General features: G+C 37.9%; 5 protein-coding genes and 4 long non-coding RNA genes across 42 annotated transcripts; 4 read left to right on the plus strand and 5 right to left on the minus strand.

The window, feature by feature from the left end:
* Positions 1-225: 225 nt before the first annotated feature.
* ABLIM1 (actin binding LIM protein 1) lies at positions 226-190,522 on the minus strand. Of its 24 annotated transcripts, none has more exons than XM_040563189.1 (24): positions 190,374-190,522; positions 104,037-104,171; positions 92,050-92,233; positions 91,586-91,695; positions 77,387-77,513; positions 76,142-76,235; positions 56,550-56,637; positions 51,877-51,935; positions 45,680-45,727; positions 41,478-41,555; positions 38,907-39,062; positions 34,397-34,432; positions 32,969-33,098; positions 22,755-22,859; positions 20,624-20,671; positions 18,165-18,311; positions 15,861-15,955; positions 15,642-15,729; positions 14,140-14,201; positions 13,780-13,840; positions 12,975-12,982; positions 11,657-11,731; positions 8,608-8,688; positions 226-7,272 (listed from the first exon to the last, which is right to left on the minus strand). In XM_040563189.1, the coding sequence occupies exons 1-24, from the start codon at positions 190,384-190,386 to the stop codon at positions 7,159-7,161; spliced, it is 2,142 nt and encodes a 713-aa protein (XP_040419123.1). In that variant the 5' UTR covers positions 190,387-190,522; the 3' UTR covers positions 226-7,158. The 24 variants fall into 24 exon arrangements, with proteins under 24 accessions (XP_040419123.1, XP_040419124.1, XP_040419120.1 ...); XM_040563190.1 differs by lacking the exon at positions 190,374-190,522 and adding an exon at positions 148,311-148,464; XM_040563186.1 differs by lacking the exon at positions 190,374-190,522 and adding an exon at positions 145,236-145,358.
* LOC121072916 lies at positions 162,247-167,078 on the minus strand. Its single transcript, XR_005821438.1, has 4 exons — positions 166,636-167,078; positions 164,804-164,923; positions 163,956-164,150; positions 162,247-163,851 (listed from the first exon to the last, which is right to left on the minus strand). It is a non-coding gene; the product is annotated as an uncharacterized LOC121072916 (long non-coding RNA).
* Positions 190,523-198,549: 8,027 nt separating the features above from the next.
* LOC121073148 lies at positions 198,550-200,398 on the minus strand. The gene is made up of 3 exons (XR_005821526.1): positions 200,281-200,398; positions 199,625-199,751; positions 198,550-199,221 (listed from the first exon to the last, which is right to left on the minus strand). It is a non-coding gene; the product is annotated as an uncharacterized LOC121073148 (long non-coding RNA).
* On the plus strand, positions 200,156-236,128 carry FHIP2A (FHF complex subunit HOOK interacting protein 2A). Its single transcript, XM_040563828.1, has 17 exons — positions 200,156-200,398; positions 207,870-207,948; positions 209,824-209,993; positions 212,215-212,319; positions 212,549-212,671; positions 216,945-217,238; positions 218,267-218,463; positions 219,662-219,776; positions 219,882-219,958; positions 220,060-220,252; positions 221,479-221,648; positions 222,527-222,670; positions 224,205-224,295; positions 226,017-226,160; positions 230,541-230,681; positions 231,859-231,962; positions 232,060-236,128. The coding sequence occupies exons 1-17, from the start codon at positions 200,354-200,356 to the stop codon at positions 232,163-232,165; spliced, it is 2,298 nt and encodes a 765-aa protein (XP_040419762.1). The 5' UTR covers positions 200,156-200,353; the 3' UTR covers positions 232,166-236,128.
* A 24,723-nt stretch (positions 236,129-260,851) lies between these two features.
* On the plus strand, positions 260,852-291,593 carry TRUB1 (TruB pseudouridine synthase family member 1). Its single transcript, XM_040564046.1, has 8 exons — positions 260,852-261,041; positions 262,502-262,597; positions 266,567-266,622; positions 281,479-281,560; positions 287,001-287,073; positions 288,347-288,486; positions 289,624-289,680; positions 291,049-291,593. The coding sequence occupies exons 1-8, from the start codon at positions 260,897-260,899 to the stop codon at positions 291,261-291,263; spliced, it is 864 nt and encodes a 287-aa protein (XP_040419980.1). The 5' UTR covers positions 260,852-260,896; the 3' UTR covers positions 291,264-291,593.
* Positions 291,594-312,419: 20,826 nt separating this feature from the next.
* On the plus strand, positions 312,420-331,890 carry LOC121073520. Its single transcript, XR_005821769.1, has 9 exons — positions 312,420-312,520; positions 315,957-316,065; positions 316,430-316,528; positions 316,948-317,005; positions 317,513-317,571; positions 318,957-319,050; positions 321,270-321,406; positions 326,928-327,145; positions 331,835-331,890. It is a non-coding gene; the product is annotated as an uncharacterized LOC121073520 (long non-coding RNA).
* Positions 331,891-350,115: 18,225 nt separating this feature from the next.
* ATRNL1 (attractin like 1) lies at positions 350,116-844,847 on the plus strand. 10 transcript variants are annotated; one of them, XM_040563153.1, is made up of 29 exons: positions 350,118-350,852; positions 392,610-392,693; positions 394,751-394,864; positions 397,073-397,201; positions 400,625-400,833; positions 412,298-412,472; positions 413,269-413,356; positions 426,005-426,260; positions 433,960-434,143; positions 436,647-436,801; positions 449,206-449,290; positions 451,137-451,345; positions 453,722-453,840; positions 461,844-461,976; positions 463,279-463,460; positions 475,793-476,006; positions 478,468-478,656; positions 483,211-483,429; positions 488,927-489,064; positions 509,513-509,606; positions 536,352-536,404; positions 558,369-558,463; positions 559,105-559,183; positions 560,327-560,484; positions 602,966-603,027; positions 623,282-623,360; positions 715,402-715,509; positions 788,010-788,124; positions 840,602-844,847. In XM_040563153.1, the coding sequence occupies exons 1-29, from the start codon at positions 350,551-350,553 to the stop codon at positions 840,724-840,726; spliced, it is 4,152 nt and encodes a 1,383-aa protein (XP_040419087.1). In that variant the 5' UTR covers positions 350,118-350,550; the 3' UTR covers positions 840,727-844,847. The 10 variants fall into 10 exon arrangements, 9 of the variants coding, with proteins under 9 accessions (XP_040419094.1, XP_040419087.1, XP_040419085.1 ...); XM_040563151.1 differs by lacking the exon at positions 840,602-844,847 and adding an exon at positions 790,159-790,301; XM_040563158.1 differs by lacking the exons at positions 350,118-350,852; positions 840,602-844,847 and adding exons at positions 382,787-382,917; positions 790,159-790,301.
* Positions 529,791-541,168, minus strand: LOC121072904. Its single transcript, XR_005821434.1, has 3 exons — positions 540,980-541,168; positions 531,185-531,258; positions 529,791-529,952 (listed from the first exon to the last, which is right to left on the minus strand). It is a non-coding gene; the product is annotated as an uncharacterized LOC121072904 (long non-coding RNA).
* Positions 844,848-892,842: 47,995 nt separating the features above from the next.
* Positions 892,843-1,038,792, minus strand: GFRA1 (GDNF family receptor alpha 1). Of its 2 annotated transcripts, XM_040563163.1 has the most exons (10): positions 1,038,373-1,038,792; positions 1,038,173-1,038,247; positions 1,036,809-1,037,111; positions 1,035,438-1,035,521; positions 950,566-950,905; positions 934,215-934,324; positions 928,810-928,944; positions 925,844-926,022; positions 902,979-903,035; positions 892,843-900,823 (listed from the first exon to the last, which is right to left on the minus strand). In XM_040563163.1, exons 2-10 carry the CDS (start codon positions 1,038,210-1,038,212, stop codon positions 900,662-900,664), a joined length of 1,410 nt encoding a protein of 469 aa, XP_040419097.1. In that variant the 5' UTR covers positions 1,038,213-1,038,247; positions 1,038,373-1,038,792; the 3' UTR covers positions 892,843-900,661. The 2 variants fall into 2 exon arrangements, with proteins under 2 accessions (XP_040419097.1, XP_040419096.1); XM_040563162.1 differs by having other exon boundaries at positions 1,038,173-1,038,790.
* Between the last annotated feature and the right edge of the window lie 23,181 nt (positions 1,038,793-1,061,973).

Below are 1,061,973 nucleotides of genomic sequence, written 5' to 3' on the forward strand. Positions count from 1 at the left end.
ATGTGGTTTGCATAAGTAGATATTTTACTGACAGGAAACTTGTTGTCATTTCTCAAGTCTTGTGAGAATTCTACTGAAGCCATGCCATTTTTTCATCCGTCTTGGTCTGGTCAATGATGTCTCGCCTCTCTCTGCGCATCTTGTTCTGTAAGAAGACTTTGATACAACTCTGCAAGGTGAAAAAAAGCAACGAAACAAATAAATGAGGCTACATGAATCCGGCAATTAAGAATAAAGCTCCAAACTTTATTCATTGACTTGAGTACAACAGTGATGCAGATTACAGTGGCACAGGAGTGCAGTATGTGCTGTTTGCAGTATGACAGTGGAAACACTAATTGTACAGAACAGCAACCCAGCTCAACTTTTCATTATGCATACAAGCAGACTTACTGTACAGACAAGACATTGATTCACTTTTACAGAGAGACTCAAGAGCTGTCTCACAGATGAATGGGAAACACAGGGACACCTCCCCGAAACGCTGGTTTGTAATGTGTGGAGGGAGGAGAAAAGAAAAATAAAACAATAAAAATCCTATTGCCAAAATCTACCGACTTAAAGGAAAATATACCTTTGAAAAACTAGTTTCAGTTTCCAAAGCTTAAAAAATGTCCCCAGCTGTAAGGCCCCCTCGCAGGAAGAGCTGTCAGCAATGACCAGGTGGCACTGCTGGGACAAGACAGATCCAGCAGGGACACACAGAGCTGGCTGCTGCGGGCGTGCACAGCAGTCAGACACTTTCCTGGTCCTGCCAGATGAGAAAGAACCCGCTCCCAAGCGTGTGGATGTCAGTGAGAGGCCCCGCTGGTGTCAGTGGTTTTGCATCTGGGGATAGTGCTTTCTGCAGGGTGTCCAGTGGGACCTGTCAGTGCCCAAGGGAGCCAGACTCAGCCTGGTAAGGCACCGCTGGGATTCGCGCAGCTGCTTCTGCAAGTCTTTAACACCTCATCTCCTAATGTCTAGGAGGAAGGTCCTGTGGCCTCAGCTTTGCAAGTCCTAGGAGCAACACCCGTATTAACTACAGTGATTTCTGGCCAAGCAGATAACTGCTTGCCTTCAGTCATCTCTTTTTACCTCAAAAGAAAGACCACAGCACATGTGGAAGTATTACCTCTTCATACGGACAAGCATTTTTTAGGAAATCATTAGCAGAAATCTATTTCCCTGTTAAAAGCTCTTTGGGCAACAGATAATTTATTTTGCATACAGGCAAACAACATTAATGGCCAATTACATTCCCACTTCCTGCACTGATGCTCACATTAAAATTAATAACACTCACTCCCTCCATGCCAAATGCAAGCATCACACAGCTCCTGCCAGCAGAATTGTCTGACTAAAAATTCAGTATCTTTTTTTTTAGTGATAGATTTTTTGTCCTGCACTTTATTAAGCACTAAATAGGTGTGTGGGAGAAATCAGACAGCAACACTCACCAGCCAGAGCAGTCCTGCAACCCGCAGCGATGAGGGTGTTCCTACACTAGAAGAGAAAGTTCTGCCATCACAGTGGTCAGTCACTCCCTCCAGCTCTTAATTACATAGCAATGGGGTAAAAACATACCACATATTGTCGGGATCACTTCCTCCATATGTCTACCCTGAAGAATATGGACTCCAGAAGATGTGTGGACAGGGCCACAATGTTTGGCAAAGGCCTGGGCCGTGCCCTGAATGTGAAAGGGTGCTGCGGGATCAAGCCCTAAGTGTCTTTGCTATGGCAAATGGATTGGCATTTCAGAACAGATCAGTTGATTTTTATTGCTTCCTGTACATGCTTTGTTCATCATCATTATCATCGACTTTTTTAGCACCACAGGTAATTTCCAGGATGCTGACGTCCTCCTCTACAGATAAATTCAGAAGGAAAGCAATGAAATGTGGAGTGGGAGAAAGGCTGATTTCCATTTAGTCTGTATTTACAAGGCTATGGCCCAAATGGGTCAGGATCTCCTAACTGCTGCTAAGTCAGGAACAGCCAAGGTAAGTCACTCCACGCTGAGTTTGGAGGATGTTCTTATATTCTTACTGTTCTGGGGATCCATTTTTTCCATCACTTGTTGTAATAGCTTCAGAACATTAACTTCGGCATAGACGCTTATAATCTACAGGTGCTCCAAACTTGATTTCCCCAAAGTTTGAAATAGGTAGCACAAGCTGGCATGCATTTTCTTCTAAATTTGCTAAATATCACACTGGCAAACCCTGGAGAAAGCAAGCCTATGCCAGCTGTCCTCCTTCCCAGAACTAAACACTTCTCCATCCATTGACATTACCTGACATAGCAGAAACACCCCCGGAGCAGCAATGACTTACAGAAAGGGACTTCACTTCAAAATGTGTCTAACTTCAGAGTAACACTTTCACAGAAGAGACCTCTAGTGACCTCCCCCGAAAAGCAGGGTGTCTGAACTGCGTGGCTGAAAAAGGATTTCCACATTGCGACAGGGGAAGGGCAGTGAGCACTGCAGCGCTGGCCCCACAGAGACTTGGGACCATTCAGCTTGGTACGACCAGACGACCCCGTCTAGACAGAAGTACAAGCATTACCGGAGCCACCGAGCTATCTCGTCCCACATGCAGCTGTAAGAAACTTACTGTTTTCCTAGTCTAACCTTTCACAGCACACTGCAGCTATGTGCACAAACCATACTGAATGAAAGGCTACTAATCAAACTGAAAAAAAGAGTATGTTTCTGAGACTCACGCCACTAAAACCTGTGTTAAATGACACCAGCATGAAATGGTAACAAACAATTAAAAAAAAAAAAGCATGAAATTCTGAGAACAAGCTTCACAAAAACTTACTCTTCCAGCTGTACAGAAAGTTTGTCAAGTTTGGGATAGGACACTGGCAGAGTTGAGATGCTACACTCAGCTTCCAAACTGAGGCCACAATAGATCAATCACTTCACTGAGAAAGAGTGGACAGTTTAGTAATTTCCAAATCTATTTTTCAAGTTGGCTTCATTTTACTACCTTCAGGGAAGATGAAAAACATATTTATTTCAACACACTTATTTCCACTTCTGACTGTCAGCAGGCTGGAACTTACGCCAAGTGAAGGTGAGGGCATCCAGGTTATGAGCAGCTGTTCCCACTGTACTACAGAACAGCTCTCCTCTTGTTCACAATGGAAATTATCAGACCGGGATCTGGAGAAACCACAAAACCCAGCAGGTCAAATCTCTGGATTCCCCGTTAATATCAAGACTGCTGCACAAGGTCTTTCTCTTCCATCTAAGCACTGCCAGGAATGGGCACTGCAAATGTTCACATAAGCCTGAAAACGCCTTTTAAATGATACCACACGTGGCCAGCCTGGCACTTGCACAAAGTGGGACGGTTACCTTGTGTTTTGCACATTTGCTGGATCTCAGAAGCAGGTACCCAGGAGCCCTGCAGATACGAGCACATATGCAAGTGACATCCTTCATAATCACTGGTCTTTTCAACACAATGTAGCGTTTGGAAATTCCGGGCTAGCTACTCACAGAGCATCTCAACTCCGTAAGGGAAGCGTGTGCTACGTGTGCATGTGTTTTTGACAACCTGCACGTGTCTATGATCCCGTTCTGCACACCTGTATGGTTTTGCAATTCCACCCCACATGCCTGTTTTGACAGGTCTTTGTTCTTACTTCATTCTTAAAGCAGAAAGGGGAAAAATGAGACAAAAGCAATCAGGTTTCAGTCCTCTTGGCAGTGACGTTGTTGACAGCACTGAGTTTGATGGGACTTCATCAGAAGCTCAAATGCTTTGCACGAGGCAGAAGAACTTGAGCATGTACTTAAGGCATATTCTTAGACACGCTTAAGTATTTACTGAATAATTTAGAGTCTTATTACAAAGCTTTGACTCTGTTACATTACAATATTCAAATTTATCGGCCACAAGGGACTATTGAGACGGGAATTACAAAGAACTGCCCAACAGCACAGAGCTGCCCAACAAACAATATGCTACTGGATCGATACTAGGAAAATGATTCACTGCTTACACAGAAAACTCTCCCTGGAGCTGCCTTTCCATTTTTATGAGGTGGGAAGACCAGATGAAAGAAAATATTGCAGTGACAATTGCTAACAGCCCACTGCAGAAACCACCCACCCATCCCACGGCTGGCTGCAGCCTGCTCTTTGGGGCCATGGGATCTTGGGGTGGTTCATGATTCTGGATGGGTGGGATATTAAGAGGAATTAATCCTTCATGTCCTCAATCAGAAATAAAGCAGTAGTAAGTCCAGTGTAGAGAGCTGTGAACTGACTGACTATGCTCCACACCGGCACCAGCCCAAAAATCCGGTTAGAGATTAATTGCGTCTGCTGCATCTGAGCTGGCTTCTCCTCATTCCTTCCCAAGCTGCAATTGCAGCTTTAAATTCTCAGTTGATGAGGCAGACACAAATTATCTTGTCATTTCTCAAAGGCTGAGGAACTGTCTTTGGTTGGTTGGTTGTTTTTTTTTTGAGAGGAGGGAGAAGAGAGAAGAGAAGACAAGACAACCTGGCTTAACCATCTCTGAACTGACCGGGTAGTATATTTACATACCTTGTGAGCAGTTCAATAGTAATTTAAAGATGGGAACAGAAAAATGCAGACTGGCAGCTCACATCTCTGAGCGCAGACTTCACACCAAAAAGGTTTATTGTCAAGGTGACTTGGGCTAAGAGACCCGTAATGCCTACTGCGTTTGAGCAGCAGCATCATGGCATCACCAATGTGGACTGACAAAATTTGGAGAATTTAATACTTTAAATGATTAAAACCCAAATGTTCATCTCAGAGTTAAGCCACACCTTCGCAGGTAACATACGCTGAATTTCTGAGACTAGTGTTCACGAAACATGTGACTGTGAGACACTGCTGTCCTTTCATTGCCTGGCTGCGGTTTCAGCTGCCACTCAGAAATGCATCTCAACCTGCCAGCGCCCCTGGCATTCCCACTTGCTTCCCAGCGTTCTTCTAAAGCCATTTCAGATGCTTGTTCTGAAAAATGAAGTAAAACATGTTGAACTGAGCCTTGCTGCAATCTCAGTGAGGTCCAGAGAGCTACCTCGCAGCTAACCGCGTGTCACAGTATTCTCTGAGGGCTTGTGTTCAGCAGGGACTGTGAGGCAGCTCTGCACAGGAGCACGTTCTCCAACTTGTCCCTTGGGCTCACCCTTCCCTTAACCCTAGAGCATGGAGCAGGTGCTGACCCTTTGCATCTGCCTCTCAAACAATGAATCTTCAGCTCGGGTTGGATCAAAGGAACCACGCTGATCTGCTGTAACAGGACTTCCTAAACCAGCACAGAAGAGGCAGGGTTTGGGCTGTCCTGCACATTTCATGATGAAATGCCGCACGGTGAGACACAGAACTCAGCACAGTGATATCGAATCTCACAGCTACGTGGGACTGTTTCCCCTTCCTGACTTCCAGACTTTTAACACCAATGTCTCATAACAGAAAATACAAAGGTTCTGATGTCTCCAGTGCCAAAAGTTTCTGCATTAAAAACGAAACCTTGATATTCTTTGACAGACACAGAACCTGAACGTCCCACTCCGATACCAGGAGACGGGCTCATTAGTGCAGTATGCATTGGCAGTTAAGCACCGAGGAAGAAAAAAAGCTGACCTTGCAGCCACAATGCATGTATTCAATTACTTTGGTGCTCGTGTCCATCTCTGTAAGGACCTGCCCAGAAGCAGTTAAGGTATATATAGGCAGTTTTGCTTTTTTTTTCAAGCTGCAGCATAGTGGAAGAAGACTGAAAGCAAGAGGAGTTCAATGCAGCTCAGAAACCATCTTGCATGATTTCTCTGTCTCCACAAACCAAGTCAGGCACAAAGGGAAATAAATATAACCAAGGCTGGAGCTCTGAAGCTTCAAGAGGAAAAAAAGAAAAAAAAAAAAAAACAGCCTGTGCCTTCTTTTCCAAGCACAAGTGAAAAACTACATTAACTAAAAAGAAAGTGCTTGGCCCCATGCACTGTGCCATATTGACAACAGCAACTGCAATTTAATCAAAAAGCCTCTATTGGCAGAGCATGGTACCACCTTGGTGGTACCTTTTAGTTCATAAACATTCCTCCCCCAAGAGGGATGAAACTGTGTGTTGGCTTGCAGAGAACCGTCTTCCCTGCTGATGTAAAATCCTACAGCTCCACAGCAATCTGAGGAGCTGTACTAGTAATGACTAGCAGGGAGTCTGTCCCGAAATCTCTGGGTGTGAACCAGGGCACACTTAAAAAAGCATTTTCTCACTCTATCACTCCCACCCATATCCACCCATCTCCTGGACTAAATTACAAGAAAACTGACTCTTCTCCATCATTCCCATTACTTAAGTGATCTTAAATTATTTGACTGGTTAAGCTTCAGCCTTATTAATTCAAGCAGAAAGTGTGGAAGAGGGAAGACTGGCAACAGACACAGCAATTCACTTCCTATATATCCTAGCAAATATATACAGGTACATGGAGTCCGCTTTCCACGAATTCAACTGGGATGCACTGCAAACGAGCAGAGCGCCCACCTTTGCAGACTGTGTCAAAGACAAAGATGCCATTTCAAAAGACTGCCAACTAAGAAACAGTTGTGTGAAAGACAACGTGACCATATGGGTGTGTTACAAAGGGCTTCTCCTTCACTACAGAGTATCTATCTATCTTTCTCTCCATATATATACACATATATACACATACATACACACAGATGGATAGATATAAATACATGTGCGCACACACGCAAACACACATATATATATATTTATATATATATATATTTCTTTTCCAGTTCTTGGAGTGGTTACAACTACTTTAGTCTACAAGGCATCCTAAGGGCACTTCCTGGCTCTAGCAATAAAGTCCATCATGTTATGGAGAGAAGTAAAGGGAGTATCACTGAGGGAGAAGAACAGTTTCCTATCTCGTATGATATCATGTAAAAGGTCGACACCTCTGAAAATCATCTTTGTTGTTTCTGAGCTCAGATATTTCCTTCCCTATGTTCCAGGAGGGCAAATGTTCGTCTTGTTCAATTGCTGTGTGCAGAGGTGCCTCTATGCGATTTTCCTTTTTTTGGTGGGTAGGTAGTTGCTGCCAAATAGTTTGGACTGTATGATACAATATCCTATGTACCATTTTTAAGTTGGTTTCTTTAAAAGGTGATTAAAAGAGTTTTGCTTTTTTCTTCATGTCGTTGCGTCTCCAGAGAGGTAACTTGTCAAACTCCTGTATCGTCATGCCAAATATTTCTTGAAAAACTTCAGGTGCTAAGTGACGCTTTAAAAAAAAAAAAAGAAAAAAAAAAAGGAGAGAACAAGCAATGGTCAGTCAGTCAAAGCCAAAGAGATGCAATAGGAGACAGGAGTGCCTTAAGGATTTCATGTCACTCTAAGAGCCACTGCAGCATCTAGTGATTGAAGTTTGATGAACTAACAATCCCTTGGCAATATCCAAGTCCTTATGAACCTGCATTCTTAATGCATCAATAAAATTTTGCCATTTATTACCTCTGAGAAGTCTACAAAGGAGATCAGGACAACTATTTAAGTTGCTGAATAAGCAAGACAGAAAAACATTTTATCTGCAGTCATCCACCAAGTAGCGACAGATCTTAGAACAGAAAAAAGCTCTTGCATGCCCTTGTTGTGGGCTTTAGGTAGTCATCCCCACCCACACACTGAAGTTTAAACAGACACTGGGTTTCAGGAGAACTTTGCAGAAGGGCTGCAGGTTGGACACGCTTTACTGCAAGTTTAGAAAAGCAAGAAGCCAGCCTAACTGTCCACCACATTTCTCTGCAGCAAATGAAACATACTTTGGTGTTGTCCTGTGCATTAGTTAAATCTCTTGTTCTGCTGCTCTAGAGTGCACTGGACAGGGAAAGTCCCTCCCTGCAGTGCTAATGTAATGCCACCTTGCATTTTGATTAGTGATGCCATTATCTACTTGTCTAAAAATGTACATAAACAGGCACGTACCTGAATTTTTGTGGCCGCTTTCACTCATCTCCACAAGATTAATTAACTACAAGTTACTTAAACATCGTTAGGCAAGGAATTCCACTGAACTACTTAAGTCTTACTAACCCACAAATTGGTTGACCACTTCTATTTGTTAGTAGAGATTTAAATCCTCACATTTTTGCATATCGGCCAGTCTAACTCACAGGACTTACTGATGAATTGGAGCAAGTCAGACTTTGGATCCTCAAGGATGGCTGGTACTGACTCTTGGCTAGGAAGTGATCCAAGCCTGCACAAAGCATTGCTCCATTCCAGCATGGGTTCTATGACTACAAAACGCTTAACCAATGTTGGCCTTTTTACCAATTTGCAAGTATGAAAATAATTGCTTGAAAAAATAAGGTGGTTGTGAACAGCTCTGTCCAGGAACAAGGAGACACAGGCATTGCTGGTCAGAGATGTGGGACTCCTTGCCTGGCACCATTTGCAGAGAAGCTGTTGCTTCCCCCGTCTGACTCCTTCTTCCCTGCTTAGTGCTGAGAAATCTTTCCAGTCTAACAAGGACCCACACATCAATGTTAGAGCTTTCAAGTGTGCAACAACAAACAACTTCAGCAGGAAAGAGCGTTTAGGAACTTGCTTCTCTTACCTCCAGCCTGGTTCTGTCTACATCTTTTAGTATTTTATTTCGCCCTCTGTTGGTCACCATGAGCATTTCATATGGAAAAATCTGTTAACAATGTATAAAAGGGGGAAAAAGAGATGTATTTACATTCGAAAACAGAAAGAACACAACGTGTCTTATTTTCATAACCACACAAACATTTGTTTTCCTTTTCAACGGAAATTGCAGCATTTCATTTTTAAAGATGCATGAAAGGCCAGTCTGGATAGAGCAAGAACTTAATGCCAAACTGCCTCATACTTCAGAGGCAATCTGTCCTTGTCCACACCAATAATTTTTATGGTGCATCAGCTGGCTTTGGTAACACAGAGTCCTCTCTAGTCAATATACTTTCTCATCTAGCAACGTATAATTTTTAGAGTTTATTAAGGTAAGTATATTTGGCACTCCTTGGTCTGGCTGATGGTTGCCAAAGTGTGGACAGCTCTAAGGAAACAGACGGACAGAGGACTTTTAAAAGATGAACCACATGAGAGAGCATCTGAAAAAGCAGCAACTCTGAATAAGCAAGACATTCATTAGTGGGGGCCACTGCAATCTACAAAATTCATCACGATTTTCTTTGCCTATTTGGATAGTTAGAGAATTGAACAACTGCCCTCTGTGCTTGCTGGTTGTGCCACACATGCATGGATTAAAGGAGATGCTTTTGTATACATACTTATCTTACACACCTTCATCTCCTTCAGAAGAGCGTGTCCAGCACATCTCCCATTACATTTCTCCTGATTTCCCTTTGCATTGCAAAGAATATCCAGAACTCACACAAATCAGTTGCTGCCCAGTAATTCCTGAATGCATAAATTATTCATTTTTTCTTTTACATGTGTAGGTTCTTTATTTGAAGTAAAAATATTTACTGTCAGTGGGTCTCGAATCAGTCTGACCCAACAGAAACTACATTCCTTAGAAAGGATTTCAGAAAACCGTGTGCCTTAAAATCAGTTTCTGGAATCATCTCATTTCAGTCTTTCATGTACACTTCCACATACATTTGGAATGACATTGGAGAGCTCATGTTCTGCCTGACAGAGCCTCCCTATAGCCCTTCTCATTGCATATTGCTGTAAGGTAGGACAACAGCATTCCCAATGACGTCCTCATCCAATCCCCACTGAAACCAGTGAAGTTCTTCCACAGACTTCAGTGGGAATTGGCTTTTACTGCTATTTTTACTGCTGGTCTTGTTCTACTGACTCAGATACTTGCTCCCTGAGTGAAACCACCAAAACTCTCTTAGGAGAAGCAGCTGTGCTACCATCAAACACCACTAATTCAATTATTTTAACAGAAGAAATTCAACCAAATCAGCTTTTGTGCAGTACTAAGCAATTAAGTTCATTCCATTGTAAACAATTATCCCAATGAACTTTGCAGAAATATAATAAAGATTCAGGCATCGATGAACACACCACTGAGTTTATTGTAAGTAATAATAATTTAAGTAATGTGTGCTTACATACCAATCGTAAGATATGATTCTTAGGAGATTCTGACATTGTCACAAATGTACAATTAGACTATACTTTGAATTACATTGCTTACGTTTGATACTGGAAATGATTACCAGATACAGCATGAAAGGAAACTAAAACTTAACTCTTTATAATGTTTAAACAAACAGAGTTTAAGTCAAGGTCTAAGGTCATAAGTACATTTTATATTTAGGAATTCACAACAAGGTATGTTTCAATCCAGGGTGTCAGGATGCACAAATTCTGTCCTTTCCAATGAATCACTTGGTAAGATTTGGTCTTTCTAAAGTTTACTGATTTTTACTTCCCAGGAGTTTCATGTTGACTTTGAGTTGGCTTTTTTTCACCCGATCAAGCTTCAATTAGTGTTGGATCATTGACATGAATAAAATTGCTGTCAATTAGCTCCAGGTCTGGCATAACCTTTTCAAACGTCAACAGAAAGTGACCTATTATCTCACGAAAATTCCCACAAATTTTATCACTAGTAATATGACAGAATTTGTTACCCAAAACAACTTTCCAAATAACTGGGTGCATCAAGAGAAGTGGTGGCTGTAAGAATTGCTATTGCACTGAAAGAGAAGTTATTTGGAATAAAAAGCAGTATCTCAGAAGTCGGGGATGTCCCCAGGGTCTTATTTATATAATATATAAAAACACTCGTTAATGTACATTGCACTAGAGTCTCAGCTTATAAAGCTAAAGTTATTGCCTTGTACAATTTGTCTGGAGGTCACTTGGAAGCACAAGTAGTAATCCGGTTTGCAAAAAGAGTTCCTCACTTAACTGCATAAATGCTAATCCTTGTAACTTTGGCAAAATCATGATTTCTCAGAAGGTTCACCAGCAACAGAGACAGTTGCAAGACTTAAAACACAGGCCTGGTTGAAGCCTCTCCATTGCTTATGTTCATTTTTGATTCAGACATCTCTAAACGTAGCAGCAAAAGCACTTTAATTTATAACTTAACTCACATTCAGCTGATATTGCCTCTTTTTCCCAACAAATCTCCTAATATTTTTTTATATAGGGAATTCAACACTATTTAAGGTGTCAGGCTAATGGTGCTGACAGCTGAAGATAGATCCCAAAAGATACATAGATACCTAGATTCCAATTCAAAACTGAGATCCATGTCTTTTATTAAATCAAGGCAGCCTCAACCACGTGTCGTGAGCCACAGTATTGTGTCACTTTTCAAACTTAACAGATCTGCAACTTTGCAGTCAAGTTTGGTCTATTTTGGCTACTGAAAGCTTGACAGAGAACTAGCTTTTGAGCACTTTCAGTATCTTCATTTTGTCTCTGGAGAAGCCTTCTTTACCCAGAAAGGGCACTTTGGCTGCCCTCAGCCTGAGTACTAAGACCTAAAACAGGCAAAGTCCAGAACAAAGGGAAAGGTTTAGCACATAAGGAGAAGGGACTGAGGTGAGGCAAAGAAAAACAAGGGGACTAAGACATTTCCCGTATTTTATCTGCATTTCACAGTCAAATCTTCATTGCCTTGAAGGAAAGTGAATAACATCTGCACTTGCCTTTGGCTCCAACATGTTAGGCATAGATACTCCTCTGTCCATTCTCATTCCAGGGACATGACCATCCGGAAGGGACTGCATCAGATACAGGTATATATCAGACACGTAGGTTACACACACAGAGGGTAAAGGCACTCAAGCAGTGGTGAAAACAAAGGTGAATTTGCACTGAGACTTCCTTCAAGTCTTAATGCTGACTCTTACCATACAGGACATTGCTCTTTTCTCACTCTTCTGAGGCATCCTTCCACCCCCTCTGCCACCACATTTTCTGTCACTAAGGCTGGCGATAGCTGCCCACTGAGACTAAATACACCACAGCCCAGGGGTCTCTGAAAGAGTGGTAAGCCCTTCCCAGCCCCAATGATCAGTTAAGGTTCTTTGGAACAAATACACAGGAGCATTAATTTAGATCCCACCCAACAGCATACATAAGCACTCTTACACTTCTGGACTGTCCTTTCTGTCATTTACTGTATCAGCCAAGGAATTTTTTTTGCCTCTACAATGGGAAATTTTGACTATGAACACAAGTGGGGATAGGGTTCTGGTAAAAGGGTGCTATTTTGACACAGGTACTGTTCCTAATAAAATTACATTTTGAGCATAATACACAGAGAACTCCCTTCTCTTCCCATAATCTTGTTTTCTTTCCAATCATTGTGGTTTTGATACAGTAGTAAAAAAATATATCCAAACAATTAAACCCCTTCTTAAATTGTCACTTCATATTGTGATTGTGCTGAGGAGCCAGCCAGACAAACTATTCTAGAAAAAATCCTGCAGATAGGATTTGGGGTAAAAGGGCTGATTCTTGCAAGTACATATCTTACTAGCTCATCTGTGACAGCAGCACTGTAGAAAGCTATTGATCAGCCATCTTGTCTGGAGAGCAAATTTCAGGGCAAAAAATAAGGATTTCAAGGCTCCTGGTATGGAAGAAAATTGCCTCTAGAAGAGAATTTCTACCTGTCTCTGGGGCTGGTATTAGAGAGGCTGGAAATAAATTTGCCCTTAGCCATCCAAAGAGAGCTACTGCAGATAACTTGTATTTCAACAGACAATGGGTTTAACAGAACAAGTCACAGAACTGGTCTGAGCCTTCTTAACCCAGTTCTGGGGAGGTACAAGGAGGAACCTGAGGTTGTGCCTGTTTTTTATTGATAAGAGTCTACATTGGTGATTATGCTTAAACATGCAGATAAATCAAAGCTAATGTCTTAAGAACTCCTTTCCTGTAGCAGAAATTCAGACTTCAACAAGAAAGTAGATGCTTTTAATTCCGTTGTCAGTTGATTGATGAAAATCCATACTCTACCTGGAAATCTGAAAAGCAAAAGAGAAATTTCATCGGCTGTAGAGTGTGGAAGAGGAGGAATCAGTCACAATTTACCAGATAATCCTAGTGTCTTGTGATCTGCCTGATCTTTTCAAAATCCCACCTGATTCAGCAAACCTCCCTACTTTTAGTCTTAATTTGTGAAGAGTAAAACACTCCAAACACCGCAGACTGCTTCATTTCAAGTGGGATCCTCAGTCAGTAAAATCAAGTCACTTTGGAAATATTGAGACACACAGAACCATAATCAGGTTCTCACCCCCAAGCTCAGACTGTTTCAAAACATTAAGTCTCATAAAGTTCCATAACTTTCATAAATATTAATTGAAAATCTATTAGGCAAGGACTGATATCACATCTATCTTAAAGTCACAATGAAAATAATGAGCAGCAACTGGGATTAGAAGCTATTATCCTTCTTACTTCACTGCGGCACACTCTGACTGTGCAGTGGATGGCAATTTTCAGAAGAGAACACGGTAGCAGAACTCAGTACAAATTCCAATTAATTACAGATTACCTGCTTTCCATGTATACCAGTGCTAAAGCAGTCACTTGGCATAAACAGGGGTCAGATCTACATAGCAGATTTAGCAAAATAAACCCAAACCTTTTAACTCAAATTCTGCAAGTACACATTAACTGTCAAGTTTACCGGAGAAATGTACTCAGCAAATACAATGCTACCACATCCACAACCTTAAAATAAAATAGCAAAAATGATCAAAGATCATAATACATTCCTTGTAAGGAAGTGGCATGTAAAAAGGCCCCTCAGTCTTACCTCTAACACCACCACTCACATCCCCATAACTGTTGTACTGACCAAAATCTGTAGACACCGGCTGTAACAGGAAAAGAGGGACATGCACATAAATTCACAGTTTGTGACCTCACCAGTGTGGTGCTATATGGGGAGTAACAAATTGTTTAAAGCTTATCTTTCCTCAACTTTTATAAGCTTTCTTGCATTACTTTCTTGCATTTTTAACACTGAAGTTTGCGGGGAGGGAAATTAGGTTTTAATTCAGATGTTCTTATAGGAAAGCTTGATCAAACTGAAAATCCACTACATTTAATAGGGAAATAAATACCAGAGATGATTAAAGCCACCTTTTGCTTCTCAGAATCACCATCTCCTTACCCTGTGAAGTCCATTTTTTCCATAGCCAGGAAGAGAAGAGGTTTTGGAGGCTGAAGCATGGGCTGTCGAAGGAGGAAGAAAAAAAAACATTTTACTGGAAAAATCCCATGAAAACTCAAAACCAAGAACATTTGAGAAATCAACTAGCAGAAAAAAACACAGAAGCACTGAATGTATACATAACCAACTGAGATATACTGACTTTAAGAGGGTAACATCTCAGCACCAGACTCATCACAACCTTCCATACTTTCTGTAAGTTAGACATAGCATTATCATGTCATGGTGCCAGGCTCAAAATCAAAGTGGTCTCCACTGAGCTGAAATTAATGCTCAAGGATTAGACAAGAGAGTAAAACAAATTTTTAGACCTTAGATAGATGAAATATTGTCATGTATCTTTAATAGTTTCTTTTAGTTAATGCAGCCCTTTCAGACAAGATCCTTCATATAAGAATGATTTTTTTGATTTTTTTAAATATTATTTTTGTCACAGAAGGACAGGGGCATGGAACTTGAAGCATTCTTGTTGCCAGCAATAAGCAGCTTTGGGAGAGGTACCATGGACTCCACAAAAGGCAAATAACGACTGCATTGATTATCACTGTGAAAAGAGATGAACTCATCTCCAATAAAGTAGTTCTCCAACCTGTGCTATCATTAATAAAAAAATCATAAGCTCTGAAGTGACCAGGTAGACTCTGGACCTGTAAACATTGCAAGTATTGAGGGAGAGCCACAGACTTTCTCTCCTAAACCATAAATAGAGGCAATGCACTTATACAATAGGGAACACGAAGAAACACGAAGAAATCTTAGTTTGCTTGGCAGCAGTCATTTTGTCCCATCTTGGCTTGAAGTCTAGCTGGTGTGCTACAACAACCTGTGGATGAAGGGTGAAATAAAACCCCAAAAGCTGATCTCTGGAGCTCTGCAGTAGCCACTAATGTATATCAAAGTGTGCAAAAAGGCCAAAAGCTGATTTTTTTTTCTCTGCAACACAATACACCCAATCAAAATGTCAGCCACTGCTGAAATACCACCTGTGTTTAGAATATGCAGCTCCACTAGTAAATGTTGCTGACTTTCTGTCCCTGAGAGGAGAAACTAAAGGGTGATTGCAACCACCAATTTAAGCAAAATGTGTTATTGTAATTTAATAATGCAGTTATCAGTATATGTGTGAGGTAACAGTTACTGAAGCTCACTTCTTATCTATTTTAGGAAATTTCTCTCCCCAAAATGGCCTCAGAATTCTCAGCCTCGCATTTCTTCTAGTTTAAAAAAATAATCAAAAGAACATAACACAACAACAACAACACAAACAATCCCACAAATACCCAACTATGACTCCTGCCCTCACCCCCCACTCTTTTCATGGGAGAATACCACATATCAGGCAGTCTCCCAGTGGTCTCTCTTCTGGTAAACCACTGAATATGTGTCTTTGTGGTGTTCATTATTCACTATTCATTAATAGCTTCAATGCCTACATGAATTACCTGGAGAATCATAACGACTGGCAGAAAGGGATGACCTCTCCTTTTCCATCTCTTCTTTCAGTATCAATTGTCCAAGACCAGAGTTAAGCTAAAAATGGCAATTAAAAAAATACATGAATAAAATAAAGCTAGTTGAGGTATCAAAAATTGCTTACAGAAAGAAAAGGAGCAGTTTTTGTATGGTGTTCAGAAACAGTATGAAGACAAGGTTATAATAACCTTCATGAGCTGCTCCTCCTGCAGTTGCCGGCGTCTCTGTAGCTCCTCGTCGTCTTCTTCTCTTCCACTTGACCTGCGTCTCATGTCAGCTCCTGCTTCCATAAAACCACAGTACAGAGCTTTGTGTATCCATTCTACTGCAGCTTGAAATTTCAGTGCTAGTTCAATGTATTCATCAGTTTGATTTACTGAATAAACAAAGCAATGTTTTCTTGCAGACTCAAGTTATTCAAAATTTGCCCTTAACAAAACTCAGTCAGATAGCCTGCTCTATGGCTAACAGTTTCTTATAAAATTAACAAGAAGTTAAACTGCACGTGGGCTCCCAGCCAAGCAACAGTCCTGAATAAAAAACTGAAGAATTAAAGTAATAGGCAAAAGGAGCTCAGATTGCTAGTTCTGGAAACTTGGGGTTTAGTGTACCTCCAAGTGTACCAGCGGTTAAAAAAACAATGTCTGATTTGCATTTATACTTATCTAGACTCAGAAAACTGAATTTCACATAACATTTCAAGTGGAAAATTAAACTTCATAAATCTCCTGAATAGACTCTTATATTTGGAATGAGTATCACATAATTTCTAGTATAAAATAAATTAATTAATCCTTTGGATAAAGCTAAAATGAATTTAGCTTTACTAAACCACTTCTACACAGGTTTTCTGCATTTTAGTTTCTTGATTTTTATTGGTTAATCTTTATCGTCTTGAATATTCATAAGAAATGGTCTAATTTCCAATTTGGACACTAGGACACTTCAATGAATACACAGAGTACGACACTGCTGTATGCATTTAGCCAATTGCATTTTATTCTGCACAGGCTATTTCCCCATACAGCTTATTCACCAATACAAACTCAGTGTTTTATTTGAATGAAGACTCAATTTTGCTACTAAAGTCTCTGAAGGTTTACGTCAATGAAATGTTTTGTACAGCACTATTAAATTGATGCTAACATGGAGACAAAAAGTTATCAAGAAATTATATCTTTGTATTCAAATTATTTATTATTTTGTTTGGTGTCTCAGGCTTTTGCAAGACTTCAGTACAATAGCTGCACAACTTATTTTTTGACTGCTGAGCTCAGTCTAGCTCTGTAACTAAAATACCACACTCAGAAAATCAGGTAACAAGCCTAAAAAACTAAGGCTTGCAAGTTCGTTTTTCAGTGCTTAATGTCTTTTCATTTCTGAATAAAATACATCCATGAACATATTTTTATCTGTATAAACAATCATGTTTAGTTTCTCAGATGTAACAAAATCACCTTAGAGTCAATGTACAAAGCAGTTTTACTAGGAAAAAAAAATAGTTATCATCTACAGCCAGGAGAGTGAGCTGAGAGCCAAAATTTCCAACAAAGCCTCCCCCTCTGACACACAGCTTAATAATGGTGTAGTTATGACAAGCACCGTCAGGAGAGGTTCAATGTAGATGTTAGCACTGTGACTGTGCTAACTGTGACTGTAATGTTGTAAAGTTACAATCCTATATAAAGAACATTTTCAAGCAATTGCCACTGCATATGCAGCCCCTTTGACTGGTCATCGAGCTCTCCCACGTTATGACACCTCTCACAGCACTTCCACGAAAATCCCGTTGTGAGAATAACCATACTCTCCTTTTCAGAAAGGAGGTTATGAAATAGGCAAGACCTTCACTGTTTCTGACTTGACTTCATAAATCAGCCAGGCTAGATAACTTTTGTACTGTGTTACATGAGGGTCAACAAAATCAAAAGAAAAAATACATTAAAAAAAAAGTTTAAAAATGATCATGTGCATGATTTAAAGAAAAGTAAATAAGGTGCCTGCAATGCGACAACAAAGAAGAAAAATACACAGTCTATAGAAACAGTAAATCTGAAAAAAATAGGACTGTTTTAGTCTATTAATTGCTCCACTGCAGTACTTGCATGAAAACAGTCATGTGGTTGGAAGCGATGACACTTGGTGTGGAATATTCGCCATTAGCTTAGGACTAAAAGCTTAAATAGACAATAACTGAAAGAAGTCAGGCTTGTGTGATACATCATACTGTTATTATGTTACTATATGGGAATTCACATCAGTTGTCTACAGTTAGTATCCGTGTGATCAATTCAAATGTCCTTTTGCAAGACCTCCTCTGCTCACTCCTATTCAACAGTTATAAATACCCAGACATCCGGAGGTCTCACCAGCAGAACTGCACTTTGTGGAGAACACCTGGAGTGGAAACAACCCTCCCTACCTGTTTTTACACCTACTTTGCTTATCAGTACCTTTTAGTCTACATCACTTACATCATTTCTTTGGCATACCTATGGCTGCAAGGGAGGGAGGACCGGGCCAGTGGTCCGTCTCAATCTTTGGTATCTCGTTGGGTGCTGGTGCGTGAGCTGCTGGGAACTTGGAGGACTTGATGATATCCTCGGAGGACTTGCTCTGTGCTGCCAAAGCAGCTGCATCTAGATGGCAATCAGGGAACTTAGCTACGTAGTAATCTTTATCAATATACAGGTCTTCCATATTTCGGCAAAATTTTATAGTTTACAAGAAGGCCATTTTCAAAACTAAACATTTTCATGTTTTGCCTTTCTAATTGTAATTGGAAGCAACGTAATGATTTCCTCTTGCCAACAGATTCAAATCAAACCTTCTTATCCCACATCCCTACCCCCAAAATAACCCCAAGTCAGCTTGGGATTTTAATAGGGTTGCAGAGCGTTAGAATGATAGGCAAGAGTGAGAAAATTTAAGTCAACAGTATTTGCCAATATCTCCTAAAGACAGCTGATTAATAATGAAGATGAAACCAGATTTATGCACTGGTTTGTCTTCCCTCTAGGGTAAGAAAACAAATAGTTCAGAAAGACAACATTAATTTTAACTGTACTGATGCTAATTATTTCCTACGTTTCTGTGACAAACTGCAAAACAAACATTAAAAAAATCTGAAACAAATATGTTTATTTAACCACTGTATCTCTTCTGCTGCATGTACTTGCTTATTAGCATGCAGTAGCAGTAAAAAAGAGATGCAAATTTATTTATTAACCACTAAACTCCATTTAGATCAACTTGGCAGGGAAAGGCACTTGCAATGAAATGAACCTCACCATTAACATACCTTAGCAGTGGCACATGCATTTAAGATTCCAGCCTAAGCCAAAGTCTCTTAAAAGCATGTGAGGATGTGCATTATGGATTTCACTTCTTGACATTAAATGTGTGTATATATATATATATATGTATGCATATGTATATACACACATTTTACATATATATATATATATATAAATTCAATAGAATTTAGTTTGCATTTAAAACTACCTTAACTACCTCTTATCCACGAACTGTTAGTCCAAATCACCTTTCTCTTATATGAAGCTATTATATCAGAAGGAAAGATTCTGGATTTTTTTTTCCCCTTTTTCTTTTTAAAGGGAAAGATATCTGTTATAGAAATGAAGCACTTTGTTACTCATCCAACACACTCAGAGTAGTTTAGGAAAATCAGTATTAGGTATCATTGGGAATTCTGAGAATTTTATGATTGGAAAACTAAGCATAATTACAGGTATGGAGAAATCTGGTCAGAGTTTACAAAAGCATGACTTCAAACAGTACTTACGTATTAGATTTGGTGATGTCAGTGGTTAAACATTCACATGTTAATGGGAGATGAGGAGATATATTAAAACCATAAAAATAAACAAAAGTAATGTTAAGACTTCTGAAATGATCACATGGTTTGAAAACTTAGAAAAGAAAGAGGAAAGAAACCTGATGTAAAACTTCAGCTGTGCTATTTGCAATGCTCATTCCTGCCTACAGAATGGATTTCCTGGGCTTTCTTACTCAGCTCAACAGCTCTCAACCATCTGAACCCTGTAGTACTGCTGATTTGCTACTTAACTCAAATAAGTTTCATTGGTTAAGGGGTCTGCAAAGGGTTGCAGAGTCTTTAAAGAGTAGAGTCATCTATCTTTCATCACATCACATAGAAATGTCCTATTTGAAGTTTTCTGTTCACAGCAAAAGGGAATAGAGAACACATTCAAGGTCCCTTGCTCTGGAGTATTACAGAAGAGCAAGGCAGTTGGCTTCTGCCATCATTGTTATTTCAGACTTGCTAAAAAAACATCTACTCTGAAAAGATAAGAGTACTAATGCTGTTGTCCAACTCAGAATCCAAACACTGGAACAGCAAATACACTGTACTACCAGAGCAGTTTCCTAGGGCTTGAGAATCAAATGAGCCCTGTCAATGATAAGTCACCTATATTATTTTCAGTATTTAAAGATTCCTGTTTGAAGCCACAGTACATTTGGAGTTCCAGTCTGATTGTAACATCCCCATCACTGCTGTTGAAATAAATTGTACTTTGTCTGTTTAAAATAAACATAATCCATGAAGTTCCTGTCAGAAAACAGACTGTTGTTAATCCATTTTTCCACCATCAAAACCCGTATTCTGAAAATATAAACTTAAAGAAGTAAAATACAGAAAGGCACCACAACGCTATAAAGACAGCAAAATCCCAGTTAATGGTAATTTTGCCATTAATATCAATGTGGCCAAGATTTAGGCTGTATGATCCAAATGAAACAGCATGCGTTAAAACATAATCACTCAGCAGGACATGCAATAAAGCTGTTTCAAGCTTGGACTACCGATTTTTGATGCTTGCAGCGTAAACACTGAATACTTCTCACTATTCTGCATGCATTTCAATTGACAATCCAGCTCTGAAACAAAAAGAGAAAGATCATTTACCATGTTGTTTGTAGATTGGAGGTTTTCTGTAAATGTTGACACCTTGATCTGTGAAATTGAGAACCAGAAAAATGTTAATATGAGAACTACTTCAGTTATAGTTGAAGTTAACCTCAACACTAAAACAGCAGACAGACCAAATCAAGGATGTAGCACAAGAAAAAGCCAGTATTACACAGAATCAGATTATTTGAAGAAAAGAAAACATAAGAACAAGTGACAAGTCAAAGACATGTGGTATGAAGTCCTTTGGAGCTGATTCAGTAACATGTGGATGCATCCAAATCATGAACAATTCACTTCAAATATTCAGGAGATTATCAGTGTCACAGACATTAGGAAATGCAAACAAGCAAGAGATTTCCATGGTGAAGATACAAGCTATTTGGGGGAAACTACCCCAAATAACTTCTTGTGGAAAATTGTGCTTCAGTCATAACAGCTCAATTTTCTTTCCAGCTGACTGGTTGGATTGAGAAGAGGATAATGCAGCGAGCCTACAATTCACTTTGAAACCCAGAGAACAAAATAGCTGCCTCACACACTGTTTTGAACAGTCAACAGCTAGACTTCACTGAGTCAGTGCTAAGGGATATATTGCTAATCCTCAAACCACAAGGACAGACTTTAATATATATATATATATATATATTTATTTATTTAAGGACCACCACATTGCATATTGCAATGTAAATCAGGAAAAAGTCACTTCCCGGAACCCTAATGGAGTAAATCTACAGCATGTCTAAAAGATAAAATATTTTTACAAACAGTGATCCAAGACAGAAGCTACGTTGTTCTAAAGTACCCACCCACCTCAAGCCAACACTTCATGTATTACAAATACACGATCCCATTAAAGTGCTACAAATACACAGATCCCATTAAAGTGCTACAGGAGACAACCTCTGGCATTAAGGAAAACCAAGCAGAAATCTATGAAAATTAAGGTAAAACTTACTCTACGGAACCCTACCTCCTTGACTAAATAGGCCAATTCCTTGCACACAAAGACACTGAAGTATTTCATTCGTGTTCATGATCTGTTAGGGCTACTTGAACAGCAAAAGGGTATAGCTATTAAAGGGCAGTCACGCAGTACTTTTGTGCACGCCTGACCCAAAAAGCCATAAGGGGGCTGCAAACACGGCTCCTGGGGGGCTGCCCTGTGCCAGCTGAGCAGGACAGCTCTCCCACTGCACTGGGGTGTTTACTCGGCTGGGTAAGTCATGCAAGGGCACTTTAACTTGCACAAGTAAAAGCAGCCAGGTTAGCTTAGGCAGTTAAAACAGCCCACCTGGGCCAAGCCAGGTCATACTGCCTGAAAGGGAAGCTCACATCAGTGGTTTATCTGCCTGGTCTGAGGACGGGAGGCAGAGCAGTAACCTCTGCAGTGAAAAGGGACACTAGACTGAAGGGGACCTGAAGAATAACTGGATATAAGGCTTTCAGCTAGCACTGATACAGTCAGATAATGTGCGTCCACAACCCTAGGGACATACACCCTCATCCCATCAAAAAGCAAGACACGTGATCTCAGAGGCTGCAGCTCACTTCTAAACAGATATTGCCCTTTATAGAAAGGGCATCCTGATGCACACATATCCTTGCAAACCTGCAGGGCTCTGTGAGGACACCATGCCACTGCACAAAACAAGTGAAATATCCTCATTTGGTTAAAATAAAAAAAAAAAAAATAAAAAATAAAAGGGAACAATAAACTGTTCGGTCCAAGAATGAAATAAGTCCCAACCATGACTATACACGCAATGGCTCACTGGTCACTGGGAATCACAACCAACTTCCCCAAAGTCAGCAGAATTATGCTGGTGCAACTGAGAGAAAAATCAAGCCCTGCATAGCTTATATCCAGCTCACGGGCCATTAGTAGACCTCATACATGGTATTCTAACAATGAAACACCTGACCAACAGAACAGAGAAAAATCACCAGAAACCCCCCTTTTCTGAAGGCACTACTCCTCCCAGCAAGCCCAGGAGCAGGCAGTCCCAAACCCTGCGTGTGCACCCCATGGCAAACAGCGTGAAACAATGGAGACAAGACAGGAGTTACAAAGGCTACATTCTACACTGTGACAGGACACCGAGACACATACAGTGCCAGCTCCTACCTGGAACATGGAAATGTTTAGGGGCCTGAGCGTAAGTTGGAGTGAGAGGGCGGCTGTCTGGCCGATAGGGGACAGGGGAGTTCCGACCGCTGGACGGCTCATTGCCTCCAATGAAAGAATGGAGAAAACAAAATAAGAAGAGGGAGAGCAACAAACAAAATAAAATAAAATAAATTTAAAAAGCAAGCCCAATCAAACCCAAACAAAATTGGTGGAATCAAAACCTCCAGGGACAAAAGAAGTTTGAACCAAAAATATAAACACAAACAATAACAAGGTCTGGTAGCCCTGGTGACTTTTTTTTTCCTCATTTTCCTGCAGAGACAAAGATTTGTGTTCAGGCTGGAGTTGAGGTTTTAGCAGCTTACACTCATTCTGACGGCATGCAGGCAGGAGCTGTGTGCTGGCAGCTAGTGATTAGATGGGCAATGTGGAAAAGAAGAATGGAAGGTTACTTGGCAATGGTTTAATACGGCGATTGACATTTGGAGTTAAAAGTCGCAGGCACAGAGCATAGTAGTTGATACGCAAACCCAAAATGAAACCAACTCCCAAGCAGGTAGAAGCAGATGCTGGCAGTTACTACAGTTCCCTAAACCAGAAGCGCAGAGAAGCTAGAGATGGAAAATAGCTGTTAGGTCACTTGGCCAACATTGAAATGCATACCTGTTCCTTACACACTCTTTCATTGGTTTATTCCTCTGATAGGAAGTTTTTGATATGGCAAAATAATTTGTAGAGCAATGCAGCCCATCTGGTGGCTGCACCTTAATCAATGGTGCCACCCCATTGTCTCTGTCAATGACGTATCTGGCTCCAGTGACAATACTTCATGACTGCTTATTTAGCAAATCTGAATCTACTGTCTTAAAACTTAAGTTCCATTTGTATGGTTATTCTTACTAGGACTATTTCTTTGCTTCCTAACAACCCATCAGCCCTGAAAGCTCCCCAGTCAATGTGAGGGCTGCTGCAGAAACATAATTTGATCCCCAAGCACCAAGACAGTCAGATTTCCCAACACACAGCTGTGTGTTTTCCATAAAAGAACATTCCTGCCTTTTACTTTGCGCCTTTCTTCACAGTAACACAAACTCATACAAGCAAAAACTGTCCACCTGAGTGCTCAGTTTATATGGGTGTGGGTGACCACAAAGGTAAAAGGTAGGGGAGCATCAAACCCCTTCATTTTTTCAGGTATGCACCAGGGATTAAAAAACCTAGCAAAGCTGATTAATAAAGCAAGAAAAAAAACTAAACAAAACACCACCACTAAAATAAAATAGTAGACAAGTACAGGAAAGCTATGAAACATAAAAAAAAAAAATGCAGACCTTCTTTCAGCTGCAGGTTTCCTATGCTACATTAGACTACCCAAAACCTCAGACTCAGCACACTTCTTATTTATACATTGGGGTGGGGAGTTTTCTTTTGCATCATTTCTCTTTTATCTGAGCGGTCATTTACCATCCTAAAGGGCACCAGAAATGGAAAAAATACTCTTAACACAGTTAGAGTTATGTCTCTGTGAGACACAGCCGTGTCTCACCTAGACCCAAATAGCTCATATCCTTAACGTATGCCGGCTAATCTCCTAGCTGGTATACATATAACTTGTTTAGGGGAAACTGGCGATGTTGTATCATGCACACAGCATAAGGCACGCAATTAGCATGGTATCCTCCTGCACATGTTGCTTTGCAGATGTCTCTGCTGCCTGGTATTTCCCGGGGTTTCTGTGTGGTCTGTCTCTTCCTAATGACTCCTACTAGTACTGATATATGACTCTCCTTTACAGTTGCTAGGATCGTAGTCTCATTAACTCCAACCCCTGCAGGAGGGAATGGTACATCTATTTAGACTCTCATTAGATCATCCCTGGTGAGCCCACTTTCATTACAAGGCTTAAATGCTTCAGATGCAGCTATAAAATCACCCACAATTTATGAAAGCAGAATTTTGTGTTAAACCTCATGCTTAGGAACCTGCGTTTGCAGAGAACCAAGAACATAATTATTTCCGTTTGTTTGTCATTGTTAAAAATCACTACAGGTTAAACACAACATTCTCCAATGCCTTCTCAGAAATTAAAACTAAAAAACATCAAAAACTAAAATGTTTTGTTTCTAAAAGACCCAATCTTTTTCTAAAATTTTTATTTTACTGCAACAAATCTGCAAAAACAATGTGGAATTGCTGTAAGACTTCATCCATATGCCCATTTTTCAGTAAATAGAAATAAATGATTTTCAACTTTGCCCAGAAGAGCTGTATAGGCTTCTGTCCTGAGCAGCTTTAAGGTTCCATCTACAATGGGTCTTAGGAACAGAAAACCTTAGGAACTTCATCTTAGAGTTGCTTGGAAATTTTTATGTTTTAGTAGGAAAATGGCACTGTTGCAGTCTAAATTGATTTGTAGAAAAATAACACAGGCTTGGTAGGCATCTGCCGAACTCTAGATAGTGCCTGAGGGGCTAGGAAAGGCTAGCAGTCCTGGGTCCCTGACCCTAGCACTGATCTTAATGCGTGTAGGAGATCACAGAAAATGCATAAAAGGGTTTTGAAGTGAACAAAAATGACTAGCCATGCTTTGGTCAGTTTTTCAGTATAAGGACATTTTTCTTATGACTTCAAGCATATGAAGTGTCCTGCTGGGTTTGGTGCTGAGTGGTAAAAACAGCTCCAAGTTCAAAGAAAACTGGTGTTCAACTGAAAATGATGCAGCACAGAAACATGCTTATGATGAAATGTGGGGAAAAACAACAACAACAAAAAAAACTCAGCAGCTCTTCCAGGAAATCTTTTAGAGGCTAACTGTACAGAAATTTTCAAGAACAGAGTCCTCAGACAGGGAACCCAAGGCTATTAAGAAATCTTAACTAACCTCAACTACCTAAAATGTAAAATGGCTCAGGGGGTGCTTCTTGGAAGGAAATGAAGAATCAATGCTCTGGACAATACTGCTTCAGAAACTGAGTTTTCTTTGGTGACAGACTACGTAAATTGGAAGAAGTCTGCGTATCTTCAGTATCGATGTCTTTAGGGTGCGCATACGCAGACAGGAGAGCAGAGCTAACCTGCCTCTACGTGCCTCCCAGTGCCTTAAGACCAGCCTGCCAGCAGCTTTACGTAAAAGTAGGGTCTGAGCCCACTGCACTGGGGTTCCTTGCTGTGCCTGCACCCAAAAGCCTGTCTTTGTATCTCAGAATAAACTGTAACTGCTTTTGACTCCACGAAGCAATGAGAGCACTCCAGTTTGCCAACGCCGTGAGAAAAACTAGCTCCTGCTCCCCTGGCGTGAACTTTAATGTGTGCATGTGTAGATGGGGGATGTGAAGTAATACTGGAGTAAGTTTAACATAGAAATCAGTCACTGGGCCCGCCGTGTGACTCACAAGCTAAATGCACAGAATCAGGCTAAGATAAGTCAGTATGCAACCAACACTGAGCTTTCTGTCAACCTGCAATTTAGTTGCTTTACTTCTGAACAGACAAGAAACCACCTCAACAGAACCTAAGTCCTAAGTCCTTTTCATGTGTCATCAAGCTGCCGTTCATCAGCTTATCCAGATGTGTAGCACATGTTTCCCAACAAATCTGAAAGTCGTGAAGCAGCCAAAGCATAACTGTTTTCCAGACCAGAACTTTCAGCTACATCCACAAAACCCTGGAAATTTATCACATGCACTGAGTATTTCATTTCAGAGACCCATCTTGGGGCAGGAAAGGAGGAACCTGTGAAAAACAAGGCCCAGATTCACTATGGAGGTCTGTAAATTCATTATGGGAAGGTCTGGGAGTAGAGGAAACCTCCCCCCTTAACTTGGTGCTCTTTTCAGACAGAAATCTTATGGGGGCTTTGCAATCTTCTTGAATGCCTCTGAAAAATTCTAGGCATGTAAGATGAAATCCTGGGTCTCAATGAAAGTTTTGTCTCTGATTTCAGTAGGGTCAGGGTTTCTTTCATTCACAGACTTGTTTTGATTCTTTCATAGCGAAGACAGTACTTTATTGAGACAAGCCCAAATTCAATGGAGAGACCAAATGAGCTTAAATGAAGTCTGAGTTGATGTATATTATACCCTCTCCCAGCCTGTTCAACATGTAAATTACATCAACAAACTCTAACTAAGATTGCCTTAGGCATATTTAGCCCCCTCACTTGTTAAAGGCCTTAAAATCTGGCCTTGCCTGCAAGGCTTGAGTATTACGCTGGTTTAAGCATTATGCTGTACGTAAACACACAAACTGGTCTAAATGTCAACTTTTTTTGGCTTGATGATACAAAATAACACAGGTGTATGTAGAAACTGTCAATTTCATTATCATCATGTTGTTTGGAAATTACGCCCCTTTACTATAGCAGTTTTGGCATGACCCGTATTCTCTGACTCCTAAGAAAATCAACACAAACCAAAACACTACAGCTTTATGAAATCTTTCATACAAATTCACACCAATTTTACCTTCCTGCTCAAAGTACAAGTGGCTTTGAAAAAGGCCAAGTACAAAGATATATGATACTTATTCGTTAAATCATTGTAAACATCTATCATATCTAATTAACTCCAGACAGTGCTCCAGTTCTCATCTCAGATGTATTCACAAGGGTCTGACTCCCTAGTAGAAAAAGATGTTACTCTCAAGGGTAAAATAAGGCAGTTCTTTAAACTCTGAAAATTGACAGTTATGATATCCAAGGCAAACCGCTACAGACAAGATTATCAGGGAGTTGCTTTAGGTGCAGTCAGTACCAGACCAATCTCTCTTTTCTGCTAGATGGATGTAAGAAAAAAAAAAGGGGGGGTATGTGGACACTTGGTATACAAAGAGAACAAATGCAGAACCATGTGGGAAACCCAGCTCAACTCACCAGTGGGTAACAATAGCTTTATATGAACATGGAGTAGTGAAGAGGACACACAGGATAGTGCAACTGGACTTCACTCAACACTACCGGAATGATTAAAAAAAATTACCACACCAAATCCCCTAATTATATTCAGAGCAAGCTATACTGTCTCCTCCTATGAAAACATGTTCTCCTACATGTTGTGACAGGCACAGGGCTTATTTAGCAGAAACATTATCTCTCCCTATAGTCTTGTATGCATATAGTACATATACACATATATACACCATGTAGGTTTTCTGAGTGCATCTGATTACAAACTATCTTCCATCATAACCTGTTCAAAGGACAAGCCAGAGCTTGCTCTGACTTCAGGAACATGACAAACATTTGTTCATCTAATGTTTGGGTTTTGTGAGAGCTCCACTGATCACTTAACATGTTGGAAAAATTATGAAGGTCTTCAGGCCTGTTGATTTTTTGTACTTTTCTGTGTTTTGTAGTAATGGGAAGGCAAAGATATTCCAATGCCTACTTATCTTCAACTAAAACAAATGAGAGAAATAATGATTTTTGCCTAATTTCAGTGTACCATAGGACTTTATTGTATCTTTACCTGTTATATAGGAGAAAGTACTGTTACCACACATTTCTATTACACAGGTACAAATAACTATCAAATTGTTCCATCTGATAGTGCTAATAAATTAACAGCATTAACTTTCTCACTATGAGATCTGCAATAATTTGATGATCCTTCTCTGAAACTTCTGGAGCTTTTCTTACGTCACTCATCCTGCTGGGACTGTGAATCTACCAGTTCCCTGTAGGTCTTATAACATCTCTACGTAGCTCTTTTAGCTGGAGCATCTTTCTTCTGTCCTACCCATCCTAATATCCACCAGAACAGCCAAGTTCTCTTCATAGTTACTACTTTTTCCAGCATGTATGGATGGACATCACTCAGAAGCATGGCTTACATTTGGCTGCACTGCTCACTGAAAAAGCTCTTGCTCGTGTTCTTTATTGGCTGCTATTTTCACAGTCTGCATGTCATCAGGAAGCTCTGCCTGCAATTTTACTACATGTTTTATTTCAGATCATTAATAAAAACATCCCAAGTTACTTTATCTATGTATGCTTTATAGAAGTTTGAGTTTGGCTCAATGCTCTGGCGGAGCTCAGCTTGCAGTGGTGAACTGAAGCCCAAGAGCGCACTTTTTGTTTTACTGAGTGGCCTCCTTCCTCCACAGAGAAGAAAACCAAAAGGAAATGAAAACCATGGGGACATTCCCACCACGTTAACCTGTGAACCAAACTGAAGTGCTGTAGGTCACCTTAAGAAGGTGCTTCTTTTCCTCAACTGACAATTAAGAGATTACACTTCCAATTGAGCCATGTGAATTACAATCTGTGAGTACCTGCTGCTTGCCCCCTCCCAAACGCACCACATCCTCAGATGGTGCACATGTCACAGTGATATGAACCACAGCTTTGGGAGCCTTGCTTAGTTACCACGCGTGAACCCTGTACAGGCCTAAGACCTTTACGTAAAATTTTCAGAAAATGGTAGATTCTTACAATGTTCTATGTGCATCTACTTTGTAAGAACCATACTCACCCCTTTGTCTACAGCACTTACAATTCCAATTGGCCTTTTGTACCAATAGCTGAGATACAGGACTAATCTACACATGAATATCTTTGAAACATGAAAACAACAGGCACGGTTTTTCAATAGTTCTTCTGATTTATCTTCTGAAGAAGCTATTTTCTCAACAGAAAAAGAATGAAAATGCCACTTGAAAGAGTGCAGGTAGTAATTTGGGTTAACAGCAAAAAAAATGTTGAAATTGCAAGGGTTATGGATTAACTGCATGCTGAAATGAGCTGTGTATTTATTTTTAAGGGTCCCAATCTTTTAAGTTTGAAGTGAGGTGTGTTTTCTTGTTTTTATAGTAATATAATAGGAAAGTTGAAGTGCATGTTAACAAAAATCATCTAAGGAAAAGCAAAACTAAAGTTAGTAATGGTGATCTGAATGTTTCAAGAGAGATAATATTGAGATCTATTAGCATTTATTGAAAGTGCATGGCAACAACTGCCTTGCAACCGTTTTTAACTCCAATTTCTGATTATCTGCATTAATCAATGGTGCCAGAATAGAGTTTGTGCTCAACATACTCAATTGCCTCTTCTTGAGCTTTTGTAGGTGATATAAGCTATGACTGTCTCCCCCAACATAAAGAAACAGCACAGCCAGAGAATGCTCCAATAGGAATAAAAGTAAAACCACATCCAGAGAAAGCAAGAAACTAAAAGCTTGTTGAGCTGAATGAGCTCTTTGAAGGGAGACATAGAAAAAACTCCGCCCTCAAATCAAATAACAAAAAATTACAGGTTAAAAAATGAGAAATGACCAAATCCTCAGGTAGCATAAATCCTTGCAACTCTACTGACTTCAGCAGAGTTTGCTGATTCTCAGTAGTTGATGAGAGGCCTGGAGATTTTATTTTGTTGGGCACTAGTTATTGCCAATAGGATTAATAATGATTCTTTTCCTTATTGCCATTGATCTTGATATAATCTGTGTTGTGGTTTTTTTTCATATTTTTTGGGTCACCTTGGTCTCATTCAGGCAGTATTTGTAGTAAATTTTTAAATGTGTGTTTTGAGAATGTGGAAATAATTTGACATGCTAGTTGCTGTAAGGGTTGTTATATATTACTTTAGGAAGAGGCTAAGTTAGGCACGTATAGGCTCTAAGCAGTAGATGATAATGCTTCCCTCTGTATTTCTAACAGGGAAATTGCTTGATGACTTGTCAACTAGGGCCCTTAGAAATGACATATTTCCTCTAAGAAAGGACATTATGTCTATTCTACCAGTGTTTTAAGTGTAACGGCACATTTCGAGGCATGCTCAGCTACGCAGCCAATGATAACCTTACGAAGATGCACCTTATTAGCTTTGACAGAATGCTAATAAATCTCCAGCCCGGAGGGTACTCCTTGGAGAGGCCTGGCTCCTTACCTTTGACATGGGGGATGAAGTGGTGTCGGAAGGGGGAGTTGGGGCGGGAGTCATGGTGAGCGGAGCTGCGACTGCTAGTGCGCAGGTATGACAACCGCTGCACACCAGTAGGGAGCAGCTCTGCGGCAGCAGGGAATCGGGGGGCAGAACAAAATGAAAACAAAGAAAAATAATAAGAGAAAGGCAGGGAAGGAGGCTTCAAAGGAAGAAAAAAAAGGCATTAAACAATTAGGATTCTGAAAAGGAGGAAGGAAAAAAAAAAAAGGTTAAAAGACGTACCAAAGGGTTCATAAACATTAGACAAAATTACAGCAAGTAGTTGAAGAGAGGCTCAGATTTGAACTGCATTACTAATTCAGCGTAATATTTACTTGCTTAATGAGCTTCTTATCTATGCCCTGTTACCAGAAAATAGCCTGCTGCCATCATGCAAACATCACAAACATTGACGCTCAATTAGTTAAGAAAGCAGCTGTTTTGAAAAGTGTCTGATCAACCCCACATCAGTCAAGAGGCATGCAAGCTGCCTTCTATTGTTTTAAGGCATTCCAAAAACGCTACCAACGTCAGCTAGGGCATCACGGTAGGAAAAGGCTGCAAACTTTTTCAAAACTTGTAGCACTCAAATTTTGAAGAACCTGATGCTGACAACGTCAACACAGTGCTTCGCTTCTCTCTCAAGGGCTAGCTGGAAGCCAAAGAGGAGTTACTTGGGGCCACTGCATTTATTCAGAGAGAAGTTATTCTTGCAAATAACATGGTTACAAGAAGTGATATTAAGAAAAGAATGTTAAATATACACATGCTATTATTCAATATGAATAATACTGGAGGAAAATTATAAATTAACAATCACCCCAAAGCAGGGTAGCAAAGATCAAAATGATGAATTCTACAGATTTATGTCTGTGTCACATGAGAAACAAAAACAGGTTAGCCAAAGATGAGATCATCTGAACAGAGATGAGCTTGAACAAATATCTTCTCGGAAAATCCCTCAGGCTGCGAACTTTTGAAGATTTTACATTTGGACCCAAATTCTTGCTTGAGCCCATCCGCCCATCAAAGAATTACACAAACAGAGCCTGCTTCTGAGGAACATCCTTGACTGAACACAGACAAAAAAAATCAATCACAGTAAGTTCTGGAATAAGTCTTGGATTTGTTCATGCCCCTGATACAACCGATACAAATGGAAAAAACCCCTTGAAATTGCCAGAATCAAGAGACAGAAGTTTGCAGCTTTTTCATGCTTTATAAGTCTCTTTCAGTTTTAGTTATAATGTCATCTTAAAACACAGTCATGTTGTCAGCACTAACTATCAGACACAATTTGCTTCTGTCCCACCTCCCTTGGGACCATTAAATAAGGCATTCACTGACAGACACAATTAGCTGCTTTCAGCCCACCCTTACTAGGAAATGGCTCCAGCACTCAAGTTCCACAGTGGTGGCTCTACAATTAATCTTTAATTTTAAAATTGCAGCTGCTATTGTGGATGGGCCTTTGGCATGCTAAGTGTTCGTCTGCAATCACCAAGGAGGATGGAACTGCACGACTGTATCACTTATTTTAAAAACGGGTCACAATGATTTAATTCATTACCATAAAGAATAAATCAATCTTGAAAAGTATTCAATGAATTGCATTTACAGATACATTTTTATGCAATTTGGGCGTGGATGAACGCTTAATTTTCAAGTATTGCTTTCCTACACACAACCAGTAATTTGAATGCACTTAGAACCTGAATGACTGTACATTCTCTGTATTATACATAGAACTTGTGCATCACTGCTAAATCAATAAAAAAAATTTGTATTTTTTTATATGTCCCCTAGAAAATGTCTATGGCTTCAATTAAAAAAAAAAATCTACCTTGCAAAGCATTAGTATGTTTAAAAAGTGACTAACAATTCAGAATATGTTGGGTTATTTATTTTATATAAATATTTTTTTAGGAGGGAGGAATCCTACATCTGCGACTTCTCTATAGTCAAGCCATAATTGTTGTTTCTAAGATGTGATACTTTTCCCAAATTCCTGAATGAAGGTTGTGTTTCATTGCTGTAAATTGTTGATCACTTCCACAAACATACATACATTTAGAAAATAATTAATCAGAAATAAAACCAGAAGATCAGTATTCAATCTACGGCAAAAGACTGCATCAATCATGAACAAAAAACACAGGTAGAGGAGAAGATATTAAAATAGGAAACAATTTTTCAAATGACTGCTAAGAGAAACAAATGCTTCTCTTTGCCACTCGGTGACATAATAAAGAAGCACTACTTTTATACATCCTTCTAACGCAGTTGCCCTTACCAGGTCTGTGGAAATGCTGAGGGGAACGTGACATGGTGGGTGTGTAGCTGTGACGACTGTACACTGGAGAATTAATGGAGCCCTGACTAGTAGACCTGTGAATCATACGATCCCGAACATCTTGATAACCCTGTAGAATAGAAGCAATTAAAAAGAATTCACTAGTAAATATAAACGTGCATTACACATTTCTTTTAGCAATGCTCAACGTTTGTGGATCTGCAGATATCAACAGAAGCTACTGAAACAACAATATTCCCTAAGCTTTCAACCCATTTCATTATTATTGTTTGTTAATGATCTGTTCAAAGACTGATCCATTTTTATAGTCAGTGTCAGAGTTCAGTCTTGGAAGGTTCTAACTGCACCTGTCATTCAGCGTAATTTCTATTAAATCTTATGTAATCCTAGATTTCCCCATGTTCCTGTGATTCAATAAGGGAAGTTGCCTGTTCAGAGGATGCCTGTGCTACAGCACATGGCACAAGATACATGAGCCAGCCTTCAATTAGCTAAGGTGGAGACCAGCAAGAGTTCAAAAGAGGCAGCTCAGAGCTCTGTGGCTTAATTTACCATGTGTCTCAACTAGCTACAAACAGGGTTTTTAGTACCCAAATTAGATCTGACGCCCCCACCCAACCATCTGAAAACATGACACCTTCTTGCACAGCAAAACTCAGTTTTCTCAGTTTCCTGGAAAACAAAACAAAACAGAACAAACCAAAACAAACCCAGAGCCAACAAAACAAGAAAACACACACAAAGCAAAACAAAACAGGACAAAATGGATGAGAGCAATTTGAATGCACAAAGAATTACAAATTTTATAGTCACCTTTTTTTTTATTTTTATTTTTTTAAGCATGTAGCAATCATCGTGACTTTTATGTTGCAAACAAACAACACTCTACACCCCCAAAATGAAAATGCTTATGCAATGGCATCTATAGGAACCTGACAAATAACTCTACAAATATTTAATGTTATTATAATGTTCAAAACAGCCCCCAGGGAAAACCAAACCAAACCACAGTTATGGTTTCTTCGAGGCAAAACTACAAATGCTTTAGTAGCAACCATGTCTTCTTATTTAAATGTTTAGAGCAGCGTTTTAGCTCATGTCAGTCATCCGTCTCCGGAGATCCTGCCTGTGGCAACCAGAAGAATCAATGTACAAGAAGTGACCTCTGCTGGACAAGTGGCTCTGCTTTATAGACAACAATTGGGTAGCGGCACGAGCTTCATTTCTCATACAATCTGTCAATGAAAGCTTAATGTTTTCTTTTTAGAGTTAATTTTCCTTAAATTTCAATATTCAGAAAACATTTCTATGTAGCAAAAAGAGATCAAATGGGTAACAAAATCAACACCTGCATTTGCTGAAGTGAGCTATTGTAATCATAGTAAGACTATGTTCCACCAAACTTACTTCTGCAGAAGGGGTAGGTGATAATGTCCTTGGAGACTGCAAAGATACAAAAAAAAAAAAAGTAAGGTTACAGAATCATCACGGCATGTTTTGGGCTAGAAAATGGCAACCCAGACATATAAAATGGCAATGAAGACATAACTGAGGCCATTGTAACACCGTAACTTGCTTTTTCCACATTGCTCAGGAACTGGTCCATAAATCATTGAAGCAATTAAAGTCTCTGGGAGAATCTTTATAAGCGTGATTAATTCAGTCAAATATCATGCAACAACACCTCTCAACCATCTAATCATTCTGGTAGTTAAAGCATATCTGTAGAGATCAGAATCAGTAAAGGGTTATTAATTTAATAAGCATGCCTGTTACGAAGAAATCTTTAAAGTGGAAATCAAAAGTAAATAATCTTAACTCAAAGCTTTGCATGGCGCCAGAAGTAGAGAATGACTTCCAGGATGAAGCACACTGTTCCTCCAACACACATACTCTGGCAAAAATCTCCTTTTCCGCAAGGCCTTACATTTCACAGCCAATGCAAAGCAGCACGTAGTTGTCACCAACATTTCTTTGATATGATCTCTCTCTAAGTTAGCTTTGTATTCATCCATAGTTATGCAAGGAGAACAGACAGGAATTACAGTATGTATATTGAAAGAAGTATGCAAAAGCCAGCGGTAAGAAATACGCGCAATAGTTATGAAGCGTTTCTATTACAGAGATAGGGAAACTGAGGCAAGACGTGCCTTTAGAAATGAAGCATAAGATCATGCGTAAACTGGTGGTACCAAGAATAAAGTCTATGTATGATTACCAGTTATGTGTCTTTAATCACAAGACAATTTGAAGCTGGAAGACCAGGATTTAAAATATTTATTCTTTTATGCATTAAGTTTCCACATTACTTAATTGCCATAGCAAACATGGCAAGAGATTATGCTTTTAAATATGACCACAGTTGTTACAGGATGACATAGCTGTTAAGATAATGTCTCAGCACCAAAACTGCTGATTCTGGTTTAACTATTACAATAATGCACAACAATAGTTAGTGTAAAATGTATGCTCAATTTCTGGTAATAACCAGAAATTCACCTCTACATTTTGCAGTGTGAGACCATTAACTCTCACAGAGCTGGTAACACTGGTGATTACTGTAAATAAACAAATTTCCATAATCTGTTGAGGTTGCCTACTTGCTCAGGCAACGTAAATGGTTGTCACAGGAATCTAAGACCGGGAAGGCAACCCAGAAAGTGACTTGCTGATTCCATGACCAACATTTCAGGTATTTCCACTCCATCACTAACTGACATCATCTCATTGCTTTTTGGGAAATGGAACCACCCTCTGCAGCCAACTCATTATTTCATCACGCATAGGTGAACTGCTGTATCTCAAATTCTGAGTCATGATTCTTCAGAGCTTATGAAGTCTTTTAAAATCTGTTCTGTTGCACAAATCTTTACACTAGTCAGTTCAAAATACGCTCTGCAGTAGACTGTGAAGACAAAGTTCCAGAATAGTAAGCCAGTGGAAACACGAAGTGACGTCTCCAGATATTAAAAACAACAACAACAAACTTTGGTAGAGCTGTAGTGAACAAATTTACAGCAAAATTTCTACTCCCCACTAGCAGGCTCAGTCTTCTGTCACTTTGAGATCTAAGGGGCTGCTCTGATGCCTGCAGTCATGCAGATCATTCTGATTTCTGGGAAATTTTGGCATGCAACATTTTGGCCACATTTACAGGTGTAATTTTACAATGCAACTTCCAGCACTTTGTACTGATCTCATTTTAATTGCCTTTTTGATGAACTACCAGGTATGATGCCTGCTCCATTTTGAAGCACCTATCACATTAGAAAAAAGCAGTTTTCACATTTTACAGCAGTTTATTTACTGAAAGCTGCTACAGACGGCCATTGTTCTCAGCTGACAGAATACTAAACATTGAGAACGCACAGGGTAACGTTGCTTCTCTCAATATTTATGCAGCAAAAGTCAGAGCTGATGAGAGACTTGATTCCTGTGCTAACCAGGTTGCTGCTAACGGGGCAGAAGTTAAAGGCCTGAAGAACCTGAGCAACTTTGACTTTCTAGAAATTTTATCACTGCATTAAGGGTCAGCCTCAATAGCAAAAAAAAAAAAAAATGTACTGATTTCAAGCAAACATCTTCAAACAGCCACAGCGCACCAGAAGGCTCATTTCTCATCTGTTTTGTGTGAGAAGCTAAACCACCTCTTCACGACCTTCTTGCTGCTGGTGGATCTTTAACTAAAATGTCCAGCTCCCGCTAGGTGGTGCTGTGGGAAAGTGTTTCTCATCACAGATTTATAGAAAAACAAGATTGGGATTTAACCGAACACCACACATTATTGGTGAGAAACTTTTCAATGCATTTCCCTTTCATTTCAATAAAGAAGAATGTCTCGTGCTGTCTTCGCACTTTCTGTAGCTGAAGTATACAATTTTCTTGTAGTTTATTCCCTGTAATTTAAGGTTTGTTTCCACTACTGGATTAATTTTGGTTGCTCTTACACACCTGCCTTGTACACATGCACATCTTTCTTACCTGAGTTTGATTTTTTTATATATATTTTTTAATTTATGTAAAGGGCATTTCTAGGGTGCAAGCTTAAAGTCAGGCTCACATTTTATTTAATCCCACCACATATAAACACTTTAGAAAAAGAATGCAGGCTAAATTGCTTAAAGTCTGTAAATCCCTGCCACGACTAAACGTGTTACCTCCTTTGCTTTTTAAAGATGATGGTAACTGATATTTGAAGATTAAGTGTCACTCATATACAACAACACAAACACAAATTAAGAGATCACTCCACCCGTGATGGGCTTGTGCTTTCATTAGGGTAAGGGAAGGGAGGAGAAACAGGCACAGAGAGGCGAGGTGAATTGCCCAAGGTCACAGTAGTCACCAGTAGCATTGAGTAGAAAACCCAGATCTCTTGAAAAGATGTAGAGAACCATTTTGTTTCAAGAACTAATTTCTGTAGTCACCAGAAATTAATTGGATTTAATGCTGGTGATAATACAGGGTAAGAAAACCCCAAAGGCTTTTGCTTATTCCCAGAACAAGCATAATGGCAGACAGTTTCCAACATATGCCTTTATCAGTGAGCAGCATCCCCTTAAGGATTAACAAAACTGGGTGAAATCAGTTCTTCCTTTGTGACTAACAAGAGATTTGTGTTTGTAGATGGTTCTGTGGAATGGCTCAGATCTGTTGGAACTGGTCAGAGATCACCAACGCATCTCACAGGAGTTATGAATCATACGTCAGCTGGATTCGCTGCCAGCCTGAATTTGAGAGCAGAAGTTCTGTAATATTCTGACCTGTTAATCACCTATTGTATTCCTGAGCTGAACAGTCTCCTGAATTTCCTCAAGTTAACTTATAATATAGCTCATAATTTAAGATTAGTCCTATGAAATATCAATGAACAAAGTACAAAAGCAGAGAAAACCGATCTATTGATGAGAAGAATGCTTTGCTAAAAGAGATTATCTTATTCACTTCAAACCATCTGTGCCTGAATGCTCTACTGTACTTCCTTTTTCCTCAGCATATCTTCATACTTAATTCAGTTACTGTCAGCTAAAGTCACCGAGATAGCAAAGAAGTCTATTTCCACACCCATTAGATTTGCATTCTGGAAATTAGATTTACAGTCAACTGGTAATACCCGACTAAACCTGCTTCATGATCTGCATTTGAACCGTGTTAATAGTGGTTGCAGGTATAGAAGGTCACCTGAGAAAACTGAGGGACCCTACAACCTGAAAGATATCTTTAAATACAAATTTAAGAAAATAAATGAGATGATTGTTTCTCTTGTTGCAGGATAAAAGAATCTACTAAATGTCAGGAGTTTACAATGTGAGGCAGCTATTTCCATACTGCAACTAACCTGCTTTTCCAGGTGGAAGAGCATTTCATCCTGACCTATTTCAAATTTTATCCCGTATGTATGTCTGGCAAAGTGCTCTGGAAATATATTTCCCTTTGGCGTGCAAGAGAGAAAGCATTCTGCAGCTCTTAATCCTGTTACTGCCACAGAACATTATGGTATTCCTCATATTCTGTTGTGAGCATTGGTGCTCTACAGCTACGTGCCTGGTACAGAGCACAACACCAAGCTGGCTTTTGCCTCATGGTCTGGATTTTGCTGCACCCAAAAGCTAGAATATGCATGTGAATTATGAGCAGAGACACACACAAATGGCCTGCAACCTGCTCCCCGTTCCTCTGCCAGCAGCTGGTGTTAATGCAGGCAAGAAGTGGACCTGTGTGTTTAACTGTGCAGCTTCCCCACATAACACATCGTCACGACTATCCCCATTAAGCCCAGATCAAACACAAAAAGCACTTTGAACAGCAGCAGCAACAATTCTAAAGTGTCAATTAGAAATTATTTCAAAAGAGGATAGAAGCGTAGCAGGCTTTGAGTAAAGCTTATAGCAGAATGGGTTGCTTGTCGGTTCATTACCTCTCCAAGACTCTGTCTCTCCTGTCTGTCCTCGTAGGCGGAAGTGTAGAATGGCTCATAAGTAATTAGGTCTGGACGTTCAATGTCATAAATGGCCTTGACTTTGGGAATGGCTGCTAAATCCTTGTAATCAAGGATCTCATTGTCTACTTTTGCCTGAAGGTCAAAGACAGAACATAAATTAACTTACACAAATGCACTGGTAATTTCTATTTTACACAATTTATGATTTTGTGTATTTGTTATCACACTGTTGCCATGGAAAACCCTTTTTGGCACTCTACACACAAAGTGGCTGCTTCTGTTTCTTCTCCAAGTGGGCCTCTCTCTAAAAGCACACAGTGTTTTCTGAGCTTAGGAAAGAAAGAACATTGCATATACAGATGTCACACAAAAGTTGCTTATCAACAGTACCGAGCTGGAAACTTCAGCTCCACAAATGACTCGTTTTGTGGCCTAAGGCAAGTCATTTCACCTCCGCTCTTATTTTCCCATCTGCAAAATGCGATAATATTAATTTAGATTGCAGATCACAGAGACTGTGAGAGGATTCCATGCAGGAGACCACAGACAGAACGCCAACCTATAAATCTGCACACGAGAGGAAATACAACTCATTACAAGGAAATAAAATGGCAAGCAGGACTAGTTGTCAGGACTAGGCATCAAACTGCCAACTGAAATTATTATATTGTACTCATCACTTAACCTATGCGCAAACTTCTAACTAAAGCATTTGTTGCTTACTAACAGGATACCATGTAGTACCTACATTGACTATTTTCTCACTAAAACTGCGAGACGTTCTTAACTAGTTTGAAACTGGGAGTAGGAAAGCAGTTCTAAAAAGACAGTTGTGGCCATCAGAGGGAGCTGGAAAGAGGTCTTACATATTGTTTAGGCAGCTAATATTTTCTCTTAAAAGAAAACTTGTTAAAAAAATCACCATACATTCTTAACTACATTACAGAAGTAAACTTGATTTTTAAAGCTAATAGGGAATATTCAATTTGCTTTTCACCTTTTCTACTAGGTATTTTAGTTATCCATAGGAGGCTGCACAAGAAAACAAGGCTGATCTGTTTCTACTCGCATTCAGTTCTGTTCTGCCTGAGTACTAGCACATAATGTCTTTAAGTGAATTTACCTTCCTGAGCCCTTCTAACAACCACTAGCCTTGGTGGTTCTTAAATAATGCCATAAATTAAATACAATACAAAATACTTCTGATGGAGAAACAAGGCTTGAAATAGTTAGGAAATCCACTTTTTAAAAACACCCTCAAATCTGTTTAGTTTTGACTCACCAGGTATAACAAAGTACCATAAGCCAATTTAACCCTTGGTAAATAGGTAGTTATACTAATGTGTAATGTTTTTACCGCAGTCTGTTAAAGAACTGCAAATATGTCTGGACATTTTAAATCCAGTGTAAATTACCATAGATACTTTCACAGACCCCAGATGTTGCCCTATAGACTCAGTTGTGTAGCAACAGGTGAAGCTACAGCTTATGCAGGTGATATTACCAAAAGGATGATGGCAGTTCTCCAGAACATGCTCTGTGGTTTGACAGCTGCAGTGTGAACACTTTAGACATATTAGCTGTTTTTTTAGGTTGTTGTTGAAATGCACTGAAGAACTAGCACTTATCTCAAACTCAGGACTTGAGATCTGTAATTTTGGTAATTTTTCTGCGTTATAATACATGTAACAAATAAATCTGTATGCCTTACATTTTCACCTATATAATCTTAAGGTTATCTACAAAATGAGTGATTCAGTATTAAGTGCAGGTAACAGAAAAGAAAGTCTGCCCTGTATCTGCTGCTTCTTCCGAACATAACCTTCGTCCTTGACCCCTCATAATGGACTCTCTCTCAGTAACTTGCCTTCCTGTCATTTTCTTCTTAGCTATTATTTTCCACTTCTCCCTTGGATATTGTGCAGGTTGTCTGGAGCATGTTTTATATGAGGACAAAGGCTATATGGACTCTTAAATGCATGCAAGTTCTTGAACGTGTAGGTTATATGCATTGAAATACAGTAAGTCTGAGAAGGTTGAGCTGTTTTGTTATTCATCCAGGTACAGCTGATTTCATACTCTGCCTCCTTAGAACCAAACTTAGTAGATGATTTCTTCTGACCCTGGAAACTCCTCTGCCAAGAAAAGAAGGGCACTGACAATACTGAAGTATAGTGGTAAATACTAAAAGTGGTGTTAGAAGAGGAGAAAAAAAAACAACTCCTTTGAAATGTTGGGCCAAACTTTCTGTGAATGTATTTCCAACTGCAATTTCTAAGATCTGGTCAGGCAGCTGACCTGTCTGCCTTCTGTCCATCTTCACATCACCAAGTGGCTTCAGGAGATTTACTAAATCTTTATGTGGCCTGGAAAAAGCCTGCCCTGCCCTTGAAATTCTGTGGTGATTAAAACTACCCCTGTAATGGTGCTGAGAATTTTAACAATTTAACCACTGAAATGAAGGCATTAGCATCAGTATAGAAATGTTTTATTTCAGCATGAAGTATTTCATATTCAAGCAGCTCATTCATCAGAAGAAATACTTACATAGATAGTGTGGCCTGGTGAGCCAGGTATACTGGAACCTGGTCTGGAATAAATACTTTCTGATGATGTTCTCGTAGGCTGAAAAACAAACAGGAACTTTTCAGAGCCACCTGAAGCAATTAACATTGGTAACTTTGGTTTTAAGTGAAGAAATCTGCACACATCTTGAAATTAACCGCATTTTGGGAAAAAAAAAGTCAAGACAAATGCAAGCATTCTGGCATATTTCACAATCTTATGAGGCAGGTGTGGGCTTTTTTTTTTTTTTTTTCAGGGGAAAGAGTGTTGTGAGGGAGGAAGGAGGTTTTCTAAATCATATGGTGTAAAAGAATGACAACAATGATGAACAAAACAAAACGACACCTGCCAGAGACACTGCAAGTAGCCATATAACGTACAGCTCAGGACAGTCCTGCTGGTCACTTTATCAAAATGTTAGTTCACAAACAGCTAGAGATTATCAGCAGCCATTGGCTCAGCAGCCAAAATTGTTGAGAGGAGCACAGCACACACGTCATTGCTTTCCAGGTGTTCAGTCACTGGATTTCCATTATGAATATGGAATTGAATTTGGCCCTTCTCAGTAGAAAGACCAGAAATCCTTGGCTTGGAGCTGTTCCCTGCATCTGCAGCACAACTTAGATGCAACCTAAAAACTAAACTATTGGTTGAAATTTCATGATTCCCCACACTGCAAAACTGATGTTTAGTGCCAATGTCCTGCAAACTGAAATTCAGGAGAACAGCTGCACCCCTACAGAGTGAGTGCTGCCGCACATTCAGAGGATTATCTAACACTACATCAGTACTGAACAGACACTGATTCCCTAGTGAAAGTTTTGTGAGAGGAGACAAAATAACTTGGCATTGAGATGTGGGGATCCTGAAAACCTGACAAATTTGAAAACCATTTATTTGATCAAAAGTCACTCAAGGCTATTGGGGCAATAACTCAAATATAGCATGCAGCAGACAAAGGTAATCAAAGATCCCACTTCCACTTGAGAAGCCATTTTTGTTCCCTAATTGACTGTGAAGAACTAACTCCTATCATAAAGTAATGCATCAGCAGATGACTCTGAGAACAGTGCAGTGGGTTGTTTCAAAGTCACCAAAAATTAAGCCTTCTTAAGCAGTCCTTACCTCTCGTCTGTTTGTGACAATGTGCTAAGGGACCTTCGAGTCACATACTGGTGAGAAACAAGACTAAACAGCTTGGTTCACTGATTTTTCTTAGGAAATATTTGGAGTGAGCAAGGCTACTGGACATTTCTCATCCTTGAAACACTCTCAGACTCTTTCTACCTTTAATTTCATAGCCAGGAAAGCTACTGGAACCATCCTTATAAAAAATGCTGAAGACTAGCTGAGGATCATACAGCAGGATTCCTCTGACTCCCTCTGTGGAAATGAGATCACCATATGCAGGGAGGGTCAAAGAAATAAAGGGCTTTGAACACATTCCACCAAAAAACGTGAAGATCCAGATCAAATAGAGAGCAGATGTGGCTATGGAATGACATGGTCACCAATCCCCTCAGGAGTACGTCTGAGAATGCCTTCTCAGCTGGACATTTGTATGTTCCTTTCTTTTTCCCTCTGTAGCTGCAAATTCCTACATCCCAAAAGGGAGCACAGAAATTTCTCAGCTGTCCTTTAGCTCCTTCCATGATGAAATCAAAGGAAAAACAAAACAAAACAGTCCCCCCCACACACTTGTTTGATGGAAACGTTACAAGACTTAAGCTGGCTATTGCTGAGAAACACTTCATCCCCTTTTCATTTTGCCATTTCACGCCACTGAGTGAAGACACATGTAATGTGCTGCTGCAGTTGCTATGGAAAACCACTGTTTTCACTACAACACAGGGAACACCATTAAGCACTTGAGGTACTGTTAGGGGTGTCTCTGTTACCTTTTAAAGCATGTCTGCCAAAAGTGAGAGTTTTGTCTGATTAATTTTCCCTCTTGCAGGAAAACAAGCATGAGAGCCAGTTACAACTTCTTCTAAACTGGCACGCCTTCTGGGTTGCTTTTCCCTCTGGTTCTTTGTAATCTCTTCAGGAAATCAGAATTTTTCAGCCCTTGCTTCAACTCTCAGTCTCACCTCTTAGTGTAACTGCTAAAATCTTCTTCAGCAAAGAAAAATTCCCTTGTGCTTATCACTTCAGTGAGTTTATTGAATACAGTCAGTCTAAGAAGACAGTTTCAGCAATGCCCTGCTAACAATTCTTTTATGTGCTCTTAGTTCAGGAGTACAGAAGCAGTTGCCAGATGGACTGGCAAGTCGTAGCACCTGTTCTTCATTTCCTCTCCGTGCTTCTGCTCCAAGTTCCTCATTACTATCCCATTAACACGGCCACGAGCCAGATTTGACACTCTCTAAAACCAGTTTTCTATTTTCTGTAACAGTTCCTGTGTACAGCAGTTTAACCTGGAGCGTCTGATGAAGTTCCACGTTCTCCAGGCAGGATGCCACCCTACCTGAGCACACGTGGGTTATCTGCTGAGCATCTGAATGCAAGCAGACCTGCTACTCTGCGCTTCCTCCATCAGCTCCCAGCCCTTTATCTGGACTGATTTTACAACATACCCTTGAAGACAGTGCACGGAAGAGGACTTCTGCATCTACTTTCGTTCTTGCTGCCTCACTTTGCCCTACTTGTTCTGAATTACACAGGCTGTTTCCATCGCAGATGGCTATTCTCTGTAGACTCTGCTGTTCCCCATATGGTCTGGAATCCTTCACAGATTTGCACCTTCCCCTAAATACGACTGCGCTGCATTGAAGAACATTTCTGCTCTTTGCCTTAACAAACCTACATTGAAGATCCCTTGATATAAACTGTTAGTTTTGCAAAGTTTTAGGCTATTAGACAACTATAGCAACCAAGAGGCCTATAACAACTCCTGACTCAAAATCTGTGGCTGGGTATGGCTTTTATTATATTGTATGTTATGTTCTCATTATCAGTCGAGAAACCCTGTCTCTGTAGCACTGTTGTGACTTTACTACTTAAACAGGTGGCAAGAGACACATTGGCTGATGAATTCTCTACTGACGTAACTGGTGTAAATCCCATCCTAGAGAAGAGCTGGATAAGAGCACAGGTTAAAACTGGAACAGCGGCAAACCCTGACCTTCACTGGAGATGTCACATTAGCATCTCTTAAACACATACAGATAAGAAAATGAGAGACTTCTTTAATATGAATGCATTCCTCTAGAGGTATTTCATCCCATCACAACAGACCTGGGACACTTGTTCTATACTCCCAGCAACAAAGTTAAGCTGGCTTACTTCTGCAAATGGATCTGGAATATTCTTTGCATGACCGTGCTTGTTCTTTAAGGATTCAAATAGAGCTTTTCACACTGTCACTTTTTTCAGAGAAATTTAAATCAAATCTTTGTTAAGAACTACAACTATTTTTTTCTTGTGGCATGGTCGTTCTCCACATTTTTTAACTGTAGAAAAGTTGTTTTTCTTTCCTCCTCCATCCAAATGGATGTAACACTGGTAAATACATTAACATGGGATGTCTGTACCACATATAGGAAGTTTGCGAATGCATATGAAAAAAACAAACAATAGAAGTTCATACATATCATTAAGGTAGCTAAGGGAAAGAACCAAATCATGAAGTAGCTGAAATATCTGTAAGACTTCTCCGTATTTCCCACTTTATTCACAGACATCTTATTTTTATGTTTTTGATCTTCATTTCATGCATTTGTCCTCAATGCAAAAGTTCTTTACCAACTTCATTTGCAGACTGGCAGAGGTAACACCAACTGTCATGCTCTTGATGCTCATCCTGTTAGGTTCATTGTGAATTTTAATGCTCAGTTATCATACCACCCATGCATATGGCCCAAATTAATTAACTTGTTATTTTATTATTAGATTACGAAGCTTAACATGTTCATCTGCGTTTACCTCAGCTTGTCATGTCATCATGCATGGCACATCATCTAAATACACAACTTCTTTCAAGAAAAACATCCACACTAGAGCCATTCACATCATCCAGATACTGCTGTAATGCGGTGGCTGTGGCTTTTTGAAGTACAGATGTTCAAAAGCATGCTCTACAATAACTAAGTGCAGGCAACCAGATCAAAACTGATCCCAAGAACATCTGGCCAAACAGATGCACTATTGTTTATCAAAGGCATCGTCAGCGTTGTTTACAGTACCTGCCTTAGTTTTTTGATAGAGTTCATTATGCAAGGCGGTGATAATAGCTGCAGAAAAATGAATACGTTTTCACTTAATAACATTTAGCAGCACAGTTTAAGCAAATTCTCTAAACCTCAGAAGCTACTGTAAGTGAAGCCTATTTATAAATAAGCTAAAAAGAAGATTAGGGTGTAATTTATTCTACTCAGCAGCCACAACTTTGCAATAGCAAAGAATTTGACAGTCCCAGTGCAATACTTGCTACTGGAAGTACCTGCTTCAGCAACTGCAAGGCTTTACAGAGGATAGAAGTTTTTTAGGTCTTGGAACCAGGGCTCCTTGGAGACAGGTTTCCCATGGATTTCAGTAATTTTCAATGGCAGTGTACAAGACCAATAACGCACTTCAGTGCTACAGCATTCATTGTGCCTGTCTGCCAGTTGAACTGTGCCCTTCTTACAAGTGTGTTACCTTCAAATGCGCAGAGTACTTCAGTATTTCTCTTCCTTAAAAATCTACAATATATGTGCACCACGACAAAGCTAGCGAAAAGGTCTAGTTCAAAGTCACACAGACACATATTAATAGGTTACAAGAATTTTTTCTTCCCTTTCTAGACAAAAAGGCCAGAAAGGAGAAGGAATTTTCAGCACAGTCATTGAAGACACACTGCTACCATATGTAAGATCTTTTACAAGACTACTCATGCAAATGTAGTCTTCACCAAAAGTAACCTGAGTGGAAAGCAGAAAAAAAATGAAGTGGAAAGTCCAGAACATACTAAATTCAATGGTCAATTTCTTATAGAATTCACAAGATTTGGTTTACTTCCTCAAAAATTATTAAAAGAACTTTTTTTGTGTGTGTGTGTGTGATAGGTAGCAAGTATGGTTTTAAAAACACTACAGTCATCTTTTAACTTAAGACATTTTCCCCTACAAGCTAGTTATTTCAATTTGCTGGGTTCCTTCTTACATTTAGCAAACAATTAACCCCAGTAAACATGGGTCTCAGTCCACAGACAGCCACTCATGGCAAACGATAAGCTATTACTGCACGAGGTTTATATTTCTTTTATGTTTCTTTATACCTTTTATGTTCCCTTATATTCTTTTCCTTTCTTTCTTGCACTGCCTTTGGCATCTAATTCCTAGCGAAATGCCTAACTTCTAACTCCTACTGATTTCAATGGAAGCTCCAGTACTCAAGTTTGGCAGCTCAGCACTTTTGTTGGGCTGGTCGTAGATGGTGGTTTTGATGCCTGATGTGTGATCACTGCATCAGTGGCATTTAAAGTGCTTGGAGTAAAGTTCTGTTTGAATCACACACCAAGGATTGTCTTCTCCACGTTATGTACACCATCCAAACAGTTTTCAGCAGGGTTATCATGTGATGAAGAGCTGCAGTAGGCATACACCTTCTCCTGTCTTGCCTGTAATCTGCCACCATATTAGTAATAAAACACACATACAAAATGGAACTCATTGGCAGCAGGTTCATCCGAGGCTCAAAACGTCTTCTAACTACAGTACCAAAGTTTGTTCATAGATCTAAGAGACTGTCAGGTATTTCTGTTTCTGGCTAAGATTTTGTGACCCATTTCCCACTAGCTGTTTGGTACTCAGCTCAGTCACAAAGTCTCAGAACTCTGAAGTCAAGATCCAGGGACCTACAGGATCTTTGAAGTATGCACCTTCATCAACAGGTGCACACTTCAGAGAAACAAGAAACATTAACAAGACTGAACCGCCATGGTCTGGAAAAGGCTGCAGATAATATTTACAAAACATGCATGCTCTGGCTTACTATGTGCAAAAGGCATTTGCATCAAGCATGCTCTGGTAAAGTTAAAACTGTAATTTTAATGTAGATTAAAGCCTTTGGCCCATCTTTACAGCAACAGCAGTGATAGCATCTTTGTGTCTACTCTGCAGAAGAACACTTAAAGCCAAAATCTGCCTTGAATTACATTTTGTATAATCAGCCTGTAAATCTAAGCAGCATTAAATACTGACTAAATTTACACAAGAGGATATCACCTGACCCTAAGCTACTTGTATCCTATACAGTCTACAAAGCAAGAAAGAGAACATACCTTGATTTTGGCATGGGCCACTCATATTTTTCCTTGCATATTTTTCTAATACATTGGATAGGATTCATTTTTCAATCCTAAGGCTCCTGGATTTCAACATTGGAAACTCAGACTCCTGCATGCTAAACTGACTGCAAGAAGCCACTACACTGGCCTAAAAGATGAGCAGAACAGTCCCCCAGATTGCTTTCTTTAGTCTCCAATATCAGATTCCATAAAGCCTAAAAGCGCAGAGACAATGCCCTCCTTAGGAGCCGTGATAACATAACTTTGTAGCTTTATTTTCTTGATATATATTCTGTAGATAAGAGAGAGCAACATTCAAGAGGGGTTAATGCATTGCAACATCCAAGTGAACTCTGTGAAGTCCTGTGCAGGACAAAGGGCACAGGGCTGGCAGTGACCGCTATTGAATCACAGCGCTGTATTCAGCCACGTAACGCTGCTCTGCAGACTGCATCTAACAAATATCCTGCCCTGGCTGATGATACAACTATGGTCTGCCTTGTGATGAGAGATGTGAAGGCAGTGTGAGCAGACACAGTGAGAGTCCAGTGGCACGGATTCTATCAGCTCGTCTGGCTACAGCTAGCCTGTACTAAGTCCATATCTGCACATTTTTACTTCATTATTGGGTGAAAGCTGTACAACCAGACAGCAGATACAACCAACAAAGAAGCAATGCTCTGAATGAGAAGAAACAGAAGTAGGTGGTGGTCTCAGGTGCACACCAAACTCAAGGAAGTCTGAAAGCAGAACAATCAAGAAGGGGCAACCTCCTAACGCCAACATGGATGTGCTGCTGACTATGGAGAGGCCAAATGCTCTGGGGCAGTGCCCAGGACATGCCCAAACCCAGCTTTTTGTAAATATTTTCTCAACTGAAGTTTTCATCTGTATTTGGTCAATGATTATAAAAACAAAAATGATATAACTGATAGCATTTTTCTCTCTAAAAAACATAAACCATTGTTCATGGAAACCTGACTTCTTCCCTTCAAAGTCAGACACTTTTTTACCATTTTCATTTGCTTCATATTTGCACTCTAATTTTTTCCTTCAGAAGAAAAACTTTCTATGGCACTGGAAGAAAAATACTGCAACCCGCAAAAGCTCAAATTAATCTAAAAAAATAAATTAAGCATTTCATTAAAAGAAATGAAAATGTGAGAATTAACAAACACTGGACTACATGATGCAAAATACAGAATCAGTGCCCAGGGTGGCAAGTGACAGCAGGAAAGCTATGTGGCAGAAGTAGTAGCAAGCACAGCAAATGACAATAACCAAGAATCTTCTCAGTAAAGAAGATTGTTATCAACACTGAAAACACAACAGCAAACCTCTGCAGAGCGTGGTCTGCGCAGAACCAGACTCTTTGGATAAAAGAACTCAGATGAGGAATGCTGTCATGAAACAGAAAAGGGAAAAAGAAGAGTGAAAAGGAAAATAGTTTCCCCAGCCCATAAGATTTATGTTACTTATTGGTCCCTGTAGAATCACAAACCACCAGACAGTTGTTAAAAACAAAATAAACACCACCAACAAAAACTAAGCAATATATATTCTTGTTGTATACACACGACTGCTTTACTTTGCTTGTTTTGTCTTTATAGTCCTCTACAAAAAATCCAGGAGGAAGACCTTAACCATTTGTATGAACTCCATCTGAAATACTAACCAGCTAAAGTGTTGATTAGTTTATATCACAAATCAGTTTCTGCTGGAAAACAGAAGTTGCTGAAAACTTCTGAAGTGACTTCCACGATAAAAGGGCATTTTTTTTTGTTTTGCTCTACTGGGAAAGGAAACTCAGCAGAGCAGAGAGGCCTTGTCACTGACTTTTTGCAGAACCACCAGTATATCTAGGCCTGACCATGAAAGTGGTTTTATCTCATATTTGACAACTCACAAACCAGATTCTGATTCTCATATCAGGTTGAAATCTACGCAACCAAGAAACTGACAGCGAATCAAACCACAGTTCATAATTTAGTGGTGACATGTTCAAATAGCACATAGTTCTGCCAGTTGTTTAATATGTTTCTGTACCTACCTTTTTGCTACTGCCTTCATTTGAGCCTGCCGAATGAAACATTTGGCAAAGTCATCTAAATGAACTTAAGTGATCAAGTGAACTCAAACTGATTTTAAAATAAGGTGTCTGATATTTGCAGAATACATACAGACTATCTGTGATGTAAAGCTGAAGCTAAAAATCCTCTCTCTCTCCAGTTATCTTCAATATATTGCATTTCCTGATACCCTTTAAAGACATTTGAAACCTCTGCATAGAAGATCTCCAGGAATAAGGTAGCCTTGGATAGCTTTGCCATGACATTTCTCATGTTCCCCTAATAAGCATTCTCTCACTTAATTTGTCTTAAATTTCCTGAAAGAACTCACTTATGCAAAGTCTTGCAGGTGGGTGAATTTATTTACTTCATTCACTTCAATTAAAAACAGCTGAAGAGGAAGAAGATTCACATGCTTAAATGTGTAATGGAAAAATGGAGAAGATACTTGAAGAGGACTTGACAATTTCCATGGGGAATGGAAATAAATCAACTGAGTTATAAGGCCAGCTTGGAGAAGGTTCATAAGGGCAGCACTGTAGTCAGGAATGCTTTGATAAGGCTTTTGGGTCCAAGTGAAAGGGAGGTATTGTACCCCAGCCATTCACTGCTAAGCGTAAGCATTCTGACACTTAAGCAGGGCCAAAGCCTTGCCTTACATTCAAATTGTTAAATGAGGAAGAAAATCCAGAGCAGCACAAAAAGTACTGTGGTAATTAGTTGACATTAATAAGGGAGCAATCTAATTCTTTGGAGATCTCTCTTTACCTTCTAATTACTGAGTGCTGGCATAAACAATCTGTCTGCTCCTTGGGTGATGCAATAGCCCCACGCCTATTCTGGAGGTAACGTGGTAAAGTTACAGCTGGTGTACACTATGATAAGAGGGTCACTGAGAACAATATTTATGCAAGTGACATAATGCTGCATGCTGGAAACCAAAGGCCAGGAGACAGACTTCTGAGAACAGCCAGGGAGCTTACTGACTTCCTAAGTTTCCAAGCCTGCATCACACCCACCTCTTTGCAGCTGACAGGACCGGGTACAAAATCCAGAGAATTTTATGAAGAAAGTTTCATAGGCATTTTTAATACTGGGTCACCTGTGGCCAGTTCTACTTCTGTATTATCAGTACAGCCCACACTAATGTGAACTCTGATCAAGAAACAGTTATCAGTATGCTACCTACGTTCATAGTAAATTTGCAGAACAGTGCACCTGGCCTGGGTTTCCTGTGAACAACCCACACGTAGAACAAAACCCACAGGATAACCTCCATGCCAGTGCCTCTCATTTTCCTTGGCTGACAGACCATCTACACATTTTATTCACATGAAGTCTCTAATATTCATATTCAGAAAAATTAACAAAGTTCAAAGAAACTACTGAGACATCAAAGAGAGTAAATTGTCCAGAAGGCAAATTAGTGAATATAGGCTTAACATTAAAATTGCATGCAAAAAATCCAGGCTATAATGTTTATCCGTGCAATGTTATTCCCATCAAAGATTTAATCCAGAAACCTTGTAGGGATATGCTGAAGTGACCCCAAGGATAACTGCAACTCTTCTTGGCATTCAAATTAGGATCCCTTTAGTCTGGGTTTTATTTGGATGAAGAGTCCATCTGAGCTAAATGCTGTAAATAACTGCACAGAATGGGGTAACTATTGAGAAGTTATACAGATTTGCAAAAATACTAAGATACCTTGTAGCACTTGCTCTGTTCACATTTTCCTCTTAAAAATCTCCCCCTCCCCCCAAAAAAAAAATAATTAAGATATAAGATTAAATGTCTTAAAGACAATGCCACGTCTGTATGTCAGTAAATGATGCTATCTTCAGATCAGTACACTGAAACAGATACGTGAAGATGGTGAGCCTAAAAATCACACCAGTACCTCTGAAGTGCTGTCACAGTTATTCTGCCAGTGTGGTGACAGCTATGCACTAAACAAACATGGACAATCAACTCTTTCAAATACAATGTCCAGTTACTGGGTGTGCAAAATATCCAGTGAGTTATTGCCACAAGTTCAGCTTACCCTTAGCTTCTCTTCGGTCTTAGTGGATTGCTTACAGTCGGGATGCCAGACAGTGGAACCTTTGGGAGGTGTAAAAAGGAGAAAAATCCTTATTCAGATTAAAACAGATGATTTCTGGTCATGAAAACTTAGTCATGAAAAGAGAACCCCTTCACTGTATCTGACTGTGAAAGAGGAACACAAGTGAAACAAACAAACCAAACCCTCAGCCCACCTACAGCAGCCCCTTGTGGAAGCTGTCAAAGCACTTAGCACACATTTTTAATTAAGTCAAACAGCAGTAAGCAGCAAGAAAGGCAGCCAGCACCAGCTGGAAGAACTGAAAGAGTAAGGGTTCTTCTGGTGAGGATGGAGGGCAAGGGCCATGGCGACCTGATCTGCTCTTCCCTTATGCATATTCCCTTATGCTCTTCCACCACGCATAAAAAGGAAGCTCTGGTTACAAGCCCACCAATACCAGCAAAGTCTGACGACTTCCTTGAGCAGTAGGTGCCGTGCTCAGTTATTGCGAAATATTGAGAAATATCACCTCTTCCCTACAACTATGCAAAATGCAACAGGAAAAGCTTATATGGAGCAAAATTAGAAAAAATTTACAACACAGCAGTCAGTGCTGTAAATAACTTTGTGCCCACTGCACCAAGCTGGAGAAGCCAGTACGACATTTGGCATGAAGCAGTACGTGAAGGAGCCTCTCTCGAGATCCAAGTGCACCGTACTTGTCACTGGCACACACATCGCTTCTGCTCCTTGCTCTGTGAGGTCAGTGGCATGTGTTGTACTGGCATTTCTGCACGGCACGTTCCAGCCTCACATCCTTTAAAAAAAATTAAGGTCTCCACTGTTTGTGTTCCAAAACATGGGATTTTCTCTTACATTGTGAAAATGTAAATATCCATCTGTGCCCACGGGCTGAGCAGTGCCCAGGGCAAGGGGGACTTCCATTCCACTTCAGTGCTCAGGAACAGAGCATGAACTGTGGTCACTGCTGGGAAGCTGCTGGCAGGTTTTAGCCAAACTGAAATGGAGCAGAAGCTAATGCTGATTTGTAACACTGACTGCAGCTGCAGTCAAATTCAAACTTCAGTCCAGCCACTGCAAAGCCAATACTGAGCCCTGTCTGTCTGCAGGAGGGAGCTTCACCTTCACTCCGTGCACAAAGAAACCAAACAAAGGGCCGTCCAGGTCTCCTGCTGGTGAATATTAGCCCAAGTGCAGCCAGAGGACACCCCACCCTCAGAGCCACTGAGAGGTACGGGTCAGGGGCCCTGGACACTTTATTCTAACAAGCCCTTACATGCCTCAGTACAGAAGTGAAGGGCAACAGGAATGATTTCACTTCCCAGCAGCACACAGCATAATCATCATCAGAAGACTGCAGGGAACGCTGTGATTCTGGATCAGGGCCTGAGACGTTTGGCTTTGAGTCTAAGACAAGGAAGAAGAAACTGCATTTGGCAGGCGGGAACGATCAGATAACAGGGAGAAGCGTACCGAGAGCCTTCTCTGTAAACAAACAGCAGCTTCCGAGCCAGGACCCCACAGCGCCAGCAAGATCAGCAGAGAAGCATGGCCTGTGCATTTGCTGAGGAGATCAGGCAGATCCCAGCCCTCAGGAGGAAGGGAGTTCGTGCTATAGGGCTGATGAGTTAAGACTCAGAAGGTTTCAGAATTTGCAAATTCAGTTACAAGCTTCCTGCGTGACCCTAAGAAAAATGTTCTCTGCTCCTCTGTACCTCAGTTTCTTTTCTGTTAAACCATTCCCATCATCAAAGAAAAAGCTATCACTGCATTTTCAGGCAGCATTTACCACAAACTAGTCCAATCTTAGGAACACCCCAGGAGAACGCTGGAGCTGCTGAAGGAGAACAAGAAACGCAAGAAGGTTTGGATATAATTTTCATGGGGTGGAACTTCGTAACCAGTTGAGAGCTTTCTTTCACATAAATGGTAAAAAGTTTTAAAAATATGAAATTGTGTAACCCAAATCAGATAGAGCAGGCACAAGAAGTAAAATGCAAATATTTTTTCATGATCCTGAAATATAACTTTTAGATTTTATTCACCCAACTGCGTCACACTATTTTGAAATGTTTGGAACTGTGTAAATTCTCAAGTTGCATTGCCCTTCCTTTTCCTAACAGAAACAGTTCAGCAAATTGTGGCTAATCCCACTCTTAATGTAAGTTTGCTCACTTGGCAGACATCAACCAACACATTCATTTATTCAGCTTTTTGCTTTGCGTGTGCCACTGATTCAGAATATAGTGCTCTAAAAAGCAGAAGCTCAGTTACACAGTGAATAAGGCTGAAAGCCTGTGTGAGAATCAAGAGCAGCAGCCCTCTGAATGCTAAGCAACATCCTAGCTCAGCAACAGCCCTCTGGGATGATCCCTATAATAAAATACTACTAAGGAAGTCCATGGGAAAGAGAGTTTCTGATGCTGCTTCCTTGTTATTTTCCTGTGAGGGAGCCGGGTGAAGTCAGAGTGCTTCTGCTAGCGCTACTTAAGCCATCCTTAACACAGAAAGCCCCAGAATGGTGGGTTTGGTTTTGTGTTTTCCTTTTGCTGGTTTGCTTTTGCACATTTCTATTGCAAGTGACTAACAGAAACCTACCAGGCTCCTCTAATTATACAAAGTGGTACCAACTCAGTTTTTATGTCCAGTAGAGAGAACAACTAGAAATGAGAAGGAAGCTTCCTATTTTCATATATTTCATCGATAATGTGATTTTGGTTCTGGCTGGTTTTTATTTCAGAGAAATGCTTGGAAGGCTGTTATTCTGCACCCGAGGGGGAACAATTTGGATGGAGTCAGGATATCCATTTCAGCTGAGAGCTCTGCAGAGGAAAGGCTTTCAGGTCACCTACACTTAAAAGCATGCTGAATTCAGCAAGGAAAGCTTTGTCAGGACAGTCTGGAGTACACTCAGCAATAACATTACTTGGTCAGAAAACAGATTTATACAATAAAGCAATGCAACCTGGGCTGCTGCTCCTCCACTGAAGCACAGTGAGCGCGAAGAACATCAATTCACCTTCATGAGACAGGAGATACAGAAGTATGCGCAGCTAAGAAGAGAATGATGGCAGGTCAAGGAGCCAGGTATCTCTTCCTGTCTCATATCACCTAAGCTTTTCCAGGACAAAATCTAGCCTTGTTTAAGTACCTCCTGCCTTACTGGGATCTGCACAAGTTTACACCACAGCCTGCACGTGAACTTCCATTATGTGCTGGACTGGTGCAAACTGCATCAGTTCATCCCTTGCTGCTGTTAAAATAATTTGTGAATTAATCTGCTCACCTTGAACTCTGCCTGTCCTTTATCATACTATCATGTGAAGAAACGAAGATCGCTATTTGTCAGATGCTGAAACTGCTGCTTTCAAATTAGTCTTTCCAGTTTGCCATCAGAAAGCAGTAGTTCCTACCCAGCCCTCTTTCAGCCTCTCCTTGCTCTGGCAATGAAGTGCCGCTAAACAACTGTGTACTCTGTGCACAGCTGGAATAAGATGATGCCTTACAAGGCCAGTGAGATGAGAAAAATGGACTGCAAGGGAGGACAAACTATAAAATAACACAAGTTAGCTTCAAAGGAATTCCTTAACAATGTTATCTAGTTTTGGAATTCCTCCAGAAGAATCTGTCTCCAGTTTTTCAGGAGATAGCTGCCATCACACTTTCATCATTTCTTTCCTATGCTTTTACAGTCCTTTCAGGTGCATCAAGTGAGTTTTCTAACATAAATACAATATACAAAATCACGATCTGTAGTTGCCTTTTCACTTAGATTTCTAGATATACAAATGCATATTCGATGTCTTGCTACCAACATTAATTAATACTACAGCAGTCAGAAAAAATAACTGTAGCTTAATACCTAATGCGCTATCTTGTGGGAAAGTAAACAGAATTCAGTTCCAGGGTATTTTTCAATCAAAGAAAGAAGCACATTCTTTTTTACGTGAAAAGATTCTGGGGAAAGAAAAAAAAAAGTGCTTCACACCTGGAAGTGAGTGCAAGACTGCTAATAATAAAAAGGAGATGAAAATGAATATATGAGAAAGAAGTGACTTCAGAAAGACAACAAATAAATATAAATGGAACTAAAAGAGATATGTGACCAGATGAACGGGAAATAGGCAAGGCAAGCAAATATAATTAGGAAGCAGAGGAGACAATCTAATGATGTGCATGGGGGATGAGATCTACGTGATTCAAAACAAGCTCACTGCAGTGTCTGGAAGTTTTTCCATTGCGTTTTACAGTTTGGAGAGTGGTCCAGAACAGCAGAGAAACTGATCAGCACAATTCAGGGGAAAATGACATGAAACCCTCTCACGTTGTCTGATATCTCATCCACCAGTCTGTGCACTAAGCTATCTGTGAGAAGCCAAATTCAGAGGCAGCCTAATAAATTTTACCCTTGCTACACAGCTTTTGAAAACACAATCTGGCTCAACTCAGGTGTAGAGTCACTGCAAAGCCACCATCATGGCCACTTACTAAAGTGAAAGAGTTAAGTAAAGTTTGAGGGCACTGTAAAGAAGAAAGGATGGCTACAGTCCCCCTTGTCTGTATGGCACAGGGATAGCTTATAAAGTGCTGAGGTCTGTGACAGAAAAATTACCAAGTCTGATTTTCTGGTTTTGGAACAGAGACGTCCTTACCTTGCAGATACATTTCTTCTCCTTCCGTGAACATTTGGTTGCACCTGCTGCATCGTGCACAGCTTGGATGATAATGCTTGTCACCTGCCTAAACAAGAAAGAGAAACGAGGGATCAATGCACTGTAAACATTGCTCACAATTACACTGCTCTGTAAGCACTCCATCTGCTAACAGACCACAGTCATTTTTCCTCTAGTTCACCTGTTATAATACTGCTCTGATGATGTGACAGTAGCTATGGGGACGTAAGACCTGCCGTTCTGGTTCAATCCAAAGGTCCAGTATCCTGTCCTCAACAGAGGCCAGCAGTGACTACGTGGGGTAAAAGACTACAAGAACAAGACAAGATAGAACAGCCTTTCCTCTTCACACGTTCCCATTCAAGTAATCAGTGATTTAAAGACTTCCTGGTGAAAGGCTATGTCCCAGTCTCTCTATTCTCCATGACTTTGCCCAACAGCTTTTTGAATCTCACTTACCAGTCCAAAGCAATCAATGTTACACTGCAGCTAGACATTTGTGCAAACCTGCTGCCTCCTCCTTTTGCAGACAGCACGTATTTTCTCAATTGCTCCATTGTTATGGATGAGTTTAGACAATGAACGACAGTTTTCAACCTGCCATTTCATTCCTTGGCTGCTTTCCCAACACTGCTGATATGGGCAACTCCTGGGACCATTAACCTAAATCACAAATGCCTGACTTCAGAAGCTACTTGGGTGCAGGCAGCTTGAGCTGTCTGAACTATCAACCTAAAGATTCTAAATGCTGTAGATCCTGTTACCCAAATCCACTGAGTCACTTAAATACACATCTCTTCAATACAGTGATACTCATAAAAGACTAGGCTGATCAGGTTTCAAGCCTTTAAGGACATGAAAAATCAAGGCACAGATACGATTGTGATTTCTCCTTGGGAGAAACTAAGCATGCAAAGCCCACATCAGGCTTTTTGAAAAATAAATAAATAAATAAATAATGAATCCTAAAAAAAAAAAAAATCCAAACACTTGAATAGTGACAATTAATGGATTTTAAAAGGCTTTAAAAATGTATCTGATTTCTTAACATGTTAACTTCAAATGCTTTTTCACAAAATATTCCCTATCAACTGAAATATTATATGCATAACACCGGTCTGCAGCATAGGGCTGCGAATATTGAATGGGTTTCCAAGGTAGATCTCCAACTCAGACAGCTCAACACTCACCAGTAGAAGCTGACATCCTTCTCTGCACTTTCTGCCGTGCACAATCAATATTGTATATACAAAGGAACAGGAATTTTATCTGTGTTTGGTAAAAAATAATCCCAACTTTTGAGCACTCCTCAAATTCTTCAGCAGAGTGAGGGCCCACAGAGCTGCTTGTCACAAGCGATTTCAGGCATATTTCATTTAAAGATGATGCCAAGCCCATGTCCTGGAAACTGCTCCCAGTTAATGAGATATAAAAAATTCCTAACAAGACTGAATCACTGCTGGAAAGCATCTTGTCCAAACAGGAAGACAATGATTACAAAAATATATATGAACTCATAGAACAGGAATCTTTTCTGGGCTCGCCTGTCTCATCCAACTACAGCATATCTCTGCTGCATAATAGAGCTCAGATTTTCAATAGGCACATGGATTTTTCTGAAATAAATTCATAGTTTCTCAAAACGTATTCAGTAGGGTAACTAAGAAGCTGTATAGTCTGAACTGGGAAGAGTACAGGTCCTGTTATATGATTATTAATTAACCCCTGACATATCCCATCTGAGATGGGGCCACGTCTCATGAGATGTTATCCAAATTCCCAGACACAAAAGACTGAAACAACACTGGTCAAAAGCTTTTGTAATTTCAGTTAACTGCCAAAAAGTCTGTACATTGATACTGTCAGATTAATCAGGCTTTATAAAGAAATAATTCCCTACCAAGAACGCCAACAGTAAACTACGGCAATGGAGTTTTAATGGATCCAGCAGAAATATCTATAACGTGAAAGCACCATGCTGTGTGGACAATAGAAATCAGGCATTCACATCCAAACAGTTTCAGCTTCTGTTCTTCCAAGCTTTGATGTGTGTGTGTTTTAGGAACAGAATGACATAAAACCCCAATGTATTAATCAAATGTTGCATTGCACTGTCGCAAGCAAAACTGCTAAATTCTTTGGTTGTTGGGTAGTTATTCTGGCAGTAGCCCAGGCTTCTGATTTTTGTGTTCCTTATTTTGCAGTTAATTCACAACAACTTGGGTCAGTAATTTCTACTAGCTCCATTCATCCTTCGTCCTAAAAGGATCTGTATCTGGTCTACCTGGTGCTAATACTGGCGAGTCTTTCACTTGCCGTGATCAGCTGACAAACATGCCATTTGTTTTTCTCCTCATCACAAAGCTCTTCTTAAGGACACCTGGTACATCTGTCAGTTGATTATGACTTCTATAAGCAGCCTACACATTTGAAAAAGTCAGGTTATTTACAGGAGAAACAAATCCAGGATTCATCACAATATTGTGCGTAAACCTGTGGCCACTCTGAAGCTTCCCACTCCCCAGAAAAACCTCCAATATGCTACTGTCAATGTAATTTATATGATGTACACATCTCTTTAAAACAGCCGAAATGTTTATCAGATCTCTCCCCAAGGCTGTAACGACTGGCCAAATGTTAGCCCAGTGCGAGCGGTGATGAAGGAACACCACGCCCCTGCTAACAGACGCTTGCTAAGTGGAAGCACTAACCCATCCCGCACTAGCCAGGTTTTGCTGGAGTTTTGTATCACAGCAGCTGCAGATGTTGCTGAATGCTTCAAAACCAGTTTCATCCATTTTCTACCTCAGTAGTGTTTCTATGACTCTTCAGCGGGTATCCACTAGGAACCAATCTGCATCTCAGCTAACCCAGGGCTAATCTTGCTAAGCCTGACTTGCCATCATCGTCTGAGAAAGCTAGTTGCTAAAAATCAGTCATTACAACCCATTAGGAAAAACTTCAGGATCTACAGGGAATGAAATATTCACGCTTTTCAGATATTTTTTTTTTCTTTTTTTTTTTTTCTAGCTCTTAGGCTACTAAAACCACATTCAGCACAGTCAGCGTGAAGTCTCCTGTAACCACATGCTGCTGTACTGGGGGCTGTAAGGCTTACAGCTCAGCCCTGCTGGCAGTACCAAGCACCATTACTCAGTGCACATTTGCCCTGAAGATTCTTCAGCTGAAGTGTAAGAGGGTTAAAGGCACTTGCCTTCCCACTATGCCTCGCTCTCCTTACCCCTTCCCAAGTTCACTTCATGTCCAGAAACCTCTTGCAGTTGGTTTGCTACTCAGAAACTTCTCAGCTGGCATCTTGCACCCTGCTGACAGCAACAAATCACTTCTTGTTCAAAAAAACAGCTATTCAGTCTTTGGGGACTTAAAGCCAAAACTGTACCGTTTCTCATAGGTGTCAGGGAAGGCAATCATGGGTTGCACGAAAAAATTTAAACACAAATGACTCCAACCCAGAAGATACAAATACAGCTGCACGCAAGCCGATGTAACGTGCTCCAGAAGCCAGCCTCAGTCCCTGCTTTGAGCACACCCAGCCCTAATCCCAGGACCACAGTACTTCAAAGGCCAAGTACCACATTCTTGGAGTCCATCTCCTCCCTCATGCTGTACCCCCAGCTCCCACAAGACCAACTTTTATTTTCTCAATGCTTGTAGAGCTCCAGTCTGATTAAATAAATGTTTTTCTCTTTGGTGAACGTGAGAGTTTAAGATTTCCTATTACTCATGCCTTCAGTCCTGTTCTTTCCAGCACAACGGTGAACAAGAGCCAGAAAGGACAATAACAAGAATCCCACCAGGAGTGCTCACATGCCAGTGGGTCTGGTGGAGGAAGAACTAATTACCAACAGACATTTTCTGTTGGCCAAAAGACACAATTAAGTGCATTTTTGCTGTGTTACATTTGCACAGCTGCACTCACTCTCCATTCAAAGATATCCTAGCAATCACCTGACAAACAGCTATTAAACACGTAGAAAGCTTCATTTTTCTAATACAACTTAAATGCAAAAAAAAAAAAAGATACGTAGTTTTAAGAGTACTTTAAAAAGTTTTTTTTTTTTTTTTAATGAAGAGCTATCACAGCTCTGTGATTGACACATCTAATCAAATATTTACTTCTACCACAACTCTAAGGAGGTTGACCTGATTTCTCAGCTCTCTTAAGGACTAAGGAGCAGCACAAAGAATAACTCAGACTCATCTTTAAACCCCTTAAGGAATGTCATGAATTGTAAAACAGGAACTGTAGCAGTAGCCTACCATTTTCCAGGGAAGCTTTATTTTAATTACTCGCAGAGGTCACAGAATCTTTCACCCTGTTTGATGTTCAGGATAATATCAAATGCCATTGTTTCCTTCTCTGCAGGCTTCTGTGATCTCACAGGCGGGTGGAACAGCACAAACACTATGAAGACCAAAATTTGCTTTTAATAACATCCTGGCCTAAACTGTCCACTCACTTTTCCCAGGCTCTTATCTGTTCAGCAAGTCACTACAACAGATACAACAATAAAAGTGCAGCTCCTCTGCTTCCAAAGGACATCTGAATCTCCCGTAACTTTCTCTGTTATTACCAAAGGAAGGACAATGTAATACAATTTAAATTCTGTAAACACTCTAGCTTGATAAATCCTTGTTTGATGTGCATCTTTAAAACGAGGACCTCCTGACGTTGTTTGGAGTACTAATGTCACCACCCCCTTTGGAGAGGAGCAGCTCCCAGCAGAGCCCTGCCCTGCGCAGCCGGAGCAGCGGGAAGCAGAGCTCACACTGGCAGTTCCCAGGCTGTAAGAAGCACGTGAGGGGGAAAGTGGGAAATGGAGCGTGAGGCCATAACTCTAAATCTGAATGACAACCTGCATGCAAGGGACGTGGAAGAACCGCAGAGCCTTCCATTGACTGCTGTGTTGTCTCGGGCAAGCCCAGACTGCAGCTGCCAGGAACACTTGCACTGTTCTTTCATGCCTGCTTTCTGAGTTTTATACAACATACTTCCCAGCATCCCAGCAGTGACTACCAGTGTCATGCTATTACATTCCTTAACAGATGGACTATATCAAACTTTTGGAACTTATTACTGTTAATTCCATCAGCATACAGTATTATTATACTCATTAGTGGCTGCTAATAGCAATGCAATTATTAGCTGCTTAGAATATCATTTTTCTTTATAGAAAAGATGTGAGTAATGCTTCAGGCTAAATCTCCAGTGTTGCAATTGGTCTGCTAGCATGAAGAATCAGCCCTCCTGGGAGCTGAACATCAACCAGACTTACTGTGCAGTAAGGCCCTGGCAGCCACCTGTGACTGCACTGTTCTCATTTTCCTGCAACACCCAGCAGTGAGCAAGTTGCACACAAAGACGAAACATGCTAAACTAGGGGTTCCTTATGGCAGCCATTCATCCTGTCTTCACAGAGCAAATGCACCTATTGTTACACACCATACCACTGCTAAGAACTTACATTCTCCACACAGTTAACAGCAGGAGGTTGTTACTTCAAAGATAATTCCACTCAGCTAAGACATGTACCCGCAGAAGCTCCAAGTGGCCAGTTGACCAGACTATTCTTGACCAGTGACCAGAGTATTCTGGTCTGTACAGAGAAGCAAAGCAATAGCAGACCCACCTTTATTGTTGACTGCCAGGATTTCTAGCGTCATCTCTATTAGGATGCTGGGTTACATTTATGCACAGAGAAATCTAATCCCAGTGACTGACCATGTAGTTAATCAGAGAGAATTCAGAAAAAATACACGTAGTAGATTGTATTAAGGTGTGTGTATGTCCTGCAAAGTAAGACTAACTGTTGAGTGCGTGCAACATTTACACTATGTTCTGTCTTGTACTTGTAGCACATAGGTATGCAAATTGATGGTATTCTACCTAGTCTCAGGCATCTCACTACTCTATGCAATTTATAAGTCTTCTCCCATTATTATTTGGACTGACTGGATCTAGGATCTAGAAGGATACTAAATTTATAAGGGTCATTCACATCAGAGATGCAGGAGTTAAGATAATGACTAGTGTCACTATGGCTGAGGAATGTAATCTAAGATGCATGTTTTCTGTTCAGAAATAAAAGGCCAAAAATCAGGGAAAAGTCCAGGTTCATAAACAGCAGTTCTCACGTTGATTCATTGAGAGTCAATACAAATCTGTGAATTCACTGTCTTTGTGACAGACATTACTAGTATACTTAATTAGAAACTACTTTCTCAGTCAGCAGAACCGCAACTGACTTCAACCTGCTGAAATTTAGCCAGAAATGTCAATAACAAAGCTCCTTCATATCTTAAAAAATAAAAACAAACAAACAAAAACTAACCTCCCCCTGAAACAAACAAAAAACCTACATCTGACAGATATTTCATAGATCAGAAGGCACTGCACCTGACACCTGGTAACAAATATTAGACTTGATCCTAATGTAAACAGGTTATTTGCAATTCTAAAAATTAGCGATTCCATTCCGATCATGATTTAATTGTGTAGACAGACAGAAATAAAGAACAACACTGTATGTTCATACATGGAATTTTAAAGGAACATATACCTAGATCTTAAAGTAACCATGAAAAGATAAATCCTTGAATTTTAAAGACAGCCTACTGAATGTCCTAAATTGTGTACTGTAAAAGACAAACAAGAAAATTACCATGCTCCATACTCTTTTACACAGAAAAAGCATAAAAATTAAGATAATTAAAAAGGTAATGTAAAAGGTAATGTTTGATACTGTTTGTTGGACAATGATTTTTTTTTAAGTGTTTGCCATGAGACTACTTTTACAAATTAAAAGACTTGAATAATTTGTACTCAAGAGTCTTAAAAAAAACCTATAGCTAGGCAGTTGTCTGACAGATGGATGCGTTAGCAGGGGGGAGACAAACACATCAGAGATGACTTCCTTCTGCCCTCAGCATGAGGTACCTCTGCTACTGGCCCAAACAATATAATAAAAACAAATCTAAAAACAAATATAAAAGCCTTTCCTTGTAAATTTGCTGATGACTCAAAACAATGCTTGTTTAAGCTACCTAAAATCCAACAAGTACATTTGAATAGCCTAATACAGAATGGCTGCAAATCAAGCAAGCAGGGCCCTGGGAGACTGAGCGCCATGTTGTAGGCCACAGCCACTGAGGGAGGCACTTGGAGATCATCATTAGTAACCTCCTGGAAAGAGCTCACAGAGTACCTCAAATGGCTGGTTCTTCCGATCATTTGGTGTGTGCAAAGAACATAACGGGATAGCAGAAGGAAGGTTTTGCTTCTGACTATATACTGCAGCATCACTATTATAATACTGACAAGTGGACACATGGAATTGCAGAGTAGTTCAGTGGAGAGCCACCAAACCAACGTGAGCCTTAAGCTGTGAAACTGAAGGACTCGGAGCCAAATCATTACTGAGAGAGAGAGGCTTCAAAGACGAGTGGAGCACAATGGAAAACTAATTAAAAGCAAAGAAGAGATAATAATAGGAAAGAGAATGAGCTTTTCAATCCCACCAAAAAACAAAAACAAACAAAAACAACTGTGACATCAATGAGCTGCAGTTAGACAAATTTAACCTCAAAATGAGGTAACTTAAACAGCAAGAGGGAAAATCTGTGACTTTACGATCATTCTGCAGCCTTCATGACAAGACAGGACAATTTCCCAAAGGATAAGATTTGATTTTTATTATTTTATCATTATTATCATTATTTTTAGGGAAAAGCTCTATGATTTTGAAAAGAGAAGGCCAAGGAAGACGCTTTTAGCAGTTCCTCTAACCTTAAAATCCATTCCAATGGACCTTATATAGACAGAGGTATTTACACATGCATCAAGGCCAGGCCTGATCTGGTGGGAGGTGTCCCTGCCCATGGCAGGGAGTTGGAATTAGTTGGTTTTTAAGGTCCCTTCCAACCCAAACCATTCTGTGATTCTAAACTGCTACCAGGGAGCACAGGAGCAAACCAACAGAATAATTAGAGTCAGAGCCTGAAAAATTTACTCCTCGAGCTGTCTTGGCAAAGCAGCAAAATTCCTGGTATAGCAGGAGCTTTGCTGCTGGAAGTGAGCTTTTGTTGATGCAGTTTGCGGCTCAGGGAGACAGTCCAAGCACAACGCCAGGAGCAGATCGGGGCGAGCTGTGCCGCATCAGCACCGGAGCTGTTACTGCCATGGCTGCTCCAGCACAGCACCAGCACCGGGGGCTCTGCAGAACGGGCACAGCTGAGATAGCTCAGCGCAGGGCTCAGCAAAACTCCTGCTAGCCTGCTCAGCAGGCAAGCACCTTCCTGTCAATGAAGGATGTGAGAGTTTGGGGCATTAAGTAACTCACCTTGGATCAAAATTAATTCTTGCAGCAGATCCAAGCAGAGAACTCAAATTCTCAGACTCCCAGTCCAGCAGCGCTTCTGAGTAGCGCACCACCAGATCCAGATAACCATAGCTGATTTCCTACCTAATTAATATAAAATTGTCTTTCCAGTTTTCTGTCAGAAGGCTGTTTGTGGAACCGTGCAACCTCTGGCATGCGATTTAGCAACGCCTGGTCTCCACTCCAATGTCTGCATTCAGTTCAGAGGGAGTGTCCCAAGAACAACACAGAAAGAAGAGTTGGGAAGGCCAAAGGAGGGGGAAAAGAGATTAAGCATGAGATCACACAGTACCTCAGCAGCAAATAACAAGAGGACATAAAACAAAGGTAGCCAATAAGAAACAAAGTAGAAATAAAGCACTCAATATATGCTCACTTGTATCTGGTAGATCCCCACATTATTCTAATAGGAAAATATGCCAGGAGTGAATTGAGTAGAGTATTTTTTTCCTTTTGGTGACTGGTGTCTGCTCTTGTAGCAAACTCATCCTAGTAGTCACTGTTGTTCCAGCTACCCTGGTCCTATAACGCTTTAAAAAGTATAAAAAGTATTTTATCCTTGATTAACTGCAATGCTACCTGCTACCTTTAGAAAATTCTTCCAGTAAGAGGTCACAATAAGCAACAGGTGACCATCTAGCAAAGGGACAGATATTCTTCAAATACTTTCCTTCCCAAACACATCACTCAACTCCAGAGTCACTGATACATAATTTTGAGACTGAATTTGACTACAGCGAGGCATTTCTGAGGAATCCTTGCTTTGTAATTCTGGCCAAAATGCCATCAAGTTAACTGAGTGAATAAGTTAATGCAGAGAAATAGTTGTCTCTTTTTCAAACAGAGTAACTTAGAATCAGGTGTCAGACCACCAACAGGTACTTGGTTTAAAAGCAGAGCCTTTTATTTTTGGCAGAGGTCCATTTTGTATTGTTTGTCAGTCTTCTCATACAGATCATTTCTAATTACAGATGCAAAACTATGCAAGCACACTTTTGAATCCTAGCTGACATGAACATCACATCAGAGTATGTTTCTCAGAGCCAAGACACAGTCATTTTACTTACTACCTTGTTTTCTTCAGTCACGTATAAAATCAAGGTTTCTAGTTACCGCAGAAAAATGACTCCAACAAAATAACCATGATAGAACATGTTACTCTGGTGATGAACAGGAAAGAGATAAATGGACATAAAGTAGAAAGGGATACCTAACATCATTTGCTGCCATCAAAGTTTCACTTGAATACAGCATCTCTATGACTGTTGCCTCAACAGCACAGTAGTTCAAGGGTGCTGCTGAGAAATCTGCTTGAAGTTTTACTGCCTCAGTTCTTATTCTCCTCATTCCTAGGAAAAAAACATTTTGCAGCCAAGATGCAACTACTTCACAGAATTCAAAGCAAAACATTCATCTGTATGCATAACAAATCTCTCTCCAAGTCCTACATGTACAAGTCAAATTCTTAACACACTAACTCATACTCAAGTGATTCATGGTGCTCGTTTCAGAGACCTTTGTGAACTACGGAACACCCCAAGCCAGTTTCACAGACAGTTTGAATGCCAGCATATCTGTGTTGCTGGTGATGCACAGGTGCACCTCTTGCTATGTGCTCTTTTTCCCCTCTTACAAAGAAAATAGCTTGTAATAAATGTCATACAAACCAGGTATCTATCTAAAGAACAATTACAGCTGTATGACCTTCTAATGTAGCATGAGCATGCAATTAAAACCTACCTACTTTATGCTCCAGGTGGTCATTTTAAACATTTAATTACCTGCAAAATACTCAGGTAATCATATTTCTTCATCTTTAAAGCACCCAGATAAGTAAAGAGACACTTGGGTGTTAATTGTGTGGACTTCAAAGTTCCTAGGTTCCAAACTTCGTCAGGGAAAGCACCCTGACAAAGCAGACAGAAGAGAAGACTGAGTCCTCACATAGAGGATATTAAGCACAATACCTGGTTGGAGCCTATTACAAATGTGTGACATCTATAGACTTGCCTCAACAAGCTCTTCTCCACTTCTCAAGTTTCAAACTGGTTTCTGCTGCATTCTTCCCAACAATTACTTTTTACTGGGGACAGGTGTAAGTCCCACCCTGCCCTTCTACAAGTTAGGAGCAAACCCTCCACTTACAGAACCTAAAAATGAAAGATCACAATCTTACAAAAAATATTTGACCACTTAATCCATTTCCATTGTGATCTCAGTCCAGGAAAATCAAAAATTAAACTGGCTGAAATAATGTCATGATGTCACAGATTACCTCACATTCCCCTAGCACTACATCCCAACTGAAAGCGAGACCATGACAGTGGTTTCAGTGTAGTACTTTGGTGCAGGGATCATCAGTAATTTTATACCTCTTTTGTGGCTGATTGTGGTGCAAACATTTAAAAAGATGCAAAAATAAATAAATATATATGCAAAAGTTTAAAAGATGAATTACAACGGAAGAAACAAGAGTAACTATAAAATAAAAATCCAGTATTATGTTTTCCCTAAAACAGACTGTGCCAAGAAAAGAATACGTTCTACAGTGACAACCACGCAATAGAGTTCTTAACACAGGTACATAACAAGAAAAATAAAGTAGCCCAGGTAATTTACCATTCCACTGGGAAAAAAAAAAAGAAAGTATGTTATGTGCACCTCTGTTACAGGAAAAAACTACTTGTTTTAAGTACCTGTTGTGTGCTACCGGAATACGTGCAATAGTTATATACCACAGAGGCAGCTCTTGGTGGCAGTAATCTTTTTACTAATATAAATGCCTCTACTAAAATGTCATTCTAAAGTATTTTAGCAGCCTGCTAAAGTTTATCACTAATACTTAGTGCAAGAAACACTCTACAGAATATTTAATTAAAACAAACAGGAAAAAGCTATAGATGCTGGGCTAGGAAACATAAATCCTCATCAGCAAGACTGTACACAAGAAAGCAATTTATATAGATAAGCCATTATTTTATAAGCACCTGCAAGACTTCACAAGTCCCCTCGTGGCAATAAGGAAGCTTTAATTGGTTATTTTTTCAAATTACTCGTTACGACTTGCTCTCCTTATTCACCATCTTCTTAACATTCCTCCCTTTTCTATTGATGTTCAAATTGACTAAGGGATGGTTTCAAAACCACTGCCGAGAAGTTAATGCCTTGTGATGATGCTGCCATAGCAACTGAACTTGTGTTAGGGCTCTGTCAACTCCAGCTAATTGCTTTTACTATATGTCAAGCCTCTTCTAAATACAGATATCCCTCTTGCCAAGTTCAATCTTTTGAGTTTAAAAAAGCAAAGTCACCAAAACCCCGTTGGAAAGATATTTACATGTTTTTTTGTTTTTTTTTTTAAGTTATTATATTTTATTGGATTTTTTTTTCTGGAAGTATATTAATTCTAGATTTTTGACCCTGTGCATGGTGTTGTGTTCTGTGCAATTACACATGCATATTTTTATCAGGGAATGGTAGTTTGAATTAAGTCTGTGCTGCTACTCAGCTACATAGACAAGCTGGCTAAAACATTTACTAACATCCCTGAGTTATTATACTTTTAATCTCCCCATTTCTACACAAACAAACCCCACATTAAAAACAATACAAAACCCAACGTTTGACATTAACTAAAAAAACATGTTTCTGAGCTCAAAGGCAGGGAAACTGGAAAAAAAGTTCTAATCTTATTGCTATGCACCGATTCTCCAGAAGTGATCACAAGATCTAACATACTATATTAAGAAGTATTTGAGATAAAGAAGTGTATTGTTCCTCCGTGCATCTGCAATCAGCTGCAATCAGGAACAACCAAGCTCTGTCCTGTTCTCACCTATTCCTGGCAGTTTAAAAATGTTAGCTACACTCTCCCACTAAAACACGGGATTACACATACCCCTTTAAAAAATCCTGCTGGAGCACAGTAATAATAGTACAGATATCCTATTCTGATATTACTGACAAGCTGTTCAGTCACATCACAAAGCTGTATCCCCTCCCCAAAAAGAAAACTACTCCCCTTCTAGTTCAGATCTGGTTTCACAGGAAGACATTTACCTTCTGGTAAGAATTCCTCAGTCTAACTCCATCCCTGCTCGGCCGGTGGGCAGACTCCCTCCACCTCCTTACAGACCACGAGCAAGGCGCCCCTGAGTGCACCCAGCCCTCAGCCTCCCTCCTCCTCCTCCTCCTTCTCCTCCTCCTCCTCCTCCTCGTCGTCTTCTGCTCTCGCTCTCCCGCCCGCCAAGCCTGCACGCTGAACACACGCGGGCACTGACTCGACCAGCTCACTCAGAGAAGGAAACGGGGAAGATCCTGGCCCAGGCAGGGGCAGGGCCACTTCTCATCCATCACTTGTGTGTCACCGCTCGATGGTGAACATTTTTTCCCTCAGGGACAGGTGTCTACCGAGTATGAAACCAGCACTCTCTGGCTCTGGAAGTTATTAAATTTTACTTGCACAGCTTCTGAAGAATTTACATGGCCTCCTGGGTGTTAGTCTAGTTTTGTCAGAAGCACTTAGTTACGCCGAGCTTGTATTCTGCTCTGATTCAGGCGAGTGCAGGAAGAGCACAGGGGCCGCTTCTCTCACAGGCGCATATATCCTGTGTACTGCCAGCACTCTGCGGGTGAGACCATGCCTCACACACATCCTGTTAGCCTTTGATGAACGCACAGTGTGCCCTGTAAAACAACCCTATTTGATCTCTTCACAGGTATATACCACAATCGAAACAAGCCCTGTGGTTTGCTGTATGTACCTGTCTGGCTGTGAGGGCAAACACAAGGCAAACCATCGCAGCAACGTGCTTCTGCTGTTTTTTTTTACCCCTTACCTTGTTGGTTCGGCAACACATTCGTGTTTTCTGATTTATTAGAAGAGCAGTAAAATTAAACACAAAGCAAATCACAGAACTAACAAGGCGTGCACTAAACGCTACTGCTTCTCTTGTGTTATGTAGCCTTCTGCTGCTGCATTTTTCTGCTGTGTGAGGATGACAGTGCTGGCTGGGAGATGCTGGTTGAGAGCAGCTGAGTTCTCTCCCAAGCCTATAAAATGTCCAGACCAGTGTGGTGATATGAAAACAGAGTGGTAATACGTCCTTCAGCAATTTTCCTTAACACACCACCAAAACCAAACCCTTTTGCATACATCACATCATCAGTCTTTGTTTAAACTACTTCCTTTATAAAAGTGCTAGACATTTTAAATCACCTCGACCTTTACTACTGGTACAGGCTGCATCATCTGAGTCTGGTAAGTGACACATTTTGTGATACTTCCAGGATAATCACTATGAAAACAGCCCCATGAAATATATTTCATTCAGCAGAAGAATACGTTTGCCTTTCATTTAAAACTTCTGAATGGAAGTAAAATATATCTGTGTTTGTTTTAAGAGATTCTCTACACAGTTCTTTGATCTAGAAGATGTACAGGTGTAAGAACACAGGACAGGTGCATGAATACCCTGCAGTACCTAAACTATGTCCTGTACTGCAGAGAAGGGTGATGATTTCATGTGAGCTTCTCAATCTAGCCCTGAAATCAACACTTGAATAAACTTACAGGCCACACAGGCTCACATTCTTTGCCATTTAAATATGTATACAGTTTCCTTATACAACCACGGCAGCTTTCTCTCTCTCTCTAATTATTATTATTATTTATTTCTAATTTCTGAAGTCAAGGTGTGAAGGAGAGAATTGGTATCTGAATTAGGTGCAGCACAGATAAAACATCTTAAAATTCTGGCACATCAAAGTACAGCATCTAGAAGTTTCCTCCATATGAAATGCAACCTCTTAAGTATACTCACCCTCTTTAAAATAAGGGGAAGCTCAGCATAAATTACTATATCAAAACCATTTAGAACTTGACCTTGCAGGCTGAAGTCAAAGAAGGCTTCTGGTTTCCTGGCATTTCTCTTTCCGGGTCCATCTGTTAAAATGGCATTATGCCACTGCTTACAAGGTGGCATGCGAGTTTCAGCAGTGCTCAGGAAACAAACACAGGGCAGCCAGCAGCCCACCAGAACAGGAACTCAAGCTATGCACAGCCAGGAGAAATCACACAATGGCTTTTTATTTGCTAATGAATAGTAAGCAAGTAGCATTAAAAAAAAATTAAATGGGTAGAGTAGCCAGATGGTTGAGGGATTTGACAGTAGATATAGTAGATATATACATCTTGATCTCCAGATCATGAGATCAAATCCTAGTCATATTAGTAATAGAAAATAAAAGTGAAAATCTCAACACCTGAATTTTATTCTCAGGCTTTCTGTCTGATTTCATGCATGTTATTTGCCTGTTTCTCTGCCTTGGTATCTTCTTTCTGCAAACTAAAAGAATACTAAGGAGTTTTGTAAAACACTTTAGATAAGCACAGATAAAACGCAAGGGTATAGGCACGATCCACCATTCTCTGAAGTCAATGGAAAGCTTCTCAGTGCTTTAACATATTTTGAATCAAGCCCTACAGGAATAATTATATTGTGCATGATAAACACATGAGGCAAAAATGATTTAAGCCAGCATCTTTCAAATAGCTAAATATGTGCTGAAGTTTACTCGGATTTGTGGAGTTACACATGTCTACAGAGAGATCTGTAGGATTAAGACCAGATGGACCATAGGCAAGCCTTGAAGCTATGAAGACAACAACTTAGTGGAAAGTCTATGTGACGGTCCTTACTCTCATTATGGCATTACTGCCTGAGAAGAAGTTTTTCACTGGAGTTAAGAGGAAATGAGTAATTTGCCATAAATAAAGCTTCCTTTCTCCTGGAGAAACCCAAGGAAGAACACTGATCTCTGTTGTCTTGACAACAGTATCATCAAATACTCAAGTATTAAAGTATCCTGCATGCTCAAGGAAGTTGCAGTATCTATTTCGTGTTAGATACTTATCACATTCGTTGTGCTGGCGTGCAGACTTATCTATCATCTGAGACTATTTATCACAGAAAGCTATGGGCAAAATAACATGAGAAATACCTGAGCTGACTTAAATGCACACGGTATTTTTTTCTTATGTACTTTTATGGCTATTCAAAGTTGTCAGATCTATGGTATAGAAAAAAAGGAGATTCTTCCATGAGATGTGGATATTAGCAAAATATATGCCGTTTTTTTCAGTAATGCATTTCAAAACTGAGCAAATAAATCATCTCTACAGAATGCTGGAGAAGTTCTATTTTCTTAAGGCTTGAATCTTAAAACGTTTGAGCTCAAACCTTGGCTTTTCTGACAAAGTTTGCTGAATGTGCCTACAGGGCATAGCACAGCTGCCTTCTGAGATGAGGACTCTTGGGCCAACATTAGCTTCAGCAGTGGTTGTCTCTCTTGCTGACTGCTCAATGTAGAAGACTAAAGCCTGATTTTTCAGAGGTGCAAAGCAACGATGAGGGATAAAAATGAGCGGGAGCTGAAAGTCTGAGATGTTGCAAAGCATCTTAAATTTTCTGTAAAAAAAATTAAACTCTTATTGAAAAAACAGGTATCACCTGCCTCCACAAACAAAGCTCAGATTCACGCTTTCATTTCTCTTCAGTTTTCCTGCTTTTCTACACTTTCCATCTAGTAAAGTAATAAGAATGTGCAGAAAATAAAGCAGCCCTACAACAACAGCATTCTGTTGATTGCTTCTGATCCATTAGAGGGAAGCGTTTGCATACAATGTGCCACATACTTCCCCTGTAATATCTTCACATCATTGCGTTGGATGAATATTATGAAATAATATATAGCAGTCCTGACATAACGAATATTTTATTGACATATTAAATGAAAGACATGGATCAGATTAATATTTCTTATTAATAAAAGCAAAATACAAAGCCAAGTAGCACTTGAGCTGCACAGTGATGCCATAATCTCCACCTCCTATAACTGTGCTACTTCACGCCAGTAACGTGGTTTCATTCCCAAGAGAGGCAGCAGGACAAGAGACAATGCACATGATATTAATTGACAAAAAAGCCCAACTTTGCCAAAGAAACACTGCTTAAGAAAACAAGGAGGGAAAACAGTAATCTGTCTGTGAGAATCCCGAGCTTCATCTAAATTAAAACTTTAGGTGTACTGAAAGGTTGTGGGTTTTTTCCTGTACAGGCTAATGAGATTTTTACTTGTCCTGCCTCAAAAGCATCCGCAGCCCTCCATGAACTGTAGAATCCTGTTCTGTGAATTATCTTCCGTGACCCTCTGGCTACTTCCAATCTCTCATCTCCTTTGTTACCAGAGGATTTATGTCATGCTCTGCCCCATCCTTTAAATTACCTTTTCTTCTCAAAGGGGATTCATGCTGACACATGATTTTCTCATCTTATGTTGCCACTTATTAGTGCCTTTAGTCTAATTTAGAGACATTAGTACTGCTCCTTTAGAACTGTGCATCTCTGACAGTGTACAAGATTTCTAGGAGGAGACAAGAAACTAGCCCTTGGTTCTAATAAACTCCTCCTATTATTGAATATTAGCTGTATCTTCTAAGCATCTTTTCAAGTGCCACCTAATGACAGAAAATGCTTGTATGTCTCTCCTGCATCTGCATTCCCAGCTGATACGTGAAGAACTCTATTCATGGACTATCCAGGCTACTAAGATGTACTGTAAATCAGTCAAAGCAATGTCTGAGTCTCCCTGACCACAAAATACTGTGTTTTTTGGTGAAAGTCTCTAAGGACTTGTCCACTCTACACCTGTCACATAGCAGTAAGCTTCAAATGCCATTTAAAACAAATCAGGAAAGAGCTGTGTTACAAGTAATTCAATTTCTACATGCTTTATTTTTTGGTCTTGGTTAGATATCGAGAACTATTGCTGCCCTCTACTGTATTATTATGGGTTGTGCCTCTGATAATCAATGAGATCCATGAATATGCAAGCAAAAATTCTAGTTTTACCTACAATTTCACATGCTTAATATTTCCATAATATCATTCAAAAGGTCTGTTTCTATTTCATGAGCATATTCAGATCCTGCTGGGGCTAGGTCACATGAAGAATCTTTATCTATTTTCTCTGACTTTGACTCTTACATGAGGTTGGACACCTGCTTCATTACTTTTATTTCAGCAATATGTTGTTTCTTCTTCTGATAATAAATATCCATAAGAAGAGAAAGAACTACAAGGCAAGAAACCAACCTTGAGGCCAAAATGACTGCAACAAGGTTCTGTCTGGGACACGAAGACTCTGATAAACTGAACTTTAGCTTAGGTTGCGATGGAGAGCTGAAACCTAGTTCAGTTGAACTCATCTTCCCCTGGCCTCAGCTGATTCAGCTCTGAAAGGATATAGCTCTAGATCCTCTCAGAAACCTAATTTTCTTTCTCATTGATGCTAGAAAGTGCAACGGGAATGCAACCTTTCTATATTCACGTCCACTACACAGAAGGCTCTGAACAGAAATAGCTCATTTCTTCCCAGCTCTCTGCAGACTCAAAGAACCTCCTCTTTTATTATTTTCATCTCCATGCCTCTGAATAGATCACATTGCTTTCAGCAATCGATTGCACAGGTTTGAGCACCTATCATGTGCTGTGTAATAGAGTAACAGCAGAAATAGCATCTAAAGTCATGTTAGAATATTTTATGCTTCCCAGTCTCACAAATCCAATTACTTCTCTCCTGCAGTGCTTCCCATTCCTACTATGCTGACTACTCTCCAATAGAGAGTACTAAACTGAAAAATTCATCAGTAGATGTGAACAGATAAGCAGATGGTAGCAGACCTCTAGATAAAAGCCAGAGACACAGCCTTTCTAACTCAAGGGAAAAGTCAGACTGTTCTCACTAGTTATCTTTGTGGCTCTCCAAAAGAATTAGAAACACACTGCAAAGGAGTCAGACTAAGATCACAGCTAACTGAAAAAGTGTACTTCCTCTCAGTAGAAGCACTGACAGGTACACCAGGTGTCTACATGCTTTCTGAGTCTCATTTGGTGGCTACTGTCCTGGCTAATATTCTAATATTGAACTAGAGACCTCCAGAGCTAGAAACTCAAGCTGTTTCCACTTTACATCAAATCTGAAACTTCTCAGATGAGGGCAGACACAGCCCTATACCAGCAGTAGATGGAGCACAAAGAAGAGAACTTGTAATACACATTTAACTAGCAAATTCCATCTGTTTTTATTTTGGTAATACTTTCAGGTTTATTTCTTGGACTCACTAAAATAGTACATCTGGTTTCCTCTCCAAAAAATACACCTGTAACTGAAGTTCTTCCTGGCTTTCCCATTTCTTCCACTTTCTTTATTATATAAAGGTGATTTTGTGTTGGTTCCCCCCTTTTTTCCCCAGGAAGGTTGAGTATTAAGCATATCTAAATCTGGAGCCAAGCCACACGGCCCCACTATAGGCCTAAGCTCAAAGGTCAGGTTCTTTCCATTGAACATAGAATCCTATATGGAAGGGAGGTAACAGGTTTGCTCCTCATATTTCAATGATAACACGACAAAGAAGGTCATCTGCATTTTTACCCACTGAACAGTTCTGTGATGACACAGAGGGATCCATGCATAATTCAAGGATCCCATCTCACGGGACTAGTCACAGCCGTGGAAGACAGTACTGACAACAAAAGATATGCAACTGTAAAATGATTTGGCCAGATGCAAAGAGAAGACAGAGGATTCCAACTAAAAGTCAACAAAATAGACTGTTCAGACATTTTCTGTTTGTGCCTTCTCATTTCTAACATACTATTTCCAGTACATTTCTCCCTCGCCTTGTCAGCATCATTCATATCATCTGGCCTTATCTGAGAAGAAAAATCTCAGGTACACAACCCCCCTTCATGACTATATATCTCAGAATACTCACAGTTGTCAAAGGTTATGATTCCAATACTCAAGTTACCTCTATAAATATATCAAATCTGACACAGAATAAGAAATGCAACAGACTTTGCACATCACCACTAAAAAAGAAACATAGAAATCACAAATCCATAGAAACTAGTGTAATTAATTCTCTATCACATACTTTCCCTGATTACTCCAAAGGTAAAACACTTGAAAATATTTCTGAAAATTAGCACCTTTGCTCTAAAATCAGCAGTAAAACTTTCCCATGAGAATTTTTTTATTTTTTGTGGTTTCGTGAGAACATAATGGGATGTGGCCCAATTCTTAAACTCCATCTTACAAAGCACATACCTCTAGGACTTTCCCAGTAATGAACTGGTGACATGCTTCACACTTGACTCCAAAAAGAACCTGATAGTCCTTTTCACAATAAGGAGCACCATCTCTGAAAAAGAAAATCCACAAAATATAAAGCACCTTTTAATAAACAGGTTACAGCATGACTTACATTCTTCCCTTGTTTTCACTCAGGAACTCCAACGAACAGCAATAGGCAAATGGGAGAGAATTCAAGAGATGTATTTTGCAGTAGAAGAAAAAAAAAATCATATTCTCATAATTCTAGAATTATTTCTTCAAATTTCCAAAAAGGAAAGGTATCCAACCTCGAAACACTGAAGCAAACCTCATTCTTAAGAGCAGACTCTAAAACTACAGGTGGTACAATTCTAGAGAAATTAGTGGAACTCTGTCCATGGTGATGAGTGGAGGTCATTCAACAAAGAAATCTTCGTAGTCTGTGAAGAGCATAACCAGTTGCTTCTAAGTGTAAGGTCATGGATGTTTTTGGTATGAACAATGAATACATAGTACAAATGGAAGCACCAATCAGAGCTTAATACTATTTCTCAGGTGTTAGCATTGACCTTCTTTTAAGAAATTACAGAATTTATTTCATTTTATTGATTTATAATATTATACATCCCACTATACTTACTGATGGGTTTGTGAAACATACTTTATTTCCCTACATTTTCTCCTCATTATATACTTGAAGAGGAGAACAAAGACTGTATCTTCATTCCCTCTGTTTTATCATTACAACACTTTTTCCCGTTCTCTTCCTCTGCCCCTCCTTACGTTCAATATTCTCTTCATTATTTTTTTATTTGGAGTTGAGAAACACTGACAAGTCAATCACATCACATTTAGTCTATTCTGTAGCAAAAGCAAACAATGGACAAGTTCCTTTTTTTTTTCCCTCAATATCAATGTTGGAAAAAAAACGGCAAAAAGCTGTATCTGGCTAACACAGAAAACACAGGAATTCACTCAACCTCTTGTGGGAGCATTGAGATATATCCCCTTCTGTACTGGTATTAAGTAGGGACTACTATCATTAAACATCACATTTCAGTTGCTCTTTCCAGTTTACTTCCCTTCCTCAGCTCAGCTCTCACTGACAGGAAAGAATTTTGATGTATACTGAGAGGTGATAGAAACTCAATATCAAAAGGTGAACTTTGCTGCAAGCTCTTCCCTTCCGGCAACAAGAACTCATGCCAAGAGTGCAGGAGAGTTGCAGAGGCTACTTACTTGCTGATGTATTCCCCAGTTAGGACCTTGCCACAGGCCTTACACTTAAAGCATCCCAGGTGCCACTGCTTATCCAGAGCTAGCAATGCTTGTCCATTCTTTATGTCTCTTCCACAGCCAGCACAATCTGCAAATAAACAAACAAATGCATTTGTTGTCAGTTACCTGGTACACTGATGCTCATTAACCATACACCAATCTCTGTACTTGGTAACCAAAGGGGAAAGCTACACAGCTATGCAAAGACATGTCTTCCTTTCCGCAGAGACTTACAGATCCCCAATGAAGATACAGTCTTCTTTATTACAGACATATTCAGCAGAGGACAGAAATCTCTATCCTGTTTTTCACACTTTGTGATTCAAAGATTGCCAGGTAAGCTTTGTACAAACTTGAGATTTTGTTGGGAAGCAGCTATGAACCATCATCCAGAAAAGTACCAGCCTTCCAAAGGAATCAGTGTTTTTCTCATTTTGCTCTTTGCAAGATCTGGAGTGCCAAAGTGAAGCTAAGGAAGGAGGCCTGGGCGAGTGCCACCAGGATGCTGCAGTCTCCCATTGGGTGGCAGCAAAGCCCAGGACGTGCACCCAGCCATGGGCGGTGGCACGTCCCAGCCCAGGAAGAGAGGAGAGAACATTTTTAGCAAGGGCCTGAGGCAAGGGTGACAGCAGTGTGACAGCACTAAATGCTATATGACGGGGCATGTTGTGTTCCACCTGCAGGTGTGGAAAACAGCAGCTCTCCTGGGCTCTAACAGGCACAAGCACTCTCACTCGGGGATTTTGGTACTACCCAGTAGCCAACGCTCAATTTTTGCTGTGATTCAGAAAGACAATTTGAAGGCAGACAGCAAACCTGAAGCCCGGAGCCACCGAATGCCCTCTGTCCCAGAGGATGCCACAACATCTCACGTCACATCAGAAATCTTGGGCTCAGCCCTGAGCTCCCATTCCTCTCCATTCACATATAAGATACTCAAGAGATTTCTTGGCAAGGGGCAGTTCAGTGCATGGGGAGATTTGACGAGACCGATGTGGGACACAGCAGGGAACCGCCGGCACTGTGCTGGAGCTTCTGTGACTGAGGGAAAGGAAAGCCTGGCAGAGCGGCGAGGCAGAAAGGGAATGCCCATCAGCTGGGACATACTTGGAAGCCAGAGACAAAACAGAACAAAGTTTTTTCTGTATTTTATTATCCCAAAACTTGGTGTTCCTTTCATGAATGTAACATCCTCTCCACATGCCTGAAACATCAGCAAGCGGCCTCAGAACAAGACCAGTTCCAGCTGACTGAACAGGTACAGCCCGGACACCGTCATCTCCTCAGTTTTACAGCCCAGGTAACACCACACCCTGCAAAAGGGCAAGTCCAGGTTTATTATAACAACTGACAATAAGAGGAGTGTCTCCTTTTGACACCCAAGGGCCTGACTTTTGTTTGCTGGATAATGGACAAGGCCAGCCCCAAATAGATGCTGTGCATTCCTGCTAACCAGGTCACTATTTGCAGCAGGCCTCTCTATCAGCATTCTTCATGCCCTTGAATCCCTTAAGAGAAGAGGCCCAAACACCACGGTATCTTGTAATAAAATGCAAGTCACAGACCAATGATGCAGCTTGGACTTGAAAAGCAACCCTGAGATGTCCTAAACCCAGGGCTTTGCTCTAAAGGACAGAAGTTACAAATTGAAATTATGAAATGACAAGTACTGACAGCACGTAATGGATCCCTCTGCTCTTCTGTGCCATTTCGAGGCTTCATGCCACTCCACAATGACAGCAAGGGCTGGAACAGGTCACTGAGAGAGGCTCTGGAGTTTACAAAATGGGACTAAGGGGGAGACAAGTGAACGTCTGTCAGGATGCCATTGGTACATTGATCTTCCCTTTGGTTTGGAGAGGATACTACATTATCTCTTAAGGTTCCTTCCAACTTGAAACCATGCAATACACCTACCAACTGTGAGAACAAACGGAATCTTTCCTCCCATCCCAGTGGATGCTGAGCTGCAGCTTTAATCAGCACCCATTTCTCAGCTTCCTAGCACTCCTGCTTCTCCCTGCTGTGCCAGCTTCCACATTCCTGACCTGCGGTCCTGCCAAACCATGACACATTCCCTGTTACAATAATCCCTCCAAAAATCTGCTTTATTTTCCGTGCTTTTGGCAGCTTTATCCAGACAAGTTTTGTGAAGCTGAAATTTTGCAGATATGGAACCAAGAAAGAGATTTTTTAAAGCACTTTGCTTCACTTCTACTGAATTTCTGAAGCCGAGTCAGAATAGAACTGCCTTCTACAAAGGGCCCACCCAGTCCACAATCTTTGGCTTTCCTGGTGCAAAACGCAGTTATGTGGAAGAAATAGGGATCCATGAAGTACGCCCACCTGTTTACTTGCTTCCTGTAAGTCAAAGATGGTGGTGCTGGACATGCATTTATTATCCTATAGCAACTATAACATTCACTCACTCTTTCTGGGTTCCTTAAAGTGTAAATGGATATCATTATTTCCAGTCACAGGCATACTGAACGTCTAATATCAAAGCAAGCTAACAGCCCAAGTACTGTCTTATTAGGTTGAGATGGCTTTTAACTAAACCTGATTTTAATTCTAGCAAAACAGTTGGGTATATGCATGAGAAGCTAGCAATTATCATTATTTCCTAAAATAGAGAGTAAATAAAGCTAGGCTAGGCTAAGAAAAGACCATTTATTCATCCAAATTCTACAAATAAAAGCCATTTATGACCGCAGGCCTGTATGAGCCATATTAAAGCCTTTGGCTGAATGTCATCAGCACACAACATATGCGGGCCAGATCTCACTATCACACTAAGCACAGGCTGCATCAGCCTAAGCCATAACCAGCTCATGCTGCAAAGAAAAGGGCAGCGAGATAAGACTAGTGGTTCACAACCATGTGCCAGGCCAAACTTGTACTCAAAAATCTGAAAACCCTCCCCCCAAATTTTGTGTAATGGTTCCCACAGCAGTTCTCCCTCTGGCTTCACACCTGGGTCAAACAGATGGCACCCCTTTGACCTCGAGCTCTCTCGTGCTCTCTTTTTGTCAGATAACCCACATTCCTCCCCACTCCCATCCATTGCACAGCCACACATTCAGCTGGGCCAGCATAACGCAGAGGAGAAGTACAGTGTGAATGCATGAGTGAGCAATACAGCTCCTACACACACTTACAACGTAAAGAAAAGCCTACCACAAAAAACAAAATGTGGAATTACATTTGAGATGAAGGAAGACTTGAGACAGTCCACGGCACTAATTCTAAGAAATGTGAAGTAACACACATGCTGATGTGCGTTGTGGCTGCCTATGACACCAACAGCTGCAATTCCCCACCTTGTAGTCTCCACAGGTGATGTCTACTTGCTCAGACATGGTACAGAAGAAGTGAATTCGCCCTCTCTCAGCAGTAGCTGACAGCATTGTTTTTAGCCAAGCAAAAGCTCCTTGCATGGTTCTCTGTCAGAGATGGTTAACATAACTTGTTGTGGTTTTCCTGTTCTCTGACTAGGCCTGCTCAATCTGAAGATGCATCCTAACATATTTAAGTTACAGCTCTGGAAAAAAAATCGCTCAGAAGGCTGTCATAGTTGATGTGTCCGAATACAAAAACAAATGACAAGAAGGACAAAACGGCTGTAGCTGAATGTGGAGTCAGCCAGCCCAAAAGCATGGAAAACTGGGGGGACAGGGCAATGGGAAGCAGCATGACACTGTAATATTGTGCATGATGAAGACCTCCACCCCCCAGTCACCTTAATCTGCCTCATTAGAAGATGCAGGCCAGGGTGAGCTGCCTTCCATGGCATCTTGCTTGTGAAGATGCAATCAGAAAACGCATTTCCCTTTTTAGCATCTGCATCACCCCAGCCATCCAGGAGTGAAAAATCCTGCACAGCAACCCATTCGTCACTGCCTAAATTAAGCGGTGGATTTTCTTCCTTTGCCTCCCTCCCCTGCTCTCAGCCAATAGCAGGGAGCTCCCCCCTGCTGGATCCCTGCACAGGCGGGGGGCTCGGAGCTGACACAACTGCATTAACCCTAACAATGCTGCGTAGCGCCTTGCCCACTCCCATGTGGATTGCTTTGAAAAAATTACTAGAAATTCTACCTTTCTCTCACATTCTCCACTCGCTGCATAGAACATATGAGAGGAAAGTCATCTCTACCTGCTTTTGTCCTAATGAACACCTTTGTGCAAAATCACGTGCAGGATGAGTTGACGTGAGCAAGCCAACTTTGTTCCGTGCAGGGGGCTGAACAGAGATAGCAGCAGCCTGGCTTAGTGATGCATAATTAAGCCACCAGAAAGTTCTCATCAATCCTGACGGCCATTGGTAGCATGCGTCTAGATAAAGCCTGAAGCTGCTGAACTTCTACAAATTACAGGAGTGAGACTCTTTGTTACGGTTCCATAGAGTACAACACATCAGTTGTATGGAGACAGCACTAGCAACGTTCAAACCTGCAACAGGTAAAACAGGGAATCTAGTATCTATTTATCTCTATATAGAGATATTTATTTGAAAACAAGCTTTCATTCAACATGCACAGAAATATACTGTCAAACACAATTGGACCAATGGAGCAAGCTACAATGGACAGTGGCTTGGAAGTGCGGAAAAAAAAATAAGAGGCAAGTATTTTCACTGGAGTCAAAGTAAAGAAATCTCTAACTGTAAATAATTCTTAGCCATCTTGAAAAAAACACTTGTATCCCAGTAATTCCTCTGTGGCAATCGGGAGATTGAGCAAGTTATCCTTTCTCATAGAGTTAGGAAGATCAGAGAAGTTTCTCTCAGTTACCCTTTAACCACAAAGATCAGGCAATGCTTTTTAAAGCCCTGTTTTAAAATTAAAACTTTCAATGATATCACACAGGCTTTTCTAGCTCATCAAGATATTTCCGTGAAAGCTAAAAATACAAACTCACTTTGTCTGTTTACAGTATATTAAATGCTTTCAAAGTTTAAGCCACAATCATTTGATTGTTATGGCAGTGATGAGTTCTGAAGTCAGAGAAAGCCATACAATACTGGAAATCTTTCATCCAGAATTGAGATCCATGTATGTTACTCAATTTTGCAATTAAATCTGTTGCCAGACCCTTCCTCTTTGCCAATGTAAAGACAGACAAAGTGTGTTATTGCCCTTTTGCTAAAGGCAAAACAAACCCACTCCAACATCCTTGTACTCCTGAATAATCTAACAATGAGAGGCTGGGCTCGCACAATGAAGGGAACTAAATTTCCCATGGGAAGTGGAACATAGTTTGACCATTTATTATAAATGGCAAGTTGGAAAAAATGATATTTTCAAAATAAATATTTAAAGAAACTAAAATGCTTTAGTTGATTAAATATGGAAAGAAATCACAATGGCATAGAATGGCATTATTTGCTTGCAGTATGAGTCCCTGTTAACCACCTACGAGTGCCTAACGTTGACTTGTCTGTTTAAGAATTTGACTAATATACATGGAAATATAAAATAAACCCACTTATATGAAGATCACTGTGTGATTATCTTGATACGTAATTACTGGAAACAGCACTTTCATCATTTTATGTAATTTAAAGTAATTTAGAAGGATGAAAGCTTGTCCCCAACTTTAGTTTGTTAATATGACATTATTATGAGAGTTTTTCTTTTCCTCTTTACTGATGTGAGCATTTGTGTTAGTTTCCTGTTCTTGTGTAGAAAATTATTTCCCTTCCTTCCTTATCTTGCTACACCTCCTTCTCAACAGAGGCCAAACCAATTGGCCTTTTACCCTCTTACTCCTGGAAAGTGTCCTTGCAAGCAACATACCACCAAGTCGGCCTTTCTCCATGACATAAGCCTCAACATCAGCCACCTTCTCAACCCAATCTTTCCTACAAGTCTGAATGGAAAACCAAAGTGTGATGGAAATAGCTTGTAGGACGTCTGTCTCTTTCTTCCTCCACCTATCTTAGAGAGGAGTTTCTAATTGTCCTGTAAAAGAAAGGTAACAGTTTTTTTTTGTTTGTTTGTTTTTTATACTTAGCAGCCCCAGTGTCCCAGTTGTAAAACTACTCTGAGGATAAACCAAAGCCTGATACATATCAGCAGTGGCTATCTGAAGCTAGTCTAACCTGTTATTTCCGTTACCACACATTCAGGATTCAGATGATTCCAGCTGAATTTAAATTCACAGCTCTAACTCACAGTATGCCAAGGGAGTTGCTCAGTTTGCAAATAAGCTTCAGTGCTTAAAGCCCAGCTCGTGGACAGTACATGCTGTGTCTCTTCATTTGAAGACTATTTTGGGTAATTTTCCACTGTTACTCTTGGAAAACAATTAAAACTGTACAATCTCCACTATGGAAACTTTTAGGAAGGTTTTTATGTCCTGGTAACCCATGGCAAACTGAGCGCTAAATAACAACAGAAAGTGACCTCTGATTCCTGACTTATCACCTGGTAGCCTCTCTGAACATGGCAATTCCCAAATACTCGTGTCTGGGGATTTCCTCCTATAGTTGTGTTTTCCAAATTAGTGATGCCTCCCAGTGAAACACCCATTTACTGAGCAATTCCTCGCACTTCTCCCAGAACTCTCTTTGGAATTATTTTTTGATTAGTAGTGGCAAAGACTTGGGAGATGGAAATTTTTTAATTCCAAATTTAAGATGGGGTTACACTTACACAAATAGTAGCAGATACTTAATGGTTAGTACATTCATATAGTCCATTCACAACTGTTCTTGCCCAATTTACACGCAACACAAAAGAATACAAAAGAAATAGGCAAAATGGACTGAAAACACCTTCCTGAAAAAAATGTTACATTTGTGAACCAACATTTCCTGATGGAAAACTGCTAAGTCAGAAACTTACTGCCCTGCCACCACTACATTCTCAATACAGTTGCTGCTCTGTTTCTTGTCACCCAAAAGTTACCTTCTAACAATGCTTTATACACCTCCAGGGAAGGAACAAAGTTGATTTATAAAGCAGAAGTGAAAATACCAATCCTCATAAAATAAGAAGTAGATGAGCAAATGGAGGCTTCTCATGCAATTTAGCCATTGGTACAAAACATAAGTGACAACTAAAATTAATCTAAGAAAACAATTCAAATGATGAAAACATCTCAAAAATTGCAAACACTCTTCAAAAGAATAAAACTTCTTGGAGTAATCATAGAAATTGGTTCTTAGAGTCACTGGAAGAATTTAACAAGGGAAGAACTGAGTATTCTTCTGCCGTAACCCAATGGCTTTTGCCAGATAGGAACTGTACTTGAGGTTTGCATCACTTTTTTGTACCCTTTCATGAATGTTGATTTGCTTATTTTATTCTTAAAAAGGGCAGGATAGGGCAAATTTTAGACCCATAGTATTCTCAATGTATTAAAAAGTCAGTAGCCCTGCAAGATTATTAAAAACTAATTTAAATTAAGATAGGGGAAATTTAATACTGATATTTAAAAGTCAAGGATGTTATTAAAAATCCAAATTTTACACTTTAAATCAAAGTTAAAAAATCCAAACGGGATTTGAAAACACAGAGGAAACTTGCTCTCCTTTTCATATCTATAAACAAAATCAGATATGGTAAGGTCCGTCACTTTAAAAACCCTTATGGACATAGTTATACAAAGTAAATAGTTTTATAAAGCTACAGACCCTCGACAAATCAGGAGGTACAAAATTAAAATAGATTTTAACGTATTTACATTCTGTGTGTCCAGCAGATTTCAGGTAGTTTCTGAATTAAAAAAAAAAATAATAATCCATAACGCTATTTTTATGCCTTGTAATTTAATTTCAATTTCCATGCAAATGGATCTAGATGTAAATCGTGAGCAAAAATAGTCATTATGTAAAAATACAGATGTCAAAGAATTTGACTAATTTATACAGAACTATACTAGTTTAAGTAAATATGTACATATATGGAGTATCCTCATGCTTAGCAGTTAGCCTTTTCTTTAGGAAAATAATTAAAAGTATAAATGTAAAACAAGGTTCCAATCAATTATTTTAATCAAGGTTTCCTGGGTTCTTAGTTAAGCTATGATTAAAATCAGTGATTTAAATCACAGTGTTTGAAATCAGTCCACAATGATGTCTGTAGTGTTTTGATTCTATGATAAATCAAAAGAAAAAGTTACAGGACTACGTGGGCCCCTTCTGTTAAGTCCCAAATATCCTCCTCCAGTACACAGGTGTGCAGGCTTAAATGCCACAGAGATATGTGAGTGCTTCTCTATCTTCAGCAGATAAGCGAGGAATTATGAAATGAGAATTCTGTGTGCTACGGCATACACACAAAATATTAATTCCTTAAGGATCAAAACTATATACAAGATTTTTAAAAATCCATTTTAAAATGCATGTTGAAAACAGAAATTATTGAATTGCATTGGGAAACTGAATCGTTCCCCAGTGCTCTCTCTGACTGATGTGTATGGGTACTGGGAGCGTGCATCCCTTGAGACAAAACTGGGCTCGGCGTCCTCCACTAAGGCCTATCTACATCTGCGCCAAGCATTTGGACAACTCCTCCATATATTATGCAGCTTTGACACACAGTGTGGAATTGTAAGATATTTCCTAAGAACGAGCTCAAAAATCATGTGTTGGATGTTGCTTAATACCCTTTTAAGCCCCAAATCATTGCAGATAGCTTGCTTCCAAATAGCCAGCCAAGTCTTCCCCTTCAGATTTTGCATCCTCCCTGCAGACTTGAAGGAGTATTCTGACTGCTTGGGAAAGAAGGCTAAAGAACAAAATAATGAAAACTCAGTCAAATGTGGATAAACAGTTACAAAGGCTAGGTACAGACCTTTTACAACCACCACGATTAAAAGAAATTTTACGTCCATTTTATTTATGCAGCTAACTTCTAACAGCGAAGTTTGGGATGCCTGTAAATCTGCTAAGGCATATTTCTGCATACTGGCAGCAGTGACCTGCCTCTGCCCCTAATGAAGGGAGAGTTATGTCCTGAGTATGAATGCACATTAAAAATTAGAGAGCCTTTAAAGGAAGAGTGCAAAGCAAAGGTGCTTCTTCTCCGTTCTGATGCTTTATTGTTTCTAAAACAAGCTCTTTCCCCACGCTTTTTGGGCAGTGAGACAAAAGATGATTCCTGTTTATTCCTGATCACCTTTTTCTTCAACAGATCCCAGCTCTGCCCTACTTCAGCTTTGCCACAAGCCTTGCTGGGAGTTTCAGATATTTACTGGGAGCTTTACTGTATCTTATTTGGAGAGATAAGGCTATTGAATCATTAACAAAGATATCTTTCTCCCACAAGTTCATTAAGCATTAAGCTTATTATTTATATCACAATAGAGCTAAGAGCCCCAGTTGTGAGCCAGGATGCGGCTCTGTTAGGCTCTGTACAGATAGGCATGAAAGCATTTGTCCCAGAGAGTCCTGGGTCATTCTTTGAACCAGAACAAAATGTTCAAAGCGGGCAAGGACAAACATACAAAACAGCATTGTGAAAGCTCCACGTGGAAGCTGGCTGGTCAGGGAACAGCTGCACCAAAGATTATTCATGCACCGTACGACTGGCCATTTTGGAAACTCTGGTCCAAAGTTGTCTCTGTACTGCAATGCTCTTAGCTCACAACAGAGACTGCTCCAAAGAAAGGGGTGTCAAGGTATCTTCCCTGTGCTTCTTTCCAAGAAGTATCACTGCATACCTGAGCATGTATAGGGCACAAATATCTATTTCACTGAAGAAAAGCAAACTATGAAACTCCATCATTTAGAAAGATGATACATTTTTCCAAATGAAAACTCTTGCTAGGTGATGCTACCGCTTCAGTCTTTTGTGGATAAGGCGGTTTTCTCCTTCCCATCTAGAGAGCCTACTTCTCATTTGAAATGCAATTTCTTAATCAGTTAATATACATCACTAAAATGATCCAGCCTTTCAGCAAAAAGATAATCAGCGATAACTAAAACTTCCTTACCAGTAACCAGACAAGGAGCCATCTCAGAAAGGGCAAGGAAGCAATGTAATATTCTTATTAGTGATGTGCTTTATCATGGCAATTCTGAAGCGTAATGCCTAAGGGGAAAATCTCTGTTCAAGGAAAAGGGCAATCTCTTAAGCTGTGCTCAAAGCCACGTAGTAGCCTCGTCTGAATTTCAGAAATGAGCACGGAGCCAGCAGACTGCTGATTCAAGTTGTGCCAACGCAGACTGCTGGCACTACCTCCCCTGCCTGCCCCGAGCACAGGGATGTCTCTGTGGCTGCTCTGCTTTCAGGTATTCTTTTAACTAGTTTCTAAAAGATTAAAAATAAAAATCAAGGTCTCAAGCTAGGAATTTGTATTTGGAAATGCCCACATCAATTCATTCACCAACCACCCTAGTGAGAATTCAGTAATAAAACGCCCAATGGAGAAGCATTAAAGAGGGTAAGCCTGGTAATTCTGCGAATCTACTTGCCTCTGCATAAATAATAAGTAATAATAAAGGATGTATATGAAGTTTGAAATTGGCTTTGACTCTTTTTTTTTTTTACTCTAAATTACAGCATGAAATTAGAAAAACATATGTTTTTGCAGAATTTTAAAGGTGGTCTTCAAAACAGTCCATTGAATATGTGATTGAAAATGCTGAGGGAGTCTGACTTGAGGCTGTCGTATATGGACCAGAGATTCGTTCTGTTAATTAACATCTCCTGTACTGTAAGGGGGAGGTGGGGGGAGAAGAAGAGGAAGCAGAGCACCCATCACCACCAAATAGACCACAGACAAGCTGTAGCCTCCTCTGTAATTACAGATAACAGATGCCTGCACAACTGCTTCTCTACATGTCAAACTACATGAACCATAACAAACACAGGTGTGTAAGCAAGTAGCTAGAATTCAAAGGAAAATAGAAAGAGCTTAAGACAGTACAAACCAGGCAATCATGATGCTGTGTTAACAACTTGGACACTGCATAAAACACAAATACTAATTGACCAGATACACTACTTACATTACTCGTCTACTAAGACCCAAACAAAATACCTTTATGACTTTGGCAGAAGCTTGAAAACCATGAACCATCCAAGCCATCAACATTACACTTCTAGTCCTTCACAACCCAGTTCAGCATCATCTCTCCTCTCTGATTTGATTTTTAAATACCAGGCACTTGCCCCTTGCACCTGTGCTGCTCTGCACCGATCCTCATCACTTTGCTTTATAGAGCATGTCTCATCTGTCATGCTGTCATATGAAATAAAACCGGAAGGAAAAAAGACCACCAACCATTTCATTTGTCTGCAAGGCTATATACAGGTATTTGGCCTTAAATTTCCTGCTGACTTCAAGGAAAATCCCAAAGCTAATGAACTCTGTTCATCCAGCAATGTCTAAGGAATACAGATGACTAAATTACGAATTATAGCATCTGTATACTTAAAAAGACTGTCTGTCTTAGCAAAATGGAATAAAAAGGAGTCACTGAAATGTTCTTCAAGAAAAAAAGCTATAATTATTCCAGGTAATATAAGTGGAGCAAAAGAAATATATTAATATAAACACAGTAAAGAAGTACCATGGACTCAACTACTCTTAAAGAAAAAAGGAAAATTAATTTTTCAGTATTTTTCCTTCTGATTGTCGTGGGTGGGCGCTATAAGGGTGTAATAATATTCAGGCTCATGATATTCAAGATCTTAACCCCTGTATTTAGAGGCATTTGATTCTCCTTGAAAGCATCCAAGAAAAGCTATCAACAAGCCTTTCATTTATGTGAAATAACAGACATCAGAAAACTGCGTGTCAACATTAATGCAGACATTCCAGTGGATACAAAGCTTCCTTTTTCACATTACGTAAACCAACCAAACCTGATACACTTTCAGTCTATTGAATTTCCTCACCTCCAACTTTCTTTGTTTTAAGGAAAACTGCCTCCAGTAATCTACTTGAAAGTAATGAGGCGAAGCTGAACACAATATAGGATGGAAAATAGATGCACAGTATGAATGAGGTTCTTTTCTAGAAGAACTTATGTTTAAAAAAAAAAAATCTTTTCAAAGAAGGGTGAAGCATTAGAAAAGATTGATGCGTCTTATTCAGCCAGCAGGAGAGAAGTGGAAGCAATCTGGAACAGCTTACACTAATTAAAATTTACTCTTCAGTGCCAGCAAGAAAGGCGTCTCAGTATCTAAGTCAACTTTTGTGCGAAGCTAAAGCAGCAGCTGGCATATCTCTGAACACACTCTATTAGGAGGATGCTTCATTAGTATTCTTTTAATTGAAGTTGTCTGAACTTACGAGCACATGCTGGTCCTGCTTTCATTTGTCGGTTTTGGAGAGTTTTGCTCTAAAATGACCAGAACCTCTACGCTGTATCTCCCACGACTATCTTCTACAACTATCTGTCCACAAAAGAAGCAGATACACAGTGGCAGGTACTTGCAGATCTCTACCTAGTGCACACTAAATTGTTAAGAGCAGGAGCTCTCTTGTTCTGTGCACTGGTAAGTTTGCCCAGCAGGACCCAATTTTGATTTAAAAAACAAAATCTCAGCACAAATGACAGTCAAAATTATGTATTACAGTCCTTGTTACCTATAGTTTCAGTTTGGAACCCAAGCAGCAATTCTAGCGGAGACTATGGCTATCAAGAAGTGACTCCCCAGCTCTGCCACTTGCCATCAGTGAAACAACACCAGCCTATTGTTTGCTAGGTAGCATTTTGGCACCTGGAGTCTCATTGTGGGGAAGGGGCCACAGTGCTGGACAAGCACACCGCTTTTTGAGAACCAGGTCTAGTGTGATCCAGATACTTCTCTCACTGAACACCACCAGTTCAGGAATCGATGCTGTCATCAAGAAAAAGAACGTCAGTGCTGTCCACATCGCTAGGTCCTCCAAATCCTTGCTGGTTATCACTCCTAGATATCAGAAATTCAAACAAGTATGATTTCCACATGATTCCTTTGTCTCAGAATGATTCTCTGGGTGCCTGAAATATCACATACAACTTTATGTTGGTTTATAATTCTTCTAAATCTTTTTAGAGTTTCCTTAATTCTTCCTTAACCAATTAGGCCTGGGCTTTTTTAGCTCCAAAACCACAGTTAGAGTGGAATATTATGGCTTAACAGACAGGAAGGCATGATACCAAAATATGCCTTTATTTTTCCATTTTTCTGATGCCTGATTACATGCTCTCAGTTAAATCAGACAACCTGAGATTCTCTTCACTCATCTGCTAAGTACAAACCTTATTCAAATATTCCTTTACATTGCCCTTTATAATCCCAGGATCTCAAAGCCAAGTACCAGTACAAAATACAGAAAGCCTCACTCAATAAAACCAAAACTGCTGGTAAACTACCCAGTATCACAAAAAAATCTGCAGTCATTTTGAATTATAAAACTATTCTGGGTAAATCATTACAGATTAGTGGACTAAATGCAATCCAGGAGTCAGAGAAAGAAGCAGAAATTCCAAAAGATTTAATGAATAAACTACCACAGGCAGAGCTGAATACTTACTGCGAATCAGTAATTTACAAATTCTCTTAGAAGCACTAAAACTCAACAGCAAACCAAGTTAATTTCATTTTGAAACTTTCTTCATTCTCTCTTTCCTCTTAACTTGATTTCTCTCTCTTTTTTTTTTTTTTTTTTAATAATGGTTTCTTAAGAACTGTTCCTGGAAATGGTTTCTGACCACAAATCCATTGCAGTATCAATCTACCAGAGGCATAAACCTGGTGATACCCCACTTTAAAGGATAATTTAATTAAATTGAAGTGTTAAAGAGTGGAAGAAAATTAATCTCCTCTAACATTGTCCTCTTCTGAATACTTCAGCTTGTGCAACTATACATGGAAAAACTGGAATCTATGAACTCTGAAACCTCTGATTGCATCAAGAGAACACTTTTACAATGTCTATAAAAGAAAATGAGCCCTTCAAAATATCCAGTTTCTGGGTAAAAGTCATTTGTTCATACGGAAATGACTAAGTGTAAATGTCTCTTCCAACCTGTAGTACCAGACATTTTTAAAAAAAAAAAGGAAAGAAAGAAAAAAAAAAGGATGGCTCCCAGAGACAGTCTACACTTCCAAAAGGAGAAGAAAAAATTAAATCAAGAAGATAGAATTGAGACAGTTTCAATCAAATGCTGATGAGCTCAGAAAGTGAAAGGATTCAGAAAGAAGATGGAATACTTACTGCTGGAGGCAGACAATTCTTTGGGGCTTGAGGACATTGGCTGAGCACACAACTGACAGAGACAATCCCTTCCATTAAAGGTAACTCGATCACCTGGTGGAAATGGGCGCCTGGAGAGTTAAAAAGAAAAACCTATTTTAGCAAAGGTTACGCCAGAAATTTTGTTCTGTTCCCCATGCCTCAAGTTTGCTGCCTTCTGCCAGTGCAATTAATATTTTACAGAAACTCAGGCCAAAGAGTTTCTGCAATGTGGCCTTGGCAAAGCCAGGCACTGGAAGAAATCCAATCCACAGATGCAAGCAGAGCAGAGGTTAGACTTGCCTTGTATTTTGGTTTCAAAATGTTATACAACATACTTTATCTAAAGAGAAGAACATCTTGAGACTTCTGTCTCATGGTGATGTCTTTCTCCCTGTTTTTCCTGTACTGGGTTCAGGCCACACTAGTTGAAAGGGATGACTTACTTGCAAACAGTACAGGCAAAGCAGGTTGGATGGTAGGTTTTTCCCAGAGCTGTCACCACTTCTCCTTCAACGAACTCCCCACAGCCGTTGCAGCGGGTACCATACATGCGCTGGTAATCCAAAGTACAAAGGTATTCCCCATTCTTAATGAAAAAGCCTCCTTGTGCCAGGTCACAGCCACACACTGGAAGAAAAAACAAACACACATACAGACTGAAAAAATATACCTACAAGGGATGTTAGCAACAGTCAATGATGCCTACAAATGAGAGGACCCTGGTGGTCTTGCTTCCTCCTATTGGATTCTTGCCTTTTCCTACTGTCACTGCATGCCTTGACTTCCCAGAAAATGACTGGGATTCTCTGGCTACACGAGACTTTGTAATAAAGAGTTTCTTTGGAAAAATGCATACAGTCACAACTTCCACGCACTCGGTCCTCACTAAGACCTTGGTTACCTTGCATCATCCAGTTAATCATGTTAGCAGAGCAGTACAGAAAAATGGAACTTAGGATTGACTGGTGTGCTATGAAACATAAAATATGACATAGTGGAAGATACCATCTCTCAAGTATCTGCTTTTATGTTTTCCAGTCACTAAGAACTTTTTCTGTTGCTGTTTCTTTAAATACTGGAGTTATATGGAACACATACTATGTTAAAAAGAAAAAAGTCTCATAACACAAACTTGGGGCTCATGTCCCCCACTAATTGCCTGTTGCATTGTGTTTGCCTTTCCGATCTCGTTCTGAGATTATCACTTAAACTGAAAAGCTCATTCTCTGAGCAGCTGAATCTTAAACAACTGCCACTGACTGGGGGAAGCAAAATCCTCAAACCAACCCTACTGAATTACAGGGGATGCATGCTTTTTAACCTAGGAAAGACACTGGAGGCAGCTGAAATACTTTTTTTAATTGTCAGACGAGTGGTAGATGTGGACACATTCTTAGGGGAAATTGCTAAACAAGGCCTACCTTCTAAGATAGGTTTTGCATTGTATTTACTCCTGGTTATCACCGAATTACAGATTCGCTAGGAACAGGATGCTCCTGACTTTGTGTTTTCCCGACAATACGTATGTGAGGAACCTGGTCACTTCAGCACATCTTTGGCACACCACTGGACCTTGTGGGAGTTTGCCTTCAGCCACCTGAAGTGCTTGCAGGAACGCTTCTAACACAGGAAAGAAGAGGTTAAGCCTCTGCCCAACATCAAGCAAATCACCTATTTCCCTGGAAAGGCCTGCACTGCGTCAACAACTCCAGGCAGGCTTTGCAGATGGAGACAGTTTTACTGTGGTGGTATCAGGCTGCAGCTGAATTTGTGCTCCTCGCTGAAAGGCAAGGCTGTCTTACATCTTCGTTCAGGGTCAAGCACACTGCTATCTCACTTGCCCTGCCAAAATCTCTGTGCGGGGCCACACTGTAATCTGTGAATGAACCTATTTGTTTGGAGCTAGCTTGGAGAACAGTTTTTTTCATGCTATGTAGACAGCCTCCCTAATCCACAGGTTCGATTAATGGTGGGGGATGAGTCTTTCAGATTAACCTAATGTTTTAGAGAAAAGATCATAGTAATATTAATTCTGACAGCAACAACAACATGAAAGACCACAACTACACAGCAAAGAAGTAACGGGTGCAGTCAGGTGCTTAGTTCCTCATTGAATACAGCGCCGTAGAAATCAAGATGAATTAGATGGTAATGAAAAAAAGAATCCATTTGACAGAAAAATTCCAGGCTAAAATTCCAGAAAAATTCCTGGACTAGTGGGGATTTCCCCAGAGGCACTCACTGATTTCAGGCCACTAAAGCAGTCTGATACAATTCTTTCTTGTAAGGGCATGTGGAAGAGACTCAGGAAGAAGGTAAGACTCCATTATCTTCTTTTTGTCTGGGAATCAGACAACCTTTTTGACCCCAACTCACGAACAGGTGACACTACCCACTCTGTGGCCTGGCCTGCAAAGCCACAGTACAGCCAACAGAGCCGAACTGGACTTTTCATCTAATTTCCCAGCTGAAACTATTCCAGGGCTGTTCAGCCCTGGAACCTGTCCACAGGTCTCTAATTCACTTGTCCAAGGAAAATATAGTTTGTACCAATGCAATCCTGCTTTCACTTCAGGGACAGGAGATGAGCAAAAGATATGATTTCATAAATACAACAGATTTTACTATTTTATATACTATCACACATTTTTCCCCTCAAGCATGTGCTTTATTTTAAGAAGCTTTCATGCTGCTGCTTCTTTTTGAACCAATAAATATTTCAGGAATGTTGTGTGGTTTTGATTAACTCCTCCATTCCCCAGATAACGCTGAGCTGTCCCACCTTCACTGCATCAATACTTTTTGCATTGCTTTAAAAAGTATATTTGAAATGTTCAGGGTAAACTGTCAGTATTTATTTACACATAAATACTGGGAGAAGGCTGCAGTAGAGACAGTCAAGCATTAAAAATCTAGCCACATCTCCACTATCTATAATTTATGACACGTGCAGCCAAACCACATGACAGAATAGCGGATCTTGAATATGGCAAATGGGAATAAAGAGCATTACCCATCTGTATTTTGGACAAAGTAATTTCCCAAGAACTGTTATTACCTTTGGTGGCTAATCTGCATTGGTTGTGCGTTGGTCTTTTACACACTGTATTCCCTGTACTTCATGGATTAGATAAATAACACTACATTCGAATGTGGAATTGTAGCTACATAAAACGTTAGTCATGTACTACTTTACTGGGAAACATAAGTGTATTCGTTAAAGGGTGAGAGACCAGTCAAGGATTTCTGTGACTTGGCAGTTTTTCACTATTAAATGCTTATTCACCAGGAACCTGTTTTGCTTTAAGAAAATATTCATAGTCCTACGTTGGCATTTTTGGTCAACTTAAGAGGGAGAAAGCAATCCATCCCCAAACAGCCAACTCCTATGAAAGAAAAGTGACACAAGAGATAGGATACTGAATTTCTCACAATTTTGCTTTAACTTGGGCTGAACCAAGGACTTGAACCTGAATCTAAAATCTCAAAGTAGCACCGAAAATACCGGACTGTTTACTTCATTTGGGTTTTTTAAAAGTCCTCTTTATAGACCTTTCTCTGTGGGAAAGCGTAAATATGAGCTGCTAGATGACTTCTTAAAAGTACATACATATGGCAGCACCCAGGCGTTTTGAAATGTTATTGTAACAGTAATTAATAGAATACTAATAAAGATCACATGGTAGAATGCAAGTTAGAACTGAAAGAGCATCAGCACTAGCATTCCTCCCGTTTCCCATTTCTGCATAGACCAGGGTTAATATTTACATGCAAACAAAGGACATTTCATGATGGCATTAAACCCACAAGCAGCTAGAACTCAATTATCAGTGACTGAGGAGAACTACAAAGAACTACAGTTAAGGCTCTATTATAATGCTGCAAAAAATGTTCCAAACTGGTTTTCAGGTACACCTCCAGAAAAAAAACTTTGTAATTCTTCCATTTTTTTCTACTGATATCCAATTTGGCAGAAAATAACGTGATCTCCACACCACAGGTAAGGTAAGACCTTAGACTTACCTTGATTTGGGGGCTACCAAGACTTTTTCCACTGGACATCCAGAAGCAAAGCATAAGCATATTTACAATCGGTTTGCTCTACTTTAATGCCTAGAAGTTGTTAGGGATTACTTCAGTATCCAGACTGCTAGATCCTGTGGTTATGTTGCATGGACTGGAGTATTGGTATGGAATGCCCTATACTGGATGCTTCAGAAGGTGCTAAATATCATGAGGAGTTATGGAGTACTCATGTGTCTACGTGCAAGTTTCTTCCTAACCTCCTTTAGTTTGCATTTTAGCTTGTAACTTTAAAGCCCAAGTCTGCATATATTTTGGCCTCAAGCTGAAGGCAGTCCATACACTCCTGTCTCAGAAGCCTTATATTTAACTTTCTGGCTCTTCACTGTGGTTCCCAGTTCTACCACTGAGTCACTTTCTGAAAAACTCACTTAGTCATCATGGCTGGTATAATAAGGTAGGATGATGAAGTAACTTTCCGTGCAACCTCTGTTCTAGCTTCTTCTGACAATCCATCTTCACTGCATCATACAAAGGGCTGTGGCAGATGCATCATTGTTTGCAAAAACCTCTACAAACTTTGAATCAAAGGGTTCATACTCTCACAATTATTAAGCTTCATCCCTTTTGCTTGGGGGGAGAAAAGGATGAAAACGGGATAAAATTATTTGGAGAGTGTTACCAAGGCAGTAATGACTGTTCTAAAAAAATCGATGTTCCCCTGATTACCCTTTTCCTTATGAAATCACCATTCCAGTCAATCTCTTATTCTTTTTGCCAGTCACTGAGAGTGAGTTAAATTCTCTCTTACTGGCAAGTCATGAATGCAGACACAAGGAGAACTGTTTATTATGTGAACCACCAGCAGATTCATCATCTTTGGCTTCTTCACAGCAGGAAACACACACCAATCTGCAAGAATTAAAGACAAGTTCTGGCAACCCCACATTACAACAGATTTAGCACATGTGTTCCTATCACTAATCAGCTTTAAGCTACATGGACCAAACAAGGGTCACCCAGACTGTTAACATCCGTTGGTTGGTTCTAACAGGCTGCTTTCACTTGGAGTCAGAGATTGAATCAGAACAGATAAACATGACAGAATCCACACTTGGTGTACAACTTTGTACACAAAGAAGGGACTTAAACAGCTTTTTTCTTCTCGCAACTGTGCAGAAGTAATGATTCTGACCACAAATCCCCTCAAGCTTAAAAATATTGCATTAGCGCACATATTTATAACCACTGTAGAAATACCACAGAAAAGATGAACTGATTGTGATAGATTTTCTTTTAAATAAACACAATCTGCCCAGCACTGTTCATGCCACAAACAGCAGAGGCAATGAAGTGAAACCCACTGAGTTCAATACATATGTACAATAAATCCCAGTGGTGTGATGTAGGCAATAACTGTGATACAAGTATCATGTCATAAAACAACAAAAAAATAAATCCACAGTGATGACAGTTAATAGGAAACATCAAAATATTTTCCTTTGTTTTTTTCCTGTGCTGATGGGAAAAAGAAACACTTCAAGAGAATTAATTAGTGAAGCCAGTAATGATTATTAAATCCTGCTTGAGAAGGTGAAAAGCAAGAGGTATTCTGTAAGCATCCACCACGTGGAAATATTCTACCAGCCCAACAGTTCTCCATGGGAAAAACATTTCCCCAAGACCCTTTCTGCTCAATGTGATGGAAGGAATTCCCTTTCACATGACCAGAACCTCCCTTCTCAAACAGAAGACACAGAGGAGCATTTCTATTCCCTGAGATATCACAAGAACAGAGACAGAAAAAAACATAAATCAGCATCAACAACTTATCTTCAACAGCTCCTGGAAAACACCAGACTTTGTTTCAGAATCTGTATATCAAAGGCTCTCGTATTCCAAACATACGATCCTGCCTTTCTCGTGAATGGAATGAGGAGAATTCCTCATCCCTTCTGCTGCACGCTGTACAGACTCTTCTTTCTTTCTTCAACTATAATGGAGCCGCTCCTTTACAGCTTTGGAGCACAGGACTGGAGACTGCCTCAAGTGCTGCCGTCAGCTCTCAAAGCCTCGGAGCTGCAAGTGCAAGCCCAGGCTATTAAGACAAAACATAGCTGCTCAAGAGCAATCCAATTGCCTGTGATCTTCAAGGAGCAGGATCATTCCTAAGCTGAATCACTTCCAAGCTTTAACAGAGATGATGAAAATGAGAAGATCAGAGTTGTTCGAAGTGAACAGAAGCACAATTTGATCCTACCAAGCATTATGGAGGATTTCCATAGTTATTGTCAGAGACAATTGAAAAAAGCAGGCCCTTTGTAAAATAACTCCACGTAGATTTTAAGTGAAAATTGTTTAAAAACTGAAGAAACAAAACCACACGAGCAGACTCCATGAGCTCAATTTGCAGAAATGAATGCTATTCATTAAGAAAAGTCTAATGATCTGCTTTGTCATCATGCATTAAATAAGGTGCAAATTCAATTTCCTGTCCTGTTTTTTCTTTCTTGCACTTCTAAGCTTCATAGAATAATGGTACTGTTCTCACGCAGGTAAAGATTCATATAATCTCTATTTCTTAAGACATGATGGATTTCGTGTTTAAGGGCATAAAGGAATTTGACAGTGTATCAGTTTATGTTTATCATTTACATCTAAACAAATACACAAAAATCTGTTTCAGGGTAGGGGGTGGGGTTTATTTCCTTTTTTTTTTGCCTAAGAGCTTAAAAAAAATCCTATCTTGATAAAAACAAGGTTCATGTTCCTGTTATAGTTTCAAGTTTCCACATTTCAAATGAATGAAGTATTTCTCCACCTTTGTTTCATTCCTCTTATCAACACTGCTCTTGACGGCATACCCTTCAGTTCCATGAGTCATTTAAGGAATAAATATACGTCAAAGTACATATCAACAGAAGACAAGTTGAGATTGGTAAATCTCAGAAGCCATGTTTAGGCGCTACCATTACAGAAAGATTCCCAGGCGCTATTAAGAACCTGCACACAGCATTTTGCAAAAGCTGTAAAGGAGACCACGATAACTTTTTGTCACACTCCTGCCGCTGTAGATTTTCTTTGCCATAGGCTGATGACAGACACGTTTTGAGAACTATTTGGAACCGTGGCCAGTGCTCCCAGTGGTTCTGGAATCTTCTCATTTCAACAGACTGATTTTAGAAACAACACTGGTAAGTCAGAAGAGCTTTACCTATATATAACAAATACAGGTGAACTGCTTCATTAGCTATTCACCACCTTGGCTGGAAGAAAGGTTGAGCAGCTAAAACACTTCCTGAGCAAAAGATGGAAATGCATTTCTCCCCTCCTCCCCTAACTAGGTCTGGGATCCCCATGACAAGCATTCCCTCCAGCCTCCAGCCAGGCCTTTTACCTGTTTCCTTGAAAAACCTTGACGCTCTGTTTTGAGCATCCTGCCTGCACGACTACTTAGTGCCAACTGTCTTTATGACACAAATATTTCCCAGTGGGGTACCTTGAAACATCTAAGCATTTAATGCAAGCATTCATTGAGCAGAAACCACTAGCAATGACTGAGTTTTCGATGAGCTCAGAGTTTTAATTTAATCAACTTCCCAATCAAAGCCATGGCACTGCCTTAAGTGTTACTCGGTCAGCACTCTTCGGTTTTCTGCTTAACACTGAAGATACAAGCACCAGTCCTGCACAGGAGAAACCTTCCTGTCTGAGCCTGACGTGCATGTATTTCAGTCTTTCTGGCACTCTAACAGGCAATAGCTAGCAACCAAGCTCAACGGCAAGTAAACAACCACCATATATGTGACAACGTGACAGCTTTCCAAGTAAGATATCACTATTTTGTGCACCAGGATGGAAACAATGGCAAGAATCATTCAGCCATTTAAAACACCTTTCGCATTAGACTAAGCACTAGGTGGAGATCAAAGTCACGTACGGGTCTGTGGGAAATGAACCTTGAAGAAAATGCAGTCAGTGGAAAAATGTCAAAGTTTAGCCTGAGATTGCCTGGCTCTACCTACTTGGATGAGAGATTTCTAAAACAATGAGCAAAACAAGGATGTAAGAACATAACAAAATCCCTAAACTTATGAAGAAGCCAGGCAAATGAACTCGGTAACCCTTGTGGGACCCTTCCAACTCAGGATATTCTATGATTCTGCAAAGGATACATTGACAACCAACCCAAGTGACTTTCCCTATGCTCTTAAGGATGCTATGTGCTACTCACCAAGCACCTGTAAAGCATCCTGCTGGCCTCCTGTCTTCAAAGGGATCCAGTCGCTTATTAAAATTGACATAGCATCTGTCAGCTTTCATAAACATCAGCCAAGAAGTGCAATTAATTTAATTTCCTGTCAAACGTTTGGTCTCCGAAAGGGACCTCAGGCCCAACCAAACTGACATCAGAATTCCTTGTCCCCTTCCATGGGACTTTCTACCGCGGATAAATGATGCAGAGTTGCTGCAGCTGTTTGAGATAATGAGCCAGGATCCAACAGTCATGACCATCCAAACCAGGATGTTATAAACTTTCTGTTCTCTTTGTATACTGCTGCAAAAGCATTTCCAGTTCATATTTCCCAGTGCTTTCTATTTTAATGACCAGAAATACCCTTTTGTTTAAATGAAAGCTGAGGCACTCAGGTTTTAGAAAAAAAAAATAAATGAAAATACAAAAACTCAGAAAGACTTAATGACGTTGAAGGCTGTTTCTGTAAGTAAGCTGAGGAGAGGATTTCACAAGCAGGCAGGCAGAACCACAGTGTCTGCAGAGTTCTTATATAAAGGCATCTCTGGTTCAGTGATTCATAGCTTCGAGGGACCTTGTGCCATTTCCTGATGCTCAGGAAGGAACACTTTGTATCCACCAGCCACCCTACCTGGTCCACTGCTCAGTGTCTGAGCAGTATTTGTGGAAATGCAGATATCTCTGCACTGTCTATCTGCTACAAGAGAATCCCCATGTTTAGACTTGCCATGCACTGACACTGACCTATTAATAGCTCCAACCGCCCCGCAGTCACATTGCAGCCTCCTCCTGCCACCACCGAAGGAATCTGATGACAGATCAAAGGTCAAAGAACTAACGATTTAAACTACATTCCAGCCTGTTGATACAGTGTCTGCTTACACGACCCTAACTGCTTCCCTGTCCTTCAAGGGAGGAATATCCAGTTCAAAGTCAAAGATTACAGAGCATCCCAAAATCTAAACTTAGGAGCCCTCGCCTGTTAAGCTCTTTGAACTACAGATGACAGAACCTTGTAAAAGTCATCCCGTAGACAAAACAGACGTGTGCCTGGAACCTGAACATGCCATAAAGGATGCTGGAAGCGCATGTTTATGTAGGCTTTCCTAAACAACCCTCAAAAACATCCAACTCAAAAGAAGAGAGTTACCATATCTGTTCTGTAATTAAGAAACCATCTTACACTAATTTCTAGCAATGTTTTAACAGAAGCTACAAGTTGCTTCTCCATGGGAGACCTGGGCTTGTGGAATGCTTCCTGAATGCCAAGACTTGGCTTTGTCTCATAATTAGCAGGAGTACTAGCTGGTAATTGCCATTTGATATCTGACACTGCTATTGCATGTAGAACGTTCAAACACAGTGAAACACTTCCACAGCCCAGTCAAATTGCGGACATTTATGACATTTAGTAAGGACTAGAAAACTTGAGGACACTACCCATATCCACACAGCAGGATTACTCATTTATGAGGTGGTTGGTTTTTTGTTTTTTCGTTGTTTAGACTCTACTACATGTAAGCTTTGTTTTCCAATTTATATTCAACATCAAGAATAGGGACACTGTCCACTATCTGAAATGCCCCTAATATTACATTACCTTGGTAAGGGAACGCAGCCTGTCTCTCTACATGAGCCAAAAATCAAGCATTGTAAACTTTTACTTGTTACTAGCAAAGCTTAAAGCTGATTTTGTTGTTTTGGCTGTATTGAAACCAGCATTTCCCTCTAACCCAAAAGATGAATCACAGGCTTATTATTAAGTCTCATTATAGCAATTTTGCTAGCCTCAAAGTTTCCTCTCCTAGTATTTGCAATAGGGTAAAATGAGCTGTAATCTACTGCCAATGACAAAAAAAAAATCAATTCCTATCAGATCACAACTTAAACTCATATTAAAATCTCTGCTAGTGCACAATGTAATTTATGCTCTGATCCCCTGCACATTTACATAATTAACAGACGTTGCAGTGTATAGTCTTAGTTTTCCAAATAAGTTATTCATGTGCATGGAAGTTTACAAAAATATTTTTTTTTACTTCTTTATATGCCACTAATTCATTCTTGTTATTAAAGACATGAAGTAAAAAAATGAGATCTCAAGCACAGTCTCCTCTCCCTCCAACCTTCACATCTCAGCCTCCCTCCTTTCCACCTGCTGCTTCCATTGCCAGGTAACCATTAACACTTTGGTTACAGAGCGGTGTGCTCTTGGTAATATATAAACTAAAACCTGTTTATTACAATTAGAGATTAATGCACAAGGCAAAACAGAATCCAATTAAACCTCTATTTGTAACACAGAATGGTAATTCCTTAGCAGGGTGAGTGACTTTGTTATAACACTGCAAAATGCAACTGCTCTGCATAGTGCTGCTGGAGTTATACTCCTAAACGTCTCTTACCGTCCCCTGTCCATCATTCCCTTGTTAACTCCAGCTCCAAGTCAGCTGCTGGCTGCCTGAGATTCCTTGCCTATCAGGAGTCCTGAGGAGCTCGCCTTCTGGGGCACAAGGCACACCATTTTCAGCTCTGTTCTTTTATCAGCTCTTATGCGGAGCTACAAATAGAACCAGCCAGCCTTGCTGGGCAGATAGGACAAAGCGGCGGTATGCGTTTGGTTCTCAGTGGGCACGGAATAACTGCTAGCTACCCCTTATCTTGGGGGCATGTAAACACACTGATTGGTAGAGGTTTTCCTTGCCGCCTTTGTCAGGGAGCAGTTTTACTGTCTCTTTTTACCGGAACTGATTCCAGAGATGGACACAGCACCAGACTACTGGGCATGAGAACCGCCTGATCACGTTATGGGACATGGAGCACGTCCTGGGCTGGCCAGCACAGCACGGAGGTTTAAGCCCCTGTTTCCTGCAGTGCAGCACCCACCGCTGACACACACGGCGGGCAGACACAGTGTGCCTATGTGCCTCTGACACAACCTAGGAAGCAGGATTATGATCATATCAAACCCGCTTAACAGCAACAACGAAAAGGAATCCCATATACAGCAGACTAAAAATGGTCACACTGAAACCCTGCTACAGTACAACTACTGTGACAGCTTTATGAGGAAATGCGTTTTTTCCTCACCTTCACTAGACTATCGGAATAAGTCTAGAAGTAAAAGCCTAAACATTTTCAGCAGGTGTCTGTCTGTTCAGTCATATGAGCTTGTTCAAGGCTTTCACACTGTAAATGTATGAGCTGAAGTTTCAAGAGCAAATATTGCTGTGCATAAAGGAGAAAGACACTAAACCACCTGTAGATGCAAATTCTGCTCTCAGTATCAGTTGTTTCCTCTGGCTAACAGCGAACTGCGTAAAGTGAGAGGGTCTAACTCTACCTTCTGTAGAGGAGCCACGTTAAATTAAAAGCCCATTAGACTAAGAGGAAAAATGCTTACTCTAGCGTCTGTGTCCCACTTGTATGGACCATATGGTCAGACAATATGCAATATGAGTAAATTACTATACAGTTTAAACAAAAAAAATTATTCACTTAAATATGAGAGATCAACAACAAACAAGCTCTGAAGCTCAGGTAAAAGCTTCAAAACAGAACTTGGAGCTACTGCCTCCACATGCCCCTTTTCTTCCTCTAAGTGAAAGAGGCAAACACAAAAAAGACAACACTCACTTGCTGGCAAACCCAACTAATAAGGCATAGACTGAATGTGAGTTAGTGGGAGCCTTAGAGGTAGTAGGAGACCAAAATGGAAATCAAGGCCACAAAAAAAAAAGTGGAGACTGGAAAAAGAAGGAGAGGCCTAGCAGTACTGAGAGACCAGGAAAAAAAAAAATTGAGACAGAATTAGTGGGGGGCCAAAATCAAGTGTGAGAACATTTTGAGTCTCCTAGTAGTGGTAAGTTTCCTCCTCATGAATCAAATATCCAATATAATCTTTATTTTCAATTACACTCTAAATGTTTGCACATTGAATTTGTTCTGTGTAGTGTTGATCACCTTGCTGCTTGTATGTGGGTGATTCAGCCCTTTTACTACTCATTCTTTACCTTCCCCACCCACAAACCCTTGACATATTGAGCAAGAGGAATATCCTGCAGATCGCAGGAAGCTTTACGTCTCACAACTGCTTCAAGGTACATTTTCATAAATTGACTCATTTCTAACAGGTGAACATCAAGGTCTTACCTTTGCAGGTGAAGCATTTGATGTGAAAGTGTCTGGCCTGAACACGGAGTACTTCACCTTTACATGGCTCTCCACATTTATGGCAGTGGATGACTGGCTTTTCTGATGGGTGGTGAGGCTCTTGAGGATGGGCCACTGTAAAGCAAACAAATATGATTTAAAGCTAAAGAATTTCTGCTATACATAAATCTGTATTCCCAGTCACTTCTCATCACAAGTTTATCCAATCACATTTCACACTCATCAAAAAAGTCACAACCATTTAAAAAATATATAGTCTTTTCATAAAACAGTAGTTAAAGCCACCCATATCTACTATCTCTTTCCACTGAGGCTGCCATGGACACGTGAAGATGAGGAAAAATTCCCTCCACGGTTTTGACACCACAAAATGTTTCAGAGTCCATAAGCTTTTCTTTCCAAGAACATGAATGCATGTAATTCATTCAACAAACACACAAGGCAAAAAAAAACTGGACTATTTTAATACAAAAATAAAGAATACAATCCAAGAAAAAGAATGAAGGGAAAGCAGTTCCAAGTCATGTTTTGGGATAAAAAGATGAATGAGGTAGCTTGACTTTGCATGCAAATGGCTATAATAAAACTACAACCGTCTCGACTTTGCTTTAGTACATACCGGGAAAGCATATCTGTAGAGAATAGAAGCCAAGTTTATTTGTTTCTTGCAGAAACAACTATCTCATGCAAATTAGAGATATTATGAGTAGACAGAAATGCCCAAAGCATATGCAATATAGTCAGGGTGACAAAATTCCAGGTACTGGGAAATGATCAGCAATCCCACAGCCCTTAGCAGAGCTTGGGCAGGAACAGGAAAGGTTTGTGTCAGCTTTGTTGTATATTTCATTACGGTAATAAAAGTTTTATTGCTCCACATTTGGCTTCTGTAAAGCAATGTTTAACTTTTTCTTCAGATGTGCCTTGTGTCAGCCCGGGGCTCCAATAGCAATGCGCGGGTGTAAGGTAGAACAAAAAATGTGTCTCAGCTGGACTGTATGAAGTGGAAAGTGTTATCCAGAATGTTCCCAAACAAAACCATGTTCCCTCAAATCCCCCTCCTAAATCCCATTTTAGCAGCTGTCCTAATGCTGCTCCCAAAGTACTGATACTTATCAGAACATTGTCGAGATAATGTGCATCTCTTCACCCCGGTCTCTCTCTTCTTGCCATTCCTGCCCTGCTTTTCTTGGACTGACTGCTGATATACCCACATCATCTTCACCGGCACTGGCAATCATATTGATTATTTTAGCTCAGCATTTTCTGGAGCTCTCTTTTCCTTTCCTGACCAGCTCCTGACATCTCCCCAGCCAGGATAATGCTTTTTTTCCAGGTTAGTGCTTACACAGCAACAGAACACATACCTTGTTCTTATTTGCTGTACCACTTTCCTCTCCTTTCTCAATGAATTTCTACAAAAGAAACCTATCACTTCATGAAGTTCTTCTACATTACTGTCCTTTATAAATGCCTTTGTGAAGAAATATGTTGCTATAACTGTGTGAGATATAGTAAGTACAAGATTAATAATAAAAAAATGACTTAAGGGGAGTAATAGCATGCAGAATAGAGAAGAAAACATATTTCAAGCAATAATTTCTGCTGTAAATTCAGCCAAACTAACATGGCAGCTGCTGTTTTGTTTTCCCCCCAATCCCCTAAAAGCCTTCAAAGCAAATGGCTGAATTCTTCTACTCAAATACCAAGTTGTGAATACCTCCTCTTCTCGTAGCCTCACTTCAATTATTTTCCTCGATTCAATCCAGAATCAGAGCACAGTTGGCAATGCCGACCAATGTTTTAATTAGCAGTTCCATCTAAATAAGATCCCAGTAAATGCCTTGCCTTGAGTGAACCTCATTTAATAGGCTGCAATACAAAACTATTTCTGGAACAGAAGTTATTATTCTTCCAAACAAGACTATTGACGATTAACTTGTAACCAAGGAAACACACAGTTTATGCAATAAGAAGGAAAAAAAAAAAACACACCAAAAAACAGAGAGAGACAAGCAGGGGGCTAGCAAAGGAAATTATTATGAGGAAAATTCCCTTTCTGATCCAGACAGCCCAAGGTGGGCCTGAAGCCAACTGAAGAAAAGGTATCAGAGCAGATTTTTTAAAGTTGCTCAAAGGAGGAACTGAACTGAGGATTTGGGCACATGTTATCTAGGACTCGCACAGTGCCGAATGAAATCCATACCTGCAATGTTCTGCTCACAAACTCGTGTGGAGGACACCCTAGCACACCCTGCATGCCAGCACTCAAACCTTCTGGTATTGATCTGAAAGACAAGTTTTTGCTCTTTATTGGGAATAAGGAAATGTTTTCAAGACTGGTCCAACGATGCAACTTCCAAGTTCTGCCTTTACAGCCCTTTAATGAATACAAATGCTGTTAGTTGCTATTTACAGACCGATCTCTTTAGTGAAGCTAATTACGTTGCTTGTCTTACTGGCCTCAAATTGGAAATGTAGGTCAAGATTTGAGTAATTGACTTGTTCTCTTGCAAGGAATTGCTTGCAAGCTTTTTTCTCTGGACATATGCAACACACAGAAGGCAGAGTTGACCCTTTATAGGCATCAGTGCCTACAAGCGAGACAGGCATCAGAACAGGGAGTTAAAGAAATACTAATACCTTCAAAAGCAATTTATTTTAAGTGTTCCTGACTGAAGTCCAACCAGCTTACTGGCCATATAAATTGTGAGCTGCTTTGGGTCTGAAAACTCAGAGCCAGAAATTAAGAGAGGTGCTGGGAGCTTGGGATTCTTCAGCTTGGATCATGGTGGCAGGCCAGACCATCCAAATCTGAAGCGGGTCACATTCTGCTGCTCAGAAGTCTTAACTACCTTAGTGAATACTTATGTAAAAACAGATAAAAATAAGTTTTATCTAGAAGGAAACAAGTATTTTCTTTCCATTTACAGTAGCTAGGAGCAAACCTGCACAATCTGTTTTAGCACACTATGCAGTTTTCTCAGGTTACTCTAAAATGGCTTTCTTTCCAATTTAAAAGAACACAAACTAATAATTTTGAAGGAGAAATGCTCCCAGAGCAACACATTCTTGGCTCAGTACAGGGGCTCACAGTTGTCTTTGTATCATAAGCTGCATATTTTCTGCATGGGTGTGGAAATGTAAGTCAGGTATTTACCAGCTCTAGCATACTGGTGTGCACTGGTACTTGCCTACCTACAGGCCACGTCGGATGAATTCAAGATGCAATTTTCTGTCTCTTTGGCCCGACCAGCGTAACACGGCACAGGGATCCGTTAGTGCAAGATTAAACACTGTGAACTTGTCTACCTCACATCAGGAAGGTGCAGATGCCTACTAATAGAAGGGATCATTTTAAACATATGTTTTTCTGTCAAAAGTACAAAAATACCCAGGCTACTAACACATTTTTGTTTTTATTTTTAAAACTGGCTCTAGCTGAACTAGTGCAATGTCCATACCTGAACAAACCCCAAGGGATGCTGGAAGCAGGCATACAGGGCAAACGGGTGTGAGCGTTTCTTTGAATATTTCATTTTATTTTTATTCCTTCAGCACTTTTCAGGAATAACTCCGAAAGCTACAATACCTATAGATTTCTAAGCTGTATCACTCTTTCTAATTTTGCACAGCCTAATTACAAGAGATCATCAATAAAACTTTCCCAAAGTTTCAAGTTGCTTTTTAGCAGTTTTTGCTTGCGATGCAGCTGTGCCCTGCCTGGACTTTTTATCTTTATTAATGAAAAAGAAATCTCTGGGCAGAGAGGTACACAACTTTTCAAGACAAGCTAGGCTGAGACTTCCACTTTTGCTTACAAGACCAGCTTAAATGAATAATTAATGGATAATTAATGCTTTCTTCAGCTCACTTGGGTTTCCAATAAGACAGATCAATGGCCTATTAAACATTCCATTTACCCAGAGTAACAAGTATGGACATCTGGGAAGTCTGGATTACTTTATTTCTTCCTTAAGGAAAGAAACAGAAAAACAACAAAACCTCAGTTTTCTGAGGAATTTTCTTACACTAATCTTGCTTTGTGCTAATCTCACTCCATAGACTTATCAGCATAATTTGTGTCATCCCTTGTGAATCATGCCATGTTGATTTCATTACATTTAGCAACTTCACTATATTGATGTAAATTCAAAGCAACTCCACCAGCTTGAGAGTGCTCATTTCTGTATTTTACCAAAACATCTCCATATAATCCCAGATTTCCAAAGAAAAAGCAACAATTAAAAAAGGAGATAGAAGAGACCGTTAACAACCCCATGTTCATGACAAGCCTGAAGTACTTTCTGAACAAAATTAGGGAATTGATTTTCTGTGCAAAGTTTAAATCTGCCGTGTCAGTGCTGCTTTATGCAGAGCAGATCATTGTGCAAAGGTTTAATAGCAATTAAACATCTTGCTGCCTCAGCCAGAAAAAGAACCTCAGCACCAAGTCCTTCTGAAATGGAAATTACAGAAGAGTAACAATTGTTGAATTAAAGAAAACAAGACAAATAAATACTGCGGCCTCCCTTTCTGATGATTCTCTCCCTGAGCTTGACCTGAGCGCAGAGCTGTTGGGAAACCAGACGAGCTAAGTGACTCTGAGCTGCAGATTCTGCTGGCAAGACTCCACGGCTCTGCTGCAAGCCACAAAATACTTCGGCTTTTTATTGGAAGTCAGAAAGAAGCTTCTGGGAAACGCCTTGCTATGAGCATGCTGCAAAGCCGAGGTTACAGCAAAATATGCTGGCTTCACTTCTGCTCTCAACCGAAGCAAAAAGCAGCTTCGTCTAAATTTAAACATGAAGAGGATATGGGCTAGTGTTGTCTAAAAGGTGACTTTTTTAGTTTTCACATTTGCATGCCTACCTTCGCAGATAAATGCGGAGTTATGCTCAGTCATTCTGACCGTGTTGTAGCAGCTGGGACTTTTCACTTCCTGCTAGGATATACAATTTTTATGACTTCTGGCTCCGCAGCCTCTGGGCTGCGCAACACTGAGAACATCCTGCACCCAGAGCAGCGCAGGTGAGGGGACCTTCAGGATTTCACAGCTGTGCCCTTCATATCTTACGAGTGGCCTAATACAGACAGCAAGCTCAGAAATGCTAACTGTGGCAAAAGCTGCTCCGGGAGGAAAGGCACCACAGAGGCACGTTCAAGAGGCAGGCCTGTCATACCACCTACTCCCTGTGCTCTCGTAGTGAAGACAAGAGGCCAGCACAGAGGAGCCTTGAGGAGCTACTGAAATACCTGTTAAAAACAAGGGTGACAAATACAGTATCGTTTTGCTTCTCTGCAGATCCTGGTCTTGAATCTTAAGTCTGAGAACCCCATCAGCTGAGGTGACCAAATACTGACCAAGACTGAAAGCAACCCCAGAGCTGCCAGGAGCAGACAGAGAAGGCACTGCAGTCGCTAGCTGCAAGCACGGGACAGGGATCGTGGGGAACTGCGGGACACCACGGCAGGAGGCACTCCCTGCAGAGACAGCAGCGAGCTGCGTGCCCACACACATAGGAAAAAGCCTAAGGCAAAATCCTAGACTGCAGCTTGCTTACACTGTTGCCATTCAAATTGTACCTAGAGAATCATATTTTAAAACTGTCTTCCTGGAAATTTGTCTTAAAGCTTTTCTACCAGTCTACATATAACCAGAAAAGCTACCTTTAAAGGGGGAAAAACATCTTAAACTCCTATTTGCCATATTTTTAGATGCTTTCTGGCATTTTCCACAGAAGTATTATTTTCCTATTCCAATTAGCCTGCTACTGAAAACAGAGAAGACCTAAGAAAAACTGACGCTTTACCTCTGTATCCTGTTATCACCATAACATTTGCTTCCTCAGCCACAGTTTATCAGCTAGAACAAAATACACCAAAGGTATCTATCCTCAAAATAGCATCTCATGGCCAGCCGTGGGCCTGACTACAACACAGTAATGAACAGATGACTCTCTCTTCACCCCCTGCACCCCTCAGCTTGGCAGGTAACAACTAAAGCTTTTTCACAACACACTATGCAGAAAGTAAGACACCAAATCACAGCACTTGTCCAGCCTAGAAATAGGTTGCATTGCTAACCTGAGAGATTCTTTAAAAGCCAAAATAAGCTATAATGGCATTAATGAGTGGAACTAGTTAACTAGGATGAGAGGCTGGGAGAATTCACAAGTACAACAGTTGAGAAAACATTCTAAGTAAAAATATCAAACTCGTAATTTACATGAAAATAGCATGTGAAGATTTTCTTACCAGAAACCACTTTTTAAAAAGACAAAACATACCATTTTAAAATAAGAAAGTTGGTATTTAGGTACTTCCCTAAATATTCATAAGTATGCAAACTGCATAGGTAGAGCTGATGCCACCCAAAGAATGAAATAGAAGATTTACAGACAAATGCCAGTAATGTCCTAGAACATTAACAACTGCAACTTGGAATCAAAGAGAGAACAGTCCACTGCTACTTAAAAACAAAAAATTGAAAGTTCATGCCCCACACATGCATACGTATAAAAACAGTGAAAGTATCACTGATACCGTTCTCGATATGAAAGCATCGGAGCCTGTGTGACATTCTCTAAGCCAGCTGTAGTACTGCCTTCATTTGCTGGGCAACAATAAATTTCACCTCCTCTGTCCACATGTGTTTGCCTTGGTCACTTGCCTCAAGTTTGCAACAGTGAACACAGAGCAGGTTTTCTAGCATGGTCTATACTGCAGAAACAAAGAGACTTGACAAAATCATTCTGCTTCTATTTGTTACATTATAGCATATATGACAACCCATGTTTAAGAAAAATTAATCCTTTCCCAGAGTAGCTAATGAACAGCTTGTTATTTATGATCAAGTGCTGTTTTAAGCTCAAAAAAGAAAAAGCAGTAGGCAGTTTTAAACCCATTTTCAGTAATGAAAAGGCACTAATCTTACAATGAACAATGCAGCAAGCTAAGACTTGCTGTGAAACACGATGTTGAAACAAATGTTGACTAAGCTAAGCCAGTCTTTGAATTAAAAATTACATTATTCAACATGATTGTTAACAGATGGGTTACTGGATAGGTAGTTAGCAAAGCAAAGGGCAGAAGCATTAAGTGATTATACTCAGCCATATTTCTGTATCAGTACAGAGTAATTTTTCACAAAAATAGATCATGATACAAATTGTATGATAAAGAGATAGTGAACCCAGACTGCCTAATCTAATGTTCTGAGAATACCTTTATTTTTTTATCTTCCTCACTTCAGCAAAAGTTCTCTGCATTTGCTCATACAACCAACTTACTAAAGGACAGAACTTGAAGATAATCAATTCACCCTTCAAATCTCCTTACCAAAGGGTTGGAGGATCACAGTAAGCATATGTTTCTCACATCTAACATCTGCAAGTTCATAACACAGCAACTGTATTGGCCTGGAAAGTGGTTAAATAATTTTGTTCTGTATATGCCTTCAACACATTGTACACAAAAAGATCGAGCCATCTCAAAAATGTCTTTTTTTTTCTTCCTCTAACATAGGATGGGGTAATTAGAAATTCAAGAGCTCCTCAGAGTACTCTGAGCAACTATCTCATATACATCATTTGATGTCTGCACCAAAATTTTACTCGAAACAATTAATAAATAGAAGTGTCAAATCATTCACTGCAAGTCCTCAAGGATCCTCAAGGCTGCACAAAGCAAATTGCTGAAGTTAGCAGAAAAAGCAATGGCTTTTCCCAAACAGCAGGGAAATTCCATCTTACTGATGAACAGCGTTTACCTGTGACAGCACTCAAACATCAAACAGGCCTCTGAGCTAGCTTAATGCAATCTACTTATAGATTTTAGGGGACCCCTGCATAGGGACCTACCATTACTGCAGTCTGATGTTTGAAAGAAAAAGGGGGAAAAGCCTGCACAGAAATAGGGCTGTCACAAAGACCTTTCAAAACAAAATCTGTAGTAAAGTGTCCCTCAGTTACCACCAGCAATCTTCCCACCACAGGTTTCCTACGAGGCCCTTTGCAGAGACCTGTGCTCAGCCATCATTCCTCTGGTTAGCACTTGAGGTGGTGGGTAGAAAGCAGGCTCTGAAATCCATCAATGCTGCTTCAAGGTGTCTTCAGAAAAAAAACAAACACACACTTTGAATAAACTAGTCATTTATTGACTCTTGTTTGATGTAGCAGTAATAAAAGATAACCCTCATTGTTCTGTAAGGCTGTGTTTCTACTTTAATTACTTCTTTAATGTGGTATTATTTTAAGATCCTAAACTAACACCAAGTTCCACAATTCTGCCATGTAGATTATATTAACATCTGTGACATCAACCTGGTGCTAACAGCGCTGGGAATTAGGGAATGAATTAGCGAGCTACCCTGGTGACACTGTTTACAGAACCATGCCTATTAGGCTCTTGTACAGCAGAAATTCAGCAACATTTTCACTTCTGAACAGGCATTACTTTGTTCGACCCTTATGCTAGCACTTGCTCCTCAGTTTGCAGCTTTGAGAAGATTCCTCTGCTTTCCAGCTTCTGTTTTCCTGTCAATATATAATTTGAAACAGCAAATAACATATGTCCCTATGCTATACAAGGCATATATCATTTCTGGGTGTATAGTACTTTATGATTAGCCCATATGAAAGCTAGCATTATTTCTCTCACTGTCACCTCCTACACAACAGTGCAGCTAACTTACACCACAAAAATCATTGCCATTAATGAAATACATGACTTTGCTGCAAACGGAGTCCAACTTTGAGACAACACCAAAGCACTTACTTAGCTTTAAATCCCAGTGATTCAATTAGACTCACAGAGATACTTTGCTGAACAGAATAAGCTTAAGACAAAGCCTAAGTGTTCTTCTCAGCCAGATCCCCAGTGAGCCTGAAAGCTATCCAGGCTCAGCGAAGGCAAGGATTAATCATCCTTTTGGGGATACCGACTGTTCTCTAGGTGGAAACCCATGTTTGTTACAAATAATCCTTTTTAAATTACTTATGGATTGCCCCCAGAAACAACAAAATCCTGTTCTCTGGTTTGTCCCACCCAAAGGACGCAGCACATTTTGATTAATGGAACTTGGTGTTTTCCCCCACTACGCACTCATTTATCACAAAAAGGACCGATTCTCCTATGGTGGCAGGCCCAATTACCATCCTATCCCAACCTACAAGGTCTTTCCTACCACACGAGGACACTCAGGGGGAGGCCCTACTCAGAAAGGCCCACGGGCTGTGGTGGAGTCCCGGCGGAGTGCCAGGGTACGACCAAAGGGGCACCCAAAGGCCAAGAGCTCACCTGGCCCTGGGGCTCCCTCGCCTCGCCAAAGGCACTGTGTGGGGCCTGGGGACAGGAGGCCTGGAAGCGGGAAGGAGAGAAGCCAAGGTGTGTTTGTCTACACGTGGGTTTGTTTGCTCTTATTTTTCAATAGCAGAATCGGTAATTAGAAGTTTGTTAATTGGCAACAAATTAAACTGATCGAAACTCCCCAACTCAAAACTGATTTGTGGGCCGTTGGCTCTCCCTTTATCTCTTCTTGAAGGAGGAATGGTTTAACTGCCTCCACCGCTACCTGAACCATGAACTCTGTGTTCTCAGAGTTAATGACTAAAGCCACGAAGCCCTCCCCTCCACCAGCATCAACGGCAAAAGTTCTCCCACTTCTCAGTACGAAATAGCTGCCACTGGATCTTCAGGGACTGCCTGCTGCAGGCAGCTGGGACGTGAGGAATGCATGGAATGGCGCTGCAGCCATGGGGCCTGGTGGGACTGCATGGCCTGACTCGGGACTTGAATATTAATGCCCCGGTGTGAACTAAGTGCTATTAAAAAATACGCAAAAACTGCAGCATACACGCAGTGCCTGAACTGGCATCTCTTTGGTTATTTTTGTTTCCCTCAGTATCAGTGCTGCACACCAGAACTGCAACTTGAAATCGAGTATTCGAAACAAATTTGGAAAGAGAAAGTAGAGAAAAAGAAACACCATAAGTTTGCCAACAAAAACATAATTCTTTTACAATCATTTTGTCTTAAAAAGCAATAAGATGTTTATAAGATATTTCACATACCATTGGATTTTTGTTTCAAGTGGTAGTAGTTAAAATCCAAGACTAATATTTCTTTGTGATAGCTGTGAAAAGCAAAAGAAACTCTCTGCTCCAAAGGCCCCTAATACAAATAATCAAGGCAGACAAGAGGAATGTTCTTATCCTTATTTTACAGATCACCTAACAAAGCAGGAGATCAAGTTACTTCCCCAGGGTCACCTTAAGAGTCTAACACAGAACCATTCTGTAGTTTAGTACCTTAACCACACAAGGTATCTTTTTTTAATACCTAATACCACACACATTTATAAAATGCCTTTTTTGTGGCTTGTACAGAAGTCAGCACACTGACTTCATCAAAACAAAACCCCAAATGCCCAGCCCCAAAAGCAAACTGTCAGGCACAAGCAAATTTAACAAAGTCGACCAAAGCAAAGAGACAAGGAAACTCCCCAATCCTCCCCCAACGAAGTGCGAATGCATAATTTTGTCAAGTGATTCAACAGTAACAAACCTGGAGACTTTCCCAGGTCACCTGGGGATAAAAGTTCCCAAGCCGTGAGTTACATCAAGACTGTTTATCATTAACATCCACAACAGAGAGAGAGTGTCAGAACCCAGATCCCACTGTTCAACGTTTTATTCCTTCACACTGGCAATAAATGTTGAGACTGCAAATAAGCAGAGCACTGGTGAGAGCGTTTCACACCAAAAACACCTTGACATTAACATGCAGGTAACATTTTGTATGCTCTTCGAGTACAGCCCCAGATAAAGCAGTCCAATTTACTTCAAGGGAAAAAGGCAGAAGAAAAGCTGCTTTGGAGACTCACGGCTTTTGGGAATAGGTGAATGGAAGAGAAGGCAAGACTGGAGCCACTGCAAGCACAAAACGTCCTCTTGGTCATAACCTTAAGGGATATCAGCATCATGATTTATCAACAGTATGAAAAAAACAACACAGAACTAAATCTCTCTGCAAGGCTTAACTAGACCAGAAGCCAAATTATCCAGGAAACGCTAACATTTTGCTGAACTATGTTGTCTGTCTTGTTTACTGGGAAAGCCATTACCAATCGAATATCCACAGAGGCATCTGTGAGAACAGGGAAACACGATGGGGCTTACTGCAGCCTGGCACCCAGTAGGTGCCAGCACCAAACCTGCAAGAGAAGCAGTGTGCAAAGAACAGAAATCATGAAGCATCTGCACCTGCTTACCCAACCCTAAAAGTTTTCAGCCTTTCCTCTTTTCTCCTCCTATCCTTCCAAGCATAGAGGAGTCTGGCACAAATAGATACTACTCCACTTCCATGGGTTTGGCCATGTACAACCCAGTCCAACTCATCAGACAAAGGGCCGATTCCCACCACACTTTCACAGACTGGCAGGTGAATGCCAGGCCGTCAGCAGTTGGTCAGGAATCAAGAACCAGGGCTAAATCCTCAGTTGTGGTGAACTAACCGAGGTAAAAAACGAAGCTCTAACAACGTAGGTTAACCAGCAACGTGGCTTGCAGGCTCGAAACTCAGACAACAACCTCAACATAGAAAAACTGAGAACGTAGATATGTTAGTACGGGCTTTGCAGAAGACAGCTAATAACAAGAAACACATATGTAAACTTTCTGCTGCAGGATTTATAGACAGCAAGTCGTCTTTAGACACAATGCTGTGACAATAATTTTATCTGAGTAACTAGATAATAAAAGCTTGTAATTGGAAAGAGACAGGTACATGATGAGAGACACAAAAATGTGGTATCAGTCAAACACAATTTAGGAAGAGCCATTTGGTGTCAGCAGAGAACACCCTGGCCTCAGGATTTTATTTTGTTTGTACGTGAATTGACCAGGCAGACACTCCACAATCTGAACATAATGAAGCATGCTAATTCGCTAAAAACTGTTACTAACTATTTTGCACTTCGGTGAATTGGAATCACAGTTTTTCTAGTGGAAACCAGCCTCTCCTGTGCTTAGTTAACATGTTTACCAACTGGCACCAGGCTGAAGGCATTTTCAGCTTGTTAAAAACAATTCCGGCAGTGGCTGGGAGGGAGGGGACCAGCTGTCCTACACAGGCCTGAAACAAAGCCTGAAATTCTGGGGAAAGCAAAATAAAGTGCGAGGAGAGAACACAGAAAATAAACGAAACAAGAAGCCAGCCAACACACTTTTGTTGGAGAAATTATTTGAAAAGAGTAAGGCAGAAAATATGAAAAAAAAATACTGAACAGTTTTATCCTTTCTCATTCTGCAGCCATGATGTATGAAATATTAGTAATGGTATCACAAAATTAAAGGCAGCATTTAGCTCTTTTGTCTAAGATCTGTGTGAACAGAAGCCAAATTTTATATCCAACATCAATATTAATAGCTATTGTAAATAATTCATCACGCTTGGTGGGGAGGGGAAAAGGAAGCAATTTAAATACAAGTCCTTTTCCTATTTTCAACAGTTTATTGTCAACTTTTCCCATTATTCTAGCATATTGTCTCCCTCGCTTTTTTGTTTGTTTGTTTTTTAATGAAAATGATGGGCTTGTTTTAACTTCCTTACAGGTAAGTGACAACTTTCATGCTGTAAATTGAATTTACAGACAACCCCTAAGGTACAGCCCCACGCAGCATGGGGTGTCTAACTAACTGCACATCAACTGGGTGGGGAGCAGAAACGTAGCAAAGGATGAAAACTGCACTGCTAAAACTGCTATACATATTTAATGTGCATTTCAAGAAAATTAACAGCCTAATTTCAAAATGCATCTTAGAAAACAAGTGACAATTATGATAAGCTGAATGACAATATGCCTTTCTGAAAAGATGGGAGGCATAGCTGATGCAAATGATAGAGTCCCTGAAACTTACAGCTGCAAGGATTTGGGATGAAACTGCTTCTTAAACCATCCCTGGTATGGCTTACTGATACTGGTAGCAGGTCAACAGTTCACAGCCACAACATTTTAAAAACAATCCTGTAAATCTTAAGTAATGGATCTCAAATTGGCTAAATATCCCATACGATTTATGCCGGACCAGTATATTTCATCAACAAAAGTTATCAGGAGACAGTTTACGGCCACAACTCTCTGTAAATATCAGATACACTGCAGCAGACTATTGAGAGTTTGTCCTGCTCGCGCCAATGTAAAACCCAATGAGAGTAAATTCACTCAATTTGTTTCATTTATAGCATTAAATCACTGTGTGGGTGTTCAGAGTTGAAAAACTATTCACTCTCACTCAACACGACTGCTTTTTATTTCTGCTTACCTAGTTTGAATTTATCCCACATTAGCTTTTACAGAGCCCTCAGGAAACTAAAGAGAACAGATCCTCCCTCTTCAAAAAACAGGGACTAAACTCTGTATCTGTGGTAACGTAATGCTCCAAAACCGCATCCATCCCACTGCTCAAATACAATTCAGATGTAGTTTGCATCTTTATAATGCAATAAATGATGCAGACTGCTACTACTGTGAAGAAAGACTCCACAACCATTCCTGAATTCTTTGACTAGTTAATGCTCCGGTAGGAGGCTTAACACGTTACTTATAGGCAATTGAAATGCATCTCATTTACTGCTGCAAAATTCAAACATTATACAAAACTCCCATATAAGCCACTTCTTCATTGAAAGGCAAAACATGACCTTGTCAAGTCCAGGCTTGCTGAATGTGTTTATCTTAAGAAGTAAGCTACTGCTTTGGTGGTCAAAGCTCCCTGAATTGTAGCTAACACAGATTTAAAAAAAAAAAAAAAAGCAAACTTGAATTAAATCACGTGGAAACAACAGATACATGCACACTCAGAAGGAACTCAGCTGTGCAAACACCTTATGTTAGGCGTGTTCAAGATTCTGCCCTTAATAAAACAGGTACAAATCATCAAAGCACTCCACTGCAGCTTTTAGCACGTCACATCTACAGAAAGGCAAAAAGCAGCTGTCAATGAAGACACAATTTTAAATGTGAAGGTTTGAACCTCAGGTAATTAGGTCTTTTCAGTTCCAGTCTATCAATAAACATAATTACCTTTTTCTTTCACCATGGCAAACAAATTTTCTTCGTAGTGGAAGCAGCAAGAATTAGCTGAAGGAATTTAAACACAACCTCTTTTCCAGCAGTGTTTGGCTGAAGTGGATTAAATAAAAATAAAAATAATAAAAAAAAAGGCAGCTTATTCCAGACAGTTATCTTCCTCAGCCAGATCTCCCACAAAATCTGATACGGTCCTATTGCTCGTCGTGTCTCTTTTCTTCTTGTGCCTCTTCTTGCACCGTGGTCTCTTCCTCCGGCTCGTACCCTGTGTGCAGACTCTGCCCCTTGTGCCGAAGCACCCAGCTACAGCTGCTGCTGTGTAACAAATGCCGAATTCCCCGGCCCCGGCTCCCAGCCACTGACACCACCTTGCATTCCTCTGCCCTCGCAGAACAGAGCTGGCAACGCAGTCTGCTCCCGAATGACTGGCAAAAGACTGAGTGAGATGTGGGAGAAAAGAGGAGAAACGTTCAAACGCACACGACACTGGATATTTATGAATTCCTTATTTTATTTACTCAAACTGAGCCAGGATGAGATGGGGAAATACAAGATGAACACATACAAATGCTGAGGCAGGCTGCAGCACAGTGGCTTTTCTCTGCTGAGCACTCTTTATTCACCCCTGGTTTTGCTTTAAAACCGTTACCAAACATCAACTACCAGACCATAAAATACGCTAAGACACAGCCTCTCAGTGTCCTCTGACCACAGCACAGAACAGAGCAGCATATATAAGCTCTGCAAACTTGGAATACTGACTCTACTCGCTACCTGAGATAACAATAAAAATAATAAAAATCAGATCTGCAGCCACTCAGTGGGCAACTGGGTTTAGAAGCACAGCCAGGGAGTGCCCCAGACAGAATCCACGGCGTGAGTCAGGTAGGCAGTGCGCTCCGAGACACCGAGGGCTGGGAGCTCCATCCCTCTTCCACAATTCCGGTAGAGATGCTGGCCACAGGCAGCCAGGGAACCGAGCAGGAAGAGAGCCGCATACCGACAGCAGCACTGCTCGGGTGAATGTCACCCTCCAACATGCCTCTGACACCACTGGTGAATCTGGACAGCAAACCGACCTTCCAGTTTGGGGTTTTCCAGGCACTGGAAAAACACGCTGCCTGAGAAGGACTGGACAGTAGGCTGATGTTAAAAAACAAACAGAAAACAAACAGGCCCTTTATAATATTGCCAGGTCTCATCGCCTTACAGCAAGATTCAGAATATTTCTCTTTTCTTTTAAATGATAACACCTCAGAGTCAGGTACGAATCAAAGCCTGACTTTCATAAGCACAATTTTATTCCCAGTAATGGAAAAAAGCTTAGAAATATGATTATTCAAAAGCCTGAATGCTCATTAAAATCACTTAACATGTGGTATTTTGGATACATATATATGCTGCCAGTATCAAGTAGCAATACTCCTGTATTTATAGGCCACTTTTTCCTTGTTTATAGATAACTTTATTCCTCATTGTAGCCAGCTACCAGTGATTTTGCCAACACAAACCTACCCCATCATGCCTTTGATTGGTCACTAAATTTTAGTATCTGTGTTTTAGAGGTGGAGAAACTGACAAAGGAAAATGAACTGACTTGCCAAGGACAGAGGTGACCTCAGCAAGAGAGAGCTGGACTGAATACAAAGCTATTCTGGGCTAGAGTCTGGGCAGATTCACTGGGCTGCAGCTTCGTTGGCCTCAGCTCAGTGCCGTACCTGCGCTAGGTAACACGACGGAGGTGCCATTACACTCACACAGCAGCCTAAAGCAAGCTCTGTGTTCAGCCCAGAGCCAGAGGCACCTCTATATTTTGGGAACTGGAACTCACACCTCCACAAGGGAATCCCCTCTCAATGCCACTATGTGTAGGGAGGGAAAAATTGATATAAAGAAACAAACTGTAGGCATCAGCCAGACAGAGCACCAGATGGCTGATGCATGCTGGAAAATCAGAGCATACATCCATCATCAAAAATATTTTCAGTAAATAAATTCTCAGTGTTTTGCATAAATGCCACCCAGAAGAACAGAAAGAAATGAAATAAACCAGTCCACTTCACCCAAAATACCTCTTATTCAATGACATTCTTTAATAAATAACTATATAAATTAGGAAGAGAGACTGACAGAGATTCAGGCACGTGCATGGGAAAAAAGTATTCTCTAGCAAACCTGGCTGGCTTTCTATTGTTAGCAGCCTGATGTGTAAGAGCAGCGCAGCCCAGGCAGTCTGACATTCTTGCTTCTCTGACTCAGTGTGCTGCTATTAATAGCAGCTCAGCCCCAGCCCCACCAACCTGGGGCGTTGCACGCTGTGTCACGCTTCTGACACCCTGGAGACGCTCAGGTTGTAACTCAGCCTGCCTGTGTTCTTTCCCAAGCCGTATTTTGTAAACAGTTCGGGGCCAGCAGCCTGCAAGGGGCACAGCTGACCTTCATTCATAACTGTTGGATCTGATGTGCGAGCAGCCCGTGCTCTGCACGCATGGGTACCGTTAACTCTTTCCTTCTGACACCCTCCAAAGGCGTGCGATGATTATCACTCATTTGTTTTGTTCCAGCAGCTGCTGACACAGAAGCTGACTGCTGGTATCTGAACTTTCTGTTCTCTGAGTTCATTACCTCCGTTTTTCACATATGCTAGAGATTAGCACTGCCATATCTCATCTCGCCCGTGGCTGAATAGAAGCTTTTCCTCGCATCGCTCAGCCATCGAAAGCTGCAGGGTTAGACTGCAGCATGCACACAGAAATAAATTTGAAAATACGGACTGCAGTATATTAGGCTGGGGATTTTAGGAGTCAAATGTAATTTACTCCAGCATAAGAAGATATAGAGATCAGCTGTTGGTATTGTAAATAAAATCTTTTTAAACTGGGGTGATTTCTTGTTTTAATCTCATTGTTTCAAGCCTGAAGACAAAAAATTTACCTTGTTGTACAATTCAGAATCTACTCATATATGCTAAACTGGGAGAAAAGACTAATAGTTAGCAAGTCTAGAAACAAAACCTTGGTACTCATTGCTGTTTAGGGGTGCATATTCTAAAAGAAAGAAAAAAAATCCTTTACGTAACCTTTTGCACTGTACAACTTTAATAGAGAGTCACCCTTGAATGCAGCCAGGATGTAAGATTCACAAAGAGCACACTATAACTACACAGTGTAATTATGTTACTGTTAATTCACGGTGAAAAATACCCTGTGCAGTCAGCAAAAGGCATGGGAGTCATACTGAGACCACTCCACAAAGGGAAAGGGTTAACCAGCTTGGTTTGCTTTTTCTTGTACGGCGATAATGTTGAAAAATCCATGTTGAGATACTAAGCAGTTTAGCCATGACTTAAGGATTTGTTATTCTCATTTTAAAAGTTGGCTTTCAGATTTTTATCTTGCTCTCATTCTTCACAGATGAGACCACGGATTGTGAGTATCAGTACACAGTTTATATAAAACTCCTTCAAGACTGACTGAAATCTCTTGTTCATCCAACAGTGATGGAAAATGCCTGCTAGAAAACACAAAGGGAAAGTGGAGAAGTTGTACTAATAAATAACATCCAGGAAAATATCCTCTACTTAATGTCCTTTTGCTTCCAGCAAAAAACCTGGCACAAACAGTTTTGACAAGAAAGCCTGCCACAAGCTTCCACTGCTTAACTGCTGCACAACCTCAGTCAATTTTAAGAGTCACCACTTCTGTAAAGTGTTGATCAGGGAATTTTGCAAAACGCTCATTTCTCCAAGAAGGAAATCCCCCTCCCTCATGCTCTTAAGGAACAGGAGGCCTGCTCTAGTTGTTATCCTGACTTAACCATGCCTGTTCAGAAGAAAAACTAATGATGTCAACAAGGGATTTGTTGCAACTCTGCAGTGGTCCCAGTGCCCTGATGCTGAAGCACACGGTTTCCAGTTTCAGCATTCTCCAGCCATACAGTTAAGTATTTTCCTGGCTTCTTTTCCTCTTGAACATACCCCAGTCCAGCAGTCTATTCCTCTGATGTGTTGTCCTCAGACACTTGGACAACTGACACATTTTCCATCCTTTGAAAACGGCACAAACAGTGATGGTTATTAAGGACTAGAGCACAACAGAAGGCAGACAACTGACTCATGCAAAGCTGATGATTTCAGTTTTTTCAGATGCCACTGGGCAGAACTCAGCCTGTACCTGAAAAAGCTGTCCCCCACACAGGTCTGAACAGCTGGGTGTTCGTTCCCAGGTGTTTGACTGCTCTTGCACGCGTTGCTCTTTCACCTCTCCAGGTTCTTACAGTACCCTCAGCCAACCAATCCGTCTTCTGAAGCCAGCAGGTGAGTTGCAGAAGTCTCTTCATGGCAGTTATTCATTCTGTAGCCTTTCCATACTCCCCACACAGCTTTACCTCCACGAGTTCATACAGCAGCTTGTGCAATGGCCGTAGGCTGCCAGCCTCTCCTCACCCATCTCCTCAGCAGGACGCTGACGAGCTCTGAAGGCCCCACAGACTGACCTCCCCCCAAGCCCCTCTGGGCTCCCTAACACAACTTTGCACAGTCGAGGGGAGCACCCACTAGAGAGGAATGTGCTTTCTAAGGACATATCGCTGTCCCACTATCCTACATGCTAGGATAATCACAGTAGCCTTACTCTTATCAGACTGATCTGCAGGCAAATAATGCCCGATGGCCTTGGGTCCTATTTGCAGCACCTATGTCGTGCTACTTTGAATACAAGCACCCTGTATTACTGCTCTTTACAATAACATGCAATCATTCTTTTGCAGAAAATGAAATTAAAATTTACCAAATGCATCATCTGATTCAGCAAAATACATAGAGTAGTTTATTCTGATCTGCTAGGATGTGAGGGCTTACTGCTTTTTAAATAGAAACATTTCATATTCTTAAAAGACAGATTCCTCAGGAATGAAACATTGACAGATTTTGATCTATTAAGTGGTCTGGATTTCTTAAAACAAAATTTGATTTTATGAGGTACTTCCAAGCTAGATTTTCTTAGCAGGTTGTTATTCTGCATAGCGGTAATAGCAGCCTACAAAAAATAAAGATAAAACAGTATAATGGTAATGCTTAATTTACTGTGAAACAAAACAAGGAAACGGGGACGCTCGTCTTCGCTCTAAACATTCAGAAACCTCTAACGCGCAAGCTTATGTAAAAAGCACCTGAAACCTCCAGATCATCTTATCTTTAGAAACATATAAGAAAAGACGGTTACATTATACTTCTTCGCAGTGGCTCCAAAAATATACAAAGCTCACTGTTGGGTAGTCTTCTCACTGTAGGTATGTACAACATTTACCTCTGAACAGCAATTACATTATTGATATAACAAGCAGCTTCCAAACTACTTATGTTACTGTTAATCCTTAGAAAGGAGATCATACTTTATGAACACCTGTGTGAACTTATCCTCTATGCACACATTTGACACTGAACTGAGATACAGTACGTAAAAATGCCTAGCGACAGTGGTTTACGCTCAGTATTTTTATTAGAAGCTTACCTTACAAAATCACTGCAATTCACCTGCTTCAAACTGAATTAGCCCAGCCAATTCACAATCACAACCAGTAGTGCTGCAGATAAAAATAAGCACATGCTGTCAGTAACCATCTGACGATTACTGACGAACACTGCAAATAACTTGCACAAAGGCAGGAATCCCAGACAGGGAAGAGTATATGCAAGTGTCATGTTTTACTGTACATGCCTAAGGTTAAGGAGATTTGATATTGATAAACCACTTCAGAATTGGATTAACTTCGCAGAATAACCTCTACAGCTTGTCTTGGGAGTTTGGGGCTCAGTGAAATCAGCAGGAAGGCAGTAAAGACTCTCTAGTCTAAAGAATTTCTCCACAAGAGGCCCGTGAAACAACAGATCGAAGCAGCTTCCCACCAATCAGTTAATTTGCAGAGCAAAGCAGCAAGTTTTGTTTTTCAGTTGTGAGAGATGTGACAGAGCATCTCACTGAGCATTAACCTTTAGCGCATGCCTCAACAATACAACACACAGCAACGCAGACGACAGTGCAAGTCCACAATCCCTGAGGATGAGGCAACTCGTTGTGGACACTGGATATACACCACCCTTACACTTCAACTGGACTAATTGTTTTTTACTGTGCCAGATGACAAATTTCTTCTGTTCTGATTTCACATAAACTATAAATAGGACTCTAAAAAAGGCATCTGATCTGTCCTGCAAATATACTTCACTCTCAACAGTTACTTCCCAGTCCTGAGTCCTTTCAAATGAACCACAGAGGCCCTCAAACAAAAGATAAAAATATGGTATCTGAATAGATGCAACTTGGCTACAAAGTGTAATATTAATATATTCAAACAAACTTTTTACAATGAACAGATCTTTCATCACCTCACTCCAGCTTCTGGAACTTTTCCATTAGTGGCTCTCCATCTCCTACCTCCTAGCAAGGGAAGTCACTTGCTTCAATATGTAGAAACTTACAGATTTGAAACTTTCCTTCAAATTATTTGTTGCCATTTCAACAGTATTTAGGAGACACAGATCAAACTGATATTCAAAATAGAGTAGGCAAAACTGATTCCAATACCTGCTCCAACTGGAATTTTTAAACAGAACTACAAAAGCTATTTTGCTGCTGTTGCTCGGTAAAAAGGTTTGCTCACTGTTAGTTTACATCAAACATTACTGTTAGTTTACATCAAACTGGATGGCTCATTGCCTCCACTCCAAAGGAGAGTCACATATTTTAAAGGAGAGCTTGCCATCCTAAAAATATACAAACAGCTGTAATCACAAGCTCCCATTCTAACATTATCTTCTTATTTCCCTCACAGCTTCACCTTGTCAGCATCTAGGATTGTGAACACATTTGAGACTAACAACACCTTTACTATGTATGAGCAACATGCCCAGTATGGCAGGGCCCTCATCCATGGAAAACACTGGGGTGGAGAATGCTCCTGCTGTTTCCTTCCTGCCCTTGTTGTTCCATTACCTATCTCCCCTTTCACTGAAAAAAGCCCACAGAGGTCTATCAAACATTTATCATCGTCCCAAACTAAAGACACTTCCAAGGTCCTGGTGTACAACAGCCTGCTCAGTGATGCCCCCACCTCTGCACGTAACGGAGGAGAAGGAGCCAACAGCAGGTGGCATTCATCCTCTCCTCAACCACGGACATACGGAGTGGACGAAGCCACACACCAAGCTTCCCTCTCCTCTTCTACTCCCTCTGTGCCCCAATGTCAAAATCTGAGGGAGCGAAGACAGCCATCTCTGATTCCCCTCTCTCTGCCCTGCAGTCCTTCCCACTATTTTTCCTTTTGGAAAAGGAGCTCAGACCCAAGGCATAGCTCTCAGAGGAAAAGAAAACAGCACTTCCTACACCTCTCTCCTCCATCCCAGTGCCACCAGCATTGTACCCACCAGCAGAGCCAGCCTAGGTCACCAGCAAGAGGCTGCGGCAGCCCCGAGCCCCTCGGAGCAGGGCAGCGGGCAGCTCGGCCACCTCAGGTAGGCCTCAGCAGCCATCCCGCTCCTGCCCTGCCCAGGAAGGGGACTGCACTTCTCTCTCAGCTGTTTGATTAAAATAACAAGATTATACAACTGCAAGGGACAGACACGGGAGAGGAAGTTTTGATCAGATACAGAACAAAAGCAGGGCTCCCTGTAAACAGTGGGGGATGTGTGGCCACGACATGCTCCTCCCTGCCACAGCTGCCTGCACCCATCAGCGTAACGGAGTTACAAAGCAAAGAAGATCCTTGCTTAAATTCCTCTCAATAATCTTTATGCTAATAAATTTTTCATTATTTCTTTCTACTCAAAGCTGACTTAGCTGATTTTTTCTTGCTAGTATCTAGTAACGGTAGGAACTGTGATTTTGTTGTTATTTATCGGATAACAGATAATGAAGAATTTAGGCAGAGAGCAGCGAGCCCTACAGAGGTGAATGCAGTTGCCCTAAACCATGTTGCGTTAATGCAGGTTAATGCTAAACCACCAATGTACCACTAAGCAAATTAGCTTGGATTGATCTTGAACACTTGCAGTGACTTGGCCCACAGCAAATGGAAAACTGAAACTGGAAACCAAGGGTTCAGAAGACATTAAATGTTCAAATACTTTAAATAAAAATGGCACAGCAAATAAATAGGAGTAGATACAGCATACAGGCAGAGGACAAAGAACTGGTTCTAATTAATTACCTTTTCTTTTTCTTTTTTCCCTCTTTTAACGAAGCTAACTGTGCACATTTACATAACCAAAGACTTCTAGGGCCTGTCACAGGGAGTTTCATCTATATTTCTTACTCCAACATGAAACCAGTACTCAGGTATTTTCACAAGCAAATTTATCCCTAGTAGGATAAATACTGAAGCAACTGCATCAGGTAAACTTAGCCTGCTGCTGCCCCTCGCTGTGACTCTGGTAGTGCCACAGGTGAGAACATCTGCCTGTGTTTAGCGGGTGAGCAATGAAAAGCAACCCCATGCTGGTAAAGCTGATGAACTAAGCAACCGTATCTTCAACACCTGCAACCACTGCAAGATTAAAAGCCAATAACACTGTCACTGTGGCAAAGGGCAGAGTAGCAAGCAGCTTCTGTAACAGGAGTGACCAAGAGAGTACTTTCACCTGTGAGAGCTGTGCACAAGCCCTTGCTATTTAACATCAGGCATTGTGCAGCAAGGACAAAAGCAAGATTCTCACTCAGTGATGGCAATTGTTAGAATGACTCTGCAAGTGCAGGTGCCAAGGGGACAGCAGCTTAGCTGTGCTTGGCTGAGCTTCACCAGGCACACCTGACCCTTCACGCCTACCCCCAGCTGTGCACTGGTAGCACAAGGGGTTTACAACCAATTTCAAGAGGTGCTGAAAAACACCTGGAAGAGAGAGGCTGCTCCCAGGATGAGAGCCCAACCTTGATGACATGCTTGGTCCATGAAGCACACTGCAATATGTCTATGAATCTCTACCATAACACTGCAAAGCTATCCCCAGAAGAACAGGAATTCAAGGAGGAAGAAACACAGCTTCCCACAAACCTGAATTAAATCAAGACACTAGGATCATATGGTTCTTAAAAACAAAGAGAAAAAAAACAATATATCAGTGCACTCAGCCAGGTCCTTAACTGACAGTGATCTGTAATCACCGAAACAGAGACTCAGAAGAGACTCAAGAGATTACATAGCCATGTGCTAGGTAGGCTCAAGCACCTTGATCCTTTGTGACGCTCATAAAAATCTGCAAAACGTTTGCACAACATGCTTTGGCAAATTGTTCCTCCACTTCTCTGCCTTTGCATCTAGAAAGTTAGTTATACAGTTATGCAAAGGAGGTCTTCTCTGCTGCAAATGCAGCTAATCTCATTCTGTGCTTCTCAGTACAATGCAGAACATCTCCATTTGACAACCCTTTCCATACGTGAAGATTGACTAAATCCCTCACTTATCTTCACTCTTCTAGACTGAGCCAACCTAATTCTATTAATCTTTCCCTGTAAGTCGTCTTACCTAAATTTTTTATTCTCGCTGTCTTCTACTAGTTTTCCTCCGGTTTATCAGTATCTTTCCCAAAATAAGATGTTCAAACACAGAGGCAGTATGTGTGGCCTCTTCTGTAGCAGAACAGAGAGCAATTATCTCCCTTGATGTACACATCTCCTGCTATCATATCCCAGAATAATAGATTTTTTTTTTGCAGTAGTATCATTTAGCTGATTTATATTTATATTGTGATAAATATAGTTATCCTCCATATGCTTTTCTGTAGTAGTGTTAGTTATTTTCCATATCTTACCTATACAAGTCCAACACCTTAGACTTGTATTCACTGAAGATCAACTGCATGACTTCAAACCACCTAGCTGACTTACAGGGACCATTTGGAATTCAGACATCCTGCAGGAGAATGACACAATGCTCATAAACTTAGATTACCACAGAAACTTTGAAGGCATGCTCTATATTCCATCAGCTTTATAAACCAGGGAGCTTTTATAAACGGGGAGTGAGACCAGGAGAAATCGATCACTTGAAGGAATCTATTTGAAAAGCTATCAAATAGCAGAACCACCTTATCTGAAGCACACAACCAGTCTGTACAGCACGTCTCAGCATCTAAAGGAGGAGTACTGGCTACAATGCCAACAGAACCTGGATTCTTCTCTCTAATCACCGCTTGCCACTCTCAACATTGCTTAGCTTTGGACACTTTACAAACTCATCCAGCACCATTAAAATCCTATGACCATAGGTCATATTAAGTACGCACACTGTGGGGAGCTCCTATGAGCACCATCAGCACATTACAAACAGACCTTTTCCCCACACCCTCATTTTTCACAGGATCTCATGCTGTATAAATTTTCCTTCATCCATCCAACCAGCTCCCCGGCTCACCACTGATCTGTCTTCATGCGCTCTGGACTTCCCCCACGCCCTTTTCATCCTCTCAAATTCCTTCTGTCTTCCTTTCCATCTAACTGATCCAACACAAGCAGCCGTTCTCACAAGCACCGCTTTGAATTAAGACTGTTACATAAACAGGTACTGAACTCATGCAGGAGGTCGGTTAGATAATGTGGTATATGTCTTCTTTCCCTCAGGTGTACACCACCGCCGCATCAAACAGCATTCAGGTTGGAGGAAGAGAGGAGGGCTGCACAGGGAATCACATCCATGTGACAGATGACAGCATCTCAGGCAAGAAGGAACATCACACAGCTCCGAGCCAATTTTCTCTTTCAGATTCCTCTTCTCTTTTGCAACGAGCTTTCAACTTTTGCTAGTCCTTAATATCAGACATTTTTCCACAGCCTCCTTTGTATGGGAGCCTGGCCTCCAGAGACACCTAGCCATGTGCTTAAACAGGCTGGGCTAACACAGGTTTGGTGACAGCAAACCACCCAGCTGGCAATTCCTCCCGTGGGAAGCAGTCCCTTACCACCTTCCCTGGAATCGGGAGCGAAGGCTGCTCAGCAGGCTTTGCGAGCCAAATGAAGCCAAGAACCCCCATCCTGCAGTCACCTTGCAGTGATTCAAAATGTCTTTTGAAGTCTTTTTTTCTTCTTCTAAAAAAAAATCTTCCATTTTTAGAATACAGTTAACTGTCTACATCACACCACTCTCTAACCTGAGATGAGATGCTCCAACATTCCCCTTATGAAACCAATGGAGTTCCATGCCGAGTGCTAAGTAAAAGCATGGCACAGGTTAAATCCCTGAGACTCCAAAGACCCACTTCCTGGACACTAAATAGCTCTGCACTTGTTGAGAAGATTCCTGGCCCTCCAAAAACCTAAGAATAGGGCCTTTCCAGAAGGCTATAATTCCACTTATGAGCAGCAAGCAAAACATGAGATGAGTCTCCAAATGCCTTGGATGGGGGTAATTTCTAATCTCTGTTTGTAAAGCCAAATACAGACAGCAACCTGTCTTTCAGGAGCATACATAAGCTGCTAAATCCTGTAGTACTTGAGGCAGCGTAATCCCCAAGGAGGCACATGGCCTAAGGGATGGACGCATGCATTTTCTGTCTTAAAGTCGCATACAGTTTTTACCACCAGGCCTTTTTCAGTAACCATTTCACTACTTTTCTTCTAAAGAGCTGGGATTCTGGCTCGTTACAGTACTGCAGTTTAAGCAGAGCTGAGACACCAGGCACCTTGCAGCTTTTCAGCTAGCGTTATCCACCCAACTGGAAAGCAGGGCCGTAACACTCATCCTATTGAATACCAGCACCCAAATTGTAGGATGATAAAATAATGCTAATCATTTACTTAATAATTATTAAGGAACTGCTTATTATTAGTGCTTAATAATGCTTTGTGATTGCTGATAACTGAGTGAAGAACTGCATAAATGCAAATTTCTAGAGAGATTCAAGTCCCACGTGAATCAGAAGAAAATTGCAAAAAGGTGGCTGCCAGTCTGCTACAAATGCAAAGCATTTCTTTGGAGTCCCACATGGACTGATCACATAGCCAGTCACTGTTCATTCAGTTTTCTACTTTAAATTGTGCTTTGTGCAAATGCAGAAAATATCCGTCAAAGTTCTCTCTAGAACACCAGATGGAAATGTAGGGGTGGCAAGGCAGAATGACACCTGCTTTTTCAGGGTCACAGCCATATTACATATTTACCTCATGTTCTAGCATTATCTTAATTAAAATTTTAGTTTTAACAGAATTGGTCGCTCAGAAGCAGTAACTACACAAAAGAACATATGTTTTTTGCAGTGCTACTATTACACTGCGAAGTTCATTGAGTACAGAGCTAACTAGCTAAAAAACTACTTGCACAGAATAGAAAATTATCTGGCACTGATGAAATATCAAACCTGAAAGCAAATATTGGAAAAATACCCGCCTACCATATACAGTCACTCAATATTAATATTTTTAGGATCTAAGCAGAGTGACAAGTATGTAGTAGTTCCCTCGATCTGCTAAGGACAGGCAGAATTCAAGCATGTAGGAAGTCTGAGGTATCAAAACCAAGGTCCATAATGCAAGTCCTAGAAGAGAAATTTTGTATTTATCTGCAAGCTTCAGATTAACAATTTCATAGCCAGTTTCATAGATTGGCATTTCCAGAAAATTTTTATTTTTTAATTCTTGATGGGCTGGAACAAATGAGTTAAGCTCATGAATTCAAAACATAATGTCCCCTCCCACTTCCCCACAATGAATAGCTCCATCGAGGAATAAACCAGTGTTCAATATCAATGCAAATAAATAAATAAATACATAAAAATTAAGGACTGCTGGGAGGAACAGACAGCATTTTTATGACTCCATACATACATCCACATTATGCTGCATCCTGAATACTGTGTGCAGTTCTATTCCCCATGTTTTCAAGGGTTATAGTAGAACTAGAAAAATAAAGGGAAGAAGGATAATAAAATGCATGGATAGGCTCCTGCACAACGAGCATCTAAATAAACTATGACTGTTTATCTTGGAAAATAGGTACCTGGGTAAGAGATACAACAGAGGTCTAAAACTCACAAGTGACAAGGTGAACAGGGGAAGACTTTTAATAATCTCTTCCAATTCAAAAACTAGGCAGCTCCAAATTAAACTACTTGGCAATAGGTTTTAAAACAAAAACAAATACAGTTCCATAAAACCCTTAGGAAAACAGTGGAACACACCACCACAGGATGCTGTGGTTTTGCAAGGTATTTTTATAGCTTGAGTACTTCTGCAGATTAAAGCTTTCTTTTTCCCAAAATGATCACAGGGAGAGATGCACCTATATTCATCTTTTGACTATTCAGATTCTAGGTTTGGGTTTTTTTTAATTCTTGTTCCCTCCTGTCAGTCACTAAAAATATTTCTGCACACCTGAGCACACCTGGTGTCATAAAGCATAAAGCATCTTGCTGTTACACAAAATAATAAGCTAGCTGTAAAGCAATTCAGTCTATTCGGTGAACAAAAAACCCATGATCTGATGCCAGCCTTCACTTACCCAGATCCTCAGGACCGTCAAACAACCGCTCACATAAGTAGTAGTCATCTGGATTCAAGTAGGGCAGTTGCTTCAGTATGCTCTGCTTCGGAATGAGATACAAGAGCTCTGCAATATCCCCATCCTCAATAATGGACATCCTTTTGACTGAATTTCTGAATTTCACCTTTTCCAGCACCAATTCTTTACTGTTACTTGATCCACACAGCTTTCCAAAGCTGTTTAAGATGGGGAAGGACGGCATTTCTATGAGGATGGAGCTACGGAAAGCAACCTGTAGTGCGTGTACTGTCTACTACTGTCCTTACCGATCCTTCTCTTTTTCTCTTATCCAGCAAAGGAGATTAAGGAAGATATATTTTTAGTGATTATCGTCAAGAGATTATGACAGTATGCTTGATCAGGTGACTGCCATCTAAAACTATTGCAATCAGTTGCAACTCATTCCAGGGAATGCAAAAAGCTGCAGCAAAACCATAAAGAGTATTTGAAAATCAGATTAATATTCAGGACAAGAGAAAGAATTTATCTGAGGTATGTAAGAGGATTAGTTTGAAAACAAAACAAAAAAAATTGCTCTGTTAGAAATCTTATTATGGAGGAATCATCATCGTAAGCTACAAATGCATATCTGTGCATTTAATCTACCAAGCCCCTGTTCCATGCCAGGCCTGTATGTGTGCCAGGGAGAAAAGGTTTGAGTAAAGCACGCTTGTCCTCCTCCTTGAGGAATATACAAAGGCTGGCTAACTTTACTGTGTAAGTAGATTTCCTTGGAGAAATCCTTTCTGCAGCTTTCACTGCCTATTACAAACAAAAGCACTTAAGCTTTCCCCTAACTACTGAAGACTGGTTCGCTGGGGCTCTCTTCCTCTCCACTTTCCTGTATGGCTGACAGGAGAAGCTTTGCAGACACGGTGCCAACTCCTCCTGCTTCGCTTACAAGAGGTATTTACATTAATCCAATTCCAGTGACTTGCTAATCTAACCATCTAATGAATATTTCTCCCTGGGTAAAGGCAGAGTTAATCATCAACTGGGCACTGGAAAGTCACAGGAAATCCCAAAGCAAAATAGAAAAAAAGAACTGAAACAGCATTCATAGTCTGAAACGGGGAGTTACAGGTAGACCTTAACACTCAGAAGCTGTATATAGCTGCAAAATGGCCTGGTGCAATTAACACACTGCTTCTAGTGTGGCTTTTGCTAAATTACAAGGTGAAATAAAAACATCAAAATAATAAGCTTATTGAGCACAGTGAGAAATTGTCATTTAACTCTTCCCTCAAAACCCAAACAGAGTTCAAGTACTATCTGATTGGGACAGGCTTTGAAGAGAAGACTGCTTTATTTACTGTTTTAAAGAGAACATGCCATCTCACAAACCCAGTCTTTTATCATCTATTATTACAGTTTTCCTTTCCTGTGAGGTCATTTGCTTTTTATTTTTACATAGCAGGACTTTTATGTTATCTTGAAAACAAGCCCGAAATCACGGCTCCCTTTAAGCAGCCATTCCCCGGGGTTTTATAACCAACCATGGACAGAGCCAGTACAAATCAACACCGCTGCACTCCTTTTTATGGGGTCATGCTAATGTGTCTTTGAGGAGGACGGGGCTCAATAAATACAGCAATTAGAGTTCTGTCTTACAGCATCTCCTATCAGATCAGAGATCTCAGCAAACTGTTTTCAAGTATTACCCCCAGGAAATGAAGCTTGTCAGCTGTTTTTCGGTCTCTCCCAGATTTCACAATTTACTGGCCTGCACACCATGGCCAGCCAGGGGAAGAGGCAGATCTCCCGAAATAACAACAGCTTCCATCGCTCGAGCTGAAGGTGGATCGCCGCTCTGTGCTCACGCAGCGGGATGACTCAGAGGAGACGGCTGGGCGCTCTCTAACATGTGCATCTCTCAGCTCAGATACCAGTTATTGCTGAATAATCTGAGAAAGATGTTGACAGGCCACAGAAATCTGACAACAGTGGTGACAATTACCCAACCTGACCAACACTTCCAGGTGGGCTCTGCCCTTCAGGTAGAGCACACAACACCCTGACATCAAATCAGCTGCCCAAGTCAATCCTCCGAAGGCAGAAAGGTGAGCTCTGCAGTGAGCTCTCCAGCTTCCCAGCTGTATGTCCCTACACAGGCGTTACACCTGCTAATGCACAACATACTGGTACAACCTGCTGTGTAGTAGTGATCAGAAGAAAGTGCAGTCTTTTCTCACATAATCACACGACATAAAAGCTATACAAAGCCTCCTCTGACTCCTTTAACCACTTGAGATTGGTCCCTGCACATTTACCTCTTACATGACTACAGAAGAGCTGCAAGCAGGGGACACAGGGGCAGGGGCAGGATGAAGGCACAAGAGGCTGAACCCTCTGTTACCCACGCAGGGACCTGCTCCTGCACCTGGTAGCACGACTTCTGAGGGCAGAGCAACTCCAGGGTCAGCTTGAGAGGCAGAGAGACCAGTGTCCTTTTTCTGCAGCATCTCCACCCCAGAAGCAGTCCGCCTGTGCCTGCTGTAGAAGGCTCCAGTGCTAGTTTGAACAGGGAATCACAACCTGGTCTCCTTCTGACGCTGAGACTCACAGGATTATCAGAAAGGTCATGAGTACAGTTCAGCAAGCATTTTGTGACCTTAGTGTGTCACCATAGAAACATTCAGCTTCTTAATTTTTGCAAATTGAGGTTACCTTTCTCCGAGGGGCTACTCTAACGATGCCCCTTTCCAGCCCTGGCTATTGGTGTCTGTGTCTGATGACTGCAAATCTCGAAGACCATACAGTAGCTGCTGCTGCTAATGCAAAGCAATATGATTTTTTGTCAGTGTTTTTTAAGCACAGGGTATACCTTTAAGAGCCTCCACCCTGTTAATACATAATATAAGGGGACAACAAGTAGAAATGAGCAAAACAAGCCTAAGAAGCATCAGAGTGGCTTTCTGAGAGCTGGCTCAGTGGGTCAGGTCCCCATGCCCCAGGTCTGAGAAAACCTCCTACACCACCCTGTAACCCAGCGTTATTGGTAACAGGCTTAGCTTCAGCCAGAATCAAAAAGACAGTGCCAATCTCCTACCACTGGAACGGTAAAGCACTTGATTAGATGGAGGAGATTGATTTCTAATACCCTTGCTGAAGAGAAACAAAAGAGGCAGGAAGCACAAGGGCACAACCCCGTCCGTACGTTTCTTGAAACCAGTTCTCAGGAACCCAACCCAGAAACAACACTGAGGAAATTTCCTCAGCACCTGCCAAGTATCAAAATGTTTTTAAACCACTGCCAATCTGAAGCTGTGCCTCCTCTGAGCGTTCAGCACTGGGGGCTCGAGTCTTCCTGGGCTTTACAGAGCACAGCTGCAGGTGCAGTCGCTTTTCAGGCTGACGGATTTCACCAGGGACTGAATATGAGACAGAAGTTAGGCAAACTAGTTACTTTAAATGTCTGATCTCACTACTACATAAATATTTTAATTATAGCATTTCCATCCATCTCAAGGCCATTTCCTATTCAATCCTGTCTGAATTTCCCGAACAAGCAGTCCCAGATTATATAAATAACTATGTATGTCTCATGTACAACCAGGAATAGATTACTAACGCTACTCAAACAGAAGTAACAGCAAAATTTGACTGCAATCAATAAATAAATCGCACAACAGAATAGCAGGCACCTGCTATGTTATTTTGCTGAATAATAGCAAAAAGTAGACAACAGCTTTAATTGCTTCTGTCAACAGACTTAAACTTCCTGCACATACATTTCAGTGTGATGTTATTCTTGTTTTTGAAAAAAATAGTCAACCATCCTAAATTCAGCAAAACCTACTTCCAAAGGAAAAAAAAAAAAAAAAACAGAAAACAAAACCAAATTTTCCTTTTCTCTCCTCATGCCACTTCAGAGTGTAACACATTTATCGTACAGATAGATAGCCACAACTATTGTTTCATGCATCTGACCAGGACAACAGAATTATCTTCTCCGACATCAGAATTCTCATACAGACTGAGAATAAAAGAAAAAAAAAAGAGAAAAAAAAGAAAGAAAAAAGCCCTCACATAGATGAAAAATGAGCAAGGACTACATCCATTTATACCAAGAAATATAATTATCCAAGCAATTTAAAAACAAAACAAAAAAAAAAACCAAAACACTAAAACAGCAAGAGAGAGCAAAAAAAGTCATTCTAAAATTCAAGTTCCCACAAATAGGGAATCAAAAGCTTACTAATTACTGTAAAATGACTCCATGCACGCAGCTTTTCACTTCTGACACACACCATTTACTTACTGAAGACGCAGTAAGTGACGTACAAAACACTCAGCTATTTACTGCAAGCTTGATGAAAGAGTTCATCGATATAATGGAGAGCAAAAAATCCACATGCATATCTTTAGTTTCTTTACCTAAATGTCCAAAACAGGCAGTCATCTTCTGGGCATACTGACACAAGCCATTCTCGCTGTAGGACTCCTCACCGAGGACCTGTTCACTCATTGCTTTTGAAGGAGTCGCCTCTCTCGACGAAGTCGAACAACTACTGCTTGCTTGAGACTGATAAGACTACAGAGCTTCCTCTTCCAGTTTATCTCCATTAATAATTCAGGCCCCATATAAAATTTGCTGAGCTCTAAAAACCAGCAGCGCAGAGCTACTTTGTGGCTTTTGAAGTAATCATGTCCTTAAAAAGTATCTCAGGTTATTATAGTCCAATAGGTTACAGCCATTATTTTAAATTACAACAGAATCCATGCTCTTGCTGCACAATGGAAAATATTATTGGGATTGTGTTCTGGTCAGTAAGACACATAAAACATCCCCCCAGCTCAGACCCAGAAACAGAATTACCCCCAGTACTGACACACTCCAGCAAACAGACACGAACACTGTTGTAAGGCATTTCTCGTGTCACGCATCCCCTCCTCAATGCTATATATTTTCTGGGGACTAAAAACAGTAAAAAGAGCCCAGGCACTAACACCACCTTATTTTCTGGCATTTTCTAGCACTGTGTATTGCAAAAGAATTAAGGCACTGCAGCCAGGAGCAGCAGAGCACTTTGCCAGCTCAGCCACCGAAGCACGAAGCCAGTCTCATCTCACCGCTACCTTCGCTTACCTAACATGAGCAAGCAAATGAGAAACCAAAAACTTGTAAAGTATCACAGAACAAGCTCACAATCCTTGTTGTTTCCACCAGCAAGTATGGGGAAGTGGGTTCAACTCAACAATAAAGCAAATGGTCAAAACCTGGGAAGAAAATCAAACCGAACTGACTCAGCAGTCCTCCTCTGGGCCCACTGCAGTGGCAGGCCTCACACACCTGTCTCTGCTTTGCTCTTCAGAGACCATAGCACAGTGAAATCAGACTAACTAGAAGAGCATGCAAACTACAGATCACCCAATTAATGATAGTGACTGAGCTAAATATTTGCAGAATGTCTTTTGCAATCCCCTCTGGACTCAGAGGATGATTACAAGTGAAGAACAGTTGGGCCTCCAACAACTCTGCTCCTTGCACCCCACACTTGTCTCCTCTCTGTTATAGCCTCCGCACTAAGACCACACCCACTCATGAAAACATATTTAGTAAAGATCATATAATGACCGCTGATGTCCATATTAAGCACTGCTACTACTTTACTTAACAAAACACTTTAAAAAGAGATCTGTGCTAGCATATCTTGATGCAAATTTTACGACAGATCAAAAAGCCTAGTTACTCAATATTACTTCACCAATTTCCTGTCTATAAAAGCATAAAGAACTGAGGAGCATTGCTATTTTTCATTATGGTACAGGCTATGAAGAATCCATATAGATATAACTTTTACTATCCATAGGTCCCTACCAAGTTAATTCCTTGGTTTCAACTGAAAGAGTCAGATAAGCTACACCACCATCTACAACAGAAGGAACATAAAGATCACAGAGACACAGGGCAGCTCCATACTGGCAAAAAGAGCAGAGTGGCTGACTGAAAAGAGCTCTCTCAGGTTAAAGTGACATCAAAGATAAAATGATTTGTATTACAACTCAACTGAGCAACCCAGTTAAGCCCTAGTCTCCCATACAGGCTTACTGAGCTGCTAAATCAGGATTTGATCTTCACCATTATTATAACGGACATTTAACAAAATAATTTGCCAAGTTTTATCCAAAACACCTGTTTTTGCAGCACACACGCATGCAAAATACAGTACCGAAGAACTGTTATGAAGTCTATGAATGTCTATGTCAAAGGATAGAAGTGAGTCTAAAGACTGAATAGGATGAAGCTGTGGTTGTACCATCTTCCACTGCACCAAACATGGACTTTCTGAAAGCCCATCTGAGGATTTCTTTCCAAGGTGGCGCACTGCAAACTGGATCACAGGTCTATGTAGTAACAACAAGACTTGCATGCACAAACTATTTTGTTTAACTCAGAAATAAGAAAGGAATTGAATTTACTGATTTTTTTTTTTGGTGTTCATTGCAAAACATATATAAAATGTTGCTTTGCCCTGTATTTCTTCTGTGCAATTTGCAAGCAAGAAAAAAATATAAAAGAAAACACTACTACAGTTCTGCCTCGGACTTAACTAAGACCACATGGTGACAATTTCCTTTCCCAACTGATGACATTTGCAAAATCTTTCAGCTGAATTAAAGCATTGTGCTCAGCTTCCTGTTATCAACTATGTATGATAACTTTCATGGCACATGAGCCTTAAATAACAAAAGACCAGCTTTGCAGTGCATTGTAAAGCTGAACAGGCAGCATAACAAGCTCTTGGGAAAGCTTTCCCCTTTGCTGTACATTCAGAAACTGCATCTGACTCACTTCCCTAAACTCCAGAGTCCATCAAGTTTATCCACCAGTGAAGCAATGCATGTTAAGATAACACACACAAAAATATCAAAACAATATGCTTGAGATTAAATCCAATCACTCTCTTTCTTGGACAACAAAGGAGAGCGACAACAGCCATTCTCTATCGTGCAATTAGCTGAGCTGAAATAGTACACACACAAAAAATCAATCAGCATATGAACTATTTACATGATGTTAGGGGCAAAAATAACATCAGTTAGCAAAGCACTGTCTACTGCCTATGGCAGCTTTAAAACATCCCTTTCAAGCATCAGGTATCGGTCGCTGTCAGGGGCTGGATATACATCCACTGGAAATGAAAGAATAGTTCAAATCAATTTCTTAACTACCTGATTTCTATATTGGATGATCCATTTTCATTAAGAATATTGCAAATAAATGAACATAATTTGTTCCTAAAAAGCATCTCTAAGCTTATCTAAAAGTAAGAAAGAAATCTCTTTGTCAAACTTCCTAATTCACTAATTTAAAGCAAAATACCTAATCTTTCTACATTGCAGTTCCAGGTAAAACAAAACAAAACAAAACTTTCCTTGTAATTCACCAATTTACCACTTAAAACACCTTAAAAATCCACTAAAAGGTTTGTCAAATGATTTTTCCATCTTCTGCAGAAAGCTAGTGTTTGTGGAGGTTACCATTTTCATTACAAAAATGATATCTCCTCCTCGGTTCAAATCTAAAGCAGAAGCAGGCAACTAAATTTCCCAGTCCGTGATACAAAATCACTGGCACTCTGCTTGCTAGAGAAGTGCACTGGTAATAGGGTTAAGACAAAAAGCATTGTTCAACCAAAGGCTATTTACCTTACCTTATCAATTCAAATGTGCATTTCAGACTAGTCATGGGGAAAAAAAATAAAAAAATCTACATCCTTGACTATTTTCAGACATAAAATGTCAGTGTGTGCATTAATGGATCAGTCTATTGTATTATTTCAAGATGAGGTGGCTCAGCATTATATTTCCTGGCAGCACAATTAAAACTAATCTATTGATCTATAATGCCAAGAACAGTGCAACACATATTCTTATAGCAAAAGCTATCCTTTTTACTTAAAGGTGGAAGAAAACAACAGCTGTAATTGCTGACAACTGATGCCATTTTGTAGGCAGGATATGGTCAGAGCTATATGAAATACAAATATAAGAACTACTGCACCCTCAAGACTGTATAATTGAACAACTGACTCGGCAACACAATTCAAGTGCTTGCCTATCTGCAACCTTATAAATAATCCTACGGCTTTCCTGGGGCCATGCAGTATGCTTTAAGTTAAAGAGACACCTAAGCCACTCTAGGGAATAATTAGCAAAAAGGATTGTCCTGGCAGAAGCTGGCACACCTTCAGATATTTAATAGAAATTATTTTTTTCCTAGTCCTCAACAGTGTTAGGTATTTTTTATATAAACAGATACTAGAGATGCAAATAAGCAGTGTGGAAAAACATTAAAATTTTTTGATTTTCTTCTACTTACTTGTGGTCATTACTTTGTAACAGTTCAGCCTGTAGTAGCCTGTGAAGAACCACTTAAAGAACCACAATCAAAAAAAAAAAAAAAAAAAAAAAGCTTTATTATATTAGCTACAGGCCCCAAGAGCTAGAGATGGTTCACTAAAATAGCACCCCATTGTGTTTCATATTCATTTTGCTTTTTCAGACAACCACAAAGGTAGCATCAAATGAGCCAAGATATGCAAGAAAAATGGAATTCCGTTAATCAGACATTTTTTCTTCACTTTGCCTTTCTAGAACTTTGATAATTTCTTCCAGCTGAGAGGAGAAACTCTGTAACACTCTCTTCACAATGTAGACTTCATACTACCTGAGACAGAAATAAATTGGGAAGGGAAGAGATCAAAGTTGAAAGCTTGGTTTTCTTTCAGTCCTCGTATTTATTTCTTGTACCTTTTTTAAGTGTGATGTGCTATAAGCATGACATCAAAGAAAGCAGCACTCCTCTTGTTATGTACTAAAATAAACTGGATCTTATTGCACTGTCTCTTCTGACAAGTCACACAATTACAGGAATATACACAGCAACTTCACTCAAATGCTGAACAGAGAAATTATATTAGAAGAAAAAGTCCTCTAGGTCACTGTAGAACCTCCTGAATATCTTAGCTGAAAATTTCCCTTTCTCTCCCAATGGTGGATCTTCCATTGCAGATGCAGAACCAGCACACGTGATGGCACGAAGCATGAAGCATTTCTGTTGGTGCATCAAACCCTCAGGCTCCCCAGCACCACGGCTGTTCTCGGAGCCTAACTGCAGGGTAACTTGCAGTCCTCCTGCCCTCAGCTCCAGCAAAGCACTAGAAGAGACTCCATCTTTCTGCTAGAAGGCCTAATTTAGGTACCTAACAGAAGCTGGTAAAATTTTTGGTAACGCCTGTCAAAAACAAAACTAAGAATAGGAGGCTACCTTTCAATACAGTGGAAAGTATGGCACTGCTGGAGGATGCCAGAAATGACATCAGATCAGTTCATCCACTGCCAACATTCCTGCTAAAAGCAGCTTTAAATATGCTGTGTTGGCTAATCTTTGCTTTGTAATTAAATAAATCCCACAGCACCGCTGAACCCTTCCTCTCATGGTCAGCACTATCGTCTGGTTGACGAATCAGCTGTGCACACATGCACAAGTGATCAAGAGCCCCGTTAAAACCTGAGACGTGTCAGTTAAGCAAAACGATGCTCTGCCAGCCGCTTGCTTCTCGCAGGGACCGTGTTCTGCACCAGTACAGACAAAACACTGGTGGGGCTGACAAAAGACTTGGGATTTAGTTCAATTCATTCGTGACATGAAATGACGTGTAACATAAAATGTAACCACTCATATTTAGCGAACTGAGGTTTTGGTCCTCCTGGGTATCCCATGGCCTCAAATTGCTTTTTTTTGTTTTGTTTTGTTTTGTTTTGTTTTTGTTTGTTTTGTTTTGTTTTCTTGATATTTAAGGGGAACCTTTACTTGAATAAGGTTTGTAACCTGGCACCAACAGAAAACGCAACAGCCACAGAAACATACTACACTTCTAAAGCCGACAGGACACGAAAATGGAGAAACACATCCTTGATGTGAAGACAGATACAGCTTGTTTGTGCTTTACCAGTGCCACTCAGCACAGAACAGGCCTTATCTTGTTGTATTTCCCTGACATGTACAATGTGGTGCAGCTCTGCCCATTAAACGCTATGAGAGTTATTCAAAGATAGTACTGCATCAGGAGTCTTGATACTGCAGTGGAAGTGCAGGGCATTTGACATCTAGCCAGCCTAAAATTTTGGAATAGGAGATAGGAAAGAAGGTCTTACAATATCGGGAAAACCATACTAGTGGTAGTATAAACTACAGGAATTGTGAATGAGTCAACTGGAACAGCTACAAAGAATCTGAGATCATGATGTTGATAAATTGATTGATATTTACCGTACTATATTCACAACAATGATTTAGACCAGTATTTCTTCAGCAGTAAGTTCTTGACTTATCCTGCCATTCTTTGACCATAAGCCATCTATTGAGGGTGTTTGCTTTTGCCAGTCAAGGTCACGTATGTCTTGGGCTACTAGAAAAAAAGCTGCTGTTCCAGCAGGTGAAGTTTAATCAAATGTTTGTGTTGTTTGTTTTTTTTTTTTTGTTTTTAAATTAAACTTTAACTAAAACACAATTTAAAGTCAAGATGGCCCTTCCCATCTTTGGGAACAACCTGTTGCTGCATTCTTAGTCATCATCACAGTTTCTCTGTCCTTTCTGGTACTTACACTACGTTAAACGCTGCATCTAGACAGTTACTCCATGATGGGAGGTCCAATTCTTCAGTTCATGCAGAGTTCAACCAATTATTGCAAGGGCATATTAGGGTTTTTCTGTTTGTTTTGGTGGGTGGTTTTTTTTTGTTTTAGGTGTAGACACTCCCTTAGTGTATCACACAGATTAATTTATGTTGATATTATCACTCTGAAACTTGTTTAAGGCACAGATTTAACACTGACACAGATCTATGACAAAAAAATCCCTTTTCCACATACCAGTCGTCAAGATCAACATCATCATTCCTTCTGGTATTTAAACTCTACGTAGTCAATTATTTGGTAGGAGTTTTGCCCTGGTATCTTTTAGAAATAGTTCTGCAGCTGAGAATAACAAGAAAACAACAACAACAACAAAAGAAAGCAGGCATGCCAGCCAACCTGCCAGGCTGTGCTAATGAAAACTGATTGATGAAGTACTTCTAGCAGCACTGAGCAATATTTTCAGATGAATCAGTTAAAGCAGGTGCTGACCACCACAGGATTTCGTAGTAGAGACCTTATGCTATAAACATATGTTTATAACATACGTTTTCTGACTGAAACTAGTTGGCAGCTTCCAGTTATTTCCTTTTTAACTATGAATGAATTACAAGATAAACCATTATTTTGTAGTGGTTTTCTTTCATATTGTTCATGTGGGTTTTTTGCCTCCACAGTTATGCTTTCTTTAGAATCCAAACCTTCCCAGTACTTTTCCTAGATTCAATTAATTGATTATGAAGAAGTCAAAAATTTCAGTTCTCCAGCTGCTTGCTGGATTACCATCAGAATAAGGTCAGGCCTTGCAACTCAGAAGACATCTGACAAAGAATTGGTGGGTCAGTTTTCTAGAATGGGAAAGCTAGCACATGAAACTGGTTAAAAACAGGGGTAAAACAAAACAGTGTCTTCATTACTCATTTTACTGAAATGACAAACACATATCTCAAAAACTATCTCTCTGTGTATAAGATCTCAAAAGCGCTAGACTCCCAAATTCCTCCTAATGCTAGGGAAGAGAAAGTACAAATACCTCAAGTATAAAGGAGAAGCCATCAATTCTTCCCTCCTGCACTTTATCAGTGCGGCAGTCAGAAGTTTATCTACTAGGACCTCAACAGTGAGAACAGATTTCCAAATCCACACAAGAGATCGTCTGCGCCAGCCAAAGCAGGCAGAGATATAAGCAAGACTTCCCCTACCCTCTGTACATCTGTTCAGGAAGTGCAGAAGCAGATACTCAGTCTAACCTCACTAGAATGAATCCCCACCAGATTTGGACAGATGCTCTTTTCATCAGCACGTTCATGTAATGATATGGCAGTTTCCCACATCACAGCAACACAGAAATAGCTGATTTTAACCTTGTACTTCTGTGAAGATTAATTTATGTTCTTGCAATCAGCCAAAACAGAATTTAAAAATAAAATAGTAAAGAAATAAGGAGGGGAAAAAAGTAATTTTGCACACGTCATTCACCACACACCGAGAGATGCAACAGAAATAGAACTGTTCTATCTAGTTCCACATTAGGTGAAGTGTTTGGCCTACAAAGAATAATTAGCAATGGAATATTTTGTTGTTGTTGTTGCTGTTATAAAAAAAGTAGAATTTGGGCTATTTTTTTTTTTTAAGGTAAAGTGATACTTTTCATAAAGAGATATACAGAGTTCTCTAATATGCATACCTGTACATTTTTTAAGCTCCATAAAGATAGATGATGTCTGTGTGAGACATTATTTTTAGATGACAAATATTGGATTAGACAATGCAAAGAGAAAATATGATTTTACTTTTGCCAGCTGTAACCCCTGAAGTCAAATGGGGTCCTGGGAGGTTTGTTTATCTGTCCAAGCGTAAGAGAGTAAGCAACTACCCACGCTTGAGCTACTAAGAAAGCTAAGTATGTCTTTTTATAAGCATGTGTCTTCCCTCATGTTTTTCTAAGATTATGGTATAAAAAAAGAGAAATGTTTGATAAATGAATTAAGACTTGCAGGCCGCTTGCACGTGCATCAGTCATGTTGTATCGTTTGCTTGTACCTTACCACCAAAACTGTGGTGAATGGTCTTTTGGTGTTTGGAAGCAAAGTGCTTCGAGGTTCATCTCCCAGTGCCTCCTTGCAGGCTGCTACACGTCGGCAGTCAGCACTGCTCAGTCATACCCGCAGCACCTTTTAACAAGGAAAAAGCAGAGCTTGCCAGCAGCAGCTGCCCAACATCCTGCTGCCTGCCTTCTGTGCAAAAGCAAACAGGAGTGACAGACAGTTGCGGGACAGCCAAGAACTCGTAGGTGTGCTTAGTCAGTAAGTCACAGATTGTACAGCAATGTTTCCTCAGGACAAATTCCAAAGAAAGCTGCTCTCAACAGCGCAGATCAAGTTATCAGCTTTCCATTCAAAGCATTAATTAACAATACTTGGAACTTTTATGCCACCTTCCATCACAAAAGAGCACTAAAACCTCTTTATACAGAACTTACCCCACAGCAATAGCATGCTGTCACCATCTTCACCTACAAAACAGAAGAACAACGAAACAGAGCAGGGAAGAGCTTTCCACAAACACACATAGTCAGAGCTGGACAACAAGGCTGTTTAATTCCACCCGGTTCTGCTCCACTCCTCACATTGCAAAATTCACTTCAGAGGAGAAGCACATGGATGCACACACTCACTGCTCAGCCATGTAGCAAAGTCCATGGACTTTGTTACATAAAATACATCAAACTGGGAAAGGGTTTAACCGCTTAATCAGTAAAAAAAAGAAACTAAAGAAATTGCTCTACTAACAAACATGCAAATTTCAGTCCAACAGAACTTCCTCAGCCCGTTTTCCCTCTGTAAACCCAACAACCAATGTCCTGTGCATGTTTTAACCTATGTAATTTATCAGTAGAGCTATAGCCCAGGACAAACCTTTGCCGTTTGCAGAGCTCGGATGTATTTCTAGTTCCATTCGTGTTCTCAAGCAGTAATGTTTCTGGACCTCAAAAGCCTTCCAGAGCAGAGATGTAAAGCCAGAGAAACGGCAGAGATCCTTCAGTGGTGGCTCATTTTATGGCTTTACTCCCAATATTTCCTGGGTTAGCAGTACTAAAGGGAGTGGCCCTAGCAAAATAGGTGTGTCTATGTTCCCAGTTTAAAGGAAGAGTGAGTATTTTCCTCTAGATATTCCACTCATCATCAGGACCATGGTATGTTGCCCTTCAAACAGTGGTATGTTCCAATGTATCAAGCACCTCAAAGCAGCTGATATCACTGACAACTTTCTTTTTCCTAACCTGCCTCAAAGGCTGACTGCAAGCAGACTTCATTTTGTCCTACAACTGCTTTACTTCTATTTTACTCTGTGCCTCACCTCCACTCCAGTGCTCTTCTTTTTTTGGATATATTGCACCTAAACAAAAGAATAAGAGCCCGTGTAAGCCAGGGATCAAAGAAACACAGTTTTATCACTTAGAGCAGGGAAAGCTGAAGTCCCATGCATCTTCCTCAGGCTCCCAGAACATCCCACCCGGACAGAGGCAATTAGGCTGACTACAAGTGTAAACTTCCAGGCATTTCCTTCTACGCAGTTGCACAAGAGACAAACTGTTCCACGAGCAGCTGAATTAATGAATCTTCATTTCTGACAGATTTGCGTTTAACATCCTCAATACCCACCAGGTCTGCACTACCTCCATGTAACATCCTCTTGGCAACAAGATTCCCAGAAACGCTTTCAGTTCCTTTCCATTTGTCTGCTTTCCAAGTTTCTCTCCATGTCCTTTAAACCCATCCACCAAAGCCTAAAGCTGTCTTCCTTAACTGCTTCAATATCTTAAGTTTCCACCTGCACCACCTGAACTGCACACTTTTCTCTCACTTTCTTCTTTCCCCTGGGCCCCAACGACTGCTTAGTACCTTTGAGTTTTATTCCCTGAAAGAATAGAAGGAATCCCATTTCCCCCCTAAAATTTCAGTTTAAATAATCCCCCAAAAAAGGCAAATACCCCACATTTTCTCTTGTCTGAACTTATATGTAAAGATGTCAGAAACATACAAGACCTGCTGGGTTCCTGGGTAAGAACTCCTACATCCAAATTTTGGCCAACTACTTTTAATTCCCTGCTTCAAACAGTAAATCCTGAATTTCCTGAACTCTTGACTTCATTTTCCCCACACTGAACTGTCATCTTCTCAGCCAGCTCGTTAAAAATACACTCATCCAGACGCTCAGACAGCTGTAAATGCAGGCCCGGAACCCAGCCTCCCTTCCTTTAGTCGCAGGCTGCCATTCTCCTCCTTCACCTTTACGCTTTTCATTTGCTGCCAAATTAAGTGAAGTGCAGGACAGGGCGTTCACTCTGCTTGGACTTCAACATGCCTGACAGAAAACGATTAGCTCAACAGAAATACTGCTTTCTCCCCACCCCCATCCTCCTTTCTAATAATCAAGGCACTCTGCGCTTTAATTACCTTCGCTGACACTCTTATGTGGTAGGCAAATACAATTAGGCCTGTTCTACAGACAAGAAGAATTAGAGCACTGCATTCCCAGGAAGCGTTGACCATTAGCACTTATTTTTGTTGACTCTGCTCCTAGACACAACTGTGCAGTGCGTACGTCTCAGACACAATTGCAAAGAGGCACGCTCTGGGTCTCCGGCCTTGTTAAGAGGCAAGTTCCTGGAGTAGGCCGCTGTGACTTCGGCAGCTAACCACATCTTGATCTTTTTTGCTCAGGTGAAGAGATGAAAGGAGAAGTTGAGAACGATGCAATAGACATCTACATATTGTACAACTCACCGTGCTCACACCAGCTCTATATTATTAGTAGCCATAGTACTGGACACTATGTTGGAGCCATATATTAACTCTTCTGTGTGGCTGTGTATGTACATACACACCCCTCTATAACACAGGTTGATTGTACGTTGACTTTCATCTATGTTAAATTAACTGACCATTCCTGGTAATTTAGTGGGAAGTGATCAATTCTCATGCACTTTACCAGTCCCCAGTCTCATCTCAGCAATCTCTGTTCACTTCTCATATGCTGAGGATCTAGCCTCCAAAAACCCTGGGGGATTTGAAATCCACGAGTGTGCTGCCATAAACACTGTATGTTGTTCCCATGAAAAAAAAAAAAAACAACATTCAAATCTCGCCAAGTGACAAGACTCTGAAATACTGCAGTCTGTTATGCTCATCAGAGAGATGTTTTTGTTGGCTATTAAAGCTCAGCAGAGACTTGTTAGCTATTAGATCTACAGCAATCTCACTGGATTTAGCTTACTTCATCCTATACAGTTCTCAGGCCTGTTGTAATTCCTGCATTGTCTGAGCATAACCAGCCCCGTGGTGCGAGGGCCTTGCAGAACTGACACTGGTGCCAGCAGCACAGAGAGGCGACAACGTCCTCAGTGACGCCACCACACAGACTAACAATCTGATGGCTCTTAAACTGAAGAGCGTGTTTGTGGGGCCTTCATTTACATTTAAAACCATTTTTCCCCTGCTCCAGACTTCATGTAATACAGACAGAAGCTCCCAGAGCCACAAACTGCCAACTATCAGGGAACGCACTAATCGAGGACGTTATCGGCCCCTTCAGACAGCCACAGATTCACGAAACAGCAAATTCCTGTTGTGTCTGCTGGGAGACACACCAGGCATCTCAGCTTCTCCTTCAAGTTTCCAAAGCATTTCTTCCTAGACAACATTAGACCATAATAGCTCAGCCTGCTCCCTGGAAGATCTTATCCTTGTTGAGATATTATTTCCCAGCTACAGGTTAAGAAAACACTTAAGAAATCTGCCCAGGAACACAAAACTCTATGCTCAACTTTGTGAGTCTGTATCAAGAATCCCAACCCTAGGCATTCAACCCCCTGTTTAGCGAAAATTATTAAAAAAGAAAGAAAAAAAGGGAGGAGGGGGAGCAGGAACAGGGACGGAACTGAGATTTTAAAGGGCGAGTGTGCTCTTATCATAAGGAAATTAACTTACCCTGTTCCTTCATAGCTTTCCTCCTTTTTTCTTCTCACTTCCAGCCCCACATAACAAAATATGCACGCACACAGCTCCCGCGATGACGCAGCCTTTCACCGGAGCTGGTTTGTAAGGGCCAGCAGCAGAACCAGCAGATCACAGGATGGAAATCACCAGCAGACTCTCCCTCGTTACTTCAGCAAACAACTTCCCTCACCTCCCAGTCTAGGCTGAGGCTCCTGATCTCTAGTTACTCTCCTTCTCATTTATTGCTTCCACTGGTGACTATTCCAGATTTTTTTCTCCATCCAGTGAAATTATTGCATCACCAGCAATGTCTCTGTCTCCCAGCAGAAACTAATTTACCATAACTTCCTTAATGCTTGTGCGTAGCAATTATATTCAAGTGTAACTGCTTGGAACAGGCGTTATGCCATGCACTCTGTGCTCCAGAATAATGAAACTTTATAGACATACAAAGCGTAGCCAGGCAAACACTCCTTCCCTGTGCATTGCTAATTGCATCCTAATTATAACGTTTTACATGTATTTACGCACCTTTCATCCTGCTGCATCCCAGGGCACTTTACAAAATGTCACATGGTTTTAAAAGCAGGCCTATATTAAGGCAGAACTCCTAGCACCCAGACAGCCCCAGAGCCCAGCGCAGCAGCCCACAGATACATGCGTTATGAGGGAGGTTTGGGCCAACGGCACAACACCGAACCCCTGTAGTTAGATAAAGACCTGCCTTCCCCCTTCAGACATCACTTGAAATTCTTGCATATCCATTCCATTTGATGATCTCAAGGTTTTAAAAACATTAATTAACTTGTACAGTATTCTAATTAGGTAAGGCATAAATGAAGATATAAAACCTGCAATGCTTCTGCTAGCAATCAAGAGCTACTGCTTAAGGGAAAAACCATACGAACCAGGGCAAACACTGAGAGAGCACTCTAGATTCTCTCTCACATTGCAGCAAGAGCTGGTTTAGCTGGAGACTGCCTCCAGAGCAGTGTTTGCCAGCTACCAAGGCACCCATTCTCTCTAAATTCTTCTAATTCCTCCCGGAACACCTCCCTCCTCCTTTTCACTGCTCTGCACCCCGAAGTAGTGAGCTCCATCTTGCACTCCAGCGAGGAATGAAGAAGCACTTCCCAAATAGCTCTTTTAGCTTTTAAGCCTATCACTTGCTAATTCAATGAGGTTGAGGCGAAAAGTCTTATCTTTGGGGGGAAATAAATAAATAAATTGAAGAATCATTTTCTACATGCTTTCGCTGCCCATAGATTTTAGAATTTTTTATCCTCTTCCAGCACCACTCGGTTTTACAGGTAAACAAGCATAGAAGCCAATTTTTTTCCAACAAGCCCTTACACCTGCATGAATACAAGCTGTTTATACTTAGGTGTCTAATTTTAAGCATAGTGTTTTAAAATTTCCACCCATATAGACAACAAGTCACTTTCTGAGTTCACACGCTGAACTAGTGACAGCCCTGATGAAAGAGCCCAGGCGTCCTCGTCCTTACAGTCATTACTAGAAGGCAAGAAGAGGGAGTAAATTGATTCTCTGATTCTAAATTGTGTGCTCCCCAACATACGCACGCAGGAAGGATGGATGCTGAGTCAGCACTATTGGGATTTCAGTGTACGCTTGTAAGAAATGCAAGTATATCAGTTGTGATACATTGAGCTTTAAATAGCTTCTCAGACTAAAATGGCAGTCTCCCCTTACACTTTAAATAAAGATTTACCGAACAATTTTTTTTTTTTTTTTTTTTATGCTAAGCATTTGCTGAGCTACAAGAATGTGCAACCTCCCTCTGTGCTTTTCCATCCCGAATTGTAGCTTGGGAACTTGCTGATACTGATTGCGTTCCCCTGACTTGGCTTTTAACGCAGGCGCCAAGCAATGGATCACAAATGGATAGCATGAAGATAAAACGTTTGGCAAACACTTGACTGTCATATGCTTTCTGTTGCCAAGAAACAAAAGAGGACCTATTAAAATCATCTCATTAATTAACTTTTCTATGATTCTGTTTTTATTGGCATCTTGTTTGTTAAGTAAATGCTTTTTCTTTCAGAAGGAAAGTGTGTTAGCAGAAGGAGTGACTTTTATTCCCACCAGAGGCTGGCATTTACCAAGTCTTCACAATAAATAACTTTGGGTGAGATCCTCAGCTAGTAATGGTTGCTCTTGCTCTGTTTTTGCTTACAAATAACCTTTTTTTTTTATTTTTAATTTTGATACAACTTTGTTGCAATTGTGATCCGCTTGCTGAACAACTCTCAAGGAAAAGAAAAATATTTCCACTCTGTCAGTGACAAGAACACTTACATCCTCAGTTTTCGCAAGGAAAACTCAACCCTCAAAGTCAGCTAAGACCTAAATGAAAAGCCTGGTTCAAGGAATAATTCATAATGAGTAACAGCTGTAAAGATACAAAATCAGATTGCCAAAAGCAAAAAAGTGACAGGCAGGCGTCAGTTGTGCCGATGTTCTCCTTCAACCCGAACACACGTTGCTTTATCCGTGTCAGGAGTTTTAATACAATACACCAAGGCTGACTGTCAGCTCAGAGACTCCTCAGTCTGAGGCATGATGTAAGGAAGTGAACCAGACTCAGCATCACAGGACCCTGAGAGCACACCCATCCTCGGCATCAGGCTTCCCGCATCACCTGGTGTGAGTCTTTACAATGGAAGTTTAATTTACCAGTCTCTGTGATATTACATCTCCTACAAGAATGTAAAGAATATGCAATCTCTAAAGTGAAGACTTTACTGTTTTGTTTTTTATAAGAAATTTGGGCATGGCATTGAGCAGCAAAATATGATACGGGGATAGAAGGAATGAATGCAACTTTCCAGTGTATCAAGTTCAGCCATCAGCAATTACAGGCTATAACATCACACAACTCCTTACCTAACCTGACCAAGCTCCAACCTAGAAAATGAATGTCTGCAAGTCCCACTGGAAGCCAGGTGTCAGGATTCAGTTGTTTCTGGCTCCTATACTAAATTTGTTAACGGGATGTTTATGAACTTTTTTCCTGTGACAGCTTCATCCATTAGTTAAAACGGCTCCTCTTCCTTCACTAGTGCCACGTACTCCTGGATGTGTGCCCTGACAGGTACATGTTCTCTCAGCATCTGTTCTGTTAGGCTCTACCAACACACACCCGTTTAGAGAAGTTGGGATTTACCCACCCACCATCAGCCTGCCATCAAACAAGGGGTGAGCATTCTCCTTGACAGTCATTCCCCCCACTGGTTAATTCCTACCGAGCAGCAAAAGTCCTTAGTCCCCAACTACACAAATATATATTACTTACTAAAACTTAATTTTAACCTGTTTTTGTGATTTGCCCTCAACTCCTCTGTACAACATTCTAATCCCTACTTGGCACTGAATATGCCTCCCAAATTTGTTATCAGTACAGTTGGTTAGCAGACACCTGTGTTTTCCTTGTGTATGAACCATAATCTCTTCCACCTTAATCAGTAATTTCTCAAAAATAAATATTCAAGTTTACAAATTTGTCCATATTTCATCTGTCATGTTTTACATCAGTATGTGAAAAAGACCCCCCCATCAGACACTTTCGCAGTAAGCTGCTCTGCTGGCTCAAATCAGGTCAAAAGAATTCTTTACTCAGAGATGAAAAACAACAATGGTTAAGTTCTGTCATTAAGACTTTGCTCAATGAGCCTTCAGTTCAGCTGACATGCTCTACATTTTCAGAATAACCAGAGCATTGTTTTGGGAGTTAATGAGAAGCGCAGCCATTCGTACTTCAGTACCGCTGAGACACCATAGGACGTAGCAACATTCCTGCACCAATTAAAACCTGATCAGGTGGGATAACCACCAGACAGGGGGGCAAATTAAGACATAAAGAGAAAGGAATTCCTTAGTCTAACTTTGCACGCCACAGATCAGGGGCAAAGCCAGAGCGAGAAGCTAGGCGTTACACCACTCCAGGCAGGACCCCACAAGACAGCTTTTCAGTTCTGTTTTTGTGTGGAAGTACCGATACACCCATAGGACTATTAAAAATGACAACAAATGAACAATATAGTACAATCGAAAAATCAGCTCTCTCTCTCTTTTTGGTAACTTTTTTAAATAAATCACCAAAATCTGAAGACCAAGGCTCAAAAATTTGCTAGAAAGGGAACATCTGAAGCAGTTAATGGCTTTTACAGCACTTCGTGTGCTTTAAGTATAAAGCACAGTTGATAGGGAAAAATACTGGGAGAATTCAAATGATGCCTTATAGCTCTTTTTTGCTTCAAGGCAATTTTTATCACAGCCTACTGGACTATATTAAAAATTCTTTCATTAAAATTTTATTACCACTGACAATACTGTGTATGAGATGTGACTTCAGACCAAGAAAATTTTCTTTCTTATCACAGTGATTAAAGCAAGGTAATACAGAAACCTAAGTAAGAGGGGCTTTTGTTTGTTTGTTTTTAACTTCAACACCTGTCTAGTCAATAGCCACACAGCAAATTTCAGGATGTCAAGCACTAGTGAATCTGAATAAATAAGGTTTTGTTGTTGTTTTTTTGTTATGTTAAGCAGGGAAAACTGAAAGTGGTAGCATAACAGACCTCAGGATTACATGCACTCTGTTTATCTAACAAATGAGCAGTAAAAAAAAAAAAAAAAAGTTAAATAGAAAAATACAGGATTAAAATTTACAGAAATTGTTAGGTCAAAAGAGAGGGAGATTTATTCTTCTTTTAACTCACATACCCATGTTTTTACACCTGCGAGTTTTATTTAGAAGTAGGGCAATGATATTTGCTCCTAGTTATTTAAAATGCATCGGGGCTGCCTCGCAGAATCAGCGGTTCTATTATTTATTTATTATCTGTGGTACAAGGGCAGAAGACAAGACCCAGGCTCAGTGCTACCTGCCACACCTAACCGGTAGCTCAGCATTGCTGCTCCTATTACTCAGCACCCCATGCACTACAAGCAACACACAGGGAGCTCACCTGGGTGCAAGTCCTTTCTTCTTTCTGCCCCAAATTTTCTGTTACAGTAAGCGAATTCTGGCCAGGACCAATATGTGGGACTAGAGACCAAAAATACAGAAACTCCTATTGACCAACATTCAGCAGGTCATTCGCCATCAGAACAGGGTTTAAAAGGAAGAACCCTTTCAAGCAAGAGCAATGAATGCACGGGGGATGGAGAAGGAGATCCCCGGTTGTGTGAATTCTGGAACTCCTACAGGGTCAGCTTCTATCTTGTGGCTGGCACCTCTACAAGCAGGGGTGTGTGTGTGTAAAACTGGGTGCTGTGATACTATTCCAGAGGAAGCTCTCAGTGCTGCACAGAGGGGAGCCATCACTTCCCTTGATCTGAAAGCTACATTCTTGAAAATCTTGTAAATTTTATTCCACTGCAGAATGAGCTCTTAGTGTCACAAGCAAGCTTGTCTGGGCACAGTGCTGACTCTCATTTTACCTGTCCATCAGGTCACGCTAGTCCTCCGCTTGCCAGATGCTCCCAGCCTGCCTGGTTCTTCCATTCGACGTGCCAGACTCCATTTGTCCTTGCAGAACACCCCAAGTTCTCTGCTGGCCCATCCCTCCAGGTGGCTCACGTGCCTCTGAGTGGCAGCCCTGCTCTCCCTCCAGCTACTGGCTGCTCTCCCAGTCCGATGCCACCCGTGAACTCGCTATAAGGGGCATTCTGCCCCTCCATTTGGGTCGCTGAGGAAGATGTTGAATAGCAGTAACTCCAGTATCAAACCCCGAGGTACACTGCTTGGGACAGGCTGCTAGACGCTCCTTCGGCCTAAATGGTCTAGCCAGTTCAAAAACCTAGCCCACCCAGTCAGTCCACGACCCCCAGTCCGACGGCAAATACGCTCTAGCAGATGTTGTGTCGGCTTGAAGAACAGCAAGCACACTCAGTGCAAAGCTGCACCACTACTACATACCAAAACCTGGACAGAACGCGTTCAAGGGTGATCAGCCCGAGTGAAACCCAGCAGTTAGCACTGCAATGAGCTGTGGTGCCATTTTAGAAGACCAAGATGTCCATATGCATACATCCCATATGGAAGCAGACAATACTTTGGTCACTGCTTGAGAATTCCTCCCTTTCCCCTCTATTACTAGCAACAGCTTTCTCTTCTGCCCGTTTTCTTCCTGTTACAGTCACAGAAGGGAAACTAGCAAGGAGTTTTAACACCTCATTCTCTTGTTATTAATTAACCTGCCCTCCTGCAAAGAACAGAAAGCAGCTAAGATGTGGTCTGTTTCTTCTATTTAAAGAACGAGCTGTCATAGTTACCCATTCATCTCAGATCAACCAGAAAATAATTCCACACCCTTCAGCATCTGAGAATGCACGGAACAATTTAGTGGACAAAAATTAACACAAGCCAGTGAGATTTAGCTGGCATTTGACTGAACACTTAGTCAGCAGTCTATGCACACTGATGACACCTACACACTTATTCTACTAATTTCTATCATGAGTTTCACATTTGTTCCATGACAAATTAAGAGTTTAGAAAAAAAAAAAAAAAAGCCAACAAATTGTTTGGCCTTTTAGCCGGCTGTTTATGTACGCTAAAGGGTATCAAAAGCCTTGCTCAAGGTCAACCGTGTTGCCAAAGAAGGCGGTTCAAAACAAATTCCACCCAGAGTATGTCTCTGATCACAGATTTGTAAGGCTGGATAGCGCATACCTTACAGACACCTACACTGGAAACACAAATCCTTTGTTCCACTCTCTGTGAGCGTTCATCCATTTTGCGTAGACACCTTTACATGGATCACATATTCTTGGAAGCTCAGTTTCCAGATAGCTTTATTGTTGTGTCACTAATTTTTCCAGCTCAGAACTATTTCCAGCTACAGACTAAATGCTATTTTTAATCTTAAATTCTGTCTCATTGCTAGGCTTAAATTCCTTGTGTACTTCAAGATTCATTTTGGATTCTTCTCATACTTTTGCCATGCCAAGAAAATTCTACCGGTGATCTCTAGATTAAATTCACAATGATTGTTCTTTTATCATCAATCTAAAATACTAAAATAATAATAAAGCATGATGTTACCCATCAATTTTTAAAAACTCTTAAATGCTGTATTGAGTCTTAGACTTCAAATTCAGGACAAATCAGTTTCTGTCAAAAGATTTTAGACTCGATTCGTCTCATCTCCATGCCACCTATACCCTATTCCCAGAGGCACCAGAGTACTTCTAACAACTGTCTTCTAAAATCTCCAGCTGGCCTGACCGTACCAATCCTTCCCTCACCTCCGAGTCATCTGTCTCAGCAGACTTGGTCACTTGGTCATACCCTTTCACTATTATCACCAATCAATTTGCAAAGCTGTCATTTCAGGATCTCTGGAACAAGAGTCCCATTTTCCAAAAGTCAGTTTCAGCAAATCCAAGTGTACAAAGCAGCTTCCAAACTAAACAAATGAGCTGGGCCGTCACAGCCATTCCTATTGTTCTTCAATTATAACCACATGAAAAAAAAAAAAAAAAAAAAAAAAAAGAAGAAGAAAAAGAGCTAATCCTGGGAATAATTAATGGCACCTATGTCCTGATATGCATATTACTCACACGGTCAGAAATTAAAAACACTGCTCTTCTATGCCAATAGCATTCCTTCTGCATAAAACCACATTAAAAACAGAGAAAAACCTAAGAGCTTTTCTATCTTCTGGAAGCTGTTTAAGAAATAAAAAAAACTGCTAGCTTATAGTATAGCTAAAGCAGATGAAAAATCCTGGCTTCTCTAAAGGCGCTGCTTCCTACTCAACTTCACTCCTTTCCAACAAAACACAAACACACCCAAATCTAAAGGAATTCTCATAAATTTCAATGCACATTGTGAGTAAAGCTATCATAAGGCAATCTGACAGGAGATGGGTTAGAAATACCTTGGAAATATTTCAATGGCTCCAGTGCCTTGGAGAGGTGACAAACTGGTCGCTGCTAGCACTAAATAATACAAATGCTTATTTAAAAGTTGTTGAAATACGTGTTCCAGACCTGCCTGTAGTGACAACTCTTGTTTGCAGCTCAGGAAAAACAAATTTCTATTTCAGGAAAAACTATTCTTGGGGAAGACGGTTCCAAATCTTTCCTTAAAGGAATTCCCACGTAAACTTCTTTCCCTGTGTAAGCCCCATTACACACCGGAGAGGTAAGGGCTCTGCAAGCCCACAGCCTCCGAAGCAAGGCTGGACAAACAAGCTGACATTGTTGCCAGCCCAAGTGACCACCAGGTTATGTCCTTGGTTGCCCCACCAGAGGGCCAGAAATACATCCCTGTGCTCCGAGATGACAGTATTTATTCCAGAAGCGAGGGCCAACGCCTCCACCCTCGAAACATGTGAGATAAGGTTTGGCCGTCCCCAGAATAGCACGAGCATCACCTACACAGGCGCTGGGAGCATGCTAGGATGCTAGGGAGCTGACAGCCTGCCAGCACCCAGCCCGTACTGCAGCAACAAAAACAACTTCATTAGCGGGCAGCCACATTCTGCGCTGACTTCAGCTCCTGGATGATTTCCACACACAGCTCGCTGCCTGTCTTTAGCCCAGTGTAGCTACAGCTTCACAAGCAAGGCTTTAAGGTAGCAGAGTATTTTCTGACTGGGTAGTGTCTGTCACAGAGGGGACCAGCTCTTCAGTTGTGATCCCAGCGCAGCGTCTCATTACTGCCATATTCCACAGCAGCACTACTGTGGAAACAACCAATTCTGTAGCAAGGGACTGCAGCTCTTGGGAAGGCAATGCACTTGGCATCTGAGGGGCTAGATGACAAAAACAAACAAACAAACAAACAAACCCTCTAAATATCCCTTAGAATTACCCCATAAGAGTGGAAGCCTTTTCTGAGCAGCTCTGAGTATGAAAGGGATCTCCTGGGCTGCTGAATTAGTGCCTGAGAGCAGCACAGTCCTTTAATACAGTAGCATAAGAGAGAACCTGAACCAGGAGTAGTTCAGACATACTTCCCTGAGCGGCAGAGGAAGGCATCCATCAGAACACTCTCAAGCACAATTTTTCCATGTGGCAGAGTGGCACAGGCACAGCACCAGTGCCATCCAGCTGTAATTCACAGCTCAGAGCAGTCCCCAGTCTTTCCTCCGTTCTCCCAACCCTCCTGAATGCAGAAGTGGGACTCAGCTTTTTCAAAACGAGTTTCTCTGAGTCACCAGTGAGAACAGCAGCCACCAAAGTCGCAGGCTGGGGCTAACTGGTGGGACGTGGCACTCAGGAAGCCTTCAGAGCACGGAGCCAGACCAGGAGCTGTGTTCCCTGGGAGCCTGCCATTCCTCGCTCCCAGCAGCTGAACCCCTGCAGAAATTCTGGATGAAACTCTGGAAAATGTGTCTAAAGACTGACTTGCTCAGCTGTGGGTGAAGGTGCCATACGTCAGAGCCAGGGGAAAGCAAATGTAAATTACTGCACCGGGAGTAGGAGGTAGGTAAAATGCATCATGTTCAGCAGGAGCCCTTAGTCCCTGGTGCGGGCTTGAGGCCATGGCTGTGCACGGAGGAGAGACCTGGGCACAGGGGACGTGGCGATGTGGTGTGACACAGGGCTGCCTGCAGCCCACTGGGACACCGCCGTGTCGCTCTGTTATAATGACTTGTTATGGCACAGGGAGATTTACTTTTGAGTGCTTGCAGTCTTCAAACACGGACTATAATGGGTTTTCTGCCTGCAGACATTTCAGAAAATTAATTCGAATTAACTTTTGGAATGAATTACATAAAGTACTTTAAAGCCTTTTGTGGACACTCTTGTTCATAACTAAGAGTGACCTTAATTTCAGTTAGCTCATTACAAGAATAAATTAAGATCAATCAGAGCACCTTCTACTCTGAATTCACATCCTTGTTTAATTTGGATGAATCGTTTCTATGTCCCTCCATCGGACTGTGTCAGCTGTCACAGAAGGCTGGAGAGCAAACAGAAACAAACAGCCCTGCATCATCTTCCCGGCGATGGCAGTGTGAGACAGCTGTAACTCGAGGTGCTCTTCCGCAAGGCTGTTACTCCTTTGTTTCTGATACCCAAGTAACCAAAGCAGGGGGATTTTTTAGTATTTCCCTTGAATACCTGGCAGAAAAAGCCTCGTGTACTCCGGAAGAGCAACCCCAGTAACAGGTCAGACAGCCTTTCCCCCACCTTGAGTCCCCTCAACAACAGGTTGGGTTCCCGCTGAAGGTTGGTGAGGGACAACCAGCGGGGGGGGGCAGCAGTGACAGGTCCCTGCCGTCCCGTCACAGACCGCAGGAACAGCACACGACACCCCGCCAGGCTCCACTCCAAAGGCGATGGCAGCTGAACGCCGCGGATGATGCCAGCTGTCACTTGAGCTGTACTTGACAGCCCTCGGCTTCTCCTCAAGCGCAGACTTTACGCAGAGACTACAGAAGGAACAGCAAAGGAACCAAAACCGTCTGAATTTTACAGTAGTCTTCCGAGCTGGACGTAGGCTGAAGGATCAGGCAGCAGTCACTGAACAGAGACTTTCCTTACAACCAGGGTTGGCTGCTGCCTCATTTGGGGACAGGAATAACCTGTTCTGATAGATTTATTGCTCTTACCATTTCCCACTAAGCCTTTAACAAAGTTTTTACGACCCATTTCCTTCAAACAACACCCTTGCAGCAGTCGACAATGCAAGGAAGTTACACTTGCCGAGAGGAACAAAGTCAAGCAGGCAGATGGGAGGCAACACAAGCTGAGAAGAAACTCCCTCTGCTTGCCAAAGCATCTTCCCCATATTTTCCACAAAAAGCTGCAGGCAGCATTCCCTGCTTTCTCTAATACCACATCTTCCCAAGGATCACAACTTTTAAGTCACCTTCTACTCTCGTACAGCATTTCTAAAAGAACAGCGTTAGCCAGACAAGCTTTCTGCCTGTAGCTAATTGGGAGAGCAGCTTTCTTGTACGTGCCAAGCTGGCGCAGGGTAAGAGTTAATCTGTATTTATGCCCTACATATCTGCAAAGCAGCGAGCTCTGGAGACGTCGAGCAGCATTCCACCGATCAGACTAGCGTGATACCGACTTCCTAGAGAAAACCAGCACAGCGGTTACACGTAACTGAAGGCTTCACCAGCCACTTTGAAATTCAGATGAGTGCAAACCTTTGCAGCTCCAGAGACTGAGTTGTACTGTCAAGGGAACTTGAAATGGTATAAACGCAGGAGAATTTGTCCTTATGCTGTCACCTATTTAAATGACTATGAGTTCGCAAGTGTGCGTGCACGCCTGAGTGCACGCATATTTAGGCACGACAGGGTGATGGTGATTCTCTCTCTCTAGCATTATTTCACTACGCCTCATTGTGGAAGTGTCTGTCCTATCAGTACATAGCTCTGAGGGGAAAGAGTGAAACACGAAGGAGCATGAAGAAGGGTAAATAACAGCCTGCAGTGGCACCCAAGATGCCAGAGGTTAAGTCTTACCTTCACCACAGACTTCCTGAAGAATCTTGGACGCACCGCTTCTCTCTCATGGGTTAAAATGAATGTGTACTAGAAAACAAAGGTTGTTTATACTTGTCGTAGGTCTAACAGTGAGACTGGAAAAAAACTGTAAATCCTGAAGAGTGCTTTGGCTTCTTTAAATTGTAGATTTCCTGCAAGTTCTTATGTAACCCTCACCCAGAAGAGGGAGTAGGAACAGACCAAACTTCATGCCGCATTACAGAATGTGAGCCAGCCATCCACACTGGGCTCTAGATTCCATAGGTAGCACCACTTGTTCCAGAGAATCCAGAGAACTTTACAGCCCTTACTGGGCTATGAAGTAGGCTGACACAAAGCCCTGACAAGCAGAAGTCCCACTGCAGTAAGCGGTAGGAGTTTCAAGTTCAGAGAATAAGATTTGCAAACTGATGCCAAGCACAGTAGCAGGAGTACTGTTTCAGGGTAAATCTATACACCCAGAGCACTGCAGACTGTCTTAAGCCTGAGAATTTCCTGGTATTGAAACTGGTAGGATTACTTTCAACCATGAACAAGTTTTTCTCTTTGCTACTGAACTGCTCGATGGTCTTTGTTTCACTGCCTTTATTTTGCATAGAATGAAAAATGGTCAAATCTGAATTCTCAGACACACACAGGTTGCCCTACTCCCTTTAAGACAAAACACACTTGAAGATAGACCAGGGAGGAAAAACAGAGATGGAAAGAGGTAAGGGCAAAGGTGACCTGTTACTTAGCTGAGTATTCTGCCTGCATGCATTCAAATACATAGCTTAATGAAGATATACTCAAGGAAGAGAGCCTTGTGGGGGATGACTTTACCAAAACATCAGGAGACTAACTGGAGTGGGCATTAGCTGTATAATCAAACTATAATGCTTAAGACTAGAAGCTGTCTCTTATGTGGACTGCAACAATTTCATACCACACGGAGACAAGACGTGAAAAGTACTATAATCAAGTAACTGGAACCTATCATATCTTTAAAGAGAGCTATTCAGTGATGCATCTAAAAATACATCAAGCAGTTACACACGGATTAGGGAAACAAATTATAACTACCTCAGTTGAATTGGACCTGAAATTCGTTTTTGTTTCTTGCTGATATGGTTTCAGGAACCTCAGCGCAGTCAGATTTCACAAGGTATCCAGCAGCACCTTCCCAGGGAGCCCACCGCTGTGCCGCAATGCCATCTCGGCCCCGACACAGGCAGAGGACTGCAGCCCTGCCCAAGTGCAGGCAGCCATCCCCTGTCTCCTTTGCCCAAGCTCACTCGAGGATGAGTCAAGCCTGACACTATTTTAAATTACAAAAATTGCCTAAGAAGCTGTGTGGCGATAGCAGATAGCAGAAATCCACAGAGAACAGAAGACAAACATCTTTAAGATTATTGAAGTATAATTTACCCCCAAAATACCCAACGTTGATATCATTACTAGGCCAAACATCTGCCACATTCCTTACTCACAGCAGTTTCTTGGTGAAAGTTAGAAACAAAAAGCCCAAGTAACGTGTCCTGTGGAGTGGAGTGAATTTTATGTCTTCCTTCCCCATCACGCGTCTGTTTATTATACTATTGTATTTCCAGCCTTGTCAATGGGCAGACAAACACTTGTTAAAAGTACTGCTCCCGGACAGACTGACTGCCTTTGGTACTCTAGTGCTCTGTGGTAACTTTCTGCTCTTGAGGAGATTAAACAAGGAAGGAAAGAAGCAAGCCGTTGGAAATTATTTGTCATGATGAGGCCTCAAGAGAAATGGTAGATTTTATTTTCTCTACTCTGTTGCATCAGTAACTTGCTAATAAGTCTCAAGTTCTAAAAACTATTCCAAGCATTGCTGACATTTGTACTTACACCTTCATGGGCAAAAACAGAAACTGTGTCAGGTGTATCTGCATAAGGAAAACATATGTGATGTTCTTCCTTCTACCTTATTCAGCAAGTCTTCAGGCAAAGCTAATAAGCAACCCTGCCCACAGGTACAGACTCATCTTAGGATGTTTCTGAGAGACAGTTTCAGCTGAATAGTAAGTGTTTATTCAGAAAAAAACAAAGAAAAAGAAAAAAGGTTGACAGTTCCAGAAACATAGCCCATGCTTTTTATAGCAATTTAGTTTAAGTGATCATCTTTCTGTTTATATAGGACTGCATGAGAACCCTTCCTGGAGAGCAGGCCAAATATAACACCATATTCATATTGCTGGGGCCGTCCCTGATACTGTTTAAAACAGGCAATGTAATGCAGTAAAGGGTCAAGACACGAATGTCAACAGAACTGGAAAACAAAATTTGCGGGCAAATTCTTCACACAGAATGTCTTGCTTTGCCTGATTAAAGCTATCTGCATGCCACCTCTCAAAAATAAAATTCTAAGTAGCTGAAATAGGCACCTAAAAACTATGGTACACAAAGTTAGTAAGTATCCAAAAAAATTAGCCAAGTGTTTTTCTAAGGTTTTTTATTTATTTTTAGGGGACAGAGAAGATCCACCTCCACCACTCCATTTCAGTTAAGTCAAAATTCAAGTCAAAAAACACATATGGACAGAAATATATTTGCAGTAGTCACTTAAACTCTTTAGTATTACAGCTTTTTCATTGTAAAATGCTTTCTTCCCTACTCCCTTAACAACTTCATATAGCATTCTCACTGCAGCATCCAGCAACCGGAGTACCCAAATTTGTTCAAAGCAGCTTTCAATATTAAAATCTAAGTCCTGCAAAATAGCTTAGAATCTTCAGAGAAAATACACAGCCGCTCATAAATATTCTCTAGACCCCGTGCTACATTATTATACGTACATTAGCGCTAGACACTTGAGAGCAGCTCTCTGCTTCACTAGCAATGGATTAAAGCAAGTCTTTTAATTAAAAGCCACCAATTATTTAAATTTTTAAAATGAGAGGGAGAAGTCAGAGTCATCCACAATGGCAAGTCAGTCGTTCTGAAATGACGGGAAGCGATGCTGACAGCTGCCTAATCCTGCTCCCTGTTACAGGCATTCTGGGAACGTGGGGCTACAGCAAGGGAATTCTAACGTCAGAGAGAGAAGTCTCATAAATCCGGCATTAAACCTATACATCTTCACCCATCAGGTGAATTTTCTAGACAAGATAAAATAACATTAGGCATTACAGACACAAAGCCACGTAAGCGGTATCTGCCTAATTTAACCAGACAGCCAAGGGGCCGGGGAATATTCGTAAGTCTTTCCGGTTTTCCAGTTCCTTAACTGACCCCACCTATTTGCCTGCTTCTCTGATATGAATTGTAAGGTTTTCCCTTGGCTTCTCCTGTGACTTTTAAAAATTTAACTGCATATTAACATTACTGACTGCTTTGTTTGGCTTTTACACTGCAGTAACACTGTACAGCTATCAAAACAAAAAGACAATTACTAAGTCCACAATTTTAACAGCTCTTAGGCTTTTGAGTTTATAAAATGGATAAAATTATTGCAGTTACAGTCAAAAAAATACTGGGAGAATATTAAAAGAGATTTATTTATATATTTATTTTGTCATAAGTTTCCTACAGGTCTACGCTGTAAAGAGACCGGGAAAGTTTACATCTGTTCCATTTATGACTTTGATTACCAGAAGCCAAAAATATAGAAGAGAACATAAGTGATACCAGGGATTTTTAATAATAAATAAATCAACAAACATAATACAGCCCCCTAATAAATCTCTCACCTGTCAGCTAAGCAGGCAGCTACTGTACAATCTGCCTTTCACCAAACCCCTTTTATAATTGGTAAAGGAAATTCTATTCAGAATTCTATTCTATTCTATGCAGCTGCGAAAATCAAGAAAAATCTCATTCTCATTTAAATACAAAACAAAACAATAGTATGAAAAAAAAACACAACAGAAAAAAAAACACAACAGAATCTCAATACCTTAAAAATAGGAACAGATAAGACATTACTGATTATCTAATGTAATAGTTTAGATAACAACTGTTCGGGACATCCAGTTTGATACTGCAGCTACTTGTAGCAAGGTGTCCTCCACGGTACCAGCTCTCATGAAGCTTCTGCTCTGCTGCGAAGTTAGAAATAAAGCGCAATGAAAATAGATACAAACAGAAGATGCAATGTTTATACTTTTTTCAGTCAAATTAATCCCAGAGAGCATTACAAACTTACCTAATTATTTGAACAATGACCCAAATATTTTGCTAGCAGTGTCTGAATAGTCTGTAATTCTAGACCCCTAAGATTCATAAAAATTACTTCCAAAATCAAAGGTAAGTGTACATTTCCAGGACTGTTCATTTCAGCTGTAGCAACATCAATTGTCTGACACAGGATGCAAGCTATTTCATGTGCACAGATGGGAAACTAAAAGGAAAAAAAAAAACTAAGCTTCACACAATAAAATTCCATGAACATTTATCCTCTAGAAGAACATATATCCCACTGAAATACACTTTGTATTTTCTTTTTCTAAGCTCACAGTTGGTTTGCACTTGATGGCCTGCAGAAGTTTACAGTCCCTACGTCCCTACATGGAAACTCTTAAATGCTACTGAACTGATTGAAGGCATTGAGATGCTGATTTTCACTGAAGTACCTGCTGTTCAGGCAGCACACAACACAAAGACCAATAGAATTTATTTTCTGAAGTGTATTTTTCTTCTATAAAAAGACACAGAATAATTTAGAGAAAAACTTCTAGGGATAAGGAATGTTTTAGAGAAAGGATGAAAAACATGAATGGTTCCATTAGTTTTCAATTTTTTTTAATTTAAAAAAAAAAAAAGGGGTCTTGTCTTCTGTGCTTTCCAGATTAATTCTGGAATCAGAAGCAGTACTAATGCAGGAAAATACCTATACTTCCAGTCTTCCCACAACATCTGTTTCAGTGTACTAGCAACTATCCAAAGAGGGCTTGCCAACCTAGGACATCCAAGTTGAAGGTCTGACATGGCTTGGAGCCCACCTTCCCTTATGCACTGAAAAACAGAGACACAGAAGGGGACTGAGGAATTTACCAACTAAAAAGATGCACTTCAGAGCGTCAGCACGTGCCATGCAGCATCCGAGCCTTCAGCTGATAAGCTCTAAGATCCTGTGCATCCCGTTTCCATGCAGTGCCATCACTCTTACAGCTCCTGCACAAACAAGAACCAGTGGGCAAATGCAGCTGCCTGTAGGGTGCTGTACAGCAGCCCCTGAGCAGCGCACAGCAACAAGATTCAAGCACTCAGATCATGATGCAAAGTACGTCCACGCCATGTCTGGGTTCTGCAAACAGAAGCATCTTTTCCACAGGCAGGTCAGAGCGCGGCCTGCAGCTGGTAACACGATTAATGCTGCTATGGCTTCAGAAGACCCCAGAGGTAAGGTGATTAGCACGCCTGCCATCGGCTGCTTTCACTGCATACAAAAGGCACTTTCTGCCAGGACTTCCACAAAACACAGTCTGCTCCAGTGACTGTAGGGGGTTGACAATGGACAGGATTATAGAAAGTTTACCAGTGAACTGGGTTCACATTCAGAACACACGCGTGTGAAGCACACAGCGCATTTTAAAAGGTGTCATAAGGCAACATTTGTGCAAGGGTGACACTTGCAAAACATATACAGTAATTTGGTCTTGGCGGAAACGATAAATTATTTCAAAAGCAGTAAACAATATCTAAATACATGATCTACAGTTTTTGTGGATTTTAAAGTTAGTTCTGACAGTGAAAAGCAAAACCTCAAACTTAAAAAAGAAAATCAAAGGATGTACAGACTTTTTCAAACAAAAAATTTACTGCGCTGACATTAATACTCTAGTGACAATTCTCTGGATTTTTGAAAGGACACTGAAAATGTTTCTGCAAATAAACACACTCCTGTGACTGCATTTCTTGTGATGCAGGCAGTTTTCAGGGTCCCCCGAAGAAAGCTAATGCAAAGACTATTGAAGAGTACAAGCTGGGCTGGCACTCTACAGAAAAGCACTGGCCTGAACAATGGCAGCTCAGGGGATTTATTTCAGAAAAGCAGCTCAGGCTTGGACAGTCCCAGAAGCACAGGTGCCATGCCCAGGCTGGTCACCACCTGGGCAACTAAAAATCGATCGTGTTCTTGACTGAAAGAAAATAAATGCATAACCAAATACAGCTATTGCTCTTTCCCTTACTTTCTTCAGTCCTACAATGCTCTTAGGACGGTGGGTAAGTATAACTCCTCATCTTAAACCCAGGACTTCAGAACCAGTATTTCCTAATTTCAGTACAACTAGGCATAGGCGTTTTGATAGATTAGTTTCAGTGGCTCAATTTCTTTCTTCATTTCATTAATTTCGTGATTTCAATAAAAGCCTGTTGCCATAAGTTTCAAAGCCTAGCCAAAAACTCATTTTCCCCTTATAGGTTTCCAATCATTTGTGTTTCACTGAGTGCCCTGATATTTTTGCTGAAAGAAAATACATGGTCCTTATCTACCTTTCCTATACCATTTATAATTTCAGCTACTGATATAAAACAGAAAAGGTACGAAGAAAGGAACCTAAGAAAATAATCCAATTGCCCACTTCCGTCCTTATAAGCAGCCTAAGAAGAGCAAGGGCTTGAAAGATTTTAGTCTGAACGTGGAGTATTTAAGTCAAGATGAATCTTTGAGGGGAAAAAATATACATTTAGTCTTTGTTTTTTCAGCTTCTGCTGTACCTCCTAGCCAATAGTAAATTATTTCTAGTAACAGCTGCTATGAATTTTGAAGAGTATTTTTAGGATGTAACCAAGCTCAGGGTATTTTTATCTATGATTATACATTGTCTAAGTCAGATGAGCATCAGCTAGGAGGTTTAGCCAGACTGTTCTTGTTATCATACCCTCATATAACTTGAAACTGCTGCAAAACAAATCTTTATGAAGAGCCATTTAAAAAAGGGTGTAACAGAGCAAAATGAGCAGTCCCATCAACTTCTGGGCAGGGAATATCTTCAGGGGAGTTTCATCTCGTTACATTCTGCAATAACAGCAGTAACTCTCCAGTAACTGGAGCTAGGCAGTCCAAAGGGCTCCTAAGTTCCACACACCACAACACTGTGATTTCAGATGTGCAGGGAAAATTCATTTCTTTCAGAAGGTTACTTCGTTTTTTTGCCAGTGTGGCACAAAATGAGAATCTGGTTGGTCTGATGAAAAACGTAGAATTCTGCAGTCCTGGGGAGGGGACTTGGGGTCGTTTTCCACTTGCTTGTTTCTTCGCTCACCATTTCCAAATATTAAGCAGCTGAGAAGACAGAACAACATTGCCTCAACCTTTTGATTGTATTGCCAGATTCTGTGAAAGATTAAAGACAATTTTCCAATTATTTTCTCTCATCTTTAGGATTCTGAGAGAGCCTCTCATGGAAATGAAGAGGTAGGAGGTAACTATCTCTGTCGGAAAGACAAGCCGGCTTTGCACTGAGTAGGAAGGGTATCTTTTCCACCTCCACATTAATTACTTTTCACTTTGCGCAGTATTATGTAACAGATTGCTGTGAAATCGTCTTGCAGTTTAAGTTCCCCTACCCAAAACAGAGGGGGACCTGCTCCCTTACTGCCACTGCGGTTGCGCACTGGCAGGAAAACAGAACAAAATGGTTGGAGATTTCCAGCCTGCACTGCTGAGAGGAATGAAAGAACAAGTTCCTGTTCAATGGCAGCAAGACAGGGGGAAGAGAGACTGTCCAGAGGGTTTGGACTAAATGAGGGATCCAACAGGATACTGCTTACTTCTCTCCCATAACGCAGAGATGAGGGTGCAGAAGCAGAAAGGATGCCAGCAGGCCACCAGCTTACCCTAACAACAGAAAAAGCACCATAAATGATTTTAACAGTCCCTCTCACACTATTCTCTGCCACAGGCAGTAGAGGCAGGATGCACATAGAGCCAGACAAAATCTTAACTGTTCTACATCATTAAAATTCTGAGAATTTTTCTCTTCTGCTTGGCGACCAGCAGCTTTTATTACTCCAAAGAATAGTAACAGGAAAAAGGAAATAACAAGGAAAGAATAACACCACTACAGCAACAGAGATGCAGGTACCTTGATTCCTGCCCCACCTGTTTGTTTCAGCATGACATTATCTGGTATCTCAATCCATTTCTGCACATGAAAACCCAACTCAAGGGGTGAAGGAGAGGGATGTTCAGTCAGTGGAAGGGAACGGAGGTATAAGCCACCTGCACAGCCTAGCTGCTGCTCTGGGACCCCACACACAGGGTATGAGTGGCTGACAAACCACAGTGACTCAGGGTGGAAAAAGGCTGCAAAGCTGCCCTGCTAATAAACAGCCAGGCTTCGCAAGGGCAGAAGAAAGGCAGCTGTTTGACTTTCGTTTCCTATACCCAAGACTCAGTAAGTTTATAGTATAACAGAATATGCCAAAGCTAACATAATTCACCATACTAAAAAATACACAGATTTTCACCTCCTACTAGCGTAACATACGTACTACACTTACCAAGATCTACATCCTCCCAATGATGGGGAAACACGGAAACACTGCAGTTCAGTATGATGGATACCTTTAATAAAAAGCACTTATGAGACAGAGAAAACAGAGGTCCCTCACACACACTTCTGTATGGCTGCCTTGAGGGTGGTTGGTGTGGACAGAAAAGTATGTTGGTGTTTCATTTCAGGTTCACTGCAATTTCCTTACTCTCTCCCCTGGAAGCATGTGCAATTTCACCACTGAGGAAAAGGCTAAGGATACCAGCCTAGCCTGGACAGGCAGACTGGTCGCTCCTGACACTTCAGTGCTCACCGGGAGGAAACAGAGATACTGTAGAAAACGACTGGACACTGACCCTCTTGCCAAGGGAAATGAAAAGTGATTAAAGGAGTTGGGAGATTAAGTGAAGAGAGTGCCTCTGGCAAAAATATCTGGGATGGGGACTCCTCACTCTGTGACCAAACTGAACTTGTAAGGCCTTATGCAAAGACCTGCAGAGCCTTAAGTTTCACATACCTGCTACGCCATGAAATTAAATCAGCCTGTTCCTGAAGAACTGACTCTTCTGTGGGTGAAACCTGTAATTCCAGAGCCATCACCTGGAAGGATGAAGGTGCTCCAGGGAGGCCACACAGTGCAATTACAACTCTGTGATATCTGAAGCCCAAAAAAGAAGACCAAAGCTTACCTGCTCCAGGGCTAGGCCGCTGTTTAGAGTGATACTGATGCGACTACAGAAGACTTCAGAAGCCAAATTTCAGGAAGCAAGTTCCTTTGGACACAAGAATGTGTAACAGTGGCTAAAAGTCATTTCACCTTTCTCTCATTGAAACTCATTTTATAGCTAGGAAAGCAAAGCTTTCTCTCTCAGGATTTCTGGGATGGCTAATGGCAATCAAATCAGTACCTACAAACAAACCACCAGCAAAGGTGTTCGTTGGCCCCAAGGGGTAAGCTGATTACACACAACAGCATGAAAGCAAGGTGATTAAATTCAGTGGAACTACGGCTATAGGACTACAACTATTTAGCTTCATAAGTCCAAATCCAGTAAAAAGGTTCATAATCTGTTAAATCAGAGGGAATATTGTGAGAATATGTATGAATAAATATCATAGCTGTGGTTAAGAAACAAAAAGGTGATCCCAATGATTCTAAATCTTGCTTTCTGATCTAAATGCACAATCTTTTTGATGAAAGTTCATCAAAACCACGCTGTGTTCCAACCCCTTTTTACAGGATGACTTTTAGGTGAGGACACACAGTTCGGCGACAGCATTTAACCCACTGCTACAGAGGGAATGCTGAGTGCAGCCGGAGAAGGGGGGAAAATGGCAGGTGATTATGGAGCAGAGTACAGGGGCAGAACAACAAGCTGTGCGATACAGGGCACCCTGACCCGGCCCCGGGGCGGCCCTACAGCGGCGGCCCCACAGCGGCGGCCCCACAGCGTCCCGCCTCCCGCCGCCAGGGGGCCCCGCCGCGCCGCCTCAGCCGTCGTCAGGTGCCGCTGGTTTCCCCGGACTCCTCCGGGCCCTCAGCCCGGGTTTTCTACCATCCGAGCCAACACCCCGTTGCGGGCCCTGCGGGCCGCAGCGAGAGATGTTACATGGATTCTCTATGTACCAGACTGTAATGAACAAAGTTAAAAAGGTGTCGGATGGATATCGACGTCTGTTTCACTGTTCTCCCCAAACAGCAAAGTGTCAGCAGGTACCTCTGGTTAAAAGCACTCCCTGAAAAACGACACGTCTCCCTTCATCTAGAGGAAAGAATCCATGACTCTGCCATGCAAAGTGAATTTTATTAACTTGATTCAGGGTCTGTCACTCACTTATCAACATCTTACATGCACCTATATATACATGTCATGGTTAATCCATTTGATGAACTGTGCTTATTTGTGCTTCTTTGACGGACTCTGCAATTTGCATGCCAATTTAGCTCCTTTACAGCAACTTATCAGAGTCAAAATCATTTAAAATAGCTCTAAATAGTTTTCTTTATTAATAAATAAATAAATTCAGGATACAAACTGTTTCTCTGTTTCTGCTGTCCATTTAGATTAGAAAGTCCTCAGGCACTGGTCTTTCACGAAGTGTAAACGCAACTCGGCACAATGCCCATCGCCTACCCCAGCCTTGCTGGGCTTCCCAATGTTAATCTAATTCCAGTAATACAAAGCATTTTTAGAGCAGGATTCACCTAACCTACCCATAGTTGCCCAAAAGATAAGCATCTCCTCCATGCCAAATCATGAAAGTCATCTCTACAGTCAGCATAAAAAAGTACATATAATGGGTAATTTATCACCTTGTCTCACATGTTTTGAGACAAATGCTACTTTTTATTCTTTAGCAACTGTTCTGACCAGACAGGGTAAATGCTACTTTGTTTATTAGTGTCAGTTTCCTCAAGGAAAAAGAGCAGGCCCCAGATGAAATGCTTCCCTTAGAAAGGTAAACCCAGCACAACCAGTATTCAAGAAAATCTCTACAGTTTTAAAAACAAGTAAAAAAAATACTTATAACAGACTTACATCATGTTCCCCCCAAAGTTTGTTTTTCCTCAAAAATAAAACCTTGTGACAAAGTGGTATTGTTCCTCAGCACTTTCTTTTTTTTTTTGTACTGAATTCTTAAATGCACAAGGCAAACTTTTCATAAGTATATTTCTGATACAAAAAAAAAAAAAATCTTTAAAAGAAAAACATTAATTTCTAATTTCATGACTAGAGATATTTGTCCATTCAACAGCTGACATTTTCAGACTTCATTTTTAATGCAGGGGAACACACCACACCAGAAAACAGCCTGCAGTAAAACGGGAAAACAAACACTTTAAGACAGAAGGCTCAGGAGTAAAAGGAAAAGATTATACGGTCAATGTTTACTACGAGCAGGGAAAGAAAGAAACAAAAAGAGAAAGAAACAAAAAGAGAAAGAAACAAAAAGAGAAAGAAGGTAAGAAGGAAAAGAGGAAAAAGGACAAAAAATGTAAAGGAAAGGAAAAAGAAGAGAGGAGAGAGGAGAAAGGAGAGAAGGAAAGGAAAGCAAAAGGAAGAAATGAACAGGAAAATAAAAACAACTGCAGGAATAAAGACAAAACCAGCAGCAACACTTTTAGCCATGACCAATGTCTCCAAACAGGCTTTGGCAAAGGACCAGCGGAGAGCATCCCAGCCGCAGGCCCCCGAGGTGCCCTGAGCACCCCCAAAGAAAGCAAATCTGTGCAGCAACTGCACACTGTGCATCTTCAGCCTCTTCATCTGCTGGGGAAGTGCTCTCACGTATCACAGACAAACTCCCTATGACCCTATAAACTGCAGCCAAGAGCAGGCAGGTTTACTTCAGTCTGAGAACAATTTCACTGCGTGTGACCTAAATTAGATGCAAACAACAACAAAACTAGATGGCACTGAGGAAACCACAGCCTTCATAGATCTGATCTGATTAGCGTCAAGGGAGAGACAATGGTTTGGAAATCAGTATTTATTTTTAATATCTTGACCTTGATTATGTTCATCTTAAAACACTGAAATTACACTTACTGTTTCCAAGGAAAGGCACGTCTAAAACAATACAGCTGCAAAAAAAGATTATTCCCGTGTTAGCTCTGGATTTTAAAGGGCTTCTAAAATACAACACCAGCTGTCCACGGAATCTTTTTGGAAGCCTGAAGTTAATACAAACCTCCTACAAATCTTGCTGGTATTTGTAACAGCAGATACAGGGCTCTGCTAGCAGGTACCTCAGCACCCTGTGATCATTTTTAGTTCTAATTTGCTGCCACAAAGGCAGGTCACCTGTAGCATGATAAAGTACACCTTGGGGAATATGCCAAGCGAAAGGCACAGCAAGGAGGTTTTTCCTGGTAATATCAGGAGTCAGTCCCAGTCTCCTAAGGACAGACAAGGTAGATCACTGTTTTAGCCACAAGCCTGTCCTGAAAATCACTGGACACAAACCAAATTCTGCAATGCCCTACTCATGAACACAGCCCTCCCTTCCCCATAAAAATACCACAGAAATCAGTTAATTAATAAGCTAGGAAGAACATAATTACAGATTGTAGGATATCTTTACCAGTATGAACACATCACCACGTTTATCACTGTTTTCTGTCATCACATACAAAGAACATGTTTTCATTGCAGTTAGTTTAATTGACTAGCTCTAAAATAATGACTTCTCACCTCTGCTGACGTTTCTGTAAGTTATTTTTGCCTTTGAAAAAGCCAACCTGAGGATCTGTGAGGTACATTACAGAAAGCAGCTTGAGGCTTTTGTCTGCCTTAACAACAAAATAATGGTTTTAGAAAAGCATTACCTCTGCTCCTGAGCAGGTTCGGAATCAAATTTCAGAATGAAAGAGAGTGACCCAGTTCAGCAATGTAAGTACATTTCATCTCACTAGCTTCAAAGTTTAACTGAAATAACATTCAGATGCTACAGCTTGCACTTCGGACAATAAATCACATTAAATATTCCTTACAATTAACAGGATCAGATAAAGAGAAGGTCAAATCATTGTGGGGTGAACTGGCAGAGGTCACTTAAAAGGCCATGTTCTTACAGCTTAAGTTTTGCTTTGGAATCCTATAAGCTATATACTTCAGGTGTTTGCATTGTTTCAAGCAGCACTGAAAAAAAAACTGAAAACCCTACAGTGAAATCAACATCACCAGAGCAAACTATTCCGAAAGCCATCTCAGAAATGCTTACTCTACATCTGTCTAAGAAAACCACTCTGGGTATCTTTAATTTAGTCTTAATATGATCTCTCTCCTTCACCTGTGAAACTATAAAAAGTTATTATTCAATTCTGCCATAAAACTTTTTTCTTTTTTTTCTTTTTAAGAGCTGTACTGAGTAGCCACAAATTAACTGCTTTTGTAGACTTCTAAGTGTGAAAAAAGCACCACCGTGCCTTCAAAAACATGAACGCATGAAAACTGCACAGCAGTATCAGGACCCCACAGCCCTCACACTGTACAAGTAGAAAACGGACTTTTTGTCCTCAAAACCTTTGCATCTCTCTACAGCTGTTTATAATGGGAGTAAAGAAACATCTTCCCTCCAATCCGGCCCAGATGACTAATTAACTGATACACCAGCAATGCTGCAGTTGCCAAGTTATCATCCTCAGGACCATAATTAACAGAGAGGAACTTCCAGTGGGAATCAGGCTTGAATGACATTGGCGGTAACAATTAAAGCTCCCGACGCTCTCACAGCATGGCAGAGCAGCCTTGTTAGCCCTCCGAACACTCCTCGTTCTCTCAGTTCTGCCAAGTGCCTCTTGGAGGCAGCTAAGGCTCCGTATAGTTTTACTGGACTCAGGGATCGTCCAGAAACCTCTGGCTTCAGGTTTTGCTTCTAAAATAACAGTGCTTACATCTACTTCCCCTTTTTCCACGTTTCTGGTTCTTTCATGTAAGCAATGGAAGCGCAAGAGGGAAGTCCACAACCAAAACAGTGCGTGGGGGGAGAGATTTCTCGCTTCAGCCATCCTTTTGGATTTGTTATACATTCTGTAGTTCAAGGAGGCCAGAGATCCCAGTGCTGGCTAAATATACTTAACTATACCCTAGTATCATTTCGGTTTTCTTCTCCCAACATCCACACTCCCAAACTCTTTACAGCTCTTAACCATGTGTCGTGCATGTGGATTTTTGTGCCTCGTGGCAGAAAACCCAAACACCAGACTGGAGCAATATGTTATCAGAGTGGATTTTTTAATGTTTTTGTTTCACCTAGTGGAGACATTGCCATTCTCACCTTGATTAATGCATCAACCCTTTGCACAAGGTTTCCTGATTCCTCCCAAGCCATCAGCCTACCCACAGGCAGCAGTTCCTAATGAGGCAACACGGCTCTCTCTAAAACAAATGCAAAGAGAGGAGGACATCCTTGATCTTTTATTGCTTAAGTGCTTCTGGTGCAATGATCTACTTGCAGCTGACATTTGAAACTTGAAGCTAAAAAGAATTCCGCAGATGGGATTTGAAGGTCATCCAAACACAGCTTTAAACCCGCTCTACTTTGTTCCCTAACGTAGCCTCAGTACAAGCCTCTGGTTGTAAGCTATCCCGTACTTTTCTTCCTCCAAGTTGATCGTCTGGTCTGTCAATTTATGACTGGGTGGGAAAAAGCAAAAAATACATTTACACAGATGTTCCTAATGGTGCTTTCTTTTAAAGCAGTAAAGCTGGAAAACTTGATTTTATCTTTTAGCTTACTCTGTTTGAAGAAATAAAACTTCTCTCTTTTTCCCTACGATCTCACGACACTTAACTAGAAATAAATTTCCACCGTGAAATGCCGTGGTAAATGTCTGTTCCACCTTTTCAGGACAGTGTGCTTGTTAGAGATACTGTGACACTCTGCTGACTACCCAGTAGATTTAAAAGAACTCGTATTTGTAATTCAAAACTGTTAATTTTTGTGCCACATTTGAGCAAAAAGGCTAACTACGGGTTTGCATAAAGGCTGACTACTACCCCATGCGAAGGATTAGCCCACATCTGCATGACACTTAAATCCTACTTAAGCCTATTCCAAATATCATCAACGTTCTTCTGGCACAAATGAGACAGCACCGCCGTGGATTAGGTAACGGGAGACACGCTCAGCATGCTGGACTAGATGACAGGGAAGGAACAACATAGCATTACTAGGTTATGCTATCATATGTGCTCTCTAACCCTCTTGGATATAACAGCTTCATCTTATATATCCTCTCCTATATCACGACCTGCACCTGGCAGCACAGATCATGCTAACTGCTGACACCCAGTGCATGAAATCACAGCGGGAGAGAAGCCGCAGCACTGAGTTGGTCTGCACTCAGCAGTGGAGCATCGCAGAGCTGGGGCCAGCCCTGAGTAACATCAGTGCTAACGCTCACAGGCGCAGAACCTCCTAATTGCAGTGTTCCTAGTCTTGTTAAACACGCTAACGACAACAGCTTGCCATAAAGCCCCAGCTGTGTTAAACCGCAGCCTTGGTCGGGAAGTCACATCTCCAGGCTCACTTGGGAAAAGAACAGAACCCGGTGATGAATGCTTCTGAAACAACCCCCCAAAATCTAGGGACACAGGCCACTTCGCCCCAAACTCCAGTCTGAGTGAGGACCACGAACAAATGTTGCCGGACAAGGCCTCGTGCCCCTCATTTGTCTCGTGTCCCCAGCAGGCAGCTCTGCCCACCACTGCCAACATTTGTACTCAAAGAAAAAAACTAACTCACAGGTGGCAACCAATAGCCATAACGGTGAGAAGCCAAGCTCAAAATGTGTTCCGTGACTGCTGTCTCTAATTATTTTCATTCCACTATTCACTGATTTTAAGGCATCTGTAATCACCCAGACTGACTTCCAGACGTAAAATTTAAGAAGGTGCATGCAACTCTCAGGAAACGCCTGCTACTGGATACTTTACAATGCACTTCTCTCACACTAGCACAAGTATAAGCGTGTTTTCTCACTGTGTGATTCTTTATGTGGGCTAAGCGACGCTTCATCTTCCATAATTCGCACGTCTTGCCAGTACTCCGCTACCAAATCTGAAAATTCTGTAAATAGAGGTGAGGTGATTTTGCAGATCCCAAAGCTTCTCAGGGAAGTTGTGCTGCAGCTCCTCACCCCACGGCACGGCAGCTGGCTCAGCCTCAGCTCATCTGCACAGCAACTGGAGCACTTGTGCCACGTCCAGAACTGCTCTTCTGGACATCAGGAAAGGCTGAAAACCACCGTGGGCAATCGCTTTAAGTATTAAAGAGCTTGGTCACCAAACGAGGGAGCATCAATCTAACAAAGTCTCCCTACTACACTGTGCATTAAAAGCATTAATCCTCAAAGCTTTGTAAAATGGACAAACACAGCTGTTTGTGAGCAGCTGTCTTCAGCAGGGAAACCAAAGTCCAAGGGGAAAGGAAGTCAGTAGGTGTTACACAGAGTGCCTGTTGACAAAATAAAGGAAGCACCTGAAGCTCCATACTAAACTTGGAGAAATTATAGCAGAATAAGGCCATTATTCTTCTAAATGAGAGCAGACATAGCCACCCTTACCTACCCTAAATATCTGTGTTAAAGAAGCCGTGACAATCTCTGGTCCTAACAAAGCACTCACAAGGCCAACTGGTAAGTAGGGGGCAAGTGTCATGAAATAAATAAATATTGTGCCCCACATGGAGATGTGCTGGAAACACAGAATTGGTATCGAGGGATTCAGGTTCATAACTTCAAGCGTCTTCAAAGTCAGCAAACTGGAGACGTAAGCACTCACTTGCTCGTGGAGGTACAAAAAACAGTTATGGGTTGTTAGCATGACCCAGAAGGAAGCTGAACATCACAATTATGGAAAGAGGAAATGCTCACCAATGTTGCTTGTGGAATTGCTGTCAACGCCCTTTGCCCAGAAGGCTGTTGATAGTATCATTTTCAAGGAAGTAGAAATACTGTTGTATAAGGGAGCTTTTCCACTGAACACAATACCATCCCGTGTACCCAGCACACAAAGTCAGTACAAAACCAGCAGTAAATCACCCAAGCACTTCGTAAGGCTGTATTCACTCTCTCCTGCATTCAGAGCCATCCCTTCGAAAAGCTTGGGCAGAGAGCTACTGCAACACAAGGCTTGGGGAGATATCTAGGGAATGAGATACACCCTATATGCAGTATAAACGTGTATATATATATATATATACACGTTTATATATATATCTAATAGGCTCTGTAAGCACTAGCTCTGGGCCATTAGCAGGTCCCAGGTGCCCTGCAGAGCACTACCCAGAAAGAACTGCTTATTAGTTGTTTTAACTCAGAAACAAAGTAATGGAAATGATCTTCCTGTTTTCCATTTACTTGTCCATCAATTTATCCCAAGCATCTTTACACCAAGTTCCGTCAGAGCTGAGAAAACAAGATGAAATTTCTCAGTGATCCGCTCGACAAATGACCCCTGAAAGGCCCAGTCCAACCCTGTTGGAACTTTGCTCATTCCACTGTGCTTACACTGGCCCCTAGATCCTGCATCGCTCCACTTAACACAGCTAACGTGTGTGACTAGAGCTCAGCTCAGCTCCAGATGGCCAAATGTCAAATAAATTAAAAAACAGCCACTGCCAAATCTCCACTTAAAAAAGAAATAAAGAAAAAATCAAAGAGGGAATGTGAATTCAGCATCAGAAAACATAATGCAACATACTGACTTTCCTTTTGCAGGTCACTTTTACAAGATATCTACCTCATATAAGGTAATGAAAAGATGCAAAGGTAATGAAAACATGCAATAGATCTCTGCCCCTAGCTACTGCACAGCCTCGCAGCTCTCTTCATCCTGCTGACAGTGTTTATGTCCTCCAAGACAGAAAGCCACCATGCTCTGGATTAGGAGTAAATCCTCGACACCACTATTGGCACACAAGCTATTCCAAAGAGGTATTAAAAATAAATAACATCATCCAGATACTGCAGATTCTTTAGAGAAGATTGAAGCATAACTAGAAAGCAAACTATGGGCTAGGCAAAAAAAAAAAAAAAAAAAGCGTACTTGCCTATGGTTCAGCTAAGCCAAAAATCACAATTGGCAGTAGCTGATCAACCCCACAGAAACTGAATAAAAACATGACCATAAATGCACGTGCCATTTGTAGAGTTGATGTTTCCAGCAATTTACCAACATGGCTGCTGGGATGGCAAAAGAAAAGCTACTCAGTTCAGAGCAGGGTTTAGACCAGAAGAGAGGAAGAGAAGAAGGAAGGGACAGAAATATCTTGATTAACATACAGAACTGGGTCTCCTTAAGAGTAGGATCACTTTACACAACTTCTCTTCCCTGCACTAACCTACATCTGACATCAGTCATAATGCTTCAGGAACAGCTAAAAGTAATTTTCACACCTTTCTTCTAGAATAACATCTTATCTAGCATGTCCTAGATCAGATAAAGCGAATTGTGGATGAAATACAGATTTTTACCTAGATTCTTGTAGCTACCAGGATGGATGGTTCTCCAAAGATCACAATGCCTACTTTTGCACCTTCTGATCAGGGGAATACTTACTAAAAATCAACTGTATACAATTAACATTCATTTTTACACTCCAAAGTGTAACTCTATCCTCATTATCAATTAAACTTATATAAAACAACATATTGTTGAGGCTCTCTGTGCTGTTCTCATACACTAATGAACATGCAAAAAAACCCTTTCAAGAAAGTCTCCAAAATACAAGTTGAGACCAAATACAGCTGGATAAACCCTTTCATCCCATATCATAGAACCCTAGAAGTTCTAAAATACTAATGGTGAAAGGGACTCAAAAAGCCTATGTGCCCCCTCCTCACTTACAGCAGGATGAACTGTCCCTAAAGCATTCCCCTGCTTAATGTCTTCCACTGTGTCAAATGTTACTGAAAAAAATCTGACCAATTCATTTCTCTGACTAGCACAAATCCGGAATTACTCTGCCAGCCTCCACAGTAATTCCAGATTTGCAGAACACAATAGAGTATATAGCTCGTCTTCAAAGAGCTCTGAAGAAAGACTTTTTGTCAATATATTCAAAGTGCAGTGCATAAAATAAGCACTGCAGTTTCTAAACAGTCATTCAGGCAAGAAATAGATCAGAAATAAAAGGCATGTTAATTATTTTTGAAGCGCTTAGGAAAGGAAAGATCAAATTGCTGTATCTGTTTCACCTTCTGATACTGCAGAATACTGTGCTCAAGTGTTATCAACAGTATTGTCTGACATTTTCAACACATATGAAACAGGAAAATAACTGAAATGTCCTCGTACTTCATCATGGGAGTACAAACGTCGAGAATCAAGAGTAACATGCTTATGGAAACCATAAATATTATTAGCAACTAATGCTGGAGAGAGTAAAAGCTGAATTCAAGTTTTCCAATTGGGTTATCTTGCATTGCAGAAATCAAGCAGGGAGGCAGAAAATGAAACTCAATAGATTCTAGAAGCCAAGAACTATTTCAGTCCACGATGCATGTTGTTTCTGGAATACAGGCTGTGGAAAACATCAATGAACGCTTTACTAAGAACTACACACTTGATAGAAATTCTGAGCAGACACGCTAGCACACACTTTGAATGGACCAACCATCTCCCATCCTTGTGTCAAGGCATCACTTTCTGTCCTAGAACTTGGAATAATCTCAGACACCAGCTCTCATGTGGCCGATTGGCCATGCTATTGATGTAACATTTATTACTGGAAATCAAAAAAGTACAATACACTAAGTAAACTGAGCTGTCCTGCTGGAAGGAAGGAAAATATATTTTGACAAAAACTATTAAGCTGGGAACTGTTAATAGCATTACTCGTGTTTAGGCAAAAGCAGCAATTCCTGTGGACTTCAGTTTCTCTTCCAATCGTACCTTCTGTCATCCCCATTTCATTTTACAAATAGACGACTGCTTGTTGTGTTTATAAGAACAGCTTTGCCCAGTTCTAGCTGCATCTATGGGCTCTTTAGACACGCCACAAGTCACAAAGACGTCCTGGGTGACCTACCAGTCAATGGGAGATTTAACAGGGAGTTAAGACGGGACCTCTGCTGGCATCAAGCTTTCCAGTTACTTTACACGTGACAACAGATGGTGTTTCCTAATTGCCCTAGGAAATCGCTTAATAAATCTGTTTGAAACTTCAGCTTGCAGTGCAAAGAAAACATGGGTAGCAAGGAATTAACTATTTATTCAAGGAAACCAGCAGATTCTACTTTTAAGCAGCACCACGGATGGTGTACCTCAGCAGGAGGGATATGCACTGGCGCTGGGGCTGTTCAGCCTCGCAGAAGATCAGCTCTTTGCTATGCAAACACAAACACGGCACCAAACTTGGGTTTTGATGTTTCCCCTCGGAAGCCACCTGCTTGCACACAGCCCCCCTCCAGGCCCTACTCCTGTGCGGGACAGCAGGAGAGGCCTCGCTTCTGCGGGTTGACTGCTTAAAAACAGGAGTCGGCAGAGCGAAGCACTCAGAGGTTTCAGGCAGCTGTGAATTTTTCCTCAGACAATTATAAACCAGTACTCCTTCCGCTCCCTCCTGAAAAATCACAGAAATATTGTCAGCAATTCTGAGGAGAGTCACTGCAGAAGGCGCTCACCTAGGCTGGCTGCTATGCTGCCTGGGGTGTCCAAAAACCAAAGCAAGAAAAATAAGCTTCCTGGCATCAGGGCACTTACAACTCCTTCCACCAGAGAGCTTTCAGTAACTCTCCAAATGTTCTCTGCTCCCACCTCGCTCTTATACTCAAGGCCAGTTCTGGGCTGTGCCAGCTGGGCCTCTCCCAGCTCGAAGGAGCATTTCCACACACACTCTCCCTCCTTGTTCCACTTTACATATTTCTCTTGCTCACCATTCCCAGGTGCCTTCCACTCCCCTTCCGCCCTGTGCAGCTCTCACTCACCGTCTCCTTTACCCACTGCTCTCAGGACTTCTCAGCCTGTGGAAGAAAAGCACAGGCAGCTCATTTAACAGGGCAGAGCAAGGCTCAGGCTGGACCTTGCCTTCTGGAGAAAACTGAGTCATAGCCCGCATTAGCGGACGCTGCTGGACCTCTGCTTTTGGTGGGAGGGTTCAGGTATGGAAACTAAACATGCTGTAAAACCACTCCACAAAACTCTGACAGTCATTCAGCAATAGGAATCGCACGGATGGGGATACGAATGGATCCCCTCCCCTCTTCCAAGTGGCTGCAGTGAGCACAGGAGGTTACAGCTTCCTCAGTGGGTGTCGCTGCACAGGCCCAAAACACACTGGCGCACACACGAGCACGCTGGCACACACCAGCCCACCCAAGGGTGCTTTGCTGGGGCTCCCACTCCCCGCAGTGCCCCCCAGCACTTGCTAGTTTCAGCTGCCCGCCTGCAGATCCCGCCTGCACCAGCCAGCCAGCCATTCCCTTTGGCATCACAGCCAACGACCTGCACTAAAAATACCTCCTGAGCATCATAAATAGCAAGATGGTAGAATTCTCAATCCCCCCTGGAGGCACATAGTCTCTTTGCTTTTGATAAATACAGAGTGGCAATTATGTACACAGAATAAAGTGCATCTTACTGCACCGGTCTGCTTGGCCTGTTTGCCTTGCAGAAAGGAAAAATGACAACTTCCACTATCTGCTGAAGCTGGCACCAGAGAACAAGAGAAAGAGGGGGAAAGTGCTATTGTGAAAAGTCTCAAAATCTAGCAAACCTAGTTTTAGAACACATTTAAATTATGAGGATGTAGTGCCCAAAACACAAGACCAGTGTTACTAAAGAAAACTTCAGCTCTGCACCAAGCAGTGAGCCATGCAGGAGGAAAACCCAAAGCACAAGTGGAAGGCTGCATCTTTAGGGTCATTGTTTAGTAGGTGATATCAGTGGTTGGGGGCTGATCGGACCAGGTGATCTCGGAGGTCTTTTCCAACTGTAATGATTCTAGGATCTTGCCCTGCTTCACTGCTGAACCACAATGCATGGCAAAAGGAGCAAAACACAAAGCACAGCATGAGCCAGATGGAAGGAGGAACAACCCCTGACCCTTTTATGGCACTTTACTCTTGAAACCCCACACAAACCACTACAGGAACCCCACACAGGGAGAACTTCTGAAGTACCAATGAAACCTTCCAAGTCTGTGAGCTCTGCTGACCCATACAATTCTGGAATATTCAAGACACTCAGTTTATGATGAATAAAAAGTTAGATTATTTTTTCCACATTCTCCTGTAAGTTTTAAAATACTAAATCTAGAAAAAATTGCCACTGTCAAGCTGCAACTCTGAAGGAAGGACATCACAAGTGGACTACGAACTTGTGTAGGAAAATATTTACCACGTTTCAAGCACATAAAGAAATATGGTACCACTGCAGTAATTAAAATATGTTCATAGATATTAGCCATTTATCCTTTTTAAATTGTAAATGATATTCTCAGAAATACAGAAAGCAAGATAACAGCATCTCAACCACGGCACCAGAATTTTATTATAAATCAATCTTGTATTTTGCATAAACATAAAGAGTTAACCAGAGCCTGCCTCTCTGAAACATGAGACTCCGGCAAATGCGCACGGCACATCTAAGTACACAAAACATTTTTGCCATTCATCTCAAATATCAAAACATCTCTCAACAGAAAATAGAAAAAATATTTATAGACATTTTTGGACAGAGATCACTTCAGGTCAAGTCAGAAAGAATCCCTAAGCCTCGATCATCAAATTCTTTTATCAGTTGCTCTGGATTTAGCCAGTGTTACTAAAAGAGAAATAAGACATAGGCTTTTTATAGCAGCTGTCAATTCAAGGATGATCAAAGTTTTATTATTCTTCCTGAGATCAAAGTCCAGCATTTTGGGATTATCTCCAGCTCATGAAGCAGAATAAACAGTTCTGGATAACCACATTATTATATAACAACACTGTCTTCTTGCAGTGAGTTTTATTCCACAGTTTATAAATGAAATGTCTGCTTATCTTTTGTTTTACTATGACAAGAGAAAACCATACAACAGTAGCAAAGGCTGTAGAAACATTAAATCCTGTCCTGAGTGTCTGCATTCGTAGGAAGAGAATATTTACAAGTACAGGTGAGACTAAGATTAAAAAACAAAACTAGGCACAACTCCAGTGAAAGCCAATCAGTTTTACAGCTCTGCTCATTTTAAACCCCTCAAGACATGTGCAGGCTTCCTGCTGTGGAACACACACTCACCCACACCTTGGCACAGCCTGCTCATGCATGCACACACCCATAGCACTGGAATAAAGAAAGTCCTTGGCAAAAAAATTAATATACTTTCATTACAACTTTCATAAATAGGCATAAAATATTACTTCATGGGTAGTACTCAGCACAATTCCTGTTGCAACTAAATCTAATTTTAAAGGTGACATTGGTGGTGTTTAGATTTGTGCTAAGGTCACTATTTGTCACTCAGATGTGCTTTCACTCAAAAAAAAGAAAAAGGTTTTCCTTCCTTCTGTTTTCATTCTGAGAAAAACATTAATTTCCACCTTGCCTACTGACCACAGGCCCACCTACATTCCTGCATCTTCAGAAAAACAACAAATCCCAAATCCATCTCTTCTTTTACACCCTAATTCTATGAAGTTCATGCACCTTACATAGCATCTGTTGGAGCCTGCTCTCCCACAAATGCTGACTCACAAAACCACAAACCTAGGACAGCGGAGAGAGCCAGGACTTTTCATTTACCGCATGCGCAGGCTCTGAGTTAGCTGGAACACCCCTCTCAGGGCTGTGTTACACTATCTTAACTACGATCCTTTACTGTTAACTAAGTTTCAGCTCTTATCTAACCTGGTCTTCTCCCAAAGTTTCTAATGCCAAAAACAAACTGAAACCTTTTATCACTAGTTAAAAGGAAACTGTAATTTGAAAAGCGGTTTTGCTGACTGCTCTGTTGATCAAAGATGCCTCATACAAGCCCGGTGCAATAGGAACAAAATCAGCTCTATAATAACAATAATTAGAGCAGAATCCTTTCATTGAGTGAAATCCCACAGTCCTTACTCATACAAGATTTACACTGGAGGAAACTGTAGTTAAAATGAGAGCACATTAAAAATGACTAAGTTAGGGTCCCAGATATAGCAAAGGGAATGACAAATATTAAAACCAAAAAAATGTTACAGAAATTGTTTCAGCTTGGCACTTCGGAATAAAATATAACAATACATGACCTGTTTGTGCAGTTCCACAAGCAGCATAAAGCATCTTTGTTAGTAAGGAAGCAGTCAACCAAAACTTATGTTACCCTCCAAATGTGCAATGTGATAAGGCCACTCACTTCTCAGGCGTATTTCCAGAAGGATCACTTCTAAGCATGACACCGATAAGTTACCAAGAAAATGTCTCTGTGTGTGAAATAGAAAAAGACCTCTATCTAGAAAAAGCCATTGACGTGGTCAATGAAGAGCACCATTTCTCAGCATACTCCTAAAAGAGCTAAGCACTGGCCCTAGGGCTTCAGGGAGGCAGAACCTCACAACTTGCTGAGCAGTCTGGTCTGGTTTTCTTCCAACTCCCTTAAGTTGAAACTGCAGATATTCCACAGGGAGAAAAAAGTACCCTTTGCCCCACCTTTGAGCATGCTGTCTCCTGGACATTCCTGTTCCATGCTTCCCTCCGCAGTACCTCCCAGCCACAGCCGTGCAGAGCCCGTGTCTCCCCAGTACCTCCCAGTGACACCAGCAGCATGGCAGCAAAGCCCCAGCACCTCCTCTTTGAAGGCAAAGAGCATCCCAGGGTAACAACACACGCTGGCGTATCATACCTTTTTGGACAGCCTTTTTTACCGTGACACAGATCCTCTTCGCGCTTTAAAATACAGAGCTTACGTGAACATGTTCATCTTCTTCAGATGTGAAGCACACACAAGCCTTTCTAGCCATGAGGCAGAAACTCCAAGGCCACATAATTACACCATAGCCACGACCACAACAACCACAACCAACAGCACAGGAATCGGCACAGGCTGCAGAGCCTGGGCGCAGGCAGGCGATCAGCACCGCTCCGAGTGTGAGCCCAACTCAGATGTGGGTGCAGAAACAGCAGGCGCTGCACTGGATGTGGCCACGGTTTGTGACTCACATGAAACAAACTGACTCACCGAAGCACTAATTCTAGTTTACAAATGTGGAAAGGAGAACCTAAGGCTCCTCCACCATGGGTGTACCTTACTAAAGCCCATCTGGTCCAGCCTTGTTTACAAATTAAGGATTTCCTTACATTACGTATGGGGCTGGTAAACACACTGAATGCAATGCTCAGTAATGTTTACAGGATTGAGACTGTGACTGGGGTTGGATTTTCTAAAAATGAAATCCTTTCTGAAAACATGCAACAATAAGGGCTGAGGATTTAAAAGAAGAGTCTCTAAAGTATTTTTCTGCTATTACTGTATAGCGCCTACGAGTATTTTGGGGTTGTAACTGAGACCACTTACTTATAAAGACATCATAGCCTAAACAATATGCAATGAAAAAAATTAGGGGCTACTTGCTGGTCTCAGAACTTACAGACCAAGGTCTGCTTTGTATTCTGTTTCCACCTTTATACTGCAGCACTAAGAAATACTACATCAAGCACATGAACTAACCACATGTGGTTTCATTTCCAATTACTTACAGGTTAGGTTAAAAATAATTCAAAATATTCAATTCAAACCCATTATACTAAAAAGAAGGGGAAAAAAATCTCCAAAAGATTATTTTCAGAAACTGCAAAGCACATGAGGTTCCGCTGTTCTTCACTGAAAGCTATTTTGCTGGCTTTTCCATCCATAAGCTGATGTTCATTTTCCTTGTGTGCAACTCCTTTCAAAGCTGTGCATCTAAAATAGATTCTACCTCATTGTCCCAGTTTCCTTTTGTTGTTGCCATTAGTCTATGTAACTTTTTCCATGTATTCAGGACTAATTTTCATTAATCTCAGAAGTTAAACAGCCCAGGCTAATCTTTGTTGAGGGGAAAAGAAAGATGGGAAGAAGAGGTGAAGCTTAAAAAGGACCAGCTCAAAAGAAATACTATCTGTTCAGACAGATACCTCATTAAAACACTCTTCTTCCCCACCAAAACAAAACTTCTACCAGGTCTAAAGATTAGGCTGCAGGTAGAGATTCTCATCCACAGACAAGTACAGCTTACAGTGACATTCCAGGTGCTGATCCTGACCTCTTTAAGCCACTACATTGAGGTTCAAGCCCTGAAATGAGTACCTAGAGAAAAAAAAACCACCTAAGTCATTACACAAATTTGGAAGAAATAAGCAGAAGGTATGGATAGGATTAAATAACGGTATGAAATGGGTACACATGGAATTCAGGATGAAAGCTGGGGGGAGAAACAGCCTTGGCTGCAGGCTGGCGCCCTGCAGAGCACAGGCCTGGCAGGCAGGAACGCACCGTGCGGGCAGGACTCCACGCACGGCCCTGCCTCAGGCACCACTGCAGCGCGCCCAGCCCTGCCAAGAGAGCTCCTGCAGGCTGTGGAGGATCGCAGCGAGGAACATGCTGGAAATCACTGTGACTGGGAGTGTCCACTGCTACTATAATTAACCGCTCAACACACTAAACTTCACTATTTGTGAAATTAAGGAAACGCTCAGCCAGTTTGCACCGCCCTGCTGTCCAGGCCTCTCAGGAGGACACGCAGCCAGCAGGTCGCAAACAGCGGCCAGGAAGGTCGGCACGTGCCTGAAAGGAATGCCTCTGACAACAAGCATTAAAACAGAGCAATATATTTCAACAAGGGCACGGCAGACAACATTGCCACCTCTTAAAAGGCTGGTGCCTTTAGATGGAGCAATATTGCTGTGCTCATCACAGACCACAATAAATGGCCGAGCTGCAGCTCACAGCAGCTAGTTTTTAACCCTGTCGGCATGGACCTCGATCAAAACCACCACTGCCAGCAACAGCAGCCATGGCTACAGCTGTTTGAGGAGAATTAGAAGATTAGGGAAAGAAAAATAAAAGGTACTAGTGGAATATACAGGAGCTCAATATTTATTATGTCAATTTCTCACTGACAAACCTGTGAGACATCAACCAAGTGATCTGCACAGTGTGTACGAGGAAAGAAGTTACCAGAGCAAAACATAACGAGGTGAAGTTTGTCCTCTTCCCATCGAAATCTATTGCCAACTGGTGTAAGTACAAACTAGTAGTCTGAGAACAGGACCTGAAGACAGGAATTCCCCTCCTGACCCTGGATCTGAGACTCAGTGCAAAGAAAAACATCACCTCAGTTGCCTCACCTGTAAAACAAGGACAAAACCTCCCTAACACCAGTGTCGGTGATGGATCTGTCTGTTTGATCTACATTTGTTGCAAAATCAATTCTGAAAAGACAAAGATTGTAGTATGAAATAAATTCCAAACAACCCTACTACGCTGACTGTTGAGTAGGCTAAAAAATGGAAGTACTTGCTCTACAACTCCCACACTTACAGTATCAGAGAGGCACAGAACAACCTGTTAATATTAGACAGCAATAATATTTCTTTAACTCTGGCTTCTGTCAAAACTTAGTGATTATTGTTATGGCACAAAAAAGGCAGAAAAAACACCACTATTGATAAACCTATTTTATGTGCCTTCATTTTGCCTGAAGTTGCCCACTAGACTAAATATACCTCGTGCTAATTCTTTCAATATTTAGAAAAAAAAAAAAAAAAGCTAAGATCTTATTTGTCCATATGAAAAACTACCATTTGTGCCTGCTTGCTTCAGTGTCACTGCAGATTACTAAAGTTAAAAATAGCCATTTTCCATTAACTTAGACCTTCATGATAACAAGTAGTTTTGACAGTTTTTAAGCAGTTTGAGATAACATGCACAAGTAGGTCATGGTTATACTTGGCTTTAGAAAAATGTCTTTCATCCAGCGAATTTACAGCTCTTTACAAACAAGCCCTTAGGTAAGCAACAACCTATAAGGCTTACTCCAACACCCAAATTCAGTCATGTATGAACCCTAATAGCAGCTACTTAACAACAGCTGAAAGTATAATATGAAGACCTTTGCAAACTGCACAATAGAAAGCATGACTGACGTCAACGGCAGTGATCCCAACAGGCTGCAGAACAGGTCATGAGAGTGCCCTGGGAAGCGCTCCAACTTGACAGGGACGTGGAAAAGGATTTTCAAAGTCCACTTTAGTTTAGCTCCCAGTTCAATCACCAGATTTCCAAAATGATTATTCGTTCACGCTTCTGGGAATACTCATCTATGCTACTTCATCTGGCATTTGGTCAGAACGTCAGCTAGAGCTGTACTATGAAGCAAGCTGCAAAGGAAGGTTAGAGGCTTTGGTAACAGGGAGAGGCGAGGGACATTGCAAAGGACATCAACAACATAGTCTGTGAGAGCTGGTAGAAAATAAAGGAGAATTTCAGAAAATTCATCTTAAAGCACAGGTCAGCCATTAGTCCTCACAGCAACCCCTCTGAAAAAATTATCTCCCATTATTTCCATTGTACAAGTAGGGAAGTATAAAACTCTTCACTCTGTTCCATCTACAGAAAAATTACATTATTTTGTATTATTTGCTAGACTTTATGTATTGATTTACAATCTACCATCATGTCATTGGCTATATGGTACTTCTGCTTAAATAACAAGGAACTAGAGCAGAAGAGTTCAAAGGGATGGTTCAAAATACAGAGGTCCTGATGGATTTCAGGAGTTTCTTCCGTCATCTCTTGCAGTCAGTTCACTAGACCATGCTGCCTCCTGGAGCAAAAGAGATGAACAAAGAGAGCTGCACAAATTGAACACTTATGATATTGTGATGTGTTTTACTATGCCTTGAGTATCTTCTGCAGTTTAGTAATAAAAATGGCACAGGTAAATGTTTAACTCTTCTGCTATTCTTGGTATGCCTGGTGTACAAACAGCAAGCTCCAAATCTGATGCATTCAGAATAATAATGATCACCTTTTGGACAGCTAACACTACATAAAATATTAACAATCAATATTCGCTGAACACGCAGACCCTAACGATACCGAGGTTTTAATGAGACTCCTTATGCATGAGGTAATCTGCCAGCATGAAGCAAAGGGTCCTGATCCAACACTCAAACAAAGCCCTGATCCCATAAAGACGTATTTCTTACCTGAGCTACATGCTCAGAAGTAACCTCATTAAGATTCGTCATACCACGTTAAGTGTCTAAAAGTAAGTTCATACATAACATTTTATCAGTAGTAGCGTTTAGAACAGTTGACAATAAAAATGTTCTGTACTGCCTTATACACAAATAGCCTTTGGTCAGCACCAAAAAACTCTACTATTTACTCCTACAGACATGCTTATTTTCTAAGTCCATCTGTTAAAATTGAAAAGCAGACATCGATAGAAATTAATATCTTAATCTCTTTTATGAATCTTATTTGCTGCATCTCTAAACTCCTGTGAGGTCCCTGTCCCTCCAATTAATTACTCTGAAAAAAAGGGATTGCAAGGGAAAGGCTGAGAAAGAATTCCCCCTTCATCTCCAGGCAGCTCTCCAGCAGAACCAAGCAGGCATCAAACATCCATGCCATGTCGATGAAATATGAAAGAGGAATGGTGGGGGGTGAAAATAGGAATAGGGCCAGTGGAAATGTTCCCTGGCTTCCCATTCTGTATGTTTCAGGTTTGGTGGAGCAAAACATCTGCAGAGCTGAAATTGCAAGGTATTTCCATCGCTTCCTCAACTCCAGGTAGCCCTGTGAAGACAGCAAATCTAACGCATGTCATAAAGCTTTGCTGAGACCAGGGCTTTCCCCCCAGGTACTAATGCAGCCTTAGCACAGCACTGATGCTAACACAATTAGCGCTCTTCCAGAAATGGATTCTTCGGAGACTGATGCAGACCACTGCTTCCTACAGCAAGAGCTCCACAGTGCCACGAGGAATTACGCTGACCTACCACCATTTATTATTTATACCTGGGATGGGTGCGACGCTGTCGGAACATGGTGCCAGGCACAGAGTGCTGACAACCCTTCAGCAGTCGCACGCTGCCATCCATGTGCGCGAGGCTCATTCGGACAGCGGGAGGAATCCAGGCAAAGGAAAGCGCTGGTGCACGCCGGGCGGTGTGTAGTACGTGAAGATGCAGAGAAATAAGGGGATGCACAAACAGGGCGTATCCCTGCATTCAGGGGCTTGTTCACACGCCATATATAATTTTCACAAAGTATTTTTTTCATTTCAGAGACAACCGGGGAGTGGTTTTACTGGTTATTACCGTGCAGATAATTTTAAGGGGGGGAAAAAAAATAAATAAAAAAGGAGAGAGATGCTTACCGGTATTTCAGCTTTGTTATGACAGCGTTCAGAACATGTTTAACTTTACGCCTCCGGTTCCTCCGCGGGCACGGAGTGCAGCCGCGCAGCCCCGAGGGCAGCGCCCCGCGCCCCGCACCTGCAGCCCCGCAGCCCGCCGCCCACCCCAGCGCCCGCAGGGGGGCTCGGCAGCCTCGGGCCCCCCACCCCGGCACCCAGCGCCCCCTCCCCGAGCCCCTTCGCCGCAGGGCTCCGCGGCGGCCCCCCAAGTCCCCCGGTCCCCCCTCGCCCCCCGCAGACCCACCTCGGGCGGACATGGCCGGGCCGGGCCGGGCCGGGCCGTGCCGAGCCGGGCGGGGCCGCGGCGCTCTCCGCGCTGCGTGCGCCTGTGCGGCTGGGCTCGGCTCGCCTTGGATCGGATTGGATCGAGTCGGATCGCCTGGGATCGGGCTGCCGGGGGCAGGGCGGCGGCTGCGGGGCGGAGCGGGGCGGGCGCAGCGCTGCGGGCCCGGAGGGGCAGCGGGCGCCCCCCCGGCGGGGCCGGGAGCTCCCCGGCACGGCGAACGCCCCCCCCCCCCCCCCCCCCTCCTCAGCGCACCGGGAGCCTGCGGGGAAGGGCGGGCCACGGGGACCGCGGCGGTGCGGCCGAACTGAAACGCGAGAGGCGGCTTTGCTCAGGGCCGGCACGGACGGCAAGCAGGACCCGGGGTGTCGGAGCAGCCAGCACGGAGGTGGCAGAGGGGCTGAGTCACGCTCCTCCGCTCTGCGGTGCCACACACAGCGCAGCTGCCTGCTAGCAACAAGCCCCCACGGTTTTCCTATGAAATAAATACAGCTGGTTATCTAGGAGAGGTGGCGGTGCTCGCATCCCTGTCCGCGGATGCCCACAGCGGGCGCACGGCGCGTTCCCCACCGCAGCGCCGAGGTGCAGCCGGCTGGTGGCTGCTTGGCAGCGCCCTTGTGCTGCTCACCCCAGTGCCAGACAGGCAGCGACTGTGTATATGTATGTATATATGTGTGTGTACATGTACGTGTATGAGTAAGGGAGCAGGGCAGCAGCAGCGCAACGGTGAGCACACACGTGCCTCCTCATCAGGTGATGTACGCGCAGACAATGCGCCGGCACAGCTCTTCCTCCCATATCGCGCTCAGCCAGCAATGACTTGTAGTCGTATGCACCTCTGTTTGCCCACTGTCACCCGCACTTCAGTTCATACTCCTGAGGTCGTTCTGTCTTCTTGCCCCTTGTTTCTGAATCCTGCAGCAGCAATGAAATAAATCGCAGGTTCGCCTCTTTCCCAGCTCCTGTAGTTGCTCAGCTAACATCCACTCAAAAAAGTTCCCTTCCCTGTCTTCTTTTCTGAAATGAGTAATGTTTTCCACTTGGAAACAACTCAGGTTTTCCTTCTTGTACCAAAAGAACCAAGGTTTTCCTCATGTAATATAACAGCATTTTGTGTTTTTAATTGAGTCATTTCCTATGCACTTCCTTCAATGAGTTTCTGACTAGCATTAACAAGGGTTCTCCCGCGTGATACTTAATAGATGGCTTAAAAAAAAAAGGTTCAGGAACATGCAGAAATTAGCTTTTTAATGAAGAATTTCCTTTCTTTATGCTGCTAGGAAGTAAAAGAGAAAGGCATTTGTACCTTGGCTTTCTGTAGAACACAAAGAATTTTTTCCACTTACTGTGCAACACCTCTAAGGCTGAGCAGTTCAACAGACATGTTGATCAGAGAAAGTTAAAATGGATCAGATACAGAACCCATTTATTAAAATTAGCCCTTTAGTTGGGTTTCCTAAGGAATTGAGGATGATAGAATTTCATTTTTCTGTCTGTCCAGCAAATTCGCTTCAAGAACTTCAAGATTTGGATATAGAAAATTTCAATTAAAGTTGACTAAAAGGTAGAACTCAGAAAGAGTTCAACAACCTTACAAGTTTTGTAGTAATTAGGACCTGCAAAGAGAAATTAAAATGAAGGAAAGCTGCAGTGGGAACTCAACAGTTATCAGTTCTGGAAGCCACGTCTTCATTAGCCACAAGTACCAGCCAGGCAATCTGCATGTGTGCAGCTGAATCAGCTTCTGCAACGGCTGTCTCCTGTCCTGCCAATATTTAGGGAATGTGGAAGGGAGCTGAAGAGAAAGGAGAGGGTGGGAAAGGGCGGTACAGAGAGGAGGGGAGACCTCAAACAAGAGCTACTGAGCCCGACAAGATGGACAAGCCAATCCACGAGTTTGCTGCTGCTGCTTCTGTAAGAGATGGTCACGTACTCTCCTGTGCACTACCTTTTTCCTACTCACCCCAACCCATGTGCTCCTGCTCCCCTCACTGGCCTCACCCCCAGCAAACCACTTTAGCTCATTAATCAGCAAGGAATTGCTCACTTTCTTGTGCTGGTGAGTTTTCTGACTGGAAAAGGAAACAGAAAGATAGACAAAAACAAAAACCTAAGCCTCGGATAAACACTGGAGCTTACAGAAGGCAAGTACAGCAAGAGGTGAGGAAAAACAGGTGAGCATTAGAGGGAAAAGAGATGGTCTTTTTGAGCAGTAGCAAGCTGTTGAGCTGTTCAGTTGACTGAGCCATTTCCTGACTACTTAAGAAGTCCATTAGGAGCAGTGATTGACATAGTTTTATTTCAGGCACCTACCTGAGGTTTCTGAATTAGTCAGCTGAGAAGCAGGATCCTACCTCCTACATTTTCGTATTGACTATACAGACAGCTTAAGCTTCTAACTCAAATTAGACAGAAAAACAAACACACACACACACAAATGTCAATGTTTTTTAAAGGTATTTGGGCTTTGAGAGATGCAAACAGGCACCTAGGGATTTTGTAGAGATTTTTTCAAAGTACTTCACCAACCAATTTTAGCAGCCAGGTGTTTTCAAATCCCCTATTGTTATATTCAGATGCTTAAATGCCCTTGAAGAGCTAAGTATGTTGCTTAAGGTCACAGAGAAAATTATGTCAGAGTAAAGAACAGAATCTGCATCTTCACAGAAAAGCCCCCTAAATACTGGGCTGTATTCTCTGTACAACATACCGTGCTGTCACTTGTGAATATATTCACCTGTGTGAATACATAAAAGATTCTATTTTTCTATCCATTAAGTAAACAGGGTTTAGACAAACTGAAAACTCTTAAAAGAATGATGTCGTCCAGCTAAGTCAGCGAAGGCTGGATTTATACTTTTGAATTGTGAAAACATTAATCATTTTTACTGATCTAACCTAGAGCATTGGAGATCTTGGCAGCTAAGAAAAAGCCTCCAAATAAGGCCATTACTAGCTAATCTATATTGCCCTTGCACCAAAATGGCTAAGTACCCTGGAGGAACTTAGGGCACATGGGCCAGAATAAGAAATTCATTTCTGAGGATCAGGTTTGGAAAGATCAGCTAAACGTTGACTAGGATTTACTGCAGAAGAATTTCAGTATCATCTACGTGTGCATCCTTATTGGAAAGATCCCAACAAAGAGCTCGGAGTCAAAAACTTACTCAGGTTTCATCAGGTTCTCACAGACTCACATACGAGGTATGAACCATGAATAACAGCTGTGATTCTTGACTCCTAAATCATTTTTCTTCTGATTTTGTATTCAGTGTATGTCTTCAGGAGATACAGAGACAATTACATAAACTGCCTTTGTTGTTAATTATAAATGAGAGTTTTTAGATGTGTGTCAAGCAAGGGTGTTATCTCAATGTGTGCCCTACTTTGCCCTTTATCCTAAAGAATTTGCTGTGGCCAAACAGAATTAGATTACGCAATCAGAGCTGATTAAATGCGTAAGCATTTTTACATACAGTATCTTTTACATTATGCTATCAATGTAAACTGGGACAGATATTTCCTTGGCCAAAGTTCACAGCAGCGAAGATGAGTAACATAACAAGAATAACAAAGAATATTATGAATAAACTAGAATCAAAATTTCTCGGCACTCCTCTACATAAAATTTTAGGAATCAGCAGCAAAAATTCACTGATAATTGCAATGACAATGAGCCAGACTCTGAGAAGTGTATACATTCTACTGTGAACAGCCCTGTTTATGTGGGATAGAAAGTCTGGATGCAAATAAATTCATTATCTAAATCAATGTGAAAGTACATCAGTGAGTAACGTGACAACTGATCATAAGATACACAGGTTTCTTCCTGTACTCCTGGAATTCAGACATTGCTGATGCTCTCTTAACTCCTAAAATGCTATTTTCTTTATCCTTACTTTCTACTCTGACCACTACGTAGCAGGGCCCTCTGGCTGAGGAGTATAGAAGCAGACAGGACTCCCTTCAGCGCACATCAAGATCATTCCTTAATCAGCTGTTGGACACAATTTGATTTGAGAGCCACAAAGTACTGACTCTTTTTCAGGAACTGAAAGCCTTGTCCCTTGTCATTCTATATCAAGATAGCAACCCCTAGTCTCAAACCTGGCACTGATCAGTCCTACAGCTAAAGCACACACCTGTGTGTAGGCACATGCTCTTTGACAAAGTGTCACTGAAATTGTGACGGCTGTTTCACAGGGACTTGGGACACCCTTGGGAGAGAACACACGACAAAACCAGCAAAAGGCACCGTCTTGCTCATCTCAACAGTACCTTGAACAAATCTCACAATCTTCCTGAAGAAATTTGGAATAAAAAAAAAAACACTTTTCTGCTGTTAGTATCAGCCAGTACACCCTGGTGAGTGTATCCTGGATATTTTCTTTCTCCTACCCATTGACATGTACCAATAAACGTATCTGGTTGACATGAGATACAGTCTCAGGCCTAGCTGAATTTTCTGATGTTACTGTATTCTTTCAGCATGCTTTTAAACAAACAAACAAACACAGTTTAATTTAGTCAAGTGTGTGGGGGGTGCTCCCCACTTTTGAATCCGTTTGAGTTTCAGGCTGATGGTAATCCTCCACAGCTCTCATTTGTTTATTCCACGGACGGTGATGCTGATGGACAGAGACGCCAGCAGATGATGGAATTCTCCACCTGAGCACGTTGCTGGAGTGAAATACTAGGTCAGGCTGCCCTCTGCAGGCAGTGATCCAGCAGCAGGATGAATTGCTCTGAAACGGCTCATGGAAATGGATTGACGTTGTGACAAGATTTTTACTTCTGAACAGAGAATTTCCACGTATGCTGTACATGCGGTGGTGAATATAATAGGGATTGGCTTCCTGTTGCTGGCTGTTACTGCTGGAGAGGCAGAAGGAAATGCAGACTGTGCTGGTCTGATGGCAGCAGTCAAGCACCCCAGGTATGAATATCAGCTCAGTTTGACACCACCTGCAACTTTCCAGGAGACCCAGCAACTGGAGATAACAGCTTCTGAACACAGAACCTGAGAAACGAAATGGATGGAAATGTTTCTCTTGACACAAGAGCTGCCAGGCAGGAATCAAGTGCTCTGGCAGTGCTCAAGGATCTAATCAGGAGTGGGTTCCTTTATATTAGGCATATTACAGACACAGGTCTGCTTACTTCAGCATTTCACAACATGAGGACTGAATGTCAAACTAATCCAAAGAGCCTGAGGCAACAGAACATGGATGAGCAACCGAAACATTTCTGAATGACCTTAGGTCTACTACAGACTTCATTTTCTTTGCTTGTTGTCAGTAGTGCCTCCAGCTCAGTTCCTTAAAGGCCTCATCCAAGTGCAGATGCTCATTCCTACAGGGCTAATGACTCAGAAAGAATTACAAAGGATCGAGCTGAACGTGCTTACTCTGGAAATGTAGTTTGGCACAGAGTACAGCTTCTGAGCATGAAATTCTAACTGGAAGTGTTCAGATGAATCCATCTACTCTCACCAACAAATAAAATAATGCAATGGTGATGTACATGGTCACTCTTGGGAGTTATTCAGGAACCTTGCAAGAATTCAGCTGGGGTTCCCAAGAAGGGCCTGTCTTTTAACACAAGCCTCTCCCTAAATTCATTGGGGTTTAGTTGATGGAGAAACGCAAAGATCATGTGGGATGTGATGGCTGCAGGGATAAATCAATGTCTGAGTAAACTCAGACTAGTCCTGTAGCTTCAAACATCATTTGAGAACCAAGCTGGACAAATGAACTGCTAAAATCCAAGTAAACATACAGCAGCTAAGCCCAGAAATAACGTTACTGGTTGGTGTATTAATTCATTCTACAGAGGGTACCCAGGGATATTTTTTCTCAAAAAAAGATACAAAGATTCTCTCTAAACCTTGTTGCTGTGTTTCTGACAGAAACATGCAAAACAGATGAAACCAGGTCACTCGTGCCCTCTTCTACTGGACACAACTTCCTATCAAGTCATGAAATAAACCCACGGGAGTTACTGGTCATTTCCCTGGCTGTAACAAAATAGGTAAATGACAAATGTCCAGGGATTTTCTCCATGGATAGCGAACACTAGAGAGCTTTGTGACACAAATAATTGGGTCTTTCTAGATAACTGTTCTATCAATGATGATTTAAAACTAATTATGAAGCCACTACTGAGTGCCTCACATAATAAATGTTAGACAGTTGCTTCAAAATTAAGACATTTTACAATGCCAACATTTAATATCAAACTCCATGGAAGATTTCAGTTATGCCTCAGGACAAAGATATCTGAACTGATACTCCAACAAAAACTTAACTCTTAATTGTAGACTAATGTAAAAGAGAGAGATGTTGAAAGTTTCTGAATATGCATAGTAGTGTGCCTGAACTATTTTGCATAGCTCATATTTACTATCTAGATGAGCTTTTGCATATGATCAAACAGATTATCTTGATAAAATTTTAGGGATTAACAGATTATAACCCTAAATCCAAAAATATAAGTAACAATGAAATCTTGTTATGCATTAGAAAACAAACAGAAACATGGTTTGGACTTCAATCTCAGTGCATGCTATTTGGTATCCAACACAAAAAATGCTTGCTTTCTACCATAAAGCCTGAAATGAGAAGGGTACAGAGATAATTCAAACTTCTCTTTAGCCTTCCCCTGAAGCAGAGATCATATCAAGCCTCTACCTTTTCATTCTTTATTTCATGCAAGCAGTCCCTGAAAACATAGATGTCACTCTGGTTATTATAAACACAATAGAATGCAAACATATTCTGCACAGCTCTACCAGCACATTTTCATTCTGGGCTGCAAAACTGTACCTTCCAAATCCTGAACCTCTCTGACGCAAAAGTCCAGACTGCAGGAAGTACTTTTGTAATGTAGACAAATATATCCATTAGAGACTGCCTGATGCCATCAATCTAAAGAGCACAGAGATTTCCAGATAGAAAGGCTAGCACATTATCTCACTCACTCCACTTAAATTGATTTAATCTTGACAATTTCATTAATTTGCAAGAGGGAGAAGTTAGTTCCCAAAAGCTTCATCAATTAAAATAGCCTCACTTTCGAGAAGTGTATTAACTGACCCTCAAGCAAAACACTAACGTACTGCACGCGGCACCCACAAAAAAAATCCTACTTTAAAAACAAACAAACAAAAAAACAACAGCAGAGCTCTACACTTAATGAGTATTAAAATAGTAATACTTGTGTTTATTTCAGTGGAAAGAGCATCAGGCATAAGCAGGTGAGGTTGTATACATGTATACAACATGGCATTGGTAGCCTGTCCATAACTGACTCATCTCCAATTGAATCACTTCCAGAGAGCAAGAAGTATCCAAACAGAATGTAACCCCAGTGGAGTTCTTTTGCACTGATATTGGTGAACTCATTTTGCCATTAGTTCTCCAGTGATTTGCATAGAAATACTGGTCTGTGAGTATTTGTATAATATTCCCAGCAGTGAGAAATACCTCCATATACCTAAGAATTTTGAGACTTCTTTAGAAAAGCATAAAAAAACCCCACCATATTTACAATTTGCAACATATATATGCACCATTGACTGGATTCTGCACTACAAATTCAAGCTCAATATATTAGTAAAGTAAACACAGGGTTATTTGCAGTGATTCAATTTATGTTTAATAGGCCTTGGGATAATCATGCAATTGTGGTGTTTTCTTTGTTTTCCTTACCGCAAGGCATTTCATATTGAAGAGTCCTAATAAGAAGTCACCTTTACAACCAAAAACTGAATGCCAAACACACTGAAATGTTTTGTTTAAAACAAAACAAAACAAACAAAAAACCCAACCCTGTTTTTACGTACATCTGGCATTCTTAGAATAATAAGAGGCCCTCAAGCATTAAAAAACCATTGTCTCACCATCTGTGAAGAGGTGACTTGTGATTTCATAAATTGTGAACTACATTTAGTAATACTCTCTGTTATAAAACTGTCAGCTTTTATATCTTCATGATACTTTACTGTTTCTTCATTGCAAAGAGCATTTGAAATTACCATGTTCTCTTAGACACCTTAATCAAGCATAAGTGCCTTAAATCCACATTTTCTTCACAAACTACGCAGGCTCCAAATAGGGAATCTATAATGAGAGAATGGGAGGGTCACCAGTAACATGGTAAACATCCCCACATATATGGGAGAAAAGCTATACCACTACTCAGTCCACTTTCTGACAACATATTTGCATTCAAACCTACAACTCATCATCTATTTTCTTTAATGAAAGCAGAGCTTAATCCTGCAATATAAACCACATAAGCAGGGTGGATGTATCCTCTGAACCGTACTTACAGTATGAAAATGCTAATACATATATATAATAAAATTAGTAATAATAAATATTAGGCATAATCAGTGTGTATTGCAAAACCATAGCAAATACCACTTAAATGCATCTAGGTTTGCCTCCTAGAGTATTCTTAAAAAATCTAAGGAAACTTTTTATCTTATATCGTACAGTATAAAAACCTTCCTAATGCAACACACATCTAGTTGCTAATTACCTAAACACAGAGATAGGACAGACATTTCATCATATGACTACTCACATAGAAAATTTATATTTCCTAAGAGTATCTACAGAATATAACTTGACAAACCCACAATAAGCAAAATTGTTTAAAAAACATAATTACCTTCTAAAATTATGTTATGTGATATATATAGGTTTTGAGAAGGAAATAGCTAGCTCTGGTCCTTAGCCACTTCAGCAAAGGTGTTCACGTACAAATAGTATTTATACAGTACTTGGACTGCATCTCTCCAGGCCTGCAAAGTAGTAACGACAATTAGTACAGCAGAATCATTAGTAAAACTTCATCACAAAATTGGTCATAGACAAACTTCACAAATGACACAATATAAAATACAGCAGTTACATAGTAGTTTTGTGTTGTCTTTTGATTCATCTCTCTTTACTTACTCCTAACATATGAAAATTGGTGCTCGTTAGTCTCCAGAAATTAATGGGAAAGTTTTTCCCCATTTGGAACGACAGGTGCCAGCCACGTCACCTTCCCAACATTTCATTCTGCTCCCCCAGTACCAAACCAGTCCTGTTCCCTTACTTCCATTTGGCCAGTGCCCAAACACTATCCTGTGAGCTCTAGCTGTTCCCAAACCATCACACTGCCCACCAGCTGCTCATGTAACCTCTGCCTGTCTACCTTACCTCTGCTTTTCCTGCAGCAAGGGAAAATGGGAAGGGTGGTCTTTTTTCTCTGAAGTATTGGGCTTGGAAGTGAAGTAAAGCTCCCTTGGTCTTGTTCAAAGGGAGGAGGATGCGTACCATCAGTATTCTGGGAAAAAAAAAAAAAAAAAAAAGCAGCAGTGAAACAGGTAAGATACACGGTGCCCCAAGCCCTTTCACACCAGCTCTACAAGCACCCCAGTTAGCCAGGACCATGCCACCAGCCCAACCCAGCCTCTCACCCTGCAGCAGCCAGACGCCACTGACTTTCTGTGCTGCAGCGTGGGGGCATTTCACCGCTTCCCTGGGGTCTGAGCGGATCCAGACCCCAACTGGCCCTGAAAACACCGAAAATCGCGTGGGGCCACCCACGGCGGGACGAGAAGGGAGACCCGCCCGCACCCTGCGGGGCCAGCGGGGGCTCCCTACCGCCGGTGCCAGCGCCTGGGGACCACGGAGCGCGGCTCCCCGCGGGCAGGGAGGGCGGCGGAGCGGGTGGCGGCCCCTGCAGGCGGCGGCGGGGCGGGCACCCGGAGCTCCGGCAGCCCGGCGGTGTCAGTGCCACGGTGTCGGCCGCCGAGCGAGAAGGCAGAGCCTGGCCCCGTCCCCGCGGCCGGGCCCCCGCATGCAGCCCTCACCCTGGAGCGGCGGCGGCGGATCGAGGAGCTCTCGCGGGCGTCCCGGCAGCGGCTGCTGCAGTCGCGGGACAGGATGTTCTCCAAGTTCACCTCCATCCTGCAGCACGCCGTGGAGGCGGTAAGGCCGCCGGCGGGCCCTGCCACGCAACGCCGGGGATCCGAGCGGGGCCTAGCGGCCGGCCGGGCCGCCACGGGGACGGGCGGGGCGGGGGGACCCGGCTCAGCCCGGCTCGGCTCGGTTCAGCCCGGCCCGGCTCAACCCCGGCCCGGCTCCTCCTTCCCCGCCGTGGCCCCGCCGCTCCCGGCTCGCCCCCGCCGCGGGGCAGGGAAGCGGGGGCCGAGCTGCCCGGGCAGGGCAGGGCAGGGCCGGTCCCTGCCCCCGGCTCGGAGCCCCGGGGGGCTCCCGGAGGGTTCCCGGAGGGGCTGGGGGGCAGCCAGGGCTGGCAGCGGGGTCCGTTCTGCCGGGCCCTTGTGTCCCGCTCCTGGTGATAGCCAGGGAGGCCCTTGCTTGTAATTGTGTTTTCGACGAAGCAGAATAAAAGGAGGAAAATTCAGGAAACTTCTCGGGGTTTTGTTGTTGTTGTTGTCGTGGCCTGTGAACCAGCTCCGGTGCTTTTGTGCGGTGTAGTCCCTTCCGAAAAGCGCCTTTTCGTTGCTGGTGCCTTTTTTAATTGGGTGGGACGGGAAAGCAAGGTGAGGTGCCCCGTGTTGTGTGTGCTTGGTTAAACCTCATCGCGGAGCCCAAAACGTCTGTGCCCATGGCTGGGCTGGGGAGAAGGAAGCAGCAGGGCCCCTTTGTGGGGCTGCCGTTGCGGTAGGCCGCGTTTGGCTGCCTGCTCCTGAAGGCTGGTTTACTGCTTACAGCATTTATTTTACTTGGTATTCACTGAGCTGGGGGCCTGCTAGTAACGTCTTCGGCGTTCAGCACCAGCTTTTGCAGCGGGCCAAGACATCTTCAAGACTGAGTTTGAAGAGATGCGTCTTTGGTTAGGTGTCAAAAGCTGGAGGTGAAATACTGCTGGAGCAAACACAGAAAGTGCTGAAGGGAAATTCAGAATGGTTGGAAAAAGAAGAGCCTCCGTGGTAAATCTTGTCTCATGTGGGGCGCACCTTTGTGCATTAATGCATTTCTCAGTGCCGCAAATACTTAAGCATCTGCCTAGCTTTATGTGTGCCTGTAGTTCTACAGTCTGCGGCAGGACTGTTCAGGTGTTAAAATTAAGCACGTATTAATTGCACTGATTAATAGGGTCTCCATCCTAGTTTGCTCTGTTGGTGGCAGAGAGCAACTGGAAAGAAAAGTAAAGATGGAAGTACGTATTTGAAAACTCTGTATGATCACATACGGTCACCTTCAGCAGATAGTGCTTTCATTGGAAGACATACAGAAATTTGTGGCTGCCTAACTAACTAAATCTTGTTATAGTGAACCGTGCCACTTTTTGAATAGGAAAGGATGACTAAGTGTGGCTAGAGTGGAGGAAGAGTTATTCTTTCAGGCTTAATGATTCAACTTGTAAAAGTTATTCCTAGAAGAATCTTTACATCATTGATGGTGCACAAAAATAAACAAAGAGAACTGCATTTATATGAGATCCATGCAATACTAGGAAAAATCGGGAAGCTGAATGGAAAAATAGTAGGGACTAGACTACCTTTTTTAATTTATGGAAACAAAACACACAGGTTGGTAAACATCACTTTGTGAATGGCCTCTGTGAAGCAACTTTCTACGTGTCATTGCTCAATGGTGTTGTCCCTTTTAGAATTGCATCCTCCTGCTAACACCGCTGTGGTGGACCTCCTGATAACAGATACCGTGCTAAATTGTGTTTGCAGGGTTGTGACAAATATCGAGCACCAAGTGCTAGGAATAAAAGATGGGATCACAAAAGCAAGAAGACAGTAAGAACGCTTTTTTGCTTTACGTAGGAAGTTTGATCCAGCAATTCAAACACAGAGCAAAGAAACAGAAACTTTAACCAGTTTTGGGGCTGACTCTGCTTCAACTCTGAGTATTGGCCACAAAACTGTTAACTAAAATGTAAATTCTCAAAGGTTTTGGGTGCTTGCCTCCTGGAAGAGTTCAGCTGTGGCTGAACAGTTTTCAGCCAAGTTGGGTGCTTAAATACACTTGAAGAAGTGCCGAGGCTTAGCTTTCATTGGTACGAGCACTTTAAGTCAGAGTTGTTCAGGTAGCCCTTTTCCCCTGTGATTTCTCCTGCATATCACTCACTGCTCCTCTCCTGCCTCACTCAGGGTCTAGAGGCCTACAGACGTTAGACACGTATTTAAATAGTAAGAGTTGCTTTTTATTAGATAATAGTTGTTATCTTACCCTGAGTGTGCTATCTCTCCAAACTATGACAAGGCATTCCGAAGGTTGGCAGTGTAATGTGCATCGAGCATTAACTTTTCGCTTGTTGTGAGTGTACTGTTCTTTAATTGACTACCTTTGTGACAGGACTGTGATGAGGTATAAGTCAGGGAGCAGTTGCTTTTTATTAAGGCTTTTTTATCTCAAAACTTTCAGTCTTTTCTCCCTGAATTGTCCAAGCGTGGGGTAGCTCTGTATTCCTGTTTTTCATTACAGCTGAATCCTAATTGTTGCCACCTTTTATCACATCTCAGTCCTGACACTATCTTAGGTATTTTTGCCTTTTTTTGGACTTCTGTGCAGCGTCTGGATGAGTAAGAACCATTGTGGTATTGTCCTGACAATAAATTGGGCTAGGTGGGTTGGTGAGAACAGTGGAGGGGACTGAGGTCTTTGTTCTGCTGCCTTTCTTCAGGGCAGAATAGAAGTGTTGTTACTTAGCGGGGTTACTGTTAATGAATCTGTGACAGTTTCTGTATGCCTTCTCCCCAAGATGTTTTCTTTTTGCTGTTTATTGGTACGCTTCTATCCCCAAAGTGTTCCAGGAGTTTTAAATTCTCAGTGAGGTACAAAATACAGTGTACAATAATAAAGCTGCAAGTTAGGCTTCCTTTTTTTTTTTTTTTTTCCTCTTATCTCGTGTTCTTCACTTTTGTTTCCGTAGAGCAAACAGCTTGTCTGTAAAGGGGTCACTCGCTTTTCAAAGGACTTTTGTTTGTGTTGGATTGGATTTGGTCCTTCATGAGATGTTTTGTCTTAACAGTGAACTTGAAAGGATGTGTTTGAGCTCTGTATCTTAAGCAGGAAAATTATGGTTTGGGTTGTTTTGAATTTTGCATCTTTCTGTCAAACAACATTGTTTGTTTCACTCTGTTGGTCACTTGCTACAGATTACTCCAAAATCATTAGCTGCACAGCTACTCAGAACAAGATTTATTCTTCTTTATTCTTCTTGAACCCACTTTATTTGATGTAATGAGCTCACATTACTGATTGTTTTAACATTGTGCTACTGGTAACAAATTATAATGACAAAATTTAATGCACTTGCAGGCATGTGCGGTCTTAATTTTGTACTTGAAAGCAGTGGCCATTATAAACTCTGTGCTTTCATCAACTGAGAAAATAAAGTAAACCTTCCAGCGTTAGTCTTTTTTTTTTGGATTTTCCCTCAGGGCAAATATTCAGACTAGTGAGATTGAAGAAAAACATCGAGTGACTGCTGTACTTTTCCGTGTTTCAGTCAGGGGAGTGTGTGTGCACTTGTACGCACTTCCCCTTTGCTTCTCTTTGACCCAGCTTCCGCTTTCCCTTTACCCTCCCATCTGACCAGCCAGAAGCTGTCGCTCTTTTATACACTGTTTGCTTTACTGTGTGGACTTGTCCAAAAGATACTGAGGGATATCACCAACTTCTCGTTCCCACCCTTTCAATATCGAATTACACTTTTGAAAAGCATATATGAAAAATACGGCAATGATTTTTTTAAATGCACAAAGAAGTTGCTATTAAAACTGAATATTTATAGGTTTCATTGTTCTTGACTTTACTGTTTTTTTTTTTCCAGCCTAGACACTAATTCTGTATAGTTTTGAAAGCTACGTGGAATTGTGCTTTGGACAGATTTTATAACTGAAAGACTGAAGCTCTGGTCAAAGATCTATAGTTCTTCTGAGAACAGCACTTTCTCTGGAAAGAGTGGGGTTTGATCTTTACTAATGTATTGCCACCAGAACGGTAGGGCAGCATGTGCTAAGTTTAGCTGGTAAATGAGAACACTCATTCACTCGCTCCCGGGAAGCTGGAGTTGGGGACCAGATGGAACAGCTAATCGGTGTCTGCTCTAATGGGCTGCTTTTTAGTAGTGTTCACTGAGTTTTGGCGATTTTGATATACCAACACCCACACTGCAATCTTTAAGAAGTTTTTTCCACAGAGGAGGAGGACTTTAAATTGAGATTAGGAATGGAATCAAGAGCTCATAATTACTAAGGACATAAGTATCTACATCAAAGTGAACTAATATAACTGCAATAAGTAACTGCACTTTTAAAGTAATTCTTTAAAATTAGAGAAATAGCAGTAATCAAAGGCCTTCATAATCAATTTTGTTTTGCTTCAGAAACTTGCATACAAATATGCATACTTTTAGGAAAGAATGATTTCTCAGATTAGCGACTGTATCATATTCCATCTCAGCTGGTAGCGAATGATTCCTCCTAGAGCAGAAACTGCAACTTCGTACTGGAATTACCTGACTTAGTAAGGTTAAAGCATGTCAACCAAGTGTTAGGGAGCTTACAGTTTTCCAGTGCTTTCCAGTGTTGGGCTTTGTCTATGTATAGTTGAAATCTTAGTTTTTGTCTTTACCTTGGTTTTGTATCTGAGTAACTGAGATGAGAGTCCTTTTTTTTTTCTTTTTTTCTTTTTTCTTTTTTTTTTCCTTTTTCCTTTTTCCTTTTTCCTTTTTCCTTTTTCCTTTTTCCTTTTTCCTTCTTCTAGTAAAACACTTACCTCAGAATAATATGTAGCACTGCTGGAGTTACATCTCTCTTAAATGTTCCCTGGAACAGCTGTGCTGTAAAAAGCATGTTTATACTAGGTCCATCCTCAGTGGGAGGACCAATTTGTGGGTAGGAGGGTTAAATACTTTAACCAAACAAGTAAATAAATACATTTTTTTTTTATTGTTAGGGGTTACTGAGTCAGGTAGCCCAGTGCAGGCGAGGATGTCATAGCTCTGTATCCCTAGGTCCAGATGGCAGCAAGGTTGATTTTTATATTCCCAAGAGGTATGCATAAAGACATACACAATGCACGTATACACGGTTGGCCACACAGACAGACAGCGATGCAACACTTGTGCAAACACAAACAGTGCAAATGACCTGATCCTGTTCCCCTCCCTGGCTGATCAGAATGGAAACTCGTTAGTAGAAAATACATACGTGTGCAGTGGGGGTCCCTCCATTACCTGGTGCTGCACATGCAGTCTGTGCAGTGGCTGGCGTGTGCACACACCTTGATCTGACAAGACTCTGAAATCACCAAATATTTCAATTAAAAAGGGCAGGACCTGTCCCTGAATTACCTCTTCATCTCTGAGAGCAGTCTCTTGAGGCGTCTGTTGGGAGGGAGGATGTCGGTATCCACGGCCCTCTCTGTGGATAGATTATTGACAGTGTTGAGAAGTGAAATCCTGTTCCTGGCATTGCTCAGAGGCACTACGTTCATCTCAAAACAGATGAGGCTGGAAGAAGTGGAGAGGAAAATCACATCGGTCAAGGATAAATTTTTAATGTTATCTGTTGTGTGTTGCTTTGATAATAGCATGGTCTGAAAAGCCTGATATTCCTCAAAAGTGGTCTCTGTGCCATTCGTCAGCCTGAGCTGAGTTTTCAGTAGAGTTTTATTATGCAAAACAATCATTCCATTGCCTGAAATACACAGCTACACAGCAAGTGTGGCGTATGGAGCATGAGACAAAATACCTTGCACTCAGGCTTCAGTTTGTTCAGTCACTCCGCTGAATTTCGATAACCTAGTAGACTTCATAGTGAAACTAACTAGTTTTGTGCACTGTGAGGTGTCCTCAAGCTAGCTGGTGTGCTAAAGTGCTGCTCTCAGTGCCCAGCCATGGAAGTACAGAAGGCTTAATCGGGCCACAGACTATCAGGGAATGGATAAGCAATGTAAATTTGATTGCCTAGTTGCCATTTGTGAGGACACGTTTCAACACAAGGTACAGGTGTAGATAGTTACCAAGCACCATTACTTTTTTGAAGTCTTGAATTTCAAAGTCCTGTGTGCAAAGGGTCAGTAACAATTAGCATTTCCCTTCTGTATCAACACGTGGCGTGCTGTTCATAGACTCAGCTTCACGTCTTTACCAACGTAAATTTAAGTGCCGTTAAATTCAAGGAAAAGAAAAGACTGTCGTAGCAAACTTAAAAGGCTTTTTCAAAGAGATCAACCCTACACAGTGAAGAGCGTACAGCCCTGTGCTTCTGTTTGTCCAGGACCTGAACTAACTTCACAGTTTTTAGGCCCCAAGAGGAGACATGAGAGGAGTTCGGGGTTATTAATCTTAAATGCACTATCTGTAGCTTCTGGGGTGGAGATGCCCTGAGATCGCATTGCTAGTCATGTCAAGTGATAATCTTTTATTGCAGGATTGTGTATAAAAGAATGACGTGGGGACTTGATTAATCCAGAGAAGCATCAAATGTAGGATTAGGCGTCAGTAACAACAGCTCCTAACGTGATCTGTGGGGTTGTGTCAGTTTTCACTGTAAGATTCCTGATTTTACCAACTCTGAACATTTTATGTCGTGATCACAAATTCAGTATTTGCCTCAACTTTTATAAGGCTCTTTGGAGAGCTGAGCGGTAAAGTGGTTGTGGTCCTCTCGTTCTCCACACATTGCCTGTGGCGTAAAAGTTGTTTGTGCCTGTGGTGTAATGGGCCCCAGAGGCTGGCCACCAAGCTCTCGCAGTTGGCAAGGAAGGAGCAGTGCTGGTAGTTGACCGAGCACGAGGGAGGCCGCGTTTCATTCTTGCAGCATGTTATTTATTGCATGCCAGACACACTCACCTGGCAATCCCAAATGCCTTCAGAAAAAAAAAAAAAAAAAAAAAAGGAACTTTGCATTTCAGAAATGAAATAAATGTATTTGCTAAAAGAAAGAGTAACCCGTCAAACTCTAGGGATGGGTCTGATGCGGGGAAAAAAAAAAAAAAGATTTTTTAGAGGTTGTGGCAAATAGGAAGCAGCTAATCAGTATTTTAAGGGAGCAGAGGGAGGAAAACAGCTTATGGAAAGGGATAGATGTCATCAAAAGCAGATGTAAACGAATGTGATTTTTTCCTAAAGGACAAAACTGATATCTGATATCTAAACAATTCAAACCCACGTTTCTTGTTTTGCTTTGCTATATGAGCAATTGCTTTTGTTGTGTCAAGTAGATTGTCTGGTCATAAAGACATCGCTGAGATTGCTGGTGATGTTCTCATCTATCAGTATGACATGGGGCTCCTTCCACAAACAATGTATGGAGGAGTCCTTGTTAAAGGTAAAAGCACAGCGTAAAAATTGTAGCATTGGTCTGCTGGCAGTTTATTCCCAAAATTCACTTTAATCTCTGAGGAAATAAGTTTATTTATTCCTAACCTTGTTTTTTTTTTTTTTTTTTTCCTTTTCTTTCCCCCATAGCTTGCACCTTCCCTTCCATTACAAGAAGATTTTGTTTACCACTGGAAGGCAATCACCCATTACTACATAGAGACGTCAGGTAAAAGAAAGAAACGCTCTGTTTTGGTCTCTTGGTTGTGCAATCTAGAATTCCTGGTTTCAGTTTTGTAAAAAGTGAAGATGAAGAAATACTAAAATGAGTCATGTCTTTTTACCAAAATACTAACATGAGTAATAATTAATTAAAAAAAAACCTGTACATTCATCCCAAAAATTGTGTCATGAACAAAAATAGAAGGAAGGTCTTGTTTCCTGACTGCCATGTGGAGAAGTGCCCCTTTTCATGTCTGATCCAATTTCTGTCTTGATGTATTCTGTTTGATGTAAACAGACAGCTACAGAAATGTGGTACCTGCTGTTAACTTTTTTATTGTTTTGCATGAAGGATTTTCTTTTTCCCTCCAATATTTAAAAAAAATCCTTCGCCAAAGTAAAATAGGTAGAAAATAATAGAAATATATTTCATCAGAATAGATACCTATAGAAAATAGGTGGAAAATAGTAAAAAATAGGTATTCTGATGAAATGTTGGCTATAGTTGTTCTTAACCTTTTTCCTGGTTTCCTACAGCAGTTATGCAGCACATATCTTTTCAATTTTTGGTTCTAGTTTAATAGTTTTAAAAGTGAACGTTACCATGCTTTCCATAAGCTTATTAGTTCTGCATTTTTGTTAGAGTAGCTATTAAATCTGTGTTTCTGTCTGGGACTGATGATCTTGTTTATATCAATATTTAGTCTAAAAGCTGAAACTTGACCCCTCGTTCTACTCATCTTCGGGAACACTATGTGATGTTTCCTAAGGTGGAAATGACAGGGTGGTAGTGGAAAACTGATACCTGTGATTATGTGGTACAGAATAAAATCTGACCTAGACTTTCCCCCAGACTTTCAAAAGTTGTGTAAAAAATAAGTTTTCACTCAGTGGATAGATTTCTGTCCTCTTCAGTGGAAGCACAATTATGCCTAAGAAATTCCAGAAAAATGCTCCAGGATAATTAGAGGTTGTGGTAGAGACCAAAATCACTCTGATATGACAGTTTTCCTTGTTGCCATTTGCATGCAAGTGACAGCTATTTTTAGAGTATCACATAAAAAGTAGTAGCTATTTCCATAGAGGGATATTTGTTCAAGAATTTAGCTGAAGAGATTTTTTTTTAAAAAGCAAAATCTCTACATGTGCAGATGTGCTCTGCAACATGTTAATGCCAGCTCCCACTGATAGTGACATGAATCCAAAACAGTTTCATGACTTCAGTCATAGATCAATGTTTAACCCTTTCGTTCAAAAAATTTGAAAGAGTGCTATCTTAATGCAGAATGTATAAAAACCAAATCTAAAATTTCATAAACAGCAGAGTCTGAGTTAGCTTTGTTGCTGTCATTGTTAGAAAAACCATTTTACTTATCTAGTTGATAAAGGAGCTGATCAGCTGTGAATTTGATCTTAGAGGCTGTTTATAGATTTCAGAATACGAGGCAAAGAGGAACTTATTGAGATGAGGTGGATGCTAACTGAAAGCTTGAGGCTTGAACGTTTCTGTCATTAAATTTGGTTTCTGGCTGCAAGAGTTTTCCTTTCTGACTTGTTTTTCAGGACTCTGCAATTTTGGCTAGTTAGGGAAAGTGTCTTAAAACTGAACATCCAAAACCTCTACTGTCTTTTCAAAATTTGGGCCACTATGCGTTCACATATATTTTAAAGATATATATTTCTATCTTTCAGATTATATATGTATATATATATATATATATGCATATATCAACTGTCTGATAGCTTCCCAATAGCTGTTTTGTGACTTTTGTGTGTAATATTCTTTAAATGAGTGGTCTTGTGTTTAAATTTTAAATTTAGAACCGGACTTAACTAAGGACAATATTTTAGTCATTCTTAATTGCATATCTCTTCTATTTAGATGACAAAGCTCCTGTGACTGATACCAACATTCCTTCTCATCTGGAGCAGATGTTGGATATTCTAGTTCAAGAAGAAAATGAGAGGGAATCAGGTGAAACGGGGCCGTGTATGGAGTACTTGCTACATCACAAGATTCTGGAGACACTCTACACACTAGGAAAAGCTGATGTACGTACTCTGCAGAGCAGATCTTTTGGATGGACTCCTAATTGTAATAGGGAAGTAGATGTTAGTGTGGGACACTGAGGGACAAAGCAATAGCTGTTTGCTTATCTTACCAACATATCATAAATAATAATCTTAAATAATTGTGATCAAAGAGAGACAACCAGTGAGATGCTGAGTAAGGCAGAACACTGAGATTTGTTACTCAGCACTCTGGTACTGACTGTGAGGCTGGAAGTAGGAAGAACTTCTGTTCAGTCTAAAAGTTCTGTGGCATCCACAAGACAATATTATCCCTCTTGCTGCTTAGTAAGTGTTGGGAGATTCTTGGGTGAAAAGTGCTGTATTGAATACAAATTTTGTTTTGTTTTTTCTGAATGTGAGGAGTTACTGCTCATAAAGACTCCATGCTAGAAAGCATTGACTTAAGCTGATTCTCAGATAGCTTTTACATCTGAGACTTTAATATGAATCCAGCCCATGGCAGTGTTGTCTGGTTCTTCTCACATCTGCTTTGTGGCATGTGAAATTAACTTAATGGTCTTTGTGCATTCTCATTGATACCTTTCTTGGCAGACTTATCAACTGAAATATTTGGGATTGGATAGATCATGATGTGAATTAACTTGGAAGCCCTAATTCTAGAGCTTTTTGTATCGTGGTGCAGGTGCAATTAGAAAAGTATGGTGTGCCCTGTTCTAAGGGTAAATGAGGCTCTCCATGGTTTCATTCTCAGTGAACCTTTTACATGTTGTCAGGAGTTTTTAATCTGCTTGATTTGACACGTAAACAATGTAGGGTACTAGTTGTCTGAGCCTAGGATGTTCCTTGCTCTGAAAGGACCAGAGCTCTGCAGTTACTGTTACTGTACCACCTATAATCAGTCAAGGATACCTAATACAGATGTGTTGAAAATACTTATTTGTTCAGAAATACATTTCATTTTAGTTCTTGTCAAGAAACCAAGATGAAATGGAGACATATGTGAAGCAAGTAATTAGTAGCATGTTTCTAAGAGTTGAGAGAAGTCATTTTGCACTCAGGCAAATATGCCCGTACAAGCAATTCTTGTACAGCCTGTCTTTATACTTTGCCACTTGTGCGTTGATACATCTGAAGCAAACACACAGTTTAGCGCTTGCAAGATGTTTCAAAGATCTGTTGCAAAAAAAAAAAGTAATATCCCTTTGCAGCAGTCACTTACACTTATTACGTTATTGTTGTTGTACCCTGATGGTTCAAATTTTGTCATTTTTTGTAGCAGTTCGCTTGACAACGGAGTGATAATTAGGGATTAATAATCTGAGGGTAATTACCTTGGCAGCAGAGGCAAGTTAGGCAGTTGTGATTCCTGGCTGTTGCCACCCATGCTCCATTCATGTATTTCTGTTAGTGTAACTGTTAAAGGTGTGCAGTGAAATGGATCTGGGAAATAATGTGGGTTAAAATTGACCTGTGGAGTAACAGCTTTTGTTATATTTTAACGTGTTAGGACACATCAGGGTCAGGGGGATTTAGCCAGAAGCAGAGGTACGTACAGGATCACATGCCATTAGATCTCATGGAGGTGGGAAAGTATTTTCATGAGATGTATGCATGAGAGACAGTAGAACACGGGCCTGGATGTTCCATAGGCATTTGCAATTTATATTCTGCTGAATCTCAGGGAAAACAACAGCTTTCTCTTGTCCTGGAACGTCTGTGCTTTTGTAAACACTGTTATCTGCCTAAGGCTAATGGCAGATTAATTCAAAAAACAAAAAGACTTTTGTAGATATTTCTGATGTTTATAGTCTTTAGGTCTTTTCCAACCTAAATGATTCTATGGTTCTATGATTATCTTATATTTGAACATACAAAATTCACACTGATTTGCTGCATTTTGTGGTATGGTGTCCTACAAGGCAGCTGACGTGTAGCCAATTCTTTCAGAGTTAATTTCCCTCTATATTAGGGAATATTTACTGGAAAGATGGTGGAAGTCTGTATAAAGCAATTAATTGAAAGTATGGGTAATTTGAAAAAGAAAATGGATAGTGAGATGCAACATTTTTTGTTGATCTCTGTTAATAAAAGTAATGTGTTAACAGATGATGCAATTTTAAAAATAGTTTTGGATAAATTATTTCTGTTTAATCTTAGCCATTTTGAATGACAAGTTTGTTTCTATGTTTTTCTCCACATTTGTTACATTTTCATTAGTGTTCATCTGTTTTTGTTTCAGTGTCCTCCAGGAATGAAACAGCAAGTTTTGGCTTTTTATACAAAACTGCTTGGAAGAATACAACAACCTCTTCTTCCCCACATAAATGTGCATAGGCCAGTGCAGGTACTGTTCAAATTTTTAAGCAAGATATGTTTTTGTGTGACAAGTTTTTCTTACTCTGCTGCAGCTAATGGTATCTTTAATTTTTCTATTTTTGAGTCAGTTTAAGAAAAGGATTGGTTTTAGTGTATTGCCAATTAGATCCTTGAGCTGTCACCTTTCAGTCCACCTTTTGTAGATAAAGCTATAACTTCCTTCCTGCCTTAATTGTGCATTTTATTGTATGTGACAGAAATTAATCAGGCTGTGTGGTGAAGTTCTGGCAACACCAACAGAAAATGAAGAAATTCAGTTTCTTTGTATAGTATGTGCAAAGCTGAAACAGGATCCATACCTGGTCAACTTTTTCCTTGAGGTGAGTAAATCAAATCTGCGTTTTTTCCATTTGTATTTTTAAAGCACCATGTCACAGACAAAATGTAATAGAGAACTGGAGATAGGACACTGTGCTTCATAGCTTAGTTTTCATTCACTATGTGATTTTTTTCCTGCAATATTAGTAGTCTTTTACTTCTAGAGACTTGATACATCTGATAAATTTTACTTACTTTTCATTCAGGGCCCACAAATACACCTTCTTGAGGTACTTACCCTTTGAACCCTTAGAGGGCACTCTGCAAGTTGGAAAATCATTTATTTTCAGCCCAGGGAAATAGTAGGGATTGTAAAGTAGAACATTGTGTGAGTGAGACGTTGGGCTTCCTTGTTATTTTGTCTTCAGCCCGATGAAGACTAAGGGACAGATTGCATGGGGCAATGAAACCTTGCAAAATGCTAAGTGTTCTGTGGGCTCGGGCCCTTATTTGGTAGTGGTGCATATGGTCTAGCTGCAGTGCCAACTCACAATCTACAATATGGCGTTATTTTCTATCTGTAAGAAAGCCAAATATCTTTACTCCCTTCTTGGAACTTACATGTGGCATTGATGAAACCAGAGTGGGAGTACAAAGAATTTCTAGGCTGACTATTCCCATTTAGAAGGAACATATAAAAGTTTAATTTATAAAAGTCCATTTAGAAATTCTTCCTGTACCCACTTCAGTGTTTCCTATCATGGCACGGTATCTATTAAGTGTGTGACACATAGCTGAAAATATGTAGATATACTGTACTTCAGGAATATTTTACAAGGTTTCCCCAAACCTTGTAAATCTGTAACAATAGAGACTGACAAACAGCAAAGATAGGTTCTTTTCCACTGAGTATACGAATACCTCACTTAGAAGTCAGTTAGTAAAGAATCCATCTTGAGTTTATTTTTACCTTAATTAAACACTGCCCTGATTGCCATTGTATCCACTGTGGTTGTACAAGTAATACAAGTGACATAAGGATTGAGGAGTTTGTGTTTAAATATTAGAGGTATTCAGAAGCAAGCTACTAGATATATTATGTGCAGAATGTAGTAGAAGTCCAAGCCAGGATAATTTTTAATGTGGTTTGTGTACATTGCATAGTTGAAAAGAATAAGTAAGACCCTCTGAATAACTCCTATACTCAAATAATAAAGTCAACCTTGAGAATCCCTGTCACAAGAAGTACAAGTATTTTTTAAGACATTAGTTAGTGTTCTTTTTCAATACAGCAAGTTTACAATATTAGAAATCAGACGTGGAAAATGAGATCATTCCAAATTTCAGAGAGATCTATAGTTTCACAAAATGCTGGCTATAAAGTTCGGGCAAGCTGAAGGGCATTCCTTGTCAGTCCTGTTTCCTTCACAATGTTATTCTAAACGTTGTAGCCTAAGGCAGATATCTTTACAACTTCTGATAGTTCCTGCCAGGTAAACTGATATTTGGGGTGCAGAATAGTGCTCTGTTAGAACAGAATATTCTGGTTGTTCACATCTATGCCTCTTAGAGGTGCTATTGTGACTTGATACTGTTTCTGACCTTCAAATTCATGAAAGGGGAAAGTTACAGAATTTTGTATGGCATTTAACTCTTAAATCTCTAACACTTTTAAACTGAAATGCAGATACATCTCTCCAAAGCAGTCTGCTTGTCTGTCAGTATGTTTTGCATCCTTCTTTGAATTTTCCTGATGAGCTTCCACAGTATTTCATGAACTTAAAAGAATGAGTATCTACAAACACAGGAATTCCTTTTTATGATTCCATATCAAATATTTTGTTATTAGAAAGCTGTTTATATTTTAATATAATCTTTCACCTATATTACTTAACTGATAAGACTATCTGGCATCATAACTGTATCTCTTGGGAAAGTTACTTCTGTTGTGGAAATCAGAACAGCGTTCTTCTTATAAAGCCTTTAAAATCCATATGCTAATTTTATTTTGGCTTTACTGTATTCCATTCTTTAAACTAAATTTTCCTCGTTCTTGTGTAGAGAGAAAGAACATGTATAGGAATGTTTATCACCTCTGTCTTAATCATTATTTTATGCTATTTCCTTACTCGTTTCCGCCTTAGTTGTCCTGTCTCATCTCCTGAGAGGTGTTAACTTGCAACTGATTGTTCCATGCAAAGGGATACTTGCACCTCCGTGTTCAAATTTCTGCTCTTGAGACTTTAAACAAGTTCTAATATAGTATCTATTAAAAAGTTGTACATTCATTTTATAAAATGAAAAATGGTTTCACTGTGGCCTTCTTTCATTCGTACAGATTGTCAGGTTTATATTTTTCAACATAGGCATTTGTATTAGCTATGATATTACTTGATTTTTCACAGAATTCTTTTTAAATCTCTCTGAACTAGAAAAACAACATGGTATTTATTACCCACCACAGATTTTGAAACTCCAATAATTGCATCTTACGCAAATATGAAACTGTATTTTTATATTGTCTGCTCTTTGCTGATACTGAGTTCACTTTGAGGAGTTCTTTATCTAGAAAACACTGAATGTATGTTTTATGTAACCTTTCCTATTAGGTCATTCAGGATCCTGTTTTGCACCTTTACAGGAGGCAGGTGAGCAGCTAAGCTGCACAATTGCATGATTAGACAACAGGAAGCTTAAATACATCCATAAGCTCTGCTTGTGTGTTGTTGGATGTACAGACTGCTTTGTGTTACCTGCCTATGTTAAAATAACGAGCTATGAACAAATTTCCAGGGGCGTTTATACTTCTATGTACGTTAGGTCTTATCAATAAGTTTCACCTTAGCTAAAGAGTAAACTACAGCTTTTCAAGTGATAAAAGAGTCTAGGCATGGGATAATAGGTAAGAAAAAGTAAATATTTTACAAAACATTATCAAATCTTTGGAAAAAAAGTAGTTTTTCTCTTTAACAGCCCTGCTTGAGGCTACTTGAGTAGTGCCAGCAGCAGTGTGTAACCCAGGATTGAAAATGCAGTTCTGGGCTCCTGTTCTGCTTTCTGTGCAAGGGTCATAGTTCCGATGCAGTTATTCCCATGTATTGATAACTTATAAGGATGTCAGGAGGAGTTTAGAAGATCTAGAGTCATTTTTCTACTGTAGTCAAAAATCCTACTTTCGTTATGGCATGCAGTATGCTGCTTTTACCACTGGGTTGCCTCTGCAGGAACTTAGTTATATGAGCGTATGGTATCATTCAGAACAAATTCCCCACATAGAATGCACACCAAGCAAGCAAACATTCACGACAGTTCTGTTGTTTGCTGCCTGTCCCTGCTGGTTTGTATGCACTAAACACCATTAATGTCATTAACATGGTTAATCTTTTAAATTGTTAATGCTTAAGATACATTTGTAATAATTTTGCTATTATTATAGCGGAGAGAAACCGTTTAGATTAATAATCTTGCTACTGACTTGAAAGGCTGTCCTGTGCTGAAGTCTAATTTATGGTTCTACTAAAATATTATTCACCTGTGCTTATGCCAGAAGAACACACAATTTTTGCCACTGTCTGAGTTTCTTCCCGGTCCCTCCGAGCACAGATTTAAATGCCTCTTTAAGTGCTGGAGATGAATTTAGAGAAAGAGATGGGTTGCTTTCTTTCATAAGTAGAGATGCTTTGTAGCATCTGAGAAGGTTCTCTATGATCTGTTATAGTACCAATGCTAACTTATAGTATCTTCTGTCCATTGAATCTATTGAACTTTTTCTTCAATTCAAGGGTATTCTACTATCATAAAAGTTGTGTGTATTTTTTTTTTAACCTATCTCACTGAAGATAAACTCTCAAGAAGTTTAGAGTGAGTTCCATTGTATGACTCTAACTGGAAATAGTATTTCAGACATTAAATGAATTTGAGGCCTTGACCTAGAAAGGGACATTTTATAGTGTGTGCTAAGGTCAAAAGGTGCCCTCGTAAGGTAAATGAAAAACTTCAAATAGCGGGCAAATCAAATGAATGTGTGCCTTCATTGGTGGAGAGAAAAAGATGCTATCTCCTAAAAGGTAGGAATCCTTGAAACCATACAGGTTTCAACCTTGAAACCATATAGGATTCAACCTTACAGGCCTTAAAACAAGTTTAAGCAAATTAAAAAATGTGCTGGATTTAAGAACTCACGTATTCTTGCAACCCATTACGTTCTACATGGTTACTGGGTCTAGCCTTGTAGAGAACTACTTCAAATGCTGATGTAAAATTTCCTTTTAGTAGATTTGTGCTTTAGAATGAACAGCAATTTCAGCTTTATAATTGCAACAAAATGCTTTGCAGAATAAGTTAAAAGCAATGGCTTCCAAAGAGTCAACAAACGTAATCACAGAAGACATGCTAAAAGGCCAAGAGTCTTTGGCAGCAGACACAGGACAGCCCATTCAACCTGAAGAAATACCTGGTGCTGCTGGAGCAGAGCAAATGGAGAAGGAAGATGACCTCCCTCAACAGGCAGATGATCTGTCTTTCAGTCTGGATGAACTCAGTGTCGCATCATCACCAGAGTCCTCCACTGTTTGTCCAAATCAAGACTATAATTTAGTGAATTCTCTACTAAATCTCACTAAAAGTCCAGTGAGTGTAGTTGTTTTTTTTTTTTTTTAATGATTGTTTGCTTTCTTGCTTTGTTATGTTTTGTTCAGTGTGATAAAATGAAAGAATAGTTTGGATGCAGTGTGGGTTAGGCAGAGGGAGTGAACATACATGTCTTTACAGCTTGTACTTTAGATATAAAAAGTAAACCAAAGATTTTTGTGGGTGGTTTTTGTCAAAGGGTTTTGTCAAATTTACTTTGCAAATTTAGATTCATTCTAAAATAGAAATATTTTAGAAAATGATTATTAAGTTTGTTGATGTTAATGCCAGTTTTGAGCAGCATCCTGTACAAATTGCTCAAAAAACAGCTACATAGGATAATCATCAAGTTAAATATATCATGAGGATTTCTTTAAAAAAACAAACAAACGACAAACTACTTTTGATTATTTTGAGTTAACCATACCCACTTTTCTTGCAAAGGCACTATGTTTAGAGGGTTGATTTCTTTTTAAAAAAGCTGCTGTAGCCAGTTCCATCCTGGAATTCATCCTTAGAAGGATTCTTTCTGAAAACTTAGAGGAGGGTCTGTAATTGGTACAGTAGGGTTGAGAGCAGAAAAATGTATCATGCAAGCATAGAAGGGTTTGAGTTGGAAAGGACCTTTGAAGACCATCCAGTTCCAGCCTCCTGCTGTGGGCAGGGACACCTCCCACCAGACCACATTGCTCAAGGTCCCAAGGTCCCATATCTGTCTGTGTAGGTCATTATTGTTAAATCATAGTTCGTATTGTCTAATGTCTTGGTCTTAGTCTGACCTACAGCACTAGCTCTGTCAACCTGAAGGTTGCAGTTGTGTTCTTAGTATTTGACCTGGATTCAAGTGAGGTTATTTTGCACCATCCAAATTCACTAGAAGTAAATCTCAATGACTGAAAAAGAAACAAAAAGAAATGTATTTGTTCACTGTGGGGAAATGGATAGTTATTGTCTGGGAGATGTTTGCTTCTTAATTTCAAGTGAGCTTCGTTCACCCTCTGATTAATTCTTCCATGTCTTTCTGCCAGGACGGCCGGATAGCCGTGAAGGCCTGTGAAGGGCTCATGCTTTTGGTGAGTTTGCCAGAACCAGCAGCTGCCAAGTGCCTGACTCAAAGCACTTGTTTATGTGAACTGTTGACAGACAGGCTGGCCACCCTCTACAAAGCCCTGCCTCAGTCACTGGATCCCTTAGACATTGAAACAGTGGAGGCAATTAACTGGGGGTAAGAATTTTGTCTTTGTATTTAATACCTGTGGTGACTTTACATCCCTCCCTGACACTCATTTTCTGTAGTTAGATGAGATGTACAGAAATATTTACACCCCCATGCTCGTCTCAAGGGCAGAGTTTAGATACCATCTGCAGTATAGTGGTCAGACTTCAGATGTACAACGTACTTGTTATTTTTGCCATAGGGCCAGGTTTGACTGCTGGTCTGTTGCAGACATTCCTCAGGGGGTGGGGTTTTCCACTGAATTACATTAGCAATTTATGGTGTTGTAGCTGTAGCATCAGGTACAGATTATTTTCCTGTTCAGATGTCAAGGATTTAAGAAGCATACTCACAAACTTTTCACTGTACGCAGTAAGCCCCGTAAGGTGCTGCAGAGGGCAGGAAGAGTGTATTTGACAGCATGCTGTTGCAAAATTTTTGCAGTAAAAAAGAAGGAAAGAGTTACTGCGTAACAGCAGGAAGCAAGAGATACGTGCCTGTTATCCAAACTGCTTGTTTGTCATATTCTCAATACATTTAAGTGCTCCTTCCCACTCTGCCTTTTTTCTTATGAATTGATCTTGATCTGTTAGTACACACACAAAACAAAGCTATTTGCAAAAGAATATTTTAGCTTCTGGTGGATGGAGTTTGAAGTTAGAAGAAAAAAATGGCAACAGAATAGTGGAATAAATAATTTTTGGACTGCTTTACCAAAGAACACAGTGCGCTTGTTATTCCATAGAGCCATAGAAATGCATGTTTTTCTTCTGAAAGATACCATCTAGTTCAGGTGTATACTGTGTAGTTTTGGTCGACTTGATTGAGGATGCTTACAGAGCAGAGATCATTGTCTTCATTCTATGGTCTCTGACTACAGGAGTTGCGGATGCAGTTTCTGTGGCCTTTGTTTCCTGGGAGAACAGACTAGGTGATCGGTATTCCCTTCTGACTTAAGAAATACTTAACCTCAGTATTTCCACTCAGAGTTCTGCTGGACATACCATATATCCTTTAGCATGCCATTGAAAACCTTCCTATGTAATGATAGCACTTCCAGATTGGTAGAGACAGGCAGAAGAATTGATTTAATGTTCACTTTGTTGTCAGTAGATCATTAATTATGCTGTTAAGTTCAATAAGAATAGAGCCCAATGTTCTTCAAGTACTCGTAGACTAAATAAGTATTTTTCCCTGCATTCTCTAGTTTGGATTCCTATAGCCACAAAGAAGACGCATCTGCTTTTCCAGGGAAAAGAGCGTTGATTTCATTTCTTTCATGGTTTGACTACTGTGATCAACTCATCAAAGAAGCACAAAAGGTTTGAAATGTTTACAGATGATACAAATATATTCGGCAAATAAAGACTTCTAGTTGTTTCTTAGCTTTTGAGTTTGAGGCATACCATCCTGTATTTTCGTTTCAGACTGCTGCTGTTGCTATGGCAAAAGCTGTGCGGGAACGATTTTTTGTTGATGTTATGGAACCCCAGCTGATGCAAACGTGAGTAGCATCCTACAAAACACAGCAGAGCAAAGTCTGAATCAAGCTGAGTTTTCTTTTCAAATCCAGTGTACGTATCTGACCTTAATTTTACTGTTCAGCTCAGAGATTGGAATCCTCACATCAACTGCACTATTGCATCGCATTGTTCGTCAAGTAACTTCGGATGTCCTGCTGCAGGAAGTAGTTTATTTTGTACTAGGAGAACACAGAGAGCCAGAAACTTTGACAGACATCAACAGACATCCATTGCGACACAGGTTAATTGAACACTGTGATCACATTTCTGATGAGGTGAGAAGTGCTAATCACGTAATAATGTCTGCTGGCCAGTTTTGGCTTGCATAGAACCTGTAGAGATGTCATCATGACGTTTTTTCATATTTTTGTCAGCTCACTGCTTTTTGCCAAGGAAAACAGTTCTGACTGCCAGCTCTACAAACTCCCTTTAGAAAGTGAAACTCAATCTGTTTTTTCTAGCTAGCTCATTGCAGCAATTAATAAAGATTCTTTGCTAAATTTGCTTGCCCTATATACATATCTGTTTGGGCTTGCTTATCTGTAAGATTGGGCAAAATCAGTTTCTGCAATTGCATTTTAATTTGTGGTCTGTTATACGTTGCATCACTGTTATTTTCCACATTGTGTCAATTCTGTCATGTTATCGCATAAAGTATAGTAAAAACCCCTATTTTTTATATAAATTACATGTGGTCAGAGAATATACACAATGACAATGAAAAGATGATGTAATAACTGTAAGTACTTTACACACAGCAAACCTTGTTAGAATAATTGACTTCAGTAAAATCCTCCCTCAAGGCCTGCTTGTTTTTCCATTCTCCACCCTCCACTTTAAAAAAACAACAACAAAAAACACCTAACCCAAGCTTGTTTGAAACACTGACCTATGCCTTCACACACCCATTTTTTTTCAGTATGCTCACCTGCTTGCTTTGTCAAAATTGGTTATCTAGCTTTTGCAAAATGAAGCACTCTAAAGCTGTCTCTAAAAACTGTCTCTTTATTACTTAAAGTCAGTCTCATTGTAAAAGCCTTCATATCTCCATGTAAAAATCTTAGTCTGTAGTTCTAGCCTCAATATCCCAATATTACTTCATTTTATTCTGGATATTTGTTACTGTCTTTAAGTCCTGTTCTGTGTCTCACCTGCACACTCATATCTATCCTCCAGCATGGAATTGATTGTAATACACAGAAAGCTAAGTTGTAAGTTCTTTGGATGTTCTTTGCATCATTATTTTGGCAGATTTTAGGAGAGTTTTTGTTTTATAGGAAAAAATACATGCACATATTAGTTTTCAGATATTTGTGGACTCTCTTTTTATACCACATAATAATTCAGTATAATAATTTACTAATTTTTCTTGGGATTTTTGCTTCCTTCCATAATGTAAACAAGTCATTGCAATGTTCTAAGATATGCGAACTCAGCTATGAGATAAGCAGCATAAGGCACTGGTACATTGTTTATGTAATTTTTGCTTTTTGTGTTGCAGATCAGCATAATGACTCTACGAATGTTTGAGCACCTTTTGCAAAAACCCAATGAGCATATTCTTTATAATTTGGTTCTGAGAAATTTAGAAGAAAGAAATTACATAGAATATAAGCCACTGTGTCAAGAAGATAAAGATGTGGTAGAGAATGGACAGATTGCAGGAGCAATGTAAGTTTCTTTTTTAAGGAAAATTTTCACAGCAGCTAACTTGGATATTTATTTTTAAAATCAGGGTGTTTTAGTAATTGAAGGAAAAGTGAGCATTGAGAGCACACTGAGTGCTCTGCGTATTAAGCGGTATCCATAATAAGCATATCTAAAGTGATGCACAAATTATTATATTACCAATTGTTGGATCTGTAACAGAAAAGCTGAAATTCTCAAAAGCCTCTTTTCTGAACACTGGGCACTCAAAGATGGTCATTTAGCATTGTACTTACATGTCGACCTAGCTTAAACCCACGCACATTTGTACTGTATTCAATGAGGTTGTTCCTGAAGTCAGTCACTTAGGTGTCTTGTTTACATTTAAGTTCTAGAATAATTTTTTGGTGGAAAAACTTTTCTGGGACACTTCACATAAAATTCTTTGAAATACCCTATGTAACTATTGTAACATTTTTTTTATATATATACTGATGGAGAGGGGTAAGGACTAATCACACCAGCTATTTTAGAAATTATCTAAATTAAGGTGCCTGAGTCATCTAAAATAACCTGGTGATTTCCCAGAGTATATCTCTTGTGAAAAATGTGTCTAAAACATTTATGTGATGTAATGCAGTGATTTTGTACCAGTCAAAAATGTCTGCTCTGTTCTTCAGATCAGCAGGTTATGATTTTTCTTTAAAAGAAGAGAAATTTTGCTGGTTATGTGCAGAGGTTGGCATTTCTGCTTATTAATTTGGTAAAAAGCTGTGCATATGGTAGCGTTCTGAAAAACATCTTAGTTGTTCAGAGAAGAAAAACAGAAAGCATGCCTTTTGATCCAGTTTCCTGCCTTGCATAACATTCTGTGAATGACTTTGTCTAATATAATCTTATAGAGACCTGGAGGAAGATCCGCTATTTACTGATCTGTCTCCAGATAACACATTGTCAGCTCAAGAGTGGCTCAGTGCTTCTCCACCTGTCAGTCCAGAACATCCAAAAAATGATGGGAAGACTGAAGTTCATAAAATTGTAAATAGGTAAGTTGAAATAAACACTTAAAGAAATCTCTGAATATGTGGGTGTCTGTGCACACTGTTGCAAACTAAATGTACTCTGTAATGGATGTTATTCTGTGCCAGCTGGTAAAATGAGTCCACAGAAGAAAATTATGTGTCATTTTATCAGAAAGCTACTCCTGAAAGATTAGAGAAAGATAAGTAAAAATAATTCATCATAGACCAAAAGACTAGATAAACTTTACAGCTAACAGTCTAGCCAAATACTCACAATTCCGAATGAAAGCCTCATTAGTATAAAGCTTTCTTTTCTCCAAAAGAGGTAAAAAAAACCTCTACCTTCCCAAAGTTCCTTAAACACTTACATAGAAGGAAATAATTGCCAAACCAGAGATAACCTTCTGTTCCTTGAAAACCAAGAGGCATCTCTGTCACCTGCAACATACCTTTGTGCATGCTAGACATACTGCAAATAGGATATCATGAAGAGGACAGGTTCTTCTCTAAGCATCTTAGTGATGTTAATTCTATTAGCAACTAATATTAGGACAAATGCTGTTTGCCCTGTTAATACACTTTAGCAAAGCGGCACTGGTATTTCAGTGCTGCCCTATTTGCTTATCCAGAATTAATCAAAAGAATTAATCAAAAGAATTAGCCAAAGGCAGCAAACAGCCCAAGGACAGTAAGCACAGACTGGAGTGGCTTCTTGCCTTCTTTCCCCCAGTACTTCTACATATAGTTTACGGTGGACATGGTTTGGAGGAAAGATAAAACAATCTCCTAAATTCAACCTATGTAATATCCATCATTGAATAGAAATGTTTTCAGGATTTGCAGTGTTTTGCAGATTTATCTTTTCAGATAAGATGAGCTCCATACATATTTCTGCATACAAATCTTACAGGAGCCTTCAGGAGTTCAGTGTGGAGAAAGCTAAACTTTGGGAAAAGGGTCCAAAAGCAGTTTTATTTTTCTGTCCAGAAATTTTAATTGTCTTTTAAAATAAATTTGTAATGAAATTTCCTCTCTAATAAGCTTCAGAATTCTCTGATGTTACTTAGGCCAGGTATTGGTGAAGTAATAAGCACATAAAGTGTATGCACTACATACCTGGCAAGGGCATTTATATGCAAATATTCCTAAACTAGATATTAGATATTTATTACCACAACAAACCGGGAAATAAAACTGCCTGTGCAGTAGGTTAAGAAGAATTTTGACTGTAATTCTCTTTGGACTCATTTATTCCCCAGTGAATTTTCCATGTGTTCTTGTAAGATGGAGCCTGACCTTTAGCAAACACTTGGACTGCTTATGACTATTCCTTTTCATCTCCATTCTGTCTGCTCATTTTCAGAAAGTGCTAGCCTTCCACTGAGGTTTTTACCTCTAGTGTTAGATAGAACAGTTCTGAAGTGTAAGTCTTTTTACAAACAATAGTCAGAATGCACATACGATTCAGTATTGTGAACACTATTGCAGATAATGCAAAAGTATTGATCTGGTGCTCTGTGGATTATGGGTATTCATTAACACACTTTTATCTCTGTAGTTTTCTCTGTCTTGTACCTGATGAAGCCAAGTCGTCATACCACGTGGAGGGTACAGGTTATGATACTTACCTCAGAGATGCCCACAGACAAGTAAGTCAGCGAAGTCTTCATTATTCCTCGAGAATTTGCAGTGATTATGCGGATATACAAATGCTTCTATAAATAGTCCTAATGTATGCATCTTCTAGTAATGGAAGATGAAAAAAGTCAATTTTTATTTTCTAATGGAAACTTAGCTTTGGAGATTTTTTTGATGATGAATCCACTTTGTGGGAATAATGGATGACATTAAATGCATTAATATTCATATAACAAATACACTGAGAGGAAATCTGAACTGCTGATAGGTTCTTAATTTGCTTTTGCATTTATCTGCATTCTCTTGGAGAATTGCCTGCCAAGCTGTTTGAAAGGACTAAAGGGAAATTAAAATGCTGCATAGGAGTTATGCAATCTGGGACTTCAAAAATAAAGGCTCATCACAGGGAATGCACAGCCTAAGGCGTTCAGGTTTGAAATAGAGGGTTCTGATAGGAAGGGAAACCTTTATGATTTACTATTTTGAAATAAATGCAGCTTTTGTTTTTACACATGTAATCTAAAGTCTCCTTGGTCAGAGGACAATCTCTAATTATTTGCAGCTTTCTTATTGAAGCCCTGTGAGTCTTCTATTATAGAAAAAATTATGCAAAGAAGTAACCAAGAGAGCTATATTTAGTAGGTACTTCAAAAATTCCATGATCTCTGAGTTATGACAGCAGCAATTTAGGGTGAGAAGCTTGGATTTCTGTATTTATTGTATTGTTTTATCTACAGTCTCCTGAAAAGAAAAGGAATAGAAAATAGTGAATAAGAAAACAAAGGTTGACGTAAAATTCCTCCATGTTCTATTCTTGGATGCTAGAAAGTACATATCATCTTTGTATTTCTTTCATGTCTTGGGAAAAAGAGTATTCTGGGAGTTATTAGAGAACAAAATTGGTTTCTGTCACTTCCTGACAATGATATGGCTACTCTTAAAATATTTCCCCCCTAAGAATAGCACTGCCTATTGCTGTTATTACAACCAAATAGCTGTTCTGCTTCCCTATTTCTATTCCTGGAAGCTTATACCAGTAGGTAAGCTGCATGCACTGAATGATTCCCGAGTCTGTTTTGTCTCACTTTTGCTACTGTTTATTCTTGCATTCCTTATTTTCACATGTATTATTGGTGCTCCTTTCAAGGTACAATTCCTTGAAAGTGAGACACCAGGCAGCCCGCAGCACATCGGAGGCAGAAGCTGATGGGGTATTAAGAAAGACTGCTGTGGATGATAGGAAACAGAGGGAGGGAAGAGAAAGCCCTGAAGTTCATTTTGTTTCTATCACCTGCTCATACACATGCCTTCCCTCCCTGGGGAATATGGGAGCAATATGGGTTGGATGTTGGGATAAGCTGCCCATGATACAGTGACAGTGTGGTAACTTACTGACAAGAGTAATGTATAGGAATGTAACTTCTGCTTTAGAAGAACCTAGATCAAGATGTGTATTGTTAGCTTTGCTTTGTGTTTCGGTGTCTGCCAATTTTGGGTAGCTCAGTTTTCCATGTGTTGTGTTTCTAAAACTACCTTAGTATCATGAACGTTGAGAAGAAAATGAAGTGCCTGTATAGAAACTGGTTATGTTTATTTCAGAATGGCTGTTCTTTTGGGGCTTAGATTTCTCGTATAGCTACAGATTATGGTTTTAAGGCCTAGACACTATTAAAAGGAAATGAAATGATTTCCATGGAGGTTTGAGTATGTTTTCCTCTCTACTTTTTTCTAGTTCCGTGATTATTGTGTCATCTGCTTACGGTGGGAGTGGCCTGGATCTCCCAGGTCTTTGGAAAAGTGCAATTTAGAAGCATCATTTTTTGAAGGACACTTTTTGAAAGTCCTCTTTGAAAGAATGGGCAGGATTCTTGATCAGGTAAGAAAAAGCAAGCTATAAGTTCCATTTCTGAATGCTTTCATCACTACTAAGTGGCTAGTGTCCATCAGGTCTTGTGGATTCCCATCATTCAGATGTCTGTTACAGCATCATATTATTGTGTAAAATCCCATGTCCTTGTTGCAGGTTTCTGTAGATTACAGGATGTTATAGCGATCAGTATTCTCTCACTAAAAACAGAACAAAAACTTCTTGTACATTAAGCATGTTATATTTGTTAGCCATCTTTCTGTGTACAGAATGTTTTCTTGACCAGTGTTGTGATTGAAATGTCATTTAAATTGATGACTAATACAAGAATATCTTTGTGTGGTAAAGGATGAGTGTAAGATAGTATCCTTAAGTACTCTTTGGGACTAGCATCACTGGTTCTGTTTCCATTTTCTAGTATTTACACCTAGAAAGCATGTACATTTTTCAGTAAATAAAATGCGTTACATCTCCTTTCTGTCACACTTCTCTGAATTTCAATCTGGAGTCTTGTTCAGAACACAGTTTACACCATTGTGAGATGAGAAGAACTTACTGTATTGCTGGTAACATTCTCCCCATGTTTTTTCAACAGTTAGAAAAAAACTACATTGCAGAGAAAAGTTCTAGAAGGTATCCTTTTCCATCTGCAATGTAAAGGTGTTTTTCTTTTTTCCTGTTTCATTATATTCAAGTAATGAAAGTATAGCTGCCAAGGGCAAACAAGTGAGATATGATCTGACAGGCTCCTTGTCCTGAAAAGGACATGTCAGACCCAGATTAGTATAAAGGAGTTAAAAGAAAGTGAATTTTCCTGCTCTGTGTTTCTTTCTGTGTCTAGCCTGTTCACGTGACCTCGTCTTTCTGAGGAGAAGCAACATGAAGGCTCAGGGAGATGAAAAGGAGGTCACCGTGTACAAAAATTTCTTGTTTCTTTGTCCTTTCTAAATTCTGGACTTAAGTTAGTCAAGTTGACATTGCTGTTTTTGATGAGGAAGATGCCTTTCCTTCCTGGTAAAAATGAGTGCTGAAAGTCTAGATTACACTCCCTATAACACCAGCTGGAGTTGCTATAGATGCAGTAGTGCCAGTTTTTCAGAAGTTTGCACAATTCTGTTTGGTTTTGCATGTGCAGCTATCTACAGAATGACTAGTTAGCTGTGGTACTGCCAGATTTCCTGCTCGTAAACAGGACCAGAGTCATTTGGACATATAAATGCACAGGCAACATGACAGGAAGCCAGAAGTTGTTTCTAGGTCAGCTCTGTGAGTGTTTAGAGGAGAAGGATGTTTGAGATTACTGACTTTTATAATTCAGAATTTGGAAAAGAAAGCCAAATACTGCTGTATTGTGTATTCTTAGTGTTTTGGTTCCAGTAAACATGTACTGTGCTCTTCCCTAGTTTTAAATGGTTATAGATTGGAGTTGTAAGGAAACCTGGTTTTCCTTTTTTAGGAAAAACAATCCTTGTGGATATGAAAACCTTGACTGAGCAATGACACATAAATTATAAAAAGTAAAGAAACCAAATTACATCCCCCGAGAAACACCTAAGTATCAGATACATATGATTACAGCAAAAATAGCATCTGGCATGGCAGCACAGTGCCCATATTGACATACTACCGGTCGGCATGACACACATTTGAGTTAGTCAAGCAAGGTGTTTCAATCTGTGGTGTCAAAAATACTTGACTCCAGAACTAAAGTGAACTGTCTGAATCAAACAGCAGGGGTAAATTCATACTATATTGTACCAAAAGCTGCCTTAAAAAAAAAAAAATAATAATTTAAAATAGAAATTGCTAGGGGTTATTCATGGTGAAACATACAAACAACATGGTGAAACACGCAAACATTCATGGTCAAATGCATAGAAAAACCTGGGTCTGACCAAAGGCAAATTTGACACAATATATGCTGATGTCCAGATAAAGTAAAAAATTCGGAAAAGCCTGTAGTAGGGATACAGTACTACTTACAGATTGTGTTCGATGTCCTTTTTGCTTTGTCTTAGGTAGTTCTTGTGTATTTATCAGTTTTCATCAGTGGATATCAGAAAACTTTACAGGGCTGGTCAGTGTCATTCACCTAGTTTCTGACAGAAGATAGCTGAGGCACAGAAGTAAAGTAACTTGTTTCAGCGCTGTTCAAATCTAGTACCTTAATTACTAGACAGTACCTCCTTCCTGCTGTTAATATTACCCATTAAATGTCTGTGGAAGTAACTGTTTCCTAAGAACTTTCTAAACTCCAAATTTTGCTGGTTTTCTCTAACTAGAGAACATATGGACATAAATAAAAGCTCAGCTTTCCTTAATGCTCTCAATGAGTTCAAATCACAACAGCAATCTGTCTGAACAATGCAGCACGTGTTACTACTTTGTTTCCTTCTCTTCTTGCGAACATCAGATAAATCTCATGGCTTCAAAGCCTCCTAATGAATTGACTGACTCACACAACTCTAAAGACCTTCTCCAGCCGTTCAGTTAGACAGACAGTGGAATAGATTTATGGGAGGAATTTGTGTCTCTGTCTGCACAGTAACTTTTCTCTTCCACACTAACTCAAAAGGTAGTAATCCCTGTCACCTATAACATCTCTGGCCCAGAAGCTGAAAGCTTCATGCATTTGTTAGAAGATTGGGATGAATCTCTCGCTAGAACATATCAAGTACAGAAATAACAGCCACTGACTGGGAGAAATAAGTGCCTTCACTTCACAAGAACTGTAAGACAACTCCCTCTGGCATGCCACGGTGACTAGTAACGAACTCAGGATTACGATACCTAAATGTTAGTTGGGTGTCCATATCTAGTCAGTGGAAATTTTGTCAGAACAGCCCCTGTAGTCTCAGGAGCTGTTAGACTGAGAAACCAGTAGGTGTCTTTTAAACCTAATGAATCACCGTCTCAGCTTCCTTGACTGTAATGACTGTCAGGTCGACTCAGTTGCCTGAACTGAGGTAACTGTTGCTGTTTTTGTGATGCCCGAGACATTCCCACAAGCTGGCAGTTACCACACAGATCTTGCAGGATCCACCCTCTGTGGAACTGTCAAGAGACTATCAGGATGCTTGGGAGCATCTGAGGCGGCATGAGATGTTTATAAGCAATTGTATCAAGTGTCAAATCTCTGTTGAGTAGGCTAATGAGAGCTTAGACATGTAGGCGCACCTAAATATATCTAAATCTGAAGCTGAAGTCTTCCAGATCTTGCTCTGGAAAAGGGAAGAATCTGTTCCCTGATTCTTCAGTGGGATGCTAACTTGAGAGCATCAAGGTGGTAATTTGAGCCCCTGAGCACACATCGTCTCCTAGATGTGATTATGCCATGAAGATGTTGCTGCCAACATGCTTCTGGCAGGCAAAGGGATTGAATGAGGGCCCAGTAATCCATTTCAGGTAGAATCAGGCAGATTAAGTGAAACCATCTGTGCACTGGTAACATCTTCAGACTGGCATAGGCATGTACTAAGGGAATGTCCGTCCAACTCTTGCCATCACTGTCTGTTCCAACACTCAATAGATGGAAGGAAATTCCACTAGTTTGGATATTTTGGCCTGCATTAAAACATCAGATTGTTTTCCCTGCAATGAGAAAATTGAAGACAAAAAAAAGAGGAGTTCTTGGAACATGAAGAAGCTGTGATGAAAGCACTTTCTTTTATGGAAATGAGTTTCTTCCTGGGATAGTAAAAACCTTTAAGCTAGGTACTGTTTTTTTCCTGGAAAGTCCTTATGGCTGATCAGCGTCTTGTGGTGTCTGACAGTGTTGCCTCTTCCATGTGGTTGATTTGGGGAAAGGCAGCGCAGAAGAAGCTCAGAATTTCATGCCATGTTCCCAGCCCAGGATTGCCTCATCTCCAGTAGCATGCTGCCACAGGATGACCTGGCCTTCTGCAGTGGTTCTTTACAGGAAAAAATGAAAAAAAGAGAAATACATTATTAGCTTTAAACGGGGATTTATCACTGTCAATTTCCTAAGCTCATATAGTTTGCGGTTATCCAGGAGAAGCAAGAAGATGTTTCATCGAGGCAGATGTTTGATGTAGGCTGATTCTATGCTATTTGTTTGGCTAGTGAGCTGAAGAACGGTTTTATAGGAAGAGGACTTCTTATCCTACAATAAACAGGAAGTGTGCAGAAGTGCCCTGTGGTTGTAGCAGTTACATCGATAATGATATCTGATGCTTAACTGTCATATTCTTTTTAATCCTGCTGTGGGACAGGTTTGGGGCCTGTCTTCTAATCTAGCTTTTTATCTATACATATTTATAACCCTGTATGTGAGGTTGTAGTAGTTGAATAAACACTTGCTGGATAAAAAGAACTCTATGTGAAAATAACAAAGCACTACATTTTCCTTGTTTGTTTGTTTTTTTGCAGCCCTATGATGTAAATTTACAAGTTACGTCAGTGTTGTCCAAACTCTCCTTGTTTCCCCATCCTCATATACACGAATACCTTTTGGATCCTTATGTAAACCTAGCCTCTGGCTGCAGGTCTCTCTTCTCTGTTATTGTCAGGGTGAGTAAACACACGGTTAATATTTACATATGGCTATATAGCAGTGATATATTTAGTAACTTCGTAATGAATATTTAAAGCTGTTTAAGCTAGTTTAAGTTGGCAAATGGCTTCCCACTGAAAATAGATACTTAGCTCTGGATTTAAAAATCAGAATTACTGATTTGCTACCAAAAATATTGGAAAATATGTTCTCCAGCATTTATTCTGATTCTGCATGTCTTCAGAATTGTTTGTTTTTTTTAGTTTCATAACGTAGATGTAAAATATCCCTTCTGGCAATGATGTTGCTTTAGGACTAGGTGACATTGTTGTCACTTGCAGGCAACATCAGGTAATGCAGTAAGAACAGAAAAAGTACAGGTTTGCACCTGGATGGGAAAGAGAGGGCTTTAATTTACACTCCAGCAAAGGACACTCTGAATACCTGTGCCTGGGTGAATATCTCTGCTCATCCTCTTTTTTTTCTTTTTTTTTCTGATGAAAGCTGTTTTTTACAGTCCAGCCTGTGACCCTTGTCTGGATTCCAGTCAGCAATGAAGTGCTAGATTTATTGGAAGTCCATTTCCTTTCCCTCTCTGATTTCATCTCTTCCTGCCAGACCTTCATCCTACAAGTGCTGGCTGGATGCCTGTCACAGCGCAGTCGTCTCAGTCAGAGATCCCTTGGCTACCCCACGCACCAGCTGTTATTAAGCTGGTCAGGAGCCTATTAATGGTGCTTACCCAATGCTAACAGAGGGCTTAGCTCCCTTTTTCCCAGCAGCCCTCCCCATTTCAAATATAATCTTCACTCTCTCCCTTTGTGCTTTCCCTAAACCCGTGAATTTACTGGTCAATTGCCTGCGTCAACATTTACTAAGACGAATTAATCACTGATGTAATTAAAATAAATGAGTAATATAATCTATGACAATAGCTAGGAAGGCTTCAGAGCTCCTGTCCTCTTTTATCTCTTTGCTTTCTTCACTCACACCCTTGGCCCTGCTCATATCCTTAGTGCTTATGACCACTCACCCTTTTTTGGCACAGAGCAGCTGTTCTGCATATTGTTTTGTGAGCCTGTGACGATTCTGAAGTGGCTCTGTGTCCCAGGCACTGAAGGCTGTCATCTGTCCTTGCTGCCAGCCGCTCTGCAAAGGTGTGACTGTGTGTGCTGATGGCGCTTTGCTTTGCAGGTTGTTGGAGACCTCATGGTTAGAATCCAGCGCATCCCAGATTTCACTCCCAAACTTCTGCTGGTCAGAAAACGCCTACTGGGCTTGGAGCCTGAAGGGCCCATGTGAGTAAATACATTGCATATTCTCTAAAGCTCACTACTGGTTTTTGTGCATGCCAGTCCTGATTCTCTGCTGATTTTTATTTTAATTTTCTCTCAGCATTGACCACATGACATTACTAGAGGGTGTGATTGTGCTGGAAGAATTTTGCAAAGAGCTGGCAGCAATTGCATTTGTGAAGTATCATGCCTCATCTACACCATAAGCAGCCTTGACGAGTGGCCAGGCTGTAAAATCCCCCGGCCTGTTTTAGCCAGAAGGACTACCGACAACACCCAGCTAGAAGAGGTGACACCTCCTGGCAAAGCGTCTGTTGACATTTGGCAGGACTGGAAGACGGGTTACTTTCACCAGTTGTTGGATTCGCCACGTTGTGAGGTAGATGGATTCAAATGGACCTAGAATGTGATTAAAGGCATTTTGGGAGAAACCAATACATAGCATTTCTAGCCACTGTGCAAAGATCTGCAGAAGCTGCATGAAGAACCACAGACATCAGACCTTGGTTATTGTTCTGTTATAACAACGATGTTCAGGGAGCTAGGTCTTTCATGTTTTGGAGCTCACGTGCGCCAGTTCGCTTTTTGTGACCATATTACTTTTAAGTAGCAAATTAATTTTATAACATTTTTATGTCCTAATTCGTTTCTTCTCATGTGAAAGGAAATCACAATTATAGTTGAAATGAATATTATTAGAAATGAAGAGAGGTTCAAAAAATCCACTAATTCGCATACAGTGAAATATATTCATGAGGGATTTTTTTTCTTTAATTTTGTGACTCTTAAAAACAACTCTGAGCTTGATTCCCCAGTGGATTACTTCAGGAGATATATTAGTATAAAACCAATACTAGTGAATTAACCCTGATTCAGGATCACGTCCGTACCAAGTATATCTGAAATGTACGTGTTTATTGCACATTTGTCTCTGTCCTTCCAAGTGATTGCTCTTCAGGTCATCTGTGTAACTAGGTGTACTTCAGTTTTTTGCATGTGAACTCTAGTTGCTTGGCATTTCACCTTTACAGGGAAATGAATTATAGGTCATTAGTAGTTGTTGCTGAAACAGTATTTTTAATTTCTTTTTTAATTTCTAAATTTACATTTAGCTTGAATTTATTTAAGAATCTTTTGTGCCTTGAAAATTGGCAGCATAAATGTTCTGTCATTTTTAGAAACGTTTTTGTTTATCTAACCCTAGCAGCGGTGCCCAGCAGAAGATTGCCTGATGCCAATTCAGTTGCAGTGTTGATACGTTATGTAGGACCAAAATGTACACCTGCTTTGCATGGTGCTGGGATACAGAAGGGTATCTCAGTGAGTCTGTCAGTGTGAATGCTGTCAGCCAGGGCAGTCGTTCTCATTGCTTGGACTTTGCTGCTGTTTCTCTACAGTGATGGCAGCGAGCCCTTCAGACAGGGCTTGCAGCTCGCTGCCACCCCTGCACTAGCAGGGCCAGGAGGCTGTGCTTTAACCTTCAAGCCACACGCAGTGATTTGCGTGAGAGACCTGTCCTGCACACCGCACAGGTGCATAGTACCTCTCTCCCCTTCTACAAACCTAACAGTATAGGCAGGCAAGGTAGAGGTTAGTTCCTTGTGTTTACATTGTCTTTCTTTGTCTTTCCTAGTGTCCTTTTTGCACAGCTAATGCCTGTTTTGGATGTGATTGCTTATATGCAAATATGGACTCATTTACTCAGTCACTGGAATTGTCCTGGATTTGCGTGACTGTACCTAGAATCAGATTCTGCTCTGAATCCATGCCTTTGAGATTATTTTTTTTAATATGTTTACGGAATCTGGTTGTTGAGAGGTCATTTAAGTTAGCAGGCTAATTAGAAGTGTCACAGTTAACAGGCTAAATTTATTCTTGTCACAACAGTGAAGGTGGTCCTGCTGTAAAGGCTTCCTGTGCAGGTTCAGCTGGGGAGGAAGGCTAACAGAGCAGTGCTGGAACTGGGGAAATATTTTGGCAGGTAGAACCAAATTCAGTGGCTCCTTATACTGGGAGGCGTCTGTACAGTTTCTTGGATTTATCTGGCAAAAAAAAAGCAAATGTATTTTACTTCCCAACCTTCATTTTTCCCTCCTGAATTTAGCCCTGAAGTGTTTTCAGATCAAAGTAGCATAGTAGGATAAAGTTTAAAAAATGACACTTTTCTCATTTTTGTTCTTTAGAAATATACCTTGAAAGTAGCAAATAATTTTAGTGATATGTATTGCAGTCCATACTAGAAGCTTCATTAATGTACCATACTTGACATATAATTTAGAGCATATGTCTATGCGGTGATGCTTAATACATATGTTTGTTATAATTAAGGTCACAATTCAGCGAAACAGTTAAACATAAGGTTAATTTCAATAATTTTCCTAAATCATAGTAGTCTCTTGCATGGATAAAGTTAAGCTGTTGAGCACAAATGCTGATGCTTCATTGAATTTGTGTCTTTATCGTTTTTTCTTGAGCTTAATTACTTTTTCCTTAAAATTTATATTTCATTATTTATTTTTTTAAGTGTATGTTCCAGAATACTTCTGATGTCCTAATTTCAGTGGAAACTGGAAGTGATAATACTGCTATGAATGAAAGGGAGAGAAATGTTAAGCAAAACTTGCAAGAGCTTTCCAAGCTATATAATGATTTGTAAAGCCATGCGGAAGATGCCTGATCTTAAATGAAACCATTAACATCACCTCTGGTATTGTTGTTTTTACTGATACCTGAGCTCATTACGTTGTAAGGAATTGTATCAGTCAGTTTCTGGAAGGACTGCTGCAATGTCTGTGGCATTTTAATGCAAAATAGTTTACCAAGCTGCAAACACAATTCCTTAACTCTTGTACATGGAGGGGGGGGGGGGGGAAGTAGATATAACTGTGAGTACTCTTAAATTCGGGATAAAATTGTTCAGTCTTCAACAACATTGGAGATGTTCTTGCAAACTAAATCTTACTCAGCTGATAAATTTGTAAGACACGGATCCGTCTTGGTAAGAAGTGAAGCAATGCTTGAAGTTGCATTAGCCTGAACTGATTTTGTGAGTGCCGCCTACAAACCCTTGGTTACCATACACGATGACAATGACCTTTATTTTGTAAAAGTGATTTAATCTTCCTTAAGAGATGGAACTCATTTAATTTTGTTTTGTGATACTTTTCATGCACTTTTTTTAAAAGAAGAACCTTCTTCTTAGGTTAGAAGTTAGTTAAGGTCCATGTTTTCACCTTTCCAATCTATGCGTGCCATTGAGGTGCCCATCTTGTTTCTCTGTGTTTGTATATTTATTACCCAGAGATGGACACCTGAGAAAATGTATGGCCTGAAGTTCACAACATATGGAGATCCTCCACATATCTGTGGAAAATGCAAGTGCTTATCACCTTTGAAAATATGGCCACTGGTATTAGGTTGAAATGCTTGAAAGGAATACTAGAAAAATTTTTGATTTCAAAAAGCAGATGCAAACTACTTTTTAACCCTTGATGCACGTGTGTAAATAGACACATTTTTACGTTTTTTCCATTTAAAGTATGTATTTGATTTAGACTCTGATATAGCAAATTTTGTAATAAGCCATGTGCTAAGCTCCCGTAGAACAAGTTTGTCCTTAGTTGTCTTCTCATATGACTGTAATATTCCTGGTATTCAGATCTCGTCTGTGTAATGTTCTTACTATGTATTTGTCTGTGCAATATAAAAGCTGTGATTTGACACAGCTTGAGTCTGGTTGTATATCACCTATGTATATATATACATAGATATATATATATATATATGAGAACCAGAATTCCGAGCTTGCTTACACTATGATTAGTGTAAAGATCGTTGCACGTGATTTTACAGGGCACAAGTAATCATGGAATGGCTTTGTAAATGCATGGTAATTTCTACCTTAACCTGCTGTGTGACTCCACAGGTGACATTTTATTATTACTTACTGTCTCAGTACTAAACCGAAGTGCTAGGTAAAATCTAAGGATTATGTAGCAGATTTAGTGTTACATGAAAAATCCATATCCGATGTGGCATATCCTACAGGGTTTTCAAACCGTGATTCTCAATAGTTTCTGTGCCCTGTAAAATAGTGTAACTATATAAAATAAACGTTCCTTGTTTTGCCTCCTGCCTTGTTTACATTAAACAGAGGATATTCAGTAAAATTTTTCTATTAAACTTTGTGTAGGTCACTTACTGATAGTGTTGCTGAAGTTTCACAGGTGTGGGATTTCCGGTGAGGAATACTGAAACAGCCACATTAGCAGACATACAATATTAAGTTTTACAAAGGAAGTTGCAAGAAAATCCAACTTTTTGTGCTAAAAAATGCATGCAGGATTAAAAGGGATATTCTCCAAATAAATGAATTTCAATGAAGCCACTTCTATTATTACAGAATACATAACGGATTTTGTTAGATGACCTCAAGGCAGAAAATACTGAGTCTTCATGGTGTCATATTTTATATCGTGCCTTTGATCTTGAAATCTTTTTTTTTTTTTTAAGTTTATTTTGTTTGTCACTGCAGCATCTTCTGGAATAAACCCATTTCCTGCACTGTGCTGTACTGTGCAGGGCTCAGAGTGAATCAGCGTGCTCTTTCCCATGAAAAATGGAAGCAAAGGGAAATGGCCAGCATACAGTCATCCTGAACACAGATTAATGTCTGCTCTTCCTGAGAGCCCTAATATCTTTCAATACTGCAGCTGGTCAAGACCTTGGTTTTCTATTGCATTTGAGAGCAGAGTGCCTCAGTCACAACAGCGGTTTATTGAATTGGGTACAAATGTCACGTACGTGAGTGTGCATCTCTTCTTCCTTCAGGCCCTTTGAGGAAAGCTTTGTTACATGTTTTTATATTTTTTAAAATCGTATTTGTTGGATATCTTTTCTTAGTATCTCATCTAGTTTTGGTGTCCTTCAAGTTTTCATAATCTTTTAAAAAATCTTACTGCTTTGTAAGATTCCCTTTGAGGGCTACACTTGGATGTTAAGCTGTTTTTCCTTCTCAATATTTAACAGCTGCATGTGCTCTTGCATCTTGAACAAGGAGAGAGCAACAGCAAGATGATACACTTGACAGCTTTTTTATAGCTCTCAGCATCTTTCCTCCATCCTCCTGGGTCTCAGAGATTGTCATCTCCCACCCCAAATCATTTACTTGCTGTGCCTGCATGAGGCATTTAGAGATTTAGGGACACTTTGGTTCCTCAAGCAGTGAGGAATTTGAATCAAAATTGCACATTTTATATCTTCTTGTATTTTTCGCTTACTTTCGATATCCTTGAAATCACTTCATTATTGAAGCTTGGTAATCTTATGGCACTTGCATTCTGATGCAAGTTTGGGGGGCTCCACATCCTACTGAAAGAAAAAAAAAAAAAAACACAAAAAAACACTACTATGGGCGTGTGGTTTATCCTTCATATTCGTTAGCTCATTTTACAGATTCTCAGTCAAAGCTCTCAGTGCAGATACAAGTAGCACAGGATCTACCGAATTTGTTAACCTTTAAATATTTCCAGAGCTGGTGCTGTCAAAGCCTGCAGGATTTTGCTGGTTTGGTATGTGATCCAATTGGATTAAAGGGTATTAATGCTCGGAGAAGTGAATCTGTCACAACTTGTATGAGCCCTTTTGGCCTAAACCCATATGCTCCTGGTGCATCCTTGATCAGCTGATGTTCTGTCTCAAGGATGAGCAAGAGGATTGAAGAGCAATTTAGGAATCAAGTGAAGCGTATGGTGGATTAAAGTTTTCAGGTGACTTAAGCTTCTTGGGAATGCCAGAAAAGCAAGAAAGTATGAAAAGTTGAATTTTACAAGTTCAGACTGGTTGCTGGTTTTGCTTTTGGAGTCAGATCGATAAAGATAAAAAGATGCAATGCATCTTCGAATTTAGTATCTCACCAAGTGGAAGGGCTACTTAAATCGTCCTTGCTAAGATGGTACATATATTCTGAACAACATTTCATTAAATTCCTGCACGTTACTATAAGTGCTGCTGGTGGTATGGAGTCTGCTAGGATAGCACTGTGGCACTGACAACTTTGTCAGTGTTTTGCTACTTTGGTGAAGCAGGTACATCTTGCTCCTCTTGCCTTTCTGCTCTCCAGCATCGTAATTCAGCAGGGGTTTGTACGGCTTTGCCACTCCGATAAAATATTCTACATACTGAAAATTATTGAAGCACCCGCAAGGGAGGAGCCCCACTGCTGTGTTAAGCAGTAGGAGCATGAAGAAAAGCGTAATGTATTCTTAATCACCTTCATTTTCCAAAAAGGACCTTGGTTTATTCTATGTATTCTCTGAAATAACTGGTGTTGAGAAGAGGGAGGGTACCCTCCACAGAGAGCCCTAGATGGCAACTATAAACCCCCAAATGTGTTGCCTTAGGGGCAGCAAAAATGAGACATTTGCATTATCAGTACAGTATCCCCTACCCCAGCTTGGAGAGAGATTTCTGTATTTTGTGATGTCTCCATATGTAATGGAGACATTTTGGATGAAAATGTGAGTCATTGTGCTGAGTAATGACAGATAACAAGACTACAGGAAGTTCTGGGGAAAACGGCAAAAGATATTAAAGTGCAGCGATTTATTTAAGAGCGAAGGGCAACGGGGGTAACTGCTTTTTGCATAGTGAAATTATGGCTCAGGCTTAGTGGAACATTTCCTCACAATAAAAAGATTTGAAAGCCTCACACATTAAGACTGAAGGAAATACTGAACCTGATTTGTCAGCACGTAATTAATGAGGTAATGTCATGGAGGAAAACTGATACTCCTGATCGATGAGAGCTTCCTGACTGAACACTGCCAGGCTAGACGTGGAAGGAACCTGTTACCCGACACGTTTTAAAACCAGACTGGACAAAACATTGAGTGTTGTAACAGGAAGCCAGGCTGTATCAGAGAGGAGATGAAGTGAGCATGTATCCCATTTACCTCCTCAGACTCCCAGCTAATTAACGGCTCCTACGTGATTTGTATTTTTTCCACTAGAAAGCGGTGAAATGGACTGATCCACTTGAAAGTCTCCTGCAAATGAGGAAAGTTGCTGCAATCTGAGAAAAGCAATTTTCAGCCTTCCAAAATGAGGCTCGCTTACATAAAAACCTCTTTGCAGAAGCTGCACCCATTACAAGCAGCGGGGGGCACAGCTTGATGAGCTGGGCCAGGAGCCCCCCATGCTGGGGCACCTCCGAGAGAAGAAACAAATTACCTGTTCTCTGGATCTTCATTATCCTTTACTCGAGAAAGCCACTTGTACCTCCCTCATCTCCGCATCCACAGGAAGCACCTGTCAAGTTTGTGTTTCTTAATTTGGGTTTATTTTCTCGGTCATGAATTTTTATTTCCTAACATTTTCGGAGATTTCTATTTCTATTATTAGCAGCAAGTCTTTGACACTGTGCATCTTTCCAGACAATTTTCCTTTAAGCTTCCTGTAAAGGACAGAAATCTTCCTATTGCCTCTCCTGCCTCCCGAGACTCACACTCTCTTGCCTTGTTAATTCCATCCTTTCAGATCCCTGGGAATATTTTCCTTCTTGTCCTTCACCTTGGGAATTCTGCAGTCAGCAGTTTGTTCAGCCCAGCGGGCACGGCGTGTTAAGGACATAGCAGACAAAAGCAGCGCTGCCTCTGTCCGTGCAGCTCCAGCTGCAGGATCCCTTAGGAAAATCCTAGCTGCATAGTGAGTGTGGCTGGGCGGGTCAGTGAAAACCCAAATGTCGAAATTGGTGGGAATTTGGCATTTGGTAGAAATGATGCAGTCTTCTCTCTCTGCTCAGCGAGCTGATTTAGGCATTTCTGATAATGCGTTAAAATTTTCTAGAGAAAAATAGGAAGGCAAATTAGCAGAGAAGAAAAAACTGGGCTCGGGAGTTTCTTAATGACGCTTGAAGAAAACTGGATAGCTTGGTTGTGTTTAAAGGAAAGATGTGTAAGGAGGTTCCTTCTGTTGATTTAAGGAGCATGCCTATACATGCCACGAACTGGAGCTGGGGTCCTGTACCCGCAGCCTTGTGAGGGTCCCAGGAAGGGCCCAGCACCTCTGCCTCCTTCTGGCTGTTTTTCATCGAGAACTGAGGTCCTGGCTAACACTGAGCATTCGTGGAACACGGTAATCATAATAGCTTACTATTGGCTTCACCAAGGAGTATTGGCTTCACCAAAGGGTTAAAGCATAAACCAGGGAGAAGAGAAGCATGTTTTATTCTGGTTGCTAAACATGTTACTGCTTTGGTGGTGCTTCTTTGTTCAAACAAACCTATTTAACACAAATTCCTAAGGAACAAAAGCCTGAATAATGTGGGATCAAAATTCAGTCCCCCAAACCACCTGGCCTTGCTTACATAGGCAAAAACTTGTCTGCATCGTGTAAGATGCTAATTTAATCCGATGGTAATTGAAGTGTTACCCTCTCATTGCCATTTGCCAGAATGCAGCCAGCCTTGGTCTTGGTAAACAAGACCTCCCATTACCAGCCTGGAATTCGGTTGTTCCTCTGCTCTGACTTTTCACTCAAATTTAGGAGAAGTAGTACCAACACGGGGTGAAATGTGCAATAAAATTGTATTAGCTTTAGCATGCACTTTCACGCTATGTATTATGTCTGCTTCTCTGGAGCCATGATCTCAGCTTGGATCATTAAATAAGGAGTTGGGTTAATATCAACCAGCAAATCACAATAAGCCTTGATGTTTCTAAGATGGGAAATGTGCAGGAAACCAGATTTATCAAACCCTATTTTTACATTCTACAAGATCAAGAGAGAGCATAACCCCTTTTTTTTTTCCTTTTATAATTAATTCTAAATGTCAATTTGATCTACTAATATAATTCTAATTGCTAAATTTCTAAAATAAGGTTGCCTTTTTGTTTCTAAATATCAACCGTAGAGAATAATGAAAAAACACATGCCTTGATGCGATTAAATGTGATCTGTGCTACCAGTCAGCCAGTCCTGCAGCTTGGAGCACACTCTCTCAGTCTCTCGAGTGAAGCTCTGGCACAGTGAGCTCTGAGGAAAGGAAAGCTCTAAGGGGAAAGCTGTAACACAAAAGTTTGTCTTTCACTTCTGAGGTGGAAAAAAGAAGTTCATTACTTCCAATAGTTTGGGATTATGGTACAGCTGACAGTGATTCACATTCTCCAAACAGCTACACTTCAATGCTGATGCTTATCCAGTAAACTAATATTTGCTTATTTAATTTTATTTCAGACAGAAACAAAGGGATGGGAACTGCAAATAATGTGATGCTAATAATTGCAGTGATTGGTGCCATTTAAGTGAACTTTTCATAGTACCTGAGTGCTCGGATTATTTTTTACTCCTAGATCACTGTGGTTTGTTCTGCCTTAGTTATTGTTAATCAGTTTGATGTCCATCCACACACTGTGGTGGTGTTGAATACCTGAGCCACTTTGTTGGGTTGGTGTTTTTGAGTGGCACATGGTTTTTACCCCATGTGACAGCTGGATGACTCAGACTGTTAATAGAGGAAGCTGTCACAGAGGAATTACATATGCTAGGAATGTGCAATGCAGACTTCATTTAACTTTTTTAAGTACAAGCTACATAGGTGTAATTCATCTTTTCAGCTCTTCCTGTATTAAACTGTATGGCAGAGGAGGGCTGACTTCTTATTCTGGACTCAGTTTTCCACGGAAGCTTTGTGTGCTTAGCAGTTACACCAACAATTATCAGAAGTAAGTAGAGATTTACAGAGCAAGCTGACCCAGATGCCATGTAAAGATCTCCAAGCTGAAACTGAAATCAGATGAAGAAAACTCGCACCATCATGAGCCAAGGTCAGTCTAACTTTGTAACTCACCTACTACAGCAGCTAAAGATCCCTGTTTATAGCTTCGTATTACTTCAGTACCATTTATTCTAGGGGCTCCCTGAAATGTTATAAGCACAGCCAAGGAGACACCAATCCCCCATGTGGTATTTGATATGGAGTTTTCTTCATTAAGCCAGGTGAACACAGACCTCCTGATGCCAGGCTGATCCCTGGGCCTACAGCTACCTTCCTCAGGCCGTGAGGCTGGGCAGGAGCAGGGTCACAGCTGGATGGGAAGCAAACAAGAAATGTAGGAGCAGCACAGCAGAACGGCCCTGAGGCCCTGTAACACGACATTGCCACTGTGGTAACAGGCCACGGGCTTTGTGCTGAGTTTGCAAGGCCTCGGGGCTGAGGCCTCTCTGAGCTCCTCCCGACCTGCCTGCGGCCTTGTTTTAATTTGGGTTAGCTGCACCACCAACTGCTCTTCTCACCAGGTGGCCGTGTTTTCCTTTGCTTGTCGTAGCGGTACTACCACGTGTAGCTCTGCACTGTAGCGTTGTGACAGGGTGTGGAGAAATACGGGGCTGGTCGGATGGCTGAGGCCTCGGGAGCATGAGGGTAGAGGAGAACCCGCAGGGAAGAGGTGGGGAGCGGGCTCAGCACTGGAGACCCCGTGGTCTGTATGGCTGTATTATAACTATGACCTGAAATACAGAAATCACTGATTTTTTTTCTTGTGCCTAGACAAAATTCTTTCTGTAATAATCAGATCTGGACTGATAGTGGCTCTTGGAACAGACTTCAAAGATTTCAATTCTACTTGAAATAAATTCTTGGCTTTATATATCAGGTGTGTTTCCTCTTTGGCTATAAAAAAATTTGGGGTTGTAACAGTAAAAAATACACTTCAGAACTACAAAGAAAAAAAAGGGAAAGAAAAGAAAAAGAAAAGAAAGAAAAAACAAGTAACAGGATCAAACAGCAGAAAAATTCCATTCTCTTGCGGCCAGGGGAAAGATTCTGACAAAGCAGGGACAGAGACTCCTGCCTGCCCATGACAAATGTCATCTCTTTTATTACTGTTCTTGACCCCGATACACACCATGCTGTGGAAAAGCTCCTCGCGGGTTTTTCCTGCATAAGAAGAGTGACATTTGATCTGAAGTCAGTCTGGAACTGAGACTGGGGATGTGCACAAGCCTGCTGGTAAATCTTCTGCAATGTTTAAATGGTGCCAAAGTCCCCGTTTGGAGACTGCAGCTGAGTTCAGCCACATCATGCCCATTAAAGAAACAGGAGAACACCTGAGTCCTGCCTCTGACCACACAGCGTCTAACAAAAGCTCTTTTTCTTTGTTTTGAATCCAAACATCTCTGCTGAAGTCAAATCCTACTCTGCAACTGCCTCCAGGTTTAACCAGGATAAAAAATGACCACCCTGACAGTCAGCATGAACAGATTGCAAAAATAGAAACAGAGAATTTCATTCGGATGCTCATCATTATTTAATCCAGCAACCAGTGGACATTAAAATTTCATTTTACCAGCAAGTATTTTTCTTTGGATTGAGTCCCGAATAATTTCATTCTCTGGTTATTTCATTGTTTCAGTGACATACAACAGTAATTATTCTCAAGGGGGTCAGCATGCGTGTGGGAAACAGCATTCATCAGTGGGTACCATTCTTAACCATCCATTTTTCTCTTGGTTTCCTGATTTGCTGTTATGAAGCATTTCCAGGGAGCTGATACTCATGTTTTAAACCATTATATTTCCTACCATTTATAAGCATCTCTGAGCCAGAAATCATTTAGCGGCTGTTGCTGCTGCATCCTTCAGGGACAAAATGTTCTAAAGAGCTAATGTTGCTCTTTCATTAAGAAACCTATTCAGAACCACAGAGAGTGATTTTGACAGTGCAATTGGTAGTTGCTCTAGGGTAGAAGCTTGACAGGAGTCCTATTTTAAGTGAAATGAATGTATACTGTTTATTTAAAGAAACAGAGTCAGCCCCAGATTTTGGTGTGCATACATAAGTACGTACCTGGGTGCCTCCTGCCTCTCTAGATGGCACAGAATTGTTTTGCTCAATACACGAACAAAATCCGTTAGTATGTCTTAGTGTGGTTAGCTGTGGGTGGAGCAGGAGGAGTTTCAGTTCTTCTGGTGGCAAAGCTGGTTTTTAAAAGTTCCTGTCTGTAGCTGCTTGGCATCGTGTTTTCCTCTTGCTGAAAGGTAAGTGTATATACACAAGGATATTCCAGGCGTCATTGTGACACAGCCCAGGAAGTTCAGGTGGCCAACTCAAGCTCACATGCTGCTGCAGGGAGGTGGAAGCATGAAGCAGGGTGGGAACGGGTGGCACATCTCCCTTGGCTTCACCAAGAAGGAGGGGAAAGGAGGATGGCCGCATGGTCAGGCCCTGGCCTGGGGAAGCAGGGGGAAGCTGGAGCCTGCCCCTGGCCCTGTGCCACCACCGCTGCTACTCCAGCGTGGGAGCAGTGCCGCCGAAAGCCCCTGCAGAAGGGTGCAGTTACGGCTCATTAATGCAAGATGGCAGGAAAAACAAAGCGTTGTTATCAGCGCTTCTCATCTCTGTAAGTGCCACTGCACAGGTAATTGCAGACTTTCAAAATTAGATCTCCTGGCAGTGCTGCTGAACACATATGCTTGTGTCTTAGCAAAATGTTCTTTGCAAGGCCTTTGGAGATGAAAGACAGGCTGGGCTTGATTGGAAACCAATTACCTGCTGCTGTGGGGACCTTTGAAAACTAACAGGATTTTTATTTCCATTATCCTTTGATCCCCAAAATGAGCAATATAAAGATAAAGAAAAACAGAACAAAAGAACAGATGTATCAAGTAATGAGTACAAAGAGAAAGGGGGAATCTGCCCGTAGGTTACTTGGATAAATAAATAAAAAATCAAATTGCTGTATTAGAACCCCCCGACAAGCTATAAGCATAAGCAATGTATCTTTCAGCTACGTTTGTAGCTCACACCATCACTCAAACACAGAGCTGCAGTATGGATTTACTGTAGATGGCTGCAGGGAGGATTTTTTTTTTTTTTGGTCTCACATGCAGCAGGAATTGCAGCGTTACTTGTGCAGTTGATGCTACTTCAGGTGCCATCCCTGCAGCAGCGTGTTGCTGCACCTTTGATCTCCTTATTGCCTAATTTCTGTAGCCTTTCTCCTGGTTCGGCTTCATGTTCCAGGAAGGATCCAATGCTGTTGAGTGTGCTTTACAGCCCCAGCTCTGACTTGTTATTTCCTTGCTGCCAGCAGACTGTGGCCAAGGGAAGCAGCTGCAGAGCCATTCACTCCTGTAGCATTTCACCCACTTCTATGGCCCCGTTACTTTAATTTTAGTTTCGCTGTCTGGGGTCAGTCCAAAGCAATTAACACCGAGCATCTGAAATCCGATAGGGATTTAAAGCACAGGGTGAGTGGCTGCCACCTGGTGAGAGGAGGAGGAGGAGGGAGGGGAGGATGAATGAGCTGGACCTTTCCTCTTTCATCCGGCACACATTAGTGGATCAATGACTGAAATGGATGAGGGTGCTGCTGGAGTGTCACGGCACCGTAATGATGTAGATGCTATTAATGGCTAGAAGCCCCAGCCCGGAAATTATAGTGGAAGAAATGGAAAAATATATATATTTCTGAGGGCTCTGAATTGGTGATTTGAGGATCGTAATTTAGAGCTGGCTCTCATATCTCAGAAAATGTCTACTGTGCACATTTTCAGAAGTTCGTCTGTTAGTTAAGAAAGGAATAAAGTCAATAAAGTGTGGGTGGTCATGATTCCCATTCCATGCCCTCTCTGAGGGACGGCACAACGGTCAGTGAAGGTGGCTCTCCTTTAAATCAAGATCTATTTCTTGCTGTTCGCAGTGAGGAAATGTACCTTCAGCCCTCTGGCTCTCTGGATTGAGAGCAGACGTGCAAAATATTGTAGTTTATATGGCCTGTGAACTCAGTGTATTTCAAGATCAAATTCCCATGACACTGAAATCACTGGCAAACCCATGGTTACCTCCAGGCAGCCTGGATCTAGACACAGTGAAAAAGCAGAACTGACCAAAGCAACCCCAAAGTCTCACAGCAAAAGCACCTTTTCTTGCAAATTTGTTTAAAAGGACAAATTTGCTGACCTCAGCTCCATCTGTCACCTCAGAGAGGCCATACCCTTCCTCCACCAGCCTGATGGATCTCAGGATCCAACGGGTCTTTTCCACATCGACTTTCTTTGCCCTTCCTACAGTAATGAGGGAGGTCAGAGGGGAGAGCACGGAGCTCAGCTCCTTCCTCACTGAAAATGATGCAAAGGAGCATGCCGCGCTTCTGATCCATTAAAAGCAAATATACAGAAAGAAGAAAGAAAGAAATTTATATGGGGAGTGCCAGCCAGCTTTCTGCTGCCTGCTCGGAGGCTTTTCAATGTGTTTCTGTGGCAGAGGCTGCCCCTTCTGCAAACAGACAAGGGGAATGCACCCAGCATGAATGAGACAACTGACCACACCACCTGGAGCTGATAAGGGGCCCTGAAAAAACATCCCCACCTACATTTGACAACGGTTGTGGCTGCCGAGGTGAGGGGCACCCAGCCTTTACATGCTCATGTGAGGCTGCTGGGGCATCTGCTGGTCTCCATTTATAGCCCTGTCTGCCTGCACCATTAATTCTTCATGGCTCCCTTAGTGGAAACTTCAGCACATGGCAAAAAGGAAGGGTTTTCTTGAATTTCAGATTCCCAGCATTTTTTTTTGTGCTTTGTAAATAGCAGAGGCTGGCCAATAAGGCAGCTCCGGGTGGGCCAAGAGGGCAGAGCCTGAAGTAAACAGCAGCGGCTGATCAGGCATAAATATTTTAGAAAAATGGGTCAGTGCAAAAGCCTTAGCTGCAGCTACTCATCCTGAGGGTCAGGTTGCAAAAGCCTCCTCCTCGCTCCCAGTGTCTGCCTCCCCAACTCGCAGATGCGGTCAGATCCAAGCAAGGAATAAATTTCAGGGGCGAGGGAAGTTGGAGAGCGATTATTTACTCTGCACTGAACCAAACTGAGAACAGTTCTGGTACCTCTGCCTCCTCACCAGCTAATTAAACTCACAAGGCCAGTTCATCGTCAGTCAAAGGCTGCGAAACCTGTTCATTGCCGGGCAGTTTTGCAGCTTTTCAGTCAGGGCCAACATATAGCACCTCTGTGACCCTGCTGAAGTGGTTCCTGTGAGCCATGTCCTGCGAGGCTGCGTGGACCAACGGTGCTTTGTAGCGGTAACTGGCACAACAGCAGCGTGCCCCTTCTCTAACAGACCGGTTCATAGTGGATGCTTCACTGCAACTGGCATTTATCTCAAAATATGCGTTGTAGGAGAACTCTTATACCCTACCCTCCTGATCCAAAGCACGGACTCCAGGGATCTCAGCTGTGCCAGTTCAGGAGGTCCCTCCCCACGGCCCCAGCTCCTCCATCCCCCGAGCAGGCCCAGCTCCTGCCTGGAGTCCATCTTGTGTGGTCTGTGGCACCGCAGCACAGCCGCGTTGCACTGCGGGGCTGACAGCTTGGGGATCCAGCTCTGCTGAGATAAGAACATCTTCTGGCACGGGCACAGGCTGTCCAGAGCAGCTGTGGATGCCCCATCCCTGGAGGTGATCAAGGCCAGGTTGGACAAGGCCCTGGGCAACCTGATCTGGGGGGTGGTGTCCCTGCCTATGGCAGGGGGGTGGAATTAGATGGTCTTTAACGTCCCTTCCAACCCAAAGCTTTCTATGATGGCTGTCCAGCATAACGTTATGTATCATCTGTTTTCCACATGAGAAAAGGAAATGGAGCAAAACCACAAGTTCTGGGTGTGTCTGAGGGCCCCTGGGCTCCTCTTGTGCCCTTGGGAGCTCAGACAACCTCTGTACATCGCAGCCCAGAGACAAAAAAATCCCCACCGTGTGCCTGGAAGGACAAATGCTGTCACAGCTGGGAGGTTCAGACACTTCCCTGAGGGAGTGTGAGGCGTTTTAGAAGAACTTGGTAGCATATTTAGCGTAAGGCTTCAGAGATAAGGAAACCTCCAGCTGTCTGGCAGACAGGGTGGCCACCACTGGCGCCCAGATCCAGCCAGCTTCACGGCCTCTGCCTGCCCCTCAGGAGCCCGGTGTCACTGACTGACCAGCGCCTGCGAGCCGGCCTGGTACCGAACACCGCTCCCCCAGCCTGCACGGCTCCGTAACCTATATACACTAAATGCCTATTCTATAAATCTCTCCTTAATTCTCTTCTTTTTTTCTCTCTGTCTCTCTCTGCAAACTCACCCGGCCATGTTTCTATTCAAGATACACAAACACGATAGTGTTAAACTCCTTTGTGGGAGCTGGCTTCATTGCCTGATGCATCTGGAGAAAATATATTCAGAATATGGATTTTCCTTGTCAGACCCACTGTTCGGAGATGAATTATTCATCTTTGTTTGTACACGTTATTTATGAATTTTTAATTAATAGTACAGACAATAGCAAGCAATTATTGTACATTCTTCTGGCCTTTTCCACTTAGCAAGGGAATTGGAAAAAATGAGGTTAGCATATTCAACAAGATTCAGGAAAATTTAACTAGGAGAAAGTGTTCCTTCTGATGTTGTGCAACTCTTGAGGTTGGTTTCATTTCAGGTAGAAAATAAAAGTAAATCCAACATGTAGTATTTGAAACTGTAGGGAAAAAAGCACAGAACACCACAGGTCAGCTGTGAGGATGTGACACAGTTTTAAATTACAAGTGCAAAAGAAGCTGAAATGCAAAAGAAAATCTTGAAATTAGAAAGAAAGAAAAAGAAGTCTTGAAGAATTCAAAGTCACTATATTGCAGTTCTCAGAACATCCAATTGCTCTGTAAATATTTCTTAATTAAAGGCACTTAGATTGACAGCAATATTTAACTGCAATTGCATTGGAACTGAACCACTACCTGCTGTATTAATTCCAGATATCACAGGAGAAGCAAACTGGGAGTAGGTCTGGATTTACATCCTGATCAAGAATTTATGGTGCGGGTCCAAAAGCACCTAGACAAAGGACAATGCCAATTTATCACAAGGTCATAGAGACCTTTGCCTTGTTGATTCATGTTCTCTGCGCCCAGCCTCGCAGAAGACCTGTGGGAAGGCCAGCTGTTTAGTCTGAATGTCATGAAGAAGAATGAAGCAAATATGGTGCCCCCTTCAAATTTTAGCTCACTAGAGAAATCTGGTACTACATCAAACGGGTATTTATCTTGGATGCCGAGGGAAAGGAAAGGCATTTTGGTGCACGGACTAGTGGCTGAGTGGGAAATCTGACATGACTGCATAAAATGGACTTATGGTCTGTAGCAAATGAAGGTCTGTCAATCAGACAAAATGTCAGACTCTGCTTAACTAAATGGGCTTGTTTATCACTGTAATTATGTGGCCTTACAATGATAAGGTACTGCATATACATGTCTTACTCTGTGCCAGGAACTGTTCTGCAGAAACCCAGTAAATTTAATTACTAAAGGAGGAAAAATAATCCTCTGTTTCATGATCTATCCACCCCTGCAGTGAATACTCAGGGGAAATTCCCACTGAAGCCAAGCAGATGGTTCCCACCTTGTTGTACGCCCAGCTTATTTTCTTTTAAGCTATGAGGTGGTTTACAATGCCATTTTTCTCTGGAGCTGCCTTGCATTTGGCAGACTTCTCATGAGTGCGTGTGAATTCCCTTTGTATATATGAATGAATCTTTTTTTTTTTTTCCCCACAAAGAACAAATCCCACTTCAGACTCACATAAATGAGGACATGAATCAGACAAGTATCTAGTCGAAACACGCTTTCACCAAGATGACTCCCATTGACTTCATTACAAGGGAGTCAATAATCAGCTTTAATGTCACTGAGCCACATTGTCTCTGGTGTACTTCCAGAAACATCCGTATTGACTTCTTCAAGACTTGTCTATAGACCAGTGTCATGTATTTCTGATTCTGAGCAATCTCTTACTCCCTTTTTGCATGGATATGTAAGTTTGCAGCAAACTTAAACAGATGCTAGGCGGAGGAAGGAGCTGCTTGCTTTCTCTGTGCCTGCTGGCAGCCTCCATTGGTGCTGGCAGCAGGATGAAATATGGCTGTGATATTCTCCAAAGCAAACTTTGTCCTTGTGTCAGAAGCCAGCTCAAGCCCTCTGCACCACTCAAGGGACTCCCCCATCGCAGAGGTGTGGTACCGGCTTGTTCCCAGCAGCGCAGTAAATCTCTGCGCTTTTCCTCTCATCTCAAAAATTTCCAGGCTAGCGGGGGTCTCAGAAGAAACATCACATGGGTTTTGGAGAACTGATGAGCACTGATGAGGTCTCTCAGGAAACTTTCCTTTAAGTCAAATCTTTGTAAAACTAGATGTGCCCAGATTAAAGGATAAACCTAAATTGGCAGGTGCCTGGTCAGGGAATGGTGTATACTTTATCTGATTTGAGATTATGTAGCTCCAAGGAGTTTTTTAAAGAGAGATAAATCATTAATCCCCACAATCAGTTCAGAGCAGCCAGAAAATAAGATAAAGTTCCTGTGTCTTTGTGCCACGTATACCTGCGGGCATCTTCTAACAGATTTCTCTGCAGCTTGCATTCAGCTCTCTGCTTCAGTCAGAGATACAGAGGGAAGCTGTGTTTGAACGCAAAGAAAATAGCTGAAATCTCTCATGAGATGTAATTTAAAATGGATGTTCTTGGAAAAAAAAAAAAGTCATATGCAAGCATTACGGCATATTTTTTCTCTGATGCCCGTTAATGGGAACACACAATACCTGGATGACTTAACCTGTGACCATTATTTATTGCAACCCATTTTTTCCCCAGAGTGAATGTCTGAATTCGAACCTTCCATTTATTGCTAAGTGCACTTCTGGGAAGGGTAAAGAGAACGGCGAAGGCTTGGATCTGCAGGCAAGCAGCACACAGCAATCAAACCCAGCAAGCAGGGAAGTGGCTCTAAGTGTCCTCTCTGCTGCCTGTGCTGGGCTGGCCGTGCAGGCAGGCCCCGGCAGAAAGAAAAAGACCCCGCAGCCTGCTCGCTCCCCTGACAGTTTGCTTCAGTCACTCCCTTTTAACCGTGGAATAAAGAATCCCCTTGCAGGCTTTGGGGAGAAAAGCCTTCCCCCAGGAACAGCTCCAGCTCAGTGATGTGTGCAATGCAGTGATGTGCCACAGCATCCTGGATGCAGAATTACTGTGAGGATCAAAGCAAGTTTAATCAGCTCAGCATTTCATGAGTGTTTGCAGCCCCTTCTGCCTGTCTCCTTCACTTTGGATGGCAACGATGCAGGGAAAACCAGTACCGGCTGTGTGGCCAGCCTTCCCCCAGGCATTTCGCCCTCATCCTTCAATGGGAAGACAGATGGAAATGTGAATCAGGAGTGATCAGGAGATCTTGCCAACTCTACCTGTTGAGGGAAGGGCTTCTGGGGGGCTTCTGTCTGTTCTCAATGCTGCCAGCGTCACCCCGGTGAAGGATTCGAGCAGAACTCTTAATTCTCACAGAAAGCACAGTGTTCAGCATTAAAAGAGCTGGACTTTGAAGCTAAATCTGGATGAATTAAGAGCACAGAATGCTTCTGAAGGGGAAAACAGATCTTCTTTTAGTTGTCTGAGACATTAAGCCCTATTTAAAATAATGAGGAAAAAAGTTTTGCAGGTCTTGTTCAATATAAGTTGCTATTCTAGGCTTCACCCCTTCCCCAGCCGGTATTTCCTGCTCTCCAAAATGCGGAGGGAAACTTTGGAGTTATTCAGTGGGATCTATTTGCAAGGGGAGCCCTTACCCGGTGCTGTGGGGGGACTTGAGTGGGTGGCCAGGGCTGCTGTGGGGATGGGGCTGCTGAGGGGCGACTGGCGAGGCTGCTGGTCCAGAGACCTTCCTCTGCCGTGCCCTGGGCGAGGCGGATCTCAGCTCCATAGGGACCTGCCTTCTTCCCTGCACGCCAGGCAAATCGTCAGGAGCTGGAGCTGCCTGCTGTGGAGCAGCTACAGGAGCTGGTTTGCCACTGCTGAAAAATAACTTACTAATCTGACTAAGAAATCGCTGCTTTCTTTCAGCGTCCCTCCCTCCCACCTCACTGAGCGGGCAGGTTCCCATGTTAACTTCCGGAGTTGCCGTCATCTGCAGCAGTTCTTCCCAGCTCTTCCCCCTTAAGCTCTTTTGGACAGAGATGACTGTGAGCTCCTTGCAGCTCATTCACCGGGGCTCTCAGTTTGGCAGGGTTTCAGGCTGATGCCAGGACAGCCACGGCCACGGGATTATTTTTTTTTAAGGACGTTTAGTTCCTGCCATCTGTTTGTTGGCTCAACTCTACAAAATTTAGATTGTGTTGCCTTCCCAAAGTTGTTTTTCCCCCCTTGGACCGCTGTCAGGATATGCAATCTGTCTCGGTGAGCGTTCCAGTCAGCACTCGAGGTACGATAAAATGCCTTCGACTCTTAAACATGTTACTTTATTCGTTAACAACACACACTGATAGCAACGCACTACTGTGCATGGCACCTGAAAGGCAATGAGTACCAAGAGGCTCCAAACCTCTGATGGGCACTTACTGTATTTTAGGAGTAACATGGCAGCATTTTATATGCTATTCCCTCACTCTGGCCTTTTAGAGCAGTTCGTTTGGTCAAGTCGGTGCTGTCGGTGCCGTCACTCTCCCGGCCTGGGGCTGTCCAGGCGATGCAGGCAATGAAAACGCAGGGGCAGCTGCGCTGCCTCTGGCTTTCTCCTGCTCATCCGCAGGGCAGTTACACCCCAATTCATCTGTGCCATTTATTTTTCCCTCGGATGTTTTGATGAAATCTGTGCTTCTTTTCAGATACCACTTTTAAGAACAGGCCATTCCCAGTGACAACCCTAGAGGTATGACAGGTATGAAGGTATGATTTCTCACCTGGTAAACAGATTATGAGCCCACCTACACTTAAGGTATGATTTTAGATTCTACTTGATGGCTGGACTATACCTACATTTATATTACACATTTAACCTTACAGAGTTTATTTTCTTTAAAACCCTAAAAAATACTACATTGGTAGCGTGTTTCTGGATGAGACCCACGAGAAAGAGACATATAGTTTATAAAATGAAACCATAAAAACCTAAAAATGTGGGAGAACATCTGGTTAATATCTGTGTTCTCATCTAATTGACAGCTTTAAAAAATACTGTCTTAGCTAGAAAATACAATCACCCCTTTAACAAAACAGATCTTCCCAGTCTCACTTGATTGCAGGGCTCACATGTTGTATATACAGCTGAAGTCCAACTAAATTATCGTTGCTTTTAGCTGACTGCAGTACTTCTGCAGAGACTGATGATAAATCTGCAACAGATTAAAACTGGATGTTTTCGGTTTCAATAAAAATTAGTTATTTTTTAAAGTGGGAATAACAACAAAGAGGCACCAATTAGGCAATGTAGGATTTAGATAAATTTAAGGTTACGACAGCTCTCTTGCCCTCAGCCAGTATAATGAATAATTTAGAGCCAAATTTAGGGTCACTCCAGCACTAAAGTATTGCATTATCTAATTTCTGTTGTTGCTCTGAAGTGTAAGCAGCAAGCTTATTAAATATGAATAGAGTAATCAGACAAATTCTATGACTGTGTGCGTGAGCTTCTCATTAATGTTTCACAAAGAAGCACCAAGAAAGACTAAATAGACTGCACTGGATTTAAAAGTAATAAATATACTCCAGAAACAAGTAACTTAATGACCTTCCTATGAACTCAAGGACTTAAACCAACAGGGTACTTGAGCAGAGTATCTTTACTGAAGCAGTAACTCAAGTAAATCTCCTTCTGCACATCCCTGGTCACCTCTTGTAGATGATCTCTTGCCAAAATATCATTGCTCTGGTACCATCCACTTAGTGCCCGTGTCAACGCTACACTTGCACACTGCTAGTCCTGGCCACCACCACTTACCATGACCTTGTGACGACACGAGATGATTACTGTAAACTGTAGGGATGACGTCTTAGTAGGACACAGAAGGTACCTTCAAGCCAAGTTAGCAATTAGGGCATGGTTTCGAGCATCCTTTTCCTCTCACTGACTTCAGCAGATAGCACTCCTGGGATCAAGTTCTTCAGCTGTGTAAGTGAATACTGTTTCAAAGTGAGCTCCTGAGCTAAGAGAAAAAAAAAATATTTTGGCCTTTTTTTCAGCTTTCCAGGAAGGAGGCTTTCAATGTCTAGCAGAGGAAAACATTCTCTATTTTAGTTTATTTCAGTTTTAACTGATTTTTTTTAACTTTTTTTAATTAAGAAAGATAAAAAATATTATGAAAATCTATAAGAAACCTGTCAGAAAATTGACAATACTCAACTCCATTTTCCTTTCTTATTAAAAAAAATAATTTAGGACTTTCACTGTGACAGGCAAAAATATATTCTGACCTTAGGGTTGTTCATAGTCCATGATCATGACATGAGGTAGGATAATCTGGATAGAGTAGAATAATATTGATCCAGCTATGTCAAAATATTTATTTATTCACAGAAACATAGTAAATACGCAGTGTCATTTTAATGATTGCAAGCCAGAATCAAAAGCAGAGTGTTCACCATCTTTAGAATCTCTTTATTTTTAACAGGGTACCTGACAAATCAAAGTCTTTTTTCTCTCTGCCATTTTAAGACTGTCTTTATGAAAATAAAAAGCAGACATTATCAATTTAATCTTACAGGTGGCAATTAGCATCTTTACAGACTCTACAGCCTAAGCAATTAAAAGTTGAATAATTTATGGTAAATGGAAAAATTTCTGTTAACAGTATTATAACGTGCATTAGAACTACATTTCTCTGCCTGGAGCTGCTCGATTATTGATTCTGGAGCTCTCATTAGCGATGCAGTTGGCAGCCCTCACCCGTGGACAATGGCTACTTTTGTTTGTTTGCACTTCTGAATTAATTGGAACTAATCCGTGGTTACTTGTGCTTTTCCAGGGTGAGAGCCTGCCAATAAAAGGGGATGGAGGAGGTGTGCTGTGGTAGTTCTTATGCCAGCAGGACATCTTCCAGGCAAAACGTGCCAGAATGGCCACTGGCTCCCCCTGCCAGGGCATACAGCGGACACCTCCGGCCTCCAAATTCACTCCTGGAACCATGCATAGCAAACCCACAGCTTTGACCTTCTTATCAGAGGCATTTGCTTGGGCTGGTGAGGTACATAAGAGGTGAAGGGAACTCCTTGCAGTATTCATTCTTGCTCGTTCCATAAGCATCTGCTGCTAGTCGAGGGTTGGGGACCTGAACCGACCCAGTTGCTCGTGCAGAGAAGATGGCTGTGCCACTGCTGCAGCCCAGGCACAACAAATCTGAACGGCAGCACTGTTTTGGGAGAGAATACCCCCCTAGATCAAGGCTTCAGCTTGCTTATGTGAAGAAATTACACAATATTTATTTAACTTTGATGTGAGTTTAATGCTAGATGTAGGAGTGTCTTTTTTTTTTTCCTTCTTTTTTTTTTTCTTTTTCTTTTTCTGGAGATACAGTCTGTTCCCTCAATCAAATGAGGTGAGGAAAGACGGTCATCTGAGGTGTGGAGGCTCAGGTACTGCACATCCATCACAAACCACGAATCAGTCTGTATGTGTGCTCATGGGGTGAGAATGGGCCACCAAAGGGCTGATTATTATCTCATTTATCTGGACATGAAAATTGTACAAAGCCAGGTGAGAAAACAAGCACAAATTTGAACTACTGGTGAAGGCATAAATCTATTTTTTTTCTGTCTCCTCCTATCTTCAAATCAAGATTGAATGTTTTGTCTAGAAAACACACTTTAATTCAACTCATATTGCTGAATTTAATGTAGCAGTGGCAGCTTCTCAGATGTCAGTGTCTAAGTCTTTTTAACCTTACGTTCTAAATTTACAGGGGGGCAGTGTGGACTTGAATGGTCTGCATAAACAATCCCTCATGTGCTGCATTCTTACGTATGAACATCTGGTGAGGCCTTCATCATTCCTAATTAGGATGCAGATTCTTGGAAAATTAGTTCTTTGACAGCAACTCTAACAAGCAACTGTGCAAATTTAAACAAGAACTGAGAATCCTACTAAGGCTTTTATTCAAAAAAAAAAAAAAAAAAAAAAAAAACAAAGATCTACAAAATATATATTTTTTTCCCCTCATCATCACTGAGTCTTCTGATTCCTGACCATGCTCTGTCATTACACCTGGACATGTACCAGAGATTAAAAGTGACTTCCCACTCCTTAACAGATGTGTCCTCACCTACTAAATGCAACAGGCTCTTTAAGGAACAATTTAAATCATATCTATATCATATTACTGCATAGCTCTGTGGGTGATTTATGACCAATACGTGGTCAGGAAGAATTGCTGGTCTCTTCTTTAGTTAACCGCCAGGGATGCATTTCGCGTTAAGAAGGAATAACTAAAAACATCTGAATCATGCTATGTTCATTTTGGGTAGTGAAGCTGGGGAAGGGTCTGGAACACAAGTCTTATGAGAAGCAGTTGAGGGAACTGGGTTTGTTTAGCCTGGAGAAAAGGAGGCTGAGGGGAGACCTTATCCTGCTCTACAACTACCTCAAAGGAGGTTGTAGTGGCATGGGGGTCGGTCTCTTATCCCAAGCAACAAGTGATAGGACAAGTCGTGCAAGGGGAGGTTTAGGTTGGATATTAGGAAGAAATTCTTCACTGAACGGGTTGTGAAGTATTGGAACAGGCTGGCCAGGGAAGCAGTTGAGTCACCATTCCTGAAGGTCTTCAAAAGACGTGTAGATGTGGTGCTTAGGGACATGGTCTGGTGGCAGACTCGGCAATGCTATGTTAACAGTTGGACCTGATGATCTTGGAGGTCTTTTCCAACCTAAATGATTCCGGGATTCTGTTCAGTCCAACTCAGATTGGCACTACAAATCTGCAGTAAATCAGCTAACCAAAACCTGCTCTTACCTAAACCATTCTCAATTGAAAATAATCCCTCTAATATCAGAGAAGTCAGAATAAAGATGGAAAGAAAATATTCTTAAAAATAAACAGAAACATAGATGTAAAATTTTAATTGGTGTAAACCTAGACTACCGATCTTGTTCTGAACAAAATAGAAAAATCTGTTAATGAAATACTTGCAGTTTAGGAACCATCATGGGAACAATGACTAACAAAAATTGCCAAACCTAGTGCTAGTATATGGCATGGGTAGTTTTATCTTTCCCTTGCATGCAATAATTGGTATTCTTTTTTTCAAAACTGCTGCAGTTCAACAAAATGCTGAAGAACCTACTTTTATTGTAAAGACCCACTCACACACAATCAAGTATGTGCTGTGTGCCCATCGGAATGGGACTGAAAGAACTAACAAGTTGAAGAGTTAGTTATCAGCGCCTTATTATCCAACTAGATGGAACAGTTAGAGGAAAAATATTAGATGTACTTCAGGCTTTAACAGTTGCTATTACGGACAAAACTCCCCTAGCTGACAAAGGGAACAGTTCACATGACTAGGACCTAAACTTTCAGACAGCTGCAAGTCTGTTTTCACAGGAAGAACATGAGCCATGACTGACCTCCTCGCAATTATCTGCTCTGATTTGGATGCAGACAATAAAGCTGGAATCATAAAGTGATTTGCTGAACACAGATACAGAAATGGCCTTCTGCTGATGAATCTACTTTAAAAGCTGACATCTAGCATCATTTTCTTCTGCATTCTGGTGTGTAAGCATTGCTTCAGAAAAAGCTCATCTAAAAGCAGACAAGGAAGTAAGCATCTTCCTGGAGAAGGAAGTGTTGCATCTCTGTTCTGCACAAACAAGCAAAGGATTCCTCCTCTTCTGCAACAGCACTCATCTGCTGTTTGCACATACTAGAGCTTCTATTATCTTCCACAGTATTTCTTCTCTATAAAGCATAATCACCAGATCCTCGAGGCATCACTTTGTGCAGTTCCAGTGACCTGCATAGAGCATTTGGCCTGTCCATACCCGACCTACCATGCTTCATGCATAAAGCAACAATGTCCTTTCAACCTTTTACTGAGTCCCTTTACTAAAGTTGCTAATAAAATCAGTAACTTTAATCATGCTTTTGGTTGTTGTGGATCCTGGCTTGGCTAGGAATCGTTGGAGATAAACATCTCATTTCAAATAGGCTACTGAGCAGATGGTAATGACTTTTAATCACTAGCAACACGAGGCAAATCTGAAATAATGCCCTTGAGACGAACAGTTTGGTACATCATTCCCACCATTTCGAATGCTGAATAACCTTGCCCCATGAAGCGAGCCATGTGTGATTTATGTACTCATATACTTCTAGCTAACTAAAATACTGACAGTCATTAATAGTCTTTCACATTTCTTGTTTTGGGCCCTTATCCAATGCCCACTGAAGTCAAAGCAAACCTCTTCTTTCTAAGCCTTCAAAGACTCCATCTGCTGCAGTAACAAAGAGTTGGGTTTTAATTGCTGATGCAGAAGTCTGGGAGACCAACAAGAACTTGCTGCTCAGTCCTAAAAATGAGGGTAGGGGGTAGTTTCTTTAGTCAGTTGAAACCCATCTCCTCAAATTAAAAAAAAAAAAAAAAAAAGGGCTTTTTGTAATTTGTGGAAACAGTACCAGGGTGAGACACTGACCTTCAGCTCAAGCCCTTCATCTGTGGTAATTACAGTAGACAAATCATTTTAGACAATTCTCAGCTTAGGTCAGTCCTTTAAAAGGCAGTACACGGAGGTATAGCACAGGCCCCATCCACTGCTGCAGTATCGGAAAGATGAGGTTTTCTTTGCCTTAGGGACATCTTTGTGCCAACAGTGGAGCTCTCATTTTTGTGTTACATACTTCCACCCCTTTGCAGTGTTTTCAGAACAGCCTGCTGACCTAGTGATAGTGCTGGGCATGACTGTGACAGGTTTGCATTTTAGTCCTTGGGCAGCAGTCTCCTTGCTTGGAAGCTTGCTACTCCATTTCTGGAGAATTTAAATTTAAATGTATTTCTATTTAAACAGTGCTGTTTAAATAGTTTTGCTTGAGCTTGCTTTCAGAGCAATCTGTGTTTAAGAACTTTTTAGCAGGGCATTTGTGAGAATATTTCACAAATGGTTTTCAAATGGTTAGCCTGACTAAGCCATATCTGCAAGAGAAACTCCATCACGGTTTACAATACATGGTTTAAAATACTGCTTAAATTTTAACTTCACGTAAGTCAGCAGCAATTTTCCTGCTGACCTTTTACCCAAGTTTTTTTTTTTTCCATTTTGTCTTCTGAAGTACTCTGATGCCTCTCTTGTACATCCCGCAATGATGGCCACACATACCGCTCAACAGGGAATTCACCCTCACAGTTTAAGATGACAGCAAATATTTCCACAGCCAGATTACAGCTATGTAAATGAGATCTAAGCAAATAAGGCACATAATTAAAACCTTGCCTGATAGTTCCAGAGAGCTGATGTAGGCACCCTACTTTTATTAAGAAGGAATGGTTTGGATTTCACCATTACTGAACACATGGGTACTACTAAACCCTTCTGCACACGATTGTCCTGGAGAGAGGAGCTAGTACTCCTCTTTGTAACTAGACCCCTTCCGTAATATGTGCAAGAAGTGTGTCAGGGAGGCTGTTCAGCACTGGTAGTGGCAGGAAGTGGGTACTCGTCTCCTGGAAGCAGTGTTCATAGCTTGCATCTCAAGCACTGGGCACCCAGGTAGCTGCTGCAGGAGGCGTGAGCAGTCAATGAGGGAGACCCTGGCCCCAGTGAAAGCCGAAAAAGTGCTTAAGCACATGTGGGCCTTGGTCCTGCTCTGTGCGGAGACAGCAGGAATACTTGCTTCTCAGGCTCTGGGAAGCATTGGGAACACGCTTAGCCCTTAGCTAAACATGTGTTTATTTCCTCAGTGTCTCTTCATAGGTTCATCTGCAGGCTCTTACAAACGAGTAAATGAAATGAATGAATGAAACATCCAAGTTCCTGGTACCTTGCTCATGTATAGCTTGCTTTAACACCTTGGGAGTGTTGTCAGAGAAATGAGTCTGTACAAGTCAGGCCTGAAGAGGAAAACCCACACGCTGTACTTCCCTTGTGATTTAACAGGAGAAGGGAGAGAGCCGAGAGAAGCCTGCCTTAGCAATACTTTCTTATACGACACACGTGAAGGCAGGAAGATTAATGGACTGAGCAAGTAGTCAGCAGAATGTAATTCTTTTAAGTTGTGCGGGGAAGGTACAATGACTAACATTGTGACGGGTGAGGGGGAGGGACAGCAGCTCTCCAAACCCATTTATCAGAAAGCCACGTGTCTTTCTGCCCATGCTGTAGGACAGGGCAAACTGCATGCAACCACAAAATGTAATTTATATACTTGAGATTAGCAGCTATCGTCCATAAATGTGATATTCCAGAAACCAAGCACCCAGCACTGAGATGGTTCAAATCCCGCCTTTGAGCCGGTTTGATAGTGCTGTTAAGATTTTCTTCTCAGTGCCAAAGGCAGAACTGCACGGGTCTCACCGCCTTCATTAAAACGCGATACGTTTATGTTCTAATTGACTACCTCCAGCTGTTAGGGAAGTCTGATAGCTTTATATAAAACTTGGGCCGTAATCCCACGAATTCTTGCGCATATGCCCAGCTGTAAGCACGGCTCACACAGCCAGGCAGCCCTGCTACCTGCCACCCCACAGTGTGACCTGGTGTGGGGGCACCAGTTGGAGACTTTCCCTTATTTTCCCAGTACGCCCTCATTTCTGGTTGAGCTACGGTGTATTTTATGAAAGGACTCCTAATTAGTTTTTGATCGAAAGGCTTCCAGCAGAGAACAACCCCGCGAAGCTGCTGAGGGATCCAGTCACCCAGCATTCACCGTGCCCTGTGCCCTAACTGAGCACACCGCGGGGCTCCAACCCCTCACGTTTACACCCTTGCACCTCACACCCGCTGACCACCGTCCCCCCCAGCCCCACCACCACAGGACCCCCTCCTTCTCCCCAGTCCCCCAGCTCTGGCAGCACGGGGAAGGACGAGCCGAAGCCCGGCCGAACTACGTTTCCCAGCGGCTCCCGGGCGGGGGCCGGCGGGGCGGAGGCCGGGCGGGCGGCGAGGCCGTGCTCGGAGCATGGCCGGCAGGGAGGCGGGCGGCGGCGTGGCGGGCAGGGCGGCCCAGAAGCTCTTCTCCCTGAGCGGGCTTTTTGCCGTCTACAAGCCCAAGGGGCCCACCTCGGCCGCCGTGCTCAACCTCCTGAAGGAGAGGCTACTGGCAGGTAGGCGCCGGGCCTGGTAGCCGAGGGGGGAGGCCCCGTGGGGACGGGGCTTGGCGGGGCCGGGCCCCCCATCGGGCCAGAAAACCCCAAGGAGGGGTAATCTGGGGGGGCTCGGCCCGAGGCACGGCATGGGGAGGCTGTGGGGTTTGTCCCCATGCTGCCGCCCCACAGCTGTGGGGCCCGGACCCGGGGACAGCAGGAGGGATGCTCAGCTCCGCACCCGCTGCCTCTTGCTGCTAAAATAGCTAAATAAATCGCCAACCGAGTGAAAACCAAAAAGTGCTTCAAGGAAGCTGGAAGTTCAGGGCATGGTCTGCGGAAACTTTTTTTCCTGAATCCAAATGGAGTCTTGGGTGTCCCTTACCAGGGGAAAACAAAAGTTTGATCATTGAAAAGATGTGAGGGGCTGTGGCATGGATTTCCTTCATAATGGATTAGGAGACTTGTTCATCTAATATAGGCCTGTATTAGAGAACAGGCTTGTTCTTACTTGGTGAGAACAAAGTTTAGAACTGGTCATCGCTCACTGAGGCTGATTTGCTCCATGGTGAGGAGGCACTGACTGCAGCTCTTGTGTGGGTGAGGCTCGGCCAGATCACGTCTGATTGCCTGGGGTGAAAGGTGTAATGGAGAGATAATACAGCGTCCTGGTAAAACTTTGGAAATAAGTAAGGGGGCTTAGAACATTAATCATACTTGGTACTAATAACTAAGGAGCATTGGTCTCTGCACAGTTGCTGGAGTCATCAGCTACATGAGAAGTACGGTGGGTTGGGATGCTCTGACAGCATGAAAGCAGCAGTGAGGAAGTTCAGTTCATTGTATAATTTCCATGGGGCTGCCTTCATGCAAGTAAACATAAAAATAAATGAGAAAGCTCAGCAGAAAGGGATCTGGGGGTGCTGGTTGGCAGCAGGCTCAACGTGAGGGCAAACACCACAGCAGGCTTCCCAGAGAGGGGCTTGATGCCCTGTGCCTGCCAGTGTTCAGGAGACATTTGGGTAACTCTTTAACTTTTGGTTAGCCCTGAAGTGGTCAGGCAGTGGGTTGCTATAGGTCCCTTCCAACAGCAGGGAACTATTCTGAGCTATTCTGTTCTACTCTAAACATGGCCCATTGCGTGGAAGTAAATTCAGCAAAAACTGTTCAGATTATTTAGCATAAGATTTGTGTATGATACGTGATTTCACAGGTAAACTGTCTGGTTTTCTAGTAGTGTTGTCTGAACTTTTGTTTATAACAGTACAAAAGAGTTGATTGTAAGTGATAATATCTTGAAAGTTGTTTTGGGTTGGGAATAGATCTAAATGAATCATTGGTCTTAATCAGTACGGTAGTTTCTGCACTACAATTTGATAGTTTATTTTTTTTTCTCCTTCAGCAATCTGGAAATATATTCTATTTGTACTGTAATGCCTGAAAGTTGTCCTGTAATGCCTCCTTTCCATTTCTATTTTCAGAAGCTGGTGTGCAAACGAATGGTAACAAAAGAAAAAGTCAGGTCTTGAAAATTGGACATGGTGGAACTTTGGACAGTGCAGCGACAGGAGTTCTGGGTAATGAAAAGTATAAATACAGTCATACAATGACCTCGGGAAATATTTTCACACCTACGTGAAATCAGAGGTGGAAGAACAATTTGGGATACACGTGGCAAACCTTGTGGCTTTGGGGGAAGGACGAGTTACTGGAAAAGAGTGATCCAGGTTAAATTTCCCCTTCATATACTTTTACATGCATATAATATGTTCCTGAACAAAAGGTTATTTTTTTTCCAAATCCCTGATATAACTCATGGGCTATTACATCAATTCATTGCACAACATTCTGTATTTTCTAAATAACCTCAGAAATTTATGGCTTTTTTTTAGTTAAGCTGGGGATTTACAGTCATCATAATTTTCTAAAGTATTTGTTCTTAAAATAATGCATTTCTGGGATTTGGAGAGAGCCTTTTGGGCTTGTATACTTGTCAAAGGATAGATGAGTAACAGCAATTCTAGTGCTGTTTTTTTGAGGCTTAGCACAGAAATAGTTTTCACTTGCTGTCCTATCTTGCTTATTAAAGAAGAGTCATCAAGGAGATTTTTGCCTTTTAATTTTGATAGTGATTTATTTATTGAATTCCTTTGTTTTATTAAAGAACAGGATATATCAGTTGCTGTTGAAAACTTGGCCGGGGGTATGATAATTGGGCTGGATTAATCCCGTATACACTGTTGCCAATGGTTTTGTTGATAGGTAGTGTGGAAAACTACAGCTTGCTTTAATCATAGTTTTGTAGCTCACCTTGGCTAGAAGAAATAACAGCGATACTTGGGTATTGAAAATCAACAGTGCAACTATGAGTATACACGAAATAAACCCATTGAGCTTTGATGTAATGACTCTCAGGGAGAGCTGTGCTTCAAAGGAATGTTGTTTGCAGAGGTTGTGGCTAGTAGAGGCCTGTATATGCTGGTAATTGTTGTTCTCTGTCACCTTGAGCATTTTAAAATGGAACCTTCTTGGGCTAGGAGTTAAGTACGAGCTCTTCCAGTTCTGATTTCCTGTGCTCTGTGGCCACTCACCGGAGAACACTGTGTGTCTCACTGAAGCCAAGGTTTTCCTTTTGCAGAGATGTTCCCATTGAGCATATTACTGCTCATTGTGGGACATCAACAGCATTGATCCAGAGGAAGAGAAAAATCACTTGACCTTAATTGCTTCTCCTAGTGTTCTGTGATATCCAGCAGTCTCCAAAGCCAGCTCATGTGGCATGACAAAAAGTACTTGGGCTTGAAGTGCTTGGTAAAGACAGAGAAATTCATCACCTTAATATGCTACGGATTGATCCAAAAAGGCACAGGATGTTTCCTTCCAGTGCCATACAAAACACGCAGAGGAAAATCAGTGGAAGTTAAACTGGAAAGGACAAGACTTGTGAGGAATGGGGAAGGGAATGTGTTGAGATTTCCTGGGGATTCAGGTAAGATAATTTGGAGACACAATAGAAACAAGTTATTCAGAAAATGTGTGCTGCTTTTTGATGGGGGGTGGAAGGGCAGGAAGCTTTCTTCCCTGGTGTATGGGAGCATAATAAAGTATTTTCTGAAACCTCTAACTGTCCGCTCTCCATCTTTACTGCTGTTTCACAAATTGTATGTGCTGAATATCTGTAACTTTGTTTATGTGAAATGGCTGATGCAGAGCACTGCTTGGTGTGCAAAGTGTACTGCAACCACCTGGGCAGTGCCTTTCATCAGAAGACACACTTTCGTATTTCTTTTCCTACTCCCAGCAAGTGTAGATGAGGAAGGGCCTTGGAGGCAGAGCTCAGTCATTTATGGTATTAATGAAAGGTGACTTAGGGACCAAGTGGCAAACGATGGCCCTGCACTGATAGGAGTCTGGAGCGACTGCAGTCTCTGGGAGGTGAAATCTTTTCTGTCCCCATCTGTGGCTTCTGTTGCATTTGGAAGATGATGAGAGCTGGAACTCAGCTTGTATTTCAGGGAGGTCTCATATATTATTTAGAAGAAGCAAGGAACTCAACAAGTTTTTAGAGGATCTTGTTTTAATATCAGTGTAGGGCTGTGGCTCTGGTTTAGTGCTTCTTGCTGTATAATAGCAATTGTTCATATTTTTCTTGTTTCTGTATGCCAATAATGAGCTGTAGTTCCACAGAGGAAGAAAAGAAGAAAAAGCCACAAAATTAAAAGCTAGTGGTAAAATTTTAGGAGAACTCATTACATCTTGGAGAAAGAGCATATGTTATGGAGATACGTTCAGCCTTATGTGAGGAAGATCTGAGAGTAAAATCTTAGGGTTTCCGAGGACACAGGACTCCCAGTCTAAGCCGTTCATAAAAAGGCAGAGGTAAGTCAGCAGTGGTGATACTTCTGAAACTGAAGTCAGCATTATTTAATCCAGTTGGTAACAGGCGTTTAAGAAGTGGTTTGGAAGGTGGCAAAATGCAAGTGTGAAATTCAGTTAAACCTTGCTATGTCTTGTGTAGTCTGGCAAGTTTAGTTTTTCTTTTTCAATAATACACATGCTACATTAGTTGATGATTAACAAGGAAAATTGTTAGTCTCTTATTCACAAAAGCATTCGGTGTCTCTAAAACTACTCTATTGAATCTCTTGATGCTTTGAAGCAAATTTCAGCTCAGCAGTTGCATTGAACTGTCAGTGATGTCATCAAGTTGTAAGAGAAGTGCGTGGTTACAAAGTTTTATCTGTGTGCTTATCTCCTTTTCTCAGCCTTGTTGCAGCTCAGTCTGGTGAATATGACAGGAACACGCTGAACTGAAACAACTGAACAAAAGCACATGCACAAGGGCATATGTGACTGTGTAAAAAACCCTGAGAATCAAGAGGATAAGTTACTGGGAATAAGAATTCTTAAGAGTCTCAGAGTGAGAAGCATTAGAACACAAATGTGGTTTTTGTTTATTTTAAGAAATTCATTAGCTGGCTAGATGCTTTTGTTTTCTGGTTAACACAAAGCTGATTTCTTGCAAGTTCCCTTAACTCCTGTAGTTTTATTAAAATCAAGGACATAGCTGTTACGTATTGCATCAGTACATGGGCAATATTTTCATTTTAAATTTCAAGAAAGGTAAAGGTGACCTTGTATTATTTCAACAGTAGAACAATTTCAGAATAATTTCTTAGTTTCTCATCAGCACTGACTGTCTTTTTTTGTTGTGACCTCGCGGTGAATTTTGCAATGAATGACAATAAATAGCATGGCGATGCTCTCACAAATGTGCGGTGACAGCGTATCTGACTCTTCATTGTTTTCTATCCTCCTGTTGTCTTTTGTTTCTTTGGATTGCTGTATGTGGAGAAAATCAATAGAAAAGCTTATCCAAGGAAAGCACCATGTTGTAAAAAGCTTTGAAGCAAAATGTAAAATATTTCTTTTTCCTGTCTGCTTCTTTTATGAAAAGCTGACTGATTGTTACTTTGCGTGGTACTGATTTAAGATGGAGAAGACAACGGTTTGTACATACGCAGTAACAGGAGGGTTTGATTATAGAAGATTTTTGACAGAGACAGTTAGACCTTGTGATTATTTTACTTGCTTGCTGTGACCCTGATAAACTATTTCATTTTGCTATCTTGTCTGTATTTCTCTTAGCCACCATCAACCTTTAAAAGGCCTATTTACTTAGAGTGAAGGCCAGATTCATTATTAGTGAGCCATAGCCTTCATCAAACCAGAGACGGGGTTAATTGCACTGTGTTTCTTTGGCGATTAAAAGATAGAGAAATATAGGAGCTGAATTAAAGCATTTTAGGAATTAGGTGAAGCTTATTTCTCTTCTGCTTTAGATGTTTGTTTTTTTTTTCTTTCACTAGTCCCATGTTGTTTGAACATCATAGAGAGATTTTCTCATAAGCATTGACTCTCCTTATATGCTAACAGAGCACGAAAGGCAGTATTTCTGACTAGCATAATATTTAGAAGTGACTGGTGTTGAATAAGGGAATTGCAGAGCTAGTTCTGAAGTGGCACTTCTCTTTCTGTCTTTGCAGTGGTTGGCATTGGAAAGGGAACAAAACTGCTGAAAACTATGTTGGCTGGTTCCAAGGTAAGGAATACTTGATGTCGTGTATTAGTGAGTTTTGCTTGTCTTTTCTTCCCTTGAAGAGCTGCACCAACATACAAATATCTGAAATGTCCATTACATTTATAGTAAATACGTACTTCTGCTCCTGTTTGCATTTGGACAGAAATTTGATATTGAGGCTCTTACATCTAGACTGGTCATTTAAAAACCTTTGTTTGTCTTTGGTCTTTATCAACATTCTTTAGGAAAACAAATTCCTATTTTACAAGAAGACTTCTATAGTACTTCAGTGTTTTCAACAAAGAGAAAAATTTGAAAACCTGTAATGAAGATGGCACTGTAAGGGATGCTTTTGGAATGTAATTGTGGGTGATGGTTCAGTTTTTGTTTGATTTCCTTGTGTGCAGATAATATAGCTGTTGGTCACCTTGCAGTAACAGGTGGTCTTTGTTTCTTTTCTCCCTTCTTAAATGCAACAAGACCTTAAGAGGCACCCTTTGGAAATTAAGTATGTTTTGTTGATGTGATAGTAGCTTTCACTCCAAATTCTGTCTGTTTCAGACGGGTGATTTACAAACACGTGGACAGGCACATGTAAAGAGCTAAAGGTAACAAAAGCCCTCTGGCTGCATGAATTAGTCCAAACTGGAGCCTCGACAGGCAGAAATCTTGTTCATTGCTGCTTTTGATTAGTTGCACTACATCTTTGGTGAGTGCACTCCAGACTGGAGGTGTTACTTAAACAAAGAGGTGCATGTACTCCAGGAATAACCTACCAGTGTTGATTCTTTCTTTGCAAGTAAAATCCCATGGTTTTAGCCGTTATTTTTAAATGAGAAGTTTAGGTAAGAATGAAAGATGCAGAAATCAATTAAGCCTACCAGATTTCATCTTGTACTCAGGGAAAGTCAATAGAGAGGGCTCAGCAAATTGATAGCCTTTCTAATGCATTTTATTCTGCTATTTTCCCATTCTCTTCTGGTCTGATCACTTAAGCTGTTTATAGGTGTTGAAGTGATAAATTGAGGTAAAATTTGATTGATAATCCTCAGTTCAACTCAAAGGAAAATACTTTGACAGAAGAGAATATGAGCAGGATAAAAAGCTGTAGCTGTAGAGACTGGTACAAAACTTCCTGTGTACTCTGTCAGTCTCTCAACTGACTGAAATGGGCTTGTATTGATATCTAAGACCAGATTTCAGTCTTTTATGTTTTAAAACGTACAGTAAGCAGCTGGAGCTGGATTTACAGTTGAAGTGTAAGGAGTTAGGTGAAAAATCCACTATGTATGTTCTCAACACTTCAGACGTTGCATTTCTTACAAATCAGAGGTTTCTATCTCTGATATCCTAGACATTATATTTCTCTCACTGAGTAAGCAAAACTGAATTAAAATTAATCTGGGATTAGAACAGACATTTGAATAGGAAAAAAATTAAGTACAATTTTCATCTTTGCAATTTCAAGCAAAAAAAATTAGCAATTTAACTAAAGCCACCTCTGTAGTTTCTTACGCAATCTGACCAGTGCTCACTTGCTAATGAGGCCAAAACCCAAAAGCATCCAGGAAGAAGCACACTGCAATGCTGAATGCTGCTTCCTTAGCAGCTTCTCTACCCTCGTGTTGTTAAACACTTGATAAAGTTTAAAGGCTCTTGTTTAGTTGGCTGTTTAACTACCAGTTCAGCAGTGCCCAGAAGCACTTAAACCTTGCGCTTTCCTATTGAAGCAGCGTTACTTTGCATATCTTCATATGGATTCATGTAATATTTTAAATATCTGTCCTGCTGAGGAGTTTCACCAAAGTTTTTGTATCCTCCTGCCCTCTGGCACAGCTGCCCTAACCTCTGGGAAGAGGAAAGCACAGCCCTCCAGTTGTAGAAGTGAGTTTCCAACCCTCATTAGGAAATGATTTTTATTTAAAGCATTTCAGCATGGAAGTTCTAACCTTTTACCACATGACATCTCCCTTTAAAGAACATTTAAGTTAAACTAAAGCTTTGAGATAATTCAGTTATGTCTTTGTAGCTAAATGTGTGGAAAAAATCTTGATTTCAAAACACCTAAAGCAATCCAAGAATCCAAGATTCAAGCTGATGCTCAGACGAAACAGCTGTGGTGGATGAGGCAGTTCCTCCTGTTCTGGCAGAAGAGCTGCTTGGTGACTTTGCTGTCCTGCAGCCAGTAGGGTTATCTGTCTGCATGTTGTACCCAGGGAGCTCAAGAAGGCTTAGAGCTGCTGCTGCAGGACAAGGGAAGGGAACACAGAGGAGAAACGGGCAGGGGGGGGCAGTCCAGAAAGCTGCCCCAGCCGGATCCATCAGCTCTCACCTGGCCTTAGATTGGATGGGCTGCAGGTGCATGATTTAATGAGGCAAGTAAAGCTGCATCCTTACAGCAGATCTGCTCTTCCACAGGAGCTGTTTGGATGCTCTGATATGGCAGAGGGAGCGAGGCAGCTAGCATCTGTGCCAGATGGCCTGACAGTCATAAGCCTTCGTTTGGAGCTTGTCTGCCTCTGCTTTCTTATTTTCTGTTTATGCTTTGATAAATTAGGCACGCAGTAACTCAGGAAAGGAAGCTTAAGGAAGTTGAAGGATTTGCTGCAGATACCTGCCTTTTTGGCTTTGACCATGCTTACAGTAAAGGCTCATACTGTAGTGAGAGACGATACAGATAAATACATGACTGTCTAAATACCTTTGAGGTTTTTTGGTTTTTTTGCATCCCGTGCCATGTATTACAATTTTATGCTCTGATCTTTTTACCATTGTGGATGCTAAAGTGTATGCTGAAGGGTGTGATGTTTTCCTTTTATTTTGTTTATTACTATAAAGATTCAGCTGAACTGGCTGAACTTCTCTGGTTAGGATTTACTGTTTCTTTATAGGAATGTATCTTGTAAAGAAATAGTTCAGTCTATCATTGTTGGCAGCAGAGCTATGCTGAGTGGCCAAAACGTATGTTACTGCAGTAAACTCCATATGGTGGCTCTGCCAGAGATTGGACTATTTCTGATTTTTTTTTTCCCAAGCATTGTGTGAAACTTTCCTGACTCTGTGTGGCAGCTATGAACATTATCACTCAATTTGCAACTTGTACATATTATACAAGGAGTGTTACTCTTCCTCTGTAAATCTTGTTCTCCACTGGTGTTCTGTCGGTTTGACCTCCTTATGTAGTAACTCAAAACAAATAAAAATGTGTAGCCAAGGGCAATACCTACTTAGTGTTCCAGATCTCATCGAATTCTTAGTATTTATCCAGAAATAAAAATATGTCCAAGCTGGCTTAGGTTTTGTTTGTTTGCTTTATTTTGTTTCAAATGTTCCAAGTGAGGGGGAGAAGCTGAATCCTCTTGGATCTGGAATGTAAATACTGAGCATTTAATACATGTTCCATAGGAGAGTCACTTTTCCATCTTATGTGCTGGGACTTGAACTTGGTCTTGCTTGGACTTTTCACACTGCGTTGTTTTGAGATAAATTGTTTTATTGTTTGCAAAATAAAGATAGTTTCTCATTCTACTATTTCTTGTTTCACTGGTAAAGTGAATAGAATTGGGGTGGACCAATTTTTATAATTATGGTAAACTGTTTTTCAAGTACTCAGTCTTGTGGGTGACTTGTCTCTCTCAAACACAATAATAGAAATGACTTTCTGGGGAGGGTGAAGAGGTTAGAGAATGCTAGTTACTAGTACATTTTCCCAAATGGTAATGCTATTTTAAAACCTTTCATCTCCTAGAATGTGCTGTAATGTAGGAACAGACTTATCAGAGGAGGGGGGGGGGGAAATAGCATTAAGTAATGAAATTCTTCATTATTCTAGTGCTTTCCATTGGGAGGAGATGTCTTCCAACACATGCAGCATTTATTTTTAGTTAGGCTAAAACAGGATAATTTAAACGTTTATACTTCAATTCTGTGCTTAATTTGCATATTTTTCAGTGAGGTAACATCTGGGCTCACCCTAAGAGTTTTATTTGACTCCTACAAGTGTGAATGAGGCCAGGACTTGGCTATCCATCGAACTGTGATTGAAATCATTGCTTCCTGGTGAGCAGAAAGCATATGTGTTTTGTTTGTATCTGGGGATGCGGCTTCGTGTCATGGTCTGTTTATAATCTGAAGCCTCAACAACTCAGTGATATGAAGGGAATTGCTCGAGTACACTGCGATGTTTGCACAAGCTTGGGCAGGAGCTATTTAAAACAGAATTCTCCAGAATGAAACACTATCCAAAATAAAAAATAAAATAAAAATCACTGGGTGGAGTGAAACACAAAATCCAAGTCATCGCAAGCACTAGAAAGAGAAAAAGAGATTATGGGCAGAACAAAGATACATAAGTTACCTAATATGTGGCAACTTAGATTTATTATAATTGGACTATCTGGAGTTTCTGTGAATCCTGGATGGGAAATGAGCCCAGCGATCAGGTTTCAAAACTTGGCATTCACACTTCTGTCCCATGGAAGAATTGTTTCCACATCGCTTCTGGGAATTTTGGAGACGTGTAAGTTGCTTCTTGCAGTGTGATACTTGGTTTAGAATTCATATATTGCAGGATTGTTCCTCTAGAGGGTTGGGACCAGATGCTGCAGAACAAAATGTCCATAAAGGAGGTTGTTGCTGTACCTCCTGTGATTATCTTACTGTCCTAAAAGATTAGGCTTTAATTTGTATCCCTTAACTTCTCAAACATAAAGATTGCTAGCTTTCTCTGAATTCTTTTTTTTTTTTTTCTTTTTGAATTTAGTCCTTAACTTCCATCTTACGGCAATGAGTTCAATGAATTAATAATGCCTTAAAAAGAACATCTAGTAGTTCTATAAGGAGCAGAACTAATGAAGCCTTTTCTTGTGACTTCATTTGTTTACAGCTCGTTAGACACCAAAGCCCCATGTGGACTCGTTGGTACCCAGTAATACAGTGGGGCTCCCTCTGGGGCCTTTTTCTTAGTGGAAGCTGGAATAGATTTGTTTCCTCTACCTACCTATTTTCCTGAGATTTATAAGAACTCAGGATCTCTGAGAACTATTCTTCTGCCAACATTTGTGTGTTTGCACATTAATATGCATACCGTGATGGTATGAGTGCTACATCTTATGAAATCCTTTCTTTTTAAAGAGCCTTTTATTTTCTTTTAAAATGTATTTCTAAAGCAGTTTGTGCTCCAGTTCATATACTTGAATTATGAGTGCAAGAAAATTGATCTGACTTTCCTTTTGAGGGATGCTCTTGGTTGTGTGTGCTCTTATTTTTAATATTAAAAGATTTCTCCACGGTATCACCAGCTGAGCTCTTTGCTTCATCATGCTTTCTTTTGGAGCTGGTAAAGTCAAAACTATTTATTCATACAGTACATAGGGATGTGTGTTCTGTTTTCTTTTTCATATTCTGGTATTTTTAACATTCTTTTGGAAGGGTGAGCTTGTGAGTAATGGTAGTATTTTTTTTTTTTGTATTTTATTAGATTTATTGGTGTAGTAAGGAAAGCTAGGCATTTGAACCTGCAAGTACTTTCTCAGGTCCAAAACAGAAGCCATGGGTTCTAAATTAAATGTCACTTCAGATCTGTTTAGAGTTTAGTGAAGTAGGTATCTTTTAGATCACTTCTGAAAGAAAAAGTAGTTAATGGTTGTGACCATGGTACACCGACGGTTCTGGCCGGGCAGGCAGTAATGACAAGTAAGACCCCAGGACTATTCCATACAGATGGGCTATGTTTTATTGCCTCCTTTCATAAAATGGATTAAGAAAACAACTTCTATCCCATGTGAGGTAGCAAGATTCTTTATCAGCCAGGCTTCCAGTCAAGAAGGCTAGGGGGATTGCTATTGCTTGCATGATGGGTCTTCAGATCCTATCTTGCTTCTGTTCACCCGTGTGTATCGGGTTTATGTGGCAAGGCTTTGGTAGTGGGGGGCCGCAGGGGTGGCCTCTGTGAGCAGAGCCCTGCAGCTGCCCCATGTTAGATAAGGGCCAGTTTCAGCCAGCTCCAAAGGGACCCACCACAGAGCCGAGCCAATAAGCAATGTTGTTTGTGCCTCTGTGAGAGCAGATTTAAGGAAGGGGAAAAAAAAAAGATGCACAACAGCAGCTGGGAGAGTGAGAAGCAGCCCTGCGGCCCCCCAGGTCAGTGCAGCAGGAGGGCAGGAGGTGCTTCAGGCAGGCAGCAGCAGTTCCCCTGCGGCCTGTGGAGAGGCCCCTGGTGGAGCAGGCTGTCCCCCTGCAGCCCATGGGTCCCACATGGAGCAGATCTCCACGCTGCAGCCTGTGGAGGAGCCCCCGGTGGAGCAGGTGGATGTGGCCTGGAGGAGGCTGCGGCCCATGGAGAGCCCCTGCAGGAGCAGGCCCCAGGCCGGAGCTGCAGCCCGTGGAGAGGAGCCCACGCAGGAGAAGGGGGTCTGGGTGGAGCTGCCGCCTGTGGGGGACCCATGTTGGAGCATTTTGCTCCTGGGGGATGGACCCTGTGGTACGGAGCCACGTGGGAGCAGTTCTTGAAGAGCTGCTGCCTGTGGGCAGCCCCCACAGGCTCAGTTCGGGAGGGACGGCATCCCGTGGGAGGGACCCCACGTGGAGCAGGGGCAGAGAGGGACCACGAAGGAGCAGTGGAGACAAAGTGTCAGGGACTGACCACAGCCACATTCCCTGTTCCCCTGCATTGCTCAAGGGAAGGAGGTGGGAGAGGGGGAAAGGTGGTTTTGGTTTCTTTCCTTTGTTTCTCACTGCTCTAGCTTGTTAGTAATAGGCAATAAATTTTACTAATCTCCCAACTCTGAGTCTGTTTTGCCTGTGACAATAATTGCTAAGTGATCTCCTTGTCCTTATCTCAACCCTTGAGCCCTTTCCATCATATTTTCTCTCCCGTTCCCTTTGAGGAAGGGGAGTGAGAGAGCGGACGTGGTAGAGTTCAGCTGGGTAAAACCAACACACTGTAGTTTTAGCTGGTGTTCTGCCTCCAAATTGCACTGCTGTCACATCCAGCTATCTATATTTGTTGTGAGGAATCCAAGTAAAACTGGATAGTTTGCTCTTTAGCACTTTCCCTAGGAAATTTTTCATCTGCAACACCTTCTCATTTTTCACTCCATGGTTCGTGCCCTTTCATTCTCACACCTCTCTGTTTGTGGTATGCCATCCACATTAAGCAAGGGTCTGATGGAATTTCTGTTGGTTTTGAGATGGGAGAAGCAACAAAAAAGAGTGCTGTATGTGACCCGCTCACTTAAGCAAAATGGATTGTAGCTACATAAAATGTCATTGCTTTGCCTCTGTTCAAGCCCAAAGAAATTACTGTTTCCTTACAAGGAAGGTAGGAGAGGAAAGAAAGAGATAAGGTTATCTCCTAGGGGAAGGAGAGAGCCTGGTATATTATTCATTGTGGAATGTGAGGGGGTTAGTGTGAGGTAACGTTATACTGTGCCATAAATCCAATATCTCTATTGAGCTCATGTTTTTTTTTCTGAGCCCAGTGGAGTTATGAATTTTAGTTCCCAGGCTTGTTTTGAAAGGTGTTTTATAGGTTTCCCTTGAGGAACAGGACTGGCAGATCAGAGATGGAGTGATTGTTTTATGAGTGATGTTAACCCACAGGCAGATGGATGTGTATCAGTCCTTGTAGACGGGCTAGGTGATTCATCCTGACATGTAGTGGTTGCTTAATTTTATCCATTTAGTTACCATTTTTGTGTGTTCAGTAAAGTATATTACATTCCTGAAATACACATACAGGACCAAGAAGTCTTGCCATTTCTGTTACATGGTATTTGTTACGGAGTTGTGCAAACAGATAAGGAAGTCTTAGGTGCAAGACGTTATCTCTGTTACTAAAACTTGTCCTACTTACGTCTGTAGTCCATGACAGCTATATCCAAGTACTGCTATGATAACTGTTTGCCTTTTGTTTTAACCACTACTGATACCTGAGAATTTTTGCAGAACCAGAGTGTTCTGTTGTCATACCGTGCCATCGTACCAGAGCAGAGACCACAAGCTCAGAGCTCTGCTCTGCTTTCTCGTACCAGAGCTCAGCAACCATCATTGGTTATGTACATTTGGCATGGGTTTCTGATCTGTGCGTATCACTGTACGTTACTGATAATGAATTTCTTGTTCACTGAATGTCTCAAGATACTAACTAGAGATTAATGTCAGTTTATGAAAGTATGGGCTTCCTCCTTACTTTGTTACAAGGAAAATGCTTACAAAAAAGGAACGCTAGGAGCTGCGTGAATTCTGTTGGTTTTGATGTGTTTTGAGATTGTGTAGAAGGTGTTAGCAAAACTTGAAGTGGTGTCTGTGCACTGAGAGAACGTTAAGCATGCACAGTGTAGGATGCAGAAATCAGGAAGGGCTGAAGTGTTAGCTGGATAAAAATGGTCTTAATGTGCCCCTTCCATGTATGCACACTGGTGTCATCTTCAGTGACCCGTTATTTCAAAACACAGTACATTTGTAACCTGTTTTTTACCCTAAAAAAATCATGAAAAGAGGCTGATCTGAATATCTGTTCTTTCCTTACCTACCCAGTATCCCCAAAACACGGTTGTAGAAGAAGCTGTTAGATAGTATATATAGAAGCTTTCCTGCTGCAGTACCATTAATAAGCTGGCTTAACATGCTGTGTATTGCTCAAGTCTCTTTTATGTTAACCCCAGAGGCCTAATCTATTAATAGTTCAGCTTCATGCTCTATTAATATTCACACTTTTTTTTTTAAACTGTTGGAAATATTGAGTAGACTGCACCTATTGTGCTCTAGAAGCTCTTTCCTCCAAGAACACAGAATATTTCAAGAGCATTCTGGAATGTGCTTTCTTTCACAAGGTCAGTGTGGCCCTCTTTTCTCTTGACCTTTCTATAATTGTGTGTGTCTGTGCTACGTACAGGTCTTGCATTCATTCACTCATTCAAAGAAAAACAAACCAAACAAAGCAAACAAACAAAAATGAAAACCTGAACCAAGGCTGCAGGATGGCAAGTTTCTTTTCTTTCTTTTATTTTTTTTTTTCCCCCTAGTCAAAATCATAGGGGGAAAAAAGAAAAGATGTTAACAGGGTTAAACTAGCCATTCTGCATTGTTTTCTATAGTGCTTCTTCTAGTAATGTGGAGATGCCCTTAACTCTGCATTTTAGAACTAAGATAAAATTGAAAGCCTTTAAGTGAATCCAAAGACACTGCTAAGCTTAAGATGCTCTGTGTCTAAAGTCTTACCACCCCCTGGAGGGACTGTCTTATCTCTGGGCAAAGAATTATGAATTTTCTTAAAACTGTTTTTTGGCTAGGAGATGGAGTTTGGCTTGGTTTATTTTGTCTGATCTGTGGTTTAGGTGCTAGATGGCAGAATGAGGAAACAGGTGTTTAAAAAAAAAGCCACAAAACAACAACAAAAACAGGTGCTGAAGACAACATTTAAGAGCCAACTTGAGTTATTTTGCTGTGTGGTAGGTTCCACAGGCAGCAAGTGTCAGAAAGGTTTCAATAAATAGAGTGTGGTTTACAAGCAGCAGCTTTTGCACATCAGCCTGCATCCCCCCTTGGATATTGTGAGTCTGTGTTGCATTTACGAGTGACACAGGGCCATGGTGCTATTTAGGGTGACCTAGTGTTCCTGTTACTGTTAGGATTATTAGTATTATTTTTAATTATTATTGGTTTGGTTTTCCTCCCTCTCCTTCCTTCCCTCTAACACCAGAACTTTGTGCTACCTTTAGTTACTACCTTGTGGCTTCTCTGAGCTGCAGGTAAGGTACCTTTTGTGGGCTCCCCTACTAGAGGTGCTTCAAGTCCTTCACGTTGAAAGTCCAGTCACCCTGTGCGCTTGAACTTCTTAAATAAGCTGACATAAGAGGTCAGAAAATCCTGTTAGTCCAAGAGTAAAGATCAGATAGTTCTTCAGCAATGACAGTACAATTACAGCATCCAGCAGTAAATAAAATTTAGTGCAGGCTTAGCACAAAGTCAGCTTTTTCTTTTAGGAGAAAAATGAATGGGAGAGGAAGGTTTTTTGTGTGTGTTAAGAGGACATGTTTGGTGTTCGTTAATTTTGAACTTGCTCTATCACAAAATATGGAGCTCCTCCCTAATCCTGCAGTCTTAATTTTTCCCCCCGTGCAACCTGCTTTTAAGAGATTAGGGCTCTTTGTTTTTAATATATTAGAATCTACGTAGTGAGAGTGCTTTGTTTCGGAAAATAATTGAAACTATGGCAACCTTCTTGTTTTTTTTCCAGCTTATTTGTCTACCTCATGTATTCGTCTGTTTCGGTGGATGATTAGCATGCGGGAGGCCATTGGTCACTGCTAATGTTACACAAACAGCAAACACGAGTTACGTAGCTCGTAAATCCAGAGCATCCTAGTCGTGCTTTAGAAATCATTGCATACAAACTGAATGTCAGTCTCAGTAAAACTGAGAGCTGAAGGCTTCTTTGGCCTAAGTTTACAAAAATGTAGCTGCTTGCACCAGGAGTGTAGATTGAATGGATTAGGCACGGGAGCAGGAATTCCAATCAGTGTTGGCCTGCTGGGTGCTCCCTCCGATTTCTTTCAGGTTCCCTAGACCACTTTTTTTTCGTTATTATTTATTTATTTTTGTTGATTTTTGCGCGTGTTCTCTCAAACTTGTCAGCCCTATGCAGGCAACAGTTTGCATAAATTGACTTTCTATCAGCTGTGGCTTCTCTTTCCTGGCTTTCAGCCTCCTGCACAGGAGCTGCAATCTTTACTTTCCTTTTACACTTCTCCGTTCGGTTGCTGCTGTGATTAGAAAATGGGTCATCCTTGGGTGAACTCTTATGAACTGCCTCTTCCAGGGAGCTTGCTTTGCTGGGAAGTTCTTGCAGTGGGAGCCATCTTAAAATCTTCCTGACAGCTACTAGTGACCTTATTTCATAATTACGTGTGCTGCTGTCTAGCTCCTCCAAAGCGTTGCTTTTCCGTGTTTGAAAAAAGCTTTTAAACGTGTTATAATTTAAGATTTCAGCTCTCTGGCTTCTTTCCAAACAAACAAACAACAACAACAACAAAAAAAACCACATCACCCTTTGATATATTAACAATTAAAATCGAGAAGTTCCGTTCCATGGTCTGTCTGGCACTTGCACTGATAAGTGGGGCAGACGTGCCTGGCAGGCAGCCCAGGGGCTTCAGCCTCTGTGCGGGCTGTGTAGCTAACAGCCTGCTGGCTGCAGGAACCCTCAAACAGGAGAGGATTCCTCCTCCTGCTCCTCCTCCTCCTCCTTTTCTCCTCCCACAGTTAAATATGCGCACTGATAAAGTCCTGTAATTTCTCTTTTTATGTTTACAGTTTCATTCTCCTCCCAGCTAGTATCAGAATTTCTCTTAAATTGGATTTGAAATCAAAAGGCCAAATGATAGCTTTTTCTCTTCCTAAAACATGATTGTGAGCATCATGTTTATTGATGGTGAGAATTTTGATTGTGCCTGTGGTTGTGACTAAAACAAAATCTCTCCTCCCATGATCTTTCAGGTTTACCGGAGGGCTTGTAATTTGTTTCTTAAGGGTTCCTGTGGTCCCGTTTTTCTCTGGTACTGTTTTTTATGGCGTGTCTTCCTGGTCACAGGTGTGGTAGCAGCCGTATGGCTACCAAAGCACTTCCCGTCTTTCTGGTCTTGTTGGGGCTGCACCCACCATGCATATCCCTGAGGCTGCAGGACAGTTTCCTCATTATATCCTCATGGTTGGAGTGCAGTGGTTTGTCAACCTAAAGCACCTTGAGGTCGTCTCCTCACTAGTGTGAATGAAAGAGTTGCTTATACTTGAGGGCTTCTGATCACTTTACTGCCTCTTGTTGCAGTTGTCATAACATCAAGAAAAATGTTTTCTAGGCAGCAGAGAGATGTAACCGTACCCTACTGCCTGAATGTTGTGTGAAGGTCTGCATCCCCTCAGGGTTATGTTGTTCTGGTACTTGGGAGGCTGCTTTGGGGCCTTTCAGAACATCATCAGAAGTTGAAATTAATGCACGGTGCTGCAGTGCGTGCAAGTTGTGATTGGGAGTGCTTCATCTTTCAACGTGCTACACTTGCAGGATCCTACACATCCTACATCCTACACATCGTAGGATCCCATAGGGAAGCTGAGGTGCTGGTTTCAGTCTTTAAATGATTTGGGTCTCGGTCACTTGAGATAAGCAGGGGGCAGAGATGTTGGCGCTGTCAATTGGCAGACCATTCTCTGATGAGCTGCTCATACTGGGATGTTCCTGTCATGGTCTGAATCTGTTGGGCTTTTCCTGAGATACCTACTGCCGTGCTTTCCTGTTGTTGCTGGTTGTGTGGGTTGCAATCAGTGTGGTTGTGAGCTGTCGCTGTCCGTGTTCTGCAGTGATTTGTACTTTAAGTACAGGAAGAATGTTGCCAGATATGTTTTATAAAACTGGAAGAAAGAAATGATTGCCAACACAGGTGAGGGAAGGTCACCAAACACTTGTTAAATGACTCACAATCTGTTGGGCGCTTCCCAGGGCAGTGTGAGGTAGAGGCTAAGGAGAGTTAATGCTGAATTTTGACACAAAATAAGAGGAACAACAGATTAAATCGAGACTCTCATCTTCTACAAGCTCTGGGTCCTGGACACTAAAAAGGGGAAGTAAACCCTACAAAGTGCCTAGTAGGAATTATGATGTATAATTGTAGATATCCAAGGGTACTTCAGAGACCGATCTGTAAACCAACTGTAATTCTTGCTGCCCTGTTATAGCCTTCTTGGTGGATTATTGCGTTTCTGTCTTGAGTCTGCTTTTGTCCCTCTTTAAAGGCTTCTCTAGGGAATGGCAATTTGTAACCAATTTTTAAGGATTTTCTTTTGGGATGGCTTTATGTTCTTTTTGTAGAAACTAAAGGGCAAGTGAAGTGTGGAGCTTTGGATTGTGTAGTTCCTACAGTTTGTGTTTGCATATGAACACATGATATTCGCTCTCCCTTGCAGGGAAGTCAAATAAAGCTTGTCATTAAAATAGACAGCCTGAAGCAGTATAGCCAAAAACAGAATTAAGAGGAAGAACTGCATTCAAACTGAAGAAGTATCAGTACTTCCATTTAGAAGAGTCTGATGTGGAGGGATTTGAAGTTTTCAGATTTCAAGTTTTACTGAACTGCTAAGATCATTCATCTTGCTAGAATTAAGATCTACTCACGTTTTTTATTAACCTCTAGAAATAACTGCTGAATAGTGTCTCTTTCTAACTGTGCTATTAAAAGTTAAGAACTAGATCATTAAATGTCTCTGAGAGCAAGCAATTTTATGGTCCTAAAAGCAGATGATGTACTGCAAAGTTGATATAAATATTTATTGTGGAGCAGCCTTCATCCATTCCTTCCTTTTCTTTGCCATGTTTCCCAGAAGAAAGTAAACTTAAAAAAAAATAAAAATAAAACATTTTAATGCCTAATTTTGCAGCATACTACTGCAGAAAAAAAAAAAAAAAGTTTGCTTACCACGTTAAGGCTACAGCTATTTTTATATTGAAGTTTGCACTCTGCTGCCTTTGTCCAACTATTTCTGCTGTTCCCATTTCATGGCAGTTGCTTGAAGAAATGCATTCAAGTGGCAGGTTGTCACACAGAACAAAATCAAGACAGGTCTTAGTAGTCCCTTTCTGTAGACGTGATTTATATTCCCACACTGTTATTACTTGAGCTTGTTTATTCTTTCCGAGCATATGAAAAAGGATGAATTGCATCAAAGAGTAAAATGTTAGTGCTGATGCGTGCTTGGATGCATTCCAGTAGAGTTTGGTCAACCAGCTTCTGGAAGGTGCATCTTTTCAGGACCTGATTCAAATTTTTATTAACTCAATTGGGAGGAAGTTAATTGAAGCCTTACCAGGGAGTTAGGCTTGTGGAACGCCTTGATTGTTCTCTTCTAGCCTATCGAAATGCTTGGTATAGGGCTTAGTGAAATGTAAGGAAGGGGGATAGGCAGTAGTTCAAAGCACAGACCTTCAGGTATGAAAAGATCTCCAAACTTGACCCAAACTCGTTGTACGGAGTGAGTCTCATGGGCAGCTGGTTCATGGGAAGCTTTCTGTCAGCTTCAGCTGTATGTCCACAGCCTGGCAGTACTTGGGGTGAAAGTGTGGAAATGGAGGACACAGGTGAAACACAGTACAGACAAGAGCCACTGGCCTGGGAACAGGTTAATTCCTTCTTGCAAGCTACAAGCACACAGTCTGGAGAGTTCTTTCGACAATAACTGTTTAAGGAAAAACCCTGTTAGGGAAATATCCTGCGATCCCATGACAAGCGGAGATGTCACTCAGTGGCCTTGCACTCCATGTGCTAGTCACAATGTCTGCACCAGCTTCCAGATGTTCACAGCTCCTCTAGCTGTAGGCTATTGTGTGTCACTGCATTTCACGGCTGAACTGTTGTAATGCTTTGCTTTGCTTTGGAAGTGGGTGTTTTGCTTTCACAAGTCAAGTTCTTTGTGTTGTTTTGTTTTGTTTGGTTTGTTTGTTTTTAAGATTGTAAAGAAACAGGAAAACTGCATGAGAGGTACTCTGTATGCCTTGCTTAAGCAGTGACTTATGACACCCCACAGGGACCTTGATTTTTAACACTATTTTCTTTATGGTATTGATGTATTTGTAGGAAAAATCAGATTACTTTCTTCTTCCTTGGGTTTCTAAAAGTTATAGGCCCATGTAATGCAGGATTTAATTTCTTTTGAGTTCCCTGTCTTATCGTTGTTACTTCGGCTTACTCACAGTTAGTGTTCTTCCTGGTCTCGTTTGGAGTCCTTGTTGTTTTGAAGTCATTTAAAAACCAAAACCAATTCACAAAAAAAGGAAGACAAGAAAACCTGGAAGACCTGACTCACTAATCTCTCTCTTTTCGTTCCCAGAAGTACACTGCTATTGGACTACTGGGCAAAGCTACTGATACGTTGGATGCTACAGGAAAAATAACTGAAGAAAAACCTTACGGTAATCATAAATGAATCAATATGCTTGATGTTATTTGAAGGCATAAACGGTCTCTGTCAGAGAAAAGTGGAAAAGATGTTTGAGACTCTGTGAATTAAATTTAAATGTGAAATCAAACTAAGATTATTTCATCTTCAACTTCAGTGCTCATATAATTCAGTCCAGGTTCATGCAATTCTGCCCAGTGCAAGCATTCATTTCTGTTGAGGAAAAAAAACAAAGCAGACACTAGATAAGGGGGGTGAAAATAGAATTGGGCAGGACTGTGTCATCTTAAATCTTTAACAGGCTGACAAATGGCATGCGGTGTCCAGTAAAATTTTCATCTTACAGCGTGTAGTCTCACGAATGCTCTTTTAGTAACACCCTTCAAGGCCAATGGAGGAATAAAGCACTTAGATCTTCCCTCCAGGATGTCTGGTTAACTACAGACTGCTCGGTGTAAAAATGAGGATGGCATAACCTACCCTCTGCATACATTCACCTACTAAATCTTGCTCTTGCTTGCAGTTTCTGTCCTAATAAAGGCAATGTTCTGAACCACAGAGCATAGTATAAGGGTTTAAGGCTTCTGCTTAATCCTGACTGCACCTGTGTTGCAGTGGACATTTCACACTACCTGGGCTGTCTTAGAAACAGAGTGGGACTAAACAGCGACACACCAAATGCATTTACCATTAGTTCTTTCACAACCTTGGGGAAAAAAAAAGCAATAGGTAACTGGTTGCTTAGCAACTCGTATCGGTCCCACACTGTTTGTATTACCTAGTTATAAGCACATGAAGTAAATTATCTTTTTTTTTTAATAGCATGATGAAAAAGTAGCCTGGATTCCATTCCTCACCCCCAGCCTCCTTTCTTTTGTAGTCTTTCTTTTTGCATGAGGTAGGCAAGTATGAGTTTCTTGTCCACCTTTAACCCGATAGATCATTCTAAATTGTGTTATTTACTAGGCAGTGCTAGTCAGAGATGTTGAATCATTTGCTTCTGCCTCGGGATCTAGCTCTAAGTTTCTTTCTAAGCTTCTAAAGGACTAAGCATCTGCGTGGTATTTGAGCTGCTAATAGCCAACATTTGGTGATGCTGGTGGACGATTCCCTAGTCTTTGTATACCTGTCAGTGTGGAATGCTGTGGCTGCACTGAGTGTTCATTTCAAATAGATGAAATTCCCATAGTTGATTTAAAAAATAAGTTTCATGAAACTGTAGTCTTGCTTTTTAATTGTGTATTGCTTATGGCAGACAGAATTCACAGTGTTTTCATGAGCATTTCTTCCACTGACAGCTTCTGCTACAGTAGTTTCCTACCTCTGCACCACCTCCTCTGTTAGGGTGGTTTAGGTTTGTTATACTGTATGGCAAGTAAGCTTGGGGAACTGATTTGGGTTAAAAATAACCACTTTTTTGAGGTGCTTATCCTTTTAAAACTGAGATCAATCCCATGATCCATCTCATCATGCAGTTTCATGAAGGGAAGTATTGGCGTTGCTGGGGCAGCGTAGTACTGGGTAGGGGACAAAGCTTCCTTTTGCTGAAGCTGACTGCTGAAAGGGTTTCTTGTCAAATTGGCCTTAGTTACTTTCAATGTGTCTGCAAATCAGAGTTGAATTCTTCATAAAGAAGGAATAGAGAATGTGTACTCCTTCTCTTTCTGCATGCTACCTACGTATTTTATATTTTCTTCCTACCTCATCTTCCATAAAGCAGGTATTTCTATTCTTAACCAGTGCCTTTTCCAAAGCAGCTTGGCTTTCTGGGTGGCACACCAATTCCTAATCTTAATTGCTACTCCAGGAACATACACAGCAGGTATTTGAAACGAATTTCAGCTTTCCTTGACACCTAGAGGGATTCTGGGAGATGGTGAGCATCTGCTAGGGAATACCAATCCTGCTGTACCAGCAGAATCCGGGGCTGGGACTTAATGCAGGGAGAGGGCAGTAAAGCAGCCTGCAAGATGTTTAAAACTCCTCTGAATGACTCCACTGGACCCCAAGAGTAAAGTGCCTGAACAAAGTTGCCTGCTGTAAGAAAGTGTTACGTTTTAGTCCTCAAGGTGTCTCTGGACAGCACTTTGGAAAGCAAACTGTTGTGAATTACCCTTGCTCACAACCAAAGGATGTGTTGAAGAGAACTGCTTGGGTTTAACCCCTCCTGAACCTCCGAGAGTTTTTGTTTCTTCCTTAGCAGAAAAAGAACTTGTATTTCCACATGAGATTTACTTAGGGCTTCATACAGCTCCCAGGCTATTGGATGCTGACTTTGGAAGCACTGAGGATTTAATGTTCCTCTGAAGCTTTCTGAGAACATTAACACTTGCAGCCCTTCTGTAACTACGCACAGGAACGTGCATTCTGAAACCCGCTTCCTCCCAGCTGCTCAGAGACTGCATCCAGACATGGAGAACAGAATTTCTCAGGGTTTTCTACAAGTTTCTGCTGATTCTGCTAAAATGTGTTTAATAGAGCTACCTGGATAATTTATAAATAAATAAAAAAATGTAGTCCTTTCAGCGTTCTGCTTGTCTGTTTGCAGGCAATTGCTGCCAGACTGAGCTGAGGCCACTTGCTGTAGTTCCTTTGGACTGTCACAGTTAATTATTGTGGTCTTGTGTTCTGTTCTGGTATCACTTGTTAGCAAGCACAGGGCAAGATCACACTTCAGTGGAGGCTTTTTGAAGTTGTGGCACAGCCGGCGCCTTTTGGTTTGGTAACTTATTTAGCTTCCTTTATGATTACAGCAGGAAAATGGGTCAACAGTTATCAGTGTTCAGAAGTAGAAGTGTTGAAATTGTTTATATTAGAAGCTGAAAACATTATTCTGATGAAAACATTATTCTAAATGTTTTTAGAAGCCTTCAGGACGAGAAGTCTTGGGTGCTTTGGGATGCTGGTAGAATCGTAGGGAGCGGTCGCGCTGGAAGAAGAGCGGCCTGTGCAGACATCATAGAACCCACAGTCAGTCTAAGGGCGTACGAAGAAATTTAGAAAACAGTGTCAAATAAAGGTATTTCAAATAGCATGTACACAGAGCAGCTCCAGTCATCTTGTTCGAAGCTAGGGCTGTCTTTACTCCTGGGGTGAGGATGCGGTTATCTCTTGGGCCAAACCTAGACAGCCCGGACTGGAGTCATGGCGAAACAGGGCAGCAGTCTGTCCCTGAAAGGGCAGAGAGATGCAGTTTAAGCCCAGCTTCTAGCAAAACCTAGCATTTGCAATTAGGTTACTGAGGAGAGTGGGCTAGTTCTTGGTAGCAAGGGTGATTGGGATCTGTGACAAGTCCTGCAGAAACCTCTCTGCCGCTTACTCTCAGGGAGTGGAGAATGGGGAGAGAACGTTTTGGAGCAGTTGAAACTATGTAGCCTTTATGAACCTGTTCATATTCCCTGCTTCATGGAGCAATGCTGCGTCCAAATGGTGCTCTAAACTCGCTGCCAAGACAGGCTGTTAACCTACTAAACCTGAGCCCACAGCCAGGGGAGGGAGACCTGTGGGCATGGGGCCAGAAGGGAGATGGTTCTGCTGGGCAGGGCCGCGGTTCTGCACGGTGGGTGCAGTGATGGGGGAGCTGAACGGCAGCGAAGAGCTGTGTGCTCTGCGGAAACACGAGTCCAGCCTGGTGCCTGGGACAAATATATAATTTAGACATAGTGAAAGTGTTTGTTTGGGACTGGATTAATGGGGCATTCTTCTTCATCAGAGAGCTGGGCGAAAGCTGCAACAGATTGCTGTAGGAAAGAGCAAGAATCCAGTACAGCCCATTAACACAAAGGCAGTGCATGCTGGAAGGAAAAAAAAAAAAAGGAGAAAAAAAAAGAAGCATGTTTTGAGATTTTCAGAATTTAATACTGACCAGATTGTGCTATGATGCATCACAGAAGACAAATATGATTTATTCTGTATCTTAGCAAACTCATCTATAAATATTTACTTTGATAACACGCTGCACAGCTTTGTTAATGGCTTAATGCATCATTCCTCACATGGGTATTTTTTTTTCCTTAGATATTAAATACTAAATTCTACCCTGAAACAGCCTGGGTTTTGCAAGAAGGCAGACAGGATCACAGGCATGGAGTTGAGTCAAGCTAACTTTTCTGTGTAATTTTGATGTGATGCACTGCTAAACTACAGCAATGCTATCGGATTTAAACAATCATGTAAGAACCTCTTCAGAAGATGATCCAGACTTACTGTGCAAACAATTTTGTCATTCCTTCCCCATGTTCTGCTGTGCATTGTTCTTTCTCAGTATCCCTGACTGACCTGTGTGCCTTGCAACCTTGCAGTTAATAACTCTTCTGGGCAGCATGTGCTCCTAAGGCTGCAAAATGTGCTTGGCCAAAATGAGATGCCATATTGCCATCTTCAGAAGTTGCAGTGGAAAGAAAACTCTTCCTTTTTACTTACAGCATGAAGTACAGCTGTTTTGTAAAGGCTGAAAGCACAGGTCTTCTCCAAAACATAATGAAGGGGCAATAAATAATTTAATTTTATTTATGCTCAAGGATGCTGTTGACTTCATGTGACTCTAATATCATAGAATTACCGAATCACTTAGGTTGGAAAAGACCTCCAAGATCATCGAGTCTAGCCATTAGCCTAGCACTGCCAAGTCTACCACTAGAATATAACTTAGGAGGCACATGACTAGACAGTTACTGAAGGGCATTTTGGCTACAGATCTTTTGTACTCTAAACAAATTAATTATGAATGTCATCCCTATCGAATAGTATTTCAAAGGACCAGTGCAACCAACTACTTCAGTTATAGCCTTCTAACAAAGGCGGGAGGGGTACGTAGGTGTACTCAAGAGAGTAGATTTCCTGAAGCAGCTACTTTCTTTTACAGGATTTCTTCAGTAAAATTGCCTTACTTAGTATGTAACCATACCTTTGTGAGCATCTGCAGGTTAGATGTGTGATGGAGGAATTTAGTATGTTGTTCCAGATACAGTCTTTCTTCACTGGGAAAAAAAATAAAAATTGCAGTGTTTTTTCACTAGTAACCTGTTGGAATTTTCCCATGAGTACAGTTATGTACTTTTAAGAGTAGTTGTCAATGTTAGATGAGCATTTTATTCTTCTTAGTCCTTTAACACAGATTAGAATAGGACAAGTTTTGTAGTTTTGCCTAGTTTCCAAGAAAAATGAATTCGTAGTCCTGAGGGAGGAAAAGTTGCAAAGCAGAACTGTGTGTGTAGGGACCTGTGCCCTTCTGAAAGCGTCCAGACTGTCTTAATCACCTTGGACTGTTTGTTCCATTCTTCTTGTGATAATTCACACTCCTACCTACATTCTGTTTTTTATCTTTGGCATTTTTCATCCAATCTAAATTCAGACAAGAGGGACCACTTCTTTGTATCTGTTTGCAGAACGTGATCAGTTCCATTGGTGCCATGTGAATAACCGATGCTAACATACTTGTTTTCTTTCTACAGACCAGGTAACAAAAAGAGATCTTGAAAATGTGCTGCGGAAGTTCACAGGGGACATAATGCAGGTTCCTCCGCTGTAAGTTCCACAGCATTCAGAACTCTCAGGAGCGGTGTTCAGCTGTCAGGACTTGCCAACAGGAGTCAGTTCTGTCAGAAATAAAAAAAGAACGCGTTGTGGCAAGAGGGTAGAAGCAAGGCAGACCTAGGAGTTTAACATTTGGAACTGCAGGTCATGCTGATTTGAATATCAAGCACAAATGGTGACCTGGAGCCTGTTCTGTTGGTAAATATAGAGTAGCAGTCTTAAGCAGTTTTTGCAGGGCTTGGATTGTTCTGTCCTGTCTTACAATTAAAAGGGAAAGCCTCAAGACTTTAATTTTTTTTATGGGGTAGGGGGAGGCTTAATGACATCAGCACGGAAGTTCCTTTAATGCCTGCAAATTAGTTTTCTGGAAACTTAGAGTATGAATAAATTGTTAGTGATTTAAGCTTCCATAGCTTAACAAATTTCTTCCAGTCAGGTGAGCCATGGTAACTGGCAATATGCAAGTGCTTAGCTTGTGACAGATGGCTTTTCTGGTGATTTAAGCTAACATGCTTTCCTTTGCATTTGCAATGGATCGGTTACTGTGGTTCCGCTGTGAGCCCTGTAAGGTCAGCTATCCAGTAGGTGTTCTGCTTGTGTGACCTTTTCAAATTACCCTCTGGTAATTTGAGCAAGATCTTTCTTGATTTTTCTATAGTCGTCTTTTTTTCAGGGCCAGAGTTGGAACTTTGATGAAGTTTCATGTTATCACTGAATTCTTTATTTATTTTCTGTTAAATTCCACAGTGGTCCTAAACACCCTGGAACAAGGCTCTGTAACTTGGCAGCTGCTGTTCAGGGAAGACCCTGGTCTCAGTAGAGTAAAGGTGCAAGGCAGAATTACAGGCATTGCCCGAGCTATGCCCAGTGCTCACCCCACCACAGTACTGAAACAGAGCATGTCCTGCAGCCTTCTGAGGGGCAGAATGTTAGAGGCTGCTGCAAGTATTGTACCCTTTGTAGAAACCCTTAGTTTTCATAAACTACAAATTAAGTGATGAAACACTTTTAAATCCGTGCAGCAAGAGGTAAATTGAGGCCCGTCTCTTGTTTTCCAGTTTACATAGCTACTGGTGAAGGAGATTATTCTGTGTCCAGGAGATTTCAGAAGCGCTTGCTAGGTTTTATTTTTTTTGTACATGAGCATTTGGAGAGGATTAGAAGGGTAAAATGTATGCTGTTGTACAATATTAACAGGATCTGGAGGATGGGAAGCTTGTTCTGTTACAACAGTGTAACACATTTTCATGCTCTATCTGATCAGCTATTCTGCTTTGAAGAAGGATGGAGAAAGGCTATCAACTCTGGTGAAGAGAGGAGAAGCAGTTGAAGCAAAGCCAGCTCGGCCAGTAAGAGTGTACAGCCTCTCTCTCCAACAGTTCCAGCCACCACTGTTCACACTGGGTAAAGGCCGAAGATTATTATATAGAGTGATGCTCCCAGTTTGTTTGTTAGTGCTTATTTACACTCAGAATGAGACTAAGATATTGAAATGGGTTTCATTTCCCTCAGCTACTTATTTTATTGTGAGTCTGTGTGCACAGACTTTCACTTTGCAGTAAAAGCACCATATTTTGGTTTTAAGTTAAGCTGATTATATGTAATCTTTTCTGTGAGGGAAAATTCTGAGAGGCTGGCCAGGAGATTACTTGCATCTGTCCATGATTTCGCAGCCTCCAGCTCACTACTCCTTTCTCAGGTCTCCTTACTTCACCTGACCCATTCCTTTGCCCCAGTGCCCAGACTGCTGGCATCTTAGTTCGTCAAGGGCCACCATCAGTTACTGTCAGACCTCTTTCTAGGTTGCAGAGACAGGATCTTACCCTTCTGTCATACGTAAAAAAACGTGGGTAGTACATTAAGAAGCACCTTAATAAATAAACCAAAGATACTGTTGTAAATATTTGATGCAGGTGAGGGTTGGATAATCTTTTGCATTGGGCAACTACCTGGTTGACCTGTAGTCCTCTGATGGGCCGGATGTTATATGATGAGCAGGTATGAACCACAGAACTCGGTGCTGTGGTACTTCGGGCCTTACTTTATGGTTGGGTGACTAGCAACTGATCACTGGCAGAGGGGGAAGGGAAGGGTTGAGAGAGCAGGGAAAGTGAAAGGTGAATTTTAAAATGTCAGCAGCTTTTATTGGAGCTGCTGGTGTGCAGTATCTTAAAAAAAAACATTGATAGTCAGTTTAGGCTATTCTTGAAATAATTTGGTGTCATCATTAGAAATACAAAACAACCATCTGAAACCTTTAAAATGAATAAAACTGAAGCATTTTTTAACATACCACAGCAAGTACTTAATTTCTAGTGAGTTAGTTCGGTTGCCATTGTATTTGCCTTCCCTCCTGTCTTGGTTTAGCAATCTCACCCGCACATATGTTACAGGATGAATAATTGATGTTGCATCCTATAAATATTTTATCACTGGGTTGTTTGCTTAGTGCATTTTTACATTTGTTTGGGAGCATGGTCTCTATGTAAAGTAGATTTCACATTGTACTGGCAGTTTACCATGTCATTATTAACATTCCAGATGTTGAATGCGGCGGTGGCTTTTATGTCAGGAGCCTGGTCAGCGACATTGGCAAAGGTAGGCATGAAAAAAAAAAAAAGTGATGGTGTAAGGAATGAAAGTGTCTGTTTATAGAAAAATCTTGCCATTTTTTATATCTCCGGCCACCAGACTTACGTGCTATTTTGCAGATTGGTACTGCTGGCACTTGCTTTTATATACTAGGGTATTTTCCTTGGGAGCATGAGGGAATAAAGGCTAAATAATTGCTGGAGGACCCTGGGGGCTGGGGGATAAAAATGGAGCAAGGAATAGCACTGAGCAAGAAAATGCAAGGCAAGGTGGGATTTTTTTTTTCTCTCCTCCATATGTTAAAGCTAAGTCAGATTAAGGGTGAGAAGAAGAAGGATACTGTCTTTTTAAACATTATTCATCGCATTTTGAAAACAGATTGCACAGAACATTACCATGCACATAATAAACCCTATCTCCTGGAAAGACTTCTTCATTTGTGATGATTTTTCTAGTGTTTTCTTTCTCTTTTCCTTTTTCTGTGAATGGTGTTGCTTTCCCACAGGGTTATTTGTCTTGTGCCGTATATCTATCAAACTGCATGATGGAGAACAGATAGTCCATTTCATTTTTTTTTAAGTGATACATTCGCAGATCAAGAAACCAAGTGATGTGGGAGAGCTCTATGAATTTCAATGTTGTTATTTGTACTTAGGCAAGTCAGAGATTCTCCTATTGCAGTCTTCTGAGCATACTGGGTTGTGTTCAGTCCTTTAAAGACAAACCGAGATAAAGTCTCTACCCAGCTGGCTCTTTTTCAGAGTATGAAATGCAGTAAAAATCCTCCTGCATCTGCAAGTATGGGCAAGAATATTTTAGTACACCTGTGCACTTTCAAGTCAGTTCCAGTTGCTGACAAACAAAAGGGGTTATCTTTTGTAACCGCTCATTATGTAATTCTGTCCTACTTGTATTTAACCCATCATAGCATGTGTTTATATTTTGAATTTTTCCTTATTTTATATTATCCTGATGAGTGGCACAGGATAAAAATGTTGAAAAGCACGGACAAATGCTTTTCCAAAAACATGGAAAATAGCACATGGTCTTCTAAGTCACTTGAATACAGAATGTTCTGCTTTTATTTTATGTCATTATTTCTCTCTCATCATTCCGATTTAAATCTGGAAAACCTCCTGACAACTTTCTGTCAGATTTTGAACTCTTACTGCAGTGGAGATCTATTGAAATCAAAGGAATTCCTTGTCTCAGACTTAAGAAGATGTAAATGAGTGTTGAATCTTCATGAACTACCTTTTCAAACTAAGCAGAATAATGTAGAAGGCTACATATAAAAATACTTTTTAAGCGAGTTGCAAATAGTTAAATTTGACCATGCACTTCTTCTAAAGTCTCTTTTCTCCTGTACTGTAGAACTCTCTACCTGTGCCAGCATGCAAGAGCTGACCCGAACCAAACACGGGCCATTTACCCTAGAGGAGCATGCACTTCATGAAGACAAATGGACAATTGATGAAATTGCGCGATCTTTAGAGCATTGCATGTCTCTTCTCCCAGGAGAACCATCTCATAAAAAATTTAAGACAGAGCATCCTGGAGAAACTGCTGTGAGCTGTGAAGATAAGTGATAAGTTAGGTCAAGGAAAAAGACTGAATGATTGAGACATTTTAAGATTGGATTGGGATTGTCTTGCCTTTTGTGTAAATTTACAGGTCTGTATTGGGACAAACTGCAGTGCAAGAAAAATGGTTCTTTTGTTTTCTGGGGCTAGAACGTTCACTGAAAATATTCAGTGCTTGCTGTTTTCTGATCTGTTTATTTCCCTTGTAACATGCTGTAAATTGGTCTGCCACTGATGTCAAGTCTTCATAAACTTTTAAAGAACCTATGGGGTGTAATATAGCGGTTGTTAATAATTCCTCAATAAAAAAAATGTATGTCCTTAGGATTTGCTAAATGTGGTCCAAAGAAAAATCTTTTTCTTTTTTCCTCCTTTACAGCTGCTAATCAAACGCTGAAATACCATGGTGATAAGACTTTGATAGCTTAAAGGGTAGAAGAATGTGGAGTGACAATTTGTTTTCTTGAAATCCATTTCAGGAGGTGCCCACTTACTGCAGTTTCTGCTATGCTGATTGTTCTTTCAGTCAAATGTTACCCAGCATGCATTAAACCTAGATGCTGATGTTTTAGGTTAGGTCTGATATAGCAGTGTGAGTAGTTTACAAGTTTAAAGAGTCCATAAAAGTAACTGGTAACTGGTGCTATGAAAGATGCGGTCCTCATTACAGGTGTGTATATCCCGTCCTAACTGGTGACGGTCTATCATTTAAAGTGTAGCTACCTGTTATGTCCTCATCAGGCTTGTGGAATTTACCTCTACTGTGTATTGCTTGTATTGCTTGAGCTGTCTCCTGTGGATCAGGTGCTGCTGTGCTTCTGGGGTCTGACTGGTTTGGTGCTGACCAGAAGTTGGGTGGGCAACAGCGGGACCCACCATGAAGGATCTTTGCTGAAACCATTTTAGCTCAGTGGGGCAGTGAGGGCCTGTTCTGCAGTTCATTTGTTCAACAGAATCTGATTGCACTGATTATTTCTCACCACTGCTTCCCTTGAGGTTTCCAAAATGATTAAAAGACAGTGGTGTTTGAGAGTGCTAAAAAGCACCCTGGTGGATTCCATCTGTGTAACGGACTAGGAGGACTACCATATGTGTCCCCAGTCAACAAGTTAGTAGCAGTCTACTTCCCTCTTGTCATAACGTGGAACAAGAGGAATAGTTTAAAGATGTGAGTAATATCTGAGAGAAAGCCCTGCATTCGAAAGTGTCACTGGAATGTCATCAAAGAGGAATGGACTGGCTGCTGTTCTACGCTGCTGCTGGACAGGTGGGCTGCTGTGGCTTTGTACCACTCCTACGCCTTCAGTTTGTAGTTCTGGAGTACAGAGGCTCGATTCTCTTACTCTGAGTGACTCAATGCTGTGAAGCCAACAGGCTGTGGTTAGATCTTGTTGGGTGTATCTTTTACAAAGACATGAAAATTTGATTTAATGACTCCTTGTTAATTGCCTTGCTCCTTTCCCTGGTAAGTTATCTTGCTAGCTAATTACATCTATTGTTGGAAAGAAGTTGCATTTTATTCCCAGTTAGAATCTCCACACCCTGCATTTTATGTCTTTATCTGCACCTTACGTAAAGCAGCTTGCTCTGTGTGCTGGTATTATGTGAAATGATCAAGTTCCAACTTTGCTTTCAGTTTCAGAAAAGAAATAAATATCCCGAAGTTTCTTACTGCAGGATGCCGTTCCAGACGGCTGTATTTTTCATTTGTTTTCTATAAAATAAGAAACTGAAGTATATGCAAGATTAATGAAGCCCTCCCCCTCTTTTTTTGTGGGAGGATAGAGTTTATATTTTATTGTTCAGCAAACAGACAATTTTCTTCTTTTATATATATTCTGACAAAAACTTAAGGGAAATGCAGACTGGATGAAGTAACTGTTTTGAGAAATTATGATTTAGGAGATGGAAGAAAAGTGTTGTAAGAGAACAGTGGGAGATTTTAGTTTCTTTTAGGAGTACTTTTTGGTACTTCGGATAGGAACAGAGAAGAAAGATTATTTTCTGAAGAAATGAAGTAAAGCAGAAAACTTTATTTTCCCATGTACTTATTATGTTGGATGATCAAAGTCTTTGATTGAAACACACCTTCTCTTATTGTCCATATCCCTGTGGTCTTCTAGATTGAATAACTTCTCATTTTCTGTATTTATCCTTCTGAACTTTTACAAATAGCCAGTAGATATTATCCTATTAGTCTACTTCTTCCATCTACAGGGATTTGTTTCTTTAAAAATTAGTGCAATTGAGAAATCCTTCTACTAACAGGATACATTTGTATACAGTGCTGTAAGTGTCCAGCACATTTCAGATCTCAGCAGTTTGTTTAATGCTCACCATGGCTTTCTTGCTATTCCATATAAGACCTCCTGATTTAGGCTGCAAGTCCTAACATGTATGGAAAGCATAGAGAGAAAAGGAACACAGTTGTGCGTGTTCAGGAATCTGCATGAGGTGTGTAGACAGTGTTATTAAAGATTGATGGTACTTTCAGTCTACAAATAAAATTTCCCTCATTGCTTTTATTCATCTGTAGGAAAAGTGAGAGAATTTCACCAGCTGTACCTCAACCTTTTTTTTCTTTAATGAACTGCATCTCATATTAATGAACACCTTCTCTCCGGATAAGTTGTACAGCACTTCAGAAGCTATTTCACTTAGAAGTTGAGTATGAAGTATGCTTGGTTGCAGCTGTAAATGGCTGGATAGCATAAAAAATGATGGCAGACATCAGAGAGCGGTCCTTAGAAGGTAACGAGTGCATAAAGCCATGAACAAATGGTGCAGTAAGAGCCTGGTTTGTGACCACAGGTAAGTGGCAGCCCTAACCAGTTGAGCTATCTTTTTAAAAATTCAGACAGAAGCCAGCTTCTTCCAGTGTCTTTGCTACGTGCTCCACCTCATGTATGTACTCTTTCCTAGGAAACCCTGTGCTTTAATGGCTCTCTTCCGTCTAAGTCATTAGTCCCAGTAAGTAGTAACCAGGAAGCCACTGAAAAACACAGGAGGACCTTTTTTTGGTATGTTTTAATGAGTGTATAACCCAGTGTCTTGAAACTTTCCAGATCTGGAAGTAAGTGTTGTGTTCCCATGGGAACCTAGGGAAATAATCTCTCATTTTAACTTCTTTTTTCTTACTAATATGCACGTCTCTGAGATACCAGACTTCAGAACTGTGATTTATTCACAGAAAAACTTAAGTTGTTTTCAGAAGTAAATCATGGATCTTGATAACTGACGTTCATATCTCAAAATTAGGGGCTATCTGGAGTGAGAGGAAACATGCAATTTTTCTGAGGCCAGTAGAAAAGTTAGTACCGAGTGCCCAGCTGAGAGTGGTTTAGATACAAAGGGTGGTTAATAGGAATTTTATGCTCTTCTGACCATAAAACGCACGTGTCTCTGTGACCACTTAAAACGTGTCAGTGACACGGACGTAAAGATTTGTGTCATTTTAATGAGCATTGTTCATGGGGGAAGTCCTATTAGAAAAACATGTCCTGCTTTCTGACTTGAACATTGTTATCCTGAATTTGCACTCGTGATCTCTAGCCCATAGCAGCAGGCTGGCTTCCTCTGGCCCTGGTGCTGCTGCCAGTGCTGGGGCTAGGTCAATGAGATTGACAGGGGCTTCCTAACTTATCGCTTTCTAATGCCTCTGCCTGGCTGGGTCTCCTTCTTCCTTCTTTAAATGGTAGTTTTTCTGTGCATTTCATAATGTGTTTCTGCTGCCAGCATGTTTAGCACTTTTGAAATGTTTTTAAGTAAAATCAATAGGTTCTTTTTTTTTTTAACATTCATCAAGCTTGAGCCATTAGCAAAATATTCTAAGAGTGCCTTGATCAATAACTAAGCATTTAGCATCTTACCCTGCAGTTCTGCTTTTGATTTGTAAGTTTATTAGAAGAAAATAAAGTCAAACAACTTGGAATAACTCCCCAAATTTTGGGATACCTTATGATTTTATATTTTCAGTGTAATAAATGATCAAGTTGCTATTCTGAGCATGAATGGCTCTAAGAACTTAATGGCTGGGGTCATTCTTGGTTTGCTTGGCAGAGCCAAGGAATCGCTTGGCAACAGCATTCATTTTATTAAAAAGCCCTTAGAGAAACACAGGGAGCGTGCATGTGGACGTGTGAGTGTGTGACAACATGCAGCCAGAGGGAAGCCGTGTAGGCAGTGAATGGGTTCAGCCAGCCTGTAGGCGAAGTTGCTGTCCCTATTAAAAACCAGTCATTGTTTCTAATAGCCAGGGGTTTAATTCGCCTCTTTGTGAGACTTGATTAAGTAAATCACCAGTACTTAAGAGCATGTCAGACAAGCAGGGTTATCTGAATGCTTATGTCTTCACGCTGTGTAATGAGACCGCACATCTTTGCTTGCTGTCTCTGAGAGCTGCTAGGTTCATACAGGTGTCCAGGGGGCACAGCAAGAAGATGGTAAGTGGGGGCGGGTGCTTTCAGATAAGAAATGTTTAGTAAAAACACAGGACTCTGTTGGACTAAGGAAGCCTTATTTTTTTCCAATTCTCTTTTTGAAGAAATTTTAGAGATGCTGCAGTGGTTCAGAGCAACTGTTAGCATGGATGCAAGAGAAACCCCTGAGGATTTTGTTATGGGTGTGAATGTCTTGGACTTGAATCCTGCTCCCTCTTTACCTCTCACTCTAAGAAGTGGGGTCATGTCAAAGGAACTGCCTCTCCCTAACTTCCATATCACTGTGTGTTATAGATAGTGAAACAATGCTGTGCTCACACTCTGGGCTGGAGAAGGGCATACGTGGTTTGTCCCAGAAGTTGGTAACTGAATGTGAGTGGGAGAAGAAAGGAGGCAATAGAATTTGTAGTATAAACACACAAATGTCTCTCTAGCCTACAAAATAGCCTTCCTCTTACCAGATTTATTCATCTTAGGCTACAGCTCTGTGCTTGGCCTTTCTGCTTTGCATGCCATTGACTCGCCTGCTGTTTGAGACAGTTCACCCTAAAACTCTTGAATTCTTTTCCAGGTACAAGAGAGCATTGGGAAAATGTGGAGCAAGAAGTAGCTTCTGGGGGGACAAGAAAACTGGTAACAAAGTAGAACTGAGAAGAATGAGGTTTATCTGACCCATTCCTAGCACTGTCCTTTTCATAAGACACAGTCCTGCATACTTCAGTGCTTTTTCTGTGGGCATAGGATTATTTCTGATATTTCAGAATTAAGTACTTCGAAGTCAGATCTGCAGCTGAGTGCATGCATTAAAAACAAAATACATCATTTCACAGATGTCAGACTACTTTTAGTGGCTTCAGAACATGGTTTTATAGTTTAAAAAGGGGGGGGGGGGGTCTAGAAGAGGAATGGCAGGAGGTAAATACACGTTTCAGTTGGTACATTTTGAAACAGATGAGCTCATTTTAGGTAATAATGTAAGGAAGTACATTAAGTATTGTATAGCAGGAAAGGTAAAGAGAAAGGATGCAATTTTTACTAGCTTTTCTTTAAGCACATAAAATAATTAGCTTAAATAAATCATTTTGAGGCTTAAGAAGCTTTTATGTAGAAATGCATAATAGAGGCTGTTACTGTATCCTGATGTGAGAAAAAAAACTTTATTTTCATTTCAGTAGTTGAAAAGATAGTCTCCTACGACGCCCTTCAAAAGGCAGTAACATTTCACTATTTTTGTTTGGTTTATTTTGAATTGCAATAAATCCTTAGCATAGCTGATTCTTCCATGAGTGGTATATCAACATCAAGTCACTTGCTTCCGCTAGCTTTCCTAGGGGTCAACAAAACCATTTCGTGTTCTGCAGGTACATAATATGCATTCACGGTGTAAATGGAACATTGTGTACAAACACTAAATTTACATAGAAAATAGGATTAATGCTCTGTAATCTTTGCTATGCAGATTGCTCTTTCAGTAGAATGCTATCCGGAATTCATTAAACCTAGCTGCTGCTGTGCTGTGTTGCTTCGTGTACAGTTTCTTCTTAGTTTTAAACTCTAATTTGACAAAGGGCATTCCTTGGTGATTCGTTTCACCAAGCTGCTGCTGCTGCTTATACACAGAGTGACTGCTGACTTGAATTTTGTATGTACTAGCCACGAGTTCCTAGCACACCGTTCTGCACCTTTACCAGAGGCTACCGAAGCAGAAGACCAAACATCTCGTGGTGTTGCTCAGCTAACCATCAGCAAAGGGAATGGGCTATGGAACAGCAATGTTCCAGTAGTACTTCCTCCAGGCGAGAGTCAGTGGAAAATGACAGCAAGGTATATAAGGAAAATAGCTAACTTAAACCATGGCTTTATTTCTCTTGACCTCCGTAAGAGGACTCCTGCCTTGTTGTAAATTATGTAAATTATTACTCACTGAATTAAGGCCTTATGTATTTCATTTTCACCTATTCAGTTTTTTTTTTTTTTTTGAGTAATGCAAACTGATGGATTGAAAAACAGTTTTTATAGGGGGAAAAAAAGAGTAAATGGTGTTGCACATCACTTAGAGTTGTTCTGTGTCTAATGAATATGTAGCAGTTCTATTTTCTACTTAAAAACGCGAAAAAAATGTCAGAATAGAATTAGTGTTACCTTGTAAAATTGTGTTTATCTAGGAAATGTATTTATTTCTCTAGAGAGTGCTATTAAAGTCTGTGCAGAATGGGTAAACGTATTCGTTGAGTGTTGGGGATTTGTTTTTAGAGCTAGGAACATGCAACTTCTGTTGAACTGTACAGTGTCTCTGCATCAATTTTGTCAGTTCTCTGCTATGTTGCAGATGTTGGTTATTACTGGAAAGAAGAGCATGTTCATACAACCTGGCTGGTCTGTAGCCATTCCTTTATATCAGAGGAAATACAGAGTACTCGTCCCCGCTCTCCCCCACCTCCTATTACTGAGTCCAGGCTGGTCATCCAAAAATTGTACAGAAATTACCCAAAATAAACCATCACGGCACAGGGGAGGCAGTACTTTCATATGTTTCGAGGAGGTGAAATGCACCTGGAGACGGGGCACGTTTTACGACCACAGAGGAAGACAGCAGGGCAGCAGGACAGCCTTTCCCATGCATGTGCCATCTGATCCAGGAGACCCCAACCCAGGCGGCCTTTCCGAGGAGGTGCGCCTTTTAGAGGAGTGTCCTGCCATTGGATCACAGGAGGAAAACTCCCACCATTTTTCTGTGGCAAAAGGAAGCTTTCCACCTCTCCTTTGCTGAAGGAGCTCACTCTATCAGTTCTGCTCTTGGATTGCAAGGCCTGTATTTTGAGCCCTTCCATCACTTCTTGAAATTTCCGCAGTTTTCCATGACTGGTATCGACACTAGATGTGGTTCAGAGAGCTCCTCTGGCTCTCCCTTCTGGTTTTCTGAGCTTGTTTACTTTGGAAAAATATAAAAGGGAATGCATGACAGCATCTGTTTTGTTACAGGCACAGACTCTCTGCTTTGTGGATGTTCCCACGTAAGATGAAGCTGGCCCAGGGAGAGGGCATTCCAGGGCTGCCTGTCTCCCGGCCTGCCTTCCTCATCGCCCCGTGTAGGAAATGCACAGTCCTTCTCTCATCGCTTCTGGAGCATGTGTGCATGCTTATTTTAATTCAAAGTTGGAAAGCCTTCCCCGAGCCCTTCTGCTCCTTGGTATCATTTATCTCTCCCTGCAACAATCTGTTGCTTTCATAACTGGCCCAAGGCTATGAAGCAAACTCGCAGCCTAGGGATGCTGCTGACTGCAGTCCTGAGGAAGGAGAAAATTGGCCAGGAGCAAGCAGCTAATTGTTGAGTGGGAGAAACAACTGGGAGTTCTTGGTAAATCAAGAAAAATGGCTAGTGTCTGAAAACACTGGTGTGGTACAAGGCTGGAAAAAAAGTGCTTTGGCTTTCTGAGGAGTTTTTATAGCACTTAGCTGTGTTCTTTCTCAAAAATGTTACAGAAATGCCAGGAAAGTGGTTTTATTGGTACCAGGTCAAGTCCAGTTGCATGTTTTGGGAAGCTCAAGTGGTACATTTATTTACCTGATCATTTGCTTAGTTTCTGGCTAAGTATTTATAAATGTGTAGATAAAATGCAATAGGTAACCAGCAAAGTTGAAACTCAAGCTTACTCTTGCACTTCTTGCAGTGCACTTACCAAGACCTCAGCTCCAAGAAGAGGGACTGGGAGTACCCTCAGGGCTCCTTGTGATGGCACATGGAGTAATTGCTGAGGATGCCGTGGCTGTTTTAAGGAAGAGGGTGACTGGGGGAATGAAATCTTCAGCTTTCAGGGTAGTGTGTTTAATTCTTCAGAGAGGAAAATGTTTTTCCGGTGTTCACTTTAAAATAAGGTCAAGCCAGTAACGCTTTAATTATACATAAGCCAAACAGCGTGCTTCCTCTTCCATGCTGGAGATTTACTTGACCCAGGGAGAGCACCTCTTCGAATTAGCCTGATTTCTCTGTGTTAGAATCTGTTTTAAATACATTATAATACTATTTCTATGCGAGTCAATCTATCGGCCTCTGATCAACCGAGAGAGGAGTTACTGAACCTAAAACGTGTGTTGTGGTGCATGACTGCAGAGACTCGGTTCTTGCCTCCAAAATGTGTGCTCTGTACCGACTGCAGCAGAAGCATCAGACCTGACGATCTGAAAGGTAAATAAGGGAGCTCAAACCAAGCGCAGCTGTTTTCGTTATTTTGATGAATATGGAAAGCCTTAACAAGAAAGCGAATATCAAAGAATGATTTGAAAGAGGAAAAAAATATTTGTCTTTTGACACCTTTGCTTGGAGAAATAAACCCGTCGGTAACCTCCCAGGGTTAGCAGGGAGCTTTTCCAAAGCGTGGGTTAATGTGGGTTGAGAGAGGAGGATTTGTAGGCGTGCTGCTGAATACTCTGGTCATTTGGCTCCGCGAACTGCTGATCTGTGGCTCGACTACCAGCGAAGGTGTTGTTCCCAACCGGGGTCCTGTTGAGTCACAAGTGCTTAATTCGAGTTTCATGTTTCTGTCACGCCGGGGTGGTCAGTGTGTTGGCAGGTCTGTCAAGGTTACAGGCTGATGGAGCAAAGCTTGAAAGCTGCCACGCAGCTGGCTGAGCGTAGGTGATCAAAATTAACTCTGCGGGAAGGATGCATCTTATCAAAGGGCACAAGATGTGCTAGGCATAAGGGTACGCACAAAAAAATGTGTGAGGAGAAGGGAAGATTTATTTTTTTGCTTTAAAAATCTATCATATTAGAAGTTATCTGGCTTTGGTTGATCAAACTTGCACATCTGTGCAATCTGTTGCAGGCTGAAGTCAGAATGAAATGAGAAACTGCAAGCTCTCACAAGTTCTCCGGGTCAAAACTGTGATGTTTAATTGAAGAACTGTCAGTGTCATAAGCATGCATCATATACGGGCTCTTCTGAGTATTACTTAATGCTCTGCAGCTCATCTTCTTTCTCATCTGTTTGCCCAGGTACGTGTCAGAGAGGGCGAGCAATGGAAATGAAGATATTATTATGCTTTAATTTAAGAAGCAAACTCTAGCCTCAGGACTGTTGACTCCTGGTCACAAGGGTGTCAAGCTTTGCTTTAAAGCAATTGTTGAGGCATTTAGTTCACTTAGAATAGATTTGGGCGTGTGGATGTGGAACAGCATTGACATGGAACAATAGCGTTCCTTCACAGACAAGGGCAGTATCAACAGCAGTCAGTAAATTTTACTTCTCCATGTGTTTCCCAGTTTAAATAAAATAAGCCAACCAAACAAAAAAACAACAACTAGGTATATCATAAGGACAGGAAATAAATTCCGGGGTGATGTTTAAGGGTGTGAGGTCCAACAGAAACTAAGCTTGACAGCTCACTTTGTTGAGCCGAGATTTGCAGCAAGCCGCTTGGCTTCTGGCTCTTGTCACCAAGCTGAAACGTTACTTGCAATGTAATTTAGGATTCACATACACATGCTAATTGGAAATGTATGCTGTTGTCTTAGGAGAGGAGAAGGGACTTTTGTTGGTTTGTTTACAAGTAGTTTAAGATATTTCTGACTAGTTTATAGTTCAGCATTGTGTGCTTAAAAAAAAAAAGAAAAAAAAAAGCTTTATTTAACTTATCATTGTCTCCAATTTGCTTATATGTAGTTATAAGGAAGGAATGCGGGAAATTTATCCCGTTGGTGTTAGTTCAAAATGAGTTCAAAAAGAAAGTCCAGTGCCCCCAGGGAAGTCTTTCCAGCAGCAGTCGGATCTCTGCAGCTTACTGGTTGGAGTTACTTTAAATCAGCATATCCTAAGGCTTTGCTGGTTGGAAGTACATGTTATCTGCAATCCTGTTTAACTTAGAACTGTAAAGCATAATTGAGGATGTTATTTCAAAGCACATTGCTTTCTGAAGCTCCGTTTCTGAGAAGGATTTTGCACTTTAACAAGAATTCTTCTGATGCAGTGAACCCTGCCCTCTGTCTTGTTTTCATTAGAGGTAAAGCTTAAATGGAAGGGCTCTGGTATTCTTTAAAACGTTTCGGCTAAATATCCTTTAATATTTCTGTGGTCCAAGTGCAGATGAAACTTAAGTCTGTCTTGTATTATTTTCTTTAAAGAAGGAACTTGTGAAGAAATTATTCCATAAGCAATTCCTCCTTGCCTGTCGTCTTGAAGGAGTACAGACATAATAGCTGTTCTTCTGTAATGTGACGTGTATCACACCTCTTCCTTGGGGATATAAACAGAGTTTGCAAATGCTAAGTAAGGATGTCACCCAGTGAGGTGGTACGGCGTCAGCAGATTTTCCCTGGGAAGAAATGAGTTAGGAGGTGGCTGGCAGATGGGCAGTGGAGGGTCCTAGTAATAAGGCTCGGCAGTGATGTACTGCCCTGTGTAACCCCATCTCAGCAGCCTATTTCTGTGCCCTCCTCATTAGTCTGTAGTGATTCAAGGCAAAAACTCCTTCCTAATGTGCACAGTAAAGCCCCACTTTCATTTTGGGTTTCTCAGTACACCATGACATAAAGGGGTTTTTGCTTGTGGATTCCGTGGTGTAGCTGCTGGTGGATGTGGGATAAGGAGTAGGTCACGGGATGGAAAAGTTCAGGCATCGTGTTCACCGTGCAAGCTGGAAGGAAGGCCAGACTGCGAGGCGTGACGATGCCGAGCTGTGCAGGGGGCATGGCGGGGATGCTCCATGCTCTGCTCGTGTGTGTACCCAGCCTACTGCCCCTACTGGAAGGTGAGATGGACGCCAGGCAGGGAGGAGAAAACCTTCTTGCCTCTGTGCACGCTGCTGTCAGGTGCATGGACTGAAACCTGCAGCTGCAGAAACAGGGGAAGAGCCTTCAGGGGCCCTCAAACCCCGTGCCTGCAATCCTAGCTGCTGCTCGTATCCTCGCGTTGTGCCGAGCTGCTTGCATGGCTCGTAAGCACTGAGAGATGGCCTGCTTATGCTGCTTGACTCTATGTTTATCTGTAGTGTAAGGAAAAGCTCGTGATTAGCAGGCAGTGAATTGTGCCGATGGGCGAGGAGGAAGAGTAAGAGGTTGTGTTATTTACAAGGAAGGCCTCTTGGAGCTGCACAGCACAACTCTGCAGTGACACCAGTCACTGGGGTAAGTCTCCTGTGCTCCATCCCAGTTATACCACATGCTGCTCACATGATGAGATGAGATTTTCTGGTAGAGAACATTTGTTTGTTTTTATTTTTTTACACTAATATTGGAACATATCTAGGCTGAGGGTTTTTTTCTTGTTCCTTCGTAGATGCTCAGAAAGCGGAGATGCTGACCTGTCAATTGCACCTGGCAGTGCTGTTAGAGAAAGGCTCTTCTTTTCTGCCTTTTCTACCTTATCCTGGCCTAGTTTCCTCACAGCAGCTGCACAGCATGGCACCAGCAGTGCAATTCAAATCTAAATTTATGAATGTCTGTTAAAGTGTGAGTTGCACTCCTATGCACTGCTTGTTCTCAAACATGTTAAAGCAGTTAGAAAATAAAGGAGCTGATGGAAGGAAGGCACAGTAATGTAATAATAGTGGAAAGCACATTTTCCCTTCGAGTCATCTAAGAAAAAATGTGTTAAAAGATCTGAAGGAGTGCTGAAAGGTTGATGCTACGGTACATGGCTTGGAAATTTTAGAGGGGGAATGTTTGTCTGTGAAGACATTGGCTGCTTCTCAGTGAGCGCAGGTACACCAAGAAAACCTAATCACCCCTGTGTTCCTCCTGTGTGGGTGAAACTGTCAGTAACCCAGGATGTAAAGACAATGGAGGACTTCAAGTCATCGAGGGTAAAAGCTTTCTGAGTACTTCTGAAAATCCCAACCATTGACCATCACAATCCCTTTCCTACCTGTTCCCATGCAATAGTTACAGCTCACCTGTGCTGTGAGGGATTCTCACTCACCCTTGCTGCTGTGAAGTCTGCAGGAGGGCCCCAGCCCAGAGCACGTTTCCTCACGACCTCTCCTGTAGCAGTATTATTTCCCTAACTCAGCACTTTCTGTTTATAACGGCTCACAGCTCTCTAGCTCTCCCCTTCTCCCTGCTCTGTGGTTTCCATGCACAGTTGTTTTTCCCCTCTGGCATTCCTTGGCACTGTTATTTTGTTGTTGTTGCTGTAAGGGCCGTAACAGCTGGATTTCCCTTTGCCTGTGTCTTTTCACCTTAATGAGCACCACAATCCGTGGATTTTGCTGTTCAATAGAGGTAATTGGCAGGTATTCTCCAGCCTTTTCTTAAATTATGCTGTCCTTAGCTATATTGTTGTTAATATTTATTGCCTTTTTTTTTTTTCCCTTTCTGGTAGCCTTCAAAAAGAAAAACAGAGCTTCAGTTATGATAGGCATTGCACAAAAGGCATTGCACAAAGGGGGAGGGAGAGAGAGAGGGAATGAGAATCTGTGTTGAGGAAGCTGGAACTTGACTCCCAAAGGGCCAAAAGATGGGAGGAAAGCGGTGGAGTTGCACTGGTCGCAGTGTCTAGGAAATGTCCCGACAGCTGATCGTGCCTTAAGCACTGTGTGCTGATGCACAGCACTGCAGTCCTTGAAGAGTTAAAGTAGTAATAATGTATTTTGGAGAGGAAAATACATTCTCAGAGATGTCTTGCAGGGTGCAATCATATATGTGGGAAAATAAGAAAATGAAGACAAGGCAACGTTTCAAAAGTGATTTTTTTTTTTTTTTCCCTGGTTCTTTATTACTGTCTCAATATCCATTCTTCACTTTCTGTCTCACATTACCTGTGATCGCTGTGTGGGTGAGAGCCTGCTGGGCACCGGGATCCCAAAGCACTTGATGCTGAGTGATCTCAGACCAAGAGCAAGGTCCCTGCTCCACAGAGCTCACGGTGTCCCAGCACCACTGGGCAATAGTTGGGCATCAGAATAGGGTGAGCCTTTGGGGTAAATAGGAGTGGGAAAAGCTCACAGCGGGAAGGTCATGGAAAGGGACTGCAGGATTTAGATGGGTATGGGAGGGCTGTTTCTTGAGGACAGTACTTACAGAGTCATGGGCAACAGACAGATGTGGCCTTGCTGTCTGTAAGAACAAACAAGAAGGCAACCAGCTAGCAGTCACCAGTGCCTTGCAGGGACGTGGTGGAGGGCACAGGGAAGACGGGAGGAACCAGCGGGAAGGGTTTGTGAGTGGGAAATGCTGAACTCTGTTTTAGCTGAGAAGGATTGCTGGATGTCTGTGATGCACTACTGGGCTGTGATGTTGCTTGAATAAAGGAGATAGATTTTTCTGTCTAGTTTAGACCTGAGTCATCAACAGAAAGGATTGAACTATTTGTGCTTTTTGCAGACAGGATTGACCAGAGATAAAGCATTGAGAGACATAGGGGACCGCTAATACCACCTCATGGTGACCCTCTCTTCACTTTTTTTTCCTTCCAGACATGGAGAGAGAGATGAGCATTCTCCCAGAAACATACTGAAAAAGCAATTAAAGATTTAAAACAGAGCTAGAAATAATGTTGTCCCCTGACTTCTTCTTGGTTTCTTTCTTGCCAACTTACTTTTTCCAGGGGTTCCTGTTGCCTTCTAAATGCTGTAGCTTCTGACAGCTTCTTTCCTTTCCTTGTGTCTCTTAGCTGCAGTCTCTCCAGCACCTACCTCTTTCCAGTCCCACTTTTCTTTCTTTGAACCACTTCCCGAGAGTTTTGTCTGTACCTTTTCCCTTCTTGCAGATGAGGGATGGTGGGGGGAGCTTTCTTTAAGAGAAATTTCTGTGGGCAGGCACCCTAACTCTCTGAGCAGCCCAGGAAGCTGAATTCTCATTTGTGAGGTTCCTTAGCCCAACTGATAGAAGGCAGTTTGCCGTTTAAGGGTGATACAGAGAGCTGTAGTCTTAAATTTTGAGTTAGAGATGTCAGCAGCGGTTACCAGGGAAACTTCTAAAATTACCCTGGCAATGTCTCCTCTCAAATACTACATCAAATCTTCAGGAAACGGCACCAAGTGAACAGGCATAGATTGAGGAAGCGTCTCTGTGTAAGAGTCCTGGATGCTGTACATACAAGTAAAATAACCCCCCCTAAAACTTACGGAAGATACAGGGTCTCTAGTTCTGCAACCCTAAATCAAGAAAATAGCATGAAAGAAATAAAAAGTATTGATTCTATAAAATTTCAGCGAGGCAATTGCTTTAATAGGAATATCCTTGCTAACCTCCATTTTAGGTTCTGTGGTTTTGTTTTTAAATACTAAGGAAAGAACAGTTGCTTCCCTCTGGAGCTGCTTCCAACAGCTAATTCACAAAAACTGTAACTCATGACTAGGAACTAACGCGTGAAGAGATGCTGTGCTTTCCCACCCCCTAAGCCTCCAAACCAGGTAAGAGTATAGAAATGTATTTGTGCATATTTAAATGCATGCTGGTCAGAAAGAAAGAATATTTAGGGTTAGAACAAATTTCAGAAACCTGTAAAACAGAGTTCTGATTGCTCTGGAATAGGCTCCCTACCTCAACATGGTACCACCTTCTCTGCCTTAGTACATCTAAGTTATGCGTATTTTGTTGTCTTTGCTCAAACAAGTCCCTGCTATAAAATATGAGCTTTGTATAGGAGAAAGGTGTATGTTCTACATTATTAACTAAAATAAATGTTTGTATATAAGGCAGCTTTGCTTTCAAAATGCATTGCCTGGCCAGGTAAGCCACGCATGTTTATTATCTGGTAACAAACGTTGTTGGTTCAACCTCTTGATTCAATAACGTTTGTGGAAAGTAAATGTAAATTTTAATACACGTTTAAAATATGTCTTTTTGCCTGGTGCTGACTGCAGCGTGTTGATGTGTTAACAGGCTAACTTCTGCTGCTTTTGTGGAAGTGCTGGAAGGCCATAATCCAACCTTCTGAGGAAAGTACACGGGAAGATGCCACACCTGCATCTACTGACAGGTAATTGGCCACCGTCAGAACCTGGGAATGTGCTGCTCTGGGGAGCTGATTGCTGAAATCAGACCATAAAGAGTGCAGGTAATTAATCACCATATGATTAATCAAAAGCTCTGGATGCTATGCATGAAACAAAAAATGCCTTAAGTAGCAAATTCCTCTGGTGTTGTGAGGAGGTTACGCTAGCTGTTGCAATGAGGGGAGCAGTGGCACGGCTGGTTCAGAGAAGCGGATGGTCGCTCTGACTTACCATACTGAAGTAGGACTAGAACAACCTCTATTTTAATTTCACCTCCACACAGTTTTGTTCCTTTTGGTTTCAGTATGACAGGATCTGCTGGCAGAGAGCATGCATGCAAGCCTAGTCCTGCAAAGTTGGTGGGAGGAAGGCTCTGGAGGTGAGCGGTGGGGCGCAGCGAGTGCAGCCCGTGGCTGTAGGAGCCGATTCCAGGGGTATGTGGTGACCTTCTGGTATCGTTTCTTTGTGCTTCCTGTTGTTTCACCTGGAATGTTTTTTATTCTTGAAATGAGAAGCTGGTGTCCTGAAAACTTCAGCACTTTAAGTCGTGTACATGCTGAAGGGGTGTTCCAGTCCTGTTTTTCTGCAGCAGCCAGCCACTAATGATACACCGACTCCCTTCCCAAGGAGCAGAGCTGACACAGATCAACAATTTGAAAAGCTGTGGGGACGTATAATGAGAAATAGAGCACCTTGTCATTGCTGTGAACTCACCAAAGGCTGCCATCCTGACAGCTGGTGGGGAAGGGGCAGGGCAGCCACCCATTTTTAGCGACCCAGTTGTATGCAGTGGTTGTTGGATGGGCAAAGGCAGAGCTGCCCAGCAGTGCGTGACCTGACGCCACGTTTCATGACCTACCACTGCTTCATGGTGTCTCCTTGCTTAGGTGTAGGGCAAGGGTGGTAAAAGTGAAATGGTCCTTTCCCTCTGAGAAGCAAAGCTGCACTTCAGAGAGAAGCAAAGAATGTTTTTCCCTAGCTCCCAAATAAACCCTGCAGGAAATGTAGGGACGTTCAGCATCACGTGTGTTTTCCTCACACATAAACTATATTTTAGGCATAGTTGTTTGCAATACTCTGGTGTAGCCAATAAACACACAAAGCTATTTTGTGAAAATGTGCAGCTCTTAATTTAAATCTGACTTTTGCTCTTAAATCTTCAGAAAGATGTGGAGAAAGACAGAAAAAATATGGGTGAGTTTATTATAAGATATTCCTGTTTCTTTCGGGTAATGTTTAATGATCAGTCAGTGACTGAGTTTACATAACGTTAAATACTTATTTTTCCTCTGTAGAGCTGAATGGGGAAATGTGCTCACATTCCTGCCAGATAACTAAGTGGGTAACTGTGGATGCTTAGGGTATTTTTGAAGCAGCCTTTTTATCCACGGTGCTTGTCTCATTAAGGATTTTACTGTTTGTATTCCAGAAGTCATGAATTCTCCAGCTGGGGCCAGGGCTTTGATAAATTATCATTCTGTGTGCTTGAACGGTAACTTTATTACCTCCGAGTTATAAAAAAATGTCATTTTACATTTTCTTTACACCTTCACAGTACAAATTTCTGTTCATTTTTAGTGTTTGCAAAATCATGATGCTGTTGCAGTTGGTGGGTTCCTACCGGTTGGTCTGGCTGCAGGAGCAAGGCTGCAAATCTGTAAGATGTGTATGATTTCGTACTCCTCTGTTTCTTTAACTCCTGTGCTCAGATTTCTGGTGGGAGAGCTTTCTTATCTCCGCTGTTGCTGTGTTTGAGTTACGACCCTTCTTCTGCCAGGCACAAATTTGCCTTGGCTTGTCTCAAGGGAAATGAAACTCAGGTGGTGATGGGCAGCCCCAGGAATCCTTTTTAACTCTTCTTGGACTGTTCCAGCCCCAGCTCCAGTCCCCACTTCCCACCTCACCAGTGCCTGGGATGCTCTGGGGAACACCTCTCATCTTGGCTGGACTAACTTCTGCCCCATAGTCCCCTCAGCCACTAAGGGCAACAGAATCAGCTTTTGAGGTGGTGCTGTTCTTCAGGGAAGGTGGGTTTAGCCTGTGGTAGCTGATCCTGCCCGAGTTCTATTTAAGGCACCTTCCCTGTCCTGTCTGCACTTCCCCTCCATGGGACCAGGATTCCCTTCCAAGCTTCTTCCATCCACTTGCCCTACCCTGAATCGTGATGCTGGGAGCTTCATTTGTTTTGCTGCACTCTGCTTTCTGCACTCTGCTTTATTTTTTGTGGGAACAGCTCTCCTCGGTAACTCTCTTCTCACAGCAGAGCTGTGATATCAGCTTAGCCCCGAAGAAAGGGGCTGAGGTTGCGTGAGGTGGTGAGAGAAGCTCAGTGAATGGGATGCATGGGATTCTCCTCCTCCAGAGAGCTCTTTCGTCTGTTTATTTTAGGTTCTGTCCCTGCTTCATTTTGAAATACCTCAATTCTTTCTTCAGCTTTCTGGTGGAAAATAATATTCAGATCGCATACAAGTGCTAAATCTCACACTCCTCTCCAAAAAGGCCCGAGATGCTGAAATACTGAGCTCTTCAGGGGAGATTTATTAGAACTGAACTGTGTGCTGTTCTGATGTTGTTCCCCTTATTGATGTTATTCCCCTTATAACATATTCTTATGTTGTTCCACTATTTGCAGAACGTTGTTGCATAGCCTAAATACCACATTAAAATTGAAGCTAGTGTTGAACTTTTAAAAGAATTTTCCCTAATGGGATTTTAAATACAGATAAATGCATATATGGCATGTTTAGGTCATGCTTTCGTATGTTTGGTTGGTTAATCGTAATTGTTTGCTTAGTGGATCTTTTTCTTGGTACATTAACAACATTTTTATGTGAAGCACCCTAAAGAGGCTTCATAGCCAAAATATTTGAAGTCACAAAAGGTCAAAGCTGCTGTTGTAACAGCTCAGTTTGGCGTTACATGAATGAAATCCGCAGTTAGTCATTTCTAAGGTCACGGCGTGGCAGGTTTACTTATCTATTTGTAGCCTGTGAGCAGTCTATTTAATGACTGCTGCTTTTGTGTGGAAGAAAAAAAAAGAGAACTCAAGCCAGATCCTTTGCCACTTTCATCCTTAAAACATTTAATATTTATGTTATCAAAGTGAAAACTTCCTTAAGGTAATGACAACTGGAATCATTCAAAATATTCCTGCAAGAGGGAGGCTGTCCAAGTGCCTGTCTGCTTTCAAGTATCGCTTGCTTCCTGCCTGCCCACCTCCCTCCTTCTCTCTTGGTTTAGCTTCCCTTAGCTTTTAACTCATGTAGAACTCTCTCATGACTCAGTGAGGTTTCTTACAAATTACTTTTTATGAAACAAAGGTTATTTGTAGGATGGAGATATATATATATATATATATATTTATTTATTTTTCTTTGCAGCTGAAGAATTGTTGTTTATCTGAGCTAGAGAAATACTCTGCACTGTGTCAGCCTTAAGAGCAAGAATATTCCTTTATAACTACTTCCTCTTAGATGTATGGTAGCTTGTGTCCGTCCCCTTTCATATTTGTTTATGAAATATAGCAGCATAGAAGGCTCAAAGGTCTAACTTAACCAAATCATTTGTTGTTGCTTTGATTAATTTCTTAGATCATGCTTGGTGTGGTAAGATACATATACAGGAAATCCAGCCTCAGTGTGTTCTGTTTCAGCATAATCTATTGAATCAATAGTTTCTATAAATAGCTTTAAAGCTAAAGTGCACATTCATGGATCTACTGCCATTAGCCAGTGTTTTTCCAATACCTGAATTATGAAATGGGTCTCACCATGTTTTTTCTGAGTAGATTTACTGATGCTAGTGAAAGGGCTTACAGGAAAGTCGTGAGCTCTTTCTGTGGAGGGTTCTTTTTTTGTCTTCAACTATTACATAAATTGTCTGAGCTCGAGTAGTCAGTTCATTTGGATAGAGTCAGGTGAGTTCTTGTTGATTTATGGGTCTAAATGTAATGTTAACTTTGTGTTCGTGGAACTGGCAGATTTACGTGCATAGGTGAATAGATGTAGATACATGCCTGAAAATGAACCATTGATAGATTAACATAATGATGCATACTGGGAAAAAAATATAAAGAAAGCCATAGGAGCCCCTTAACAAAACATTTAAGGGCAGAGATCAAAACTGTCATCTGCTCTGCCATGGTGTCCTGTTGCAAACAAGGCCAGATTTACAGTAATTAATACAATACCACAGCTGCAAAAGAGCTCAAGGTGCAATGTGATAATTTTTGCTGTTTGAATGAACAAGAGAAATGATAGCTTTGTTTTAACTTGTGAATACTTTATTTTTTTTTTAAATCAAAACAAAGATTTAAATTCTTAAAGTAGATGGGTATAATGACGAAGGTCATGATAAATTAGAGGAAGAGTCCAACACACCGAAATGTTCAGCACAACAGGTTCTAGCATGTTTGCACAGCCTGGGCAGTAAGTGGTATTTCACCTCCTGCAGTCGCACTGCTGGTGGAGCTCTGTTCTCTTAAGGGTACAACCAAACCTGATGGAGAGAGGTTGCATCTTTTTAAGATTTTAGAACAATGGAAGTAGAAATAGATGGGATACCAGGCCTGCCAGCTTGCCAGCTTTCTTCCCTATATCAGTTTGTTAATCCCCAGTCTCTACAATTTCATGTAGAAGCAAAAAAACAAAAACAACAAAAACTGAATCTCTCCACTGTTTTTTATAGTTAAGAAATGCACATTTAGACAAAAGTGTTCATGAGCTGCTCTGACAATTATTTTTTTTTTTGCCATAGGTGGGTTGTTCCTGTGCAGAAGCGTGAAGCCTAAGAACAGGATGGGACCCTCTGACTTTAGCGAGGTACTTGTGCTTATTATCTAATGCCTGAAAACTAAGTTGCAATGATTCTACTCTGCAAAGTGAAAATGGAAGGTACACTGTAAAATCTCTGAACTGTGCTATTTCCGGGGAACCTAACATCTAGTCTAGTCCCACCACCATAATACCTGTGTCCTAAAGCAAGTATGTTTCCTAAATGTAATAGTTTTCATTTCTGTTTCCTAGAATATTCCCCATTTAAAATGCGTGCTGTTTTATGAAAAAAATAGTAATCTTGTTTTATTCTGCATGGCTTTTGGAATAGGTAATACATAGAGTAGATTAAATCCACTTTTTCTTTTTTTAATGCTTGGTTAGGGCACATGAAAACCTCTGCACCGTTGCTTAATGGGCTTATCTGTTCCTAAAGAGGTCAGAAAGTAATATCTCTTTCCATTCAAACGTTAGAACTTATTTTTGTGTCTTGTATATATTATCTTAAATGATGGCACACCTTTTTCATTTGGTTTTCTTGGCCTGTGTTCTTCCTGAAAGCAATGTTCTGTACTGCATATTACTCTGCAGTCTTCTTAATTTCATGATTTCACTTACATTGTAAATAGAAATCTTTTTTTTTTTTTTTTTGTAATTAATGAATTTGTTATTGCAGGAAGATGTATTTATTTTATTTAACTTCTCTTATACATAGACATCAAACATCCCATCTTTAGCCTGGAGCTAACAGGCATAATATGTTTACGAGTCTGCCTCTTACTGAGGACAAAGTTGAGACTTTCATGGGAGAAGCTGCATTTTAGGCCTCACACTTAGAAGAAATATTCTTCTGAAAGTGGAAATCAAGTAGCTGAGCAGCAGTGTTTGCCCAAGCCAGCCTCTCTGAGGAAGTATGAACTTCCCTGTCCCATTACTCTCATTCAGGAGTTAATTCTCAGTTGTAATGTATGGACCAGTAATCTGCTACCTCTTTTTTTATAAGCATAGGAAAGTGTAAGAGGCATAGCTCACAAATGAACAGGAGTGCAGAGGGAATCAGCAATTGTCTCCTGGGAGAAGAAGAAAAGACATGAAAGGGACCGCAGTAAAGCAAAAGGTAATAACAGCAATGATCCCTAAAAGGACCAGATTTTTTATTTTATTTTATTTTATTTTTGTATTAAATTGTACAGAATGCAAGAAAACAACATTGGAAAAACTCACATCATCCATTATGTCTTCATAATTAAGAGAGTATCTCTGAAGAGTAGTTTATATTTGACTTTCACTCCCTGTGTCAATCCTTTCTTAACAAGAGAGCAGCACTTTCTGCTGTTGGCAAATGAGCCTGCAGCATCTTCAGGTCTTTCTGTGGCACATGGACTTGCATCAAAGATGGAATCTGACTCATTGGTAGAATAACCTAGCTAGGCTATTTAATAAGAAGAAATATCCATAGTCTTTGCCCCAAGCAGACTTTTTTTTTTTTTTAAAGCCATATTTAAAACAATCAAGAATGTCTCTAAAATGAGGTGAGAAGACATGAAAGTAATTCCAACTTTATTCTAAAACCACTTATTGATAGGCTTTAATTGATAGTTTTAGCAAGATGGGAAAGCCTTCTTTATTACCTTTGTACCAGAAATCAATACAGTTTCAGGAAGTACAATTTTTAATTCTCTGCCTACTGTAAGGAAAACGTGTCTGTGGTTTTCTTTTGAATCAGCCATGTGGCTGTTTGAAATACATGCATTATTCAGTATATTGATACTTAATTTCTTTAGAGGTGCCGTATCTTTTTTGCATTATTATTAGAAAGGAATTATCCCCAAACCTTCATTATACTGAAAAAACAGAAACAGAGAGATGTTGTACACTGAGGTAACCATACTCTTCTGTGACCCTATCTTCGCCTTTACAAAAGCAAGCTTAAGTTGGTTAGAACTGCCTGTGATTGCTCATCTTCTCTAGTCATTACTTCCTGCATACACATAACAGAAGAAAAGTCTTGTGCCAAAGAAGATTAATGAAAATCTACATTACACTTCATTCAGAGCATCTGCCTGCTTTGGAAGTCATGCACTGGCACACATACTAATTAGAGCAGAACAAAATGTGCCTTTTTTTTTTTTCCTTTTGGGGAGGAAATTGAAAACCAAGAAGCTATTTTCTCCCTAATTTTTTTAAATGGTCACACCAGCTGTGCACATTAAATACCTCGTATGCAATGTGCATTAAGACTGCTGCAGGGGTTAACATAATAATTCTACTTTCTCAGAAGAATCACACTATAACAATCATCCTTGAAAGGGGAGAATTCTATTTTTCTACAAGTGAATAAGTCAAAACGATCACTATGAATATATCTGCACCCTGAAAGAACCCACTGATGCTCTTGCACATAGTACTATGTACTAGCTGCTGAATAAGGGGGAAAACAGATGGTATATTATGACTAATTTTTACAGTGGGAATAAAACACAGGTAATGATACACCTATTAACAGAGAGCACTGTTGAGGAATTTCCTGAAATTGTGGAATTAAACGTATGGTACTATGTGCTCATCCTAAACTGGTCTCTGTGCCTCATTGCTGAGAGAGGAGGGGAGGAAGGCCGATGGGACTGGCGAAGTTATTAATTCAGTGCAGGTGTTGCTCTGGGACAAACCCTCCCTGTCCCTGTGCAATCACTCATGGTGCTTGAGTCCTTCTCAGAAGCAGGGAGGATCAAAAACCTTGGCCATGAGCATGTCCTGTGTCTTGTCTGCAGGGAAGGCTGCCCCGTGCCTTCTGGGCAGTGCCTAGGAAATCCCATTGCTACAGGGTAGGGTAGGATTTCTGGGGAAAAAATAAAACCAAACAACTGTATTTATGTGTGTACATATATATGTATATAGTATGTATATGTATAAGTATAACATAATGGCACTCCCAGATATCCAGTTCCATGAGGTGGATGTGCTTGAAAGAAAGAAAACTTTACAGGGCTCTTCATCTAGCGTGCTATATGGCAGAATAACATCCTTCAGTCTGTCAAATTTTTGCCATCAAAAGGCTGTGAAATTCAAAGAAATGTGTTCTTTATATATTATTCAGTGTAGCTTTCCAATTGTGTGCTTTGTAAATAGTATTTCTAAAGGTTTTGAAATGATGAGAAGATGGGCTGGCCAATTTTCATTAGAATACATTAGAATTTTCAGCAGAACTCAGAATAATACTCCAGTGGTATGGAAAAACAGCGAGTGGCTGAGGAACACAATCACCCACTTTTTCTAAGTGTGTGGCTACAGGAAAAGACCCCTCAATCAGTGAAATGTAGCCTGAGAGACAAATCTGAGTACATTAGCTATGTGACTCCCAATTTTGTATGTAAATTGGCTTCCCACACCCTCTCAGTATTAGTGCTTCACTGACAAGCAAAGAATGTGACTCTGTTTTCAGCTTTTTATCTGATGATGAGTCTTTGTGTTCACTGCTCCCAAACTTATCACTGCTGTGGTGAGATCGATAGCACTACAAGTGCTCCAAGTCAGGAGACGTTTAACATATATTCATTATAATTCCTTATTTTCTCCATTAGTATTTTTAAAGTAGCTCCCTAAGGGTTTGGGTTTCCCTTAGGGTTAAAGCTAGTTTTCATGAACATTTTTTTTTTCTTCTGTAAATTGTGGGATTATTTTCTTAACATTACTGTCCAAGGACATGCAGGGGGTGGAGCAGTGGATTATTGCTTTTCTCCAATTCTGTTGATTTTGAGGACCATGAGGAGACATCCAGATAATGTTTCCCTTCAGCAAACCGACCAAGAAGATTTTAGGTTGAAGAGATGTAACTGGTTCCACCACAAAAATTCTTGACATAGATATCTATCTTTGGATCCAGAAAAAAAAAATGGATCCAGAAAATAAAACCCCGAGAGCCAGGATTGTGTATCTTACTGAAGTCTGAGAGAAAATTAATATCAATAATTACAAAGAGATTGTACAGGAGAGGAGTAAATGCCAGAAAATGAAAATAGTAATTGAGGTAGAACAGATAATAACGTTGGCTTGAGAGCAGGTAAATATCCCCTTGCCCTGAGAATGTTTAGGTTGGAGATTAGATTTTTCTTAATGATTAAAAAACAGGTTTGCAAGTGGTTTTGTAATGGGAGTAGCGAGAGCAAATGACCCAACAGATGTTGAAATGGCTAATGATGAATTTACAATGGGAAGATTATGGCATTTCTCCTGCAAGTGCAGCCATCTTAGGCTCAGGGATCCAAAAAAGCCCCTTCAGTCCTAGGTTTCCATCAGCTTTCAGCCTTTGGATTTCAAGCAATTTTCAAAAGCAAAAGCAAAGGTATGTGTGGGAGGAGGCAGATGCCAAATTTTGGTATTGTGGTATTTACAGAGTTAAGGTCCTGTCACAAACTGTCAGCTGCCCTACAGAAAAAGGAGAAAGAAGGAAAACTTTTTGACATTTTTTTTTCCCTAGAAGTGCCAATGCAAGAAGCTTAAAATGATGCTAAAACCATTTCTAACTTTCTGCATTTATTTTTTTGTTTCCTCAGCTGCCGTTTCACTCCAATACAAATGATCTAGCCCCAGAAACCCTGCTGTTAACCAGCACAACCTTCATGCAGGATGAAAATAGATCTAAGAAGAGTGACACGTTCAGGTGTAAGTTCAGTGTTTCTTTTAATAGTGCTCAAGAGTCTGAAGAAAGAACCTACATTGAAAGGGGCGCCTTAATATCTCTGGCTGCTGTATTGATTGCATGGGCTTGCAGACAACCATGGCTTCAGGATATAAAAAGTAAGATTTTGTTGTGTTTAGAAAGAGGCTCTTTTAGGATGGAGGAGCGAGACACCCTCCCTGCTTCCCCTGTGCGTTGTCATGAGACGTGATGAAGTGTATGGATACAAGCATGTACACCGCCAAGTGGATGAGGTAGCCCCCCCTTAGATTCACCTTGGGACTGATCCTGAGCAAGAAAATCCTGTTTTGCTCTAACTGCCTCTTTGGACTATGCTCTGTTTTTCAGTGTGCACTATTTATAATAAAAATGAGTAAGGAATTTGTGGAAATGGAACTGACAACCAGCCTTCTCTCAGAATCAGGAAACAGCATCCTATCACAGCAGGTACACCCTTCTGAGAGCGTATCGGGACTTCAAACACCGATATTATCTTCTGTATTGAGCTCTCCCATTGCAATGGGGAAAGGAATACAAATTCTTTGTAGTTTCAACATTTAAATACCACAAAAATGCCTGATAAGAAGCAAGCAGAGAAACTATTCAGTGGAACTAAGCCTGTCATGGACTGTAGATAATGTTAATAATGCATATTAGGTTGTTCTCTTGTCTCTGCCATCTTTTTATTTTGATGGCTATCAACAAATTCCTACTACTTCATTGTGTCCTGTAGTGAATTCCATGCTAAACTGGTTCAATTTATTGCCTCTGATGTAATGAGGTGGCTTGAAATACTGCTGTATTTCAATTTTGAGATTATGATTGTATAAAAAATGAATTCCTCTTAATTTTTTTTCCTTCTTCAGTTCCTTCTGGTGCTGGGGATGAGAGCAGATGATGACTCAGACAGATGCTGAGTTGGAGGTGATACAGAACCTATTTGTCAATGAATGTTTTATCTTGCAAACCAAAAAGCCTTAGTGCAACTGAGGTTTGGGGACTACAGGTTACGGAGGGTTGCTCAGGTTGAGCAGTGCCCATGTCCGTGGCCACACTTTACCAGGTACACCCTTGATTTCAGAACAGCCTGAGGTTGTTGCGACAACTCGGGAACAAGCATGTTGGTTAACAGCTGCTCCAACGTGTCATGCAAAGACAGCCTTGAATTAGACAAATCTGAAGAACTTAGGGCTGTAAACCTGCAGGAGGCTGCTTAGGATAACAAGTAAATCTGGATTTAAATGTTTAAACTTTTAAGTATCTGAATTGTAGTGCATAAATGTGAAGCTCTGGAAATATGTTTGTCAGTTCGCGTATAAAGTAAGGTAATGCAGTTATACCAGAGCGTTTCCTTTGCACTTTTAATGCAGTATATTACTTCTGTCAAAATCAATTTCTGTGCCTTTTAATGTGTTTGTTTAATTGTCTCAGCTATTGGTGCAAGGTCGTATACAATAGGTGTCCTCACTCGAAAGGGGTCAGTATGGAAGGTAAGTGCTCTTCAAGTTTCTGCGTAATACTCGAAGAATGCTTGAAAAAGAAAAGACTGTAGCATTTTATAAAATATATGGTTTTAACTTTGTGATAGCAGGAGTACCTCAAGCTTGCTTAGAAAATGCTGAGGGCATATCTGCAGAAGTATTACCATAGATGCATCTTTTATTATCATAGATGCATGTTTCATACGTAGGCAGTTGCCACTAGAGACAACTAGCTATGATAGTGCTCTTCACTGGGAACACAATGTTTGGATGAACCCTTAGTTTGTCTTCTGTCCTCTTGTGCGTGCAGTGGGCTTAAATGAGAGTGAGCTGATCTGGTTGGGGCTAAGAGCAGCAGCACGGTCACAAGGGTAATTCCACTCCAGAAGTTGACATTGCTGTTTAGCTTCAAGTTTGCCCTCAAATTTTCACATTTCCTAGTGAGTGAGTAAAAGAGCAGTGTATGCTTAAATTGTTATCTATTGGAGCTTTTTACCAGGGGGTTTAATGCTTTTGTAAGGCTTGAAACAGAGAGAGGATTTGTCACCTCATAGTGCAGTCAGATAAATGCAAGGACTGAAAATGCCCAATCCCGTCTGGTCTAATAAAATGCTGCTTTGTCTGGAAGAAGGTGTAAAATCACTTCCTATTTATCCACATGCCTGCTGAGACTAAAATTAACTTAAAGAGGTGCTTAATGGCACCTACTAAGCCATCAGATTAATTAAACAGCCTTATAACATGTACTTTCTGGGAAAGCACATATTCCTTTGTCTGCCGTGAACATTTATTACACTGTTCAAATGATATATAATAATAACTTTCATGCCAGTGTTGACTTTCAAATTTATTTTTTATTTTTTGGAAACAGCCTCCAGAACGTTCTTGGCTATATATGTATCTATGCATATGAACGTATATTTTTCACAAAACTAGAGCTGGCAAAAGAGCTCCTGCCTTCAGACACTGACATCTGAGGAAACCAGGAAGTGCCCATTAATTTGGCCATTACAGATTTCATCCTAAATTTTGTCTCTTTTTAAGGGACTTGCAGGGATAAAGGAATAGAGGGGAGAAAAGGCTGGCTTATGGAGGAAATAATAATGGGTCTACGTACAACAATTTAAACAAGGAGAAAAAAAAAATCTAACCAAATACAGTGATAGAATGTGCTTAAAAAAATGATGACAATTAATACTGATTCTTTGCTTAACACTTCATTTCTTTTGGTATGAAATTCTCTGACAATTTCAGAGATACTAAGGAGTGCAATCTATTGATACAGAGTAGAAAGTGCTGTTCTGCTGGCACACCAGAGGAGCAGAGAACAATAGCCAGGTCTCACAATTCACAGTCCCGTATTTACATTAACACTCTCTTTCTTCTTGCTGTAGTGAAATTGGTGCTGCTCTAAATGCATGAGAAAAATAAGATTTGTGGCAGGAAGGAAAAGCTCGGCAGAGTATTGTGCTACCATGGATGGACCAGGTAACAGTCTGCATTAGTACAGAAATGTTTTCAGGGATCTGGTTCCCCATTTTAAAAGACAGATTTTAAATGGAACCGGCAAAACTCCTGTATGTAAGAGTTTTAATTTATTTCCTCTCTTTAAATAGGTATTTGAGAAATCTATATATATTTGAAAACTTATTTTTTTCTTTTATGGTAAAGATGATATGCATACTTATGTTTTCAGACTTTTTGTAGTATGAAACCCCTTGGTGCTTCCTTTTAGCCATTTCAGTAATGCTCCTGCCTGTAGATGTGACTGACAGAAGCTTGAGTGGTGCACGTACCTTTTTTCTCCGTGGTCACAGCTCTCCTAGCAACTTTTATCCTTTTTCCTGCTGCTTTGTCTCCTGCATGTAATCAAAAAGTCATTTTCCTTTATTGCTTTCGTTTCTTTTTTTTTTTTTCTTTGAAAGTTATTTGCAACTAGTGTTGCACTCTATTCTTAAATGTAGCACAATTTCCTTTGCAAGTAATTTGGCTAAAGACTGTAGGACTGGACCCCATCCTCTCATCCATGAACCAGTAGTGTATTCCTATCAAAGAGCATGACAGTCTCGTGCTGTTGGTCTGAATTCAAGAAGGACGTCCAGGCTAGCTTAAGAAATGCAGAATCACAAAGTGAGAAGGACCAGTGCTGTCCATCTGCATGGGCACAATCATTTTCATAAAATGATGATTCCAAGTCAGTATCAGATTACAAAAAGAAAACTTCAGCCAAAGCAAGTATGCTCAGATGCTTGCTGGTGCCAACATAAGCAGCCCGTTTCAGAAGTAGTCCCATGCCTTCCTAGAGATAACACAGCCGTCCCTACAAATGCTTGGAATTCAGTCCCTGGAGCATGGCTGAAGTCTTCTGGATAAAGGAAACAGCAAGTCTGATCAAAGAAAGAAAACAGAGGAAATGCCCACTGCTGATGAGAATTACTGAAAGCAAAGCCCAGGATCTCATGCAGATGGCATGCTGAATTAGTGACCAGATTTTCATCAAAAGGATGCGGATCATTTTGAAGTGGGATATAGGAATATGTGCTTGGGTTGAAATAACCACCTAAAGCTTTGTATTAAATAACTGCTCAGCTGCAATTACTCAGCCAATCCTGCCCACCCTAAACGCTTTCCACTCACTTGGATCCCCAAAAGTGAGGCATTGGGAACTCACGGAAAATAAATTTTTCTGTGTACGTTTTTAAAAAATGATTAACTTTTTAGATATGATGAACGGTTGAATTCACGCTAATTGTCTGTTACACTGTAACTTGCATTTACAGATTCCCACTGCGATACAAAAGCTGAAAGTATTTTTCCTTCATCTGGTTAATGTATTCAGAGTTTTTTTAACTACGGCTGGAAGTGATGAAAACATGTCATTTTTTCTGACATGTATTCTCAACCAAGAACTCTTTACTTGTCTTTTGCAAGTACAATAGACTGTCTAAAATAATATCTCAGCTCTAGCAGTGGTATTTTTGAAGCAGATGCTCATGTTAGTCATCAACTCTTGCTCATATTAGTAATCCTTAGATATACCAATATCTCATTGAAGGCACCGAGATTTTTCATGGCATAGGTGCTCTGACATGAATTGGAGCTGCATTATCCAGTCCTTTGTGTTAAAATCTGTGCCCAAGGCAGAAGTAAAAAACTCCCCAAGAACGTAGCAAAAGGAAATTGCAAAATTTATCTAAAGCATATTTTGTGGGTAGCATTCATGGTGCATTTGGGAATGACTGCCACATGAACTCCAGCTTCTCTGGGCTTTGACACAGCCAAAGACATTTGTTCTGGGGCATGAATGTACTTTTTTTTTCCTTAACAGGAAATAGATTCCTGTTCTTGTTTTTGTGTTTCCTTTGTTTAAATTTAAATGGAACAAACAAACAAACAAACAAACAAAAAAACTCAAATTATTGTTCACTGTGTGATTTAAAAAACACACCATACCTTATGATTGTGTACCTGTTCATAGGGTTAACTGCAGAACTTAGATATTTTAGAAATGATGCCATATTTAGAGCACTACACTGGCATTGTGAATGAGTAAAATATCAAAAGCTATCGAGGTATGGCTATGTACACTAGCATACAAGATGTTTGATGTATAGAATCAAAACACAGTTGTAGCTCTCGGTGTCCTTGCCCCTAAGTTTTACAGCCCCCACTGTGGTGCTCAGGGGGGTTGTCCCCATGCTTTGCAGATGCTGCAGAGTTCCAGCCACCCCGGGACCGCGTTTTGCAGACAGTGCTGAGCAGGGTTTGATGCTGAGCTCTGGCAGCACGGCCCTCCATCCAAATCCACACCGCGACATCGGTATGCCTGCTGAAAGCGGTCCAGGTACATGAATACTGTTTGTGAAATGCTTTGAATTGCCTCAGAAAGAAAAGATAGTGCTGCAGCACACATGGCTGTTTTGGAGATCTTTTTCTGGCCCGTGTAGCTTCAGGACAGTTGTCGTGGTTACGGCTGTTAGCTGCTTAGCCTGTGTGCTTTCAATGGTTTGCCTTGCGTGCTGTGACGTACGTGGAAGGGAAGTAGCTTGGTGTCTGTGTGGTAAACTGATTATTTCAGGTATTGTCATTTGATCTTTCTACTGTGAGCACGGATTTAGATATCTACAGAAACAGCAGTGACAAATTATTTTCTAGAAGCGTTCATCTTCTAGCCGAGACCACAGTGAAATCATTCAAGGCATTTAAAAATAGTTTTTTTGCTTTTTAGAAAGTAAGTTGACATAATGGAGAAGGTTCACTGCAGGGCTGAAAAACTGATTTGAGGTTTGGAAAATCTACCAGGTGTTTAGAGATTTAATTAGTTCACTCTTTTTAGAAAGAAAATAAAAAAGTGATATGATCAGCCTACAAATACTTATTCTGTCATTTCTGGTGACATGCAGCTTCTTTCTGTCTCCCACAAAAGCATAATAACATCAGCCAGACTACTCTGTGCGTAAAAATAAGAACTATTTTTCTACTCACACAGATAACTGGCAAAAAAAATAGATAGGCAACTGGCCAAAAAAATAGAGAGGTAACTGGCCAAAAGCAGGATGGATACTTGAAATCTTTAAATCAAGACCATTGACTTCCTAGAAGGAGGAACTTAGCTCAACCAAAGCTTGATCTGGGTTAAATGGAATTCACCACCAAGGGTATCCAAAAGATCAGTCTGAAGTCAGAGGTACGACGAGAGTGATTCTTTCTGCCCTTGTAATCTGTGAATGTGTATAAGGGAGACAGATAGGTGGTAGAGAACAGAGTTATGTGGAACAGTCCCCATTTTACAGTCTACTAAAGACTTCAGGGCCAAAGTGAATTCCATAATAAAGGCAATTAAAATCTTGCTGGCTATCTTTTCAGGATAGGCTTTTGAATTAATCATGCAAAGATCATTATTAATACCACTCAGGCATAGCAGAACACATAAAACGAGCTCTAAACCACCTCTGACAAAAATGGATGGTGAGTCTCATCTTTCTCCCTTGTCGATTAGAAAGTGTTACTTTTTGTTTGTTAAGCTGTGTGGATTATTATTATTATTTTTTTAAATTAGTGTCTGCTTTAGAAATACAAGGCCCATTCCTACACATCTAAAAATATTTCACTGGACTTTTAGTGTACAAATAGAATTTACTTGAGAATGTATCAATGAAGCTATACCCTTCTTTTAGCTGAAATAAATAAATAAATAAATAGTATCACCAAGTTCATATTTTACTTCAGAAAAGTAAATAAATACTGAAGTGAGATATATGTATGACAAAATTTGTAGGCAGGAAGACAAAGAATAATAATAATTTTGGAAATATGTTGCATAGAATGGGTAAATACAATATGGCTGTACTAGTATAGCATTCAATATGACAGATAAAAAAGGAAAACAATTTTACTTTTGCTGTGAAATACAAGTATTGCAATTTTATTTATGGAGTTGCCACGCACTATTCCGTACAGTTTACAAAATACTTGATGAAAACAAAAGTTCTAACTATTAAATCTTTCATCTTCTCTTTGCTTGTGCTTCCATTTTTTAATCTTATATCCCTAGATAGCCCCTTTTCCCCCACCTTTTCTCCATAATTATGAAGCAGACAATGTATGAATCTTTGCTCTTAGTGCAGGACCTGCATTAGCAGAGGTTGAGTCTTTTGCAGAGGATGATCCCTCTGCTGTGTCTCCACAAGGAACGTGCTGCCAATTATTTTTAGGGAAGAGGTGACTTACAGTAAACAGATCTCTGTTAATGGTGGCAGACTTAGCCATGGAGAATGAAATAATAAATCTTATAGAACGAGGGAGCTGACTGAATTAGTGAAGTAGAAATCAATCCTGCCAGGTACTAAGAAATTTGGTGACAAAGTGAAAATCTCCAAACCCTGGAAGGTTTTATCCATCTCTTGAAAAACGCTCATTTGCATTTTTAGAGCATTTTGTGTCTTCAAGATACAGAGCAGATGTTTCTCAATTCTCCTAATGGTTCTGTGGAGCAGGTGAGCATTATCTCAGCTTTACAGATGGGCAGAGGAGTAGAAAGAGGTGCAATGGTTTGGCTGAGACCATGGTGTGAATCAATGTCAGAACCAGAAATAGGATCAAGAAGCGCCTGGTAGTGCATGCCCATGCTGAAACCACTCAACCACACTGCACCCGACATAAGAAATGGAAATTAATTTTTAATATTCCTGTTTCTAAAGGAAGATTTTGGATTTTAGAAAAATTAAATATTTATTTCATTATGTATGACTTCATAGGCCTATAATTTATACCAGATAGATTTATTGGCTTTATTTCCCCATGATAATTGTATAGTCCTTGTTGATCTAATGGGCTTGTCATTTTTAGTAATGTACCCATCTGCCCAAAGAAACAGCATTATTTGCCTGTTAAATAGTTAGGAACAGAGTAGAACAGTATGCACACAAAAATTACACTTCAGTATTAAAATGAAGGGGTTTTCCTTCTCCCAAATGCACATTAAATATACTAAATTAATTTGCAACTACTTTAGTTTTCTAAGCAAATTTAATCCTCTGATATTTATCAGGCTGGCAGCATTGCAGTCCTCTATTTACTTTAAATATTGAATATTTAAAGTGCTGATGTACAGCAGTGACACCAGCAAATTGCAAAGAGTTTAGAAACACTAGTCAGTCTGTGTGTTGCAGGAGACAGAAAGTACCCACTGCCTCTGAATGGCTGGCCTTTCAGACCAAATTTCAGGGTACCATGTTTGATAGAGAGGATATAAAGGCCTAAGATAACCACAAGTAAAACAGGTTTTTCCTTAGTCCCAGCAATGTCCTTTTGCTTCAGAAACTCATGAATTACTTTACAGCTGATAATACGATACTGAAGCCTCTGCAGTCATGGCATCACTGTAAACGTAAGTTGAATTTTCCAGCCTTTTTGTCTAGTCAGCTTCAAAATTCATTTCTTTCCCTGACTTGATTTTCTGTCAAGATGTCCCTTCCCAGAACCACATGACTCTTAGTCTGCCTGTGCAGAACTGCATCTCAGTCTCCTTGCTCAACAAATCTAAGGCTCTTGTTTCACAGGTCCACCTTGGATCCCTCCCGTTTCTTCTGGGAGAAAACTGGGTTAAACTGCATCTTCTTTTGTATAAATAGTAAGGAGGAAACTGAGAAAACTGTGACATGCACATTGGACATAAAAACTCTAAAAGAAATCCTGACATTTTCTACAAATCAACATTGCATTTGCAGATTAAAAAAAATATATATATTTTAAAATAATAACATTATTATATGTTTAATTCCTGCATAATTATGCTCATAATAAATATGGGGAGTCTTACAGGTGCATTCAGCCAGATAGAAAAAAGGAGGGCACTGCTGGATGTTTTTAAATAAATGTGTCCTTTAAAGGTTAAGTACGAATGAAAGGGTGTAGCGTTTTGTTCAATTACATTACCGGTTTAAAGACAGCATTACTGTTGCAGTATTCAAGCTGAATAGTATCTTAGGCAAAAACAAGGATCAAGGCAGGGGGAAACAATGACACTCAAGAACCCAGACCCTGTGTGAGTATAGGAATAAAGACAATTCAACAGAAAGGTCGAATAGACCAGGCTGTGAATGGACAGATTAGTTCTGATCCTGCTTTCAGTGCTGCTTTCTTTTTGGATCCTGAATCAGAACATCAGTCCGTGTCCGTGCTCATCCCCTGTTCTTGCTCTCCAAATTTCTGCTTAGCATTGCAAGGATCAGAACTAGGAGAAGATCAGGTTTGAGACCAGCTACGGAACCTAAAGTTGCACAAGTCCATGGGATCTGATGAGATGCATCCACAGGTCCTGGGGGAACTGGCAGATGTCCATCTGTGGCTAAGCCACTGTCCAGCATAGTTGAGAAGTCATGGCAATCTGGTGAAGTTCCCACTAACTGAAAGTAAGAAAACATAACCCCCATTTTTTAAAAAGGGAAAAAGGGAATGACAGGCCAGTCAGTCTCAGCTCTGTACCTGGCAAGATCATGGAGCAGATCCTCCTGGAAGTTATGCTAAGGCACATGGAAAATAAGAAGGAGATTGGTGACAGCCAACATGGCTTTACAAAGAGCAGATCGTGCCTGACAAATCTGGTGGCCTTCTGTGATGGGGTTACAGCATTGGTGGACAGGGAAAGAGCAACAGACATCATCTACCTAGACTTATGCAAAGAATTTGACACTGTCACCCATATCTTTGTCCTGAAATTGGAGAGACATGAATTTAATGCATGGACCACTCAGTGGGTAAGGAACTAGCTGGATGGTTGCACTCAAAGAATTGTGGCCAACAGCTTTATGTCCAAGTGGAGATCAGTAACTAGTGGTGTTCCTCAGGGGTCACCATTGATACTGGCACTGTTTAACATCTTTGTTGGTGACATGGACAGTGGGATCGAGTGCACCCTCAGCAAGTCTGCCGATGGCACCAAGCTATGTGGTGCAGTTGACATGCTGGAGGGAAGGGATGCCATCCAGAGGAACCTGGAAAAGCTTGAGAGCTGGGCCTGTGTGAACCTCATGAGATTCAACAAGTGCAAGGTCCTGCATCTGGGCCAGGACAATCCCAAGCACAAATACAGGGTGGGCAGAGAATAGACAGAGAGCAGCCCTGAGGAGAAGGACTTGGGGTTGTTGCTTGATGAGAAGCTCAACATGAGCCAGCGATGTGTGCTTGCAGCCCAGAAAATCAACTGTATCCTGGGCTTCATCAAAAACAGCATGGCCAGCAGTTGAGGAGGTGATTGTCCCTCTCTCTCTGCTCTACTGAGACCCCACCTGGAGCCCTGCGTTCAGTTCTGGGGACCCCAGCACAAGAAGGACGTGGCCGTATTACAGCAAGTCCAGAGGAGGGCCATGAAGACAGATGATCAAAGGGCTGGAGCACCTCTCCTGTGAAGACATGCTGAGGGAGCTGGGGTTGTTCAGCCTCGAGCGGAGAAGGCTCTGGGGACACCTTACAGCGGCCTGCCAGTACCTAAAGAGGGCCTACAGAAAAGCTGGGGAAGGACTCTTTTTCAGGGATTGCAGTGATAGGACAAGGAGTAAAGGTTTTAAACTAAAAAAAGGGTAGATTTAGATTAGATATTAGGAAGAAAATCTTTACTATGAGGCACTGGCACAGGCTTCCCAGAGAAGCTGTGGATGCCTCATCTCTGGAAGTGTTCAAGGCCAGGCTGGATGGGGCTTTGAGCAACCTGGTCTGGTGGGAGGTGTTCCTGCCCATGGCAGGGGGATGGGAACTGGGTGGTCTTTAAGGTCCCTTCCAACCCAAACCATTCTGTGATTCTATGATTTTATCAAGGCCAGAGCTTCTCATCTTTTCCCTCCCTTCCATGTCCTTTATCTCTCCAGGCATCCCGTGCACACTCATGAGAGAGAATTTGGCCAGTATGCTACCAGAAAGGGAAAAACTTAAAAGGGAGGCAAGGCATGCAGATTGCTGAGAGCCACCTGTCAAGGATAACCAGTGTGCAGGCAGATCAACGACACTATTTAATGTTGCAATAGATGCAACTAACTCTTCACCACAGAGCTTAATGTGGACAAGATTCCTGCTACAGGAGCAAATGGTAAGGATAAGGTAGTTCCCTTTTTCTTCAGCTATTAGGGAAAAGGGGGATGACAGAAAAAGCAAAAAGACTGGAGAAAGGTGTTTATGGTAGTCAATATTTCCTCACTTCTCATGATCCATTGCTCTTATAATAGCAAATGTGTTTTTTTTTTTCTTTTATACTATATTTTAAAGACTATCTTACTGTAACTGGTTTGGCAATCACATCGTTCTCATTTATAGTGCAGTTTGTTTGACAGTAATTCAAGGGATTGACAGCTGGTTAATTTGTTTTTCCCATAATAAATATACCTAAGACAAGATATGTCTTCCTAAATAATCTGGTAGATGTTTTGTACAGAATTCTAAAAAGGGTGATATGCAGCAGCATTACTGTTTGAATAATATCGTTCTTTAGTTTTGTATCATTTTCACTTTTAAGATGAGGGTTTTCTTCCTCCTCTGTCAGTTGCATCTCTAGCTTTAATCAACATTATTCAAGCACTGTGGAATTACAGTATATGTATATAGGCTACTGACAATTTCTCTTCTTACCAAGTATCTAAATACCTATTACCTGCTTGGCAGAAACAGTGCCTATACTATTCCATGTACTATAAATGGGACATTTCAGGAATTCTTTTCAGTGGTTGCTGCTTTTGCATTGTTGACTGTAGTCATTCACTTTCAGGATATCTTCTTTATTTTTATAAAGAAGGAATTCTGGCACTCCCTGTGCTGTTGATAAGCATAATCTCTGTATAAACACACTTTTCCCAATATTTGGCATGCTACTGCCTTTCTCAAGTGGGTCTCAAAGCCAAAACCAGCACAATTTGTAGTGATGTAATAGCAAAGGGGTAGTTTGCAATGACCTTCGACAAAACTTGGCCAGAAATCGATGCAAAAAAAGGTCCATGAAACATTCTGTCTGTGGTAGAGGAAGAACCTGTCAGGATGCCTAATGAATCTCTACCTTCCCTGCAATGTCCAAAGGCAGAAGAGAGTGAGAGCATGGAAAACAGCTATCCTAAAAAGCATTTTTCTTTAGGGGAAAAAAAATAAATATACAGAACAGTCAGCAGATGTTTGCATATTAGTGGAGCTTTGTAGTTTCATTCTGCTCTTTAGGTGCTCTCAATTGGAAATACTTCGTGAGTGCAGGCGCTGTGGAGGTGGGTTGAAGGGCAGGGGAGACGGGTTCGTGGGCAGGAAATCAATAGCGGTGCAATTCCCGGGATGAGGCAGCAGATCCTGCAGCCACTTACAAGTCCATTATTCACATCAGTTCAGGTGTCTACGATTTGCAGAGTACTGCCTGCATTATAAAGGCCGTATTCTTCAACCCCCTGCACACCCTCACGTGAAGCATTTAATTAAAGTAACAAAGCCACAGAGAAATACTAGTTCCCGATCTTTTTGTAGAGCACCCATGAATTTTTTAACTAGAGGGATATGATACATTATTATAATCTCTTCAAAGCTTAAACGTGCCACCTTCACATGAGAACATTTTGTATACAAATATTAGAAAGCTTTTCTCTAATCACTGAGTAAACATTCCGCTTAGAAATAGTTTCAACATTCTTCACAATGAATCCAGTCAGCTACATCATTTAAATATGCTGGAGGGGCAGGTAATTGAATAAACAAAAGTATAAATTGCACATGAGCTACTGAGGAAGGAGAGGCTGAACAGGTATGTTTGTGTCTACGCTTGTTACTAAAGGATGAAAGGCTGAAGGAAAACTTTAAATTGATACTGAAAAGACATTAGGCTGTAGAATTCTGATGCAAAAATATTCAGCAGAACTAGAAGCCTCAAATGATAGCTAAAGGCACTAAACCAGAAGATTGAAATGTAAAGTTTATTCATGGTGGAGAGAAAAATATTTATTCCTTGTTTTCTATTCCAAACAGATTTCTTTCCGATGCTGTAATCTCATGCTGCTCTTTATCTCAACCTGTGACTTTACTTATTCCTTCTTCTAAAAATCACTGCAGCTGGTGGTGCATTTACCTAACCTTTCGGCTAGGATGGTGCCAAACAGGGAGCATCTTCCCATCTAATACCTGAACTGGTGAAGTCCCAGTTAAACCACCGCCATTTTGAACAAAGAAAATCAAAGCGAACAGAATGAAACTCCAAAGGTGCTCAAGACCAACGTAACACAGCACTGAGCTGTGTACTCACACAAAGTACACAGTTGGCTTTAGGCATGCTAAATGAAAAATGTTTTACATCTGGATCAATTTAAGACAAATTCTCTAGGTTCTTTTGCCTGAACACAAGGCAAAAGAATCTATCCATCAGCCACTGTTCCTGTAGTAAGGATTTCATAAAACAATATGGCTGTATTTTGTCATTCCCATTCATTTAGCATTCAGCATGCAGGTAGTGATTCTCACTGTCATCTTTTTCACTGAACTACGATGGGGTGTTTGGGATGGTGGTTACGGAGTAGAAGCAGCCACAGTTGTTCTGACCACCTTTCCAGGTCCATTTAAAGTTCTTTCTATTCCATCATGCAGCTGTTCCCATGTGTTGGAAAACAGAAGCATCGTATGAACTCGGGCTGTCTCCTTCCTGAGGATGCCCTAGGTTGTGCTTTTACTTGCAGAAAATTTGTTAATTGTGGACTATCCTTCCCCCACCCCAGTAAAAAATGAAAAGATAGACAATTTTGTCTTTTGGGGAAGTATAACAGAAGGTAATATTGCAGGAAAGAAAGATGCAAGATCAAAATTGGAGGCTCTGAATTTTTGAAATAGCTCTCTTCAAGATGATTATACAAGAATAGAAACGGAAAAATAACACTGTGTGGGCACAGAGCAGAAAGAAATCATGGAATACTATTTTTTATTGTCATGTCTCTGAGAAACTGCCAAGCAGCTTCCTATGATTTATTACATTTATTAGCATTTAGCTATTAAATAGTATTGCAGGTAACATTTACTCATTTTTTTTTTCCTATACTTGCAATTATCATTTCCAAGTTCAGAGTTTTCAGTAAAGGGGAAATTCTTATGTCTATGTGAAAACCTTTTTCCTCATCCTTGTGTAGCTGCACATACAGATTTTTGCCTGCCTTTTTTTTTTGTCTAATGTAATACAACCCACATAGTATGATACTTGGAAGATAGATGTGGGTGTTTTTTTTTTTTAATCAGTCTCTCCTTTTTTATATATTAATTCTTTTTTAAGGTGGAAGAGAATACAGCTAGGCAGAAGAGATAATTCTCACTCTTTCTACCACTAGTGGTGAAACAAACCAGCTCTATGTGATTGAGAGAAGTGACTTTTACCTTTGATAGGTTATAAATAGCAGGCACTGTAATTGTCTAGCAGTTCTCCTGCAAAGAAGAGGTAATTGTGGGGATGAATATAATATTGGCATTAAAAAAACATTTTGAGTTAAATCTCAAAGTAGCTGATGAAGTATTTCTACAGCAGTCCTGTCAGGTCATGCTCTCTCTCAATAGTATCTTCTTATACTCGGTTTCGTTTTCTTGTTTTAAAAAGTGGAAAAAAAGAAAAAAGAGAAACCAAGCAAAAAAAAAAAAAGAAAACAAACAAAGAAACCCAACAAACCAAAAAAAAATCAACCCAGGGGTCTGCAGGTCCCCCTACCTTCAGCCTCTGGCCAGAGGAAAGCAGCCAGCACACGCTGGGGGGGAGGAGGGCTCTGAAGTCTGTCGGCCACACCAGACCACGTCTGGTTCTTGGGATTTGGTCCAGAGGGGCGGTGGAAGGCGTCTGGGAGGTGGGCTGGCTTCTCCAGCCCAGATCTGTGGGGGCGATGGGGGTCGAACCTGCCCCACGCCTCCCACTGTGTAGGACAAGTGGAGGAGAAAGGGAAAGTGATCTGGGGATTGTGGATTTCTGCGGAGATAGCTGATACCCTTAATGAGGCAATTTTATTTAATTTATTAATATAAAGTGCAGTGCGTGACATGTCATGTCCAGTATTTCCGGGACAGATAATTTAAAAACTTACCAGCAATTCACAACTCTGACATCAGCCAAAACATTTCTGTTTGGATTTTAGTTCTCCAGCTGAAGGATGACAGCACAGAAGATTAAAGCTGTTTTTTTTCTTTTCTTTTCTTTTTTTTTTTTTTACATCTCTTTAAGATCTCAGCAAAGTGCAGATTTGAAACACAGAAAGAGGTTGACCTTCGTATTAACCTGAATCTCTTTTCCTGTTTCTTCTTGAACATATTTTATTCTCTTTATGCACAGTGGGGCTCTTTTTTTCTTGTGCTAGGCTGTTGAACAAAATGCCAGAAAGATGGAGTGTGCACTTTTACATCAAAGAAATGATGAGACCATAAAAACTCATTTCCCTTGTGACTTCTTAAATTGTTGCTAAGGAATTGAACAAGTCTGTCTGAAACAACGTGTCCCTTTAAATTCTGTTTTCTTATTTGTCTTAAAACACAAAGCCACAGTTTAATGCAGACTCTGATCCAAAGGCCAGTGAAGTCAATAAAAAATTCATAGTTACGGTGGTGAGCTGTAGGTCAGATTTTTCAAGCATTTTGCTATATAAAACCCAGGACAGGCTATTCTAAAAAGAACTGCTTATCTACAGGGCAAGGGGAGAGGGAAAAAAAAGACCTGGTTTGTTGTTTTTTATCCAGCTACTTAAAAATGTCTCCTTCACATGGACCAGAATTAAGTCAACTATATTTTTTCTGTGAACAGACTGCGTCTGACAAGAACAAGGAAAGTGAATCAGTAGTTGCATTCAGAAATCTAAGTAAGTGAAAATATTGATTTACTTCAGTTTTTCTTATACATAAGGGTGATGTGCAGTAGAAGCACAAACAAACTCCATGATTTGGACTCTGTTGGAGGGAAACCTTCCCTAGCTCTGCTTTGGGCAATCACTCTCACTGCTGGAGTGAATAGTTTGTTACTACTGAAGTCCAGTAAGTTGCTAGAAATGGTCTTGATTGGAGAAAAAAGCATTGTAAACCAATTAACTTCTGACTATTAGCAAAGCTCCCAGAGGGAGCATTAATTTTTAAAAGTAGACAAAGAGTGTGTTTTGAGATCCTTGTAACTGTGTGACTATACTGAAATACAGAAAAATGCTACAGTAAGTCTCAACTGTTGTAGATATTCCTTATCAGTTTCCAGAAAAGGTTGTAAAGGTCCAATTTAGAAAAAGTATTTAAACATATTATGAATTTTATTTCATCTTAATTGGACACAAGTTAAACAAATTGCTAAGTTCTTTGCATGCTAACTAGCAAGTATCTGCTTATGGGCCAGATTTAGATTTCATTGTAGTCTTCTTTCCCCTAAATTTGAGCCTTAATCACATGAATTGTTAAGGGAATTCTTGGGTCTAAAATCTAGGAAACACCACTTTGCTCCCAGACCCAGATCAGTCTTCATTTATCAGACTCCCATATTGTGTGCACATTCCTTTACAGAGCTCCAGCCTCCTGAGCTCTTTAATTTACAGTTAATTTAAACAGGTAACTTCACAGCTGTTCAGAACAGGGATTTCTTGCCCTACCCTGTTCAAGAAAAATGCAGTGCTGGAGAAGATACTAAAACCTCTGAGTGCAGGTCTCTATCTCTGATCATGCTTAGAGGTTGAGACTGCAGTTCTTCCTCCTCCCCTCTTCTGTGCAGTTTCTGGTTGCTCCTTTCTGTTTTATGCCTTGAAAGAGACAGTTACTTTTATGTTCCCATGCTGGGATTGCAGAACCATGGAAAAACATTGCTACCAGTAAAATATGTGTAACTGTTTTCAAAATGTTGGCTGAGCCAAAAGGCACTATCAAAGCCTTTGCAGAGGCATCAAGCCAACTTCTCAGATTACATTGTTTATAATCTCTCTTGGGTTATTTCCCAGTAACTTAGAAAATGTGTGACTGTGTTTGTATCTGAAAGGAGTTTGTCCAGTGCTAAAGCAAGAATATAAGATCTGTACAAAAAAAGGCAATGTGTCACGACAGGCAGTCTTTAGGTTTCTGAAGGGTTGTAGCACTTCTTTTACTGAAGATAGTTCAACCATCTTCTGAATTACACTTTCTTTTTTCTTTCCTTCTTTTTTTGCCCCCTCCCCTTGTAGCATAGTTCTGAGCCTCATGATCAAGCCAGGCTTTGTTCCACGCTACTGCTTCCAAAACTGCTGACACAGCAGATGCGAGAATATAGGTTCAGAGAATCATGAAGGGATAAATGGGCTCGATGCTTGTTGTTGCAGAAGTCCTTGTGCTGAACATTTATTCTCCAGTGGTTAGAAAGGACAAGCCCAACTCAACTGGTACTTTGTTAAAAAGAATTTCCTGTAAATTGCACTGAAAGTGAATACTTTATGCTATTCATTAAAGCTCAGTGTTAGATTTCTGGTTCCAAACCCAACGAAAGCAGGTACCCATGTTCAATGCCCATACCTAATATACTGGCTTGTTAGATACCAGAATCCTGATTCAAGAAGACAGAAGATCACTGGCAGAAACAGAAGAAAATGAGTCTAGAAGAGAAAAAGCTGTCTTGAGAAGATTCAATTTTCATTGTTAAACCAGTAGGTTGCATTTTTCATATCCCACCTTGGTATTTTTTCCTTCTCTATTAGAAAGAAGTTCATAACAAGTTCGCACCTTTTAATCTAAGAAAATGAACAGACCTCCCATTGTTGAAAACCTGCTGTACAAACAGCAGAATTATTCAGACTTGCAAGAGTAATTTCATTACAGGGGTTCTTCTGAGATGCTTTTTTCATTAGAAAAAATTGTGATTTTCTCCCCATCCAACACAAAACCTTTGGCATTTTTATAATGTGTAATAAAATAATCACTACCATTGGGCTTGCTACACATTTTTCATTGTAATCTAATTTGGTGAGATGAAGTAGCTCAATACTTTTTTTTTTTTTTTTTCCAGGCTAAAAGGTGACTTTGAAGAAGAAGGAGAAGATAAACTTTCCACAGTGATGATGGATTCTTTTTTCTGCTATTTTGATTAAGAATGAAGCTGAAAATCTTTTAAAGCTTTAGAGCCAGAATTCCTGCAGCAGACAAGAGAATGAGAAGAGCATCAGGTAGCAGTGTGAACTTCTGCATTGTCTTGAATATGTGCTGCTCTGTGGAAGAACCGTTTCTAGAATTAAGTGGCATTTGTCCCCAAAGTCTTGTTAAACCTAGATGCTTCACTTACTTGTTCCAGTTAGGTTTTGTTTTCTTTTCTTTTGACTAATGTCCAGGAAAAAACTAAAGTGAATCCTAAATTCAGTGGCCTACTAGATAATAACTGCTAAAATCAGTGCTGAATCTGAGACCATGTGCATGTCACATAGCTCCATGTGCAGTCACCAGGCTGATGTGCTAAGGAACTGAGATCCCAGGATGAAAATTAGAAGAATGAGTTGCTGTGCTGTCCTTTTGGGAGACAGAACCCTAGTTGTAGTACTTATGCTTCCAGAATGTCATTTAGCTTTTGAAAATAACTTGGAAAAGCCCACTACTACAGTCCTATCCTGCTGTGATGCAGCTTGAGGGATTCTCAATGTCTGTGCTTGTACTTTGTTGCTTTGTTGCTCTACCTAATGCATCCCTTTCTAAAAGAGGTCATGTATGCTTCAGGAGAACTGGGTCTCTGGCAAAGGAACAGAGTTAGAAAATGCCTTAATCTAGATTTGCAATAACTTTTCTGGAGTATTTTGTGATATTCTCTTGTCACCTGAGTCAGTTCCAAATGAGCACTAGAACATGTAGTTGTATAATTTGTATTTCAGAATTTGTCCGGGAGACCTACAATAGAGGAACAATGTATTCAGCTGAGGGGTGATGCAGAGAACAGTAAGTAATAAGGAGTTCTGTTGAGATTTTTACTACCATTTAGTATTTCCTTTGTACTTACTTAGTGATGTAGATGACACCAAGACCAACCTTTCATTTGCAGGACTGGAGAGTTCAATGCTCACTAAACCAAGAAGTCTACAGAGTCATTAGATACTGAGTACCTTTTAAGAGGTGTGCTTTCAAATACATTTCAAGGTAACATATAAAGAAAATAATGCAAACAACAGGAAGAACTGAAAAACATTTGTATAGAAATGATCACAGTCAGTCATGATGTCCTAATTTGTGCCTATGTTTTAGGATGTTATGATGATTCCAGGACTGATTACCATATTAATTTTATGAAAATAATAGAAATGTACTGATTTAGTGCATTGCTCTCTTAAACAAGTCATAAGAAAAGATTTATCTCAGTTATCCAGTGGTAAAAATTATATTACTCCATTTCTTCATCTTTAGTGTATGTGGTAACACAGAAAAATCATTTGCAAAGTGCTTTATATCAAGGTAATTCCAGTCCACAGTGAAGGAATGCACATTAAAATCATGAAAAAATGTAATTTAACATGATTCACAAAATGAAGTAGTGTTTATGAATGCTAAAGTGTGTTACATAACTATGTACGAGTGAATTATGCATACATGTTAAAAGGGAATATGCTTAACATTGGAACTAAAAAAAATCTGTACTATAGTTGGATTTACCACTGTTGGTCAAATACACACACACACATGTAAAAGGAAAGGGAAAGTTAAATAATAAACTTTATTTTGCCTTAGAAGCAATTCTCTTCCAGTAAAATGGAACAGCTGTGAATGCGGCTTTTGGAGCAGAGATGTAAGAAACGGTCGAGACCAGTCAGAGGTCTAGAAAACATGAACTCAGAAGAAAGATTTTATGAACTAGGATCCTTTTAGATTAAAAAAAGAGGAGGCAAGGGCTAGATGACCTCCCTTCCAGCTTTATATTTCTATGGTAATAAAAGGAACTGAAAGAGGATCACTGCATCCAAAGACATAATCCTACCCTTCCGTAAATGAAAATAATTCCTGTATAAATATTGAACTCTCACATATCCTGAGGACTTATGTAAAGAACTAAGGGGACATCAAGGGGACATCAGTGTCCTTTTACTCCCAGAATGGACAGGAAAGCATCTTGCATAGGATGGCAGGATTTTGGTTATATGCAGGAGAGTGGAGTGTTAGTTAAACTGTTGCTCTTGCTAGAGTCTACTGTTTTATTATTTTATTTATAAATATTTAGCTAATAGATCAGATGATGTTTGGAACTACATGGTATTAAGCAAGTAAATAAATAACTTTTTTTTACCTGTGGGTGGTAAATGTGTTTACAAAAATCTTCACAAGAAGCACCTGGCAACCTCAGCAGGTCTTGACAACATAACTTGCTAGTGAGACACTTAATCAATAGTATACATGAGATATATGCCATATGGTCATATACTTTTCACTAGGACGATAAATAGTATTTTAGCTTATGAAAGTCATCTCTATAAAATTGAAGCAATTCTTGCAAGCAATGAAATAAAAGGTGGGGAAAGTTGAACTCATTCAAAACTGGCATAAGCTAACTGGGAAATTCTCTGTTCACTGTTCTCCAAATAGTCTGTGAAAACATTCACGGGTTGTTTTTATTTTTCCCTTTGTTTACAGCTATACAGAGATGCACCTTTTCTTTTGCGAGAATAGGTAGGCACCAGAGGGAGAAGATGGATGGAAGATAGGGTGCATTACAAAGGCTGTTCAAGGTTTGGAAATTAAAGGTAAGGGAAATGCTGTAACTAGACACATAGAAAATCAGTGATGGAATGAAGACAAGAATTTCAGCCTCTTCATGCCTTGTGTAGTGTTTCACCTCTGTCATCATTTCTGAGAAACCAATCCTGCTTATCTTCAGTTATTTCTTGACTATGCTTGCTACTCTGCCTCTGCACTTCCATCCTGTCCAATGCAGTAGAGAGCGAGCAGTACAGCAGGCTTTAAATAGATGCTTTTTCAGACTATGTTCACATTTAGTTGTTTTTTTTTTTTTTTTTTTTTTTTTAAATATAGCAGGAACACTGAACATGTGAAATTGTTAATATTTTCAGTTGATTAGATGAAAGAAATATCCCAAAGGTTACTGGTTCTATTTTAGAGAAATTACAGCAATGCACTTTGTCTTTTGGACAATTGCTCTGAAGACTTGTATAAATCTGGCACATTTCTTGTATTTTTAAATTTCATTCTTGAGATTCTGCTTGGAAGAAGTAGTTTTAAAAATTCATTATTATTTGATTGCAAGCTGGATGTCAGCCAACTAAATTTTTGAATTTGAAAGAAAATGCAGCATCAGCTTCTCTGGAACTATAATGGAATGAAACCCTCCAAGCACTCATTAAAAGGGCTTCTGACGTCTAGCAAAATTAGATGAGGTGTAAATCACTGAAATACCATATGTGGATTTGAAATGGAATACTTAATTCTGAAGAACCAAAACCTAAGGCTATGGGAAAATTTAACTACACCAGCGTAATATTTTGATGATGGAAAGAGTAATACCATTACAAAGGCTTATGTTTAATTTTAAAAACTGTTTATTGGGGGAATCTCCATTGATATCTAAATTGCTATCTGGCATATAGGCAAGTGCTTGAGGAGTAAAACTACGGCACTTTAATAACTTTCCTCCACTGAAGATTTTCTAAGTGATTTACAAATATTATTGGAAAAGTCTGACTGTAAAAGCTTGATAATAATTATTTCTTCCCTTAGCTTCCTTCTGATAATTTTATGTCCCTTGATACAGCTCATGTCAGAGAAGTTTGCTATTGCTCCTTGGTCACTCCAGGATGGAGTTGGTTCCATTATGGGGACAGAAGGGACCAGGGGCTATGAAACAGCTTGCCTTTGATTTTCAACGTATTCAAAATGCAACTGAAAAATGCCATTTTTTTTCCAATAATATAGCAGTAGTAGCAGCAGTAAATATTTCTGCTCCTGTTGTTTCCACTGACCCTTGTTAGGACTGGGGCTTCATTATTCTGGTGCCATGCAAATTTCAAAGCAAGAATGACTGCCCTGAAGTGTTTGTACACTTGGAGAGCAAACAGGCATAATGAAAGTGATGTGAGTGCATTACATGAACAAAAAAATAGAGAACTGGTCTCACTATGTAATATGTGAAGGGCTTTTTATTGTTGTATTTAAGGAGTTCAATTTTGATCCCTTTTGACTCTATGTGGAATATGACTTTGTGAGATAATATAGTTCATCACATGGTTTTCCAGTTTTTAAAGTCATCAGGCTGTGATTCAGTGTGACGTTGCCCGTATGAAAGCAGGCAAGGATTCATTTCAGATGCAGCAGAAGTGTAACTGCCCCAACATAAAAACCAGTTTAAACAGAAAATCATTTTTATTTTCTTGTTTATATTGCGTATAAGAATGGAATACTTCTGTACAGCAACATACTTCATTGTGATGGGATGGATGAACAGAGTTTGATTGCTCAAAGAGAGGGATGTGTTCATCTCTTTCAGCCAGACAAGGTGGGTCTTGGGAATTATATTTTAAGAGGAATGGTGCTGAAGGCAAGGGAGAGATCATGTGAGAAAACCTGCATTTGAGGAAATCTTATGCAGAATTTCAAATTTATTGACTTATGAATAAAGACATTCTTCAGAAAAGGAATGAGCTTTGAAAGACTCAGGATATGCAGCACTGTGCTGAGAATAAGGAAGAGATTTGGTCCCTTCTCATTGTTCTCTGGAGTGGGGAAGCAGAGCAGTGTGTTGGGATCAAAGGATGCCTGGTAATTTATTTTGTGTCCTTTTCTACAGCTACTTTGATATCCAGCATAAGCTGAAATGAATAACGTTCATTTCTTGAGGAAAATGTGGTGCATTTGAAAACCAGTGTTCAAATGAGCAATAATCCAGGCTGGCTTCCTTTGTGTTATCCAAAGCAGCAGCGTCTTCAGCTTGAGATAAGGGTAGGAAGACTGCTTAATTTCAAAGGTTTTCACTTTTATCTTGGACTGGGAAATCTGAATACTTTAATGGGTTTAGGTTTTTAATTTAATTCCAGGTTGCTCATCATTTCACCTTTCAGCTGGGCTATAGAGATAATTCAATCATATTTCCCTTGACAAGCCATCTGAATTACGTGTGTATTTCTCTGCATACGTGAAAGTCAGCAACCATAACAGAGAGCATGACAGACTCTTCTGCAGTCCCTCTTTCTTTGTCCCTTAATTTTAGGACCATTCTGGTTCCTTCACATTTCAGAAGTCCTCTGACACAGGCACATGAAAGACAGGCCTTGGATGAAGCCGTAATGTTGTACTTCTCCATAGACATCATGCCAGAAGGTTCAGAAGTAAGGCCAGAGAGTTATCCAGCAAAAAAAGGATCCAATCTGCACAAACAGCACATTTGGGGAGGTCTGGGGAGTGAGGGCTCTATTTTTGCCCAGCGCTCAAAGTAATATAATCTGTTCACATATTTGCTCCCCTCCATAGTTGTTTTTTTACACAGATTTATTTAACTTTTTTTTTTTTTCCCCAGAATTATTCCCTTGCTACCTAGCAACATGTAATTACATTTTATGACTCAAATACATGAAAACTGAGGAGGGTGATCACCAAATGGGTTATCAAGAAAGACACAAATAAGAGATAGTAGTTTCTTAAATACATGTTGACACTTATGGCCTTTTTGCCTCAAGTCCCAGACTACAGCACCTGAGAAGTTTATTCTTTTTAATTGTAGACAACAAAAATATGCTGAAAGCACAGTCTAACCCTACCCTGCAAATGACAAGCTGTCATTCTACTTGTATAATTTTCTGACATTCTTCGGAGAGATGTGGGCATCCGTTTTTGCCCTCACAGGAAACATCCATATTGTCTGCTATTTATAAAATTGTCATTCATTTTGTATTTGTATTTATATGCAACCTTGGACATCAAACGGACTTTTTATTCAAGGCATTTATGGTGCCTTCCTGGACATTGTCCCTCTCAGCTGGGGAAGTATCACCAGGATCTTAGTTCTTTGTATAGGCAGCTTCTAGAATAAGGTGTCTATATAGGTGAGGGGATGTGAGTTTTGTTTTTTTTTTTTTAAAGGCTGCTACAGTTACAGAACTTAAGAAGTATGCTAATAATGTTTGAGCATGTGTGTGTGCACATGTGTGTTCATGTTGAGACAAACCACCGAACCATAAGGTATTAGGACCATGTCAGACTACTGCAGAATGATGTGTGATGTAGGTAACACTGTATAATTTTGTAAGGCATTAATGCTGGTCATATTCTTTACATGAGATCTCCGTACTATGCTGCGTTGATAGAACCATGAATACTAACAACAGAATTAAATAATTAAAAAAAGAATGCAACTTATTTTCTGTTTCAGTTTGGTTTGGTTTCAAAGTAATCCAGATACAGCAAAATGAAAGCAGTAGGTGAAATGCTGAGAAAATTTTATTTTAAAATCCATCTATACTTTTATTTAAAAATAAAGGTAGACTGGACTGTTAAACAACAGCTTAACAGTATGCTAGAAAAACTCCTCTTTCAAATATAAAAAGTGTCATTAATTATCATCAGAAGAGTTTTATAAGCTCTGTTTTACTATGTGACATTTTCCTTTAGGGTGGGTACACTGAAATTCTCCTCATGTAAAAGCAAGGAGTAATTTGCAGAATTTCTTTTAGTCTAGGGTAACTTCCAACTGCCCTTAACACAAGAACAACGTGAAAAACAAACAAACAAACAAAACCCACCAAAGAACAAAGAAGATAAATGAAGACAGGCCAAATTTGGGAATTATAGATAAAAAGTATTTAAGCTGACAAAAACAATGAAGGAGGTGAGTCAGATTGAAACTTAAGTTAAAACTTTATAACTTGTCTTATGTTACAGTAGCTCTTCAGTTAGTAAATTATTCAAACAAAGTTTATTACAAATTATTTTTGGCAGTGTAAATAGACATTTGAATTATTTGAACAGATGGAAAATGTTTTGGCCCAAATTATGTTTTTTCTCACTTTATTTTCTGGTAAATGACACAACAATCTTCTCATAGTCTGGAAAAATGAAGGAATGAGAGAAAATACAGAAGCACAAAACACAGTAAATTTAATTATACAGCTGTGTAAAAAAGTCTTGTGAAATAAGAGTGCTTCCACAGTGTTTCAATGAGATTTTTTTTGATCCTTCCTATTCTCAGACTTTCTTTTAGCCTGAAGATATTCATCTTCATGGCACAACAAAATTATTTGTAAGTAGTGGTATAACCAATCCAGTCTGTTACCTATAACTTTGTGGTTCTCCATCGTGATACTGATGGACATTAACAACTTTTCTTGGCAATGATGAAACCGCAAAAGTGCTCCATAAGATGTAATTAAAAATTGTATTTTGTAATCTTGTTTTGAACTTCTTTTTAATATTTAGCGTGGCCATGTACAGCTTTGACAGAAGTAAACCGATACATGGAATTAATTTCAGCGGGCCATATGCGTGCCTTACCTTGTAATGACAGTGGACAGTTGAAGTCAATGGGGCTGGGATGAGCGCCTGTGACAATGAAACTCCACTGTCTTTGCTTTGAGCTTGTGAAATCATTTTTTGGGGACTTAAGTAAGAAAAGCATCAGTAAGAGATGGAGAAATCAGAGAGCAAAAAAGGATCAAAACCAAGGACAAGCTGTTGTGATATGGCATAATCCTTGTGGAAAACAGTAGTCTTCTGACATGTACCACTATAGAAGTTATTAGTATTTCAAGCACAGATCTGTCCCATTTGAAATGAATGTGAATATTATCATGGAACTTGTGACTTGTTCTGTGCTTCAGCATTTTATTTTTATTTTATTCTGGCCTGTTTGTGCTATTTCATTATACTCATCATCATATATGTGTCCTTATTTCTGCTTTTTGATTTTCTTTTAGATTTTCAGATCGTTTAAAGAGTTCTTAATGCAATCATGTTAATTTTTGCTGTACTTCTAATCTTTCCTCCCTGTTAGGATAATTTGCTGTTGTGCCCTTATCTTGTGTATTTCTTTTTTCCTTATCTCTTCTCAGATACTTGCATTTCCCTGAGCTATTTGAAGTCCATTACCCTTATTTTGTTATTTGCAATTTAAACGAAGAGTGGAAGACTTATCATTTTTATGATCTCTTTCACTTCAATTAACTTCCACTTTAAGATTCTCAACCATTTCCTCTGAAAGAATTTGAATTAAATCTAAAATAGCTAATTTCTGTGTAATTTCCTCCACTTTGTGAAAGAAAAATACAGTAGCTAGTGTGTTCAAAGAACTGAGTCTATGTCCTGCCTTACTGCTTTTTCCAGCAGATCCCAGTTGGTTATACTCCCATCTAACCACTAGGTCCTGCCATTTTAGGTATTTGTAGTTTCTGGCCATTGGACGTCTCCAGTAGTTGTTATAGTAAAAATGCTTCCTGATCAGAAAATCTTTGGTTTATACCCATAATTAAGATAATTTTATTCTTATTCTCTTGCATATTTTAACTGGTATTCAACAAACCTTCCTATCACTTTTCCCTAGGCTTCAGAAGGAAACACACCCTTTAGAAGCCACAACACCTGACTTTTCCTGTCTGTTCTTCTAGGTTGTGCTATGCCTTTCTGCATTGACGTTCATTGCTGTTTATCCAGCCCCATTACTGTAACATCATTTTGGTCACACTAATGTGTCAAGACCATAATGTCTAGGTAGTTACCCCTCAGACTGCTGTATCTGTGGTTCTGTATTTCAAATGTTTGATGGGTCACTTTGTGTTCTCCCTTTCCTCTTGTGATGCATGTCCACCCTCAAATTGTGCAGCCAGATGTCACCCCGGGCATGGTCTACCATTATTTCAAACTGCAAACATAGAAGGTATTACTTCACATCTTCAGGAAAATTAATATATTAAGCTAATTAAATAACTGCTTCTGTGCTTGTCAAAATATTATATTTATACATGAGAATTATTCTTCCAAATTATTGAAAATAATTTCACTGAATTAATGCAATATGCCATTTAGGTTCCTGGCATATAATGCCTGTTTCGACACTAATACTTAGGGAAAAATTGAATCTACTCAGTTCTTTTTTGACATCTCTGTAGAAGACAAGACAAGGATCAATGCATGCATAGCCTTTCATTTTTCCCAATTTTATGTAAATTAAAGGGCAAAAAATGAGCACCATTTTATTCCATTATGCCTACTACAATCACTGGTTCATTTTCCTTGTTGCAGCCTACTTGATGCACTTGTTTTTCCTTTTTTTGGAAGTATCGCTTTCCCAAGTTTAATCACCCAGATACTCAAGTGTTAGCTGAGTATACAGAGAAGTGCACATAATTTTAGCTACTTAAAAGAGAACCAACAGGAAAATTCACTAGGCTCCAAAAGTAGTACCTGAAAAGGAAATAAATCTTTTAGCAAAAACAAATGATTTCTTTACAGTGTTCAAACAAGAAAAAAAAAGAAGAAAAATTAAGCATTCTAGTGGTCACTGCAGTAGCTGGTTTTAGATATTTTTAAAAATAAGAAAAAGTAATAAAACAACGTGAGTTAATATTGAAATGGAATCATTAAGGTTAGGCAATATCAACCCAGAGGAGCTGAACTGTGATATAAATATGAAGATGAAAAGTTTATTAATCAGAATACTTATTGTAGGGTTGATTTAACAGTTACCCAACATTTTGTGAGGTTTTTTTAGAGATGGAATTTGTCAGCCTGAAAATATGGGCTGAGAAGTCATGCTTTAGCAGTCTTGGAAGAAATCAGTGTAGTAGGTATGAAGCTCTTGGGTAAAGAATAATGTGATGAGGAAAAACTAGAAAGCCATTAATAATAGTAAATGTAGTCTTCCTAAGTCTTGCAAATAAAAAATAGTGGATAAGAGAAAATTGGATCATATGGTTTGTTTTGATTTTCAAAATGTTTGAGTAAGGCTTTTTCCAACATCATTCAGCAAACTAGCCTTATCCAGAAAAACATGGAAAACTCTGCTAAATTCTGAAGGAGGAGTGTAAATCCCAGTAAAGGCAATGGATTTTCATTAACCATCAAACACATTTTTCAGCATTTTGCTGAAACTTATGAATAAAGGGAACAAATAAAGAAATAAAGGTAGCAGTGGCACGAATCCTAAAGATAATTTCCTGATTTAGAAAGGAATGAGAGAAAATAACTCAAAGTAAACGCTTTCTCAGCTAGAAAATATACTTCTAATAGTGGTGTCCCTTTGGGATCATTAAGGGTATTGGATAAATTCAGTATACCTACTAATGATGTGTTAGAAAGGTTGAATTGTGAGATGCAGCTTTGCTGACAAAGAAAAATGCTCTAGCTTAGTCAAGATTAAGCAGGATTGTGAGAAACTCCAGAAGGAATAGCAGTGAAAATGAAATGCAACAGAACAGATATAGAAAAATTCTCAGAAGAAAGGACACTTGCAATGGAAAATACAAGTGTTTTCCAGATAATTTGTAATATATTCCAGATAATTTGGAATATATTGCAGGATGCATCAAGGTTTCAGTGTGAAGTGCAGATACACATCTCTCAGTGGAAAGTGTAAACCAGACATTTAAATCTTTTTCTTAAAAAATAAAAACCAAACCAAAAAAAAAAATGATTAAAGAGTTGTAGTGAGAGTCAAGATCAATGTCGATGGAGAAGAATTGTATTATACTGTCATGAAATGCCAATTTCTTAACATGTTATTCTTCCTACTCTCAAAACCTTTATATTAACACATTTTAGATCTAGTCTCTTAACACTGGGTAGGTACACATAGCTTTGCGACCAAACTGTGCATAAAGTCTGGAACACAATAATAAAGTTGCCTTGGGTGAGCCAGCAAATTAATTTTGCTTATGAAGTGTAACTTATAAAGCAGTTTCGCTGAGCTGATTGAAGGATGGGTATTCACTTGAGAGATAATTGAAGAAATATTCAGAATAAAAGTATTCTCATGGCTTCATTGCTGGAAAAAAAAGAAGGTATTCAAACCTAGTTTCTGTGAGACTTAATCCTAAAAATGTGAAAGCATGAAAGATGCTTATCAATCACAAAGAGCATGGCTTGAAACGATCGCTAAGACTGAACCTGGCTACCAACTGCCTTTTATAGATGTTTCTATTTCACATTAGCTTGAGATTTTGTATAACCTTAAAGTCTTGTCTGTAACTCGCTGGTTCTCCTTGAGCACTTATGAAATCTGCAGGAGAGTATCAACCAGTATTATATCTCATGAACAGGTCAAATGAGCGTTTGACTTTCCCATACATACTTGTCACAGGACACTGATGGCTTCAGGTGTAATTGCTCCCCTCTGACCGAGTCAGCTGCTGAACTGATCAATGTATTTACATTAATTTTCTTAAAGTCTGAAACTTCAAAACTCATTCCATACTTTTTCTTTCTTCCCCCTCTGAATTAAAAATGTATAGAAGCTCACATTTTGTCATTGCTGATAGAATTTAGGTTTTGCCTGGCTTCTCTTTATTTTCTGAAGTTTCTTTCATCTTTACACAAACCAGAAGACAAAGTGTATTTTACTCTTGATGCAAATCTGCAGTTTGAACATCACTGTTTAAAAAATGTAATCCCATTTTTTCCCAATGATAAAATTCTGCAAAGGAAGGACTATTTCAGTAAAAGTCTGACTATTTTTTTTTTTTGTAAAATAGATTTTACACATTAACTTATGCACACGGATGAAAATATAGAACTGACCCTAATTCGCTTTTCTCCAGATATTTTTGATAAAACAACATAAATGTTATTTTCCTCCTTTGTTTGTAAGTTCTTTCTGAGTCTGATAAGCTTTCTACAGCTTTTGCTGGTTTTGTTGTTTTGCAGTTTGCTTGCCAATACTTACTGAAAATGATGGTAATAAACCTGACTCACTGCTGTAGCAAAATACAAGCATGGGTGATAAGAAAGTTGAGATTTTCTATGAAGGTTTCATATTAGAAGGGTTCCAATGAGTCTTCTGTGGATTTTATTTCTTTCTAAATTAAAAAAGAGTAGAGAAGGGAAGACTTACCACTTTTGTAAGCTTAAAAATATGCCTCCCAAGATCTGGTTTATTGATTAAGACAAATAAGAACAGAAAATTGTAATGTACATTATTCTCTTAGCACTAGAATCTGCTGAGTAGGGATAAATTTCTTTTACTTCAAGGAATAGACTGATGGTTTTCATAGTGTCAGAAAGGCTTAGAGTGGCTCAGGTGCCTCAGTATCACTCAATGAAAAATTAGCATGGGATTTAGGAAAACAACAAAAAAAAAAGTCTAATATTGTCCTTCACCCAAGGTGTTATGTATGTATTTGGAAAGAAAAGGGAAAGTCTGTACCCCAGCTCTACTTGTAAGGTTCATTAAGAAGCCTGTACACTGCACACCATAAAGCCTGTACACTGCCCCAGTATGTTGAGCTAGAACAGCTCTTGAAACTTCATTCTGGCGTTATTACCTCTGCTACAGCAACCTACATGCTAATTTTACCAATATGTCACAAGGCTGGCTCAGATCTAAATACCCCTGGAAGCAGTGCAGAGCTTGGCCCCTTTTACTTATTGAGTCTGATAATGTCTGTCCCAAGGAAAAGGGCATGGAAAACTTTTTTTTTTTTCTCCTAATATCCCTGCAAAGAGGTCAACCACAAAGGTAGTATTTTTTCTTCCTCTTCTATTCAGCCGGTTGTATAGTTCTCAGCATCACTGCAAAAACACATCTGCACGATATACCCTAAATATGACTAAGCATCCTTTTTGAAAGATATTCTCTGCAGCAAGGCTTGATTGGTATCAGCCTGTAGGACAGGGGAAGCTGAACAGAGAAGTGTGTGTGTGTGTGTGTGTGTGTAGAGAAGGCGAATGGATTCTGCTGTGTTCTTGTCCTCAGGGTCCAGTAGAAATACTGAAAAAAATGAAGATGTCTGTCTCTGAGGGCTTTTTCCCTTTATCCATGCCACCATGCCTCACAACAGCAACCATATAGATCTGTAAATACACTTAAAGCCGTTTTGCTGATGAACACAAATGTATCAGTATTTTTGAATACTAGTACTTAGGTTTTGATGGTAATAGCTAACAATATGACGGAAATGTTCTTGAAAGGTTTTGTTTGATATCCCTTCTACATTATTACTCCATTCTGTATTCTCACTATCTGTTTTTATCCAGTGACTTAAAATTTTGAAGAGTTATTCAGATGCTTTTAAGTTGTTAATTCTATGAAAGATTTTTAGTACGTTAGCCCTTCAGAAGTGTAAATGTTTTCTATGTCAAGAACTGGAGGGATGAAGGGTGTAAAATGTTACACTTCCAAGAAAAGCGGAACTTACAGATATGCATGTAACGATGAAAGGATTGACAGATCTGACTTCTCTCAGCCAGATCTGTTAACTTCATCTGATGTAAAAAAAAAAAATCCCATCAAATGAGGACAGAAGAGAACCAATATTGGCATTTGTACATTGTTCATTTCCCAAGGTTATGAAATGTCTAATGCATCGATGTGATGTACAACAGCCAAAAGGTTTGCATTTCTTCATTTTCATAGCTTGTTACTTTTTAGCCAGGAGATATCTATACAAGATTTACCCCTTGCTGTTCTAAATCTAGAAACCTTTATAATTGTGTTTAGGCTTTTAGATAGGATTGTTCAAGCAGTAAGAGTACTGTCATACTATTCTCTGCACCTCTTATAACCATCCTAGTCCATTTCTGATGGCCTGTTTGTGCTTTTGTTCTAAATTCATGGAACAACCATGCCCAATATAGGTTTGCATTTCTCTTGTATTTTCATTTTAGTTTTTATGTATTTATAACTAAAGAAGAAATTTGGCATTTAATGGACAAATGCACACTGATCGTTGTGCTTTTGAATAGACCTTTTGCATGGTTAAGGATTGTTGAGAGCCTAGCTTTGCTTTGAATGTTGATTTTTACAAACTTGGCTGACTTCTGTAGATCTGAAGCAAAATCTTTATTCAGTCTGAGAAAAAGATGGTGCATGCTTTAGAACTTTTTTTGGTTGGTATAAAGGAATTGAGAAAGTGGAGGAGGAATGTATCTTCCTGCCATGTTAAGCAAGAAAAAATTGTTGAAAGTGTTTCTGAAATTAAAGAGTAGTCTCGAACTGACATTGTATCTTGGACTAGAATCTTGTATTAACTGTGTTTCTGGTCTCATAGTGTTATTTAACAGAGGACAGTTGTTCAGCAGCCTTAATCACATGTAATATTGCACAATTAGCAGACTGTTCAGCAAAGGCTTCAGTCTCAGCATTTTTTCATAAAATATAAAGCAGCAACACAATTTCCATTTCCTCTCATTGCATGAACTCAACAATTCATTACAAAACACACACAAAGAGATGCTTAATAGCTAAGAAATGTGTCTGATCCAGAACAATGAAATGATCTATCTCAGCTCTGTTAGGAAGACAATGTACAGACTCCTGGACTGAGAGCGGCTGTGGTCTTCCTGACAGCCTTCAGAATGAAACTGGATGAATCTCTTTTCACCTCTGCTTTCCCCACAAGCATTTTCAGGTGTTCCCTTAATTAAGATTGTAAACTGCATGAGGCAAAGATTGTTTCTCTGTAGAGACTTTGGTTGGACTCTTACATTACACGAAGTACATATAGATACTGATGGGTTTTGTTGTGCTCCTTACTGTAGTACTGATGTACATTGATTTTTATTGGAAATTCCAGTGAGGACTGAATGGTATACTTGGAAAAACAGGCCAGTCTGTTGGGCTAAACCACAGCCAACCAAACAGTTCCTCTCACTCCAAGGGTGAGAGCTGCAGAATCTGGGGAAGGGTTGATCTGGAGACAGGTCCAACACAGGTCACTTCAGACCTGCCAGTTTTGAAACAGTAGCAGGAGATGAAATTAAATACCTTTCCATTATCTTCTTGGAATAGAGACATAACGTCATAAATTCTCAGTTTCAGTGTTATGAGAAAGTTTCAGAGGTTTTGATTGCTAACGTCTTCTTTATTGCTAGACAGGGAGGCTCATTATTGTTTTCTGATTATAGAAACATGTTATAGCAAAGTTGAAAAAAAAATGGGCTATGTAAGGCACATCTTGCTGAAAAAAAAGGGCAACTTTATTACGATTATTACTTCTGTGCTGCTCTGGTGATAAAGGTGGGAACTTTTGTTCCTGGTCATGGGCTATAAGTGGAAGGCAACCTCTTGAACTGTGGAATGAGAAGATGGGGTGCCTTGTAGGAAGGCAAGGACTCCTGAACAAGCCGTGACATCTCTCCTAGCGCTGACTGTGACGATTTTAAAGAAAACTGCCCGTGAACTTTGCAGGGCTGGGGGCCAGTACGGAGTCAAGGGGCCGGGGGGTGCCCCCGGGGCTCTGTGCCGGCCGGGGGGGTTCAGGTGGCAGTGGGGAGAAGCCCCGATATGGGGGCTCCCCTTCCTAAGGGACCCACGGTCCCACCACAAAACCCAAACGGGAGCAAAGCTGGAAGGGGGCCGGGGGCCTCCGAGGTCCCGGCGGCTGCCGCCTTTGTGAGGGGGAGCGCGGATGAAAGGGGAGGGGGTAGTGAGGGGGGCCGTCGTTGTGCCATTTCACACAACCCCCCCGGTTTGTCTTTTTTTCAGCGTGTGTGGGAGAGGTTTCCGAGGTTTCAGGCGCAGGTGGCTGTGGCTGGAGCTGTCGGGGTGCCGCTGCACCGGCTCCGCGCTGAGCCGGCGGTGGTCGCCGTCCCCCTCAAACCACCACCACCAGACCCCCCCGAGCCCCCTCCCGCCGCCTCTGAAGGCTCGTCGGCAGGGTCCAGCTCCGAGCAGCCCGAGAAGCGGGGGGTTTAGCCCGAGCTTGCGGCTCCGAGCGGAGATTACAATTAGCCTTTAAAAATGGCTGCTTGGGAGCTGTCAGCCGGGACGCGGCGGGGCCGCTAACTCCCCTCATCCCCTCACAGCCTCCCGCCTTTCATCCCCGCGGGGGTAACAACGGAGGGGGGGATGTCTCAGAGCCCCCTGATCCTTCGCCAGCCGCCTCCCCCCGGTGCGGGGCTGCCGTAGCGGCCCCGGGGCCCGGCCGTCCTCGCTGAGTGGCGGGAGGACGGCGGCGGCCCCCGCCTCCCCGCGCTCCTCCTCGCCGCTGCCTGCGTGTGTGCCGCGGGCGGCGGGGCTACAAAGGAGAAGGGGGAGGCCGGGGCTATATGGTGGAGGGTGGTGTGTGTGTGTGTCTGTGGGAGAGAGGGGGGAGACGCGTCTGGCGAGGAGAAAGCCCAAGGTCAAGAGGCAGTTCTCCTCCATGGAAGAAGACGGCAGCGATGAGCCGTGAGGAGGACGAAGAGGAGAAGGGGCGGATGGCTGAGGGCTGCCGGGCTTCCCCGCGGGAGTGAGGAGACAGCGCAGAAGGGGCCGGAGGAGACGGCGCCGGGGTCGGGAGGAGGGAGGAGAGGAAGGCCAGGAGGAAGCGGGGGGTTTGAATCTCCCTGCCCGGATCGTTTCTCTCTCAGGGGAAGCTCCTGACGCGGCGCTGACCCTGCTGCCAGTCCTCCGCGCCTCGGTCCATGGCCCCCGCGGCGAGGATGGAGCCGGGCGGCGCCCTGAGGAGAGCAGGGGCTGCCCCCGCGCCCCCCGGAGCCGGGAGCCCTTTCCCCTCCGCCTGCTGCAGCTGCTTCTCCTCGCTCCTGGATGTGAACAGCTGGCTGCTCTTCTACGCCTTCTTGTACCTGGCCCTCTACGCCCAGGTGTCCCAGTCCAAGTCCTGCGACAAAATCTCCTGCTTCTCGGGTCATTGTGTCAACTCCACCTGCGTCTGTGACCAGGGCTGGGTGGGAGACCAGTGCCAACACTGCCAGGGCAGGTTCAAGTAAGTCTCTGCGTATTACCGGTCTCTTTCCCTCCTTTCAAGACCAGTGCTAGCTCTTTTCTTGCTGTTTTCACCTGCCTGTGTTTTCCCGTTGTTATCCCCCCCACACACCCCGTGTGTCTGCTGTGATTTTGTTTCTGCCCGGTGGAAGCGTGTGACAGAAGTTAGGGATGAAATAGGCCCCTCCACCTCAAGCTCCCTTCCTCAAAGGATACAGGACGCAGTCCTCGGGTGGAAAACTGTACCTGGCGGTGTGCGGCTGGAAATAGGCTGCTCTGTGCCGGGGGAACCGACACGAGGAGAAATTGGCCTGGAGCTGTGTTGCTGCTGTCCCTTCTGGAAGTGTCATGGAAATGACATGGGTACTTCATGAGGCTGCCCAGCGAGCAAAAATTACTGGTGGATGTGAATGACTTTTATCCTTCTGGAAAGTGACAGTCATTTGCTCATTTTAGTCTTGTTCCCTTTTCTTGCACGTGTTTTACCTAAGTTTGGGCACATTCAGGGTGACATAAATGTAACTGTTACTGAAATGTACATCACAAGTGATGAGGTTTGCAGGAGAGGCAGTGGTATGAATGTAAAACATCTTTGCCAAGGAGTGAGTGGTTAGTGATGCTGGAGCTACCCTCTCATTCTTAAAAGTGGATGTGATACCGAGTCATTGATCAGCGAGACAAAACTCTACACTGACACTTGCTTTTCCCTATGTAGTTGAAGAGAAGACTTAATTTATAGGGCTGTCACTTCCCCCCGCCCCCTTTGGTATCAGGGTAAAGACTGGCAGTGAAAAATGCTGTTGCAGCTAACAGTTTGCTGTTATTTCGCTATATAACCTTGGACAGGACATCTCATTTTATTCCCTTGCAAAACACCACTTAAAAGCAGGAAAAGCAGGAACTCCGTTTATTAAGTATATTGACGTCTACAGCTGGAAACTGTCCTAATATTTAGCTAAAACAGTATATTGGTGAGGCTGTATCTTACAGAATTCAAATTCTGTCTTTGGAAAGTACTTTAACAGGTTACAGTTGCCTATTTTAAAATGTGTTTCTGAGGACTAAAATCAAGCTATATAACTTCCGTGTCTTTTAAGTGTTTAATCTGTGTATTTAATCACTCATTCCTAAATAAAGGTAAATCAAGTAACATGTTAGCTTGGGAAGTTGAGGAGTAGCTGGCATGCAGACATGTTAGCTGAAACAACGCACATGCTGCAGAGAGAAGCAATTCACTGATACCATTTGGTGGGTTTCTCTGTCAGGGAGACTGTAACTGAGTCATAAAGGAAATAGAAGGCAATTATATATATCCTATCTGCATATGAACTTGGTGATAATCTTTTAAAGTTGGTCATCAGCTACCTGCAAGTACTGATGGCATGGGCTGGCCTGTGCCCTGGCACAGCGGGCGAATGCCATGGGGATTGCGTGGGGAGGGAGGCCCAGGTGATTCTTCTTTGTGTGTGCTGGGCAGCAGCAGGCAGGCTAGCAGAGCATTTCCGTGCTGTAAAGAGATTACTGGTAGCCTTTATCTCGACACCAAGCACAACAGACCCTAACGCTGCAAGGGCTGAAGCAAATTTTCATCTCTTAAATTTCAAAGCTTTTTGTTAGTGTATGCTCTGAATGGTTCCTGGAGCCTTTAGCAAGCCATTAAAGGTATATCCTTGGTTACTTGTTAAAACGTTTATGTTTCTTTACATTGTTTGTATTTTTGAGTGAACTTAATGAGCGGAGGAGGCATGGTGGTTGCATTTTCTTAGCTCACTTCTGGTGGAAAGTTAATAATCCATCCCCACCTAGAGGAAGTTCTGCCGGAGTGTTGAAGGGGCACCTCTTCTGCGCTCAGCTAATGCAGGGTTAGTTGGTGTGCCTTTAGGAGTTTTGGAGAAATCAGAATAGATTTCTCAACTCTTCTGTATTCTTTCATGATTATTTTTAGAAATGCCAGTGATGCTTGCATTCAGATTTTTGTCAGAGAAGAGAGCTTTTTCTGTCACGTTGGAAGCCTGTTTCTTGCTAAGGACACTTTCAATACCAGTATCTTTGATAGCTCATCTTTAATCTTACAAGCAAAATATACTCTGCCATGAAAAATAAGCATTCTGAGTTCTAATGCTTTCCAAGCCCTGTGAGCTGGGGATGGTGTATGAAATATGTTAATGTTTGCTGTGATGCCAGCAGCAACTCAGAGTGGCTGTGTTTTGAATCTTGAAAATTCAGAAGGGTGTCGAATGGTTGATGAGCCAAGTCTCCGTGTTTACGGAAGAGTTGGAAAACGAATGTTAGTCTACCTTATGGCCAGACGATTGAAGAGCTTTCTGACTACTGTAGTTATTGGTAGCCTAACTTATTATCATGGAACTTTCGTATATTGTTTCCCTTTGTCTGTGAAGGGTGAATATCTGCTTTATGCTCAAGTAGCCATGGCTGGATTTTTGCAGCTGTAGGACTCTTACTTCACCAATTATGTAGGATGTGCATCGCCTCGGAGCAGTTGCTTCTTGCAGGAAGAATTATTATGAAGAGTTCTTCAGAATAATAGAAAGGTTGAAAAGTAGGTTTGGCTATTGTAGCTACATTAAGCATTATGTATTGTAGGTATGATGCATACCAATGTTAATAGAACATTGTGTATTCTAAATATTTATATTATTTCATACTTTCAGCAGTTTGAAGTTCCTGGGTGTGCCTATATTACGCAAAATTAAAAATGAATTTTTAGTGACCTAAATTGGACCTAAATAAAGCCTGTTTTCTGACACTAGATCAACTGAGGATAAAAAATTTTTAAGGGCAAGCTTAAACATAGCAAAATAACTGGGTCTTTATTCTTCTTCATATAAATCAAATGTGGTTATTTTTCCTCTTCTGGGAATGAGTGACTTGCATTAGCAAACATGAGGAACATTACCATAAGAGAAATACTCTACCTAGGGGCAGCTTGGGACCATTAATTCTTTTGTGACAGATATGTAGCATTTTTGCTTTTCCTTTTATTTCTTTTCTAGACTGAGAAATAACAGCATAGTAGAGAGACATCAAAAATAATTGATCAATCTTAGTAAGCAGGTGTCAAAATTAATTGACAATACTACAGTAACCTTGCATTTCCCCTGTCGAGCTACTAAGTAGAATACTTTGCAAATGGATGAAAGAAGGGTGGATGGAGGAAAAATGAGTGAAAAGACTTTCCAGCACTATGTTATTACTTCTATGTATCAACTCTTGCATTTATTCCTTATATTGTGAAGTTTGTGATAAGTTGTTGTATATATAATCAGACTAGTGGTGGTGTTCTCGCTGTGTCGCATTCACACCTCAGGAGGGGCTGGGCATCGTCTCTGCTTGGTGGTCAGTTACTCTCTGGTCAAAAGGGCTGTCTGAATGCAATGCTGCCTTATTTCCTTTTGTTTAAAACTTTTTTCCTTGTGTTGTGACATTATTATTTTTTTTTGTACCAAAATTAAAAGGGAAATTTAAATATAAAAAGCAAGAGAAACGAATTCTGTTTGCTTGCTTACTGGAGACAGGTGAAAGACAAGAAAGCCAAAGGGGAGCAGGGTCTGTTTTTATAGCAAGGAGCCTCAAACAGCTCTGTTCTCAAGATGTTAAGAAAAACACAAGCATAAAAACACAACGCTGAGTTTTGTTTTCACCTGGTCATTTTATTGTACCGCATTTACATTTTTTTAAAAGCAGTAATATTCTTTAGAAGTTCTTGTGACTAAACATGGCTGTCCCCAAATACTGTAGTCTTAATATTACTTGAATTTTTCCTACATCATTATGAAAGCAAAAATCCTTTCTATGGTATACTTATGGTATACATATGGTATATGGTATAATATATATATATATATATATATACACACACGGTGTACATATGGTATATGGTATAATTCTTTGAATTATAAATAAATAAATTATAAATAAATAAATGAATGGCACTTAAGGCCTGGATTGGAAAACACTTCTCTCTTTGGATCTGATCATGTTCTAAGGAATATTGGAAGTGACTGCTAGGTTCATGCATGAAAAAAAAACACCACCACCACCAAAAAAAACCCACAACAAAACCCCAAACCTGCAGGTAGGTTGCTAACAGTTCCACTGTATAAACATTTTCAGTATTGTGCCCATTTATTTAAAACAAATAAACAAACCCTAAAGCAAACAAACAAACAAAAGACCCAAGTATGTTAATCCCAAGCCAATGTTCGGTAGCTGCTTTCTTCTGAAATGAAATTGCCAGCAGTTGTCAGATCCACCAGAACAGAAGTACCATGCTCTGTAGTACTTGGCAGCTGCAGCTCTGATGTTGCAGATGCTAATGGCTTTCCATATTGCAGTCAATCCAGACTTTAGATCATAGTCACTTTCTGATCTTTCTGTTGCTGTTTTCCCTCCACCACCTTCCTGAGCGAGGTCCAAATTTTTTGGATGCCTGAGTGAGAGATTCTGCTTTGCTAGTGGGCAGTGGTGATGTACTAATGCTTTAATCTCACTCTGCTTTGTTTGAAGACTGTTTGTCAGACTTGTTGAACTTGTCATCTATGTGTGACTTCTGTGCCTCCATAGGCTGCTGTGGGCAGTGCAAGGCAGTGCCCAGCCTCCTGCCTAGCAGAGGATGTGGTCGTTCCTGGCCATGGGTGATGCTTACACCCCTCCCTTCCTGCAGAACGGGTGTTAGTGCTGGGCAGTGCAAACCTGTTGCTGGTTGCTCCTCTCTCCCATTTCACCTTGCTGCAGAGAATGTGTCAGCTCTTCCCCTTGGTCTGTAAGGCACTTAACAGCTACAGTTTAAAAAGGATAATTGGAAAAGTACAAACACTTTTTTAAAAACAGAAGCGTTTTGTTGTCTTTGAAAACTGCCAGTTATTGGGAACAGCTCCTGTAGATTCTCTTCAGTGGTGTGGGGAGGCAAAACCCCAGAAAGTCAGCTGTGCCTCGGTTCCGGGAGTCTCAAGTGTTATTGATTAGCAGGCAGCCCAGGTGCGTTATGGCCAGAGTGACCTGGAGAACAGCTGACAGAAAATGGAGAGTTTGGGCCTGAGGCCAGGTCAGGAAGCCCTCTGATGAGGTAGGAATTGGTGTCTAGCAGCTACATGTTCAAGTGTTCCATACCATTTCAGACCAAATAAGCTCTAGCCTATCTAATTAAGTTTTATTAAGTTATAATTTTATGTGCAGCACATGGCTTTCTGACCTTGCTACAGTGAAATTGGGAGAAACTAAATGACTGCAGCTGCTACTTGGAGGGATGGTAAGGAAAATACTTCTATTGTACAGACAGCTCCCTCTCTTCTAGTAAGCTGTATCTGCAGCTGAAACGTTTGCTGAAAACTTGGCCTTGATTATCTTTTGCTGAGGGATAGGCTTTTGCTACAGGTATGGGAAGGTATGTAAGTACTAGGTTGAGCTCAAGTGATTTATCTTAACAAAAGTAAGAAGATGACCTTTGCATGTTGAGCCCTGGTCATAAATTAGTGAAAAATCTGAGCATGTTCCTAGTTGTCTCCTGTAATTAGCAGGGCTTTGATGTTCCTGCATGCTTCCTCTGCACTGCCTCATGGGCATGTGGTGACATTGTCGCAGGCAAAAGTCTGGCAGCAGGGTAATGCAACAGTTTCTTCTGCTCAGAGAACAGTAAATGGCTGGTTAAAGAACAACATCCTGCCAAACTGCATCTTAACAGCAGGAGGAATAGAAGATCATCAGTTCTGGGGAAAAATAACCCTGATCTTTTGTATAGATTTTTTTTTTGTTGTTATTTTCCCAAAGAAATAAAAATGCATTTTTAACTCAGTACCATACTGCCTTGCCAGTTATTGGCCGGTTTGTCCCTTGTGCTTCCATGCAGAGGTAGAAAGTTCTTCCTGTTAATCCCTTTCTTGAGATGTTGCAGGGTCTGTGTTAGGAGCAGTGCTCCTTCCTTTCTCTCTTTTCCTACTGATCCCTTAAAATGACTTTCTTGTAGTTCAGTGCATGTTTTGCAAAAGGAGACAGCAATTGGGAAGGAGGAAGCTGGGTTAACGCAGCACTGCATCTATGGGCATTCGGCAATAAGTATAACACAACTTTGCACTTCCTAATGTATTCCTAGGCTTTTCTCTTACTCGGTGGGCTGTGGAGTGGCTGAGAGTGCAGTTCTGGCTGTGAGGTTTCATGGGAATTCTTTTGTTGGAAAGCCAGGTAGTCAGGGGTTTGTTTTTGCTGTGTTTGTTCACTGGGGATGCCTGTTCATTGTGGATAAGACCACAACACTTTTCTCTGATGCTGCAATATTAGAAAAGCTCTTTGAACTGTTTCTTGTGTTTGTTTTACATTTTTAATACTTTTTTTTTTGTGTGTGTGTTGGAGTGAGACAGTATTGCTAAAAGGCAAACAGTTGTTTCAGGAGTAGATGTAGGATGGAAACAGAACAGTATTCTGCCTTGGTAATGCTTTTCTGGGCAGTCTGTATTTGCAATTGTATTTCAGGAGCCTTTAAAGCCATGGAAAAAAAAAATGGTTTTTCTCCTTACTAGAGATACTTTGCAATTACATATGTAAAATCACAGGAGGAAGCAAAATGGAATATTTTCAGATTTTTCTTTTTTTTTTTTTTTTACAACACCAGACCTAGGTGGTAAACTTAAATTAACAATGGAAGCTCTTCTTTCTTCCTACAATCCATAATGAAACTGTAGAGCTTATTGCCACAGGATGTGGACAGATGTATAAAGCAAGTATGAGCAAGGCTCATCATGACTGAAGCCATGCTGTTGAAGTTCCAGGTTCAGTATTGATCCTGGTGGTTGTTAGAAGATAGGAGGACCACTGTACTTGTTGATGTACTTTTCTAATTTCAGCCTTAACTAAACTTTATATGTATGACATTGAGTTTGCCTTTCCTGTTTGGGTGGCTGTACAAAAGAGTGTGTATGTTCACTGCTATAAAGTGTGCAGTCTCTGGGATGATGTGCAGCTGAAGGCCAGCATCCTGTGTCCTGTTCCTATTGACAGTGTGAACTTAACGTAGAGTTGTTTTGTTCCATAAATCTGATTTAATTAGGTTCAATTCTGCTTACCTGTAAGTGCATTCTATGACCTTATGTACATTTCTTCTTTGCTCAACAGAATGTTTATTCTGATAGTTTTATTTATTTATATTGACTTACGAAAGAAATGAAGCTTTTAATACTATTCAGTGCATCTGCCCCTACCTTTGAACTTGTTGGTCAGTTACAGTTTTCTTGGTGATTGGCACTGGAACAGAAGGCAAAGACTGTCTTTTTTTCATTTGATAATGCACAAGTATCTGTTGTCATATGTAATGATGCAGACTGTGCCAGGTAGGTGAGCACCTTTGAGAACATCCCCTTTAATCTTCTTTGCCCAGTCCTAGGTATCTAGTCGTTACGAAGGAAGACCGAGCATATTGATCGATTCGATTAGTGAACCTCCGGAGGCAAGGTTCTTACTGCACTTCTAAATTACCTCCTGCATGTTCTCCTTAATTTTTCGAGCTCCTATACAAGATTCATGTTTCTTCAAAGACAAAACAATTTCCGTGTACAAGAACCTTCACAACTTGAATGTGAAAAGGGTGTCAAATTTTCTTATTCCAGGTGAAGTCGTTGTTTTAATCTAAAAGTCTGAATTCTGCTGTCTGCAGAACTTGTACAAGCGAAGTGTCCTTAAATTGCAGATTGTAAGCAGAAATAATAAAGTTGTTTAAGAAATGAACTGTATTAAAAAGCTACCATTTTACGTTTAGCTGCAGCCACTTCATCCTTCCCGCTTCTCCTTGGCTGAATCTTTCTGCTTCTTGTCTAAGCATCAGTCTTCCTGCTGAGAGTTGAAAAGTACCAGCAGGGACACCTCTCCCCACTGCCCAAGGGAGGTAGCACGATGGGAAAAGGAAACTGTCCCTTTTAGAAATGGTACAGATTTCTTTTGCCTTAATTTTATATTGGACAGCGTCCCCATTAAACTGGCACAACTTCTATTATATGTGGTGAAATCCTGAGTCAGCCTATCAGTTGCAAAACTGCCTTGGTTGTCAGCATGACCTGTATCTAATTCAAGACATGCGCATAATTAGCCTTACCAAAGTCAGTGAATTGTGTGTACGAATTAATACCTTTGAAATGCCTTTTTATAAGCCAACGTGTGAATGTCTATGTAATTAAACTATTGGGAATATTATGATTTTATCTTTGTAAAATATGGTCGCTGTTTTGTTTAAATTTTTATTTTAGTCGTGATGCTCTGCCAAATATTTCTTCCAATGTGAATTATTCTCTGCATGTATTAAAATTTTTAAACACATTGATAGTTCATGTGTTAAGGAGATTTTGAATTTGTAAGGAATGCATTTTTATTCAAATCATGTTTTAGAAAGTGGAAGCATACGCCATACAAGTGTACTGAACTTCTCTTAGAAGCTAAACCATCTGCACTGAGAGGTGTTTTTTTTGAAGGAAATATCCTTCTGGAGGGAAAAAAAAAAAAAAAGAAGTTTTCTATTAGGGTGTGTTTTTTGTTGTTGTTCAGTACTTCATATATATTAATGTTTTCTGTGGGTTTTTGTAGACAACACCAGAAACAAGCGCTCTGATTACCTGCTCTGGCAGCTTGCTTTACGTAGGCTGTAGAGTAACTCTGACTTAGTTCCTGTTTGAGCAGAACATATGCTTTAGAAAAGCATCTGATTATGTCTGAAAACACTTCCAGTGATTGAAAACCCATTACAGACCTCTCAAAACTCTTCCACTGCTTGATATTCCTCACCATTTTCTATAACCAGCAAACCCAAATGCATAATCCCCCTAAATCCAGGAAACCCACCCTACCTATTCTGTGTGATGCTTGACTGTGGGGCTGCACGTGTGTGTTGTGCTGGGGATGGAGCTACGGTCTCTTAAAAACACCGCTCCTCCCCTGAGCAATAGGAAACTGCCGATGTGCCAAGTCCATCCCTGTGTACAAGCCTGCGACCGTCCACAGATTTGGATTTACCAAGTTACCATGGGGCTTGTGGATGCTGGAGCCTGGTTTGTCTGCAGGCTGAGCAGTTCAGTGCTTGGCCCAATGATGGTGGGAAAGGGGCTGATGATCCTACCAGCCCCAGAGCCTGCTTGCCATTGCTAGGGATGTGTGAAAAGCTCAGCTGCATTGCACGGACACAAAGGTTGTCTGCAAATAATATGTAAATGCCTGTACAAGGTACCGCATTTAATATTTTTAATTTCATTTGGCAAATGCATAGTCTCATGCTGTGCACCCCGTACTTCCTCTGACCAAAAAGACACAATGGATATAGTTTTGGATGGCACATTACTGCAATTCATATAATCTTTTTTAAAAAGAGTATGAGTAGTTTGTGAGATGCCAGTCTGTCACACTGCACTAGAAATTAATTTATGTGTATCAAAATGTGGGCAGAAGAGGTAACGAGATGCTACAGGAATACCTTGGGATATTCTTCCATTTATGAACTGAAGTGCTGGTGAAAAAAGCTTTGTTTAAAACACTGCTATGTAGACAATAGAAAAAAATGCATTGGAAAACTCGTGCAGTATTGAAGAACATCTCTCTGCCAGTGTCCGTGGAGATTCTAAGGAGCTGCACAGTCTGGTCTTGGAAAGCATGCTGTGAAGTTTACGTAAGGAGGAACGAAACATGGTGATAGCTGAAAGCCTGGGCACTCCAGTGAGCTGTAGCAGCTACCAATCGTAAAGGGACAGCAGTAAGCTGTTATCTGAGTGCACGTTTTCATGTGAGGAGGGTGAGCTGTGGGAATTTTCCACCTAGCATTTTCAGCTGCCCTATATATTATTAAAAGCCTGCTGAGGGAACGTCAGGGCTGTGCTGATGTCGGAGCCCTGGGTGGTTGCGGTGCCACAAGAGGCATCAGACCTGAGCCCAGCGCTGGCCGTTGCTCTGTGTCCCTTCACCAGTTGTGAGAACCACCTTTGGCTCCCAAGATTCCTGCAGGCAGAAAAACCTCAAGCTTTTAGACCTCTGGAAAGTAATTTAGCCACCAGCACTATAGAATATTCTAGGGTAAACATCTTAACTATTTGTTAAAGCAACAGCATTTTGCAGAAGATAAATGTGTTGTAACATCTCTCCCAAAATGTAGAGCTTATGTCACTTGTCTGGAAGAAGTGGATTCCAGGATCTGTTCAAACTGGTGTTTTAGTTTGTGTAGCTGTGGATGGTAACCTGCTGCTACCCTTGTGTGATGGCGAAATATCTAGTTTGGTGGCCCTAATAATGTTTATAAGCAAGCTGACTGTAGAGTATTTCCAAATTTTAAGCAGCATGTGCCAGAAAATCATGATTTGGGTAGGGAATTGTGAAGCCAGGGTATTCTAGAATTACCTGGCAACTGAACAAGTACAGAATTACTTAAGGCTTGGATACAGACACCTAAAATGACACTTAGCGTTGAAATCTTCTTAGGGATTTAGTCCGTAATTTCTGTGCTTCATTGTCTCATCTATAAAAAGGAAATAACACTCCCTGTAAGATTAAATATATGAGGTGATCCATGACTGCAATGATGAGGCCACCTAATGAGCTAGGTACTATTTGAGGGAATTGAGAATGCATTTCTTCCTAGAGTGTGATACGTACTATGGCATGAAGTGCTGCTGTCCAAGTGGTGCTGTGTATCTGAAATATGTGTAAAATAGCTTTCTCATTAGGTCAGATGGACCTAAACCTAACTTGGAAGCAGTGTGTGTTATTGCAGAATACTTGAAGAGTAAAGTCTTTTCTTATTCAAGAGAATCCTTGGAAAAACAGTTTGTACCTTGTCTGAATCGCTGGTATTATTTTACTGAAGTTGGTAACAGCCCAAAAGCCTTAACTCCCAACCTCGAATTAAAAGCTAATAGCAAAATATTGTGAAATACAATCATATGCAGTACTATTTAACAGCTATTTTGAAGTTACTGCTCGGCTTGTATGCATAAAATGACATCAATTAGACGTTAAATTCCTGTATCAGCATCAAAGAACCATGCATTTCCAGTTTGCAGGATGTTTGCATTATGCTATTCCAGGATCACAAGTCTGGATCCACAGTCCTTAATTAAATGTAGATTTTTATTGCAGACATGTACTTTTATGTATAGACGTTTGTTCTCGCGTTGTTGAATTTTCAGCTTGCTCCCTTTTACTTTGAAGGCTAATAATTTGCCTTCAGTGATGAAGTGGATAACGTTGTCATGGAACTCCTGGGATGCAGGAGACTGGACTGAAGAACAATCAGAAGTATCACAAAAGGACCAGGTGCTGCAGTGAAATGTGAGCAGCAGCGATGTTGGTCAAAAGCCTGGCAGGAGAGCTGGGGCTTGTAAAATTTTGGATTATGCTAGTGAGCTTCAGGGAAACTTTCTATTCAAGGTGTAAGTGAAACGAAGGTACCATGGAACAAGAAGACAAACATGCATCATCGATGTTGTTTTTAACTCACTCGGTGAGAGGGAGAAATTAACCAGAAAAAATATCCTGCTAGCCATGTGGTAGTTGAAAGTATGCTCCTGCTTGTAATGGATAGCAGTGGTGAGTTAAACTCATTCATCTTCGTTTTCTTGCTACGTATCTCTTCTTTCAAAACCTGGGAGAACTTTGATACACTCTGACTTTTTATATGAAGGAAGATTTGATAATTCCAGCTTTACTACGAAAACCGAAATGCTGAATAATTCAACTGTAGGGTAAATTACATGTTTAACTGTTCTTTCCTGAGTCTATGCAGTGTATGTGAGAGAATGTACTTCTCAGAGAGGGAGAAAAGAAGAAAGTCTAAAGAAATGGAGAGTAACTCCCATTAGTGATTTATGTTTATTTGCAAACACAGCTTGGAGAATATACTTGATAATCAAATGTACATATGGTATATGCAAGATATACCAAAGCAGCGTAGGGAAGAGGCGAATGAACTCGATTTCATAGGAAGAGTCATAGAGTTGCTCTAAGTGAATTAAGCTGCATGCTTTTGTAGTTCTCTCGTATCAGTAAATCTGTTGTGCTGGCTTCCAAAGTCAACTGAGGCTCATCCAGAGGATAACTTAAGACACTGGACAGGAGCTGGAAGGTGCTCCTGAAAAATGAAAATACAGGAACAGACTGCTGGTTTTGAAAAAACAAATTTGCGCTTGTGTGCGCAGATGTAATAATATTAAGACAGCTGTGTTAAAAATGTTTTTGCAGATGTTTTCTAAAACCTTATGCTGATACACGTATTAAATCTAGAACATCTATATTTAGAACTTTGTTTTTATTGGTATTTTCAATCGTGTAGCACTCTGCAGGAATGATCTGTGAGCTAGTATGATACAGTTTTTCTAGAGCTTCATTTCCGAATTGCTTATAGTAGTGTATTTTTCAGGGAGCGGGGTGGGGAACTCAAGCCCTATGTGCATTCAAGGAAGTACTTAGACCCAACACATCGCTGTCTTTCTTTGCATCTTGAATGAAGCACTAAGTAGCTGGTCTCCAGAATGGCCTTGAGGAAAAGGCACTTTTTTTTTCCAGCTGTTTGGCACATGGGAAACCTCAGGTTGTGTGATTGTATGAGGTTACCTAATGAACAAGTGACAGAACTGAAATGAAAGCTTGGGAGTTTATACAAGTTTTTTTTGTAATCATTTCCCAGTCCTCATTCTAGGAAAACTGGACTGTTTTCTAATAGCACAGTACTTTGCTGCAGGTACGCAACGTGGAGTGCTTTGTTTTCTTGGAGGCCTTTACTGTTGAACATTGTCAGATGTAGGAGATGATATGAAGCTTCTCATTCAGGTATAGATCCACAGCCGAGAAGTTTTGTTAACAGTATTTTTTGACTGACTGTTCCAAAAGGATACCCGATGCCTTTCAGTGCCTGGGCCTGGGCCTCTGTTGGTGCCAGGATAAATGCTGGTGTGGCCTGGAGGTTGGTGAAAATAATTGAGAGAATTGACCGTGAAAGGTGTTCTCCAGTCAGATGAACCAGGACATCAAATCCGGGCTGAATTTCTGGTTGGTCTGTCCTCTATTTTTTTTTTTTTTTAAATTATTTTTTTTTATTTCTGTGTGTGGAGGGACAAGCAAGCCACAGTTTAATGTGTTAATGTAACAGTTCACAAAGCCGTTCATTACCAGGATAATTGCTGAGTTTATTTTCAGTTTTATCTGCATCATTAAGGTGCACTTACTGCTTTTGGGGTTTGTACATGTTCAGAAGTCTGTTCAGGAACATAAAAACTCTGCCGTGATGGGCAGCTGAAAGGAAGCAGAATATTCCTTTGAAGTTAGACTGAGGCTTTCTGGTGTTGATTGGCTGCATTGTAAAGTAGCGGTTGGGCTTTGAAAGCAGAACCGGTGTACATTAGATTGCTTCAGAATGATGGAGGCTTGCAGTGTTTTACTGTTTTTTTTTTTTTTTCCGTGTTTTTGATAATTTTAAGGTCACACACAGTAAGGATTTAAAAAAAAAAAGGTAAAAAAAAAAAAAAGGAAAAACACATTTATTTTTAATTGTGGTTAATGCTCTTGCCTCCTAAGGATGGTTCCTTCTTGTAGAGAGTCTACTGCAGTTCTCTCATACATCATTTGTTGTTCACAGTCACCTTATTTTTTTTTATCATCCTGATAAATTTGACTGTTTTAATTTCCATCTACTAATGAAGACCAAAGCAGATGCAGGGCCAAATTAATCATATTCCTTATCTTTAAATACAACAATTAAAATTTAGTCTGTTTTTCTGTGATGAAGGAAGCATGGTGCAATGAGTGATATTCTGACTTCTGTTGTAACTTTCCAATCTACACATTTCATTCTTGTCTTTATGCAATTCACTGGGTATGGAGGTAAATTACTGTGCTCAAGACTGGGAGAATGACAAATCTAACATATGCGAAGCTTGGCAAGTATGAGCACGGCGGTGCAACATCTTGAGTGAAAGAAATATTCTCTGTTGTTCTCACAGTTAGGCTGTTGCAGGCTTAGACATCAGTGTATCATATCACTTAGTCTGGTTGGTGCTACTTGAAGGCATACTTCTTTAAATAAAAGAACACTTTTATGAAGGAAATTCTTGACTATCCTATGTTTAAAAAAACGTACAAATTAATGAGGAAAAAGCAACTTTTTTTTCCACCTCCCTGTTCTTAATTGCACTGGACTTTCTCAGTATGTATTTGAATCTTTTAATTTCTCAGATTATTTTTGTTTGCTTGTTTTCAATGGACCAGAAGTATTTGGGGGGTTGTCAATCTATAAGATACCATGCTATGCAAGTTCATCTTCAATATATTGTGTATTTATGAAGTATACATAAATAATGAGATGTACAGTTGCTTCAATGACCAGATGGCTTTATTTTCTGATTGTGAGAGGCTTGTTCTTAAGAACAGCTGATCATCATTGTTGATTGTCTGTTTTTTGCTTATTGCATTTCTCTTGGAAGGATACATGTGCCTTGTAGTTACAAAAACCTCCTTGTCCAAAAGGTCTTGTCATTGCTTCAGTAGGAAAGTGGAAAATGGAAATGGAAAATTCTGTTTAAAAATTTGGGTGGAGATGCCTGGGAGCCTGCAAACCATGGCTCTGACGTGAATCATGGAACTGCGGCTAGTAGGTTTGTGTATGAGAAAAGATTGCATGCTCTGGTCAGTAATATGAGCATGATGAGTTTGTTTGTGCCTGTGCTCAACAGTATTAGGCCAGTAATGTTGTTTGAGGCATTTCCATACTACATGTCGATGGTAACTTGAGTTACAGGCTGCATTAGCTCTGGCCTGGTCGCTGCTGTGAACCCTTAGGGTTAGATTTTCTTAACGGGTATGGGAGTTTGGGAGGACATTACTGTGGTTTTAGACTACCAGAAGGTTTATTTTATTTTTTTGGCTGTTGAATTTTACTCGGCCCTTACTTAGGGACTTGTGTAGGTTGCAAATGTGTGTACCTAGGTTACATACTCAGGTAGGAAATGTAATATTGCATATCCACATGGATACATTTGATGTTTGTATATCAGAAATACTGTGTATTTGCTCATCTAATTAGACATGTTGGAGTTGTGAGCTTTTTTTTTTTTTTGGGGGGGGTGGGGGGTGGGGAAGAGAGACTTCTTTAGAAAGTAGCTTTCTAGAAATTTTGTGTTTAATGAACCCAGTTCCAAGGTGCCATCTACTTACTGAAGTATTTGCTTCAGGCAGGTGAATGTGAGAGAAACTTTCTCTAAAGAGGTCACTCTATGCGAAGTATAGGAGTGTTGTAGAAAAAAAGTGAAATGTGAACGTGTCCACAAATAGGATTTGGGGCATCATTCAGGATGGGAAAGATTTCTTGGTTTTGGGGTCTGACCAACTTTCATGAAGGTATATGCCATCAGAAGGCATTCCTGGGTGTAGCTGTAGGACTACAATTTAAACACAGCTTATGGCTTAATAACTGTGATATAACAAGGAATAATATGACTGTTCATATTGCACTTGCAGTTAGATTGCTGGCCTGATTCTCAGTTGCTATACTCATATGATGATGTAATTAATCTCTTTGGGGTTTATTTGTCACTTAATTTGAAGGTAAATTTAAGGAAGCTCGTGTAATGGAATTGAGGTTCAGACTCTTAAAATTTATTATTTATTATTTTTTATTTTGTATATGACAACAATGCATCTTCCATTTGCAGGTGTTGAAATGTGTGCTGTCCTACAATTATTTTGTGTACATAAAATGTGTGCTCTTGTACTAATGCATCACCTTGTTACATTATAGAATATTGAGTTATTAAATAAAAGGCAGCAAGCACAATAGGTATACTACAGCGAAATGAAGAAAAGGTGAATTTCACAATAAAAGAATTCAGGATAATAGTAGGGAAGACTGACATTGACAGTCTGTGTCTGTGAAACTCTGTGCAATATGCTTTTCAAGTTTGCATGGCTGGATACAGTCAATCCTTTCTAGAAGGATTTTAAAATAATATAAATAAGAGGCAAGGCGGTGAAATCTTCCTTTCATCTAAAGGACTGTTGAGGGCTGTATTTATCTTCCTGGTAGTTTTAGAACCAAGCTATTAAGGTGTTTTCCCATGCTGAGAATACCTTTATTTTATAAACAGTCCTCTTAGATGTGATTTAATCACATTGATGTTGCGCACAGAAAGGAAGTTAGTAATTAAAATCTTTGCTTTTCGGTTTGTGGTTCCAAATATTTTCCTTGAATGTGAGATGTCCAAAGGAACACTGTCTGTGATTTATGTATGTGAAGAAAGGGAAATGGTAGCTTCTGTTCAACTAGCATTCTCTATCCTCTCTTAAAATATTTTTAGTTTATGCTTGTCAGTAGCTTCTTTAGGAAAATAAGAACAGTTGCTATGATGAGCTCTCTGGGAGCATTACTCTATGTAGATGCAGAAGAGAAATTAGAACCCTGCCCTTGAAAAACAAAACAACAAGCAGACCACAGCACCTGACCATTATTTTTGATTCTTTTGAATTTATGCTAAAAAGCACAGAAGGAAAAACACTGAAGATGAATATTATCATTTGGTGCAGGGTTATATGCTGGGAGGCAGGGAGATTTGAAATCTTTCTTATCATTATTATTTTATGGCTGGTATGAAATATGAATATTTGATTCTATATCCATTTATGTTGCTTCCTCAAACTGAGGCAATTTTTTTTTAAATTCTCTTCTATTAATTCTTCTTGTGAATATATGCTAAATATCTTCTTGTTTTTTTCTTCTTTTTTTTTTTTCCTCCTGAGACAATTCTTATTTTCAAGTAGCTTTCCACATAGCTTTTCCTGTTTGTTTGGGGATCTACACAAACTACTACAGACTGCTGGTTAGTAATATATTATAATCAAAATTTTCAAGGTGGGGCCTGGAATAGTGTGGAATTGTGGAGGAAATAAAGTAAAACATTAATCAAATTGATTTTGGAAATCTTTGAAAGAAGTACGTGGGGATCATCCCTCATCATTTATAATGATTTCATTTCTATGAAGAGTGCTTTAAAGACTTTCTTACTGCCTTTACAATAAAATATAAGTCATATTTTCTTTTTGGAGCTGCAAGTCTTGTGCCTCTCTGTGAGTGATGCTGGAGCATGCTCCTTTGGATGCACGCTGACAAGTATGAAACATGGCAAGGAAGGCTGGATTTTCCTGGAGAACGATGGGGAATGTACTGAATGTACTATCAAGTGTATTAAATTTCCAGGTCAAGTTCTAATGCAATTGTAATTTTGCAAGGAAACAGTTTGCATAACTTGCTGAAGCTGTCGGTATTTCTAGGTCTTTAACTTGTCATTGTCCTCCATGTGGGTTCTGATGTCCTTTGCTGTTGGTAGAGGAAATATGTCATTGAAGTTAAAATATTATATGATCTGGGCTGTAGTTCTCTTGGATAAGTTTAAGTTCTATGTCCTTCAACTTTCCATAACCTGTCAAAAGTTTGTTTATTTTCTGGTCTTTCTTGCTACAAGTGCCTATTATATTTGTGCAGCTTTATGGAACAACCAAGACTAAAGAAAATATGACGGGTGGTCATCTTGAAAAATAAATCAGAGGTGCTTACATTCGATAACAACACATTGCTATAGAAGTAATCAAATTCAACCTTAGCATTTTCCTAAATTTATTGGTTGCTATACCTCTCTATATAGCATACTTCTATGTGTGAGATAGATAGGTAGGTAGGTAGATAGGTAGAGAGATAAATAGATGTATAAATAAAATAAGCTTTTTATATACTCTTCAGGAAAAGTTGGGTGCCAGTTGTCTTCATTGCCCAGAATTTTAGAACTTTCTGTGGAACTCTCATATCTTCTGCATAGAAGATATTCATCTACTGTTGCATGAACTTGGAATTTGTATAAACCAACTTCCATGCCAAAACGTGCAGCATTTTAAAGCTTTTTCTTTTCCTTCTGCTGTTTAGGTGCACACAGTTTATAGAGGTCTTCTAGAACAGACTTTTTTGGGGTTTTTCATCAGCAGTGCATGGTAATTTCATCAAAATATTATGTTTTAAGTAATGACTGAACTATCATAGTAAGTTTGAGATAAAGTTAATGACAAATTATTCAGCAAAATGTTTGTTAGTAGAAGAAAAAAGGAGGATTTCTGTGTTTTTTTTTTTTTATGGATGATTCTCTGGTTATCATCAAGGTCCTGTTATGTTCAATTTCTGTTTTTTTTCTTTTCTAGATGAATGTGTTGCAGTTGTCTGAAACTGCTGAGAAGTTATTATCTCAAAGCAGGGAATAAGTAGGTAGCTTAGACACACTGAGGAGGGAGCAGGGCAGCAGGGAGTTATAAGTTACCAAAAAACGTGATCGACATTGAGAATGAAAATTAAATATTAGAAATGTCAACTTTGAGTGAACATAAATGCTGAGGTTTCTTTATTACCTCTATTGTGGTACAGCTTTCCTAGCATGCTATTGGGCCTGACGTTAGGAATCACAACTAGCAATTAATATTTTATTGTTTGTGGGATAAATGAAAATTTTTCAGTCCTGTTCATATGTTAATTGATAGTTGTCATCTGTTATTTAAATGTAAGCATTTAGAATTGCCAGATGCTTTTGCTTCAACTTGTGAGTTTTTATTTCAATATGAAAGTTTACCATGATGCCTAGTTTCTGAAGTCTTTGAATCTATTTCTTTTTTTTTTTTTTTTTTTTCCTTTAAAGTGCTTTAGCTTTCTAATGACTTGCCTGCCTTCTCAACATTCTGGTAAATTGGGATTAATTAAGAAGGTGGGCAAACTGGGATTAATTAAAAAGACTTGTCTGTAGAGCAGCTGGGATTTGTGTGATTTTAAAGGTGAAGGCTTGCATATAAAAGCAAAATAATTCTGCAACTGGTAGATTTCTATATACGTGCGAGTGTATTTTGCATATCTTTATGTGCACATATAAATATACTTGAGAACAGGATTTTCTGGAGCCTGGCAGGCCAGTTGCAGTGCTGTTGGCCCTTTGGCTGGCAGCAGCTATGAGTGCCTTTGCTTAGCAGGGCCACCACAGGAATCCCTGTGCTGCGGAGTGTAAGCAGGGAGGAGGAGGATGACCTTCATCTCCCTGTGTGCTCGTACTCGAAAATAACATCACTGCCACTGCGTTTGAGCTGTGTTCCCAGGTTGCCCAAGGTTTCAGGAGAGTTGGGCAGGTAGATTCACCTGTCGGGACAGATGTGACAGCCAGCTTCGTGCAGCCAAGCGTGTCGTGTTCGGAGAGCAATTGGAGAGTTGCTGGGAGGCAGAAGAGGTAGCTGTTATGAATTGTTGTCCTCAGGACAGCAAGATGAGGAGTTTGAAGTTACTGTGTGGGCTTGAATATCATTGATGTTCCATTTCAGGTTACAAGCTGCTCTCTTCTTTCTGTCCCCCCAGATTCCAGCCTGGTGTTACTGGCTGGTGGCTGACACTTCTGGCTGTTGGCACCTCTGCCGAGCGTTCATTCTGTTTCATTCCTCCCACACCCATGGCAGGATTTCTGCTCTGCTCCATGTTCCCTCTTCTAGGGGCAAAGCCATCAGTTGTTTGCAGGGACCTAACAGCTGTGTGAGAGCATTATATTTATTTCTGGCTTTTTAGTCACTAAACTAAAATGAAGACTTTGATACCTGTAAGTGGCAAAAACAATTCCCCATTGTTAGTTGTACTCCCATACGTTTTACATGGAGAGAGTGTTATGTACTTAAAAACGAACAAAACCCCACCAAACCCTGCAGAAAAAATGATATTTGAGCAGATATTGCTTTGAATGTATGATTTAAATAAAATAAACTTCAGTAAACTTTTTTTCATCTGCCATACTTAAACTCTGTGGAGTGAAATGGTAGCATTTGGTAACTAAATAACCCATAAACATGTTCAGATGTTCTTCTTGAAACTCACTTTGACTTTCTGAATGTAGACTGTTAGTCTAAGTTTGTTCTTACTATCTACTTGATGCATGCCTCATTTTGTGTGCATATAGTCTCTTAGCCAAAAGAGCTGCTCTCTCTCCATTTGCTTTTCCTTTTGTCCTCTTCGTATGCACTGAATGTCATATTTTTTCCTTGGACTTCATTACGCTAGGATAAACAAGTGTCGTCTTACCAGGCTCTTATTTCTTCTAGTTACTCAAATAGTGTTCTCTGCTCATGTTCCAATTTAATCTTTCCTATTGTGTTTCCTGTGCTTTAATATTGTTAACTGCCTGATCTCTTCTGGAAATCCCATGTTGTAGGATCATTTCTCTCTTTTCTGGCTGTATACCATTGGTGGCATGTAGTCATTCTGCAGCTGTTTTAATTCTCTTCTTTCTTCTCCAGTGGGCTAGTTGAAACTATTCGTGTCACTTCCAAGTATGTGATTTTACTGACTATTGCTAAATTTCATCTCCTCTCAGTTAGTCAAGAATCAGTATCACCTAGTTCTTTGCATAGGATGTATTTATTTCTGACAGTATGAACAAGTTCATGCCATAAATAAATTTCACTAGCATGCCTGTGCCGTTATTGGTAAGTCTCTTTTTAAGATCAGTTTTTGACTGCCTGTACGGTCCTATGTAATTCCCCATACAGGCTGAGTTTTTTGCTTATGGCTGATCTGTTGATCCCATTTTTATCCATCTCCTTACTTGCATTGTGGTTTTTGTATTAATTTGGTCTCCAGGTTTAACTAATTGTACAGCTTATTGGCATCTTGATATAATGGTAGTCATTTTCGTTAAAGTTGTTTTATCGAAGATAAAGTGTGTGATGTTAATAAATTCGTGTTGCATTTTATTCTACTTTCTCCTCACATTCATATTTTTAGATTAAACTATGAATATGGAATAATGAGAAGCTAGAGTAATAGCTTCTATTAATTCTGGGCAATTCCTTCCCATTTTGCATTAAACTTAGGTGCAATACTTGCTAGAATATGACAAATGGCATAATTTAATATATTTAATAGAGTGCCTACTGCATAACTTGCAAGTTAATGTCTTGGATCTTTTGTTTCCCAGTGTTCTGGTGTAGATTCTTATCTCTAGTCTGGTAGGACAATCAGTTATTTGAATTTTGTTACTACTTAAGTTGTGATGTTCTCCAATTCCATACACTTATTTCCTGAGCTTTTGCATGATAAACATTCATTTTGTTTTGTGGTATCTTTAATTTCTGTGATTATAATCACAGCATCTCAGTTTACCTTTTAAGATGGAATTCAAAGTCTTGCTTAGAGTTCTTGCCTTAGATATGATGATTTTAGCCTCACTTGGAATTTGGGCAGTATTGTAATTCTAGCTTGAACTTCCACCTCACAAGGCAATTTTCCTGTTAGCAGTAAGGTAAGTAGCATCAGAGTCAGTTCCATTGCTCCATGAATTTTAATTAATTAAAATGAAAAATTATTTATGCTGAATACTACCAGAAGTACACACATTCATGGTGCTACCCTGTTTGTTTTAAGTCAGTTACCTTAATTATTAATTAGGTCAATGAAATGAAATTCTTCATCGGATGCTATGAAGTGAACAAATACTAGCTGTCACTGAGAGAGCAAGTTCTAACTGCCACTAGCAAAGAAATAATATCTATTTATAAAAGGTTTATGATCCCAAGGATTGTATTTTGCAAAGTAGTTTGGGAAATTGAATGATTTTTGTGCATATCTAGTTATTAAAGGTAACAATTTAATCAGTGTATTTGACTAATCAGCTGGAGTGCTAGTGAGTATGTACAGCTGCTCTGTTTTTTAATCTATTATATCCATATGGATACTCAAATTGTTACTGGTACATTGTGCACATATATAACATTCTTTCATCTTCTCTATTCTTTTTCCACACACATGAAAAGTAGTCACTGATGGAAAATTTAAATGGAAATATCTAAGAATTAAGGATGATGCATGCTGGCTTAAAAAGTGCTAATTAGTTACACTTGGTACTTAAAAAGTAATTATGCAATTTGCCCAATATGAAAAGCTTTGTGCCATTATATGCTCCAGTAATGGCTCTATCGTTAAGTACTTACACTAAATCAGAGGTAATAGATGTGTATCTGGTTGATATGTTGTCAAAATAAGTATTTTTACTGGATTTCTATTGTGGAAGAGAGGTTTATAATGAATTATATGATTTTTTTTCTGAATCCTGGCCTGAGGAACACTAATGTTTATACAGGGAGAGGTATTAAAGTGTAGGCATTTGAGTCCAATGATCCTGTTTACAAATAACTCAATTTTCATTAACATTAGCTTCCCCAAAATATGTGGAAAAAACAGTTGACTAATCTGCCCATACTTTGCTCTTAGATAGTAAACTATACAGTTTTTCAAGTAAGGTTCTTTCGTGTTTATTCACAAATCATTTAAGATAATGATGATAATAAAAAAAGCCAGTGTGCTCTGTAATCCAAAGAAAATGGAAGATTTTATGTCAGTATATATCTGAAATACAAACTAACTTATCACTTCTTTATGTGTCTCTGTTGGTTTATATTTCAATCTCCATTTCATATCAAAAGCAAAATTTTACAGCTTATTACTATAGAAACAAGCATGGGTAGAGATTCTTAGAAGAAAATAAATCAGCTTTGGAGCATTTTTGAAATTTGCTGTTGATGAGTTTTACATGCTCATTAACTGTGACACTCAGATCAGTGGCTTAAAGGAATTTTAAAGGGAACGGAAACATATAACAAGAAAAAATTGGCAGAAATAGCAGATAAGCCCGATACAAAGACTTTTTTTTTTTTAAAACTCATTTGTGAGATTGAATACACTGTGTGGCAATGAGAGCAGTGCAGCTTTGTGGATGATGACTTTTGTGGGTTTGGCTTACTAGCAATGCCATGATGAGTCCTAAGATGTGTTTTAAAGTGGAAAATACCTGAGCAATATGGAGAACTGGGAAGTCAGTGCAATGCTGAGCATCCACTGGGAAATTGAAACTGAGCCTTGACATCTTTCTGAATAGAGGGCTATCTGAAAACTTCAGTTTGTTCTCCTCAAATCTCTGACTTGATAAAGTAACCTTTATGATCAGTTTCATGAAATATTAGCAGGAATGTCTGTTCTGAGATGAGAGAGCTATGCTGACCTGCTTCCTTTAATAAGCAGAGGGACTTCTCTTTCTGGATATTTGGGGGGCCTATTTGCCTGATTATATGACATTATTTTCCCCTGCATTAATCCCCACTTACAATTCCAGTGACATTAAGAGAATGCACACTAGTCTTAGTGAATATTGCCGCCTTAACTTGAAATTAACAGCTCCTGCAAACCTTGCAGCCTAGTTGTGATCTGTGACATATTCTGAGTGTAAGAACAGCCCCAAACAGGTCATAACTGAAGAGCTTTGTAGCCTTGTTTTATAACTAGCCACTTTTTTTTTTTCCCTAAGTGGCTTTTTTCATGGTATAAATCTCCATCTGAAATACGTTTTTCAAGCTTCTGTGAAAGCATTGCCCTGAGACATAATTTCAGAAGCATCTGTTTGTACAATGAGATAGTCTATGGAGTGCTAGGGCCCAGCATAAGAACTGTTTTATGTTACTTAATGTGATTGTGTGGTTCCATGTCTGTTACGTCCTTTGAGTTGCTTTCCTGAAAAATAAATCTGCTAAGGAAGTGGTGGTAGTTGGAAATGCAAGTGCAGTTTTGTTAATAGCAAGCCAGATCCAAACATGACTTCCACCATGTTGTGGTGGTGGGTAAAGGACGCCTTGTTGGCGTCTCTGTTTTGTCTAATGGGAATTTAATTTTGTGCCCAAAAAACAAATGAACAAACAAAACCAAACAACACAGCCAACTCAACCAATCTGCTGTTTCAGTGCATTCAGTACAGGATTTAGTGGGAATAGCTGTAAAATTTGCTTTCAAATCAGACTCAAAACTTCATCTTCTGCATGACTTGCACCATTGGGACAGTACAGATGTTTGCATCTCGCTGACTTTACCATGAAGAAATGGACCATCATCTTATACTTTAGTCATCAATGTTTGTTACTGGGGAAACCTGTAATACAAATGGGAGGCTTCAGAAGCATTAACTCATGGGGACTAGAAAAAGACCAAGGGTCGGGATTCCAGAGTTAACAGATGGCCAGTGAGCCTTTGCTAAAATCAGCATAGATTTATGGTAAGCTTTCTCCAAGCTTTCTATTGTTTCACTCATCTGTGACAGTTGCATACTTCAAACATAGGTGTTATTATAGCAAATGCATATTAAGGCATTGTCTGTTCTTTTCATCGAGTTTTACAAATGGGCCATACCTTTTGTTAGGCAACTGTTTGTAAAATCCTTGATTTGACATCTTTTCCAAATTTGTCTTTTAACCATACTCCAGAGGTAGTTATTCTGTCTGGCTATTTTGTGTTTAAATTAAGGATGTAGAAGTAATTTCACGTCTTTTAGACCAGAGAACCGACTGGTTCAGCCAAATTCACAGAAAAAGGAGAAGGAAAAATCTGCTCTTCCTTCATTTCTATCAAGTATTCACACTCGTGTGCATTTGAGGGATACAGACTGCTCTGTGCTGTGAGCTGCTCATTCTTCTTTATGATCTGGAGACTTGAGTTAGTACCTGACTCCAACAAATCAGATTTATCAGTTTCTCCAGTCGAGGTTATCTGGTTTTCTGGAATCTTAAAATTGGCACTCACTGACTGGTCATAAATAACCTTTTTTTTTTTTTTTTGGCTAAGTTCTCTCTTTTCAAAATGAGAAAAAAAATGGTGCTTGGAACTTTTGCAGATCTACAGCTGGGACTTGATGATGAGCTAAATTATGCCATCCGTCCTTTATTAGTCTGACTTTTCAGGATTGTGAGTGTTTTAGTCCACAGTTCTTATTTCAGTTCTGAATGATCTCTGAAGATTTCTCTGAATTCACCATCATGATTTTTTTTTTTTCCCCTTTCTTTTTGTTCTCTGTTAAATCATGTCTGACAGCTGAGTTGTTGCAATGCTTTAGGATGTTCATATCAGTGCTGAGCATCTAAAAATCTTTCCAAAACTCTAAGATACAGAAGCAGCAGACTTAGAAGTCGTGTAAAAACTTTTAAGATCACTGTGTGGAAGAGGACCCAATTCAAGTTTATTCATAAGAGACATGGCTCTGCGTTCTGCTTTTATCCATCACCAGGGGCTGTTTAAAACTCGTGCTCTTTTTATGCAGGCATTTGTGCAAGGTAACCTGTGACCTAACATGTGTAGCCACCACAAGTTCTAATGGATAGCAGGTGGTGATTCAGAGCTTCCTTTATGACTTATTCATAAATCCCAACAGTCACTTGTGCCAACATATTAAATGCATTACCAAAGGGGTCTCTTTCTGATTTTGAAGCAGGCAGATGTTATTAACCTCATTTGGGCTGTTGCCTTATCTAGTATATAGAGGAAATGCACATATCTTTTATGTGAACTAAGCTGCAGTTTGGTGCTGAGGAAATCCAGACTCCTACAGGTAAATAGCACAGATCCATATGGCTGTGGATAGCATATAAAAAAAAAAAAAAAAAAAAAAAAAGCTGGATAAATTGAAGAATATGGGAAAATACTGGTCTATTCAAACAATAATATGTGTTTACATCCTATGAATTCTTACTTATCAACGTGTTTTCCCCTCCATTATATATTGGCTACTCAGTGGCTTAAATCTACTTCTGAAGATCAGTATGTTTTGTCTTAAATATCTTTATTTGCAATTTAGCCATGTACTTAATTACAAGACATTGGCCTAACATCCTTCAGTTTTCTCAGTTACTGCCTAAACCTAAAAAATCCCTCTTCCATCATTTGGCACGTGCAGAGTTTCTTATGTGTAATAAGAAGAGTAATCGGAACTGTAGCTCAAAAGCAGTAAGAGCCTTTCAACAAGTTTCTGAAGACGAGCTTTGCTAGCCTTGCCTTTAGAAGCCAAGGCTGTATGCCTGCAAACCCACGCCAGATGTAACATGCTCAGGAATGGCTGTTTCAGTGGTTGAAGTGTGTTTTGTGGTTTAGGTTTGTCCAAAAGAAACCCAGTTTGTGTTGTCCAAAAGAAACCCAGTTTGTGTTGATTGCTCTGGAGCTAAGGTGTATGTGGTGAGAAAAGGAGGGTAAGATTCACCTCAAAAGTGTGTTCTTGGTTTGAATTTGAACGCTGATGTAGATGAATGAATCACATGAATTAAACTGCTATTCCTGAACTCAGCTAACAGGTTTCCACTCTTTCCAACTCTGAACAAACAGATTTTTGTTTAGAGAAGTTTGAGTTTTTTATTTACGCTTGTTTAGTTTAAAAAGCAAATAAGTATGGTGACTTGACTAACTACAATTCTAACGTGGGATTTTATTACGTGAAGCTGTGTGCATTCTGCTATGAATTCTTTTTTGTGTCACTAGTATATGATCAAAACAAAAATACAATATTTGCATCTCCTTTGTAACAACTAGGAACTCCTGTAGCTTTATACCAAAATAACTGAGAGAAGGACTAGGTCCATTGTTAGTCAAATTTCTAGGTCTCTTCAATTTTCACAATGATGTGGGGTAAGTATTTCAATTCAAGAAGAACCAGTAAATACTTCCGTAGGGCTCACTCATCAACTGAAAGCTTTTTAAAGCAGCCTTGTCAGTTTAAATTTCCTGAAAGTATCATATGTAAAATGATATACATGTGCTATATAATCTTATCCTCAGTAAATGGATTTGCAGCCTAAGAATTTCTGTGAATCAGAACACTTGGATCCTCAGGCTGATTCAAGAAAAAGCATTTTAAAATGTAAAGGGATTAAAAACTTGTATTCCCAGTGACTTTATAAGCAAAGATTTAACTTATTTTCCAACTAAATGCAAAAGCTGACATTAGGCTGGCAATTCCCACAATCCAGGCTGAAGAAGCCATCTCGGTCTTGTGTATAGAGATAATTTTTAGACTTGGTGCTTAGAGGCAGCTGTTTTATTAAGCTACTTATCTGGGGGTAGAAAACAAGGCAAGAACGTAGCCTGGCATCAGGGTGCCCACCAGCAGCCCACCCAGCCTGCGGCTGGCCTCCCTTTTTGACGGAGGAGCGAAGGAGAGGGGCATCTGCTGCGTTTGGGGTCGGAAGGCGTAGGGAGGTGCAGCCAAGTGACCTCTGTTTGAGGTGGTGCTTTCGTCGGCCTCTGCTGCTGGGAGAGCTGTGTGCAGGCTGGGCCCCGTCCGGCTCCTGGGCCGGGGAGCAGAATGAAGGTGTGGGCGTTGTGAGCAGCGGGCAACGTTGAGAAAATGCAGAGCAAAAGGAAATTCTACACAAGTATGTAGGTGTTTTTTTTTGTTGTTGTTGTTTGTTTTTAAACAAAACCAAACCCACGAACGATCATTTACTCAATCTACTTTATTGGCCTTAATTTCTGGAGTCACTGAAACTTCCTGAACTACCACATTTTGATGAACACTTCTTTTCTTTGATTTCTTCCCTTGAAATGTTGCTTATTAAAGTAGCTATATTTTTAAAGCCCAAGTGTTAAACTTTTGTTTCTTAAAGCGATGAATGAAACATCAGCTTCTTAACTGTATATTTTGAAATGCCTTAAAATATGTAGTCTTGGAGTGATTTTCCTCTCCTTGGAATTTTCTGTGGCTTTATTTATTTGTTTTTTGTATTAACTAAGAATATGCATCCATAGAACTCAAAACTCCAATGCAATAAAACACAATAAAAGCTTGTTTTGAGGATGAGTTGACAAGCCCTCTGGCTCTCTCTAAGCAGATAACACTTCAGCTTCCTTACTGAAGAGCCAGGTTGAGTTTTGCTTTAGCAGTAACATGTTCCAGTTTCATGGCCTAGCAGTGCTGTGCAAAGCACTGGCCTTGGAGAGTTGCGGTCACAAATGACTGAAGCTCAGCTGAATGATTTAAGTGCACCTTCTGGTGAGTAATCAGTGAAAAAAGGGCTCATGGTGACTGAGGCGCATGTTTAGAAATGTATGCAGAAAAAAGATTTGATGTACTTTGTACAGGACAATTTATTTTTTTTTCTTTTTGTCCTTTTTGTTCAAGAACAGCTCCCATCTCTTATGTTATTTTTATTCATTGCTGGACAGACCCTTATGCTAGGTAAGATCTAACCAGAGAGTACCAATACCAAGAACCTTGTGTCAGAAATCAAGGTTCAGCTGGGCTATGAGGGGATGCAGCATTTAATCCTGGAACAGCACTGAATGGTGTTTTGTCTGTAGCTCTGCTTCCACCTGCTTTGATTACCAAAGCAATGTTTTGGTAAGAACTTGGCTTGGAAACTGAGTCATATGGTGAAAGAAGACTATGCTGTGTTAGAGATTGCAAACGTTTTGGAAAGTTTAAGGTCAGCTGAAAGCTTAAGGAAAGTTGAATTTTCTGTGATTTGACTCGTTGTTATTAATGTACTAGGTTTGTGTGAATTTATCCTTGGAATGATTTTCTTTAAAAGAGAAATTATTTTTGGATTGATAAACGTGGAATCAATTTTGCATCTGTATTAGCTGATCAATTGCAACTTATGAGTCTTGAGTTATTTGAAATGCCAGCATAAACAGCAAATTTTAGCCCCCAAACTGAGGGGCAAATAAAAGCATTCTTCTTCTTCTTTTTCATTGTGAGAGGTTTCTTTTGATCTGGATTCTAGATCATTTTTGAAATTCTGGATGAATATTGCTTTCAGATCATGTTGATTTCACAGAACCTTTCCTTTCAAAGAATATTTGTTTTCTTTTGTTAAATAAGACCATTTTATTTTTTATTTTTATTTTTTCCTGAAAATTAGAAGGATAATTGTTTTTGTTAGCTTACCATATCTGCTCACTTAATTCTGCATGTAGCTAAACTTTCTGGAAAAAATAAAAAAAGATCAAAACAACATTTAAAAAATAATTTTACTCACCTCCTAATAAAAAATAAATTGTTAGAATCCAACTGTGGATGATGTAGAGGTTGCTGTGTACATCAGCACAAGCCTGAGGAATGGAGGACTGGAAAGTTACTCAAGAAACATCCAGGGGAGCAGGTTAAGGTTGCATGGGCAGGAAAGTTGATTCTATTTAAACGTGATTGGTTTCAGTTGTCATCCTTGCTACACTAATAATCTTTTTTCAGCTAAGAACTTCCCTTCCAGATAGCTGTCTCTTTACGCAAACCAGTGCGTTTCTGTCTGAATTTGCTGTATGTTGCAGTTTGATTTGAAGCAATTGTTGCTGTTTGATGCATCTTTCAAATGCCTCTCTTGTCAAAACTCCATCAGTGCCAGGAAACTTGCTCTGTGCTTTACTGTTAGAGATGACTTGTGTGTGCAGTGACCAGGGCAGTTTAGATTTGTTCTGATGCATTACACAAAACCACTAAATGACAGCTTAAATAATTAAATGCTGACGGGCTGAGCTGATGGCATGTTTGTATGTTGGTGCATTAAATATCGGAAGTCTCTCTTCTGAATGATTCTGTTTCATTCTAGAGAGGGCAGGGCATAGCTTGCTGAACGCTGGGGAAGCTTCTCCAGCAGCGCGAGCTGTGGCAGGTTTGCTGCTGGCCCCTCTCCTTTGGTGTGCAATGCATGGAATCAGAGACTGGGCAGAGTCAACCCATGCTTCTCGTTCTCCCTAACTTCAGCTGCACTGAAGCAATTCTCTGCTGTAGTGCATTTCACTACCTGAACCATGGCTTCTTCTCTAAGCCTTAGGGTCACTGCTTTTTTTTCTTTTTTTTTTTTTTTCTCTCCTGACCCTATTTCAGAGTGATTGCTTGCTTTCTTGTTCCTTTTCCGCTGCTTGTTCTCAGCAGCCTAATTTGCTGGCTTTGGACTTCAGCGCATGGCTTTGTTGGTTCCTGATGTTTTTGGGGCACTATGCTGCACAGCAGATGTACCTCTCCGTGGAAAGGCATAGTTCCTATTTATCCTGTCACCATGAAGAGTGGGCACTTGTTTGTAATCTGTTCTGCTTTGTGTTTGAACTGCGTGAGAAAAGAGCAGCAGCAGCTCTGAGAGCTTCTCGTAGCAAAGTGAGATCGTCAGCCTCAGAGAGGGGAGCGGGTGCAGCCTGTTATCCAGGCGTAATGGAAGAACTGCTGCTCGTGTGCAATAGACTTTCCATCGCCTCTCACTGGTAAGACAAGGCAGACTGGCTGTGTCCCCAGGTGCTGTGCCTGCTCCGTGTCTTTTCCGTTTCATGAGGGTGATGTGAACGGGCTCAGCAGAGCTCTGGTCCCACAGGGGAGGTGTCCTGCCTCTTGTACTCTACTGAAAGGCAAGTGGGTCATTCCAGGCAGCGTTCTCCTACCTGGGTTCTGCTTTTGTGGGAGGCTGGGCAGCCGCAGCTGTGTTAGTACATGACAAATCCCCTTACGTCCTCTTGCCTAGCTCCAGGTATGTCTTCTGAGCTGTACTGATCGCTGCCATCCTAAGCTAGGGCACAAAGGGTTTGGAAATCCCAGCAGGATGTTTTTCTAATATTTTTGTTCAGTGAATTGGCAATTTCCTTTTCAAGACAGGATTTGAAGAGTTTATGTGCTTGGCAGAAAGAAATTCTAAAAGAGAATTTTCTGATTCAATGATCCCGTGGTGAATAAACCTATGGAGTGTTATACTGAAGAACTTTAGAGATTTTTTTTTGTCATTGTGCTAATATAGTACCTCATTTAAGCCCTAAACCAGGATCAGACTCTGTGTAGGACAACATGCGGTCCCAGTAGTTTTTTTTCCCCATTACAACGACAGGGGCACACAGACATGGATCAGGTTGTAGGATGGAACCTGTTCGTTTCCCTGGGTGTGTCGCTTGCTGTAAGATTTGGAAAGTTCAGAGACTACCTTTCAGAGATTCCAGATAGTTTTGTGGTGTATATTAGCAATATTCCACTGTTTTGTGCCTCATTGAAGGGGAAGATAAAAAAAAAAAAAGACAGGAAAAAGTGAAATGATGCTATTTCTCTTTTAAATAGCACAATTATTTTTTGTTCTGTATTCTTCTGTGTTTCTGTAGACAGTAAAAGTAAAAACAATCCCTTTTCCCAAAACCCAGAAAAAGTTACTCTGAATCTATGCAACAATGACTAGGACTTTAATTTCAGAAGGTGTAGGTTGGAAGCTGGCAGGGTATTTCAGACACCAGCTCTGGAGCTCCTTTTAGCCAGACGTGTGAGGAGAACAGTTACGTCTGACCTGACTTTATTTTTTGATGGACCTTTGTGCATCAAAGGACAAAGCGGAAGGGAAACCATCGTGAGTTAGAATCCATACTTATGATAAATTAGCTTCTCTAATGTTTACATACATTTTTTATGGGTAGGACTGCACAGCACACAGATGTCCTTGCCGCAGAGATGTGCTCGTTCAGTGCCCAGCTTGCATCCAACCTGTGGGGAGCAGTCCCTCCCCCTTAACGAGTATGGGCTGTTTTTTCTGAAAGAGGCTTTTGGCTCTTAACGGTTCAAGATCTGGGTATCAGCTGTGTGGGAATTTGGGAACCAATCAGGTAGAATGTGGCAAAAATACAATAGCAACAAAAGAGTTGTCTTAGCATCTGCGCTGCCTGAGGTTTTGTTCGGGGACTGGGAGCCTCTTGTGAAGAAGAATGTGTGCTGATGGGAGGTGGAAGAGGGGAGGCATGGCTGGTGTTCGTGTAAAAAGAAAAAGTTGAAAACCAACTTCTGTTCATTTGTCTTTTTTCTTCTAGATTTTTATTCGTTACACTCTCAGAGAGGGGGAAATCAAAGTTTAATTGTGAAATGATCCCAAAAGCAGTGTGCAGTAATGCAGCTAGTGGGAGCTGGGGCTTGCAGCCTTGTAGAGGTATTCTCCTGCCAGGTGCACCCCGTCCTTGACAAACACACGATTGGATGGGTTGGCATTAATTGGCCTAAATGACTGAAAGGAGAAGGCAGCTGCTTCCTGTTGAGAACAGGTGTTTATTAGAAACTCGTCTTATAGAGAAAACGAGAAATTTGGGAGTAGGTGACATGCTGGATTTAGAGCATTTGGTTGTTACCTCAGGAAGCTTAAGTTAAAACCCTGAACTAGGTCACAAAGGAAAATGGGATTGATAGTGATGTACATTGAAAAACTGGAGCAGCGCCTTTCCTGTTTGCCAAGTATGTCAATGTGCATTGTCTGTGTGCTTTGTTTTGTGTCACACAACTTAAGGTATTTTATGAAGTTCAATGACAGAGAAAGTTGCATATTTCTTACGACACTTGTGTATGGCTCAGTTTATGCATGTGTGTATATATTTTTATGAAGTACATACAAATATATAGGAATATGTTTGTGGACTTCTGTGCATTCCATGGTAAATAAAAATAATAGGTAACTATTTTTTCTTATTTCTAATCTTGCTATTAAATCAAAATCTGTAGACAGTCTTATTTTAATGTGGACACTGCTTAGGACTGAAATCTATTTTTTTAGGTAGGAGTGATGAAATTAAAGACATTGTCAAAGGTATTTCTGTTATTTTGTTAATACACTTAAGTTTGTCACTTTTAGAAATGGAAGTCTGCTTTGTAGGAAATAAAGGTGAAAGAAATGGCCATACTAATTAAAGAAACCTAAACTGTAACATTGACATTTTTAAAACGCTAGGGTTAATGAAAGGTAATACATTATTTCTGGGTAATCTTACAAACTGGAATATTAAAGAGCTACTTGGGTACATGTCTTTACTAAATGAAATGATAAAAGTAAGCAATTGTCATGTTGGTCTGGCAAACTGTTTTTTCACTGATAATTTATTTCTTTCTTATCTTTTTAATGTTTTGCTATTAAAATAACTTCTGCTTAGAATGGGCAATGTAAAATATTAGAGCAATGAGGAGTTCATCTTGCTTTCTGCAGATTCTTTTGTAGTACTTGCTTAGAATAGTAGCTATCTGGGTACACATGAGAATACTTTGGGGCTGCTGTTAATATTACACTGAACTGAGGCTGAGCAGTCACAATTTCAAATACTTCAAACCTGCTTTTTTTTTTTTCCTCCCCCCTGAGAAAATATGTTAAAATGGTGTGAAACCACTAGTACAAGTTAGTCTGTGAATTGGGTAGATTGTCTGCCTCTTACTCAAGCAGGATTTTTATTTATTTATTTATTTTTACAGCTTTTTGATTTCTTGAACTCTCTAGCATTTGCTATAATTAAATAAGCTGCAATACAGAGAAATAGATGATGTCTTAGTTTTATATCAAATGCCAATTTGATGTTCCATCAATTCTTAATTTTCAGCATAGTGGCAGGTGTATTTTTATAGCCGGAGTTTTGGATGACATCTGTGAACTAGTCTGGGCATTGCTGTTAGACGTTGTCTGTCTCATGTGATTTTGTCCAACTATGATATTAAAATAGATGCAGAATATGTGTATTATTCAAGACAGGAGAGATGAAACTACACTTTCTTGAAGTTCTTCCAGTTTTTTTCCAGGTCAGTGGAGGATATTGTGCTATTTTCAGTATATTTTAAAAGTCACTTAAAAGAATTTGATTTCAGAATTGGGATGAAGAGGACCAGGGCCACCTGGAAAATATTGGCAAGATTCAAGCTGTTAATTGGTGTAGCACTGCTGTAAAAGCTTGCAGTTCACTCTTCAACTCTGTAGTTTGACTCAACCACGTTCAGTTTTATAGAATCTTTCCATTAATATAAATCCATCTGCATAAAACAGTATTTAGTAGTCTGGATTTTTTTTTAGAAGGTAGTGGTTAGGTTGTTTTAATTCCCCAGATAGAAAACAAAAACCGATCTGATTTAGGGTTAAACCTCCAGAAAATGGTGAGCCATATTTCAGTAAAATACCTGTATTTGGGTACCTGTGTTCTGCAATCAGGCTGTTATCTCTAAGAATATTCTTGTTCATCTTGTGGATACAGAATCAGGTCCTTTGAAGTCTTATTAAAATAAGAAAAATATCTATGGATATCTATATATTCATTAGAGGAGGAACAGCAGCACAACAAGAGATAGAGGTGGGGAGGAGTTTTTCCTGAAGATAATCCAGGTAATTTGTTAGAAATCTGCGTGGGATTTTCTTCTCATTGCAGAATATGAATTTCACTATTTAAAAAAAAAAAAAAAAAGGCTAACAATCCACTGAAGGGCAATAATGCATTTAACGAGAGATTTCTGAGCTCTGGTCTATTTTTCCTTACTGTCTCTCCCAGCAGTCAGCCTCCTAAACTGTTTATCATGCTGGCTGCACTCTGCTACTCTCCTTCATACTATATTAGTGTCTTGGCAGACCAGATTCTGTTAGGCTTTGCTGTCCTTCTCAATTTATTTTTTAGGTTTGAGCCCTCTCAAGAAATTGCTGCTATTCTTGGAGAGGTTCCATTGCTCCAAAATCTGGGTTCGTATATGTAGTTATAAAAATAAACAAATACTTGGAGTATCCAAATCAGTGGAGAAAATGATGTTTCTTTGCTTAAATACATGGCAATCAGCATTTGGTTTGTCTATTAGATAGCTGTGGCTTATTCTCATGTATTTTAGAGAATATATCTATGTACTCTGACGACAGAAGTTATTCTGACTTTCTCAAGACCTGTACAGTGAAACTAAGCTCTCGGTATTTTTTATCTGCTCCAATTATAAATCAGGCTCTTAAATGAAAATAGTCCGATCGCTTGTGCAGTCAGAGCGATGCTGTGCCAGTTTTTCACCTCATCTCTTGGCCTCTGTTCGTCCACAACTCTGGAATTCGTTTTGTCAGAGCAACTTGAAGTAAAGCACTTCGGCATATGTTGTCACTGGAAGCTAACAGGGAAATCGCTCTGCATGCTTAAAAAGTAGAAAGCTTTTTCTGTACGTGTGTCAGTGTTTTCCTCGGATTTAATAGTAGGGTTTTCCTCTACCTCATGGCTCTGTGTGCTTGCTCCTCTGATTCACAACGTTGGCGTTTGGGGGCTGCCCAGTTTTATCCCCCATGCGAGGTGGCTGAGAGGCTGGCCGTGCTGTGGGCACCTTCCCTGTGTGGGGCCTCGACTTCTCATCTTGTTGGCACTGCCTTTGTGCCACTGCTTCCAAAGTCACTATGAATGAGAATTCAAAACCTGTGACTAAGCTGAGTGATAGAAAAATAGCTGTGGTGGAAAATGGAGGCGTTTTCAAGAACTTCATGTTAAACGTATGCAAATTGATTTTCATCTTCTGGAGTCCATTGATTTTTTTTATTTTTTTTTCAAGTAGGGTTTCTTGTGGCTTGTGGTAGTGAGTGTGTCGTGTGGCCAGAAGTGACAAATTTTCAAGTGAATGCTTATACAAGAGTCAAAAATAGATTGTTCCCATTGAGAAAATGATTATGGATGAAATTTTCCATGCAACAAGGTCCTGATCATGCAAGCTCCATTGATCCCGTATAATAGTGTCTGAAAAAAATAGCACTGACTGAATTGGAATCAAATTTCTACACTTTGGTAAGCATAATTAACCCCAGAAAGATGAGCTAGAGCTTCCTCTGGAGGAAGGTAAGCGGTCACAGGGAATTTCAGGTTGCATACACACTGGCATGCAGAAAGGCAGTTCTTGGGCTATTTACACCGAGGACAAGCTGCAGCATTAAGTGCAGGAAAGAAAGAATTCTCTGGTTGCTGTGCTTGCCAGGATATGGCTGGAGTAGCAGCTGCTATTTTGTGATGCGGATATATTGGAGAAGTTCTGGAGGAGGGAAGTCTTGCAAATGTGATACGTGAGGAATGCTGGAATAACTTGCTTGAGTCAGAGAAGAGAAGCTTGGGGTAGATGTTTGTAAAAGGTGAGCAGAAAGGAAGGGATTAGCTCTCTTCCCTCTGAGCACGGCAGGAAGTAGTCTAAGTAGAATCAAGAGAAAAATAAGTTGGACATTTAGAAAAACTTTCTAACAATAAGGATAAGTCAGTACTAAAATAGATCACCTAAGAAGATTGCAGACTCCTGTCACTGGAATTATTAAGAACAGATTAGACAAATAACTGGCAAGAAAGGTTTCAGTGTGCTTGGTCCTGCCTTGGGATAGGGCGTGTTAAAACTGATGTCAGTGCAAGGGTTTGGGGGGAAAAAGTCATGGACCACCTAAGGGAGTAGAAGAAAACTCTCAGGTGGCCTCAGATGGTATTTCTGTAGTCATTTTAATTTACAATTAACGTTCCTATGTTGTCTTCATTTTCCCCACTTCATGTGTCTTCCAGATCTTCACGGGACCGTGTCCATTTCTAGCCCCTTTATAGATCCCTTGTAATGGCTTATGGTCACACACTGTGATGCCCTATTGTAAATGAGCTGCCTACATTCCATGGATATTATGCAGCAGAGGGAAGAGATTCACTTTATTTATTTACGTGTTTATGTAAGTGAAAATACATTACCTGAGTAAGATGCCTGGTACGTTTGTAATTTGAGAGCAATGTCTACTTTTTAATGCATTAGTCTTTCAGTAGTTCTTGGAATCGCTACAAAAGTGGAATATGGAATAGCAGCCATTTTCAGCCACAGTAAATGAGGAAAGAAAACACCTGCTGAAGTTTATGTTCTTCACCGCTTGAAGATGATATATCACTGCAATCTTTAATAAAAAAAATAGAAAATTGTCCTTGAAATACCGAATATTCTGTATGGGGGGAAAAAAGGCTGATGTGTCACTTTCATTTTACTTTTGTGTTTCTTAAATTGTTTTGGAGCTTGTTTTTCCTTAAAATAAATTAGAAGGGGGAACTGAAAACTTGAATTAAGTAGTAGGGATGTTTTACAAAAAAAGAACTGTTACTTTTGTCAATGAGTGAAGTTGAACCTACTTAAGAACATGTTTTTAATTAGTATGTGACAAGTTGTGAATGTTCTTACTGCTTCTAAATATACATTTCTCTATTAATGCAGAGCAGTGTGTAACAAGTAGAGGAGTGTGACTGGCATACACAAATGCTATCTTAATGTATTAAATATTTATTCTTCTCGATTAGTCACTGAAGGAAAAATAGAGCTCTGGTATATTCAGTGTCTTCTGTTTTAATATCCATTATGAAAAAATTAGCTGACAGCAAGGTTCTACAAGAAATGTAAAAATGCAGGAAAATTAAATGCAAGTTCTTAGGATCTTCATCAGGTACTAACCAATACTTTTTGCCTGGAAAGTAAGGCTTTTTTTTTTTTTTTTTTTTTTTAATTTGTATACTTTACAGGTTTCTGGGGGGGGGAAAAATCCTTTTATTTCCTTAAGTGTGAGTGGGTCCTGCAGGCACCTGGGGCTGTCTCTCCCATGATGTAGCAGTGGTTTGTATGCCTTAGCTGCTAAGGGTTCAGTTCAGGCTTTCCGAAGTTATACGTGTGTCCCTTGTGGTGCCTCCATTTACTGTCCACAAAGTAGTTGCTGCTTCCTGTCATGGCTGAGAAATGGCCTCTTGATCTCTTTATTTCCTTCTGGTAACATAGTGAGCACTGATTCTGGCTTGTCCTGTATGGTGGTTCAAAACTTCCCTTCTTTCTTAATTAAATGTTGATCTCTTGAAGAGTTTTTGCTGTGTGAAGGCTGGGCACAAGATCACAAGCTGAAAATGCTGCCCTTGTGTTTATGGAGGATCTGATCTTACAACTTTGAAGTGCAGTTATTGTTTTTCTGTTTTAAATAAAACCATTTTTCATAAAAAGATGGAGAAAAGAAATGGAGCAGCAATAAAGAGAATAGTCCTTGGCTGGTAGACCAATATTGGTATTGAGCTGAATCTGTATGCTTGGTATAGCAAAATCTGTATGCTCTGTCTCTGATATTCAGGTATATCTGAAGTAGGAGTTACAAAATAATCCAGCATACCATGAAACTATCAATAGAAATGTGACTAATTAATGTAGAGATAAATGAACCATTCTATAACTCCTTTGTTTTACGTATTTGTAGCATTATGAATACGCCTTATGGCTTTTCCCCCAGTAAGCCTGGGTTACAGCTCAGACCTCTGTCTGTCCACCTACCAGCAGCTTTGTAGGTCTCCATGTGCCAGGCACTTTGAAATGCGGTGTTTCGGGGCAGGGCATTGTCACTAAATTGAGCCTCTGCAGGCCCGTAAGTGGATCTCTAGTGTTGCCCTCTTTGACTTTTTATTGCTTTTTGTTTCTTCTTTCTCTCTGAAGCACTGTTCCTCTGCTGGCAGGAAATACCTGATCACTTCTCAGGTTTAAATCAGCGCTCCTTTCTGGAAAAGCTGACAATATCATTCCTTTGCAATAAGATTACAGGAGATGACATGATTGCATTTTTCACACATCTATAAATATTACAGTCAGAAAGGGCCATTTTAATAATCTATTCTGACATCTTATGTATTGCAGGCCGTAGATTTCATCTCCTCCTTCCCCTTCATCTCATTCTGCTTCATTTTACTCTAATAATTTCTGAATGAAGTAGAACATACTTTTCTTTTTCCTTTTCTTGAACTGCATTGGTCTTGATTTAAGATCACTGCAGTGGTAAATATAAATGTTACCGATGTGAATTGTAACGCAATTATATTTACCATTGCATTGTAGCAGTGCTAATGTTCCAGGGGAATACAGATTTCCCTTTGCTTTGCTTTTGAGTGCCCTGTGTTGACTTCAGCCTCTAGCCCTCGAGTTGCTGGTGTGCTTCTGTCCACTGGATGGAACAACCTGTGGTGCCATGCGTCTCTTGTGCAGGTTGCTGCTGCTGAGCTTGATTATATGGAATACTGTCCTCAATTTGGTAAAAGGTTGTGTGAAAGTAATGCTGCTTATCCATGTACTGTTTACAGGATTTGAGAATTGGTAACACTTGGAAAGAAAAATGATACAGAAAAGTTGTTGGTATATCTCAGGAAACTTAAAGAAAGGGCAAGACAGTGGAGAATTACTTTATTGTAAATAGAACAGCCTCTTTAGCTCACTGCTTTCCACGGCCATTACTACAAAACAATGTCATGCTCTTATTTATTCTTTATTTTTAGCACAGTGCAATAGCTGCTTCAAAGGTTATCTACTCCTCTGAAAAACTATTTATCAAAAAGTATCAGCCCAGGTGAAAAGGGAAATGGTTTGCGCTTTGCTAGTGCCAAAGGACTGATCTAATAAAAACAATTCTTTGTCACCTCTGTTGCATTGTAGAGCTAACAGGAAGCCAGCAGTCATGCCTGTGAAAGCATACTATTTTATACTACTTTACTGCAGTAAAGCAAATGTTTTGTGGCTCGCTGTGTAAGGAGAGACCATCTGTATCTAAACCATATGACAGCACTAAAATTATTTTGATTGGTACTTTATGCGGTACTGCCTTTTTTCCCACAAAAATGCATGCACACACTCGAGCATAGGATCTCATCCTGTAATTAGGTTCTACTAAGGGCTAAGCATCAACAACAGTAGCTTGATTTCAAAATCTGTGACGCGTGACTTAGTATCAACCTATGACTTGTTGTCTGTGTTCTCCATTGTCCAGGTTACCAGCCCTGCCTCCTCATGTGTTGCTTTGCGTATCCCCTGCCCAGCATTTGTACAGCACTTGCCAGGAACCATCGCTTTTTGGGAGCATTGAACGGTGGCACTCAGACGAGCTCAGTGCATTAGGTTTTACTAGGGAAACTTTCTCTTGTCTGGCAATTGACTGAAGTATATTTAATTTTTTTTTTTTTCCCAGCCTGTTCACAAACAGCTAGCTGTTTGTCTGCTGCTTTTTGTTCAGAAACATAAAGTATCTTCCTGATACTGCTTTTATGCCTTGAAAATGTTTCAAAGTACACTTATTTGGACAGCTCCCCATAGTACAGAGCTTTATCCCATTTTAAGGGATTTTTATCCCATCAAAAGGAAGTGTAGTGGGAAAAAAGGTTTTCACTGAAAACCACCAGGGGCTAGAACAGAATGGCTCACAGTGTGCCTAGCCAAGTGGAGCTTGGTTTTCCAGGGCAGGTAAAGGAGCTCGTTCAAAAATCTGAAAGTTTACATGTCCTGTCTTGTAAGTTCCTCTTTCTTGCTCCCTTGTTGTTATTTCTTTCAATGTATTTACGGTTTTGTGTTTGGAATGATAGCCCTCTGTTAGTAAGTATGCAGTTAGTGTTTGATATGGGTGAATTCAAATGTAAATAAGTAATTTTCTTTAGGTGCGAAAGGCAATATTTTTAAACTTTATGTATAGAGCTTCAAAAATAGTAAGATAGCAGATACTGAATTCCTTTTCAGCTGGATTCCTGATAAGAAAAATTGGCTGTCACTTGGTCAGTTTGATTAACATTGCCTCTAAGCAACTTAAGTCCTGTCATTTTGTAAAGAAATAGATCAGTTTGTTTGCTGTTATTCAGTGATACCTCTTCTTCAGCGTTATCCTTCCACACTGCAGTGAAAGAAATGAGTGTTTCTGAGTATGTGTTTGCATCACTGGTCATCGTTGTAACGTTTTAAAGAGTAGGATGGTCAGTTTTCCCAGTGATGTAGGGTTACCAGAGGTGTGCTAAGGCCTGAACTTTAGAACATAATCAAGACGAATGCAGAAAATGGGGCTAATAGTGAAGTTACGGTGTGCCAAAAATACTAAGCTATTTCAGAAGGCTTTTATGGTAATAGATTATTGAATTTCATCTGCTATTTTAGCACTCTGTATAGATTAATGTGAGGTAATGTATGTGAAAAGGGTGTGTGTAGGGAGGGGGATCAAAGTTCTACACACATAGCAATGAACCTTGAACTCTGTTATCACTCAGAGTTACAACAGCTAGTTGTGTTTAAAAATGTCAGCACAGTAGTTGTTGAAAGAGCAAATAAAATGTTAGGGTTGGAATAGAAAAGAAGCAGAAATCATTATTTTGCCACTGTACAGATTTATGGTTCCCTTGCATCTTGAACACAATATGCTGATCTTTGTGTTGATCCTCAGAAAGCATATAGGAGAGTAGAAAGATTTATTAAATAAAGGGAGTAGGGATGATCAAAGTTAGTTACTCCATACAAGAAGCAGCTAACTGAACAAGGACTTCTCAGGACAGCAGAGAGAAGGGAGAGATGCAATGCAATTCGCTGTTTTGGGTGGGATAGAGCATGTCAACAGTGTACTGTGGTTCACCATCTCTTTGAACACCAGACGAAGGACATAAAATGAAGTTGTCAGAAGGCTTGGGTAAAAACAGTTGAGATCCCACAAGAATTAATTCCACATGTTAGATTGTTCCACAAGTTAGAAGTTCTACATTCCAATTGTTTTCAAGAGTTTACATGGGCACATTCCTAGGAGAAGCATTAACCCCAAACCAGTATGAAGGCACAGCATCTGCTTGAGAATGTCCCCGGGCTGCAAGACACCGCAGGCGGTGCGATGCTGTGGGCAGTCCCCGGAGGTATTGAAGCTCTCCTACACGTCTGCTGTAGACCACTGTTGGAGGCAGGATGCTGGGCTACGTTAATGTTTTGGTCTGACATTGTACAGCTGCTCATAGTGTGCAAAAAAGCACATAGACGCAAAGTAGTGCTTTAAAAAGAAATATTAAACAAAACATCACAAAAATACCTTTACATTTGCATGGATCCGTTTCAACTGTAGGATAACCTAGGTTATATGTAATATCTGTGTTACTGGTCAAGAAAAAAAAAAATGTCCCGTGATTGATGATTAGGGGAGGAAAACAATGATACTGAATAATTAGAATTCTACTTTCTATAAGCAAAAATAAAAAAATAGTGACAAATATAAAAATAGATTTAACGCTTTCCTCTGCCCACAATTTTCTTTCCATCCAGAAAGAGTCTGTTAGCATCTTGATGATGTCTGTTTTATTTGCTTAAGAAATGTCTCTGCTACATTACAGCATTGTTTTTTTTTTCTCTTCTAGGTTAACAGAACCTTCTGGATATTTAACAGATGGACCAATAAATTATAAATATAAAACTAAATGTACATGGTTAATTGAAGGATAGTAAGTATTCATTTTCAAAGATTAAATTTTCTGACAGTTTGGTATTGTGTATTTTAGAGATCTAAAGAATTCGAGTTTAAATTGCATCTGGATACAATGTAAACAGTTTTTTTTTTTTTTTTTACTTAAATGTTATAAAGATTAAAAAAAAAAAAAAGGGATTTTCAGGATTGCTTAGAGCTGGCCAAATTACATTGCCATTCTAATTGCTGGCAAAAGTTACAGTGATATTGGAATTTGGCCAGTGCTGCAGGCTCTCAAAATCCGATGATAAATTTGCTGCCTGTTTGAGTACCTTAATGCAAGTCCCAGAAGTGGTTACAGGATCCTGTGATTTAACTCATTATCTTACTCTCCAGTGATAAATCAGGAATGGCTTCAAGTATAGAATGCTTCCAGTCTACTAATTTTTTGGTTGTATGTTGCTTGGAAGTTAGTTTCCATAAACTATTTTCATTTGTATTCCAGTTTTCCTTACGTACTTTGTTTTAAAATCATATTTTGTCCATAGTTTATACAGCTTAGATGTTTCATGTGTCTGTTGTAAATTTTCCAGTTTATGCAGCATAGAAACACAGACGTGCATGTAACGAGACACGCAGTGGTATGACTAACTGCTAAGTGCACAATGTTGTTAAATTTCAATGGGACTTTTTTTCCCCAGGCTGTTGATCAGAATTTTGCTGAAGAATCCATCTAGCTCTGAGTTCCACTAAGGCTGCAAAAGAAAATTACTCCCGTTCTTTATATATCCATATTGTCGTTATCTCATTACACATCTCATTAGACTTCTATTTTTACCCAAACTAGTAGAGGAATAGCTGCTCTGAACTACAATACACTGAAGTGGAAGTGTGCCTCAGGACTGTATACAAACGCTGCTTTGAAGTTGATCTTAGCTCTGTTCCTCCTCTTTGCAGGAGATGGGAGAGTGATTAGCTGGAGGAAACAATATGTTGTACTGTGTGTGGGACAGTAATGCAACCCAGTAACATAGTGCAAAATGTCAATGTATGAGAAACTCACATATGTATAAAATGATCTTTCTTAACAAATGGACAAAACCAAAGCTCTCACTTTGGTTCTCTCAAAGTGCTCTCTCTTGCTTGTTCTCTCTCAAAAAGTTTTCCAGTGGTGAACTGCACTTGAGGCTGTCAGTAGGAAAGCAGAACATTTACAGTCTCTATCCAGATATCTCCCAACACCTGGTGAAAACTGACCCCCAGGTGTGATGGGAAACCCCTAATTCTAGAAAACAGGGGAGGTGCTGCACTGTATCCTGTAATGGCTGCAAGTGGATAATCCAGAAGACTCTAAAGATTTAGTTGTAAAGACAGTTTTATTGGAAGAGAGTGTTCTTCTTGATTTTGATTTTTATTTTTTCTTTTTATTTTAAGTTCCTGTAAGACAGGGTGATGTCAAACTCCCTGAAGGGGTGCCACAGAGTTGTGCCTTGAAACAGTAACAAGAATGAGAATACACATTTTGAAATGTATTTAGAAATATTTCATACTTAACTAATAATATAAGCCTTGAAATTGGGTAAAATATGAAAAACAAACCACCAACTCTACCCTCTTGCCTTTCATCATTAATATTACTTGGTATTTTAAATTTGTGTATTAAAATTTTTACTTTCAGTCACTGATACAATACTGAAATGACGGTTTATAGGGAATTTTCTCTTGAAGATTCTTTAAACCTGATAGTCCTGACATTGTACAATAAAAGTAATATAATAAAATGAGATATTTTAATGGCTTTAAATTACAGGTTCTGAACACTGGTTAAAAGCCTCATGAACTTAAGTATCCTGTTAACTTCAGAGATTATTAGACTTGGTCTGCAGATCTTGTTATATGAGTATTCTAAGATAAAAATGAAATGTTTGCTTGCCCTAAATTTTGTTCTTTAACTGAAATGTTTTGTTAGTACTCTGTTTTAATCAAGTCGTGCTCACATGATCAGTTTTGTTGTAAGTTCTGTATTTTATGAGTTCAGTACTTCTGCAAATAATTTTTTATGCCAATGTTGTTGTTGTTCTTTTTTTTTTCCAGTCCTAATGCAATACTGAGATTGAGGTTTAATCACTTTGCCACAGAATGTAGTTGGGACCATATGTATGTATATGATGGAGATTCAATATATGCACCTTTAATAGCTGTATTTAGGTGAGTGTATTTATTAGCCTTTCGATCCAAATAATCATATAGACATTGTTAGTTTCAGGGGAAAAGTAACATCAGAGGCTTTAATTTCTTAGATAGTTTTTTTTTTTTTCTCTCTTTTTTTTTTTTCCTATTAATATCCCGGGGACATGAAAGAAAAGTTATACCTGCAAAAATTGCTGTATAAATTTGCAAATGCTTTGGTTTGGGGATCACAGCATAAATTCCTTACATGGTTTGTAATCCATGCAATGTCAGCATTAAGTGTTAATACTCATAGATATACAATCAGAAATGTACTTACCAGCAGACTTCCAATAGTGACCCCGACGTTTTAATGTGCATGAAATGTGGCGCTGGCCACTAGTGTCAGTATCTTTAAGGGAGAATTGTAATTTGTGACTCAGGCAGTATTGCATTATTTGTAAATTATAAAGAATAGCTACTAAATGACTTCTAAATTTATGTGCGAAGGGAATTTGATACAAAGGCTACTTTAAGTACTTTTTTTTTTAGTGCTTCTTTAGATTGCTAAATTGGGCAACATCGCCTGAGTTGTAGGTGAAATTACCAACTTCTTAAAAGTCCTGGAATTTGCTGTCAGCTGAAAGGATGGGATTTCTTTGCTTTTTGTTATGTTTTTGTTAGCTGCTAAGAATTGTAACTCAACTGAATCTGTATTCAAATTAATGTTATCTAGAATCCTTGTAATTCTTTGTAGCAAGTAGTTTGTAGTTTAGAAATAAACATAAAACCAACAACGGTAAACAGTGAACTTAACTAATACTGTTATTTGTTGTAAACCAGTTATTTGCCTTTCAAATGATGATAAACAGTTGAGGTAAAGTATTAGATCCAGGCACAACATTTCCTATGTGTCTAAGAGACAAAAAGCAGGCCGTATGAATTTCAACTTGTTTCCTCCATTCCTGGACTTCAGTGGAATGTTTCAGTTGGTTTGTTCCTACCCTTCCGCTAATATTTTTGGGAAGCATTCCAGAAGGGATATTCTAGGCAAGTGGGCTATAGTTCATTAGAGTTTTATGGAAGGTAATGAAGACTTATATTCTATATTCCATGCTTGGGCAGTTGAAATGAAGGCAAAGGATCCTAATCCTTAGAAATCAGTTAAAGTTTTATCCTTTGAAATACTATTTCTTTTAGCAATGAAATGCAATTTCTGTCCCTTATTGTACACTCCCCCGCAGTGGGGCAGAAATTGTATTTCATTTTATGTTATGAAATATTGATTACGCTACCAAGCTTTAAGAGATACTGAGTGCATAGATGGTAATGGTTTCTGCAACAAAGCTCATCTCATCTCTCTTCCCTGCCCAACTATAGCAATCTACATCTTCCCTCCCACTTCTCAATGCGTGTTCTGTGACTGCTTGCATTTCCCTGCCCTCCTCTGCCCCCTCCCCAAAATTGCACAAAGTTGTGTTTGTTAAATGCGTCATTCAGGAGCCCGACTTGTAGCGTGAATGGAAGGAAAGTTCCTCTTCCCATATTCTTTACTTCAAATTTCTTTTTTTCCCTTTTTTTTCCAATTTATTGATTGTTAATGTTTTCCATAGGATTTCTCTAACTTCTAATTTATACTCACAACGTGGCACTGTTTTATGCAGGTGACCTCTTTTGTTAATGTATTGCTTATTTTTCCTGTGTCAGTCTTTACTGAAAAAGAGAACATTCTTCTGAAGTTCTAAAAAGTATTTTTTTTGATTTTAAATAACGTTTTCATGGAAATTAATTAATTGTATTTTCCAGGTTTGAAGTGTTTTTAATAAGATAACCTTCTAAAAGTGCAAATACTATGTGGAAGTAGAGTTCATGCTGGAAGTCAGTAAGATATAAGCATCTGTCTGAAGGACTTTTTTCAAAATTAATGTTTTAAAAATTACACTGACTGTACATACACCCTCAGAATAATCTGATGTGAAATTTTGCATTAGTGTGTGTGTGGGGAGCTCTTTGTTTTGTTTCCCTGGAAAACCCTGCACTAAATTTCAGAGGCCTGGACAAGTTTTGTACACATTGGGGGGAAAAAAAAAAAAAAAAAAAAAACCACCACCACCAACAACAAAACCCTACCCTACTGGATTTATGAGTTACCTTGTCTGTATAATTAACAACTGGAATACCTAACTTTTTTTTCCCAAAGACTGATTTAAAAAACAGTACTCTATATTTTTTTTTTGTATTTTCCAGTGGTTTAATAGTCCCTGAAGTGCGTGGAAATGAAACTGTTCCCGAAGTTGTTACTACATCTGGCTATGCACTGCTACACTTTTTTAGTGATGCTGCTTATAATCTGACAGGATTTAACATTTTCTATTCGTAAGTATTTCTTAAAAATGTACTTACTTTGATAATTAACCTAGCATTCCTTCTAGGAAAATGACAAACCCATGGCAAGTATTTATCTACTGATTTTATTAACTGCATAAGAGTTGTGCTTTGTAGTATGTTTCTAAATCTAAGGTGCTAGAGGTTGTAATTAGTCTTTTAAGACACTAGTTAAAACAAAAACCAACACAGTGAATCATATTGTTCTCTGAGTGCAGCTACATGGACACTCTAAGAGTATATTTGTCCCATGCCATATGGAACTAGAAAGTGTTCCCCTTCCAGTATTTATCCAACACACGAAGTTGTCATATGGAATAGAAGGGAGATTATATCAGCTGTCACATTGATTCCCTTCTCTTTAACTAGAGTCATCTGTTGTTTGATCTTTTTTTTTCTTGTAGAATGTGCTTTTGTGGATTTGGACACCTTCACCAAAGTCTTCCTTTTATTTCTGTGCCAACCTACAAGGGTTTTATTTCATTCCTTTCCTACCTTTAGGGTACTTCCTTTCCCCTTTTATCATCTATTTTGTTCTACCTTGTACCATCATAATTCGTAACTGGACTGTTTCTTTTTCCTTGATGAAGTCTAATCTGGTACAACTAAGCTTGCTTTCCTGCAGTCTGCTTTTGACTGTCAGCAGCCCTAAAGATGCATCCAACAGACCTGTGCCTCTTCCTTATATGTACCAGCTGTTTTTAATTCCTGTCTTATTTAGAACACGCTTGTGCCACATGATGTGGTGCATCATTACACTGGCTGCTTGGTTCAAGAGAGGATTGCTTGGTCCTGTTGCTCTTGTGATAGTTTTCCTGTGATAGCAGATACTGTTCCTTTCTTTTAATCCCTTCAGATTCTGAAATACTGTCTTATGGGATATGATTGTCAGCACTGCACTTCAAATGTGGCAGTACATAAATTTTTGTGTCAGATTCTTTATTCATTTAAAATTCCTATTTACTTTTCTGACCATAGCTTTGTTCTTCTTTAAGTAAAGGGTCTTTAAGTTTTCTATGGGAAGATTGTTTCTACAATTTGCAGCCATTTGGCAGCCTTTTACCAGATAATAGAAGTTTGGGAAACCTCTGTAGGCATGTGGTATTAGAAATGGCAGTCTAGAAGACTGGGTATTTTCAATATTTTTCAGTTGACATCAGTAAAATGAAGTCACCTGGCAGACTTCCTAATGTAATTAGATATTTTTTCAGTTATCCCTGAAGCTTTTATTGCACTTTTGTGTTTGTTTTGAGAGTAAATGGCAGTATGACATGGCATTCTTAAGAAATAAGTGTACGTGCTCGGCATTCTTTATGGCTTGGTAATATGGTGCATGCTTATGTTATTGCATTATTACTTTGTAAGACATAAAATAAGTGAAAAATCTTCCAGTTTTTAATTCCGTTACCTGTACAGGGAGATATATAACTTATGAAATTTTATGTGCTGTTCTTTTGTTTCTATTGTTGCAATGAATACTTTTCAAGTTTTTTTTTTTTGTTTGTTTTTTTTTTAAATGAGCCAACAGTAACTCTCTTTGTGCTGAAAGAAATACCAAGCTGTGACTGCTTGTTATGGTAGCATTAAATTTTGTTTGTCATTCTGATCTGTTTTACTCTGCTTCTGTTACCCTCTTTCTTCCTTAGTTTGGTACCCTAGTCAGCTTTTTGACTTCATCTTGGCAAGCTGTTTGTGTTCTTTTATTTGGGGGAAGACAGGAGTGCAGCATCTGTGACTGAAATGCCATGCCAGCTGCAAACAGTTATTCCTGAACAATGTGTTCCAGAACTTTGTGTTCTTGGAGTCAGGTGACCTACTTCCAACTCTGCCCATCCAGTTTTTATCCTTCCCTTTGTGTCCTTAAAGGAGCCTGTTGGAGAGGGGATGCTTTCGCTTTTAAACTGTCCCTATCTTCATTACTGGAAATATTTAACTATTCACCTTCCCACAGAATGCTGTCCCTGTGAAGTCAACAGGAGAGGTTCCTCCCAGCTGTGTTACGCAGCTCTTAATGCCATTAACAGTGTTAATGCCATGTGTAAACTAGGCAAATGCCCCCAGGATGCTTGCAATTCAGAAGTGGTATTTTCTTTTTGGTTAAAGGCCCACCTTGAACAATTCCTACCTTTCTCAGTTCTTTCTTCCTTCAGTAAGAGCAAGGAATGTTGCAGATGGTGTCCAGCTCTCCCATTTACAGGGAGGAGCCTGTGTTAACATCGCCAGGGATTTGTAGCAACAGTTTATTCTGAGTTTCAACCTAACCCTTCCCTGTGAGTCATCAAAGGAGATTTCAGATCCTTTTTGAATTTCATGAGGCACTTGCTGCCTGAGATGCATACTCTGTCTGTGGAATCTCTTGGACCCACATACATCAATGTCCTTCATTCCTCTTGTCTCCAAGGAGTTGCCTACACTTCTGGAACCAGCTAGCATAGTTTAGCAGAGTCCAATTGCCTGTGATCTCAGTGTTTGGTTGGGTGTATCACAGAAATGCTAAAGCCCCAAGTCGTCACCAATTTCTTCGAGCCTAATCTTTCCCATTCTTGCATCTTTGACTCTGGAGTTAACAAGGCAAGCTTAAGGTGGTTCTGTCACTAAGGATGAGGTGCTTCCTTTACGTAATTTCAGGATATTAACCATCTTGTACTTTTTCCTCAATCAGTTTTTCCTTTATTTTTATTTTCCTTGGATGTTAGACATATTGTCTTGCTTTATAGCATGGACCAAAGCCAGTCAGGAAAACCCACTAAGTGTATGTCTGTGATGGAGAGTAGAGACTCAATTCTACTGCAGAGATTCTCTTGCTCTGACTCATCATTAACTCCCTGCAGCAGCAGAGCTGAACTGTACTAAAATTCAAGCAACATTGTGACCACTTGTATAAAGGGTTTTGCTCTCAGCAGTTGCCAGTTGGGTGCCTATTCACCCTTCAAAGCTAATTTGTAAGCCCGTTAAGAGTCTGCTTATGGAAAAGTGCTGTTTATGCAATAGGGATTCCAAGATCTTCCTCTAAGTGATATTTGTGAGGGTTACTGCTTGCAGTCACTTACAGTGTGAATGTTCCTGGAAATAAGCTTTTGAAGGGACAGACTGAGGAGTGCTTATACTGGAACTTGGAGGAAGTTAGATACTGATCTGTCCCGGCAGGGTTTGTCCTTCTGCTTAGTGTTAATACATGTTAATGTACAAGATGTTTGAGATACCAACTGCCTCGTGGACTCTGTATGTAAGCCTGGATGAACTCTTTCAGTTCACTTGCCTGTAAAATTATTAAAGTTGTGTTGTATCGGTACTTAGAAAATTTTCAGAAAAAACATGCTTTATCTAACAAATACTATTGGAACAGTGTCGGATAAGAATCATTCTCATCAACTCTTGGCTTGTTGTTTCCCTTATTGTACATATTTTTTGCAGAATTAATTCTTGTCCTAATAACTGCTCAGAACATGGAAAGTGTACAACCAGTATGTCCGTTCCAAGCCGGGTATACTGTGAGTGTGACAAGTATTGGAAAGGAGAAGCCTGTGATATTCCGTATTGTAAAGCCAACTGTGGCAGTCCAGATCATGGGTACTGTGATTTGACAGGAGAGAAGCTGTGTGTATGCAATGACAGCTGGCAAGGTAAGGTTTTGTTATTTACAGTCAAGTTCATCTTTTAAAAAAGAATTGCTTGTAATGTATCCTATCTAGTATGCAAGTTAACATCTTTAAAGAATAAGCATGAATGGAAAAAATACTGAGGTAAATTGTCATGTTGACCTAGAGCTGTCCTTTTTAACAAAAGAACGGGCTGACAGCTTTACCTGGTATTTTTTTATTTGGAGGTTGTGCAGAAATATTGGATCAAACCTTTCTTGTAGTGGACATTAATCTTTTTGGATCATAAAATTGAAAAAATAATGGCAGTAAAATTGTGAGCATACTGAGCACTTCTGAAGACTAAGATCCTTCATTGCCTAATTTTCTGTTTGCTTAATTTTTCAATTTCTGTATATATTTGATTCACTTCCCCACCTTTCTGAATTTCAGATCACAGTATTTCATTAATGCTTCATAAAATACATATTTAGTGTCTGGTTTTTAATTGTATTTTATTTGTATAGTTCCTCAAGAAGACAAGGTAAGCTGTCTTGTTATGAGTGTGACTGTGGATAAGTACTGAACGATGGATGCACTGTAAGAATGTATGCTGTAGTTTTACTCCCAGTAGCCCTACCATACATAATCCTTTCTTATTAAAGGTCATGTATTTAAGCTCTTAAATGTTTAATTCACTTATAATAGTTATACTAGATGTTTGTATCATTTACTATTCCTATTAGAAGTCTCAATTGCATTAGCTTGCTGTATACTGAAATTGCCCTTCTGCTCTTAAAAGAAATATTAAAGTACCTACAGGTTACTTAGCTGATATGCCGTCTTCCCATTCTTTACATACTCTGCTTTTTTCGTTGCTGTTTCTTTTTACATGTTGAAAGTGTTGTTTTACTCCTATTAGCTGCCACACCCAAAAGACAGCATGAGATTGAATAAATTTCTATCATTAATAATTGATGGAGTTGTTCATTAAAAGACAGCCAGTGCACCCACAGAAATCCACTGAAGGAAGTGAGTTAGCAATACAGCCATTGAATAGAACCAACCCAGTGACAGAAGTGCTACTGAGTCCTCCAGAATCTCTCATGACTGTAGTGCATAAAAAAAAAAAAAAAATCCTGAAAGATATATCTGTAAAAGGAAATTGTGTATAGAATTTGCAGTAGGAATAGCACCCTTTTACTTGTGCATTGACTCCATGCAATATTCTGACTGTCATGTGTAATACTTTCTTTTCATCTAGAATTTCTGTACATACTAGCTTCCCAGTCTTTCCTACAGCAAGTAGAAATATAGACAAATTGATTTTTTTCCGCATGTTTTCATGAAACCCACATATTTTTCAATTCGTTTTTTAAAATTGTATTCCAGGTGAACTAGTTTATAATAGATTTTCCTTTATTAAAAAAAAGAATTACCAAAGTTTCTTGATGGCCTCTGGGAGAACACTTCCATATGCTATTAATATATATGCATTTATACATACACATGCATACATTACACCTAAATGCTAATTTCTAAACTGTCAGTATCTTCTACATAGGTTATTTGCAATATTGGAACCATAAATGTTTTTACCTATCTTACTGCTCTTGCAGTCTGCCAAAGTTTTTCTTGTTTTTGATAGTTCAAATTAGTGAGCTAAAGCAGGGTCTTGATTTCTATGTTCCTGAAGAGAATGTTGTTTCTTCTTGTTTCATATGTTGTTGATTAGAGTGTGTTTAGCCCTCTTATAGGAAAAATATTTCATTCAACTGCATTGAGTGATACAATAAATACAATCCTCATTCAAAAAATGAAAAGGTATTTCCTATTATAACATATATGGGGGTTCTTTTTTTGCAATAGCGACATCTTGTGGATACTGTAGGAGGAACATCAGTGAAGAACGATTAAAACAAGTACACAGAGAAAAGAGAACAGGGTCGTCTTTGGAGCAGAGTAATTGTTTTGAGTAGAAGTCAAGGTCTTTTCTTCATTATATGGAGTGCATTTTGTGGAAGTTGGGTGTTGTAATTGTAAATATTCACAGTTAGGCACTAGTCACACAAATTTAAATGATGCCGTGACAACAAAAGGTTTTAGGCTTAGAAAGCAAATAATTAATAGTATTGTTATTCTGAACAAAAGGTACGCTTGTTTTTGTAGTATTTGTAGTTGGTCTCAGAAATATATAGAAGAAGAATAATTTAATACTTCCTTGAAATCTGGTTAATTTAAAATATTAACCTGGGAACATGAAGGAAGCTGGAGTTTTTCATGAATACTGCTTCCTTTTATGAGCACTTTGTCATTACACTGCTGGTTAATCTGGCTTGGTAAGTTGAAGTAGAATGTGCTGATGCCTGCTGGTACAGACCTTGGGTGTATCTTGGGCAAAGAGGTGTCTTAAAACTATTGATCTATTCTCTTTGCTAGGCACAGATAAGAAAGAAATGGAAACTTGACGGAGACAAAATTTTTAAGAAGTTGAAAAGATAATTTTCAGAAAGATGTTACTCAGTCTGAGTATACAGCCAGCAATTTATCTGTGATACTGGTAACCCTGTCTTGGATTGTCTCAGACTGTAAATGAGCAGAGGAGATGCCAGAACAGTTGACTTCTATAATGCCATTGACAATTCAGAATGACTGGAAGGAATGCAGACAGTCCCATATTTTTTAGCACTGTTAAATGGGCTATCTGTGGAAATGCTGAAAATATTAATTAGTCTGAAGGTGCCACGTCCCCCCAGACCTTGTTTATGGAAGCATTCTTTAACTTCAAGGAGCTTGACTTAATTCCAAAGGCAGCTCAAAAGTTGTTAGGTTGATGTCAGCGTGTCAGTTTCGAGACCATAATTTGAGGAAAGGAATAATTAACCATATAGTATGACTGAATTGTGAAACAGCTGAGATGTGAATTTATCAATATAGTTCATACTAAAATAATTTGTAAGAAAAAGCAGTAAATTTTACCTGAACGTCAGCATTTGATGATAGGAAATCACTGAAACTGGTATACATGAGGGAACAATAACAACAGCAGAGCTTGTTAACTGGGAAATGTCAGTGGGAGTGCTAAACAAGAAACTTAAGAGGGAAAGATGTAAGTACTTAAAGACTGATCTTGGGACTGATCTTGTTACATAATTTTTATAATCTGGTTATAAGACTGCTAATGGAATCTATTAATATGAAGGCAGGAGTAGTTTTTAATATGAAGGAGGACCAGAATATCGCTTAAAAAAAATAAGGTGGGGTGGGGGGATGTTGGAGTAATGTGTGGGGTGCAATCACTTCAGTATAAATCCTAAATTCATACATTTAGGGACTAGCAATACTAAGAATGTGTTTTAGCGGCTAGGATTAAAGTGGGGAAGGTGACATGGAAGAAAACTTGCCTGTCTATCAATTAGAATATGAACGAATTCATATACTTAATTTTATATACTCTATAAGCTATAAAGTGTCAAGTGTACTGGTAAGATGTTCAGCCATAATCTACATTTAATCCTAGGAAAATATTAGTACTATACTTCATTTTTATTATTACACTTTTATGAATGCAAATTGCACAGAGGAGAACCATTAGGATGATCAGGGCAATGGAAGATACAGAGTTTGTTTAAATTAGTAAAAAGGCTGGGAGGGAATAAGACTGCTGTTTGTAAACATTAGCGGGCTGTACGTTATTAAAAGAGAAGCCAGCTTTTTCAGTTAAGTGATATCACTGACGAGGAAAAATGGGTAAACAGGTTGTCAATACATCTAGATTGAAAATTAGCAGCAGGCTTTTAACTATTAGAGCAGTGAAGATTTCTAAAAGTTGTTAGCAGAAATATTAGAGCTTGGTAGCCCACTGGCAGCATCTGGAGCCTCAAAAACTGCAGATCGAATGGGGCAGCTGTGTTATAGGCCCTTCTTCTTTTGGATGCTAAGCAGCAAAACTTTTTTTTTTGTTTATTATTCAGCTGAAAAAATCTCATATGCACGGTCTACCGAGGAGTGCTGTTGTGCTCAGTTATGACAGACTAGGAAGGCTTTCCTTGCAGTATCCACAGACAGCATTCCTCAGTTATTCCCCTTCCCCTGCTCAGTGCAGCTGTGTCGGGCTTTGATTCTGGCACTTCAGGTTTTATCAATTGCCTGCCGAAATGAAATGCTCAGCTGCTGGTTGGGTTTTTGCTGTATATCTATTATTCCTTGCTAGTTTGGGTACAGATACCTTAGCCTAACGGGGGGATACCTGGTGGGCTGGGCTCTGTCGTGGTTCCCAAATACGCAGGTGTCTGCTGCAGGGAGCTGGGTGAGCACAGGTCAGAGGCACAGTGCTGTGAGGCTCTGCATGCCCCTGGCCTTGTGGCCAGCCAGGTGGCCGGATCTGATTGTGTGGTTGCAGACACAGCATTAAAGGGCATCCACTGTAGGCCTGTCTAGGACAGACAACCCAGTATTTCTGGTGGGACGTGCAATTATTTTTTTGCCCAGTTACCTTCTCTCATCTGTTCACAGACCTGTGGTCACTGTGGATACTGTTCTTCAGCTTTTCTGATCCATAGGGCAAAGCCCAACCATTTGCTAAAAGATTGCTTCTCCTCTGCTTCTCTGACACTAGTTTCTGTGGGAGAACATCCCAGCAGGTAACGAGGGCAGCTCATTTGGCAGTCTGACTGCTTCTTGTCTTGGTTCATTGCCCGGATCAACAACTCCACTCCTTGCACCATTCATTGATAGTGGATTGGCATTGTTGGAGTTTGTCACCAAAGACCAGTCCCAAATTCTTCTGTCCCTGTGTTTTTTTTTTTTTCTTGAACAATGCTGTATCTTCTATAGCAGGTTTTTATTTATATTATTTAAAATATTTATTTTTATTTTTGTTTATGTAGCGACCACCTCATTGCTTTCCTGTAAGAAAGATGATTTGCTGCTTGGTAAAACTTCCAATATTAAGAGTTGTTAGTGAAAGTAATATGTTCACTTTTCTAAAAAGTAAAAAAAAAAAAAAAAAAAAAAAAAAAAAAAAAAAAAATTTAAAAAATCTTTTGAATCAGAATATTTTGAGTTGGAAGGAAATCACAAGGATTATCAAGTCTCATATTTTTAATAATCTCAAATTCATTATAATATGAAGATTTTATGGGATACTTGAGAATAGCAATATTTGGTTTATGTTTGAGTTGGTTGAAAAATTACCTTACAGTAATAATTCTCAACTCAAATGCTCATACATCAAATACGGAATAAATAACAGAATAATAAATACTTGATTTGAATGCTTTGATTAGATTGTATGAAACAAGGACCCTAACATTTATATTCAAAAGATCAATACTTTTTTTTTTTTCCTGTGATCCCGAAGGAGAAGATTAACGTTGAAGACAATAGATGATGTTTTCTCATTAGGTGGAAATTGATCTTATGACTCGAACTACTGGAACAGGTTGTTACTTTGGCAGTTCATGAAACTCCTCAATAAATAGAAATTAAATTCCTTCTCTTGTGTTGAGTGGGTAAATCTCTTTTTTTAAACCTATAGAATTTTTTTCTACCTTTTGAGGATAACATAATTGACTTCCAATTCAGTTTTATAAAGTTGTTTCCTGTGTTTAAACCTTTTTTTTCCCTTTGGATTGAGTGGGCAAGAAAGAAATCCAATTTTAAATGAATGGAGAAAAATAGTATTTGCATAGAAAATAGTAAAACGTGTATCTGTATTCTGCAGCTGTAGTGCTGCCTGTTCCACAAAAGACGTATGTTTAGTGGATGTGATGTTTCTGAAGTGAAAATGTATTTGTGCTGAAATAATGGTGATGTTTCATGGTATGTACATTTAAGTATGAAGATCTGTAAATTATATTCCAAAATCCTACGGTTTACCTTGCCTTTATAAGGCACTAGCCACACAAAAGCATTTGTTCTTTAAATCATGTTTCAATAGAAGTCAGTATTATTCTATTGCTTTTTTTTCCTCTCCTCAACTATATATAACATTTTTATACAGATTGATGGAGTTATTTCAGTATGTATGAATGTTTTACGGCTCTACTGAACAGGCAGTCCTGGCTGGTCAGTCTCACTTGTGTTGGTACAACCACGTGTATGTGTGCAAAGTGAAACAGGTAAGGGAATGCACCCAGATTAAAGGTTCATCTGGCCGAAAAGCAAAGCTAGTTTCAACCTGGATGTGTTCCCTCACCTGATTCAGTGCAGCCACGTGAAAATTGGTGCCAGCGGTGATGTGAGATAGGGAGTAAGGAGGCCAAGGGTGGCTCTTCTGGTGGCAATGTCAACTTCTGTCACTTTGATAATCACGTGCATCATGCACAGGGTATTATATTCTTTGAAGAAAACAGTGGAGGATTTAATGTTTTCAAGCTCCTGAGTTCAGGTACATGTCCTCAGAATGTGTCCCTCTTCTATGCCAGACCTGGGAATGTGGTGTTTCTCCTCTCCATCTCACTCTTCCTGTCATTCGTTGTAGACCTGCCAACAACCAAAGTACTGAGGTTGCAAGCAAGTTATCTATGATTCTCTCTAAATCACTGATCTGGTTATCAGTATTAAGATTTTTGCATTGTTGTATAAAAAGTTTTTGTTTGTCCTCATTTTAATACAGTCATTTTTATCTCAGCATAGTGTAGGCAGGAATAATATTTTGGGTTTGCTATGTGAATTTCTGTGCTGCTTTGTCTCCAGAAAAGAAAATCTTAAATCAGTTGTCAGGCAAGTAGTTTGTGTTTCGTTTGTGGTTTGCCACTAGGGGACACTGTTGACCACTACGTTTCTGTGCAAGAATGTTATCTTTTATTGAAAACATAAATATCTTTTCATTTTACTGGCGGCACAGATTTCATAATTATAAACTGTTCCCTGATCAAAGAATAATTAATCAGTTGTTTATTTCTGAGCACTTTTAGATTCAAATTAAGTGTTTCCTGGTGTGATTTACCAAATCAGAATATTGTTGAGGTTACAATTTTACTACAGTATCTATATTAATGCTTAAGGAATAATATACTGAATTATTCCTACCTTCATTAGACCTCATTCAAATACCATCAATCTTTCCTGGGCAGAAGGTATAATGAGCAATGGGAATCGAGGGTCTCCATCATTTAAGCAACAAAAGGTAATCTGGATACAAGTCAACATCATTTTTCTATAAAGTACCAGGAAAAGTTGACAAATGATTAGGTACAGCTGATCTACCTGGTTGTTGTGTATAAGGAGTAATTGTAACAAGTTGCCCCAAAATGATAATATACAATGGAAAAACTTGATCTTTTTTTTCAGTAAGGATAATGTTTTAAAATTATGGACTTGATGTCATGTGCTTATTTAGTTTTAGTAAACATCACTGGTTCTCTTCTAAACATTTGTCCAGCTTTTCCTTGACTCTGTGTAAACCTTTGCATCCAGAGCATCCTTTGTCAGAGTTCCTTGGCAAGAAGGTCTGATGATTTTTGCATGAAGAACTATCTCCTCCTGTTTGTTTTGAATGTTGCTTCTTCATGCTGCATTTGATGGATCTCTCTCCTTACATTTGAAGGGACTGTAAATTATTCACATCCACCCTCTGTCACTTGTTTTATAGACCTTTAGCATTTGCTTCCATTATTTCTTTTTCCACACAGAAAGACCCAGCCAACTCGGTTGTTCCAATCACAGAAGCAATTTGATTCCTTTAAATATCATAGTTACTTTGCTGTAAAAATAGTCTCTAGCTATAATATATCTTTTATTGTTGAGAAGGGCTCACAGATTTCTAAGTGTGGGTGAATGTCCTGGTTTCAGTTAGGACAGTTAATTTTCCTCCTAGTAGCTGGCAGGGTGCTATGTTTTGGATTAGAATGAGAAGAGTGCTGATAACATGCTGATGTTTTAATTGTTGTAGAGCAGTGCTTACACCAAGCCAAGGACTTTTCAGCCTCTCTCTCTGTCCTGCTAGCGAGCAGGCTAGGGATGCAGCAGGAGCTGGGAGGGGACAGACCCAGGACAGCTGACCCAAACTGGCCAAAGGGGTATTCCATACCATCTGACGTCATGCTGAACAATATATAGGGGTGGCTAGCCGGGGTGGAGGGGGGGGCCGGCTGCTCGGGGATAGGCTGGGCATCAGTCAACGGGTGGTGAGCAATTGCATTGTGCATCACTTATTTCGTACACATTATTACTATTAATACTATTATTATTATTATTATTGTTGTTATTCTTTTCCCTGTCTTAATAAACTGTCTTTATCTCAGCTCACAGACTTCACTTTCCCGTTTCTCTCCCCCATCCCGGAGAGGGAGGGGGGAGGGTGAGCGAACGGCTGTGTGGTGTTTGACTGCCAGCCGGGCTAAACCACAACAGTGAACCACTGATTTATACATCGGGGTAACGGTGTCCTCTGTTCCTACCCTATGATTTGTTTTATTGACCATTGCTGAGTATTGTGGTATTTTCATTATTGTGGCAGTTTCTTAACCTGCAACTTTGCTACTGAATAGTGATGGTTAGCTGAGGCTATTGTCTGTTTAGTTGAGCTAGAACATAGCTTACATAGTTTTATCTATGTTGAATATATCCAGTCTATATTGAATTTCATGTCTAATTGTTTTGCTCAGTCACGTAAGAACTACTACTGTGGTTCATCAAAGGTTGTTCGTATTTTTTCTACCCTCCATAAATCGTCATCATCAGCAAGCTTTCTTCACTACTTTACTTTTGAGATCATTAACGTGTACATTGTGTAGCAGAGGTACAAGCAGAAATCCTCGTGGAACTCCACTGGTGACCTCTGTCCCTTTAGATGTGTTCCTTTACTCCAGTATTCTAGTTCTAGCTTACAGCCAGTTATTTAGCCATGCAAAGACCTTCATTCTCTTTATACAAACAGTCAAATTTCCTTAGAATTATTTGAGGAATTTTGTTAAAAGCCTTGTGAAAATCCATGTCAGTGTATCAAATGGATCGCTCCATCTTGGTATCTTCAAAAAACTTTTAACAGGTTAGAAAGACAGGCCTTCTTTTTGCAAAAGCTGTACTGATTTTTACGTGTAGTTTACAATTATCTGTCTATTGACTACTTTTGACCATTCTTTTAGCTTATGTTGATTTGTATGGTAGGGACATGAGCGTAGTAGGCCTGTAATTTTCCAGATCCTCCACGGTACCTTTTTAAAAAAAAAAAAAAAAAAAAGTCACTTGCTGCTCTCTCATGTGTCAGGGATGTTATTTTAGCTAGGTCCTTAAAAGAAACAAACAAAAAACCCAAAGCAAACACAACTCAGAATAAAACCAAACCTACCTAATTGTAGTTTTTACAGTCAATATGCTATATTTTGTTATCCTTTCTTTTTGTTCATTTGTGTTGTGGTTTAACCTGGCTGGCAGCTAAACACCACACAGTTGTTTGCTCACCCTCCCCCCTCCCTCTCTGGGATGGGAGAGAGAAATGGGAAAGTGAAGCCTGTGAGTTGAGATAAAGACAGTTTATTAAGACAGGATAATAATAATAATAATAATAGTACTACTACTAATAATGTGTACGAAACAAGTGATGCACAATGCAGTTGCTCACCACCTGCTGACTGATGCCCAGCCTATCCCCGAGCAGCCGGCCGCCCAACCCCGGCTAGCCACCCCTATATATTGTTTAGCCTGATGTCAGATGGTATGGAATACCCCTTTGGCCAGTTTGGGTCAGCTGTCCTGGGTCTGTCCCCTCCCAGCTCCTGCTGCACCCCCAGCCTGCCCGCTGGCAGGACAGAGCGAGAAGCTGAGAAGTCCTTGGCTTGGTGTAAGCACTGCTCTGCAACAATTAAAACATCAGCATGTTATCAGCACTCTTCTCATTCTAATCCAAAACATAGCACCCTACCAGCTACTAGGAGGAAAATTAACTCTGTCCTAACTGAAACCAGGACATATGATCATGGTTTAATCTTTTTGAATATTGTCCTGGTAACCTGCTGTACACTGCTGTTTAGCTGTTCCAGCTTCCTTTTACGTGTACCCAGGTTTTTCTGAGCAGGTGGTGTCCTCTGCTACCTGTATGTCCTCAGTAAGAATCTAAGTCTCTGTTGTTCCTTTTAGCTTCTTAATTTCTCTTCCTTGCAGTTCTTTTGTTCCTTATTTTTACATCTCCTTCATTTAACATTGGTGACGTTTTTGGCTTCTGTTATTCCTGTAGTTTTTTTCTCTCAAGAAACAGTTCATACATTTTTGCCTTAACTCTGTACACCTCTATACATCCTTCAATTTTGACTATTTATGTTTCTTAGGATCAAAACTAGGTTTTTATTTGTTTCTATGTTGTTGTTTATTTGCTTGCTTATTTTTTAGCATGCTAACACAGAGTTCTTTAAGAAGGTTATGCCCAGTGTGACTTCAACTGCTTTGATTTTTAGTAATGTGAAGTGAAGGATTTATTCCAGCTAGCAGGCCGAGAGGGACATAACATTGCTTACAGTATCAGTGTCAAATTACTGAAGTCAGTTAGCTGTCATACAATATGTCTGCCATCACTGATGATAAAAAATTTCAGTTCCGTGATTGATAATGCTCAAGGTAGAACACATTGGTGTCCTAAAAATTCAGTGTTTTCCCAGCTAGAAATAAAGCCAGGCAGTAAAGCTGTAGAGTCACTGATGAGGCAAATAGTTCATGTGCTGTTCTTTTTTTTTTTTAGCAGAATTGTAAATAGTAAATATATTGAGGTTTTAAATAACAAGTCTTTAAAGTTTTTCTAGTATCTAGAGTATAAACCAATGGCCAAGAGATCACAGCTTATTAGACAACAAATGGAAAATATTTGTTGTATATATGATTTTTAAAATAAACTTTAAAAATGACACATTTTGATGATTTTTCTTCATTTAGCGAAAATAATTGGCTAAAATATATTCCAAAATAATATATGGTTATAGGCTTTTGTAGCTTTATAGATTGATTATTGGGGTTTTATAAAATTTAAATACTCAAATCAGTCTGTCTATAAATCAATTTAGTGTGTATTGTCCTCTTGAAAGACAATGCGAAATGGCATTGGCAAAGGCCAAATTTGTATTCCTGAAACTTTGTATAGTATAACAGATATTGTAATGTAATCTACTGTAATGCTATTTGCTTTAATATAAACTTATTTTGGTTAGTTCAAATGCAGTACAGTTTTTCTCTGGAGGTAGCATATTGTTTATACTGTGCTACACCTTTTAGACCTACGTTGCATCTAAAAACATGATGTTATGCCTTTCTTTCAATTTGTGACTCATACAGTATGTTTTCTGAGAAGAATGCCGAAATGTATCATTATTTAAGCTAATCTAGCACTTCCAATTTGACTGATGTCTCTTGTTGCCAATTTTTCATTGAGCATCTGTTAAACATAAAAGTGTATACTGTATTTTATCAGAATGAGCAATCCTGACATCTGTAATTAAGCCTTTCCCATTTCTGCTTTATTGGCTTTAACATCTCTGTCTAACAGATTGTACAAATTGCACATTTGTTTACAAAACAGGTCCAGATTGTTCTTTGAATGTCCCTTCCACGGAGTCTTACTGGATTTTACCAAATGTAAAGCCATTCAGCCCTTCTGTGGGCCGGGCTTCCCATAAGGCAGTTCTACATGGAAAATTTATGTGGGTGATTGGTGGATACACTTTTAACTACAGTTCATTCCAAATGGTGTTGAAGTAAGTGATTTCTCCTTTATGATATCCCCTCTGATATGGCTTAGGGAAAACAAATATCAGCACAGGTACATCTATCCTGCTACTTAATTTGAAAGGTTTATGCTTTTTTTTTTTTAAGATTATTTATTAACTCTTATTTTCTGCTTACAGTTTTCTTATAATTAACATCTTATAAATAACTTGTTTATTAACATGTCTATTTTTCCTGTTTTTGTCTATCTTCTGTTTTCAACTTTTTTAATTATCCAAAAGAAATTCCATTATCTTTTGGTCTCTTTTCCTTTTCTGTCTGCTTTTTTTTTAACCTCTCCTCCATTGCATTGTGTTTTAATAGTTAATCAGAAGTTAATGGAAATTAAAATCAACCATAGATGTGAGAGGTTGCTTATTACCAAGTCTTCGAAGTAATGCAAAAGGTTGTGGCGTAGGCAGTTTAGTGTGTGTGTGTGTGTGTTGCTGATAATTGAGCTTAGTAACCTAGTTTCATAACTTGTAAGTCAAGTGATTTTTTATTATGATACCATTTTCTGAAACTGTTGATAGGTCCCTGAAAGAGATGTTCATGATTTTCCTCAGTGAACATTTAGTACGTTATCGTGAGTTAGTACATTGGTATAATAATTAAAAATGACTTTGTTACTGCTGCTATAACAGATTACCGCATCAGATAAACAGTGACAGATCAAGTCTGCACACTTTGCCAAACAGAAGTTTAGTTCAAACAGAAATTTAGTTCAAACATACAAAAGGCCCTATATGCAGGTAGAAAACATTTACTTTTTTATTTCTCTTCTAGCTACAATTTGGAAAGCAGTATATGGAACGTAGTACCTGTATCCAAAGGGCCACTCCAGAGATATGGACACACTCTTGCTTTGTATCAGGTTTGGACTCTTTAGCCTTCAATTTAATTAATTTCTTTGTGTGTGCTGTTAGCAATCTTAAAATGATTTGTGGATTTTTGAGGATAATTCAACGTTTAGTCCCTAAACACTTCGTATTAGCATTGTCCTTAGTACTTAAATCTATAGCTTTTTTTTTTTTTTTTTAAATTGCATTTGTTGTGGTGTAAGGGAGAGCAAGCTGGGAGCCAAGGCTGAGAGATACCATCCCACAGGAACCCAGCACACAGGGCTGGGTGCTGGTGGCAGGGTCCTTTGACAGCCTCTGGGATGGCAAGTGATGATCCAGGTCCAGAGACCATTCAGGGAGTCTAGTTGGGAGCAACAGGAGTCATGGCCGGAGACACGTCTGGAAACGTGTCTGAGGGGACCATGCAGGAGACAAGATCAGGTTCAGGTCCATCCAGTCAAGCAGTCAGGGACAGTGGGTCCTTGGCTGAGCCCCAGGTGATGCTGTTCAGGGCCATGTGGCCCTGTTAGTACCCTAAGGGCTGTGACACCAAGAAATACATTTTTGTTTTATTACACTTAGTACAGAACCAGAGCAGTATTTAAACAAAAGCCACCAAAACCAAACAAACAAGCAAAACCCAACCACAAATAAACTATAGTTGTAGAGTATCATTTTACTGTAAATTCAAATAAATGTGGACTGCCAGTAGTTTTGCTTCTACTAATATCTTATAGTCTGTATGCTGCTTTATTAAAACAACTTTTAAAGGCTTATTTCACTTAATGAATAAATTATTTTTATTGATAGAATATAGACAGGACTGAACATGAAAAAAAAAGTGTTTTGTTAATTAATTTTTGGCTAGTGTTATCAATATATCAAAAATATAAAGGACCAAAAATGAAAGGACCAAGGATCCAAAATATAAAGGACCAGTGAAAGTAGTGAAGTAGTGCATAATTTAGCCTTGTACAGACAATGGCAAATGTGTTAAACGTGATGAAGAAATACAGATTTCTTTAATCCCAAACTTTCAGTTATTTGCCTCAGACAACTTCAGTAGGGAAGAACAAAAAAAAATAGTGTACTAAGCCAGACCAGAACATTCATCTGACCTGGTAACATGTTCAAATAATGGATAGCAGTGAATGCCCAGAGAAGAATGTCAGGAAAAATGGCAAGAACATATAGATGCTTCTTCAGAACATTTTCCTAGTCTGCAAATAGGATTTTCTGTGATTATTATTACATATACTAAGAGTATCATTTCTATGAAAAGACTAGTACTTTGTCATTTTTTTTTTCACACTTTCAGACCTTTTTCCTTTTTTTTAATCATTGATATCATTCTGTGCCTAAGAATTCTGGGGTGACGTGTGGAGAAATGGAGAAATACCACCTTTTGGGATACTGCTACTTGCTCATTTAATTTTGATATTTTAAAGTTCTTTATACTGTTTCATATTTGTGTTCTGGGTACCACTCATGATTTTCTGTAAGTCTGACATATACTGACATATACATCTCTCATTTCTTTTTCATGCTGAAAGTTTCTTGCCTCTTTAACAATCTAGAGGGAAGCTATTCCATATGTTAGAGACAATGACGTCATTGCTATCTATCTTTTTTAGTTCTGTTACATCCTTTCTGAGATATGGGGGAATCACTGTTTGTGGTACCTCAGAGTTTGATGATGTCATAGACTTAGCAGTCTTACTTTTTTCCTTCATAATTCTTAACAATATTTTAGCATTTTGAAAATCAGCTATTGGATTTGTACTGGTATTTTCACAGAACTATCAATTACAATATCATGATCTCATTCCAGTCAACTAAAACCTTACCACTATATGTACAGACTTAAAATTTTTTATAAATTTTATATAAAAAATTTTTTTATGCAGCTCTTGATGATTATCTACGTGAACTTTTGTATGTCCGTCTATTTGTCCTTGTATTGCATGTTCAGTATTCTGAGATTTTTCTGCATTTCTTTGCCTTTGCTTTGCTTTCTTGCTCTTATGCCAGACTGAACAAACAGTTATGTGTGGGACACCACTGATGACCTCTCCTCACTGTAAAAAGTGACCATTTTTCCCAAGCTTCATTGAGTTATTTACCCTTGAGTTTTCTGTTTTTCCTTTCCAAGAGCAGCTTAGTTTCTTTAAGGCATAAGGAACAATATCAAGCATCTTTTGGAAATTCCAGGTAACTGTATCAACCAGAGCAGACCTTTTTTTTTTTTTTCCTTCAGGAAAATTCAGTCTTTTGTAGGATGTAGCTTCTGTTTTCAAAAGCTGTTTGAAATTTCCTCAATCTATCTTACTTCTTCATGTGTTCACTAATTCTGTCCTTTCTGTCTGCTGTTCCTGAGTCTCTTGGTATTGACACATGTTTAAGGAGGGAATTACACACATGAGACAGTGGTCAGCTGTTTCATTCTTAAATTCCTTCAGAACTGATCCTGATGACCTGTTGCTGATTGTTTTGTCTTTTTTATCCTTTAGTATGAGCTTTTGTTATTTTTGTTATTTTGCAATTTCTGCGATGGAAATACCTGTAAAGTCTACTGTGAAGACTTCAAATACCAAAATTAATTTTATTGCTAAGGCTGTATCTTCTCAGAATACTCTGTACTGTCTGTTGGCACCACAAATCATCTAGTTGGCTGTACTTCTAATGCGTTTGAAAAACGGTATGGTAGTACTTTATATATAAATTTTGCAGGCAACTCATCAAGCTGTTTCTTGGCTTGCCTTATATGTCTCCACATTTTAATCTCCTGGATTTGAAGCAGATTTTGAAGTACTTTTTCTGACTTCTAACAGTTCTCCGTTATCCTCTTGTAAGCTTGATTTATTTTGGTGTTTCTAGTGGGAAACTGTGCATATATATTTTTTAATTTTATTTTAAAATTAAATAAAAAGCATTCATGGGATCTGTGCAGCTGCCCTTAAAATGTCATCATATTGTCATTAAATATTTTATCCTTTCAGTTTCTTTTTATGAACAGTCTTCCTTTTATATAGTGTTCCTTTAGAAGTTAAAGAGAATTGCAGGTGTGGGTTTTTTTTTGGCACCCTCTCCTGACTTGTGTTGCTCTTCCAGAGATGTTGAATCTGTACATACCATGGTTAGTATTGTAAAGCTGTTTTACAGCAGTAATATGACTAGATTCTTCTATGTGTGCCCCAACATTGACTCAAAAATTACTTTTCTCTGCAGTTCTATGATTCATTACTAATGTATTATCTGTTCTTTGAAAGGTTAATTCTGACTGCTATCTTTGGTTATAACAGTTCTTGTGGAATGTGGACCTTTTAGTTGGGAAACGTTCAAGTAATGTATCATTTAGCAGTTCAGAATGGAGGCTTAAAATATCATTTAACCTTTTTTTATTTGACAACGTTAATATTTTCTTGAGATGTTCCAGACTGAAGGATAACCAACAAATATCATAGAATGAGTTGGGTTGGAACAGACCATAAAGACCATCCAGTTCCCGCCTCCCTGCAATGGGCAGGGACACCTCCCACCAGACCAGGTTGCTCAAAGTCCTATCTAGCCTGGTCTTGAACACTTCCAGGGATTGGGGTATCTGCAGTTTCTCTCGACAGCCTGTTCCAGTGCCTCGCCACCCTCTGAGAAGAGAATTTCTGCCTAACATCTAATCTAAGTCTCCCCAGTTTCATTTTAAAGCTGTTAACCCTTGTACTATTGCTGTCTGTCCGTGTAAATAGCCTTGTGATTCAGAGATCTTCCTTTCAGTGAGGAAATGCTACTCGTTAACAGTAATGAAGTACCAAACAAGTGTGTAGTTAAGAAGCATTGTTGTTGTCAAAGGCTCATGTTCATTAGTAATTAAAATCCACTAATAACGAACACAAACACCACTAGTGTCAAATAATTAACTACTAATACATTGGTTCTGCTAGCACTTATATCAAATATCAAAAGCTGCATGGGCCGAAGGAGCTGATCATATAAGTTGAAGAAATTTGAAGTGAAAATGCGTATCTTTTTTACAGTAAGTTCTTAAATTAACTTGTTGAGGTAATTTTTTTTATTTTTTCCTTTCACGTATTCAGTCTCTTGAAAAGCAGAAGAATAATTTAGTGTGAAGAGCGGTTGGACATTTATATAATACCTAGAGATGGCAGTTTTGAGCTGTGTTTTGAGCTGTGTACTAGTCATTGTGTAACATTTTCTGTTTAGATGAGAGGGGAAAAAAAAAATCCACAAAGAAATTAGATTAAGTTTTTGACTTGAGCTCCTGAGATTTCAAAGCCTTGTGCTAGACCAGAGTGAGAGCACAGAGCTAGTATTGCCTGATTGTGGTGCAAGGTAAATTGAAGCTATATAATTGACTCTGTGGAGAATGAAATAAGTTACTGCGCCCATTTCCCTCAGAAAGCTTCTTTAGTTAAAATTGAAGTACTGTACTTCTTTACTCTGAAGAAAAGAGATCAGAAGACTCCCACTGATGTATAGTTATAGCAAGTGACTAAGACTTTTTATGCATTTATAGTGGAGAGAGTATAAAAGTGTTCTTGCTTTTAGACCAGCTAAACTGTTAGTGTTGCCTTCAGTGCCCCTTCAGACTGGTTATTGGAAAGGCGTTACCTATCTCTGTTAGCGATTGGTTTTCCCATATCTCAAAGATCGTATATAGTTCCAGGCATCTTGATACTTGAAAAATGTCAACGTACTTTGAAATAAATCATAAAAGAAAAATGATTATGGAGAGACTGGAGGAAACGGCTTGTGAGGTTTTTAAGTAGGTACATACAGCTCTTCCAAACTACGACTAGATAGGATGTTAGGTGGTAAATTGAAAAATGCTAGATCCCTGGAATAAAGTACAATGGGAGTTGCATAGAGAGTGGGTGTATGGTCAGTGCTGTGAACTTCTGGCCACATCACAGAATTTGACCTCATAATTAAACTGTTGCTAGTAGTCCTGTGGCAGTGGAAGGATGACTGGGCATTGAAATTAGATTCCTTTGAGACTGGAAATAGGAATGAAGCAAACAGGTAGGCTGATGTAGTAGTAATTGTTAAGATGTTTCCCAGTATATGAGCCATTTTATATGTAGACAAACTTAATTTGACTCATTTGAGGTCTATGAATGTTACTTCTAATTTTAAAGCTTTATTAAAAAAGGGTAATTGTTTTGATTCCTTTTCTAAATTAATTGGTATTGATGTTGAGTGTATATATACTTTTCTGGTATTTTTATTAGCCTAAGCAAAACAAGAGTGAAACTTTTTCTGCCTCAACATGAGTGAGACACTCTGTCTATTAGTTTATTATTGTACTTTTATATGCCTACTCGTGTAGGCTATTGTAGTATAATTTGAAACAGCAGCTCTAGGAATGTAAGAGTCTTTTCTAACTCTTCTGTTAATACTTATTAGCCAGTTGTACCACCAAGTCGCATACTCTTATTATTTTATGACTTTCAATTACATCCTATGCACAGTTTGCTTTCTAATTCCAATTTGCGGACCTCAGAAGTCCTTGAGAACTGGGTAAGATGTGCCATTGCATGCTTCTAGTATGTAGTCTAGATAAGAGCCTATTCAGAGTTCCTCTGAAATTAAGTGGACCTTACTTATGAAGAGATTGGTTTCTTTATGTAAAACTGCAATATTTTTCATTCCTTTTTTCAACATTATATTCTAAGTGGTTTGAAAGTTGAAGTCTAAGCATGGTTGCCTTTTATGTCTAGTAGATCTTAAATTAGAGGTCTAATAAATGTTTTTCTATACAGTCTGTTACTTAATCGTTTTCAATATATTTTATCTAAATATTCTAAAAAAGACCAGACTGACTTCTCTGTACTAAACTTTTGGTTTATACCTTAGTTTTAGAGCTTGGTTCACGTAGTTTTATTTGCATGTTTTTTTTTTTTGGCCTGGTTTTCTGTACATGTAGGAATGTTCAGACAAACAAGTATATTTCAAATTTTGCCCTTTCCAAAAACATGCTGCTTTATTTTATTGTCTTGTATTTTGAATACAGCAGTGGTCCAGGAAAATGTCACTACTTTAAGGTATATAGGATATATAAATATATATATATATAATTCAATTAACTGATATTATCATTAAATTAACTGACTTAATTGAATCGTTCTCTGAAGTAATACCTTTAACTATATCCAGCAGCAGTGTGGAAGTATTTTAAAAATGAGAATCAATTTCATATGCAAAAAGCTGAAAAGTTTCTAATAGATTGCAAACACTGAAGTGAAATATCAGGTTGCCTGATAATGTGTCCTGACATAAGTTTTTATTGAAGCTTATTGACTACAGGGAGATATAATCAATATTTGAACCCGTGGATGTCAACAACATCTTTTTCTTAAGAAGGATCTGTTTCTTTTAGTACTATTATTTGAACTACTCCTCGTAAATATTTATTGTCAAGGAGCCAAGTTCCAGTATTTTAATAAACCTGAGAAATACAGCTTACTTTGTTCAATAAAAATTATTTTTTTCTAAAATAAAATTTATATTACTGTGTCATGCAAGTGCCTATGAAAACTTCCATATTAATAGTTCCAAATGTCTAAGGTGCTATAGACTTCTAGTTTTGACAAGGAGACTCATGCAAGAATTTTTAGTTAACATACCAGATTGCTGGTCATTTTTGCAATTTTTTATCCTTTTAACTCTATCAAAAACAATAATTCATTTGCCTATTTTATGGAAGTTCTTATGAAACTTTGAGTGTGCAAGTATCCATGGTTATAGTTAATTTATTATTGATTTATTTATACTCTTAAAAGCAGAGGATTTATATTTGGATTTGGGGCCTTTATTCATTTACAGAAATTAGTGCTTTCCTGTAAATACCTGTCTTCCTTCATTAGAATAATCCTAAGGATAAACACACATTGAAAGTTTTTATTCTTTTTCAGGCTTGTAAAAGAATTTTGCCTTTTAAATTATACAGCTTAGACTGCTAGGCTGATTGCTATTTGTTTACCAGAAGTCTATAATTTTTTCCTATACCATCTGTTTAGGTCACACAAAGTAATTGACTTTCCAAAGTGTGTTTTGATTTGTTTTGTTTTTGTAATTCTTAAATGAAAAAAAAATAGTTTGGATATTGTTCGTGATCATTTAATTGATTATTTTCGTATTGTTTGTCATAAAGGAAAAAAAAATTAGATTTGTAAAACTGGTAAAAATCTATTGGAAAGTTTTTTTTTTTTTTTTATTCCCTTGAAACAAACAAGCTATAGTGTTGGCTGTTTTGTTTGCTTTTACGTGAACAGTTGCCAAGAAACCAGCTGTTGTGGTACATAGGTTTCTTCCTATGTCATGAATGAGCAAGCTGCCTACCTGCTCATCTTACCTCTTACAGAGGTTTCTGTAACTTTGGTAAATTTAGTAGTGTAAAGTAATATATCTGAAATGACCAAGGTTAGTATGTAGACTAAATACTTCCCTGCACTCTTCACTCTGCGATTTAAGACATTGCTAAGACAGAACCCCAAAATAAAAATGTGTTGGAGACCTTGCGGCTTCTTGATGCTTACTGCCTGCTGTTTTGTGTTCTGTCATGGACAGTCTGCCTCTTGGCCCTTTTGCTCCTCCAGGCTGTAGAGTGCAGTTTTTAACATCTTTCATTTGCAACACGTGTCCAGATTGTCACTTTTCCTCACTAATTTCATGAGGATGCATTGTTTTTAAACCATTAGTTGTTTTTGTTCACCTCATTATGCCATCTTATTATGAACAAACATGTAGTGTGCTTCATTCGTGTGCTCAAAGGTGAGCAACATTTGTGTCCTAGCGCTCTTGAAAATCCGTATCTGTACTGTGCCTGTCAGAAAGCCTCGCCTTTAGTGCATACCTAGGTTTATACTTGGTTTATAAGGGCACTCCTTATTTTCTTTTACTATCTTTAGGCTGTTGAGGAACATTCGCACTTTGTTTCCCTTGTGTAATATCTTCCTAGACTTTCCAGAATATGTCCACCTTTGCGTGCCTAGTTTAATACCTGACTATTGCTTTTGTCCTTTATAAATATGCATGTAACATGTTTGATTCTGTAGTTCTTCTGTAGTTTTTGGTTCATGTTCAGCTGATCATTGCTAACTTGTGAAGTGTTTTTATTAGTTTTTTTTATTAGAAGCTCCAGGAACTCTGTAATCTTAGAAATAGCCCTGAGCAAAGCTTAGTTAAATCTGTTTTTGTGGTCGATAAAGCAGTCGTCATGACCTTCTTGTCTTTTTCTCTGTATAACTCTGTGAATAGTCTTGTGTACAGGATCTGCTGTGTCATTTATAAAGATTGCTCCTCACAGAAGTGTTCTTTTATCTGAACTTTGAATCATTTAAGTAGAACTGTGAGGAGGACTTTGTCAGCTGTCTGAGTAATCATTTTGAAGTTCGTGTGGCTCTTCAGGTCACCTTTTTTTTTTTTTTGGTGTTGTGTCTTTGCTCAATCTCAGAAATCTTTTTTTAAATACTGTTATATTTCACTTGCAACTACCTAATTAGCTTCTTCCTGCTGTAATCTGTTGTCTGTATTTAAAAAAAGGAGAGAGAGAAATTAGTTGATTATGCTAGAGATGCTGATTTACCTTAGTTCTATTTGGCAGTATAATGAATGAGCTCTGAGCTATCTAGGTTAATTTTAAGGATAATATTTGCTTATGCTATTCATGTTTTACTAGCCCACAAATCCCCTATAATACCCCCCACCCTCCTGCCTGTAAATTTTAAGAACTAAGAAACAAGCTCAATCAGATCTGTTACTTCTGTTACCACGTTGCTTTCTTGGTCCTTCATCCTACCTAAATACATGATGCTTTTTATTCAGCACTCGACAGCAATTTTAGATGTCTCTTAGACACAGGGGGAAAGCAGCATTCCTGAATGTAACAGAGCATGTACCTCCTCAAAACATGTATGTAAGGCAGGGCAGGTTGGCCTGAAGCTTGAAGCCTGTGTCAAAGACCAAAAACCCAGTTAACGATGACATGTTATTTCTCTATAAACATGATGGAATTAGGAAAGTACTGTAAAAGCTACTGTACAAAATGTATCTTGATACTGTAATTATGGACATTGGTCATTGCTGATGTCAGATGTATTTTTGAGATAAATCTTATTTCTGGTTAATTCAGTTGTAGCACCCTGCTACCTGGATACCTAAGCTTGCACAGAAAAAGTGAGGTTGATAAATAGTCATTTTTCTTATGTGACTTGTTATGAACTGTAAATTCTACCTAGTGTTGGTCCAGTTTGTCCAGCTGAAGAACCAATTAGGAAGCAGGGTCACTCTTTACCATTGATGCATTTCATGATGAGTATCCCAGCAGGAAATGAGTCAAATGTTGAGACACTGAGTGTTTTGTCTCAGAAAGGAAAGGGGTGGTTATGTTCTGTGTTATTGTTTCTATCATGCTGTAGAAATTTGCAGCTGCCTTGACATTACTCATTCGTGTAGGGTCAGAACACATCAAGAAGTTGATGTTTTAGAAGTCTACAGATAAAACTTAAGCTTCACTGAAGCAGAAATTGCATCCTGATTTTGCTTACCTTTTCTTACACTTCCCACTTCAGAACAATCATCCACTGAAGTTTATTTTCATCTTTACCAGGAAATCTTCTTATCACTTACCCTCAGTAAGATACCTGTCTAAAGCAACTTTTAATGCTTTTAATGTGTATTTGGTTCTGATGAAAAAGTTGTTGGATTGGTTATCCAGTTACAGCTAATCTGTGTTTAAAGAAAAAAAAATAAAATAAAAGGGAGTTGGATGGTGAATGGTGTGTGGCCCAGGGAAGAAGAAGAAGAAGAAAAAATTCTGCATCATGTATCATGGAATATTGGGTCAACTCATCAGTAGAAGACTTTTGAACCAATAGTTGTGCTGTAGCACACTTCTAGAAAACACCCTGCTATCCAAGAAAACTAAGGCTATCAGGAGCCTAAAATGATATAAATACTTTTGTTTGCCATCTATTTTGGTTGCTGTGGTTGTCTAAAACATTCATAAGACTTATGGGGAGCAGTTCCTTTGGATATTGCCTTCCTTCATGAAATTTGAGAGTATGTCAAGAAAAATCTAACAGTATTCCATCTTTCTAATTAATAGTAACTGATATTTGAGAGCATCTTTGAAAGTAAGGCTCCGTGTTACAGGACAAAGATCTAGAAGAAGACTTCTCAAGAAATAATAGGATGAGCCTAGCAGACAGGTATTGCCAGAACAGCATTCGAAGCAAGTCTTCATTCCTTACCCACGATAGCAATAACTATTATGGTATGACCATTGTTACTGTGGTATTGTGAAAAAAGTCTTGGCAGGTTTTTAGGGATTTGCTCTTTTAGAGCATCGAGGTTTTTAATAGTGACATAGGTGTAACAATGCACTTATTAAAAGTATCTCTTATTGTGATTTTGTGTGTCAGCAGTAAAAATCATGATAGCAGGACAAAGTTTTTTGATTACTCTCAGAAATAAATTTTAAAGGGGAAAAGGTGAATCTCTGTGATCTCAGCTCTTCCTGTGACTGGCACATTCAAGAAAATTAAATGGAAATACTGGGATCTGGACAACAATTTTCAGATTTTTTCACTTTTATTTTTGTAAGCACCTGCCAGTTTCTTTCTCGAGAAACTTAAATCTAGGATCATGTCAGCTGATTTGATTCTTGAGAAATTTGCTGTCAGGTTTTCATATTTTACCTTCCTTTCCGCTAGGCTTTTTAGGGAATTTCTTCATGAGGAGCTTGTAAGAGCAACAGTAAGTGGAAGAAATGGAAGAAGTCCCAGAAAAATCTAAGAGAAATGTTTTCTTCTCTTGCTGTGGAAATAAGTTAAATTATACATATATATATATAAAAACATGTATCTCAGAAATTCTATTTAATATTTTTTTCTGAATTTTTAATTTAGTCTGTCTTGCTTCTTTGACATCTGTAGATTCCTCCAGTGTTTACATCCCACAAAAACAATTCTTTTGGATGTGTGTGCAGTCAGTGCCTCCTCACAGGTTTCCTGGGTCTTTACCCAAGTTCTTTGAAATATTGTTTTATCTCATAGGAAAAAAATGGTTTCAGATATATACCTAATCCTAAGGTAAAGTCATACTGGAGGATGTAAATGTCTTTTGTTCAAAGTCAAGTCCTGACTAATCTCTAATGCAGAGTATTGTTGCGTAGGAGCAATTTTAACTTCCAAATCAAGAAATGTTTACCTACATCAAATGAAAGAATAGTTTAAAATTGCAGAAATTTTAAGTGTGCTCTTAAAGACAGGTCAGGCAGTTTAATTGTTTGTTAACTGACTAATCTCTCTCAGGAGTGGGGAAGTTTTTCATGTGTTTCAATGTGTTTCATTGATTCTATGTTGTTTACTATCCACTAGGTATACAGACAACATCCTAACCACCTCAAGTCTTTGTTTTGCCAGTCTAAATAGAATGTCAATCTACTGATCATTTATTTTTTACTTGTCTGTCAGTTTGAGTTCATCTTTCTTGAAGTGTATGAAGACAGTAACGCTTAGTTTAAATTTCTACTTACATCCCTTCAGCTCCTTTTAAAATAAGACTGAATTTTCCCCATGGTTCATTCAAGTTGCTTTTTTTTTTTTTTCCCCCTGCGGCCCAGTAGTTAACTGTGCCTGCAGTTTTGATTTTTTTTGGTTTTGTTTTTCTTAAGCAAGTAAGATTGAATTTGAGTTAAACCTGAGTATTAGTTATACTGCAGTATGCAGGAGACAACTGCCCAAACACTGTGTAGATTAGATGCAGACTGCATGTGGACTTGCTATGTCCTAGCAAAGACTAACCGTCATTCTCAGAACCAGAGGCAGTATTTTTCTACCTGGGATAAACTGTCCTTGAACAGTGAGCCAGTCAGTGAAGCCAACAAGCTGAAATTCATTCTGTGACTTATATGCCTTGATTTGCTACTCTAGATGAAATTAGAGATATAGTAGAATCAGTTTCAAGTCAATTTTTAAGTAAATCACTCATTTATCTCAAACAGCAATGCCATCTGTTTTGATATGTGGTTCATGAAGACCATGCTGTTTTGCATCCCTTTAGTACTCAACTAACTCTCCCATTGGGATATGATTTTTAGCAAATGTGCCCAAGGGGATGCTGTACAGACATGGTCCCTTTTCTTTGGGCTCATTTGTGAATGATTGTGAAGTTTCTGAGGACTTAACTTACGTTGTTATTAAGATAAAATGTTCTCCCTTGTGTATATGCCAAATTAAATTCCCATAGATTGAGTGTATGGTAAATCACATTGTAGTTCTGTGAGCTATTCCTTAAGAAAACAGTATAAACCCTTCTGTTTGTTTATTTTTTATTTTTTAATAGCTGCAGTATGAATTAGAGTCATGTAATTAAAGCTTTTCTGCTTGAAGTAATCCAGCTGAGATTCATTTTGGTGTCATTTTCATGGCTGGGTTTATTCTTCAGTGAAACATTCTCCTTATCACTGTTGATTTAGCTTAAATATTGTTGTCTGGGACTAGTGTCTGATATTGAGCTGTTTAATGTAGTATCTAAATAGTAGCTAAATGTGAAGATTTAAATCAGATTGTTCAGTTATGAAGTATTAGGCAGCACAGAAGTATGCAGTTCAGATGTTATCTTACTATAATCAATTAACTGCTCTCTCCCAATTTTTACAGGAGGACATCTACATGTATGGAGGCAAAATTGAAACAAATAATGGCAATGTCACTGATGAGCTGTGGATTTTCAACATACACAGTCAAACGTGGAGTATCAGAACTCCTGCAGTACTTGTACATGGCCAACAGTATGCTGTGGAAGGTCATTCAGCACACATAGTAGAGCTGGACAGCAGAGATGTGGTTATGATAATCATTTTTGGATATTCTTCCATATATGGTTATACAAGCATTGTGCAAGAATACTACATCAGTAAGTCACTTTCAAATATTTTTTAGCTTAAGTACGCTTCCCCTTTTCACAAAGGAAAATATATATTTGGCAATATGAATAAAATCTCATTTTTTCTAACTATGTAGATCAGATTTATTGTTAGCCAGCAGTATTCGTACATCTTTGGAGTATAATAGCTTTGGCTATTTGTTATTCTGTACATGGCTGTGGTACTCTAAAGGGGGTAAAGGCTGAAACAAAAAATTCCAAATACTTGTTCATGTTCTGATGGAACTTACTCTTTTTACCATATGCTTAATGTTTTTACTACATAGTTGAGTAAAAAAGGGTGAATGGAGTGAAAACCAAAGGGCAAAACAGAATACAATGAAGAGCAGTTATTAAAAGAATTTAGTTAATTTGAAGATTCTTAGATTAATGTTGCTGTAATATATTCATGTGTATTTTCAAAACCTAATATACTTTATCCTTATGTATAGGCTTTTCTCTGAAGTGTGTACTTGTTGCGACTAGAAGAAATAAAAGAAAATTAAGACTAATTTTTGTAAATAACCTATCATGTCTGTCTGGAATTCCCCTTGCACCACAGCAAGCTTTTCTTATGGGTGATCTAAAATATTAGAATTAAATAAACCAAGATGTTTTATCTTATACGTGATACTTCTAAGATATACTTTTAATAGCATGATCTTGAAAATAAACCTTCATAATGCATCTTTAGGAATATTTACTCACTAATTAAAAAATGATGTCTTTTTTCAGTCCTTGTTTTCTGTAGAATTGATCTGAGGCTCTTACAGTTATTTAAGCAATAACGGCATGCATACATACAAAATTTCAAAGTAATAGTTTTATATTAAGACATAATAAATGCCTTTCAAATAGTTTCTATTTACTTGCTTGCATTTGTACGTGTGTGTACACCTGTGTAGACCCTGTTCGAGCAGATTTATGGGATGGGAAAGTACCTTCAAAACTTACAGGGTTCTTATGCTTCCTAGAATTAATTCTGATGGTAGCGTTGAAAGTTTGTAGTGATATTGAAGAAGGCTGAAAGAGAATGGGAATAAAAGGAAGAGCACAATAATGTGTTTTTTCCCCGTAGAAAAATTTGGTTAAGCTCCATGAACCTACTAAAAATCTCTCATCTTAACAATGATGTTCCACAACAGTATTTTAAGGTTTATTAAGTATCAAAGGCCGGCTTTTTTGAAAAAAGTTCTGAAAGGATTTTGTTGTTGTTGTTTTGTTGTTGTAGTTTGTTTTTAAACTATCAGAGAGGAGGCCTTTTCTTGAAGACTTGTTAAGGAAGAGCAACAACAAAGAACAATTTCTAGTTTTGTGCATGCTCATTCAGTTTAGTGCATACTTGAACTTCGGATGATTTGCTTCTCCATATGTTTATTATTTAGTGTGTAGAAGAAATACCAATATTGCTCTTATTTATTATAGATAGTTTAATAATGGAAGGAAAATAAGAAGGTTGAGGAATATGTGATTCACTTTGCAATGTAAAAGTTTATCTGTCTGGGATATTTTATTGCTGTCCTTATGGTTGAAATGTACAACTTGTTGAATAAGTTTTAAAATAGCGCTGTTGGTGGAGGATTAGTAAAACAGACTGCAAATACGCATATATTTAAAACAACAACAGAATACACACAAAAAAAAACCAAGCCAATTTATTGCAGTTTCATTTTACCTCATTGCCTCCCTCGTCCTAAAACCCCCAAATGAATTTTGTGGTAAACTTTCCTGAATTCTGTCAGCTGCAGCATTTATCCACAACTGTGCAGTTATAGGATCATTTTTAACTGTGAAATTCCAGATAGTGGTTTGGACTATGAATGACAAGTTTCTGGGGAATTCAGCAGCTCAGAATCCAAATGTAAAAGGTATGGGAAATGATATAAGTATTGCTATGAACCCACCTGAATTGGAAAGAAAACTTCTTAGAATAAAGCTCTTCTGATGTTATAGAAAGAAAAATTAGTCCCTTTTTGTTTTCCTTTCAAAAATACGTTGCATTAACATTTCAAAACGTACTGTTTTATTCTTTCTAAATGCTATTAGCCATGGCTTTTAATTTTAATGAAGAGTATTTTTCAAGCTTTTACCAGTTGCCTACTGAAAGGAGGCATTGTGCAAAACTTTCTCTTTGATTCATATGAAATGAAACTGCTAGTGATCCAGTCTTGTTAATGAACTTTCGTAATCTTAATATGTGGAATTGTGTTGCTAAAGCCTTCTTTAGTTACTGTGACCCTGATTTCCACAGGCTTTGAGTCAAGAAACACACAGAACTTTTTTTAGCTTTTCCCATAGGTATGCGTTTCTATTAACAAGGCATGTAAATTGTATGCATGCATAGTCTCAACATTTTTCTCGTGTGTGTCAGATTAGTAAAGAAAGTAATTTCTATCCAAGTCAACTAAGTCTTGTAAAAATCAGACATGGTTTGCGGCTAGACTTTAACCATGTGAATGCACAGGAATTAATTACTACTCCAAGGGTATGATGGTTATTGCAGTAACAAAGGAGCTTCCTGTTGTCCTTTTTTGCTGTGATTGGAGTTGGGACTTTTGAGGAAACCATAAATCTCAGTATGAGAATTATGTGACTGATTTTATGAACTTGAACCATAAAGCTTTTCTGGGTTACTCCCCAGGGAAATTTATTTCTCTTTAGGTTAGCAATACCTCATAAACCTTCTGAGAATTACAGTGTGAGTCTCAAGGTGAATCTCAATGGTGTTTTGTTTTAACTATAGTTTATAAAAGCTCCTTATACGTTATGAAACCTCTGAATAAGCCTACTATGATTTTTATTTTATTCTTTAGAAGATAGAAATTTGTTTGGATCAGCAACATATCGCTCCAGTTTTTAGGCTTTTTTTATGACTTTAGAAGTAGGTTTTAGGTTGCTTTTGATTTAAAAATATTTCTTTGAAGTTAAAAGAAATGGCCCTATGATGTAATGTGTACTTCCTATTTTTAGTAAGTTAGCATGAGCTTCTTAATTGCAAGGAAAAATTTTATAGTTTATTGTCACTGTAATTAAATGAAGATGGGACACTGAATAGCTTCTCGGAAATTTTGTGCTTTTTACTTAATCTGTTCAAAGGTTTTAATGTGTTAAGAATGAGTCAGGCCAATGTATCTACCTTTGCTTTGACTTCTGCTAGATATACTACTGCAAATAACTTCTAAACATGTTTAGAAACACCTTTAGTTATTCTCAAATACTATTTCAATTATTTGTTTTTAAATGATAAAATGATTATTGCTCAAATTTGCTTTTTTTTTGAATGTGAACACCCTAACTAGTCTTATATGAAAAAAATAACTAGAAAAAAAAGGAAAGCATTAAGAAAGAATTAGTTTTTGTTTCGAAGTTCTCTGGATTTGCATTCTTTGATGTAATGGTGTTACATCTTTGAGTGTGATTAATTTGCTCTGAGTAAAAGGCTGGAACGTATCACCTTGGCCATCAAAACCAGTGCTTTTTAATGTAAACACCATTTTTTATAACTCCTTATAAAATAGATGAGGATTAATCTTAAACAGTTTGGGTTTTGTTCACAACATTACTGGAAAATTATTTCAGGGCTTAAAATTTTAGATACTGCATGTCATCTAAATCATAGCCAAGCTTTTATCAATGGCTGGTTTACGTTCGTTTGTTTTCTGGATGATACATTGCTTAATGTAAGCAGCTCATCTCTCTTCCTGGAATGCCCTTTGAATAATATTTATGGATACCAATCCTCGTTTTTGTTAGCCTAATTAAGGCAATATCATCTATTCCTCTCTCATTCTAATAGTTCATCTCTGCAGCCTTTGCACAAGGAGTTGACCTTTCTTGAATGTGGATGATTAGAAAAGCCTGTGGGATATTCTAGGTGCAATTTCACCAATGCCTGGCTGAGTAACCTTAGTCTTGCTTTATTGGGAACACCTCACTTGGTATGTGGTAAAATGACATTTGTACTGCTACCTTTAGAAAGCTGTTAATGGCTCATAGACTTTCTCTGATGAAGCGGTGCACCTACTCATTCTTCTCTGTCATCATCAACTGATGAGCTTCAGTTTCATAGAAGCTCCTGTTATTAATCCCAGTGCTCAATATCTTCAATGTATTGTTGAATTTTGATCTTTTTTTTCCTTTTCTGATAGCCAAGATCATCAATTCATTCTGAATGTCATTCTGCTGCTTTTTTGAATTAATGTCTAATTTTTTTTCAATTACCATATTTTAAATTTGTGAGTGCTGTAAAATGCACTAATTCTGATCCTTTAGAAGGCTGCTTAGTAATTCCAGCACCTCTGAACATTGTGCATTGATTCTTCCCTGGTGCCCAAGTCACCTTCTGTTATAATGGCTTAGTTACTAATTTCCCATTGTGGCACTGTATAAAGACATTACTGAAGTCCAGTTATCGAAACCACCTATGCTTTCTTTTGTAGGTAATTGTTTTTTAATATGATGTAACCAGTTTGGTACATTTAGATTGTCCAGTTTGCCATTATTTTTAACATTTATTTTTTCATTTATTTTTTTGGGGAAAAAACAACAACAACAACAAAAACTTTGTTCTAAACCTTGGCATGTTACTGAGGCCAGGTTAAGGCCCCCATTTCCTCTCTCCTTCCTCTCTCCTCCTCCTGCTTTCAGCACTACTCCTTCTACTGTCAGCACTAAATTTTGTTGTTTTTTATTCATATGTAGCCAGATTAGTTTAAAGTGCTTGCTTCTAGATCTACAGTTTCATTCACTGTGTTCATCAAAATTTTGGAATGGAGTCATATGTCCAGCTATAGTACATGAAAATTCTTTTTATTCTTTTGCTTCATAAGTCTCCTGGAAATGGTTGTACAAAACTGGACATAAAAGTTTAATTTTTTTTGCAATATTCTGGCCACTTTTTTTTCAGCACATAGCCATATCTATCTGTTTAATGTCTGACAGATTTAAATATCTGAAGTTATTGTAATGACTTGTCTGAGCATTGAAAGAGAAACTGTGTGGTAGATCTCTTGAAAATTCCCCAGATGTTGATGGAGAAATGTCATCTTTATTATAAAGATCCAAATCAAAAATCAAATTTAGAAGCCCTTATTACTGGAATTACTTTTTATGTGATTTCAAAAAATTATAAGTTTTGCACTGTCCATTAGATGTACAAAATTGATATCTGGGAAATTAACACACACAAACACACCCCAGCTTCTTTTGTATTTAAAGTATAAATTGAATTGGAGTAGTAATCTTGCCAGTTCTAGGCTAATGAGGATTTTCAGGCTGTTGAGGTTGCAGAATTTTGCATGATCGGTTTGGTCAACCAAGCATTTCCACTGACCCAATGTTCAAAAGAGTGGGATGTGTTTGAGTTTTGAGTATGAGAAGAGTTATGAAAATGCATTTGATGATTGGATGTTTGTGTTTAAAAAAAAAAAAAAGTGAAGATCCATGTTGATGAGTAGTTTAAAAAAGAAAAAGATCAGATCGTATGCTGCATAGCAATGTCTTTAAATTCAGCCAGAATTGTTTAAGAAACTATTTTCTGTACTGAATGGTTCAGTATTCAAGATGCTGAAGCACAAAAGAGATCAAACCTGCATATCTGCTTTGCAGTTTTCAAAGTGAAAGTTCAGACAGTTCAACTAAATTTTAGAAAGAAGCAGAAACTGTAATACTCCTTTTGACAGAAGGATGCCACTGGACCTTTCTCAAACTTAGTTATCCATAACATTTTTTTAAAATATACAGGAAGGAACAGCTATTCATGTTTCTGTGCAAGTCACGGAGAGTATTCAATGTGCAATTTTTACTGTGAAAATGTTCTAGGTGTTATGTGAACTAGTCAGATATGAACGCAAAATATTTTATGTAAATAAACTGATGACGATGTTGACAGTGTGTAGTAGTAGTTTTTTTCCCTGAAAAGCATATATGCTGATCTTTTGGACTGGTATTTAAATCAAAAAATAAGGATGGAATTGGTGATAGGAAGGTATATCAGCAGGTTGACTCCTCACCAACCTCCGTATGTAAATTGTATCAAGTAACCCTACTTGTTGACAAGGTAATACGTATGTAAAATGCAGTGTTATTGGCATAAATTTGTTGATTTGTGTTCAGAATTGCAGTTCTTAATAGCTTGATAACATCCAAAATGGAGATTAGAATAAAATAGAAGTTACATTGCAGTACATATTAATAATGTAAATGTATGGTATCAGGTATAACTAGTATATTACACAAATATGTTCATTTATACATACACAAAAAAATCAGCACATATCTTCCAGTTCAATCCATACTTTATAATTTGATATAAGCATTTAAGAATAAAAGTGCTGTCTTGCATTTCATAGAATTGTATTTTGTTACTGAAAAACGTAACTTGCTTATAGAAGCAGTGCCAGGAAACTGTTTAATGAAAGTAGCATAGCAACTGTAATAACTGGAAAGTTGCAAGTCTTTTCACTGAACAGAAGACTTAGGATAAAGAGGTAATCTTAAACTGCCTACATAATATCAGATAAAAATTGAAAAGGAATTTAAACTCTCAGATGAAGCAGGATGTATGGTGTTGTGTGCTACACTTGGATAAGTAACTTTATAAAGGCAGCCAGTTTAGGCTAAGAATTGGGAAAAGACTATGCCATTTGGGAAGTCCTTGTCCACATTTTGTATTGTTCTGGTATAATCTTCAAGAGGCTGTAAGCAAATTATTTTTTCCATTTTACATGTGTAGAATTGGCTTCCTCTTTATCATATGGTCTTTTGAATAGGCTAGCTACTCCAAGAATACCTATCTCCCGGCTTGCTCTTTGTGTGGCTCCTAACATCGTCTGGCAAGGTGGTGGGGGGAAGAAGATTTCAGGGCCATAGGCAACAAGAAGTTATTCAATCTCTCTACCTTTTTCAATGCTATAGCAAAATATTTTCCTATTGTGTTTTAGTCTTCACTTGTAACAGCTTTTGTGAATGGTTTTATTTGCTGTCTCTGCAATTATTGATGATGTTATGTAAAAGGTAGACTTAAATGCCAGTTTAAAAAGCTACTATCAAATCCTTTTGTGAGTTTCCAGCAGGTGAATATTTGCAGTTAAATAACTAATAAACAGTAGTTAGAGACTGATTTTGGCTTAGTCATTTTACAATTCCCCAGCAAAGTGTCTGTATCCATGTACCCCTAGAGCTACCTTCTTTTAAATGTTTCTGTGAGCTCACAAATCACAGCAGTTCAATTACTGCCAGGCTTCTCCACCTGGTTTCCTCACAACTGAATACATGTGTTCCTCATACAGCTGGAGTGCTTAATTCTCATGGGCCATCTCTGGTGGGACTAGATTATGGTTAGAAGATAATGAATCTTAACTCTTTGTTTCATATTTTCCAAAAAGTTTGATCTCTTTTTTTTTTTTTGCGTGTGTATGCTGAACTGAGCATTTGGGGAGAGTATGAGATGCTGTCTGGTACCTGTAACAACCATGTGTTTGTGATTTAATTAAGAATGGCTTATAGCAGTCTAATAATAGTATCCAATTGCAAATATTTGATACGTTGGTGTAAAATTACTTAAAAGGGGTCGCTAGTTATTGCTGTTTTTAGAATTAGACTGAAAATGATCCTGCATACTTAGAATGTCCAGTGTGGTGTTTTAGTAATAGTGAGCCTGAAACCTATGTCTTTTGTACGTTTTTTCCAGGGTCAAATTCTTGGCTTGTACCAGAAACGAAAGGAGCGATTGTACAAGGTGGATATGGCCATACTAGTGTCTATGATGAACTGACAAAATCTGTTTATGTCCATGGTGGATACAAAGCATTACCTGGTAATAAATACGGATTGGTTGATGATCTTTACAAATATGAAGTTAATACTAGAACATGGTAAGTCAGATTTGTAATAGAGGAAACTAAGTTATTTCTCACTCTATAAAAACCCATAAGCATAAAGGAAGCTTCTAGTAAAGTCACGTAGGAGCCTCCATGTCCTTTGCATGTTGCAGAACAGTACGTTCTCTGCAACAAAATGAAAGAATTGTGGCAAGGGATTAGGCTTTGAGCCAGCGGATTAATGGAGCTACACACCAAAGCAACGGTAGGGAGGAAGCTTTGCATATATTCTAAACATATGCATATAAATTAAGAAAAGATTGTTCTATTCAGACATAACCACCACACAGAAATAGTACATGTGCTGCTACCACATGATATGAATGTACGGTTGATGCACATTCATGTACAAGTTATGTAAATAAGTAGAGAACTCCAAGAACTATGGAAAGTTATTTTTCACAAAATTATCTGAAGGAAAAGAGAAAAATTCCTTTGACTGAATAGGGAACCTAGTGATTCATTTTGTGGCTTTTTTATTTTTCTCAGTTCCTTGTCCATCAATTTCTTTTAACTTGTGAATGCTCCATATGTGTTATATATGCAAGCTGACCTTAAGTGTTTTTTTTTTATTTCTTACCTTAAAGATGACTTGAGATCAAGATCTCTCTTACTTAGAACATAGTAGTCTTGCAATTGAGTGTTTGCCTTGAGCGCTAATGGCTTAACTTAAAGCACACAAGACTTGCTCCCAGATCAGCCTGTTAGAAATATGTGGGTTTGATTTCACTGAGGCTCTTTATTTTGAATGCTACTAGTTCGTGGTAGCTGGAAGCATTAAATTTTTTTGGTTACTTTTATATATTTTTAAATTGCTAGAATTTTAACGCTCTCTTACTCTATATTCATGGATCAAAGCGATATTGTATCCTTTGAAAGTCTATTCAGCAATATAAGTTATTTGAATATTATTATTCATTATTACTTTAATAACTTATGATGAATGCTTCTATACTTACACTAATGTGGCGTTCTGCACAGCTTGTAAAGAGTTTAAGTTGTATTTGTTTCATGAATATTCCTTCATTCAAAGCCCTACTATGGGACTGAAAACTGGTTGAGAGGATGGGACAAAGACACTATTACATAGGAACAAAATCTTTGCTTCCTGTATCAGTGAGCTTATAGTCAGTATTCAAAATGTTCACTGAGGCAGCTGAGCTTGAATGCATCACTGGTGGGGCAGTGCACAAGGCAGAGATAGTATCACAACTGATTTCAAATGCACATATGCCCTTTTTTCTTTTTTTGTTTGTTTTTGTTTTCATGCATGCATTTGTTTGTGCTCACTGTCTCTATTTCTCTCCTCTGTCTGATGTGGCTGAGGTTCATAGGTTGTTCTATGGTCTTGGCAGTCAAATCTGATTGCTTGTTTTATTCAGTGGCACATGGGTTTTCATTTCTCCATATTAATTAAGCATAAGCTTTGTTTCTTAAGATGGGGGGGGGGAGGCAATGTGTTGTTTCCTGGTGTGAACGTTATTTCTAATACATCATGAAGAATTACAGTGCTTGTAATACCTGCATGGCTTTGCATTATTTGCATAATGTTGCAGTTGGTAATGGGGAGCAATGTTGTGCTGGGCTTAGATAATGACTTGAAACTGTGGAAGCACCTACTTGCTTCTGGGTATTTCTATTGCCATTATAACATCATGCAGCTAAATGCAACACTTGGCATGAATATAGTTAACCAGAACTAATGTTTGCAAATACATGCATATGTGCATAAATTAGGAATTCAGTGTAAAGTGTGCTGAGATACATGATTTGCGTAAGGTTGTCATGTGTTGGAGAGTTCTGAAGGTTGCTCTCATCAGTGATGCTTTTATTATAAATAGTGAAAATTTGTGTGCGAATTAACAAACTTGATCCATATTACACTTCTGTTGAATCTTGGGGAAAATGTGACTGATATCAGTAGGAGCAAATAATATGCAAAAATGGAAAGAAATCTATAGAAGAGATCTGTATGTGGGAACAGGGACTGGGGCAGCACAATTAAAGTAGAAAACTGAGTAGCTGAAATAACTGTGGGGATTGCTAATATAACCCCTATGGAGAGCAGAGTCCTTGTCTTCCTCCAAGACAGTGTACAAACTCTTTAGGCCTTTAGTCACTAAGACAAGTATTTGTAAACAGTTGCAGGGCTGGACAATCAAGACACAGCCTTGTATATAGCAATTAATATAAATTAGAAGGTAGGAGCTATAGAAACAGGGTAAAGCAAAAGATGTGAAGAAATCTATAGTGAGGTTGTCACTGATTTTAAATGCAATTCTTTTTCAAATGAATACTAAATATATTATCAATGAATTAATAATATTAAAAACAATGAATATATTTTATCATATTTACTGAATATAGCTTTAATTTCCATTGTATTATATATTTTTTCCATCCATGAATGTTTCCATCTATAAACTTTCTCGGTGTATGTGTGAATATATAGTTTTTTGCATGTTAATATATATTACTTTTTTCTTATACTTTGCAGGACTATTTTGAAAGAGAGTGGTTTTGCAAGGTACCTTCATTCAGCTGTCTTAATCAATGGAGCTATGCTCATTTTTGGTGGGAATACTCATAATGATACTTCCCTGAGTAACGGTGCGAAGTGCTTTTCTGCTGACTTTCTTGCATATGACGTAGGTATGTATTTGTACTCTATTTTTGGTCATTGGAATTTTAAACAACATAGTGTTGTTTTCTCAAGTCCAGCTAGCATGCTCTTTTAATGTCTTGATCACAAACACCTCAAAGTTATTTAAAAATTATACTGTAAAATTAAAGCCAGACCTTTTTTTGTTTCATAACAGTCTTAAGGTTTTGATTTGTGGGACAAAGCATACTAGCTAAAATTAAGCACATTTAAAAAAAAAAAAGATCATGTTCTCTTATGAATTACAGATATTACTAAATGAATTGTGAAAGTTAATGCATTTCACTGTTTTTGAAATGTGTTGAAAGGACAGTCTAGTGCTTATAAATATCAAGTGTTAGTTTATTTTTCATACCTAACACCTACGTAGTACTAATGAAGGACAATGACGGAAATTTAAGAACATGTTTTCACCCAAGTAATATTTGAGAAGTTCCTTAAAAGGTTTGGAATTGAGGGGAGTTTGGAAAACATGTTGCTTAGTGCTTATATTGGAGTGCCACGATTGAAAATGAGAGATACAGAGACAGGTTGGGGATGATAGTGGAGGTGCATGGATTTTTCTGGATATCTTCCTCTGACAAGTTGCTCTCACCAGCTTCCATCCCCATACATTTCAGATGAGAATATTAATTAAGCTTCCCACCTTTGAGACCAAAAAAGCGTTATTCGATCAGGATGAGTGGCTTGGTAAATGTCTGTTTCAGTTGGAACTGAACCTCACCCACAATCTAGAATGAGCAGTCTTGCTGAGTGGGAGTGGAGTTATGGGGGCAACTCCTCAGTACAGACTAATGGGATAACTACATTAAGTGAATCAGGGTGATAATAGAACTATAGGATGCTTTTGCACTGTTATGTTAAGGATGAGCTTTGTTTCCATGGACAACAGTGCAGTGAAAGTGGCTAAGCTACTTGTGATTTCTTAGTTTTATGAGATGCAAGAAGTTCAGTTTTCTGAACTACCAAAGCTACTAGTATGCAGTACAGATGTTAGAATACAGGCTTCATTCCCACTGACTGAAGCTTCAAAAGTTGAATGAAATAATTTCACCCAGGGAACTAAAAATTGGGAAATGTTAGAGCAGTTTGGGAAATACTTGCACATGGTCCTGTTGAGAATAACGTGGGTAGTGATGGCATCTCCTATTGGCAATTGTTTATTGTCTGGCTATAGTTGTAACAAAGGGTGAGACATGGTCCTTTTTATAGGAGTAGTTGATGCCTCTTTATGGGTTTGTGTATCTATCAACCATTCTGCACGTGTTCATAAGAATGTTATTTCTTATGGTGCATAAGAAAATAATTGGTAAATTTATCATGTGGAACGTATGTGCTACTTCCTGATGGTTCACTAAGCAAGTGCATAAAGCCTTTTCAGTACAGCTCATTTTTTTGACTGTATCCCGGTATTGCATATTCCATAGTTTCTTGTAGGTATCTGATGGTGTGAGCTGTTGATTTTGCCTCAATTTCAGTTTACATCTGGTTTTATTTTTTAATGAAACAAAGCTCCATCGCTTCATTTTAAAGGATAATATTACTTATTGCTATACGTTTATTTATTTAAAGTGGACTTGAGAGTATGAATCCGAGGATCTGAATAAGTGTGTGTTTTGGACTTTCACACAGCAGGGCATTTTCATTCTACTTCATGAAAATGTAGTACACTCTTCTTAAGGTTCAATGATATATCTGTTTTTCTAGTTGATTACAATATTTAATATGGTATTTTTGTTTTCTTACAAGTCCCATTTTCCATGCATTATCAAGCTGGTGAAGTACAAAAGAAACAGATGTAGTAATTACTCTTAAAAAAAAAAAAATATATATATATATATATATATAAATCCATTAAGATTGATTTGATACAGGCTTAATCTTCTGTATTATTCATTTGGCCAAATTAAATACACAGACTCATGGTACACATTAGATACAGACATTTTCAGAAAATAGTGAATATTTATTTTACTAAGAATTAGATAAATGTAGAATGAGTATATTTCAGAATTTTACATGTATCATGAGCTTTTGAACAAAGCTTGGAAGACAAAATATACTATGTTATCAGTATCACGTTTCCTAGATACCTTGCAAATGAGTGTTGTGCTGCATCTTGTAAAAAATGGGTGCCATCTGGGAACCAGCTGAATCCTAGAGATATAGCCTATACTATTTATGTTCAAGTTGGGCTATGGAATACTTTTGATTATATCTCATTATATGTGACATAGTTTTATGGGTAGTTTGCTTCAGCTTTTTATTATCCATGAAAATGCTTACTGTTTTTCATATTAATGTGAAATAACTATTTGGAGACATTCATCTCAGTTAAGTTTAGCTGCCTAAAAGGCTGGTTTCTAATAACAATTGGTAATCTAGACTCCTGCTGAAGTCAGTGGAGGGAGATAAGCATCTCCAGAGAACAGTTCGTTTCACCAACCTTGGGACAGAATGATTTTTTCCATCTTCTCTGGAGCCAGCCATTGTTCTCTAGGTACTGAACTTAGTTTACATGCATAAGCTTAGACAGCTAAACTTACATGTTATGAGCCAAGAAAGAGTTGAATTCAGTGATTTTAAACGCTTACTGCATCTGAATATATTTGTTAACACTAAGGACACAGAAATTTGGAGATGCTATAAAAGTCAAGCTGCCCTTATTTTCGTAACATTGCTTCATGTATTTACCTAAATAACAGCAAAAAGACTGTATAATGAGAAGTCTGCAGCATAAAATGGGCTTTAGAAGTGTGGCCTTTGGTATGCTTTTGTTTTCTTCTGATGTCCTAACTCTGGGCTTTGCCACCAAGTTGCTTTGGCAGCTCCATAAAGATCCTGAAATTGTTATCCTCATATCGGTGAGCTTTTTCTCCTGACTGTGTTGTTATTGCCTGCATGATGCTGAAAGAGGAACCATGCCAGTGGTGACAGGGCTGTCTTGGAGGATTTTGTTGACACGCTCTTTTTAGCTGATGTTTCTTACGGCTTTTCTGTATCTACTGTTCACTGGAGTGCCACAGTTACCTGTTCAATACATAAAAAAGAGCTGGAAGTTGAAGGATATCAACTTGCAAGATTCTGCTTATTACGGATATAACTTTTGGTGTTGAAACTAGGATGTTTATTCAATTCTTTCGTTACAGCATTTTGACGTATACTTGTAGCAATTTTCTTTGTTAAAAAAGGAACTTTATTAGTTGTATATAGCATAAAATATCTATGCAGTACTTGTGAAAATCTGTGCTCTGTGACAACTGTTTTGAAATCAGGGAGTTACGTACATGAAGGAGTTTGTGTGTTGTCATACATAATAATGACAATTAAGTTGAGATGTGTGTCTGAAAATCAGCCTGAACTGTTGCTTTGCTATTAATAGGTGTTTATCTTTCGAAGTAATTTGGTTTTCTTGTTCTTCTTCTCTCTTTGCTGTGTAGTTGAGAAACTATGTTAGGAGCTATATCCCCAGTTCTCCCAATTCCTTAGCACTATACAAACGTAAGGATTGTGTATCTTTTAGGAGACTGAGACATAATAGATAGAAAGCAGGCAATTACTGCTGACTTAAAGTTCTTCACAATGCCTAAACCCCACACAGATAAGTTCATTTAAACATGTAATAGAACTAGAGAGGAAGTGTGACACATGTCAATATTGCTGTTGACTTGCTTATGCTTTCTTCATAGTATGAAGGTTGTCGATTATTTAGCTCAATCTCTCTTTGTGTGTGTGTTCAAGAACAAAATCACATGAATCAACTACTGATGGCCTCAAATTCACCACTTTGCCTGCGTGGTTTGCCTACCTGGCTAGTGTCCTGAAGTTTTCTGAATCGTTTATTAATTTAATTATGTAAAAAGTGTAAAGAATAAGATATACTTCAGTCAGAGAGAACCATTGGGATCTTTATACTGTGTAATGGTCTAGACCAACTCTTGTTTCAAAGTATAATTGTTTGGCAGAAGTTAGTATAGTAATTATGTATCTCGATAACTGGGCCGAAATGAAAAGAAGTTCATACAATGCAGTTCTTAATTTGTTAAACATTTATACATGGGATGAAACCACTTCGTGAAGGTGTCTTATTCTTCATGACCAAGGACTACTACTTAAGTTAGGAAAATTTGAGGACATGCTTTTGCATACATTTGCATGAATTTGAGTAAAAATAGCATGTTTGGATCAGCTACTAAATGGGTTCCAGTGTAATCTAAATGAGCTGAAAATGATTATGGATTCTTCTTGCTGTTAGCAGTCTTCTGTTATTCTAGTAATCACAGAAGTACCTGCAAGAGAAAGTAACAGAACTCTCTGGTATTGTCCCAAGAAATACCTGAAGATACACTGTGAATATTGAGTGATGTTCCATCTTCTGGGCTATACCAACCAGTTATGGGCTGAGATTGTGTCTGGTTTGCAGCAAGAATCTGACTTTGCTCTGTTCTCTGTAATGGGCTTGGCCTGAAGAGAGAGGTGCTCTATTTCTTCACTTTCATTCTGAGTCAGTGAATCTGGTGTGAAGATTTAAAGTGCCCATCATGTGTTTGACATCCTTGTGCTGCACCATAATTGATGTTACGGTGTTGATGAATGTATTAAATAAATCTGATATTTTTGTATGATATTAGCATTACTGGAAAGATACTGTCTCTCTAAATGTATTTTTATTTTCAAAATTAATATAACAGTTTAAATAGCATTTTTTTTCCTCAAAAATGTGGAACACGGGGCAGTTGGCCAAAATTACTCTTATAAGCAATATGTAAGTGGTGGGGATGGGTATTTGGAAAGATGTGTCCATGTGGGTTTAATAGTCTGAAGGAGTGCTCAATTTTCAACCAGGGGAAGCTGTTGAAAGACTTAAAAGAAAAAAAAAAAATGTGTGTGTGTAAAATGTGTGTATATATATGCATGTGTGTATATTGAAGAACTTGTTTTCAGCTCAACTGCAGATGAAAAATTCCGAAGCTGTACTATAAACTTTTAGGTTAAATATTTGAGGGATTAGCTGGGGATTAACAAGAGCATTTTCTCTTCCCCACTCCCTGTAAAACTGTGGATCTAGGAGCTATCCTCACCATCTCATCCTCCCAAGCTTAAATCTTTTGTGTTTCTATTCTTACCAGAGCTTAGGAAGTCATTTAGACTATATTTTATGAGGTTTTAGTTGCAAAGTTTGCAGATTTTTTTAACTGATTAATTGTACATATAGAACCAAAATTTTAAACTGATTCTAACCACTGAGATTAATATTATCAAAAAAAAAAAAGTGCTTTGTTTGAAAAGTAACAATATTCATTTTAGTTCCTGGCCAAATCATAATGTTAATAAAGATATTTCTATATGCCTAAGGCACTTCTTGTAGTTTCTGTGTATGAAGTATTTGGTCTTTTTTTTGTTTCATGTACGCTAATTAGTATCATATCTGGATTCTCTAGAAATTTGGGCAGAATGACTGACAGAATTTCAAAAAAAATAATAATAAAAAAAATAAAAATAATTAAAAACCAAACCAAAACAACAACAACAAATTCCAAAACAAACCCAATCCCAAATCACTGGAACGTGGCAGTTGCTTGCATGCCCTCTCCTGGTGGTAGCTGTATTGCACGATTGCTTGTGTCTAGGGGAGAGGGCAGTGAGTGAATACATTTAAGACAATGTGCTCTGCAAGGCTTCTTTTTTAGGCCTTATTACCTTCTGGTTTTCTGCTGATAGTTTATTATTGAGTAAATAACATGAATTCAATAGTTTATGAAAAACAATGTTTCTAAAATATAAAGCTTCTTCCTTTTACCTGTTGGAAAAAAATATTCAGAATTGATTAACTTTAATGTCACCTGAAATCAAACATTGTTTTTATTTTTGTAATAAAATGAATTGTTTATTCATAACTTGCTTGTAAAATAAATTGCTTTTAACTCTTGTCTTTGTCATCCACAAAACTAGTGAACTTAAATGACTATTAAGATTTTTTTCTCCATGCGAAAATATGTATTTGGACTGTTGTCCCTTCTTCCAAGATTACAAATGGATTATCAATAAGCTACCACAAAGAAAATGTAAAACGGTGTCTGTCATAGATTGTTTTATGTGTTCCTGAGTATTGAAGTCATAAATGTAGTTCTGGTGCAGTCCATAGCAGCAATTACCTCTGTATCACTGTACAATTAGAAAAGCAAAGCCATAATAATATAATGCACTAATTTCTGCCTTTAATAGCGGAACTCTTTTTTTTTTTTTGTTAATATTGCTTTGGAGTCACTCTTATACATGTAGACCATGTAGACTATGTTGTGCATGTTATATCTGTAGTTAAAATTCAGTTCACACTGTTTCAAACATGTTTGCCTGTCTGGTTTGCTGAGAGTAAGGAGTTTATTATCTGAATAATAATAATAATAATAAAAAAAAATTGTTCAGTGTGAGTGAATTGGAAAATGAGTTTTCTGCTTCTCCCTAACTTTCATAGTGATTTAGATGTTTGTTTAGTTGTGGTTAGTTGTCTGGATTTCCTTCCTCCCCCAAAAAAAAGAACCAGACAGAAGTACAGTGCCTTTACTTTCTAAAACCAACGCTTCTGCTTTTACCAGAGTTTTCCTGACCTTCCTACCAAAGTTCATGTAACTGTAATGAGAGAAAAAATTGTCAAAAATTGTCAGCAAGAAAGAATTATTTGATGATAGAAGAAAGATGTACTGCCAACACATGTGATAATGTTGCTTCATTATGCTTCTTCATTCCCCCCAAACCTGGATGCTTAAATGTTTCTAAACAGATAAGCACCACTTACCTCTGTCTGTTCCTTTGTTTGTTCTTCTAAATAGATTTGTTAGTTAAACAGCAGGTTAAATGGGTGGTTACCAAATGTTATCCTGATGTGACCCTTGAAATCTGAACACAAGGAAAAAATGTCCTTCTCCCATACATATACCTTCTGTACAGTTTGTGCTCCTTTATGAAGTTGTTTGAATACTTTATAGCATTTATAAGACCAATTTCCTGGCTATCGCTGTATTTCAGCTCTTGTTCCATTTAAAAATGATACTCACTTGCAAAAAGAGGAAGGAATTCTTGCTGCTGTTTTTATTAGGAATAAAAAGGAAGGAAAAGACAGAAGCATGGCCAATGCGTTCTACTTTGAAGACAAGTCCTGTGTTTTCTGGAGTATAATGTTGTAATGTCCCTGAGGCTAATAGTGGCTACAATACAGCAGCATGAATTTGATTAATCTGATGAAATTATTTTATTTTTGTAATTAGTAAATTCTTTGGCTTTGGTGGAAAGAAAAAAAATATTTTGCAGATTGTTAATAAATACCCAATGGAGTTATCAAAAAAAAAAAAAAAGGAAAAAAGAAAACCTTTTCATTAAATTTGGAAATAGAAAATAGGTAAAATAATACTAGATAGATTTTGGGAGTTAAAGTTTAGCCCAGAATTTTCATCCCGTTTATAACATAAAGATGTATTTTCAAATAGTTGCAAAAGAATTAAAATTAAAAATGTGGGTAGTGTATGGATGTTGTGGTTTAGCCCGGCTGGCAGTCAAACACCACACAGCCGTTCGCTCACCCTCCCCCCTCCCTCTCCGGGATGGGGGAGAGAAACGGGAAAGTGAAGTCTGTGAGTTGAGATAAAGACAGTTTATTAAGACAGGGAAAAGAATAACAACAATAATAATAATAATAATAGTATTAATAGTAATAATGTGTACGAAATAAGTGATGCACAATGCAGTTGCTCACCACCCGTTGACTGATGCCCAGCCTATCCCCGAGCAGCCGGCCCCCCCTCCACCCCGGCTAGCCACCCCTATATATTGTTCAGCATGACGTCAGATGGTATGGAATACCCCTTTGGCCAGTTTGGGTCAGCTGTCCTGGGTCTGTCCCCTCCCAGCTTCTGCTGCATCCCTAGCCTGCTCGCTAGCAGGACAGAGAGAGGCTGAAAAGTCCTTGGCTTGGTGTAAGCACTGCTCTACAACAATTAAAACATCAGCATGTTATCAGCGCTTTTCTCATCCTAATCCAAAACATAGCACCCTGCCAGCTACTAGGAGGAAAATTAACTCTGTCCTAACTGAAACCAGGACAATGGAATATTTAACAAATACTTGTACACAGAAATTAAAATTGTTGGCAAGGATCTTAGATGTTTTATTAACTTAATTTGATATCATCAAGTTGTCAAGATGCATTATATATTGTTTCCCATATTAAAAATAGGTTTTCATGTAATGCTTAGTGGTGGCCCAATATAAATCTACTAAACTGAGTGGTTCTTAGCAATACATAAAAAGAACACCCAATCTGACATGGGATTCTACATGTCATAAGGCTGCACTGCTGAGTTACATAGGATTGAGCAGAGTCAATGGACTAGCATTTCAAATTATTTAAATACATTAAAACTGAGAAACTATTTGGTAAAGTAAATGTATAGCGTGCAGTTTTATAAACCTTTTACTACATTTGGAGCTACAGGTAAGGTTATCACTAAACCTGCCTGCCAGTTCAGAAATACAGATATAATTCTGGAAATAAAGTATAGAACACTTTCTGTCCCTTTTTCAGAGACTGTCCCAGCTGCTAGGCTAGAGCAATGCCTATTTCTGACATTTTTTTTTCTTTTCTCTCCTGTTCAGTGGAACAGCATTAACTTGGAGTAGTGACGAGTAACCTAGCTTGAAGGGTTAGAGCAGTTTCTTTGGAGATAAAAGCTGTAGGTTTAAATCCCATTGGGTAGGAAATGAACCTGTTTTTCCTGCATCTTGGATCATTACTCTAACTGCCATAAAATTACATAAAATAAGTATTTTTTTTTCTTTTATCATATTTTGGAAGTATGAGCCCTTTCAGTTCTTTATTAGAAACAGTGTGAGTATCTCGTCAGATTCCAGCTCTGAGTGGGCATGGTGCTGCTGCTCAGTCTTGATTGCAGCATTGGGTAGGGGAGGAACATGACGATGAGATGCAAATCATCTTGTCTTGTGTTTAGTGCCTATATTATTTTTTTTTTTTCCTGAGTTTCTATAACGTTTTCTGGAAAGGGTATATTTTGCTTCTTTGCTCTTCTCTATTGCTTACAAAATTTTGTAGTTTTGGGAGTGAGTTGTCACGATTTTCAGGGTCATTCTCATAGACTTTTTGTTCATTAACAATAATTGAGTAAAAGGTGTCCATAGTACATATAAGAAATCAGACGATGAAAAAGGTGAGTAGTCACCTCTAAAAATAGCTTATAGATGTGCTGTTTTCAGATTTTTTTAAATCAGAATTTGAATTGTGGACAGTTAGGTGCTGAATGTGTACAGCATTCAAAAGTACTTTATTAACTTAATTCAGGCATGAAATAGATGTAGGTGATTGGAAAAAGGCTAGTGTTGAGGCTTCTCACTTTGGAGAGTGTAACCTGCAGCGTGTTCTCCAGGGCAAAATTCATCTGAGGTTTTCTCTCTGCTAGCATCATCTGGGTTGCCTCAAACGTGGTGCAAGTCTCTGGTGTTTTATCTTTTATCACGTACGCAATTTGGTTGAATGGTGAATCCAGTCTCAGTGCCATTTCTGTATCCTTTTGCAACCGTTTAATCTACGCTAGGGAGGAGTACACATCTTTTTCCTTTACGTGTAGAATTTGTTCTTGAAGTTGAAGCCTTACCAACAGGAAGGAAAGTCTTCGTATTCCTCCTTGTACTTTTCACTGACTACACATGCTGCTCACCAGTATGGAATAAAAACTATCATCCCTTTGTCTACTTAATAGCTGTTACTGTTAAAAGCAGTATACGTTTCCATGTGCCATATGTTATACTTGGTTACACCCAGACAAAATGGTAAACAGAATTTATCTCCCACTCACTACCTGCATAGTACTGTAAGAATATATAATATTTTGCAGAGGAAGGTTATTCTATTCTTTATTCCTTAGAACTTGCCGTCCTTATTAGATTTAATGCAACAAATATTACACAGAGAAGGCTGTAATATCGATAAATAATGTTGGAAATCACACTGTGTTTGCTATTTGTCACTTTCTTCTTGGCACTGTACGCTAAGTATGGAGATTTAGATACTCTGAAATCTTCAGAAGTTTGAAGATAACGGGCATGGATGAATCCTGTTTGATTTTATACCAAAAATAAAAAAACAACAACGAAAACAACGAAACACCGGTTGGTTAACTATCTGTATTTCACATCAACCAACCTGTACGGAGAAATTCTGATTAGGAATTTAAAGCTCAACAAATGGATTTTTCTTGTACAATGCTCTGTTCAGTCTTCAGTAGTCACTGAGAAGGCTAGGAGGAGATAAGAGAGAAGGCTATTTGTAACATGCTTCCCTCCCCCTTTTCCTCTTGTGCTCTGTTGAAAAGACCTGCCAGTTTGACAAATACCATCAGTAAGCTAGGAGTTATTATATCTCCAGCCCTCAAGGATTTCTTATCTGAAAATCAGCCTTTATTATGGTTTTATGGTTTTCTTTCAGTGTTAAATCCGTCTTTTTTCTTAAATAACTTTCTAAGTGCGGGAAACATTCTATATTTGTGTATGTTTGTATACATACAAAAATGATGTGCAGTGCTTTTCCTAGATCAGATGAAAATTTAGTATTTTTTTTAATGTTTCCTTTACCATCGTTGACATATGAGCTCAAACATGCTGCTTCTGTTAACACGCAATGACTTATAGCAGCAAGAAACTCTATAGAGGCATCAAATGCCAATGTTAGCCTGAGATATGAAGAATACACAACTTTTATATTTATGTAATATATTTAAATTTTATATTTATTTTTATATTTAACTTTTATATTTGTATAATTTATATTTTCCCATCTTCATCTGAACCTTATTATCATAGACAGTTAATTGGTGCTCTAATACCCCAGTACTGTGTTCTCTTCTGTGCAAACGGCTCAAAACCATCTCTCTGTCATATATGTACTTTCACTGTTTTATTTCAGTAGAGCAAATCAAAAGGAGGTTGTGAGAGCTGAAGTGTATTTACAATATCATCATATTATGATAATATCAGCAGTGACAGAAGGTAGAAGTTGAGAAAGGGGAGGGATTCTGGCAGCTGTGGCAGCTGTCGGTCCTGTAAGACAGTGAGCAAAAACTTTCTACACTTTGTTTTTCTTCAAACTATTAAATTCAGAGTCCACCATCTCTTGTTGAAATTATTGCTGTATGGACTATCCGTATTACTCTGGTAATGATGTGCTTTTAGTTTCTGTTTCCAATTTATAAGAAGATGTAATTGATTTATCTATTGCAGCCAAAGTCTCGCTCTGACTTTCATGGGCTCAGGCTGTGATTCTGTGGAAGCTGAAGTCAGTTGAGCTGCTTATTACTGCAGTTTTGCCCGTAGCTATGCTCTCCTGCCTTCTCTCATGTGCCAAATCCACCAACCTGTTTCAGCATGGTATTGTAACAGGACGCTAAACAGACAAAGAGCAGAATGATTTTCTGCTTTAGAAGTGCCAGAACAGCAGCTCTAGCAAGAGGTGAACTGTGCTGACAGTGGCTATGAGAATGGGATCAGTCTAGCCAGAGTGACCTGGCCTCTGTATAACACTGACCTTACTTACAAGTTGTCCCTCTTAGATTTCCTAATATCTTGTTGTTTCAAGCTGAGGGTGAAAGAGAAGAGGTGGTAAGATTTCTTTTTAATTAGTATTATTTTTACCTTAAGCAGACTTCCTTGAACTATGTGGTCTCTGATATTCCTTTACTTTTCAATTGGATTTATATCGTGTGTAAATTATTCCATTCTAAACAAACAAACAGAAAATAAATGCTGATGAGTGTATGGTATACCTTATTTAGATATGGTTGTCATTAGAATCATATAGATAAAGTAATTCAGAAATACTAAGTAAAAATCAACCTGTGTGATAATTGCATTAACAATCTGGAAAGTCTGAGGTTTCCTGAAGTGCTCCACACAATCTTACTGTATGCCTGGGAGCTTTTCTGCCTGTTGATCTCTGTAGGGCTTGCCTGCTTCTTGGAGTAGAAAACAGCAGCTTAGTGTTTACCTAATGAAAAAAAAAAAAGAAAAAGTCTGGCTGATTTTGCAGAAAGCTTAGTTATAAACAACAAAACAAAACAGAAGCTAATACTATGAATGGTTTTAAATATATCAGAATCAGAAATTGTACTTCAGAGTTGGTGGGACTGATAGGTAATAAAAGCACGTAAGAACTTTGGAAGAAGATAGCCTCCTTTCGCAGATCAACACAGTTAAACTCAGCTACATAGGGAATAAAGTTAGTTAATACTTAAAATGCAGTAAAGTGTCTGAAAAAATCAATTTTTGTGTATTTTTTTCTGAAAATGTTGAGATTATTTTGTATAATACCATATGCTTTCATTTCAACTTTCAGCTTGTGACGAATGGAAGATTTTACCAAAACCTAATCTGCACCGAGATGTCAACAGATTTGGTCACACTGCTGTTGTCAGTAATGGGTAAATGAAGCATATTTTAAATTTTCCTGACCATCATTGGGAATGAAAAACTGTCCGCAATTATCTCCATGTGAAGTATGGCTCAATGACATATAACTAGTATAACTTATTAACATGAAAAATAGTGCTTAGCAGTGGCTTTACATGTCTTAAGTAATCGGTAGTGCTAATCAGCAATTCGGCATGTTATGGAACCTGTTCAGTGGCATTTTATATGAACTTTTTAGTGTACTGAGGTGTTTCCCAATATTATGAAGTACAGTGAATCTGAAATTCAGTACCAACTATGATTGTCACTTAGGTGTAATGGGAGAAATATTTTTCTCTTTTGAGCATACTATGAGTCCTTGTTCTTCTATAATCATAAAGTCAAAAACATGTAACTGAAATTTACTTACTGGGGGAAAAGCCAGATTTTGAAGATGCTGATAGTAATCATCATCAACCACTTGCAGGAAAAGGAGAAGCCTGCCACCATCAGACTATATAAAGTTTATTGCGTACTTTCATGTCATTTGCTATGAGTAGAATTGCTCAATAAATCATCGCATAGAAACAGGAGATGGATCTGGAGTTTGCTGGATTTAGTGCCTGAGTTCTCTGCTTCCCCAGCTCCAACCTACAAAGATAAAATTGTAGGACAAATGTCTCTTTTGTGATGGCAAAGTTGTAGAAAACTAGTCAGGTTTGCTTTTTTTTTTTTTTTTAATTTTCTCTGGTTGCCAAATGACTTAATGTCTGACAGTTGCAATACTACAGATGACTGTCCCATAATGTGTACTATGGATCATTCTAAGTTATTCAGCATCCTTATAAGTCTAGTATTTAAGTATATATTTAAGGCAATTTATGGATCCTCTACACAGGAATAACATCTAGGTCAGAAATAATGGTCATAAATAATAATTCAAATAAGAGTTTAACAGATTTTAACAAAAATAATACCAAGTTGCAATTCTGTGCATAGCACTTGAAGTTAATCAGCAGATTACATCATTAAGAGAAAATGTTTGGAATGAGAGATTTTAGCATCTGGTGATTTTTCACATTTTGATCTGTGTTTTAAAACGTCTAAGCTATGTCTGATACTTTGAGAAATTTGGTTTTTGAGTGAATAAGATTCAAGTGAAAATGCTTGTGTTTCTTTTCTAGAACTTAATGTTTCTAGATGGGTTTTATGTAGAAAATAATGCAATATGAGATACTCTCCAAAGGTTTCTGTTATTGGCAACTATATGATTTATTCTATTTTAAGAGTATACAATACAACAGATATGCAAGTTCTTTCTTAATGTTAAAGGGGAGGAAAGGAGTAAGGTCTCAAGTCTGTTCTGGCTTTGATGTCAGCAGTTACTGTGCTGGAAATGGTACCAAAGAATACCAAATATCCATCAAGAAAATACCAAACATCCACCAAGAAAACCAAATATCCATCTCCTGATTATTACTTGCAGTCTTGGAAATGTTGAAGAAAAAATGTTCTTATTTCTTGCAGCCCATTTTATAACACTGTTCTCTTATTATCTAACTCCAAAAATGAGTACTGTTTCCTCTATAGCCATTCTTTCTTCTTTCCAGACATTTGGTATGTGTCACTGTCTAATACATACAGCACAGCTAACATTGAGCAATTTTTTTGTTAATCTAAACTTCTGTGGAGAATTACATAGAAAAACTTATCAATCTTCATAATGGAACCATTGACAGAGTCTTGATTAGAGAGAACTGAAGAATGTTTTTTATAATAATATGTGTTATTTTTTATTACATATCAGGACAGCTAAAGAAAACAAGAAAATTTATTTATAGCTGCTGTAAGTTATATTTACTTGCTTTTTCCTAATAGGTCAATGTACATATTTGGAGGCTTTTCAAGTGTTCTTCTGAATGACATCCTCGTATACAAGCCTCCGAACTGTGAAGCATTCAGAGACGAAGAGCTGTGTAAAAATGCTCGTCCAGGGATAAGGTGTCTGTGGAACAAGAAACATTGTGAATCCTGGGAATCTGGAAATGCCAACAACATCCTTCGAGCAAAATGTCCTAAGAAAACAGGTAAGTGATTTCTAGTCTTACAGTGTCAAATTTGCAATGCAGTGTAGGAGATGGGGTTGGGGTGGAGTGACAAAATAAAAACAGGAAAAAAAAATTGGTGGAAATAGGGGCCAGACTGTTTAGACAGTTCTTCTCCAAGAATACCCAATGCAAGAGATCCAGGGAATAAGTTCTACAATCATTACACTCTTGGTTATTTGGGGATTTTTAATAACCGTTCTTCAAGTAGATGCAGAAAAGCACAGGCTTAAGGTCCTAAGGAATACAAAACATAAGAAGGTTCAAAGACAAGAATTTACACAAAATTACTTTAGATTGAATTTGGCTTATTGTTTTCGAAGCACTTGAAGGTTGGGCTTTGAGGTAATGTCTCAAATTAGTTTTCCTCTTTCTTCACCTTGAATGGATATATTCCTGGAATGGACACGCATACACACACACATAGACACATAAATAAAAGTCCTCATTTTGTTCTAATTCCAAGAATTCAGCGGTCAGAGCACAGCTGGCCCCTGCAGGTGATACCTACCATTACAGGCATATTGCATAGTTCTGTCTCTATATACCAGTAACAGGAGGGAAAACATCACTGTTTCAAGTAGATTACATACCAGTAGGAATATTTCTGTAGCATAAAATAGCATGGATACAGCTGGAAACAAACTTAAGACAAAGAAGCCCTTTGCTACGCTATGTCAAAGTTTGCCTGGTGAATTTCTGTGTGGTGTTGTGATAGCCATATTGTTTGAAACAGCAATTGAGCATTATGAATAACTGTAGCACCTTATTCCTATTCATAAATAACTTCCTTGTGAAAGTGTCGTTCTTAGCTTACATGAACAGAATATGTATCAGTGCTACATAAATTTTATCTTCACATCTTTCCTTGCAGCATAGTACAAAATCATCAACCAACCAAACTTTAGCTCCGCACTAAATGCACAAACTGCCATATTAGTCAACTGCCAGTCTACTTTCAGTGCTTGTTAACAAATTATTAGCTCTGCTTTTAGTGCTTCAAGACCTTTTTTTTTCTGTTATCTTTTATTTATTTCTGAACAAGATATAAATTTGCAAACTTTGAAAAAGGGTGCGTTATATAACAAAAAATTTATCTGTGTAGTTTCCTGATGAACTGCTTTTGTACTGTTTCATAATAGTAGGAGATCTTGAGTCTGGAAAGTTTCAGCTTCTTATGAAAAGATGAATCTTAAGACTATTAATTCAGAAATAATACAGATGAAAGTGGATCTTATTTTCAAAAAAAAAAAAAAATCTGATTTAAGGAAATAAAATGAAGTCAGGCTGAACAAAATAAAAAAGGTTAGTCCAGTTTCCAAAATGGAAGATACATACAAGAGACAAGGTATTGAGAATTGCAGTTCTGAAGGAACTATGTGGACCTGTCAAAATCCTTGCTAAATGGACATCACTGCTTTGATGCTGTCAAATCCTTGAATCCTTGCAGTTTCAGGTGGTAATGTTCTGCCAAAATCCAACTTTTCTTTATATTCTTTAACACCACTTGGCTCAAGTGTTACCCGTTTGAGAGCATCATGTGAGAAATTGATGATATTAAAAGATAAGCAGAAACGTTAGCTGGTTTGTAAAAAAGATCAATTCTTGTATAACAAGCCTTCCCTGGCAAAGGAATCTTTTAAACTTGTATGATCCCAAGACCTCTGCATAACTGTAGAAGTGTTAAAGACAGTAATCAGTGTAGGAGGTGGTAGGACTTCTCCTGGTTGGGTCATGGTGATTTCGCAATTTTTAACTTCCTTTTAACAGAAGTAAGCATTTCTGTGTTTCAAACTCTTGTAAATAACATACATTTCAGTCCAAGTCTTAAAAGTGTTAAGTATTTACCATGAACCTTTTCCTCCAAGATTTTTTTTTCTACAGAAAGGGTAGAACTCTCTAAATTTCCAACCTTTATTAGGTTATAAATTAATTTAGGAAGACTGAAATATTTGTGAGTTCCTAATAGCCATCTTAGATATTTTATTTACAACTTTTACCATTGCCTTCTTGCATAGTGATCTATATTTTTATCAGAAATCCACATCTGAAGAAAAACTTTCTTCTGTATTAAAGGAGTGAACAATCAATAGTTTAAGAAACTTTCTGACAAACTGAATTTATACACTGTCCTGGAAGTGCTTACATGCTACAAATCAGTGAGTATTCCTCCAGTTTATCTGAGACTTATGAACCTTCAAATGTGGTTGTTACTGGAGGAATTTTTAAAAGAGTAATAATTAATAGCTACAGTTCAAATAAAGGATAAAAACAGAAGATACTCTAGGCAAGTGTTTAAAATGTGGTACTATTCTCCTTCAGCGTGATGTTTCTTTTTGACTTTCATTTGTATTACAGTTGCTACAGATGACAGATGTTACCGATACGCAGACTGTGCAAGCTGTACTGCCAATACAAACGGGTGCCAATGGTGTGACGACAAGAAGTGCATTTCAGCAAACAGTAACTGTAGCATGGTGAGTCTCTGCAAGTCTATGATCATGTTATTAATGTTGTAGTTTTTTCCTAGCTAAACCAGAGGCCTGTTACACCAAATGAAAGTGGAATAGTAGATTAATAGTACCTTATTTTGAACATAATCACATTTGCCTGGCTTTTGCAGTGAAAATCTTGCAGAGGGCAGAGTTGGACTACAGCAAAGACATCCATTCCAGGAAAAAAATAAATTATGGTAGTGTTAGCCCTCTGTATTTCTCTCAAGACAAATACTATTATCTCCTAATTAATGACATTTGGAATGTTCCTGACTTATTATGAGCTGCATACAGTATGCAGGCAGAAAGTCTGGAATCGGATGAAGTGTGGCAGTTTTTTTTTTTCCTATCAAACAAAACCAGGTCAGTCTTTTTAGTTCTGATGTTCAGATCACTGATCATCACACAAATGTTTTTATTTGTCATAAAGTTACTTATCATTTTATTAAAGGAGTATGAGCCTGTGTCAACATGAGACCAAGAAGTTTGTGATGATTTGGTAAGATTGTTCTGGTCTGTGTAGATATAAGCAATATATACCTACAGATTTAAAGAACTTTATATTTTTCTTTTTTTTTTTTTAAAGTTGCTTACAACCATGCTTTATACTTTGTTCTCCACCAACAGCTGCATCTCCTGCTTGTTCATTTGATTTTTGAGAAGCTTATAGTATTTTTTTTTTAGCTTGATAAAATCTGTTTCCTATATTTTTCTGCTAGTTCCAGACACCACCTGTACTGGAGTTCAAAATCCTTTCTTTACATGCTTCCATTAGGAAAAGTGGCTTGCTCTCTCATTTGAATATGATGCAAATAAATCTTTTTCTCCACACAGACAAATTAAGGTGTGAGTTGGATTGACTCTGACACAAAGCTTGCCCATTCAGAGTGAGTAGAGCCAGCTCCAGTCACTGGCATTTGTAGACAGTCACTGCTAATAAAAGCAATGCAGAAGTAAATTCATCAGCAGCCATATTATAACTGTCTGCCAGAGTGATTTCATATTCCAGGCTCTGATGGTTAGTTTCCGTTGTGATCTACAAGGGCTCTTCCTTTCCTAACACAGCATAATGTGTTAAGTGCCAATTTTCAAGCCATGGCTTTCAACTCTTAAGCAAGGAATAGTTGCTAAGGAGCAGACTGTCTTCATCCCTGAGAAATGTGGAGCACTGGCTGTTTTAGAACAGATTTCTCAGTTCAATATCCTTCTTTGATAACTGTTCATAACCAAGGTTGTCAGCTTAATTAGCAACTGATGCACCAGTCCTCTCTATATCATTTCTTACCTTTTATCCAGGGTTTAAAGTGGATAGAAAAGGCTGTGAGTGGAGTTGGGATAGTAAAGAATGGGATAGTGAAAGTTCATCCAAATGATTTCTGAGAAGAAATTTCCAAATTGGTGTATTGGCTGGGAGGCTATGGAAGCGGAATTTTGCAGCTATCCACATAAACCTACCAAAATAGCATCAATAGAATGGCACCATGTGGAGAAACGGCACAGATCAGGCTGATTAACCATTTTCATAGACTGCAACTTCTGGACTAGGCCCACAATATGAAAATGTTTTGACAGTACTGTGATGGTACTGTGGGGTAACAAGCTGAGGACTCAGGAACACCACAAAGAGAAACTCCCTTTTTGCAGCTGTGCAGAGTCCTTGATTTATTGCTTAGATCATAGACCATCCAGTATGAGAAAGACAATAATGTTTCAGAATCCATTGTTTTCTCTCCACTGAAACTGGCCAGCATACTGAAGACATGTTGGCAATCAGTTTGGCATTGGCCTGATGGTCATGGATGTTTGCAAAGCAGTGACTGTTCTGCTGATGGGAAGGGCTATAAAATAGGGAAATTTCCCTGAAATAACTCTGCTGTTTGGGCAGATGGACTTCATAAGTAGTACTAATGCGCTGATGATACACATGTACCTGCCTATGCTCACCATCTGATGTGAGTCAGCACATTAACAGGATGCTCTATTCCACTACTGTGCAGGCACTACTGTGTGGATCATCAAAGTATAGCATAATACTCATACCCAGTGTAATTGTAAGCAGATGCTTTCAATGCCACATTGTTCTGGAGGCCTGGCTTGTTTCAGCACTAGCAAGCTGGATTCTTTTTTTTATTCCCCAGTAAACACTCAGCTACAAGGAATACTTGTGCATACTATGATCTTAATTGACCCATTGTACCTGATGAAAATGTTGAGCGATGAAGGCTTATTCAGTCTTACCCAAGTAGGAAACAGTTGACTTAAAATATGTGGAATGGTTCAAGATGGTACTGAAATTGTCTTTGGCTAGTGAGTAGATTGAACAGAATGCTAACTATAGTGCCTTGTCACTTTTTTTTTTAACCACTAAATGTATCTATTAGATATTGTGTCTGTTATAATAAAAATTTTGAAGGTTGTTTTGAGAAATTGAGCCATTGAAATTTCCCAGACTGATTACAGTGGTTTTACATAGTGCTCTGAATTTATTCTGTAGTCATATGTAATGCTTGTATGCAAAATAAAAAATGGTATTTCATTTTTATCTTTGTTACTGATGAATGCTAAAAATGGCAAGATCACTGACTCTCCCTTGTTTCAAAAATGTGCAAGTACAGATACTGGTTTGCTACAGGGGCTAAAGTGAGTTATAATCTCATTAATACTACATACTCAGAGTACAGACTTCATGAAATATGTCATACTAATCTCTGTATAACCTCCTCTTGCAAGCTGTTCCATGGAGACTTGCATCCAGTGCAACAATGGATTTTTAAACAGGAATATTATGTGAATATTACTTGTGAAACCTAATAGGATTGCATTCCTATTTTTCCTCGAAGCACAGCATGCCACCCTTTTCTAAAATTATAGGAAATAGCTTTCTGTCATTGCTTTTTTCTTTATCTTCTCTGTTTTACATCTTCATTCTGTTTCCTTCAAAAACAAACAAACAAACAATGTGTGTCCTGCTTGTGATTTTATGCGGTTATCTGATTTTTGGGTAGATTGTATTGACTTTTACCAGTAGTTCACTGGTCATTGCATTGATCTTGCATTTCGACACTTTTCGCTTGTACTGTCTGATATCCTAAGTGTCTTCCTGGTCCTCAGTGATTCTGATGTGTTTTGCCTGTTTTTTGATAGAGGGAGAAGATGATGTAAATATGATTAATTTTTTATGAAGCTATATTTACTTTACACCTCTGCATATGAAAAACTTAATCTTGCATACTGTAGTAGTGATACTCACTGATTATGTTCAGAAAACTGATTGTATTCATATTCTATAATGGAAATATTCTAAAAAAAATCCTGTTAATTTTACAATTTTACTTTCAAATCTTTAAAAACAAAAACCAGGTCTTTGGTGGAAAGATTATTTCTTTTTGAGTTGCTGTATCTTCATATGGTGTCATTTTACTTGAAGTAGTAACATTGAAGAGTAAGCAAACAATTGGTCTGCTCCTCAGGGAGGAGCTATACCATGAAAACAAAATCTTTTTGTAACTTGTGACAAATAAAATGGACAGAGACTGAAAAGTGTTTGCCAGCTGCAACAAAAGGCAAAGCTTCCTTTACTGAGAAGGAGAGGAAATGGCCTGAATTTTAGAGTAATTTTTTTTAAATTATTTTTACTCTTCAGAAATGAAGCAAAATAATGGATGATAAAGTGGTGGAGACCCTTAACGTATTAAGAGAGTAATCATTTGTAAGGGCAGTAATATGACAAGTCAGTGTGGCCATAAAGCTGGTTTATTTTTGCAGATGTACTTTTCACACACCTGTAGGCACACTCAAAAACTGTGAATGCATTCAAGCCTTGAAAGTGCTAGAATCCCCCCTGCTTGCCAGTCTTCTTTAAGCTATGTGCTTGTGAAAGAGGAGGGTGAGCTGGGTTTAGGTAAGTACCATGACACTTTCACTTGAGATCAGCTCAAGTGCTGCTAGGCTTATATGCTAAAAATCTTGAAAATATTAAAGTATACTTGTAGGATATTACCAGACAATATGTTGATTTATTTTTCATTTTTAAATTGTCAAAGAATTTTGTAGGCATGGTTTTCCCTTCTCTGTCTCCCTTTTTTTTTTTAATCATTTTCTTCAACCCACTTCATCTCCTCTCTCACCCTGTTCTTTGGGAAACAATGGGAAATGCTTCACTAGTTCCGTATCAAAACAAATTAGTTTTGTTTCTTTATATCGTCAACATAATTCTTTCCCTTTCCTGTCTCCACACCGTTTATATCATTTCAGATATAAACGAAGTCCTGAAAGGTAGGCTTAAGGAATTAACAAGAAATGTCTTCCTTCTGTCCTTGCTTTTGTTATACAGTGAAAATTGAAGCAGTCACTGCAGATAGTAGCTGTAGCAGTATGCTGCACTGTTTTTCTACTGTGTTGTCTATAATCCTTCAGTTTATAGGAATTTTAACTGCCCACACTAAAAGTTTGCAATTAAAGTAACTTATTCCCATATTACTTAGAGAAAATATTTTTGAAGGATTGAAATGCAGCAGTAATGTAATGCCAGTCTTAACCTGAAAAATGTTTTCACTGTTGGTTGAAAGTAAATGCTTTCCTTTCAAAACCATACAAGTCCCTGGAAAAATTTGAAAAGAAAGACTTTCTGTATAAAATTTCATCTCTTATTCTGCAAGCTTACATAGTTAAACTTATTAAAATACCTACCGTTTTACTGTAACAAACAGCACACATAAGGGAGGCCGACTAGTTTGAAAACAAAAACAATTGGGATGAAGAACACCAGGCACAAGCACATGTATGTAACACTTCTGGTCAGAGTACAGTCAGAGATGTATCTTTTCAGGTGAAGTGCTTGTGCTTTCCTTTTCTGGGGAGAAGGTGACAGGAAGAAGCATAGCTGAGGTACTCCTGCATTCAGTCTGCATGGCATTTTTGCTTGTGGCTACCAGGGGGATGTGTTCCTTCTGTAACTGTGGCCAGCTTGCACCTGTATCTCCAGTAGCAGTCTCTGAATTTCTCATTGTCATTCTCCACATATTCAATATAATAAAGCCCCAGTAGATGTAAGTAACCTAAATACAGACCAAATTGTTATGTTATTTCAAAGTATTTTGTATCTGAGTGTGGCAACGTAAAATAAATGTTTTGGAACCCATAGAAGAGATGATAAAGAGCATCTTGTTGAGGGGTGGAGGGTAGTATAGGATGCTTCAAAGAGAAGTGTAATCCTGTCTTGTTAACTGTTTTTACACAAAAACTTCAAGGCAAGAATCATTTTCTTTTTGCAATGTTTGCACAGCTTCCAGAAGGATGACATCCTCTTTCAAGGTGGGAGTTCTTAGAAGCTACACTAGTACCAATAATAATAATAATAATCACAGCGACCTACCTACATGTGAGGAATTTAAAGAACAGCCAAGGGGGTAATATTGTATGAGGTGGTAGAAGAAATTATGAATAGAGGAAAAAGGTAAATTTAAGACAGGAGCACCCAGTACTAAAATATGGCAGTATATTCAGAGAAGTAGTAGCAAATCTATTTGGTAATTTATAATTAGGCTAGGCAAACTACACAAGATTATATTGTTATCCTGAAAAATCCAGGGGGAGAAAAGAGAGCTACATCATTTAATAGTAATTTCTGAAATTCTAAGGTAAACTACCTTAGTAGGTATGCAGAAGTATCTACCTAAGTGGATATGCAGAAAATCACAGCAGTTCAAAGTCTGTCTATATACAACCGTATCAAGATCAGTGCTGAAAAATCTAAGTAAATCAGATGTAAATGGGAAACTTACATATAAAAATTTCCCAATACTTTGGAGTGTAAACATTATAAATATCCTACAGCAATATAGAACTTCAGTAACAGATGGGCTGTCGTATTTCTGAATTTCATTGGCTTTGGTAGCTTAAGTTATGGCCTTAATATTGTGTTAATATGAATTACCTATTGGATTCACATCTACAATGAACTAATGAGATTTTCAGACAAGCAACGTTTAAATTGGATTTAAGGGAAATAAGTGCTGGGAATAAGGGAATACAACAGAGAACATTATTACGGAGTAGTCACTAGTACTTTGAATTTTATTTTAAACATTAAATAACCAGCATGCAACAAGCTTCATGATTAGAAAGTAATAGAACAGATATCTTGGTTTAGCTGGAAAATTGTAATCTGTTTATATATAATGTTACTAAAGAATATATATATTTCAAAAGTAATCTGAATGCTCAAGGATTTTGACAATGCCATAATGTGTTAAAAGTGAATGTTAGTTGAGGAATTGTAAATGAGCAGATGGTGCTTACTTGTGCTTTGAAGTTCGTTTTAAAACATCGCTCAGGCAGTTTTGTGAATATGCATCACTGACTGAGTGAAACTACATGTGGGTTTGTACCAGAGGTTTTGTGTGCCTTACCGTCTGTATACATTTATGGATCTAGATAGACCCTCTATTACTTTGCAGAATAACCTTTGGCTTTGTTTTCTTAATGTGGTGTAGATGCCTGCTCCTAGAACATTTTCTCTATTTCTTCTCTTTGCTTCACAGTAGCCTTTCTTATAGATCAGAAAAATGCTCACTGATGGGCATCTCATCCAATAAAGGCACCAAACAAGTCCCTACACAGCAGTGTTGTTCTTCAGTAATGAAGCTGATCCTCTGTAAGATTGAAAAATCGTGTTAACAGTTGTTTTATTTTAGGAATTAAAAACAAAGCCAAGAAAAGCCCACCTTTTAAAGTTTTTATTTTATTTATTTTTACTCCTGGCTGTGGTAGGTTGTTGCCCTATTGTCATCATTCCAATACCAGGAGGTGTGTAACTTACTCTCTTATTGCCCCTTTATCTTTTTTTCAGACTATTAGAAAAGAAAGCAAAGAAAATTGTAATGTATATATATACATATATATGCCGTATATATGCCATATATATGCCATCCAAGTGCAATACATTTTTGGTAATAAGCATGAATGAATCTCTTGTTGTTAAGGACAAAAAATACTTTTAAAGTATTCTTTTGCTGTTGTTTTGGATTTATCACAAGGGAGGGACACATCTAGTCAACTGAAATCTGAAAAAAAAATGTAATTAAATTGTCAAAAGGTATTCCTACTGCAGAAGATATATATGTAACTTATAAGTGTGAATTGACGTTTGACAGACGAGTGAATTTATGTAAAACCTCTGGGTACCTGAAAGCCTGAGCTTGTTCTGAAGTCTTTAGAATATATTTTGATGTTACTTTAGTTGGGTTGTTTGATGGGTTGTTTAGCTCTGACTTTTACCAAAATAAGCTATTCCAACATAATGGTTCTTTGTTTCTGATGAATTATGCAAATACATAAATTCTGATGAATTACACCGCTTGGCAAAATGGTTTCCTGTACATCCTGTAAATTTTATTTACTAGCTATGCTACATACAGATTTGCAATTCAAACTGTAAAATAAGTTTTTGACAAATCCTGAAATTTCCTGTGATCACCTGTAGCTCCTATTTTAATTTGTTTTGCTTGATAGATAATGTAGAGTGTGTTCTATCTTCAGTCACTGAGGTGTAGTTATTTTACATGTGCATCTTGCTCCATTTTTTACAATCTCTCTGATTGTTTTGCTTGCTTAACCTGCAAATAACTTGAGCATGAAATAATTTAGTGAGAAAGTATCCCTGAACTATCTAAGAAACTGAGTTTTATTTGAGGTATTTAAGCTCTTCTTTTTCTCTATAGAGAGAAGTGGCATTTTCAAAGTGCTGTTTGACCCATGCAGAGTCAGTTATGTAGGACAGCTGGGGTGATTTGTGCTCTAGAGATGCCTTTCTTGCTCTCCACCAACTGACAAGTGAACCTCAGCAAAGAGCTGAAATTAGACCTAGCCTTTAGATGGCTGTGATTTTCTGGGAGGAATCCACCTGCTGTGTATTTCAGTTTTGACTTTTGGTTTGTTGACAGTTTGACATATAATATGTTGTTGTGTCTGTTCTGTTTTTGTAGTCAGTTAAAAACTACACCAAATGTCACGTGAGAAATGAACAGATCTGCAATAAACTGACTAGCTGCAAAAGCTGCTCGCTACACCTGAACTGCCAGTGGGACCAGCGGCAGCAGGAGTGCCAGGCCTTACCTGGTAAGGGCTGGGGAGCAGGGATGCTGCTTTTCATAGTGGTCGAAACTGGGTAAATCTTCTCCGTTACTTCCAAAGGGTATTTGGTCAATGGGTAGGGCTAGATTTGTTTTACTCACGCTGTTTCTCTCCTCCTGAGTGCGCCTGTACAAGGTGAACATGTGTAATTGCATCGTACTGATTGGTATATCTATGCTACCTTTAATCTTGTTAGGAGAAATAATGCTAGTGAATGAATAATGGTAGGTACCTCTGCACAAGCTTGAGACAAGCTCTAGCCTGTGGGGATGGCAGAGTGCAGAGCTGAATTGCCATACTGAATCCTTTACTGTTACATATCCACTGGCACTGTTGCTTCTGTTGGCTGGAGCTCTACCATATAAATTATACTTCAATTATACTTCAATTTTGCTGTGCAGGTGTGGCCTAAGATCTAGTTTCTTGATTGTCTAATGTTGGTAATGTTGGAAGCAGTGAGTATTAAAATGGTAATATAAGATATTCTCACAAGGTGAATGTTAACATTCTGAATAATATTTATTCGGTAATTCATATTCATAACTGCATATATGCAGCTAGATACCGAAACCTTTCCATTTGATCTTTATGTCCAGCTGAAGTTAATGAACACCATTTTTTCCCAGAAATTACTCTTTAACTAACTTTAATCAATTTATTATATGCAGTTTTAAACTGCATTTGTGAGCTCTGTATGAAGATTAACTATAAAAGTTGTTCTGAATTATTTACTCATATTTTGGTAGTTCTATGCATTTGAGTAATTCTGAAATATGTTGAAGAGGAAATACTTCCTAAGTTGTTATCAGAATTTCCTATTCTGACTGCGTTTATGTTTAGGATAAAGCAAGATAGGTTACATTTTTGATCGCTCAATTCTAGGATAATTGTTTTCAGATTTTTCAAATTTAGATTAAAAAAAAGTAAACTGATTGTTGCAGTGCTATTAATTATAAACATAATGTAATTTTTAATGTGTAGTTTTGCTCAAATCTGAATACAGAGGAATAGCATAATATTATGCTGAAGTTAGTATATACATTATAAATATTTCAATAAATTATTAAAAGTTTATTTTCATAAAAATACACTATTGCTGTAATTAAAACATTAAATATTGTATTACTCGATGTTTTAGATTTTCTTTTTTTTCTGTGTGACTTGAAAATAGAAACTGAGTATTGGGTTATATTTTGAACTTCTATTTCAACAAGATAGAATTTCTACTTTCTTAGATTTTCATAAAGTTTTTTCAAATCAGCTTTAACCATATACTTTTTATACTAGCTCATCTGTGTGGGGAAGGATGGAGTCATATTGGAGATGCCTGCCTCCGCATAAATTCTAGTCGTGAAAGCTATGACAATGCCAAACTGTATTGCTACAATTTAAGTGGGAATCTTGCCTCATTGACAACCTCAAAAGAAGTGGAATTTGTTCTGGATGAGATACAGAAGTATACGCTTCAGGTAACTTGAGTAACTGTAATTGATGTTCGCGTGAATTAAATTTGCTCTGAGGAATCTGTTTTAAGGATTTGTCCACAGAGACAGAGGAAAGTGTGTGCCATCATAAGGGCTTGAAGATTGCTAAAGATTGATATCAGTGATGTGTAGGATATTAAAGAAAACTCATGTTTAAGCCTAATGGCACAGCAGTTCACAAATGTTTATCCTTACTTGGTTTAACGGTTTCAGGTTGCTGTGTAAAAATGGCTTTCAAGAGATGACTTGAGAGAATGGCTGGAGCAGTGATTTGGGAAATCCTAGCCCTTTTCAACACATTGTGACAGCAGCAATCAAAACAAGACAAAATAATTTTCACTGTAACACAGAAAAAAATCCTGGCTTTCATATCAGTATAAGTAAAACTGTAAGACTTTGTTTTCATGCAGAACACTCATTGAAGTTGTAGCTATGTGAGGATTCCGTCAGCCCCTACAAGAAACTATTGCTTTTAATTGCCCCTGCAGTTATTCTTACTGTATATGAAATGCATTTCCTTCTTTTAAGTTGTATTCATATGTGGACGTTACTATTATAGTACTAAATTTTAAAAAAGAGAAGTAGGATAAACTCACCTGCCTGAAAAGATCATTATTAAAATTGCGTATGAAAAATCTCTGGAAGCTAGTGGTGAGCCCTGTCTTCAGGAAATTGTAACTTCATGTTTTAACACCATTGAAACAGATGTTTCTCCCTACCACATCTAGGAAAGGTATTAAAAACAAACAAACGCACCAGGCACAGCAAAGTTTCTTCCAATAATCTAAATGTGTTTCATGTTTTTAAATCTCATCACATTGCAATGATGGCAGTCTATGGCCAAGAAGTGCTCTGTGGGAGCATGCTGTGAAGGGCATTTTTTTTGGCCCCACAGAGAAATTAAGGATTTTGGTGCTGCTTCCATGCAGCTTCCATGCATTGTCTCTGCCCATGGCAGGGGAATTGGAATTAGACAATCTATAAGGTCTTTTCCAACCCATACTACTCTGTGATTCTCTGACTATTCTATACTCAAGGCAGAATTGTTTTATGTCTGCTACCTCTGAAGTGATTGACAGTGGGATGCTACTTCTGACTGCGATGCCTAATGAGAAGATAGGAGTGGAATGGGGTTTGAATAAAACTTCTTAAAGCCTGTGGGAGACCCAGATGGTTTTTTTTAATTTGAATGTTCTCCCAGCTCCAGTATGGCTTTCTTTGTTTATTTAACATTATTCACTGTTCTACCGAATGTACATCTACAGGCATATATGTACATATACATAGTATGTGTGTGTATGCATGTGCGCATATGTACACATACATATGTGCATACATCTTGTGTGCGTCTATGTCAGTATATATATATAAAGTAGCTCCATTTCATTTCTGTTAAAAGTAGATGTACATTAGCTGAAAGCCTGTGGATAAAGCAAATACTTTTGGTGGATGATGAACACCAAATAAATTGCTTTGAATGATATCAACTTCTGTAATTAATAGATCTTATCCCTTATGTAGAAATTCATGGTACCTCATAGGGGCATTTTCCCCCATTCTAACTGCTTAAATCAATACGAGACAAAGTACATCTGTTTTCCCTGTCTGGGCCTTAGTTGCCTTGGAATTACGTTGCTGGAATTACATTGCTGATAATTCAAGATTCTGGTTTATTTTGACTTTTCAGGCTCAACACCTTCAGATGTTCAGATTACAGCACCTGTTCACACACTTGTTCTGGAAATGCAGTCAAGAGCAGCCTATGAACAGACAGTTCATAGTTTAGACATAGTATACAGTTCAGACAGTATAAAAGAGTGCAATCATGGACACAGCCACAGTATCAGTGAAAACGTCTCAAAGCCCCTGATAATGTCATGTCACGTGAAGGGTGCATGTTTCCTTGCCCTTTCATTTGACAAGGGCTGCAAACAGCTGAGGACAGGGAGGTACTAAAGGTATGTAGCTCCTGGCTCTGGAAACCTCTAGTTCCGTATGTGTCTGGTATATGGGATCAGAGGGGCACTGACGAGCTGTGCTAGTACATGTAGCGTGTGGGAATGCCCTGCACAGCAGCAACGGAATGAATAAAGAGCTAATTATCTTTCTATGATAACAGTGGGGGAAGAAGGCAGTTAAAAATGTGTACATGCCTTTGGCAAATACAGGAATCGGTTATCAGGATATTTGTGAGGAATATGATGCATATCAATCTCTTAATCGTTGAACAGAGGGGAAGTTGAAGATTAATTACCTGTCCATGGGTGATCAGGTGCAGATTTTTTTTAGTAATTAAATGTTCAGATGCTGATTGCTGTGTTATTTAAACCCACCTACATCATTGATACATGCATCTAAACTAGCTCCACGTATATCCTAAAATTATCAAATGGACAGGATGTCTTAGAATAAGATGCAATGCAAACAAATCAGTTCATATCAGCAAAGGACATTTTTTTAAAAGTATATGTTTTGGTTTCTAGAACATACAACGTTTCCTTGATTGCATAGCAAGACTATTTTTTAAGTAGCTTAGTATTTTACAATCAGGGGAATATTAAAGGTAATTATGAATAATAATACAACTTACATCAAGCTAGTCTGTGATTTGAAAAACTGTTACGTTGCAAATGAATTGAGAAACCTACAGAGGAAATGGCAGTCAAAGATTGCCTCTGTATTATATTAAATCTGAATGCAAGAGTTTAGACATATGCTATGAATTAAAATATTCTATATTATCTTTTTCAGTATTCCATTTTGAGAAGGAGACACAACTGATGATATACTTGATATATACATATGATATATCATGATATATAAAGATATACTTAAGCTTCTTTCAATAAATGTAGGACCTAGACAGACCATTTTATTTTTCCTAGAAACACAGGTATTTTTGTTACTTGCTAATAAAGGAGAGAGAGAAGTAATTCTTTTGTGCCAGAAGATCTCTCTTGACATTGTACTTACTGCAACCTTGAAACGCATTCTCTCTGTCCACTCTTGGATGTTACATAATGTTAAAAATGTAATTGAAATCAAAATGACAAAATCATAAGTGGCAGTGATTTGTCTAGTTACTTGTCATGTCATTCTTCCTCCCCCTCTCCCCCCAGGATTCCTACTAAAATACTGCATAGCAGGCCCTCAAATCTAACAGTGTGCTAAACTATTGATATGATTGATATTACCTGACTGAGCTAATGTCTTGAGATGTAGCTTTTTTTTTTAGTGCTTTTGGAAGCTAGATTTTTTTTAATGTTTCAGAGCTTAGAACTTCTGCAAGGTGACATCCTGCTGCGTGTATCTTTATTTAAGTATGTCCTGAGCCAATGTGGTGATATAAATTTCAAGATACCTCACATACAGTTTATGCAATTGTAGACAAATATATTCACTTCAGAGGTATGTCTTGGATTAAGCAATTGTTTAGTTATCAGAATCTTCAATGAAATGCTACCATGATTTATGCTGTTTTTCAGTTACATTTAAAGGAAAAAATACGTATATTTTCAATCGTATCTGTCCAGTTGGATTTATTCTGTGCAAGACAGCCTAAATGTGTTATCAGGTTTGACAGAGCTCTCTGAAATTTTGCTTGATTTTCTTTTGTCTGCCTTTTCCTCTCAAACTGCAATCATGATGATTTAAGGTGTAAGATTTCATTTTAGATGGCTTGTTTCTGTAACAGATGGTGGTGTGGAGTTCACAAATGTAGTCAGAGCAGCTGTGAGGTGAGCACCATACCTTAATCTGAAGTATCTATGGTGGAGTTTGACTAGTAAGGTTAATATCAGAGGCTTTAAAATCTTTCTCCTGTGTGGAACAAAAGCTTTCAGGATTAGTGAATGAGTCAGAGTGACATTTGGAAGTAAGAATATGGATCTATTTTTATCTTTACTTTATTTGATATTCTTGTACCAAGAAAAGAAGAAAAACTTTGGCAGCTTCTGTGTATTTTAAAAACTGTTAAAATATTATTAATAAATAGTAATATAATAATAAATAAAATAATAATAAATAGTCCTGGAAGGACTTAAAAATTCTTTATTTTTCATAGAAACAACATGGGGCTTTGTAGACTGTTTTCTAGTAAAAAGTTTGTGTTCTGGGACAAATTTAGTAACATTTCTCCCTTAGATTTAGAATAATAAAAAACACTGATGTTTAGAAAGATTCAGAGGGAGGAGGTTGCCATTGTCTCTACCTCCTGTCAAGATCTTATTGTGTATCAATATTTTCTCTTAATTCTAGTACTAAATTGGAAATCGATAATTGCTTCCTTTTAAAGAATAAGGATGAAGTTAATTCGATACTAAAGAAAGCAACAATATGACGACCTTTGTAGTGTGAAGTCAAAACACTGTTGAGTTTGGAATTACATTCTAAAACAATGACCAACAATTGAATGTCTAATTTGAATTTTTTTCATTGGAAATAAATGGAATTCATTGAGAGAATATCAAAGTAAACACAATAGATAGACTGAAGATTCCTGTACTAAAACAAAATAATGCTTGATATGTTTCCTTTATGGTACTTTATTGACCTACTAAGCAAAATTTTATGAAAGGGAAGATTTGAGTTTTTGTGTAAAGTAGATAATAACAACAGCAGTTTAAGATTAATTAATTGTTCCTTCTAATATCCAAATATATATGTTTTAAATGAGTCTACTCATTTAAAAGTGCAATTAGTTCCCTTGGGAGTTTGCCTACAACTGTGGAATATAAATCCAAATAAAAACAATTCTTACTATAGTGCAATAAATTCTGAGAGGGTTTGGTTTTGTTGTAGTAAGCATAAACAAAAATGAGAACATGTTTAAACAAAGCATAACATTATATAAGCTGTTTGCAACTCTTCCTTTCGTTTGCTGTTTACAGGGCTAGGCGTCCTTTATAAATCAGACTTCAGTGTAGGTTGGAGCTAATTAGTGAGCATTGTGTGGTAGCCTTATTCTTTGTTAGCTCAAAGTATTCTCAGAGGGCTGTATGTTTTTATGGTTTTATTGAAGGTTTGCTTGTAGTGAAGCTGACATCTACTTTTTTTTTTTCTCCTTCTGAAATAGTCTCTTTACTACAGTTCCTGGCTGTTCCCCTTTACTATTGGGTTTGTGGAGGTGTAATAAATTCTTCCAGCACTTTACTTCTGTATTGGAGTTGTTACACTGACTGTCCATTAGCTCATTCTGGATGAGCTGGCCTGCTGCTTTCATGAAATGGGGAGCACAACTCGCTTTGGATGCCTGAAAATAGAACTTGAATTTCAAAAAAAAAAAAAAAAAAAAAAAAAAAAAATTACTCCTATAAAGAGGAAAACTCAAGGATTTCTCTTTGAATACTAGCTTTAATCGTCTCTGTAGATTGAAATTCAGAAAGTTGTAGGCTTTTTTCAGTTTGTCAGATTTATATTTTTTAACCATCTTCTCAACAACAAAATATGATAAGAGTGGGAGAATTAAATGTTCTTATGGCCTAATACCTGACTCCTACTACTAATTATAAATAGATCTAATCATTTGTACCTTTCTCTTCTTTAATATGTCATTCACTGGGTAAATATTTACAAAAAAACAAATGCGCAAGTATCTAGCATGGTTAGAATCAACACATACTCAAATAATAGAAACACGTCAATGAGGTAGTAACTGAAATGGATGGTTTCTCTTCATATAGCTCTTATTCTCAATAAGCAGTTTTTCATTGAGAATGATGCAGAAAAGAAGAAAACGAACTTCAAGCCCTTCTCAAAAGGTGTGGAAATGTGAGCACTAAGGAACAACAGTATTTTCAAGGTTTAATTACATGTTTTTATTTCAGGGCAATGATTTTCCTAGGGATCAGGGAGTTTAAGTGTTTCTTGAAAAGTTTAAGTTTTGTAATAAGGTCTAATGACACATGTTGGAAAATGAGTCAGAAGCGTACTGAGCACTTACAGGACAACTTAATATCCAAAATGAAAGAACCTTAAATAAAGGTATGGATAAACTTGGATATATATATATATATATATATATATATATATATATATATATATATAGTAAGAAATGTATTGTTCCTCAGCAATTTCCATGATTATTAAACAGAGGAGAATTATAAGCCTCAGTAGTAGTTGGCTATAGTAGTTGGCTATAGTAGTTGGCAATCTAGCCAAAGGTAGATTTGCTAACTTCTCTCTTTTACAGATTATTCAACCCTCATTCAGTTTGTGCTGAGGCAGCAGTAATGCCTGAAATGTGTCATGATTATAAATGATCGTATTCACTGTAGATCTCAAACCAACTTAGTCTGACTTTAATTTTGAGTAAACAGTAGAATTAACATGAAGCATCATCTCTGTAGTTAATGTTACATGATTTTCCTTTCTAATGTAGTTCCATAATTACTACTGTAGAAGAAAATTAAAATGCAACGGTTTAGAAAAAGAAAAAAGCACATTTTTGAAGTTAGTGGTGATCAGTACTTAATAAATTCCCATGATGGCTAAAAACTTGCCTGATGTTCAACTAAATAGGACTTTAGTACAAGGTGACGTGAGACATCCCATAGGTATGTATTGTATGATTGCAATTTTGCTCCTGTTGGATGAAAATAAAGTGAAAAAAGTTTTTTCCACTGAGTTTAATAATTCCTAAATCTTTTCCAACTTAGAGCAAAGGTTGATTTCTCACTTAAAAGGTGTTTTGGAAGGTTCTTGCCAATGATATAAAAGATATAAAAGCATATAAAGTTCTATAAAATGGATAATTCTTGACTAGTATTTCAAGCCTAATTGTATGGTTTGTTAAGACTGATTGTAAGTTTTAAAAGCTGCCCTAGAAAGAAATAGATGAAGGGAGAATAGTTTCTAGAGAATGGTTTGAAGTTTTAGATTACGTAGTGGGATAAAGCTATGGGATAAAACTTTCAAGTACTTGAGATATATTTGATTGCATACCCGAGTGCAAGGTTAGTAAGACCTATTACAAGCTTTCCCAAGTCAGAGTTGATCATCTGCCGTATATTGCATTGCCTTTGTTTCACTGTAAATTTTTTTTTTTTTACTAAATTATGCATTGATAATTTCTTGATATTTTTCATCCACTCCTTTCTTCCTTTATATCTTCTCTGAGAACTAACATAGAATGCTGTAATGCCATGTGGGAAAGCTTGGTTGTTGCTGAGGTGGTTTTAATATGAATTGTTTGTAATGTATAACCAGGGTTTTCATAGATATATTCTGGAACCTAATTTTTATTTATTTATTTTATTAATTCTACAATGAAGCATTGCTAAGTATTCTTTTTTAAATGAACTTCTTCATTTCACATAAAAAATCTCCAATGTAATTGAAATAATTTTTGAAAACCTATAAAGAGTAACTATCTGTTTTATATAGTCACAAAACTATTTGTTTTGGTGATTTTTTTTTTGTGGATGTATCATGAGGTAGATGAAATGCAGTTTTAGCTCTTTATGATTTTCCAACAAGAGAACAAAAAACTTTAATGCTGATGTCCAAAGTACTGACAAATCATTGCTTAAGGAAATAATGGTCTTTTAAAACTAAAAATTTTAGAGACATAAATGGAAGATCATTCCTTGGATACATCTGTGAATCTCAAAATTAAGGTTATGAGTCAGAGCAAATGGTTAGGCTGTTTGTTGCCTGTGCAAAACAGCTTTTCCATTACTAATTAATAGCAGTAGTAGCAAGTAATAAGTCTCAAGTATTAAGGAATTGAGGACCTCAAATAAGTATTTTGATAGCTAATGTATGAAAATGTAAAACGCTTATTTTAAATGCTTATTTTTTTTTTTTGAATTACTAAGGTATTATGTTTTGGATGATTGTAAAATACATTATAAAAGCAAACATGACAATTAACTTCTACTGGGTAGAAAATAATTTCAACTGAAAACATTTTAGGTTCTATCTGCTAAAAAAAGTAGTAGACACTGCCTGTCTCATGGTTCCATATTCTGAGAAGAGTGCTAGAGCTGAATATCAATAGAACATGAGCAATAAAATTTCCTCCTGACCTTTTTGTAGGCACTATATCCCTGAAAATTCAGTAGTCTTTTTTTGAATGCTTGTGCTTATGTGTATATGACATCTGAAAGGACATCTCTTTTGCACTACCTCTTTGTGAGACAGAAATCTTTATGAACAGCAGTACCTACTTCCATCCTGCATGCCCACTAGTGCTTTGTTAATCAAAAGAAGAGAGGGCAGAATGACCACAGTTTTTACCAAATGTCTCAGTACTAGCAGTAAAACAGAGCTTCAGTGCCATTTGTTTGGCTTCTAAATGACTGAAGGCACATACACTCCTAAATTGGACTAGATTGTCCATTCTTTTCTTGAAAGCTAGAGAACTGCAGAGTGTACTTTGCTTTAAGGGATTCTTACACCTTATTTGGAGAAAGCAAGCACTCCCTTCCTTCACTGTCTCTGAAGAATGAAGGAAGAGGAATCTGTAATACAACTTCTAGAAATATATACCAGCTTTGTTGAAATTAAATGAATTCTGCTAGGAGGCAAGAGCTGAAATGGGTCTTCCTGAGCTCAGACAGTGGAGGTCTCCAGATGATGTTGTGACATTCTTACCAGTGCAACACACTGTGACCACACATTTGGTATTAAAGGGAAATTCTAAAGGGAAATGATACGCTTTTGGAGCTTCCATTCACTTCTGTCCACAGCGGATTGGCAACTGTGACGTGCATTAGATTTTGTAATTGAAAAAGTGAGATAGACACAGTCAAGTCATTTAGAAAAAGGTGAGGTATTTTCCACTCACTCATTGTCTGCATCTGTAGTAAGAAGCTGAGCAGAAGGATTACCCTAGTGTGGTGGGACAAAAATGTCTTGAATAAGAACCGTTTCCTAAAGTAGGCCATGTCATAGTTTATTGAAGAGGTCTTGCATGTGTATGTGTTCACGTGTGTACATGTTGACATGTGTGTTGGAGCTTTTCCTGCTTCTTCAAATAGAAAAGAAATGAATTCTGCTCAGTTGCAGGCTCCACTTCAATTCTGAATCAAAGCAGCTTACTATGTCACAAATACAGCAAGCAGTGGGTTTCCTGGTTGTGTTTTCTGGATGTCTTGAAAGTATACATGCTTCAAGGCCTTGAGGAAGAAAGAATGTCTTCAGAACTCTGAGGAGTAATTTTCTTCCCACTTACGTGTGGAGTGAAGCTCATCTGATTTTTCCACTGAAGAAGCTAGTGTTCTTTAGGAGGAAAATCAAGACACATTTGGAATGGATTTCATGTCAGCAACTCTTTTTCTGAAGTGAAGAATGGATTTGTACTGGTGGCTTTTTTTTTTTTCCCCCTAACAACCTGGTTTTATAACAATATATTTTGAGAGGCTTGGAAAGTATAACCTTGTATCAGCAAGTCGTATCACAGTGAACATTTAGTCTGATTTCTCTCCATTCTGTTCCTCTTCAGAAGGATCTTTGGCAAGATATTCAAAGCAAAGGATTTGGTTCCCTACATCCATTTTTCATTACTTGAAACAATCACAGAGTTCAAGTTAAGGATGTATAATTTTCATTATTTCTGAAGTCTTGAAGAAGAAACTGAATTGGTATTTGCATTCTGTACCTTTGAAGTCCCTCAGTTGTTTCAACTACTTCAGGAACTCTGAACTAGTGTGACTGAACCTTTCATCACTTTGACAGATAAGGACTAGGTATATGCTTCCTTTAAGGAGAAGTTAGTTTGTCACAGCACATTGATGATGGCTGCAGGTGACACATGGAAATTCCTGAATTTTCTATTCACTTTTTGCTTTTCCCTGTTGGCTTTTGTGCAGCACAGCAGCTGTCATTTTTTTGCTGATAAGCCTTGGTGTTATCAGTATGTAAACTCTGCTATCACCAGCAGTCTTCAACTGTAGTCCACCACATCACAGAATTAATGTCACATAATGCAATATTTCCTTTAAGCATGTCCTTGGAGCATTTTGGTGGCCTACTTCTCAGCTATTTACCATTTTTTAATCAGACGTTAAAGAATGCTTTGGATAATCTGTTTTCTGGCGTCCTAACTATATGCCCAAAGCCACATAGTGAGCCTGCAAGGTTCAACGGTGTATGTTTGATAGCATGTTAATCAGTGATCAGGTCTGTATTTAGATGTGTTATACGAGCAAAGAGCCAAAGATGGTACATATGGAATTTGAGATACCTGACACAATGGCTGTATGTTGTCCAGATACTGCTGGTGTTAAGAATGATGATGACAGCTGTACGATGACAAGCTGATCATTACTTTTATTTGAAGTATTTCATTTCAGGGGTGCTGCTTTTATCTTCTAAGGCTGTTCTGGCTTTCCCGATCCTCCCTGTGACTTGCTTGTCATTTAAGGGTTTCTGAGACACTTCTACTCAAATAGAAAAATTTCCCTCCAAATGTCACTGCTGCCCTGTCAGTTTTCATTCTTGGCTTGATGTGCTTTTCACCATAACTGGACTATGATCTCTGTTTCCTTTATACTGATGCTGGGGCCAAATTATTTGGCAGTGCAATCAAAATTGTCAGCAATATGTTGAACATTCTCTTGGCTAGAATTTCTCAGCCCCAAAGTGGGCATTCAGGGTTGTTTCAGGTCTGTTTGTCAGCAGTATATCCTGCCTACTGAGTAAGCCCTTGACATATTCTGTATAAGCCTGGGTGCATTCTACAGTGGGATGTCTAGAGACATGCATAGATATTTAAGGTTTTCTAGTGCATGTGGACCACATACGTCTACAGCAATGTAGGCAACTAAATAACAAATAAAACAGATGTCTTTTCTGTCACTTTCTAGATGCCCAAATACTACTTTCACTGCCTGCATCATGTTCTTTCTAGTACCTAGAACCTAGGAGCTCTCTCAGACACCTTAAAAGTTGGTCACCTAGGGTAGCAATGAAGTTGTGAAGCCAATAGAGTAGTGAGACATGAGAGCAGGAGGTGGAACTTTTTCTGGATGTTCTTAATGCTCTTTGAGAGTCTCCAAGAGTGTATCACTCCTTATGGATTAGAACATTTCTTAGTCATTTATTTAAGTCTGTTCTTGCACGTGTAAGTCTGTTGGATGCTGCAGTGGTTTGTTTGATCATGCTCCCAACCAATAGGACAGAAGAGGGAGAGGACACTATGTATTTTTAGGAAGGTGAGGAATACTGATCATATTCCTACAGATTTTTTTTTTATTTTGAAAGTAATTACAGTGGTATTTCTGAAGAAAAAATAATGACCCTTCGTGTTTTCAGTTGCTGCTAATGAGGCAGAGGAAAGAGGTGAAGAATGCTCTGATCAGGTATAAATTTAAGAGCCCTGAAAGATTAAAATTGAGTGGCCAAAGAAGGATGTGAGATCAAGGCTGAAAGATCTGAGAGATGATGGCAGTGACTCCTGATTCACTTGTGAAATGACACACAGATCTTGAACCAAGGCAGGTTACATTTAGGTATATTGTGGTGTTTTGCCTACTTTGGCCTGTAAATTAAATGAGCTGGGAATGTAATTCACAACACATCTTCCTTGGTGCTGACAATATCTGTCCTTTGTCTGGCATAGATGCTTGTGTTGTTTGTCTCTGTGGTATTCAGGTGGTATTCACTTACTGTCACAGCCCTGGTCTCTCTATACCTCTCTTCCCTACAGTTAAACTGGGGTTAATGATTGCTGCCTATGAACAGAGATTACATGAAGAAAAGGGTGTCTTCTGTATCCTGAGATTTTTCAGTGATGGGAGCGAGAGATATATGTAGATTTATCCTGGAGCAGATAGAGGCCTTTGCTCCTCAAAATCTGCTTTTCTGTAGGTAATTGAATAAATCATATGAAATGATAAAAGTGGGTAGAATTAGCATGATCTGATGTTACTGATCCATCATAATTATTTTTTGAGAATTGATGCTTATTGTAGCATTGTAGTAATTACAATGTTATTGTAGTAATGTTGTTGGTAGCAGAGAAATCAATACTAAAGGTATATTGTGTATTTACTGGCATTGAAATTGTGGATGTACCACTTTCATCTGACTCTGAACTGCTGGTAGATGCTGACCAGTATCAGCAGCACAGACTGTAAAGAATAGAATATTTATCTTTATTATTTTTTCCTCTGAACTTTGATTTCTGTGAAGTGCTCCTAACTTCTGTGTGTTTTATTATCCATATTGGCCTAGCAATTAGTTATCAGTATAGTAGCCACTGGAAAAGAATACAATTTCATTATGAACATTCAACCAGGTTTCTAACTCTTTATCAAACAGTATTAATCAGTGTTTAACTAATTATCTCACATTTGTTTCATTCTGCTTCATAGAAAATTTCACCTTGGGTAGGCTTACGCAAGATCAACATCTCCTACTGGGGATGGGATGACATGTCTCCTTTTACAAATACAACTCTGCAATGGCTTCCTGGAGAGCCAAATGACTCTGGCTTCTGTGCATATCTAGAAAGAGCAGAGGTGGCAGGTCTGAAAGCGAATCCATGCACTGCAATGGCAGATGGTCTTGTCTGTGAAAAACCTGTCGGTAAGCAATCTCTTGTACTCAGTTACCGTTACTGTCATGATTAACAAGCTGTCTGGATTTTCACTTGGCTAAAAGGGATTATTGGGCAATTTGGATTTAAGTAATTACAAAACAAAATTTTAGTTTTTATTTTTTTGAAAAATGTGCAACTCTAAATAATGATTAATATTCCTAATCTGCAAATATTTATTTGCAGATTAGTTTACGTGGCTTGACAACTGCATGACACCAAAAGGCTTATAAAATGGCATTAAATCAGTAGTAGTCAGTGACAACAGTAACTGTAGCGTGAAGAGTCTGGGGTGATGTTCAACAAAGCTGATGCTGCTAAAACAACTTTTCTTTCTGAATCTCCCTGAACATCATTAAACATTTCAATGACCTAAAAGACTGGAAAAAAAAAAAAAAACAAACAAACACAAAATGCTAGGTTCCATCTTTTAGGTTTCTTTGTGTCTAAAGAATACGGTGGCAGCTACTCACTTGTCAGTTCTCGATACTTTGAGGAAGTGGAAGAGGGGACGACTGATGTCCTTCAGTAAGATGGCCCGCTAGCGTCTACCTAAAGTGCTTGGAAAGCTGGGAAGCTTTCTCAGCACATTCCCCCTCTTAGGATCCCCCAGTGTAGAAATTGGTAACCAACAAAGGCAACTGGAGTTGCAGTCACTCAAGGACATGAGCAGTCCTGCACAGGAGCCTAAGTATTCTATTTGGTTAGAAGCTGAATTCTGGCACTTTCAATATCTACTGCATATAGCATATGTGCTTGCTAGGGGTACTCTTAGGTTCTATAGCTTTTAGGATGCTAAAGTGTGCTGCTAGAGTTATAGGAGTTGCTTACTGTCCAGATAGCAACACAAATTGCATCCAAATTTTTTTTTTTAAAAGATATTTTTTAATCTTGCTTTCTCAGGGTTTCTTAAAATATATTCTTCTCATATCTGCTATTCTTCATTTGCTAACAAGAAGTATGACTCCTGTCTAATCAACCCATGATGTTAGACCCTGAACAACCATGTTATACTTCAAATTAATATTTTTGTGCTCTAATTGTCCCATGTTTCTCTTCATAGCTATGTGGTTAAGCACATGAAGCACTTTGTTTCCTATCAACATTTGTTTTTTTCATTGTCTGGAAAATAGCTCCATTGTATGTTGATAACACAACCTATCAATCTGATATTTTAGCTGTGAAATAGTCAGAGTTCTTTACTTGCATAACCAAAGAGTGATCTTAACAATCTTTTATTTTCTTACAAATAACTCCAAATAGTAATGTAATTGCGAAGTAAACATGTTGTTAATGCCACCTCTATTTCCTATTAATTTTTTCTTTCACAGTGTTAGTTTTGAGTTAATGATTATTTACCAGATGTTTCTCAGGATAATAAAAGATACTGTCATAATACAAGAGACCTCAAAATATAAAAGATACACTAGGTGGAACACAAGTGATGTATTTATGATGCAGTGTTTTCCAGTTACATCAACATTATATGCATCTGTGAATGGTATCTGTTTTTTTTTTATTATTGTTTTTGTTCTTGAGGTATTTCAGAGACAGTAGAAGTCTAAGTACTTCAACCTTATGAGAATACTTCTGTAGTTTGGCTGATTTTTGATAGATTTTTTCTTGTCCGTTTTAAATTATTATTTTATTTATAATTAAGAATAAATCACTGCTTGAATGCATGCATAAGTAGGCCAAAACCAGGTTTTGTGATTGGGAGTGCTAAAAAAAGAGACGGTGAATGAGTTGAGAACTCACCTTGAAATCAAAGAAAATGAGCAGAGTATGCAAATTCTTTTGGTTTCATCTGTTTGAGTTAACATACACTACTAACCTAGTGAAAACATGGTCTCTGCCTAAAAAAAACAACAAACAACAAAAAAAAAAACAAACCACAACCACCAACAACAAAAAAAAGTGCATTCAATAATGTTCCTTTTGTTTCTTTCTCTTTGCATTCTAGTGACTTTCATATGTACACTATAGTGCAAAATTTTAGGAGACAAAAAAGTCATAAGTAAGTAGTACTAACAAGAACAATAGACCCAGAAATCTATAGATTACTGTAATTTTTATAAAAGTTTGATATGTATTTTACATCATATATGTGCAAGTAACTAAACTGACCTTAGCAGGCAATAAAAATTAAATTTATGATCTTGGTATGTAGGTAAGATTGCTGTGATCCTTTTAAAATGAATTATTTTAGAGCTAGCATAGGATTTATACTGAGGATTACTTAATTTCTATAAATGTTTATTGTATTTGAATACTTCACCACAAGTTTGGACCAAACTATTTATGGCTATTTAAAATCAAAGTCATCTTTCATTTGAAAAAGGATATTTCTAATGAAACAATAATAATAATAACAATAAACCCACAAACAAACAAAAAAAAACACAAATCGAATTTATGTTCAAAATTACATTTTTTTTGTGATTCTTTCAGTTAGTCCCAACCAGAATGCAAGACCGTGCAAAAAGCCATGCTCCCTGAGAACAACATGTTCCAACTGTACGAGTAATGGTATGGAATGTATGTGGTGCAGCAGTACTAAACGATGCGTTGATTCAAATGCCTATATAATCTCCTTCCCCTATGGACAATGTCTAGAATGGCAAACTGCCACGTGCTCCCGTAAGTACCTTACTGAACATTTGACCTATTAAATATAATGATTTAATTTTTGTCCACTCAGAAGAACGCCTATATGATTTAGCACATTCACTAAAGATAAAAACAATTTCAGATGAATGGCATAATATAGAGCTACTAATATCAGCTGTCAGCACTGTGCAAGTATTTTTCTAGATACAGGTGAAATATTGGTGATTATTTAATGATGAAAGGTATTTAGTCCTATATTATAGGGACTATAGATGTATGGTCTCTGACATATTTAAATGAGACAGTAAACAAGTGTTTATTATTTTTAGATAAAAATACTGTGATTTGTTTTTATGACTAGCTTTGGTGTATGAAATGATGGCCATGAGTTAGAACAAAATACTGGTAAAATTGGAGACATAATGTGTAGACCTTAGATATTACATCTAGGGAGGTGAACTGAGTTCAGTGTTTTTAAGACCCTGCTGTACGTTTTGTTAGCAGAGTCAATGAAGTCAATTTTCCTACCATGCAAAGATGAAACAATGTAATAATGATAGTAATAGTCTTGAGAATACTGTAACACATAGGCAAAACAAATGGTCTAGGTCCTCTGTAAATTCTTCTAATTTGCAATTACCTTATAAACTCTTGCAAATTGTTTGCCCTTTCCATGGAATTAGAAAGAACAGTAGACTATTCGGCAGATAAAAGGAGGCACAGAAAACTTTTGTCCCATGTGATCAGACTGGGTCAGATTGTATTAATGTACAAGATTGAGATGTGCTCATTTCATCCTTTTGAAATAAAAGACAAATGTTTCCTTTCTTTGTTAAGCAGCAAAGGTATTCCCCAAATGTCCCTTTTGGAAACACATTTCATCAGAAATCTATCCAATGCCTCTAGGAGGAAAAGAAACCTATTCAACATGCCTTTCGGTGTACTATTGAGCTAATGCAATTTTTTTCTGAAGTCTGAACTGGCTGGACCTTGTTAAATTCAGCTCCATGCAGTTCCAGCATGTATCAGTTCCATAATTCACAGGTAATTGAGCAAGCTACCTGATGCTTTAGATTCTTGTCTCAGTCATGGTCTATTTAGAAAAATTCCTCAGACGTCATCCTACAGAAGACCAGTTCTTACAATTTTCACAAATTGCCATCCTTAAAGACTTGGTTAAAATATTTTCCACCTGTAAAGGACTCTAATCCAGTGGGACTTCAACTTAATATATAGGATTCCTGAAGGTGACCATCAAAGTCTCATTATTGCTCTTTTTGAGAGTCTTACTAGTGGTTTCTGACATCCTTTTGCTCTCCATGAGAGTCTTTTGATATCATAGTCTCTGGAACATTTTGTATTTGGGTATATTGTGGCAGAGTTGATGATGCTGGACAAGAAGAAGCAACGTGCTTCAGGGTCATAATTTGATTATGATTTCATCTAATATATTATGGATACAAAGACAAAAGGTCTTTTATTTCGACTAAGTCCAAGAGGTGAAATTAAGTAAAATAAGGTCCTGCCATGTCTGTAATCCATGGATCCATGTCTGGGATCCATTGATGGATTCTAGTCTTAGGATAGAGGATTGGTTTCAAAGGAAAATAAAACAGGCAATTTTTTCTTTCATTTGAAATCATCCAAGGATAGTGAAACCTGCAGAGCCTGTATTTCTAATTTAACTGAGACTTCTCTTTCATTCGTAGTAATCATAAAATATAGGCAGTACAATGTTGACCTGTTCTGGTAAAATTTCATGCTGAAATGTAAAATGTAAAATTCAGATACTAATCCAGCTTCTAGTGTCCTGGTTCAGCGTGGACAAGAAATAGGGTTTTGTCCTCTAAATCTAGTCATCAGCCATAGTTTGATTGAAAAATAAATAACAGAAACTTATTCTATTGTCCCATGTATATTTGAAATAATAATACTGTAATTATATAAAGGTTTCACTCTTTAAACAGTCCACTAAGCTTTTTTCCTGTCCTAAAAGGACTTAATTTTACAACTTAAAAAATTGATAGTGAGTTGTGGCAGAAGATAAGATGATTGAAAATTTGGAGTTAAAATTGACAGAATGCCATGTGAATGATGCTTAGCTTTTTAAAATAACATATATTACATCAGTATGAACTTGTAATTCTGTTTCTGTGCTTGTGTGGTATTTGTACATCAGGCAGATTCTCTTTGTTTGGGGAATACAAAAAAAAAAGTTTTTAATTTAGTTGTTGTTTTTTTGTCAGGTCTGTAAGATTTTATATTAAATAAACCAAATGGGATTTGTTGTATGCCGGCTCATCTTTATGAAAGGGAGTTTTGTACCAGAGTATGTTTTCCACTCCACAAATTAAAGAAAAACAAGATTCAGTGTCAATAGGCTGTTTTTTTTTTTTTTTCTCCAGAGTTTAAAGCATTGAAGATTTTGCATTAAACAAGAAAATGACTGTACAAATGAAACATGATTCAGACACTGTTTCAGTCTAGATCATGTGAAAATTAGGTAGCTTTATCCTTAACGCTGCTGAGGTAATGAAGTGGGTTCCCTTGTCAAGGGGCAGTGTTTCTACTTGAAGAATGGAATTCAACTATATCTTTAAAAACAACCAGTCCCCCCACCCCTCACGAAAAAAAACACACCAAGCAACAAAACAAAATAAAACAAAACCAGAAAGAAATGTGTATGCAGACACAGAAACTGCTTCTGTTCACTGTCTTTTCTTTCGTAAGATTTTATTCTTCTCTTCTATTTCTGTTCATGATTATATTTCCACGTTCAGATTGCACCTTTCTTTGAACAAACCCTTGACCCTTGTACAGTTTTTAAAAAAAAACCTGTTAAGTCTGGTACTTGTTCTTATAGTTCTATCATTATTTGGAGTAAAAGTTACTTGATAATTTTTACAATTTAAATTCTAAACTGAAGCTATGCAATCTTGTATGTACTAGCAGAACCCCATCATTTCAACATCAGTCATTTTGGGAATCCTGAAAATCCATTTAATTTGATTTAAAATCAGCTGATAAGAGATTACTCACCAGATTTATTTCTTATAAGAAGTAATTATTTTGTAGACTCATGGTCGTATTAAGAGATTATTTTGGCAGTTTTACTTTTTCCTGGTGATGAGAGCTAGCCTTTTGTAGACCTCAGCTTACTTATTTGTTAGTCCTGAATTTCTTTCCTTTTTATTTTTTCAGAGAAATTCACCTGAAACTTTCCCATGTTTATTTTTCTTAGGTATATTTCTTATACTTTCTCCTGTGGATTTTCAAAGTCTCTATGGATTCTGTGGCAATTGTCATTGCATATGATATTTTTTTCATTGTTAAGAGTTTTTAGTTTGAAGAATTTTAAAAAGTTAAAAATGCCTCCACAGCATTATTAGGAAGGATCATCAGGAGGACAAGTGAAATCTGTTTTAAAAAGTAAAAATGTCTCCAAGACCCAAACTAGCTTTACCCTTTTCCTAACAGTAGCAGAAGAATTGAGTTTTTAATGGGAAGAAAAGAATTATAAATAATTGAGTCATCATGCTATACCTAGTTCATTACATCAGATATTTTATAGTTTTAACTTATGACAGTGTAGCATCCATTTGAGTGTCCAACGACAACAACAAAAACACTTTAAAATACTTTATATATAATCTTAGATTATTTCTGGATCTTCCTGAAGTTTTTTTAAACATGAGTGTAGTATAAAAAGCTTAACCTTTTTAACTCTAACAACGCTCTTGAAGATACTAAATTGGTAATTTGTTATTAATAAGAAATGCCAGTAACTTCAAAATATGAATTTTATTTGGTTCTAAACAGATTTACTCAAATATGAAGATGACCATTTTTATGAGAAATGTAATTATTTTATTAAAAGGTACAGTATAAAATAGAGATTTGATTTTAGTATGCAAAAACAAACAACTGATTTACTGTAAAAGATTCTTAATACCATTATGTTTGAACTATATCTTGAATTATGATTTGTAATTTGAATCCTTTTTTTAAACATTTATTGTGCAAGCTTATTTCAAAAGTTCAAGATGATAAGACCAAGTCATGTTTGTGGATGAATAAACAGATATCATCCTAAAACTTTGTGCCCAAATTTTGGTTTGAATTTGAATTACCACATTTTTTCTCTTTTTTGCATTGTTGACCTTTTCTTGAATTTTGGAGTGTCCCTGTTGGGAGAACAGTTTACATGAGTAAAATTAGTAATATGCATTCCATAAAATATGTATAAATAATATAAACACAAAATAGATATTTAACATGGGATTTGAAGTTAGATGAAGATGTGTAATATTGCTCTTCTGTTTCATTGTCTTTGTTTACCTGAAATGTTTTTTGGTGGTTCATGGTGTAGTAATCACCTGTAGTGTATTTTGTGATCTTTTAAAGGAAACATGGAGACAGTCTTAGAAATGTTACTAAAACTTTTGAATTTGTAGCACGATATAGTGATGCAAAGTTATTTCTTCTTTCTAACTGTTGTATAAATCTAGCCTTTTTTTTTTAAGAGCTAAACATAAAACGAACAAACAAAAAACTTGCATTAATATTGTATTCCGTCTAATAAAGCTCAAAACTGCTCTGGACTGAGGACCTGTGGGCAGTGCTTGGAACAGCCTGGCTGTGGATGGTGCAATGATCCCAGTAACACTGGAAAAGGGCAATGTTTGGAAGGATCATCAAGAGGACCAATGAAGCCTGTTAGCATGCATTCTAATGAAATGGCACTTGATGCTAGTCTTTGCCCAAAAGAAAAAAACTATGAGTGGTCTTTTATCCAGTGTCCAGGTAAAGTCTGCTGATATGTTTTATCTTCCATTTTTAAAATTATTTTTTGGTAGTAGCATTCCTGAGCTTATGATATGAAATAAATTTTTCTCTGTTTAGACGCATCAGAGTAATGTCTTTATTTTGAGGAATACAGATAATATTTGCATGGGATAGATGTTTTTCCAAAATATTTCCTGAAGTTTCTTTTCTGTCTCTATCTAGTGAACACTAATGTGCTCAGTTTTGTGCACATTCATGTGTGAAATTTAATACAAATAGTTTAATCAAAATTGCCATTTATTTGTAAATAAGTTCTCACCCATTTTGTCCTTACACATTTTGAAATCCAGCTATATTTGCTTCAGTTTTTTGTTCTTCTATCTTCTGTATCCATAAGAGTGCAGTTGCAGAGAAATTACCTATAGGCAACTGCTGATGGCCGGGAGCAGGAGCTTCCTGCATCCCAGCTGCTCACACCAAGGCTCGTATGGCTGTGAGAGCACATTGCAGGGCTGCCAAGTGTCTGAGCTGTGCTTCCAGATTAGTTTACTCCTTAGACGTAAATAGTATGTTAAGACTACAAAAGCAGACATACATTATAACATTTTAATTTTTGAGCTGATTGGAAAAGTAAGCAAGACATCAGGTGCTTTAAGATGGTGGAAGCTGTGCCTCCTGTATGGAAACATCCAGATCCTGAAGGCAGGGTAGCTGCATCAGTGCAGAAGTGGGAGCAAATGTCCAGCACACTGTGGAGTTGGACAGACCTCCAGTGGTAATTTACAATAAATATTACAGTTTAAAAGACATCTTGATTTTTTTTTAATTTTGTGTTTTTATTTTTAGAATAAATCACGTAATTTCGCTGAAGTGTTATTTTTCCAGCAAGCATTCCTACTGCTGGTAAATATGGAAGCTGGAGCTTTTTTAGGATCAAAACTTTTTATGGGTACATGCAGCTGTGTTTGCTCCTCTGCGTACTTTATCTTTTTCATCGGAATGTTCTGTACGCATGTGTGTGTGTGTATAGTTTTAAATACGTGTGTGTATTTGTATATTATTTAGGAAGTAGAATCTTTAAGTTTTGTTTTGGTAACCTGTTTGTTTCAAATAGTGGAGGGTAGAAATTTTTAAAGTTTTAAAATAATGACAAAGTCTAAAACCAAGGTAGCGCTGTTGAGGTCTAATTTGAAACAAACAAGACAACTAAACCATCTAATATTGTTACTGGAATAAAGAAGCCTGTAGTAAATTTCTGGAAACAATAGAATGATGTTACATTGTCTGGAAACTGAAGTAATTTGTCTTGGTTACAATATAGGTATGTCAATAATAAGTGTATTGCTTGGCTTTCACTGAAATGCATGCTATTTACCACTAGTGAAATGGTAATGGATATAAATATCGCATGTCTAAAATGTTTGAGTTAGAAGACTTAATCACTTTGTTTAACATTTATTCTTCATGGATAAAATTATTTATTCAAAATTCTCTATTCATATTCGTAGCCAAGGATGCATAGAAGTTCCACTTCGGTATAAAAAACAAAACAAACGCAACAACAAAACACACACACGCACTAAAACACACACACAAAAAAAACAACTATTATTTCTATGAGTTTGTAAGAGGCAAATCCTTCCAAAGGCATAGAATTAAAATTTCCAGCTGATGTGAAATTTCATTTTGATATAGGCTGTAGGTTTTGTTCCTAAACGTTTGTTTCCATTTTCTTACAACATTAACTGTAATAGATCATACTAACATAATTTATTCTTCTTAGACCAGCAATCTGGAAACATTCAGTTGATGTACTTGAAATATAATAGAATCGATACTAAATCTATATAAAATTACTGAACATTTTGTAGTTTGGAAAATAAAAATAAATAGGTTATAACATTTGCTTTGAAGATAGTTCTGCTACATTGATGAGCAATTGGCTAAACCATTCATGTTTTTATATAAATTATGTATATACATGTTTATATATGAATAATATATATTTATATGTGAGGGGAAAGTAAGGACATATATAGATATGTCCTGTATAAATAGTTAATCTCCACGCTCTTTATAGTGCCTCAGGGCAACTGTATTTGTGTTTAAAACTGGTATTCAGAAGTCTTTTTTTTTTTTTAACTGGTCATTTTGAAATCAATAGTCCTCAAAGCAGCTGTCATAGCATTTCTTTTGATATGATTACTTTTTTTTTTTGGAAAAGTAAAGGAAAATGAATAGCATTGGGACTTCTTTCATGAGAATAGAAGCTTAAGAAGGATGTGAGCTTGTCCAAGTTTGTCTTTAATGACTAAGATTCTCCTCTGAAAAGCAGTCTCAGTTAGTATTGTAAACTGGTTCTTGTTAGTTTGCCAGTTGAAGTATCTTTACACCAGATCCAGATTGTGATGCAGAGATGTTTTTTTAATGTATTTTCCTATTAGTAAGTATTTTTTAAACCATAATTATTAATGGTTGTCAGCATCACCAACCATTTCAACACAGAGATCATAAACAAATTGGACATGAAATTGCTTATCTCAAGGGAACCGCACTGAAGATTCTGCTAAATCACATCTGTATGCATGAAAAAATTTACCCTCTTGCTGTCATTGATGTATGTTAAAATCACCTAAGCGAAAAATGTGTGTTTAAAATTTAACCCTTTGGTTTTATTTAAACAATCATTTTACAGCATCTCATTTTATTATTTTACATTTTAAATACTGTGCCCTCAGTGTGATTGCCATCTTGTCTGCATCACAGAAAGTTGTCAAGTTGTGCAATTCATCTGACTTTTCGCTTTCCTTGATAATATGATACAGGAAAGACAGCAGAAATATAGTATTGTTTTAAAATGGTGTATCATGTAAATTATAAATTGCATTGGTCCTTGCATATATAATGTATGTTGTATACATTTTCAGTTTCATTTAAAATCTACTTCATTTTCTTGTGCCTTAACAAAATGTATGGCTTTCCTGCTTGTATGTGATAGCTCTTAATATTATGACTTGCAGTAATATAAAATTCACAATCGAAAATGTGATTAATACTTCTATTTATAGAAGTATATATAACACAAAAATTAAGATATACAAAGATAATCATTAGAAAGAATAGAAATAAAATAGAAAAAATAGAATTACAAATCAATGTCTCACTACTTAAAGAACATCAGAACTGAATGTTATCCTGATGTTATGATACGTTCTTAATTAGGCAATCTTCCTTTACTCTAATTACATTGATTTTATGCAGAATAAATAAATAAAGAATATCTGTTCTCTGAGTAAAATAAGGATTTTGCAGTCAACTTTCACTTCTATGTGCAGCCCTGCTGGTCATCTTCAGGACCTGTTGCATATAAGTGAGTTGTTCCACTTATTGCAAAATTTAGGTAGTATGTAATGATATGATGAACTGGATTTTCTTTCTGATCACATCACTCACTTTTGATGTGATATTAGGTAAATGGTTGCTCCAGACGTCTGATAGACTCTGTCATTATGCATATATTATTTGAAGGCAATAGATCACTTTGTGCAAAAGAGGGAAAAACAAGTAAACAACAAAAAAAAACTGGTGTTCATCCTCACATGAAAAAGTATGCTAATATCCCATTTTTAAAATTTATGTTCTTAAATATATTGCAGAAGGTTCAAGTCAACAAGTTCATAGTTTAAAGGGTTCAAGTTTAAAGGGTTCAAGTCTGTATGCCTGCAAGTTACTGTATGCCTGCTGCAGTTACCCCAGTAATGGGATCCTCTTATCTAAATGATATTACTTTCATCAAGTTCAGATCCCACAAAATAGTATAGATTTGATTTGGAAAACAAACAATCCAACCAAACGAACAAACAAAAAACAAACAAAAATCCCCCCCAAACCAAACACAAAACAAGAGTAATGACAATCAAATCTGCTATTTATTTTATTTTATTTTAAATTGTGATCAAAGTCACATAGTGTAGAAGACATACAAACAGAACTCATGCAAAATGGAGCTGCTCATGGCATTTTCGTGTAGCTTTTTCTGAGAAAGGCAGTAAGGGTGTATAAACCGTGCCTAGAGGAAAACACCAGAAAATTGTTCCTAAAATGCTTGCTTTTTAGACAAGAAAGAACAAGAAAAATTGTAATTTGTAAAGAGACTTAGCCAAAAGATTAAAACAAAACAAAAGAAGCAAACAACAACAACAAAACAAACACCCACCCCCTCAAAAGCAACAAAACTTAACTTATTTTCCAGTAGACCAGAAATGTTGGATTTTAGTCTACACGATCTTATAGCCATAAATACATAAGAAGAGATTCTAAACTAGGTTTAACAGTTTCTGAGCCAAGCCTGTCAAGGATTGTAAATATATTAAGTTGCTAAATTCTAAACCAACTCCAAAAACTTTTAAGTCATGCAGTGAGAACCACTTTTATTTCTAGCCAAGGCACCAGTCAATGTGACATTCAGATTAAAAATCCAAATTACAAAAAAGAGTCAACAGAATGATCATACTGAGATACTGTGGAGTCTTACACACCCTTCACCAGTAGGGATTGACAGATTTGACATAATCTGACACTTGACAAACTGCTGTAATTGACAGATTGCTAATCTGCTGAGCACTGTGAGCTCTGAGGTCCTGCAATATAGAGAGATTGTCTTGGAAAAACTCCTGCTCCTTCAGCCAAGGCCTGGCAGCAGGATCAATGGTTCTGGCAGAGTTCACATGGGGGTTTGCTGCAGTAGTGATCGGTGTGATCAGTGCTTTCTGAGAGTTTGTGGACCACTGGAGCAAGAGAGGAGTAGTGATGTTACAAGATCAGTGATTTCCAGAAAATTGCTTTTGACAGAAAGCTTAATTATGTTTTTCGGGTCAAACATAAATTATGTCAATGGGAGTCCGGTTTCTTCTACTTTCACCAAAGTCAATCTACTAGACTGTCTAGAGACTGCAAATGTTCAATGTGCTTCTGATGTCTTAAAAGCCCCTTATTGTGCCAAAGCTAATGAGGGGATCAGAACTGTTACAAATAGAACGATCCTTGGTTAATTTTTTTTGTGTCCCCTCTTGTCAGTAGATACATTCATGTGCGAGTTGTGATTTTCTAGTTTTCTTCTTTGCATTAATATTTGAGGTGCTTCACAAAAGATTGTGTGTATGTATGGGGGTTTTCATTTGGTCTCAGTGGCTTACTGCCTCTTAACAGATTTCTTAAGTGGTTAGGCAACATTTTAAAGGCATGTGGGGTGGATTCAGTCACCCACAATGGACTTTCTCACAATCATTAAGCTCACACGTCACCACGTTATCAACTTCTGCGGTCTTCTGTGAATTTGTCTTGTTGCAATGCTGTTTTGAAGACATTCTGTGTTAAACTACAAATATGTATATGCTAGTGATCAGTCAGGTTTAAACTCCTCAGAATTATATTCTTCTGCAATTTTGTAATGATATAAGAATGGTTTTATTCCAAAGAGCAATTTAGTAATGGTTTTTTAAACGTTATATTCTAGCTTGCCAGTGTAATGGCCACAGCACCTGCATCAACAGTAATGTTTGTGATCAATGTAAAAACTTAACAACAGGAAAACAATGTGAAACATGCATGCCAGGATATTATGGGGATCCCACTAATGGAGGACAATGTACAGGTAAGTTGTTCTGCTGGCAGCAAAAAAAAAAAATAAAAAAAAAAATTGAAAAAAACAATTTATGTAATGTGGAATTTGCTTTTCTTTAAAGGCTAAATGTTGGTTTGATACCAGATATGTTGATCAGATAAATTAATAATTTAAAATCCACTTTTATATTTTTAATAGAAACTTTGCATTCAGGGTCATCATTTTGCAGTTGTCGTTCAATTTGCATGCTCTACAAACAAGACAGTAATTTAAAGGTGCTCTCCTAGTTAGGCAAAAGAGGAACAAGAAACTGTCATGTGGGCAACACCTTAAATTATGGTACTTCAGAGGGGTATCATTTCTTTGCATGTAAACAGCCCTCATAAAAATAGGAATGTGTAAGTGAAAATCGTTATCTACAGTAACACCTGATAGCATTCATTTGAATCAATGTGTGACGTTAGTGGAAAAATAATGAATTCAAGAGACCAGCAAGTCTTATTCGTGCACAGTTTAAACAGCCTGTTATACTGGGGATTGTATGTTATTCTAACCTTTTAAATCTATTTGGTTTTAAAATCACAACATTGGAGGATTCTCCTTGAAGTGAAAGAATGAAATCCAGTAATTGAGATGATTTTTGTATATTGCTGTTGGGCTGCTTTTTTACTTGCATGGTTGATTTTAAAGTTGACAGTAACTCCTTCACTAATAGCTAAATGGGGGTGTGGGAATATTTTTAATATGAAAACCTAATAAGGTAGTTGAGATTTAATCTAGTAGGTAGCTAGACAGTTTTCTCCTGTGACTTTTTCTTCTCTGATATTGACGTTTATTTAACTGGACCTTTACTTCGTAAGGAATATTTATTTATTTAAAGGGTTCGCTTGTTCCTCAGCACTTTAACATGCAGTAGTCAATGCATGAAGCTGCACATCTGGTAAACTCAAGCACAGTATGTTAAAAGTGTGTTCAAGGGTATGGAAAGATTAACGTCTATCCCTATTGGCAGTTGCACATTTTGCTGGAGCTTTATGAAGCTTTAAATAATTCTTAATAGTTCTCTTATTTCCTGAAGTTGACAAAATGTTCTTTTGCTGTCTATAGTACCTTTATGGCAAAATGACTTATTACTATAGCTTTTATTCTTCAGGGATACACTAGCTATCTAACCAAATAAGCATTCCATCACCTTTACTGAATTATGTGTAGTGCAATAATGGCTAAAATCAATTTATAAGACCAGTAAAATCATAAATTTTACAACTTGTTTTTTCAGCCCTAGGTAAGAGTTCATATTTTTATTGGTAGACAAGATTTTAACAGAAGCTACTTAGACTAAAGAAAGCTTTAAAAATAAAGGTGATAATTATTTTGAGTCTTCAGCTGCATTGGTATTATTTATCAGCATTATATTTTGAAGTATAGAGCCCATAAAACTGTTTAAATCTTTAAACCATTTTGATGAATGCTGTCATTATGAACTTAGATGTTCTTCAGTACCATGACTTTTGTCTCTGTGATAGCGGTGCCTAAATTGCAAGCCTGGGATTTCTGCAGAAAAAATATCAATGATCCATAGGGAGCGGTCAAATCAGTTTTACTTGAATTTGAGGATTTTGGAACCAATCGTCTCTTCATACTCTCTTATTCTGCCACTTTTCACTGCTGCTGCCTGCTAAGTTTCTGGCTGGACCTTTCCAACATTTCTTTTTCTAAGCCTCATCCTTCCACAAAGAAGGGTTGAGACAGACTTCCTGAGCATGTGGTGCATTTTTCCCTCAAAGCTACTAAGATATTTCTTTGACGATCCAGATCGAAAACTTAAAAGCAATGACAAGATAATGACTATAACTCTTAAAGAACATTGTGATATTACAATATTCTTCATATAATAAGCTGCTACAGTTACAAGGGTGTGACTTCGTTATGAATTGGGGAGCAGTTGAGACTGAGAGAAGAGGTTGTACTCTGTAGTTCAAAGATGAAGTGGTGTATGCTGGGAGAAAAACTAAAAAAACTTTCACAACATACTTGTTGTATATGTCAAAATATTTTTCTTCCTGGTGGTCTGACAAAAATACTTATGTATTCAGTAAATTCTGCTGTTGTACTTATAGGTAAAATTGGACTTCCCTGCTTTGACTATCTAAACTATAGATTTAGAAGGTTTTCAAGACAAGCTTGAAAGAAAATTTTATAGGGTGGAATAGTCTTTGTTACTCCTTGCATTTCTGATGGTCTTAAAGGAGTGAGGAAGAGATGCATAAGAAATCTTTAAGTCCTTGAAAAACATTTTTCCCCTCAACTATTCCAGTTCTCTCTTAAACCTTTTTTGTTTATATTTCTAGGAAGTCTAGAACATTTTTTTAAAAATTCTCCTCATGTCCCATTTGAGGTACAATTTTGGAAGCATGAATATTGAAATTCAGCAATACAAAATTAATTGTTAAATATTGATGGATTTTGAAAATAAAACATCTCTAAATGTAGATGGGAACAGATGCTGTCTTGCTTTTAGTGATTTGTCTCAGTGTTGTATTTTCTTCAGGCTCTGGTTCTGTTATATTCTATATCTCGGAAATATGCAACAGTTTTATATAAATTTTAGAAAAAAATCAAGTAAGATGCGTACTACCAACTGCAGTATAAAGTAACAGGAGAAAACAGTATGGGAGATTGCTTGGAACAAATTTGTGTTGTCTTGGCAAAAATTTTTAGCATTATTTTCAAACTTATTAATCGTCTACTTAGTTGACAATGTTAAAAAAAAAATATTCTAGCTGCTTATCATCTTGTCATTTTCTTTATGCAAGGTATTTTTCAAATTATTCTTTAAATGTATGAGATGCCAGGAGAGAATTCTTTACAGTAACATATGACACACACTGTGAATATATAATACATTTAATAATGAGATAACTTAAGCTCTTTGCTGTATTGCCATTTTTTCATAAAGTGATAACATCCCAAACAATGTTCAGTTTTCCCATAATTGCACTACTATTGCTGTTGCTTTTGAAGTAGGAGTAAAGCTGTGAGTACCAGCACATTGGGAACATTGTGTTTTAACTCCCACTGCTCTCTCTCTGATCAGCCTTAAAAATCATGGAGTTTAAAATGTTAAAAAAAAGTTTTGTAAAAGCCCCGTGTCAGATTCTCTGTATGAGTGAAGTTTTTAAAGCAAGTCTGTAGCATTGCAGGATTGACTCCTCCTCTTCTGTCATATAGTTGGACATTTTTAACATCAAAGGCAACAGCGTCCACCCACATTTGATTTGTAATAATTGTTTGAAAAATTTGAACTTAATTATTTCCAGGAAACATTTATTTATATATTTATTTAACCAGATCTTCAGACTATTAGTAAAAGTAAATGCGCTTCTGGTGAACGTGCACTGGGTGTGCATCAAGTCAGTAGTATCTGCTGGAGGCAGGTGAGAGATCTGGGTGCCTTTTGTGTTCCTCCAGTACCTGGAGTGTGAAAGGCAGAAGAAACCTGAGCTTTTCTGCTGTTCTGAAGCATGTCTCTGAGAGAGCTCCTTGTATGTTATCTGCTTCTCTTGCACATTGTGCAAGTCAGTGCTTTCCACCTATATTTATTTATGCTCATGTTTAGCTATGATTATATATATGTGTGTATGTATATAAACCTATGGATACCGCTCCCTGGATTTTTTCCACAAAAAATTAGGCATCTGTGCATTAGGCATATCACTTTCATATATCTCAGGAGGTTAAAAAAAAAAAAAAAAAAAGACAAAGGCGTCATTAACAGACTAAGGTCTTAGACTCAGTTCCTAGCTTTAAGGCACCTTGAGGTAAATGAACTTGACCTAGGCAGTAAAATTGTTGTCTAGGTATAATTTCTGCTTACTTTTATTTCTGTTGGTTAAAAGAAGTAAAAATAAATCTTATCCATTACTTGTTGATACCTAAGTTTTATCTTCAGTAACAGAAGGGAAATCCATGGTGTTCAAATCCTGCTGCTCAATGAATATGATTATTCTGCTGAGTAACTGACATCTGAGTTTTATTTGTTTGTTTATTTTGAGGGAAGAGTCCAAGGAATGGCAGATGTCATGACTTCTGGTGTCTATGAAAGCGAGACATGAGAAAGATGTTAAACTCATGGCACCTAATTGAAAATGATCCCCTTGGTTTTTAGGTTCTACCTAACTGTGAAAGATGGACAGATTTGCAGATTGCTTTTCCTTTGGCACTGTCTAACAGCAATAGTACCCCGTTCAGCAATAGCAGCCTTTGTAACACTTGCATTTTCTTCATGACAGTCCATGCAGGAACTGCAAATGAAAGGCCCAGGGTCATTTCTGTCCTGAGAATCAGGGGATTCAGAACTATACCTCCTTAGTCAGCACAGACTGAACCTTCAGTAGTCAGAGCAGGCTAAACTGTGTGCCCTTTGGGGAATTTAGGGGTCAAACTCAGGAGTGAATTCCACTCCCAAAGCTGCAAGCCTGATGCCTTACAACTGAAATCTCATTTTGTAATCTGCCCTTGAAACTTTCTCAGCCTCTGATATCCGTCACTGGTATCACTCCCCACATCTGTTAACAGTGGTCCTCAACAAAACCGTTATATAGACTGGCATTTTGATGAAAATATGTAGGAATTATAATAAACTGAGATAACCAAAGATACACAAACTCAATGAAACTACATTTTAAGGAAAGAGAATGAATCGATCATTTCATACAATCTCTACAAAATTAGATGCCTGTAGTTGGAATAAAATTATTAAAATAGAGCTAGTTTAACTAGTATGCACATATCCTTGTTTATTTTATTTGTGTTAACCTTTACTTCTGCTGTGACCACAAAATGGCAACATGTCTGGAAGCATGCTTTTTTCATTTAACCTGTAGCTGGTTTTAATAACACAAAAGCTGCTGTTCTTAGCTGTTAATTCAAAGAGCAATGACCTACTGTTTTGCTCATATATCAGGTATTATTTAGAAACAAAAGACAGATGTTTCTAGTTCAAATTAATATAAGAAAATGAATTTCTATATAAAATGACTATATGAAGAAAGTATGAATTTTGAATAGAACATCTCAGTTCTGGCTCTCAAACAATCATCAATGTTTCCTCCCATTGAGCCTGGCAATCACATAGAAGTGCTTATTGTAGTCAGGTAAATTAAAATCAAGCTGGAGTTTTGTTATAGATGGCATGCAGATTATTGCTAAGGGACCTAAAAAAAAAAAAACCAAACCAACCAACCAAACAAAAAAAACATGTCAATTTTTATAGTGGTTTCTCTCTTTTATCTAAATTTTCAAATGAGGAAGGTGTGATGTGTTTGGCTGCACAAGTCCAGTCAGTATGAGTAGGGGCCTTGTAGTTTGTGATTGAGTTTAAGCTGTTTTCTATCACTGACGTCAACGATGCTTTTCAGCTGGTTGTGATATTGGTAGCAAATTTTAGTAGTAGGTGTTTGAGTTCACGAACATATCTAGAACATAGCACAGGCCTGAGAGGAAAATAAATACCATCCAGAAGTAGTATAAGATTCGTTGTTGTTATTTTCTCTTCAAAATGTTTGTTCCTGTTCCGTAGTGACTCTGCCTGTGCCACAATGCCTAGAGTTTAGATACTTTTGTCCAGTATTGTCCATAAGGGTCAGCACCTGCACCATTGTAAAACTACTGGGGGGCAGGGAAGGAAAATCCATCAGTATGTAGAGTTTGGTCTATTAGTTTTTATTAGAACCGTGGAAGGGATATTCAGTGTTTAACTTAATATCAAAAAATAGGCAAGCTTGTGAATTCTACTACTGTTGAAGAAAGCTGTAAATGTGGTCTTTTATCTTTTACCGTTGAATCTTGTTTTCAAAAAACTTATGGTCCAAACTCTTACATTCAGGGAACTTGAGTCATATGTAAGACAGGACTAAGAATGAGGACAAAATGCTCTTAACTTTTATGTATAGTAAAAACAAATATAGAAAGCATAAATGAACACAATATCATTGACTAGCCATAAAAAGAGCATTTTCCTCAGTATCTTCCTGAAGTAAAATTAGAAGTGAACATATTTTGATGGGAGATTTTGATGTGTTTGGAACTAGTGGCATGGCAACCTGGAATACAGAATTTTTATACTTTTTTTTTCTATTTTGCCATTTTAATGTCTAGTGTATAGACAACTACATTTATGGAATTCACTGATGCTTTAAAGATCATGGCTTTTGGCATTAGACGGTTCAAATTGTAGAATAAACTTTGTATTGGGTAAAATATTATGCTCTTGAAGTCTTCTTTTCATAGTGACTGGGTCTGTGTAGTCAAAAATTAATAACATCTTTGAGTGTAGGCTCTTTGTGGTTATTCATATAAACAACAGATATTCAGTTGATTGGAGGCTTATGATTCAGATGCCTATGTAAATTAAGTCACTTTATATAAAAAATGTACAAATGTTGGGAATCAGTGATAAAAGAGTATAGCATAATTGATAATGTAGTGAGCCAGACTGAGTTCAGCCCTGGAATATGGACCAAGTTTTAAAAAATACCCAGTTCCACTGTTTGTTTTGTACCTTGATTTCTAAGAAGCAGTGGGTCACAAGTTCACAGAAAAAAAACTGTGATGAGCTGGAAATTAAAATTATTCAGAAAAAGAAAAGCTCACACATGCTGCTAAATTCCAACAGAAATCATGTTCTTGTTTGTCTGATTTAGGCAAAATAAATGAAGGTTTGGACAAAAAAGAGGGCTGTCAAGAAATACCATTTTACTGTAGTGGTGGTTTTAATTTTATTTTTTTAGAAGTTTTGAGTGGAGATAACACGATGCCAATTACCTATTTTACACAATATCCTATTACGGAATAAACACAGTATTAACTTAACCACTGTAATTTGCTTTTAGTAGTAGGTAAAAGGCTTAATACTTATGAAAGATAATAAAAATAGATCGTAGCATAATAAAGCATTCAAAAGAAGCTCAATATTTTGCTTTTTGTAGAGAGTTAGAATAAGTACTTTTTATTTTTTTTAAAGGCATTTTCCCCAAAAGGTGATTTGAAAATTTGTTTTGTTCCTATAGTGAATACTGTTTATTGATCAGTATTATTCAAGACAGTCTGAATGCTGAGTGAATAAGATGCCTGTACTTTGTTTTATCTATGAATTTAAATTGAATTAACTCCAATCAAAAAATATTCCAAATAAGTCCTGCACTACTAAAGCAGAAGAAAATCAGATTGCCATAACAAAAAGTTAGTTGAGGAATTGAGAAATAAACCCCTTTAATAATTTTATTTTCCAGTTTTCTTTGGCTGTGCAGCAAAACATGCTAAGCAAACTTTTCAAAATGCTGTTAGTCATTGCATATACTTATTTTCTTTTTGCTTTGTTGTAGTTTAGAACTGTATTATAAAGTATGATTTCTAGCATAATTAATGGTAAATTAAAAGCAAAAATTCAGCTAAAAATAGGAAGCTTTTTATAGAATACATTTGTATTCCATAGATAGAATACATTAGAATACATATAGAATACATTTATATTCTATAACCTACTTATGCTCAAAATAATCCTAGGTTTAAGGACTTGGAGTTATGCTTCAAGGAAAATGCCTTCTCTCTCTAAACCTTCTATCAAACACTGAAATCCCACTTTTTGTTTGTTTTTAGCTAATGCTCAACTCTTTAAATTTGATTTTCCTTACTAGATCAGGATATGTGTGTTCAATGGAGTGTTGTGGTTTTAGGAACAGCTCATGATTGCTGTTGGAAAAGTGTGTGCTTGCACAGAACTGCTAGCTGACAGTGTAGTGGGTTGATCCTGGCCAGCAGCTAAGCATCACCCATATCTTAAGTATCTTAAATAGTCGTAAACAGTCTAGCAATAACTTATGCTATCTGAATCTGTTTAAGTAGCAGACATTTTGTTCCTATTCAGTAATTTAGCATGAGAAATCAAGAGCTAATTAATGAAGACTTACTACTTTTATAGATATTACAGAGTTATAGCAGTTCGATTTATATTACATTACTTTATCTCTGTGTAAATCTGATTGTTTCTCAAATACTGGCAGTAATTCTATTGCTTTCATTGATGAAATCCTACTACTTTCATTGGTGATAAAGTCCTGCGTGCTATTGTGTAGCCTCTTTTCTGGGATTGATGAATGAGTTGCTGTGCATTCTTATTTTTGTATTTTTCAGTTTTACGTGGTGCGAATTTTTTTTCAGGGATAAGGAGTGTTCATGAATTGTATATTGTATGTGCTCTCTTAGCTGTGTATCAGTATGTGAAAAGTGTAAAGTCATTGGCTTTCAAAAGATGTTCACAGTGGAGCTAGGCAATTTTCAGCTGTCCAGAAACGTAATGATTTTGTTTGTTAGGTCCTGCCTCTTTTGTGTATTTCAGAATAAAATAAATGTGTGTCACTTAAAAAGACATGTTTACCTTGTGTTGAAAGAAATTTCAACAGTTCACATAGGTACTATGTGTAGGCTAAAAAGATGCTAGCGTCTGATTAAGCGTTGACAGTTCTAGGTTTAAGATGACATTTTTGAATTGCCTTTACTTTATACTCAAATAAACATTTGACTATACCCAGAGTCTTGTCCCAAATGTAATAGAAATAAAGAAATAAGAAAAAGTAGGCATTTTGTTTGTCGCTTCTCAATCTACCATTCTAGATTTTTCTAGGTGCTGAGAAGGTCATGCTCTCTCTTGTTACCTAACCACTCACAGCTTCTGTGTTATTCTCATAGTTCTAAATGCAGAGACTGCAGATCTAACTGATTTGCAGTCAGTTAGAATTTCCAGCATCTCTTTGTAATCCTTCTGCAGGAAAATCCTTCAAATATGTCCCTTGACAGCTGGTGAACCTGACAGGTGACATGCAGCATGGTGTTTTCCATACTGCAATTTTACAGCATAAAATAATTTATTTTCTTATCTATTTATTTATTATCTGGTTATATGCGTATCAGTTAAAATTAGATCAGAGCTTGTACATCAGTCAGAGGTATGACAGACACTCCTGGTGTAACAGAAAGCCACAGAGTTACTGATTTGAATCCTTACATGTGAACACGCCACCAGCAACATGGAAGAAGAGTAAAGAAATTGTCATTTTGCACTGAAATGGTCATCCCTGTCCATAAGACTCTTGGAAACCTCCTAAACCTCCTACAGGCTGTTTAGAAAATAGTTTTTCAGGCATCACACAAATAATTTTCCAACTGTTAGAATGAAGATTCTCTTAAAAAAAAAAAAAAAAAAAAAACTTTTGAAATGGCATTTCTGTTTGATTGCAGTTGATTCTGCCTTCATTTTCTGAGTGGTAAATGCAATACATTACAATGGAAGAACCACATTAGTTATTTAAGTGAGGAAAAAACTTCACCCACAGTTGAATGCATTAAAAATCAGTAGTGTTTTGTACCTCCTGATGGCTAATACAGAGAAATGATTTGCTGCCTTCTTTACATTTTGTGCCGTTTTTGTCTGATAAATTGTGCAAGACATTTCTCTTCCTTGGGCTTTTATCCTGAATGACCAAATACACACAAATAGTTGCAATCACCAGTTGTTGATTTTAGTTGTTTTTCTCTTTGGATTGGAATAATTTTTTGACATTTAAAGCCACTATGAATAGTTACTGAGTGGTTTAAATTGTTTTGCTTTTCATACTGCCTTATAATAATCTTTGATTTTTTTTTTCCTGTTATAATTTAGGAAGTTATGTACTCTCTTTAGATAGAGGGAACAAATAGCAGTCTTTTAGCCAAAAACTTCCTTTCATCAAATTTTCAAAATTGGCAATAGAGAGGCAGCTGTCTTTTTCAAGAAAATTTAAAAATAAAATATACTATGCCTTTCATGTCTGAAAAAGTCTGCTTAAACACATCTCAGAGAGGACATGCAACAATGAAGGCATCCAAACTGATTAGTTTGTGTTTTTCCTTTAAAAAAGTTTGTGTTTTTCCTTAACAAAACAACAACAACATCGAAATCAAATAAAGCTCTGGTGTTTTAGTTTTTGCTAAATAAAAGTTTGTCTGCCACACCTGAAATTTCTTATTTTTCAGCAATTCTAACTTTATCTTTTGTTTTCCTGTGAAAAGACTCTTCACAAACAAGAAAACAAAAGTAATTTAAGGAATAACATTTTTAATCTTACATGTGTTTGAAAGAAACATCTCTCTAAATGTTTGCTTGCTTGAAGAACTGGTACTACACATGAGATACAGAGTTTAATTTTTGGCCTGAACTAACAAAACTCACAGCTGAATCCACTGTAAAATTCAATGTGAAAGCTATTTATAATAACATATATTTTATTTAAAAATGAAATGAGTAAGTGGAAAGAATGAAAAGGAAAGTGATATATAGGACATGTTAAGCTTCTCCAAATAAAGTATGTTTAATAATGTTTTCATGTAGAATTTTTGAGTTTACTTATTCAAAGTGTAAAAGTTCATATTCTTCACAGATCAACATGGAGAAAATAAAATTGCTGATACTGTACTTTGAGTTCTTATGGAAAGATTATAGTATGGACTTCAGTAGGAAATACTGTCCATGGATATTATTCCTGGATGATCCCAAGAACACGCTATAAAAAAATCTGTACTCTCATCCCAATAATATATTTATTTGGTATTGGCATGAAAGAGTCAGGTACAGCAAAATTCTTATTAATTTCTTAAGATTCTGTTCAGTTCATAATGGGAAAAATAGATCTCGTATTTCAATATTAATCTTCTGGGTTCTGTTTTCATTATCTACTTGAATAAAACAAGTTATGGTTTTCCAACCTGTCTTTATAATATTAGTTGCTGATGACTAAAGACAGATTTAGTATGATTGCTTGAGAGGTATTTATTACAAAAATTAAAAATAATAATAAAAAAAAAACAGTTCAATTTTCAGGATACATGCTTTAAACAGAAGAAATAATGAAATACAGATATTGCAGAGCTATGTTGCTCAAATGTAAAAATGGATTAAGAATAAATGCAAACCTTTACATGGAGAAATTTTCTATAAGACTGTGTTGGTGTAACCATAATATGTTTCTGGAACAGAAAATCATCCTGTTTCTTGTTTCTCAGATAGTGTTTAGCACAGTATCCTTTATTTTAATTTTTATTTTATTTATAAATATGCTGATTCTAGAATGTATGTATCAGTTCAAAAAGCTAAGGAAATTTCCCTTGTGCTTTTTAATTGTTTAACTGCATGACACTGCATTTTTTTTTCAGCAAAAAGAATAATCATCTTACTAGTAATCAAATGATCTTGGTAGGCTTAGGTCATGGTCAGGTGAAACTGGCTGTGTTTTGCAGTGACTGTAAAATAGCAGAAAAGAAGTTAAAATCACATTTGGGTTTAGGTGAATTGCTCATTTTGAATGGGAACATGAGCATTCCTGTATCCGATGGGTTCTCCTTTCAAAGATATCCCATTGGTATCTGCCCATCAAAGAAGAGCATAGGATAGGATGCACTGCAACTGAGAAAACAGATTTGGTGCATACTGAAAAAATTACCATGTTGTGAGGAGCAGCTAATGTTACTAAAATGGCTGCCTGGGTGATTGAGAATATTTGCCTTTTCCAGAACATTTTTTTATGCAGTATTGAGATGGAAAAACAATGATCAATTTTTTTATGAATATTGGGAATATCTGACTTTGCTTTAGGTGATGATGCGTGTGTGCTATATATGTGATGTTCGTGGTTGCAGAATTTGTGCATATCCTACCTATATAATTCTTAAAGCTATGTCTATTTCTTCTATCTTTTCCTTCTGGCAAGTATATAACAACTATACCATAGTATTGCATGAATATACGTAGATAAGGTTTTTGTTTCTTGTGTGCCGTTATTGGACTATAAAAAATAAAATGCTGTGAGACCAATGAAAGAGAAAACTCGAGATAAGCCATAAAAAAATTAGGCTAAAATTAGTTATATGTGCTAATTAGTCTAATATGACTGGCTTATCTTGAAGGTTAATCATGCCACTATGAAATGATAGTTGCATTTGACCTGTGTGTACCTTTTGGAGTGTTTACCATTACTTTCTAATACCAGCTTTCTTTCAACAGTTACTTTTATTGCTCAGTACTTCAGTGAAGTTCTTTAGCTTTATTTTAATGCTACTCAATTAGTAAGATTGCATGAGCATCGCTGAGCACATCTGTTTGCTTTTATAGTGTTTGTCTTAAAGATTGGATGGATGTATTTCTTATAAAGTAATTATTGAATGCTAACAGGGTATCAGGGGCTTCTAGTTGAATATACACTTCCAGAAAAAAATAGATGACTGGGCAGTTTTGTTATGCTAGTAATATAAAAACAAACAAAAACTGGCTCAGAAGGGCAGTTCTCATATGAGTAGACTAATGAATTACATAAGTGAACATTTACAGTGAAACTGAGCATGACAATGTTGTATCTAATATGTTTAAACTTGCAATTTCATACTTAGTCTTGCTGCATGAGAAAGCCTGGACGTCCTTTTTTGATACACCTTATGCCTTGCACATTAGCAAAATTAACAAAATAGTACACCTGAATATTTAATAGCATTATCATAGCTTTCCTTTAAAAAATAATAACAACAACAACAACAAGATCAGCAAGGTGTCTTAGAGGAGTTTATCCATGTGTAGCTACTGGTTTAATAATCTTTGAAGTAAACAAACATATTAAGTTAAAGTACCATTAGTAGTGAGCTCTGTTTCAGAGAGAACTCACTCTTGCAGCTTTATGTTAGAGATGGGAGCTGAGCAATAAAAATGTTTTTAAATTCAATTGTCTAAAATGCGTACTTCATGGAAATGGTGATGGGTATTCTTTAGTTGTCAGCATCAGCAAGAACGTTTATATGCTGACCTAGCAACTCAGAATCAATTGTGCCATGGATTTGTTATTTAATAAATTCTATAGGGTTGTGATTTTACAGCATGGATTTACTCTACTGGATTATATTGTTATCATAGAGTCTTTCTGTTTAATTAGAATCACCGTATTGTACAGAACAGCAGTATGAACTGCTGTTTGCCTAAAACTGGAATAGAAATTGCTGGGGTGGTTTTTAGTTGTTGTTGCTGGTTTTAAACCTCTAATGTGACTTCTGTTAATATTTAAAAATAAGATTACAAAAATAGGTTAAATTTGTATATTGTAAGCATATTCATAGGTTTTGTATCTTTTTAATATTTAATGATTTCTTCAAATGTTAGCATGGCAGCTAAGTATTTAAAAGAATTGCTTAAAGAAAATCATATATGCATAATATAAATCTCAGTTGGAAAGGAGTTGCAGGTTTTTTTTTACTCAGACCTTGATTCGTAATAATAGCTGCATCATTTGATACGTACTTATTTTAAAGAAAATTTCATATTTTTTGAGTTATAGAAGTTATACACCAAGGTGTTTAATGGTGGAATAAATAAAGATCCATCAGATGCTAGCAGTAATGTGGAAAAAGTCCTGAAGTTGAGCCCATTTCACTGTTTCTGTCCTAAGGAGCAACATGCATGTACAGTAGTGCACAGTTGCACTGTTGCAACAGCCTTACAACACTGTTGTACTCACCTGTAGAGTGTAACATTTATGGAAAAGCATCTAACACCTCTGCTCAAGGAGGGTCAACTGGAGCCTTCTCTAGGCTCCCCCTGAGCCTTGTCTTCTCCAGGCTGAATCCCAGCTCTCTCAGCTCTCCTAATAAGAAAGATACCTCAGCCCTTTCATTGCCTTTGTGGCCCTGTTGCCATCTTCTGGTTTTGTTTCATTCCTATAAAATTATATTCATGGACTCCAGAGCGACTCTATGGAACAGACCAAACCATTATAGCAGGGGGATGATTGGGAGATTTGTTACAAAAGTCCACCCAATAGCTACGGTAAAATAGTTGACAAGGGTGGCGTTAATGGGATGTTAAATCTTGCCAGTGTCGGGGATCATTTCCAGCACCTACAGAGGACTGAATTTCTAAGGTATATCAATACCTTGAACATAAAGTTGATGAGAACTCATTCTTAAAACTCACCCCGGAGGCAGTTTATATAATTTTGACTGCTTTGAATCATGTTTCTATTTCCTGTATTCATGTTTCTTAGTTGTGATAGAGGTGAATAACTCACTGGCTCCAAAATACTGCATCTAAAATTTAGAGTCATACTTTCAAGAAGAATTCTTTAGCTGATATAATTAAAAAAAAAAACAAACAAATAAAACAACAACAACAAAAAACACCATATGATATAATTCATGTAAATTTTTGAAGTTGATTTAAAGAATGTACACACATTTGGGAAGGAATTTGCAACATAAACGAAATCTCCATCAGAATAGAACAGTATATTTTGAATTAAATGATGCGTCCGTATTCTGTTCCTCAATTTTTTTTCACACATGAAGTATTAGAATAGTGACCATTCTAATTTTGATGCTTTTTTGGGGGAACGTAAGCACCAGTAACAAGTTTTTCTGAGTTTTGTGGATTATAATTTATTTTGGAAGGCGTAAGATTAATGCTAATCTTGCCTAATAGATCGTTCTAAAATCCAGCAGAAACTGACATTTATTTTGAGTCTCAAGCTTAACCTTATAATTAAAACCTCTTAGCCCTGTGTGAATAATGAAATAGAGAATGACAGATGTACTTCTTTCCCATGAGGGAAGAAAGACATGTTATGCTATCAATCCCTGTTGTATGCTAGAGGTGTGATTAATTATTTTACTTAAAATATATTACCCAGTCTTAACTCACTGTTATTATTTAAAATCAGTAGTGTATTGGTATATAGATTTTTACTTTTATTTTAAATGAGAAGAAAATTCTGTATATTTCCATTTTAACCATTTGCTTCTCAGATATTCATTTCTGGATTCTGAATACTGAATATGACCACTTGAATTAGGAAGAAATAGGGAATGTGAACAACAGTTAACACCATTAGAATGTTACCTTATATTAAACTTGCTGTAAAGCTGAAGCAGGATTTCAAGCTATTCTCTGCACTGATTACTCTCAGGAGAGATTTGAGAGAGAATTAAGATCATTGTGACTTCCTGAAAGTGTTCGAGTATGGTGCTGCTGTGAATGCTGGAATATGTACGTACAGCAGTAGAGTCTGATGTACCCTGCAGATAGATCTGTCTCTTCTGTAGCATCTTGTTCCATGGTTCGCCTAGTGGAACACATCAAAAGTTATAATGGCAATGACACAACGAACAGTTTTCTGTGTTGATGGTTTGCTTTTCTTCTTTTTTATTTCTTATTTTTTGAGGCTAGGACCAAAAATTGCCTCCCTATATTTTATTTTTTTTTTAATAAAGAAAAGATTTTCAGGCTTAGAATGCCTTTCCCTGCTCCGGAATAATAAGTGATGTTATCTTTCTATTTGTTTCCACTCCCCCAAACATGTTTTAGAGATGCAGTATGAGTTTTCAAATGCTTCAGCATGTGCCTCACTTCGACTCCCAGTAGACATGTTTCCATTGGCTTCAGCGAGACTAGACTCAGAGCACAGCTGATGGTTTGAAAAACCTTTTTCTGTTTGTCTTGGTTAGGAAGCAAAAAAAAAAAAAAATCATTCTCAGAACAAGTCACTTGGATTCAATTGCTTTTAAGATGAGATTAGTCTAGGAGTTTCCCTTTGTATGATCCGGTAGCCAGGATTTGCAGTGGAAAAGGTTTTGGGAGGTTTTCTTCTTCCTTTTGGATCCCTGTCTAGAAGCATAAAGATTATTTCTGTTTCTACATAATTTCTACTAACCCAGCAGATCTGTTTGTCTAGGTGTGCTTCGTGCTCTAATTTTAAGTCAGTGTCCCAAATGAAATATTTCTTGTTAAGAATTGGATATTATTTAAAGCATAATCACGATAGAGAATGTACCAACTGAATGTCACTTGAGAGATGTGGCAAGGCAGATTCACACTGTGCCTAGTCGAGCATCTGTAAGAAATACAATTGTTGTAGAACTCTAAGGCATAAAAATCGGAAATTTTCCTTGACAGTGTCTCAGATATGTTAACTGATGTGGCAGACAGACCCAGAAAATCAAAAGCAATAATGTGATCCTCCCACCACTTAGCATTAAGTAGTGGGAGCCTAGGATTTTCAGTCAGAAATCTCTGCTTACCCCAGTGTGCAATTCTACTCAGACTCTTAAACCTTTTATTAAATATAAATGAAAAAAAGAGGGAAATATTTGTAATGTAAAGTTTTAAGTAAAGCTTTCATTTTAACTCTTATTTCCTTTTTCTTTAGCTTTAGGGAGTTCTTACAAAGAAGAATCCTGTTAAATATTTCTTTAAATCAATATTAAAGGTAACTGTCCTTTTTAGCAGAAAAAAAGCTACTTGATGCAAGCTTTAGCTGCAGCTGCTGCTGCTGGAGTTTAAGCCTCATTCCTCGAAAACAAATGCGTGGGCATTGAGGGAGGTGGGACCACATAAAAACAGACAATGTAAATTTCATTTCTTGTGCTGACTTCTATAAGCTGAGAATGCTTGCTTCGTGTGCTTTAAAAATGATTCCAGGGTTTGGCATTTTTCTCCTAGCATTAGGCTGTGAAAGATATTGCTGTAGCTACAGTTTGAACTGTAGAGTTACAGTCCTATCAGAAGAGAAATGTGTTCACTAAGAATGGTTAAACAGGGGGGTTAAAAAAAAAAAAGAAGCAGCAGGCTTTGGGTTCCACATGTATTTTTACCGATCTCAGACTCTGTACAGCTATGAGCTGCATTGCTTGGCCTTGTGGTCTGGACTTTTCTTAAAAAAAGCATGCATATATGTGTATATTTTAAACTTTTGTCTCACCCAACCTATACACAGGTATCTATACAGTACATAATGAGAAATCTTCTTGAGGTAGGAGGTGCCTGGTTGAGCTAAATTTCAAACATCCTTTCCTGATAAAACAATAAAGGAACACATTCTTGCCTAGATATTTTCAGTATAAACGTGGAATCATGGGCAAGGATTTACTTAATGACCCAACATGTTTATGTGTACCAGCAGTATCATTTTAGATTCTGTAGCTTTTGACTTCAGGATTGCTTTACTTTGAAATCAAATGTTGCTTTAGGTTGCAGTTTACTAATTAGTAGGCATGGTTCATATTCCAAGTTCATAATTTCTTTTGTATTATTTGAAAGTCGGCCAGTGGAAAAAACCTGCAGTGTTGCACAAAGATAATGACATCTAAATTTTTTTTCCACTGAATATTGTGTAATATTGTGCTGCTTGTACTGTTGCATTTGTTTGATAGCATGTATTCACATTTACTTCAGTAACAGCAGGTAAAGCTTATATGTATTTTGTTTTTTAAATTATTTCACACATAGAGGTCCACAGATCAGTAGGAATCCACTTTTCAATATGACTTCCAAGCCTGAGATAAATTAAATTATGCATTAAACAGAAGTTGTCCAGATGACGTTTTTAAAATAATGTAAAAGTGATTAGCTCATGATGGCCTTTTTCAAGGTATTGTCCAGGGAACAGTTAAATTACTAGGAACTCTATCAATAAGAGTAATTGCTGTTCATCTTGTAATAGAAGAAAATTAGCTGCTGAGCTAATCAGGACTAGGCTTTTCATTGACAAGGAATCCAGAACACAAGGTTCTGAGTCTTCTTACTCCTTCTTTCTTCTCCTTTTCTATCCATACTAATATTAGCACCATATATGCTTCATGTAAGTGTCATGAGAATGTAGGTTATGTGGAGCAGCCGTGTCAGTGTTCTTGGGGAGAGAGACTGAGCTATGAAAGTACCCTTTATGAACATACCCTTTATTTGTGTATATTATTAATACACAGAAATCAAAATTTAGACACTACTCCGTGGGAAAATAGGTTCCATCAGCTATTTATCTTTAATGGTTCTCAAGTATAAATCCAGGATACCCTAGAGGTAGGGACAGAATGCAGTGACCAAAGCATGATGCACTTTAAAACGGAAAGAGAAATCTGGCTGATTGGAGAGCGGTGTATCTGTTGGACTCCTGTGTGAGCAGGCACATAGTACACTAAAGTGCACTATATAGATGCTGGTTTGATTTAGATGTCCATGGGGATAAGTGGTACTGAAAAGTTTGCTTTATCAGTAATTTTGTGCACTGGATAGGACGTCATGTAGAAAGGAATTTTTTTGTTCTTTCAGAAAGTCTCATATGGCTTCATCTAGTACTTTTGCAATGTATACTTCCTTTTATGATGTTTTTTCATGATAATAAAGATGCATAGTATCCAAATGATTTTATAATTGAGTGTTTAAATACTTTTGCTGAATAAAAGATACTCTAGTAAAGGAAGTTCCACTTCCACATTTGTGATGTACTTCATATAAAGTTAGAAGTAGCTATAAGAGTAATAATTAACGTTGGTTGGCAATAGCTTCTGTATTTGTCAACATATTGACAGCTTTTGGAATATTTTCTGAAATGCAGCCTTTTAGCTCCCTTAGTTTTTATGCTGTCTTGTAATGGTGCTTCACTATTAATAGCGAATAACCATAAGTAGAATGATCTGTTAGGAATATATTCCTTTGCTTTTCATTGATAGTATAGCAAAGGTTTTACGCAATTAAAATTAACTTTTGAGAACAGGCTGAAAGTGTCTAAATAGTCATTCCATGAAAATGTAGAGAGGAAGACGTGAATGGATTTAGGAAAACATAACTAATTAAAGAGGTGTAAAACTTCAGTGAACATCTGTTTTGAAGGGTCGAGATCATACTTTGAGTATACTTACCTGTGAAGAAGCAGCGAGATGGGTTCAGATAATTTTATACGTCTCATATGCAGGCTGTAAGAAGTGTTTTAAAACTCATGTAATTTTTGTGGAGGGATGGCTTACTGCATGTCATGCATCCATACTGTGAATAGTAGTAACTGCAAATATCACCTTCACCCAGGACTCTGAGTTCTTCCTATATTCGTTTGGGTCCTGTTTTCCTTGGTGGCCACAATTATGACTGAGGCGGAAAAGCAGCTCCAGAATGCTTCTCAAAAGGGAAGCCCTAGACAGTTTAAATCTCTAGTACCTCTTTAATAAGAACCCCTCCTTTAGCTACAGCTGGCTATTTAACGAGTTTGGAAGGCTGAACAAATCATACAATTCCTGGCATTGAAGAATTTTGTCAGTGATACCTTATGCATTATTGTAGTTCTAGTCTGGCTTGCCTTTTTTTCCCCTTTTTATTTTTAGGTTGGGGTAGAGAGATTATAATGTGTGTAGTATGGGACACTGCCACAGAAGTATTCATTGTATTATCCTTTATAAGTAGAAAAGGAACAGTAAAACTCAATTCCTATGATAGAAATTAAAAACTAGATTTCAATATTAAGATTAATAAGTGGAAAATAAATTTCTATTATATACAGGTCACTACTTATTATTATATCTACTCCCAAGCAGGAGCCCATGTATTAAATCTTTTATCTTAGTTGTAATGAAAACTTCAATGAAAGCATAATATGATCATCAATGTAGGTTCAGAATTGCTTTGTATTAAAGAAAGACTTTAACTATAGTATGATTAGCAGCAGATCATTATTCCAGTATGAGGTGGGGATTTAATGACATATTTACCAGAGGGAGGTTATTAAGTTTTTTTATGCATGGGTGGAAATGAGGGACGACTGCCTAAACAAAGTAGTCATTCCTATAAACATGGGAAAGAAAAGAAAAAAAAAAGAGAGGAAAAAAAAAAAAAGACTTGAGATGGGAATCCATCAGGCAACAAGAGTGGCAGTGGAGAGACCATGGTGGAGAGATTTACTTTAGCCACTGAGTTTAGAAAGAATGACAGTAGAGTGGAGTAATCATGTCGATCCCCTCCAGTTCCCTTCCAAGCTTCAGGATTTTATTTCTTTAAATTCTAGAATATTCTTACTGTGGACCCATAGCTATCGTATTAACTATAGTTAATATACAATGTGTATTGATATAGTATTAACTCAGCCTTTGTCCAAATGGTTTCAAAGCATTCTTTTTCTTTTCTCTTGTCAAAATTAAGAGTTCCAGATACATTAGACATTTTAGAAAGCATCTGTAATGATACTTTCTGTAGTTAGACATTTGCAACTAATGCAGTCTTGACATTGCTTTTGCCATTGGTCAGGATTTCATCCCGTATAGAAAAGATGTATTAATAATTTTCTATGCTGCATACAAAGGCATGTTGAAATTGTAGACTGTAATGGCTCTTCTTAAACTGCTGTGGTTTATATTGTCAATAATCTGCGGTGGAGAGCACCTATTGACACATGCAGAGTTCTTAACAGAAAATAAATTGTTGTGCTGGTACAGTGTTCTTCAAAGAAGATTGCAATTGAAGTAATAACATTTTTTAAAAATACTGCTTGTAGGAAATGTCTTAGGATACAGCATTAATATCCATGAAAAATGCTTTGGTTATAAAGTATAATATAGGTGGATAAATCTTACTTTTCTCTTTTGTTTTTGTAGCTTGCACGTGCAGTGGACATGCAAATATTTGTCACATGCAAACAGGAAAATGTTTCTGCACAACTAAAGGAATCAAAGGAGACCAGTGTCAACTGTGAGTACAATTGAATGTAGCATGAAATTATTGTATATCATGCCTAGTGTATAGTGTTTTTTTTCTTTTTTTTCCCTTTTGTTTTTGGTTCTGGATTTTGTGATTTATCTGACAATGTTTTAGTGATTAATCTAGTGTTTCCTGCATTTCTTAGGGAAGTTCAATATTATTTAGTGTTTTCTTAAAGAGTGACATCAGAAATATCAGAAACATTTTGCATATGCTACAGATTAAAAAAAAATCTTGTAAAAAGAAGTAGCTGCAGGACTACCTGTTGTCTTCCTTTTTTTTTTTTTTTTTTTTTTTAATACACTTGGTGGATTCTAAGTTAAAAATGTCTGCAAAATAGGTAATTATATTCAATATGTTTGTCACATATCTTCATCAGGATCTACAATAATTAGATTTTTAGCATTTTGGAAACGTGTAGGTAGACAGTATTTTAGAAGATTTTCCACATCATTAAATACAGAACATGGGATTGTATAGACTTGTCATAGAAAGTAAAATTTATTTATTTTTTAATACTGAAATAGCATGTTGTCTTTGTTTAGAAGAGGAGTTTGCAAGCTGAAGAATAACTTTAAGCATAAAAAATAGGAGGAATAAGAACAAGGAACAACTGAAGTGAAGTAACTTGTTAACAACTCCCTAACGTTAACTATGAATAGCCTTGTATTTTTGTTTCTTTCAGTTCATTCTGTCCTGTACATTGTACTGTCCTATACATCCAATAACTATGATTTTTGTACCTTAAAGTTATAAACCTTTTAGGATTACAGTTATTTTAAACAGTATCTGTCCCCCAAATTGTCTTAGCAATTTTGGTTGGAACTAGGGAAAAAGGCTAATAAAGCTAATTCCTCTCCAGCAGGGAGAAGGGTGTATTCTAACTGACATGTGGCATATGAGACACTTTCACTGGATTTGCAGATTCATACTTGATACACTTAATTAACTGGCTTGCATTCTTGCCTTAACACCTTGCTTGATAGTAGAGTCGAGTCAAGGAACAAAAATACCCGATGCAGAGGCTATGTGTTTATTCACAGGAACGAGCTGTGCTGACAGGTATACTCTTTAGGTCATACCTCTGGGACTTTGTGTCTAGCTAATTGGAGACTCAGGATGAGAAATGAAACAAAGACAAAAGCTGAAGAGTTGCATTTTCTTGAAACTCTGAGTTAAAATCTTCACTGATAAGTTACTTTTTTTTCTCTTTTTGTGTCCAAACACTCAATCAGTTCTAGATGTTAATGATTACAAGTGTGCAGCATGGGAATGTTTTTGCCATTTTGCCTGTATACAAGGAATGGAAAAAAAAATAAATCTACTCCTGTATTCATCATAAAACTCAAACAACAGGAAGGAGTTTCTTTGCTCATAATAATCATTATTACCATTAAGCCTAAAGCACTTCTTGTAGATCTCTCTGTCTTGTGTCTGTCTCATCATCAGCTTCTCTGGTCTGACTGGAAACTTTTAGAAAAAAGTTGCATACACTTGGTTGCATTGCTCAGATGTATTGGTGTACTGTCCTGAGTTTGTCTGTCATAAAATATTCTTATATTACATTTATAATACAAGAAGAGAGGAGGTGGTTCTGGTGGTGGATTTTCCTGTCTTGGTCAACAGTTACAGCAATTCCACAACATGGAGAAGAGTTTTGAATTTTGACTTTTCCAGAGTAAACTTTAAACTGCAATTTCAGACTGAAATTCTCCAATTTTGTCTCACGTAATACATTCCTCTTCCTAGTTTCTTACATAGATCAAATGCTTATCCGGGGCAAGCTGTCGTATTGAAGCTTTGGAATTCCAAATATTTTCTTTTGGATCAAATAAACTCTGTAATGAAGCTATTTTCAAATTGGTTTTGGCTGTGATCAAATTTCAGTTTGTGAGCTTCACATCCATTTGGTTCATAGACAAATATTAGCATAAAAATTGAATTTCTTGGCTTAAGTCCTTTCCTAATGCTATTTTTTTAAAAAGAAAAAAAAGAAAAAATACAAACTAAAAAGACTGTGAAGACTGTCTACTTTATGACAGCACATGTAGAAAGAGACCAGCTCCTGTTATAGACGCTATGAATATATTACAACACTACCTAGGATAATGTTTCAGTACTATAGACTAACTGTTAAGACCACTGGATTTCCCTGAGGAAAGCTGGTAACCAAAAATTTAGATTTTTAGTACATATCATCAAACAATACGCTAAGGATTTGTCCTTTTACTCTTATACTTGCTTTGAGAAAGTGTGAAACTATTCATATCTGAAAGTTTCAGTCAAATGTTATTTTTGAATTATTTCCCTTAGGATATCAAAAGATGAGGAACATAAATAGGTCACTCCTGATCTGGTCCTATACTGCTATCTAATTTGTAAACATCATATGAAGAATGTGAACTTAATCAAATTCATATTATATCTAAAAAATACAAAACTATTTTCTCTGTGAAAATTATCCTTACATTCAACACCTGTTTTGAAAGTCCCATATTATATTGTCAGAGTACATACACTGGTTTTATCTGGAAGGTAAGGACAATTTTAAGTCTGCTCAGTGCTTTACTCATATTTATTACTTTATTATATTCTGCATAAATAATCTGGAAATTGATTCAAGTGAAGTGTGAATACTGTTCTCCATAGATCTGTATAAAATGCTTTTTTGCCACTCATTAGATAGGCTGTTGTGCAATCTCAGCAGCAAACCTATAACCTTGTGATTTCTAAAATAAGGATTTCTGTGAAAATTTGAAACTCTAGCTGTTCGGTGTGAAAGTTAGATTTATATTCCTGTCAAGAACCCTATTGATTAGAAAGTCTTAGCTGCAGGGCTGTATGTTATCTCCCTCTTTCCCTCCCTTTGTCTCTTCCTCCCTCCCTCTTGTGCTTTTATAGCTGCACCCATGTGCAGTACATACCATGCCTTAGGGGCAGAGGTTTTAGGAAATCAAGGAGACCCTACAACACGTGTTTTTCTCCAAGTGGGACCTGCAGCAATCTGTAGAGAAAACAAGTAGTTTCTTGTCTTGGGACTGGCAAACTGTCTGCTCTCACTGGCTACTTTTTTTTTTTATTATTATTTATTAGTATTTTTCCCCTCAACTCTCAACTTAAAAACAGTCTTAATGTTGCTTGCCTTCTTGGAGGCTCTCATATATATATATACACATATATATGTATATATTTTACCCATTTCAAAGTTGTCTTAATCTCTGAATTGTGCTGTTGCATACCACAAAGCACACTGCATTTTAAATCAAAATTATTGGTCTAAAGCAGTTCATAGGATACACTTAAATTCTGTTTTACAATGTGTCTAATGACATGTGATACAATTTTTTCAAAATATAAATATTTATATTTCCTTTAAGTAGGTAATTTCAGTTGATGAAAAACTGTACTGTTCTACCAATCAGGACAACCTAACTTGAATGCTTTGATCATTTAATGTAACTAGATTATAAACCAACACAAAAAGACATGAAGAAAAATTTGTTTTCTTAATTTTAATAATGAATGTACATTAATAACAAGAGGAAAATAATATTGTCTTTAAACATTTTAAAGTGTAAACTGTTACTTTAGAGTAAGTATGTAAATATTATATTTACTTAATTGTCTGTAATATTTGATTTGGTCTGTTCACACTGTCATTGAACTTGGTCTACAGAGGCTTCAAAGTTTCCAGAAGTTTGAGTGTATTCCTATGCAGGTTTATATACAGAGAGAAGTTTTCAGGAGTGGGCCTATGGAAGGAATATGCTAAAGGAAAATTTCAAAGTTAAAATTTTGCCATTACATGAGAGGACTTCTACTGGAAGAAAAATAGAAAAATTGCAGAATGAATTGAGTAGTTGCATCATTCTTTTGAGAAGTTTCAGTATGTCTGGGCTCTCCCTCAGAGACAGCTTTCAGCTGTAGATATTTGTAGCTTTTGTTATTCCTTGTAAACCTGTAAACTAAATATAGTCAAATTATGAGCTTATGAAAATCTAATGTTACAAATGCTTGGTGGAAATTGTTCACCGTAGTGAAATTTCAGTGATTTTTTTTTTGAAGCTTAGTGAATTTTTCAAATTCTTCAGTCTTTACTGTAACATTTATTGCACTGTGTTTCACAATTACAGCCATTGCCATAATTCTGGGGAAGGAATCAAACTCTTTTGTTAAGTACTTTCCACTCTGGCAGTTCTTAGGATATTGGATCTTTTGCCGTTTGATCATATTGTTCTTTTACTTTTACATATAGGATGGTGTATGGCATGAGGTTGTTTTCTCCTTGTTCCTGCTGAGTCCAGGCTTTGAGTTTTCCACATAATGGAAAACTTACTGTCCTTTCCATACTTAAGTGTATTACTCCATTAGCTATTATGTTTCAAGAAGAATTCCAGCAAAATCTGGCATGTAGATCCTGGTGAGTTTAGCGACAGCCTCTGTTCTTATCTAACACTGAAAATTTTATCTTGCTTCTGTAAGGAGAAGCCCTCAGCTAGTTCTTGAACAGCTAGATTATTAGGCTTCTAAGGAGAACAATAAAATAAAACTCCCACTTCAACATTAAATATGTTTAAAACATACTAATTTTCTGCTCTACATGTAGTAACTACTGCCAGATCTATTAAGGACTTGAGATACTTTTTTCTTTTTTTTTTTTTTAATTATGTTTCTGGCATCAAATCGTTTTTATTTAAATTGTAGCTTTCATTTAAACAATATTTCTAGTATCAAAGCTTCAGAACATGACCCAAATGTACTCTAATGTCTTAAAAACTCACAAGGCAAATACCAGGAACTAGAAATATTTGAGATAGTATTTAATCTAAAATTTGAAGAAAAATAAAGCTTGTGCTTTGGAAGGGGCTTTGTGCAGTATTTTTAATGGGTTTTGGCAGTACTGTATGTCACTATCAGCCTTTTTATTGATCTTTCTCACTGCAGTAGGTTCACATCCTGTTCTTCGGCAGAGTCGGTGCGTGATGTGTAAAGTTCAGGAAGCTCTCTGGGACCTTTGAGTTGTGGGCCCTGTAGATATGAAACAGCACTTTTCGTTAAGAATTGTTACACTGCAAACATTACAATATATTTGGAAATTTGTCCAACTGTAAAACTGGAGAAGAACTGGAGTTTGAATATCCTGTATTATTCCTAGTAAGCAATAATCTTAGTGAAGAAACAAAGAGGAACTGGTGGTTAAGGGAGCAGCTGCGGACACTTAACCAAGAGCTTTGTAGGTTGGTTCTTTATTGTGGGTCAGTTGTGAATGTGTTAAACCCGGAGAACGCTGCAATATCGATATTGCAATGTAAAACTAGTTATGTTAGCAAGATGTCTCGTGCCAAAAGCTGAATTAAAAATGGTACGTGTGATTTGCTTAGGTGTTCCATTCTGGTGAAATATGCTTTTTATCTTTCTGACTTCAGTATTAATTGTCTGGAAAAATAGGAATGGTTTGGGGGAGAGAGAATTCTTCATTCATGGGGATAAAATCATTTTGCTCTTGGCTTTTAAGCTGGCTCTTTAATAAGTAACTGAGTGTTACACATATATACATACATTCTGTATAAAACGTACATATATATGTATGGCTTTTGTTTTAGCAAGCTTGCCGCAGCAGAACCTACTCACTGCTAGGTTTCGGTTGTTCTCAAAGTTTGTTTGTTTGTTTTTTTTTTTTTTTTTTAATATTCATTATTTCCTCTTAAGTCTACCTCTGAAAAACACAAACTGAAGAACAAAACAGACTTTCTTTACAACTTTCTAGGCATTCTTGGCTGTAAAAAGGAATGCAGGCAGTGCATGTTTCTTGTGCCCAACCAGTTTATGTTAGTCTGCATGCTGGATATAGCATTAATTAAGTAATACCTTTTTTGGTTTCCCATTTGAAAAATATCTGGTGATGGATTTTCTTTCAATGTAAGTGAATCAAAACACTTTGTTTTCTAAAATAAATAATAAATAAATGTTTGTCCTGTGCCATGACCATACCACTCAGTGACTGTCATTTAAACAGTCTGGTTTGCTTTGTGCGGAATGTATCAGTGAAATGGGGAAGAGGGGAGGCTGCCCAAGTCTTTCAGAGACGACATGCCAGTGAGAGACCTAGATTCAGTTCTGTTGCTCAGGATGCATCTGGTATAAAACAAACCTTTTTTATAAGTAGTACTAGTAATTTTTAGTGTCAAGCATTGCTATAATTCTGATTGTCTAAGGATGTAGGCAAGGCAAAGCTTCTACCTATTATTTTTGTTAGAGTAGCACAGCTGACAAGAATAGACAAGCTTACAAGTTCTTTAGGTCTGAAATAGAACTGTAAGGATTTAAAGCTAAACACAAATTAAGGACAATTATTCTGCCTTTAATTAGTTATGTATCATTTGGGTCTGGTTTGGGATGAATTTAGGAGTGGGTAGGATGATAATGTTTACTGTTATACTGGAGAAAGAAACAGTTCCCTAACTGTTAGATAGATACCTAAGCCGGTATCTGTGATACCTGGTATCCAGTGAATTTGTGGCCTAGCTTCTGTTTTTGTTTTTAGAAAGTGATTGGTAGATGCTGAGGATATTGCCATGATGCTTAAAAGAGGGGGGAATGGCTGCATGGCTTGGGTTGCCTTTACATGCTGCGTAGGGCAAATGTTAAAGCAGACTAGCACATATCTGCATAGCACAACGCTTTGTCTTGGTCTAAGAAAGAGCCAAAAGGAGTTGCTACCCCCTCCCCCCCAACTGTTGAAAGTGATGCTGGGGCTGTGCTGCACTGAATCCTTTAGGTTGTGCAATGAAAGCAGTTGTGCTTCTCTGGGTCCACGACTAGAACTTCAGTTAAGAGCTAGCAAGGCTAAGGCTTATGAAAAGTAATTTAAACCAAAATCAATATACACAATTATTACGAAGCACCTAACCCAGTGGGAAAGATGCATGCAGTTATGCCATCTCTCAGCACTGCTTCTATGAGAGGATGTAAAAGGAGATGAACATTTCTTGTAAAACGGCTGACATAAATCTTTGTTAGAATTCCAGAAGAAGCTTGTGGGAGGTTGCTGGTAGTGCAGGCCAGCTTTTTTTCAACATGCATTTCTCCCAATCAGTTCTCTTTCCTAATCTGAATGAACCAAACGTCCCTTTAGTCTATTATTTCTGCCCAAATACAATTTTGGGATTTCCATAAGTCATAAATGAATAGATCCAGTTTGATTATCATGGTCACTAACTCTGTTAACCATTAATGAAATTATTCCATTCTTTTCATGGTGCTGTGGTTGGACTATAACTCTATCGTTCACAGCAGCCTTAACAAATCTTGCAGATCATAAATTGTCTTGTATAGGATAATATGTGAAATACTTTAATAAACTACATTTTGCTGCTCTGTATTAATGAACATCAGTGCCTCAGTGTAGTCAAACACTGTGTACCTAACCATTTTACATCTTCAGTATTCACTATACCTGCTGTCAGATTCTAGCTGTTTTTCAGACAATAACAGCTGCTCTACCTGATGTTTTGAATGTTTCACACATGCTTAGTGAGTATTCCGACCCAGCCATTTCTGTCCAGAGAAACTGTGTGCTGGCTGAAGTCCAGTAAATAGTTTGGATCTGTAACTCCCAGTTGTCAGAAACACACCTCGGCATTTTTACAGGCCACTAAGAAACTCTACAGCCTTGTTGTCCCTGGGCACCTGACTGCTACCTGTTTGTTCTATGGGTAGCCATGGCACTCATTCTGTTTTTGGGATTTCCACTCTATACCCTGGGAATCTAACAATTAGGTGGTGAGATAAAAAGCTTTATTGCATATGTCTCTGGATTTGGGCTCTGATCTGTCCAGTTTTGATGCTCTTTTTGTTCCATTGTGTCCTTCTTAAGAAGACAGTGAAGTTGCAGTGTTCTACCTATGTAGTTGTCTCTTTCTGAAGTCTGTTAAATCTTTCTTTACACCCTTTATACTATAAGTTAACTACTGTAGACTTTTAAGAGTTAAAAATCCTAAATCTCAGATGACAATGTTTCATCCTCTTCTTAACAGAAAACCTCACTTTTAACCTCAGATTTTAAATGTATTTGGTGCAGGAAAGACAGGAGAGAAACAATGATACAGATTTGCCATAGAATTGTTTGTGCCTTTCTACTGCTTTGGTTATAGACTTAGGGATCACTTTATAGATGGAAAATGAAGTAATTGATGACTTTTCTGGCTACTCATCCTGCTGTCATCAGGAAAAATCCTTCTACTGAATTGACGCTGACAAAAACAGATATTTGAGGGGATCTGTCTTTGAAATTTCTTATATATACTGGTAAATAGTAACTGATTAAATTCCATGTATGTTATTTTATATTATCCACATTGTTGTTATTATTGCTGAATACTGCTACCGAAGTCAACTTTGGACAATTAACTATGGAGCAGAATGGAGGAAAGAGATATTACTGAATAAGAATTAAGAAGAGTTTTTTTCCGAAGATTTAAGAGTAAACACTCCTAGTAAACTTTATGGAGGGCAAAGCTTTCTCAAGGTGGAAAATAAATGTTACTAGTAGTGTTTTTTATGGGCTGCTTATCTAGAACAAAGAATTTGATGTATCTGATTATTTTTGACTCCATGAAGCACTTAAGTCAGATTTGATATACATATGTATTTGAAAAATCAATGATACCAGGGTGATTTTAATATCATGTTCTTGCTAAGGAAATCTTGTCTAATATGTGAGATACAGATCAGCCTTAAAAATGGTTGGTCAAAATTTTTTTGCATCATTATCAGCCCTTTGTGACGGAGACAGAGAATCAGCGTGTTTCCTCACATGCTCCTATCCTTGCTGTTGGTCCTTACCAGCATCTGAGAGAAAGGCAGTTGGTGAGTTTTAGGGAGAGGCAAGAAGAGGATAAGACAAAAGAGTGGCTTGTAGCAATATTGTTATTGCTTTAATCAAATCTGTATTTTAAAATAATACAGATTTGGCTGTGTAAAGCCATCATCTTTCAAGTGTTTAGTAAACTAGGGAGGCTCTTTTATTAATTAGCTTGCTATTTAGGGCAAGATTAATCAATCAAAATTGTCAGAACTATGAAAAAAATCATAATGATAATGGATGGTGACAGTTATGCCGACAAGATAATCAGGAGACAAGGCAGAGCGTCCTTCAGCCTCTACAAGCCATACACCAAAACATTAACATAGCAGAGAGTAATAAACACATACAGCTCACCTAAAGGGAGTGAAAGATGTTCACTTCCAAGAAACCTTCCCCCTCCCTTGATTTCCCAAGAATCCCACTTCTCCATTGCGAGACATGCTTGATATGCAGCTTGGTCCCAAGATGTCTTGCTGAAGTTGCCTTGCTGTCTGCCACAGGGATTTGGATGACCCAGCAGCTCCTTGCCCCAGCACAGTGCAGCTGCTTACTTGCAAACCACACCAACGTGAGATGTTAAGTGGCAGATGCTAATAGGTGATTTTGCTACATCTGGAAATGCATTAACTGCCTGTGATTCTTGTACAGCTTTGCTTTTCTCCCGTAGTTTCTACCAAGGATAAAATGAATACTTAACGTTTTGTGGTAGCAGTGCTTACAAATGTTCTGGTAAAAAAAAAAAAAAAAAAAAAAAAAAAAAAAAAAAAAAAACAACCTTCATGAAATTCCCTCCCCTGAATCACTCATGATAGTGCTGTACTGGGGAGCTAGGAAGACTTTACAGTAATTTTTTAAAGAGAAAGAAGAAGTGATCCATTTTCATTAGATGATTAGCAACAAAAATAAGATTTTGATAGCTGAAGGTTAAAGAGGGTACAGTATTAAATTGTAAGAAGTATTTCATTATATAGCATTAGAATTTAAATACTCTGTAACTGAAGTTGCAGTAAAGAGCAAAATAAGTAAAAATGGTCGTAGGCCTCAAATATGTTGAGTGTTGGTTCTGATGATGTGGTTTGATGACATGGATAGCATTTCTGCTTTTAAAATGACTGGAAATGCTTTTTCTTTTTGACTTTAAAGAAAAATAATTTCAAATAACATAAGTAAGCAATTTTTTGACTGGTTAGTGCTTAGTACATCTGTATATTGTTAATTGTCTGCCTGAGATTAAATACTTTTGTCTGAGTTTGAACTTTATTAAAATGTTCTTAGTTTTAACTATGGAATAGCTTTGTAAATAAATCCATTAGGAAGTATATGTAGAAATTACTTCAGTAAAGTTGTCTGTTGAACTATCATCACATTTTAAAAATAAAATAAAAAAGTTAGAATATTGCATGTCAAAATAATTATTTCCCTTACTACTTCAGTATATGGATAATTTAAAATACATACCCAGTTGGAAGTGAGTTGGAATTTAACCATCATGCCAAGTATTTCTGTACCAAGAGAATGTGCCTTATGCATGTTCCTTATTTTTGTTTTTATGCTGTGCAGAGAATATGTTCAATGAACATTTACAATGAAAATAGTATTTTTTAACAGAATATGAATATCTTTCTGTTTTAAAAGAACTTTGGGTTGAATGATTTGAAATGATTTTATTATTTGATTTATAAATGATTTTATTATTTGCTGTTGTGGTGTTTTCTGTTGGAAACTTTTTTTTTTAATGCTAGAGTATGCATTTGGTAGCTTTAAAACTGTTGCGTTGCCAATGCTGAAAGTAATCCTGAAAATTGATTACATAATTTTGATCAGGACTGAGTAAAGGAACTACCTTTGTGTGTCTGTTTTCAGGGCTTGTGGTATCCAAGTCAATATATCACAGTGCATTTATTTCTATACATAGTTCAAGCATGATTTGCATTGGATTAATTTGTAGAATACAGAAATGTTTAAAGTAGGAAGGAGAATATATCAATGCTGAACAGTGAGCACAAGCAAATAGCTTATTTTTTTTGTAACAAAAGGTGATCTGCATAAAAGCTTATATTTCAAGAGAAAAGAGTATTCTAAGGTAGACGTGTCCTGAACACACCCACTCATGTTTCCCTTATTTTCAGTGTCCAAGTTTAATCTATATAATAATCAAAACGTTTTATTTTTTTTTAATGAACTGTATGTGAATTAAACAAACTTGGTTCTGCGAATCTTACTTTCTTCTTAACAGATCTACAGTCCTTGTGACTTTTTGCAGCTCTTGAAAACTTTTTCGGTCCTCTCAAATATTAACCCTTGAATAAATTATTATCCATTCTGCATTATAGTTCTGGGCTTATAATTCACATCTGATAAGCCATTAATATGGTAATTAGTAGTCGATACCAGAGTTGTTAGAGTTGAAATAAACATCTGTTTTAATCAATTCATCATTAAGCTAGTAAAAGTATATAAGTAGCACTGGGAAAAGAAAATACCAGTGTGATAGCTCAACTCTCTATAAACTATCAGCAGCATATAGCTAAGTTTGAAATTTAGATAGTGCTTCTTAATGATGGTTGATATATATTGTTTAGCACTCAACTTGCCCAAAATACCATGTCCTATTTTTATTTTTGAATGTATTCTCAAAATCTTACAAATAAGTAAAAGATATGAAGCTATATTGTCATGAAAACTTTATCGATAAGTGTATCTATCAGCTTTGGCTTCTGATATTTATTGGTTTTATTCACCAAAAAAGAGGAAGCAAAACTGGTTTTCATACAGCAATAAAGAAAGGCTAGATCAGATGGGTAATGGTGACACATCGCCTGGTGATGGAAAGATTGCTTTTCTTCTATATTGGTCTCTAAAAGAAATAATACACATCTTCCTACTGCTGTTTTTGTTTTCTGTTTTCCCTTTTACTCAGTTGTATATCTTTACATATAGATGAAAATTTAGCTGCAATAGTTATTTTCTGGTGGTGAAGTTAGGACATTTTTCTTCAATTTGTTGCCAGTTATTAGTTTTAAATTGCTTCAGTAGTTGTTGAGTGTGTTAAAAGCAAATTTTCACATAAGGGATTAAAATTATGCATAGATAGAACTAAGAAATATATTTTGGTATTAAGACACAGGTGTGAGAAATGTATTACTTTTCATTTTCATTTCTTTTTTTTTCTCCATGAATCTACTGATATTTATATAGACTGAGCACATCAATTGCACAGTGCTAAATCATGCTAAAGAGTCCTTAATTTGGGTAGCCTTCCAGTTGCAACAAACTTACATTTGTCTATAGTTGAATGTGCAGACACCTATAAGTCATGCAGGCTTTCTTATGTATTGCATCTGTTTTCCACCTCAATTGTACATATGCAGTTGCTGCAGAAGAGCCTGCATTCTCATGCTTCCCTGTGGCCCAAGTTGCAGGCAGTGCTTGAAAAGCTTTAATGCATTAATGATGGGCTAACTGAAATAACATGATCTTTTTGTTCTGTTATGAAGATGAGTAGAGCATGCAACATTTTAAAGAGTAGCTTAGAAAACAGTAGATATTTGAAATGTAATTTAACTCACTGGAAAATTAACATAAGGAAAAAATGGGGGACTATTAAAACCATGTCCTTTCAGAATTGAAAGGGATCGAAGTCCTCTTCTGTAGCTGATTAGTGAAATCTGATGCAATCAGCTATGTTGTTCTTTATTGCCGCAGATTTGTCTGTTTAAGAAGAATATTTGTTTCAGTCCTGTTTAAAAGTCTGTAGATAGACTAGCTGAGATATTGAATTCAAGTTGACCGTGTGTAAGCACACATGCTTTTATCTTTGCCTTAAAATAAATAGTAATACCAAAAAGTATCTGTAACGTTTTATCTTTTATAATATAACCTATCAAAGTTTGACAGCAAAATCAAGTTCTCCAAGTATTTTTTTGGAAACAATAAATGACAGAGCAACAACAGATAGCGTAGGACCAATCCTATCTTTCAGCAGCTGAAAGATAATAATATCTTAATATTAGACATGTTCACTTACTCTTTTCATCTTTTGTACTGAAGAGTCAACTTTAGAAAGTGTAAAATATAAATTAAGCTGCATAACCTTTGCATGCTTTGAGCTCAGTATTATTTGGTGCCTGAGTTCGGGGTGGGGGTGGGGGTGGGAAGTGGTGTTCTTTATCAAGCTTACTAGATAATGGGGCTGGGGAGCTTGATTACAAAGGCATAAAGCAATCCAAGAGCCCTGATGATATCCTAAACTTCAACAGTGAAGCCTGAGTGGTTTATTAGATTATCACTTCAGAAGGATTGACTTACAGCTTTAGCACTCCAGCTCCATCTATTATTTTTATATTACGAGAAAAGGAATTTTTCAGCAATTTAAAAAAAGAACAAAGTACCAAAAGTCGAAGTAAATACTTCACCTGGAAAAGCCATTTTAGATAGTGACAAGAGTCTGTTTTAAAATCAAAGCAAATCTATAATCACATGAAAATCTGACCTTCCACATTCACTCCTAAACAGAGTTAGGATAAATTGGGTAATACTAAATTAAAGCAGGAGGCCAAATAGAGAGCAGTGGGATTACCAGACATGTCCAAAGAGGCTCACTGTCCCAGAAGAAAAGTTGTTGGGCTGCTCACAAAATGACAAGAATTACAGGGTAAAGGAACAGTCAGAGATGCTAACAGAGATTTAATAAATCAGATTTCATAAAGAAGGTTTATCCTAAAAAAAAAAATTTGGCTTGGGAGTGATTTCTTATGAGATCCAGAAGGAGATGATGGCAGCAATTACTTCTTAACAGATGCTTCAAAATGACTTTCTAATCCTGTTCTTGTTTAGGTCATTTTATCCTTTCTTATGTATAGTTTTAGTTTAATCACAGATTTGGGCCATGATCCAGATAAATATTTAAGAACAGAATAAGGCCTTGTTACTTAAGTTTAAGAGGGAGTGTTTCCCTGATTTGGTGTGCATCAGAGACCACGTGGTTTCCTTGTGCTGTCTCCTGGTCTTGGGACACTGACTGGAAATTGTCACATGCAGAATGGCAGCAACATTTTCACACAAGTGGTTCACGAAGTTCCTCCCAGCCTCTCTTGGTATTTGCTTATTCATTCATTTTCCTTCTCTTTATTTGTTGTTTTCTGGAGTAGGTAAACAAAGTTTGCTGGGGTAAGGTAAAGTTGAAGGTGACAAATGATGACTGATCAGTGACATCAATGCAAAAATCAAATACTTCTGAGATACAGAAGTGGGAATTGTATGCATAAATTCTTTGGGGAGATAATCATTGTTTCTTATTTTATTTTTAGAAAATGCATTTATTATTAACCTAAGGACTTTTTTTCAACTTTTTCTGTTGTATTTAAATCACCATGACATTTATAAAATCAAGTGCATTTTCCAACCCTGCTTTTAGGGTAGAAAAATGATAACATTTCATTAAATTTTTTCTTAGTGCTGCTGTCTTTTTGTTTTTGACTTCCATGTAACCTCTGCTATACCATCAGCTTGTTGCTTTTTGTTCTTGCTTTTTTGAAAAATAGTTGCTTTTTTGTACAACAGTGAACTAAATGATGTAAGAAATGGTTTAACATTTACCCTTTGGTAGCTTTGATTAAAATTTTCTCGCTCAGCTCTATCTGCCTGTTTTTCATTATCTACTCCAAGTATTTCTTTGCAGTTAAATTTATGCTAACATTGTGGGTCATTCTGAGACTTTCTTAGCTATTGTGCAACAGGGTGTCAATTCTCTTAATTGAAAGATCTGATTCAGTATATAATCTACACCTGTCCTCAGCTTTTACCTTTGACACTTAATTTCTGTAACCTAGGGATATCTCTCATCATTATTATTTTTGTATCATCTGAAATCTTCTGCAACACAGATATCATTTAAAAACTGACCTTAAATTACAGTGAAAATTTGGCAAGGAGTAGGTCTTTTACTGAGGAAAAATGACTGAAAGAAAGAGTGACTAATGTTGGTTTATAAACTTAAAAAAAAAAAAAAAAAAATGTTAGAGGTTCAAATTAAATTATTCCAAATGAATGCAGGCCTAGAAACAGATAAAAAAAAAAAAAAGCATTGAATGGTACCACCCAACTATTAGTCTAATACGTTCTATTAACGTGCAGTCATAAAACCTACCAAGCAACATATTACATGAGTCTTTTCTGTAAATCTCAGTCATAGCTAGAAGTCATGAAAATTCCATAATGTAATACAAAATTACACTTCTTCTTTCCAGAATCCAAGTCTTATTATCTAAATTTCCTTCTACTATGTCTGTAGAATATTTTTTTTTAATGGACCATACCACTTATTTATCAAATTGAGTGGACAAAAGTTTCCTGTTTGGAGGAAAATACTTTTTCAAAATGTCACAGAAACCATGGAGATTGGGAACAACAGCACTTTCTGTTTTTAAAATAAAATATTTCATTACATTTTTTTTGTATATTTCTTATGAATATTTTATGTGAATTTGACATTTTGTCTTCTGTGTGTGCTTGTTCTTCTTGATAGTATACTCTTCATCAGAAGATTATTTCAATCAGTGAATCCAAGATGGCTTATAAAATATTCTGCCATTTTCAAAATGATTTGTTTTTTTAGGACTCTTCTCCAAGGCTGCTTTTGAAGTAAAATTCTGTAATAACAGTGTTTTCATTTACATTTCCTTTAAAAATATCCAGGAGGGGATGGGGGGAGAGTGAGAGAAAGAAGATGGAAGGATTAAAATTGTAGTACAGAAGATGCCTTTTTAAGCTTGTCTCATGATGGTGACTTGAGAATTTTAAAATTTGATCCAACATTGAAGTGTTTTCTATAATACATTGGAATGCTCTGCAAACATTAAATAATCATAGAGTGAATTCTCTGGAAATTTTCCAGTCCGATCTTGCCAAAACAGCATCCTCCTGAGTACATTTCTCCACTGCTCTATCAGATTATTTATCTCTTCTATTTATGGAAAATGTGATAAGTAGTTTGTTTCTCTGATATGATAGACCATTTCAGTCATCAGAATTGTTTCAAGTGATGTTCAAGTATTTTGCATTTCTGATTTGTGTGTAATAATGCAAATTATAACATTAAAGGTTAGACTAGATAATCTGAGAGGTCTTTTCCAAGCTTAATGATTCTATGATTACTTTTGCATAAACTGGAAACATGATATGAAAACAGAAGAATATATATACCTATATGTTTATATATTTCTGGCAAATATTGTAACTGAAACTTTTTCTCCTAGGTACTGATTTTGAGCTTCTCTCTCAGGGAAAAAAAAATCTGAATATTTCATAATATTAAAACCATTGGCCATATTATTGGACCGAGGCAGTTTATTATTCTTTGACTTAAGCAAAATAACTTGGGACGAATTTTCGTGCTGGCATGCAGAACAAATTTAATTCAAACTGAGATGAAAGGCGGTTAATGTAATTGTAGCCTATTATCCTATGCAGGCTTGAGTTAAGAAGCAAACCCAACAGACAGTCAGAAAATGATGGATAGAAAATAGAAATGCTCAAGGCTGGTGAAATAGAGATTTGTGAAGGGATTAGGCCTTAACTGTTCCCACACAATCTCTGCATCAGTAATATCCCAACTCTACTGTATGTTTGGATTACCAAACAGGATTTTTGGATGCCTCCTGGGTTGTCTTTATTTGCCTCTGACGTCAAAAAAAGGTCCCTGTTTGAGTAAATTTCAGTACTCTGTAATCCTGATTTTTTCCCCCCTTTAATCTACCACATTCATCAGTTCCAGGGATGCACTAAAGCATTTTGTTACAGAAGTTTTCCTTCCCCCCCCCCCGCCTTTTTTTTTTTTTTAAATTTCCTATCACGCAGAGACAAGTAGTTGGTCTTATAACCAGTTAATCTTAGATCGTAAGAGTGGTATTTTTACTAAGGTATTTAGTTAGAACATAATAAATAATGAACAGCTATCAAATTTTTCAGCTGTGAAAATGTTTTGTTTAGCATGGCCCTATGGAAGTAACATGTTTCAGCTGTCCAGGCTATTTGCTTAGAACTGTATTATGGCAGTTTAAGCAGGCAGATTTTATTTTTCATCAGCCGTTAGAAAGGTACAAAGTTTTGGAATACTTTGAAGCATATTAATTATAAAAATATTTGGACAGGAAATTTGAGACAAACAGGAAGTAAAGAAAGCACCTTATTTTCTATAAAATACCTGATTGTTCCTACTGAAATATACACATCTCAGGTAATTCTAGCCATAGAATAGCCATTTTTCTTAAGCATCTAGTGTGATGTTTGCAAAACATGGGAGATGACTTACTAGTTGTAAATCCAACCACAGCTGCTGTCCTATAGCCTCTTTGTAGAGGGACCGAATCTTTGAGATGCAGTCTAGGATGATAAAATTGCTCTTTGAGAAGTCTTTTTATCTTCTCACTTACTCCCAGCTGGGGTGCAAGAATTTTCTCATCCATTGCAAGTTAGTCACCAGAGCTCTCTTGTTGTAGCTAACACTTTTCTTTCCTTCTCATTCTATCATTGTTTAGGGTGAGATTTTGTGCCCAATTGTTTTGAAAAGTGCTTTATTATGTGAATTGCCATTTGGAAAGTCATTTGGATTACTTACAGATTCAAAGACTTTGTTCTTCACTGTACTTGTACAGGAGAAAGCATTGTTGTTCATGGTAGTTCTCTGCAGCCTGCCCATCAAAAGCAACATAAACAGAGTTTGAACTATGTTCAAGACTGACAGACAAGGATTCCTGTTATAAAATACTTTGCAGTAACCTGCCATGAAGCTATAATATGATTTTTAGTCAACTTTTCTTTCATTTTTACAGCTATTTATTTTAACTTCTTAATGGGAAGATAGCATTTTTAGTAGAGCCAGACAAGACTGGAAGTATTGGAAGATATACTGTTTTTGTTGCAACATAGACAATAACATTTATTTCCGCTTATTTGGCAATTCATAAAGGAGTATCAGTGTCATCTCTGCTCCAGGAAATTTACAAGATTCTGGACTATAATGGGCTAATGGAGATCAGGGCCCTTCATAGGAAGGGGACCAGAGGAAAGTGAACATGTTTATTGATCTTTATACTTTCTCCAACCACCCATACACTTCTGTGTGTTCTATTCTTAATAGATATTTCTGTATCTCTTGGATTGGTATCTTTTTTTTTTTTTTTTTTTAATAAAGTCAAATAAAAGATGGTGCAGGGTAGATGGGGTTGATATCTTAGATATTAAAAAGGACTTGAAAGGAAGACAGACACGGTTATGGCAGAACAATAGTAGGCATAAGACATGAATTTCATGGACTTTCCCATGTATGGAGTCGGAGAGTAAAGAAAAAGTGACAGGAAGATTAACACTAGGCAGGAAAAGAATTTGTCAGAACAACATATGGGGTAGACTTATAGATATTGAAATAGTCCAAAGGACAACAATATGTGGTTTTAAAGGCCAGAAGAACAGGAAGGAGCTAGGAGTTTGGAAACTGCCATATCTCCATACTTGGTTTTAAATGATCATCCTCCTGTGGATCACTCACAGTGTTTCTGATGTCTTCTAGAAACTATAGGGTACGTACAGCATCATCACGTACATAAATAGTGTTTTTATTCCCCAAAATAAACCGAAAATCTTTAAAGCAATCTACTGAATGAAGAAGGCATTCAGTACCTCAGCCTTTTCCTTGTGTGACCATTTCTATGTAATCAAACAATCTGTTCCTATATACGTTTCTTCAAATACAAGGGAATTTAGATTCCCGTAGTGCAAAGTGGGTTTGGGACAGACTGAAAGCCATGGTATCAAAAAGCCATGGGAAGTCAAAAGACTTTCACCAATGGAATAGTTGCAAGCATATTCTCTGAGATTAGTCATTGCTGGGGAGAGTAGTTTTAATAGGTAATGCTATAGAATTGCATAGTTTTAATAGTTCGAGTTTGCTGACATCCGAAGATGCAAAACCTTGCAAGAGTCTCTTCTCACGTCTTGTTTCAAAAATCTCGTTTTTATTGTTTTTTTTTCTTAGCTTTGTGTCCCTTTTGTAATTATGCAGATGTACATTGGTGAGAGGTGTTTTAGAAAAAAACTATTTAAATTCTGAATTTGTCATTGCTATTATTAATATTTGACTTTTTGCAGCTATGAAGAAAGGTAGACTATCTTTAGATAGTAAATGTAATAAGGTTTTTCTATAATAAATCGTTATTGTTGTGATGTAATATAAAAATACTGAAATGCGTAAAATATTGTCATATACCGGAAGACCATTTTAATCTAGAAAAAGTATGCTGAGAACAGGTCTAGTTTCTGACATTTCTGTATCTTAGATTTCTTAGTTTTGTAATTAATTACAGTCTTTTTCTTTGCTGTATCATTTTTCAAGTGTGTCTAGTTCAAGGAGTGTATATTTTAGTGCATCTTACAAATTCTAGCCAATACTTATAGCTGAGACACCCCTGTTTACTTTAGGGACAATGTTTCCCTATAAAGTCATGTGCTAGCAAATTTTCGGGATGCTTGCAACCTGGAATGTGACTGACAATCAGAGAAGCTGAGCTGTGCTTCTCTCTGGGCTCCAGAGACAATGTGATTGAAGGGTCTGCCAGAAGGAAATTTTCTATGACAGGCATTTCAGCCTCTCCCACTCTGCTTCCCAACACACATACACGCCCATACCACCCCAAAAGAGGTATTAGATCTACAGTTCATGACTGCAGATACTTACCAAGTTCTACTCTAGATACTTCCCCAAAATCTTGAAAGCAATTTGCTGAATGAGGAAGGTGTTCAGTACCTCAGTCTTCTCCATGTTGTGTGTCACCATTTTTATGTAATCAAACGACCTGTTCCTATGCATAGTTCCTCATATACAAGGGAATCAAGACCATTTTAAAGGCTTATTCTTGAAAAAATATAATTTTTTTTTTAAAATCTGTTATGTACTTTATGCTAAAGTATATTAAAGTATATAAATATATATATATATAAAGTGTATATATATAAAGTATACTTACAGTATACTTTATTCAGTTAAAGTTTTCCAATCATGTTCACCTAAAACTGTAGATATTGGATTAGATTTTAGTTATTCAACTTTATCTTTAGGATGAGAATTTTCTCTTAACTCTTTTAAAATGCAAAAGAAGAAATGTCCAAATTTCTTGTTCTCTACATTGAAAGAACGGTTTCTGATAGGAGGGATGTCTGCTCTTCCAAATTCACCCTTTTACATCCATAAAAGTTTGTGTGCATTGCTGCCAGAAACATGGACATTTGCAAAGAGTGCCAGTAGCATAGGATAAGGCCGTGGACACGAGGTTTTCTGGTTCAGAGTAAGTAGTAACAAATCACTGGCCTCGTGAAATCCATTTTGTTTCTAATTCAGAAAGGTTCACTAAAATATATACTTTTTTTTTTGTGTGTGTCCAGGTAGTTCCAAATGATGACTGTAGTTCACATAATTCCTGTACAGGGGAAGAGATGTAAAAACAATCTTAAGTTTGTTAAAAAATCATATTTGATCTCATAAAAAAAAATCATTTAATTATGTTGATTACATATAATTAGTTAATTATGTGATAAGTTTTTCACCTGTTTTAAAGTTTGTTTTCTCCTGTAGTGCAATGCCTTTTATGATTGAAATATCACTACTTCAAGGAATATACAAAAACCTTGTAACACTATTTATTTTTGATCTGGAGAAAAAGGATTTGAGTACAATGAGGGAAATTTGGAAGTGGAAAATCTGCTTATGAAGCTAGAATATGTATATATTTTTTTCTCCTGGTGAGATCAGCCTAGATTAAATATATACATTACTGGCCTAGGCCTTTTTTCATGAATTATATGAAGAAGAGACAAATTAATCTATAGAAAAAACATTGTTTCGAGACATCATTATATGCACTTGCAAATGACAAAGCACATTAATTTGACATACAATACATTTTTCAGTAAATATATCATCAAAATTCAATTATTATATTTGAATCTTAGCACTTTAGTGGAAGAATAATGCTGCTTCTGAATCTTTTAAATGTATTTGAACTTCCAATACATGAAACAGGTGGTTTTCTGGTGTAGCAAAGCTCTGCTGGCTGTTGCATCACTCACATTCACTGACAAGTCTGTCTAACCATTGCAGACCTAGGAAGTTTCATGGTTGGAAGATGTGGCTGTTCCTTGGTAGTTTTGTATAAAAACTATTGAAACCAAGCAGGCCTAGCTCAAGACCTGGGAATTTTGTTCTCTTGTAAAAATGTGAATCAGGACTGCAGGTATCACTTGCTTACTGTTCTGGACTGGTTAATATCCCAAGACCAGTATCTGCCATTGTTGGTGCTTTAATTCAGGGCTCACCAATCCTGAGCTGAAAATAGATAGTTTCTATGGCATTTCTCCCAAAGTGCTATGAAGTACAGTCAATTACAGCTAGTGGCTTTAAGTATGTGATTTAAGTGCAGTAATATGTAGTAGTATGTCGTAATGCTTCATAGTCTGGCTATGATGCCATATGTCGAAGTGTGTGGTTAGAGTAATCTAAGTTTAGTTTTACAAACAGTGCTGAACTTTTGGTTGCAAGGTGTGCCGAGTAACCAAATTATGTTGAATAGTATTTCAATATTAAAAAAAAAAAAATCATAGTGTCATACCACTGTGGTGTTGGGAATATAGAATGAAAACAGATTGTTCTCACCATCAGGAGCTGGGACAGGTACATCAGAAGCAGGAATTCTGCATGGAAGACGACAGCAGGAACAAGACCACTGGCTAGACAGGAGGCAGAACGAGAAATAAAAGCTAGAACATGGCAGAACACTACAGCAGATGATGAACAGTAGTCCTAGAGGACATTATAACTCCTCTAAAATATGGGGCCACTAGTCAGGGCCCTGGAAGAGCTTTCTAGGACCTTTGGTCTTTATTTTTCAGCAACTTGTTCCAGTTGTAGTGCTGAGAACCCAGGAAAAATCAGTCCGAGACCTGTCTATGACTATAGGAAGGTCAGAAATATGATGGTTCTTCCCTGGATTCTGTAGAATACTGTGTCAATTTTTGCCTATCAAAAATCTCAGTCAGAGGGACACAATATGAGTTATGGGTTGTCATAGTAGAGTTGCCTATATCTAGGCCAAAACAGGATCCAATAAATCTAGTACACCCATCTGACACATTTTTGTCTTCCCTGACAGTTTGGCATTACAAACAAATGCAGTTAGAGACTGCAGTACTCATGTTACTCCTTCCATTCCCCCTTTCCTTTTTGCTTCACTTTTAATTGAAAGAAAAGGCTTAGCAATTAGTTGGGGCAGCAGAACTGCAGAAAATCCTGCCTTCATGATCAAAGGTTAGGTGAATTGTTATAAGAAGGTCTCCAGATGATCACATCTTTAGTCTAGATCACATCTAGGTTGGTGTTACGTTTATTTACATAAAGTAATGGAAAGTACTTGATTAAAGGAGATACCAGTAAGCACAATAAAAATAGACCTTATATATTTGCCATTTCTTTAGCTTTCTTAAGTTTAAAAGATGTTGATATAGTGTGCAAAATCATATACATTATGAAGCTCGAACACAGGATCATTTGTAAATGTACTCTTACAAAAAAGGCCTTTCATCCGTTAACATAAATTAAAATCTGTGAGTCTTAATGTACACAAGCTCTTGGAGACATACATGGTATTTGAAAAGAATGTCAAAAATTTCTGGACAAATGCATAAACAGTTAACTTTGCCAATACATTACCAATTTAATGCTGATTTCTGTTTCGAACTCCCAGGAAGTACTGGGACTGGAGAAGAAAGTGGTTTAGTTTTGAAAGGATAATTGAGGGAGAGGTTGGAGGATAACTGTTTATAGCAGGCCATGAGAAGGTCAGTGAGCTTGATGAATACCTTCATACTGGAATAAACCATAGAACTTGTATCTAACCTGGTAGGAGCATTCCTCCATTTGTCCTTGTAAATGGGAGCTGTCTCTGGAGGCGTGCCGGAGTGGAACTGCTCATTCATTATTACCACTTAAAGCAAATGACCATAGCCCTATGGCACATAAAACAGCCAGCATAACTCCCAATTCACAGATATGAGGCATATATTATGCTTCAGATATGGTCAAATCTGTAACTGTCTTTTGGAAAATGTACAAAAATTTCTACAATGAGGGAAGCTTATAAAGAAAAAAATCAGCAAATAGAAAATGTTGTAATTGGAACCGTAATTAGTGACTAATGCAGAGCAATGCATATGCTTAATGAAGCAGGGTAGGATTTAAAGACAAAGCTAAATTTAGTCAGAACCTACTATATATACTCACATGTATGATTTTAGATGTATTCCTAAACCTATTAGTTTCATCTTTTTACTGTAGTGAAAACTAAGTGTTTTCGTAGTATTTTTTGAATAGTTCTATTTTGTATTAAAGTTGACGTCCTTAATTAGTAAGAACTCTGCCTCACGCTACTGCTAATATACATTCTGAAAGTGTTTTGCACCAGGGGACAGAGGGAGAGTGTAAGAGAGGTGATGCAAGTTTTTTTTTTTCTCTGTATTTCAGTAAGAAAGGAGAGACAACAAATAGCATAATAAAGTAGATGTTTTAATAAGATAGAAAAAGAGGGGGAATACAAATAGTAAATTTTACATCCCTTCAGATGCTGAGAACTCCTGGTTCAGGCAGCACTGGATGATCTCTGGATGCATTTTCCTTGGCATGCTGCACAGATCCTGCCCACAGAGAGGTTCCTTCTCCCTCCCATATTGTGTGCACTTGCTCATGCTTATGTGCAGGCTCCACAAGACAGTTGACCAGGCATGGCTTGCCTAAGATCACTAACTCCTTAAGTACAGCAAATTTTGCAACACACCCAATACAGAAAGTACAATGTATATGAAAATATATCAAAATACTTCACTGTGGTGTAATTCATTTTTTTTATTATGCCTATTTTATCATTTCATCATGGCTAGATGTAAAATTGTTTTCAATTTTGCCCTCAAGATTCTTGAAGATCACTACCAAAATTGTCAGGAAATTAATAATTATTGGTGTTTGAATATTTATGAATATGTTTACATTGCAAACATGTTACATACCTAACAATTCTCGTATTAAGCATTCTTTTGTGTGTTTGTTTGAGTAGTGAAACCTGTGGTTGATTTTCATGGATTTTATGTATTCTCGGGTGGTTGTTTTTTGTTTTGTTTTCTGTAATGTAAATAGAAAGATATGTGCGTGATGCTGGAAATCCTTGGGTTTGTCGTCTGATTAGAAAGGTAGCTGAGTGGTGAAGGGAAGCTGTATGGAAATAGCTTTCTTTTCTATAGACATTTTCAAGAAAAAGAAAGAAAAAAGGAAAGAAAAGTCCCATTCTGTGAACAAATTAAGCTTCTTTCAGATCCTGGGACAAGTTAGCACAAGTGAGTGTTGTGGCCAGCAAGTGTTCATAGCAGAGTTTGTTTTTTGGCCCATGATGGAATGTTGTTAATGTCCCACAATGGAATATTGCTACAGGTGGTCGGACACTGTTCTTCCATGTAATACATTATGTAGTGATATGATCAGCAAGTAGCAAGCTAAGATCTTTTTTCCCTTTTTTTCAGACTCTGAATACACAGTTGTTTATGTGATTTTTTTTGGTATTCTGGTGTTAAAAAAAAAAAAAAACAACAAAAACCAACAACAATATATATTCTGAATACTGCTTGTCTTGTAATATTCTACTTCTGCCTTTGAAGCAATTTGGAGGGGTAAAAAATAAATAAAAACTTCCTGTTACAGTAATCTCTATCATTATAATTTGTTACATGATATACTGTCTTTTTTGTGTAATAGGTAAGATGGAAAAAATCATGCATACAATGAAAGAAAAATATATTCTTTTAAAATCTTCATTAAAAAAGATCTTTTTCCCTTAATTATTTCTTTCGAAATTGCCAACCTAATGGCACTTTCAGACAAATATTCAAATATTTTTATGAGGCTAGTCTGTTTAAAGAATTTAGTATTTTGTAATCTTTGGAAAAAGTTCATCAGGCAGACCCCATGCTATTACTTGAGATAGTTCTATCATCTCCTTTGTAAGTACATGCAAGAGAGATTTCAGCATCAGTCCCACTTTCCAAATACTCTGGAAAGGACTGTAGGTTTCTTGTGGACAAGACCATAAGTTTTGTCCTAAAATTAAAGCATATGCCTTTTTGGTTTCTTGGAGTTTAGGGAAAAGTTTTTTTTCTATGCCAAAGTAATGGTGGTGAATTTCGGTGTAGCTTACTCTGCAAAGAGGTCTCTCTCTCTCTCTCACTGACATGAGAATAGGAATGGGCAAGGACAGAGTCCAGAACATAGGTACTTTTTTTTTTGTGTGTGTGTGTGTTCTGTTTTGGTTTTGTTTTAGTATTACTGTTGATCTGTTGATTATTTTCATTATGATATTGTAACAAAGATTCAGGGAGGTTCTCGACCTGTTTTTAAATAACAGTGAATACGGTAACAAATGCCAGTTAGAAAACTATTGAAGAGAGCAACAGGAAGGAAAACATTATTCTACAGTTTGCAACTGGTTAGCTGATATGACATCTAAGTGAGAAAGTTTTTTAATATCACTCACAAATAACATAACAAAAAACAACAAAAATATCCTTGCAATTTCAGTTTCTCTAAGAGAGCAAAGTAATGAAAAAGTAGTCCAAGGTATTAACTGAGCCAGATTTCCTGTGGGAAAATATTTCTATGAAATTTAATAGGCAGTGATAAGTTTTCTCTTTGTTTTATGAACCATTCTGTATATTTAATAGAAAATTATAATCTTGCTGGAGACTTCTGTGAAATAACCAAGAAAGCCAAGAGCAGGGTAATCATTTTGTATTAACATATGTGGTGTTTTTAGTGAAATGTTATGTAACTTAATTTGATCACTATGATATTCTGTAGGATATTCTGTGTCTCTGAATACAACCATGTATCTTTATTTGTAAGAAAGATATTTTTCCATTTTTTTTTTCATGTATATGTTTTGCAGCAGCACCAATCTGAATACAGTACACTGTATTCAGCCTAATTTTCACCTGATGCCCTGTCCTGGTCAATGACAAGAAGCAACTGCCTCTGAAATTCAGAGAAGCTGAGTAGCTGAGACACCTCTGTGCTTATGGTGCTACATACCCAGCTTCAATTTCTGGCCTCAGAAACAGTTGTCATGGACTAGTTACAGCAAGGTAGTTTAGGACTAGCCTATCTAGAGCAGTCTGCATAGCTTTGGAGCATGTCTAGGTTCTCTGTAATTCTGTGAAAATGTAGTCATTATTTAATGCTTATGGGTATTTTGAAGGAATAGCATGAGCATGTGTGGAAGGTGTCAGGAGTAAAGCCTGCTCTGGTGGTGTTTCAGGACTGTGTATGTTAGAGGGAGATGTAAGTTTCTGAAGTGAATGATCCCCCTGACTCAGCTATCTTGGAGAAAGCCAGTGGAGGGATCAAAACCAGCCAGGGGGTGAGCAATCCCTGAGGCAGCACAGATAATTAGAGATCCTGTGCTCATCCTCCCTGCCTGGCTCCCCTTTATTCATTAGTGGAGACATACCACCTGAGGTGAGTCCTACAGTAGGCATCCATTTTAAGCATGACTGCAGTGCCTTATTCAAGAGCCAAGTCACTCTGGGTTCCTTTTGAAAGGAGAGATAGGTGCTTCCAGATAGTAGCACACCCTGATTAAGAACTATATCAAATACCTTTATTTCCCTGTGCTTGCATTGCTAGTAATCAAAGTCAAGATATTTGGAATAAATATTTTAGCTGCATTTGTGTTAAAACTATGCTGTGTTTAACGGGAATGTTTGGTTTTGTCTTTTCCCCCCTGCAGCTGTGACTCTGAAAATAGGTATCTTGGAAATCCACTTAGGGGAACATGTTACTGTGAGTACTTATATTTTTAATGTTTAGTGCTTAAATGCTGTTTACACATTGTGTGACAATTTCATTACCTCTGAAAAACTAAATATTTTACTTGGGATTTTTTGAAGTTAGGGCATGTTGATAGTTTGAAAAGTAAAATGTCCCACTGGGCTTTTCTGGTTATTACTTTGTCCAAGAGAAAGCAAATTAAAGTCTACAGAAAGTTGAATCCTTACTCCTAGGTTAGAGGCAGTGAACAAGCATTATATTTCTGTATGTGAACAAAATGAACATATAATTGTCTCATTGTTTAAAAGACAGAATTTGTGATGGGAGAATGCAAATAGGCAAAGCAGAGCATTTCCTGGGGACAATGTGAATGGCTTAGCTGGTATGCCTCCTAGGGACATGACGCACAGCTGCTCTCCAGAGTATCATAAATGGTAGAGCATGTGTGTTGTCTCCATGTTCTTTTAGTTGTAGAAGAGATGCCTCAGGCAAATTAACTTTTGAAGCATTACATTTCTGATAGTCTTAATGAAAGACCTGAAGGGATGGGAATGCTTATTACCCATGTGCAGAAATCCCTTCAAGAGCTGTGCCAATTTTGCTGTGCCAATATCAATGTTAAATAAGAATTTTAATCATCATTAAAAAAATGTGTTGCTGGAGAACACTGTTTTATCTCCTGTGACTTTTGCACATACCTGCTCAATGTTAGACGACTGGATCAATTTATCTATTATTTCTTAACACCATCTCTACCTCCAACCTAAATTTGCATAAAGATGTATCTCTGAATATATGTGTAGCATCCCTTTAGAAAGTTTTGTTTTAGAATCTTTCTAAGGCATCATTTGCCTAATAATTGATTTTTTTTCTTTACTACTACCTCTATTTACCTTAAATGGTTTGCATCTACCAGGTATGTTTTACACAACAAAATTGAAGTATACATTATTACAGATGTTGGCATATCCCTAGGCCTTAAGTGTTCCTCTTGTCAGTTATTTAAAATTTTTGCTTTTTTAATCACAGACAAGTTCCAGTGTAACACTTCCAAACGGAGTTCATTTTTAAATATTTTATTTCCAATGTAGCACCTTCATTATTGACAGTTTACGTAAAGTAGACGTGATTGAAAATACTCCTAAAACTGTTCTGAAGATGCTGTTAATAGTAATAATAATAATAAAGTAAATCCACTTGTTGTTTGTCTCCATAATACATTTTTATTACTTCAAAACAGAAATTTCAGTATTTACGGGATTAGATATTTGTTTTATAAATGGTATAAATTCAAAGATGGGTAATAAGTACACGAGAAGTTTGTAGAATGAAGAGAGTGCTATAGAGACTATTTTAGATATGTGCATCAACATTTGTTTAGTCTTTTAAAAATAAATGCTATTACATTTAAGAGATGGAAAAGAAATGACAGTAATGAGATTTGTAGACCTCAGGCACCTCCAAGAAAAACCTTATTTTTGCTATCATGTTGCAAGTTGGGTCTATAAATCATATCGGAGACAAATTGTACTATATTCAAGATAGCCTTTCACCTTTAGCTTACTACCATTATTTTTCTTCTGTCAGATTTCAAAATATTTTTAAGATCCTGTTGTTCTGGAATGATAAATCTTCTAATACTTTCAGTTATTTAAAATTTAATGTATAAACTATTTTCAGGGTTATTTTATCTGGAGGTAAGAAGGAGCCTGAACTAATTTAAAATAATGGAATTCTGTTTCTTACATGTAGTGGTTAATGCATCATAGTGGGAAATAATTTTTTAATTTATGGATAACTGACTGACCTAAGATTTCAGTGACAATTGCTTATTGGCATCGTACATTACCTGCTAAATCATGTATTAAATATATATGCGTCATAAAGTGATGCTTTGATTTCTTATATGTAGAAGTATTTTAAGGTATGACTTTACCATGGACTGTAATTTGTGTAAGAAAATGTTTTGCTTTTGTAGAAGATACACATTTGGATAATATTTTTCTAAGCTTATTTCACTACTCTGTAGGAACTTTCTATTTAAATACCTCTACTGCCCTTTTTCTTCTCCTTGAAGTGAAGAATATTCTTATTTTCTACATTATAGGAATACTTGTTGCTCAGGAGGAAGGAAAATACTGAAGAAAAACAAATGAACAGAAAATAGTGTATTCTTATCAGCAGCATAAGTTTATGAGAAACGAAACTTCTAGACAAATTTGTTTCTACCATTTAGTATCAAGATCAGTGAATGGTACTGAAATAGGAATACAGCTAAGAATTTGCTGTAGTGGTTGGGATCTTCAGGAAAGTTTTTAGTCACACGCTTGAGTTTAGCAATCTTCAAAGTGGCTATGTTTTATGTGCTTAAATTTTACTTTACTGACTTGTGCAAATGCTATCCTGAATTGGAATGTTTTTCCGAGTCCAAACTTTAGAATTCAGTCCTGAGTGCACGGCTAACTTTTGTATGTTATAGGATGACCTCAATTTCTCTTAACAGCAGGATTGAGAACACTTGTTCCCTTAGAGAAACTTCCTGCAACTTGTGATATTGTGAATACCTTCTGCCTTGTAGGTAATTCAGCTGTCTCCATCTTTTGCTCTCTGCCTACTTTGCCTCTCTCTTGCCTAGTCCTGTGTTCCCTCTTGCCTGTCATCGCTGTCTTCAAGCCTAGGAAGGGGAATGCAACTGGTATTGATCTAGTATTAATACCAGTAGGTTGTTTAATTTAGTAAGTAAAGTCTGAACTTAATAGTTAGCCAGTGGGATAGCACAGATTGTTTTAATTCCTTTCTTATTTGTTTCTTCTAATGATGATGTAGGAGAGCAAGCAAAATATTACTGCTGTACACAGATAATGCTGAGATTGTAGAAGTTATCTGGGTACTAATGAGAACAGAGGAGAATTTACAGACAGATCCAGCATTATCAAAAAGAAAAAGATTTATGTAGAAATGAGATTTAGATAGCGTGTTGAAGCACTGTATAGGCTTAGTCTAAATACAAATACTATAACAAAAAGCTAAACAGAGCAGCAATGTCACCAAATCCTATGGGTGACAGGAGCAGCTTATTAAACATCAGATTTCATTCTAATATGGTATTTCGAAACTTGGCAGCACTGGCCATAAGTAGTTTTCCTACTTTGTTTGAATTATCAAAACTTAATAAAAGTAGAGTAGGACATTCATAATAGGCAGAGCCTTCAATGCTATATTATCCAGATTGTGAGAAAATTGCAGTCCATTGCTTCTAATAAAATTAATTTCATTCTTCATGGCTTCTTTGCATGACTGAAAAAGCACAACAGAGAAAACGAAATTCTCAGAGTATGAGGATGAGAACAAACCTCACCCATAGATACAAGAATTAGAAAAGTACTGAATGTATAAGAGAATGTATGAGCAGCTATATGATGGACTATCTATTCTACTACCACGTTGTCAGTAATGGCTGAATACAAATGTCTCAGAAAGAGTATAGCAAATGGGCAACCATACAGTGATGTATCCCTCCCTCTTTACATCCTGCAATTTGCCACTCAGGAAGCCCATAAGAGGAAGGATTTCCTGGGCCAGGAATGTTTGGTATGCCATTGTTTAGAAATATCAGAGAAAACCTGATCAAAGATTTCTTATAAATAATAAAAAGGAGAATATAAGTACAAAAGAAAGAGTTTCATGAATTTAAAAATCACGGTTCTGTTTTCCTTTGTGAATATTCTTGTAGGTTGAGAACAGGTCTGCTTCTGGATTGTGCCTCTGTGTTTCTAGGAGGGAGGCTCTGTATCTCCAGGCCTTTCTATTAGAAGCCAATCTTTCTGTGCATGATCACAAGCTGATTCAATCCATATAAATGAATTTTGAGTGGAGGCCAGAGATGGTTGTTCAGCTGACTTATGCATGTACACAAACCATAAATATAACATTTTGTCATGATGGATATGTATTTGTTGTTGTTGTTGTTCTTTGGTATCTGAGCCAGTGTGATGTATAACAGTGACACCTAGATAGTAAAGTGTGCATCCAAATTGGTGGATTAGTTCTTCACATGTCAGCATTAGAAATATGCTGCTGTCAGAACCAGTGCTCCTGGGTGCAAAGAAACATGCAGCAAAACCAGATGGTTTTAGACCGATTGTGAAGAATTCCTGGGATGAATGCCACTTTCGTGATTTTGACCTGGGTTGTATTCAGGCACAATGCTTTAAATCATAAATGGATAAATAATTAAACCAGTGCTTCAGAGAAAATGAGAGTTTAACTACATAATTCATGATATGTTATGTAGATGGTAGATTATAGGCTTGCTAACAATCACTAGTTTTGAAAGGATATTATACTCTCCTGCATAAACCTCTTTTAGAAAACCACGTTGCTATGGCTGAAAACTTTCCAAAATTTCTGTTGTATGTACATTAGTTGGAGTGTCACAGTTCCAATGCTACATTTGAAGCAAAAACTACAACTCTTTCTGATACTACTCTGTGCGCAGGCATGAAAGCTTACAACAAATCAGTACTGAGAGTGTAAATTGCATTATTCACTGGCGTGGTTGTCAGAATTTCCAGATGAGTCACTTACCACTAGGTGTGCAGAAGCAATTCCTCTCTTCCTTTTGTCCATTTTGCTAAAGTTCTCCCCAGGAAGAATGTGAGCAGAAGCATTTTCTGTGGTTCAGGCAGTGCTGAGCTACACTCCTGGAGCTGAGCTCCCAAGAGTTGCGTATGCAATTGACAATTCCTAGCTAAGACCATTTGAGTAGCCAGCCAAGAAAAAAGTAGTTGAAAAACGTACACAGCTATCTTTGTTATTTTTCCCTTTTACCCTTTAAAACACATTTAGTTCATTTAATAACTTCTGGCTACTACCATCAGCAATGAAAAGCAGGAACTAGTAGCTCCTCCACTTCTGCAGATGGGTTGCTCTTTTGAAACAGGCAGCAGTGGTCGGTTACAGGGCAGGACACTTCATAGAGCATGAAACTCATACATTCTTCATACTGACCTTTGAGAAAGAGAATCCAGTAATGAATAGAGGTCAGGAGAGGATGGGTCACTTATGAAGAAAATTTAAAAAAGCAGTGGGCCAAATAATTCATGGATTTCTGTAAAATTAAAACCTATTTATTGATCTCCCCCCCCCCCCCCCCCCGTCTTCACCAGAATATTTGTCTTTGGAGATTTGTTGGATTTAAAGCCTTTGAAAAAAGAGCAAGTATTAATATCTACCCATAAAAGAGTCTGAAAGATTGTACAAATTTTAACTGTTTACCTAGCTTCATTGTGTTTTCCTCCACAACTCTTTCTAATCTTCCTCTCAGCTCTGTGTTTTATGAAATGCCATTTGTGGAAGCCTTCACACAGTAAATCAGCAGCCACCACTGCAAATGTTCTGGCTTGCAGCATATAAAAAAGGAAGGTGGTAGGCCCATCTGCAGGAGCCTTAAGGCTCAGTTCTACTACAGAGCCTTGGCACCACTGAGCTTTCCTTTTCAGCCTAGTGGAAGTGAAGGGAGTAAATAGAAAGCCAGAGAAAACATTGCGGAGTTCTCACATGTTCATCGCTAAAAAATCCAACGTAATAACTAGCGAGAAAACAATACCTATATATTTTTAAAAAATCTTTGGATATTTTAAATTTAATTATTACCATTTTATTTTAATGTTATTTTACTTAAAGTACACTGCAGGAAAAATATGATCGTATGTGAGCTACTAAATATTTTGTAACAATTTTTGGGGGAGCAATCTGAATAATAGGTTTAAGGCTTTACTGTGCAATTCCATGCTCTCAGCAATAAAATAATTATAGTTTATAACACTATTGCTTGCTTCCTTGAGGTACATACAGAAAGGATAGCAATATGCAATTCTCTTGGTATACCAGCAACTTACCAAGATGAGGAATGATACTTTCATATCTGAAATTGGTGAGGAAGCATGAAGTGAAAGAGAAAGCTCTTAAGATAAAATCTGGTATCTGTGCAGGGAGCTGAGGAGGGAGAAGGGAATTTTGCTTCTGGCTGTAGAACCTTGTAAGGATTCTATTGCAGTCCTGGAGCTGCAGTAGCCCCATTACTGCTGATACCTCAGGGCTTCGAAAAGGGCAAAATAAAGAAAGGTGCTGGTCCTTACCATTATTCCTACTCTTTTATGAAATAGAATTTTAATTTTGAATCTTTTAAGTGACATTGTTACACAAAGTGAGGGGTACCTAAAACAAAAACAAACTCTTGTTTCTTATATCCCTTATGTCTTCTCATATCCAAAATGTCCATTCATTTAAAATTCATGTCACTTGATAAAAAATGAAGGCAAGTCTTAATTACTTTTTGATATCTGGACTTTGGAGTAAAAGTGCTGGTATTCCTTTAGAGTGTTTATATTTTTCCTTTCTGACTTTTTTTTTTTTTGTGATAGTGCTAACTAGAAAGATGCTTTGATATAGAGAATAGATTTTAAAAGTAAGTAATTTATTGCAGCATTTTACCTCTAATTACTTTTTAGAAACTTCAGTTCGATAATGTCTCAAGCCAAAAGGGTAACATAACACATCCTTGTTTATGTTGTCAAAATACATTTCAGACCCAGTCATTACTATTTGAATCTGCTTATTTTTCTTTATTTTTTTTTTCTGACTTTATAATCAAAGTTCTAATATAGGACAATTTTCAATAGCAGTTATAAAATGATGGTATTTGTAATGTAATTTAAAAAAAAAGGAGGGGAGGGAACAAAACTTTTGAAAGAAACCTTTTTAAATGCTACACCAAATTTTCTATGTGGTCAACCTGCTTTGCCATAATCTGGCACAATGAAGGGGTAGAAAACTAGGTCGTCATCTTCACAGAAGAGTTGATTGACAGCACAGACATAAGCAGCATCTGAAGAGAATTGTTCTAGGGGTACGTGGGTGGTAGATCTGGAATGACACTTAGCTCTGGTTGCTCTTAGTTTGTGAGTAGCTCTCACAGTCAGTGAGCACAGTTATGAGATAGCTGTATGCTACAGATACAAATAGACCTGAGTAGCTGTTGAAACATGTAATGCAACCTGTCAGCAAGACAAAATGTGATTTTTAAGCAGTGTGTGTGTATATGCACATGCATGTATATGCATTCATGAACTTAGAGCATGATATCCTTTATTAAAAAATAATTAAAAAAAAAGCCTGAAATAAAACATCTTCTAGAGGTGGCCATAAAGCACTAGATGGCAGACTTGCTATACACAGAAAATGATTAAACTCAAGAACATTCCAAGGAGAGTATTTTAGAAGATAAATAGCAAGTAGCACTTTTATTAAAACTGTTAACAGGGATTTTCCAGGCATTTAAAAATTATGTTGAAACTTGAAGGGCAGAAACAATAAATTTTAGCTACTGAAAATGTGTATGTTTTAGTTGAATTGATATCTACCAGCAGTTAGATTCTTCACTACTGATTTGTAGAATTCACATTTCCTTTTAGGACAGCATTAATTTAAACTAGCTACATATTGCAATTGTAAAGCTGTCATGCTTGACTTAAAATAACTAGTTCCACTGATTATACCTAGCACTGATTGACTTTGATACAGAATGAGCCAATTTTTATTCTTTATAAATACAGTACCAATAATGCCTATCATTGTCTTTAATAAGTTCTATCTAAGAGGAAATCTTAGTGTTTCAAGATTCTTGTGGAATGTTTTACTTCAACTCAGATGTTTCTAGGTAATTTGAGAAAAGATTACTCTCAACAAACCTACTGACTGAGAACATATAAAGAGCAACACAACAGATAAAGAGTCTTTGCCCTGAGCTAGAATAACCACACAAATTGTTTCCTTCCAGGGAATTAAAACAATAACCACGCCAAGATTCTTAAGCTCCTAATAAAGTATCATGATCTCACCCCAGGCTCTGCATACTCATTTGCCAAATTCTAGGTTGGCTTGTAGTTTTTTTGGTCAGGCTAAAGAAACAGTATTGTCGCCAGTTATCTGCAGACTTTACTGTGAATAGGTGAATCCTTCATTTATATATATATATATATATATATATATATATATATGTGTGTGTGTGTTAAATATATAAATATATATATATGGGGGATTTTCTTTGTTTATCTGTTTCAGAAATCACACTATATTTTTAAAATAAGGATTATTTTCTTTCTCTGATAGCTTTAATGCATCAGTGCATTTACTAGCTGGCATCTCCTTGCATGTACTATTTATGTGATGTTTGATAAAGTAGATCATTTTACTGTAGTGACTATTTGTTTTGAAACACTGTTTGTTTAGACTACCTTTAGTCCAATAAAGATGGCCACTACCCTGGATGAGCTATCTAAGTCCTAAGCAGAAGAGAATAATAGATAAACGGAAAGGTATGCAAATAAAATTCCAAATTAGACTTTATCACCTAATTGTCTGTTCCATGGGTACTATAATATTTTAATATTATTATATTGTAAATATAATAAGTACTATTGCAATTAATTAATATGTAATAATGTGAAACATTATTATTAATAAAAATCTAAATTTTGAAAAACTTGGCAGGACATCTGTGAGGGAGACTGGCTTGGAGAACTCATTCAGAAGAAATACTTTTCACTGTAGGAGACTCTAGCCCATGAATGAAACAGTTTTTTGAATCACAAGGAAACTGATGCAAAGATCTGCATATACACAATGTTTTACATAGTCTCTGTATTGACCTGGGATTCACAGGGATGGGTATTTTTGAATCCTTACGGTGTGCTGTGTTTGTATTTGTTTTTCCTAAGATGCCCACAAAGATGGGGACTGCCGCTGCTCAAACACCTGGGAGGCCCCAAAGGTCCCCAAGCCTGAAGTTGTAGGAAGCAAATGGAATAGGAAAGGATCCATCAGTGTTCCTTTAGTTTACCTTCTGTCAGTGAAGGGAAAACCAGCTCTTTTACCTTTGTGATGGGTTTACAGTTGAATTGCTTCCAGTGCTTACTTCCCAGGGAAAAGAGAATTCTTGATCAGAGGGACTTTGAGGTAAGATCTGTAGTAAAATCTTGAAGCAATCGAAATAGGAAGAAAAACAAAAACAAAAGCCGACTTTAACAGGAAAGGGGTTTATGGTTTGTAGCAGAATTTCTGTTAGATCCTTTGGGAGTTCTTTGAAAGATGTGGTCTACGCCAGCTGAGTATTTTTCACCACTGGCAAATATGAACTGTTAAGGATAGCTTAGTGTCTTTCATTATAACAGGCTGAGCACCTAATGCAACTGTCTTCTTATCACTAGGTATGTTATTCAGATATCTTGAGTCTTGAACCACCTAATCTTAGCACACATTTGTAAAAATCAAGAGAATATTCAGTAATATTTTCTGCTTTAGAATTAGTAATGTGAAGTTATTAAAGGGTATATGGGTGAAAGGCTCTGATCATGTAAATAGAGGGTCACTTCTGCTTCAAGACAACAGTAAAACCTTGGATTTTATCAACTTTAAGAAAATTTATATTATGTTAAAATATTGGACATTGTCAAGTTTGACTTTCTCTTTGACTGGCTAACTCAGCTCAATTTCAGCATATTGTAAAGTAATCTGTGAGACCTTGTTATTAGTTTGTCACTTTTTCTTAGCTTGAATTGTAAATATTGTTTCAAAATACGTCCTGGAAATATAACCCATTGACAACAAAGTGTAATTTACTAGTCACTTGATATAAATGGTAATGCTGACATAAAATGGAAGAGCAAACTGCATGAGGTCAAAATGCAGCAATACACATTAGCAAAATAGAAACAATAGCAAACAAGACGTTAAGAGAAATTTGAAAAATGTCTCTGTCAGGGAGTATGAAGATACACTGGTAGAAAAGTAATATGTATATATTTTTGATTTGTCCTTTTATATTTACTTTTATGAGTAAATGAATACGCTCTACTGTGTTACTCCCTTAAGGGAGTGTCACGGCCATTAGAATAATTTTGGAGAAACAACAAGCTGTGAAAAATGTGAGCAGAAAAATCTTAAAAGGGCAAAAATCACACTTTTTTATTCTTTGTCAATGAAGTGACGATTTCAGAATTCTAGTCTTGAGTAGAAATGAATACCACATATATAGTTTTATGAAAATAAGGCTAGACAGATTTTGAAGTGTTAGAACTTTAGGAATTAGGCTTTAGGAACGGCTAATGAAAGATAAGATGAAGAGAGGTCGTTATTAAAATGAACAGTAGACTAAATAATGGAAAGAAAAAAATAAATTCCTATGAGGAAGATGTTGTAAAATTTCATCATGCAAATATGTTACTTCGCTCATGTTCATTGTAATGGATTGCTCAGCATGATAGAATCATGTAAGTGATATGCATGATCAGTGGTTTTCAAATAGCAAGAGCAAACAGTCTGTCATAGTATTCATTATAGTTTGATGTTCATTTTTGCATGGTAATCCAGTTCCTAGAAGACCTGTGTTAAAAAGTCAGTATCTGATATCTTTGAAAAAAAATGGAAATCGTTCTGTATGAAGCTACTCATCTGACAAAACAATAAATGAGAAGAGTTTTATTCCATTGGTTCGTTTTGATTAGCAATACTTTCTTTCTGTGGCCAAAAGGGTCATAAATTAATGAAAACACAGCTGTAGCCAGTTTCTGTTTTACAGAAAAAAATAGTGCTAAGAAAATACAATATTACTTTTAATGTCAGACAGTTGTTTGAGGTGGAAATTAAGTATTGCAAGTTATTTCAGAAAGGAGTTGGTGAGCCTTGCCACAGTGGCCAAGGTTCCCTCTCTGAGGCAAAGAATAAATCTCCTCTGAAGAGTAGGTCACTGCTTTGGGGTTGAGAAAAAACAGCATTTCAGGGTCCATTTTCCCTCCTTCTATCATTTCCATTTGGTTAGCTTAAGCAAACATTTTATTATTTTTTGTACTTAATTGCCAACCCTACAAGCTAAACTCGCAGGGAGCGAGGAAAAGAATCTGGATTGATTTCTTCTTGTTAGCTTGTACTCTCTAACAAGAGTTGAGGTATTTCTTCCTATTTAAAAGCTGTGCAGACTAGATGATTGCAGCTATGTAATCTCATTTATAAATGATTGAAATTTTAATATTCCATCAATGTTTTTTGCTGAATTGGCACTCAATTCCTTGCATGAGCCAAAAGCAGTAAGAATTTTATTATTTAAATCAGCAGATATTACTTTAAGTATACCTGATCTTATTTTAAATGAAAAGGTGTTATCTTCCATCTTCTTTTCAAAGTTCTAATGCAAAAGTATTCTGCTGTCCATTGTGCAAGTATGGTGCTTTAGCATAGCATTTTTTACAATACAAACACTTGTTGCAATTCATGACGTTAAAATACAGGAGACTGGACATTGAGGTATACAACATGCATTTCTGTTCAGTATAAACTACAATTTTGCAGAAAGTTCAAAAAAAAAGTCCTTATTTACTGTAAGGGATTTTAGTCTTCGGAACTAACACGTTAAAATTGTTTGAGAAACAGCAAAGGATATCAGCAAAGTTGAAACATCTCAACTTCAATTTACATTGTGTGTTTTGTACAAATCATGTAGAGTTGAGCAATGTGGAGGACGTTCTGACATTTGAGACTGTAGATATAAGGCTTCTTAAGCAAAGTTCAGCTAGATAATGAGAAAAATGGAGAAAAAATTTTGAAAATGTTGAGATATTAAAGGAGTACCTACTTATCTGTGTATATTTATAGCCATTTTGCAAAGTACATGTTCTGTCTCCTTGTAATGCCTGATCAACTAGAGGTTACTTTTTAATTGCTGAGGTCTGCATTAAATTATTGAAGAGCCAGGATAAAAACTATGCTAATAATCCAAGTAAAAGTGATTGTATGAAAATATGTACTGAAGTTGTATGAAAACTTGGGCATGTACATTTACAAAAGCATGCGCAATTCTTTAAGTATTTTTTTGCATATTTGACATGCCTGAAGTAGTTTTATGGGCATTGATTCATTTTAAAAATAAAAATACCTTTATTTCTAAAAGGAAACAAAGTACCTTGTTTATAGGGATTATATAATACACTGAACATAATAAGAGCAAGGCTTAAAATAACCTTGACAAAAAACATCCTTCTTTGGCAATAAAAAACGAACTTAAAAAATAATTTAATTTTGTATTTTCATAGATGTTCCATTTCAGTTGTCAGAAGAGCAAATCAGAGACCTTTTCAATGTGTGTGAACTATGTATCTAAAGAAAAATTAGACTCAAGTTAGAGATCATTGATGCTAATGTTTTGCAAAGTAATTTTTCATGTTAATTATAACATTAATGGAAATGTTTTAAAGCATCCAAAGCATCTAGATCACAAAGAAAATTTAAGATAGAAATAAGTTGGAATGTCTTCCCTTTTTATGTGAGATATATTTTCTTGGTTTTCTTTTTGTACTTTGCTCTCTCCCATTGTTATAACACTTCAAGAATATTGCAAGAATTAAGATATAAAAAAGATTGCCCATTGTGACAAAACAAAAGATCATTTACGGAGCAGTCCTTACTATCAAGTAGTAATACTTACATTTTTGACTAGACATAATACCTGTGGCATGGGCTTTAAAATACGCCATAATTAGAGAAATCTAGAACTTTTCCCTAAAACTGTTTTGTAAAGAACTGTCAATTGATGCACTTACTTTTCTTTGTTGTTACGTATTTTTCTAATACTTTGTTCATAGTTCTCTAGTTCATTGCTTTCCAAACTCTGTTTGTTGACCATGGTGCTGTGTAGAACTTTTAAAGGGTCTGCAGCATTTTCTAGAACGTCCATCAATTGTTGTAATCTTTTCAGTTAAGACTTCGGTGAAAGATGTGTGAAAAAATTGAGATCTAGTTGTGGTCTGTGGTTTAAAAAAAAATGGATCATTTTAAACTCTATGCTTAAAGAAACCAAGGTAATTATAACTGTTCCTCAGCTTTTAGATTTCAGTAACAAGTCTTTCCTTGCTTACCATAACATTTACATACCTATGTAATTGTTCCTACAACAATTACATTTTAAAACCTATGTCCAGACTTAATTAGCCTTCTAGGTCTTTCTATAGTCAGTAGAGAATCAAGGATTACTCATCCTCCTTGTTGAGAATATCTGTCTTAGAAAAACATCTATTGTCTTCAGAAAGTTTTAGTCAAGGTAGAGTGAGCCTAGACTATTAGCAACATTTAATTGAGTAAAATATTAACACAGATCAGATTTTTCTGTATCTGGCCCTCTGTTAGGATCAAAATTGACAGCTTACTATGCCTTTCCAAAAAAAAAAAATATTGTAGGAGAAACAATTTGTGTTTAAAATAATATTTAGTTACCCAATTTGCTGGTTATGACAGTAGTCCCTATGTCTTTTTGTAGGCTTTTTAGCCTAGTTCATCTTTTTAAAAAGAAACACAGATTTGTTGTTGCTGTATGTTTTTTAAAACTTTGAACTTCTGTGAAATTCATTCTCACACAATCTCTCTACATGGAAAGAGGCATATAAATACTAATTGCTAGAGGTTTATAAAACTCATTCCACTCTCATCATGTATAGCAAGAAATGCAAATTTTGCTATTTCATAGTAAAGACTTCACAGTAAATGACTTTTTGTTTTGTCACAATGGACAAGCAATGTTGGACACCAACATATTTTAATATAACAATGAAAATGAGGCAGTGGATGACTGTTCAATACAGATGATGGAATGAATCAGCTGCTCTGAAAGTTCAAAACAATTATCCTGACTGAAAATAGGTCTGGTGGTAACCCCCTAACTTTGATGTAATACAAGTGGAACTTATTTTGGTCACAAATGAACTTGATTTATAGCATTTGATAATGGAACTTGGTTTCCAGAGCAACATTTTTGCTGACAAAGATGAATATAAATAGAACTGTTCTCAACAAACTCTCAGTGAAAATAGAGAGCTGTCACTTTGGAAGAGCAGGAGAGAGGCAAACATTTTGTACAATGAAGAGGTTAGGGTATAACTTCTAGAATCACCATGAATAGAGAGTTCCCTAAATAGAAAAATGTGGGTAGAATGACTGTGATGTTGCAGTCATGGTGGGTTGGGGGAGTGTTCAAACTCTAACATTAAAGGTGATTTCATGAAATAAAAAATAGAACAGTAGTATTTTATGGGGTTTCTTTTCATAATATTAGTGTAATTTGGTCATGCAAAATTATCATGAAAATGTACCAACTCAGGCATGTAATTGCCTGTTTGCCTTTTACTGTAAAGAAGATATTGAAATAATGTTACTGGCGGGAATGAATGGTTGAAATATAGTTTCTTAACTGTGATCTTAAAAGTTTTTATTAATATGTACATAGTTGTGAGTAGGCCAGACATTTATTTAGTGAATGAAGAGGTTTCACATATTTTTGTTACCCATCCTTTGCTAGTAAACATTTTGATTTTATGTTTCGTGGCTACCACTCTTACAGGTGTATCATCTCTTACTTCAAATTCAGTGGCTATCTATCCACCATAATTTCAAGTTGTCTATAGGGATTCTCTCTGAAGTAAGGTCACTCTGGCAGCTTTGGGTGTCCCTTAGCATGCTTTTCAGCACGCTTTAATTGTGATTATAAGTTATCAGGAAAAAGTATGGAAAATCAGTCATTGATCAGGTGAAAATCAAATGATCCTCAACATTTATAGAATATGACTTTTTGTCACAATGGAGAAGAAATGTTGGACATCAACATTTTAATATAACAGTGAAAATGAGGCAGAGAATGACAGATAAGGACAATGGAATGAATCAGACAGTTGCATTGAAAGGCACTAGGCTTTGTTATGTGTGGGTCTGGTAGCACACTCTATGGCTGTATGTTATGTACTGCAGTACTTTTGACTTAGAACTTTCCCAAAACTTTAATTTTGGGGGTCAAAATACTGAAAATAGAAAGTTACAAGACCCATGAATGTGTTGAGTTGTATATATTTTGCTCCCTTGCTGGGAACTCAGGTTCATTCTTTCCTCCCTGCTGGCAGGAGTGAACTGGGATGCTTTACGGGAAGGACCTGGGGAAGGGGAGAAGCAACTCACAAAGAAAAGCAATTTCCTAGAATTTACTCCAGCCTGATTCTTAAAGTTACTTAATAAAATTCCCGTACTGAAATATGCTACATAGGCAGTGGATGCCAGTAATGTAGAAGAATAAAGGTCATTAGCATGATGATTTTTGACTTGCTTTTTTAGTAGGGCAGTATTATACAATTTTTAATATCATGGCTATATACTCTTTCCTCTTCCCCTCCACAATACACAGAGTGGAACTGTTTGTGAGGTAGAAATCAGTGATCATGTAGATGAATGTGTATGTTCCTTTCCTATTATGTTGCAAAAGTTGAGAGAATCACAGTGAGTGATGGAAGGAGCCGCAAAATAAGAATGATCATATGTAGTGTTATATAATTTGAAATATTATGAAAAATTAAACTCTAAGTGTTTTGGATTGGCAACTCACAATTAATAGATGTTTTTGTCCTTGGTCTCTTTTGTTTCATTTCCTGCCCTATAAAATGTGACTAATAGTGCCTGCTCATCTCACAGTAATGTTATAACAAATTCATTAACTTTTCTGAAGAACTTAGAAACTGGTAGTGATGAATACTATAGAAAGCCACATTAAAAATTAATTTGGTCTTTAGAAGAGGGTTTGTGTAGTGTGTAGTAAATGAGGCATGGGCCCAGCACTGGGTACTGAGCATTGAACAAAGTGCTGAATAGCTGCCCATTAAGTGAGCGCTCACCCAAAAATAATTTACAGGCAACCTTGATTGTAGTGGTTCATTTTACAGTCTTGATATTCCTCTTTAACATACCTTTTGGTACATAACTTTATCACTAAGTTACATTACACATATCCATTTTCTCAAATAATATCATAATTATATATTCTTAGAGGGTTTTAGTGGCACTCAGAAATAGTGAAGTAAAACTTCACTAAAATCTCTAAATGTTTCTGTCCAGCCTTTGTTCTTTTGGAAACAATCTGGCATTTTAGAAAACACAGTTTTCTTTTAACATAAAAGCTCGAGTATCAGAATAGGCCCATTCCCTTTTGGATGTGAGCATAAAACTCCCATATTAAGCCATATTAGCCATGTTGAAGGTTATGGCTTTCGGAAAGAGAACATTGTCTTGAAAATTAACAGCAATATTAGGATTATACTATTGCTTTAAAATTTTATTTTCTCATTTAATTGAGTGACTTTGCCTAATTATTGTTGTCTTCTCACATGTGCTCATTACTGACATTTTGAATTGATTTTAATAACTTCTTTTGACTGTGAAAGCAGTAAATGGCTTTGGAAACTTCAAAATAGAGGTAGGAAAAGGCTCAATAACCACAAGTCCTTGTTATATTTGACCGTTGATGTCAGAATTGTATTGTGGTCTTATCTCCCAACATTCTTTTTCTATTTTATCTATTCAATCTTCATCTATTCAAGGATTTTTTAATACAAAATGAAGGAGTGGGCTTGGGAACAGAAATTAGACTGTAAGACTCCCCTCTGCCTGCTGAGTGCCTGCGTCATTCGACTTCCTCTTGCCTCTTGCCATGGGTGTGCAAACTGAATCCTTTTTCCCTGGAGATTTGAGTCCTGCTGCTGCTCCTCCCTTGTCTACACTAAGATGACAGTGACACACAACCTGCTAGGCAAAAATGGGAAGAGCTGGTTTTAATACTACCAACAAGAAGGGAGTGTGCAACATGGTGAGATCTCTGAAGAGGAGGTTATGCTGCAGCACCGTAGTGGCTGAACTCTGCAGTAGCTGAGCTTCATAGCCGAGTACTGGGCTGGCTGCTTGAGAACCTTTGACTCAAGATTGTAGATTCAAAATACAGCATGTGGTGGTGGGATGTGGACTCGATGCATTTGTGTAGGAGATTTCTAGGTCCTCAAGAACTTTTACATCAGGAATATTTCCTGAACATTTAGACATTGAAGTTCAGGGGAGTTATGGGTTATACCCTAGTATGTGGCTGTTTAAATTCTTTCTGCCTGGCACTTGAGTCACCTGCATCTTGTATCAGATTTGAGGTGAAGGTCTGGACTGCAGACCAAACATGCTAGGCATTTTACAGTCATTTTACAGCTTGAAGTGGTGGGATTACTTCTGTTATGTGATAATGTCTCAGTGACTTTCTCTCACCCATTGGTGTGGGGAAACTCTGAACATACATTCAAAAAAAACAATTATTTTTATTTATTTTTACTTCAAAAATATTAAGTGGGAAAATGTAAGCATGAAGGATATTGATGGCAAAAAAAAAAAAAGAGAAGCTGGATATTAACATTGTACTGAAACAATCTAAAACTAAAATGAAACAGTCTACTGTATAGTATTTCCAAAAGACTGGAGCTGTTTAGAAAAACAGGTAACTGTTAGAAAGTTGATGTGGTTCAGGTAAATTCTGTTTGTTCCCTTTTTAAAAATAAAAGAATGCAACAATCATTCTGTAATGTCATTAACATTTTTCCATAGTTCTGAGGAGAATCTATGCAGTGGTCAACATAGTTAACTACCTGCTGTCTTTAGAAAATCATTATAGCTAGTTAACACTTTGTGAATTAAAAACGTGCTGAGAATTAAATCTAGATTGAAGAAATGTGTTTTGAACAAAGGTGGGATTCATTGTCTAGATTTTTAAAAATTTATTTCTGTTTAAATCATCAAGTGTAAATCCATATGTAAAAAGATATGTGAAAATAAAGATATCTTAAGAAAAACTAAAAAATGTAACTTCATTTTTTCTTATGGAGAAATGAAACCACCATCAAAACAAAATAGTGTATCAATTGTACTTCTGGAGAGTCAAGCATTTTCTTCTATAATTCACTGAAATCATTCTATTAACTTGTATGTTTAAGTTCTGAAACTTAATGGTCATTGATAATATTTTGAATTCTATCTCTTACAGAAATGTTGGTTGCATTTGTTTATTTTATTTTCAGTGCTCATCGGATTTTGAAAAAACTTGGAACCTTGTTGTTTATATAGATCAGCCAGATGAAAATTATTATATTGCTTTTATCAGGCGTTGCTTATATAGCAGGTGATTGTGTTTACTATTTGTATTGTGCTTTTGTTTTCATCCTGTGCTACAGTGTAAATGCAGTGAGATTTCTTAATTTCTGTGTAGCTGTGATAGATTTATTTCCTGATTGAAGCAATCTGTTATATGTGAGTGTGTCTTTATAAACAGAAACACTTATGAAATGTCTCATGTTTGTCTAAAGGGTAAAAATACTTATGGTCGGCTTGATCAAAGTTTACAGGAGAAAGAAAAATATATGGAGTAAAATCTCAGGCTTCTCTAAATTCCTGACATTAAATACATGGAACTGTATGTCAACAGTATGTACTGAATGTACTTTACATAACTATTTAAGTGTGCTATAAACAGCTATTATCCATTTAGTTATTTGTACGTTTAACTATTCAGAACAAGTCATACTTATACAATTAAATTTCACTTTAAATTTTGTATATATTTACAAGATAAGCTGTCTAGACTGAATGGCATTATGAATTGGGAAATGTGGTGTGATGTACTGAGTAACTGCTTAGTTTGTTTATGTGCATTTACACAGCATTAACATAGATTATTTATTAGGGTTTATGTTCAGGATGGGGCTTGGCAGTGCAAAGGAAAGTTGTTTGTTCTGCCTGTTGTCTGGAGAAGGTGAAACCTAGAGGAGAGGGAGGAATTAGAGTAAGATGCAGATGCAATAGGTAGAGGAGTGACTTCTTTATGGTCCCTTTTAATTTCTACTCTCACTTTGAATTTCCGCTTAAATTAGTTCTTCCAATTTCTACTCTAATAAAATCTAGCTTTAGAGCCATACAGGTATGTGGGATGTTTGATTGAAGGAATAGATCCAGGCAAATCTTCCTCAAAGTTTTGGCTAACCAGAAGAATCCTCACTATGAAAATAAACCTTTCTCCAAGCTGTGAGGAAAAAGAAACTTCTTCAGCATACTTTTGCAGTCCTCAGAAAGATGTAAAGGAGTGTTTTCGTAGTATCATCTCTTTCATTTGCACTGTTGAGTCATGCAACTGCAATAGGCAGTGCTCTTTGTCATGTTCAAGTCTTGTACATTCCAGGTATCTTCCCTGAATTTGAATGATCTGTGAAGAGATACATAGTTCTACTTCGCAAGCATCCACTTTGTGGCCAAGATAGGTTTGATGATTTGTTGCCCTCTTTGTTGCAGGTCTCTGTGAAATAAAAACTTCATAATTTGTATTCATTAGTACTCAGAAATGTGCTCTTTCTGAATAGTGGAAATCTCTTCCCACTTTATAAGGCTGGCATGCCATAAGTGAAAGGTGCTGTGGCACCTTTGAAGGATCACAGAGTAAGATCTGTGTATCTACTCTCAGAACTCTTTTTGAGAATCACAAGTGGTGTTGTCTGTGTAGTACAAAGGAGATAACGGCTACTGCATGGGATATATAACTGTCTTTGGTACTAGTTATGGAGTGATTGCTAATCAATAGCTCCATAAAATTTTTTGGGACATCTTGAGTGTAAAAGATGCTATGCATAACCAACTCTGTTTTTCATGATTTATTATTTCAATTGTTTAGTGACTAAAAAAAAAGGGGGGGGGGGCGTGGGAGGGAGAGGTTACAGATGGTAAAGTTATGGCGATCTCTCTAGTTTAACATCTTTTATCATTGGAAGAGCCTTCCCTGCAGTTTTTGAAAAATATGTTCTTAACTCCTTGGCTTTTAGCATGTGAAACAGAGGGGTGTGTTTTGTTGTTGTTGCTTTTAGTTAGTTAATTTGTTTAAAAACAGGAAAAAAAAAGTTTTGTTTTTTTTTTTTAAGATTAAATAACTTTTAAGTTTTTAAACTTAAGTGCTTCTTTTTTTTTTTTTTTTAATGGTTGGGTGACAGGAGTCATGTTTCTAATCTTGGTTCTGTCTTATGATGTCTTAAACATATATCACTGTTGGTTTTTGTCTGACATTCTGCATCTCTGAGAGGGCACAATCTAGGCTTAGAGGAAAACCATGGCATTTAAAAATTTGCTCTATATTGTGAGAAATCAACCATACCATGTCCTGAAGGCCTACTTGCATGTAGCCTTTGTAGTAGCCAGAATTTCTGTGGAAGTGCATGCTGTGGTGCTAGTCCACAATATATTTACAACAATTTGCAAAGATCTGTGCTGAAGCAGTTATTTGTATTTCATGGATCCCCGGGTTAACCAAATCAGATTTTAACATATTTACAAATTATTGCAGGCCTTTGGCCTTACTAGTTGTGATTATGAAAGGATTTATTAATCCCTTTAATAGGGATCAGTCTCTACTTCCTATCTTTTGTTGTCCTGTTACTGTGTAATAGGTATAATAATAATAATAATAATCTTACTACATAGATAAGTCACATTGTCATTAATAAAGTCACTGAAGCTTTCTTAATTTTGTTTGCATAGTCATAGAAGTGTAGAGTAGTATCAATAAATGATTATTTAAAAAATAATATATATTCATCTTTCACCTTCATAAGCTTTCAAATACCTAATCAAAACTCATTGTCTAAGGCATCTGTTTGATGATAAAATTAATTTATTTTTATTTGATTAATTGAAATGTGGTGACTGTAATTCCTTTCATGTAGTTCTTTTATTTTCTTTCCATACTCTGAAAAAAATAGTTAGCATTTTCTTCAATTATTAGGACAATACATTGGGCTGTATTCACACTTCATTGATCAGTAAGCTTTTTTTCTCCTTCTGTGTCAGACTTCCCATGGGATACAAGAGTGTATGTTTTCAGATGATGTGTTGCAGCAGAAAAGGTGATTGTCAGCAGTAAGCACGCTATTGAGTCCAACAAAAAGCTGACACTGCTTTATTCTGATTTTGACTTAATCTGTCACTCTTTGTATTTACTGATTTTGTTTTTATGATCACTTTTTTATTATTATTTGTAATGCTCTGCTAGTGTGGTGTTGGTGGTTAGTACAATCTTATCAAGAGAGGGATTAAAATAGGGCATCATAATTATTCACTAGGGTTTAGTGTCAAAGATAATTTTGGTCTAATCATATTTTCACACATAGAAAATACTAATCTGAATCATGTAAATTTACACTTATAAGGCACCTCCTTATTTGCCATAATAGAGGAAAAGCTGAAATCTTTCAATCTTTGCAGGGCCATATTGGTCAAAGAGTTCTCTTAGATCTGAAGATGTCTGGCCCTTTAACAGAGCATTCAAGATCCACCCTACCCACCTCTGCTTCCTGTTGCACAAGGATTATTAAACTGCAATACAATTTATATAATAAATATAATATATTTATATAATAACTCTCTGAGAGCTCTGGTGATTCTTGACTGTCTGATTGCCCTGAACAATGTATTCTGGGATTCTCCATGACCCCTCTGTGAATTTCAGCAACAGTAATCCCTGTTGATGGGGTCTTTTTCTTGCATTACGGAGGTGCTGGAAACCTGCTTCACCCTGACAAATGCAGCCCCCATCTCCAGAAATTTTCTTTACAGTTGTTTCTAGAGCTATAACCCAGCTAAGACGTAATTTAATTCCTCTGTCTTCAGGAACACTGTGGGCTGGCTCAAAATCTCTGTCTTCCAACTGTTTGCAATCATTTTATTCTCATTTCAGGAAGGGTTAAGCATGGCTTGGGTCCTTTCTCCCTTCTGTACTTAAGCCAACTTGAGGTGGCCATTGAGGGATACTGTTGTTGAGTGACAGAAATGGAACAGATAGAAACAGCATGGCAGTTTCTTGCCTCTGTTTCTTTAATAGTTTGAAGGAAAAATTTGTAGTACAAATGTCATATGAATACTTCTGACTTTTAGATTACCCTGTGCTTTTTAAAATAAAAGTGAACAGTGAATTTCTAAGTGCTTGCATAACATTTTATTAATATATGCACACTTGAATCTATTTTATTTCTGCATTCTGTTTTGCCCACAGACAGCCTTTTGATTGATTACCAGTTTACCTTCAGCTTATTACAAGAGGATGATCGCCATCACACTGCCATAAACTTCATAGCAAATCCAGAGCAGGTAAGAAAATATGATTAACTTTAGACAAGCTTTGAAGAGTTGTGATTGAGATTTCCATTATATTTTATCATAATGAAAAGTCTGTCAAGTGCCTATAAGATATTAGAAATATTTCAAATCTTTTTGGAAACTGAAAATATTCGTGTGCATTTGGTGAGAAAAATTTCTAAATGCTAGATCAACGAGCACAGATCAACTGCAAAAGTTTATCAGCTGGTTTATTTTATTATTGTTTCCATGAATGACAAGTTCTAATATCTTTCTGAGATGAATTAAAGAAGCATACCCTTCAGTTAAGGAATGTTTATTAGTAGATGAAAAAGATCGTTTATGAATTGTAATCGAAATGTATTTTATGCCGTGCATTTTTTTCTTTAGTTTTGCAAAGACGATTATTTCACTATGTGGTTCGCAATCTGAAAAGATAACTGGTGAAGTTATATTCTTACTTGTGACCCATCCTTATCAAAGCAAAAGAGACAATTGCCTTTGTCTTGGAAGACTGTATATTAGTGTGTCTGTTTTAACTGAAAAATGCTAGATGATTGGAAGCCTATATTTGTTTCTGTGCACTGGATCTATATTCAAATACATTCTGATGTATTTTGTTAACTTCAACGTATCTTGTTTTTTGTATCCAGTCAAATAAAAATTTGGATATATCAATTAATGCATCAAACAACTTCAACCTCAATATTACATGGTCTATTGGCTCTACAGGTAAGGGTGAATTTTGGTATGATGTCTTTTTCCCGTATGATTTCACGATCCCTTATGCTGTTTTAACCCAATTGTCTCTTTGTTGCTAATTTTGATAATAAAACTTTACAAAATGTATTCTTTTTCCATTATCATTATGCCATTATTAATTATATTATTTAAAACTCAGATGATAATTTGCAATTTGAACAAAGCTTCATTAATATGTTAACTTTCTCTCCTATTCAATTAAAATGACTTTGGTAGGAAAAGCTTGTAGTCTATTTAATTTTTTTTAAATGACAGTGTTATGAAATGCTGTGATTTTAATTAAGATAAATTGCTTCCTTAACTACTGTAGAGACTGAGATTTTAATTTCTTTGTTTCAGTGTTCAAGCTAAAAATTTAATTATTAACCTTAACATTGATATCAAACAATAAAGTTCATCTGTGTATGCTGATAAAAGGAGCTGCTTATCTATTTTTCTCCAACTTTCAGCCCCATTACTCCTTTTTGTTTTAATAGGAAGGAAGAAAAGCTTTATTTAGACAGTTTCTCTGAATTGGTTCTATTGACTTTCTGAAAATACATCCAAGGAGAAGCATGATGCTTCAATGAAATTGTACTAAAGTAAAAAATAAAAACCTTTTTAAAGAAGGTTCAGAGTCTTGCATCAACTCATAAATTTCTTCATAGATGTATTTCTGTATTTTATTCTGTATTTCTATATTGTATTCTATATCTTAACATATCACAGTTTGCAAATTTTATTTATTCCTTTATTTTAATTTAGTCAACAGGAACCTATGAGTTTTTGTTGAAATGGAATATAAATTACTAGAATAAACTATATTAGCTGTTTAGCTGATCATAATGACTTTATTCTAAAGTTCATGTAAATTCTATCAATTTTATGTTTCATTCATGATTTTTTGAAAGCAGAGTAAGAGTTTTCGTAAATTCTCTTTACATATATGAAACATAGCTGTTGTACCATGTAAACTGTAATAAAGTGTTATTAAAGTTGTATAACGCAGACACTAAAAGCAATTCAAGAATCTGTTTCCTGTGCCAGTTTACTTTCACCCCTTTTATGATGACTAATATTTGTTATGTGTGTGTATATATACATATATACGTGCTGTTGTTGTTGTTTTTTTAGCAGGAACAATATCTGGAGAAGAGATTCCTGTTGTTTCTAAGGCTAATATTAAGGAATACAGAGACAGCTTTTCTTGCGAAAAATTTAACTTTCGGAGCAACCCAAACATCACTTTCTATGTCTATGTCAGTAATTTTTCATGGCCAATCAAAATACAGGTTAGTACAATTGTTTTGTGCTTATGGAGATGTAGACAGCTCTGCATTGAAGTCAAATTTCACTTGTAAAGAAATTGTACAAATAGTATTATTTACATAATATTACATAGTATTTTCTTTGTAGAGGAGTTACATTATGATGTTTGTACTTTTGGAGGTTGAGAGGCTTTCTTCTTCCTTTCTCAAATGAGATAGACTTTAGACTGTCAGTTTTAAGTCTGAAGTTAACATTATTGAACACACATGTAAATTTGTGATATGTCTTATGCCTTTCAATGTGTACATAAAAAAACAAATGTTTGTACACAGAACATCTTTCACTAATCATTACCTTTCTTAGCCTCTGACTGTCTTAAAAGGTTTAATGTCTGCATTGCACTGCAACATTATGAACTTCAGAGTTAATATTAGGTGTATGTGGTTGGAATTTTTATTCTTTGACTTCATTGGAATCATTTTTTTTAGTATTTTCTGGAATGTGTGGCAGACTAAAAAAAATCGATGCAGTGATGTATTATTTTTTGCCAGAAGTTCTAGCAATGTTTTTAATTACCATTACTATAGCTGCATTTGTAAATACTGTGTCCCCTGCATCAATCAGGTGTTTTTAATGTGGATGACCAGGTTTTGGCTATAGCTAGGCTTTTCACAATCAGATGTGAAAGTTAGCTGTAAATATGTTACAAGGTGTCCAAAGATACATTTGTAGAACTTCAAATTTGTAGAACTTCAAAACCTCAGTTTTTTTTTTATATATATTTATTTTTGAGGCATATGGAAATTCATTGGTCTCAGGTGATGGTGCTTGAGTATTACATTCATCTTCTGTCCTGTTAATTTCTCTTTAAAAACTTCTTCCACCTAGAAATGAATTCACTTCAATTTTATGCTGAGGAAAAAGAATGCTAAGCTTCAGCTACAGAAACAAAGTTTCAGGATTGTAATATTATCCTCTGCATTTGCCTTCCTAAATTGACAAGATTATCATTTATCGTTCGACGTTTTCATGCTGTGATTTGTTCTTCTACAAGGAAATAAGTGAAGTTCATGTTACCCCCATTAATTTCTTATTTGGTGCACTGTCAACAGATAAGGTTTTCAAATGATAAATGGAGTAGGGAACTTTTCAGAGGACACAAATTTAGTTTTCTATGTAAAGTTTATGATTCTGTGTATGATAGTTTTTTTTTTTTTTAATCTATTGGCCTTAGGATTTAAGATTAAGAGAAGGAATTAATGGGTTGTTCCTATCCAGAGGTTCTAATTTTTAAGACTAGTACTGCATCGCCTCACAATTCTCATACCAATGACCTTTTACATCTACATCTGTGAGTAGATTTCACGTTCACTATATGCAAAGGTGGTTGCGATCAGTCTATTACCATATCAGAGAAAATCCATTTAGAGGATGATAATCCTTACATAAATGATGTTACTTTTATGATGTGACAGGGCTCTTTGGGAGGTTCGAGATAATGATGATGGATTAGAGTTCTGGTTAGGAATGAGGAACTATTCTAGGTGGTCTCTGAAGAACTTCTAGACCATTTGAAAATTAATGTTCCTGAATTAGCCACCTTTATGTTTCTGTGGTGATTAGACAGCTAGTCCTGTGTTCCATTGAAGGGGTTTGGATATCACAGGGTGCTGGCCTGTGCACAATTGGTCTAGACTCTGAACTGTTTATGCTGCAGTTCTTTCAATGACTGCAGTCGTGCTGCATTGGTCATAACATGTTGGTTAAAAGCATAGTGATATTTTATATCAATTCACCACTAAAGTTTTCATTTAATCCTGTTAGAGTTAAGGAAATTATTGCAGCTTTCATGAGAGGTATTTTGTTCGTATGAATAAGTAAGATAACATATGCCTTTACAGAGTACTTTAGCAGAGGGCTAAACACTCTCTTCAGCACATCTAACATGATTCATATACAATCTGAGTACCAGTCCCCTGTATCTACACTATTCCTTGTGATTTGTAAAGAATAGATTATGTAAAGAATGAGTTCTTAAGGAAGCAGAAATCGTGACCTTGCTTCCCTTGTAATTGATATTTCAAACTGTGTTCATATGAATTTCACCACTCTTGTTTTATGACTGCTATGTTGGCACTGGAGTTAAGATTATTTATGTCTTTCACTGTGAAGGTTTGGCTTTGGGTGCTAAAATTACTGCTCTTACTATTGCATTTTCTATAGCAGAAGGAATTGTATTCCTATCCAAGTCACCTATACTATGTCCATTTTTGCATTCAGTTCTCTTCAATATTTTTACATGTACAAGAAAGAAAACTGTGCATCCCAGCATGCAGTTATTTATTTGGATCAGGGGCTTACAGTTACTTCCTCAAGTACTTTTATTATGTGTTATCTATTCAGCAATTTTTGATTCTTTTTCTAAACTTTAATAAATCCCTCGTGATCCTAACACAAAAAATATCCTCTTTTGAAGTGTGATTTTCTGACTCTGAAAAAAAGGATATGTGAAGGTTGTGTCCATGCAGCAACTTCCTGAAGATGTGCTGGTCTGAGATAACTCTCAATCAGCAACTGCCCAGTGACCCATTTTATTTTTGTCACTGGTGAACCTAATGACCTCAGAATCCAAGCTCTTCAGCACTAGGTGACAGTGAATTACTTACGAGTCATTGAAACTACGTAGAAACTATGCATGAAGTTCTGCTCTCTTTAAAAAAGTATTTTCTTTGTAAAATTATGCTCTATGTTCCCATTACTCAGTGCCCCTCTCTTCCATCCATAATGGCTGGAGGGACACAGCTGGGTGCTTTCTCAATAACATTGTTTCTCTGCAACACTTGGGAAAATGCATTTAAATTTCCTGATGCTAAAAGCATTTTATTTAGCTATAAGATCTTTTTGTCCTTGACATCAAAGGAGAAGCAGAAATATGGCAAAGCTGCATAAGTGATCATTGGAAAAATGGTGATATAGGACATCTTCAGCTAAGAGCTGTTTCCACAAATAGAGCTGTTATATGCAACATGGACAGCCACCATTTTTTTCTCAGAAGTCAGTAGTTGTTCTATACTGGCGCACAAATTTTGGATATTTTCCTGTTGAATTATCGGAAGAGTATGCCACACGTCTCCATTTCCTGTAATGCAGAAGTGGATTGGAAAATATAGATGACACGTAAGCTTAGCTGTTACAGGCTTTCGTGGACAACAGTAGTTCATGCATCTTTCAGAAGATGTCTGTATAAAATATCTTTGTTATAAGAGGGTTCAAGAGTCCAAGTAATAGGACATAATTTTTCATCCAGATTCATCCTCCCTGTGTTTGACAGTCTGAGTTCTATGAGTAACACATCTTTTACAGTCCCTACCCTTACGGTGTGCCGATGTTTTGTCTCTCTGTTAAATAGGACCCCATCAGAAAATGCAGTCATCTTAAATTGGCTAGATTTGTGAACAGAGTATATGGGAAAACAAACAAACAAACAAAAAACAAAAAAACCACCACCACCAAAACATCACTTGCTTCTGCTCATTCATATATATATATATATATATATACATATATATTATTTTGAGAGTAAATGTAATTCAAACTCCACTGGTAATGGAATTTGAAGGCTGTAGCACTTATTTAAAAATGATAACTTAGACTTAGCCAGCACCCCTAATAATGGTCATGGATCCCTGAAGTAGCCAGCAATCATAAAGCTTGGGCTTCTGACAGCTATGCTAATATTAATAATAATATTAATTATTAATAATAATATTATAAATAACAAATTATTATTATAAATAATAATAATAATAATCATATTAATAATATATTAATAATAACAGTATGTTCTTCAGTCTCAGGAAACTAATTTTATGGCAAGAAGCTGGTAACGTGTTTTTCCTCTTTTTCATCAGTAGCTCCCATATTTGGAAAAGTAGCAAGTGCGTGTGCAAAACAAGCAAATACCCTTAAAATGCTGTCCTGGCTGTCTGCTTGACGTACTTGGTCACAAAAGACAGCATTCCTGCTTCTGGATCAGCTGCTTTCATGCACCTATACATCTTTATAACTGATCTCACCTTGTGCCTGAGCAGCAACGTTTTCTGCCAGTTTAAAGCAGTTTCTGTTGTCTTGGTGCAGAGGATGCCATCGCTATTACAGCTGCTTAATATCCTTCCTACCTGTGCCATCAGTGTGTGTCAGCTGTCAGTTATTAACTTGAGTAGCTCAACTGTGGCTAAGAATAACTCGCACAGTTACTAAGAGTCAAGAAAAAAAAAACAACACAACTCTATAAAAAGCAGAAGATAATGATAAGTCTTTTTAGTCATTATTTCCTTTCCTCTTTAATGTGTAAATGAAAGATTCATAAGTGCCATAGTTTTTATTTTGGAAGGGCTGAGTGGGGGTGAGCTTAAATTAGAAGGTTCAACATCAACAGCAAAGAACTGCCTGGCAAAATCAGGTTTAGGTTTGCATATAGAGGTAAAAATAGCTTGTTCTTCCTTTTTGATCATGGAGTACTTTATCCCTTACATGTTTCCATAGCATAGAATAATTATTTTTACAATGAAGTTAGACATGATATATGTTTAGAATGCCCAAATGTGTTGGAAAGAAGTATCTTAATTAAACAAGCCTACTGCAAGGTTTAGTAGCATATCGTTAGGTTCTATTTTTCTGCACTGTTGTTTCTGAGGAAAACTATCTTTGGTACTTTGCATTATGCAAGAATATAATAATGAATTATGGTGAAGATTTACATTTATTTGTATGTTGCACAACAAATCATCAAAATTACTTCATATATAAATTTACAAGGGATTTTTTTTTTATTTTAAGAGGAAACCACTTTTTTTCAGTTTACTGGCTTCTGTTTCAGAATTGATTTTCTTTCCCCCGTTAATAGCCTGTTTGTAGCAACTGAAGAAGAGATTTAATGTAAATCAAGAAGCCTGTCTACCCTTGTAATAAAATTTACTGTGTAGGTTTTATTTCATCTTTCTTTGTTTTGGAGTCCACTTTGAATATTTTAGCATTCGTGAGTGACGTATACTGTTGTAAAAGCTCCAAAAAGTAAAACCTGTCGAGAACTGCCATCAGAATTTACAACAGTGGCACGACCCTCATTACAAAGTCAACAAATTAAGACGAGAGCTTTTTGTATTTTAAGTTCTTACCAAATTTTTCAGAACTCGTGATTCTGTAATCTTTGTTTGGAAAATGTGTATGTATCTACATTTGGCTGTGTATGTATGTTACGTCCTCCCATCAGTGTCTGCATACCTAAATCTAATCTCTGTGATTTATGGTTAACAATTCAATTCCTAAGTACATTAATGATTTTCATGGAGGTTGCTGAGTAGCTGCTTATAGCTATGTGTGAAGACACTATAATTCTTGAAACACTAAACAGGTATTCATGATGAAGTGGATGCATTAGCTTTCAAAATGACTTTGATGTTTTCTTACAGTAAATATAAGATTCTTCTTAAAATGCGGTTTTAAAGTAGTATACCGAGGAGAAACACCTAGGAAATCCTCCAGACGACCATTTAGATACGGCTCTGCAAGGAGCATGAAATCCTTTTTGGAGAACAGGACAAGAAGTCATCTTTTATGCAGAAAAGGGTGGATAAGAGTTTAGATGACTGAGGTATAGTCTAAAATATGTATACGTAGCTTCATTTTTCTATAAGGATGATGATATTGATCACTGTGTAGCACCAGGATTAATAATAACAACAAACACATCTTTATGAACATTCTCAACAGAGTTGGATGTAAAAAGGTAAGGAGCTTAATGTACTCATATTAGGGACCACATGATATTCATCCTACAATCTGAAGGAAGTGATGTGAAATTGCAGAGCCAGAAGCAAGAGTGTAGAACCACAAGACTAGATAAAAGTTTTTTATCTGAATGTAGGAAAGAAGTTATTTGGGTGACAACAGGTTTAGTAGTATGTAGTGCTTTGGAAGATTTTGAAGGAAGATAATGTTATTGTAAATTTTTGTAATATTCTGTCAGGTTTTATATATTGTCGGTCTATAAAGTCCTAGACAGTCTCATAGTGGAAAAAGCAGAGAAAAAAGCTAATCTGCTTTTGTGTTAGATCCTTGTAGGTTTATGTAAGCTTCTGACATGTTTGAGTGCAACTGATACTAATGCTTTATAGGCAAACAAAATTTGGGATTGACAATAAGGCAGAAAGAGTATTTATAGGATGCTGTCAATGTCAGTGGAAACTCTCATTTAGGGCCCCTACTTACAGCCATTTAAAAGATTTTTTTAAAAAGTTTTTCTATTGTTGTCTCCCACCAAAATATTTCCCTAGAATATCTGCTTATCAGACCAATAAAATGGAGAAGAGAACAAATAATTATGGATTCCACTATGAGGAGCTATTATTGTTTTAGTTGTGTCATAAAAGATGCAGAACCAGGGTAAAAGGATGTGAATATAAAGAAACAGTTTTCAGTGGCAGATCATATGGCTGCTCATGGTACATTTGCACTTCAGTATTCTGTCATCTAATTACTTTTCTGGGCATGACAGACTAGAAACATTTACTTTTTTTATAGAAAAAATGTCTGGAAGTTCAGATTTTTATCTCATGTAGGATTGCTTCTTATATCTGATTAAAATATATGAAAAGATATTTTCATTCTTTCTTAATTCAAATTAAATGGAGTATTTACTCTAGACTTACGGTTAAAAAAACCTGACTCCATTAAGAGAAGAAATTAAAAATTATATTAAAATTGTAGTCAGTGGGGCAGCAGTGTGGAGATAGAGGTATGTCTCTTGGGATTTCCTTTCACTACTAGATTCTAAAACTAAACTTCATTTTGTTTTTAAACACATTAGAGACCATTACTAAAATTTCTGTGTCATAGTTGCATTATTACAGGTATATTTTAAAAGTGTAATTATTGCATTAAATAAAGTAGACAAAAATTACTAACCAAATGGGCACTGTTATGGTAATTATGATTACCTTATTTTTTTTTTTTTTTTTCCTTTCCTGAGGTAATCAGAAACAGTACCACAAACCTACTGGTTCTTGCCTTTGAAAATTGTGCTTCTATAATATCTATAATTTATTTCCCTGTAGTTGCAAGGCCAATTGCATGGAGAATAAATCACAAGACTGTGTAACATTCTCCAAAAATGTAACATACCCAAATTCCAATATGGCTTTTTCCAAAATGCTTTCCACTAATCCTGAGAATGTTTTGAAGTATTACTAAAATGAGGAGTTGTTTCCTGACGATTATACCTTTATTTCTTTAATAAATAATGATAGAGCTGCTAATTCTATTTTCTTAAAATACAGAATGAGTTTGCTAACCATATTGTGCCAACTTCTAGACCACTCCAATAAATGTAAATGTTAACTTCCTTACTTTCCCTGATGCATTTCTTTTTCCAATCACCTTAGAACAGGTTCAATATGACTCACCAGAATAACTGTAAATATTTAACATAGTTGATATAACTGTTACTTCTCAGAAAGCAGAAGCACTGTTAATAGTTTAGCTGATGATTTAGGGGAAGCAAAACACCTAATTAAGAGATAATTAGTCCTCAATGATGCATAGTTTTAATTGGTGTATAATTTAAATTTCTGAGATAAGAGCTCCTCTAACTGATGTGCCAATTGTATAGAGTTTTCTTTTCCAGACAAACCAATGAACCATCTACTGGTAGCTGTTTAACACAATAGAGATGTATAGATATTCTATTTGCTAATAAAAATTGTCTCCCTATGATTTTTAACAAGTAGATATTGAGATTTTTTTTTGTAATTTCCACTTCCCTTGTCATGCTTAATTAAGTAAATTATAGTTAGAACATTTAAAATGAAATAGAAAATACTGCTTAAAGAAAGATAGCTTTTATTTGTTCAAGACTTTTGATTAGCTATAGGAAAATAAATCATTTGTTCTTCTTGAGATTTTGGGAGGGAACAAACATATCACAGGGTATAGAAACCTTTTTTTTTTTTTTTTTAATATATGTAATACAGAAAAGAAGAACCTTTAAAGATTAAGATTCCACATGAAGAAAATATCCATGCATTTTTGAACTGCAGAAGCCTATAAAGGTCATACACAATGGCTCCCATGCAGTCAGAGTAATTTCAAAGTAAATGTTTGGCTCATAGGGAGTCAGAATGGAAATAGGAAGATGGTAGGGAATAGATATTTTCATCCTACTTATCATGACTGTCATTTCTAGAAACCTTAGTTTCTCTCTCTAACCAGGGTTTTGTAGATAAATGTGAACAACATGCAGGATTTCTGTACCTTATATTTCTGTTTAAATTTGGATTTGTGCCAAACAGGACCAAATTGCATTTTGTCAATATTTCTTAATAACATTTCAGTGGCCATAATCAACTTAGAAATTCCAGTGTAAGAAGTTTAAGTGGGCTTCTTTGGAACCCCACATCTGCTGAGTAGTGACGGCAATCTTGTGAGTCTCACCAATACGGTTGTGTCCCTGACACTGTCAGGTATGTTGGGTTTTCTAGTTACAGTAGCTTCTGGGTTTCCTAAGGTTGCAGGAATTTTTGCTGGTCAGACCACTCTGAACTCAGCTGCAAGATACCTCAACCTACTGAATCCCCTGTCCTAAAACACAAGCCAAGTCAATGTAAAAATTCAATGTAAATCTACATCATAGGACATCATAGGACTGTTCCTCAGAAGCAGCACATGGGACACTTGTCCCATGACTTGAAGGCTCCAAATCTGACCTCTTGAGTGCTGGACCAACAAAGTTTCTCACGGCTAACTGTCTCTGAGCCAGTGATTTGAGAAACAGTACTTTCCAGCTCTAGCTAAACTTGACAGCAATGACTGGAAACGGCTCTGGGCTTTTGTTTAGGATTTAAGAGCTTAATTCCTACGCTGGCTATGGCCAACTAACTAGAAATTGTAGGCATGCTTACAGATGCATTTGCAGTGCTGACTAATCCCCAGCTTTCCACAAGCAGTGTGAAGCTTCAAAAGTTAGGGCATTTTTTCTGGAGGAACGTTCTCAGGAGTGAGTTAAAGCACCATCAGCATCCTTTGCAAGAGGAAGATTCTGCCTTAGGTTAATCAGATATTCATGCTTAAGAACATTTATTTTGGTAAATCAGCATTTTTGATGGAATTCTAATGTGTAGGAGTTATTGTAGCCACACATGCAAGGAGTTAATCTTTGTATATGCTACTAAAAGAAAATCCCTGGGAATTTTCTCATATTGATATGTGGGACCTCTTTGGTATTTTGTTGTTGTTGTTGCTGAAGTACTTCATGTTGACCTCTGCCATTTTAAAATCTGTGTATTAATTTTGTACCAATACGGTCAATGTATGAATTCCTATTACGAAATAACAAAAGTAAAATATTAGTTAGTGAGACTCCAAGATTTTCAGATGAGAGCCATTCTACATTTCCTTGTGGATTAACTAATGCTCATTCCTAAGGAACAAGCAAAGATTACCACAAAGTTGAGCAGAATCTATCTTCTGGACAGTTTGTGATATTGGGGAGGGGCTGTGCTCTTTCTCAGGTTATAGTATGAATGCTTATTCCTTTAGACTCAGCAAGACAATGTTAGGTCTGGGATTCTGTTTGCTTTCAGTATGAAATGTTGATTAGTTTTCATTTTTAAATGTTTTAAGGATTTTAAATTGTGTTAATGGTGTCATTTTTATAATCTCTCTTGAATTATTTGTTGTCAAGAAGCTATATTTTGAAGAAATAAACAAAAATGCTTGATCTGTATTAGACAAACATATTCTATGTTGTCAGGAGGCAGTATGAACAACTGTTAGGCACAGCTAGCCAGGTAATTGTTTTAAACAAGAGGGTGGAGAGCTTTCAGGTCATCTGTTTTTTTAAAATCTGGCTATAAGTACATTAGTTACTTGTCATTACTTTTCCATGTAAGCATTTGATTTCATTGCTACCTTGGTGTTGTATCTCATAGATGATAAACCCAGAAGGGGCTGCTATGATCCTATAATCTGAAATGAGACATAAACCAAAGCATAGGCTTTCACAAATTAATTGCTGTTTGAATTAGACCATATATTTCAAAAAATGAATCAGTCTTGGCTTCAGTATTTCTAGAAATCGGATGTGTGCTAGACTCCTACTAAATAGTTCTGACTTAATTATTGCACTGTTTAAAAATATATTCTTCACTGAAAGTGTAGCTTTCCATGTGCTAGTCTTGAAATATAGTTTTATGCTAGAGAGAAGAGCTTGTGCTGTTGTAAATACTTACAGTGTGCCCCATCACTTTTCCTTCAGTCTTTCTCCACTCTTACTGTCATTCTTCTGGTTTTTCTCTGAACCCTCTAGTATCCCTTGGGAATTACGGATGCCAGATCTGGATATGCTTTTTCAAGAATGATTGCCTGTTTCAGATACAGAAGTAATGATCTACTTGAGGGGGCTCAGAAAAGATGCTTTTTAACAGCTCCCTCATGGGGCACACCATGCTTCTAGAGGAAGCAAAACAACCTTAGCACTTCATTCCTGCTCTGTCTTCTTGTGATTCCAGCCCAGCCTTTTTCTGACATTCATTATTTTCTTTTATACAGGCAGGACTGCCATAGTCCTTTTGTCACAGCTTTAGGAATTTAATTATCTACCATAACCCCATATGTTTTTCAGTGTCACCAAGTCCAGAATAGCGTCATTGAGATCTTCATTTTTTTATTCCACATTTATAGTGTCAAAGGCTGATTTTATTGCTTTTACCTTCCACTTATCCTCTTTTCCAATTATCTTTGCTCTTCCTTCAACATGCCATATAGAAATTTATTAATAATGAAGTTCTTTTCTTTCTAGTTACTGACAAAAGCTTTAAGCAACACTAGGAAAAGAAGATGTAAGAATTTCACAGTGCCTTGCATTAGAAACACGTTGGTACAAATGTGAATCTCTATTTGCAATTACATTTCACATTAGTTAGTTGAATACAAGTCATGTTGAAGTTGTATTATTCGTTTCTTAAAGTGGTGATTTTCTCAGAAGGATTAGTACAAACTTTGGATGTATAAACGGGAAAAATACCCAGACGTTGTTTTTTGTATTGCTATGTATGTTGTTTGGAATGAGTGAGGAAGTGGTCTGTGTAGGTATGAATTGGAGAGTTGTGGTAACCTGTGGAAATGGGTGAACTGCTCATTATAGAACACTTGCTTTGAACGCATATGTTCTTTAAGTTAAAAAAAAATAATAATTTTTAGACCAATATGTTCTACAAATTTTACTACATTATTCCTACACCGTTATTACTTATCATACTTGCACCTTATAGTTCCTCCAGTGTTTCATTCTGTTACCCGTTGATGACCATACATTACACAAAAATGGGGGAAAGTGAATTTTCTGACATTTCTTCTGTGACTGACTTTCCTTCCTTTTTTTTTCATTTCATGATGTTCTCATTTTACTTTCTTAGCTTTTCCTTTTCTTATTATTCTTTACTGTGACAAGAAAAATACACAAGACTGGCATTGTTACAGATTGCAGTCTTGTTAAAATTGCCGTATTAACTAGAAGTCCAGGTAGTGAAAAACCATTCAAGCTGTCAGATATTCTCAAATGAGCAAAATAAAAGCTGTTTGTGTATGTATATAGAATCATGATTACTCCTTTGTCTCCTAATACCATCTTTTTGTAAGTATTGAATTGTTTTCATTTAAGGTAATTTTTATCTTTTTTTTATTCCCAGTGGTAGTGTCTGAAAAATTCTCTGCTGTGTACATAGTTTTACAGAAATGTCTGATTTCGCTGATAACATTTTTGTATTAATTACCTGTAACTGAAGTGTTTCACATTATGCTTCTTCATCAGATTAATAGAGATATAGCACAGAATTTACTTGCTGTGGGTACAAAATTTCTGTCTGAGAAACAAAATACTTTATGTTGGAAGAACCTCTGAAGGCTTCTGGTCCAACTACCTGCTCAAAGCAGGACCAGTTTCAAAATGAGATCGGAGTGCTCATATCCTTGGCTACCGACATGTTTTTCCTTAAAATTTAGCATTTCTTATGTTGCAGTTTGTCCATTGCATCTAATCTTCTTTCTGTGCACCTCTGAGAAGAGTCTGTCTCTACAACCCGCTCATTAGGTAGTTGGAGACAGCAATAAGATCCCTTCTTTGCTCTCTGCTTAAGACATTCAAAGTTAATGACTTATTACTATGTGGTAAACCGTGAGTTCAATGAATTTACAAAATACATTAAGATCAATCTCAGGAATTCAGTGCATTCTCCTTCAAAGCCCCTCTAAACCCCAAGAATTTAAAAGTAATGAAAATGGCTAAAAATCTTGAGATTATTATTTTAAATAAATTTTGTAGAATATAAGGGCAAAATAGGCTGTATTTAGGCTATAGCAGGTATTTGTCCACCTGTTTGGTCATTTGAGTTCCATATTTGCAGCTGTGTTCCTGAAGTGGGGAAAAAAAAATGTTTAGGTGGCATCTAGGTAGTCCTCTCCTAAGACAGAAGGAGATGTAGCTTTTGCAGACACTAATTCTAATCACCGTCAAAACAAAATGTGTGAACAGTAGTTTTTGAGAGAAATGTAGTGTTAAATTTTATCCCATCAGATCTTAATTTTTCCCTTTTGGAGTTGTTGTGCCAATAAGTGTCTGCTTTCAAGACTCTAAGTTGCTTATTATGCCTGCGGGGTTGAATTAGTATGTAATGCTAGAAAGTGATGCGATCAGATGTTTCTCTCCAAAGAAGGCCACAGAAATATGTACCTTTTACCATGGAGGGGACTTGATATTACTTCTAGTTGCAAGCCACATCCAGTGTACAGAGCATAATATATGAAGTGCCTTTTCAGTTTAATCTTTTCAACTGGTATCTTGCATGTGTAGCATAATCATTGTCCCTATTAAACTTTTTTTTTCTTCTTCTTGATTATGATTATTTAAGTATATGTTCCTGTATTGAAAATTTAACAGTGCTGGTATGTACACAGTACAGACTGAAAAGAGCAACGATGAAGTACATTTCTTCTGTGGCAGCAAGGATAAAAAACTGGAAATAGTGTAAAGCAGCATTTAAACTGAAATAGAAGGAAAACTGAAATAAAAGGATGGAAAAATTTTACATTACAATATACAGTCTGTTGTTACTGTTGCACTTGGCAGAGTTGGTGGGGAGTTGTCCAGGGAGGAAGTGTTTGCAGAGTGTATTAAAATGGTTTAAAAGGAAGTTTTCAGTCCACTTTCTTATTGGGAGCGTATTCTTGCAGTACTCCTTAGCATGAGCGTGATGTAACTGTATCTCTGCATCCATGCCAAAGAGAAGGCATTCAGTGGGATTCTTTAAAGTGCTTATGTCACCTCTTCAGTGGGACTATAACAAAAGATGTGTTTTCTGCCCTGAGTAACAGCACTCGTGCTTAAGTCACATTTGTATCAGTAAGAACAAATTTTTCCTTAGCTTTCTCTTTAGGCATTAGAAAAGGGGAAAAGTTATTTAATTCGTATCATACCTGTATTAACTACTGTAAACTGATAATACTTTTTCTTGTAGAATGATTACACTGATTTTTACTAAACTAATAATACTTAATTTGTATTCTGTGGGCATTAAGCATGGAACTTGATTTGTTTTGAAAATCCTTTTCACAGCTGTGTTCATCTGCGGTAAGGCTGGCAGTGGTAAAAAAAAAATCAATTGCAGCTGTATTATTTGCAAAGTAATCAATTCACTTTTCTATTTAACTAGAAGAGACATCCTGAAGAGCTGGAAAAATTACACTAATCTGATGTGCTTTGGTCTTGTCTTTGTTTCATTGTAAAGACAGATACTCATCTCTTTTCATCCTCTTCCTTTAAATTTTATTTAGAGTTCGTATAAATAAGGGCTACTTGAACTCAAGAATATAAATCATCCTTTTTTTTTTTTTTGATTATTTTTACAGTTCTTTTTCTTATTTGGTCCTATTTTGGCTCTTCTCATTAACTGGACATGTTTATATGGTATGGGGGAAGGGGATAAAACCAGGCACGCTGGTGATGAGCTAAGGGATGATGTGCTAGAATCAGAGGGACTGTGTGCTAGTGAGGCCCTTTGGTCGGCTACACAAGGTGCTGCATGTAGGGAGGCGCATTTGAAGTGCTTCTACACAAATGCATGCAGTATGAGGAATAAAACGGGTGAGCTAGGTGTGGGGGAACAGGTTGCCCAGTGAAGTAGTCACTGCACCAAGCCTGTCTGAATTTAAGAAGCGATTGGACTGTGCACTTAGTCACATGGTCTAAACTTTTGGGTAGACCTGTGCAGTGCCAGGAGTTGGACTTGATGATCCTTATGGGTCCCTTCCAACTCGGGATATTCTATGATTCTATGTTCATCTTCTGTGTTAATTATTGTGACCTGATTTTGCAAATTATGTATTTAAAGTAAGTGTATACAGGCTGTAAGCAGTTACTTTTCAGCATTTGGCTTTCATGCATACGAATCATTATTCTATCCAACGTTTGATTCCATTATTAGTCTTTTTTTTTTTTTTAAATATCTTTATTTGTTTGCTAACTGCTGATGTGTATAGTGATTTACAAAAAGTGAATGGCTACAAGTTTTAAGTGCTGGGCTCCAAGTCTTGCAAATATACATGGTACATCAAGGTACTATTAGTGGTCTTCTGACATCTTAGTAACATGGGCTTAGGGCTGGCAGGAATCTTTTCCGTCATCACAGTCATGTTACCTGATACAGGCAAACAAGTTTTCATAAATTCATCCATTTGTTTTTAAACATTTTTTTTTCTTTTTACTATTTGAACTTAGTGTATTTTCACAAAGCTCCTTTATTTCCAACACAAATGTACCCATTCAGTTTATACATATTTGTTATTGTGCACCCATTTTCTATGGCTTCAGTAGCTCTTCATTCTTCCTGTTTTTTATGACCTTTAGAGTATTTATACACAACAGTCATATTCCCTACTAGCCTTTGATTTGCCTGGCTAAGCAAGCTTTATTTTTTTGCCTTTTATAAGATTCATTTTCTGTTCCCCCCCCAGCCAACCTAATGGTTCTTCACCTTCAGTTTGAATCAATCTTTAAATAGAGTGACAGTGTGGTATACAGTTATTAGTCTGTCAAGACATTGTTTTGCAGTTGGAAGATTAAATTACACTGCACAGTACCAGTGCAATCTTTACAATTTCTGTTACTCCATTAAGATGCCAGGTTTTTTTTTTTTTTTTTTTTTTTAAATTTTTTGTGTCAGGTGGAAAAACTTGAGAAAGTTTCTTTGGTGGTGATTATGGCTGTTGTAGTAGCCAAATGTAAAAAGGGACTTTCAATTTTTAAAAAAGATAAATAAGAATTTGACATGGAACTGATCTTTGAAGTGACACTTTTGACTGATATTCTAGTATGATAGAATTTAATCTGTTTAGGCAATCATTGAAAATCAGTGTGTGTAATTGCAATATGTAGAGTTTCTATGATACTAGTACCTATGTGAATTTACTCCTGAATTTACAAATGCTTAATCCGATTATTAAATACAGTTTGATCTATGAGATGATTTCAAATAGTTTGTCATTCACAGGGATTCTGCATGATTCTATGATATTAAACCATTGGTTTTTGTTCACATCCGCTTACACACTCCTCCATTAGCATGAATACTGCATTACTGGGGCTGTACTCAATATTGATGAATTGCTTTATGTCTGAATTTTTATTTTTGGGGAATACCCTACTGCTTGAGCTCTTTATTGTAACTTTGAGTACTGATTTTCATGACATTTAATTGTTAACTTTGCTTAGCCTCAGTAAGTATGGTGAAATCAAACAAATTATGGAGGAAGGATTTTTATTTTGGTATTTTCGATTTAGATTGACAAATATACAAGATACAGTAATGATAATTAACTTTACTGACAATATGATAGCAGGTGTGCTAAGTTTAACTGTGTTTTCCATCAGAAGAAACTTGTTGGTAAATGGTACATCAATGCAATAGCCTTCTGGAGTTGTAGAGAGATAAATTAATTTTTTATTAATGATATATAATATAATTTTAAAGGCTTTTAAAACTTACAATATACATAAAGCAAGTTATTTAAATGATCATGTTACATAATGTTGTACTTCTAAAATTCTATTGCTAAACTGACACTTCTTGAGCTAATATTGTTCAAAAAACTACTCATGATACAAATGGAACAAAATGAAAATGCATACAAAGACATAAACCTAATGTTTTAAGGGATACGTATAAACAGTACTTTTGCTGTACTCAGCTCTTTCTGATTTCAACCATAGAGTTTAGAAGACAGTAAAAATCGCAAAGAGCTCTGAGAAAAATGACTTGAAAAACTGAAATGATTTCATTTGTTAATCTTGTGAAGGAAAGATTTAGGGGGTGATACTGCAGTTAGGCAGCTAGAGATGTCTGACTGAAGAGGAGTGAAGGAGATGGAGAAAGAAGGCTAGAAGAAGAAATAGGACTAAATATCACTAAGAGGTGTTTGCTAGACATGCTAAAAGACATGGTGGCACAAGTGGTTTTTTGAAATCTGTGAAATTAGTTTTAAAAAAGAACTCATACAACCATCTATCCAGATAGGTTTGATTCTTTAAGGAAGCAGATATGTACCATCTGCTGTACTTGCTGTGCTTTCAGGATGTTTTCTGAGATAATGTTTTCTTTTTTTTTTTTTTTAGTATTCCAAAGTGTTTTTTTGTTTGTTTGTTTTTGTTTTTCCTTTTTGATGTGAATATTATAACAACAAAAGTGAAATGACTCCATTGGTGTCATCTAAATAAAAGAATGAAACCATCAGGAGGTACCCTACTAGTTGTTCTTGGGAACTGTGGAGTGAAAGCAGTGATGTGGAGGAAAAGTGTTTATAATTGTCTCTGAAGTTAAGGACCACTAATTCACAATTAAAAAAAAAAAAAAAAAAAAAAAGAACTTTGACATATCTAAGCAGTTATTACTAGAAAACAGTTGCTGGGCTTTAAAAAAGAAGGATTGATTTGATCCATTTTTCAGCTTTGCAAGTTTTTATGAATGTGTAATGAAATTGGTCCGTTACCAATTGACCATTACCTTCTTTCACTGCCAGTTCATTGACACTTAGAGCCCTTTGCTCACAAGGAGTGATAATACAATTGGTCTAGTGCATACTCTTTAATTGAATTGACTATTTTGCCCTGCTGCTCAGGGGATGGATAAACTGCTATGCTGCTATAGCCTTCTGTTCTGAATTTTATTTTATTTTTATTTTTTGAATATATTTTGGTTTAGGAATAGAAAAAAAAAGTGTGCAAAAAATAGCATTCAGAAATGGTTAAAGACTTTTTTTTGATTAATGATATAATTACAGTCTTAGTTCTGTGAAATATTTTAAGAATTAATCAGTGTTTTCTCTTATTTCTGTTTCTGGCTTCACCATGTAGGTAAAATAAATTTTTGTATTCAAGGTGCTACTACTGGTAGACTGTAACTGAGTGTTATAAGCTTTCAACAACAATTTTTTTAACCTGAAAAAATTGTTAAAGAGATTTTTTTTCTTGACCTCATAAGGTGAATTATTAATATTGTTTTGTAAAGGGCAGTTGACCTACAGACACAGGTGAACAACTTTTTGTTATTAAGCAGGTTAACTGAAGTTCCTAAAGTGATTTTTTAATCAAGTACATCATAGAATCATCGAGTGGTTTGGGTTGGAAAGGATCTTTAAAGATTATCCAGTCTAGCCCCACTGCCTCTCAAGAAAGTCTGCAGTTCTCACTAGTACATAAAGAAAAGCACATCATTATGCCATAACTGGGAAGTTTCTGAGCATGATTTTCAGACAATTTAAACGTGTCATTTGGTTCATATTTGACATCAATCATGATTGTAATTAATTTAGGAATTGCACTAAAAATGTCTTTTTATACCTTCCATCCAAAACTGTGTAGAACATTCACATGACCTTTAGAAGATTTCCTGGAACAGTGTCCATTTTATTTTTTAACAGTTGTACTGCCCTTGTGCTTTTATAAGGCACCAAACATTCTGGAGAGTCACCTGCCAAATATCCCACTGCAGCAAGAGATAATTTTTGATTAACTCCTGACCACAGATAACTGTGTCCATCAAGATATATGGAAACTTAGTTAAACTGTTTCTTTTCAGTAAAGGTTCCAGAAGTCTGAGAAGATGCTCAGCAAGTGCTTAGTAATCATATAAGTGTAACTTTTATTTACCCTTCTATCCATGAAATAAAATAAATCATACTCGAAAAGTTACAGAATTGCTACTAGGATATTAAGACATGACTCTATTCAGTTAATGTAGTTTTCATTACTTATGAAAAAGGTGAATTTGCCATTTATTTTTATAAGCTACATTGGTTCCTCGGAGTTCTTTTTTCTCATTTTTGTTCATGTAATACTGAAGCTTAGCTCTTGGTCACTGTGGGAAAATCAGATAAATGTTCTATATGGTTTTACTTCAGTTCTGTGTGTTTTATTAGTTAAGGGCACACTTTGAGCTAAACAGTATAAAAGATTCAGAGGATTATAGTACGATTATAGTAAATAATAATAGAGAACAGCTCTAGCTGTGATTGAGGAGCTGCTAGTTAATGAGTTATTTCCCGTGAGCCAAAGCATTCCTTAGATCTTCATCATGCATGTGTGTATGCCGAATTATTCTGTTCCAGAAGATGCACTAGAGGTGTTTCGTATGTCTTTCTCATGAAGGTGATCATCTATCTCTTATTTAAAAAGACCGACCCTGATTTCATTTGTCAAGTGAGTAAAGGAGAAGACTAAATAAATCTATCAAATATTACTCAGTCAAACAGTGTATGATACATTTTTAATTATCTCCCTGGTTTTAAGAGTTCAGCCTGAAGGAGTTCAATCACCAAGTACGATGAGGACTGTTGTGATTTCAAAAAACTATTGACATATATTAGAAATAAATCTCATTTTAACTATTAAACTGTATAAAGATGGAATTATGTGTTTGAGGTTAATAAAACTGCAGCTTCAAAGAAAATGCATCATGAGCTATAAAGAGCCTTTCAAAATATGCCTTTCAAACAAAGCTTCCTTGTCTCCTTTGTTTTTCATGTATGTTGGCAGTTTTGCTGCCTGACAGTGCAAATGGTTGCTGTGTTTCATCCTTCTTTCTCCTAGGACAGATAATTTGAAACTCCTATAAAATACTCTATGAAGTACCTTCACTGGACACTTTCAAAACTCTTTGAGATCAAGAACATATAATGTTATGATATGATTATGGGTAGGTAGCAACAGCTTAATTAAATGTAATTTAGAATTTTAAGTCTAGTTAGAGCTGTTCCTTTATTTTTGTTTTATATATTTCACCTGTAAAGGCACTTTTTCCAATGAGTTCCATCCTGCAAACTGGAAAGACTGATCTATTGGTACCTCATAGTTGCCAAAAAAAAATTGAAAAATTTAACCACTTCTAATTCTTTGTTAAATTCAGATTTCTGTTATAATATGGTCCCAGATTTCTGTGCACATTATTTCCCTCAGTGAAACATTCCATTATTCAGAAACAGAAAGAGCAAATGAGTTGTTTTTTTTGTTGTTGTTCATCATTATTTAGTCTTCCAAAGTGAAGGTCTCTAATCTTGTGGGAGAATAAAAGTTGGTAGATGTTTAGTTTAAAAATACGCTTTTTAGATTTTGTTTTCCTTTGAATCATCTGTTGTCTCTACAAACACAATATTTATAATCGGTCTGGTTTTAGCTTCATTATACTGCTTGTATATATCTATTACATATCTACTTTTTCTAATCTTACATGTTAAACTCTTCTGAAGAAATCAAGTAGTGTTTGCGTGCATGCAAGCATTTTTTTTTCCTATTTTTCAATGCGTGTGGTCTGAACCCTAACATCACATCTGTCTTTATCATTTTCATGCTGACAGATAAGCCTTTTCCTGTTTCCACTGTATCAATAGTCTCACCTGCTTTCTATCCATTTTCTTTAAAATATTCACCTTTCACAAAAGCTATGGGGAATAAACATGGACCTTTAGTAGTATTGTAGGATTAATAAGAATAATTGCAGTGTAGTGCCAGTCCTGAATCAAAACCTCATTCTGCTGAGCTGCATAAACAGAGAACAAAAGGAAATTACTCATTACCTCATTCTCAGATTTCTTCCATGCCAGCAATCAAAAATGGTTTTCACCAGCTGCTGTCCTGGGTGGAGGCTGTGTCACATCAGCAGTGTCACTGTTCATGGTTGTAGCAGTACATCACTATCAATAGCTGCTTGGCAGTCTCTTCTCTTTGGGCTTCTGTTGAAATGTCATTAGATTCCTTTGGTTTTTCAGTTTCTTCCCCTTAACTTTTGAATAGGTATTTTAATCATCATCTTTAAGTTTGTATAGAAGCACTTTTATTTATGAAACATGCAATGCAAACCTTTTAATACAGCTTTAGAAACATTTCTGTATGTATTAAGCTCTTTTGTTGTTGTTGGAAAATTTAGCTCTAGAATTAGTCAGTGGTCTTTTGTTAGTGTAGGGTAGTTTTTTCATGTCTCTAAGGTACCTTCTTTTCAACACCCTATTATTAACTCAGTATTCATGTGTCAATGAAAACAAATTCTTCCCGTGGTTGGGGCTGTGTTGAATAGCCTGATTATTGCATGTGGATTGTTCACAAATTGCTTTATGTATGAACTCCTTAGTTTTGCTTTGTGATCAGCTAAGCAAGATATATTATCTTTTATGAAGGAGTGAGTGTAGTTAATAGAAAAAATGGTATAAGGAATTATTGGTCCTTTTATTCTCTCAGGAAAAGAAGATAGGAAGTATTTGTTCAGTTAGGAAAAACTAAGCTGTATGAATTATGAACTTTCTAGGACATTTTGAGACACTTTCAGAAGATGCTTTTATTCTGACCTTGTCTGAGACATCACTGCCAGAAAAATTAGGTTCATGTGACATTAAAACCTACTTTCAGGTTTAAAGCTATTTTTCCTCATTACGCTCACAGCCATAACAATTTGCTGCAAAGTAGCATTGGTTTTCCACATTAGGAATTCACTGATCCTTCTTTCACAGAAACAGATTTTATTTAGTCACAAAATAGATTTTAACTACAAGCCTGAAACTGATTTTTCACAAGTACTGCATCAATATTCGTATAAACTTGTTGAACAGTATTCACTCAATTTTATTTAATACCTTTCCCTTGTCTGGTCTGTTGTACTCAAAGTAATGTATGTCAGCAGGGAAATAGGTGATTGACGTAAGAAGAAACTAAATTGAGAAGAGAAACTGGAAGGGAGATACAGATATTTAAGGCTGAATGTGGCCTGGTGGGTACATTTTCCTGATGCCACTTGCTTTTCTTTATATGTATGTAAAATATATAACATGTATGTTTCTTGTTGTAATTCTATTTTTTTCTGAACCAACATTTCCATAAACATGTCAGAGTAATTTCAAAGCCAGAACTGTATATTGATACAATCCTACCAATCCTGAGATTGAATTAAAATCTGTTTAGGCTGTTAATTATGGTACACTTAGTAAAAAACATAATTTGAGGAAAATTTTAATTGTCTTTTGTTACTTTATCATGAGCAGAGCTATGTAAATAATAATTCAGAGTAACCAGTGCATTTTTTTCTGATTTGTAACATACTTTTATGTTATGTGAAAATGGGCTAGGTTTAGCTTTTCATAGCTTAATTTTTACTGTCATTCACCTGCCCTGAAGACCACTAAATGTAATATGGGGAGAAAAAAACTAATGATTTGGCACATACCAGTATTGCTCTTCGAAGTGTCTTTTCGTTGTGCTTTCATGTGGTAGTATTAGAAGATCTCAAAAGCAAAAGATCACAGAACTCTTTAAGGTCACTGTGAATAACTCCCTGAAGATCTCAAAGTTTAAGCACTGTCCAGAGAGAGGGTTTGTATCACAGATCTGGCAGGAACAAGAGGCTCTTTCAGTGTCCATGGATTACCAGGAAGCCCCTCTGGCAAGCAGCGAGCCTGGGGAGTCTTTTTCAGCATGGTAGAAAAATATGAGGCTGAATTAATTGGCATGGATTTCAGGTTTAATTTTAGTCACGTTTGTATGGTTTCTGATACCTTTCAATTCAGTCTTTGAAAGATCAAAAAATGAACAGATCTACTGTAGCTTAAGCAGCAGTAACTTAAGAAACTTAAGTACTTTATGTTCTTATGCAATAGACTGCTAATCAACATTTATATATCAGAGCTAAAATTGAATTAAATTAGATTGAAACTAAATTACTAGGTTTTCAGTAAATTGTAGTTGGTAATTTACTATTAAGTCACTCTGCAACTGATGTCATAATTTAGATTTGCTTCTTATGTGAGAATGATGCCAAGAATGATTCTTCCCTTTGCAGTTTCAGTTTGTGGGCATGATGAAGAATGTGCTTTTGCTAATGATCCTGCTTGAAGTGCAAAACTAATAACTGACCAGATGTTAATAATGAATATGTTAAGGTATTTCAGCTGGTCTTTTCTAGAAATTACAAGACAAAGTTGGGACTCATTGACTCTCAGGAATGATCAGAGTAAGAGATGTGTTGTAGCTTGTTTACGTGAAACAGACAAGATTCAAATTGTAGGAGAAATGTTGCAGATGTCATATTTAGCTGTGTTTATAACTGCTGGTTTTATATGCGTTAAAGACAGGCTTTTGAGTTTTCAGGTTTTTTTTTAGCTTCACCTGTTTACAGTTTATCACCCTAATTCCCTAATTTCTGACAGTTGGCTTACTTGCAGAAGGTGTTAGAAATTATTTTAATAATCGGGATTTGAGGATGCAGTCTATATCATATCAATGAAATATTTCAAGTTTTTGGACTCTTAGGAAGGGGTGGTTAGATATGATTTCTCACTCAGATATACATCAGGAGACTTTTATTACACATAAGCATGGCTTACATAAATGCATTCCATTTATGAAATCTCTTACGTATTTAGGGAAATTTCATAATGTGTCATATTACTATGAGTTGTTCTTTCCAGCTGGAACAACGGCCTTGGGCATGAAGCCACGCAGTTGGGCAAAATAATGGCATCATTTTATAGCTTGATAATGACACCATTAGCACAAGGTATTATCATATCACCTTTTTATGGATACTTATATTTCAAACCAAGCTCTATTACATGACATGTAAGTGCAGCATTTAAACAGACTTCAAAAAATAAAAGTGTAATTTCTCTTGCAACAAGTTAAATATTGTAACACTTATATAGCTGTTATATTTATTCTGTATAAAATGGTGGACTTCTCCTTTAGACATTTAATTGAAATATATATAACCCAAAAACATTGTACTGAGGTGTGAGGCGTTTCTTGACCCACCCAGTATGGCTTTTACTATCAAGCAGAGGAGTCTTATCTTGGCCAGTCTGATGCAGTTTCAGATTCTGCCAGTCTGTTAAAGCTGTGGATGCTCTGGAGATTATGCATGCCTCAGCTTCAAAGAGTCAGTTTCTGACTGTTCTGGAACTCATGTTTTTAACTCTAGCCTAAGTTTCTAAGTGTTCTGCTTACCAACTGCATCCTCATTTTTTGACTCAGGCTTTGCCTCTGATAGTACATCTCGAATTGCAGTTCAAATGTTGTGGAAGACCTACTCCCCCAGACAATCAGCTTTTTAATGACAAGTAAATCCCCAGAAGTAAATGTCTCTGAGAGAGTTTCTATTCTTTAGTACACCAGTCTCGACTATGGATGAGCTACAAGTACTGAGGTCTGTAGGTGAATAAACACTCGTATCACTGACCCTAAAAACCTGGCTTACTCAATGCTAGAAAATTTTTAATAAGCTCTTTTAGCATCATAGCTTCTCCTTTCTTTTTACAGAATCAGGTCTGATGGCTCTCATCTTCTGAAGCTGCCAGCTGATATCCTTTCCATAGCATTTCACTCTCATCGTCTTCAAGTCACCACCACTCCCTACATCTTTGTCTGTTTGTTTGTTTTTCTTTCTCTTACCAGGGGATTCAGAACTTATTTTTTCTCCACTTGAAAGTGTAGAGTAAGTGTATTAGTCCTTATTTTCAGTTGCTTTGAACCATTTCAGTTCAGTTTTTCACATTTTACTCTTGACCCCTACTAAGAATAGAGTTTGTTCCTTCTACTGTACTGAATAAAATGGAATTTGGAGATTTATATAAAGACACACAGATTAACAGTAATTGGTCACCATCCCCAACAGATTATAAGGTTTTATAAATTCAAGATACAATTTATAATATGACATATAATGAAATGTTCATGAATGCTTATGTTAATAGGGTAAAACATTAAGAAATTGGTAATATCACTTATTTCATTAGATTACACATTAGGTTTTTTTTTGTTTAGGTTTCTTTTTGTTGGTGTATTTTAGCAGTACATTGTGCCACTTTATTACAAACCCTTTGAATAATATTTAAGATCATTTGGTTATCCATTTGAAATTAGCTTTCCCCAACAAATAGATCAATTGTTGCTTAAATATTTGTTTTTGAAATTTGCGGTGGGGGGGGAGGTTTGGAGTTTCAGATAATCACAGTTATGATAAATTGTGTTGCAAGCATTACAGAAAATTATTAAGATTTTGGTTTGATTTGAGAGCTGTAGCTTTCTTTTCAGATTAGTCAGAATTTTTACATTCCAAAAACAACATCTTTAACAGATGTGTCAAATGGAATATTGGTATAATGACTTAGTCAAGGAAACAGATCAAAACATATCAATGTTCAATAAAGGAGGAGTTGACCTGAAATTGCGCTTGAGTTCTGGTGTCTTTGATTCTTGTCAGGCTCTTAAATTATAGCACAATAAATATTTGGAGACCTTGACAAGTGACTGAAATTGCTAGATAGAATTTTAGTAGAATTTTTAGTAGATAAGAAGCAAAGGAAAAATAAGGATAAATCCTTTCTTTTGTAAGGAGAAGGCATCAGAAATTTTATGATGGAGATGATTCACTATTGAGATATGTTCATCCTTGGCATTGTGTTTTTGTTATACTATAAAGAAAAAGTTAATAAATTATTGCAAAATAAATGAGCAAAATGAACAGAAGTTTAAATCAGAGCAACCATTTTTATTTTATATAATTTTGAATGAAAAGATATGAAAAGATTCAGTGGTAATACTTTAATCTTAATACATACATGTATCACGTAAAAATTAAAGTTTTAAAACTTTACTGCCTAAGGCTCATTATTGTATATTAGATATTTTTTTTTTTTGAAATTGGAGGTCAATGGATATTTTAAAAATCAGAATACCAGAAAACTGGGTGGTCTTTAAGGTCCCTTCCAACCCAAGCCATTCTATGATATATATATATATATATATATATATATATATATATATCACATATATATCATATCATGATATGAGAGAGAGAGAAGTGGAAATACAACGCAGTAGAAGAAATTGATCAATGTGGTGGACGGTGATCATTGCACCACAAGTAAATTGCATTGCTTAGAGGTTCTTATTTCTAGTGTTAATTCTTAGCAATAAAACATGGTTCTAGATGAATTGCCTTATAAACAATTCAGTATTAAAGCTTTTCAGAAAAACAAAAAGAGACTTTTGTTTTTCAGAAAAAAAACAAAATTCTAAGTCTGGTGTGAAGATACTTATATTTGTAGTATGCTGATACACCATATACAGATTTCCCTTTGATTTTAATTTAATCATAAATATTTCTTATTGAAAGTAGAATATGTCTGTGTACATTTGAAGACCCTCAATGGAAAGCGGGATTCTCTCTTCTTTTTTCTGTAGTCATCCTTTCTTATTACTTTATTTGGTCCATTCTCTGTCCTATTTTTTATCCAATCTTTGAACTGACACAAGACAATTTCAAATACCAGTAATGAAGAAACTAAGACTCCTGCTTTTAGGAAAGATGCATTTTAGCTAAGTCAGGTACAGTACAAATGTAAACATGAAGGGATTTTTTTCCCCTTTGCTGTATTAAAATTTTAAGTTTGATTGAATTTAAGAACTCGAAAGCACCAGGGATTAGCTGTGCAGTCAGATGGCTTAAAGTTTCATGGTTGGGAACTGCCAAAGCATTTTAACTTCAACCCTTTTTTTGTATTCAAATGTAGTACCTTTGTGAAAGTTTATGCTGTCCATAGCCTTATTAATAGATTTTCTGGTACATCCAGTTGTAGTTATTTATATGTGGGCCATTTCAAACAACCCATGTTTATATGCACATAACATATATCAATCTGTTATTTTACATTAGCATTCTGTATTGAATTTTGTGGCTATTGAGTTTCTAAATTAACTGCAAAGAATTTTAACATCTTACATTGTTTTGCATACCACGAATCAGGAGATAGAAAGTAGACTTACCACAGAAATTTAATTTCTTGCCTCTTATTTTTATTGGTATCTCAGAATCACAGGATGTTTAAGTTATATGGGACCCCTGGAGGTCATCTTGTCCAACTCCATGCTCAAGTGGTGTCAAAGTGTCATCTAGAATAGGTTACCCAGGATGAAGTCCAGATGAATTTTGAATGTTTCCAAGGATATATATGATTTCTTTTTATCTTCTTTTTTTTTAAATTGCTGGTTTTTTTTAATTAATTTTATTTTATTTTTTATTTCTATATAAGATTTTATTTTGAATACTGGCAAATACAGCTTGTGTCTGAGCATGAGTCTTGAGTGTTCTGTAGACCTTAGTAAACTAACCATCATGGTAGGATGATTTTAGTCACTACAGGACATGAGACCTGATCACCCTGTTAGTTCTCCACAGTCATATTTTCCTATGTCCTGTAAGTTTAAATATTCTATTTTTTCTCCATGCATAGAATTATAGAATCATTAAGGCTGGAAGAGATCTTCAAGATCATCTGGTCCAACCATCACCCTACTACCAATATCACCGCACTGAATCATGGCCCTAAGCGCCAGGTGCAACCTTTTCCCGAACATCCTCAGTGATCATCATCTCCTTGGGCAACTCATTCCAATGCCTGACTACCCTTTCTGCGAAGAAATGTCTCAGAATTTCTAACCTAAGCCTCCCCTGGCACAGCTTGAGGCCATTCCCTCTAGTCCTATCAGTAGTTAGCTGTGAGAAGAGGCTGACCCCCAGCTCCCCAAACCTTCCTTTCAGGTAGCTGTAGAGAGCAATAAGGTCTCCCCTGAGCCTCCTCTTCTAAACAGACTAAACAACCCCAGTTCCCTCAGCTGCTCCTCATAGGACTTATGTTCCAGGCCCTTCACCAGATTCGTAACCCTTTAGACCTGTCATTATGTTCACAAAATTCATGTAAAGAACATATTCAACATTCAATTTCTGCATGCAGTTTTTACAGATGTTGCAAATGACTGGCAGTCTAATAAGTCCCTAATAAAGGAAACGAAAAAAGGACCAAAAGAGCTCAATTAATTGTCATAAAATGTGATAATCCTTTCAGCTTGTCTGTCTACTAGCAAAAAACAATTTAACTCTTCAGGTAGGTTAAAATTAAATGAATAGTATTTTACAAAGACAGCCATTAAGCAGATATTGTTTTACAATGCAGTACTTCAGCCCAATAATGAACAAGCATAGAATTGATTTTTATAAACTAAGCATTACACTGGTGCTTCTGCAATAACATGTTGCAGTAAATATATTTTATATAATCATCATAGTTTTACAACATAGTGTTAAGTGTTTGTTGTCGTACCAGAATCAGAGCATTTTTTCCAGGAACTTGATATAATAAACGCGGAGTGGTCAATCTGTTTCTATCAAAGAGATTTTTTTTTTCTTTGTCTGAGACATCAATACACATTTGTGAGACTTCTCTTATTTTATGAAACTGCTTTGAAATTGCTAAAAAGCATAGTTGTCTTTGGTAAAATACATGGGAAATGAGTAAATTTGGTATGGATTAGATAGCATTTGTTGCTTTAAATTAACACTTCTAATGTGGTCGCCTCTGCACTTGTCAGCTTTGGAAGAATGGAGAGATTAATTCTCTTGGAAATCTTTTTTGTCTTGTCTCCTGTTACTGACACACTAGCCTAATAGTCCGTACTAACAACCTGTGAGAAGGGAAATAATCTTGAGTAATCACAGAATTGCAGAGTGATTGAGGTTGGAAGGGACCAGCTGGAGATTGTCTGACCCCTCCAACCAGAGTCACTACAGCAGGTTATCCAGGGCTGTGTCCACTCAGATTTTGAATATTTCCAAGGATGAAAAATCAAGCCCAACCTGTTCTAGTCCACTATCACCCTTGCAGTAAAAATTTTCTTGTGTTTAAATGATATTTCCAGTATTTCAATTTGATCTGATTTAGGTTCTTATTTAAAGAGTCATTTGGAATATGAAACACTTCGTCTTACCATTTAAAAAACTATTATTAAGAATGTATTTTTACTGAAAAAAGAAATGTTGTTTCATTTTTAATGAAAAAATGTATAGAACATCTCATCTGTGAAAATCTCCTCTAACATTTGAATATGGTCACATTATTTATTTTCATCAAACTGTTTCCCAGCAAGGTAAATCAAGATTCCAGTAAACAACATAAATCAGCATTAAGCCCTCTATAAATGCATAAAATAATTTTGAAACAAACTTGCATGTAGAAAGCAATTAAATATTAGGTCTCAGAAATAATAAATATATTTTTAAAAGAGAGTATTTTCTATAAATGTGCTCATTTCTCATTGAAAAACATAAGTTCTCATTTGGAAAAAGTGTGCGATACAATGGAGTGATCTTGGGAATTTCTGTAACCATTGGGAGAGAAGAAAACAAAGCGCAATACTTTGTCTTGAGTGTAGTCAATGCATTTAGTTGAAGATATCTTAGAGACTGCTTCTGCAGTATTCTTGTCCCAGAAAGGGTACTGAAAATCCTTCCTGGAATACTCTGAGGATATCTATTACATATGGCTGCTGGCAAGAAAGATACCTATAAAACCATACTTGAGAAAGTTCGTCCTGCAGCGAGTAAACATTATGATTTTAATTTCTCAACTTTATTTTTCAGCACCTTGCTCCGCTTGAAGCCAAATAGTCAGGATTGTGTTTTAAAGTACTCGGCTCTTTGGGAATGACATTGTTAATATTTGTTCCTCCATACACTGCTCTGACATAAGCCTGCTCATTATGCTCTCACATAAGCCTGCTCAAGCTTATTCAGTAATTGGAGCGTATCAGCTATAGTGACTTTATAGCAAATTTTTGATGAAAATTGCTTTTTCTATTTCTAAAGCTTTCCAGTAAAATATTTCAGGGTTGTTAAAGCAAGTTTTTTTTGTTGTTGTTGTTTTTCTGTTTTTAAGCAAGAACTTTTCCCATGTTTTCTCATTTTAGAAAAGTAATCCTTCCATATAAAAGCTGTAGTAACCAAAAGTGTTTTATATATTTTGGGGCCAGCTCAGCCAATAATAACCTTGTCAAAACTAATGAGAGCAAGCAGAAACCTCAAATTTCCCAGTTTTCTGCAGAAGCCTGGTACCTAAACCTGATATTCTGTCCTGATCCTCTGTCTGAAATTAATGTGAATAATTGGTGCTTTATAAATATTTTTTTTCCATTTGCTTTTATGATGTCTAATAATGCACACACTTGTGTAGTTGTCTTACCTTCCGTACATTTAAGGCCATCTCTCTTGTACTCGTTATAAGTCTTGTAGGCACTGAATTTTTAGGACCCTTAGCCTCCTATGCAGTGTGATTAAAATCAGTCTGTGTGTCCAAAGCTGTTCACGCAGGGCAGGCAAAGCTACATCCTGTAGCTTTGATCCTTAGGGAAAAAAAAATCAGTAAAGGATTTCTTAGAAATTGCTGTATTTTCTGTATTGTATTTTTGAAACAATTCCATAGTTAAAAGATAGAAATGATTTTACTGAAGCTTGAATATAGGCTGCAAGATACTCAAACTTCAATTGACTTACTCTTCCAAGTAGGTTTCTTACTCATTGCCTAACTCCCCTGCCATACGGATCTGGAGCAGCAAATGAGGTGTTTCAGAATTCCAAAGTATGCATCTGTGCAACAGAAACTGAATTCATTATCTCCCTGAATGTTTTCCATGCAGGATCTTTGCCCTGACTCATATACTTGTTTTGTTCAGAAGATGTTATTCATTACTATGGGATCAAATTCTTCTCTACAGTTGCCATTTCTTCTAGTCAAATAAAAAGAATCTAGATAGCTGTGTCCTCAAAAGCAGATCTTAATGTTTCTCCCTTAAGTTGGTATGAAGTATTCAATATAAGAAAGGAAAAGACACCATCTATGTCTCAACAGAGTTCAGGATATTATAGTAATTATGTAGGGCCCTTGAGAAGTATTATCCTTTGCTCTCTGAAAGCATAAGGTACTCTAACAGAAAAACACTTTTTTTTTTTTCTTTTTTTTTGTTAAAGCTGTTCAACAACTGAGTAGTTGATGTTCATTTGCACATGCCTAATTACACGATTACAGCTTCTGGAAAATATACTTGAAAATATTTTTAAAAGTGAGAATAAAAAGTACTCTGTGTTACCAACCTTGACTTATTTTTTTCTTCTGCTAAATGACTGAGGCCCTTATGAGTTTAAGGGAGTGTGAATGAAGTGCCTTGCAGTTTGTCCATGAGGCGGGAACAGCCCATTCTGAATTGTGCAGGGAGCCTTCAAAATCACAGTTCTAGCTGACATATGTCTCATTCATTACACTCTCATTCTGACTTTTCAATTATGGAGCTTTTGTTGCAAACCTCATGGTTTCACAGAAATGACCATTGCCAGTACATAACAGCATGGTCAATTTGTATCATTACTAAAATGTTAGATGGGTGGCAGCTCATCTTACAGCATGGCTTCTTGCAAAAACTGTTTCAGTTTAGCAGGTCCTGTTCTTCTTGTGCTTTACATCTTTCTGAATATGCTTGAAAGCTAGTTACTCATCCACCTTTCTCCAGCTAATTACTGCAAGTTCTTTAAAAAAACATGACATTAAAGGTTCCTGCTTACTAGCATTCTAAAATTCTCTGCATCTTTTCCAAACACTGTGCTGGATCTGACAGCATATCAGTCAAGGATATGATATATGATACATCAATGGTATACCAGCCTGACTCTACAGAATATATTAGAAAGTTGAGTAAAATCTACGCTGTCAGTTGTCTCTGCTTTTTTTTTTTTTTTTTCAAATTTATTACAGCTTGCAACATAATATGAGTTTCAAATGAGGGATAAAAATTAAATGAAAGAGGGTAAAATTAACATAACAAAATTGGATCTCAATATGTTCTGTTAATCCTCATCATTTAATTTTCATTTTATCTTGTAAAAGTCTCAGTTGTCACTTTCTGGATTTTGATCACCTCTTCAAGGGAGAACATTAAACTCATTTTCTTCCTTATGTGTTACATATTTTCTTTCCTAGTAGGGTGAGGAATTTTTAGGTCAGTTAAGCACTTCCACTTTATTTGGAGCCATTCATATTTTTTCCTTTAGTAAGAACTGTTGTTATTTCAGCAGCAGGTTTATTAGAATAGTCTTGTCCTTGTATAAATAAGTGGACAGTATCTCTCACATGAAAGAACAACAACAATGAAATACTTTTGTTTCCTTGGAATATACATACAAACCAGAAAGCTTAATCAGTTTTATTTTTTTATCATATCTTTGTAGGTTGGATATTCTAACTTATATAGGTTAGTATCTGTCCTCTTTTATCTTCACTCTTATATGCACAAATGTAATTGACTCTCAGACCCTTCTTTGTGTACCTCAGTTTTTCTGACTATAGATGTAGATCTTCACTACGAAACTGAAACAGCGATAAAGCTGATGGACATTTTTCTTGTACAGTTTGATGAGGTTTTCTGTCTTCATTTATCGTCATTTCACAATGAAAATTCATTTCACCTGAGTGAGCCACCTTCCTGACATCTTTTGTCCAGTTATAGTCATTCATGAGAGACAGAGCATTTCATTTTCTTGTCTTATCATACTGTGCTGAAATTCTGTCTCTTCTGAAGTCAAAAGGAAGTCAGTAGGTATTTACCATCATCAGTGTTACTGTAGTCAGCCTTCACCTCCAGGTGAAATCTTCCAGGTTTATTCTATGTTAGCGCTGTTTATGAGATGAACAAAATTATCAATGGAATACAGTTTCCCTTCTCTTTTCAGAAGTTTAATTGTATCAGATGTCACAATGACTTCTACTCTTGTTGTAGCACTCAAGGAATGAAAGCCTCTTTCATGGCCTTATCAATATGTGAAGAGGGGAACAAGAAGATTCATCAATGAACTTCTCTGCTGAATGGGAATGCTTCTTTTCAGTTGTTTTACATTTTAGAGGGAGGAATCACCAAGCACCATGCAAAAGATCAGAAAATGTAATTTCTACAAAGGTGTATTATATACATAAATCTTCTGAAAGAGAGATACCTTTGGGATATCGTAGGCTGTAGACTTCTGTGTAATCCATTACCCATGCTGATATAAACCTTTGATTTGTGGGTTAAAACCTAAGGCTGAGTAACCTCATAAATATGCTAATCCAGAGTAATCAAGAAAAGTGCTATTGCAAATAAAAAATTTGTATTCCATAGTTCCAGCAGCTTTATGGCATGCTCTTCATTTATAACAATAAACTTTGGGAAATTACTCTCTTCATGTTTAAGAAAATGCTTTGCCCTTTTCTTGGCATCTCACCAATGAGTGTTACATGTGTTATTTTGAATGACATGATCTTTATGAAAATTTCAGTGCATGTTTTGCCTTTTCTAACTAAGTATTTGATTTTTAAAATGAACAAAACAGTGCATAAATGTAAAAAGCCAGCTTATGTAGCCCTGTAATTTTTTATTATCATTTTTTGTTAGGCTGGAAACCAACCAGTGTGTTAACTAGAAGATTGTCTGGCAAAGCCAGCTGTACTCAGTATCTAAGCAGAGAAGGGCATAGATTTTAAAAAATGTTATAATTTTTAGCAGCACATTTTCCCTGTTATATGTATTTCTACAAATGCACATAGGCATGAACTGTAAATGGCATAGCAATCATACTAAGTTTTATAGTTATTCAAATGGCTCCATGTAGATATGTGTGTATATATATATATTTATTTATTTTTAGGAAAGGTGAAAAATATCTTCCATGCAGAAAAGAAAATAGGACATTTTTCATGTTTATAAACTTCAGAATATAAGAATTCTTCTTTTCTTTAGGGATACGTTTTCTGTGTGTTAACAAATCCCCATGGAATGCTGTATATACAGACAGTTGTTTTTAAAATCAGTCTTTTCAAGAAATAAACAGTTTCCTTCAGTTGATATTTCAGTTCCCAGATACTGCAATACTAATATTTGCTTGACTTTTTTTTTTTAAGTAAGCCCTCTAATCCATGTCTAATGAAAATTGGGTTACTTAAGAAAATGGAGGAACAAATAATCAGTCAGTTCTGAAACCGTGTATTTCTTAGTTCATATGAAATACCTGTCAAAAATTATTTTTCTAGTTTCTGTAATAAGTAACTACACTTTTGTATTTGTTGCCTGAAGGACTGAAATCTAAACACTGGTCATTTGAGCAATATACTGTTTTCCATGATATTACTTTTGTGCTTGTCAGATTAACGGTATAATGTAGATGTACCTTGTTGCATATGAATAAGATTTTTATTTTTTAGTATGAAATCAGGGTCCACTTTTTGGTGAGCTGAAACTTGCACTATCAACTAGTTTATATAAAATAAGATTATATTTCTATTGTAGGTTTAAAGTGACACTTTGTAGAAATAAGACTGCTATTAACCTCTTTAAAAATAGAAAATAATTCAATACCTGTTCGCTATGAATTCCTTCAGCCATTTCAACTTGAATCTCATTTACTCTTTAAATATATTTGTTGTGGTGTAGTACCGCTGCTTAGACTTTTATAGAGAGTAACAGTAAAAACAAAATCCAGTCATTAAAGATGAAAAGCCAGAATCAGTTGCTCTATGACCACTCTTAAGTGCTCCACGCCCCTGAAAAGCTCTAGTTTTCTAATTTGATCTGATTCCTTTCGAATTTTATTTTTGTTTAATAGTCTACAATCAGACAGAATTGTAAAGCTAAATATACCCTGCCACAGTAATTTTGACTCCGTGATTCTGACTTCAGCACTCAGGAAGCTTCTTTTTTTTTTTTTTTTTTTTTTTTTTTGTCATTTATGTGCATTTTATAAAGTATAAAATTTCCAATAGCCTTTCTATAGCATCAGTAATTACAGAACCATGACTTAAAAATCAGCTATTTAGTGGTGGTTGGTAGGTATGTTATTGGATATAAGAACCCAGAAATAATTCCAAATTGCTTCATCAACTCTACTCCTAGCCACCATTTGACAGAGTAACGTGATAGTAGTGTGCTGGCACCAGCAGATTTAAGCTTGCACCACTAATTCAATTTTGACATTGATAAAAACATCATATGGGTCTTTTGCATTTGAGGAGGTATCTTTTGTAGTCTCTTCTGAGAAGAGGAAAGATAACGCTTTACTTTTGCTGTGTTAAACAAAAATCATGTTACTATTTATTAATGCAATATTTTTTATTGAACCATTTTTTCTCAAAAATGTGGAGCACTTGGAAAAGTGAAATTAATATGTATGGGCAACTGGTTTGTCTAGAATCATCAACCATGTATAAACTTGGAGATTTCCTATGTTTATTTTTTGAATAAATATAATTTACAGTTTTGACTTATTCTAGAGTGAAAGCAGTCTGCTAGTTTTTTGAATGTGATTCTCTATTATGGGCAAGAGTTCTTTACGTTTTGGAAATCCATCAATTATGCTACACCAGATGAGAATGAAGGTATTACTGCACCTAGGTAGTTTCTCATTCTCTTTACCTGCAATAGTGGTTATGCTAACATTGGAAAGCATGTTCTCTAACAGGCCAAACTGTCATAGAAGGAGACTCTTTAACTTATTTAAGTCATAACAAGATGTCAAGAAGTCATAACAAGAAAGCTGAAGAGAGAGAGAAATCAGATTCTAGCAAGCAACAGGAATGGATTTGCCTTTAATTTAGTCTGATGACTAAAACCATATCATCATGCAGTGCTTCTCTTTGCATTAGAATTTAGCTTGTAGCATTTTCAAAACTATTATTGGGTTCATTCAACTCTGCCTGAAAGATTCCCTGACTCCATTCCTTCAACTTCTATATTTAATTTTCCTGCCTGTCCAATTAATCTAGTACAGACTTCTAAAAATACAGGGTTTCTGAAGAAGTTGTCTAGAAACTTTGCTGTTTCACAGTCAGTTTGTGAGAAAACTCAGTCTTGCAAAGATTTATGTCCAAAATAACTTTCTGGTACTGTAGGTACTATAGGCGTCAATTACTTTTTAATTTAATTTTTAAACATGTTGTTTCTACCTTGTCTGTGCCTCTTAATTCTCTTTCAATCTCTCATTGACTTTAATACTCAATATTTTAATTTCTTAATAATGTCTGTGTTAATCATTGTGAAGTTATTTTACATACCAAATTACACTGTAAATTAGGTAACGGCCCCTCTACCCCAGTTTTTCTCCTTTACTACTTCAAAGTTATTAACTGAGGATTTCTCTGTGTGGTATGCATTTGTGGTATGCATGTGTACATATGCACAAAATTAAATATAGCAGTAAAATAGCAGTGGCTGCATATTGATTTTAATAGGCAAAGTGCAATGTAAGAAAAAAAATCAGCTGTAAAAACCTACTTTAAGGATGTCGTTTGTCTCCCTTGAATACAAACGTAGATTATCTTTCAACCTCTCATCATTCTGAATAGTGGAAATAATATCCTGTAATTATTACATTATTTGAGAAAGAAAGGGGTGGGTATCTGGATAATTTAATGTATGCCATCACAAGAGACAGGACTTCAGCATGCAGAACTAATCTCTAGAAGCTGTTTATCAAATTTTGATGCGAAGGCTGTGATTCTGAGTCTGATTTTCTTGAAGTTATCTTTCATTCTCTAAGTTATCAATACGAAAGATTTACTATCACTAATTCTCATCAACTGGGAGGACTGTCAAAATTGGTCTAAATTCTTTTCTGGTATCAACACAGCAGAAAGCAGTAGGATTCTGACAGAATGCACTTAGTTCCATATTACTTCTCTGGTCACTTCATTCCAGCAAGAAGGAATATTATTTTTTTCTATTTTAGCATTATGTTATTTTGCAGAAATAGCTAATCAGTATTTAGAAAATATAGGATAAATTTATCTCACCTAACATTACTTAATTCAAAGTCTGACACTGGGTATATAATCTAAACTAAACATAGACTCCCTATGTTGTTAGCAGAGAGAAAGGGCAGCTCCACAGGTTAATTTATCCCACATATTAGTCCTACATCTACTTCAGGGTCACTTGTCTATGAAATGCCTTCCAATCTCTGCTCTTTTAAACTAGCTGATTAATTTTGACTAGACTTTTAATTTTCACATGTCAAAATTCACAGAAATATTCTTTCAAATTTCATTTTCTATTTTTAGGAAAGTCAATATGTAGAATGAAAATGTGGCATCTTTTGCCTCCACATAAAAGTGTTTTGTGTTTCTTTAAATTAGACAGAAATAACTTGGATTCATTGGTAGCAAAAAAAATTGGTAGCAGTCCTTTTTCTTGGATTTTTTTTTTTTTTTTTTTACTGAAGTAAAAGATAAAACATTTTGTGCTTGGCCTTTTGGGAAAAGGACAGGAAAAAAAGGACAGTGTTTCCTACCATCTGCTTTTCACTGGTGCAGGTCACTCTTCATATTCAAAGCCCAATGTGAAAGAGCAATCATTACCCTTCCTTTCTCTCTCTAGCTTCCTACTAGCCTCCCAGTTGTAGTTATATTTAGCAAAAGATCCCAGTAACTGATCTTTTCTTATGTGATTACTGATTATTCAGAAATCACGCGTTTCAGTAATATATTTACTGATATCCAAGATATCCAGAGAGTTTTTTTCATCCAATTATTACGTAGTAGAGGATGTCTTTAAAAATAGTCTATTTTTGGTCTGTGTAGTCATGTTTCTGCACAATTTATACATAAAGCTCATACAACAAATAGTAAATGTAAAAGCCTATGACATATCAAAAATTTTCAACAACCTGTTCCCAAATTATGACAGTATATGATCTTTTCCATCTTTCCTGATAAAAAGTTATGTACAAAAATGTGCTAACCTACACAAATATTTTCCTCAACTTTTGTTTATTGTCTAGAGTTGCCTCAGTCAAAAAGAGTTCCTCAAGAAAATGTAAAAAGGGATGGACAACAAAATGAGTTAATCTTCATGTTCAATCAATATCCATTTCTTCTGCTTCAGAACATACACAGTATCAGTGTGGGAGTGTGTAATAGTTTTATCCAAGAAGAAATTCAATTACAGTTTTGATGATACTGAAGGAAGTAATAATTCTGTGGGGTTTAAGTATGCATTATCAACACAGTCCAGGCAGTTTAGTTTGGGTTATGTCTGACCTTGTTGTATTATGGTTCCAGGTTTAATAATTTGACCATCTACCAAATTTTACCCTGTATTTATTTTAGTATCTCTTATTTGTTCATTCTTAATTTATTAACAGTGTAAGATGAAATAATTGTATTAGTGGAAGTATTTGGTAATTGTCTGAGAGCCTGAGCAGATAAAATTTACATTAGTGGATAATTTAATGGGGAATTGATTAAAATTGCTTTTTGTGCACATTGTTTGAATATATGAACCATTTCATGGATTAGGTTCATGTTTACTGCAAATGTTACATTTTATTTAGTGTGCTCTTGTTGTGCTTGATTTTCCATTTTTTTGTCCTTTTGCTTGATTGATTTCTTTAGAATTGATTTCTTTAGCTTCTTATTTCAAACTGAGACACAGAATTCCAAGGCAAGACTTTCTGTTTCCATATGAAAGATGTCCCCAAGTTAGACTTTCAAAATTGTCTGATTTTTTCTGGTGGAACAGATCTTGACCTATTGTTCTGTAAGAGTACTACTGCTGTATGGCAGGTAATAATGGAAAAGGTGAATTTGACATGAATTATCTAGAGCAGGGGGGAAAAAATGTATTCCTTCAGACATTAACTTTTGAAGATCAGAAAAATCTCTGTGTCCAAAAGTGTGAATTCAGCGTATTCACTGATCAGTAACTGTCATTTATTCAGCATAAAGTGTATTTCCTACATTTTGCACGTAACCAAAACTTTATAAAAATTAAGAAATAACATAGATAATGTTGTTTGTGATGCATCCTTGCAGTGCTGTCTGGAATATCCATCCAGTAAAAATTCCAGGGAGAAATACTGATAGAAAAAGTATATCTTATAACAATATTTCTACAGTTAAAATGGCAAGATGAGGTTTGGAGATAAAAGTTTGCATCTTTTATTAAGCCAGCTGGATAACTTGAAAAGTTAGACAAACTTTCAGACACACAAGTCCTTTGTGTCTGATACAGAAGCATCAGACTTCAAAGCTAAATCCAAGTTGAAAGCAATTGCTCAGAGTTTAATTATAGAGCATTTTTCATAAAACAGCTGCTGCAGTTCTTACCTCTCAGTACTGAACCTCACAACTCCTTCACAAGACAAACCTTGAGACTAGAATACAAAAAGCATTGACTTTAGAAGTATCAGTTTTAGGCATATTATAATTTCCTTGCATATGTTTATCTTTTCATGTTTCTCAGGTTATAAACTATCTCATTTTTTCCCTTATGACTTTCCTACCTTATAAACTCATCATCCTCTCTTACTTATCACTTCTACTCCACCCAAGAAAACTATGTTTTATATGCTCTAATATTTAATTAAACTGAGCAGTCTTCCCAAACTTTATTTTGCTTTCAGATCATCTGTACCGGGCAACCAAAGGAGCTTGCATGCTCTTGACTCATTTTTATCTTGTGAAAAATATATTGATGCCTATGGCTCTGTCTTATTAACATAGATCCTCATAGCTGGAGCTTCACTGCTATTAGAATATTCCAAACTACCCAGCAAAAATTCATCTTTTCTCCATTGCACATTGTCCATGGTAATTATCGGACATTTCATTCTTGATGGAGCTCTGTCACTTTTTAATTTTTTTTTTAATCAGAAGGCTCAGGGAACTTCCATTTTTCATGAACTGGGTGTTGAAATTGGACTTTACATGACCCCTGAACACAACCAAAGCCATTTGATTTGTAGCTGGCCTAAAGTTTTGTAATTTGCTGCTTAGAAAGCTACTAGCAACCTACTATTAGGTTATCATGTATAATGAATTTGCTGAGATAAAAGCATTAAAGGGCTTAGAAATAATTTTGTAATTTTCTTTTAGAAATCTAATGCTGGTGAATGAAAGAATTAGCATCTACACTTGAAATTATATTGCAAATAATGTATCATAGTACTCCAAGTTGTCATATTTCCTTTTTTTTCAGTATTAGGCTCAGTAAAGGAGAGGTATTATTGTTTTTCTTTCTTCAAGAAAACTAGTTTTATGCTGGAAATTTTGCATGTTAATTCACAGAGGTCCTTTGGTTTACGTAATTACTTACCACATGGCACTTGGTAATAGTATTCCGTAGGAAATTATGGAGCTGACACTCTTCTTGATCTTCATTTAGAAGATAGAGACAATATTTACGGCATCCATAGGCTTATTAGATATTTTGGTGAAATTGAGGGCTATTTAACTGTGATGTGTTGCAAATTGCCAATGAAAAAAAAGAGATATTAATCTCCAATATCTTTAACTAAAAAGTTAAAAACTGGGTTTGAAATAATTTTCCTTGTCTCATCCTTTGTCTATGTAGGCACAAGAAAAAAAAAAAAAAAGACAATAACATTTGTATATAGCTGAAAATCCTATGGAAATAAATCTTTGTAATTATGTTATGGTTCTTTGTGTCAGGGTTAGATTCATGACATTCCTTGCTCCTTCATGATCTACTTGTAGTTAAAATATGTATCAATTTTTTGGTTAATATTATGTGTTGAAATTAGTCTAAGATGCACGGTACTGTTTCTTCAGAAAATGCTGTAGTTCATCTTTTAAACACGAGCTTACCATCATTCAAAGATAATGTTTGATAAAATTTGAAATTACTTCTGGAATGGAACTTTATATTTTACTGGATTTTGTTTGTTTGTTGTTCTAAACTATGTCCTGTACAACCAAACAAGTAAGTTTTACAGATAGAATTTCTCATGTGGGTTTGTAAACAAGAACTCAAGCAAAAAAAACATTACAGTTGCTACAGTTTAAGTAGATTATGAGACTAATAGTAGGTGGAATATGTAAAATCATTCTTATTGTGTGTGTATTTTGTAAATAAATAAATAAATAAATAATATATATATATATATATCCCACCTTGAGTTTAGGGATATGCAAATCATATTTAATCATTAGTATGCATACAAAACCATTGAAATGTTGTAAGTATGCTTGTTTCGTATTTGCTGTGTGTTGAAAAAGAGAAATGATGGCAGTACAGTCGCTTAGAAAAAAAAAAAAGATGTAAAACTGTCCTGATATGAGACTGATCAGATTGCAGTTTTCCATGGCAGGACTTTTCCTTGACAGTAGTTGTTTCTGGAGTAACAGCGTCTTTCAGTGAATGCTGACACCTCAAATGAAAATAATTGCAGTAATGCAAAATATAATTGCTCATTCAGAAAATAGCTTTTTAACAGTGTCACAAAATATGAACTCTGTTGAAACTGGCATGCTTTTTTCTCTTGGTATCAGTTCATCTCCTGAAATATGGTACTTGCAGAAAATGTTCTGGAAAAGCCAGCAGTTAACTTGAAAGCTAAATATTATTTGAAGGGATTCTAGCGTACATTTAAAGTACAGATTTGATATAGCAAGCTGTTACCAAATATTCTTAAATAATTGTTTCTGCTTGGGATACACTTTTATATTGGGCCAAATGAATCTTCATGTCCTTGCTCAGGTTTTATCTTTTCTATGGAAAATAAAGGTTATGTTGGCATTAACAAATACTTTGCCAATTTTGCCTAATTTTGTAATTTCTATTCAACTTTTTCAACTCCCTAATCTCTCCATTTTAAAGCAGTATTCATCATGACAAGTATTCATCATGACAGTAACCTAAGTTAAAGTTTCTGAGAACATTAAATTTCTACTTATATCGAACAAGTGTAAAAACACTTGTAGATTAGACTGGAATAGCAAGTCCGACCATTTTTTTCTCTCCTGCTTTGATCCCACATGGTTGTCAGCTTCTTGTCTTTGCGCTGGCTCCAAGGCCAGAATTACTTGCAGCAGTACATTGCTAGTAAAGAGAAAGCAGAAATTATGTTTAAGAGATGTGTTTGCATGATGGTGCCCCCATGCTTATTTCTGGTATTCCAGTTTGCATGTTGTTCCTTCCTTAGGGTTTAAGTTATCTGGCCTATGGTTAGCTGTTTGGCTGACACAAGACAAAGTAATGCCATTATAATACTAAAGTTTATTTATTATAGCTTTGTGCTAAAAAAAAAAAAAATACTTCTTGAGTGTCATGAGTTATAATTTCAAAAGTTCACAAACTGACTGTGAAAGGGAGTCAAACTAATTTGGAATAATTGCTAGCCATGATCAGATCTTAACTGCATGAAGATCTCTAAAATAGAGTTAGATAAACACTTTGTGCAATTCAAAGTAGGAAATTCTGCATAGCATTAGTTTAATAGTTACACTTTATGAAACAATGAACAACTCAGGGACTTAGACATATTTGCAGTTATAACTTGAGTATTAAGTGCAGTCCTTAACATTAGTGAAAAGTAATTATAATAACAATTATGGGCTCTATTCCATGTAAGTGTGAGTGTGCGTCTGTGTGTATGCTTAGAGATAATTATTAAATCTTCATGAAAAATTACAGTAAAGAGTTGAACTAATGCATGTTCTAGTGAGGTTGTAGAAATGTAGCCCGAAGGAACATTTATTACTTTGTCTTTAAAGTAATTTGCTTTGAAATAGTTTATTATGCACCAGAATTTATCTGTTTTTCTTTTAAAATTAACATTCTTTTAAAATTATGCAATTAAAATATTTTAAATGTATTAATTTTAAGCACAAAATGTTTTTTGTCATTTCCAAAACTATGTTTGTGTTGTAATTAAAATGGAAAATGGTTATAGTTAAAACATAGTTGACTATAAAGAAGATTTATATCCATATGATTTCTTAATATTTTGCACGTTGCTTTCACTTTTTATACCAAGCAAGTTTTACATGGATATTTCTATTAAATTTAATTCAGTAGAAAGACTATATTTCATTGTTTTTATGTTGATACAAAGACATGGGAGTTAGTTATGCTTCTCACTTTATGGTGAATGCAGGTGTGTGCACACTAGACTGAAATTACACTTGAAGCTGATCATCCGTGAAACCATAAAGCCCCAGCCTAAAAAGAACAGTTGGCTCTGAAAATGTTGTAATTTACTTCTATTTTATTTGCAGATTGCCTTCTCACAGCACAATACTATCATGGATCTGGTGCAGTTCTTTGTCACCTTCTTCAGGTAAATTGCTTTTTCTCTTTTTTGACTGAAATCATGCTGATTCTATACCGTCAAAAAAGTACGCTGCCCAGCTCCTTAATCTTAAGAAATGTCTGAAAGGAAGTCTTTAAACTGTGTTCAGTAATTTGCACTGTGGAGGATCAAGGCTGTTACACTGCAAGTAAAGGCAGCTGTTGGCATTGTTCATATATCAGTGGTACAGTCTTCACACTTATGCATCTGGCTGATCTTTATGCAGTATTTCTTATTACACTGATTAAGAGAAGCCAGCTTTACTGATGTATTTTTTATGATTTACTGAACTATTTTGCGTGCATGCATTTTTTTTTAACTGTTTTACCAAATTATTAGAAATGCGGTTTCTGTTCAATGTCTTATTAAAGTTATTTTTGAATAAAGGCCCCCAAATCACTCACTTTCATGGATTAGAGGTGAATTGTGAAAGGCAGTAAATGATGGAGGAGATTTAACTGTGGCAGCAGCGCAGGAATTGGTTTCCTCTGCAAATGGACAACTATTCTAGGATCTCAACAAAACTCCCTTGAAAGACTTCTTAAAAGTTCAGCTGTCTTATAAAATGTCACAGACTTTAATATACATGGATTAGTTACAGTGCTTTGAAATCATGCTATGAATATATTCCTCAATAGCCATGAAGTGTATGTAAAATGCAAACACTGGCAGACAACTGTGTTCATCAGACTTTGTGTATTTTGAGAAATGCCATGCATTTATTTCACAAGTTCACAGTACAGCTTTTCTCTCTGCTTTAATCACCATCCTTTGAGGAATGTTATTTGACGAATCAGACACACAATGCTGTGAACAGGCCAACTTTTATGAACTGCTGTCACCTATAAAGGGGCAGAAATGAGCAGACCCTGAAGTATTCTGCATCCAGTATGTTGGCTAATGGGCACTTAAGTGACTGATGCAATACCCCCCATTTTTCCTTTTTCACCACAAACAGACCAGTAACATGCTGGTTGCCTAATGGTCAGTCTAGAAGTGTTTTGTTTTGTTTCTGGGAAACAAAAATCCAAAGCAACATCCAGAAAATGATGGTGCTCATGTGAACTTTAAGACAAACTCCTATTGAAGAAAGCAAAATCTGTCCAAATGTGATAGAACAGGCCTGTGACAAATAGCAGAGGCAGATGACTAAGAGCAGTTTATTTCTTCTGTGTGTCATAATGCTGGCTTAGAAATGGTAAACTATAGGCTGTATGATGGTAATGTCTTCTGTATAGATATATTGTGGTAGCTTTCCTGGTATGATGGTCTATCTGATATGGTTTATTCTGAGCGAATGCAAACTCACCATGCTCCTGATGAAAGATCTTGCTTTGCCTATGCTGAACGCTAACGAAACAAAGGCCCATCCAATACCCCTTACTGAAAGAAGGGGTGTCCTAGCTGGCAGCTCTGGTACCACTGCCTTTGACACAGCCCCAGTGTAATTAGAAAGGCTTTCAGCTAGCATTCATTTCAAGAAGATGGGCTTGCAGCCATCTGCAGCATAGCATTAATATCCAGTTGCAGAAATTCTTACATTTTTTTTATTTTTTTTATTTTTTATTTTTTTTAAGAAGCAGGAAATGCTATGGGTAGTTCATTGCAGCAATCCCAGCAAGGACCAAAAAAGTTTGCAATTAATGGCAAGGCACATTCCAAATACCCACATATGTCAAGCTAAGGTTTGATTCTTGGGCTTGATGGTTATGGTAAGAAATGGAATGTTTATCAAAATACATTTTAACATCTTGATGTAGGGTTGTATGCTACCCCTCAAAAAATGAATGAAAAATGTTGAAACATCATTTAGAAACATCTTTAGGTTTTCTTGTGGCATTTAGAGTTTCCCAAAACTGAATATCACTTGGCAACCTGTTTAACCAGGAGTGTCATTCAAAAGTATAAGCAAACTGGATTAGTAGCAAAAAGTGTGCTTTTAAGAATGGTACTGTGCTTTTAAGAGCTTCTCTTGAATGACTTTGGGCTAAGTTCTGTATTACGGTATAAACAAAATCATTTGTGTGTGTGTATGAAAAAAATCAGGCTGACTGGTCTGGACAGGCAGCAGCCTCATGATTAGAGTATTCATCTAAGAGAAGGGAGACTGATTTGTGTGCTCTTCTGCCTTATTTTTATCACCATGTCAGTGCTGTTGCTCCTGGGTTATCAAAAAGTGGGTAACTGGGGGAAAGGCTTTCTTTGGGTTCATTTCTGTGTGATTAGGTGTGGCTTTAGGAGACTTCAGATCCAGCCACAAAGCCTGGGATGCAGAGGAGTGTTCTGGTGCTTGTAGATGTAGGCAGGATATCTAGGAGCTTAGGAGATCTCATACTGGGTTTATAAGAAAAAAGTAGAAACAAAAAGAAAAGCACATAGTAGAGTCACAATACACAAAGCAGGTTTTGGAAGGTAAGGGAAGGAGGTTGAGTTAGTCTGAATGAACTGAAGGCATACTGGCATAAAATAAGTTAATTGCACTGCAGTCCCAGTCAATTAACTCTGCTCAGAAAATTAGTCTGGGCCTACAGCTTGGCTAACTGGCTGTCTCCAAGACAAAAGCTTGTACTATCTGTGGGTTTTTGTTGGTGTTTTTTTTGTTTGTCTCTTTGTTTGTGTGTGTGTTGAGCACAGAGCTATAGCTGTTAGATCGCCATTTGTATTCTTATAATGGAATTAAGACAATCACACATAACGTCACAGCAGCACTCCCAAGAAGTAACTACTGCACATGTAGCATCCTCACCAACATCTGAGGTAGAAAATGGTCAGTCACTGTAAATGATCCAAAGAGGAAACTGTCAGGTTGGACTAATAAATGCAGTGTGTATTTGCAATTGTAGTAGATTTATGGAACATATTTCCTGTGTCCTTTAAAGAGAACCAGACCCTGAAAAATTTAGAAGGAAAAAATTCTAGTGTAGACACCATTACAACTTTCAGTAGATTTTAAATTGGATGTTATTTCCACAGGATCAGTAGTCTTAACAGGCTGCAGAATATTTCTAATAGGAAAATGTAGCAATAACTATTTTTTTTCCCACACTAGTGGACAGTGTTAGTTATACCCAAGGAAACTATTAATATGACCTCTCCAAAGTGCTTTATAGTAGTCAAGGTTTCATCTGAAAATTTTGCTTCAACAGTTTGCAACCCAGCAAAACTATTTGAGTATTTTTTCTTTTCTTCTTCCTTCCTTTTTTTTTTTTTTAACATATATATATATATATATGAACTGGATAGGAATGCAGTGTGCTAAAACACTGGCAAATTATGTTGGTTAATAGTAATATCTACATCATGTTTGCCAGCATTATTGAAAGAACAAACAATTGTGTATAAACACACGTTTAATGTGCTTGATGTCAAAACATGTTTCAACCAGCCTTGAAAAAAGTGCATTTGTCTAGGACCTTCTCCCATCTAGTATGTTTTCCACTCTTCTGAGCACAGGCTATAGCCCTTCTCACCATGGTTGCCCAGCCAAACCAAGAAATAGGTTTGTTTGACAATCACTGTTCTTTTTAAGAATCATTCATATGTAAAGCTTAAAACTGTTCCTTTATGGTGTGCGTGTTCCAGAGTAAAAGATGAAGTATGCATTTTACTGCTTCATCCAGAAACATGAGAATAAAAAGCATCTTTAGAATTTTCAAGATGTATCAACAATTTGAAAAGTATTATTCTGTAAGGAATTTGTTTTAGACTAAACATAAGAAAACAAAAAAGCTATGGTTAGATGCGTAACTAACGCACGATCTACTATTTTACAGCCTAGAACAGGAAAATGATAGAAATTCAAGTTCTCTTGAAGAAATAAGCAGAATATATTATGGGAACTGTAGGGCCCCAGGCCATGATATTTGGCTGGGTGTGTGGGTGGGTGGGGAGGAACACTATTTAATGTCTTCTTTTTTATACTGGGTTGTTTTGTTGTACCTACTGGTGTAGTGACCTTTTCTTTGAAATCAGAAATGCAATCAGATATCTAAGGGTAGCAACAGATTCCCAACAGTCTTATTGAGACTGTGGCATCTGTTTTGTGTTCCTCAATTTTTTTGTTTTAGCTTATGCCTTGAAGACTTCTAGCTGTCATACCAGTCGAGAAGTGTGTGAGTTTTTTCCACCTGCTTTGAAGCAGTAAAGATCTCATTAGAAAAATTTCACAGGCAGCAAATGTGAATGATCTTTCTGCTTATACTAAAGAAATCCAGTCCTCACTATTACAGACAGTTTATTCTGATGTTGCCCTCACCAGTAAACATGCAATAAGCTAAAGCCTGACTTTTTTTTTATAAGCTATAATTTAAGAAGGAGTTTTCAGTGTCAGCAAATCTTACATGAAAATATTGTTTTAGTTAAGGAACATTTTAGTTATTTTCCAGTAGTATATTGAGTGTCTTTAATTTCTGAAAACATTTTTTTTCTTTAGATCATATTTTATTGCATATAAAATTTTCAATGATCAATATTTATTAATTTTATTTTATAGTATTTGTCTCAGTAAATCCTGAATTGAGAGCTAACATACTCCTGAGTTCTAAAGCCGCTTCTGAATACAATTATGGTTAAGAATTTATAACAGTACTCATGCATTTCTTGGAAACTTTGTATCAAGAATCTGAAGCAGAACTTCTGTAAGAAATGCATTTTTTTCTCATAATCCTGTGAGCAAGAATTTGAAATGGATAACAAAATTTAGCTATATGTATTGTTGTGATAGGCAATGATACACAACTGCTACAGTCACGCCTATTTTTGTAAGGTGTGTTTCAAATACAAAATACCAGCCATTAACTTAGCAGGCTTTTCTCTGAGCATAGATCTTCTCTATGCTCTCAGAATGATTCCTTCCTTTGTCTGTGGTTCAGCTTTTCAGGTGGAGCTGCCAACTGCTGGATTTTATCACTGGCTGGAATGGTATGCTTTCATTGCATTCATAACACTTCTCCTTACTACTGTGGATTACAGAATTTCCAATTTGTAATGGGTGGAGTGATATTAGGAAATATGGAAGCAAGTTTTTCTTGCTTGCTATTAAGACATTTTATGAAAGCTCTGGCCACTTAGGATCACGGGGTACACTCTTGTTGACAGACCTTTCTGTGTGCTACAAGTGAGGAAAAAAAGCAATATTCAAAATATGGCCAGTGTTTATTGCAGGAGGAAGGAATGGGCATTTAGATTATGACAAGGACTAGTATGAGTTACAAGAGGAGATACTGAAGAAACAGATTTATCACCCCCATCTGTATGACTGGGTGCCAAGAACTCAAAGCAGTCCCTTCAGTTAGGTTTCATGCAATGAGAGTGGATGGCTGCACTTCAGCTGGTTGTGTCAGATCTCCTGAGAGCTTCGGTACCTGAATGGGCCATTCTTGGTGTAAATTTGCAACAGGTGAATTCCTTTTCTTTACTAGCATCCTTTGGTGAATCTGTGTGGTTTTGTGTTTTGGTTTGGTTTTGTTAAAAGCAAGGATGATAAATTAATGCTGGATTTTAGCATGCTTAGTTTGGTGAGATTGCCATAAAATGGACACAGTGCAGTCTGTAAGGATCAGATCATGTTTGCCATGGCTAGATTCTCAGGAAATGCAGAAATGCAGAAGTCTTTTAAATCAAAATTGAAATATTTTCTGGTAACATGAAAATCAAGTTATCATAGCAAAAATGGATTTTACATTTGGGGCTAGAATAAAATTGATTTTTACTTAGTGATGCATTAAACAATTTTCACCTGACTTCGAAGTAAAGAGTTGTTTGACTTCCACTGGGACAAGCACATCTATGCTGCAGTGGACAATTTCAGGTTCTGTTATTGTTGAAAATATTTGTTTTTGAACTGTGGAATGCAGCTTCATGTCTTCTGTACTACAAATCACCAGGAAGCTTTGCCATCACAAGGTTATTTGATATATTTATATTTCCTGAGAAGGTGGCCACTTGTTATTAGCCTGCAGGCAAAGGAGATTCCCCAGTACCACTGGACTGGTGGCTCTTCAAAACAATGGACGAGTCATTTAATTCCCCGGTGAATAGAACTGTTTTCCATTATTTTATTCTTGTTTTTCTTCTTTCTTTGTTCATCCTTTTGAGTCATTTGGAAGTGCATTTGAGTGCACTAGAGCCTGCAATATTTTGATTTCGACAAACTGTGTTCCTCAAAGAACAAAATATTTGCTCAGCTTGAAATCTGGAGGTGGTCTATGCACTTGCTTGATATATAGCAGATTTGATTTTTTCCTTCCTTCAAATATGTGCATTTAAAATTTTCCATATCTGACTTCACCTATGTGTCAAATGTAGTATGGGAGAGCTGTTCATTGTGCCTGGTGAAGTGTTTAATCCTACATTTTGCCCAGTTCATACTATCTTGAAAAAAGTTCTGTGGCTGCTTAGCCGCCGATGGAAGTTGCATAATCAAGAATAGATTTGAAATTCTACCTCTTGTGGGTTGTATTTTTTCTTGTGGCTGCATGAGAGAGTAAGTGCTGATCACAGCTGAATTAAGTTTGATGAAGGGTATAAAAGAATCATTATGTACAATGGAGCAGTTATACATAGACGTACAAAATTATTAGATGGGATGCTTCATATATAAAGCTCCATATCCCATAAGATATATTCATTTTTTTTCCCCAGCAGTGTGATGCTTGAATGTAGTTGCGAAACCATATCAGCATGCAAATAATCTTTGGGTGACAGTAACAGGATTTGAAAGATTTATTTTTTTCTAAAAAAAAAAAAAAAAGGAAAAAGGAAAAAGAACAACCAAAAAATGTACTCCAAAAAGCATTTTGTCATTTCTTCTGTTTTTGCAAAATCTCATCGGAATCAAAGCAGCCATTACGTAGTAGTGTTCACACCAGAGGTCTCTGAAGGTGGCATCTATAAGATATTTTGCAATATTTCTGCAGAAAGTATCAATGTTTTTTTAATTATTTTATTTTTTGAAGATTCAGTTCTGTGCAGGCTCTCTTACTCTGAGACAGTTCTGTAATGTTTTACATTGTATTTTGTCAAATCTGGTTAGTCAATTGTTTTCTCAGACTAAAGCAATGTTGAAACTCACAGCTATTTGTCTTTTAGAGTGCTTAATCCTAGTCACTTTTATGAAACTCCATCCACTGCACTTTAAACAAGGACTTAGAACAGGTTTTAATCTCTGATAAATGGACTTGAAATTTTGCTTTTGTTGTTTTAATTCAAAAGAGAAGTAGTTCTGTCTTTTTATGACAGTACATGTAATCAGTTGCAAAGTCAACTTCAGTAGTTTGTTTCCAGATGTACATAATGAAGTGGGGTGAAAGCTGATGAAGAAAAATAATTAAAGAAAAAGGGAGTAGAGTTTAGGCAATAATGTTATTGTCCACTACAGCAAATTATAAGGTGCTTTCTCAAGCATTCTGCCAGTCTGTCTTAGCAGACACAGTTGGTATGGCACGCTGTGAAATGAGTGACATCAAAGAAATGAGCTATCTGCTTATGGCAGTAAAGAAATATCGAGGGTCCTTGTGTTCAAATCTAATAAACCAGAAAGAGAGGAAAGAGAGTGGCAGACTTAATGTCATAGTGTGTATTTAATAACCATTAAATATTAAAATATTAAATATAATTATTTTTGAAAGGAGACATCTGAATTCGAAAGGAATTTATGCAATCAGCTTTTAAATGGAGTAATAAAAAAAAATACTACAGTAAAATTTCCCCATACCAAACAAAGCATTTGGTATGGAAAATTTTGTTTTTTATCTATATGGCTTATTTATTTATTTATGGGTCTGTGTTACATTTTGTCAATAAGATACAAGATTATGGAAATTCTGCTGTGGACTCCACAAGCTTCCCTAAACCATTAGAAGAACATTAGATTTACATTAAGAAGTAGTTAAGTCATCAATTTATATGCTAACATTGGATTTTAGTCTGTACGTGTGGCTTAATTATGTTCTGTATAATAATTGTCTTCCTGTGTGCTTTTAATATTTTTATGATATTTTAGGAAAACACTCTACAGTTTCAAAATTATATCCCTTTTCTTACATGTCTTGAATATTTTCAGTCAAAATTGTAAATATGTTCAGGGGCATCAGCATTTTTGTATTTTTTATATAGTACAATTACAGAACAATAATGATGGTTCTTTGGTCTAAAAATCTAAGCATCCTTACTCTGTCTTCAGGAGAACTTCTTTTAATGGGGCTTTTAATAGGGAGAGTTATGACTTCTTAACACTTACAGCTTCGAATATATACCTTTCCTCTTTGGAAAAGGTATTGGAAATGGTATGTAAAGAAGGGAAAAGTCCTTAAACAAAGTAATAAACTTTTTGATTATATTTGAGTCTAGTACCCTAAACAGTGTTGTCATCAAATAGATATGGCTTGGTGGCTCTCTAAATGTATTTTGTATTTGTGCAATTTGTTGTCAAAGTATAAAAACCAAACTGAAAAAACAGCACGGAGAGCAAAAAGAATGAGGGGAAATCGTTAAAAAAAAAAAAAAAAAAAAAAAGCTGTTGCAATAATGTGAATCTTTTGATTTGGCAGGCTGCTGAAATGAGGCTTTTGTTGGCAGTTCTTTTTCCCCAAATTCACTAATATGCCATAATTTTAATGAAGGAGAGTTTTCCTTGCTTAATGTAAAATTTTAAATAATTATTATAAATCAGCAGAATCATTGCAAAAAGCTGAAGTGAAAAGACATCTATTTTCAAATAGAAACAATATATTTAATTTCTAATTCTTTTTGAAAGTTACTGCAGAAAATATTAAATTCTGTATATCATAATGTGTCTGGAAATTTCATGGAAATAGTGTTTTCTTTCTTTTTTTTTTTTTTCCTTTTTATCTTTTTATATATATATATGTATATATGTATATATATACAACAACACTTGTTGGGAGAAATATAGAGTATTTCACCCATGAAGGGCAAAACCATAAAATTATTTGAAATATGAAAGTCTTTTCCATGAGTAAAAGAAACATAATCACACTTTATGGGTGTGATGTTCTATTTATTCTATGGAGATTAACTTCAGTTTATGTTAGATTAAACCTCTTTGATTGTAAATCTTCTTTATTTGCTCCTTCAAAGAGGTGAAAGGAAGAACTGCTGAGAGGTAAAGTTCACATCCAGAGCTTTATTGTGTAATATATTATAGATTCCTTTTGAATGGTTCATTTCTGTTTGATATTGTATTGGCAGAATGAAATTTGGATGTCAGTCTTCCAGACAGTATCCTGATGTATACTATAGCAATTTTCCTTTTTAAGTTGTATATACAGGCCATTTGCATAACAGCATCCATTCATACTTTACACTAGTAGCTTCTGGTATGGCTCCTGGTATATTTAATATGAAAAGACAGCTTTGTGTGGGTGTTTGTGTGTATATAAATTATTTATGTATGTAGTAAAATATACTATATATACAATATATATGTGCATGTGCATTTATACATTATATAACGTTAACTATAATTATTTAATAATCGTAGAATATCCTGATTTGGAAAGGACCCCAAAGGATCATTGAGTCCAACTCCAGGTTGTAGGTTATAAAAACCTACATTCTCTGTAACATTCAAGCATATATACACTATTGGAGGGGAAAAACTAACAAACAAAAAAACACACACACACAAAACAACAACAACAACAAACTTAATTTTTCGTAAATATATTCCCTGTATGGACACATTTCTTTCCTCCTTCCAAAATCCCAGGATTTTGATGTTTCATTGCACAGCAAAGACCAATAAAGCAAAGAATAATAAACCTGTTCTTTGTTGGGGCAGTTGTCAGGGAATGATTTCAAACCATTATAGGAGTTTATGTCTGGAAGATGAGGGGTTAAGTTGCTTTTCTGCATTCAGTACGAATTAATAAGCAATTGAAAGAACGACGTGGTAGCTGTTCTTACTAATTAACTAATATTTATTATAGTGTTATTTCATTGATGCTGCTTACTTTAACTAAAATTTAAGTTCTATAAAAAGCAGTAGATATTGATATTTTAAGCTCCCTGGTGTCAGTTATGCATTCTGTACTTAAATTGCAAAGCTTTATTAATAGCAATATTGAAGTTTTATTGTATTATTTAATTATGTTCTTCCTCCTCCTCAACAAAATAATTTTGGTTACATTTTCAGTAGTCTTTTTAAATGCACTTCTCTACAGCTTTTTCACAGTATGCTCTTGACAGTATGCTGCTTCTAAAGCTCATTTCCCTTTCTTTCATGTATTTCTTTTAACTTCTGTAGAGCAGTCAAAATGTTTTATGCCACAACAACATCCAGTGCTTCTAAGGAGACTGGTCCAAGATCCCTATGGCGTAGGGATACGGCTTTAATTTCTCTATCACCTTTATTTTAGTTCCTCTGTAATGCTACAGATCTCTGCTTCCAAAGCCAGTCTCAAAACAGAAAGACTGCTCCCATCAAAAATATTTACTATGGCCAATTGGCCACCTAAAGGCAGTGAGCATCTTTTACTACAGTAAATCCTTGTTACTTCCAAAACAAGTTACGCTCCACATGCAAAGTAGCTGGAGCATCTCAGCCTGTGCATCTAATCCTTTGTTCATAATTTGTTTTATGCACAAGCATGCATTGTGGTCCTATGTGTCAGTGTTTGGGTGAACCAGTCCATGAATACTTATACTGTGCTGCCCCACTCAATATAGGTGATTCATCTGGGTAGAAGTATTTGAGCAGAGGCAGTTCATAGATATTTCTTTAATTTTTGTTGTTGTTTATATTGCTGTTTACCTAAGCCGTAAAACAACCATGTTCTATAACTCTATAACTCCATTCTTCTCCCGTAATACCGACATAATTTTATTTTATTTATATATATATATAATATGTTCACATATATTTCACAAGATATACTTTTTTTTTTTTTTTTTGAGTGGACTCAGTACTCATGAGCGGTCTAGGTGGCTGTGGTGCAAACTTCTGGAACATTTTAGAAAATGATGTCATTGGGATCATTTAGACTTGTCTAACAATAGTAAGTTCATAATTATTTGATAATAAGCTTGGATCACTTATTTCTTTGTTGTTGTTTGGCTGGGCTGGCTAGTCACTGAGAATTTCCAGAAAAAAAAAAAAGAAAAAAAGAGACACAAACCATGCCACAGAATCCAGCTGCAGCAGACCAGTATCTTCTCATGGTCACACTCAGGTCAGTGTTCAGGAAGCACCCAAAAGCTAGTGCTACCTTTGTGGGGTTGGAATAAATTGGTTGATTTAGGATCTCAGAAGATTAAACATATATCCATATGGTTAATGACTGCCCTCAAGAAAGGGTTGGGAAATCCCATCTGATGGGCAGAAACTGCTAGTTAAAGGAGTTGATTTCTTGAAGGGGATTTACTTTGATTCCTTGTTAAAATACAGCTGATACAGAGGACACAGGCTAAAAGAAATGATGCTTGGATGAGATAATGCTAAAGGATTTAAAATTCTACGCCCATCTGAGTACTATTGATTCCTAAATGGCACATCAAGTTTGGAGATTTAAGCACGATCTGCCATTATTTTATTTATTTTTTTTTTATTTTTATTTTTTTTCTCATGTCTGAGCATACTTCCTGTAGAGGAGAAAGTAGTGATGTGGTTACATGATATCTTTAACACTAGGTTGTGTCTGAGATTATAGTAGTCTTCAAGACAAGTTACAGTATTTCAGAGTTTTCCAGGCACCTTTCTTCAGAAAGCTAGAAAGCTAAGAATGTGGTATTTTCCTACCCTAAGAGTAGGAAATTCTTTAGATATGATTTCCTGTTATGTTCCTCAATTAAAAGGACTGCTCTGATACTAGGTGGGAATCCTCACAGAGGTTTGATGTTTTCTTGGTGTACAGCTGGAGTCTGCGCTGATGATATTGGATAGGTGGTAGGCTGACTGCAAGGAACACTCTATTGAAATTCAGGAATCCAAAATCTTTAAAGCGTTCTTTTAGGTTTACTTATATAAATATAAATATATAAATATATATATACAATAAATATATATATATATATATAATAAATATATATATATAAAATATATTATTTTTTAAAATACATGTTGAATACTCAAATAAAGAGAAAAGCTTCTACCAGTAAACAGCTGAGTTTCTCTACATTCTTATCCCTATTGTATAATCTGTCATCCTTTTCTCACATTAAAATAGCTACATATTAATGTGTTCTATACCTGCAGAGCTGCTCCTGGCAGTTACTTTGCTGTGTGACCTGCAGAAAGGGTACACAGATTTTCAATCACCATATTTAAGAAGTTTTGCATACATTAGAGAACAGTGATTTCATCTGACTCTCTGTATTTGCAGGTCTTTTTTAAACCATGAACTAAGATATTTGCATTATGCCCTTGTATTGTTTGTAAATTTTCATTTAAAACCTTGGTCAGTAATTTTATGAACTGCATCACCATGCAGATGCTGTTCCTGGTAATCAACCATGACACAGTAAAACAAATATAATGTGTGTCTCCTTTATCATGCATCCTTAGCAGACATACGGCTCTGCCTGGGAGGACCAGATTAGACAGGGCAGTATGTGTTTCCTTTTAACTGTTATTCTGTTTTTATAAGGTTGGTAGTTGTGAACATGTAAGAAGAGAATTTTAGGGGCAACTTAATGTGACTTTCATGAGATGCTTCAGGTAAGATTTATTTATGGAAATATATAGGTTTTCAGGATTGCATCCAGAAATAGCATTTTAAGCACTGTCATCTGGATAAGAAGAATTAACCATGTAATTAGTTTCAAGTGAACTTGAAAGGTGTTGCTTAACTTGCGTGAATCCCACCTGAGAGAAAAATAAATAAATACAAATTTACATTTAAATGAATTTTGGTTATTTTTGAAGTTTTAAATATTATCTTAGATCATTTGCTTCATATTCAGACACTCCTTTCACTTCCCAGTTCAGGAAGCAAGAACTGAGGGCTTGAACCCTTTGTGTGGCTTTAGGATTGGAAGGGTCACCATTGAATTAAATTTCCCTTTTTTTTTTTTTTTTTTTTCTATTTTATGGAGAAACTGCAGAGAAAAAGTTGGTGCTCAGGAGCTATTGCTTTATACAACAGGGAAGGAAAAATCGGAATCAGAATGGGACATAGATCTAGGCTGTAACAGGAAAAAATCTTGCTATATTTAAGCATGTACAACAATAAAATGAATGTAGGTGAAGAGGGAATGATTGCCCAGCTGTTAACTGAGCAATTGCAGAAAATGGCATGTGCATGGTACTGCTGGTATTAGTTATTTCTCAAGAGTACCTCTCACAACTAGCAAAAATAAGAGGAGAAATCTAAATCCACTCAAACGGTAATGGTGGCTTAGTAGTCAGCATGTTTCATTGCCTGTGGAAGCCTGATATTTCTTAGACCAGGAAAGAAGGTCTATTGTCTGATGTGTCTTGGCTCCGCAGAGTCAAGATTTGTTTTCATGAGCCCACATACTATGCCCTACTGTTGACGGGAAGCTGAATATCCTCCTCCATCACCAGCCAAGGTTACTTTCCCTCCCAGTATGCACATTTTAATTTGGAACTCTAACACTTCATTCCCAGAATCATTTAGAATTGTTACCTGTTGAAATACTACTTGTAGTAGTGCTTGTAAAACTCTGTGATTCAGAAGAATATAATTAGTCATTAAAAACATCAAAAAGTTTATACTGCTTTCATATGTATCAGACCCCTAATAGTATGTTTACACTACTTTGTGCTTCAGATAATCCTGTTGAAATCTTTGGAGCAGCTTTTCATGTATATTAGTTAACACAAGTAAGGATGGCTGAACCTGGCACATCATAATCATAAACACAATGTTCTTGTCAAGTACAATGAGAGAAATCAACTGCTGTGACAATAATTGCTATTCAAATTCGTGGTTTTAGAAAAATAATTGTTCAATTATTTTTATTTTAGAATTGTACTTGCTTTATAACATATCAATTAAAATGTGTTCTATTTGCCAATAAAAAGGCAGTAAATAATATTTCAGAAAAACAGCATATGTGATCTCTTAGGAAAATTCTACAATATTAATTTAATAACAGACTTTGGTGACTCATTTTCCTTGTATTAAGCTACATTAACAAGCTTTTTTTCATTTTCATTTTTTTTCCCGAATGCTATTAATTTTGGTTCATATTTCAAAATATAGTATGAAAGAGAAACATTAATATAGTGCATGGAACACTGCTAAAATTAATGTTGCACTGTGAAATGTACATTTTTTTGCTCTTGGCACAGATAGTGAGATGAAGGGGCATGAGGCTTGTGGATCTGTAAGGATATTTAAATGTTGTTTCATCACAGCAAGGTCTAAGTAACTAAGCAACAGCTGTCTTGATAGTCCAACTCCTGTTTTCAAAAGAATACTTAGGAGGACTTACACTTAGGAGAAGTATAAGTGTACACATATAGGCACTAAGTGAGACCTCTATACACCTAAAAGACTGATGAAAATAATTGTTGTGTGCTTATATATCTGTTAATAAGCAGTGTGGACAAATAGGAGCTTATCTGTTGAGTGAAACAGTTGGTGCTGAGGACTGACATCGACACTATATATGTCTTGTTTTTTCACGTTGGACTAGCTTGAGTTTAGATCTGTGGATGTAAAGTCCATTTGTGCCTAGACTTACATATCTTCCAGTATATCCTCCAGTATAGCCTCGAAGCATCTTGAGCTCCAGGACTGTTCCACAGTCAAAATATAATGCCTCATAGCATGTGGTGACAGTCCGTAAAAAGCTCACTCCAGATCCACACTAAACCATTGTGGTGCTCAAAATAGAATCCCACAAAATTTTTAATTTTAATGGATTTAAAAGTATATTCGATTTAAGGTAGTGGGTTTGTTTGTTTGTTTGTTTGTTTTTAATATTTGCTTTTATCCAATATGGAAATTTATACTCAGCTGTTATGCAAATTATGGCTTAAATAAGATCTTTTTTTTTTCATGGATTATTTAATACATTTTTGGACATTTTCATTTCTCTTTTACATGTTAAATAAAAAGAGAACGAGAAAAGAAATAGTGAAGGATGGAACATTTTGTTTTGTTCTGTTTACTTTCCATTTATAACATTGGTTCTTGAAATATTTATATTTAACTAATGAAATAGTTCCTTTTACATCACTGTAAAAGTGAGTAAATTATTTTCCCCTATATTTATCCCAGTGATTTGAGTTTGTTTAAAAATGATCTACAGGTTTCATTTTAATTTGCAGATACCAAGCAGGAACACATCCACTAATACCCTTTACAGTCTGTACTAGTGATTAATCTTATTTTTTTGGTCTACCTCCTAATCACACAGAAAAGTATTTCTCAGTTACAGAAAACACTGCCATCTCAGTCCTCAGCTAGGCCTCTGGACTGGGCTAAATATGTCTAAGTATGATGTCTTTTACTTTGTACATTTAACTTTTAATATGTATGTTGCTAAAATGGTTGTGCAGGCAGTAATTATTCCTTGCTTTTTTCCTTTTCTGTGTTCTGATAAGTCTCTCCAGGAAGATGCTGTGTAGCCTAGACTGTGCTGCTAGACCTTGCTATTCTATTGCAGCCCTTCCTTGGCCCCTTTCCTCTACGTGTCAGACATGAACTACTTATCTTCAGGGCTTCCTCTTCAGTTTGTCCATTCTTTAATTGTTTATTGTCTCCTACTTAACACTGAGATGATAACTCCCAAACACCCTGTAAGCCATGGTGATGGACTGCTCATTTTCAAACTTGCATTTTCAGTGTTCCATGTGGTTTGAACAGGCAACTGAGTGAAGCTATGTCATTACCTTCCTGCTGATCATTTCTTTGATCTAGAGACTACAAAATCCTGATAACACTTGGGCCGCTATAGTTTTGAGTGTGTCTTACCATAATAATTGTCTTATTGTGTCGATTTACATTCTAAGTGCATATTCATTCCATCTGTACTCTGGATCAACATTTCATAACCCATCTGCATTGCAAAGTCATGTCTATTTATTCTTTTTCAGTATATGTGACATTATGTACAATTATAATACAGAAAGTAAATCATAATAATGCCTGAGTTTAATTCAAATTGTTCTCTTCCAGCCTGTGTTTCTTACTATGTATTTCCATGCTAGATGAATGAAAGCCTTAGTATTTTCTCCCTATGGAAATTTATACATGCTGTAGACTAGTCACCTCTTGATCTTTTTAAAAATTGAAATGATTGAGCTTGTTAAAGCACTGTCAGTAAAAGATTTTCTTAATATTTTATTTTATTGATTGATTGGTTACTGTCTCTATTCTTTCCACATTGTCAACCTCCTTCAAAAAACATGGACAGAAGTTGTTCTGTAGGCAGAATTTCAATAACAAGTCTCATAGTATCTGTTTTGGCAACACCAAAATAGTGATAAATTTATCTCCTAAGTGCTGCTTATTACTGTTCACCTGTTTTTTTTAACCCTATAAGTTTCAGCATCCCAGCAGCAATTCATGCCATGAATTTATGTACTGACATCCCAGTGTTTTCTGCCTTGTTCTTTATTCCTTTTCTAATCTCTCCTAGCATCCTATTTGCTGTTTTAACTGCTACAAAACATTCAACTGATATATTCAAAGAACTATCTGCAATGACTTAAAGACTATTTTCTTGAATGGTAATTGCTAATTTAGACCTATCGTTGTGTATCTGTAGATAGAGTTTTTTTTAATTATTATTATTTATTTTTATTATTTATTTATTTATGTTGTGCACATTGCCTTTAGTTCATTGTCACTGAATTTCATTCTCTTATTTAACTGCCAAGTCATTCAATATTGAGATCCTTTGTAGTCAGCTTTAATTTTTACTGCTCTACATAAAACAAGACTGTTACCTCCCCACTGCCTAAATACAGATTAGTTTGACAAAACTTATTTTCCATATCTGTCTTCTCTTATTAACGTGAATTTTGATTCTTTTTTTCTGATTTATAGTGAGAGAAAAAAAAAAGATTATTTGTATAGAAAACAGAGAAAAAAGTCAAATACTTCATGTTTACTTGCCAGGAAAAGATGGCACACAAGTGAAAACATTGGACGTTATCACTACTGTAATTTCCAAATTATTTATTATTATTTTGTGTGTTTTTAAAACACTTGTTTCTGATTTTGCGCATAACACAAAAGATGTTTTGACTGATGACAGGAAACTTAGACGTGTGACCCAGCTCCATTGACATACAGATTAAAGAAGGAATTTGGATGAACTTTTAAGTGAGATCACTCAAGCTTTTATTATTATTATTATTATTATTATTTATTTATTTTTTAATTATTTTTTTCCCTAGCTTAAGAGAATTGTTTAAAAAAATAGTAAAAGCAAAAGACAGGATTTTCTTGGGAAAGGGATTCAGTTCCCAGCTACAATGAAGAAGTCGCAAAGTGCAAGGATCTCTTAGTTTCCTGTGTCCAGCTCTCTTGAGTTCATCATCTTTTTCAAATTCCACAAGATTTGAGTTCATCATCCTAAATAGAGTTGCTGATGTTTTCCTTATTTATTTTTGAAAGGGGTATAGAGGAGATGGTTAAGATGGCTTACCCTTGTACAGCATGCTAATTTATAGCAGTACGTTAGTACTCCAGTGTTATCTTGCTTTTAAGCATCTGTGGCAGTTACTAGATAGATTGTATGGTATATGGAAGGGAAAACTTTCCTGGGAAAGATTATTTTTAAGCAGTTATTTGTCTAAAAAAAAAATGGAAAGGAGTTGCTGGAAAGGTGGTTTATTCTGCAGGACAGTGGGGTTTCTTTGTTTTGCTTTTCCCTGGACACTAAGTAAAAATTCATAGTCAACTTGTGATTGCTTTCAAAGAAGACTAGAGAAAGGCAGACAGCCAAAGATAAATTTTAGAAGGTGAAAGAAGTGAAATCAGAGTGCACAAACTGAAGTAATACATCAAACAAAATGGTGAATGTTCTCTGATGATTACTTTCTGTCATAATGTAGTGTGTGCTATTCAGATATTTTGTCGTAAAATATCTTAAGAGAAACTCTTTTAGTAAGAAATATTGTGTTACCAAGATGGTGCATAAATTAAAATGTTCTTACTGCATTAGTTCCTGTCAGTGAAGACCCATGTAGAAAGATGATTTACATTGAGTTTCATTAAAGTGTAAGGTTAAAATTTCTCTTCAGAATTCTCTAAGGTTCTTGAACCAGCACTTGCCCTCTCACGTCTTTTTATTATAGATCGCTAACTCTTCCACAATTTCCTGTTCAGAGGATGATTTTTAGATATGCTGAACTGTTCTGATCTATTGATCAAAACCAATCAAAATTCCAACTACCTTTGTTTTTTAGAAAATCTGTGCCAAGAACCAATAAAAGCACAACACCATATTTAAGATGGTACTACAAGGAGAGAGGCAGAATATATCTTCCTTTTCCATAAAAATCCCTAGGTCCCAAAGTGCATTAAAAAACTGCGAAAGGAAATGCTGGTGGTTGACATTGGCTTTTAAGAGGAAAGTCAAACTTTACATTTAGAAACAGATCCTTTAACCATTTTTTCATTTCAGGTTCAGAACTATCAGCCTTCTTGGAACTAAACAGACAGAATTAAGTCTTCTACATAAAAACAAAAACACAAAAAAACAACCTGTTAATTTTAATTATATAATTGATCATTTTATGTCCAAATCACTTAATATGTATGGTACCTTCCTCTTTCAAACCTAGCCTTACTCTGACATCCTTTCTCAAGGGTGTTCAAAGAAATTGATAAAAAGAATTTAGAAGCTGGCAGTGAAAAGAGTTTTAAGTGAATAATATGTTGATAGAAAGCTGTATTGATTTGCATTACTTTAACCATCAAGGTGAGCTTGTGTTATGGAAACTGAACACACTTGGAGCAATAGTATTCTTTATTGTGAAATACTCAGCGGTACAGCTGATTCTTGGTTGCTTGCAGACCAAGGAATGATTGAGTGCTTTCATTCCATTACCTTAATGGAGACATTATACTACAGTTGCCATAAACTGTTTTCTAATAGTCTTAATATCATGGAGAAATATTGAATGACACGAGCTGTTCCTCCTGGAGATGCATTTTGAGGTCATAATTTTAATTCTGTTTACAACATGATGTAGGGAAATATTGTTGTTCCTGCGTGGATAATAATTGCGTTTTGCACTCATGCACAGTACTCCATTGAAGTGTACTGCTTCAGAGAATTCTTGGTATTTTCCATATTAGTTAAAAAATACATTTTGAAGCTTTTTGGAAAAAATATTTATGACTAGAATATTTAAACATTTACATGCTTGTATTAATTGAAAACACAGTAGATATGCTCGCATGACTGAAAGTTCTTCACAGCTTGAAAATCCAGATATTTTCATATTTTGATTATCTAAATAAGTTGAAAGATGTGCTGTTTACCTTAGGTGTCAAATTTAGAAGCCTTTTTTCAGTATCCAGAAATTCATTAACAGTTGAGAGTCCAATGTTATTTCTGTGAAAATCCTTTATGGATTAAATATTACAAATACAATCTTATTGGATCAAGAGAGAAAGCATATGCTCTCATTGTGAACTGCAGAAGTTTAATAGTTTAATCCTTTTTTAAATTATTTTATTTCTTTTTTTTTTTTTTTTTTGTCCGTTGTATCTTCAGAGCTGTAAAGTAGTTGTGTTCCTTAGGATGTTTTCCCTGAGGTTCTCACTATAGAAATTATAGAAATACTAGATTTGATTAAAGAGACCTATTCTATTGTCATCTGCAGACCTGGTTCCTCAAAACAATCATATTCCTTGCCTAGTTATAATTTCTTTATCCCAGGAAATTATTCAGAATTTACATACCAAGAGAGAAGTATAATTTTTTATCAATTTTTGGTATATTTCACCCTTTTCCCATCTGGTGACCTTGAAGCTTGCAGCGTGAGACTGTTATGGGTATGTGGACTGTTGAATGTTGTAATGGAGCTTATCCCACACTAATGGAGACAATAATAGCACTTCAAGAAGTTAACTGCAGTATCATAGGCACGCATCCTCTTTTAACTTTGAACCTGGATGGTTGACAGTTGTTTGTCATCCTGGTATAGTTCAGTTTTCCTCTATTTTTGTATTTTTTTTTCCATGCTTAAATGTATTTTCATTACCTTTGATACCCTAAAAATTTAAGCTTTTTCAGACAATTATGTTACAACTACTTTTTTTTAATACATATTTTTTTTTTGTAATTGCAGTTGTTTCTTATCCTTACTGCTGGTAGCTGCTGTCGTTTGGAAAATCAAACAAACCTGTTGGGCTTCTCGACGGAGAGAGGTATTAATAATTTAAGATTATTGTGGTAGCATAACTTCCAGAATGTATTGAGAGCTTTGATGAAGAATCCCACTTCCACTTTCCCCACTCTCCCCTGTATACACAATTTAAATATCCCTCAACATTCTACTGACTCCCCTCACCCCTGGACTTTTTATTTTGAAGAAGAAGAAAACATTGCTTTAAATTACAGAAATTGCAGAACTAGATTGTAGAAAGCTATTATTATTATTTTTTTTAATATATACCGGAATATACTCTCAGTCTCAAAATGCTGCATTGGTAAGTTGATTGAACACAGGATTGTAGTGTAATATCTCAAACTTTCCCAGGAGGTTATTTGGTGCTGTTACTTTGCTGTGTCATTATCAAAAGTTATTGAAATGTATAGTAGGAGAAAACTCTCTTTGCAAAGACTTTATACTTATATTTTTTGTTTGTCTTTTTCATCTTTTTTTTTTTTTTAATTCAAAGCAAAATTCTAGTTCTATTGACATCAGTAGTTTTGTCATTAAAACCATGGCACAATTAAACCTCTTCAATGAATATTCATACATAAACCATATTATTTTATAGTGTGTATAGTTATAGATGTGTTGGAAAATTTGGCCCAAATATTTGTTCTTATCTGTTTAAAAAATGATTAGACTTAGATGAGATTAAATTTAAGTTATGGATATTGCTACATGTATATGGCAAGACTGAACTAACATATACTTGTCATAATTAATTTTATTCTTATAAATAAATTTGATATTTTTAGACAGGTATTTTCCTTTGAAGCTTCTGATCTTGATAATTTTTGGAAAGAATACTTGCTTAGTAGTAGTATAAACCTGAATAAATAAATAAATAAAAGCTGAGTCTTTCTCTAATGAATAAATGTTTCTTAGTATACTGGCACTAGGAATGTTTAAATAACTTTTTTTTTTTTTTTTTAAACTGTAGATCTACAGTGAATTTGTGTATGGTTTAAAAGTGCCAGGTAACTAGCACTTACCATTTTCCTTCACTGAAATTATAGTGCATTAATGCCTGTCTTAGCTTTAAACTGGTGCTGCAAAGAAAGACATATTCTAGTAGTTATTATTATTATTTTTTCCCAGATTAATAATATAAAGCATGTTCTACGTCTAAGGGCAAATGCTCATATATTTGTTGTTGTTTGCAAAGTATAGATGAAAGTTACCTTAAACTACAGTATTCAATTCAATTTATTAATATTTCATTTCAGTTTGTCTCAGTACTTAACTCATTAATAGTCCTGTGCTACAATGTGTTGCAATGGAATGCAGCAATTCTTTGATATAATTTCTCATGTTAATCAGGTTGTGTTATTGGCATGTTTAAGAATAAATATGAACATACGATTTTATAGATTAAGGGAGTCTACTTTTATTTCCATGGTTACTCTTCTAGATGTTTGGAAATTTGCATTTTTAATTTATTCTGTAGCCATCATCCTGTAAAGAACACACATCCTTGTGGATTTTTTTTTTTAAATTCCAAGTTTTATTTTCCTGATATTATAAAAAGTATTTCTAAGACTTTATGAAAATTCATACAAGCTGACTAATAAATACAGCATAGGTGTAAATCAGTTTCTTTGGAAGAGCAAAATAGAAAGAAATACTTTGGAATTGGATTAAAACTCTCAGACGCCCATGCTTGAGTGCTGATCTTTATTTTTCCTCGAGTATAGCCAGAGAAACTTGGTTGTCTCTAATTCAGAAATGTTCCTTGTTTGATTTTAAAATTACTTGAGTAGGTATTTCTTCATATTTTAAATGAGATAAGAAAAAGTGCCTACAGATCGGTAGCATTATGTTCATAAATGTTTAAGCAAACGGTCTGTATTTTCAATCCACTATAGCACATCAGCAGCAGTTCATGTCAGATGATAATTTTTTGATAACTCTCCACGTAATGTTTTCCTTTAATCTAGATCAGCAGAAGTTTATGTAGGTAGGATTTCTTCTAAGGCTGTGGAATGAAGTGAGAATAAATTGTCTGAATAACACACAAGTAGAAGGCTATCTATTATTGAAAAGAATCCTAAAGTACCTACTTTTAAAACCCACTGTTCTAGGCTGATGAGGTTTTCTTCTATTTTAGTCCTTGAAAGACAGTAATGTTGATTCTTTAGATGTTTCCTTCAATATGGACACAAACTACAGTAAGACATTACATATAGAAGAAACACAAACAAATATGGAAAAAGTTGTTAATAGCTGTTAATACCTATTCATCAAGAACTCCCCATTTATTGTTCACCTCAGTCTGCTTTCCCCTAGAGAAGTAGAATCTTATTATCCAGTTCTTTTAGTGATGGATTTTATCACGCAGTTGATGTAAGCAAATACATATTCTTTTTAAGTTTTGCTAGACTTCTATGTTTAGTTGAAAATTCGTGTTGTGCTTTGCTCTCTGGCTTTAATGCTTGACTAAACTTGGTCATTACTGATTCCAAACTGAATGTAGCATGGCATCAGTCCAATACAAAGCAAGAACAAGTTGTTCCCATTGTGTAGTGGGAATATCTCAATTTTCTATGAATTTAGAATTTTTATCTCTAATTTCTTTCCTAATTTGTTGCCCATTGAGTGAAGATTTACATTCTGCTGCTCAGAGTACTGAAAAAATCTTAGTGAGCAGTTCATTTGAATGTAGTCTCTATTACATGCATATGTATGACATTACTATATGTATATGAAAAAAAATTAAAATTGTTTTCCAAAGAACTTTAACTGATGTTTGTTAACACTGAATTTAACTTCCCTTTTCTCACATCTATTTTTCTTTCCATTTAATTAGTTGAGATCATTTTTCCATAAGCCATGTACTTGAGTTTTTTTTTCATTCATAATAAAATTTTGCTTCTCAGCTTTTTCCTGCTTAAATTGCCACCTCGTAAGATGTACTTTATCTTTTGAACATCTAAATTTATACTTTAACTCCTGGCTGAGTTTCTGTTCTTCGTTCCTGCCTTATGAAAGAGTAAGAAAGAACAGACTGACTCTCTATCTCACCTTCTACCATCAAAGTTATTCACCTTGTGCATTGAAAGAAAATGGGAAGTATCATTCTTTTATTTCATGGTTCTAAAAAGATCAATGAAACATTGCAGAAGAACATGAACAACCTCCTGCCTGGCATCCCTTGACACCTTCCTCTACCCATCCCTCTCATGGATCAGTGACATTTTTAAAATGTTTTTAAGAAAGGACAGTGTTTTCAAGAAGTAGGATAGTGAAATATTGCTCATCTGAGAGACCTTGATCCTTGGAAGGAACAGCACAAAATTTTATAAACTGATTTTCCAAGCACTTTTGTTATGGCACTATCTTTCTTAAGAAACCAGACGAAATGGGAACATTCGTATGGGTACCAAACTCAACCTACTTACAAAGCAGGATAACATTTGTGGGGAAGACTGGAAATTCATGTAGAAGTAGACAGAAGGTGAGAAATATTTGTCAAATAAATTGAAGGAGTCCCTAAGTATTTCAAGTTCAGGAGCAACAAAGTATTTTTAGAACAGTCTAAACTAATTGCATAAAAAGATCATATATATATTCTAGGTTTTAATTGCTCATCCTTCTTCTTCTTCCAAAGACTCACACATCTTTCTAGCAGTACCTTTTTTTTGCAGGAGAATCTGTTTATAGAACATTGTACAGAAAAGCTTGACATGTTGCCTGCCAGTTTTCATAGTGTCTCAAAGGTTTTGTCCCTTGAACTACTTTTGACTGAAAGGCACCACACTACAGATGAAATTTGCATCCAAAGCAATTTCTCATTAACAACACATCAAGGTTTTCTTATTGCTCTCAGAAAAACTACGCTGAGGTCACTAACAGAGCTTATACAGATGGGTTTGTAAGCCTCACATCTTCTAGCTGTGGTACTATAGCAAATATTTGTCCTTCATAAGGTAAAGCAGCTGCTGATAAGATAGACCATAAACTGTGCATTCAGCCAGATGTTTTAAAGATTTGTTGTCATTAATCCAGAAGCATGCAATCACTGATAAACATACAGATGTCCTCTTCTCTTCCCTCCTCCCCAACAAACACAAAATACATTTGTAGGCCAGTGTGTGCTATTTGTGTATATTAGATCAGACAATTAGTTAAAATGCAGTCTTATATTTTTTTCTTATGAAAAACTTTTTTTACATATTATTATAATTACATAACAGAAAATTCTTATCTTAAAAATAAGGCTTGGAATCTTATTTGCTTGTGTAATACACTGTAAGTCTCTTGAGAAATGAGGAAGTAATGCACGATTGCACATTTATGTAAAAATGTTTGAAAGCATGGTATTATATGTGTAAAATGCTTGCCTAACTTTAAAGGTTAATATCATTCCTTTATTAGAATTTTCATATTTATATATAGCATTTCATTATACAGTCAGCTGTGCACCATTTGCCTGTCTGAAAGAATAGCATATACAAGCATAAAAACATGGAATTATACAGAATACTTGCTTTATACAGTGTGTGGGTGCCACACAACTTATTGCTTCATTTTATTAAATAAGCTTATGTTTGTTTAAAAAAAAAAAAAAAAGACCTTTCTAGCCTTAGTTTTAATATCAAGGTAGTTTTATTCTCTTGAATATTCAAAGATTCTTAAAAACACACAAATGAAGCTGAAATAGACTGCTTCTTAATAACAGTAACAATTCATGTAACAGCTCTATGCTCATTTCTGTGGTAACCCTAATAAGAACAGGAAAGTTCAGTTATGTTGGTAGTACTAATGAATGTAGACAATATGTGAATTCCAGCTAGAACTGTTTTACTTTATATTGTAAGGTCACTTGCATTTTTAAAGTATTCCTTTTATTAAGTGCAATAATGGCTTTTGGTGTATTTAATATTGCTTATGAAGTGTAATATGTTTAGCTTAGGAATATTAATACACATAGAACACGGTGTATTCTTGAACATGAAGCAAAGGAGCAAAAGGAATACTTTTGTTCATCTATATGTTTTAATGTGCGTAAGGGACCACCAAAGATAGGTGGTCCTTTAAAGAAAATGAGAAAATATTCTTATATATAATTAAAGTATCCCGATGTGTAATTTTATTCATGCATGTAGGTGTCTACAGGTTTATATACTTTGTGTTTCAAAGTTAACCTCACAGATCACTTTTCTTTTTTGGTAGCTTCTTCTCTGTTGCTTAGCAAATATCTTACACATCTATATGTACTTAGTCATAGACTGTGAGTAATCCTTCTGAAGTCAAAGGAGCTATTCATAGGACTAGAACCTCAATTTGTTATATTGCTCAAGCTCTTCTAAAATCAATAGAGCTATGACTGCTTATTTCAACTGAGGTTGTAGTTTTACTGAGGACAACTGGGACATTTATTTTAGGCTGACTTTTTCTGCATTCTTTCCAACCTAAAATTTAGGTTCCTCTCTGAATGAACCTTTCAAGTGATATGCCTAGTTAGCTGGCACTAGCTCTTGCCTCAGGACTCACTCTGCAATCACTTCTGAGAGAGACAAAAACAGCTCATCCCACCCAATTTTTGTAGTGTTCATCTTTACACTGTGATTTAGTTGTGGGAGACTGACTATATAAAGGATCCAGTGAGTCAAATTGCCTTTATTTAGTGAGAGTTAATCTTTAATTTTGTAAAAGTGAGGTTGTAATTATAATACTGTCACTTAATAAAAATAAGTGATTATTACCTGATTAATTGCTATAATAGCTCTGCTCAAATCATGTTTATTCGCTAGATAGAAAAATGTGAAATGGTACAAGTGGCAGACTCACTAATCTATTGGAAAGGCTTATTTTGGGGTGAGCTACACAAAGTTGATCTAACATAGGTATCTCAATAAAATATATAGTTCTAGGAGGCTTCTGTGAACAACTATCATATAAGACTAGGGGCTGAGATTGAAGGACTCATCTCAGTTGTTGAAGTTTATGTATCTTCTGCCAAAGACATCCATCCCAGGAAGTAATTGTAAGTGTCTTGTGTCGATTCTGTTTTTGAATTGTGGTCTTCGGGATGAATTCACCATGACCTGACTGCAGAGAATTGACTGTTTTTGTTTGAACCCTGCATGGTAATGATGTTCTGTTTCCCTTGTACTTCAAAGGCATGGCACATGAGGGCACAGGTCTGTTGGAATAGTGTTAGAGTGTTATATAGACTGGAGGAAATGAACTATACTAGCAAAATTACCACTTTGGTCTTGGGGAATAAGCAGATTTGCTCCAAAGGAGAGCTCGAGTGTATTCCAATACACATGCAGTCTGGACAACCAACGACCCAGATATCAAAAGTGCTACATGACTCAACAACAGAAACAACTCTAAATGCTGCAAAGCATAAACTATACAGGTGTTTTAATTATATCTAGATATGACCAGGAGAAGAAACTTGTTGTTCTTAATACATAATAACCAAAGTTTCTTTTCACATTTGCATAGTGTAGTTAGCCTGAAGGATCCCAAGAGGCAATAATCAAAATAAATTAACTTCATTGTGTATAATTCCTGGGTGCGTGTATAGAAGAAAGTTTGGATATAGTTATTAGTGATGATAGCAGTACTTTAAAATGAATAGTTGAGGTATTCACTAGAGTCTATTATCAAAATTCAAACTTCTAAGGATTAGAATAAAATGCTGCTGGAGATAACATTACCTGAAAAATATAGGTATATATTTGTATATATATTATAATGGACTATATTAATTCCTGCTATATGTCACAGACCTGGTTAAATCTTATCAGTGATGAGGTTAAGCTTTCAAGTTAACAGGAAGAAAAAATTAAAATTATTGAAGAGAAAGAGGGACCTGAACAAAATGAAAAAGACTACCTGAAGCAACCAGCCACTTGGCAGAGCCTAAGGAGCTGTTAAGCTGTATGGTCTGAGAGGTTTCCATGGGACTAGCTGTAAACATAAGAGCATTAGGAGACTTTTCAGTAAACTACCTGTCAGCAAAAAGAAGCAGACAGTAAGAAAGGCAGTCTGCAGTAAGGCCCTGGGAAGAAGCCAGAGAGCTTCATTTGAAATTTTGAGAAGTCATCTAGAGTTGTTTCCACAGTGTTAAAGGAAATGGGATGGTAAATATGTTCTTTGTAAATAAAGAGGATTGCACCAAAATAGATGACTCATTATTGTCTCCTAACAAAAACAAAAGAGCAGGTATTGAATGTTGGCCCAAAGTTGGGAGACCGTTCTTTACATTTATATTTCCTCTGTGTTTGCAGTATCGTGCTTATTTTTTGTCCCTATTAAAACACAAACAAAGCCCTGTAAGAAATAGGTGGATTTAGGAGCAAACAACAAAAACAAAACTTGGAAGAACTCTGCTATGAAGGGAGAGTGAAAAGGTTTGCAATGGCAATCCGAGGGAAGTGCAAATGCAGTTTTAGTTCCTCTTCAACTTTTGTCAGAGTGGGAGCTATTTTGGTGGCACTGATTGGGCATCTTTGGCTCAGGTGACTCACCAATGATATGGGATGCATGAAGGAAACAGAAGTCAGGATTGCTTTTCCTCCAAGAGCAGGGAGGCAACTCAATGTCCAAGCCAATGAGAGATGTATAGTTCCTATCTCTTTCCCACTGCACCTCCTTTTTACCTAAAGTTCTGTTTATTTACAGTTGAATATTAATCTTTCTAAAAATATATATGTTAATTCATGGTAACAATACTACATGGTAACAATACTTCTGATTGCTTGTAATGTCTGAAATGTTTGTTAGCTGGTCTGTAGTAGACAGCTGATGTCAGTATTACTTTCACAAAGTACATCTGCTTGAACAAACTTCCAACTGCTCTTTGTAGATATATCAAATATATAATTTTTTCGGGGTTGGGTTTTAGATACATTTCTGTATGTGTGCAATTGAATAGCAGTAAAGAGGGATTAATATTATGTCTCACTGTATTCCAAAATATTTGCATTTCACTTTAGTCAGCATGGGTGGTACATGCCTTCTAAAATAACTGTATTGTCCTTTGTCTTTCTTACACTTATTACTGATAATATACACAATTCTTATTTCTCTCTTTAGTGTCTTCAAAACATTTTTTTAAGGTTTCTTCTATGTTGATAGTTTCATGTTAAGGTCTGAGCTTTAATATATTTCAGTGCAAAGGGATTGCAATGATCAATGGAACTGGAAATTTGTTGTTAACTTCACCAGCTTACTTTTTCAGTGATTGTGCTTTAATCTCTCATTAGAATCTCATCACGGCTGTGAATGTCAATATGGTTGCTATCACAAACTCTATGGGTAGCTTCTGTGCTTTTTGTAGACATTTATACATACAACATTCCTTGGTGTCATTGCTCTGAGCAAACCGTGGCTGTACAGTCTATCTGGGCACGTTCTAGGCTTCTCTCCTTACTCTGGGAAGAAGGGGAAAAAAAAGCAGGTACATGGTGACAAAATCAACATATATATCCGTATTTCTTTAGCAACCTTTTAATACAGACACTGGAATCTTAGGCTCAGAAATGTCTTTAGGACAAACCATGAGTGTACAATACCATCTACAAAAATGTAGTTATTCTTTCTCAAGGCTATAATAATATGATGTCTATCCTTCCTGGAGCTATAGTTTTTATTACTCCAACAGTTTGCAACCAATAGTTGAGAGTTAATGTAACCTCATATAAACTAAGCTCATTATATTTAATTTCAACAGATAATTAATAATTAACATACAACCTTTGGCTTTCCTTTCATCTTCCAAGTATTGACAGAAGTCACACAAAAACATACTGTGTGTGGAAAGAATGCTTTGAAATGCAAAATTTAATTAAAATTAATGTAATGTTATTTTAGGACAGTTGTATAGTAGCAAAAGTTCTATAGGGAATATGAATATTTGAACGGATCATTATTTTTATCCATGCTGTTCAATTTATGCACAAGTCATTTCTGGAAAACAGAATACAATTTGATTTTTTAGTTGGAATTCATTGGATTGAATGCAGTATTACAGGCAGTTAAATTGTAACATCAGTAAATTACTCTAGACTGCTTTACCAATCAATTAAACCACATGTAATTAACAAAAATGAAACTACAATAAACCCTGTGGGTTGAACTTTTTTGGCTTTCTGTGCTCCAAATACATTTTGACTCGCTGTTAATTAGATTTATCATATCTAAATAGCTGTAGTTTTAGTCATTTATATTTGTACAGCCACAGTCAGAAATACTCCTGGAGGAGGCAGGCAGAGAGGCATGTCCCACTCAGAATTTTGGGTTTGGAAGACTCATGTTTTTTTTTACTGGTCTTAGAGATGCCCTTGTACAAATTGCTTCACTGCCTAGGCCATCAGTTTCCCCATCTGTACAGGTCTTCTTCATATGTTTTTCTTTACAGACACTGTTGCTATTATTTGGGGAGCCTATTCTCGTGACCGTTTTGCTTTATTCTCCAATAATCCTATTCGTGCCTAAGCAATTTATTTAGGCATTGGTCCATTTAGGCAGGAAAAGTAAGTGAACTGGACACTGAACTGACTTCTTAATTGTTGTTTGGGTACATTGCTACTAATCAGAGATACAAACATGTGAAGTACAGTCTGTTAGTTTAAGGTGTTATATTTATTACATATTGCAATGTATGATAAAATACTTTATGAAAATATGAAGTATCTCATGTTTCATAATCAGCTTAACTAAAACCAATCACCCATTTCTTATGGCTTTATGCTTTCTGAGTATGGCAATGATGTACAATACTGATTATACTTTTTACCTACCACAGTCATTTATGCCCTTGCAAAGTTAAGTCAAAATATTTTCAGAATACAGTGGGAGCATATTACAAAAAACGCTCTGCCAAGGTATGTGACCTAAAAGTATCAGACACACCACATTTTGGCTTAACAGTATCTGTTAGCAATATTCCTGAACTTGTCCTCTTTCCTATTCAGATGGAAAGGAAGTCTGCACTGTTAATGTTGTTAATGACTAAATCAACCATGTGTGAAATGTTCAAATTTCACCTCTGGTTAGAGCATCCAGTATACTGTAAGCTCGTGGAAAACAATGAGCATAAATCATTTCTGTAGAAAGGGAGGAAAATAGAAGCCAGAGAATTATGGACAGTAAATTTCCAGAAACATCCTTGAACAAAACCTGAACTGTTTGTAAGCACCCATAAAGGTGAAGGGAAAGAAAAAAAAAAAAAAAAGATTAAAAGCCTGGATTTTTTTTTTCAGGAACAAACTCATTAAGAAAAAAAAAGGAAAAAAAAAAGTTTTTCATCTAAGGTAGGCCTTGCTAGGTCCTTTTGAGAGGAGGGGAAAGCATCTCAGGTTTGTAGAGTCAGGCATCATCAACAATTTTACAAGGCTATCAAATGATAGCTGCGGAGTTGGGTGCAAAACGGGTCAGAAAAGCATACTTAGATATCCATTGTCAGTAAAACAAGTCATTAACTACAGGTTAATCTCAGAGATTTGTCCTAGCTCTAGAACTTGTCAGCGTTTTTATTTATCACCTGAGTTAAACAATTAGAGATTATATCTATTAAATTTGTAGATGCTAGAAGGTAGGTCACAAGAGTGCTGTAGGCAGGATTAGTTCAAAATAATCTAAGAATTGGCGAGAGTATCTGTACCAGTGGATGCAAGCTTTTTTACCTGGTAGAAGCAATCATCTTTATGAGGAAAAAGCTGACTGTGCTACAGTTCTTCAGAACTGATCAGTGGCTTAGAAAGGTTCACAAGCTGAATGTGAGGCAACAGCAACCCAGTTGCGGAAAAAAAAAAAAAAAAAGTATATCTCCTGAGTAGTAGCGTGGCCTTAACTTGACCACCAAGTCCAGTTTTGACGTTCCACTTCAAACATGTTAGAAAGTATTTGGAAAAGTTCAAAGGATAGCAACTGTCTGTCTGTAGTTGCACAGTGTAAAAGAACAATATGGAGAGAAGTGGTAACAACCTTGAAGGTAGGGAATGGAATGATGCATTTGCCATATCTGTCATAGACAGGACAAGAAGTGAAGTGCCTGTGTTGCAGCAATGAGCATTCAGGTGACACAATGCAAAAAAAAAAAAAAAAAAAAAGGAAAAAGTTGCATTGATAAAGGTAGTGTAGCACTGGAATTGATTGTCTTGGAGATTCTGGAGACTCTGTAATTGATAGATTTTAAGAATAAGGTAGGACAGGAAGTAGGACAGGAATTATATGGCAGATATGTCTTTGGAGAGTGGTTAATGTCTCATGAGGTCTTTTTCAACAATATGATTTTATGATTAAAAAAATCACACTGCATATTGAAGTCAGGTAAAGGCATTTTTTACATAGCAGTGGGATTTTTATTTAGTGTGCTTACTATTCAGTGATATGAAATTACAGAAGCATATATTTAATTTCATAAACAATCTATGTTGAATTCATGTAAACTCAAGTTTATGGACTATTTTTGGATTTTATATTTTCGTACTCAGCATGGCTAATCATCTCACAGGTCCTTGAAAGAGAACAACTATGAAACATTGAAAGTGATGGCAAGTGCTGCAATAATACCTGCACTTCCTCATTAAAGACTATTTTGAAATGTAAATGAATTTGTTGTTTATACTTTCATTGCGAAACTGTCTCAAATAATGATAAAGACAAATTACCCACAAGTTCACTTGTTTTTCCATTTCAAGTGGCAGCTTTATTTCTAATAAATCTCTTATGCATAAATGCGATCTTTGATGTTATTGATGTTGCATACCATGGTTAATACTTTCCAAATTTCAAATACTGGAAAATTATCCTCAAAACTAGCCATGTCCCTTACATTTTACACTACTTAAGTTCATATCCACAATGTCCATCCAAGTGACTGATTGAACCACCTTGTGATTTATTAATTTTTTATCACTTTTACTACTGTTTGTTTAGGTTTTTTGATTTGAGCTGAACTAATTGTTCTGGACCTCACAACCCTTACATCGTGTAATTTTACTGGCATCTGTGTACGAGTGGCAAGCAAAGCAAAGTAGCTTATTTGGGATTAAAATTGAAAACCCTGTACGGAGCAGAAATTGAGCAGGTTTATTGTTTGGTTGGTTGGTTTTGTTTTTGTTTTGTTTTCACATACATCTTGTTGTAATTATTCTGGTTTTGCTCCAGCTGAACCAGTTTCACCAGTCTTTAAAATACACGTACACATTTTTTACAACAGCACTGCTCAGCACATATATAGAATTCCTACCAAAGGTAGAGAAATACAGCATCTTTGTGAGCCATTATGCTTGCATTCCTTTATCCTATGGCAGATGATTTATCTCTCTTGCAGATGGACAATATATTATATTTCCACTGTTTTCAGAATGGCATCTTGTTTGATAACATGAAGCTAACATAATTTAAGCATATGTCCTTCCTTTATATAATTATTAATTTACATATAACCTTTGGCTTTAATTATATCATGAATCATTGATACAAATTACATAAAATCATAGGATTTGAGCAAAAATGCTTTGAAATACAAAATCTAATTAAAATGAATATTGCATTAATTTAGAACATTTATGCTGTTGAAATAAAATATAGTGTTTGGGACATCATCAGTGTTCGAATACGTGATTAGTTTTTCCATGTTTTTTGTGCCTGAAAAGTGGTTAATGTTTTAGGTAGAAAATTTGGATCAAGCATGGTGTGATGCAAACTAAATTATTGCCTTATTAAGTTGTGTTAAATTGTTTTAACAATTGAAATGCAAACAAATAGTAAATGAATAAAACACAATTTTTATTTTTTTATTTTATTTTTTTTTGTATGTCTTACAAGGCCATTATTAATTGGAAATAATGTTATACCATAGAAGCTATTACCAAACACCTTCTTTGACAAAAGTACTTATCTACAGGCTGAAAATCTCACTTTTAGTGGAATTAAGCAGCTTCATTTAGATTAAGCTTTTTTATGTAAGATGCAAGTATAGATTTACATAGATTTATAGTATAAAGAAGTAAAGTGAATTAGTTATATTACTAGCAAAATACAAACCATTCTATGATCTCAGTAGTAAATAGTTTTTTTCTAGTGGTTGATACAGTCAAAAATTTACTCTCAATCAGTATAAAGTTCTCATTCATCACTAAGACTTACAAAGAGTTTTTATCCCTCTATTTTGCGAGCATCTCACACAGGTCAGGCTGATGCCATAAATTTCAAAAGTTTCCACCGTCTTTGGAAGATCTTTCTCTAATCCAAGTATTTTACAGGATGTTACAGAATGCTACCATTTTGAGCAGTCTTTAATTTTTCATTGCATCCCAATTGCTAAGCTCTGTTAAGTGCCCATTTACTGCTCAGTCCTGCAGTATTCATACAGATATTCAGATATCTAATACAGATATTCATAGTTCATTGAATTTCTCACTCCAAGAGCAAGGGAGGTATTGTTGATTTATTTTGTTTTTAATTCTTTTCCTATTCTTGTTTCTTTCCATGAGCTGCAGTATCTAGCAAAATACTGGCTTTGCTTTTCTCACCATATGGATAGCCTCAGGCTACCAGTTGTCCTGCAGCACTTTCATACTATTTTCTCAGCATCCTCCAGGTGAGAAGGTAGTGTGTTTACAAGATGTTTCTCTGACCAGAAGTTCTGCTTCTTCTAGGCTTAGTCTCTCAATGGGACTTGGTCCTTTGTTAGCAGTTTGGGATGCAACTAATTTCAAAAGCAGTGTTTACTGGACTGCTACCAACCAGTTGAAGAGCTTGGTTGAAACCGCAGTCTATCAAAGATATGTCAGTGGTACTTGTGATAAATCAGTTACATTTTATACATTTCACATGAAAAACATTGTCTTGGTTCACACATTGATGCCCATGTGAAAACTTTTCCCTATTTTACTCAGGGCAGTTTTTTTTCCCCAGAGTTCACGTTAAGTGCTAGTTTTATCTATTAATCAGTGCCCTCATATTACTGTCATAACAAAATCAGATATAAAAAAAAGATTTTTCAATCTACAGGTAATCAGACTTCTAAATAAAGAACTAGCTATATGGGATGAGGTAGGCTGTATTATGGTGAGCAGAAAGTGTACATCATTCCCTAGTTTGCCATACAAATATGGCAGAAATCAGTAATGAACAAATAAGGAATATGCTCTTTAATGCTTCTTCTAGTTGTCTGAGGAGATAGACTAAAGTTCTGAATAGATAAAATTGCTCAAAGGGAAATCCCATAGAAGCTGTTAACATATTTCCTATTGATTTAGTGGTGTTAAAATTCCCTTTTAAAATTATGTGGGTTACTATAATCTAGATAGCGTTATGCCCCACCACAATATTGTATATAAACCTTCTAGGCTTTGAAGATTAGGATACCCAACTGCTGCAATATGGTGAAATGCACGTGGTGACTTCAAATTGTTGCTGTTCTGTACCTACCTCTGCTATGCTTTCCATCAGGTGGTTGTGATCGCTTTAAAGAATCCCATACAGTTTGTAGTTTGCACCTTTTCCCAACCTCTAATCTTATTTTAAAAAGGGAAAAAAACATATTCAATTTTTTTTTCAGGGCAAAAAGTTATTTTTATCATCTTTTATTTACAAGTGACTTGGATTTTCACACCTCAAAGTGCCATAAAATCAACTTCTGATCTTCATACTTTCTTAAAACAATTAATCTAGTAATTAAAGGAACAAAGGGAGAAGGTAAGAAAGTAAAATTGTTTATGAAAGACAGTGAATCAAATGATAACTAAATTAGAATAATGTTTTGGGTCAAAACAATTACTCTGTGACACTGCCCCCCATATTCACATAAAAGTTTGTCAAGTGGTGCTTATGTGCTTTTGATAATAATGAACAATTTTCTGAATTTCTAGAGAGTTTCATTCACATTCTAGCTGTTAGGAATATTTAATACATCTCATTAATGTACTTGTAGAGTTTCTTCTTCAATATAAATGTTTGTTGAATCCTAAGTGAAGGTGCCTTTGATGTTGAATGGCTGCCAGTTGTGATAACACCGAAGTAACTTGTGCAAATTCAAGTCCAATCGTGTCTGGCAGCACGTCATTGTTATGTGTGTGTGAGGCCAGCATACTTAGTATGAGGTTCTAAAGAGACTGTGTGGCTATATACATTTGGACCCAGTGGTTAGATAAGGAAAAAATACATGTTCCTGGCATCATAGGGAGTTTATAATCATACTTTTATTCAAAGTGGAAACTCATTGTTTAAGGAGTGGCTTTCAGTTTTGATGTAGCTTTGTAATTAACAGGAACAAAAATACTAAAAGCAGTATTAAGAAAAACAAATTCCGCATTTATTTTCTTTCTGTGATACCGGTACCTAATGTCATTCTCCCCGGAGGAAATAGCTGTGTTGCTGCCTTAATGTTCGTGCTTAAATGTATGCCCTTAATTCTATTACCTTTGTGTGAAGAAAGGGATTTGCTTTGCCAGAGCATGCACAATGGCTGGAGAGCACAGGCAAGCTCTTGGCACATTCATGTTCTTCTGAAAGAGAAGCAGCAACCTTGAAGGTAAAAAAGGCTGATGACAGTTGTTCCGAGTTTTGTGTGATTATTCAGTTAGACAATGGAACAGGCTAGAGGTATCTGGGGACATTTATTGCGGTGATTGTGGTGCTGTGTCAGTGACATTTACGTCTGTACCTTATACAAGCTCAGTTTTTGGAATTCATGGGAGATGCCTTTGGTGGCAAGTTAGGCATGGCTGGGCCTCCTCTGAAGGCTCAGGTAAAGAGTGTTCCTGAAAAAAAATGCATTGGCACAACCAAATGAAGAGCAATTGGCTCCTGACAGACTGCCAAGGAGCCACAGGTGGCGCCCCTCAGGAAAGCCAGCCAGGAGCCAGGGGTGACCCCAGCCTGGGCAGGGCCCTCACCCACCTGGCAGCAACCCCCAGCGGCTGGGCCCGGTGCAGCAGGGCTGGGTGCTGAAAGTGGGGTCCGTTAGTGGCCCCAGCAATGAGCTAGGCCCAGGGGCCACCCAGGGAGACCAGACAGGCACTAGGATGGAAACAAGGCTAAAACATGGTCCAAATCCATCCAGCAGGCCAAGGTACGGCCTCTGAGCACCCTCAGGGCGCTGACACAGCCTGAAAGTCGTTGCTAGGATTTTATACCAAAGGAAGAGCGTAAGTTTTCAACTCTTTCTATATATATATATATATATATATATATATTATACATATATATAATTTTTTTTTCAAAAATAACACTAGCTTTCTCTAGAAATCTTGCTTTATTTGTATCATCATGCTGTAACAACAGCTCTTTCATGTTTAACTGTAACTGATTTGCACCTAGTGTTTTGTTATGCAAATATACAAATGCACACTTTATCTGCCCTTTATTCAGAGAGTTTCCAGAAGAAAAAAATAGCTATGGGCAAGCTATTTCATGGGAAGCCTTTCCAAGTAAGTGACAAACTTTTCCAGTTATTCATTTTCTTCTAATATTCTGACAGAAAACAAGGGGAGAAGTTTTAATAAGCATGTAATTCAGCTTGTATCTTTCTTCCTTTGTCCTCCTGATTTTGATTATATACTTGTTACCTTTGATTTCCCTCGTTTTCTTTCCCTATCACATCACATACACCAGTTTCTCCTTTATGTTACTCATTGTCATTTTTCTTTGGTTCTATTTTGCCGATACTTGAATATGCTCTTATGAAACACATCTCAGCTGTATTGTGTTTTTGTTTAAATTGGCACTTCTAAAAGGTTAGGCCTCTGCCTTTTGGCTGTTATACTTGAACTCAATTGTCAAAAGGATTTTTCTAGATTGACAGGTCTTTAGAGAAAACGCTGCTTTTGCCTGAGTACACTGTTGGTATATAATAATCATTACAGATTAAACTTCCTCTTGAGTGTGAAAATCACCATACAAAAGGCTTAAGAGGACAGAAGGGAAAGCACAACTTGGTGTAGCAAAGGAGAGAGGATGCTGCAGTGTAGTATTGATATCTTGCTCTAGGAGGGCACTTGCTCCACTTCCCAGGGCAAATGCAGGAAGGGAAATGGGAAACTAAGGTCTATTAACCTCTCTAAATTTGTGCATGAACATTTAGGGCTCTCCTCAGCCACAGGGATCAACCTAAGTGTTGAGCATGGCCACAACAAATGGTATTTCCAAGTATAATTTATGCATGGCAGGCCATGGATTGGTATTTACTCTAAGTGTGTTCATGGAAGGGAATACAAACAAGTTCCGGTAGGAAGGGACTCGTACAATAATATCCATTATGCTATTTTGTAACAGGGATACAAACAACTTAAAAGCATAAGCTATCTAAAAAGGTATCAGATATCAATATAGCGCAAACTTCATAAAGTATCGGCCAGTGGATCTGTAAAGGATTATACCTTTAATTCTCCTGAAATCTTTCATTTGCTGGAAGCTGTCTGAAATAGAAGGAATAACAATTCAGATCCCCAGATGGTTATTTACATTTGACATTTTTTTTAAATTAAAAATATCTACAAGCAGTATTTTATTAATGCTTTTAATTTAAAAAGTTGTCTCCTCGTTATTGGTATATAAAGCATAATGTGAAGTAATGCAGGAATTAATAAAGCAAACTAATACATGGCTTAAATAAGAAAAAACAGTTGCAGTGTCTTCACATGAATATTAGACACAGCTAGCAAGCTAAGATTATTTCTTTAAAATCAATGCATATTTGGTGTAATCCACTCTCCTTTTGGAGGTGAAGGAGAATATGCAGAAAGCCCTCTTCCCATCATTTGTTTGATGTTAGGGATAAATTTATAGTTTGTTACCTATGTATTTTTGCTTAGTTATTTGCTTCTGCAATTTAAGCCACTTGAACGTATAAATTTATCTGCCAATTTGTCTCAGTGACTATCCTACACATAGAAAGATTGCATTTGCAAATATAAGAGGCCAGCTGAGACTGGCAGGAGGCTTGCATTACTTTCTGCAGTAGCATTCCTCTTTCTGCTAAGAAGCCAAGTGCCTGAAACTTGATTTATATTCCTGAAGTTAGATTGTAGGAATTACCCTGGATTACAGAAAGTGGCATAAGAGTAATGTGATTTAAGTTTCTCACCATAACTGCTTTACTCTGTATCTCTGTCGGTATATACAGATGTGGGTATTGTTCTCAATTGTTAAAAATACAAAATAAGCCTTTCGCACCCCCCCCCAAAAAAAAAAAAAGAAAAAAGAAAAAAAACACACACAAAACAAACACAAAATGAGTGTGCTGAGGGACTGCAAAAATATCCATAACCACTCATAAAACTTTCAGCCTCTGCCTCAGTGGTAAGAACTACTGAAAGAGTTTGGTTCTTGTGGATATTGCCTGCCTATGTTAGGTGACATCGTAAATAGAGGACTACAATATTCATTGTTTTACACACACACCCTCAGAGCATCCTCTGTTCCATAAGCTTTTCTTTTCTTTTTTTTTTTTTTTTTTTTTGAAAAGCGTATTAAGATCTAAAACCGGGTTGTATTGTGAATTTACTGTCAAGGTTGATTCCATTTCACTGCATGTTATATCCAATAAACGTGCAATAACTTAGGAAAGAGTCAGCTCCCTCTTCATATTAGATTTTAACATTGCCATTTGTTGCTTTAACTTTATTAATACTCTTTTCATTTTTGTGTGTGTTTTTACCATTTTTTAATGAATTTTGGGAGAAGAGATACAAAACACAATTTTGTATCAGAACGTAAGTTCTGTGGCAAATTCTGCCATTGTAGAATAACAATTATGCTTATCAATGTAATTTAAAAAATATATAAAATTTGGAATGTCCTCTTAAATTACGTCTATCCACAACTGTAGCCATAAACATCCTATCCATTTTATGTATTTGACATGATTACCAGCCTTTATAAAGTGAATTTATTTTGTTGTTGTTTATACAAAGAAAAGAGACAGTAATGCTCACTGGCCTTGCTTTATTTTTTTTTGGGGGGGGAGTATCCTTGATTGAGAACATTTATTTGGTCATGCGGAGGTTCAGAATGATTCTACAATGCACCATGGAGCCCCCCCCCCCCTTTATTTTTTTAAATAACATGGCATCTTTCAAAGAGTCCAAATGAAAGTTACTTGTGCAGCTGACATTTTAATACCTGAAGCACTATTTCATGCTGTTCTGTATTACTTTTGGCATGTGTTTCTTCTAATTTTAACCATTAGAATGAAATCTATGGATATTTGTTACATATTTCACAACTTTCAGGGTTTGTTTGTTTGTTTTTTGGTTGTCTTTTTTCAGCTACTTAATATTTTATGCTTATCACTAACTGACATTTTTCTTTTAGTACAGGGAAAAAGACTTAATCTGTGTCAGATATTATTTTAGGTTGTGTCTTTTAAAAAATGAATAGTTTTAAATACACAGTCTTGAAACCTTCAAAGCTTTATATCCCTGAAAACTAAAGACCTGTTTATCTTTAAAATGAGATATCAAAGGCAGCAAAGATATTCAGCCACTGTTCCCAGTGAATTTGCTTTGCAATCAGCGTCCATGTCTGTATACTCAGTTCCTCTTATCAATTGCCCACAACTGAAACCAAGTTTGTTCGACGTTTTCATAACACAGAGAATTATGTATTGTATGCTTCTGGTCCAAAATTCATTAAAATAAATGTATAATGGGCTGGTGACTTCAGTGAGAGCTGGATTCTGCCCCATTATCTGGACTGATGTCCTCATCACCTTTAATGTCCTGATCACCTCATCAATACTAGACATACTTTCACATACAATACAGTGATAACAACACTATAAAAACAGAACATTGACATCATTGAAAATGATCACATTATTCATTGTTAGGCAGGACACTAGCTCTTACAGTACTCTCTGTACCTTTATTATAGCTGAACAAAGTGTCATCATCTAAGTTTCACAAAATGTATCTTAACAAGCAGTGTGTGTGAATAAGAACAGTTCTATCCAACAGATGAGCACTGATATATAAATAACTCTTAAGTTTGGAGCTTGTGGGGATAAGGTTGTGGTTTTCAGGTGATTAGAAAGGCAAAAATGTTGTGTGCCCTCATTACAAAGTTAACAAAGCATTATATTGCCACCTGGCCATCTGTTAGGATATGATGGTTGCTATTTCCAATTAGGTTGCTTTGATTTTTTCCTTCCAAACTTGTGATTCACTTTTCATATATTACACAAAAGGCATATTTTCCAATATATTGTAGTTGAAAACTTGCTGATAAATTCTATTTGCTCGTAGCTAAATACACACTTTCACCGTTTGCTCATGGATGGTGACAGTTACATTTTATACGTTACTCGAATTCTTACAGAGGCAGCCACCATTTTTTTTTTCTCAGTGCTAGGTAAAGCAAACCTATGCAGTTATATTTTTGGGGAATCGAGCTATATTCACTCACAGCCAAGATGCTTTGCCAATTCTTTCACACTCACACATGTGCATTCTCACATCTGCATCCCTCCCCAGCTGGCATATGCTGCTGTGGCTGTCTCTGTGTTGCTGTTCTTTTAGTGGCTGTAGTGTATACTTAGCCAACTTTAATTTCACCAGAACAAGTCTGTAATTTATTTTTTATTAGTAGTGTCATGAACAGAAGTAATTGTCTTCTTTCTGTACAACACATTTCATGTGTTTTGAAACAGAACAACTTGTAGTACCTCTTGTTGTTAGAGACATACACAGTTTAGAGATTTAAGTCCACAGTATGTCAGTTTATCCTTGAATATAATTTTATAGTCTCTGAGAAAAGCTGAGGATTGTGAAAACTGTGAATCTATATTCTTGTGCTGGGAATATTGCTTTTGCTATTTGCTATGGTTTTTATGATCAAAAACATGCTTTAAATATACAAAAAGAATAAGACTCTAATTATGATTTTACTAAAGATTGACAAAATTCTGAAAGAAAAGCCAGCATTTCCTGTTACTACCCAGAGAGAAGAAATACCGCAAATGGTCTATTCAGGAATTACATTCACTTTGTTAACAAATCTGAGCTCCTTTGTTTTTTGAGGATTACACAAAGTGAACATATGTGGAATATTGCTACCAGCTTGCATTGTTTGATAAATCCAGACAGGCAGAAGAGTGCTGGTGGCAGAAAGTTGAGCATGCTGGTGTTTCTTCTGGTTAAAACAAAATCTGGAAATTCTACTCCTTTTGAGCAACAAATGCCAATGAGATTAGGACACACATTGTTGAATGAATGTGTTTCATGTGCTAAATATCAAATTTTAATATGATATGTGTTTAGAATTAATTAAAGGTTTCCACTCTATGATTTCCATAGATCTTTTGCTGTATATGCATGTAGTAGATATGCTAGTAGAGAGATTTCCATTCACAGAGCCAAAAAAGTGGTCTCTTTGCACAAAACATCTGATTTATACTGAGAGTCTTTTATGTGCTGGTAGCCTGTTCCAGCTGTCTTGTAGCTTCCTGCAGCGCGGTAGGGGTCAGGGTCTGTCAGTTCAGACCTTTGCTGTTCAGCAGACGTGAGCTGGTATCATTGCTCAGGCTGTCAGGGCCAGTCTAAACTTCATGGAGTTCCCTGTCACTCTAAATGACCAACTCTGGAATATCACTGATGAGAGGAACTATGACTACTTCAAGGAATAATATCTAATGTATGACTTCAGAGAATGTTCTCATGAATTTTATGCCTAAGGAAGTAGAGATGATGTGATCTTTCCTCTCTGTATCCTCCTAAAATTTGTAATCCATTGGCCAATGTCACACATACTGGACAAAAAAAGGAGAAATCATAAAGATAAGTAAGTTCTACAGAAAAATCTGAGGCTGGGTAGAGGACAGAGACCCATCCTAGCACTCATTTGAGGGAAGGACCAGACTGACAAAGAGAACACTAAGGAATTTGATATCCTTATGACTGAAAGAAAGTGGAGTCAGCAGACAAAATCCACAAATCTAAAGGAAACAAGGCTTCAGTAGTTCTGCTTTAATGTCATTTTTGTGTTACACTTTTTATCATCTGTCTGAGTAGCAGGATCTTAACTAGACAGTATATTGTGACTCGGTAGAATAAATATTCCTGAAGGGGGAGTGGGCAGGGGGAAGATTTTGAGTTAAAATCAGTCTTACAATGTACACTGCAATGACTTTATGCATTTATAGTGTTTTCACTTGGAGTAAGTAGAGGGGACACTGAATGGGATAGAATCATTTCTGTTTTAACTCGGGTACTTTCCATTAGTATAAACAAAGATTCTTAATCTTTTTTTAATGGAAGTACATACTAAAAGCCACATGTCATCGCATCATAATGGAGGCATTATAATCTGGTTTACTTTGGAGCTTCAAATGCTGTGAATTGGTCTTAGCCTGCATTTCCTTGGTGGTCTCTGTAGTTGTTTGCTGAAAGGCATTGTCAGCATCAAAGCCTCTACAGATAGTTTAACTTGCTGCTGTGATTTCCTTGCATATATCAAGGTTCTAGGACATCCTCCTGCTTATTCATCTGGGACATCTCTTATCTTTCTGAAAGATCAGAAGGAATCTGGAATTAAATCAAATTGCTGAGTAAACTGGCATACATTTAAGGTGCAACATAAATTCATTGGATTTTATTATCCAAATACTGTCCAGTGTTTCTTTGTGGTTTTCACCTGTCCTTTTTAAATAGTCATCTGATTTAACAGCTTTACATTTTCTATGAAACTATTTTTCAGTATATGGTCTATTGATTTTTTTTCTCCCATAAAACATTATTGTGAGGATTCTATGGATTCAGGAACATTCAGCTCAACTTTACCCTTGGGAATAAATTCTTGTGAAGAAATGTCCAATGCTAACTTAGCTAGCTTTTTATGTCACAAGCAAAATACTATTGGAAAAAGCACAATATTCAAATTTGTATTGTCAAATATTTGCTAAAAGAGAATAGTAACAACCTTCAGTCCAAAAGTAAAGCTGAACATCAAAGCGTGCGCGTACTCTTGCATTTGTTGTTATCTGACGTCTGATGCTCCGTGTTGCTGACATCTGGAATATTTCTCAATATGTTTGTATAATGTGTTTCTCTCTCTCTTTCTCTCTGTTATTGATCATACTTTCATTTGCCATGCAGACAGATTTTTCTAAATGTTTGTAGCCTCAGATTATTGTCTCTTCCTCTCTCAGTGCAGCAATTTTACATTTGTTAAAATTTTCCTCAACAAACAGTAGAAAAGAGTCAAAAGTTCAAGGGCAGCCTGAAGACAACTACCAAATGGAACTATTGAGGATGGATTCGTTTGGATTTAAGGGAGACTGACTTTGTGTTACTGTTCTCTAATCAGATCTTTAAGATAATAGAGAGATAGTGGCACAGGTTAACAAAGGTGGGGTAAAGGATAAGGAAGCATGGTTCAGTGCAGTGGGGGCAGACAAAGAAACGGTAGCTATTCAATAAACAAATCATACCGTTCAACCGTGTTGGAATATTGGCCTCCCTGATTCACTGAGGAATCTTTTCATTGACATCTGTGGACAGAGATTGTCCTGTCTTTCCATTGGGATCAGTGCTGTCAGAGACACCCATCAAACTCTCTGTTTTTTTAACGCAGAAATTGTATATATGTTAAGAAAATTGTCTCTGAAACATTGGTGGAAGTTTACATTGTATCAATGTGCTCATTTAAATGTAGTAGAGATACTGACCTGCCTATCCTAATTGTCTGCATCTTAGCATCTACAGTGAGTATACAGAAGAGCTGTTATAACACTTGGAGTATTACAGATTTCTGTTTGCAATTTGTTTGATTCCTGTTAGGAAGTATTCTCTGTTCTAATGAGTAGTATAATTTATTTCATATCTGCAAGTATGCAGAGTAACCCGGTTTAATGAAATTTTGCAAGATTTTAGTTTGTTTCACTAGGGCTACTTTTAAGTCGCTATGAAACCTTAAGGAAGATTTTGCTTACTCAGCTGCTTACTTTTTTTTGACCCCATTGCTGAAATCTCACGGGCCAGATAATCTACAAAAGCCCAGCAGCATAGCTACTGCAGTAATAAACACTTAGATTCCCCAGATAGATTTTATTTTAAGTTGCTGTGACACACTCTGCTGTTGAATAAATGTTTTTATTTAAAATGTGTAATTTGTACTGAAGTCTTTTATAACAGAATCATTGAATAATCATAAGACAAGGCCCTGAACTAGCAATAGAAAGGTCAAGAGAACGTGGCCAGTAATTATGTGATCACGTTGCAACTTGAGGCAGTAGGCTTCCCACGTTGCCAGTGTTTATCAGGCTTTTCTTACGCAATGGATAGAACTGCAGCTGACGCAGTGTGTGTGTTAGATCTCTGTCAGGAAGCTTTAACACAGAAATGTATTCCAGTAATGTGACCTATAGCACATAGGGAGTCAAACCGAATGAGTTCAGTTTGACCATTGTTGGGTTGGAAGTGGGGACTGCAGCAGCCTTAAGAACAGATTTGAATAGCAAAGGCTCTGATTGCTAAATGATTGCAATCGTTTACTGCCATAGGCTATAAAAATTAAAAAGGTCTAAGTGCTTTTTTCAGACAGAGATGCAGAGACTAATTTTACATGAATGCATATCCTAACAAGATTAGCTGGCTTATTCAGGCGTATGAATTGCACTTCTGTTCTTCGTGTTAAACAAGCTTGTACCATCAGAGCCACTCGGAGCTTATCATGGCCTCAATCAGGCCTGTGCTTTCACTCTCTTTCCCCCCGCCCATCTCACTATTCTAACACCAGGTCTCTGAGGTTTTTACCTGTTTTCATGAGGACTTTTGCTATTTGTCCTTAGTTTGAATTCTTGGTTTTCTGTGCTTAGTTTCTTTGATTTTAATGTATGATTTTTTCCTAGCAACTCTCTGTATAATGCAAAATGATGTCATAGTTTGGTAACACTCTGCTGGCTAAAGAATGGCAAATATCCATTTTTAACAGCATTTTCTTTGTTTCAGTATATGCTATATTCTTACAACTTCAGTGGTGCTATTAGGATAGTCTCTTTCTACAGCAGTTATGCAAGCAACAAAGAATTCTTTTCCTGTCAAGGAATTAAAGATTGAACTCATATGTTGGCTAATCTATTGATGGTGAAACGTTAAAAATATCTAGATTACTGGGAGTATGAAAAAATCAATTCTGAAATTTCTTTGTCTTCTAAGATCAAACTCAGTGTATTTCATTATGTTTTATGAAGCACTTTGGCTGAAAACCTGTTAAAAGCATTAATACTTTTGTCATTTTAGATGGATCAAAAATTCTATAATATATATCAATGTATTTTTAAGGAATCCAAACAGAATTTGGCGTTCTTTTTTCCTGAAGATATTTTTTGAAGATTAAGACTACATTAAATTATTAAAATATGCTGCTAAAAATTTTATTTTAGTGATACATCAGTGCTACTGCAGCTAACAATGTATCATGGCTTCCACTGAAAACATTTATTTTCAATTTTTGCAGTTTATATGTCACCTTTAAATTCAGGGCTAGTACATGCCATCTCACATCATCTCAGAGGAGATGGAAAGTTTGTGTTTTTAACATATCTTGAAAAATTCCATTTATTTATTTTTAATAACTTGATTATTTAAAATAATTCTAAATGAATAAGTATATGGGTAACTAGTATTTTAGTAGAATCCCTCTTTTGTCTCTTTGTGTTCTTACCAGCTTGCATATGCTTATTTTTCAGTATTATAATTGGAATAATTAGCAATAACAGTTAGGAATATGAATGTTATTATCTAGAAGCTAAGCAAGGCTTCGCTGAGACAGTTGCTTTATATATATTTTAAGACAAAGTACACCTTTTTTGACACCACTTATACAGACCTGGGTGCATGGATTTATGAGTGCCTACATGGACAGTTTTCTACTGATATAACAGTGTGCTAAACTATGCTGATTTCTCATTTCCTTCCCCCCCCCCCCCCCCCCCTTTTCATAGAAAAATAACACATACATTACATTATATTATTTAAAATTTCAAGGACTGTAGAAACAAAAAAAAGAATAACGAAATTTCCTAGCCCCAATTTCTATAAAAGTTCATGTGCGATGGTTTCTATATTGTATGTTCGTAGTACAGCAATAACTTGATATGTTATTAATAATATTTATACCATATGATATAATTTTGTTTTATTAGTTTCATCTGATTACATTTAATTTTATTCCTTTGAATACAATTGGAAATCTTGAATACCTTGGAAACCTCCTGTTCCATTGCTCTCCTTTTCTTATTACTGTTGACACAGTTCCTCTTTTGAAACTTTAACACTTAGATCTTGTGTCCTGAAAGAAACAAAGGAAGAAACAAGCTGGTCAGATTGTACAGGAGAAAGTATTGAGGCAAATAAGTAAGGTTAAAAAGTTATACATGAGTATTGGAAACAGCATTAAAAAAATAAGAAAAAAGGAGCATAATAACGTTTAACAGTCAATGTTAAGTATGCCTCAGAAAAAACTACCTTAGAAGGTAGTTCTCAGCTAATAACCTATGCAGTTTAATTCTCTCTATCAATTTGATCTTCAACAGTCAAGAAGTATACTGGTTTATTAGCTGCGTGGTGAGGTCTTCTGTGCTATCTGTCATCTTCCACTGCTCATGAACCATGAAAAGAAGCAAATTGCAAATACAGATTTTTTAGATAACAGCCTGGTAGCACATCTGAAAACAGCTCTAGAAACTGGTGAATGCAGCATCCCATCTTATTGCAGCTGCTCTGAGAGGTTGAAGAGGCCAAATGCCTAAATATATTGACTATACATATTCTGACAAACGTGTTACAGCCAGCACCAACATCCTAGAGTGCAGTGCAGTACTGCTCTCACTTTGCTCAGGTGTTATTTATTAGGAAGAAGTTGATCCAGTCTGCATTTATGACAGTCTTCTAAACGATCAGTGAAGCAACCAAACCCCAAATCCAGATAAGGTAATGGGTTTTCAAATGTGGTGTCTGGGACAAAGTGATCAGAGTGATCAGAGAAATCTGTTTTTGTCTTAACTAGAATGAAGGTGGTGGTTTGTCCTTGGACTATGGGAGGGAGATTGGGTAATTCAGAGAATAGGAGACACTGCAAACCAAGTCCAAGATGAAAAGTGCAAGGACATGGTTTAAAGACCTATACCTTTTCTTCAAATTTTTCTATATTGTTTTGATTGAGATCCTCCAAACTGCCTTGTTGAAGAGTGTATGTGCATACAAGCGAATGAAGAAACCTCCAAGGGATTCAGACTTAGTCTGGAATAGCCCACAGACACATTGCTGCTGCTTGATGCACCTGATAGTCAAAGCTTGAGTCAGTTACAGTGAATGAAGAACAGCAAGAACAGAGATACCGTATCTTACAGACTTCAGGATTGCTTTTCTTTCTGTCATATTATGTACCTGCTTGCCCCCTGGCAGCATACTCACCCACTTAGGGTTTTCCAAGAGGGAAAAAAATAATTTTAAAATATGCTCTACTTTATTCAGAGCTGGGAGTAAACAAGTTATCATGAAAGCTGGAGATGAGACAGCTGCGGTAAGAGATACATCTTATTAGTTTTGGTGTAGCCCCATGCTGACATGGGTCTACTGATTTGAGACTGAGTTGTTTTCTTTTCATGAAGCTGCACTGTACCATAAGCATATTTTTCAGAATAAAACATATCTCTGAATCTTTTGCCAGGCTTGAGCAAATGTCTTATTACAGCATTTGAAGAAAATAAGCATTTTGTTGCCTTCTGTTGCCTGTTGTGACATGTTTAGATAGTCATCTGAAAGCCAGATTATTTTCAACAAACAAATATGTTAAAAGGGTACAGAAATTTGTAGACACTTTTATGAAAGAAATATTTAATTGTGAAGATGGTCTGCTAAGGGGAGCAGTGTCCAACTATGTGGAAATAATTTTTGTTTAGCAAGACAATAGCATTTCCTAATTAACTTCTGTAAACATTGCCTTTATGTTTAGTTGTCTATCTGCTTGCTTGGTAACATAAAGGCAATTGCATTCAAAGTTCTGAATAACCAGCTGGCTGCTTTTCAAATGTACAGCCTTTGAAATTGATTCGAAGCTCCTTTGTGCAGTAAAACAAATGTAAATTGTTGATGTACTGATGACACTGCACATACTGCATTTCTGTGAAAGAGCAGAATCAATTATTTTTGCTTCTACAAAATGAATCACCAAGATGTAAACCTAAGCAGGATCTTTTCTAGCTTGAGTAGTAACGTTAGATTAGTCGGTGTTTTTCCAGCGGTGATGTTTATGATTCAGTTTTCTGTGAGCTGGTTCATCTTGTTTCTCATACATGAAATTATTTTAACAATTGAGTGATAGATTTCTAATTCACATAATTAATGTAGAACACAGTTATGTTGAAGTGTGTTGCTTGTATTGAGACATGTTAGTGGATGAAGAGCTGTCTTGGATTTGGAAGCTGGAAAGCGTATTTGTGCATTCTCAGGTGGCTTGGAGTAGAAAGTGTAATTAAGCACTATTCCATGTGGCTACCTAAGACCACATTACATGTTATCCTTACATGTAAAAAAGAGTGTGAGTTAGTCAGTAGCTTGTTAAGCTGGTGTACTTTTTATTATTCTCGTTCTGAGGCTATATGATCTGGTATAACCTAACATTTTTTTGTAGTTTTGACACTCCAAGTTATTAATAAGATGGAAAATGAGTGAATTTTTTCCTTTGTGACAGATGTTGTTATAGCCTTATCTCTGCCTTTTTCCTTCTCAAACCTGAGCAAGGTGATTTTGGTATGCAGTTAGATGTGGTAATTCAAGTTTTCAAACAGCAGAGCACTGCCTTGTGATGCTCATTAAGGGTAGCTACCAAAACATTTACCTAAACAGCAGCTAGCTATTTCAGCTCACATCATTTCCATATTGCTGACCAGCAGTCTTGTGAAAAAAACAGTTATTAATTCAAAGATAACTGAGGTACGTCTGTTTTACTTGGATGAGCTGTACCCTCAGTTGTTCTTTGGAAGTAATCTGTATGGATTGCATAGGTGATTTACCTGTCTTCATTTCTAAAGTAAGTCTAAAGTAATCACAAGTGCTCATAAATGCTTATATGTATTACTGGGCTATATTTCTGTGCTTTTTGTTTCTTTCCTTCTTTCCTTTTTTTTTTTTTTTTTTTCTTTTTTCTGTATGTATCCCCTTAGGCTTATAGGGAAGGAGGAACACTGAGAAAAGGAAAACATATTCCTTAAAAAAATAATAATCTAGTGGGCTAGTGAATAGCACCATTTGGTACAGGCATGATATGTTTTTAGTAAGAAAGGCTCATTTTAAATCAAAGTCTCCAAAGATAACTATTTGGAAGGTTCAGAAAGCTAAAGATTAAAAAAAATAATAATACTTTAAACATCTTTAGCATAGATCTACATCTGAGTTAACTGTTAGGTACATGGCAGAATTCCTGCTGCTTCCTGGGCCTGTTCAGAGCCTTGGAGGGTACCTGCTGCCAAAGGAGAGGTTAGGGTGTGTGAGACAATCATTGGTAGGTTTGGTGCCAGACACTGCTCCAGTGGCAGTAAGCTTGACTCTCTGAGGATACCTCCAGCTCTCCATCCCAACGCTGACTCATCTTTTTCTATTCATTCTTCATCTATTTTTAAAGAATAGGACAACGAGAGACTGATTTGGTGTTGACCCCTCATCCTTGAAGTGACAAAATGTAGTACTTCTTACCCTGTTCAGACTTGTCATTGAGATAATGTAGAAGATTCTTTCATTTAAATAAACTCAAATCTGTTAAGCTTTTGAACATACAGCAGTATTGTATACGAAATGTGAGACATCACTTTTAAGGTACCTCCAGCTGACATAAATTAATACCACCCTACTGCCTAACATAAATGGTAATAATATAAATTCCCTCAAAGGTACAGTATAGGAGACAGATCTCAGCTATGCCCAAATCATTGAGCTCTCAGCCAGATCACAGCTGAGTTTGCTTCAACACTAATATTTTGTGCCATATACAGGAAAGGAATAGTCTTTCTCAGTAACTGCAATCCACAGGCTTTATTAGAACTTAATCATGCAGTCAAAGTTATGAATGTGCTTTGCTGAATTGGGATCACTTATAATCTTTGTACAGGGAAGAGAAATTACAAAAGAGGAGGTGAAACTGTTTTAGTTCTTTCTTTGTTCGCCTTCAGCCGGCTGAAAGGATTTGAGAGAACCTCACAGTCCTGTGCAGCTTCCTGGCTGTCAGTCAGGTGGGTAGACAAGAAAGAATTCCCCAAGTCTAAATTTCTCTCTTTATGATAGCAAACAGGAGGACATAGAAAAGGAGGGCCCCTTTGAGAGTCCCATGGTTCCTTATGCCTTCTTTCATCTCTCATCGTCATTTGATTAAACACATTCCTGTCATCTGCATCCTAAGAAAACATATATGGAGCTGAGGAGGCTGGAAGTATTATCTATGTTAATTATCACTTTAAAAAATTGAGATCTTGACCTCACTGGACTATACCGTACTGTTTCTTTTAAGCACATAGTCGAGAAACAGTTTTTGCTCCAAAGTGTGTTTAAGGTCAAGTGGAAAGTAAGAAAGAAAGGTTAGGAGAGAGAAGTTTGTCTATCATAAGCCTCCTGCTACTTATTTACATACCATATGCTTCCTCATGCACATTCACACAGGATGATTTTATTTGGATAGACAACTGAAACATCAAAAAAGTAACAACAGTGTTTGCACAGTGTGAGGCTCCTATTACAGCAGCTTGCCATCCACTGCTAAGTTCACTTCTCAGCTGAGCAGTCTGAATGCAATACAAAGAGAGAAATCTGGCACTTAGTTTCGTTACCACAATATTGAAAAGCACAATTCATAACCATGCTCACTTTCCTTCCTTGAAAGCAATTCAACAGCTTCTAGTATCACCTTTTAGCTTAGTGGCCTGCAAAATGCACTTGTGCAAACACTCTGTCTGCTGACTGTCAGTAGTAATTTCTGAACCCAGTCTCCAACCACAACCTGATTACTTAGAAAGTCCAAAAATGCTCAGTTTCTAACAAATCTTGGGGAAACTGTTTGGAGGAAGGAGGCCCAGATTTAAGAGAACAAAGCCAAGGCTGAGCATTGAGCTATTCTGTACCCTAATGAGGCACCCAGTTAGGGGGACATGTTAGCCAAACCATCAGCCTAACTTCAATGCCAGGCACCAAGAGGCTGCAGTACATGCCTTTTGCCCAGCTAAAGTGGTAGGGAACACAGAAGGTAGGAGAAGAAGGAAACCCATGAGGTATTAGGGGTATAAAGTGGAGCTGAGGGTTATGTGAGGGGCTTTGTAGGGTGGGCACATAGGGTTGTTGGAAGGCCTGTGGATTTGAGGAAGGCTTGAGAGTGATGAAGAAGGTGTAAGGGATACAAGAGTACTGGAAAAAAAAATCTGTTATGAGTGTCTGTCTTCTCCCTTGCTTCCATTTACTTCTCTGGGGACAGCCAGCAAGAGGTGCTTTTCTATCTGTGTCTAGGAATTTACACAGTTGTCTGGTGGAACTTTGTGGTATAGAAATAAAGGCATTTGAATCCAAAAGCCCCAACGCCTTCAGATTTATGGTGTGTGTATAGCAGTGGATAATTTGATAGAGTTTCCAGATGTGCTTCATACTTCATTGAAAATACTTGAAAGCAATGGTCAGTTGATCATAAGAAACTACATGCTTTCTAACAAGGAAGAATGTTAAGAATCTTTGTGAGAGGAAGAACAAAGATGTGGTTAATTAATTTTTGTTGCATGAAGAAAAACAAACTAGAGGGGTAGAATGAAGTGAAAGGGAAAGAAGGGAAGCTTCTTTAATTATGCAGTAGCATAATTAAACCATTAACAGCTTATGCCAAGGTCTAAATGGATACATGATTAATTTCATTTTCCTGAAGTGGGGCTCAGGTCTCCAAAAGATATCAAAGCAGAGCTTTTGATATCCATTATAGCTACACAAAGAAGTCCTGCTTTCCAAATGTTTGCCACTCTAAGTTTTAGTGCTGCTTGTCTGAAAATTAACAACGTGCACAAAAAAATAGTTGCTAAATCAGCATCTCTGGGAATTCCTAAACTCATATTTAACTGAACAACCTGATTTTTTTCCTTTTGCATATACATTGGTTTTTTTTTTTCTTGCACATGTAGGAAGACTCTGACTAGTACAAAATGGGACTAGCTGTGCTGTGACCCAAGTGCCTTAAATAGAATTTCACAAATTAGGAATGTTTGTTCTGGGTGAGTAAGTGAATAAAACTTTGACCTGCTATACTGGACATTGAGGTTGACATCCTAACATTGCCAGAAGTGAATACTGTTCACCCAAAATGTTCTGTTTTGTAAGGTAATAGAAATGAGTTGTCTCCAATATAAAGGGCTGTAAGTGGACAGAGTAATCGATAACAGGCAGTGGCAGAGTTGAGAGAACTCCTGTCCTGCCATTGGAGGACTGCTGCCTTCCAAGCCAAAGGAACAGCAGTAATAGCTGCTGTTACTGTTTTCTGAGACATAGTTCCATGCCTATGATGAAAAAAAAAAAAAAGTTTAGTAGAGGTTTGGAACATTCTCAGACTTCAACAAAATATGGGTAAATATAATCTAGACTCCTCAAACTGCAACAAAGCATAAAAAAAAAAAGACTTCCTTGTGTTCCATTGAAACTTATGTGCAAAATACCAGACTATGTCTGCTCTATCAGCTTAGTGAGCACTAAATTCCATGCCGTCAAAATATACACTCTTTGAATGGGTGATGATAATTATGGTTACATCAGCTAGCTGCTTATTTAGCTTGGACTATATGTTATTAATTGCACACTTGCATTCATAACTCGAAATGTCAGTATGGTTCATAAATATTTCTTATTTCAGACATTACAAAAATGATACTTTCCAGCATGACATAGAAGTTTACAAGCATTTGAGTCAAATGACCTATTATCTAACAACGCATTAAGTTTCGTTTTGGAGGAAGTTAGAGTACTTTTGAGACATTTACATCCACGTAGTAAAATCAGCATACTGAGAAATGCTTTATTCAGTGGTAGTCAATGGTGGTGATCAAATTAAGTTTTTTTATTATTATTATTATTTCTGTGGGAAGATGAACTTTTTCATTTAGCAAGAACTAGCAATACTGTGTTAATGTAACAATAGTTGTATAAATAGAAATTCAGTTTATATTGTAAAAAAGTTTTACAGTTTGTCCTATGTACTTATGTCTCGGTCATGCAGACATATACATATATATAACATTACTAACAACAACAATTCCATTGTTTTCAAGTACCTGTTTTCATTAGGTATTTGCTTTCACGTTTTAGAACTCATGTGCCCAAGCTGAGCAGAGGCCCCAAGCGAGGTGGCTAGTGTGGCTCTCACCACAGCCTGGTCCTAGCTCACAGGGCTGCCCCATGCCTTTTACCTTGGGCAGGGGCAGCCAGACTTTGGAGAAAGCAGAAGAGGCTCAGAGTCCAAGCACAAAAGGCTCCTCTACACCACGGCTGGTGTAGCAGGTAGCTTAGTGCAACAGCCAGTGTGCTCTCAAAGAATACAAATTTTATGCACAGGTTGGAGCATGCAAATGTATTGTCTGTTAAAGAATGAACCTTTATTAATAAGGCTGGGCATTATGGGCTATGGCTACCTCAGAAGGTAATTCAGCACCCTTGGGTACACCAAGGAAGCAGCTGAGGCTCCTATGTATCCTTTGCATGGAGTTCAAGAGCTTTCAGACCAGATTCAGTCTGCTTTCTCCTCCTGAACATTCCCACCCTGTCTGCGGTTCAGTTTTCCAAAAGACCATTTATAGTTCAGGACACTCACAATCACATTGGGATTGTGGAATTCTTGGTGCACGCTTGAAGCAGTTTCTTGTTTGGTTTCCTCCAAAGAGCGTAGTGCACCAAAACTTCACTTCAAACCTAACCAAGGACAGAAAATGGGAATGACAGGGTATAGCTTCAAAACCATATTACTATAGTTTAGCAAATTGTTAATGCTGCTTTCTTTATATGTTCCCCTCTGTCTTGCCAACTTGTTTCTGTTCAGCTCGTGTAGAAAGCTCTGCAACACTTCCTTCCAAGATATTTATTCACAATTAGACCTACAGTAAAAAATCTTGAACTTTCTATCTGTGCCTCTTTTAATTTAGATATTATTTGGGACATAAACTGTATTTCTCTTTTGTAGTTTTCACCACTGCTGTAACTTTTAATGAAATGGTAATACTGAAGATCAATATACACTTAGTGCTTTGTAGCAAAAATGGTGTTTCTTTTTTACTCTGCAGTGTAACTTTTTATATTAAAAATCATTTTACTGTGAAAAAAATTATTATAGATAGATGCCAGTAAAATTCTTTTTAATCTTTGCTTTTAGCTATGAACACAAAAAGTCTTTATTTAAAATTTGTTTTATAGAAGGTTTGAGTATGTGCCTCATAAAATTCTTCCAGGGCTGCTATTCTATATGCTTAGTTTCAGATTGCAAAGGATTTTGTCCTGAAGTTATAAACCCTCTAAAATAGGGACATAAAAGTGTATCTAACAGACCATTAACTATAGGGATAGTATCAAGCATAGCTTTAATGTCATACAGAACTTGCCTTTCAGAAAGTTTCAATACACAGGAATGAGAATTTTAAGTGTGGGAGTCAAATATTTCTAACACGGATATAAGTGAGAATTAGACAAAAGAAAAATCTTGTTTTTTATTTCTGTTGCTTTGAATGAAATACAACCCCAAAGTGCAAGAAATATACTTTGAAAATTTGCATTGCATCTTTATCAGGTGTAAAAGCTGAAAACTGAAATAAGGAAATTATCAGAAAAGTACTGTTAAATACTTCTAGGTCTGAACAATTTAAATTAAGATGTAGGGTTTTTGAAAAGCCTCAAAAGAAATGTGAAGACCTGCTGTCTGAAGGAGCACTCAGAAGTAAATGCCAAGAACGCACAATACTAACTGCAGCTTTCAAATGAACCTCAGATCACCTGTCATCTCTGTCAAACTCCATTTTCTACTGCACTAAGTGAAGAAATGAGGTGGTCACCATAAAAATGCCTCTAATATGGCAGTTTCAAGTGTCATTAAGCTCTGTTCCATCTGCTTAAAGAGAATGTGGTCTTCTAATTACTAAGAGTATTGTCGCAGACCAAGCAGCCAAGCACACAGATTTATCATGTGGAGTCTGTTGACATTCTACTGCTGTTTCTTGTATTATTATGAATTCAGTCAACATGTTTGTAACTTCCTCATTTAGTGTTTAATACATCTAAAGAAGATAAATTGCAATTGAAATTGAAAAGCAATTGAAATTGAAGCAATTGAAAATCAGGCTATTTTAACTGTCTGGTATACACTTTATTGTCTCTTGTGACTCAGCGATTAATGCTCCTTTAGGAACTTTTATACCATAAGGCTCAGAGCACTTTACAGCAGTAGTTAGGCATTGTATCATTTTACAGATGAAGGCACAGAGGTATGACAGTAATAAGCACATATGGTGAGCAAGTTTAGGTAAAGATCCGAGTAGTATCTACTGAACCTTGTTCTTGCCTTGTGTGGTCTCTGTACTGCACTTTTTGTGCTTCCTCCTATTCTTCTCCTCTCTTTTACTGTATTACTCTCTGCTTCTTTTTCACTTAAATCTCTCTCTCTTTGTTCAAGTTGATGGATCCTGAACACTTTTAAAAGCTGTGTTAGGAATTTTAAGTTTAGCATTACCAACTTAAGGAAAGGTCTTGGGAAAACTTCATTCGCTATTGATTTTGTCATCTGTCTCACTCCTGTACATTTGATTTATTTGTCTCTCTGTTTTATGATTACTATTTTTTTTTCCATTTAATTTGCCAAGAAGGAAAAAGGCTTAGTGTAAAACGGGAAAAGGAAGGAAAAAACAGATAAAATAAAATGGATGTTCAGGAAAACTGAGAGGAAATATTCCTAATAAACATCCCACAAGATGTCCTTTTTGGACAGAGATCTCAAATAAACCGTCCCACTTTCTTTCTTCTCCTGCATCCAGCTCAACATTTTAAATAGGTATAAGTAAAAGCATATACCCCAAGTAGTATGAAATGTACTGTCAATATATTCCGGTGAGTTGCCTGAAAATATTAAGTTAATAAAACTGAGCCAATTTATTTCAAAGGTGAGCTGTTTTGCCATTCTTGGCAAGATCTATAAGTCAGATTTAAGTTTGAAGCATTTAGCTTCAACTTTTCTGAATAAAGAGTGAGCCAAAAATTGAAATGAACATTGTGGAAATGCATCTCCTTTTATACGCGTAATAATCAAAGGAACAACTGAAGCAGCTTAATTCAATTTTTTCAAAACATTTCACAAAATATACAGAAACATATCCCAAAATATTTTTTTGTTGTTGAGAAAGTTCTGGGTAAAATAAGCTTGAATGAAGCATCAAATATAACATTTTGGCAAAATATGTACTATGATATAATTATAAATTACAAGAAAACATTGTAGGCAAGATTTAACAACTGATTTTAGACAAACACATCCCCCTTCAGATTTATCTATTTTGTCAGAATATTTAAAAGCAATACATTTAATAATATAATTGAATTAATTGATAACACCAAACAAGTAATCTGTTCCAAATGGTGCAAAGATCACTTAAAGCAGCAACATACCCATAATTACCATTACTTCTGAATAATATGTTTGTATCTACATACATGCACAATTTAAACACATACACACAAAAACAGCCTTTTGGGTACTTATTTCTCATTTTGTAGTGCTCAAGAATTTGTTTTGTTCCAGAGTGCTAGTTTATTCCTGGAGTATTTCATATGGTATAGCATAGCTACATTAAACTCTTGTTTCCTGAATACAGTTGTAGTTTTATAATCCTTCTTAGAATTAAACATTCATCTTTATGAAGGAAATTATCTATATTCTGTCATGCAAGAAAAGAAGCTTTTAGAGAATTCTGATTTCAATACACATGTATGGCACATACCTGACTGACTCTAAGAAAAGTTATAATGCGTGAGATTTTTGTGGTAGTTTGGCAATAGATTAAGGTATTTCTTTGTGTACCAAAGCAGAAATGTCCTTCTGTTAAGGTTTAGAAGAGTAAGTAGCTGTATACTTCAAAGCATATATACTGGAATGAAGTACTTGGATTCACAGTACTATATTTGTTGAATTAAATGCACACTCATCAAAATAATTAAAGAGGAACTGTAAGGTAAGGTTAGTGCTGGTATGAAGATGCAGTCCTCGTTTGTATACTTCTCATCTCTAACAGGTGCAGCACTAGAATGTAATTTTTTGATTTTTCAAACGAATATTTAATCCCATTACTTTAGAAATACTTATGGCTAAAGAGAAAATTCAATTTGCAGAAAGTTTACTCTTTGAGTGCTTTTGTGACATTCCAAGCTTGCATATATTCCTTCCATGCAATAATTATGCAAATATTATTGCTATAGCAAATGACCTTTGTCATGAGTTGTTTTATAATGGAGCAAGGTTATTGAATATTATAGATTTTTCATTTTTTTTTTTTAGCAGTGGTTTCTGTGACGATATTATACATAGAACGCAAAGACTAATTGCTGACAGTAAAAGCCTCTGCAATTGTAACTGATGTTTTTATGCATTTTAAAATGTCAAGAAATAAGATATTTAAAAATATTTAAAATGTGTTAATATTTCCTGAAATATGGTTGCTATGGATGGCAGTTCATCTTTTCCAGTAAATGTGAGAACTGTGATTGTGTCCAGCTTTTCTTTTCCAGCTGTCACTAGCAGGGTGTCATAATATTTAGAGAGATGCTCTATACCTGTCAGAGTTTGTTACAGTTCAGTGATGCATGATGAAGTGTGAGGGACATAGTCTTCCTACACTACTAACAGTATAAATGCAGTGATGATACTTCACAATGATTCCTTGTTCAAGGTCAGTACAAAGGAACTCGTCTGTAGTGTTCAACAACTCACTTATTAATTGTTGGGTTCCAGAATGCAAGTCCATCTTCTTTAATATGTCTATAATTTTATGTAAATATTCCTGGGTATTTATGAGAAATGCAACAAACTTTTATAACAAGCATAATTTTTCCCTAGAATTTCTCTTTCAAAATGAACTGATGCAATCATCTGAAATTATTTCTTTGTTCAAATCCTTTGAAATTACATATGATAGCATTAAGCTTTTGCTATTTTACCTGAGGATTAGTCTTGCTGGTCTTTGAAGATATAACTGAAGGGGTACGTCTGGCTAATACTTTTCCTGGTAATTTTTATAGCACCTTTAAAAAAATTAAAACTTGCTAACTAAGGGATTAATATAAGCATATAAGAATAATATACAACTAGCTTATTAGCCTTATTTTTCTGTTTTGCAAAAATATGCAATTTTAGGGCTCTAATAGCTCAGGTGCTCTTGGCTTATTTTGCGAATGCCATTTAAACACATGGTAGTGCAAGTCATTCCGTTAGAATATTTGCATGTACTACTTTTCCAGTTGCTAATTATCTAATAAAAATACCTGCTAATTTACAGATGCTCTGTTACAGTGCTGTTGTCCTGAAACGCTTTTTCTCTTACACTGTTCCCTTGAAATCATAGGGCTATAAAGGAGGTATGACTAATTGCATTATTAATGGCTTATTGAGGTGTTTAGATCCTCAGAGAGGTCTCTTTTTAGTTGTTGCTGTTTTAAATCTAAATAGGTACATACAAATATATAAAGTTTCTATTAAAGACCTACTGCTCTGCAAAGTCGAGTAAACTTTTATTTTGAGAAAAAAATGCTGTTCAAGTCATACAGTAGAAAAAATCCCTTATACAAAAGTTTCAGATAAAAAGTTTTGAAAATCTAAGAGAAAATTGTTATGAAAAAAATATCTTTAACTCACAATAAGCAGTGTATTTTCTGAGTATACCTCTTTGACAAGATATGAAAAAATCATCTCAGTGGGCTGCGAATCATAACACAGCAGTAGCAGTATTCTCCAAGCACTTGGGTAGCATTTCTCTAAATCCAGAACTAGTAAACTAGTAAACTAAATGAACTAGTACAGTACAGACACCATGGTGCTGCTGTGGCTCAGGTGGAAGGGATCATCTGAGAGGATTTTCTAGTAATGTGCATCCTTCTTGCTCCCAAGTGTGGAACTTGGGAGCAGTGGGAGTTGTGACTCTTCCAATGTCTTTGTAAATCACCTGCCCTTTGTCTTGCAACATTTTAGAGGAAGATGCCTTTTATTGCTTTTTGTTTGTTTATTTATTATTATTATTTTTAAACTGTACTGAGTATAAAAGTGGAGGAGAAGTGGGGCCAGACTGAAGCTTGATGTATAATCTTGTGTATATGCCAGTTTAAAGAATCTACCTGAGACTCATAAAGTCAGTAGGTTGCTTGGTCACATTGTTTTCTGGGCACTTACATAGGACAAGTACTAGAAAATGTGCTCTTATTTGCTGCAGGTTTTGTCTCCTCATATCACTCTCTAACCTCCAGTGCAATGATGTGTAGGAGATTAGGACTTTGGCTTCCAACATGCCCTCACAGATCTGAGGGAACAGAAATAGTATATATTTCTTGCGTGTGTCACAGAAGGAAGCATGGATGTCTATTGAGGCCTGAAAAGGTAGTAAGATTTACTGATCTGATGTATTATTTCTCTTGGTTGTAATGTAGGTTAGTCCGCCTACGCATCAACTGATGTTGGCATCAGAAGTTTCTGAATAATTCAGAAGAGTGCTACAGAGCACTCTTATTAGTTTAAGGCATATATTTTGCTGAAGAACTAAATTGATTTGAGCCCTGAAAACTTTGTCCTTATCCTCAATATTTGTCTTGCTTACTGAAAAGCAACCCGATGTCTGTTACATATTTTGCTATTTGACATTAAACCAGAAACCCCTAAAGAGCTATACGGGTATGAAGTGAGGGTGTGTAATGTTAGACCTGAAAGCTGATGTCTTACAGCAAAGCTCTTGATCATTTACAGAATATGCCAATAGCATATATGAGCTTAGAAATTCCTTTCATTATAATCTGTTAATATATTTACCATGTTTTCACCTTTCCCTAAATGTTTATCTGAAATATCTCTGGTTAAATAATTGTAAAGGGATCAACAGAAGAGAGACAAGAATTGATAAAATGCTGTACAGAAATTGACGATCTCAACGTTGTCAGCAGAATGAAGGTTAAGAGGTGATCTGAACAGAGTTTATTTCCACATAAGGGAGAAAATTACCACTTTTAAACAAGAGTTCTTTAATATGGCAGTAAATGATACAGACAAATATAACTCCAGGAAGGTCTGAGGGCTTCTCTATCACTATATAAATGTGTATGGTTGATGCATAAACTACTGGGGCAATTCTTTAAAGTATGTTACGGATCAAGTCAGCTTGGATCATCATAACAGCTCCTTGGTGGGCCATTGGTTTGATCCTTATGTAGGCATTAGAATGTCACCTTCTCTGGAAACATACATCATTCTGCTTTTATGCACACACCAATCTATTATTGCATTTTCTTAGTTTGTGAGATCTGATGCGTCTCATCACAAGGTAGGACAACTGCTGACAGGCCTGTATTACAGTTGTCATGCGATTACTTGCGATAATTACAGGTGCCAAATAACTACAATTAGTTTGTATCCCCATTTCATGCCTAATAAAATAGTCTTTCATTATGTTTATAGTCAATACAGAGAAGTATTTTTCTGTTGTTCTGCCTTATTGTACCACCTTATAACACAATCTCTTTTAAACATTGACAAACTTCTTCAGTCATATGGCTAAGGAAAATATCAGAAAATAATAGTAGTAGATTGTCATTATTTTGAGTTGATCTTTCAGTGACTGAAGTATGTGTTTCCTGCCAGGTTCTATGTGTAACAATTTCATTTTCACTGGTGTAACATAAAACCCTGCCATGCAATGACAGTTATTGAGACCTATATGCCATAAAATGTACTTTAATTTTTTCTCCCTCTGTAGTGTTTAGAAGCAACTTAGACCTCTTGAGCATTTGGAGATTTACACTGAAATTACTGCCACCAAATTGTTTTTTTAAGCATACATTGCAAATCTTTTAAACTATTTATTAGAATCTGTGTCATATGCTGCAATTAACTTGCCATTACTTGCAGCTGCCCTTTCCAGTGAAAAGATTAGAAGATGGGAATTTATAATCAGGAGACCTCAACACAGCTGTCAAAAAAGACTTGGGATCAGTACAAGTAGTCTCAAGGGGCAGTTTGAAAGGCAGATTTGAACTGTGAACTTCTATGTCAGAATTTTGATTGTCAAGGACCCTTCTAGGTCACACAACAAGGATAATGAGTGCTACATACTTAAATGATCTTGGACAAAAGTTTATTATAACTGCACAGAGAAATAGCCCAAATATGTCACAGTAGATTCATGGTTATTACTGAAACAATGCATTAATGTTGGCAGTCACTTGAAATATGGTATGTATATAATAGTTTCATTTAGTATCACTTAAAGGTCTCTACTGCAAAGAGGCATGACCTGTCACTGATGTATGCTGTTATCACAAAATATGAGAGTTATCCCTTTCCTCTGACAAATTTCAGATCACTCATCTGATGTACAAAATGAGAGGAGCATAGGATAACTTATAAAGAAATTAATTCAACACTTTGCTGGGTAGTTCCTATTCTGGAAATTCAGGTGAATGTCCCCAACATAAAGAACATCAGAAAATCAGGTATAGTTTTTATTTTAATATAAAAAAACAAATCCTTAATTCATAATAAAAAGAAAAAGTAGCTTTAAAGCTTATTGGTTGTTTTTTTTTTTGTTTGTTTGTTTTTGTTTGTTTGTTAATGCATTTATTTGATGGCCAAAGATATGATTCACTTAAAATAGCATTCTCAGATGTATAGGTAGTTTATTCTGAGATTCTTAATTCAGAAAGGAAATGTAGTATAAAATATAGAAATATATAAATAATATATGATATATAACATATAATATATATTATATATGAATATGTACATAAATATATAATAAGAAAGTGACTATGTCTGCCGTACAACTGACACTAACAAAAAGAAATTACTGCTTCCCTGAAAGAAAGCAAAAGTTGTCTTTTCTAGTCTCTGTCTGCTGTTACCTTTGGAAAGCGTCAGTGTTTATGCTACTGTTGAGCTGTCATGACATGGTTTTCAAACTAATTTACGTGTCATGCCATGCTGGTTGGGGAGATAGTGAATGTCACCAGTTTTCAATAGGAATATGGAAAACGAGATTAGTGTCTCCATAAAGTACAGCAGATAACTTTGTCTTTGCAACTGATGCTGGGAAGTCTGCGAGTTTGCATCTTACCATAAACTCTGATAGCATCTGAAGTGACAGCAGTGATTTCAAGATCTCTAGTGCTGCAATTTTTAAATCACAAAAGAAATGAAATAAGGGAAGAGCTCTTGTTAAAACAAACAAACAAGCAACAACAACAACAACAAAAGCAACAAACCACAACTTTTGTTTGCATTTAAAAGAGCAAATCTAAAAGAGTGAATCTTATAACAAAATCTATCAAGTTTGAGATTTTATTTTTCAAATTATTCAGAAGTGTAGCAGTATCGATGAGACTACATTGACTGTGTAATTCAGGATGCAAGAAAACAGTGAAAGAAGAGTTTAATGAGGTGGAACTGATTGGGTTGAACATTTGTATACCTCTGTGAGTATTGTTTAATTGTCCATGAGATTGAGTTGTTAAATAAGCAGACTAATATAAACTGAGTAACACAAGAAAGAGAACTAATAAGAGATCACAAAAATAATTTTGTTTCTAATACATAGTTCTTAATTACAGTGTTCTACAGTGTTCAATGCTGTCTGCTTCAAAGCTTATATTTCGTGTCTTTCTTGAAGGAAGCAAAATAAATGTTGTTTACTTATACCAACATTTCAAAGTTCTCCCAGGTACTTACATTATGTGCTTGATTTATAAAACATAGAAGAATTCATGGATTATTTTAATTGCCAGTTGAAAGTGTAGATACACATGGAAAATGTTAACAGAGAAACGTTTAGGGTGCATTTGTGACCGTAGCTTATGAATACACAATAGCTGATGTGATTGGATGTCCAGATCAAGAATGCATACAATATTCATTTTTCATTCAAGTATGATGGTCTTTGCTTCATATTTAAATGCATGTTTTCTCTAATCCAGCAGTGGCAGTGGAAAAGGTTATAATCCTGTTTTTAACATTGAGCTGCTCATCACCGCCATCTGCTGAAGGTTAGCATGCTCTCAACTGTCCTTGATTAATTGCAAGAGCTCACTTAACCCATTTCAAATGGCCTGGGCTAGCAAACATGTAGTGTTTAAATCTCGTAATCTGACCTGGGTATTATAATCTTTGACAAAGAGGGTGACAATTGACTGTGTTGGTTGCTGCCATATCCTGGAAAAGAGTGTGTGTCTGCAGCCTTCAATTTCTCATTATTTGGTTACTCTATCCAACTCAGTAACTCCTCAAGATGATCCTTGTGAGCAGCTTGTTGCTGTACAGAGGGGAAACTATTCTATTATGATGATGACCCTGACTGACCTCACTTACAACAATGAGAACTTTGGCAGCTGTGGGGGGATAAAGGGAGATCCTACAGATATCATATTTATGCAAATTCAGTCTGTGAAAATGCTGGGGTTTGTTTTCTTTCATCTGAGAAGATCATAAAGTAACTGAGCTAAAATCTATGATTCGTGCTTTGCTTTCATTTGTTTACATGTAAATGAGATGATTTAGGAAGGTAGAAGTGAAGATGTTTCATTTATCTTACTTTCAGATGAGCTTTTGTGCTTTCTGTAGTTAGGACAGTATTTAAAGTAATTGGCCAAGTGTCTCATACAGCAGTTTTCTCTTGGAAGGTGGGTTTCTGTTTCTCCAAAGCTATATGCTTCCATGAAGCCATTGTCTTTAACAATAGCTGAATTAAGATTTCCTTCCTAAAAGGCCAAGTTTCAGTTACTCTTTATTATGGTTTCAGAAGTCAGGGTGATGTAACACCACTTGGCATCACTTGATCATTTTACACTACCTGAAAATAATTTTATACCAGACTAACGTTTTTTCGTAATATGCTTTGGGCTTTAAAGTGAGGCACTGTTAATAGAAAAAATAGCAGCTAATTTAAACAAAACCAGACTTGAAAGGTAGAGCAGTGCTTTTCATTTAAGCTCTAGGCATTATTTGGGCTATGTATGTTTTTAAGACTAGCTTCACCTCAGGACTGGTTAGAAAATGCTAAGACTTGGTGAAACAGCTTATAGGTTGAGCATGGCTTACTGGGGAGTGAAAGTCCTAAGCTTTAGATTTATTATACAATTTTTATTAACTATTACATTATTTGATGATTTGCTTCATCACTTCCAACTACAAAGCTGAATTATATATGCAGATTGTCTCAAAGTACACGTTCTGAGACTTAAAATCCCTCATCCTAAATTTTGTCATCTGCTTTTCCCTCATTTATGACAGTGGAATACCTGACCATTCCATTTATCTTAAATAAAATAATCTTGAAAGCACCATGGGAATAAAATCAAAATTGTTTTTTTAAAGTTTTTTTTTGTTTCAAATAGCCAAGCAATATAATAAAGCTAGATCATGTAAGTGGAAATGAAACAGCATTTTCCTAAACATTTTCACATATGAAATATACGTAAGACTGTGAATTTCTCTTAATATAATTCTGACTGCGTTAGGAGCAAACTGTTAGATGGTTGTGAGAAAGAATAGCTGAAAAGTAGTTCACCATGAAGTATTTATGTGGCAGTTAGCCCTTCATTGGATAGTGAAGGGAAGCAAGCATAAAAGATATAATGAACTTCAACTGAAGTATCACTTGAGCACTAAAAAAAAATAAATTAATTAATGGACAGATTTTTTTTTCTTCACTTCTCAACTTTTTAGTGTTGTCACACATTCTCTGTGTTACCCTACCTGTTAGTGTTGATTCTGCCTGTGGCTGAGGGAGGGCAAAATATTCTTCATGCACTGGGATAGTGAGTTGTATGGTGCATTGAATTTACTCTGCAAGAGTGCTCTCTTTGTATTTTTCTTGGCAGCCATTACTAGAGATGCTTTAAAATACTGCCAGGGCTCTGGAAGGTGCTTGCAACTGATCTTATCCGAGGGAAACACTGTATGCTACCCAGGTCTTGATTTTCTCCAAGTATTGTGCATTCCAGAAGTGTAAATTTCACTCTGCCTGTGACATGTACTGTTAATACAAGTCAAGGAAAATCAAAATCTGTTAGTAATAGAATTTTACAGTAAAGTCAACTGGGATATGTCTTAAGATTTCTTTAAGATAATGTATTATTCCCAGTGTAGAAATTTGAGAGTCTCTTGGCACACCTATCTAGAAGGAGAAAGTGAGGTGAAGGAGAATAGAAATTACTAATTGTAACAGGCAAATGAAATAGCCACTGCTTTGTTTTATGAAATTGTATCTGAGAGAAAGGAATTTCATGACCTGAAAGAATCATGACACTCTCTACCAATGTTTTACTAAGCACAGGTGATGAAAAGCAGAAGTTTAAAACAGACCCATATGTTAAAAGACCTTGACAATTTCAAAGAACATTATTTCAAAGTCAGGAAGTCCTGAATGTAGGTTGCTCAAGTTCCTGCATAATTCATGTCCTTCTTATATTTGTGTTAATGTAGTCTTTTATTATCTGATCATAGATTTTGATTTTTTTCTCACGAAAAAGGCAAAGGTCATAATATTAATATCCTACTTGCCAAATTCCAAGTTTATCTCCATCCAATGTATTAGAATACAAGATCCTCTGTGAATACAGAAAAACAAAAAAAAAAAAAGTCTAATTGTTCTTAACGTGGGGGAAAATGTAAATTTTCAATTCTTAGAAAAAATTATACATTTTTATCTGAATTGTATGAAATCTTGAAAAAAATCACTTTGACCAAAGTGCTAATTGTTGCAAATTTTAACCTTAACAGTTAAAGTTTGATGAAATTTTAAGTAATATAAAACTACTTCTTTGTGATGAGAAGAATTGAGTGAGCATATGTGAGAGAGACAAAGTTCAGGAAAAATAGCTGGAGACTGTTAACTAAAGCTCAGAACATATAAGATCATGGTTTTATACATAATACATGAAAATGGTTGAAAGTTTTTACATTTTACTATATTTAGTTTTATCTTTACTTTTATTTGTAAAAGTAACTTACCAAAAGTACTGGAACTGACTAAAGTTTTGATTTGCAGATTTACAGGTTACCTTTGCATACAGTGATTTCCCCCATCATGTTAATGAACTACACATATTAGCCTCCACGGTTTGTTAATCTTCCTAGAAAACAAATAAAAATTTGTGTCTTTCTGGCTTATGGAACATTTACGGATAATGTGTTATGAGAAAAGACTGCCTCAAATTCTGATACAGACAGATAATGTAAGAAACCTGCATCAAAATTCTGTTCTCATATATATAGACTCATAGTCACTTAAGAATACCAAATCCACATTTGTTTGATGTTTGAAAGTGATCAACACCAAGTGTTAGTGTAGAATAAGTGATTTAATACCAGCAGGAGGAGGTAGACAAGCGTATAGCTACTACTCCACTCTTAAAAATGTTTGGCAAAGTGGGTGACGTGAAGAATGAGGAGTGAATTTGAGATCTTAGGGTGGTTTATGGGCTCACGGATTTCTGTTATTACAGAATTATTTCAGAGGTGCCACAGTGTCCATGTACCTTTCTTAATGTGAGGGAGTCCATTAGCTCTTTTAGGCAGAAGGAATAACCATGCCAAATTGCACATTTACAAATCCTGCAGTGGGCTTTCTGGTAGTGTGCCTACTACTATTTTCTCTTGCTGAATAGTAATTTCTTTCTTTTTTTTTTTCAGCCCCATATGGAGTAATCTAGTGTCATAAAAGTACTTTTTAAAGGCATTTTTAAGAAGTTTAAGTATGAACATGCCTTTAGGACTCATAAATAGAAGAGGGCTTAAAACAAGATATTTTGAGATCTCAGAAAGTTGTAACTTCTTCAAGAATGGATGCCAGTCAAGTTAGTGAACTGACAAATCACATTTTACAGTGTCATCACAGCATCTTGACATGCTAGCCCTGAAAGTGATTTCTTTCTCTTTCCCTCTTGCTGTTGTTGAAATCTATGGTTACCTTCACTCTGGTCTTGCTGGGAAAAGGCAAAGCTAGTGGCCATGTACAAGACTTACGTATGCGTGGTTGTTATGCCAGCTGCTCACTGCATGACTCTATACCCTTTTGTGACCAATATTCACATTACTACATATTAATTCGTAAGTGAATTATGTAATGACTGCCTGCATGTGGCAGAAGAATGAATTTCTTTGGTGTCCACAGTATGAGATATGAGTGGAAATTGCTGTGAATAGTTACTTCTCACTGTGTTCATGGTGATTGTCTCAGCATTTGTTCATACAGTGTCTGTGGGTGAGGAACATTTTACTGATGAATGCGGAAATGGAGAACAATAATGTTTCTGACCAGAAGAAGGATCCTGCACCTTTTGTAAAAACACCAGGCACAAAGTGGGTGTGTGCCTGCTGCAAGCAAAACCAGTTGGTGCTGCAGTGTGTCTGTATGAGGGACAACCTGAAATCTCAACTGATCCTCTAAATTAGGCCACGTTTGCTACCTGTTGAAAGCAGTGTAGCTGTTGTGGTTCCTCATTATGGAAAATTAGGCGAGAAAATACAAATCTTTCAGAGGAAAAAAAAATAATAATAGGTGGGATGCAAGTGAGGGTAACCTTGCCTTTGGTCCAAAACTGGACATAATGCTCCAGCTACACTATTACAAGGCTTATGCTACAGTTTTTGCAAGAGGAAGGCTTTACATTACTTCTCTTAGAGTTTTCCTCATTGTTCACTGTTTGTTGTAAATGTAAAAAGGCATAACAAAATTACACAACATTTAGGAATTGTACCCTAGCCAAAGTGGCTTACATTCATTTGAAACATCAGCTGTCTCAGTAATTAGAATACTTACAGTTAACAAGGACCTGGCCCAAGCTGTTTGTTTTTGGATGATATTTGGTTTACGCATCTGCCCTTGAGTTAATTTTTTAAATTCCTCAGTATGTTCTGGCTGTGTTCTGCATATTTAATTTCTCTTGAACATTTTTCTAGTGTTCGTGGATAAATGACCCTTTCAAATTAAAATAAATATTTTTTGTACGACTAGGATATAGAACTATATTATTTTCCAATATGAACAATTCTTTCTTATTTATTTGGTTCCACAAAAATTACGTTTTTATTTTATGATATTTTAAGACCTTTGGGATATGAATGAAAGAATCTCCATTTTCATCTCACTGACTTTCCAGGGTAAAGAAGCATAGAAGGACTGGGAATTATGTGACACCATAAGCAATAAGTATTAGGGTAGGGTAATAGACAATTATCTAGCTTTTGTTATTGTGGAGTACAGTCATTTCAGTTACAGTATTTTGAAAATATATTTTGGGAGCAGTTTGATATATTTGCATGGGGTTATCCTGAGAGTTGCTTCACTGATACCTCCATTTGATTTATTACTGGAGAAGAGATACAGAGGTCCTGCTTTACAATATTAAAATTTTTACGAGCATCGAAATATTTGTCATTTAAGAGATTTATTACGATATCAGTCTCTCAGAATCAAAGAAACATGAAAATATTTATATTTTTTGTCTTTATTTTTTACTTTCAGAAATTCAAAAATCAGTATTTGTAATATTATTTAACAAATAGAGGGAAAATTCACAGTACCTTTTAGTTTCATTTTGGATCTCCTTTTTTTTTTTTTTTTTTCTGCAGGGCTAAGAAGGAAAGGAGAAAAGTGCTTTAAAAAATAACATTGATGAGTGTTGAGGAACTGTGACAGAAGCGGTGGTAGGAAAGAGATAATAGAGATGGATGGGGCAAAATTCGAATACTATTTTTGTCTAAGGACTCAAATTGAAACTTTTTCTATTACAGTATTCACAAAAAGCCCATTAACAATAGAAACAGCTAACTGCTGACATTTGGTTTAATTTTATATGTCTTTCTATATAACTATGGTGCAGCTTTTTCTGGATGTAAAGGTTAACATTTAGAATGCCACTACTTTATTGCGCTGTCTGTTCTCTTTAACAACATTTGGGTCAAAAATAGACATAAAACATTTCATGTTGTATGATATATTATATATTATATAACATATTACAAATGTATAATTTGTAACAACAATATAGTGCATATATCTGTATCTATGCCTATATATCTGTTATACAAAAGAGGCTGTTTTCTTTTTCCAAGCAAGTTATAAGATCATACAGCTATGGATATTAAGAAAACTAAGATTTTCATATGCCTCACTTTTCATGCAAAATAACTCAAAGTACTACACAAAAATTGAGCAGTATTGTTCCCATTTAACAGCTGGAGAAAATAAAGCCTAGATTGTTAAATAACACCCTGTGTTTCACAGGTTAAATCGGGGCAGAGATGGGAGAAGAACACTGCTTCTCTTATTTCCAATGTACTGTCAGCTCTGACAAATGCCAACTTTAGTGTATTCCTGTCACTAGGTCACTGGTAATGACATTTGAAATGTAGATGTTAGATGAAAGTGTGAAAAATGCATAATAGTTGTTTTGTAAGGAAAAAGTTATACATAAAACCATTTCGTACTTTTTATTGAAACAATTCATCTATTAAAACATATTTAACAATTTCACATTTTTGATGCATGGTATGCCATAATTGCCATCAACTTTTATTAGCTTTGGCAAATGATCATTGCTGTTCTCTGAATGACTTCACCTAGAGAGATTTTTCCATTTCATGCAACACAAAAAGCAGTTCATTAGTTCCTATAATAGTACTTGTACTCGATCAACCATATTAAGCAGTGACCTATTAACAGGATGGTTCAAAGGCTTAGAGATACAAGTGTTTGGATTTAGATTGACTTCCACTGTCCTAGAAGTTAAAATCATTCTTTTATAGCTCCTAAAAATCATCTTGGAACAATGACTTTAATTGACCAATGGTTAGTAAGCAAATAGTATGTAGAAAATCTATTTAATTGACTACTCTTAAGCCTAATGGAGTTACTGTCCCTACACTAATGAATCTGTAGCCATATCATATTTTAGGTCCAGTCATCAAGCTTTGCTTTACTAGTTCACATTCTTCTAACAGAATGGAGTGAATGCTGTGGAATGCTTATGTTAGCATTTTCACAAACTATCATCTTTTTGCTTAAGAAAAATGAATTAATGTATGTTTTCATTTTATTGGTATCATTGGTAGCCTATACTGCATTCTTTATATAGAGACAACTGCAGGGATAGAAACTGTAGCGTAAATGGACATATTTCTAATATACTCCCAAGAAGTTATACTTCATCTTTTTGATCAAACCAAAGATGAAAATTGGCTTTGTATTTCTGCTTGATGTTTATTTTCCAGATTAAAGAATGGTCTATCTGAAATCCTTTTGATTTACATTGCATAACCACTACAATTATATTGACAAGATATTTTAAATTGTCTAGTTACGTGCAGTATTTGCTGCTGTGTGGCTGGTTCAGAAGCCCATTGTTTCCTGTTGGGTTTATTTAATTTCAATAGTGTGATGCAAAATGGTCTCCAGTATTGATGATATATTTTGTCATTGAAGAGCTTTTTGCTCATTGAAGAGCTAGATGTGCAGTTTTCCCTGAGTGTGAGGAGTGTGATCCTTCTAGGAATGGTGTAGACTCATGACGAGCCAGTGATTGAAAGCTTTTGCTATAGAACCTTACTTGCTCCAATATATTTCCTGTTTGCTGTCAAGTTAGGTCATAATTCTGCCCTCAGTGATTATCATATTTCGAAAGAGTTTTGTTTGATTTTGCTCACAGAGGGTTGTGCTTTTGTTTGTATATGTTTTGCTTATCTTTTTAAGATTTAACCAGATGATGTCTTCTTTAGAATTAATCTTAAGAATTCTCTTTCAGTGAAATCTTATGGTTCTCTCTCAGTGTCTTCTTAGTGAGAGTGACAAAAGGTGTCGTTCTGACATTACCCTTTCTTCTATGAGTCAGACGATATAAACTGTTATTAGTGAAAATTGTTTTCATAGTTTTTCATACAGAACTTCCCTAAGGGAATATTTTCTTCTCTATTTGATTTCCCTGCATTTTCTTAGCTTTAATTGAAGAGCATAGCTCTTCAAGGTTCAATCTGCATCTCCTGCAGAGCTATTATGCCTGCTAATGATGGATACTCAAGCTGTTTATTTTGTTTAGGCCAGACACATCTGAAAAGCAACCTTTCACTCTGTAAGTCCTTAACTTAGAGTAATCTGTACTGGTTTGTTAAGCTATAGCTTCTAAGAAAATAATATGTACTCTCTTTCTGACCTTGAAAAATGTCTCTGAGAAAGTAAGAAGCTTCAAGAGGAATCTGCATTGCCTTTCACAATTTACCCTTTTTCTTCTGGGAAGGGGGGTCTCTGTACCTGTTTCACTAGAAGGGCCAGAGAAGTACCAAAACACCTTCCAAAAAGACTGACTGGAAATCAGAAAAGGCTTTTTCATCTTCTCACAAAAATATTTCATACAAAAACTACTATATATTTTGTAAAACCTAGTAAAATTTACAATGAAAGTGTCATCACCACTTCGTCAGAATCATGTTGTCAACACTGGTACAATCACACCCTGGTGCCTTTATAATAGTATGTTGCTACCTTCTTGCAGTTAATTTTTGATTTTTTCTTCTTTCCTGGGAAGCAGGATGTAACAGTTAGGAGCACATACAATATCTGATGGGTTTCCAGTCTCCCTCAGATGCGGTGTGATACTGATGGGATATGGCTATGTTCATTCCATTATCAGCATACTTGTATCCAGTGCACTTGAGTTACATACATCATTTGTAGAATTCTTGGGGACAACTGGGGGAACAAGCTTGGATTGTTATAGTACTCTCAGCTGATGGCATTAGAGGATATGACTGCCTGGGCTCCCTCACAGTTCTTTAGAAGTTGACTATTGCAGAACAGTACTTAGGACACACGAGAACTAAAGACAATGAAAATAATGACCAAATACTTATGGTTATGTTGGCCCATCCTGTGTAATTTTTAATGTAACTTCAGCTTTTTGATGGAAAAAAAAAAAAAAAAAAAAACAAAAAAAAAAACACCATACTTTTCTTTCATAAGCCTGAATATGATACACCTAACTCTCTTTCTACTCTCCCACAGCAAAACAGTGTGACCATCTACCTAAAAAAGTAGGGCCAGGAACTAGGAAAAACAGAGCACTAGTCTCTCTTCCATGCACTATCCTTTGCTTGATCTTGAAAGTCAGACTCATTCAGCTCGTTGCACAGACTGTCACACCATCTGCTTTCCCCTGTGTGCAGAGTCACAGTGTTAGCATCCTAACTAGAACTAGAGAGGCACTTCTGCGGCTAGCACAGGAAGGTGATCACAGAAGTCTTTGGAGATCTCTATGTTAACTAAGTAGGGTTTCTGTCAGAGAAATCATAGCTCCACTTTCTGGATCTGTATTCCTTGTCTCATCACAAGTTTGATCCCAGCTGACAAGTCTGCAGTTGATTTATAGTTCATGAGGGTGTTGAGTTCACACCTCCTTTATATCTTTGAGTTATTACAGTCTGCCCTATGTCTTTTCACCTTCCTTTTGTTCCTTAGTAATTTCTTCCCTCCATCCCTCAGGTAATTGTAAGAACTTCCTTCCTATAACCTTCACATATTTTTAGGTCCTTCTTTCTTCTGTTTTCCCAAATATCTGAGCTTTCTTCCTTCCTTTCAGCACTTTTTGCTGTGGATGGATATTGTCTGGATTCTACTTCCTTTCAGCATCTGTTACTCATCAGCTTTTGTTAGTTTAGATTCATAGAATGATAGAATCGTTTAGGTTGGAAAAGACCTTCAAGATTAAGTCCAACTATCAACCTGACCTACCAAGTCCCATCTCAAAACCGTGTCCCTTAGTGCCACATCCACACGTCTCTTAAATACCTCCAGGAATCATGAATCCACCACTTCCCCAGGCAGCCTGTTCCAATGCTTGACCACACTCTCTGTGAATAAATTCTTCCTGATGTCCAGTGTAAACCTCCCCTGGAGCAACTTGAGACTTGTCTCCTCATGTCCTACCACCTGTCACCTAAGAAAAGAGACTGACACCCACTCTGCTTGTTGTTGTAGAGAGCAGTAAGGTCTCCCCTCAGCATCCTTTTCTCCAGGCTCAATAGCCCCAATTCCTTCAGTTGCTCCTCATAACTCTTATTTTCAAGTCCCTTCACCAGCTTCGTTGCTTTTCTCTGCACATCCTTGAGCAACTCAAAGTCCTTCTTGTGCTAAGGGGCCCAAAAGTGAGCAAAATATTCAAGGTGCAGCCTCACCAGTGCTGCACAGTGTCTCTTATGCCCCACTCCCATAGTTTGGCAGGTAACAAAGGGCCAGCTATTTCTCTGTATTTTTTTTTTCACTTCTACTTTGTGGGCCTGTGTGTTGTAATAATTTGGCATTTTAAAGAAAGAATAACAGCACGCTCTAGTAGTAATTTATATCCTTAACAGTCGGTGCAGTGCTGAACTCACATACTAGCTTATCCCATGTTAATTTCTCAGTGTAAAAAGCAACATTACCTTATATCAGCAATGTATCTGTGATCCTAGTAAAGTTCCCAGGGGTAAGTTACTGACTTTTAGAAAGATAAAAGAGCAAAACTGAAATTCATTATTTCAGTATCACCATTAGAATTGCATTTGCACTGTTTGCCCCATTTGGTGCAGTGAACATGTTGTGTTAGGCAAAAGTCAATAGTGGAAACAATAATATATCGGCAACATTTCATCTGGCTCCCCTTGGCATTCAGTGGCATTGAGGACTCCTGTAGTCCTCTTGTTAGTAAAGGATCTTCTTAAAGTGGATCTGGTCTACAGATTCCCTAAGGAAGATTTCATCCCCTGTGCCTGCTTATCCAGATGATGTCTGAGACTTTCAGGAGCTTTGTCATTGTCTGGCTCATAACTAAAGGACATGCTATTGGCTATGGTCCAAGATAATTCATTCAGTTGTTTGACATCCTGTAGACTGGGGATAAGGAGAAGGTGACTCCACCAAATAATGGAAAGCTCTACTCTTACTGGCTGGTTGACAAATTTTGTATTAAAATAAAATAATTAATGTATTTTAATTATCTTCCTTTTTAAAATCCTTTGCTGTGGAATATTTTCCCAATAATGTTCAACTAAAAGAACAAACCCAGAAAATATACATATGTAACGTTAATAATTTATACATACATTTTAAATGCAATTTGGAAATGGTACAGAAATACAAGAAGTACTGAGCTGGTTGGTTTGTTTTTTTGTTTGTTTGTTTGTTTTTCCTTTAAAGAACTTGGTTATATTGCATTTCAAATAATCTTTTTCCCATTGTGTTGATTTTGGGATAATAAAGGCATTTGAGATTACCATTACCTGTCTCTTCAAGTTATGTTGAAATCTGTTGATTTCTTTTAGTTGCAACTAACTTAAGATCATCAGTAAAGTAGCAAAGATGTTGAAAGATATAAGAAGATATCTTCCATGAGTTTGTGATGGCAATGTATATTTCTATATAGAAGAGATTTTAATAAATCTTAATATTTGGCATTTCATTTCATAGATCAAGAAGCAAGTAATTCTAGATTTACATTCTTTTTCTTCCAGAATGGAGAAAACAAATGTAAATGATTTAAAAGCAATTAGTTGCATGCATATTGTCCTGGCAAACCATTCTATTCCTTTCTAGTGTGTAAATTTTGAGGCAAGCTTGATTCATCTGGCTCACTGATGTGAAACAGGGGAAAACCATGGCTGCCATTCTAAACTGATGTAGGTTGTTTTCCATTCTAATTTTATTGTTATAGAAAAATAAGACAATTTCGAATGCAGTTTGAGTCAATAACAATGTAATAGCATCCTAAAATGATATTATTATTTATTCATGCTTAGTTAAATATAACTGTAACATGAAATAAATGATTATCTGTTTTGGATATAATTTCATAATAAGGCCTTTGAAGGTCGTTTGAACTACTGCACTAATTAATGTTTTATTTCCAGCCTTCCTTAATTATTCTTGCCAGATGGTCCTTTATTTATGTTATTGCTTGGAGTTTCCAGCTGAGGTTGTTTGATTGTTGAAGAAAAATATGTGATGGCACCATAAGATAACTGTAATTGAATTGTTAGGTATGTTAGAACATTCAAGCCTTCTGTCCCTGCTTTAGCCACATCTGGGAAATAAGTTTGTTAACAAAGCGCTTTGGCACTTCATCGAATACTTGATGTGATATATGAAAATGTTTAGAGCAAACTCAATTAACATAAAAGCCTTTAGAAAAAAGAACTCTGGTAGCTTTTCATTCATTTATGAATTACAAAACCTTCTGGGTAAAATGCAGAAATGGGTAAATTACCAGGTGGTTGGTTTTGTTTTGGGTTTTGTTTGTTAACATCTGACTTACTTTTCTCATGTCTAAACAATATTACTTTTGTGTTTATAATATGGTATCTTTCCAGTAGGCAAAATAATGTGATAAGAAACTTAGTAATATTCGCATTATTTGGATATTCTGTGGCCAGCTTTGGTAAGTAGTATCTCAGGATTGCTGGTCTCTGAGAGCTGACTAAGCTCAGCAATGGGAGATACCAGATTTGGTAACAGGAATGTAAAGACAGCATATACAGAAAACTGACTTTTTTGTTTTAATCATCATCTGTATTATGCTAGTAAATAAATAGGCCACTTAGTCTTTGACAGTTCCTTGGTGCCAGGTTGTATATAGCAACACATAAGCAGGCATGTTCTAAAAAATCCCTGAAAGTGGTGGTTTTGTGAAATGGAGATGAGTTTTCAGCCCTGAGATGCTGAATATATTTTACAGTGTGTCAGGAATAGTTGGGAAGAAAGAACTGAGATGTTTGTGTAAGCAATTGGTTAATGTATGAACAAAAAAGTTATTGATACAAAGCTTAAAACACAGAAAAATAAATAAAAAGTCCCATTTAGAAAGTGAAAAGTGAGATGTATTTTTGTCTAACTGATAGCTGTGTACTGCAAGAGGCAGGTAAAAAGTACTACAAAAAAAAATAATCAACTACAGATTAGAAATAAGAAAAAGCTTACAATAACAATGGATAATAAGACTAGCCTTATAGAAGATTACTTTTCTCTGTTTTTCTTCTATCTTGATTTTGTTAGCGCTATAGAAAATGCTAGGGGAAAAAAAAAAAGAAAATCTGTTGTGGAGGGCAGCTCCCAGTGTTGAAAACATGGATGTGCTATATAAAGTTTTACAGATCTATCACAGCATTTTGAAATGTTGTTTAAAAAAAAAAAAAAAAAAAAAGAAAAAAAGGGGGTTCTCATTTTATTGCAGTACATGTTTAACAGCTTTACTTATTTCTTTGGCAACTCCTCTTTTGTTTGCCACATGTAGCTTTCCGGAGCAGCGCTTGGTCTGGGTACTAGGAGAAATACTCTCTCCATCAGCCTGTATTAGACGTGTGTTCTTGGTTTGTGAGTACTCTGAATGTAAAACTCTCTTCAGATGTTATGGAAGATGGGAAGCAGCTGCTGTCTTTCAGAGCACAAATATAGGGCTTTTAATATACTCTCTATCTGCCATGGAGCAGGATGGAGTCCATACAATGGAGCCCATCACACAATACAGATGTATCAAATTAAGGCTCTACCCAATTGGATTTTGCTACTTCCTGTGTAATTCAAGGTCTTTGTGATTTGTTAACTCATTCGGCTTTAAAAACATTATAAATATGCATTATCTGAATTGCTGCTCTGAAAATGGGACCCTGGAGTTGGAGGTAACATCTCTGCCGCAGTGGTGGAATGAGTGAGCACTTCTGTCAGCTGCAGGAGATCTCCCCATTCATATTTAAATCCAGTCCTTGTGCCAGAACAGAAATGCATACTATTCACGTGCTCATCTTCTACAACATTAAGCAAGCATGTTTCTGAACCATAGACAAAAGAGAGCAATGAATTTATTTAATGACCTTTTCTATTGGTGACCAGAAACTGCTTTTAGCAACTGGTTATCTGAATAAGAAAAGTAAGCAAGAATAGCAGTGGTTTTCCCTTATCTCCTTAGTCATTTTTTAAACTCTTCACTTTTTAGCTTTTTTCTTTCTATCTATTCATCATTTCTCTGCCTTCTACTTTCCTCCACAACACAAACCAAATTCCCCCAGCAATGTTGCCTAATACTTCCTAACACAGATTTTAGGGACAGTATATGAACAAATATGCTCCTCTTTCTATCTAGTGCTGCAAAATAATAAATCAAGCCCAAAGCCCCAAGCTGTATAGCTGCCTTGCCATCAGTGTATTTAATTCTGCTGCTCTGGGGACAGCATCTTTTCCAAAGTCTGACAAGAGGTGCTGCATTTTGATGTTTCCACACTGCAGTGGGCAGGAGGATGGCCAGCTGGGAGAAGAGACAAATCATGCCAGAAGTGAACCGACCTCTGTCTTCCTTATCTATATGAATGGGAGGCTGGTCCTGGCCAGTCTCTATCCACAGCAGGACATGCCAGTGTGAAATGCCAGCATGAAATTACTAATTATCATGCTTTTTGAGTTCTGGATCTGCTGTTAACTTTATAGTTTGGTAATGTCACCACAGTACTACAGAGGTATGTACAGAAAGAGGTATTATCTTGCCAATGTGACATTAAATTGTATAAGAGTAATTTAGCTGTCTTGTTGAACACTTATTTTAATACTCCTGCATTTTAGAGTGATTTATAAAATACCTGTGCAGAGAAAAAAAAAAATCCCCAAATCAAAGGTTATATATTTCTTTTAACCTTATTGTGCAAAAACCTCTAACTTCTTTAGATTACATATGGGTTTTGATGGTGTAGAAGATAAATATTAGTGTTTCTTTTTGCCCATAATGCAAGATGTATTGCCCAAGGTACGACACACTATCCAACCAAAACACCCACTGAGATTTGTAGGTGGTGTTGGGTTACAACTGCTTTTTTCCTGGAGGCTAAAATTGCCTAAATCTTGTCTCTCACTGTGCTGTTTTTTCCCTCATTATATATTTAAGAGGGTCAAATCATTCATCATTCTCAATTACTGAGATATAATTCACTGCATGCAATGTGAACTACAGACCAGATGCCTGCAAAATTCCTGCACTGACCAATAATCTTCAGTCCCAATACCCATTCTGGTTTTAATACAACAGTAACATGTTTGTTTCCTATTGAATTATTTGCAGAAGATACATACCCAATCAAAGCTTAGTCAGACAGGTGGTTATCAGAATGAGACACAATCAGGGAGACACAGAGCAATATAAACATACCGTGATCTGTTCCTTTTAACAGCCTATAAAATGCCAATGATGTTTAAAGAGGAATAACTTGATTTTATTAAAGGGCAGGATCTGTCAAGTGGGAACTTGCTGGCTGCAAGACATTTTAATGAAAGTCTCTTAGTGGTCTGGAAGTCCTGCCCTCTAGTACAACTGCAGGTATTACAAAATAATGCTTGATTTTAGAAGTGTTTCAGCTTGCTTTTAGTCTCTTCTACTACTGCTGTATAAAATCATTTATTATCCCTCATGTCACATTATAAATTTATCAGAGCTAAGGTACAGAAATCATACTAAAATAAAGTTGTCCTATTTGGGGGAGGGGGTGGGGTGGGATGGGGGGTGTCTAAACAATCTCTGAGTAAACAATCTAGTCTGATTTCATTTTGACTTACTGTGGCATACTGGGCCCTCATACTTTTTGTGCCAGTTCTTGAATTACACCAACAAATATAAAATACTAGATGAATTAAAGTCTGATATTTTCCCAAGTCACTGACATCTCAATATCTGTGATTCCTGAGAGATCACTTATAGTCAACACTCACGGGGTTCGTTTCCTTTAAATATGCACCTGAAGCATTGAATTGATTTCTGTCTGACAGAGCTTTAAACCTCATTTGGAAAGCTAATTCAAAAAAAGAGCAGGTCAAAATGCAATGAAAGCTGGTCTATCAGATGAGAGTGTGGAACGTGGAAGCCCATATGGCTGGTTTATCTCAGTATAGCAGTGGCTCAGTTTTGCCCAGTTTTCTGAGACATAGTGTCAGAACTGATTGGAAAGCTGACAATGGCCTAAGTTTTTGGGTAGCCTACAGGACAGTGTAGAAGAAAGTACAAAAGGGCTTCTAATTTCAGAAGGCAGCATTAAAGATTCAGGAACAATAATGACAGAATATGAGAAATGCTAGATAGGGGAGAATAAATTGCAAGGGATTTTGAAATTAAAGGCAAGTAACAGGTATTTGATATGAACAAACAGGAAAGCCAGTGAAAGGATATTTAGCAAGGGATGATATTAACAAAGTGATGACAAGATAACAATCTCTGCAGAAATACTGTGCATTGATGTTAAGTGGTCCAGGACTGCATTTTCAAGGCTGGTAAGATGGCTGTGGTAGCTGAGGTACAAGCTGATGGCCACGAGTGTGAATATGATGTTAACTGCTACAGTTAACCTGAGATCTGGCTGACAAAATAAAGAAATATTAAAGCAAATCCAAATTAATTTTCCAAATCTTTCCTTCTTTTCAATATCAGGGATATACTATGTACTTCTATTCTTTCAATGGTTTGGCAGCATGCATTAAGTATTGATACTTCTGAAAATTATTCCTTTAAAAATGAATAACAGAAGTTTTCTATTTAAAAAAAGATGAGGAATGATGCAATTTGCAATGAATAAAAAAGAGAGTTTTGTTACTTGATTTGAAAATGAATTGTGGACTTTCTATGCTACTTATATTTGTTAACACTTTTGAGGAATAATTAGATAAATATTCATAAACTTTCTCAAAATATTGTAAATAAACAGTTACAGATACATACTTTTCACTCTAACATATCATGTAAATAGATTAATTCATGAATGAGTAAATTGATAATTAGACCTTATGATTCTTATATGAATCTTTTACATTATGCTTTAGAAGTTGCACCCACAGACGTTCTCTTTATAAAGCAGAATTTTATCATTAATATAAGGTCTTCTGCAAAATTTTCCATCTCCCATCACTGGCAGTGAAATACATGGCATTTGGTTGTGAGCTATCCTCATCATCCATTTTCTGAAGATTTAACGTAATTTTACCTGCTCACCTCTGAACGTGCAGGCTGTTTAGTTTGCTTTCACATTTATTCATGCTGCTTTTGTCTCTCTTATTACCCACCCAGTGAGTTTATGAGAGAGTGGGAAAGCACGTTTCTCTTCAAGGGCTTCTTCTCAAGAACATGAGGAAGAAGTAGATAGGTTGCCTGTGCTTTTTTTTTTTTTTAAGGAATTAATTTCACCTGTGAATGTCTGCTTTTTGAAAAAATATGGAGGATTATGGAGTATAGTAAAATTATAAAGGCTAAGCATTGTCTAATGTTCTGACATTTGGTTGATTCTTTGATTCAGTTTTGAAAATAGCATTGTTCATATTTGAGTATAAGGTCTGCTTTTAGCAACTTATCTGCCAGCCATTTTTTATATTCCTGTTTATATTGCTTGTCTATGAAGTCTGTGTACTTTTGGAACGTATTTCCATTACAGTGTTATGTGAACACTTGATAATATTAAATGGATGGAACCTCCAAAACCTTTGGCAAAGTATTGGTATACATAGCTTATAGATGGAAGACTGAGATATGGAAAGACTAAAGTCCTCAAAAACATTTAGGCACTGACTTCCTCTCCTGTTGGGCTCATGTTTACACTAAAACATTCATGTCCTGTAGCTAGAGATATTGGAGATATGGGAGAAGCAATAGTTATGGAGTATATTGTCTTCAGGGAATTGTCAAAGAAGGCTGGAGGAGGCAGCAGCTACATTGCAAAACAGGATTATAATCTTGAAAAAATGGAGAAATATATATATATTGATGCCTGGGTATAGTGAATTTCAAGCTGATCGTGATGCAAAAGTTATGCTGGGACAAAAGAAAAGGCAAATTCTGTATTGACTAATAAGTGATTTGCAAAAGAAAGGCAGTATTTTTCCCCTCTGATTGGTTCATTGTTTCATTAGTGACTTGTGTTAACTTAAGGCCTGAGCCCTGAGTAACTGAGCCCTGCAATCCAATGTGCAATGTGTTTTTTTTGTTTGTTTGTTGTTTTGCTTTGTTTTTTAATACTCTATTACTGTATATCTGATGTCCTTGGAAGAAGAGGGTCACGAATCTGGATCTTGCTGTTCTGAAGCAGTGACCCATCCACTAGTCATAACTGTAATATTTATTCTTGCTAATTATCTGGCCATGCTCCATACTGAGTTACATTATTTTCTTTAAATAGGCATCCTTATTTTCTCTTTGAGACTTAAGAGAGAACTTTTGAAGGATTTTTTCCATTCCAAAGATTGATTTTTTGCAAGGCTCAAATGGAACCTATCATACACAAAATATGATGTCACCAGGAAAGGGAGCACACAGTGTAGAGTTCATTGTCATCAGCATGATGATGACCTGGGGCTCTGTGATTTATTTCATTAAGCTTTATCAGTGGAAGGTCTCCATTGTCTCTGCCTTCACAGAGTATCTGTGAAATTGGATTTGGATGACAATGAGCTGGCTAATGCTCTGACTACAAGAAGACACTGCTTACTTGGAACTGTAGATTCATGCTGATTTCAAGGGAGTTTGACCAGAGGTTCAGTTTATTCACTGTCATCCAGTAGGCTTGGTGGACAAGAATGTTTTAAGGTGCATCTGGTTAGGCAGGCTACAGTGGGATTTGTAATTTGCCACAATGATCCAAGTTCCATTTTAGATTATTGCGGTGAATGTATTTGTTGTTCTCGCTAAGGGACAGCGTACTCAAATGTGGCTGCAAGGGCAGAGCACTCCCTTCTGTCTATTCTGCAGGTGAAGGATGTTGTCTGATGTGGAGTCTTTGGGCAGCCCCTTGGCTTTCCAGTGATTTTTTGTAGAGTCATAGGGGCTGCAGTGGCTTCTCAAGTCTTCCATGATTTATGTTCTGTTGCCTACACAGATCTGTATACACTGCTGATCCAACTGCCTGGATCTGGGCAATAAACATCTTTGTTTTGGCAAGTGAACATTCTCAGTGGAAGAACAACGGTATTTTAAGACATTAATCATAATCTATCTCACCTCTCTTGAAGATGAAGTTAGTTCTTTCCTCTCACTTTTTAAATAAAAATAAAAGGCTGTACTTTCTTAAGTATTTTGTGTGTATCCCCTGAGGAAAAAAGTTTGTAACTGAAGTGATGGTTGTGGATTTTTTTGAATTTTGTTTTCTCCTGAAGCATTGTATTTATCTCATATTTTACTGCAACAATTTTTAAAAAAATAAGATTTATGTAATTTTTTGCTTTATCCTGGCAGCAGAATAGCTGGGAGGCATCCAGATTTACATTCTGCAGTTTTAGTCAACACTGCTCAGAAAGTATAGAGCATCCAAAAACTATACAGGTAATGTGTTTTATCACTTGTAGGTATTTTCTAAAGTTAGAGAGAATAAATATTTCCCAACTGGAAATCACACCCTTTTTTTCTTCAGAGCTTATTCTGTTTGAATTAACAGAATATCTCTATATATGCTTCAGTAGCACCAGGGTCAAATGTGTTCATACAGTTATGGCCAAATGATTCAGATTATTTTACAATGACAACAATGAGAGCAAATTACCAGTGTCTTGTAGTACTATTAGTTTCCATGATCTGACAGCTGCTGATAGCTGGTTGCCATGATTAAAAAATGACAGTTTTTTTATTTTATTTTATTTTATTTTATTTATGTGCAGATCCCAGTTCAAGACAGGTCAAAGAAGATATTAAACACAGAACATTAAGTTTCAGGCTAGAAGTGCACATAACTTAAACATGCATAGAGAAATTCAAGTTCTTTACTGATGAAAGATAACCACTTTAATCACAGTACCTCTAAGCCTCAGTTTACACCAATGTATCATGCATATATGTGGCAAATAGCAAAGCGACAACGTGGTAGCTGACCTGTTTATTTTAACAGCTACCACCTAACTCCTACCTTCTTGGTTTAAAGTACGTATATATATGAAAAAATATTTGAAGTAGATATTCAGCAGTGCGTTTATTTTGTTGTAGGGTCATAGAGTTTTCAGCTCATAGAATTTGTCAGAAAAGGGGAAGATCTGGTTTTGCTCCAGTCCACACTGTATGTTGGAAGGGATAGGCACTATAAAGAGTGTAAACAAAATAGAGGTGGAAGCATGGAAAAATAATTGTTTGCTCTCACTGCGATAAAAGATTCAGCTTTAAGATATGCAAAATAATGGTGAGAGGATTGGTGAGTGCATTATCACCATGAAATTTAATTTAGTGTAGTCAAATATTAACTGTTGAGTGAAAACTGACACAGCACAGATTTATCAGGTCAGGCAGCAAAGTACATCACAAATGCTGTCTTGGGAGCTAATGGAATTTTCTTCGTGTATACTTGTATATTAAAATCTTTCATTTTAAGTAACCTAATTTTCTGTACTTTCTGTTCAGCCACCTTGCTTGAACAATGTCATTAACATTTCCCTTTAAATTAGTCAACAATTAGTTTCAGCCAACTAAAAATTTACAAAAGATTTACTTCATAAAATTATTACACTTGATTTTGAAGTATGTGTGATTTTTAACGTTTCTTTTAATGTTTAGTCATGTAAATTATCTTGTAAATGTAACAATATTGTTTGATAAAATGTCTTGGTAGCACCGCATATATAGCACATCACATAACGTGCTACTTGCTGTTATGGCATATTATGAGATAGTAAACTTCCTGAAATACGTTTAGTTTATATTTGTTTTAATTACTGCTTTTTGTCTGTTTTATTCTTAGAATCTTTAGTACTGACCACAGTTATCTCAGAGTACCATCATACTGCCTTGGCTTATGCCTAAATTAGGCACATGACTTCACAGACTTCACCTACTTCTAACAGTACAATCCTAATTTGCTGAAGTTAGGTGGCTAGAATTCTTATACAGCTAATCTGAGAGTTGCTGTGTCTTTTAAAGGCCATCTGTAAAGCCCCCATGACATGTGGGGATCAAAGTTTAGCTGTCATTAGAGCTAACCAAAAAGAAGTACTAGGCAGATTTTAAACCTATTACTACCACAACTGATTATCTTCCAGTTTTTAAACATTAAGAAACATGAATTGCTGTAAAAGTATTTTTTGTTGTTGTTTTGTTTTTGTTTGTTTTCCTTCAATACGATACAAATCATTTATCTAATAAATAGAATGACTTAAACTTGAAATCATTTCTCCTTTGGCATAGCAATCATTAAAATATCTGATCTGATATGTAAGGTTGCTTTTGTCATTAAAATGACTCCCATTTAAATCATGCATTAGAGAAACTTTTCTGCAAGGTTTCCAGCTTAATGAACTAGTTGAGAAAATCTCTGGCATCTTGTTTTAGAAGCTAGAATATGTAATTTTGTTTGAACATTATGTAACTAGGAAAAGAAAGTATGCAGAAGGGCAAATGTTATGGAATTTTGCCAAACACAATACCTACCACTACAAAAGACAATTTGTACAGAAGGAAATTTGTCATTTTTTCACAGCCTGATTCTTAATGAAGTCTTATATTTTTTTCCACCCATCAGTGAAGTATGTTTTGTTTTTTTTTTTAAGGCAGTGAAGCTAACAGCCTGATGGCTTGTATTACACGTTTATCCATGAAAATGAAATTTAACACACACATTGGCCCTATAAAAACACAGCATGAAAAGATGATTCTGAAGTGAAAAAATGCAGAGAGCCGTTTTCCTTCTCCATCTTGTGTACCATGCTGCATGATAGTTTGTCTTGCTGGTTTAAATTTCTATTCTGTGCTTGAATAAGACGGGCACATATTCTAGCAAAAAGCAGGATATACATATAATACAGATTTTCATAATCTCTACAGTTATCCTACCATGAGAAAACATAGGAGTTCCTTCTAAACAACTCCTCAGTCAAATTGTTGTTTTGCTTTAAATGTGTTTTTTCAGCTCCACTTTACCTAATTGACTCTTAATTGAGGTAACACAGCCAAACTGTCCATTCATACATTTGTTCACCGTGACTGACCTACTTCTGACCATGCAGTATTCCCTGTTATCTTTGATTTATGCATCTATTGCAAGCTCCTTAAGACAGGACTATTTTTTTGTTCTGTGTCTGCAAAGTGCCGAGTGTTGAGGAAGTGAAGTTGGGGCTTGTAGCCAGGTCTTGAAAGTGCTACCCTTAGCAATGTGCTATCACTTACAACACAGTGCCTCACTAGGGGTGTTTAAGTTTGTTGACTTTTTATATTCAGAATCACAGTCCACCTAGTATGTTTCCATTGCTTTTATTCACAAAAATAATTCCCAAAAGTTTAGGTTGCTAATCAGTCCTCAGTTTGTAACAACTGTCCATAAACGCTGCAAAGAAAAACATCTTCTGTAGTCATTGGATCACAAAACCCAATTATTTTGATTAAATTAGTAGTCTTTCAGTGTGATTACATTTGAACACATCTACTTCATTTCTTCATACAACTTCATTTTTCTGCTTTTTCCTCATGTACCATGAGGTATTGTGTGTGCTTATGGTATTTTGTATGGTTATGGATATGGTGTGAGTATTCACCTGTAAAGATAGCCAGTTATGTTTCTTGAAACTGGGAAATAAAATATAATGAAATAATAAAATAGAAAAGATCTTTGTCTTTGCAAGTTATTTTGCAACCATGATGTGAAATGTGGGTAGGATGCTGGACATGAGTGTTCAGTATTGCAAAATGTAGAATGTCCAAACTGCACATTGAAGTGAATGGAAGTTTCAGACTGTAACTGTAGCAGCAGTACATCTTTGAAAATCAGGGATTAGTTATAGCAAGTGTATACATAGCACTGGTGAATACTTTCATTATGTATAAGCTTAACTAATTCTCATACTTCTACATAATATAGAGAATTTGATTTTCTGGCTTCTTGTTCACACACCCTTCAACTCCTAAAGAAAGGCAAAGCATTGTTTGCAGTTATTCCAGGAAAAATAACTATAAGTAGTTACTATATGTTAACTTAAGAAAAATGAACTGAATATTTTGAGAATGGCCTTAAAGTGAGGTCTATTTGATTTTGTGTGTTTTTTAACAAGTGAAGATTTTGTTCTTGACTAAGAAATGTGAATTCTTGTTACATTTTAAGTGAAAGGAAGGTGGGACAAAATACTTAGGAATAAGTCATTCTTATGTTTGAAAACAAAATACACATTTGCGTAGTGAATGCAATTGTCAAATATCTTCCAGGATTGGCGATAGAATGGTTTATTTCAGTCTTTCTTCCTGGCACTGTTTGCATAGAACTGTGTCACTGGCAGGCATAACATTTTTGTAATTCCATGAGCTTGATCTCTTGAGAGCATATGAGCTGGCCCCAGGACACAATGCTCACTTGTTTTGCTTGTCTTAACTCTACCAGATGATCTTACCAGTTATCAGATGATGAACTGAGGCAGTAAAATATTTTGGATTTTTGTACAATCAGTGTGTATATTTCAAAAGAAAGAAACTGGCCCACAATCTCCTTCGACTTCATTCAAGTCAGAAATGCTACTGCATGTGATTCTTAGCAACTGGAGATAATACAGCCTTATTCAGGCTAAGAATGCTTAGCTCATGTAAATGTATGAGTGGAACCATAAACTGATTGTTTAGTAAGACAAAAGCATACAGAAATAATTATATGACATCACAAGCATTTGCGTACATAATATTTTTCACCTTTACTCATGATTGTCAAATATGTATAAAATTGGTTTTGCTTTCAACAGACTTCTATTTGTTTCTGAAAGAAATATAATAGTCTGCTGCCCCCCTGGTGTGTGGGAGTGCATACTGTACCTGGGTTTTCTTGGTGTGTCTATAGGTACATGCAGCTGGAGGATATTCCAGATGGGAAACAAAATCAAAACACATGGTAGAAAGAGAGGTTAGTAGAAATATATGTCAAAAGTTCTTTTTTTTCTGCTGTTTTTTTAACTTTCATTTCTTATTTCCAAGTAAAACCTCAGTGACAGCCAATTCAGAAGTCCATGCTAAAGTTTCACCGGAGATTATCTCTGGTTTATATGTCCTGACAGTGGTTCTTTCTGTCTCATCAGTGTCTCCGATTAAGCAGTCCCAAGAATTACTTGTCGTTAGTACATGCTTTTAAAACTAGTGTCTTTAAATGGAGACCAGTGTTGGCTTTAAATAGAAAAGAGCTGAAGCAAGTTACGAATCTGCAGCTGCATTTTGCCTGTTGGCATGTTGCATTTTTAAATTCAGTACTCTCTTTATAAGTAATGACTTTTAGAAATATACTACATAGCTTTTTTTTTTTTTTTTGGTGGATTACTGGCTTCATATTGCTGTCAGTCTTCACATAAAATCATAAATTTTTGTTAATCTGAGATTTAATAGGAGTACAAATGTCATTTTAAGAGTCTTTATGTGAGGGAAGACATTTTACATTTCCTTAAAACTCATATACTATATTAAAATATAAAAAACTATCAGGATTTTTATTGACCCCAAACTGTTTAGAGTCTGTACATGCTAATGAAGAATAGTGGCATACCTTTACAGGGATGTTATTTTTAAAATGAAGTGTGCCGTCCCTCATGATCAGATTTTCATATCGTAATTCAACAGCGAAATCAAAATTAATTGTTCTTCAACAGAGGTGAAGGGATACATTAAACTAATCTTATCTATAATAAATAAAGTCTGCCATTTGTCATGTTCTGTGTATCATAATGTAGATCCTGTGCACAGTTGTTTCTTTCTTCTTAGGGCATTATTTAATGCATTTTTCATGAAATCATCAAGACTTTAATGTTTTCCTCGAAGTTGGTTGTGATAGTGCTATTTATATAGTCCTACAGTGTTATTTTAGCTCACTAAATAACTCTTCCTCAGGCAAGTAGGATCAAAGTGCTTTGTGTCTTTAGTTATTGTCAGTAACCAGGACAGTTGCTATGTGAATCTGTGCTAAGCAATCATTTATGCTGTTTTGCCTGAAGTAACACTGGACATCTTTGTCTCTAGAGACATGGGGAACTCCCTGATCACTTAAGACAATCTCTAAGTATCATACTTCATAATTATTGGCATCTGCATGCATTCACTCAGTGTCAATATCTGGAGTTAAATATCGTGATCTATAGCTCTTTGTGATGGTCTATCTTCCCACAATTGTTTGTTCTAATAAACTAACTTTTGGTGGATAAAATGAACAAGAAGATTCAGAAGTTAATGAGTCTAAAGGAACATCTGTTAGAAGGACCTTCATTACCATACATTTCCAGGGAAATGAGAACATAAGGCAAGACAGAAGCTGATGAAGAGCCTCTTTGGCTTAAGCAAATGAATAATGTGGCCCAGAACAAAGATTGAGCTTTTCAGTTGGGTACTAATAAGCATTGCATTGTTTTTGGCAGTTAACCCCAGATGTTAATCTGCTGTCAGTTGTATTATTCTGTCCTTTTTTTTTTTTTTTCATGCCAGTGTAATTTATTCATCCTGGCAGGATCCACTTTTCCCTTTATTTTTCCAAGGCAACAAAAGTAATATTTTTTATCCAGTAGGCTTAAAAAATACCTGTTCTTTCATTTAAAATGTAAAGTGGTTACCAGTTTAAAATGAAGTTTCTTAAATCAACTTTTTGCCATGCTGAAGAATCCAGTGAATGAGTAAAGAAACACCGGTGCCTTTTGTATTAAGAAAAAGAAACCTCAAGGTTGTCTGCATAATGTATCTTTTTATTTTTTCCTCTTTTGCTTTATGATCAACTTTGGTAGTTGAAATGCATTTTGTATAAGTGGTTCTAGACACGCAAAACAAGCTTTCACACAACATGCACTCTGAGATTAAAAAACAATTGCAGCAATACTTTTCATACAGTGAAGCACATTTATTAATCACTCAGGCCCAGATTTACTATTTTGCAGCTAGCACTTTTATTCTGACATGGCAAACAGCATATAATGAAATAAAATTATGTCTCTAGACAGGTCTGATATTTATAATGAAGAGACAAGAGTCACTCTTGAAAGTTCTCATTGATGCTAGTTCTCCATTATAAAGCTGATTGACTTAAATATCTCTTTATTACCCCAGAGGTACTAAGCTTCTGAAAATTGGCCAAGTACTTTTTTTCCCAGACTAGACTTTTTATGAGAAGTTTGATAGAGATAAAGAACTTCAGACCTGAGCACTTTGAAGTGAGGTTGTGGCATATTTTTAAATCAGTCTGATCCTGGGAGAAGTGGGGAATAATGTTATCTCCAGAAAGTACAGCTGAAGAGAAAAGATTTGTCCATGGCCTGGACTAAGTAGACACTTAAAATGTATCTTGTAAAGTTCGCAAGCTGTTTTTAAGAAAAGCCTGTATATATGTATATAGACTTTGCATCTTTTGGCTGTAGCCAGTTACATAAGGTGGACGTTTGATTGGAAATGGAGGAAAATATGGCAAAGAACTGGAAAAGATGTATAGAAATGCATTTAGCTATCCAAAGTCATTCCCGTGGTTTAGAAGAAGCCAGAATACTTATCATTTTCTGTTAAGATAAAAATTCTCCTATTTCTTGTGGTATTCCTCACCATCAGTGGCTTCTCCCAGATCTCATGGCTGTCCTGACTTATTCCAGCTTTGAATGATTTTCCAATATCCATTTCCTGAGTCAAAAAATCCTTTTGATACTGAACAAGCCTATGTGAGCTGTTCCTTTTGTTGCCATTTTGTAAAGTAAAACTGTTCCCTTTTGTTTTGAAGGTGGTTTGGCATATCCTGGCTCAGTGCTTATAATTTCTTTATGACCAGCCTGATCCATTTTGCTTCATTTTCAGAATTGGATATGTTCCTTGATATTAGAGGCATCAAACTTGTTTTCCAGGTCTGTGCAGAGCAATTAAAATGAGAGGTTTTGCACCAATTATTTCTTGATATTTCTCTGCTCTGCTGAATAATAGACTCAGATGATGTCACCCAATGGTGGCATTATCATAGCACACGTTCTTTTTCACTTACATATAATTATTAGATCTTAAAGTAATTTTAAAGATGAATTTTAAAACTTCTATGCGCATGCTGAAAGAATGGTTTCTGTATTATTACAATAATCACATTTTTTGTTCTAAATTGAATTCTGTCCATCCTAGTTTTTAAAATTTCTATTAATTTTTTGATTAATGAAAATAATACAGTGTATTCCTATTTTGCACAGTGCAAATTACTTAATGGGAATATTGACCACATAAGAAACTGATTACCTCTTACAGCTCAGCTGGGCAATATATATGCTTAAAGAAATATTGCCATTCACCATGAGGGAGCAGAAACATGTCCACAATATTTTCATTTAACAGTGGAGTTACTTTTTAAACTCAGAGTCTGTTTCAAAAATATTTTATCAGATTTTAAAATGTTTATAGTCTCGCTAGTTTCAAGGTTTGCGTACTGGTTGTGGTTCCTTTCCTGAGACAGTTACTCATTTAGGAATCTGATTATTGACTTCGAAGAGACTTCAAGTCTAGTATTCAAATTAAATAGTGATGAGTACTTCTTTAGCTTACAAGAGTTGTAATTGTTTTATGGGAACTATCCAATGCTAAGTTTTAATGTAAAATGACTCTACCTTATGTTATCAGTGTTTTCAAGAAATAATATACATGTAGAATGTCATGATAGGCAGCCTGTGACAAAGTATTTTACCTGAATATTTGCTTAGTAACTGAGGAGATTACTGATATATGGATAAATAATTGTGTTTTGAATTTAGAGATGTCTTTTATGGGCAAAGATCTTGGGAGGGAGAGGGGGCAGGAGTCAGTATTTCTACTCTTAAATAGTGTTTCGATTTGCGCCTTAAGGCATTTCCAGTTGTTCCAAATCTTTCTACATACATGTGCATATACTCCATGTGGAGAATGTATCTTATTAGTTTATGCTATTAAGTATCTTCACTTGTGTTTCCTTAGTTTCACATAGAACAAAAATCTTTTAATTTCTTAATTTAAAACAGGCTTTTCTTAATGTTTTCGATGTTTGCTGCAGAAAAGGAAAAGTACAGTAAGCACCACTAGGTTTCAGTTTTACCAACCCAGAACTTCCAGTGTGACTGTGGGTCCAGAAGTTACCAATCGAGCCATAATTATCATTACTACTTCTATTTTATTTTGAAGTAAGGATAATTTTGCAGTTATAGGAAAAAGCATTCTTTTTATGGATATTGGTAGTTTACAGTCTGTTCTTTGTATGTGTCTGTTTTGTTTGTTTGGGTGTATTTTTTTCCTGCTTCTACCTTTTCTTTTTTTGACAGTGGATCGAAATTCTCTTGTAAATAGACATGGTTCCATTGATGGTAGTAGTGTTTCATGCGTTTATACCTAAAGAGGATTTTCTCCTCTTTACTGACAGTTTATAGCAATGTTCAGTGTATCTGGTAATTGTGTTCTCTGAATGCAGAATTGTAATAGGAGCTGCATTCTGTTTTTGAATGCCTGAAAGCCTCATTCAGATTATCTTTCACTCTTCATTGAAAATTAACAAATTATAATATAAACGCTTTGGACTGTAGACCCTCTTTTTCCTTTGTTTTCACAGCAGTTAATACAGAGAAGCCCTGGCTCATGGCTTTTGAGCAATATACTATATATAAAAATAATAATACAATTAAATTCAACTTTAAAGTGAGTAGATTATATGCAGTCAACATCCATGACAAGGGGCTTTGCCTCATTAACAGAAGAGCTAGGTGAAATGATAGTTACTTTCATTTTATTGGAAGTATTGCATTTCTCTTTCTTGAAATTTGCCTTTACACATTGTCTCCCATTCTGCTATAGCTGTTCAAAGCTAATGAAAAAGAACAAATGATAATATACAGTGAAGATCAACAAAAAATTTAGTCATTTGGCTGGCCACAGAATAAAAAGTATTGACCTGTTATTGGAGTCCTCACTTGCTTCTTTTTCTGATGCCTAGAGTATTAGTACTCTAGCTTTTCAAAATAAAGTGGCTCTGATGCTTTTTTTTATGCTAGTTTTACACATATTTACATGACTGTTTTTTTAATTTACAAAGGTTTGAATGAGGAAGGCCTTTGTGGATTGTTATTTGTCCTTTATTGTTCTGTTTTCTTCCGAATTTCTCTGTTTTACACAAATTACTCAAGAGAGTCTGCAAATCTTTCTGTATAAACGCTGATTGCCTCACAAAATGTACAGTACAGGGACACACTGCCCAAGTTACTGCCATTTAAGTTCTTTACACAACAGGAAGATGTGAATCGAATGCCAGCATTTCCACCTTCTCTTCAGCTTACTCCTCCTTAATGTGGGGGCCATCGCTTGCACCTTCCTCATGGCAGAGTTTATCCACATTCCCAAAGTGAAGGCAGATAATCTTTTTTCTCCAAGTCAGGGTTTTAAAAGGGAAAAAATTGGCGTAACACATGCCAAAATAAAGAAGCATTCAATTTGATTGTATCGCTTTTGCCTAGCACTACTCAATGTAGCAGTCTTTGATAAGCATACATTCGCTGTTTTTACTTCTGTGACTAGAAGAATTGGTGGAAATTAGAAGATTCTTATTTCTTGCTTGCATATAAAAAACAAAGGCACTTCTCCATCCCTGGAAGCAGAGCATTCTGACATAACAGCCTTCATTTGTTTTGGTACTGCAGCAGCTTTGGGCTTGCTAAAAATCTGTAGGATACTGTTAGAAAGTGGGATCATCCCAGTGGATGATCTCCTTTAAGGAATTTGCTGATGGTAGGATGCAGAATGGAAAAAATAGGATTCTGAACCACTGGCTCTGAGATAATCAGCAGGCAGATCAAAAACTTGAAGAATAAATTGGAGAACAGCAGCAGTATGCTGAGCTGTTATCAAAAGCCACAGACCCCAAATAAATGTTTCACGGGATAATGTCAGAGGCAAGTATCATGTCACGTTTAAGAACACATTCCAGTTGGCTTCTCTGCATCATAAGTAAGTGCTAGATTATAAATGATTGTATTTTTTTAAAAAACATTAGAGTTTAAAAACTGGTGAGTAGATTTTTTTATTCGTACCATGATATTATGTTTGTCTTCTATCGAACACATCCAGGGAAAAAAGGACTAGCTTGCCTTGTGTATTTGCACAGGAAGAGTTCTGTGCTTGTGCTAGCTGCTGGCTCATACCTGTAGTAATAAATTAATACCTGAAATCTTTGTTCTTCAGCTAGATTGCTTTACACCCTTTTTGGCTTCACTTTTTATGTGCTATTTTAATAAGAGATTTCTACCTGTACTACAATATTTATTGTAGTTTTAATTTCTCTCAGCATTCTATTAAAATCCACATAATTTTTGCCCCACAGCTAAGAAGAATAAATTATCTAAAATGTTATTTTCTTTGGAGAGTTTTTTCTCCATGTGTCTGTGTGTCTATAAGCACTGAGCAATATTTACTGCTGTGGTATGCCCCACGTGTGGGTCCTGGGAAAAGCTTCTCATTCTAGAACTTGTCTGTATATTTGCAGTGTATTTATTTTCTATATGAGCACTGTCCACAAGGAGAAAAAGATTATTATGAGTTTCTTCTTCTTCCTTTTTTTTTCCTTTTTTCCTCACAGTAGGAGAGGAGAGGATCAGTAAATTTTAGCTTTTCTCTTCTTGCTAGTCCAACTGTTTTTATATTGGCTTCTAAATCTCGTGTTTTTTGGTTTGTTTGTCTTTCTGAGCGCACTGCTAGCATAGTCCAACAGGTAGCTCCCAAGTAGGTTCAGCCATAGGATGCTCTTCTTTCTATCCCTATTCCTAAAGAGAAGGAAGAGCTGGTGAACCAACAAAATACTGCCCAAATAGCTTTCCACTCCCCACCCCGCACAGCTCCTTGTATCTCGCCTGCCTCTGCATTGTGCCCATCAGGGAGGAAGAGATGTGAAGGAGGGCAGAGAAGGACATCCCTCATGCCCATCCTTGGCTGCCAAAACGTGAGAAACTGGAGGAAACAGGGCAAAGAAACCTGCCCTGAGCAGGCTGTGCTGCTTCTGAAGGGAAAAGCAAAACCAGAAGTGAGAGGCAGAGAGAGGGGAAGGGAAAATGTCTCCCAGCAGGAAATTTATTCCCATGAAATGTAAGGAGGAAGGGACAGCACAGCTCTCTGAGGGTAAAGCTGGATGGCTCCTGCCCTGCCAGAGCTCGCTGCCCTGCACCCAGCGCTGCGGAACAGGGCCCTGGCCCCAGCCTCAACTGGGCAAACTGCTCACTCGCATTTATTTTGTAAGGGTGATGATCTGAAAGCCTTATCACCCTGTATGAATTCTGTTACATACAATATGAACGCATTTTTGAACAGCTACAAGAGATCTGGACAGCTAAGAATGTAGTAACCATTTTCCATTCACCTATTATTATTATTATTATTATTATTATTTTTATTGCATTTGTTTTTCACAAACATTCCTGTGGTTATAACATCTTTCTTGGTAGCATTCCCCAGTAATGTCATGGTAACGCTTCATAATAAGGAAATGGACAGCCTTGTATAAATCACTATGTGTTGTTTTTTTTGGCAACAATAATAAATGCCTAATTCTTCTATTTCTCTAGCTCCCTTGATCTTAAATATTTCTAAGTATTTTAAATATATATTTGTTTCTTTTGGACAGGTTGTGATTTTTCTACGTAGAATGAAATAATCCCATAACATATTCAGATATTTTCTGTTTTAATGTTAAAATGGAAATAATAACAAGCCACAAGGAACTATACAACAGAACTGAGTTAAATCCCCAAAGTCAGCATGATCAGAGACAAGGGTGAAATGTCAGACCTGGCCTAACCCTCTTCATTACGCCTCGTTTTTACAGTGCTCTGACAACAGTGGGTGATCTTAAACATCATAATTGAATAATTATGATTCACGATGTTTTGCCTCAGGGCATACTTTCAGCTTTTCCTGATGTCACAAATAATGTTCCATGTCATTTTGCATTAAGAAACATAGCAGCCAGGCTCTGTATTATGCACTAGCAGTTTCAGAGTCACAGCACACAGCTGTCTTCTGCATCAATTAAAAAAAAAAAAAAAAAAAAAAATCTCCAAAAACACCTGTATGAAGAGCAGGCAGATATTTAAGTATCCTTTATTTAAGTACCTGCAAACTTTTGTATCAAAGCTTTGTATATTTTTAACAGAAACAGTGATATGCCCACAAGTAATGACCAGTTGTTTGAGGTGTTTGTGTCAACTTGGCATGCAAGTTGGCTAGTTAAAGCTAAAAATTGGATCTTTTATTAGAAGCTGTATGTAAGCATTAAAAACCAACGTTTTGGATTGAGCTGTTTATATATACTGCACCATTGCTGATGGCTTTTCTTTTAAACAAATATATGTACTTTGAAAAATGCAGCTGATGCAACAGAATGCATGGCACACATTAAGATTTTGCATAAAGGTTTCCTATTTGAAAGGTAAATGTAATTTATGTCCAGGTGAAGTGGCATTAGATGTCCTTTTCACATAGAGTTAACTGTGAGTCCAGCCACTATTGTTGCTTCATCAGAAGAATAAATGACGTGCTCAGGGAGTGCTAGATCTCATCACATCACAGCATGATTCTTCTGCACTGAGGCAAGTTTGCCAGTGGCAGCTGAGGTGACATGAAATGAGTTTGCTTCTGGAGAAGCAGTGCCCCAGGAGACGAAAATATGAGAGCTGCTTGTGCAGCTGAATCACAGCTGCTGATCTGCAGTTTGTATGAAGAAGGGCCAAAACATTGTTTGGAAGTACAAGACTAGCAAAAAAATCGTAGATAAAATTCAGTAGTCTCTCCTCTTAGCTATGTCTCACTCCAAACAGTTCAGTATTGTTTATTTTATAGCACCCATCATGCTGTGGTGTATGTTAGGATTAGAAACATATCTGAATGACTTTGACATATGAACAGAGCATGTAAAATCCTAGGTGTGATGCCAGTGTTCCCTGTGCTAAATGTTTCCTATTGTTTGCTACAGGGGCTAAACAGTGAATAATATTTTCCTTTTCAAAAAAAAATTTACCTAATCTAAATGTCAACTTTGTATGAGAAGAGAGAGATTTTAGGGAAAATTTCCAATGAGCAAATGGGATGTTGAATTACTTTGTTTTGGGTCAGGTGAGCATTGACTCTGGTCAATGGTGCAATATCTTTTGAGAGTTGTAATTCCTGTTAGCATGAAGTTTAGTTCTTCATTCTCCATGTCCAGCTTCAAGCCTGGGTTCCATCCAGGCGCAGCCTCTTCCTGAGGTTCAGACACCACAGTGCTGTACTGCGTAGAGCAAACATGATTGATTACCTCCATCCAAAAGAGTGCATTTCTACCTATCACACACTAGTTGTCTGGAAAATTGGACTTTACTACCCAGTGTCATGCACCACATGGAAACGTGTTATGTGGTTTAGCTGTAGCTTTCCTCCATCTCCACTCTCATTGTGTATTCCTGAGTGGCAAGACACTTTTTCCAGAAGAGGAAACTGTCTTATAGGTATCTTCCCTTGTCTAGCAGGCTGTTGCCAACATGATTCTTCAGTTGACTTTCCAGCTGCATTACAATGCCCTGTTCACTCACCAGTGAAAGCTTAATATGTGTTGGCATTTAGTTGTAAATTGTTTGCCTTCGTTCCATGTAAGCCTTTGACTTAGAGAAAAAAATCACATTAAACATTTTAGACCTAAATCAGTGTTTGAAGCAACCCATTTTATACTCTGGGAAAAAAAATAATGCCAATACCCCATTCTTTCCTACTTGTAGTTGCAGTAAATGGTGGTGTAATTCCTACTTGTGCTGGTGTGGCTATATCAGTCGCTCAACATAATAGGAACATAATAATGTGTTCCTACATATTGCTAATATTTAATGTATGTTTTACATTAAAATGAATGTTTTAAATCTTCTAATTAAACTAAAAACATTCAGATGCGCAATATAAATAGCAGGTGAAAAGGTAAAGGCAAAATTTTAATTTTATTGTGAGGTTTAACTGTGTTTTCTTTACTTCTGATACTGGAGGATGTTCCTTCATGCAAATCCATGTAACTAATTAAACATTTTGATATGCTAATACTCAAGACAAGGTGAATCAAACTGTAAAATAATATATACAGGTCTCCATTTGTCAACAAGTGATTGAAAACAAAAATATTTGAAAAAACAGAGCTGAAAAATTATTAGAAAAAAACAATTTATCATTAATTGAGCACTAAAAAGAACGGTTATATTTCATTGATAAAATGCAAAATGCCATCTCATATTTTTTATCACATTGGTGACATAGGAATTAAAGACCTGAGAAAAATAAATATATTTTTACAGCTTGTACAGAGCATCTTCCTTGTTTCTGGTTTTCATATTTCTAGTGTATATGATCCTGATTTAGCATATCTTGGGCCTTGTCATTCTGAGTAAAACAAACTCTAACTACCAGTGTAGTTCACATTATATGTGTCAGGTTTCATTTTCTGAAAATTGGGGAGGACATTATTTAAGAAGGGTCTGATCTGTGACTGGTAGTATGCAGGGAATTAAAAAACAAACAAACAAAAAATAAAGACATTCTTAGCTGCAGTAAACCTTGACTCGTTGAGTATAAATGAAGAGAGGACTAAGTAGCTGAAGTGCATTATCTGAAGCTCTGCTCCTGCATCAGTGAGTTCCAATGATTTTTATTTTTTTCCCTAGACTAATTCAGATACAAACATAATTCATTTCCAAGTTGAGCATTAAATCATGCACCCTGTGCTTTTGGAATCAAAAAAGCCATAGCTTTTTAAAATCAAACTGTATTTTATAAATCTCTGCTGGATCATACATATACTTATTTTCAGAAATACTGGGTACTCTGCAGGTCAGTGGGACCTATTTTATTTTCAGCATAGAAAGAGACTACAGCTGAGAATACATTTTAAGGTATTTATTAGACATTTTTGCCTTTCTCAGAAAAAAGCATGACGCCTCTGGTACCATCTTATATAATACAGAAAAATAGATATAATCTCAAGTTGTTTTAATTGGTATAGTCAGAATGTATCCAAAGTATTGATATGGCAAATGGAAGATTACATTTATGAGATGTGAGTGGTTTCACTTTCAAAGAAAATAAATTAATCTGCAAGAATTTAAATATATTTATTTATATTCATCGTTATTATTTATTTTTGTTAGAGCATGGAGCACCTTTTGCTGCACTTACTTTTAAAAAGTCATGTTTAAAAATCATTGGCATCTTTTGCCTTTAAAGCTCCAGAGAATTAGGTCAAAATTTCCCTCCATCAAAGACTGAGAAATTCAAAAATGATGTTTGCCTGTAGGACAGGAGTGTATGCACGTTAGTGTAAAGGCCAGTGAAATATAACTGCAAGCAAATCTTTACTGTTGAAATCACAGGATTCATTCATTAAAATTGAAATGGAAGAAAAACAACATGCTGAAAAATTATAAAGCAAGGCAAATATTCAAATACTTTTCCAGTATTATTAGGTTATCTTTTCTAAGAAAGCTGTAGTTTTACCACGAATGGTTTATAGGTACAAGGGTATGCCCACACGAAACTAAATTTGCTAATGCTATGTTTGCCCACCTTTTGTGTTAGAACATTGCCAAAAGTGTGTAAGTTAAACAGCCATTTTGGGGTGCTTATATACTTCATAATACATATTTCAGCTATGTATTCATAGCATGTTAATGAAATAAACTGTGGGGATAATATTGTTTTTTGCATTATGAAAAATGTATAAATTTGAAAAAAAAAAAAAAGTAGTCAATTGCCAAATATAACAATGTTATTTTTAGGACCTTTTTGGAACTACCTACCCAGCTGTTATGACTGACCCTCAAAAAGGGCCATAAAGGACATTATATAACTACAGTAACCTATGGCTATGTATATTCTTAATCTACTAATACTGATCTTAATAATCCACTGAGTATGGCTGTTCAGTCTTCCTCTGCCTATAATGAAGGAACCTGTCTCTGCTCCAAGCTTTTCCTGTTACCTTTTCCTGATAAAATGTTAATGTTGCGTATATAAAAATAAATAAATAAATAAAACCAACTGATGCTAGTCTTTAAGACCCATAATCCAATAATGCGAAGCTGCCTGCATTGATTTCTGATCTCTGATTCCAAATTGGGCTTTCCAAATTAGTATCCCACACTGCACTCTTCCTACAGTTGTGGCATAAGGAATAGTTCTACTGTGCAACCAAAGCAAGATTTCCTCATGGTAGAGAAGCTGCTAAAAATCTGTATTATGTGATTCAATCTCACCTATGAGCAATGTACCCAATTCTGAATCTGAATAGTTTGTTTTGAGCACTGACAAGTCGTGGACACCATTGGAGAAAGAGTTCTTCACCAATGCAGGGAGCCTGCAATTTAGACATTATTCAGAAGATTTTCCTGTAATACCTTTAATGATTTGTGTACTCCACCTTTACATCTGTGTGGCAGGGAAGGATCAGAGAATCCTTCCCGATGATTACACCCCTCCAGTGGTCTTATACAATGCATAATCATGATCACCCAGCTTACCTTCACAAAGAAAAGTCTGATCTCTGCTTCACAGGTAGGAGTGACCTCTGCAGGGCTACCTATCATTTGCCATATTGAAATTATGAAATCTAATGTGAGTGGTCCTTTCACATATACAAAGATAGAAAGTTTGCTAGTCTCCATTTAGACCCAAGACAGAATGTAAATGTATCTCTGCAGAGGTGAATGTCATCCTGAATTCATATGCATTTGTAAAACACTCCTACTTAAATAACAATATTTAATGTGAGTGAAAATAACGTTTTCCATGTTCATAATCAAGCAACCATAACAGATACTAGGTTATTACAGCTCCATGTAAGAAACAAAACCAAAACACCTTATGTTGGAAAATTTAAACATTATACTCTAGCATACTTCCCTCAACTCCAAATGAGTTAGGAAAATTAATTAGCCAAATCATAGTTGTCATGCTTTGTTTTAGAAGCCCCTAGGGTGAGTCCTTGCTTTGCCTGCACTGTGATAAATACAGGTCTATTGAAAAGAATCACTGAGAGGTATGGCACCTTTGTCTCATAGATCATATCTTTGTTTTCTTTTGTCTTCCAGTTAAGGATGTTGTTGGTTTTTTTCTTGGTAAATAAATTTCAATTAATGAAATTCCAGCTGTCTCATACATTATGATGGTGTAAACTTGAAAACATTTAGCAGATGCCCGTATAAAATCCATTAACACATAGCAGGTTCCCTGGCATTTAAAACCAATATGTCTCCAGCTGGAACAAATAATGGAAAACAAGTCCACATTCCTGAAAAATTTATGGCGCTTTCTAATGCAGGTAAAAGATTCCCATACAGAAGGTACATTTTTTTGAAGAATAAAAATGTCCTGTTTTCAGATTTGCAAGAGTAAAGTCAGGAGTACGTTTTGTTATATTCATTTTTTCTTTATACAGGCTATATAAGATTGCATATTAAAAGAAGGAACAAATTAAGATTCCAGGTAAAAGACAATACTGTTTCTAAGCTTTTACTTAGTATTTACTGGTCTTGAAATCACTCAAGAGTCTTTAAAAATTAGCAGTCAGGAACTCTGATAATTCTCCGTAAGCATTTTAATCTGATACAATTATTAAAACAACTTTAAGACTTACATTGAAATCTTATTTTTAGTTCACTGCTTAAAGTCTTTACCAGTAAAGTCAAGGTTGGGGAGAAAGTACAGGAATGGGAAAGGGAAAGATGACCTTGACTTGCCTAAAGCTTGCAATATTTCATTTGGAAAGAAATCGTGTTAGAAGAAAGCAGGTACAAGAGAGATGCACATAATGCAGAAACTGTGATAGAAGAGGATGGAAATGCAGTTTTGGAAGTCTGCTCGTTCTGATACAATCATTGCAATTTGGGAATTTTTAAATGCCTATTTTCATCTGTCTGTGTTAAAAAAATAAAAATAAATTAGGAGATGAGGGAAACTGGATGCAGAAAACAGTCTTTTTGTTCTTTTGGATTCTTTCTTAGTATTTATTGTGGTAGAAACAGTAAAGATGGCATTTCATCCTTCTTGTCTGAGTTCTCCACTATGCAGAGGGCCAGCAAAAGGCCTGTTTTCCATGTGAATCCATCTGAGCCTCTAGACTGCAATTTAAATGATGCACAGTGCTTATGACATCCATAGAAATGAATTCTTAATATTAAAATATTTTGTAAAGTGATATCTGTGTAAGGTTCTGCAATGCTTTTCTATGTTTTGCTGTCATTTAAGTTACTGCACTGTCAGTGTCTTCAAATAACCATGGCAAATTCAAATTTAAAGTCTGTCAGTTGGAAGGCAAATTCTAACAATTTACTGATAGTGATTTTCCTTTAAAATAGCTAACCTATGTACTTACCACATACAGTTACAGTGGCAATCCAGTAGTGCCTCATCTATTTTAAGGATTTAACTGCAAAGGTAAATCAGTTTGTAATGTTGAGGGATACAGAACAGTGCCTGTGGAAAGGTGGTGACTGGAGGACTGCTAAAAAGATGTTTAGCACACTGCTTCTTTAAGTCAGGATGAGGGTTATCAGATCAAACCAAATGAAGGAAACTAAACGGGGCTGGAGATTTTGACCCAGCTGAAGCTGCTGCTGGAAATGCATATCATTCTTGCAAAGAACTGCTGTGCTTCCCTTTGACGGTGTCATTGCCACAGTCCTGTACTTGGCTGTCCTCTCTGTTGTAAATTAGAATAGATGAAAGCTGTCGAGCCAAGCTAGTGATGGAGGCTAATTTGATGTGATATAATTGATGAACTCTAAATCGTCTCACTTCTCTCTCTTGAAACAGTCTGACTGGAGCTCAACATGCCAGAGCACTTTGATTTACATTCTCTGTCACTTTTATATCGAAAGTCTGTGTGGCACCAGTGAGGTGAACTCCTTTATAGTATTTTTTCTAATCCATAGAGTATGTACACGCACAGATTGGTGGAACCCCTTCTAGGAATGCTACCAGAAAGTCTGATTTCTGTTTTTGCAGCTGCAGTGTGCACAACATTACTATCAAAATAATGAGAATAACAACTTGACGTTTGGTGCTACAGATGATGCCAGGATGGTTTCTTGCAATTAGTGTTGTGCATCTTATTCCAGAACTGGATTTTAGACTGTAGAACTAGGTTATTTAGTACTTGAAAGCCCAAATTTATGAAATTCTGATGTTTAAATATTTTAGAAGGTTAGACAGGTTCTAGTCCCTTCAATAGTTGTAGCTTACTAGATCACAGTTCACCTCTTAAAATAATTCTCCATTAAGGTATTGCAAACTTCAGGCTTCCTTATCTCAGCCATTTCCTGTTACTGATGCTTTCCTGTTCCAGATAGTTGAACTCAGAGTAAACCATCTTGATTTCTTGGTTTCTTTCAAATGTAAGAGATGGTTAGTTCCCTTGCTCTCTTAGTTCTGTAGCCAAAGTGGAAAGCTTTGTGATCAACTAATTGCTCAAGTACTTTTGAGCAACCACCATTAAAAGGTGCAACATCTCACATCTGCTAAATCTGTTGACTCAAATGAAAAAAACAGCATGAATGAAGGAGAGCTGCTTTAATTCACATTATTACTCTGATCAGATAGCAGAACTGCATCTGTTTCAAAGCCGTTCACTCCCCTGCACAAATTGAGTTGGCTATGGCCACATGCCATTCCCACTAGCAGTGTGTGCCAAATTCTTGCTGACCTGAAAGTACTAGGTATGGTGAGCAAATCTGTGAACTTTGGAATATTTTTTTGGACAAGTACCCAAATTTCAGATCAGTATCCTAGTTTTACATTGGTTAGCTAAAAGCCTTCTCTCTGAAAATGCCAGATGGACAGGATTTCTTGTGATGATTTTCTGTATGATCAGAGCAACCAGATTTCCTGGTCCTGTATGTAACTTAAAAGTATGCTTTTACAAATGAATTGCGATTTTGTTGATGTTTAAAATTTTGGATTTAGAGCTATTCTTGGATGGGACAGTTGCAATAAAAAGGCTATCATTGGCAGGATGAGTCTCATTTTTTTAATTAAGAGGGAGGCCATTAATCTGGTGCCTACTGCAATAGGAAGTAACGCAAGCCCAGATTTTGTAAGAATTATCAGAGTAGCAAAGGCTAGTGTGGCATGCCTACTCAGCTTGCAATGGCAAGGCTGTACAGCTCCTTTCACTGTGGATCCATTTACATCAGGTCATTTCCATCCTGACACAGGCAGGGCTACAGGTAAATCCACCTCTTTTTGGTCCCCTTTGTAAGGCACTGAAATCAATGGTTATTTTATTTAGTACTTTAAGAACTGAAGTTGGAAAGCATTTAAAGGCATCAGTCAGTCACAGTACATCACCAGTTTACATTTCTTAATGGTAATGTCCTCGGTAAGATATAAATTAGAGTTGTCCCTTTCCAGCCTTCTTGGCTGTCCCTTTCCAGACTTGTTCTAGGCATTGGAATGGGTTGCCCAGGGAGGTGATGGAGTCACTGTTCCTGGGGGTGTTTAAGGAAAGGTTGGACGTGGTACTTAGGGACATGCTTTAGTGGGTAATATTGGTGGTAGGGGGACAGTTGGACCAGATGATCTTGGAGGTCTTTTCCAAACTTAATGATTTTGTGAAATTTATTCTAGAACATTTAGGGAATTGGCTGATGTGCTGATCTGATCTGAGCCTGTAAGGGTCTTCTCTGATACTTTAGACAGGGCAAGTGAGACTCAATATAGCATTGCTTCTACTAGGCTTTTGACAATGTTTCACATAACTCTCATAAACAACCTGAAGAAGCATGATCAGGCCAAAATTATTGACATTTGGGTTATGATGTAAACTGTGTTCTTAGGCTAGTTAGTTGTAAGTTTTCCAGTGTGAAAAGGGAAAGATGTATCAAGGGGGGTTGTGCTGTGATCAGATTCTGGTATTTAAGTAATGGACCATGGCTGTTGCGTATGTAGCTGTACATATTACATATGTAGTTGAAGTAAGAGAGTCTGCAAAACATTCTGTCTTGCAGGACAGAATTGCAATCTGTACAGAAGAAGATGAGAGAATCTGAAATAATTGTCTGGAAAGTTACAATTCCACAATTCCGTAGTTGGCAAATACAAGATTCTGCTGTGAGGAAGATATAAGCATCTGCAGAAAAAAATGGTAGGGGCAAATGGGCAACAAGCTTGGTAAGAATATTCAGAAAATGAGGTAGAATTATGGATCAGAAGTGAAATATAAGTCTTTGCAAAGGTACTGGCATAATGCTATCAGCAAAAAGATCTGTAAGGCTGGAGAAGTGACCCGTCTATTCTGCTGTGTAAGGTTTGGGGCTCCACTATCTAATGAGGGTGTCATGCAGTTGGAGAGTGCAGAGGGGAGCACTGAAGCTGGGAGCAAGCATGGTGAAATAATACTTGTACACCCACGTTTGTTTGAAGTTGAGAAGGCTGAAGGGAAACTTCAAATTTATAAAGAGCTCCTGTAGAGGAGAAAAAAGTAATTTTTTTTTCCTCAGATATAGACAGGACAAGAAGCACTTAGCTTAAATGTCAGCATGGAGATTTAATTTAGATTTTAGAAAAGACTTTTCTGACCTGGGGGCTGTCAGGCACTCCGGAGTTCTGGAGTGACCGGGGAACCTCCATCACTGGGGCCTTTCTTAGAAACTTGTGTATCTGCCAGAAAGATCATAATCACACTGCAACCTGCCTTTGTGTAGAACTAATGCACAGAGATGAACAAAGTGATCTTATGTGGTACAACTTACACCCAGTTTCTTTTATTAGACTGTGTTTACTATCTTTAAAGCAATCTGAATTGCTGCTATAGGATAGACTAAAATTTTTTTTGAGAACTGGGAATTCTAAGTTTGACTTCTGTTGTCTAAGGTAAGTAACTAAAACAGTTTTTAACTGTTGTGATAATAATGGGTAACATTCATGATACCTCGTTTTAAAAACAGTAGCTTAATAATGTGGATAGGATGCACTGATTTTTTTTTTTTTTTTTTTAATGTAGGGTAGTTTAATACTGTGTCTATTCCACTTATAAACATGGCACTTTATACATAAGTACTACACTATCAGAGTTAATAATTCTTTAGAAGACATTTTGAAAAACATTTATTTATGTGACACATTGTAAATGAAAGAGTTCCAAAGAGTAGTTTGCATGATATGATACTCAAATCTCACTTTCATATTCTGAAATAATTAATTTTAACACATATTTTAATATATTCATTTATAAATAACTGTCCTTGGGCAAATACAGTGGAATGTCTTATGTGGAAACATTTTAACATATATAATTAGTGGCTCTGGTTCTCTTTTTTCTTTGTACACAGAATTAGTTTGCAGAATAATTATTTTTAGAAACTTTATGTTAATTGAAAATGGATCTTCTAGCTAACAGCAAAATAACAGTTTGCTGAAAGGATTTTCTAAACCCACTTGATTAAGAAAAAGAGTGCGGTTCTCGGGTTAGCAAGGCCTACAAAAAGACTTAAGTCTTGAGGAACGTTTAGAGTGATTATTGTTACAGAGCTATGGAAATGCACAACATGAATTCCTAGTGATCTAAATAAGATAATAGGATTAGGTCTTGTATAGCACTTCTTAAATTTGAAAGTAGTGAATTGTGGTATAGAATTGAATTTTGAGCTTATTATGGATTCTTCACAGCAGAAAAAATCTTCCTATGCAAAATTAATCCTTAGGGAAAATATCTGAAGGATTGATCAGAACTTCATTGTAACACGAGCTTTCTGTCATAAATTGTCTGCAAATAAGCATAAACCAGTGTGTCATTTCCACTATAATACCCAGCTTTTTATACTCAGTCATTTAGAGATGGGAATTCTGTTCCAGAACTATTCTATTCTATTCCTAAACCTGAAGTCACATCAGATTCACATTTTGCTCTTTGCTTACTAATGTGCAATACATAAAATGTCTGTTCCTTGGATCTAGCAACAAAATGACCTTTTCAGGGCTCATCTTTTTTTCTCATTTTTGATTTGTTCAAGGGAAATTACAGACGACTGGTATTTGGTTTCCAAAAGGGATACATAAAAACTTGACCTTTTGGAACTGTTATTTTTTGGGATGTGTACACTGTATTTTAAGTATGTCTTAGCTGTTGTTTGCTGGACTATGTCTAGTTTAAATAACCCTTCATTTTATTCAGTGCAAAGCTAGGACAAAAAGTATAACTCCTCTCTTTTTTTTTTTTCCCATGACAGACTTTGCACACACCTGAAAGCGCTTTTTCTTCAGGCAATTTTAAAAGAAAGTGGCATGGAATAGCCTCTGATATCTTAGGAACTTTCTATAGAGTCTGTTTTGCAGTGCAAATAGCACGTTATCCTGTAGCGATCATTGTAATATCTCATTGCCTACCTGAATGCACTCATGTCAGAGCCCTTCCCACTTAACAGACTGGTAATGAGGCACAGGGAAGGCAAGTTATCAGGGTTATTTAGGAAGTTCATGATGGAGAGAATGAGTGAATCTGGATTGTAAGACTACTGTCATAAGCATGAAAATTCCTGCTGCTAGCTTCCCTATGGTGCCTTTTGCCCAGCTTCTTAAAGTCACCATATCTCCTGCAATAATGGAATAGGGAGCTTAGTTCACTTCAGAAGTGACAACATAGATACACCATTCCCATGAAATCATCTGATTTGGAAATTAACCAAGTAGGTTATTCAACACATAAATGAGAAATTCCTCTCCTTTCCAGCTATGTAAATAGCTCATTTAATTTGAAGAGATTTGTCACACCGATAGTTACAATGAAAAAAGTTACAGAGAAGACAATCTTTGTGCAAATTAAACCAAATAATCAGAGCTACATTGAATTATGTACAATTCAGTTTGAAAATGAGAATTTAGGATTTTCAAAGGGAAATAAATTCTGTTTCTAACTAATATGTGTATGGTCCAGTGAGATCTGTACCCACTCAAACCCACTTAAGTTACTTCTATTGATTAGGTATGGCAATAAAAAAATAAATAAAAATCAAGAATATGTATGAATGACTAAATTATATGGCTTATAGAAAATGTCAATTTTTGCAGGACTGTCCACTTATATATAATTACATATATATTTGTTTTTACCCCTGAAGTTTGTCAAATGCAATGTGGTCATAAATTAGTCAATGCAACTGTTATTGATGTTTTGACATTTTTTTCTCATTCCAAACACTTTTTCTTGAAATGTCATCTAACACAGGGCATTAATGCTTTTGTTTTAGCCTTTTGGTGTTATTCACATCAGCATTTGACAGCACAGAAACAGGAGAGGAGGAGACCAAGCTGTAACTGCAGACAAGTCAGAGATGGGTGATGAATAAGCAGAATGGGAATTTCAGATTTGGCATTTGGAAAAACTGTGTGACTAAAAAGTTGCTGAGAGAGCACAGAATCACTGCTCTTCAAGGTTTTGAATACTCATCTTGGGGCAGAGTCAGTCACGAACTGATATAATGTTGGTAGTAATCTTGTTGGGGGGGATAAATAAAATCTAAGATGTGAAGGAAGAAAACCTAGGCAGAATTATGTTGTTGCTAAAATAATTGTCACCCTTTCAACTGCCGTATCCTTCCTTATTTCTGAAGTAAGGTACTGAGACTGCCTGCCTCTAAACAGCCAAAAGGAAGGCTTTCTTGGTCTGGCTGTCAGAAGTCTCCTTAACATTTCAGAAGTGCTTGGCCACCCTAGCTGTCAAGCTGTCCCATGAACTTTGACATACACACTGGTCTGTGCATGCTTTATGGTGCACTCTTTAACATAGACCTTGCTAACTAATAGACTAAACTAAGGTGCCAACCCTCATCAGAAGGATCTTTGAAAAGACTTCTCTATTCATCCTGTTATGGCACTAAAGTGGTTTCATCCTTTTTACTATCCTAACCTATCAGTCTCTCAAGACTGTCTGTTACTGTCCAACAAAGGAAAAGTACACCTGTCCTAGTTCCTCACATCTCATGCTTTTTCAATTAGGGTTTTTAGAGGAGCATAGAAAAAAGCAGTGCTTGTCAAAAGAACAGTATCCTATTCCTAGAAAGAAAGAGAGAGAGAGAGAGAGAGAGCGAGGAATGAAGCAATCTTCTAAACAGGAAAGAGAAGCAAAATGTTAACACTACCTGAAATACAAAAGCCTTGAAAAATGTAAGCCTGGGATTACTGAAGTGTATTCTGATAATGTTAAATCATTGCAATATGTGCTTTGCATTGTGTTTTATTATACATGAATACATTATTGGCATCACAATGTTTTGAATGTAAGTCTGAATGTTATCAAACAAAAAAAAAAAAAGAAAAAAGAAACATTTGTACTTAATAAGGACTTTTCAACAGATACATTTTCTTATTGCACAAGATCCTATGGAACATTTTAATTCCCTCCAAACTGCATTTATCAGAGAAGTGTCCCCCATGAGATTTTTTATTTTTTTCTGATCAACAGTAAAATTTAATTGTAATACCCAGATATTTCCCTGTTATGTACTTCTAAATAGGGAAACTGGTCATTCTGTTCTGTTCTGTTCTTCTTACTTGACTAGCAAAGCAAAACTAAAAAATAAAATAACTAGTGATAAAGATGTCTACATATCCATGGAAAGTCTGGTGAAATGTATGTTTCCATGACAAGGAAATAATTATGCCAAAAATGATTGTTTCATAAGGAGTGTTCTTGAACTATATAGGTTTTGAGTGAGAAATGGGTGAAATAATTTATACTACCCTAACATGTTATTGTTCTTCATTGATGACAAACACAATTTTATACTTCAGAAAAACACTATTACATAAATATAAATTAATTAAAAACTTAGTACTTTGAAATTATTGGGGAAAAAAACAAAACAAAACACAGAGACACCTAAAAAACAAATCTCGTCAATATTCTTGAGCTTAAAGAGATTTTAAGTTATGGTACAGCTTGAAATTAGTTGTCTGGTCAGCCAGATAGAGGCCATTGACTTTCTCAGTCCTGTGCTGAGAGATTTAGGTTTTGAAGTTCCTGTAAGTCTAAGTGAATGTTTAGGCATATGCTTAATTCTGAATATTATAAATTAAATTTGTGATACAATATTTAAATATTGTAGTAATCCCCATCTATTTTTTGTCTCCAAGTGAAGTATCCCATTACTGAAGAAGTATGTTGGGATTTTTATTTTTTGGTATGATTTTAAAATGCAGTAATTTTTTTATTTTTTTTTTAATATGTATATATGGCAAAACCAGTGTAGCATTCCTGCTTTCCTATGTTTATTCTACCTGATCTGTGATGCAATCTACGTGTTTTTTCATTTCTTTGACTGTTGCGAAAAAGTTCAGGAAGAGTCTCTTCCCTCTTCTTATAATACCCATGTTTGGATAAATTCTTGGAGAGTTTCTCTGTTTCCTGACCTAGTAGGTGAATTACAGGGTTTTCCACATACCTGAATGAACGAACTATGTGCAACCAGCATGTGGCTGGAGCACAGGGTGTCACACCTGAATGCCGCCTGTGAGGCAATAACCTAGCTCACAACATTTTCTATGACTGGAAGTTTGCCTTTTTCATAGTCTTGATGCATGAACAGTTGCAAATGGTGGGAGTTAGTGACCTTCACTATCTACAAAACTGATTTTAAGCATCATAATATCTTACTGCTTTTCTCCTCATTCCTACTTATTTTTCCTCTGCTGCACCTTACAGCAAGCTTTAAAATGCTGAACAGAAAGAAGTAGTATTTTGAATAGAGCACTTTTTTTTTTTTTTTTTGATGTGAAATGCTCAGCTGCCAGTTCAGCAGCACTTCATGGGGAGCTGAACCTTTTAAAATGTTCATTCTTGTTTACAGAGCTAATTAAGAGTCTTCATAGTACTAATCTTTGTAGTACTATTCGTAAATGACAGAGTATCAAAATTACAGCAACTGCCTTGTGAATGAAAAAGTTTTACTGAATGCATGGCTAGAAGCAGAGGTGAAGAAAACTTCTACCCTTAAAAAACTGTGAGCATATCAAATACTCATTCCTTGGTAATCTGTATTGACTAAATTTTTTAAATAATCATTTGTGCATTTGGAGCATAGGTTATTCTGCTCATTTAACTACTTTCCCCAAGCAATTCTATTTGTTTAAAACAATGTTTGGTTTCCTATTAAAATGTAAGCATTTGCCAATAGCTCAATGCAATTAAAATACTGTAATGAGTTCCATATGGCAGGACTACTCTAATAACATTGTTTTCTTTATTTTTTTTGTTTTTTTTTTAGGAAGAAAATGAGTTAGATATAGTCATTTTAGCATGTAGGGACTCAGTATTTTTATACTTTAAATTTTTGTGGTGTTTATCAAGTTGTTGGTAAGACTTGAGAGCCATAGCAGTTATTTCTGGCTGTAAATCTATGAATATTGTATTGATGCAAATCAGTACTCATGTAAATCAGAAACCACTGGTTTCATTTTTAAATGAAGGGTTGAAAACCTATTTTTAACCATCTATATATTCAAATTAAGCTTTTATTTATTTATTGACTATAAAGTCCACAGACATATCACAGACACCAATTATCCCCTTGATACGATATGCTGACGGCCCATTTGTGTGGATGCTCACTGGCAAATACAGTGCCTGTTTTTTGAAAAAACAAAAACAGGCCTTGAGAATGTACTAGGTATGAGTTAGGAGAATACTGTACAGTTTTGATTTTAATGGTGCAAGTGCTACTTTAGATTTCTGAAGACAATCTTAAAACGCAAGTCAAGGAAAAAATGCACAAGGTATTACAAAGTGAGCTTGTTGCTTTGTAACAGGCCTTAAATCAAGAGTGTTTATTAGTAAGCTGCCGGCAAGTATTTGTATTCCTTTTATTATTTCAAAGGCTTTTATGAACAGTACGTCACAGTGCAAGTGTCATTTACATTTACAAATGCTAGTTTCTAATGTTTTATGCTTTCCAGAGAAGTAATAGGGAGAAAACCACGAAGAAAATGAAACTTAGATCTTTTCTAATAAAACATTTTTGTAAGTGTTTTGTCTTTTCAAGATGCTGTGACATCCTGTTCAGTTGAAGGAGCACACGACTTTAATTGCACGACTCATTCACTTTAAATATTTAATAATGCTTTTATTAGTTGCACTGAACCAGTGAAGTAAGATCTGTAATATCTAGTGCTGGTCATCATTTTTATTCATCATGGTTTAATAAGCATTATAATTACAGATTGAAGAAGAAATATGAGTTAGCTTTGTGGTTTTGCTTGGGACTTCTGTGCACACTGGTATGATTGGAAGGGATAGTACAAGCTCTGTGAGCATAAATGATCATATTCAAATATACTGATGCAGGCTTCCCAGTACTGACACATTATTCTTCATATTTAAGTAACTGCAGGAAAGATGCTCCATAAAATTATGAGTCCTGACACTATTAACTCCATCTGGCTTAGTAGTGAAGTATGAAAATTTGAAGGCCAAGTGGGCTTGTTCTTGGCAGGTGTTCTGCTGCATGCTTTATCAGTGGAATTAGACTTCAGCTATTTTTACCAAACATTTCCCATATCTGTTTCCAACTAGCACAAATAGCGAAGTTATTTTGAATGAATAGCCAGTTAGGGGAGTGTTCATTTGGAGACTTCATCAGAGTTCAAGCTGAAAGACTGTTTGTAGACAACATAAGCTCTCCAGGCTCACTCCTCAAGTAAATATAGAAGATGATCTTTTAGTATAAATTTCTCCCTTTAATATTAAAAATGTGACTATTTGTATGCTATTTGCATTCTAACATTGTAATGGGAGGTATAGTAGGGCAGGCTAATATCTGGTGCACTTTTTAATGTTTTGTTAAAACATCGTTTTTTCCCCATCAGCAACTTATGCGGGAGCGACAGCAGATGGCCAGCCGCCCCTTTGCTTCTGTCGATGTAGCACTGGAAGTAGGAGCTGAGCAAACAGACTTTCTACGAGGGCCATTAGAGGTAGGAACAGTGGTGCTGACAAGGGACCATTGTGATTTGCATATTTATATTGTTAGTCTCATCTGCATCTGCTTCTGAAACCAAGCAGTCTGATTACCTGGAGCTGACAAGTCTCAGCTACATATGTTATGCCATTTTCAAGGTGCATAGTTTTAATAGCATGACATGAGCTGTAACAAAAGCCACTGGAGAATCTATTAGCCTCATCTGGAGTGACAGTCAGCTCACCTGGCACTCCTTTCCTGATGGATATGAGCTGAAGGAATGCAAGACACAGGAGAAAGCAAACCTCATGCTCAGTCCTTCGAGTACTGAGTGCCCCCTAGTTAAGATCTATCTTAATTAGCAGATATTACAGCAAACAAACAAATAAATAAAGCAACTGTGAGTAGCATTTCCATGTTGTTTTATATGTACAGGTTTAAAGAATACAGACTATACTGCATATTTTTGTTTGTAGATAATGGCTACATTACTGCATTCTTTTGTTGTAATTGCAGACCATTGAAAAAGAAATAATAATATGCAAGACAATGTAATACTGGAATAGTGTAATAATGCATGAAATAGATTCTGGAAGTTTCACCTGAAAATAGGAGAATTACAATATGTGGATAATAATGAATATCTAATCTAGGTTGGGGTTTTGGTAGATTGTAATCCTCTATTCCTTTATTTTATTTATAATATTGTGTTTACAGTTATTACTTTATCTTATTTATGATGGGACCTGAGAATGAGGTGTGATAGCTCTGAAATCTTTCAAGATTGTACTTTTCATTGCTGCCAATTCCTCTTAAATTCAAAGCTTCTCTTACTTTTCTCAATAGCCTCTTTCAATGGAAGATTAAATACACTATCAAATCTCTAAGGTTTATGGAGAAGTGAGCAATGTGAAAAACAGATTCCTAGCAGGAAGAAAAAGAATCAGCTCTTGAGTACTTATCAAATTGAGGCTCTCTGTCCTGCTACTGTATAGGAAGCAATCACAATTGTTCTTGCTGACATAATTTAAATACTTGGAATAGATGGTGCATAAAAATGCCATATCTTTTTGGCGATGCTTTGTTATTTTCAGAGCAAATTACTAGGACACACACAAACACCCACCCCTTCACCATATTTCTGTCTCCTTTTATTGTGGAATACAAGACCTCTCCAGCCTTCCATACTGAGGACAAAGTACACTGTAGTTAAAAGGTAACTTTTTGGAATGTGTTTTCATTGCTTCTGTGCTGACATCTGAGAACATTTTCTCTGTTGTCTTTTCAGAGGGAGGCAATGAGTGGGAGCTGAGGCGTCCAAACTCTAATTCTGTACATACTGATTATTTAATTAAACTTTAGAAGTAAACATCACAAGTTAATTGCCACATTTTCTTCTCTAGTGTCTTTTATTTAGCACTAAAAGAGGTAGATGCTAAAATATTTTAATTATATTTTACAGTTTTTATTAGCTTTTTCTTCCTAGACTAAGCATTTTCTAGTAATTGCTTAGTATTCAGTAACCATAGGGTTTTTGTGTGTGTGCGTGCGTGTTTTTTTTTTTCTTTTACTAATTAATATATAGTTATGCACAGAATGGAGACCATTCAAAGTTTCCTCTGAATTAAAATATACTATTCTATATCAAAACAAAACATTTTGCTGAGGATTAAATGAATATGATTCAGGATATTGATTGTCCTTTTATGTATATTCTGTAAGAAAGTGCTATATTGAGCTTCTGTTCCAGGTCTTCCCTGAATTTGCAAAAGAAGGACACGAGAAGTTTTAATTGCAATTCTGTTCAGTCATAACTCTGTTTTTGGGCAGAAGGGAATTTGGATCACACAATTCTAGGATACAATGCTTAAACAAAGGATAAAGTGAAGTAGTTATAACTTTGTTTTATTAAATTAGAATCATAAAATTGTTTTAATAATACTGTGATATCTGATGCCCATTGTGATCACTTAAAATTAGAGTTCTTTTGGTAAAAAAACTGAGCAAGATGCAGTAACTCCCTTCCAAATGTTCCACCAGCATTGAGGAGATCTTTCTCTGACATATTAGGGGTTCCAGTTTGTGATGGTGGGGCATTGTGACCCCTAACCTCATAATTTCATTGTTGTGTGCTACTCACTGATACTTTAGATGTTATTGATATACTTTTTATTGACACTGTGCTTCCAATCACATTGTATTGATCCATGTGCCCTTTGAACACAGTGCAATGTCATCGAACTGTTGCATACATTACTGCATCTCCCTTTCAACTGCATAGTAGGACTGCTGTTCATTAATGTCATCTGACTTATGTGGTGGTGGTTTTGTACAGCTGGTGTTCTAAATTTATATGGATGGTCTCATGCATATCAATGCTCATATGACTATCTACATGGTCATTTGATTAGTTTTTTTTATTATTTACATTTATTTTTAAATACCTGGAAGAAATTTTTTACTATAAAATTTGATTTTGCAGTAGTGAGGTACTTTTTGTCCAGTGTTTCGAAGCTGTATTTTAAAAAGTAAGAATATGGATACTGTATTTACAATGATTGCCTACTTTAGATACTGATACTACAACTGATAATATTTGGGTCTATTTTACATTAGCCACAATTTACAGCAAATTAAAATCTTGAGAACTACAGAAGAGTGCTGAAATTTTGTTATTTTGAGGTGTCTTTACCAGCCAGTCTGTCTTTCTTAATGTTTTGCCAACAAAATGACTGTATCCTAAAAAAGAAAATAAAAAATAATTTTAAAAAAATAATCTGCATCATATTCCTCCAGTTTCCTGCTGTCTGAGTAGTTTCCAGGCACTGGCAATAGCCTTTGCTCTTCCCAATTTAAATCATATTAATCATCCATCTTTAACTCTTCAGGCTTCCTTTCTGTGGAACTGATTTCACAACATGACATTACCAAGTCTCATCTTGTCATCCATTCTGGCATGTTGGCTATATATCAGCTCTTAAATACATTATTGTCAGCTTAAACTTAATACAGGAAAAATCAAACTTTGTTTTTCCCTTGCCTTCCTTCCCTATTGGTCAGCCGTCCCTACACGTCAGCCGCCATCCTGCTAATAATATTGACAGCACAGTACTATCCTAATTCTAAATGTATGAGGCAATACCTACTGTCCTTGTAGCTTGATATTTATGATACTAATCTTGTGCCCTATTTTGGAGAAAAAAATACCCATGTCAACCCCAATCTCCATCATAATTTGCTTCTATTATGATGCCATTTCCCTACAGTTATGCCAGTAGAGGAGAGGTAGGGAAGTCAGGTGGGCAGTGAGCCTCCAGGTCCCAATAGGAGAACTGGCAAAGGGGGAGTACAGGGAAGTAGCTGGCATCCAGGGGCAGGTTAAAGAAAAGAAGGAATTCCTGAGGTCCCACTGCTCGCAGTTTCATGTAGTGCAGGCTGTTAAGGAGCAGAGAAAGAAAGCATCAAAAGCTCCCTGTCCAGAGTCTGATAATACTGTGGTATTTTGTGAGACCACCATATTTTTTTCAGTACAAGATTCATAAAAATTTAAATAACATTGTAGATCAATAGACATGATACTTCTTGTCATGCAACGCCCTCAGTATTATAAAGTTTTATTATTATTATTATTTATTTCATTTCTTTTTTTCTGGACATGCTGCTTTTTAGTTCTTTCTTCATAGACTATGCCTCCTATAAGGTAATATTTTTTTCCCCAAATACAAATCACTTTTGAAGATTCACTTCCACTGTTCTGCTGACGGTCATTTTACTTACCTGCATGTTAAGAGGAAAGATATTTTTTTTTCCTGTCCTGTTTTGCCTAACTTCTGGGTGCTTTTCAGCTCATTCATAGCCCATGCATTTTTTTGAAATAGGGACAGATTCTTTCTTTATGCGTGTGAGATAAGGTGGGCACTATTGTAAATTCTAATGTAAGGTCATGCTAAGTCTCCGAACAGCAACATCTACTGTGCCACATCTGCTGGAGTAAAGACAGATGTATTATTGTCTGCTTAAGAACCAAATGCAGATTTGCTTTTATGTTGATCATGCATTTGATATCTATAGAGTCTGACTGGGATTTCGTTTTTCAAATTGATGTTCTTTAATAATTATTTCAGCAGAAAAGCATGCAGTAATTCTTACAATCATTTTTCCATGGAGTTACTGCATTTCTTGTAGAATTGTCACAGATGTTAGATTGTTCTCTACTTCTGACAAGGTAAGATGATCTAAAGAATTTTAAAATTCACATAAAATCTGTCCTTGTTTCTCTAGTAAGTAGCAAGAAATATTTATGGTACATTAAATATGTCTTGAATTTCAGACACTGCTGATAAGTATAAAGGAACAATAATCAATTATTTCTCATTTATTTGAGTAGAAGAATTGGAATTTATGCACCAACAGCAGTAGCTATCCTTATGCCAAGAATGGCTATTGGAAATCAGAGTGACTTATTAAAACACACTAAAATCCTGTACCAGAGGTGTGGGGGGTTTAGGTAGCTGAAGTTTATACTAATAAGCTGTGTTGCTCTTTTCCCTTGCCAATATAGTCTCAGGACTTTTTAGCTTGCTTTTTTAAATAAGTACAGTTAATTTCCATTCATTTTCTTGTTTAATTTGGAAATTCAATGAGTAATTTCTGAAACTGCAACTTAAACATACTTCACTATTTTGTACAAAAAAAAAAAAAAAGTTGTATGCTTTCTCAGCATTACACTTGCATTATTTTGATGACATAACGCTTAAAATCAAGGAACAGACTCTTCCCAATTCTATGTTACAGGTCATCGAATTGCCTCCTAGTATTCTCAGTTCCTAATTTTAGTCTCAGTAAAAGAGGATAAATTAACTGATACTGTAAGAGAGTAATAATTTATTGAAGACAATGAAATTTTCCCTAGAGTGGTCATCTTGTTTTCAGTGACCATAAATGCAATATATATTTGGCAAGAGGTGCTATCAACTATACTTGCACTTTTTGCTTACTTAAAAAGTCATGCTATATAATTTACAAAGTTGTAAGTGTGGCTTATGCAAACTGATTAGGGAGCTGAACTCCAGGAACTTTAAAGAACAGATTAATTATATAAAATATTATTAATTTTGTTTAAAATATGACCAGATCTGGTTATTCTTTGTTGTTATGGTGGGATAACTAGACATTATCCCGCGCTATCTTGTGGGAAGAGTAGACATTCTCCTGGATGGGGAAAGATGGTTTTGCTGGCTAATCTCTCTGTCTTCTTCTGTCTTTATGATTAGTGCTGAGGAGGGTGCAGTGTCAGGTATAGATGCAGCTCATGAAATAGTTCAGCTGAAATCATGTAGAACAAATTGCAGATTGTTCTGAATATTTCTAGGGCCTGGGAAAACCATAGGTGGACTCAGTGGAGCAGAAACAGTTTAGAGACATCTATCCTGTTACTTCTTATTAATGCCATTCAGAAACTAAGGGTATGTTGTTTCTTTTGTAATTTAGAAGGCTTTGGATATGCATGATTTTAGAGCTCTAATTCTCTTTAATTCTTTTTTTTTTCCATTTCTCATTTTCATGGTATGTCTGTAAGCCAAGCTCTGCTTGGCATTGGAAAGACCTTGGCTAAGTACTGTGTCCAGTTTGTAGCACTGTAACTCAAAGAGGACCAGAGGAGAGAGAATCTGGTTGCGAACAATGTGAGCAATCAGAGACTTAGAAAATATAACTACAAGGAAAAGTCAAGGAAATTGGAGTAGACTATTGAAAGGAGTCAAAATAATAACCTTCAAATATGCAAAAGGTTAGTAGCCATCAGGAGGGCAATATTTTTTTCTTTGTGTGCACTGTAGGCAGCAAAGGTGTAATGGACTTAAATTGTAGTAGAAAAGTCTTAGGACTGATATCAGGAAAAACTTCTCATAATAAAACTGAATCACTGGAAGCAATTGCCTGGGGAGGTGATGGAATTTCTTTTATTGAAAGTTTTTTAGAACAGGTTGGACAAACATTTCTCAGGAACTATGTACCTAATAGCTTCTCTCCTTTCAGCTCTGCCTACATTATGATTCTGATTGCTACCTAGCTCTTCCTTCTGCATACTCTGAAAATTAACCATTTATGTTGTTTGAACACCTTAATTACCTTCATTGCACTATTTGTTTTCTGTTACTGAATGTTTCTGACCCTTCTTTTCACTGTTGTTCTTATCTTCATTGATTCACAACCTCAGCTTTCTTGGAAGATCAGAAACTGTTAAGTCATCTCTGACGGCCAGTCTCTCTATGACTGTCGGTTTGCCTAATGTAATCTCCAATTCATTCTGGAATAGCTTTACTTTTCTCCTTGAAGTTTATATTCATGATATAATTATTTCTTATCTTAACCAGTGCATTACCATTTTTATAGCCTTTCAAGATCCATACATCCTAAACTACTAGATCTCAGAGAAATGTAGTCAGATGATACATCTGACACTGAAAAAAAGAATCTGTATTGGATCACATTTCCCATTTTTTTCTGTATTACTCAAGGATTAGGCTAAATTTGCGGTACAGTGTCTCAAGAACTCCATTACCTTATGCTACAATTTGACCTTGATGGCTCACTGCATTCTTCTATGCCCATTGCTTCAGTCCTGTTTATCTCTTTTTTTCTCTCTCTCTTTTTTTTTTTTTTCCTCCTAAACTATTGAGTCACTTTATTTTGAATCTACTTTCAAATCTTTCTTTTCTCCTTTGCAAAGCATTGATTCTCCTTGGGTATCCTTCTGTGATAGAATGTATGAGGCATGCTATATCAAATGCAAAAATCACATTCTGTAGTTCTTTCATTAGAGAAAAACACTTACCTGAAAGCAGAATTGTTTTGTCACTGCAATAATTCCTCCCTCCCAGAATGATGTTTTTCATGAAATAAAAATTTTACATTTCACACTATTTATTGTGTAATTCAGTGGTCATATATAACCGTGTAGCTCTGCCTGATCAAGTATCTTTATATTTGCATAGAACTTTGGTTGCTTCTGCTTAAATTTATGTCTAGCAATGTGTGAATGTTCTGAGTCTGTAATTCAGAACAAACACCTAATCTAGTTGCATGCACATACTGGTCACTGCTATGATATTTTTTTTGTGTTGTGCCTACTATCTCTATTCATTATTAACTATGTGGATGTCCAATTCCTTGCCTGGATTCAAGTTAACAAATTTTAAGATTTATAAGAAATAGTTCCCTCCTTTGGCATATGTAGAATGTAATAATCTGAGAAATGCTGTCTGGAATAAGCTGAGTCATTTTTTAATACTGACCACAATTATTTTATGTTAATTGTTAAAATGTACACCAACACCTCAAAACTTGTTGATGTCTTGAATCCTTACCTTAAATGATTTTTTAAAAGGAAAATCTAGGTTGGTTCTGGAATGCACGCAGTCTCTAAACTCACAGAAAACACATTTTTAGTTCCTGAATTCTCTTGTTTGATTGCTTATTTCTGTCGAATCAATTTATCCAAATGGGTGAACAGACATTGTAAGTATGCCTTAAAAATGATGCATAGGAGATTTGTATACTTCCAAGTTAGTCTCCTAATATTTCATGCTAGCAAGAAAGTAAAATGTTTGCTTAACAGCCTATGTGCTCTAGGACCTGTGAATCCAGTTCAGAAAACCTGGTTTTGTTCATTTTTTTTTTTTAATAAAAATGTATCTTTCCACTTCACAAAATTTATTTTGCACATGTACTGCATAATCAAATGACTATAGAAATTACTTGGATAGAAATATATGATTTGTGTTGAACAAAATTGCCAACAAATTTTATGCTCAATTGGAACAATTAGCTGGATTTTTGGCTAACTAGCTAAATGTAGGTGTTTCAGTGATATTGGCATGCTGTGAATAGAAATTGTTAAATTGGTGTATTATGTTATGCATAGATGCAAATTGAAAGTATAAAAATACATATTCTGATTGTTTTCAAGCAGAAGAGTTTAGATGTGTCTGTAAATGTTATGAAAAATGACACTGTACGTGTCCTATATTCATTAACATTAATAAATAAAATCTCATTTCATAAAGTAGATAGATACAAAATTCAGTGAATGCAAAATAAAATACATATGTTTGTAGCTCTAGGATTATCTTTTAACAAAGTTTGCTTATGGGAATCTTGGCTTTGGATAGCAAGTCCATGACAATGTAATTTTCCAGAATTGTTTAAACAGAATACACCAAAGCATGGAAGTAACTATACTCTCAGGATAACTAAAGAGCACATAGAATGAATTTTTTCTTGGTTTCTTTGACTGGGCCTTTCACCTGGTTAGTACATGCCGTTCTCTGACAGGATGCTCTTTTTAGTTGTACATGTTTTCTGAGTATTTCTTTTGGTTTTAGATCAAAAGTTATTTATCATCTTTTCTTTAAACTTTCTTTAAAAGGAAAGGAAAAGAGGAATAAATAGATACAGAAGCTATTGTCTTTCATCAGCTATTTCCCGTGCTTCCAGGTGTAACTGGCCACTATAATGTGGTGGCTGATACTTGGCAGCTAGTAGTCCTTAGCTTTACCTTGTAGGGTTTACCTGAATGCTGTTTCCTAGCTCTGTAATCGAGTTTCAGTTCATCCAGCTAGCAACAATGCACACTGAAACAACGGAAGTGTCTAACTGTGGTGTCTAACTTTCATTTGCCTGCTTGCTTTGGGCTCTTGAATTTCCAGTTACACAGGGAAGTTTCAAGAAAAAGGACAGAGCACGTTCCTGTACAGGTAGACCATGACACCCTTCTGGATTTAGTAGAGATTGAAGTTCAGCTCTCTCATTGTCTGGATCACTCTTCATCTGTGCTATTGGAAAAAAGGCAAATGCAAGTCCTACTCTAATCTGCCTATCATCAGAGTGGGGGAAATTTAATGTAGCATGCTGCACAACATTTCTTCTTGTTCCCTAACTTCTCAGTAGAAGCCTGCAGTTTAGACAGTATTTTTGCCCTCCACATGTTTTGAGAAGCATCTTCCCTTTTTACACTGATTGTTTAGAAAAGTATTGTAGTAGTTACAAGCAGACTAGATCACTTTGGTGAGAGGAACCCACAATTTCAAAAAGTCCATGAGGAGGCTGAGGATGTATGTCACAAGACATGAATTCCATTCACTGGCTTTAACAAAGCAGAGGTAGAAACATTGCCTATAATGTTAGTTTTAGTAATAATCTCAACATTTCTTATTACATAAAATATCATAATGTTCTTAGAATTTGAAAAATGAATAACCTCAATCAGGATTTAGGGCACAATGGTATGATTCTTTAAAGGTTCTGAAGGAGTTGTTTCCTTGTAAAACTTCTGTTGGAAATCAAAGGATTATGAATGGTATACTGAACTGTAGTAGATTCTGTAGTAATGTAGAAGTTACAAAGGCAGTTAGACTGCAGTGAAATTCGGAATATCAATAAATTTGAATCAGAGCTATCTCTATAACAGGAGCTCCTTTAAAGAGTAAGCAGCATTTGTGGTATGTTATTGCTTCCAGTTATAAATATAGCGTATTTTACAAACCTATTAGAGCTTCCTATAACAAAGACTGTAAAACATTATTGTTCATTAGCATGAAGAAGTAAAGTTTTTAACAGATATGTATGAAAATTTCCTTTTTTTTTTTTCATCTTTGGTACATATTCACGTTATTGGAATTTTATTTAACTTAAAACTTTTACTTTTCCAGTGCTATTCCTCATCCTATATCCTTGGTGAGATGACCTTTTTCTTATCTTTATTATCCAGCTTTTGGTAAGAAACTGAAAGTTTAAAGAGACACTTGCTGTCAGCTTCTTTTTTCCACTGTTTAGGCCTTTGAACAAGTTGTATAAATATTGAACCAGCTGGAATTAATAAATACAGTTATTCTGTTCTGCAGACACCTTAATGGTTATTAAAAGAAAAGGCACTGGGCTTCTGGAAAGGTAGACCAGCAATGTATTTTATATTGAGATTTTTTTGGATTGTAGGAAACAGAAGGAATCAAATGTTGAACACACTTAAATATTAGTTTATTTGTAAAAAAAGAAAAGCATTATTCAGAGACTCACAAAAAACATTTGTGTTTTGCAGCACAAAACACATAAGTGTAAGACAGTCTTTGTGATCCTCATTACACATAGGAAGAGGAGCTGACATGACTTTGGCAATGATAACCAGGGAGTTCAATTTCCTCTGGACTTGTGGATGCCATAAAGTGCATATTCCTTTTTTTTTTTTTTTTCTCATTTGTTTGTTGTTGTTGTTGTGAATATTCTTCATGCAAAAAAAAACAACAAATCGTATTAAAAGAAATAAAATATACTAGAATATTGTTTTAAACAGATCCAGCCAAGCATAATAAATTGAAAATCCATAAAAAATATCCAAAACCTACTGTTGCAAACTCCTATGTATCTTCAGTGCTTAATCATGGATTATTATTCGAGCTACATTCTCCCATCATTCACTAAGTTCAGGAATGGTAGAGTTGCATAAGATCCATATCCAGCACAATGTGTATCCAATACAGCATATTTAAAAAATAGACTAGTGAAATTGTATACTTTGATATACTTATTGAGGAATAGTGGATTTGTGTGTATAGTCAAATGCAGAATATTTGCAGAAATATAAATAGTAAAGTTTGAAAAACTTCTATTTTTATAAATTCATGGTATTCCCGGTAGAAGTTCTACCTGGAAAAAAAAAAAAAAAGTTCTACCTGAATATTAATCTGAATATTTAATTTTCTTTTTCTCCAAAATAGTTACAGCATCTATTTCACTCCTAGTAGGAAATTGCTGTGGACAATATCCCTTGGAGTGCAAAGCTCCAGTGTCACTGCAACCTAGCAACAGTTTATAACCAGTTTGCCAGTCGTTTGCAAAATAAATAGCTAAAGAAGATTTTAAATAAGCTTCTCTAAGCCAAGTGTCTGTCCTATTTGTGACTTTCTTTTACTTTTAATTGAAAGAAGATGTAACAGCTCAAGGTGAGAAAGAACTAAGAGGAGGACTGGAAGAGGCATATGAATATAGGACCTTAAAGGAAAGCAATAATTAATGTATGGCTATATGTGAAGATGCAGGCTGCCTTGGAAGCAACACATATATCCATAAAATTGCACAAAAAAACACATACATAAAATTGCACAAAACTGCTTCTAGATGTCCTCTAATGTGACCTCTTCATTAAGTAATGTGTTGCACGCAACCCAAATCATAATTTTCAAAGCCTTGACAAAGTGGTACAACTTTTATATGCACTGTATATAGCCATTGATATTCACAACAATAAATGGCATAAAACCTGTGCATTTAGTGTAGGAAACGTTCATTGATTTTTGGCACTTATACATGGCAGATGAAATGTAGTTGTGATGTTTGCAAGAGTACAAGAATCAAATGAGTGCTATCTAATATGTTAACAAATATAATTAAAATTTAAGAGCAAAAATATAAAATACTAAATAATAACTACAAATCATAGGGTTTATATCTTCTTCCCAATGGCTAAACTATTGCTAGTTCTCAATACACAGTCATTCCAAAGACTAGCATTTCATTTATTAAAATATAATACCAAGAGGTTTTTGAAGCTTTTAGCACCAAGGCTTGGCTGGCACTTGTGTTGTATTTACGTTCCAGTCTGTCTATGCCCTCTGTATATGTAGATTCATTCATTCTGTTTATAATACATTGATCCATTTTGACCTTTAATGATAAAGACAATAAAATGTGATCTTCACTGTGTTACTATAAGTAGGAGTTTTCATTTGTATTCTAAATTGGTGTTCTATGTAGGTGCTTGTACATGCTTATTGCCATATTATCTGATTGCTTTCTGCCAGTAAATGGAACATCATTAGTTGCTAATGTCTGTCACATTTGCTCCCTCATCCTATCTCCAAGAAAAGGAGTGTGTAACATCATGCTTATTAAGTGTATACATTTTGCCATATGTTTATGTTAGAAAAGGCAAAGTCAGAGAAATCTGTCTAGGATTTGTGATATATGATAAGGAAATTTTTGAAAGTCTGCAGACTTAGTAAAATTTCACTCACATTAATAACCTAATCCTAAGGAAGGTATATTTCCTGTGATACTTGGCATTAGTTTTGTTCCCAAAAGTTCCATTGGGCAAGACAAGCAAAACGGCCAACTATTGGCTTGATCATAGACCTTTAGATGTGCCATCTTAGCCACTGAGCATTTTGAGGATGAGGTCTGAAACTTTGAACTTACATTTTTTGGAAAGCCAACACAGAAAGTAAGGCTTAGGGCTGTCATTTTTACAGCAATCTCTGCAATAGCCTTTGTTACTGAGGTATACTCTATTACGCTGTTTCAGGTAGTTTTTCAAAGGGCTTAAAATGTCCATGTATATCAAAGAGCTGAAGTCTCCCTGAGAAGTGGAAAGAAAACAAACAACTCATTATCTTCCAAAATGTGGGGTAATGACTTCAAATCAATTGGGAAAAGCAAAAAGCATTATACGGAAATGATACTTAATGAGAGCTGGAATGAATGAGAAAGCCAAAAGCTCTTCAAACAGCGTATAATGCTAATCATTGTTTGGTACACCTTCTGTGTAGGGTCTTCAAAATGCTTTCCCACACTCACCTATACCTTTCCTGATTTTAACTCCAACCAGATTTTCTTCATCGCTATGCAGATTTTCTCCAAGTACCATTCTGTTTCAGCATTATGATCACTAAGATAGTAACACAGTGAACACTTGTGACAGGTGAGTACAACTATTTTTTAGCTGAGTATTTGCAGCACTGGAAACCTCATTTTCTATCCAGCTGGTTTGGGGAATTTATGTTAGTAGGACCAAAGAACTGATCCCTGTTAGAAAAGTTCATGTTAGGCTGAAATTCATTATTTTTCATTATTGAATTTGAATTAGACAATAAACCTAATCTGTAGAAAACAGCATTCATCATTCACAATAGTATCATAGACTAATACAGGTTGGAAAATCATAGGCTAATTTAGGTTGTAAGAGACCTCTCAACTACCAGTCAAACTGGCTGTGGGTCAGTCAATCCCCAGACAAGGTCAAACCACCTTTAATCAGCTTGTTCAGGGCCCTGGCCCATGGTGTGTTGAGTATCTCTAAGGATTATGATTCCAAAATCTCTCTAGCCCTCATTCAAATGCTTGGCTAACCTCCTTGTGCAAAACCTTTTCCTAATTTCTCATCAGAATCTCCCTTCTTGCGACCTGTTTCTGCTGCCCATTTTCTTATCCCTGTGTGCCTTGGAGAAAAGGCATGGTTGGAGTCAGCAATTAGATCCTACCTTAGCCATCTCTTAAGAATGAACAAATCCTGTCAGCCTTTCCTTCTAACTCCTAGGCCACCTATATCTCACAGGTTTGTTTACAAAGGAAAATTGTGGAAGACTGCTTTGAAAGCCATGCTGAAGTCAAGTTTGGAACCATCCACTTCAGTCTTCCACTAAGCCAGTCATATTACCAAAAGCAAACAGGTTTCTGTGGCCAAATTTGCCCTTTGAAAATCCATTCTGGCTGTTCCTAATCAGCTTTTTGTCTTTCATGTGCTTGGACATGGTTTCAGAGAGGATTTCCACTATAGTCTTCCCAGGGACGGTGGGAAGCTAGTTCAGCTGACCAGCCCAAATTTCCCCAGATGTGTGTAAAATTTGCCTTTTTACAGGAACCTCCCTGATCACCATGACCAAAGATGATTGTATTTTCTCAGTGACATTGGCCAGCTCCCACAGCATCCTGTCTGATCCTGTGCACTTGACTATATCCAATTTGTTTAAACGGTCTGCTATGCATACTATGAGTAATACTACACCCCCTCAGACTCTGGCTGTAGGATTATGGACTTGGGAGACCTGAAAGAAGTCCTTATCAGTAAAGACCAATGCAGAGAAGGTGTGGAATACTACACCTGTTACTGTGTCCTGAGTTACTAGGTTTCCTGGCCCACTAAGCAGCAGGCCTACTTTTTCCTCATGCATCCTTTGCTCTTGTTTCTGACACGCTTACAGAAGTCCTTCCTGTTTCCATTCACACCCCTTTGTAGTTTTCAATTTCAGCTGAGCTTTCACTTTCCTAACTGCTGGAGCAATGTCTCTATATGCCTTTGTACATATTGTTGAGGTTATGCTGAAGCTATATATACTTCCTACCAGCTAAACCAGATGGATACCATTAGCAAAAAAAAAAATATAAAATAATCTATGTTGCTCAGGTTTTCAGACTTTTTTTTCATGGAAAAAACATTGGATATAAAGTCTTGAATAAACTAGAGCAACTTAGAGGTTAATGTAATCAAAAAACTGCTGTAAAGGCACTTTCCTCAGTAACAGCATGAACAGTGGTCAATGTCTGTTTTTCTGCTGATATTTCTTGATGAGGCATGTTTTTTTGCTTTTTTTTTTTTTTTTTTTCTTATTATGCCAGTCTGTAAAGTCCATAATTTTTTCCTGGCCCTTACATTTTAGTAGTTGCAACATGTACCTTTGTATACAATACATAGTGAAGAATGTGTTAAAGAATGTGTTTAAATACTGGCAGTGTACATGCAGTTACAAAACACAGTTATGAGTTTGTGGCTCATATATGGTGAGATGAGTTCTTTTTTTTGTTGTTGTTTGTTTGTTTTTTGTTTTTGTTTTTTAGAGGTTTTGTGGTAAACTACACACCGTTTGCAGGGTAACAAACCAGAAAGAGTTAATGAAGATACTACTTATAGGCCTTTACATATGCTCAGCTTTGATCAGTTAGCCAATTAGAAACAGTAGCTGTAAAATAAATTAAAAAAAAAAAAAATCCAAATAAATAGCAAATTTGCCACCTTGTGTGAAAAGTCTGTAGTCATGCTGAGAGATGTCATTCAAAAAAAGTATGAAGAACCATGGCTGGCCACCAAAAGCAGCCGGGAAAGCTGGTGAGTTGTGGGAAGAAAAGTCTCTCTTCTTTCTTGTTTAATGCAAGGTGCTTCAGCAAAATAAAGGTGAAGTTATTATCCATGTTATGCAAGTTGACATAGCAAATGCTATTTTAATTGCTTAAAGAAGTAAAAACAGAAGAAAAAAATGGGTTTCAAGTATGCATCACTTGAGAGAGAAGTTTGTCTCTTCTGTTGTGATTCTGTTTGCTTGGTGTTTAGTTTTTTTCTTGGTAACACGTCAGAGTTTCTTATTTGTGTGTATCAGCTGCCCTTTAAGAGAATCCACTGTTAAAAATCTTCTTTTGTTTGTGTTAGTACTTTCTTGCTAGTCTCCCCTTTTAAACCTGCCAGGTAATCTGTGCAGATGTAACTCCTACTGAGCAACCATTTTCTTCTTCTTCTTCATCTAGCAATAGGCTGGCTGCTCTTAATCATATTACAATTTCACTGAAATATATAGTACCTCTTTGTTGAAATAAGTGTGTTTACCTGACTAATTAAAAAATCCTTGCCACATCATAAAGGCATAACTTTCTTTCAGTGATTTAGTAACACATCTTAGTGCTAAGTGTCTAGACCATGCATTTTTTGGTTAATATGTTTAATCGATACTTACAGTTTATCCTATTCAGCTGTTTATATCTTATTACTGGCTCTGATTGTCAACCAGCGATAACAGCATTGAGTACTCTCAGGTACTCGGTCAGTGAGTTATCCCAAATAGCTTTCTCTTAAGTAAATTACAACGCTGTTATATGAACAAAAGTGTTGGTGTGTTTAAAGACTACTCTTAACTTCATTTACATAAGAGACAGTATGAGCCTTGGTTTAGTAGTATTCTTCTAATCCCTCTTTTGACAACTCTTAGCAATTGCTTTACATGTCTTCATGTAACTAGCCTCTCTTCTCCTTTTTTCAGCTTTTCTAACAGATAAGTTTATGACGATCAGTCCCCTGTATTAGCCTGTTGCTGTGAATAATGTAATGTGGGTCCTAATCTTCCAAACAAACTTATGCGCTTATCTGTCTTTCCAAAAGTAGTCTATCTGACCTAAAAATAAATAGGCAACTGCAGTTCAGCATGTTCATAAAATATGGCAGGACCATTTCTATAGTCAGTTGCGCTGTGGTTGAACTTATAAACAATTACTTGTGATTATTGTAGATGTATGTAGGGAACTACTCTGAATTATAGGCTATAGAGCTACTATAGTGAAATATATATATATATATAGAGAGAGAGAGAGAAAGTGGAGAATGGGTTGTATTTGAAAATGAATCTTTATCAGTGGATACAAATCATGAAACCGAAAGTAATTATTTAAGCTACAAATATTGTCCTGTTTACTATATATGGTCTGATGCTATTGATGTAGTCTACTGATCTACTTTTATAGATGTTTTAACTCTCAATGAATGAGATCGTGAATGTATTAAATTATAGCATTTGTGCCCTTTTTCTGATCTGGAGGCTTCTGTGAAGGCAATGTGTTAATATCTGAGGTACAGACTGAATCTTCTCAAACTTGTATTCAGAAATTCAGTGTCACCGGTTTTGTGCAGTCATAAGCAACTTGAAATCAATGTGACACAAGGAAGGATACTCAACTGTCTTATCTCTAACAAATGACAGTAATTAGCCATATTTCAAGCAAAAGATAGTGCGTAATCAATAAGGAAGTTTGTCTTATATACAGTGTCTATTACCAGAGATGTTGGGTCAAATGAACTCTCAGTTATGCTCCTGTATAAGCTGTTTTATCATGGAATATGTATTAAAAATGATGCTTATAAAGCAAGTTTGATAAAGGCAGAAGAAACCCTTAGAAATTGATGCCATTAGTGAGCAGTCAGCATTAGTATTTACTTTGATAAAGAGTAGAGGGATTCTGATGGAAATTGAAGAAAACCTGTACGTTCTTCTTGTATCTTCTGTCTGTCCTAATTACAGAATAGATGTTCAGTTCACCTCTGGTCACTTCTGCAGTGATTCAAATAACAGCTTTTTTTTTTTTTTTAAGTCTATAAATATAATAATTGTTTTCAAGTATCTAAAAATTCTTTGGTGCTAGTTTATATTACTGAACCTATGATATGGTGACCTTGGAAACAAACTGTGCAGTAGGAATGAGGCTTCCTACATAGGGTGGACATACAGGTTTTTCCACTTCAAGATAACGGTAATCTGAGGTTCAATAGCAAATAACTGATTAATACTGTAATATATTTTTGTTCCAATCTGTAAAACCATTGAATCAGTTGAGTAGCTGGTAAGTACAATTGATTCCATTCACCAGCTATAAATAAAGGGGGAAGTTGTGTGAGGAAAAAGTAATGGAATATGTAAAAGCTGTGACTTAAGTAAGCCAAACCCTGTCCGTTGCAGTAAGTAACATTTATAAAATTACTGCAAAGCAGCAGAAGAGGGGAATACAAATATACCCCCCTTTTATGTAGAGCATTCCTGTATGATCTCAAAATGCACGTGATGCAGGTGAGCCAACACCACAGTGTATTCTGGAGGGGGTGGTGTTCTGGTGATAACAAGGCTGTTGAGTAGCTGTGGTTAGGGCTGGAAACACGCACACAAGTTAGGTGCAGTAACAATGCAGGCTTCTGCTACAAAGGGCCACCAGCTTAAGAGAGTGACACAAACTTGCTCATGACGCTTTGCACAGTGTTATTAAGACACACTATAGGCTTCGTCTTATGATAACTTTACTGCTACCCTGTTGGAATTCTGATGAGAAAATGGAACTCTGTTCTTATAGAAAGTCAAGTTTTAAAACAAACAAACAAAAAACCACACACAGAATTAATGCATACCTGGCTATATTCAATAGCATCTTCCTGAAAATAGATAGTGTCATCCCTGTGATTTTTATTTTTTTTTACATGTGACTATTTACCAGTTATATGATAGGAATTCCCTGCTCACCCCTCCACCTGCCCTGCATAGAATAAGGGGTCAAGAATGCCAATAAGGGATTTCAGAATGATGAAAATAATCTTCATTCCTAATAAGGCTGTTACTGATTCTGAATAGAAAACTAAATAACTTTTTTTTTTTTAAATTATCATTTTAAGTCTGTCTGCAAAGGATAATCTATAACGTCTCTTAAGATTAAAAGTTCCTTAATAAAAATGGATTTGTGAAAGTTTAGTGTTTTCTTCATAAACATATTTAAATAGGTACCATATTCCAAGATATATACTTTAAACTTGTAATGGAGTCTTTAGGTGTTTATACATGTGACTGATTCAGAAAATAGTGCAAATCTATATGTAACATACTTATGAGCACAGATCAAATTTAAAAGGAGTGGTGTCAAGAGAATAAAATCTGTTCTTTGTAGTGGAGCAAATATTCCTACTGAATGAACACTGAAGTGTCCTGTTGCTGTTTGCATGTGCGGAGAAAATCAACACTGCTGATGTTGTACTTCATTTCCTTTCCTATAACATGATGTTGAGTTATTAATGTACTAATGGTGAGGTTTAAAATGTTTTTAAAATGCTGGCAAGACTCCAATGTATCTTAAGTGTCACAATTAATGAAGTGAGGTTCTTCAGTATTATCTAACAGTCATTGTCATAATCTAAGTGGTATTTGTGGAGTGTAGAGTCAGGCTTCCTGAGGTGTGAATGTCCTTCTGCTGACTTACAGTCTTAAATTATTTAAAGTAGTAAATTCTATACAATGCAGATGAGGAACCTGTCAGGGAAAGCAAATATTGTAGTAATTCAATATTTCAGTAGCCTTGTAGCTATTTGAAGCAGTCTACTAGTAAACAATGTTTATTTTCATGTTTACGTATAAAAATGTTTCTTATATACCACCAGATATTCATCCCACTTTGCACACAGGAAAATCAAGGAGGGAAAAATTGGAAGCAAGCCCAGGTTTTCTTGTTTCCTATCTAGTGTCTTACTTGTAAATGATAGTATTTATATTGGCCCTTTCTATCTTCAATCTAGATGTGGCTTTCAGCATAACAGAAGCCATAAAATATAACCCAATTATTACTACAGCTATTCCTACAAATGCAAGGCTTAAGTAGTGCTCATCCAGAAATACAACGTCAATTTAAAAATACTGAATGAAGCGTTGGGATAAACTTCTCCCAAGAGATTTTGGTGTCATAATCTGTTGCTGTAGTACTCCGGCTTTTAGATGCCTGATTTTGTTTTGAATCAAGAGCCATGTGTGGAGCAGAGCCAACAGGGAATATTATGAAGGGACACCTCTTCAAAAGTTCCCAAAACATGCTGGGGGAAGCTTGTGTCAAATAAAAATTCACAATTAAACATGATCTCCTGGAGCTAAATGCTCATGCTACTGCTATCAAAAACAGGGGGTTCTGCTGCTTCTATTCTTTGTAAAGTAGCTCAATGCCTCACAGTCACTGTAAATATAAGAGATGGGTGTTACATGCCATCAGCCAACAGAGTCAAAGAATAATCTCTGAACTGGACATAAGACTATTGAACTGATCATGTCACTTATTGCCATGGTTGTGACAATGTAGAGAAATGAGTTCATGAGCTCCACAGACTAGGGGGAAACCTGACCCAGGATCTAGGCTGCTGTTCTGGGAGAAAGAAGGTATTGGTATGGCTTTTCTAATGTCTGCACTGTATGATATCCAAGCCTTTAATATAATAGAACTGTTGCAGTGTGGTGTTCATGTATTGCCTTTTGAGGTAGAATCAAACTTTCTCTCTTGTAATATCTTGACGATAGGTTACAAATTCATTCTGGCCTACTTAATCCTGAATTTTTACTTTTTCTATAGAAAATGTGAACAGAGGCATGTTTACTCTGGTGTTCCTGCAGTAAGACAGACAGGGACTTAAGTGCCATTAAAATAATGCAGAGAGGATTTTGGTGGACCAGTATCTTTGGAATAGACGTCTAAATTCTACATGTCCTCATTTTGGTCACAATTGATCCTTTCAGTCTGTATCTGCATTCTTTGAATGGTTAATACTTTTCAAAAAAAAAAAATTTATGGATCTATTTTAAATAATGCACCAACTTGTGATAAATTTAAGAGCTACTTAAATTTGTTTTGCCTTTGTCTATTAAAGTGGTCTCAAAGTCTTACTTTTTATTGGTACTTGTAGATCTTGATTTAATAGCATTTTAAAAGGTATTCGATAAAGCTAATTGAGTTCTTCACACCGCAAAATATGTTTCCTAGACTACAAATTGTTCTGTAGCTCTCTTCTGAATGTGATATGATTCTGCACTTTTTGTCTTCCTTGTTTGGAAAGTAGGACTGGAGTTGAAGGATGAGCTGTGAAAGTTGGTCTTAAACTAGTATGATTTTGTTAATGCCTCATGCTCGTTGAGGATCTGCACAAAAATGAACGGAATCTTACAAATGTTATACAAAAGCAGCACTGCATTAATCTTTTTTCACTTTTCTGTTTGTACTCAGTATTTATTTTTCTGAATAACATCATACTGGGACCTTGTACTAATCTTGTTACTGAGATTCAGTTAGTTTCCCAGTTCCCCCTAGGATGAATAACATCCTGTGTCTAGATAGGACCTTGCATTCAGCTGTTTTATGATGTGTATGTCTTCCTTACAGCTGTCTTACTACATAGTGTTTATCAATGGTAAATAACAATTTCTGACAGATCAATGTTATTTATCATCTGAAAACTTTATTAAAAGGCTTTATTACCATGTAATGATTGAAGTAATGGATCATACGGAATCAAAAACCACTTGTAGGATGCCAATAGAAATACTAGATGATACTTCAAATTCAATTAATTATAAGCTGCCTCTATTTTAATTTAATGTAGACTGTTACATGGATCAGTCAATCCTGGTGTTGAATGGAAAGATCAACTCACTTTTTTCAGGTGTGTGGTAATGCCTTGCAAGCTTGACTACTACCTTTTCTGTTCCAATTTAATTCCAGATTCTTGTATGTCTTAGTAAGGGTTTAAGATGTGATACAGACTTCAAACTATGAATTATGGCCACATTTCTTTATGAAAAAGCTCTTTCAAGCAATTTCTCTTTAGAACTGCAGCATTTTTTTTTTTTGCCAAATTTGCAATGAGATGCTCAAGGGGAAAAAAGTGCTTTTTGAAGTCCACTTCACTGTTATTCTGATTCAGAGAATGTAATTCTTGAACCTTCTAGCACATTTAGTGTAAATATATAAACTTCTGACTGAGAATTCTTTCCTTCCATGCCCCTAAAAGGGGAAAAAGTAAAATGCCATATTTTCCCACTGCTTTCCAGGTATTAAATATGTGCTGACAGGGTTGGGAAAAGCCTGTTGGCATATGTATGTGTGTTGCTAGTTTTGGTAATGAAACTAGAGCTATGAAATCTATAATTCTAGATTAAGAAGTTCCCATCTCTGATTGTCTTTTCATTTGTCGGTATAACTTTGGATCAATACAGTAAAACACCATAACAGTCTGGTTCAAAAGTAATCCTCCAGACAGAGGGTTATTTCTGTTATTACTGAAGGGTCCTTGAACATGGTAAAAATAACTCTCTGTTTGGAAGGATTTTTGGTTGAATTTTTATATATTTAAGTTGTGCTTTTGCAATGTTCAAGTGCAAAGTTATACCTACTCTGATTCCTAAATGGACATCTGTAATTTGTCCTCACTCTGCCTCCTCTGGAGATCATCTTGGGGGGGTGGGAGGGGATGATGACAATGACTTTCTGAGGTTTGTCATCCTGAACTGCTCCTGGAACAGTAAGAGCAAATGAATCTCAAACTCCATTTACATTTATTCATGAAGAGACGTACCAGACTTGAGAACAAGTTTTTTTTTGTTTTTTTTTTTTTTTTTAATTCAAGCGCTCTGTTAGCCTCACTTGAAGCTAAAGCTAAAATGTTTCCTTACTTATTCGAGATCTTTGTAGACTGTCTGATAAATAGCAAGGCTAGCGTTGTGCTGGTTATGTACTGTTATATTTTTAAACTAGGTTGGTCAATAGCTGTGTTCAGCCTGCAGCATTTTCCCAATGGAAGCTCAGTCTGTTAGCTCGAGGATAGGCTTAGTAAATGGATTTCTTTTTGCTAACAGAAATGATCCATGGGAGTTCCCATGAGGAGGGGAGTCATGAGGCAAAAGACAGCTTTTCATGCTGTAAAAGAGAACCTAGGAAGTAAGAATCTGGCCTGTTTTTGAGGTGGCATTTCAAAGGCTTTGCTGTTGAACTTTTTTCTTTATTAAATCAATTCATGTTATTACAGGAAAGTTGAAAAGCCTTTTTGAAACTTTTTAGCTTATTGTTGCTTGTTTGCAACCATGGCTGATCTTTCTTGAAGGCAAAGATTATGGGAGAATGTTAATGCAACAGTTATTCTGAAATATGAAGTGGTCTGTGTCAGCTAATGAATGTACAGTGTGCTAGCAAAAGGTAGTTCCAGTAACTTAGTGAAACTGTCAGTAAGCTTTGTGCACTGTCATATCTGACAGATAAGAGTCCAACTTGGTGAAGTTTCACGGGCACCTATTGTGAGTATGCTGGAACACAATTGGATCCAAAGACTTGTTTGCAATGTTTTTTGTTTTTTGTTTTTTTAAAAAAAAGCCAACAGTATTTTGATTTTTCAGGAACTTCAGGGTATTGCAAGGACTTACCAGTCTGTCTACAAGTGTTATATGTGGTTTGTAGATGTAAAGCTTTAAGCAGATTAATAAACTATTAAATAATCACAATCTTAATTTATTGCTATAATGTAACTGCATATCTATATGCAGGGACTGCTAACTGAAGTCATAATCACTGTAAATCCCCTGGATAAGAATATTCCTGGTTCACAATTGCCATCAAATAAACTAAAAAGACTAAAAATAGGAAGGATAGTAAAGGATGAACTAAGGCTCACAGCCCCCAAACAGCGTAACTTGGCCTCCTTTCACTCTGCTTACAAACCAGCAAGCATTTTCTTATTCAGCATCTGGACACCAGCACTGCCCAGATGTGCTGAAAGTATATTAAATGCCTCCAAGTGTGGTCTAATTGCTAGCATGTGTGACCTAAGAGACACGCCCCCCCCCCCCTTCCCCGGCTGAGCTGGCCAGAAGCAACATTGCATTTTTCTCCATGTTCTTGAAAGCTTACAGAGTCAAGCCTAATGCTGGAGCAGTAGGGAACCATTTGCGATTAAACATCCTGCTGGTGGGAGGAATGGGGGTGTCTGGGTGCTAAATACAGTTGCTAAGTATTCTCTAACTAGTCAATAGCTAAACTGAGTTATAGGCTGCTTAAATTATTTACAGAAGAATTTAAATTTACAAACTTATTAGCTGGTGCTTTTAACAACAGTCAAGTTATTGAATGTTCAGTGCTAAAATGAGTTATTACAAGTAAGTTAACTGAAATTAAATTAGGTGATAAACAGTCTATTTTTCTCCTGTAAATTGGCATTCATGACAACTAGTTCTAATATGCACCTGAACCCATTATTTTTGGTACTTCATAAAGTGGCAATTGATAGCGATTTGTATTGGCAGACCCTTATTGAACATAATTTCTCAACAGGAACCAGCTAATCAATTAATTAATCATAGTTTTACTTGAGTTTGTTTTTATGTTGCTCTATCATTCAGAAAATTAACTGTTAACATTGTTTTTGATTAATGCAACTTAACCACTTTAGTTTTCATTGGCTGAATTACCAAGCTTAGACTAATTAAATAAGTGTTAAAGCTTTTTGAATTACTAGCAAAATTGAAAATTACGTATGCTAATTTGCAAAATACACAACAAATCCTAACTCCGTTATACACGCCATTGTGCAGTATTTCAGAAAAGGTTGTCTTGCATTCCCTCTTGAAGACTGCATGGGTGTATGTGGAAAGATCTAGACCCTTCTGAAAACTTGAGGTACTAGTCATCAAAAATACTGTGATGAATATTACTATCAAATCATTGTCTTTCAAATCTATCTAATAAATATAATAAATCAAATCTATCTAATAAAAATAATAAATGTGATAAAATCTTCCTTCAAATTAAAAAAACATTTTTAACTTTGAAGTTGCAAATGGGTATATCCCTTCTGCCAGTTTATTCTGGACAAATGCTTTACATACGTAGACTCTACTGACTCTAGCAAATCTGCAGAGGATGCCAAGACTCGTTGCTTTGAGTACCCTTTTAGTCAAGAGGGCTTCCATTGAGTCCAAGGATCTTGTCTGTTTCGCATTGCAGTAACAGAACCTACACTGTTTTGATTTTTATGTTGACATAAATTTAATTGCAAAATATTCAAATCATAATTTCTATTAAATGCACTTTTGCCTTAATAAGTACTTAAGTCCTGGCTCAGTGCCCTATTTTCCCCGTATAAGTACACCATTCCTCTTACAAATTAGGAGAATGGCCCTGATCACCTCTAGTTCCCATGTTACCAGTATTTATACAAATAGTAGAATATACAAAATGCAAAGTAATCTGATAATACTGACAAATGTATTCACCGACTCATATGCTTAGGCAAACGTCTTGAAATGCAAATTTAGATTATATTTTTTTTTCCTTTGAAAAACATGCACGTCTTTATTTTTTAGCTTAGTTTGATAGAATAAAAGCTGCCAGTTATTCTGTGTCTGGGATCTTGTTTGCCAAGTGACAGTTTTAATAGAATAAGGATAAATTAGAATTCCATTAATATATTAGTTTATCTAGAAATTGTAGTTATTGCTTTGTAAAGATGCTAAAAGGGTTGATTGAGCTTTTTTTCAAATAGTTTAAGACAAAATCTTGAAGGATATAATCAAAGCCAACCCCTTTGTGGGGTTACTCCCAGATGCTGCTGTGATAGGATACCTGTACTGCTATGTACATACCAGCAATAGACATTTTCTAAAAGAATGAAATCTGTTTTCCTCCATGTCTATCTTCCTCAGTCTTCCAGGTGGAAACAGTATTGTGTTCTTTTAGGTCCCTGAATAATATTACGTTACTAGTCTGATTGCCTTTCTTTCTTTTAATAGTTGTTAATAAATTAATATTTTTGAAATCCTGGTAGAGATAATTTATTAGGAGTGTGAGCAGCCTTCTTTAGTTGTTACTAAATAAGTGAATACAGTACAAGCATTTTACTAAACAAATAAGATGATTCTTATTTTGAGTGATTGTTTCAGGGTGGTGTAAGGTACACTGAAGTCATCCAAATGTCTTTTACTTCTGCTACTTCTACAAGAAGAAAGCTGGAGAGAAGGCTGTGGCTCTGGCTATATACCTGAACGTGCACTTACAATATACCTGGCTATATATCTTGGTATGATAATTGTACTGTCTGAGAAAGTCTCACAAGCATCTCTTTCTCTGTTACTAGCCTACCTCAAAAACAATCCAGGATTATCTCGAAGTTAAACCTCCTCTACTAATTACCAGATTCAGCGTGAGAGATGTTGGACATTTCATCAATATAGTTATGTAATACTGAGATAGAGATACTTTTTGTTTTTTCTAGTAAACTGTAGTCTAAATTGCAGTCTCACCTAAGGGGATGGGGGAGGCTTAACACCACTACAAAACTTCTGATGTGTATGCATACTTATTGTCAGACCTCTTTTAACACAGAAGAGCTAGGATACAATAAATCAGTTTAGGTACCAGAGCATTTGATTGGGGTGCTCAATTTTACTATAATAGTCTAATCTAAAACACTCAGCCCTTTTCAGCTCTTCTGTACTCCTCCAAAATTATTCCTAACAAGAACAATCTTCAAAAATGGGGCATTTGAGACAAGTTAATGATGCTATAGCTACTCAGGATAACCATTGTCTAGAAGTAGCATTTGCTGCCGAAGCAGAAGCCTGGATACAGTGAATAGGTGAATAGTATCTAAGTTCTCTAGCAGCTTTGTCTTGAAAGGAATGATGTATTGGCCATTAGAAGAGCCATACAGTTGGACAAAAACACTGGCTTAAAAAAAAAGGCAGAAAATGCAAACTGGAGTAGAGGCCAACCTAGTTTTAAAGATCACTACTGCTTACCTTTTGCACCAAGCTAAAATCCAGGAATTAGGAGTTTACTTCTCCTGGCTTAGAATCAGAAAAACATTCAAAGTGATATTCTTATCATTGTATATCCCACTGTTTTTTCAAAGGCAGTCTCACTTACCCCACTGCACTCTCCCTCCCAGTTTTTATGCAATTAAATGCTTGTCTTTATATTATCAACTCTAGCAGTATAGTTCTGTATTGAAATGTGTCTTGCATGACGTAACTTACTGTGAATATTTGATTTGCCCTATTGATAAATCTAATCGAAGTGTTCAGTGTGACCATTAGCAATTTCCCTGTAATTATGTGAAAAGATAAAATAACATGAGGGAAGGAGACAGTTTCAGGCCTTGAATTTAGTATCTCAAGGGAGGTTTGTGTGTGAAATGGAGCTGCTGAAAACAAGATTTCTCTAGTGAGCTGGAAAGGAAAATGATTTTCCCAGTGCACTTCAATTGTCATCGTGCTAATCACTACAATCTTGAACTGAATCTTGTTTTTTCTTGCCAGGGAACAGAAACGTATCTGAACATTAGGAGATGGGAATGATTTACTTTTTTTTGAAGTCATTGCCCCCTCTACTGCCCCCCCTCCCCTCCCACGGAAATAACACATCAGTAACAAACTCTCACTTTTGGAAAGGGTAGCCCTAACTTTGAAGAAACAAATGTTGGCAACTTAGAACATGATATTCCCTTCCAGTAGATCACCTAACACAGTTCCAGCTCTCCGATGAAAAGGTGCATCCCTGAAATGTTCTTGGCACAACTTTCTGTATCTCTATTAATTTCCAAGTCTTGCCCTTCCTTTGGGGAAGGAAGCAGCATTACCAGAATCTTTTCAAGACTCTCTTATGCTGGCAAAGATGCATGGGAACTCCATTAGGGACAAGCATTAGAACACTGGGTGCTTTTTACTTCAGAAGCTTTTGGCCTTTGATATTGTATGTATATTTCTAATCAATTAACAAATTGAAAGGATTGGATAAAGCACTATGTACTGCATGCAGAATTGATATCACGTAACTTATTGTGACCTTACTAGGGTATTTAAAACATCTGCGGAGCTGCAAAACTTGCTTCTATTTATTGTTCACAAGCAATTCAGGGTACAGGGAATAATCTGGCTAAAAGTGACTTAAGGAAAAATACTATTCCACTGCTAATAAAGGTTGTTTCCTTTTTTCGTCCTTCTTAGTTGTGGTTCAGATAATGACCTACAGATAATGCACAGCTTTATTTGCAATAAGGCATAGTATTGCAAGTGACAACTCCACCACAGAGACCAAACAGATTTGATTGCTTCTCCTAATCACTTAAAAAAAAAAAAAAAAAAAAAAAGTGGTAGATTGTTTTAAGCATGTGCGTGATAAGGAAATCTAGATCTGCTTTGAATTGTACCACTCACTCCTGGCAAGCTGTTATTGACCCCCTAGTAAATGAAACTGTCTCTGGTGTTGTGTTCGTGAGCAGACTTGTCTGGACAGGTTGACAATGTGTGTGGCTACTTAGTCTGCAATACCTCCCCTATTCCTACCACTTTGTTTTATTTAATGTTTTTTCTTGGTTTTAAATCAGGAATCAGAATTGGACCCCAGATTTTCAGCTGTTTTAAATGAAGAATAATTTCCTCCCACCAAGATTGCTGTATAAACATGTAGTATTCTTTAACTAAAACATTGTCAGGCTATAAGACTACTTTCTCATTTCTTTTGTGTTGTCTGACCTCTTGTTGACATGTCCATATAATTAATGATGCATAATTACATCTCACTGCAGACAAAATGCTGCGGTGATGTTTTCCTTTATTAATAAGGGCCAATTATCTTTAAATCAAGTCACTTGTCTGAATTTCTCAACATTCAGTCATCACTTGTACATTTTTGTTTTTTTAATCTATTTCATCAAAAGGCAGATATTTCTCCTTGGCCCTTCTTCCATCCATTGTATGCACACATACAAACAAGTGTCCTCTGTCATCTTTTTTTTCTTCAGGTAGGCCTTCACTAACAAACAGTCATGAGTAGTGAAACAAATCTTCCTATGTAAGTTTTCCCATGTAAAACTGAGATATAAACTTTACTGCCAGGCTAGATCATTCTTATAATTAAAATATACTTCACAGATGGGGTGGGGGGATTGTTGGGCTGCCAATGATACAGTGCCACTAGGACCCGAAGGTTAGAAATAACCACTGAAGGTCAGGACATGGGGAGGAAAGCAGATCAAGTCCTAGTAGCTCCCTGTGCAAGATGAGAGGCCTTCAGTACCCAGCTGTCCCTGTATGTACGTAGAAGCTCTTTTTTTTTTTTTGACAAATATAAATCTCTTCTGGGTGTCAAGGCTTGATTCCATATGTCTTTACACTAATACACATCAAATCTTTCTAATCAAGACACATTAGTAGAGAGGCTGTGTTTTTTTTTTATTATTCTAAAGAACTTTTCTCAAACCATTCTTGATGTAGGATAAGGAAAATTTATTCCTTTCATCATGCAGTTTACTTGTAAACTGTCATGTTCTTAACGGATCTTCTTGAATATAAGTTGGTTTCATTTTCATCCAAATCTTTATTAAAAAGAGTAGATAACTGTAACTCTAATGTCATTGATATCATCCTGTGTACCTGTATAAGATTTGGCAGCCTTCCCCCTTTAAAATCAGCACTTCTCCTAAGTCCTGTTGGTGTTATCTGCATGAAGATAAGGAGCTGAAAAGAAAAAACAAAACAAAAAACTGCATGTGAAGAAAAGCTTGGACTTCAGAAAAGTTGGACATTATTAGAGGTGGATGCTATCTTAGCGGAGATCTTATGAAATAAAAATGTTATCCATATCCTGGGCTTTGTGCAGGGCTCAACATCCAAGCCCTAAAAAAAAAAAAAAAAAAAGCTCTGCTGCAGAAAAGTTAGATCTCAATGAAAGTGCTTGAAGGTGCTGACTGATAGTTGCAAGTTCATTGCTGATACCCTAGAACTAGACTCACAGTCACTGCCAGTCAGTCTGTGACCTGCTCAGATGCTAAGCAGAGTAATGAACACAACTTAACATCCATCCTTGAGATGAAGACAGTAAATTCAGGAGTGGGATGTAATCTAGTGGGTGAGTGTGGTATTTTTGTACTTCTCAAATAAAACTGAGCAATATAACCTGACTACAGGTAAGATCTCTGCTTCTATTTCCACAATAGCAGATTAACACACAAAAGCTTTTTATGGCTGGTATGCTTAATTGGACTATTCTAAAATCTTTATCAATCAACAGGCAAGTCTGTACTTTAGCTGTAAGCAGTGAAAAGCCTGAGACAGGGTACCAGGTCTGCTGTAAAATAGTTGTAGGCTCTTAAGCTAAGGAAACAAAGTGTACTGGAAGTCCCTTTTAACCAAGAGAGCGCTGTAGTGTTTAAATTACTTGGTACTTGTTTTGTGGGAGCAGTAATAGGATTCCCACTATCATCCTGGCTGCAAAACTTGCATGTTTTCCCGTGTTACTCTCCCTGCATCTTTCCACCAGAGAGACTGATGCAGCATAGCTCATCTGCTTGTGAGTCATGGTGTGAGCAGAGAGAGCAGTGTCTGGAAGTTCAGTCATACAGACCATGTGAATAATGTCACTTTCCTTTGTGGTATTATGACATCTCGTGAAAAAATAATCAAAGCCTCTTCCTACCGCAGCTCTTAAATAAATATGACAGTAGGCAAATGTCCCATTGCAGAAAATGCTGGAGTCAAAGCAGGGCCCTAGAGCAGGACAATTATTTCAATTATCTGGAATTCATGATGAAAAACAGGAGCAGCTTTCAGGAAATATGCACAAGTCTGGCAATTGCTTGATCAGTTGTGACAGTCACTGCTAAATATCACATCCCATTGGGTTTTGCAAGAGGAAAGCTTGGAGCAGGTGGATTATTTTAGTTACCTATGCACCATCACAGGAGCGTGGTGTGGCTCTCTGGAGATCAAACGCCACCAACTGCTTGATTAAGTATGACATCACTGGCTAATATCACAAGGCCGTAAGTAATCGCAGTAGAGGCAGAAAGAGTGCACAGAGCAGATGGATTGTTTCAATTATTTGGGCCCCTTGATGAATAAGAACTTCAACTGTCATCAGCAGATCCTGTGGCAGGCAAGCAATAACTGCATTGCTATGACATCACTTTAAAATCTGTTATGGCTTAAGTATTTCAACAGCTGTAAAGCTTAGATTTGTCTTAGCATTGACTTGACCCATAGCTAGCTTTAGTGCTGAGAACTGAACACTGAGAAAATTGTGAATGCTTCCAAGCACGTCATGGTATTTCAGTTTGTTTTCACCACTGCAGGGGAAACATTGAACCAGCACCAGGCTTGCTCTTGGTACAACTTTTTTTTTTTTCTTTTTTTCTTGTATTTAATTTTTCAGGAGGAGACAGCAAGGGAAAGCTAAGGTCTGCTTTCTGTCAGATGCCAGGACAGAATGCAATAGCTTAGATCTGTTTATTCATAAACTTGGGAAGGCCTGAGCATCCAGAAAATGATCCTTAATTGGATAATATGCTAGGTCGAAAATCTGATAGGTCTGAAATTTTTGAGGGGAAAAAATGACCTAAGAGTGTACTCTCATTTTGTTTTCTGTCTGCAGCCTGTAGAAAATCCACCTTAAACTTGTTTTAACATCAAGACAAGTGTAAAATAAAAATTGTTTGCTTTTACAAGAAGGTACGTGGCACCTTATGTCACTATCCTGTTTCAGCTAAAATTGTTTGGCTGTAGTGCACAGAAATCTAGCTTTCAACCTCACCTCTCCCTCCCCCCCCCCCCCCCCCCCCAAAAAAAAAAAAAGCTGTAGATTGGAGTACACTTCAAAGAATTAATAAACTTTGAAGCCTAGAGGTTTTTACAAACCAAATCCCATCTAAATCTGATAAGACTTAGTCAGATCTGCTCTGGTCAGGCCTCGAAGGCAGAAGAGAGTCAATAAGAAGCTTGTTAGAGCTACATATGTTAGCATATTACAAAAAGTTAATGTTACAGAGGATTTGATTTCTGCACTCTTAAGTGCCTTTAACTTCATCTCAACACAGAATTGATAGAAAAATATTTTCTCTAAGTAATTAACCCAGTTATGTAAATGTAGCTTGGGGGGGGGGGGGAGGGACAGGGTGGCATCATTTATGCTGGAAAACAAATGACACTTTCTAATCACTTTATTCCTTTCTACTCTTAAAGTGAGACTAAATAGGCCCATAATAGGAGAATCAAGAAGATGATTTAACTATATTAATTCTAGAAGATATGAAACAGAAATTAAACGTTTTGTGGAGGCTGAGTAGAGTTAAAGTGAAAACCTCTTCTTTCCCCATCATATCTCTTTCAGACCAATTAAGGAAGGTATTGATTACATTCTGTCTTAGGAGAAAGTGATCCTCATTAGTATCCTTTATCTGACCTGTCCTTTTCCCATTACAGAGGAAACAACTTCTAATTTAAGATCAAGAAATTACTTTTGAGAGGAACAAATATCTCAAACCGATGAGGAAAATTGAGCTTTTTCTCCATTTGCTACTGACCTGAAATCTGCAAAGTACTAAGCACTTGTCACTTCTGGTCATTTCTACCCCAAATTGAATAGAAATTACTAAGAAAGCTTTGTCTGGCTTTACAACTTTAGAATGAGTGACACTTTTGTGGCATTCATGTGACTGCTTGAGGCTTTTTTTTTTTGTAATCTTCTGACCATCTAGTTGATATTTCTAACTCAGTATAGTTCAGCTGTTGTGCAGCCTGCTCTTCCATTCAGATCAGGTTTGTCTGTCCCTGAAAAGCTTTGAGTCAGAATGCTAATAGTTCCATTTTTAGCTTAAAAATCATGATACTTTAAAATATTAGGGTTGAATTATACCTTTTCTCATCTGTGATTCACTAAACTGAGACAGGATTATGTTTCATGCTTTTTCATGTAGCCATCAGACCTTGAAACTTTGAGAGTTTTTTTACATATTTCCTTCAGAAGGTGCAGTTTCAGTAGTAATAAAAATATTTCAAGTATTGTAATGAAATAATGATAACTGGCAGCACTCTTTGCAGAGAAGGTTTTGCGTTGTGTGTTTTTCTTTTTAAGCGATAGTGAAGATCAGCTTCCCTACAGTTTTGTTTTGTTATGCTATTAGAGCGAGGCGGGATCTGAAGAGCAAGGGAAAAGAAGATATTTGGGCAAATGGAAGAAAGGAATAAGTGAATACGTAGCTCAGGGAAGATTGGTGTGCGTGAAATGAGCAGAGAAATGTTTGCAAGACTTTATTTAAAGAAATATCAGATGAAGGAAAATTTAAGCAAACTAGATGTAGAATACTGATGGACAGAAGGGAGAGTAGGATTGGTTTTGAAACCAAGATTAACTTACGCTTTTTTAGGTAATCACAAACTGCAATTGCATGTTTTTTACTTCTTGTTATAAATTGTTGTATAACATTCCTGAGCACTATATGTGTCTTACTTCCTCACAGAGGAAACGCTGGCTGTACCTTGTCCAGTAAGGCAATTTGACTGGATACAGGAATCTCATATTCTTGAGTTTTATATTCAAAATATTTTATAGTACTGTAGTATATGCATAGGGTCTTACATAATTTTTAGCGCTTTAAAAAGCCACTAGCTTTTTTATTTATTTATTATTATTTTAAACTATGCCGTCAGTGCAGTGAAAAGATTGTATTCATTTGTGTGGCCTTCCAGAAAACCTGTTTTGTCTTGGAAGCCTTATCTAAAATAAAAGACCAAGCCTCAAAACTGTAAAAGTGGTTAAATGTGCTGTGGTTTTAATTGAAATCTCTCTTAAATCATTTACCATTTTACACCTTTGACATAATGCTCTTGTACAGTGGTCCTAAAGATAAAGCCATTGAAGATTGTATTTGAAGGAATGAAGATAGTTTTTATCGGTGTTCTTCTAGGATCGACCACAAGGACCGAATAGTGCTCCCAAAGAAATACATTTGGATGAAGATGACTGAACATGCAGATCCAAAGGCCTTTTAGGATATGGTGAACCTTTGGCCTTGGATGAAGAACATTCTTGGATGAAAGAACTCCAGCTGAAAGACAAAGTCTTTGCCTTGATATTTCCAGAGATATGAAAGATAAAGGAAACAAAGATTTGGAGCTGAATTCTTGCAGGGTGCACTTACAGTGGCTGACACTGGCAAGCAGCCAGCCTGCCTCATTACTGTGGAATGTCACATCCTTGCACCCCTTCCTGTTCTCCTATAACTCCCCAAAAGGGTCAATTTTTTTTATCTTTTTCTGCTTTCTAGTTGCAAACTACACTAACAAATTTTAATTGCATAGGTTCTGCATTAAAACTGGCATTCTGCGAATGATGTGCATCACGTGTAGCTAATATGCAGAAAATTCACACTACACTTGGTTCATCAGAATATCATACTGTGCTTGTATCTGCAGCTGAACAGGTAGTTAGATAATACTCTTGTTTTTTTTTAGTGACTTACCCAAGTTTAAAATGTCAAGAATTCAGTGAGTCAATGCACTGACATTCACAATGTGGTCAGCCTTGACTACCTGGGCATTCGAACGGATTTCTTACTCTAACATATTGAACTATGTTAAGTCGATATGGAGACATCTAGTGACTTTGTAAGTTTCCTTACTAAATATTCAATATACTTGAAATTTGATTATACATTTGACTATTTCACTTTTTGAAGTGTCCTTATTTTCACTTTATTATTAAATGCAGGTCTGCTGGACAGTTTTTGTTTAGATTTTTAGAATATGATTTGAACCACAGATTTTATATAATAGTATTTGCTAAGGTGACCATCAAAGCATGTTTGTATACTGGCATGATACCTGATATGTTAGTTAACTAAGGGATTTTCCCTTAATTTAGAATGTGTCAAAAACAAACGAACAGACAAAAATAACCAAAACCCAGAGACTACGTAAGAGAAATGCCATACCAAAGTTTAAAGGGCTTTGTCTCTCCCTGCATCAGTCCCCACAAAAAGAGGCTTAATGACTTTCACTGGCTTAGAAGTAGGAAAAATTCTATAATTCTTCTGCTTGCACATCAGCTCACATGCTACAGTACCTTTTGTGCCAACTGGGCTTGCATAGTAGGTGTGCAGAATTTAGGCATCTATGGTATCTCTGCTCAGGGACAGACTTGAATAGTAGCAACTATTATAACAATACAAACAAACAAAAAAGCATCCTCCAGCAAGGTAGCATAGGTAAGTCTGTCCTTATGAGATGCGGACATATTGTCTACTTCTTCCAAATGTTCTCTGCAACTTGTTGAGAAAGTTTTTCTTTAACAGCTGCATCTTCATACTCAGCCAACCCATGTCTAGCTTTACAAGCAGTTCTAGAAGGTGTTTTCAATCGAGACGTAGACTTTTCTAAATAGTAGTACAGATACTGTCTCTTAAACCTTAGCTTTTGTCCTGAAGAACTTGGAGACATTAACCTTTCTTCGATCAGTGAGTTTTGCTTGCTTGTATTCTCTTCTGGCACCTACCTGTCTATCTTCTCTCTTCTCTGACCTTAACAGGTCATAAATATTGTGCATGACAATTGGAAGTTTTGTTTACTGCAAGGTTTCTGTACTGGGCTGATTAATATAAAATAGTTCATGCTGAGATGCATATGCATGTTTGTGTGCAAGTTATATTGCTTGCATCGAGCCTATTGGAATCTGTATATACATAAAGGTATGACTAAAACCAGATAACTAGACACTGGACAGTTAAACTCTATTGTTTACTACTGAACTTTGATGTACTGATGCTGTTTTGTTATTTCCGTAATAAAGGAACCCTTTATCAATGCTTTGATATTGAATAGTGTTTATGACAAAGAGGCTTAGGGTATTGTTCTAAAAGGAGACAAAAAGCCAAGAGACAGGGTTGGCTTCACAAAAGCAATATATTTCTACAGTAGTCACACCCCAAAACAGGTCAAGTCAGCCATGGGTTAACTTGGAATAACAATTTGATTTAATTTTCACCCTCTCCCTTTGCCACCATTAAAATTGATCATCATCATTTTACATGTTTCTCCCATGTCGGATAATGTTTCTGTGTGATTGTGCAGCCCTCTGTAAAGATGGGGCTACATCTCTTTGTGGGTTAGCAGGGCAGTATCTGTTGTTACAGAGCCATGTTTCCATGTGTCTGTTCTCGATAAGGTATAAAACAACCCAATTGTTGGGTATGTTTTCGATCCATCTTAGGGTTCGGTTCTGGTGCTAGAGCTGCCATGCCCTATCAAAAGTCTGTTGCTGCTTCTAAAAGGCAAATAACAGTCAAGATTAGGCCACAATATGTTTGCTTTTCGTTGTTTTCCAGGAATTCCTCTTACCCAATTTTTCCCCTCTTATGTTAACCATCAGTAGCACTGCTGTGTTGGTAAATTTTCATTGTTTGTCAGCTGGAAAAATGCTGTTTATATTCATCTCCTTGGTCTCTGGTATGGCTTCCTCTAACTTTGATAGAAATTCACCATACCTAATACGCTAACTGCTTAATTAAAAGCACTGTGAATATATGTTTCAATTATAAAGACACTAGAGGGGTAATTCCTAGTTTTAAAACTGTGTAAAACCTTGTTCATGTGCTTAGAAGTTCTTTAGTTCAATCATCTCTCGGTATATCTTAATGTAGAAAGGACATGGGAAACAACTTCAGTAGAGTCCTCTTCTATTATTATTATTTATTTATTTTTCGTGGGTGGGGTGGGGTAAGGGCTCTTCCTTGGCCTTTGAATATGAACCTCTGTGCCTGACTGAAAACTCTTCTGCCATGGATTTGGAGGTGAAAGAATTCAATTTTTTATTTGAGGCAAGACAAATTTTTGTTTAGAATCAGTGAGACAAATCACATGGGGGGCTTTCATTTAACTTCTGTTTTCTTTGTCAAAGAAGAGCATAGAGGGTGACGTATATACTGCACACAGATTAGGTGCTTGGTTTTGGGGATTCATTTATCATGGAGACAAAACATAACAAGATCCTGAGGCTGAAAGTCAGAGTTTGATCAGGAAAGATGATACACATTTTAAAAAGCCAAAGTATTTTATTATTGGAATGCATCATTCAGGGAATATGATAGATTTTCCATTAGTGGAAGTCTTTGATCAAAACTGCTGATCCTTCTAAAAGAAGAGCTGCCTCAAGAGCAAGCAGCTGAACGTGATGCAAGAATTATTGAATGAGGGCTTTTTGTCCTTTTTTATGCAGAATGAGACAGATATGGGTACCATAATACCACAAATAATAGTGGTTGTAGTAGAAAACAGATTAAACTTTAGCCGCAGAAGTGATGCTAAGAGAAAAATATTAATGGAGTGTAAAGTAACTCTACCTCGTGCTGCTAGCATCAGAGAATGTGTATGACGCATGCTGCAGTTCAGTTTGTTATAGGTAATCCTGCGTCTGCACAGTCTCAGAGATGCCTGTTGAGGCAGATGGGCACTTTTCTGCAGGCAGGAGACTAACAGAAAAAATTGCACAACTTTTAGCTTCATAGGTCAGAACTATGGGCAGCTTCAGGAGGAATGTGGTTTTTTAATAGTTAAAATGTTTACAGAGTTAAATTTTAAATCGTTTTTAGGAGAGGGACATAAATATCATGTTATGATATAACCTATATACAGGTATGGTATATTCCCTTCACTGGGCCACTGTAGTTGTCAGTGGTGGTGTAACCTATCCAAAAGGTCCCTGGAGCATAGAATCATTAAGGTTGGAAGAGACCTTCAAGATCATCTGGTCCAGCCATCACCTTACTACCAATATCACCCACTAAACCATGTTCCTAAGCGCCAGGTCCAACCTTTCCATGGTGCAAATTCCTAGCTTTAGCTGAATTGGGATGAATCTCGCCTGCACTGCTTTTGGACCCTTGACATTCCCATTTGTTTCCATTCCATAGCCTGGCAGTTGGGTGGAGGATGTTTCCAGGTCTGGTGTGTGGGACATGCTTTTTGTAAGATGACAGCTGAGAGCCAAGCCTACAATAGTGGTAACACTGCTCAAAAAAGGCTGTCTCCTAGACTTCAGTTATATACATTAAGCTTGTTTCCTGCTGTTACTCCTTAGTCACTAGAGAAAGAAAGATGTCTAAATTAGGTGCAGTGGACCATCCTCTGCAGCCTTTGTAGGTACTTAATTTTCCCAGCTGATTTCAGAGGGTTTTGAGACCCTTTAAAATGCTCAACTCTCTTCTTCATTCTCCTTTTCCCCTCCCTCCAGCTGCCTTCACCACACATCTGTGCCCCAACAACATGTTTATTGACAAGATTTTCCCTGTGTAGAGCTCCCCAATGAATGAAGCATGTTACAGGATATATTCACAGCATCATCTTCAGTGCTGGATTACAAACCCACTGTAACATCAGACCCTACATATGTTAGCTAGAACAACTCCCTTTGGCAATTCTGGCTATTTTTTTATTATTATTTTTTTGTAAATTGGCCAAACTACAGAATTAATTTTGCTGTCTTACGTTTTGTTATGAATGGCTTCTTCTGTACCATTATAGTCCTGTCAGCTGCAACATATTATTCCTCAGATTTTTCATTAGTGGAGGTGATTAATAAAATCTTCAGGTACTACAGAGCCCGCTATCCTCAGATACAAGGCTGTCATCAAGCTGTTGTACTTATGGACATCCCTGTGTCTTCTAGCTACAAGGACACTTTAAGTAAATACATTTCTAGTTGTTTTCTATGGTTGCAGCATTAATTTTTGAATAATCTGAAGTGCGATGTCAAAGGAAGATGTTCTTATATTTTAACTCACAAGTATGTAGTACTTGCATGGTTAAATTTTCATAGATGTGAATCTCTGAAAACAAGAAGTGAAGTGTTTTTAATGACCACAAATTCATGTTTTCCAGAGAACATCATTTTCAAAGTTCTTTGTTCACATTGGCATCTGGATGTTTTTATGGTCCTCACTTTTCCCCATTTTTCTTTCGCCTCCTCTCCCCACCCCCCAGACTTCATTGCCTCCTCACAAGTTATTTATTTTGTAAAAGTATCCATAGGAAGAAAAGAAGGGATAGAAGTGGTAGTCAAGTGATAGGCTTCATTTTGTACCAAGTCATACAATTTAGTTTTCAGATAACAACAACAACAACAAAAAGCCAAACCTAAAATGTAATGCAAGTTGTCAAAAAGCTGACACTCTAAATACCAGAAAATATTAACATCTATTGTCAAGAAAAATAAAAAAGTATGAATCACTCCATCTCCATGACACATTTCAAAACTGCTATACACAGCACAAATTATAGTGTGTTTGATGGTATCAGAGATAATAGTACTTGAGAGTTCCTCTCAGAGCACCCAGCATTCCTACTAAAAGGGTTCAATTGTCTTGGCTTACAGTATAGAGCTTTAGAGAAAAGATTAAGGTTCTCTGAGGTCATCTTTGCTAAAAATAAAAGCTGATAGAGAAATATTGTTAATAACTTCAGTCAAAGGAAAATGTTTTTTTTTTTTTATTTTTTATTTTGTGTATTACATTCTTACTGGAAAACAAAAATTATATCTACCTGTAAAATAGTGATTTATTTCCTTAGTGCCTTACAGCGTATTTCCAATATGCTATCCCCTTGTTCACCAGTGATGCCCTGCATGATCCTGCAATTTAATTCCTTCTATTGTCAAGCTCCTTATAGGCAAATCAGGAATGATTCCTGTGCTCAGCAGTCATGTGGGTCCTAAACAGAGGAGTCATAAATATGTCAGAAAAGGCTAAAATTTAAAAATCTTGCTTGTCTGAAAAGCTTATGAGAAATTGCCCTCCTTTAGAAAGGCCATCACTTCCAATTTTTTCTTGCATTGCCCTTAGCCAGTGGTTTCCTGTGCTTCAAGGAGATGGACAAAAAATGTCAGTGAGAACTGTACGAGATGGTAGTCTTTCTCTAAGTGGCCACTTGTAGGCAGCATCTTGCATCTTGTTTCATTTCCAGGGAGAACAGTGAGAGATGACAAGTACTTTGTTCAGTGTGGTTCCTCATGGAAATTCTAAAACAGAACATTATTAATTGGCAACACAGAAGAAAAAAATGAGCTGTAAAAGCATGTGTGTGGAAATCATAGTTACTTTCAAAGAGAAAACTATTCAAAAATGAAATAAGTGCAAAATTAGTTTAAATTAAACAGATTTTTGATGGATTTTTTGATGGATTTGTTTTATTTAGCTTCGATTTTCTTTTTTATTTTGTTTGTTTTGTTTTGTGTGTGTGTTTTAAAGGACCCAACTGTAATTTATTTTAATTCATAAACTGATCTTCAGATTTCTACCTAAACAATGCAGTGAAATTTCACCTATACTACACAGAAAAGCACTGTGATATAAGTCAGCACTGTAATATAAGTCATGTAATTATTTGATTTGTTATTCATGTGAAAAAAAAAAAAGGAAAAAATAAATGTAATTTCTGCTTTTAATGCTGAATTTTACCTTAACTGCAGAGGTGTGGCTCCTGCCTACATAATGAAAAGTTTGGTAGAAGGATCCCTGGGGAGGGCAGTCACAAATTTCTTGTGGTTACTGAACATAGAAATGGAGCAGATACCAAAAGGAAGAAGAAGATTTAGAACATCTTAAGATGTATTTATTAATATATTAACCTAATTGGAAAGAAAAAAGAAGTCAGCAGGGAGTACCTAGATACTTGTGTATAGATTGCCTGACATATAGTACATCTCTTTGAAGATGAAAAGGTCATTGAAAAAGTGTTTTCTGAATAGGCATACATTGTGTGTCTCTGGGGTTAACTGCAGTGTTAAAAAATACAAACAAAAACGTTTTTTAATTATGTTTTCTTTAGGTTGTCTTCATTACAATGTCCCAGTTGCCTCTAGCAGTTCATTAAGAAATGCAAATACTGTGCAACTTGTAATTTGTTCTTTTGACCCTGCACATATAGACCAACTCAAAGGGATGGCAAGTAGCTGATTCTATTCTCTTTGGTGCTTGACCACCAGGATTGTGTCCCTTAATCTACTCCCTGATGTCTGTACAAAATTCTAGGAGTCAAGAGACTTCCACGTGCTGTTAGAGACAGAATTACGGAGTCCAGCTGACTGTGCAGTTGCTACAGTTTTTGGTGTTTTTTTCGTTTTTAGAAAATGAGGTCTGATGAGATCTTAGTTTTGTCCAGTAAGTTCTACTTTCTTTCCTCAGTGAAAGAAAAGAAGATGAAGCTAGGTGTAGATCCAGTGATGTTAAAAGGGTAAATCACTTCCTTGAAGGTGAAAGGTATGTGTGGATATGATGGTGCAATATGGTAGAATAACTTCCCAAGACAAATAACATAAGCACTGCTGTTTGAGATGGGTGAATAATGTAGGTTGAAAATTATGGTTGAAATTTTGGAGTCTGAAACAAATCACAGTATTAAAAGAACATAGCAAGTGGCCTGCCCATATGGGTATAATTTCCACCGTTTTCCAAACGTTTTTTTTTTTTCCACACTGTGAAATTACTTTCAGAGGTCCTATTCAGCTTGGCGCTGGCCTCAGTACTGGGTCCTCAGTATTTTATCCATTTGTGTCTCTTTGCGTATTTCTGTCATGAGACAGAGTTTTAGGGTCATAGGCACAGAGAGGATTTCATTGGCAGAAAGCATGTTTGTGCAAAACATTGATGACATAAGCAGCGTCTTGGATAATATGGCCTGAAAATGAAGCTGCTAAGAAATCTTCAAATCAAATGTGGTTGTGTCCAGGAGGAAATCTTTTGCATTAGAAATTGTGGTGTAGCTTGCTTCACAGGCTTGGCAGTCCACACTCCCTCTGTTCTGTGTTATCTCGTTAACATTATTATTTGGGAGCCAGAGTCAAACACTTATATTGGGTAACAGTTATGACTACTTGACACAATGTCAGTAAAATGCATATTTATTTTTTTTTATAATTAGAATTTTGACAGGAAAGAGAGGAAGAGGCACAAAATGAGAAATTAGATATTTCCTGTGCCTCTGTCATTGCCCACATTAAGCTTCACTGGTGCATTTTGCATGATCTCATGGCAGCCTCTTCACAGCAGCCTGTTCTCTGCCAGATTTAAAGACAGAGTGAAAATAAGGGGTGAGATAGAAACATTGCTGCTTGGCAAAACAAACCTTATAAATTTATTAAGTTGCAAGAGGTCTGAGACAGAATACTGTAACTCTGTTTTTGCTGGGAATCTGGGTTTATGAAAATAATAGGAATTTGAGATAAAACTTTCCTAAATGACAGTGAAGTTTTTATTGTCCAAGGGCAGTCAGTTTGAGTAAATTCTAATGAGGTTTAGGGCTATTATAAATTAAAGGCTTTATCCTGTTTCTGAAACAGAGCTTATTTTCTCACTCAAAAAGAAAGATTCAGCCCCCAAGTCTTTACTATTGAGCTCAGATTTCAGAGATTGCTGATCTCTACCTACCAGCAGAAATCTGCTACTGGACCTCCATCTGGGACTTACACTGGTGTGGCTAATGTCTTGCTATTAAAGTTATGCTGTGTCATCTTGGAAGGAGGTGCTCATTAAGAAAGGGCATGCCTGCTCACAAGAATAATCAAATAATATTTAAGGCTTTCGGCAAAGCATTTTTAATCAGCAATACTGACAGCCCTGTCTAAATTCTGTTATTTGATTTTTAAAACCAGATTAATTTATCACTCTTTTTCCTCTTGTTGTTTTTCCATATCTTTGTGCCTAATTCCATGTCTTATTTAGGTTATCCACACACCTATTAGTCACTAGTGAAATTAAAATTCCCACTGGGCTACACATAGTGCAATCATTTGGTAGGAAGAGTCCTTACACAGAGATGTTTCCTTTATAGTTGAACAGAAGTAAGCAAGGAAACAGAAATACAACGAGGTGAAGTTACTTGACTAGGGTTGCAGAACAATTAAGAGGCAGAGCAGAGATTTTTTTCCAAAATTTCTTGAGGTTGATTGAATCAGCTGAGATTTAAGAGTGTGGAGTCTCTCTGCTTTAGGAAGAGATCTGCTAAAACTTGCATCAGAGCAAACTACTGACTCGTTTTAGGTTTAAAAACAAACAAACGCAAAACCCCTCTCCTTTGGTTCTTCTGTTCTCCAGTTTTCCTTTTCTTTAAGATTTATATGCTGTTTCCATATATGGAATTTCTCCATTCACATTTAAAGCTACAAAGTGATGGTGATAAGCTTTTAATTCTTGTCCTGCATTTCCCGAGATTTACAATAAATAGTAACAACCCTGTGATATTGCTTTCTTTTTATTTTTCTCCTAAGATCAGTGAAATTTGTATGAACTTTCTACACTCTTTTGGGAAAGTTTGTATAGAATTACAAGTAATATTGTAACACAGTTCTTTGTGTGCTCTTCCTTCAAGTTTGACACTGACAAAAAAACCACTTCATATGTTTATTTCACTGAAAGTGGAAACTGAATTTTGATAGCTAGTAATTCAGTCAATATTTCATCTTGCTAATGATTTATGGGCTTAAGTGTGTGTTTTGTTCTTCAGGCTAGCGCTGCAATCGATATGTGTGAACTTGTCCCTTCTCTATTTGTACTGTATTATTCAAATTTAAATGATGGGCAGTATATGGCAATCTGAGCAGAATTCAGTAACTCTTCAGTGTTCATCAGTCTCCTTTTCCTAACTCATGTCTCTCATTTAATCTGATTCACCATCTTTCTCTGACATTTTAAATCTCTGACAGCATGCTATGTTTAGACACAGTCGTGGCCTGTTCTGCGGATGACTATAGGAACTTCTTTTTGTTTTGTGTTAACAGATGTGTATGTCTGGATAGTGACCAGATTAATTGCAATAAAGTGAAATAAACCTAAGCTTTAAAAGGTCTGTATCTCATTGGAACTGTTATAAAAGTAGATACAGGAGGTGAAGCTTGAATTGAGAAGTTCCTGTTAACACTGGTTGTGGCCACCAAAAGCACAACATTTCATCTCTCAATTAACAGGAGCCCAAGCTTTGATCTATCAAGCCCAACTGATTTTCTGTTTAGTTGTATTTGTTCAGAAAAGCATGCAGGTGGACAAATGTTGAGAAAAAAAAATCATATTAAAGATTGCAGTGAATCTGCACAAATTTTTGCTAGAAATTACCCCTACATGTATGAATTTCTCATGACATGTATATCCTGTCACTCTAAATCAATCAAATCTTAATAAAGCCTGGATGCAACTATTCAGGTAAAGAACATGGACTTAAGAAAGTAAGGCAATATTCAAATGTCAGTATTTGCTGAATTCTCATACTCTTGTGCTTCAATGGAGAAACTTTTATGGAACTTTTGGAGAAAATGGAGAAACTTTTTATGGAAAAAGTAAAAGTAAAGATGATGTTATGTTTTATTTTTTTTTCTAAAGTAGATGTTATTTTCTTTAAAATGACTTTAAAATGACTAACTAAAAAATGTCATCTGTATTTAAAGATAAAACCTAAACTGATCAAAAAAAAAAAAAAAAGGAAAACATTTCTAACATTATTTTTCTGTATTCTTGCAAAGTTTACCTGTAAACTTTATTTGGGTGATTGCACTAATAGTGGGAAACATGCATGGGAATGAATAAATTGTTGGTTGAAATTAAGAAATCTGCACGTTTGTAAATACAAGCAGGGTTGGATTTTGATGAAACATCAAACATGGTGACAATTTTGCCATTAAACAGGGAACTATAGAGAAGCATTCATTGTTACAATGTCACAGGGACTGTCTATGCATCTTTACTGATGTTCTCATATTAAACCAGTGCTTTCACAAGGGTCCCATTGGTTCCAGAAGTTTCTGGAACCTTTTGTATAGATTTTCCTTTTGCCACAAAGAAATGTACATTTTAAAAGGACCCTATCCTGGGTATGAAGGTTATTAAGTAATTCTTTAGCATCTTTGTAAAGAAGAAATATATATATATATATATCTGTATAAACAGGTGTATGTATATAGGTATATGCAGTCTGTGCTTGCATGAGGAATGAAAAAGTGCATATGCTGTAAAAGAATAACAAATGCTTGCTTATGTCAATTGGTAACTATTTTTTTCTGGATATTGCTAGAACTACTTGTGTGTGCATATTGATGGTAGAGCAAAATATATAATGACTGAAAATGGCTACCTGACTCCACCACTGCTACTGAGATCTGGAAGTCTCTCTCTGTTTTCTGTTATAAAGCTCCATCTTTTTTGCCTGTGCATTTTGCATATAGAAGCTGTGGGATTATTATTATTTATTTATTTATTTATTTATTTTTTAACTCAGTGCTTTCACGTAGAAAGTGAGGCGAATTAGCAGGTATTTGCACTCTAGGTGGAACAAAGAATCTGCACAGCTCTATGGAAACCTCACAAAGATTTCCTGAAACTTTATAGCATCATACTAACATCAGAACAGGATCCAACAGACATAAATGACAGCTCTATAATTTCGCCTTCCAACATAATATTCTTGGAACCTCATAAAAATGCAAAATGAATTCCTGCTAACAAATGTACAATGTTACATGTACATGTTACTCTCCTTACCAATGATGATTTTTTTCAAGGATTTAAAAGTTGATGGAAAGAGGGTCAAATCACATTTAGTCTTGATAAATGTCACAGAAAAAAGAAAAACAGAAAAGGATGATTATAAATGGGATGTATATGTTTCAAGTTTTACTCTGAAGCATTTTCTATTTGTTGTCGCAGGATCATTCACATTAAAGTCACAGGGAAATGGGTAGCAAAGTGATTCTTCTTCTTCCAGAAGTGTATTAAAACTCACTGATATTTCATAATAGTAGCATAAGGGGGAAATAATTGACTGTATCTTGTCACATGGGCATACATTATAATCTACCCAGAAATCAAACATAATCATATTCCTTTATATGAGATGTTTATAAGCTGTCAGAAATTAAGTCATAGGAGAATAATGTTAGTTCATAAATCAGTAAATGAGATCAGATAAATAAATCGGTGAAAATGTGTAAATGCATGTAGAGTGCTTTTGTTCTCTTTCTTGGCTTGCTCTCTCTTTGCTCTTTTAGTATTTGTTCTCCCATTGGCTGAATGTTTAGTGAGAGGAATATATAAAATGTAGGATTTATGAGAGCTTCTGACATTTATGGTATTTTTGATTAACACTTTTATTAGACTTGTCTGAAAAATAATTCATTATTTCAGCTTTTCTTTGTAGTTCTCTAAAAAGCTGCCATGATCATCAAATAGATCAGGGCATGTAATAAAAGCCATACAGGCAGTAGTAGAACATACTGTCATATAACCATTAAGACTGTTCTAGGAGCCAAAATGTTGGAACTAAAAGTATTTTTAATGACTTGAAATTGCTTGAAGTGCTTTCTGAGAGTTGAAGGGTGCTGATTTATTTATCTAGTGTACTTAGCTAAATTAATTTGGATAGAAGAACTTTGCTTTTAATCCTCTTACAGTGAAATTTATGTTAATATTTTTAGATGCATCATTTTCTCTGAAGGATAGAGTTATAAGATAGTGGTCTGAGCATTGTCATTAAATAAGAAAACGTGAAAATACTAGCCAAAAAATGACTGCAATCTTACCTGAACTATAGTCATATTTTTTAGAAGTGAACTTGCAAGAAATGCAACACTTTAAAACTATCTTCTCTTTCTCTGTTTAGTTAGTCTTTTAATATGGCAAGAGTCAGTAATGCAAGTGCATCAACAACTATTTAAGTATATTTTTTTTCAGTTCTATATGAATGAATTTATTGCTCCGTCTTTCTCTTCTCTTTTTGCATTGAATTCTTTAAGTATCCAAGAATGGCCAGCTCAGAGCTATGGCCCTCATCCATAGCCTGAACCTGATGCGAGCCTCCCCTCTGTCCTACTTGCTATTTGTTACACTTTCACTCTAAAACTGTTTTTTATCTGTAGATTGTTATCAGAATTACTAAAAGGAAGCGTACCTCTTAGTACACTCTGTATTATTCAGAGGGATCTGCATATTGTGGATGTAATTAGCAAGTTAAAGGTCTCAGTGTTTATGATTTTACCCTTTTTTTCTACTGGTTGAAAAAGCAGACTGCTCAGCTGGATTTATCTCCTTGGCACCTATTGTTTGCATTATTCTACAGACTACATTGCTTCTTACAGGAAACATGGTAGCTTAATGTCCAAACTTCTTCCTTGTTAACCACTACTGTGATAAATCTGTCCTCATCAGTGAGAGTAGCTCCTACCAAGACCTTTTCCTGTCATACCTTGTAGCTCTCTCAGAGTAATTTTGCCTTGTGCTCTTCCTATGAGACTGATAATCCTTTTTCCTTCATTCTTTCGGAGCACCTTCACTAGCTGGATCTTTGTTGCAATTACTGTAGTATCTGAATATCCTTCATGAACATCTGTCCCTCCAGAGGCAGGTTTACCAGCCCGCAGATATGTGCTTTACCTTCTACATCTGCTTGTTTTCTTAGGTTTGGCTCTAGTGAAACAGAGCAACCCACAGATTTAGACACAGATTGAAAAGATATTTGTTTGTTTCTGTTGACTCGTGATTACAGATTGCCCACTGCCAAGCTGCACCACATTCTCTTGGCAAAAATGGTTGTATTATGCAGCCCAGCTAGGATATTTGTTGTCAGAGTCTCTGGGCACTGGAGAAACTGGGTAAGTCTCAGAAAGTTTAGCAAAAAAAATCTGCTTTTGATGTTGAGTATCAGTTTTATACTTCCTTTTTGATGATCTAGGAAGTCCAAGCAGAAATATACCCCATAGCAATATATACGTACATATAGTATTTACATAGTATAAATAGAATGGTCTGAGAGCAAGAACTTCTCATCATTGTCATTAATTTATACTTATCAATCTGGTCTATCTGTTTGGTCTGCCTTATTTTTCCCCTCCTTCAAAATGTTTTTTAAAAAAATGTGAAAAATATTTAAAGATTTTTCATCTTATCAGAGAAGGAAGAACTATGTATTTCTTCTATGAATCATGTAAAAAAGATTCTGAACATTTAATGGGAAGGACAGAAATTAAACTTTTAGAGTGTTCCAGAGAACTTAAAAACTCACAGGGAAACTTGGTTTCTTAAAATATCTTCATAATAACCAAACTTCAGTGAAATGGCATTGTGGAAAAATTTATGATTTTAACAATCTCATGGAATGTGGTATCTTTCGGTTTCTACATCTTCTGTTCTAGCATTTGCCAGGTCAATAAAAACTTTCAGGTATTATTTCACTCATAACTGAAGATTAGTATGGCAGGCTCCGCTTAATTTTTTTCCCCGCAACTTAAATGCCTGCATTGTGCAATCTCTGCCAAAACAGCAGTACCTAGGAACCTGCTTCTAATTGCAGAAAGGGGAGTGAACACAGCAGAACTATGGAGCTATGGATATGGATTGCTTTATGCCTTTCTGTGAGTAGGTAGGCAGAGTTGTTTCAGAGTCCTGGTTTTCTTCATTGATAAACTTGATTTATTTATTTATGGATCAAGGGAAGAACTAAGAAATAAAAATAAAAAATCACTGGGACAAAAATAATGGTCATTTTTTCTGCAACCAGGCATAGTTTTCCAGAGAAAACGGGGGCAAGAGAGGTGGAGAAATATATACTGCTTACATAAAACTTCACTCACCAATCTGTTCATCTCATATTCTCTAGGAAAATAAAGTTTTCCCAGAAAAGCCATGTATTTTGTTTAACTGAGATATTTCTGGAAAACAAACAAACAAACAAAAAAAACGTTTTGTCACCCAAAAAAGCCCATTTTCAGTCTGAAAAAGAAATGGCAATCTTCAAGCAATTAGTTTGTTTGACTAATATAACTAACATAAATGGTTAATTTGGGATAAATTACCCCTGGAAGCAAGGAGACATGCTAGCTAAGAATACATAGTTTGATGTTTTCAGTTGCTTGGCGATAGTAATGGCTTATAATACTTTCATCCCTCTGGATGAGGCCCTATCAACTGCACCCTTTACTTGTACCGCTTTGCTTGTGTCCCCTAGAACTGCTTGAACAACCCATTACATGGGTCAGGCAGGGTATCCTACTCTTTAAAAGGCAGATAATTTCAGCAGCCCAGCTCTCTGGGTATGGCTGCACTAACAGTTGCACTGGGAAACCCAGCACGACAGTGTGCTGTGGTGCAGAGATAAGAAGATAACACCAATTCCCAGCCCAGGAGCTGAGCAGTTGTTGCACCTGGAATTCTAAAGGGACTGGAGTAGAGGATACTGTGCTCTAAAACCAATATTCTGTGTCTTTTTTTTTTTTTTTTTATGAAATCATTTACAGTAATTTTTACAGCAGAGGACAGTGCCATCCGCACACGATGTGTCACAGCACAAATTGCAGACAGGGCTATCTTTTAGCCTTTGTACTAAAATTTCAGCACTTTAATTAAAAAGATTTTCAAAAGTATCCTAAGGATCTCAGGCCCTGAGTAGCTTTGGCAGGGAAGAAGAGAACTGGGGCTCAGGTGCAGTAAAGCAAATGCGTCTGTAAGGGACAAAAAAATTGAAATTAATTTGGGCTAATGGCCTTACTTCCATACTGTCTGTGGTATTTTTTATATTCTTTGCTCATTATAAGTGATGCTCTATAAAAGAAAGCAACCCAAAAGGCCTCACAATTGCTGTGTGGTCTTCCATATGCAACCATAGAATTTTTGTGAAGATTTGCTGATATGGAAGAGTTTTGTTTGCATCTGAGGGGAAGGAAAGAAGTGAACTAAACCTTCTACTACAAGAAGGTTTAAAACATCAAATCTGAAAAGCAGCCATTCATTCCTCATCGCTTTCCCTAAACAGAAATCAGGTGTCACCAAGTTCATGGAAGAGGTTTTAAACCTCTCTGAAATAACACACTACTACTTTTTACTTTACTTTCATATTTAATGGCTCAGATTTTTTTTTTCTATTTAAGCTAATAGTTAAGCAAATTGTGATGCTAGCCATTATATGACTTCTGTGCTTTGTTATGTGATCTTTTACTCGTCTTTTTTTCTTGCTTTAAAAGTGCAGCATGGTTCAGTCCCGTGTATGTTCCTGCTTATAAGGTTGGCAGCGTGGGCCCAGCTTCTACAGGCATCAGCCTGCTGAAGCGCAGGCTCTTTGTATTACAGAAATTGGCAGATAGAGGTCCTAATAGCTAGAGACAAGGTTAGAGACAGGGTTGTTTGCTTGAGGGTTAAATAAAAACAAAACAAACAAACAAACAAACAAAAAAAAAAACAACCAACCTCTAGCTGAAGACCAGCAGCCCAAGCTGGCAGCTTTTTTGGAACAGAAGCGTTTGTGCCACCTGGGCAGCTTCTATGACTTCAGGGGTAAATGTAGGGGTTTGTCTGGCATCTGCATTAAACTTGCTTGCAGGTGATTTTGTGGCTTTTTTTTCCCCGTGAGGAATGTGAGGAATTTTCTCCTTTCTCTGTAAGCACCTCTCCTTTTCCCTTTTTGAGGTGTAAGCGCAGAAGGCACACTTCAGCCTCTGAAGACAGGAGACAGTAAATGTCACTATCTGCTTCACTTTGTACAAACACGGCAAACGATATTTTGTTTAGAGTATTAAAAAAACCAAACAACTATGTCAGTGAAACTAAATACTTACTATCTAATCAGAAGTGAATGCCAATCCATCTATAATAAGCAGTTTCCTTTAATCCGTCATAAAATCTTGGGTACTGGGGGCATTTCTTTCCTTCCCATTGCTTTTCACTTACAGGCTACTATCCATTACACTGTTTGAAGGAAGCGGGGACTCAATTTCTATGTAGGATATCTTTCAAGTATTCTCTGCAACATACATGTTCACAGATGAAATTTGTCAGTATATCCTACTTCATCTTGCATTTATAGAATCAGTTCTTTCCAACTTTTAAACTTGCAGTTAGTTTTTAATGCATGTAATTCCATTCAGAATTTAAAAGTTATTTGAAGTATTTGTTGAACCTTTTATTGTCTTCAATTCCAAAAATCACTGTAATGATAACCTGTTCAATTTTTTTTGGAAAAAGTTCACTGTAAAGGAATGGACTTGTTATAACCCGAGTTTATGTGCATTTTTCACAGCATGCTACCTACTCACTTAACATTCAATACCAACTGCAACTATAAGTTATCCTGTAATATCTACACATATCAGGAGCGTTTAAAAGTTTCTTGCATTAGAGCATTTTAAGCTTTACTATTATATATTATCAACTAAATATTATACATTATCAATGAAACCTTCACCTGCGCTGTCTTTTTTATTAATTGTAGGGTAATAGTCTGCATATAGGAATAGAGGAGAATTATGTAGCGAGCAGCTTCTACATGACAGTAGCATAACTTATTTTGATGTTTCTGTATTATGTTTCATACAGAAGTCCTTCAAAAGAAATGGTCAAGAACTATTATTTTTTTACTCATAGATTTTGTGAGAAACTCCTTTATAGAAGGTTATGGATTTTAATGCATAAGTTTTGTAGAATGACTGTTGAAGTTGAAACTTCATTTTGAGAGGCACTGGGCTTTGTTTAACTGTGTATTTTTAGTATCCAGAGTTACTGAACCAGACTTTGCTTAATTAATAACTATAGGATGTGAGGCAGTTACAGTGCTGCTTTTTCTATTAACTTGCAATTTCCTTTAGGAAATGAATAAACTTGGGGAGGGAGATGGTGGGGAGGCATGGCTGCTGAGAATAGATGGGGTACCACTCTACATTGCCAAATTAATTTCAATGAGTTAACAAACATGGTTTATAAACTGAGTAAGTTTAATTCCATAACTCATCCAACACATTTTGTAGGAAAAACAAACACAGAAGCAAACACACAATGTGGTGTGAGATTAGGAAAACCAAGAGATTATTTCTTAAAGTTCATTAAAATAACATTCTAATTCTAAATTCCACTTGGCAGTTTATTACTATCAAGTCCATATTTCAATAAGATATTGAGAAATTTCAAATATAAGTCAATTTTTTCCAGTGTAATCTCCATTGCTTCCACTGAATTTGTATTTTGTCACTGAAAGCAGCAGCTGGAACGCTCTGCCTGTGAACAAGCTCTTAAGGGATGGCCTAGACTTTGAAAAGTTACTTTTGTTTGGAACTGAAAAAAAATCTGCCATGCAAGCACAAATTGCTGAAGCCTGTGGTTATTTCAATCACTGAAATCCTGACTCTTTAACTGTTAAGTTTGTTAACATTGCTTAAAGAATTATTCTCTGAAGAACTGAGAGTCTTTATTATACACATCTAAAACTACCCTACAAAACTTTGGGTTTCTTAAAATGACTAGTAAGTGTTTTTACTTACCTTTAATTTTAATTTTAATTTTAATTTTAATTTTTTACTTTATAAGCTTTTTTAAAGTCAATAAAACTTAAAACTGAACCTTTCTAAACATACTCCACAGGGACAAGGAAGAAAGAAGGATAAAAAAAATAATCTTATTTAATGAATCACTTACTTGTCGTTTTGTCCATTTTAGTCAGTATAGTTATACTCTAAATCTCTATTTTAAATGCTCTAGTTTCAGGAGGGTATAATTTATTTATAAAGGGGTTCTGTAGTTAAGTCACATAATCCATTATAGGGACTCTTTTTTTGAATTTAAATATCTTGTTTTCGATTATTATCAATTAAGAACACCGCTGTAGTAACTATGGTGTGTGTGTGAACACCTCAAACACAGATATGGCACAAGCTGCAGAATGAGTTTCAATGTAGTTAAACTTATTTAATGTGTGCTTGTAAAGGAATCAGTCCTGCTTTTTCAGTTATTACTTGTTAGACATCTATGATCAGTGCCTGTGTTTAGTCTTAGATTTATCATTTATGTGGGTACCAGTTTAAAACGTTTGTCTTTTGTATAATTTAGCCTGTGTATAAGCATCTACTCATTTGCGTACCTGAAATTATCTCTTGTTCTTGTTTAACATGTGCTAGTGAGTTCATTGGGATGTCTTGTTATTAAGCTCCTTTATTAAAGTCACCTTTTAATTTCCTGAGTTAATTAAAGATTTCTGTTATTTTCACAATCACCTTCATTGTGTGATGGCAAGTATAGTACCCTTTACTCATTTGGTTTCTTGTAATTTATCATGCTGTCAATGCAGTTGTTGAACTATTACTTTGTATTTAAGTATTAGTAATGAGTGACTGAAACAAATGATGTTATAATAGCTAGCATATATTTGTGAATGGTATGAAAGTATTATCTTAAATTCATGCTGAAGATAGGCATTGGATGAATAGCAGCATTTCATCCTTTCAGTCTTTGTCATGGGTGCAGTATAATGAAGGTGTCAGTTTGAATCCAGTTTTGCTTAGTATCAAAAGGTAACTTTAGGGTGTTTTTTTGTTGTTATTGGTGGTGGTGGTGGTTTTATTTTTTCCTCTGTTCTGCATCTAATCAAGACTAGTAGAAGAGAACCCTCTCAATTATTTTTGGGCCAAATTTACTATTGGCTAATCACTTGTGGATTTGATATGCACCTGTATGTACAGCTGAATGAGAGGCCAAAATTGACTACCTGTGGCAGTTGGCAAGAAAAGTTAATTTGAAGTCATTAAAAATCATGACTTCATTATAAAAATTAGAGCTTGAAGATGTGCTGTTAAATAACTATAATAATGTAAGTATCCAAAACAAACAGGAAAAAGGCGCTAATTTGTATCCTAGTGTTTAAGCATTCGGATAAGGGTTCTGTTCCCGCTCCTTTTGCTGCCCAATCTAAATCTTGCAAGCATTCTTGATAATAGTGTCTGTCCATGTGTTCTGCCACTAGAGTAAAAAGCCAGGCTTCCTCTCTAACTATCCTATACCTCTGTGGAAAAACAACCTCTTGAAAATTGGTGAGGTTGTGTTTGAGTGCCCCCACTTTATGGGAAATCAGATCCAGGATTTTCACATCTTAGATTCATACATTAGCTCAAAGATAGCTATGCAAAAGGCATAATGCATCCATTTTTAGCATAAAGTACATTTTTAACAAATCAGACACCTGGGTGAGATTTAGATGGGGATGAGATGCTTCAGAATGGCTTGTGGCCCAGATGGGAGAAACTCAGTGAGTTGATGTTCCTTCCAAGTAAAGCAGCACAGAAACATGGGCAAGCTTACACATCTAAATTCTGATGAGGTCTGAGGCATCAGGGAACCACAGTAGATCATCTCATCCTTTTAGCAGTAGTAGTCTTCCAATTCCCGATGTAAGCGCTTCAGTTAGCATGCTGTAAACTAGTATCTTGTCTATGCTCTACCCCACTTGGAATGAATGAATTAAATATTCATCAACAGTTAATGTCTGACTGTCATAAGGTGGTATGGCAGGTACCTAGGCTGTGGGGGAGACAAATTCAATTCCTTGTTTTTAAACAAGCAAAGCAAACACTGTTCCCCATATTCTCACAGTCATGTAATCATTTGGCCTTGCCTCTATCTTCTCTCTTAATCCATTCTTAAGGCAAAGAATTTTTTGTTACGAAATTTTTTTGTAATTCCTATTTTACTAGCTGCAGTACGTTTGTGATTGTATCCTTGCACATGAAAATTAACTGATTGGAAGACAAGCTGTCTGATTTTTACTGCAATAGGTACCAACGGGAGACTGAATATAGAGGCAGGAAGTCTACATGCAATGAGAAATCGCTTTCAGCATTTTGTAATATTAAACCAGACTTACCTAAAAGAATACCGTCATGCACTTTCATGCCTTCAAATCTTTCTGAAGAGTTGCCCAAAACAGTGTAATAGGCATGTCTCAAACCTGGAAAATGCTTCATCAAGGGCTTGTTCATATCATTAATCAGTAAACTAGGTGAAGATTGAAAAATGAACCCCTGAGGTGTTGTCTAAAGTTTATAGAACTGGAAATATTTTGAACCAATCTAAAAGCACATTATGTGTTTGCTATTGACTTTTATTCCTTTTGTGAACAACTTTGCTATTATGCTGTTTGATTTAGTTTTTATCATGTGGCTATTTTTCTATTAAACTAACATTAATCAGGCATTTGTCTTCCTTTGCGCTCCTGTGAAAATCATATTTCCTGGTTGGGGCCGTGGAGGAAGTGTTTGAAATGCCATTTATTTGTTTATTTTGAGTAGTCTCAGACCTAGGAATATCATTTTCATAATACAGGACAGAAAGTTACTTTCTGAATTTCTGAGGAAAATAATGTGTGAATCATACGTGATAAATGAAGGCAAGATTGTACCAGATAAATGAAGGCAAGTCACAGTTTTCTTGTAGGCTGCCATGCTGGTAAAATATCAAGTGGTTGAGTAGTCTTCTGTGCAGTGTGGTAGATAAAGATTCAAGCATTTGTTTTAATTTGGGAAAATGGAATTATGCAGTAATTAGCTGCATCAGTTCATTCTGTTTTCTCGGTCTCAGACCTGACCACTATGACCAAATACAAATTGCATGGCTGCAGTTCTTAGAGAGATAGCTGCCAACTCTTTGATTTTAAATTATTCATAATCAATACTAAAATATACATCCTAAAGATTTACAAACCATATCCTATGGAGAAACTTAGATCTATAGATACCTTATAGACTTTATGAATCAACATTTAAAAATTTTATTTGGTATTTAATATACTGAAAACACTTGTTTATTTGATTTATTACTGATAATAATTTAAAATAATAAAGAAAATACTTAACTGTTGAATATATAATTAGATTCCTATACTTCAATTACATTCCATTAAAACAAGAAAATACTGCTTTTGGAGATAGCGTAATACAGCTTTTTAATATTTGGGATATTTGGAACTTTTAGTTTTGTTGTTGTTATTGTTTTTTAAGGAAAAAAAGTGCAGTGACCAACTCTAATGATATTTTTATATCATCCTTTAGCCTTAATTCTCAAAATAAATAAACAAATGAGCATTGCAAGTTTATGTCCTAATCGTTAAATGTAGCAGTAACTGATGGTGATGGAGATTCATAGGGTCATAGAATGGTTTGGATTGGAAATGACCTTATAGACCATCCAGTTCCAACCTGCCTGTCATAGGCAGGGACACCACCCACCAGCCCAGGTTGCTTAAAGCCCCATCCAGCCTGGCCTTGAACACTTCCATGGATGGAGCATCCACAGCTTCTCTGAGATTGACCCGATGCTTGGGGGGTGAAGGGAGTGGGCTAGAAATATATGCTATAAAAATCTTTTTTTTTTCTTAAATGCAAATCAGATAGTAAAAACAGTCCTTGAAAGATGGAATTATAAACTCAGAAAATTTTGCAGTCCAGTTTTCTATTTTTCAGGACCTTGCCATTAAATTGATGAAAGCTAAGGGATTGGTTTTAGATCTGAAGTATACGAAAACTGGTATGAGAGGAAGATTTTCACGTTTTCTAAATTACTTCTTTTTCTAAAATGCATAATGTATTTAGTGTGTAATTGGTGATGTCAGTATTATGCCTTCTTCAGTGTCACTTGCATAAGCCCTGACATTCAAGAATAATGTGGCCTTCCTGAAGTGATATTCATTGAATGTTTTCATCTTTTATATGTCTGTGAGCAAGAGTTTGGGAGGACTGCATTACTCATAAATGAGCAATATGTGAGTTGTATAGATCACACCAAACAACCATCGATAAAAGCTCTGTGGATCACGTTGCCATACATTATGCATATGCCACATGTTTCACAGGAGACAAAAAAAAAAAAAAGAAATTAAAAACTCTGCTATGGGTTAAGTTCTTGTACTCTTATATTATGAAGCCAAATTCCTTCATTTGTATCAGTCTAAATTTGATGTTCTGAAGCAGATGCTGTGTATCTCAGTGAAAAGCCATGAATCTTGAAGTTTAGGTTATCCAAACCTTTATATTGTAGTTCCAAAAATCATGAGATAGCAGGCCCAAAAGTTTGCACTGATGCTAATAAAATACCAAGCATATATATTATAGCTTTTAGATGAATTCCAGGTCTTAAGAACATGAAACTGTCTTGGCACATTTCGATATTTGCAGTCAGACTAGGTCTCCAAAGAGTGTTGATTTTTTTTTTCTTTTAAGTGTGGAACAGGTGAATGGAAATGTGCAATGGATTACATATGATACAACATGGTATAATGGCATTGTATAGCAGAACATAAATCTGTTGGATGTACATGGTAATTGAAAGGAAAGAAAGAGGTATGTGGCATATCTAAGAATCCTGGTAACAAGTATTTAAATGATTGGATGCGTTTCTTTCAAAAGAATCTGGAAAATTGCAAAGAGAAAATGTTATACAATCTGTTGCAGTCAATGTGAAATGGATGTGCTATAACAAAACTGGATTTTGAGGGAGATCACTGACTCAGAGAAAAGTAGAACTGCAGAATAAGGAGGATGAAAGTCCTCAGGGTAGATTTCTGATTTATGGCTCTGCTTTCCCCTTTTGTAGCTTTTCTTTTTTTAACCTTGGTGATTAACAAGTTCATTTCATTTCTTTATTTTCTTTTCAACTCCTAATGATCCTTCTCAGCCCCTAATGACTATGTAGTAGGGATCTAATTACATACAAGTGCTGTCCAGAAAACAGTTCTAACAATTAGAGAATTAAAGACCAAATAAAGTGCTTGAACTATAAGAGTCACAATGATCCCTTGCTGAAATTTTCGTGGAAGCATACAATATTGTCACCAAAATATCACTAAATAAAAATGTGAATCCTCTAATGTATGCCAAGTTACATGGATTCTGTTATGTTTTCTGCTCACGTGACATGCTATGTAAAAGCAGTCTGTTCCGCATACATATTTTGTGCAGATGGTCCAGTATTCATGATCATCACAAAAAATCTTTGTTGTGAATTAACAGGAATGGAGGTAGCACCTGTAATTTTCAATACTTATATTAAGGTTCTGAACAAAATACGTAAAGATAAAGAAAAAAAAAAAGGTATGATGGTAGAAGTGGAATTGCCTCAGAGTAGCCATAATCCCTCCTGCATGATTGAGGGGCACCCTTGATCTGCTCCTGTGTGGTAAAAATGAGTAATGCCTACTGACACACATCAGTAAGTTATCCGCTTGTAAGAACAGAGAAGATGGTTTCCTTTTGTGCTAGAAATTGCTTTTAAGTACGGATAATAACTTAGTCTCTGTATCTTTGTCATGGGTGTGAGTAGCCCATAAGAAAAGAGTTAGAGATTTTGCATCAAGTCTTTGTGAGTGTATTTGGGCCATAACAGCATACTGGGAATGGGATATATAGGTAAATATACAGTGCATTAAATATACAGTGCTGCACATGTTATAATAAAAAAAAGATAACCCTCATTGCATTGGCACACTCCAATGAGCATGCACAAATGAACACGCTCTCCAGGAGGTGGTGAGAGACAAGATATATTAAGGAAGTTTGTTACCCTGCTTGAAGCTGTTCAGAAACTCCTGGGGTCACTGCAGGGTATAGAAAGTGCTAGAGTGTACAATTAGGTAGAGAGCAGCTTTGGAAACAATATTATGTGCCTTTATTTGTAATAGGAAAAAAAAAAAAAAAAAAAAGATTCATCTAAGGAAGTAATTTTATTTATAAAGACTGTTTTACTGTTACTTTCATCATAGGAATGTATGATCTTCATTATCGTCACTTATTATAGCTATGGAATGAATACATGACTTAGAACTGCTGAAGAACCAGACACTTCATGGGAGCAACAGACACCTGCAATTTTTGATGTTTTCTCATAATAGCAATGTCATTGACTCAATTAGAGAGAATCCAGTGATCTACAGTCTGGATTGTGAGTCACTTGTCTTTTTCCAATTACTTTCTGAATATTGAGAGAAGTCAAATATTTACAGCAGGGCAGAGTGGTAGCAGAAGGCCCTTGCTAGCCTTTGCTAGCGCACAATAAATGGCTGAACCACCACTGAACAACGGTTTGTTTACAGATGGTTAATTAGGGACCTAACTGAATCTTTTAAAAGGACAGATGCAAATTGATTAAAATGTATATCATCTACAGGAGTAGTCATTAATAAGAAACTCCTACAAGAAATAAGTAGTCATATATCCAATTAACATCTTCAGCTTGCTCAGCAATTCGCTGAAAATTAGGAAACTCTCTAATGACCAAAACCAGACAAACTGGAGGAAAATTACAGCCATACAAAGAGGCATTTAATATGGACATGAAAAAATGTTTTAAATATATAATGAAAATGTAAAGCTAAAACTCAATAATATAAAGATCAAATAGATGAAACGTTAATACCCAAATTAAGTTTGTCATTAAGTATATGTTCAGATACTTCCCATAACTGAAGGTTACACAAAGATATTTTTTTTCTTAAATGAAGAAAACTATTCATCTACATTTCAAGTTACATTACTTGTGGTAAATTCATAGAAGTTTGAACAAGGACAAAACCAATTGGAATGTGAAGGGCAAAGATTACTTGAGCAAAGAGTGCTAGCTGATAAACAGACAAAAAAAGATAGTGTTTGGAATTGCAAATTTCAACACTAGGTGATTCTGCAAAAACAAGGACTTTACAACAGTCAGAACTGGAAGTCATCCAGAAATGTCACAGCAGAACAATCAGAGACAAGGGAACTGGAAAGAGTAGAAACCATTCTGGCAATTTATTATCTAAGAGAAACTAAAAGACATCTATGAAATCCTTAAAGATATTGATGGCTCTAGAACCTCTTATTGCAACTCATTTCAGTAGATATTTGGGGAATTATGAGACATTGCTTTGTCTGAAGAGATTTTCAAGAGGATTTCATTTTTAAGGTTTTTGATAAAATTTTAATTGAGCTTTTGTTTTTGCTTCAACATAGCATTCCAGAGATTTCTGATAGCACATCTGGAAATAATGGCATGCATTTGTGTGTGTAGTATTTCTGCATACATGTGTAAATGCAATTATTTTATTTACTTTTTTTTTTTCACATTGTATGTCCTCTCCACATGGAACACAGTGAGGAAAAAAAAGAAAGATAGGAAAAAGAAAAAAAAAAATTAGAAAACCTGAGTTTGTATACATGAAGGGGATGGGTTTGGCTTGCTCTAGGCTCATACTCAAGGTTGCCCTAAATCACTATGGCTGTAAATGGCAACTTGCTTATTTAAACTGGGAAGAAAGAGTCAGTCAAATGTGTTGCTAGCTACTGTAATCTCTTCAGCACCCCTGTCTAGAGGGCCTGACTTTCTGTGCCCACGTTAATCCTATGTAGCTAAAAGCTTGGTAGCTTTTCCTCCATGGAGAAAGCATAAACTACATCACAGACATATAGAATCAGTTAAGATGCTCTCGGTGTATTTAAAGATAACTTAAAAGATAGCATTTAAAATATAGCTTGTATGTTCTCTGAAACTTCAACCTACCTGTAACTACAGCACTTTCCTTATTGGATGTTGATTGGGGCATTTGCCAACCCTTACTTGCATTCTTTGCATTCAGTCCCACACGATGACTTCTAAATTGTAACTCTGTCTTCATAAAACATGCCTGCACTACTCCTTCTTTGTGATCTGTTTCCAAAACATCCTTTGCCACACCTTCCTCACACCTAAAATGAGTTATGGATTTTTTTTTATCATCTTCATCATACAGGTGCAGACAGCACATCTCAGTTAAACTTTTTTAACTGACTTCTTAGTTGTGCTTAATATTTCCCTCACTGCAGCAGTATTGTGTGTTAAAATAGATTACCAGTGGCACACGTATTTCCATACTTCTGTATATTTTTATGGAAATCTAATTGTCTTCTGATTGTATCACTGCATTTTAAAACAGTTTTGTTTTGCAGTAATGAAAAGCAGGAATCCTTGATGTTACCTGAGTCAGGGCCAAGTTTTAAATTAAATTATAAGCCTTGGATAGAACTGGTATTAGAAGAAAATGTTAATTGTCCCACATCTCAAAGGTAGCTGAGAAGTTTCTGAAAGACTGAGCAAAATTGTCCTATTTGAACCTAAACACAGTGTAGAAAGTTGAAGGAAGTTATGAGCACATGACAATAGGTTCAAAATCAAAACAGCTTTGGAATTTAAATTATAATAATCAGAATATTAAAAAATATAATAATCAGAAGTTGATACCAGTTGAATATCTCTGTACTTTGAAACATTAATATTAATAGTATTTTATCCTTTCTAAGGATTTCTGTGAAACAGCAACACCTCAGAGGACTATTTCCTAATATCAATATGATGCATATATTCTGTAATAAAATTTCTTCTAATTTGCTTGGGTAGCCTTAACTACAGTTTTCCTTTCCACATGGTATAACAACAAGCCAGCTTCGACCTGCTAAACATCTATTTGAAGTTTGCCTTGTTATCTGCCTATGGGTAGTAGATTGTAGGTATTTAATTGTAGCAGGAGAGAGGTGGCTTCAATACAGGTTGGTCTAATGGGAATTTACCTGCCCCTTGCCATGGGCACAGGCTGTGACATTTCTAAGTCACCTGGCAGTGATGCTTGTGACCATCCCTGTCCTTGGGGATGGGGTGAGGGATCCAGCACTGCCGGAGTCCCCCTGACTACACTGGATCCAAGATTCAGATTTTCACTCTTCTAGTATGGTTAGCAAATAAATCATCAAGTCTAAAACTGCTGGTTATGATACCATAACTAGCCACTGAAAGATGCTTTCTGAGTCACGCACAGGCTTCACAAAGTCTACGAAGAAGGGTTTAATTGCTAAAGAGGCTGGGGCTGGCATTTAGCAACCGCTGCTGGTTTTGTGCTGCTGATCTAACCGCAGGAATTAGCAGTGGGTTCCTGTTTTTCACTGCTGCTAAACAGGGAAGCACTGATTTGAGTGGCTGCCCACAGGAAGGGGGAAATGAAACAGGCTGGAGTTTAGTGTTGAATGAGTACAGTGTGTGTCATTTTATGGATGACTGGTATTATGATACAGTATCTTGTAAGACCTATAGAAATTCTGTCTTGTAGTCCCTACTGAAAGCAAATAACCAGAAAGAAAATACGTGCAGTTGATAACTTACCGTGGGATGCAGTGTAATGCAGAGCACTGTAGTCACATTGCTAGCTAATAAAGAAGTGTTTGTTTGGAATATTTTACAAAGGTTGGTTTCTATAGTAACAATAATCGTGAACACTTTCAACTTCAGAAATAACATCTGCTTGATGACTGATCTCAAATCTCAGCTGTTGTTTAAGTAAATAAGATCCTGCACCTTCTGCTTATTGTATTAGCTAGTGACATTTGATATGGGGCATTTATTTTCATGGAAAGAGCACCATAAGACTGGGGAAAGTGTTGTGAAGGGGAGGGAAGAGGGAAGAGGAATTAGAAATAATGATGAAATGCATGACTAGCCTAATAGTAGTCACTGCTAAACTAAATCAGAGCTTACATATAGCAAAAAGTAAATTTGTTCCGTTCTGTTGACAGAAGTACAGGACGAGCATTCCTCTGTTTTACTTTTGGCAGCAGGTTAAAACCCATGTACAAAACTAGGGTAAAATAAACTATGTGGTTAGAACTAAATATAAATATATATATATATGAGATGAAGTACAAATATTCATGGAATGCAAGGATTTGAATCAAACTCCAATGAAAAGTTAAAAAAAAAAATCTGTGAATTTTCAAGGAAACTCTTTAAAAAAAGATGGTCAAATTACTGTGAAAATGGTATGTCTTTTGGAAAAAATTTGTGTACCATTTCTGGGAACTTGTGGGCTTTACAACATAAACTTTCAGGCTAGAACATTACCTTAAACAAAATAACAAGTTTTTCTGTACTTTCATGCATTAAGAATGGAGTCTATAGAATTCAACTGTTTTTGTTGGTGGTGACTCTATAGCAACCTACGGAAGAAAATAATAAAAATACAAAGTAATGAGAAGTTCCCTGCTGTGTCATAGGAAACACAAATGGAGAAGAAGTACAAGCAGATCAGGACTATGGAAACATAATCAAGCTACTCGTTTTCAGTTAGCAGTGCTCAAGGGCCTAAGCATACTTTGGAATATGGTATTTTCTACAAATAAATAAATAAATAAATAAAATTGACACTTTCTACATAAGTCAAGTAAGTGAGATTCAGGAAATCCAACTTCAACAAATCCTTTATGCAGTAAATCTTTGCTGGCATAGTAAAAATGATGTAGATCTTGTAATTTTTAAAGGAAAATTTTTATTTATTTCTTATTTTTAAAAACTACCTCTTTTTTTTTAATAAAAAAAAAAGTATTCCATGTTATCATGTTAAGCCAATATGAGTAATGTGCATAAGCAGTTTCATTCGTGCGAATAATCCTGTTTGTTTTAATGCGACAGCTTCACCAAACACCAATTCTCATGTGTCTAATTATTTGTCAGATTAGATCCTTTAAGGAAAAGTTTCCTTTCCTGTTCCTTTTCAGTGGAGTTTCTAATATGTTTGTGACCAGTGTAGGTGTTAACAATCTTGATGGGAAGCCATCTTGGAAAATATCATTAAGTGATAATACCTGAGTTTGAGTTCATTTGCCGGATTTTTCAAAGAAACTATTAAGAAAATAATAAAATAGTGTCAGATTTGTAGTTGCTATAAATCAACATAGTTCTGCTACTATTTGTGTGTTGTACTGATTTAGACAGCTGAGCATTATCTCATAGATATTTGAAATTTTAATTGATTTGTAAGATTTAAGTGTAAAACTGTACCCAGTCATGCTTTCAAATTGGTGAATGGGCCAGAGTAGGAGGTCCTCAAGAGAGGAAAGTGAGAGACACATCTTGCAACACCTTTACAAAGGTCTGGCTGTGCTATCATGATCCTGCCAGGCTGCCCTCTCCCTTTCCACCTCTGGAGGTGAACGTTAAAATGTGTTCATTAAATGAAACAGCATTTCAACACATGCTGCTACTACTATATGATAGAGCAAAACTACATTCCCTTTTGCTCCCATCATGTAATTTTTCCTTGGGGTAGAAAAGTCTGATTGTTTCTTCTGCTGCTGCTGGAGCAGCTATGATCTGATCCACAATATCCAACGCATGGTCATGTGTCACAAAAACTTCTGTGTGCTTACAAATCTTAAACAGTGGGGTAATTTGTTTCAGAATGATGTTTTAGCATTTAAAAAGAACACATTTTATAGGACAATCAAAAGAAATGCTAGGTCATGCTTTGAGGCATTCAGTTCATGTTTTCCCTATGTTCTGTAGGCTGTGATCTGGGTAAGGTGTCATGATAGAAAGTCATTTGTTATTCTGGTGCTATTAGCATTTTTTTTCTTGCATTAAGAATATTGCCAAGTTTGCACTTTAATCCATTCTGCTGACATCTAGCTTTCACAATGTGTTTTGATTTAGTTCTTCTTATTATTATGATTCCAGGTATAAATGTTTTAATTTATCATTCACTAAGCATCCTGCATGTGGCCAGGAGGTTACAAAAGAACCTTAAAAGACATTGTGGAAAAAAAGTTCACTAAGGGTATATTACAGATGACATATGGTGGACTATATTTTCTTTGCAAGAAATGCAAAATACAGCACAACAATTTGAGGATACTTGCCTTTTCTAACCTCTCAAGTCTGGTATAGATCTCCTAATTAATAATTAAACCATATTTTTAATGATTCTAGGATGCTGCTCAGGCACCTTCTACTCAGAACTTTTCAGTTCTCTCCTAGAGTCATTGTAGCAACGACAGATTTAAATTTTATGATCTGCCCCGAGTAAAGGACAAGCCCAAGTTTTTCTGCGTAATGTACATTTTAGAAATCTGCAGCTGACTCAGTTTGCTTTAGCTCCAAAGAAACTAACCTGCACTGTGCTTATCCTGAGCTCAGAATTCCCCTGATGCCAGCCACCACAGCCACCCTTGTTAGCCTGCAAGTCAGGCAGAATTTAAACTGCACCTAATACTTCATCTTCCTCACCCTGAAAAGGCAGTAGTGGTTACGGAGGGACCATGTCTTCTCGCAGGCAATCAGTGGTAAAGCAACTCACTGGGATACACAGCAGCAACAATCTGGTTTTAATTGATCAGCCAAAGTACTAATAGTGATGGGCTGTCAGTGATTTGTCAGCAGTAAAAATATAAGTTTTCATAGACATGAGCCTTTAAGGCTGAATTGTGAAGGAATAATGAAATTTTCCACTTCTTGTTTCTAATCCTTGGAGATCCAACAGATATACCCATCTGGGAAACAAATGCCCATTAGCATCACTTCACTGCACAGCACCACTTTGACTTTCAGAATTTGAAATGGCAGTAGGAAGAAGAGTTTACAGGAAAGTATCTGAGGATACATGATGCTTGGTATATGCCACAGACATAGGATCTCAGATGTTTTTCCGAACAGGATCTAGTTAGCTGCTGCCAAGATAAATTTCTTTTCACAAACTGGACACTAGCATCGCCAACCTTTAATCAGACTCAGACAGCTTAATAGGAGAATGTTCTGGAGGCTCTTGGGGATTCCTCTGGCAGTAATCCAGTACAATTGCTACACACACCTTCTGCTGGAAGTTACGTCCAATATTTTGCAGATTAACCTGAAATTGCTCTTATGAGTGGGCAAGATATAACAGTAAAGTAAACCCAAGTTTATTTAACAGTATGAAAAGATAGAAAACTGCATACATGAACACAGAAAAGAAATGAAACGCAACATGCCTTACAGCCATCTGATGTTTTGATTTAACTTGTGTTTTGCATTCCATTCAACCAGTTGTGAAAGTCAAGAAAATTGCCGGATGGTTCACATTAGTGTCACAATTCAGGGAAAAAAACAAAAACACCTCTAGGTAAATGGATGCAAGCTTTAATAGGAAACCTGGCTTGGAGTTCTTTCTGGAAACCCCATTGAAATGCAGGTGATCCTTGTAGCTTAGTCTTAATTCATAATTCTCTTGCTAATGAAGTGCTATCTTAAACAGCATTAGCTTTTGAAATGAAGTCTCTTATTAGGTGAACTGAGACAGAATAACTTTGTTGCACATAAATATACACATTTTTTTTTGCAAATAAATACGGTTCATATAATAGAAATACAGCTCTTCTGGGTAAAAACACTTTCAAATTGATACATAAATTCAACATCAGTACATAACCTTTGATAACTGACAAACATTCTAATCAGAAGACTGCAAAAAGAATGCAGCCCATTAGTACATATTGGTATAGTTACGACAGAGAGGTAAAACAATAAGCTGAAGGATAACAGTGCGTTTTGATCACTGCTGCCATAATCACAGCTTGGTAAATCACACTGTGGTTCTTTTTATTTCTAATTCCCACTGTTTTTCTTGCGGAAAGTAATATACCAGTATGTTTAAGATTTCCATGGCTATTTTGAAATGAGGAAATTAACTGAGATTTATATTCTGTTAAAAGAATGGTGCAAAATTGGTTTGAAAAGATAATTCACTGTAAAAAAAAAATATATCTGTAAGAAATGTTAGTGTAACAATATTGGTCTTGTTCCTTTACATTAGCTTGTTGGTCTTAGTTCCATCAGCTGCTATAGAAATTTTCAGAGGAAACTAGCTCCTCCTGAAGGTCAAGGAGAGCTGGTAGACTCCTCCCAGGAAATCAGTGCTGGCTGAGTGACTTGCAGGAACAAGGCAGTTGCCTCAAGTGTTCTCCAGTATAGGTGGAAGAATTTTAAGATAGTCAAATCCATGCTTTTCAGCTTTTACTGCTCTAGGTAAAGTGGATATGCACCTCACCTTGGTGAGACCTCATTAACTAGAGTTATAAATCATTAAGAGATCCTCAAGCAAAAGACACTGCAGTGCAGAACCACAAAGCGTTGACAACTCTTAGGCTCTGGGCCACTCTTGCAGGTTAAGCTGAGTTAAAGCTTTCCACTCGCTAATTGTGAAAGGAGCTCTATGGGATGGATGAAGTGAAAATCTTTAGTGAATGCTTATAATTTCAGTAGAACCCTAGGGTCATATGAAGAACTGACACTTCCTATGTCGGCCAGAGTTGTGAACACTTTTTGTGGCTTTGCTGATTGATTCTGTTGCAGAATTTCCTGAAAGGTCTATCTGCTGGAACATAAACAAGGTTTGGTGAAAGCATTTTTTTTTTCCTGTTGTAGTCATTAAGGCTTATTAAGTGTAGTGATAGGACAAGAGGTAGCGGTTTTAAACAAAAAGAGGGTAGATTTAGATTAGATATTAGGAAGCAGCTCTTCACTATGAGGACACTGGAACAAGCTGCCCAGAGAAGCTGTGGCTGCACCATCCCTTTAAGTGTTCAAGGCCAGGCTGGACGGGGCTTTGAGAAACCTGGTCTGGTGGGAAGTGTCCCTGCCCATAGCAAGGGGGTGGGAACTAGACTGTCTTTAGAGGTCCCTTCCAACCCAAACTATTCGGTGATTCTATGATTACTGCCTACATAAATCTGTGGGGAAAATTGTCAAAACTTTTGGGTGGCTGAGCTCATACTCATTTTAATGACTGTTCATGCATATCCAACATTTAGAATAGCAATGCAGTGTAACACTGATAGTCAAAGAAAACAGAAGTACTGATTACAGTCTATCTGAAGCATTGCCTTGTTTCAGGTGTGCCAGGTGCCTCAGGGCAGCAGCAGGAGCTGTTAAAGCAGTAAGGTGCTGCTGGAAGGAGCAGACACCATCTCCTCGTTTCTTTGTTATCAATGATACTCTTCAGTACCATTGGTTTTGCTTCTCTTGGCAAATAAACATTGGGAAAGTCAAGTGGGGACAGGATGGGGGTTGGCTGCTGATGAGACTCGCCTGTCACCTCCTGTTGGCAGGATAGCTGTGCTAGCGACATTTGGAGTTTCTCCAACAAAATGGCTAAAAAAGCCCCAAACAAATTACATCAATGTAATTCCATGAACTTGAGAGGATCAATTTTCTTTTCCTCTTCTGCACTGCTCGGAAGTCTACCTTTACTCCACTGAAAACAGTCAGAGCAATCACAGAATTTTGCTCTCTATCTTCATAGCCTGGAGTATTTTACCTCAAACAAACATTTACTAAACGCAGAACAGGAAAACCAGGAGAACATGAAGAACATGTTCTTCTGTGAAGAACAGAACTACCTATGCCTTCAACCCTGTTTTAAATGAAAGTGTTGTACTGTTGTAAATGTTATAAATGAAAGTATTGTGAAGCCTCATTTGATAAATGTGTTTTACCAAACAGCTTCCCAGCTCAAGTTCCACATCTAGGAGAGCTGCAGGAATGCCAGTGTATCCTGAGTAGGTGTAAGAGATATGAGGGTGTGCCTGGGCAGGTGAAGGAGAGTTTCTACTATTGGGAAAATGTTAATAGTGAAACTAAGATATTTACAGGGTTTTAAGGCTCTCGATTTTGCATGTAGGTACCTAAATTTGGTCAAAATCCAACTTAAGTATTTAAGTTCTTTTCTGAATTTGAGACTTTCTTATCACAAATAAATCAAGAAAGCCAGAAAATAACCAAAGAATTCAAGAAAAGAACCTGAAGGTAAGAGAAAAGGAAGATGTGCATACTTGTAATGTAACTGAATGTGCACCTTTCCTCCTTTTCTACGTTCCTTACCTCTTCAGAAGACATAGTCTTTTGTTTCCTGTTTTCTTTTCTCCCCTCTGAAGTCTTGCACATTGAGGTCCAGAAAAGTTTTTTTTTTACAGTCAAAGTCTGGTATTAATCCTGTCATAACAAGATTGCTTATTTGCCAAGCCATCAAGCCTAGTTTATGTGGAATTCACCTGACTAATTCTGCATTAATAATATGATTAAAAACTATGTTTAAATCATCATCATTTATTACTAAAAAAGAGTAAGCCAATCTCTTTTTTAAAAAGAAGAGATGAAATTTCATTTATAGCAAATTCTTGCAAGTAGTTCTAAAACCATTTTAGTTAGGAAACATTGGAGTGATTAATGCATAGTTGTTTATATTTTAATACTTGATTTATATATCAGATCTGTATTTGTGCACATTGTCAAACTTTATTCTGTTCTTGTCAAAATACTTATTACTGCTGACAGGTGTAACATGCTCACATTAATCCTTAATTCCTTGATTCAATTTTCTAATTGCTTTTTTGGCATGAGATTGGAGCCATTTAGTTTTACGTGATTTGTCTTATGGTATAATAACACACTCTTAAAAATTGGATGCGCCTAACTTACAATGCTAAACAGAAATAAATATATATTTATATATATATATAAATTCAGATTTTCAGTGTGTGTGTGTGTGTATATATATATATATACACTGAAAATCTGAATTTCTATAGCACTTCTGTAAGAAACCACTTCTTGGAGTACAGATAGAACTACAACCCTTTACATTTTTCCCTTTCCCATATTCATAGTTTAAAAAGTATTTTCATCGATAGCCAGATGAGAATTAATGTTAAACTGTTGGTGCATTGCGTCCAAAGAGGTTCTAAACTCTTATAGCTAATCCATGAACATCTCCTTGGTCATTGTTACCTTCTCCTGCTCCTCTCACCCGTTCATGCTGCTGCCTTCTGTTGCCCATTCTGCCAGCTAAGAATGGCAGAATACATTTCCCATTTTTTTCTTGGGCTGTGTGCTTAAAACTGTTCATTTACGTTATTACAAAACTGCCAGATAACACAATGCAAGGTTTGATGGGGTTTCCAATACTTAAATTAAAAATAAACCTGTTTTATTACTTTCTTGTCATTACAAAGCAGATCTGATAACTTAATAGTAATGACTATTTTAATACAGGTATGGCTGTTTTTATGCCAGTAACAGTAGCGCTGTTATCTGTGCTTTGGGGCGGGGGTGGGGCGCTAAAATTTCTTTCTTTTAGAAACAGATCAGGGGTGAGCAGAGTCTGCCCAAGGCTTGTTAATTCCTCACAACCTCACCCAGGCTGCTGGACTTTAGATTTTCTGAAACAAATCTGAAGAGTGGAGAAATTTTTCTCTGATAAAAATGGTGAACCCTGGGCAGAATTCTTCTGACACTTAGTTCTCTGACTAAATAATTAAGTAGAAATTTAAATTTTATTATTATTTACTCTCAGTTTTATTCCTTAGTTTCTCCCCTTTTTTATTGTCTACATCCGCTAACTTAGTCTTTTCTTGTCACTAGCAATAATTATAATAATATATACTCTTTGATCCTTTTATCCTTTTCTGGTTTTCTTCCCCTTCCTTTTCACCTTCCCACCTGTCAGTTGTGTGTAAGAAAGAGGATATAAAAGCAAAGTGTTGTTTAATAAGACAAGTATTTGTTTATTCTGCATTCTACTGATAAAGTTTTATTAACTCCGTGATTGTCATTTGTGCTTTTTTGCAAAAGCAAAAGTCATTTTTTTTTTTTTTTGTGCAGGGGAAAAAAAAGAAGATAATTCTAGTAAGTAAATCATGGTAGCTAAGTGCTTTGGGCAAACAAACATGTGCCTTATCTCTTCCAAAAAAAAAAAAAAATGTGGAAAATGCATGATAAATGGTACATTTCAGAGAACATGTTATGTCACTAGGAAATAACTTTGATTCATGGTTATTTATTTATCTTTAAACAACTGACAAACCTTGGAGAATCTAGATTATTATCATTTGCTCTATGCTTCTCTGGCGTTTTGCTAGAAAATCTAAATGATGTGAGGTAAGATTATACATCTCCTTTTTCAGTCATAATGTTCCATAAAGAATCCCAATTTTTAAGCACAAATAGAAAATTCCTACTCTATGTGATTTTTGGATGAGGTCCTCTGTAAAAATATTTATCAGAAAGTTTCCTCCAATTGTGTTTAGAAAAGTATTAGTATAAACTTCAAACAGAAAATGACGACCTGTTAATGAAAGGTTATATATTGCACAGCAATATAAAATATCAATTTGACATATAATTCAACATTTTTTCATCAAATTAAAAGACATAACAATAAATTTGTTCCTTTCAGTGCTATGTCTGTGTATACTGTATTTCAAATTACAATTTAAAATGAAGATTTAATTTTGTCTGTCTTTTTAAATGGGATGAACAGAATAGTTCAGTTGGAAGGGACCTTCAAAGATGCAGTATATAGTCCAACTGCCTGACCACTTCAGGCCTAACCATAAGTTAAAGCATGTCATTGAGGGCATTATCCAAATGCCTCTTGAACACTGACAGGCATAAATAGAAAGGAATCATGTTATTCTATTTGCTTTGATGACAAATCAGGAGAGATGACTTAAATGCTCCATTACTTGCACTACTAATACTAATTCTTTTAATAGCAAATGCTCTTTCAAGATTCAGAGCCACTACAAGGTGAAGTAGGAAGCACAGGGTGACAGTGAGCTGAGTTTAACTGGCATGGGGCTCCATCCCTGTCTAGATGGTTGGAAAGAGGGAACTAGGAAGAAGCGCTGGAGTTAGCGGCACATGTTAAACAAGACCTAAGGTCTCGGTGAGGTGCAGGTGCTGCCTGTTGGGGCAGTTGGGAAGCCATCTATTTTGACAATTGAAAGTGCAATAGATAGGAGTGAATGAAAGCACAGAATAGTAGGAGAAGTTATCAGAGAGGTTTACACCAGATCGGACTGCTGTCAGGACTGGTATGTTGTATTATATTACCCTATGCCTATGCTTGTCTGATTAGATTTAAACTGCCCAGGGCACAAACTAGCTGCTAATCGGAATGATCCCATCAAGACCTTTTTCTATATTAAATGCTGTGATCAGAAGAAATTTATTTTTTCATTGCCCTTCAGCATATGTAAGTCAAAGAAACCTTAATAAGAAAAATTTCCCACACCATTTCTTTTCCCGTAATCCACTGATACTGCTTTTGTGTGTGTGCAATCAATGCTTTTAATTTTAGTATGGCTCTTTTCACCCCCCCCCCCCCCCCTTTCTGCATTTCTTTTGGTATAGAGTCATATCACACAGCAGTGCCTGTCTAGGTATTTTGCTGATCATAGATTGATGGAAGTCATTGGTGGATACACACCAGCTTAAGAAAAACACAGAATCTATTCTCCTCTTCTGTTGCTTTGGCCAACATTAGGCCACTGAGTTACAGAAAATTAAATTAAATGCCTCAGATTTAGTTTAATCAGTTTAATAAACATTTCTTATGCTGTTTTTTAAAAGTGATTGTTGTTAGCTGAAACTTCTGGGGTTTTACATTTATAGTGTCATCATTTGGTAAGGTTTTAGTGAATATAGGTTGTCAATCACTGTGTCTCGGCAATTTTAAATTAGATGACACTTCTCGCCAAGTTATTTTAATGCAATTGCCTTAAATGAATCTACAAACATGCCTTTCAAATATGACCAGGTAGTAAAATTAAGTATATTTATCTATTGCTCAATTTATTGCAGTGTTCTCTATTTCCTTATCTCCACTGAGCAGTAATAAATGTTGGTTACTTGGATGTAGAAAAATAGAAAATGATAATTGTTTCACATGATGGAAGTGCCTTTGTTCTCTTTATATCTAGTATTTCACTGTATTTTACTTAGCTAAACTATCATTCTTCTTCATATATTTGAATCAGTTGACATTTTATATATACTTTGCATTTTGCATGTAAATGGAAAGTTTTATGGCTTTGAATTTTGAATGAAAACATCAAACTGGTATTTTGCCTTGGAACATGACAGACATTCTAAAAATTTACAAACAAGAAAAAGAGAGAAATACTTATGCTGATTTTGACCTAATGTTTTCAGAAATATCTTTAGGGGTTGACTAAACATTTAAGCTCTTAAAAGTGAAATGCCTGTCTCATAGCGAGCACAAAATATGGAAACGTGTAAATATGAAAACACTGTAAATTGTCATATTAGAAACTTATTCTATTGCTTTGTAGGTTGCTCTGCTTCCTTCTAGCTCCTAGTATCCTCAATCTTGGTAACTTGAGACCAATATGGCAGCAACCATTCAGTTGACAGCTAACTGCAAATTAAAAGATCTATATAGCCAGTAAGAGAGAGATGCTTAGTAACAGCACATACCTCCTACCAGCAAAAGCACTGTTATATACTGTCTTATATGAGACAAAGTAAGATGATAATAATGCAGGCAACATTTGAAGGGAGTTTGTAAGTTTATTTAAATAAAGTAACATTGCACTTGTTTTCTGTGTGTGCAGAACATTCAGAAGGAACCTGCCTCACAGAAATCACTTGCTTACCGAGACAGACACATAGAAGGCAGACTTACTGGTCTGGGAAACTTAAGAGGGATCTTAATCTCTCTCATCTATCTACTCGTTTCCCCGTTTTGACATCAGGAGGGCTAGGTGACAGACAGCTGGTTGCTGGTTCCTTTAGACTGGTACTTCTGATTCTTAGAATATGGGAAATTCTAGTACTCTTAGATACCATTGTGTATACCGAAAATATGTTGTGATTTTCTAAGACTAAGAAGTTGAAATTGCTAGATTTAGTGAGCTATAAAATTAGAATAATAATTTTGTTGTCTTTATGATCATTTCATTTTTTCTGTTTGATTAGATTTGCAGTGTGGGCTGTTAAAGCCCATTTTTAAGTCAATGAACATGAGTAGGACAATCTGCTTAAATGCAAAGAGCTAATTGGGGAAAAAAAAATCTTCATGCTGTTACAATGAATCTTAAAATAAAGAAGTACAAGTAAAAAATATAACTAAAATCCCTATAAACCTTTACATAAGTGCCTTCCTTTTACAGGGTGCTCCTAAACCAATTGCTATCGAGCCATGTTCAGGAAACAAAGCAGCTGTCCTCACGGTATTTTTATGTCTGCCAAGAGGATCATCAGGAGTCCCACCCCCGGGTCAGTCAGGTAAGGCTCGTGATGGTGAGCATTATTTCTGTCCTCATGCAATGAACTCTTGGACAACTGAGCAGATGCAAAATAATGGCACAGTCTATGAATGCAAGGGGCTACGCAGTCAAGGTGTTTAATGCAGGTCAATGTTTAATGAGGAATTTTCATCTGGAATTTGATGTGGTATAGCACATAAAAAGCCCAATGATCGAACAAGGCTGATGTGCAATGACATACTTCAGCACTTCCTGAAATAATATGTTTGTGTACCAATTTTTCGCAGGACAAAACACTTTCATGTGCAGCCACTTCTACAATTTCAGTTCAGCTGCTGTAAATGGTGCTATAAAGGGAATACCAATGCTTATTCTTGCTTCAAGTTAGCGTTTAATGCACTAACTTCTAGTTAAGTTCCTTTGCACCAAGAGAAATTATTCCCAATGCTGTGCTGACCAGGATTCAATTAAAATATTAACATTTCCCAGAATGCCTGTTGGATGAAACCTGGGATTTTTGATTGAATATACCTGCTTCATTAGGAAGGTGTTCACATTGGAAATGATCCCAGCTCATTTTAAAGCAGCATTTGCATTACCTGGAAATACATCTCATGGTAACCTACCTTATCTCATCTATTCCAGATTGTTGTAAAGAACCATTACAGCCATTCTTATAAAATACCTCCTAAACAACAGATACATAAATTCATTTTTTTTTAAATCCTTTAAATACTGCCTATAATGATATAATACAAAATGGTCATGATAAGAAAATTTAGACAATGATCTGGCACTGCACAGATGAGCAGTTTACTATTTCAGAGTTCACTGGAGTGTTTGCCAAAATGAACACCTTTGTAATGAACAATAAGATGCATGATATGGGCCCAAAATACTCATAAGCTAGAAAATATGCTTTAGGACTAACTTTTATTATTAAGAGCCAAAAAGTTAGTTATCGTTCTAACCTTCAAAAATCTATTAAAGAGATAAATAGTATTGAGTAATGATGATGAGGGCAGACTTGGGTGACTTTTGTTGGAAGTAAGCTCAGCTGAGTGTTCTCTCTTCTCCTTTGGGCCAGATGACTATCCGTTATTTGTTTGTTTGTTAATTGTTGTTTGTTTGTGTTTCCCTGAGTCCTGAGATGAGGATTTTGTTCTTAAAATGTCATTTATGGCTTGGAATATCGTTTCTGGAAGTGCTATGAAAATGAAAGTGTTACTGATACTTTGACAAATGCGTTTCCTGGTAGAAGTATATAAATGTAAGTGCTCTGAAGGCAGCAATGAAGGAGGAAGGATGTTTAAAATATTCCCTGTTCATGTTTTAAGGAAATGAAAAAGAAACAAAGGTGTTTATAATCTTACAACAAGGAAAAACATTATGAAAGGAAATTAAAAGTTATTGTTGAACTGGAGCTTAATATGCCTTTTTCTGTTGTTTTCAAACTGACCTATGATGTGCTCTTCTGTAGCAAAATGTGCTTAACTAGTTATATCATAATCAGTTTCTATTTACTATTTACAGGTTTTTTTTTAAGTAATTGCTGTTCTTTGCTGCACATGAGACATGGAGGGAGTAGGCTTTTCAAACGTTAGTTGGGTTCAGCAATGCAACAGATGTGTCATTTTCAAAGTTTCTCAACACGTGAAAGAATATACCTCTTCTTAAAGTGCATTATGTCCTCTATTTCATTACTTGGTCTTCTATCAGCTTTGCAGCATATATTTTCAATCCTATTCCTCCATTGCTTATTATGGTCTTTGTCAGACATTTAATATTTAGAAACACCTAATGTTTTCTAATCCCTTGTGCAACTTCTGCTTCGTTCAGGGTCAAAAGCAAATAGGAATGTTTGAGGTATGCAACCATGCTGATTCAACAATTAGGTTATATTGCTATAATCATTTTTCTTAAGTGTAATGAATTTTGGTACTCATGGACTGTTTTCACTGTATGTAACCATGCATAGTCTAGGCAGAAGCTATTATGCAAGTTTGTTGGCATACCTGTAGCTCTACTAATTCACTTCATTCCTGTCCTGCAGCACTACCTGCTGCTTCTTTCCTGGGCTTCCTGGGAGCAGATGCTGTGAACTGTGCCAAGTTATTTGAAATGATGTGGAAGTTTTGTGCAGCAGACATATGTTTGCTATGCAGTTTGTTTCCCTTATGACCTAAGCTAGGTTAAAACAATGATACTTAGGTGGGTGGAAGTAGCATGTTCAGTAATTATGTCTTTCCAAGTAATTTTAGATGCTTCTATTACTTGCATATAATAATTTTCAAGCTTATTGGGATCATTCTAGGATAAAACTGACAGTGTGTCAAACATATTTATTTGAATGATATGTCAATGATACTGATTCTCAGTTCACAGTGTGAGACTGTTTCATTTCTTACATGCGTGTGTCTGAAATATAAAGAGAGAATGCCTGTATTGTTCTGCGTTACATTTTCTTCAAAATCAGGAATGTTAATGTTTTCCACAAATAACTAGGCCACACTCTTCTGAAGTTATTAAAGTTGTACCCATACATTTTTAACTTCCTAGTTTGCTCGAAAGTGAATTTTGTTTGTTTCCAAGGTTTACGTTAACAAATGTTTTTCTGAAAAATGTCTCACTGAATGTTTAAAAAAAAAAAAATCCAATATAAAGGTTACTGTTTCTTCAGCATATGTTCTGTACTTCACCTTTATCAGCAGCTGGAAGAAAACTTGAAACTACAGATGGTGGGCTTTGGCCAAAGGCTATGCAAGGCAAAAACTTCTCTAGGAGAGACCATATGTCCCAGTGGAGATCTGAGTGTTCTCTACGTCCTGCACAAAATGCTCAGAACTTTACAGAAGAAGACTTCTGTATTGTTTAGTTCTAAGTGCTAATGCTGTGAGGATACAAATCAGTACTAGGTTGACGCAATTAAAATATTTAAGATTAATATGTGGTTCAAGATAGGTCTTATAGAGATTGGTCATATAGACTCAGGTGAAATACTGATTAAAAAATGAATTTACTGCAAAAAAGAAACAGTATTCATTCTAAGTCACATTTTTCAAGGATGGAACAAATTGTACAGTTAAACATCCTGAAAATCTGGAAAGTCAATAAATGTTTCCATTGTATGACATTAGGTGTGGTACAGAAGGCCTTATATATTTTGGTAGGTGTATGTTTTGGAGAGGATATTAGTAATTTAATTATATTTATACAGAGTAAGAAGTGGTTTCAAATGAAATTTTGCTTGGATTAAAGCAGAAATTAGAATAAAATTATAAATTAGAACAATCAATGAAAAATATTAAGGAATGTTAACAGTGATAAAACTAAATATCTCAGTCATGGCTAGACAAACAGAACATAGTTTTCTCATTCTTCAGTTGTCTCATTGGTGGCATTGCACCTGAGCAATCAGATATGATCAAAATTCAGAGGTTCATGAAAATATGGATTCTTTATACGATCCATGTGTATAGTAATATGCATGCATCTGTGTGTGTGTATAGCAGAAAAATCAACCACTTGTGGGAAGATTACAATATACAATGCACATGTCCTGCAGGTTCTATGATAGACTGGAAGCTAAAGATCATCTGTTCTTGCTGTACTGTCTGACCCCATGCTTTAAATAGCTTAAACATTTCTTAATATCAAGAGAGATCTAATAATGACAGCAGCTGCAACCAGATCTCTAGAAAGAACTAAATTATACATCTCAAAGAGTATTGAACAAAAGCTAGACAAAAATATAGGAGGAACAAGAAGATAATATATAAATTACTTAATGTGAAAATTACTTAATAGAAAAATGTGCTGATGGATTAGCAGCAGTGGCAAGACCAAGAATAACTCCTTGAAGGTCTTAATACAACTCTAGTGATACATTGGGCAATAGAGAAAGAATAGCCTGGTAGTGTGATAAATTCTGCTAAAAGAACTGTGGTCATGTCATCATTATTATTAAAGACAGCTAAATCCCACACTTTGAGGTATCAAGGTGTTGTAGAAAAAGTTTATAAAACTCCATGATAAATGTTTTCATCATTCTTGAAGGACAATAAATATTCTAAAGCACAAGGAGAAAAAAGAAAACTAGAACACGTCAAAATAATACAGAAGCAAAGGATGCAGTTTGTGAATTATTTACGTGTTGATACATTACTTTCACACAGCAAAATGTCCCTAGCAGGTAGAAGTGGTAGAGCACCCAGTAAAGGTATTTTTCCATTAAAACAGTGAGTTGAATGGTCTCTGAAGGTGTATGTGTATGTATGTTTCTCTCTTTCTATTAAACCACAGAGGACATCTAACTTTTGTATGACTAAATGAGATAAATCTAACGTAATACATGAAAAATAAAACCTGCAAATTTAAATCAAGAACTAAGTAAATTATAGTCATTAATAGAGCAATTTCAGAGGAAAGATTTTTTTCACTGCTTGTACAGTGTGCATCATAGAAGACTGCATACAATATTCTATCGTTACAAATATAAATGATGATAGCAAGTTTTCCTGTTCAATAGGCCTCTCCAATAGTGCTATCTGAAAGTTACTCTCTGATATCTGTGAATCAAAACAGAACTTCATATAATTCTGTCCACACTAACTGGCATTCACTCCTACTTAATCAGCAAGCTACAGTAGGATCACAGAATCAATAAAATTACCATGCCATCTGCCTTCCCTGTACTCACCATCTTAATGAATAACGACTCATTAAGTGTTCTACAAGACAATTAGCTCTGGATGGGGGTTTCAGTAACAAGGCTTTCTTAATACTGTTTCTAATTTTCTCTGATTAAAATATAAAATTTAATATATAAGAGGCACATTATTTAAAATATGAAATAAATATTATATTTAATGACATTGCTCAATTTTTCTGAACCTTTGAAACAAAACTATAGGCTAGTGTTTTCTAAATGCTAAGGAGAAGAATACCCATTCCCATATGTGGAACGTGTATGTATATGTACCTATCTCAGTGTGCAGTAAAATGGCAGTTGTAGACAAGGGTGAGCAAGTCCCATGAATTTCTACTTGCTAAAACACATACCCTGCTAAATCCCTTTTTATTTACAAAATAACCCAATTTAAAGTCACATGGGTTACAAGGAGGAATAAAAAATTTCCTGTAGAAAAATGTTAAAGGCATTGATGGATGGAAATATACTGTAAATAAGACAATGCAGAAGAAGATGAATACAACAGAATGTCTTATGTATCGATATGTTGAATCTATTATGGCTTTTTCTCATGTTGAAGGCTATCTAAAGAATATTTAAGGAAAAAATACAAGAACAAATAATGAAAAAGTTAATATATAAGTGGAATTGTACAGTGTAATGTATGGAGTAAATATTAAGGGTTTGTATGTGCATGTTGAGGGTCTAGATTTTTTTTATATACTCAGAGGGAAAAGACAAGGAATACAGAAAAGGTGTATGAATCTGATTCTGCATTATGAAGTATATCTGTGGGCCTACTGAAAACCTCCTGCCTCACCGCAGCAATAAGGCTGAAGAGAGGAGGGTGAATGTCAGAGCTTCATTTGCTTGCTTTAATCCTTTGTCTTCTGAGACATGCATGTTCTGATACAGTATTTCTCCTCTTTGCAGACATTTTCTTATACTCTGAAAAAGTTAAATTTTATTTTAAAAAAATAATAAATAAAAGTCTTGAGGCTTGCTATTGTTTAGAGCAGAAGACCAGATCATTAATCTTTGTCCTTTGTGTGGATTCTGTTCAGACTAGAAAATAACACTTAAGAGTTCAACAGATGTATGTATGCTGTGGTGTCAGGTAGCTAGTAGACAGTGCAAGTAGTGTTGGCAAGGTGTCTCTTTTAGAACAGTGCTTATGCTGGTTATATATTTCATGCTATATAAAACATGGCATTAACTTCTGGTGGTTTTACCCTGATGGACAGCTGAACTCTACCACGACCGCTTTCACTCCCCCTCTTCAGAGAGAAAGAAGGGGAGGAAGAAAGTATGATGGGAAAGAAAAAGGCTCATGGGTTGAGATATAATAATTTAATTAAAGGGAAAGGTCACACAGAAGCAAAGAGGGAAAAAACAATTATTCTCTACTTCCCATCAATGAGTGGTGTTTGGCCACGTCTTGGAAAGCAGCGCCTCAATACACATAGCGGTTGTTTGGGAGGACAGATGTCTTCATAATGAGAGACCTCTTTCTCCTTTCCCTTTCCCAGCTTTTTGTTTGTTTGTTTTTGTTTGTTTTCCCTATGTGTGGCATCATATGATATGGAATATCTCTTGGTCACTTTAGGTCGGCTGCACTGGTGATGTCCCCTCCCCACTTCTTGTCCACCCCCAGCCTATTGGCTTGGGGTGGGGGAACAGATGGAGAGAGTCTTGGTGCTGTGCCAGCACTGCTTAGCAGTAGACAAAACATTGGTGTGATACCAATGCTGCTCTAGCTACAACTGCAGAGCACAGCACTGGAGGGGCTGCTGCAGGGAAAGCTAACTCCAGCCCAGCCAGACCCAGCACGTAACTACTGAGAGCAGTGTACTGGGTGGGGAAGGAGAAGGAGAGGGTGTGCTCTCATCATGAGAACATCCATCCTCCCAAAAAACTGCTACATGTATTGAGGCGCTGCTTACTGGGACATGGCTGACCATCACTCATTGATGGGAAATAGAGAGTAATTTATTTTCTCTCCCTTTGTGCTTCCATGCAGCCTTTGCTTGTTTGTTTCCCCTCTTCCTTTTCCCTTTAATTAAATTATCCTTATCTCAACTCATGAGTTGATTTTTTTTTCTTTCCAGCATATTTTCTTCTTCCCCTCTTTTTCTAAGGAGGGGGAGTGAGAGAGCGGTTGTGGTGGAGTTCAGCTGTGCAGCAAGGTAAAACCACCACAAATACTGCACACAGCATTTTGAAGGCAGATATGGACTAGTAACTACAGACAAAAGAGAAGTCTTCAACCGGGCTATGGGAAGAAGAGTTTAACCTAGAAAAGGAATGCAGAGCTTATATAAAAAGTTTTTTTCTCTTTTCTTCACCACTCCTGGGAAGAAAAAAACAAAAGTAGAAACCTGTCTCCAGAAAATATTATACGTCTGCATTGTAGGAATGATGCCTCCAAGGAGTGAATCAGTGTCAGTTTACATAGCTCAGCTTGTAGAGGTGCATGCATTTGAATGTCTTGATATGGAACAGGATTTTGTTAAAAAATTACCTTTACTGTCTAGACTGGAGATTGAGTTTAATTTCTCTCTCTCTCTCTCTCTCTAATGTAAGGCATGACTAAAACATTTAGTACAGAAATAAATTTTGGAAATTGCATTGAAGAAGTCTCTCTCTTAGCTAACAATATGCTGCCAGTGAAATGCTCAAAAACCAGAAAGAGTTAAAATGCGTGAGAAAATCAAAATAGTCTTTGTAAGAGATTAACGACTACAACTAAAACTCTAATTGACATACTAAGCAGTAACTTCAATTTATAGACAAATCAGTTTGTCAAATGGTATGATCTCAAAATTAGTAAATTCTAGAGTTATTTTTGTTAACTGGAGATCCTTGGCAAAACAGCTCTTTAAGACTTAGTGGAGACTGAAATCATCTATTCTGAAGACCATTTTACTGATGGAGTTGCTTTCTTTTAAATAGTAAGGCCTCTTTTGGCATTACTTTTCTGCTTAATTCTGTTCTTCTGCACTGCATCAAATGAGGGAGCAGACTGTGTTTATAGTATTGACACTGTGAAAAGAACACAGTGGTAAGTGGCAGATGGTGCTGATGATTACTTAAAAAATATTTATGGCAATAGCAAAAACAAAATAGATAATAAGTCCCAGTGGCCAACCACCCAGCTTCCCACCCCAGCCCCAAAGCAATTCCCACCCAAACCCAAAGCAATTATTTTTGCAACCTGCAGGGTAAAGTCTTCACCTAAAAAGCATTGAGGTTCTTAGCATAGTAAGCTTTGTAAGTGATGAAGAATGAGGTAGGTATTGATTTTGTCTGGTCTTATTGTTAATAATTTTAGGTGGACCTGTTATAAATTACTTTTTACATCATTCTAGCCATAGGACCTTGATTCCTTTTTATTTCTGTAAAATTTACTTGAAAAAAATGTTGTAAACAATTTAAAATGAAGAACATGCTGCATAATGTTAGCAATGTGTCTTCCACAAATCTTGGCAAATGTTACTTATTGATTGGCCAATAAAAGCTGCATACTATACAGCTATGAAATGGGGGGGAGAAGCAGGAGCGGGGAGAACAAACAGAGGAGGTTGAGATGATTGTTTTACAACTTTATCACTGGATTCCCTGGCCTAGAAGAACTCAATAAAATGAGACATATTAATAAAAACTGTTAAATACCATGAACACTTTGACAACTAGCTATTCATTGTTCAAACTAAAATGGTCACTGTTCCTCCAGAGTATTAGAAATACATTTTTTTTCTGCTCTTGGGGTTTTTTGCACTTATAATGTCTGATAAAGTTCTGAACACTGAAATATAAGCCCAGTCATGTACATCTCCTCAATTGTTCATGGTGATGGATGAGCCATTTTCAGGTTGCATCCAGATGGCAATTTGCCAGGTTCCCTTCCTCGCTCATTATGAAGACTACAGAGACAACAGTGGATGCTCATGGTCCTAAACTTGTAGCTGTCAAAGAATCATCATCCTTCAAGCATACCTGCCAGCTGACCATCAGCTAAAACACTCAGGACATTGAATATCTATAGCGCTAAAAGTCAGAAAGTACCCAGTAATACAGACCTTGCCTGTTGCCGGGTCTGTGTCACATAATCTCTTCTATCGGTTCTGCAAGGTTATTGTTTTCTCTTCTCACCACTCATATTGGAAGACCAGTCTATTGATCACAACAGTAGTGTTACAGTACTTCTAATTTCCAACTTAAATGTATCCGGAGGTGATGATGGAAGAGATCCTTTATCTCAAATTCCTGTTTTCAACCTGACATCTATCACCCACAGTATTTTAACACAGACATCATATATCTTTTCCACCTTCATTTTGCCTGGCTAAGGCAAATAAGTTCTACTTTAAACTTGTTATTCAATCATCTGAACACCTTTGTAGCACTGTCCCAGTTTCAGCTTTAGTTCTTTTTTTTTTTTTTAAACTTTGCATGGCCAGGTTGTACTCAGAGGGCCACGTGAAGTCCCATCTGGCCTTGCCCAATGGCACTTACATTTCCTTGCTGTATCCCATTTAACATTTACTTTTTTTTTTAACAACTGTACCCTTTTCCAACTTGGTCATTCTGTAGCCAACTTCTTACATCCCTGCCCTTCTTCTCTTCTTCAAACAACGAGCTTCTAGTGTATAAGTTTCTGCTTGTTCCAAAATACAAGTTTGAATTTAGCACAGTTGAATATGAATGCATTTATATTGCTTGAATTCTTGTGGTCATGCATCTCTCTCTGTTTTATATTCTATTCCTTCTCTGTATTGATGATAACATATCAATGTTTGTCATGATTGAATTTCAGCAGCATGCTCCTACTTCTTTGCCAAGATTTTTAATGGAAATATTAAACAAGACTGGTCAGAAGATTGATTCTTGTTGCCATGCTATACCTTCACCAGCCTCCTTCTTTGTAACCACTCTATTTTCTCTCCTTCATGCACTTGTCTGCTCTCCATAATCCCTGTACTATCTATCATTTTTGTGTCCATTGATAATATCCCACAGCATAAAATACCTTTCAAAAATCTAGATAGAATAATCTTCTGCATGTTGTTATCTAGAAAATCAGTTAACATACTGTAGAAAGCTATCAGATTGTTCTGGCACAATCTTTGATGAAATGTTGTTGCATTTTGACCCCTCCCTTTTTCATTTACCTGACTTTAATTATTCTTTTCTGCCAGTATCATGTAGCTGAATCTGATGAGTAACAAACTGAATATTTTTTTCCTTTTAGAATCTAGACGATTTTTAGTATGAAATAAATACCATTTACTTTTCTCAATTTAAATACCCTGCGTTTGTCATGACAGATTACTAAAAATCCCTGTTACCAGCCTTTATCTTCTTCCATTCTTACAGAACTAATGTTCTGATTACTCTAATGTCAGTGCATAAAGCTTGTGTTGTTTCAATTTCCATACCCTCATTCCATTATCCCTCTTATTGTATCTCCTTTGATAAACATTATCTTACTCCTTGAAAACCATCAAATAATGCACTCAGTTCTGGGACAATATCTAGAAAAAACTTGATCTCCATCTCATTCTTGCTACGTAGTGATTCTTCCTTTTATTTTCCTCTCTCTCTTTTGTTTTATTTACGCAGTGAAAACCTTTAGGTATTTATTTTAATGAACCATTTGTAAGGTCTAACTCAGCTTGATTTTTGGCAATTCTTATTTCACTTTTACATTTCTTTACCTCTAAAACACAGTCTCCTTTTGTCTAGTCTCCTCCTAGTTTGATCCTTTTTATCTGTTTTCATAAGGTTTCTGCATTCAGAAACTGTGCCTAGCCTCATTCCGTTAGAAGTTCATTGGCTTCTATGTAGCATATTGATAATGTATTCATTGGAAGTCATGGAAGAGTCAAGGGTTTTTCCTGATGAATGTATTGCAGTTCAACCGGAACTATCTGCTTTTCTCTTGATGTAAAAAGGGACAGATTTCTAGCAGTGCTTTTTCCCATGGAGAGTCTGGGTGAGATTTATGGAAATAGCCCATTCCCTTGTACTCCCTACATTGTCATATGGCAGGGGAAGCCTTAGGATTCTACAATGGGCTCCATGTGGAAAGGTGGGGAACTGCTGTTTCTTAATATTTTGGCCCTTCTTTTTCTTGCTGCTTGAATTGCATTACCATGATCACTTCTTCTAAACAAACTGGTAGTTTACAGAGCTTGGTCCTATTTTCTTTTTTTAGGCTGTGAAATCCTATATTGGATGTGATCCTGTATTATTGGATGTGATGTTTTTTCTTCTGGGTGCATGGTATCTCTTTTAAAACCTATTTGTAAAATGAGCAGTGTGCCTTATGACTAGGTGAATGCTATACATAGTGTTAGCATAGGCTCAGTGGTGTCTAATGAGTCTGATCCCAAGTCCAAAAGGGAGAGAAATGGAAAACAGCTTAATCATTCATACTCATTAAAAACAGAAATGCTAATCTGCCTTTAGACACTGAATAGTCAGACAGATTGATTATTTTTATGATGTCTGGCCATCAAAGTACAAAGTGCAAAGTTCTTGCACATTTTATTTAGATAAAAGGTAAACATTTTAGCATATTTTTCCAGTGAGATTCGTGCATGTTCACTGATGAGGAAGGCCATGGGATTAGCAGGATTTACATAGAGTGAAATTGGTAGGATGTAAAAAATAAAAGTAATTCATACACAGGAAGAAGTTAGATGTTCAATTTGACTGTCCTCTAGGCAGACTCTTAGGTACTCTGCAAGACTAAGCTTTACACTGCTGAAAAAAGATTGTAGGTTGTATGGTATTTGTCATTCTTAATAGAAATCCTAAAAACAAACAAACAAACACAAAACTTTAGCTAGTATGATTTATTTCACACAAACAAATGTTTATGATTCTGTGATTTAGTAATCAGATGATGCTATTCAGCAGTGTTTTTTCTAACACTAGTGTTAGAACACTCTTGATATAAAGACCCACTGCTTCTGACATAGGAAATATGCAGTAATAGGACCTGTCTTGTCTGCATTTAGCACTATGAATGTGCAGCTTCACCTTAACCGAGGATCTTATTTGGCCATGGTCCTGCCAAAAAAACACAAGCAGTTGATTTTAATTTTGTACTGTTAAACTTTGAGGATCCAACAGATGTCTAGTTGAGTTGCAAAATTAGGTAATGCGAAGAAATCCCTGTTTAAGTGACAGATTAGATGATAAGTGTCCTTCTTACTGGAAATTGGTGGCCTGCTTTTATGTTATGTTATGTTCAGTCAACATATAGTAGGTGAAGCAGATGGCTTACAGTTAAATTAGAACCATAAACCTTTCAAGGCTAAAGTTATATATGATTTAAATCTTTCAGCAGGGGTCCCATCACCTATTTCTCCTTCCTCTAACTTTGAATTCCTTGAAAAGAAGCACCTTTTTTTTATCAACAGAAGACAAATCTGTTCAAATCCACCACTAGAAATAGTTACATTGAGACCTGTCCTGATTCTTAGTCCATACCATCATGGAAAGTTTCATTCATCACTGGGACAATGCAATTGCTTATAATCTATCTTCCCACATTTATTTTATCACTCTCTTAGGCTAAGATGCTTCTACTGTCTATTTCTGGTATAAAGCCATCCAAAATTATATAAAGACCAATCAGATTTATCATTCTGTGGCATTTGATGTCATCCATCTGTTTATTTATGAAACCATTAAAGACTTATTGAGTTACTAGACTACAGAGAAAATAAATTGAGTTATCATCTATAGTTAAATTCAGTCCTTGCGTCGGCTGTCTTTTCAGCCTGTATGGTGTTTTCTGAAATTACACTGGCTTGCAGACCCAGACTTCAGGAATACATTTACTTCTCAGCCTTTTTATGCCATTTCAAGTGAATTTCTAATGCATGAGCAATTTGTGGTTCAGGAAAATGTTGACAGAAGGATGTCAGGGCTTTCTGCTGTTAGCAGTTTAAAAGCATGATAGGGACAGTTCTCGCTTAAAAGTAGCTCTTAAAAGTTTGGAGCTGCTCAATTTCCAGAATCATTTGATTCCTTCAATCAATATTGTGCAACTATTGTAGGAAGCTAGGTTTAAAGCCTATGGACACAAATAAATTAATATAACTATCATTAAGTAAAACACTTTTAAGATGAAGGATGGAAGAACTACACTCTGTACTCTATATATTCAATTTCTATATTGTAAGTACAAAGGAAAAGGCATAGGGTTTAAAGCTCAAAACTTGCTGTTAAGAAAATTGAATGGCAAACTTGAGAAAATACATCTTAACAGGATACTTTCTGTCTTATACTAAGAGTGAGTTTGTACGGCATCCTTTCTGATTGTGAATTAACAGTTCCTTGACTATGAAATCACTAGAAATGTCCTTCTGAAAGAGCTTGTTTGGATCTAGCAAAGATGTTAACTCAAACCACCACAGAGAGCTGAAGGTTGGTGTTAAGGAGCTCACAGTAGCTATGGAAGAGAAGTTGCCTGTTAGGACATCTTCCTTTACTGTGACATCTCAACTTCTCTTATTTGTGTACCCTGGATAGTTCTGCTTCATAATTCTTGAACTGAAGGCTAAACGGAATATAGTTCAGAGATGTCTGTGTGTCAGCTCACATCCTGCTGAACATAGTACATCCAGGCCAGTATTGTCTGTACGAGACTGGAGCTGACCTCTGCATCTCTCTACATTATCCTTTTACTATCTAGTTATAGCACTGTGCCTAGATATACAGGTATTTAAGCAGTGCATTCAAATGACTAGGTCTTTGCAGAACATGAAGCAATGCCAACAATGTAAACACCACAAAATGCTGATTTTTGGAATAAGTCTGAGCCTAGCAGTGCTCTCAGAACTCATATATTCTGGTGCACCACACCTGACAGCAGAGCTGCTCAAATATTTCTGTGGAGTGCACCACTATATATCCTGTAGCTCCTGCACTAAATGGGCTTCTCTGATATCAGGGCTATTCCTGCCTGCAGTTACCCTGGTTAAAATATATATATATATATATATATAAAATGTGTTGTATGGTGATTTTTCAGATCTTCCTTACAAAATGGAGCAAAAACAAAGGTCTTTGGTAACACCAAAAGGGATATGTTTAGGAATACAGAATTAGTAGGTACGTACAATGAAAAAAAAAGACAATATTTAATAAATTGATTTTCTAAAAAAATAAAAAATCCAAGGATCAGTTAAACATATGAAAAATAAAAATAAGGAAAAATAATAATGAATTTAGTGTTTATGTAAATATTATTGTGCTTGACACATAAATCACACACCAAAATGCATGTATTGTTCATACTGGAGAAGATGATCTAGGAAGTGACTGAAAGACAATTAATGTAGAAAAATTACACGTGAAATAATTTATCCAAAAGGGAGACACTTTTCAACTAGCACCTGTATATGAACCACTTTTTAAAGAATCCCTTCTTATAAACTTAATCTTTCTGAAATTTAGATCTCAAAAATGCTAATATTATGTGAAATTTACAAATTGCTAAACGTGAAGCATGAATCTGAACAGTAGCAGAAAAAGACCAGTCTTGTCACTTTAAGTCTATCATTTCAATAAAGTTGTCTTAAGCACTCAAAACATGTTAGGGTGTAAATGAAAGATTGCAAAGGAAATTACAATGGCAAACTATATTTAGGGTTGAGAGTGACTCAATGTGACACAATTATGGAGAGTTTAGGATGACAGTGTATCTACCCTTTTCACCCATTCTGTGCTTAATTTCTGCTATTTTTATATATATTTATTGTAATTTAGGATTCAGTGATATGTGGTCTTGAGTATCTTCTCTTGCATCTGACTGTAAGTGGGAGTTAAAATATCTGTTACCTCGATAAAGGGAAAATCCAGTAGAGAGTGTGCTTGATTCTGAATTGGAAAAATTGGTGATCAAAAGGTCACCTCCTTATACTCGCCCTCTGAGAGTGAAATACCAACATGATACCCATAACTGCAGTTCAAGGCTTCAAGCTTGTCCCTGTTAGCATCATTCAGTGCACTTATCCACATGCATAGCTTCTTCAGGCTGTCTTTCCCTTTATTTCTTTCCGTTCCCATGTATTTGCAGCTGTCTGCCTGTGTCTTACAGCTCAAGTTCAAATTCATACAACAGTGGGTTCAACAGAATTTGCTCTTCAGTTACTGTCTAGAGATAAGCATGGAAGTTTTAAATGGCTGATTGTAGTTAATAACCTCAAAAAAGGGAGAAAAGACTTGTTGGGACTTGCATCTACTGGAGCTTGCATGCAAAGCAGGCTCTAGTCTTTGCTATATTACTGTTTACCTATGTGTTTGTGGGTGGATGATGCTTCTCTATGCTTGTAAAATGGGAATGCTAAATTGTGAAGATGTGGTGGGAGCAAATTAATTAATATCTGAGAAGTTCTCAGATTTATTGTTGTAAGTGTAATAGAAAAACTTATAAATAATCATTCATAGTATGTTTTAGCACTTAATGTCATCCATTAATTTTCAGATTCTTGCATTGCCTAAGCAGGAAAGTCGGAGTCAATGATGGAATTAAGAATGCTTCTTCAGTATTTCTTGATGAATTTTCAGATCAGTGTCTCAGTATAAAAGATACTCTTTTTTTGTTGTTACTGTTTTTTTTGTATGTTTATTTGTTTTTCTTCAGGGAAGTGCATATGAATCCATTATTCTTCCTGTAGATAAATGACTCTTGTCAAATATACTCATGCAGGAATCTTTGTCCACAATAGAGAAATACTAATTAGTTATCATCAGGGAAAATAGATAAAGAATTTTAGATTGCATATTACAGCTGTGAATACACAAAGAAGGTTTTTGTAGAGAGATTTTGATTACCTGAAAATGTATCAATGCATAAAAAGCATAAAAAGTTACACTACAAACTATTAGAGCATAACACATTACATTCAAGAAGAGTCTGCATCTTTTCCTGGGGAAGCAGCAAAGGAAGATCGGCCATAAAGTGCAAATGATCTAAGTATAAATGTGAAAGTCAGATGGAACTTTATTTACAATTTCTGGAGACTGAAATTATTAAATTCTGAATACCAACTATTGAAAAAAATATCCTTTGAATAAGTTCTATTTGCATTTATATATGGAGAGGATATTTTTTTCTTTTGTTTAGAAAACTGCAAACCATGGATAGCAGCATACAGTAAGCCACATCCTGAGCTTCATCAGAAGCTTGTTTTAGACTAGCATAGGTAAAGAGTTATATTTAGCTCTATGGGTTCTTGTAGATTGAAATTAAAATTTATCCTTTAGTTACATTTTTCTGATGATTTATTAGCAGTTTCTCAGAAAAAATATTTAGCACAGAGAAAGTTTTAATTTTTGTGGAAACAGTACATTAAAATCAGTTTTTCACCTAAGAAACATTATCAGCTACCCATCAACTTCAATTCAGAGCAGAATCTGAAGAATGGTGTGAAAATGGCATCAATTTTTTTCTGCTTTTGTAAAGAGCTTGATGATGCAAGATAATTCAAGATGAGTGTGACAAATGCAGCTTTCTACAAATGACCACCCTTTCTTCTTGCAGCTGCTGGAGCTTGAGGTCCCACTTCCCACCACAAAGACACACACAGTTCCACCTTGCTTTGTATCAGAGGAAATCTGGAATGCCATTACAGAACACTCTGCAAACTCCCATTATTTTCAGTAGGAGTGATGCCAAGCTCCTTTCAATGTTGATTACAGAATCATAAAAAAAATAAGGCTGGAAAGGACTTTTAGAGATCATTTAGTCCAATCTCCCCTCTTCAAGGCAGCATCAGCTGCATGTAAGCAATTCTTGGCAGATGTTTGTCTAACCTGTACATAAAAACGTACAAAAATGGAATTTCTGCTTCTTGACTGTATATTTTTTTCGTGTACATTGCTGTGCTTTTAGAAATTTGTTCCTAACAGTTAACCTAAATTTCCTCTGCTACAGTCTAAGTCCATTGCTTCTTATCATGCCCAAAATAAGCATGGAGAAAATATTATTTCCTTCCTTCCTCTTCTCTGCAGCCTTTTATATTTTTATGTTTCCCCTCAATCACCTTTCTCTGTATCAAAATAATCCTAGTTCCTCAAAGCTGGTCAAGGTCATGTTTTCTAGACCTGATTGCTTTGTATTAGTCTTCTGTACTGTGCCTATGCAAAGACAGATGAAACAGGAGTGTAAAATACAGAGGACTGGTTGGGGAATAGAGTATTTTAAAAGGGAATCTTCATAAAATGATACTCAGCATTGAATAGCTGTTTTGCAAGGACACCAGCTTATCTTTCAGCCTCCTCTTCAGTGCACCCTTTTCACATACACAACTTCCATATTCTTTACACTTATGGCTGATATAACTGAAGTGATTTGATGAAAGGTGTACCTGAACAAAGAGGTACGTGATGTGCGGTGCTGTAATTCTGAACTTGGGCAATATGCAGGGTCTATAGAGTAATAGGAAAATTAAAGCTGTGGTTGATTGAGATTGTCTGTTTCCCAAATCTCAATTTTACTAAGTGACTTGACGTTAAAAACAGAAAAGCTTACTCCACTCTTCTTCCTAGGTTTGGCTATTTTTAGGATTTCCCGCAGAGATTTTGGCCCCGGGCTTTAATTCCTTCTACCCACAAACATGCCCATCTCTTTCCATACACAGTGGAGTCAATGATTCATGTCTGGTGCAGTCAGCCAGCAGGGTTCAGTTATTTATTCCTGCAGGGTTATGGCACTTTGTAGCAAGGTGCAATGAAAACTGCATTGAATGGAGAGAAATTTGTCTTAGGAAGCAAGTATGACTTAGTTCCCAGCAAAAGAATTGCATGGCAATTTAGGATCTATGATCTGTATTTTGCTTACAAGGATGTGTTATTCATTCACAAGAGAATTTTAAATTTTTGGGGTAATTCTTAACTGCAGAACAAATATTGTCTCCTAACACTTAGATATAGCTGTGTAATCTGATAATCTATTCCATCAACATAGTGCTAAGAAATTCCGTAATGATTTTTTACCAGTTATTAGTAGACTAGAGCTCTATTCAAATGATATTTTCCTGATGTTATGCTTCAGTGAGACTTTCTCTGATTTTTTGCCATTGATCAAAAGTACTGACATGAAAAGAGATTTTGAGAAAGCCCCATTCTCCTGCATCTTCTTATCTTAAAATAATTGATTTTTTTATTCAATGGAAAATGCATGAAATATTCCAGATAGTCAAATGAACAATCAGAAACCGTGTCAAGTATAAATATTTACTTATTTAAGACTCAGTTTTGCATTAGATTTACAATTTGTTTTTGCCAACTTTAGCACAAATAATTTTTCTATGCTTAGGGAAGCTACTTTGCACTTCTTTCCTGCTGTGAAAAATTCTTCCTGTCCCTGTGAAAAATGCAAGACATACTGGATTTTATATCCCAATGCAGACAAATCCCTGCACTGAACCAGTATATGAACCATGTAATAATCAACAAATATGACTGCAGTCACAACCTATCCCACTTGGACAGTATGGCCCAACTATCAAAGAGAAGTTTACATCAGACAACAGCTCTTGAAGCCTACTTTATATACTGCGCAAAGCTCAAGGAAGACCCAGCACCCTTATTCTTATTGGAGCAATTACACTGTCAAATTCTTACTCAACAGATGCAAGGAATGCTGAACACCCATTCTCCATTCTCTGATCACTTATTAGATCCTTTACAAAATGTATAAACAGGGAAATGCTAGCAAACCTAATCTGGAGTCCCTGTCTAATTTCTATGCAAAGCCTATAGCTGCCATTCATCCATCAAACTGGTAACTTATGCAAAGACAACAAATTTCTAGAAGGATCAATCAACATAAACTATTTCAGCCTGTAAACTGTCATGTACAGAACACTCCTGGAAGCAGTTGTCTAGCTCTTCACACCCATGAATCTTGCAAACACTTAAAAAGTTGTAATCTGTCCTTAAGTCTTCAGATATCTGTATTAATCCAGGAAGAACACTTATGGCACCTACTTTGCAAAATGTAAACACGGCACTTGTAAAAGGAGACACTCTTTAAACTAAACTGCTTGAATACTCACTTGTGAATTTACAAGATTATGAAAATGTATTATGCAAACACAAACTTTAGATTGTACCTTGAAAGCAATTTCCCCAGAAGTCCCTTTCCTGGGTTTCAAACAACACTTCTGCCTCCCCCATATCTACTGACCTTAGCAGCAGAAATAAATTTCTCATGAATCAGCAAGCCCTGCACAGATTCAGATATTGTGATGGCAACAAATGCTACACAAAAAATTCTGTATCATCATATTCTACAGATTCTATGTCTTTATAGCCTCAAATGTACCAAATGCATCTTTTCCTAGAGATATATATAGGTGCAACTGAAGAACCACAGTGCAACAGAGTGAACTAGCAACCTGTTAAAGACAGAAACTCCCAGCTACAAGTAAAAGAATATATTTGTAGAACAAAATATGTATTTTGTGCAGCATACCAGGGTTAAAACACAACAATTTTACCACATTCTAGTTCTCAGTCCTGAATTATGTTAATGTGAGCCTTTCTAAAGGAAAAAAAGAAGCTCTCTCATCAAATCAGTGCTTCCACTGAGTGAAAAACATTTAGCCACCTGAATATTACTGAATATTATGAAATTGGTTCCCAAGTTTATCTTCTAAAGATGTTTTATGGGTATAATTTAATATTTTTTTCACCGATTTCAAGTGTTCTGGTAGAAGGTGATCTCCCTTCAACCATGTCTCTTATAATTGACTCAGGGAAGGAACACAATTATCACTGGAGAAAAAATATATTTTTTGCACATTCACCAATAATACAAAGATAGCACAAATGAAAGCTTGGCATGCACACTGTTAATAAAATAAATATTTATGTTTTAAAAGATGAATTCTAATAAAAATATTTATTTCTGCTTGAACAGGGCAACCTGTCTGGACAGACGTATGTGCTAAAATGCCATATAATGAGAAAAATAATTATCTTTCTCAGTAGTAAGGTATGCTGCTATGACCACCTTTATATCCATAGATACTTCTCCAGATCTTTTTCTGTATGAGGAGTTGTATGTAGTGATACCAGTTCTACTGAAACAATTAAGTTTTTTAGTTTTTTGAATTAAAAATATATAGATCAATAAATAAATGTCCTTAGGATCTTCACAGGACAGTTTATGTAAATGTTCAAATTAACTGTCATGTTTATTCTTAGTGTTTGTTCCATGCTTTATCTGCATCCATTTTGCACAGTACCTGTGCTGCTTTCTTTAAAAGCCCCACCTTCAAATCAGTAGTTCTAAGCATTCTCCAAAGCATAAGAGAAGAGATTGGAATATTGATTTCTCAAGAAATCATACATTAGAGAGTGAAACAGCCTTAAAAAGGTGGGGGGAAGGTGCCTCATTGACAATGCTTCTTGAAATGCATTCTGATCTTCTTTGCTTTTGGATGCCACTTGTACCACAAATCTACTACTCTTTAATTGGAAAGCTGTTCTGTCAGATCTTGAAACGGAAATGTTCTTTCTGTTCAAAACATTTTCAGCGTTTCAGGCCAAACAAATTATGTAGAGGAATAGATCTCTGTTTAAAGAAATAGCAGCAGACTACTCATTATTGCATCTGGAAACTTACTTTAACATATTCTTTGTTTTGAAAGCAAGGCTATGAAATACGCACATTTTATGACCTGAACAGTCACAAATTAGAGAGTTGGCTGATTTTGTCTCCATAGTTATATGTCTTTCTTGTAAACTCTGAGTTGCTGTAATACCATTTTGCCTGTCCCAGACTGGTAAGGTTGAAATGGAAAAAAGTGAACCTGATTGAAGTTGCAAGTCTACTTCTAGTTGGTTTCATTCTAGATACAGTTGAATCCAATCTTATTTTCTATTAGTTGAAAAGAAAAAAAGCATCCAATCTTATGTACACTGAGTCCACAAAGACAGATATACTACAGTTCAATTTCCTGGATCTCTTCCTGACTAAATGAGATGGCATTGTTAGACAAGGCTGTAAAATTAAATACCCCATTTGTAAGCTGAAATGCCAATGTGGACTCAACTTCGTTACAGTAGATGGCTTCTTTAACTGTGATGTTGCACATGGGTGTAGTAATAAGATAAAAAGTAGTAACATTTATTTTTCAAATTGAGTGTGATCATTTTATTGAGGGAGAAAAAAAAAAAAAAGTAGTCTGGAAGGGAATTCTGATACTATCCTGCACTTACAAAATATCTTTCAGGATAATGTGTTCTCCTTATGAACAAAACCAGAAGCAGAAATAGGATATGAAGTCAAGCTTAACAATACATACTGCTCTTTCATGAGCAACTTTAATTATTCATTGTCTGCATATAGAGTGGTGTGTTGACATCACAGCATTAAATATTCTGACTTCTCCCAGACTTTTAGGGCAATTCAAGGTATGATTATGGAAAGTAACGTTCAAGTGATTGAGTAAGTTATGACATATTTCTCAGAAATGACAGGAAAATGATTACTTCCAGAGGAGGTAAATGTTGCTACAAGTAAGCATCCACACACACACAGGAAAATTAATTCACTATGGTTTTGTTTGTTGAACTGGTTATTTTTATCATTTTCATGGAAAAGAGAAGAATCTTACAATATTATTTGGTATTAGTAAGTTAGCTATTCTTTCCACATATTCAATTTTCTTGTGCATGTACCTGCATATGCATTTTCTGGACGAGAGGATAGAAAGTATGGCTCTGTAAGTTAAAGGACTTTTTTTTTTTTCTTTTTACATGAGAAGAATAACATACGAGTTACAAAGTTTTAAGTTTTGTTAAGCAAATGGTTTAGAAATTATTTCCATAGCATAGTGCTGTTCCTTCTATGCATTTTGCTAAAAATGACAAACAGATAACCTGCCCTATGTTAGAAATGTTGAGACTTTAAAAGATTTAATGTATTTTTAAAAAGTGTGTGCATGTATATGTGCACAGATTAAAAAATATGATAAAATTTCATTATTCTGAATCATAACACTTGAGAACCCTCTCTTCAGAAGGCTCAAATCTGAAGAAGAGTTCTTGTTTTAAAAAGTCAGTGTGGTTTTCTGACTTTATCAATTGGTCAATATTATCTCTCCATAGAAATCCTACCTTAATGTCATTCAATGATGTATCCCTGTGGTGCATCATTAAATATTGACTCCAAATAAGTGGAAAGAGGTACCTCAGTAGTTCTTTGAACTTTGCTGCTCTGAACTAGCTGTGTAAATTGCTTCAAATAGTGTAAATAACAGGCTTAACTGACTGCTTGTATTTATTTATGCCTGTATTCATTTAATTCTGATTCCTTAGATCCTAAGCAGGAGTTTGTTTTCTAATGCTATTAGGGACTTCAGTGAATATAGGGCATTAGTAACTATACGTAGGGTTGTATTTATCTGCAGCTAGTTATTCGAAGTAACTAACATGTTTATGTGCAACTGTTGTTCACATGGATGCCCATTATATCATGTTTATAAACTTGTTTGTGAAGTGCTTGTGTGGTTATATACGAAATATTTATCGAGAGGAACTTAGGGCTATCTGCTAAGTTTCCCAGCACATTGGAATGTAAGATTTTTGCAGAAAAATATTATTACTTTCAAGGCAATTCTAATACTTCTGTTGTTTCCAGCAGACTTTTAAATTTGGTTACAAAAAAAAAAAAAAAAAAAAAAGGCAAAAACTGAACTAAAAAAGTGCCTTTTCTTTGTTCCCTTAATGCAGTCCAGTTTAGTGGAATCATAAACTGCAAAACACCACAGTTTTCTTTCTGTTAGCTGCATTTCACAGGAAAAACTGGCAGCAGACCGAAATAATAACTGAACTCAAACAATTTTAAAGATTCAGGTTCACACTGCTGCCAGAGCAGCTGTAGCAGCACAGGCTGTGCTGTGAAGCATTGGAGCTGCTGGAGCAGGGGGGAGGAAGGGGCAGGCACAGTCAAGGTTCTCCCCTCTCTAGACCTGCCACGGAGCCGTGTCATTTTGCCCCTTCTGGAGGGTCACAGAAAAGATAATTTTCACCCATGGGGTTACTGTTGACAAGGAATGCCTTTGGTCCTGAACGTAAAGTTGAAGAGTTGTGTGGGGCAGGTGATAGGTCCAGCAGCGAGTGCTGGAGCTTTGGGGAGAGTATTGCAGTTAAACTAGCAAACTTTTAAACTTTTTCCTTTAAAACAAACGAACAAACACCAAAAGCCAGAAAAAAATGATTTACAAGTTGTTTTTTAAAGAGGATCATTGAGGATGGAAAGCCAAATTCCTGAAAGTAATGGTTTCCCAGATTTGGCTGTGCAATCACGATTCTGTTTCCTGGGGTGGCATGCTGTGATACAGCCTTCAATAACACAATATTGTTCCATGGTTCTGCAGAACAACAGCAACATCCATTGCGTAGGGTGGACATAAGAAAGGTCAAAATCATGTTTGCACAAACAGCTGTTTGTGTGCTGTTTGTGTGCTTGATACCGCTGACATATGTTGTAGGATATTCCTGTGAGCGTGGATGCTCTAGGACACATACATACTTACTGGGGGTAGTAGTAGGAGTGCGTACATGTGCACATGCACCTGTAATTGAGGAAATGAGTATTTTTATTGTAGAACAAAAAGAACTATCAATTTCTCAGAAGAAGGATACTGTAGAGACAGCTTAAACATTTTAGTGTTGTAGATGTATGATTTTAAGCCCTGGGTAAAAGCAGACTGAATATGTCATAGAGATGATTTGTCTTTGGATGATAGCAGCATCTCTCATAAAGCACTCAGTCTATGGAATGATATTAGTAGTGAATGTGGAGAATGCTCTTTTTCAGTAGCTTGAGGTGTACTTATATGAAGCTAGCTGGTGAGTGACATGGTAAATAAAATCCGGGGGAAAAATGATATACAGTTAAAGATGTACTTCAGTGACAGGCAATGCAGCAGCAAAGGCAAACAAAAATAAAGCCCTGCAGTAGATACATGAAAATAAGAAGAAACAAATGTCTTTGTGAACCAATGGTCCCTTGAATATTTTATCTATTACCCCAATTAGACTAGAAAAATCAATTTCACAGAAAAAAAAAATCTAGTTCATCTCTTACTACATTTTGTGTATTTCTCTCAGTATCCACATTTATGAAATAGATGTTAGGAACAGAATTGTTTCATTTGGAGAAAAAGTATGATGTATAAATGAACTATGTGTAGGTCTGTGTTGGTATGGTGTTATTTTACCATCTAGATTGTTTAAACCATGTTTTGTCATATCCTTCTGACACTAATTCTAGTGCCAGAATCCCATTACTCCCATAGTGGATCTCCTTTCCTGACAGTAGATTTCTCAGCAAATGAAAAATCATTCAGTTATTTCTCTCTAATTATGTGTGTCTCTAAATACTTAATTATCATTGGGAACAAATTGCATGTTACAAAGACAGTATTATGGAGAACTGTTAATCTGTTAAGATGCTGCCTTTGAGTTTTGAGCAGTAGCTACAGCTGTTAAAACAGAATTTTTGCCACCTGGACATATTATTATAGCTTTTTTTTTTTTTTTTTTTTTTTTTTTTTAATTCAGAAACAACTGATAAGAAGCCAGAGTACTGGATTTACCTTCCTTAAGTGTTCTGAATGTCATATATAAAATGTGCCTGTATGACCTTCATAATCTACTCTTTCCCATGCTTTAAACTATTCTGACGTTCTTGGAATGAGAACCTGTGGCAACAGTAAATCTTAAAATATTGAATTTTAGTTCAGATTTGTTTGTTTTGTCAGTAGCTTGATTTGCATTGTCCGCATATGTGTGGCAACACAGAATAACATAGTAGATTCATGGAGCTTTCTTGCCAAATACAACCTGCATAGAAATTACACACTTCTGTGGGTTACGTGATAATTGCGCTTAGAATGCTTAAATACAATTAATATGTAATCTGCATTTTGGTTAGTAAAGAGAAATTCCCAAGTACTTACACCATGGTTATTTCAGCATGCACTGCACAGTTGTGGGGTTTTTTTGGTCAAAGTAGTGCAGGCTGCTGAGCATCCTCAGTTCCTATTACAGTCTGTTGGTGCTGAGTACCTCTGGACCCTCTTGTGTGAGGTCCCAAATCCCTGAGTATTAAAGAATAATTTAGAGTTGATGCCTGCATGCAAGTAATGCCATTGTTTGTTATGACATCATCAAATATTCTGAGCTCAAGGATATTTCTGATCACTGGAGGGATAAAATTTATTCATAGTAAAACCACCTTTCAGGGCAGAACTTTTGGGTATCCCTATATTCTCTTCTATCATATCAATTCTTCAAACTACAAGATTTTAAAGAAGTCATGTACAAGCAAGAGTGATTTCAATATTAGAGGTAAACCCAGCTGTACACCCATTGTTTACTTGTATTGATCTGCTAATATGAAACCTAAAAAAAAGTAGACTGGTAATAAGTTGAGAGTTCAGATCTAATTAGCAGTCGTCATGCTGCCACCTATTCTGTGTAATCAAATTGGCAGAATACTGACAATATGAAACAGAGGTGCTTGAAGAAATCTAGGTTAGTGAGACCCATTAATAATCTGATCTCACAGGAATAGAACTAGAATTTATTCCCTATTTTACTTTCATGAAAAAGTTAATTAAACTAATCAGCACTTTAAGAATCACAAGAGAAATCCTGTCCCAAATTCTGCTCATTTGTATACAGGCAGCCTTGAAGATGGGAATAAGTTTATAATCATGCCTCATCCCTTGCCAGAACCTGTAGGCGACTTGTAAGGATAACTACAAGTGTTGTGAACTCCCCCAGTCGTGTCAGTAAGTCCCAATGGACCCGAATTCTGCATCCGTGGAGTTTGGGAGATGTTATGGAAAGCATCATTTGCAGCATCCAGAGACGCACATGTGGGGTTTTGTGTCTCTGCTCTTCTGAGATCTGCTCACAGTGGCTTCTTAATGTTCCCCCCACACTCTGTAGAGATCTGAGTTGATGACAATGCATATTTCATGTACCGTTGTGAGGAGCTAGGCAGAAGGACCTCAGGGGCTAGGCTTGGAGTCCAGCCTGGCCAGGAGTGGATAGAAAACAAAGCATGAGCTGGTGAGTTAAGCAGCTGAGAGGACAAAATTACAGCCAAGACCTAGAAGGATGGGAAAAAGGGTATAGTTTAAAACTGCCACAGGAGTTAGCTTGAGTTAAAAGCTCCAGACTTTGCAGCTGAAGAGCACTGCTGTTCTTCCATCTCTTCTGTGGATGAGGTATGGCCCAAGGCATGGTAACACACACCAGAAAGCAGCAATGTTTTGAATCACTGAAACTGTAAGTGAACATCTCCTTACATCAAGGTTAGCTTCAAAGGATTTGGTTTCTAACTCCTGATTTTTCTGATAAAATAGAAATGTGGAGAATCTGAGGTTGCTTACTTCAGAAAAGCCAAAACACAGGAAGCTGATCCCAATACCTAAAAAGCATAAAACAATAACTTGACAGGTCTTGTTCTTAGGATACACTATTTAGCTAAAAACTACAGTTGTGAGCTAGATGGAAAAGCAAGAGGAACATGAAGGCCGTTTATCAGTGATGACCAAATGGCCTAGTATTGCTGTGTAATTTAGTTTTGGTGGAATTTGATTCCTCCATGTTGTGGTGTCTGTGAGGCAGTGTCACTCCAGCTGGGTTATTTGGGAGAAGGCTTGTTTGTTTGTATTATTTTAGTGCTGGGAAGCCCTAACGATGGGTTAAGCCTGCACTGTTTTAGGCACTAAATGAACTCAGTACAGAAAGGCACTTCCTCTGCCATAGAGCTTATAATTTAAGTATGAAACAAGAGACAACAGATGGGGCTAGACAGACGGGGGAGCATAAGGAAGCAATGTGACAGTACTGGTCAGCCAAAAAGTCAGTGTTCAAAGGAGAGCAGCAGGCCAGCTATGAGTTTTCTATAAGCAATATATCAAAGATGGGATTTGAAAGAGATAATTAAGTCAGCTCTGCAAATAACTACAGGGAACTCCTTCTAAGTTTGAGGCAGCTTGATGGAGAGGGGCTTTGGAAGTAAAGCCAGGCACCACATCTTTTAGAGCACAAAACCAGGAAACCAGTAGAAGGAACACAGACAGTGGCAATATCACTAAAATTTCAAAAATAAGTACTTTTTTTTTTTTTTTTTTTTTTTCTCCCAGCAGCAGCAGCATTCTGGCTAGATAGGAGTGAGCTAAAGCTGCATGCCTCTGCTCTACTTTGTCATAAATGTGGAGCCATCCTCCAAAGAATGGTCCTTCTTCTCATTCTCATTGAAGGATTTCACCATCATCATATCATAACACCACTTGGCCCTGGACAGTTTGATGAGATTCACTTTTGAAACTATGAAACCCTTTGTTTGGCCAAGGAGGTTACAAATATTTCTGTACTCCCAGGATTCAAAGACTACTGGAACAATAAACTGGAAGTCTTTTTTTTTTTTCCTCACCAAAAAAAGTGGGAAAATAATCACAAGACCACGTTTGATCATGCTGGACAGTTGGTAAACAACTTGACAGCAATTTCGTCATATGGTTGTGTTAGCTATTATTTTATATGCCAGAGGTATTTGGTAAATTACAATTTCTGTTTACAAATGAGCTTTGGAAAATAATACATGGCATTTTAAAGAGCCATGATCCATATATGCAAACCAATAAATGCAAGATAACTGCATACAGCTAGATGGCATTAGCTGAGTTAAAGGAGCCTTTACTCTGACATCTCTCACTTTCATGTTTCTATATCCCATTGCTATATTAATAAAATTCTCTGTATTTAAAATGGCAATTGCTTGCAAAAATATATGATAAGCTTTATGTTTGCTTTCAATTGTTGTACGTGGTTTATAGGGAAGATAAGAGCACTGAATATCTCTTAACAAAATGAAATCCCTCCATATGGCACCCTTCTTCCATTAAGATGTATAATATGAACCCAAAAAGCATCTTTTAAAATAGTGTTATAGCTGAAATGGGATTTTAGTCTAGCTTAATTTGTGAATTGCCTGAAGCAAGAACTGTCTTTAATGTTGTCTGTAGAAGGCTGCTCTCACAGCTGTTCTTAACCAGTTCTATATCAAAATAACCGGGAGCTCTCACATACATTCTTCCAGAAGTTAGGTTTCTAATCTAATCTAATCTAAGTTTCCTTGATAGTCAACCTAAAGAATGAAGCGCTTGGAGGGGACATTTTGTCCTATTCTATTACACGTGCTCAAAATAAAATAGTCTTTTAAATCTCACTCTTCAGGTGGCCCTGCTCCTCTGAGGTCTACAGAAGCAGCTTAGATGATCACAGTCTAGTCACCTCAATCCGGCTGCTGAAGCTGCATGAGCATAAAAACAACCTTTGAAATTGAGCTGGATTGTCTTTCATCTCAGACTGTCAAATATAGTACTCTGATGCAGTTAGCAGCCATCTCTTCACCCAGAAAGTAAGGGAAGAATTTAAGGAGAGTCTGCGCAGCGCACAGGGTAGAATAGTTTGTATTAGTTAACCTGAATATTGTAAAGCCAAAAGGATGGTCAGGCTTAGTAGCAACTACTACTTTTAATTGGAAATCAACTTGAGAATCTCTAATGTTTGAGATAGTGTAAGAACGATGTCATATATTGATAACCATGTAAATAATTAGCAATATCATATGCTATGACTCCTATATAATGAAGAGACTTTACTTAAGAGAGCCCTCCCTATGTTTTTGCATTGCCAGACTGTTCTCATATCAGCCTCTTCATTCCAGCCCTGAGGTCCTCAGCTGTCTGCACACTGAGAGCACTCTTCTGTGCACAGGATCACTGCTGGCACCTTACTGTGGCAGAATCTATTACACTACAAACATCTGATCTGTTGAATGTGAATTGGGAACTTGCAAGAGTGTTTCATCAGCTGTAGCATACGTAATTCTCAGAGCTGTTTACCAATTGCAGACACATTTGACTGAGCACAGGGGCCATGATTCTGTCTTACCTGCTCCCGTCCTTCACCTGTTTTATGACTTTCTCTGTTAAAAGTTGTGGTAGCCCTGATGTTTTCAAGGAGTTCTCAGAGCCTGTAAAATAAGCCTTTTTGATAAATCATATTTTTAAAAGTGCTGTTCCAAGTGGTTTGACATTTTTTTTCAAAAATAAGATAAAAGTTTACTTGCTTGGAAGTGATGTCTCTAAGAAGTATGCACTTTATATTTTATTCAGTTTGATAGCTTATGTTATGATACATTTGACAGATCCTGAAAGACACTGTCAGTTTTAAAGATATAGCCAATAAACTTTTGTTAGTGATGAAAATGTGCCCCATAATGATCAGAAGCTTTTGTCTATGTAAAGAGATTATATCAACCTTATGACTATTTTTTTCAAATGTTTATGTTGTACAGTTTTGACCAGTGTTCCATAATATATTGCAGAAAAGCAACTGGGAAAGAGGTATCTTACCTTGTTTGGAATATAGAGTATACTGAGTAACTAAAGAGTTATAGTTCTAAGAAGTAAAATAGCAAGGTATTTTGCATGCATATCATTGATGGAGACATGCACACAGAGTAGGTAGAAGCTCCTGAGAAAGATTCAATTTCATGTTTCTAATCACTGCAGTGATTGCAATTGAAGTGGGAGGTAACAAGACTTAAAGGTGAATTGTTAATTAAAACACAAACAAACAAACAATAAAACTTGGTTCACTTTCTTTAACATCTTTCATCTAGCATCTCCATATTAAGTCTATGAATTAAAACACAATGCATTCCTTAAATTAAATAAAAGAGGTAATGTCATTATTTTGGAAATTGGGAAAGTGAATAGTACTCTTGCAAAGGTGCCTGAAGATAAATGACTTCAGGTGAAACTTATTTTGCCACCTGTTGCTTTCAGTGACTTCATATTCAGGCAGCCATGGAAGTTGCTTGGTTATAGAAAAGTTGCCTGTATTTCCATGCCAAAACAGAGATTTATTACTTACCTCAAGGAATCCAGGTTAAAATCTAAATCACAGTCTCTCCTTGAGACAGAGTGAATGTATAGCAGATCTGGAAATATGAATAGTCTCCTACCTCCTAATCCTGTACTTTAAGTCCCCTGTAGACTCAATATCCAGTGGAAAGGGAAATGAGTGAATGTGAAAAAAAGGCAGGAAAAGGAGCAGACAAGAGTGCAGGTCAGCTCAAGAAACAGACCTTAGCGCAAGCTCTCAGTAAATGATATAGCTGTGAAAAATGCAGCTGTCCAAAAGGACTGTGAATCTATTTTCATTTATTTGCCTGCCACAAGATAGAAGGAAATCTCTTTGATTAAAAGTGTGTTGGTAGAGAGGTTTTTTTGTTTGCTTGTTTTTGTTTTTTAAGATGACATCATGCTGTAACTGTTACTACTGGTTTTCTATTACAATGTGAGAATGTCAGCAATTTCCCTTGATGCTTAAAGAAAAGAAAACAAAACAAAACCTTCAACTGACTTCTGATACTTGACAAATGATAGAAAAAAGTTAAAAACTGAAATAAACAAACAAACAAAACAATTCTCCAGCTGAAGAGCAGGAATTCTGTGAAATGATAACCCTAAAAGAACAATTAGGACTCAGTGGTTTGCTAGATAGGTCAAGAGAACCAGAACCCCAGCTAGCAAAATTGGGATTAACCCATTGCCTGTAGTAGAGACCATCCATTAATACTAGCTGAGGATATGACCCATAGCTTTTCTGATGGCTTAAACATTAGCTTTTGTAATTAAATGTGTTGTAGACACTTTTTTTCCCCCCCCTCATGCTGGAACAAATTTCAAGGGCAGTGTGGAAATTCTGTGAGCTGAAAATATGAATTAATCATTAGTTCTGTTTAAAATAACATTCCTTACAAAAAAAAAATGCTCATTGAGATAAATTTTTCAGCTAGAAAAAAAATTGAAATGCAATTACCAGCTGGTAAAGTTTAAACAGATACATCAGTTCTTGGCATCCTTCAAATAGTTTGATTGGTGGATTACAAGGCCAACAAGAAACTATTGTGCATGTACTAAGGTGCAGTACAAGTGAGAATGTGGTCTAGAGATAAGAGACTACTTAAAATCCTGCCAAGCAATTCCTCTATTTTTGCTCTATTTACAGTAACCAATTCAGCAGTCAGAGCACAGAAAGATGTTTCTTTGTCTTGTGAAGGAACGATCATTCTGTAATTTCATAAATTTAATAGTGTGATTTTTAGTGAAGGGGGAACCTACTCACTGGTGTTTGTTGAGGTTTCGCAAGCAGTGGGAATACAAGAGGTTGTCACTGCAGCTGTTTCACAGAATAATATGAAGTAGTTGTTTACAGGCATATTTTTAAACGGAGAAGAGATTTGTGTGCTTTATAACTGTAAAAATGTTTGCAATTCTGCCAGAGCATTTCTACACGTGCAATGTCTCTCTAATGTCTCCTTTTTACATTCATTCCTTATCAAAAATATCTCCTTTTTCCCTCCTCTTCCTACCAAATGTCATCAGACATTTGCTATGACTGTGTCTACTTGACAGTAAACACAATACCAGGTATGAGATATTTGGCTGGGGATATCAAAATTACCTTTAAAAGTAATTCTATTGAAGAAATTTTCCCTGCTACAGTATTTGAGTTTTAACACCTTTTATTAAGTGTCTAACCCCAAAAGGAAACTTTCAGACTGTCCCATTGAAAAGTTGCTGCCGTGTAGATAAGAATTATTGCACTTATTCTTTCTTGAGACAGTGGACAATGTACCATGGCAAATTTATGCTCCGCCACAGTGTGCAGACAAGCAGCATCTCATTTTAGTTTGGAAATGAGCCATCTATGAATCTGTGAGTTTAAGGCAGGCAGTCATGGGAACATTATCCTTTGTGAGGACTTCTGCTTAGATAATTCCCTGCTAGAAGACCACATCAGTTCAGTTGCTCTACAACAGGGGGGACCTCAGAGCCCTCAGCAGGCAGATGACATTTCTGAACAACTAAAAGTTTGCTCTTGTTATCACTGCCCCAGTATTAAGGTTTCTTCTAGGCAACAGATGAAGTTCTGTTTGCATTTAGATATCTCTATTAGCAATATACTATGGTAGTATACTATTACACGTACAGAGATCACCACTTTTCCTCCTCTTTTGTTCCAAAGTCATTATGCAGTGATTTATACTTCTAGTTTATTTACATTTTGAAATAAAATGGGCGAAACATTACACATGAAATTATCTTAGTGCTAAAAGCTGAAGTGTTTATAGTTGGTAAACCGAAGTATACTGTGTAATTAAAACAACTATTTCATCAAAAGCTGCTTTTAAAAATTGTTTTGCAATTAGTGCCATTGAAATAGTTCTATTATTTTACATGCATTTAATTTCTGTTTTTGTCTCATTTTTCATAACAGGCAAAACAATTTAACTTCTATAATTATAGTTTAAACAATTAGGGGTATGCATGATCAGATTAAAAGTCTAAAATAAACTTTCCCATACTGGTACCAAAGCACAGGAGAATATACTGTGGTAGATAACTCTGTTTAAGGTTAAAAACATATGGATATGCTTACAATGTTTTCCTGCTTCAAAGCTATTGTATAACTGTATATTCCCAGAGAGTTGGAAAAAGAATTTCCAGCTCCTGATATATACCTTACAATTGCTTACTGGTTAACACAATAGTATTTTATATGCTGCAGTAGTAGTGAATTCCTTGTTATGGGTATGTTTATAATACTGGTTTCCCTTCTGTCAGAATTTATAAAAACCTTTATTCCTTGTTGTGCATCTCTGGTCTAGACACTGGCCAAGGTATTAGCCTTGGTTTGTGAAAGAGATTTGCAAAGAAGAAAGCTTTTGTGTGCACAGTCCCATCAAGGCTGATGGAAAATTGGTTTGAAGTGAACGCCTGCTATACTTGAGGGTCATTCTACAATTCTAATGTTCAGTGTCCTGAAAGCTGTGTGCAGATCACATCTTTCCACAAATATCTTTGTGGAAGACAACTGGAGGAAAGGTTAAAAAAATGTATAAGTCATGGATCTACTAGAAATGTTGTTAGATGCTTCGACAAAAGGACAGACACTTCCCCTGTTGACAGGATTGGTCTCTGTAAGGTCCTGACACCTGCGAAAAAGTTGGATGTTTCCATTGGGAATATTTCTTAAATCGAGAGGAATAAAGTCTAACAGATAGGAAAATCATTCAGTGCTGGAATCATAGAATCATAGCATGGTTTGGGTCAGAGGGGACCTTAAAGACCATCGTGTTCTAGTTCCATCCCCCACCATAGGCAGGGATACCTCCCACTAGATCAGGTTGCTCAAAGCTCCATCCAATGTGTCCTCCAACAGTTCCATGTCCTTGTTATGTTGGTGGACCCAGAGCTGAATGCAGTACTCCAGGAGGGGTCTCACAAGAGCAGAGTAGAGATTCCACCATAGTCTCTACCCACTTACCTTCCCCTTTTTGATTTGACAGGAAGTTGTTATTCTTGCAAAGCAATTACCCTCAAAGATTCCTTTTTAAGAGGAGGAGATGGAGTTCATCTGCTAATGGCTCTGAGTGCAGTATTGAGGTTCACTCTATCATATGCTTCAAGGGAGGGCAAGGGACAATCTATTAGAGACAGGTCTAGACAGTGGAGGACCATGCACCAAAGTCTGCTGATCCTTTTATGCTGAGGACAGGAGAATAACAAAGAGAATACCTTGTGCAACCATTGACTGAAAAATTTCAAAATGTAATTAAAGGAGATTTGTAATGCAGAAAATGTCTAAACCAATTTAATTGTGACAGTAAGAATCACAAATTTCTACTATATATTACTATATATTCACTGTCTGGTTCCTGTTTGTACACTTCTGGCATTGAGTACAGGGGTTTTTTTTGGCAGAAGATCATTGGATAAGGTATCTCTGAATGGCTGCAGTTCAATTTCTCCCCACCTCCCCCACCCTTACCTCCTGTTTTTTTCCCTTTTAAATAGGAATTACAACTGATTTTTTATATCGCTTGATTCACATAAGGTTCTATACATAGTGCCCAAAACGTAGGAAGACCTTTCTGTAGGCAATATATTTCTGCTTCCTTTTGACTTGTCTTTTCTTTATACTTAAATTTTACCCTTCGGGTTTGTTCCGATTAAGGAACAAGGTTCATCAGGCCTAATAACATCAAGCTTGTAGCACATCAGTAGGAATATTAGAAAATGTACATGCAGCGTGAACACACAACTGAGTTTCTTCAAAGCTTTGGTGAATGAAGTGCAAGTAGATCGTGATCTGATAATATTAGATGTTTACAGCTTAATTTCAGATGGGATTTATGTTGATATTTTATAGACTGACAAACCCAAACATATAGGTAGCTTGATGATTTCAATTTTGTTTTTCTCCTCTAGAGGCCTATTTCATGTTTTTGCTTTCATTTGCTAGAGATAATTTATTTACTAGGCAGTGTAGAAATCCATATTTTCAGATAATTTGTTTCATCCTGAAATTATTGAAATATATTTTCAGACTTCTTCAGTTTGTGATGTTGACAGAAAAAATCATTAGCAAATTATTAGTGAAATATGTTTGGAATAATTATATATATTATTGACTTTTAGCCAAGCACTTTGACTTTCTTGTAATTGTTCCCATCTATGTATATTTTTTCCCAGTGCTTTACTGCCATGGTTCTTCTGCTGGTGATCTTCTTCCAAGTCTCTTGGCCTTTCAGAGTTTCTGTTTGATTCCATATTTCCAGAGTTTAAGACGTGAATGATTTGGCTTACCTACTCTGATAATGTGTTTATCAAAGTTTCGTTAGTTTCACCTCACTTAGCTTTCCTGAATTTGGGCACAACAGCTGGATGATAAATCTTTCTTGCTGGAAGAGAAAAAGAGTCTTTTTATCACATGATCTTTCCTTCCTTAGAACTTCCAAAATGTAATCAAATGATTTCCCTTTACCTGACCACTGGCTTGGAAAACCTTTCTGAAGCCACTGCTTTCTTTCAGTATGTCCCACATTATGGCTTCTAGACAAGTAACTTGATATTTGGCTGTAGGGGCAAAGCATCAACAAGAAAAAATAAAAATAAAAAATTAAATATGCCTCATTTAAAAAACTGTTTGTTTTTTTTTTTTCTGTGAATGCCATCTTCACTGCTGACTGTTCTGTTGTGTCTACTTCTGCCATCACTACATTTTACCATAATTGTATCATAAATGACAATACAGAAGAACATGGGACCTGCTAAGGGTACATCATAAATACTTTGTTTAATAGCATTTCCTGGTGACAGCTATTTTTGCAGATATTTATGTCTTTTAATGTTTCCCACTTTAACCTCTTATATAGCAGTTTCACATAATCTGTGCACACTATTTTAGATATGTTACTAATTTAATCACTCATGTTTCTTTCATAAAGCTCCTGGCAAAGGACAATTTAGCCCACTATCAATCTTGATTCCTCTTTGTACATGCCTCCCTCCACTTATTTTTCAAATTTGATGTGGTACCTTCCAGGCTCAGACATCAGCTAGGTGCCTAAAGGCCAAGGGGATGAGTTTGAGACCTTTGTCCCCATTACAAAGACCCAATCTATCTTGACCTGATCTCTCTAATTTAACAGTCTGTTCCCACATACGTAATGTGCCTCTCGCAATCTTTACTTCTTAATGGTCTCTCTCTCTTTCACACTTCCCATCTCTGCAACTTCTCTTGTTTTAGAATATTCCCAGCTTGCCCTATGCTCACACCACTGTGCCTTTCTTCCCTGAACTATTAGCTTCATCTATCCTAATACCTTATCCTTCCTGCTATGCCCATTTGGGATAAAGCATATTCTTCCAGTGTTTTTAAAGCACTGTACACATTGATATATCTGTATATATTTTCACAATTACTTCTTTGCAATTTCAAATAATACTGTGTCTAATTCTCTTATTGTGCAATTCAGTTTCCCCGCGATTCTTATTTCTATTTACCTAGTGCTGTAGAGCAATGTGTTGGTCAGAAAGCTTTGTACTATAATTGAGTAACAAATTATTGTTTTTTTCTTACATGTTCAGTGAACTGGTTTTGCAGATCTTTCAGCTCAATTCATTATGATCAAATGAAGAAGCATTTGTTTCAATAAGATTTTAATCTCTATGGCTATCTTTTGCATCAGTGACTTTTCGTTGTTAATTGCTTTCTTGTCCTCCATTAAGGTGTTCTTGTAACTGTTTCATCTAAACTAAGCTCCATCTACACATACAGTTTTAAAAGAGCCTTTTCTACTTGTAATATAACCATTGTTGCCTTATTAATCCAGCAGTATGATTTTTTTTTGGGGGGGGGAGGGAGGGGGATTTTTCTCCCTCAATGCTGACAAAAACTGTATAGAATCACTTCTCTAAGAATTTTAGAGATGCTCCAATTTCCTCCCAGATACATCAGAATACAGTATATAATTTTATTATTTTATAGCATCAATTAAAAACACCAGGACAACTCATCCGTGCTGGATACCTGCAAGTGAATTACCAGTAATATTAATGATTGAAAAGGATACGCACTGAATGGAGCACACCCTGAAAATCTCATAGACACCCTACTGAAAATGATTTGATTATACCTTTTGAACCTGCGGCTACTTTAAGCCCCATAAATGGCATGGCAAGCAAGGACTTCAACAATTTTAAATATGCCCCCAATTTTACATGTTGAAATAATCAAATCAGTGGGTGAATAGAAGGGGCACTATCCCTTCTCAAAAATCAATCAGTTGTGAATTTATTATTTTAACACAGCTGACAGAGAACATACAGAAGGAATTCAGTAATGAGAAGCATTTGGGGGTTTTGACAGGCCTTGGCTGAAATGAAGTCCTTTGAGACCAGCGTTTGGAGGCAGAAGTGAAAGTAGAAATTGGTTTACCTGAAGATCTCTGTATACGGAAACTAAACTTTCAAGGGAGACTGCCTGCCAGTGTCAAGGCTTATCTTTTGACACATCCAGCCAGAAATCTATCAAAATCTGGAAACTTCTTGACTTTTCATTGTAACTTCTGTATGTGTGATTTTCTACACAAAGCTTGTGTGGTTACGGAAAGTTTCTCAGAATTTTTGTGCTAATGTTGTAACTGGTCAAAACTACAAATAGTTTTTATGTAGGTATTCTATGCTCAACTCTAAGCATAAACTATTTTTAAAATAACTCATGCTGATATTAAAATTGACTATACAAGTCATTGGATTCTGCAACTTATGCATTTATTAGTTTTCACAATAATTTAGTCCATTTATCTGAAACAACAACAACAACAACAACAAACCTTTGATTAATGAGATCTTATTGCTCCTTAAAACTATGCAGTATTTATATCGACAATTTTAAATGTAAAATAGTATTTTTTACTTGTGTTAAAAATGCAAGGCTAATGTAGATAGCCATGAGTGAGGTAGATTGTGTTCTTTCTTGTATCTCATTAGCATAGCTCTTCACGAAGGTCTGCTCAATAGCAGCTGTGTAACAGGATGTCAGAAACATAATCTGAGGCCTCCAAACTATACAGTGTAACTTAGAGTTGATAGTGATTTGCAGAACTTTTATGGCCTAGTAAGTTATTGCGTAAGGGAAAAATCTAGCTAAATTTTCATAGTCAGCCCATGGGTTAAGCAGGTCTGAGCACGTTTCTTTGAGCATATAAATTTAAGCACAGTGGAAAGTTGTTTAGATTGTAAGCTTTTTGGTGCAGCTCATGTATTACACCCAAAACAGTGGGACCTTATCCCTTACTGGGGTTGACAGAGGTTGCAAGAAGATGTCTCAGAAACAGTAATAGTAATTGCTCAGAAAAAGAAAATCAAAACACATCTGGCTATTTTAAAGAGCCATTCTATCCATGCATGCTGTTATATGTAACATGCAAAAAATACATCTTATATAATTTTGAATATTATTTTTAACTGTATCTTACCTAGTAGCTGAAATCTGTGTGATAAAATTGTCTGTGTTCTAGGAATTTTTCCCTGGCACCCAGAGCATGCATAGAATTGCACCAGTATAAAATAATCCTTTCTTGTGGTCATACACACGTATCTTTGGAAATCAGATTACTATTTATATATTTATTTACACATGCAGTATTTAGTGGCTCAAAAACTCAGCCAAGTGGACTTGGGGCACTAAAGGCAGAGCCAAGCCCTGAGGCTCTCAAAGCTGAGTCACACTAGATAGCACAGTGATGCACCATATTCATTTGGAACTGTGCAAACAGAAGATATTACTTGCATTTGAAAATATTAGCAACAAAGCACGTTAACTCTTGTGCTATCACCAGAATGCATTGTGTTAGCTTTTAAATACATAAAATGTAAGAAAAATATTAAAAAACAACAACAACAACAAAAACACATAACATCCTATCGGAGGTTGGAACTGCCAGAGCGTCAGCAGGAGCTAAAGATAGACAAAAAGTAAAAGATACAATCTGTAGCAAGGAGTAGCAGATGAGTCGCATTCAGGACAAACAGATTCTTCATGAAAATGCTGTGACATTTATTTTCAAAATTAAAAATTCAAATGCAAGTGTTTAATATGTCTCATACACATCAGTTCTTTCTGCAGTTCTGGGACTGATGCAGTTTTGCCCTTAGTCATTTGGGGACTGCTTTTCCATCCGCTTTGATCACATTGTGCTTCTGCAATATTCCCACCAGTTATCCTAAGAACTCTAATAACTGAATCTTGTTTCATCTGCTGTAGAAAATATAATATCAGGAAGGGAACTCTCAAATAAAACTGCAGATGAGGGGGGGAAAAGCAACATAAAAATGCTTACTAGCACCTTTAATGTAAACACTGGTATTTATTAGGATTTCATCAAACCTCTCAAAAATTGTAGCATGAATATATGGAATTCACAGCCAGCATCAAATTTTTTCTTTTCTACACAATGCAAAGCATTTATCATTCTGGTATCACAAGGGAAAGAAAACAATGCCAATTCAGAAATAAAACCTCTCATGATTTAATATTGTTGTTTTGTCCCCTGCGATCCTAGAATGATAAATATTGTAACTTCTTTTGTCAGTATCAGAAACACTTTCATATCTGGAATAAAGGCTCATTCATTATATTCATATTGTGTTTTTTTCCCAAATTGTTTTTTCCAAGCTGTTTCAGTATACATTGTACCAGTAATATTATGCCAGCTTTCTTGTGGTCATTCCAAAGCTTCACAAATACCTCTGATGCTACCAGTATCATTTCTATTTATTATTATTTCTATTATTATTATTAATATTCTTGAGGCTTTCAGAGGCCTCACTGTTGCTTGGGACCTCATTACAAGGTGCGATGTACAAACATCTACCTAATCTAACCTACAGAATTACACATGACATACAACTGACCATGGAGCGTGGTCCTCTGGGCAGCCCACAGACACAGTGTTTAGTGTGTTACCTTTTTCCCCAAAGGACAAGGGAAGGGACAACCCCACAGAGGGGACAAACCTTTTTTCAATGGACTTTCTGTGCTATTTGTGCCTGAGTAGATGCTGTGGGAGGTCAATGCCTATAAAATTTACACAGAACACATTAGTCATCCCAGGTGAAATATCTGAAGCTCCATCCTCATCTCACATAGCCAAATACAATCTGTAATGTTTTTCCCTATTCTTAAAGTCTTTCAGTAACTCAAAACATATATTGATTTCAGAATGTTTCTCCAAAAGTTGTTGCCTTTTGCAAGTAGTTTCAGTACTCTAAATGTAAATGAATTATTTTCAGGGGGATTGCACAAATTTGCAATAAATAAAAGTGCTTTATATTTTTAAAAGACCTGTCCTGACTTTGGTGTGATACCAAACCACCTCTCATTGAATGATGGCATTAGGAAACACAGTCATTGCACTAAGCCTAGGCAAATAAGCATATCAGTTTATTAGCATGTATTAGTAAATTTGTGTGTAACACTTTGAAGATGATAAGCTTAGTATTTTAATGCTATTTTTCTTCCCTGGACACTTCTCTTGTCTTCATATCTGAACCACTAAAGAAAAGACAGTAAAAAAAGTTTTTTTAAATGAAAACTCTAAAATAGAACTTGAAAGAGCTATTATTTCAAAGAAATCTGAAAAGTCAACTTTGTTCAAGTCAGGGCTTCAATTTTGGGGCCACATTTCTCCTACCAAGCCTTAGGTCTCTATATAGGCTCATATATGGTTACACATTTATTGCACCAAAGAATTCATGTCTGGACCAGATGCAACTGCAGGTATGCCAGGTGAAAATGCAAAGACTGCATCCTGACTTCATCCCAGATGGAGTGCCCAGTTGTCTAAATTCCTGAGCGTATGCACCTTCAGCTGAGCATAGCAGCAATGTGCCTCAACCCAAAGTCTGTCTTCCTGTAAGAGCCTCCTAGCCTCCCGTTGAAATCCATCTTGTTGTATATGGTGAGGTCTGAAACCACACTTCCTGAGCACCTGCAGACCTTCAGCAGCTTCATGGATGTCTCTCACTGGCACAAATGATAGCTGTATAATTGAAGCCATTCCAGTGGGGAAAAATATATATATATTTATTTAAATATTTCCATCCCTTTTGCAGCATGAACAGAGAAAGTAGTTGAACACATCAAAGATGAAAAGTTGCAGAAAAACGTGCACTAGTTAGCACACAGTTTTTAAATTCTTGAAAGAAAATATTGTTTTTAAAGCACCTATAGGGCTGAAATAATTAAATATAAGGCTGGCTGTATTTAGATTATTCACAATCTTCTCCATCACTCTCAAAGAAATATTTAGATCATAGTTCAAATATGAACAGTTATTTTTATCTCTCTGTGTAAATAGTAGATTTTTCTTGGAAAAGAATTTCTCACTAAAATGAGAAGTCAGAAGGACAAATAATATAAATGATTGTTGAGATGCAAGCAGTTTTTAAAACCTGCCATACCACTACCTCCTTGTGCTATTACAATCCAGAGAGATGAACGTATGTGGAAGGGAATTAGAAAAATCTGAGTAACTATCAGATTCACAAAGAGAATTCCTGATTATTCAAAGTCTAGGTAGAGAAAAATAAGTACTTTGTAAAGGCAGTTAAAAAGTGGGGTGACTCACAACTAATGAAACAAGAAGCAAAAGAATAGAAAATGAAGAGATGAAGAGCTGTTTGGAGGGAAGGCAATGAAAAATAGTATAGAGAAAAGCCAGGAATCCTATATATTCCATTGTCCTTATATTGAATGCTTGTCCAGACAAGACAGAACAGACAAATCCAACTCAAATGCTCATGCATCTGAACACAAACCTTGTAGAAATTTCAAGAAGTCCCTCTCATCTCTGACCTGTTTGAGGGATAATTAGCATTATAAAATCTCACACATTGCCAAATCCTATTCTCACAACCCTTTTTCCCCTTACCTTTTAAGATAGAAACAAGGTGTGGTGTGCTACCTACCATTTCAATTCTTTGCACCTAAGCTTGTGGCAAGCTTTTGGAACTAGTCCTAAGCAGGAAACAAGCTTTTCATTATCACCGTCTTTTCTATTCTTTATGAAAATTATTGTTTGCTTAGAGTTTCTTCAGAGTCTCAAGTGTATGGTGTCTAATGGCATTGCTTTAAAGTTTTATATTTTATCTTTATAACTTAGGATAATTATTTATAGTTGCAAATCATAATGTAGCAGTATTATGGGAAACAGAATGCTGGATTGCATTGCAAAGGGAAGAGCAGATTCAGGGTTTATTGCATTATTATATTATAGAAGGCACTTCAGAGGCTACAGAAGAAAGCAACTCAAATTGTAGCACTTCTCAGAAGCTGGGATAGTACAAAACAGATTTCATTCACAACACACTCTTGTGTCATCATCACTGTATATACAGCCATTAAAGTATAATTGAAATACAGAAGATCAGAAAATGAGAGATGAAGCCAAGTTTTCCACATGTGATCAAAAAGCATATGGGAAAAAATAGAGGGGGAAAAGGTCTGCAGTTCAATAGAAAGTAGAAGACAACATAATTTCTGCTTTTAAAAAACAGATGGGAGATTTAGATAAAATGAAGTGAGGGAATTCTAATGTCCCGCTGAAGGTTTATTTCTCCTTCATCACAGAGTAAAAACTTTTTGAAAATACACAAATGAAAAATATCTCTTAATCACATCCTGGAAATACAAAGCTAGCATGGCACTTTATACAGTGCTTCACTTTTAGATGAAAATAACATGAAGAACAATGCACAGAATTGCTCTAAATCTTGCCTGTTGTCACAAAGAATGATTCTGGCATTGGAAAGGCCTAACCAGAAAGTCGCCCTTGCTGCATCATCTTCTCTCTGGTTTCATCTCTGCCACTTCTTAGTCCCATGGTTAGTGATGAGGAAGGGCAGCTGTAGAAACTCTTCAGTACCTGTTTTATTTATACTGACATCTTCTGGGAGCTGACTTTGCTAGGCAATTGGCTTTATGAGAACTTCTGGATTGTTATCTTTCACCTGATTTCTACCTTTTATTTTCAAATCCATCTATTTGCAAAAGTCTTGTTCATGATGAGTGAGAGACTTTACCTTGTTTGTTGGATAAAATGGTGGTGTGCAGGAATTTTTCAAATGACGAAACTTATCATTTTGTAATATTTGTATCATAATATGGTATATATATTTCAAATTTTAAAATAGGATTGGTAAATTAGAAAATGAGTGCTACTTGTCAGCTGTTGGAGTGTGAGTATACATAGAGCTAGGTAACTGTCACTATCTCCTGCCAGTTTTCTGTTTGTTTTTTTTTTGTTTGTTTTTTTTCTCTCCCAGCTAGGAAGGATGCCTAGGGAACATAATATATTTTCAGTGATGCACAATCATAGTATTAGTATCTCACAGTTTCAGGCATTTGCTCTATCTGCATGTGTCATGCAAACAAACTGTGCTCTGCTACTATCATTTTACTGATATTTATCTATATTGACTGTTTAGAGCCAATGGTATGTAATAAATTACAAACAGACTGTTTGAAATGGAATATTTTTTTCCATACATTTTGATAGTAACCAGGTCTAAGTGTGTCATTTTGCTTGCTAAAGTTATAATATAGTGTATTCAGTATACTGTAGAAGATTCAGGAAGAATAAATCAGTAGCCATATAGCTTGCCTGCATATACTAGAGCCCCCTTCAGAATTATTCATTATTCTCTTTCAGCACTGTGCAGGAATCTGATAGGGCCATTTCTATGATTTATTTATTTATTTATTTGCATTTTATTGGCCGAGCTTTTTTTCAGGTTTTACCAAGATTTTCTGATTACTTCTGAGGCTTCTTTATTCTTGGGCATTAATAGGTACCAAACTTACAACCAACCTTGTGTTAGAGATGCTGGGGATGTTGTCATGTTAGTAATATTTCAAAATATGTTTCAAAATTCTGGGCACACTTTCAGTCCTGTTGACTTAATTCTATGTTACGCTCCCAAGATCGTTTGTTTTGTCACAGTGACTGCTGGCTATGGAGCTGGGGATGTACTGAATGTCTAGTTGTGGAAATCAGCAGAATACCGAAAAACTGGCATTGTTATTTGGCCAAAACCAAATTACAAGCCAAACAGTGGTTAGAGCAATGACATATTGCAGCAGGATGTTGGCAATGGAAAACAAGTCCAGTACTTTGTCAGCCTTGGAAAGCAAAACTTATAAATGAGAATTCATTATGGGAAAAGCACTGCAGATAGCATACCTACTTCTGATTAATCTTTTGAGAGTCCTTTTGAATTACTGGTGAACTGTAATCGTTTGTTTGTATGAACGTATTCATCACTTTCTGGTTTAAATAATTTTTTTGACAGTGGAAAATAAAACAGCATCTGCAAAATAAAGGTGCCAGAATGAGAAACAGCAACACACAGCATCTTTGAGGATTACGGCTCTGATCTTCTTCCTTAAAAGTAAATGATAATGTAAATAGTATTGTGTTATCTCTGGTGGGAGTAGAATTGGCCCCTGTTGGGCCCTTGAACCTATTGTCTTTATGGTTGTGTGTTTTGTCTTGAGGAGAGGAGAGGTCTGGTATCGGAGCAATAAACTGCATAGCTGAGGAATGACAGCGAGAGAAATAGAGTGTAAGAGTAGTAAAGCTGCAAATCTAAAAATATTTGTTATCACCCAGATCGAACATTAGGGAGGTATTCACAAAAACTGAATTACACCTGGCAAGGTTAATCACCCCAGATTTCCTCTACAGACATGAAGAGATCTGCTTTAAATCACCTTCTGCAAGTAAGGCCTCTCTGGAGGGAAGCAAACCCCACTGAATCTCTCTGCCTTGTCTCCATTTAACTATTCCCTGATTGTTCAGTCATGCCTAAAACTTCTCTCTTTTTCTCAGATACTCACATATATGCAGGTTTTCTGATTACTTAATTGCATGAAATGATAGTTCAGCACTGTATTGTCTAGTGCACCCTGTGATACAAATGGTAAATCTTTGTCTCACAGGTGTTCATCCTATTCAGGATGTTTAGTAAGGCTTTAGCTTTCATCACAGTGGTTAAACTGTCCAACTTGCATGAATGGATTTGGTTTAAAAAGCTTTAAAAATATAACTGAAGCTCACAAATTTTTACAGTTTTCATACCTTTACCTTTCTCTGATTGCCATGCAGAATCCCACTCAAAGGAGATGGCTGAAGGTAGAGACAAAGTAAAATAATGCTGCATGAGTAAACTTGGGTGTACTGGTCTGGAGGAGGCTTTTGCAATCCAAATGTGTCTCATTGCTATAGTGAGGTTCATAAACTAACCCCACCTGTGATACTAACTTCTAAACAAAACCAATTAGAATTTCATTTGTATTTACCCAGGTATAGCTAAAAGTGAGTGAAAATATTGCTTCTTTGGTACTTTAAGTATATCTTTTTCTCTTCTACAGCAATGGGTTTACAAGACCAAATTAGATTCTGGCATGATTAATGCATCTCACCAAATTCTTGCAGAGTAGCAAATTAGTTTATAGTGATTTTCTTGAAAACAAATTAAACTGGTGCACAACATCACAAGAATAGAGATGTTTTTCATAACATATGAATAAACGATTCAATGGAAAGATGTTTTCAAACTGAAAATTAAATAGTTTTTTGTGAAAAAAAAATCTGAATGTTTCAAATATTACTGTCTGTTATGGAAACCTGTGTAATTACGTGCATTTTAATGCATGATGTGTAACATGCAGTGGCAGTGTATTAAGGAGTTAATTGGCAGGAAGTTTGCACATATTCTAAGCAGATTATTCTTTTTAGCTGTTTTTAATAGTCATCAGTTAAAAAACAACCCCCCTTATTTTCCTGGTAACTTAAAATAACAATTTCTGTAACAGGTGATTTTCCATTCATGTATTTAATTGATAGCTTTCTGAAAATATTACATATCCTATAAAATTTGTTTTTTACCCCTAAAATTTCATCATGTTTTGCTACTGACATGCCTGTTTGAGATTCCAACTTATATTCTAGAAATGCAAAGCAGAGAAAGCCTGATTACATGCAAAATTATTTATGCATCAATTGTTGCTTATTTCTTAATGTAAAAATATTATTTACAAAGAAAATTTTCCATCATTTTGTATAAAATGAGCTATGTTGAGAAATGCAATGGAATAGTTAAGAGCATTCGCAGATTTCTGTAATCATCATTTGTGGTCAAAGGTCCAAAAATTATAAAGGGATTAAAATAATGGTCTAGCAACAGATTATTTGTCTGTAACTAGTGCCAAGGTAAAACACCTTAGAGAAAAACGTTAAGCAACTTTAATTCGCTTAGATCTGCTATTCTGTGGAAAGAATATACTTACTGACTATATTTGATGCCTGCTTTATTAATTGAAATTTAGTACTGATAAGTATTTCAGCTTTAGAAGCTATTACTCGACTGGTCTAAATTTAACCATTCCCCAAGCATATTTTAATAGCTACAGTGAGTCAATAAGAAGTTTTGAGACAAACATTTTATCTTCAGACTCAGCAGTCAACTACATTTTTTTTTTTTCCCCCAGTCTTTGGAGTCAGTCGTATTCTGAATATTACTGATAAATCTGTGACAAGCTTTAACCGTCACAGCTTAAGGTGGGCTTTCCTTTTCAAATTTAAGGATAATTTGTGGCAAAGTAATGTATCAGAAATGTCAAAAAAAAAAAAAAAAAAGTATTGGTGTTCCATTTCCTGTTTACTTTGTAAAAAATGCATGTATTTGACTTCAATGAAAGTCCCTGTTCTATACAACTGAATTTGCGTTACGCATCAACAACAGGTTATGCTACCCTAAGCTTCATTTACAAACCTATTTTATGTATTTCTTTTTTCATTGCCACAAGATTTTCCTTTTTTTTTTTTTTTTGTTCAGTTCTTATTCCACTATTTTCCCTTGAGTCTGTTAATGGCACCATTACCCTTGCTGTCCCTCTGGTCTTGCCCAAGTGTTCTTGCCAACTACGGTTCCTTTGCTTCCCCACAACCAGGCTTCGTGATAGCCTTGCTGAATTCTGCTGCTGCTGCAGCCTCTCTAAAACACTATCTTCCCTCTGCATCTGCAAAACAAAAGCCCTTGTTCAGGATCTCTGCACCTTACTTCTGAATTACTGCCACATTCAGCAAATGCTATCTTAACCACATTTATTTCAGATCATTTTCTTGACTAGTTGGTTTATCACAAAAATAATTTTTAGTAGCTCCATGGACTTCCTTTTCCTATTGCTTCAAAAATCATTATTCATCTTCAAGACCCTTCATGACTTACTATCTCTTAGGCAGTTCCAAATGAGAGTTCACCTCCCAGCTTGGTTCAGCCGTGATCCCGATCTTTCTTTCCCACTTTTTTAGCATATTTCTGCTTCCTTCTGCACTGCTTTCCCTGAGCCAGGCGCACAGTTCTGATGATGCAGTTCAGCAAACTTCAATAATCTCATGTTATCGTATTAAATTAATTATATTAATTTAATTAATATATTGTTTTATTATATTAATTATAATATTAAGCTCCTTGAGTTCAGAAAAGCAGGAGAGAAAAAACAGCTTTAAGCTAAACAACATGAGATTGCACCAGTCCCAACCTACCTCCATGGTGCCTCCAACATCTCGCTACATTCCCTTTGTCACTACCGTATTTGCTTGTCCTGCTGAACAGACAAGACCTACCCCAAAGTGCTTGGATAGCCATGAAAATTGGTGCAGATTAGCCTAGCATACATGTACTCTGACCTTCCGGCTGTCCTTGGGAAGGTAGCATGCACCTTAGTCACATTGCCGATCCCCATCTGCCTGTAGCCAGAGACCAAACGGCGCATGCTGTCTCAGCCACTGGCTGGCTGGATAGTTTAAAGGCACCAGACATTGCACAGACCTGCATTACAAACTAAACTAGAAATATCTCACACTGAAAGGGAAGGGAAAACTGCCTGACCGTACACAAAAAATCACTAGCAGCCCCTCAGAACACAAATATTTCACACAAATATGTAGGGCCATTTCCTTTTCAAAATGAGAAAAATTGGGAAAGGCTGAACATTTCATAAAAGATCCTTTATTGTATAGTCTGCATTTCCCACAAACTGACAGCAAGCAATTTATAAGTCTATTCTGGGAATAGAGTTTCCTAGCCCCTCATAGATAGCTGTTATTGCTAAATACCAAGGGTATAATGCAAAAGAGCATGACATCTCCTCTCTTCTAGTGTGCGGTTATTTAATTCCACACTATCATTATTTAGTTTATTATTGTTATGGTTTAAGCTCTGTCTCATATTTTACTTATTTAATTAAGTTATATGCATAAGAAAAGAAAACCATACCTCCTGGTCTCCTGGCTGTCTTCCCATCTAGCAAAAACTATCACTGAAAAAGAAATGATGAGGTTACTTGCCCAAAGTAATTTCCTAGTTAGTTTAGTTTTTTTAAAGATATCTTTCTCATAGTAAGAATAGTGTCAACTTAAAATACATAACCATGCACCAAACAGGAAGAGAGGCCTATAACAAGATTGTGATTTTGAGGTGCTGTCAGTGCTGTCAGCTTGTCCTTTAAAAATAAATAAATGAAATAAATGAATAAATAAATAAATTCAACATGAAAGGTTACGCAGATACTTAACTCTTCTTGGCAGTTGCTTAAGACGGCTGTTATCCATGACTAAGCCTGTAGCCTGTGATTTCTGGATATTGTCTAGGCACACCTGCTAGATCAGGACCCTCGGATATACATGCAGGATTGGACCATTTTATGATATTAAAATGAACTTAGCTCTATCTTGAGATACAGCTCCATGGTACCTCTGGCCATGCACGATGTTGAATTTCAGGTGGTTCAATTTTTCTTATAGAAAGTAGTTATTTGAGTATCAGATCTGTATGTGGTTAGGAGAAGGTTTTGTGGATCACTCCTTTAAATCCAGAATTCTTCTCTTGGTTCCACCTGATGTGCCTTCTATCTCCCCACGACTTGCTCTACAGCACAGGCATATGAGTATGTAGCACAAAGAACATTCTGTTCTTTTTAGTCATGAAAACTAATCACAAGTTGGTCCATTTGAAAAAAGTTTGGTTAATGAGAAAACAGGAAAGGTATAGGAAGTACCAGACAATCCTGAAAATTTTATCAAACAACTAAACTGAATAAGAATACACCTAGTGCAATGTTGTATAAAATGTGAGAGAATTGTTTCAGTGGATATTCAGAAACACTTGCCCAGTAATGATCTTTTATGAAAGTTCTATTCCTCTGCCATTATAACCATTATAGCTACTGTATATGTTTCCTATAAAGAATAAATGCATGCTGTCCTGGATTGCATCCACAAAGGTTATGGTGATCAAATTAAGAAATAGATAATAAAAGACTGCATTTTTAATGAAGTATTTTTGTATATAAATATGTCATTTATAAACATGCAATATATGTGTTGTGTATGTATAAAAAAGGTCTTTATAGACTTGAAATAATGATAAATTACAGACCTCATAAAAATTCTAATTTTATTGATATAAGCATGAACTTGTCTTCACTGTATGTGATGGTCATCTTCCTCAGACACTAGAGACTGTAATTCTCATAACTTTCTCAATATGTCTTCAAACTGTTTAGATCCATTTGTATGGATATTCATAGACATTGCACCTTATAATATGAAAAGTGTTCAAATAACATATCCTTTGTAATAAAAATACTAAGTCCACTATTAGTTGAGCATGTACTGGAACAGATCTTCAAAGAATCAACAAAAAGACGTGATGCAAATAGTACTGTGTGCTGAAGAATAAAGCTATTAAAGTAATGGTATACAGTTTACCCAGGTGTTTTTTTTTTATGCTTTAAGTCTCTCTGTATGGTAGCTGTCATTTTATTTTCATTGCTTAAGGTCACCTTAAGCAATGACAATAATATTGGTTAAAATATCAAACAATTCTAATTGATCTACATGAGCTGTAGTTATTTTACTGCCTTCAGCATTCTGAATTTTCTGATTGTGTGTGGCAATGAAAACGTGTAGAATTTAATCAAGTGAAGACATCTATCCAATTATTATCTCTGAATAATACATATTTAAATTGGAAAAAAAAAAAAAAAACATTTCCAATTACCTGCCAAACCATGAATCTGGGGTCATTCTTTGTTCCCTTACTTTTAACAAAGTAACAAGAAGAACTCAATGTACTTCTCATTAAAATGAACAATAGAGGAGGAGAAAAAGGTTTTAAATATGCAAGCCAGCATGTAAGACTAACTTTTTCAATGTTAGTTTTTTTCCTACTTTGAGAGATAGCGTAGCTTTACATCAGTACAAATGTAGCTGTATACAATCAGAGGAAAAGCGTTTAAACATCCCAGCATGGGTATTTCCATTTAAATCTGATTACAGTGAAATAAAACTGTAGCTATTAAAGGTTTAGAAGAACTACAAATACAAGCAGTAAAAGAAGACAGTTAGTAAATGAGGTAGTAAAACATTTCAGCGGGGCAAACAGTTTATAGCACTCAGCCTTCCTGTAGCAGACTGTGCTATTCACTACAGACCCATGCACTGTTCCCTGAACTGCGCTTAAACCTGCAATTAACCTTTCACGCCTAATGAAGCTGTTTTGCTGGAAAATTAAAATATATAGTACTGCCTGTTTTTACAGAGACTGGGAGGAGAGCATCACAAAATGAATGACTTTTTCCGACGCTTTTGTTCAAATGCAGAATTAGTGCTGTTTGTATATAAATCGGGAACATGCTTTTGAAGGCAATCTCATTTGATGTGCTGTATTTTATTCCTGTACTTATTAATTGTTTTGCATAATTGTATAAAAAATATAAAAAAATCACACACCAGTAATTTTATGATTAGACACTTACTTCCTGAGAATAAACTATTACCATTTAACTTCCATTAGGAAAGACAATAGTTCTGCTAAAGATAACCAAGTTCGTATTGCTTTCTCTGGTATTTTTCTCATTGTGGATGCAATTATGTCTTACAAAAATAAACTTTCCACTTATGTATTTGACTGGGCTCACTTCTTAATGATCTTTCCATATATATACATAAAACAAGCTACAGATTGCTTTAGCTTCGCAGAACTAGGTCAGGTTATTTCTATAACATTTAGTAGGAAAACAAACTAAACTCAAAAATAGGACTGGTTCTATAGGTAGGATTGAATTGTGAGAAATTAGACTATTTGAGGTGACCCACTGATTCTGCTTGTGTCATGTTTACTTATTCCACTGTTCCTTTCTGCCACCTTACTTAAGAGTCAGAAGCAAGCAGAAACCATATACTGGTTCAGAAAATACCAGTTTGGTAGGTAGGATGTTTATATAGCAGTGTTCAGGGAAGGAAGGTAAATGGAATAATTTATGAACAGGGGCAACACATATAACAGGTTTTACAATTCCAACTTAATGACTATAAAAGTATTCACATTTGTTGTTTAGATACAAAACCTGTAAAATAAAGGGAAAGTGTGTTGTTTTTCTTTTAATGAATATTTAAGCCACAGCATTTTTATTAATTTTTCTGTTATATTTTGATGCAAATTCTGCTTGCTTGCAGTGTCTGTGCATCAGCTTGACTTGGTAAATGAAATTCCTTTAGACCGCCAGTCTGAAATAATGAATTGTTCTCCCAGTTAATTGTATTGCTTTGATAACAAGGAACTATGCAGGGCTTAGAGAACATAATAAATGAATTTCATCAGATGATTTGTGTGACGTTCTGAAAAATGATCTTCTAGAGTGACCTGATTTTAATGGAACTCTAACAGCATGCCAGCGTATCCCAGTATGCAGCATTAGATTTGAAGAAAATAGTTCTTCCTTTTTGTTAATTGTTATGTAAAGTGAGGCTAGCATCATGCATCCAAGCATATTTTAAATTATCTTATAAAAAAATGGAAAGTCTGTTTTCCTAATAATATTCATTCCATTTAGCATACTCTCTAAGCCTAGTTGTTAAAACCAGGATCATGTGTAAGCAAGCATTGTTTTGATTTTATCTTTGAATTTTCTATTACTAGATACAGCTGATATTTTAAAGGTGCCTTGAAGATTTCAAAAATTTAATCTATCAAAGTCCAATTTAAAGCATCACTGGCTCATGCCAGGAAATGTATGTGTATGTGAGAAAAAAAGACTTAATTAATCTTGGCTCTTACATATCCTGAAATGCAGCAGTGATAATTGTACTTAGCATTTTACACTATAGTGCTATGAATTTTCAAAAAGCTGTATGCACATTAGTTAATTGTTGCAACATTTTTGTGAAGTAAAGAACATAGTGTTACCATTTGCAATAGCATAAATTCTTCAGGATACTTGAGAGACTGTGATGTACTGGGGAGTATGGAGAACCAGCACAATCTTGGCCTATATTATGTGTATATTTAAATGTACTTTTGCAAATATAACTATTACAGTTTTATTGTGGCCGTGGTGGAGTATAACACATGAATGATGTGAATAGTCCTAATCCATTTCATTGAAATATCACCTGTGTGAATTAAAAAAATAAAAAATAAAATAGAACTACCATTAATTAAACATTTCAGTAACAATAAAATGGAATAGTAAATTCTTAAACTACTCATTTCCTAGGCATGCCTGTCTATGCCCTTTGTAATGCTGTGTTAAATTTATAACAGGTTGTGAAATATCGACAATTTAACCACAGTTTGGAAGAGTTTGTGTGAGTTGACCACATTTAGAATTAATACAGGTCAACATCATCGTGTTTCACTGTCTGTTCACAAGCCCATGCATTCTGGAAATATATTTTCATATCTTTTTATTCATGTTAAATAATAACCTATCGGGACAGGAAGGCACATATATTGAAAAGGGTAATATTCAAGGGTACAGTTTTGTCCTAACTATGGTCTACATTTTGCTCTTACTTTCTGATTTGCTAGCTTCATCCATTTCTAAATGCAGTGCATAAACATTTAATAAGAGAAAATCCATGTCAGAGTGCTTCTGGTCCACATAACCAAGAAAATGGTGATAAAGAGAGAGGTGAAGCTAAGATCACGCAACAAATCCATAGGAGACTTACACAGAACATGACTCTCCTGATTCCCAGTCTGGTCTCCTAACTGCACTTTTCTCTTCCTGTTTCTTCATTGTTAGCAGGTAGCATTTCAGAAAGAGAGAACTTGGTTATCTACCTCTAAATTAAAGCTGATCTCTTCTGTGAAAGTATAAAAACTGCATGAAAGGCACCACCACACTGTTATGGAAGTCTTCTCAGGAAAGCTGGGCATTAAATTCTGTTTTCCCTTTTTTTATCTTACAGGTCTTGCAATTGCAAGTGCACTGATAGACATTTCACAACAGAAGCCTGCGGACTGTAAAGATAAGAGTTCAGGAGTCAGAAATCGAAAACATCATCTTTCAACACGTCAAGGAACTTGTGTCTGAGATTCAAAAACTTCAATTGTATATTCTGTAATGTTTTCTTTTTAAATGGCTTCCATTGAAAGCTATACTACAGCCTCAGTTTTTATGGAGGCAAATCTATGAATGAACATATGAGGTACTGTGCTCTGTTAGTCACACAGCCTACTATGCCCCAAAGCAGAACAAACTTATGGTAGGTATATTTGATGAGCTTTAATGAAAAGAGTGGATTCTGATATCAACAAAAGATTGAATAAATACCTAGCATTCTTAATCCTGAACATATCAGAGCAGGGAAAATCCTAGGAAAAACTGTACATTGTTTTGTAATGTAGAAGGAAATTGTATAATTGAAAATTAAGCGAATTCCAGGAAACTAAAGGACATTTTTGTATAGCTTAATGTAACAATGAGAATTGTACAGTTCTTTCCTTGTAATCAGAATTAAGATGTCTTTCCAGTAAGCAGGAACTACAGAGGATCATTTGGATTTCGGTGTTTTTTTACCATTGCCCAAAATAGGTAGGCAACTTTTGAATTTAGCATAGGTAGAACCTGAGAATACCACAAGTAATATTTAAAGGAAAATTCTATTTAAAAAAAAAATTATTTCAGAATTTCTTTTTTTTTTAACTTGCAAAAGGTTCAGAAATGTAATCTGTGTTGCTACAGAGTGATGGGTGGGCTTTCATTTTTCTGTTCCTAATACTCTTTTCAGAATTCTGATTGAGATATTTTACAAACAGCTCATGTGAGACTTCCATGCCAGGCAATTCATTAGCAAAATTGATTGAGCATGAGAAAGTTTCTTTTGTGATCAAGTTTGGCATTTTTTCCAAGAGAGTCTCCAAGATTGCAAGTCTAACTTGCTGTTACTCTACAGTAATATACCTGCTCCCATTTCAAAACTGAAAGTTTCTAGTATCTATAAATTATTCTGACCTTCAAACAAAAGAAATGAATCCCAGTCAGCACTTTGACCCTTGTTTAACAGCACAATATGTTTTTCTGATGGTGTTGATCTCCCAGCTACAGAATTTCATCTCAGCCTCACTTTCAAAGCAATTACCCTGCATACCAAAAATTAAATATGTATTTATAAATTCAAGTTGCTTCCAACGGTGGTTCTGAAATTCAACATCCAGTATGGATCCTCACACAATCAGTACTCAGCAACAACAAGCAGACAAAAGAGCTTCCTTTTCACTGGACATTAGCCTTTTGGGGGCTTGGTCACCACCACATATAACCTAGCAAACAGCTTTAATGGCCCTCAGGCTTTTTATTTGCTCAAAATTCACAAATATACAAAAAAGTAAGAGTATGCTAGGGGTAGGTAGCAGACGTGTCATGTTCTAATTTATGCATTACACGTTGACAGCAGTATAATATGAAGAAAGTAGTTTTGTATGAGCTTGTTGAAAGTGTAGTTTCTCAGCTACAAATTTGCCACCATGCTAGTACAGGAGACTGATACAGAGGTATAAATTCCTCATGTAATGATAGACTTTTGGTAAATATGAAAGATATAAAAAGATAATTGATGTTTACTACTATATCTGTATTTTTCATGTTCTTTTTATTTCAGGAAAATGATGACATTTTACTGTTCATAGTTGACTACATAGTTACTTGCATGCTATGGTGGTGCAGTAGCAGTAATAAAGCCCTGTTGTGAGTTGTGTTTATTTTGTAATGCCATTCATACCTTGAAGTACTCAGCTTAATTAATTTGGGTGAGGACTAAGTGTAAAAATAACTATAAAAAGGAACGATTGTACAGTGTGTAGTTATATCTTATACAGAAATATTAGGTTGCATCTAACCATGACTGCTCTATTGTTTTGATAAATTATGCACTTATGAATTATGATATAATTATTTCTTATGCTGGCATGATTGCTTCAGTATTTTCATATCTTAAAATAAGATTATTATCCTAAAATAATGACATCACAATTTTGTGACTTTTATTGCCTATTCTGACTTCAATCTCTTATATCTTAAAATTTCAAAAACTCCTTCTTAAAGCTCCTATTGGGAACTTTCAATCAGTGCTACTTAATAGAGTGAAAAAAATGGTCTTTTGTAAACAACCCTTTCTGTCGGTTTTCAAGTTGATCTGTTCAAATGAATATAAGCCAGTGGAACTGGTTTATAGGATACATACATTTAAGAAAAGGAAAGAACCACTTGTCTGGAATATTTTCCAAGCTCTGTATTATCCTCAGCCTAAACATTTCACATAAGAAATATACAGTGTGTGTTTTTTTGAGTGTACTGGAAACCCTGTGCACAGAAAGACCATGTATTCTTGTAGAGCAGTTCTGACTGTACTCACAAAGGATTACTTTTCTGTATCTCAACTGGAGTTTTACAATTACTTGAAAAGCAGATATGAGTTTAAAAGGGAATAAATATTTTATTGCAACATTGGAGATGGGCAAATATCAGACATTTTATTATTATGTTAACAGTAAAAAATGTTACTTTATTGTATAAGAAAAGCATGTTTGTTATGGGATCATTCAGCATTTTCATTCACTCTGAGAATGTTTTTTCTTAATGTATCTTTCTTCTCCCAGGGTCCCTAATTGCATGCAAATTAGTAAAGGCATACAATAATAAAATAGAGAGAAATAGTTATATAACGGCCAAACCTAAATACCAGAAGATTGCCAACAGACTTCAAACCAAAGCTTCAGAGTAACTGTTACCACTTTCTATTTTAAAGGTATAAAAATAGTATGATATGTCTGGTAGCAACTTTCTGTCAGTTGTTGGCAAGTCCTAGCTTTTTAAGAATGACCTCTGTACATCAGATGAGATGTTTTATCAACTATCATATTATGACTGATTCATGAGAAAGCCAATTTTGTTAAACCCTGCTTTCCAAGATTAACATTTGAACTCTTTCTTACAGTCAGAAAATGTTGAATGGCCTGTTTTAACCCTAGTGTGATTTACGTTGGACAAAAAATAAATGACTAAATGCTGTGCTGGAAAGTAAGCCCATAGTGAAGTTTTGATTGTCAGGATTCAACCCCAACCCCCTCAGCCCATTGATTCTGCTGAGGGAAATTCAGCAGCTATGACTGTTCAAAATTACTCTTCAAAATAGACTGTCCATGGTAGCATGGGCTCATCAGTCTTTCATTTCTTCTATGTACATGTATATTTATAAAGTCCTGAAACTACTTAAATAAAATTTGTGCACATATAAATAACACACTAGAATACTTGCTTTTCATTACATTCCTTTGAAATGTAATGGAATGTTAATGTACCTATACAGAAAATAAATAAATAAATAAATAAAAGGTTATTTGTATGGTACCCCTATTACAGTTATATCTAAAAAGCTAAATTCTAGATATGTTAATGCATGAAGATACCATTAATTGGGAATATTCAGATTAATCTGATTTAAAAATTTTCATAGCTGACTGCTCTCTATAAAGTCCCCTACCATCTTCCCAAGCTAGACACTTTTGGACAAATTCACATTGAGATTTTGCATTTGCTATGTGTAAAATCTGCAGCAATAATTGTTTTCTAAGTAATCTAATGCAGAGAGATGGAATTCTGATGGTAAGAATTTTAGTTTGAGATCACTTTAACTAGCATTCAGTCTTCATACATAATAACTTTCATAGTATAAATTTAATTATAAAATCATTATGTATCTAATTATATTACCATTAAAAAAAAAAAAAAAAGCATACGAAAGGTTTATTGACAATAAAGGAAAAGTCTCTGTTAAAGGTAATTAACAATCCCTCTCTTTTTTAATGCAATGTTGTCCTATCTGGAATTCTTGACATTGCTGAAAAAAAAATCAATAAATTAATTTTTCAGTGTGTCAGGTGGTGGGGTTTAAAGTGCAGAGTTATATAAAAAGCTGTAATTTACCAATTCTCATGTCAGGTAGTTTCTAAAGTAAAGGATGAACTACTTAGGGATAATTTACATGCTTCTAATAAATATAGTTCCTCTGACAACAATAGCAAAATTCCTATTGTCTTGCAGGTACCCACAACTTCCCATATTGGCTTCAGCTGTGCTTGCTTGTTAAACACTAAGAAGAACAAAGCTCTCAAAAGCAGCCTTGCAGAACCTGGGCTTGAATAAATTGGAGACATATCTTGTTTCATGTTCTCTGTATTTAATGTTATTTCACTTTCAAAATCCATACTTATATTTCTATATTACATATGTAGCCACATAGCTACAGATATTTCTGATGTTGAAAATCAGCATTTGTGTATTTATTTGAAATTCTAGTGGCCCCTTGAAATTCACTGTGAAGTCAAAAGGGGACTATTATTACCCTAGGCTTTAATTTGCCAATATTTCTTCAGTCATGCTAGTTGAAGCTCAGTCATGTTTAGGTAAAAAGAATTCTTTGCACCACTTCTGAAATATTCAAAACTTTCTTCTTCTAAAATAAGAAAGCATGGTTGGAAATGATGAACAAAGACGGGAAAAAAAAAAGTCTTTAAAACACACAGGAAGCATTTCTGTATGGAGTTACACAATCGGTTTCACAGCCGATCTAAATCAGAACATTTTCTTGGTTTCCTCATATTCTCACATATTGTATCAAATGGTCTGAAGACTTTAACTGAATCAGTGACTGTTTGTGTGTATGTTAGTGGTCATTTCTGCAGAAATGAAGCCTCAAGTGTGTTTATCCTTATGAAAGATGATACAGAACTCGGTTTAAAGTACTCCATAGGTAATGCTATTTCACAGGGTTATCAATTTGCTGTCAGTATTTTCAGGGAGTCCAAGACTGAGTGTGGCACATGCCTTCTAGCCTTTTATGTCTTTATTTTTCAGTATATTTTTCTATAACAGCTTTTCAATTATAAGTTAAGGCCAGAGTTAATATTACAGTAAGCTTATATGAATTTGGAGTTTGAGAAAATTGTTACTTATTTAACAATAACTGTTTACCTTTCTATTTTGGGGATGTTATCACCAAAACATTGCTTAGCTGTTGTGCAGTTTTAGCAAATGCTTTTTTCTAACAGAGTTTTTGTTTGACAAGAAGCAAGAAAAAAATAACATGGAACTCTTCAAGCACACCTCTAGAAGGTATCTTGACCATCTTATTCTACTGAAGATCTGAGTCTCTTGTTAAACATTACTTTACAGGTCAGTATTTGCCAAAAATCATTATTATTGCACTATTTTTAGTGGTTAACATGAAGAATAAATTATTTTTCCCATGTGATGACTTAAAACTCTTTAAATATATTCAGTTATAAAATATACTTGAAAAAAAATAACCATAGTTACAAAAAATAATGTTTAGGATTATTACTGTGGATGTTTTTTTGACAGAGCTCTACCCAAATTGTATGCATCATAATGCTTTCTCTCAGAAAGGAAATCTGTTATTATTTCTGTAAGTCCTCTCTTCTCTCCTCCCCAGAGTACAAAAAGACAAATGGTCAGATATAAAAATCTTTCTAAACATATTAATGTAGATGACTTTGTTTCTGCTGCTAAATAGAACATTGGAATTTAGAAAATCATTTTTCCTGCTTCAGGTTTCCTAACTAAATACTTGGGAATGATAAAATTAACCTTACTAATGACATGGGAATATTGAAGATTAATTAATTAATGTTTAGAGAGTACTCGGTGCTCTTTAGTGCTCTAAAAATAATAGGCACTATGAGCACTGAGTGTATTTTTGTTATTAAGTTATTTAGTATCAGCTTTATTTAATAGTGCTAGATGTTACAATTTTCTACACCCAAACTTGAAGCATAATTAATGTGGAGGAAAACAAAATTAAAACAATTAAAACAAAAACATTTGCTGGCTGTTCATACTCTTGAGGTCACTTTCCCTTTGTTGGTAAATTGTTGGTAAATTCACATTATTTACTAAACTACTCGGCTTACTGATATCTTTGGTTATTCAGCTTTCCCAGATGACTGATTTTTACCTTACTCTTCTCCATTTTTCTCCTTTAAGTATGTAGTCTCTGTGCAACACCTCCTGATTCATTCACAGTTGCCCAGGACATAAGCTCTCAAAGGTGCTCCACTATTTTGATGTTCATTATAGTCTGAAAATGTTAGCGATTGTTGTACCATTTTAACCATGCTGAAGAACACTGGTCATAATGCATTTCCATGCTTTAATCCCTCATTTATAATAAATGGGCCAGAGATTTTACACTCACTTCGTGTTCTACCTTCCTCATTGGAAATAGTGAATGTGCATTTCTAAAAATGTTTTATGATGTTATAAATCCTTCCGGTGTAGCCGAAAGGCTATGATATATTAGATTTCTTAAAAATCTTTTAGTTATGTGTATTCATTCTGATCATAGTCTTACAGTCTTATCAAATATCTCATGAAAATATTTAACATCTGGTAGAACCCTCTTCCAGAATCCTCATTGGTGTTGCTGAACTGTTCCTTCTTTATTAAATTAAAAAAAAAAAAAAAAAAAAGTCTTCTGAGAGAGCTTTATAGAATTTAAGAAAGACACCACAACAGGTTTTACGCTCTATTTATGAAAACCACATTCCACTGCTCTGAAATGTTTTCCGATCTATGAAACCAACAAAATTACTCTGCACAGTCTTTGACTTTATTTACCTCCTCCAGTTTTTAATACCTTAATGGCAACCATGGAAACACATGGCATAGAGCAATTCCCAAAGCAATTCTTGAATCTCTTCAGAACTGACCTCCACAAAAAACTCAGGTCCATCCCTCTAACTTCCTTTGTTGAAAATAAAAGATTTTCATTGTTCAGCAGGTTTTCAAGAAATTTATGCCCTTTCCTCTAAATTCAGATTTTCCTATCAGTGATCCCAGCCATTAATATTCCTTCTCTGCTCCATCCTTTCCACCATGCCTTTCAAATCTGTCTTTGGCTTATTCTGTTGGCATCTTCTTTTGATACAATCTCATTGTGAATCCAATCCAGGTTCTGAAGACATGCAGTCCTTGCCACATGCTGATCCTGATTCCTTTCCAACTACTTCTGTCTCTGTTCTTGGAATTAGTGCTTTTAATTTCTTCAGCAGTTCTCTTACTGCATCTCCATCATCTTACACTTAGTATCAGCATCACCTGTTCACTTTATATAGATATCTTCAAAAGCTTCAAACTTGTCCTTTCCTGCTACTCATTGATTCCTGAACCTCTCAGACTGTAATTTTATTTGTAGCATATGTTCAAATTGACTCTTTGATTGTTCCCATTCCCCCACATTGCATTTTGGATTATTTTGGACTGTATGCCCTCAAAACATTCCATGTCCTCAGATTCCATCCTTTCCGTAGACATCTGCCATTTTATCTTTTTCCAATGCTTATTCAAGTGTTTCCCGATCTTCTGAGCTCTTTTGAGAAGAAAAAGCCTTCAAATGCAAGCATTAATAACTTAAGCTGACACAGATCAAGATACAGGAACCCCTTAACGTGAGCAGGTGTGCTAAACCATTGCTACATTTCTCTAGTACAGTAGATCTGCGGGGTTGTTTTGTGCAATATTTGTAGTTGGGGGGAAGGCAGGGGGAAGGACATCTTTTAAGAAAACAAAATATTTTAAGTAAATTAATCAGATAGCTGTATAGATGTTCTCATCTGTTTTTAACTAGACTCCACTTTATATGGTTTGCCTTCCACTGTGCCTCTCCCTGTATCGTCAAATGGAAATCATACAGCTTTATGGTCTCTTCACCACTAAGCCACTGATGCTAGTAATAGTAGACTTTATGCTATTGCTTAGTGATTTTATAAATTCATTTTTTGAAAGGTGCCTTTAAAATTGTATGTCTCAATGGTAGCTCAAAATTGAAACATTGAGAATTTGTGATTTACCCTGTCTTTGCTCAAGGATCTGTTACAACAAACTGCCTTTGTTTTAAAAATTACCAGCCCAGAAGGAGTACTTTGGAGCTCTGTTGGCTTTTCTATATAGTCTCTAACTTAAAGAGGATTTTTCTTTACAAGTGGATCAAGTAAAGGAAGAGAGATGTTGCTATTGTTGGTGCCATTACAGTGAATATGCAGAAATGTAGATTATTTCCTAAAGAATATCAGACTCTAACTTAAGTTAGTTTTACACCTTTTGCAAGCTGGGTCCCTAACAGAATTGTTTCTACCTAAGAAAAGAAGCTCTCTCTTATACACCTTGTTGCTGTTCTAGCTGAGTAGTCTATCTCTGGATTTTGACATAAATAACCATATGGGACTTGGACATAATTCAGACATCTATGTTCAATACGTGAACCTGAAAACCATGCTCAGCTGTGTCAGGCATCGTGTGTTACAGCTCTCTGTGTGGTATGGCTGCCCCAGCCTTATTGGGACTGGGCAGTTCAGCAGCTAACCCCAATTCAGAAAGTGTTTCACAACAGTCCAAACGTGGGTGTTCAACCTGGCGAGTTATCTCCAAACACAGAATGACACTGCTCACAACAGGCAGTTTGCTGCTTTAAGAAGAAACATGGCACAGCTGTGGTGTTTCATGGAGTGATATGGTGGCAGACCACTTCTGCCAGACCTCTCCCATTCCCTCCCTGCCTCTGAGGAATGAGGTAGCCATGGGGATAGAAAGCCAGCATCCCTGCTGAGGTTTTGTAGTTCATCAAGTTAGTAATTCCTCCCTGCACAGTGAGGCCATCTTTAGTCATCTAGGAGAAGAATGAGCCCTCATGAAATCTTCACGCTTCCAGTTTGGGATAGAAATTCATGGCTATGAACTGAAAAAGGATCAAACAAAGTAAATTTGGCATAAGGGGCTGGATAAGCCACTCTTGTCCTTCAGATGCCAGAGTACTAAGGCCAGAACGTAAGATTTAGGTCAAATCCTTTAATGGATCACCTTTTTGAGATATGTCAGCAAAACTTCATTGGCAGCAGAGGAATGGCACAGGTTTATAGGAACTGGGAGCAAGCCCAAAATTTTCCTGTGATGTGGAAAGTCTTTTAAAAAATATTACAATGGTGTTCTTCATAATCATTGGGATCATCTTATGGGCACTGCATGCACTTTATAACATTGCATCAGGGTTTTTGTATGTAAAGATTGAAAGGATACACCTACATAGGATAATGTAGTGTGGTGCAGAGCCCTCTGCCTAACTCTAGGTGTGTTACATCTGGGTACCAGAAGGGCATAGCTGCATCAGCACTGTGCTGCATCGCTGCTAATAGCTTACTTCTCTGCAGAGCTAATTAGCTTAGTGAGAGAGCACAGGATACTGGCGCTGGTACAAGTCAGCTCTTTCCCAAGTAGCTCAGGTAGTTCTGAATAGCATTTAATTTTGCTGTCCGGTGTCTAAGTTAGCAACACTTGCTGGATTAGCCTTAGTGACAAAACAATATAAATCCAACAAACCTACTCCAGGAATACACTTGGTGATATTGAGTGCCATTTTTTTTTCTGCAGGATTTCTTCTATGAGCTGGTGAAGCAAAGCAAATGTTAAGATATTCATATTAGTTAAGCATATTGTGCCATTAAAAAAGTCAGTTATTCCTTCTTCTCTGAAGGCTAGCAGTAACTGTGCTGATCTGTGGAATCTGAGTCATAGCCTAAAAAACCCACCTATTGGAAGAACTGTGCAACAAAGAGCATACCACCAAGGAATAGTAAATACTCCTTGGTTTCCTTTTGAGCTAGGTTTTGTGAAAGTTTGCTGCCTTTTTGTCTGCTATTTTAAGCTGCACAGTTACTCTCTGTTCCTAGGTAGCTGACATTTTGTTAGGTACTTCTAAAGCTGAAGTGTTGTACTCAGAAATATTTAAATTTGTATCAATAAAGAGCAGCTTTCATTCTTTCGCAGTCAATGTTGGCATATGCTAAGCAAATCGAAAGCTATGATCAACATAATAAACTGAAACATCTCTCTCTTCTAGTCAGCTATCGCTTTTTTATTTTTTTTCACTGTAGATAAACAATCTACAATGTGTTTACTGAAGCTTGTACTGATATCCCTCAACGGTATAGGCAAGTCTACTTTTATTCCAACAGACACGAAGAATAAGCCCACGGTACACAGTGCACGCAAACCCCTTTGAAACCTAAGATTATTTGTTCTCTGACTGTTCTAAGGTAATTAAGGAGCATTGCATGTTTCTCAATTAATGATTTCTCATTCAACTGGGGATCTTTGATGCTAATTTGTTTTAATCAGGACAGAGACTGCTAAAAAACTAAACAATTCAGTGAAGAGGAACTAGGAATTTTTAATCAAGTGGAAAAGATCTAAATGCTGTGAGGGACACATCCATCATAAGTTTTCACTTCTTGTTCATTTAACTTTGTTCTTTCAGGTCTCATAAAACAGTGCGTTAATCAATGCAAGGAAGTTTGTTAAGATGAAGAACATGTGGTATATTTTTCCTCTAGCTGATGTGAACATTTGTGCAAAAACAAGGAACTCGAAGAGCTATGCTCCTACAAATCATTCACCACAGGTTCTTAGTTATGCACTGCTATAATTTCACGTTTTGTCAAACATTGTGTAGAAAGCTGGCAATTTTTGTGTTCTTTCTTGACACTGGGGAGTCATTGGGGAGGGGTGTGGAATGCTGTTCTTTGGGGATAGAGTGCTCTCTGTTTAAATGTTAATTTTTTATTTAGTTATTTTGGTATCACACTACATGCATATGTTGGGCAAAGCGACCTGCATTCTTCTGTGCATGGAATTAGTATTTCAAATGCTACAGCCCCATGCTACATGAAACAACATGGTTTCTGAGTAGAGCATGTGTATGTTTGATAAAATAATATTTTACTCCTAAGTACATTTATTTATAGCATTGAGGCAAAAGCACTTCACAGTTCTGCCTCCCCCAGCTGCTTTACTGCAATAGCCTTTGTGTCTTCCATTGTGCAAAAACTACCGATGTGCACTTTCTACTCCCATGGTTTCAACAGTGAGGGTGTGCTCGCAAGCCTTGGTTTCCAGAGGTCCTCAGCCAACTGAGACAGCTAAAGCCATGAAGGACATCTAAGTAAAAAAATTAGGTATTCTTGTATAAGCACCTGTTCAATTAAAGGCAAATTGTAGGTGCTAAGGAATTTCCAGATCAGAAGGAGAAGTATTTCATGACTTTAAGGTTTTTAGTGTTAGGAAAAACATTCTCATATTGCAAGTTCTCACGTGACCACCAGCATCTTCCCAAGTACTGCTTTTAATGCATGAGTTCTGTTTTGGACATGTACCTAACTTCTAGTTCTGAATTGGTTCCTTGAGAAGTGCTGTGCGCTTCAAAATCTAATTGGCTTTATGCCCCTTGCCCTTTCTTTAGGACTGAGAACCATTGTGTTTACTTTGTAGTTCAGGAGTCCAAATTGACAGGAAAAAACTGCTGAAAAATTCCTAATGACCTAATGTAAGGATGAGTTTCATGCAATGTAATGGTAGTAAATTCTCAATTTTCTATAGTTTTCTCTAAGCAAGCATAAATATGCCACCACTGAAAGAGAAGAAATCTATATGTTAAATGATTTCTGTACAAATGGAAGCACAGCTGTTTAAGAATTTCTTATAGAATATGGCTTTTTTCCCCACTCAAAAGCTGTTCATACACTGATGCTTGAACCTGTTAATTAAAAGATCAACATTTTTTTCTTCAGTGAGTACCCTGCTCTTTTAGTCTTAGAGATGGCTCTCCCATGTGGGAAAAAAAAATAAATAAATAAAATGGAGCTGTAATTATGCCCAGCTCAAGGCAATCTAAGGATCTAAAATATCCTGCCAACCAGTGTGTTCTCAATCTGCCTTGTTAGTTCACAAAATTGTGCATGTGCCTTTGCTATAGTCTCAAACCTGATAATGTCACATCATTGGGACAGGAAGCATTCTCTGATCTCATCTGAAGTGACACTTGCAATTTCAAGTTCTAGCTTGATGAGATCACATTGTCAGGGCTCCACGTAAGTGCGATCTTTCCTGATTTGCAATTGTATCTGTTTTGAATGATCTTTACACTGTTCAAGCAAAAATATACGATAATGTATTTTGTCAGATGCAAGTATAACGAAAGGGTGATTTCATATTTCCACTTTTAGAAAACCTAATTCATGTGATTTAACTCAGCTTTCTTACGAGTTCCACCCCATCTGTCTAATTCTATTGGCACCTGGAAACCCTGGTACCCGCAAGATATCATCATGTCAAGGTAGCTCATCCCCTTCATAAAACAGATGGGCCTTATTACCTTTAAACCCCTATTAATTCCATGAAGTTCAGGGCTATAAAATAGTTTGCACATACTAGAGTGTTAAAACATATATTATACCTTAAGTAAAAATATTTAATATAGTAAAGCTTGTAAAATTGAAGAATACTTAAATACCTACATTGTGCTGTTGGCAATAAGAAAGTTTGTAATATTTAACACCAGGAGACTGAAGTCACGTTTCAAATGTTGTTACACATGATAAAAAACAAAACAAACAAACAAAAAAAACACCACAGGTGTAAGGTACAAAGACATAAACCTTCAACCTCTGTTTAATATACATTATTTCAGAGCCTACATCAATGCAGATGACTAAGACAAACAACAAGTTTTGGATTTAACTCTGATTTAACAATAATAGGATAGCATATTTATTTGTCTGGATTATGACATACACATCAGAGTAACCAGCAAGATTTAACCACACCTATTTGACTAATCTAAACTACTTCCCAGCCAAAAAGTGAGAAAAATATTTGTCCGTTTAAACTGCAGAGAATGGAAGGCAGTAGGAATCTTTAGTATTTGACCTTCCTGAATAATAACGGGAGACTGGTGTTGGAAGGCTAGAGGAGTGGAAACAGAGGACTTTCTTGGCAAGCAGTTTTGAAATCCTTACAAATCTTTGCCTTTTTTCTTTCCAACTGATAAGAATAATATTCCTAAATAGTCACATCCAAGCCAGAGGAAACAAAATTTCCAGTTTATTACAGTTACTCCCATATTGCTATACTAATTGGATCCTTCCTACTACAAGATTAGATAAATGTGCAGTTTTGTTGTATATCAAATAATGATATATGACCCAGATAAATCACTAAAAATTAAACATAAAGTGTTGCATTTGGACTGACTAATCCTAGACAAATTTTATTTCTTTAATAATGAATTCAAGCCCAAAGTGCATTGTATTATAAGGGAAGTGACAGTTCTGCCAAAACCCTGCATAACTTGCAAGATGCAGGCTCATGTGAGATAACTGTGTACGCCACAGTGTACTGTGCTGACTAAGAAAAAGAAAGGACAGAATTAGGTTATTGTAATGCTGCCATATATATTGGGCCATTCCTGGGATGAGAAATGCATATATAGTCCTGCCTCTGCGCATCCACGTGCTCTCCAAGTCTTGGTTGTATTTTGGGGGCAAAGTAAGCAGATGCCTCTCTCTATACACCTAGGATACTAAAAGTTGTTTTTCTGAATATTATGTCTCGTTCACTGTAAAACAACTGCTGTGGCTTAACCTGACAGGCAGCTCAGCACCACACAGCTGCTCACTCACTCTCCCCTGGTGGGATGGGGGAGAGAATCAGAAAGGTAAAAGTGCGAGAACTCATGGGTTGAGATAAAGACAACTTACTTCATAAAATGTAAGCTGTGCACCCAGACCCAAGCAAAGCAAAATGAGGAATTCATTTGCTATTTCCCATTGGCAGGCAAATGTTCAGCCGCTTTCAGGAAAGCAGGGCTTATCACACGTTACAGTTTCTCGGGAAGACAAACACCATCACTCCAAATGTCCCCTGCTTCCTCCTTCTCTACCCCAACTGTTATTGCTGAGTGTAATGCCATAAGGTATGGGACATCCCTTCAGCCAGCTTGGACCAGCTTCTCCTGGCTGTGTCCCTTCACAGCTCCTTGGGCACCCCCAGCCTCCTCACTGGCAGGGCAGCACAAGGAGCTGGAAAACCCTTGCCTCGGTGCAAGCACTGCTCTGCAACAAGTAAACATCGTTGTGTTACCACCACTATTTTCATCAAAAATTTCAAACACAGCATCATGTGAGCCTCTATGAAAAAAATAAATAAATAAAAATTAACTCTAGCCTAGCTGAAAACCACAACAGCTACTCAGATTAATACATTTGAAGGAGAAAGCTGTCTTGCATTATTTTTATTTCTAAGGCATGAGTTGTTTTTTTTTTTTTTTTTTTTTTTTTTTCTGTTACACATGGTTTTGCATTTATTTCTATGCTAATGTTTAAGTTTTATGACTCAATAGCCTCAAATGTTATTAGATGGTAACAATAGCTTTCAATCTCTTGCCTGGTCAGCTAGATTTTTTATCTTTTAAAATAGCTTAACCTTTCCCTACTGTTTTATAGTATATGGAGAGCTTATTTCAAACCCCTGTATACTTTGACTGAAAGATGTATTAAATTGATTTCAAAAAGTACTGTGCTTCAAAATCTGAATCCTATGGAGGCATTTGAACTAATCTGTTCTTGGCCTAATGCTAGTTCATCTTTAGCAATGATCTGGAAGAAAATATGAAATCTCTGCTGGTAAATATTGCAGATGACATAAAAATTAGTGGAGTGGTAAATAATGACAGGACAGATCATTTCTATATTCTATATTTGCATCATTCCATAAGGTGAGCTCATCTGAACAATATGCACTTTAATACAGCCAAATGCAAAGTCATCTGCCTGGGAACAAAGAGTTCCAATCGCACATACAGAATAGCAAAAAAGCACCCATGAAATACAATGATTCTGATGAAGATTTAGAGTTTGCGATAGGTAGTGTCTGAATATGAGCTCCCAGTTCAATATAATAGCTAAGAGAAAAACATTAGCTTTGAATGGGTAAGCAGTGAATGTCAAGCAGGAGGGAGATGAGTTCATGATATGACTGAGATAATTGCTAGCATTCTCTGTCCAGATCGTATTTTCACCCATTAAGAAAATATCTGAAAAATAGCAAAGGTTCAGAAAGGAACAAAAGAATGATTTGGAGCCTATATAAAAAAAGTCCAATAACATGCAATTTAAGAAAAGTAATCTACCTAGTTAATCGAAGAGTAGGTTAATAGGTGAATTGATACCAGTCTTCAGTGTCTACATGAAATAGCTGTTTTATGATTCTGAAGAAATGCGAATACATCCCTAAGAAGTGTAACAGTATCCAGTGCATAGAAGCTGGAGCTAAATAAATATGGACTTAGAATAAGGCACACAATGTTTTAAAACTGAGGGTAATTGATTACCAGAACAATTTACTGAGGATCAGAATGCATTTTCCCACACCGATTATCTTTTTGAAAAATGTACTATTGTTTAAATGGAAGTTAATTTAAAATAGATTATCGTAACAATCCCTTTGGTTTTACAATCCATTAAAGAGACATTACAAATCTCCAAATATGACCCAGAATGCAGATTTTTGTTTGAAGATGAGAATGTTTACAAAATGAAAGACCTATAGGAATATGTGTTTGATTCATTTTAAATCTCCAAGAGAAGTGTTTAAAAGAAATAAAAAACCTCCAGTGATAGCTGCAACCCAAATATTATGCATCACAATTTGAAAGGGAAACCACAAAAACAGTGACATGAGTTTCTGTTAACTGTCTCAGCTGTCCAAAAATGCCAAGGGAAAGAAACAAACTGGGAAGATAGGGAACTAGGAATGGAATGCAGTAATAGGAAAATTATTGGCATATTGCTTATGATACCTCTTGTTTATTGCACTTCTTAAGCTGCCAACAACCTTCCCCTTTTTTTAACACTGAAATGCAGCAAAGATTGTGGCATAAAACCATAGGCATTAGACACAAGAATTTTGATGAGACATTTTTGGAAACATTGGTTTAGCCACTCTATATTTCTGTGGTTTGTCATGTGAAAGAAATGAAGAAAAACATTAGTGAGACATTAGAAAATGTTTGACTCTCTCTGGTAATGCTCTGTAGTAAGTCATGCGAAAGAACTGCTCCCATTGCTGAAGACACGCAAGGTAAAAGATATTAGCATGATAATGACACCAGGAAGGGTCAAAGGATGAAGAAGTAATGAGAACAGACTTGTCAGAAGGATGAATAGGTGTGGTCATTAATTGCAGCTGAAGAGGCAAAAATGGAGATTCTGGCAAGATTTAGAGGACAAGTAGAGGCTGAACATGATGCAATACAGGACAGTGTTACATTTGGATAAGGCTAGAGAGAAAAAGAAAAACTCTGCCTGCATGTAGCATTTATTCTTTTTTATGGGGTAACACCTCATTCTGCAACAGGATGAGCTCAGGTACAGAAAAGGAAAGAGAGCTGCCAAAAGGCAGGCTGCTTTTGTCTACCACGTACAGCTTTCCAAAAACTGCTCACCTCAGTTGATTTAGGGCACCGTCTCTTTCAGAGCAAATGGTAAGTGCAATGACTAAACTAGCTGCGGGGCTGGGGGGGGGGGGGAGGGGGGAGTGTTAAAGTAGAGAAATTCATGGAAAATAATTTTCCTGGATTCAAGAATGGGAGAAGCAATGAGAGCGTTTGTCATTTCACACCTCTCCTCTTGCCTTAGAACCATCCTTAACACTGCTAGGTAACAAGAACATATATAAACTAGGGGCAAGGATCTCAGCGGGGTACCATCTCAACAGCCCTGACATCCTAGTGAGTGCATATGTTGATTTTATAGCATTGTTATTTATACACAATACTCACCTCATCATTTTTCTGGCTGAATTCCTACAGTAAGGTAGAAATGCAGTGAAGATGAGAGGATATGTATATATATATTAATGGCAAGGTCTTGAGCACTGATGTAATAGAAATAATAATTCAAATATCTTTGACATTCTGATCAAAGACACCCAATAGCAAAGGGTTCAGTTATTTAGTTTAAGTTCCCACATTTCAATTAAGATTCAAAGAAATCTTTCCTTCTAGGATGAACAGAAATTAGTTATTGATATACCTATGAGGAGAAAAAAAAATAATACTAGTTTTACCAACTGATACTGGGAAACTATTTATTTTCAATAAACCATTACATGTTTTTTTCTTGTTCTATTTGCTAGGGCCTCAGTTCAGCAAAACATTTAAATGTTTGAGGTAACTTATTCTATCCAACAAAACGCACAGTTTTGTACTTACCCATATGTCCCATTGACATTAAGCACACACTTAAAGTTAAGCACACAATTAAAGGCTTAGCTGAATTGGAGACTAAGCTTTTTATAAAAGAAGTTGGCTGCAAAGAGAAAATGAGCAGGGGTTCATTTCTACTTAGTTGCACTTTGCAGCTAGATCTGTGTTTAAAGATCTAATATAGAGTCTAGAAAGAAATAATCCTAATTCCTCTCGCAGAAGTCTACACAGAGCCAGCTGCAAAGACTGATTGAAAAATTAGGACCTGAGGATTAGCATACCATGGGCCATCAGTTCTAGTCACCCCATTACTGTAGACAACCATGTTGCCTAACCCTTGTTAGCTCTTTTTTGGATCTAGTGGCCCAATAGATCTGGAACTGAGGAACCATTGCCAACTGCCTGCCCAGCTACCTGGGCCTGTGTTCACTGGAATTTTGTAAAAGCTGGTATTCCCAGAAAAGATGTCCCAGGTAGTGCAAAATCAGGAAAGTAAAACAATATCACATGCATCCTTTTACACTGTGAAATCTTTAACTTCCATTTTGCGTTGCTCTCTCTAGTCTCTTCCTAGAGCTCTTATTTAGACCTGAATGTGATGCAGACCCATCACCACGGTTAGACAATTTAGAAGATTAAACTGTTGCATTTCTTGTAAAGCGTTTGGAAGAGATGGTAATTTTCCTCTCTGAACTGTCACAGGCACTTTTCCCCTAAATTCTCTAAACCACAGATTTATATCTGAGCACATATATGTGTTATCTTTAGACCTCCTGCTGTTCTCATAACCATTTATTACTGTTATTAATTTTTGTCACATGGCACAGTTTGGGTTTCGTATCACCTACAAGTACTTTCTTGTTATAAACAGTGTTACTGATGTATGCTTATCTAATTTGATAAACAAATGAATTCAAGAGAATCTCTGTGTTACAGCTGGATTCAGATAAATAGTCTTTTCAGCGCTGCTGTGAGCACAAGTGACATTTTTGAACCAAAACTTAATAGAAAGCGACTGGAATAGCTGAGTCCTGATTTTTTGTGGAGATAAAATGAAACTTCAGTCTTCAGACAGTCCTATCATTGATTTTGGTCTTTCATCTCCCATAAAAACATCCCCCTCAAAAATCATTTAGCTGTGGATTTAGAAAAACAGAAAGCAGATTTTGTCTGTTTTCAAGCTACCCCAGTAATACAGTTATCTGACTTTATTAGGGCATACAGATGCTAGTTGGAGAATAAACCCACTTCTAAGCTTGCTTAACCCATTTCTTACCCTGGCAGGAAAAAAATGTGTTTTGTATATATTTGGCAAGTCACACAGAAAGAGTTTGCTGCTGGAACAAAACTGACCAAAAATAATAATTAAAATAGACAGATAGATAGGTAGATAGATAAGAGCAAATGGAATAATAAACAGGATTAAGTGTCCTGACCATCCCACAGTCTGAAATTTGGTGTTCCCAGCAGCTTCATGTTTCATTGTAGTCTTGCTGCTGACCACCTAATACTGCTCTTCCCATCCTCCTGCCATCCCTCCTCCTTACCTATCAGTGTTTGCTTGAGCATATGTTTTACAAGCATCTAAGAAGCCTTTGATGGCCTGTTTCCCATAGGTTGTCAGGACTCATCAAGTCCATGGGCCTGGTAAAGGTCAGCACGAATGGCTACTAATGTTTAGAAGAGGCATGGGACCACCTGCAGCTGACATAGAAGAGCCAGGAGAGGAATTCTGCTAACTCTCGTCAGAAATGCTGCCATGATCTTTCCTCTGCTGACACATATTAGCTCTGTGGCCAGAAACCCTGTCCTTACCGAAGGCCCTTGTTCCCATAAGGGTGCTGTATATTTCCTGGCACACAGATCTGGCTGGTTTGAACCTGCTGCACCTCCAGGGCCTGCCTATTGTTGTGCCAGCCCACATCACCAGCTTTCCTGTACTCTGTGGATTTTCTCACTACTTAGTATGCTGTTGGTAACCATCAGGCTGTGCAAAATCTGGGGCAAGGCCATGGGACAAGCCTGGGGCATACAGGTCAGAGTCCAAAACTCTCAGAGTGCTGTTGAACAAGAGTTTGGGAAGGCAGAGATCCAAACTGCAGAAATGGGAGCACGACAACGGGACAATGTGGACAATGCCAGGTAGCCTTGATCTTGAGGCATGGGCTCGTAGGTCTGTTCTGGCATGACTCTGTGCACAGGCATAGGCCTTCAATGTAGACTTTGCAGGTGCCTGGTTTCAGGAATGTGAGGAGATTCAAACAGTGGAATGAACTTGTGGGTGCCTGATCTGATAACAAGAAAACAGGATAAAAGCTTCACTCTATTTTAAGATGAACACAGGAGGAAAGAAGGGAGGAAACAGAATTTGCTTATGAATGCATAGCAAAGCCTGAAGTAAGTGTGCTGGATGAAGGAGCAGAGAATCTATTTGCATTAGCTCAGCTGTGTGTGGTTATGTTTGTCTAGTAATTGGAAGTCTTTCCCAAAGAGCAAGTTAAATGAAAGGCAGTGGTTACAGAATGAATGTGTGCAGAGACAAGGGGGAGGAGGAGGAAACGGATAAAGATTGGATGTCGGTGTTCTGCGGGGTGAGGTGGGAAATTGCTGCTCTTCGTTTAAATGTCTGATCTCACTGTGGAAATTCTTCACTGCTGTTAAAAATAAATAAATAAAAAAAAAAATGCAGTGGGCACTGAATTTCATTGCCCCGTTGCTGAAGAGGAGAAAATGGTGACTCTATTGGAAACAATACTAATAAGGACATAGCTCATGTTCATGCCACAGACTTTCTTTTGGTAAGGTGCTGATCCTCAGAGTTGGCACATTTATACAGTGGCAATTTATAGAGTGGAACTTCGTATGGAAACAGATCAGAGGAGGTCAAGGTTTTCCATAGTGACCCTTGCTCTATGCTATTGCCACTGGTGGTGCCTTGCAGTCTCTCAGTATGGCCCAGTGTTGTACTTCTCACCATCTTCCCAGAGCTCTACTAGAGCCAGCTGGTTGAGTTGGCACATTTGCCTGTTTGCTAAAGGTAAAAATTTGAGAAAGCCAACTATTACGTTCATTTTGATAAAAAATTCATTGTACAAATTCATTGTGCATCATGTGCTTATTGTAACAGGGCTGGTTTGCTGTCTGTCTCTGCACATGCTTCTCTTAGAGTTGCAAACCACTGCTTACTGCAACTCGTTTCACAGCGCCTAGCAGCTGGTGCTGCAAACAAAGAGGCTTATTGAGCATTTCTTGATGCTGGGCACTGCTCTGGTGGCTGGAGCTGAGGGAGCCACAAGATGATTCAGTGTTTGTTGATCTCCCCCATTGCTCTCTAGTCTCTGTCCTGAGGTTGAACCCCAGCTTTCAGAACTGCAGACCTACCCCATAAAAGGCCCTAGTACAGCTGCTTGTTGTAGCTCTGAACTGTTATGGCACCATGGTCTGAAGCCAGCCTCCAAAAATCACTGATGGAGGATCCCCACTTCCCCATGGGGACAGGTATGCCCATATTTCTCTCCCCTGTACAGGCAGACCACGAGGACAAGGAGCAGTGAGAGCTCGTAGCATGGTTCCCCCCCTCCTTGCAGAGCACAGACTGGTCCTGGCTTATCCCTGCCTTTTTGTTTTGTTTTGTTTTCCCCTCATCTAACCCCTAACCAAAATAAATAAATAAATAATATAATAATACTGAAGAGTTCTAAATCCTAGGGGCAAGCCATTCTGTTCAGTGCTTTGTTGCAGCCCATGTTTGCCTAGTGCAGAAAAGCCTGTGTGCAGCGAGTTCAGTGCCTAAGCTGTGTACAGTACATGACAGATCTCAGAGCTGAACAATGCTGAGATCATCTTGGGGATGCGAAAATAACAGCCAGGCAGCAAAAATTTCTGACAGTCAATACATAACACCAAAATTGGAAGAGGGAGAGTGTATGTGGAAGAAAGTCATATGTAAAATATACATATATATTTTAAAGCTAGATATGCAGTTTCCATGGACACTCATTTTTATCTTATAGTATGTTTCCTTTTATTAAATATGCATAACCAGGCTTGCTCAGGATGTGAAGTCTGGTGTTTGATTTTCTTTACATTGTCACTAGGGAATTACTAATAGGCAAGCAGATTTCTGAAGACATTGAGGGCAGTTTTACCTTCCTGCTACAAAAGATGGCTTAACCCTTAGGAAGCCAGCCAGATTTAGGGTTGGGACAAAGAATAAAGGGAAGGTAAATTACTGTGTGCATTGTGAAAAGCTCATCTTCCTTAGTAAGGCCCTTTTTTTTTTTTTTTTTTCCCACTGGATCAGTCTTGTCTTTTATCCAGCTTTTCTACCATCTAGTCTTTCTCTTGTTTTGCTTCTTTTTTCTTAGCTTTGATAGCAAGAAATAGTTATTACTTACTGATAAAATCTGATTACCTTGGGAGGTGCTGGCCATGGCACCTGGGAATGAGCAGCTGCATAGGGAACAAGAGTATGAAGCAAGAAAGCCCAGTACTTAGGGTGGGAAGACTTGGGGTTATTTCTATGTTGTTTTATTTTTGAAACATGATTTAGAAGAGGAACCTTTGAAAACATAACTCATCGCTTTCTAGGAGGGCTTTGGAGTGGTGTCTTTCTAAGGTGTTGTTCTTCAGCAAGTCTAAGCAGTGAGTTACACTGAACTTAATACAGTGTAAAAACAAAGAGAAAAAGAAGGGTGGGTGGGGGAAGTATTTTTGTGTAGTTTTCCTAAATTTTAGTGCAGAATTGTTTGTGTTTGCTCATTGATGAGAAGAAGCCATAGGTTGCAGATTTCTGAGGTTTCCCTTCTGGTTTCCAGTTAGCACCAAAGCAGCAGCTGTGTGGTCTGAGTGGCTCCTGCTCAAGGCACAGCACGCTTAGGAGATCTGACCTGTGCTTTAGCTTACAACACAGATGAGTGGTTACGAAATGCTCTCTTGCCTGTACAGAAACTTAGCCCTGGCCTTAGAGAGGGGGAAAAGCAAAGATCAGCTAAAATATCTTGATTCATGTGATGGTGGTTCACATACCTCTGGACAATCAAGGAAGATGCAGAAAAATGGTCATGTTGTTCTCCTCTTGTTTCTTTTTCTTTTTCTTTTTCTTTTTCTTTTTCTTTTTCTTTTCTTTTTCTTTTCTTTTTCTTTTTTTTCCTTTAATCCAGATCTCTTCTTTAAACTAATTTATTTTTTGATGTTCAGGGACAACAACTGGTGCCAAATTCTGCGAGTTTATTAAAAGCTATTGATCCTACAGTGTTCTGTGTTCAGGCCCCCACCTGGTCATCTAGTTCAGATTCATACTGCTTTTTACATTATTGCAGCCTTCTGGAATCAGGGAACATATATTTCTCTGTCAGGTTTAACGGTGAGAGTGCTGTCAGTGGCTCACTGATATGCCATTTAGAAGAGAGAAGGGGAAAAATTCAGAATTATTCTATAAACTTCACTTCACTCTTCCCATTAAAAAGGCAGACTATAGGGCAGATGCCCTACAAATGTCATCACTTACATCTGCTTATACTGTGAAGACATCCACCTGAAACCTCTCACGAAGTTTTAATCCATTAGCCCCCTTTTTGTCAGGCCTATTTTGTATTATCTTGGATGCTGTGCTGAGCAGCAAACTATGAAAGCCAAGAAGCAGAGCAAAGGGCAGGTGGCAGAGAGAATGATGCGGAAGGAGGTGACTCATTTGGCATTTCATCCTGATCAGATTACTACATTTAATTTAGACATTGGAATCTGACGTCTTCTGACACTTCTCATGGAAGACAGAGGAAAGGTGGATGGGGGAGAAAATGCTGTGCGAAATTCTGAGACAGCAGGGCAGAAAAGATTTGTTGCCATTCTTTTGTATTTCTACGCTGGCAAATACAAACTATTACTTTCTAGCGCAGGGACAGAGTCACTTGGATGTGACTAGGAGGCAGGTTACGTGGAGTTCAGCTCATGTTCTGTCTGGCAGAGGGGCCCAGGCCTGGAAATGCATCTGCAGAGACTGAGTAACTCTGTCTTCAGGAAAGACACGGATGTATGTGGCCCTGGTGGCCTCAGTTCCTCCTCTCTTACACAGCAAGTACTGTCCAACCAATATTGGTTGCCTAACCAGGCACATGACCATGTGCCTTGAAGTCCTAAGATCCTAAAAGATATCAACCAGTGTTAGTTCATAGCCTAAATGGGAGTCAGATAAATTTTCTTTGAGACAGAAATGGATTCTGTGTGGTGAAACCTTGAATTCCTGATCCCAGAGCCACTGAACAAGGTGTGAAAAGGACTGAGAGAGAGGTGTGTGTCCCCTTACTGGTGCCTAGGTGAGTGCACACGCCTGTTGCTTGCCCTGCCTCAGGGATCTCACTTGTGCACCCTCGTTTTGTCATCACTGCCCTGCTGTCTTACAGCAGGCAGGGAACCACAATTATCACTTGACATTGTTCCACAGGAGCCCCTTTAGAAAAGCTTATTTATCTGAATCCTCTCCAGCAATGAGGAGTTGCAGCAGGGCTGGTGATACCCTGCCACCAAAGCACTGTGCAGCACGCCGAGCAGCACAGCTCACCGCAGCCTGTCCGGTTTGCACCTGGTGTGGACACAGCCCTGAGTTACTTTTCACAACGCCTTGGCATGAAACTTTAGTAGTAAGCTGCATTGCTTACAGCATACAGACATGGTTATACCTCTAGTGTTGGTGACAGGTGGGGGTCTATACCGGTGCCCCTGCTCTGGAAGGTGGTCTGTGGTCTACAGCTGCCAGTGCTGTACGTGATTAGTCAGCCCTATGCTGAACTCTGGAGATTAATGTGTTGCTCTTCTCCCATTATATGCCTTCGCCACGAGGCAGTCTATCTCTTGCATCAGTAATGACCAGCTGCAGAGCCTCGGGATTTTCTCTAGCTACTTTTAACTGATCTAGCACTTCTTATTTTTTTCTATGGTCTGCCCTTTCCTTGATTTGTAAATTCCCCAATGGCTTTAATCAAGATGTGTTGAGCCTAGCAGCTCTGGCAAGTTTTTTTTTGTTTTAATAAAAGGTGAGTTTGTTCCTCAGGCAGGTTCTGCCAGCTCAATTTCAACCATTCCACATTTGTCTTGAAGGAAGGGGCCTCCCATCTCACAACCATGGGCAATACAATATCCTAGGTGAACTCCTGCAACCTGCCCTTTCCCCTTTGGAAAAAAAAGGGACCTTTCCCTCTGACTTCATTGAGGTCAGCGTTTTGCCCAGTGCATTCCTCATTCACAGCTTCCTTCAGGCTAGTCGACACAAAGGAGTTAGTTGTGTGGCTGGCGTTCAGCCCAGCATCAGACACAACATGGACACTTTGGCTCTCTGGAAATGTCGTTTATGTTGAGGGGTTAATATTCCGACAATGATAACATTTGAACCTGCAAAGCCTAAGTTAGGCATCCTTGAGATCTTGCTTTTCTCCATTCTCAGTTTCTCCCTTTTTCAGGCATTTCATTAAAGCTGGGTGAAATGTGTCAAGCAAACAGACCCTTTGGAAAATTGCACCTAAAAGGAGAGAGCAAAACTACTCACGATTTTGGTCAATGTAGGCCTGTGGATTTAGTTAGATATTTTTTTTTTTTGTTATTTCAAACTCTGCTTGAGATATTACCTTTCCAGCAGATCCTAATATTTACAAGCAGACACATTAGTTACAGAACTGCAGGGCAGGTGAGGGGAGTCCCAGATAGCTCATGAAGACTGAGAAGCTGAAGTAATATAGACTTTCACAACTCCTGGCTATCCCTGCAACTAGTACTGGTATTCCCTCTAGGTTGTGTTGTTCCATCTGTCAAATTTGTTTTAAAAACCATTCTTCAATTTTTATGTGTTTTTAAAGCTTCCAGATACCAGTAGAGACAGGAAATTCAGAGGTAAGGCTAATGTATAAGAAAAACTTCCAAAATTTAGACACTTGAAGTGTGAAAATTTCTATTAAAAGCATCTCTGCAATGCATCCAGCCCTGTACAACTACAAGTGCAGTGAAAAACCAAAACGAGTGCAAAACAGGGTGGTTTCAGGCTGGAGAAATCAAAACAGAAATACTGAATCAGTATAAAGCATTACTCTGATGTGAGAAATCATTAAAATGTATAAGGTGCAGTAATTTATTTAGTTCTACACGATATGAACTAAAATCTGTCATTTTAAAATACTGATTACAGAAAGCAGGTGTAGCTAATTAACAAAGGTAAGGATGGAGGTACCATCCTCCTCCTCTCATTGACTAGGTCACTGGTTAGAGATATTCACCACAAGCTGGAGATCCAGATTTACCTTCTATCCCTGCCTGATGGATGTAGAAACTACCTCCTCACCTCCCAGGGGAAGTATCTGCTGCATGCTGTGCACTCAACCAGTCCCACTTGTGTGAAACACTTCAGCACTCCTAGAAAGAGCAAGGAAGGAAGGGAGAGCATGTGAACCACAGTGTGATGGTTTGGATTTTCAGTTGTGGGACTGCCTTGCAGGTCTTCCTCCAATTAACATATACTTTGACAACGTCAGAGGAGAAACTACCTCACGTCCCAGGAGCAATGTACGAACCCTTGAACCAAGATACTGCTAGGATGGGTCTGAGTTAGATCCTATGCACATTTCCCTTCCACTGCACTGCATTTCCAGATATGCAATCCAAGCAAGAAGCCCCAGATTTCTTGCTGTTCACCACTCTGTAATGCTTGGCAGGTGGGAAGGCAGGGAAATACGGGAACAGCTGTAGTGGTCCATCTTGGCTGAAAAGACAACATGCAAACCCTGGCAGGGTGGGAGATGGCATACGACTTTCTGCTGGGAAGAAGTGGACCTCAGTAAAAACTAATTGAGTGGGTCTGCATTAAACTGTTGAGTAGAAAGTAGCAGAACCATCTATTAGCTCTTCTGAGAGTCCTGGCTCGATTTTTTTTTTTTTTCCCCTCAGTTGTAACCATTAGGAAATTTGACCTGAATTCACAAATAGTTTCTGGACAACAGAAAATGCATTTTTTGGTGACTTTATTATTGACTGAAAAAATATGACTACCCAGCACCGCAGCAATATAAATAGCTTTTATCTCTATTACAAACAGGCTTATTTTATCTGTAAGTGATGTACTTTAAATCTCACATTTCCATTACAAACAGGTTTGTTTTATCACTGACTTACTTTAAATCTTGTGGTAGACTTCTGCCCACTCTAATTTTCTTTATGGCCAGATGTAGCCCAAAGAGAAGTAGGTGCCATGTACTCTGCATTCACAGTCGGGAAAAGAGTAGGCTCAGCAAGCTTTCCTTCACAGTTCAGACCTCGTTCAACAGAACAGAATTAGAGGTAGGTAATGGGGCAATTGCTGAGGCTTTCCAGCCACAGAAGAAAGGATAGCTGTAGGCAACTGACTAAGTTAGTGAGCCCTGCAAATCAGTCCATATGCAAGTGAGACCTAAGCCACCAAGCAGGGTTCCAATGACTGATGCACTCCCTGCATGGACCACCAATTATATAAATGTCATTAGATATAGTGCTTGTTATGCCTGCATAAATAAACCTCCCAGGCCCAGATCAAGAAATTATTGCACTTGCTTTCTGAACAGAACAAAGATTAGTGCGGTGATGAAGCTGCGCACTTAGCATTGAAGACATGAATGTATAAAGTCAATTACAAAACGAAAGCTCTGTGGTGTGCAAGTAATTGGTACAACTACAGCGGCTCTTCCATGTGGAATAGGTCCTTAGTGTATTGCTGCAGCCTTCCTACGCTACTAAAGAAAAGTAAATGATTAGAAAAAATAAACACACCTTACAAAACGTGAATGGAACAGGGATGGGGAGCTGGGGGTTAGCAGTGGGGTACATATTAATTATTATTTTGAAAACCCCAACTATGAATTTCTGTACTTTGAGCTATATGAGGTTCTTTTAAGTACAGCCAGAACTCAGGATCTGAGTTGTTAATAGCTGTGGTGATCATTAGTGCCAGGCACCCAGTGAGTGTTAGAAACAAATAAAGTCATAGTTTATGTTTGGAAGTATTTACAATCTGAATTGAAATAGGGAACGGTGAGAGGAAATGATGAGCAAACAAAATACAAGAGAAAGGTTGTTAAGTCTGAGTTTTGGTAGTGCTCCAACACTTTGATGAAACTATTTTAAGTGTGCATGTTGCTATGGGATTGCTGCATCACTCCTCTCCATTGCTTCTCCATAATGCAGCTTTGCCAAAGATAGTACCCATGGTTTCTGCTCACAGAATTACAAGGCTGTGAAATTCAGGAAATGTCACCTAAACTGTAACAGTGTCACACCCTCAAATCTTTGAATCAGCTGATCTAATTTAGTCATTAGGTCATGTCAGGGTATACACAGCCTGTTAGAAAGCACGTAATTTCAAAAGCTGTCGTGGGGTTGATTCACACCAAATACCTCTCCTGTCACACACTCTTCCTTGCTTCATGTGTCTTGAGTGTGTGACTTCCCTCTCATCGGCCACTGAGGTAAGAGGCCTGTAGGTAAGTGGGTTCCTGAGGGTGCTCCATCTGAAGTCTTCTGGTGGGAATGCCCAGCAGGAGCACCAGAGCTGGCCATGACAGTGCGCTGACAGGTGAGCGATGTGAGCACGCAGCCCCTTGGGAGCCACCACGGTGGCTGTGCCCCTCTCCAGAGCTCTCCAGAGCCTGAGGAGGAGGAGATCGCCTCCACAGAGCTGAGGGCTCCTCCGGTGTATCATTCATGGCCATCCAAATTTATGACAGAGGACTTCACCGGCTAGATGAGGTTTTCAGGAAGTCTCGGTGCTAAGCAGAGCAGTGTTTACTTACAGCTATATTCACACAGTGTCAGTAAGTACCACATCCCATGCCTCATCTGTTAAGTGTCTCATTAACATGCCAAATTTAAAATGATTTAAAACCGGAAAAGGCTCATGTTAGCTCTTGTTTCAAGTGGCAGAGGAACAATGGAAGTATTTAGTCTTTGGTATCCAGTGTTAAACTCAATTTCAGTAGGACTTGAGTGCTAGGCCTCCTGCACAGCTATTTAGAATGGAAGTGGGGCTAGCATAATACAGACAAGAAATTAAGCAAATACTATACCAGATTCAAACTCATTTTCACAGGAAGTCTAGCTGCATAAATCTAGCTGCTTGTACAGTGGGTAGTCCATCTGACAAGTAATTAGAAGGCTGGAAATAAAGGAAAATGGGCAATGAATAACTAGACAGTATGCATTTTTTTAGTCATAGTAGATCATTATTCCATTAACTGATTATTATTTTCTTTTCTACCTACATCTTTGGTTTTAGGGTTTATAATTCTGTCCATTGTCATAGTCTTGCATGGACTCTGTGGAGTCTCTGGCACATCTCATTTCTTAGATTTCATTAATTACCTTTCCTTTCTTTGTTTAGCAGTGGGAGGGGGAAGTTCTGTTCCAGACTAGAATGAGGTGTTAGAGCTTGAACACCTGCAGCAACGTTTCCCATGTAACACATTGGCCACCTTCTCTGCAGTGGAAGACGGTGACCATGGAGGAGCCCCAGGGCTGGTTCCTACCGCAGCTCATTACTTCTCTCCAGGAGCAGGAGCAGGGTAGGCTGTGGGCTCCCCTGGCTCACAGGCAGCACAGCAGGATTCGGCCTGCTTTTTGTGTTCCTCCGGTGTTTCTGCTTAATATGAAGGGCCTTTCCCTAAGCTGACTTGGTACTGTGGAGGCAAGAATATATTAAGAACAGAAGTGTTAATTCCTTACACAGCACAGAAGTAATGCTCGACATCTTCCATTTGCCAAGGAGCAAAGTTCCTCCTAAGGAATAATGAACAACTGAGAAGCCAAAAATACTATTAGAAGCTATTTGGCAATACACCATGGTTTTACTTTGTCTCAAGCCTTGATTTTATGATCGCCTTGATAAAGGTATAGAGCACAGGATAAAATGATGGAAAAGGCAAGTTGTATAGATCATTTGTTTACTGTTTTATGTCACTGCTTCACAGAGATGTTCTTGCCAAGCGACCTGTGCACCATTTTTCAGGTTCTGTGTCAATCTTCTAAGGAAGATATCTGTTGATCATGCTCAAATTTGTCTAGGGAGTATACCTAACTCAGCAGAGAGAAAATCATTCATTTTTAGATCTGCCAGTTAGAGCAGACATCTGTCCTTACAGTTAGGAAAAATGATAGGATCAGTATCCTGTGACAAGTTATCCTCAAGGAAGGGATGAGTCTCATTGTTGGGATGAGTCTCGTTGACATGAGCTGCAGGAGAAACAGTGGTATGCAACAATAGCAAAGAATGGGAGAAAGGATCATTTTATTGAAACACAAAATAAGGTGTTTCATCAGAATGAAGAGAACAGGATTAACCCTAAAATTTCTAAACTGTACTCTCCCTCTTTGCTGGGAGAATTTTGTGCCATCCTCAGATCCTCTTTATCATCCCTATACGCTGGTGTTGTCAAACCATCCCTCTCCCACTTTTCCTGTCCTTTTTGTAGCTGTAGACACTGCTTTCCTTTCCTCTTCCTCTACCTTCACCACTGCATTCAGCTTCCCACCTGCCTTTTTCCACAGGCTATCCAGGGCACTATGTTTTGAAGCCCTAGTTGCAAGAGAGTGTGATAAAACTGCTAACAGTAGCAAGACAAGCAGCAGCACCTGCTCATAAAGGTCTGGAAAGCTCTTTCACCAAAGCTATTGGGTTGTCATATTTATCATTGTTGGCTTTGAAAGTTTACAGCAATTTGATACAGAGCTATTGATGCAAAACCTTTATTACAGGAGGAAGCTTTGAACTTGAGAAATAATGGGAAAAAGTATAGCTATAATATTTTTGGGAGGACGGGGGAGGGTTGTGTTGCTTTTCTCAACTGACTCAGTTTCAGTTTTGACTTTTTTTCTCCCTATTGGGTCCATTCCCTAGGATGCACCTATAAAACTATAGGTTTTAAGGCTCAACAGCTATGTAGTTGTATTTCTGAAAACAAATAATGCATCTTTAAGTGCTCATTATTACACAAATGATAATGGTGCCTGAAACAGTAAGAGACAGAGACCTTTTCTTTCTTGGGTAAAATACTTCTGCAGGACAGTGCCATCGCCCTGGCTATATTCCATCAGTCTCATCTTCCCTGGCTTGCTGTCATGGCTTGCTAGTCTGGAACAAAGCTCTCAGACATGCTGCAAGAAATAAAAAATCTTAGAGAGACAGAGAGTTAATGGCCACATTCAGAACTATTAACATCAACCAAAGCCGAGTTAAAGGAACATGTGGCAGATATATGCACTGGGCTCCCTTTGTGGCTCTTTGATCCTGTGCAGCTGTAGAACAACTCAGCATAGCAACACCTCCTGTAAAACAGCTCAGTGACTGTGCTAATTGCTAAACTGAGGAAAACCAGCATTAAATAACACGAGGGTGACCACAGTGTTTCCGCCTTCAATCACTCAACAACAGATCAAACACTGAGCCCTGCTGATGAAATGCAGTGAGCAGGAACAGGAGACCTGACACTGTTGCAGTACTTAAAGCCTGATTCTCATCTCATACTCTCAGAGGAAGAGGCCAAGGAAAACTTTAAGGAGTTTTGGGGCCAAATTTTCTGCTCTTACATCAGTGCAGAATAGGTACATATTCCTGGTGAATGTGTTTGGGGGGCTGCAAGGAAGCGAGTGTGGGCAAAACCATGGGTGCACATCGGCCAGCCCTAGGCTTGGCTTCTCCATCCGTGATGGAGAGCCCTGAGACCAGCTCTCAATAGGCTGGGCAAAACTTCTGGGCAGAGGGAATTTTCTGGGTAATAATTTTGGCCCTGCTTTAAGAAGTCTTTATGCAAACAGAGACCTGAAAACATTTTGGCCTGTATGAGAAAGGGATCAGTAGATGCTGAACTATATTAGAAAAAAGCAACCAAACAAACAAAACCTAAGCAGACTGCCTGGCTTGGATATGGATACATATTATTCAAAATACAGGGTATTTTTCATTATGAAACAAAGGTGGATTTGACATACAGGAGCGGTATATTACCTGACATGCTTTTTTTCCCCTTGCAATAGGTGGTATTCTATTTACCATTTTCAGACCTGAAGTACACAGCCTTTTGTAAACTACAGTCATCACAGGTGTTTTCACTGTAAAGGTCCAGGGAATGCAACAAGATGGAGATTAATTTGCAGGTCTTACCTAAAATAGCCCAGTCCATGTATATTTTAAGCATTCCTTCCAGTGTAAGACAGTGATAAATTAGAAATCTTTGCCCCAGAAAGGCTTGTTAGTAAATCTGATACGCAGTTAGCTGACAACTCTGATGCATGGAGTTTTAAACCTGTTCTTCAGCAACCCTGCCTTCTGCCCACCTCCCACCCCATTGTTAGAAAGTATATCCATCACATTTTACATGGGGTAGCTGACTGCTATCTGGATGGTAGCAGCAACATTTTCTGCATTAGCAACTCTCTACAGATAATGTCTTGAGGATTGAGAGGGGGAGATTAAGTCTGGGTAAATATCCCACGATATTCACATTTAATCATTGTACTTGGAGGCTGCCTAATCAGTCAAAGCAACACCTGCCACTGACATATAGGTGTCACAGAGATACATACTAAACTACAGTAGTAAAACTTGTCCCTTTAAATTCACCTCGAGCCTGTAAGTGGCTCCCAGACAGAACTAATTGTGACCTTAGACATGGAAACTGATGGCTGTAATGAAAGAGTCACATCACTCAGGAATGACAAACAGTAACTTTGGACATATCTACATGGCTAGAGGAGTAGAGGAGGAAGAGAGGAGAGGTTGTCCTCTGAGTATCTTGATCTAACAAATAGTATGCATTTGTGACCCTATTAGTTTCTTGGTTTGGGACAGATTAAAGCTGTTAAACTCATGTATACAAGTACATGTTTTAACAGAACCACCTTAAGGCCTTTTTCTCCTTTCATAAATGCCAGTAGGATGAAAGGGGAGGGAACAGCAGGGGCAGAGGAGGGGGGGCTCTTTTTGGCAAGACTAACATTTCTCTGTTTCTCTGGGTACAGATTTACAAGCCTTGGCAAAAGGCCAGGGGGTGGCTGGGGGTAAGAAAGAGGGATACAGAGAGAAAGGGCTGAAAGAGAGACTAAGGTGGAGATCTGGAAATTTCTAGGAGAGGCAAGCAGATATATCACTGATGTGCTGTAAGTAGAGTGCACCATAACCAGTTCGGTTAAGGTGAGCTGGCATGTGCTTTCACAGTGTAATTCACCTCCTCCATCACACGAAATATTCTCTGGTTGCTGCCCCATCATTTAACAGCATGGCATTCTGCTTAGGACAGAGCAAGCTGTTCTGTACCTTCGGAGACAGTGAGTACGTGTAGCTATGACTTGAATGTTTTCACTGTAGCATATAATAGAAAGCCTCTCCTCTGTAAGCATTAGCAATGCAATTTCATAACTATCTGTTCAGACAGTGCACAGGAGCTTGAAAAACAACTTGAGACACTTTATTCCCTCTGGGAAATGCCATCCGAGAATATGTTCATCTGACAAATATGCGAAAGGCTGTCCCCTATTGGTGAACCATGAAGAATACCACCCTGTTTTTTTATGTACGTGAGCTGTGCTCCTCCCTGCCTAGAGTGGAACAATCCTTACCCTCTCATCAAACCCGACAGCTGAAGAGTACAGAGACATCGTGCTGCCTCTTTTTGCCTTGCAATGTGAATTTGATATTATCTGTACCACCTTTGACCATGCACTTGAAATTAATCAGAGGAGAAATGTCTTATTTGATTATATTTAACCATGAACATTGATCAGTTGCATGCAATTTTAACTTCAGAGCTGTGTGTCCAAAGTCCTTTCTAAAAAGGGCAAAACGTTACCCAGAGATACATGGGAGCTTGTATTATTTGAGTCTCTGAGAAGACACACTCAGGGGAAATAACTGTACATCTGGGAAATTAAGACTCATTTACTATGAAACTCTCTGTGAGAGATGGACAGTATCAAAAGAAAAATCCTCAAAACAACAATCCTTTGCCCACTGCATGTTTTCCTTGCAGTTGTCTTAGCTCATCTTGCTGTAAGATTCTTGCATTAATTCCTGACAGACTAGAGACCCCACAGTGTCTCCAAGGAGGCCATAGCAGGACCCACTGCTCCCCAGCATTTCAGGTGGAAGCACCTGGCTTCCCTGCCTGTAGTCCAAAAAAAAAGCAACATGGAAATTAGATAGTCCTCTGGCCCTTTTTCAGCCTTCCCTTCTGCCACAGACGACTTGCTGGCCCTAGGTACAATAATAATTCAGCATCCTTAGGGCAGATGAGCCAAAGGATCCATCAAGCAGACTCAGGTAGAGCCAGGTGGGCTGAGGAGGCCTCTACACCTACACAGTGAGTGAAGGGTTTACTCTGGGTGTAGACTGGCCCCCTAGATTGGACTTCCCCACCAGGCACATCGTTAAACACTCAGCAAAGGACCAGTCATTAGTGCAGACCATCACATCCCCATCAGTGGTTGGCACATACTTTGTAAATGCCTGGACAGGAGCTTTAGGCTTAGCTGCCTCTAGAAGTTACCTTGCTGGCATGCACCAAAGCTGCCCTGCAAACCAAGTCGGCACTTAGTTGCACTACTGTATTGAACCCAAACGGAAGTCCTCATGAGTACTTTGTGAGATGGCAGTTGAAAACTTCACATTGTTGTTGACTGAATCTTAAATAGGCGGTGAGCATTGTCAATTGCCAATCCTGGCACTTCTCCCCCTCTTTTAGCAAGGGGAGGATAGATCTCCCAAATTTGTTCTATCCCATGATGATCAGGTAAGCCAGCCCTTTCTACTGACAAAAATAATTTGGCTCGGGAAAAAAAAAAAAAAAAGGAAGAAAGAAAGGCAAAGAAGAAAGAGCTGTTACAGAATGTAGCAGGATGGTGGCCTGAAGGCCAAAATATGTTTGCTCTAGTCTCTTTTCTAGAGCTCGTTGTAACGTATAATTCTTCAGCTATACAGGATCTGTGAACCCAAATAGCACACACATTCAAGCATGTTCCTTTTTCTCCTGACAGAGACTTAGGGATTCCCTTATTTCCCCTGCCTTCACAACGACAGTGCAGTGAGGCCCCTCTGCATGTCCCGACAGGTTTTTCTCGACTGCCACTCAGATTCACCATTCCTTCATAAGGGCAACAGGATTCCTGCCTCTCACCCCTAGCCTTCCTGCTCTCCAGACACCTGAAGGGCCTTGGATGGCCTTTCCCAGGGCAACGTCTCAAGCTGTTTTTTCAATAGTTTTTTTTTTTTTTTTTTTTTTTTGGAATCCAAGGAGGAATCAATATTTCACCAAAGTGACTGGGTGGGTGGCAGGGGGAGCATGAATACAAAATTCACTTGTTGATTGGGGTTCTGGGGTGTGAGCAAAGGATGAAAGCTTTGCAGGGAGTGTTTTCGAGCTCTTAAGAGCATGTTTTTCCATGAGCTGTTCTTAAGCATAAAACTGTTAATAATAAGAGCACAGTAGGGTAATATAAATGACACAAAAGGCACTCTTTCATTGCAAAGCTGAACGGTTTGTGGTTTAGTAGATTTTTGTGATAGAAGAGACAAAGGAATAAAAGTTTTTCCTTCTCAAAAGCTACCATGCCTAGTAACATCTTTTGCTAATAAAAAGATCTCAGCCTCCACCCCCTCCTGACATATGTTCTTACCCAATTAAAGTCCTCCTGCAGATCTGTAGGTCTATTGACAACTCGTTCGATGTCACTAAGCTTGGTTTGCTGCCCTGCTACAGAAATAACAATGCAGCACCTCTTAAACGGTCTTAGTGTTAATAAGTGGCAGAAGAGATGGAGTTTTGCAGGCTGTCGGACTCCTATCTGGGATATTCATTCAATTGTTTATCTTACTCTTTGTTTTCCCTTCTATCTTGTTCTGTGTCAGCAGCAGGACTAACATACCAACAGGAAAAGATTCAGTTCCCTTTTGTATGGTAGGAAATCAATGTTATTTTGTTGCTGGTGGATTTTTTTTTAACTGATTTGCACTAGGTGACAGGCTCTGAAATGTACAAGTTTGCCATGAAGGTACATGGAGAGAGACTGTTGTCTAATGTGTACATGGAGAGGACAAGAAACTGTGGGAAAGAGTAGCCAGTGCCCCTTAATCAGTCTGCAAAATACTGATGGAAAGGAGGCAGTGTTTTCCTGTACTAGGAGGCAAATTCTAACTCAAAGAACGAAACCCTCTCAAAACAGGCCTGTAGATAAGTTGTGCAAGCAGCACTAATGCCAACCATCGTTTCTGCAGCCCACCAGCTTCTGCAGATTCTCTGTAAATCTGTGTACCCTGTTGAAAGTGAGGAAACGTCCCCCCCAGCAGCAATTCAGTCACCTGCTCATACAGGTAAGTGTGTGCAATCCAAATAAAAGCGATTGCCCTTCCTTTTTCAGCAGGAGCAATAGGAGGAGAGGGTGTGACAAGTTCAAAGCTTTGAACAGAGATTCTCCAAGCATGTTTTCCTCTAGTGTTCACTTGGTGGAAAAATCTGGGGTGAAACTGTGAGGCTTTAAGGAGAGGAACATCCATGACTGCAACACCTACAAAAGGGCTTTGCAGTCATTTCCCATCTCTTTCACGGACTGTACAAAATGAGTTGGGTGGGTAACTGGCATGGTTTCAGAGAGGCACTGAGGCATGTAACTCTGCTGGATGAATGGCGAGGCCTTACACCACTTTTGGAGGACCTGTGCAATGTTTTTTTATTCATATATAAAAGAGAAATGGTAACACTTAGGTGGTTTTGTTTGTCTATTGTTTTTTTTTTTTGTTTCTGTATTGCTGTTTTGATCTGCATACCTCTTGTGGAAAGAGCTTTTTCCAAACACATTCAGAGCTCAGCACAAGGAGGCCCTGCCTTTTTGGCACCACAGTAGTTTTAGGCCTGGCACCACTACACGGCCAGAGGAGACAAAGCAGTCTGTAGTCTGCTCCGAGTTACTAGTGCCTACCACAGAACCCCTTCTCTCTGTGCCTGGCAGCTGGACTCAGTCCTAGTCACACATCTGATTTAATGGCTGTGCGTGGCTCATCAGCGGTTCTGTAAAAATGCACGCACGAAAGAAATAGTTGTACCTGGGTGTATGGCTCTAGGCCAACTCTGCAGCATGAGAAAATGCTTCGATTCATTGGTACCTTGGTCTTTGTTTCACATCTGATTAAAAGCAAACCTTTGTCTCCTGCACTGGTTACATTTGTTATCATTAGTTCATTGACTAGTGCATGTACAGCCGGTTTTAGTCTCCATTTAATATGCAGTTTAAATACTGATGTGTGGAGTGCAGCAGGATAAATATAGACGTACTTGAGCAAACGCACATTCAGTCATTTATTTTTCTACCAGCAGTTTTAGAGTTTTAGAGACTTTTTTTCCCTTTTTTTTTTTTTTTTTTTTTTTCCAGTAAAATCTAATCCGTTCAGTCAGCGGTCTCAAGAGTAAAAGCTTCTGCCTCAGCTTGGTGTTGATGCTTGGTCGAGTCTTAAAGCTTCATGGTTTTTTGACACTGCACTGAGTCTGAAGCTTTGATGTCTGAGACTGCTGCCTACACAGAGTAAATCATATTTTAAAGTTTATCACTAGGAAGAGTATGCTGTTTCTCAGAAATACACACATACATTCACACACAGCATCTTTCCACTTCTTTTTGCTACCTAGAAGTTTCCTCAGGATTAAATGATTCTTCTACTTACTGTTCCCACACAGATGTTGCCATCTTTAATTCAAAGCTCACAGCGTTTATGGGCTTAGTTAGTTTATACTTGTGCCTAGCAGTGCCAATTGAGGTCCTAAAGAGAAATGAAAATGGTTTTCTCACTCCACTGCTGTAGCCACTGTCCATATTGCCATGCAAAATCTGTTTCTGGAACTCGTAGCTCTATAGTGAAGGTCTGAGATAGTTCTTGTGCCTCAGCAGATACGGGCTCGAGGGGCAGTGCAGGTTCACTCCTCTCTTTACAGTGTTATGAAATAGTAAGTTTCTTCCATGTAAACCAATAGTGTCCACAGATCATCAGTGGCTTCTGGTGCATGGCTGCAAACACAACCAGCTTCCGATGGCCTCATGGGTGGCACAATCCCTGTGAAGCTCCTTTGGCTATGTCCTCTCTGTTGCCTTCTGGCTGGGTCTAGGGAAATGTATGAGCCACCTCTCTGAAGCGTAGGTTGACAACAGTCATGAAAATCCATGTCTGCCTTTCACAGGCCAATGGAGCATATCAGGGCATGGGATTAGCAGTATTAGCAGGGTCAGGATCTGAATTGTAGCTGTTCAGAGCTTTCCCAAGTGTGCACATGACTGCTGGCAGGAGAAAGCCATGTCTCCATGGGTGAAGCAGCCACTCTTCTGTTACAATCAGTTTCTTTTTTTTTTTCTTTCACAAATGTGCCTTATATGAGAAGCATATATAATATCGTGTGAACATGCATGTATGTCCTTGTGTCAGATGTAAACATTTTAACAAGCTATACAAGCTAGCAGCACTTGTGATTGCCTTTGAATATCTTTTGTTTCCCATCCACGCAAGTGAGTGCACAGCAGAGCACAAAGAGATTGTACAAGCTAAAACTAGTGCTGATTTTTTTCACACAAAAATGTAAACCAGAGAGCGGCATCCTGCACAGTTCAGCACATCTGGCACTGAGGGCTAAATATGTTGTTATGTAGTTTGTTGTCTTTTGCAGACACACTGGAGAGAAGGTGTCACCAGGGAAAGAGACTATGAAGGAAGGGGGAGTTTCTGGAGAGGGTGCAGGTCGAGGCACAGCCGTGCCATGCCCGAGGGTTCCTAGAAATGGGAGGCTGTGATGCTGAAGCGCACAGCAGAACCGAGAGCAGAACTTTGTTCCCAGCACAAGTAAAACATCTTAGTGTAATAAAAAGTTCAATCTAATCCAACATCACCTGCAGTTATGAAGGATAATGCACAAAATCTGCTGTTCCAGGTGTTAATTGCAGCGTGGCATTTCAGACATACCTAAGGAATGTAATGCCTGTCAGTGGGAGTTATGCTCCTAAATCCCATAAGCACTTTAAAAACTCCTCACTGCTCCCCTCTGCCATTACAGTTACTGATGCTAATGCCTCCTGAGCTCTTCTGCACCTACTGAGGAATATCTGGGAGTTCTCGGGGCAAGAAACAAAACAGAGAGTTTTTCTTCTCCTTTTAACACAGCTCTTTCTTTATCAGTCATTCTTTAAAGTGCTGGGGTACTCTCTTCAGCACCTACCGTCTGCAGTTGTTACCTAGAGGAAAAAATACAAGTATTCAAGCTTCTTCTCTCTTTGGAGTAGCTGCACAGAGCTGAGATGAGGAGTATATTGAAATACATTGGTAGCATATAAAAGCTGCTCTACCTACTCTATCATCTCGGCATTTTTCCTCCAGCTTCTATTTATCTTCTATGTACAGATTCCCTGAATGAAGAAAATTCATCAAGAATTCATGTTTCAGGCTGTGGGGCCAGGAAGTAGCTGGGGACAAAGAAAGAAAGGGCAGGTAAAAACGTAATTAATTGTCTGTACACTCCTTTCCCTCAGCCAGCTATATAACTCTTTCCTATGGATGTGTAAATGCCTTGGTAGAAAGGTCAAAATTTTAGCACACTGGGCATGATTCAGACAATCTTTGCTCAATTCCTGCTATTGACTCTTTGTATGATCTGTGGTAGGTCCCTCATTTCTCTCTGTCTTAGATCTCTATCTATCTGTAAAATAAGGATAAGTGTATTTCTAGTCTGTTTGGACTGTCAGCTCTTTAAGCCTCGGTGTTAGATGTCGATGCTAATATCAGTCGCAGCTCTCGAAGCATAATGATGGGATTGCAAATATTTAAAACTGCACCTTAGCTTCAAAATCTGAAATTAGCTGAAACACCGCAGCTTATCTGACCTCAGCTTTACTGATTGTTGACAATTTATATTCCGTGTATCACTTAAAATCCATACTCTTAAATAGTAAACCAGGTATGAGCCCTTCTGTAAAGACAGGTGTTAGTGATAGTCTTCAGCCACCTTCAGGCCACTGAGGCCAGTAAGATACTTCCTAGGCAACAGGTTCATTTATAATGGCAGCTGTGAGCTGTAGGCACTCTCTTTAGAAATGTCGTGCTGGCCAGTATTTACAGCAAGGCACTGGACCGAAGAGATCACAGGCTGATCTGGCATTGAATTCCCTCTTGTCCTTAAAGGTACTATGAGAAAGTGTGACAGAAAGTGGTGTGCTATTTAAAATCACAGCAGCAACAGCCACAAAAGGTTTCATTGCCCCCCGAACCAGGTTCTTAATATCGACGGGATATTGATATCTTAACATCCTGTCAAGGTTACTTCATTAGCACCCCTGCTACAACTGAGAGGGGCAACTGGGGAGATGTGGGTTTCAGCGACAAAGGAGCTGGTCTAAGATGCATTCCCCCCAGCCAGCTCCCACCTACCACCATGCAGTTCATCACCCCTCAGCTGTGTTGATACAACTGTTTATTATTAACAGCTATTTTCAGGCCGTTCCTTTCAGGAATCCAGGTTACGGTTCAGCTCCACAAACACCCGTGATGACACAAGCGAGGCACATCAGGCAGGGTAAGGAGGGGAGGCGCAGGGCGAGCAGCTGGGGAGCGGGGACTTGTGAGGCTGGGTGTGCTGCTGAACCGGGACGCAGCGCAATGACCCAGGTCTCTCCACATGCAGCCTGGTATCATCTTCTGAGCCACATGTGCATGAGTGTATGTGTTTTACTACAAAGCTGAGTGCAGAACAAATTCCTAAGGCAATCCATGGCACAGCGTTCCTGGGGAGTACATCTGTGTTACCGAATTCAACTGTTCATCTTATGGTGTCCAGGAGTTGGAGGCACTGCTGGGAAACACAAGACGTCTGGACACATGTAACACACTACAGCGAAGGGAGGAGTTGTACACAGACCTGAGAAATCATAAATAGGGGAGTCAAATAGAAAGGGAACAGATTATTATATCAGCATATCAGCTAACTTTTCTTTAAAAGTTTTTTTTTCCTCTCATCTTATTATTTATTTATTTATATATATATGTATATATATATATATATATATATATGGCAAATGAATGGATACGATGGTTCAGTTTCCAGCTTGTAAGGCTTGTAACCAGTAATTTTAACAGTGATCTTAATAAACATTGTTGAACCTTGTTAGGACCAAGTTAGCAAGATTGACTTCAATTTGCATGCTTGTGCTGAAGCTTATGCTAGGAAGGATCACACATTTATCGTCTCCAGATGGTAGATGTTTTGATAGATGAAGGTCACATCTTTTTGTGTCTGTTTGTTCTGTATTCATAGGTAAATTGGTTGCGATTTGGGGCTGACTTGACTCTGAATGAATGGCTGAATGATGGAACCTCAGTTTCCACTCAGGACAAGAAGGTGATGACCGAGAGCTATTGAGGCTGCATCTATTGATCAACAGATTGGCCAAAGTCAGCAAGCACTTTTTTAATCAGAAAAAAGCCATACCTGGGGATACATGCTATGAAAATTACTGGCAGAGAGAGGAAGCAATTTCACAAGGAGAATATTGCTAAATTTAATCTTCCCAACAGAAATTGTAGAGATAAGCCCATTAGCAACCTTCTGTTTCTGCTTCTGTTTGCATTATTTTTCTCTTTCTTAGTTGCAAAGTTTAAGAAAGCATTTCATCTCTTACAAATTATATAGTTTTATGACTGTTTGTCTATTTACTTCCATTAGTGAGGGTAGAAAGAATTTTCTGTCAGTTGTCATATCATTAAGGTTGGGTTTCTAGGCCTGATTTGACTATCGTGAATAGCATCACTTCCAGATTCCATTTGAAAATGATTGTATTCATGTCTTTCTAGTGGAGAAAAATTGGTGAGCTTTCTGAGAAATGATGTTCATAACTCCCAGTTGCATTCTCACAGGTGGAAGCTGCAGCCTTAAAATGACAGAATCAAAGCCCAAGAAAAGGAAAAGGCAGAGGTAAGAAGGCAAAGAAAGCAGAACAAGCCTGGATTCTCAGAAGTGGCTAATGACACCAGGAGCCTAGGAGAAGATCTGGCTTTCAGCTAGCTTTGAATGTCTATTCTCTGAAGATTAGAAGCATTTAAGATGGCTCAAACCTGAGCCAAAATCATCTGCTCTCTGGAATTTGCTCACTGATTCTTCTCTCTTTGGACTGATGACTTCATTTGTCCCACAGGTCCTTTATCTATGCATTTCCATAACATGCCTGTACTCCTTTCATCTCGCCTCATTTCCTGAGAGAGCTAAACTACTTGGAATTCTTTTCTTTTTCCAAATTGAGAGTTCAAAGGATGGATTTTTAATTAACTATTCCTGATGAGTGGTTTCATTAAATGAACAGAAGGGAAATAATTGTTCTAATAACCTTCTGTGTTGCAGAGTGGGATAGTAAATTCATGACCTATGAACAAAAGGGCAGCCTCCCACCATATTGAGAACTTCCCAGAAATGTAATATGTTGTTTTCTGTGAATGATGCGGATGGTTTGGGCATGCTGCCACACCTCTGCTTTACTGAAATCAAGATGAGCTCCACTAGGAAAGACTGCATCCCCTCTTGCTTACAGTGGGAATTGCCCCAGTGTGGTCACAATGGTCATTTGAACGAGGGCGATTTCTCCATGAAGGAAAAATCATGGACATACAGCCAAAGTCTTGGTGCATCTCAAAAGTAGTAGTAGTCTGGTAGTCTCTAAGAAAATATTTGTACAACAAAGTGTAGCATTTGCATTAGTTATGACTGTTTTGGGGTACCATACATGTTAGTTACAGAGCATCCAGTACAGTCCCCATCAAGCTAACTGACATATTGCTACCCTACACAGATCTGAACTGCACTGTTAAACACAGAAGGATTTCTTGAAGCTGCAATGGCATCAGATGAGGTCTTGACAAAATATATGTGAGTACACAAAGATTTTCAAATGATGATTCATCTACTGTACTTAAAGGGCAAGACTAGCCTAGGAAAGTCTGTGGTGTAAAAAGCTTGGAAGAAAGTGTAGTACCTATTCACTGCATTCACTGGGTCATGTTCCAGAATGCCTGCACACTTCTCTGAGAGTTAAACAATGAAGTTCAACAAGGCCAACTGCAAGATCCTGCATATGGGCTGGGGTAATCCCAAGCACAAACACAGGCTGGGCAGAGAATGGATTGAGATCAGCACTAAGGAGAAGGACCTGGGGGGTGTTGGTTGATGAGAAGCTCAACACGAGCCAGCAATGTGCGCTTGCAGCCCAGAAAGCCAGCCGTACCCTGGGCTGCACCAAAAGCAGTGTGGCCAGCAGGGCAAGGGAGGGGATTGTCCCCTTCTTCTCTGCTCTCATGGGACCCCATCTGGGGCTCTGCGTTCAGCTCTGAGGCCCCCACCACAAGAAAGACATGGACATATTACAGCAAGTCCAGAGGAGGGCCACAAGGCCTCAGAGGGCTGTAGCACCTCTCGCATGCAGACAGGCTGAGGGAGTTGGGGTTGTTCAGCCTGGAGAAGAGAAGGCTTTGGGGAGGCCTTACAGTGGCCTTCCAGTACCTTGAGGGGGCCTGCAGGAAAGCTGGGCAGGGGCTCTTTCTCAGGGGGTGTAGTAATTCTTTCTGCCCCAGTGAGAACTTGGGGTAAATTGAGGTGATTTTCTGTGTAATCCTGAGGTGTGATAGCACTTCATGTGAGAGACAGGAGCCTTTCTGCTCCATCCAGGGAGACTGAGCATGCAAATGTGTCTGACAAGCCCTGGAGTTCAGAATGAAGGCATTGACTGAATTCAGTCATCTTCAGGATTAGGCAGTGCGGCGAGTAGATGTTCATCACTTTCTGATGGACTGGCTCTAACTTCAGTCTAATCCCTATTTAGACTGTTTGTGCATTTATTTCATCATCCATAAAATTGATTTAACAGCATTTTTCCTGCCTCTCAAGACAGCTGGATAAGCATACAAAGGTAGAGTTGTGCCTTAGCACTAATGAGATCTTATGAATATTGTAAGTACCATTTAGATATAAAAGCTATGAGTCCTTTTCATTATTTTGCTGAAAATAACTGAATCACTAAGTTCAATTTTGAGGGGGTATCCTGGAAGAAATCTTTATATTTTGTGGAGGAAATGGTGGTGTTAGAACCCATCAAATGTAAAGGTTATGTGCATAAATATGCATGGGGCAGTCCAGCACTTTCACCCTTGGTAACCCATTTGTTTTACTGTATTTTATTTTTATCCACAGCAAAAATTGAGTAGGGGCAACTGCACCAGGGAGAGAGATGATGCCCCAGCTCACTGTCTTCGGGCCCTGAACCCTGAATCTGATGGAACAGGCTTTTTAGTCCTCCCTTTCTAAGAGAAACAGGGTTCCAATGAGATAATAAAAAAATTCTCTGTTTCATACATAAGTCACTTATTCCAAATACAACAATTATTATGATGTGTACTTACATACTTTGACTAAGGGCTCTATAAACTGTTATTGTGAAATACCTACTCTTGAGGAGAATATTGTTATTGTACAGAAGACGGCGCAAACATGAATTTGAACAGCATATATAAGAGCAGGCTGTACCTGCTTGCCCAGAAGCGCTGAGCAGCTATTCCTCTCATGCCTGCTTTGCCTTTTGCCCCTTTTCATGTGCGTATCCCTTCCTACACTTGTGTCCATTACTGATGCAATAAAATGTTAATTTGTGGTAGGAGCAGGAAATGTTAACTCTAAGCAAGAAAGGAAAATCATGATATAAAATGACTTGAACTTTAAATCGCTACTTAGGGCTTCAGTCCAATGGACTTTATTACTTATAATTTGAAATAGAACAAAACACTCTTTTTTTCTTGGTTTTCTTTCCCAGGTATTTGAAGCATAATCTTTTCAAGCATCCTCTGCTGTCTATTACAAAATCAGCTGCAGAGCAGAAACATGTAAGAAAGATGTATGAGGCAAAATGAATAGGGATTGTCATTCTTTCTGGTTTGTCACTTCCTACGGGCTTTCTGAGATTCCCTTGCAGCCATACTGATCGCATGTGATTATAGTGTGTATATTTATGACTGTATGCTTAGTACCAATTTCCAAGCTGAAGACTATGGTTTTATTGTGTATTATTTATAAAGTTCCTGCTAAGCCTAATGCTTGCTTCATGAGAAATTGCTGGTGAATATTTGAACTGAACATGTCTCATGCCTTTTAACAGCCCACTGTATCAGCTTACTCTCCACAAAAACACTGAGCCATGCCCACTTCACACCAGGGTAAATTTTAACTCTTCCATTAACAGAAGATCGGCCTTCCTTGTTGACAAACACCTTCCTAACACACTGTACTGAGTATGCCACCTGCTAAGAGGGTCAGGGTTTCTTGCACACAGCTGAAAGTTATTTCATCACTGGGATTTTGCTCTGGAACCTTTGGACTATTCTGTTTTTCAAGTCAGCAATTGGATCATATTTATTTAGGTCTGGCTGTGCAAACATATTGATTTGTAGCCTGTTATTGTTTTCTGTCTTGTATTTATGTTGCTCTAATGGACTGAAAGTGTTTCGAAACTGAAGGAGATTAAAATAAAGAGCTTTTTCTCTGAACAAGCATAGGGAATATCATCTACTTGAAATCTATTTTAAAAAGTGAATTTACAGAATATATACTGTTATTTTAAACTTAGAGATAGTCTGCCATCCAGTAGTTGAGTACAAGCCCACAAAAAGAATAGACAGAAGCTGGCGTACAGAGAGGAAACAGTGGGTTTGGCAATACAAACCCTCGCCAAAAGTGAGGAATGAGTTTTTAAACAAGCTCTGACTTTGCCTTAGCGTCACTTGCTTGGTCAAGCAATCTAACCCCTAGCTAGACGTGACCATATGGCCAGTGACTACTTTCCATTAAAGAACTATCATATTTATGATCTCCTTTTACATATGGATGAAAAGCAGTCCTGTCATCTGTCCACTGCCTCAGAGAGGTGTTTGTGCTACTTCTTTCAAAGGCATGTGTGCCTAGACCTCCCTCACCATTAATGCTTTAAGTTTCCAAGTCCAATTTCAGTGTTTTGAACCCCCTACTCATCCTCTGCCAATCCTGAGAACTGAATTGAGCCTGCATTTTCCCTAGATAGCAGCGGGTAGGCATTTCAGAGCATGGCTATACAAACATGACTTTTATCATGAGCTTCACCCACTGAGCAAGGAACACACTCTGTTGTAATAGCACCAGTCACGATTACTGAGAAGTGGTGGTGCCCTTAATAAACGAAGGAAAGGTGCTGATGATCCAATCACCCCCTCATTCTTTAGATGGTTTAATCTTTATACAACAAATTTGATTATAGGAATTACCACATGTTTAAATTAACTGGATGTCCCTCTATGCGTGGCTGGGCTTTCCTAGTAATCCTATACAGTGCATGTATCCAAGGCACTGTTCAGTTTCTCCTTGCAAATCCCCACAAAGCAATTACTGGCCTTTCTACATATTAAGAAACTGTCAATTTCAGGTGCAATTAAAGTAAAATTGCTTTCAGTAGATACTTGGCTATGATGACTTTTGCTGGTCATAATTCTCCCTACACTTTGTTGTTTCTTCAAATAAAAATTATATTTCTCTTGTGCCCTGGAATCTCAAGCTCATTTTTGACCCAAAGTATCCTGAGAGAGTTATAAAACTTAGATGATATAACTGCACATTACCTAGTAATGAACATTGTGAGAATCAAGCCAGGAAGATGAAGACAAGAGATGTGAATTAATGTTTTAATAATCTTCCTTAGATTAGTACAAGTCACACAGGCAGGGATCCCAGTCGCTACCGGTGAGTGATACAGCTCCTCCAGTAAAGAAGGATAGTGCTTTATAACTCTCCAAGGGCATGGTACTCTAACGTCTGCAAGGACAGACAGTCACTCAGCTACCCATAAAGTTATGACCTTGTCCCAGCAGTGTGGTGCAACAGAGTACTTTGGACTGAACGGCTATTTATGGTGCCACAGCTTTTGCTGAAGACATTAGAAGCTGGTTAGTTTATTTTTTACGTCTATTCAACCCTGTGCTATTCTAGACATTCTTTTCTACTGAGCCAGGGCGTTTGCCATTTCGTTAATGGAAAGCAAAGACCATAGCATTGTTCAGTTTCTGATAGACAAACTTTAGATTTGAATTGAAATGCAGCTGGGAATCATGCCACTCAATTCTAGGGTGGTATGGCAGAATACTTGTAGCAATATCTGAGTGCACCATGCTGGTATTATCCGTCTCCAGCAGACAAGTCAGCCAGTGTGAGACATTTTGCACAGCCACATAATGCTAACCTTCCCACATACACGTGCACTTAGCTGAGATCAGCTGTGACTGCTCCATGGCTGAACTAACAAGAGTAGTGTCTCATTCTTCCATTTGAGAATACAAAGAATCTTCAAAGTCAGTGCAAAGACTGTGCTGACATCTCTAACTGGCAACTCTGAATGCTACAGAAAGATATATTAGAGAAATGGGTTTATCCGTTAGAGACCAAAAGGCCATCCTCTGGCACTGTGCAAGCTGTAGGACTTTCCTGCATTCTTCTTTGAACACAGCTTTTCTCTGGGAAAAACACCTTGTCTGGATTTAAAGATTGTGTTCAATGGCATAGAACACAGTACAAATCTTTTTTTTACTTCTTCCTATGTTTACTTCCCTTCTCTGCTAAAACTGTGACACTTTTCTATTTTGAATTGGTCTAGATTTAATGCCTATCCATCCAGCCTTGTTAAAGCTTTATTTATCAGATGGAAAACTTTCTATTTCTTTTTTAATTTCTCTTCCTTGTTAAGTACTTACAACCAGTGTTCAAGACAATACCTAACATTTTGGGGGTGAGATTGCACTGTTAGACATTGCCTATCAGTCATGCTTTTCACGGAATCTTAGAATCACGCTTATGGCTGTTCTCAGAACCATCCCCAATTTTTCAGCACCACTTTGATGAGATTTATTGAAAATGGGCAGTACTACTCCGGAGAGGTTTCAAAAAAGAGCAGACAACTTCCATTCCACTCATGGGGGAACCAGTAGAGCAACTAACTCTGAAAAGAATTTATCTTACATTTTTTAAGGACTCAATTACTGTGAGATGGGAGGAATATTACTGAAATAGTGTTCAGTGAAGCTAGTGTGGCTCTGTTGATTTTATTCCTCCATTTGGGTGGTCCAGGAAATTAGGCATCAGTGCAAAAGGCAGTACATCTGTAGTGGCTTTATCAGACATAGTTGTCTTCTCAACAAATTTCCCTGATGTCAGTAAACCAGGAAATTGGGAATGGGGGGCAGTTAGCTGAGAAACTGTTATCTCTGCAACCTCGTTTGTTTTCTTTAGTATACCCTCCTGATATATTCAGTGTTCAGAGCTACCTTCCAGTCAGTCAGCCACTGATAGCCCAGCTCCTGGTTGACGAGTGTTTAAAAAAGTCAGCTAACCAATAAAAACCTCATCCAAGCTCCAAATGAGCATCTGGCATTGGTTGTTAAGATGTGCCTCTGAGTAATGGCAAGCTACAGGAAAGCCAAGCCAGTATTCAGACATTACTTTTTGGCAATGGGACTTGCTGTGTTATTTCTCTTCTGTATTAGCTGAAAAGGTCTGGCTTTTGCTTTTTAACCTTGTTGTTTCAATGCCAGAGCGGTAGACTTATAACACAAGTAAAAACAATAGCTCTTAAACGATGTGATATTTTCTTTCATCTCCTCTTTTGTAAGCAGCCTTGGTAGTGCCATTTCATATAAAGAACTACAAAAGTCACAAGGTCCAGAAATACAGTAATTCCAGCAATGACAAAAAAAAAAAAAAAGAAAAAAAAAAGACCTGCTTTGTCTTTTTATTGACTATAAATGCAGTGAAAAAGGCCATTCCACATCCTCAGCCATAACTAGTTAATTATTTTCTGTTGTTTTTTTGTAGATGTTTTTGACCAACATTAAGCAAAATGTACATTGTGGAACAAACCATCCATACAGGATATGCCATAATTACTGCTTAGCAATTTCACACTAGCAAAAATTTATTAAAACTTCACGACTCATTAATAGTAAGTGATCATAATCACTTAATAGAAAAGGAAGCTGAGCTAATGATAGAAGTGCTGATTAATGTTTTTGACCTTAAGACATGAAGTCAAGTGAAATTAATGTCACTTGGTGTTGAAAGTTGTTTTCAAGTGTACATGTTCTGTAATCACACAAGAAACCCCCTGACTACGCAAATTTTATGTTCCTCAGCAGAAAAATATTCTATACTGAGTGGCATTTTTAATACGCTCACTACTACATTTCAAGTAAACACAAGATTGTCTCATTTATTATCAAAACTAGTAAAAGATATGTAATCTAAATATGCATACATACGCTCTCTTCAGAAGGAAATCTCACAGCAATACTTACTGTGCTAGCAACAAGGGCCATTATATGCAGCTATTTATCTTTTTTTTTTTTTTTTTTTGTTATACAGGTTTCCTTTTATGAGATCAGGCTAAAATATTATTCAAGAGCCCAACACAGTACAGCCAGCTCCCTAATCAGATGTCAGATACTTGGGCACCACCAAACCCAATAGGACAACTGCTTCTGTGGGCAGCTGCATGCCTGGAAAGCATCTTCCTCAGCCTAACATCTGGCTGCTTCTGGTGCCCACGGGGGCTGTAGCGAGCGGTGGCATTTGAGGAGCCTTGCGAGCAACCTCTGGTCAAATCCACGTGGCAGTACGACATCTGTGCAGACATCAAAGTCACAATGTCTGAGGCAACACACGTGCCAGGTTGTAAGTGGAGAAGCCTCCTGCTTCAGCAACAAATATTTATTTACATGTGCTTCATTCTTTTTGTGATATCAGATGCTTCTTTAAACCAGAGTCACCATGCTAAGTCAATTATTCTACAGTGCCATGTACTAAATTTAAGGAGGAAAAAGGTTCTGGAGCCTCTCACAAATTGGTCTAATCCCATCCCACTGCTGAGGTTGAAGGGAGATAATTTAGCCTTTTGTCAAGAAGATAAACATTTTCTAAATGCTAACCCAAGTTGCTAGCACTCCAAAACAATTTTTTAATAATCTTCCTTAGATTATTGTAGGTACGATTCCCATGATGGGGAGAGCAGGAAATAAAGTTTCTCACAAGTTCAAGCAGATGCCTGGCTAAGCGTTAGAGGGCTTTAAGTTCATTTAACATAAATCAAAGTCACCTAGGGAAGGACAATGCCTTTCTAATAATGTCACTCAATACTTAGCCTACCTACTCTTGTATTAATAATAAAGCCCTCGGGTAGTGAGCTATGTACAGCCATTGATCTGCTGAAAGCTCAGCACTACAGTATTGACAAATATTGTTTTGCAGACAAATACAAGCTAAACTGTATTTTTAGCCACTGGATTCTGACCTCTGACAAACAGACAAATATCACTGGTCAGCAGGGTTAATACTGCATTTAAGGCCTTTCCAGTTCAGAAGGAAGCTAGCAGTTATTTGGTGAACATAGCTTTATTTTTATGCTTGTATATCTCTGTGTGTGGGGGGGTACTTTGTGACACACTTAGCCAACTGCCTCTCTTTAAGATGTTTTCATTAATGTCTCCTTTGAAATCAGGAGGTATGTGGCACGCTTGCAAACCCAGAGGTAAATACCGTCTGTTTAGCCAACCCCACTGACAGTGTTTGTGGGATGTTGTCCTACGTTTCTGAACATATACACGATAGTAATTCAGAAGCTTGAATGCCAGGTCCTTCCAAAACAATTGACTACCAGTCTTTATTTTTTGATGCTACAAAACATTGGTTTGCGTGGTTTTGTGTGTGTGTGTTGTGGGTTTTTTATTAAAGACTGTGTGAATTATGCTTCCTACCTCAGAGCAACATATTCTCTAGCATCACCTTTGAAAAACCACGTAAGAAAACAACAAGAAAAGAAATAAAACCTTCTGCAGAATTACATTGAAGCAATGTTTCCCGGTTCCTATTTTGGCTTGTTCCTGGCTGTTGCTGTGCAGTTTTCTATAATTAATACAGTTAAAAAATTTGGTGATGCAGAATCAGGGGGTGTAATCTGTATTCAAGTCCAAAAAAAGACATGCATATCACCAAAATAATTGGGTTTTATTGTTACCAAAAATTGTTTCGGGAAATGATACTCCTGCCTCTGAATGTAAAACAGAATCCAGCATGAGACAGACAATAACCCAGACAGGTTTTGTTGCCAACACACAGAATCTGCACAAGTGTCAGGGCTGGCCGATTGCTTAGGTAGAGTGGTTTGGAGAGCTGCAGGAGCACGCTTGGAAAGTGATGGCTCAAGGCTAAATGGTTAAGACCACCTTTTAAAATATACGTCCTAGCCAGCTGAGACCATCCACTGGTTTAATGGTACACGGGAACTGCACCTCTAGGAAAGCTAATGGCAAGCTGGCCGTTTTCCCCTCTCTTTGTGTCTATCACACACTCGCTTTGATGATGTCAACCTGCTTTATTCAGCTGCTTACCAGGGGGGTCATTCAAAATACTCTGTGTAACTCAGCCGATTTAACTGAACTGATTCTATAAATGCCAGTAAAATAATATAATGCTACTTACCTGGCCATCACTAGATGACAGAGTGACGTTACAAACATCCCTACCAAAAGTCAGCCAAACTGCTGGGTGTGATGGGCACTGCTTGTTTAACACATATCATCCATGCCAGTGAGGAGGGAATGCCAATTTCATTTGAGGACACTGGTCCCCTCTGTCACACCAACAGCCTGATGCTATGAGCCATCGTTATTTAATGACAGCGCAATATATACACATGGAAGATGGGCAGTGTGGCACACTGCCTTCTGTTTGTGCACTGTCTAGGCAGGCCCGTGGCACTAACTTACCTAAACCCACAGGGAAATTATCAAAGGGAGGCTGTGTGTGAATAGTAACAAGTAAAATAAAAATAAATCAGCCAACTAAAACCTAGAAATCAAACCCACAGACCACATACACAAAGGAACCCATCTGGTCATGCACCAGATGCTGCTTGGTGGTGGTGAATCCAGCTGGGGTCAGCTGTCCCCGGGGAGGTTGCTGCTCAGTGAGCGCATCTCGGAGCTGTACCTCCCAGAGGGAAACTTCACTTCTGCTCCTCCTTCCTTGTTCTCTTGCTTCACAGAGTGAGTGACAGCGTAGAGAAAGAGGGAAAGCCTAATGCCACGACCACCTGAGCTGCAAGCAGTGCCAGGACAGCTAACATCTCCCCGGCTTGCATCACCCCATGCAGCTCTTGTCCAGAGCTGCCCAAACATGATGGTGAACATGCAGGACAGCAAGCTGCTGTGCGAGCTAGGAAAGAATTTTCAGCCTTTGAGCCTTGCCTCCCCCCTCAGCACGCTCTGCATTCCCTAAAATATCCCCCTCCCAGACTCTTTTGTCTTCGAAGCCCTTGCAGCCCTTTTGCTCCCATGTGTGACAACAGGAACCAGCCCTTTGCTTCTGGCCTGACAGGGCAGGAGGGCTGGGGTGGGCGTGGAGGCGTGCTTGCGTGCCAGAGAGAGAGCAAGTATGAATAGGGCCAGCTGGCCACTCTCGTGCCCGTCTCCATCATTTCCAGCTGATATTCCCTGCTCATTGTCATTTTGCAGGCCACATTCACTAGCACAAAAAGACTAGGGAGCAAGCAAATGCACAGATACTTAAAGGGAAAAGCTTTATTTCTTATTTTCTTAGATCATAGTGGACTGTAAAACAACAGGGAACAAAGAGCCCAACCTTTAATAAGCTTGTTTTCTTTTTTTTTTTTTTTTCTTTTTTTCTTGCCAGTCAAGCTTCCTTTCTTTTGTATAATTCAAAACAGAACAAACAACTGGGAAATTTTTCTCACAAAAACATGCTTTTTTAATAAAAAAGAGAATAATGTTTATTGAGAGGGATTGTTTTCTGGATATGTACAACAGTAATGCAGGAGAATTATGCTAACAGAAAATGCCAAACATCATGACTTGACTTCTGAAGTGTGAACAGTCCAAAAAACAATGTCCTTAGAGCAACGTCTAAGTCAACAGGAACAAGTGAACAGTGTTTTTATTTTTTTTACAACAAATTACCAGCCATTATGACTGAAGATCTGACACATAATAACCTGCAGTGAGATGTACAGAAATCCGTAAGACAACATAGAATTTACACAAGAAGGTAACTATTTGTGTAAGAATTTCCTCCTGAAAATGGAAGCATGTTCTAGGCAGATAATTTGGGAAAAAGAAAGGAAAAAAAATGAAAAACAAAAAATGCTAACATTGGATATCCTCAGTTCACAGTGAATGCCAGTCTTCCTGGGTCCAAATGGTACCAGTTTCCCCTACCTCCCCTACCTGCATCCTTTCTGCCTACCCACAATTAATCCCTTTATTAACCAAAATTACTTATACCTGAACCTTCCCGTGCTATTTCCTCTTCGCTGCAGCTCTTGTCAACATGCACTTTACACAAAAGAAATGCAAACTTAGACATATCCTCAAGTGAAAGAAACATACACCTTCCCAGCATGAACAGCATTAATCACAGCTAATCGTTTCAGCACTAAGTAATGTCACACAAAACATCATACAAACCCTGTTAATCAAACTGAGTAGCAATAACTCTGGGGGAGGGGAGAAGATGGAGATTAATAATTGCCACCAGTTAAATCTCCTGTGTTGCAGGGCTTTGAAGTGATTTCTTCCACTGCCTACCTTCAGGACTTATTTATATTTTCTTACCCAGAAACAGTGGAAGGTATCGGTAAGTGTTAAGAGGTTGGTTTTATCCCTCACTTCTGCTGTGACCTTCCCAGAGAGGATGCAATGTAAAATTCAAGACCATATTTTCCTTCAATTGTTACTCCTATTTTCTTGATAAACTCAGCTCAGCCTGGGTTGTGCACTCCCAACTGCCAGATGCAATCCACCGCAGGGCTCTGTTCAACCTCTATCAATCTTTACAAACAGCCTTCTCAAATCAACTTCACCTAAGGGTTAACGTGCCTGTCCCACCCCAAAGCACACAGTCATTACCAGTGACCCTGCTTGAGGTGTGGGAAGGCGATGCTGTGCTCCCATCAGCTGTGTTTCGGGTAGCATACTCCCGTGAGAATCACTTCACCTCTTAAAAGGCGAATAGTTTCCATGGGCCAAATCACAATGTCAAAAAACCCCCCACAAACTATGATTTCTCTACCTGCCTTCTACCCACCAGGACATATATTTCTATTTCTTAGCAGTGTGTTTCCTGCAGTATCTCCTAAAATGAACAGTGGCTCCAGTAATTTCTGCATCTTCAGACTTTCTCCTGTTTTTGACAAATGTTACCTTATGTCATATATATCCTTTTCCATAAGCATTCTTAGAAGAGGACCATGATGTTTAATTTTATTTTGAAAATTATGCCATAGTTTCAGCAGATTTGCTGGCTTCTGTGCTGGAAGGAGTTTATGTCTCCCCGTGGTCCAGTAAATCTTTGAGGTTCAGCTTTTGTACCTTTTAAGCTTCCTACCTAAAGACAAATGCAGTGGTCAAAATCAACTTCTTACTCTATGTGGACCAGCTAGCTAAAGAGCTGGAGCTAGTGAACCTGGTGTGGCGTGCTTGCAGCTCTAAGATTTATTAAGCGGGGTCTAAGTGAACTTCACACTGGCTAGATGAAGAAGCCACAAAGACCAGGTGCAGTACAGACCAGGTAGTGCCACCATACCTGCTCCTGTACTGCAAGAGCATCTGCAGCCAGCCAGAATGCTGCTGCCGGTTAGTGCCTACTGTGGCACTGCTTTTATGCGACTGGCCACAAAATAGGCAGTAGGAAATGGACAGAGATAACCACTGACCTGAGATGGCCTTAGGTCACTGAGACTGATACTGAGAGCTGGGGGCATCAGCCAACCATTTCCAGCTCTTTGGTGCTTCCCAGCAGACTGAGCGAATGGATTTAGGAGGGGGAATGGGGCCGGGGATGTATTTCACACAGTAATACATCAATATAAGGTATAATATTTTTGCACTTAACAACAACAGGACGCTGAACGTCCTCTCCTACTGTCAAAGCAATGTCCAGCAGAAGGAGCCATGAGGAACTTTGCATCTTGGTGCCAATACTGGTGAACTGCTTGACATGAGCCAGCCGATATGGGGAGCAGTATACTGCCATGACACCATGTAACACAACACATGTTTGTTTACTCATACCATCAATTCTTGGAATGAGTGGCTTGAGGAAGCCCAAAAACAAGCATGGCTTCATTTACTGGAAGGCAATTCCCCCAAACTGCTGCTTAGTTTCATAAGGACTGAAGGTGTTGATAAAGGGCTAGTTGATGCTTTGTAGGGTAGAAGTCCACAAGGAACAAAGTCAATTGTAGTATTTTAACAGGAGAATTTTGACGAAAATTGCTCTTACATATACAACTTCTGGGAAATTATCCTTCTGAGAGATTAAAAAGTAGTGCAAAAGAATTAGAGTGTGTTGGAATTGCTAAGACCAGGGGAAAATGGGGTTAGGGGAACCAACCCTTGCTGAAGTGAGATCAGGTTTGGCTGCTGTAATCCAGGCAGCAACTGCCTCTTTACATGACAAAGCTCAGCTATTGGCAAAGGTATAACAGCAGAAATTGCAGCTGCTCTGGTCAAATGTGTTCAGAGAACTTCAGTGATTAGTCTAGATGGTACCAAATTATAACACCACAGTGTATATCAGTAAGAAATGCTGTGGAGAAATTGTTTGACTCTGTGCTCTTTTAAATTTCAGATAATCTGCAGGCTACATCTTGAATTTCTTTCTCCGTCTTTTATGAATGCTAAAAGAGACTGAGCTTCTCAGTAGGAGCTATGGGATTTAGCTTCTGATTATTGACCTGACCGCATCTAACATACCTATTAAGTATAACCATCCCCTGAAGGCAAACATACCCAGATGAAGAAAACATGGAACAAAGGTATATGAAAGTGGAGAAAATATTGAATTAAAAAATGGGAATTCATCACCCTCCCTGATTTTTTTTACCTTCAAATGGACACACCTAAATTTCACAAGGAAACTTCTTACTTTTGAAAAAAATACTATTTAGTGACACTATCTATTTGAATGAAATTCCAAGTGGAAAATACATTAAAAATATTTAAATATTTCTGAGAGATTGTGAAAGTTTAAAACTTTTTAATCCTTATTCAGTATCAAACTAAATTTTAAATTCCATCTGGGGAATAGAAACTTCATGTTTTAGCTTGTACTAGTCAAACTAGTGCTAAACAGATAAAATAGGAACTTGCAATTCCCTCCCCCCGAAAAGGTGTTGGTGGTTCAGCAGAGACATATTCCTGACCACAGTTGTTTTTTTTCTCAGAACAGGAGGCTGTAATTAAAAAACAAACAAACAAAACCACTGAGGGAAAAAAATCTTTTCTTTTATGAGAAAGTGGATAACTGTAGAATATGGAGAAAATGACCTTCCAAATTGAAAGGAGAAGCTGAAATAGCCATTAATTGAAATGTCATAGGAAGAACGGAGCTGGTAAGAATAAGCAAATATTTAAAGATGATAAATATTTAACAAGTCACTGGATTAATTTCTCTGCAAAGTTCATCAGAATCAACTATACTTCTATTTGATGTCATGGACATCAGGTAGAACCTGAATAACCTTATGGGTATAAAACAACCCTGGGGGCCCCTTTAGCTCAGATGAACTTATCCAGAACAGATTTAATGCAGAAGTCCTGTCAGTGAATGTGTATTTTTCAATGAGGTAGATCCACATCGTTGTTGAAGACAAGCAATTGCATTTTATGACAGAAAGTTATAATTGCTGTACAAATATCTGCTCATTCTTCCATCTTTTACTGCTTGCTCTGATGGAGTTTCTTGTCCTAACAGAATCCAGCTCTTCTATTTCAACAAATCCCAGTGCTAAGTATGAGATACTCATGTCACTTGACATACACAATTTATGTCCCTTCAGGGAGCTCTTCTGAGTTTTGGTCTTCTTCACTGGTTTCTCACCATCTCTCTTCCATGGAAATATCATTGTGATTAAGCCAGATCAGATTGAGATTTCAAGGTGATTCCTTCTCTGTTTTTTTCATTTCCAGCCTCATTACATAGGCTTAGCAAGTAGTGTATATTTTCATGTTTTCAATCTACCGACAAACTGCAGCATTCCTCAGAACAGCCTCATTTTCAAAAATTTGGGTCTTACTGGGATATAACTTCATTAAAAGAAAATGATTTGGAAATAGGTCTCCAGACAGAGTCTACAAATGCTCTGAAATGATTAAGAATTCCTGTTCCTCCTAATTCTTCCTAATGACACAGTAGGAATGAAAGAGTTCAATGGGAAGTGGCAGTGCCCCAGTGGAGATGGATGCATGGCCCCTGCAGAGCGCTCAGCACCTCCCTCCCCATTCCCCTAAAGACAGACAGGATCTGAGCAAGAAGTCAGTGAAACACGGTCTGTGTTCCTTGTTCCTGACCAAACCACCGCACAGACATAGGTGCAGGACCACTGCACAGTGGTGGATGTCACTGTCTGCACTGGTCCCCTTGTAGGGGCACAGGAAAGCCTTAATTATTATAATTTTCTCCGAAAGGCCCATCTTCGTTGCCTCTTTCATTGAACTAGTTTGTGGACTTAATACCTATGTTAAATACTTTGGAACATTAGCCATGTATTTCAGTTCAGAATGAATTTAATCTTTCTGTGTACTACTTTTAAGGAGGAACATAAGACACAATAATCAGGTTATTTAACATGGCAGTGTATACACACTACTAATAATACTAATGACAACGTCTGTTCTATTACGTTCAATGAAAAAGATGATTTGTAAATGTTTATGGTAGTCCATGATTTAATTTAAACATAACTGAATTGGTTAAATTTACCATTTAAACAGTAGGTCATCTGTATGTACATCCTGTATTTGGACAGATCCTATGTTATTGGTACATTGATAAAATTAATGTGTTAAAATACTATATAATAGCCAGTCTTAGTTCGTTGGCTGAACACTCAACACATGGCATTTTAGTGGTCAGAAAGGGAAAAGTGAAACAATTTGCATACTTCAGTTCTGTAGCAAATGACTGCACTGACAAGGTCACCATGCTAAATTGACATCACCCACACCACATCCAATTTCTAAAAATCTTCCAATATTTGCATGGTGATGCCTGTAAAACCTCATTAAGTGTCAGACTCCTAGGGTTTTTTCCCTCTTGCCTGTTTAATAAGCAATTTATTTTTTTAATTAAGAATTCAGTATGCTTTTAATTTATACAGGAAAGAAAGCTTGAGTGCTCCATGTTGTTTGTGGTAACATGGCTAGCTGTATAAAATGCCATTTATTCCTCTACTATATCCATAATTGCATTTCCAAAGGTAACCCTCATTGAATCAGATAACTAGCAATTTCTTTTGTAATCAGAAGCTAATTAGGTTGTTGTTTACAGTATAAGTGATCAACAGCTTTTATTCTGGATCACACAGTGTCAAAGCTCTAATAATTTGTATTAAATGTAATAGAGATATTGTAATCAAACCAAATGTATAAAATCTTCAAAAAGGTATACACTATACTGGGAGGTTATTAAAATTCCTGATACTGCTTAAAATGTTTAATGTGCTGAATACAAATGATATTTTAAAGAAAGCTTTGTGGATCAAAGACGGATTTAATAATTGTAATGTTTATGAATTTGTTTTGAAAATATATTTAATTGGATAATGTCAGACTTTTGAATTATAACACTATGCTCATTACCATTTCAATAGGTTATACTATCAGTTCCTTTTGACATAAAAGAATTTGATTTATTTTTTTAAATCATGAATCTCGTAATCTTTTTTCTGTTGTCACTAGTTTTCAATAATTTGATTAGCTTCCACAAGAAGAGCAACAGGAACCACATGGGCTTTGCTGGTAATGATATGCTATATATTCTTCAAAAGCAGCTCTGATGCCTTTGAAAGTAATTTGCAGTTTCTTATCAGCACAGAATTAAAAAGTAATATTGTCTAATTTGTTATGTTCAGTGGCACATGGCATCCTAGAATTCTATCACATACACAGTGCTTTGAAACCTATATTGTGACCATAATCAAGAGTACATAAGTGAATTTTAGAATTTCTGAAAGTGTTTATTATTAGCTAAGAAAAAGCTCAAAAAATGAACTTGTCAATAGGTTTAATAATCTCTTAGTAAGATGTGTACTTTGCACACTCTCAAACTTCATTGCAGTTTATAAAACAGTACTTCGTACCTTATAGTTGTATTGCAAATAACTGATCCAGACATTTCAAAGCAGGCCTGTGCATAATTGCGTGAATCTCAATGTAAATATGAAAATTCAACATGATGAACTCTTTGCTTGGTCACGTTATCTCCTACTTTCAGGAGAAACAAAAACTGATTACTGTTGATCATTTAGACATAACTGCTTGTAACAGTCACCAAGCCATCACAGTAAGGTATAAGGACAGCCCTAAGGAGAAATGTTGCCTATTTGATGACACTTAAAGCTTTAACAAATCCCTTCTAGATACCACAGAAAAACCATCATGAGCCAGCAGAGGCTGTCAGCATCACTGAATGAAAACCAAAGTGCTCAAATCTTGCATACTGGCAATACTGGCATCCAAACCACTACAATGTTTAAGGAACAGGTCTTGCAAACAGTACATCATGCCTGCAATCCCATGGGCTGCAGTAAGAACTACTATGATGAGAAAAGCCTGTCACATGGGTGAGTGTGCATGATGCTGCCTTGTAATTGGGTTAACCATCCTTCCGTGTTGGTTTTAGTCGTCTCAGAAATAAAACTCAGTTATCGTACCACTACATCTTTTCCCTCTACAATGTTGTGATAAGAGAAGTAAGGCATGAAGTTCCTGTAACTTTCTGAGCTGACGCTATCAGCTATGTATAAACAGATAGTGCTGTTTTAGTAGAGCAAATAAATTGTGTATATTTTAATTAAGAAAAATATAATAACTGGACTATAGTATCACAACGGAAGTGGAGAAGACCAGCAACTGTATAGCTGAACTCCTGTAGCAAAACTTGTTTCTACTGCTCATCCATGAATTTAAAGAAACATATGCTTATGAAGCTTTCACAATGGCTGCTTCTTGTTAATTTAAAGAATCTTCACCCTTGTTAAGGCTAGATGATTATAATTAAAAGATAAATGTACTGTTAGAAAGTTCTATGCCACACTCTATTTTTATGAGAATTTAACTGAAAGACATACATTATACCTGTATGCGAATTATAATGGCTTCTCAGCAGGGAACGCAGAATCACTTACAGTACATAAACATTTAAAGAGGAAAATGCTAATACACTGAAAGAGTTTAACATCAGTAGCAATTTATCAAATGAGGAAGTTTCATAAAGTCCACTCTCTGAGAGAACATTCACCGTTAGACAAAAGCCTGGCATCCTTGATAGTCTGAAGTTTAATCAATTTGAAAACCAAAACTATTCAATGAGATAAATAGGATCTTAAGAAAACTGCCATCCTTCTCGGGTAAAGGCTAGAATTAACGTAATTATTAAAATAATCCAACCAGATCGCTTTACAGGCAAATTTACACACTGTCTCTTTAAAACACTGCATGCCCAAAAGCCTTTTGGGTTTGGAATGTAGCACTGCACCAAGTATTTCACAAAGCCTCTAAATATCACAAGAAGCTTTTTTAGAGAGAAAAAAAAATTCCAGCTGACTGAAACTGTTCTAGCAGGAGTGCCTCAGCTTAGCCCCCAGACCTGGAATTCCAGATAAACAACAGAGGACAGGAAACAGATTATTTTTTTTTTTACACGTCCTTTTGTAATGCAGCTACAAGACGACTGATGAGCTTAGGAACAAACAGAGTGAGAGTGCAATTGTCATCAGAATGAGAGGTGTGCTTGCGTAGAAGCTTGTAGGAAGAGCAAATGAATTCTCCGAAGATATGTGACTGGTGGAGACTCCTGCTGTGTTGTCTTTCCCAATAGCATTCTGCAAGACACAACACTTTCCTTGGTCACCATTACACATTTTCATTGCAAAATATTCAAATCTATGTCATGAAATTCATCATGTTTGTTCATGTGCCACCCTCCACAGTTACCTATATATCACAGTCACAAATTGAAATATCTAAAAAGCATAAAAACAGAAGTGAAATGACAACATTTTAAAGTTAAAGGATAAAAATATCATTAATGTATAGCACCAGCACAGCATGACGCAAAAAAAAAAAAAAAAAGGAATAATGTAGTAAAAAAAATCTCTAACAGTGGTTCCATGTGTAAAACTTGCCCTTGTTAAACATGGCCATTTGTTTTAGCCATCTGTGTTTATCATGCCAGTTTATTTAAAAAAATAAAATAAAAAAACCCACAAAAGCAGGACCCCCAGTGAAACTGCAAGTTCTGCATAGTCAACAGAACAACTTCAATAACAAGTTACTCCTGGAGGCCAACAGATAAAATCTAATCCATGGGATCAGAAAAGATTGAGGTTTCTAGCCTATTAAATTTTTTCTTTCTTAATCTCTCTTCCCTCTTTGCGGCATTATTTATTTATTCTTAATAATTATTTATTATTTTTTATTTTTTTTATTATTATTTATTATTTACTGTATCCTTTGCTACCAATAATAAAGCAGTAGGCATAGGCAAGTATAGATTGCCAGATCAGAGTGAACTATTTAAGTAGGAAGTGTAATGAGTATTTTTCATTGCTTATCATCCTCAGTTAAAAAAGTAAAAATAAAATGCATGTATAATCACAGAATTGGAACAATTTAGACTGGAAGGCACCTCTGAGTAAGGTCATTAAATCCAATCTACTCCAAGTAAAGTTGCTCATACCCTGCCTACTTGGGGTTTGAAAACATTCAGGGATGTAGCTTCCTCAGAGGGGTCAAGCCTCCCCCATCCTGGAAAGCCAATCAGCCAAGGTACAAGCTAGAACTATGCAGAAGTGCAGATACCAAGAATGATTATAGAGCATCAGTTCCCACAGAAACTAGTAATTACAAAGCCAGGGAACAACTCTTGGAGAGATCTTCATGCCATTCCCCCTCCCTTTGCTATCATCTGACAGGATTCTCACTGGCTGGAAGTCCTTGAGCTACAAACTGTTGGATGTACTAGGAGGCACTGAGGGAATTATCACAATATGCTTTCTCTCATCTTATACTCAACCCTTAGCATCTGTGTTTTGGAAACTGTCACAGGATGTGGGTTAAGGTGGACCAGCAAGTCTGATGGCACGCTACAGTTACACGGGCCTTCTTGTGAAAGGTCTTTAGCCAGCATGAGATGCCAACACATCCATTAACTTTCCTGCATACTGTTAACATAGCCTTGGTTCTTCACATGTCATTAAACTTTATTCTAGTATCTACAGGAAATTCTTAACAGAACCTAAAGAATTAGAACTGGGCTACAGAACTGCCATTGTCTGGAAACACTGTAAAACTTGGATCAGCAAAGGAGAACCTAAAAGATATGGTCACATCCATTTGGTGGCTTATACTACTACAATTGACCTTACTGTACAGTTGGTCTTTCACATTGTAAAAATTAATTTATGTACTTCACTAATTATTAAGCTTCCTGAGAGACTCAGTACAAAGGATATGGACCAACAGACATGGAAACCAAAGTAATGTTCAGGTCTGAAAGGGGGCCTTGGAGGTCAGGCTCAGAGTAGTCAAACAGCACTGGAAGGTTATTTGTCTCTTGGGGCTACCAGTCTGTCTTCTGAGCATCATGTCTTCTGATGAGAACATCAGGCCCGAAATTGTTCATTTTTGTTAGCCATAGAATGATGTCCAGTGTGTTTCTCTGTATTTGTTAAAAGCCTTATCATCTCGTTTCCTACAGATTATTAACTAATTATACATGCTAGGTACAATATTAATTACCATGGGATTTGCCTAAACGTGTACAGCTATTAAAATACAAAGTCAGTAGAAGCCACTTGGAGCCCAGTTCTGGATTTCTGAGCAAGATCAATCTTTAATACTTTACGGTATCCAAACATAACCATGCTAACAAGAATTTAGTGTGGGGTAAGCCCATTATAATCTTGGAAGTTGTTGAGAATTTTATATTAGGGGACACACCTGTGGCTATGAAACATACATGATCTGCACTCTTACCTCATTAAGACAGAGCTCTGTATCTACAGATTCATTGGATTTCCGCTTCTTCTGTGCCTATGAACAAATGCAGAATTTATTCCCTGTACGTTTACACATACAGCAGCACAAAACAATTAGATCAATTCACAGGGGTTGTCATACTCCAATGATTTTGACAGTGATTTGCACATGATTAGCGAATACATTTTAAAAATGTAACTTCATGTTTTCCAATGACATTCACATTCTGATTTGAATTTACAACAAAACTTTAAACAGTCAGCTAAGGGTACTCAGTAATTACAATGCTGAGTGCCACCAGCTGCAAAGAACACGTTATGTTCTGTGGCCCCTTAAAAATGATGCTGGATGTTCAGGAGAAGAAATTAAATATGACAGTTGAAAAGTACCATAATACCGCTGTGTAATAACAAAAAATCTACTATAATTCTAAGTTTTAGGAAAATACACAACACAGGAGTATTTCATCCTTGAGAACGTATGTAATTTCTCCACGTACTATTGCCAAAACATGAGCATAGTTTTAATATATTGTATGGCTGCTGCAGAGAAAGCTATGAACAGAACATTTAATGTCTTTTAATGTATATACCTGTAAGTTAAATTGAGCTGTTTGTTTACATTATGCTCACAATTATTCATGGAATATTATTAAATGCATGAAAATTGTTGATGATCAAAGCCCCCAAAATGAATTTGATTTATCTTCATCCACGTCTTACAATGAACATCCATTCGCTGTGTGCTCTCCACACTGACTGAAGTAAGAAACATCTGAGGTGGCAGCATCACACAAAATGAAAGCAATAGTGTACACTCTGTCTAGCATCACAAGGTGCTTAATATTTCCATTGCTCAAGTGAACACGACTGGGCTGGGAGTTTTCTACTTTTCTATAATAGTAATAGCAATCCCCATGGTGCCGAAGATGTTTTTACTAAATGGTGCTGTGGTTGATTAAAGTACTTCAGTAATCTCAATATTATTTTTTCTTTGTATTCTCAGAAACATAAACAGCACTCTTTTACAGGACCTTCCAGTGTTAAACGTACAATCAAATCTTGTAACAGAAGGATTTACACACCAAAGATTTACACACACACACGATTTACACACACACACATTTGGATTTACACACCAAAACTACTGACTGCACTGGGCATGTCTGACACTTCTACCTGGAAGTTTTCATGGGATTACCAATTTATTTCCTGCACAAAATGAAGATCTGAATCTCACTGTGTTGCATGCACTTTACACTTCAGCATCCTACTGGTTTTGTCAGAGCTGGTTTGAATTAAAGATGATGCGAGGAAGTGCTAAGCATTCGATTTTATACCTTACAAAACTTCAGTTCCACGTATGACCATTTTATTTTGTATCTGAGAGCCACGGATGCTGCCTATTGGAAAAAAACTATTCTTCAACCTAATTACTGAATTTAGACTCCAAATGGAGGAACTGAACTTCTCATTAAGAAGAACATTTTCATGATACTTTTTTATTTATAAATAGATACATTAGAGACAATTGAAAACAGCTGGGATTTAAATGAGACAGCTTAGCTATAGAAAGAACGCATATTGTATATATGTTGGCAGTTTTAAAATATATGATAAAATAATAGCTCAATTAATTAATAAAAACCCTCCATGAAATCTCTCTCTTACATTCCCTTTCTTCTAATTACTACCATTAAAGTGGTATGGTAAGCATAAATTTAACTATCTAAATGGAAAAAGAAATGCCTTGAAGTAAACTTACTGCAAGAAGCAGCAACACAGTGAAGCCTTCCTGCTGTGTTTGCAGTGGTGGTGGTTTCCACACAGATTAGGAAACTTCCTTTAATGGCAACTGGGTAGATTTCAGCTCTTAACTGACTGGCCCAAGAAGATGGGCAAAGAAGAAGAAACTGGACTTCCGTCCTGATCTTCTTATATTCTAAACACACACTGCATTGAAATGCAATTCAAATTCAAAGGACGCATGAGTAGATGTTCAGATCTTAACTGTATAAACTATAAGGACTATAAAAGCTGCCTATTTCCTACTTGGTCCTAATTTTCCTAATTTGGTCCTTTAGCGGTAAATTTCCTTGTCCACAAAAGCATATCTCTGTTGAAAATATTGTTCTTTGCTGCATAGGCCTGTTCTGGATTTGTAACACTGTGCTAACTACAAGCGTACCCTTGCTGGTTGGTCCCAACACCAAAGTTAAGAGTTTTTGTTCCTTCAGTACTGTGTTCCTCAAACAACAAAGGAGATAAACCATCTTTATTCTGTCTATATGCAGTAAAGTCTTCCTTTGCTTCATTCTGCTTGATAAAGTACAGAAGCTAAAACATATTTACTATTGAGGACACCATTTTAAGAGTAAAATCAACAGCTAGAAGCAAAATCAACAAAAAAAAAGAAAAAGAAAAAAAAAAAAAAGCTTTTCAATCACTTTGATCAATATTCCATAGCTTTAGTTTGGAAGGTTGTACTTCTCTGTATCCAAGCATGTACTTAGTATAGTTATTCTAACATCAACAACACTTATTCACTAGCAATTTCTATTATAAAGTTCTCCCTTAGAATTGAGAAGTAATTTTAATAGTCAGGCAGGCTTTTCTCCTATCAAAACAGAAAGAACAATATCTTCCATTTAAAAATACAGCAAAAATGTAGCCTTTTTTTGGGGGGAAAGGCAGAGGGAAAGAAAAAATATCACTTTGAGGATGAGGTGAGACATTATATGCCAAGTTTCAAATTGGAAGAGTACATTTTTACTGTTGAGTTATAAACCTGTAAAAAATGGGTTATAATGGAAATGCTGGCATAGGCTGCACTACTGTAATATAACAGTGCATCACTAAATCACAAGTAATGGAAAGAAAACCCTACGTGTTGAAGAGTGCTATAGAAAGCATATGTCCTGTAATTACAACCTAAGGGGAAAATTTTCCTGCCTCTCTACAAAGGGCTCTACATGTAGCAGAGCTGCTGTATTTGTTCTATGGTGAGAGAATGCCTGATCTGAAGTAAAAAATCAGGAGTTGGATGTTATGCTGATTGCCTTGGTGGAAATACACCCAAACGGGTAGACATGCATTTGAATTATGAAGGATATTCTCAGCCACTGGATATTTACTCTACGACATCTTCCATTATCCTAAAAAATTAAACAATAGAAATGTGTGCCCATCGTGTACAGCTGCAAACTATTCTCACAGGGAGTATCTATGCCATCAACATATTTGGGAAATGAGAGCTGTTCATTATGCAAGATTCTACAGATTCACTGCCAAACCCCCATCTCAGGATCCCTGTGTGCCTAACATGCAGGCAAGAGGGTATCTTGAAATGTGCTGGAAACACCTAATTCCACAGGAGCAAAACAGCACACACAAGTGACAAATAAGTCTGTACTCAATCTTACATTTATTTTTATTTTTTTATAAAGCTCTTATTTGCTGACAAGAAAATCTACGGGAATTTCATCATTAAACAGAAGACAAACAGAGTTGGGCTGGTAAAAATAAAATATATATATTTAAAAAAAAAATGTGAAAGAAACGCAGCTTAGAGTAACTGGTTAAACATATGGAAAGTGGTATGAAATCTCTTCCACTAAGGTAAAATAGCATTTGCTAATGACATATTCAGCTGTGACATACCTCGAACTGTAAAATGAAGTTACGCAGGATGGGCTGACACCCTGGCTTTGCAGGGAACTATAATTCAGTAATGTGGGCTACTCCGACAAATCTGCCCCCATACTGCCAACAATCTTGCACTCACTTAAGCTTTTATATTCAGCAAAAATGAACATCTGCTTTTACAGAGAATCTTATCACTGTGGCAGCACAAGCAACAGATGATATTTAGAGAGAATCGTATTCACGCACCTCGTGATGAGCTCTGCAGCACACTGTACGTTAGTCACACAAGCCTTGTTTTGGCCTTCACAACTTTTAGCTTTTAATATTCAAAGTAAGGTGTTGGGCTTAGTCAAAAGTTGGTAAAGAAACTAGCTGCATGTCCAGAAAAGAAAACACCCTCATGCCTAGAAGCAAAATTCTACTTCTCTATTTCCTAGAAAGAAGGGGGAATTGGGACCGGGAGGGTAACTGGTTTTTTCAAAGGAGAAAGAAATACTACTTACAGAGAGATTTCTTCTCCAGCCTCCATTAAGGATTTACTTAAAACGGAATCTGTAGGCCTACATGTAACCCTCTAATCCCAATGCCTCCTAAATGAGTTCATTTGTATTTCCTTGCTCAGACTCACCACGCCCTAACCTAGTCTTCTCTTGCCCTGTACCTAAAACCATCGTAAGATCTCCCAAACCTAGTAACTCTCTTCTTCCCATCCCCCAAATCCCTCTATCTCCATTCTTTGAAGACACTATAGTCCTGGATTTATGCCCCTAAATGATATCTTGCAATTATGAATCCAGTTTCTACAAATCACAGCACTATATGGTTAATAAATGCATTAAACATTGTGGCAGTATCTCATCAGCAGTCAGTAGGCACATTATTTATGGCTTGTCATCCAGCAGTATTTTTATATATCCACTATAGCATGCATATCTATGTTACAGCAAGCAGAAGGTCTGACTGGGGACTTCTCCTAACGGAGGTGAGCTTTAATTCGGAGGGAGGGGGAGAAGGAGAAGCATGTAAAGGGAACTGAATGCATTAGACCTGAATGCAAAGAGGCACAGAGTGAGCATCTGAGCTCAAAAGAGTCCCTTGCTGTCAGCTACACCCTTTGGACCTTCTGTGCTTTATGGAACTTATTGCTTAGACACTGCAGTGAGAGACAACAGAAGTATCATTATGATAGGTATCTGTTATATGGGCTGTTTTTTCACATAATTTTAATGAATGTGCCTCTGTCCTCTCCTGAGATGCCTGGTTAGTTATGCTCATATTAACAAGGCTTTCTGAAGAAGAGGGACAAATTTCCCAGAATACATCCTTCAAATGTCCACCCTTCTGAAGCAGCTCTAACAAATGAGGGTGCATGCTCTTTTTGTTCCCTTCTTGTGTTGATTAGAGAGATTTACTATGCAACTAAGCTGTTTTTCAAGCAGCAGGACACAAACAGTAAGCAGAGAAACATACAGACTGTAAAAATGCAATCGGTTTAACTCTTCTGTGCTTACTAAGTGGTAGATGCATCTATCAAAACTGTCAATAGTATTTTCTTGTTAGCACAGCTGTACTATGCCACACTGCAGTGTAAATTACTTTCAACAAGGAAGACTTACAAGAGTAAGCGAAGTGCAGGTCAAAGATGTAGGCCACTAAAATAAGGATCCAATTCAGCATAGAGTAATTCTAAAGACCATCCCAAACAGCCAGGGTGCAAACATATTTAAGCTTTAGAAACAATCAGCTTTGCACAATCCTACAACAAAGAAGTCAGATCCTTTTTTCTGCTTGTTATTCTTTCTTTTTCTTTTGTGAACCAGCCCTAAAGATGCAAGCTTGGGGTATAAAATTATCCGTGGTCATTCTGCATAAAAGCACCACATTTCTGTCATCCCACTTTTTACAGTGAATAAAATCTTTTCAAAGTAAGCATTACCAAGACACTGCTGGCACTAGTCTCTAAAGGTACGTTAATAATACCCAGCACTGTAAGAACAAAATCACAAGTTTTTCAGCTGGGAGACATGAAATAAAACAAACCCACTTTCCCCTCGTGCACAAACATGCATGGGGGAACCACACATACAGAGCTTTATAGGCTGCAAAGCAGTGCAATGAACAGTTCATCAGCCACTCTGTTCAGATCCCACCATCTCCAACACTAATCTCCCGTCCCCACAGTTTTGCACCTGTCCTTACAAATACACAACTTGTCCCTGTTCTCCTACGAGGGTTTGCTTTCTCAGGGTTTCCCCCTGCAGCTCTGCCACAGCTGGTCCAGGCAGTGGGATGCCAGCAGCCCTGAGCACTGCTCGATGCCATCAGACACCCACTGCTCTGCCAGCTCAAGCATTCAGACATCAGGGGCCAGGCCTGACCCCAGCCCACAGACAGCTGCTTAATGGGCAACATGGCACAGTGACAGAGCTACCCAGCTCACCTTCAGAGAGCTCTGGCTTTCTTAGGGCAACACTCATTGCATTTAAAATCTCCACTTATCCCTCAGCTGCTCTTGCTGATTTTGAGTGCTTTACGAATCTGAGAAACAGTCCTAAGAGCTGATAATGTCCAGTGCAAGTAGAGGAAAACCTCCTCTGTACAACTTCTTCAATCTTAAAATGCTGAGAAAATTTGACTGAGGGAAGAGGGGTAGAAGTAAGCCTCCCAAAAGGAGCAGAAACAAGTTGGGAAAGGAGGAAAGATGACCTGTATAGTATGAACTACTGCTTGACCATTCCCAGATCTGTTATGTTAATAAAGACGAGGTCTACCCAAACCCCATACCTCACTGCACATTTATGGCTAGGACAACATAGCATAAAAACTGCCTAGCAGCAATTTTTAAGGTTTTATAAAAAACAGATCCTATCAGAAATACCAAACTGATCAAACAGCTTACAAGGACCAGACACAGAGATCTTCAAATATTTATTTCAAGCAATTAGTCTCCCAGTGAGCACAGTACAAAATATGACACCCAGCCAAGTCAACTGAACTGCCTGACTTACCTTTCATGGCAGTACAGTAACTTGTTACAATTTTGTTTTCGTGTTCAGTCATTCAGTTCTCTGAGTAAAATGGATTTCTGTAGTCCTAGATTCCTGCTTCCTATTTTTAGGAGGTATTATGCAATTTTCCTAATATGATATTTTTATGGATTTGCCTCAAGCAAATATTTTTGCATTAAGAAGGGCAGAGGAGAAAATAGAATACTAAAAAGCATAGATGGAATAAATTCCGTTAGGTTAATATCTCAATGGCCTAGGCTGCCTAGGTTTTCTTTGTTTTTTCCTCTATTTAAAAAACTGAACAGCCATGTAATCCAAAAATGAGTTGTTTGGGATTTCATTATTAAAACCCACTTCCCTAGTGATTTACCACAACGATCAACCCAGTGCCATACGTAGCTGTTAGAGGTAGCATCTGGCTGTTGCGCACCGAACAGCATCTAAAGAACAGAAACATGAACATAAAGTCATTACAATCCCAGTTAAAAGACATCCTCAGCTTTTAATTTTGAACAAAGGTAAGCCGCTGAAGAAGTACAGATCCCACATCGCTTCCCCAGGCTGGAGTGTGTGCCCTTGCGTGTCCAAATATGCAAACAAAGTTGTTCTGTTTGGCAGCAGGTGAAGTGCCTACCTCCCCTATTAGACCAGGCTACGTGGTGCACTGGAGTGTGCTGTAAACACTCCTGAGCAGCTGTCAGCCATGGCTACGATGGGACTGAAAGCAGCTCAGCCAGAACAGCGCAGACCTGCACCGTGCTAATGAGCCTTGAAAGAGGCACCATGCTAATGCAGCCGCCGGGCTGCCTTTCCTATATCTGCGTATGCTGCGGCAGGCAGGAGGGCGGCTGCACTGGGCTCCTCTGCGCTGGGCAGGATGGTAGCAAGCACTGCTCACAGGCATATGCCCACTTGAGCAGGTGACGGGATGGTGCCCAGCTAGGACTCTGCTAGGGAAAGATCAGGAATCTGGCAAGCCCAAAGGGAGAGAGGGCTCAGTGGGGAAGTGCTAGCAATGCCGCACTGCCCAGCCTCGTGAGACATCCAGCCCCAGGCTGTCAGGAGGTGGAAGGGACGAAGAGAAGAAGGTCACGCGTTGCCACCGCGCTCCGGCGGCAGGACCAGGGGTGCCGTCCTTCTGCAGCTGGAAGGAAAGATCAGGCAAGCTTGCTTGAACACCAGCCGGCACAAGGCCTTGAGCGCTGAGCATTACAGGGAGCGTCCTTCCGTGCTATGCCAACCTGAAGCAACTGATATTATTGCTGGTTTCTTGAGCACTGTGTTCACTCATGAATTTTAAAGGCAAGGGAAGAAGAGCATAACCATGAACATCTGCTTTTGGTTAAGTGACTAAGAATGCTCAAGATTTTTGTCTTTATTAACCATATGCGTGTGTTTTGAGTGCAGAGAAAACACAGCGCAAAGAAAACGGAGCGGTCAGCTTTAAAAGGGTTTAGAAAACACTTCAGATAACAAGCTATTTGCTGCAATTACAGGGAGGGAAAGCAAAGGCTGCAGATACTGAAGTAACCTTGCACAGAAAGACAGAAAAATTAGCCAGTTAGCTGAGGTGCCCATGACATAACTATGCCTTCCCCTCCTCAGTTTTATTTTCACATTTCAGTCCCACTATACTTGTTCCCTTACATCCGCAGCTACATGGCTATGCCTGTTACTGAGTGCCATTTAATCATTACATGATTTAGAGATTGTTTTTTTTCTTTAAAAAAAGTAATTCAATCTTGAACAGCTGTGATTTGGATTAATTGGTGAATTTTGCATTTTTGGCACTATTTGCTCTTCAGAAGTGCCACTAAAATAAAAATTTAAAGCATTTTCTCCCTCTTCTTCTAATCCTGTAGCTGAGTTCTGCAGGTGCACAGATGAATCCTCAGAACTCACAGGGCTGAAATCCTAGTGAACCTGCTGCAGTACTTCCCTCGGTAGCCACATTGCTTTTAACACTGAAAATACCATTCAGAATAAAAATATCAGAAAGATTATTTTCAAGGAATGCAACCAGGTTTACCAATGTGAGACTACCACAAAAACAGGCTGCAGCATACTGTGTTTTTGATAGACACCTATTCCACAAGAATTTAGCAAGAGACACACACATAGCAAGGAAAATTTCACCCCAATAGTTTACGTTTTGACAAAGTTCAAAGTCCCTATACACAGGATTTTTTTTAATGTGAAATGTAAGACAACTTTAAGCATAGGTGCTAACTGTGTATAAAACAATCTGTTCTTATTTTCATTATAAATTATACCTTTCTCTCTACTTTTGAACAAAGGTATTCAAATTCTCTGGTAAGTATTCCTGATTAAGAAATTCTGGTATCATTCTAATTTCTAAAAGTGAATTAACATCATACAATTTTTATCATTGGCATTTTATTTTCTGTAATAAGAAATTCACCAGATTTATGTGATGACTGAAGAAAAAAATCCAGTCGGTCTTAACACCAGATATCCATTAGCTAAGCTAGACCTTGGTGTTTCCTGTCAACTTCCTAAACTTTATCAAAAGGCCCTTGCAGTATGGATGTTAAAACTCAATACTTGCAAGAGACTGTGATGTAGCATTCTACCTCTCTATATACACTTCGTTCTTCCTCCATTTGAGTGGAGGAGAGAAAAATCAAACCTTCCCTCTAACTATTTGGAATGAAATCCTAACCTTATTTCCCCTTAATGGACTACACCATAGCATGCAATACTTTAATGGATTATATGATAGTGGCCTTCCTCATACCCATTATTTGCACAATGTTCTCACACACAACAGTTGCACTGTAGTTAATGAAGCTATTCAAATAAGCGGAGAAACTCTTCTCTAAGCCAACAGAACCATGACCTTATTAGAAAGATGCCTTATTCCTTACTGGCCTGATCCCACAGTGCCAACAGGAAATCTTCCAGCGGCCAGGCAGCAGCAAGTGAAAGCACAAAATAAACTTCCTAACATCTTCTGCAAGTACGGCCTCAAATCTGAGCTTAGTGAAGTACTAAGAAACATTTTTCCATAAATGAAATGATTTAATAGACACAAAAAGTATTGAGAATTTCAGATGTTTAACAATTATAGCCACGTTAAAACAATTCTGAGCCTATAATAACCAGATTATGTAAATAATTATCAGATTATGCAAAACAGCATTCACAGGATATGATCCTGTTTTGTTTCAACACAACAAATTATTCACAGAGGAACAGAAGGCTTGCATTTATATTTACATTTAATAAGCCAGAAAATATAAATAGAGGAATACTAATAATGCACGTAATGGAGATCAACGGTATCATTTTGGGTATATTTTGCAAGGTTTCCACAGTAAACAGGAAGAAGCTTTTGAAGATTTATTTTGAGTAGCTTGCCTACTTTTTGAAGTATTACGTTGTGGCAGGCTGGATAGTTCAGGAGATTATTAATGGGATATACAGCCTTATATTTCCAGGAAGCTAGTTTAATCTAGCTCAGGTCAATACTGACAACTATTATGTAGTATTTTTGAAATGACAAGGTGGTTCTGGAGCACTTCTCTTAAGAGGACAGGTCCAATGCACAAAAGTGCCACTCATTTGCACCTCATGCAGCACACTCCATCAAAGAGGCTAAAGAATTAATGGGATGTTGGTTTATAACATTGTGAAGTACTCAGGATGTTTCCCCATGCCCCTCATTTCCCTTTCTGTGAGATAAGCTGCTCCGTTAAAAAGGGATAGTACTCCCATATCCACAGATTTTTCTACTTCCACTGCAAACCCTACAAAGGAAAATCATGAAGGTGCCCTATGCTACCACATTTCAACATGCTTTAGTGGGACTCAGGGGAGACATTAGAAGGTTTCACCTAGAAAAACATCTTGAGAGTGCTATCTGTAAAGAATCTTGACAGATGATGTTTGGCAGTGAGTATTTCCACAAATTTTCAATGGTATTATTAACAGTTCTGGACTGAGAAAACAGCACCAAGTGACAAGTAGTTTTTTGTGATCTACCTATTCATGCACCTAATACTTGCATGCATCAGTTTTGTCTTACTAGCAAGATTCAGTATCAATAAACTGTCATCAAGCTTCCCTAGAGATAACATTTAAAAAAAATACATCTGGATGTGTGTTGACTTCAGCAACACTATGGCTTCTTGTATTACTCCTGCCTCTAGGAGTAATAAAATACCAGTGTGCGGAAAGTCAGAACCAAGAGCATTACTGAGATGAGGGATGAGTATAATGCAGACTCTGTGATTGTACATTAATGTACGCATAATGAAGACCACATATGCACACCTGGACTTATACTGTGTACTGAGCTGTCCCAGCGACAAGTGAGTTAAAATATTGAAGAGATGCCATGTTTAGTGGCCAGAATGGAATTAGCCTCTCTAGTATTCGAGAACAGCATCAAAAAGGGATCTGGGGTATCACTATGCTGTTCACACTCACTGACAGAATAGGACATAGCATTTCTGATATGCTGTGCATGGATGAACATAATTGCAGTAAAACAGGCTTTGTAGTAACAAAGGGCAGCAGACGATGAATGTGGATTGCAGCACATACGAGCAGATGCGTCTCACTGGCTCAGAGATTACTTGGAGTTGCAACTTTGCCAGTTGCTCTCTTTAAATGTTCATGAAACACCACAGTCCAGTCTCCTCTTACACTGGCATGAGCCAGCATAACCTGTATTTCAAGAGCTATCCATGTGATGCTCAGCTTCCAAAGAACAGGGCTCTCCCACTAAGGGCACTTACCAGAGTTGTCAGTACTGCTTCTAAATACAACACGGTATCTCAGTCATCAGCCTGAAGGTGAAAAGCCTCTGCTTAATTAATGGTTTGTAAGTATCCTCATTAAGCTCATAAACTGGGTATAAACTGTGTGTGGTTTTTATCTAAACCTTTTCAGTTGTGCTTATAACAATCAGGATTTCTCATCTGCAAATAACCATGACTGAATGCTTAAGAATAATCAGGAAATCTTAATTAAACGTAATAGGGGTTAGGCTGACTCTTGATGAGAGCATGATTCTGCAAATAGTTGCAAGAATATGCCTAACTAATGGAGTTCAAAGTACGACAAACGAACATCTTCTGAATTCACATTAGACTTCTGAAATTGTATACAGGAAGTTCCCTGCAGGAACAAATCCCTAAATTTGCCCTCAGAAGTGGGTAAGTACAGCGCATATGCAACTGAAGGGTGGAAAATGGCACAGTGACATTGAACATTTATTTCCAATTCTCTTCAAGAATTTAACTTACGAGACCTGCAACTCTTAATTCACTACCTTTTCTAGAAGAGGGCAAGCCATTGTAAAAAAAATACTAAATGAACACTGTTGATCAGAAAATTTCTGATTAAACAATTTCTACACATGCATACATAGGATTTGTGCAGACATAAATTTAGGAACAAGTTTTCATACTTGTAACTGCTTTGCATTCACCTGTGCATGCTTAGTTTATATACCCACTTACCCAAATCACTGCATGAATCAGATTACTACAGCTGCAGGTAGCTATTTAGGTCCAACCTGGTACATATCTTGCCTGCCATGCACATAACAAATCTGACTGCACGTATTTCAAATCTGAGCATGAATTCAGTACATTCAAATGTCTATGTGCATGTGGTAATGCATATCTGGCCTTGCATTAGAGGCAACTTGAGGCTTCTGAAAATGTCAATCTGGAAGAAAAAGTAGTACCATGTAATGCAGTATTTATTAAATTACTGCCCTGAATACCTAATTCTGTTTTAAGAAAGACATGAGGGAGGATAATCCTATAATTCGTCAGGATACATGCTGAGCAAACCTGTGAAAAAATATCCTGCATTATGCACAACATCTAGTCTGTTTAAAAGATCACAGAAATTGGCTCACAGAAAGAGCTAAGCACAACGGAGGACTTAACCTGAGGTGGGATTATTAGGCCAACTCCACTGATTAGAACTACAATTTGGTGTGAAACAGCTAGGCTCTCATTCTCCAAAGCACAGGCTGAAATAAACATTTTGAACTCCCATTGATTTTGAAGACAAGGAACTGAAATGGGTGACAGCATCTTCTGTTCCAGAACTCAATAGCAAGTTGAAAAACATTGTAGAGTAGATGGTTTAAGGGTAACTTAGAGATCTATTAGTCAGGTGGGACAGCTGATTAGAAGTCACAGGGATACAAAGTAAGCAGGAGATAAAAGATGATTTATTTCCCATATCTGATTACAAATCTACAGTGAAGACTATAAGTAAAATGAGCAGACAGGTTAAAAGCAGAATAAAAATATATTTATGTTCAGATGTTCTGTTATCATTAATATTTTTATTAAGAGTATATGTTAGCCAATTTGGTTAAAAGGATGTATTTCATTTCCTGTCGTACAAACTTGGTCTGACCACTTGAAAGATTTAGGTACGCTACGGAAAGGGTTCTAAACTACAGTTCTTCAACAGTATGCTCTTTTTTCAGCTATGCTGCTTTGTCACCAGTGTAATATTTAGAATGATTACTTACATTCTAGTTTCAGTTTGGCTATTCTATATTTCATTTGTTGTTGGTTACGAGGATTAAAGTATTCCTAAAAAATGATCTTTATTATTGCTGATATGTTTTTGTTCAGATCTGCTGCATGATAACTGTGAGCCTTGGTATATTTGTGTGTTTTGTTTTTTTTTTAAGAACAGTAGTTTATGGTTTACATATAAAGATCAAAGATTGACATATGTACCTACAAGTAACTAATAATTACAATGCAACCTTAAGGATAATTGCATTGTACACAACTGTGGGGTTGTTCCACTTTTATATGTGTAAACAAAACCAGAATTCTATTAGGTTATGTGATTGCCTCTGTAGACTCAAACTAAATAACTTTATATGCATAAACATTCTTCATATACTTGGGTTTGCTACTGGTAGAGGGAGGCAAAGTACTGTCTTTGATCACGGATAAGGAACCAGGATTGCTTCAGACTTTTTCCTAAACCAAAACACAGACCCCCTCCAACCTCCTCTTGCATCCCCACATGGCCTCAAACCACTTGCCCCTTCGCCTTTCCCCACTGTAGCTTCCAAGGCAGCCAAGCCAGCAACAGCACTCCCCCTATGCTGTATGGCCTCAACATCCCTTCTGCTTGGTCTCCTGCAGCCTTTCTTGTTTTTCACTGAATCTTTATTTATTTATTATGTCAGACACAGGGAATAAAGAAAAATTTATAGTGATAAATTTCATACCAGAATGAGTCTATGAGTCAGCTGATTACCCAAAGATTCAAAGTGGGTCTGCATGAAGAAAGGGGAAAAAAAAAAGGAGGAGGAAAGGACAGATAGGAAAAGGATTGTATGAAGACTAACGGTTAACTAGAAGCGAGGTTTCTGAGATGGAGTAGGTATGCCTGTAAATTTAGACTAACGGGCTAGCAACTAAAATCACATAAATAGGCAGGATTAGTCTTGATTATTGTTTCTTGAGAGGGAATTTTCTATTTTCTGAAATAAGGAGGGTTTCCATAAGCACAGGAAGGTGTTTAAAAAGGATCTTCATGTTTAGAGCTGCTTTCCTTGTATGAGTTTAAGGGAATCTCTCTCTCTAAAAGCAGCGTGATTTTCTTTGATGCTACTACAAGGATGTTTAGAGCTCTAGAAGAAAGGTTACAGGTCTGTGCCAGTGAAAGTAACGTTGCCATGAGACTAAGCGGATGAACAAAGCTGCCGCATCCACTTTCTCAAATGGCATGGTCTGAAAGATGCTGGAAGTATGCTTAAAGCAATATTTAAGCATAAAGCAACACTATATGATTTAATTCTGGCATAAAAGGAGAGATTATCTTAAATGTCTTCAAACCCACTTTCATCCACTGGGTAACATCAGGTCATCTTTTCTATACTCAAATTCATACATCTTCCTAGAATGTTTTAACTCTTTGATATTCTCAATAATGACACAGCTAAAACCAGCAACAAGTCAATTTGAACACCTCAGATTACCAAGTAATAGATAATTAAACACATGCATAAGGCTTTTGACGTCTGTGTTGTCCTGTGGAGAACTCCATTTGCCTGGTAACTGTTCAGGACCCCCCATAATAGGTCAGGGGCTTCTGCATACTACCCCATTCTTATGTTCTTTAAAATTATTTTGGATTGAAAATAAAACAGACAGAGCTATGAGCATAAGCCTGTAAACATTTACTTACCAGTTTGCTATAGCAGTAGATGAAATACGATTGACCACTCACCCCAAACAACAGAATAGTTGTTGTGTACACTAGGAGGTAGATAGCTAAACTATTCAAACAACCTGTGGATCATTAAGAAGTGCAAAAGTATCCAGAAGTGTCCACAACAAGCAGATTGCAAGAAGCCAATGCTGGCGACGGCAAAGCAAAGAACAATAGTTCAATGTGAATGGAGTAGTTATTCATGAGGTATTCTCTACCCAATCACATACATAAGGACTCTCAAAAATAACAGAGAGCAAAGAATTTGGGAAAAGACTCCATGGAGGGCAGACCCACAACCCTGCTCCAGGATCTGGAACCATCTCTCCAACCTCTGGGGATCTCAGGGAGTAGTGAAGGAGCAGAGGAAAACCTCACAACCCTGCACCAGGACTGCATACAACATGTCATGGTCCCTCTCCAGGCATAAGCCTTCTCCCCCATGGGAGGAAGAGGTTGTGCACACAATTGCTGTGCTGGCCTCTGCCCTGATTTCTCATCTCCACTGCACCATATCCCCCACAAGATGGGGGAGGCATGTGATTCATAATATTGCATGCATCTGTGGTTAAAGTGCTTTGGCATCCAAAATTATTTAGCCTCCATGCTGTCGTTTAGTCTTAAACCACCACACTATGAGTCAAAAACATCAATACCTCCTTCAATAAGGAGTTTAAAAAACACATTTCAATTATAGAAGACTCATGAAATTGGCAGCATCTTGAGCAAATCCCTCTGCTTGCCTAGCAAGTAACTTTTTTTTTTTTCAAAAATAGCAGAATTGATTAAGATTTTACTTGTTAAAACCTGATTCATTCTGGCAACTATCAAACTGTGTGAATACTTTAGAAAGAAACATCTCTATGTCCACAACTGTATTGATTATCTGAGGTAGAACCAGTCTTCTACTTTGGTTTTTCTCATTATCTCTGTGTACATACTTTTTGAGGATAACATAGTACATTAACACAGTTTATAGCAGTAAAATATTTATTGTTTCTGGAGCACTTAAATACACCGTGGTTTTCAGAATAAATGAAGTCTATGAGGTGATACCTTGACTTAACTGAAGTCAACTGCAATTAGGGCTTCAAGGTCAGGAGTATCTTTTCTTAACAAGCCTGCAGAATATCTATAGTTTGATAGGATTCTGGTCTGTCAGCAGGACTTCCACAAACTACTGCTGTAAAAATAAAAAAGTTCTAAAGACTTCAAGAATTATTTTCTTGTTCTCCATTCCATTAGAAACATGGTGGCGTGATCGTTTTTGCCTGCAATTGCTTTGCAACAGGATTAGCCTGCTGGCATATCCAGAGTTACTTTCACTTGCACGCGTACGAATGGAAGCAGAGTCATGGACACAACCTAATATTTGCTAACTGCAAACAATATGTCTTAAACAAAACACTGTCAAGTTCCATAAATGCACAATATATTATGAACTATACTTCCAAAGACAATATGATTAAACATCTACCATCACAATGCAATGCCCTAGAATTTTTACTAGTAGTAGTTATGCTTTAAAATTAAATTATAATACTGTGCTCTATTTTATGGCTGTTTTTTAGCAGGCTACAGTGAGCTATCTGTTATAGAAGGGAAATGTATGATGGACTAGATATTTGATTGAGAACTAAAACTGGCTGATGTTAGGAATACCTTTAATATGATGAATAACCATATAAAGTAATAACATGGGCTATGAATAACTTGATTTGGCTTATCTGACGTGAACCAATATTTTTGTTCTGGTTTATTCTAGCACTTTGTATTTTTGTGGGTATTCCTATAAGAAGATACTGAGGTGAAATGTAGGAACAACTGTGGCTTAGGGGAACACTGCATATGCTACATCTGCTTTTAGTAGCAACAATTTGCAAAATTCTTTCCGAGGATAAAAATTCAATTTCTGTAAAGGTGTAGAGTACATTTTGATAAAATTGTATTTTTGCAAGTCATTAAATTGTTTTTTAGTAACCTCATATTCATTTTCAATTGAACAATTATTAAACTATAAAACAAAATTGCACGACTCCTAAAACTGTAGTCTGGAGTTTTACAGTCTGCTATAAAGAGCTGTATTATTATAATACTCTAAAGATGCTCAGACTATTAAAACTTTTTTAAAATGAACTGTAAAATATTTTAGCATTGATGAAATAATTCTAAAGTACCATGCTCTCCAGCAGTATACATGCCTGATATTTCAGTATAATGAAAAGCATACTAATCAAAAATAATTTAAACTGTAATTCTAATATATAAAAGAAATAATTTTGCTATTGCTATCCTTCAGTAACAGAAATTTATTACACCCAACTTCCAACACTACAAATGTTCCATTGAGGACTAATAACTAAATATAAGGCACAGTCTTAAAAAGAGCTCTATATGCCAAAGAGAATGAATGTTAGCTTCAGATGATGTACATCTGAGTAGTGCTCATGATGGTAACTGATCTGTGCGGATTACTCTCTACCATTGGAGAGTTTTACCCTACATTTTACTCCAAAAATTGTGACAGGTCCTGCAAGGGGGACCTATGTTCAACTATGAAGCTCAACCGAGGCTGGTAAATGAGAACAATTTTCTACTGACGACTGATGGCTGATGCCTGAGAGCAACACTGACACTAATAGAATACATTTGAGCCTATAGGGTATGATACTTGGCTACATCCTCAAACTGCTCCTCTAATGTTCAAAGGAGAGGCAAAATATTCTCTGTACTTAGAAACTAATCAGCTATATTAATCAGATCTTGAACTTCAGCAGGATTTCAACACGCTTGAAAATGATCCATCTTGTGTGGTCCTGAAATTATTTGGCAAAGACATTGAAGAACATAAGTGCAGCCTTGCTCCAAGTGGGAGCAGTCTACACAATCAGACCATTAGCGCGTACATATGTACATGTTAATTGCAAAGCAGCCTTCTGCCATTGAGGTACGCTGTTTGTACAGCAATGCAGGAGGACTGCCGACTGCTTCCACACCAATGAACACCCAGACTGCCGCACGCCTGAAAAATGAGACCCAACCCTCTCCCGCAGTGACCTGACCTTCGCAATCTTGTCCAAAAGGTGCAAAAACCATGGAGTAAGTGAAAACAGTCTCAGGGAACTGCGTACTTCTCAGAGTACATTTTTGAGGACCCCCGTCTACCACGCTGCTGAAGCAAATCAGGATTAACTTTGCTGAAATCAGTATCAATGGACAAAACAGTATCTGTTTTGGTAAAACAGGATTTTGTTTAGTGATATCCAAATTAGAAGGATAAAATTAAAGATGAAACTTTGAGTTATCCCTAGCTGCCAGATTTTAATCTGAACACGTAAAGCACACAAGACTCCTTTAGGTACAACAGAATTATGACCAAAGCAAATTAAAGATGTTGCTTTTTCAGAGGAAAACCTGCCAATAAGTGTTCTGTAAATCACTCAAACAAGCAGGCTGACCCCATTATGTCAGCTAATCCTGGAAATACAGGAGGCAAATTTAAATCTTTTCATATGAAACATTTAGTCAATATTCTATTTTTTTTTCCAATTTGTTCTGGTACAGCAATGGGAGTTTTATATTCTTGTCCATCTTTTGCTCCAGACTGGAACTTTCTGTGTAATTGTGATGTCTGGAGGAAGAGGTCCCAGTACAATGTCTCCCAAGGGAAAGGTAGGCAGGGCATTTGAAAGGACAGTGCTTGTTTTTCACAAAATGAAAAAGGAACAGAAAGATTACAGATTGTATGGAGGGACTGGGGAAAAGAGGGTGCCAGCCATATGGACTAGATGATAGTGGTTCACTGGGGATAAATAAAGTTCACTTTGTCTTTATTCCAGAGTACAGTCTCAGCAGTGTTACTATTCCCTCATCAACAAAACACCTACATGCTGCCTGTGTTCCCTGTTTATGCTCACCCACCACCCAATTACCAGTCCACGAAGCTCCACACCTGCTGTGTCTTGATCCTCAGAGCACTACAATGAAGCTTTTAACCCTCTCTTAACACCTACACAATGCTTTATAATAATAATTATATTTGACACACAGGAAGCTACATTAGATAATTACAGACAGTATTTCAAACACTGGATTAACAGACAGAGGGGTGAAGATGTGCAACGCTTAGACCTACAAGCTAAAAGCACAATTTCCAGTCTCAGTCATGCTAAAGTTCTAGTCTCAGAGAACTGTGAGCTCTGTCTCCTGTTTTTGTCCTAAGGCTTGCCATAACACATTCTTCTTAAAGTAACAGCTTTATGTGGAATTATGGAAACTGTGGAAGAACAGCATGCGATATGATCCACACTGCTCTAAATACTACCAAATCATACAGCAAATACAAAGAATCTACGTACTTAAGTATCTGCATTTCTCATTTCTTCCTTGTTCCCCCCAGAATATTTGAACTTTTAAAATACTGTCTCATAAATTTGAGATAGGAATTCTGCTGCTGAGAGTACAAAGACATTCACATACTGGACTCAACAGAAAAATATTTGCCTTCAGTCTGAAGGGCCACATATCTCAGTTATATGTGTGTACTGCTCGCATGTCATCAAAAGCACGAAAACCTTACATTCCCTCTAAATGCCGAGCTAAGGTTACCTAGATCAAGACTTTTATAATAAACATGAGGAAACAAAGTATATAGCTTTGGCTAAGGAGTTGACAGATGTCAATGCACAAAAATAGAATGAAACGTCCATAGCCATCTTGATTCCTTTCTTTATTAGTCATGTGCAAAATGTCTTCTAAAATATTATAGCAAACCCAGTATGAAAGTCTTAATTTTTTATTTATCTCTGATGATGCTAATCTAACCTAATCTATCATTTGAAGTTTATTATTATTTTTCTTTTCCATGCATCTTCCTTAAATGCAGAAGCAGCATTTTTCTTGAAGCATACATGGAGTGAGTACACTTCCAAACTCATTCTTTTGTCCTTTTCACATAATCCAACATGATGGTTCAAGCAGTGATGGTAGAGTGTGAGACTGAAAGCCATAACCGTTTTTTGACTGACGTACTAAACACCAGTTACAACCGAGAATGAAAGACAAACAAATATGACAGTTAAGTAGAAAAAGTTGGAGTGCAGCTATCGGAAAAAAAAGATAGGGATGACAATTGCTTAATAAAATGTGGATGTATAAGGACCACACTGTTAGCATTCATCTTTTCCCTTTTTGTTCACACTATTTTTTAACGTGGTGCTGAGGATTCTTTGCTAGACTTCATTACCTCAAAAATATATGAATTTACGTTTATATAGAGCTAACCACTATTTATTCTTTGTGTTTAGCAAACTTAGGAGCCAGGTTTATGGGAGAGTTTATAGGACTCCTGATGAAGGTAAGCATCTTCTTGGCACAGGTGGAGTGCCAATTTAATTAGGGACAGAAAAAATAGTGTAGTACACAAATCCATTCATATTTAAACATTAAATAAGCATACAACAAAAATCAACATTTCTCTGCATCAATTAGAAATAAGAGAATATCACACTGACAGTTAAACTAAAAATTCCTGTAGCAATGCTAATGTGAAATGAAGAACAATTTCTAAGTAGCATCACTAAAGCAAAAATTGTTTTAAAGTCCAAACCTTCAACAGGCATTCAAAATAAATACTGAGTTCAGATAAACAAATCGCGTATTTTCTTTAGGCACTCACAACAATTCCAGATTCCCAAGTAGGCTTGTGTGCCGGAGTACATGGCAGAATGACAAAACCATTACGGTATTCTTGCTTTTCAGACAACGATTGTGAACAAGTCAGAAAAAAATGTAACAAAAATTGCTCCGCTGGTGACACTCTTGGCAGATTGGGTTAATGTCCTGTATTTTACAACCTCAGGAGGTTAGTATTTGTTCATTTCTATGGCAATTTATACTAATCAATCACTTCCTGCTCTTTCCTCCCTTACTGTATTTATTTCTATAGCAATGTGTATTAATCAATCACTTCCTGCTCTTTCTTCCTTTACTGCATTTCTAAATCCACTAAGTAGGATATGCATCCTTGTAGCATCTCAATGATCACCTCCACATTCCCTCTCTGTCACTGCCTTTTTGAACTAAGGCTAATGTTTTTTAATTCTACTTTTCACAATATTTAAGCTAGATTGCCTTTTTGAAAATTTCAGCTCAAATGCTAAGTGTATAACAAAGCCTTTCAGATTGCTTTTGGTAGCACTAGTTCATGTTTTGAAAATACTACAAAGACATATTTTTCATGGGAGGAGAGCCTTGGAATGAATATGCTTCTCCAAGTGCAGTATGAATGCCTCCAGTTCTTTTGTAAAATTTGAACTGAGGTTTAAGTCTCACATGCAAAGTGGCACCACACTGTCCAATAAACATAGGTTTCTTTAAAAAAGTGTGGGCTTGTTTTGGCTCTATTCGCAAGTTACTATTGAAAAATCCATTGAAATGTAAAAGCTTTGTTCTTTATGGTTCAATTCTGACACAAGAAAATAGCTAGCACCAGAATGTTGTATTTCACAAGAAAAAAAAAAAATGTGTGATTCATGTAACTTCAGTGACCTTTTAATGCCAGCATATCTGTAGTTTTTACAAAACAGCAGATAATTTATTTAAACGAAGCTGTTTTCCCTGGAGAGCTTTACTTCTTGCGTCAAGTATATCTGGGGTATACTTGAAGTCACAGCACACCTTCAAACCAGGGCTGATAAATTCGAGTGTGACATGGCCTCAAAATGCCAGAGTAACTGGTGCAGGGAGGACAGGGAAGAACTTCATTTGTTTTCAGAACAACGGAACATCTATTCAGGTTTGAGGAACATTTGCAAATCAAACTGAAACCAATGGGATTTGTGATCGCTTGCTACTTCTTTGGTTTAGTAGTTGTGTACTTTAGGAGCATCTGGAGGCCTTACTCTATGTGTAAAGTGTATGACTGTACAAACACTGAAAGAAAATGTGATCTCTGCCGTAAAACTTTTTAATACAACATGAAGTGAATTAATAATATTCCATCAGGTTCTTGCTTCAGATGCAAGATACTCCAAGTTCCAGGTTTAAAAGATTACATTTCTTTTTAGCATATTTCATTTGGTCAAATGACTACTGCATATGGAAATAGAGTGCCTACAACTATCTTTCTCTCATCAACAACTTATAAAGCTTAACTAATAATGAATGTACAGATATGAAAAATTGAATTAAAACAGAAGGTCCTAAACTCAACACCATCTACAATTAACCTCATATACTTTGCGACTCAGTAATGCCTTGGAAGAATGTTAATCAACATTGCCTGTTACTTCATGATCTTTCCTGCCTAGATTTTGCAGTTCTCTCCTGCCAAAATTCTTAATGCTTTCTAAGGGCTGCATATACTGCCTTCAGCAAGCGATGAACCTCTTTAAAATCCAGAATCAATGACACACCAAAAACAGGCTGATTGAAGCACTACAGGAAATGGCTGCAGCCATTGGCCAAAATCATATCACAGCTTTGAGCTCAGTTCAGGAAGGCACCTGATGCAAAATAGCTTGCATGTTTATCCAGCTTCCTCACCATGTAGCACCCCATATTCTCTACTATCCAGACCTACTCAGCCAAAAAAACAAAAACAACAACAAAAAAAACCCATAGCATCCCATGCTAGCTAACATTCAAAGTTCCCCTTAAATTTGGTTTACTCAGGAGACTAATTTAATCTGACACATGCTGGCAGGGTTTGGACAGTACCACGTTCATATCCAAACCTGTGATAAATTAAATATTGTGCTTTGTTTCTCTGAGAGAGGCAATGAAGGTCATTCTGAAATATGCATGCTTCTTATTTAAAATAAAAGTGTCTGATATTTTACAGTGTATCTGGCTTGTAACTAGTAAACACATACTCTAAATTAGGCAGGTATTTATTCATGGAGCAGGAAACTACTCTGCATACATATCCATGAACACCTTTCTTTTATGTACTGCAACAATTACAAGACTTTCTTACCTGCAGGTTTGCACATGCTGGTGAATCATTGTGGGCGGGTATTTCGTTGTTGGTGGTCTCTGAACCTGTGTTTTTAAGTCTGGAAGCTGTTGTAGTTGTGGCTGTGGTGGTCTGTACTGGTAAGATTGGCTGCCACACATTCACATCAGTACCATTGCCAAAGGCCTGAATTGCATTTTCTGTAAAAAGAAATTACAGGCAATTTTCTACTTCTAAACAAATGGCAGAAAGCAGAAATTATTTATTTTTTATTATTATTATTGTTATTATTCCATCAAAACTGTATTTATAGAAGCTCCATTTTTATTTTGAAAAACGTGTCTTAATTTTGAACACATCAGAAACATGAATTGAGAGGCTGGGGCCGCATAATTATCTGATGCAGTCTATTCTTTGTAACATTCCTGGTCGTTCTTGACAGAAGCCCTAGGTCTTACTGTAATCATATTTGTTACCAACCAAAAGCCTCAAAAACTTACTTTCAAGATTTAAAAATCAGTTTCAATGTTATGTCCTATCTGAGGCAGGTGATGTTACGTAGCAAACTAAAAACAGAGAGCGGGCAAAATACCAATTTATTTCTACAGCTTGTTGTATTAAAACTAATATGCCCATAACGACAAAATGGTTTAGCTAAGACAATCTTTTCCTTTCAGTTTTCCTTACAGTTTTCAATCAAAATCTGCATAATTAGGTGAGGGAAACATGCTTAAACTAAAACTTCAGGATATAAAAGTTAAAAAGCTTATCACGGTTTCATGGGATTAAAGAGTGTGTTTATGGCAAGAGTAAATTGGTTGTTTTTTTCCGTAAACAAATAAAAAAAAACAGTTTTTAATCAGGTCTTTGGGGATTCAACATGGATTTAGGGATTTCTTATTTCAAATTCTTTGCATAAGAAATCAAACAACTTCACTAGGGACTAATATATGGAAGCTATTAATACTTCTTCTCAGTGGCATTCCTTCCTTTATAAAATAATTTACATTTAATTCTCATCCAAAAAAGATGCATTTTATTCTATTATTAGTTCTCAGAACTCCAGCACACACAGAGAAGAATTTATAGCGGGCATCACAATCAGTTAGGTTGATAAAGACAAAGTAGGCAGAGTGGAATTATATTTTTCCTGGCTTTACCTGAGTAAGGCAGTATATAAAGGAATATTTTCCACATAGAAAGTATTCGTAAGTGTCTGAATGATTTCCTAAATTAACAGTAACTCCTGTTAATTTGTTTCCACTATTGCAAGAAGGATCACAGAAATTCCAGCATTCTATGCCATCGTTCCAGGCAGTGAAATGCTATTTATATATCATGACATTAAAAATTAAAAAAAAAAAAAAAAGACCTTTTCCACTTTTCTATGAGGGTAAAAAACATTTTATTAACCCAGAAACACCTTTAATTTCTTCATGAAAAAAGAGCTCCCTAACAGCTGGGATGACTATAATTTGTCTCACAGTAGACTCTAATGTCTTTGATTTGTCTTCATTAACATTTTCATACTGGTAGCAAAAAAGGGACATAGGATATCTGTGCCTATGCATTTTAAAAAGAACCTGTAACATTGTAGCAATTAATATTCACAAATTATTAACATCTGATGTATTACAGTATACTTATATAAATTGCAGCACCATTAGGTTTGAAGTTGGTCTCAGGCTGTATTGTTGACTTTTACACAATCACAGCCAGAATTATTATTTTTCGTAAATGGTCTTGAGTAACTTTAATTCTTCCGAAGCTTAATAAATCGTTTAACAGATAGGAACTCAAATAACTCACTTTTTTGTATGCAAACCTCCCCATGTCTTCACAAATGTGCTGCCTGTTGAGGAGCTACAAGTGGAGATTTTCAGACCCTATCCTAAAATACAGACCCTCACTAGCAGTAATGCAAGAATATAGGAGTGGATGGAACTGTCTGGATCATCATATTCATTCGTTATTTTTTGCAAAAAGCAACAATGCATGCTTCTTTTCATAACCTGATGAAAAATGCCTTGTAAAACCAGGAAGAACTTTTTCCCCTCCTACTGAAAAGCTGTTCTTTTAACTTAAGCCTGACGGTTAAAAAATTTTCAATTCCAAACCTAAATATGTATGGCAAATACCTCTCTTTTTGATTCTGTGTCAACATTGTCCTTTATGTTAACTAATTCTTTTCCCTCCTTGTACTTGCCCCCCAAATGCAATTTCAGAGGACAATCATGTATGCTTTCAACTTCTGTTCTGCTAGGCTATGGAAGCCAAGTTCTTTTGGTCTCCTCATTTATCTGAAATTAAAACTCTGGTGCACACTCCACATCATCCAATTATGCTGCTGCAGGCAGACAGGAAATTTGAAAAGAGAACCTGCCAAAATTGACTCCACTGAGCCATTCTGAAATTTATAATAGTCCCTAATTTGGGAGTAAGCTTAACTGAAAAGAAATCAATAATTTAACAAAATCTTGAAAATGGGTACCATCCAGCCTTGTGTTAAAACCAGGCATTTGAGATCAAGTAGCCTAAGAAACCTGAAGTTTGGCCATAAACTGCAAACACAATCCAATTTATACTTACCTACAACAAATCCTTCATAAAATACATGTCTTTTTTAATATGAAGTTCTTAAATTATACACAAAGCCCTCAGGTGTTGCAATTTTTTGGTACAGATGCTCCCTGAGTGCTAGGGTCCAAACATGATCTGTGATGTAAACATATTTCTGTATGATACACTTCTTTAATTTTAATTTTTTTTCCAACAACATCCTGTGTTTGCAACCTTGGCCATAAACTACAGTATCAGGAATATTTATATGCTTGAGTTTGTTCAGTTCTAGTTCTTACACCTACACCAGAACCATGCTTACAGTGTGCAAAGAGATTGACTTGATGCATCACAACACACTTAAGCAATAAATAAATTCCATGAAACATGCTAAAACTCTTTTATACATCTGTTAATTCCATACTCACTAAGGCATGTGTTGTCCTGGAAGAAATTCAGAAATTTCTGGCATTCATCTCTATCATTACCACTGTTGCTGCAGTCACACCATGGGGCAACGCTGAGACTACTTGAGTCTATGTAGTTTGGTGTCATCACTGTGCCTATTAAAAAACAGTAAAGCACTGTACTGTGAGCAACATCTGCACTGAAGTATTATTCCCATACTAAGAAGAAGACAAACAACACTTGGTAAGTTATACATTCAGAGTGCAGACCCATGGTAGAGTTCCTGCTTCTAGAATTCCTGGCTCCCTTTGCCCACCAGTCCTGAGCAACATTTTACACCCGTGGTTGTTCGAATGTAACCACTTCAGGTATTGTAAAATGGCTCCCACAGTAAAGACCCATTCCCTTGTTTCAAAAGGTTTATACTGCAAGACCACAGAGAGCTCCATCAGCAGAACTGACAGGTGAAAAACTATAGCACAGGGAGGGATGGGGTGAGAGAAGTGGGAAACCTCATAAAAGGCCTCTGCTGCCAAATCAAACGCGTGGAGCTGAGTCCTTAGAGTTGAACTCTAAAAATCCTATTTTCTTCCTCACTTGCATTTTCTTTCGTTTTCTGCAAATAACTGGAGCTTCCTCCCCAAGTCTGCAGCCAGCCTGGAAAAACAGTTCTGAACTGCATGAGCAAGGAGAATGTTGGTCATGCTGTAAAGAGTGCTGGTACATCCTGGAGGAGTGCTATCCATCCCTACGGTGCTCCTGAGGGCCCTGCCAACAGAGTGGGTTATGGTGAAGGACAAAGCAAAAACACAACCAGCATGCAGGAAAAGATACAACTGATTCTTAGCAGGTAATAAATTACTATTAATTCTGCTGCATCACTGCTTTTTTAGTACAGTGATTGTTTCCTGAACACTGTCAACAACTTACAACCACAGGCTCATTCCAACTCTCTTACAATTCTTAGGTAAATATTCTCACATTTATATGTCAGCTGAAGGCTAGCAATAATCGAATGAAACCAAAGAATGTGTTCTATGTCCTAGAAGTTATACAGGAACTATTCACCACTCATCTGGATAAGGTAACTGTTGTAAGATCAACACTTATTCAAATCAGTAGTCACACTGAAGGCATCAACACAGTAGGTCAGAGATCTCAAATTCTCCTAAGGATTGAGAAGTCTGAATCTTCATTGTATGTCTCACCAAACAGGAGAAAATTAATTAAAAGGGGCTGCTGTTAGATACTTTTACTGAGTAAAGCAGTTTCAAGAAACAAGTCCCTCACTTGGCAATCTACAGGTCTAGGACAGGCTTTGTGTCATGAGGATATGTGATCATAGCCCCTCAAAACTCCTCAAATGACATCAAAGTAGTCATTAAGAAGATGTAACAAATGAAGGATAAATACTAGAGACCCAAAGCGTACATTAGCAGAGAAAATTTGGTCCACAGGTCCAGGGCCAAGAGTCTGTAATACCATACAGGAACGGGCTATCAAATAAATAGGGCTAAAAAAAGGTAATATTATAAATAACACAAATCACAGAATGATATGAAATAGCCTTTCAGTCACCAGGCAGCACTGGGAATTAAACAAATCAACATGCAAAATACTTCATACATGATGTGGGAGACCAAGGAAAACAGGCATTAGGGGCTGGCCTGAGAAAGGCAGTAATGTATGTGAAAATGAATGCAGTGCAACTGCCAAAGTCAGAAAAAGCATCTGTTGTCTTGTTTGGGGATGGTTTTAAATTAGAATGAAATTCTATGTCTTCATCTACTTCCAACTTCTAAGAGATAGCTGTGATAATAATCGCTCAAATTCTACATGAGATTAGCATGAGTAAATAGCACAGTTCAAAACTTATTAAATGGAGGTGGAGAATTTAGTAAAATAGGCAAATAACATTTGCGCCATTAAAATGAAAACTTGACAGGAGATAAATAAGAACAGGAATGATGTTAAATTAAACTAAAACAAGTGAAAATATCTACCCATTATTTGTTTGATGGTTTAGTGCGCTATTTCAACCCTGTGATATGATCTAAAAAGAAGTGAGAGAGAACGAAAAGCAAGACCATTTCACAAATGGAAAGAAAACAGTCGGCGTTAAAAAAAGGATAAGTAGCAAACACTTAGTGAAGGGTTGAGAAAACAGAACGGTACTGAGGAAGTTTAAAAGGTCACTGAGGAAAGGCTACAAAAAGGTAATAAGGTAATTAAAATTGGTCAAGACAGGGGCTAAAAGTGTAAGAGATACCAAACTATGATTAAGGTTGACGAATACTGGAACGCCAGGACATGGAGAGTGTATATGCAGCACACAAACTGTACATCCAGCATAAACAGAGTGGCTGAAAGAGCAGCTAGTAGAAAATCAGTCTGTCATTTAAACCTGGGGGCAGATGTGAACCCAAGCGGATTATATGCTTCGTTTCCTGGGGTGTATTTCCTTTTTCTCCCTGCAATGTGTGTGCCTTCCCCTCCTCCTCCCTCCTCGAGCTTGCATCTTGGAAATTCTGCTCAAGGACACTAACAGATCAGAGAAACCACGGTGGTTGGCAGTAAAATAGGACATGCTCGGTTTTGTGTGTTCTCTGTATCAAACAGTTGTGTGACAGTCTCAGTTGTAGGCAGTCAGGCCTCCATATTCTAGGGAAAAGCAGAATTGACCTGAGCACAACCAAGGTGCTGCTCAAATTAGGGTCAGTTAAGAATTAGGAGATTTATGGTGGGTCCAGGAGAAGGGTGTGTGACTGAAGTTGTTTTGACCCATGTGTGACACAGTAAATGAAAGCCAACAACAGGAATTTGCCCAGGCCCAGTGAAGGCCATCAAATGCAGCAAGCAACAACATTTAAGTAACAAGAATGTTAGAAGAACAGGAAGTCTGTTTGCATGTTGGAGGCAGAAAGTATCTTAGCAAATGAGGATTACAGTACGAACCATTTGGCATTACCAAAGTCTAAAGACTGGGTACTGGATCCAGAAGCAAGCATCAAGTTCTGCAAAAAGCAGTTTATTCATACAAACTCCCATGGAATTCCGGGGAATTCTGGGGAAATTAGATGGATTTTACTGAAAACAGGTGAAAATGTGTCAGAAAATGAATGCTTAACCAGATCTTGAAGTCAGCAGTTGCAGCCATACCAAACTGCTGTGGGAGTACAGACAGGTCCAGATGGCTTAAACTAGGCTGTAAGCAAACCACTGAATCTCAAGCATGGTGATCACTAGTCTTATTTTACATTTAATCATTTTTTATCTTTTTTTTTTCTTTACATGCTGTAATTCTTTAAAAGTATTAATTTATCACCATAACAAGGAGCCTAAGGTGATTCACTAAGGTCTTTCACATTCTGTAAGATATACATAGCTTTATAATTATATACATAACACCCTGTTGCAAACAGAATCACATCCACTGTATCTTCCACAGAGAATCCTCACTTTCCTGAACAAACTATGTGGAGGCACAATTTTTGCTACATTTAATGAAATGTCTAAATTAAATATATCTATACATATTAATGAATGATATCTTAATTAAAACACCTGGACATCCTGGAGCTCTGATGAATGAATGAATCTGTAACAGCTTCTTACCCAGAGCCTCTCTATCTATTCTTCCTGCATTTTGTATATATTAAGTAGACAGTAGAAACATTGTACTTCTGATTTTGGTCTCAGATAGCCTCTTACAAATGTGATGGTCTTCATATAATTTACTCCAGTTTTATATCAGCTTGATATCAGAAGCAGGAATCTACTGCTTCAGCAGATGAAAGCTTTGTTTTGGTAATTTTTGTTTCTCAGAATGACTTCCAAGAAGTAAAAACTTCTGTAACACTAATCAGTTCCCATCTTTTTGCATGTATCTAGAGGCTGACAGGAAAGAAGAAAAATGTTTATTTTTTCCCTTTGAAAATCAGATCTCCTTTTGATTTCAGCTCCTTAGGGACCCATTCCACATTTCCGATGTCTGATAGTGTTTTGCAGCATGGTCATCCACAGTAACACAAAAAAAAAAAACTTACTATGTGAACTGCGTCATCTTTGAGCTTAAAGTGAAAAATGGATCCAACAAAACTGTCAGCAAGATTCACTAGGTCCGGCAAGAACTTCTTGGCAGCTCTCACCCAGAAGTATCTATTAGTAAAGTTACTCTTTGCCAGCAGCTAGACTTCTTAATCTCATTGACTAGATCAGATTTCAAGGCTGTTCAATTCTTTCTTTTAGAATCAAATGACATTCTGTCATAACCGCTCATATGTTACAGCCTTTGCATACTGTCGTTATCACTTAAGACCCAGAACCATGTCCTCCAAAATTATCATGTCTTTTTTAACCCGTTGGTACTCCATGGACTTACCTCACTTGTTAGATGCTACAGTATTAAGAATGGTAACAACAAGCCAGCAAATACGTCTTTCAGTCATTTTATATATATATATATATATATATATATATATATAAAGACTAAGTTGGAAATATTTTATTTCAGATATTATTTCAAAAGACATTTATTTAACAGCAGGATCTGCTTCAGGGACTCAGCTAGGACCTTCACACCCAACAGAAGGGGCTATTACTGCATTGCAGCAGGTGCAGGCTGTAAGCTTAAGAACATCTTATCTGGTGCACTTTTAAAACCTTTTGTTTCAGAGTTCTGACATTCACTTATTGTTTATTGCCCAGCCATGGTATTTCTACAAGTTCACCTTCCTGAGATAACCTCTCTCTTTCAGGAATCAAATACTGTGGAGGGTGTATGGAATCTGACTTGCATATAGTCACCCTTGTGCCTGTTGACAGTCAGGAAGGTGACAGCAAGCAAAATGAATTATGTTGGGGAGGGAGAGGAGTTCAGATGATAAATTTGGTCTCGGTTCCAATCCATTGACAGGCACCTAAGAAAACTTAGGGTGGACAGAAGGTGATCGTGGCAAGAACAGCAGCTGCAAGTGAAACAAGGCTGGGTTGGTCTATCAGCTCATTCCTCAAATGTCCAAACTTTCCCTAAACACCTAGAAATATTTTACCCCACCTTGTGATGACAGCTGCAAAACCACCAAGTTGCAGCTTTCTGTTCTTTTCAGCTTGTTACTTCATGGTCCTGTCCAAAAGTCAACCACCTTAATAAGTTTTACTTTGTAAGCTTAATTTATATACGTTTATTTCAAATTCAAACGCATTTCTCTCTTTATCCTGTCCTTAATTTCCTTGCAATGTACAAATTTACCTCAGGAATCTCTGTAAAGTAAAAGAAGGCCAACACGCTTAGCTGAGAATTTTGCCTAGGATCATACAGTACAGTATTCCACTGTTTTTATTTCATGAGGATCTTCAAAATATTGTTTGGGTGTTGTTTTTTTTTTTAGATCAAGCAAGACCCAACCCCTCCCTGCATTCTTACCAATAAGCCCCGAGTAAGCAAGGAGGCAGTCAGCGTAGTTCTCCTTCAGACAGCTACTAACAGACCGTGACTCAGGCTGGCAGTTTGTGAAAAAATCTGCAAGGCGAGATCTGCAACATGAAAAAAAGGCATATCTTTAAAAATCAAGCCTGCAGGCATTCTTACCTTTTACAGTCTTTTTATTTTTCAACAGCACTTAGTATTTTTAACTTCAATATACATTGGACACATTTCAATTGATGAGGGTCTCTTTCCATATTCCATTTCTGAAACCAGAACAAAAAAGTATAAGAAAACAGCAAAAAGGGACAAAATGACAGGGTCATGCACGCCCTTTGCTAAAAGAAATGCTCTGCATTTTCATGCCAAAAAAAAAAAGACAAAGAGACATTTTATCATGAGTGGTCATTTTGCCTGGATCTGAACTCTGGAATCTGTTATTCTATAGGAACAGAACACAGTTTCTGCTAGTTTACTCATTACACAAAACTCTATGTTTTTGCTCCCTGAGCCATCTTACTCCATGACTTGAGGCAGGACCTGCTTTAGTTCTGCCCTGAATTCCCAGGGAATGGGCTTACCCCTGCTCTGCACTTGCCTACAGAGCCAACTGGCTCAACTGGGCAGATCCAGATGGCACGATCTACACACTCCCCTGGAGCAATGGTACTGAGAATCTATCTGTTCTTTTACAATGTGCATTTATCCAAAGCTTACAGTATTGAGCTCAGAAGTAGTGAATGTGTGCTCTGCATCCACTTCTGCTACTGATTTTTTATCTCTGCTTACCTCAGTTACTTCATTTCCAAGAGGGAGAGAGCACTGCTCACCTATGGAAAGTGCTTCAAGACTAGGGCTAAAGCTCTATCTCAATTAACAGATTATTATGACTTTGGAAACCAAGAAGAGAGTTCCTAGCAGCTAGAAGCTGTTCTGTTAAATTGCACTTTAAAGGCCATGTAATGCTCCCATCCAGGTCTGTAAAATTTGAGAGGCTTCACTGAGCTGAGTCAAGGTCCACATCCTGCAGTCTATCTCCTGCCCATCTTAACCTTCTCTCCTCAGCTGTGATTGTGTTTTCAATTGGACTTGTAAGCCTCTTGGAGCAGTGACTTTTGTTTATTTATGAAGTGTCATTTAGACCTTTGACTCCATGAGCAAATGGTTTAACCTCCCTGCTTCCCTTTTCCTCCATGAAAAAGGAATGAAAGTGTTCTCTTGCTTATAACAACTCAGAGTGGTTTTTCAGAATAAGATGTTTAATCTTTGCAAAGCCCTTTCAAAATCAGGATGCTGTCATATATGTATTTCCATCTCTGCTCTAGCATTATGTAGATTTGCAGTATAAATGTTCTTTTTTAGTTTTGCAGCAAAACCACAAAAGTTAGCAGAAACAAGTGATTTGCACAGATTTTATTTGTTGGCATGCTCCAGAGACTAATTATCTTTGTTTGCTTTATTGTTTTTCCTATCTCAGAATGGGAATGGATGTACATCATTAATTGGCATGAAAATAGTGATGGGCAAACTTCAAAAGGTTCACAGGCTTAGTTTGAAAAAGCATCCCATAAATAGATTGTATGCAAACCACACCTGAATTTATCTGAGCTATTCTCATGGCCTCTTTTTAGTTCCATCCATAACTGTACCATCACCAGCAAATCCATGGTTGCCTTCAAAACACAGTCAACTGTCAGGTTTTCACTCCCTCCCTTCACTTATTTAACCATTTAACCTTGTGATGGACATTTGTACCTTTAACAGCTTGAGAAAGTCAAGCTCTCTACATATCCTTCAAGATGCCCTATATGTATACATTCTAGACTTCCACAGAATCTCCATTTTACTGGTGTACCTACCAAGGTACAAGCTGAGAAGACAGATTACAAGGGATGGGAAGAGTTAAATAGCACCACAAAGAGAATTTGGGCAAGGAAACCCTATGTCACTGTGGTGACTCCCTCTCTGTCAATAATTAAGACAATAATCCAAAGATCCAGCTTTCTGGGCAACTGGGAACAAAGATCGCTGACAGTTAGTTTCTAAGGTTTCTATAAATCCTACTAATAGCAATCATTTCATCATTCTTAATTGTACAGTTCTCCCTTAGATTATTATGTGCATTGGTCCAGAAATATATACGCCTTTTCTCTGAATGTAAGTACCGATAACTATGGAATAAAACCAACCATTTACTACCCTGTCTGCTTGAATAATTTATTTGTTGTAGTAAACGCTGAAGGAAGCTAAAATTGCTCTGCTGATCCCTTTGCGTACACACTGATTTCTATGTTAATTTCTGAAGATTTTTTTGTGGTTGTATAAGGTAATAATCTGACAAAGTTGCACGTTTAAATTTTTATAAGCCAAATATAGTTCAGATGGCTCTGGTCCAAGCATTACTGGACATAGTCACACACCTCTCCTCTGAGTCATCCAAACTTCATACTACCAAAGTTCTTACTCCCTCCTGAGCTGTCATTCATGTGGATAAACTTCCACCAGACATAAAGTTAAGACCAGCAAATAAAAACAGAGACAAGTGTCCACCCGCCATAAAATAATTCCACCATGCTCAGTGAAGACCCGCTCGCTGATGATCTAGCCCTTGAGTTTCCAGTAGAGTGACACCAACAAAAGTGTCCTCATCAGCAATACCAAAACGGTGGTACTGCTGCTTATCTACGGAGAGACAAATTAGCCTAATTAGAAACAGTATCATTGATACTAAATTATTGTACATGATTATTAAGATGAGTTTGGGTAAAAGAGACAATCCTTTCAGGCATGCTTGATAAGCAATCAGATGATAGCAGTCTATTTAAAGAAAATGCATATTGTACTAACTTTGTGCTTCTTCAGCAGGAAACAACTTGAGGTTAGAAACTTGTGGGTAAGCGTCTAACCCCCAGCTGAGCAGTCTGGTATCTAGAGGACAAACAGTGCTTGCACCATGCGTGCCCATGGTTTTACATGTGCAATGTACATATGTGTATCTATTTACTAGGTGGCTGGATACAAAACCAAGTAGTTTTTATATTGTGCATAACACATAGCAGGAACTATTAATTTCTTTCTCCATGTAAGAATCACAAATCCTTTGTGTTCAACAGCATTAATGATTCTTTCCCTTGCATTAAAAAATAAATAAAATAAATAAAAATAAAAATAAAAATAAATAACTAACTAAATAAATAAAACTGAAGAGCACGATCCAGAAATCTTCCTCCTAGGAAGAAAAAAAAATCTTCTCTTTGTAGAGAAACAAACAAACAAAAACAAAAATAAAATTAAATGAGTTTTAGCTTAGCCCTGGAAAATCTCCTCAAAGTACACTGTAGATCTTCTGGAAAGCTTACTTTAAATATTTTGTATAGCAGTAACTGAAAAAATAAGAATAATCCTATTGGCAAATTCAAAGAATATCTGATCAAAAAACAAACAGTCTTTCTGTGAAGAAGAGAAAAAAATATTCAAACCTACTATTCTCTAATGCTTTGTGTTAGCACCAGTAAAATAATTTGTAAAAGTTACGAATACAAAGAAAACAAAGATAATTTGTTTACCTTATGATACTAGTTCTTCAAATACTCAGCAGGGTAAATCAAAACTCAAATTTTGCTTACAAATAAGGTTTGTTAATAGCAGTATTGTGTTTAATCTGCTCATAATTTTTGAGACAATTTAATTTTATATTAACACAGCTTGTTGCATAGGCAACATTGATTAGGTTTTCACTAAATTTATTTTCAAGGTATGTAGAAGTTGTTTAATGCTCTGAAATTATCTTTGTTATTTACCCATTCTCCCTCTTTAAAGTTGGCCAACTCAACTTCAGCACTGGCTGCACAGAAATGCAGGATGCAATATTTGAAGGTATAGTCTAAACAATGAAGTTGCAGATAATTTCTACAGCTGCATTTTCAGTTTGGATGCACTGTAAACCACGGCCTACTGGAAATCAGCTTTATGAACCAGATGTACCTTTCCAAAATTCACCCCTATTGCTGGGCTATCAGGTGTTGATTTCCCTTACTTCTGTGCTTCTGGCTCTATGAATCTTCAACTGCTTGTAGGCAGGGGCACTAGAGAGAAATCTTCTCTCTTAGGTTTCCCTTTGCAGTGGTGATCTTCAGCCTGAGAAGGACACTAAATCTGAATCTTCCGCTGACTGCATTCACGTACACTGCCATGCCCAAGTGAGTGGTTACAACTTCTTACCCTGGTTATGAACATGGGCAGCTAGGGCTGCTGTCCTCTGTTCACCTCCATGATGTTGGGTGAAGTCTGAACATGCTCACTACCGCCTCTCTTTACATTGCTGCTTGTGTTTAGGCATCTATTTATGGCTCAACAACAGTACCATAAAGGGTTCGTAAATGCCAAAGCTGAGTGACTGGAGTGACTACACTAATTAGTTAAAGCTGCTCTAGCATCTAGACACCATTTGGCAGATGCAGTGCAGTCACGTAAGGGAAGTGTTGCATCAATATTCAAAAGAGAAAAGAAATATAAATCTGACACTGAGAAATTTCAGACTAAGTCAATGAATATGTGTCAGAGTGATAAATGACACCATTATAGGGGGAAAAAAAAAAAAAAGCCAAAATAGTTGTTCCTCTTTTGTGGGGGTCAAATGTAGCATCTTGCTCCATAGCTACAAATAGCTCCTGTATAGCTGGGGTGGTGCTGTGTTTGTCTGCTGGGATGCAATATGGGCAAGAGAGCTTGATATGTGTCCAAACTAGCAGGTTCTTTGGTGGAGGAGCTTTTCATTTTCTCTTTGTTTCATAAACATGTAGTGAGTGGGCAGCGAGAAAACAAGGCAAAGGCTACATAAGAAACTCTATCAACCAGTGAGCCAAAAAAAACCTCAAAGCGTCTCCATCACTAGAGAAATGATCGTCCCTGCACCTAGTAATTTAGAGTCAACCCATCTTTGAAGACTGTTTTTCATTAAAGGCACTAGAAATGTGCAATACTAGTACATGTTATATCTCCTTAGTTATGGACACACACTACTGAGAACCCATAAGCTACTATGAATTTTTGCCATTTTTGATTATTTCTTTAAATGGGCATTTTTACATATATTTATTGAACAGGAACTTACATTTCTCTCAGCAGAAACATGTTGGTTTTTCTTTGGCTGTCTTCCTCCTCAAACAGTGACCGTGTCAGGGCCCTGAGGGCCCTAACGCCCCTGCCCACCCCCGGGGCTCCCCCACCTGCCCGTGGCCCCCTTCAGCCCTCCCGGGCCTTCAGTCCCTGCCCCAGTAATGCTGTAGGGTGCTGCCCTCCAACCCCCTACAGCCCTGCCCTGCCTGAGGGCCACACTGAGCAGGGCCACTGGTCCTTGGCCAGTCCCTGTCCTCAAAATGGTGCCCGATGCCCGGGGCTGCCCCTGGCTGTGGCTATGGGACAAGCCCGGCCTGCGAGCTCCTGGCCTGCTCATCCCAGGGGCACCCACAGAGCCCCTGGCCCTCACTGAGCCCTGACACACACCTCAGCATTCACACCCTTTTTGAAGTAAAAAAGACATTTTTGAGCATTTTTACTTCTTTTTGAGGGGTAAAAATATGTGAAGATTAAACAGCAGACTACTTGGCTCCCAAGACCTGAATACCAAAAGCAGTTTCTCTCATGTGAGCCGATCCAAATCTTTTGTAAAACCATTGCAGAAACCATTGTGGGATCTTTGATCCCAAACATCAGCTACTAGCTGGAAGAAGCTGCGTTTTAGCTGTTTTTGCTTCTGTTTTGTTATTTTAAATGACTTGTAGCCAAGCCCACGCCAATATTTGATTCCAGATTTGATTTATCTTTAAAAATTGTGTTGTTTATCTGGAAGTAAAATACAGACACTCCTCAATTACATACAGGCAGCCTATTCGGGTTGTGGAGTAACTGGCTACAGAAACAAAGAGCAGAGACCACGCAGGATTCATCCTGAGGCCTCTCGGCTTCACGAGTGCTGGCTCCAGGCACCACGGCAGCCCACCAAGGCTTCCTGCTCCAGATGAGCACCCGTGCGTCGCCCCAGCAGGCTTCTGCATTGCTGGCTGACTGCACCGTGCTCCCCACCTTGCCTGATGCCACCTGCGTTATCCAGGCTTTCTGCTTACAGGACATTTAATATCCCAGTTAGTGGAGAGCTAACTACTAGAAAGTCAGTCACGTAAAACTAAGAACACTTCCACCTATGCATATTTATATTTTAAAATCAACAATAGAAATGCATTCTTTCTATTTTTCTACTAACTCATTTTTTTTCTGATTAAAAAATGCTCTAAAATAAACATACTCTACGCCTGGTTTCTGTTACTGTATCTTACACAACGCATAATAAAGTACGTCACATACCATCTGCCTTTAATCTTATCCTTTCCCATTGCTCAGGTTATCTGCAAGGGACCTGTTAGATCTTTTTATACAACGTCTGCTACAGCAAATCACAAGACCTTACCAAAACACTAATCTCATAGTTTACCAGTGTTAGTTAAAGCCTCTAAGTAACTCAAGGTCATGTGTTAGAGTAATTTTATTCTAATGTATTAGGTCTCCTTTGGATTTCAGGAAAACTGCTAAGCTCAAATGTGGTCCTAAATAAGTATGATTTATTTGCAATTGGGGAGTATAAATATTTTTATACTACTGACCTTTTGTGTAGTAAAACCAATTTTGAAAAATACGGTGCAAATCCTGAGCACAAGGTAATGCAATAAAGAATTAGAACAGTGATTTTCTGATGCAGTGACACAAAACAGAATTTTCTCTTTCTGCTTGCAAAAAAAAATTACCTCAGACCATATTTTAGAGGCCTGTTTGAGAGAACATCTGGAAAGCATTCCACAGGAAATCAAACCTATATTAAATATGTTTTGTGGGGCTCTGTTTCCTTGCATTGACTTTAAGCATGCATAATGTGTTTCTGTCTTCTCAACTGCAAAGAAAACACTTCTCTGAGCATCTTCTACAAACTGATAGGCTGAACTGTCAATCCATGATTTCTATCAGGGGATGCTGGTAAGATTTCTATTTAGTCTATCTGTAACAAAGCTCTCCAATAACATGAACAAATCCACTAGCTACTTTCAGAGTACCAAGAGATTGTATATTTTATTTCATTTCCTTTACACTGTTTAATTTTAAGCTTCTAAATATAAATGACTGTCATGTTTAAAGATGTCCAAGCCCCAGAGTGTCTCTTGATAGCATGTTACTCAGGAAAGAACTAGTCCATTAGGGATAGAGTTGTTCTCACTTCATTAGCTGGGCAGACAGGAGTGTCTGAATTACAGACTGGAAACCTAAGAAAATCATTGCCACACTCAAAGAGCAAGCCAAAGAAATTAGTGCCACAGCAAGTCCTTGAGTGTGCCACTGGATGCTTAGGTATTTATTAACAACTATATCATGAGTGCACACTGAAAGGATGTGGTTCCGAGTACCTGAGAAAGACATCTATGACAATAACATTCTCTGTAACCACTTGAATAAACTATAACAAAATATTGCTGGCTCAAGCATGAAACAAAATTGGAGTCTGGAGATGGAAAATAATCTAAAGCAAGCATCTATACAAGCATCTAGGTTCTCTGTTTACTAGAAAAGTTCCCGTTGGCAAAAATATGATGCACTGGATCATCAGGTTTCCTAAGGTTATGTAGGGATTCTTTCTGCATTCCAACGTCCCTGCAGTGGCATCCCTGAACAGAATAGCTCTGTATCCACTCCCAGTCTTTCCTGACTAAAGGAAAGAAAGGGTGCCCAGTGCATCCTTGCACTTGATTGTTCAGGGCCTGCAGCCAACGTAGCTGAAACTCATCCTTAAGCTATGCTAAAAGCTGTTCTGACTTCAGGAGTCAAACAACAAATTTCAAGTCAGAACCACAGCAGATAAAAGCAGATTAGAGTCTCTTTTGTTGGGAAACTTTTTGTGTCATGCACAAAACATCCCCATCAAACAGAAAGTCCCCAAGTTCTGGCACTAGCAAACCAGTATAGCATTGATCTTATTCAACATGTTTTACTTGGTTTTAGAAGATACACGGATGTTCCATGCTAGTAAGAAAAGCACTGATTTACAGAATAGGATTGGAAAAAAAAAAAAATCACTTTTACCAGTTAAGGATGACATATACGGTCTAGGAGGTTTGTTGTTTCTTTTTTTAATCTCCAATGTCAAAAAAACTGAACATGGCCACAGCAGCTAAGAGAGCTGACAGCCTGTGATACATACAGCTGATTACAGAAGTTCATCTGAAAGACACTGTCCATTTTGAAGAATATTTTGCAGTGCTGCATGATGACCAGTTACTGAGACATATCTCCAGCATTTCACAAGGCCTAATTAGAAAAGGGAGCATCGTAACTGACAGGACAACCACTGTAGTTTGTGCTTGAATTGGAGCAAAAGAAAATTAACTAAATATTCAAATAGTACAGTCAAGATTTAATTTAACAGATGTCTAACTCATACAGACTTTATAATATAAAAGCTTATTTTAATAGTTTATAGCATGTGCTTGAACAAATATACTGTAAGCACAAACGTGAATGTAAGGGCATCTATTAATAATCTTTGGCAAGGGTCACATTCATCTCACACAGAAAATCTATATTCAACGGCAAACACATATCAGAAAACTTTCCCTGTGCCACTTGCTTTAAAGCCAGGAGATAATCAAAGCGTAGGAAACAACTACCTTCTGTGCTGAGAAGTCTTTTCAGATATTGGTACATTTACACGTGGCTTTCCACTTAACAGTAGTTACTCCATCAGTAGCATGGTAGTGCTTAAAACATAATGAAAGCAATGCAATTTCTATTCAGTAAACATTAAAATGCTAAAATTTGAAAATATGCATGTGGTTGTCACTTGTTCTGTTGAGAAACAAAGTTTTATTTTTAGTTCTAGTGCTTACATTATCTTGCAGCTATTTTAATGGATGAACTGCCACCAGAAATATTCTCTCACTAGGGCCTGATGTAGAGTGATATAAATAACCTTTACAAAGTCCAGCATAATGGAATGGCAAAATTAGTTGATATTCTTTTAATTAGCACTGCCTGAAGATTTACCTACACAGAACAGGAATAGCCAAATTCATCCCTGGAATAAATCCACTGAAGTCACTGATCTCAGAGGAAGTACACTGGGAATGGACTCGATATAATATCTCTGTTATACACACAAAACGTATAGTGGTTTCTTGCCTTTAGTATATATGCGGTTTGAGGTAGATGGGGAAACATTTTGATTTATGAAAGAAAATGCTATTGTGTGATATATATCTCCTTTGCCTCAGAAAAAACAGATTAGCCAAATGTGACTGAATGTATATTAAAAGGGATCAAAAATGTTCTCTTCAACAGATTTAACAGATTAGTGAGTGGAAACTACTCGTGCAAACCAGTGGATGCTGAACTTCTGCTCTCTACAAGAAATCTCTCAATTAACAATTCAACAAATCAGTGGTAGCAGTAGTCTTACTGGAACCCCATCCAGCAAAGCAATTAAGAGCTTGCTTAACCGTAAGAACATGAGTAGTTCCAAATTTAGATTCTATTAAAGTTTAATGTCAAATCTAACTTTCCTAGCTTTCAAAAATTTTGACTAAACGTGTGAAACTGCTTCATTAACAAATGTAGTTTCAGCTGTCCTGCGTGATAAAGGAACAAACAAAATGGGTTGAATTCCCACTGCTGTAACCCCCTTTCTGGCTCATGTTTCTAATCTGTATTCTTTTTTTTTTTATAGTATTATACAGGCAATTTTCCTTTCTCACCTAGAGAACAAGCTTTTTCAGATACAATGATGCACAGAGAGAAAGGACCATGTCTGGATGATGATAATACCCCCAAGTTCTCAGAGCTGAAGTTTACTGGTGGCTGTGAGTACTTTAACTCGCTGCATTGTTTTGGCTAACAAGGGACTGACATGGCAGATCAGGTATCTAAATATGGTCCATAAAAGTCTAATAATTTGCATCCAATTTTATTTTATGATTTTTCTAACAATCATAAATATTTTATTCCTTCTTTCACTTTTGCAACTCTGCAGAAAGGTAATAATGGATATTCAGCACCACAGTTAGCTCTTATCCTTAAAAATTACTTGGGAAGGAATAGCAGGACTTCAGCAATGTGAGGATACTGCCAAATCTACACCATTCAAAACATAAAACAGCTGAACCAAAGAGCTCTGACAACAATTAGCTTCTGTTTTACAGACAATGGGCATAAAAGAATTACACTACCTTTTCATGGTTACACTCCTGGGTTTCAGGAATGAGTGGAGGCACTAGCTGGCTGCAGAAATGCTGCTTGGAGAGTTTCAAGCTTGCCTGCCAAAGGACCTCAGTGTGAAGATACTGTCTGGTTACTGCTTCTTAGAGCATAAGAACCCCTGTGCTTGAGGATCTCCTCACTGTTAAAGCATATAGTGATGTGAAAGTTTGGTGCAGGAATACAGCTGAGCCATTTTTCTAATTACTATATCCTTGCTCGTGTCTTTGTTTCTTTCACTGCTCAACAAAATGTCAATCATCCAGCACGCTTTTAATCTTCAAGACCCTCTTAAGCAGAACAGAGAGAGTATAAATGAGGACTGGCCAAGCAGATCTTGGCACTCCAGAACGAGATCTATCTACACTTTAACAGGGACAAAGCACTTGGTTTGCTGGTTGTTCTGATTTTTAGATTCCTTAGGGGTTTATGGATATGTTTTAAAGAAGAACTGCTTGATTCCTTCTGAGTTTTGTTCAGAAGAGAGAAATTTTAAATGTGTTGGGGGAGGGGAGAGTAATACTATGTTTTACTCTGCTAACGAAAGACAATGTAATGAATCATGTAAAGGACTCAAAAGGAAGCAAGTAATTTGATATTGCAGCATTTTCTACTTTATTTTTCCTTGACTTGAAAGGTTTTTGCTTATTTTGCAGAGTCTGCGGTTTTTTTTCTTTTCCAGGCTAGCAATTCCCCCAACACCCCAAACTTCACTACACCATCATGCTCCAAGCACACCAGCTTGTCCCACCTCTCTCCAGACCCCACCATCCGAATTTTTTGAACTGTGATCATTCCTCACTATCAATTCATTTATTAAAAGACAGGTTTTCCACTTTTTCCTCCCTCGCTGGCCTCCCCTAGCCAAGCCCCAAGGCCAGGAGCAGAGAGCAGAGAGCTCCTGCAGGTAGCCTGAGCCCAGGCTACCCCGGTTACCCTGCAGACATCCTGCATCCAGCGCAGGGTGAGTCAGGCAGCACACGAAGTTTCTCGCCCACTCCCTGACTCTGCCTCCAAACACAAAATATAGACACAGCCTGCACGTCTCTCGAAATCAAGAGCATCCCTGTTCTAATGTCCTTAACAGCATTATGAAAACTACGTTGCTGTCCTGGTTTTGCATACCCACAGCACAACAGTAATCTCAAGGAGCTGCCAGACAGCTTCAAGTGCCCAACTGATTAAAAATACCCCAGAGGGACGCAAATCCAGCTCTGTTGCACAGAACTGTACCCTGCCACTGTGTCCTTCGTGACAACACCCAGTGGGCAGCCACCTAGAGCCAGGCAGAGACCACGCAGTGCAGCTCAGCAGCTGGCCACTGAACTGTAACTGGTATAAGCTACAGGCTCTGGGAGGGAGCAGGCATCTATGTTTTCCCTCTCATTTTCTGAATTACAGATGATCACTGGACTGTGGCAAGATACTGAGGGAGGAAAAGAGCCGCGCGCAGGAGAGCAGTGAGGAGGGGCTGTAAGCGGCTGTAACGGAGAGGATTCAAACGTGGCAGAGAGGCTGTGAGAGTCGGGTAATGACTGGGAGATCTGGGAAGAGGAGATGAAAGGGGACTAAGCAAGGAGAAGAGGCATGAGGATAAAGCAAGGGAGAAAGCAGGAAAAATGAAAGAGAAGCCTAAGGAATAGAAGAATTGAGGAAAAAGCCCTGTTTCTCCTCCACCTCTTCTCTCTCCCCCACACATCCCTTGAGTGCCCTCCTCCCTGGTATTTGCTAACGCTGCAGCTGAAGCCTCCCTCCTAGCACAAGAGGCTGGGCTCCCCCTCTTCTGTAGCAGGACACAGACGGCTGGCTGCACACTTACAGCATCTCATCACAAACTTGCTTACAGTCTTTCGCCACCCCCTCCTCTGGCAAACCTTACCCACGAAGGCGTGCAGTCTGCAGCCCGTAACGTGCCTGCTACAGGAGCAGCCCACAGGTCCCGTGCAGAGAAGCCACTTGCACAAAAAGGTGCTGGCATGAAGCGCTCACAGACCTGCACACAGCTTACGGTAAACATGCACAGATACAGTGGCTCCCTTTTCACAGGAAATCATCATAAGAAATTTCAACAGAATATAAAGAAGGAAAATTAATTTCCTGGCAAGTTTCTTGTGTTTGCAGGAAACACAGCAAGCAGCTGAGCTTTTGTTCTAGCTCTCACTGTGAATGAGCTATTTTACGCACTGGTAAAAATGTTTGCATATCTTCGTGCAAGGTCCTTGTAACTGCACATGCTTTCACACAGAACTGAATATCTTTCACACAGAGTTGAATGTGTTCTTGCACCAAAATTAAGACTAAACAAGTGACCAGAAACAATTGACAGCAGTATCCCCAAAGGATTGTACGAGGGGTAAGAACATGCCAATGAATGCCAATGAAAGCACATTTATAAAGATTTGGATCTCTGACTATAGAGTGCCAAATATATCTTGTGTTTGAACTACCTTCTTGCTATTTCACCATTTCGAGTACAGCAATTGTGGAGGACAAGAAACTTGCATTCAATTACTAGATTCTTATTTAAGAAAAAAAAATAATCTAAAAAGTCTTAAAAAAAAAAAGAAATTCTATCTTTCTTTTCAGATCTTTACAGCACATGGCTGTATTGATACTGTTCTATTTTTCCGTTCCGTTAATAAGTAATATGTCTGCATCATTATCATTCTGCTCAGTGCCTGATGAACATATCCAGAAAACAGTAGTATGCAAATTCAAAACACCAATTATTAAAAAGACCAAACTAATGTCTCACACTTTCATTACTCAATGAAAACAGTATTTTGAAATACTGTCAAACATGATGCTGACAAAAATGAAGCACACTGTCCTGCCTTTTTAGAGCAGAATGATATTTCTAAAGCATGCCAGTCAATTTTGTGAGGTTTAATTTGTGGCTGAAGTAATCAGAAGAGGAGTTTCCTCAGAGGTTTGAGATATTCCAGGACAACTGGTGAAAGTTTTTGACAGTACTATGATCTGCCTTAGAAGTTTTGTTTATGTTCATAATGAAAAAGAATTCTAATGGCTTCTTTTTTTTTTTTTTTATTTTCTTTCTTTTTAGTTAGAATTGACAGGCATGCTTGAGAGCCTCCAATCAGTTTCAGAGTGGCATATGGACTGGGATACAAGGAGAGGCAGCAGAAAAATGAAAATGAAAATGAACCATGAACCATTCAATATTCTGATGAAGTTGAAAAACTAGGACTGTTTACGTAAGTCAGAGCTTACTTGCATTTCCTGACATTTCTGGTCCCTTTTTCCCTCAATCAAGACTTTATTACTGATCGATGAATGAATAAAAAAGAAAAAAAAAATCAAAGTGTCCTGTCGTCTCAGTTAGGGGCATCTGCCATTTGGCTGAATTGCTTCTCTGCTCTTAATTCTGTTTGAAAAACAGATTCAGTGATACGTGCATCTAAAACAAAGCTTTTAAAGAGCATCCAAAACTGAATGTTTAAATACATACTTGGGCATAGGCCCAAGTGATATTTTATATGGAGTAGGGGCAGATTCAAATCTTGCATTTCTAAGTGAGCAGCATTTGGAAAACATTTGCTTTCAGAAATCCTTTAAAAACCCTAAGAAACCCTTAGAACTTGTCCCCTTTGTTTTGCCTGGCATTACGAAGAAACTCCAATGGATGTAACGGGCATGCAAATAATAGCTTCTAAATGACAGTTTCACAGAAGTCAGAACATAGTCTCAATTTTTTCTCTCATTTAGATACTTGTTCTGATTTCAAAATGAAATAGAAGTTTTCAGAGTTAGAATTATATGTCTCGTGACTACTGCTTTTAATTATTCTAAACATGCCTGGAATTACCACGTAGACTGATATTTATCAATGCCAATATTTTTAATAGCAGGGAGGAGATGTGATCTCTTCTTCCCCTTCTTTCTTCCCTTGCCCAAGTCCCTGTTTTCCTGCAGATCACAGGGAACAAGCCACACCATCTCCCTCTAAGTGCACAATTCAGAGACAAAATACCTTTCACCACATTATGGATAGACTGGAATAGCTCTGCTGCTCTTTTCTCCCCCCTGGGACAGGAGAGGGGGAAGGTACTAACCACACTAGTGGTTTAGACAGCCCAGGAGGCATTAGCATTGACATGGGACAGCCGTCAGCAACCCGTGACATTTGCTGCACCCCGAGGTGCAGGACCAAGCACTGCACTTTGCTGACCGTGCCTCGACTCCACAGACATCTGCCTGCCCGTTCCTTCTCACCAGCACTGCCCTGCTCCTGACAGCCAGGACTCACCAAGACATGAAAGAGTCCAAACGTTTTAATTTGGAGTTTTAAAGAAAAGAAGTCAGGGGAAGAACCTGTAAAGAAATTCATTTTCACTCTAGTGTTGGCTGCAACCTTGGGCTACAGGAGCAGCCATATTCCCAAGCTCTGTTCCGCAGTGCTGGAACGGAGAAAGCAGAACACCAGGCCTATGAGGTCAGATTAAACAAAATGCCATTAAAAACTTAGCTGCTGGGACAACATTAGATCAAAGCTGACCAAAGGAAAACACAGTCATAAGAGAAGTAATGGCATTAATTTAACTAAGCAATTCCTGAGCACTACAGCCTGGATAAAAGGAAGAAGTTTACCTATAAAATCCTCTCCCCCACTTCCCTGGCACTGTAACACACTGGAATTTTGGCAGAAAGCACACTGAAGATGCTGTAACTTAGCAGGGCCTGTGCTAAGTAAGACAATCTAGGTAAGACAGTATATACAAGCAAAAAGACTAACACCACAACGTGGAAATGGAAAACGGGTGGTTCTGCCTCCAGAACCAGTATCCAGCTTTCACAGACTGCAACAGCCTTGAAGGTGCTGAACGTAACTCGCTGAACTGCAATGAAAACCCTGGCCTTATTTAAAGCTGCTCTAGTTTGTGGCAGCAGGAAAGTGTCTCCTGACTTCCCCCAGCCACGGAGGGCAAAGCACTGCTGCCTCCTCAGCTGGCAACACCTCGGGTATGTGTGAGGTGCTATGGCTACAAATTCAACATCACCAGTGGAGACGTCATAGCTGGACTTCAAAGTATTTTACCAGGCATATGTATGTACTTATCGAGACATATATATACATATCTTCAGTATCCTTGACATTTTACAATAGTGTTTATTTCCTTACTTGCAATTCACAGATTTTGTTAATCTACAGGGAATTTACACGTTCAAAATGAGCATGAGTTCTTGGGCTTAACTTCATAAAGATGACATTAGCACAACAGCATTCTTATATAAACATACACGATGCTAAGTAGGAATAAAGCATTTCCTACGGGCAGAGGAAGTCCTGTATGGCACCGAATAAGCATCGTGTGACAACCTGCAGAGAACTTAATAAAAGCAGAAGGACACAGTTTGTCATGTGAAGCAGCGCCCCGTAGTGCCTGGCTGTACTGAACACACAGAGGGAAGAGACTGGGAATCAGGTCACTGAATCTATGACCCTCCAGTTATATCAGCCCACCACTTTTGTCAGGGGAGGGGAGATAAAACAATTCCAAACCTAAAACAGCTCTAACAAGACCGTGGAATCCAGTCCACAAATGTGGACTCCTTTTCTTTCCATGAAGCTGAAGTCTGCAAGTAGTCTGTTTATTGTGACTATATATAAAGTCCACCATGTGGCTTGCATCCACTGTTGTTAGTGCTCACTCGCTATATTGCAATGACAACAAACCCCAATATAAAGAATAATTCTGTTTTCACCTGGTCACTAGCGGGACATAAAATCACTTTGAGACATCATTTCATAGAGACATCTAATGAAAATTATTCCAACAGAAATGTGCAAAAAATAAGCCCAGGATTTAAAAATTCTTCCTTAATGCGAGGGAGTAGCTGTGAACAGTTCTGGAGAAGGCACACACTGTAATCAGATGCAGGCTTTTGTTATTCTGTTAGGGATGTCAGAGGCTTTTGCTGCTTTCCCTGACTCATCCTATTCCCTAGTGGATATTCTGACCCCGGTCTTGGCAAATCCAGCAGTACCAAAAAGTTCTCTCTGGAACCTCATTAATCACTCCCCTGCCGTGTGCTATCTTACCTGCAGATGTAATTCTTCTTGCAGGATTCTTGTAAATTCAGGCAGTTTGGTTTCTCCCTGTCCTCATATGAACACACAGGAACAATAGTCTGCCGTCTCCTCTCTGTACAGGCTACGTCTCGACAGGAGCAGAAGAGCATCCCGTAGCTGTGCTTTGGGGGAACCTTGTCAAAAAATAGCCGGAGGGCCTTATGACACTTCCGCTTGTTACAGATTTCATTAGACGTGCTGCTGGTGCAGGGGGTTATGTAAGCAGATCTGAACCTCTTGCAGGTATCATTTAGGTTACAAGCTTTTGCTGCATCCAAGCAATTGTTCCCCTTTGAAAGTACTGGCTCCACTAGAAAAAACAACACAACAGCAGTAAGAAACGTGTCACATTTATATTGTGTTTTGACGTTTGTGCTTATTTCATTCTGTTAATGAGATCCTGATAATATACTTGTTACATACAAAACTTTCAGTGCCAGAAACCGTAACCAGTCCTTATGTTTCTTACGGTAATGACTTAACAAGTGAACAAGAGCACAGGCATGCGTTACGATCAAAGCGCTGGCAAATAAATGACGACTACACCAGGCAGGCTGTACTTCATCTTCTTTGCAGCTGACATGCAGGATGAAAATTGGGAAAGACTTGGCCACACTTAAATGCTATTAAAATCACTGGTAAATTGGAAGGGATACATTTGGCCCACTGCACAAGAACACAGTTAGATCGTGGGCTCCTAACTCTAATTTTGGAAAGCTCTGTCATATTTTTTTTTATTTTCCTTCAACAGTAAAAATGACATTCAGTGTCTACACCAAGAAACAACATTTAAATGTAATTTGTGTACTCTGTGGAATGTAAAAGCCATGTGCCTGTTACTACAGTTTTTGAGGTCTAAAACAGCCCACAGAGACAGAAAGGCAAGCAGGTGCAGCCGCACGATTGAGAGGGCTCTGATGCCACCCGCAAGGTCTGTGAGCTCCAGGATCAGACTGAGGTACTTTCGTAAGACCTATAGATACCACCTGAACCCTGAAAGCTTTATGAAGTTTACAAGCTTTGTAGATGACATAGAATTAACAAGTCACCGTGAAAGAAATACTTTAAAACCAGGAGTATCTCACTCCCTTACACACACGCATGCATATGCACACATTATGAGAAGCTCTAGGAAAAAAATAAGCTCAGATAAAAGTTAAGACTATAATTACACATTTAATTTTGCAATACATTATCCAGATATTAAAATTCAACATATGCTTTGCTTGAAAATGATGGCAACTGGCATCAGAGTACAAAATTCAATTAAGAACAATTATAAAGTTGCTTTGGATAATGGGAATGCCAACATCACAGATCCAAGAAAATACATTAATTTCCCACTGCTACAGAATTTGCAAGCTGAACAAAAGATATTCTGCAAATATTGAAAACATTGCAGCAACCACTTAGGAGGGACAGCCAAAGGTAACACATCTCCAACAAGATCTAGAGCTCTAAGCACCTCTTAAAAAAGCTTATTTTCTAGATTTTCCACCTTTTCCCTGAAACTCAGCCCAAGACCTTTGTATAACTCAGTGCCATTCCTCTTCATTCTCCTACCACTTTGCCCCTCGTTCCCTGACCAGGATGCCAACCAACCCTTTCTCTATTTTTTTTCACGGCAGGGACATTTGATGCAGTTTGGCTGACACAGCACACTAACTTACTGCATTTGCTTGAACTGCCTGTGCCTTGCATGCTAGCACACACTTAGCATTACACAAATGTATTACCTGCTACTACCCCATGCATCTCAGATGTTCAGAAACAACCCAGTGGATAAGTAAAATGCATTACATTTTTTTTTCCACTCTAGTGATACGTTGTAACTACATTAATATATTTAGCATTTGTGTATTTAATACCCACACTCTGAATCCTTCCCCAGCCCAGCTTCCTGCACAACAAACTGCAAATTTCTGCTTATCTCCACATGCTACGAAATTATAATCATGCAACATTTGCCTGTAAATTAACAGCCAACCATTGCTTGTTAGTTCACGCTAAACCAGATGCAGAAGAGATGATATGGAAAATACAAACCTCTCATAAGGTTGTAACACATTTATATAAAATGTTGCATTATATTAACATATATCTATAATCTTAACTATGAACTCTCCAAGTTATTTTCCTCTGATACAGTATACAGAATTATATGTTTGGTACAAATATAATTACTATGTAATCTGTAGGGCATATAATTATGCAATATATGAATAGTACATGCTAATTACTATGTGATTGCAGAGTAATTACATGGTTATTTGTGCCTGCGAGTCAACTGCTGAATTCCACTCTTTAAAACCAGATTCTGTGGAAGAGCTCTGAATGGGGTATAACAATGCAGACAGACATCAGCTTACTTTACTATAAAGCATTCTTTTAAAAAAAAAAAAAAAGATGTAATAAAGCACCTCCTTGCTAACAATCATATATATGTTTTCCAGTAAGGATACACAGTCATGGTAAATGTTGACACAATTAAAAACAGCACTGAAAGTTATCATATCTTTCACACAACTTTTATCTAACCAATGCTTGTGTTCCTTCACATGTGAACTCTGAACATGGACCATTTACTTGTTTTTTTTGTTGTTCTTGTTTTTCTGTTGTTGTTTTTGTTTGTTTGTTTTGTTGTTGTTGTTTGCTTGCTTGCTTGTTTTTAACTACCCCTGGCTGTAACTTGCCACTTGCCTTTTCTATTTTGATCCATAAGTCTCCAGCTATTGTTCCCGTCTTATTTATCATCACATTATAGAAGTTATTTCTACCTTTTGTAACCAAGACTAACATACAGCACATAGGAGATCTGCATCTACTGCACTTGAATTAAATGAGACTGTCTGAACTTCTCGTTAGTGCCAGCTTCCCCCAAGCTTTTAAATCATGTTTTAATGCAAAATTTACAATCCAGAACACACTTTCTGCTTTGTTTTTATTGCAAAAGTACAAAGTAATTATTCCTATGTCCTGTGGTATCTACAAACAGTTAACAACACTGAAAATATTTCTGAGGATTACTTACGCAGCAGTAATACATAAGGTCAGAATTTCACCCAGCTTCTGTTCTGCAAAGCTTAAATTATTAAGACAGGCAGAAGTTTGGCTCTTAGTAGGTACTGACTATGTTAAGAGCAAATGGATCTAATCCAGAGCTGCTTTTCCTGACAGCATCCATCAGGAAAGGTCTGTGTAAGATCTTTTCCCAGTTCCCCCTCTCTTGGGGCACTTGGGTATGGACGGGGGGCAGTCAGACCAGCAGCCTAGGACAAGTGACAATCCCTGCCCACCACCATTTCCCCACCCAGAGCTCCCTCTCTCACAAGTTGTTTTGCCTTGGGCCCACGGCGGAAACCGTGCCAGACCACACAGCTCTCAGCTCCTGCCAAATCACTGCGGCCTCCCAGGTAAGCCACTTGCGGTCCATCGGTAAGCGATGCCTTGTGCCTGTGTGCGAGGCACGGGTGCCCCCCTGCCCCCGGGGGGCCCAGCAGAGCAGGTCTGCAGGTGCTGGGGTGCAGCCTCTTCTCGGAAGTCACCGGCTGCTGCGAGCTGCTTTGTGGCTATGGGCACCAGCCTGCTGCAGTGCCAGGCAGAGTCATGGCACAACAGGATAGAGTGACGATGCCTAAAAACCTCCTCCTACCTGGCAGTTTGCTGTACAACGAGCCCAGAAACTCTGGGGCAGCAACAACTGGCTGAGAGATACTAACTTACCACGATAAGGATCACCAGCTCCCAGCTCTCCTACTGGGACTACAACACTTGCCTAGAAGGTGAGGTGTTTTCCTGATATATCTTACTGATGGGCCTTGTACTACAGTATAAGCTGCAACAACCTTATTATTTCTCATCCCCTGAAACCCCCCACCCATGCCCATCGTTTGTACAGCTGCAGCAGTTCTGGACTCAAGCCCCCATTGAGGCTTGGATAAAACAGCAGAAAGAAGCCAGCCAAAGTCTTTTAACCAGAGATATTTCTAAAGTTTTAATAGGGCTTCCACTGCCCTGTCTGATCTTCCTTATGATTCACTCGCTTTCACAGTCACTTCACCTTCATCTTTCATCTTTCTTGCATTTCCATTTCTATTTCATTTCTGCATTTCTACTGAGCCTTTGGCTGTCTCCTCAACTCCTGTTAACTCCATGGTGCACAAGAAGGGATTCTCAAAGGATACTGGGAGCTTATTCCTGCTCCCATTACATGGAAGCAGTGGAAGGACTATTACTTGTTCTGTAACATTCATATTAAAAAGCAAAATGGACACAGTTTTCAATTTTCTTACAGTACATAAAAAGCAATTTACTGAGGTTGTCATTAAAATTATGTCCTGGTTTCAGTTAGGACAGAGTTAATTTTCCTCCTAGTAGCTGGTAGGGTGCTATGTTTTGGATTAGGATGAGAAGAGTGCTGATAACATGCTGATGTTTTAATTGTTGCAGAGCAGTGCTTACACCAAGCCAAGGACTTCTCAGCTTCTCGCTCTGTCCTGCCAGCAGGCAGGCTGGGGGTGCAGCAGGAGCTGGGAGGGGACAGACCCTGGACAGCTGACCCAAACTGGCCGAAGGGGTATTCCATACCATCTGACGTCATGCTGAACAATATATAGGGGTGGCTAGCCGGGGTGGGGGGGCCAGCTGCTCGGGGATAGGCTGGGCATCAGTCAGCGGGTGGTGAGCAACTGCATTGTGCATCACTTGTTTCGTATACGTTATTATTAGTTATACTATTATCATTATTATTATTATTATTGTTATTATTATTTTCCTGTCTTAATAAACTGTCTTTATCTCTACTCACAGGCTTCACTTTCCCGTTTCTCTCCCCCATCCCAGAGAGGGAGGGGGGAGGGTGAGCGAACGGCTGTGTGGTGTTTAGCTGCTGGCCGGGTTAAACCACAACAAATTACAATTACTATTTGCAAGTAATCAGTATTAGTAGGCTTTTTGGGGTATTTAATGCACAGAGTGCTCTAAAGAGAGAAGTAAATGTTAACTTGATGGAAGGCAAAATTGCAAAGTAATAGAGGTGACTGTATGGGTATGGGCCTACTCCAAAGCAGGTGCAGAATGTTGCATATATAGGAACAAAAACCTGAGCGGGATAAGGAGGAGGACCACAACCCAACTCTAACAAAAGTGCTGCTATGGGGTTCACCAGGGTACTTGTGCTTTTTAAGAACAGAAGACTAAAAAAATGTTGAAAACATGGGCAATACTGTCATCTGTATCTGAATGCATTCAAATAAACTTCATATAAACTTCAGCTGTACCTGAAGTCTTTCTTCAAAACACCCTGGCCTTTGCTTTTATGATTGCCCATTGGTCATCAGCCAGCATCTGGGAGACTTTGCCTTCCTTGACATCTTCCTTATTCCGAACCACTCTTCTTGTTTCCCAGAAGTGATCTCAAACCACCTCACTGTTGGGTGTTCTCAGGAAGGAGCACAGGAAACAGAGCATATTGCAAAACACCAGAGAGCGTGTGATGCTTCAGCCCAAGAATGAGAGCTCTCCCTGAGAGGCCTATTGCTGGGTTCTGGCCTGGGCCCAGGAAACAGAGTTATTTCTCTTACAAAAGCAGTGACTGGAAACCAGGACTCCCTCCCTGAAGATGACTGCCTTAATTGCAAGTCTGCAGAGGCATGACCCCACTTGTATTTTCTTCGTGTAATCCCTTATAAAACAATGTGATCCTTTCTATAGCACAATTCCTCCTCTTCTTTCCAGCCCAACCTGCTGCCTTGCCCATAGGGTACTCTCCAAGGCTTTGTGAAAACCTGTAGAGAAGAGCCCAGACCTCCTGATTGCTCAAAGACTGTTCTGATCATTACCTCAACGAATAAAGCACCATAATTTCTTCTGCTAGGTGCCCTCTAACAGAAGGCTCAGGCCTGCTCACTTCTTCCAGAGAGGCTCTCTGTTCGCAGGAGCAGACACTGACTGCTGTGTAGACAGATGCACCTGGTGCCTGAAGCTGCAAATCCAAGGACTTCCAACAAATGGCAGTTTCTGTATTTCCTATTGTCGATCTAGACATATATTGTGCAGGAGTTTTGTTGTTGTGGTGGTGTGTGTTGTGTTGTTGTTTTTTGTTTGTTTGTTTGTTTGTTTGTTTTTTAATACAGAATTTCCTCTGAACTTTGTAAGGATTTTGCGCATCTCATCTGGATTTTAGATCTGCTTAGAAGCAGGAGCTCCCGACTTTTATGCGTGTAAATCCATCACTTGGTCTGTTTCTGTATGTTTAATTATAAGAGGGCCACACGCCCTGTGTGCTGTGTTTTGCACTGTCCCATTTCGCCACTGGATCTGGGCTCTCATACTTGGCAAGATTCCTGTCTCCATTTAGAGTTAGGTCCTGCTACCTTTAGTTGACCATTTGCTGGTGCATTTAGCAGACATTGCAGATAAAACTGCAAGAGAAAACCGCTATGCTGGATACATGCTGATGAAACAGGGGAGAAACAATGTCTTAATATTTCCTTTGGTACTTTCAGTCTTCTCTGGAAAGGAATGGGGAAAGGCCAAGCAGATAACTCCATGGTGGATGAAGTGGAGGTACATCTACTCCAACCTACAGATTATGAAAGAGGAGAGTCCTGTAAACCTGTAATGAACTGATTTAAATTTTTGTTCCATGAGAGCAGGGAGAGGAAACCCTACTCCCCATTGTCAATAATATTGTGGTCTGCTGCTTAAATTCTTTCTGTCTTCACTCACACAAATATCCTGATCATCTTTCATTTCTACCACAAATTTAATGAAAGGTTAAGCCAGGATTCCTAATTGTCCATGTGGTACTGAGGATGTCAGCTTTGCTTTATATTCATGCCAGCAGAGTTAAATCAATTTTATTCACTGGAGTTATTCTGATTTTTCAATAATCTAAGTTACAAGAATTTGGCACTTTAATGACACTTTCACTTGCGTCCAAAGTATCTCACACAGAAAGCAGAAATGTATGAATAAAATCAGAGGCTGCTAAACAAAGAAAAATCCTACTGTTGTAAACTGATCCACTCACTGATTCTCACATTACTGCACCAAGGATTTCAGTTCTACCCTAAAGAGTTGTATGGTGTAAAGGTCATTTTAATGTACCTACACTGCACTAGCATTAGGGATGGATTATGCATGACTGGAACCATATACAGAATATATTTCTTTTCTGGAGGAGAGATCTCCAGTCATTCCATATACAATTCATGCTCTGTATTAAGTCAGAGGCTGGTTTTGTGATGGGGAAGGCTATCACCACGGTTTCAGCTGAGTTCTTCTAATTAATTTCCCCTTGAAATATTCACAATGGAACTGTTACTGCATATGCTCTCATGTTATACTGTGCAGTATTTTATTATTAGCCGAACAGTAAGTCAACAGAATTGGGAAGGAACTAGCACACATGGAAATACAGAATAAAACTGTGAAAATATTCAAACCTACACGGTTGCCATGAGAAGTGATTTACTGCATGCAAGTTCTCAAGACACAGTGAGGGACTGTTTACCAAAGTCATGCCAATTTACAGGGTAACTTTCAGCATTTCTTTTTATTACTGCAGAATTGAATTCACAACTTGTTTCCTCTTTTCCTCAGACTTGATTAATTACTGTGTTAACATAACTACTATTCTCCTCCTTATAATGGGCTCCCTCTAAAGTGCTGCCCCAGCAAAATAAGCCAGGAGAAAGCTTCTAGCGCTTTGCTCTAGCACTGCAATCCTTCCCAATCTCACTATTTTTCAAATTTATGTTCCATTCCAATAAAGCTTGTGTGAATATTATAGAAAATCAGATAATACAAGGTTATGACCCTTGTAATTGATCCTTCAAGGTTCTTTTTGCCTTTTTCCAGTTGACATGGTAAAAATTACATTTAAATGTGCTTGTTGACACTTGAGAATTCACTTTGTTGGTCATATACACTGTTTCAGAGAGATCACATTACATAATGATGTATTTCTAGTGCTTTATTTCTTCTATACCTAAAACCCCATTAAGCTGTAAGCAAACCTCCCCTGGGGCTGTAAAACTACAAGTACCAAGGGGGCAATGCTCCCCTCCTGTTCAGTGCGAGAGTAGATGGAGAGTATTATATCAGGATACAGGGTTAAACATTAGCTGCTATTTTAAAATATCTTCAGAAAGTAGCTTAAAATCAGAAGTTAAAAATCCTTTTATAGAAAAATACAGACATTAATGAACGCAGACCATGTATGCACAGACTAGAAATCAGTTATCTGTAGCAATGGTTTCTGTATCACATGACCACTGGAATAAAGTGATTAATTGGACTGTCTGAGTAAACGCCATCATTACACTTTTAATTAACCTTTTCAACCTCTTGCACCTTTTAGTTTTGTTATACATTAGATTTTTGCAGTTTTCCAGTTATTACGCTTGACTAAGCTTAAAACAATGCTAAGTTCCGTTAGAAAGATAAGAAAAAACAATTCAAACAGCTCTTACTGTTCCTAATAAGAAAATACCAATGATACTGTCATCATAAGGGTAGCTATAAATCAGACAGAGGACAGACATTCTGAACTTTGTGGCTACGTTCCCACCTAATTTTTGTTTTGGCAGCACACTGTTATTTAATGGCTCTGGCTACCAGGAAACTAGCTTTTGAAAATTCTTTCTCAACCTAGTTATAATTACTCCATATAAATCATACAATGATCAATTATAATAATCTTAGGTTCATCCATTATTTAAACTTAGCATTTGAATCTACACAGCAGGAGCGCAGGAAATTCCAAAGTCTTCTCTCTGCTCACTAACAACTGCTTTATTCTTGAAGTAATGCCAGTTACAGAAAAGAAGGGGCCAGATATGCTCTTAGCTATGACATCAAAACCTGAAATAACCGCACATTTCAGATGAGGAAAGGTTTTTGGCCCCAAATATAATATTTTTTTCCAACCACACTAGCTTCCTGTTGTTGAAGATAAAGTCACCATCAGATTTTGCCTTCTTTACACCACTGCACCAAATCAGAGTTCTTCTACAATTATATACACTGCGAGCACAGTATATTCTTACATAAAGACAGCCTAGATCTTTCATATGTATGTGCATGCAGACACATTTATATACTCATGTATATGTACATAAAATATTTCAATACTATTTGGCTTTGTGTTCCATTTCAGAAGAAAGCTACATGCACATTTATTAGTAAGTATAAGAAAAAAATCCAAATGTTTTTGTCTAGCTTAAGGCTGATTCTAAGATACCTGAACTCAACGTGATTGGAAAGTCTGATGGAAGGGGGAAAGATCCTAAAAGGAAATGAACCTTCACAAAGGTCCAAGCCAAACTTTCAAACATTTTTCAGAAAAAAAGAAAAAAAAACACTTTAAAACTGGATTTCAGATTAGCAACAGGAAATTTTAGACATATCATTTCAATAAAATAACTATATATTTTTTGACCATATAAAATACTAAGTTCCTGATCATTACTTTCCTGTAACTTGTCCTATTTCAGTTTCACCCATAAAATTTGCTATAAAATGTAAATATAGGGGCTATTTTGAGGTTTAGTATTTTTAAATTTTCCAACACATTTTTTAGTGTTCCAACTACATGCCAAGAATTGCTTTGTCAATAAAGCTGTATATTCGACTTTTTGCTTTCTTCATTAAACAATAAAGCTGTTAAAATATGGGAAATGAACACAAATCACATACAAAACCACACTATCTCAACATCAAAAGAAAGAGTAGTAGGTAATCCAAAGGGAAAGGGGTCAGAGATGGGAATGTGAATATTGTCTGGCACAACAGGAAAAGGACTGAAAACCTTCAGTTAGAACTATAAATGTACAAAAAATGTACAAATACTGATGCTGTTTTAGACATAACCTAGTCCATAGGACCTAAGGCGATGATGCACAAGTGCTGAGGGATCTGGCCAATGTCACTGTGAGGCTGACCTCCTGCTCATAAGGTCTTGGCAATCACGAGAACTCCCTGATGACTGGAGTAAAGCAAATGCCATGAATACTTTTGAGAAAGGCCAACAGGTGGATACATGGAATAATAGGTGGGTCAGCCTAACTTCAGCTGTAGGGATGACTACGGAGCAAGCCCTCCTTGAAACCGTATCCACGTGCATGAAGGACAGGAAGGTGATTTAGACCAGTCAGCATGGATTTACCAAAGTCAAACCAGGCCTGAGTGCCTTCAACACCTAGATGACTGGTTCAGTGGACAGAGGGAGAGTGACATGTCTATTTATATTGACACGTCTTTCAATACAATCTCCCATTTTATCCTTAAAGCTAAATTGGAAAAATATAATTTGAATACAAAAACTACATGGTGGGTGGAAATTGGCCCTCCTTTGAGCAGGGCCGGGATGACCTCAAAAGGTCTTTTCCCACCTCAACCGTTTGCCTAATCTGTGATCCAACCTGTTTTTCAGTAACTCCACAGCCCCTCTAGATAGCTATCCGGTACCTTCCTTTAATTTTTTTCCTGATATCTAATCTAGCTATCACTTTCTGAAACACAATACCAGTTTCTTTCTTAATTTTACTTCTACCCTCTTAGCATTGACTTTTTAACTTCTTGAAGACTGTCACTCTCCCATCACTTCACTCCTAAGCTATTCCTCCTCAATCTATTCAATCTTTCTTCAAAAATCATGGTATCTAGGTAACTAAACTTATTCTGTTTTATTCTTAGATTTGGTATAAAACGGAGACTACCAACAAATCCATTCACGAAGAGCTACCATACTAGTTGTACTCAGGAGATAGCTACAGACAGACAAAACCTGTTAATTCAAGAGTTGCTGAAGCGTAACTTACTCCAGCCTCAGGCAATACCAGCATAGGTAGGGATGGTTTACACGCATTGACTGTCTACTGCGGGAGTATATATTAGCTTATCTACAACAGCAGCTTGCTCCTGGTGGCTATAACCTGAAAAAAAAGAGTCAAAGTACATAAAACCCTAGTAGAAAAATTATTCTGCTTATTCTACAGTATTATTCTTTCAGAAGGAAAATCAAGAGAGGACAGAGGACAGGGGAAGTGATTGTGAAATGAATCTGACAACAGCAGCTGATGGGCTAAATCAGAAAACATTTGAAAGCAGAGAGTGGGGAAAAGACACTCTCTTTGGCATGCATAACAAGAGAAAAGCTCTACCTTCTCTAAAACTCTCCCGCAACTTCTGTCAGGTAGACATACATGTCTCTGTGGTCATGACCAAAGTACCTTAGCACAAGTAAAATACGAGACTAAAATCACTGTGAAAGCAGCAGTAACAGAAACGGGGCAGATGCTCAATTAGTGACAGCAGCAGTAGGGGTGGGACAAAGGTTGCCATCATGGCAGCAGAGAGAGCAATAGAGTCAGCAAAAAGCAAGAGTCACAGCAGCTGTGGGGGCACCAAATCACCCCCCCTTTCCCTGCTGCTACTGGAAACCATTTGGGGCAGTTATCTGTCCGATCTACCAAACAATAACAACCTCATCCCGTTAATCCACCACCAGCTGCTCTTCTTTTCTCTCAGTTGGTCCCGATGCAATCCTCTTGAATACAAATAAATGCACCACAATGGGAAGAGAGCAACCCAGGTAACCCTTGCCAATTCACGGGTTTGCTGTGGATCAGCTTCAGGAAGCTTGCATAAGCTGCAGTCACTGTGCTGCTGCTCACTTTGTCTTAAGACTCATTGCTGGGACTTCAAAAGCCAATGATCAAGGAGAAGTGTGCATTGAGGCAGGTGCACTTAATGGAACAGAGGAAATAGGATACTTTGGAAATAAGTAACTTAAATGACACTGCCTTACAGATTTAATAATGTTAATGATGGTCACTGTCCTACTGTGTGTGCAGAAGATAAACCAGTACAAAGTGAAGGTAACGCAGCTGTGCATGATGTATGTCACTTACCTACATGCAACTGGGGGTTTATTAACTTGAAATCACTATGTTATTTAATAAATTAGACCACAGCGTTCCCTTCTGTCTACTCTAGATCCCTTGCCCTTCCATTTATGCCACATACGGTGTGTGACACCCAGCTCCCTTCTGTTTTGCCTTCAGTGTTCTGCCTTTCCCCCCATTCTCTGCTGAATTCTCCAGCTAAGCTACTCTGATTTGCCTTTATAATCTATTACAAATGTCTAATTTCTCTTTTTTTTTTTCTTTTTTCATACGTAAAAACTTAGTTCTTCCTGGGAAAAAAAAAAAAAAGGAAAGCAGGAAATCAAATTATTTTAACTTTAACTTCATAGCACTCATGCCTCTTTCTTTAGGTGCTGCCCCCATGCCTCAGTTGTCTGTTGCTTAGTATCTGGTCCAAAGCCCACTGAACACAGTGCTTCAACGTCCATTTGCTTCAATAAACTCTTGATGAAGATTCAATAAACTCTGGATCCAGGTTTTACGCCCCAATTTAGCCTGTCCTTTAGACCCATTTAAATCAACTTAAGCATTTGATTAACTGCTATCAGGAGCTGGGCATCAGCTTACACTCTCCTTGGCTCCATTCTTAACTCTAAAATACACGTGGAATACATGGGCTTTTATTTAGTGTACATGTTTACAAGTGTGTGAATGCTAATGTACAAAGGAGTAAAAAAATAACTGAAAGAGAAAAATAGTGCTGTACAAAAATTAATTCAATGTTCAAGCACTAAAGTAAAATGAATGTCCTCTGAACTAGTCAGGACTTAGTCTAAGTCAAATGACAACATCATTTACATTTAAATAGTCTATTTTATTCAGAGTAATTTCATACACACACGTATAGACATGTGCACGCTAATGCTGGGACACTTGTGCTGCATTGATTTAAATGGATGGTTGTGAAATCGTAATTCACCTGTATTAACAATATTAATTACATTCCTTTCACTGTGGGTGCAACCAGTACGATGTTGCTGAGACAGCAATTGTACAGTGTACAATATTTGTACAGCAGTAGAGTCATTCCTCTGGTATATACCACAGCACACTGGTCAATACACAACGTGGTAACAGAGACTACAACTCCCTGAACCTCCTTGCATAAGCACAGCTCTAGTTTATGACAGTTGCTCTGGCCTTCTGAGTGTCACTGAAGCCAGGGGTGCAGGATGGGTGAGCTCTGCCTACAGAGCCGTGGTATTGTTAATTTCTCTCTCCAAACATCAATACTCAGCCAGACTGAGCAGAAAACTTCAGTGAATTTCAGTTCCCCATTTTTTGTACTCTTTTTTCCTTGACCAATGAAATCAATACTACTGAGGAAAATCCTGGCAGATGGAACAAGTACTGAGAAACTGTCTCTCTCATAAACAGGCTGAGGAAGATTTTTTTCTCAGTCCTGTTGAGAGAATAACAGCATCCTATGCAGGTATGTTCTTTGTTTCCAAGTGCATTTACACACATCTTCATCCCCATGAAAAACAACAACAAAAAAGAGTTTGCTCATATACCTATAGATTAGTGTCAATACTAGTATTTTTGCTTTTGAATATAGTTACAAATGCATATATTTGATTAAACAAATAGTACCCAAATTAAAGCCTGTGATGTTAGCTCAAGCTGCATCATGAAGCAGTGATATTCTAAAATTTTTGTGTGGTCTGAGAAAAAAATGCCCCAACCCCCAGAAAAAGCACAAAATGCAAAATTATTGAGGAGAGACCAGAATCTCCAAATTCACTACATATTGGATACCAGCAAGCACATGAGGTGCAGAATGTGCATTTCTCCATCAGCTGCAACTCTTGAACTCCAAGGCCTTCACATAATTCTGATGCTTTCACACATCCAAGTAAGTGTATATCTAACACAATGCTATAGTTTCCTCTGTAATTCAAGAACATGAAGAAAAAAAAAATTAAGAATGTTACTGAAATCAACAACAAAATGTCAAATAAAATGAATCATGATTAGCTGCTAAAGCTAAAATGACGGAGAAAGGAGAAATACCCACAGTACCACAGTGCACCAATAAATAAATACGGTACAAAAGTCCCACAGATTTGACATTAGAAGAACAAAACTATCCATCAATGTCTTGGCACAGATCGATCAAACAGAATGCTACTGCCGAAAACCTAATAGTATGATGGTAATAATGTAGCCATAAAACCTCTACTCTGTAATTGACTGCTTCCACTTCAAGCTAACATGTCTAAAAGAGTGACTAATGTTCACCTTAAGATTTCACTTGCATTGAATGACAATCAGCTACACCTCACACTATTCTCTGCAGATTGCTTATGCTGGATAATTGTCGAGGGACATGAGCCAGAGGGGAAATAGTCTACTTAAATACAGAAATTTATATGAAGAATGGTATGGTACTCTCAAAGGAAAATATATTTTCACATCTGATTGCAAAATATAATGCAATACTCTACTTCAACCAATACATTTCCTTCTAAAGCAGAAGCATCAGTAGTGACTCCACAAATGGTCACAACAGGTTTTATATTTCAAATAGATATTTAAACAAAATATAAAAAATACCAAAATTGCAGCCCGTATTCTTTGAGTAGAGAACATATTTCTGAGAATTTACAGGCAGATTATAGGCTTTGGTCAGATTTTCCTCTGGTAGAGAGGGAAATAATGGAATTTCACTGAAAGTCAATAGAGTTAATTAGTGTTATAAAACGAAACAGAGCTATACACTCCAATGACATGATCTGTCCTTACAACTTACTTTTGTGATCTTACAGAACAGACTATCTTAAAAATAGTATTAGACAACACACAGTTTATTTAGTTTTAATTCAGGATCCTAAAATGAAATTAAGCATATTTTTGTACTTTCCTGAATAAAAAGAAATTGAAAAATTGAAGAATGAGTTTTGTTTTTAATTTTTTGAGGCCAGAATAAGAAATACAAATTTGCTTTGTAAGTTTCACTGCATAAAAAAAAAATATATTTATAATTAAAATGTTTGGAACTCTCTAATGGTCCTTGAGTGTAAGTCAGATTGCTCTGTCGCCTTTGATATATACTTAAAGGTAATTGGCTAGTCTTAGTGATGTATTTTTAAAGAGCTGCCTATTGATTAATAATGTTTCAGTATTAATATAACCACTTTGTGTGGATCAAGAAACATCAATAGCAGAAACCCATATTTATCCACAAATTAACTAGATATAGATCTGTTGTTTTAAGCCAAATGGGGTGCATCCACTCAGTATTTTGCAAAAGGAATGAGATAACTGTAACAGTCAAGATTAAAGCAAAACTTGTTTTTATATTTTAGCTGCATACAGTGGATAAAGTTCGTGCTTTTATGCTATTGCATAAATAAAAAATTCAAAAGCAAAACTCCCACCTGTGGGAATCTGAGACACAGTAGCTTTGTATTTTGGGGCCCTCTGCGCCAATGCTAGACAAAATGAAATGTATGTAATGTACAACAGAGGTGTGTTTTATTTTTGTTTTTTATTTTTTTTGTAATCTGGTTAAAATGGATTAGGCCAGTAAATGACCTCGTAATCTGATCCATATAGCCAGAGCTCTCACACTCATACTCATCTCACTGTCACCCAACAGGCTGCATAAGGACACAGAAGTCTGCTGATTTAAAGAGATATTTGAAAATAATACTCTGGCCTACATGTGGTGAGTCACTACAAAGATATATAATTGAACATGAAAAGCAGTTTGCTGATGAAAGTTCTCTATTTGAGAGTATAAAGTATACTGTACATACATACTGTGTATGTAAATGCGTGAGCAAAAAATTAGCATTTTAAGTTCCAGATGAAATGCCAGAAAAAAGTGTTGTGACCTCTTCCTGCTAATGCTAATGCAACAAATTTAGGAAAACCCCTTCGTCAAATATTTTACTAAGCAGTTCAAACCGGTATTGTGCTATGAAATCTTAACAAGATCAGAGAAATTCAAGGCTGGAAGAGACTGTAACAGCTATCAAGTTCATCCTCCTGTGGCAAGCCAAACAGAGCCCATCTTTTGCAAAATATTTGTCTCTGTACCCCAGTGGAGGGATGCTACAGCCTCCAGGGTATTAGGTCCAGTGCCTAGTTATTCTTAAAGTTAGATTTCTTTTCCTTAATATCTAACCTAAACATCACATACTACAATTCAGACCAATTGACAATTACCCTGTCACAGAGGATATTAGACTGCTTTGACATTTGTTCTTAATGAATCCACACTGACCCTCCTTATCACCTTACATCCCCTGGATGCTTTTAAATCAATTTTTTTTAATACTCTGTTCTACCATCTTTCCACACACTGACTTTGGGAACTGGATTATAATTCCCTGAGCCATCCCTTTTGCTAGGTTTATTTTATTGACGGTGTGTATATATATATATTTATTTATCCATTTGTTTGTTTATTTAATAAGATAGGTACTATGTTAGTTTTTCCCCAGTCCACTGGGACATTCTTTTTCTTCTCTGAGTTCTCAAATTTAATTATTAATGGTTTAGCGACAGCTTCAGCTTGTTCAAGTACTCTAAAGTGAATTTTATCAAGCATTTGGAGCATTTTCAGGCCATCAGAAGAAAAAAAAAACACTAATATTTCTTGTGTGTTTTTCTTTCTTTCTAATTAAGAAACAGTTGAACTTGAAAACAAAAAGGAAACGTAAGTCTTTAACATTTTTTCTGTGACATGTCATGTGGTAACACATTGTATGTTACAGGCCAAGCATCTTAAAACTGTGTGCCTAAATTGCTTGCCAAGTTGTGTTGAATACTTTTAAGACAATCTTTAATCAGTAGAGAATAGTATTTATTAGAATTAGCAATCTCTCTTTTCACCTCCAATGCATACAGATCATCAAGGAATAAATAGACACAGGAGGAGAGGCCTAAGGCATGGGCAGTCTTTGGTTGTTTTCTGCTACTCTGGAGAACGAAACAAACTTCCACCTCAACTGAGAAGCTAAGAGAAACTTCTGGTGACTTTGTGTAACCAGAGTGGTGAAGAAAAGTAGACACATTCTGATAAATTTCTGGAAACAAACTCTGAAATGGAGGAAATTTGGCCAAAATTTTATTATTATTCTGTTTCAGGTGTGATTGAACACACAAGTAGATAGCCTTTCCATGCAAATTAACTAAAGCCACCTATGGCAAAAATGGGACCTTCCAACATGCACTCATCTAGAGAGCTTCGAAGCCCCAAGCTGTGATCAAACTGTCCTTATTCAGAAGAGACCACGAAGTCACCAAATTAGGACTACCTACCCACCATCAGCTACCCCATCACCCTCTTAAACTTGTACTGAACCTCCAGAAGGAATAAAACAAGGACCTCTTGAATCTCGAATGCATGAAATAGATTCTCTCTCTTTGTATTTTCCTGAGCAAGATGCTGGAATCTGTCTTAACCTCTCCCCTGGTCAGCATACAGTCAACCTACTTGAGCTAGGACAAGAGTGACAAAAGCTACAGCTACAGGGAACGTGATACTGCTGAAGAAACACAGCAAATCCAAAAGGAGTCTTAGCAACGGGAAACAAGACAGAACAAGTAAAATTACTCACTGCCCACAGTGATCACAGTATCTGATCTACTGGTAGTACAGCGAAGATGGTCATGACCTACAGTGCTACACGGCTGCGGATCCAGCAAGCCAAGGATTTGTGTGCTTTGCAATTAGTCCAGCAAGGAACTTTTTCACACCACCAGTTCTCAACAAAACCAAATGATTTATTGAGCCTTACAAATAATGTCTCTTCTTCTACTTGTTCAGGAAAGTGTGTCAAAACCAACTGAACTAGAGTAGCTAATCAGCATCTCAACTGTCTATGGAAAATCTTCCTATACACAATGGAGATATTGTCCTGGATGAAGCATTTTGTCCTTTAATAATCGGTAATTCTTTCAAATGCAAATTAAAGTCTTGGAATAGAGCTACAACATTAGAATGATCCTTCAGAGTTCCCACCTCCTCAGAGTTTGTAAAAGCTTAGAATAAGCTCAATAACAGGGTATCTACTCCACATCATGATTTCATCCATGCCACCGTGATCTCACAGACTTCTGAAGCAGTAAGAGGAAGAAGGGGAAAGTAAAGTAAGCAAAATACATTACAATCCACAATCTACTGGGGGTTTGCATGTTCTAAAGTTGCAGCTACTGCAGAAAAGAGATAGGGATTGGCTGCTTCAACAGAAACATAACTTTCATAAAATTTCCTTATTTTATTTGTTTCCTAAGTATAATTCTAAGGTGATTTTTGCCTTTTTTTTTTTTTTTTTGAAAATTAAATAATCAACTTCGCTGGTTTTCGTCATCCAAATAATTCTGTAATTCTCATTATTGATTGGACTGTCGCTCTAAAAGCTCGGCTCATATGTAGAGGTTGCTACGGATGAAATGCTGCAATGTAAGTTGTGAAGATGCAACATGGCACTATATCAAAAGTTTAACGTTTTCCCACTTTCTTTTAGCCAATCTCACAGGTGCTTTATATTTTGCTATAATCACAATTGCTATAATATTTTTATATAATGAATAATTCTAAGTCACAATGACCCACCCAAGTCCCCAACAAGCTAAGCAGATGCGTAAGAGGCAATTCAGAAAACAAGCAGTAACACTAAAAAAAAAAAAAAAAAAGCCATTAAGCATGCAGAGAAAGCTTTTACTAGGGCAAAGAGATAGGTCAAGTTGTGCAAAAAAAAGGAAATATAAGGAGCAGTTTAATGGCTTTAAATGCATCAGTAATTTTAAAGCATTTTCTTTTTCTTTGTCTCTCTCTCCCTCTCTTTTTTTTTTGTACATAGTGAAAGGAGGTACTCAGTACCTAGAAGCTACTATATTTACTACTGGACAAATGAGTGACTGCTGTTTACTATGAGAAAATCCAGATCCTGGGTCCATGACAAAAAATTACTATCTACCAGAAATCAATGATCCAAAAGGCTTTCATATATTTAAAATTTATTTTTTTCTGAATTTTCATCCAAGATTCCTCGTTGTCATTTTTGAGAAATTGCAGCAAATTAATAAGGAACTCTATCCATGGTTGAAAATATTTTTGTATAACAATGAAGTCATTACTCTTTTTATTTCTGTAAATTCCATGAGAGTGAGAAGTAGAAGCACCATAAAAATCTTTTTCATAACAGTTGATTAGAAAATATGGCCCGCAGAAAGTCTAGCTCTCTTCGCACTTTGCACATTAAGAATCCAAATACGTTAACAAAGCTGGGATTTTAACCCCCCACAGCTTTAACACAAAGAAACACATTAATAAGATACAATTTAGATTTGCATTTTTTAATAAGCAAGGGGATCAAAGAAAATATGAATGCTGAAGGGATGTTAAATCATGTGCAAATTCAAACATCAAGGTATAGTACAGAATGAAGACACATTTGCTCCAAATAAGAGCAGCACAGTTTTCCACAAGTTGTGGTGAACAAATTGTTCCTTGTGAACTGTTTGCTGTTCTCTGGGAGAGAAGCAGGTGCATCTAAGTTGCACCAAATATTTCAGGGACTTGCATAATGCTAATGGTTGATGGCAAATCAGCAGGGATGGTGGAGGACCAGCAATGAAAGGATTAATCTTTCTAATAACCTCGTGCTGTTCTCATTAAAGACTTTGGTCTGTTTCTACATGAGAATATGAATATCCTGAACTACCATCTATTTTCATTCAGACATCAGGATGTGATAGATCATTAAGGAGGCCACAGCACTGAAATCTACTGGGAGTAGCCCTTAGTACTGGCATACCAACCACAGTGGACTGGTGAAAAAGACTACTGCTGACCTGCCATTAAAAGGAGCTATGTAAGCGCATCTTCACACCGCACGAGGCAGCTGTGCTACCTCCTGAATGGCAGAATGCAAATCAGTACCAGCGCTTCTGGTGTTTGTACGTATTTAGGACAGCTGACAGGTACATTAAGGGGAATATGATTGTTGAAAAGGGCACCAAGAAAACAAGGAGGAAATGGCCTTGACAAGCTAATGACAAACATTCTTTTTCTCTAGAACTGTTTTACATTGTTTAAGAATTGGGTTCAGAAGCTAAAGCTGCCTCCAGGCGTGACCAGCATTTATTCATCAGATCACCACAGGCCTCAATGACCTTGGCAGTCTTTCAAGGATCATATTTTTACATGGATGAACTGTTCCTGAACAATTTCTCCAAACAGGATTTCTATCAACGTCAGGCACACTTGTCTTCTCATTCTACTTCCCTTTCCTTGATTAAACATATTTATAGTGGACATTTAAGAGAGAAAAACAAGTCTTCACTAACATGCAGTTTAATAAATCGAAATAAATCAATCATAGAACTAAAATAGTGTTTGCGGTTATCGCACTCTTCACTACTTGCACGCTTTGCCTCTCTGTCTAGCCTGGTGATTTACTATGTGAGTTCATCGGGATAGGGTTTATCTGGTATTCTGTGTTTGTGTGCTGCCTAGCAGAATAGTACCTCATTCCTAAGTGGCTCTTGAACATTAATGCAAGAAACATGATTCATACATGGATTATCTCCATCACTTTTACAAAGAGCAACAGAAGGCGGTATCTTTTGAAGGAATCACTGTCAACACTTGAGTGTCAGCATGGATTGATGGTGTACACTTACTGGAAACTCCCAGTTCCAGGAGTTTCCCCTGAATTCCCATGAATATTGAGGGTAACATGCTCAATGTAATTGCAGTGTACAATAGACTATATTCTTTGCTTGCAATTAGCGTCATAAAAATACAGACTAAATTTTGTTACTTCACTTAAAGATGTCAAATTCTGTCTCATTCTTCATAGCCTTCTCCTGTCTTCAAGACAGACCAACTCAGAACAGTAAATCTAAACTATTGCTCTTTAAACATCACAAAGAAGAAATAAGTACGGCGTATATTCTTTCTCTCCATAAATAATACATAATAGAAATCTAATAAAGTTGGGAAGAAGTCTATTCTCACACCCATGGAGGAGCCGCTATTCAAACACACATATTGAGTTTTTAAGCAGAATTCAAGATTTAGCTCTTAATTACTGGTTCCTGTCTTGCCTCCCACCCACACCAACAGCAGATTAATTGATACCATCCTGCATACACACCTATCTTGCTACAGTGAAGCTTAATGGAGAGGAAATAGGTACAAAAATCTCCTGAGAAGCAGCTGCTATTGGCTGCTGTTAGACAAGGATAGATGGACATCAATTCTGATTCACTGCAGCAGTTTTTCTGTTCTTAAATTCCTAACAAATGCATAAATCACAAGAGGCTGAACACAGGTATTTTCTATATCCAAATGTTATGTTGTGTTTTCTTTTCTTTTAATAGAAAATAAACCTGGACAAGAACATCACCAGAAACTTTGATTCTAAACAGCTGCCCTAATCTTTGCTAATTTTCAATAATATATTAAGTCATGTTTTCAGTCACAGAAATACAGTAACAAATGGACAAATTTGCTGCTTTTAAAGCGCTAAAAGAGTTAAATTTCCTGATTCAATAACAATTCATCTAGTGCCCTGTGAAAATCTTTAAGCCTGGCTGCCTGAATGTAAGATGGCACAGGTATCACGCAGCACCGCAATCACGCTGGATGCATACTTGAATTACTGACTGGGACAGATCTATCAAACTTTATTGAGTCGGTAAAAACAAGTGGCTATAAAGATCAACTTTGGTTTATGAATCTGGCCCACATAAAGAAAGAGAAAAATGTTTATTCAAATCAGTTTCCAGCACAATAGCTGAAAGCAAGCAGCAGTCAATGAAGCAAATTGGTGCATGATCTAGTATTATTCAAAAGATTTTAATTTTATTGTAGTATGCACTGTTATCTGTCATTCAAAAATTCCTCCATTTAGCCATTGAAACAATATGGTAAGATATTAATGCCAAATCCTAACAAAAGCTTTTTGGCTCAGCCAAAGGGGGAAAATAATAATAATAAAAAAAAATTCTAATTTTCTGTACAGCACTGTCACTAGATATATTGCACGGATACTGAATTGTAAACTAACTAGAATAAAAGAATCACCCTTTTAATGAGGATAATATATCATGACAATGTCAATTTGATTAATGTAATGGGGCCACATTTCAGAAGAAGGAAATTACAGGTCGTTAGGGTGAGTTAAAATTATGTTATGGATTTGAATGATTTTCTTCATTTTGCTAAGAATTTATCAAATATTTTTCTTGGAATATCTTATGTTTTTCTTTAAAATCTCTTACCATTATTCTTGTCTCCAACCAATTTTAACTCAGAAATTAACAAGCATGAGAGGTAAAGCTTTGTTTGATTATACAACATCTGGATTGATTAGAAAAGAAAAAAACTTGTGAATCTATGAAAAAATAACTTCTTTTTATTAATATAATTATACACATAAGTCCCTCTTTTTAAACATGTATTTTTTACTAACCACACAGTTGGGTAAGTTCTGTGCCTTGAAGATACAAACAAAAGATGACAAGCAAGACAAGGCACAAGAGTTTAGAGGATGAAAATGAAGATTTTGGAGGCAGAAGAGGCAGCTTGGGAAAAGCATAATAAAAAAGAAAAAGATGAAAAGCAAAATGGAAGGATGTGATAACATGATGAGAGGCGTTTTGGGCAGAATATGTACGTAGGGGAAAGTGAGAGCACTTGAGGCTTAAAGGTAGAGACAGAGAGCTTGAATGTGATGTGGTAAAAGATACGGAGGAGATCTAAAGAATGCACAAAGCTTACAGAAACAAAGAAATTACTAGGCTGCCAAAAATTAGTAATTTCATGTTTCTACTCAAAGAGTTTAGAAAAATTAACTGGATGCAAAGGAATGAGATTTTCCCTACTACTGAGGTTGACAGAGAGCATTAATATAAACACAGGGGAAGCATGGATCCACCAGGGGCACAGCAGATGCCCCAGAAGACAATGATGGATGGAGAAAGCAGGCATCAGTTCTTATACACCTATGGCAAATGTTCTCTTTGGGGAGGGGGAAAGAGAGAGAGAGGAGATTTTGTCATTAGCAAACAGAGGAGCGCATAAAGCAGAACTTGGAAATCCACGGCCAGCTCCAGTCATCTCAAGTCAACGTGTGAAAGAAATGTGTTGGTTAACATCATTTCAGGTCATGTTGGTATACAAACTACCTGCGTGCTATCCCACACTTGGAAGGCTGCTGCAGAGAGTGGTTGCTTTGCATGCTGCACGCCCTTTCTGTCCCCACTTCGGGCATCTCCCAAATGCACTCAAGTTTCACCATGAGGTCATGAGGTTTTGAGATCTTCCCTGGCATTGTTTTGCCCCGCTATCTACAGTTGCTTTAAAGTAAAATTGAATAATCTCTTTACTCTCCTGTTACTAAAGACTGATGAAATCCAGAAAGTTGAAAATGAGATTTGATTGTGTTTTAGCAAAATCTGGTTTCTATTTGACTCGAATCAGGCAAGACATAGTTCAAATCAACAGATCTAAACATAGCTTTTTAAATTTGACGTTTGAGTTATTCTTTTTTTTAATCATTACATGTTTCTGTCTACTACCAGAAGAACACCACAAAAATATTAATGGATTTATCATTTACCCTCCTAATATTTCAGAGAGATAATATTGTAACCCCAATTTATAGCTATGGAGTCTACGCACAGAAAAAATATTTATGACGTGGTCAGACCACATGTGAAATTTGTAGTATTAACAAACGATTTTAGAGATATCTTGAGCAGCAATCTCAGGTCCTCCAGTAATTTCTTAATCATAACACCATCTTTCCATACTACATTTTGATACACCCTAAGGTTTTAGTTAGCGCTGAAAATAAATGGACCTAGGCACAGTGCCAAACAGTGTTAAAGAATGATTCTTTTACGGGTCCCAAAATCCAAATTCTAATTAAGCTTTTAAGGTAACTTTATGCATTGTTAAGGAATCTTTTTCATGCATTTTAGAGAAGAAATCCCAACCAGTCTTGAATGATGTCCCAAGTCAATTCGAAATTTATATTTTCATCCAGTCAGTGATTCATCAGTCAAAGCAACATCCCCAGTCTGACAGACTTTCCAGTAACATTTACAGAGGAAGCCAACATTAATTTTGTTCAAATGTGAACAGTTGAAATGAGTTCTTACACCAGATAAGTCTTTTCTTCTTAAGATGGCCATGGCAGATTTTCAGGAAGCAAACTTGAAAACATTGACCACTTCACTTGTCAGTAGTAAAGCAATGATCCATAAACCATAAACTAATACACAATATTATATTGCAGAACAAAGTCTACTTTAAGACTCATTTGTTTTAAGAGTTATAATTCTAAATGGGATAAGGATCAATGGCCAATGTATAGTTTACAAAATACATACTGCCTTTAACCCGTCATGCATTTAGAATATTTCCAAGCAGTACAGACCACTAGGCATTTAGCCACACATAGATTTATGATATTCTCATGCATACTATTTTTAATTAGGTAATATTTTAATATGTTCTCTCTGAAAGCAGAAAGGCATATGTCAATAACAAGTATGTCACTATGAATGATTAATTCTTCTGGTATAGGATCTTAATTGACTAAGCAGGTAACACAAATTTGTCTAAATTGAATCCTAAGCATACTACGACTGTTAGTAGAGGACTAGGTCACTGTCTACCTAAATTTGATAAACAAAGTGATGTATTTCATTATTAAAATTTGTTTCCATGAAGTATAGATTTAAAAAGATTAAAGGACACTGAAGAACACAGAGATCGATGAGTTTCAGCTTTGTGCTGCATTGCACAGAAGTCATCTCTGTGGCACGTAATCCCAGGCTGCTTCTGAAGAAACAGAGGAAAGCTGTGTGAATAGAACAGGCTTCCAAGGAGATGACTTCCTCTCATAGTGCATTGTAGTGAGGGAACTCAAAGGAAGAAAGAGTGAGGACAAGCATATCTATAGGCAAAGGTTTACGAAGCCAAAATGCAGCATCTCTAGATGGCAATGTGCTGACTAAAGGCCTGACAGCAGGCCTGACAGTTTGCTCTTCAGCCCTCTAAGTATCAGCTCCAGCACCCAGCTGTCTAGAGACATAGTGAATTGAATACCTTCTAAGAAGACCAGTACTGGGATGTGTAGCAATACCTACAAATACCAGAAAGAAAGAGTACTGAAATCTTGAGCCTTGTGATGTTTTCTACAAATGCAAGGACGTCTGCTAGAGGAGTACTGATGAAATAGCCTCTCAAAAGCATAAAGATACTCAAATTCATTAGCACCTAGGAAAACTATTTCAGTATATTTGCATCCTGCAGCAATTCATAAGAAGTTAATCATATTCTTATTTGTCAGTAATCTTCTGTGGAAATATTACTAAAAACTCCTGTAGCATGTTATTCAATATTCCAGCTTGGCATAGTGTGCTACTTACCAGCACAGTCTTTCAAACAAACCTACTCTGAAAACTAAGGTAAAGCACTTTGTAGCTGAGACATGACATAAGACATTTCCGTGATTAAAACTCATGGTTACACAGCTGCCATCTATTTTTAAGACTTTTCGGCTTTTCATTCCTTAACTTGGAATGAAAAGAGAAAAAGAAACTTTGCTGGTCAAAATACGCACATTTTTACCAAAAGGACATTTAACAGGTTGTGTTCTTATTGTGCATAAATGCATGAACACACAGAGACACACATATACACACACTATGTGTACACCATAATGTGAAACTCAACCTGCTGCTGTATGGTAACATTTTGTAACTAGGATTAATTGCAGTGAGACTTTACATTGTTCAGCTGCAACAGTAAGCTGATAATGCCCTTCTTCCATTACCTCATGAGAATACAAGTATCAAAACACAGCAGTCTCTGCTGTAATGTGGAGCAGTACACAGAGAGGTTGAGAGACAATGGAAGGGAGAGCGTGAAAAATGGCAGAGGGCATTTAGTACTGAATAAAGAAAGAAGCCACAGCTAATTTCCCAAGGGGTGGGTATATTTTACTGTCACATCTGGAATCCACATTTAAATATCATTAAGGGATTTGGTTTTCAAAGTAAGGTTATAAATTTAAGTGTTCTGAAATCACTGTGCAATGCTGTTTACATGGCAGAGCGGCTGCAGGTTTTACAGCTGTGTGTTGGATATTGATAGCCACAAGAATCAGTAACCCCAATGGGATGAACACATGGATGTCCTCCATGCCAAAAAGGGATGCTCACAAAAGCAAAGCCACCAGCCAAAGAGTCTGAAAGTCTCAGGCACAGCTCTAGAGCTATTAGTACAACAATAGCCTCTCCTGGGCCAAAAAAAAAAAAAAAAAGGTCAAAGTATTTCTTTTAAAGATTCTCATCATGATAACCATGCTCCAGCCAAGCGGGTTGCTGAAAGAGCAGCAAAGGAAAACAGTAGGAAATTTACTGATGTGGTTTTTGAAAAATACTTCACATAGACAAGAAAGTCTTTGTTTTCTGAGGTCTAACAAAATGCAGCGCTCAGTTTACTCAAGAAAAAGCGTAACTCCAAACAAAGTCACTGAAGACATCCCAGATTAGTGAGAACTCTGAATTAGTAAAGGGGCTCAAGATTCATCCCATATTCATCCGTGCATACATGTACCTCATGTTGAATTTAGAAGCCCCTAAAACCAACAAAAAAAGTGAACCTCAGTAGTTTCTGGAAAGGTCAAAAGCACTTTGATTATGAACAGCATCAGTGAAGTGTTTTGGACTGCTAGTGTAAACATCTTTAGCATTATGGTAAAGATGAAAAGATAGAGAGCGGCAGACAAGGTACAAAGACACTGCATTTCGCCAGCAAATGCATATGTGAATTCTGCATGTGCTAGTTTGCTTTGAGCTATGTTAGGTCATGCTATGTGACACGCATTTGACTTGATATAAGATTTAGAAGGACACACCTATCAAAATATGTTTATAAACTGCCTGCAGGATTAGTCAACTGCATTTTGCCTACATCTGAAGTAGATGTGGGATGTTTATTTGTAGACCCAAAGGCTAACTTCAGTCAAGGAATGCTGCTGGATTCACTTTTTTTGCAGGAAAAAAACAACTGGTGTTCATTCTGTTGCCACCATATTAATCACTATCTGTTTGGATATGGAACTTGGGAATTAAAGCTATTTCCTTCAGCCTGTTAGAATAATACCGTGCAACATCTTTGCTTAATTATTGTTTTTAAATTACAACACTGCAGAGAAAACATAAGACAAATTAAAAACCAAAATGAATTGGTCTGTTTACATCTGTACACAAACTGGAATGAATGACACTGATTGCCGTTATAAAACAACATTTATGCTTCGGTAAATGAGGTGTTACACTCTACTGGAAGAATATAACCACGGTATCTCAGAGAGCACCGATTCAAACAGTAGCATACATAGTTTGTATTTATAGAAACTCATATAGAAACTATCATTTCTATCTATCACTGTGTGGATCTATACAAGTCAACTTTTACCTGACACATAGGTGTTTCCAAGGAGAACGCCTGTGGGCTTTCATCTGCTTATAGACTTCTTCCTTCTTTTACAAAAGCATCCTCAGAAAGAGGATAGTCAGATAAATGTGTGCACACTGGAAGGAACTATTCCCCCAGTGCTATATAAGGGATGTTTAACAGGTGCTCCCATCTTGCTTTGGTGTGTTATTCTAACCTGGAATTTCTCCCCTGAACCCAAGGACCTACAAACCCATACCCATGTGATGGGTATGGGTAATCTGTCCATTTTTTTTAATTTAGTTGATGCATTAGGTTGGATTTCTGATTCTGTGTTTATCTGCAGACAAAAGACTACATTCTTAAAACATGGCTGAACTGTTCAAGCGAACAGAGATCGAAATGCTAATTGAGTCTTCTCCCTGAAAGATTTTACTTAGATCTGTGAGAATACAAAAGGCCAGTTAATGGAAATATATGCACGAATTTTTGTTTATTCGGTTCAAACCATATAGACAGGTTAATTAAGAATGCACAAAGGATCTGTGTTTTGTGTATCAAGCCTACGGCTTCTTGGTGTTGGGTTTAAGCAGGTGCATAAAAGACCAATGAAAGGAAAATAGATATGTATCCCCACCAAAAAAAGGTATTTTAAAATAAGAAAATCAATATCCCAGGCAATAGCAACTATGGAAATTATCATTTGTGCATACATATGAGAGGGTAGTTGGAATAAGAGCTTATGAAATTCTTTTATTCCTTTTGTAGTCTAGGCCATTCTGAGACTTCAAACTTCAGCATGCTAAAATGAACTGATGAGGAGCTGTATCATGAGAAGCCCCAGGCAAAGAAGCACATGAGAAGTAGTGCATCCCCTCCACGGACACAGAGGCCACCTTGAAAGGGAGAGGCAGACTACAGACGGATTCTCTCCCTCTCTAACCCAGAGAACAAGCAATGCAATTCCAAAGACAGGTGAATTTGGGTAATTCCCCTTGGGGAATTTATCTGAAATGATTTAGGCATACTCAAGTCTGGTGTGAGTGCCATACGAGGACTATACTGGCCAGATATACTACTGTCCCAACACGGCATCCAACTCCAACAGAAGCTAGTCATCTCATGTCTTGAACACATCTTTTCCAATGCAATAAAAGATTCTTGTTATTAGAAATTCATAGCTACAACCAATTTTCTTTGCTTATGTCCTGAGCCACCATATGCAGCCTCCCAAGAATGCAACCTTATGGGCTGAAGCAGTAACCGAGTGTGTAGATACTTCGTTTGATGGAGGCCCTGGAGTTGAAGCCAATTTTCATACAAGTCAAGAAGAATTCCACAGATTTTATCGGTAAAAGCACTGATGTGTCATCAACTTGTATTTTCTGTTTTCTTGCTGTTCTATAAAAGGTTGAAAAATACTTCCATTATTTAATCTAAGTTGGGAAATATTTCTAGCTGGTGCACTTGAGGGAAACAGCTCTGTCCTCCAGAGAAGCATAGAACGATCAACTTTAGCCACCAGAGGACTGCAGTTTCGAACAGAACAATTTGATGCAAGAGCCCCTGCACAGACAAATGCCGACCGGTTTGCAGCTCAACTATGAAACACCAAGGGTTTACCTCCAGTGGTACACACCCTCAGCAAGGGCCACAAAGGTTCTTGCTGGAAACGTAAGATCATAAATAATGAATTCTGTTGGAGTAGCAGTGTCTTTCTACATCCCATGTTCCAGAATTCTGCATTCCTGACAGAATAATTTTCAATAATAAACCAGGGGTAGGAGGGAACATGTGTGTGTTAAATTCATGTATGACATACGTTAATTTAGAATAATAAAGTTTTTGAAGTTTTCTGGAATGCAGTAACAGAGAAAGTAGTAAATGGCACATGTAAATGTTTGCTGACTGAATACAGAAACAGACGACAATGAAGAGAACAAATAATTTGAGTTGTTTAAAAAAGTATTCATATGATATGGGAAGCACTGCTTAAAAGACAAAGGATCTAAAAAGATTAAAAGCTGATTTTTTTTTACAGATATTCAGAATGTTCAATATGTAAATATGATTTCCAAAACAAAAATTTAAAAAGTTTTTTCAAACATACTGATTTTACCTCCCCTTTCTTACAGGTACAGAATTTTACTGTACATTGCATACTTTTTAGCATTTCTCCAGACACAGTTAAATTATTAAAAAAAAAAAAAAAAAAGATATCTGATATTCCAGCAAGTAAGACAAATGTGTAACTACAGGCTGAGCTGAAAGCTTTCTTTGGCAAGAGAGGAATTGCAACCACTAATTCTTTCAGGATGTATGCTTTTACTAAAATAAAAAGCACATTAAGAGCAAAATGGTATACTGAGTTACCTCATGTTATGCTTCTCAATAAAAGCAATGACATTTCTGGAGATATTCAACAAACCTAGCTCATTCTGAGTTGCTGGCAGCTGGGGAGATGTGGCAACTCCTTGAACCACTCTGACCTGAGTACCTAGATAGGAACCGAAATGCCTACTTTCACGTATGCAAGCTTGACAAACTTGGCCGCTATTTCCCAGCCCTTCTGGTTACAAAGATAACCCTCAAAAGTGAACTTCACATAAAACAAATGCAGATTTGTCCTGTTGAAGCTGCTGGGGTGGAGGTGTTTGACACAAATCAAAACCCCAAACTAAAAAATAACCGACACAACGACACAGCCTCCACCTCACAGCTCCTGTTTACAGCTTTTCTAACATGGCAAAAAAATAAAATTGACAACACTCCTGTCATAACGCGGATGCCATTAAGAACTATGCAGGGTTTCTGCAAAGCTTTCAAAAGTCATGTCATTTCCATGCTGCTGTGAACTGGGAAATGTGGGAACTGGAGCATGGGTTAGCATTGAGTTCACTTTTTTAAGGAAGCAAAATTGGAGCCAGAGGAGTGCTGCAGTGGCTGAGACCACTCCTTTCCAAATCCAGGGAAAAAAGAAAAAAGAAAAAAAAACGGGGTAATGACTCTTCAATAGAAGAGGAGATATGACCTGAACATATACCAGAAGGACTGGATAAAAGGTAGAAATGGGAAGGGAGAGAAACAGCACAAGGACTATTTGCCTTCCATTCCAGGCGTAGCTACACAACTTTGAGAATTTGCACAGACAGAAGAAAGCAGAAAGACGCAAAAGAGAAGCAGTACGAGTGCAATTTATCACATATTGACCAGCTACAAACTTCTGTGAAACTTAGGCTTTAGAATGAGTTCTGAAATGAAAGCTGGTGAAAGTTGCAAGTGGAAAGAAGGAAAATTACGTGCCTGTGGGGAGTTGCCAGAAAGTCAGACTTTGGCCTTTGATTTTCCTTCTCAACTGTGAATGCAGCTGTCTGCTGGTAGCCATCTAGAACCAGCTTCAGAGAAATGTTTCAAACATATCTGTGCTGGCTCTTAGCTGAAAGCTAAGCACTTAATCCAAAACTGTGAAGCTCCAGGCCCCTGCTCAGCTGCTACACGAGAGACACACGTCTGTAAGCACTTTATTCTAAACCCTGAAGTGTCCACATTTGAGGTTAGACCTTGGACCTTTGCTCATGCCCCTACTGCCACTCTCTTGTTACTCAAGTGTATTCTGAATTCAACCCCTGCACTTGTCCATAACCTCACTGTCAATGGGCAGAGCAGCTTTCTGTTTAGCTGATAATCAGGTCCCTCAAGATCCTCACTGGAAATGTTCCTCCCTCTCTCTCAGACCTAAGGAGCTTAAAGCCTACCAGAATTTATTTGAACTTGCTTAATAAACTGGATGCTGCAAAAATTGCAGCCATTTTAACATATGGCCAGGACAGAAAATGAGATAGTGACAATAATCCAATTCAATTATTTTTGTTAAATGTATAAGCAATCCTCGGAGCAGAACTGGAGCTCCGTACTCCACCTCCCAACAGAAGGCTAACCACAAGGTTACAGGCTCATTATCACTCTTACTTCCTCTCCTCTCCCCTTTGTCACAGGGTCTAAGTCTTTTCATGGGCATAGGGCCTAATTAAATTATCAAACCTGACATAATGCAAGTGTCCAAATACATTTAAGCAGTTTCCCACTGGGGGAAAAAAAAAAGGAAGGAGGATACTTGAACCTAGCAAAACCACCCTCCCCCTCAGTTCTTGAACTGTATCCATCACAGCACTGCCTCCTGCCTCAACACTTGAGGGCACAGGAAAATCCTGATTAAAAGGACAGGGCCTGGACCAAATCCAAAAGATCAAAACCTCAAGCTTAGTTAAAAAGTACCTACTATTGTGTAGGACTTACTCTCAGTGCTGGGTAGATCTTAAACTAAAATAAAGACAGAACCGTATGCTGTTGTTCAAAACTGAAGTAAAGGCCTTATTTTTAAGTACAAATTGTATCTGACTTTCATAGTACGAATTCTGTCAAGTGGTCCATAGAATAAATTTGCACACAGTTCAACATAACATGTGCACATTAAATAGGATTTGGCATTAAAAGACCCAACATTGAATGGAAATCGAAAATAAATGCCCACATTCTCCCCAGAAGACTATTCACCCCAAGGCCTTAGGCATTAATTTAAGTGAATGAGGAAGCCACTAGGGCAGCTGTCGGTAGCTTATTTGATTTGTGAATAAACAATGGCTTCATTTTAAATGCTATTTACTCCTACTCCATACTAATGTAAAAATCGAAAACACAAAAAAGAACTGACTATTTAAAAACACACATTTCTAAAAAAAGCTTTTATATTGCAAAGTTCTTCATTTCAACATGGTAGGAAAATAAAATAGTAAGAACTTCTGTTGCACTATTAAATTTTAACTGCTAGTAATGTTAAGAAGCCCCGAGGTTGTATCTTATAGCTAATTGATATTGTGCATTTGGCTGTATATTAATGAGAATTTAGGGTATCATGGGTCATTCCAATAAAATCTTTGGGCTTGTCAGCTTGAATTATGTATCTTTACATCTGCAGAAAACAGTGGCAATATGATAATTACAGTAGTTGATACACGTTGTTATAAGTTGTTAGTACAATCAGGTACATCGTGTCCAAAGTGCAGATGCCAATCCAGTCTGGCACTAATAATCTATCAAAGGGATTATTAACTACAAACAGTTTCCATGCAAAGAGAAGCATTTAGCTGCACAGTGAATTTTCAGATGGGAGCACAGTCATTTCTTCTTGATCAAGATTCAATTACAACACAAAGCTACCATCTCCCTGACACTACAAGATGAAAATGAGGACCTTTGCCCTATGCATCCATACACAAAGTATTGAACTTTGTGTGTACACGTGCCTCTTGGTTTCCAGGTAACTGCATATATAACCTCATGCAAGCATTGAAGTTCCATATGAAACGGCTTCAAATTATTAGGATTCATGTTTATATGTAGGTTTTACCCTGTACAGAATTCAGAATTCTGTCTAGAAAGATGCAATTCTATCGCTTTCCTGTACCAGAACATACATGCTGAATACTTTTTGGTTTCCATGTAATTTGCAATCTGAAAGACAATTGAACCCAGCTGCCCCAACCTACATTCAATTTCTATTTCACATACAGACATCTTTGCCCTATGATCGGATTCTTGTTTGACATGTAATAGAGGTATGGGATTGTAAGAGAAGATGAGGAATTTACATAAAAGGAAGGGAACTGTTTCAAATAATAAGCATTTTTTTTCAGTTCATGAATGCAAAATCTGCTACAAAGCAAACTGAGTGCACAAGTTAAATATGCCTTTGTGCAACTGGCACTTACAACAGTGGATTACTGAGGATGAAACTGTCCTTGAAAGCACTGCAGTGACAGTCTATGGATAAATTGTTCTTGAACAATTCCTCCAATACACATTAAGCACAAAAATGCTTGTTTTCAACACACACTACAGAAGTTCGGTCTTCTTAGTTTCCCTGGTAAACATGAGTATTCAGGATAGGGGAAAAAAAAGAAAAGAAAAAAGAAAAGAAAACAAAGAAGTCCCACTGAGCAGTTCCCATTCTGATCTCTGGTGCTAAGATGTAAAACTGGAAAAACCGCACTGAGATCCAAAAGGTGCTCTGAATTTACACTCTGTTTGCAAGATGAGAATCCAGCCTTACATACTCAAATGCAGGGCCTCGAAAAGCCCAAGCTCACAAATACATTAGATATGAACATTTTAACTTAATTCACATAAATTCACCCAGTCTATCCTGCACAAAAGGACAGTGTTTAGGGAACGAAGAAAGCATGAAGAAAAACAGACTGCAGACACTCCTGTCCACGTGCAACAAACCAGTTCAACAGCTCAGGATGTTTCCGTGCCCAAGTCAAGTGTGCAGCACATGTGAAGGGAGGGAACCCAACGCCTCCCACTGTTTGCTGTGCATGGGTATACGAGGTTTCATGGACACACCAGCTCCAGCTGGACTGCCAGATGTCTGAGATCTACGGACATATGGCAGCCTACACAGTAGCTTCTAGGACATACAGGAAATCCAGACTAATCTGTTAAATTCTTGATATCTACACGGGCAAATCTCTGGGTGCAAAAGGGAATGTGTCCAGGAGAATGCAGATGAATGGTGGTCGATGTGGTTTAATGGCCCAAACGATATACAGTCTCTGACATTCAGAGAGGAGCCATCATCCCCACTAGTTTTTCTTTCTGAGTTATGAATCAGAGCTCACGAGGTTAGAAAAGGATATACTCCATATATTAAGGGCACAGTAGCCGAAAGTATGCTTTGCTTTCCCAGTGTATTGCTCAGGTGATGCAGTTCCACATTCCCTCCTCCATGGGCTCACGTTTAACACAGCAGGCACAAAGGAGACTCAGCTGAGCCGGTCAGAGCCACTGTATTATGTACTATACAGTCAGTGTATATACGTACTATACGTTGCATCTACATGAAAGGATAAAGATAAAAAGAACATGGAATGAGTTGCTTGAAAAATTTCTCTTGTCTGTGAACTGAGATCCACGATCGAGCTGCGCGCGTTAAGTGACGTTTCAGCACGTTACCTCTGGCTGCGTGCATGGTCAGGGTTAACAGCTCCAAGCAAGGCAAATTACACCCATCACTGTGGGCTACACTACACTGAATTACCTCACTGTGTCACAAGTCAGAGACACACAGACAAGAGCCACAGCTCAGATTGTGTGTGGATAACTTCTGAACCACAGTTTTCTGTGCCAGGCTTCAGAGAAAGGCGAATCACAGTATGGAGTGACTAGCATGAGTCACCAGAACAATGCTTGTAAAACATCTGTATTTTCGGTTCCTATTTTGGCTCAGAAGTGTTTCAGCAAAAGAATTCTGCTGTGTTCTTGGATTCCTGAAATTAAGCACTGAGTCTGTACTTCAGTACCTAAACAGAGCTGCCCTGTTTCTCAGCACCATCAAAGTATCCACTTCCAACCAGTGCTTTTCAAGTTCAACTATTCTTTCCCACTCTTCAAAAATTATTCATCTTTTTCCTTGCATAAAGAATGCTCAGATTAATAAGACAAGGAAGAAATGCCCTTGTAAAAGAAAAAGGGAGGGACAGACATACAGACACCACACTCGCTTAGGCCTAACAACAGGCCTTTTCATTAATTATCTTCCTAATGATGGGTTCTCAAACAATACTGCAAAATTTCATTCAAAATCCAGCTACTCGCTGGGGAAAGAGTGCATTTTATCTTGCTCCCTCAAGAACTCTGAAGCCATCTTCCTCATATTTATATTCTAATCTCTCTATGCTCACTTGTAAAAGCTGATAATTAGGAAAGCCTCTTTGATGGTCAGAAGCTGCACACTATTTCTGTGTGCATGGTAACAGGATGAATCACTGACTGCACTAATCCTGTAAGAGTGTTAAAGGTCCCATGTGACGGTTACTGTGAATGCTAAACCTGCCCTATATTGTGCTATTTCCCACTAATCCTAAGAAAATTAATGTTAATTTATCATGAAAAAAGGTTAATTATACATTTACTTCTGATTTAGGCATATTAGACTAGGCTCACAAATAATACCTATTTTTTACTTTTTTTTTTTTCTTTGGGAGGCTTTGCCTTTTAGCATTCATTTGGGGACAATACTCCGAAATCATATCAGGAGGCTGGGGGAAGGGAGGTGTGCAGAGGCAGGACAATGACAAGACCCAATGGTAATTCTAATTAACCTTCTGATTCAGTTTAAAAAATACTTTAGCTTTTGTTCCTAATGCAAAACTTGCGAAGGTACCTGCTTCATCTCTTCTGCTAGCAATTTTCAAGTATATGTTTAATGCCAATTCTGGTTCAGAAAACAGATTCAAGTTATTTAATTACTTTTTCATTGTTTATTAAAGTAATAACTTATAGAATAAATTTTTCTCTTTTATGAAAAACTTTACTGTAATTAAATCACAGCAGCTACTTGATACAGAAAAAAACAACAGCAACCCGCTGTATTTTGAATGATTTATTAATATCAGCAGACTCTAATCCTTAAGTATAATCTTGGCATTTTACCCAGGGTCACATAATAGCTGCACTACTTACTACGCAAACCAACTTTCAGAGATTGCTCCCTGATCATCCAGTGAAAGTGGGAGCCTACTGTAACAGGCTGTTTGTAAAGTTGTTCAAACCATCTCTGTCACGGGAAGAGATAAATTAATAGTAAGATCTTTTGCTGAACTACAGGTCTTGTAAGACTTGGCCACCTGCTCTGGTCAAACCTACACTGACACGCAATTTCTATGCTGCAGAATGTAAGCACCACACCTTCTATCAGGTACCACAATTTCCACACTAAGATGCCCAAAAGGCATGCCACAACATTTTTGCCATCACTGAACCCCAAACTACTTTATGGCTTTCAAAATAAGGGGTTTTAATAGAGAAGTGATTTTTCACAATTTGCTTAAAAGTCACTGGCACACTGGGACCGTATCCTAAAGGTTTGTTGTTTTTTTCCCCCAGACTGCCTGAAAAGGCTCATTTATGACCAAATTCACACTCAATTTTGGCAGATGCAGCCCCACTAACTACATCATCTGGTATTTTTCCCTGACTTGCCAATTGTCTTAACCGCTGTCACTAGAAGTGTTTAAAGCAATTGGTCTAATGGCTATTTACCGTCCTGCACAGTATGGTAAGTATGGCCTCTCTTTACAACCACCTCGCTACTTTCTCAATCAGATCATCATTCATGTTTGGGCTGTTTTCCTTGCCCACAACTTGGGATGAAGAGGAAGTGTTATAACAAGGGGTTTAACTCATGAGGCAGCTTCCCTAAAACCTAAGTGGACAGAATGCTTTCCCTAAGCCTCTCCCTTACAGCTGAGGTGTGTTTCCCAAAATTACCTTTCTGTCCAGTGCTCTACTCTCTTCCTGCCCCACCACACAGCAGCATGTGCGGATTCCTTAAACACTGGACAGTTTGTGCAGGGCTGCACATATCTGCCAGGAGATAATACCAGCGGGTCACTCATTGCTTCCAGCCAAAAAGCAACCAGCAAAGACAGTAACGCACAGCACTAACATTTCTGTTACGTAAGTTAAAATGTAATTAACCAGCAATAGAAGTGGTTAAACAGACATTACCTGTATTGTTTGCTTATGTTCCACTGTTTTCCCGGGTAAAGCTTAAGTTCTACTACATCACTGCTTAGAGTTAAATATATACTATTGTAATAGGATGTGCATCTGGCCTAATTCACTTTACTAACATAGCATTTACATTTTTTCTTACCTTTATTTCAGATGTGCCATCGTAATGTGATGAAAGCCCATTTCAAATTCAGCTGCTTTTCAGAAAAATTATAATGCGCAATTATTAACAGACAAGGTCTATCCTATTTCCTGCATCTTCCAATAGCTTTTTGAAACCATTTATCTGCTTAATATCCTATAATTTTTTGTTAGAAACATTTTTCAGTGTCTGTAATAGGAACACTGTGCTGAAAATCAATAGTCTGCCTACTTCTGTGCCTGTAATATGTTATGTATCATAATCCTGTTTTATAAGAGTATAAAATGAGCCAAAACAGATTCAATTTTAAGATTCCGAATTCAGACTAATAGGTTTTAATTTAAGAAAATATCTGTCACTGTGAATAGGCAAACAAATGGATTAGATTCTCCAGTTTTATTCCTTAGGCCATAAGTGTTAATCTCTCAGCAGAACCAACATAATACACCACCATAGATTATCAAAAGTGACTACTTGCTGCTGTGAATTATTCATCTGAAAGGTTATGCACCAGTGATAATATAAATTATATTTGAAAAATATTAATATAACATTTTAATAAGCTTTTAAAATGATTTCTTTCCCAGTATTTAAACTAAAAATAATGTTTAGTGTCTCAGAAGGAATTATGGATTTATTGGATGTGTTCAAAAGTCCTGCCATAAGGTATCTAAGACACAGGGGGAACTTATCATCTAAATGCTCTTTCAGATGTACTTGCTCAATAAATTAAAGATAGTACATGTACAGTTCTCTCAAAGGCCTCTAATCAAATTATCCCCATACATACAAAGAGCCGGTGACTGTTTACAATTTATAAAAAAAAACAGGATTTCTTGCCTGTGCTGCCAGAGGAAGGATCTCATGGAGGAACTTAACACCCAGGACAGGCACGGAAGTGTCATTAGCAATACCCAGCACAGTGCCGAAACTCAGGCCAGTGTCACAGTGCACCTGCACTGCTCACTCCCATACAAACAACCATCAAAAAGATAAAAGGTTTTAAGACTTTGAAACCATAGCCAGAGTTTTTTAAAACATAGTGATTTAGGCGACCTTACCCATGGAAAAAGTGATAGATAATGCTGAAGCAGCCTAATGAAGAATCTATAGAAGTGAAATCACTTTTAAAATAAAAAGATAGTCTGAAATTTAAACATGAGAAGTCTAGTTACAAAGTGGTTGAATCACGAAAGGAAAATTCAGAAGTTCTTTATCTACACGTTGAAACCAACGTCTTTTTCTGCTAGACCAGTTGTGATAATCTGAGCCAAATTAGACCCGAGAAATTAGGCCTACACATTGGTAAGGATACTCAACTATACCGTAACCAAAGGGCACTTCTAAGCACCAAGAATGGGATGACAGGATCTGGGCTTCCCATAATTAATACAAATGGCTTCTAAACATTAGAAACCAGTACTTTTATTACATGTGTAACAGGGAAGGTCTTCTACTAATAAAATACTTGTTTGATGTTGCCTCTTCAGCCTATAAGCTTTTTTTGCTTGTTTGTTTAGCTGACTGGTTGGTCTTTGGGCTCCATAAGCATGCTCTTCTGAATTTTCCATTTACAACCCCCTTTCAAATTTCAGGTTGGATGAAGTTTTTATTTGTGTATTTGATTTGTGGTGCATCTATATAACAAGCAGTATTTGCTCCTGCTTCCTGACACGGTTGTCCTCTCCAAGACTTGACAGGTCAGTGTTTCCTTTTTCCTCCTTTTGCTGTCACTGCTCTCCAGTGCAAATCTCAGCCGCTCCTCCTCCCGACTTTCTCACCTGCCCTCAGCTGCCAGCACCATTTCGACACTGATGGATCACCGATCTTCACTTGCATCTCTCATTTCCCCTACGTTGCAGGCTGTCTCACTTCTCTGCCTGCTTCTCAAACACACAATTTTGATGTCAAAGTCAGCTTCTTGAAAATTGAACTTCTTATCATTTCTTCCAATTCTCACCTCCTTGCCATTACTGTTGACAATACCACTATCTGTCTCAATTCTCTAGATTTCAAATTTCATGGCCCATTCAACTCTTTTCTCCATCACTTTGCCTGTTCAAATTGTCATCAAATCCTATCAGTACTTTTCTATGATACCTCCAATATCTACCATGTCCACTCCAATCCTTCCACTAAAATCTTTGTCCAAGACTTGAGCTTTACTTGCACCAGTTACAGCAAAGTCCTGTTTAAGGTCTTCTTCCCTATGCTCTAATAAATGTAAAATACTAAATATTAGCTACTAAAATAATTACTTTTCTTGCCTGTATTTACAGTATCACTAGTTACCCATTACTTTCGGTATCAAGTACAAGTTCCTGATTCTTACTTCCAAAGTCTTGTACATCTCCACACTTAATTATTTTTTTCTACAACTCCCTTCTCCTCTTCTGCTCCTTTCTGCTTCCTACAAATTGACTTACTGCTTGTTTATTGTTTTTCTGCCATGCATGCCACCACAATGCTGAACGTACAGTATGTCTTTGTTTCTTCCTTTCCAAAACCCAACTCCCTCTCATGCTTATCCAGGTATCTCTCTTCTTAAAATTCTGCGCTTCCTTTCACCTGTAGTTACCAGTGCAACATAACCTTGCCTTTATCTTTGAAAAGGAAGTAAGCATCATAATTGAACTACTTCTCATTTCTGTCCAGAATGCTTTTGCTGCTCCTGCCTCAAGTCCTTTTTTTTGAAACTAATACAAACAAATGATTCTGTAAGAGTGATATCTTCAAAGATTAAAAAAATAAATAAAATGGTTTTGCACTCCTCATATATCTGAAAGACAGTGGTATCTCACAAACTTCTGTACTTCCTTCACAATATGTAAATAATAGTCCCTTAGTTACCATAATAAACATATTTTTGAAGTAATGGACCAAGTAGACTGAATGAAAAGCCTTTGCTAGGGAAAAACATAAAAATGAATAAATAAATAAATAAATTTTAAAAAAGTAAAAAGTAGCTCCACAGCAGGAGAACAGTCAATTACTTAAAAAAGAAAATTATAGGCTAATATTAAAACTGGTGGAAGTTGTTGCAATTTAATAAAACTTCCCTTAAAATACACCTATCTAAAGCTAAATTTCAATTTATTATTAACTACGGTGAAAGCATATTACTTAAATATTCCTTAAAAGCAAGTGCACTTATTACTATCTATTATGTTGAAATAAGTTGAATCACATGTGTGTAAGCAGTACATTCTTATTGTCTGCATTTAAAAAAAAAAAAAGTTCACTCAGGGCAACTTATTGCATAAGCACACCCAGGGAGTATAGGTTTTGTTTCACTTTATTCTATTAGTTCACTCAAAGAGATGGCGTGGAACTGAAAGATCGAGAAAGCTTGTTTTGTTTTTATCAATCCTTGAATAGTGTGAAGTGCAAGAAATTTCCTCACACAAGTTTTGTAGGACATGGAAAACAGAAATAATCAGTCTAAGTCACTGTGAATTTCATTGTAAATCAATGCTTACTAACAACTGAAAATCAATCTTTAGAGAATGCATGAGACAGTAAAATACAAAGCAAGATTTAAATCAGTTATGCAAATAGAGACTACTTTTAAGCCATGATTTAAATCAAGATTAATTAATTAAATTAATCCATTCCAGCCTAATGTAATAACATAGTAACTCATATATATATATATTCCAAGTAATTTATAAAAGGTTGCACAAAAGTTTGACCTGAAGGAAAGCTGAAGTGATTTTATTCCTATTGAACAGACGGACAAACTGAGACAGAGGTACCAGTTGGTAAGTCAGTGTCGTGTCTGGAGGTCTGCTGATGATGCAGCAATGCCTTCCTTAAGGAACAAGGCTGATGGTCATCAGCTGAGCCCCCTGAAGATTGGCGTCTTTTGTCTGCACATTTGGACACTGCTGCTGAGCACACAACTGAGGATGCGACACCTGAACAAAGGCTACAGGAACGGGCCAACTTCAGTACCATATCATCACCACCTTTCAGGTAAACTATTTGAGCATGGATATACAGTAATTCCAGCAAAAAGCTACAGCAACTTCACAGTCTGTCACCCACAAGGCATTTGACATGACCCCTACAGAAGAGACATTATAATGGATTATTTGTCTTATATATGAAATCACCCTGCAGCAGTAATTGAAAGCAAGATCCACAGAAGGTTCAGAATCATTCCATGACCTCTTACAGAAGCTCAGCAGAGGGGAAGGTGACATCCAGTAAAGGAGTGAGAAGAATAACTGAGCCCAGCAGCTCCCCAGGGGACACCAGAGGGGTCTCTAGCTATACTTCTGATTATTGTCACACCTTACTTGGGGCAAAAAAAAACTTTCTGGAAAGGAGCACAATGAGTATGATTATAATCTACTTTACAAATCCAGCAGTGTTTTCAAACTTCTGATCAGCTCAGGCAATACTGGAAGCCAATATTTTTAGAGCAGTCCAGTAAGCGAAACATTCTCAAAATTAAAGACACTTCCCCAAAAAAATCCAACCCCAGGATTTTCCATGATGATAAAAAGATTTAAATATAAATGTCAATACACTGGTCAGACAGCCTATTTCCACCACAAATGTAAGATAAGTGATAAAACTTAAGGAAGTGCACTGCTCCTTGATTCATTATTTCATAGTCAAAACCCCAAATTTTATTGTTATAAACATTTAATTCAAAGGTTTTTCTCTTTATGGAGACTCTGTTGAGCAATAAAACAAGAAGAAAAACAGATCCAAACTAAAAGTGCAATGAAGTGATTATGGTGGTTATGAATCAGCCCTCCATTACTGAGCCACTTTAGCAGCGTGTAATAGATTCTGATTAAGCTCTTTAAGTTGAATTACAATGTACTATCAGAAGACTACTCAATTAATATTTTTCAAGGTCCACAAGCTAATTTTACCAGCATTCACTAATTTTTACCAAGGTCTGATCAGACCTTACCACAGTCTAATCAGCAGGAAGCAATGAGACAGCTCCAGCTTTACCAGGCCTGCTAATAAAAACTTGAAGCTGTCTTCAAGGCTCTGAGTTAAGTGTGTGAGCTTCTCCCCATGTCACAGGTCAGAAATACAGGATTCTGCACGGGTAAGTTGTACGGGCATCATCACATGGTTGTAACGGAGGCAATGCCCGTTAAAGTTTGCATATGGTCTTGACCTGGACTGGAGCTTGCCAGATCAGTAGCACTACACTGCCATAAAGCTATTAGATGCCACTGAAAACATCTAGAAATTGAGACAAGAACAATTCAAGAAAGTTTTAAAATCCATTATAAAGTGCTTCTAGCAATGGAAAGTGATAATCACAGCATACCGTTGCTCCTTTACTACACCATACATTTTGCAGCACTGCAATCATTCATGTTCCCATCAGAAGAGATACAAACACACGCGGTATTGCCTTCTGTTATTCATAAAATATAAGCAGGACTGTACACATTTACTAGAGATGGCAACTCCAACAAAATGGCACCTCAGCATGAATGTGTGTCCCATAGAGACAGCGAGCAGCTGTCTCTCTGCTCTCCCTCACAGGCCTCTCATGTTAACTTCTGGGGAGAAAGGTTTCTTTTACAAGACTTTTATCTGAGAAGATATCTTACTGTAACATTATAGTTTAATTCTAGCTAACCAGCCTCATCCTACTGAACATTATGAATTCTTAGTGTAGGCATCTGATTAATAGAAATAAGCACACTTCCTCCTGAATCCCTCAAACAGCTACTTTTGTTACTGAGAACCATGTAGCCAGACAGTGCAAGTTTAGCACTCAAAGAGTTTTTTTCCAAGTTCCCAGATGTATTTTTGCAGTCTGCACTGAGGCCACCTGGCACCCAAATCCAAACTTGATTAAAACGTCTGCACACTGAATGCAATGTGGACACAGCCGATCTAAACCCAGGAGTCTCTCAGATTAATACAGGAAGCTCTGCATGGTCACATGCCAATTCAAATGAGCCTGATCATAAAATCCCCTTAAGTCTTGTAATAAAAGGGATTCCTCAAGCTGGTTTGCCTATATAGATTACCCCTAAAAGCTGTCATTTCTGAAAACATACTGAGTTTACTTTTCCAGTCTACTCAACTGTCATCCATTTATGAGAATGCTGTAATCACCCTTTATGACTTCTATTAAATAGAGACTTTTGAGCCAGGTTCTTCAATAGCATGGTTTAAGTTCACCGTTAGCTGGTTTTAATCTTGTCTCAGAAAAAAAAAAAATCATTTTAACTTCTAATACTTATCAGTAATTGATAAAATATGTTTCAGCATCTTCTTTGTTTTACAGTGTTTTCTTTCGTGTGCTTTTGTTTAAGTAGCAGGTGTATTTTCTTACAGCCCATAAATATTTACAGACTGTGAATAACGAATAGCACTGCTTTAAAAAAAAAAGAAAAAAAAAAAAACACCTTTCTCATATTTATACATACAGCAGACGGAAATTTCCCCTCCAGAGCCCACATGTGGGAGTGAATGTCTTGGCCCAGTGTGTTGTGGAACCAAGAGACAAAGGGGCTACGTCCATATTTTCTCAGTCATCCAATTATTCATATATTTCTCTATATATGTATGTACGTATGTAAGTCCATGACATCATGCACCTTTAATACATTTCCTATACATTCAGGCAGCTGGTCTTTGAATCAAGTTTTGAAATCCCACCAGCATGGAGAAAGTAGGAATTTGGAGCAGGTGAGAAAATTGCACAGGGAATTCCTCAAGTCCTACACAGTTATTTCATTATTTTAGAGTTCCATTAAAAAGAAATGGAAAGTTTACATATTAAAACCAAAACTTTTAGCATTACTATAGCACAAGCTAAGATTTTACAGTCCCCAGATATTTACAGCTAAACACTAGCTGAAAAATACCATATCCTAGGTGAACTACACTTGTGCAGCACTGTATGAAGCTAGCTGTTTCTCATGGAGGGCTTTCTAAATTTGCAGGAGGAACCTGAGTAGCACACAAGAGAACAGGCAAACAATGCTTCCCCTGGAGAAATTGAGCAATACGCTTTCTGAATGTACTATCATCAAGTAACATGAACGAACAGTTGCACTGAGTACTAGCTGTGAGCTTCCAAATAACCTTCGGAGTTATCCCGGTACAGTTTGGTACACTGCAGTAACAAAATGTGGCCTTTATATGGGTATAAATAACCTGACTCACAGAGGAGTAGATACGGTAAGACAGACTGAAAAACTAGTCTCAAGAAATGCTTTTAAGGGTTATTGTTTGTAAATCTGAATGGATGTACACTTCCCAAACCACCTCTGGATTGCTCTCTCTCCAGCATGTAGGGTCCTCTAGCTTTTACGTGCCTCCCAAGAGCAAAGGTTTTATCTCCATTTACCTGAGTTATCTAACTGTCACTCAGGTTTTGATCTTGTCTAGACTTTGGGTAAGCAGATCGTTGCACCACCATCCTTTTTAGTGGGAGAGGACAGCTCAGAGTCACCCACATAATGTAAATGAGGCTAAATCTTACTCTTCTCCCACTGTTTTTACACAGATGAGTAAGTACCCCACCAGTGAGTGATAACAGCCCAGCTGAGCATTAAAAATGGATGAACAACTGTTCAGAACTATCCACTTACATCTGTTTTTGAACAAAAAAGGAAACTCACCTGCTCAAATTGGAGTCCATGGGGAGGTCACTAAAACCTGTTTCGCTGTCACAGAGCTGCTAGAAAGTTTAATGGAGCGTAGATTTAAAGATGTCCACTTTAAAGTGTAGCTGAGATTCTTTTCTGTATGTGACAACTTTTAAAAGGAACCGGATCAGCTTCCAGAAGTGAATTAAAAGGAGTTTCATGCAATATGCCTGACCCCAAATTACCCTACTAGGTTTGGGGACGTTACACATCTATACATACAGAAATGTTGCCCCTTCTTTGTTGCTCAGTTGAAAGGCAGCAACAGAAGCAGTGAGGAAGGCTATCCACAAAGTGATGCTGCACATAAAATACGTGCCTTGGAGAACAGAGGAACTGTGTCCTCATAAACAGTTATCTGTAACAGGGTAGGCTAGCAAAGACACCCTTGATCTGCAAAGAAAAGGATACTGAAACACTATCACACAACAAGATTGTCCATCTTGTTTGCAGCCTGTGCTTACAGTGGTTTAATGATTTCCAGCAGTTTAGCTCACTGTGCCCTTCGTGGTGCCCAGTCCCTCTAATAGATAAATAGCTATGAGCTCAGAGAAACCCGTCTGCTAAAAATCACCGGTAAAGGGATTGTCACTGACCTTCTAAGCACGTGTACGTGCAAACGCTCCTTTAAAATTGGGAAATGACCCATATTTTTAAGTTCTAAAATAAGTAGTTTTAACTACATGACAGCTAAGTATATTAATTGAGTACATAATATACAGAGTATATTAACTGAGCCTACATAGAGACTTTGCATCTGCTTTGCAGATGTGTTACCTCAACGGCAACCCTTCCTATATGCCTACTGTATAAAAACACATTTGTAATTATAAGCATAAAAAATTTACACTTAAATTTGTGATATTTAAAAAATTGTATATAGACATCTTGAAGTGTCCAACTATGTTTGTGCTCTGGGACAGATGAAATGTGATATGTGATTTTTTTTTTCCAAAGAGGAAAATAGCAAGAGAGAGAGAAAGTGTTATTCATATACAGACAGTGACAGTTTCTAATTATTGATGCATCACTAAACAAGGTTTTGCTAACAGCTAAATGAGCTATTGCACTTACAAAATGAGGGCACGTGGCATATCTGATTAGTTTTACTTATACGTCTATGATATTATGTAATTCTGGAAGGTTGATATCTCTTTATCTTTTGGAAAAATGTTCCACTTAAAGGAACAGCTTTATTAAATGCCATGTTGTTTTCTACCCAATTATCTTTTGTTTTCAGCATGCAAATGAAAAAATGCTGAGTGTTCATTTTAAGTCCTATAGATCATCTTCATAATTAATTGTGGAGCAAACTTCTGCTTACATTTGTCACATACAGAACACAAAAGAAATTAAATATTCCTGGCAAATTAAGGTACAGTATTCCAAGAAATCTGCTTTTTGCAAACTAATGAAACAATTTTTAACAATTTTTATTACAAGCATCTGTGAGCTCCCACCAGGCAGCAGCAACAGACTTGCTTCTGCTTATATTGCTCAGTTCCAAGCTAATGTCCCTTAAAGCTGTTAGGCTGAAAGCCAACAGAAGATATATCCACAAAGAGACCTGACCCTTCTCCCTGCAACTAATAACATCTCCTGGAAGTTTTAAGTTAATAGTCTATCTGAGAGTCTTATTAGCAAAACTTTGCCTTTCTTCCCCAACCGTATTTGGTGAATTATACTCTTCAGGCGGTAGCAATCATCCACAGGAACCAAACACACTCTGATGTGAAAGAAATAGACCGAAAGGCAAATTCTCTAACGACAAAACGTTTGAAAAGTCTCATAAATAAAGAAGTCTAAATCTAGAAGTCTCGTTTCCTTTTTGTTTTTACTAAAAATGGTTTGACTTTTCTGCTTACCATATCTCAGAAGGTTATCTTCAGAGATTTTGGGTGCCTGTGAATCCTGTTCTCAATTTCTGTGTTCTCACACTTCAGCTACATGAAGGAATCTTTCTGTGAGTTATTAGATAGCATCAAGTCTCAGCCATTGGAATATCACAGGTGTGCATGGGTTGTGTGTTTTTTAAGCTCTGGTGGTGTTTTTTTTTATTTTCATTACCTGTATTGCTTTAAAGATTCAGGTAATAGAGGCCAGTGTATTGACTCTTATTGAATACCCTTGTTCCTGAGACAATTTGATATTTCCACTACCACAACCACAAAAAATACTGGACCAATTGCCCTGAGTAGCTTTACTAAGTAAACACACTCAGTGGAAATATTTGACTTTACAGAGGATAAATTATGTGTAGCTAAGTCTCTGAGTGCTGGAAGCTGAAGGAGATATAAAACCAAAGAAACCACAAGGGTCAAGACGTCTAAAGCAGGATGCCTAAAATTAGGCTTCCTCATCCATATTTATATACTTAAGCAAATAGTAGCTGGTTCTTCTGGAACATCTTTGACCTATACTTTAAACGAATATAATTATAAATTGTGGGTTTTTCTGTTGGTTAATAGTCAAATTGTGGAAAAACACTGGCTAACCAGTAACCATTTAATGCATGACTGAAAGTGCCTCTCATAAAGAGAGAGAATGGCCAAAGAAAAAGAAAGAAAGAAAGAAAGAAAGAAAGAAAGAAAGAAAGAAAGAAAGAAAGATGAAAAAGATGAAAAAGAATAAGAATTCAGTAGGTGAAGGAGACAAAAACACAGGCTGCCTGAGCCAATGTGATATGACTCAATAATTTCAAGGAGTGGATCAATTTCTAACATAAAGCATTATTTGTAGGGAAGATCTTTTCCCTGAATACTGTCTCAGAGAGGATCTGCAAGAATCGAAAGACACAAGCTCCTTGTGACAAAGGGAGTGATAAAACTACAAACCAGCACAGTCTTCCCTTAAGCCCTTACTTGTGAGGTGTTGCAGTTCAGACTACCTTGCACAGGACAGAGCAAGAAGTGCTGTAAAGAGTTTGGAAACTATGAGTCTCTGAGTTGTGGAATAACTCAAAAGTACATTTTCATTATATGAAAATTCATGTGAAGTACTGTCAACAAATCCATCAGCATAGATTTGATATGTATGGGTGTTATGCAAATATCTGTTCATCTCTGAGCTATTGCACAGTGTCTACCGATGAAGAAATGCAGACCACATGGGGAGATTTTATGAAGTTAATCCAATAGTTATCTTCCATCTAGTTACATGGAACAATTGTATGTCACAGTAGAGATTAGCTAAAACATACACCTTCAGTTGCACATTTTGTTTGCTGGCTTTTTACGAGTGCAAGTCTTTAGAACTAGGGCACAGAGATCTACGAGGCCTTACACCTACCAAACCTGACCACCAGCTTATTCATGACTTGATCCTGAATATAATCTAGATTTATGCTTAATTTAAGGGATCGTTTATCTTTCAGTTAAAAAAAATAAAATAAAAAGCTCTTAGCATCTCTTAGCCTGCACTAAAGATGAATGGATATATATAACCAATAAATGGGAAAGATTTTACAGAAGGCAGAGACATTACTACCTGAGTCCCTGCTCTAGGGGGTATACAAGTGTTTTAAATCAAACTAAACTAATAAAGAGCAAACAACTTGAATGTAATGAAGCAGAAATTATTCTTGTTAAGATCAAATTCTGATGCTAAATATTCTGAAAGGCACAAGTGGCAATCAGGCACCTGAGTTCCTGGGAGTTTTCAATTTTATCCTTCCATAATGAAACCACGATCACCACGCGAAAAAGGTGATCTATCGCTAGTTCATTTTTGCTCATAAGCATTTAAGAACACAGGTGAAAATGATCTGATAAAACAATGGAAAGATGAAGGGAAAGTTAAGTTTATTCTCTTCCCATACAGTAAAAGGGCAAGTGCCTTGTGCAGAACGGTTTGGCATAAACGAAATAATTTCTGGATAGCTGCCAGTGCTAAGGTTAAAATGCAACATTACAAGGCTTCCATGATGACAGCCTACTGTGAGACATTTGTTGAAAATTGCTTTGCCTATCATTTAGTCAGCAAAAAAAAAAAAAAAAAAAAAAGGCTTGCAGTACTAGCTATGTTAGAACTATGTTGAGTCTGTGTCTATAAATGATTCAAATTGTAAGCTTATAAAGCCCCCATACAGGTGCAATCAACGTAAAAGCCTAGCATTTGTATTCTATTCTTTTATACAGCAAAGTCCTATATATTTTCACCATATGCTGCTCCAATAAGTGTGTGTAATTATAAAGAAAGTATGATCTAAGGTTTAGATTCAAGTTTCAAAAATTAAATTAAAATGATTTTTTTGACAACAGGCAATAAAGTTTTCACCAGTTACACTGTGAGCGACTAGAAGCCTTATATCTTGCAACATCAAATAAAACAACGTGTTTTAACTATACTCTTTTGCTCTGCAGGAAATGACAACTTAGGTGGTGCAAGTACTAAATTGTAGTATTTTAACTGCACTATGTATGTCTGCCTTTTAAAGTCCACTAAATACATGAAAGTCTTCTACAATGGATTGAAAGAAACAGGAATAAAGAACTAAACTTCACATTTTCAAAGAGGTCCATACAGACTGTCATTTGACTCTCATTTAAATTAATAGGGTTCAATCAGCTATTTCCCAGAATATTGCTTCAAAAATGCAGGGCTAAATGGGCAGAAGGGTTTTGTAATATGGTTAACAAATTAATATTCATATTCTACATAGTTTTTATCTCTATATTATCTGTTACTAAAACGGAGAAACTAGAATTCTGATCTGTGTTTTGGAATTGTTAAGTGATTCAAGAAAACATCAGCATTTGTGGTTTCTTTTTTTAAGGATTAGCAAGTATCTTCAGGTGAAACTGGATTTTAAGTGACTCTACCCTGCAATCAATGGGCAAGAGTTTTTGCATACATCCCTTCAAAACATGTACATTTTACAGCTTTTTTTTATCTTTCTGGACCAATCCTAAAGTAAAAGCATGTCTTTTTGAAACATTTTAATAACCCATTTGTTTACTTATCCACAACATATACAACACTTTCACATTTGAGTGTCATCACCTACCAGGGACTCAAAGCATGTGGTTTTGTTTTTTGTTTTTTTTTTAAATAAACTACTTGCCTTTTTCTCCAGAAGTTATTACTTTTCAGGGAGGAAAAAAAAAAAGCCAATCCAACTATGAATGTCTAAATCCACAGAGAATCCATAGCTCTGCCACTAGCTCCCCATTTTAAAGGATTGCTCAGAAACTTTCTCTCAGAGACTCGTCTACGGTAAACAGTAAAAAAGTAAGAAGTGTCATATGGTATGAATAAAGGATTACTTTATATTAGCTTGATTTATCCTTGTCACAACTGGATAAGGGTCCAGTGCAACTCATATAAAGTCAACAGGAAAATTATTTACGCTGCTACTTTAAACATAAATTAGTTTCTAATCCTTAAACTAAATTATACTTGTATATATCATAAACATACACAAAGGGAGAGGACAAAAATGATTGTCAGATGCTGGACTCGGGTTCAGATCACAGAATCACAGACTGGCTGTGTTCCAGTTTGTGCGCATTGCCCCTTGTCCTGGCACTGGGCACCACTGAAAGGAGCAGACTCTTGTCTTTTTTGCACCGTCCTTTAAATTGTAAGATCCCCCCTGAGCCTTCTCTTCTCCAGGCTGAGCAGCCCCAACTCTCAGAGAGTTGCTCGACCACACTGACAGCCCTCCAATGGACTCTCTCCAGCATGTCCAGGTCTCTCTTGTACCGCAGGGCCCAGGAGTGGACGTGGTACTGTGTGTGTGTGTGTGTATGTTGTTTGTTTGTTGTTTTTGTTTTGATAAAAGCTTTTTTGTGGTTTCAGATTGGTGGACACCATTAGGGGAATCTCCTCTGACCAAACGTAACTAGTTTAGCCCTGACCCTGCAATTCTTCCTCCACCCATGACTTCTCACAGGATTGAAGAGACCTTAATCTTAGCCTAAGGCCTTCAAAAATACTTCTTCATGCCTTCTGATTAATCCGGATCTGCTCACAAGGGAGGCTGTGCAGTACCACATTCTATAACTTTCCCTGTACAAAACAGGAGCAGCTGATATTGGTTTTGCACCACTGGTTAGCGATTAAAATCTTGAGTTTTCAAACTTACAGAAAATAAAGGACAGCACTTGGAAGCTTGGTAGAAGTACTGCAGTTTGAAAATAATGCTTTTTTCCCAGGAAGTTTAGTATTTATGCTGTTACTAGGACCTCACACACAAACTTTTTGCAAGCATAAATATGAAAATACATATTCATATTTATGTCAAGTATTTCCATCTATAATTAGTTTGTAATCAAATTCCAAAGCAGCATACCAGAACTAGCTGTTTCTTCAGTGGCATTTTGTTTACTTTTACGCAAAGTGATGCTGGTCCTAAATTTGGCCTCTCCTATCATTCCTGTGACTGTCACTCTTTTTTAGTTCCATGAAAAAGCCACGAAAAGAAGAAAAAAAAAAAAAAAGAAAAAAAAGAACATCAAATCTGTGCCACTATCCACAAACTGACTTGAGATGGATAGAGAGATGGAGGCAGAAATGCTACATGATACTGACAAATCAAATCAAAGGGAAAAAAACAACCCATACATTTTACGTAGAAAAGAAAACTCTAAAATTAGGTTTATACAAAGAAATCCTGACTTGACATGAAGTTAGACAAATCTAGCTATAGTGGGTGACATGCAGCCATGACATTGCAGGTAAAAAGCTTATTTAAAGAGAAGTGGAGAAATCTCCCTTTTTCAATTGAGCATCAAACAAATTCAAGTGAGAATATCCTCTTGGGCCTTCAAAAGAATTGTTTCTATCAGTCTGTGTGCCTGTTAACTACTTTGCATGGATATCATCACCTCCTTCCACACAGAGGTGTGCTTTCTCATAAGGTATCTTGCAGCTGGGTAACTGATTCAAATAATTCTAATAATACCAAAAAAAAAAAAAGAAGAAGAAGAAGAAGAAGAAAAAACGTTATCATATACTTACAACTTCTGAGTTAGTTTGGGTAGCTATTTCTTTTAGTTTAAAAGGCAGACTGAGAAAGAAGGAAATATATGAAGGAAAGGTCAGTAATGGGCAAAAGAAGGATTGTGAGGTCAGGGAGGTACAAAAAGAAAGGACAACAATGACTGTCATTCAGCCTCTGGTCCCAGGTTGGAGAATTAGCAAATGTGACATCAGGACATTGTTATTATGGGCAATTTATATATATATATATATATATTAAAAAAAAAAAAAAAAAAAAAAAAAACTTCTGGGTGAGAGAACCCAATGACACTCCCCTGAGGAAGGAAACTCAATGCAGAGGCTGGATAGGCTTCCCTCACCATATGTAATGTCACAGGAGGTGGAACAGCTGTGGAGTTATGACATATCTATGCCTGCTATGTAGATGTTGTGCTGGGGCACTGGCCAGTAATTTGCATGCTTGGAGGCTCCCTAACTGCTACTGCCACCCTTCTCAAAATCCACAACACACCCCTGTGAAAACAGCTACCACAGAAGTTAACAACTCTCTGCTGCTTCCACCTATCCCATACATCTAATCACTGCAGTTGGGATGTTTTTCATGCTTTCAACACTTGCACTCCAAGGGAAACAGAGATTGGATTTGGTCCAAAGGATGTTATATCTATATGCTTTTAGAAGGATAAAACAGATAACAATTTCACTCTGACCTCTAACGTTATAAAAGCTGTCACTGAAAGATATTAAAAACAGCTACATGTGTGGCAACTGGAAATGAACTCAAATCCTCTGACTACTGCATAGACAGTGCTTATCTCATCCTCGCCTGATTTTATGCTGATTGCTGGGCTGTCGTAACGTACAGAGCACCTCCAGACGAACACCGGCTTTGCTTATAAAACACACGTACACACATGTACGGAGACAAGCAGCCTCATAATTTAGATTATTATATACCAATGATTACCCTTCAGAAAATGCATCTCTGCATTTATTCCACGCTGTTCCAAAGCAGGAGACAGGGCAACAGGAAATGGTGTCAAAACACAACCGTACTTTCTCAGTGAATGCAAAATGGCATCTCTAACAAATGTAACTCTAAAACTTACCGTCCACTGGCTGCAACATTTAAAAACCAGTCACAGGGAGTTGGAGAAGGATATGGTTCATGAAAGGATCCCTGTGACAGTGTGGATGGTAGAATTTCTAAGCTGGTAAGACACTGGGCTATTATTTGTTTTCAACAGTAAAACACATGCTAACACAATTAAAAATAAATACTGCACAGGCACCATACCACTTAACATAAAAATGGAAAGAAAAGCACTGGTAAGGTAAAAACAGACAACAGAGAAAAGGGAATTCACTTTTGTTTTGCAAGTAAAATAAACACCAATAAAATAAAGCATATTGAGTAGAAAAGCTCCTGCTGATCCATCAGGCCTTGTCTCAGTAAGTGCTCCTACCCCTTGCATGGGGCACTAAGCACATGCAGACCTCTCCAGCATGCTGAGCCCTAGGAGACCAGACAAATGCAAGAACGGTGGCCCTGATGGAGGAACTCAGGGATCTGCCAGGATGCAGAAAGAGAACCCAAGAAATCACAGATTTTCTCGGCGCAGGCTAAGAGCTGTAGCTACAGCTGTAAGCAGAATTTCAATGAAACAACAAATACTATTCAACATCCTGCTCCTCCAGCAGTGCAGAGCATAAAACAGCCACACGTACCCTTTATAGGACAAGGCAGCAGAAGCTGCTCTGGGGACGGATTTGGAGCACCAAGGGTTTCTTTGCAGGGCACTCAGGCTCAAGTACAGCAGCGAGCTCTGGACCAGAGGGTACCAGGTGGCACCAGGCTGCCTGATAGCGAGCCGCAGCACAGATGCCAAGTGTCTCTGCGTGCGTCCTGCCTAGTGGCGGCCGGAGAGGCATTACCAGCAGCCTCACAAACAGCTTATTCCAGACTGGCCAGAGGGCGAACGCTGCGCTGGTTACAGCAGCTGGGAAGGAGTGTGTGTAGAGGGGAAATAAAAATGGGGAAACATGGAAGGTCTTACCAGCCAAAAGAGATAAGCACACGCGCACAACACACAAATAATCACTGCAGCTTCACAGCCCCTTGGAAAGCTGCGCTAGCTGTGGCTTCTAGATCTTTCTGTCGTATTTGTAATACCCAGTAACGGGCGTAATGAAAAAGATTAATTTTAGAGGATTTCTTAAGTTTGCAATATTAACTGGGGTGAAGAGAACTAAAAAGCCCCCACAAAGGACTACTGTAGGACTTATGCAAATATTTCCATCTGGGTTTAGAATAAAAATCAAAGCCCTGAACCAACCAGCAGACACTGTTTCACGCACTGCTAATGAAGAGAGAATTCAATTCTCCTGTTTGCTGAAATGAATACTGCACTTGTATCTTGATGTTTTACAAGAATACAGTATGTGTGTCAAAACAAAAGTTTCCCATACGATCAGAGGAATGCTGGCAACTCCCCGTAATGATTAAAGGCTAGATGGTGGCTTTAGCCTGTGACCTGAGTAAAGGACACAGAGTAGCTGTGCTCCAACCTAATATTCAAAATCCAAACCACAGCCAATGTGAGGACCAGGCGCCGGTCTGCCTTTGGCATGGCCCCTTCCTTGATGAATGTGTAATACACGCCTACGGAGTGGACTGCGTTTTACACAAGCACAGGTCATCCTACATCCCAACACGTGCTCCAGCACCTGAGCCTGCCAGCTGCTCTCCTCAGAGAGAGGTCGGGGCAGAGGCTGAGCTGAATGGAGCCTGTACAGCACTTCGGAAGGGTGACAAAGAGACCCGTTCCCTGTCACTGGGCAGCAACCGACGAGCACAAGCATGTTGCTCATATGGCAGTCTGGAAACAGACAGCAAGGGCAGGAATCGAAAGGGAGGAGGGGGAAATCTGTTGTTTCACACTGGTGATAGAAAAACTGGAAAAAAATGGTAGGATGATAGATGACTCATAAAAGCGTTAGACTGCTGCCAAAAGCAGTAGATTTGGCAGCCATGCAAGATACGCTGCCTCAGGAGAGTCACGCTTCAGTCCCTTCCTCCAGCGGGGAGCAAGATGCACGAGCTCTCAACCAGGGCAGCTTCCTTTCTCCCCTCCGCGGCTCCCTTGTACTGCCCCGAGTTCTCTCTCCACGGCGCGACGGCAATGCCAACAGCATGTCGATTCCTCCTTGGTCCCAACGCTGATATAACACTTCAAGTAACAACTTGACAGTAAATTAATAAACGTATTCCTACCCTGCTAAGTTTGAAATGGTTTATAAATTCAATTTTTTTCCCCTTGCCATATTAATAAAACCCTGCTTCCCTTCCTACCTCCTTCACTAAAATCTTTTGTCTTAAATTTTTCATTTGTGGCATGTGGACTTCGGATTTTTTTTTCTTCCCAAAAACTGTTCAATATAAATCAGACAGACATTTGGGAAATAAAGGAGATCTAAAAAATGAGACGAGCTGAACTTTTGGAGACATGCCAAATAAAACTTGAGACAAAATTAAGGCAATAAATACATATCGATTACTCAGGGGAAACTTTTTAGAATGTTTTATCAAAGGTTACCTGCTCCCAATCCTTTCTACTCTAAGCCACTATACTGCCAAACCACAATACTGTTCCAGCATTTATCTGTCCATAGTTTAAATACAAGGCTACTAACTGCCTTAGTCACCACAGGCAGGCAACCTACCCAAAAAAACATTCCTTTGCCTAAGATGCAAAAGTGTTGACAGCAAGAATCACTAACAGCATTATTAATCCTTCCTTAACCTACAAAACACAGGTAACTGAAGCAGTGCTATTTCACATCTGCTGTTAGATCAAGAGATTCCCTGGAATCTCAGGTTCCGTATCTGCTAAGTCTTTCTCATAGGCTGAAAAATATATCTGCTATATCTGCATATCAACATATTTTTTACTGTATTTTTGTAACATGCACTGGTTGGGCTACATAGGTGTGCAAAAAAATAAAATAAAAATCCAACAAAAGCACATTTCCTGCTGGTACTTCAGAATACAACTGTTTTTTCAAGCAAGAGTCTCTTGAAGTAGTGTAAGCAAAGGGTATCCTCATGATACTCTGAAGACAGGTTTTAAGGTAAATATAGACACCCTAGTGGGTTGGCTCTTTTGAACCCTTCTGTACAGGTCTGGAGGAAAGAGGATCAGAGAAGCAGAGGATCAGGGATAAGAGAAGTTTCATGTAGCGCTCAGATTCTGGGAAAGCGCAATCCCGTACGGACTCCCTTGTCGGCCTGACGGCAATTGCACAAAAGGTCATTAACAAAAACCTGTTTGCACGTATATTTAGGTGGCCTTCTGTAGCCTTCTGACAGTGTTGTCTAACAGAAGCTTTATTACTGGCACCAGGAGCTCCCCTCTGTACCTGGGCTCCTTCTCACACCACCGTTAAAGCAGAAAACCAGGCACCGGCCCAGAGAGGGCTCTGACTTCAGCGGCCGGAGGTACCCGAGGCTTAGTCACTGCCTTGTCTCTCAGGTAAGAGTGAGACAGATACCGCAGTTGAAAGTGGCATATGCTCAGCACTTTCAGGCAAAAGGAGCACTGTTGTTGTTGTTCTGTAGGCTACAGTCATCTTTTACATGTTAAAGTTTTGCTGCTTCCACTTGCAGCCAAGGAAAACTGCAACCGCCATGCTGCAGGCCTAATCGCGCTGGAAAGCTCCGGTGAAGGTGAGGCAGTAGAGCCTGGGCAAACATCTTACGAGCCCAAGTAAAACTCTGAACAGGACTTCCCTCTGTTCAATTCGCACTAAATGATGTGAGGGAGATGTCAAATACTGCTGACATGAAGAAAAGCACCCTTGTTACCCCTCTGGAAGTGAGACGAGGCTGTAGGTACAGCACCCTGCAACACTCAGCACCAGAATGCCACCCACAGACCCCGCTGCCCACATGTTCAGCGTACTGCCACTGGTGTTTCTCGTGGTTCAGACCTGGTTCAGACCTGCCCAACCTGTCACTTCTTTGGAAGTTTCATCCCATCTAAAAGTTCTTCTGTCATTTCACAAGAATTTTACTTTCTCTGAGAACTCTGGACATTACAATTGAATGGAATCCTTTCTAAATCCATTCTAAATCCATTCTGCATCCAGTCTTTCCAGATACTTATCAACCAGAGAAATAAGACGGATAGAAGAAATGGAAGTAGCAAGTACATTTATTGAATATTTTTAAAAAAGACTGCTAGGTATTTGATAAAAATGAACCAGTTTCAAACAACCACAAATCATCTAAAAAGTTATCCGTGTCTCAACATCAAAAACTTCTTAAAATACTATTTGTTCTCTCTAACATAGTTTGATGAATGTGCAGATGCATGTGCAAACATGGCAGTATTCAGGAAACTGGCTATGGCCCTTTCATTCAGTGGCAAGCTACATCTCCACTCTTCCTTTGCTTTTTGAGTTCTTCTCTCAGAAGCTCAGGATTAATCTGAAATACACGAAGTTTGGATTTTGTATGATGCTGCCAAACATCCGGCATACTACTATGCAACATGTCATTCAGATAAGCTTTCAATTACACTTGCTGAACCTAACACCAATTTTATTTGGTCTATTTTTCAACACTCTAAAGCAAAGACCAAATTAGAATAGTGAGAGCAACAAACCGTACATCACACCCAGCAACTCTAACAGCCTTATATCTAAAATCAGAACAATAATATGAACAAAGAATTTCTAGGCCTTCATATAGAAACTCTTAAAGTATTGCCTTGCAGAGAGTAAAAATTTCAAAACATTTTTAGTACTTTAATGTTCATAATGTTAGTAGCTCCTCCCAATAAGAAAACTCTTCTCATACAATAATGTGAGGAAATAGCCATATAACAACAACCGCTCCAGTCTTTTAAAATGTTACTCAGTTTCTGATTATGAGAAAATTTCATAATATTATGCTTAACAGCATATCATTGTTACTGACTGGCAAATCCTATCAATAGAATGGCAAATTTCACAACGTATGGCAAGCTATTTAGTAATAAACCTAAATTTATTCTTTGCACTTCAATGGTGTTTGCAAATAAAGCACTTAGATTTTATCATCCTAAATGGTTAAGTCTGTCTCATGTTTTGCACACAGAAAGATTATTTCACATTATAAATAGATACTGTGGTAACATGAGAAATTCAGTCTATACTCTTGATTGCGGTTATTTCTGATTTATAAAATATATTATAACTAAAGCTGTCTAGATGCCTCAAGCCAATTAGAAAGGTTCCCAATAGATATGCATTCCCACAACAGATACTTCATTAAAAAAAAAGGCTGCATCCACTTTTCAGTTTTGTTTGTTCAACCTCAACTAAATATAACCTCTAATGCAACTTACAGCATGTTGGGTTATAAGTATCACACAGAAAATCTCTGTAGTAAAAAAAAAAAAAGGAAAAAAAAGATAATATAGCCTCTGGAAATAAATAATAGATAGCTTACAGACAGTAAGCATCTTCTTTCCCATACCATATGCCCCCAGTAATCATTAATACCTCCTGATGTTCAAGAGACAGACAGACAACTGTGTAAATAAAGACTACTAGAGACTGTGTTTTGATGACCACAAAAATGAAAAGTGTATTCACTATTTAATTAATGTAATTAACACACCAGCTTTCAAATCTTTAGAAAAAGATCGTCATGCCTATAGCTATCCATTCCTGAGTTAGGTATCTCATTTATGAATCTTAAAAGGATGTCAGAAATGGATGCCACGGAGCTGCAATAGCATCAGGCAGACGTTGAGGTCTGCACCACTTGCTTGGTGGATTGGCTCTTCCCACCATAATATATACCCTTCTTTGAAGGGTCTCCGAAACAAAGCAAATCAGTGAGAAGAGGAGAAACATGAATCATCCTTCTCTGTGCCTCTTATCCGCAATGTCCTTGGAAAGCACAGTGAAAAACATTCAGGCCAAATCCGATTTGATAACATGTTTTCTACCCTTTGTGCACAGAGATAGTGACTCCATAAAGCAGAAGGCAATAGAGAATATGACTCATGAATTCTGAATGAGGATTCTGAACCTCCCCTTTGTGGATGGCAAAACTTTCAACGACTTTTACCCCCAAAGAATTGGCCTTCTATTACAATCTGCTATTCATACACAGAGTAATGGCATATTACTGCATAATGAGAATTGTATATTACATCCAGATATCATTTAGGAAAAAACTCAGTTTTGCCTTATTTAACAAACGTAATATACACGTATCCTCAAATGGTGTTGATTGTTCGTTCATAAAATCATAGAATAATTCAGGCTGGAAGGGCTCTCAGGAGGTTTCTATACAAAGTATTACTAAAAGCAGGGTCAGCTGTGGCATCAGACCGAGTTGCCCAGGGCTTATCCAGGCAGGTTTTGAAACCTCCAAGGGTGAAGAATGCACTTCATGCTGTACATTTTACAAACAGCTAGCAGGGTGGTAGGCAAATAGGTAACCTGGGCAGCTGGCTTAACAAGCGCTCTGTCAGAGGGGAGACAGGAGGTATGCTGGGCATCATAGCTGCCAGTGAGCATCCCTCAAAAAGCAAAAAATCATCTTTAAAAAGAACTGTGAGAACAATCACCACTCCATGCTATAAAAGCACATCTCTGCTTTTACAACAATATCCTCTTATTTACAAGAACCTCCTAAAATGTTGATTGTGATCAAATTAAAAAAGAAAAAAAAAAAAAGAAAAAGGAGGCCGATGCAAGAACAATACAGAACACATCTTTCTCTCCCTGTAGTCCTTGAAGCGGGCACTGAAATAACTTCGATCCATAAAATTTTGTCCTTTGTTCTCATGCAATATTAATATCAATAGAAGCAATAAATCAGTTACGATTAATTTGTCCAAAGATCCATCACTATATCAATAAAGCTACTGGTCTCAAAACAAAAAGGACAGTATGAAAGCATGAGCACAACATTTTTGCAAGTTGAATAATGCTTTTGAGAATGTGAAATTTGATGGTCTTGGCAGCAAGTAACCATAGGTCACTCTATATGTAAGATGAATCCTAGGCTCAGGGACATGGGTCTTCTAAAGACAGAATATCCATTCCTGGACTCTTTCCCAAAGTCACTGACAATGGCACAGAGGTTGTTCCAGTAATTCTTTCTTTACACATGTCCAATGAACCACAGACAGCTGTAGAAAACATAGCCACAAGATTTGTAAAAATAAAATAAAACAGTTGTTTTTTTGTTAGTGGTGGTTTTATTGGTGTTTTTTTTGTTGCTGTTTTTTAATTCCCTTTTCCATCCCAGATATGTTTTGTCTGCTGAAATCTATATGAGTTATTCATATTACTTCTCTCCCATTTTCAAGGATTATAAGATTATAACCATTTCCCTCTTCTGCGAGAAATTTCACCCTCACATCTTCCCATCCTCTATTTCTGTAATTAATCTCCACTCCCACCCAATCTCTATTCATTCCCATATGCATAAGCATAAAGGGTAACTTAGAAAACACCCAAACATTTTGAACTGCTTTATTTTACAAAACTGAGATTTACCATAAAAATCTCGGAGGTCATCTACATTTGGGAACAAGCTATCTTGCAATCTAGAGTCCAGCTGCAACTCTGAATGAATTACGCTTCCTCTGCTACACTGTAATATTAAAAAACCCTGCATCTGATGTTCTTTGTCCCAGACATGTATCCTCACAGTGCCACACAGAAAAGAAATCCACATGACCTCAACCAGTGTGGTCAAAGAGAAAGATTCATCACCAAGATTTGAGTAGGCTGGGTAGATGCACATTTGGATACAAAGCTCTCTGTCCTAAGCTACTAGATACAAGAAGCTGGAGCAGCATGGATAAAGTGTCATGCTGGACGGGAGCATAATGCACAACCAGTTCATTACTATATCTGATAAACCTGTTCAGATGAACCATGAGATTTCCTTGAGCAGAGAGCATCTCCATCATCCATTCTGAAACACTACCTTCCTCCACAACTATGCAAAGATCAGCCTACCACCCTGTAAACAAGGGCATGTAAGTCGGACAGAGGAACACCTTCCTCTTCCTCCAGGATGACGTAAACCCAGACTAAGCCTTCCCCTGGCAACTCAATCAGCTCAAGAAGCAGCCTGTTTTGAGCTTTCACAAAAGTCCAGTTCCACATGCTCTTCCACGGGATCTGTGTAGCTCATACCCTGCCTTGTTTCCTCTGTCATACAATTACTCTCATTCTCCTTTTATCTGTCAGAGTTTAATCACATTTGCCAAGTAAGCAAGCACTAAGCTTTATCTCTGGGTGAATTTCCAATGCTAACAGCATGCTACAAAAGGAGAATCCCATCGCTATATTGATTGTCACTGCAGAAAGGCCAAAACCTGATTTTGCATGAATGGGACCCTTTCTCATGTTTAAAGGCTGTACCACAATGAATGCTTGTATTACTTCTCTGCATGATCTGAGGAAAAAGAGGAACACATTGCTTGAATGTACAAAGTTAAACATTACACGTGTTAAATGTATTTCAAAAGGTTCCCAGAACTTGGTAGCAATTTGATTGCAATACGGAAAATCATCAACAAAGGTAACAAAACAGCATAAGCATCTATCTTTCAAACTAAACTACACTCATTAGGTTACTAATTTAATTAATCCACTTAACCTGACAGTAAATCATAGAATAGAGTGCAGGGATATAAAATCTGTAACTCAAGATAAAAAAGCTCAAACAAACCAATTTTCTTAGAGTAAACACATAGGTATTTCTAAAATAATAGCATAGGAGCATCAGCCTAATGCTTACTTTACACTTGAATACTTTCTAATATCCAGACAGCCTCAGTGGGCAAATTGGTGTAGTTCATAAAACTAATTAAGAAGACAGGATAGAATATCGAGACATTATAAACATTCTAGGCAACTGATAAAGCTTCTTCATCTTTTCTTAATAAGTATGTTCAGCTCGTTTTCCACCCACAAGAACATTCTGAAGAAAGATTACAGAACAGCACACATTTATAAACAAAATAAAATAAAATCATGAACCCCAAAAGACAAGTACTTTTCCAGTTATTTTTCAAAAATAAGATACAGAAGGAAAGAATGCAACAAGATACAACAGATGAAAGATCACCCTGTTACAGATCATTTACACTGTGACTTTATGGGGTTCCTGCCAGAAATTAGTTGCATTAAATGGAATTCATTGGTAGTGATGTAATTTAGAGATGAGAGATAGGGACTGTGAACAAGAAGAAGAAATAATTTCTTTCATGTAAGGCCATGGGTGCTTACAATACTTAGCATTAACTCACAAAAAGTGAAGATTATGTTTTATCAACCTTCTGATCCAATTCCTGACTGTTGTTCCTCCCATTAATAAGTAAAATAGGGGGAATTTTGCTGCTAGTCTGAAAAGCAGCAAAACAAGGAGTTCAACTGTGGAGATGGCCAGTTCAGACAGATACGCTCTGAAGCAAAGGGACTTGCACTGTTACACACCACTGCCTGCACCCTGCTCAGTTTGCAACCCGCAGTTGCTTGTGGCAGTTGTTTACAGATAGACAGGAAGGGGTATGTGTGATACAAATATCTCCTTGTAGGTGCAGAGAGGCAGAGGGGAAATGGGAAGGATTGAGAAGCTCTGTATATTTAATACAGCATGCTGCACAGAACAAGTTAAAGAGCTGTTCCTATACACAAAGGGCATTACAGACTGCATCCCAGCTTCACTGCTGCTTGCATCATGGGAGAAAAATCTCTTCTTTCCACTGCGTCCTGGAGTGTTTTCCTCTACCCTTCAGAGAAGGACTAAATACATTTCGCAATACCACTCAGGATCTGCCTTTGTGCACAAGCAAAATGTTACTTATTTATATTTATTTTCATATTTTATTTGGGAGAAAGCACAGAAATTCCAGTACGCCATTCTCTTTATACAAAATAGATATGAATGAAGACAAGATGAAGTAGGATGCCTCAATGTGGATCTATTTAAAAGAAAAAAAATCAGTGCTCCACTTCACCCTGTGACGTAACTACTGCCACAGAAAAGCAGTGACCACACTTTGCCTATATTGTGATGTCCTCATAGTAAACTCTGAAAGATTGCTATATCCACACATTATTACTGAGAATATTGGGACTGTATGAGTTCTTAAGAAGGGCACAATGAGTGAATAGCAAAGTTAGGACAAGTTAAAAGTCTCACTCTAAAGTCAACTAGTGATTCTTGCTACTGCAGAATATTTGAAGAAAAAAAAAAGAGAGAGAGAAGACTTAGGGACCTTTTTATATACATCTAGTCAAAAATCAGACTAATCAGACTAATTTGTATTTATTTGGCTGCCAGTTTGCAAATAAGTATCTGTGATTGTCAATGTTTTCTAAATATTTTTCCTCTGAGGAAGACATCTGAGTTTCCTGATAACACAAAGTTCTGGACAAAAAAGTGCAATTTCTTTTTCAAGGCCTTTGACGCTTCTTTTTTTCTGCCTTATGGAAACCAATTATGACAGCATTGTTCTGTATTTGCTCCACTGAATTATCATGTTTTTTAATACAGGTTGCAAAAAAGATTTGCTGTTCTTTCTGTTTTTGGACACCTCCATTATTTTAAGATTAAGAACAATCCTTCACTTACCATTTTCTTTGTTTTGATATTTATTCAGTTTCCAAGTAGTATGTACAATGGGAGGTGTTTTCCACCATCTCAGGCCAGTGTTGTCAGGGCTCATTTTCTAGATGTTTTGCCAGCATCCCTTGCAATTCACAAGTTTCAGAGTATCAGCCCAAGATCACTTCCTATTTTCAATATTTTGCAAAGTAGAAGGCCAGAATGCCATAGTTTTATCCTTTCTTTCTTCAAATCTTTAAAGTATGATTATCTACCACAAAAGCTGTAAATACTAGCTCTGCTCTCAAAGAATCATGCAGAAAAGATATCACCCCAGAAAAACCCACATACACTTGCTTTTATTTGAATGAACTGCTTTTCACTACAATGCTTTACAGCTTTGATTTGTTAAGACATTATATAGATATAAATAAAATAATAAAAACAGCTTTGCACTACTAATGCATTTACACATTTTATGGAAGGCTTTCATTGTTATGGATCATATTAAATTTAGTAGCAAGGTTTTTAAAGGCATACACTGACGTGCAGTGGTCTTTTTTCTGTTCATAAACTAAAAGCTAAATTCAGAACAGGATGTGTTATTAGTAGAAGTATGCAAATACTACAATTTATATCCATTTAGAATTTCTTAAATTCAATTACTTTTTAATTACAATACATTTAATTCAGGCATAATGAATTCAAGTACAAATATTTAGGCTGTATTATTAAAATCTCTGGGATATAAAAATATATTAAACTCCCTCCCTTTAGCTGTTAGTGATGACTTATCCGAGTCTAGCAAATCCATATAGATTACTTTTTTTTTTTTTCAAAGTAGTTTGGCAAGGTCACTTCTTTGAGAGTTGAAATGTAAATTACTTATATTACAGCTGTATCCTCAAAAGTTTTCATTTTGTGGATTAGTTCTCCCTGAGCTTTTTCTTGCTCCATCTGTGCTATTTTAGGATTGTGAAGTCTGAAATGTTTGCTTTCATAAAAAGACATGTTAGGACAGAACAATCAGGAAAATGAGTTTCCTTTAATGTGACAAACGTGGTCAGGTCCTCCCATATCCAGCCTTTCTTCGCCCCTGCCTTACAGAACTTTATATTTATTAAGCAGCTAATCTCCCGTTGCTCCCCCATGGCCTCGGCCACTCTAATCTCTCAAGGTCACCGCATTTTGGCCTGGCCACAAGAGCATTCTCTGCCCATCTGGTTTTGTGTCACCAACAAATTTGATCATTGTTGAAATTACATCAAAGAAATACCCAACAAAGATGTGAGGCAGCTGCACATCAGACAGAAAGGCAGCAGTTTTTCGTTTCCGTCATGAAAAGAGCTTCTGTAAATGCAGCTATCCAGAGTGGTCAAACACTCCTTGCAAACCAGTACAAAATTCACTAGTAGAACAGATGCAGCTCACCAGCATGGTGTATTGTGCAACTTGCCCACAAAGAGAGACGTGCATTGTGAATAAGATCTCCCCCAAAACAAACACTCCTACGTATAATTTATGTTGCTGAAAAAGAAACCATGAGTGTTTCATTAAATAATACAACCTACAGTGAGATATCCCCTATGGAAATAAAAAAACATGCAAAAGCCCAAACAGATATAAATATGCATTTGTAATATGAGGACCTTATTCTAAGCACCCTGCTCTATGAAATGGATATTCTGTTTTTTCTACAAAATCTAGAGGCCAGAGGGAAATATTTCTCCAGTACAATTGATACGTCCCAAGTCAACAATGGATTCATGTTGCTAAACTTAACCGATTTTTTCTGACTTTTTCAGAAATGCTCTCTCAGCTGTATTTACAAATCAGCTGATAATTAACACACATCTATATATGCCCTATGGAGAACTCACGAGGTTGTTCAGAGATCCTATATAACATTTACAGCAAATAAGGTCTGAATTCAGATAGGATGTTGATTCATACTAATCGCACATACTGTCTAGCTCCTATTTAGCTTTTATTTCAACTTCCATACTATTTTGAAAACAAAGATGGAAGAAAGCCAAGAATCATTGCTATGGTAAACTGGCACTGAAATATTGTATAATCAGATTCTCTAGATCTGAAATGCAATAAAAGTTTAGATGCCAACTCAGATCCTAGTATCAAATTCTTGCTGGCATGCTTCAGCCCTAGTTATGATCCAGCAAGTTTTACTGGTGTAAAAGGTACTCTCCTGGTGTAAAGATTTTACATTTATATCTCATCTTTCCCTCAGAAAAAGCTTCTTTATTAAGCACTAAATGGAAGAAGCAATTTACACATCACCAATTCCCAAGCATTTTTATCAGGATGCAGGTGATACAGTCTAACTACACAGCAACAGGCCTGGAAATGAAGACCGCTGTACAAAATGCAGGTAAGGGAGTTCAAAGGACAGAAAGGAAGTATCTTAGTTTGGGCATGACACCACAGCCTCCAGAAATACAAATTCATGGGAATTTTAGGAAGGTTAGCAGAACCTAATTTAAATTTCAGCTTTTCTCTGTGGAAATAAATGAATTCTCTGGCCAGTGATACCACAAGATGCAGCTGGCTTCAGTAACATTGTGGGAAGAAGATAACCCAAAAATGTTTAATGAGGTGAGTATTCTTTTCTCCCATACACTAACATAGTTTTTCCTGAGCAAGAAAATAGCAAACACAGCAGCAAGTAAACCTGAAGACTGAGAAACCCTTTCATCCCCAAAGGTGCCCATACCTGGGGCTTCCTCACCTCTTTGTTTTCCGTTTGTAGGTGTTTAGATCCTAGACTGTACTATCTTCCCAAAATTTTGGAGAGTGAAGGAATTATTGGTCACAGTAATAATGACATTGAATTCATAATATATTCAGTCAAGACCCTTGGGCATTGCAAAAGAATACTCATAAACCTCCAAACACAAAGAAACACCAAAATGTGTTGGCATTGGAAATAAAACAGAAGGAAAACAAAGAGTGAAACAAAACAAAAGGAAAGCAAATTATCCATGTGCCTTTTCATTGACCCATCTGTTTTCCAATCTATGTCAAAGGAAGACTTTTTGCGGTAAAGTGCTCTCTAAAATAATCCAGACACCGGTTTCTCTAACTTGACAACGTGGAAAATTTTTGTTAAATCTATTCAAAAGTATTAAATACTGCCATTTTATAAACCTTTAAAAACAATCCTTTATTCCTGAAAGCAATCTGCATTCCAGTGTCACTGCCCTAGAGACTATAAAGTGCTCAGTTTGTCCCCATCAGTCACATTTGATAGCTTTACATGGCAAGATGTAATACAATGTACTCAACTACACAACAAGCCTGTCAAGTGTTTGAGAAACAGGGGACTTCTCCAAAAGTAGCTATGAGAAAGTAAAAAGGAGTAAGAAGTATTTCTACAGTTGTTTGGTTAAAAACAAAGACACAGCTCAGGAAGTGAGTCAACAGAGATCAACTGAGAAGATCTGGTACTTTGAAAGAAGAATGGGAGAGTACTAGAAATCTGATACAGTCTGTAGTAGGAATTATACAGGGTAATAAAAATCAAGCACAGCATTAACGAGCTTTATTTAACTTAACAGGAAAGCAAACTTCCTTTGAAGCAATTCAAAATATTTGAAAGCACAATCATATTGGCCAAAATGTATCAATTAAAAGTCAACAAAAGAAGGACATGCAATTGCCAGAAATCTCACAGAAGTTACACTTCTGTTCTTATGTTTGGAAAGTTTGACCTCAACCAAACCTGAACATAACTGAAGACCCTGTAGGTGCTGAGGACTGCAGAACGAGAGTTAGCAGGTGGTGCAGCATCGCTGGATGGGCTGTGAACCATGGGGGAAACAACTCACAGCACCTCCTCACCACAACCAGTCCACTGAGTTCAGGGCTTCATGAAGAATACTTCCCCCATCTGTGGCATGGCTTCTTTCTCAATGAAAATTTGAGCAAAATTTGAATTTGGAATCACGTCCCCCAAACTAGAGAGTAATTCCTGCAGTATATATGCACTGCACACTATTGTTTACAGGGTATACACTACAGTATACACTTTAACATACACAGCAGTGCTTTAAACAACTCCTAAGCATCACTGCTTCTTCTTTTCAATTAAATCTCTTAGTGGCATAATCATATTGATCTCAACCCCTTTATTAAAACTAAGACTTTGGCATCAGAGAATGTGTCTTACAGAGCAAAGTAAAAAGTAACTCAGGTTCCAGATAGCTGCATTAGCACTTGCTTCTATTCAAGCTAATTAGCCCCACTGAAAAGATGTACTTTTCCACACAGCCTTGATTCCAACCTGACTTCTTATTACAATTTCAGTTATAGTTGAGTAAATAATAAATAGGATGGTATATGCCACTAAAATTTTTTTCCACACAATTTTTTAAAGAGAATTATTTTATTTAGAATCTAAATGGTAATTAACTTTGGAGTACACTCAGCAGTTGTAAAATTCATGCTGCTCTGCATTTGTAGAGGTACAAAAGGTCCCTTGTTTGCAGTACTATGCTGACTGATTCCTATGGTAGAGCTGTTGATTCTCTACATGAGTTTTCTCAGATAACACACGGCCTTTTAAATGCTGGTGCACTGGGTATTTATAAAGCATATATATTCTACGGATAAGCTGGGCAAAGAAAGCCTATTGAACTTTGTAATTTAAATGAAACGTTGAAAAATGATCAAAGTTTTATACAACTGTTTTTAAATGATGAAGGCAAGTTTTACAATGACAACCATTACCAGTATCAGAGAGAAGTGTATTTTAAATTGTATTTATTTTGTGTACTGAAAATCTGAGGTACTTAAGAAGTATATTTGTGACAAATATACTTAAATTTGCTTTATCGTGTCAAAAATAACAATTGTCTGATAAATATCTGTGGCTTTTTGCAATACTGTGGTGAATAGGGCAGCAGTACAATACCTTGCAGTAGGCAAGCACCTCATCTGTCTGACCTCAGGACCCCACAGGTCTGTGCCATGGCTGCATGTATGACCTCTAACATTCAGTGCTTCCATACACAGAGATGCAGCAGTCACTCACTCTCATTTTCCTCGTGATTCAAATCTCTTCTTAGCAGTGAACTTCTACTGACTAAAGCATCTTGAAGAACTGAAGCAGCCATAGGAGAGCTAACTTATTTTTCTTTGGGTGCATGCCAGCACAAAGCCAGTCAAGGGTGACTGCTAAGCTTCAGTCCTTTCAGAGCCATGGCATGAAAAGTGCCAACATTATCAATTATATGAAGTCGAGTATACTGCTCTCCCTGTGCATCAGCTCTGGATCTAGCAGCTGTGTAATGCACAAATTTGAGCGGCTTGCTCTGTTTGGTAGCCTTTTAACTTTCATAAACTAGATGGCTTTACAAACAGGACAAGATGTTGCTGAGGATCTGGTAATGGAGGAAAATGCAGCTGCTATCTGACTGCTGAGCTATAAACTCAGTGTTCCACAGAAAAAATTCTCCCCATCTGTAGTATGAAGTTTAGGAGAAAAACATAAGGCTGCTGATTCTGTTCTGCGCAATGCAGACATCAGTTTTGTGAATGAATTCATACAGAGTCTCAGTAGTATCTTTCCTGATATATCAGGGCATGCAGCTTTCACACCGTAACTGTTTAAAGCTTGCTTGCTCTCCTGAAATGAATACCAATTTTTAAGAGTCAGGTGATGATCACAGCAGCCCTTAGAATACATACAGGATGCACGATGAGCATCACAAACAGGACATCAAAGCGCTCCATGAAAGCCCATCTTGTTACTAAAAGAGCCTTTCAGAACCTTCAGCAGAATGAGATAGAAGGTCAGGAATTACTGAACAGTAACACACATATTAATATCAAATTAACTTTTATCAATATAAGAGAGAGTATGGAACATCCTATGCATTGTAAAGAATTACAGGTCTTTAATATCAAGAGCCATCCACATTGAAATTCTCTTCTGCTTGGAAGGCATTTCCCAGGCTCAGGTTGATATAGTTTCCTTACCAGATTGCTCAAAGCAAAGAAGCAGAAGTTGTAATACAAGAGTAACTATCAAGAACATGTACTGTTTTCTGGAAGAGGTACCTCTAGGATCATCTATCAGAGGCATCAGACTACTGCATGGAAGCCCATGAGCTTTTTGTGGCGTAACACCGAAAAGCTTTTAACTTACAATCAAAAATGAAATTTAGAATCAGACTAAAAACATGAAAAATATTCTTTAAATGTCATAGAGCTTAGAAATAACTTAGAGGGAAGGTAATATCGGTGTGAATATAGCTGTGTGAATAAAGTAGGCACACACACATATGGAGTTCCAAAAGATGCGATTAAAGGTACACTTGCAATCTACAATACACAAAGACACAGCATTGTTGACAGTAGCTCAACTGGGAAAGCATCACTTGAACTGAACAAAAATTTTGCCTAAGGAAGGACTACAAATCAGGTCCAGTGAAGCTGATCTTGATCTAACGCTGATGGAAAACAACTAGAGACTTAATGGTAACTGAGGCCTACAGTAAAGAGACTCTAATAATAGAACATAAATGGCTGTCCTATGACTGAAAGCAAGAGAAAACACTAGTTTTTGGTTAATTATGAAACATAGCCTACAATAAACATTTCTCATAATTTAACGTTATGAATATGGATTATCCAGATTAAAAAATAAAATTAAAATTGCCAGATGAACAGACAAAATAATACAAGACACATTTTGCCACCATATAAGAATGCAAAAATAAGCAGCAAACTTTTACAAAATTTGATCTAACCCTCCTTTAAAAAAAAAATAAATCTGAAACTAAATGAAGTAACTGGAATACTATCATAGTTAGTGCAACATATATTCTTCACAGAACTATGTGACATGATGAAATACTACATTTAAGATATGCAAACATCACTCCTCTTGCTCTGTCACATGTCCCTAAGAACTGCCATTGGGCTTGGCAAATGGCTGCTGCAGTGTGACTGCTCTCCATCTAACTGAACTCCTCTGTAACAGATCCCTAAGTTTCCCATTAGTGGCCAATTCACAACTAGCGAAAAGAGTAACAATTAGAAAAACGTTTATGCCTCATTACACATCAACATTTATCATATTAGGATATAACATAGCACCAGAGTTTATGGAATTATACCACATTAAAAAGCAAACCTGTCATTTCTTTCTCTCCAGCATCAAATACAGGAATTTATGTCCTCCTCGAGGAGGATGCTGCCAACTGCCCGGTTTTGGTACTTGAAAGAATGGCTGTTCAACACACGTGAAAGTAGAGCGACAATGGCCAGAGGATTTTCTGTTTAAATATACCTCTTACACTACCTGCAGCCCTCTAATTAGCTGTTTGAGAAATTTTTTAGTTTTACTAAGGTACAAATTGTTACCTTCTTGCCTTGTATCAGCCTGCCTCACTTCAGGTGTTACTTAAAAAAAAAAAAAAGAAATTCAAGTGAATACTCAACATTTACTTGTCACCAATGAAGAAAAGAAACTGCCAGAAATTCAGGTATTGAAATTCTAAGTACAGCATAAAAATTAATGCCGTATGACAGTCATCACAGGATACATTCTCTAAACAACAAAAGACAAACTTCCTCATGAAGCAAACGCAACTTGGTTCTTCTTTGTTTGTTTTGTGAAATAAAACAGTGGCATGATTGACAATCTGAAGTGTGATTCATTTTATTAGCTCTAATAAATTAAATGGGCTCTGAAAGCTAGATGTGAGGGTAGGGACTTCTGTTTCCAACTAACTAACACCTTTGAACTCACTTGGCTGTGATGCTACAACTACGGACAGAAGAAATAGCGCAACAAAATGAACTGTGACGGAGCTTGCAATCCAACCGCAACAAATACCGCCTCAAAAATATTTGGCCTTCCCTTTTCTATACGTCTTTAAAAACACGCTGACCTAAATATCCTGTGGTATAAGGACACCACACTGCATTCCAGGCAGGAAGGTTTGGGTCTTTACAAGCTGCCAGCTGCTGTTCAGCTGTATTACAAATACAAACACATCTCTTCTCTTCGGTCCTTCCTAAAAAGCACTATGGCAAAAGTCGGTGGTCTGCTGATACCACCTGTAAAGGTTTTGAAAACTCCTACCTGGAAGAAAAATACACTGTCACAGAATGACCCATCTAAAATACAGTCAGGAAATTAGGATAAACATTTTTTTTTTCCAATGGAAAAGAGCTATTTTGGGGGTAAGTTCTGGAAGTTTACAAGAACGAGCGAGGCTCCTAGCCTTCCTGTTCTTGCATGATTTATGAAAAGAAACTTTTCAGTCAGACAGGCCCGTAATTAGAGATGCGTTTGTACCTTAACTCTTCCTTTAATATATGTATTAGTCAGACTTTAAGTGCATCAGCAAAGGTGATTTTAGATACTGGTAAAACATTAATTTATATCATATACTGGAAAAGGAATGTTTGAATATAATTTCAAGGCTGTGACAAAAATGAATTGTACAAAAGAGAAAAAGCTACATCCTAAGTGTCCTGACCTCAAAGTGCTTGTGTTTGCCAAATACACATTAGCTCAGCCTTTACATTTAATACGAAAAAAGCTAAAGTCCTGCCAGCACCTCCTCGCTCAAGTCTTAAAAATGCTAAGGATAAAACTGTCAAAAGAATGAACTCAGGCACATCTACAAACCGTGCAGCTTCTCATGCTAGCACCAGATGTGAAGAGAACCAACCTAGTTTAACATCTGGGTGTTTTAACGGGAACTAGGTAAATGCCACATTTGCCAACAAAAATTATCACAACTCTCTAGGAAACCTACGCTGGCTGCACCTCTTACAGCCCCGGCAGCCCCTCCGCCCTGCGCTTGAACTCCATCGTGGAAACCAAACGCGAGCTGCTCCAAACAGTACGGAAGAAATGTGAACAGCAGGAGTCCCCCAGTGGTAAAAATACCTCAAAGAAACCTTCTCCTCTTCCCTAATATCCGTTATACACTAGTCCTGGAAGCTGGCCAAAACCCTGCTGCTGAACATCTGCAGGTGGATTTAGAGATGTGTTTTAAGACTTTTGCCACTCTTTAAAAAATAAATAGTCCAAAATAATAAACATCTGAGAAGTTAAGACATTCAAAAAAATCTTTCTAGCTCTCCTGTTCTGAACTCTAAGAAATCATTCCAAATAGGCACAGGGATTTCTAGAATTTTACAATACTTCTCTGCTACTCTACCATGTCACGCAACAAAAAGTTAATACCCCAAATCAGACACCGCACACAACTAAGATCTGAGGAAAATATGATTTGTAAAGCATTACTCTGAAATACCAGTATTTTCTGAGTTTAAACGTATTTCAAATATTGTAAATCCTTTTAAATTCTGAAAACTACACAGACGGCTAAGTAATAAACCTTAATTCTCCAAGACATGCTCCTTGAGCCTCTGATCTTGTTCAACACGTAGCACTCACTCTCAGGAACATTATGAATTGTCACCCTAATCTATCAGTGACACTCTTTGCCACAGAAGTACAGCCTGCTATGGAGATACAGCAGCTATCTGTTACAAGCACTTCACGTCTCCTGTTCTGATAACAGGGAAGTAGCTCTTTTCAACCCAGTCCGGGTCCATAATCATTTATTATACCTCTCATTCTGGCTAAAGACAGAAACTACTCACTTTACATATTCTACAAGCTTGAACGCTGATTTTTACAGAGCAGTCCTGAGCCCTTCAATTAGCGCATATTTCTGCTCAAGGGGAGCTTAACTGTTTGCTCTATTTTATTCTCTGGGGGACAAAATAGTTCCTTCTGTAGCTTGTACATTATGTTTCTTCTCACAGTCTAGACCAGATATGGCATACTGCCTGCATGACAGAAATTTGTGATTTTTTCTGAACATCCTACAGAGAGCAACTTTAGAGAAAACACTGCTATTTATGAAATTGATTTCTTTTGCCTCCTGTTAGTATCATAGGTATAGCCACTTATTGATTATCTTTTAGACACGGTTTTGGTTTTACTATGTCTGTGTAGGATTACATAGATATTTAAATCACAATAGTAATTTAAAATAATGAGGAAAAAGCTCTACATACAGTTGCAGTGCTACAAATACAATTTTGTAAGGCACAAAGGAAGAACACTGCTCATTTTCTTAGCTATGCAAAGTATTGATATTTGTAAGATTTTTACGTTGACCTTTTCTCTTTAAAGCAGAACCAAAAGTTTGCAACATTTAAAAACTTGACTGAATGCAACAGGAAGGAGCTCTCATTTTAATAATCTGAGACATTTGTAAGCTTACCTGCAATTAGCATAGGTGAAAGCTAGCCTCAGACTGTATAATTACTGCACAGTAATGCCGTACCTAAGCCCTAAAGATGACAGCTTCACAAGTACAACCATTCTCTGTCTAAAGTGAGTAATTTAAAGTAGATAATTAAGAACACTGCAGAGCAGCTGCTTACAGTGGATGTCACTAAGTCTGTTTTCAGAAGTATCCATACAGCTTAAAAGATGCCTGGAGATACCAACACATTTTGTAATACGAAATAAATAAAGCTACGCTGTCACCATTATTCACTGTTTATGGCTGTGGTTATGCCATTAATGATGTCCTTAATATATTGACAAGCTCACCTTTTAGTCGCTAGTTCAAACACAGTGCAAGAGGGTAATGACCAAGAGTATTTATACTGCATTCACACGGTGAACTACACAGAGCGAGACTGGGGGAAGGGGGCACGTTACAGGCCAGATACCTGAGCTACAGAAATCATCACTGTAATTGGCACCTTTGTTGGCAGCTTCCGCAAGGAGGACAAGGATTGAGTGGGGAGTGAAAAATGACCTACCTACCTTCTCATTTCTACAAGTCCCAGAGCCCTGCTCCAGCAGAGGGTTGTTTTACTCAGCTCTGCCAGACCGGGCATGTTGTAGGGACAAAAACAATACCATTTCATGGATAACTAAGGCATACGGCAGAATTTTTCTTAAAATAGATTAATTCTAAATTTATTCTCATGTATGCACTTTAATCTTCCCACAGCTCTTAGGGAAAGGTCAAGGGCATGAAGATATGTTTAGCTATACAGCAGAAATGTATTAAAGAGCTAAATGAAGCTTCAAGTCAAATTACTCTCTATGTATTGAATGAAAAAAAAAAGCAACAAAACAACATTGTATGCCTTTCTCCCTAAACATTAATGCAGTAATATTAATGCATTCACTTTCTACTCAAACCACAAGAGCTGTCTAGATATCCCTATGTACTGCAAAAAAGAAAACAACACCCTGCATTCAACAAATCTTGCACCAATTTATACACAAGATCAAATATGCTAACACACCACATTTCTTTACAAGTCTCCTTTAATTTTCTGTTGCGAAGGTGGGACATTTCGCAATGGGAAGAGACATCTCACGCATCAGCAGCCTTGGGGAATGTTTGCTTAGAAGCACACACACAGTTTGACCTCTCAAAGGATCAAAGCAGTTTACTTCATCAGGTCATAAGTGTTACCAACCCCTGCAAGTTTTCGTCTCCCTTTCACTATTTAGGACACTAAAATTAAGCAAATAGCTTATGAGGGAAATAACTATGGGTTTATGATAAAACTGTAATTCTCGTAACTTTTCATATAAGGCTATAGCAGGTGTTATCCATGCAATCCTTTAAAGAAATCTGACAAGCAAATTTATCAATTTATAAAAGCATTTCAAGTAGCGCAGACACCTTGCTGTCTTCAATCATGTCTCGCTTCATGATGGCGCGTGTGGAGAAAAGACTTGTTTGCCTGGGTCCTAATGGATAACATGAAGTACATTCCCATGGCAATACAAAATGAACAACAATAAAAATGATAATTTACTTTGCCGTCAGGTGCAGATCCTGTAGGTGTGAAGGAAAGCAAGTAAAGCTGCAGGGGTTGGATTTTGATTCGGTATTGTATTTAGACGTTCTGCAGTTGAGAACTAATTGCGCTTAATCTGCTCAATAAAATTATCTTCGCTGCTATTAGTATCCCAGACTTGTGCTATTATATAATCCTAACCTATTTTTTAAACAGACATTTTAATCTGCTGCTTAAGCGTTCATTAATGCAAAGTCACTGCTGTGCAGAATAGATTCCACTCTATTTGCAAGTGGCAAGCCTGGGGAAGTCTGGGTATTTGGACATAATTCCTTGAAACTACCACCAAAAGATATCATCTTTCTTGATTTTCTTTATGACCATATTCCATCTAGAAAAGAAGATGACTCCAAGAAATGTGATGTCATTTGTAAATATGATATAGCATTACTCAAATAATTAAATGTGATGTATGTGTTCACACATAACAGCTTTTGGACATGATCTTACTTTCTTGTTTTATTTCTGAATTTGAGTAAATAATCTTCATGCCAACTAACCTAAATGCATGAATTATTTTCCATTTTAAGAATCCTGAGATGCTCAATTATCCGGTACAACTGTCAGCCATCGACTGTACTTAATTGTCTGTGCGTTCCAAGTCCATTGCATGTTTATTTATATCACTTGCACAACACAGTAGATGTTTTATGAGACTAGAATAAGATGGGATATGTCACAGTCTAATGCTTTGTGATATGACAGGAATTGTACCTGTTTTTTTTTAATCCTAGTTTTTCAAGGAAACATAGGTAAGTTAAGTATCAGTCTCATCTCCACACCCCTGAAGCTCTCAGCAACCTTTTAACCCACAGGACATACTTGGCCACGTTTGACAGAGAACAGGAAATTCTTACAAATTTGATGAAAAACTGCAGGTTTGGGTGGGGGAGATGGACCCAAGTGGACCTGCCTGCTGAGGAAAAAGCCGGTATCTCTCCGGCTCTGAGAAGAAGAAGGTGCCAACCCACATGTGCTTACAGTCCTTCAGCACGTGCCTAACATCCAGCCAGCTGCAACATGTGCTGCCCCACAGAGACCAGCGACGTGGGGCAGAATTAAGGATAAGTGATGAGGGAGTAGCTGTGGAGAGAGCATGGCACAGAGACAGAAAATAGGAGCTCTGTCTGTGTAGAGAACAGGGGGCAGAGAGGAGATTGAGGACTCGAATTTATAGGAAACGGGGCTTTATTAGCTCCATTACTCAGGAACAATTTCTTTTATTAGACCACATTTCAAACTCTTTATATGGAGGGTGAGAACAGTTTGGAGAACGCTGGAAAAAAGCAGAGTTATAGGGCAGCTCTCAAGGAGGAGAGGAGGCGACGCATCAGCGGAGGCACGGGACAGTGGAGGACAGGCAGGCACCGGACCACAGAGAAGGGGAGAGCGGGGTAGGGGCAGAGAAGGGCCACAAGGAGAAGCCATCAGGCAGGAGAGCGTGGAGGAGCCTGTCATAAAAGAAGGGAAAGGAAGGAACTGGTTTTGCTGAACTGAGTTTTAATACTGAATTTAGGGTGTGGAATTTAAAAGGAGGAAAGTGGAAGCTTTTAACACTTTTGAACCTCATCAGCTGCATGACAAAACTTTAATGGGAACATGTATTTTATGGACACCAGACAGTGATAAAATCATATAACCAGTGAATGCAGAAATTCATCTTTATTTATGGGTTCCTACTCAAATTGTTTGAGATCTTCAACTCTCTTTACAACCCATCATTTCTGTGAATTTCTATGCAGGAAGAGCTATCTCTATGCCATTACACTGTGTCATGCATCTCTCATGTTAAATTTTCAGCTGAGTGCAGATTGCACAGGACAATAGCCTGACACAAAAATTGTCGTCAAAGCATCACAGTAACTAAAGAACTATCCAGAAAATAACTTAATTGTGTTAATGCCCTAACTACATCGATAGCACTGTTGCATTAGTTTCACCCAATGAAAATGCAATCATGTCAAAATAAAACCAAAACACTAATATAAAATAATTACAGAATTAGTTTCATCAACAAAAATCATCATCACACTTCTAAAATCAAAGCTGTAAACACATTCCTTTCCAAGGTTAAAATAATACAATGTACAGCTTAAAATAAGAAATGTATGATGCTTATCACAAATAAATTCTGCCTTGCGACTCAGAAATTCTTATTTCTTTTCATCACATACAGGCATTTTACTCTCAGCGTTTTTAACATACTGTCAACTCCTGACAGATACCACTGGCTTTTCCATTGCTGCCAAAGTTATCCTTGAGAATCAAACACAAATAGGGCTATAAAAGTAAAGTTCTAAAATATTTTAAAATGTTAAGAGCCAGACTGCAAATCACCTGCCAGGAGCTGCACCTTGCTGTGCCATCAAGAGACGGCGAGCTGCAGGATGCTGCTCTTTTTGGCACTGTTCTCTGCATTTCACGAGGGGATGCAGCTTACCGACAAGCCCCCTGAGGAAGACTGCCATAGACAGATGCCTCACCATCCCTGCTGCACCAGTCCTCCTGGTACCTGCACCACAGCAGCATCCCTATGCTGCCACAGACCTACATCAGAGGAAACATGGGTTTTTTCTCTTGCTCTCACCATGTCATGCCTTCAACTGTGAATGAGACTGCTGCGTCCAACTGCTTTTCCCTGCAACACACCAATTTGCGGATACCTGACAAAAATGTAAACTTCGTGGTGAGTTGTTCTGTCCCCCCGAAGCCCACGACTGCTCCTGTTAGCCAGCTCCTTGAAATGGATGCCTCTCTTCCCCATGGGTGACCAGACCCTGCTTCCCTCCTCAGCGATAAGCACCCCATCTCTCCAAGTTATCCCAGCGATATTGGTGGGATATCGGCAGATACCTGTCCACCTTTGCTCCTACTTCCTAAGAAGTAGTGTGGTACTTACACAAACCACAAGGCTGGCCTATGATTAGAAACAGAAGGATATACAATTTGCTGCTCAAAAGCACATACACGTTTGTTCATTTGATACCTGGTTTACCACGCTGTGAGGCTTTCCTGCAAACATACAGACTAAAGGGATGGCAATTCTGCTCTCCAAAGAGGCTACTTGAGACAAAGCTGTGCTTTGCTGTACATACTGTATGCTAAAAGCAGAATCCAGACCATGCTTATTCAACCAGCTATCTCCCATCACTTTCCTTTGAGGCTTCAGGAGAACACTGCTCTCCTTGGAGTTTCCTTCAAGTCTCCTACATATTCTCTCTTGCTCCTAGCATTCAAGGAGATGTTGAATATTCATGCAGAAATACTCTGTGTTGTATCACCAGATGCTTCCTCCTTCCATGGAATGGATTTCATCCCATTCCCGTGTTGAAATGGGTTGACAAGCCCTGCCCAGACTACTGGGAAAAGCAGAAACTCTCCATTTGCTCAGAACGGTGTCATGCTAAAGAGGATAGAAATTTTCTTCTAACAAATCTTCAAAGATATTAGAAAAAAGGTTCCAATTATCTCACCAAGGCAAGAAATACGGACTAACTGGGAATATTTATATATTCTTAGTTGGTGTTTCCAGGCTTGTTCATGTTCCTGCTGAAGTTAAAGTGTGTATGCACTGCCTTTATAAGATAGTCAATCAGTTACTTCAGCAAGGTACTTAATTCCCCTCTCATAATCAGATCTAGCTTCAAGAAATGCAGAAAACAGGAAATTCAAAGAGCTCCTGCAAGCCAACAGTCACCAAAGTGACACACTTTTGTGTGAAGTCCAATCTGATTATGGAAATGGCAGAAGTGGAAATCAGCAACTAGTATCTATTCAGCCTTGATAACTTGTTATCTGACTGGAAGCCTGCCTAGTTGTCTCTGCAAAGAAAATCTGCAGACAGAAATGTCAAAGAACACAAACGTTGTACATGCTCCTATTAGATTTATTTTGTCAAACTATTTTCATTTTGTTAAATGCAGCTAAAATAGATGCCCAGGTTTGTTTGTTTTTTTCTTGAAACATGCAAAGGGACACAAATTCTCACTGGAGCGTTACTCCAGATTTACAATTGTAACAATAATATTAAATCTTGGTCCAAAAACTATTATTCTGATTAATAGACAGTATCTGAGAAAGGAGAATATAGCTATGCAGAGAGTCCAGTATAGGCAAAATTAACAGTACATTTTTACTTTTCTGTTTCAAAAGCCTCAACCGCACGTCAGAAAACCAGAACTAAGCCAAAAAATTACAACAGGAAACAGAATACATTGTAATCAAATAAAAAGATTTTGATGTGTTATGCTTACTTCAGTGGGAACAGAATCTGATTGCAAGACTCCTATTAACTTAATAGGATCTGGTTTATTGTTTATGAAATTGGGTGAATGAGCAAGGTAAGTAACATGAAATATCTTTTTTTTTTCTGAAATTAAAAAATGCAACAATATAAAGGAGAAGAGCTAATAAGAGTATTGCAAACAGTCAAGAGAAATCAACATATTTAGTAGTTTGCAAATTAAATTGCCTTTGTAGAAACGTGGCACTGCAAATATTCTTACAATGTCTAAAGAACACGTTAAATTAGAAAAATACATAGTATTTGAAATACGCATAGATTTAGGAACAGACTTGGGATTAGAAGCCTCAGGCTGCAGGAATTGGGGATGTCATACAGTATTTATTCATTGCGGAAGCCACTAATTCACATGCCACAGACTCCAAAAGGAAAAAGCTTTTCACTAGGACAGAGACTGTAACATAAATAATAATAATAATAGATCTATATGTGGATTCTATAAAAGAAAAGTAATTTACTAAGTAGTAGCAGGTTACTTTTACTTAGTAGAGCACAGCTCTTACGTTAGGACAAGAATTGTGAAAATGGATGGGGGAAACATAGTCAACTCTTGATTAAAAGAATTTCAGGATTAGGAAAGCCTGGACAATATTAACACACTATGACACAGTGTTTTCTCATTGTGTACCCTGCGCTTTACAGAAGTAGCAGAAAGAGAAAGGATGGGCACAAAGAATCCTGAAGAGCTTTAAGCACATGGACAAGGAAGCTCTGTTTCTCTGGATCCTGCAAATCCATTTTGAAATACCCTAGTCTTCCTCCCCTGCCTTTGCTCTGAGCAACTTTTCCAAAGGAAACGCTTGCACCCACCCTCTGTGATGCCTGCACCCCAGCCTGGGAAGGATAAAGCAATGGGGAGGACCTGAAGAAGTGTTTTGCATACTGAAGTTCATTCTTTCCCAGCACCTGCTTTCTCACTGGTGAACTCCAATCATACAGGATGCCTACAAGACTTCCAATAGCTCAGAAGAAGGGGGAAAACTACCAACCCACTCCTTTCTTCTGAACCACACAGAGATCCTACAGGGAGACCCACCTCCATCTCCACAAAATCCTTAAATATCCCACAGAAAGAGCGTACATGAAACTGTCTAATTTAAACACCACCAGCACACACATCCTTCTGAAAATTCCATCACTGCTGACTTTTTTATGGTCTCAAATTTTAAATGCAATAAAAGGCCACCTTACTGACAATTATTGTTTGCATTCATACTTCTAGCTTACTCAGTACGGCAGTCAAACCTAACACCTTCATCTGCTATGCTCCTCACATTGCTCCAATGAGGAATTACACACGCCAGTAAGACGCCCTATGTGCTGTGCTGTCTACTGAACTCTCCTTTTAATTAACAAATTTACCACAGTAAGTATAAAGTATACCCTTTTTTTTTAATTTAAGCTCCCAAACACCATCTGCAAGAAGAGATTCCCAAAGTCTTTGAAGAGCAAACAGCCTCTTATGAGAAAAGCAGAATCGGGAAAACCTCCTTTTTGAAATACAGTCATAGGAGCCACTTTCTCTCTCATTTGTTGCTGACACAACACGCACTTTGCAAAAACAATTTACTACACTAAGCATGTAACCAACCACAGATTACCAGCAAAACTTCCATGTCTAAGAAACTCAGATTGTTGTTGCATGTTATTTAAGATCGTTTTTAATATAGTAAATGTAAAATAAAGAAGAAATGATACACAAAGCTGAAAAATTGGATAATAAACCTGTGATTAACTAGGTAACTTAAAAATGAATACATAGGCATACGTCATCCTAAATATGTTGATCTAAATATTCAGTTCTTTTTAACATTATGTATTTGGTTCACACCACTTCACAGCCATGGCTTAAGGCTTTTTATTTGGCTTTAGTGACTCTCAGTTTTGTGTTGAAATAAATGAGACATTTCCGAAACATTTGTTTTGTAAGTATTTCCACAGATAACATGAAGCTAGAGTTTTAATGCAAGGTATTTCCTTACTATATGCCACTGAGACGGCCACTACACTGTATCAGTTGATATCAAAACAGTAAGATATCTTTCAGTCATGATGGTCAAATAAAATACAAATTCAAGAGGCAAACTGTTCCCCAAGTAGTAAAAAGCTGTAGTTAGCTTTAACAAGTGACAAACTAATTCAAGCGTCTATGCTTCCTTTGGTGTGAAACTCAACTCTTAAAAATGAATCAACAGATTTTGCATTTACTGTAGTTGTGATGTAAGTCAATAGCCTTAAAATGTTTTCACCTCTCAGAAGCTGTTAAGGTTTAAGCAAAAATGGTTGTTTAAGCTTTACATCACAGTAAGTAACCCAAATCTGCTACTCTCTGAAACACACACACAGGTCTTCAGTAATTCCAAGGGCTGCCTACTAGCATGGAATTCACAGCCTTGAAGCAGAAGCACCACATCAGACATAGCATTTCTAAAGAAAAATCAGACATGTATACAGCAAACCAAAAAATAAGACCGCTCTGTACTGGGAAGAGTCACAGTCCTGGATTTGGCAATGTGAGATGTCAGGACTAACTTCTTAGGAGGAGCTGAATTCTAAACTTAAAGCGTAGACAGAAAGGAAGAAAGGTCAAGCTCCTGAATACACAGGACACATTTTCACAAGTAAATCAAACACTGAAATCACATTCCTATTTTAGTCATCTTTTTTACATTACACTTGCCCTGCAAATATAGTAGAGTCAAATACAAAATTCATGCTTGTTATAGTATCTAGATATATGATACCCTGTGCTTAACAACTAGCACTATGATAAATAATTTTGTGGGTTTAGATTTTTATTTTCTATGTTTTGGACATTCCTTTAAATTTTATATGGAACACTTACCTTGTCTTTATAGTTCTAGATTAATTAAAACACTAGTGCCAGTGCAACGCAGGCCAATTAAAAACATAACACAAAGCTTCATTTTAATAGTGAGACCACATCATTTGTTCATATTATGTTAATGGGAAATGGAGAGAAACTACAAATTAGTATCAGGTTTAGCAATATATTCATGAATTTTGTTTTAAGTCAACATATTGATGCTTGAACGAATAAGAATGTGGTGTTCTGTTTAAGTAAAGGATGCAATTTTGAACATCTTGCAGCACAGAATTAGGCCAACTTTAACCTCTTTTTAGAACTGTCCTCCATTTCTTAGACTTAGGTATGCTTCAAAAGACTTATATAAAATGCAAAATAGTCCTGTTAGCCAAACGTCTCCCCCTGGTCCCATGTACCACAGGAAGACAATTACTGTGATTTTCTACACTGTTTCAAAAAAGTAATAATAATAATAAAAAGAAAAAAACAGAAGAAGCAGTAGGCTTGATATATACCAAGTCATACAGTACCATAAAGTAACCTAAATGACAGGCATGGGTTAACAGCTGCTTTTAATTGCACCCAGGTAACTTTCATGAGAGTGCACACTGCAGCAACATCTATCTGTAAGGATAAATTATTATATTAGCAGATCAGCAGTTATGACACTACTGCCAACACTGCTTGTACACTTTTTCTAGTTTTGTCTGTTTTTTTTAAAAATCAAGCCATAAAAATCTTAGAAAGTTCTGCTGTTTGAGGTATGGGCAGTGCCCTGAAAAACTTGAAGACTTGGCTGCTTTAACGAATGTTACATGCAGTAGTAACCATGATGATAAGTAAAGTAACTTTTGCTAATATTTCTCTTTAAGATTGCAATACTTCCAAATACTGATGCATTAGTGAATGTGTCCTAACTAGTCCACCAGCATTCCAAGTGGCAGTGGTAGGAAGGACATCACTTGTTGGCAAATACATCATGTTCTACCATCACACTAAACAGGTAGAAAAACTTATTGCATTTCTAAGATAATTTGTAAGTAAATGTGCAATCTGAAGTATAATGGGAAGTCAGAGTGTACATAGGGTATTTCCACAGAGAAACACTGCAAAGGTAGGTTAGAATTTGACCCTTGGCAGGCTGACCATAAACTTTAAGAAAACAGCCTGGAACTTCCCTACATTGATTTTGTATTCAGTTGTTTGTTGTTGTTTTTAAGCAATAAACAAATAAATTAAGATTCTTCAGAAATTAATCTTTGCTCTCTATTTCTGCAATAGACTTGCTCACCAAACTCAGATTATCCTTTCAAAGGATGTATGTGATTTGTATCTATAGCCACATTTTGAAAAGTGACTGAAGGTCTGATTTTCAAAGGCATTAAGATACCTAAAGATGCATTAAGCACTTAGAATTTTTAAAATTGTCTGGGCATCTAACGCCTATTTAAATCACTTAGCCCTTCTGAAAATCCCAATGGGCAGTTATCTACATTTTATGTGTCTATATGCCTTTGAAAATCTGTACCATTAAATGCTTAACAACCTACATCCCCCTGGCTTTTAATGAGACTTATGGTCCTAACAAGTGTAAGTACTGCTCAAAACTGGTCAAGCTACTCTCTTGGCTTTTTTTTTTTTTCCTCCCTTCTTTTGAAGAGAAATCTACTAATGCTTATCTGTAGCACGTCAGTTAACTACAGCTTTAACACAATCAGACACACATTATGCTCTGCACATTGTTTTGTTTTGTTTTATGAAACTAAACAAACAGAAGTCCTGAGTATATACTGCATCCTCATAAGACTTCCTGAAACTATGAAAAAGAATATGAATTCCGACCTGTAAACCCTGTCAATGCCAAAAATTCATTGTTTCAGTATGACCCAAAATGAATGCAACTTAATCTGATAAAAACAAACAGTGTAATTTAATTATTGAGTGACATATTCTAATTACTACAAATAAGTTCTGAAAGATAGGCACAAAATAACAGCAAAAATTAAGAGAAAAACTGGAAAAAGAAAAAAGTTATAAATTGGCTCCTTAAACAGACAGCAGTTCCAGAAAATATGACAAGCCTTAATTTTGAAATTAATAATTAAAAAACCTGTGTGAAACTATGAAGCATTCCCTTACAGAAACATTTGAAAGATTATCTTCTGTTCTTCTTGAATGTCAATGGGAGGTAACTTGCACTGACCACATTCCCAAAAAGGAAATTAGGAACATGGGGAATCAGATTGCCACCTACAGGAAAATTTAGCATTTATTGTTGAGAATGACTCAAGAAGAATACAAATTGCCATCCTGCCAAGAACTCCTTCAGTTTTACTTATTATTTAAAAGACAATTAGTATTTTGCTCTGTGCAACTATATCATGAACTTCTAAATCCAAAAAGTCATTAACATTCCACTTAAGAGGGTTGTGCTCCACGAGCTACTAAAGTTCCATAATTCAACTATAAAGCAGCAGATTAAAAGCATGTTTCAGCTAAAGAATTTTAAGTCTGCTTACCTGATACAATTGGTGCTAGCCTGAATATGTCTGATAGTCTGCTGTTAACTGGTTCATAGGGGGAATCTTCAAGCAAGTCATTTCCTAAAGGCAAAAAATATTTTTAATTTTTTTATACAAGAATTCAGGCTAAGATTTTGTGTTTACTTTTACTTCAAATAAAGTTACTCTATAACTGGGAAAGGTACTCTGCTTTAATCCGCTTGCGTGGCTATTTCTCTGTGAACACCTGAAAGTAGCAAGTTGTTTATCCCTGTCACTGGTTCTTTTCTCTCTCTCCTTCCTCCATGGATAAGGTCATAATTTGCAGTAACAGTCTGACATCACCCAGACTGTCCCATCTCAGCATAGGAAACAGGACAGAAGCTATAGCAGGGATGTTTTCTCTTCACCCACATTAGCAGTAGAGCTCTTATTTAGAGGAGCAGCCCAGGTGACAGCCAAAAAACTAACATCTTTGGAATAAAACATTCCTAACAAGATGCTGTTGGAAGGGAAACTTAGTTACAATGCAGAAAATGCCCAAAAGTAGTGCAATTTATTATGAAAGTTAGAACACAAATAGATATCGACTCATTAAAATGTTCCAGTTGATGCCTGGATAAATGAACAGAAAGGGATGACTTCCATGGAAGAATGCAGAAGTAGCTACAGAAAAAAAGTTTAATGGGGACCACATGGAAATGAAAGACTGCATCTTTAACTCCAGGGCCAGGGAAAAGCAGGGCCAAAAAAAATGACAGATCTCTCCCAAGGACCTGACTGTTCTCAACAGACTATGGAAAGTTTGCCAATGGCATCAACGAGAACAGAAGTTGCAAGTCAATCACTGTCATATCCCTTTTAAGTGGCACTTCTACCTGGTCTAGGAAGCACAGATCTTTTTTCTGCCTCTGCTTGCCCAGGGAATATTGCTAGTGAATAATGGAAAGAAAAACTTTTCCTTAAAACAATGCTCCTCTTCCTATTACATTTAACTGTCAGCAAAGAGCTAAGAAATCAGTTTCAGTGTCCTATGATCTTGTTAGGTGAGTCCTAATTAAGGACTTGAATTATTAGGAAAATGTCTCCAAATGACTGTTTTTGTAGCTTTTGCACTTGCTAATGCCCTTAACGTTTGACTCTGGTTTAGAAAGGTCAGCTGGGTCCCCTGGAGGAAACCCTCATTGTGGATTTCCCAACAACAGGAGACGGAGCAGCAGCTGTTCTTGAGTCGGATGAAAGGTCCTCAGTTTGCAGCTGAAGAGCACAATATGAATTACAAGGTCAGAACCTCAGTTTAGTCTCAGTGGCAGCAGCTAGCTGACGTGAGGGGCTGCGAAATCACACTGCATTAGGGGGAGTGTAATGTTTCTGTGTTTTGCAACGTACCCTGTAAGCTCTGGTACATGCTCCAGTAAATGCGCAGGCAGTTTTTCTCCTTCTTCATGCCCCTCTTACAGCGGCAGTTGTACAGAGATTTCTGCTTGAGAGCCTCCATGGCGTTTTTGCATTCGTCCTTTGCCTCCAGGCCTGTCGCCCGGCTGAAGTTGCTCTCTTTGCCAGCTACACACTGCCTCAGTGTCCTGTATTTAGTACTACAGCTCTGCTCCTTGAGACATTGATCGCTGGCTTTCACACAGTCCAGGCGGTCCCCTCCAGGCAGCCCACTCACTTCTGTGGACAGAAGTACATCTAGAAAGAGGAGACACAAACCAACAAACTCTCTTTGAGGGATGTGGCCGATCTAACCAGGGCTCCCGGGCAGGCATCCGGGAAGCACAAGGCACCTCCTCGCCGCAGGCGGCACCTTGCAAACCTCAGGGTGGTTTCAGAAACCACCTGGGGCTTTCACAGTCTTAGGCAGATCCATTTCAGTGGGAACACAGGGGAAGTGGAGGTTTTGACCCTGCCAGTTGGTTTACAAGAGAACGCAAAAAGGAATGAAAACCCACAGGGGTTAACGTGCCTGACAGCACAAGCGTTCGTTATTCCTTGGATCCACTTTGGCGAAACAAATAACCTTCCCGCTCCCATGCTTAACTGAGGGGTTAAACACTCAGCCTCACTTTCCACAACAGCTTTGCTGTAATTTCAATTACATCCACGAACAACCCCCTCAGAGAGATAAGTATCCTCGCTGATTGATATTAGCCTCCTTTTTTTTTGCGTCAGTCACTTTTTAAAGGCTGTACACAGTTCTGCTTATTCTACACGTATCTTAAAAGTAGGATTTATGATCCCCCCCTCCATTTCTCTCCACGTATGATGCTTCTGCGGGAGAACAAAGCAAATTACATTAACTCTCTCCTCTCCGTTGTGCCCCCGTCACACTCCCTCAGACACAGGGACGGAAAGGCAAACACCTCCTGTGGAAAGGGAACCAGCCGGGGCTGCAAACCACTCGCAGTCAGGCAGGTTGCCAGCTCCAGGTGAAGATGTAATCCTTCAGCCAGCTCGGGTCACCCTCCTCACCCCCTAAGCAGCCTTATCTTATTAAGATGAAAAGTTTTCCCGTAACTTGCGAGAGCCCAATTTAACAGGAGGCTACGCAGGCAAGTACCTAAGTGTATAACCTCCCGAAGCTCGAAACGTAGACTGGGCTAAGTGGTGTGCGGCAGAGCCATAAAAAACTACTGGAAACTTCACTGTTCTGCCTAAGCAATAAGCTGGCAACCATCAGGCATCCGATCCCATAAACCCTATGCCTTGCTTTATGAAGCGATGTACAGAGAAATCAGACCCCGGCAACTTACCCACTAAGGGCAAAGCGAAGTACAAGAGAGCGAGAAACATCTTGCCGTCTTCGGATGGTTTCCCCAAACGAGCTGCTGTGCCACAACAAAAAGGATCAGCGTGTAGATATTCCAAAACCTCCGAGGTCCAAAGACTCCAAGTTCACATCCATTGAAATCGAGGGAGGTTAAAAAAATAACAATAAAAAATAGAAAACCACCTCTCTCCTCTTCACCGCTCCCACCCCCGGCGGCGGGAGCAACGACACAAAGGCTGAGCGGCTGAGCTTTTTGCCTTTTTTTTTGTTTTTTTTCCCCCCTTAGGTTTCAGGTCTGAGCAACCTGAAAACACCAGGGCTGACTTAGCGGGAGCGCCGAGAAGTGCACGCCCGGCTGTCGCTGTGTGCGAGTGAGCAGCGGCAGCGGGGCACCGGCGCCGGGCGCCTCCTCGGGTGGGCAGCGCCTCTTCCCGGGGAGGGACCGGGCGTGCACGGGGCGGGAGGGAGAACGAGACCCGGGGCGAGCCGCTGACAGCCCCGACGAAGGCTCCCCAGGGTGCTCGTCCCCTCCCCAAACCCGCAACTTTATTTATTCGCCTGCCGGCGGTGCCACCCCTCGCCCCCGCCGCCGGGGCTGGGGCTTTGGCAGGGGCAGGTGCGGCGCCGCCGCCGAGAAACTTTGGCCGGGGAAGCCGTGACGGGCGGGCGGCCGGGCAGGGGGCGACCCGGGCGGGTTTCTGAGGGGAAGCCGCCGCGGAGCCGAGCGAGTTAGGGGCACGGCAGCGGGTGCCGTGCCCGCACCTCAGGAGGCAGACCCGGCTTCCCTCCTGCCCACGCCTCCACAGGGGCCCGGCGGCGGCGGCCTCCCCCTTCCGGCCCCGAGGTGGCCGCCGCTGCTTGTCCCCTCAGCCCGGCCCCGGGGCACCCCGCGGGGGACATCGGCCCTCAGCCGGCTCCCGGAGGGGGCAGCGCCCCCTCACGTCTCCCGTTCGCGGCAAGTGGCCCAAACGGCGAGGCTGTGCCTGTGGTGGCTTCCCCACAGCTGCTACCGTGTAGGGCTGCCCCGAAACCCAGCAGAAGGCAGTTAGCCGAAAATAGCGCCGGTTTCCAGACCTCCTCGTTTTCAGACGCGGAAAATTCGATTCAGGTGTTCTTAGGTTTTGGCTGCAGCCAAATGTTTTCTCTTTGGAAAGGATCAGTATGCGCTGTACTTGGCAATTTTGCGAACAAGCTGTTTGGCCCGTTTGACTTGGGGAATGCGCTTCTCCTCGCAACAAATGTTGCCCGAAGGAATCTGCCTCCCCTTCTGAGAAGGGAGATGATCAGGCTGGCTAGTTTTACAGAGAAAACTGAGTGGCAGATGGAGCTAGACTGTTGTCAGGTACTTCAGAAACACTTACTTAAAAGCCTAGCATATGCTGGGGTATACAGAAAATACACCAGTCACAGAACCTTGCTGGGTGGAAGCGTTTTTTTTCTGGTTTTCCGCTCCTGCCACTTTCTCTTAACAGACAGAGCTGTATTTCCCTGAAAACAGACAGATGAACCTGTCCAGAGTACTGATTCTCCCCAAGAAGTCACAGTCCTGATCTCAGGTTGCAACTGACCAAGTCACAACTCCCTGTGTTTTGGTTGTTTAGTATGAGGGGACATATGCTATCTATGGTGAAAAAAAATCTTGTTACCTGCTGCATGTACAAGGATATCATCGTCAAAGAGAAACAGAAACAATGGCCAGATTTTTGGAGTGTTCAAAGATAACTAGAAAGTGCTAAATTGGTGATGGCACTGTTGATAGAAGTCAGTCTCAGCTTTTGAAGTAGCTGCTATACAAGCAATGCAACAAGCTGGCCTTCCAAACACTTCAGTACAAATTGAAGTGAGGTACAGAGATGATTACTTCTTCACCGGTAATTTTAACATCTTTACGGCACGCAGTTACACAAGTTATTTGGTACAGCTTGATGTAGAAGCTATTTGTATGTCTAATAAACAGGTAGGTTAATTCACCTATAATTTTGAGGTGTAAGTCAGGAATAGCTACAACATTCATACCAGAGCAAGGCAAGCAAAAGTAAGACTGAAATCCAGACCACTATTTGTGAAACCATTCATGCATTAATGTTCTGAATACATACATATGTAAACACACACATACACACAGTATTATTTGGTATATAAAACCAACACACTGCACAGCCCTGCATTAATAGTGACTTTTGCTGTTATAAAACACAGCTTTTATGGGGTGTTTACTATTACAGTGAAATTGAAATCATGTTTTAAAAGTGTTAAAAATAAAAATGTTACTGGCAGTTCAGAAATAACAAGACATCTGGAAAAGCATGCATCAAAAATGCTGAAGATTGTCACTAAACACTCCTCTTGCCAGTCTTTGGTTCATCTCTGAAAAACTAGCATTCAAAGTTAAAAAAGGTTAAAATTTCTTAATCCAAAAAAGTTTTAAAACACAACTGTGTTCTAAAAACAAAATCCAAGGAGAAAGTCCATGCTGCATACAGTTGCTCAATGTCCAACCACTGCCTTTTTTTTTTTTTTTAATCAGGACTAGAGGCATGAGAAAGCTTATTGCATATCATGAGAATAATTGTACCACAGCATAAATTACTATTTTATTTTTCTTTTGGAGATGGAATTTGTTATAGTTTTTGTCCAGTATTCATTAGTCTCCAGATGCCATCCTTTCCGTTTATGCCTAAACTAATACTGAGACCCTGGCAGCAGTGAGACAACACAAGTACTTTGCTCTCTTCGTAGAGGATCACTGTGGTTTTGGGTAGCTGAACCGAACTGATCACTTGTGTGTTGGACTCCTGTCCCATCAACACTTGAGGTACGCAGCAAATTCCAAGTGCCATTGTATACATATATCTTATGTATACTCTCCTGCAAATCATAGCTACAAACCATTTTCAGGGTTTTTAAGAATTTACAAAGGTCCCAGCCTGAAAATACCCCAAACTGGAGCGCCTCCCGCTGCAGAACGCTGGAGCTCCACTGCCCACCTCACCCGCTGCCAGAAGTCACTCCTGCTTCGGTGGTGACTTCACTGACCTAATTCCAGACAGGTTATGGCAGTAGTACCCAGCCCAATCTGTAAATTCAGTAACTAGCTAGACTCTGTTTATCCTCAGTGGAGGATGTCAACAGTAATGTTAATTGATAGCACTAGTTTTATCTGGAGCTTTTATTTATTTTATTTCAAACAATTATCCCCTACAGGCCAGCAAGACAACTGACTCACCAGGGAGCTGAGGCCTGCAGTATGGCCACCCACTATTTCTACATTTAAGATAGCAAGAAGAACAAACAATGAAGTAAGTTATTTATGAGCAAGATCCCTTTCCTCATCTTGAGAAAAATCATCAGCTGACATGTCTGCCACTTTTTCACTGAAACCGCCTAACCCACTCTGTGGCTGGAGTCATAATCCCTATGCTCTTTTCATGATCTTTTCCACTTGCCTTTTACCTCCTCTGGAGTAAAATTAAGTCCATGGGTGCTTTGCTGTTGATTGTGGTCAAACCGTGGTCCACCTTACCATTTGTATGCAACAACCACCCAAGCCATGAGACTCTTCAGTAAAAGTATTAAAAAAAAGTGTAATGTGAACATTGTAAAGATATTTAAGCTAGTTTTCTATTCTATTGATTGATTTTTATTAAAAAGTTCCAGAACAATGAATATAACATAACAAATATAAGGTACAGCTGGTAGGGACAAACATTTCATTACAAGACAGATGACAACATAATCACTGCTGAATTATTGTTTAAATGCCATTACAATATAAATAATGTGGAAGACAGAACTAAATTCCTGAGCTACTTACCACCAGCAATAACTGCTATTTCTTCAGGTCTTACATAATTTTAGACTCTTTGTTCTCTGTAGTTACCTACATTAGCTGGTGTTCATTAATTGAAAACTTTAATAAAGAAAAGGCATAGTAATGAGGAAGGAAGGGTTATTTGCTGTTAGAGATTCTGTGGGGAAAAAAAAAAAGTTTTTTTTTTGGTTGTAGTTGTTGTTTTTGGATTTTTTGTTTGTATTTCCAAAGTCAAGAACTATGGGCAGATTGAAGCTTCTTGCCACTTACAGGCTGCACCTAAATGCACTGAATACAGGAACAGCATCAAACCCCATCTCTAGTCAGGGCCATATGGTACTTTAGGCCAGTCATACAAGAAGTGTGAAGTCAGAATACTGTTTTTTCTGTATTCAATCATACTGGATTTCCTTCTGCCTCCTCATTTGCATGTAAATTAAAGGTTGACAGCAAACTCTCAGAAGGGTGTCACACGGAAGAAAAGCTGACTCAAATGCTAGTTGATGTTGTTTTGCAGCTAGTCCTACATGCAAAAGCTGCGGCGTTGGAGCACTACGTTAGGTTGTTCTGGCTGGCTGCAGTTCAGATGACAATGTAATGGTAAGCTGACAAAAAGGTCAAATTAATATATTGACTGGACCACAGCTAGCCAGCTAGTGCCCTCTGCCACAGACCTCCTTTTAAAGACTGAACCCTGCAAGAAAATACTGAAGTTGGAGCCACTGAGCCAGAGGAAAGTTGCACAGTATTATCTGTGGGCCCAGCAGGTATGTGGAGACAGTATTTTGAAATAAGAACAGTGCCATAAACTTTACATGTAATTCTTTGGGGAAGGAAAAGGTGAAGCAAAGCTGAAGCTGAATTAATGAGTCAGATATAGCAGGTGGGGGAGAGCAAGCAACTGATGGGAATAAGGCTGTGTGCCATGAGAGCACAAGCGGTAGTGTTTACACAGGAGGTTTTATTTCATAATGAGAAAGGGAGGATGGAAAAGTTAGAGAATTACTAGGGACTGGGGGAAGAATCTGCACTGCATCTTTTTTTTGTCTTACATATATCTGCTTACCATGAAGTCAAAGCACCTAATGGTGGGAATAAGGCAAAAAGGATTTGCTCAAGGCATTAAAGTTTTCTAAAGGACAGATTAAATAACAGTGCTCCAAAAATCAATTTTGAGGGGCTTATGAAGCCTTGAATGGGCTTTTGCAGCACAAAAGCAAGATTGAGTTTTTACTGAACTTGTCATTTATTTGGGTTTACAGCTTTCAGTAAGTATCAGGAAAAACATAAAACAAAAGCAAAGTAAACAATGAGCATTCACACAGTAATCAAATAAAAACCATGTGGAAGCGCAATCCAAATTACTGAGTGACCTAATTCATGCAAAAGTATAAGAAAATAAAGCTCCCAGTTGCAACAAAAAAAAAAAAAAGGAAAGAAAAAAAAGAAAAAACACCACCAACAAAAAAATATTTTTAATCTGAACTGGTAATGAATTCACACAGCTGTTCTTGGCCAGAAAGTTTTCCTAATCTCTTGCTTCCCTGTCCTCACCAGAGGTTGTGTTTGTGTAGTGTCAGACCACCCAGAAAAAAAAAATCCTGAGCGAAATCATATCTAATATGTGACTTGTTTTTGACTTCAGTAGAACAGATGCATAAGTACTAAAACACTACAGTGCAATTCAGAGAGCTTGCAGTTAAGAAAGAGAACAAAACGTACACCTAGCCAAATTCATTTACCCTTAAAAGTTGAAAATATGAACAAAACTGTTGCCAGGCACTTGTGGAGCTCCATACCACATACGACTGATTTCATTAAACTTTAAATACTGATATATGGGTATAGGCATTGATGTTTGCTTGAACTGATAGGAAAAAGTTGTTAGGACGGACTGATGATAGTTGTAGCCCTCGATTTATGTCTTATTGCTTTAAAAGTGGAATAATACAGCCCCCTAGCTGTTCGTAGAGGCAATTCATGCTAAAGTGGGAAAGGTGATTCATGCCTCTACAGCAATGTGCTAAATTCCATAGCACAAGGGAATACAGCAGTCAGCAAAGGAACTTGATGTAAAGAAGTGAGGCAGAAATATAAAAGATGAAAACACAAAATATTATATGTTAAGTGTTAGTAATTCATGTGCCTATAAAGTCTAAAGCAATGCAATTCAGCTGCTCGTGTAGCATCATTTCAAACTTCAGCTTCTAACCCATATGCCAGCAGCTTCAGCCTTTAGCATCCCACGGGCACTGGCAGCTACTGCGATTCAAACAGCATCAACATTTAGTTTGTTGGCATGCATATACTGGTGGCAACCTTCCTTTTGTCTTCTTAAACTTCTGTGATTACCAGCCATGTGGTCTTGTGGAAACCATGCAGTTCTGAACCACGGGACAGGAAACCCTACCTTATGCTATGTAAAATATATTTGCATTAGTGAACCTCATAGTCTCTGGAGAAAAACTACAGTTCTAGAAAAACGATTCATTCTAATTAAGTCCATTGCTGTACAAATATAACATTCCAGGCATATTCAAAAATATATTGGTGGAAAGCATTTGTATCTCAGAACACTGAGATCAAATGAACAGCACCTGAGAAAAGCCCCGTAAAAATGAGAATGTTGGCATCTTCCATCTGTGTACTGCTTCACTTACGTGTAGGTTTCATTTCCAACACCCTATACTTAATTGACAGTAATAAAATGTCCACGTACAAAATAGTGTGCAAAAAGTGGTAAAGTTCTCTTTTCAGATGTGCACAGCTCTAGCTAGTGATGAGCATTCAGCTTTCACTGTTCATGCTACACTGGATATGCACACATTTACAGAGCAAAGAATATTAAATCCTAGAGGAAGATTTTGCTTTCACTTACTGTACATATCTTATTCTAAACGGTAGGATGAAATCTGCCCTGACTCATGCCCTGTGTAGGGAAGTCAAAAATGATGCACGGAGGTTAAAGTCATTTTAGACTTTGGTGACCAAAGGCAAAATTATCATCTTAGATTTTCAAAACTGTATTTCTTGTACATTTGCTAGACTAGCCCTGATGAGTAAAATCAACTATTCTCCTGACAGTGAATATCACTGAAATTGTAAATTTATTGGAAGTTTCTGAAAAGGTTAGCGACTCTGTCAGTGTTAATTCCTGCAATCTCTGTTTTCTCTGTCTTCCACTGAGGTGAGAAATTTAGGGTACAAAAAGTCTCAAGGGATTTATATTTGAGGTGAAAGGAGATTAAGAAAAAAAAATGGAAGTGGAAGAAACTAGTGTTGTAAATGCCTTGAGGATTTGTCCTATAGAAAAAGCAAAGCTAACTATTCTTAGATATTTGCCATCAGCTGCATGTGGCAGTGTCTCTACTAAAGGTACAGTGATACTGGGGGGAGCTTGGCTGCTTTTTGTTTTATAACAATTGCCTGAGCAGCTCTGCAAATGCTTCAATAAAAATAATTGCACACAGAACAATTTGAACTTAGATGTTTAGTCATAAAAATTATTCAATAAATATGGGATGAAAAGACTAAATATTTCTTGAGTCAGCGACAATGGCTCCTTGTATTTTTATTTGTAATTTTATAGTTCAGGAAGAACCTTATGACTGGCAAATGAGATAATTCCCCTGTAATCCAATTGATGATCAGCTGGAAACACACTGTTGAAAATCAAGACCTGTTTGTTCTATTAAAATACCAGATAATCCTGTATCTTGGCTCTTTTGCCACTACTTCTGTGAAATTCTGATGACAGCAGAATACCCACAGAGCACTGTACACACCAAAGAAGTAAACACATCAGGCTAATCTGAAAGGCCAGTCTGAAAGTTGGAGTCACAACTGATTTTTTTCTGCAAGTATTCATTACATCAATCACAGCTCTAGCTGTTAAAGAAATTTGGCTGGTTTAATCATGTAATCATGTGATGCACAAATAAATCTACAGTATGGTCTCTAGGTGGATATAGTCACTTGCTGGTAACACCAGTAAATAATTTTAAAAAAAAAAAAAAGCTTTTATGATGGAATGCCTGCATCGATCCTGCAGCTTTACTAACAGACATAATTGAGTTGAAAAGCAACAATATCTTCTTTTAAATTATGAAGGTGCACTATTCAAAATTCCTGGATGCTGTCTAAACTCGATCCTTATTCTAATCGTTTACACATAGATGCATCCTGGATATTCCTAAATAAACCATACCCTGACTTGGCTATAAAAGTAACCAAATGTAAAGGATACCTGACTTCTCACTCCATACCGCTTCTCACCCCATCCCACCCCCTCACTGGGAGGGATGCGAAGGTTGGTTTGCTCTTTGCTTTAAGCACACTACTGCCTTCTAATCTCAAGAATATATTTCACTTGACCAGAAAGTAACAGATCAGACTGAGGCTTCTGTTTTAGCAGAGAAAACCCATTTCAGCTGGGTGGACCAGACTAAACACAAGGTTTGAAAAGAAAGCCTTCCCCCGCTACTGTATGGTTGCCACAAGAGTCCTTCTCCAGGTGGTTTCCTGATCTGAAGTTTACTCAGAGTCTCCTAGAGTGCCTTAGGTCTTTGTTTCGCTGGCACCTCCAAGGCTTGCCTGAACAGATTCAGGCACTCAGAAAGAGCCTCAGCTCTCATAGAAGCTCTCAGCTGGCCCTTGCTGGGCTCTCCTAGGAACCCTTGTTGGTCCTTGCTTACACCGTCATGCCTCCCTTGCCCTCCACTGGAGAGGCTTCTCCCTCTAGATGGGCTGGATGCAGCAGCCGGGCCAAGGAAAGCATGTGGGCATCTTTTTGATTGACCTGGAACACCCTTCGAACACTTGGGATAACAATAGAAACCAGTAATAAGCAGTTTCTTTAAAAAAAAAAAAAAAAAAAAAGCAGGTTAAATACACAAATACACACATACTTTATACAAAGCACAACTTGCTTTGATTTTCATTTAAATTATGTTAGCTCAGGTTTTCCTGTACACTGGTAAATAAATATTGGTCCACTAAAGGGAAGAGCGCGATCAAGACTACGTTGGTTCTTCTCTTCTGTAAAGCACTTGTAAGGACAATGTCCTGATCCTAAATGGGAAGAGCATCCAGCATACAAGACTGTCTAATGTCTGGTTGTTTGCTTCTTACAAACAATACCTGAAAACATTTTCTAAAGGGCATTCTTCTGAACGCAGCAATGGCTATATATATATATACATAACTGAGCTGTACGATTTATTTTACAAATGGCAGAAAGGCTAGAAAGCTGCATTTCTAAGTAAGGAAAAGAAGGAAGTTTCTGATGCAGTCATTTTTCATAGGAATTTCTGAGTTACTAGTATAAGAAAGCAGAAGAAAAAAACATAGGGTAATCAGACAAAATGTTAAGATAAAATATAAATATTTACTATAAATTTGAAGCTGTAAAAATTACTTGCAGAAAGGCAGTGTGACCCATCCAAGTCTGTGACTTTGTTAATTATCCAGTAGATCATTATTTATAACAAAACAATGCAAACTTTTAAATATGTACAGTAATGGCTTCTTGCCAGAATGAAATGTAATCACAATGTTCCCAGAATTACGAAAAAAAATCAAAGCAATTATGATTAATACCATGAATTTTAAACACGATTACATTGTAATCTGTGTAACATCAAACTGGAGCTAGTCATAGCAACCTGATGGATGCACGGTAGGACTTTGTGAAAGCCCTGTGCGACACGTTTGAGTTCTTCTTCCTTCTTCATCAGAAAAAGGAGGCAAGAGAAAAATAAACAGGACCACGAGTTCAAACGGAAGGGTGGCAGCACAACTGGACTTTCAGAAAAACCTGACTGCAGAGGACCTTCAGGGATGCCAGGTGCTGAGCTCATGACCACCTTGCTTAACGCTCTGCTCCTCTAGCTTACTGACAGCCACTGCTCCTATCAGCCAGGAAGGGGGAAGCAGAGAGAATCATGATCCTAAAACTGGATGTTTTTGGTCTCTGTGACAGAGTGCCTGTTAATGCACAGAACAATAGCTCACATTGTTTAATTTACTGCATGGCAATTCACGTACACATTCAGTCTGCCCTGGCCTAAACCATACCATCTTCATGAAGAAAAAATTGTGCATATCCCTGGGATATATCCTTGTATTTGGACTATTAAGGCTCAGATTATGCCTTTGTAAACTAGGTAATCCCACTTGTTATCCATTTTGGTCTTGCCTACCTATATATGTTGTAAATGGCTTGAAACACACACTCCTTTGATGCTGTTCAGAGGATTAGAAAGGAAGCTACAGTTTTGGCTAGAACTGTGGGAATTACTCTTAACATTAAAATCCAATAGTTTTGTGAAACCATTTTGAGAAAGTCCTCATCCTAAGTGTCAGAGAAAAAAAAAAAAAAAAAAAAGCAAGCAATGGCACACTAAATTGTTAGCTTGCCAAAAAGTTAGCTCTACCACAGTAGTTTTTGAAGACCTGGAAAACACCGTGAGGAGTACCAAGAAGAAAGGTGTTGATCCCAGTGCATGTATGTTACTGCATTACCTCAGTTTTATTTGAAAATGCATATGTTGCATTTTTTGGTGGAATGCGTTAAAATCTTGAGCTTAACTGGTTAAGCGTTGTAATTCACATTCAGGTGGAATACTGTTGTATTTTAATTTAATTCTCAGCTTTGGACACTTAAACTTCTTCAAATTTTACTTGTTGAAAATGCTTAGAAGAATTCCATTATCACGAAATAGACTCCATAGATAATCAAACCCTAGAGTTGAACATATATAACAAAAGAGAATAAATTTCGTCTTCAAGATGCAGGCACTTGTGTAGATTGAAAAAAGAATTTCAACAGACCTGCCTTTGTCTGCTGGAAAATTCGACACCAAATTCAGCGTACTTTTTTCTTCTCAAAACACAACATGGAATTCTCCTACATTGCTGCTCTTAATATTAAGAGCTCATGTTATTGACTTCTTTGCCAATTGTTTGCCCACCTAAAATATTTGGAAAATCTTGATTTTTTTTTCTTCATTAATGGTATGCTTTATGATCTCAAAATATTTTAAATAGGAAAAACTATTTTAGTGCAACTGTAGTCACTATCCACAGGTTGTGTGTAACTACCAAAATAATGCTATTTCCTATGATGCTTTGAATTTGCACTGTTTGCAGACTTCAATAAAAAATCATTATAATTTTGATATTTGTGATACTAACTATTTCTACAATATAGAAGAATATTATTTGACATATTTCTGTCCTTTTGACAACTGCTCAAACCACTTTTATTCTATTGTAAACAGACAATTAAAGTGATGTGCCAAACTCAGTGTATACAAATTGCGCAGATTTCAAAGTTATTGATTTCTGACAGTGCTTACAGGCATTAAGCAATACTTTTTCAGCCATCTGAAATAGCTCACTTCAGCGTGGAGACTATATTGAAGGAAAGTTGAAAATGTTTTGACTTCCCATTCGATATTCATTTTACTTTGAGATTCAGGACTTACAAAAAAATAAAATATTTTTTTAATTTCTCAGTCATCTTTCAGCCCATGGCATAAAATAATATTTAATCCCTGTAGGAAAATATTGCCTTTTTTTTTTTGTCATCCCAGAGGAGTAACCACAAGGGCTCTTCCTGCAAGATTTCCATGAAAGAGCAAATGCTCTTTCTGCTAAATTTCTAAATTCTGCTAAATGCAGAATGTAACAGTTGATGAATATTGACTAAAGTATGTAAAAGAAGATCATCAAGTCCAACCATTAACCTAGCACTGCCAAGTCTACCACTAAACTATGTCCCTAAGCACCACAATTACACGTCCTTTAAATACCTCCAGGGATGGTGACTCAGCTGCTTCCCTGGACAGCCTCCTCCAAATTCACGTGTCCAACGCAGGGTCCAAACCCACTACCCTGGGATTAAGAGTCCCATGCAATCAATACCTTGGAAGACAGCTTCCACTCCGACATAATACTATTTCTAAAATAAAACATTTGCTTGAGTTTACTGTACTGTAAAGCCACTCAAGAATGTTTTCATTTCTGTAATGATTAGAGAAAAGTCAGGTTCCCCAGAAAAAAAAAAAAAAAAACCTTTAAGATTTTAAGATGAGAAGTAACTAGGCATTGTATTGCAAACCACTTTACCAAGGCAGAGTTACCACATTGCTGTGTAAGACTTGCAAGACAACAGTACCTATGCCTATGCTGTGCAAAAATAGCTCTTACGGAATAAATCTGACGCTGGGCTCACCATGCACACACCACAATGTCAATTTATTCCCATCCAGGGACCATTTATTCTAGCCGTCCAGATCCCTGGAAACTTAGATGAGGCACTGACAAGACCACTAGATATCCAGAAATTCTGGAGAAATGCCTAACATCCTCAAATCCGATTGAATAGACCAGAGGTTATATAAATTCAGCCCTATTCTGGTTTCCAGGAGGGACCTTGAAAGGAGAAGACTAGACATTTAGCTACTTGGGCAATATGGAACACATGTAGAGCACATAAGAGAACAAGAAGCAAGAAGGTAACTAACTTTCTGCCAACAGATGTTGTAGTACATTTAGCAGAAGGATTTTTTTTTCCCTCTCATCAGCAACCTAAAAGCTTCCCAAATCCTGATTTAGGTTTTACTGTGGCACAAAAGTAAAATAAATGTCAGGTAACAGTAACTTAGATAACAATAAAAGGCAGGAAGAAGAGTATTACGCTATGTAAAATGCTAAAGTGAAAAAAATCTGACAGGATCAGCCTTAATATTTCTGTTGTTCCAACCAAAACTTCAAACAAGTAAACTTAACATGTCTCAGCAGAAACTTTTCAGCTTAAATTTAATCATACAATTTATTAGAAAAAAAGCTATTTTCAGTTGGACTTATGTACCTAAGACGATAAGAAAAAGTTAGGTTTATTTTATTGCTGTTCCAGATGGTAGCCAAAAGGGACTGAGAAGCGTGGGAGTAACCATTCTCCACTTACGTGGGGTTTGGATTTAGAAAGTTACATATGTCATGCAACTGCCAACTACTTCTTAAAAGGTTCCACGGCTTGTAGCACTGGACTCCACAGAGACAATGATACGAAGAATAAAGAAAAACTAATTCAGTGTTTTTGCAGCTAGCATCCCTAGCAGAGGAGGCAGTTCAAAGGAAATGCAACTTGAGGATTTGTGGAGGGCTGGCAGGTTTAGAGACATTCATTTTCTATATATGATTCAGGCCATCTCTTCACTGAAAGATAATTTATCTGAGAGTGTCAAGATAGGACTCAAGAAAAGAGATACAGAGTAGATCTGACCTGACTTATGAATCTGCTATTTTATTTCTCTGACAAGAAATGTAAGGAGAGGGACAGACTGAGTAGCAGTAGATTACACTGACACTTAGTAATCCGTGCATTAAGAAAGACCTTTGAACTCCAGCTTCCTGGATTGAAGAAGATAAGCCACATCACAGAACTGATACATCGATACCACTGTACAGGCTACGAGAAATAAACTGCCCAATTTCAGAGTACAACTATTCGGAATTCAAGAAACAGTACAGAGATAAACCGTGTATTTTTTCTCACTAGTGGCAAGAAAAATGTCAGTATGGCTGCTACAAACACAGATATCAGTAACACACAGTGAATTACCTATGGGATCTTTAACACCATGGTGTTCCTTGTGAAATCTAGTCAAGGCATCCATATCTACGTAAAAAATGATCTTTAGGAATACACATTAAGTGCAGTACATTTACATCCCATCTAATTGTATCCACTTAATAACAGGTGACTTAGGAGCCTAGTTGCCACAGGTTCTTCATACATTTAATGAGACAAAGCACTATCACTCCCACTTTTTAATTATTTGTTTTTAGCTAGTAGTCAAGAAACCAAATCAGGAGGAAAAAACCACATGTATAATTACCTTAAAATGGATTTTATAAAGGCTGAAGAACCTGAATCATTTAGTGGTTGGATAAGGCGTTTGTAAATGATTTGGTAGAACACCTAAGCTAGAAAGCCCTGAGAATCCTGGTTAACAAAATATGGTATCATCTAAATATTTTTTTAAATTACTTGAGCTAGAATCATCCATTACAGGGTGCTTTCTGATGTAAAGTTGCAGGAAATTCTGAACCACAAAAACAATCAGCCTTTTCTTTTCAAACCTTACCAATATATATGAAGTGTCCCTGCCTGCCTCTCATTTAGCACCATGACACTAGGAAAAAAAAAAAAAATTCTTATTTGGAAGAAACTCTTAGAAGATCTGAAAAAGCAAGCATTAAATCAAGTCTTGCAGCATACTGAAATGATGTCCCATATAATAATTACATCCCTTCATACTTCAGGAGAATAAGGGACTGAAAAACACTGAGAAAAATAAAAAAGTGAGTCAGAAAAGGACAGTAGAAGTTGCTAAAGTCATAGAATTTCTTGACCAGACACAATTCAGAATTCTGCAAATCAAAATTTTATACCCCATTCCAGACAGTTGACGAGGAAAGTAACCCTAGCCAATATGACTCAGATAAAAATTACCTCCTGGTCCCACTCAGGTGATCATCTTAACCCTGAGCATGTAAGCAAGTTAAATCCAATTAACCTCTGACATCCTAACCAATAACCCCATTTTTACCTGCTGCCAATCTCTTACCATTTAAGAAAGGGCGGTTCCCTTCTCCTATACCATACACCAAGAAGAAACATCAAAGTCCTGGTGTATGCAGAATAGCAGAAACCCTAGTACATGGTCTAATTAAAAATATTTTTGTTTATGGACTGTGTCAGAGAAGTACACAAACAAGTTCCCCTTTAAACCTCTCTGGCAATGCCAGTAAGTATCCAAAGCTTTATATCACAAGCTTTGAATTCTGACTCATCATCGGCTCACTGTGTCACACACATCCTTTCATTAATTTATAAATTTCCATCCTGAAGTAGTTCAGTTCCTGCCTCTGTGACCTTGTCTGGAAAACAGTTCCAGAGCTTCACACAGATTGCCAAGATCCTTCTTCTAAATTTCCCATTTATTCATAATTGGTTGTATGTATCTGATCTTGAAATGGTGCTATCCTTCAACATAAAAGTCTTCTCACATCACATCTACCCCCACACGTACTCGTAAAGATATAACCATATGCCCTTTCAAGCTTTGTTTTGCCAGATAAGCTATTTTCATCACAGCTGAGAAAATAGGTACTCCTTTCCCCTAACCATCCCACTCTGCACCTGCTGTGAATTAATGTGGGTCATGACAACTGTAAACAATAATCTGAGAGTTGTCTTACCAGTGCCTTGTAAAGCAAGGTTAACGCCTTGTTGTCTTCACTAAAAATCCTTTGCTTAATGTAACCTAAAACTGCTTCACAACCATGATATAACCGTGGCTCCTGGTCACCATGCAACTGACTCATGCAGCAAACCCCTTCTCTCTACGGTTGCCAGCAGTTATCAAGTCACCAGCTTTTACCAAAAGAACATATTAGTCCCCTAACAGTGCTTTCTGTGCTATTGGGTTTCCATTCTGTCAGTCCCTAAAGTCATTTGTTTTTTTCTGCTAGCCATATTCCAGCTTCATTAGATCTGTTAATGCCAGACCCATTCTAGTTTGACCAAGCTCAAAAACATTATTTAAATCAGTCCTAAGACCAGTCCAAAAGGAATTCTACTATCAACCTCATTTCATTTCCGTATTTCCATTTTAACCTCATCCTCTTTTAATGTAACTCTCAGTGCCTCATCCACCTTACAATTTTTGCAGTAATGCCCATCTTCTCCACCTTAAATAACTGCCCAGTAGGAACAATATAATGCCTTGTTTTGATCGAGGTAGATTAGGTTCACTCCATTACTCTTTTCTGGGACAATTATCTTATCAAAGAAAGATATTAAGTTAGTTTGACATGATCTGCCCTTGATAAAACCATGTTGTAGCTTTTCCCACTTCCCATTTACTGCCAGGTCCTTGATAATTTTTTCCTTCAAAATCTATTCTAAGACCTTGCTCGGTGTTGAGGTCAAACTACCAGGTCTGCCTTTTATTTGACCACCTTTTTCCCTTTTCTGAATACAAGGAATAACTTTATTATTCTTTGTCTGTATGGAACTAGCCCTGAATTGAACAGATACATTTAGATTTAGCATTTAGCATTTGTATTTGCTGATACTCCCCGTGCCCTTAAATCGTCATTCTTTAACCCTCTCCATTTCATCCTAGTAAGCAGGCTACGTTTAGCTGCTAGCTCACGTATGGGAACTTCCATTACTCTGTCTTCATTCCCTTTAAGTATCTTTTTATTATTCTTAGGCACTACATTATCGCCACTGAAAAGTGAGACAATGTATTCATTTGCTATTTCAATCATTCCTAGATTGCTGGTAATCTCCATTTCATTTCTGGGATTCTGTGGTTCCTTACTTTTTACTTTTGTGCTCCCTTTTACTAATGCGTCTGAAGAACCATTTTGTACTTGGTTTAATTGCACAGCCAACTCAGTGAGGTTCTTGGCCGTGCTCATAATTCTGTACCACTCTTCAGAAGATCCATTATGAACTAGGAAAGGAGACAGAGGCTGATACTGAGCACGCTGACACTTTGCTATGCCTTATTTCCCACAGTGCTCCCCAGAAAAGTGCCTTGATGCATAATTAACTAACTTCAATGAGTACGGAATATTGGCCACAATACAGACAGAACTGACTAAATATTTAGGTATGCTCATGCTAATAGGGGCTCATCATTTTCAGCTTACAGATTTGCAGGCACTCATCAAAGATATTTCTGAATTGATGGAGTCTGTCTTAAAGAATTCATGGAGGAACTGGGAAGTTCCCAGAGAAATACGACAGGCTAGACTTAGCGTTTGCCTTTACTGCTTGGTAGAATTTTACACCGTACAGATTGAGTTTTGAGAGAGGTACTAGGACAGATTGTTTAACAATTAAAGTGCAGATACTTGGAAGACAAACAGGCAAATACAAAACACCAGTAAGCTTTGGTTTGTCACAAACAAAGCATGTCACGCTATTGTAACTTCCTTCCCTGATACACCAGCTGGCCAGATGGATGAATCTGCTGCAGTAAATGTGTTGTACCTGAATTTTGATAAAGGATTTTGACATCAACACTGGATTTTAATGCTTCCTTATATCACATTCTCATAAGTAAACTATTTCCTAAATCCGAATTGTTCAAAAATAGAGGAGCATACTGGGGAAAGAATCATCCCATACCTATTTTCTTCTACCTGTTGCAAACAGGCTAGGTTGTCCTTCGATCTGAGCGAGTGTAATTATGATCATGATCTTCCATGTGGCCTACAGTACTTGCTATTATTACAGTGCACTGCTGATCAAAAAACTTGCTCTCGGTGAACAGTTTCAAATGACTGACTCTCCAGGGCTTCACAAAAGGGATCGCATGGGAACATGAGCCAGGTGCAATCCTGTTCAGTGTTTTTATTAACATCTTGGAAGGTAGAATAGCGAGCGTGCTAATGAAATGTGTGCAGCTCAGCATATAGTCTTGAGGAGGGGATGGAGAAGGGGAAGAAAGTGTTTTGGAGGAAAGAAAATTCAGAATACCGTGACAAATGGGAAGGGTGGTGGGGAATATTCACTACGGGCAAGAGCAACATGATACGTTTATTGGCAATGGATCTAACCCTCGCATGCATTAAGGAACGTCTGCCCAGCAGAAAGGGGTCTAACAACACCAGAAATGCAGAATATGAGAAAAGAAACAAGACACCAAGAACAAACTGATGCAGAAAGGGTGGTGGAATCAGGTGCAGTTGGTCTAAAAAAAATAAAAATAAAAATAAATAAAATAGGCCAGGGAAAGCCAGGCAGGACAGCCATCTCACAGGGCTTCCCACAAGTACTGCCAATGGTTCCCTGGCCTGGACTGCACTTGGCCAGCCCCAGCTGAGGAGTTAGAATGGATGATGCCTGCTATGCTTTGCAGCCCTCCATGCCCGACTCTTACATCACCTACTCAGGATGGCTTTACTGAATTTTTTGGAAAAATAAAGGTTACAAATACAAATGCGTGCATATCAGACTCTTCATCATTAAGTCCTTTGATTAAATAACTTTCTTTTCTCCCCCCCCCTTTTAAACTTTTTTCCCATGCTGGAAGATCTAAAAGTATTCGAAAACAACGATTGCTTCTGAACTGATATTTAGGCTATGTTTACTTATTTTAACAATGAGAGACGAGGGTTAAAAATGCCATCAACAGAAGCACATTTATGATTTTTGTACAAATGAAGAGGGACAAGCCAAAACATATGTGAAAACATATGAAAACCCCATGTGTTATTCGCTCTCTTCTATAGCCTTTGCAGACTCAACTATAGGTACCACTTTTGTATTCAAAGAGCTGGTCTGCTGAAGGCATTAAATATTGTGATTTAGTTCTCAAAACAGCAAAAAGTATACTTAATCCAAGGAAGCAACATCTTTTTCTATTTATTCTAATTCACTTTCCTTCTGTTATTTTCTTTCAATAAGCTTTGAAAAGACAAACCCACAAGAATTATTGACATGCATTTCACATATATGTTTTTATTATTCTGGCTGTGCACTGAGTCCTGGCATACATATGCAAACGTGTGCCTTGAAGCATTTCAAAATTCCAGTATTAAAGGCAGATAATCTCCCAGAAGCATCAGTAGGAAGGAATATGGAAGGGATAGAAACATAACCATAGGTGCTCTTTTATATGTCATCTTTAAAAAAAAGATGAAATCACAGCATAACATCCCTATCAATAGGCAGTTATTTACTATTGTTAAGTCTTCACTAAATATGTTTTTCTGCCCACAAAGGGCTGTATGGAAAATAGAGGGTACAGTATTATAGAGATCTCTTTTTTAGCTTGAATTTTACAAAGCAGCTTTTAAAACCTGAAGGTAGCACAGACCTTTTCTACAACATTTTGGAGGAAAGAAGTATTCTGAAAACCATTCAGATTGTTTTGAAGGAGTGAGGACAACAGCTTTTGTCTGAATAAATAATTAGAATTGGGACCCTTCCTACAAAACAGTTTGTCACTGAAAAATACCATATGGCCCAATTTTGCTGAGAGGTTTTAAGAGATCATGCAGTTTCAGTAGTTGTGCTAAGAGCAAGTTTTCGGATTCAGAATACATATTTTAGTCAAACCGAGATTCCCCTTCCTCAAATAGGATTTTTTTTCCATGGTCTGGGCACCTGCATGAAATTGGAATAGTCCATACCAGGCCCTTAATACTGCCCAACTCAGGCCAGGAGTATGTATCTACGTCTTCCAAATGTGTAAGGAAACTGCCATATTTATAAACAGGAGCGTGATAGATGGAACGATAAAATTAGTATTATGAAAATAATTAGCATAGAGGTCTAGAAGTATAATGGTCATCTCCTGGTTTTGCATGGTAATTATTTCCAGCATACAGACAAACTCATTTGGCCTTAATGGCTGCAGCAAAGGTCTAACAGTTATCTAACCTAGCATTAAATACTTCTGTTATGAATAAAGATAATAAAGCAGTTTTGGTCATCCATACTTTTATTTTTTTCCTACATTTACAGTATTAAGTAGAAACAAAGCTTAAAGAACCAACATAAACATCTTTAATTCTCCTGAAATAGAAGGAGCAAAGAAATAATGACAGCTGCTCTTCTAATAATTAATTTAGCAGCATTGTATATGAGTTTCTGAGATTAATTTAAGTAAAAAAAAAAAAATATATATTTTTTTTTTTTACTTACATGAATTAATTGTAAAATAATTACTTTCTCTGCTTCAATGTCCATTAAGATTTTTCTATGTTTAAGGTAAAATTTATGCAACAAAAAGAGATAAACCAACATACTGTTGTTTTCTGGTAACAGGAAACATACCATACCAAATTGATTAAACATGAAGGATTTTCAACAGATTGATTACTGTACTTCAGCTCAAGATTACGTAACTTGCATGAAAGCCCAAGTCCTCAAAATGTTAGTTTTTTTTTTTTTCACAACCCTGTATTCAGAAGACTTAACAGCACCCATCTTCTTATGGGACATTACAACATAATGGATAATTCACTTACAGTTCTGCAAAAAAAATCCCCAATCTCTTTTATACATGGAAGACACAAATAATTAAAAGTATTTTTTTCACTGTTGTAGCTTTCCCCGCACCTAGTCAATGATAACCAATATTTATGCAGAGCAAACAGCAGTTTTCCAAGGAAAAAAAAAATAAGAAAATTTTGTATGAAAATGTATAACCAAGGCATTATTTTGTATTGCAATGTACACTCCAGATCTGAAAAGTTCTTTCTCCGTTACAAAAGTTATTATCATTATGCCAAGCTAAATAAGAGCTCTGATAAATGTTTCAAAATGAGAGCCTAATTTGTCACTTATCCAAATACTACAGAATAGCAGAGTAAAAGAGTTCCAAGATAATTGTCTGTCAGCGGAACAGACAACTGAACTAGACTCCAAAACACCGCAGAGGAGCAATGTGGATACCTGTATAACACGTGCTGTGTTATTGCAACCAAAGACAACAGAACGCTTAGATTTAAAAACACAGAAGAGTAATCTTTGCTTTTGTTACCCAAGGGATCCTTGAAGCTTTTCCAGATGGAATTGTACAAACTCTTGGATATAAGACTCAAATGGAGATATCACAATGCAAATAGCAGGCTCTCTCCTTGTAAAGAACATCTGTTGTGAAGTTGTTTACATTCCTAAGAAAATGGAAGAGAGTATAGTGAATTCTCTATTGCAACCAGACATGTTAGGGGGAGTACAAATTCACTTCTTAGAGTGTTTTTTAATAAATTATAAATACATGTGACTTTTCCCTAATTCACAATTTTGTCGCCTAAAAAAAAAAAAAAAAAAGGAATTTTGGGCACAGATAGATATGCTGTTTGCATATAGGTTTTTTTTTGTTTGTTTGTTCTTTTTTATTATATGGATTTTTCTAGTTTCCTCCCTGTTACAAGGAGGAAACAGAGTGTGCATTCATGAGTCCCTTGCTGAGGAGTCCACTAGAAATGGAGAGCTTCCAGCCTGTGGCTTGGTGGTTTGCTCTCACTCTTTCAGAGATAATGACTAGGCTGTGTTTAATCTGCATTCATCAGGGATTTGAGAGGCAATAAATTATAGGTTATTAGTGCATTTTATTATTCTTCTCCTCTGCTGTCCTGCTCCAGGTTTTCAGAAATAGTTGAAGTTTTTATTTCAGTTTTTATTATCATTAGGAACTCATATTTAAGCAGAGATCACTGAGTTCCTGTTCTGCTGTCCCCATGCTCCTTGCATCCTGCTGAGCCTGGGAAGGAACCAGGTGATGGAAGAAGCAGAACAGCTCCAGCCTCCCCTGCCATGCAATGGGTGATCAGTGGGAGGGGGGAACAAAAAAAAATGTTTTTTGCATCAAAACTTGTCTACTACATTTTACTATTATTACATATTACATTAAAATGCCTTGCTGTGCTTTAACAATGATGCTTTAAATAGCAGAGCTAAAGCTTTGATTTTAAAAGGCACCTTATCGAATTAATTTTGAAAGTTGGCTATTTTTTATGCTTACTTTTGCTAAATAATTACTGGGTTTCTCATTATTAGTGGTCTCCCTCCATCAGCACTGCTGCTCAACACCACACTCCAAGTGGCTAGTGCTCTTTCTTTAATATATAGATATGCTATTCTCCAGTAAAGGATAGCTCAGACTTGAGCCCTGAACACAAAATGATAGGTGTGGATTTATGCTACAGAATAATTTATTTTTTTCCTTCATATAGGGTAGGAAAAAGTTAGGGCATAAATAGGTGGCAAATACAAAGGTCACCACGATCAAAGGAAGAACAAAAGGGTGTAGCTTGTGAAGAAGGTTTGGTATAAATACAACAGTTCAAAATCAGGGTCATTTGTATATGGAAAAAGGAATATTGATAATGTTAAAAACAGAAGAGAAAAATTATTTGTAACTACTATCATGTAATTTTGAGTTTCCACTATGTATTTTTTACTGTGAAGACCATATTGTATTATCTATAACCTGACACTGCTTTACCTTTGCTTCTTTCATCTTTGGCTTTCAGAAAACCAATTTTTGAAGTAATCTGAGAATGTAGAATTTAGAATTAAATTACACCGATATTTTTATATTGACTTGAAATTACAAACAAAATCTTTCTTTCCTTCTTTCTACACAAACTAGAGAAGAAACTCATAGAAGAAACTTTACTATTAACACAGCAGACTGATTACAAGGGGCAATTACGAATTTTGAAGTACACTAGAAAGACGTGACCTGATTACAGCACAGTGATTAAGATACAGATATAGATTAAGATTAGGACATACTGATATGACCAGAAGAGTAAAATTAAAGTCACCTTTCTAACAGCTAGCAATTTATAAAAGATGTTATACTTTGCAGAAGTGGGAGTCAAGCAAAGGTAATTCACATTTTACTTTTATTTAGAAACATTTGGGGGTCATAACATCTCATCTATTTCCACGAGAGCTAGGTAACTACACACCTTTCAAGTAATGGCTCTTATCCTGATTCTGAAAGCACTTGTACGTTTCACATGCATGGTTTGCTTTCTACAATCCTGAACTAATGAGTTATTTACATGTAAAATCAAGCACATATCTGTAGGAGTCAGAAGCTATCAAGCTTAATTTCAGACTTGTCCCACTTAGTATTTTTTTCAGTCTCTGAAAGAATCTTTTACAGAACTGTTAATCATGCTGAATGGTCATTCTCAGACAGTGAGAAGTATAGTTGGAGCCAGACTCTTCTTTCTAGGGTGAGCAGTTCCTTTGCCATAATTAGAGACACTGAAGCACCCTCCACGAAAAAAACAGTCGTTTCTTTAATAAGTGACACTGAACACTACCCCAGCCTAGACCAGCTTTTTCAGTTTGAAACACAAAAGCAGTCAAGCTCAAAAACTTCAAAGAATGCTTTTCATTTTCTTTTCTCCTTGATCCACTGATAGAGCAGTTCATTTTCTTGAATTTTGTAAAATGACTTTTTCACTCATCAGACCTGTGTAACAAATCACTGTCTCAATCACCAAATGTTCCCGCTTGACTCATCCGCTTTTGCTTTGGCCTTTGGGTAGGAAGCTTCACTTCTGAAACATTTTCTAAATTCACTTTTGTGAACTCTTCTTCAGTTGCACTTTGCTCCATTTTAAAAAATAATTGCATTTCCTGCAACATAATATGCTTGTTTCAGGTTTTTAAATTTCATCAGAACTCACATTTTCTTTCTTAGATAGAGCAATGTGTACTCTTTAAAAGCATCATTTTATAGCACACTACCAGCTATAACATGATGCTTTTTAAGTAATAAATACTATAACATAACATTTTTACAGAATTCTCAGTTTCATTCTACAAAATGAGAACAGCTTTTTCACTATCAAGACATTTGTACTCACATGTATATTGCTTTGCTTTTTGTGGTCAAAGATCTTCTAATTTCTGAACTTCGCTGCTGCATTCTATTCTGACAGTAGCTCCTCTGAGGAAAACTCTTAAACAAAACAAGACTGTCAATAATCCTAATCTTTCTCAATGTTGAAAAGGCTGGAAGGGTATCGAGCTCCTTTCCTCCAGGCTTTCTCTGCCTCAAAGCAAATAGGCCAACTTTGCATAGGTACGCCCTGCAGGGAATTTAGTTAGTTCTTTTCAAGATGTATCAAATCCTGTAATATGAATTATATTTTCAACTAGCTTTTTACATTTCCAGGTATTCCGTTCAGTAATGTACAAACCAAAAAACAGCACAATAATCTTATCCCCAAGACTGCTCCAAAAGACTGTATAACAGGCTAGATTCAGATCCTTATGTACAAAGCCCAGCTGGGATAGAAACTCTGTCCTTCCATGTTAACAGTGATGCAGCTGAGTTGAGCCTGATCACAATAACTTCATTTTGATGTAGTCAGCTTTACTGTCTTCTTGGGAATTGTATGACAAT

The sequence above is a fragment of the Cygnus olor genome, chromosome 7, assembly GCF_009769625.2.
Source record: "Cygnus olor isolate bCygOlo1 chromosome 7, bCygOlo1.pri.v2, whole genome shotgun sequence".
NCBI lineage: Eukaryota > Metazoa > Chordata > Aves > Anseriformes > Anatidae > Cygnus > Cygnus olor.

Excerpts from the sequence above, each read along its gene's own strand:
- ABLIM1 (XM_040563186.1), bottom strand. The coding sequence starts at position 145,275 with ATGGAACTAGAAATACATCCGAGCTCTGCAAACGGCAAAG. Across the intron at positions 77,514-91,585 it reads AGAATTGTCTGCCTCCAGCA|ATTGTGCTGGCTGTGGAAGA; the intron begins GTAAGTATTCCA and ends GTTTATTTGCAG. Across the intron at positions 76,236-77,386 it reads ACTGGGGAATACATCAGCAA|AGATGGTGCTCCTTATTGTG; the intron begins GTAAGTAGCCTC and ends TTTCTTTTTCAG.
- FHIP2A (XM_040563828.1), top strand. The coding sequence starts at position 200,354 with ATGTTCTCCAAGTTCACCTCCATCCTGCAGCACGCCGTGGAGGCG. Across the intron at positions 221,649-222,526 it reads GGACAGATTGCAGGAGCAAT|AGACCTGGAGGAAGATCCGC; the intron begins GTAAGTTTCTTT and ends ATAATCTTATAG. Across the intron at positions 230,682-231,858 it reads TCTTCTCTGTTATTGTCAGG|GTTGTTGGAGACCTCATGGT; the intron begins GTGAGTAAACAC and ends TTTGCTTTGCAG.
- TRUB1 (XM_040564046.1), top strand. The coding sequence starts at position 260,897 with ATGGCCGGCAGGGAGGCGGGCGGCGGCGTGGCGGGCAGGGCGGCCCAG. Across the intron at positions 261,042-262,501 it reads GAAGGAGAGGCTACTGGCAG|AAGCTGGTGTGCAAACGAAT; the intron begins GTAGGCGCCGGG and ends TTCTATTTTCAG. Across the intron at positions 262,598-266,566 it reads TGCAGCGACAGGAGTTCTGG|TGGTTGGCATTGGAAAGGGA; the intron begins GTAATGAAAAGT and ends CTGTCTTTGCAG.
- ATRNL1 (XM_040563151.1), top strand. The coding sequence starts at position 350,551 with ATGGCCCCCGCGGCGAGGATGGAGCCGGGCGGCGCCCTGAGGAGAGCA. Across the intron at positions 453,841-461,843 it reads CAAACAGTAACTGTAGCATG|TCAGTTAAAAACTACACCAA; the intron begins GTGAGTCTCTGC and ends CTGTTTTTGTAG. Across the intron at positions 788,125-790,158 it reads CCCACCCCCGGGTCAGTCAG|CACTACCTGCTGCTTCTTTC; the intron begins GTAAGGCTCGTG and ends CCTGTCCTGCAG.
- GFRA1 (XM_040563163.1), bottom strand. The coding sequence starts at position 1,038,212 with ATGTTTCTCGCTCTCTTGTACTTCGCTTTGCCCTTAGTGG. Across the intron at positions 950,906-1,035,437 it reads GCTAGCACCAATTGTATCAG|TGGAGCCAGTACTTTCAAAG; the intron begins GTAAGCAGACTT and ends TGTTTTTTCTAG. Across the intron at positions 900,824-902,978 it reads CAGAGCTCTGTCTTAATGAG|AATGCTATTGGGAAAGACAA; the intron begins GTAAGAGTGCAG and ends TGTGTCTTGCAG.